The sequence below is a fragment of the Saccopteryx bilineata genome, chromosome X (genome assembly GCF_036850765.1).
Source record: "Saccopteryx bilineata isolate mSacBil1 chromosome X, mSacBil1_pri_phased_curated, whole genome shotgun sequence".
Lineage (NCBI taxonomy): Eukaryota > Metazoa > Chordata > Mammalia > Chiroptera > Emballonuridae > Saccopteryx > Saccopteryx bilineata.
Genome location: NC_089502.1, coordinates 50,013,793 through 51,167,225, shown reverse-complemented (window position 1 = coordinate 51,167,225; position 1,153,433 = coordinate 50,013,793). Strand labels below are relative to the sequence as shown.

Here is a 1,153,433-nt window from a genome sequence, read left to right as displayed (position 1 = left end):
TCTAGGATGCCCATAATTCGTATATTGTTTTACTTGATGGTTTTCCACAGTACTTTAGGCTTTGTCTACTGTTTTTCATTTTTTTATTTATATCTCAGACTCAAAATTTTCAAATGAGCTGTCTTCAAGTGTGTTAATGTTTTCTTCTGCTTGTTTAAATTGTTGCTGAGCCTGACCAGATGGTGCAGTCGATACAACGTTGGACTGGTATGAGGAGGACCCAGGTTCGAAACCCTGAGGTTGCCAGCTTGAGCGCAGGCTCATCTGGTTTGAGTAAAGCTCACCAGCTTGGACTGAAGGTCGCTGGTTTGAGCAAGGGGTTACTCAGTCTGTTGAAGGCCCACGGTCAAGGCACATATGAGAAAGCAATCAATAAACAACTAAGGTGTTGCAATGAAAAACTGATGATTGATGCTTCTCATCTCTCTCTGTTCCTGTCTGTCTGTCCTTATCTATCTTCTCTCTGACTCTCTCTCTGTCTCTGAAATAAATAAATAAATAAATAGTTGCTGAAACCTGCTAGTGAAAATTTTAATTTGTTCTTTTGTTTTTCATCTCTAGAATTTGTTTTGTTCTCTTAAATATTTTTGTTTGATATTTCCATTTTGTTTATGTCTCATTTTTCTAGTTTGCTTTAGTTTATATTCTAAGTTTTCCTTCATATTTCTAATTATATTTCAGAAACTATTTTTAAAATTTTTGTCAAGTTTAATGCCTTTCTTGTTTACAGTTGTTTTCTGGAGATTTAACTGGTTTCTTGAAATGGGCTCTGCTTTTTTGTTTCTTAGTTTGCCTTGTCATCTGTTGTTTAAACTCCATGTTTTTGAAAAAAAATAACCACTTTTCCCAGTGTTTATGAACTCTCAACAAAGAGAATTTTCACTAATAAACCTTGCATGAAAGTTCAAGATCTGCTCTGAACTTTTCTTAAAATACATATTCCTTGGGCTTGTAAATGTGACCTTTTGCTAAATTACCCAAATTACTCAGCTGTTTTTTTAAAGTTGTCATTTCTTTAACAGCTTCATCTTTGTTTCTTTTCTGGTTCAAAGATATTCTATGTATTTCTTTGCTTCTCCTTTCTTATCCTCAGGATCCTGTAAGTCTACAGGACTCTTGCAGTTCTTTTGAACCATTCTGTTCATTGCTGCTTTCTTGTTCTCCAACGTGATATCTATGCCATTGTTCCCATAAATTCTTTTTTTTTTTTTTTTTTTTTTGCAGAGATAGGGAGAATCAGAGACAGACAGACAGGAATGGAGAGATGAGAAACATCAATCATTAGCTTTTCGTTGCGCGCTGCAACACCTTAGTTGTTCATTCATTGCTTTCCCATATGTGCCTTGACCACAGGGATACAGCAAAGTGAGTGACACCTTGCTCGAGGCAGCGACTTTGGGCTCAAGCGGTGAGGTTTTGCTCAAACTAGATGAATAGAATTGCCACAAGGCTCAAGCTGGCGAACTTGGGGTCTCAAACCTGGGTCCTTCCGCATCCCAGTTTGATGCTCTATCCACTGTGCCACCACCTGGTCAGGCCACATAAATTCTTTATGTAGGCAAAAGTAAAGCTACTCTTTGGGCAAGCCCAATACAAGCAAGACAAGCCACATCATTGCAGAAAAGTTGAAGTCTTTTCCTTTAGCTCAAGGGGAGAAACTAAGAATTGGAAGACTTGCTTCCAACCATGCTGAATGATGCCAGGAATAAAGTGACACATGGGTAAGCATAAAAGTTACAAAATTTCATTTCATTTTGATTGTGACTTTTTCTGTTTAAAGATTTGTTTGGTTAGTACAGCTCTTTAACTTCTTTCTACAATAGCCACAAGGCTACTTTAGATCATATATTGTTTACTACTAAGTATTTTTCATAGGGTAATGAGAGTATGGGTCTTTTTAATACACCACGTTGCTCATATCACTTGCTTGCACTTGTCTTACGTTATTGAAAAAGTGATATAATCATTAAATTTTTCTTCTGTGTTTTTTCTATTTAAATTAAAAATTATGTCTCTAAAATTTATCAATGTTTTTGGTTATAGTTATATTTCATTAGTTGTCACTGTTGAATAATATTTTATAAGATGAATATATCAATATATATGTATATATCTATTACACTATTAGAATATTTATCTTAATTTATGTTTCTGTTATTTCATACATTTTGATATCCTCTGTACAATGTTTCTTGGTGTAATTTTTTGTTTGTTTTGTGAATGCATTGTAAAGAAATGTCTGGATAAAAAATAATGATAATATTCAACTTTAAGAGTTCATAACTGCTTATTTTCCAAATGTTCTTTGCTCACTTAAACTCTTACCAACAGATTATGGAAGTTTTCGTGAATCATAACTTTGATACCAATTTTTAATACCTACCAAATTAATGAGTCTTAAATTATACAAGTTTTTCCACTATCTGAAAGGAGAATATTCTTATGAAAACTTTTGTATGCTGAAATGGCATAAAGAGAAGAGTATCCCCTATTATTCAAAAAGTTCCTTTATACTACATCATTTTTAATACCTACATTGTTACCCGATTTCATTAACTGGAAGAAATCTGAAAAAAAATTTTCACTTTTACAAAGAAATCCGTTATTGTATAACCAAATGATGAGTTTTGTAGGCTAGGCTAAACTAAAATTCCAGTAGTACATTCTAGTTGATTTAATTTAAGGAAGACAAGAAATATTATCTTGTGAGTTTTGGAGGACTGAAGAAATAAGCAGTGTACATTTACTTGTAATGCACATTTTCTCCTAGTTATTCTATTTAACATTAATATAGGTATTGCCATGATGGGTTTTTCAGACTTGATTCAAATCCCAAACACATTGACTTCAAGTAAATCAAAAGGGAGATTATCCTAGGTGGTACTGACTTAATTAAAAATTCTTTAAAAGTAGCCATAGACATTATTTGTGAAATAAATTCCAGACACTGAGTCTACAGTTGCTCTATCTTCCTCTTGAGTGTTCCTTTCTGACTGCCACCAGTGTACAAAAAGTTATAGCTCATGTTAATGGATTTCCATCCTGAGCACAACCTTCTCTTCTTAAGTGCCTGTCCAATGGACTTTGTGTTTGCTTAAGCAGTCTCCATATTGTGTGAGATTCTCTGTATATACATCAACCAAATTTCAATCAGAGAAACAGAACATGATAATAGAGAATTTGGTTTCTGTAGTGGGGTGTTGTTGTAACAAATACTTAAAACTATGAAAACCGTTTATTAGGTTGAAAAGATTTTCAGTGTTAAAGGTACAGTATTATAATTCTTCTTGGGTATTTTTAAATTTAAGAGAAAGGAAATAAATTGAAAAAAAACTATTATCCCAAATGGAAACAAGAGTTGATGATTTTGGAAGTTTGTAGTATATAGAGATGGCAAAAGATACTAAATTAATTGATTCACTGTTAAAAAAAAATGTGATCCAGATAAAAAGCTGAAGGTGAGTCTACAACCCTTTTCTGAAACCTTAAAAAGATCACACATCAGAGTATTTAGCCACACAAAATTTTATCTGAAGAGATAAAAAATGTGCCTCACAGATCCTTTTAACTAAGTCAAAGGACCATTTAGAAGTTTAAGGGTATTGTCCCTTATCCATAATAGCAGGAGCCAGAATTAGAAAAGGAATTATTGTGAAAAGATTTGTGGGTTTGTCTTTTGTCTAGTGGAATAAATCCCTAAAAAATGTATGAAATATCCATAAAGTTCCTAAGAAATTTATTTTAGGAGTAACATTGCCAGCTTGGACTAAAAGAGATAAAGAGAATTAAAAATAAAAATGTCTCTTGGACCCCCAAAATTCTACTGTCAGGAAAGCAAGCTGAGCTGCAAACAAATGCTATTTTATAATTAATTATAAAGAATGGCTCAGAAAGTAGAAATAAAATAAAAAGGACAGAGCCAAGAGCCAAGAAGGATAATACCTACTCCTTGAACCTAAACAAAAAACTTTGGGTGGTGTTTGTCTCTTTGAATTGCATAGCTGCCATGGAGCAGTGACTGTTTTTACTTTCAATTTTTTCCTCATTTGGATGAGGATATGTATAACTGTTACCTTTCACACCACTGTATGTTAGGTATTTTAATAGATACATGTGGTATATATCTATATATGATACATATCTATATATCTATAAAGTATAGCATATACTATAGATATAGATATATACATTATATTATATAGATAACTTATAGCTATAGATATAAATAGATAATATATTATTATAATTATATCTGTACTATAAAGCCTTGATTTTCAACTGGTGTGCCACAGTATTTTTAAAACTTGCAATACCTGACTACTTAGTCAGGGACATTGACCTTTTTACCCTAAGGGGGTAAAATAAAAATACAATGACATGACCTCTTTACCCTAAGGGGGTAAAATAAAAATACAATGACAGGTCAGAGTAATGGCGGGGTAGGAAGCGATACCGATAAATCTCCCCCAAAACTCAACAAGATCTTCAACCAGAAACAGAAAAACCTATACTTGGAGCCTCCAGATGCTTCGCAATACACCCAAAGGTATGGTCGAGTGAAAAATTGGCTAAATATATAACCAAACCCCGAAGGAAATAGGGAGTAAGAAATGCTCTGCCTTCCTCACTTACCTAAACAGGGCGGCTTTCTCTGGTAACTGTGAATATAGAAACAGAGGCGGGCAAACGGAGTGAATAGATCCAGGCCGCCGCGGCACAAACGGCCGAACCAGGCTGTGGCACGAAGATCCAAGCCGAGGAAAATCTGATCCTGTGGCAACCTGGGCAATACAAGCTAACACTCACGCCAAACCCAAACAAAGAAAGACAAGCGGAGCGGCCATTTTACCCGGTCTCCTGGTCGGCGTGCGCGCAGTTAGTGGACGAGAATTTCTTCCTAAGCCCTGGAAGTGGGTGCCCGTGTTGCCCCACGGAGAGGCAGGGTCAGAGGCCTTTCTGTGGGCCGAGGGCAGAGTCTCAGGGCAGCCCCAGCGCCCTGGGAAAGCCACGCACGGGAGGGAGTGAGAACTAATTCCAACGGTGGAGATTTTCCGTGCGGGCAGAGGTTTCACTCAGAGGGAAACGTGGCTGGCCTCATATTCTGGTTTGCATGCGCAGATAGTGAATGAGAGATTCCTCCGAGTGTCTCGGCAGTGCGCGCCTGTGTTATCGCACAGAGGGGCAGAGTCAGGGGCCTTTGTGTGGGCCAAAGCGGAATCTCGGGCCGCCCCAGCGCCTTGCAAAAGCCGCGCACGGGGACGGAGCGAGACTCAATTCCAATGCTGCAACTTTTCCCTGCGGTTGGGGGTTTCACTCAGAGCGTGAGACTGCTGGCCGGATATCCTGGTCGCAGACAGTGAGTGAGAGTTTCCTCCAAGCGCCCTGGAAGTGGGCGCCCGCCTGTGTTACCAGACAGAGTGGCAGAGCCAGAGGTCTTTGAGTGGGTAGAAAGCCCGCCTGATTATGCTAGCAGCTCTGACTGACTGAGCCTTACCCAGAGCCCTGTGTTGAGTGGAAATAGAGTGGGGAGTTGCCAGCTCTTTGAGCCTCTTACTATCCAGGCAGAGGCAGCAGCAACCCCATAGCTGAGTTATCAGGCTACTAATTGAGGAAGGAAAGACTAGGAGAAAGGCTCCAGGAACACAGACTCTCTCACTGTTGGAGCCTATAAATGCTAATGAACCTCGACTGCCAACGAGACTAAAGCACAATACATGACATCGCCATAGAGACTTATCAACTGCAAACCTCTACCTGAGCGTGCCAAAGGGGCAGAACCCGGGGTACAGAGTCACCGACCAGGAAGAGGGAGAGAAAAGAAAAAGCAAGAAGATAACCTCTCAAAATCAAGAATAATATGCAGACTTTATAACCTATCCCATTTTATTATATTTGTTCGTTTGTTTCTCTTATCTTCATTCTTGATACTTTTTTTTCCTCCTCCAATTTGGCCGATTAACTCTCTGCCGGTCTTACTCTCTCCTCTCCTTGAACTACACTACCCATAAGTGTTACATCTCCCATTATCTTTTCTCTTCTCTTCCTTTCTCTCTATGAGGGTTGCACTCCAAAACTCTTAACTCTCTCTCTCTCTCTCCTTTCTTTTTTCTTCTTTTAGTGGTTCCCTCTTTTTTTCTCTCTTTCTCTTTCTTTTCTCCCTCTATATTAGTTTCTTCCTTTTTCCTTTACATCTCCTCTCATTCAAACCTCAATAACAAACAAATTATCTTATCTGGGACTCAAACTTATGTTTGTGGCATTTTGGGGGGTTTTTACTTCACCTTTTTAACTCACTAGCAGTGCTCCCATCCCTGGCTCTCCATATTATCTAGTTCTTGTTCCACTAAATACAATAGTAATTTTTTAATTTGTTCCCCCATTTTTCCATTTTCCTCTTATTCCTCTCATCATAACTCTTAGACAACCAACACCTAAAAGCAAATCATTTTATTCTTGACGCAAATGTTTTTCTTATTGGCTTTTTGTGGGTCCATACGCTCTTTTTTTTTCTTTCTTTTTTTTTTTTTGCCCCTTTATTACTTTTCCCCAATTCAGGCCCTCCATCACAGGCATTGTTTGTTATAATTCACAGTTCACCACAAGATTTTCTCAAGAAAGAGGGGAGAGGAGAAGAGAGGAAAAAAGGAGGGAGGAATAATATTCTTTCTTTAAAATTTTTATTTTATTTTATTTTTCTTTACTTCATTATTAATATTTTTAAAAAAAAACAACTCTTTTTGATTTTTGATTTTTTTATTATTATTTTTTATTTTTTTAACTTTTTATTCTTTATTAAATCTCATTAATATTATCAACAAAACCACCCTCAGATGCCATTAAGGAAGAGAAAATCAAATATCATGGATACAAAAGAAAGAGAGGTAACAGAGCTAGATGAGGAAAAATCTATGGAGAAAAAATTTAATATATTGGAAACCTTGGAGCTAAATGACAGAGAATTCAAGATAGAAATACTAAAAATCCTCCGAGATATACAAGAAAACACAGAAAGGCAATTTAGGGAGCTCAGAAAACAACTCAATGAACACAAAGAATATATGTCCAAGGAAATTGAAACTATAAAAACAAATCAAACAGAGATGAAAAACTCAATTCACGAGCTGAAAAACGAAGTAACAAGCTTAGCTAATAGAACAGGTCAGATAGAAGAGAGGATTAGTGAAATAGAAGACAAGCAACTTGAGGCACAACAGAGAGAAGAAGAAAGAGACTCAAAAATTAAAAAAAAAATGAGATAGCCCTTCAAGAATTATCTGACTCCATCAAAAAGAATAACATAAGAATAATAGGTATATCAGAGGGAGAAGAGAGAGAAAATGGAATGGAGAACATACTCAAACAAATAATAGATGAGAACTTCCCAAGCCTGTGGAAAGAACTTAAGCCTCAAGTTCAAGAAGCAAACAGAACTCTGAGTTTTGTTAACCCCAACAAACCTACTCCAAGGCATATCATAATGAAATTGACACAAACCAACAGCAAAGAAAAAATTCTCAAGGCAGCCAGGGAAAAGAAGAATACAACATATAAAGGAAGGCCCATTAGATTATCATCAGATTTCTCAGCAGAAACTCTACAAGCTAGAAGAGAGTGGACCCCAATATTTAAAGTCCTGAAAGAGAGGAACTTTCAGCCACGAATACTATACCCATCAAAGCTATCCTTCAAATATGAAGGAGAAATAAAAACATTCACAGATACAGAAAAGATGAGGGAATTTATCATCAGAAAACCCCCACTCCAGGAATTACTGAAGGGGGTTCTCCAATCAAATACAAAGAAAAAAAAAACAGAGCCACAAGTAAAAGCTCCAAGAAGACAATAAAACCAAATTTAAACTGTGACAACAACAAAAAGAAAGGGAGGGAGAAGATGGAGATTAACAGTAGCAAAGGACGATGGAGTGCAAAAGTACTCACAAAATAGTTCGCTACAATGAACAGGGTAGGGACCCTTTTCATTACTCAAAGGTAACCACCATTGAAAAAACCACCACAGAAGCACATGAGATAAAAAAGATAGCAACAGAGGAAAGATGTATGGAATACAACCAAATAAAAACAAAAGATAGAAAAACGAAACGAAAGACAAGGATCAAACAAGACACAAAACTAACAGAAAGCAAGATATAAAATGGCAATAGGGAACTCACAAGTATCAATAATTACACTAAATGTAAACGGATTAAACTCACCAATAAAAAGGCACAGAGTAGCAGAATGGATTAAAAAAGAAAATCCAACTGTATGCTGCCTACAGGAAACTCATCTAAGTAACAAGGATAAAAACAAATTCAAAGTGAAAGGCTGGAAAACAATACTCCAAGCAAATAACATCCAAAAAAAAGCAGGTGTAGCAATACTCATATCGGATAATGCTGACTACAAGACAGGAAAAGTACTCAGAGACAAAAATGGCCATTTCATAATGGCTAAGGGGATACTGAATCAAGAAGACATAACAATTCTTAATATATATGCACCAAACCAAGGAGCACCAAAATATATAAGACAGCTACTTATCGATCTTAAAACAAAAACTGACAAAAACACAATCATACTTGGAGACCTCAATACACCGCTGACAGCTCTAGATCGGTCATCCAAACAGAGAATCAATAAAGACATAGTGGCCTTAAACAAAACACTAGAGCACCTGGATATGATAGACATCTACAGGACATTTCATCCCAAAGTGACTGAGTATACATTCTTCTCCAGTGTACATGGATCATTCTCAAGAATTGACCATATGTTGGGCCACAAAAATAACATCAGCAAATTCAGAAAAATTGAAGTTGTACCAAGCATATTTTCTGATCATAAAGCCTTGAAACTAGAATTCAACTGCAAAAAAGAGGAAAAAAATTCCACAAAAATGTGGAAACTAAACAACATACTTTTAAAAAATGAATGGGTCAAAGAAGAAATAAGTGCAGAGATCAAAAGATATATACAGACTAATGAAAATGACAATACGACATATCAGAATCTATGGGATGCAGCAAAAGCAGTGATAAGAGGGAAGTTCATATCACTTCAGGCCTATATGAACAAACAAGAGAGAGCCCAAGTGAACTACTTAACTTCCTACCTTAAGAAACTAGAAAAAGAAGAACAAAGACAACCCAAAACCAGCCGAAGAAAGTAGATAATAAAAATCAGAGCAGAAATAAATGAATTAGAGAACAGAAAAGCTATAGAAAAAATTAATAGAACAAGGAGCTGGTTCTTTGAAAAGATCAACAAAATTGACAAACCCTTGGCAAGACTTACCAAGGAAAAAAGAGAAAGAACTCATATAAACAAAATCCAAAATGAAAGAGGAGAAATCACCACGGACACCGTAGATATACAAAGAATTATTGTAGAATACTATGAAAAACTTTATGCCACTAAATTCAACAACCTAGAAGAAATGGATAAATTCCTAGAACAATACAACCTTTCTAGACTGAGTCAAGAAGAAGCAGAAAGCCTAAACAGACCTATCAGTAGAGAAGAAATAGAAAAAACCATTAAAAACCTCCCCAAAAATAAAAGTCCAGGCCCTGACGGCTATACCAGCGAATTTTATCAAACATTTAAAGAAGACTTGGTTCCTATTCTACACAAAGTCTTCCAAAAAATTGAAGAAGAAGCAATACTTCCAAACACATTTTATGAGGCCAACATAACCCTCATACCAAAACCAGGCAAGGATGGCACAAAAAAGAAAACTACAGACCAATATCTCTAATGAATACAGATGCTAAAATACTAAACAAAATACTAGCAAATCAAATACAGCAACATATTAAAAAAATAATACATCATGATCAAGTGGGATTCATCCCAGAATCTCAAGGATGGTTCAACATATGTAAAACTGTTAACGTAATACACCATATCAACAAAACAAAGAACAAAAACCACATGATCTTATCAATAGACGCAGAAAAGGCTTTCGATAAAATACAACACAATTTTATGTTTAAGACTCTCAACAAAATGGGTATAGAAGGAAAATATCTCAACATGATAAAGGCCATATATGATAAACCATCAGCTAACATCATATTAAATGGCACTGAACTGAAGGCTTTCCCCCTTAAATCAGGAACAAGACAGGGTTGTCCACTCTCTCCACTCTTATTTAATGTGGTACTAGAGGTTCTAGCCAGAGCAATCAGACAAGACAAAGAAATAAAAGGCATCCATATCGGAAAAGAAGAAGTAAAGGTATCACTTTTTGCAGATGATATGATCCTATACATCAAAAACCCCAAAGAATCCACAAAAAGACTACTAGAAACAATAAGCCAATACAGTAAGGTCGCAGGATACAAAATTAACATACAGAAGTCAATAGCCTTTCTATATGCCAACAATGAAACAACTGAGAACGAACTCAAAAGAATAATCCCCTTCACAATTGCAACAAAAAAAATAAAATACTTAGGAATAAACATAACAAAGAATGTAAAGGACTTATATAATGAAAACTATAAACCATTGTTAAGGGAAATCGAAAAAGATATAATGAGATGGAAGAATATACCTTGTTCTTGGCTAGGAAGAATAAATATAATCAAGATGGCTATATTACCCAAAGCAATATACAAATTTAATGCAATTCCCATCAAACTTCCAATGACGTTTTTTAAAGAAATAGAGCAAAAAAATCATCAGATTTATATGGAACTATAAAAAAACCCGAATAGCCAAAGCAATCCTAAAGAAAAAGAATGAAGCTGGGGGCATTACAATACCTGACTTCAAACTATATTATAGGGCCACGACAATCAAAACAGCATGGTATTGGCAGAAAAATAGACACTCAGACCAATGGAACAGAATAGAAAGTCCAGAAATAAAACCACATATATATAGTCAAATAATTTTTGATAAAGGGGCCAACAACACACAATGGAGAAAAGAAAGCCTCTTCAATAAATGGTGCTGGGAAAACTGGAAAGCCACATGCAAAAGAATGAAACTGGACTGCAGTCTCTCCCCCTGTACTAAAATTAACTCAAAATGGATCAAAGATCTAAACATAAGACCTGAAACAATTAAGTACATAGAAGAAGACATAGGTACTCAACTCATGGACCTGGGTTTTAAAGAGCATTTTATGAATTTGACTCCACAGGGAAGAGTAGTGAAGGCAAAAATTAATGAATGGGACTACATCAGACTAAGAAGTTTTTGCTCAGCAAGAGAAACTGATAACAAAATAAACAGAAAGCCAACTAAATGGGAAATGATATTTTCAAACAACAGCTCAGATAAGGGCCTAATATGCAAAATATACAAAGAACTCATAAAACTCAACAACAAACAAACAAACAATCCAATAAAAAAATGGGAAGAGGATATGAATAGACACTTCTCCCAGGAAGAAATACAAATAGCCAACAGATATATGAAAAGATGCTCATCTTCTTTAGCTATTAGAGAAATGCAAATCAAAACGGCAATGAGACACCACCTCACACCTGTTAGATTAGCTGTTATTAGCAATTCAGGTAATAGCAAATGTTGGAGAGCCTGTGGAGAAAAAGGAACCCTCATACACTGATGGTGGGAATGTAAAGTAGTACAACCATTATGGAAGAAAGTATGGTGGTTCCTCAAAAAACTGAAAATAGAACTACCTTATGACCCAGCAATCCCTCTACTGGGTATATATCCCCAAAACTCAGAAACATTGATACGTAAAGACACATGCAGCCCCATGTTTATTGCAGCATTGTTCACAGTGGCCAGGACATGGAATCAACCAAAAAGCCCATCAATAGATGACTGGATAAAGAAGATGTGGCACATATACACTATGGAATACTACTCAGCCATAAGAAATGATGACATCGGAACATTTACAGCAAAATGGTGGGATCTTGATAACATGATACGAAGCGAAATAAGTAAATAAGAAAAAACCAGGAACTATATTATTCCATACGTAGGTGGGACGTAATAGTGAAACTAAGAGACATTGATAAGAGTGTGGTGGTTACGAAAGGGAGGGGAGAATGGGAGAGGGAAAAGGGGTGGGGAGGGGCACAAAGAAAACAAGATAGAAGGTGACAGAGGACAATCTGACTTTGGGTGGTTGGTATGCAACATAATTGAACGACAAGATAACCTGGACTTGTTATCTTTGAACATATATATCCTGATTTATTGATGTCACCCCATTAAAAAAATAAAATTATTAAAAAAACAAAAAAGAAAACTAGATAGAAGTTTACAGAGGACAATCTGACTTTGGGTGATGGGTATGCAACATAATTGAATGACAAGATAACCTGGACATGTTTTCTTTGAATATATGTACCCTGATTTATTGATGTCACGCCATTTAAATTAATAAAAATTTATTTATAAAAAAATACAATGACAATAGCTAACACACAATAGCCATCTGGTTTAAATAAATCAACATTATACCTATATACTTTTGTCTGATTGTAAAAAACGTATACATTTTTTGGTGTGCAGTAGAATTTTAGTAATGTTTATGTGCATCATGAGATGAAAAAGATTCAAAATTGCTGCTTTAAAGAATTGACTCATGTGATTATGAAAGTTAAGAATTCCATAATCTACAGTCAACAAACTGGAGACAATGAGAACTGATCGTATATTTCTAATCCAAGACTGAAAACCTGAGAAACAGGAAAGACATACAGTGATGTAAATTCCAATTTAAGTCTGTTGGCAGAAGATTTATTTCTGTTAGGTTAATGCTAGGCATGGCCCTTCCACACCTCCCAGCAGGTGGCTCAGGGCCCAGGCCCCTCTGCTCTTGAATGTGCATCATGTTCTGCCAAGGGCCTAACAGACTTTGAAGAAGGTTTCATTCCCTGACTCCTTGCATGTGCGCTTCCTGCCCTTAGATTTGTGCCACTACTCTCTGACTGCTCTGTAAGCCAAATCATCCGTAGCTGGCTGCAGACTCGCAGCTCAACTGGCTGTCATCCTTATGTAATTAATAAAGGCTATATCTGCTTTGTCTTGTCCTCCTTGAGTTGGTTTTCTTTGGAATATCTGAGAGACTATATATACCTAATCTTGAACTCCTGCGTTACATTTCTGAGCTTGAAAACAATCATGCTGAGAAAAATAATGCCGTCCTAATCAGTCTTTTATTTTATTCAGGCCTTCATTATAATGCATAAAGACATCCCACATTGGGCGCCAAATCTTCTTTACTCAGTCTACCAGTTTAAATATTAATCTCATGCAGAAACATCTCACAAACACAATCAGAAATGTTTAAACAAATTTGTGGAAACTTTATGGCCCATCATCTTAACAAATAAAATTGTATGCCTTCACATGCCCTCAAGATGGAAAGAAATTTTGTCTCAGGAGAAAAATGAATTACATCTGAGTGTCTTATCTGCTCCTGATCTAGTTTTTGGTGAGGAGATTTTGAACTTTGACTTAAAATTTCAGTGGTATGAGATTTCTGAAGATCTTGGAACAAAGGTGAATATATTTTACATGTGAGAGAAACAGATCAATGGGAACAAGAAGATGGACTTTGGCAAGAACATCCTAAATTAATCCACAATCAGTCATGCCTTACATTATACGCTCCAATGAGTGTGGCAAACTTCTGACTTGCTTCTAGCTAACAGAATCTGGCAAAACTGATGGGGCAGTCACTGACTTGATTGGGGTATATTACACAAAAGTCTCTCTTAGTTTAAGAGAAAGAGAAATTCTTTCTCTGGTTTCAAAGTTTGGAAGTAGTTTGATACATAGCAAGAGATTATTGATAATTACATAGACATGGATATAAAGATGTAGATATAAATACTTTTTAAAAGTCATCTGGCCTGACCGGGCAGTGGCATAGTGGATAGAGCGTCGGACTGGGATGCGGAAGACCCAGGTTCGAGACCCTGAGGTTGCCAGCTTGAGCACAGGCTCATCTGGTTTGAGCAAAAAGCTCACCAGCTTGAGACCAAGGTCGCTGGCTCCAGCAAGGGGTTACTCAGTCTGATGAAGGCCCGTGGTCAAGGCACATATGAGAAAGCAATCAATGAACAATTAAGGTGTTGCAATGTGCAACGAAAAACTAATGACTGATGCTTCTCATCTCTCCGTTCCTGTCTGTCTATCTGTCTCTGTAAAAAAAAAAAAAAAAAAAAAAAAAAAAAGTCTTCTGCATTTATCCAGATATTTCATTTTTGTTGTTGTTGTTCTTCTTCTTCATTCCTTCCTGAAAATCTGGAATTCCATCTGTTTCCATCTGGTATCTTCAGACTAAAAAACTAATTTTAGCATTTTTTTATAAGGAAGATCTGCTGGAGACAAATTGTTTTACATTTTATCTGTCTCAATATGTCTTTAACTTCTCTTAGATTTTATAAAAATAAACTTTATATATAATTTCAGATAATAAAATACTTGTATTTAGTTTATACTTTGATAATTTTGTCATAATTATACAACCATATAATGTATCACTATAAGCCACATATACTTTTTCATCATCTCAAAATTTTATCATAAAATCTACGCCATTAAAACTCTCCTCCTCATTGCAGGAAGTAGACAACAATGGTCTGCTTTCTATTACTTGATTAGAATCAACTTTCCTAGATTTTTATATAAATGTATTTTTATAGCTTATTTTCTTAAGTGTTTGATATATAGTGATCTTAAAGATCATGCATGTTGCTCTATATATCAGAACTTTGTTCATTCTTATTAATGGGTAGTGTTCCTTTGTGTGGATAGAGAGAAATTTATTTATTCTCTTGTTGATAGATATTTGGGTAGTTTCCAGTTCTTCCCTATTAGAACTAAAACTACTATTAACATTTATAAACAAGTATAATTGTGAAGGTGATGGAAGACATGTTTTCTTTGAATATATGTACCCTGATTTATTGATGTCACCCCATTAAAATTAATAAAAAATTATTTATAAAAAACAATTATAATTGTAGAATTATGTTTTATATATGTTGGGTAAATATCTAAGATTGAAATTGCTAAGTAATAGGTAAGTATATGCCTAAACTAAGAACTGAATAGATCATTTTCCAAAACAGTTGTACTATTTTCTATTCTCATGGGCATTATCATGAGAGAACCAATTTTACTATATTCATGTTAGCACATGTTATTGTCTAATATTTTTTATTTTATCTTTTCTAATGGATGTATAATGTCACATAAGTTTAGTTTTGATTTACATTTTCCTGGTGGCTGTTAATTTTGAACACTCTGGTAAGCAGAATAACATTATGCCAAAGATGTATACCTCCCAATCCCCAGAACACATGAATATGTTACCTTATATTTCAAAAGGGATTGTACAGATGTAAATAAGTTTTAACAACTTTTAGATGAGATTATCATGGATTATTCGAGTGAGTACAACGTAAGTACATGAGTCTTTAAAAGTATGGAATGTTTCCCAGATAAGGGTGGGGTCAGGGACATGTTATTACAAAAGATGGTGAGAGATTTAAGGCTGCTGACTATGAAGATGGAGGAAGGGGACCAAACAATAAGGAAGTGAAAGCTGAACAAGGGAAAATAAAAGAGTCTTTTCTAGAGCTTATAGGAAGGAATACATTTCTGCATATACATAATAACTTTAGCCCAAAAAAGAGCTATGTACAATTTCTAACTTAAAGAACTATGATATAACAAATTTGTGTTGCTTTAAACCACTAAATGGTCAATTGGTACAATAGCCATAGAAAATTAATGTCAGTATGTTTTATTGCACTTATTTGCTATCCACATATCTTCTTTTGTCAAGTTTCTATTCAAATACTAGATAGTATGAATTTTTATAACTGAATTTTAGAAATTGTTTACAATTGCTGGACACAAGTTGTTTGTCAAGCTTATTGCATTTGTTTCTTATTGCTGCACAAGTTATCACAAGTTATCAATTTAAATCAATTCAAATTTATTATCTCACAATGTTGATGGGCCAAGAATTTGTGAATGTCTTATCTGGGTCTACTTTTCTAGCTAAAATCAAAGTTTTAGATGAGGCTATGATTCTTACCTAAGGCCCAGGGTTGTTTTTTATGCCCATTAATTTTTGGAACAACCTATTTCTTTGTGGTCCCTGTTTTCTTGCCAGTTGTTCAGGAAACACTCTCTGTGCTAAGAGAACAAATATAGTTCCTTGCCATGTGGTTACTATAAACAAATTAACACATATATGTTTGCTTTTCTCCAGATAGAAAGACCACATCTGTTTCTGTTTTTTTGTTTATTTTAAAGATTCACCCATTTTGTGGGCAGAGAACCTGAATAGACACTTCTCCAAAGAAGACATACAGATGGCCAGTAGACATATGAAAACATGCTCAACATCACTAATCAGAGAGATGCAAATTAAAACCACAATGAGATAACCTCACACCTGTCAGAATGGCGCTCATCAACAAAACAACACATAATAAGTGCTGGCGAAGGTGTGGAGAAGTGGGACCCTCATGCAATGTTGGGGGGAATGCAGACTGGTACAGCCACTGTGGGAAGCAGTATGGAATTACATCAAGAATTAAAAATAGAACTGCCTTTTGACCCACTGATTCTACTTCTGGAAATATATCTTAAGAATCCTGAAACATTAATTCAAAAGATTATATGTACCACTGTGTCCACTGCAGCATTATTTACAATAGCCAAGGTCTGGAAACCTCCAAGTGCCCATAGTAAATGAGTGAAATAAAAAAGCAGCAGTATCTTTACACAATGGAATTCTATGTGGCCATGAAAAGGAAAAGGAAATTTTACCATTGGCAGCACCATTGACTGACCTGGAGAATGTGATGTTATGTGAAATAAGCCAATCAGATAAGGACAAGTACAATATTTCATTCATATGTGAAATCTAATGAACAAAGTGAACTGACAAGCAGAATACAGATGACTCATACATTTAGAGGAGGTTGATAGATGTGTGGGGAACTATGGGTGAAGGAAAAAGTGGAAGGACTGAACAAAAAAGGCCAAAAAAGGGTACCAGATTTATTCCCCCAACTCATAGAACAACAACAAAATCAGTAAAAATATATATACATATTATTAGTGCCTGTTCGCATCTGCCAGATTAAAATAATTAATATTTACAGAGAATTGGGTAGGGCCTTAATCTCAGTACAGTAGTAGCAAATAACTAGCTCAAGACTAACACTGTTCTGGTCCTGCCTATCTGCATAGTAATGGGAAATAAGTACAGAAAAAGTAGTTAATATTGCTGATCAGGGAGAGGTAAATTAAAACCACAATTGTATTTGGAGTGATTAAAAGAAAATAGTGACAATATTAAATATTGATAAATACATAAAATAACTGTAACTATTATACATTGATGGTAGGAGTTGAAATTGTTTAACAACTTTGTAAAGTTAGCTTTCAGTTGTTATTAATGTTAAACATATTCTGAAATTAAAAATCAGCAACTTTTCTAAGTATTTAACCAAGAAAAATGAAAAAAATGTACACAATAAAGACTTAAATAAGAATGTTTGTAGCAGCTTTATTCATAATACCCCAAAATAAGAAAAAAAAAACTCAAATATTAATCAACAGAAGAATAGATTACAAAATGTTTTACGTTCATACAAAGAAACACCAGTTAGTAATGAAAGGGGATAAACTACTGTTACATGCAAAACAGGAATGACCTCAGAATCATCAGGCTGATTAGGAAAATCTGGACAAAATATAATATACATTGTATGAAATTATGTATTTAAACTTTTAGAACAAAAAATTATCCCTAGTAAGAAAAACTAAAAACAGTATTACTTAAGAGTGGTACTGGAGTTGAATGGGAAGGGACAGGAACCGTTTGGAAAAAAGCCATTGTCTGCCAGCCAGTGGGATTTCACCACGTCATGTTAGCTCCACTTCCCTAGAGGGACCCTTTAAATATCTCCCACATGGTTTAATCTTTGCAACTTCCCTAGCCTCCATCTTTCTTTCCTCGGGGCCAGGGAACCTTGCTGGACGGGATGCGCTGTACTCAATAAAGCCTTTTGTTATAACACACTTTGTGGCTCTGGCCTCTTCCTTCTCAGCAGAGAAAAATACCTTACATTTTGGTGCCGAAACCCGGGAGGAGTTAGAAGTCTGCAAGGACAGCTCCTTTCCCCTCCTCTCCGAGAAAGAACCAGGATCTCCGACCTTCCACCCACTTTGGCACACGGTGCGGTAAGTCCCTTGCCTCCAGCCTTCCTCTCAGTTCTTTCTTCCGAGATTCCCTGTCCGAAACCATAGCTATGTCAGGGAAGTCTTTTCCATCCATCCGAGTGCGTGTGCTTGTCCCCAAGCACATCCATTTTACCTTTTTCATCCGTGGCCAGACCTTGAGTTTTTAGGACACTAATACTCAATACTGACCACTCCAAAGACTGAGGGCAGCTGTTGGGGCACAGGAATCTCCCTCCCTAAAGAAGAAGAAACTGTTCTTCTTCTCCGCTGTGGCCAGGCCACAGAACCCACTGAATAAGCCTCCTAATTTAACTGTTAACACCCTCACTAATTTAACTATCGCCAAAAAAGCTGAAAACTGATTGGAGATCTCTTACATATATGGCTTCTAATTATTCAATCACCTGTCCTTAATCTCTGTGCTGCCTGTTCCACCACGCAGGCCTTTTTCTGGCCAGAGAAACCTCCCCTGAAACCCCTTACTCCTAATCTTTCCTTCTCCATGGACTCCCAACTCTCTCTCCCTCCAGTCTGACCCTCGCGGGCGCCCCTCTCTTGGGACTTTTCTCTGGTCCCTCTGTGGACCTCTTTTGTGCTCAGTCTCTCTTCTCTCTGAAAGCCCCTCCCCTCCCTTCTTAAAAACCTGTTTCTTATTCGCCATCTACTACCATCTCTCTTTCTCCTCCCCTGCTGGCCAGGAGCCCCTCCTTTCACTGTGTTCTTAAGTCCCTCCTCCATCAGGCCTTTCTCAGCCTGGCATTGGCTCTTACACTGGTTATCAGGACGTCCAACCCCAATTTTCTTACAGGAAGTTCCTGCCCTGTCTAGCGTTTCCTGCAGAATCTGGGTGCCGGGCCCCACATGAGCCCTCCTCCTCTTATCCCCAAACCCCTTTCCGGAACCTGTGAACATGGCATTTAAAGTTTTTAATGGTCCCAACTAGTAAAAACAGGCCAAGGCTGTTCCGCCAGGCCCCACATGCAGCAGAAGGTAATACTCCAAACCCCCAGGTTTTGTGGCAACCCTGAGACCAGCAGAGCTACCAGCAGCTTGCTTTAAGTGTGGCAAGCAGGACCACTGGTCCCGGCAGGACCCCTAGCAGTGGCTGCCCACTGAGCCCTGCCCTGACTGCAAGCAGGCCGGTCACTGGTGGAGTGATTGCCCCTTTGGGCAACAGATTTTTCCTCAGCGCCTCTATGTGGAGGACAAGCCGCTCGAATGGGAAGGCCAATCCAGCCAGGTGGGTGCATCGCTCGAACTCCTAGGACACAGCCTGTACTTGGAGAACCCAGGGTTCTGCAACAAGTGGGACTGCATCCACGAAGTTTCTCTAGTCACAGCCACACAGATGTTCCTCCTGACACCCCTCCAAACCACCATCTTCTGATCCCCCCTCCCTATGATGCCTCTATTCAGCAGGAAGTAGCCAGACAAATAAATGGCTCCCCTTTTCTATTTAACACAGAAGGTCAGAATGTAAGGTCGGTGGATACTGGGGGATGGTCACCTGGGGAACTCAGACCCGCGAACACTGGCTAGGACCGCCCACAACCAAGTGCGCCAAAAGGAGGCTTCACAGGAACCGTTTGGAAAAAAGCCATCGTCTGCCAGCCAGTGGGATTTCACCACGTCATGTTAGCTCCACTTCCCTAGAGCAACCCTTTAGATATTTCCCACGTGGTTTAATCTTTGCAACTTCCCTAGCCTCCATCTTTCTTTCCTCGGAGCCAGGGAACCTTGCTGGGCGGGATGTGCTGTACTCAATAAAGCCTTTTGTTATAACACACTTTGTGGCTCTGGCCTCTTCCTTCCTTCTCGGTGGGGAAAAATACCTTACATTAGGATATGAGGAAAGGTCACTAGCTATTTAAGAGTGGCCACCAGTGAACTTTCAAAATATAATTTATCCTGATCTGTGCTGGCACAGTGGATAAGATGTTGACCTTGAATGTTGTTGCTGGTTCGAAACTCTGGGCTTGTCCAGATGTTGTCATATGAAAAGCAACATCTATGAGTTGATGTTTCCTATTCTTCACTACTTCCCCCACTGTTTTCTCTCTCTCTCTCCCTTTCACTATCTAAGATAAATAAATGAAATCTTTAAAATATAAAAATAAAAAGGAAAGAACAATAATTTAAATAGCAAAATAGGCTAAAGAAAATCTATTATTTATGAAACAACTCTTGGATATTTAATTTACATAGAAAGAAAAGATGGTTAACATGGATTTCAAGTATTATTGAAGGAAAAGTTCTATTTTTACTAAGATGCTTAACTGGTAAAAAAAAAATTAAACTTATGGTTTGAGTAAAAAAAGAGATTTTATTTTCCATATGAAGTTCCAAAATGAATGTAGAAAATTTATGCTCATGAATAATAATTACCATAGTACATTGTAAATGCATTTTGTACCCTAATTAAGACAGCTCTAATGTTATGGTTAGAAAATTGGACCCACTAAAGTGACCTTGTAGTGATCCTTATCACTCAAAAGTGATTATGAAACAAGAATGCATGGTAACAATTTAAAGACATTAGTAAGATATGTACTCTGTATCTTTCTTCTATAATGAACAAAGACATAAGTGTGTTGTCTGAATGTCCAGTTTATAAGTATAGAGAGAACATTATTTTTATATAACTATGTATTTGTTATGATTTTGCAATTCCAACTGTATACTGATATATAAAGAAAGGAAAAAGATAAAAAAATAAAGTACAGTAGTTCAACTACTTGGTGTTTGCAGATCAAAAAAAATATCAGGAGAGATAGTTAATTTCAGGGTTTTAAATTAACTACATATTTCAATTTTCTATGACATCATTGGAATACTATGTGTTATTAATGAATATATTTTTAATTTTATTTATTTATATATTTTTTACAGAGACATTGAGTCAGAGAGAGGGATAGACAGGGACAGACAGACAGGAACGGAGAGAGATGAGAAGCATCAATCATTGGTTTTTCATTGCGTGTTGCAATACCTTAGTTGTTCATTGATTGCTTTCTCATATGTGTCTTGACTGCGGGCGGGCCTTCAGCAGACTGAGTAACCAACCCCTTACTGGAGCCAGTGACCTTGGGCTCAAGCTGGTGGACTTTTGCTCAAACCAGATGAGCCCACACTCAAGCTGGAGACCTTGGGGTCTCGAACCTGGATCCTCTGCATCCCAGTCCGATGCTCTATCCACTGTGCCACCATCTGGTCAGGCTAAGTAAAGTGTAAATAAATCAATCTTGTGTTCTATCATGGTGAAAAAAAAAAAGAATTAGCTATTGTGAAACACAAAGAAATGCTGTTGTCATCATTGTTTTATAATCAATGTTTCCCACCCAACAAAAAATTTAATGGCTTAGGAAATCATCAATAGTTTAAAATTTGAAGTACCCAGAAAACTAGTCATAAACCATCATGCAGCCCTCATTTGTCAAAGTCTGAGTTACACTGAGAATGGTGAAAGGAATGGTAGGGTGTTAAGGATTGAGCAAATTGATTCTCGAAACTTAATTCATTTTGTGGGCATGAGTTGACAAATCATGAAAAACATAAATAAGAATATTATAACTAAGAGTTCAGCATTCTAAAATTTATCTGCATTTTCAAGTCATATAGACAATATTATTAAGATATATTAATCTCCCACAGGAATAGGGATATAAACATGGTTTCCAAATATATTTTTGGTACAAGAAAGAGTTCTTTATCTTCTAAAGGAATTTTTCTTGGTTTTAAAAATAATTAGTTTTCATTTGTTTTTTATGAACACTAGGCATAGTTAGTAAAACAGGTACTCTGTGCACAAAGTTCTTGACATACCCTTGTTGTATACTAAGATATTGTCTATTGACACATATTAACAATCCACTAAAGAAGTTTATTTTAGATGAAATGGGGTAAACCTGAAATAATTGCTTTCATTTCTTTCACAAATTGCTGGAAAATCTCAGGTTCATCTCACCATTTACTCTTGTAATGCAGCAGGAAGAAAAATTGTGTGTTCGTGGTGAGAAATATGTCATCAGTGATAAACAACCCCAAGCTCAGTCAAGCAAGTAATACATTGAAGGTCAAAAACTATACCCCTGACAATACCACACATGCAGGTAATACAGCACATGTCATATTTGAAGGAGGAAATGCTTTTTCCACTACTATATCTTCAACAAATTGTAGTACTTGCTGACATAAAGATATGAAGCATTTGCAGAAGTAGAGGAATGCACTTGCAAGTAATATGAAATATAGCACAACAAATAAGAATGCGATTACCAACCCAAACTCATTAGGAATATTAGCCAAACAATAAATTATAGTGGTATTTAGTTGCAAATGTTTGCCATAACTGAAATTAGGTCCTATAGATAAGAAGACTCCAAATTCAGTATTTATAAAATTGCACTTGATATTGGTTGAAAGTACATGAATAGGAGATTCTTCATTCTTGATTTAAGCTCATTCTATTTTTTTTCTATTTTCTCTCTATCTATTCAACTATAGATTAATCATGAATATAATAATATAATCCTCTCTCACCTCCACTAAACTAATACAGCTGCAAAAGCAGGGGGAGGGTATCACCTTCAGTGTTTAATTAAGTATTTAAATGAATAGAGTTAAAGTACTTGAATAAAAATTCTAGATATAAAACTTATTTATAGCTATCCTCTTTCCAAGAAAAAGTTAATGCACTTTAATGAATATATTAGTGGACAAGATGACTATTATTTTTTTCATGCAAAGAACAGAAAATAGCCATATGCAATAATTTCACAGGTGTGGGGCACACCAGATGTTTCTGCATAGCTTACTTTGGCAGAATCACCTTGTAAACCTTAAACTATACTGACATGTTTTTAGAAACCATACAGTTGGTATGCTTTATTATCCAAAATCTATAGAAAAAGGAAAAGATGGTTTTTGAAAAATTTATGCATTCCCCCCTCCAGGAAATTCTTAAATCCACTTGCAGAACTGATACAAGCTTAGAATTAAGTGTTAAATTATGCTTCCCGATTTGCTTTAAAAGGCAAAATGTAGAGGCAACACGAGATCATAACTTTTATAACCACTAACTCATATGCAGTTTTCTCTCTATTCTAGACACTGTTTTAAATGTGCCAAATAACAGCCTGACCAGTGGTGGTGCAGTGGATGGAGTGTGGAACTGGAATGCTGAGGTCCCAAGTTCAAAATCCTGATGTCGCAAGTTTCAATGCAGACTCACCAACTTGAACACGGGGTCACAAACTTGAGCATGGGATCATCAATGTGATACCATGGCCACTGGCTTAAGCGCAAAGGTCCGTGGTTTGAGCCCAAAGGTCACTAGCTTTAACCCAAGGTCACTGGCTTGAGCAAATAAAGGGCCACTGGCTAGGCGGTCAAAGCATGTATGAGAATCAATCAATGAACAACTAAAAAGTGCTGCAACTACAAGTTGATGCTTCTCATCATGTCCTGTCTCTGTCTCACAAAACAATAAAAAATGAAATGTGTCACATAACAAAATTAAGCCTAAAAGATGGCTATGAAATAAATACTATGAAAACCCTTAGGTTATTATAAATGAGGAATCTTAAGCACACAGATATTAAATATCTTGTTCAAGGTCAAAAGCCGAATTAATGTTGGAGGTATGATTAGAAACCAAGAAGCCTGGTTCCAGAGTGTGCATTTTTAACCACTATGCTATATTTTTAGAAGATTGAATACTGAAGAATGACAGAAAGAAGCAACAGAAAAACATCAGCAACAATTTATTCTCCACTCTAAGAGCAGTTACCCAAACACAGGCCAAAACAAAACAAAACAAAACAAAACACTCAGGGTTTTACTGTTACCTCACAGAAATAATAACAGGTAATGACAGATACTTGTTGAGCACCAGCTACGCTATATCTGAGTTTTGACAATTGTTTCACCTGTGAAAGCACTGACTACAAGAAGTTATATAACAATTCTTACCTAAGGAATCATTTTCTAATTTTAATTACCTTAAGCTATGTCTGTTGTTATACTTTATATAAATGAAATCATAAAATGTGTACCCTTGAGTCTTGCACTGTTTATTTGACATCAGATTTTTAAGAATCACCCATATTGTGGTGTGTGCCTCTATTTTTTTTTCTTTTTATTACTAGGGATAATTCTTTTGTATAAATATACCCAGTTTGTTTATCCATGTCATTTTTGTACATATATATCCTTTTTTTTCTCATGTATAATTTTATTACTCTTCAAAAGCAGAAATCGTCAGCATTACTTTGCATCCCAAAACCTAATCACTCATGTCTACTTCCTTAATAACCACTAATGTTTCTTTTTTGTAGGGTGTAAAAGTATGACTAATTAACAAGTTTCTAAATGTGTTGCTAAAATTATTTTTTTATTTAAAAAAAGTTTTTTGTAAGTTAGAGGAGGAGAGGTAGTAAGAGACTCCTGCATGCAGCTCAACCAGGATTCACCCGGTAACCCCCATCTAGGGCCAATGTTAGCATCAACCAAGCTTTTCTGAGGCTGACTCTTGGACCAATCAAACCATGGCTGCAACAGGAGAAGTGAGAGAGGGAGAGGGAAGTGAGAGAAGTAGATGGTCGCTTCTCATGTGTGCTCTAACCAGGGACCAAACCTGGGACATCAGCACACCGAACCTGTGCTCTATCCACTGAGCAACTAGCCAGGACACTAAAATTATTAAAGTAAAATCTGTGCTATAAATTTAGTTAAATCAACAAATAACATATAGTCACTGCTGGAAATATCTATAACCCCAAACATTTATTGTAACATTCTGTGTTAAAATGAATTCTGTTTTGTTTGAAAACTAGACTGAAATCTATATATGAAAAGAAGTTCATGTATTGTTTTTACTCTTTCAAAATTTATTTTAAAATTATGATATTATAAAATTGACATTTTTCCTTTGGTGCACATTTCTATGAATTTTAAGATGTATTGATTTAGGTAACTGCTACCACAGTGAGAATACAGAACACTTCAACCATCCCTAAAATTTCCCTCTTGCTATCCCACCATAGTAACACTCTGCCCCACCTCAAACTTGTGGAAATCTTTGATTTGCTCTTCATCACTCTAACTTTGTCACTTCAAGTATGTCATATGAGTGGAATCGTACAATCTGTAAACTTTGAAAACTGCCTTTGGGATTCATCCAAGTGATTCTGTGTGCCTGCCATTTGTTCCTTTGTATTGACAATTAGTATTATATTATGTGAACATAACAAAAAGTATTCATTCACTGATTGAAGGAAATTTGGTTTGTTTCCAACATTGTGCATTTATAAATAGTTTTACAAATGTGCTAAGAACTTTGGACATTTCTTTATCTTGCCTGACACTAAGTTTCCTCATCTTTAAAATAGAAATGTTGACTTGATGAGGCTGTTATGAGAAAAAAAATATAATATGTATGAAATTTATAAATTCAAGTAATACTAATATCAGAAACATTCTATAACAATGCAAAATTGCACTGAAAATTAAGTGTCCTTATTTTATACTTTTGCAGCCGATTTTTTTAAATGACAATTGTAAAAAATTACATTTGTCTCTATTTTATATATTTTATTAGTTCTATCTGTGAAGAATTCCAGTTTCCAAATTCTGCACCATTAATTATCCATTTGTAAATGAGTTCATCTAAAAATACAATACACAAAAATAATGAGCACTGTAGAAATGAACAGCTATAATTTGAGTAAAATTACAAAGGAATTAAAAGGACTTGGCAAGTTTTTGCATATAAGGAATGACAGTCAAAAAAGTAATGATGAGGTTTTGAATTTGAGTCCAACCAACAGGAAAGATAAATACATCACTATAAAGATAGGGAGGTCAGAAATGAGGGAATATTCAATTTGAGTTATAAAATTTGTAGGGGAAAAGTAAATGTGAGATATTTTGAAATATATAAATTCAGAAAAACTAACATTTTCCTCTTATTTTTATTTTTTTAATTTTTTACATTACAATTTATAGCTAATATCAGTTTGTATTAGTTTCAGGTACACACATACTGGTTAGATAATCATACACTTTGCCCAACATTCCCCCGGACATTTACAGTACCCATCTGGCATTATACGTAATTATTACCATATTATTGGTTTTATAACCTATGCTGTACTTTACATCTCTTAATTCTTTCTTAATTACCAATCTGTACTTCTCAAACCCTTCACCTTTTTACCCTCTCCTCCCTCCTGGCAATTGCCAGTTAGTTCTATCTATGAGCCAGTTACTGTTTTGTTTGTTCATTTATATTGTTGTTTAGATTCTACATATAAGTTAAATCATGTAGTAGTATTTTTCTTTCTCTGACTGACTTATCTCATTTAGCATAATACCCTCTAAGTCCATCCATGCTGTCGCAAATGGTAAGATTTCATTCTTGTTTATAGACAAGTAATATTCTGTTATACTCAATATATTATCCTTACTTGGTACAGAAGACACAGTGATCATGAAAAAAATAACATTTAAATATCTTAGAGACAAAAGAAAAACAAAAGTACGTTATTAGTACTTGAACATATTAGTACTTATTCCAGGAAAAGAGGAAAATATCTTGGAGAGTAACATCAGTATCATGGTAGCAATAAGATAATTCTCCTTTATGTCCCTGCTTTTACAACTTAAATATAGCATTCATTTATAAACAAAGTGTTTCTATGCAAGTTGTCGCATCCAGTGCCATACTCAAATAGACTCACGAGGATTTCTCAATCCCGTATATCAAGTAAGAGGCAGGCAGATCTTGCTATATATGCACTATGGAACCAGCAGGAGCCTTTAAGTCAACTTCAGCTCTTTTTGGTGACAGTTTGGGAACAACTAGAGAACACTGACTTGGGCAGACACTCAGAGATTAGGAAGCTTTTGTAGAAGTCCAGGTTTCACAGAGGAGAAGTTCAAGTACTCTGCTAAAACCAAAAAATCAAAAACACAAGTTTGGACTTACTGAAGTGGGTAAGAAGATATAACTACATAATACACTAGCAAAGGTAATACACAGATTCAAAAAACACTAATTCTGTAATATGATGTTGTGTTAGCTATTCAACTATACAGAAGGTTAAAGAAAAAGTATTGGAAATAGCTGCAGTTAATATAACTTGTTAATGGTTGCACAATATATTATATAAAAAGTAATCTGTCACATGAAGAAATAAAAAGGCTGAATAAAAGGTAAAGCTTTTATGAATAATCAAAATTTAGTTGCTGCCAGAATATAATGGACTATTTATCCATAAGCTGTTTGATGTAAACCTGATGTTAACCACAAAGTAGACACTATAGTAGATCTACAAAAGATGAAGTGAAGGGAATAAAAAGAAAACACCACAGAAAGTCACTACTTCATAAAAGTAGGCAGTTAGAAAGAAAAAGGGGATTTTGGAGGGAAAAGCCAAAAAAGAAAAATAAGTTGTCATTAGGAAGTCCTTAACATATCAATAATTTCTCTAAATGTAAATAGAGTTAATTTCTCAACAAAGAACCACAGAGTGGCCAAGTGGATTTAAAAAAAAAAAAAAAGAAAAGATCCAACTATATGTTGCTTACCAAAGACTCATTTTAGCTTTAAGTCCAAACACAAGCTCAAAATGAAAGGCTGAAAAGGTATACCATGTATTATAAATACAAAACAGAAGAAAGTGAGGGTAGCTATACTTACTTACATCAGATAAATTCAATCTTAAACTAAACATGATAACAAGACAAAAAGATCATTATATAATAATCTGTCAACTCATCAAGAAGGTAAAATCATAAATATGCATACATCAAACATCTGAGCACCTAAATATATTAAGCATATAAAAACAGATCTGAAGGGAGAGACATAGATAACAATACAATAATAGTAGGAAACTTTAATACTCAGTTTTAGCAGCAGGTAAATCATCCAGACATAAAATCAAGAAAACATTAAATTTTAATCAAAATTTAGACCAAATGTATATATGTATGTGTATAATAATCACTTATATAATCATATATATATATATAATCATACAATATATATATATATCATGTACATATATATATAAACATTCCATTGAACAGCAGCAGAATATATATTCTTCTCAACTGTACTGTTGGTGAAAATTTAACTGGTGTAGCTTTTATGGAAAACAGTATAGAGGTTCTTCAAATAATTAAAAATAGAAATACCACATGATCCAGCAAAATCCCACTTCCGGATATTTATCTAAAGGAAATAAAAACAAGATAACAGAAACTTATCTAAATTTCCATGTTTATTGTATCATTATTTACAATAACCAAGTTTTGAAAGAACTGAAGTGTATATATTTACACAATATAGCATATGTAGACAATAGAATATTTTTTAGCCAGTGAGGAGCCACTGAGCCATTTCACCCGCAGGTGTTGTAAAGTACCAAAGGCTACAAAATTAATATTAATATTTTAGGAGGCTTGGAGAACATTTTATTAATTTGGGTTAGGAGAAATTGTGAGAATAGTCTCTGTGCTGTGTGATTAGCATAACTAGGATGGCTCTTGCCATTGTATTGTAAATGAAAAGGGAAGGAAACATGAATTCCCAGACATTCCACCACACCTGTGGGAAAAGGGGTGAATGGCTAGCCAGGTGCAGGAAGAGAAAATCCAAAATAAACCTTTTCTTATAGCAATGAGCCATTTGCGGGCATTTGTCCCCACTGAAACTACCTCTCCTATGTAAATGCGTGTGTGACTCTGGACAGAGAGATAGCAGATAAACACTAGATAATATAGGAAAGCCTTTAATATGTAAAGAGACATCTTTCTACCGTTGTGTTGACTTGTAAATTTTGTTTTCTCCAAAATGATGTATGGTTTGCAAATTGAACGTGGACCTATCATGTTAAAGGACATATGACTATAACCAATAGCGGTAAGGGGCTCCTAATTGCAATTTTTGCTTCTGTACTTCCCACTTACAAAACTATAAAAACTAAGTAGAACAAAGGGCCAGCGCGTTCTCCATCAGATTTCTGTCGGAGTTCCCGCCGCTTGGCCAAGCTAGACAATAAAGCTTTAATGTGTAAACGACGGACCTTGCTTCTGTCTTCCATAATTCGAGTCCCTCCGAATTTGGATTAACAGCCAGGAGAAAAGATATTCTGCCATTTGTGAGAACATGCATGGACTTTGAGAAGGGCATTATGCTGAGATAAGTCAGACAGAGAAAGACAAATACTGTGTGATTTCACTTGTTTGTGAACTCTTAAAGAGCCAAATTCTTAGAAATAGCAGAACAGTGATTACTAGGTGCTGGGGGGTGGGGAATTGGGGTACTGTGGCTAACATGATATAAATTTAAAGTCAGAAGATGAATATGCACTATAGATCTAATGCACAGCATTGTGTTTATAGTCAACAATGTTGTATTATATACTAAGTTTGTAAGAGACTAGATCTAAAATGTTCTTACCTCAAAAAAGAAAAGATAATTATGTGATGTGATGAAGGTATTAGCTAATGTTATGATGATAATCATTGCAATATGTAAGTGTATCAAATCAACTTGTACATCTTAATCTCATACAATGTTATATATCAATTAAATCTTGATTTAAAAATAGAAAATGTCTTGAAGCTCAAGGTTGCTATATTTAGTGAATAAAAATCCATGACACCCAATTACATTAGAGATTCAAATCAATAATGAACAATTTTATTTAGTATGGGACATCGTTACACTAATATTTTATGCTTTTCTATAATAAAATGATTTATTATTCATAAAATGCAAATTAAACTGATCATCTTTTATTTAATCTGTAAACTCTTGAGTGTTAAGAAATTTTTTGAGCCCTGAGTGTCTCCAAAAAATTTAGCAATATCAGTGACAAGCCTAAGCTAATGTAAGGGCCAGAAGAGAAACAGCAGGAGAAAGGGTTTAAAATAAACAATGGATTTGAAAGAAAAAGAAGAAAAAAAGAAAAAAAAAAGTGATACAATACATTTGATGGAAAATGATAATCCCACCAATTAACCTGGGAGAGGCCCTTATGGGTTTTACTCAACAAATGCTAAGCAGCCATAGGACAGCTAGTACTTGGCTAGTTCTCAGGTGGATCTCATGAAGGTGATGTACTTGTCATAGAGAATTATTTGCAATTTAGAGACTGAAGATTCATCACTAACTGAATTAATATGTATATTGTATATGCCTCATTTTACCTCTGACGTAAATGTCCTGGATGGTCAATGTGGAAGATGAAGAAACCAAGTAGCTAAGGCACGCTCAAGCTCATATGGTTTATTAGAAAACAAACTAGAACTAGAGCCTTGTTTTCCTGGTTGCCACATTTTTTTAACCAAGACTTTGTCACCAGTAGTATACAGAAAAAAAAATAACCCAAAACAAAATTAAACAAGGAAAAGAAGAGAAATTGATATCTCCTTTATATAGACAAGATACAATGATCCTTAAAGTTTGATTTCTAGTGACAATATAAATAGCATGAGAAAAACCACTGAGCCAAGGTAATGATTAACCAGTGAGCTCTTCTAAAGTAGAAATCAGGCTTCAATTTAATATTTTATCCCCGGAACTGAGCATATAACCTTGTCATACTAGGTGCTCAATACATACCCAGTGAAAAATACAAGCAAAATTTTTTATTTATAGTTGATATTAAAGTTCCTATCAACTTAGAAATTTTACAATATTGACAACTCGATGAAGATCACATAAAAGCTCTGAAAAATAAATTTATATATATAATATGAAGATTTAAGATCCTTAGCAAATGAGGCAGAACTTTGCTAATTAAATATGACTCATGAAGCTATGTTGATAAATTTCTCATTTTGAAAATAAACATTTTGCTGTAAATGATCCGATGTCATCATTTCTTATGGCTGAGTAGTATTCCATAGTGTATATGTGCCACATCTTCTTTATCCAGTCATCTATTGACGGGCTTTTTGGTTGTTTCCATGTCCTGGCCACTGTGAACAATGCTGCAATGAACATGGGGCTGCATGTGTCTTTACATATCATTTACAGCAAAATGGTGGGATCTTGATAACATGATACGAAGTGAAATAAGTAAATCAGAAAAAAACAGGAACTGCATTATTCCATACGGAGGTGGGACATAAAAGTGAAACTAAGAGACATTGATAAGAGTGTGGTGGTTACGGGGGAAGGGGAGAAAGGGAGAGGGAAAGGGGGAGGGGGAGGGGCACAAAGAAAACTAGATAGAAGGTGACAGAGGACAATCGGACTTTGGGTGATGGGTATGCAACATAATTGAACGACAAGATAACCTGGACTTGTTATCTTTGAATATATGTATCCTGATTTATTGTTGTTGCCCCATTAAAAAAATAAAATTATTTAATAAAAAAAAAGAAACTAAACAGATGCAAACCATTTTTAAAAGGTTTTAAATCCATAATAGGGTGCACAGAATTTTGAGTATTCAGTACATAGATTCTTTCTCAACCATCATCTCTTATTTCATCCATGAGATACATACAGTTTTATCCAGAATTAGAGGGATAAAAAATACTTTGGCTGGAAAGGATGACAGGTCCATTTAAAATAGTGAACAGCTACTTGAAAGTTTAAGTATGTCCTTATTATGTCTGAAGCCAAATAAAGACCTGGAGGCATTCTGAAACCTCATTTGTCATAATCAGGAGGTAATTCTATTAATGACTTTAAGTCCAAGCTTTATGCAGTGTGCTTTAAGTGTGTTTTAAGGATCATTTGGTTAAACAATTTCCTAAGGACAACAGATTAAAAAATGGCTAAGTGCATCTAAAATTGACTTACAATTAGCAACAACTCTCATACACAGTGGATTTGGCAGTATCTTTTCCTGGTGGACATTTGTTTTGAGAGCAAGGGGTGATCATCTATCTCCGAAAAAAAAATGTGTTCTTGCTTGATTAGCACTGTATTCCAGCCTACAAGAGGATAAAAGGATAAAAGTATCAACTGTATGATTTTTTGCTTACTATCTTTGTATGTAGCATTTGGTTTATTTGAGCCTCTAACCCAAAGGGTATCATTACATAGGATATATGGGAAAACTTGAATCATTTCTTACAAATCTGTAGCCATGGCAGAAACCTAGAAGAATCTTAAACAAGAGTGAGGCAGATGTTGCTTTTACAAAGGCCATAATAATCCCATTTATATGAAAAGCATGATTATGATTCTAAAGATCAAATACTGATTATTTACTTCATAGATGTATTATGTATACAGAATGGAAGACTCAGATGCATCTAAATACTAAAATCTCTCCCACAGTGAACATAGGAGAAGAAAATACACATTTAGGAATTCTCTATGATACTGTTATTAATATGGAGCATGCTAGTCAACATATCAAGAAAGTTCACAATTAGCAAATAATTAATTAGTAGAATGGTACTTCCAATACTGGGTCATGCTACTTGTTATAAACAGCCGTTCAGTGTGTTGTGTCTCATGGAAAAATTAAGACTACACTATGGACAAAGCATCCCACCAGTTAAGGTTTCTTCACTGTCACACAATAGAAATGAGGAAAATATTTATGTAGTTATTTAATGTGTGTATCTGAAGATTGCCAGTATTAAACCCCAGCTTTAAACTTAATAGCTACATGCCTGACCTGTGGTGGCGCAGTGGATAAAGCGTCGACCTGGAAATGCTGAGGTCGCCGGTTTGAAACCCTGGGCTTGCCTGGTCAAGGCACATATGGGAGTTGATGCTTCCAGCTCCTCCCCCCGTCTCTCTCTCCTCTCTCTCTCTCTCTCTCCTCTCTAAAGTGAATAAATAAAAGTAAAAAAATAAAATAAAAAAAGAGAGATACTTTAAACTTAATAGCTACATAAGTTTGAGCCTCTCCTCTTAGTTTTTTCATTTTTAAGAAATGATTCAAGTTTCTTAAAGAATTCTAGGTTTCTGCCATGGCTACAGATTTGTAAGAAACGATTCAAGTTTTCCCATATATCCTATGTAATGATACCCTTTGGGTTAGAGGCTCAAATAAACCAAATGCTACATTACAAAGATATTAGAACAACAAACATATTAGAACCTATTTATATACCTCTATCGAGAGAACTAAGTGAGATGTTCAGCACTGTCAGTGAAATGTAAACACTGTGAGTGCTCAGCACTGTCAAGATCAATTCTTGTTAGCTATTGTTATTACTATTATTAATACATCTATGTGCCATCATACTACACATTTTACATTTCTCATTTTTTTAACACAGATAAGTACCTTGTCAGGGCAGTTTTATTCATCATTTTGTCAAATGTGTCCTGTGCTTACAAGCCAAAAAATTGAATTTGGATAGCAACTCCCCACTACAACAAAATAGATAATGCACAGCTCTCAGAAGCAAAATAATTCTACATAGAGTAGCTGAAAGACTAGATACAAAACAAGTAGAAACCAGGACGGTTCTAGTGATTCACATAGCAAGTATATTATGCTGTTTCTGCTTGGGTGAATCAAATATAACTATTTTGCCATTCTTTGATCATTCTCCTAAAGAGATATTCTAATTAGTTAGGCTTGAATTTTTAACTACAGTTTGCCTAAGGAAAGGTTGGATACCCTGTTGAACAGTCCCATAAAGAATAATTACAATGTGGAAAAGGGAATTCGATAAAAGGAAGTCAAGTGCTATTACTTAAATAAGACAAAGGATGATGGATGGCCACAAACAGAAAGTTTCTATACATTTTATTCTAGAATTCAATAGAATTATTTTGTGTTTTTACCTTTAAGGAGTGAAAAATGGTGTTGAATAAAGGAAGAGGACCCATTAGATTGTGTGAAATTTCAAGCGAGTCAGTAGTGCTGGTGATGTATGAGAAACCATACACTAATTTCTCTTGTGGATTCATTTTCTGAAATTCCCAATACATTTTTCTAACATTTCCTACAGAGGATGGAAAAGTATCATTTCTAGCAAAGATTTTATAAATTGGATTTTATATGGCATAGAGATATGTTCCTCACATTATTTTAGAGCCTGTGCAAATAGAAAATTTGATTGAACCAATTTTTTTGGAGAATATACAGGAAGTTCCTTATCCTCTAACACATTAATTCTTCTACTGATCTCAAATGCAATTTAATTGTTCATGTAACTAATCCTGAACCTCACATTAAAATCTATCAAATTGATGTCAGTTTTGTACTTTCCCAAATCACTAGTGATAGTAATAGAAATTCCTCAAATATGTAAACATCTAATAATGTTTCTAAGCCTTATTGAAGGTATTCATTAGTGAATATAAAATATTACATATATATTATATAAGAAAGTGGAAAGTAAAATTTCTTGGGGAAATTATTTCAGTTACTAATATATTTTCTAACAAGTGAAGATTATTTTATTAAATATGTGCTTTCAGGTTCAGTTAATTTACTTTAAATACTATGCACTATCTTTGACAGTAGAAAATAACGAGGCAACTGAAGTATAAATCTTTCATAAAATAACCAGAGATTAGTATGAACTGATTTTGACCATTTTTTCCTATTCCTTTTATTTTTTTCTTTTCTGGTAAGATAATTGAAGCAAGTTTTCTTCCTCATCCATATTCTTATCTGTTGAAATACTCTAAAGTATTAATTTTGATTCTTGGGTTTTCTTACTGCTTGGTATTTCATTCCAGCCTTTTAAATGTGTTGCAGCACCCATTTTAAATTTACAGCAAATCTAGTATAATATGAAGTTTAAGGATAAAATTTAGTTCCCTCAAACTCAATGACCAATATAACTGTAACTTTTGCACTTGCTTGGAAAGAAATGAAAGGAATCATTACTCAGCTCTGAGGAAGGGAGGGTTTCTTCCAAAGTAGAATTTTATCTATTTCAATAGTACTTACTTGAAATAGTCATAAAGGAAGAATGACTTACAGTTACATAATATGCTATCACTTTAAGCCAGACACAGAGGTTTCAAATTAAAGTGGTCAATTTATAGAAGCATGTAACTAAAGACAATTTTTATTATTTCTTATGATATAAATGGAATTGTACAATATGTAACCTTTTGTGACTTATTTCACTTAGTATAAATATTTTTATGGCATGTATCAGTACTTCATACTTTTATAAGGCATGTTGAGTTACATGCACTCAGTTCTGCCCGCGTAGATGGCCTACTTATCAATAAGCCTGGTTCAGAAATCCTAGGTGCTTTCTCATTATAAATGATAAACCTTTTAAGATGTATACATATCAAACCATTTATAAAAATGTAGGTTTCAAAAATGCTGACACTTAAGACCACCTGCTTCCAGTAATAAAACCTTGGCTGTGCAACAAGCCCTCTCTCAGCACTAAATTTCAGCTCTACACATAATTAGAATTTCAAAGCATTAAAATGGCAACATTCATGAAGTAGCACCATTACCAGTGTGATAAAGTTGTCCAATAGAACTTGTATTAACTGAAGAGGTTAAGGAATCTCCAGAGCCAATATTTATCAAATTAGCCCTGCCAGAAATGTCCACATCCACTTCTTTGTGTGCATCATCAATCCTCCTCCATCTGTTGGATTATATTTTTAGAGAGGCTGTAGAACATTCAGCCATTAAATGTAAACTTTCAGATGGTTACATTTAAGGAATGAGACACAGCTCATTTAGTGTTATTTTTTTAATTGTGGTGCCATTAACAGAAAATAAAATTGATCATTTTAAAGTGAATAATTTAGTATTATGTATTACATTTAAAAGTTTGTACAGCCACCACCTCAGTTCCAGACATTTTTATCACCTCAGAATAAGATCCTATGTACATTAAGCAGTTATTCCTTATTCGTCCTTTCTCTAGTCCCTGGAAATAATCAACTTGATTCGTATTTTTATGGTTTAACCTAGTCTGGATATTTCATATAAGTGGAATTGTATAATACGTAACCTTTTGTGACTGATATATTTCACTTAGCATAAATTCTTTTGGAACATGTATCCGTACCTCATACATTTTGTAAGGTTGAATATTTTCCACCTTACATATGTATTACAATTTCTTTTTCCGTTTAGCCATTTGCGAACATTTAAATTGCTTCAGCCTGACCTGTGGTGGCGCAGTGGATAAAGTATTGACCTGGAACTCTGAGGTCGCCAGTTCAAAACCCTGCGCTTGCCTGGTCAAGGCACATATGGGAGTCGAAGCTTCCTGCTCTTCCCCCCTTCTCTCTCTCTCTCTCTCTCTCTTTCTCCTCTAAAATGAATAAATAAATAAAAATAATTAAATTGCTTCAGACTTTTGTCTACTGTGAATAATGGTGAGATACTGTGATCATTTGTATACAAGTATTTTTTGAAACCACTTTTAAATTCTTCTGAATACACACCTAAAAGTTGAATTGTTAAGTCATATGGTAATTCTGTTTAACTTTTTGAAAATCTTCCAAACTGTACACACCTACTGAGCTATTTACATTCCAATCAGCAATGTATGAGGGTTGCGATTTCTCTATATCATTGAGAACATTAGTTGTTTTTGCATTTTAAAAAATTATACTAGTCATCCTAATGTGAGTGAAGTGGTATCTCATTGTGGTTTTAATTTGTGTTTACCTCATGACTAATAAGGGTGAGTATTTTTTTATGTGCTTATTGATCATTTGCGTAACTTCAGAGAAATATCTATTCAAGCCTTTGGATTGGTTATCTTTGGGTTGTTTTGTTTTGTGTTGTTGAATTAGAATTTGAATCATTTGAGTCTGTAATTCAGTTATGAGATCTTTACAATATTTTGATACTAAACCATTATCTCATACAGGGTGGACAAAAAGTTAAGTTCAGAGTTGTTCATATAAAAATAGTAGAGAATATTTTAAAATGTTCCTCCTTATTTTATTACAATTGAGTTGAAACTACTTCCATTTTGATTTATAAGTACAGAAATGAAAGGTTAGAATCCTCAATTTCACAGGTGCTTTTATTTTTTAGTCATGTCTGAATAAAAATGAGCAGAGAACAATCCAAGAATTGGTCGTTGTAATCCACTATTCAATTTCTACCTCATTATAAAAAAATGTCAGTGATGAAATAAATCATCATTTTGATCATTGGGATCTCACCTACCAGATTGATTAAACTGGTTTTTCCTTTTAACCCTATTCTTTAACGTACTTATTTGGCATAAATGACTGCCTGACCTAGAAATCCAGTTTCTTTCTGGACACCTTTCTCTAAGTCTTCACCTAAATTTAATATCAGCAAGTCCTGCAATTTCTACTTCCAAATTATATCCCCCATGTCTTTTTTCTCCCTTCCCACTTGTGGACAAGTCCTGCTGGGGGTGAGGATGACAGAGATGCAAAGACCTGACTACAGGTTCAGTGACTTTATGCAGATTCACTTTATTCAGGAAGTAAGCTAGCTTATATACACAGGTTCAGCCTATAGGGTGTTACAGCATGTTCCTCAAAGCCAATGGCTGAAAAGATCAGGGAGCTGCATGGTTGGTGCTAAGTCACTTCCTTATAGTGGGCGAGCTCCCTTCCTGGGTGGGCCCAGGAGGCTTCTGGAAGCTGGAGTATTCTCACAGCATTGCATCAACCACAGCTGCTAGGAATGTGCTCTGTACTCCACTTATATCTCCCCCTTCTCTTTTAATTAAGGCCAATAGGACTTGATGAATGTCAGCTTGCTGTTGTTGTAGCTTCTGAATGCTACGCATTATGCAATGGAACCCTAGTAGAACTAAAACAATTATAATACCTATTATATGATATGCTAATAAATTAGCTGGATTAAACAATGAGGCAAGCTTTTGTAATGTTTGACTAGTTAGGAAACAGAACAGGGGTCTTAAACAGGGGATTCCTCCTAGGGATCACGATGTCATTTCTCTCCCATTGTGTTACAGAGAACTTCTAGGTGCCATTAAACACAGTTCCATTTTGATTGTAAAAAATGGACGTAGGTCCTTGCACGCCCCTTTCCCACAAAGGTGCCAGCATCCAAACACAGAATGGATGGCTTACCGTGGGCTGCATACTGCATATGGTTGCAAGGCACATTACACAAATTACAACAATATATATAACAAATCATACAATTTCAACAATTACAGAGGTACACTTCACCAGTCTCTGAGCACTTTACCAAAAGCACAAAATGTCCTCAGTCTTCTTTCCAGCCATGGGAAAAGTTTCCTGGGGCAGGGGAGGGCTTCCAGCAAAGCTGCCTCCCACCCCCATCAGGGTATTTCACATTGTCCAAAATCCATAAGTCCATCCAACAAAGGAGCCAACACTCAATCCGGTCATAGTCCAGGAAATCAGTCCATGCACATGAGGCCTCAGCCACCCCCCTCGTTCCTGTCGTCCTGGCAGGTCTTACATTGACCCATAGAGGAGCACGTGTCAATGGCAGTCAGCATTTCCATCTCTGCTCTGGAGAGCATGATGGCAACCACCTCTATGTCCCAAAATGTCAGCAACCCACCAGCCGCTTAGCAGGCTCTCCCTGCTGTTCCAGCAGCCACTGGGCGATGCAAGCCTGGCTTCTGTTTATCCTCCCGCTGCAGCTGCCGCCGTTTATCTTCTGGAGTCTGCAAATTGCAACTCTGGCACAATTCTCCTCATCCTCCAAAGATTAACTGAAAACACCAGCTCCTGCTGCTAGGCTCAAGCCCCAGACTGCCGCCGCCTGGGTCTGGGAATTAGCGGTTACTATAGCACACATAACCAAGAACAGAGCACCAGGGCCTGGGGGCCCTTCAGGGGCAATTCTCTGGGCCTGCCCCACCAAAGCCTCCATATTCCCCCAGGTGATGGGGCATGCATGCCGGAGGTGAGGTCTTCTTCTGAAGTGCTTAAGACCTCTTCCCCTCAGGCATAGTTGGTGTGGAGAAGGCCAGGGCTGTGGCTTTGGACAGGTGAAGACTGAACCATTTAGTGGGTGCCCAAGAAACCCTGTCAAGCAGGTTGGGGGGTTACTGGAATCCAAATTGGCTGAAAAACACAAGCATAACCTCTCCCTTGCATTAGAAGAGGGTGTGATCCCCGCCACTGTGCTGTGGCTAGGTCCTTCCAGCGTCATTTCAGAGAGAGGGGTGGGGGGGGGGGGAGAGAGAGAGAGAGACATACAGAAAAATAGACAAGACAGACAGAAAGAAAAAAGACACATGGGGGCGTATAGGCTGGCCCATGGGTCTGCAGCAGGAACACGTGTTGGAGAAAATGGAATCTGAGACGCTGGGGTGAGGCATTGAATCCTAGCAGGGAATGCAGAAGTAGCTACTTCTGCTTTTTCTGGCGGCAGAGCTGATGACGCAGTTAGAAATTAGGTTGGTTTCGTTTCTGTGCTCTCGGCCAAGATTTTGTCAAACTCAGAGGCTAAACTACTTTCCTCCTCAGTGGAGGGGGGTGAATGGGAAGGTAGGGGCTCCTTAGAGAGAGGGGTAGCCTGTAATAGTTTTGGCACTGGCAGAGGGTCCCCAGCAGGAGGACCGGCCAAGCAGGCGCGTATTGCCAATAAGGCAGGAGTGAGGCCGAGAGGGAACTTTTTCTGCCCATGCACCTCGGCCGAATGAATGCATCAGAGAGCTTGGGCCCAAGTATCTGGGTCCCAGAGGGGCGCATCCTCAATCCAAGGATTGAAACCAGAGAGAATCTCCCAGAAAGTACAGAGATCCTTTTCACAAACTTCAACTTGTCTACTCTGCAATAGGGCGTGCAGGGTTCTAGTCTGTGGGGCTTGAGAGTGGGGGAGAAGGTTTCCCATTGCAGAAGGTCACTCACCCATCCCTTGGATGCCAGATAGGTCCCTGCCCGATGTTGGGCACCCGACAAGTCCTGCTGGGTGTGAGGACGATGAAGACGCAAAAACCTGACTCTGGGGACCAGGTTCAGTGACACAGATCCACTTTATTCAGGAAGTAAGCTAGCTTATATACACAGGTTCAGCCTATAGGGTGTTACAGCATGTTCTTCAAAGCCAATGGCTGAAAAGATCAGGGAGCTGCGTGGTTGGTGCTAAGTCACTTCCTTATAGTGGGCAAGCTCCCTTCCTGGGTGTGCCCAGGAGGGTTCTGAGAGCTGGAGTATTCTCACAGCATTGCGTCAGCCACAGCTGCTAGGAATGTGCTGTGCACTCCACCCACACCCACTGTCTCCAGCTTAGAAAAAACCACCCTCATCTCTTGGATGGATTTCAAAGTATCTTCATGTATAGTAAGTATTCTTGCATCTAATCTCCCATTTCACAGAAGTTTCATCACAATATTTGTTTGTTTTTCTGCTACTGGATAGTATGAGGCAAAACCCTGTTTTTATGGATCACCACTCCATAATATGCACAAAAGTATATTTAAAATGGTCACTGTATAAATAATTTTTATTTTGTTAATGAAATGGAAAGTATCATCTTAACTTCATTTCTTCCCACTTAATCTGTTATTTCCCATCCTAAATTTTATTCTTTCTCTTGAATATTTAATGTTTTTATTCAAATATTCCTTTCTCCTCTGTCATATATAAAGATTATCTTTAACAAAACAAAATTAAAATTTTACCTACTTTGTCAAAACAGACTTTTTTCCTGAGCCTCTGCTTTGACTGCTGTTCTCAGTTAGATATCTCTGATCTACAAGTTTGATCCTTAGCAAATTCTAATTGATATAGACATCATATCAATAACCTCAGCTCTCCTCTGGTGATATGTGTAATAGCTATATATAAATATATTGCTTCTCACTCAAATCTTGTTTCTAAACAACCTAGAATTTAAGTCATTGAAGGATGATCCTCAAACTTATGAATTTTTCTGAATTCACAATAATATTGTCCATGTCCAGGTTAATTCAATCAGTAGAGCTGAGTTTCTGTGTTGGTCCATGTGTTAATTCTCATAGATTACTTTGCTTTTTTTTTGTTGTTGTTTGTATTTTTCTGAAGCTGGAAATGGGGAGAGACAGTCAGACAGAATTCCTCATGCGCCCGACTGGGATCCACCCGGCATGCCCACCAGGGGCGACGCTCTGCCCACCAGGGGGCGATGCTCTGCCCCTCCAGGGCGTCACTCTGTTGCGACCAGAGCCACTCTAGTGCCTGGGGCAGAGGCCAAGGAGCCATCCCCAGCGCCTGGGCCATCTTTGCTCCAATGGAGCCTCAGCTGCGGGAGGGGAAGAGAGAGAAAGAGAGGAAGGAGATGGGGACGGGTGGAGAAGCAAATGGGCGCTTCTCCTATGTGCCCTTGCCGGGAATCGAACCTGGGACTTCTGCACACCAGGCCGACGCTCTACCACTGAGCCAACTGGCCAGGGCCCTACTTTGCTTTTTTGTCAAATTCTTTTTTTATTCTGACAGAGACAGTGAGAGGGACAGAGAGAGGAACAGATAAGGACAGATAGGCAGGAAGGGAGAGAAATTAGAAGAATTAATTCTTTGCTGTGCCTCCTTAGTCTCTTTGGTTGCTCCTTGCTTTCTCATTTGTGCCTTGACCAGGGGGTTACAGCAGAGTTAGGGACCCCTTGCTCAAGCCAGAAACCCTGGGCTTAAACCAGTGACCATTGGGCTGAAGCCAGCTACCATGGGGTCATGTCTATGATCCCATGCTCAAGCCAACGACCTCAAGCTCAAGCTGGTGAGCCCCCTGCTCAAGCCACATGAACCTGTTCTCAAGCCGGTGACCTCAGGGTTTCAAACCTGGGTCCACTGCATCCAAGTCCAATGCTCTATCAAATTATTATTCAAGTACTTCAGTCCTGCAATATTTTTTTCACTGACTAGTCTTCCTCCTGTTATGATTTACTTGGATCCTTTCTTTGCTAGAACCTGAAAGATACTCATTTGGTCAATCTAGGGCCTAGGAAATTATTCAGTTCTTTTTTTTTTTCATGGTGTCGGGCAGATAAATTATATTTTTCTCACTCTGTTAAAAATGGACATTGCTCTCACATGGTGATGCCCTCACGTGATATAACTAAATGCCCTTCTTGCTTGGGAAAAGGCTTGGTTATGCTAATGTGTGCCGTAGGAGGGCCATTTGTGCCAAAAGTTTTTAAAAGGTGGAGGTAGGAGGACATTTTGGAAAGACCACTTTGTTCCAGGAGAGAGAGAGGCCATGTGGAGGGTGGGGGCATTCAAAATGGCAGAATGGTGAAGGAAAAGCCAGGTTGCACAGAAGAAGGAGATGGGGAACAGAGGTGAATAAGACTAGTGAGGTGGAAGCCTTTGATTCTAGGAAAACTCGATGAGTCAGTGGCTTTGGCAGCCCTGAATGGAAAGGGAAGTGTTTTCCACTACGCATACTTTCTCGCCCGCTGGGTGTAAGCTAGGATTAAAGGAAAATGGACCACCAGTTCTTGGCTCTGTTGATTCCTAACCATCTGTCTGAATCAAATGCGAACCGGTATTGGTCAGGTGACTGTGATAGTGGACACTGATACAGGCCATACACATGGAAGTATGCCTTACATAAGAGCTGACAATTCTATAAATGTCCTATAGCTGAGATACTTCTGTTTCAATTATCTTCTCAGGAGCAATTGTTTGAAAAATTGTTATTGAGACTTTAGTCTGTGGTATAACTTCAGAACCAGCCTATTGATCTTCATTTTCATTAAGGATTCTTAAACCAAGTCCTGCCTATCTCCGACTTTTTGTTTTTCCAAACTTTTCAAAGTAGTATGCAATCGTTCCCTCTATTTTGGTAACATCAATCCACTCTTTAATTCGTTTTAATATAATTGCTTCCTCTAACTCAATACCAAAACTATTCTCTAGAATAATTTTTTAAATAATAAAATCAATCTCTTAGTTCTCACTAAATTGATTTTCCTGCAGCAGTTTATTAACTGACCTGATTTTATTAAAGTGTTCTTAAACTTCATTTATGAACATGCAGTACTGCTTTTTTTCTTTTCACCTATTCATTTGAGCCTTTCACCCCATAACGCCTTTCTTTCCTACTCCTTAAATATAATATGCTGTTTTGTTTTATTTTACTTTGTTTTTCAGAGAATAAAATTACCTCAATATCTCAATTATCACTTTTACATGAAGGTTATATACTTAGTTCAAACCTCTCTAGAACATTCTTCTTATACTTCTCTTTGATACCTAGTTGTTTGTGTTTTGATGTTCCATCAAGACCTCATTTTCAATATGTTAAAAAGCTGAATTTATAATCTAATGACCAAAACTTCATTTTTGTTAATGGATACCACTCTTCTTTTTTCAGTTCTCAGTCTTGAAATATCGTAAGTATTTTTACATATTCCTACATCACTCCCTAAGTCAAAATTGTCAGTATTAGGTTTTTTTCTTACATTGTTTCTTACATAAGACTATATCTAAAGTACATCCTAGAAACCCAGTGTAATCATTCATAACACAGACATGAAAAATAAACAAAACAGAAACAGATTCATAGATACAGAAAACAAATTGACAGATGCTGGCAGAAAGGGTGGTAGGGGACTGGACAGAAAAGGTGAAAAGATTAAGAAAAAAAACAAAACAAAAAACTCATAGACACAGACAATAGTATAGTGATTACCAGAGGGAAAGATGAGTGAAGGAGGGTAGAAGAGGTTAAAAGTGCAATAAATTGTGACAAAAGGAGATGTGACTTTGGGTGGTGAACACACAATACAATATACATGTGATGTATTAGAGATTGTACACCTAAAAACTATATTATTTTTAACCAATATCACCATATTCAAAAATATAAATTTTTGAAACTTGCTTAGTTGTATCTTCTATTTTTAATGATATTTTCTCTAAAGAAGTAATTTCCAAATTGAGGTACAATAACCTGAAAGTACTACAAATGGTCCATTAGAATTCACAATAGATTGAGATTTTATTTATATTTATTTGATGTCTTAAAATAAGAAAAAATTTATTTTTAAAAATATTTTTAATTTTTTACTTCTTTAATAATTTTAGATAGAAAAGAAAGGAGAGAAAGAGTGAAACATCAGAGTGTTATTCCACTTATTTATGCATTAATTGGTTGAGCCTAGTATGTACCCTGACTGGAAATCAAACCCATAACCTTAGCATATTGGGATGACACTCAAATCAACTGAGCAACATAGCCAGAGCTTATTTTAACCAATATTTAACATACATACTGACACTGACTTCTAACTCAATTCATATATCATATGTTTGGCAATGTTAGGAGTTTTATTATCTTGAAAAATGAATAATGAATAAGTACCACACACTATGGAGAGGTTGGTGCCTTCGCTCTTTATTTGTTTTCAGCTTTATTAGATACTGTGGCTTACCTATTCAAGTTCAATGGATTCAAATATTACATTATCTATTTTTAATGAAATGAATAGTCAGATGATGGCCAAGGAACCTCAAAATATTTCTGGGATAATATTGAAAATGGAAAGTGATATTAATATTACAAATACAGGTGAATAATATGAAAATACAGCATTGACATTTCTAGAAGAAGCACTTCTTCATTCTTATTACAAGGTAAAAATAACAATAATTTATCAGAGATAGAATCATCAAAATTTTGTAAATGTTTACAAAAATATTTAAAATATATATTTATAACCTCTACTGTTAACGATGAACCTTCCCTAAACATGTATATGTTTTGAGGTATTGGACAATGATAGTGTAAAGCATCAGTTACAAATATATTATGAAGTATTATTTTATTAGTTAAATATAATTCTTCCTAAATTATTATTTTTAGATATTTTAGATATTATTCATATGTAAATGACAAGAAACATATATATGTGTATATATGTATATATATACTTTATAATCAAATAAGTATCTGTACACCAAAGTACATAATCAAATAGTTTTGTTCATAAGAGTGTGATCAAAAAATATTAGAGCCCTGGCCGGTTGGCTCAGCGGTAGAGCGTCAGCCTGGCGTGCGAGGGACCAGGGTTCGATTCCTGGCCAGGGCACATAGGAGAAGCGCCCATTTGCTTCTCCACCCCTCCTCCTTCCTCTCTGTCTCTCTCTTCCCCTCCCGTAGCCAAGGCTCCATTGGAGCAAAGATGGCCTGGGCGCTGAGGATGGCTCCTTGGCCTCTGCCCCAGGCGCTAGAGTGGCTCTGGTCATGGCAGAGCAATGCCCCAGAGGGGCAGAGTATCGCCCCCTGGTGGGCAGAGCGTTGCCCCTGGTGGGTGTGCCGGGTGGATCCTGGTAGGGCGCATGCGGGAGTCTGTCTGACTGTCTCTCCCCATTTCCAGCTTCAGAAAAATACAAAATATATATATATATATTAGAGACCAAAGTTCTGGTATATCTTTTCTATCACAAGTTTATTATTTTTTATGAAACACTACTTAAGTCCTGCCATTTCCATGGTAAAAGTTTCCAAAAGTTTTCCATTGTTTATTTAAACTATAACATTTTAGCAGGGCTTCTAACCTCTAGTATTAACTAATATTTTCAACCTTTTTAAAAAACTATTTCCTATCATTACACACTTTGATGAATATCAGAAGTCACCAACTATTAAGACAAATCAACCCAAGACTTTGATAATTTGATAACAATATTAAGTTGCTCAGTATTCTTTTAAAATTTGTTATTTTATGCCAAAGTTATATGTCTTTGAAACAACCAGATTTTTGGCTTGTCCTAACTTTCAAAATATGTGCCAACACTGGTCTTTTACTATTGGATGGTGACAGGAGACTGAAGCTGAGTATTAAATGTTCTAAATATGTATGCTACAGGTCATTAAATTGGAAACCTCTCTCTCTCGTCTCCCTGGCTCTAAGGCCAAATGTCAATTTATATTTTTCACCACAAATTTGTAGTAGTTAATCAAATAAACATGAAGATTGTAATGTACTTTGATACAAATGGAAGAGAGCACATATGTATGCAGAAGAGAATTATTTCCTGAGTCTTGCAAGCATTAGTAGCTCTTAACACCTATTTCTGAAAAGTTTAGACAACTCAGCATTACAAGAAACAGTTTAGACTTCTCATTTTTGTTATTTATGTAGTTTCTTTTATCCAGATAACCTTCTTCTTTATCTTTAATAATTAAAAAATCTATGTAACACTTCTATATTTCATTATAGATACTTAGATCCTCCAAATGACACCTCAGCATATAAAAACTAAAGCTTTGCAGGATATTATTTGTGAAATATTGAGGACCACACAAAAGTTACAGAAAGGCCTCAAGTGTTTTTCACTCTTAAAAAAAAAGACAACTTCAACAGGAAAATAACAAGTCTGTGGTTCACCTAGTGCCAGAACCAAAAAAGGCAGGTTGGATAGTCACAAATGCCTAATGCTGAGTTGTTATCTGAAAACTGATCCTTAGGCTACAAGGTAAAAGGTAAACAGACTTAACCTCTGAACTGAGAACCTATAAGAAAAATTCATCGATTTCAGTTTACTAGTGTAGATAACTGCAAGAAATAGAAAAAGAAGCAAATAATTTTTGAAAGAATAATTCTTCATCTTCATTTAAGACTCCAAACAATTGACAGTTAGTAAAGCCTTTATAATCAAAGGTTATAACACATAAAAGAAAACTAATAGATTTACAGTTTGAATGACCTCAGATATTTGATTATTTAGACACAGAATATAGAATAGTTATACATATAATAGTTAAAAATAAATGAGACAGTCACAAAAGTCACTAGTCAACTCCACAATATAGAAAACTGACATACAACTTTAAAATAAAAAAGGAACTAATAAATATTAAATACAATATTATTACTAAAATTTAAAAACTCATCTGACAAGAGAAACAATAAAATAGAAAACTATAGGGAGAATTAATAAAATAGAAGATGCATGAAGAGAAATTACCCAAATAAGAACTCAGCAAAACAAAAATATAGCAAACTAAAAAGAAAGAAAGAAAGATGTTAATATATAAAGAGATTTAAAATCTTAAATATGATTTAAAATATAAAGAAAGATGTAAACTGAGAATATTGAACATATATAATAGTGAAGTGGTTATCAAGGGACGGAGATTGTGGAAGAGGGAAGTGGGGAAGCGGAGCAAAGAAGGACAAGTATGACATGATGGAGAATGATTTGACTTTGGGTGATGAGCACACAACACAACCAACAGTTCAAATGCTATAGAGAGGTTTACCTGAAACCTATGTACTCTTATTGATAGATGTCACCCTGCTAAATTTAATTTTCTGTATAAAAAAAAGAGATAGATTTAAAATCTTTTGCATATGTCTAATAAAAATCATAAAAGATGAGATAGAGATAATTGAAGGGGAAACAATAATTAAATAGATAATGACTAAAAATGTTTCCAGAACTAATAGAAACAAAAATGTATAGGTCCAGAAAATATAGCATACTTAGACATTCAGATGGGAATATAACATCTAAAAAATAACAGTTATAAATACAACAGCTTCTTAATTGAAGCTAGAATACTGTGGAATCATACCTTTAAAGTTCTGAAAAAAGATAAAAACCTAGATCACTATGCCATGCTAGATTTTCAATAATTATCCCAAATATTTCTTTTTCCTTTCTATAACCATGTTCTTGTATAGTTCTCTTCTACTTTGGTTTTGGGCCTGTGAATTGTTTTGGTCAATAAGACATTATCAAATTGGAGACTTAAAAGGTACTTAGTTATTGGGGCTTAGTCTCCTGCTTCTGGAAGCTCAACCTCTATTATATGATGAAGATTTAGAATAGTTTACTGGAAGAAAAAGACGTGTGAAGCAGAGATAAATCATTTCAAGTGAGATCTTCCTAGAGACCAATTGTGGTAGGAAAAATAATGTTCCCTCTGCCCTGGACATCTACATCTTAATGTCTGGAATGTGTGAATATATTCTCTTGCTAAGAAAAACGGACCATCCATAGAAATGTGATTAAGTTAACAACCTTAAAATGAAGACATTATGGATTATATGGATAAGTCTAATGCCATCAAAAGGATCCTTAAGAGTCAAAGAAAGAAATGTGACAATGGAGAAAGATAAAGAGAGAGAGAAAGATGAGGAGGATGAAGAATGTGAAAGAAAACAACAAACAAAATACAAAAAGAAGAAAGCAGCAGCACCAGCTGTTTGTCAATGGCTAGAGAGTGGAGTCATTGGCTTGAGTGTGTGATCATAAACATGACCCCAAAAGTGACACTACTGGCTTAAAAAGAGAAGAAAAAGCAGCAAGCCAAAGAATGCAGGCAGCCTCTAGAAGCTACAAAGTAAAGGTATAAATTGTTCCCAAAGCCTCTTAGACAAATTAACCTTCACCAACACATTGATTTTCACCAAGTAAGATTCATTTTGGACTTCTGGGCACCAGACCTTTAAAATAATAAATTTAGTTTGTTTTAAATTACCAAAATTATGTTAATTTTCTATGGCCACAGTAGGAATCTAATAAATGTTTCTTTTTTATTTTAATTTATTGTGTTTACATAGATTCTACTGTCCCCCTGAATGCATCCCCCACTCCCTTGTGTTTCCCACAACATTCCCCTTGCCTCTTTCCCACCCTTTCCCTCTAAGATTTGCTTTTCTGTGTTCTATAATGTTGTGTTATATGTGTATAATATCCCATCCTATTATCCCATTTCCCTCTCTCTGCTTTTCTTCTGGACCCTTTGATCCTGCCTTTGTCTCTATTCCATTCCTCAGTTCATATTGTTCATTGGATTCTTCAAATGAGTGAGGTCATATACTATTTTTCTTTCTCTGCCTGGTTTACTTCACTTAACATAATAGTTTCCAGGTTCATCCATATTGTCACAGAAAGTAAGATTTCCTTCTTTTTCATGGCCCCATAGTATTCCATTTTGTATAAGTACAATAGCTTTTTAATCCCCTCATCCAATAACGAACACTTGAGCTGTTTCCAGATCTTGTCTATTGTTCACAATGATGCCATAAACATGGTGCATTTCTTCTTTTGAATCATTGATGTGGTGTTCTTAGGATATATTCCTAAATGTGAGATGGCTGGGTCAAAAGGCAGTTAGTTCTATTTTTAATTTCTTGAGAAGTCACCATGCTGTTTTGTACAGTGGCTGTACCAGTCTGCATTCCTACCACCAGTGCAGGCGGGTTCCCTTTTCTCCACATTTTTGTCAGCACTTATTATGTGTTGTTTTGTTAATGAGTGCCATTATGACAGGTGTGAGGTATGAAAAAATGCTGTGAGGTGATATCTCATTTGTGGTTTTAATTTGCATTTCTCTAATGATTAGTGATGTTGAGCATTTTTTCATCTGCCTATTGGCCATCTGTATGTCCTCTTTAGAGAAGTGTCTATTTATTTATTTTGCCCACTTTTTGATTGGACTATTTATCTTCCTGGTGTTGAGTTTTACAAGTTCTTTACAAATTTTGCTTAGTAACCCCTTATCAGATATATTGTTGAATATGTTCTCCTAATGTGTGGTTTCTCTTTTTATTCTGTTCATATTGTCTTTAGCTGTAAAAAAGCTTTTTAGTTTGATATAGTCCCATTTGTTTATCCTGTCCTTTATTTCCTTTGCCCATGGAAATAAATCCACAAATATATTGCTGCGAGTGATGTCAGAGAGCTTATTGCCTATGATTTCTTCTAGGATGCTTATGGTTTCACAACTTCCATTTAAGTCTTTTATCCATTTTTAGTTTACTTTTGTGACTGGTGTATGTTGGTGGTCTAGTTTCGTTATTTTGCAGGTAGCTGTTCAATTTCCCCAACACCATTTGTTAAAGAGGCTGTCTTTATTCCATTGTATGCTCTTACCTCCTTTGTCAAATATGAATTGTCCATAAAGGTGCAAGTTTATTTCTGGGTTCTCTGTTCTGTTCCATTGATCTATATGCCTGTTCTAATGCCAGTACCAAGCTGTTTTGAGTAAAATGACCTTATAGTATAACTTGATATTTGGAAGTGTGATACCTCCCACTTTATTCTTCTTGTGCTTAGGCTATTCACATTCTTTTTTGATTCCATATACATTTTTGGAATATATGTTCTATATCTTTAAAGTATGTCATTGGTATTTTAATAAGAATTGCATTGAATTTATAAATTGCTTTGCATAATATAAACATTTTAATAATGTTTATTCTTCCTAACCATGAACATGGTATTTGCTTCCACTTGTTTGTATCTTTTTTTATTTTTTTTATCAATGTTTTATAATTTTCCAAGTATAAGAATTTAACCTCCTTGGTTAAATTTACTCTAAGTACTTTATTTTATTTGTTACAGTAGTAAAGGGGATTGTTTTCTAAATTTCTCTTTCAGACAGATCATTGTTGGTGTATAAAAATACTTGTGATTTCTGAGTATTAATTTTATATCCTGCCCACCTGCTGAATTCATTTATAACAGTGGTTCTCAACCTTTCTAATGCCGTGACCCCACAATACAGTTCTTCATGTTGCAGTGACCCCAAACCAAAAAATAATTTTGGTGGCTACTTCATAACTATAATTTTGCTACAGTTATGATTTGGAATGTAAATACCTGATATGCATTATGTATTTTCTGATGGCTTTAGGTGACCCTACCGGTGTCGCAACCCACAGGTTGAGAACTGCTGATTTAAAAGGTCTACTTGTTTTTTGACTGAGACTTTAGGGTTTTCTATGTACAGTATCATATCATCAGCAAATAATGATAATTTTACTTCTCTTCCAATTTGGATGCCTTTTATTTCTTCTTGTCTGATTGCTGTAAGGAAGACTTCCAGAACTCTGTTGAATAAGAGTGGTGAAAGGGGACACCCATGTCTTGTTCCTGATCTTAAGGGGATTGCTTTTAATTTTTGACCATTGAGTACGATGTTGGCTGTGGGTTTGTCATAGATGGACTTTATCATGTTGAGGTATGATCCCTGTATTCTCCGTTTGCTGAATCTTTTGATCAGAAATATGTGCTGAATTTTATCAAATGCTTTTTCTGCATCTATTGATATTATCATGTGGTTTATCGCCTTTCATTTGTTTATGTGATAAATTACATTGATTTGCAAATATTTTACCAGCCTTGCCTCCCCAGAATAAATCCCACTTGACCATGATGTATGATTTTTTTCATGTACTGCTGGATCCAGTTTGCTAATTTTTTTTTTTTTTTTGAGAATTTTAGCATCTAAATTCAATGGAGATATTGGCCTATAGTTTTCTTTCTTTCTGTAGTTTTTGCCTGGTTTTGGAATTAGAATTATGCTCAACTCATAAAAGGAACTTGGAAGTCTGCCCCGCTCTTGAATTTTTTGAAATAGCTTGAGAAGGATAGGAGTTAGTTCTTCTTTGATAATTGGGTAGAATTCACTTGTGAAACCATCTGGCCCAGGGATTTTGTTTGTTGGGAGTTTTTTGATAACTGTTTTGATTTTTTTGTTGTAATTGGTCTGTTTAGATTTTCTGATTCATCCAGATAGATTTTTGAAAGATTATATTTTTCAAGGAATTTGTGCATTTCATCTAGGTTGTCTAATTTTATGGCATACAGTTCTTCATCGTATTTTCTTACAGTCTTTTGTATTTCTGCTATGTCAGTTGTTACTTCTCCACTCTCATTTCTAATTTTATTTATTTGAGTCGTCTCTCTTTTTTTCTTGGTGAGTCAGGTTAAATGTTCACCAATCTTGTTTACCTTTTCAAAGAACCCATTTTCAGTTTCATTGATCCTCTGTATTGTTTTTTTTAGCCTCTCTGTCATTTATTTCCACTCTGGTATTTATTATTTCCTTCCTTCTACTTCCTCTGGGTTTTACTTGCTGTTCTTTTTCTAGGTCTTTTAGTTACAGGGTTAAGTTGTTTACTTAAGCTTTTTCTAGCTTCTTAAGGTATGCCTACCTATAATGATATAAACTTCCCTCTCAAGGCTGCTTTTGCTGTGTCCAATAAATTTTGAATTTTTGTTTCCCATTTTCATTTGTTTCAAGGAAATTTTTATTTCTTCTTTGATCTCATTGTTGACCCATTCATTATTTAATAACATACTGTTTAGTTTCTAAATGTTTGAGTGTTTTTCAGTTTTTCTGTTGTAGTTGATTTCTAGTTTCATGCCACTGTGGTCAGAGAAGATATTTGATATGATTTCAATCTTTTTTAATTTCTTGAGACTCGTTTTATGCCCTAACATGTGGTCTACCCTAGGGAATGTACTATGAACACTTAAAAAGAATATATGTTCTGCTGCTTTAGGGTGAAAGATTCTGAAGATATCTATTAAATCCAGTTGATCTAGTGTGTCCCTTAATTCTGCTGTTTCCTTGGTAATATTCTTTCTTGAGGATCAATCCAGTGATGTTAGTGGGTCATTGAAATTCCCTACTATTACAGTATTGCTGTGGATCTTGCCCTTAATGTCCATCAAAGTCTGATTTATATATTTAGGTGCTCCTATATTAGTTGCATAGATATTTATAATGGTTATCTCTTTCTGTTGGATTGCTCCCTTTACCATTATGTAGTGATCTTCTTTATCCCTTACTATAGACTTTGTTTTAAAGTCTATTTTGTCAGATATAAGTATTGCTACCCCAGCTTTTTTTCATTTCCATTTGCATGAAATATTTTTTTCCATCCTTTTACATTCAGTCTATGTGTATCTTTTTTTTTGAGGTGGGTTTCCTATAGAGAGCATATGTATGGGTCTTACATTCTTATCCATTCAGCTACCCTATATCTTTTTAGTCAAGCATTTAATCCATTTACATTTAAGGTTATTATTGATATGTAGTTGTTTATTATACTTTTTTCTTTAAATCTACATTCCTTTTTACAGCTTTGTTCTGTCTACAGCAGGCCCCTTGACATTTTTTGCAACATTGGTTTGGTTGTGATGAATTCCTTAAGGTTTTTTTTTCTTTGTTTGTTTTTTCTTTGTTTGTTTTTTATTTTTACTTTTGTCTGGGAAACTTTTTATTTCTCCTTCAATTTTAAACAATAACCTTGCTGGATAAATAATTCTTGGTTGTAGGCTCTTGTTCTGCATTACTTTGAATATTTCTTCCTATTCCCCTCTGGCCTCAAGTGTTTCTGTTGAAAAGTCAGATGTCATCCTTATGGAGGCTCCTTTGTAGGTGATTGACTGCTTTTCTCTTACAGCTTTTAGTATTCTTTCTTTATCTCTTTACTTTGGTATTTTGATTATGATGTGTCTTGATGTAGGTCGTTTCTTGGGTTCTTTTTTATTTTATTTTTTATTTTTACAGAGACAGAGAGAGGGTCTGAGAGGGATAGACAAGGACAGAAATATGGGAACAGAGAGATGAGAAGCATCAATCATTAGTTTTTTGTTGCGCATTGCAACACCTTAGTTGTTCATTGATTGCTTTCTCATATGTGCCTTGACCACGGACCTTCAGGAGACCAAGAAACACCTTGCTCTAGCCAGTGACCTTGGGTCCAAGATGGTGAGCTTTTGCTCAAAAGAGATGAGCCCATGCTCAAGCTGGTGACCTCGGGGTCTTGAACCTGGGTCCTCAGAATCCCAATCTGATGCTCTATCCACTGTATCACTGCCTGGTCAGGCTTGGGTTCTTTTTTAATGGGGCTCTGTCTGCTTCTTGAACCTGTGTGACTCTTCCTGCATCAATTTAGGGAAATTTTCAGATATAATTTCTTCAATCAGATTCTAGATTCCTTATTCTTTCTCTTCTTTTTCAGGAACCCCTATTATGCAGATATTGTTGCTCTTCATTTTGTCACTGAGCTCTCTTAGAGTTTCTTTAGAATTTTTTATCTTTTATTTTTGCTGTTCTCCTTCTGTGCTTTTGCTTATCTTGTCCTCTAAGTTGCTGATTTGATCCTCTGCTTCATCCAGCCTGCTTTTAATTCCTTTTCATGTAGTCTTCATTTCTGATATTGTGTTTGTCATTTCTGTTTGGTTCTTTTTTATGATTCCAGTATCCTTTTTATGCTTATAATTTCTTTATTTAGGTACTCATTAACTTTATCCATTGTGACTTTGAAATCCTTAAGCATCCTAACAATCATTATTATATACTCTGCATCCAGTAATTTTATTACTTCCATTTCATCCAGATCTTTTTCTGGGGATTTTTCTTGTTGATTCATATGGCTTAAGTTCCTCTGTCTTCCCATTTTTTCTGTGTGTGGCTTGCAGGCTTGTTCAAGTTGTGTTCTCTTTAACTAGTATAGCTGCTTTAAAGTCTCAATTTGCCTGCTTTCAGTTTGTTTAACTCAGCAGGGAGCTTATTTGAAACTGTATCCAGGAATGAGGTGGGTGTGACCTCTGAGAAGCCAAAGGCATGTTCTGCCACTTGCTCTCTGAGGGTGGGGCGCATTCTCTGTATCAGAAAGGGGAGGTATAAAGGCTTTTAATCACTGTAAAAAAAATAGAGGACTAGATGAAGAAGATGGGGCACATATACACCATGGTATATTATTCAGCTAGGAGAAATGGTGACATTGTATCACTTATAGCGGAATGGTGGAGTCTTGGTAGCATTGTGCGGAGTGAAATAAGCAAATCAGAAAAAAACAGGAACTGCAGGATTCCATACATTAGTGGGACATAAAAGTGAGACTGAGAGGCATGAACAAGAGTGTGGTGGCTATGGGGGGTGGGGGGAGGGAAGGAGGGAGAGGGGGAGGGGAGGGGGAGGGGTACAGAGAGAACTGGATGGAGGGTGGCAGAGGACGATCTCTCTTTGGGTGATGGGTATCCAACATAACTAAATGACAAGATAACCTGGAAATGTTTTCTTTGAATGTATGTACCCTGATTTATTGATGTCACCCCATTAAAATAAAAATTTATTTATATATATAAAAAAAAAAAAGAAAAGAAAAGGGAGGTATATCTCAAGTCTCCCTGGAAACCTGAGTTACTGTTACTCCCCCTTACTTCTTGTTTTCTGCTGTGTCTTTCATGCTGATTGGACCTGGAGAGCTTTTTGGAAGTGGGACACCCGGAACCACTTTAAACTTGTGCTGGGTGGAGGCATCAACCCCTCCCCCAGCTATGGCCACCTTCACACTAGAAAATGAGTGAGCTCCTCAGATCAGCCCAGACACTCCTCTCCCTATCACCATTTGTCTCACTCTCCTAACTTTCTTCGTGCAAAAAGAGTTAGTCCTCTCATCTCTCATTGTTCCTGGAGCCCCAGACAAGTGGCTATGAGCCATATTTTCTGCTCTGTCCCTTTGAGGAACCCCAGCTGCTTCCCACATACAGAACTTTCACTCTTCTCCCCACTCAATGCTGTCCGTCTGACTCCTCCAGTCCCTGGATTACTAGGCTTGGACTCCAGTTCCAGCACTGAGGGCCCCTATCTCTCAAGGTCTCTCTCCTTATACTGAGAATCCTTCTGGACCCTCAGCCTTAGCCTCCCCTTACTCCAGAGAACAAGCGTAACCCTACCATGCTCTTGCACTCCTTACCAGGATTTGGTGTGGATTCTTCTGTTCTCCCTGGTTTTTGAGACTTGTTCTTTTAGTCCAAAGTTGGTTTTTCATGATTGTTCTAAAATTAATTTGTAATCCAGTTCGGTGGTAGGACCTGGCAGTCTGTCCATCTGCCTACTCTGAAGCCATCTTAAAATCCTCCACTAATACATGTTTCTTAATCAGAGATAATTTTACCTCCCAAAGGTTATTTGTTAATATCTAGAGACATTTTATTTGTCAGAAATTTGAAAAGTGTACTGTTATCCAATAGACAGAAACCATGATTACAGCCAGAATCCTAAAATGTACAGGAAAACCTCACAAAACAGATTTATTTGATTCAAAATTTCAAAAAAGTTACTTTTTTTTTTTTTTTCATTTTTCTGAAGCTGGAAACAGGGAGAGACAGTCAGACAGACTCCCGCATGCGCCTGACTGGGATCCACCGGGCACGCCCACCATGGGGCGACGCTCTGCCCACCAGGGGGCGATGCTCTGCCCATCCTGGGCGTCGCCATGTTGCGACCAGAGCCACTCTAGCACCTGGGGCAGCGGCCAAGGAGCCATCCCCAGTGCCCGGGCATCTTTGCTCCAATGGAGCCTTGGCTGCGGGAGGGGAAGAGAGAGACAGAGAGGAAAGCGCGGCGGAGGGGTGGAGAAGCAAATGGGCGCTTCTCCTGTGTGCCCTGGCTGGGAATCGAACCCGGGTCCTCCGCACGCTAGGCCGAAAAAAGTTACATTTTAAAATACTTTATTGATTGATTTTTAGAGAGAGAAGAAGAGATAGAGACTGAGACTGAAATACATTGATTTGTTGTTTCATTTATTCATGCTTTCATTGGTTGATTCTTATATGTACCCTGACCTGGGATCAAACCCACAACTTCAGCATGTCACGACAATGTTCTAACCAACTGAGTTATCTGGCCAGGGAAAAACTGTTACATTTTATTTTTACCTAATTAGATCAACAATTTAATGTTGATGCTCAAGTTGAATGTAGCCAGATGAACGATCACAGACAGGATTAACAGAAGAATTATCCCAGTTGAGTATAGCCAAAGTCATGAATTATACAATTATCATCAAATAAAATTAATGGTGTTTTGTTATATGGCTGTACATAACTGACATACATACCCAGCAAATCAATAAATTAAGAATTAAGGTGAATGGGGTGGTTAGAGAGGTGGAAAGAATGGTGTAAATAGGGACAGATATTAGGTGATAGAAAATGATTTGACTTTGGGTGAGAGATATACAACATAAGCAACAATTCAACTGCTGTAGAAATGCTTACCTGAAACCTATATAGTTTTATTGATCAATGTCACACTTTTAAAGATATTTCTAAAAAAAAGAAGAAAAATAAAAGGAAAAACAGACATTTTAGATAAAGAAAAAAGAGAGTTTATTTATAAGAATCCTGTAGCAACAAGAGACCTATAGTAAACTAACTTTGTAATTTCTTCACTATTTATGATTTTTAAATACAGAGAGGGAAACATAGAGAGAGACATTAATTTGTTGTTCTACTTATTAACACATTCAATGGTTATATCTTGTATGTGCCCTGACCAGAGATTGAATGGGCAACCCTTGTGTATGACAACACTCCAACCAACAGACCTACCCGAACAGGGCTAAATTTATATCTAAAGATAAACAGGTAATGTCAGAAGAATAGTTTGAGATGCATAATAGTGAACAAGTACATAAAATAAAAAACAGGTATGTAAATCAAATGTTTTCTTTATAAATTAAAGCAAATAAATTATAGTTTATGGTGTTAGGAACCAAAATAAATAAAACAATAAACAAAAATGACATGTGAATCATGATGAAAGTATTTGAAGATAAACTGTTTTAAATTCTTTGCAATATTCAAAAAGTGTTATAAGACAAATGCACTTTTTATCTACTTTGTTCTGCAATGTAAAAAAGGAAATTTTATGGTTGTAAATGTATACAGTAAAAGAAGTAAGGGTCTCAAATCAGCAAAGTACTTTTATACTTTAAAGCAGTGATTTTTAACCTTTGTTTCTCACACATTCATAAACTAATTACTAAAGAAAAAGAGGCCCTGACCTCTTCTTCTTTAGTAACTAATTTATTAGTGCCATGAGATGAAAATGGTTGTATTTAGTCAGGGACACTGACCTTAGTAATTAGTGTGTGTTTGTGCCATGAAAAAAAAAGGTTGAAAATCACTGCTTTAAAGAAGTAGAATAAAAGAACAAACTTAAAACTCAACACCAGGAAGATAAAAAGTTTAATTAAAAAATGGGCAAAAGAGATGAACAGTCACTTCTCCAAAGAGGACATATAGATGGCCAATAAGCATATGAAAAAATGCTCAACATCACTAATCATTAGAGAAATGCAAATTAAAATGAGATATCACTTCACACCAGTCAGAATGGTGCTCATCAATAAAACAACACAGAGTAAATGCTGGCAAGGATATGGAGAAAAGGGAACCCTCCTGCACTGCTGGTGGGAATGCAGACTGGTGCAGCCACTGTGGAAAACAGTATGGAGATTCCTCAAAAAATTAAAAATCGAGGCCCTGGCCGGTTGGCTCAGTGGTAGAGCGTCGGCCTAGCGTACGGAGGACCCGGGTTCGATTCCCGGCCAGGGCACATAGGAGAAGCGCCCATTTGCTTCTCCACCCCTCTGCCGCGCTTTCCTCTCTGTCTCTCTCTTCCCCTCCCGCAGCCAAGGCTCCATTGGAGCAAAGATGGCCCGGGCGCTGGGCATGGCTCTGTGGCCTCTGCCTCAGGCGCTAGAGTGGCTCTGGTCGCAATATGGTGACGCCCAGGATGGGCAGAGCATCGCCCCCTGGGAGGCAGAGCACCGCCCCTGGTGGGCGTGCCGGGTGGATCCCGGTGGGGCGCATGCGGGAGTCTGTCTGACTGTCTCTCCCTGTTTCCAGCTTCAGAAAAAAAATAAATAAATAAAATAAAATAAAATAAAATAAAATAAATTAAAAAACGAACTGCCTTTTGACCCAGCCATCCCACTTTTAAGAATATACCCCAAGAATTCCATAGCACAGTTTGAAAAGGAGAAATGCACCCCCATGTTTATGGCAGCATTGTATACAATAGCCAAGACCTGGAAACAGCCTAAGTGTCCTTCAGTGGACGATTGGATTAAAAATGTGGTACATATACACAATGGAATACTATGGGACCATGAAAAAGAAGGAAATATTTTTTCTGACAACCTGGATGGAACTGGAAACTATTATGTTAAGTAAAATAAGCCAGGGAGAGAAAGAAAAATATCATATGACCTCATTCATGTGAGGAATCTGAAGAACAATATGAACTGAGGAGCAGAATAGAGACAGAGGCAGGATCAAAGGATCCAATAGGAAAGCAGACAGAGGGAAAAGGGATGATAGGCTGATAGGGTGGGATGAGAGCAGAAAAGCAAATCCTGGAGGGAAGGGGGGAGGGCGTTATGGGAAGGAAAACAGGAGGATATACTGGGGAACACAGGTGACATTAGAATCTATGTAAACACAATAAATTAATAAAAAAGGAACAAACAACTCATAACAAGCAGATATATATGAAAGATAAGGACAGATATACATAAAGTGGACTATAAAAAAGTGAAGAACCGAAGATATGATTCAATGAAAAGATCCATAAAATTGAAAAATATCTTCAGCAAAATTGAGTGAGAAAAAAGCAAATGCAACTCAAATAATTTAAATCGAAATAAAAGTGTGTTAATATTATAATAACTACAGAAATAAAAAGGTGTATATGAGAGTAATATGAAAACCCATATGCCAAAAAATTGAATGGCTTAGATAAAATGCACAAATTCTTTTAAAAAACTAAGAAGACTAAAACATTAATAAAGAGAAAATCTGAAGAAACCTCTAACAAATAGAAATATTGAACAAGTAAATAAAATGCCCCTACACAGAAAATTCCAAAATCAGTTGGTTTTATTGGTAAATTTTAATATACATTTAAAGAAGAATTAACATCAATCCTTCCCAAACTCTCCCAAAAAATAAAGGACTAGTTTCAAACTCATTCTATTAGGCCAGCATTACTCTGATATCAAATAAAAGACACTGAAAGAAAAGAAAACTGTAGACCATACTCTCTGATAAATATTGATGAAATTTTATCAACAAAATGGTAACAAACAGAATTCAACAGCATGTGGAAAGGATTCTCCATGCGGACCATGTGAGATTTCATCTTAGAATGCAAGTACGATTTAATATACAGAGGTTGGCAAAAGCAAGTATACAGTTGTTCATACAGAGAACAATAAAATAAGTAATAAATAATAATACAAGAATAAACTCTGTCTTGTGTACTCACAATTACAAACCTACTTTGCCCATATTGTATTTAAGTAAATCAAAACAATACATTATATTAACAGATTGAAGGGAATAAATTACATGATCCTCTCAACTGATGTAGAAAAAGCATTTGACAAAATTCAACACACTTGTGCCTGACCTGTGGTGGCGCAGTGGATAAAGCATCAACCTCGACTGCTGAGGTCGCCGGTTCGAAACCTTGGGCTTGCCTGGTCAAGGCACATACGGGAGTTGATGCTTCCTGCTCCTCCCCCCTTCTCTCTCTCTCTCTCTCTCCTCTAAAATGAATAAATAAATAAAAATAATTTAAAAAAATAAATTAAAAAAATTCAACACACTTGCATGATAATACAACAATCAACAAACAAGAAATAGAAATAAAAGTACCTAAATGTATTAAAGTCCATATATAAAAAGTCCACTGTTAAATTAACATACAAAGGCAAAGGCTGAAAGATTTCCTCTAAGATCATGAAAAAGAAAAAGATGGTTGCTTTGCCACTTTTATTAAAGATGGTACAGGTAGTCCTAGTGAAAATAATTAATGAAGAAAAAAAGCCATCCAAGTTATAAAGGAAGAGATAAAATTATGTTTGCTGATGATATATTCTTATATGTAAAAATTCTAAAGGTTCCACAGAAATACTATTACAAGTAACAAATTTAACAAAGTTGCAACATACAAAATTAAAACACAAAAATTCTTTGCGTTTTTATGAACTAACAATGAACAATAATAAAAAGAAATTCAGAAGGCAATATTGTGTATAGTAGCATTAATAAACAAGTTTTGGCATAAAATCAGATATATAGCTCAATGGAATAAAATAGAGAGCCCAGAAATAAAATCTCACAAATAAAGTCAAATTCTGTAGTGCTAAAAGGAAAATTTATGGCTATAAGTGTTCACACTAAATTTTCAAAAAGAATACCAAGACTTTTTAATGGGTGGAAGTGTTTTCTACAAATGGATATCATATGCAAAAGAATGAAGTTATACTTGTACTTTATATCATATTGACAACTTAAAATAAATGAATAAAATACTTAAATACTATAAGACTCTTAGAAAAATACTGTATTACTTTTCTAGCACAACCATAAAAAAATACCACAGATTGAATCGTTTCAACAACAGAAATTAATTTTTTCACAGGTTTTGAGGTCAAAGTTTAAAACCAAGCTATAGGCAGGTTTGATTTCTTCTGAGGTATTTCACCTTTGCTTGCAATTATATGCTTTCTTGGTGTGTCCTCCATGTGATCATTCCTCTATGTGATTTTATTTATGTGAACACATCTCTCGTGTCTCTCTTTGTGTATACTAATCTCACCTTCTTATAGGGACACCAATCATATTGGATTAGGGCCAAAACATAAGGCCTCATTTTAATTTAACTATCATTTTAAAGGCTCTTTCTTCAAATATAGCTACATTCTAAAATACTGGAGTTAAGGCTTTCAACATGAATTTTCGAGTAAACATTTAGTTCATTACAAAGAAATAGGGAACAAAGATTCATAACATTGAATTTGCTATGATTTCTTTGATATGACACCAAAAATATATGCAAAAAAAGAAAAAAAATAGATAATTTGGTTTACATCAAAATTTTAAACTTTATGTATCAAATGACACAACCAACAATGTGAACTCAACCCACTAAATGATTGATAATATTTTCAAATCATACATATGTTAAAAACAAAGCTGGAGACATCACATATTCTGATTTCAAACTATTCTACAAGACACTATGACAGCCTGACCAGGCAGTGGCGCAGTGGAGAAAGCATCGAACTGGGATGCGAAGGACCCAGGTTTGAGACCCCGTGGTCGCCAGCTTGAGCATGGGCTCATCTGGTTTGAGCAAAAGCTCACCAGCTTGGACCCAAGGTCACTGGCTCAAGCAAGGGGTTACTCAGTCTGCTGAAGGCCCATGGTCAAGGCACATATGAGAAAGCAATCAGTGAACAACTAAGGTGTCTGTCGCAACGAAAAACTGATGATTGATGTTTCTCATCTCTCTCTGTCCCTATCTATCCCTCTCTATGACTCTCTCTCTGTCTCTGTAAAAAAAAAAAAGACACTATGACATTGACATAAAAAGAGAAACTAAGATCAATCTAATATAATACACAACCCAGAAATAAACCCATTTTTGACAAAAGAGCCAATATATAATGGGAAAGAATAGTCTCTTCAATATATAGCTCTGGGGGAAACTGAATTGCCACATGCCAAAATCTGAAATTGTTCCCCTATATCTCACCACACACAAATATTAACTCAACATATAATAAAGATAAAAATGTAAGAACTGAAATAATTTTATCTTTTAACATCAATATTAACAATGATTTATTGATTTATTTCTAAGTATCTTATTATTCTTGATGCTGCTGTAAATTAAATTGTGTTCTTAATTTCTTTTTTTTATATAGACAGAGAGAGAGACAGAGAGAGGGACAGATAAGGGCAGATAGGCAGGAAGAGAGAGATGAAAAACATCAATTCTTCATTGCAGCTCCTTAGTTGTTCATTGACTGTTTTCTCAAAGTGTCTTGACTAGGGGGCTACAGCAGATTGAGTGACCCCTTGATCAAGCCAGCAGCCTTGGGCTCAAGCTAGTGACCTTGGACTTCAAGCCAGTGATCATTGAGCTCAAGTCAACGACCATGGGGTCATGTCTATGATTCCACACTCAAGCCAGCGACACTGCGTTCAAGCCTGCGAGCCCACGCTCAAGCTGGCAAACCTTGGGGTTTCGAACTTGGGTCCTCTGCATCCCATTCTGATGCTCTATCCACTGTACCACATCCTGGTCAGGCTTGTGTTCTAAATTTCTTCTCCACTAGTTCATTGTTAGTGTAAAAAAGTGCAACACACTTCTGTATATTGATTTTATATCCTGTAATATTAAATTTGTTTATTATTTTAACCTTTTTGTGGATTGTTTTTGTATATATAAGATGATATAATCTAAAAAAAACCAATTTTAATTCTGACTTTCCAATTAAGGTACTATTTTGTTTTTCTTTTCTTACTTGATTGCTCTGGTTAAAATGTCTAGTACTATATTGAATAAAAGTAGAAAAGGTTCTTGTATAGTTTCTTACCTTAGGAAAAAAGTTGTGAAATTGTCATATATGACTTTTATTGTGATTAGTTTTTTGAGAGTTTTTATTATGAAGGATGATGAATTTTGTCAAATGCCTTTACTACATCTACTGATATGATAAAATAATGTTTATTCTTCATTTTGCTAATGTGGTGTGTCTCACAGATTATTTAAAGATGTTGAACCATTCTTGCATCCCTGGAATAAATGTCACTTAACCATAGTGTGAAACTTCATGTACTGTTCAATATGGTTTGTTAATAGTTTATTGAGGAATTTTCCTTCTATGCTTATCAAAGATATTTGGCCTATAATTTTTCTTTCTTATAATGTCTTTGTCTGGCTTTGGTATCAGGGTAATGCTAAACTCTTAAAGTGAGTTTGAAATTTTTCCGTTCGGTTCTATTTTTGGAAGAGTTTGAGAAAGATTGGTATTAATTTTTAATTATTTGTTAAAATTCGCCAATGAAATAAGACAAGGACTTTCTTTTGATGTGAAGTTTTTGAACACAAATTTAATTGTCTTATTATTAATTGGTCTCTTTAGATTTTCTATTTCTTCATGATCCAGGTTTGGTATTTCTTATGTTTTTAGGAATATATCTATTTCTTCTAGATTGTACAACATGTTGACATATAATTCTTTAAAGTAGTATCTTATGATTCTCTGCATTATGTGGTGTCACTTGAAACACCTATCCTTCCATTGATAATTTTGTTTATATGAGTCCTCTTTACCTTTTCATGGAAGTCTGTCAGTTTTTTTTTTATTTTACCTTTTCAAAAACTAGCTCTTATTGTCAAGTGATTTTTTATGGTGTCTTTTTAATCTATATTTACTTTATTTTTGGTGTGCTTTTTCTGTTGACTTTCTACATTATATTTTCTGCTCTTTCTAGTTTATGTGTAAAATAGGTTATTTACTTGAGCTCTTCTTTTTTTCTAATGTAGGCATTTATAACTATGAACTTCACTCTCATAAATACTCTTGTCACATCTTACAAATTTTGGTGTATATTGTTTCATCTTCATTGATCTCAAGATAAGTTTTTATTACTATAAATTTAGCACTTTAAAACAACACACACTTATTATTTCATACTTCTTTAGACCAAAAGGCTGGGTGGGCTTTACTGGTTTTCCCACTTCTGGTCTCATGGGGCCAAATTAAGGATACAAGATCATAGTTATATACCAGTAGCAATAAAAAATAATATATATCTTAGGGTCAAGAGGGAAATTGCATTGTTACAAATATGTAAAAAATATGAGTATAGCTTTGTTTTTAGGGTTTGAAAAGAGGCTGGATGATTTTTTAGGAGTATGATAGAAAACTTTTATATTGCTTTAAGCAGATTCTTTGGCAAAACTGTTTTCCAAATTGATGTTATTATTATCTTTTCTTCCCAAAAATATATAAGGATTCTAGTTGGTCCTCTGTGATTTTTACCATGTATTTGGAATATGGCTCCATACTTTCTGAAACCTTCTGGATCTCACTAGATCTTTCATTTTCGGTCTTTGTCTTAAAGGATGATTTTTTTTCGTTAGTTTTGATAGCTCACATAGCCCTCCTGATTCATTACCTAACACCAGTTTCTGCACTTCCCTGTGATTTCTCATATAATGACTTTCCAAGCACATTGAAAAGTAAAAAGAGAAAAAAAATGCTTGTAGATGCTAATCATTTATTGATACAATAAATGAGAACTAACTTATATTAAACTTAGTGGCAATATATTATTAGGATTTCTCATATATAATGTTTTGGCATTAAAAAAGGCCAAATAAGTTTAGAGTAAACTACATCTGAAAAAAAAGTGTTGTGTTATCTATGGAAAATGAACACAGAACATTTATGCTTTTTTATTAAAAATAAAAATAATTTATTCATTACATTTAAATAAAATAGAAGTTTCATTGTTAAATCAGTGTGTGAACAAAAGTTGATACTTCTTAGGGCTTTGTCTTTTGACATTGAACAATATATTTGCTTAAACATCTTTGGAATAATTTTAATTTGATAGTAAACCTAGAACAAGATATAAAATATGTAACATTGGCACTTTAAAGTCACACACATAAAAGAAAAAAAAATTGTTCAGTAGGATTGCAGAGTATGTGCCCTCAAACTGTTAAAATATTAATAAATGTGTAATGAGATTTATAACATAGAGATAGGGCATACATCTTCCATTTGTAAAACTTTATTTAGAAGGATTTGGAGGCATACAGTATTAATGTTTGTGGTTGTAGAATTAGTTAAGGATTTTATCATAGAGATTACTTTTCATAGTCAGATATGTAAATAATGAAAATAATCAGAAAGTACCCTTTTTTATCAGGTCAGTCAAAATGAAAAGATAATTCTTTCCAAGTCATAAATAACACATCTGGTATGTCATTCCGGATACATTGTTTAAACATACAAAATATTTGCCTACCATTAATGTTATTCACCAGAAAATTATTGTTGTTATCCACTCTTAATTCATGGAAATAAAAACATTACTGGTTAGATTTATTTTATTTCCCAAAATTTTCAATATGATTCAAAATTCTATAATTTCAATATCAGAAAATCATCTAAAAATGGTTATTCTCTTCCAGGTAAGTTAATCTTTTTATTACATTAAAAATATTGTCTAAAACATTTGGAACACTGTTGTAAATTGATAGTTAACATTTACTGTAAATTTAGCACATTTATTTTTCATATTAAAACCCCTTGAGAGAAAAAAAATTTTTTTTCACTGATTTTTATTTAATTACCTCTGGTAGAACCTAAAGTTTATTAGTTAATCTACAAAAAAAAAAAATTCAGTTTGCTACATGCCCCCAAAAATTACTCTGTAGTCATAAAATATACTGTGCTATGGAATAATAATTAAATGTAAAGATGAAGTACAACTGTTGAAATTATTAAAATATTATCTCCATATTATACAGATCTGATGGTAATTTAAATCTGACTGTGGAATCTAAAAAGATAACTTATACATATACCAATCTTTTTTTAAATTTTAATGGGGTGGCATTAATCAATCAGGGTACATAGGTTCAGAGAAAACATCTCCAGGTTATTTTGACATCTGATTATGTTACATACCCATCACCCAAAGTCAAATAGTCTTCTGTCACCTTCTATTTAGTTTTCTTTGTGCCCCTCCTCTCCCCCAATCTCCTCCTTTTCCCTCCCCACCCCCAGTAACCACCACAGTCTTGTCCATGGCTCATTTTTATGCCCCACCTATGTATGGAATTGTATAGTTCTTAGTTTTTTCTGATTTACTTATTTCACTTGGTATAATGTTATCAAGGTTCATTCATGTTGTTGTAAATGATCTGATGTCATCATTTCTTATGGCTGAGTAGTATTCCATAGTATATATGTACCACATCTTCTTTATCCAATCATCTATTGAAGGGCTTTTTGGTTGTTTCCATGTCTTTGCCATATGTATACCAATCTTAATGGTTAATTAACATTACTTACTGTGAGGCAAAAATACCAAAAACTTTTCAGACAAATTTTATTAAATTTCCTTAAATATTTTTGAAGAGGATAAAATTATTACCCTATTTTACAAATCGAAAAGTTGAGACATGGCCAGTTGGCTCAATGATAGAGCATCAGCTCAGCATGTGGATATCCTGGGTTTGATTCCCAGCCAGGACACAAAAAAGAAGCACCCATCTGCTTCTTCAGCCTGCCACCACTTCTTTCTCTCTATCTATTTTTTCTCCTCCAATAGCAGTGGCTCCATTGGAGCAAAGTTGGACCAGGTGCTGAGGATGGCTCCATGGCTTCCGCCTCAGGCTTTAGAATGGCTCCAGTTGCAGTGGGGCAACACTTCCTATGGGCAGAAAATTTCCCCTAGTGAGTATGCCAGGTGTGTCTTCATCATGCACATGCAAGAGTCTGTCTCTCTGCCTCCCCGCCTCTCACTTCAGAAAAATATACACACAATAAAAAGTTGAAGCAGAGGTTATGTAACTTTTACAAATCTTTTAGCTAGTAAATGGTAGAAGTAGATATATATCTACATGATTACTCTGACTCCACAGAGTGCTTTTGTGTGTGTGTGTGTGTGTGTGTGTGTGTGTGTGTGTGTGTGTGTATGACAGAGAGAAAGACACAGAGAGGAACAGTAAGGACAGACAGACAGGAAGGGAGAGAGATGAGAGATGAGAAGCATCAATTTTTTGTTGCAGCACCTTAGTTGTTCATTGATTGCTTTCTCATATGTGCCCTGACCAAAGGTGTACAGCAGACCGAATGACCCCTTGCTCAAGTCAGCAACGTTGGGTTTAAGCTGTTGTACTGTTTCAAACCAGATGAACCCACATTCAATCCAGTGACCTCGTGGTTTTGAACCTGGGTCCTCTTCTTTCCAGTCGGACACTCTATCTACATCACCACTGCCTGGTCAGGCTCCACAGTGTGCATTTTTAATTTCTGTACTACACTGCCTTTTTAGTTATATAATACAAAAAGTAAGAACTCAGCATGATACTCTCTAGGTCCATCCATGCTGTTGCAAAGTGAAGAAAGTGCAGAGATTAAACTAACAAAACAAAACAAAAACCTTATAGACAGACAACAGTATGGTTATTATTAGAGGGAAAAGAAGATAGAAGGAGTTGGAAGAGGGTAGGTGAGATCAATGTGACAGAAAGAGACTTGACTAAGGGTGGTGAACACACAGTACAATCTACATATGATACAGAATTATACAACTGAATTCTATATAATTTTATTAACCAGTGTCATTCCAAAAATCAATAAAAATTTAAAAAAAAATTCAAGTCATACAATTGAACTCATTAGAAAGAATTGAGATTTTATAAAATAGTATTATAAACCCAATTCTTTAAGTAGCAGCCCTACTCAATATTTTGTTGCAGATCTGAAGCAAATGAAGCTTATTACATAGTTCTCTATCAAATAGTGACTATAATTTAGTATGTTGCTAAAAGAATACCTGATATAAATTTAGAATCTTACTAAAATATTCTATTTTTCAATAGAAAATGGAATGTACTTCCCTCAAAACTCTGTGATTCAAGGATCAGCTTTAACCCTGTGAATATATAACTCAATTAATATTCTTTGCTACTCTGAAGTGCTTGTGCACAACTCTGCCATATTCATTCCATTCTTACTTGAGATTCCATCTGCAGAAATTTGACATCTGTTTCCCTGAAACCACAAAGAAAATGTGACTACGTGTTCATATAAACAATTTGAAGTAGGAAATAAATTATCACAGAGAGCACAAGCTGCAGTTGAAGCAGTGGCATCTGTAGGAATATGTGATACAAAAAATTAGCTCTGATTTCTCAATAGAATTTTTAACTATTTTATTGCCATCATTTATTTTCAAAGTATTTCATATAGATTAATTTCAAACACATTTTTGACCAATTACTGCAGATGCTGACAAGTCAACTCTAAAGAACACAAGAATTGTTCTAAATTTAAGTAATTAAAATATAGTTTTCATAATAAAGTGAGGCCTAATTAAGTAGAAATAAAATGTGTTCTATAAAGAGATAAGTAGAATTAATTTTGGTTTAGTTCATGTATCAACTTTATACTTATCTTACATAGCTATGTTAATGCCATAAAGTCATTCAATAAAAAAGTAACAGTGAGATTCACAAATAACATGCATACTAATAATAGATCTTTAAATTTAAAAGAAATAGCTAAAAATAAAGTTGTGAAACTTAAGAAAGACAATCTAAATTCTCTTGAATATATCTACGTAAATTTTATGACAAGTATCACTGGGAAATAAAAGTATTCACCAGAAGGTTCGGGATTAACTAAGCATTGAAGAGAATTTGAAGAAAAAATATCTGTATTAGGAAGGGGATGAAGATGGGAGTGGCATATGAACCAGAAAAAGACACATCACATATTTGTATATTGTCTTTTGACAATGTTATATTTTTTAGTAGAGAAAGTTTATTTAGAAAATCACAGAAGTAGAAGATATTGTCTTTATGAGCTAAGTAACAGAGACAGAAGGAGAGCTTAGGAGAAAGAGCGAAATGGGAAAAGAAGGTGGTGAACTAGAAAGCTGTGGCGTGCTCCTGAGAAAGTGAGCTGTCTGGGTCCTCCAATCTAAGGGCAAAGATTTTAAGGGAAGTCCCAAGGGAGGAACCCAATAGAATACTCATTGCTATTTAGGTCAATTATGAGAAAAAATATAAGTTAACTTATGTCAAAGCAATCAGACAAGGCTTGAAAGAAATCACCTTCTGGGATAGATTTCTCAAATATCAACATCTATTTTAACAAGGGTGCTACAGTTTTCTAAGAAATTTTTCTAGACTGTCAGACATGCTATTATTATAACATTGACATAATTATAATAGTGATGTACTGGAGAGGGTTAGAGAACTTCATCAAAATTATCAAAACTGGTTGATAGTTTCTCAAACTTAAAATACAGTCTATTGTTATCGGTTTTATACAAATGCCAGACCACTTTATTGGACAGGTGGAATAATAAGGATTTGAACCTATTTGCCCCGCTAAGGTCCTAAAAATATATATTATTATAATCTATAGTGCTCTAATTATAGATGTACTGTTCATGGCCATGGAAACAACAGATTTTTCAGCCATATTAGAATGCTCAGAGTTACTAGTATGAAGATAAGAATCCCCCATGGGAACTACAAGCTGAACAGTTGTGAGGCTGAAATGGTATAGAGCAGGGGTAAAAAAAGATGAGCATGAAGAATATATGGTAGAGAAAACCATGTTAATGAAAGAAATTTTTACATATACGGGATCATTATCACAGTCCAAATGTGAATAGAAGACAAAATATATAGAGAAAATATCTGTGACAATGTGGTATAAAGGTCTTTTAAGAATTTTAGAGTAAACATCAATGCATTTTTTTAAGGATGCTGGAAAGAAGCATTTCTGAGTTCTTTTATAAGGTAGAACATCTTGGAAGTATGACCAGGGTGATGAATAAAGCCTTCTCTATGGGTAAGTAAGAGAGAACCACATTTTAAAAATGCCACTTATGGACTGCTTTTCCCATATACATCATGTCTGGTTTTAATATTGTTTTATCTAATGGGTTTTCACCAAAATCTTAAGAGTCACTTAACATACTTAAAATAGTTGAAAATACTAGACAATTTACTAAGTGGAAGTGACCATCCCTCTTCCTCCCAGGTACACATATGCTGCCACTGTTCTGAAAGTTCCAGCTATCCACAAGGCTAAAAATTGTCTTATTAGATAATTAAATCAGACTGATAGATTTAGAAATTGCCTCTGGAACTGCAGAAATCTATGTTATCTGAACAGTGTATCCAAGTAATTTATTTAACTTTGTATTAATGTGTCCTCATAATCTTAGTGACTGTATATTTTACATCACCCATTCCAGAAGGTTTTTACTCAAGTAAAACCTTATCTCTGTCCTTAAACCACCACCATGACCACCTTAAATACACACACAAACACAAACAGATCACACATACTGGATACTGTTTTATGATGGGTTTTGATGTGTTTAACTCTCAATGCTTCACCTTTCCTCAACATCTTAAGACCTTTCAGGAATGAGGGTTTGGTTTACACCAAATGATAGAAACTACAACCAGCTGAGGAGCTTGATGAAGGCAAAGGGAATATTAAATGAACAATGGAAGGAGATAGTTATAAATACCCACTACAACCACATGACCAGTTACAAAAATGAAGTCTGTGATTGTCATAAATCTCTCATTATTTTGTTGTACATATCTTTCTGTATGTATAAAAATACTTTGCTTTTCTGTCCTATTTCCTTATGTGTCATATGATATAAATAACTGATATTAAATATTGTTAATTTTAAACCACACTATTTAAGTTACAGATATCAAAAAGAAAAGTAAGTTTTACTCAAAAACTTTACTTTTTCTTCTGAGTAATGAGTTAGTGCATTTTTTGTCATAAGCAAGATAGTTGTATCATGTTATACCAAATTATGACTTTTTTTTTTCAACATTAACTTTAGTTTAAGAAGATGTATATTAGTGCCAAGTTGGCAAGAGGTGGACTTATGATAAGTAGTTTAACATGTCAAATTTATTTGACTAGAGGCTTGCCACATATTTGGTAAAATATTATGGGTGTGTCTGTGAAGGATGTTTCTAGATGAGATTAACATTTAAATTCATAAACTGAGTAAAGAACATTACCCTTTTTTATGCAGCACTGTTATTGGACAGGGGATCTGGCCCTTCAAGTCTGCCTAGAGCCAGTGAGTTCTTGACTTTGTGTTGAAAAACTTTCACAACACGAGTCCAGGTGTTTTTGAGAGTATGTTTATTAAAGCTGGGGACAATGTGAAAAGGAAGGGCCTAGAACAGAAAAAGTAACAAGAAAGCTTAGGCTAGCCTGCTTTGACTTACTGGGAAGTCAGGGAAAGAGGAGCTTTGGAGAGAAGTTCCAGAGGTTAGCCCAGGATGAACTGCCACTGGCCATTGCTCCCCTGATTACAAGTCTTGTGAGGACACTTAGAGTTCAGGAGATACATGTCTGTGGGGGAAGAAGAGGGGAAGGGGAAAGGCAAAGGCACCTGCATGCTTCTAGGAGGGAAAATGCACTCCTACTCAGTTCTAAGGTCTTTTAACTGTGAAGACCTTAGGGGAGATCCCAGGGGAAGTTCTCAATAGAATATTCATCAGCTCTGTAGGGGTGTCCTTCTAGGGTCATGGTGTCCACTGAATGGTCAGTGCCAGGGCAAGGGGTGATTAGTCAGTGTAGGCGGTCCTGAGGTCAGCTGCATCACCAACTGCCTGATTTGGCTGCTTTTCTGGGCCTGGAGCTCAAACACAACAGAAGCCTGGCTAAGGATTAATGCTTAAGTGTTATTATGTGGCTTCCTAGCTCACTCTGCTGCCAAGAGAGTTTGCGGCATGACTAGCAACATGACAGGGGAGGAAAAGTCAGAGGAAGTTCTGAACCACATGACTAGAGATACGAAGGTGAGGGTGTCTAAATCACATGACCAGCACTATGTTAGTGGAGGAAAAGTCATGCTGGGGGTGTGATCCATGTCTTTCCATTTTTGCCCTTTGCTAGGCACCTGGGGCTTTCAGCCCTGGTGACCTTCTGTGCCAGGCCTATATAGTCCTTGATCGCTTCATGTCTAATTGCCTACCACAGGAGGACCTCTTCCAATTAGTTGAAAGCCTAAATAAACCAAAAAGCCTACACTTCTTGTGAGTAAGGAGAAACTCCTTTTGCCTGACTGCCTTCAAATTGGGATATTGTTTTTCTTCTGCCTTCAGATTAGAACTGACACATTAGTTTCTCTTGGGTCTTTAAACTTCTGGCTTTTGGACTGGAATGGGTTCTCCAGTTTTCTGGCCTTTGAACTCACACTGGAACTATACACCATTGGCTTTCCTAGGTTTCCAGCTTGCCTACTAAAAATCTTGGATCTCTCTCTCTCTCTCTCTCTCTCTCTCTCTCTCTCTTTCTTTCTCCCCTCTATTACTCCAGAGAAATCTATTACAGATACCACTATTGTTTTGTAACTAGGTATTAACCATTTCTTCTTATTTTGCTAATGGAATTTTAATTTTTTTTTTTTAGTAATTACCCCTCCCCGTCTCTTATTTGTATGATTATGGTCAAAACAACTTTATCTCCCACTGAAGCATTGGGCACCAACCCATTGTCGACATAAGAAACATTCAAACCTGTAAGAATTTTTATAAATTTATTTGGGAAAAACTGATGACAATTGCCAGGAAGTAAAATCTGAATGAACTGAAAAAACGTTCCAGAAAATGGCAATTTCGCCATTAATTTTATATATTAGAATCAAAGGGAAAGACATAAATCGTATATCAGAGAGGGATATCACTGAAATTGGATAAATAACTAACAAGACTGAACACATACTTCTTTTACATGTGTGGGTATAGGATAGTTAACACCTAACAATTAATATGATAATTATAACAATAAGATCTGTGGTCTCTGCTCTAGTGTGGTGGTTGTGCCCAGAGGGGTCAGGAAAAGAAGATTACTCTTAGTTTCAAAGGTATGTTTCTCTTACATTTTAAAGATACGTGATCAGGTGTGTTATTGTAGATGAAAAAACACAAGAGACAGTAAAAATAAATACTGACCTTTGTTAGGAAAAAATACAGCTCTAGGACATGACTACCCACTATGAACTGCTTTTTAATTAAAAAGTTTTAATTTCAGACCATTGTAAGTGGTTACTTTAGATCTCTGAGTTTGTAAAGCTACCCTGTAGGCATTCTCTGATCTTCTCAGGTTTAGTAGATGGCCCCTTTTGTATCCACACCATGCTCACTTAATCAGATACTCCTGGTACTTGGTTCACTGATGTAAACATGACCCAGTTTGGAGTGATTATAGTTATGCCTGGGACTTCTTTAGGTCGTGTGAGAAAATGTAGCTCTCTTTCAACTGAGGTCCTAATTTCTAGTTGTCCTGGCAATGTTGTAATTATAAAAGATGTTCTGAGGTTGATGCAACACAGAACCACAATATGGAGATAATGAAATTCTTAATGAAATATTTTAAGTTACTCTAGGTATTCTTTAAGTCTATCTTTGAATATTTTAGTTTTAAGAACTATTTTCGGTGAGCAAGAAAGTCCTGTTCAATACAATTTGCACTGCTAAAATTACTTTTTGTTTTCCCATATAAATGCTATCTTACTTGAGCATTGGTTTCCTTCTTTACAATCATTTTCTTTCCATTCTTTAGATTTTTCTCCTATGTCATTAAAACTAGAAAATGCCTCAATTCATGTTGCTTTTCACCAATTTAGAGACAGAGATTAAATCTTTATAGATTCTTTAATCAGATGGTCAGTGTGTGCCCAGTGGCTACTGCCATAGTGGCTATGCAGGTTCACATTGGATTCAGGCAGATGGTAAAGAAACAGTGGAGCCAAAAACTCTTGGGCCATTCCTTTATTAAAGTCTAGCACTGGCCAAAGAGCAAATAGGCAGGGGAAACACTTCCCTTTCATTCAGGGCTCCCAAAGACCTGACACTTTCCACAACCAGGAGAATCTTCTCCGATTTCTCTTAGAATCAAAGTTTTCACCAGTCTCAGTGCAGCTCGCAAAGCCTCTCTGCTCTGGTTCCCCATCTGCACTTTTCCCTCTCTGCAAAACTTGGCTTCTTCTTTAGCACTCTGCATTCTGTCTGCTCTTCCTGCAAAACCAGCTGGCTCCCACAAAAACCCCTCCTCCAGCAAACATTAGCAAAACAATGGCCCCTTCCAAACAAGAATGCAATCCATAATTTGCAATCAACTGCCCTGCTCTGAGGGTAAGCACCACGTGGCTGTCCAGTGCCATTTTTTAACAATAAAGTGAATGAATTCAAAAAATACAAGTTTTACAAACTAATTTTCCCAACAGACAGCAATCTGGAAAGATGAGTTATATTCCTAAATTATTTCAACCCACTATCCGCAGCCGAACTTTTTATAAGAGGAAGAAAAGGGTAGATAATAGTTTTAGAATTTTAAAGGAGACTGAATCAGATCATAGTCAAAGTTAATTGGATATTAGTCAGTGGGTGTTTCATCATTGGGGTACAAAGGTTTTGCTTGCAGTCCCTTGAGTCACAAAGGTGGCTCACTTGCTAATCTCATTCAGTCATATAGAACTGCTCAGGTATTCCAGTTCCTGCTGTTAATCCAAATTCGGAGGGACCCGAATTATGGAAGACAGAAGCAAGGTCCGTCGTTTACACATTAAAGCTTTATTGTCTAGCTTGGCCAAGCGGCGGGAACTCCGACAGAAATCTGATGGAGAACGCGCTGGCCCTTTGTTCTACTTAGTTTTTATAGTTTTGTAAGTGGGAAGTACAGAAGCAAAAATTGCAATTAGGAGCCCCTTACCGCTATTGGTTATAGTCATATGTCCTTTAACATGATAGGTCCACGTTCAATTTGCAAACCATACATCATTTTGGAGAAAACAAAATTTACAAGTCAACACAATGGTAGAAAGATATCTCTTTACATATTAAAAGGCCTTCCTATATTTTCTAGTGTTCATCCACCATCTCTCTGTCCAGAGTCAGACGTATTAACCACATGCATTTACATAAGAGAGGTAGTTTCCGTGGGGACAAATGCCCGCAAATGGCTCATAGTTATAAGAAAAGGTTTATTTTGGCTTTTCCCTTCCTGCACCTGGCTAGCCATTCACTCCTTTCCCCACAGGTGTGGTGGAATGTCAGGGAATCTATGCTTTCCTTCCCTTTTCATTTACAATACAATGGCAAGAGCCATCCTGGTTATGCTAATCACACAGTACAGAAACTATTCTCAAAATTTCTCTGCACACCTTAACCCAAATTAATAAAATGTTCTCCAAGCCTCCTAAAATATTAATATTAATTCTGTAGCCTTTTGGTACTTTACAACATCTGCAGGTGAAATGGCTCAGTGGCTCCTCACCTGCAACAAAGTATTTACTTGCATTAACCAGTATGCCCACTGAGCATAACCAAAACCATCATTACTTAAGCTAAAAGTTTAACTCTTGCGTTCTCCCTATCATTATGTATTTTACTTATACAAGGGAGAAATTCAGTGACAGCATGATTCTCTTTCTTTCAATAGTTACTACGCTTTTTCTCTCTGAAGGAAATTAAAAGTTTCCTTTTTTCATTGTAGTTTAATTTTTCTGTTTTTTCACATGTATAAATGCAAGTTTTTTTAAATACTACTTCTTGGGATTGTGTACATTCTTCTGATATAAAAATGTAATTTTTAAATTATTTTTATTCAAAAGTCATTGAGATTCTTTTAATTATTGCTTTGAGTATGAATTTTCCTTCCTTCCTTCCTTCCTTCCTTCCTTCCTTCCTTCCTTCCTTCCTTCCTCTTTTACTCCTTCCCTCCTTCCCTCTCCCCTTCCCTCCCTCCCTCCATCCCTCTCTCCCTCCCTTTCTCCTTCCTTCCTTCCTTCCTTCCTTCCTTCCTTCCTTCCTTCCTTCCTTCCTTCCTTTCTTCTTTCCTTTCTTCCTTCTTTCTTTCTTCTTTCCTTCTCCTTCCATAAGTATACATCCTATTTTAGCCCTATAACTTTATCATTATCAGTAATGTTAACAGAGATGATAAAAATAATAGCTCTGCCTGATCAATGGTGGCACAATAAATAGAGCTGAGGTACCAGGTTTGAAACCTCAAGGCCTCCAACTTGAGTGTGGGCTTATTCAGTTTGAACGTGGGATGACCAGGTCAAGCATGGGATAATCAATATGATCCTGTGGTTGCTAGCTTGAGTCCAAATATCACTCAGTTGAAACCTAAGGTCTCTACCTTTTGCCCAAGGTTGCTGGATTTAGCAAAGGGTCACTAGTTTGGCTTGAGCTTCCCAGTCAAGGCATGTGTGAGAAGCAATCAGCGAACAACTAAAGTGACACAACCATGAGTTGATGCTTCTCATCTCTTTCCCTTTCTCTCTCTTTCTCTTAATAAAAAAAGCTATTTAGCTCAGCCTTAATTTTGTATAAGATAACCATGATTTTAATTTTATTAAAATTCTGCACTTATTGATCAAACAAAGATATGACTCTGTTACATTCAAAGGACATCCACCTTTTTAGATGAGGTTTTGAAATTGGATATTGTGAGTAATAAAAAAATTATGCTATAAAATATTTTCTTGTAATTTTGTCCCAGAGTACTGACAGTCATAAATGTCACTGTGTGTTTCTCGAGACAAGAGGGAAGCTTAACACTGTAGTATCTAAACACTCATCTAACCTTTAACAATGCAGCTCCATGATGGTGGAACATTTATCATTCTGTATTTCTGGATCATTGTGCTGAGGTACAGACATTGAGCATTTTTTGTAGTTGCAGTATAGCCCAGCCTACTCTGATAAATATTTAAAATATTAACCTTTCCATTCAGGGCTCCCAAAGCCACTGACTTATTCCAGTTTCCTAGAATCAAAGATTTCTACCTCACCAGGCTTATTCACCTCTGTTCTCTATCTCCTTCTTTCTCCCTGCACAAGCTCTACACAAACTGGCTTCTCCTTCAGCATGGGCTCCTCTGCCCCATTTTATAGTATAGAAATCAAAACTTTTAATCCAATATACAAACAAGGAAGTCTCTGATAGCAAAGCCACTTATCTGAGGCATAATGGGATTCCTCATGAGAGTGCACCACCACCCACCATGCACCAGTCAAGGTTGTGGGGAAAAACTTAGTCTTAAAACTTAAGCCTTAGGCTATAATGACCCTGCCTGCTTACAGCCGGCCCCCCCCACATCCAATGTAAACTATAAGCGAGCAAACATATATATCATATTTACAAACTTATTTGACCAACAGTTACCCTTGAGTACATTTGTAGAAAAGAAGCAGAATAAATGTTTGACTTTTTCCTATTTTATGCTAGTTTTCAGAATAATTTCTGTATCCCCAGAAATCTGCAAAGTAAACCAGTATATTGTTTTTTAAGTTTACATGATTAACTTCTGTGGTTTTAATATATATATATATATATATATATATATATATATATATATATAGTGTTTTTCTACATTACAGATATTGTTTTTGGTGCTCAATATTTTTCAACTTTGGTCAATGGGAAACTCTTCAAGTAAACTACAGTATTCTGTACATGACTTTAATAATATTTTCATAGATTCTTTGTTTTCTGGTATGACCACATGCCTCAGACATATTTTGTACATTTTAAGTCCCATACTTGCTACTACTTACTTCTCTAAAAACCTCTGGTTATGTTAATTGTGAAACCATATTTAGAGATTATAATCTCAATGTTAAGGATACTCATTACATCTAGATTTGTTTTTGTTTTCATCAAAAATCAAGAAATGCATATTTTTGAATAATAATACATCATGATAGCCTGACCAGGCAGTGGTGCAGTGGATAGAATGTCAGAGTGGGACACAGAGAATCCATGTTTGAAACCCCAAGGTCTCTGGCTTGAGCATGAGATCATAGATATGATCCCATGGTAGCTGGCTTCAAGCCCAAGGTCGCTGGCTTCAGCAATGGGTGGATCACTCTGGTGTAGCCTCTCAGTCAAGGCACATATGAGAAAACAATCAGTGAACAACTAAGGTGCCATAATCTGATCCTTCTTATCTCTCTCTCTTCCTGTCTCTCCTTGTCTGTCTCTCTCGTTCACTTTCTCACTGTCTCTGTCAAAATAATCATAATGATAATAATAATGCATCATGATTCTTAATGATACTTTCAATTTAAAATTAGAGTCCAACATTTTTGTATCTGTTCTCCAGTATGCAAAAGAATATATTTCTAATAATTTAAAAAAATAATTTACTTGCTTTATTTTTCAATGTCTAGATAAAAACTTCTGGTTAAAAGTATCAATAGTATTAGTAAAAATTTAATTATGACATAACAAAGAATATAAAAGACCTATATACTGAAAACTACAAAGCATTATTTTTTAATAAATTTTTATTAATGTTAATGGGGTGACATCAATAAATCAGGGTACATATATTCAAAGAAAACATGTCCAGATTATCTTGTCATCCACTTATGTTGCATACCCATCACCCAAAGTCAGATTGTCCTCCGTCACCTTTTATCTAGTTTTCTTTGTGCCCCTCCCCCTCCCCCTTCCCCTCTCCTCCTTCCCTCCCACGCCCCCCCTCCCCCCCAACCCCGGTTACCACCACACTCTTGTCCATTTCTCTTAGTTTCGTTTTCATGTCCCACCAATGTATGGAAACATGTAGTTCTTGGTTTTTTCTGATTTACTAATTTCATTCTGTATAATGTTATCAAGATCCCACCATTTTACTGTAAATGATCCGATGTCATCATTTCTTATGGCTGAGTAATATTCCATAGTGTATATGTGCCACATCTTCTTTATCCAGTCTTCTATTGAAGGGCTTTTTGGTTGTTTCCATGTCTTCACCACTGTGAACAATGCTGCAATGAACATGGGGCTACATGTGTCTTTACGTATCAATGTTTCTGAGTTTTGGGGGTATATACCCAGTAGAGGGATTGCTGTGTCATAAAGTAGTTCTATTTTCAGTTTTTTGAGGAACCACCATACTTTCTTCCATAATGATTGCACTACTTTACAGTCCCACCAACAGTGAATGAGGGTTCCTTTTTCTCCACAGCCTCTCCAGCATTTGCTATTACCTGTCTTGTTGATAATAGCTAATCTAACAGGTGTGAGGTGGTATCACATTGCAGTCTTGATTTGCATTTCTCTAATAACTAATGAAGATGAGCATCTTTTCATATATCTGTTGGCCATTTATATTTTTTCCTGGGAGAAGTGTCTGTTCATGTCCTCTTCCCATTTTTTTATTGGATTGTTTGTTTGTTTGTTGTTGAGTTTTATAAGTTCTTACAAAGCATTATTAAAGGAAATCAAAGAAGACACAATAAAATGGAAAAATATTCCATGTTCTTGGATAAGAAGAATAAATTTAGTTAAAATGGCCATAATACCTAAAGCAATATATGAATTAAATAAAATTTCTATAAAAATTTCAATGTGATTTTTTAAAGAAACAGAACAAATAAATCATCAGATTTGTATGGAACCATAAGAAACTCCAAATAACCATAGTAATCTTAAGAATAAAAAATATGAAGCTGGAGGTATTACTTGTTTTCAAATTATACTACAGATTCATGATAATCAAAACAGCATGATATTGGCAGAAAAATAGACACACAGACCAATGGAAAAGAATCAAGAGGCCAGAAATAAAACCACATGTATATGAGAAAATCATTTTTGATAAAGGAGCCAAAAACACACAATGGAGAAAAGAAAGCTTCTTCAATAAATGGTGCTGGGAAAATTGGAAAGCCACATGCAAAAGAATGAAACTCGACTACAGTTTGTCCCTTTGTACAAAAATTAATACAAAATGGATCAAAGACCTAAATATAAGCCCTGAAACAATAAAGTACATAAAAGAAAACATAGGTACTAAATTCATGGACCTTGGTTGTATAGGACATTTCATAAACCTGACCCCAAAGGCAAGGAAAGAAAAGGCAAAGATAAATGAATGAGACTATATCAAACTAAGAAGTTTCTGCAAAGCAAAAAAAAACAAACAAACAACCTAACAACCAAATAGATAGCCAACTAAATGGGAGATGATATTTGCAAACAACAGCTTCAATAAGGGGTTAATATCCAAAATATATAAAGAACTCACGAAACTCAGCATCATAAACACAATCAAATAAAAAAATGGGGAGAGGACATGAATAGACACTTCTATCAAGAAGAAATATAAATGGCCAACAGATATATGAAAAGATACTCATCTTCATTAGTTATTAGAGAAATGCAAATCAACACTACAATGAGATACCACCTTCCACCTGTTAGATTAGTTATTATCAGTAAGACAGATAATAATAAGTGCTGGAGAGGCTGTGGAGAAAAAGGAACCCTCATTCAATGTTGGTGGGAATGTAAAATAGTGCAATTACTATGGAAGAAAGTATGGTGGTTCCTCAAAAAAGTAAGAATAGAACTACCATATTACCCAACAATCCTATTGGGTGTATACCCCTGAAACTCAAAAACATGGATACTTAAAGACACATGCAGCCCCATGTTCATCACAACATTGTTTAAAGTAGCCAAGACATGGAAACAACCAAACTGTCCCTTGATACAGTTTTGAATAAAGAAGATGTGGTACATATATACAATATAATATTACTCAGCCATAAGAAATGATGACATAATTTCATTTATGACAACATGGATGGACCTTGAGAACATTATACTGAGTGAAATAAGTAAATCAGAAGAAACTAAAAACTGTATGATTTCACACATTGGCGGGATACAGAACTGAGTCTCATGTACATAATTAAGAGTGCAGTGGTTGCCAGGGGGAGAGGAATTTGGGGAAGGGAGAAGGGAAAGGGGTAAGGATGTAAAGAAAGACAAATAATATAAGGTGACTGAAAATGACTTGACTTTCAGTGATAGGCATACAACATAATCAACTGTTCAAACACTTTAAAGATGTTTACTTGAAATTTATGCACTCTTGTTCATCAATGTCACCCTGTTTAATTTTCTAAATAAAAAATCTAAATTTTTCATCACCTTCCTCTTTTTATTAGTCTCTAGTTTTCTGATCATTTCTAATATGCATCTCAGAAGATTGTTTTAGTTTTTATTGAATTCTACTCATCCTTTAAGGATTCTATTTATTCTCTACCAATCTCTTAGTCATGTCTAAATACTTTAGTGCTGTTTTTTTTATATAAAATAATTTATAAAATTAAGGATAATTTTCAGTTTTCTAACATTAATACCCAGCATCTGTATTGCTGAGATGAGTCTAGAAATCAGGTAAACTTCAGAAATAATTATAAAATGAGTTAAGTATGTCCATGTGGATCAATCTACTATCCAATGTAATGATCTATTTGTTATTTGTTCAAATAGCAGCTAGTGTCTCTTTTTAGGAAGTTTTATACAAAAATATGTACAACCTAAACTTGACAAGTTACTGCTGGTATGACAGTGACACATAGATTCATCAATTGATAGTTATATTTAAGAGATTTTTTTTCATGGTGTTCCCAAATGTTGTGCTTTGGGGAGGTCCCATTCTTTAAAGTGAATGTAGTACAAGAAAGCTGTCATTAAATCTTGTTGATTTGAAGACACCTGGACTTATGTACTAAGTTAAGGACTACATAGCCAAATAGTGTTTAATCTTGGGTGTAAAAACAGCCTGTTTTTTTTGTCTTTACATATATTTTTAAAGTAAAAAGAACACACTTGTTCAAACTATCCTTTAGATGTTAAGAGCACTTATTATTTCAAAATTACTTTTCTGCGAACAAGATGCAGTTTGTCCTGGACTTACGCAGACCTTCAGCAATTTTGACCTGATATTTTAATATTCTGCTTTTGAGTTGCCTAATTTCAGCTACAACCTGAAAAAAACTCACATCCGAAAAACACATTCAGACAATTGCAGTTGGGTATCACATTACAGCAAAACTCTACATGTTTCTTTACCCTATGAGAAAAAGGAAATCAAAGTTGACAACATAATTAAAAAGCTGCATATACTACTCATGCTAAGGAAATCATATATCAGAGTTTTGATTAAACACAGTAATGGAGTTCAGGAAAAAGACAAAATTAAACTCCATAGATAATCATTTTCACCATGAATTTCAATCATCTAAGCTATTAATAAATAGCCAATTTTTATTTTACTACTACCCTGACTTTCTTTTCCAGAATCATAAAAAGAGATAGACAATGTCAAGTAAAAAAGAATGTTATTAACCAACCAATATATTTTATATTTGAATGATTTGCTCTATGATGTAGGATTTATGATGCCTCTTAATTGAAAAATATGTTTCATATAGGTCAATAGAACTAGGAATTGTTGAAAAGATTTTATTTGAGAGCAAGGAAAGAACCCAAACAAAACTGGCCAGCACATTCAACAGGCAAAAAGCTGAACATTTCTATAATTTTTCTCCCATGGAAGGCTGCAAATTCTGTATGAATGCACTGTGTCCTTTATGTTTCCATAGCCTACAAACATTATCTGAAAATGTCATTGACCTCTGAAAATTGGTAAATGAATTGATCACATGAATATTTCATTTAATCACAAGTCATGAATGAACAGATTATTTTATTTTATTTAACTTACAGTTAATATTTAATGCTATGTTATATTAGTTTTAGGTGTAAAGAATATTGGTTAGACAATATAACTTAGAAAAATAATATAAAAATAAACAATATAATTTATTGAGTGATCCCTCTGATATTTTAAGTACCCATTTGACATTATACATAATTGTTACAATATTATTAACTCCATTCCTTATGCTGTATTTTACCATCCTTATGACTGTTTTGTAACTACAAATTTGTAGTACTTAATCACCTTTTTTAACAAGCCTCCAACTCCTTTCCCATCTGGCAAACATCAGTTTGGAAAGACTATTTTATAATTTTTATAATGTGGCTGTGATAAAATTTAGTAATTACTTCTTATACATTGTTTACTGATTATTTAAACTGCAAATAGGATCTTTTCTTGTTATTTACTTCATTCCAAAAATGATTAGTTAACTTTCATTGGTAACATATTTTTATCCCAATTGATTCAAGGCGTTATGTCAAAGGGTGGTTTAAAATCTTACCCTCTGTGTTAGAAAAACAAAGAGTGAAAAAGATTGTGGTGAGTTAAAGAGTACATACTTCACCCTAGCAATACAACTGTTACTCAGCTTTATTAATATTCATATTAAAAACATAAGGCCAGAGTTGCCAGATCTTCCACTATTTCCAGAGAAGCCATTAATTATCATAGTTACACAAATTAATATTTTCATTATTTTTGTGCTCTCTATACTTAAGGACCATAATGATACAGTGTATGTTTTCTGTTCCTTAAATTCTGAAGCATTTTTTTCAACAGCCACTCAGTTTTCATATCTTGCTTCATTAAACAACTGTTTTTTTAAATTATCTTTCCTCGCCTGACCTGTGGTGGTGCAGTGGATAAAGCGTCGACCTGGAAATGCTGAGGTCGCCGGTTTGAAACCCTGGGCTTGCCTGGTCAAGGCACATATGGGAGTTGATGCTTCCAGCTCCTCCCCTCTTCTCTCTCTCTGTCTCTCCTCTCTCTCTCCCTCTCCTCTCTAAAATGAATAATAATAAAAAAAATTAAAAAAAAATTATCTTTCCTCATTGTTAATGCCCCTTCTGGACCACAAAGACAAAACATGATTACTAAAAAGATGTTATACACAATAATTAACTCATGTCATATTGAATCAGAAGATTAATAAATTGTATTTCTATGAAACACTGTACAAACCCTATGATGCTAAGCAGAGGAAGTGGACAGAAAGTAAGTATGGTCTCCCAAAAGTACTTATTCTTTCATATCTTAGTGAGCACATATGCTGATGGTGACAGAATAGTACATGAAAACTAAGAATGCGTGTGTGGTAGAGAGGGAGAGAGAGAGAGAGATCTCTTTTGAAATTTTCAAAAGATAAACCAAATTGTTGATCTTTAATATGTGCATGAATGTAAAAACATACCCATTGATTTTCATTTAGTTCCTTTTTGTAACAACATGTTAAAGAAGTGGCTATCAGTGCAAGATCACAAGATTCAGGAGAAGATATTATAACATAAATTTTTGAAGTTTCTTTATAAAACTACTGGCATACTATATAGTAGATAGAGATGGTTTAGATAAACTTCTATAATTCAAACCTTGACAAGAACTAAAACTTAACTATAGAGCAAAAATTTCATGTCTAGATGATATTAGCTATCTTTCAAATCTTTTTACTCATACTTTATTGTCATGCAAAAGAATGGATTTTTTAACATATTAAAAAACATAACAATATTCAATATTGATTTAAGATGGTCATACAATAGAAATAACAACAATCCCATTCCTAAGGAATATATAACAGGTTCTGATGCTGCAGTCTAACTGAACAGAAGAACAGAAGAATGTAGAAACAGAAACATCAGAAAGCTAAACTCCCAGATGTTAATTAGGATAAAAAGAATGTTGTACGTTTTAAGAAAGAATATCACAATCAATGTATGAGCCTTCATATTAAGCAGAACAACCTGACACATGATAATATCAAACTTTCTCTAAGGATATAAGACATAGCAGATAGCCTAGAATCTGAACAGTGTGCTTGCTGTCTTAAGCTTGGCATTTATGTATTTTTCAGGAAAAAAAATTAGACTGCATCTATATATAATGTATTTTTTATACGTATACCCTCATAGACCAGATGCAATCAGTTATAAAACTATGAGACAGAAATTGCCACTCAAGAAAAACTCCTTAAACTAAATTATAAATACACAAAAGGGAAACTAACAGCATAATAATAGCCAGCAAATTCAGGAAGAAAACCAATTTACTTCTGGGAAATTAGAAAAAAATAAAACAATTTGAAAATGACTTTAAAATGAATATTTATTTTCTACCATAAAAATGTAAATGTCGATATCCAAATAAGAATAATTAAAACAAAGGAAAAAGCTAATAAGTAAAAACAGATCTGTATAATAAACTTTTTAAGTTAACTGTAATCATTGAAATATAAAATATGATAAGATCTGATAAATTTTAGAAATCAGATGAATAAAAAATCAGGGTTGGAAGAGAATACTGAAGAATTGGCACAGAATGCATTACAGAGCAAAAAAAATATTTATTTATTTTTAATTTACTCTGTTGACATGGTTATAAGTGTCCCACTCAATATAACACCCTCAACTTTTCACATCATGCCCCTCATGCTCCACGAAAGTCTCTGTCCTTTTCATTTTGCTCCCTTTGCACCCTGTCCACTTCCATCTCCCCTTTCCTTCCGGGACTTGCTACCCTGTTGTCTATATCTGTGTGTTAGGTACATATAATGTGGCTAATCCCTTCACCTTCTTTGATCTCATCCCCTCTTCCCCCTTACCTCTGACAACTGTCCATCTGTTCCATGTGACCCTGCCTCTGTTTCTATTTTTTTTTGTTTCTTAGTTTATTGTGTTCATAAGAATCCACATATATGTGAGATATTTGGCTTTCTCTGCCTGACTTATTTCACTACCACACTAGCATAATAATTTCCTGGTCTATCCATGTTGTCACAAAAGGTAAGAATTCCTTCTTTTTCATGGTCTCATAGTATTCCATTGTGTAAATATACCACAGCTTTTTATCCACTCATCCACTGATAGACACTTAGGCTATTTCCAGATATTGGCTATTATAAACAATGCTGCTTCTTTTGAATTACTGTTTGGGATTCTTAGAATAAATTCCTAGAAGTGGAATAGTTGGGTAATAAAGCAGTTCCACTTTTAATTTTTTTCAGGAAATGCCATGTTGTTTTCCACAGTGATTGCATGAGTCTGCATTCCCACCAGCAGTGCAGGAAGGTTCCCTTTTCCCCACTCCCTCACCAGCACTTGTTGTTTGTTCATTTGTTAATAAAAACTATTCTGACAGGTGTGAGGTGATATCTCATTATGGTTTTAATTTGCATTTCTCTGATGGTTAGTGACATTGAACATTTTTTCATATGCATATTAGTCTTCTGTATGTCATCCTTGGGGAACTGTCTAGTCAGGTCTTTCACTCATTTCTTAAATTGGTTTGTTTGCCTTCTTAGTGTTGACTTTTAGAAGTTCTTTATTAATTTTGGTTATTAACCTCTTATCATACCTACCAGTGAATACGTTCTCCCATTGAGTGGGTTGTTTTTTTATTTTGTTAACTCTGTCTTATGCTGTACAAAATGTTTTTAGTATGAATTAGTCCCATTTGTTTATTTTGTTTTTTATTTCACTTGCCCACAAATATTTATCAGCAAAAATGTTGCCACAAGAGATATCTGAGTATGTATTGCCTATGTTTTCTTCCAAGGTTTTTATAGTTTCACAACTTACATTTAAGTGTTTTCTCCATTTTAGTTTGTTGTTGTGAATGGTGTAAACTAGTAGTCTAGTTTCATTTTTTTGGCATATACCTGTCTAATTTTCCCAACACTATTTATTAAAAAAAACAAACTGTCTATACTCCATTGTATACTCTTGTCCCTTTTGTCAAATATTAATTGACCCGAAGGGCACAGGTTTATTTCTGGGTCCTCTGTTCTATTCCATTGTTCTGTATACCTGTTCTTATGCCAGTACCAAGCTGTTTTGATTACAATGGCCTTATAGTATATCTTGGTATCAGAAAGTGTGGTACATCCCATTTTGTTCTTCATTTTTAAGATTCCTGAGGCTATTTGGGGTTATTAGTTCTATATAAATTTGTTTTAGATCTGTGAAGTATGCCATTGATATTTTAGTAGGAATTGTATTGAACCTTTAGATTGCTTTGAGTAGTATGGACATTTTAATGATGTTTTTTCTTCCCATCCATGAACAAGGTATATGCTTCCACTTGTTTAGATCTTGCTCACTTTTTTAACATCTTATTATTTTCTAAGTACAACTCTTTTGCCTACCTGGTTAAATTTATTTCTAAGTACTTTATTTTTTGTTGTTGTTGTTGCAATAGTGGCTGGGATTGTTTTGTTAATCTCTCTGATAGCTTATTATTGGTATATAAAAATGGCAGTGATTTCTGAATATTCATTTTATATCCGGCCACTTGGCTAAATTTGTTTATCAGGTCTAGTAGTTTTTTGCCTGAGACTTTAGGATTTTCCATGTAGAGTATCATGTCATCAGCAAATAACAACAGTTTTACTTCTTCTTTTTTAATTTTTATACTTTTTATTTCTTCTTGTGATTTATTGTTGTGGCTAAGACTTCCAGTACTATAGTGAATAAGAGTAGTGAAAGGAGACACCCTTGTCTTGTTCCTGATCTTATGGGAATTGTTTTTAATTGTTTCCCATTGAGTATAACATGGTTTTTTCAGTTTTTCATATATGGCTTTTATTATGTTGAGGTATATTGCCTGCATTCCTACTTTAGCAAGAAAGATACTTAAACTATAAAAAATAAACTAAATATCATAGAGAATAGTTTGAGACTAATTTTATGACTAAAAGGAGTTCCATATACAGAAAGTGGAAGAAATGATGTAAAGGTATTACTTAAAAAGTTAATAGTAAAATATTTTTAGAATTTAAAGCATGAGTTATGAGTTTAAAAAGTCACACCAAATGCTAAACTACATACTATTTTAAAATACATACCTGGGGCCTGACCAGGTGGTGGCGCAGTGGATAGAGTGTCGAACTGGGACATGGAAGACCCAGGTTCGAGACCCCGAGGTCACCAGCTTGAGTGAGGGCTCATCTGGTTTGAGCAAAGTTCACTAGCTTGTATCCAAGGTCGCTAGCTCAAGCAAGGGGCTAATCGGTCTGCTGTAGCCCCATAGTCAAGGCACATATGAAAAAGCAATCAATGAACAACTAAGGTGTTGCAATGAAAAACTGATGATTGATGCTTCTCATCTCTTTCTGTTCCTGTCTGTCTGTCCCTATCTATCCCTCTCCCTGACTCTCTCTCTCAGTCTGTAAAAAAAAATAATAAAATAAAATAAAATACACACCTGGCTACATAATGTACTGCACATCATTATGGATGAAGAACAAATCTTAAAGTCTAACCCCAAGACATAGCACTTTCTATAATGTCACAGATCTGGAAATTATTTAAATATCTATCAATAGTTATCTGCACAAGTAATGTTTGCTTTAATCACACATTGAAACACTATCTAGAAATGACAATCAATTAACTATCAATATAATGACATGCCACATTTTAAATTCTTAAAATGGCTTGACCGGTTATGGTGCAGTGGATAGAGCACCGACCTGAGGTGCTGAGGTACCAGGTTTGAAACCCTGAGCAGGCTTGAATGTGGACTCACTAGCTTAAGTGCGAAGGTTGCCGGCTGGAGCCCAAAGGTCACAGGCTTGAGCAAAGGGTAATAGGCTGAGTTTGAGCTTCCTGATCATGGCACATGAGAGAAGCAATCATTGAATAACTAAAGTGAAGCAACTACGAGTTGATTCTTCTCATCTCCCTTCCTCTCACTCTCTTTCTCTTTCTCTCACTAAAGTAAATAAATAAGTAAGTAAGTAAATAAATTCTTAAGATGAAAAATATTTATTTCTTACTCATGTTGCATGTATATGCAGGTAAGGGAACTCTATTTCATTATGGTCACTTGGAAGTATCTCTCAATATGAGAAGTTGGTGGATAATTATCTTAGCTTTCTCAGACCTTGGATGGTATGACTAAGAAGTTTGTTCCTGTCTCACAGAGATCCTCAGTGTCATTAAACTGTAGATGACACAATGATGACTGATAATATAAACATGCTTGGTTTACTTTCCTTCTCTGTCTTCCTTTACCACTTCCCTACTGTTATTCACTGAGATCAACTTCCTAATAAACTATTAGTCCTCAAGTTTCTTTCTCAGTGTCTGATTCTATGTGAAACTAATTCAAAACAGTTCCCTTTCTGAGTAAAAAGTTTACAAAAAAGGCACCCTTACAGGAAGACAAATTAAAAAGTCATGCTTCCCTCAGGTTTATGCAGCTGGTCACCAGATGTTAGGCTTAGTGAGCAGAGTAGATTTAAGTTTACCACTTGCATTTATCTATTTTTTCTTTTATGTAGAACATATTACTAATACTAATTAAATTTTTCTCTTTTAGGTAGGGAGTCTCTACCATTCTTTTCTTAAATGCTTTATTCAGCTGGTGCCAGCATATTATGTAGGACTATCTGCTAAACCATCTCAATATTTTTTCTTTGAACAGGTTATAGGAAGTTTCTCATGAAACAATTAGATTGTTTTGAAAAATGTTGGATCTGTTGAATGGATGCTAAAATGTAAGTGGCAAATCTGTTCACATTGCATTTTCAATCCTTTTGAAAAGCCTTTTGTTTGGGGGCTTTATTGAAAGTCAATTTTATGGCCACTCGACAAAGGGGTTGAAGTAAATACAAAAGCACAATATATTGTCTACAAAATAAAAATAAATTAGAAAAAAATATGTCTATTTCTTAGTAAAAGAGGTGTAAAATGCAGCAACTCATTATTCATGACATTGAGATTTCACTGCTCTGAACCAATCATGGGGCTGAATTTTGCTCATAACAACTTTTATGGAAAACCTCAAAATGAACCTGTCCAAGTAATCATGTAGTGCCAAACTAATTTCTGTGACTTCTCAATATTCTTCATTATTTAAAACTTTACTTTTCATAATATCATGTAAAATGCAAATTGAATATACTTGGGCAATTATATTAGTCCATTAGGTCTGCTATAAAAAAACTGAGTAGCTCGAACAACAGAAAATTATTATCTCATGGTTCTGGAATCTAGAAGTCCAAGATCAAGATTTTCCTGAAGCCTTTGTCCTTGGTTTACAGATGGTTGTTTTCTCAATATGTTCACATGACATTTTCTCTGTACATGTTCATTCTTATGTCTACTATAAGGACAACAGTCCTATTCAATTAAGGCCTTTATGATCTCATTCAACTTTAATTACATCATTAAAAGTACAGACTTCAATAACAGTATCATTTAAGGTTAGTCTTTGAACATGCTTTTTGGAGGAATAGAATTCAGTCCATAACAGTAATTCATCACATCAGCTCATAATTTTAAGCACTTAACTAGGTTTCTGTAAATATATTTTTCTTATTTTATTTATTTATTATTTAATTATTGTTTTGTGTGTGTGTGTGTGTGTGTGTGTTTGACAAAGACAAAGAGAGAGAAAAATACAGATAAGGATTGATAGACAGAAAAAGAGAGAGATGAGAAGCATCAATTCTTCTTTATGGCACCTCAGTTGTCCATTGATTGCTTTCTCTTATGTGCCTTGACCGGGTTGGGGGGTACAGCAGACTGAATGACCCCTTTCTCAAGCCACTGACCCTATATTCATGCCAGTGAGCCATGCTCAAACCAGATGTGCGCTTGCTCAAGCTGAGAGTTTCAAACCTGGGTCCTCTGTGTCCCAGTCCAATTCTCTATCCACTGCACCACTGTCTGGTCAGGTTATTTATTTATTCTTTTAGTGAGAGTATGAGTGAGAGAGAAGGACAGATAGAGACAGAAAAACAGAAAGGGAGAGAGGTGAGAAGCATCAAAATATAGTTATAAATACTTATAGTATAAATACTCTTGATTAATGTGTATATTAATTTAAAAATAATTACAAATTATTTTTACATTAATTATTTAATGAACATATTATATGGTCTGTTGTGGATTCAACTGTGCCCCACTCTTCCACATTTATATGTTGAAGTCCTAAAACTCAGTACCTTAGAATGTGACTGTATTTGAAGACAAAGCTTTCAAGAATGTAACTGAAGTTAAATAGGTCATTGGTTGCATCTTACTCAAATAGAATTGGAGTCTTTATAACAAAAGTTTAAGACACACATGTAGAAGAAATGTCATGTAAAGACACAGAGAGAAGATAGCAATTTACTAGCAATGATAAGGCTCATAAATAAACAACCCTGTCAAAACTTGAAACTTGGACTTTTGTTAAAAAATATAATCATGTTATTTAAGCTACCCAGTCTATAATACTGTATTGTGGTGGTCCTAACAAACATACAGATACTTAATTTTTATGTGTTTTTATTTACATTTGACCCAGGCCACTGTTCCTCTCCTGACTTGATTTTTACTGCAAATTTATCTGGTATGAGATTGGGATTCACATCTCTGAATCAACCAGAGATTGATGTCAACTAATCTTTTTGGACGTTATGACCTTATGACAGCTTTGCAAAAACACTTACTCAAGCACACTAGATTAGGTACAAACCTTAGAGAAATTCTGTGCAATTTATTTCTTTCATAGGCTGTCAATTCACCCAAAAATGTCTTAGTAACCCAGTAATGACTGAAAAATCTCCCAGGAAATCCTCAATTGCCTTGTCACTGTTCAGATAAACCTTTTCATTTAAAGTCTTGTTTTGCACAATTGACAGTGAAAGTAAAAAGTGAAATGTATTTTGAGAACTGAGAATCTCTCTGAGTTTTGCACTCACTTATGTTTACTATCTCCTCTGACTGAGATTCTGAATTGCCTTCTCTTTATGATTAACTGACCTTCCTCTTTTTAAAATGAGTATCTAAAAAAATAACATATAGACAGTAATGTTATGAAATTACTAAGTATGTGGGTTGAAGAATTGACTATTTAAAATCAATACACATGGAAATGTTTCCAGTAACTACACCATCTTTGTGTCCTATATCTCTCACTAGTCAGACCTTGCTTTTAAAATTTAATTCAATTAAATCATAAATTTTATATTTCAATTAAATCATAAACTTTGTATTCTCTTGTTACTTTTTGTTTCAACATTATTTCTGTGAAATTCATCTATGTTGTTGCTTGTGAAAACTTTGTTCTTTTTTTAATTCTTCATAGTATAAATCTCTTGCAAATGAACTTTGCAAATGAACTTTTTCCTTCTGGTATATACATGCCCCCCCAGAACAGAGAACAGAGAGAGGGACAGATAGGGAAAGACATACAGTAAGCAAAAGAGATGAGAAGCATCAATTCTTCATTATGGCACCTTAGCTGTTCATTGATTGCTTTCTCATATGTGCCTTGACCAGGGGGCTACAGCAGACCAAGTGACCCCTTGCTCAAGCCAGTGACCTTGGGCTCTAGCTGGTATACTGTACTCAAACCAGATGAGCAAGAGCTCAAGCCAATGACCTCAGTGTTTCACCTAGGTCCACTTCGTCCCAATGTGACACTCTATCCACTGTGCCACTGCCTGGTCAGGCTACATGCCTCATTTTTATTGGTCATATAGTTATGAGTGGAATTGCTGGTTTAAAGACTATGCATATGATCAGTTTTAATAGATGTTCATTAGCCGTTTTAAAATGTAATTTTACCAGTGTGGATATTCTCTTCCCACATTGCCTCAATAATTCTTTCCCATTATTTCATTAATTTCCAAAAAATTTTCAATGTAATATGAGCATGAGCTCCTTTGTACATAATATATATGTCCAGTTAAGTATATTCCAAATGTGGTTTTTTTTTTGTTTGTTTGTTTTTTTTTTCACTTTTCTGAAGCTGGAAACAGGGAGAGACAGTCAGACAGACTCCCGCATGCGCCCGACCGGGATCCACCCGGCACGCCCACCAGGGGCGATGCTCTGCCCACCAGGGGGCGATGCTCTGCCCATCCTGGGTGTCGCCATGTTGTGACCAGAGCCACTCTAGCGCCTGAGGCAGAGGCCACAGAGCCATCCCCAGCGCCCGGGCCATCTTTGCTCCAATGGAGCGTTGGCTGCGGGAGGGGAAGAGAGAGACAGAGAGGAAAGCGCGGCGGAGGGGTGGAGAAGCAAATGGGCGCTTCTCCTGTGTGCCCTGGCCGGGAATCGAACCCGGGTCCTCCGCACGCTAGGCCGACGCTCTACTGCTGAGCCAACCGGCCAGGGCTTATTCCAAATGTTAATTCATACTTATTGGCTTGCATTTTCTTTATCTTAATGGTATATATTGATTAAAATGTTCTTAATTTTAATGTAATTACATTTACCTATCATTATCTGTATGTCTAATGCTATTTCTTATCATTTTTATTAACTTTTACCTATCATAAGGTAAGGAAGACATTTTCCTATATTACATTCCAAAAGCTTTGTTGTTTTACTCTTCATATTTAGAGTTTATAAACTCTTGTTAAAGATCACCAGGAAAAAACCTGTAGTCTGAGCAATTCAGATGTATTGATTCACTGCAAGGGAAGGGTATTTCGTAGGAAATGTGGAGTGTCATTTGACAAAATGGAGGTGATAAGAGTCTTGTGTAAGGCTTCGATTACTATTAACAGATACTAAGGACAGTCTAAAGAAAGCATGGATGAGTTCTAGAGTGGTTGTTATTTCTGAGGATGGATTAGAAAAAATGTAAATTAGAAAATGTTTAGTTACCAACAAGAATGAAGAAAGTTTAGCACTTAGATTTCCCTACGAACAAATAAACGAAAAATCTGGGTTGGAGGTACAAATAATAAGAAAGTAAGTCACTCAGAAACTTCAGGTTATAGCTATTGCATGGCCTCGTAACAGTGCTTCATTATAGCAACTACTTTTACCTGAGTTTATCCTCCCAGCCTGATTAACAACAGGGATGATTTATTTTATACCCATTTGGTGTGATACTATTAGTTAAAAAGAAATTTCTTACCTTATTTTTCTGATAGGCTAATTCTGAAGTAAATCAGATCAGATGACTTTATCTGGGTCTGTTAAAGGGATCTAGAAACCTTGTTTCACTGACCTATTCTTATAGAGAATGCAGTGATGATTTTCTGTAAAATACTTAAGATGAGCATAAAAATAAAAGTACCAACAGAAAAATTAATGAAACAAAAAATTCAAGTCTGGAAACTGGCTAGGCAAAGTAAGCATTTACTGATCACTTTGGCTATCAGTGAGTCAGTAGAATTCAACTAAACTAATTGATATGGTTATGCTAGAATTTTATCAGATATCTAGTACAAATAGATAATCTTTCTTTTTAGCTCTTTACTGATTTTCTGACATTTTATCTCGTACCATTTTCCTCTAAATTCAATCTTTCTATACTTAACTTTTTTCCTTACTCTGTTTTATAAGAAAATTTTGTCTACCTATCTTTACCTACTAACATAACTTTTCATCAGTGTTCTACTAGGAATCCTGAGTTGTGAGAAAATTTCTCTATAAGACACATGTCACAAACAGTATACAGGGCTCTGTAATGACTCAAAATATTTGCCTTATGCTAATACATATTACTTCAGATCCCAATACCAGCTAGTGTTAAATACTTGCCTCATTCATCTGCCTTCCTTATCAATAAAGAATTTTCATATTAATAAAGTAGTAGCTATTTGATATGATATAATTTATAACAAATCACAAAATTAAAATTATTCATGACCTTTTACTTTTTATATGATTTTGTACCATTCACATCTTCTCATCTTCTCATATAGCAATATTTCCCAGTATGCTCTTATAAGATGAATTGTATTTTAGAATAATTAAACCAACTAAATTTATCCCACCACCCTATCCTTAATTACTTACTGTCAATGTGCAGTTTTTCACATTTAGGTTTTCCAAGAAGAAAATTTCTTTGAAAAACATATTGATTTCCTTGATCAACCATGAGTGTCAAAATTGACATTTTAAAATTATTTACCAATAAAAGAATTGTTAAAGATCATACAAGAAGAAGGATTGTTTAAATAACTTTAATTCCCATTTTAAAAGTCAAGAGGGAGACAAATGATTTGATTGCAAAGTTATATGTAACAATAGTTCCAAAATGGAACAACCAGAAGAGCCAGCTCATTCTGTTCCCAGTAAAGTCTGGGAAAGAAAATGGGGACAGAAGGAGAATTAGGAGATCAGATAGCATGATGTTTACTAACTTTATCAGAACAAACAGCTAAAGATTGAGGCATCAGATGGATGAAAGGATTAGAACAATTGGAACATTAAGCAGAGGTTGTGAAAGAGTTTTCACATGTCCTTTGTTTCAGCACAAACTTTGAGCTGTGATCTTGAAGTGTATTAGAAAATAACTCTGATAAAACTGAGGCAAAGTCCCCAACAACCTGTGATTTGAACAATACGGGCTCAATATATTGCAGTGTATCTTATTGAGGGTGTTATTTTAGGTTAATGTAACCTTGGGGGGAAATGACAGAAACCTAAAATAACAATGAAGAGAGAATATCGTGGATTGGGACTTCAAGGTCAGGGGGCAATGTACAAAAATATGATCTCCAAAAACAGGTGCAGCACTGAACCTCTGGGAAGAAAAATGAGACCAAATTCACCTCAACTCTCACACATAAGGCATTAGGATAAACCTCTGAGGATCCAGAGAGACTGATGGAGCTCCAAAAGTTATGTTAAAAGTACAAGAAATCCCATAGGCACTTTAGAAGCATGAGAGTCACAGAAAATATCTACCTTCCTTCCAAATATACTTACAAACCACCTGAGAAATAATTAAGAACAGGAAAGGAAAACAGTAAAATTTAAAGTGGTATTTTAGTCGTGCAAGCAGAGACTGAATTACCCTACAGCTTAAAACTCTCAGAGTGGACAGTGTTGTTATTTCTCCACTCTCATTTCTACTTTTATTTATTTCAGTCCTCTGTCATTTTTTCTTGGTCAGTCTGGCTAAAGGTTCATTGATCTTGTTGACCTTTTCAAAGAACCAGCTATTGGATTCATTGATCCTCTGTATTGTTTTTTTAACCTCTATGTCATTTATTTCTGCTCTGATCTTTCTTATTTCCTTCATTCTACTTCCTCTGGGCTTTACTTGCTGTTCTTTTTCCAGTTCTTTTACATGCAAGGTAAGTTGTTTATTTGAGCTTTTTCTAGCTTCTAAGGTATACATTTAATGCTATGAACTTCCCCTCTGAGTACTGCCTTAGCTCTGTACCATAAATTTTGAGTTGTTGCAACCTCATTATCATTCGTTTCCAGGAAATTTGTTATTTCTTTTTTGATCTTATTGTTAACACATTCGTTATTTAATAACATGCCATTTAGTTTCCAAATCTTTTTAAGTTTTTCTGTTGTGTCTAATTTCTAGTTTCATGCCATTGTGATCAGAGAAGATGCTTGATATGATTTCAATCTTTTTAAATTTGTTCAGAACACTTTTGTGCCCTAACATGTGGTCTATCCTAGAGAATGTACCATGAGTACTTGAAAAGAATGTATATTCTACTGTTTTAGGGTGAAAGGTTCTGAAGATATCTATTAAATCGAGTTGATCTAGTGTGTCCTTTAAGTCTGCTGTTTCTTTGTTAATTTTCTTTCTTGAGGATCTATCTAGTGATGGTAGTGAGGTATTGAAATCCGCTACTATCATAATATTGTTGTTGATCTCACCCTCTATGTCCATTAAAGTCTGCTTTATATATTTAAGTGCTCCTATATTAGGTGCATAGATATTTATAATGGTTATATCTTCCTGTTGGATTGCTCCCTTTATTATTATGTAGTGACCTTCTTTACCTCTTACTATAGCTTTTGTTTGAGAGTCTATTTTGTCAAATATAAGTATTGCTACCCCAGCATTTTTTTCATTTCTATTTGCATTAAATATTTTTTTCCAACCTTCTACTTTCAGTTTATGTGCATTTTTTTCTTTGAAGGTAGGTCTGTTGTAGATAGCATATGTATGGGTCCTGTTTTCTTATCCATGCAGCTACCCTATGTCTTTTGATTGAATCATTTAATCTATTTATATTTAAGGTTATTATTGATATGTAGTTGTTTATTGCCATTTTATTCTTTAAAGCTACATTCCTCTTTTAACATATTATTTTCCCTCTTTGTTCTGTTTACAACAGGCCCCTTAACATTTCTTGCAGCATTGGTTAAGTTGTAGTGAATTCCTTAAGTTTTTGTTATTTCGTTTTGTTTTTTGCTTTTTGTCTGGGAAGATTTTTATTTCCCCTTCAATTTTAAATGATAAACTTGCTGGATAAAGAGTCTTGGTTTTAGACTTTTACTCAGAAAATTACAAAACATTGATAAAAGAAATAAAAAAAGATACAAACAAGTGGAAGCAAATACCATGTTCATGTTTAGAAAGAATACACATCATTAAATGTCTATATAATCCAAAGTAATTTATAAATTCAATGCAATTCCTATTAAAATACCAATGACATACTTCAAAGGTATAGAAAAGATATTCCACAAATTTGTTTGGAACCAAAAAAGAACACGAATAGCTTCAACAATCTTGAAAAAGAAAAATAAAGTGGGAGGTATTACACTTTCTGATATCAAGTTATACTACAAGGCCATTGTAATCAAAACAGCTTGCTACTGGCATAAGAACAAGCATATAGATCAATGCAACAGAACAGAGTACTCAGAAATAAACCCACACCTTTATAGCCAATTGATATTTGACAAAGGAGGTAAGAGCATACAATGGAGTAAAGACAGTCTCTTTAACAAACAGTGTTGGAAAAATTAGACAGCTATCTGCAAAAAAATGAAACTAGACCACCAACTTACACCATTCATAAAAATAAACTCAAAATGGATAAAAGACTTAAATGTAAGTTGTGAAACCATAAGCATCTTAGAAAAAAACATAGGTGGTAAGCTCTCCGACATCTCCCGCAGAAATATATTTGGTGATTTATCTCCACAGGCAAATGAAATAAAAGACAGAATAAACAAATGGGACTATATCAAACTAAAAAGCTTTTGCACAGCTAAAGAAAATATGAACAGAATAAAAAGACAAACCACACAATGGGAGAACATATTCGACAATACATCTGATAAAGGGTTAATAACCAAAATTTATAAAGAACTTGTAAAACTCAACACAAGGAAGATAAGTAATCCAATCAAAAAATGGGCAAAAGAAATGAATAGACAATTCTTTAAAGAGGACATACAGATGGCCAATAAACAGATGAAAAAAATGTTCAACATCACTAATCTTTAGAAAATGTAAATTAAAATTACAACTGAAGGCTTTCCCCCTTAAATCAGGAACAAGACAGGGTTGTCCATTCTCTCCACTCTTATTTAATGTGGTACTAGAGGTTCTAGCCAGAGCAATCAGACAAGACAAAGAAATAAAAGGCATCCATATCGGAAAAGAAGAAGTAAAGGTATCACTTTTTGCAGATGATATAATCCTATACATCGAAAACCCCAAAGAATCCACAAAAAGACTACTAGAAACAATAAGCCAATACAGTAAGGTCGCAGGATACAAAATTAACATACAGAAGTCAATAGCCTTTCTATATGCCAACAATGAAACATTTGAGAATGAACTCAAAAGAACAATCCCCTTCACGATTGCAACAAAAAATAAAATACTTAGGAATATACATAACAAAGAATGTAAAGGACTTATATAATGAAAACTATAAACCATTGTTAAGGGAAATCAAAAAAGATATAATGAGATGGAAGAATATACCTTGTTCTTGGTTAGGAAGAATAAATATAATCAAGATGGCTATATTACCCAAAGCAATATACAAATTTAATGAAATTCCCATCAAAATTCCAATGACATTTTTTAAAGAAATGGAGCAAAAAATCATCAGATTTATATGGAACTATAAAAAACCCTGAATAGCCAAAGAAATCCTAAAGAAAAAGAATGAAGCTGGGGGCATTACAATACCTGACTTCAAACTCTATTATAGGGCCACGACAATCAAAACAGCATGGTATTGGCAGAAAAATAGACACTCAGATCAATGGAACAGAATAGAAAATCCAGAAATAAAACCACATATATATAGTCAAATAATTTTTGATAAAGGGGCCAACAACACACAATGGAGAAAAGAAAGCCTCTTCAATAAATGGTGCTGGGAAAACTGGAAAGCCACATGCAAAAGAATGAAACTGGACTACAGTCTGTCCCCCTGTACTAATATTAACTCAAAATGGATCAAAGATCTAAACATAAGGCCTGAAACAATTACGTACATAGAAGAAGACATAGGTACTAAAATCATGGACCTGGGTTTTAAAGAGCATTTTATGAATTTGATTCCAATGGCAAGAGAAGTGAAGGCAAAAATTAAGGAATGGGACTACATCAGACTAAGAAGTTTTTTTCTCAGCAAGAGAAACTGATAACAAAATAAACAGAAAGCCAACTAAATGGGAAATGATATTTTCAAACAACAACTCAGATAAGGGCCTAATATCCAAAATATAAAAAGAACTCATAAAACTCAACAACAACAAAAAAAACAATCCAATAAAAAAAATGGGAAGAGGACATGAACAGACACTTCTCTCAGGAAGAAATACAAATGGCCAACAGATATATGAAAAGATGCTCATCTTTGTTAGTTATTAGAGAAATGCAAATCAAAACGGCACTGAGATTTTGATTTGCCGTTAGATTGGCTATTATTAGCCAATCTAATACCTCACACCTGTTAGATTGGCTATTATTAACAAGACAGGTAATAGCAAATGTTGGAGAGGCTGTGGAGAAAAAGGAACCCTCATACACTGTTGGTGGGAATGTAAAGTAGTACAACCATTATGGAAGAAAGTATGGTGGTTCCTCAAAAAACTGAAAATAGAATTACCTTATGACCCAGCAATCCCTCTACTGGGTATATACCACAAAAACTCAGAAACATTGATATGTAAAGACACATGCAGCCCCATGTTTATTGCAGCATTGTTCACAGTGGCCAGGACATGGAAACAACCAAAAAGCCCTTCAATAGAAGACTGGATAAAGAAGATGTGCCATATATACACTATGGAATACTACTCAGCCATAAGAAATGATGACATTGGATCATTTACAGTAAAATGGTGGGATCTTGATAACATTATACAAAGTGAAATAAGTAAATCAGAAAAAACCAGAAACTGCATTATTCCATACGTAGGTGGGACATAAAAGTGAAACTAAGAGACATTTATAAGAGTGTGGTGGTTACGGGGTGAGGGGGGGAGGGGAGAGGGAGAGGGAGAGGGGGAGGGGGAAGGGCAGAAAGAAAACTAGATAGAAGGTGACAGAGGACAACCTGACTTTGGGTGATGGGTATGCAACATAAGTGAACGACAAGATAACCTGGAGTTGTTATCTTTGAATATATGTATCCTGATTTATTGATGTCGCCCCATTAAAAATAAAATTATAATAAGGAAAAAAAAAGAATAAAGATTTCACATTACATAAAAAAAAAATTACAATGAGATACCATCCCACACCGGTCAGAATGGCACTCATTAACAAAACAACACATACTAAGTGTTGGAGAGGATTTGGAGAAAAGGAAACCCTCTTGCACTGCTGTTGGGAGGGCAGAGTGGTGCAGCCACTGTGCAAAACAGCATGAAGATTCCTCAAAAAATTAAAAATGAAACTTTCTTTTGACCTAGCCATCCCACTTTTAAGAATATATCCTACGAATACAATATCACTGATTCAAAAGAAGAAATGCACCCCTTTGATTATGGAAGCATTGTTCACAATAGTGAAGATCTGGAAACAGCCCAAGTGTCCATCAGTGGATGTGTGGATCATAAAGTTGTAGTACATATATACAATGGAATACTAAGGGGCCATGAAAAAGAAGAATATCTTACCTTTTGCAACATTATGGAAAGACCTGGAAAGTATCATGTTAAGTGAAATAAGCCAGGCAGAGAAAGAAAAATATCATATGACCTCACTCATTTGTGGAATCCAATGAACAATGTGAACTGAGGAATGGAATTGAGACAAAGGAGGGATCAAAGGGACCAGAGGAAAAGAGGACAGAGGGAAAGGGTATAATAGGATGGGATAAACCTGAAGGAAATGGGGAGGGCTCTTTGGGGATGGGGGAAAAGGAGATGTTGAGGAGAATACGGAGGAGGGGGGATGCATTCAGGGCAACACTAGAATCTATGTAAACATAATAAATTAAAATCAATAATAATAATAATAATAATAATAATAATAATTTTTAAAAAATAAAAATGGCCATTTGACCAAGACAAGCTAGTCTCTAAATTTATCTGAAGTTTATTAGATTACAAACATAAAAAATTCTGGTAAAATAGAAATGAAGTGGGCCAATCATATTTGCCTTTTTAAGAACTATTGATATATACTTGGAGTCCCAAGAAAAATGTGTAGTTAATAAGAACAGCTGAGGCTGAAAACATGTACAAAGGGATAAAAAGCAAGAAAGACCATGAAAAAAGAATGTTTAAACTGAAGCTCATGTGTTCTTCAAAATTATAAGCAAGCAGAAAATTTGAGAAAATTGGAAATTGTTTTATAGAATGTCAATGTAGCACAAATAAAATAAACTTACTCTATAATATATTTAAGAATTTTGAAATATGGTGAGTTATGCTTAATAAATATGTTAAATATCAGGGAAGAGAGAAAATATACTGACTAGAGAATAATTAGTTAATGCCTAGAAGGAGAAGAAATGAATAAGCACAAAAAAATCATCAAAACTTGCCACCCAGCTTAGTGTATCGCAAGGTTCTCTTTACCATGCCACAGTCGCACAGCTCCAGGGAAAAGCAACCTGGTCTCATCTCTCCAGGCAAAGGAGAACAGAAGCTCCATATCCACGCATGCTGCAAATGGCTTTTCCAGTCTACCTGAATCATTACCAGGTAGAAGCAGCAGTCACTGGGACTTGGACGTGAGCTGCAAAGTATAGAATGGTGACAACTCCAGAGCCATGCGGACTTTTTCTGGATGTGGACTTTTCCTGGACTCCTGCTCCCTGTGACAGCTCGTAACAGACTGAACTGTGGTTGGGTTGCATTTTTCAGGGATTTGGCATGGTGATGGGGCCAACTTGGACTTGGTGAACATGTTAAGGACACTACTCTTTTATGGATTCTTGCTGTATTGGCCAAGAGTTTGCTTAAAGGCTTTTAATCACTGTAAAAAAATAGAAGACTGGATAAAGAAGATGGGGCACATATACACCATGGTATACTATTCAGCTAGAAGAAATGATGACATCAGATCACTTACAGCAGAATGGTGGAATCTTGATAACATTATGTGGAGTGAAATAAGTGAATCAGAAAAAAACAAGATCTGCAGGATTCCATACATTGGTGGTACATAAAAATGAGACTAAGAGACATGGACAGGAGTGTGGTGGTTATGGGGGGGTGGAGGGAGGGAAGGAGGGAGAGGGGGAGTGGGAGGGGTACAAAGAAAACTAGATAGAGGGTGACAGAGGACGATCTCTCTTTGGGTGATGGGTATGCAACAGAACTAAATGACAAGATAACCTGGAAATGTTTTCTTTGAATATATGTACCCTGATTTATTGATGTCACCCTACTAAAATAAAAATTTATTTATATAAAAAAATAAAGAAAAAAATTTTAAAAATCATCAAAACTGAAAGAATAGCTGTGTCACATTAATGCTAAAAAAAACTAAAGTGAAAATTCAAGAGAAACTGCCACAGTGGTTCTTGGAATAGTCCATAATATAGTATCATAACTATGTTATATTTCCTGTCTTTGTGAAATCAGGCTACTGTAGGCATCATCTTTTAACATTTCTATGAAAGCCCTATCACAAGTGTTCTCGTATTTCTCCTAATAATACATATAACTTGAACTCTTTGGAGAGATACTTTGGTTCATTCAACTAGCAAAAGAGAAGTAAAATAAAGAATTTCTTATCTGTCTGTTCTTTTTATGATCCGTTTATTAGTCTCTCTATTGCTTGGATTTTTAACATCTCCCAGTGTTAAGTTTTCTTCCTGTATATATAAACATGGTTCATCACTCCCTAAAGCAAAAATTTATTAAATTTGTCACCATTTCAACTTAGCATCTTGTCTATTTTTCTTACTTCCACATTTATTTCAGAGAAAGTTTCACAATTGACTTAATTTTCTCACCACCTATTCACAATTTTAGTTCTTATAATCAGTCTCTTAACATCACCATTCTATTAAAACTGCTTTACTAGATATTACAAATAAACTTCTGGTTTCAAAATTTAATTGCCTATGTGAATTTTCATTCTTCTTGATATTTCAGTGGTATTTGAAGCTGTTAACAATTCCATACTTCTAAGAATCCATCTTCTATTGGATTCTGTAAAACTATACATTCTTTATTTGTACCAAACCAGATCCTCTGTGTTCTTTGTTATCTTCTCTTATTCTTCAAGTCTACTAAATATTTATAACACAAATTTTACTATCCTGTTATCCTACTTGCTGACAAATTTTGTTCCAGTTTTTTTACAATGGCTGTCCTTATAATTTTTTACCTTGGAGGAATACCTTTAATACTGTACACACAATGCATCTTCATTGTGCTATTAGGCACTATAGTCACCCCAGCGATTCAGCTAAGTACAGTAGTACTCAATTGTTTTTGTTTTGTTTTGTTTTGTTTTGTTTTGCAGAGAGAGTCAGAGAGAGGGACAGATAGAGCCAGACAGACAGGAAGGGAAAGAGATGAGAAGCATCAATTCTTCGTTGCGGTTCTTTAGTTGTTCATTGATTGATTTCTCATATGTGCCTTGACCGGGAGGCTACAGTGGACCAAGTGACCCCTTGCTGGAGCCAGCAACCTTGGGCTCAAGATGGTGAGCCTCACTCAAACCTGATGAGCCAGCATTCAAGCTGGAAACCTCGGGGTCTCAAACCTGGGTCCTCCACATCCCAGTATGACGCTTTATCCACTGTGCAGCCACCCGATCAGGCAGTAGTATTCTAATTTTAATCGCTGCTGATCTGCCTAGTACAAGAGTCTTTTCTCTGATATAATAAATTAGATGTTTGCCACTGATTTGTTCCTGCTTTTCAGGATACTGTATTCTTTCTACTTGATCTACATGGTACACAGATATCTTTTCCTGTGTCAAAGTTAAAAGGGTTTGTGAAGAAGATGTGGCACATATACACATTTCTTATGGCTGAATACTACTCAGCCAAAAGAAATGATGACATCGGATCATTTACAACAAAATGGATGGATCTTGATAATATTATATGTAGTGAAATAAGTAAATCAGAAAAAACTAAGAACTGCATGATTCCATACATAAGTGGTACATAAAAACGAGACTAAGATACATGGAAAGAGTGTAATGGTTGCTGGGGGGGGGGGCGAAGAGGGAGGGAGAGGGGAAAGGGGAGGGGAACAAAGAAAAGCAAATAGAAGGTGACGAAGGACAATCTGACTTTGGGTGATACATATGCAACATAATTGAATGACAAGATAACCTGGAGATGTTTTCTTTGAACATATGTACCCTGATTTATTGATGTCACCCCATTAAAATTAATAAATTTTTTTAAATGGGTTTGTGTGACAATATGATAGAGAGTAATTCCCTTCTCTTTGTTTTACTATTTTTAAATGACTCTCAAAGAAGTATCCTTATGCTTTCATATATTCATAAATATTTAGTGAATTATCTCTCCATAGGTCTCAGAAAATCCAACTGGAGCTGAACCAGTTGACTAAATATAGTAAATAGTTAATATGTACTGAGCACTTTCTCAATCTGAAGAACTGTTCTATGTACTTACTGTATTTTAACTTATTTGATGACTATAACATACTTATGTGGTAGTAGTATTTTCTTAATTATGCTTTTAAACTAAGGCACTGAGAGTTTAAGATCCTTGCCACACAGTCAATAAGTGGCAAGGCAGGGATTCAAACCTACATACTCTGGCTGTAGAGACTTTACTTTTAACTTTATTTTTTTATTAAATTCATTGGGGTGACATTGGTTAATAAGATTATGTAGATTACAAGTGTACATTTCTATAGTACATGATCTATATATTGCATTGTGAGTACACCACCCAAATTCAAGTTATGTAAACTCGACCATATCTCATAGTCTATGCTGTGTAAACTGTAGTGTTTTGTTTGTTTGTTTGGGGTTTTTATTTTTTGTTTGTTTGTTTTTGTTTTGTTTTTCCTTTCTTAAAATAACTAAGCTTTGATACTTGGTCAATCACAACATTTTTAAACCTTCTTGCCAAGAGACTTACATTATAGAAGCACACTAATTTGCAAGACATGTCTAGTGATATCAGAATTATTTCCCCAAATCCTTTAAATACAATTTATTATTTAGGTCCATCCCATGAACTATAAGTTATTAGCTATTTGCATTTCTTTTAAATAATTTTTATATTTAAGCTACATTCAGTTACTTTTGTATAATACTTAAGATTTGATTCAGAACTTTCTGGTAGTTTTTTTTTTTAAATCTATTCTTCATTAAATTCATTTACTTCCATAGATTTTTTTTCGCGTTATACACTATATTTTTAAAATTGCCTTTGTTTGTTTTTTGTTTTCTTTTTTTTTTTCCTTTTTTTTTTATTTTTTATTTTTTTTTATTTTTTTTTTAATAAATTTTTATTAATGGTAATGGGATGACATTAATAAATCAGGGTACATATATTCAAAGAAAACATGTCTAGGTTATTTTGTCATCAAATTATGTTGCAAACCCCTCGCCCAAAGTCAGATTGTCCTCCGTCACCCTCTATCTAGTTCTCTGTGCCCCTCCCCCTCCCCCTAACTCTCTCCCTCCCTCCCTCCCATGTCCTCCCTCCCCCCCCACCCTTGGTAACCACCACACTCTTGTCCATGTCTCTTAGTCTCATTTTTATGTTCCACCAATGTATGGAATCATGTAGTTCTTGTTTTTTTCTGATTTGCTTATTTCACTCCTTATAATGTTATCAAGATCCCACCATTTTGCTGTAAATGATCTGATGTCATCATTTCTTATGGCTGAGTAGTATTCCATAGTGTATATGTGCCACATCATCTTTATCCAGTCTTCTATTGAAGGGCTTTTTGGTTGTTTCCGTGTCTTGGCCACTGTGAACAGTGCTGCAATGAACATGGGGCTACATGTGTCTTCACGTATCAATGTTTCTGAGGTTTTGGGGTATATACCCAGTAGAGGGATTGCTGGGTCATAAGGTAGTTCTATTTGCAGTTTTTTGAGGAACCACCATACTTTCCTCCATAATGGTTGTACTACTTTACAGTCCCACCAACAGTGAATGAGGGTTCCTTTTTCTCCACAGCCTCTCCAACATTTGCTGTTACCCGTCTTGTTGATAATAGCTAATCTAACAGGAGTGAGGTGGTATCTCATTGTAGTTTTGATTTGCATTTCTCTAATAACTAATAAAGCTGAGCATCTTTTCATATATCTGTTGGCCATTTGTATCTCTTCCTGGGAGAAGTGTCTGTTCATGTCCTCTTCCCATTTTTTTATTGGATTGTTTGTTTGTTTGTTGTTGAGTTTTATGAGTTCTTTTTATATTTTGGATATTAGGCCCTTATCTGAGCTGTTGTTTGAAAATATCAGTTCCCATATAGTTGGCTGTCTGTTTATTTTGATATCAGTTTCTCCTGCTCAGCAAAAACTTTTAATTCTGATGTAGTCCCATTCATTTATCTTTGCCTTCACTTCTCTTGCCATTGGAGTCAAGTTCATAAAATGTTCTTTAAAACCCAGGTCCATGATTTTAGTACCTATGTCTTCTTCTATGTACTTTATTGTTTCAGGTCTTATATTTAGGTCTTTGATCCATTTTGAATTAATTTTAGTACACAGGGACAGGCTGTAGTCGAGTTTCATTCTTTTGCATGTGGCTTTCCAGTTTTCCCAACACCATTTGTTGAAGAGCCTTTCTTTTCTCCATTGTGTGTTGTTGGCCCCTTTATCAAAGATTATTTGACCATATATATGTGGTTTTATTTCTGGGCTTTCTATTCTGTTCCATTGGTCTGAGTGTCTATTTTTTTGCCAATACCATGCTGCTTTGATTATCGTGGCCCTATAATATAGTTTAAAGTCAGGTATTGTAATGCCCCCAGCTTCATTCTTTTTCCTTAGGATTGTTTTGGCTATTCGGGGTTTTTTATAGTTCCATATAAATCTGATGATTTTTTGTTCCATTTCTTTAAAAAATCTCATAGGGATTTTGATGGGAATTGCATTAAATTTGTATATTGCTTTGGGTAATATGGCCATTTTGATTATATTTATTCTTCCTATCCAAGAACAAGGAATATTTTTCCATCTCATTGTATCTTTTTCGATTTCCCTTAACAATGCTTTGTAATTTTCATTATATAGGTCCTTTACGTTCTTTGTTATGTTTATTCCTAGTTATTTTATTTTTTTTTTTGCAATCGTGAAGGGGATTATTTTTTTGAGTTCGTTTTCTAATATTTCATTGTTGGCATATAGAAAGGCTATGGACTTCTGTATGTTAATTTTGTATCCTGCGACCTTACTGTATTGGTTTATTGTTTCTAATAATCTTTTTGTGGAGTCATTTGGGTTTTCGATGTATAGGATCATATCATCAGCAAAAAGTGATAGCTTTACTTCTTCTTTTCCGATATGGATGCCTTTTATTTCTTTGTCTTGTCTGATTGCTCTGGCCAGAACTTCTAGCACCACGTTGAATAAGAGTGGAGAGAGTGGACAACCCTGTCTTGTTCCTGATTTAAGGCAGAAAGTCCTCAGTTTTATGCCGTTTAATAGGATGTTGGCTGATGGTTTATCATATATGGCCTTTATCATGTTGAGATATTTTCCTTCTATACCCATTTTGTTGAGAGTCTTAAACATAAAATTGTGTTGTATTTTATCAAAAGCCTTTTCTGCATCTATTGATAAGATCATGTGGTTTTTGTTCTTTGTTTTGTTGATATGGTGTATTACGTTAACCGTTTTGCGTATGTTGAACCATCCTTGAGATTCTGGGATGAATCCCACTTGATCATGATGTATTATTTTTTTTAATATGTTGTTGTATTCGGTTTGCCAGTATTTTGTTTAGTATTTTAGCATCTGTATTCATTAGAGATATTGGTCTGTAGTTTTCTTTCTTTGTGCCATCCTTGCCAGGTTTTGGTATGAGGGTTATGTTGGCCTCATAAAATGTGTTTGGAAGTATTGCTTCTTCTTCAATTTTTTGGAAGACTTTGAGTAGAATAGGAACCAAGTCTTCTTTGAATGTTTGATAGAATTCACTAGTATAACCGTCTGGGCCTGGACTTTTATTTTTGGGGAGATTTTTAATAGTTTTTTCTATTTCCTCACTGCTGATTGGTCTGTTTAGGCTTTCTGCTTCTTCATGACTCAGTCTAGGAAGGTTGTATTGTTCTAGGAATTTATCCATTTCTTCTAGATTGTTGTATTTGGTGGCATATAATTTTTCATAGTATTCTACAATAATTCTTTGTATATCTATGATGTCTGTGGTGATCTCTCCTCTTTCATTTTGGATTTTATTTATTTGAGTCCTGTGCCTTTTTTCCTTGGTGAGTCTTGCCAAGGGTTTGTCAATTTTGTTGATCTTTTCAAAGAACCAGCTCCTTGTTTTATTGATTTTTTCTATAGTTTTTCTGTTCTCTATTTCATTTATTTCTGCTCTGATTTTTATTATCTCCTTTCTTCGGCTGGTTTTGGGTTGTCTTTGTTCTTCTTTTTCTAGTTCCTTAAGGTGTGAAGTTAAGTGGTTTACTTCGGCTCTCTCTTGTTTGTTCATATAGGCCTGAAGTGATATGAACTTTCCCTTATTACTGCTTTTGCTGCATCCCAGAGATTCTGATATGTCGTATTTTCATTTTCATTTGTCTGTATATATCTTTTGATCTCTGCGCTTATTTCTTCTTTGACCCATTCATTTTTTAGAAGTATGTTGTTTAGTTTCCACATTTTTGTGGGTTTTTCCCCCTCTTTTTTGCAGTTGAATTCTAGTTTCAAGGCTTTATGATCAGAAAATATGCTTGGTACAATTTCAATTTTTCTAAATTTGCTGATATTGTCTTTGTGGCCCAACATATGGTCAATTCTTGAGAATGTTCCATGTACACTAGAGAAAAATGTATACTCTGTCGCTTTGGGATGAAGTGTCCTGTACATGTCTATCATATCCAGGTGTTCTAGTATTTCGTTTAAGGCCACTATATCTTTATTGTTTCTCTGTTTGGATGACCGATCTAGAGCCGTCAGCGGTGTATTGAGGTCTCCAAGTATGATTGTATTTTTGTTAGTTTTTGTTTTAAGGTCAATAAGTAGCTGTCTTATATATTTTGGTGCTCCTTGGTTTGGTGCATATATATTAAGGATTGTTATGTCTTCTTGATTCAACTTCCCCTTAATCATTATGAAATGACCATTTTTGTCTCTGAGTACTTTTTCTGTCTTGTAGTCAGCATTATTAGATATGAGTATTGCTACGCCTGCTTTTTTTTGGGTGTTGTTTGCTTGGAGTATTGTTTTCCAGCCTTTCACTTTGAATTTGTTTTTATCCTTGTTGCTTAGATGTGTTTCTTGTAGGCAGCATATAGTTGGATTTTCTTTTTTAATCCATTCTGCTACTCTGTGTCTTTTTATTGGTAAGTTTAATCCATTTACATTTAGTGTCATTATTGACACTTGTGGGTTCCCTACTGCCATTTTATAAATTGCTTTCTGTTAGTTTTGTATCTAGTTTGATTCTTCTCTTTTGTTTTTCTATCATTTGTTTTTGTTTGTTTGTGTTCCATACTTCTTTCCTCTGTTGCTACCTTTTTTAAGTCAAGTGTTTTTGTGGTGGTTTTTTTAAGGGTGGTTACCATTAAGTAATGAAAAGGGTACCTACCATATTCATTGTAGTACCCTATCTTATAAGTATTTCTGCACTTCATCATCCTTTGCTACTGTTAATCTCCATCCTCTCCCCCCTTTTTTTCCTTTGTTGTCACAGTTTAAGTTTGGTTTTATTGTGTTCTTGGTGGAGCTGTTACTTGTGGTGTTGTTTTCTTTTGTTCTTTGAAGCTGGTTGGAAAACCCCCCTTAGTATTTCCTGGAGTGGGGGCTTTCTGTTGATAAATTCTCTCATCTTTTCTGTATTTGTGAATGTTTTTATATCTCCTTCATACTTGAAGGATAGCTTTGATGGGTATAGTATTCTTGGCTGAAAGTTCCTCTCTTTCAGGGCTTTAAATATTGGGGTCCACTCTCTTCTAGCTTGTAGGGTTTCTGCTGAGAAATCTGATGATAATCTAATAGGCCTTCCTTTATATGTTGTACTCTTCTTTTCCCTGGCTGCCTTGAGAATTTTTTCTTTGTCATTGGTTTGTGTCATCTTTATTATGATGTGCCTTGGAGTGGGTTTGTTGGGGTTAAGAAAACTTGGTGTTCTGTTTGCTTCTTGAATTTGAGGCTTTAGTTCCTTCCACAGGCTTGGGAAGTTCTCGTCTATTATTTGTTTGAGTATATTCTCCATTCCATTTTCTTTCTCTTCTCCCTCTGATATACCTATTATTCTTATGTTATTCTTTCTGATGGAGTCAGAAAATTCCTGTAGGGCTTTCTCATTTTTATTATTTTTGAGTCTCTTTCTTCTTCTCTCTGTTGTGCCTCAAGTTGTTTGTCTTCTATTTCACTAATCCTATCTTCAATCTGGGCTGTTCTGTTAGCTAAGCTTGTTACCTCGTTTTTCAGCTCATGAATTGAGTTTTTCATTTCTGTTTGATTTGTTTTTATAGTTTCAATTTCCTTAGTAATATATTCTTTGTGTTCATTGAGTTGTTTTCTGATCTCCCTATATTGCCTTTCTGTGTTTTCTTGTATATCTCTGAGTATTTTTAAGATTTCTATTTTAAATTCTCTGTCATTTAGCTCCAAGGCTTCCAATATGTTAAGTCTTTTCTCCATAGATTTTTCCACATCTATTTGTGTTACCTCTCTTTCTTTTGTATCCATAATATTCGATTTCCTCTTTCTTATTGGCATCTGAGGGTGGTCTTATTGATAGCACTAATTAGAATTAATAAAGAGTAAAAAGAGAAAAAAAAAAAGAAAAAAAAAAAGGGTAAAACACCCCACAAAAAAAAACAGTAATAATTTATTATTTCCCCCTTTTTTTCTCTCTTCTCTTTCCCTCCTCTCCCCTCCTCAGGGAAATATCGTGCCTATAATGGAGGGCCTGATTTGGGGTGAAGAGTTCAAGGGGCAAAAAAAAGGGAGTAGGGACCTACTAAATGCAAAAAAAAAAAAAAAAAGGAAGAAAATCTTAGACAAGCATAAGATGATTTGCTTGTAAGTGATGGTCAACTAAGAGATATAATGAGAGGGATAAGAGGGAATCAGAAAAAAGGACCAAAAAAGAATAATAAAGAAGAAAAAATAAAAATAGTAAGTAAAAATCTGTTGTATTAAGTGGAGCGAAGACTAAATACAATGCAGACCTTGGTTTGGGAGGACCCAAAATGCCACAAAAATAAACAAACAAGAGAAAAATAAAATAAAAACAAAAGCAAAAAAGAGAAATAAAGCCAAAAAAAAGCCTTGAGTCCCAAATTAACTAATTTGTTCGTGATTGAGGATTATATGGGAGGAAAGTAAAATGAGAAAAGAAAAAACGAATAGAAAGGAAAAAATAAGAAAAAGAGAAAAACGAAGGAAGAAATAAAATAGGAGGAGAAAAAAACAAAATAAAGCAAGACAAAAAAAAACCCAAAAAAAAAACAAAAGAGGAGAGAGTGAGAGTTAAGTGTTTTGGAGTATAACCTTAAAGGAGGGTGAGGATGAAGAAGAAAAATAAAATGCAACACTCATGGGTAGTGTAGTTCAAGAAAGGGGAAGCATAAGATGGGCAGAGAATAGAAGGACCGAGGTGGAGGAAATAAAGGCAAAAAGATAGAAGAAACAAACAACAACAACAAAAAAAAAAAATTAGTGGATCAAGTTGTAAAGTCTGTGGGTTTTTTTTGATTTTGAGAGGTTAACTTCTTCCTTTTTCTTTTCTCTCCCTCTTCCTAGTCGGTGACTCTGTACTCCAGGCTCTGCCCCTGTGTCACTCTTAGGTAGGGATTTGCAGTTGATGGGATTCTATGGCAATGTCATATAATTGGCTTTAGTCTTGCTGGAAGTAAAGGCTTGTTGGCGTTTGCAGGGTCCAACGATGAGAGAGTTTGCTTTCCTGGATTCTCTCTCCTAGTCCTCCCTTTCTGAATTAGCAGCCTGGTGATCCAGCTATAAGGCTGCAACTGCTTCTGCCTGGGGAGTAAGAGGCTCAAAGAGCTGGGAAATCCCCACTCTATCCCCACTCAGTGCAAGGCTTTGGGAAAGGCTCTGACAGTCAGGGCCTCCAGTGTAATCAGGCGGGGATGGGAGTCAATTGTTGTCAAGGTGACTGTTCAGCGCCTATCATTTAGTTGGACCTCTCAACCCAGGCTTTCCACACTTTGTAGCCTGTTTTTGCAGGGAAGAAGAGGCACTAGTCTCTGCTTACGACTAGTGTAGTATAGACCTTATTATCTGCCAAGTCCTTCTTGTTAGCGTTTATCCCTGAATATGGAGGCTCTATCAATCAGAAGTTGCCCCCGCCCCTTTAGCAAGAGGCACTAAAAAATATCACGCCTCTTGTCTTGGATCGCTGAACTGAGAGAGATCTTATCAATTAGAACCGAGGGTGCACAGATTTTATGGGTTAAGCTAATTTCAGTGATTGGGTCGCAGCTGTGTTTCCGAAGGTATTTTAGGCTGCCTGCGCGCGCCCCTCCCCCAACGCTTGATTGTTAGCTTGAATGGCTGGGTGAGGTGCCCCGCCCACGGAGAGAATCTCCCAAGCCTCTCCCGCTCGCCCCGCCACTGGCGGCTGGACCGCACCAGGCGCAGGATAATGGAGCCCCCTGGGTGTGCGGGCCAGTAGGGCGCCCTGGGCGTGTGGAATGCCCAAGGCACGCGCGCGAATGGGGCGCTCCGGGCACCGGTGGCCGGCGACCCCCACTCGCAGTGTGCGGGCCGCTGGGAACATCAGCGGTGCTCAACCGGACCGGGCGCGCGCGCAGCGGCTCGTGGCGGCCGCTCGCGGTGGCGGTTCGCGGGGGCTCGTGGCAGCTCGCGGGGGCTTGCGGCGGCTCGAGGTTCCCAAGTATATGAGCTGACTCACCGCAGGCGCACTCCCTGGCAGCTTGAATGAGCGTCGCTGCGGTAGCTTCCTCCACACCCTCGTCTCTCAGATTCAAGTGATAACAGTCCTTTTGCTTTCAGTTTGTGTGGAACTCCGGAATGCTCGGAAGATAAATTTTTCTGTTTCTAGTTGATAAATTTGTTGTGATTTAGGGGAGAGCTGTCGGACGCGCTTCTCACGGTGCCATTTCCGTGACGTCACTCCTTGTTTTCTTTATAAATAAATTTTTATTAATGTTAATGGGGTGACATCAATAAATCACGGTATGTTCAAAGAAAATATCTCCAGGTAATCTTTTTATTCAATTATGTTGCATACCCATCACCCAAAGTCAGATTGTCCTCCGTCACCCTCTATCTAGTTTTCTTTGTGTCCCTCCCCCTCCCCCTCTCCCTCCTTCCCTCCCGCACCCCCTTTCCCCCACTCTCGGTAACCACCACACTCTTGTCCATGTCTCTTAATCTCATTTTTATATCCCACCAATGTATGGAATCATGTAGTTCTTGTTTTTTTATGATTTACTTATTTTACTTCGTATAATATTATCAAGATCCCACCATTTTGTTGTAAATGATCCGATGTCATCATTTCTTATGGCTGAGTAGTATTCCATAGTGTATATATGCCACATCTCTTTATCCAGTCTTCTATTGAAGGACTTTTTGGTTGTTTCCATGTCTTCACCACTGTGAACAATGCTGCAATGAACATAGGGCTACATGTGTCTTTATGTATCAATGTTTCTGAGTTTTGGGGGTATATACAAAGTAGAGGGATTGCTGTGTCATAAGGTAGTTCTATTTCCAGTTTTTTGAGCATCATACTTTCTTTCATAATGGTTGTACTACTTTACATTCCCACCAACAGTGAATGAGGGTTCCTTTTTCTCCACAGCCTCTCCAACACTTATTATTACCTGTCTTGTTGATAATAGCTAATCTAACAGGTGTGAGGTGGTATCTCATTGTAGTTTTGACTTGTATTTCTCTAATAAATAATGAAGATGAGCATCTTTTCATATATCTGTTGGCCATTTGTATTTCTTTCTGAGAGAAGTGTCTGTTCACGTCCTCTTCCCATTTTTTATAGGATTGCTTGTTTGTTGTTGAGTTTTATGAGTTCTTTTTATATTTTGGATATTAGGCCCTTATCTGAGCTGTTGTTTGAAAATATCATTTCTCATTTAGTTAGCTGTCTGTTTATGTTGTTGTCAATTTCTCTTGCTGAGCAAAAATTTTTTAGTCTGATGTAGTCTCATTCATTTACTTTTGCCTTCACTTCTCTTGCCTTTGGAGGCAAATTCATAAAATGCTCTTTAAAACCCAGGTCCATGAGTTTGGTACCTATGTCTTCTTCTATGTACTTTATTGTTTCAGGTCTTATATTTAAGTCTTTGATCCATTTTGAATTGATTTTAGTACAAGGGGACAAACTATAGTCGAGTTTCATTATTTTGCATGTGGCTTTCCAGTTCACCCAGCACCATTTGTTGAAGAGCCTTTCTTTTCTCCATTGTGTGTTGTTGGCCCCTTTATCAAAAATTATTTGACCATATATATGTGGTTTTATTTCTGGACTTTCCATTCTGTTCCATTGGTCTGAGTGTCTATTTTTCTGCCAATACCATGCTGTTTTGATTGTCATGGCCCTATAATATAGTTTAAAGTCAGGTATTGTAATGCCCCCAGCTTCATTCTTTTTCCTTAGGATTGCTTTGGCTATCCGAGGTTTTTTATAGTTCCATATAAATCTGTAATTTTTTGTTCCATTTCTTCAAAAAATGTCATAGAAACTTTGATGGGAATTGCATTAAATTTATAAATTGCTTTGGGAAATATGGCCATCTCGATTATATTTATTCTTCCTATCCAAGAACAAGGAATATTTTTCCATCTCCTGTATCTTTTTTGATTTCCCTTAACAGTGCTTTGTAGTTCTCATTATACAAGTCTTCTACATTCTTTGTTATGTTTATTCCTAGGTATTTTATTTCTTTTGTTGCAATTGTGAAGGGGATTGTTTATTTGAGTTTGTTTTCTAGTATTTTATTGTTGGCATATAGAAAGGCTATGGACTTTTGTATGTTAATTTTGTATCCTGCGACCTTACTATATTGGTTTATTGTTTCTAATAATCTTTTTGTGGAGTCTTTGGGGTTATCAATGTATAGGATCTTATCATCTGCAAAAAGTGATACCTTTACTTCTTCTTTTCTGATATGGATGCCTTTTATTTCTTTCTCTTGTCTGATTGCTCTGGCCAGAAAATCTAACACCACGTTAAATAAGAATGGAGAGACAGGACAGCTCTGTCTTGTTCCTGATTTAAGGTGGAAAGTCCTCAGTTTTATGACATTTAATATGATGTTGGCTGATGGTTTATCATATATGGCCTTTATCATGTTGAGATATTTTCCTTCTATACCCATTTTTTGAGTGTCTTAAACATAAAGTCGTGTTATATTTTATCTAATGCCATTTCTGCATCTATTGATAAGATCATGTGGTTTTTGTTCTTTGTTTTGTTGATATGGTGTATTATGTTAACCGTTTTACATATGTTGAACCATACTTGAGATTCTGGGATGAATCCCACTTGATCATGATGTATTATTTTTTAAATATGTTGTAGTATTCAATTTGTTAGTATTTTGTTTAGTATTTTAGCATCTGTAGAGATATTGGTCTGTAGTTTTCTTTTATTGTGCCATCCTTGCCAGATTTTAGTATGAGGGTATTGTTGGCCTCATAAAATGTGTTTAGAAGTATTGCTTCTTCAATTTTTTGGAATACTTTGTGAGTAGAATAGGGACCAATTCTTCTTCGAATGTTTGGTAGAGTTCACTAGTATAACCATCTGGGCCTGGACTTTTATTTTTGGGGGGTTTTTAATAGTTTTTTCAATTTTCTCCCTGCTAATTGGTCTGTTTAGGCTTTCTGGTTCTTAATGACTCAGTGTAGGAAGGTTGTATTGTTCTAGGAATTTATCCATTTCTTCTAGATTGTTGAATTTGGTGGCATATAGTTTTTTGTAGTATTCTACAATAATTCTTTGTATATCTATGATGTCTGTGGTAATTTCTCCTCTTTCATTTTGGATTTTGATTATACGAGTCCTTTCTCTTTTTTCCTTGGTGAATCTTGCCAAGGGTTTGTCAATTTTGTTAATCTTTTTAAAGAACTAGCTCCTTGTTCTATTAATTTTTTTCTATACTTTTTCTGTTCTCTATTTCATTTATTTCTGTTCCAATTTTTATTATTTCTTTTGTTTGGCTGGTTTGGGGTTGTCTTTGTTCTTCTTTTTCTAGCTCCTAGGTATGAAGGTATGAAGTTAAGTGGTTCACATAGGCTCTTTCTTGTTTGTCCATATAGGCTTGAAGTGATATGAACTTCCCTCTTATTACTGCATTTGCTGCATCCCAGAGATTCTGACATGTCTTATTGTAATTTTCATTTGTCTGTATATATCTTTTGATCTCTGTGCTTATTTCTTCTTTGACCCATTCATTTTTTAAAAGTGTGTTATTTAGTTTCCACATTTTTGTGGGGTTTTTTCCCTCTTTTTTGCAGTTGAATTCTAGTTTCAAGGCTTTATGATCAGAAAATATGCTTGGTACAATTTCAATTTTTCTGAATTTGCCGATGTTATTTTTGTAGCCCAACATATGGTCAATTCTTGAGAATGTTCCATGTACACTAGAGAAAAGTGTATACTCTGTCACTTTGGGATGAAGTGTCCTGTAGATGTCTATCATATCCAGGTGCTCTAGTGTTTTGTTTAAGGCCAATATATCTTTATTGATTTTCTGTTTTGATGAACGATTTAGAGCAGTGTTTCCCAACCTTTTTTGTGCCATGCCCCACCTTAACCTTTCTAAAATTTTCATGTCCCCCCCATGTAACATACATAATTTTTAACATTAAAAAATTCATTTGTTCACTTAATAAACATAAATGATAGGTTCTAGGAAGAAATCACTATGAAATTGTTAACAAAACACAGTAAGTAAAATTTCAAAACATATAATGAAAAACAGAAATTTAAATTCCAAATAATTTTAATACATATTTTTCTATATTACTTTATTATTTTAATTTAGTGTGATCGTTGCGCTTGATGCTTGCTGCACAGAGATTTTATATTAGGTTTCAAATTGGTTAGTTTTAGTCTCAAGTCTCCACGTTGTGTTATATCCAGCCAATTTCTTTTTTTTACCTGTAAATCATTTACAACAGTAAATCCACATTCAGCTAAAAATGAAGATGAAAACGGTAGCAATAGTTTTCTTGCACAATTGGTTGAATATGGGTATTTGATTTCTGTTTCCTCACAAAGCCATGCCATTGCTCCTTTGATATTAAATAAAGCTTTAACTGACTCATCATTTTGCAATTCTGCAAGTTCTTCTTGATACTGCATATTTGATATATCAGACAAATCCACTAACATTGGCTGCATCATCCATGTTGGGTAATCAATTTGTTTTAAATCAGAAAATCTTTCTTTTAAATCAGCCGATAAAATATTCAAATGATTGACAATAACAAGTAAAGCGGTATCAGTTACTTCACCTTTTTGGGGCCAATGAAACTGTTTAAAGTTTTTGTTGTTAATATGTTTCTGACATAACTCAATATTGGTAATGAAACCAAATATCTTTGCTTTTGCATCGACAAGAGTTTTATTTGTTCCTTGAAGTTGCTTATTTAATATATTTAGTTTTTCAAAGATATCGGCTAAATAACTCACAAATGCTTTACCATCTATTGTTAACAGATACTTCATTTCAGGTTTGTAGCTTAAAAAATCACTAAGAGTATCAAACAGTTCCATAAATCTTTTCAAACAGTTTCCTTTAGATAGCCATCTTACTTCAGTATGAAGTAAAAGTCTCACATGGTCTTCATTTTGTTCTTCACAAAATAGCTTGAAAAGACGCTCACATTTGGCACTAGCTTTAATAGCATTAACACACTTTATTACTGTATGTAATACTTCATTCAGAACAGGCGAGATGTTTTTAGCTACCAAGTTTTCCCTATGAATAACACAATGCACAAGAATCATTTCTGGATTCGCATCTTTCATCAATTTTAAGCAGCCATTTTTCTTGCCCATCATATTGGGAGCACCATCTGCAGCACAAGATGTTATATTTTTCATTGGTATATCATTGACATCTAAGTAGTTTTTTAGCTTAATATATATATATATATATATATATATATATATATATATATATATATAATCTTTGGAGGTATTGGTGCTTTCTAATCTTTTACAGAACAACATTTCTTCAGCAAAATGTCCTTTATCAATATATCTTACATAAGTTATCAATACTGCCTCACTGTCTCTCAAAGTTGATTCATCCATTTGCAAGGAGAATTTTCTTGTTTTCAGCTTTTCAATAAGTTGTTTTTCAATATCCTCACTCATTTTGTCTATTCTTCTGCTAATAGTATTGTCACTGAGTGGCATAGCTTTTACATCTTTGTCATCTTTTTCAAGAACCGTTTTAAGAAATGCTGATATTGACAGTTTTATTAAATTCTCTCCTATAGTGTGATTTTCTCCAGTTTTAGCAATGCATAAAGAAATTTTATAACGAGCCTCAAGAACACGATTATTAGTTGAAGTATGAGCAATAAATAGAGACTTTAATATTGTTCTTTTTTCAAAAATTTTCTTTAAAGTTTTAAAGTAACTCAAATCTGAATTAATATGAGCACTATGTTTTGCCTTCAAATGCGCCTCTAGACGACCTTGTTTCATTGATTCGTTGGTCAAGCATTGCTGGCATAAAAGACAAAAAGGAATCCGCTCATCGTGAACAGCGGGTATGAACCCAAATTTTAAATATTCCTCTGAATATTGACGAGTTTTTTTCTTGCTTGCACCACTCATTTTACTATGGGCTATAAGAAATAAAAATAAGGTCAATTAAAAACTAATATTAAAATATGTGTTAAAATATATTCAATGTGACATAGAGTAAATGTATACTAAAAATTCATATTTATTTAAATGTATAGAACACATTTACTACACTACCACCGCAAATCAAAAGGTATCTATATTTTTTCCACTTGACAAAATTTTCTGGAAAGTTATGCTTCTGAAATTAAAATTGTCATGCATGCACTATTATAGCCCCAATAATATTTATAAAATATTACTGCTTTCTAGCCCCGATGCAAGAAGTACTTAATAAAGTTTAATATTGATAAAAATAAAATCAAATACTTACCAATTATATCTATGCAATATATATATGTATATTTATTAAATCAACGAGCTTTTACAACAGTTTTGACTGACACTTATTTCAAATTAACACCAACTGAATGATGTGAAACACTACAGAAGTTGCGATGGGCCAATTAGGTGAGAATAACTGCGTTGTTTAGCGAGTTTTTAAAACATCCGGGGTTCCCCACGGCAGACGGCATGCTCCGCAGTGAACCCAGGATGAAGTTTACTTGACGACACCAAACACCAGTTGATATTTTGGTCTCGTCAAACAAAATTATACTTAATAATTATTTACCGCAATTATTTAAGAATTGCATTTTTTGTTAAATTTGGCACCGATATCTAGCATTGCATTTAAATGGCCCGGGGCGAAAGAGTTAAAGTCATGTCGAGTCCATTTTCAAATTGCCCTCTTCAACTATCAAATTGCCCCCCTGTGGGGCATGGGCCCCATGTTGGGAAACACCGATCTAGAGCCATCAGTGGTGTATTGAGGTCTCCGAGTATGATTGTATTTTTGTCAGTTTTTGTTTTTAGGTCAATAAGTAGCTGTCTTATATATTGTGGTGCTCCTTGGTTTGGTGCATTTATATTAAGGATTGTTATGTCTTCTTGATTCAGTGTCCCCTTAATCATTATGAAATCATTTCTGTCTCTGAGTACTTTTTCTGTCTTGTAGTCTGCATTATTATATATGAGTGTTGCTACACCTGTTTTTTGTTTTTTGTTTTTTTTGGATATTATTTGCTTGGAGTATTGCTTTCCAGCCTTTCACTTTGAATTTGTTTTTATCCTTGTTGCTTAGATGTGTTTCTTGTAGGCAGCATACAGTTGGATTTTCTTTATTAATCCATTCTGCTACTCTGTGTCTCTTTACTGGTGAGTTTAATTCATTTACATTTAGTGTAATTATTGACACTTGTGGGTTCCCTATTTCCATTTTATAAATTGCTTTCTGTTAGTTTTGTATCTTGTTTGTTTCTTCTCTTTTGTTTTTCTATCATTTGTTTTTGTTTGTTTGTATTCCATACTTTTTTCCTCTGTTGCTGCCTTTTTTAAGTCATGTGCTTCTGTGGTGGTTTTTTCAAGGGTGGTTACCATTAAGTAATGAAAAGGGTACCTCCAATAATAATTGTAGTACCCTATCTTATGAGTGTTTCTGCACTCCATCGTCCTTTGCTACTGTTAATCTCAGTCCTCTCCCCTTTTTTTGCTTTTGTTGTCACAGTTTAAATTTGGTTTTATTGTGTTCTTGGTGGAGCTTTTACTTGTGGTTTTCTTTTGTTTTGTTCTTTGAATCTGGTTGGAAAATCCCCTTTAGTATTTCCTGGAGTGAGGATTTTCTGATGATAAATTCCCTCATCTTTTCTGTATCTGTGAATGTTTTTATTTCTCCTTTGTATTTGAAGGATAGCTTTGATGGGTATAGTATTCTTGGCTGAAAGTTCCTCTCTTTCAGTATTTCAAATATTGGGGTCCACTCTCTTCTAGCTTGCAGAGTTTCTGCTGAGAAATCTGATGATAATCTAATAGGCTTTCCTTTATATGTTGTATTCTTCTTCTCCCTGGCTGCCTTGAGAATTTTTTCTTTGTTGTTGGTTTGTGCCATTTTCATTATTATGTGCCTTGGAGTAGGTTTGTTGTGGTTAAGAAAACTTGATATTCTGTTTGCTTCTTGAATTTGAGGCTTTAGTTCTTTCCACAGGCTTGGGAAATTTTCATCTATTATTTGTTTGAATATATTCTCCATTCCATTCTCTCTCTCTCTTCTCCCTCTGATATACCTATTATTCTTATGTTATTCTTTTTGATGGAGTCAAAAAATTCCTGTAAGGCTTTCTCATTTTTTTTAATTTTTGAGTCTCTCTTTTCTTCTGTCTGTTGTGCCTGAAGTTGCTTATTTTCTATGTCACTTATCCTACCTTCTATCTGGCTTTTTCTATTAGCTAAGCTTGTTACCTCGTTTTTCAGCTTGTGAATTGAGTTTTTCATCTCTGTTTCATTTGTTTTTATAGTTCAATTTCCTTGGTAATATATTCTCTGTGTTCGTGGAGTTGTTTTCTGAGCTCTCTAAATTGCCTTTCTGTGTTTTCTTGTATATCTCTGAGTATTTTTAGGATTTCTATTTTAAATTCTCTGTCATTTTGCTCTAAGGTTTCCAATTTATTAAATTTTTTCTGCATAGATTTTTTCCACATCTATCTGTGCTACCTCTCTATGTTGTGTATCCATGGTATTTGATTTCCTTTTTTTTAATGGCATCTGAGGGTGGTCTTGTTGATAGAAATAATGAGAATTAATAAAGAATAAAAGGTAAAAAAGAAAAAAATTGGAAAATAAATAACAATTTATTATTTTCCCTTTTCCTTCTTCTCTTCCCCTCCTTACCCCTCCTCCTTAGGAAAATATCATGATGAACTGTGAATTATATTATGCTAAATGGAACAAAAACTGCCCATAACAGAGGGTCTTAGTTGGGGGGAAGTGTTCAAGGGGCAAAAAAGGAAGTAGGGACACACAAAATGCAAAAAAGGAAAAAAATTGGGTCAAGTATAAAATGATTTGCTTGTAAGTGGTGGTCGACTAAGAGATATAATGATAGGGATAAGAGGGAATCAGGAAAAAGAAAAAAAATTAACTATTGTATTAAGTGGAGCAAAAACTAAATAAAATGGATACCCTGGGTTGGTAGGAATGCTAATGAGTTAAAAAGCAAAATAAAAAAGTCCCAAAATGCCACACACAAAAAAAAAAAACTTGAGTTCCAAATTAAATAATTTGTTCGTGATTGAGGATTGAATGAGAGGAAAACTAAAAGGAGAAAAGAAGAAACTAATAGAGAGGGAGAAATAAGAAAAAGAGGAAAAGGAAAAGAAGAAAAAAGAAAAAACAAAGAGAGAGAGAGTTAAGGGTTTTGGAGTGTAACCTTCATGGAGAGTAAGGATGAAGAAAAGAAATAAAATGTAACACTATGGGTAGTTTATTTCAAGAAGAGGACAGAATAAGATGGGCAGAGAATAAAAGGACCAAGGTGGAGGAAATAGAAATAATAATAATAAAGGCAAGAAGACGAATGAAACAAAAAAATAGTGGAACAAGTTATAAAGTCTGTGGATTTTTCTTGATTTTGAGAGGTTAACTTCTTCCTTTTTCTTTCTTCTCCCTCTTTCTGGTTGGTGACTCTGTACCCCAGGCTCTGCCCCTGTGGCATGCTTAGGTAGAGATTTGCAGTTGATGAGACTCTACAGCAATATCATATATTAGGCTTTAGTCTTGTTGGTAGTCAAGGCTTGTTAGCATTTGCAGGCTCCGACAGTGAGAGAGTCCGTTTTCCTGGACCCTCTCTCCTAGTCTCTCCTTCCTGAATTAGCAACCTGATGATCCAGCTATGAGGCTGCTGCTGCCTCTGCCTGGGGAGTAAGAGGCTCAAAGAGCTCGCAAATCCCCACTCTATCCCCACTCAACTCAGGGCTCTAGGTAAGGCTCTGGCAGTCAGAGCCACCAGCATAATCAGGCAGGGGTGGGAGCCATTTGCTCTCAAGGTGACTTTCTATGAGTCTCCAGTCCTGTTCAGCACGCCTGGCACTCTGTGGGACCACTCTCCCCAGGCTTTCCGCACTCTGTAACCTGTTTTGGCTGGGAAGAAGATGCCCTAGTCACTGCCTGCAGTACAGGAGGTCTTAACACTGCCAAGTCCCTCTTTTTAGCGTATATCCCTGAGTATGAAAGCTCTGCCAATCAGAAGTTGCCCCACCCCTTTAGCAAGAGACACTAACAAATATCTTGCCTCTTGTCTTGGATCGCTGAACTGAGAGAGATCTTGTCAATTAGAGCTGCGTAGGTCAGTTGGGAGGTGAGCAGCCTGTGGGTTAAGCTAATTTCAGCGATTGGATCCACCGATCTTCTCCAGATAAGACTGCAAGCTGCCTGCGCGCCCCTCCCCCAACACTCTATTGTTAGCTTGAATGGCTGGGTGAGGATCCCCACCCGCCCAGAGAAGCTCGGGCATAGGGAAGTTCACTTTGGTGCACTCCCCATGCACCGCTGGCAGCTGCTGCTCATGGTGCACGTGTTTGCTCGTGCGTTTGCTCGTGTGGGCTGATTCACCACAGGCACACTCTTTCCTCAGCTTGAACGAACGTCCGTGTGCAGCCTAGCTTCCTCCACACCCTTATCCCCCCCACTCTCAGTTCCAAGTGAAAGCAGGTTAGTGAGGAAGGCAGAGTGTTCCTTTGTCTGACTTATTTCCTTCAGGGTTGATTATATATTTAGTCAATTTTTTGCTCGATCCTACCTTTGCCTTCAGTGTGTGGAACTCCCGGACGCTCCAAGGATAGATTTTTCTGTCTCTGGTTGATGAACTTGTTGAAATTTTGGGGAGATTTATCGGTCGCGGTCCTCATGGCGCCATTTCTCTGACGTCACCTCTACTTCCATAGATTTAACTATTACTTCTATGTGAATGATGCTTAAATACATATCTTCAGTCCTAATATCTCTCTAGAACAGGAGACCACAAAGCTAACTGCTTCAATGATATTTCCATCTCATTGACACTACAAATTTAACATTTTCAGAATTGAGTTCCTCATTTTCTTGCTCAAGACAATTTATTTTTCTGACATTTAATATATTCTAACAGTTCAATTCAGGCTTGAATCTTTATATCATTTTTGATTCCTCCTTCTATCCCATTATCTATGGCCAATGATTTGCTGAATTGTATTAATTTTAGCTTCCATGGAAGTGCTTTTATTCATTTATTTCCATCTGTTTCCTCTGTCACTGCTTAACTTCAGGCTTGATGAACTTAATTGTGTGCTTTTATAAGGCCTACTTATCTGGTCTTTACCCTTTCAGCCTTTTCAAATCCAAATTATTCTACTGTTGCTTCAGAATTTTTTTCTTTCAGTAAAGGTTTATATATTTTATTTTATTATTAAAACATATCTATTGCTCCTCTCTAACTAACTATCACATTAACTTGAAACTACTCAGCTTTGCATTAGAAACTCTTATCATTTTGTTTCAAATTACCTTTCTTAAGCTTTTATGTGTCTAATCTGATAGACCATCAATAAATTATCATTCTATAGTCATTATGGGATGCTTACTGACTCATGCTTTTGATTCATCTATGATTATACTCCATCTTTATGAAACACTTTCTATATCCATCTTGAATTCCATATTTTAAAATTCTATAATTCTATCTCACCATCTCTTTAATGAAACTTAAAAAAATTTTATTAAGTTAGAAGTGGGGAGGCAGAGATAGACTCCCACATAAGCCCTGACTAGGACCCACCCTGCAAGCCCACTAAGAGCCCCATCTGGGGCTGCTGCTCCTTGCTCTGAAAGGAGCTATTTCAGTGCCTGAGGAGAAACCATGGAGCTATTTTTAGTGTCTGAGGCCAGACTGTTTAAACCATTCAAGCCATGGCTGTAGGAAGATAAAGAAGAGAAAGTGAGAGAGAAAGAGAGAAGTAGAGAGAGAGAGAGAGAGTAAAAAGAAGAAAAGCAGATGGTCACTTCTCCTTTGTGCCCTGACTGGGAATCAAACTCAGGACTTCTACACACTGTTTGGATGCTCTACGATTGAGCCAACTAAGCAGAGCTAAAGAAACCTTTTTTAATCTCTCTAATTAGATGTGATTCTTTATTTGTTTTTCCCACATCATTTTATGCCTATTTTAATGCACTTGTCACATCTTGATTTTTTTTGATACTTTTCACTTATCTCCCTTCTGTTCCCACATTACAGCTCCACTGCCAACTTCATAACAACTAATGTGTAAGCAATTTAAGAGCATAGATCATCTATCTTATATTTGTTACATATGAAAGTTCTCAGTAAAATCATTTAGTTGAATTAAAATTTCAAATAAGTCAGAATCCCTAATATATATTGTGAGGGTATAAAACATCTGTTAGTGCAAATGGAAGGAAGAAGAAGTCTCTTCGATTCTTTAGTGGAGCAAGTGTGACAATAACTATAGCTAAAGCATAGACTTTCACCTAAAACATTTTAGAGGACACAAAGAAAATGCATCACAGACCTTCACTGCACATAAATGACTAGCTGTGAAATAATAGACAATCAAGTATCTTGAACAGCCTGTGAAGCCCCTAAGGGTGACAAATATCTTTATTTCTCTCACCATTGTATGCTCTAATACTAGTGAACTACTTGATACATACAATATTTAAATATTTGTAGAAATAGTGAATAACAAAAACAATAAAAATTAAATATAGACAGTAAGAGAATACTATAAAGAAGGTGGGTTCTGGTGTCATAACATTTTTATATATTTTTTCTTAGCTTAATGGGAGGTTAAACTAGGGTAGAAAATCCTGATTAGAGTGAGGGTAAAGAGAAACCATAAGGAAATTTTAAACATATTAATTATTAACAATTTAAAATTTAATGGTGCATATGGTAATATTTACTCAATTCCTAAATATAAAATTGTATTAAATTTATTACAATTGCATAAAATGTGCATATTTAATTTTTTTATTCTACAAAATGTAAAAAAAAGAAAAGAGAAAACAGAACTGGTGTTATGAGCTTAGAAATCACCAATTCATCTTAATAATAGGCAAAGAGCAGAATAAACTAAAAAATCAGCAATTCATAGATTCAGAAAAGAAATCAGGTTACAAAGGAAACCACTGTCTTCAAAATTGGACAGAAAATAAAATAAATACTAGGAATTAATAGGTGGAGGAGACTGCCATGGGATAAATGGTGACAGACAAAGACTTGATCTGGGAGGGGGTGAATGAACATACAATACAGAATGCTGAGATGTGTTGTGTAATTAGGCAACTAAAACCTGTACAACTATGTTAACCAGTGTCAACCTGACAAATTTAATTAAAAATAAATAAATAAATTAATTAATTAATCAATCTTATCAGAGGAGAAACACATGAGCAGAATCCTCAATGAGAAACTGTGATGGGTTAAGGAAACTTTATTTAATGAATTGCTGGAGACTCAGCCTAGACACATTTGATTATTAATATCTCTAGGGGAACCCAGTCACAAGGAAGTATCTACAATTTTGTGGCATTTACCATTAGAAACTTGAGCAGGTACTCACAGTGAATATTTGAGAAGAAACTCTTTCTACTTCTGGCAGAACAAAGGAAAAGGTAACCAGTTTAAAATATACTAGAATAGCCTGACCAGGTAGTGGCACAGTGAATAGAGTATCAGATTGGGACGAGGAAGATCTAGGTTCAAAACCCCAAGGTCGCTAGCTTGAGCATGAGCTAATCTGGTTTGAGCAAGGCTCACCAGCTTGAGCCAAAGATTGCTGGTTTGAACAAAGGGTCACCCGGTCTGCTGTAGCCCCCTGGTTCAGGCACATAAGAGAAAGCAATCAATGAACAATTAAGGTGCTGCAACAAAGGACTGATGCATCTCATTTCTCTCCCTTCCTATTTGTCTGTCCCTATCTGTCTCTCTATCTCTGTCACAAAAAATAAAGTATTCTAGAATAATATGTTCTTTTAAAAGCTTACATTCAGGGGGAAAAAAGCTATTTAATAAGGAGCTAACTTATTGGGGTTTATCAAACCTAACCACTTTGAGAGTAGTAAAATTCTCAACACCAACCTCCTCTAACCTTTCATATGGGTGAAGGAATTTATCCAATTTCAGCCCATACTACACAGTAGCTATGCTGTCCTACCTAAAGGAGGCGCTGCTGAGATGTAATATAAAATTTATAGTTCAGATACAGAGGTTCACTAAAATACTGACACCTAATCATAGAACTATAGATGGCTTTCTCTTCTCACACACCTTACCACTACATTATTAAAAACCCATTTACAACAGTTCCTTTTACCTATTATATCATATCTGACTATCAGCAAAAACTTACAAGGCATATTGAAATACAAAAAATACAGTTTAAAGAGACAGAACAAACTTCAGAAGCAGATTCAGTTATAATAGAGATGTTGGAATTATCAGACTAGCAATTTAAAACAGCTATGATAAATGTGATAAGGCTTTAATAGATAAAGTAGATACAGTCCATGAAAGAACATGTAAATAAACAGAGAATTTTTATAACAGTTCTTTTGAGAAAAAAGAGGATATGGCTGAAATCAAGATCTCAATTAACTGAGAAAAATGTTTCCAGAATGTCAGTTTTTAAGTTTGTTTTATGCACTTAGAATTAAAAGTGAAATATAAGGAAGATTATATAAAGGTATGACAAAGCAAGGCAAAGATTAGATTACAAAACAACAAGATTATGTGCTTTCTTTAAGGTGGTCACTACTACTAAGGAGCCTACAAAAAAAGTTTTTCAAAGATGTGTTAACCTAGATGCACAGAAACAATGGACAGGGCTTGCTAAATAAAAAGGTATAGTTTTGCTAAGAAAGTTGTAGGTCTGAGGTGTGATGACTCATCATGGTTAGTTAAGAATTTAGGATCAGCTCACTTTGTGAAGTTCCTTTTGCTTAGATTTATTACAGCACCCCTTTTTCATCCACAACAGTATGAAAGAACAGATGAGCAATATAATCTAAGACAAAATAAAAAGGAAGTGCTAAAATAAAAAGTACTATAACAAAATTTAAAAATGATTCTAATTGGCTTTCTAATAGCCAGGCATACCTGTCAAAAGAATGTCTCAGCTTGAGTAGAAATTTCCAAAACTGAAAAAAAGAGGTGCAGCAAACATGTTATGAGAATACTGAAGAGAAGAAATAGAGAAGAGAGAGAAAAACAGAAAAAAATTTTGCAGCAATAATGATTAAAATTTTTCCCAGACTAATGTCAGACACTTAATCCAGTAAAATCAGAGATCACCAAAAACAATAAATTTAAAACAAAACAAACACGCAAACACTTCTCTAAGATATATCATATTCAAAGTACAAAAAATCAAAAATAAAGAAAAATTTCAGAAAAAAACATACAAAAAAGGTGAATCTATAGGGAAGCCAAGATAAGAATTATAACCTCAGAAACTATATAAGCAAAAAAGAATGGAATGAAATATTTAAAATGTTCAGAGAAAAGACTCACTAACATAATTCTACAGTGTGTCTGTAAAGTCATGGTGCACTTTTGACTGGTCACAGGAAAGCAACAAAAGACGATAGAAATGTGAAATCTGCACCAAATAAAAGAAAAATCCTCCCAGTTTCTGTAGTATGATGTGGCAGCATGAGCGCATGTGCAGATGATGACATAACACTGTGTATACAGCATAGTAGCCCACAGTCATGCCAGTAAAGATGTGGACGGTACAGAGGAAAATTCACTGTGTTCTGTGGCTCCCTAAATTTGAATCTGTGACCAAAGTGCAACGTGAATATCAGCCCATTTATAACGAAGCATCACCACATAGGAATAACATTACTCAATGGGATAAGCAGTTGAAGGAAACCAGCAGTTTGGTGGAAAAACACCGTTCTGGTAAGCCATCGGTCAGTGACGAGTCTGTAGAGGCTATACGGGATAGCTACCTAAGGAGCCCTAAAAAATCTGTGCGTGAGCCCACATCGAACTGCACTGAATAGGTATGAAACTGGGAGAGTTTTCCTTTTATTTGGTGCAGATTTCACATTTCTATCATCTTTTGTTACTTTCCTGTGACCGGTCAAAAGTACACCATGACTTTACAGACACACTGTATATTCTGCAAAATTACTCTTCAAAAGCAAAAGAAAAAAATCTCTCAAAGAAACACTGTAGAAACTTGTTGTCAGTGGACTTGACTTGCAAGAAATATTTAAAATTCTTCAGAGGTGAGGCAGAATAGTAAAAAGCTAGGAAAAATTCTTCAAAAGGATACGGAAAACGGAGACAAAATAATTGAAGAAAACCAAATAAATTGAACAATTTATAGCTAGTTAATGTATCACAAAGTTTTATTTTCCTTAACCAAGGAAAGAGTTGACACATTACAGACCTTCCAAGAACAGACCAAGCTCAGTCCTGATCAATCCTCTATAACGTAATTTAAAATGAGACTAACCAGAAAATAACCCTGACACCTCTTTACACACATTTTGATGAATCAACATATTGAATGCCACACCTAAAAAGCTATTCTGTTAAGATTCTCCTCCAAGACCTCCCCTAAGATTCCAACTATATGACATTCTGGCAACAGCAATATATGGAGATACTAAAGAGATCAGTAGTTGTCAGGAGTTAAAGGGGAAGGAAGGATGAATAGGCAGAGCACGGAGGACTTTTAGAGTATAGAGTAGTGAAACTATTCTGTGTGATCCTATAATGGTGGATACGTGATTATACATTCATCAAACCCATAGAACTTACACCAAGTGTGAACCTTAATGTAAATCAAAAACTCTGTTTAATAATGAAGTGTCCCTGTAGGTTTATAAATTGTAACAAATGTACCATTTTGAAGGGGGACATTGATAGTAAGAGAGGGTAGACATGTGTAGGCACAAGGGGTATAGTGGAAATTTCAGTGCCTTCTCAATTTTGTTGTAAATCTACAACTGATCCCATAAATATCTATTTTTTAAAATGCAATAATATTGTGCACCAAATGTATTGCCGAGCAAATCAATAGAACTTGCTAAACTAGAGACAAGACAGAAACTCTGCTTTAGACCATTTACAGTCTTCAGTGTTTTTTAAACTTCAGCCCGTTCTATTGCATTGAATGACACTATCATTTAATATATTTAGCACCTTTAAAGTTTACTTTTCAAATATTGCAGAGAAAACAAATAAATCAAATGTATTTCCTTTACAGTGGAGACAAAAACACTGTATCTAAGTTTAAATATGGCAAAACCAAGAAAGTTTACTTTTTCCAACAATTTTTCTATTCAGCTTGACTTTTTTTCCAAGGAAAAAATGAGAAAGTAAATATATTTAGTATTTTCATTCTGGGTTGCAAATTACAATTTTGATTTATGTTGAATTACTCAAGAGTCAATTTGTATGCAAAGCAAAGTGATGAATCAGGAAATTTTCTTCTGAAGACTTTTTATGATTTATCAAATATTGGATCTCAATGTTCTACAGATAAGTGAAAGAAATATAAAACAGCAAGTTTAAAAATCTTACTTTGTGGTCTTGGAAGATGGCAGCGGAGTAGGCGGATGCACAGACACCCAGCTCTCAACACCAAACTGGAACACAAATCAATTTAGAAAAAATCAGCATGAAAAACCAACACTGAACTGCAAGAACAGCTCTCAAAAACCAAGGAGCAAAGAGGAAGCCACAATAATCCTGGTAAGGAGTGCCTGAATCTCCTCTGCTTACAGGAAGGGAAGGAGGGGGGTGAGGCTGAGAGCCCAGAGAGGATTTCACAGAGGAAAAAGAGCAGAAACTACTGCTCACAGCCACTTACCTGGCGACCAGGGAGCAAGGTGGGTTGAAAAGACCAGCTTATCTCCCAAGTGGAAAAGACAGGGAGAGGGACAGACTGTGAGGGGCTAAGGTATGCAAGAAACAAAATAAAAAAGCTGACTCATTCGTGCTGGAGGCGGCCATAGCTGGGGGAGGGACTGAACCTTTCACAAAACAGAGCTGAAGTGCTTCCAGATCAGAGATCTCCGGACATCTATCCAGCTCCAATCAGCACAACAAGACACAGCTGAAAACAAGAAGTGGGGAGGAGGGGCAGGAACTCAGGTCTCCATGGAGATCTGAGATACACCTCCCCCTACTGAAGCTGAGAGAAAAAACCCTGCCCCCAGTGAGATTAGTTGGAGGAAGAGACCTTCAGCATCTCAGGTTACACCCACAGCATTCCTGGATACAGTTTCAAGGAAGCCCCCTGCTGAGATCAGTTAACAAGACTATCACCTGTTAAGAAAACAAACAAATCAAGACTTCAAAGCTGCCCAAATCCGAAAGTGGATTACAAATAATAGCTGATACCAACCCATGAAGACCTAAAAATAACACAACTGAAAACTGGAGGCAGACAACACCAAGCCTAGACTCAATCAACTCTACAAATAAAAAAAAAAGAAGAAGAAGATGAGAAAACAAAGGAGTGCAATCCAAATGAAACCACAAGAGACACTTTCGAGAGATGAACTGAGTGATATGGAAATAATCAAACTTCCAGATGCGGAGTTCAAAATAATGATTGTAAGGATGCTTAGGGATCTTAGAACAACAATGGAGGGGAAGTTTGAAAACCTAAATAAAGAAATAGCAAGTATAAAAAAGAATCAGTTGGAGACGACAAATACAATATCAGAAATAAAGACCACAATGGAAGGAATTAAAAACAGGATAGATAGAGCAGAGGATAGAATCAGCGAGTTAGAAGACAACTGGAATGAAGGCATGAAAGCAGAGAAGAAAAGAGAAAAAAGACTCAAAAAGTCAGAGGAAACTCTTAGAGAGCTCTGTGACAACATGAAGAGAAATAACATCCACATCATAGGGGTTCCTGAAGAAGAAGAAAAAGAACAAGGGATAGAGACTTTGTTCAATCATATCATAGCTGAAAACTTCCCTAAATTAATGCAAGAGAAACTCTCACAAATCCAAGAAGCACAGAGGACTCCATTAAAGAGAAACCCAAAGAAACCTACACCAAGACACATCATAATTAAAATACCAAAGCTAAGCGATAAAGAGAAAATATTAAAAGCTGCAAGAGAAAAAAAAGTTATCACCTACAAAGGAGCCCCCATAAGGATGACATCTGACTTCTCAACAGAAACACTTGAGGCCAGAAGGGAATGGCAAGAAATATTCAAAGTAATGCAGAACAAGAACCTACAACCAAGACTACTTTATCCAGCAAGGCTATCGTTTAAAATTGAAGGAGAAATAAAAAGCTTCCCAGACAAAAAACAACTCAAGGAATTCATTACAACCAAACCAATGCTGCAGGAAATATTAAGGGGCCTGGTGTAAACAGATAAAGTGGGAAAAGAATACAGAAAAAAAAAAGAAAAAGGAATACACCTTTAAAGAAGAAAATGGCAATAGACAACTACATATCAATAATAACCTTAAATGTAAATGGATTAAATGATCCAATCAAAAGACATAGGGTAGCTGCGTGGATAAGAAAACAGGACCCATACATATGTTGTCTACAAGAGAAACACCTTAGAACAAAAGACACACACAGATTGAAGGTAAAAGGATGGAAAAAAATGTTTCATGCAAACGGAAATGAAAAAAAAGCTGGGGTAGCAATACTTATATCAGACAAATTGGACTTTAAAACAAAGGATATAGTAAGAGATAAAGAAGGCCACTACATAATGATAAAGGGAGTAATCCAACAGGAAGATATAACTATTATAAATATCTATGCACCTAATATAGGAGCACCCAAATATATAAAACAGATTTTGATGGATTTAAAGGGCGAGATCAACAGCAATACTATAATAGTAGGGGATTTCAATACCCCACTAACATCACTAGATAGATCCTCAAGAAAGAAAATTAACAAAGAAACAGCAGACTTATTGGAAACACTAGATCAACTCGATTTAATAGATATCTTCAGAACCTTTCACCCTAAAGCAGCAGAATATACATTCTTTTCAAGTGCTCATGGTACATTCTCTAGGATAGACCACATGTTAGGGCACAAAAGTGCTCTCAACAAATTTAAGAAGACTGAAATCATATCAAGCACTTTCTCCGATCACAACGGCATGAAACTAAAAATGAATCACAGCAGAAAAGCTCAAAAATTCTCAAACACATGGAAACTAAATAGCAGGGTGTTAAATAATGAATGGATTAAGAATGAGATCAAAGAAGAAATAAAGAAATTCCTAGAAACGAATGACAATGAGCATACAACAACTCAAAATTTATGGGACACAGCGAAAGCAGTGCTGAGAGGGAAGTTCATAGCACTACAGGCACACTTTCAGAAGCTAGAAAAAGCTCAAATAAACAACTTAACCCTGCATCTAAAAGAATTAGAAAAAGAACAGCAAGTAAAGCCCAAATGTAGTAGAAGGAAGGAAATAATAAAGATCAGAGCAGAAATAAATGACATAGAGGCTAAAGAAACAATACAGAGGATCAATGAAACTAGGAGCTGGTTCTTTGAAAAGGTAAACAAGATTGATGCACCTTTAAGTAGACTCACCAAGAAAAAGAGAGAGAGGACTCAAATAAATAAAATTAGAAATGAGAAAGGAGAAATAACAACTGACACAACAGAAATACAAAATATTTTAAGAAAATACTATGAAGAACTGTATGCCAAAAAACTAGACAACCTAGATGAAATGGACAAATTCCTTGAAACGTACAATATTCCAAAAATCAATCTGGAAGAATCAGAAAACTTAAACAGACCAATTACACCAAAGGAGATCGAAACAGTTATCAAAAAACTCCCAACAAAGAAAAGTCCGGGGCCCGATGGCTTCACAACGGAATTCTACCAAATATTCAAAGAAGAACTAACTCCTATCCTTCTCAAACTATTTCAAAAAATTCAAGAGGAAGGAAGACTTCCAAACTCCTTTTATGAGGCAAGCATAATTCTGATTCCAAAACCAGGCAAAGACCACACAAAGAAAGAAAATTATAGGCCAATATCTCTGATGAATATAGATGCTAAAATCCTCAACAAAATATTAGCAAACCGGATCCACAATATATGGAAAAAATCATACACCATGATCAAGTGGGATTTATTCTGGGGAGGAAAGGCTGGTACAATATTCGTAAATCAATCAATGTGATTCATCACATAAACAAAAAGAAGGAGAAAAACCATATGATAATTTCAATAGATGCAGAAAAAGCATTTGATAAAATCCAGCACCCATTCATGATCAAAACTCTCAGCAAAGTGGGAATACAGGGAACATACCTCAACATGATAAAAGCCATCTATGAGAAACCCACAGCCAACATCATACTCAATGGGCAAAAATTAAAAGCAATACCCTTAAGATCAGGAACAAGGCAGGGGTGCCCCCTTTCACCATTCTTATTTAACATAGTCCTGGAAGTCCTAGCCACAGCAATCAGACAAGAAGAAGAAATAAAAGGCATTCAAGTTGGAAAAGAAGAAGTAAAACTATCATTATTTGCAGATGATGTGATATTGTATATAGAAAACCCTAAAGTCTCAGTCAAAGAACTACTGGACCTGATAAATAAATTCAGCAAAGTGGCAGGATATAAAATCAATACTCAGAAATCAGAAGCATTTTTATACCCCAACAATGAACAGTCAGAAAGAGAAATTAAGGAAACAATCCCCTTCACAATTACAACCAAAAAAATAAAGTACCTAGGAGTAAACTTAACCAAGGAGACTAAAGACTTGTACTCGGAAAATTACAAAACATTGATAAAAGAAATCAAGGAAGATACTAACAAGTGGAAGCATATACCGTGCTCATGGTTAGGAAGAATAAACATCATTAAAATGTCTATATTACCCAAAGCAATTTATAAATTCAATGCAATACCAATTAAAATACCAATGACATACTTCAAAGATATAGAACACATATTCCAAAAATTTATATGGAACCAAAAAAGGACACGAATAGCCTCAGCAATCTTAAAAAAGAAGAATAAAGTGGGAGGTATCACACTTCCTGATATCAAGTTATACTACAAGGCCATTGTACTCAAAACAGCCTGGTACTGGCATAAGAACAGGCATATAGATCAATGGAATAGAACAGAGAATCCAGAAATAAACCCACAGTTCTATGGACAACTGATATTTGACAAAGGAGGTAGGAAATACAATGGAGTAAAGACAGCCTCTTTAACAAATGGTGTTGGGAAAATTGGACAGCTACCTGCAAAAAAATGAAACTAGATCACCAGCTTACACCACTCACAAAAATAAACTCAAAATGGATAAAAGACTTGAATGTAGGCCGTGAAACCATAAGCATCTTAGAAGAAAACATAGGCAGTAAGCTCTCCGACATCTCTGGGAGCAATATATTTGCTGATTTATATCCACGGGGAAGTGAAATAAAGGACAGGATAAACAAATGGGACTATATCAAACTAAAAAGCTTTTGCACAGCTAAAGACAACAAGAACAGAATAAAAAGACAAACTACACAATGGGAGAACATATTTGACAATACGTCTGATAAGGGGTTAATAACCAAAATTTATTAAGAACTTGTAAAACTCAACACCAGGAAGACAAACAACCCAATCCAAAAATGGGCAAAAGAGATGAATAGACACTTCTCCAAAGAGGACATACAGATGGCCAATAGGCATATGAAAAAATGCTCAACATCACTAATCATTAGAGAAATGCAAATTAAAACCACAATGAGATATCACCTTACACCAGTCAGAATGGCGCTCATCAACAAAACAACACAGAATAAGTGCTGGCTAGGATGTGGAGAATAGGGGACCCTCCTGCACTGCTGGTGGGAATGCAGACTGGTGCAGCCACTGTGGAAAACAGTATGGAGATTCCTCAAAAAACTGAAAATCGAACCGCCTTTTGACCCAGCTATCCCACTTTTAGGAATATACCCCAAGGACACCATAGAACAGCTCGAAAAGGAGAAATGCACCCGCATGTTTGTGGCAGCATTGTTCACAATAGCGAAGATCTGGAAACAGCCCAAGTGTCTGTCAGAGGACGAGTGGATTAAAAAACTTTGGTACATATATACTATGGAATACTACTCAGCCATAAGAAATGATGACATCGGATCATTTACAATAACATGGATGGACCTTGATAACATTATACGGAGTGAAATAAGTAAATCAGAAAAAAAACTGAGATGAATCCATACATAGAAGGGACATAAAAATGAGACTCAGAGACATGAACAAGAATGTGATGGCAACAGGGGCGGGGGGATTGGGGGAGGGGGGAGGGGGTGAAGAAGGAGAGAGGGGTTAGGGGAGGGAAGGGGCACAAAGAAAACCAGATAGAAGGTGACAGAAGACAATTTAACTTTGCAGGAGGGGTATACAGCACAATCAAATGTCAAAATAATCTAGAGATATTTTCTCTCAACATATGTACCCTGATTTATCAATGTCACTGCATTAAATTTAATAAAAAAATATTAATATTAAAAAAAAATCTTACTTTGTTTTTTTTTACAATAATGATTGTATTAGTGTAAGTAAATAAAAATCTGAAAGAAAGGAATATATAAAATAATTGATTATTTTTGTTTATTTTCTTTTGTAATTGATCTTTTTTATGTTATGTAAACACCAATCAAAATTATAAATCTATATTCCTTTTATCTAGAATTACACTAGTCACAGCCTTTTGTTTTTGCAAAGAGTAAAATAAGCAATGAAAGAGCTTTCTGTGGTTTGTCACAGGTCAGGACACTATCCAAATTAAAAATGTACATATATCAGGGACAATTTTTTTTTTATGTTAGACTTCCCTGTGCAGCAATGAAATTTCCAGGGTCACATTTGCCATCATAAATGAAAGTAAACATCTATGAATACACAATGAGATTTTGGCCAAATAAGAAAGATGAAAATGGCTTAGCTGTAGATACTCATTACAATTGAGATGAAGAAAATACAGGAATGAAAATAGCATTTACATTGCTTTCTGCATAACTGAATCCCTTTCCTTTACAGTTTGCTACAATAAAATTCTGATATACTTTCAAAACATACCTTAGCTTTTTCATTTTTTATTCTATGTTTTGATATTGTTACATGATTTAAAATGGTGAAATGTTTTTTGGGTTGTTTTGTTTTTTGAGAAGGCTATTAGGTCATAGTGAACTATGTTTAAATCCCTAATTTAGGCCCTGGCTGGTTGGTTCAGTGGTAGAACGTCAGCCTGGCGTGCAGAAGTTCCGGGTTCGATTCCCGGCCAGGGCACACAGGAGAAGCACCCATCTGCTTCTCCACCTCTCCCCCTCTCCTTCCTCTCTGTCTCTCTCTTCCCCTCCCACAGCCGAGGCTCCATTGGAGCAAAGATGGCCCGGGCGCTGGGGATGGCTCCTTAGCCTCTGCCCCAGGCACTAGAGTGGCTCTGGTGGCAACAGAGTGATGCCCCGAGGGGCAGAGCATCGCCCCCTGGTGGGCAGAGTGTCGCGCCCTGGTGGGTGTGCTAGGTGGATCCTGGTCGGGTGCATGCGGGAGTCTGTCTGACTGTCTCTCCCCGTTTCTAGCTTCAGAAAAATACAAAAAAAAATCCCTAATTTACCTCTTTTAAGTCTCAGACTTGGAACTATAATCTAACCTGTTCAATCGTCCTTATTTACATTGTGAATAATAGAGTCTACTTTGTAGAATTCTTGTGAGAATAAAATAATATAAATTAATTTTTATTTATACACTCAGATGTTACACAGTCATAAATGTGTACCACCAGTCATATAAGATACCTTGAAATCCTTGTGACTGAAAATCATATAAAAATTATTAAAGAAAGTATATTCATTTAGGTTTTATATTTCTCACAAAAACATTACTTAGATAATTATTATATTTAATCAATTCTCAATTTTTTTTCACAAAGTGTAAAACTTTTGACAGACAATTAGTTGAAAAACTTATGATCTCCAACACACATAGTAATCAATATTTTCTACATTTACCTTTATGAAACACATGCTATTTTATAACACATTTCTTTGAAACCTAGAACAATTGATATATGCCTCCCAGTAATGCCAAATTTAAGCCACTGATTTGGCAGATTTTAATTATTTCTCAAAAAGTGTACAGTTCATAATGTCAAAAAGCATAATAGAAAAGAGAAAACAAATACTCTATTCCCCACCAAAGTAAGATAATTAGAAAATGGAAGATAACCCAAATATAAATATGACAGTCAGAATATTCACTTTCTATGTCAAAAGATTTTTGGGATAAATCAAAAAATCTATTAATATCCTAGCACCTATAAGAGAAATTTTGAGAAATGAACAACTAAGGAACTGAAACAAAGAATTGATGTTTCTCATCTCCCTTCCTGTCTCTCTGTCCCTATCTGACTCTTTCTTTAACTCTCTCTGTCTCTGCCACAAAAAAAGAGAAACTGAGAAAAAAAGCTTAGATAGACAAAATAAATGATAGGTTTATAATTTATTTTTTTAAATACAAGAAAAACAAAAGTAGAAATTATGGTGTCTGAAAAATGACTTAAATAACGAACACCTAAATATGGTGGTTAATTAAGTGACACACAGATAAAAGCCGGAATGAATAATTATTTAAAATTTAAGTATAAATTTCTGAAACAAATCAACAACAAAATGTATACAAGAAAAACTGATAAAAATTCATAGGGAAACAATAGAAACATAATTTCAGTCAGATATATGTACACCCAACTAATGAGTTAAAGAATATACTTAGATGAAGATAAAAAGGACAATACATAAATAAATAACATATTTTTGTTATGTCCTAAATAGAAAAACTACACTATACATTTAATTAAAATGATAAAATAAGCTGTCATTAGAGGCTGTCATAATATTTTTTTAAAATAAGAACTTTGCACCTAATCACTTCAGATTTAAACAATAAACAAAATATAGTCAAATTATTTATATATGCAGGCTTTTTAACATACTTTATAACAACATCAGAAATGAAATTATAATAAATCAAAAAATCAAATATGTAAATAAAAAATTAAAAACGTGTTGTTTGGTTAATCCAATGTACATTCATTTAATGATCTTTGAGATATTTCAATGGTTATTTGGTTGTTATAATTTTAAGTATGGAGTAATAATCCAGATCTTTCTCACATCACCTGACTTATCTAAATTTTTACATAATGCAACTTCTACAATTTCTTGTCTTTTATTTTTTTTTAACTGGAGCAATCATTTATACATCCTTGTAAATCAATCTGAATGTGCAAACTGTTTAGATAGTTATGACTTGTTACCCAGTCTTTTAAGATTCTCTTAACTATATTTACAATTTGATAGCATTTATTTTTAGCATCTGTCTAACATTTTCTTTCCAAAGCATTCAACTTTAGAGAAATGCTTATTTTTTGCATTCATTTTTCTCAACCTTGTATGGTATTTTTTGGTATGTATGTTCAATAAAAATATAAATACTAGACTTTAGCAATAAACTCAACTCATCCTATATAACATATGATTTAACTGCCAATCTACTCTCATCCACATCTATAGCAATTTTAGAGGGATTTAGAAAATTTTTGTCGCTTACCCTGTATTACAAGAGTGTTCAGGATTCTGTCAGGTTGCCATTAACTCCATCCACTTAGTCGCTCTCCACATTCACATCAGCAAAATACCTGTTTTAGTTAAGAATTCATCTGGCTATATGCAAAAGACAGTTGTGGCCTAAGCAAGAGGGAGTTTTCTGATGTACTAAGAAATGAATTATTTACATAGTCCAGAACCTGTGTAGGTCAGAAAGAATGTCATCAAGAGCCCAGTCTCTCTACTTCATGCTTTAGTTATTTTTTTTTGTCCCATGAGAACTTTTAAAAATCTGCTCTCTTAGTAACTTTCCAATAAACAATACAGTATTGTTAACTAGAATCACCATGCTGTACATTACATACTCAGAACCAGTTTAGCTTATAAATGGATGTTTGCATATTTTGACCACCTTCACCCATTTACAGCAGCCGCCACCTCGTGCTTCTGGTAACCATCAAACTTTTACCTGTTTCTATGCATTTGGTTTTGTTAGATTCCACAAGTTAGTCATGCCATACAGTATTTGTCTTTCTCTGATTTATTTCACCTAGCAAAATGTCCTTGAGGTCCATCCATATTGTAAAAAATTGCCAGATTTCCTTCCTTTTAAGGCTGAATTTTATACATACATATAAATATATCATACATATATCACATTTCCTAATCCATTCATATACTGATAAAACCTGACATGAGATTTCTTTGCTTGTTTGTTTTTGTGTTGTTTTGTTTAGGTGAGAGGAAGGGAGATAGACAGACTCCTACATGCTACCATACCAGGATCTACCCAGTAACCCCATTCTGGGGCAGATAGACTAAACTGAGCTATTTTTAGCACCTGAGGCTGATGTGCTCAGACCAACCGAGCTATCCTCAACACCCATGGTCAATGCTGGAACCCAAACTATCGAGCCACTGGCTGTGGGAAAAGAAGAGGAAAAAGAGGGGAGAGGGAGGGGAAGAGAAGCAGATGGTGGCTTCTCCTGTGTGCCCTGACCAGGAATCTAACCCAAGTTATCCATATGCTGAGCTAACGCTCTATCAACTGAGCCATGAGCCAGGTCTTGAACTGAGGTTTTTTAAACATGTCTTAGCTAGCTGACCATGTGGTGTCATAGTGGATAGAGTGTCAGGCTGGAATGCTGAGGACCCAGGTTCGAAACCCTGAGGTCACTGGCTTGAGCATGGGCTCACCAGCTTAACTATGGCCTGCTACTAAAAGTCTGAGACACAAGACCCCTTTTAGATCTTTAATTTGATTTCTTCATATAATTAATCTGATCCATTACCAGGATATCAAAACAAAAGTGTACAGAAATATTTCCTAATGCATTGTTGTTAATTATAAGAGCAGAACTCTTTCTAGCTACTGTTCACAATGCAGAGTAGACTCTGAAGCTTATAAATAAGAAAATAAATATATGAGGACATCATCCAAACCAAAATAAATTTTCTATTGAGGTATTAACAACTTTAAACTACACAAAGAACTGCAGCACATTTGAGATTACAGTTATTTTCAACATACCTGTTTCAAAATCTTAGATGTGACTTCCTTCTCACAGAAAATAAATTTGCTTTCTTTTTCATGTTCAGAGAATAGTTTAGGCATGGTAGATAGTTTTGCCCAATTTTACATGTAAATAAAGACATAGATGAAAAAAAAGCACGTAGATATAGAGATGAAAGCACACAGAGTAAACTCTGCAAGCTTTTGTTAACTAAAAAATCAAAACTGAATTAAAATGGCTCAAAACATTTTTTTTGCTTAGCATTTGCTATTGTCTAGTAAATAGCCTAGACAAAAATGATAGTAGTAGGTGGCGAATGCTTGCTTGCCCTTTAAGCCACAGTGAATAAACTTCAGAATAAACAAACAAAAAAATCTGTAAACATAGCTCCAGGGTCTTCCATCCTGTTAGCACTTGATTCCTTGTCCTTCCTCTATGCTTTACGAGAAATTATGCTGCTGAGAAAGGACATTGTAACTGCTTGAGATGATTTTAAAACAATAGCGTGTAATCTATTTCTAACTTATTTGATTATGAGACTACTGCCCAGTTCCTCAAGAATTGATCAGGCTGGAAAGAAGGAAATACCCTTTTCAAAATTTGATTGTAAAAAAATAATAATAATAATTCCAAATGAAAAATATTTTTAAATAATCTTAAACTTATGAAATGTAAATGTACAGGAGCTAGGGTAGTTTTATAACGATTATAAAGTTTTACTTATACAAGATGAATAAGTCTTTGAGAACTGCTATACAGCATGGTGACTATATAATAGTTAGTAATATTGTATTGTACACCTAAAAATTTGTTGAGAGTAGATCTCATATTAAGTGTTTTATATCAAATAACAACAAATAAAGTAAATCTACAAAACTGTAAATTCTATGAAATTTAAAAGTTTTTTCATAGATATATGCTTAATATATAAAAATTAATTCTAGAATATAAGATATGATAAAGTTATATGTTCTCATTTATGATTTTTGTATTTCTTCAAATAAATTATCATTTCTTTGGTACAATAGTTTGCATTTTTAATGAAAAGGATTAAACATGTTTGTCATAACCAATTTTGTTTTACACATCTCTGGAAATAATGTAACTAAGGCAACTTATACAGCATCCAGAATAAATAACTTAAAGACAGAGATCTAAAATATGAAATTCAAGAATGGCAATATCTAACAAAATGCATAGAGCTACTTATGAAATAATTTTCTTTGACAAAATTTATCTTTGTCAATAATTTTGTTTTCCACATAAGTCAGTGTTGGGCAGATAAAATGTATTATGCTCAGTTTGTTAAAGATTATGCTGCCCAGGAGGAGGCCGTCGCCCAGGTGATATTAATGTGTGTTGGGGGGCAGGCAGGATCGTTGTAGCCTGGGGCTTGGTTTTGGGATTAAGCCTTTCCCACCCTTTTTTGATGTGGGGTGGTACAATCCAATCATGCCTTAGATAAGTGACTTTGTATTAGAGACTTCCCTATTTTATATATTGGATTAAGAGTTTGGATTTCTACACTATAAAATGGGGACGGAGCGGGAGTTTGCCCTCTTGGTTCCTGAGATTATCATTAGAAGAGAGCAGAGGAGAGCAGAGAAAGGCCACGTGGAGGAGGTCAGGAGAAGCAGCCAAGATGGCAGAGTGCTGAGTGAGATGCCAGTTTGTGTAGAGTTTGTATCTGGGATAAGGAAGGAGATGGGGAACAGAGGTGAATAAGTCTGGTGAGCTAGAAACCTTTGATTCTAGGAAACTCGGATATGTCAGTAGCTTTGTGAGCACTAAATGTGACTGGGTTTTGGAGCCCAGTGTGTATTTTTACTTGCCCGCCGGGTGCAAGCTAGAATTAAAGACTATGGTCCACCAGTTTGTGGCTCCGTTGTTTCTCTACCGACTGTCCGAATCGAATGCGAACCTGCATGGGCAAGGCTGCTGTGATAGTGGCCCTGGCCCTGGCTTCTGGCTTTACAGTCAGAAACTGATTTTACTTCTCCTTTTCAATTCTAGTTCTATAAAGGGTGAGGTGAAGCAGAATGTAGAAGGAATAACCCATTTATGAGATGATTATTTGTTACTACAGATGCATCAATGACTAATAATGCAAATAAATAATAATTGACTACAATAAAGATTTTACATAATTTGTTTCAAGGTACATTGTTTCAAGTATCTACTGCTACATAAATCACTCAAGCTAATTATACCAAAAATAATTTTTCTTCATCATCATCATCAGTAAGGTTGATTTAGATTGGATAAGCAATTCTTTTTGTAGGTCTTGAACATTACAATCAGGTGATAAATGGAGTTTGAGTCATTTAGAAGACTTTCTCACATGTGTGGTAGTGGATGCTGTCTACTCTCTGGGACCTCAGTAATGACTCGCAGTTAAAGACTACAAAAATGGGTCTGACTAGGTGGTGGTGCAGTGGATAGAGTGTTGGACTGGGACACAGAGGACACAGGTTTGAAACCCCAAGGTCTCGGGCTTGAGCATGGGCTCATCTAGCTTGAGTGTAAGCTCAATATTGAGTGTGGGATCATATACATGACCCCATGGTTGCTGGCTTGAGCCCTAATGTTGCTGGCTTAAAGCCCAAGGTCACTGGCTTGAGCAAGCGTTCACTCTGCTCTGTTCTAGCCCCCTGGTCAAGGCACATATGAGAAAGCAGTCAATGAACAATGAAGGAGCTACAAAGAAGAATTGATGCTTCTCATCTCTCCCTTCCTGTCTGTCTGTCCCTCTCTCTGTGTCTCTTTCTGTCTTGTCACAAAAAAGAGAGAGAGTGAGAGAATAAAAAAATGGCTTCTTCATGTGGCCTGGGCTTCCTCACAACCTGGCAGATGCCTTTGAGGAGCCACTGTCCTAAGATAGAGCTACATAAAAACTTTATCATGTTGTCAAATATACAAAATCTTATAAGTATATGTCCTAACCTTGATCCTCATATAACATCACTTACACTATATGTAACTATACTTCCCTTGAGGCCATTGACAGTAGTTACTTCAGTCCCATATCAAAGACCCAACCAATCAAGAAGAGTGAATACAAGTTCTGCTTTTTGATACAGTAGTTGTGAGACTATAGAAGAGCATGTGGGAATATAAATATTGTTGCAATTATTGTTGGAAAATACAGTCTGCTTAGACATCTAAATAAATTAATATAATAGAGTATTAAGTATAACCCAATCTCTGACACTTGCTCCAAGTATGAGCTTAAGTTGATAAATTGTTAGCCTTTTCCAAGTCATAGTTTCCTTATCTGGGAAAATAATCTTTAATTTATAGAGCTAATGTGAAAATTAATAGGATAATGCATTTAAAATATTTGGCATATTGTAGATACTAAATAAATATTAACTACTACTATAACTTTACTATTTTATTTATTATTAATTATTTTTATTGTTATTATATAATATAGAACCTTTTTATCCAATAGTATTTTCTTCATTGGTGAAAATATTTTATATTTTCATGGTCCAATATGGTAGTCATTAACAACATATGAGTTGAATTTTTGAAAAATGACTAGTGCACATTATAAACTGAATATTTACACTTTATTAATTAAAAGTAAAATAGTCACTGTTGAGAGATTATTTTCATGGGCCTCTTGAATTTTTAATCTCTTATGAGTGAGACACTTACTGTTTCTTGTTTTGAAGTAACTTTTTAAGGATGTTTGTATAGAAAACAGCTTTGAAAGACAGAAGTAATTTCTCCTTCTAGAGAAAAGAAGAGGCATAGTTAGAGCTTATCATAAAAGATTTATAGACTGACCTGTGGTGGTGCAGTGGATAAAGCATAGACTTAGAATGCTAAGGTCGCTGGTTTGAAACCCCGGGCTTGCCTGGTCAATATGGGAATTGATGCTTCTTGCTCCTCCCCCTGTTCTCTCTCTCTCTCTCTCTCTCTCTCTCTCTCCTCTCTCTTTCTAATGAAAATGAATAAATAAATTTAAAAATCTGAAAAAAATTCTAAAAAAAATAATTGACATACACCTGTATGCATAAATTTTAGCTGACTTTCTTTGTATCACTGTGTGGGAACTGGGATTTAGGAAACCAATATAAAAGGTTTATAATATATAATATAATCTGGCTACTGTATTGCTGTAATAAACTCTTGTCTCTGATCCAAGAGTTTCAGGAAGCTGAATAACATTTCATTGCATGTATCTACCACATATTCTTTATCTATTCATCCATTGACAGATATTTAAATTATTTTCTTGTCTCAGCTATTGTGAATACCTCTTCAAAACCTGATTTTAATTATATAGTATATATAACAACAAGTGGGACTATATACGAGTTCACCCATTTTTTTTCTGCCTATTCAAGTCTGTCATTGAAATTCTCTGGTGAAGTTTTCAGTTTAATTGTTCTGTTCTTCAGCTCCAGAAATTCTTTTGTGCTTCTAGCTTCCATTTGCTGACATTCTTAATTTACTCATGCATTATTTTTCTGATTTTGTTTAGTTGTCTGTTTCTTTTTTCATAACTCATTGAGCTTTTTTAAATTTAATTTATTGTGTTTACATAGATTCTAGTGTTGCCCCGGTTGCATACACTGTCCCCCGTATTCCCCTCAATATATGCCTTGCCCCCTTCCCAAAAGCTCCCTCCCCCCTTCCCTTCAGGTTTAATTCTGATCCTCAGCTCACATTGTTCCTTGGATTCCTCAAATGAGTGAGGTCATATACTATTTTTCTTTCACTGCCAGGCTTATTTCACTTTACACAATAGTTTCCAGGTCCACCATGTTGTTGTAAAAGGTACTATTTCCTTCTTTTTCATGGCCCCATAGTAGTCCATTGTATATATGTACCAAAGCTTTTTAATCCACTAATCCACTGACGGACACTTGAGCCATTTCTAGATCTTCACTATTGTGAACAATGCTGCCATAAACATGGGGATACATTTCTTTTTTTGAATCAGTGATATGGTGTTCTTGGGATATATTCCTAAATGTGGGATGGCTGGGTCAAAAGGCAGTTCCATTTTTAATTTTTTGAGGAATCTCCATGCTGTTTTGCACAGTGGTTCCACTAGTCTGCATTCCCGCCAACACTGCAGGAGGGTTCCCTTTCTCCACATCCTCACCAGCACCTATTATGTGTTGTTTTGTTAATGAGTGCCATTCTGACTGGTGTGAGGTGATATCTCACTGTGGTTTTAATTTGCATTTCTCTAATGATTAGTAATGTTGAACATTTTTTCATCTGACTATTAGCCATTTGAATGTCTTCTTTGGAGAAGTATTATTTCTTTTGCCCATTTTTTGATTGGATTGTTTGTCTTCCTGGTGATGAATTTTACAAGTTCTTTATAAATTTTGGTTATAAACCCCTATTCAGACATATTGGCGAATATGTTCTACAACATATTCAAATTGCATGCTTTGTCTTTTTATTCTCTTCATATTGTCTTTAGCTGTACAAATGCTTTTTAGTTTGATATAGTCCCATTTATTTATGCTGTCTTTTATTTCACTTGCCCGTGGAGATAAATCAGTAAATATATTGCTGCGAGAGATGTCGGAGAGCTTACTGCCTATGTTTTCTTCTAAGATGCTTATGGTTTCATGACTTACATTTAGGTCTTTTATCCATTTTGAGTTTATTTTTGTGAATGGTATAAGCTGGTGGCCTAGTTTCATTTTTTTCTTTCAGGTAGCTGTCCAATTTTCCCAACACCATATGTTAAAGAGACTGTCTTTACTCCATTGTATGCTCTTACCTCCTTTCTCAAATACCAATTAATCATAAAAGTATAGGTTTATTTCTGGGTTCTTTGTTCTCTTCCATTGATCTATATGCCTGTTCTTATGTCAGTACCAAGCTGTTTTGAGTAAAATGGCCTTGTAGTATAACTTGATATCAGGAAGTGTGATACCTCCCACTTTATTCTTCTTTTTCAAGATTGCTGAGGCTATTTGTGTTCTATTTTGGTACCATACAAATGTTTGGTATGTGTTCTATATCTTTGAAGTATGTCATTGGTATTTTAATTGGTATTGCATTGAATTTATAAATTGCTTTGGGTAGTATAGACATTTTGATGATGTTTATTCTTTCTAACCATGAGTACGGTATATGCTTCCACTTGTTTTTATCTTCCTTGATTTCTTTTATCAATGTTCTGTAATTTTCTGAGTACAAATCTTTAACCTCCTTGGTTAAATTTACTCCTAGGTATGTTATATTTTTGGTTGCAATAGTGAAGGAGATTGTTTCCTTCATTTCTCTTCCTGACAGTTCATTGTTGGTGTATAAAAGTGCCTCTGATTTCTGTGTATTAATTTTATACCCTGCCACCTTGCTAAATTCTTTTATCAAGTCCAGTAGTTTGTTGACTGAGAATTTAGTGTTTTCTATATACAGTATCGTATTATCTGCAAATAATGATAGTTTTACTTCTTTTCCAATCTGGATGCCTTTTATTTCTTCTTCTTGTTTGATTACAGTAGCTAGAACTTCCAGGACTATGTTTAATAAAAACGGTGAAAGGAAGCATCCCTGTCTTGTTCCTGATCTTAAAGGTTTTGCTTTTAATTTTTGCCCATTAATTATGATGTTGACTGTGGGTTTCTCATAGATGGCTTTTATCATGATGAGGTATGTTCCCTGTATTCCCACTTTGCTGAGAGTTTTGATCATGAATGGGTGCTGGATTTTATCAAGTGCTTTTTCTGCATCAATTGAAATTATCATGTGGTTTTTCTCCTTCTTTTTGTTTATGTGATGAATCGTTTTGATTGATTAACAAATATTGTACCACTCTTGCCTCCCAGAATAAATCCCACTTTATCATGATATATTAATTGTTTCTTGTATTGGTGGATCCAGTTTGCTAATATTTTGTTGAGGATTTTAGCATCTACATTCATCAGGGAAATTGGATTATAATTTTCTTTCTTTGTGTTGTCTTTGCCTGGTTTTGGAATCAGAATTATGCTCGCCTCATAAATGGAGCTTGGAAGTCTTCCTTCCTGTTGAATTCTTTGAAATAGCTTAAGAAGGATAAGAGTTAGTACTTCTTTGAATATTTGGTAGAATTCACTTGTGAAGCCATCCAGCCCAGGACTTTTGTTTGACGGGAGTTTTGATAACTGTTTTGATCTCATTTGTTGTAATTGGTCTGTTTAGGTTTTCTGATTCTTCAAGATTGATTTTTGAAAGATTATATTTATCAAGGAATCTCACCTAGGTCACTTAATTTTTTGGCATACAGTTCTTCATAGTATTTTCTCACAATATTTTTTTTTTAATTTCTGTTGTGTCAGTTGTTATTTCTCTACTTTCATTTCTTTTTTTTTTTTAATTTTTTCTGAAGCTGGAAATGGGGAGAGACAGTCAGACAGACTCCCGCATGCACCCGACCGGGATCCACCCGGCACGCCCACCAGGGGCGATGCTCTGCCCATCTTGGGTGTCACTATGTTGCGACCAGAGCCACTATAGCACCTGAGGCAGAGGCCACAGAGCCATTCCCAGCGCCCGGGCCATCTTTTGCTCCAATGGAGCCTTAGCTGCGGGAGGGGAAGAGAGAGACAGAGAGGAAGGAGAGGGGGAGGGGTGGAGAAGCAGATGGGCACTTCTCCTGTGTGCCCTTGCCGGGAATCGAACCCGGGACTTCTGCACGCCAGGCCGACGCTCTACCACTGAGCCAACTGGCCAGGGCCTCTCCACTCTCATTTCTAATTTTATTTATTTGAATCCTCTCTCTCTTTTTGTTGGTGAGTCTGATTAAAGGTTCATTGATCTTGTTTACCCTTTCAAAGAACCAGCTCTTGATTTCATTGATCCTCTGTCTTGTTGCTTTAGCCTCTATGCCATTTATTTCTGCTCTGATATTTATTATTTTCTTTCTTCTACTACCTCTGGGCTTTACTTGCTCTAGTTCTTTTTCTAGTTCTTTTAGATGCAGGGTTAGGTTGTTTATTTGAGATTTTTTTTTACTTTTTAAGGTATGCCTGTAATGCTATAAACTTCCCTCTCAGTAATGCTTTTGCTGTGTCTCATAAATTTTGAGTTGTTGTATGCTCATTATCATTTGTTTCTAGGAATTTTTAAATTTCTTCTTTGATCTCACTGTTAACCCATTTGCTATTTAATATCATGCTATTTAATTTTCATGTGTTTGAGTATTTTTTAGTTTTTCTGTTGTGGTTGATTTCTAATTTCATGCTATTGTGATCAGAGAAAATGCCTGATATGACTTCAATCTTTTTAAATTTGTTCAGACCACTTTTGTGCCCCAACATGTGGTCTATCCTAGAGAATGTACCATGAGTACTTGAAAAGAATGTATATTCTGCTGCTTTAGGGTGAAAGGTTCTGAAGATATCTATTAAATCGAGTTGATCTAGTGTGTCTTTTAAGTTTGCTGGGTATTTTTGTTAAATTTCTTTCTTGAGAATCTATCTAGTGATGTTAGTGGGGTATTGAAATCCACTACTATTATAATATTGCTGTTGATCTCACCCTTTATATCCATCAAAGTCTGCTTTATATATTTAGGTGCTCCTATATTAGGTGCATAGATATTTATAATGGTAATACCTTCCTGTTGGATTGCTCCCTTTATTATTATGTAGGACCTTCTTTATCTCTTACTATAGCTTTTGTTTTAAAGTCCATTTTGTCTGATGTAAGTGTTGCTACCCCAGGTTTTTTTTTTTTTAATTCCATTTGCATTAAATATTTTTTCCATTCTTTTACTTTCAGTCTAGGTCCATCTTTTGTTTTGAGATGTGTCTCTTGTAGACAGCATATGTATGGGTCCTGTTTTCTTATCTTTGAAGCTACACTATGTCTTTTGATTAAATCATTTAATCCATTTTCATTTAAGGTTATTATTGATATCTAGTTGTTTATTGCCATTTTATTCTTTAAAGCTATCTCCCTCCTTTACTGTATTCTTTTCCTCCTTTGTTCTGTACTACAGGCTCTTTAAAATTTCTTCGAGCATTGGCTTGGTTGTAAAGAATTCTTTGATTATTTTATGTCTGGTGAGCTTTTTATTTCTCCTTTCATTTTAAATGATAGCTTTGCTGGATAATGTTGTCTTGGTTGTAGGCTCTTGTTCTGCATTACTTTGAATATTTCTTGCCATTCCCTTCTGGCCTCAAGTGTTTCTGTTGAGAAATCTGATGTCATCCTTATGGGGGCTCCTTTGTAGGTGATAACTTTTTTTTCTCTTGCAGCTTTTAATATTTTCTCTTTATTGCTTAGCTTTGGTATTTTAATTATGATGTGTCTTGGTGTAGGTTTCTTTGGGTTTCTCTTTAATGGAGTCCTCTGTGCTTCTTGGACTTGTGAGAGTTTCTCTTGCATTAATTTAAGGAAGTTTTCAGCTATGATATGATTGAACAAAGTCTCTATCCCTTGTTCTTTTTCTTCTTCTTCAGGAACCCCTATGATGTGGATGTTATTTCTCTTCATGTTGTCACAGAGCTCTCTTAGAGTTTCCTCAGACTTTTTGAGTCTCTTTTCTTTTTGCTGCTCTGCTCCTATGCCTTTGTTTATCTTGTCCTCTAACTCACTGATATGATCCTCAGCTTCATCCATCCTGCTTTTAATTTCTTCTATTGTGGTCTTCATTTCTGATATTTAATTTTCATTTCTGACTAATTCTTTTTTATTATTTCAATGTCTTTTTCTATATTTGCTGTCTCTTTATTTAGGTGCACATTATGTCCATCTATTGCTGTTCTAAGATCTTTGAGCATCTTAACAATTATTATTTTAAACTATGCATCCAGTAATTTGTTTATATCTGACTCATTCAAGTCCTTTTCTGGGGATTTCTCTTGATTCATTTTGGTTGCATTTCTCTGCCTTCCCAGTTTGTATGTGTATAAGAAGGGTGTGTTCACTGGAGCCCAATGGGTGTGGCCTCTATGTTTACTAGGTGTAGTCTGTCTGCAGGCCCACCACCCCCTCTGCTGTTGCCTGAGGTGTAGTAGTACAGGCCTTGCCTCTCCTCCATGGGCGAGGCTATGTTCACGTGCCTGGGTCAAGCATCAGCCGGCCTTGACCTTTGCCCCACCCCTGCAGTTGAAGCTGCCCTCTACCCTCGGGCCACAAAGCCTTTGCACTGCATGTGATTTCATGCACCTATGCTCAGCCGCAGGTCTTCACCTGTCCCCGGCTTTTGTCTCACCCCTGCATGCGGGGCTGAACTCACAACAGCTGCAATACCCAGCTCCAGGGGTGGGGCTGTATACCCCTGCTTAGCTGTGGCTCTCCACTGGTTCTCTGCCTTTCACCTGGCTTTTGCTTTGCCCCTGCAGGCGGGATTTCAGGTGGGACCACTCTTGTTCACCCAGCCTGCAGCCAGACTGGACCACTTTTGTGTGCCCCTTCTGCCCTTGCCAGGTGGGACTGAGCTCACACCAGGCCTCAGTCATGACCAGCCTTGCTTCCACCCTCACCAATGGGACTGTGCTTCCAGTGAGCAGTCAGCAGTGTGGGTGGGGGTGCTGCAGCTCAGATCCCTGTACTCTATGTTGTATCCCTGATGGCTCCCTTCTTCTAAGCAACTCTGCTCTGAGTGCCACAGGAGAGCTTCTTTCACTGGTGCCCTGCTTCCTTTCACTGATATTTCTGGTTCCAGGGGAAATATTCACTTTAGATTTGGGGAGTGACTCAACCCAGGGATTAGGGTGGCTGTCCCTTAAAGTGTGTCTCCCTATATCTCCTAGATTACTCTCTCTTCCTGCTACTCCGGTACTCTCCTCTCTCCCTGTCCCCCAGAGTCCTGCGTGAGTTTTTGTGAAGGAGATTTTCTGTGCGGTCCCTTTAAGAAGAATCCTGGATCTGAGAAATCTCTCTCTTTCTCACAAACAGTATCCTGGCTTGTTTTGCAGCTAAATACTGTCCATACACCTCCCGTAGTCTCTGGGGCTGCAGGCTGGGGCTTTGTTTCTGAGGTCCAAGACACTTCCCTCTCTGCTAAATGCACTTCCCAGCACAGAGTCCCTCCAGGCTGCCATTTGTGCCTGAGAGCTGAGCAGCCCTCTTCACATTCTGCTTTTCCTACCAATCTCAGTGTGGCTTCTTCATTGTTTCTTGGTTGAAGAGTCCTTTTAGTTTAGTCCAAAGTTGGTTTTTCCAGATGATGGTTCTTAAAATTAAGTTGTAATTCACTTTGGTTCTGGGAGGTGGAAGTTAACACTTATGCCTACTCCGTCGCCATGTTTCTCCCTCCTCACTGAGGTTTTTAAAGATGATTATTTTGAATTCTATCTCATACCATTCATAGATCTGTATTTCTTTAGGATTAGTTACTGAAGATATCTGTTGTTTCCTTGGATTGTGTCTTATTTCCTTGATTCTTTGTGTCTTTGAAGCTTTTCTTTGTTGTCTGCAAATATGGTGAAATAGACACTTCTTCAAGACTTTACAGGCTGGCTTTGATATGGAAAGGCCTTTAAGAATTGTTACCAGAATGAGTCAGTTTTGGGACATCCTTTCGCATTCAGCCAATCAAAAGAGATGAACAGGACTGGGTATATAAGAGTGCCTTTACTTCAGAAATACCAGTACCCTGGAAGACGGGGGTGTCCTGTCCACAAAGCTGACTTAACACTTTCCTGATGCTGGCAGTTTTATAGTGTTCTGGGGAAAAGAAATAAAAAGTAAAAATTCATGCAATTATTCATGTGACAGTGTTCAGGAGGTGGGGGTTCAGCTGCAGAAACATCTCCTGTGCCAGTTTTTCTGTTGTAGCACAAGTCTAATTAGTATGGTTCTATTTGGTATCCTTGGTAAATTTTCAAGACAGCATGGGGCAGTGTCTCCCAATAACAGGCAGGACCTAGTGCCTCTGGGACCATCTGCCTCTGAGAATTATCTGTGACAATACTCCCTGTTTTCTTAGGATATAAAGTAAAGATTTAAGATTGGTGAACTAAGTTTTAGTTCATTTACATGCCTTAACTTTTCACAGTAAATCCTGTGGCTAGGCTTTTACAAACAACTACTTTGGTTTAAACTCCCCTAATTGTCAGATAAGCTTTGCTCAACATTCTTTCAATGGTAAATGTTTTACTACATTTCAAAGTAAAGGCCTGGAAACCATTTAGAGAGACTAACAAGCCAACCAATTCTCTTGCTAACCCTTTCATATCCCCTATTCATTACAACTGAAAAGCTATGGTTACTGAACCTAATTTTTTTACTTTTGGGCTCCCTTATCAGAATTAACCTGGCTAGAGCTTCTGAGAGCCTCTCAGATATTTTCTAGACATTTTGTATGGATGAATATTTTCTGTCATTTTTGAATGTAAATTAGAGTTATTTACTGGTGTCTTCTGTTTTTAGTTTGTTTATCAAGAGCTTGTAAGAGCTTGTAATATCTTCCTCATTCTGATGTCTCACCTTTATACAGTGGACTAGGACATTAGAGATATGTTCCACTCTTCCGTTTCATTCCTTATGAAGAAGGCTTGAAATGTGCTCTTCCTCTTAATTTTTCAGAACAATACCAGTCACATCAAGCCATTCTTCACTTTATTTTCTTAGTTGCCTCCACAAAATGAGGCTGTTCATCAGGTCTTTAGGTGAGGATAAGCAGAAATCAGCTTCTGAGGGAGCACAGTGAAAAAACAGGAGGTTGGAGAAGACTGAGGTTCTACACCTTCTTGCAATTTTACAGTCCTATATGAGGCACAGTAGGTTTTCTGCCCCTTTTCCTTTATCCTTTGGCCTCAGAACTAAGGTCATTTTATTAGTATTCCATATAAATCAAGACAGAAACTATGTTCTCAATCAATGCACATGAAGGCTAAAATGCTTGAGTCATGTTGTGTTCTCTTCTGCCCTCCTCCCTCACCAGTGGAGAAGTTGCAAGCCAAAGTGATCTCTCCAAACAGATTTGTGTTGACTTGAGGGAAATGTTGGCTCACATAAAAATAAATTGCTCTCTTTTCTCATTTCAGTGGTGCTGCTTTCAGTTTTGTGCTCATCTGTATCTCTTTGTTACATTTCTGGAGTACAAAGCAGGCGAACTATATTCTAGACCTCCCATAAAGGTAATTTGCTCCATATATTATTGTTAAATTGGTGTTTTTGTGGGAAAACAGCCAGGATTTCCTATTTTTCTGTCTTACAGACATTACTCCCTCATTTTAATTCATAATTTATATTTCAGTTTTCTTCATAATTGATATTCAAAGTTAAGAAAGAGGAACTGAAAACTCTTTAGAAGCTCTCTTTAGTATTATGGGGTTAGTTTACTGGTGAGCTAGTGGGAACTTTTTTGATTGGACTCAGATTTGGCCATTATGTCAGTGGATACTCAAATGTCAGAACACAAAAGTTTTTTCTGTGATTGTTCAATTTATTTTGATAAGAAAAATTTCCTGTATCTTGGAGATAGACTTCATGTGGTAACACTTCTTTTTTAGGAGAGAGGAAGAAAATGAGAAATTTACTCTTTGATAGTCAGTCTTTCAAACAATTCCTATTTTTCAGCACAATGTTTCTTTCTAGAAATCTCTTATCTAGTAAAAAAAAGTAAAAATAGGCACTGCAGAATTCTAAAGGAGCTGGGCACTTAGAAAGAACACATGTGATAGAGTGGAAAATTGTCAACCTGAGAGAGAAATAGAAAAATAGAAGGTTCTGTCTACAGTTTCAGGTATAACAGTGAGCACGAGCACTCCAAGATATCTTCTAATTTTGCATAGCATTTTAAAATTTTTGTTAGTTTACAGGATTTGGTTATGAAAGGAAAGGAAAGGTTGTCTACTTATTTGGAAGAGAGAATGAAAGGAGAGACAGAGAGTTCTCAAAGAAATAGAATTCCTATCATGGAAGGAATGGTATAAACATGCCCTGTAAGGTACAGATAGTGGGCCTTTTCAAGGATGGCAGAATTGTTTTGTGTAAATGTAGATGAGTGAATTATAATTATAATAGCACTAGCTACCATTATTGATTTTTAAACATTATGATTTTTATACTAGAAATAATGTAATCTCCTCTATTTTACTCTAACTCAAAAGATTTTAATACTAATGATACTTTTGTCTTTACTATACTGAGATTTAACTAACTTTGAAACTAAAACATGCACTTAACCAATAATATCAACTCCACTAAATACATTAGAATGTATTAGCATACCCATTCTATAGACTGAAAACCTGTGGCAAAATAAAAAACTAAACATTATAAAAGTAGGTTACCTCTAACCATAGATTCCTATAGCCTATAGACAACAAACCATCCTCTCCTTTTCTTAAGGTAGGTATGACACAACCTTAGTACTTTATCAAAATAGTAATAGTATAAATCAAGTCATTGCTTATTGTAAAGCATTTTCAGCAGGCTACACATTATTCATTTGTTTAGTAGTCTTTTAAAACCACCGAGAATCAATAAACATTTCTTAATATAGAGAGCCATCAAATTACCATGGCAAACTTGATTGAAGTTTGCTTTAAAATAGAGAATGGGATGCTTTGGAATCTGATCCCTTGAGATTCATCCAGGCACAATAACTTTTTAATGTCAAAATAAAAACTTCTTTCTAGGAAAAAAAAAAAAAACTTCTTAGTCTACATTTGATGCAAATTTTCCAATTAAATGGCTTTTTTTTTTTCATTTTAATTTGTAAAGCATGCACTGGTAAATGATTCTGGTAAGAACCTGACTGGTACCTTGTAAAGAAGAAGTTAATGTGAAGAATGATCTCTTTGTTACATTTTGAATAGAATATTTAAAATATTCAATTTGAGTACAATTTGTATAATTTTAGCTTCTTTGAATAATTCAGATGCATTCATTTGTTCTTGATTAGTGAATCAAGACTTGCAAAAGAATATATTATATTTTATGACATGTGGCATTAATAATTTATTACTTCACTCACAAATCTTTCAGAAAGGTAGTAAGAAACATTCATATAAAGTAACTCTCAAAGTCACAGACATACTAATGCCATGTAGCCACAGCATGTTACGAAGAGCAATGTTGGTGAAATTTTACAAGAGAAGTTAGTATTCTGAGAAGTACAACCATATACATAAACTTTTTTGTGTAAATTGGGTATAAATTTCCCCGTGGAATTATATAGGTAATACTATGTGTGTAAAATGATTTCTAGATTATGATTTCTTTTCATAGTACTCTCAAATACAATATAATATTGTTATGTCTTCCTAATGTTTTTTAACATTGTTGTGTTCTTATACTTGATCATGCATATTAAATTAAAAACAGCCAATTTGTCCCTCTTGGACAAATCTGTCAAAAGAAATCCAAAATTGAGCAGTTGTGAGTTGCACTATAAGAAGGAAAAAGTATAGCAAAACATCCAGCTATTGTAAAAAAATATATATTTTATTTGAAAGTTGCTTCATAAGTGTATATGAGGATAAGGTCAAGTGAGTAAAAAACAATTACAATTCGAAGTGAACAGAAAAGTGAATAGAGTGATATGTGTTGATATTGTAGGCCCTCTGAGATGTTATGCTGTAGCAATGATTGTTTTATGACTACCATAGACTTGTTTAGTAGTTCTTTTGATACTTTTGTATCTACAAGTCTATCACCCAGAATTCTAACATTATAAATGTATTTTGTGACGCTTCCTGATTTAAACTAAACAAATATGTTTTTCTTCTTGCTCTCTTGATGTAATACTGTTATGAGATTTATGAGTCTCTAACAAAATTCTACCTATTCTTCAGTAAAGATATTAAAAATCCAATGTTAAGATAGTTGCAGAGAGCCTTCACTGCCAAAGGAGCAAAATATTGCAATACATAAGTGCTTCTCTTAAAAATATATGAATTTATGCCAAATCTATAACAAAATATTTCCTTCAAAGGCCACTATAAATGGTAATAAATGAACCAATTGAATTTGACACTTGCATAATTTATGATAAATTTCAAACATACAAAGAGTAAAGAAAATTTTATGGCAAAGCTACATGGTCTTGTTACCAAATATAAAAACTATTCAACATTGGCCTATCTTGTTTAATCTGTACGTCCACACAGTCCTCTACCTCTATCATACCTAATATTATTTTGAAGCAAATTACATTATTATATTATTTTATATATAAGTATAAACCTCTTCAAGTTTAGGATTTTAAAAATGTATACAACCACAATGGAATCATTACCCTTAGAATTTACAATAATTCCTTAATATCATTAAATGGCCACTTAGTGTTACCTACTAACTTTTCTTCACCATCTCGTAAATGTTATAAGACACTATAACTTTTCAAATTTATTTATTTATTATTCTTTTGTGGGACTTTTTTTGTTTTCATTGACTGTATTGGGATAATACTAATTAACAACATAATACAGCTTCCAGGTGCACATTTTTACATCAAATAATCTGTACCCTGTATTGTGTGTTCTTCACTCCAAGTCAAATCTGTCCATTACCATTTATCTCCCTATACCCTCCTCCACCTCCCACCATTCCCCCTTCCCTTCTTAATACCCACACTGTTGTCTATGTCCATGAGTTTATTCTGGTTTTTTTTTTCTGTTATTCTCTCAATCCCTCCACACGCCCAGGCACCCTGACAGCTTTTGGCCTGCCATTGATGATTTAGTCTCTACTTTGCTTGTTAATTCATTTTGTTCATTAGATTCCACATATGAGTGAAATTATATGATACTTGTTTTTCTTTCACTAGCTTGTATCACTTAGCATAAATAAGTGAAATGAGTGGACATCTCAAGATCCATCCATGCTGTTTCAAAGGGAAAGATTCTTTTCTTTTTTAGAGCTGACAGCTTTTTTTATCCACTCATCTATGGATGGACACTTGGGCTGCTTCCAAATCTTGGCTACTATAAATAACACTGCATTGAATATAGGGGCATATATTCTTTTGCATTAGTTTTTGGGTTTCTTTGTGTATATTCTCAGAAATAGAATGGTTGCTTGGTTATAAGACACTTTTATGGGCTTTTTAAAAAAATTCAAATGTTAGAATTCTCCTGAGCTTACTTAAGATTTGCTTTTCGTACAAAAATAGTATATATTTTTTTCTTTTGCTTTTTTACTATTTGTCCCATGCACAGATTATTTAAATGTCCTATATGAAATATGTAACCCAATAAGGGAAAAAATTAAACAAAAATAATTAATCAAAACATTTATTTGACAGTATAGTCTTAACAAAGAAATAATAGAGAGAAAAAACTAAAGCACTCTTCCTATAGTCATTCTTTTCTTTTTAATAAAGACACAATAGTATTGCAACCCAAATACTATTCAAGAGCCATTTGAGTAATACTTGCTGAAGAAAGTTGATTTTCCTTTGCTTTTTAATTTACTAACATTATCCTCCACACATTGTACACATATATCAGAATATGAATCTTAGTCTTCCTGTGCCAGTAGTCAGAAATAAAAATGCAAGTCAAATTGGTGCTAAACTAACAGCCAAGATGTTTTTAACTAATTCTTCTCTGTCCAAGCTTATTTTGATCCTCAACTTTTACTCGTTACTGATATTTAATAAATTTGCACTTTTTTTTCCTAAGCAGAGAGCTGATATTGTTGACTTCCGTAGAATTCATTTTAAGCAAATGCATCTATAATTGGGAAATTAACATTATGTTAGATTTATAAATTATGTATATCATAACAGATTTTGAAAAACATGGCAGGCTTTCAAATATCTTCACATGATGTATATTTTTCTATCACTGTCACATCCCACACCCCAACAATAATCTCATATATTTAATGAGTTTTTTGTAGTTATTTCATTTTAGAGATTCTGATGTTTCTTTGTAAAAACAATTCCTTTTAAAAGAATGAGAAAATTATTTTTTATTTCTTTATATAATTTTCTAAAATATAATTTTTATCTTCTATTTGTGAAAAAAATTATAACTTTAGATGATTTTCTTCTCTGCATCTATTGATGTGACACTCACACAAAATTCATTTCATATTAAGTTATCTTTTATAGTATTTACCTTCCCGTACAAACATGTAGATGACTGAAAAATCAACAGAACATTACCTGTATTTTATTTATTTCTCCAATGATAGGCTTTTTTAAAAAAAATCAAAACCTTGCATGACCAGGCAGTGAAACAGTGAATAGAGCATCAGACTGGTATGCAGAGGACTCAAGTTAAAAACCACGAGGTAGCCGGCTTGAGTACAGACTCACAGTACAGAGCTGACTTGAACGTGAGATCATAGACATGACTCCATGGTCACTAGCTCGAATCCAAAGGTCACTGGCTTGAAACCCAAGGTCGCTTGTTTTAACACAATAAGATATGTGCCATGTGCATACATTACTCTGAAGTCATTCAATGTTGATTTAAATTGCTTTTCCGGACTTTTTAGTAGTTGTCATTGGTTTTTTGTCTAATGACAAAAGGCTGACCACAGTGATTCAGACAGTTTTAACTTATGCATATTTTAGTTTATGTTATAAAGTTTAAATTTTTTTGTAGGTACATAAGGCAAGTCTGCTTGTTGAGTATAATGTTTACTGTGTGTTTGTCATATATGATCTTTATTATTGGGTTGGGGAATAAGTTTGTAGCGTTTTTATATTTTCTTTTATTTTACAACGATTTGTTTGCTGTTTGGCAAAGGGTAAGTATTCATTCGATAAAACTCTTTCTGCTCTACAAAACTATGTTAATTGTATTTTTGAGTTATTTAACTTTTTATTAGTTTTGAGGCTTAGAAATGGAATACCCAGGAGGCAAAAATCAACATTTTTGACACCTGCTCTTCTTTGCTTTTCATCGAGGTCAAAAAGCTGCCGAAGCAGCCCGGGACATTTGCGACGTGTATGGAGAAGGTGTCATAGGCGAGTCTACAGCACGGAAATGGTTTGCAAAGTTCAAAAATGGCGACTTTGACGTCGATGACACGTGCCGCAGCAGAAGGCCTTCTGAATTCGATGAAGAACTGGGAAATGCTCAAAAAGAATGCCACGGTCAACAAGGAGCTCTACATTGCCCAGCTACACCGCGTGAATGAGGCTATTTGACTGAAAAGACCTGATCGACATGGTCAAACCATACTCCTTCACGACAACGCCAGGCCCCATGTTGCACAAGTCATCAAAGCCGCACTCCAAGAGGTCGAATGGGAGGTCTTTCAGCATCCGCCGTATTCTCCAGACCTTGCACCAACCGATTACCATCTTTTCCGCTCCCTGTCAAACCATATGAAGGGCGTTACCTTCGATAACAAAGAGGTCCTTAAAAACTGGCTCAACAACTTCTTTTGGCATCAACAAATTGATCGAGAGGTGGGAAGAGGTTGTAAACAGCAACGGCGAATATATAATAGATTAACTTATTGATATAATTATCGGGTTTGTTTTTTTTTCTGAAGCTAGAAATGGGGAGAGACAGTCAGACAAACTCCCGCATGTGCCGACCGGGATCCACCCGGCACGCCCATCAGGGGCGATGCTCTGCCCCTCCGGGGCGTCGCTCTGCCCCAACCAGAGCCACTCTAGCGCCTGGGGCAGAGGCCAAGGAGCCATCCCCAGCGCCCAGGCCATCTTTGCTCCAATGGAGCCTTGGCTGCGGGAGGGGAAGAGAGAGACAGAGAGGAAGGAGGGGGGGTGGAGAAGCAAATGGGCACTTCTCCTATGTACCCTGGCCGGGAATCAAACCCGGGTCCCCTGCACACCAGGCCTATGCTCTACCGCTGAGCCAACTGGGCAATTATTGTTTTTTGTTTAAATAAAAGTCTTCGGTAAAAACGCTACGAACTTATTCCTCAACCCAATATGTTGAGATGTTTTTCTTCTATTCCCACTTCTTACTATAAATAGGTGCTTGATTTTATCAAATGCTTTTGTGCATCTATTGATATGGCCATGTGATTTTTATTCTTCCTTTTTTTACATGGAGTATCATATTATTGATTTGCAGATATTGTACTAACCTTGCATCCAAGGAGTAAATCTCACTTGATGATGGTGAATTGCTGGATCTGGTTTGGTAATATTTTTTATGATTTTAGTATCTATATTCATCAGGGATGTTTGCTTACATATATTTTTATAGGGTTTTTTCTGGTTTGGTAATTATAATTCTGTCCTAATCAAATGAGGTTTGTTGGTTTGGGGGTTTTTTTTGGAAAAGTATAGGATGGATAGGTATTTTTTCTTATGTAAATGTTTGATAAAATTCACTTGTGAAGCCATCTAACTAGAATATTTGCTAGTAGTTTTTTGATTTTTGCTTTAATTTTATTATTCATGTTCAGTCTATTCAGATTTTCTGATTTTTCCTGATTCAGGTTTGAAAGATTTTATCTGTTTAGGAATTTATTAACTTCATCCAGGTTGCCCAGTTTGTTAGCATATAGTTTTTCATAATTTTTTTTTATAATTCTTTGTATTTCTCTGGTGCCAGTTGTTATTTATACAATTTCACTTCTGATTTTATTTATTTTGGTTCACAGTCTATTTTTCTTAATGGGTCTGGTTAAAGCTTTGTTAATCTTGCTTATGTTTTCAAAGAAGCAGCTCCTGGTTTCATTGATTTACTGTAATATTTTCTTAGACATTATTTTTTATTTTTAGTTCTGCTCTGAGCTTTGTACTATCTATTGTTCTACCCATTTTAAGCTTTCTTTGTTGTTATTTTTTTCTAGTTGCTTTAAAGTAAAGGTATAGTTTTACAGAGATTTGTCTTGTTTCTTGAAGTAGGTCTATAATGCCATGAATTTCCCTCTTAAGATAGTACTCAAATTGCATGAGGCAATTCCTTAGTGAGTCACCAGATAGGGAAAATAGTAGGTATACAGATTCAAACTTGATTCCAATGCTGAGTCTGAGACCAGCGTCCCAGGATTTACCAAGTCTAGTTGCTTCCTGCCATGTACTCATAGATTGTGTTAAGGTGGAATCTCATGGAGTCATCAGGGAAACACTAGCAGTGTTTATCAGGTCCAAAGAGACTGAGTTTCGAATGTGTGAAGTAAAGGCTTTGCATTGGTAGGCCATGTGAGGGAAAATGAACACATTCCAGAGCCACAAAACTCAGTCCATAGCAGATTCTGCTGGGATCTCATGCTTGGCAGGTTTGAGCCACCGCAAATTAGGATGTTGGGGTTACTGTGGGTCTGGAGGGTGGGGCTGGAAAATATCCTGTGAGGTTGAAATGCCAGATAAGTTTACAAGAAAATGGGAGAAGGACAGTCCCTGCAACAAAGCCATACAACCCAGTCAGCCCCTGAGCCTGCTTGGCCCAGACAGCTGATTCTTTAACAAGGCAAAAACTCCATAAGGTGGGGTGACAAGGCATCCCATTAATTTTATAGCTGGATGATATGTGAGTACCTCTTCCAGTATCTGGTATTGTGGGCTGGGGAACCTGTCATGGGGTTGAGAACTCATGCCCCTCAAGGGGAATCTTTACAAATGAGATATCTCTCTAGAATTCAGCTGCTGCTTGTGGGAGCTGGGCTAGCCCTGTTTACATTTCTGCCCTTCGTACAAATATCAGTGTGTCCTCTTTTGTAAATTCTTGGTCATAGGACTTCTGCTTAATCTTCAGTTGGTTATTGAGGTTGATTGTTTGGTATTTTAGTTGTAATTATAGTAGTTTGTTTTTGGGAGGAGGTGAGTGTACTCTTCTATCTACTTTTCTACTGTCCTATATCCTCTCTATATATTTTATAATTATCTATTTAAATAAATTTCTTTTAGACTTTGTGTCAATACCTTTTGGTAACTCTCATTCTAATCTCCCACTCATTACAACTGCCACCACCATTGATCTTCCTTACTAAAAAAATAATATTTTCAGTTTTGTATACCTATAAAATTAAGTGTAAAAGATATAAATTATTTTCTCTTATCAATCTCCAATTCTACTTCCTAAAAAAATATTGACAGACTTGTATATTCTAATTTTTTGTCCAGTACTAGGTTTTTCCCATGCAGTGTGCAGTGTAATGTCTGTACTTCCAATCTTTATGATCAATTTTTAATTTTATATTAAGTACTTACTCAACTGAAGGCTTCAAACACTTAATAATTTATTTTTCATCTTCCCTGTTTATATTTATTCTTATCCACACTTTAATCTATACTACTCATTCCTTTACTTACCCTAGCGACACATAACCAGTGCTCACTTGGATCTTTCCATTACTTTCTCTATGTTTATATTTGTCATTAACAAACATATTTTACTTATGTATGCATTTTTAACAAAATAAGATAGATTCCAGTATATTTATTTCTCCACATATTTGTTTTATCAATCAAAAATGTTGTGGAAATGATGCAAAATTAGTTGATATAACTCCAGTTTATTATTTAAATGTGTGCATCATATTTCATTGTCTAATCAGTATTTACATAGTGCCCCATGTTTTGCCAAATAGTGCTGTAAATTTTCTCATGTAAATATATTTCTATCAGATACATCTCCTTATTTAGGACAATTGAAAATAAAATGAAGAAAGATCAAAAGGGAAAAAAGAGAAAAGAAAAAGAAGAAATAGAAATGAAGAAAGGAGGAGAAGAGGAAAGAAAAGTAGCAGAAAGGATGGAAGGAGAACAGAAGAGAGGGGAGTAAAGGGGAAATGTGGGGAAGGTAAGCAGAAGGAAAGAATGAAAGAGAAAGAGGAGAGAAAGCAAACCAAATACATAAAAGCAACAGAGAGGCAATGGTATATTTGAAGTACTCCAGCCCACTGCAAACTACCAGTGTCGCATGGAAGAAACCTACTCAAGACACAAACTTATGTCAAGTGGAAAAGAGGGGGAGGCCTCCCAAGGAAGGCAAAGAAGACCTCCTGAATTTCCTTCTCCCTTAGCTATTATTGATCAGAAGCTGAACAGAGGTAACAGGATTACAAGGGAGGGAGGTCAGGTGATTAGGGAAAGAATGACTAATGGCTGTTTTACTGATTTGGAGAAAGGGCTAATGTGGGTCAGCACATTCTTTTCTTTTGTTAATTAACAAGTACAAAAGAAGGGGCAATCTAGAACCTCTAGGATAATTTTCCAAAACTCATTCACATGCATTCCTTTGTGTCTGTATAAAGGTCACTCACTCACAGTTTCTTGGTATTCACTTCCAAGAGACATTCACTCAGGGCTTTTAACTAAAGTTCCCGAATTCAAGTCATAGAGGATTCAAGGTTAGATAGTTCATTCCCTATATATATTTACACTTACATTTTCTTAATTGAATTTGTTGGAGTGGCACTGGTTAACAAACTTATCCAGTTTTCAGGTGTACACATCTTCTAATACCATATTATGTGTTTACCACTTCCCCAAGTCTTTTATACAGATTAAAACAGATTGCAGATCCACTGACAATTAATAGAGTATCATTTTTCACAAATCACTGTAGCAATAGTTTAATGGCCTTAAATTTTTGCCATTATTAGATAAAAACAATAATTAATTTTAAACTTTAAAAATTTTAAGGAATAATATATTTATTAGTTATTTGGATTTGCTTTTATGTTAGATTTAATCTCATAATCTTTTCTAATTTTCTCATTTTTCTATTAAGATTTTTTTAATTTGTTCTAAGTTTGAAAAACTGTATTTTTTTTGCTCAGTTTTATCTGTCAGCAGCTCTGCATGTATTTCCTAATCTATCATTTATCTTTCATTTTTATTAAATTAATTTAAAAAATTTTTCTGAAGTTTCATTGTTAGTAAGTAGGGAAGCAGTCAGTTTTCTACATTGATTTTGTATTCTGTACTTTACTGTATTTGTTTTTTGTTTCTAATAGTTTTTTGAGGGGAGTATCTTTTGAGTTTTCTGTATACAGAATCAGATCATCTGCAAGAAAGGATACTTTTTTTCGATTTTTCTGATTTACTTATTTTATTCTATATAATGTTATTAAGATCCCACCATTTTGCCTTAAGTGCTCCAATGTCATCATCTCTTATGGCTGAACAGTAGTATACCATGGTGTATATGCACCACATCTTCTTTATCCAGTCCTCTATATTTTTTCTACAGTGATTAAAGCCTTAAAGCAAAATCTTGGCCAATACAGCAAGAATCCATAAAAGAGTAGTGTCCTTAACATGTTCACCAAGTCCAAGTTGGCCCCAACACCATGCCAAATCCTTGACAAAAGCAACCCAACCCCGGTTCAGTCTGTTAGAAGCTGTCACGAGGAGCAGGAGTCCAGGAAAAGTCCACATCCAGGAAAAGTCCACATGGCACTGGAATTGTTATCACAATTCTATACTTTGCAGCTCACGTCCAAGTCCCAATGACAGCTGCTTCTAGCTGTTAATGATTCAGGTAGACTGGAAAAGCCATCTGCAGCATGTGTGGATGTGGAGCTTCTGTTCTCCTCTGCCTGGAGAGATGAGACCAGGTTGCTTTTCCCTGGAGCTCTGTGACTGTGGCTTGGTAAAGAGAACCTTGGGATACACTAAGCTGGGTGGCAAAGGAAGATTCATAATAGAAGTTGGCAATAGGGGGAGAAAGAGCTCTAAATTAGGAGTAGGTCCCAGCCTGAAATATGAGTGGGGCATTGAGGTAGGAGGAATAAAGGAAACACTATATATTAAACAAAGCAGCAGAAAATAGGACTATCAACACCCACAACAGAGATCATCAAGGGAAGAATTAAAAACCTGACTATCCAGGCAAGACATAGTTAAGTGGCCCTTGTGCAAATGAGGTCAGTTTACCTGCTTCTTGTCCACAGTTTACCTAGGCTCGTCCACAATGTTGTAGATGGGGCTGATGGATCTGGGCACCTTCAGCCTTCAGTGGCAAACCCCAGCATTCTGGGCAAGGTTAGGTCATAGGTGGCTGGAGCAGTGCTGGAAGAGACTGAACCCTCCCTTATAGGAGCGAGGGGAAAGCCTACCTTCCAGTGTCCCTGTTTCCTCACAGCAGAGGCATGTAAGTCTGGCAGGCTTTAGCTCAATGACCTTCCTTTCCACTATTGAAGCAGGATGCAGATGGCATCCTATGAGACCCCTTTGGGGCATTGGAGCCTTTAAGGGTGTATGCTAAAAGCTAGCAGTTCCCCTGATCTCTATTGGGCTTTTTCTGCCTCTAGGTATCTTAAAAGCCATGCTCAGGCCCTGGCCGGTTGGCTCAGTGGTAGAGCGTCAGCCTGGCATGTGGGGGACCTGGGTTCAATTCCCGGCCAGGGCACATAGGAGAAGTGCCCATTTGCTTCTCCACCCCCTTCTTCTCTGTCTCTCTCTTCCCTTCCCGCAGCCAAGGCTCCATTGGAGCAAAGATGGCCCGGGCACTGGGGGTGGCTCCTTGGCCTCTGCCTCAGGCACTAGAGTAGCTCTGGTCGTGGCAGAGCAACGCCCCGGAAGGGCAGAGCATCGCCCCCTGGTGGGCACAGCGTCGCCCCTGGTGGGCGTGCCGGGTGGATCCAGGTCGGGCGCATGTGGGAGTCTGTCTGACTGTCTCTCCCCCTTTTCAGCTTCAGAAAAAAATACAAAAAAAAAAACAAAACAAAAAACATGCTCAGAAGTTCCAGCTAATAACACTGTTTCCAGATATATGGAAAATATTTATATAGGTGGAAGGGAATCCTCAAACCCCTCAGTGAGATCTTCTTAGCATGGCTTTTAAGAAAGGACACTTTTACTATTTTCTTCTAAATTTGGATGCCTGTTGTTTCTTTTTCTTGTCTGAATGCTTTGGCTAGGACTTCCAAGACTATGTTGAGTATGACAATGGCTGAGGGTTTAATATATATATATATATATATATATATATATATATATATATATATATATATATCTTTATAAATATATCTTTTATATATATATGTTTTATTATGTTGAGGTACTTTTTTCTTTTTATTCATTTCATTCAGTGTTTTAATTACAAATGGATACTGTATCTTATTGAATGTTTTTTTCTGCACATTTTGATGAATTGTATAATTTTTATTGCTTGGTTTTCTAATGTTGTATAGTACATTGATTGATTTGCATATGTTGAATTATCCATGTATCACTGAAGTGAACATTGCTAATCATGATGTGTTATTTTTTTAAATGCATTATTGTATTTGATTTTCTAGTATTTTCTATAGGGGTTTTGTAGCTATATACATGAGAGATATTAGTTTGTAGTTTTATTTTTTTCTGTTATCTTTGCCAGGTTTTAGTATCAAGGTTATGGTCACCTCATAAAATGTGTTAAAATTATTCTCTCTTTCAATATTTTTGGGAGAGTTTCAGATGGATAGCTATCAAATATTCTTTGAATGTTTGGTTGAATTCACTAGTGCAGCTATCTGGTCTTAGAGTTTAATTTTTGGAAAACATTTGATGGTTATTTTAATCTATTCTTTGTTAATTAGTCTATTTAAATATTTCAATTATTTATGGTTTATTCTAAGAAGGTTATATATATCTAAGAAATTATACATTAATTTTAGATTATTGAATGTGATGACATATGGTTTTTCATAGTATTCTACTAAGATTCTTTGTATATTTGTGATGCCTGCATATAACTATATAGTCATGAGCAGAGACCCATTTGGAGAGGAATAAAATAATTAAAGTCTTTGGCTCACAACCCCAGCTAAGTTTAAGGCAAACAATCAAAACCAACTTAACAATTTCAGCAAACAACTTTAAATTACATCTTCTAGAAAATTTCAATTAATATCCAACTTTAGATGTATCTTAAATTGTATAAAATAATGTTAAATTTCTTGTGGAAGAATAAATATCTGGAGAAAATCAATATCTATTTTTAAACAAGACTATATTTACACAATAAAAGATGATACACATAGGTTCCGAATTTAAGAAAATCTAAAACCTACTTTTTGTAATTATATAACAAACTTTTTGTATAGCATTGGTCAGTAACTGTGATACACATTACTACTACTTACAATATCTCTTTTACTTTGTCCTGACAGACTAGGGTATTGTATCACTCCACTCATTTGAAGTTACTCACAGTCAGGTGAACAATTTTAATCAATGATGTTTGAACTTTAATTTTTCCAGTGGAATATTGAATTACCTATACTGAACCCTCTAGTTTGTTCTTCAGTACCATGATGTTTGCATAATACTTGTATAATTGGAAGAATAAGGAAATCTGTAATGGTAAAGAAACCCATAGAAGACTGCTACCCTGGAGTCACCTGGATCCTCAGTAGACTTTGTATGTTTTAAGCTACTAATATTTTAGAATTGTTGGCTCAGTCAGCATAACCTATCTTTGTCTGAATATTCCAATAACATTAGATTTTAGAAATAAAGTTATTTTATCTAGTATAATTTAATTTATTTTTCATGGTTTTAAGCAAATAACTCTGGGAAATGCCTGCACAATAGAACAAAGATGAAAATAACCTGTCTATAAGAAATATAAATATGTTTACATTTCAAACACTTTAGGATGCCAAACCATCTTAAAACTGATTGCAATTATTCAATAACATAACCTGAAAAATGTCAATGTTTCAGACAGAAGAAATATGGAAAATAACACTGTAATGAGAAAAATGTATAAAAATTGTCATAAAAAATTATAAATATAAACAATCAAAAAGCCATCAAAATATATTTTCATTACATTTGATTACCATATAAATTCCATATTATTATTTTTTATAAGAAGAATTTATGAAACTTGGTTTTATTTAGGATTTCAGGTGCTTTTTTTATTGTTTCTTAAATGTATATTTTTTGTGAAACTGATTATGTATTTTACATTAGGTAGTTTTTCAGTAAAACAAATTAAGTTAAAAACTGTACTTGACAGGCCAGATGCCTGAATCTTAGTTGCAAGAACTGTCATTCTGTTAAAAATAAGATCTTTAACAAGGTCAAATACATTTAACATTAGTTTTACTTAGAAAATTACACAGAAATCTGTATAAAATTCAATGCCTGTGGTCTTTACTGAAGGCTACCAAAAAATGTTGAAATGAAACATGGGTTTATAATTCATAAAAGCAGCAATAAGATACTTTTAAATTTGTTTCAAATTATTCAAAACTTAACCTTTACTCTTATTTGTAAACTATCTATTACCCCTATTCCCATACTCAAGTGTATAGATTACAAAGTTCTAGATTAGAAAGAAAGTATTCCTCAGCTGGATTTCACAAGAATTATTCATCCAATCAACAATTTATCCACGCCAAACTTGTCAGTATGTTTACATTTTTTTTGTTTTGAACCCTGTTGACCTATGTTAGTAGCTATGCGTATCCTTTCACAATAGAAGATATATCCATTTTTTTAAAAAAGCCTTAAACATTTCTCAATGGTTAATTTATATAAGAAAAAATCAGATTGGTACAGGAGGCCTTCAGAGTCACAGGTTACACCCATCACATTCGTGGATACAGTTTTAAGGAAGCCCCCTGCTGAGATCAGTAAACAACACTGTCACCTGTTAAGAAAATAAACAAAATCAAGACTTCAAAAAGGCCCAAATCCAAAAGTGGATTACAAATAATAGCTGATGCCAACCAAAAAAAAGACCTAGAAATAACATAATTGAAAACTGCAGGTAGACAACACCAGGCCTAGACTCAACCAACTCTACAAACAAAACACCCAAACACAGATAATGAGAAGACAAAGAAGTGCAATCCAAATGAAACCACAAGAGAAACCATCAGGAGATGAACTGAGTGATATGGAAATAATCAAACTTCCAGATGTGGAGTTCAAAATAATGATTGTAAAGATGTTTAGGGATCTCAGAACAACAATGGATGGTCAATACGAACACCTAAATAAAGAAATAGCAAGTATGAAAAAGGATATTGAAATATTTTAAAAAATCAGTTAGAGATGACAAATACAATATCAAAAATGAAGACCACAATGGAAGGAATTAAAAACAGGATAGATAGAGCTGAGGATAAAATAAAAAAGTTGGAGGACAACTTGAATGAAGGCAAGAAAGCAGAGAAGAAAAAAGAAAAGAGACTCAAGAAGTCTGAGGAAAATCTTAGAGAGCTCTGTGACAACATGAAGAGAAATAACATCTGCATCATAGGGGTTTCTGAAGAAGAGAAAGAACAAGGGATAGAGACTTTGTTCACTTATATCATAGCTGAAAGCTTCCCTAAATTAATGCAAGAGAAACTATCACAATTTCAGGAAGCACAGAGAACTCAAAGAGAAACCCAAAGAAACCTACACCAAGACACATCATAATTAAAATACCAAAGCTAAGTGATAAAGAGAAAATTTAAAAAGCTGCAAGAGAAAAAAAAGTTATCACCTACAAAGAGCCCCCATAAGGATGACATCGGATTTCTCAACAGAAACACTTGAGGCCAGAAGGGAATGGCAAGAAATATTCAATCAAAGTAATGCAAAACAGGAACCTACAACCAAGACTACTTTATCCAGCAAGGCTATCATTTAAAATCGAAGGAGAAATAAAAAGCTTCCCAGACAAAAAAAAAAAAAAAAAAAAAAAACCTCAAGGAATTTATTACAACCAAACCAATGCTGCCAGAAATGTTAAGGGGCTTCTTGTAAACAGATCAAAGTGGGAAAAAATATAGCAAAAAAGGAATACAGCTTTAAAGAATAAAATGGCAATAAACAACTACATATCCATAATAACCTTAAATGTAAATGGATTAAATGATCCAATCAAAAGACATAGGGTAGCTGCATGGATAAGAAAACAGGACCTGTACATATGCTGTCTACAAGAGACACACATTAAAACAAAAGATGTACATAGATTGAAGGTGAAAGGATGGAAAAAAGCGTTTCATGCCAATGGAAATGAAAAAAAAAAAGCTGGGTAGCAATATTATATTAGAAAAAATGGACTTTAAAACAAAGGCTATAGTAAGAGATAAAGATGGTCACTACATAATGATAAACGGAGTAATCCAACAGGAAGATAGAACTATTATAAATATCTATGCACCTAATATAGGAGTACCCAAATATATAAAGCAGACTTTGATGGATATAAAGGGTTAGATCAACAGCAATACTATAATAGTAGGGATTTCAATACCGCACTAACATCACTAGATAGATCCTCAAGAAAGAAAATTAACAAAGAAACAGCAGACTTATTGGACACACTAGATCAACTCGATTTAATAGATATCTTCAGAACCTTTCACCCTAAAGCAGCAGAATATATATTCTTTTCAAGTGCTCATGGTACATTCTCTAGGATAGACCACATGTTGGGGCACAAAAGTGGTCTCAACAAATTTAAGAAGATTGAAATCGTATCAAGCATTTTCTCTGATCACAATGGCATGAAATTAGAAATGGACCACAATAGAAAAGCTCAAAAATTCTCAAACACATGGAAACTAAATAGCAGGTTCTTAAATAACAAATGGATTCAGAATGAGATCAAAGAAGAAATAAAAAAAAATTCCTAGAAATGAATGACAATGAGTATAAAACAACTCAAAATTTATGGGACACAGCAAAAGCAGTATTTAGAGGAAAGTTCATAGCACTACAGGCACACTTTAAGAAACTAGAAAAAGCTCAAATAAACAACTTGACCCTGCATCTGAAAGAACTAGAAAAAGAACAGCAAATAAAGTCCAGAGCTAGTAGAAGGAAGGAAATAATAAAGATCTGAGGAGAAATAAATGACATAGAGGTTAAAGAAACAATACAAAGGATCAATGAAACTAAGGAGCTGGTTCTTTGAAAAGGGAAACAAGATCAATGAACATTTAACTAGACTCACCAAGAAAAAAAGAGAGAGGACTCAAATAAATAAAATTAGAAATGAGAGTGGAGAAATAACAACTGACACTACAGAAATACAAAATATTGTAAGAAAATACTATAAAAATTGTATGCCAAAAAACTAGACAACCTAGATGAAATGGACAAATTCCTTGAAACATACAATCTTCCAAAAATCAATCTGGAAGAATCAGAAAACTTAAACAGACTGATTGCAACAAATGAGATCGAAACAGTTATCAAAAAACTCCCAAAAAAGAAAATTCCAGGGCCTGATGGCTTCACAAGTGAATTCTACCAAATATTCAAAGAAGAACTAACTCCTGTCTTTCTCAAGCTATTTCAAAAAATTCAAGAGGAAGGAAGACTTTCAAGATCGTTTTATGAGGCGAGCATAATTCTGTTTAAAAACCAGGCAAAGACAACACAAAGAAAGAAAATTATAGGCCAATATTCCTGATGAATATAGATGCTAAAATCCTCAAGAAAATATTAGCAAAGCGGATCCAAAAATATATGGAAAAAATCATACAACATGATCAAGTGGGATTTATTCTTGGGAGGCAAGGCTGGTACAATAATGCAAATCAATCAATGTGATTCATCACATAAATGAAAGAAAGAAGAAAAACCCATGATAATATCAATAAATGCAGAAAAAGCATTTGATAAAATCCAGCACCCGTTCATGATCAAAACTTTCAGCAAAGTGGGAATACAGGGGACATACCTCAACATGATAAAAGCCATCTATGACAAACCCACAGCCAACATCATACTCAATGGGCAAAAATTTAAAGCAATCCCCTTAAGATTAGGAACAATGCAGGGGTGCTCCCTTTCACCACTTCTATTCAACATAGTTCTGGAAGTCCTAGCCACAGCAATCAGACAAGAAGAAGAAATAAAAGGCATTCAAGTTGGAAAAGAAGAAGTAAAACTATCATTATTTGCAGATGATATGATATTGTATATAGAAAACCCTAAAGTCTCAGTCAAAAAACTACTGGACCTGATAAATGAATTCAGCAAAGTGGCAGGATATAAAATTAATACTTAGAAATCAGAGGCATTTTTATACGCCAACAATGAACAATCAGAAAGAGAAATTAAGAAAACAATCCCATTCACTATTTCTATCAAAAATAAAGTACCTAGGAGTAAATTTAACCAAGGAGACTAAAGACTTGTACTCGAAAAATTATAAAACATTGATAAAAGAAATCAAGGAAGATACAAATAAATGGAAGCATATACCATGTTCGTGGATGGGAAGAATTAACATCATTAAAATGTCCATACTACCCAAAGCAATCTACATATTCAATGCAATCCCAATTAAAATACCAATGACAGACTTCAAAGTTATAGATCACATATTCTAAAAATTTATATGGAACCAAAAAAGAACACGAATAGTCTCAGCAATCTTAAAAAAGAAAAATAAGGTGGGAGGTATCACACTTCCTGATATCAAGTTATACTATAAGGCCATTGTACTCAAAACAGCTTGGTGCTGGCATAAGAACAGGCATATAGATCAATGGAACAGAACAGAGAACCCAGAAATAAACCCACAGTTCTATGGACAACTGATATTTGACAAAGGAGGTAAGGAAATACAATGGAATAAAGACAGCCTCTTTAACATATGGTGTTGGGAAAATTGGACAGCTACCAGCAAAAAAATGAAACCAGACCACCAGCTTACACCATTCACAAAAATAAACTCAAAATCAATAAAAGACTTAAATGTAAGTTGTGAAACCATAAGCATCTTAGAAGAAAACATAGGCAGTAAGCTCTCTGACATCTCTCGGAGCAATATATTTGCTGATTTATCTCCACGGGGAAGTGTAATAAAAGACAGGATAAACAAATGGGACTATATCAAACTAAAAAGCTTTTGCACAGCTAAAGACAATAAGAACAGAATTAAAAGACAAACTACACACTGGGAGAACATATTGGACGATACGTCTGATAAGGGGTTAATAGCCAAAATTTATAAAGAACTTGTAAATCTCAACACCAGGAAGACAAACAATCCAATCAAAAAATTGGAAAAAGAGCCCTGGCCAGTTGGCTCAGTGGTAGAGCGACAGCCTGGCGTGCAGGGATCCCGGGTTCTATTCCCAGCCAGGGCACATAGGAGAAGCGCCCATCTGCTTCTCCACCCCTCCCCCTCTCCTTCCACTCTGTCTCTCTCTTCCCCTCCCGCAGCCAAGGCTCCATTGGAGCAAAGATGGCCCGGGAACTGGGGATGGCTCCTTGGCCTCTGCCCCAGGCACTAGAGTGGCTCTGGTCGCAGCAGAGTGACGCCCCGGAGGGGCAAAGCATCGCCCCCTGGTGGGCGTGCCGGGTGGATCCTGGTTGGGCGCATGTGGGAGTCTGTCTTACTGTCTCTCCCTGTTTCTAGCTTCAGAAAAATACAAAAAAAAAAAAAAAATGGAAAAAGAAATGAATAGACACTTGTCCAAAGAGGACATACAGATGGCCAATAGGCATATGAAAAATACTCAACATCACTAATCATCAGAGAAATGCAAATTAAAAACACAATGAGATTTCACCTGACACTGGTCACAATGGCACTCACCAACAAAACAACATAGAATAAGTGCTGCTGAGGGTGTGGAGAAAAGGGAACCCTCCTGCATTGCTCGTGGGAATGCAGACTGGTGCAGCCACCATGGACAACAGTATGGAGATTCCTCAAAAAACTAAAAATCAAACTGCCTTTAGACCCAGCTATCCCACTTTTAAGAATATACCCCAAGAACACCATATAACGGCTCCAAAAGGAGAAATGCACCCCCATGTTTGTGGCAGCATTGTTCACAATAGTGAAGATCTGGAAACTGCTCAAGTGTTCGTGAGGGGATGAGTGGATTAAAAAGCTTTGGTACATAAATACTATGGAATACTACTCAGCCATAAGAAATGATGACATCGGATCATTTACAATAACATGGATGGACCTTGATAACATTATACGGAGTGAAATAAGTTAATCAGAAAAAAAGTAAGAACTATTTGAATCCATACATTGATGGGACATAAAAATGAGACTCAGAGACATGGTCTAAAATGTGATGGTAAGGGGGAGGTGTGAAGAGGGATGGGAAGAGGAAGGAGAGAGGGGCCGTGAGAGGTGAGGGGCACAAAGAAAACCAGATAGAAGGTGACGGAAGACAATTTGACTTTGGGTGAGGGGTATACAGCATAATCAAATGTCAAAATAATCTGGAGATGTTTTCTCTCAACATATGTACCCTGATTTATCAATGTCACTGCATTTTTTTTTAAAAAAAGGAAAAAAATACATTAAATAAGGGGTATAGAAATGTAAGGTTTCTATTTGTGCATTGTGATTTTAATAGAGTTTTTACACAATTTTTCACTGTGCAAATGTCATATCAACAAAGACTTAAAAGAGGGGAAGGAATCAACCCATGTAAATATATAAAGAGATAGGGAAGAGCAAGTGCAAAAACCCTAAAAAGCTTTTGAAGAGCAGCACAGGGGACAGTGTGGCTGAAAGTGTGTGAGTGACAGGGAGAGTGGGAGGTATAGATCAGAGGTCCCCAAACTACTGCGAGACCATTTATCCAGCCCCTGCCGCACTTCTGGAAGGGGCACCTCTTTCATTGGTGGTCAGTGAGAGGAGCATAGTTCCCATTGAAATACTGGTCAATTTGTTGATTGAAATTTACTTGTTCTTTATTTTAAATATTGTATTTGTTCCCATTTTTTTAAAATAAGATATGTGCAGTGTGCATAGGGATTTGTTTATAGTTGTGTGTTTTTTTTTTATAGTCTGGCCCTCCAATGGACGAGGAACAGTGAACTGGCCCCCTGTGTAAAAAGTTTGGGGACCCCTGGTGTAGAAGGTCAAGAAGCTTGCATATTCAAGTAGGGCTTATAGGCTAATGGTAAGACAGTGGCTTTACCTAGAGATGGGGATGCACTGGATACCTTGCAAGGGAAGGTTGTTTCCTACATTATCATTTGAATAGCTGTAAAAGGCAACCAGTTACCTCTGGAATACAACCTCTTTATGCATGTTATAGTGTTGTGCTAATGCCATCCTTTTAGGCTCATTAGGAAACCTACTAGACTAGAATAAAAGCTCATATTGGTGAAAGGAAGATGAATTTATCTGACTACAATCACCATGAAGCCCAGCACTGAGCAAGCAAGGAGGCCTTATAAGAAGTAATTATGATGATACTAGAGATAATTTTATGTTAGGCTGGCACAGAGGTCGAACAGGAGTGCCACAAGGGATATGTTGCTTATAATATCATGCTCATTGAAATTAGGAGGCTCTCACACATATTAGTATAGCATGTAAGGTGGCTTAGCTTTGAGGGCATGAATGGAAAAGCAAAGCAAGCTAGAGTAGAAGGGCTGTCAGGATGCCAAAGAACCTCTGCCCCAGACAGGGAAGCCTGCACATATTCCTTATGCAAGAGAGCATTAGAAAAATCCAGAGGACCTCTCTGAGTTGTTTCCAGCATTTTTGAGGGGGGGGGGAGAGGAAGGGAGACAGAGACAGGAACATCAATCTGTTCTGGTATGTGCCCTGACCAGGGATCAAACCTGCAAGCTCTGAGTTTAGGATGATGTTCTATCCAACTAAGCAATGGGGCCAGGGCTGTTTCCAGCCGTTATAGCCTTTCTGTTAGTATCAACAAAAAGATCACCAAGTGTCTGTCAGTGGACGAGTGGATTAAAAAGCTTTGGTACATATATACTATAGAATACTACTCAGCCATAAGAAATGATAACATCAGATCATTTACAACATGGATGGACCTTGATAACATTATACTGAGAAAAATAATAAATCAGAAAAAAACTAAGAACTATATGATCCCATAGATAGGTGGGAAATAAAAATGAGACTCAGAGACATGGACAAGAGTGTGGTGGTTATTGGGGGGCAGGGGGATGAGAAGGAGAGGGTTGGGGGAGGGAGGGGCACAAAGAAAACCAGTTAGAAGGTGACGGAAGACAACTGGACTTTGGGTGATGGGAATGCAGCATAATCAAATGTTAAAATAACCTGAAGATGTTTTCTCTGAACATATGTACCCTGATTTATCAATGTCACCCCATTAAAATTAATAAAAAAAAAGATCACATCTGAAAACAAACAAGAAAAAAAACAAAAACTCAATAATCTTTCTTTCCAGATAACTACTGTTGACATAAAATGTAAAACAATATAACATATATGCTGAGACAGCCATTCTATTTTTACGAACTAACATATTTGAAAATAGGATGCAATTTGTAACTGATGGTGTCTTACAATTTCCTTTGTCCAGGAAGCCATCATGGCATAATTGTCACTGCCTGCATGTGTTCAAATATAGTAAAAAAAAACTGTTTATACTTTCATCACTAAAACTATGTTACAGACGTTATTGTATTACAGACACAGAATTTTTTTAAAAAATTTAATTTATTGAGTTAACATGGATTCAAGTGTCTCATTCAATATAATACCCTCAACCCTAACTACGTGATCCTCATTATACCTCCTTTGCCCCTTCCCCTAACTCCTTCCCCTATGTCCTTCTGGAATTTACTGTCCTGTTATCTGTATCTATGTGTTATGTATATATAATTTCACTAAACCCTTCACCTTCTCTGATCCTGTCCCCTCATCCCCCTTCCCTCTGACAGCTGTTCCTCTGATCCTGTGGCCCTGCCTCTGGTTCTATTTCATTCCTCAGTTCACTTTGTTCATTAGATTTCACATATAAGTAAGATCATAGAAAGTGAGATATAAGAAATCAAAAAAAGAAATCAAGGAAGATACAAACAAGTGGAAGCATATACCATGTATATGGATAGCAAGAATAAACATCATTAAAATATCTATACTACCCAAAGCAATCTATAAATTCAGTGCAATTCCTATTAAAATATCAATGACATACTGCAAAGCTATAGAACATATATTGCAAAAATTTATATGGAATCAAAAAAGAACACGAATGGCCTCAGCAATCTTGAAAATGAGGAATAAAGTGGGAAGTATCACACTTCATAATATCAAGTTATATTACAAGGCCATTGTAAGCAAAACAGCTTGGTACTGGCATAAGAACAGCACACAGCTCAATGCAACAGAACAAAAACCCCAGAAATAAGCCCACTCCTTTATGGTCAGTTGATAATTGACAAAGAAGGTAAGAGCATACAGTGGAGTAAAAACAGACATAGAGTTTAATTGCTATTTAAAATTGTTTTAAAGATCACATTATGATGTAGTGTTAAAATAAAAAAAATTACTGTGTATACAGAAAAGTATAGAAACAGATCAAGGGGCATGATAATGATAATAAGTAAATAATCTCATTAGTACAATGAACTCTTTGCAAGTTTAATTACCCAATGAGTAGACTTTGAAATGGATATTAGTGTAAAGGATATTAATTAGGAAGTGCTTTAGGATCAACACTTGTTGAAAGAAAACAAAGAAGTAGAAGCAGAATGGGAAGAAGGAGAATTTGGAACAAGATTTGTGTCTTTACAAATGACTCAATAGTACTCAAAAAGAGCTTTAAAGCTGACCTGGTCTTTTAGAATCATCCACAGTTTCAATAAAGGGAATGGGTTTTTAAGCATCTAATACAACTTTTAATGGAGTGTCCCTTAGATATATCAACTCACTTTAGTGAGACAGTTCTGAGAAAGCTGATAGCTGAAGTCTGTTTAGTGGCAATACTCTTAGTAGTAGGAAAATTACATCCTTCCTTCCTGAAAGAAAATCAGAGGTGTCATTATAGTGTTCACCAAAGAGTTTGATTTTATTTTTTTCCAAAGCAATAACCAGATACTTTAAAAAACCAAAGAAGGAATAACCCAAGTAAATGAAGATCTGTTAGGTTTATTACTGAAATATAGTCAAAGAGTTTGCCAGTCTCATGATAAGCAATGCAATTGAAGGAAGAGAATTTCCATATTTTTGGGAAAATATGAAATAAAATTAAATGCAATGAGAGGTTGGTAGAGTTTGTTAATATATAGTGCAAGAATATTATTAAAACATTGTGTTATTCACAATCATCATTGTATTTTTGTGTCATCATCTAATCCGCAGAATACTTTTTCTTGAAAGTATATAAAATAATATTGTATCTAAGAAACAATAGCATTTTATATTTGATGAATTAAGGTACATATGTGTATTGCCTTAGAAATCTGAACATTACAAAAAGATACAAAATGAAAAGAAAATAACTTTTCTTTCTCTGTTCATAAATTCTTCTCTTCAAAGAAACAACCATTACAAACACATCTCCTACTTTGTTGCACTTTACTATATTACACTTCACAGATGTTGTATTTTTTACAAATTGAAGGCAATACCTGCCACTAGCAAAAAGTTTATGATGCGGTTTTATTGTGATACTTCCTTTTTTGCAATAGTCAGAAACTAAAGCCACAATATCTCTGAAGTATGGCTGTGATAGTTTTTAAGAGGCTATTTCTTTTCCTCTAGAATTTTTTGAATTTGAAAATTTTCAGTTCTCCAGCAAAATTATAGTGTAAAGATCACAGCTTCAGTCAATCAATTAATTGGTCTTTCTTCTGTCTATACACACACACACACACACACACACACACATTTGACAGGGCAGATAAATATTTGAAAATGTATTTCAGACATCTTAAAACTTAATCAGTGTATACTTCAACATGTATCTCCTAAAACAAGGACAAACATAATACCATATATTATACCCAACATATTTAGAGCTTAAATAATAATCAAATCTAAAAAATATTTATATTGAAATGTCTTCAAAAATCAAAACAATCTTATTATACTTCCACCTGTTAAAAGAACATTACATTAGATTGAAATAGCAAAACATATTTTATCTGAGTTACTGCAGAACTGGAGAGATATAAATACAGAACTGAATTCAATTTCAAATACAGCAAGGACAGAGGTGAATTCATGGCCAACAGGTAAGTTGAGGGACTCAGGGAATAAAAGTTACAAAGAAAAATTTGATTGGATATTGAAGATGGGGAGTATTTTCCCTAATCTATTTTACTAGAAGTCTTCCTAAAATTTGGATTTACTGAATTTTGTGACCAAACAGGTCTCAACAGGTCAAGGACAAACCTACCTCTTAGTTGAGAAGAAAACTTATAGGAGTCTGACTAAAATTTTGTAAAGAAGGGAGCTGTTGTCAACATTCATATCCAAACCAGAATCAAATACAAAAACACATTTTGCACTTAGTTGTCATTAGACTCCCTTTATCAGGTATAGTTCCTCTTCATTTACCTCTCTTTTATTATATTGACATTTGGAAAAGTCAAAGGCAAGTTTTATTTAAGAATTTCTTCTAATATAAATATAACTGCTCCTTTTTCATGATTAAATTTAGATTTAACATTTCAATAAGATTATTATAGAGGTCATTCATGTTTTCCAGGCTACCTAGAAGTTAAGGAACAAGAGTTATCTTTAAACAGTACCAAGTAAGAAATGAAAGAGTAGCTGTTATTGATTGGGAAAATCCCAATTTCCCCCTATAATAATTCTGGAGAATTATTAATGTATATTCTGGAGCTTGTATTCCAAGTAACACAAAATTTGTGAAGACTTCTTATCTCTTCTGTTATACACTAAATTCAAAAACTTTACCACCTCCTGAGATATAGTGACCAACTGGGCACTGATAATCTTATTGAAATGTTAAATCTAAATTTAATCATGAAAAAGGAGCAGTTATATTTATATTAGAAGGAATTCTTAAATAAAACTTGCCTTTGACTTTTCCAAATGTCAATATAATAAAAGAGAGGTAAATGAAGAGGAACTGTACCTGATAAAGGGAGTCTAATGACAACTAAGTGCAAAATGTGCTTTTTATTTGATTCTGGTTTGAATATGAATGTTGACAAAAATATCCTTCAATGGACACATAATGTCAACTGAGGTGACTTAATGATATTGAGCTAATAACTTGCCTTTTTACTTTTGAACGTGATGAATAAAATCATACAAACAAATAATTAGGTGAAAAATTATACAGTTTTCAACTGCACAGTTCTATAACACATTTTCTGTACACTGTATTATGTGTTCAGCTCTCCCACTGAGTCAAGACTCCAATCTTGTTTGGAGGGTCCAAGATAACTTCACTCATATGTCTGTCATTTTGAAGGCAATGGTTAGAAGATAGCACTTATTTAGATTTTTTATGCAATCTCTCAAATTTCAATATTATCTCTACAGCAAATACCATCAAGTTTCCAAGAGCAAATAATAGTTGTCACTCTTTAAGGAGTGACCTAGAATCCAACATAGTATTCCTTCTGTTGTATACTGATAGTCAAAGCAGTCAAGGAATCCACTCTAATTCATGGTCAGTGTCATAAAACTCCCTCTCAATAGAAGTAGTATCAAATTTATGTGGACATATTTAGTCTATCACATTACACTGTATAAATTATACTATCTTTTAAAAAGAATTTAAATTATAATGAGATTAAAATTTAGAAATGTAAAAGATTTTGGCTGACAAATTTTATTACTTTATAGTTTTTTAAAATAAATTATAACCTTTGATCACTCTCTAAATTTAAGAGAAACTGGATATTTAAATGTGTCTTGGCCCTGGCCAGTTGGCTCAGCGGTAGAGCGTCGCCCTGGCGTGCGGGGGACCCGGGTTTGATTCCTGGCCAGGGCACATAGGAGAAGCGTCCATTTGCTTCTCCACCCCCCCTCGTTCCTCTCTGTCTCTCTGTTCCCCTCCCGCAGCCAAGGCTCCATTGGAGCAAAGATGGCCCAGGTGCTGGGGATGGCTCCTTGGCCTCTGCCTCAGGCGCTAGAGTGGCTTTGGTCGCGGCAGAGCGATGCCCCGGAGGGGCAGAGCATCGCCCCCTGGTGGGCAGAGCGTCGCCCCAGGTGGGCTTGTCTGTCTCTCCCCATTTCCAGCTTCAGAAAAAAAAAAAACAAAAACAAAAAACAAAAAAACAACAACAAAAAATGTGTCTTATTTCCAATGTTTAATTATGACTGGAACATAAGACAGCCCTCAGAATTTATGCAGGAGTTTATACTCTGCAAGAAATTTCTAGATATGGACTTAGTGAATGAAGGGACTATTCTGACTCTTTACTACATCTTTCTTAATTGAATTATCTTTTAATACCTTATTTTTTATATTTTAACAAAGTTATTTGTTTTTTTCTCTTCAATTATTAAGATCTCTTTATATAGTATTGTTATTAATTTTTGCTGTGTTAGACATTTTGTAAATATTTAATCACAGTCTTTTATTTATATTATGACTTTTTGTAATAGAGACAGAGACAGAGAGAGGGACAGATAGGGAAAGACAACTGGAAGGGAGAGAGATGAGAAATATCAATTCTTTGCTGCATCACTTTAGTTGTTCATGACTGCTTTCTCATACGTGCCTTGACCCAGGTGAGGGTGGCTACAGCAGAGCCAGTGATCCCTTGCTTAAGCCAGAAAACTTGGGCTCAAACTATCAACCTTTAAACACAAGTCAGTGACCTTGGGCTTCAAGCCATCAACCTTTGGACTCAAGCCAGCAACTATGGGGTCATGTCTATGATCCCACGCATGAGCTGCTGAATGTGCTCAAGCTGGTGACCTTGAGGTTTCCAACCTGAGTCTTCTGCATCCCAGTCCAGTATTCTATCCACTGAGCAACCACCTGGTCAGACTATATTTTGATTTTTATATTGTAATATTTTTAATTAGTTTTTTAGGCAATTAAAATATCCATGTTTTGCTTTATGGATTATAAATTTACTTCTTAAATAAATAAATTATTCTGCATCTTTAATTTATACACAATATTTTACTATTTTTTCTCATAATATCAATATTATATATTCTAGATTTAATTTTTAAACCATTAATTATATGATGTCATTACTTTATGCATACAAAGAAACAAAGTGGCACATTGTACGGCCAGGAGCCGCCATTATGGCCATTCACATGCAGGTTTCCATTGGATTCGGGCAGACGGTAAAGAAATGGTGGAGTCGGAGGATGGTGGGCCATCCTAGTTATTGGTGTCTCACCAAGACAGGCAAACCACAAAAGAAGACAAGGGAAAAGCAGAAAACCAGCTTTTCCCATGAAGGGCAAGGGATCAGGGAAGCCCCTGCAATCGTGATAGCAGGAACTGTGTGAGCCAGCTCCTGGTCTGTCCCACTATATAGAGTAGAAAACCAAAAACCCTTAATCCAATATACAAATAAGGAAGTCTCTGATACAAAGGCACTTATCTGAGGCATAATTGGATTCCTCATGAGAGTGCACCACCCAGATCATACAAGCAGTCAAGGGTGTGGGGAAAAGCTTAGTCTTAAAACTAAACCTTAGGCTACAATGACCTGGCCTGCTTAGAGCCTGTCCCCCACACCCAATATAAATCACAGCAAGCAAACATATATATATATCATATTTACAAACTTATTTGACCAACACACATCAATTCAACTGACACAATGTTTTCTTACCATCTATATATTTTAATTTGTTTTATTTTATTGAAAAACTATACTAATGTAGATATAAATGTATTAATTGTGCATTTATAGAAAAGGAAATGAAAGTAATATAAATTGATTAAAGTATTCTCTATATTTCTTTTATTCTGAAAGCATAACTGTTCTGAATTGCTTTTTAAATTGAAATTATAGATTTCTATATTTTGCCATATAATATTGACCTCTGTGTCATCAAGAGTATTCCACTAATGTCCACTGGATTTTTCCAGTAACCTCATGCACCCGATATATAACTTTTCATAAATTTTCCTTCAGAACTTCATCACAAGTTGTCAATAGACTCCTTTCATCAAATGGTTTGATATGGCTTATTGAATCAATATTGAAGAATAGAGCTATGCGGTCATTTTACAAGAATTGATGACTAAACTCACATATGTGCTAGAAAAGGCAAATATGACATAACTGCAATTGTCTAAAAACAATTGTAAGAAACTATTGATTGTAAGACACATCTTACTTCAGATCATTTAGAATGTGAAAAATAAATTTGCAACTTTTTTCTTTTTTATTTTGAATATACATCTTAAAGTAGAAAAATACTTTATTTTTATTAATAGGCACTTAATCTATTTTACATACACCTCTATATGTGTTAAGACATAGAGATCTTGCTATTTTTTTGTCCTGATAAACACTATTGATTTTTCAAAGGTCATTACATAAAAATTTATTCTTCCTGTCTGAAGGTAAAAAGCAATTGAGAGGCAGTTGCAAGATATAAACACCTAATGATCAAAATGTCAGCTTTATTAGTAATACAGATGATAAAAGAGAAGAAAAAATATATTTCTTTTGTCAAAAGACCTTTCTATCATCCTTCATCCCTGCTCTGTATAGCACTAATAAATAGAACATTCTGTAATGATAAAAATATCTTCTATTTGCACTTTCTAATAAGGTAGCCACTGCCACATATGGCCTCTGAGAACTTGAAAAAAAGCTAGTATAAGTATTTTAATATTTAATTTTATTTTATTTTGTCTATATTAAGAATAAATTACCACAGAGATTCCAAGGTGGTTCCAAAAAAAAAAGTGGAAGCTACACACACCTGATGTTTGGACCAAACAAGATTTAGAGTTAATATATAGAGCAATCAAACTGAATAACCACTGAAATCTACCTAAACTGAAATATTATAACCAAGGAGTTATAAAGCCACCTAGAGACTGGTAAGAAGGGTGAAAATGCAAAAATGGCCAGTTCCTTTACCCAAGTACTATGACTGAAAACCCAAAGGGATATCTCTGCTGCAAGACCTCTTTCCTAGAAGTGAAGGGGTCTCAATCCTATGCAGGAATTTCCCAACCCAGAGATAATGAGATAAGAAGAAGAGCCCAGATAGCAACTGATGGTAAAAATCAATGGAGATTCAGAAGGCCTGGGAGACTCATATGCCAGCTTCCCAGGAATGACAATACCTTTCTTACAACACCTGCCTTGGGAGTGAATTGCCATCCCTGGAGTGGTGACTGAGATACTCTCATATTCGGTTTTGTGGAGGGATCTTCTAGTTGCACAAAACAGTGTCTTTAGGGGCACTGTTTTTCTGTGGAAGTTTTTGGCAAAGACTCAGATAGTGACTATGATGTGGCTCTAGAAAAGGGCCAGAGTTCCCTACTTTAAGCACATACTCAATGCCCCTCCCCCACCTGCTGAATCACTTTACCAGCCTGTACTACTGACCCCTTCTTACAAGCTTGCAAGCAACACGTTCAACAAGAGACTGTTTGGATCAGCCTTTCTAAGTTCTGGATTCTCTGCCCCTCTGGGCTAAGTTCCATGGTGATAAAGGGAAAGTGGCTTAGAGCTCAGATATCCAAAGCATGAGTCCTTGAAGACTATTGTCTGAGACTGGGATGAAATCCTTATCTTCCTCCTGCAGGTTGGGTTAGCATCATCCACAATGAGAGACATTTTTTTTTATTAAATAATTTTATTTTTTTAATGGGGCGACATCAGTAAATCAGGATACATATATTCAAAGATAACAAGTCCAGGTTATCTTGTCATTCAATTATGTTGCACACCCATCACCCAAAGTCAGATTGTCCTCTGTCACCTTCTATCTAGTTTTCTTTGTGCCCCTCCCCCTCCCCCTTTCCCTCTCCCTTTCCCCGCTTCCCCTGTAACCACCACACTCTTATCAATGGAGAGACATTTTTTATCTGTTCACCTAAACCCAGTAACTTCCCCTGACTGAAATTGCTCTTGCAGAAGAGAAGGTTGTCTGCCTCTAAACTGAACTTGTGGATTGCTCTTCCTGGGAACTAGACTTGGAGACTTTTATAGACACTGAGTGGTTTACCTTTGGAGTATGGACCACTTTCTGCTCACTAAGTGCCTGACCACATGTTCTCCAACTAGGGGACACATTAGCTCTATACTCTTGATCCAGGTTGCCCCACTTACCAAGCTTGGAATTTGTGGAAGGGTCTGTGGGACCAAGCCAGTCTGGGCCTATTCTGCAATCTCATACAGAAGGATTTAGAGAACATCTGAAGGAAATAAAGTAGATGACAGATGTAAGCAGACCTAAAGGAACTTCAATCTTTTTTTTTTTTTTTTTTTTTTTTTTACAGAGACAGAGAGTGAGTCAGAGAGAGGGATAGACAGACAGGAACAGAGAGAGATGAGAAGCATCAATTATTAGTTTTCATTGTGCGTTGCAACACCTTAGTTGTTCATTGATTGCTTTCTCATATGTGCCTTGACCACGGGCCTTCAGCAGATCGAGTAACTCCTTGCTGGAGCCAGCGATCTTGGGTTCAAGCTGGTGGGTTTTTGCTCAAACCATATGAGCCCATGCTCAAGCTGGTGACCTCGGGGTCTCAAACCCGGGTCCTCTGCATCCCAGTTCGATTCTCTATCCACTGTGCCACCACCTGGTCAGGCAGGAACTTCAATCTTTGTATAGATCTGACTCTACCTCAAAGCTGGAGGAAGCCAACATTTACACAAAAATTACCCTTCACATGTACATGTAGGCCAAGTGGATGTAACCACAAACTGTGAACAGCATGGTAGCTCTAGATAGGTAGCTCAAGGCCAGCTACACACAATATCTGACACCAACTTGTATCTTAATCATCCAGTCCAAGTAGGTCCAGAGTCCAAAAAACCAAGGGTGAGTTTCAGATCACACCAGAGCTTGATCCAACTAACCATACAAACAGCACAACCAAAAAAAAAATCTTGGCAGGCACAAGATTCTCCTGGGAATATCTCTACCTCAGGGGCAGCCCTTGCACAGTGTTTCATGTCTCATGCATAGTAATTGAGGTTTGTTGTTTATTCAACCAGCTGGAAGGGTTAACTTCACTCATGAAAGAGCCAACAGAATTCAAGTTTCAACTACAACAGTAGGATGCACATAACCCACAAAAAATATTCCTGGAGAATTGAGCTCAGATGATCTGGGAGTCTGTGCCATTGAACCCAACGTGACATCTTCATCATAAAGAAATCATTACAGATTTGGAAATGATAATATATCTGCTTTGGGAAAACAAGTAAGTATGCCCTAAAATGCCAGATGCACAGTTTAAATCAATTGCTATAAAAATTTACAAAGACCTTAGCAGAGGAATGGATGATCTAAATGAAAACTTAAACAAAGAGATAGCAAGCATTAAAATTAACATAGATACCATAAAAATATTCAGAAATTAATAATAAAATATCTAAAATGAAGACTACACTAGAAGGAACTAACAACAGGTTTGATGAAGTAGAAGATCATATCAGTGACAGAGGACAAGATAACAGTAAACACCGAAGCAGAGCATCAGAAAGAAAAGGGAATTTTTTAAAAAATGAAGAAAGTCTAAAGAACCTCTGAGACAACATCCAGTGTAACAAATTAATATTATAGAGTATCTGAAGAAAAAGAGGGTGAGCAAGAGAAGGAGAATATGTTTGAAGAAATAATCATTGAAAACTTCCTTAACTTGGGGAAGGAAAATGTCAAATAAGTTCAAGAAGCACCAAGTATTCCAATCAAGATGAACCCAAAAGGGAACACACCAAAAACATTATAATTGAAATTCCAAAGATTAAAGATAAAAGATCAATATTAAAAGACACAAAAGTAAAGTAATTTGTCATCTACAAAGAAACCCCTATAGAACTCCCAGCTGATTTCTTAATAAAAACACTTCATACTCAAAGGGATTGACATGAAGTAATCAAAGTGATAAAAAGCAAGGATCTTCAACCAAGACTACTATATCCAGCAAGGCTATCATTTAAAATTAAATGTGAGCACTGCCCAGATAGCTAAATTGGTCAGGGTGCCCTCCTGGAGTGCAGAGGTTGCCAGTTTAATCACTGGTCAGGGCACATACAGGAACAGATCAATGTTCCTGTCTCCCTCTATCTCCCTCTTACTGAAATCAATAAATAGAAGAAAAAAATTAAGAAAAGAAAAAAAAATGTTAAAGGTGCTATAGAGGTGTTCCTTATCAGAAAACAGTATTTCAAGACAAATTAAAGTTAAGAAGGAAAAAGAAAAAATGAACAAACAAACAAAAACAAAATTGAGAGAAAGAAGAACAAATGTATAAATAATTAATTTGAGACTAAATGTTACATATCGATAACATTAATTGTAAACAGAATAAAAGTTCTAAACAAAATACATAAGAAAGCTGAATGGATATAAAAGTATGACCCATAAATATGCTGTCTACAAGAGATCCACATCAGAACAAATGATACACATAGACTAACAGTGAAGGAATAGAAAAAAATATTCCATACAAATGAAAATAGAAACAAAAAGTTGGGGTAGCAATACTTATAAAATATGAAGGTCACTACATAATATTAAAAGGACCAATCCAATGAGAAGGTATAATCCTTGTAAACATATATGCACCCAACTTAAGAAAACTTAAATATATAAAGTAAATCTTGGTGGAAATAAAGGGAGAGAGCAACAGCAATACAGTTATAGTAGGGGATTTTAACAACCTACTGACATCAGTGGGTTCATCTTCCAGACAAAAAAATCAACAAGGCAACAATGACCATAAATGACATATTGCATCATGTGGATTTAACTGATACTTACAAACATTTCAACCCAAAGCAGCAGAATATATATTCCTCTCAAGTGCACATGAAACATTCTCAAAGATAGACCACATTTTAGAAAACAAAATACATCTTAAGAAATTCAAGAAGATTGAAATCATATCAAACATCTTTTCAGATAAAAATAACACTAAACTAGAATTGAACTGCAATAAAAATTCAATAACATTCAAACACATGGACGCTAAATACCATGTTACTAAGCAATAAGTGGGTTAACAATCAGATCAAAAAAGAAATAAAAAATCACAGGGGAAAAAATAAAAATGAACACACATCACAACAACCCAAATTTATGGGACACAGGAAAAGCAGTCCTGAGAGGCAAGTCCAGAGAATTACAGGCATACCTCAAGAAGAAAAAAAAAGAAAAAAGAAAGAAATTCAACTAGAAAACTTAACCCTACAAAAAAGAGAACCGGAAAAAGAACAACAAACAAAACCCAGAGTAAGAAGAAGCAAAGAAATATTAAAGATCAGATGGAAATAAATAAAATAGAAAGTAAAAAAAAATACAAAAAATCAGTAAAATTAAAAGCTGGTTCTTTGAAAAGATGAACAAAATTGATGAACCTTTAACCAGGCTTATTAAGAAAAAAATAATAATAAAGAGAGAGGACCCAAATAAATAAATATGGAAATAAAAGAGAAGTAACAACTGTCATCACAGAATTTCAAAGGATTATGAGAAAATACTATGAACAACTATATTTCAACAAATTTGACAATCTGGATAAAATGAATAAATTTATAGAAATACATAATCTTTGAAAACTGAATCAAGAAGAATTAAAAAAACATGAATACACTGAATACAACTTAGTATAGTATATTGAAGCAGTAATGAAAAAACTCTAATCAAACAAAAGTCCTGGACCAGATGGCTTCACAGGCAAATTTTATCAAACATTCAGAGGAGTATTAACACCTATCTTCAAACTATTCCAAAAAAAAGTTGAGGGAAAACTCCGAAGCTATTTTGACATTTCCAGCATTATCCTAATTCCAAAACCAGATAAAGAAACTAAAAAGAAAGAATGTTATAAACCAATACCCTTGAGGAATATATATGATAATATGCTCAACAAAATATTAGCAAATTGGATTCAGCAATACATTAAAAAGATCATAATCCATGATTGGCCCTGGCCAGTTTGCCTAGTGGTAGAGCATTGGCTCAGCGTGTCAATGCCCGAGGTTCAATTTCTGGTCAGGGCACACAGGAGAAGCAACCACTTGCTTCTCCAACTTTCCTTCTCCCCCTATTTTTATTTCTCTCTCTTTCTCTCTCCCCATCCTGCAGCCATGGCTCACTTAATTGATGAGTTGGCCCCTGGCACTGAGGATAGCTCAAAGCCTGTCTCAGGTGCTAAAAATATTTCAGCTGCTGAGCAATAGAGCAACACCATAGATGGGCAGAGTATCACCCCATAAGGCGATTGCTGGGTGTATCCTGGTCCACATGCATGTGAGAGTATGTCTCTCTGCCTCTCCCTTCTCATTTAGGTAAAATAAATAAATAAACCATGATCAAGTGAGATTTATTCTGGAAATGCAACATTGGTACAATAACTGCAAATAAATAAAAGTGATACATCATAAAAAATGAAGAATAGAAAATCACATCATCATACTAATAGATGCAATAAAAAAGCATTTGATAAAACTCAGCAATTATTTATAATAAAAATTGTTAGCAAATTGAGAGTACAAGGATCTTACCTCAATGTAATAGAGGTCATATATGGCAAAGATGCAGCCAACATCACATTGAGTAGGCAAAAGTAAAAAGTGTTTTTTTAAGATCAAAAAGAAAATAAGGATATCTACTTTCAAGACTCTTATTCAACATATTACTAGAAGTCCTAGCAACAGGTAGTAGACCAGAAGAAGAAATAAAAAAACATCCTAATTGGAAAGGAAGAAGTAAAACTGACATTGTTCATAGATGACATGCTATTGTACACAGAATGCTCTAAATGCTCCCCCCAGAAAACTACTAGATCTAACAAATGAGTTAAGTAGCAGGGCACAAAATTAATATTTAAAATTCAATGACATTTTTATACATCATTAATGAACAATGAGAAAAAGAAATTAAGGAAAATGTTCCATTTACTATTGCAACAAGAAAATAAGGCACCTGCAAATAAACTTCTCCTAAAAATGAAAAGATCTCTACTCAGAAAATTATAGGACATTGAAGAAGGAAATTGAGGAAGACAAATAAGTGGAAGCATATACTGTGTACATGGGTAAGAAGAATTAACAACATTAATATGTCACTGATACCCAAAACAATCTATTGATTCAATGCAATTCCTATTAAAACTTTAATAGTATTTTCACATATCTAGAACAAATATTCTCAAAAATTCATATGAAACCAGAAAAGATCCTGAATAGCCTCAGTAATCTTGAAAAAGAACAAATTTTGAGGTATCACATATCTGATATCAAAGTATACTACAAGCCCAATGCAATTAAAACAGCCTGGTATTGACATAAGAATCAGACTATAGATAAATTGAGCAGAAAAGGGTACACAGAAATAAATCCACACTTGAAAAAAGAAGCAAAAGCATATGGTGAAGAGTGTCTCTTCAATAAATGGCATTGGGAAAATTGGAGAGGTATGTTGAAAAAAATGAAACTTGACAATCAATTTACACCATACACAAGACTAAACTCAAAATGTATTAAAGGCTTAAGTATTAGATTTAAAAAACTATAAAAATTTTAGAAGAAAACATACTCAATAAAGTTTCATACATCTCTTGTAGCAGTATCTTTGCCAATATATCTCCTAGGCAAGGGGAAAAAAGGAAAAATAAACAAATGGGACTACATCAAACTAAAAAGCTTTTGCCCAGAAAAGGAAACCATCAATAAAATGAAAAGAAAATCTACTGAATGGTGAAACATAATTGCCAATACATCTGACAAAAGGGTAATACCCAAAATTTATAAAGAATTTATAAAATTCAACACAAGGAAGAGACAATCAAATTTAGAAAATGGGCAAAGGACCTAATAGACTACTTCTCTACAGAGGACATACAGATGGCCAATCGACATATTAAAAAAAAATGCTCAGTGTCACTAATTATCAGAGAAATGCAAATTAAAATCACAATGAGCTATGACCTCATGCCTATCAGAATGGCAATCATCAATAAATCAACAAAGAATTGATGGCAAGGATGTGGAGAAAAGAAATCCCTTCTGTAATATTGGTGGAAATGCAGACTGGCACAGCCATTGCAGAAAACAGTATGGCATTCCCTCCAAAACTTAAAAATGAGACTGCTTTTGATCTAGCAATCTCACTTTTGGGAATATATTCAAAGAATCCTGAAACATTAATTAAAAAAAAATGCACTCATATGTTCATTGCAGAGTAATTTACAATAGCCAACATCTGAAAATAGCCCAATTGCCCACCAACCAGTAAATGAGTGGATAAGAAAACTGTGGTACATTTGCATAATTGAAACTACTTGGCTGTAAAAAAAAAAAAAAAAGAAAAAGAAAAAATCTACCTTTAGCAAAAGCATGGATAGACCAGGAGATTATTATGGTAAATTAAATAAGCCAGTGAGAAAAAAAATATGTATCATATGATCTCACTTATATGTAGAAACTAATGAACAAAATAGAAACAAAGGCATGGGTACCTGGAACAAACGGACAGCTGTCAGAAAGGAAGAAAGTGAAGAGATTAGCCAAAAAATGTAGACACATAACAAATAGACAACAGTGTGGTAATAAGCCAGAGAGAAAAGTGAGTGGGAGGTGGGCAAAGAGGGGGAACATGAGGACTGAAAGAGTCTTTGCCTGAGGCGGAGGGCACACAATACATCATGGTGTTTTATTGAATGGTATACTGGGAACCTGTATGGTTTTGTGAATTGATGCCATCCCAAAAAACTGAATAAATAAAAAATGAAGTTAAATAAAAATATGTAATTGTATACTTGAAATTTATGTAATGTAATTAATTAATGTCATCCTAATAAACTTAAATAAATGCACTGCCACATGGAGTGACAATTATATTGAACAGTTTAGATCTAAATTATGTCATCAGCTTTTCTCAGTTAATAATCATGGAAAAATATATATTATCCACCATCAGGTAACTTCCTTCTCTTAGGAGAGGAATGAATAGGAATGAACTGAAACTAAAATATTTTCTTTATCTGAAGATCTTCTACATAAAATTTCTGTATAGATACTTGAATTCATAGAGAAATAAGGATTTTCTTGTACAGATAGTCGGATATGCTGTCAAAGTGTATTACATAAATGAGTGGGTCTCAAAGCAGCATCAATATAACCCTGTTTAATAATTATTGCTGCCTACCAATATTATGACATATTTAGTGAATTTATTTTTCCATGTATTAAGTATGCTTTATTTAGTTTTTATTAAATTTATTGAGGTGTTATTAATAAAATTATTTTTAAATACACAATTCCATGATATGTCATCTGCATATTGTATTGTGTGTTTACTACCTAAAGTCAAATCTTCCATCACCATTTATTTGACCCCCTTTACCCTTACATATCTCCCTACCACCCTTCCCCTATGGTAACTACCATACCATTGTTTGTATATATGAATTTTTGTTTGTTTGTCTTGTTTGTTCATTTGTTACTTAAGTTTTATATCCTACATGAGTGAAATCATATGGTTCTTGGTTATTTTTGTCAGAATTATTTCACTTAATGCAATATTCTTAAAATCCAATCATGTTGTCACAAATTAAAGTGTCTAGTTTTTTCTTATGGCTAAGTACTATTTATTCCATTATGTATATGTACTACATCTTTGTCCATTCATCTATAGAAGGACCCTTTGGTCATTTCCATGTCTTGGTTACTGTGAATAATTCTGCAATAAATTTAGTGGTACATATATTTTGCAATTTTTTTTTCAAATTTTCAAATAGATACTTAGAAGACAGATAACTGGGTCATATGGTAGTTATATTCTTCACTTATTGAGGAACTTTCATACTATTTTCCATAACGGAAATAACAAACACTTATTATTAACTATAGTTTTATGCTGTATACTACAACCTTACAACTATTCTGTTACTTTGAATTTGTGCTTCTTAATCCCTTCACCTTTTTCACCCAGTCACCCAACCTTCCATTCTTCTTGCAACTTTGCCTAAGAGTCTGTTTCCATTATGTTTGTTTGTTTACTTTGTTCTTTATATTACTCATATAAGTGAAGTCATATGGTCTTTGCTTTTCTCTCATGCTGTTGTAAATGATAAGATTCCATTCTTTCTTTGTGGCTCGTTGTATAACATTGTGTATATGTACTACAACATTTTTATCTACTTGTCTGTTGATGGGTTTTGGGGTTGCTTCTATATCTTGGATATTGTAAATAATGCTGCAACAAAGATAAAGATGCATATAGTCTTTCAAATTAGTGTTTTGGATTTCTTTGACTGTATACCTCGAAGTGGAATCAATGGGTATTAAACCAATTCTATTTTAATTGTTTAAGGAACTTCCACATTTTTTTTCCATAGTGGCTGCACCAAACTGCATTCCCCCAATAGTGCATAAGGGTTCGCTTTTCTCCACATTCTTGCCAAGATTTGATTTGTTGATTTATTGATGATGGTTATTCTGACAGGTGTGAGATGATATCTCATTGTGGGTTTGAGTTGCATTTCTCTGATAATTAGTAATGTTCAGCAACTTTTCAAATCTTTATTTGACATTTCTATGTCCTCTTTCAAGAAGTCTCTACTCAGGCTTGATCAGGTGGGGGCACATTAGAAACAGCATCGGATTGGGACCCAGGTTCAAAACCCCCAGGTCACTGGCTTGAGCGTGAGCTCATCTGGCTTGAATGTGGGCTCATCAACTTGAGTGCAGGTCAATGGCTTCAGTGTGGGATAACAGACATGACCTCATGGTTGCTGGCTTGAACCCAAAGGTGTGACCTTGAAGCCCAAGACTGCTGGCTTGTGCAAGAGGTCACTTGCTTTGCTGTATTCCTCCCTCCTCAACAATGCACATATGAGAAAGCAATCATTCAACAACTAAGGTGCTGGAAAGAATTGATGCTTCTCATCTCTCTCCCTTCTTGCTTGTCTATCCCTCTCTCTCTCTCTCACTAAAATAAATAAATAAATAGATAAATAAACAAACAAATAAGTAAATAAAATGTCTATTTAGGTGTTCTGCTTACTTTTATTTAAATTTTTTATTTCAAAAAGTTAATGGTGTTAAATTGATCAATAAGAGTGCATAGATTTCAGGTAAACATTTATATTCCTTTTGAATTGTTGGTTATGCTATGTATTCATCACCCAAAGTCAAATCATTTTCTGTCACTGTATATTGCCCTTCTTTACTCCGCTACCCCTCACCCCTTCTGTTATATCCCCCTTCACCTGGTAACCACTTTTCTTTTATGTATATCCATAAATCTCAGTTTTATATCCCACCTATGTGTGACATCATATAGTTCTTAGCTTTTTCTGATTTACTTATTTCACTCAGTATAATGTTCTCAAGATCCACCCATGTTGTCGTAAATGGCAGTATGTCATCATTTCTTATGGTTAAGTAATATTCCATTGTGTATATGTACCACATATTTTTTAACCAATCCTTTATTGAGGGACACTTTGGTTGTTTTAATGTGTTGGCCACTGTGAATAATGCTATGATGAACATGGGTGTGCTTCTTCAGAAAGAGCAATATAAGAATATTCAGTATATCAAAAGAAGAAAAGAAGGAGAAGGCAGTGGAGATCCTATTCAAACAAATAATTTATGAGAACTTCTCAAGAATATAGGAAGAGTTAGATCCTCAAATACAAGGAGTAAACAGAATGTTGAGTTACCTCAAGCAAATCAGACCTTCTCCAAGGCACATTGTAATAAAATTGTCAAAATCAATGACAAAGAGAATTCTAAATGCAGCTAGGGAAAAGAAGAACATAACATATAAAGGAAGGCCTATTAAGTTATCATCTGCCTACTTTTTAATTGGGCTGTTTGTTTTTCTGATGTTGAGATGTCTAATTTCTTTTAAATGTGTATATTACCTCCATATCAAATGTTTCACAGGCAGATGTCTTCTATTTCAACAAGTTGTCTTTCTGTTTTGTTGATGGTTTCTGTTTTGTGCAAACACATGTAATTTGTTGTAGTTTCATTTGTTTATTCTTTTTTTTTTTTTGCTTTTCTTGTCAAGAAGATAATTCAGAAAAAAAAATATATATCTAATAAAAATATCTGAAATTATACTGCCTGTTTTCCTCTAGGAGTTTTTGATTTCAAGTCTTGTATATAAGTCTTTAATCCATTTTAAGTTTATTATTATATATGGTATAAGATGGTGGTGTGGTTTAATTTTTTTGCATGTAACCATTCAATTTTTACAATGGCATTTATTAAAATGTTTTCACCCTATGGTATGTTTTTGCCTCCTTTACCATGTATTAATTAACCATATAAGAATGATTTAATTTTTTTTCTGAGAGAGAGATAGAGAGAGAGGGACAAACAGACAGAAAGGGAGAAAGAGTAGCATCAATTTGTGATTGCAGCACCTTAGATGTTAATAGATTGCTTTATCATATGTGCTTTGACTGAGAGGGTCCAGCTGAGTCAGCAACTTGGGCTCAAACCAGCAACCTTTAGGCTCAATCCAGAGACCATAGGTCATGTCTATCATCCCATGCTCAAACTGATGACCCTGCACTCAAGTTCATGAGCCCGCATTCAAGCCAGAGACCTCATGCTTTCAAACTTGTGTCCGCAGTGTCCCAGGTTGACCTTTGCTCACTGCACCATCAACTGGTCAGGCTAAGAGTGAGTTTGTTTTTGGACTCTGTTCTGTTCCATTGATCTATGTCTCTATTTTTATGACAGTACCTTATTTTTTTCATTACTATAGCCTGGTAGTATATTTTGATATAAAGTAGTGTGATGTCTTTCACTTTGATCTTTTTCAAAATTACTGTCAGTATTTGGAGTCTTTTGTGTTTTGATACAAGTTCTGTGAAAAATTGCCATTGGTATCTTGATAGGAATTATGTTTAATCTATGAATTGCATTTGGGTATTATGGACATTTAATGGTGTTATTTTGGCCCTGGCCGGTTGGCTCAGCGGTAGAGCGTCGGCCTGGCGTGTGGGGGACCAAGGTTCGATTCCCGGCCAGGGCACATAGGAGAAGCGCCCATTTGCTTCTCCACCCCCCCTCCTTCCTCTCTGTCTCTCTCTTCCCCTCCCACAGCCAAGGCTCCATTGGAGCAAAGATGGCCCGAGCGCTGGGGATGGCTCTGTGGCCTCTGCCCCAGGCGCTGGAGTGGCTCTGGTCTGGTCTCGGCAGAGCGACACCCCGGAGGGGCAGAGCGTCGCCCCTGGTGGGTGTGCCGGGTGGATCCCGGTCGGGCGCATGCGGGAGTCTGTCTGACTGTCTCTCCCCGTTTCCAGCTTCAGAGAAATACAAAAAAAAAAAGTGTTATGTCTTCCTATCCATGAGCTCGCTATATGATTCTATTTATTATTATTGTATCTTCTTCAATTTCTCTTTTGAATGTCTTCTAATTTTCTGAGTCAAAGTCTTTACCTCCTTGGTTAAATTTATTCTTCAATTTATTTATTCCTTGGGTAAATTTATTCCTAATTTTTAAAATGCTATTGTAAATGTAATTGTTTTCTTAGCTTAACTTTCTGAGAGTTCATTATTGGTATATAAAAATGCAACATATTTCTGAATATTTATTTTCTATTCTGATATTTTAGTAAATTTTTTATCAGTTTTAGTAGTTTTTGGTGAAATATTTAGAGTTCTCTATATCATACAATATCATGTCATCTGCAAATAATGACCATTTTACTTTTTCTTTTCCAATTTGTATACATTTTATTTCTTCTTCCTGGCTGATTGCTTTGGCAAGGTTTTCCCATATTACGTTGAATAAGAGTGGAAAGAAGTGGAAATTCCTATCTTGCTCCTAATCTTAGGGAAAACACTCGTAGACTTTTTTGTATTGAGCTTGATGTTGGCTGTGGGTTTGTCATCTATGACTTATTATGTTGAGACATTCACACCTTTCTAAGTTTTCTGTGAATTTTTACCATAAACAAGTGCTGGATTTTGTCCATGCTTTTCCTGTATCTATTGATAAAATATAATTTTTACCCTTCATCATGTTTGCTATTTGTATCACATTAATTGAGCTGCAGATGTTGAACCATCTTTGCATACTGAAATAATCCCACTTGACCATGTTGTATAATCTTCTTTATATATTACTGAATTCTTTTTGCTAGTATTTTGTTGAGCTCTTTATGTTCAGCAGGGGTAATATTTTTCTTTGTCATGTCTTTATCTGGTTTTGAAATCAGGATAATGCTTGACTTGTAAAAGAAAGTTGAGTCTCTTTTCTACATTTGTATATTTTGAAGAAGTTTCAAAATAGGTGATATTTCTTCTTTGAACATTTTATAAAATTCAGTTGTATATCCATCCAGTCTAGGTCTTTTGTTTGTGGGGTTTTTAAAAGTTATTATTGGTGCTTCATTATCTTTAGATATACAATAATTGGTCTGTTCAGATTTTCCGATTCCTCCTGATTCAACATTTTTACGTATAATTGTTACTAGTCCTTTCTATTTCTGTGGTGTCAGTTGTTACTTCTCTTTCATTTCTGATTTTAGTTATTTAGGTTCCTCTCTTATTTTCTTGATGATCCTGTTTAAAGTTTTATTAATCTTTTTCTTTTCAAACAATTAACTCTTGGTTTTATTGCTATGAATATTCTTCTTTGAACTAATTTTGCTATATCTCATAGATTTTAGGTTGTCATGTTCTTATTTTCATTTTTCTCAAGACATCTTTTGACTTATGCTTTGATGTAAGTTTTAATTCATTCATTGTTTAGTTACCTGTTATTTAGCTTCCATGTGCTTTGTGGGTTTTTTTTTTTAGTTTTTTTCTTTTAATTAATTTCTCATTTCATACTATTTTGTTCAAAAGGAATTCATGAAATAATTTCAGTCTTCTTAAATATTGGTGGTGTGTTGGCCTGACCTGTGGTAGTGCAGTAGATCAAGCATTGATTTGGAACACTGAGGTTGCTGGCTCAAAACCCTGGGCTTACATGGTCAAGACACATATGGGAGTTGATGCTTCTTGCTCCTCCCCCTTTCTCTCTCTCTCTCTCTCTCTCTCTCCTCTTTGTTTTTCTTCTCTAAAATGAATAAACAAAATTAATTTTTTTAAAAAAATCTACTGGTGGTGTGTTTTATGGCATAACATGTGGTTTATCCTGGACAATATTTTTTGTGCAATTAGCAAAATGTATTTGTACAACTTTAGAGTGTAATCCCCCACAAACATTAAATAAATCTATCTCGTTTAATATGTTACTTAAGGCTGTAATTTTCTTATTAGGCATTTGTCTAGAAGATATGTCTGTTGATGTCAATTGAAAACTAAAGTCCTCTACTATGATAATATTATTGTTATCTTCACTTTTATGCATATTAATGTTTGTTTTATAATTTAGGTACTCTTATGTTGGTTGCATTTAATGTTTACAAAGACTATTTTCTCTTATTGGATTGATTCTTTTATCATTATGAAATGTCCTTCTTTATCTATTATTACAGTTTTTGTTTTAAAGCCTGTTTTGTTTAATATAAATATTTCTACTTGAATACTTATTTTTGCTCTTGTGAATCAGAAACTCTGTGGGTGAGACTCAGCAGTCTGTGATTTAACAAGTTATTTGGGTAATGCTGTTGCATGCTCAAGTTTCAGAATCACTGAAGTAACTCACCTTTCCCCCACTGAATTGAAATGTTAACTTTGTCATATATGTGTTAGAGATTGCTAGTTGTCAGATAATATCTACTTTCCCTTAATTTATACTTATACATTCTTTACTTTCTTAACTGAACCCATGGCTGCCTAATAAGTATCAAATCTTTTGGTTCTTTTTATAATAGGTGTGGCCAGGTGAAAAATTCCAGATTAGTAGAAGTGGTATGTGTGAACTGTCAGAAAGTGATACTAAAAGAAAGAATTTTTTTTATTTGTTTTTCTTTCTTCATTTTGTTTACTATAATCCAGGTTGGATTATGGGAGCCGAACAGCTTTATTGATTATAATGACTATGGATATGGAGACCAAATAATATAAAATAGCAAGATAGAAGAAGCCAGTACCACTAATAAAGTAGAATTGGATATTAACACTACATTATTTTCTCCAAAATTATGAGAAAAATAAAATTGTCTCTGAAATACTGATACTTTGGATCTCTTACAATTAAACTTAAGCCTAACTAACATTATGCATGAATTTGGATCTATTTCTAGATCTTCTTAGTCTTTCCCTTTCTAAGATCTATTGTTCTATTTATGTCTCAGAGTCATTGCATATAAAGTAAATACTAAATTTAAACATCTGATGAGGTAAGTCCATCTCTTGCTACTCATCTTTTCTAAAAATACTTTCTTGAATTTTAAAACAACTTTATGTGGATTCCCCAAAATATAGCATCATTGAGATTTTTTTCTTGATACACTAGAGAAATGCATTATTTATGAGGGAATTATATTTTAATGATAATATCCAAATTGAAAACATGGCTTGGGTCTCTATTTACAGGTTGGTTTTATGTTTTTCTATGAAATTTTAAAGTCTTATTTGAATAGATATGTCCTCATTTTTATTACATGTATTAAACTATATTGTGGTGATAACACTAGTGTGAATGAGATGTTTCTTGTTTTTATTGTTAACTGAGTAGTTTATCGAAATTCTATGGACTTTAATTTGATTTAAATTTGCTTTCAAATTGTTTTATACTTTTTATTAGTTTGTAGAAGAGTCTATGGAATTCCTAAAATGTTTTTAGAAATAATTTTAAATTTTCATGTATTTATTTAAAATAACAGTGTTTTTACTTCTTAAAATATTTATAATGAAAGTTTTATTTTATCATCTTATTGTACTATATAAAAAATCCTAAAACAATGTTAATTGTTAGTGAGTGTAACATCAGTTTTTTTCTGACAATAAAAAATTTGCTATTTCTTTATTATTTGTTTGTTGTTAGTTTTATATCAATATATATTTATCATGTTTTATAATTTCTTTAATTTCTGTTTACCTACATTTTATTTGATTTTGACATTATTGGTAGAATGAATTCTATAGGTATATTTCCTTTAGGAAAAATAATGTTACACTTATGATGTAAATTATACTGGTATTGTTGTACATTATTCTCTTAATTTAATTCTTAATTTGGTTGACTAACTTAATTTTTTTAAATTTAATTCACATTTTAAATTTGCTTAATATTCTTTGTATTAATCTTGACGTTTAACATTTAAGTAGTAAGGTTTGCTTTGTTTCACAATATGAATTATAGTAATTTTCATTTTTTTATTGATGAAAAAGTATGATGGTAAGAGTTTTATGTGTTTTAAAATATATTTAGAATTAAATTAGAAAAATATTTAAGCATAATTTTTTTAAAACAAGTTGGTCTTTTATGGCTCCTTCTGTTTTCTATGATAACAACTTTGTTTAAATATTTACCATATTTTAGTCAATTTTGGTAATTTATATTAGTAATAAAATAATTTATATTTTTAGATTTTGATATTATTATTTAATTAGTGTCCCATATTAAAATTTAATAACTTCTATATCTACTTTTATATTTTGTTTCTCATTTCTTATATGACATATTTTTACTTTCATTCTTATTAACCTAACTTTACACAGAGGCTTACCTATTTTCTTTGCATTGTTTTTGAAGTTAACTTTTGGTTTCATTTACCATTTCTTCAGTTTTTAAGATTAAATAAATGTTAGAAAAGCAGATTATGGAATGGCAATGTGAAGACCTTGCTCTAATAAAACAACCATAACTGGTAAAAAGTTATTACTAAAAAAAATAACCATTTAAAGTCTCTGAAAATTGTTTCAAAGGCATACAATAAAACTTTTGTTTTAAAGAAAACTAATGCCTGACCAGGTGGTGGTGCAGTGGATAGAGCATTGGGCTGGGATGCGGAGGACCCAGGTTCGAGACTCTTGAGCACAGGCTCATCTGGTTTAAGCAAAACTCAACAGCTTAGACCCAAGGTCGCTGGCTCGAGCAAGGGGTTACACAGTATGCTGTAGCTGCACGGTCAAGGCACATAAGAAAAAGCAATCAATGAACAACTAAGCTGTTGCAACAAAAAACTAATGATTGATGTTTCTCATCTCTCTTCGTTCCTGTCTGTCTGTCCTCATCTATCTCTCTCTCTCTCACTCTCTCTCTCTGTCTCTGTAAATTAAAAAAAAAACTACTAAATTTTGATTAAAAAAAAGAACAAAAGAATAAAATAAAGAAAGATTGTATATGTAACATCTGCATCACAACTCACTTCTTCCCAAACCCATCTGAGCATAATGAGAAAACCATTTATGGTGGGATTGGCCAAGAACACAAGTTTTTTATTTTTCTTCCAAACCCCTAATCTAATGTTACAGGGTCTTCCAGGGAAGGGGGAGATTTCAGTACTGTATTTATAGTTCTCCAAGTTCTGCCTAGAGGAATCTTTTTTCCAAGGAAGAATATGTAAATTTCTGGGATTTTCTTCTTTCACTTACCTGCTACTTAAGAAATACAAGTGTTCTGAAGATGACACCAGAAATCCTGACATTCATTCTGCCTGTGACCAATTCAGCCAAATAAGTATGTAGAGACAAAGATTTTATTTATTTATTTAGAAATCAAATTCACTAGGGTGACATTGATAAATAAGTGTACATAAATTTCAGGTAAACATTTTTTATAGCATTTGAACCCTAGATTTTACTGTGTGTCCATCATCCAAAGTCAAGTCATTTTCCATCACTGTATATTTACCCATCTTTACTCCCCTCCTCCAACCTCCTTTTCCCTGGTAACAACTTCACTTTTATCTATGTCTATGAGTCTCAGTTTTATATATCACCTATGTGAGATTGAGTCTTTATGGGTACATTATTTAGATGTCTGGGAATCTAAGGCTATGCGGGTTATATTTCTAAATTACCTTAACCCCGAACCCCACCCAATATTTTTATAGGGGGAAGAAAAGGTTAAGTAAGGGTTTTAGAATCTCAAGAAAGAGTTAATCAGATTATAGTCAAAGCTAATTAGATTATACTCAGTAGGTCTTCTGTTCTTGGGACACAAAATTGTATTACTTACAGTACCCTGAAGCACAAGGGTAAATCACACATAGATCTCGTTAAGTAATATAAGCCTGAAAAAGGTGGATCATTTGAAAACTTGTTAATACAGGTAGTCTTGTTGGGTATCCCATTTCTTGGAACAGAGCTTTTACTTGCATTAACCATCAAGTTCACTGACCATAACCAAAGCCACCATTACTCAAACTAAAATTATAACTCTTGAGTTTTCCCTGTCAAGGAGACTGGAGACTATTTGTATTTATTTCAGGTTATTCAAAATAAGGATGTTTTGCACCAAGAAAAGCAAGCTGAGAAAACCCGAAGTTACCATTGAGCAATCTTAGACATAATACAGAAATATCAGAGAGTAGTGAGACAGTCATTATCACAAGTTCTAAAGTGAAGTAAAGCAGAGTTTACTACCACCAGATATGTTTCTTTGTGATAAGTATTTTAGCTAATTATTTTTAAGAAACAAAAGACTCAGAAAGAATCTTTGACCTTATCCCTAACCTCATAAAATAATTTAGGTAAAGGACGAGCTCCACAAAGAGAGCTATTATTTTTTCATAAATAACTATACTTTGATATGAACTAGGTGTGATAAACAAGGAGGAACGTAGCAAGGCCTGTTTATTCCAAGTACTTTCTGTGTTCCATTCTTTTTTTATTTTTTAATTTTTTGACAGAGACAGAGAGTCAGAGAGAGGAACAGACAGACAGGAAGAGAGAAATAAGAAGCATCAATTCTTCCTTGTGGTATCTTAGTTGTTCATTGATTGCTCTTTCATTTGTGCATTGATGGGGGGCTACAGCAGAGCAAGTGACCCCTTGCTCAAGCCAGTGACCTTGGGCTCAAGCCAGCAACCGTGGGGTCATGTCTCTGATCCCATGCTCAAGCCAGTGACCCTGTGCTCAAGCTGGTGAGTCTGTGCTCAAGTCTACAACCTCAGGGTTTCGAACCTGGGTCCTCTGATCTGATGTCCATCCCAGTCTGATGCTCTATCCACTGTGCCACCGCCTGGTCAGGTCTGTGCCCCATTCTTATGGATGATCCTGCAGACATTTATTTACCAAACATTTGTCTTCCATTTTCATAAAAATTTTCTTCTTCTCCTTTAAAGTCCCAAACCATAACCACTGTTTCACATTAGCTTCAGATGGGATATAAACTTTAACTGATCAATTTTTTCAGTAAGTTCCATGTTCTCACGGAACCTTTATAATTAAATTTAAATATTTTTTCATGTTAATCTATACTGCTTACAAAAATTAGAGGATATTTTAAAATGAATATGAAGCTATAAAATATCCTCTAATTTTTGTGTGCAGTATATTTTATATTATTTTAATTATTCAATCAGCCAGAAGAACTAAGAAGGCAAATGATACATTTCCCCACCCCTTAAGGAACAATGGCAAATTTTTCAAAGCAATGGAGGCAAGTTGTAAGAAGAGAAAACTTTGAAGCACTCCCAAATTATCAGGCTATATTTAGAACAAATTGTGAATGTTGAAGGCTAAAAATCTATTGAAAGCAATGCAAATTTTAGTGGTATGCAAATTGAGAATACTATTAGCTCTATGAGAACAAACCAAACTATAAAGTAGCTAGAACTTTACCCAGGAGAATCAAGAAGAAACATCTAGGCCTGACCTGTGGTAGAGCAGTGTATAAAATGTTAACCTAGAATGCTGAGGTTGCCAGTTTAAAACCCTGGGCTTACCTGGTCAAGGCACATATGGGAGTTGATGCTTCCTGTTCCCCTGCCCCATCTATCTTTCTCTCTTCTCTCTCTCTCTCTCTCTCTCTCTCTCTCTCTCTCTCTCTCACTCTTTCTCCTCACTAAAATGAATAAATTTAAAAAAATTAATTTAAAATAAAAGAAAAGAGACATCTAAGGAGACACTTCTTAGGCTTATAACAAGAGTAAAGGAAGATTATATGGTCATAGATAAAAGTAGCTGGAAATAGGAATTTGTATTAAGAGCTTATTGAAATTCTCTTTGAAGTGCTTCAGTTTTCTTATTAAAATAAGTATTGATATTGTCAGTTAAGGATGAGTGAACTGATCATCTAGAAGAGTAGGAGAAAAAAATTAACTAGCATGGCATGGTAGTTAGGCAGCATTAAGATACACTTGAAGTGAGAGAACATTACCTTAAAATTCTGACATTTTAACAAACTCATTCACATTTTGTTGATATTCTTTCCCTCCTTGACTTCCACAGTACTACTCTTTTTGCTTCGTCCATTTCTATTATCTCTACCTCTCAGCTAATCATAGTGCTCTTTCTTTTTATTATTCATATTTTATCTTATCTTAAATGTCTTTTCACAGAAGTCTTATAAAGTTATTGAGAGTTTAGCTAAGCTACTTCATAATATTTCTGTTTCAGCATCCATTTTATATTGTTAAGTAATCTCCAGGAAACTTAAAGAGACAGCAGCCACACAAGGAAGTGCATGTTCTAGACAAAGCAATGTGTCCTGCTGTCAACACCACCTCCTTGTGCACTCCTTAGATAAAACACTCCACAGAATTTGTCAAAGTCTTGCTCTTTTTTATTTGAATTGGCTGATCTGGACTTAGCCCAGGAACCCCAAAATCATTTTACCTGGAGATCTTAGTAAAAGTATGTGTCTCGGTCCTGCTCTTTGCACTCTGCCTACACTTTGCTTTGACCTTTCCATATGGCACCTTGACATGTGATGTGTACCTCCATTATCTGTGAGTAATAACATTCTTTATTTCACTGTCCATTATGGTATTCATGGAATTGGTGGCTCACCATCTGACACTTCAACACCCCAAGGCTCTACTTAACCAATGTTAATTTAACAGAAATTACAACAAAGGTGGTTAAGGTGTTTGAGTAAAACAAATCTATTCCATCTAGTTTACTTTATTTATTGCAATCTTTTTCATTTTAACAGTGATTAATTTGTTAAGAGTATGTGATCTTATTTTGGGCAATAAAATATTGAGTTGGAAGGTTACTGAGATTTTTTTTATTCTTTTTTTTCCGTTTTGATAGATTTCATTCTTAAACAATAATATATCATCTTCTTTATCTATATGTTGCTGTGTCTAGATGTGACAATGAAATTTAAACAGTCTTTTTACTCCCAGCATGAGGAAGAAGTCAACAGACAATGGCAGGTAAAACCAAGGGAATTACAAGGAAGAAAATTAGAGTCTGCGTGGAACCCATCAGAATCTTCCTTGTGTTAGTACACTGTGTTAAGTCAAATAGAAAAAAAAAATATTCAGAAATTATCTGAGTAAGGTTTTTCTGTTATATGAAACTAAAAGCATTTAATTGATACACATCCTAGATAAAATAGTCTCTATCATATGACTTTGTTTGATTTCCCTCACTCAGCACTATCAGACATTTTCTTATAAATGTATGTATTCTTATTTACTGCCAGTCAACTGCATATTATTAGAATATAAGTTCTTTAATAACAGAAACCATTTTTCTTCTTACCATTATATCTTCAGTGCTTAGAACAGTCCTTGCCACATAATAATCACTCATTTAATAATCACAGAATCCTTGAATTCTCTGTCTCTCTCTTCTTCTCTCTCTCTCATTCTTTTTTCAGACCTGTTGTAATTCAGGAGGTCCAAACACAGAAAATTGATCTTGTGTTTTTGTGGGATCCCCAAAAAACTGCAAGGAAGACCAAATGGAGTGAACATAACCTTTAGTACTTATGTACAAAGGCAAGAACTGATGATGGCCAGTTGGTGAATGTTCTGTGCAAAGATGGGTGGGGTTGCAGTTTAAATAGCTAAGTCTTGAGTGGTTATGCAGGTGAAACTTTTTGTCTACATGAAAGCAAATAGGTAAGCAGGGGCTAGGGGGAAAGGTATATGCTGTTTGTTTTGTATTGCCCCTCCTTGATACATATTTCGTGACTCAGTTTCATTGTTCTTAGTTAAACCCTAGTTAAATTTTACTACATTTTCTCTTATGGTCCATGGTCAGAATCCATGATCATGGCACCATGTGACTAAAAAGGGTGAAGGGTCATGTCCCGCATTGACCCTACAAACCTATTTTTGTTATATTCTTTCCTGCCTTACTAACTCACTCTCTAAATACTTAAGTTTTTTGTTTTTTTCTTCCTCAATAAAATAATCAAGGTATAAAACTTTAGTCATAGTATGATGACAATAATAGGGTTAAATAATTGAAAATACTAATAATCACTGCCTCAAGAATCAAAGAGTGAAAAGCCCTTTTGCTCTTCAGGTGACCAACAACTTCACTTCATCAAGTGGTTCAATTTCAAGGTTCTCAGAGCTGGAAAACCTATTCAAGGATAAAGAAGGGATGACTAGTTCATTTTTTATTTCTGTTCTTCATCAACTGGTAAAAAGTAATACCTTAAAGAGATAAAATATATACAGGTATCACTCCAAAGGAAAACTTTTCTCTTTTTTCTTCATCACATTATTTCTCTTTTCTCCAATTATAGTTTATGTTATATATTGCTATTATTCTTCACAATATACTTAATATTAGCTTTTTCTTTCAAATAAGAAAAAGGAGGGTTAAAAATTGGCCCCTGGTAATCTAGTTTTCAAGTAGAAGAACTAGGATTTGGCCTTAGATATTTATTATTTTAGCTTCTGAGAATTTAACCACTAGGAATAATAGGGACAGATAAAATTATAACTCAGATCGCTTACACATCAAAAGAATATCCTTTTCTCAGAACATGTGTACAGTACTTCATCAGATCTGAGATCATATGGTAGATGATCTTGGTCATGACTTTTTTAACATTAAAATCTATATTAAAGTTCTCAAGAAAAAAAACAGTACGAGTAAGATACACACACACACACACACATACACACATACATATTTGGTACTCTTCCTTGGTTATCTGCCAACTCTGATCTCTCAAGTTGTCTTTACTTGTGGGTGGAGTGCAGAGCGCATTCCTAGCAGCTGCAGCTGATGCAATGCTGTGACAATATTCCAGCTCCCAGAACCCTTCTGGGCATACCCAGGAAGGAAACTTGCCCTCTATAAGGAAGTGACTTAGCACCAACCACGCAGCTCCCTGTTCTTTTCAGCCATTGGCTGTGGAAGGACACACTGTAATACCATGTAGGCTGAACCTGTGTATATAAGCTAGCTTACTTCCTGAATAAAGTGGATCTGCATCACTGAACCTGGTCCCCGGAGTTGGGTCTTTGTGTCTCCATCCTACTCACCCCTGGCAGGACTTGTCCACATTTACTGTAAAATCTCTTGACATTTATTTTTACCTGAGATACAGACAATAAGATATTATAAATAAACAATCCAATCCACTTCCTGTATTTTTTCCATTGCTCAGTAGCACATGCAGATGAGCACATTACGATGATTGGATGTTTCCTCCAATTGGGTGGATGACAAGGCAAGTACTTTGTATTTATTCTTTATGCTTACATATCAACTTCTTTTAATGTCAATAATGGGTAAGAAACAGAGGTTTGTGTACTAAAAAATTTTTTGGCACCACAGTGGATACAACTAAATAAACTGAAACTACTTAAGAAGTTGATGACTGATCTATTAAGTGAATATTTCCTTCTAGGTATGTAACTGAATCATAATATGTAAGAGAATTACATTCAATTTTGGGAGATGGGCAATGTATGACTTAAGATCTGAGATTCTTTGAGTTAAGTCACATGAATACTTTCAGAGAAAAATATACAGTAACTTGCATCATCATCTTTGCAACTAAAAGGTTTTCACAAGTGTCATCCAATAATCAATTTTTTCTATTCCCATGAATAAAGAATGCAGTGGAAAAATTTGCCTTGGGCTATTTCAGTGTAACTTGCTCTATAAAAAACTGTTCTTATAGAAACATTCTAAATTGAAAGACACAACTTTTTTTTTTACTTAGTTTAGGAAAAATCAATTTCCTTTGTATATTGTTTGGTAATAAATTTTGTAACTACTGTCAAAAATCCAGTTGGTTTGGTGTAAAATTTAAAAAAAAGTTAATAAGAAGGCCAAAAGTTTTCCCTCATTAGATAAATCTTCAATAACATTACTACCTTGACAATATCTAATGAATATCTCCTAGTAGATAGACGTGAACGTCAAAGCATTGATCTATCAAATAATAATAAATTTATTTACATTTCTTTACAACTTCAAAATATTTTAAACAAGGTATAATCCAGCATGTTTGGCCCTCAATGTTAGAAATAAGGGTTATGTACCTAATTTGTTGTATTTGTCCTTTGTCTTCCAGATGCTTAAGATCTTACTTTATTTCCCTTTATAAAAAGAAAAACTCAGCTTTTTACTGAGGGAACATCATTTTTTTGTATAGGGAAAAATCTAGTTCCCCACTGTTGGTCAAATGAGTTTGTAAATATGATATATGTGTTTGCTCGCTTGTGGTTTGTGTTGGGTGTGGGGGACGGGCTGTGGGCAGGCAGGGTCGTTGTAGCCTAGGGTTTAGTTTTAAGACTGGGCTTTTCCCCACACCCTTGACTGATTGTATGATCTGGGTGGTGCACTCTCATGAGGAATCCAATTATGCCTCAGATAAGTGGCTTTGTATCAGAGACTTCCTTGTTTGTATATTGGATTAAGGGTTTTTGGTTTTCTACACTATAAAGTGGGACAGACCAGGAGCTGGTTCACACAGTTCCTGCTATCACGATTGCAGGGGCTTCCCTGATCCCTTGCCCTTCATGGGAAAAGCTGGTTTTCTGCTTTTCCCTTGTCTTCTTTTGTGGTTTGCCTGTCTTGGTGAGACACCAATAAATAGGATGGCCCACCATCCTCCAACTCCGCCATTTCTTTACCGTCTGCCCGAATCCAATGGGAACCTGCATGTGAATGGCCACGATGGCGGCTCCTGGCCTTACAACTGGGGTAGTTGGCAGGATTCAGAGATTGGTATGGGGCCACCACCCTTGATGGGTGGGATAGAGTACTGGTTGCTGCTCTGGCTTCCCATGGCTGTCCTTTTAGGGGCTACGGGCTACATGTTTTTTACTCAAGAGGAAACCAGGAGTTCTGTGCGAGAAGCTGCCTGAGGTCAAAAGCTTCAGTATGAATTGCAAATAGAACGGCAGAAATGGCTGGAATTGGAGCAAGCACTGGAGAAGGAATTACGGGTTCACGAGTTGCAGTTTACCCTGGAAGCTGAACGTTTGCACCGGCAATTGTTGGAGAAACAACTACTGCGGATTCAAGAGCTCGAGTCTCAGCTTCTGGCCAAAAGCCAGCAGCCACAGGAGCCTAAATGGTCACCAAAGGAGCAGCAGCATCTATGCCGGTGGATTGGCTTTGAATCAGTGGGAGCAGGCGCTTGCAAATCCTCTTCTGAGGATGAGAAGGCTCAGGCTGAAGCTGCCATACGCATGCTGAGAGTTCGTCAGTGTTCGTCAAGAAGGTAAAAACCCAACAACAAAGAGTCTCTCAGGGGCAGCCACAGCCTCCTGCCCAGGTAATGGAACACTCTGTGGTCCGGCCCTATACCCAGGCAGAACTGATGGAGTTGGGGGCACAATTTAGTCAGAAACCTACTGAATCCCTGGTAGCCTGGTTACTATGATTATGGGATATGGGGATGGATGGCAACATGCTCTCCGGAACAGAAATGGAGAAATTGGCCGCCATTACCACACACTCTTTCTTGAGGCAGCGTCTTCAGAACTGCCATGGCAACCCAGAAGACCATACCCTATTTGAATGGGTGATGGCTGCCATTTGTATGGTCTGGCAGAATGCTGGAGAATTGCCGGGGTCAATGAGTCAAGGACAGTGCTACAGTGAGTTAGTAAAGGTCCTTCAGGAACTAGGTATGAAGAATGCTATTTTCAACCCTGGGTCTCATGGGCCAGACGAGGAAGTTTTTACACAAAAATGAGGGAATTTGTCCTTGCTAGCGCCCCATCAGCCCTTTTTGGGTCACTTGTGGCTATCTTGGGCCCCTATGTGGGGCAGCCCATCAATGCAGTTACACAGATGGTAGCAGATTTGGGAGAGCTGGAGGCTGCTCAGGATCATAAAGCAGTGAGGGCTGCTGCCTATGTTGCCCCCCCCCAACTAACAAGGGAAACAGGCCTGTAAAGGTTACCCGAACGCAGTTGTGGGTAGACTTGATTGCGGCTGGAGCAGATAAGGGGAAATTGGATGGCCAGTCTAATAAAATTCTTTTGGAGCTTTGGCGGCAGCTTAAACCAGAACAGAAGTTCCAGCTACTGAGACGAAAGGCCTCAGCAGCTACCAATAAAACGTTTGCTGTGCGCACAGCTCGGTTACAAGATTATATGATAGAGACAGCCGAGGGAGAGGGGAACTCCCAAAACCCATTGTACCAGTTTGAATAGGAAAAAGGCCAAGGGACCCGTCTAACGGGGATGGGCGAGGACCGGAGGCCACATGTGGAACTGGCTATCCACTGGTCCCCTTCCAATGTACAATGGGTGTTGGCCTTGGTGGATACAGGTGCAGAATGTTCCCTTTTCTATTGGAACCCAGAGCGGTTTGCTGGGATCCCAGTGGCCACTGACGGTTATGGGAGCCAAGCTGTTCAAGTGAAGCCAATAACTATTCCATTGGGGATAGGGAGACTGCCTCCTAAGCCATATAAGGTGTATGTATCTCCTATTCCTGAATATATTTTGGGGGTAGATGTCTTGCAAGGACTGTGGTTGGAAACTACAGCTGGGGAGTTCCGGCTGCGGATCAGGGTTGTGAAGGCAGTATTGCGGGGACACGCATCACATTCCCCTTTGCAATTGCCCATCCCTGGGTGTGTGACTAACACCAAGCAGTACCACCTGCCAGGTGGTAATGAAGAAGTCACAGGGACAATCCTCGAACTAGAAAAGGTGGGGATCATCTGGCCAGCACACAGTCCGTACAACTCCCCAGTATGGCCTGTGCACAAAGCAGATGGAATCTGGAGAATGACAGTATATTACAGGGAACTTAATAAAGTTGTTCCCCCTTTGCACGCTGCTGTTCCCTCGATAGCTAACATGATGGATCGGCTAAGCCATGAGTTGGGGACATACCACTTTGTGGCAGACTTGGCCAATGCTTTTTTCTCTATTGATATAGCAGCAGAGAGTCAAGACCAATTTGCCTTCAGTTCGGAAGGGAGACAATGGACCTTTACAGTGTTACCCCAGGGCTATTTGCATAGGCCCACCTTGTGCCATGGGCTGGTGGCTGCTGACCTGGCTAAATGGAAACAGCCAGAGGTAGTCTGCATGTATCATTATATTGATGATATTATGCTAACTAGTGATTCTCTTCCAGAATTGGAGCAAGCAGTCCCTACCCTGCTATCCCATTTGAAAGCATGTGGCTGGGCAGTCAACGAGAACAAATTACAAGGACCTGGGTTATCTGTTAAATTCTTGGGAGTTGTCTGGTCAGGTAAGACAAAAGTTATCCCTGACGCAGTTATAGATAAGATTCAAGCATACCCCGTGGCCACTACGGTAAAACAGTTACAGGAATTATTAGGTTTGTTGGGGTATTGGTGAGCATTTATACTGCATTTGGCTCAGTTACTATGCCCTTTGTACAACCTTATTTGAAAGGGGGTTCGCTGGGATTGGACTGAGCAGGCGCAAGGTTCATTTGCAGCTGCTAAGAGAGCTGTCAAGGTGGCACAGGCTTTGAATGTGTTTGATCCTGCCAGGCCCTGTGAGCTGGATGTTCATGTAACCTCGGAGGGGTTTGGATGAGGCTTGTGGCAGCAGACAGAGCGCCTACTGCAACCTATTGGATTTTGGTCCCAATTGTGGAAAGGTGCTGAAGTTCGTTACTCATTAGTAGAGAAGCAGCTGGCAGCTGTGTATGCTGCCCTCCTGGCAACTGAGAGTATTACAACCACAACACCAGTTATAGTCAAGACAACATACCCTATTGCTGGATGGGTGAGAGATTGGGCAACTAAACCACGTAGTGGTATGGCCCAAATGTCCACCCTGGCCAAGTGGGATGCCTATCTGCAACAATGCTGTGCTCTTAGCACCAGCCCATTGAGGGCAGAACTGCAGGAAGTCTTGGGTCCAGTCACCTATGCTACCTTAGAGTCAGGTGCAACTGGGGCTCAGGAGGCAGAACCTGAGGTCAGTCCCTACCAGGAGGGGCGGGTGCCCATCCCCGAAGATGCCTGGTATACTGATGGTTCCAGCAGGGGCCAACCTGCCAAATGGACGGCTATCGCCTTTCATCCGGCCACTGAGACTGTTTGGATGGATACGGGTATAGGCCAAAGCAGCCAATGGGCAGAATTAAGAGCTGTTTGGCTAGGTGCCCATGATGAACCTTCACCTCTGGTGATCTGTACTGACAGTTGGGCTGTCTATCGTGGACTGACCCTTTGGATTGCTACTTGGCACATTAACCAGTGGATGGTAATGCACTGTCCACTATGGGGTCAGGCTATGTGGCAGGACTTATGGGAAATAGGACACCAGAAGCAGGTGACAGTATATCATGTCACAGGGCATGCTCCTCTAGCCCACCCTGGGAATGATGAAGCAGATATGTTGGCAAGGGTGTGATGGCTGGAGACTGCACCTGCAGGTGATATGGCACAGTGGCTCCACCGGCGCTTGCTCCATGAAGGACAGAAAACTATGTGGGCTACGGTTAAGGCTTGGAACTTGCCTGTGTCCTATGCAGAGGTACTTGCAGCCTGTGAGCAATGTGCAGTATGTTCCAAGGAGCACCCTCGGAGACCACTGGTGTCACCTGGACAGATCCAAAGGGGTCATGTTCCACTGACACGATGGCAGATAGACATCATTGGACCCTTACCAAAGTCAGAAGGGTACCAGTATGCAGTCACTTGTGTAGATACTGCCACTGGGCTGCTTGCTGCTTACCCCACTCGTAACCCTGACCAGAGGGCAGTCATACAGACTCTGGACCACCAGAGTGCTGCATACGGGCGACTGCTGGTCCTTGAAAGTGACAATGGTACCCACTTCACTGGTTCAATGGTGAGGCAATGGGCTCAAAAGATGGGGGTGGACTGGAAGTTCCATGTTCCCTACCACCCCCAGGCTGCTGGTATCATTGAGCGGTATAATGGACTCTTAAAGCAGGAATTGCGACAGGAGGGGGGCACTGGCTCTCTTACTGGATGGACACGCAGCTTATGGACAGTACTTCGGATTTTGAATGAGCGACCTCGACGGGGAAGCCCAGCTCCAGTAGAGGCCCTCCTGCATGGGTTAGCTGCCCCCATTCAGTTGCAGATATGCACCAAGGACATTTTACTCAAGCCAGGTTTCAGAGAGCAGGGCAACATGCTCTTGCCTGCTCCAACAGCCCTTCTTAAAGGACAACAGCTTCAAATGGACTTGGCCCTGGACTGTACAGGCCCCCCATCTGAGATGGGTAGCCTTGTTGGCCCCATGGGGAAAGGGGTTAGAGGTGGACCTCCAGTTAACTCCTTGGGCAACCAGCACCTGGCCACCTAAGGTAGAAGTGTATTATCCCTTGAGTGCTCAAGGGGACAGCATTATGAAGGGCACCTTTGTAATTTCTTTATGGCCAATAATGAGTTCTCCTATTTTACTATACATAGAACCAGCAGATGCTGGTGTATTGGCCAATAAGGTTTTGTATGCCCGCTTAAGGCGGCCTCTGGTGCCAGCTACGGTGCTGTCTGCAGACAAAACTCTGGCCTGTATTATGTCAGAGGGAAAAGATTTGCCTCTCTTGGTGCCACTGACAGCTCTCTCATTTCGTCCATAGCTTTTGATCTGTTAATCCTATTGCTGTATTTGTACTATCTCTGTTTATGCAATGTATCCCACTCCTTGCACAGTGGCCATCATGGAAGATACCTGTGATTTAGATTGTAAAGCGAGCAAAAGGGGTGGAATGTTGGTCAAATGAGTTTGTAAATATGATATATGTGTTTGCTCGCTTGTGGTTTGTGTTGGGTGTGGGGGACGGGCTGTGGGCAGGCAGGGTCGTTGTAGCCTAGGGTTTAGTTTTAAGACTGGGCTTTTCCCCACACCCTTGACTGATTGTATGATCTGGGTGGTGCACTCTCATGAGGAATCCAATTATGCCTCAGATAAGTGGCTTTGTATCAGAGACTTCCTTGTTTGTATATTGGATTAAGGGTTTTTGGTTTTCTACACTATAAAGTGGGACAGACCAGGAGCTGGTTCACACAGTTCCTGCTATCACGATTACAGGGGCTTCCCTGATCCCTTGCCCTTCATGGGAAAAGCTGGTTTTCTGCTTTTCCCTTGTCTTCTTTTGTGGTTTGCCTGTCTTGGTGAGACACCAATAAATAGGATGGCCCACCATCCTCCAACTCCGCCATTTCTTTACCGTCTGCCCGAATCCAATGGGAACCTGCATGTGAATGGCCACGATGGCGGCTCCTGGCCTTACACCCACCTTCTAAATATATACTTTTCTTTATCATGTGTCTCCTTTGATACTCACAGAGAACAATTCATTTTAAACTCATCTGGCCACCAAATGTGTAAATTTTTTTCCCAAATGAAATAATTATTTGCGACCTTAGCTAAGTGCCTGACATTTCAATTCTATTAGAGATAACAGATTCCACAGGTTAAGGGTTCAGTCATACAAGACTACCACTTCCCCAGCTTTATCACTTAGGCATGATGGATTATCAACTCTATTTTCAGTCCTTTTTTCTCAAAAGAATGAGGACAGGGCTGAGAAGTCCAATCTTCTAATCATGGCCTGTTTTCTCCTGATAACTAATCTTTATCCTGGAGCTATCCAAGACCCAACACAGAGTCACTTAATTAGAACAAAAGACATTTTTATCACCCAGGGAATTATAAGCATTTTAGGAGCCTTGTGTTAAGAACTAAGTCATAGACCAAGTATTAGAACAAAAGATGTTCCTAGCGTATTTATCTTTTGAAAAATTGTAAGCATTTTAGGACCACTCTTTCAGAAACTAGGATTGGAGATATATAACATATTTACTTATTATTTTAAATAATAATATAGCCAAATTGCCCTTTTAGGGACCGACAAAATGAAATATGAAGGTATTAATATTTTTTATAAGTGGAAACTTGAGAGAGAGCATTTCCTGAATTATTCCATGGACTTCAAGTTCAGAAGAGATACACTGTGGGGATGCCCTTAGCCTGAGTACACCAAATGTTCGAAAAATTGTGATTATCTGATTTAGTGATGAAGAGTGAAACCCAAACATAATGTGATATGATGCTAAATACTAACTATATAGGTTTATTAATGTACTATCATGTGCACCTGATAAAATGTGATAAAATAAGCACTTTATGTTTGTGGTCTCCACCCCACAGTTAAAACTACAGTCTAATCAAGAGGAAAAAATCAGAAAAATTCCATTTGAGGGACATTCTACAAAATATTTCACCAAAATTCCTCAAAACTGTCAAGGTCAGAAGAGTCTGATGAGTGGATAAAAATTTGTAGTGCGTGCGTGCATGCACACACACACACACACACATACACAATAGAATATTATGCAGCCATACTAAAGAACAAAATCTTACCACTTATGACAGAATGGATGGACCTAAAAGAAATTATGCTAAGTGAGGTAAGCCAGAAAAAGACAAATACTGTACAATTTCACTTATATATGTAATTTAAAGAACAAAATAAACAAACAAAATAGAAATAGACTTATAGATACAGAGAACATATTGATGATTGCCAGAAGGGAGAGGGGTGTTGGGGAACTGAATGATAAAGGTGAAGGAATTGAGAAGTGCAGATTGGTAGTTACAAAATAGTCATTGGGATGTAAAAAAGAGTATAAAGAAGATAGTCAATAATATTGTCCCCTGACCAGGTGGTGGAACAATGGATAGAAGGTTGGACTGGGACACATAGGAACCAGGTTCAAAACTCCGAGGTCACCAGCTTGAGTGCAGGTTCATCTGGCTTGAGAGTGAGATCACTGACAGGACCCCATGGTTACTGGCTGAGCCCAAAGGTCACTGACTTGAACCCAAGGTTGCTGGCTTGAGCAAAGGGTCACTCAGTCTGTTGTAGCCCACCAGTCAATGCACATATGAGAAAGCAGCCAATGAACATCTAAGGAGCTGCAATGAAGAATTGATGCTTCTTATCTCTCTTCCTTACTGTCTGTTTGTCCCTATCTGTCCCTCTCTCTGTTTCTGTCTCTGTCACACACAAAGACACAAAAAATAATAATAATCTTGCCAATAATATATAATATGCCAATAATAATATAGTTAATAACAATGTATAGTGTCAGGTGGGTACTGAAAATATCAGGGAAAACATATTAAAGTAAATAATTATCTAACCAGTATACTTTACACCTAAAAGTAATACAGACTAGCCTGGCCAGTGGTGGTGCAGTGGATAGAAAGTAGTAAATAAGGGTTCTTGGTTCTTTTTCTCCACAGCCTCTCCAACATTTGTTATTACTTGTCTTATTGATAATAGCCAATCTAACAGGTATGAACTGATATCTCATTGTAATTTTAATTTGCATTTCGCCAATAGCTAGTGAAAATGAAAAAAAAATGTTTATAAAGAAAATGTAGTATGAGTAGATACTTGAATTACTTAAGTTGCTAACAGAATTATAATTTTCTTAATTGTTGTCTTTTGTTTCTATTTTTTTCAATTAATTCTAGGATACTTTGAGAGACAAGGTAGGCAGAAATCCTGTGCATGGGTTAAACATCATCAGTTTTTATGCAGCTATAGATTTTCAGATACTTGAAATAATGGAGTATATAACCTAAAATATAGAAGATAAATTCTGAACCTACTTCCTTGCTTCAAAGGTATTTTATATTGTTTTGTTTTGTATTGTTTTGTTTGAAGCAATATTTATTACACCATTAATAACGTATTTTATAAATCAGTTTGACTACTTTTGGCATTAAAATCAGCAATTTCAGTTATGTTTTTAATCAAGCTAAATATTAACTTACTAATTTTTGTACTTATTAAAATATTAGAGATTTTCAACATTCTTTTACAGTGCAGCAATTATTCTCTATTCACAGACTACATATTCATCTATTCATTTTTTCAGGCTTTAAATGTTCTTGCCCAGTTTATTATGATAATATCTATATACAATCCAGTGATTTCTAATCTGTGTATTATTCATTGCAGTTTGAGTTTTTTTCACACACACCTGGAATCAGGATGAGAAATAATACAAATAACTTATGAATACATTATACTTACTTTAAAACTGCAATCTTTTTTTTTTTTTTTTTGCCAGGGATTACATTTTTGCATGATTTAAATTTAGTTATTTTTTCTTCATCATCTAATCCTTGATATTAATGAATAACTAATAAATACTATAATAATTTAAAAATAAATAAGAATAGAAAGAAGACAAAATGCACCGGATTATGTGCTCTATAAATCTTAACCAAGTGTCAGGATGAATAAAAATGCTAAATGAGGTTGACTGTTAACTAATCCTGTGCAGTTTGAAAGGTTTCAATATACTGAGATTTTCTTCAGTTAGCCAGAGTAAAAGTGAAGCCAAGAGTGAAATTATTTTGTCCCACCAATATTATGAACATTCTCAGAAAATTATTTCACTTGGATCTTAAAAGATTTTATAAATAAATCCTTGAGTGTCTTTTACATCAAATGAGGCAATAAGATTATTCTTAGGGGTTGGGGCAAAAGTAGGTTTACAATCGAGATTATGGAGAACACAGAGTTTATTCTTGTATTATTATTCACTAATTATTGTATTATTTTCTATATGAACAACTGTAACCTTCATTTACCCTCCCCTGTAAATAAATACAGGTATCTGTTTAGTCTTGAAAGGTGCAATATAAGTGTTCTGAAACACTACGATATTATTAACCAACTTTGAAAAGTGAGAGAAATTATGTTCATTCGAATAATTATATTGAAGGGTTTCACAGAGTAAACAGAAGAGGAAGCTAACTCACAAAAGTCTACCACCAGCGAGGTGCATTTTACTCTATATGAATTTAAAAACTAATTTAAAATTACATAAAACCTTTGACTTTTGAATTAACAAACACACAATAAAATGCACTTTTGTTTTTTATGACTTTATTAATACCGATATTAATGAATATAAGAAAACATGCACTATAGATCCTGAAATAGAACAATTAATACACATTTGCCACTGGACTACATACTGCCATCCTGGGCCATACAATATCCAACCTTCTCACTTCCAAAGCATGACTAGAACTGCTTTGGGATACTGTTCACTTTCAGATGCTGTATGATGTCACAGAGGAGGAATCTTCTCAAAATACAAACATAAGTCTATATTTCATAATCTTCCAAGTATTTTAAGCAAAGATAGCATAAATTTTACACATTTTATTTCTAAAAATATCACATATAATCACTAAACAATTGCCTTCATTTTTTTTTATTTGTGCACACACAATTTTCTGAGTAGCCTTTCCATTACTATGTCTGCTATTGTCAGCTTCCACTGCTTTCAAAAATCACATTTACTGAAAGCACATGGATTGTTAGTGTAAAAAAAGCTACTATGAATAAATATTTAAGGCCTCTGCATAAAATTGCTCTGGTGTGGTAATTGGCACATAACGTGAAATGCTTTTGTTCAAATACAGTTCAGCTTCTCTTGCTCCCTTATTTTTCCAGGGCAATGGTGCCAATTGGTAACAGCCAAAATAGTGTTCAGTAGTTGTCATAAAAACTTTCTCTAACCATAACTATAAATTTGGTTTGAAACAAATATAAAAGAAAAAAGACAAGAAATGGTAACCATACTGGAAAATATAAATCTGAAGAGTGTAAAAAGAAAAAAAACAGCTTAAACAAGGAGATGTTTATAAATATATATTAGAAAGTATATGCACATTTAGTCTTAATGGAAACAACAAAAATGTTGAAATATGGTTGTGAGTCAAATTTACTTACTTTTTCTGTGACTGAAAAGAATTTTTTTTTGTCTGTATGTGACATGATACAGTATAAATACTGCATGTTTTGTGATTTTGTTTAGTCCATCGTAATGAAAGTGTGTGACAAATATTAGTTTGGGAAGGCAGAGGTTCTTCATAACTCTCACCAGTACACAATAGCACTAATCATTTAACAACCATTTTTTTCTAAACAAATTTACATCACCAGGAACAAAATGTTAAATAACTAACTGAGACTACACAAAATGTACTCTCTAAATTTATTACATTGTTTGTATCATATGTAAGTTTGTTTTTAATACACCCACACAGTATTACCTAAAACTTGAAGATAAAGTTCAAGGAAAAATGTGTATGCACTTATCATATAAGATACACAGTGTTTGAATACACACTCATAAATGTGATATATCAACTTTCTACCTAATAAATTATTAATCACATGTAACTGAACATGGCCACAAAAATTGAGTAACCAGTCTCACTGAACATATTGTCAAACTTGTCATTCAACTTAAAGTTTTTATTTCAAACTAAATAAAATCTTTTTTTCAAGGGAATTATTTTGGATTGATGGTAAAACAAGACTTTTCTTAAGTCTGGGACTAAATATTTTGCACAGCAGAAGAACCACCTGTGAGATTTGTCAAGCTATTGCTCTGTCCATCCATTTGAAGAAAGAATTTGCAGTGCGATGAGAAAGATCTCATCAGATCTGAAGCCTTGGAAGTTACAGGTTGCCAAGGCCAGATCAAACGGAAGCTTTAAAAGAGAATGCATAGGGGAGAATAACTGGGCTCACACCCCTTGCCTCTTTGGCTACTTCTAGCCTGCTTCCATTCAAAGCTTCTCTGGTACAAACCCAGAAGAGGATGCCCAGTCTTTTAATATTCTGAACACAATCTAAGTCTGATTATATAATCAGAGTTAGAAAGGGCAATAAAAGCATATCTGTTCATTCCTATATCTCTAGGAAAGGTATCACAACTTCACCAATTAATACGTATAAGGACTTAAGAGCCACATTTATAACTCAATAAAGTACACTATCAGGAGAAAAAAGATTCCCACATATCTAACTTTGTTTTCTATTCTAATTTTTATTAACATAGTAACCAATCATATTTTTTAAATATTTTTTGTTTCTTTTTTATCTTTTTTTGTTAATTTTTTGTGTGTAGATCATAAAATCTAAAATGTAGAAACAGTAAAAATAACTAAAACAGAAGAAAAAAATTCTCACATTATCTTCACAAGTTTTCACACAAAAAACAGCCTAAAATCTACTGGAAGCTCTGATTTTGTCATTCTGGGTTTTTTTAATCTTCCCCAGGTTTAAAAATTTTCATTATTAACAATATGAACAATAATATCAACACATATACACGGTCATATGTCAATAAACTTTTAAACATCATCAGTCCTTCAGTATTCACATGCCCCTGGAATACCAGGATGCTTCAAATCCCTTTTGATATTAACAAACACAAAAGAAAAATATTAATACTAATGAATTTGAAATCTCACTAATTAAACTCTTATAGTTAAAAATTAAAAAGGTTTTCTACACACTAAATTAAACATGATTTAAAGAGTTTCACAAAATGAACAATAATATATTCTCAAAACGCTACGTGATCTGCTGGGCACAAAAGAAACTTACTTGACATTCAGTGGAAACCTTCACCAATGAAATTATACATTTACCACAGTTTTTATTACAACATTTACACACATTTTAATCATAAATTACATATTTTCAAGTTACACATTATAAAGTCTACACCTAATTTAATTAACAAGGAATATTCACTTCTCCCACCCCCAATTAATACATCAATGGTTTCTTGGTTTAGTGTAATACTGAAACAAGACATTTTCTTGGTTTTGTTATGGAGGAAAATTATGTTGTTGCTGTTTCTGTGAATTGGTGAAATGTGCACATAGAAGATGATGGCCAGTTAGAAAGACAAAAAAGAAATAAAGACAGACAGCAAAAGGAAACTAATGTTCCTAGGAATACTACTGTATTCGTGTCTTAGAACATATTTTGTTTTCATATATGAGATTTTTTTGTCTGTGTATCTGTTATAGGGATATTTTTTATCTACCCCAAGAAGCAGTCATAAATATCATTTTTCACTCTGCACATCTCCTTAAAATTCTACGCTGTAACACCTTTGATGCAGATTTATAATTACATCTCTTGAAAAGTTCTTTCCTGATTCTCATCTTATTATAAGTGGTTTTCTTCAGTAAATTGAGCTAGAATGACAAAAATCCCTTAGTCATATAGGTTTATTATGTGGTTTTATCTACAGTTACATTAATTTCTTAATTCTTTTTATTGAACATCTTTTGGTATCAACCAATTCATCTATCATGCCAACATTAAATTTTCCTGATACTTTTTAGAAAATCAAATTTTCTAGTCATAGCTGTAAATGAATCACACATTAAATGTATCCACTTTCTTTGTGATTTTCTAGGCTGTTATATACAAATTCAAGAAGATAAAGAGCCATTTAATAATGGAATATAGGCTTAAAATGACAGATACAGCATAACTTCTGATGCACTTCACTCTAAATTACAAAGACATATTTTTATAGAAAGATGCCCTTTTTAGCAAATACTTGCTTAATTTGGGCACAGTTATTGCACTTTAGTGTCTCGAACTCTACTAAAGAGTAGAGAATAGGTTATATACATAAATCTGTACAGTTTATATAAATATTTTTACTGAAAACATATACAAATTATAACAATATATTCTTCAAATAAAGATAGAAAACTTTAAAAAGACAGACAAAAATATAATAGATATTTACAATCCCTACTGTGCATTTTTGTACAAATACTAATAACAAAAACTAGATATCACAAACTAAAATGAAAAACAAAAAGACAAAGGAAAATGCTACCTTACTTATACCTTCTAATTTTATCTAAAGAAAAATTGAAGTAAACAAAAAGTACTGTTGGAAAATCAGATAGGTGCTAGTTTTCCATTTGCTACCTACTAGGTTCACAAAAATCAGAATGGAAAAAATCAGTAATATTGCACATTTTGGTCAAAATAAGTGAGAAAATTACAGTGCATCAGAAATACTATACACTACATATTAATATCTATCATGATAAGCCTTTCTGTACAAAAGGGTGTAAATTTTTCAATTTATTTTTTTAAATATACATCCTGAATTAAACAAATTATAAATTTATGTTTATCTTTGGACTAAGGGTCTAGCTCTGGAGTTTATTCTGGTGTCTGTTTCTATTTACATAACTATTTACACATCTAAGAGTTTGGAATATTCATTGAAACTGGATCTTAAATTTTGATTATATACATCCTTTGAAAATGTGAATTAGCCATTGCACCTTTATAAGGGATGTTCTTCCATAATGGGAGAATCACCCTTAGAGGGTCTGGCCTGTTGTCCTGCAGTGAAGGTTTTCAAGGGAATGACTTTATTTGAATCATCACTAGGATGAAGTCTTTGAGATGTAGTGTAAAACTGAGATCTTGTACGACCTTGCGCTCCCTGATCAAGAGACCGTAGTCCTTCATGTCCTGCCCCTTGTCCCCAACCTTGCTGAAAACCCATTGGTGGATGTGCAGGGCTGCGGTGAACTGCAGCAGCATGTGCCAAGGGAGAGCTGATATTGAGGCCTGAAGCCTGTGCTGGTGGGGGACTATGGCGAAGAGCAGCAGCAGCCTGTGCTACAGGCGGACTGTGGTGGAGAGTAGAGACCTGTGTTGGTGGAGGGCTATGGCACAGTGCGATAACCTGGGTCACCGGAGGGCTGTGGCAGAGAGCAACGGTCTGGGTCACTGGAGGGATGCGGCGGCGAAGAATGTTCTGTGTCAGGGTTGGGCTGTGGCGTATAACAGAGGTTTGTGCGTCTGAAGAAGTTGCTTGGGTCAGAGCAGCTGGCATCCAACAAGCATCAGAATGGCCCAAGATGAGACATTCTTGAGTGCAGTTGTCAGAGGCCTCCTCCAAGGTCGGTTGAACAGTTATTTCTGCAGCTGTTAGGGTGGAAAACAAATAATAGAATTTAAATTTCAAAGATAAATTTTTATTAGCTACTTAAATCATATTTTTACAGCAAAAAATCTACATATAAATACATCAGAGAATCCAATATTTTAACAATTTGTCTTTGATTTGTCAAGAAATAATTCCTAAAGAAATAGAAATAACCAGGAATGGGTAGATGGAGTCTAATTTCCATAATTTAAATATTTTGGTCTAGTTTGTGGAATATAGATATTTTTAATTGCATTTTTGACTATAAATATAAACTATAGTCTTTGATCTATACATAAAAGTCATTTGATATACAGTGCCTAATAGAAAGTAAGGACATGAGTAAAATGAATGGAAAAAACAGACTTAAAAGCATATAATGAAAAAAAAAGCATATAATGAACTAACCAATTACACCTAACCACTCAGTTAAAAATCTAATTAATTAATCTGAGAATAAATCTAATAATAAATTAGGTTAATTTAAAAATATAATTTATTAAAATCTAAAATGATTTTTTGTTTCAAAAATAAAATATAGCTATAATAATCTCAAAGATAATTAATTTCTGTATTCTCATTTTCTGAAATCATGGCAAATCAGTTTAGCAACATAACAAAGCACAGATATAAAGTACTTAGAGTTAAACTATAATGCTTTCTAAAATTCTTTTGTAAGGTTTCTGTAAAGATTTCAAATGCCAATAGATATCAAATATCAATAATCACATCAAACTAAAACTAACAAAATAAAAATAGAATAGCTATATCAATATAAAAGGTAATTTTAGAATAAAGAATGTTATTAACTCTAATGAAGAATATTGCATCATAATAAAAAGTCAATTCTCTAAGAAAAGTTAATCCAAAAATTAAAAATATAAGTTCATGATCCTATAAATCTACAAAAAGAGTCTAAGTACTGTCATTATTTTATCACACAACTAAAAAAATAAGATGCATAAAAACGGACTCTCATTAAGACTAAATATATCCATTAGATGACCAATTATTTACGTTCATTAAAAAAATTTTCCTATGAGATTTCAACTTAAAATATTTTATAGTTTTACAAAATAACATTTGAAAAATAGGAAGGTAGAACTTTATATATTTTAGGTGGTATTAAATTATAGAGTATGTATGGGAATATGTGAATGCACATATAACTCTACTTTAAGACAAAATTTAATTTCCTGATCATCATAAAATCAATTGATCTGAAAGTTTTAAATTTTACAAAAAAATAATGTATTATATATATATATATTATATATATATATAATATATATATATATAATATATATATTTTTTTGTATTTTTTCTGAAGCTGGAAACGGGGAGAGACAGTCAGACAGACTCCCGCATGCGCCCGACCGGGATCCACCTGGCACACCCACCAGGGGGCGACACTCTGCCCACCAGGGGGCAATGCTCTGCCCCTCTGGGGTGTCGCTCTGTTGCGACCAGAGCCACTCTAGTGCCTGGGGCAGAGGTCAAGGAGCCATCCCCAGCGCCCGGGCCATCTTTGCTCCAATGGAGCCTCGCTGCAGGAGGGGACGAGAGAGACAGAAAGGAAGGAGAGGGGGAGGGGTGGAGAAGCAGATGGGCGCTTCTCCTGTGTGCCCTGGCCAGGAATCGAATCCGGGACTTCTGCACGCCAGGCCAACGCTCTACCACTGAGCCAACCGGCCAGGGCTGTATTATATTTTTAACATTGAGTTATTTACATATTTATGATATGGAATATAATATAAAGCCATTTTTTTGAAAAGTTATGGCATATGCATTTGTTTTAACAGCTTTATTGAGATATAATTTACCCATTTAAAGGGAAGAATTTAATATTTTTATTATATTCATAAAGTTGTGCAACTATCATCACAATCAATTTTGAGGTATACTTATTATCTTAAAAAGCAATTTTGTATAACTTAGTAGTCATACAGAACATTTTCCCCCAAACTCCACAGCCTTAAGGAACCATTAATTTACTTTTTTCTTTTATAAATTGGCCAATTTTAGACATGTAATATAAATAGAATCTATCAGCTGAAGTTTTAAGTGACTGGTTTATTTCATTCAACCTAATATTTTTAAGGTTCATTCACGTTGTATGTATTTTTGGTTCATTGCCCAAGACTATATTTTCTATGGATATAACATATTTTTTTATCCATTCATCATTAATGGACATTTGGCTTGTTTCTACTTTTTGGCTATCATGAATAATGCTATTATAAACATTTTTGTAAACTGTTTTGTCTAGACAAAGTTATATATGATATATATATATATATATGATATCTGCATACAGATATAGTTTTACTTTTTTTCTTTGCAATATGGATTAATTTTGTATCTTTTTCTTATCTTATAGCCCTGTATTTAACATCCAGTATAATTTTTAAGAAAAATGTTAAAAGTAAACATCCTATGACTTTTTTTTTAATTTAAGGGAAAACAAATATTTCATCAACAAAGTATTTTTAAATTTCTCTTGCAGTTTTTTTCTTCTGTTATTTATTTCTAATTTTATTTATTTGTGACCAGGTAATACATTGTGTATGAATAAAATTCTTTCAATTTATTGAGACTTGTTTCATAGCCTAGCATACAGTCTATTATATAAAATACTGCAAGTGCACTTGAAAAGAAAGTGTATTCTACTTTTGCTTGATGAAGTGTCTACAGATGTCTGATAAGTCCAGCTGGTTTAGAAAACTGCTCACGTTTTCTATTTCTTTATTAGTCTCCTGCCTAGTTGTTCTACCTATTATAGAAAGTAGGGTACTGAAATTCCCAAATGTTTTGTTGAATTGTCTATTTTCTCCTTCAATTTTGTCACTTTTTACTTCATGATTTTTGGAACACTGTTTTCAATTGCATACATGTTTATAATAACTATATATTTTTGAACTTTGGGCTTTTAATCAAAACATAATGTTTCTTTTTATCTTTGGTCACATTTTTTATTTAATTGTCTTTATTTAAATGAGGTTTATATTAGTGTAGTCACTCTAACTTTATCGTGTTTTCAGAATACATGATATAACTTTTCCATCATTTTATATTTAATTTATTTTATCTTTGAATCTAAAGTCTGAAACTTATAGGCTTACATTCAGATTTTATTTTATTTTTTCTCAGTTTGAAAATTTTCCATCTCATTTTGTATTGTTAATCCATCATGTGTGTGTGTGTGGTGTATGTGTTTCTGAAGTGAGAAGCGGGAAGGCAGAGACAGACTCTTGCATGCACCTAGGATCCAACTGGCAACCCACCAAGGGGCAATGCTCTGCCCATGTGGGGCATTGCTACATTGCAACTGGAGCCAATCTAGCGCCTGATGCGGATGCCGTGGAACCATCCTTAGTGCCCTGGAGCTATTGTTCCAATGGAGCCTTGGCTGCAGGAGGGAAAAGAGAGATAGAGAGAAAGGAGAGAGGGAAGAGTGGAGAAGCAGATGGGTGCTTCTCTTGTGTGCCCTGACTGGGAATCAAACCCCAAACTTTCACACTCTGGGCTGACACTCTACCACTGAGCCTATCAGCTAGGGAATCCATCCATTTTTAATGTAAATATTGATGCAGTGGATTTTCATTTACCATTTTACTTATTGTTTTCTGTGCATATCATGCCTTTCAGTTTGTCCTTTACAACATCTTTAACACTAAGTGAATAATTTCTAATGTAATATTATATTTTTCACCTTATAAAAATATATATACAAATATAAATACTACATATATACACATACACTTGTGTATATGTTATTTTCTCATTGGTCTTTAGGGCTGTGACCTTTATTTATTTCTTTGTGAGAGAGTGTGACAGAGAAAGAAAAAGAGAGAGAGAAAGGGACAGACAGAAACAGACAGGCAAGAAGAGAGAGATGAGAAGCATCAATTTATAGTAGCAGCACCTTAGCTGTTCATTGATTGCTTTCTCATATGCGCCTTGCCTGGGAGATCCATCTGAGCCAGTGACCCCTTGTTCAAACCAGTGACCTTGGATTCAAGCCAGCAACATGGGGTCATGTGTACGATCCCGTGCTCAAGCCAATGACCACATGATCAAACTGGTGAACCCACACTCAAGTCAGATGAATCCGCGCTCAAGCCAGCAACCTCGAGATTTCAAACCTGGGTCCTCAGCATCCCAGGCCAACACTCTATCCACTGCACCACCTGGTAAGGCAGGGCTTGTTATCTTAACTCATTAAATTTATTTTGATGTTTTTTTGAAGAACAAGAATAAGACATGTTTGCCCACTTTCACCACATTTATTCAGCATAGTACTGGAAGCCCTATTCACAGTAATCAGATAAGAATGAAAAATGATTGGCATCCAAAGAGAAAAGGAAGAAGTAAAAGTTTCATTATTTGTCGATGTTAATGTACATAGAGATGTGTGAAAAATGCCACCCCAAAAATAATAGAACTAATAACTTCAGTAAAGTAACAGGATATAAAATAAATATTCATAAATTAGTTGCATCTTTATACAACAATAATGAACTAACAGAGGGAGACTAAGAAAATAATCTCATTTACAATTTCATCTAAAAATAAATAGGAATAAATTTAACCAAGAAAGTAAAGGACCTGTACTCAGAAAATTTTAGGACATCAAAGAAGGAAAGTGAAGAAGAAGTAAATAAATGAGAGCATATACAATATTTACAGATAGGAATAATTAACATCATCTAAATGTCGATACTACCCTAAACAATCTATAGGTTTAGTGAAATCCTTGTCAAAATACCAATTACATTTTTCTCAGAACTATAACAAATAATGCAGAAATGTATATGGAACCCCAAAAAAACACTGAATAGCCCCAGCAATCTTGAGAAAACAAAGTTGGAGGCACTATGCTACCTGATATCAAACAATACTACAAGGCTATAATAATTTTAAAAAAGGAAAAGAAAAACACAATGTTGGCATGAAAACAGACTTACAAATCAATGGAACTGAATAAAGAATCTCAAAATAAACCCACATCTTTAAGGTAAATTAATATATGATGAAGGAGGTAAGAATATATAATGAGGTAAAAATAGTCTGTTCAATAAATGGTGTTAAAAATTGGAAATATATACACCAAAAAAAGAAACCAGACCACCATGTAAAATATTTTTATACCATTTAAGATAATTAACTCAAAAGGGATTAAAGACTTAATGTAAGACTCCACAGCATAAAATTTCTTGAAGAAAACATGGGCAGTAAGATCTTGGACATTTATCTTAGATATATATGTTTTCTGATTATATATCTTCAGGTAAGGTAAGGGAAAGAAAAGGAAAAGAATAAACAAATGGTACTACATCAAAATAAAATGTTTTTGCACAGCAAAGGATACCATCAACCAAACAGAAAGACAACCCACTGAAATGGGAAAAGATATTCTCCAATGATACATCCAATAAAGTGTTAAAATCTAAAACTTATAAAGAACTCACACAACTAAAATCTAAAAAAAAATAATAATAATCCAGTTAAAAATTGGACAGCCTGACAACCTGAGGGCACAGCAGACAGAGCGTCTGTCTGGTATATAGGGGACCCAGGTTTGAAACCCTAGTGTGCCGGCTTGAGCACAGGATCATCCGGCTTGAGCGCAGGCTCACCAGCTTAAGGGCAGGGTGGCTGGCCTGAGCATGAAATCATAGACATGACTGTATGGCCGCTGGCTTAAGCCCAAAAGTCACTGGCTTGAAGCTGAAGGTCTGTGGCTTGATCAAGGAGTCACTTGCTCTGCTGTAGCTCCTCAGTAAAGGCACATATGAGAAAGTAGTCAATGAACAACTAAGGTGCCACAAGAAAGAATTGAAGTTTCTCATCTCCATTCTTGTCTGTCCCTATCTGTCCCTCTCTCTGACTCTTTCTCTGTCAAAAAATAAAAATAAAATGGACAGAGGACCTGAATAGATACTTTTCTAAAGAGAACACACAGATGGCCAATAAGCACATGAAAAGTTACTCAGCATCACTAACCATCAGGCCAGTGCCAATTAAAACTACAATGAGCTATCACCTTACCTGTCAGAATAGCCAATATCAATCAATAAATAACTATGTTGTCAAGGGTGTGAAGAAAAGAGAACACTGGTGCACTGTTGAAGGGGACACGTGGATACAACCACTATGGAAAACAGTATAGACGTCCACAAAAAAGTAAAAATGGAACTGCCTTGTTACCCAGTGATTTCACATCTGGGCATATATAGCTGAAGAAATTTAAAACACTAACTTGAAGGAATATATGCACGTTTATGTTCTTTGCAGCATTATTTATAATAGCGAAGATTTAGTAACAACTCAAGTGCCCATCAATAGATGAGGGGATAAAAAAGCAGTGACACATATACACAATGAAAACTATTCAGCCATAAAAAGGTATGGTGAAACAATGCAATACTATTACTCAAATAATATTTTACAATAAAATATAGTTAATTAATGAAGTCTTTTGAGCTTCTTTCAAAAATCCATCTTGACCGTAACTCAAAATATCTTTAGCATTTTGTCACCTAACTATAATTGATTTATGATGACTAAAAGAACACATAAATACTAATTGAATACAGTCTTTGTCAATTTGGTAGCAAAGTTTTAAAAATAAATAACCAGAAGCTTATTGACATTATTTATCCTTAAAATAAATAAATAAAATAAAATAACCTTTTTTCCTTTTAACTAATAGGCATTGCTAAAGTTAGTAACATTTATGTTACTAACTAAAAAAAAAAAAAAAAAAAAAACTATTCAGGAGCTACAGCAGGATAAAATAATGTATCCAGAGCTACAAAATGTAATTCTTATACACAGTTTGATATGCACAATATTGTTCACAATATTTGTGTGTGGTGTAATTTATAAGAGTCAAAGCTTTTATCTCAGTAATTCAGAATTCCTTGGATGAAAGTCCTAGTTTTAATTTTAAAATGTTTTGTAATAAACTCTATTGTTGCATATCTAAGTACATTAAAATTCACCAGCTGCTAGTGGATCAACACTAAATAAATGCACAAAAACAGAAGTGTAATTAATATACTAAGAGTTTATATTTGAATGAGTGTTGTTAAAATATTTTAAGAATATTTTTGTTAGTGGACTGTATAATATCCCTTAATATTACTGACATTCTTTAATAGCTTAAGAAACTATTTCCCTAAAAGATAGTATAAGACAAGCACAGACTAACTCATTGGAAGTTCAAAATAACATGCATTGTGAACCAGTGGAATTAAAATTAATTATACTTAAAACAACATTCTCTGAGGGCTTCTGAAACTCATTAATATCATTTAACTTTGAAGAAATGAATACTTTTTTATACAGACAGATATTATTCTTATGCAGCAACAGAATGCCCTGTGGATATCTCAGTAGTTTTCCATAGGGAAAATGTGAGGGAGTCATATAGTTGATCATTTTATAATGTTGAAAAGGCAACTTAAACTAAAGTTGTGATTTTAATGATGACCAAAAATCAACCAATACACATCTCAATTAAGTATACTGGAAAATAAAACATACAGTAGGTTATTAAAAAGTACCTATTCACAAAGAATATATTGCAGAAAATACTGCCCTGTTATTTCTCTTTGGAAATCACTTACAAAAGAATTGTTACCATCAGCAATTGTTGAGTGTGGAAAAGTGGTAATATATTGAAATATATTTTTAGCATAATGAAATGAAGATTACAGTTAGAATATAATTCACATGTTTTGTCTCTGACACAAAAATGTACTCTGATGAGGTTAATCAAATTCATTTAGACAATCTTTTCCTTCATTATAAATGCTTACTCTTATTTGACCTTTAAAATGCTCTTGACAGTCACCTAGTAACATATTTATTTAATTTGCTGATATGTATTTCTAGAAATAGAGGTGCAAATCTGGTTTTTCAAAGTTCAGATATCAATTTCATATATGTCATTAAATGTGCTCTGTGAAGCTCCCTATCATTCTCTAACCTTTATCAATTTGATACAAATGCATATTTTATAGACATTTTCCTTAGTGCCATCCCAAAGCTGAATTGAGTGTTCATTGTACAAAAATTTCCAGTCCAACTGTACCATTTAATGTATCTGATAATCACTGATAGCAAATTTAACATGATAGAGGTCTTATACATGTGATTTGATTAATGTTCAAAGCTGAAATCTCATGAAAAAGAATAAAGTATTGTAAATTTGCTTTAATCTCTTTCTTGCTCTTTCACCAGCTTCCCAATTGTACCCCTGAAGATTTCAATGTTGTGTTTTAGGGGAATAAAAGGTTGTAACTGATACATTCATTTCAGTGAAAAATTTTACTAATCTGAGTACTTCATTATTGGGTTTTCCAAATCCAATATCTGGAAAACATACAACTTATTTATTAATAAGTTTAGAATTCAGAGTTTCATTTAGTGGAGTCCAAATGCAGAATAAAGGTATTTGATACATTCAGTCCAAATTTTATTTTTTTTATTGTAGAGTTTTGTGTGACTGGAAGTTCTACTAATATTGTTAAAGACACTCTGTTGCAAATTGGGAGTTTCAATCTATTCATGTAAGTAAAATAGCCAGAGAAGCAAAAGGATATATTAAGAACAAATATCATATTTGAGTGATTCTATTTTAATCTGACATCTCTCCAGTATCCACTGGGATTTTTTGGGACCAAACTGAGTTAAGTCATGATCATTAAGATAATAATTTGAGATCTACTGTAGTAGGCAAACCTCTGGAAAATGATAGTGTTGAAAATTTTACTATGAAGATATCATTAGACTTGGCTACCTTATCGCTACAACTATAAATACACTGTAGGTTAATAAATTCTGTTTATTCTACACCAAACCTTTAAGCAAACCATGGTTTCATAATCATAATTCAGTTTCAATTATTAGAGTTCTTAGGTTTTTATTCTTATATATTCTAAAGTCTAAATTAAATTTTATTTAGCTTAATGAAAATCAGGTTTTAAATTAAGCAAAATCTTAATATTAATGGTCTAGAATTGCATTTAGAATAAAATAATGAAAGAAGTATAATTCTCACACAACAAGCTCCTGTTATCTGTATCTATGTATGTATGTTATGTATATATAATTTTTCTAATCCCTTCACCTTCTCTGATCTCATCCCCTCACCCCCCTTCCCTCTGACTCTTGTCCCTCTGCTCCCTGTGATCCTGCCTCTGCCTCTATTCATTCCTCAGTTCATTGTGTTCATTAGATTCCACATATAAGTGAGAGCATATGGTATTTGTCTTTATCAGCCTGAATTATTTCACTTAGCATAAAAAACTCCAGGTCCATCCATACTATCACAAAAGGTAAGATTTCCTTATTTTTCATCGCCATGTAGTATTACATTGTGTATATGTACCACTGCATTTTTAATCACTCATTCACTGATGGACACTTGGGCTGTTTCCATATCTTAACTACTGTAAACAATGCTGCAATAAACATGGGTGTGCATATCTTCTTTTGAATCAGTGTTTTGGGATTCTTAGCATTTACTCCTAAAAATAGAATAGCTGGGTCAAAAGGCAGTTCCATTTTTAATTTTCTGAGGCAAAACTATACTGTTTCCCTCAAACTACATTTTTAAAAGCACATTTTACGAAGCAAAATGATTTGACTTTAGGTGATGGGCACACAACACAATCTACCATTCAAAATATATAGAGATGTTTACCTGAATATCTTATATGTTCTTTTCTTTCTTTCTTTCTTTTTTACAGAGACAGACAGAGTCAGAGAGAGGGACAGATAGGGACAGACAGACAGAAAAGGAGAGAGATGAGAAGCATCAATTCTTCATTGTGCATCTTAGTTGTTTGTTGATTGCTTTCTCATATGTGCCTTGTCCCAGAGGTCTACAGCAGAGCAAGTGATCCCTTGCTCAATCCAATGACTTTGGGCTCAAGCCAGCTACCATGGAGTCATGTCTATTATCCCATGTTCAAGCTAGCTACCCCATGTTCAAGCTGGTGAACTTGTACTCAAGCCAGATGAGCCCATGCTCAAGCCAGCAACCTCTGGGTTTCGAACCTGGGTTCTTCCCATCCCAGTCCAATGCTCTATCCACTGTACCACCACCTGGTCAAGCTTATATGTTCTTATAGAGCAGTGTCACCCCAATTACATTTGATTTCTAACTAAAGAAACAAATTAAAATATTTAAAAAACATAAAAAGTACTTTGAATTCAATTAGTCAAACTCATGTCCCTGTGTCAATATCTTAATTGCCTTTGAGCAGAAGAAAAATATTGCTTTTCCTTTTTGAAGCGGAGAATTTTTGGTACTTGTTTTTCTAATAAGATTTATATTGATTTGCATAGAGATCGGTCATTGAAATAACATTTTAGATAATTTTATATTAGTAAAGTATGTACATTTTAATTAGTCAAGAGATAGAGTTAATTTTTGCTTTTATTAATGCAAATATTATTATTGTACAGTAAATGTCAAATTGCTTTTTTTTATAAATGGCAATTTGTGTTTCAGATGTACTATGTATATTATATTTTCAATATGTTATCAAGCATAATGAAGAGATATTAGAATGTTTGTACAGATGTAAGATAGACAGGCAATGAATCAAATAAACTCTAACTTCAATGTTTGCACTGCAGACACCTTGCTTTGAATTACTCTGTACAAGATGTTTAAGGCATGTGTATGCATTATAAAAACAAGTTAAGAATTATGGAGTATGGTCTTCCTTTAAACAGTACTATGTCTTCACAGCATTCTAGTTTTAATTGTCAGTACAGATAGACAAATAAACTGTAATAATGTAAAGGATCAATCATATGTTACTTAAAAATGGCTGGAGAGAGAAAGGAAAAAAAATGGGATTTTTAAAAATGTATTTGATTCAAACATCTACATGTAATTTATGAATGACAGCCAAGGTATATGATAAACAACGTATGGGTTGTGTTACCAAAGTAAAAGCTCATGTGGTGTATGTGTGTGTGTCTGAGTTTGTGTGTGTATGAGAGAGAGAAAGAGAGAGAGAGAGAAAGAGAGAGAGAATAGTCAGAATGTGATTGTAGTGGGCACATGAGGGAGAGTGTAACATCTGTAGAGAACTGGAACCGGGCATAGAAGTCATAAGTGAAGGAAGGGAGAAAAATGGTTTATAAAAAGATTTTCAGTGAGCTAGTGTGAATATTCCTTTAGACAGACAGGTTAACTGGAACCTTAAGAGAAGATAAAGTTTCAGAGACTATATACTCTTTCTCATTTGAAGAAAATGAATCAAAATGATCATAATAAACTGATACAACAAAAGAAGAAATGTGTGAATTGTGTGAATATTAAGATAAAATATAAAATAGAATATAAGCACATTCTCTAAATTAAACAGAATACTTTTTCCCAGCTTGCATTTTTTTATTTAAAAATTAAATTTAGTTGAGGGACAATGATCAATAAAAATACATAGGTTTCAGGTAAGCATTTCTATAGCATTTGAACTGTTGATTGCATTGTGAGCCCATCACCCAAAGTCAAATCATTTTCCATGACTGTATATTTGTCCCGCTTTACTCCCATTCCCCTACTCCCCTCTTTCCAACTCCCTCCCCCTGGTAACCACTTTACTTTTATCTGTGAATTAGTATTCAAAGTTAATAAGGGAATGGATTTGAGGTCTTTCTGAAGGTAGTCATAAGTTCATACTGTTATATTCATACTCTCTTTCTTAGCTCTGCCTATGACCAAGGATCCACATTTGTAAGAAAGAAAAACTTATTTTTGAATTTTATCTCATGAAATGCAGACAGATTTTTGAGCTATTGTACAATAAAAATGTGTGTTATACACTGGTGATTCCATGTACTTATATTATTTATTTTTCCCAAAAATATTAAAAATAAAATTGCATTTCAACAAGTCAATAAATATGAAGTATGTCTATATATTTTTAGTTATTTCTAAGTGTTTCAATGTAAACCCAAAATACACTTTTTCCCAAGGTTTGGATTATCTTTCAATTTCACAAAGCAATCATTATATAATTAAAACATGCAGATTTTTGAATTAAATATTTCATGATATTGTGTGGTTTCATAAGTTGTAAAAATAAAACTTATTATTAATACTATTTAAATTTTTATCAAATCAATTTAAGACAATCAATATACTATGATAGTACTGTATTTGAAAATACATTTTATACCTTCATCATTACACATTTAAAACTGTATTAAGCTCTGTAGTGATATATGCTATTTACTTAGGTAAAAAAAATATATAATTACTTTCAAAACCTAAATTGCTCTGATAATATTACACTTCTAGGAACAATACAATGCAGGCAACTTTCAATACCCAACTACAGTGTTTATTCTCAGCTAGTCTTGCCAATTATTTCAAATATTTTAGAGTGAGTAAAATATAATTGAAATCTATTTTATGTCCCTTAACTGAGTACATTTTGTATATATATATATATAATTTAGAATTTTTATTAGATTTCATTAGTCATGTTCCAAAGAATAAAAACACAACTAATATGAAACATGTCCAATGGGTATAAAATAGTATATGCACTAATTGTCAATAACATACATTGTAATAAGACAAAATAGATAATAACAATGAGTCAGATCAAGATAATTTTAGTTTCTGTTTATAAATAAAGATTTACTTATATAAGTGATGGCAGAAGTTGCCCAAATGTTACTGTATTGGTTCTCCAAAATTCTCTTGTAGGGTCTTTAGCTAGTATATGTCAGTGCACTATTCTTGGAGTCACAGGGGTACCATACGTTAAAATTGTGAGTTAAAATTAAGAACTGAATATCAAGTGGAACTAAAAAAAATGATGTATTTTCCCTTTGAAAGCTATTTGTTTTTTGTTTTTTTTTGTCGTACAGATATTGGCTAATCACACAGAAGAGTCTTATTTCTTTAATGTGTTCTGAAAAAGATTGTAGAAATTTGTGTGGAGAAGGATTGAGTTATTAAGTGAATACAGTAACAATTAAAATTGTATTAGGTTAGAAGTACAACATCATCATTGATTTCAGTCATAATTCTACTCAAGCATAATAGTAGATATTGGTTTTCTTTAGTAATGAACTTACTATATTATTCTACAAAGTCAACTGTAGCCTAAGGAAAAAAATAAATATTGCAAACAATGTCAAATATTGCACTTCACATTATTTTTAATAAATTATAAAACTTCTTTAATATTATGAAATAGTTAAAAATTAAAAGCAAACCCTGAAAAATGTTAAAAAGTTTTGGTGGAGGCAAGGGCAGAAATATGGATTTTTTAATGATGAGAGATATAAAACATAGCCTTTTGTATAATAATAGTTAGTTTGGCATAGACAACATAATGTAAGTAAATTAGTTATGAAAAATTTAAACTATACATACATTCATTTATTTACATACATATCATAGCATAATCTTATAAAATTATTTTTACATACAAATGCTCAAATTTAAGCAACTTAATATATATATACATATATATTTACTTAATTATAAGAAAATATAGCAAGCTAAATAATTAGATGAACTTTGAAAAAATAGATAAGCCTTTCCTGTAGTTTAAACATTCTGAATTATTTAAATTTTTTAACATACCAAAAATATGTATTTTTGAACTACTATTAAAGATATTACCATAAGTTTAAAGACATTTTCCCCAATATTTTACCACTTTCAAAGTAGTATTCATGTTAGTTTGCTCAACCAAACTTTTAAAAGTGAAGAAAAATAACTATCAAACAAAATACTAAAAAATGTTACCTTCAAATACAGAAAACCTGTTTATCAGGGCATTAATACAGATGACTACTTCTAAAATGGTTAAACTTTTCCGTGCAAGAGTCCCGGGTTCGATTCCTGGCCAGGGCACACAGGAGAAGCACCCATCTGCTTCTCCACCCCTCCCCCTCTCCTTTCTCTCTGTCTCTCTCTTCCCCTTCCGCAGCCAAGGCTCCATTGGAGCAAAGATGGCCCGAGTGCTGAGGATGGCTCTGTGGCCTCTGCCTCAGGCTCTAGAATGGCTCTGGATGCAATGGAGCGACGCCCCAGAGGGGCAGAGCATCGCCCCCTGGTGGGCATGCCGGGTGGATCCCGGTTGGGCACATGCGGGAGTCTGTCTGACTGCCTGCCCGTTTCCAGCTTTGGAAAAATGAAAATAAATAAATAAATAAATAAATAAATAAATAAAATGTTTAAACTTTTCAAAATGATCCCCCCATTATTTCAAGTAAGCAATATGTTATACACATGAAACTTGTTAAAAATGTTGAACATGAATTGTAATTAAAAAGAAATTTAAGCATAAACTTTTGTAAATGTATAATGTTAGACAAATAAGTTTGTAAAATTTGTGTTATTTGATTTTGCTCACTTTTATTGTTAAAAATGTTGCTGCCCACTTGAATAATGCTGCCCAGGTTATACTGCTAGTTACCTTCCTGCTTGGGAATGGGTTTTGTTATGCTAGTATGTGCTGGAGGAGGAGTTTCCTTGCCAAAAATTTTAAGAAGAAGAAGGAGGAGGAACGAGTCCATTTTTTCAGAGAAGCAGCCAAGATGGTGAGGTGCTGAAGGAGAAGCCAGTTTGTGCAGAGATAAGGGAATGAGGATCCAGAGGGGACTGAGCTAGTGGGGACTTTGATTCTAGGAAAATACAGATGTGTCAGTAGCTTTGTGAGCTTTGAATGAGTGGGTTTTGGTGCCTTATGTGTTTGTGTTTACTCGCCAGTGAGGCTAGAATAAAAAGAATGGACCACCAGTTTTCGGCTCCGCTGTTTCTCTACCATCTGTTGGAACCTAATGGGAACCTGCATGTAAATGGCCCCTGGCCTTACATATAAGCTGTCATTGAAATCACATAAATAACTATTTAACTTAGTTCAGCAGTTCTCAACCTGTGGGTTGCGACCCCGGCCGTTAATAAATATGTAATTCCGATGGCTTTAGGCGACCCCTGTATTTTGGTCGTTGGACCCCCGCCGGGGTCGCGACCCACAGGTTGAGAACCGCTGACTAGTTGTTAGTAAATCTGATCACTTCATATCTGTGCAATTGATATGAGGGAAGAACAACTAAACCAATTAATTGTATCAGATTGTAAGCAAAGGTAGCTAGATACTAATAAAGAAAGAGAGCAAATGGAGTCAGACATTATTAAGCACAATAAATGGAACAAAAAGCCTATTTTTTTGTTTGTTTGTTTTTTTACTAGAGAGTTATAATTTCACACACTCCCCAGAGCATCCTTGGGCCTAGGGACCTAATATTGAAGTGAGCAGAGGGAATTACTACTGATCATTACTCAAGATTACTGAAAAATAGATAAAATAATAAAGGAGAAATTCATCTGCTGGGTACATGCTAGTAAAAGTTAAGATGGTAGAAGGGGAGGTAAGCACATGCACAGTAGAAAACCAAGTTGGCTCAGGGGGAAGTGATTTCACTTTGAGGGAAGTGCAGCAAGAATTAAGACGGCAATCATAAGGGAGAAGACTAGCCTGGAAAAGTATTGGAAATGGATTGATGAGGAACCAGAAGAAACCCACGGAGGATTGGGAATTCGATTGGTTTGAAGAAGTGCCTGGTCCTTCTCAAGCTTAAGTTCCAGTTCTCTCTCTCTCTCTCTCTCTATGATTCACCCACTTGCCTGTAACATGCTAATGCCCTGTAAGCTCAAGCCATCTCTCTCCATAATAGCCACACAGCCAGCAGCCTCCTGGACTCCAAATGCAGTGCCAGCCAGAGCACTGCTAGGAGCAGAAACTACTCTAGCTGGACAAGAACAAAACCTGAATTGGATTACACCTTGCCATAAAATGAACCAATGACATATAATATTCAGGCATCCCCAAACTACGGCCCGCGGGCCACAATGCGGCCCCCTGAGGCCATTTATTCAGCCCCCACTGCACTTCTGGAAGGGGCACCTCTTTCATTGGTGGTCAGTGAGAGGACCACTGTATTTGGCAGCCCTCCAATGGTCTGAGGGACAGTGAACTGGCCCCCTGTGTAAAAAGTTTGGAGACGCTTGATAGATACTAGTCTTTGTTCTGGGCCTGATGAAGAAAACCTGGCTGAATTTTACCACAGCTAGACAAACTGAGATGAGACATCAAGAACTACAGTGTATCCTGAGTGCAGCCATAAATTTTACCAACAGTAAACCTTACCCTTCCATATGTGGGTCCCTGGAATACTTTCCTTGATACTCTGTGAAAGGACCCCATTTCCAGAAGATGGTGATATTAAAAGACTTGAAGGACATTTTAATAATTGAAATTAACTAAAGGGTTTATTATATTAGTTTGAGAAAATAAATTAATGACCTCCTAACTTCTGTATATTTTATTCGTGAGTTGAATAAAATATAGGAGGATCTTAAAAGTAAAATTTGAATTTTGGCAAAAGATTTTCATCTCCTCAACTACATGAAACCCTATATATCTACCTTAATTATCTTAGGATTTGGGTGCTATAAGTTAATGCATCACGATGAAATCATTTAATATTCATTGGTCTTGATAAGTTGAATATAAAATATTATAGTGAACAACTTCTACCTTATATAAAGAAAATGTAACTATTTCTTTCCAAAATAGCTTGGAGATAAATTAATCAGACTCACTAACTTTACATACACTTTCAGTGCTGAATTTAGCAAAAAGCATCATTCCCACTTTAAACATAGCAGCTAATAGCAATGAACATTTACTTCTCAAGACAAGTGACAATAATGTTTTTAGCATTTAAAAGTGAACCTCTAGACAAAATAAAAGTCTATTTACCTTAACTCCACATTATGATGCAAATAACTTATTAGGTATTCTTATCCTACAAAGTTGATATGAAATGCACTGAATTTACAAGTATTAAAAAGAGTTTAAGCAGCCTAAATAAATAATTATATCTGGAAGATAATCATAATCTTGAATAGAACATAAAAATTATACCTAACAGCATTAAAAACTACTTAACTTTGCAAGAACATTAAATTGGTTTTTGCTTTACAATATGGAGTGCTTAATGTTAACTAAAATGATCTGTATAAAAGAAGACTAATTTGGATTCTTGTGACTCTTTCTATCATTGTCCTTTTAAGCACATATGTTTTAATCATAGAAAACATACACAATGTTCTTCATATTAGAATTCAAAAAAACTTTACCTTAATCTCTTATTACATCTATTATATTATTTCCAAGAAACAGACAAAATTTTAAAGCAAAGTTGGTATGTGTGAAATAGATATAATAGTGCCTATGTAACTAAATTTATTTAAAAGGTTTTATAAACATGAATAAAAATTTCAGTTCTTTTTCATTTGGATGTACTGTAAATTTGTATCATTATCATATGAAAAATGCTTCATGTTATTCAATATATACTGAGTGAAAGTTCTTCCAGAATTTAAGGATGAGCTTGTCAATTTTTAGTAAATACTATAGAGGGAGTCAAATTGAATAATACCTGTTTATTGTATTGTTTTATTTTATTTTATTACAGATTATTCACTAAATTCCAGGTCAATTATTTTACTCAAAATTCAATTCCCTGAAATGGATATTCTTTTTTGTATTTTTCCGAAGTTGGAAATGGGGAGGCAGTCAGACAGACTCCCGCATGCGCCCAACCGGGATCCACCTGGCATGCCCACCAGGGGGCGATGCTCTGCCCATCTGGGGCGTCACTCTGCTGCAATCAGAGCCATTCTAGTGCCTGGGGCAGAGGCCACAGAGCCATCCTCAGCACCCAGGCAAACTTTTGCTCCAATGGAGCCTTGGCTGCGGGAGGGGAAGAGAGAGACAGAGAGGAAGGAGAGGGGGAGAGGTGGAGAAGCAGATGGGTGCTTCTCCTGTGTGCCCTGGCCGAGAATCGAACCTGGGACTCCTGCATGCCAGGCCGATGCTCTACCACTGAGCTAACCGACCAGGGCCGATTTTTTAATTTTTTTGTAAAGAACTGAGGATTCCTTAGAGATCATGTGGTCATATTGCAGAATAGAAAACCAAGGCAAAAAAGTTAAGTTAGTTGCCCAAATCAACAGAGCTAGTTAGCCACAGAGACAGACCTAGAATATTATTATCCTTACATCCAATTAACTGTTTTTCTAATTACCTTTTACTCCTGTGGGGTAATGAGTACAACATGTAAATTTTTATATTCTCCATTCAGAAATGTGTGATTCATATTTTTAAAGATAGAATGATTTTTAAGATTGACATTGATACATATATGAAATTCCAGCTGCCCTTTTGTTGTTCCACTTGCCTGCCTGAATTCACCCTTACTTACTGAACAATAGCTCCTGAAGCAGAAGAATTCCATAAAGCTGAAATCATAAAACCGTAAAAGGAAACATACCAGAACTTTTGACTCAGTACCCCCTCAGGCTTTCCCAAACCGTATAAAATTTGCCCCTAGTCTGTAACCGGTGCTCTTCTCCCTGGAAAAGTGCCCGACAGGGTTCCTTTCTTCCTTTAAATAAAGCCTGTTACTCTGGTCTTTCGGACTCCCATGAATTCCAACAGACATTAGAGTACAAAGTTTCAGAATACAATGCATATCTAGAAGTGCATCATAGATTGTGTTCTGATTCCTTACAGTAATTAACGTAAATTCGTTCTCTTAAATCCTGAGCTTTTTTTTTATAAAAATTGTATTCTATTCTTTTTATATACTTTTCATTCTTTTTAAAGAGATTGTATACTTTAGAGCAATAATTTTAAATTAATAAAAAATCACTCTATGTGTTAGATGCAAATTAATAAAATTCAAACAGTCTTAAAGTTGGTGCTCTGCATTCAGTCAAGCACTTTGACATTTATCTTTCCTCTCTTTAGAATATAAGCCATAATCAGCTATTATACATTGCACTTAACAGTTCTCTGCTGCTTATGTCCATTATATAAGAGATGGTTAAGCTGAATGAAATCTATTTGCCATACTTCAGATGGTCTATTAAGCAGTTAAAAATGTTCCAGACAGTGAGAATGGTCTTCCCTGGGTTATACTTTGAATAAGTGAGACATCTGAGGTAGGCAGTTTGCACATCCTTATTAATTTTTCTTCACCAGTATTGATTTATAAATGCTATCACTTTGTCAGTGGATGAATGAGAGGGCTTCTTACAAAGCTAAGGGTGCCTGAAGTGCTTGAACTTGTGATAAACTGTTTTCCAATGTTTTGTCTCTTTAAAATTATCTTTCTCTTTTAGTTAAAAAACTGAGGATTGAATGGGAAACCATGTTCACTCTAGATTTGATTAATTTGGCAAATAAACTTGCTTGAACTTTAGCTACTTAGAAATAAGTTCACTGAGAATTTTAATTTCATCCTTAGAAAATGAAGGCCCCTATACATAACCCAAAGTCACCTAGCTTCTGCAATCACTGATCTTTTCAAGAATACACATGCTTTAGTTGTGATTCTTGTTTTCTCACTGGACTAATGCTTTCTATTTTAGACAAGCCACTATCTCTTCATTGTTTAAAGGCCTGTTAGAAAAGATTATTCCTATGTGGGAAATTTCTCTTGAAATCTATAGCGATCAAGGAAACCATTTTTCTGGTCAGCTGCTTCAACAAGTCTTTGCTGCTTTGTCATTTATACATTTTCACCATGTCTGTCACCATCCATTCTCAGATTCAGTCAAATGTATTAACTGGAATTATTAAGATTCAATTGACAAAATTATGGCCAAACACTTTGGCCAAAAATATTGGCATTGTTCCTTTTAAATATTAAGTCCACTCTCATTATAGCTCATAAACTCTCACCTTTTGAGATAATTATAGATGCCTCATGCATTTGGCTCCTGTCTCTTGGGAGACATACTTCACTATTATAAAGTCCTAGTTGCTTCTATTGAAAATAACCATGCTTTAGTAGGGAAATATTTTCACAGTGTGCTCCAAGGTGATGTAAATCCCAAATATCACACTTTATAACATGAAACTTTTGTTTACTAGGGAAGTCATCTCCAAAAAGATTCCTTCCATCCTCATGGGAAGTGTCCCTATCAGGTACTGTTGACTAACCCCTGTATGGCTAAACTATAGGTAGTAGATTCCTGGATTCACTTTTGTACTAAGGAAGGCACAAAACTCCGGTGGTGAACAGCACAGGGTTTGGTGACCTGTTATTAAAAGTGTCAGAAAACTGTATCAAACAACATATGAAGGAGACAGTTTTACCAAAATGGCTAGACCAGGCCTCCATAACATTTTTACAGTTGTTTCTTTCTTTATTTTCTTTTTCCTTTCTTGGAAGAAATTGCCTTTGTCTACATTTCCCAATTTATTGTGAAATGAGAAACCCCTCTATAGTTGCTTAATCTGTCATCAAGTGCTTCAATTTGTCAAAAACAAAAACAAAAATAATGACCCGTTGTTTTCCTATGTTTGGGTTTGAGCTCCTCATTAAGAATCATCAAGGCCCTGGCCGGTTGGCTCAGCGGTAGAGCGTCGGCCTAGCATGCGGAGGACCCGGGTTCGATTCCCGGCCAGGGCACACAGGAGAAACGCCCATTTGCTTCTCCACCCCTCCGCCGCGCTTTCCTCTCTGTCTCTCTCTTCCCCTCCCGCAGCCAAGGCTCCATTGGAGCCAAGATGGCCCGGGCGCTGGGGATGGCTCTGTGGCCTCTGCCTCAGGCGCTAGAGTGGCTCTGGTCGCAACATGGCGACGCCCAGGATGGGCAGAGCATCGCCCCCTGGTGGGCAGAGCGTCGCCCCTGGTGGGCGTGCCGGGTGGATCCTGGTCGGGCGCATGCGGGAGTCTGTCTGACTGTCTCTCCCTGTTTCCAGCTTCAGGAAAATGAAAGAAAAAAAAAAAAGAATCATCATATAGCCTGACCTGTGGTGGTGCAGTGGATCAAGTATCGACCTGGAATGCTGAGATCGTCGGTTCAAAACCTTGGGCTTGCCTGGTCAAGGACATATAGGAGTTGATGCTTCCTGCTCCTCCCCTTCTCTCTCTCTCTCTCTCTCTCTCTCTCTCTATCTCTCTCTGTCTCTCTTCTCTAAAATGAATAAAAATAATTAAAAAAGAATCATCATATAGACTAAGTCATTGTTATTTTTAATTTTGCTCTGTATTCTTTTATTATTAAGCTCTGTACTTGTTGCTTTTCAAACCTTGGACCCAAGTGGTTCCAGTCCATACATTTCCCTTCCAACATGGGACCTGACACTCAGAAAAGGTTTTTCCTGGCATGGAGAGATAAAGATATGATAAAATCTGAAGACCTATTATTAATCAGTGATGCTGTTAGAGAAAGTTCCTGGCTAAAACAAAGAAATGTCAAAATTTAAGACAGAGAGCTTAACAAAGACAGGAGTCAGAAAGGCCGGTGACAGGTGTCCCTATACCTTATGTTGGCTGTAAAATTCCTACAGAAAGAACTCTATGGTTATAACATAACTACATGGTAATAACAACCTCGCCCCTTAACTTTCTCTTTCCCTCTGAAAGGAACTTCTTTCTTTCTTCTTATTCTCAAGGACTTCCACATGGCTCACCAATGGCTACACTTGATAGATTACCATCATTTTCTTCATAAATAAATTCTTTTTGCTGATAGCACACCTGCTCAACTTGTTGTTTACAGTTAACAGGCATAAGGACTATTTTGACTTGAAGGTAATCATGATCCTATGAGCTTAAGAGAAACTTTTATCTCTCCTGTAACATTTTTAAATTAGCGGCCTTGACATAATAAGAGTTATTACCAAAAATTAGTTTTTATTACTTATCTGTAAGACAGGAAAAACATCTAAATACTGAACATCTGCTCTTTTTATCAGCAAGTGAAGTACCGTCCTCCTTTCTGCTGCCCAGGTCAATTCCTTAGATAAAGATAGAATCTATAACTGATTTTACCTTTCTTTCTTTGAACTTCTCACATATGTGGGTTTCCTGTATGTTCAAAGTTAAATTTTATTTTCTCCTGCTAGTCTGTTTCATTTCAATTTGATTATTAAATCACCTGAGAAACTGTGTAGAGAAAAATTCTTCCTGCTTAACACCATTTCTTTTTCATTTTGCTGAGCTTACTGATAAAGACATGAAACAATATAAGGTCATTGTGGTGGTGAATAGGACTTTAATCCTGCAATGAATAAAGAAAAATTTTTCCTGTAGAAATTTTTATTAAAACCTAGCTTAAAGGACATGCCCAGATCATAAACAGTGTATTGTTTTCTTGTTTTTGTTTTTTCTTAGAATAGTCATTGTTGTAACCCATCATAACAGTTCTTGTATCTAGGGCCTTTCTAAGTCAACAATATTTGTAATGCCAAATATTTAATTATGAACACAAATTTCTCTCTTTTTACATGATCTGAGTCATAGTCCAAGAGATTCTCAAAACTTATACTGCATATTATTATAATATCAAATATTAACTCCATGTTTTTATCAAATAATTTTCCTTAATACTAATTTTATATTTAATACTTATTATTTTATTTTGTTTTACTTTTTAATTTACTAAACTATTTATTTAATAGTAATTAAATATTTAATGGACAATAATAACTAGGCTTATGTAGTCTGGCCATAATACTGAAGATATCAACAACACATTTGTCTTCATAATATGTAAATGGAAATTGTAAGCATCTGATCGAACTCTTCTCTAATAGAACAACCATGGGAACAAATGAGCGCTAATGTATCATACTTATTTTGTGATTCACTCACAATATATGCCTGAGAATTGAAAGTAAAGATGACTTGTGGTTTTATAAAACCTTTAAATTAACTTTGCCATTAATTTTAAAAATGTGAGGTAATTTATGTAATTTCTGAAAATTTGCCAGATATTCTTTATTATCTTTACTATTCAATTAATTCTTGTAAATTAAAACAAAGAGGCCTTGTAAGGAGTGTTAAATAAGTGCTTGTTTATTATTTCTTTCTTTGCTTTTATTTATTTTTCAATCTGCCTTCCTAAAATACCATTTATAGTCTATAGTTAATCCATTGTAGCTCACTGCTTTTCTGAACCTCATATTAGCAGAATATATTAATCAAAAATAATCAGACTTGAAATGATAGATGTAATTCTGACCGTGAATAATTTATCATGGATAAAAACAATTTCCTATCAAATAGGTTCTATGAGTTTTGGAAAATAAAAGTGTAACGCTGAAGTACTCAGTAGCAGTGGCAATTAAAAAATAAGAGAAAATAAAGATAAAACATACATATTCCCCAATATTGAATTTGATTACATTTTTAAAACCCTCCCCTTTATCCCTGCTACCATACACTATAATGATCAGTAAGGTCACTGAAATACTTTTGCATATAGTGTATAATTGTAGTTTGGCACTGACACCTCAAAAGAGTAACTTGATTTATAGTATGTAACTTAGCTTCTTGGAAATATCATTGTTTCATAAGGAAATACATGCTGTCACCAGTAGACAAACATAGTCAAGTAATTCTTGTTAGACAATACACTTTTCTCTCGATATACTATCTATAATAGAATTTCATAAAATAGGAATTAATATAGCTCAAATGTATGACAAAAATAACAATTAACTAAATTTTTCTACCAAGGTATATACATAAGAATGTGCATGTACACTTCATTAAAGAAAATATTTTCATTAGATATGGTAAAATTTAAGCTGCATGATTTAAAAACAACAGAATATTCAATTGTAAAATTACTGATTTAATAGTTATTGAAAAACAACAATGATTACTAGTAGAGATAAGTATATTGTGATATACTTCAATAAATATATAATGTCATATGGTAATTTGCTCAAAAGCACTCAAATACAATGAAAGTCATACACTAGAATAAAGCCACTAAAAATAAAACTTCAAAGAATAGTTGATACCATTGGAAGAGCTAATGGTATAACATTAACTTAAAAAAAAATAGCCTGACCAGGCGGTGGCACAGTGAATAGAGCGTCGGACTGGGAAGCAGAGGACCCAGGTTTGAGACCCCGAGGTCGCCAGCTTGAGCGTGAGCTCATCTGGTTTGAGCAAAACTCACAAGCTTGGACCCAAGATCGCTGGCTCAAGCAAGGGGTTACTCAGTCAGCTGTAGCCCCACGGTCAAGGCACATATAAGAAAGCAAGCAATGAACAACTAAGGTGTCACAAAGTGCAACGAAAAACTGATGATTGATGCTTCTCATCTCTCCATTCCTGTCTGTCTGTCCCTGTCTATCCCTCCCTCTGACTCTCTGTCTCTGTAAAAAAACAAAACAAAACAAAACAAAAATGTAGACATCAAATAATTTATAATCTGACCGTGGCTGGTGGACTCAATAGATAGAGCATTGGCCAGGTGTACTGACATCTCGGGTTTAATTCCCCATCAGGGCACACAAGAAAAGGGACCATCTATTTCTCTCTCCCTCCCTCTCCCCTTCTCTCCCTTTTCCCTTTCCATAACCAGTGACTCAATAGGTCCCAGCATTGGCCTCAAGCACTGAGGATAGCTCGTTTGATCCAAACATCCACACCAGATGGGGGTTGCTGAGTGGATCCCAGTTAGAGTACATACAGGAGTCTGTCTTTTTAATTTCACTCCTCTCACTTAAAAATTTACGTTAAATAATTAAATTAGAAACATGGTTTATGATCCCAATGTTTTAAAACCAAAGCAAAAAATTATATATTCTGAAATTTAAAAAAATTGGAATAAATAACTATCACATCAACATTATACAGTAGTTGTGCTCGTTATTTTTATTTTTAATTTTTTAATATTTCTTATGTTAATTTTTTACAAATTTATGACCATATATCAATTCATGAATAAAGTAAATAACATTTTGTGTATGTGTGTCTGTTGTGTGGCAAAGTATTAAACATATAGTTTGATTCACAATTAAAGATTAATAACATTTATTAAGAACTGACTACATGCCACATGCACTGTTTGGTATATTTCATGTGATATTTTAATTAATTGCTACAGCAACTTTGTAAGGTAAGTAATTGTTTTTTTTTAATGTAATGGATAAGGAAACAGAAAATCAAGAAGTTAAATAAATTTATAAGTCCATACTACTAATTAAGTGACTGAAATATATATGTATATATATTTCATATAAATATATAGGGATATATATATATATCATATCACTTACAGCTCAAAACCTTGTATTCATTCTAATTTAGCACAATGTCCTCATAATGATTACTGAGTAAACAGTTTTAGGACTGTTTAACATTTCCTCCCTTTTTGCCTTCAATCTAAAGATCAATAACGAACCAGCAATAGACATTTTAATTAGGAAAGATTCCTTGTGCACATTTGAGGGAAAGGTTAAATACTCAGTTTTCATTAACTTCTAACATGAAAGTGTAAGCAACTAATTGAAAAATTGAATGCAATTCTAAAAATTTTTTTCAATCAACTCATCACACAATATTTAAATGATAAATACTTTTATAAATTTTACTTTGTTTCAGATTGGAAATTTAGAAATTGATAGTCATTCAGCAACACATTTAAAAGCCATAAATAACCTTACCTGAAATTAACTGACAGGGTTTTGTTGAACATTTCATTTTTTACCTTTTCTCATTTTTATTATAAAATATTTTTGGAACATACACCAAGTTTTATTTGGGAGAGTGTTTACAGGGGCAGGTAGGAGAAGAGGGAGTCACACGGTGGGAGAGATTGGGGGGCTTTAACCTTATTATGTAATATTTTGTACAATTATAATACTTCCAGTTGTATGCTATTCCTGGAATTCACAATAAAATGATGCTGGCCATAATGAAATCTTATTTAAAAATTATGAGTGTTTAAATATAGTTTCTAAATTGTTTCAGAGATATTTAAGGATTAATATACCACTAAAAAGGATACAATCTTATTCTTGAAATATATCTATTGTTTATGCTATTATTCTTAATGAAATTATTTTTAATATGATTAATTATATTATTTCAGATTTTGTGTAGCTGATTACTTGGCAATATTTAGATCAAAACAGCAGCAAAAAATACTTAATTTTAATTAAACAGTTTTTGTTCATATCAATCAGATATAGATTCTGTATACAAAATCACACTCATCAGAATAATTTATCCAAAAATCTTTAATATGTCTGAAATGTAGATCTCTCCTTAGTTAATATGGACTAAATATATTATTTGTGTATTTTAAATAGTATATATAATAAATAATAATACTAATTACTTGTAAAATTTAAGACCAGAGATCTACTACAATATAGTATTTTATTTTTTTAATCCTACATATATATAATTCTTTTCTCATAGATTTTCTAAAGCATTCACTACAGTAAATGAGTATAATATTCAGACATTTATTGACATTTTTTTCTGCAAAGCTTCTAAATTACTAACAACATTTCAAAATATTTCTATACACACCTCTATGTGCCTGCTCACTACTTTGAAGTAATAACAAGGAAAATAAACTACATGCCAGATGGAAAATTTAACAAAGATTATGTAATGTGGATTTTAGTTTTTACCTACAAAATTAAATTACATGTTCACATAGGCTACATATTTTTATAAATTAATTACATAATTCATGGTTTCTCAAAACTTTATGCTTGAAATAGGCTTAAAAACTTGGTAAGAATCATTATATTTTACTGTTATTTGACATGGCAATTAACTAAAAAGTTTATATGACTAATCAAGAACTATTAATCAAGTTGAGATACCACCAACATCTCCTGAAGTTATCTATAATTCTTTAATGACTAAAACCTGTATAAATAAAGCATGTCTATAGGATGATAAACATATATTGATAATAAGATAATCATTTCTAATTGGTTCTCATTTTTTCCACATATAGTTTAAAACAATATTTTCCTTATGGGTTTCAGTATGGATTCTGACAGTTTAAAAATGATTTATCTTATATTAGTTCAGTAAAACAAGCCACATAACTCATAAATTTTAGGCTATAGTGGATGGCCTTAATTTGTCAGGTTTTTTTTTTTCCATTATGTACTTCAAGTACCTAAGCCTTAATTTAATTTACCCTTAACTATTCCTTTCATTATGAACTCTATATTACTACATACTTTGAAAAATATTTGATATAGTTTTTTATATTATGGTATTAATAACTGTTTACTAGCTCTCTCTTAAGAACAAGTATATTTTAAAAGAATATTCATTTATTTCTTTATTCATCAAATTGATTTATTTTCCATAAATTATATGAGGAACAGTACACAGAGCTCATAGAAAAGTGAGTTCGAAAGAAAAGATGAGTTGTGTGACAAAAGTGTGTACAAAAAAGGGCAATGCTTTGATTGTTGTATATTAAAATATAGATATTTAGTCATCTGGGAAGCATGTCCTTGGGCAAAGGAACATTCTAGGAACCTCTAACATAATAGTTTATGAACTAAGACTTATTTTCAATCATTATTTTAACTATGACAAGTACAGAACTTTTCTAAAATGCATGGTAATACAAATATTATGCAAATAGTGAGCAGCTATTTTGTAAGGGAAATTATGGTTATGAAAACACATTAGTGTTACGTATTCTAAGTATTAAGTGTTGTAGTTTAAGGCAGGTTTCTCGAAACCTCTAGCACTGCTTAACATGAATTTTAAAAGTCTGTTGAAGTCTCTAAACCATACAATTCACTTTTTTTTTTGGTTATATCAGAATCAGAGTACTATCTTTTTTTAATTTAATTCTATTTTTTATTTATTCATTTTAGAGAGGAGAGAGAGAGATAGAGAGAGGAGAGAGAGATGGGGGGAGGAGCTGAAAGCATCAACTCCCATATGTGCCTTGACTAGGCAAGCCCAGGGTTTTGAACCAGCGACCTCAGCATTACCAGGTCGACGCTTTATCCACTGTGCCACCACAGGTCAGGCCCATAGTACTATCTTAAAGCAAGAACATATTAGACATTTTTCTGTTAAAATATAAAGTCAATTGGGAAGTAGTTTTTAAAGTTAAGAAATTATTTTCTGACCATCATAAACAATATTTTAATCTGAAAGTTTAGATATCATCATGGAAGAGCCTACTTAAGTATTTAAAACGGATACTAAAGGTCAAATATTTATTTCATCCACGTCTTAGACTTCACATTTAAAGAATCCCTTCCATCTCAAACATAGATTCAACCCTATAAACTTGGTCAGTCCCTTCTGCTGTTTGGACCACAATTTTCCTTTCATAAAAAATGTAGATGTAGCCTGACCAGGAGGTGGCGCAGTGGATAGAGCATTGGACTGGGACATGGAAGATCCAGGTTCAAAACCCGAAGATCACTTGCTTGAGCGTGGGCTCATTTGGCTTGAGAGTAGGATTGTAGACATGACCCCATGGTCATTGTCTTGAGCCCAAAGGTCACTGGTTTGAAGTCCAAGGTTGCTGGCTTGAGCCCAAGGTCATTGGCTTGTGCAAGGGGTCACTTGCTCTGCTGTAGCCTCCCCCCCCAGTCAAGACACATATAAGAAAGTAATCAGTGAATAACTAAGGAGCTGCAACGAAGAACTGATGCTTCTCATCTGTGTCCATTCCTGTCTGTCTTCCCCTATCTGTCCCTCTCTTTGTCTCTCTCTGTCTCTGTCAAAAAAAATATGTAGATGTAGAACTAGATAATTTCTAAATTTATTTTAATACTAAAACATAATGAGTATCCTTCCTTGTGTCAGTTGTGTTAAGGATTGGATAAACAAAGATAAATATCACAAGAACCCTGCCATTAAGGCTCATATTCTAATGGAAAATGTGTATGTAAACAGATAATTAGATTAGAAAGTGCTAATTCAAGAGTTGGGGTTCTTTTTGAGCACTCAGAGAACAAAGAAAGTTCTAATACAGAATAAAAGTTTTTATTAACTGGGATATTGGCAATGGAAGGGCTAGCCTGTAGGAAGATGGATAGGCAGAAAAGTAAGGTTCCTTTGCAGTTTACACTTGGAGGAGAATAAGACACAGAGATGACTCTGGTAGAATGTGGGGGACAGATTATAAGATACATAAAGATGTTTCAAGCAGTTTTTGTAGGCATTAAAGACATTAAAAAATAAAAACAGCCTGACCAGGTGGTGGCACAGTGGATAGAGCGTCGGGCTGGGATGCAGAGGACCCAGGTTCGAGACCCTGAGGTCGCCAGCTTGAGCGCGGGATCATCTGGTTTGAGCAAAAGCCCACCAGCTTGAACCCAAGGTCACTGGCTCCAGCAAGGGGTTACTTGGTCTGCTGAAGGCCCACGGTCAAGGCACATATGAGAAAGCAATCAATGAACAACTAAGGTGTTGCAACACGCAATGGAAAACTAATGATTGATGCTTCTCATCTCTCTCCGTTCCTGTCTGTCTGTCCCTATCTATCTCTCTCTCTGACTCATTCTCTGTCTCTGTAAAAAATAAATAAATAAATAAAAATTAAAAAAAAAACAAATAAGTAATGTTAAATTGAAATAATAATAAAATATATTAATTGAAACATTAAGAGCAAAGAAGCGCTTTAAGATAAAGTAATACCAGTTTATGGCCCTGGCCGGTTGGCTCAGCAGTAGAACATAAGCCAGTGTGTGGAAGTTCTGGATTTGATTCAGGTCAGGGCACATAGTTGAAGAGATCATCTGCTCTCCACCCCCTCCCACTTTCTCTCTCTCTCTCTCTCTCTTCCCCTTCCACAGCCATGATTCAAATGGTTCTAGCAATTTGGACCCGGGCACTGAGATTGGCTCCTTGGCCCTGCCTGAGGCACTGAAATAGCTCAGGTCCAAGCAACAGAACAGCAGCCGCAGATGGGCAGAGCATCACCCTGTAGGGTTTGCAGGGTAGATCCTGGTCTGCGTGCATGCAGGAGTCTGTCTCTCCCTCCTTCCCTCCTGCCCCTCACTTAAAAATAAAAAATAAAAATAAAAAAAGAAAGAAAGGAATAGTAGTTTATCTGAAATTGATGATTATTGAAGCAGTGATAGATATACATGTTTAAACTGCATAATTAATACAGTCTCTTCTGATTTTAACAATTTACAAGTTTTTAACTAGGCTAAAGCCAAATACTTAAGGGCCTTGAATGCCATACTAAACTTGAGTGTTTTGATATATAGACAATGGGAAGACTTTTGCTGATTCTAATGCAAGGACAGTGGCATAACTAAATTATTTAACATGAAAAAATGTTTTTATTTTTTTAATGTGTACAAAACATTGAGAAGTAAAAAGCAAATGTCCTTGTTTTTTAACAATTAAAACATAGTACTTAAAAGAAATATACTTTAAGTTACTCTCAAATCATTGGGATGGCCAGTTTAGTTCATTCTACTTTGCTGATAGGGGCACTTTGGTGGAAAATGTTAAGAAGAATCAAGAACAATGACCTGTAAGGTATATTCCACCTCTAAAATAGACTCTTCTATTATTGCATGTGCGGCATACTTAGTAGTATGCTTGAGTCTCTTTTCATTGATATTTCAGTGAGATGACTTTGCTTTATTTAATCTAAAGGATAGATGTTCTTTGTTCACTTTTGCCTTCATAAAAAGAATGTCAAGGAAAGATTAAATGAATCATTAAAGATAGGTGCAGAATAGATTAACCACAGGGAAAAAAATGCTCTACTCATAATGTGAGAAATACATTTTTTCTTAAGGAATATTTTATATAAGAACTTAAAGAATCTGAATCTACATATCACAGATTTGAAGATGTCCATCAATTTATATAGCTTTTCATTTCATCCATCATTTTAGAACTCATTTGCACACATTAAAAAACTGGATTGAAGGTCAATATAAGCACTGGATAGAGACACTTAATATCAGATTAAATAGTATTTCCCTGCATTGACCCCAAATACGATACTGTCTAAGCAGCAAGTAAAATAAAATGAAAACCCATTTCATGTTTAAGATGAAATAAAATAATTTATATGAAAGCCTTTATAAGATATAACTACTCTAAAATAAGGCAATGTAAGATATCAAATTAATATTTAAATTAGAAAAACAAAGTCAATATATATAATTATTCTGAATTAAACATTACAGTGAGATTTGGCAATTACAGCTTTGTATTCCTCATAAAGTACTGAGGGCAGGATTTTAGACCTCTAGATCCTCTTACTTAGTGAGATTATATGAGTCTTTAATTATTTTATAATAACTAGTTCTATTGTGGCCAGATGTACCTGGTATATATATTAAAATACTGAGTGCTACACTTTAAACCTGATTTTAATGACAATTACATTGTTTTTCTACACAACAAGATATGAGTTAGTGAACATTTCTAAAGACATTCTGATTCTTGGCCTATGTTTGGTTGTTGCTTCATTTAATATAATTTTAATAAGCATGGCAATGCTTGTTTATATTATTCTTTAATATTGAGTCAGACAGCCCACTAAAAAAAAGTTTAATTTTTTTTCTATGATGTTATGAACAAACATTTCAAATAGAACTTGTAATTTGGTGTTGGCTCTATCATCTTTTAAGGGGACTACTTCCCATAGCATTCTGAGAGCTACAAGAAAGAAGACTGAAAACAAAATTTGGCATTGCAATATTAGATTTGATCCACATTCCAGAAGACAAAAGTATTAAAAAATTAATTTTGGGTCCTGGCCAGTTGGTTCATCAGTAGAGCATCGGCCTGGTGTGTGGAAGTCCTAGGTTTGATTCCTAGCTAGTGCACACAAGAAAAGCGCTCGTCTGTTTCTCCACTCTTTCCTCTCTCCTTTCTCTCTATCTCCCTCTTCCCCTCCTGCAGCCAGGTCTCCATTGGAGCAAAGTTGGCCAGGACGCTAAGGATGACTCCATGGCCTCTGCCTCAGGCACTGGAATGGCTCATATTGCAAAGGAGTGATGCCCCAGAGAGACAGGTCATTGCCTCCTGGTGGGCATGCCAGGTGGATCCCGGTCTGGTGCATTTGAGACTCTGTCTGACTGCCTTTCCTCTTGTAACTTCAGGAAAATACAAAAAATATATATATATTTTGGATGATCATCATATTATCATTGTCAAAATCAGCAAGTGGCCTTTTGAGCACTGATGACAAGATGCCAGAAGGGTAAATAAAATAATAAAAAGAAATAAAACTACAGGAAGGACTTGAGCTCTTTGTTTATAAGTATGTTATGGTAATGCAGAATTTAAACTTGAATTGTGTAGGAAGGAGAAATCCAAATTCTCTCTTCTAAATAAACATGTTGACAGTTATAAACTAATAATCAAGAAGTAATTTTCAATGTTCTTGCTAAATCACCATGATGGTACCGTAATTCATAGAAAAAGTGAACACTTCCTAAAAGAGGTTTTATGTAGAATTTCTAGTGGTAATAGTGCTTTTTAATAGGACTACATAGAAGTTAGTTCTTTTCTGCTGGGCTTTTTAAAAGCTGCAATAATTATGTCTACCCTGAAGAAGAAAATTGTTTCACCCCACAGCAGTGAATCATGTTATGTTAGTGCTCCAAGGGAGGACAATAAGACACTGTATGTCAACTTTGACTAATTTAAGCCTTTACCTAAGATGATTAAAAAAATCTATTTTAACTGAATGTATCCAACTTTTTTTAAAAAGATTTTATTTTTTTTCAGTTTAGAGAGGAGAGAGAAAGAGAAAGAGAGAGAAAGGGGAGGATCAGGAAGCATCAACTCCCATATGAGCCTTTACCTGGCAAACCCAAGATTTTGAACTAGCGAACTCAGCGTTCCAGGTCCAATCTTTATCCTCTTTACTAAAATAAAATCATATGATAGGGTCAAATGATACAGTGTCTCCAATGGTAACAGTTCATAGAAGAACAAAGAGAGTAAGACTAAATAAAAAAAAAAAGAAAAAGAGACAATACAAAATCCCTTTCTGCTGAACTGAATTATCAGTTTACCTGCTTTAGCTCACTAAATCTAACATAGTTTCAACAGTTTTTCTAGTCCCACTATTTAAGGAAAATAAATGAAGAACAAAGTATTTTGTTGTACATTTTGTTAAACAAACAATAATGTTTTTCATAGAACTTATTTTAGAGGAGAATATAGTTATATTTTTCTCCAAACATAACTTATGCATCTAAGAAAAGAGCTAACATCTTAAAATAATACACTTTTTAAAAGCATTTTGCTATCTTACTCAACCAGTTTATGGGGAAATGTGAAATATATAGAATCATGCCCATAAAGGGAAATTCAGTAATGAAGTTGTACCTACTTAAATTTCCAGTTTTTATTCTAATTATTTATTGGGCCATAGTGAAGATGCTTTTAAACAACTGCTTTAGGCTGACCCCAAGAACCTACCATTTTATCGAAAAGGGAAATAAAATTGTCAGAATGCTGTTGCTTTTAAAATTTCCTTTCTCTGTCTCTTTTTCCTTCCTTTCTTCCTTCCATTGTCCGTGATCAATACTATAAAAAAGGTATTTTTAATATTAGAATCTCTATATTTTCTTTTATTTTTCACCTATGAGAAAAATAAGATTGGCTTTAGACGATTAAAATATAACATATAATTCTGTTCTCTGGTCTGTTATAATAATTTTTTCCAAACAATGACCCTGATCCTTATCTCATGAATTCTTGATAGTTTTTAGCCCATTTAGAAAAAACAAAACAAAACAAAAAAATACCCTACATTTTTTTAGGTGAATTAGCAAGAGATTTCACTCTACTTTTTGATAACTAGGGAATATTGGGAAGTTAAAGATTAAAAACTAAGTCTATTATTATATAACCTTTTAATAGGTCCATATTTTCCTAATAGGTAATCCAAAATTATTGATTTGAATAACAATTTAGTGCTGTGTTGATAACTTTACATCATATTAATAATCTGAAAGTCAATTTTATTCAACATTTTCCTTTAAGAAGGATTTAAAGAATGGATACATATCTACAAGAAATCATGACAATCTTTAAAAATAAAACTTCAAAGTTTTTAAGGACTTGTATAATCCAGGATTGCAGTGTCCTAATATTCATGAGATTTTATGATTTTAGATTTCTTAAAAAAACACAATTTTTTAAATACTTGTAAAAATTATATAATCTCATAAATTCTGCATATTATAAATGTAAAAAATGAATGTGAGAAATTGTATAATCAAGATTTTTTGAAAGACAAATTATTTGTTGAGGAATTTTGCTCTATTATGATGAATAAACGTGTTCAGCATCATTAATAACAAAATTGGTTAATACATTTCATTTTTCCTCTGTACAGCAAAGTATCTAGAAAGATGATACTCTAGAGCATAGGTTGGCAACCTATGGCTCACAAGCCAGATGTAGCTCTTTTGATAGCTTCATCTGGCTCACAGACAAATCTTTAATCAAAAAATAATAATAACGTTAAAATTATAAAACATTCTCATGTATTACAATCCATTCATTTCCTACCACTCATGTTCATGGATGTGGGTGGCTGGAGCCAATCACAGCTGTCCTCCAGGACAACACCAAATTTTTATTGGATAATGTTTAACATACATGGGTAGTTTTTTAAAAAAATATATGTAAATAATTTTGTTATAATTGAATTATAATGCATGGACATGATAAAAATGCTAATTGTTCTATTAGTCAAACAATGAAATATAATATAGTAATACAGAAAAAAAACTTTTAAATCAAAATAAAAGTTTGGAAATTATCTGAATTAAGATTTTTATTTGTAAACAAAGGTATAAGCAACTCACAGAGTTTATTAATTACAAATGTTTTTGCATTTTAGTAATAAGCAGCATTATAAGAACAACAGGAAAACCAGTACATATAACTTACCTCAAGCCACATATTTGCTAATTATAAGATGTTCCCTGAAAGTCTGAATATGTTAAAATAAAATTGCAGTGCTAGTTATAGTGTACCACACAATGTTGTCTAGTATTGTTGATGTATAATTTTCATATGGTTAATTATTTTCAATAGACTTATTGGGTTCATAAAATAATTTAGAGTTAAAAATATAAAAATTTATATTAGATTATTTAATAAAATTGAAGCAAAGATAGGAATATAATCCTGTGGCACAACATATTACTAGTAAGGATACATATTTGTGAACACTACTTTAATCTATATAGAATGATCTTAAATTAACAAAAATATTTTCTCAACTCTTTCCTACACCAAAACCACTTTGCATAGACTGACAAAAGATTTGACTTTCTCATAAGTATTTTACCATCTAGGTGAATAGTAAGTCTCATAGGTTTATTCTTTCAACTTACTATTCAGTCATCACAAATTGTTTTGTTTTAAAGGGTTTGGTATACTGTTTCTCTAGTGAGTTTGTATTCCCCATAATCTTTTATATGTTAACATATCAACTTCGCCAGAAAATTGTTGTCTGTATGAATCCTACTGGTGTTAAGGTAGGTGTTTCTTTTTTTTTTTTTAATGAAGAAAAATAGAATATGGCGGCTTAGTAGCTTCAACAGAGGATTTGAGTAGTTTCATCTATTTCACTTCAATAAATGTACTTAAGATTTTTCTCAAATTATCTGAACAAAAATATATTCATTCCCATATCAATATTTAATGAAGATTCTCCTAATGATTTAGTGCTAATATTAGCAAATCACACTCCTCCCAGAGTCTGTCTGCTACACATGTGGAAACCATGGTAACTATTATATGTCTTTATCTTGCCAAATTAACAAAGTGACATATAGGAAAGGTTTTTTTTTTTTGTTTTTTTTTTTAAATTTTTTTATTTATTCATTTTAGAGAGGAGAGGGAGAGAGAGAGAGAGAGAGAGAGAAGGGGGGGGAGGAGCTGGAAGCATCAACTCCCATATGTGCCTTGACCAGGCAAGCCCAGGGTTTCGAACCGGCGACCTCAGCATTTCCAGGTCGAGGCTTTATCCACTGCGCCACCACAGGTCAGGCCAACAAAGTGACATATAAGGATTATTCATTTAAAATTTCGATATTTGGTCTCATCTGTGGTGGCACAGTGGATAATGTATTGACCTGGAGCACTGAGGTTGTCGGTTTGAAACCTTGCACTTGTCTGGTCAAGGCACATATGCGAGTTGATGCTTCTTGTTCCCCCTCCCTTTCTCTCTCTCTCTCTCTCTCTCTCTCTCTCTTTCTCTCTCTCTCTCTCTCACTTTCTCTCCTCTCTATAATGAATAAATAAAGAAAATGTCTCTGATTTCTGAATATTAATAAAAAATCAATATTTGTAATCATTTTTGTATGTCTTAATATAAATATATTACCAGGAGTTTGGTTTGGTTATACAGCTCAGTAAGAAAAAGATCGGTGTTTTTATCTGTTCTATAGTCTTTTGACTAAAGATACAGAGTACCAATTAATAATGTTCTCATATGGAAATACCAATTTATATTAGGTAAGAAACAAAACAGCAGCACTTCTAAGAAGCTGGTATAATCTTTATTATTATATTATGGAGACTATTATCCTACATATCTTAAGGAGCTTCTAAGAGAGAAGTTCAGGACAGACTTGGAATATTATATTAATATCTTTATTTGAAAAATGGTTATGAAAGTTCTAGAGCCAGAAGCTAATAATTACAATTAAAAAAATCTTCTTAGAGATTTGTAAGTATAATTCTTTCTTTTGCTTGCTATATATTATAAAAAGTATTCATGCTAAAAATTAAGCTTCAGGTTACATAAAAAAATTTATATTTGTGTAATGTAGTTAGTAAATATGGTCATTTGCTTCAGGTCCCACAAAACTATAACCTTTTCAAGATACTTCCCTAGACAAGTTTATTTAAAATTATTGTCTGACCTGTCTCTAAAAATCAATTTGCAAATTCCCTCTGCACTGTTTTTCTATAGCACTTGTCACCTTGAAACAATATTATAAAATGTACTTACTTCTTTTTTTTTCTCTCTCTCTCTCTTTTTTTTGTAATTTTCTGAAGCTGGAAATGGGGAGAGACAGTCAGACAGACTCCCGCATGCGCCCGACCAGGATCCACCCGGCACGCCCACCAGGGGCGATGCTCTGCCCACCAGGGGGCGATGCTCTGCCCCTCTGGGGCGTCACTCTGTTGCGACCAGAGCCACTCTAGCGCCTGGGGCAGAGGCCAAGGAGCCATCTCCAGTGCCCAGGCCATCTTTGCTCTAATGGAGCCTTGGCTGCAGGAGAGGAAGAGAGAGACAGAGAGGAAGAAGAGGGGGAGGGGTGGAAAAGCAGATGGGCGCTTCTCCTGTGTGCCCTGGCCGGGAATCGAACCCGGGACTTCTGCACGCCAGGCCGACGCTCTACCACTGAGCCAACTGGCCAGGGCCTACTTATTTCTTAAATTGATTGTTTATTGTCTCTTGTTAACCTCTAAAATATTAAGTATATAGAGGGCAAAGCCTTTCTGTTCTGTATTCTGATAGAATGCACTTACTTAAAACATGGCCTGGTATAGAGTATTCAATAAGTATTTATTAAAGAAATTTTATTATACACATAAATTTATTTGATAAAATGACAAGTGTTATTTCTATATTTTACTATATTTACCTTTTTAACTTTTCCTTCTCTAAGAACTTTTATTATATCTTTACTATTATATCCTTCTCAAGGATTCCAGACACCCTGGTTTTTATTTTCTAATCAATTCTTAATGTTTAACATTTTTAAATGAAGAAAGCAAAAATTTTCTTGTTCAATACATTACTCTTCAACTCATTGAGTCCTTTTTAATATGTTGTATTTAGCAACAAATTTTGTCTTTAAAACAAGGAAGGAAAGTTAGAGCGACTCTTTGTACTTGAGTAGTAAAGGTATTTGTTCTCATTAAGGAGAATGAATGTTTAGTTGAAATTCAGGTTAACTCAATCATCTTTATCTAAAAATATTTTCTTTTTTTTTTTTTTTTTTTTTTTTTTTGTATTTTTTCTGAAGCAGGAAACGGGGAGAGACAGTCAGACAGACTCCCACATGCGCTCCACCGGGATCCACCCGGCACGCCCACCAGGGGCGACACTCTGCCCACCAGGGGGCAATGCTCTGCCCATCTGGGGCGTCGCTCTTTTGCGACCAGAGCCACTCTAGCGCCTGGGGCAGAGGCCAAGGAGCCATCCCCAGCGCCCGGGCCATCTTTGCTCCAATGGAGCCTCGGCTGCAGGAGGGAAAGAGAGAGACAGAGAGGAAGGGGGGGTGGGGGTGGAGAAGCAAATGGGAGCTTCTCCTATGTGCCCTGGCCAAAATCGAACCCAAGTCCCCCGCACGCCAGGCCGACGCTCTACAGCTGAGCCAACCGGCCAGGGCCTAAAAATATTTTCTTATTAAATGTTCTCACTCCCCTTTTATCGACCACTTTGGAAGAATAAACACTATATTTATCAATAGCCAATCTGTATAGACATCAACTAAGTAGTAGAAACTTGAATTATAAAAACAAACAAAAAACAACAGCAACAACAACAAAAAAAACCCAGACCAGTTACTCTCAAGATATCATAGGTTTTCCCACAATTAAAACATATTTAAAATATATTACCACTTGTATAGCTTTATTTTATGAATTCCATACATTAGGTTTTATTTTCCCAAGTGTCTACTTCATCCCTGTATAATGAAGACTGATTACTGAGGTGCCTCTGTAGTATCATAATTGATACATTACTTCAGCTTGACAGAAAATCTCATTTGTCCTTAGAATATCAATGAAAAATAAATATTATATTATCCACATTAGTGAAATTAATGAACTCAAAGATCTTTTCATTTCCAGTTCTTCAGGCACACTATTATGCTATGATCTTTCATGATTTTCTCTCTGAAAAAGATAATTGACTTTTCTTTTTTTTGACAATGTAAGGTTTTCACTAAACTCAAAAAAGCTCACAGCTAAGGATGATTAAATAAATGGGCCAGTTGTTTAATATTAATATTTTTCAAGCCAAGTTTTCAGGTATATCAAATATTGTCAAATTTAGAATTTTAAGTCTTAGTATAAATATTTACCTGCTTATTTAACACATTCATAAAAACCTTCTGATTTCAACTATTCATAAAGTGTGGTTGAGCAAATTTTCAAAGAATAATATATAATATGGTAATATCAAATAAGATAGTTTAAGTAAATAATATGTAGAAACATATTTATAAATCCAACAACTTCACTAAGATATACACACAGAGTTCAGATCTTCTGTAAATAGCACATTTTTGTGAAAGACATATTACAAGAAATTATATTCATTTATGGGGTAATGATTTTGACATCTTAATTCAAAAAAGTTGGGACACTGACATTCTGGTAATAGAAGTACCTTTGCAATTTTAATAGTACATATAGATGTCTTTCTTTTTTCTTTTTCTATTTTTTTTTTTTTTTTTTTGTATTTTTCTGAAGTTGGAAACAGGGAGGCAGTCAGACAGACTCCCGCATGCGTCTGACCGCGATTCATCTGGCATGCCCACCAGGGGGGCGATGCTCTGCCCATCTGTGGCGCCACTCCGTTGCAACCAGAGCCATTCTAGCTCCTGAGGTAGAGGCCATGGAGCCATTCGCAGTGCCCGGGGCCAACCTTGCTCCAATGGAGCTCTGGTTGCGGGAGGGGAAGAGAGAGACAGAGAGGAAGGAGAAGGGGAGAGGTGGAGAAGCAGATGGGTGCTTCTCCTGTGTGCCCCGGCCGGGAATCCAACCTGGGACTCCTGCACGCCAGGCCGACACTCTACCACTGAGTCAACCGGCCAGGGCCTAGATGTCTTTCTTACTGTTCTTGGAACACTGGAGATAAAATTTTATTTACAAAGTTGGTTTTAATTTAAGACATTACATTTTGGCCTAAATCCTTAAAAGACACTGCAGAGGAGTTGAATTAAGTAAGACTCTTTGTTTGTGCACACATACTTTTAAATTGGAGCTTTACTCCTACTCATAGAAGAAAAAAAATATATATATATATTTTTTTTTTTTTTTCTAGGCTCAAGGAAAGCTTTCTATTTCTAGTGGTTTTCTCACATGTGGCTGTGCCACAGGCATGTTTCTCTCAACATAAGAGAAATAGTCTTAGAAATCATGTATTAACTTGAAAAAAATTTTAAAAAGTACATACTGCATCTACGTTTGCTACCAATACACTTTAAGATTGACTGAAATTGGCACCATCTATATTAGTTTCTGTTCATGAAATGATAATTTAAAATGCTTGACTTGAAATTCTGTGACTAACCTGATGACTTTATTAGATCATTTTATGTCAAATACAATTGTTTCTATGGTAATCAGTTGTCAAGAAAGAGGAAAAAATTAACTTGAGCTAAAAACAGTTGATTCAGATACCTATCTGTTGAGTGATATTACATTCTATCTTTGGAATATCTGTAGCTGAGGCATTTCTTGTATGCCTTTTTAAAGTTCTGAAAATCTTATTTTTTAAACACAAACCATTGTGAAGCCTTACTGTAATTTATGTACTATGAGACCACAGGATTTTTTTAAAAAAACATGCATGACAAAGTATTTGAAAGTGCTTAACATGCTAGTAATATTGTTTGCACCTCTCTTTTGAATTTCTACTTCCTAATAGTTATAGATTGTATATACTATTGTGGAAAGGATTTATATATTTTAATCTTGGTGCAACAACAATGTAAGAATATGGGTCCTGTTTTGGTAGAGGTGGATGCTCTCCTCTACCCTTCCCAAGAAATTTTGCATCCGTATACATTACTGGTGAAATGAGTAGTCAAGCTTAGTTTGTAAAATGGTTAACATTTAAGTGATTTTAAGTCTTGTTAGAACAATTTTGACTTTCCCCATAGATGAAGGCTAGTCATGCAGTCTGTTGTGTATCTTGAATTTGGGGTTCAAAGAAAAAAAATACTATTCTTTTAAAAAATCACATTTTTTTTTCTCTTTGACTACCAACTAAATTAAAAGCTAATTTTCAGGTTCAAAAGTTTCTTTTCTTTGTTTATTTTTTATAGTGAAACATTAGGTTACAATATTTTAAATCATTTGTTTAGTTTATTAAACATTTTTTATTTATAAAACTCTAACATACAAAAAGGTCAGTGCTCTATAAAGAATGGTATCTTATAGAGGAAATCCTTTAGTTGTATATTCTCTAATAATCTTTATATAAGGTAATTTGCAATTATTATTTTACAAAATCTACTAAAGAATTACTATCAATAGCCATTAATGATGGACTTCATTACTGGCTCAAGTTATATTTATTTCTAGTCTCCCTTTTTCATTAACACACATAATTGAACATAGAACATATATACATTTAGTTTTACCATTTGAAAAAAATATATATTTTAGGATGCCATAGAACCTAAAATTTCTGATCTCCAACTTTGAGTCAGCTAATTCTATTTTCTTCAACCAATGAAACCCAGAGAATAGATGTATGATTTGTTTGTGGCTACATATATCTAATTATTCATGATTTTAAATTCATTAGTGCTCTTCACATTCATTCCCATTCTAATTTTACTATGGGAAAGACCCTAGACTGACTATTGCTCATGTACTTTTTCTTTACACAACAGTATAATGGCTATAATACATTATGAAGGTCCATGAACACAAATAAGTAACAAAGAAATTAAAAAATATGGAAAATATGGCACTGAATAATACATTTTGAATCAGTGGGCTATAACTAATATTTCTCTGAAAGGTATCACAACCATGTTCTGCTATTAGAACATTTGCAACCATGGAATAAATCTAAATTAACATTAGAAACCTTGATTAATGTATTTAGTATGAATAACTCATTCAAAAACAAGCAATGGTATATTGCTTGTTATATCAACACAAATTGTACACTAATCACTGCCTATTCTGTAAACATCAATTCAACTGTTCTTCTGATTTCTTTTTTATTTTTTAAATCATTCATCTTATAAACATATAAGAACAGCTTTCCACAGTGTGCAGTATAATGCTTCAGGAAAAAAATGGTATATGAAAAGTTCTATTCTTTAATCCAGCCTTCAATCTAAGTCTAACATAGTTGTTTTCTCATATTTGCCTTGACTGGAGGCTACAACGGACTGAATGACCCCTTGCTGAAGCCAGTGGCCTTGGGCTCAAGCTGGTGAGCCTTGCTCAAACTAGAGGAGCCTGCACTCAAGCTGGTGACCTTGGGGTTTCGAACCTGGGTCCTTTGCATTCCAGTCCAACGTTCTATCCACTGCACCACCGCTTGGTCAGGCTAACATAGTTTTGTTTTTTTTTAAGGTATGTGGTTCTGATTATTATATCATTCCATGAGTACCTCTGTGATCAACCTTGTATTGATTTTCACTAATAATGTAACAAATACTAAGACTTAAAATGGCATATTTTTCTAAGTTTTTATGTTGTTACTCTTTTATCACTGAACTTTTATATAACTTTGTAGGAAGTGGATTTAAGGATAAAGATCAGTGAATGTTCTTTCTTTGACTCTCAAAATTTTAAACAATCATTACCACTTATTTTCTCAAAGTTTTGACATAATAATTCAAATTCTTAATAAAACATAGATATAGTCTTTTCAGGGTTACATAGAAATGAGCTGAACTAGAATTTCACTAAAGCTTCTTGTCAAAGAAGCACACACATGTGCATTGTGTGTGAGTATATTTGTGTGTGAATGTATACAAATCAATTGTCTTAAATAAAATTTCTCTTTCATTTTTAGAAGCATTATATGGTTTCTTGTTCTTTGAAAAATAATAAGAAATTTCAACCAACCAATGATTTTATTTTACCATTAGTCCCAGAGTTACTACTCCTATTCTTCTTTTAATCGTATCTAAGAATAAAAAGCATTTACAGATAATTCATACAGTCACTTATCACTTTCATCTATTCACCTGAAATGAAAAATGCCTTCCACACTAAAAGAACTACCTGTCAATCTGTCAGATCATTGTCCATTTCATTTACTCACACATTCTTACATTTATTCATAATAAATCAATAAGTATTTTTTTTAAATGCAGACATGCACTACTTAACAATGGGGATAAATTCTAAGAAATATGTCATTAGGTGATTTCTTCTTTGTGCAAGTATCACACAGTGTGCTTACACAAACAAAGATGGGATAGCCTACTACACACCTAAGCTATACAGTATAGTCAGTTGCTCTTAGGCTACAAGTCTACAGAGCATGTTAGTGCACAAAACAGCATGAGATTAACTCAAGCACAAGAAATACATAAACACAATCAAGAGATGTGGTAAACATAAGATATATGAGGTTTCTGCCAGTGTTACATGGCATACTTTTAAAAAAGCTTTTTTAAATAAGTAGAAAGAGTACACTCTAAAATAACATTGAAATTACATTAATATTATAATTACTAATATTTTGTTGTGCATATATACTGCCAATGTATTAATAGATTATTATCATTATCAAATATTTTGGATTGTGCATATTAGTAGGTGCTTGTATACAGTCAGTGCAGTAGGTTTGTCTATATCAATATAACCAAAACACATAAATAATGTGTTAAATTATGGCTTTATGATGGCTACAATGTCACTATATGATAGAAATCTTTCAGCTCCATTATATCCTCATAGTACCACCATCATGTATGTGGTCCATCATTGACCAAAACATGCTTAGGTGACACACAACTATCTACTTGACATTACTGACTGAAAGGAAGGAATATAGTTTTATACATGAAGTACAATTCAGCTACTTAGTTAAATAATTTATTTAGGTCTTAAAGGAATGAATAAGTGTCCTTCCAAAGAAATAGTCAATTATATTATAACTTCTCCTGGGCAGCATTCTTGAATAAAATTTTATATATTTATCTTCTTGAAAGTGTATTCTCTTAAATTGATGCATTTTTTAAAGTAAATTAATATTATGGATAATTTCCCAGCACATATTAGATAGCACAAATGAGTTTGTCAATTGTCCAGCATTTTAAGACATTTTTTTAATTAATTCATTTTTAGAGAGGAGAAAGAGAGAGAGAGAACAGAGAAGAAACAGGAAACATCAACTCTCATATGTGCCTTGACTAGGCAAGCCTGGAGTTTTGAACTGGTGACCTCAGTGCTCCACGTTGACACTTTATCCATTGTGCCACAACAGGGTAGGCCTATCCAGCATTTTAAAACAGGTTATAAGATTTCTAAAAATATTGGAATAACACCATGTATAATTAAAAAATTTTTTAAATGTGTACAGTGAATTGAATTATCGTTCACGGGAAATTGTATATTTTTAATACTTTTAAGTAGAAACATTGATATCATTTTTATATCTTACATTAAATTTTATAATATCTTTGTTTATGCATGTGTTCCATCACAGGTGTTTCTAAGATTTACAACAAAATTAATTCAATCTTGTATTCTGTCTAATCAGACACTATATGAAATTTCTTTCTAAACTTTATACTCATCAAATATATTACTGAACTGCTTGTTTAGTTAAATATATGAAGATTTTTATAACAATATTGTGAATAGTTAGAAATTATGCATCTCAAATTAGCCACAACAGAAAACTAAAATGTTAAATATTTACTGGTATAATAAAACACATCTGGTTTTACTTCAAATCTAAACATGCATGTGTATTTTCTCTTACTCTGCTTAATATCGACTCAACTGTTACCAGATGACTTCAGGATTTTTCAATAAAATGTCTTTCTCTCTCTAATTCCATAGCATAAAAACCCCAATTTTCAGAAAATAAGGTTTTGTTTTAAAGTATGAGGCTATATTTTCCTGAAATAAAAAAAGAAAGGTAGACCAAAACAATGACTCCCTCATGTAAACATGAGTTATTAAGTAGAGCAGAGCTCGTAAAAAAAAAAAATCAGCTAATGTCTCAGCTTTATGCAAGAAATACAGATTACTTATTTTCCTCACTCAGCTTTTACCACCTACAGTACTCCAAAAGGTGTTCACAATCATAGAAGTGGGACCGTATATCAAATGTTGCAGGCGATAAAAGAAGAAAGTAAAGTAATGCTGAGGTCAGTCTACAAGGATATAAGCCTCTTGTGATGAATAAAGAATAACTTTTACTTCAAGGACAGGTATATTATTCAAAGTGTAGATTACCTGTTGTATCCTGATACCTGAAAAATATCTGGCTACAGGTAGCAGCAGGGAATCTGCTGTCCAAGTACCGAGTTCTGTTTCTTAACCTTGTATTCTAATTAACTCTTAAGTCAATTTATAACACTCTGTGCTTTGTCTTCTTATTAAAAAAATAGAACAAGAAATTTGGAAATGATGTAATGAATAAGTTTTATGTTCTAGCTAAAATTACGTTATCATTGTAATATTTCTCTTTTAAATGGTTATTAATTAAAACTTAACAGACTGACTTCAAGAAAGGTAATGGTAAGGATGTTTTAAAACAAGTTTGATAGACAATGTATTAACTTTTTAATAAGCAGTTGTGAATCTGATTGACCAAAATCTGGTAAGATAAGAATCCATGTTTTAAAAAAATTTTATTTTGGATAATTTTATGCAGGACCATTTTTGTAAATAACTTTAATTATTTTTATCTTTCTCTTGACATCGTGCCTGTTTCTATAAAAGAAAAAAGTCAGCTTCTTGTCAAGTAGAAAAAAAGACATAATTCAGGAAGAAAAGTTAGCAGTTATTGAAATGGATAAAAATTCAAAATTCAAAAAGAATAAAAGGGATATGATAATATTAATCATAATACCACAAAAAAGTAACTTTAAGGTCATTTTTGTGGGTTAAAGACGTGTAATGTTTTTTAGGATTCTATATAGTTTATATTTAAAGACTCTCTTCTGCCAATGTTTATCCCTAACTAAAAAAAAAGGTTATAATGCCATTTCTCATCATCAGATTCAATTTTTTTTTCTTTCTGAAGCTGGAAAAGAGGAGGCAGTCAGACAGACTCCTGCATAAGCCCGACGGAGATCCACCTGGCACGCCCACCAGGGGGCGATGCTCTGCCCATCCGGGGCGTCACTCTGTCATGACCAGAGCCACTCTAGCGCCTGGGGCAGAGGCCAAGGAGCCATCCCCAGCGCCCGGGCCATCTTTTGCTCCAATGGAGCCTTGGCTGTGGGAGGGAAAGAGAGAGACAGAGAGGAAGGAGAGGGGGAGGGGTGGAGAAGCAGATGGGCACCTCTCCTGTGTGCCCTGGCCAGGAATCGAACCTGGGACTCATGCACACCAGGCCGATGCTCTACCACTGAGCAAACCGGCCAGGGCCCAGATTCACTTTTGGGGGCTAGTTGGAGATCAATTATCAGAATCATGAGGTTTTTTAAAGCAGAAAACTTAAGTCCTGGTCACTCAAATGAGCACAAGCCCTGTACTGGACTTGAATCATTACCATACTTGTAACAGAAGATAATATTTTTGCTTCCTATCTTACTGTTAACTTTCGTCAGTTATTAGACCTCAAGAGAATGGCAAAAAACAAAATGGCATTAGATGAAAACAAGTGTCTCTGATATGGACAAATATGAATGTCAGAAGTTAAATTTAATCTATATTTAGTTCTAGAGAAGACAGGGTAAAATTGACCTTGAAAACTAAACAAAAATCTTTTGTAAGGATATGAAAATAAGGATGAAATAAGTGATAGGTGGAAGTGGATACCCATATAACATGTCAGAAGATAGCAATGCATACATAAGAAAATAAGTAATATAAATGTTATTGTTTTATCATACTATGCATTTACAGTAGTTTCTTTTAAAAAATGAATAGGCAAATAGTTCAGATTTTAGATAAAATGCACAGAGCAAAAGTTGGACATCAGATAGGTTTACACAGACCAGGTAGATAATCAGTGTCTTCTCTTATTAACTCAAACTGATTTATGTTCTGATGTGTTTTCTTCATATTATACACCCTGATTCATATCTCCAGACCAACTTATAGAGAGAATAAGGAAAAAGCTCTTTCCAGAGAATGAATTACTTACAATCAACAGAGATAATGGCAGAAACTGGGTACTGAGATGTCATAATATTTAAAATGTAACTCCATATATTATGTAGTAAATGAAAACAAAATTTTGCCTCAATGTCTCTTTGCACTTGAAGCTATATTCCAGAAGTTCTAAAACACCAAACCATTGTTGTCTCCTTTACTAACTGTTTACTCAGTTGCCTTCTATCTTCCCTTCAAGACCCATGGATGAAGATAACAGTATGGTGATTATCAGAGGGAAAGAGGATAAGAAGAGGTAGAAGACTGTAAAGAGGGAATAAATGGTGCTGGAAGGAGACTTGACTTGGAGTGGTGAACACACAATACAATATACAAATGACATATTGTGAAATTGTATACCTGAAACCTATATTATTTATTAAACAATGACAACCCAATAAATTCAATTTTTAAAAGTGGAACTATGTCAAACTAAAAGTGGAACTATGTCTCTTAGACAGAAAAGGAAACAAGGAACAAAGTGAAAAGGCAGCCTACAGAATGGAAGAAAATATTTGCAACCCATCTATCTTATTAGGGGTTAATAACTAAAATATATGTTGGGAACCGAATAAATAAACAGGGTATTTTTGAAATCTGGACAGAGGTGCTAGGTCCAAACCCCACCTCATTTGCCTAGTTAACAAAGAGCTACACCTGATTCTTATTTGTCTCACCCATGTTCTCAGGAGGAGGCTGGAAGCTAGTTTCTTACTAGTGTAAAGTAGAGTTGGATGGTATGGTGGGGTTGTCTTTGAGTTGCCTTGGAAACTTAATTGAATTGCTAATGGACCACATTTTTTTCTATGAATAAAAGTGGATGTGCTTTTGGGAGCGGGGTGTGGGGGGGTTACGGCTAAGGAACAGTAGAGACTGTTGGCCGTGGTGTCTTGCCGAACCCATCTATCTATATATATATCTTTAAGTCCCTGTATATCATTTATTTCAATCCCATACCTTTTCCCTTTTCCCATTTGGGACCCTGGTATATACTTGCTGTGGTTGGACCCCAACAAATATAATTAACTTGTATAACTTAATAACAAAATAAATCTGATTTTAAAATGAGCAAAGGGACTGACCAGGCAATGGCACAGTGGATAGAGTGTCAGACTGGGACCCAGAGGACCCAGGTTTAAAACCCCGAGATCTCTGCTTGAACACAGGCTCACCAGCTTGAGTGCAGGGTCACTGGCTTAAACATGAGATCATAAACATAGCCCATGGTCACTGACTTGAGCCCAAAAGTCACTGGCTTGAAGCCTAAGGTTGCTGGCTTGAATACAAGGTCACTGGCTTGAGCAAAAGGTCATGTGCTCTGCTGTAGACCCCCGCTCAAGGCACATATGAGAAAGCAATCAATGAACAACTAAGGTGCCACAATGAATCATTGAAGCTTCTCATCTCTCTCCCTTCCTGCCTATTTGTCCCTATCTGTCCCTCTCTCTCTCTCTTTCTGTTCTGTCACACACAATAAAATAAATAAATGAAGCATACTGAAAAAAATATCTGGTTTGGTGTGTGTAAGTAGGTCACCTTAATTAAAAAATAGAGTCACAGAAAAATGATAAAGAAACAGGGCTTAATTCATTTGAATAAAATGTTAAAAATAAACATTAATAACAAATGTATGATGAATTGTGAGGTCAAGGACACGTTTGACAATGAAAATAAAAGAGTGCAACTGTTAGATTCAGGATGTAAGAGAAGTAATTGTTAATATACAAAAGAAAGATCTTTTTGATGGGAGCTTTTCAGTACCAGAAAGGTTGATTGATGCTGCAGAATCTCTTTCCCTGAAAGTCTTTAAAGGAGAAAGTAGCTATGCTTTAGAGTGCATGTCCCTTCCTTTAGGGAGATCATGTGAACTTCATGGGCAGAGCGAGCAAAGAGATGAAGGAATTTGGGGAAGGTCCCTGCCACTGTGTCCCAGATTGCACTTTGGTGCTCACATAGTTAAGAATACAATAGCACAAGTTAATGTCAAATTTCAATCTTTATTCAATATGTTCTTTTTTTCCTGAAATGTGAGAAATGTCCAACATTACTCTTACTATTTATAGAAAGAAAATGTAGCTCACAGCTATCTAGCACATTATGAAGGAAAAATAATGAGGAGATGAGTGGATAAAACATTGGTGGACCAATTTAATAATATAAAATTTTAGAGATAGACCAACTATAATTTCGTGTATATCTAGAAAGTAATTCAAAAGAGCCTGTGGGCAGAGTAGTAAGCAAAAGAGGTCTCATCCAAACTAATAAATATCATCATTTTCATCAAAAAGCAGTACATCATCGAGGAACGTTGATATGGCATAGGATAGCAATGACAAAATGGATTGCCTGTCGCTGTGATGTTACTCTGAGGGAAAAGACCGAATGAGACATCTTTTAAGGAATATGCATATTTATACAATGTCTACATGAGCTGAACAATACTTGAGACCAAATCATCTCCAGCCAAATTTTATAGTTTTCTAAAATAGACTGAGAAGTTTTGTTTTGTTTTTTGCTATTTCAGCAGTTTTGTTTCCAAACACAACATTAATTTAGTGATTATTAAAATAGTGCAGAAGGCTTAGTCCGACAGTTACTTTCCTACGTTTTAGGTCACTCACTGACTATCCTATCTATAGCAGATTAGTCAGAAAGCTGTACTTTCTGAATGGTCAAAATCTTAACTGCCTAGAAAAACTACTGGATACATTTCATTCAGTGATGCCAACTTCTGAGTACAGCGTATATATTAGGGTCAGACAGACCTATACTTGATTGTTTTGGTACTTCATGATTTTTGATGCTGAGAAGGTTAATTATCTCTATCAGAGCCCTTTATCCCCATTTTCTCAAGCTCCAGAGTGAGTTTTCAATTTCTATCTTTCTGAAGGACAGTTTAGAAAATTAGACATAATGTACGTGTAAATTGCTTAATACAGGACTTGATAAATACATTAAAATAACATTTATTATAAATAAAGTATAGGTTAATGTTGATTCCTTTCTATTTCTTGCCCCACTTACAAGATATTTATATTTGTCAGTGATTTCTGTGTACGAGTCGTTTTTACAAATGATGTCCAATTATCGTATTTCTTCTCTCATTCATATAATTAAAAGTCAATCAACTGTTACTTCCACCCTACTCCCCCCCCCAGGGCAACATTTGTCTGTATAATTCTGCAACTATTATGGTAAAAATTCAAATCCATAAAGATGTAGCTATTGATATTATTATCTCTGGCCACATACTCTCAAAAACCCCCAAAATAATGTAAAGAAACAATTGTTTCTTATTAATTTGTACTAAAAAGGGGCATATCAAAGCAAAAGAGGGTGAAAAGTATAAAATATTTTACTTAATAATGCCATGATTAAGAATTCAAATATACTATTTGAATATACTGAGACTATTAAAAATTAATTAATTATAAAGATATAATTTTGTAAGTCAGTCAGAGAAAGACAAATGCCATATGATTTCATTTATATGTGGAATCCAAAGAAGAATATAAACAAACAAAGTAGAAACAGACTCAGATACAGAGAACGTTTTGATGGTTGTCAGAGGTGTGAAAGATTGGCGCATTGGGTGAAAAAGATAAAGGCACTAAAAGCACAAACTGGTAGTTAACAGAATAGTTATGGGATATAAAGTACAACATAAGAAATATAGTCAACAATATTACATAACTATGTAAGGTGCCAGTAGGGTACTGGTAATATCGAGCGGAACACTTTGAAAAGTATATGATTGTCTATTGTGTAAGAACTAAGATGTACACCCAAAACCAATATATAATAAAAATAATAAATAAATAAACAGATAACTGTGAAAATATATAATTTTGATTTATTTTTCAGTCCTAAGTCAAAACAACAACAAAAACATGATGTCATTATGGTATTTTTGCTTTGCTATGCCAATAATAAATAGAACTAATTACAACTGACAAGTTAATATGCCTTATGATATATGAGTCTGTAGTCATTAATGATATTTTTATCTCTAAAAAGGAAAGTGTAATATTTAAGTTAGGTACTTTGCAAGACAGAAAGTGATACTAGTTTAATCACTAAGTAAAATAAAGACAAAACACATATTACCTGTTATTATGGGGAAAGAGGAGGTAATACTTTTATCATGTTTTTCTAGAGATGATAAAATTATTTGCTACTATAGTATTAAGATAAATACAGCTTGGCTTCAATTATGAATGTGTAATCTCCCAGTCCAACTATTCCCTAGCCATGTGAGCTAGAGTGAGTTATCCAGCTTCTCCATCTCTATTTTATCTGCCAATGCACTTGACATGCATTGTTTTATGTATTCTCTCACATAATAAAATAGTTAACATTTTATAGATGACGAAATAGGGGTCAGAGTGTTTAAGAACTTGCCCAAGATCACACAGCAAGCAGTAGTAGCAGGACTTGAAAGACATTTTTATCAATAATTCGTACTGAATGATTTCTACAAGATTTATTTGTATCTAATAAAGACCTTTTTTTTTTTTTTTTTTTTTTTTGCTAATATGCCCACAGATCTTCAACAGGCCATATAAGAATATAACGCTGAAGTGCCTGATCATTCTAGCTTTGTGAAATTGAGGACATAGGTCTTAAAAAAGAAAGTCAGAAATGTAATACTTGGGCCAAGTGGAGAATGTAAAACCTCAGCTCCTTTTCAGTCTTAAAGGGGACATTGTGATGTCTTTACAAAAAGATAATTTGGTTAGTTGAATTGGTCCAAGTTATATTCACTAGAAATGACTGGGATGAGTCTACACAGAGTTTATATAAACCTCGTTTAAAGTAAAGTAGTGTCCTAGCTGGACAGTTCAGTTGCTTAGAGCAGGAGTCCCCAAACGTTTTACACAGGGGACCAGTTCACTGTCCCTCAAACCGTTGGAGGGCCGGACTATAAAAAAAAAAACTATGAACAAATCCCTATGCACACTGCACATATCTTATTTTAAAGTAAAAAACAAAACAGGAACAAATACAATATTTAAAATAAAGAACAGGTAAATTTAAATCAACAAACCGACCAGTATTTCAATGGCAACTATGCTCCTCTCACTGACCACCAATGAAAGAGGTGTCCCTTCCGGAAGTGCGGCGGGGGGCAGATAAATGGCCTCAGGGGGCTGCATGCGGCCCACGGGCCATAGTTTGGGGAACCCTAGCTTAGAGTATCATCCTGATACCCCAAGGTTATTAGTTCAAACCCTGGTCAGGGCACATACACGAATCAACCAATTAGTGCATAAAGAAAAAATAATTCAATGTCACTCTATATCCTTTTCTCTCTGACTCTAAAATCAATAAAATAAAAATAAATAAAATAAGATAAGATAAATCGAGTGAGGTAGGGAGGCCAAAAAGTAGAGCTCTCTCACCCTTTGCTGATAGAAAACATAATAGGAGGAACTCTTTGTGATAATGCTTCCCAGCTTCCTTTTCCCCTGTATAAAACTATGCTTCCTCATTTTAGTCGACTTACATGTGGCTTGCCATGGTTGCATATACCAGAGTGCAGTTCCTTTTGTTTCTGAATAAACCCATATTGATGGAGAACTAACTGGCTGGCCTTTTGTGTACTGTCGACATATTTGGTGGCCCTTTTGAGGATCCAGAGGAGACCCCTGATAGTTCCGGCCTGGTGAACAAACAAGTGAGGTACCACTGAGCTTGCTGTTTACTCACTGACCCTGGAGTTTAAGGGTCACTTTTCTTCTGGACCAGAGTTTCTGCTCTCTTTACATTTGATGCTCTCCAGAGTCTATTCAGGAGGTGTAATACTTTTCTGTTAAAGACCCTGTTTGTCTGCAAATAATCAGTTTGGCTCTTTAGCCTGACTCTTTCAGCACCAGGCTGTTTCTTGAAACAGTACTAGCCTTCAGCCTGATTCCCTTTGGGACCAGAATGTTTCTGCTTATACTAGCTGGCCTTCAGTCCAGTTCTAGACTGTACTGTCTTATTGAAACTCTGCTTTAGCCATTGGCCTGACTTTTTTAGGAGCAAGATGCTCTACTAGAACTGCACTATTCAAATTCAACCTGACTCCTAGGGAAGAGAAAAGAGATTGTCACATATTAAGCACTACTGAAACCTTCAGCATTCTAATGTCCTCCAAATACCTAATGACAAGGCTCAAAGAACTACAGGGGTTTTACTCAATCATCCCTCTTGATCAGCTCAGAGAAACTTTTCTCTAAATTGGGAAGAATTAACTTCTCTCTATCCTTACTGTAATGGGAGCCACACTTTTGTTGCTCAGCTCCACTGTTATAAAGTAACTCCTACTTCAGAATATTCTAACAGTTCAAACAGTGGGGATGGCTAATAAACCTCAACAAGTCCTTGTCACTGAACATACCCCTCTTTGTTCGAGCCTTTTGAGAAATACCCATTTCTCCTTAGTTCTTTCACCCTTATTCATTTATTAGGTCAAGAATTCTTAGAAAAGTAGGGGAAAATTCTTAGAAAAATAGGGAAATGATTTTAGAATTTGATAGCACCCATGAGAATAGTTAACAGGTAAATTGAATGACTCTCAATATCTTTTATTGGGTCCATTTCTGAGAGTACTCTCATAGAGTCTGACATTGATATTTTTCCTTGTTAGACAAGCTGTTCTCCTCTCCATTGGAATAATCTTCAACTGATTTTGGTAGAATCCACAGGGTACTTTCTATCATGATTAAAAATATACCCTTCCCAAAGTCAAGCAATATAATGTGATCTTCAAGGTATAAAGCCCATAATATAAGATTACAAAACTCAAGATCTAATTATCTTTCAAATTAGTCCCTGTAACACTCCCAAATTACCTGTAAAAAGCATCAACCTTACTATTGTCCTCCCTTACATTTCCCATAAAGCACTTTACAATTGTTTAAAACTGATGGAACACTTGCTGACCCCCTGTGATGATGTGCAGGAAACTCCTATAAATAAAGCAGAGTTTTCATGGTTTACTGTTGATTCATATTAAAAGGGTAAAAATGACAAATATTGCTCTAGGTATGATATTACAACTTCTTTTAAAGTTGTCAAGAAAACACCATTATCTTCAGCTACTTCAGCCCAACCATCTTGAATTATATGCTTATAGGTATATTTGGCTTGAACTTTAGCTAATAACAAAACTGCCAACTTTTATACAGATAGTAGATATGCTTTCAGAGTAGTTCATAATTTGGGGATATAAGGAAAATAATGTAACTTCCTTACTTTCAGAGTAAATAAAATTAAAAATGGCCTGGTTGGAGCATTGTCCAGATACACAAATATTGGAGGTTTGATCTCCGGTCAGGGCACATATAGGAACAGATCCAAGCAGATCAATGTTTCTCTCTCTCCCTCTCTTCTTCTCTCTCTAAAGTCAATAATAAAAAATTTAAAAAGGAACTATTGTTTGCTATACTTTTACCTGCTTCTTTAGTCAACTTTAAGACCTCCACACATTTTAAAATTGACTCTCTAGAAGCTAAGGGAAATGACATTGTTGACAATTCCACAAGAAATGCTGCCCTTAAAGAAACTAACAGCAGTCAAACCTTTGCCATGGTTCAAAGGGCTTTTTCCTTAGCTGATAACTTGTACATTTTAAATTGCCTAATGGACCCTTCAAAGTTCAGCAAATGGATTTCATACAGCTTCCCTCATCTCATGGATATAAATACGTTTCAGTCATGGCCCACAATTTTTTTCACTGAACTGACTGAAGCTGTCCCTTGTAGACAGGCTATTGCATCTTCTGTAGCTAAAATCCTTTAAGAAAAGATTATTTCTACCTGAGGACCCCCACTAAAACTCCGTAGTGATTGGAAAATCTATTTTATCTGTCAGATGTTTCAACAAGTCTGTGCCATTCATCCAGTTTTATAACATGCATTTTCATTGTGCTTATAACTCTTAATCCCCAGATACAAATGAATAACTACATTATTAAGGGTCAATTGGCAAAGTTTGTATAAACTGGCCAAATACCCTGGCCCAAAACATTGCTATTAATGCTTTTTAAATCTCAGATCCACGTCCTTTTGGGACTCATTAACTCTTACCCTTTGAAATAGTTACAGGACATTCCATGCACTTGGCTCCTGTCTCTTTTCATCCACAGTTTATAAAAAGATATGTATTTTAATATTGTGAAGGCTTAATTGTTTCTATTAAAAATAAGTATGTTTTGGTAGAACAATTGTTTTACAATATACTCTTGGGAGTGAAGACCTTAAGCCCCACATTTTGCAACCTGGAGATTCTGTCTATTGGAAAAGACACCTCCAATAGGACTCTCTTCAGCCTTGCTGTAAAAACCCTTATCAGGTGCTGGTAACGAACCCTTGTGACACCAAACTCCAGAAAATAGGCTCTTAGATTAATGAAACACATCTAAAGAAAGCAACAAACCCTTACTAGACCTGCATACAATCTGGTGACCTGAAAATTGAAGCAGATGACATCTGACGAGAGAGCGTTACCAAGATGTTTGGACTAGCCCTGTATAAATTTTCTCACTGTATTTTTTTTCTCTTTTATAGAACACATTTTCCCATATATTTCAAAATTTTGTAAAACAGGAAAATCTTTTCCTTTGATTATGACCTTTCAGAAATAGTCTTATCATTATCTTGTGAAAAATTAGTCTTTTCGCCTGCTTTTCTGAAGAATTAAGTCTTAAACTTCACAGAACTTTTGTTTACTCTAGACCAGGGGTAGTCAACCTTCTTATACCTACCACCCACTTTTGTATCTCTTTTAGTAGTAAAATTTTCTAACCACCCACTGGTTCCACAGTAGTAGTGATTTATAAAGTAGGGAAGTAACTTTAGTTTATAAAATTTTAAAAACAGAGTTACAGCTAGTTAAAGCATATAATAATAATTACTTACCAAGTACTTTATGTTGGATTTTTGCTAAGTTTGGCAGAATAAATCTTTATAAACAACTTACTATAGTTAAATCTATCTTTTTATTTATACTTTGATTGCTCCAATACTGCCCACCATGAAAGCTGGAATGCCCACTAGTGGGTGGTAAGGACCAGTTTGACTACCACTGCTCTAGACCAATGTTTTTCAACCTTTATACACTTGGGGAGTGGTGAAAATAGAATTATTTTGAAGACTGCTATGGCAGAAATTATCTTGAACATAAGGGAATTCAACTAAGTTTGTTGGGTCTATAATTTTCATACAACATCAGGGTGGCTAACTCTTTCACAGACATACACAAAATTTCTGGCGAACCTGTAAGCAGATTGGCAGTTGAAAAAACACTACTCTAGGTTATTAACTGACTCTACACTGTTACCTAAAATTCAATCTCTAAATTTTTAACCTGAAAACTACATTCTGATAAGACCTTTTTTCAAACAGTTTTTTGAGATAACAATGCTTATTTCATGTTGTATTGCTGCATTATAGTTTTCCAAAGCACTTTTGAAAATTCTCTCTGTTTTGAGTGCTTCCTAGCTAAGATGGAAACTTAAAATGAGAAATGCCTGAGAAATTGCTCCTCTTCTTTTTGTTACTCAAATGTGACCACAGTAGATTTCCAATCTGAGCATTTTCTTTCTAATGGAGACATGACACCATGAGTAGGTCCTACTCGACACTGAGAAACAAAAAGTCACTGAAACCAAGAAACCCCTGACTCTTGATCAGCAATATTTTTAAAGATCTTGATAAAAAATGAGAAATGCAAAAATTAATAAACAGAAACTCATTTAAAGTGAAGAAGAAAAGCCAGAAGAAAAAGTTCTCATACCCTACATTGATTAAGAAGTACAATAGGAGGAACTCTTTGTAATAACCCTTTCCATCTTCTATTTCTACTCTATAAAACAATGTCTTCTTTGATAAGTGTAAGGTGACATCTTCTTGAGGCTTTAATTTGCATGTGTCTGACAATTAGTGATTGTTGAGCATCTTTTCTTTTGTCTTTTGGCCATCTCTGTGTCCTCTTTGGAGAAATGTCTATTCAGGTCCTTTGTCTATTTTCTACTGGATCATTTGTTGTCTGTTTGTTTTTGGTGCTGAGTAGTATGAGTTATTTATAAATTTTGGATATTAACCCCTTATTGGATGTATCATTGACTAATATGTTCTCTCATTCAGTAAGCTTTTTGTTTTGTCAGTGGTATCCTTTGCTGTGCAAAAACTTTCTTGTTTAATGTAATCCCATTTGTTTATTTTTGTTTATTTCCCTTTCCTGAACAAATATATCAGAAAAATAATTATGCTAACACAAATATCTGAGATTTTACTGCCTATAATTTCTTCTAGGAGTTTTATGGTTCAAAATCTTACATTTATCTTTAATTCATTTTTAGTTTATTCTTTTATATGATGTAAGAAGGACTATCATCAATAAATTCATAAATTACAAGTGTTGGTGAGGGTGCAAAGAAAAGGGAACCCTCGTGAACTGGTGGTGGGAATGCAAGTTGTTACAAACACTATGGAAAATTATATGGAGTTTCCTCAAAAATTAAAAATGGAACTGCCTTATGACCTAGTGATTCTACTTCTGAGAATTTATCTGAAGAAACTCAAAACACTAATTCAAATGAATGTATGTAGCCCCGTGTTCATTGTAGCTTTATTTACAGTAACCAAGATAAGAATGCAATCCACATGCCCATCAATAGATAAGTGGATTGAAAAAAAAGCAGTGGTACATATATACAATGGAATATTAATTGGCTATTAAAAAGAATGAAATCTTATAATCTGTAACAGTATGGATGGACCTAGAGGGTATTATGCTCAGGAAAATAAGTCCGTCTGAGAAAAAAAAATTATATTATTTCACTTATATGAGGAATCTAAAGAACAAAATAAACAAACAAAGAAAGGAAACATACTGACACAGAAAGCACACTAGTGGTTGCAAGACAGGTGTGGGGCTGGAACACCATGTGAAAGAGGTAAAAAGATTAAGAATTAAAAATTGGTAGTTTTAGAAGAGTCGTGGAGATTTAAAGTATAGCACAAAGAGGAGAAAAGAGATAAACTAGACAGGGAAAGAATAGGAAGTGTTTGAATCATTCAGATAAATTTATCAGTTCTTCAGTTGGCCTTCAACAGAAATCATAGTTAGTGGGAAAATGGGTACTTTGAGACATTATTTAGTTTGTATGCATTCTGCCCAGAACTTCAGATAAACCAATCCAGGCTTAGGTTCTCTCAATATTTTACAAATAGCCATTCTCTTCTTCAGTAACAGTCATTTTTAGAAAATAAGCAATCACACCTAACCTAAGGCCCCCTTATCTTGGGCTTATGGTGAAGAATCAACCCCCCACTTTTTTTCAATCAGTCTTGAAAGTGAGAGACAGCAAATATTAGAAAGTTATGATTTTCTGAAATGAAACTTCATATCTGGATGTTTCTGTTTGTGTTCTAGAATGTTGTTTATTTTTATTTGTTTTTTTACATTATTGTGTAATTTATTTTATATTACAGGAAGAAATTAAGAGTTGGAAATCTTCGTGTTTGTAGAACAGAGACTGACTATTCCATTTAAGTAAGAGTTTCCCTAGAGGAAGAGACTTTTGACTGAGTGGAGGGCGTAATCTTTCTACGCATGGATGAGAAGGAATAATTAAAAAGTTCTGATTGGCATGGACAAGGAAAAAGAGGGGGCTAAGGAGACAGAAACTGCTATATTATGCATGATAATATTTTTATGATAAAAAAGAATAAAATTGCACAAAGACTGGAGGTAAATTTTTAGAACTATGTCTTTTAAGGACCAATCACTCGAATCTTAGTACATGCGGAAAGAAAAACAAACAAAAACCAGTGAGTTTTATTGAGAATGTTAGAAGAATAACTCACTTTAAAAGTGCTTTACTCTTTTATTATCTTCGTAATAAAAAATGTTCTACTTAGTTGTATATACATAATAAAAACTTTTACTGAAAGTAGAAAAGCAAATCCTGGAGGGAAGGGGGGAGGGCGTTATGGGCAGGGGGACAGGGGGATGTACTGGGGAACACAGGGGAGGAGAGGATGAATTCAGGGGGACACTAGAACCTATGTAAACACAATAAATTAATTAAAAAAGTTAATTACAAAAACAACTTTTACTCAATCAACATCAGTGAATACAGAAGTTGTTAAAAATACAATCTAAATACATTGGACAAGAAAACATGGATAAAACATTAAATTATAAACTATTTGTAATAAACTATTATAAACCATAGCTTAAAGATATGATTCAGTAATGTTTTTGTACCGTCAGGATTTTTTAAACCACAACATTGTGTATTAAGGAACAAAATTGTTAAACTATGCTAACTGGAAATAATTTTTCAAAATACTTTTTTCTCCCTTATTCTCCTCCTCTTCCACTTCTTTTACCAACAACAAAAAACCTCATAAGTCAAACTCAATTCAAGCTCAAAAATCCCAATTTTCTTTCTTCATCTCCCTAGGAGGTACCAGGATATTTCACTGAATCTTTTGTTTTCAATTTTTGATATCAAGGTTTTTGTTTAGTCCTGTTCTTTTTCCATTTGAACTTAACATCTTCTGTTTCTTTTCAAAAATCCACATGCTTTTTCAACTTCCTGTGACTGGAAATATTTTGAGCCCAGCAATCAACTTTTCAAAAACATGATTTTGAGAGATTAACAACCCCTCTATTCGATAGACTGAATTATCTTCACACAGCCAAAAAGATATTAATTATTCACTTCTTTTATTCTGCTCCAAGGTTGGTGAAATTCTCAAGATTTCTCTTGGCATAAGAGATATTTGTAAGGACGTATGGCCTATGAGTCTTTCCCCGCTATTTAAACAAGATATGAGCTATAAACATTTATTGAATGATGAGCATTATAACGCTAGAAAAAACACAAATTTTTCTGAATGTCTATTGTTTCCCCAGATATATTTGCTAATGAGGGGGATTTTTCAATAAAAAATATAAGACTTGGCCCTGGCCGGTTGGCTCAGTGGTAGAGCGTCGGCCTGGTGTGCAGAGGTCCCGGGTTTGATTCCCAGCCAGGGCACACAGGAGAAGCGCCCATCTGCTTCTCCACCCTTCCCCTTCTCCTTTCTCTCTCTCTCTCTCTTCCCCTCCCGCAGCGAGGCTCCATTGGAGCAAAAGATGGCCCGGGCGCTGGGGATGGCTCCTTGGCCTCTGCCCCAGGCCCTGGACTGGCTCTGGTCGCAGCGGAGTGACGCCCCAGAGGGGCAGAGCATCACCCCCTGGTGGGCAAAGCGTTGCCCCCTGGTGGGCGTGCCGGGTGGTTCCCGGTCAGGTGCATGTGGGAGTCTGTCTGACTGTCTCTCCCCGTTTCCAGCTTCAAAAAAATACAAAAAAAGATTATATGTATATATATATATATATATATATATATATATATATATATATATATATATGACATATGTATCCATGCTGTTTTTAATAACACTAACTTTCTAATATTTACTTATCAATGAGTTATTATTATACAGAAAAAAAAACTTACACCTTTCAGTTTGGTGCATAATTTCTTCAGCTAAGGAGATTTCAATTAGACTATTATTTCTTTAAATTCAGATTAAGACATTGGGACATGAAAAGTCAGTTTATTAACTCATGGTACTTGCTAAGATCTTCTTTGTGAAATAGTCAGAAATGAAAACTAAAGTAGTTAATAAATGAAAAATAGTTCATTACATATTTCCCTAAACATTTGGCATAATGCTTAGATTTTTGAATAATTGATAAATCTGGTTTTATATCATTTGAAGATTTACTTTTTAATAAGAGATAAAACTATTCCCATGGGAACAATTAAAGTCAGGTTTGAGGGACAAAGGTGATTTATATATATTAATTTTGTTTATTGCTTCAAACTGTTAAACTCGATGTTCTTAAATAATTATAACTAAAACCTATTTAATAGTACAAAACCCTATCTGATCTTACCCATCCTCTTTACTTGCAAAATACTGATGAGAATGTAAAATGGCGCAGCTGATTTAGAAAACAGTTTGACAAACTAAACTAAAGTGTTACCATACCCAGCAATTGTCTCTTAAGCATGTAATCTGGATAAATGAAAGCATATAGCCACATATAAACTTGAATGTGAGCATTTATTGCAACATTATTTATAACAGTCAAAAAGTACCAATTCGAATGTCCATTTACTAGAGAATAGCTAATCAAAAGTGGTATGTTCATAGAGTTAGATATTATCAATTCATAAAAAAGAATAATGTATTGATACATGCTACAACATAGATGAACCTTGGAAATATTATGCTAAGTGAAACAAGCTAGACTGCACAATGTATATTTCATATATACTAGAAACCACGTAGGGTAAAAATAAGACAACAGAGATAGAAATTAGATCACTGGTTGTGTGGAGTTAAGGGTAGGTAAAAGAATATTTTGAGGTGATGAAAATGTTCTAAAATTGGATTGTGGTGATGATGACTGTACAACACAAAATTGCTAAAAATCATTGAATTATACACTTAATGAGTGAATTACACTTTTAGAATCTGTAAAAATAAAGATTAACCATTAAAAATCAATATGAGGGATCTTATGATAATAATATAAAAGGAAAAAGGTACTTTTCAAATTTAAAAGTTCAAATGAAGGAAATGAAAATGTTTAAATAAGTTACTATTCAGAAGTGTTACCCCTTATTTCAAGTATGAGTGTTTAAGATTTTCAATAAATTAATAGAATAATCATATATTAGAATTTTTATGTGTTTGAATTTGGGTAATGGGTACAATGCAGTCAACAGTTCAAATGCTATAGATATTTACCTGAAACCTATGTATTCTTATTGATCAATGTCCGCCCATTAAATTTAATTTTTAAATAAAAAAAATTTTGGCCAAAAAAATATGAAATGTTACATTATGTGGTACCCAGATTTCAAATATTATCATTCTTGTGTAGCACAAAATATTAAGGATTTCCTCCATATGCTTTATTTTTCAATCAATTCCATAAACTTTATTTATATTTTTATTTCCATAGTTTTACTATTTTTATAGTAACATTTTTAGCATCTTCAAAATATAAATGTTGTTACCTTCTTAGAAGGAAACATTTATTTTTATTCTTAGTAAACAACAGCAATCCCGCTCCCTTTTTTTTTGAAATAAGGGGTGAAACTTCAAGTTTATGAAGTTGCAATGGGCATATGTAGATATGTATAATAAAAAATGAATTCACTGTTGAGTCTCCACTTTTATTTGTATTTTAACAATAGCATTCAAGGGAGTATACTATGTATATATTTTGTAACTATGAAAGAACTAATTTGTACTGATAAACACCATCAAAGTGCTTTAAATTGTTCTATCTCAATTCTCATAACTGACATGTATTGTGAAATTAATATATATCAGGAGGTTTCTTAAACATGTTGTATATATCATCTCTCATTTAACCCTCAAAGGATTCCCATGAGGTAGGTAATAATATCACCTCCATTTGATAGAGGAGGAAACTGATGCACAATTAAGTGGCTTGGCCTAGACAACACAGCCAGTAATTGTAGAACTGAGAGTAAAAATTCAGTGGTCTTGACCACTGCTCAATATTGCTTTATAATAAAATTTCAAGATCACATTTCAAAATAATTGAAAATATTTTGATTTAATAAAAATATTAAAAACCACTCCTCCTACAGCACTCTGTAAACCCACTGTGAGATGACGGCTCAGGTTTATGGCCTGTAGTTACAGAACTAACTATGGTTTTAATTAAACATTTTTCTTTCTTTCATATATCATCCTTTAAACATTCCTCCAGTAATTTCATCCTAGTTAAATAATTTAATTCTCAGGATAAATTCAGTTTGATTCCTATTTCAGAAAAAGCATTCTCTTTAAGACATTTTAGTTAGTTCTTTAAAAATGTTTTAACAGAGGTACAGCATTCTGATGAGTTCAATATAATTATATTTAATCTCCCAATAGTTTCCAACATTAATTATGTTACTACCATCCCTTGGAAATGTTATGGTCATCAAAGGCAGCTGTGCTTTCCGGTGATGTGTCTGTCTTTTCTTAAGAACAAGCACTGATTCAATTCAATGAACTACATAGATAATATTTTATTTTTTAAAGCACAGTAAATGGGCATGTATCTGCATGAATGTGTTGATACCTTAGAAAAATAGTCTATTATGTAAGTGTGTCCCTCAGCTAGCAGATCATATATGAAACTAACTTCATGGATGATGAGGCTTCTGAAATTTCTAATATGTAGTCCATGGCTTTAACATCAGTAATACAATATTCAGGGAAGAAGTTCCCTACAGCATCACTTTATAATGAAAGGCCTTTCAAGGAATACCTTTAAAGAGAAGCACAAGCAAGCAATAGACATCGGTAGGTGATGCCATAGATGAAGGCATTTAAGTTTTTCTAAGTTTGCTATGAAGAAGATGTACCTGCCACACTCTTAGGCACTCCTCACTTTCCAAGAGTGTGGAAGCTCTTTGAAAACTTTTGATTATACTATATGTACAAAAAAATGAGGAGGTTCAGGCTTTTTGTTTGCTGCTTTGTATTATTTCTTAGAAAATATAGAGAAATCATCATAAACAGGGTCTATCCTTTCCTTTCTATTTCCAAGTTGCTTCAAGGTAAAAATGGACTGAATTAAGAACAGGTTTTGGACTCACCTAGTCTAGTTAGTTTCTCTGTGCCTCTTTTTGTCTCTCCGTGGACTAATAATACCAACAGCAACCATAGCAACAACTACAATAGCTACAGTATATTTGGAAAACACTCTGTTAACAGGCTTAATGTTTGAGCTTAATGTTTGAACACATTATTTCATTAAGGTTGATATAATTATATCCACTTTAGAGCTGAAACATATTAGGTTAATAGCAAATGAATACAATAGTCAAATTCAGACTCACTTTTCAAAAGCTGCACTTTCCTTTCTACATTAACATTGCCTATGCTCTCTTATTACCAAAAAAAATGGAATTTTTAATTTTGAGTCTCTTTTTTCCCTTTTGATTTAAGTAACTTCTTACAAAATGTTCTAAAACACTCTCCAATTGTTTCTTCCTGGGGTCAATATTGTAACTTGGAATCCTATAATCACACTGCTGCCATAGAAATTTCTCTCTACCTGGATCACAGACAGTAATAAATTTCAAGTATGTTTTTCTCTCCAGAAGAAGTAATACAGGAAAACATATTAGCCATATGAAAAGACATAGCATCCAGTGAGAAACTGAAATCACTACAGGTCATCCTTTCACAGTCTTAATTTATGTCTAGGGAAACTAGTCTAACAGCAGCACCCAGCACTCGGTGTTGCTGTGTGTGATCTGAGTATTCAGCAAGTTTAAATGGTATTGCTAAATGTGCACTTCTTAGAAATAAACACTTAAGATAATTGAAAGCCTGAGAATAGATTTCCATTGTTTAAGAATACCTTCCATGCACAGTAATTGAAAAGCAGAATGAATCTGGTGTGTTTATGAAAGCTGTACTTAGAACTTGAGAGATGAGTTAAGATGGTATGAACAGAATTTCTTAACAATTTTATAACATGCATAAGCAGAAAAATTCTATTAAGAGAAGTGGAGTTTTCCAGAACTACCCAAAATACAGTTTGTTGATCAGGGAGGCATTGTTAGGAATACTTAGATTCCCCAGTACTTGAATCACTCTTGGGTAATAAATCAGGTTGTTCTGCCAGTGTAGCCACTTTTAAGGCCTCTTCAGGACAATTTAGTGCCTTGAAAATTGACAGTAATGCACTAAATGCCCTCAGGTTGTACCTTCATGGTTAAGCATAGAGATTATCACATTAGAACAATTCAGACAAAACCCTTTCCCCAAATTTATACTGAAAGATAATTTAAAAGAATCTGAGACTGGTATTTTCAGGATTGTTGCCTTTTTTACTTTATTCTTTTTAACTTGTTTTTTTTTTTTTTTTTAATAAATTTTTATTAATGGTAATGGGATGACATTAATAAATCAGGGTACATATATTCAAAGAAAACATGTCTAGGTTATTTTGTCATCAAATTATGTTGCAAACCCCTCACCCAAAGTCAGATTGTCCTCCGTCACCCTCTATCTAGTTCTCTGTGCCCCTCCCCCTCCCCCTAACTCTCTCCCTCCCTCCCTCCCATGTCCTCCCTCCCCCCCCACCCTTGGTAACCACCACACTCTTGTCCATGTCTCTTAGTCTCATTTTTATGTTCCACCAATGTATGGAATCATGTAGTTCTTGTTTTTTTCTGATTTTTAACTTGTTAACATACCTCAAGTGTTTATCTTATTACCAAGTTATTATTTAGGATTAGAGGAAAACAGTATTCACTGGCTATTACTAAAGGAATAAAATAAAATAACTGAAAATAACTCTATAGACAAAATGAAATAACCTGGTGATGGTCCTTATAAATTAAAAATTTCTATGTTGTCCTAAATAATTTATAATTTTCAGTTACATCAAGAGTTAGGTTTGTCTGGAACCAGGGAGTTATTTAATCTCACTCATCCTCAAGTTCTATACTGCATGTTTATTTTCACACAAGCATGGCAACTAAAAAAATCACAACTTAAAATATCTGAAAGAAAAACATTATTACATTTTTAAATATACTACAGTTTTTGAAGTCAGGTTTTGATTATATCTCTACTTATTTTGAATTGTGGCATATTTCAATGTGAGTCTCAAAAAAAGAAAAGAAATGTCGTTAAAGTTCTAATGAGAAGCTGACAAGAAAATTAACAGGTTATATCAAAAATCAATAATTTTATATTTCTTACCAGTGTTTTCATATGTTGCACAAAGGAGCTTTTATGAACTTGATCTTTGCCTAGCAAAACAATTCTCTACCTAGGGGTGAGGATAGAAACTAACAGGTATTATGCATCTCCCATATGCAAGGATCTAGACTAGAAACCGACTTGCCTAACTTCCAACCTCCTATATATTTTCCAAATACCACTGATGCCTTTCTCAAAATGCAGAAGAATCAAACAAGAAAAACGTTATTGAGTCAACATTAGCTCTTATAACGAATAACTAAGAAGCTGTCATCAATAAGTATGTAGACTTCTCTCAAATTATACTTATCTAAAAGAAGAGGAGCATTTTAAGTGGAAACACCATTTTGTAGAGTTAGAATAAGGATGTCTCTCAAAGAAGGAGAAGGAAATATTTCTTGTCACTATTAATACCATTTTTTATCTGACCTTTTTGTCCTTAAATAAGCAGGATACCCAGACTCCCAAGTTATAATTTATTTGAAGAAACTATACGTCAAGTGGCAGACTGTCAATCATTTTAGGACTTACATGTGGATGAATCTGATATACTCATTCTCCTCTACCTCCATCTGACCCTCATATACACGGCACAATTTCCATCCCATCATTTCAGCGAAGAAGCAAATCTGACAATTTATTACAGCCCTCCTGCACCAGATAATGGTTCAACTGATGGTATGTGACAGAGCAGCTTAACTTCAAGAGCTACTGCTGCTTCTTCTAACTGCTGTCACTTTGACTTTCCGCAGTTTCACCTTAGTAAACGATTTCTTGCTGCTGTTTTAATTTTGATGTGTTTAGTTTTCCTGGGAAATTGCTATGAAAGTGAATAAAAATAGGTATCCCTGATGTATTTTCTTAATATATACATCAATTTTTGTCTAACATAATCACAGCAGCAGAGCAGCAGCTCACATCAGACATGTATTTTTTTTTCCAGTCAGCATAAATAAACAGACACTTTTATCTGGGGACAAAACAGGTTTTTTTAAATTAAAGATTTTTATCTTAATATTAAATTTAAAAATGAGATGTTCACAGAATTGAAAAGTATGTTCTGTTTCAACTCAATTGTTTATACAAAATTATTGTCATACACTTGGTAAAATTAAAGATGAATTTCTGTCCCAATTGTTATTTTAATTTTTCTGTCAATATAATTATTTTATATTTTATATTATTTAATTATTATATTGATATATTGGAATGAGATTTATGTCAATCTTAGCTTTATATTATTGGTAAAATACCAGTAAAGTATTATACATTCTGAGAGGGTTGATCTGTGTTAAAAAGTTTTGTGGTTAAATGTTAATGTTCTTATTTCTTCTGGAATGTTTCTTTTTCTTTAGATTCTTTTGAATCCTTATGTTCTTGGGAATCATGGTGGCTCAAAGCAGCACTACCTCCAGTAAAGGCTGATGTTGCAGTCCTGCCTTTTTGCTACTATTCCAACACAAGTTAAATATCAGTTTACTTAATAGAGTTTTTCTTCCGGTACAAATCAAAGATTTAATATCACATGGAAACCTTGATGTTTCAGCACAGCACAAGATTGTGTCAGACATTTTGATTTTAAATGAATAAAGTATCTGTTTCTAAAGAAATTTGTCTCATTTAAAAATGTGTATTTGTCATTGTAAGAAAATTAAACTAGAGTCAACTCTCACAAATCTGGCCCCACAGAGGTCTGTAACAATGATAATCCATATGCATTTATATTTAGTTTTGGATTGCATTTTTGACATATTATTTTTGCACTTGGTTGTTTTCTTATTTGTACCCCTCTATTCAAACAAAGTGATTCAAAGACATTTTGAAGGTTCAATTCTGAAATCGTTGAAAAGTTGTTATGATCTGGACACCTAGAACTATGCCTGACCGTGCATTATGTTCATGTTATTTTTCTGCCTAAAACCTCTTGATATCCCTTGGGCTTTTATGTTTATCACAAGTTTTTGGCATTTTTTAAAGTTGTATAATCTTGCTTTAGCTCATCTCGGATGGAAAATATTTTTGCTACATATTTTCTACCTTTGCGAGTTAAAGTAGGAATTAGTATTGCAGAAAAGAAAAATAAAAGATATGAAGAATCATGTTTGTTTGTTTGTTTATAAATTCAGGTAACTTTAAGAAATTAAATATCATTATTAAGAAGATCTACAGAAGGATCTTGGTTCATTTGAAAGATAAATTGTTTGGATAACCATATAAAAAAGTGGAATGCAACTAATTTAAAACATTTTACATCTTGATTACATCTTAAGTCTAATTTTTATTCTTTGTCTCAAAGAATATTTTAGCTGAGTATCAATTACAAAAAAGTTTTTAAGTCTCATAAATTTTCATAAATCAATAACCCCTACAAAGAGGCAGCTGCTGCATTAGAAACATGCTACAAGGTAAATATATTGAGGGTCTGGATTCACAGTTGAATAGAAGTATACACATTGCTGTGACCACCAGGTCTAGCATTATAAAGGCCACAGGAAGTTTGGAATTACTTGTTGCTCTCCTTTAATAGAATTTCTAAAGGGACTGGTTGATAGTGAAGGCAATAAGTATCCACTGGTTTGATGAAACTCCAAAGGAAGAAGAGCACTTTCATTTATTTCTTTTCCTTAATCCAGAGCCTCTAGCTAGGCAAAAATCAGTATAAAAATAGTATGAATACAGAATCAAGTATTTCTTTTACATTTATATGTATAAACTGAAGAGAAATAAATCTGAATTGATTTAATATCACATTGATTAGAGTAATTTTTTCATCTAAGTAAATAACCATAAATATTGAGAAAATTTTACAAAACCTGTATATTCTGATTTTAAAAAGCTTTTTAAATGTATTGAAGTTATTTAGATTTAATAAAGAGACAAGATATAAAGTAAAGTAGAATGAAACTTATTAGGAGATATTCAGTAGATTTAGAAAAAAATTCAGGGCAGTAAAACAATAAAAGTTTGTGTACTTCTTTTCAGGCAGATTATAAATTGTTACCAAAAAATGTTATTTGCCAGCTCCCTAAATTATCTCTGGAGTATAGCCAAGATATTTCTAATTTGTTATCTCATCTAATATATTACTGATGTATAATAAATACTAACTACTCTAGATTACAGAGAGTTTGCTATTCAACAGGAAATTTATCTTCCACTGAGGATTTTATAATTATTGCCTCATGTTTATATCTTACATTCTATATCTTAATATTTAATTGTATGTTTCTGAGTGATATTTTTATTTTAAACATTTTTATGATTAAAGTGAAATATATGGGAGTGACGTCACGGAAATGGCGCCGTGAGAAGCGCGTCCGACAGCTCTCCCCTAAATCACAACAAATTTATCAACTAGAAACAGAAAAATTTATCCTCGGAGCATTCCGGAGTTCCACACAAACTGAAAGCAAAAGGACTGTTATCACTTGAATCTGAGAGACGAGGGTGTGGAGGAAGCTACCACAGCGACGCTCATTCAAGCCGCCAGGGAGTGCGCCTGCGGTGAGTCAGCCCATATACTTGGGAACCGCAAGCCGCCGCGAGCCGCCGACCGCGAGCTGCCGCGAACCCCCGCGAACCCCCGCGAACCGCCACCGGCACTGCGAGCGGCCGCCACGACCCGCCGCGCGCCCGGTCCGGTTGAGCACTGCTGACGTTCCCAGCGGCCCGCACACTGCGAGTGGGGCTCGCCGGCCACCGGTGCCCGGAGCGCCACATTCGCGCGCGTGCCTTGGGCATTCCACGCGCCCAGGGAGCCCTACTGGCCCGCACACCCAGGGGGCTCCATTATCCTGCGCCTGGTGCGGTCCAGCCGCCAGCGGCGGGGCGAGCGGGAGAGGCTTGGGAGATTCTCTCCGTGGGCGGGGCACCTCACCCAGCCATTCAAGCTAACAATCAAGCGTTGGGGGAGGGGCGCGCGCAGGCAGCCTAAAACACCTTCAGAAACACAGCTGCGACCCAATCACTGAAATTAGCTTAACCCATAAAATCTGCGCACCCTCGGTTCTAATTGATAAGATCTCTCTCAGTTCAGCGATCCAAGACAAGAGGCGTGATATTTTTTAGTGCCTCTCGCTAAAGGGGCGGGGGCAACTTCTGATTGATAGAGCCTCCATATTCAGGGATAAACGCTAACAAGAAGGACTTGGCAGATAATAAGGTCTATACTACACTAGTCGTAAGCAGAGACTAGTGCCTCTTCTTCCCTGCAAAAACAGGCTACAAAGTGTGGAAAGCCTGGGTTGAGAGGTCCAACTAAATGATAGGCGCTGAACAGTCACCTTGACAACAATTGACTCCCCCCCCCCCCGCCTGATTACACTGGAGGCCCTGACTGTCAGAGCCTTTCCCAAAGCCTTGCACTGAGTGGGGATAGAGTGGGGATTTCCCAGCTCTTTGAGCCTCTTACTCCCCAGGCAGAAGCAGTTGCAGCCTTATAGCTGGATCACCAGGCTGCTAATTCAGAAAGGGGGGACTAGGAGAGAGAATCCAGGAAAGCAAACTCTCTCATCGTTGGACCCTGCAAACGCCAACAAGCCTTTACTCCAGCAAGACTAAAGCCAATTATATGACATAGCCATAGAATCCCATCAACTGCAAATCCCTACCTAAGAGTGACACAGGGGCAGAGCCTGGGGTACAGAGTCACCGACTAGGAAGAGGGAGAGAAAAGAAAAAGGAAGAAGTTAACCTCTCAAAATCAAGAAAAACCCACAGACTTTACAACTTGATCCACTAATTTTTTTTGTTGTTGTTGTTGTTGTTTGTTTCTTCTATCTTTTTGCCTTTATTTCCTCCACCTCGGTCCTTCTATTCTCTTCCCATCTTATGCTTCCCCTTTCTTGAACTACACTACCCATGAGTGTTGCATTTTATTTTTCTTCTTCATCCTCACCCTCCTTTAAGGTTATACTCCAAAACACTTAACTCTCACTCTCTCTTCTTTTGTTTTTTTTTTTGTCTTGCTTTATTTTGTTTTTTTCTCCTCCTATTTTATTTCTTCCTTCGTTTTTCTCTTTTTCTTATTTTTTCCTTTCTATTCGTTTTTTCTTTTCTCATTTTACTTTCCTCCCATATAATCCTCAATCACGAACAAATTAGTTAATTTGGGACTCAAGGCTTTTTTTTGGATTTATTTCTCTTTTTTGCTTTTGTTTTTATTTTTTTTTCTCTTGTTTGTTTATTTTTGTGGCATTTTGGGTCCTCCCAACCCAAGGTCTCCATTGTATTTAGTCTTCGCTCCACTTAATACAACAGATTTTTACTTATTATTTTTATTTTTCTTCTTTATTATTCTTTTTTGGTCCTTTTTTCTGGTTCCCTCTTATCCCTCTCATTATATCTCTTAGTTGACCATCACTTACAAGCAAATCATCTTATGCTTGTCTAAGATTTTCTTCCTTTTTTTTTTTTTTTTTTTTTGCATTTAGTAGGTCCCTACTCCCTTTTTTTGCCCTTTGAACTCTTCACCCCAAATCAGGCCCTCCATTATAGGCACGACATTTCCTTGAGGAGGGGAGAGGAGGAAAAGAGAAGAGAGAAAAAAAGGGGGAAATAATAAATTATTACTTTTTTTTTGTGGGGTGTTTAACCCTTTTTTTTTTTTTTTTCTTTTTACTCTTTATTAATTCTAATTAGTGCTATCAATAAGACTACCCTCAGATGCCGATAAGAAAGAGGAAATAGAATATTATGGATACAAAAGAAAGAGAGGTAACACAAATAGATGTGGAAAAATATATGGAGAAAAGACTTAACATATTGGAAGCCTTGGAGCTAAATGACAGAGAATTTAAAATAGAAATGTTAAAAATACTCAGAGATATACAAGAAAACACAGAAAGGCAATATAGGGAGATCAGAAAACAACTCAATGAACACAAAGAATATATTACCAAGGAAATTGAAACTATAAAAACAAATCAAACAGAAATGAAAAACTCAATTCACGAGCTGAAAAACGAGGTAACAAGCTTAGCTAACAGAACAGCCCAGATTGAAGATAGGATTAGTGAAATAGAAGACAAACAACTTGAGGCACAACAGAAAGAAGAAGAAAGAGACTCAAAAATAATAAAAAATGAGAAAGCTCTACAGGAATTGTCTGACTCCATCAGAAAGAATAACATAAGAATAATAGGTATATCAGAGGGAGAAGAGAAAGAAAATGGAATGGAGAATATACTCAAACAAATAATAGACGAGAACTTCCCAAGCCTGTGGAAGGAACTAAAGCCTCAAATTCAAGAAGCAAACAGAACACCAAGTTTTCTTAACCCCAACAAACCCACTCCAAGGCACATCATAATAAAGATGACACAAACCAATGACAAAGAAAAAATTCTCAAGGCAGCCAGGGAAAAGAAGAGTACAACATATAAAGGAAGGCCTATTAGATTATCATCAGATTTCTCAGCAGAAACTCTACAAGCTAGAAGAGAGTGGACCCCAATATTTAAAGCCCTGAAAGAGAGGAACTTTCAGCCAAGAATACTATACCCATCAAAGCTATCCTTCAAGTATGAAGGAGATATAAAAACATTCACAAATACAGAAAAGATGAGAGAATTTATCAACAGAAAGCCCCCACTCCAGGAAATACTAAGGGGGGTTTTCCAACCAGATTCAAAGAACAAAAGAAAACAACACCACAAGTAACAGCTCCACCAAGAACACAATAAAACCAAACTTAAACTGTGACAACAAAGGAAAAAAAGGGGGGAGAGGATGGAGATTAACAGTAGCAAAGGATGATGAAGTGCAGAAATACTTATAAGATAGGGTACTACAATGAATATGGTAGGTACCCTTTTCATTACTTAATGGTAACCACCCTTAAAAAAACCACCACAAAAACACTTGACTTAAAAAAGGTAGCAACAGAGGAAAGAAGTATGGAACACAAACAAACAAAAACAAATGATAGAAAAACAAAAGAGAAGAATCAAACTAGATACAAAACTAACAGAAAGCAATTTATAAAATGGCAGTAGGGAACCCACAAGTATCAATAATTACACTAAATGTAAATGGATTAAACTTACCAATAAAAAGACACAGAGTAGCAGAATGGATTAAAAAAGAAAATCCAACTATATGCTGCCTACAAGAAACACATCTAAGCAACAAGGATAAAAACAAATTCAAAGTGAAAGGCTGGAAAACAATACTCCAAGCAAACAACACCCAAAAAAAAGCAGGTGTAGCAATACTCATATCTAATAATGCTGACTACAAGACAGAAAAAGTACTCAGAGACAAAAATGGTCATTTCATAATGATTAAGGGGAAGTTGAATCAAGAAAACATAACAATCCTTAATATATATGCACCAAACCAAGGAGCACCAAAATATATAAGACAGCTACTTATTGACCTTAAAACAAAAACTAACAAAAATACAATCATACTTGGAGACCTCAATACACCGCTGACGGCTCTAGATCGGTCATCCAAACAGAGAATCAATAAAGATATAGTGGCCTTAAACGAAATACTAGAACACCTGGATATGATAGACATCTACAGGACACTTCATCCCAAAGCGACAGAGTATACATTTTTCTCTAGTGTACATGGAACATTCTCAAGAATTGACCATATGTTGGGCCACAAAGACAATATCAGCAAATTTAGAAAAATTGAAATTGTACCAAGCATATTTTCTGATCATAAAGCCTTGAAACTAGAATTCAACTGCAAAAAAGAGGGGGAAAAACCCACAAAAATGTGGAAACTAAACAACATACTTCTAAAAAATGAATGGGTCAAAGAAGAAATAAGTGCAGAAATCAAAAGATATATACAGACAAATGAAAATGAAAATACGACATATCAGAATCTCTGGGACGCAGCAAAAGCAGTAATAAGAGGAAAGTTCATATCACTTCAGGCCTATATGAACAAACAAGAGAGAGCCGAAGTAAACCACTTAACTTCACACCTTAAGGAACTAGAAAAAGAAGAACAAAGACAACCCAAAACCAGCCGAAGAAAGGAGATAATAAAAATCAGAGCAGAAATAAATGAAATAGAGAACAGAAAAACTATAGAAAAAATCAATAAAACAAGGAGCTGGTTCTTTGAAAAGATCAACAAAATTGACAAACCCTTGGCAAGACTCACCAAGGAAAAAAGACACAGGACTCAAATAAATAAAATCCAAAATGAAAGAGGAGAGATCACCACAGACATCATAGAAATACAAAGAATTATTGTAGAATACTATGAAAAATTATATGCCACCAAATACAACAATCTAGAAGAAATGGATAAATTCCTAGAACAATACAACCTTCCTAGACTGAGTCATGAAGAAGCAGAAAGCCTAAACAGACCAATCAGCAGGGAGGAAATAGAAAAAACTATTAAAAACCTCCCCAAAAATAAAAGTCCAGGCCCAGACGGTTATACTAGTGAATTCTATCAAACATTCAAAGAAGACTTGGTTCCTATTCTACTCAAAGTCTTCCAAAAAATTGAAGAAGAAGCAATACTTCCAAACACATTTTATGAAGCCAACATAACCCTCATACCAAAACCTGGCAAGGATGGCACAAAGAAAGAAAACTACAGACCAATATCTCTAATGAATACAGATGCTAAAATACTAATCAAAATACTGGCAAACCGAATACAACAACATATTAAAAAAATAATACATCATGATCAAGTGGGATTCATCCCAGAATCTCAAGGATGGTTCAATATACGCAAAACGGTTAATGTAATACACCATATCAACAAAACAAAGAACAAAAACCACATGACCTTATCAATAGATGCAGAAAAGGCTTTTGATAAAATACAACACAATTTTATGTTTAAGACTCTCAACAAAATGGGTATAGAAGGAAAATATCTCAACATGATAAAGGCCATATATGATAAACCATCAGCCAACATCCTATTAAACGGCATAAAACTGAGGACTTTCTATCTTAAATCAGGAACAAGACAGGGTTGTCCACTCTCTCCACTCTTATTCAACGTGGTGCTAGAAGTTCTGGCCAGAGCAATCAGACAAGACAAAGAAATAAAAGGCATCCATATCGGAAAAGAAGAAGTAAAGCTATCACTTTTTGCTGATGATATGATCCTATACATCGAAAACCCGAAGGACTCCACAAAAAGATTATTAGAAACAATAAACCAATACAGTAAGGTCGCAGGATACAAAATTAACATACAAAAGTCCATAGCCTTTCTATATGCCAACAATGAAATATTAGAAAACGAACTCAAAAAAATAATCCCCTTCACGATTGCAACAAAAAAAATAAAATACCTAGGAATAAACATAACAAAGAACGTAAAGGACCTATATAATGAAAATTACAAAGCATTGTTAAGGGAAATCGAAAAAGATACAATGAGATGGAAAAATATTCCTTGTTCCTGGATAGGAAGAATAAATATAATCAAAATGGCCATATTACCCAAAGCAATATACAAATTTAATGCAATTCCCATCAAAATCCCTATGAGATTTTTTAAAGAAATGGAACAAAAAATCATCAGATTTATATGGAACTATAAAAAACCCCGAATAGCCAAAACAATCCTAAGGAAAAAGAATGAAGCTGGGGGCATTACAATACCTGACTTTAAACTATATTATAGGGCCACGATAATCAAAACAGCATGGTATTGGCAAAAAAATAGACACTCAGACCAATGGAACAGAATAGAAAGCCCAGAAATAAAACCACATATATATGGTCAAATAATCTTTGATAAAGGGGCCAACAACACACAATGGAGAAAAGAAAGTCTCTTCAACAAATGGTGTTGGGAAAACTGGAAAGCCACATGCAAAAGAATGAAACTCGACTACAGCCTGTCCCCGTGTACTAAAATTAATTCAAAATGGATCAAAGACCTAAATATAAGACCTGAAACAATAAAGTACATAGAAGAAGACATAGGTACTAAAATCATGGACCTGGGTTTTAAAGAACATTTTATGAACTTGACTCCAATGGCAAGAGAAGTGAAGGCAAAGATAAATGAATGGGACTACATCAGAATTAAAAGTTTTTGCTCAGCAAGAGAAACTGATATCAAAATAAACAGACAGCCAACTATATGGGAACTGATATTTTCAAACGACAGCTCAGATAAGGGCCTAATATCCAAAATTTACAAAGAACTCATAAAACTCAACAACAAACAAACAAACAATCCAATAAAAAAATGGGAAGAGGACATGAACAGACACTTCTCCCAGGAAGAGATACAAATGGCCAACAGATATATGAAAAGATGCTCAGCTTCATTAGTTATTAGAGAAATGCAAATCAAAACTACAATGAGATACCACCTCACTCCTGTTAGATTAGCTATTATCAACAAGACGGGTAATAGCAAATGTTGGAGAGGCTGTGGAGAAAAAGGAACCCTCATTCACTGTTGGTGGGACTGTAAAGTAGTACAACCATTATGGAGGAAAGTATGGTGGTTCCTCAAAAAACTGCAAATAGAACTACCTTATGACCCAGCAATCCCTCTACTGGGTATATACCCCAAAACCTCAGAAACATTGATACGTGAAGACACATGTAGCCCCATGTTCATTGCAGCACTGTTCACAGTGGCCAAGACATGGAAACAACCAAAAAGCCCTTCAATAGAAGACTGGATAAAGAAGATGTGGCACATATACACTATGGAATACTACTCAGCCATAAGAAATGATGACATCAGATCATTTACAGCAAAATGGTGGGATCTTGATAACATTATAAGGAGTGAAATAAGCAAATCAGAAAAAAACAAGAACTACATGATTCCATACATTGGTGGAACATAAAAATGAGACTAAGAGACATGGACAAGAGTGTGGTGGTTACCAAGGGTGGGGGGGGAGGGAGGACATGGGAGGGAGGGAGGGAGAGAGTTAGGGGGAGGGGGAGGGGCACAGAGAACTAGATAGAGGGTGACGGAGGACAATCTGACTTTGGGCGAGGGGTGTGCAACATAATTTGATGACAAAATAACCTAGACATGTTTTCTTTGAATATATGTACCCCGATTTATTAATGTCATCCCATTACCATTAATAAAAATTTATTAAAAAAAAAAAAAAAACTGTATGTAACCAAAAAAAAAAAAAAAAAAAAAAAAAGTGAAATATATTACATTAGTATGCAATTAGTATATAATAGAAGGTTTTGCAATGTTTTCATTATCACTGCATTGTTTGATTGGCTTAATAATACAATATAGGGCTAACTGTATAATAATGTAATAAACAGTCTTGAAGTTTTATTTTTATGTCATGATGTTGATCTTTAGTAAACTGAGCAGCAGAATGTATGAAGGGAAAAAAACTCTACTGTAGTAATGTAGCAGATTTGTTTTAAACAATCAAAAGTCTGTATATTTAGTGATAATCCACCACATACTGTTAGAGAACCACAGGTGTCTCTGAAGAGTGGGTAATTGGGCATGCCTTATGTGGTGCTATGTTGTCCCAATATGATAACATTTTTGCTATAGAAACTTCACAATTTAGCTGCATGCTTTTTTTTCTTTTACTTTTGTAGGTGGACTAATTTTACTCAATTTAAGACAATCTCTTTAAAGGAGTATACATACACAATATAACTTTAAAAAAGAGAACTGAAAAACTCTCAAGGTACGCTGAATTGTGGACATTCTGAGTTAATGGTCCAATTATGGAAGTTCCATTATACTCTATTCAAATATTTGCTACATTTTGCAGTTCAAATAAAAAATATGTGTCTTTTTTTCAGTAATAAAGATTTATATTCAAGAAGCAGAACATAACAACATTTTATTGCTTGAAGAGATCTTAGACAGCATTTGGTACAATCTTCTCAATTTACAGATTATGTAATTGAGCCTCAAGAGCTTAAATGACTTTAAATTTAGAGACCCAGCCATCCCACTTTTAGGAATATATCCTAAGAAGACCAAATCACTGATTCTAAAGAAGAAATGCACCCCCATGTTTATTTCAGCATTGTTTACAATAGCCAAGATCTGGAAACAGCCCAAGGGTCCTTCAGTGGATGAGTGGATTAAAAAGATGGGGTGCATATACATACAAAAAAAATGTGTCTTTACACATTGAACAAACAATGAATTAAAAAATAAAATGTCTAATCTATTTGATGCTTGACTTTTTCCCTACAAAATAAATTAATCATTTTTACCATGTGCATATTATTATTAAATTATCAATATCTTCATGGACTGTCTAAAAGCATGGAAATCTTTACAAGATCATATCATATTAATTTTTGATAACTTGGAATATTAATATATTTGGCAAACAACATGAGATATTTATCTAGTCTTTTCTCAGCCTGTCTCTAATATAAACAAGGTCATTTTCTATTATGGTAATGATTTGAAACAAAGCAATACCAAAAGTTTTAATGATAGATCAAATAGTAAATTATAATAAATAAGTCTCATTTTTAAAATTACTAAATATATATAAACACTTTAATGAATGCTTTTTACTTTAAAGGATTTATCATATAATTGTAGAATCTCAGTGTTTAAATCCCAATGAATATTTCAAAATAATATATACATATATATATTTAAATTTAGAAATATTTCAGAAGAAAAAGAGAGGAAAAAAAGGAATGGAAAGCCTATTCATACAAATAATTGATAAGAACTTCACAAGCCTATGGAAAACAGTTACATCCTCAAATCCAAGAAACTAACAGAATGTAGAGTTACTTCAAGCTAGAAAGACCTTCTCCAAGATACATTGCAATAAAATTGACAAAAATCAATTCCAAAAAAAGAATCATCAAAGCAGCTAGAGAAAAGAAGAACATAACATATAAGCAGGCCCATTAGGTATCATCGGACTTCTCAGCAGAAACTCTACAAGTTAGAAAGGCATGGACCCAAACATGCAAAGTACTGAAAGAGAGGTATTACCAGCCAAGATATTATATCTATCAAAGTTATCTTTCAAATATGAAGGAAAGATAAAAACTGTTCCAGACACACAGAAGCTGAAGGAATTTATAACCAGAAAACCCCAATACAGAAATACTCAAGAGGGTTATTCAACTAGATTCAAAGAACAAATCAAATGCAAACTATAAGTAAGAGCTCCAACAAGGTCACAAGAAAAACAAGGATAATCTGTGACAAAAATAACATAAAAGGGGAGAGGATAAAGGTCTGCAGTAGCAAAGGAGGATAGAGTGCAGAAACATTCAGAAGACAGAGCACTATTGTATATACGAAATTGTTTTCTTAATAACCTAACAGTAACCACCCATGAAAAAAACAAAAGGGAAATGCATAACTTATAAAAAGAATAGAATAAAAAAGTATGGAATATCACCGAACAAAAACAAGTTACAGAAATACAAAAGAAAAGAACCAGAGCAAACACAGAGCTACCAGAAAACAAAACATAAAATGACTATAAGAAATCCTCATGCATAAATAAATACCCTAAATGTAAATAGACTGAACTCACCAATAAAGAGGCACAGCGTAACAGATTAAAAAGCAAAACACAACCATAAAATTATATTTTTAAAAAATAGTAGTTTTCATTTATCTTATGCTCTGTACTTTAAAAGTTAATTTGAATTCAATAAACATTTATTAATTGCTTATTGTGTTCCAGGCAATGTTTATTTGAAGGAATACAACATAAAAGGTAAAGTGATCTCTAACTTCTTAAAGCTTTCAGGCTAGTGAGGGATATGCAGACATTGTTTAAAGAGGTATTTCAGTTCAATGTCATAAAAATTTAGTAGTAACAATGTCCTTTACCAAACTATGGTTTGGTTCCTATAAATCCTTTTCTCAACCTGGACTAATACTTACGCTTTGTCCTTAGGCTGTCATAGCTGAGTTTAACAAGAATCCCAAAAATTCTTGAACCACTAATCTAATCACCAGGTCTTCCTTCAGCAAGAATTTTGTTAGGTCAGTTTAGCAAGAATTGTCTCTACATTTGATGTCTCTATTCATAATTTTTCATCAATGACCTCTCTCCCAACCTGCTTTTTTGTTATAAATCCCCGCTTGTCCTTGCTATATTCAGAGGTGAACCTAGTTCTATAGTGAGATCTCTTTTCTTCCATATATTTGAATAAAATCTGTTTTTACCACTTTAACTACTGTCCAGCTCTGGTTTTCTTTAACAATAATTCAAAGTGTTTTGAAACAAGAAGGTACGGTTCCTAACTAGTTCAGACAAAGAAAAGTCTTCTTGTAGAAGATGAATTAAAAATTAGAGCTAAAGACTAAGAGGATTTAAGAATGAGTGAGAAATATTCTAGGCAAGGTTATGGTAAAACTGTAGAAGTTATAAAAGAGTATAGTGAGTTCTTGAAATTGTTAATTGTTTAAAATACCTGCACTGTAAAGCTTTTGGAAGTTAGCAGTAAAGGACAAATGCAAATAGGTAGGCAATATTTTTAAATGCCTGGACCTGCTCTCAAAGACAAGGAGTTACTTCAGCTATTACATTAAGATAACTTTGCTCTTACCATATACCATGAGATTCACTGACATCTTCACAGAATATTTGCTATGTGAACACACTTGATAAAAATCCCAAAGTCAGAGTATACATCTCTGAACATAAAGCTTGCTTACCTTCACCTATCTGATTTCTGTCTGCTACACATTATACAACCTATTGTTTGTTAGTGTTGCTCTGTAGCGGAAGAATTAATTTTCCTTCAGCAGTTAATTCCTAAATGGTGTGTTAAAGTTATTTAATTTTTTATTGAATTACTTTTTAAAGAGAGAAAGGGAAGGGAGAGAGAGATAGAGCCAACAATTGGTTAAGCCACTTATTTATGTATTTATTGGTTGACTCTTGTATGTGCCCTGACAGGGGAATAACCCTGTCACCTGGTTGTAATGGGACAATGCTTTAATTAAATAAGCTACCCAGCCAGGGCAAAAGTTGTGTAATCTTGATCACTACATTTTCATTCAATATACAAGATTATCATATAATTAATCAAACAAGATGTTTAAACTTTTTTTAAAAACATCAACCCTTAAACTAAGACTCGGCTATTGGATTGTTCTTCCTATGGTTGTTTATTTGCATCTTTGAGGCAATTACAGGTTTTAAATATGAGAAGAATAAATAGACTATGTGCCTCTTACATGTTTTTATGTTTAATTTATTTTTATTTATTTACTTTTTAAGGAGGGAGGGAGAGAGAGGCAAGAGGGGAGAGAGATGAGAAGCATCAACTCGTAATTGTAACACTTTAGTTGTTCATTGATTGCTTCTCATACGTACCTTGACTTGGGGCTGAAGTCTAATCAGTGACCCCTTGCTCAAGCAGCAACCTTGGGTTTCAACCAGTGACTTATGGGCACAAGCTAGCAACATGAAAATCATGCCGATGATCCCACACTCAAGCTGGCAACCTTAGAATTTCGATCCTCAGACTTCAGCATCCCAGGTAGACGTTTTATCCACTGCACTACCACCAGTCAGGCACTCTTCCTCATTTTTAGAGTCTCATATAAATTTTTGATTTGTAAGTTTAGAAACCAATATAACCTATATCTTGGACAATGAATCATGACTTTTTGTGTTCTACAAAATTATACCTCTTATAAAATTCATTTCAGTCAATGTGTATTTACTGGTTAATGTTTAAAACTTAATTAGAAACAAAGAGTATACAAATATTGATCGACTTACGACCTATGCAACTTATGACCATTTGACTTTATGATCACAATCACTACCACGACTGCTCCTCATCTGGCAAAGCAAGCGTTGCCCTGTTGGGCGTACGACAGTGCGGACCAGCTTCTGGCAGCACTACCATCTCCACGTGCACCATTTCAACTATTATCCCAGACTCAGTACAGCAATTTGTGTTTTGTGTCTTGGATATTTTTTATCAAATCCCTCCCAAGATGTCTACCAAGAGGAAATTGTCTTGCAAATATTAAAAACCAGTTATATTGGTAATGCAGTGTTTTACTTAAACCTGACAAATGTAAAAATAAGAAACAAAATGGTGTAGAGATGATACAAATGGCAAAAAAATGAACAAAGAAAATTATGATATATAACAATAATGAAATAAAATTATGATAAACTGTGACTTAAAGATTTTAAAATATCATTTCACAGTACTGTACATATAGCCTACTCAACTTATGACCAAATCATGTTATGATCAGTCTGTCAGAACCAATCGTGGTCGTAAGTTGAGCACTAGCTGTACTAAAGAACTGAAATTAAGCCTGACCAGGCGGTGGCGCAGTGGATGGAGCATCAGACTGTAATGCGGAGGACCCAGGTTTGAGACCCTGAGGTTGCCAGCTTGAGTGCGGGCTCATCTGGTTTGAGCAGAGCTCACCAGCTTGGACCCAAGGTTGCTGGCTCGAGCAAGGGGTTACTCAGTCTGCTGTAGCCCCTCGGTCAAGGCACATATCAGAAAGCAATCAATGAACAACTAAGGTGTCGCAACAAAAAACTAATGATTGATGCTTCTCATCTCTCTCCATTCCTGTCTGTCTGTCCCTATCTATCCCTCTCTCTGACTCTCTCTCTGTCTCTGTATATGTAAAACAAACAAACAAACAAAAAAAACCCTGAAATTGATATAGTGATGAAAATTGCAATATGTGTGATTAAAATTATCCTGGATGGATTTAAATAAAGATTAGACATTGGAGAAGAAAAGATTAATGAACATGAATCATAACAATAGAAACAATCCACATTGAAACATGGAAAAATAATAATTTAAAATGAAAACAGCATAAAAGACTTTCAGTTCCTGGTGCAATATACAAGGAGCTTGGAAGTTGTCACTCTATTGTAACAAGTAAAAAGCTGAACCAACTAAAAAGTCAACCATTTTTCTTAGATTTAAGAGAAATGATGTCACAGGTCAAACTCAAAATTAGAGCCATAACAGCAAATACTTATAGGAGGGGAAACCCACAAGCAAAAATCCCTATGGAAAATTTAAGGTATAATTGATAAATTTCCAAAGGTACAGATCACACAAGTATAAGAGGGACCCAGTCATTAGGAGGTCCCAATACTTTTTGAGTTTCAGTGCCTAGAGCTCTAGAAAATTCTCACAATGCAATAAAGATTAGAGAAAAATTCCATAGGGCAAGGGCAGAAAGAACCATTTTGAAATATGTTAAAGCATTCTGTGCTTTTCAATGAAGACTACGTTGAAGAGAATCTAGGTAACCAGAGTCTAATCTGCTGGTGTTTTATCAAAGCCCAACTAACAAGAGGGAAAGGAAATACTCAACTCTAGCAGGTTCTATACTTCTACATGGAGAAAGGGAAATACCTAACTCCAGCTCACTTTGGCCATCTTGTCCTTACTAAGGAGAGTGGAGAGGCTGAGGAACACATGTGAAATCCACAGTCCAAAGGCTCAGGCTCACTAAAAGCCTGAGTACTACTCATAAGACTATAGAACGTGACTCACCACCACTTGAGTAACAACCTAGTTACAACAGTTCCTTTAAACCAGTGCATCATGTGTGACTATCAAGAAAAAAATTACAAGGCATATTAAAAGGCAAAAAGCACAGTTTAAAAGCAACCGAGCCAGAATTAGAAACAGATTCAGTTATGACAGGGATTTTGAAATGATCAGATCAGGGATTTAAAACAATTATATTAATATGCTAAGGGCTCTAATGAATAAAGTAGACAGCATGCAAAAACAGGTGGGCAATGTAAGCAAAGAGATAGAAAAAACCAAAAAGGAATGTTGGAGATTAAACACTAAAAGAGAAATGGTTTTTGTTTTGGTTTTGAATCTTTTTGTCGGCCTTAAAAGGAAACTGCACACAGCTGAGGAAAAACTGAGTTTTTTTTAGCTACTGTGACAGGATATTGTGAGGTCGCAGGGGAGAGAGTGTATGGTTCTCCCTCAGAAAAGAGTCATAGAAAGCATTATAAAAGGAACAGACTCTTGAACTGTGGGTTGAAAGGTATCTAAAGTGGACATTACAGAATGGTGTATAAGCAAACACATGAAGCTGAGAGAATCATTAAGTGAACTTTAACTTACTCAGAATGTTTAAAGTATTAGAGTTGAGTAGCAAATGAGGAAATTTGGATGGAATGGGAGGCAGATCACAAAGGACTTGTTAGGCTAAGCAATTCGCAGTAGTCGATAAAAAGAGAATAGCATCCAGGAAAAAAGAAGGCTGCATCAATATATAAAGATTTTATACAAATGTTAAAGAAACCTCACTACTAACATGCTCTGTGATGCAAGAAGAAAAGGGCTAGGATATAGTATTACAAATCAGTTTAAATATCAACCCTTTTGTTTAACAATTCTACAACAACAGCCAAATTACATATTTAACATCTATAAACCCTGGATTACATGGTATCAAGTTAAATTACTTAGATATTGTGGATGTAATGCCAATAAAGTAGTACTTTTGCATTCGGCAGTCATCAGCTGTGAAATGGCACCTGGTAGTCTACAAATACAACCGTAAAATGAGGACTCAGAAAGGAAAATGATTATATTCATTTTTACTGACAATACAGGTGAACCTTCCCAAATCTGATACATTTACTGATATCTCTGGTTATAGAAAAAAGTTGCTACCGCTGTTCATCCCCTGAGCTTTATTCCAGAAAGAGGACACAGCTGTAGATCAATGCATTTCTTTGAATACATTATGTAAATTCAGTATTGTCAGCAAGAAAGGATGGATTACAGTGGTGCTGGCCTATAATATTCACTGGAGAAAACAAGGCTGAATTAAAAAAAAAAATCAAATGTCAGCCTTTCTCTCAAAGTGAAAGGTAAACTGTTTATACATATGGCATGACAGCCCAACTATCATATACTTCATTTTTCATAGGATAAACTGACAGTGACATTTAATACTCTTAACAGCGGGTAGATGTTCTGATCAGTAAAACTGCTTGACAGTTTGTACAGAGAAGACAAAAGTGCACTGGTATTTTATTGAAAGACCAAGAAAAAATTACATCTCTTGAATCACAAATAACATAAAAATAATTGTGAACAACTATATTTGCATGATCTTCAGGTTATTTTATTAGAACATGTTCTAAACAATTTACACTTCTTTACTATTTTATGTTGAATACTTTAACCCTGATTTTCTTTAAAGGAATTGTTAAATTGTGTATGAGTTCCTGGTGTGGCTTTCTCAACTCCCTTTAGATAGTAGTGAATAAAATAGCAAAATGAATTTTTTGATAAGGGTATGTGTTTGACCATTTAACATATGCTTTTTTTTTCTATTACAATATTTAGTCTTGTGAAAGGAAAGAAAATAAACTTTTTAAGAAATGTGCTCATAATAAGGATATAAAAATCAAAAGGGCAAGTATTACACAGCTTTTACTGCGTTAGTTCACTAGTTGCTGTGCTATGCAGAATCTAAGTATTGAATAAAAGCTTCTCATCTCTTGGTTGTAAAGATGGATTTTGTAATGGAAATGAAAATACTACTGCTTTATAGGCTCTAGTGAGACTGAAACAGACAGAGATGTAAACTGCCCTATTTATTATATTGTAATGTCAATGTAATCATTTATTTATGACCGTTTTGATGTTCTTACTGAAATAGACTTTAGAGGTTGATTTAAAAAATAACCTTTCAGTCAAAACTAAAATACCTCACTGAACTATATTCTCACATAATGAGATCTGTATTTATGACCTTTTACCATGTGCATTATGCATCCGTATATCCATGTCACATGCATATTTTATATAGAGACTTTAGAAATGTATGTTTATTTCAAAAGAATCTGATTTTGAATGAAGAAAACATTATAAATCAATTATTAGCTTACATTTAAATATTGGGCTCTCAAGTGTGTTTTATAAAGATGTTTGCAAATTCCAGAGGTTTTCTTCAACTCTAAATTACCACTTGGTAATGTGGCAGATGAGTTAAAAAAATTAACTAGTAAACTTTTTGTAAAATGAAATAAGATTATTATAAAAAACAGATAGAGAAAGATTAGAAAATTTTGTTTTGATTCTCAATAAGAATCAGTCCTCTAATATTTGTTTCAAAAGTTGTACTTATCACTCAGCACTTGTACTTTCAGATTTTCAAGTATATATATTGTTTTACAAATGATATACACATGGATAACTACATTTTCTGTAATTCATATATCTACATTTTGACATAATAATATGATGTATAAAATGTTATTGTTAGGTGCCTTAACTAATGATATTCTGTAAGTTCGTTTTCCCGATGAATCTTAGCGAGTTTAAGGACTTCACAGAAGGTCAGAGACAAGTTCTGATGCTTAGGATTTACATATTTAAATATTCCTGGAATACCATAAATGCTAGTAAAGTGCTTCAAGGTGGATATATGCAGATGATTTTCATAGGGCATAGCTGTATTCTAAACAACTTAAAGCAAAGTGGTCACTATTTTCATAGTAATGAACAAATTCCGTTACCCTTATGTTATGTCAATGTGTAAAAATGAACTCAAAATCCCAGAACCTGAAGAGTACAAACAGTCTGACTGTCTTCACAGGTGAGTCACTGAGAAATACACCTATGTCTATTATGTTCATAGCATTTTCAACTTTCGTAATGGTCTGCTATCTCCCATCTGAGTCTCCGAAGCCAGAAAGTGAAATAGAGTGGGCTGATCCTCCCCATCTGACATGGGAGAAGTTGAGCCATATACAATCTGTGGAATTTTTCTCATCATAAATGACAGAAAAAAATCTAGGACTAGAATGGAAATATCTAAGTTCCCAGCCTCAGGCACATTGAAGTTCCTAAATAGCTGATGTAGGGACCTCACCATTTTGTTATTAAGGCTAACAGAGAAAATCAGACTAATATACATTGTTACTGAATAAATAAAATTAAGTAAAGAAAATATATGTTATTTTTTTCTACGGAAAGGCTATAAAAAGGTGTGGCATCCCCATAAATGTGTTAACTTCTATAAAAGCACACCTCAAAGAGATTGCAGTTTTGGTTACAGACCATTGTAATAAAGCAAACACCAAAGTAAAGTGAGCTGTAATCTTTTTTGTTCGTGAAAGAACTTGCTTTCAATTTGTAAAGAATGCAACATCTGTAAAGTACAATAAACTGAAGTACAATAAAACGAGGTATGCCTACAGTTAGCATGCATGATCTAAACAAAATACTTTCCTCTCTTTTTTATAGGCACAATTTGATCTGAAACACATACTCCCAATTGTGCACCCATTTGGAGAAAATTACACTACCTAAATTTCTAATCAATAACACAGTAATAGTTTAGATTGAGCTCAACAATTGACAGAGAAAAGCAGCTTTTTCTAAAGTAAGTATATCTTACTCTGAAAATTGCAGGACAAAGCAAAATAAAATGATTATCTGAAATGAAGAAGTATGCATAGGAAGTTATGTGAATATTCAGTACCTAGCTATTCTGTGGTGAAGACAACATAACTAAAGGTTGCTATGCTTGCAAAAGTGAATTTAAATGTGTTGAATTACAGCAACTTATTCTTAAAAACTGCCACTATAAAAATATTGTCTTCTAATATAATGTAGATTACCTTAAAATTTAAGTGGCTTATTATTTTATTGTAGAAATATAAATAGTTTCTAATCCTTCAAGTTGTTCCCAAAGGCTCAGAACCAGTTAACAAAAAATTAATAAATATGTAAAAATTCTAAAAAATTCAAAATCTAATTAACTCAGTTTAATTTTTAGAAACAGCTAAAACAGAGTAGGTTTGAGGACAAACTCCAAATTTAAAAAGCACATGACTTGTAGTCACTAAAGACTGGAATTTTTCCAATTAACATGTACAACACACACTATACTAAATTAAAGACTGATTTGTTTCTGATATTTGGGTACAGATAGTGCCGTCACAAACCACGTGAATCATGTTATTCATAATTAGAGACTTAATATGACATTGGTAAACCAAATCTCTTGTGTTGAGCCATTTGGACTGTACAACCCAGTCCTGGAAATGAAGATATGGAGGAATGCATAGCGTTTTATCCATTCCATTTGTTCTTATATTGCACTGCAAGAATTGTGATATTTTTGAAGTGCAAATGATTATGCAACATACATTTTTTGTCCCTCTTTCTCCTCTTGTTTCCATTTTTTGGGTTTTTTTTTTTGTATTTTTCTGAAGCTGGAAACGGGGAGAGACAGTCAGACAGACTCCCGCATGCGCCCGACCGGGATCCACCCAGCACGCCCACCAGGGGCAATGCTCTGCCCACCAGGGGGCGATGCTCTACCCCTCTGGGGCGTTGCTCTGTTGCGACCAGAGCCACTCTAGCGCCTGGGGCAGAGGCCAAGGAGCCATCCCCAGTGCCCGGGCCATCTTTTGCTGCGGGAGGGGAAGAGAGAGACAGAGAGGAAGGAGAGGGGGAGGGGTGGAGAAGCAGATGGGCGCTTCTCCTGTGTGCCCTGGCTGAGAATCAAACCCGGGACTTCTGCACGCCAGGCCAACGCTCTACCACTGATCCAACCGGCCAGGGCTTCCTGTTTCCATTTTTAAACTGTTTTAATAAAATTTGAAATAGAATTCTGGCAACAAATTATAATTTATATTTTTAAATAAATTTAAATAAAAAGTATAATCACTCATCTATTGTTTATCAAGTGATGGCAATAGTACAAGAAAGCCAACTCTCAACAAGGAATTATCCAATCCTAAAGGTTAATAGTGCCAAAGATGAGAAACGCTGCATTAGATAAATGTAGGCTAAAATATCATAGAAAAATAAAATTCTAACATAGCTTGTCAATATTTAGTTAAAGATAATAAATAAATAGTCCAGTGAATATCATTAGTGAAAAATTGGTAATTTATGGAGGGGAGTAAAAGGAATAATAATTCCCATAGTTTCACCACTCAGAGATAATTACTGTCAATATTTTATTCTAATTAAAGATAAATTTCAGTTTTATGTTTTTAGTAGAACCAAAAATTACTTTTCTCTGGGCCCTAGCTGGTTGGCTCAGCAGTAGAGCATCGGCCTGGCGTTCGGGGGACCCGGGTTCGATTCCCGGCCAGGGCACATAGGAGAAGCACCCATTTGCTTCTCCACGCACCCCCCTCCTTCCTCTCTGTCTCTCTCTTCCCCTCCCGCAGCCAAGGCTCCATTGGAGCAAAGATGGCCCGGGCGCTGGGGATGGCTCCTTGGCCTCTGCCCCAGGCGCTAGAGTGGCTCTGGTCGTGGCAGAGCAATGCCCTGGAGGGGCAGAGCATCGCTCCCTGGTGGGCAGAGCGTCAGCCCCTGGTGGGTGTGCCGGGTGGATCCCGGTGGGGCGCATGCGGGAGTCTGTCTGACTGTCTCTCCCCGTTTCCAGCTTCAGAAAAATACAAAAAAAAATTACTTTTCTCTGTAACAGTTGCAGGTTAATTCTTTGATAATAAATACATTTACATTGCTAAGTGTGAGTAAAGGTGGGTAACAAGAAAAAAAATCAAAGAACTTACTAAGAAAAAATAATGAGGCCATACAAAATTCTTTCTTACATCCTTCCCAAAATGTTTAATAGACTAACCAAATTAGGAAGTCGCATTTTGTTAAATTTAAGTTAAACCAAAAAGTAGAAAGCATGTTCCTTGGAAGTGAAAAACTATGTATTTGCCATGTCATTGAGGCTTTACTAAGTAAAGCAGTTTATCCACAATCATTCAAAGTAAGTTCTAAGGCTTCAGAATATAATACTTCAATTTAATACTTAACACGGGATTATATGACAGTTGGAAAACTGCAATATAGAATCCCTAAAAGGATATACTAGAATCCTTTTTTACATGATGATGATTTTACCATCACTTAAAGACTCATACTAAATATTTTGTTCTCAATTTGTGCACATAATTGTATGAAAAGTAATAAGAAATCAGAAATGTTTAGTAAGCTTATTTGTTTATATTAATATATTTGCACAAGAAACATAGTTCCCCAAGAAAAAATTGAGATTGGTAGGGCAAAGAAAATAAATAAATGATTAGTATGAAGAAATTGGGTTTGGAATACACTGCCTAAAATTAGTATATTTTTTTGAAAAAAGAAATTGAATATAACAGTATACAGAACTTTGAATTAACTTGGAGTAAATGAGAGTCACTTTGCTTTTTAACAGCTTTACATAATATCCCCATGATTTTCAGCTTTTATAATTCTGTCTCCATATATTGCAAGGTGTACCTAACATATATACAGTATTGAACATTTATAATATGACAGGTGTGTTTAAAATACTACTTTTAATATAGTACTGTCTCACATTTTCTGATAAAAAATATAAGCTATTAGAGTTGCAAAATATGTGGATTGATAGGAGATAAATAAAAGACTTAAGTGTCCTGCATATTATTTAATGGATTTATACAGAATGATTTTCATGAAAACCTTTACAAGTAGAGAGATATAAACACAATTTTAATAAATTTGCAATAATTTCCATGTTAAATGTCTTTTTTTGTTATTCAGTCAGTGTGTCTTGCCCATGTCCACATCCTAAATAACAACTGAAATAGCTAATTTATATTTTCTTATCCTTTGAGTATTAGTGAATCAATGTCATTTTACTTAGTAATAACAATACTTCATTTTCCTTGTTGTGAAACTAGTGAAAATGCATATAGATAGTTAATACTTTATCTCTATATATACTATGTTCTAAATTCTGACAGTACTTTTCAATCCAGTAATCTAGGATAAGAAAAAAGCAGTCTCTAACGACAAGCTTTTACCTTGTGTTTACTACATAAAGAATTAGCCCTCAGACTTTCCATCTAACCCAGTTTTAATAAAGCTACCCAAATCCTCTTGTCTGACTCTTTGACAAGGAGGTATCAAAGTACTCAAGTTTGTACTTGCTAATTCAATAGGCAGCCTGAAAAATCTCTCAGCTCCATAGTTAATGGAATAATAAAGTTTTTACACATTTTTTATTTTTGCTATGTTGACAGAAAAAAATGACTTCCCAGAGCTACAGGACTTCTGTCATAATAAATGTTATTTTCTAAATTTAACATTACTGATCATTTTATCAATCTTTCTATTATGCAAGTTTAAATCTTAGAATACAATAATATTATTTATTGCAAGTAGTTAAAAATTTATTGATTATTAAAAATAACGAAGTGACCCATGTTTTCCAGACTTTAAAAATAGTTTCATGTTTTATTACCTTTCTAAAGAAAGGTATATTTAATTAGAGTAACTGTGTCATCTTGTTATAATATTAACCCTTTTTATTATTATTGGCACAGTCTTCATTATAAATGTGTTTCTTATGATATGTAAAACAATATGAGCATTTTTGACATAATAGGTGAAGACTTCTTGGACTTTTTATATGTCATTATTATTAATCACTAATTTAGGGGAAGTCAATGCACTGTTATATGTTATGTCAGTTATCTTTTTATATAGTCTTAATAATTTTAGACATATGATCAACAAAAAATGATCAATGATTGCCTAAAATATTTATGATTTTACTATTATAATAATTATGAATAACTACAAAAACTCATTTGAAAAATCTCAGTGCTAATTTTACAAATAAATATACATTAAACATTTTTAATTAGAAAATTTATGTTTGACTTTTGATGGAAATTGGGTAGTTTTAATTTGATCTAAAGGTACTCAACCAAAATCTTAAATTATATGCATGTTGTTTTTATATAGTGTCTCTTCTGCATTTTATATAGTTTTATCTTTTAGATTATGTATTTTTGGAAGCTTATGGAATTTCTCTCATGTATGGTATCTTTATATGTTTCAAAACAGCATATTCTAAATTTTGATCTTTATAAACCTTAGAAGTTTGATTGTCTAAAATTGAACTTTATTGGTCAATGAGAAAGGAAACTGTACAAAAATAATAAAATAATGTTATAGCTATATTACTCTGACCTTGACGTGAAAGTTAATAAGATAAAAGCCAATTAAGATTGAGATCCAGTACCTTAATTCCAGTTACTGACAGTCTGAAATACTAATTTGATATCAGGTAGACAGAGACTATATATGAATGAAGATAAAGTTCTGCAGTGTAAGTTGTCATTCAAGACACAGTATTTCTTATGGAAAAAGAAAAAAAAAACTGATCATCACCATTCAGATCATAGGAAAGATAAAAACAAAATAGATATTAATATCAAGATACCTCTTTGTACATGGGCATAGTGGAAACTTGTCTAACAAATAATCAATACTTTTATATCAGTCATTTCTAATTTCTTATGTTTTAATGATGCTTTGTGGCTTAGACATTACTTTTTACAAGTATAAGAACAGGTTCATCATTCAGTACTTGAATAGAAATTACTGTACATGGTAATGGTTTCTGAAGTCTACTTTAGTGTTCTTATTATTGCATCCTCAGCAGTTCGCATTCTCTAGCAGAAATGATACAAAATCAGAAATAACCTCACAGCAAAATAAAGACTTTGATTTCTAAGCAGCATGTCAACTGTAAAATATTGCCTGGATATTTAAACCAACTCTCTATTATAAAAAAGTCATTTGTCTTATGAAGTGTATTATGAATGAATAAAATAAAGATTGTTTTTTTCTCAAAAAGAGATTTAAATTTAAGTGATGATTATATATGCACATGATTGACAATATAGCTACAAGGAGTTTGAATTTCTAACTAATTATGAGTTTCTTAGAGTTTAGAGCTAGGTGAAGGAATTCAGACCAATTTCATTGAAATATCTAAATGTCACTTTCCCTGATAGATCTGATATATAAAGAAAATGATTTGTAAGTTGATCATGACTTATATGGTGTTAAAACTAAAAAAAAATACAACACATTATTTAGGGTTGATTATCTACATAATCAGTAAATTTTTAACAAGAGAAATTTTTCCAATAAGCAAAGACAAACTATTGTTTGTTATGCACATTCATATACTCTGGGTGACATTCAGCGACTCCATATCACTCTGAAAAAAAATCAAATGAATAACAATAAAGAGATTAAAAGGGTCACCTTCTAAACACTAAGTAAAATTAACATTGTATGAACTGAAAATCTCTTAAAAGCTAAAAGTTGCTTTTCCATCTAAGTCAAATTTTAAAATTAAAAAAATTAGATTTGAGGCCCTGGCCAGTTGGCTCAGTGGTAGAGTGTCGGCCTGGCATACAGGAGTCCCGGGTTTGATTCCCAGCCAGGGCACAAAGGAGAAGCGCCCATCTGCTTCTTCACCCCCCCCTCCTTCCTCTCTGTCTCTCTCTTCCCCTCCCTCAGCCAAGGCTCCATGGAGCAAAGTTGGCTCGGGAGCTGAGGATGGCTCTGTGGCCTCTGCCTCAGGCACTAGAATGGCTCTGGTTGCAACAGAGCTATGCCCCAGAGGGGCAGAGCGTCACCCCCTGGGGGGCGTGCCGGGTGGATCCCGGTCGGGCTCATGTGGGAGTCTGTCTGACTACCTCCCTGTTTCCAACTTCAGAAAAATACAAAAAAACAAAAAAACAAAAAAATTAGATTTTCAGAGTTATTCCTTAATGTTCATGTTGCAGATGCAAAACACAATGAATAAAAATATGTGTATAAATACATAGTGAATCATATTCTGACAAAATAGAAGTAGAATGCCTAATACCTAGTTATAAAGTCTTATACAAAATATGCTATTATAAAATGTAAGTAGCATTTAGTTTATAAACAATTTTGAATCTTAGTCTAAATCAGCTATAAGAGAGTTTCTCATGTAATCAAGAACACATTCACTTCTAAAATCATTAACTACTAATTTTAATGCTACGGATAACCTCTGATAACAAATAGAACTACTTTCAACTGTATTCGGTTCTACAGCCGTGATTCTGCACTGCCCCTTCCATCAACCCACCCAGAGATTTTTATTATAGTTCCTGGAAGATTCTTGTTTCACCTGTGCTCATTATATGTCCAAAGAACTGTGGTGCTACTTTTGACTCAGAACATTTTCCAAATTGACACTTACTTGTGATATAGCTTCATGTAATGTAGAATCATCTAACCCACCCTTCTAACTCTGACTCAAAATACCCATAGATACTTGGCATATGAGTTTAGAGGAAACCATAAAATAGAAAGAATAAAAATAACTCAGTCTGTTGTTTCTCAAGTTATAGATAAAGATAAAATGTGACTATCAAATGTATTTATAACCTTGCATATGTATAATTCTGTTTATTCAAACATAGTTATTATCCTGGGTGATATGACATCGAATCTAGAATTTCCTAATTTAAAATGATTAAAATTACATAAAATGATTTTTAAAATGTCACAATTTTTTGAACATAGCATTGCAAAATGTACACTGTTTGCATTTTCTTTCGTTTATTATATCTTTTAGAGAACACATAATAGAATGGGAAAGAAGATGTTAATAAGGTTGCTTTTAAACAGTGAGAATACCACTTAGAGCCTGAAGGCACAAAGAAATTAAGTGACTTGTTCCAGTGGCAAACAGCAAGTAGCATCATCTAACAAATGTCAGATAACCTCCATAAATCATACAGTTGTATTTTAACTATTAATATACTGTTGATACCGTGAAAGTTAATAGATGCTGTTATATAATTCTCTATTAAATGCTCGATATCTACTACCTTACACTTTAAGAAAAATATTATTCTCATGGATTACGTACATGGAATTGTGCAAATCATATAGCAATGTATCTGGCAAATAGAAGGTATTAAAATAATCTTAGCTACTCTAACACTTTATAAAAGGTTGGAATATGTTACAGAGTTTTAGTTAGAAAAGTAAAGAACAAAGATCAAGGAAAGGAATACAATTCTTGATTTTGAGGTCTGTTAGGTCATAAAGTACATTCTGTAGTATTTCTGTTAATGTCACTACAGGTTATCAAATAAATATCTCACTGAAAATCATTGTGTTCCCTCCATCATAACACCTCAGAGTATAAGGTAAAATAATTGTTCAGAACTGTTTGTTTTTAGAGCAAATCACCTCTTTTATTCATATACATATTTTTATGTCCCTAACCAAATCACTTACCATTCAAGTCCAATATTGTAAGCCTCAAAATGGTAAAACTGACCAATAACAACAGTTTTGATAAAATTCATATATTTTAGAAAGATTTAATCTATTATTATATTTTAAAGTATAATGTTATGCCAATACATTTCAATGGGGAGGAGTAATAGTCTTTTCAACAAATTCTGCTTGATATCTATATGCCAAAGGATGAAAATGGACCTCTAACTGATACCATATACAAAATTAAATCAAACTACATTATAGACATAAACATAAGATGTATATCTATGTATTTCTTTAAAAAAATGTTGAAGCAAATTGTCACTTGGGTTTGGCAATAATTTCTTAGATAGACCACCAAAAGTACAAACAATAAAGACAAAATGGGACTTTATCAAATTTAAAAACTTTTTTTTAAAAAAGCCTTATTAAAATGATTGAAAATTTTACTAAAATAATTACAATAATAGCTATACACTGGTAAAAGTGTTTGCAAATCATATATCTGAGAGCGGAACATACCGAGAATATACAGAAAACTCTCAGAACTCAAAGACAGACAACTTAATTTAAAATAGGCAAAGGAGCCTGACCAGGCAGTGGCACAGTCGATAGAGCATGGAACTGGGACACAGAGGACTCAGGTTTGAACTCCCAAGGTCGCCAGGTTGAGAGCAGGTTCATCTACATTGAGCAAGGCTCACCAGCTTGGGCCCAAGATTGCTGGCTTGAACCAAGGTCACTGGCTCTGCTGTAGCCCCCACTTAAGGCACATATGAGAAAGCAATCAATGAACAACTAAGGTGCCACAACAAAGAATTGATGCTTCTCATTTCTCTCCCTTCCTGTCTCTCTGTCCCTATCTGTCTCTCTCTCTCTCTCTCTCTCTGTCCCCAAAAAAGTAGGCAAAGGATTTGAGTAGATATTTCTGTAGGTAAAATATATAAATGACCAATAACCACATAAAAAGTTGCTCAACATTATTAATGATTGGGAAAATCAAAATTAAAATGACAAGATATTGTTTTACACCCACTATTATAGCCATAATAAAAAAAGACAAGGTATATAACAAAGAGAATTGAAAACATATATTCACAAACAAATAATGATAGCAGCATCACTCATAATAGCTAAAAAGTGTGGGGGGGAAACAAATATCAATCAAACATGATTGACTAAACAGTATGTGCTATATTGATACAATGAAATATTAAATTCATCAATAAAACACTCATGAGCTATATGCTTAAAATGATTAATATGGTATATTTTATGTCATGTGTTTTTTATCACAATTAAAAAGAGAGCAGAAATTGAAGTACTGATATATATGTTATAATGATGTAGGTATATTATCCTAGTTAAAAGAAAACAGTAAGAGAAGATTTCAATAAATCATTTTATTTTATTGTATTAAAAGTCCAGAATAGTCAAACCAATAGGGACAGAAGTAGATTGATGGTTGCCTATAACAATGGGATGTGGAGCAGAATAATTAGAGGTGACTGCAAATGGGTATAGCGTTTCTTTCTGGAGTGAGAAAAATGTTCTAAAATTATATTGTGGTGATAAATATACTAAAAACCATTGATTTTAATATGTTTTTTTCATTTTTTTCCTTCCTTTCCAAGTCATAGGAGGTGAGATGGAAAGAGAGGTTCTCATATGCATCCCAACCGTGACCCAACTGGCAACCCTGTCTGGAGCTGATGCTCACAACTGAACTATTTTTAGCACCTGAGGTGGAGGTTCCATGGGCCATCCTCAGCACCTGGGCCAATGACCTCAAACTAATCAAGCCATGGCTGAGGGAGGGGAAGAGAGAGAGAAAGAGAGACACAGAGAGAGACTGAGAGACAGAGAGAAGGGAGAAGAGGAGGGTTGGGGAAGCAGATGGTTGCTTCTCTGTGTGCCCTGACTGGGAATCAAACCCAGAACATCCACACATCAGGCAGATGCTCTACCACTGAGCCAGCCAACCAGGGCCTGAATTGAATATTTTAAATGAATAAATTTTATTGTCTATGAATTGTATCTTAGTGAAACTGCTAAAATTTGGCTATTGTAGAGACTTACTTCTAAAGAATAGAGTATGGAAAGGGAAAGAGACAAAAATCTGACAGAAATCATCTTAAGAAAGCATTCAAATATATAACACTAGTGTTGTCCTATAGATGTCATGTATCCTTGCTATAATGTGACAAAGAAGTCATTGCACCCCAGTTCCTCTTCCCTAGAACCTATAACTGCAGTCTAATCATATGACAGATGTGAGACAAACTGAAACAGAGTCAGTCTAGAAAAAACAGACCAGTACCGCTCAAAATTGTTAAGTTCATGAGAGATTGTCACAGATTGGAAAAGACAAAGGAAACATGACAACTAAATGCAATATGCCATCTTAGATTAGATCCTTGTTACAAAAACATTATTAGAAAAACTGATTTAAGTTGAATAGTGTCCATAGTTCAGTTGCTCTTCAGCAGTGTTGATTTCTTAGTTTTAATAAATGTACCATAGTTATGTCAGGTGTAAACAACAAGGTAACCTGGATGATAGCTACACAGGAACTCTATATAATCTTTACAGATTTTCTTTAAATAAAACTATTTTAAAATAATAAACAAATTTCACAAAAATAAAATATTAGAAATATACTATATGTGACGATCTCCAATTTACATATCATTTAAACAAATACAAAATAATGATTTCAATGGTAAAATTATAGATTTTAGCCTGACCTGTGGTGGCGCAGTGGATAAAGCGTCAACCTGGAAATGCTGAGGTTGCCGGTTCAAAACCCTGGGCTTGCCTGGTCAAGGCACATATGGGAGTTGATGCTTCCTGCTCCTCCCCCCTTCTCTCTCTTTCTCTCTCTCCCCTCTCTATAACGCATAAATAAAAAATTTAAAAAAATTATAGATTTTAAAATGCAGACTTTGATATTAAAATATAAGTATATATGATAAAAATGTTTTCATCTTATATACTCCCCCCCATGATGAAACATATTTATGTTAAATTAGTGGTATCATCGAAGTATAGAATCTAAGAGAAAATATCCTGTGTTAGAATTTAGGATGATAAATTTGACTAATATTTGGATATGCTTGTGTGAATAAAATTAATTGTATAACATACAACACAAAAATATATCAGTTATATATATTAAATTAAAATTTCATAGAACTGAAATAATATAGAGCTTATTTGCAGTGTATTATTGGCTCCTCAGTGTTCTGAACCTTCATAAACAAACTATAAGTCCAGATATTATGGTCTTCAAGAAACACTTTTCTATTTATGTACTCTCATCTCCCCTTTAACACAAAACTCTTCATAGGTATGATGACTGTTAAAAAGCAGTACCTGTATCACATCTGAAATGGTGAGACAAATTTTTCTGACGCTAATGTCCAGTCTATTATTGTTCAATTGGCAACACAGCCACATTCTCCCCTGCAGGAACTTTGTCTTTGCAGAGTAATTCAAACCCCAATGCATTGAGAAAATGCCATTTACCCCAATAATCCTTCACTATTTCAGACAATAGTCTGTAAAAAGTAATGAAGCATTTAGCTGCAAAGAATATCAAACAAGGCACGTGCCATGATAGTAACAATTCTCTTTGTGAAATTATGGTAGTCCATATGTCAGTGTTAATTTATAAATTCATCTTGTCATTTTCTTTTTTAGAGAACAGATTTTTGGATTATCATAATGTAATACATAAAGCCTACAAGAGCCAGAGAATTTAGTTTGAGTTTAGCTGTGTCATATAACTTCAGGGAATTTAATAAATTCTCATTGAAGGATAAAAAAAGACAATTAATTTATATGTTCCACATTTTTCCTTGGCACACCTCATACACTAAAAAAGTATCAAAGGATGCGATATCAAGGAAATGTTATGTTTATTGTTTAGTGTCAAATTCTTAATTTCGACACAATATAGCATTCCCATGGATGTTAAAATTCAAATGTTGCTGCCTGACTCTTAAAATGATATTCTTCTGTATAACTAACAAACAAGTTGAGACTATTTATAAGCAGTATATATATAAATAAAAGCTTGGAAACTAAGAATAAAAGAAAAAGTTGCCATAATTTTAATAAAACATACATGGGAATGTTAGAAACTATAACCATGAATTTATATGCATAAGTGTAATAATTTCCATCAAGACTGTACTTAGAGTTTAAAATATGCAAAACAATGCAAATTAAACCTTACTACCTGACTTATCATCTTTACAGTTAGACTCTAATTGAATTAACAGATAAGATAGCTTGGTTAAAGATAACAGCTAAACTGTATACAGTTAGGAGACTAGATGGTTAAATATATATTTAATAGTTATAAGCATCTTTGACAAACTCATTAAAAAATATTTCTCCTGAGTTTTAAGTTCAGATATGCATGCCTAAAAATACTGACAATTTTAAAAGAACAGAATTACTCATCCTGCTTTATTTTCAAAAGTCATAGAAAAATATTTCATAGATTAATGAAACAAAGGCACCTCTTTATTTGGGGGGGGAAATACAATGAAATGAATTTTGCCTAATAGTCAACAGGCATTCATTAAAAGTAGCATCTAGAAAAATAACAACAACAGGAAAATAATCATGTTATTTTTATGTTATTATACTATTGAACAGCTATAAAGTCCAAAGATGGTGCTAAATTCTTTAATGTGTTAATACATTATAGTCTCACCACACTATATGAGATATTTGTTACCAGTATTTATATTTTACAAATGAAGAAACAGACTTTATGAGGCTAAATGAGGCTTTAAGAAAGATGAGTGTTTATTTGTAATTTTAAATGCAAAGGAAAGAAAATATTTTTACAATAAGTCATATTGTAAATTGTGTAATGAGTCATCATTTAAACTTAATCAGGATTTAATATCCTAAAAGCCTAAATTTGGAATGACAGAAATTACTTCAGTTTCTAAGATAGTTCTTGGATATATCTCAAAGTTCAAAGTCATTAAAATTATTTTATTAAAATTTTGTTTAGACAACTTTAAAACATGGTTACAGCATTCAAGTTGGTTTTCAAAAAATAAAGGGTGGTAGGCAAAATAATTTTCCCTTCTCCCAAGATGTTTAAATTCTAGTCTTTGGAATCTTTATATATGTTATGTTATAAGATAAGCAGAAGTAAAATTGTGGGTGGACCTAACATTGCTAAACAGATAATCTTAAAATAAGGCTATTAACCTAGATTATCTCAGTGTACCCAATGTAGTAACAAGGGTCCATAAGTGGAGAAGAGGGAGGAAGAAGAGTGAAAGCCAGAGAGATGACATCATGAAAAGAATTCAATCAGCTTCTGTTGCTTCCGTAAATGGAAAATAGTCGTGAGCCAAGAATTCTGGAAATCTCTAAAAACTGGGAAAAAACAAGAAAATGGATTCTCCTCTAGAGCTTCCAGAATGCAATAAAGTTTAATTGATGCCTTGATTCTATCCAAATGAAATGCATTTAGGACTTCTACGCCCTCCAGAAGAGTAAAATAATGAATTTCTGCTGTTCAAAGACTCTAATATTGTGATAATTTGTTACAGCATTAATAAGAAATTGTTACAAGTGGAAAGTTGCTTTAATCTGTTTGAATTTTGTTCTAGAAATCTTAAATGGAACTTAAAATATTGGTCACAAGCCTGACCAGGCAGTGGCCTAGTGGATAGAGCGTTGGACTGGGATGCAGATGACCCAGGTTTGAAACCCTGAAGTCGCCAGCTTGAGCATGGGTTCATCTGGTTTGAGCAAGGCTCACCAGCTTGAGCCCAAGGTTGCTGGCTTGAGCAAGGGGTTACTCGGTCTGCTGTAACCCCTGGGTCAAGGCACATAATAGAAAGCAATCAATGAACAACTAAGTTGCTGCAATGAGGAATTGATGCTTCTCATCACTTTCCTTTCTAGTCTGTCCCTATCTGTCCCTTACTCTGTCTCTGTTACAGAAAAAAAATATATATTGGTCACAAATATTCAATACAACCCTGCTAAAAGATTGACTTTAAAAACAGGGAAGGTATGCAACTCTTGAAACGATTGATAAAACTTACATCGATTTATATCTTCATCTTAAATATATATACTCTACATATTATAATATATACAAATTTAAAAGCCAAATATTTATTCAAGAATTAGTTAGCAGTTACTAAGACATAATTTCAAAAACATTTCTACTGGTTTTCTACCTGCCTATTTAAAGCAAACACTGATAGGTCTGGCACACTCTTTTCTTCTAAAAGTTTAAAGGGAAATTGTTTTGTGATTTGAATCACCTGGATTATTACTGTGGTTATTAAATTTTATTTTTAAATCTTAAAGAATAAACTAAGTGTTAAATAAACTGTAACCTAATTTCTTGTTACCACCTAATTTGTTTAACATTCTTGAAGACTTTAGCCCTATCGAATTCACTTAAGAACCACTTAGATGACTACATTTTTAATACTTGGTCACATTTAATAAATTTAAAAACACTTAACTGTATCTTTCCTTATTGTATCTCAAGATTTTTATTTTCCTAAATCTAAATTTAGTTATAGTGATGGTAATACATTGTTTCATGTAGAAAATCTTTAAAGTAGCTCCAACTGCATTAAAGCCATAATATGTTTTCCTGACCAGTGATGTCATGGTGCATAGAGTGTCGACCTGGTTCAAAACCTCGAGGTTGCCAGCTTGAGGGTGAGGTCTCTGGCTTGAGCACAGGCATGATACCAAAGTCACTGGCTTTAGTCCAAAGGCTGGTGGCTTGAATCCCAAGGTCAGGAGCTTAAGGCCAAGGTCACTAACTCAGCTTTAGTCTTCACTCCCTCTCATCAATGCAGACATAAGAAGCAATCCATGAACAATAAAGTGAAGCAAGTACAAGTTGATGATTCTCCCCCTCCTTCTCTCCCTGACCTCTTCCTTCCTGTCTCTCTCTCTCTCAAAAAAAAAATAATAATAATAACAATTTTTTGAAAAAAAACACATTATGTCTAAAACCTGAAAGTTTATCAGTAGAAGCCTGATACCATAGAAAATGTATATTTACAAGTAAATTAGTCTTATAAAAATTTTTGTAAGACATACAGAATGTGATTAATTATACAGGTAAAATCAAAATTCTCTACAGCTATTGGGTATTCTATGTGTCTAAAATTTACAAATTGAAATTTTATAAGGAAAATTAGAATTTCTTCCAAGATATTAAAGTATTGTTAATCAAAGTAGAGTTTAATAATAAACACATTTCTAGTAATATAAATTTAATATAAGGTTTATTTTGTAGCAAAAAAACACAAGGTGAAACTTCTTTATCCTAGATCTGTTTATTTTGTTTTCTATTTAAATTTCAGGTAAGACACACTGTATGAGAATGACATCTAGATTTCTCTTAATCTTTACTCTCTCATTATTTATTTTATTTGTGAGGAACTTATCATAAAGAGATGTATGGATTTACAGATCTATCAACTTTGACTAGCAGAAAAAATAACTCGATAAATCAAATTTAATCTACTATATCTATTGTGTATATAGATGTTTACTTTTTAATATATCGGTAATGTTAAAATTTAATTTTCCTTTATGTAAGTGATTTTAAGTAATATTAATTAGAGAAAATAAAAGAGCAGCTGTTGTGGATTAACTTTACCATTTCAGTCAATTATCCTTAATCTTTATTTTATATTCTTTCTGAAAAAACATGTATATTTTATAACTTCAGTAGATGCATTTTACACCAACTTTCTCATGTTCCTTTTTAAAATTTTCATATTTCCATATTGTCTGTAGTTTTAATTTCATGCTGTCAAAAGGAATCCACATATTAATTGGTACAATAAAACATGAATATTTGTTGAATAGATCTCAGTTAGTTAGGAACATTTTTCTCTGTTATTTTATATTGTTATAACATATTCAATCATTACAAATGAAGAAAATAAAATAATTCAATAAATAATTAATAGTTAATCTATATAAATTATTAATATAAAATTAAATTGTGTGTTTACCATCCATAGTCAAATCACCTTCCATCACCATGTATTTGGCCCCCTCTACCCTTCATGGCCCCACTCCTTTCCCTCTGGTAACCATCATACTGTTGCCTGCGTCAATGAGTTAGTTTTATAACCTACATATGAATAAAACATGGTTTTTAGCTTTTTAAAATTTATTTTTCTCAGCATAATATTCTTGAGTTCTACTCATGTTTTTGCACATGGTAATATTTCATCTAATCTTATGGCTGAGTAGTATTCCATTGTATATCTGTACCACTTCTTCTTTATCTGATCTTCTATTGAATGATACATGGGTTTTTTTCATGTCTTGGCCACCATGAATAATGTTGTAATGAACATTGTGATGCATACATCTTTGTGAAAAAACATTTTCAAGATATTCAATAGAAACCTAGAAAAGGGATTTCTGGGTCATATAGTAACTCTATTCTTAATTTTTTGAGGAACTGCTATACTGTTTTCCATATTGGCTTTATCAGTTAACATTTCCACCAGCAGTGAACCAGGGTTACCTTTGCTCTTTAAGCTTTCCAAAGTCTGTCATTACTTATCTTGTTTATAATAGCCATTCTAACAGGGGTGAAGAGGTATGTCATTGTAAATTTGATTGGTATTTTGCTAATAGCTAGTGAAGTTAAGCATCTTTTCATATATCTGTCTTCTTAGGGAGTTGTCTGCTCAAGTTCTCTTCCTATTTTTTTAATTGCTTGTTTGGTGTTGAATTCTATGAGTTCATGATATATTTTGGTTATTAACACCTTTTTGGAATTGTTGTTTGTAAATATCATCTCCCATTTAGGTCGGTTGGCTTTTTGTTTTGTTGTCAGTTTCTTTTACTAAGCAGAAGCTTTTAGCTTAATACAGTTCCCTTGATTTATTTTTGCTTTTACTTCCTTTTTATTTGAGGTCAATTTCATAAAATGCTGGCTAAGACCAAGGTCCATATGTAATACCTATATTTTATTGTTACAAATGGATCTTTGACCCATTTTGTGTTCATTTTTGTAGATGGGAACAAATAGTAGTCTAGTTTCTTTCTTTTGCATGCATCTTTCCAATTATTCTAGCATCATTTATTAAAGAGCTCTTTTTCTCTATTGTATGATTTTGGCTCTTTTGTCAAAAATTACTTTTCCATATGCATGTGGTTTTATTTCTGAGTTCTCAGTTCTATTCCATTGGTTTATGTGCATGTTTTTCTGACAATACAATGCTGTTTGATTAGCATAACTCTGTGGTATAATTTAAAGTCAAGAAACAAATACCTCCGGCTTTGTTGTTTTTTTTCTCAAGTTTCACATTCATCAATATGGTTACTATTAAAATGACAGATATTAGCAAGTCTTGGTGAGAATTTAGAGAAATTAGAACTCTCATACATTGTTAATATGTATATTAAATGTTATATACAGTGACTTTAGAAAAGTTTGACAGGCCCTGGCCAGTTGGCTTAGTGGTAGAGCATCGGCCTGGTGTGCAGGAGTCCCAGGTTCGATTCCTGGCCAGGGCACACAGGAGAAGCACCCATCTGCTTCTCCACCCCTCCCCCTCTTCTTCCTCTCTGTCTCTCTCTTCCCCTCCAGCAGCCAAGGCTCCACTGGAGCAAAGTTGGCCCAGGCACTGAGGATGGCTCTATGGCCTCTGCCTCAGGTGCTAGAATGGCTCTGGTTGCAACAGAGCAACGCCCCAGATGGGCAGAGCATCGCCCCCTGGTGGGTGTGCTGGGTGGATCCCGGTTGGGCATATGCTGGAGTCTGTCTGACTGCCTCCCTGTTTCCAACTTCAGAAAAAATACAAAAAAAAGAGAGAAAAGTTTGACAGTTCCTTAAAATATTAAACATAATGTTACCATATGGCTCAAAAATTCTACCTTTAAGTATATGCCCAAGAAAATTGAAAACACAAAACTTATACACAAATGTTCATAGTAGAATTGTTCATAATAGCCAAAAGATGAAAACATCCAAGTGTTAATCAGCTGATGAATAGATGAACAATACATTATTAAACCATACAAAGGAATGAAGTACTGATATATGCTTATAATATAGATGAATATTAAAAACATTATCTATAAAAAAGAAGATAAACACAAAAGACCACAAAGTATATGAGTCGTTTTTTATGAAATTACCAATGTAAGCAAATTTATAGAGTTAGAGTGAATGTATTGGTTGCCAGAACAAAGACATAGCGAATTGCGGAGTGACTGCCAATGCTTACATGGAGTTTTTGTGGGTGACTAAAATGTTCTGCAATTCAGTAGTGGTGAGGGAAGCATAAATGCATGGATGTATTAAAAAGTGCTGAATTATGTCCCGACCAGGATCCACCTGGAAACCCCCATCTAAGGCTAATGCTAGCAACGAAGTTATTTTTAGTGCCCAAGAGTAATGCTCAAACTCTCCAAGTTATATTCAGCTCCCAGAGCCAGTGCTCAAACAAATCGAGCCACTGGGAGCAGGAGGAGAAATGTGAGAGAAGGGGGAAAAGAAAGAGGAAAGAAACAGATGATTGCTTTTCTTGTGTGCCCTGACTAAGAACCCCGACATCCATGTGCTGAACTGATGCTTTATCCATTGATCCACTTGTCAGGGCCTATAATCTTTTGAAGACAAAAAACTTTTGCAGTAGTTGTATTCAAGGGAAAACAGAAAAGTTGATGAAAATGCAACACACACTACAACTAAATTCTATTGTAACAGTATAAAAATCTTTAAAAATAAAATTAATCAATCAAAAAGCTTTCTTTTAATACCCAAAAAAAGGATATTTTCAAGAAAGCATTACTTAATTAATTAGATATTTGTTAAATAAATATGTTTTTTAAGTGAAAGGAGGGGAGATATTGACAGACTCCTGCATGTGCCCCTACTGGGTCCACCAGGCAACTCCCATTTGGGTCTGATGCTTGAATTAACAGAGCACCCAGGGCCAATGAGAAACTATCAACCCACTTGCTGCAGGAGGGGGAGAGAGAGAGAGAAGGGGGAAAGAGAAGGGAAGAAAAGCAGATGGTCACTCTATTGTATGCCCTGGTGGAGAATCAAACCCAGAAAATCCATACGCAAGGCCAACACTCTATCCATTGGGCCAAACTGCGAGGCCTACGTAAATTCTAAAGTAAACAAATATTTATTGTATAATAATTTTGAATATTTATTAGAATATAAATTAAAATTATAATATTGTCATAGAAAGAATTGTAATTCAGAGTTCTTGCACAGAAACCTAAGAGAACAGACAAAAGAAATAAAATCTTGATTTATTTTTTCTTCCTATCAATGCTGCTTTTGAGCATCAAGTGATTAGAGTAAAATATTTAATTTAAAGGTGTCATAACAGTAACTTCAACAAAAAATTAGAATCATTACTGATAACTAAAGAAAGTAAATGCTTTTACATTTGAGCAATTAGATTATCAGATTGAGTAGTTCTATTATTTATCAAGCAGTCTTGATGGTTTTAGGGACTTCAAAAATATGCAAAAGTATACATGATTAAAAAGAGGCTTTTTTTGTAAAGTTTTAAATAAAATTTCAATAATATTATTTTTTATCAAGGAGTTACTTATATGCCATAAAGGCTTTTAAACTGAAATGCAATCTTTTAGCAAGCATGCAAGGGTACATTCCCAAAGTGATCTATTCAGGTAGACTCTGGTTTATGACTTCTGCCTCTGAATATTTTGAGAAAATGTGAAAATCATGATATATTATTTTCCTGGAAATCCTATTCAAGATCGGTTTCTATGCTATCCAGAAACAAGGTCGTAATGTATCAAATTTTCCTACATATAATATCATTGAATGTTAATACTAAAAATCTTATTTTCACCTATTTATGATTAAATAACTCTAATACTACCTCTATCTGACTTCCACTTACTAATTTTCTCCTGTTGTTACTTGCCTATAACAGAGAGAATAGAGGATAAAAGAATAGAATTTAGAATAGTGCCTTGCTGGTACCAAGTATTCAACAAAGATTATTGGATAAAAGGAAAGAAAGAAAAAGCGAGTTGTTAAAAGGCCTGTAAGAGGAAAGGATGGAAGAAAAAGGCAAGATTGAACAAGGTTTAGGAAACATACACTCAAAATATATTTTCATTAAAGGAACAATAGAGCTACATCTATAAATGCAGAGCCAATCTGATCAAATATTGTTAGAAAAAATTATGCAACTACTTACTAAAAATAACCCCTTTCTTGAAAGTGACTTACTTCATCCCTTGCTGCTTTAGAAGTCAAACAATGAATAATATTTTACACCTGCTCATTAAAAGTTGGTGACTATTACTACCGTGATCATCAAACTCAATATTTTAAAAAAAGAGAGAAGTAGTACTTACTGCCACACATCCTGCCTTGTACAATCACCTTTTCTTTCAAGTGTTATGTCTAAATTAATGACAATAGAACCAGAACTGAAATGTTTTGTGAAACAACCAGAGATAATTGCAATTTCTATAGTATATGATAAGAACTAATTTCAGTAATCTAGCGGAGCTAAATATTTCTATTTAGAATTGTTTGGGACTAGTTTTGCCATTGATTATACAGTTATTTGAGAGTAAAAATTAAACCAAAGTATATTTCTTTGATTGGTTTTTATTCATATTTTCTTCTAAAATTGTATGTCCCCATGTGTATAGTCATATCTTTGATCTACTATGATTTTCTTGTATATGTATCTTGGAGTGATGATCTTTAATACTTTACCAACTTTACAATCACCATTTGTTTAATAATTTATATAATCTCTGGTTTTGATTATTTTTAAATCCTCTATTAACATCAGATATGTATTGTGGTCAGTTTTAGTACTATTTTATTTTACCACAATGATCTAGTAATTTCTGCATAGCTACCATTTTGTTTTCATTGTAAAAGCTTTATATATATTGACATTTTCTGACAAGAACCTTTCCCTTCTTGTTAGTTTTCAAAATATTCTTATTTTTTAGATTTTACATACATTAGAAAAAATTAAGAAACTCTGAATAAATACATTTGAAAAATGTTTAATATGTGCTCTGTAAAGTTCTCTATTTTCCCCTCTTTTCTTGTAGAATATTATTACATTTGGAGAGCAGCAAAGATTATTGACAGCAAAGAAAATACAGTTTTGTTAAAGTGGTAGAAATTTAAACTCTGTAAAGCATCAACAGTTGTTTTCTCTAAGCTGAAAGTGTGAAGATATATTTTCTAAATCTCACTTGGATTCTGAATAATAGATAAATACTGTATTCCACATCTTTACCAATAAGCAATTAGATTTGATTGTAGTTAAAATATAAAGCATTTATCAATTTATTTTCATGCTGTTTTATTAAATAAACATTAAATTTCATCCCTTTGTAAGGTGTTTTCTGCTTTTAGTTTGGTGATATCTTGGACCATCAATAAGTATTTATCAAGTGGATAAAACAACATTTTAAACTGTTTCTAACACAGAACAGTATTTGTAATCATTGTTATAGATGATCAGTCTTAGAAATTCAAACTGAGAATGAGCAACCATGAATACTACATATAGACATCTATTATAAATATTTTACATCTGTTTAAGATAGTACAAGTTCTTACTTAATATTCTTTGAAATTCAGATTCTTATATTCACAATAGCTTTGTAACTTTTATCTCTAATCTTTTAAAATTGAAATACCACATTTCATAAGAATTGTAGAGAGAAACTTTTGGCTCCAGTTCTGGCAGTGAGATGCACTGACTATTATAAAACACTACACAATACACTTTCAAAATCATGTATTCCTGTGTTACCCTCCAGACTAACTTGTGCCATTCAGTGTTCTCTACTAGGGCTCCTCTTGAAAACTCTTCAAGGCACAAACTCCAATAAATCATGGTTCCTAAGAACTTCAAACATATTACACAAAGTCTGCAATTAATGTGTTGACTTGGATCCATAAAATCCTTTGCCGCTTCACATTTGACATGTTTTCATTGCCCCTGGCAGTAAAAAGCAAGCAGGGTATTTTTCTCAAATGTTTTTCTTTTTTCTTTGAACCTTGACCAGCTAGGGGGGAAATATTCTCAGATGAACAAGCATAAATTCAAGGGCTTCAAGGGCTTGTTTGTTTGTTTGTTTTTCTTCAAGGTATAATATCAAACAAATATATACCAAAGCCCTTTTTCTGTCAGCTGCCCAAACCCAGCAATTAATCTTTGGTTTTGAAGGAGGATCTAAACCTGTGTTGATATAGTAGCCACTTTCCACACTTAGCTATTGAGCACCTAAAATGTGGCTTGTTGAACTTCAGATGTGCTATATGTGTAAAATGCATATCAGATTGCAAACTTGCTATAAAGAAATAAAGTATCTAATAATTTTATATTGATTACATGAAGAAATGATAATATTTTGGATATATTGGATTAAATAAAATATGCTGGTAAAATTAACTTAATCTGTTTCTTTTTCCTTTTTAAATGTGTACCCTGTAACACTTTAAAATAACATATGTGTCTCTTTTCATTCGACAGTGCAGATTAAAATCAATGATACTAAACCACTTGAAATTCAAGCCTCCTGGGCTAAATTTTTAGATTGACAATCTACCTAACAAGAAATTTGCCTTTTCAATAATCAGTTTTTCTATGTATCCTAGGAAAAAAGAATACTTTAAGCAAAAATTTCTGCCTCATAATGAACCTAACTTTAAGTAGGTTCCTGAAGAACCTAAATATAAGTAAAAAAAATGTAATATTTAATCTTTTTTAATGTTAGTCAAATAGAGTCAATTTTAAGACATTTTGAAGAAAAGTGATATATATTAAAATTATGCTTTATGAAATGAAGATTACTATTCTAATTACTTGTAGCAGAAGTAAGTATTTAGATTTTTATGTTTATAACTCATGTTTGAAGCCTGTTTTGCTAACAAGCAGCTGACTAATATATCACTTAGCAAAGCTGTTTATTTCACCCACATGAATTTTAAAAAACAAACATTATAAAACAAGAACATACAGTTTAAAGAATAAATTTTCTATTCACAGATTATATATTGTTTCAAAGCCAAGTTAAGAATTTCTATCAGATTGACAATTCTGTGGTACCACACCCATTTTCTAGCTTTAATAATACCGCATGACCTCAGAAAAGTACTAATTTTCCCCTATTTTTCTTTGATTAATAATATCAATTTTTTCTTTTTTTTCCCTTCAATATAAAATAACATTAAAAAACAATGCAATTTTATCATAAGGCATATTTTTTCAACCTCTGTGTGACAATGTATAATATATAATGAATATGGTAGAATGAACTGTACTATCTAAAGAAGGTAATTTTAGATATTAAAATATTCAAATGTTTTATAAAACTTCATTTCTTTAAAAAATATTGTTCTATGACATTCAGAGTCTACTATTAATAATCTAAAACAAAAGTGCATGTAGATTCATTTCTGTGGTCAGATAAGATAACTTAGGGAGATATTAAATTAGCATGAAGGGATTAATGTTATGGTTTGTGCTAACAAATTGTTATTGGGAAACTTACAAATTCATTAACTCCTCACAATGGGATAAAAAGATACTTTTTGGAAAAACATTACTTTTCTTATTAATTGGCATATAAAAATGCATATCTCTCATGCATAAGAGTGAATTATGTTATATGTTCACAAACTCTTATTAACTAAGTAGTCCAGTGAAGACAGGAAAGGAGGTTAACTTGGCTGAGAGGTCATTCATTTTGCCAGTTTCTCCTAGAAACTTCCAGCTCAAGCTGGTTTCCCTCCATGCTCTCATTCTTAGTTTCTCTTCCCTCAAAAGTCAACAATTCAAGTTTAATGTAATGAAATCTTAAATGACAGCTGATCCTTGAGTACAAATAATAAATACTGAACCCTAGCTGAAGAACAGATCTTTGAGAGTTATCTGTGGGCCAGAAAGATAAGGGTTGTCTAATAAAACACAGTAAAGATAGGAAAAAATTCAGCTTAGATAATTGGGCATTACTACGGACAAAATACAAATAATTGCAGATACACAAAGCAGTTAACATTTTCTGCTCAAACCCTAGACATCAATAAACACAGAAAATGAAATATAATTATTATAATATTAATTATTATATTTCAACACTATGACTATTTGTGAGGCTTAAACATAGATATGATTGTTACAATTTTTAAAATGAGAAGAGAAAGAAAATGAAGGTTCAGAGTTTAAATGATTTGGCCAAGTGTATCCATCTACTCAGATACAGAACTATCCTTAGAACTCAAGACATCCTGGCACACGTTCAAATGTTCTTTCCATTATACTTCTGAATAGCTATGATCAAAACATCTTCTGTATCAAAGTTATAAACACATATTCACGACTATAAGATAGCTGTAATTCCTGAGTAGTATTTATCAGGGAGTACTTAAAAACTACTGAGAATGGAAGAGACCTAATGAAAAGCACATGCACTGCATTCACATTCACCTGATTTACCCATAAAAACAGTGAATGTTCAAGACTTTCAAAGAGTACAAGAAATTTAGCTTGAAATTTCACTAGTTAGATGATAGTCAAAAATTTACAATGGACAGTAAAACTAATCATATAAGACCTCAAGAACAGTACTCAAACACAATATAGAAGAGACCAAAGCAACATTTTACAAACGTTTAAAATAAATAAATAAATAAATAAATAAATAAATAAATAAATAAAATATGCTATTATTATTGATGATATGTCCAAATAAAAGATTAAAAGTATAGTTCTTTATATAATAATTTAGATTTTTATAACTGATTTCAGGATGATTTATTTTTTAAGTAATATTTTTACATGGTCAAAATATTATTGTACTAAAACTACATTTTCAAATAAGTGTATGAAGCAAAATGAGATCTTTTTTAAGCTAGTAAATGAACAACGTGACAGATCCATTCCCAAATGTAAAGTAAATGATAAAGAAATGGGTACATATTCACAGCGAGTACAAATGTACAAAATATCTTGCAGCATTCTAAAACTTTTTTGGCACAATAAAATTATGTACATTTTAACTGCTTAAACTTCATGTTTAGAAAAATTTGTTTTCTATCAACCTTAACTTAGCATATGTTCATAGGTAATCTATACATTATAATTTGGCAAAGATATTGCACACTATTTACAAGTTCACAAAGAATGTAAACTTGGATTATTTTGTTAGACATGTATACATGTGCCATTTACAGATAAAATTTGATTAAAATGTAGAAAAGTATAATTCTATCTTCAATGTCTCCCCTGACAAAATATTGAATATGCTTACAGTGTCAGAGGAAAAAATGAATAATTAAATCCATAGGTAATTTAAAGAAACCATTGTAAATAAAAAAAAAATACTATTGGGTCATGGTAATTTTGCTTTCCAAAGATTAATTGTACATAACTTACATAAAGCATCCAGGTATACAAGATATTCAACCAGCTGAATACCTTTCCTAAATAACAGTTCAATTTAAACATACTAAAAATGTATTGGAAGCAAACAGTTGAAATTGCAATGTTTTATGAGAAATGAAAAGGCCAAAGCTTTTAAAACAAACACAAATTAGCAATACATTTTAAAATGAAACATGCACCATGGTTATGGTTTGTGGTGATTTCTTACTATACCTTTCTTTAGTCCAGGAATGAAAGCTAAAAAAAGAGTTTAATAAAGTTAGACACAATAAGTATTTTCTTTTATTCTCAAATGATTATATTAAGTAAACAAATGTAAATTATAACATTACAATGCATTTTCAGTGTCATTTTGCAATAAATGTAATAACTGAGATGGACAAAGTGGAAGACTGATAGCCCACAAAATCTGCATCTTCCATATATATATATATGTATATATAGATTTTTTTTTAATTAAGAGCAAACCTATGCTATATGCTGGCCTCTTGGGAAGTAATGATTGGCCCTTACCCTAAAGGCATTGTATCGTTGAACTCAACATTTTGTAAGGACTTGTTAGATTTTTTAACGTTCGCTTCTTATGATAATAATATATACTTCTCTACTGAAATTTCATTTTTTTCTCAAAATCTTTTACAGGAAATGTATGAAAAAGTATTTTTGACTTAACAGGATGCTTTGCCTCCAAATATAATGTGGAAAATAGTAATGAAAAAAAATCCAATAAACAAAAGACACTAACATGAAGATGGCCCAATATAGATATTCTTATCTTGGTTATGACACTTTTTCTATAATACAACTATTTTCATAACTAAAATTTCATTTATTTTTCACAACTATTATATGAGAGATTAAAAATTATTATCATTCTTTTTCACATAGATAAATGTAAACATTACATTAAGTGACTTTCTTCAAAAGCCCACAAGGTTATGCTTGACTTAGAAACAATAACAAAATTCATTTTTTTGTGTGTGTGGCAGAGACAGAGAGAAACAGAGAGAGAGATGGAGAGAGGGACATATAGGGACAGACAGACAGGGAGAGAGAGAGATAAGAAGCATCAATTCTTTGTTGAAGCACCTTAGTTGTTCATTGATTACTTTCTCTTATGTGCCTTGACCAAGCAGGTACAGCAGAGGCAGCGACCTTGGCCTTCAAGTTAGCAACTGTTGGGTTCAAGCCAATGACCATGGGGTCATGTCTATGATCCCACACTGAAGCCAGCGACCCCACGCTCAAGCTGGTGAGCCTGCGCTCAAGCCGGCGATCTTGGGGTTTCCAATCTGGGCTCTCTGCATCTCAGTCCGACACTCTATCCAGTACACCACTGTCTGATTCAGGCAACAAAATATATATATATAATTATTTTGTTTAAAAATATTTTGTTTAAAAATAATTATATATCTATAAAAACTTAAGTATGTGTTGATCTGGATAGAAGACTATCAGATTCATTCCTTGTAAAATTTCAGCAATAAAAATGATTTTCTGATTAAAAAAATGATTTCCTGATATATTCAGTAATATGCATATAAGGATAAAATTTTAAATATAAACATTTTGAACTTATTTAAAATATTTTTGAATAAAATTAAAATACTATGAAACTAAAGACATATTAAATGCTTAGAGAGAAGGAATAAGTCAGAGATTAGAAAAATGAAGATGAAATAATATTCCAATGTAATGATGAGAATTAATGAGAGAACATTGCGAAACTTTTTAAGTGTCATTGACATAGACATTACCTTTACTTTTTATCATAAAGTTTTTTTTTATCTATAAGCAATGTCATTTAATGGTAATACATATAAAAAACAGTTGCTTCACAAGATACTTCAAGTAGGATTGATCTTCTAAATAAAATTTCATAACCCTTACCCTTCAAATAATGATTCTACTTCAATAAGTACTGTGAGTGCACATGCACACACACACACACACAAAATATTCTAATTTATTATTGGAATAAATAACCAAATCTTGTAATATTTAAATGTAAAGTTTTCAAATATTCTACACACAGAATAAAAAGCTGCTTTAGGCAGAGAAGTAATAAAGTGCTTGCTTTCATTTTTTAAGACTAATTTCACTGTTGTAGACCTTAGTTACCAAACCCTTTCTAATTTTGATAACTGAAAAGGTCAGAAAAAAATAAATATAATGAGTCTAGACTACTTTCTAAGGGTAAGAAGGTACAAATGAAGCAAAACAAGTGACATGACAACAATCAAAATGAAATGGAACACATTTTAAAACCTATCCTAGGGAACTTTCAGCTCCCAAGCTAAAAATGAAAACTGGTTTATAACCTGCAAATGTCAAATAGTAATAACTTTTCCTTAAAATACAGGATAAACAGGTTCTGCATGAAATTTTCAAGACTGACTGAGAGATACTTAAATTCATCACATGAAACATGGTAAAAAAAAAAAAAAAGAGCCCTGGCCGGTTGGCTCAGCGGTAGAGCGTCGGCCTAGCGTGTGGAGGACCCGGGTTCGATTCCTGGCCAGGGCACATAGGAGAAGCGCCCATTTGCTTCTCCACCCCTCCGCCGTGCCTTCCTCTCTGTCTCTCTCTTCCCCTCCCGCAGCCAAGGCTCCATTGGAGCAAAGATGGCCCGGGCGCTGGGGATGGCTCTGTGGCCTCTGCCCCAGGCGCTAGAGTGGCTCTGGTCGCAACATGGCGACGCCCAGGAGGGTCGCAACATGGCGACACCCAGGATGGGCAGAGCATTGCCCCCTGGTGGGCAGAGCGCCGCCCCATGGTGGGCGTGCCGGGTGGATCCTGGTCGGGCGCATGCGGGAGTCTGTCTGACTGTCTCTCCCTATTCCCAGCTTCAGAAAAATGCAAAAAAAAAAACAAAAACCCTTTCTTCTCTTCTCTCTAGCCAAGGTACACAGGAGAGGCGCCCATCTGCTTCTCCACCCCTCTCCCTCTCCTCCTCTGTCTCTCTCTTCCCCTCTGCAGCCAAGGCTCCATTGGAGCAAAGTTGGCCCGGGCGCTGAGGATGGCTCTGTGGCCTCTGTCTCAGGCGCTAGAATGGCACTGGTTGGAACAGAGTGATGCCCCAGATGGGCAGAGCATCGCTCCCTGGTGGGTGTGCCGGGTGGATCTCGGTCGGGCGCATGCGGGAGTCTGTTTGCCTCCCCGTTGCCAACTTCAGAAAAATACAAAATAACTAACTAACTAACTAAATAAATAAATAAATAAATAAATAAATAAATAAAATATTATTGTATGCTAACACAGAAATTAATAAATACATTCATTATACATATAAGGATTTTATAAAGTCTTTCCCTAAATGTATCCTTAAATATAAAACTATTCTATAAACTTATGAAGGGTATTATTTGATATGTTTGAAGCATCCACACTACTCAGGATTTTTGCAAAATCAAGATAGCATAGTTTTTATACTTTTAAATAGTAGAGTTGTGGTGAATCACTATGAGAAAAACAAAATGTATTAATTAATACAACCAAATGTTATGGTATGTATGAAAACTATATACATATATTATCTATGTATAACTTAAATTGTATTTTATTAATACACAAAATAAACACACCTAACAAGTCAAATGTTTTCACTAAGAAAATTGTTTTCAGATTAGAAGTATCCTGCAATTAAATTTATTAATTAATAATTTTAAGCACAAGAGTTCAAATATTATTTTTACTTATGTAAATGCAATAATAATATAAAAATAAGTTTAGATAAATGCTTACTTTGACATGTAATTGAGTTTTTTATGTTATTTTCTGAATTTATAACCCAAACCAATATCTTAATTAGTAAATTAAGGCAACAAGAAGTACTCTGGGATTCTTGTATTACAAACTTTAAATTAAAGAAACAAATTCTATAATAAAAATACTGTTCCATTTAAGTCACATAAAATTAATAAAATTTATTATGAGAAAAATACCCCAAAATGCTGTATTATTCTATACATATTTTAATATTTTCTTCATAATCCTGATGAAAATATTTAATACTCAATGTATATTAGAGACTTCTCCCTAAATGTGAAAGAATTACTAATAAACAGATAATGTTTAAATAGCTTAAAGGTCATCAGAGCTCACCACAAAATTGATGGTGTAGCCATAATGTGTGTTGATGAAATACTATGCATCAATCTATAATTGCCATTTACTTCAATAAAGTAGTAACTGTTGCAGTTATTTCATCATGTATAATTTTAGAGTCATATAATAAAGCTACTTTAATGAAATTTTAAAAGGTCATAATTTTGGAGCATAAATAAAATTTAAAATCATTTTTAAGAATGTTGATTAAGAAATCACCAGACATCTTTGTCACTGGAGTCAACTGAAGGATATTTTATATAAATATCAATTAAATATTTATTCAATACATCATCTGTTTCTCCTTAACTACATACATTACAATATTTATTATGCTTCCTGATACATAGGAAAATCTGATAAATCAATTTTCAATTCACCTGAAACCTAACATATGTTCTAAGGTCTTATAGAATAACTTTTTAAATTTTATTTTATTTTAATTTATTGGGTTTACATAGATTCTAATGTCCCCCCAAAACCTCCCTCCATCCCCTTTGTTCACCACCACATTCCCCTTGCCATCCTCCCTGCAACGCTTCCCCCAGTTTTACATTTCTGCTCTTATCCCATCCTACCATCACCTTTCCCTCTGTCCGCTTTTCCTCTGGACTCTTTGATCTCGCCTCTGTCTCTATTCTGTTCCTCTTTTCACTCTATTCCTTGGATTCCTCAAATGAATGAGGTCATATGGTATTTTTCTTTCTCTCCCTAGCTTATTTCACTTAATATAATAATTTCCAGGTCCATCCATGTTGTCACAAAAGGTAAGATTTCCTTCTTTTTCATGGCCCCATAGTATTCCAATGCGTATATGTACCCTGGCTGTTTAATCCACTCATCCACTGATGGACACTTGGGCTGTTTCCAGATCTTAGCTATTGTAAACATTGCTGCCATAAACATGGGGGTGCATTTCTCCTTTTGAATCAGTGATATGGTGTTCTTGGGATATATTCCTAAAAGTGGAATGGCTGGGTCAAAAGGCAGTTCGATTTTTAATTTTTTGAGGAATCTCCATACTGTTTTCAACAGTGGCTGCACCAGTCTGCATTCCCACCAACAATGCAGGAGGGTTCCCTTCTCTCCACATCCTTGCCAGCACTTATTCTGTGTTATTTTGTTGATGAGCACCATTCTGACTGGTGAGAGGTGATATTTCATTGTGGTTTTAATTTGCATTTCTCTAATAATTAGTGATGTTGAACATTTTTTCATCTGCTTATTGGCCATCTATATGTCCTCTTTGAAGAAGTGTCTATTCATTTCTTTTGTCCATTTTTTGATTGGATTGTTTATCTTCCTGGTGCTTAGTTTTACAAGTTCTTTATAAATTTTGGTTATTAACCCCTTATCAGATATATTGTCTAATATGTTCTCCCATTGTGTGGTTTGCCTTTTTATTATGTTCATATTGTCTTTAGCTGTCAAAAAGCTTTTTAGTTTGATATAGTCCTATTTGCTTATCCTGTCCTTTATTTTCCTTGCTGTGGATATATATCAACAAATATATTGCTATGAGTGATGTCAGAGAGGCACATTTTCCTCTAGGATTCTTATGGTTTCATGACTTACATTTAAGTCTTTTATCCATTTTGACTTTACTTTTGTGAATATTGTAAGTTAGTTCCATTTTTTTGTAAGTAGCTGTCCAATTTTCCCAACACCATTTTTTAAAGAGACTGTCTTTACTCCATGGTGTGCTATTACCACCTTTGTCAAATATCAATTGTCCATAAAGGTGTGGGTTTATTTCTGGATTCTCTGTTCTGTTCCATTGATCTATATGTCTGTCCTTATGCCAGTACCAAATGCCTTGAAAAATATAATTTAAAAAAATCAATCTGGAAGAATCAGAAAATCTAAATAGACCAATTACAACAAATGAGATCGAAACAGTTATCAAAAAACTCCGAACAAACAATAGCCAGATAGCTTCATAGGCAAATTCTACCAAACATTCAAAGAAGAATTAACTCCTATCCTTCTCAAGCTATTCCAAAAAATTCACAAGGAGGAAAAATTTTCCAGCTCTTTTTATGAGGTGAGCATAATTGTTATTCCAAAACCAGGAAAAGAAAGAAAACTATAGGCCAATATCCTTGATGAATTTAGTTGCTAAAATTCTCAACAAAATATTAGCAAACTGGATCTAGCAATAAATGACAAAAATCATACATCAAGATTAAGTAGGATTTATTCTGGGGAGGCAAGGCTGGTACAATATTCACAAATCAGTCAATGTGATTTACCACATAAAGGAAGGAGAAAAATCACATGATAATATCAATAGATGCAGAAAAAGCATTTGATAAAAATCCAGCACCTATTTATGATCAAAACTCTCAGCAAAGTGGGAATACAGGGAACATACCTCAACATGATAATGGCCATCTATGACAAACCCACAGCCAACATCATACTCAATGGGCAAAAATTAAAAGCAATACCCTTAAGGTCAGGAACAAGGCAGGGGTTCTCCCTTTCACCACTCTTATTCAGCATAGTTCTGGAAGTCCTAGCCACAGAAATCAGACAAAAAGAAGAAATAAAAAGCATCCAAATTGGAAAAGAAGAAGTAAAACTATCATTATTTGCTGATGATATGATATTGTATATAGAAAACCCTAAAGTCTCAGTCAAAAAACTACTGGACCTGATAAATGAATTCAGCAAGGTGGCAGGATATAAAATTAATACTTAGAAACCAGAGGCATTTTTATACACCAACAATGATCTGTCTGAAAGAAAAATTAAGAAAACAATCCCCTTCACTATTGGACAAAACAATATAAAGTACCTAGGAGTAAATTTAACCAATGAGGTTAAAGTCTTATACTCAGAAAATTATAAAACATTGATAAAAGAAATCAAGGAAGATACAAACAATTGGAAGCATATAGTGTATTCATGGTTGGGAAGAATAAACATCATTAAAAAGGCTATGTTACCCAAAGCAATTTATAAATTCAGTGCAATTCCTATTAAAATACCAATGACCTACTTCAAAGATATAGAACAAATATTCCAAAAATTCATATAAAACCGAAAACAGATATGAATAGCAATAGCCTCAGCAATCTTGAAAAAGGAAAAAGTAGGAAGTATCACGTTTCCTGTTATCAAGTTATACTACAAGGTCATTGTAGTCCTATAGGCTACCTTTTGAGAACAAGTTCCGTAATTACTTTCTCATGATAACCTAACAAGAGTTTGTACTGAAGGTCATAGAACATTCCAAAATCAGTATGGAAAAAAAAACAAAACACAATGTACTTGAAGACTTGAAGATTGTAATGCCAAATTAATAAACTAATACTTAGTTTTCTTTGAATACTGCTAATTATAAAGCATCCTACAAAGTGTGGCAATAGATCCAATTCTTCTTAATGTATAATTCAAATCATCTGGTGCATCTTTTGATGATTGCAAAACTAATAAGCTGTGACATTATTATACTTATGTAGATCGCAGAGGGTTTGAACCACGGAAATAGTGACACTCAAATCGATTTTTCTGTTCAAATTGTGTCATAGGTTAAGGCTAAGCTGCAAGATGATTAATGTAATTAGTATCTTATTCAGAGTGAATACAATATTGCAAACAAAATAATTTATCATTTCTGTATATTAAAATTTTTATTTATATCATTCTGGGTCTCAAGTTTTTTACTATTAGATAAAATAAATTTTCATTTCAAAATTGACAACTAAAGTGTTGGCTTCATTATAGAGGTAACTACAAGCTTAGAATTTAGAATAAAGTATTTTCATTAAATATGTAATTACCATTTTTATGTCAATAGAATATTGGTTGGAAAACTCATGGTGTGCCATTCCAAAGGAGTCTTTTTCCTTTATAGCTAAGAATAGTATGTCTTTTAAAATGTCTGAAATTAAATCATTTTTCCTATTTATCACAAAATCATTGTAATGCATAAGCTATTGGCTACATTTTCTATGCTTTTATTTAGGGGATATCTTTGGAACCACTATAACAGATAATATTATTACATATCATCTTCTTTTCCAAATTAACAGTTTTCAAGCAATTTAAAAAGCAAAGAGGTACAACTTAAATTTTATCTAGAATTAAATAAGTTCACAGGCCATGGACCAGAGTCCTTAGAAAGTCATCGAGTTCAACATCTTTGATGACTTAAAAGGCAGAAACTTGCAACTAGAAGATAAATAAGTTCTGGAGATCTAAGGCATGGAATAGTGATTATATTGCATTGTATTATATACTTCAAAATCGCTGAGAGTCTATACCTTAAATGTTCCCGTATGAAACAAAAAAGGCAATCGTATGACACAATAGAGGTGGTAGTTAAAGCCGCAGTGGTAATCATACTGCAATATATAAATGTATCAAATCAACATATTGTAGCCCTGGCCGGTTGGCTCAGCGGTAGAGCGTCGGCCTAGCGTGCGGAGGACCCGGGTTCGATTCCCAGCCAGGGCACATAGGAGAAGCGCCCATTTGCTTCTCCACCCCTCCGCCGCGCCTTCCTCTCTGTCTCTCTCTTCCCCTCCCGCAGCCAAGGCTCCATTGGAGCAAAAGATGGCCCAGGCGCTGGGGATGGCTCTGTGGCCTCTGCCCCAGGCGCTAGAGTGGCTCTGGTCGCAATATGGCGACACCCAGGAGGGTCGCAACATGGCGACGCCCAGGATGGGCAGAGCATCGCCCCCTGGTGGGCAGAGCGTCGCCCCCTGGTGGGCGTGCCGGGTGGATCCCGGTCGGGCGCATGTGGGAGTCTGTCTGACTGTCTCTCCCTGTTTCCAGCTTCAGAAAAATGAAAAAAAAAAAAATCAACATATTGTATACCTTAAACTTGCACAATGTTGTATTTCAACTATATATCAATAAAAATAAATTTAAAAACTAAAAAAAAATTAAATTACTTGTTTAAGATCCACACAACTAGTTAGAGAAAGAAGTAGAATTAGAATTCCTGTTTTTCTATCAAATAACAAACACGGTATGAAATATTATTATTTATTAATAATTTCTAAGAGATGAAAACAATATGTATATTCAAACATACTTGCCCAAGACAAAAATTTATTGCAGCGAGTATAAAAAACTCAGTGCTTTTAGAATATAATAAAGTCCAATTTAGATAAATATTAAATATAATTTTCCTCTTATGTCCACACCAATTGACAAGAGAAGAACAAGAGAAGATGATACTTTACAAATTGAAATATTGATTTGACAAATCCAAAATATGATAATGCTTATTAAAAGTAGTAATTTGTAATGTATTTTGCTCTTAAAAAGAAATGGAATACAATTTCTTCTCTACTATAAAGATTTAAGACAAAAATTTTCATCTCAAAATCTGACCTTGCCTGACCAAGCAGTGGTACAGTCTATAGAGCGTCATCCTGCTACGAACCCATGTTTGAAGCCCCAAGGTCACCAGCTTAAGCAAAAACAGATTAAATTTAGATAATTTTAAAATAAGACTGGGATGTGTCTCTTGTCTTTGGGTCAATAAATTGATTTTTGAAACATGTTCTCTTGCCTGTTTTAATGCAGGCAAAATACATGCTTCCAAGTTATATAGTGTACATTCTGTATATGACTAAAGGATTTAAGTTTTTTAAATTTCTTCAATATGAAATTTAATGTGACTTTTTAAAATCAATCTATTCAATTTTTCAAAATGTGGTTGGTTTGTTGATAAACCTATATGAGTTGTCTACATAGAAAAATAATAGAGAGAAACCTGAGTTATATCCATATATGTGTACATAATAAAACTTTTCTTTCAAAAGAAATTACTTTTCATAGTAAAAAACATTTGAAAACTTACCCTCACATTTTTACAGATTTGAATGCTCTATAACAAAGTAATTTCAAAATCTGCTTTAGTATAAAGTAAACAGGAAGTAATTAAAATCTTTGTATAACCTAAGTTGACATGATATCAAGAAATAGCTTTTACTTAAATAATTGAAGTTATTTCATCAGTAGAAATACATTTTGTGAATTCCACAGAGCATTTAGTCCTTTCCCAAGAGTATATGGATTCCTAAAAAATATTTAGAGTATAGTTTGAAGAAAAAAATTTCATGGGAGAAAGTGTTTTATTTACAATATATGTGGACATCTATATATCATGCACATATATTTTCCTATTACATGTAATATACATAAGAGAAAATTGGAAAGACAATTGAGTATGTAATTACCACTTGAAAAGTATCTGCTTTACTTCTATTTGGGGCCGAGGTTGATACATATTGTACATTAAAGCATGATTTTTAAAAATTCATAATAAATATAAACTAATTTCAAAATTCTATTTTTCACTGTCACAAATATTATATAGTTTTCTTAAGTAATGCTCTGTTAATTTTACTTTAAAATTCTCTACAAAATTAGAAAGATAATGGACATTATTTACTGATAGTATTTTTTCTCCCAATGCATGAATTTAGAGAAATGTATCTGAATATCTGAATGGATTATTTTAAAAATTCTAAGTTGATTACTTTATGATGCATATCTTATTACTTACATATCATATATTTAAACAGATAAAATGAATGAAAGAAAAAGTAGAGTATTGGAAATGCCATCAGAATTGAAAATTTTCTTTATGTATGTTTTCATCTCATAAGCTACTGAAGTTACGATTTGTTATAATCACAGTGAATTAACATCAGTTATCAGTTGTATCATAGTACCATAGTACTTTTTATTGTCTATTTAATATTCTTTCATATATATTTTTTTGTTGTTGAGACTTTTTTGAACAGAGTACCAACAAAGATTTGGCAGAAATTTTATTCTTGTAACTAACTGGTTATTCTCTTGTAGTATGTTATAATACCAGTAAAGGAGTTAACCTGACAATAGGCTATTTCTTTTCTTTCATTGTATGTGTGTGTATGTGTGTGTGTGTGTGTGTGTGTGTGTGTGTGTGTGTGTGTGACTGATACAGAGAGAGACCCAGAGAGGGACAGATAGGAACAGACTAACAGGAAAGTACAGAGATGAGAACCATCAATTCTTCGTTAAAGAACCTTAGTTTTTCATTGGTTGCTTTTTCATAGGTGCCATGATGGGGGGGGGGGCTACAGTAGAGCGAGTAACCCTTTGCTCAAGCCAGGGACTTTGGGCTCAAGCTGGTTAGCCTTGCTGAAACCAGATTAGCCTATGACCTCAGGGTTTGGAACCGGGGTCCTGCACATCCTAGTCCGACACTCTATCTGCTGCACCACCGCCTGGTCAGGTAAACAATAAGCTATTTCTTTAAACAAATAACAAAAAACACAAGAGTTTCAAGCTAGTTTTATTGTTTTAACAATTTGGGACATTATCTTGAAGAAAAAAATTTAAATGTATTAGAAGATTTATTTTTCCTTTAGGACAATTAAAAGAATGAATTAAAGTTCAAAACCATGTTTGCCCGATATCAAGAAAAGCATAACATTTTTTATTTTTGCTTTAAATTATTTTAAAATCTAGGGTTTAATGGCAATATGCATGCATAATTGCTATTTTTAGAATGTTTTAATTTTATATTTCAAATATCAATGGATCAATGTTACATATGGAAATCTGGTTATAGACTTTAGGAATAAACAGGAAGAAACATTTTCTATGTGGTGAAACATTAGGTATCTACTATGGAGAAGCAATCATCTTACATGATATGTTGATAAATATTTTATATCAGCAAAGAAAAAACATAAAATATAGTGCCATAAACGTGAAGAGGGAATGAAAAGTAGAAGCAAGCTATTTCAAACTAAATTAAATAAAAGTTTATATGCACAGGGAGAAGAGAAATATGAAAGACTTATTTTATCACTCTGACAGATTATCTGACTACACAAGACATGTTAAAAGGTTTTGTGAATAAACCAAATGCTATTTGCCTTAGAAATCATCTGTGTTTTATGATTAGAAGACAGAGATTCAAGATAATGGCTCTTTGGGATACTCAAAATATAAATATTATATTTTTAGTATTTGTAAAAGGAGAGCATGTCATTAAGAGATGAAATATTGCATAAGATCTACTTTTTGCATAATAAGGAAGGAAAATAAATATTTTATACAGTATAAGTTTGATTCCATACTTGCTTGCACTCCTAAGTATTAATATGTCCCTTACTTGGCTAAATTTCTTCAAACATAAAATTATAAGGTTTCTGCTTGCCAAGATGAGGAATTCATACACAAATTAGGTCAAATATACTGATTAGTATTCCTAAGAATCGGAAGGAAATTTAGCCTAAGAGAATTTAAACCTTCCCTTTAACAACTAAAGCATTTATTTAAAATATATGCTAGGCCCTGGCCAGTTGGCTCAGAGGTAGAGTGTAGGGCTAGCATGCAGGAGTCCTGGGTTTGATTCCTGGCCAGGCCAGGACACACAGGAAAGGCGCCCATCTGCTTCTCCACCCCTCCCCCTCTCCTTCCTCTCTGTCTCTCTCTTCCCCTCCCGCAGCCAAGGCTCCATTGGAGCAAGGTTGGCCTGGGTGCTAAGGATGGCTCTATGGCCTCTGTCTCAGGTACTAGAATGGCTCTGGTTGCAACAGAGCAACGCCCCAGATGGGCAGAGCATCGCCCCCTGGTGGGCATGCCGGGTGGATCTCGGTCGGGCGCATGCGGGAGTCTGACTGCCTCCCCGTTTCCAACTTCAGAAAAATACAAAAAATAAAATAAAATATATGCTAATCCTAGCTAATTCTTTAATGTTTATTGAGTTAAAATGAAACATTACAATCCACGAATATATAGGGAAGGACAATTCCAATTTTCTAGGCAGAAACCTTGCCTTTATGATTCCTAAGTAACAATACTTTCTTAATCTGTAAAGTAGGTATATACTGGGTCATACAGAGAAGTTTCTAGTGTTCATTCATACAGTATCTGCCTTAGAAATTCACACAGTTGTGTCATGACAACTCACTGAAAAAATTTTTAAAGAGATTATGCTTTATTTTTTTCACATAGAATTAATTTCAAGTTCTACATTCACTTGCATTAGTAAAATCTGAAGGAAAATTTATATAATGAAATACCCAAACTGCAATGTGTGTTTCCAAAGATACTGTTCTCTCCTGACCAGTGATGGTGCAGTGAATAGAGCCTCAACCTGGAACACTGAGGTTCCAGATTCAAAACCCAGAGGTTGCTGACATCTGCACAGATTCACCCAGTGTGAGTGCAGGGTTGCTGGCTTGAGCATGGGACCATCGACATGATCCTGTGTTGCTTGGGTTAAATGTAAAAAGTAGCTGGCTTGAAGCCCAAGGTTACTTACTGGCTTGAAGCCCAAGGTTACTGGGTTGAGCAAGAGGTCACTGATTCGGCTGAAATCCCTGTCCCACCATCAGAGCACTTATGAGAAGCAATGAATAACTAAAGTCACACAACCATGAGAAAATGTTTCTCATCTCTTTCCCTTTCTGCCTCTGTCTCTGTCTCTCTTTGTGTATCTCTTTCTCATTAAAAAAATAAAGGACAATACAGCAATCACATTTTTGTATATGTTCCTTTAATTTGAAATACCATTCCATGATTTTAGGTGTCAAAAGTGAGAGAAACTTACCTATATTTTAAATAATAAGTAAAATTTGATTTAAATATCATCTAAAAATAGTGTGATTTCTTTCCTACCAGAAGAGTTTTTTGTTTGTTTCCATTTTTTTAGAGTATAAATTATCTCTGTAGGACAATTAAGTTAAAAGAAAATTTTAACATGTAATTTTAAACTAAATATGCATGTATACATAATTATTTTATTTTCTTTAAACTTGTATTTCTTATATATACTTAATTGAATAATATCAAACAAGTCAAAACTAGTGCATCCTTACATTTTTTTCAACATAAAACCATATTATGTAAATATCAATGAACTTTGAAGGTAACTAAAAAAAAAAGTGTTTTCATTTTGAAAAACGGTCACCTTTGGGAATAGATACACATTCCCTAATATCCCTTTGCCTTTCATTCCAATAATTTAAATAAGATATGTTAAAAAGGAGATATAATTTATAATTATATAATCTAAGCCAAAGATTTAAGAGTCATAAGAAAATGTAATACTGATACTAATAAATAAACATGGTGCCACAAAACATAAAATTATTAAGTATGTATGAATTATTGACAGGAAAAACATCTGTAAGAACAAGTCCTTTTTATAGGTGAAATGATTTCAGGCCATTTATAATCAAAACCCAAACATTTTCAGAAGGGGGGGGAGAAAATAAATACAAAACAAGCAGGAGTATATAATAATTTATTAATAAATTCTGTCACAATATTTTGTTAAAGACCTTTTGTAATTAAAGCTAATGTAGTATGGTATATTTCAGAAAAATTACACAAAAAGTAACACAGAACAGTGTCTGGCACAAATCAACACTCAGTAAGTATTTGTTGAATGATTGAAAACAAGGTGAATATTTGAGTGTTGATATGTATGATGTCTAAATGGTTTAACTTCAGTGAGTCACATTATTTTCTTTTTCTTTTTCAACTGGAGTTTACATTCAATACCAGTTTCAGATGTACAGCAAAGTGGAAGGAGTCACTTTAAAATGAGCAGACACAGGTCACAAAGCATCAGCTCTTGAAACTATCTTTAATACTTCAATTTTAGAAGATAATCTTAACAACTAGTTTCTCTCTCCCTGTCCTTTATCCTCTCTATATATATTGGAAGTAGTAAAGGTTATCATTGAAAATTTTGTTAATATTACAAGGTTCAAAAAATTAAAGTACATATAAATTTGACCTGATTTATAGGTCCCTGAAATCACTTTAAAAGCTTTACCTTTATTTATTTATTTGTTTGTTTGTTTGTTTGTTTGTTTATTTTACAGAGACAGAGAGAATCAGAGGGATAGATAGGGACAGACAGACAGGAATGGAGAGAGATGAGAGGCATCCATCAATTATTAGTTTTTCGTTGTGACATCTTAGTTCATTGATTGCTTTCTCATATGTAGGAGAAGCAATCAATGTGTACACAACTGAAATGGAAGAACTAAGTGAAAATAGGTTGTTTCTTGCTCTCTCTTCCTACCTCTCTTTCTACCTCTCTTCCTCTTCCACCCTCCCATCACTCTCTGTCTCTAATCAAAGGGAAAAAATTTTAAGGTAAACACTTAAATACAATTTCAAATGGAAGAAATGTCTTCTCTGGTTTTCAAAGGACATCCAAATCAAAGATTGTCTGAGTAGTAAGAATTATTTTAAAATAATTTACTAGACAACAAAGAAATATTTAAAAGATACATATATAATAGTGTATCATAAAATAGAAAAAGTTTTTTTTTCTGTTGCCTAGAGTATATTCCATTTATATGGCTTTTGAATTTGATAGCATTTTTAAATTCTCTAAATTGACTTCGAAGTAGAAAGATAATTGAACCAGTTTTCAAATATCTACCATTACTTTGCTTACTTGGTATGTAACCTCTACTGTCTTAAGGTTATGTTACAAAATCAATGTATAATTATACTTCTTTAAGAAAAGAGTTCACCTTCTTTTATTGTCATAAAGTAATATTGATTAGGATCAAATTCAGAATTGTTACTCCTGACTATAATGTTTGCTATCACTTCTCTACACTGCAGTTTTGGAGATGAGAGTACAAATGCAAAGTTTACCACAAAGCAAGAAAACTATGTTATTCCACAAATTTATATTAGCAATCAAGGAATTCATTTGCTCTATAGCATTAATGTATAATCCTAAATTAATATTTAATACTACAAAAGATATATCATTACCAGTCAAATTTATAAGACAGATTTAGGAGAGGAAATTGTGTACCTCAGATACTATTATAAATATTCGCATATCCATAAATATGCACAGTAATTACAATTCTATATAGATCATTCTTTAAGTATGTAAGAAATCTTATAAAAAAAGAAAAGGAGGGAACAGAAAAGAATAACAAAAACAAGAACATGGAAATAAAAAAAGAAGGCTTATAGATAGATACTCCAAATATTATATTGTGTCATAATTTATTAAATATTATCATATTACATACATTACATATATGTATGTGTGTATGTATGTTTGTTTTGGTTTTAGATTATGTGTTTTGCTCTATAGTACTAAAATACCATTTGGGTTTTTTTGTTTTGTTTTTTTACAGAGACTGAGAGAGAGTCAGAGAGAGGGATAGATAGGGACAGACAGACAGGAACAGAGAGAGATGAAAAGCATCAATCATCAGTTTTACGTTGCAACACCTTAGTTGCTTTCTCATATGTGCCTTGACCATGGGGCTACAGCAGGCCGAGTAACCCCTTGCTAGAGCCAGCCACCTTGGGTCCAAGCTGGTGAGTTTGCTCAAACCAGATGAGCCCGCACTCAAGCTGGCGACCTTGGAGTTTTAAACATAGGTCCTCCGCATCCCAGATCAACGCTCTATCCACTGCGCCACCGCCTGGTCAGGCTAAAATACCATTTTCGTACTCACTCTATCAGGATAAATTCATCTTTGTTCCTACAGGAAGTTTTTGTTGTAGATGTAATAGAACTCAGAAAATGAGCTATTAAACTTGCCCAAGCTAACAAAGGTATTAATATTTGGACTCAAATCATCTGGTTCTGATGTTTATATATATTCTTATGATAAATATTTTTTAATAAATGAGTCTATATGTTAATCATTATTCTCAGATGGCATTTGTTCTGGATGTAATATATGAATATTTATTTATCACTCTGTCTAATCTAGCTATCTATACACAGCTACACACAGATAATATTAATATACAATACAAATCATACATTCACATCAAGTACAATATCATTTCTAACAGTTCCTCAGTTTTAATATCAGTTCTCTGAATCCTTTCAGATTAAAAAGTATTATGATATAATTAATAGATAAAACTTTAATACTTATTTAAATAATAACTGATTGCTTTCCTTTTTTTATTTTGACTATTTAAAAATCATTAAATTTAGTGTAAGAATTTGATATAATTAAAAGAAAATTTTTACTTTCCATCTGTCTAGTATTTTGTTATCTTCAAAATAAAAACTGTTAAATATAGTCTACCATAAACAAGTAAGAATGCCAGACATGTATGACTCTTCACTAAATTAATTGCTATTAATCAGCTTTCTTTGCTTTTCTTATCATGAAGCCTTTTCTATATTACATGCAGTATAACCAAGTTTTGAGAATGTACCTATGGAGTAAACACTTTTTCTTTCCTCTGACAAAAGGAATAGATGGAATCAAAGATACAATTTTACTTTAATTCTCATCCCCAAAATTGTTAATGACTGAAAAACACATTAAACCGTTCCACTTAAAATAAGTGTTTCTTTAATTTGCATACACATAAAATCAACTGGATAACTTTTTTTTTCTAACCCTAACCCTAACCCTAACCCTAACCCTGGATAACTTTTTAAAACTATCATTACATGCTTCATCCCCAGAGTAAATGATAATATTGGCCTCGAGTAGAGCACAGTATCAATATAATTTTTACCTTTTTACTGTGGTAAAATATATATAAAATAAAAATTTACTGAAAAAGAATATTCACTAATATGATCTCACCAGTGATGTATCCGCACATGAAAATTTGAGATGCACTGACTTTAATTGTTAAAAATATTTCTATGTATTTTTTAATTAAAAAAATTGAATCTGTGATTAAAGGCTCGTGCTTCTGTCCTGCAGCAGTCAAGTAACTGTGAAATATATATGCAGACAGCAAAATAAATTCTTAAGATATTAGAATGTTGAAAAATATTTTCCTGTCTTTTCACCAAAGTTTCAATTTAGATTTGTAAATATAATGCTAAATTACAGTGGGATCTACCATTATTGGATTTCTTGCTTTTATCTGGCAAATATATCCATATTAATAAATTAAAATTTTTTTCTGACAGACCTCTAGTTAGTCAATTCATTGGTAAAAGTTTGTTATTCTCTCCACAGTAAAAAAGTATTGGCTTGCTGACTTCAGTAAGCTGTACACTCCCAGTTAAGATGCTACATTTACGGCCCTGGCTGGTTGGCTCTGGTGTGCAGGAGTCCCAGGTTCAATTCCTGGCCAGGACACACAGGAGAAGCACCCACCCATCTGCTTCTCCACCCCTCTCCCTCTCCTTCCTCTCTGTCTCTCTCTTCCCCTCCTGCAGCCAAGGCTCCATTGGAGCGAAGTTGGCCCGGGCGCTGAGGATGGCTCTGTGGCCTCTGCCTCAGGCGCTAGAGTGGCTCTGTTTGCAACAGAGCTACGCCCCAGGTGGGCAGAGCATCGCCCCCTGGTGGGCGTGCTGGGTGGATCCCGGTCAGGTGCATATGGGAGTCTGTCTGACTGCCTCCCCGTTTCCAACTTCAGAAAAATACAAAAAAAATTAAGATGCTATATTTTATTACAGTATATCAATTCACTTTTGCTGGCAAAATGAGTTTTATGTTTAGGAAAACTTAGCTATGCATATATATATATATATATATATATATCTACATCAGCTGCTTTTGCTATTAAAATTATTTAGGTTAATTAAAATCTATGTTCACTAATGAACTATGAATGCAAAAATAGTTGCTTCAAAGATTAAACTTTTCAGAAAAACTTCCTAAGGTCTGTTTGAACAAAAACTAGTCATAGAATTATGTCTGAACAAGATAACTTCAGAAGATTCAGGGAAAGTACCATAAAACTCTAGAAGTATTTCATACTCAGAAAGCTTTCTCAGAAATGTTTAAATATATACAGATTATGTATTAGGGGTGTGGTTTGTACAATAAAGATGATGTGTGGATATAATCAGTGAAAACATATCCAAAGAAAAAGCAAAAACCTGGCCTCAAATTATAGAAGATAAAGGTGCAATTATTTCTTTCAATTAATTGTGTAGCACACATATTTGAGGCATGTATGCATTTCTTAAACTTATTTATTGATTTTCGAGAGACACAGAGAGAGGGAGAGACAGAGTGTTCTTCTGTTTCTTCATGTGCCCTGAATGGGGATCGAACCAACAACCTTTGCATACAGGAATGTGAATTCTTATTTAGTTATCTAACTTTTCCTGAATAGTCAGTATATTAAGTTTACCCTTAATGATACGCATTTTGAGTAACTGTATTTAAGATCTGAATATAACACCTTTCATTTTCACATCCTCTACAAGTTCATTAATTAATTTCTCAATAAAAATGTCATTTCTTTAGGATGTATGCTATCTAACTTTATAAAGTGGCTTCCAAACAAGTCTTCCATCGATGTACTTTGAACTTAAATCTAGGAGTCATGCTTAGTGTGAACTGTTGAAATTCATGTTGGCATTCATTTGTATTTTGTATCATTTTCAAACAATTTTTGATATTTAAATATATTGAATCTCAAAAATTATAAGAGATTAATGGAAGAATTGTTTATAAAAGATAACATTTAGCATTTTTAATGTTAAAATCAAGACTTGTACATGAGACTTCAAAGGGGAAAGCATGTGAGCACTCATAATAAAAAATAATTAAATTGAATAAAAACTATGACAGCATTGTGTAAAGATAACAAGCCATATTTGTATATTGTGTTCTAAAATTTATAATACTTTTTGGCTTATTAATTTAAAAAAATCTTTAGTCTTCCAAAGTTTGTGTGTATAATGTTCTAATGACAATCATTCTACTTAAAATAGGTCTAATAATAAGTACAAGCAAATAAAAAAGGGGGGAGGAAGGAAGAAGAAAGGAAAGAAAGAAGGGAAGAGAAAATGAAAGAGAGCAAGAGAGACCTGCAATTTCAATGTTGATATCTTTTTACACACTTAAACCTGAACTATCAAGATGTTCACAAAATGTCTGTTTAAAATGCTTCAAGGCATGCTTCAAGACATACATAAGAGAAAGGCATATTTGAGTCTTTAAAAATTTATTCTTGTAAGGAAATTTAGAGGTCATGTATCCCATCTTTATACTCAGTCAAGCAACATAATCTACATTCTTATATGCATATGTCTTTAATGTATATAAAATATTTTATGTTTCTAAACTATAATAATTTTAGTACTAGGTTCTAGTTTATTTTATCAATAACCATTCAGTAACGCTGTATTTTTACTTATTTATTTTTTTATCATCATAAGAAGAAAAACACTGTGACTCTGATTTAGTACATATTCTGTCCATACTTTTTCAGATTAGATCATATTTTTTGTGCTTTTAAACTCTACTCTCTCACTTCAATATAAAATAAATAGTTACAATCAAAGGTAATCATGAAGGCAATAAATGAACTAAATTATATTTATAAATGAAGCCCACTTGGTGTTATTATCTTTATAAGTGTAATCTTAGAAACAGTTCTTTTTTTTTCCTCATTTTTATGTTGGTTCATAACCTCAGTTTAATTATGTAAATGCCATTAATTCAAGATTGCACCTAAGAAACTAAAATAAAGTCTGGATTATACGTTTAGGCACAGTATGCTATTCTCTGAAATTCCAGATTTCTCCGTGTATTTTGTTATCACAAAAATAAAAGGTAAAATATGTAAAAAAAAAAAAAAGGCTTCATGGAATGACTATAATGAATGAATGAATGAATGAATGAATAGCATATGTCTATTAAACACGTTTTCTTTCAGCAGTGTCCTGATAAATATATGCTCAGTATATCAGGTTTGCCTCAATGAATGCTTGATGCTTAAACCACTTTTTCAAATTAAATGAACAAAATCATTAATTCTCTTAAATGATAACTGTACTGTGTAAAAGCAACAGCACTTAGCTACCTTTGTTATTACAACACGAGTCATATGCTCTATAAAGTATGTGTTTGTACAATTTTTTTTGTGTGTATGTTTTTCTGAAGTGAGAAGCGGGAGACAGAGTGACAGATTCCTGCATGTGCTTGACTGGGATCCACCTGGCATGCCCACTAGGGGGCGATGCTCTGCCCATCTGGCGTATTGCTCCATTGCAACCCAGCCATTCTAGTGCCTGAGGCAGAGGACATAGAGCCATCCTCAGCACTTGGGACAACTCTGTTCCAATGGAGCCTTGGCTGCAGGAGAAGAAGAGAGAGATAGAGAGAAAGGAGAGGGGGAAGGGTGGAGAAGCAGATGGGCGCTTCTCCTGTGTGCTCTGACCGGGAATCAAACCCCCGGGACTTCCACATGCCGGGCTGATGCTCTACTGCTGAGCCAATCGGCCAAGGCCTGCACTCATGCAATTTTTAAGACAATGAAAAGAATCTTTCAGGTTGTTACCTGACTGGTTTGTCATTATAAGATAACTAAAACGATGATATGTAGATTATGTCGCTAGACTAAGTATGATAAGACCTCTAAATTTCCTTACAAGACTAAATTTTAAAGACTAAAATATTGTCTTACTCTTATATTTGTCTATTACCTATAAGATTAAGTTGAAACCACACAGTCTGTCATTTAGGAGTCACCCAGCTTTCTATTCAATATTACTTTCAATTACTAAGCATTGGTCCCCTTATTGTTTCCAATACACCTACTTTAAATCACACTTCAATCCAACCTGTTTTCTGAACTTGTAATGTTATTATCTTTCTGCAAGCTATATTTTAATTAAGGCTTTATAGCAGGGTCTTTTTATCTTCCAGTTCTTTCAAACTAATTCTCAGTTACAATTTCTCTCTTACAGGAATATCTTATGTACACAACAATTATGCTTATTAAGCATCACCTAAGAAAAATTTTGCACCTATTTCAGGATTTCTGTTTCCATTTAAAACTGTGGATCATTCCATGTGAGAAATCTGTTTTGCTTCTTTAAAAACCTCAAAGGCAATAAAAGCACATTGAAAGAGCATCTGATACAATTCACAAAGCCAATGAAATTCATTAATAAGCGGATGCTAAGTTTAAAAAGAGAAGGGAGGGCACACATAGACAATGAAAAAATTAATCATACTCATATTTATACCTATATTAAAAAGGTCAATAATATTTATTTTAAGTAAAGTAATTTATCTTTTCTATCAGTATCTGACTGTACAAACTTAACTTTATTTTTTTTAAAAAGTGGATTGTCTTAACACTCCACCAAAGTTTAGATTACAAAATAGTTCTTACACTTGTAAAAAAAGATATGGAATTTTACTGAAACAGTTATGTGATAATTTTTTAAAATTCATTTTAGAGAAGAGAGAGAGTGTGTGTGTGTGTAAGAGAGAAACAGAAAAAAAAGGGAGAGGAGCAGGAAGCATCAACTCCCATATGTGCCTTGACCAGGCAAGCCCAGGGTTTTGTTTTTGGTGTGTTTTTTTTTCTGAAGTTGGAAACGGAGAGGCAGTCAGACAGACTCCCGCATGCACCCGACCGGGATCCACCCAGCATGCCCACCAGGGGGCGATGCTCTGCCCATCCGGGGCATTTCTCTGTTGCAATCAGAAGCATTCTAGCACCTGAGGCAGAGGCCACAGAGCCATCCTCAGTGTCTGGGCCAACTTTGCTCCAATGGAGCCTTGGCTGCGGGAGTGGAAGAGAGAGACAGAGAGGAAGGAGAGGGGGAGGGGTGGAGAAGCAGATGGGCGCTTCTCCTGTGTGCTCTGGCCCGGAATTGAACCTGGGGCTCCCAAGTACAGGGTTTTGAACTGCCGACCTCAATGTTCCCAGGTCGATGCTTTATCCACGGTGCCACCGCAGGTCAGGCCAGTGATGTGAAAATTTTTAACTTGAATTTTAAACATAACTTTGACTTAGTATTTTGCTAACCACCTATGTTGATCTTAAACCATAATATAAAGCATACATAAACCACTACATTTGTCCTTTATTTTTCTAAATGTGATGTCTGTATTTTAGATTAATCAGTGACTCATGAATAACAACACTGTATATTTTTCAAAAGGCTATCTTTGAAAACTTTCATCTAAAACTCCCATTTTTTTGTGTGTGACAAAAACAGAGAGAGACAGAAAGAGGGACAGAGAGACAGGAAGGGAGAGAGATGAGAAGCGTCAATTCTTCATTGTGGCACCTTAGTTGTTTATTGATTGCTTTTTCATATGTGCCTTGACCAGGGGCTACAGTAGACCGAGTGACCACTTGCTCAAGTCAGCGACCTTGGTCTCAAACTGGTGAGCTCTGCTCAAACCCGATGAGCCCGTGCTCAAGCTGGCGACCTTGGAATTTGGAATCTGGGTCCTCCACGTCCCAGTCCGATGCTCTACTCACTGCGCCACTGCCTGGTCAGGTTGAATTTCCCATCTTTTTAGCCCATTATGTTACAGCCATTTTGTTATCCATGATATATATTGTAACAAGATAAAATCTTTATTTTTACCAATTATTTTGGAAAATTAAGTCTAGCTTTGTGCACATATGCTAACAACCTGAATAGACCCCTTCTACAACACACACTAAAATTTGATAATTTCTCTCTCTTTGATGAGAAAAATCTCAGGTAACAAGGTTAGACCCAAATTATTTTAAGATGAAAAAGAGAAAATATTTTTTAAAAGAGATGGTATAAATTCTCAAGTTCAGTCCTTTTAACTAGATTAAATGACTTAATATGTATTTATTATTACAAGTAGAAAGTTGAGTTTTACATCAAACAGGAAGTTTTCAGAGTTTCTGTTTTCTTTATTAAAAACACCTACACAAAACTAGCACATACTCACAGGATACAAGTGTGGCAGAGCACAGTTTTGAAAAAGAATCACTGTGTATATACCCATGCTATATCTTCCTGGAGCTGTACCGTGATAAGATGTAGCTATTAAGCACTACAGTGGGCACACTACCACTGTTGGCTTCTAAGTTAATCAACAGTGATGCATTGTAAATGTTTTGTAATTACAGAAAAAAAAGAAGTATCAGCCTTAATGCTTACTTGAATTCACTGAATATTATACACACATATTTTGTAGGGTACTTTTTTCTACTATATTTATTAACTTTATGACAATTTATATCAGCTGTATCTTAACTACAGTTTCTATTACTATTTTCTCCATCTATTTAGATCTTAGATATTCTCCATTCAGTTTTCTCTTTATAAATTTTATTCAATTAAAATGTGAAGTTTTAGTTTGCACTAAAACTTAATATTTAATATTTAAAATTATCTAAAATTTCAAACAGTTTTACTTCTTTAGACAAAAGTTGCTATTACATGTTTTCAAATTGTTGAAGATTCTTTCATTTTGTTTGTCTCCAAGTTATTTTCATTATGAATTAATGAGGAGGTTTACATTTTCAGTGTGGTCATGCACCATTACTTAAGATATCCATTAACTGAATATTTGTTCTATGTTTTGTCACTGGCATTTTATTCACTACAAATAAAGATACTGAATATACTCTGTTAAAGACTGACAGATTTGTCTTTTTTCCATAAGAAATGCCAACAAAAATATAATCAAATTATCAAATCTTGTTATACTTTTTGAAAAATATATGTGTAGCACTTACAAAAGATGATTCATTCATGTTTTTTAAACTCTACTTTGTTTTGCTGAATCAAATGTTAAGCAGTATAGTGGAAAATGGCAAAATTCATTTTGCATATCATGGCATGAATGTATAAATAGAAAAAATAGATAATAGATAAATAATGAATAGATAGATGATAGATAGATTGATAGATAAAATTTAAAATTCATTTATAAGAATCCTGTGTTTATTTTATTTGATTTTAGAAGAGGAAAAAATGACAGCAGGTTCTCCTTGTATCCACAATATGAAGTTAACTCTTGGCAAAGTTAGTTTGCTTTTTGTATTCTCCTCCTTCATGAGTCTACTCTGATTTCTGAGCTTCTTCTCATTGTTGTATTGTAACTCACATAAATAACGTTATTTATTTATGAAAGAAAGTGTATATGACAACTTAATACCTGTATTCTTAAATTTCTATATATCAATGAAAATGATGACAAAACAAAAATAATTCCTAAATTTTCAGTTAATAAATGTCATGTCCTATAATAGAAATTTTATATACATCTGTTATTTGATCTGCCCATCTACCCACTGATATAAGCAATGTTATATCCACTTTACAGGAAAATCGGGTATTTTTAGAACTGATTCCAAAACTCATGTTTACTTCACTAAACTTTACTGAGGAACATTTCTGAAATCAATTACAAATTTCCATTCATTGACATTGGCAACACTGCACAGACTCCTTTCACAAAGATTCTCAGAACATAAAATCTAAATAGTAAGGCTAATGGGATATATGTTTATAGAAAAAAAAACTGGTGATAAAAACTTCAGAAAAATAATATCACATTATTTGTAATTAATTATTATTAATAAATCAAGAATTGACAATAAAATTTTAATGACCCTGAAATGAATGTTAAGAAAGATGAAAAATATGGAAACAACAATCCTGGTATAAATATTCAATAGGATCATTAACTGTGATAAAAAGGTTAATTAGTTATTATTATTTGAGAGGTATGTTTTCATTTATATTTGTTGGGTGGTACATTTTTCAGCCAATAAAATTTCAACAAATGTATTTTCAAACCATTTCTTAATTAATATTAAAATTATAATTAAGTAATAAGTTAATGCAAATTTAATTGAAGAGTTAGAGATAGTATTATATTCTTTAGAGTGTTACTTTAAAGAAAAAATTTTAAAATTTAACTTTAATTTTAAAGGAGTATACAAGAGAAAGACACTTAGATAGAAGCTAATTAATTTCTGTATAGGCAATACACAGTGAGATAATTTAGTTCTTGAGTAATCTACAGTTTCCCAAATGATTGGCTTGACTCCATACTGTAAACTGGTTTTCAGGCACAAAAGGATATGGGTAGACTGAGATTTAATTCTTACACCATTTGAAGATAATGTGAGAGGCTGAGTGTAGAATTAACAGGCATATCAGACATGATCAATTGTAATAGCTTGATAATAATGTCCCTTATCTATCCATTAACCACCAAAATATATACCATTAAGATTTTGGTGTTTATAAATGTTTTGATTACTTGTAACTATATTTTCCCCTTTCATCCTTATAGATGCCAGTAAACTTATCAAAAAAAAATAAAAGATTGATATTTTTTGTAAGACTTAAACTTGAATAAAATTCTGTAATTCTAAGTAGTTCCTCTGTATTATAGTGTTAATTTAATGACAATGCCCAATTTAAAAAGTATGATTATCTAAAAGTCAGAATTTTTAAATAAAAACTGTCTTTTTTATTGTATTTATTTTTAATGGGGTGACATCAGTAAATCAAGATACATATATTCAAAGATAACATGTCCAGGTTATCTTAAAGTTCAATTATGTTGCATACCCATCACCCAAAGTCAGATTGTCCTGTCACCCTCTATCTAGTTCTCTTTGTGCCCCTCCCCCTCCCCCTTCCCTCTCCCTCTCCCCCCTCCCCCCGTAACCACCACACTCTTATCAATGTCTCTTGGTCTCACTTTTATGTCCCATCTACGTATGGAAAAATGCAGTTCCAGGTTTTTTCTGATTTACTTATTTCACTCCGTATAATGTTGTCAAGATCCCACCATTTTGCTATAAATGATCCGATGTCATCATTTCTTATGGCTGAGTAGTATTCCATAGTGTATATGTGCCACATCTTCTTTATCCAGTCGTCTATTGATGGGCTTTTTGGTTGTTTCCATGTCCTGGCCACTGTGAACAATGCTGCAATGAACATGGGGCTGCATGTGTCTTTACGTATCAATGTTTCTGAGTTTTGGGGGTATATACCCAGTAGAGGGATTGCTGGGTCATAAGGTAGTTCTATTTTCAGTTTTTTGAGGAACCACCATACTTTCTTCCATAATGGTTGTACTACTTTACATTCCCACCAACAGTGGATGAGGGTTCCTTTTTCTCCACAACCTCTCCAACATTTGCTATTACCTGTCTTATAATAATAGCTAGTCTAACAGGTGTGAGGTGGTATCTCATTGCAGAAAAACTATCTGTCTAAGCACTGTTTAAGCCTGGTTTTCTCTAAAGCTGAGATGGAGCCTGATGTCCAGGACCTCATCTCTGAAGAATGAAGGATTGCTATTAATCATGTGGCATCTTATGAGCTGCACATCAGTGATGCTTATTTGTCTACAGCCTGTTACTATGGCGAAGACACAGAAGCACCTCTTTTTGCCTCATTCTTCAAAGACCAAGCTGAGGTGAAGAGGGAACATGCAAAGCAGTTCCTAAGGTACCTGAAAAGATGTGAGGGTAAGATCTGCCTTCCAGTGATTCTGAGACCTAATATAGATAATTGGGGAACTGGTGTACAAGCTCTAGAGACTGCTCTGGAGTTGGAGAACAAGTTAACCAAGCTGCTGGAAGACCTGAAGTCGGTGGCTTCTGCCAACAGTGCAAATGATCTCTTACGCTTCATGAGAAAGTACCTGGATAAGCAGAAGAGGAACACAAACTGTCTGGAACGCCAGATTATATATCATAAAACCCAGGAAGAAAAGCAGGCCCAGGAAGAAGACGTATTTAAAAAGCCTGCTGAAGTGTCAGGTAAAAAGTCTTAACATCTGAAGATCAGAAAACAAGTCTTCTCGGGTAATAGCAAATGTTGGAGAGGCTGTGGAGAAAAAGGAACCCTCATTCACTGTTGGTGGGACTGTAAAGTAGTACAACCATTATGGAGGAAAGTATGGTGGTTCCTCAAAAAACTGCAAATAGAACTACCTTATGACCCAGCAATCCCTCTACTGGGTATATACCCCAAAACCTCAGAAACATTGATACGTGAAGACACATGTAGCCCCATGTTCATTGCAGCACTGTTCACAGTGGCCAGGACATGGAAACAACCAAAAAGCCCTTCAATAGAAGACTGGATAAAGAAGATGTGGCACATATACACTATGGAATACTACTCAGCCATAAGAAATGATGACATCAGATCATTTACAGCAAAATGGTGGGATCTTGATAACATTATAAGGAGTGAAATAAGCAAATCAGAAAAAAACAAGAACTACATGATTCCATACATTGGTGGAACATAAAAATGAGACTAAGAGACATGGACAAGAGTGTGGTGGTTACCAAGGGGGGGGGGAGGACATGGGAGGGAGGGAGGGAGAGAGTTAGGGGGAGGGGGAGGGGCACAGAGAACTAGATAGAGGGTGACGGAGGACAATCTGACTTTGGGCGAGGGGTTTGCAACATAATTTGATGACAAAATAACCTAGACATGTTTTCTTTGAATATATGTACCCTGATTTATTAATGTCATCCCATTACCATTAATAAAAATTTATTAAAAAAAAAAAAAAAAAGAAAACAAGTCTTCCTGTTGTAGTGGGTCCCAAGATCAGCTGCTTAAGAATCTTAATCTCCATTTGACAGAACACTGCTTTCTTTCATTGCTGTGTGTACAAATAAATCTGTCTTTGCATTAAAAAAAAACCTATCTGGGCCCTGGCCGGTTGGCTCAGCGGTAGAGCGTTGGCCTGGCGTGCAGGGGACCTGGGTTCCATTCCCGGCCAGGGCACATAGGAGAAGCACCCATTTGCTTCTCCACCACCCCCCTTTCCCTCTGTCTCTCTGTTCCCCTCCCGCAGCCAAGGCTCCATTGGAGCAAAGATGGTCCGGGCGCTGGGGATGGCTCCTTGGCCTCTGCCCCAGGTGCTAGAGTGGCTCTGGTCGCGGCAGAGCTACGCCCCGGAGGGGCAGAGCATCGCCCCCTGGTGGGCAGAGCATCGCCCCTGGTGGGCATGCCGGGTGGATCCCAGTTGGGCGCATGCGGGAGTCTGTCTGTCTCTCCCCGTTTCCAGCTTCAGAAAAATACAAAAAACAAACAAACAAAAAAAACCTATCTGTCCATAAGCTTTATAAATTATTGTTTCTACCTCACAAATCATCAATAAAATCATCAATAAAACATTTTCTTCACAAGTATGGAGACTTAGATGTTAAAATATGAGGAAAATTCACTGTTTACCGTTACATTCTGTGGGAAAGTGTTGGGTTTTTGTTGTTGTTTTTACATTTTCATTTTAAAAAAAATCTGCAGATAAATCTATATTTTTAAAACTCAGTAGATTAGAAGATTAAGTATAATGACATTCATGTTACCTTTTAACTCTCAGGCATTAGTTTCTTATCAGCAAAGTAATTTTAAGTCAATGTTTAAAAAATAAAGAGATATATTACCTTAATCATCAGAACTATAACACATAAGCTATCATGCATTACAGATGGATTCAAACAGTTCAAAACCTTATTTTGTTTTATGTAATATATATATATATGTATATATATATATATATATATATATATAGTGCTGCCTCTAACTAATGGCAATGAACCACTTATGACAAATTACTATTACAGTACATTGTATTTCAGAATATTTCTCACAAATATTTTAAATTAGTCTTTTACAACAGAGATTACACAGTTTTTACCTCTGTGACTTTTAGATATATATTTTAAGATGTCATTAATGACATAAATTTAAGATAGATCCTAGTGGAGGTTTCAAATTATTTTTAGAGGAGAAATGTTAAAAGTTCAGCTACATAGCCAAGACATTTATAGTCACTGAGAAAGCAAAACTACTTAGAAATTAAATTGATCTATCAGCATATTATCTCCTGCTCAGACATAATCAGTGCAAAAACATTAAAATCATTACCTCAAAAAATGAACATTCTATTGTAAAATGAATAAATTGCCCAATTGGCACTGGAAATTAAAATTCTAGTCAAACAATTGTGCCAAACTACTGAATGAACATGGGCTCAATTGTCATGGGAAATTGTGTAGTATTAATTCTTAATTGTTATTTTCACATTTAATAATTTTCTCCTGAATGTTAGTTTTATCTTTATTCTTAGATGAAAAAAGAGCACAAAAGTTCAATAATAGAATTAGAACAGAAATATTATGCATTTTAAGATGAACTGTCACAAAATTCCACAAGAAGGACTAAAATTGGCAGAATGCCATTTAGAAGATATTTGCATAATGGGCAGAATCCTAAGGATGCTCACAATACAATAAGCTCAAGGTTATTAACTTTAACCCTGGAAATAAGCCATTGATAACTGTTCTCCTAAGACATTAAAGCAGATAGTAACTCTCAGATTCTCATATGAAGCATACTTTATGTTTTTTATATTGACAAACTGCTAAAATTGAAAGAGCATCTCTCGGTTAACAATACACTGGAAGTTTTACACCTTATTGTGGAGGAAGAAAAGTTATCAGTTACTTCTCAGCTTTTCATCCGTATTCACAAACCTGAGTGTGGTATTATCTATCAGTGAGGTTCACCAGGCAGTAATTCTCACAGGGTTATGCACCATTAGGGAGTTCAGAGAATCTGGGTAGTGAGGAGGTGTAATTTGAAAGAGCCCATCCATTATCATGATCTGAGTCCCCTACAGGCACATTACCACCCACTTATCTTCCTTAACAATCACTGATTTCTCTTCTCCCTATCAACCATAAAATACTATGAACAAGGGCTTGTGTATAAAAACTTTTAAACTTCTTCTACTTTTGCTCTTCAGTAGCCACGTGTGGATTATTCTTTTAAAATTTCATTCACTGCCTGACATTGGATTTTAATGGCCTATTTCATTCTTAAAGTCTGTGGATAGTGCATACAACTAACAGACAATAAAGTTATCTGTGGCATTAATCATCAGGCTGACAGCTGCCATAGATACACTATTTGGGCAGGATGATTCTGTAGGAGGGTCTCTGCCATTATAGGGGTTACAGATTTGTCAAGTGACTTCTTTTTCATACATCAATTGTTACTGAGGAGCCACTGAATCACCTCACCCACAGGTGTTGTAAAGTACCAAAAGCTACAGAATTAATATTAATATTTTGGGAGGCTTGAAGAACATTTTATTAATTTGTATTAAGGTGTACAGAGAAATTGTGAGAAATAGTCTCTGTACTGTGTGATTGGCATGACCAGGATGGTCCTTGGCATTGTATTGTAAAGGGAAAGGGGTGAATGGCTAGCCAGGTACAGGGAGAGAAAAGCCAAAATAAACCTTTTCTGATAGCAATAAGCCATTTGCGGGCATTTGTCCCCACAGAAACTACCACTCCTATGTAAATGCGTGTGGTTAACACGTGTGACTCTGGACAGAGAGATGGCAGATAAACACTAGATAATATAGGAATGCCTTTTAATATGTAAAAAGACATCTTTCTGCCATTGTGTTGACTTTAAATTTTGTTTTCTCCAAAATAATATGTGGCTTGCAAATTGAACGTGGTCCTATCATGTTAAAGGACATATGACTATAACCAATAGCGGTAAGGGGCTCCTAATTACAATTTTTGCTTCTGTACTTCCCACTTACAAAACTATAAAAACTAAGTAGAACAAAGGGCCGGCATGCGCTCTCTCAGACCACTGTTGGAGTTGCCACTGCTTGGCCAAGCTAGACAATAAAGCTTTGATGTGTAATCGACGGACTTTGTTCGTGTCTTCAATGTTTCGGGTCCCTCCGGATTAGGATTAACAGTTACTTTCAGGTATTAGTTTGCATCCTGTCCTTCCAAGAGTTTCTTTTAAGATACTGTTGGATTTTTCGTTAGTCAAGATAAGCTTCATCATACAAGTGAAAAAAGAACGTCACTTAGCATAGTGAGTTATCTTCTGAATAAATACAAAAGGTTACTTATCTATTTCAAACTATTAACTACTGACAAGAAATTAAGTATTTCCTTATAAGCTAGCATATTTACTTTTTGAAAAAATGCAGGAATAAAAAAGCCAGTATTGAAGAGCTAAAATATATTAGGTTGGACCAGACATAGTCTGGTGCTGTCTTTTCCCCTCATCTTATTAAAAGCCCGAATACATAAGTATATCTGCTCTAGATTCACTCTAACTTATGTGTTATCAAACCGCTCCTGCCTCAAAAGATAGGGTGAGGCTCTAAATACCAGGTGCCTTGACAGCTGTGGCACAAGCTGAATTTATTTATTTCATGTTAATTACACCATTGAAGAAGCTAAAAGGCTAAATTTTCAGATGGCACAACAGTACCAGCATGATCACTGACACAAAATAAATAAATAAATAAATGTATGACAGTTGTCAATACTAAAAGAAAAGAGAGGCATTTTTATAAATATAAATGAATCAAGGCCATGGTGTGCTAAGCATTCACCCACCTGTCCTATCGGTAGGTGGGAGGAACAATATCATGATGTGCTCTAAAGAATTTTTGTCTAGAACTTCAAAGACACAGAAGAAAATAATGAGGAGCACCTGAAAAAGACTATGACAACTGATACACTAGCATGAGCATATTCTTGCTTTCCTCCATTATCCCCGGATAGTAAATTTGGGAAGGGAAAACTTCACTCTGACCAGGTTGGGCTGGATGAGAGAATAACACACAGCAGCAAAACAGAGGGATAAGCACAGAAATGTGTACAAAGCAATCCACTGCTGCATCGTTCAGCCAATCGCGGACAGAGAGACACAATTCAGTTCATGCTAATAAGGACTATCAGTTCCCAGAGAAAATTCATGTCATTTCCTTTGCAATGCACACACATGTTCTGCAAGAGTTTTATTACTACTCTGAAGGTAGTGCCTCCAATAGATACTGCTATACAGTCTGCTTACTTTCCGTATACAATGAGAAAATAAAACAACATCAGTAAATGCTCATTTCAAGTTTATAAAGAAAATTCCTCATATCACTTTTAATGTCAAATCCATCTCAATAGTACAGTTAAACACTCTAATAACAAGTTAAATTTGATTACAATTATTAAAATAATTGTATTTTATAAAATGGAATATGGACACTTGCCAAAAGTCCTTAAGCAAAGATAATACTACTTAAGATTATTTACTTTTTTTGTCTCCATTTATTTATAATGTCATTAACTGAATTTTAAGCTTCATAACAGTTCACCAGTCATACTTATCACTATTGTTTAAATTACTGACTATTAGTATGTTAATAAGTTTCCAGGCTGGTATTTCCCATTTGAAGAATTTTGTTAATGATAATAAAATTGATAATAATAGTAAAATAATTAACGTTTATGAGTATTTATACTGTACCAGGTGTATTGTTTAAAGTTTCCAAAGCTTTATAAAATAAACATTATCTTCCTATCTTCTACATAAGCCAACTGAAGGTCTTAGGTGTCAAATCATTTGCAAATTTTAAAGAATGATCACTGAGAAAAGTGGAATTCAAAACAGTGGCTGTCTGCACTCTAAAATCAGTAACTTAGTTATATTGGTCAGTAGCTCAGAGAGAAGGGAAACCTCAGAAAATGACTGATTTGAAGTTCATGAAATAAATTTGTAAAGATACTGTTATTTCTTTCTGTACCAGGATATACAGGCTATTTTAGTCTTTAAAATAGTAGAGGTTATATTTTCAAACTACAAAAAATTGAGAACATCGGAGCTCTTTGCATTATGTCTTCAAAATGGTTATAGAGGTATGTGTGTGCATGCATGTGTATAGGTAAAAAAGTTAAAAACAAAGTTCTAGAATAAATTTCCTCTTTAAACTTTTCTCCACTTCATTAACACTTGAGTGCTTCCTTTCTTAAAAAAGAATAATAAGAAAAAAAGGTAAAGGGAGTAGGAAGAAAAGAAGGAAGAGAAGAAAAGGAGAAAGACAGGTAATAAAGTAGAGGAGATAAGAAAGACATTTTTCTAATATGTATAATTATTTTCTCTTATGTGATTCTGAATAGTAAAGTGACAAGAGTACTGAAAATCATCTAAAACCAAACTTTGTCAAAATTAGCTGTATTACCTTGGACAAATCATTATATATGTTGCATTTCAATTTTTACATTTATAAATACAGAAACTTGGACTAGATCATCTTCAGGGTATTTCCAAATAAAATTATGTTATTTTCTCTAATAGTTTATCCTTAGGATATAAGATAAAATATTATTTTAATAAGATATATTAAAGATAAACAATATATATTTCACAATTTCAACATATTTTTAACTACATGAATAGTAACAAATAATATTTAAAATTTTTTATAAAACAGTACTATTTTATGTACCAATAGGTGAGGAGCCCTGAGGAACCACTGCACCACCTTACCCGCAGGTGTTGTAAAGTACCAAAAGCTACAGAATCAATATTAATACTTTAAGAGGATTAAAGAACATTTCACTAACTTGGGTTAAGGTGTGCAGAGAAATTTTGTGAATAATCTCTGTACTGTGTGATTGGCATAAAACCAGGATGGCCCTTGGCATTGTATTGTAAATGCAAAGGGAAGGAAAACATGGATTCCCTGACATTCCACCACACCTATGGGAAAAGGGGGGAATGGCTAGCCAGGTGCAGGAAGAGAAAAGCCAAAATAAACCTTTTCTTATAGTAATGAGGCATTTGAGGGCATTTGTCCCCATGGAAACTACCTCTCCCATATGAATGCATATAGTTAATGTGTGTGTGACTCTGGACAAAGAGATGGTGGATAAATATTAGAAAATATAGGAATGTCTCTTAATATGTAAAGAGACATCTTTCTATCATTGTGTTGACTTGCAAATTTTGTTTTCTTCAAAATGATGTATGGCTTACAACTTGAACATGGTCCTATCACGTTAAAGGGCATATGTCTATAACCAATAGTGGTAAAGGGCACCTAATTGCAATTTTTGCTTCTATACTTTCGCTTGCAAAACTATAAAAACTAAGTAGAACAAAGGGCTGGCGCGCTCTCCCTCAGATTTCTGTTGGAGTTGCCGCCGCTTGGCCAAGCTAGACAATAAAGCTTTGGTATGGAATCGATGGATTTTGTTCGTGTCTTCAATGTTTCGAGTCCCTCCGGATTAGGCTTAACAGTAGGTAAGCATTAATATTAGATATGCTATTGTTGAAATTGAGCTTTTATATTGTTCCATATACTTGTTTTTAGCATCTCAAAAAAAAAGTTTGATACAAATTTGTTCTTTCTTCTAAAATACATATATACATATATATCTTAAATGTTATTATAAAATTTTTATAATATTGAGCAAAATACATTTATTAGCCACTTCAGTTTGCTTTCTTTCTTTTTTATTTATTTTTATTTATTCATTTTAGAGAGGAGAAAGAATGAAAGAGAGGGAAAGAGAGAGAAAGAGGGGAAGGAACAGGCAGCATCAACTCCCATATGTGCCTTGAGCAGACAAGTGCAGGGTTTTGAACCAGCGACCTCAGCATTCCAGGTAGACACTTTATCCACTGCGCCACCACAGGTCAGGCCTTTGTTCTCTTTCTTTACCTTACATTATGCTTTTAACATATGACAATAGTGTTTCAAATTGCTCACAGCAATGCTTGAAGTATAGAACTATTGAAATGTTCTGCAACTCTATAAATATAATATTATGTATGCTCTATTTATTAGGAGGAAAGCATTTTGGTCAATTCCATTATACTTTGTGGTTGATAGATATCTATTGATTTCACTATCGATCCTTTTATAACTTACTCATAAAAATAGAAAAATAAATGCAACAGCTGAAACAAACAACGTGTTAAAAAATCAAAATCTTTTGCCAAAATACAAATATTCTAGATTTCTGTTCTTTGAAAAAATTATCTGATGAACTCACAAAATTTCTCTGCTTATCTTTTAACAAACCCTTCAAGTAATTCTCTATACCAAATGTATCCAATCTTTCCCCTTTCATTCTCTCTCAAACCCATTTGATCTAGACTTTAACTTCCAATATTATTCTGAAAATTCTCTTATTAAGGTACAAATAACTTCCACGGTGCTAAAATAAAATAGTTAATTCTCAAGTTGCATTCTCATTATGTACTTTTGATAATGTGGTTAGTATTTCTCCTTACTTGAAATATTTCTTCCAGTAGCTTCCATCTCCCACTGCTTCTCAGATTTATTCTTACATCATACTACTCATTCTCAGTCTAGTTTCCAACTGTTTCTTACCTCTTCCATTCTTAAGGTTTAGACTGTTCTAGGAATTAGTCTTTAGTCCTTTTAGCTTTTCCTTCCATACTCATTCCCTCTGTGATTGCATCCATTTTCATGGCTTTAAATTCCATCTTTATAATCATAATGTTAAGCCAAGACAATTTGCCGAAAATACAACTTTGAATATGCAAGTACTTACTTAGCATTTTTCTTTGCATGTGAGGGAAACATCACAAAGCCAATGTGACCTCCAAAATTTCTTTTACCGCCAAACTTGCTTCTCCACAACATTATTATTTCAATTAAAAAAAAAACACAAATTTTTATTTCTTTAACCAAGTAATATTTCACCCTTGATTTCTTTAAATTATTTTTAAATTACATATCTAATATATTAAGAAATTCTGTTGGTTTTATCTTCAAATAAGCCTGCAATCTGACAACTATTTTCTACATGCACTGCTACTATTCTGGTGTAAGTCATAATTATTGCAAAACTTTCTAATTAGTCTCCTTGATTTTGTCCTAGTCTCATATAGTCTGTTCTCCAAAGAGAAAACAGAGTAATTTTGTTTATTTTATTTTATTTTATATTATTTTTAGTGAAAGGAGGGTAGCCAGAGAGATAGATTTCCACATGTGCCTCAACTAGGATCCACCCAGCCAGCCAAATAGAGGACGATGCTCTGCCCATCTGGGGTCCTTGTTCTGTTTTCAGCAATTGAACCATTTTGTTTGCCTGAGGCAGAGGCCACAGAGCCATCCTCGTGCCCAAGGCCAACCCTCTGGAACCAATTGAGCCATGGCTATGGGAGGAGAAGAAAAAGAGAGACAGTGAGAGAGAAGAGGTGAGGGTGGAGAAACATATGGTCATTTCTTTTTAATTATAATTAAGGAACAATAATTTGTATAGCAACAGATTTTTAATTAAAAACAATAAAGGGCAACTTGACCAGGCAGTGAGGCAGTGGATAGAATGTCAGACTGGGACGCAGAGGACCCAGGTTTAAAACTCCGAGGTCGCCAGCTTAAGCACAGGCTCATCTGGTTTGAGCAAGGCTCACCAGTTTGAGCACAAGTTCGCTGGTTTGAGCAAGGGGTCACTCGGTCTGCTGTAGCCCCCTGGGTCAAGGCACATATGAGAAAGCAATTAATGAGCAACTAAAGTGCTGCAACAAAGAATTGATGCTTCTCATCTCTCTCCTTTCCTGTCTGTCTGTCCCTACCTGTCCCTCTCGTTGTCTCTCTTTGTTTCTGTCACCAAAAATAGTTAATAAATAAATAATAAAAAATAACAATAAAAGCCAGAACACAGTGCGATAGCATCTTAACGTGATGAAAAAAAAAATAAATGTGATGACTTTAAAATTTTATGTCCATTGAAAATCTCTTTCAGGATGAAATATAAACAAAGAGAAAGGAGAGAAACTAAGAGAAATAATTGCTGCTACACATGTTCAAAAACTGCTAAAAGAAGCTTTTCAGCTAAAAGGAAATGGTACAAACTTACATTTACTAAATTTCTTTATCATAATATAAATGTTTATTTATTATATATTATTTTTAATTAATTTTATTTTTCTGAAGTGATAAGTGGGGAGGGAGAGAGACAGACTCCCACATGCGCTCGACCAGGATCCACCCAGCATTCCTACCAGACGGTGATGCTCTGCCCATCTCAGGCATTGCTCTGTTGCAACCAGAGCTATTCTAGCACCTGAGGCAGAGGCCATGTAGCCATCCTCAGTGCCCAGGACAACTTTGCTCCAGTGGAGCCTTGGCTGCAGGAGAGGAAGAAAGAGATAGAGAGAAAAGAGAGGGGGAAGGTGGAGAAGCAGATGGGCACTGCTGTGTACCCTGGCCAAGAATCGAACTCAGGACTTCCACATGCCAGGCCAATGCTCTACCACTGAGCTAGTTAACCAGGGCCATTATATTTTATTTTATAAATAATCAGAGGATTATCTAAGGCAAGTAGAAAGTATTTTTAGAGTGAAGGAAAGGTAAGAAAAATTAATGAATATAAGGGTAAATAAAAATTTTATTTTTTCTTTTTAAATTCTTCAAAATATGTATGTTCACCTAAATCAATTTATGTAGATTTAACCTATATGACAACAATAACAAAAAGGTTGATTAAGAAACATAAAAGAAATATAAGTTTGTGAAGTTTCTACAGTTTTACTGAAGTGGTAAATATGCCACTAATTAGAATGTGAAAGGTCAGGTGTTAATGTTGTAATACCTAGAGTAAATACTAAGAAGTAATACAAGTGACATAACTAATAATCACTAGCTCAATTAAAATGGAATATGAAAAATATATTCAAAGAACTCAATAATGTAAAAAAGGGGGGAAGAAGAACACAAAAGAGAAGGAACAAACAAAAAATAAATAATAAAATGTTAGAATTAAATAGAATTATATTAATAAATACATGAAAATATATAGTTGTAACATAATTAAGACATTGTCAGTTTGAATTAAAAAAAAACAAGGTTCGGCTATACTCTGTCAGTAAGAAAACCTACTGTTAATTAAATGTATAAAAAGTTAAAAAATGAATGTTAAAAAATGTTATGCCATACAACAATAATAAAAAGGAAGTTGGAATGACTACAACAATATCAAAACAAGTATATTTTGGAACAAAAAATATAAACAGGGCTAAAGAAGAAAACTGTATGCTGATAAAAGGATTAATTCACCAAGAAGACTTAATACTACTGCATATATGTGTGTGTGTGTGTGTGTGTGTGTGTGTGTGTGTGTGTTTCATGGTACAGAACTTTGAACTACAGGAAGCAGAAATGAATAGAACTGAAAAGACAAAATAAACAAACACTTTTAAATAATACATAGACCAAAAGGCAAGTTGCGAGGGAAACAAAATATTTTGAGTTGAATGAAAGTAAAATCTCAATACACCACCATTTTTATTGTGTAACTATAACAGTGGTTAAAGGTCAGTTTACAACATTAAATACTACAAATTATGAAAAAAGAGAGTTCTCAATTCCTTGTTCTAAATTTCTACCTTAAGAAATGATAAAGAAGAGCAAATTACACCAAAAACAAGCAAAAAGAAGGAAATAATAAAGAATACAAATCAATGAAATTGAAAGCAACAATAGCAGAAAGTACAATGAAACCAGAAGGTTGTTATTTCAAAAGTCCAAGATGGGACAAATTAAAAAAAACACACACAAGATTTAATGACTATTACATTTCTTGTAATGATACTTTTCTGTGGACAGTTTGATTTTAGTTTATTCTATTTCTGTACAATTGATGAAAATCACTGTAATTATATAAGCCAAGTGATGAATGAGGCATTATTATGGACACTGTCTTTATCGGTTTAACACAACAGGATGATCTAGTACTGTGTAGTAAGAAATTATAAACAAAATTTGGATACTACAAAATCTTGTACCCCAGTGTTTTCCAAATATCTCAAAACATATTTAATACGAAAATAAGTATTAGTGGTGCATTCCTAATATAGTGCTAGAGTTTTCATAAGCCCAATTTGAGCCCTTTGAGAAATTCAGGTTGTGTTATGTGTAAATCTACACTCTCTACAAATCTGCATGTATTCTAACAAGATATCATTTTTGTCTTAATTATTTTAAAGAATAAGATATTTCAAACACAATAATCACAAATGAATAACTGATAGGAAACTTTCAGAAATACCAGGAAAGCTGCTGTAAATAAATATAATTTCAAATTTAATAAAGAGATGATAGGTTGAAAGCCTTGAACTCACATGCTTTGGTGACTTAATTAGTGATTGGATTGTTCTCTATAAACATAATGGAATATTTTTATAAAAAGTCTCAAAAGTTAGTGGGGGAAAGAATAATGCCATATATATTTCATCACAGAAATATTAAAAAGTAAATGGTTAAAGTATTTTTTTAGTCTATTTTATTCCTCTTCACCATTGCTTTGGGTGCTTTCTCAATATAAAATTTCCTCTTAAAGTAGAATTTACTCTGGATATATCACACTGCAATAACTAAATGCAAAGCCCTTATTAAATTTGGAAGGTTTTATAAAATCTTAGATGTTTATACTTATTAGACTCTGACTTGTTGCTCCAGGAAACGATGTCCGTGGCATTTGTCATTTTTTCCTTAGTAAACAAGTTATTAAATGAATTATGACAGTAAGTGAATGTAGGGAAATGACAGTGAAAAAGAAAGTGGAAAGCTATAAACCCCATTAAATAGATTATAAAATTTTGTCATCTGGTACCATATTCTCACTATTCTAAATATGTCGAATTGAACTAAGAAATAAAATTTGCATAGATATCATTTCTGTTGAAGTCTCTGATGCAGACAACGCAAAATATTTTTATGCATTTCTAGGTGGGTAATCTGAATAATTTATGAAAAATCTCAGGAGAACTAATCTTGTGTTACTCAAGGTTACAAATTTATCTTTCCCTTCTTTCAAGTTTTTTGGCCTGATTGTCTATCGAACCCCTTGATCTTAGTGACTACTAAAAAATAGAAACACCCATCTTTATTTAACAAACATATTAAAAATCAGATTTGGTAAATATTCTATCACTTGAATGCAAGCTTTATACCAGAAGAATTATTATTTCCTTTTCTTAATAACACACTGGTTTCTATGTTCTAAAAGGGCAGGCAGGAGAGTAAGACCAAATGATTTTATAGTGCCCTAACTGTGCAAAAAGTGCTTGGCAAAATCCTAAAAGTTTGTTTTAATGCACTAATACTTTTCTTCTAAATGAATAATTCATGATTATCAAAGGATAGGAGACATCTAAAGTTTGATATTTTTGTCTGAGTAGGCAACAAAACTTAATAGTAACTATTTCACACACTTAAACCCTTGAAAACTACTATTAATGTCAAGGGTACTAAAACAGAAAAACAAAAAAGATATTTAATTACTAGTAGACAGGGAAAAGACCTGGCTTTGGGCTATAGAAACATGTTAATAATGGCAGGGATTAGTTTGGGTATGTTCAACTGTATCTCAGTGGAAGGTTAGTTGAATTTTATTTAATATAATATTGAAAACATAAAAATCTTTATACATCTAGGTTAAAAGCTTATTATTTTTAAAATGAGCAGATTGAACACATCAGATGAAGTAAGCCTATCTGTCAAGTGTGGGTTATTCAAGGCTTAGTCTTCTAGTCTTAAAATAAGAGCAGGATTTTGCATAAGTAAGGAGAGGCACAGAAAAAAAGGAGCAGAAAAAAAATGAAAGTAAAAGTGTATGACCATGGATATAAGCCAAAGTGATTTGGCCGTTGTTCAATACTAATTAGACACTTTAAGCAATCAACTAAACCTCGGCAATATTCATAGCCTATAACAGTTTCATAGTCTCCTTAAACCAGTCATTACTGCCTTTCAGTTTAAAGTAAGTAAGGAGCAGAAACAAAATTTAACAAAAATTACACGTATAAATTAGAATTCCCTAAACTTTGACATATATGTTTCAAATCATGGTGAGGATTCCTTAAGTGTCTTTCTTGAAAGGAAATTGGAATAGCATTCTATTTTGATATTGTAACTAATTAAAAGCTTTGTTGAAAAGCTAGTAAAGGAACTGTGTAATTCAAATACAACATATTTGGGAGCCATGCCAACTGAGACCAATGCAGAGCACATGTCTTTTGTTCTAATATTGACCAAACCTGTAAAAACCTAAAAGAATAATATAAATTTGGCAGATTTGGCAGCAGTGTGTTTGGTAAAACATTAGTCCTGTATTAGAAAAAAAAAACACACATAAAAATATTTAATACTTTGGAAATATCAATTTATATAAAATGAAATAACTAACGTGTATTTGCTTTTTAAAGTTCAACTAACCCTATTTGTTAAATCCTACTAGGATTTTTATTTACTGCTACTTTTATTTTAGCAAACCATTAATTGGTTATAGATGACATTTATTCCGTGCATAATACACACTGCACCATTACTCAAAAAGGACTACAATAGCTAAAAAAAAAAAAAATTACCTTTGACTATCAGCCACCCACCTCTGTCATTGCTAAAATCAATGGGATGCACATGTGTAAAATGGAATAATTGTCAAGTATACTGCACTTATTATTATGAGATCATGTTCAACAAACAAAAAATGTCCCAGATGTGGCTTGAATTCTGAAAACAATAAATTATGTACAACTTTTATTCATTTTAACAAATATTTAGTTACTAGAATAAAGGCAGCAGGTTTTAATGTTTTCAAAGGGAAATATGCACAAAAATGTCCCAGAAGAATAAACTTCCTAGCTTCCATTAAATTTAAGCCCAGATCTTCTATTTAAACATATTGCCTTCCTTTTCTACTCATTTTAATTGAATGTACAAGAGTCTGTACACTAAATATTCATAAGTTGACTTAAGAGAAAACACACACACACACACACACACACACACACACACACACACCACAGCATACCTGTGGCTTTTAATTGGTTAGAAAACATTAGAAATATTTTGAACTCAAGTCACTTGGGAAGCTTCATTATACATACATTCAGTATAGCACAGTGAAAAATAAAAACAAAAAGTGTTTACTCTCTTATAAATACACATTAAAGCAATTATTCCCAATCATATAAAGTGAAAAACTGCTATGTATATTTAGTCTTCCATAATTATATAAAGCTTGGGAGATAAAATATTATTTTATATTCAGTCAGTTGTACAATGTGAATATTTTAATTGTGAATTTTGCAATTTGTGCCATTTCACCTATTAGTGAGATTAAATATAATTGCCTTCTGGAAATCAGTTTTTCAATTTGGAGGCCATTGGATTTGGCTGTTAATAAATATTCCACTGTGATTTTTAATGTAATATCTTGGATAAGAATTTTATTTTAGGACTCTAGATTTGAGTTATTTAATGTATCATTGTACAGCCATATGGCTCATGTTGATTAAGAGTGGCTGTCTTCGAAAGCTGTACCCTTTTAGAATTAAAATATATATATATATATATATATATATATATATATATATATATTCTCTGAGTTTATGATATTTTAACTCTATTTCTTCTTGCTGAACTAATAATCAATGTGGATGTGCGGATGCAATAAATATATAAGAAAATAAATTTATGTCAGGTTTACCTGCTAATAACAAAGGTATTAGAACCAGAAGAACTACTAGTTCCATTATGTTCTAATGGTGTAACTTGAATAACCTTTTTAACTTCTGTAAGCCTCAGTTTAATCTTTAAATTTGGCCCTGGCCGGTTGGCTCAGCGGTAGAGCGTCGGCCTGGCGTGCGGGGGAGACGGGTTCGATTCCCGGCCAGGGCACATAGGAAAAGCGCCCATTTGCTTCTCCACCCCCCCTACTTCCTCTCTGTCTCTCTCTTCCCCTCCCGCAGCCAAGGCTCCATTGGAGCAAAGATGGCCTGGGCGCTGGGGATGGCTCCTTGGCCTCTGCCCAAGGCGCTAGAGTGGCTCTGGCTGCGGCAGAGCGGCGCCCCGGAGGGGCAGAGCATCGCCCACTGGTGGGCAGAGCTTCACCCCTGGTGGGCGTGCCGGTTGGATCCCGGTCGGGCTGTCTCTCCCCGTTTCCAGCTTCAGAAAAATACAAAATAAATAAATAAATAAATAATCTTTAAATTTGGCATATTAAAATGTATCCCATGTTTGTTTTTGATAATAAAATGCTAATGCCTTGAACACAGTAAGCACATGATAAAATACATTGATGTCATTATTCATTAGTAGTAGTAGCATTATCTAAACATTTAACTTGCGGTAGTTTTCAAATTTCCCACAATAATTACTGCCTGATTCGTTCTATCATGATATATTAACAGAATATATGTTGAGATGCATAAACGACTAAGCTCACCAGACCTAGTTTTTAGTAAGCTCTTTCTTTGATAAATACATGCATCAAATGATACTGTTTATCACAAAGATAGGTAACAAAAGAACTTTTTGAGTTCATAAAAAAATGAAAAATACATATAGATGCAAAGGATGCCAAGTTCTTAATAAATTCTTAGTTTTTATGCTGTAGAAAATAATCAAAAACTATTTAATATGTCCTTTGTAAATTTGTGAAACAATAATAAATTAATATGAAAACTAAATCAGAAAAGTAAAACTAGGTTCCAACAACAAAGAAAATGTTAAAAGTATTATAAAATTGTACATAAGTTTATCCATAACTGACAATTCATATTGAACACATCTGAACTTGGGTATCTATTTAAAAAAAAAAGAACTAATGAAAATGTTGGCTGGTTAAACTTTTTGTAGACCCAAAGACTAATTTTTAAAACTGTGGAAGTTAAGTAAAGTTTTCTGATTGATATATCTAAATATGTTTTAAAGTTTGTCATAATATGTTTGCTCCAACCAAGAAACAATAATACATCAAATAACATTAAATAAGTTGTTCCAAGTATTACATTATTTTCAAGAATTCAAAAAAGTTATCCAAGACGAAGATGGAAATAAGTAAGTCAGTAAAAAGTGATCATATTAAATTGTAATTGAAAGCAAAATTTGATAAGAATGCATTTTTTTATTTTTTTATTTTTGTATTTTTCTGAAGTTGGAAATGGGGAGGCAGTCAGACTCCCTCATGCGCCCAACCAGGATCCACCCGGCATGCCCACCAGGGGGGATGCTCTGCCCATCGGGGGCGTTGCTCTGTTACAACCAGAGCCATTCTAGCGCCTGAGGCAGAGGCCATAGAGCCATCCCCAGCATCCTGGCCATCTTTGCTCCAGTGGAGCCTTGGCTGCGAGAGGGGAAGAGAGAGACAGAGAGGAAGGAGAGGGGAAGGGGTGGAGAAGCAGATGGGCACTTTTCCTGTGTGCCCTGGCTGGGAATCGAACCCGGGCCTCCTGCACGTCAGGCCGACGCTCTACCACTGAGCCAACTGGCCAGGGTGATAAGAATGCATTTTTAATGAACTAATATAAAGTTATGAGACAACCTTCAGTTTTCACTTTGATTTGAAAAGGGCTTGAAAGTCATCACTTGCAAACTTACAACAAGAAGAACCTGAACAAGTTGAGAACCAATTATTGCTCTTGGACCTATCAGAAAACTGGCATGGAAGGGCAAACTTCCAGTCTCAAATCTGGAAAGATAGACCAAACCAATGGCGACATATCTGGCATAACAGGGGAGGAAGCCACTAGAGTTATAAACTGTTTAAAACACTAGACTGATAATGCTGATGAATTTCTGGAGGCTAAATGTGAATTCTCCTTAGAATGAAATCTTAGAACCTGCATTTCTGGAGAGGATCCCACAATTTCATGGACTTTACCTCAGTGAAGTCCACCTGGTTCTCATGGTGAAGATCCCCTCATGACTCTGGCAGGGGAGGGGAAAAGATCTATTTGAGAAATACTTTGAGATTCTTTCTCTAAACAAAAGTCAGGGGAAAATACAAATGCTCAAATTTCAGGACATACTAAAAAATATCTGAGCAGTAATCCTCAAAATCTTACAAAAAACAAACTCTAGACACTATAACAGCCAAGAGTAGCCTAAAGAGACATGACAACTAAATGCAATGTATTTTCTCTGATTGGATATTAGACCAGAAAAGGACAGGAAGTTAAAAACTGAGGAAATCTGAATAATATATGAATATAGAAATATTGACCCATTAATTATAAAAATTATGCCATACTAATGTCAAATATTCCTAATAGGAAAAACTGAGGAATTTTTTGGTCTATCTTCACAATAAGTAGTTTTAAAATATTTCTAAAATAAAAAGTTTGTTTAGAAATGATATCAGACTGCCAATTACTATATTTGAATTAATATGCTTAAACACAAACATCTCTTATTCTAGGTTCCTTGGTTACAGTGCCTATAATAAGCTATATTGAAACAAGAATTATTTGTTAATTTATAAGCATGATTTTGCCTAACTTTGCAATTCAGACCATTTTCATTTTAAAAACATAGCTTCTAAGTGTGTGTTCCTGCTAGATGATGCAAGATATTTACAATTTATAATTAATTATAAAATTAAAATATACTATATTTTATTAAAAGATAGTCCTCTGTGTAATAAAAAACAGTAAATTACAAGTAGTCATAAATCACATGAAATAAAAATATGATTGTTTGAAATAGAAATGTAAATATGACATTATATGTAAATATAGAGAAAAATATAGCACAATTTCCAATTACTGAACTGAAACAGAGGTAAACAGTAAAGTTCTATTCTACTAAATTAGAGATAGACAATGAAAGATTTTGTTTTATTTAGTTCAGTTTCTAAGACAATGCCAGTAATGTATTAGTTGAACAATGAATATATGATAAATGTACAAATAAGCACTATGGCTAAAATAATGGGTCACCAGTACGGTTTTGAAAATAATTAGACTCATATATAGGGTTATTATATTTGTTGTTATATAAATTCAGAACCTGAAATAATAATAATATACACGGTACACAATCTTTTCTATTGTTGTCCTGTCTCTCCTAGTTTGACCACCAGCAATAATACAGAATCCAGTTCTCTATATTGTTTAGTAATATATGCCGTTTCTCAGATAAGGCTCTGTCTGGAGTGTTAGGGGTGTTTTTAAATGGCAGGACTTGCCTTGCTTTTCTTGTTATATTAGGAAAAAAACCCTTATTATCAACAACATAATTATGCTTAGTCGATAGAGAGATAAGCCACAGTGTGAACAACCCTCTGCTTCATGACATTTGAGAAATGGCTGTAATTACAACATGTTTATATTATTACTATTTACAGATTCAACTAGTTATATATAAATTACTCTTAGTGATCAAAAGACTCAAAGAGCCGTATTTTCTGGGTGTCAATGTAATCATATACCCGGAATTGATTCGCATGTTTCTCACCTAGCAATGCCCCAAATTTTTCTCTCCACGATTGAACAAACCCAAATAGATGAGAAAGAAACGTAGTATACAACAAAATGAAATAAATGAAAAGGGAGTAAGGAAAAATATAAAGGTATATTGAAATTAATCTAGGAGTAATAGCAAAGTAATAATTAAATACTATCTCATTGCTTTATGTAAGCCACAATTTGGGCTCTGTGTTTCATAGAAAACAACTCAAAGAAAGAATCAATTATCAATAGTATCTTTTGCTTATATTCAGTTAATCTAATAATTCTTTCTCTAATAGTATGTTTAATCTGAATTTCCTGTTAACTCTTAACTGCCTCCCCAAAAAGTGTAACCACATAATTTTTCCAATTTATCCAACATGAAGGGAAATATATGCCTAATGAGTCTTCATAGCCCTGACTAACTCAGACTTTCTTTGACAATAGTCTCTTGAAATATATTTGCATTTTAAAATTGTTCTGCTTCATGCCTAGCCTATGGTGGCACAGTGGATAAAGCATCAACCTAGAATGCTGAATTCGCCTGCTTAAAACCTTGGGTTTGCCCAGTTAAGGCACATACAAGAAACAATCAATGAAAAACTACTGTGAAGCAACTAGGAATTAATACTTCTCACTCCCTCTACTCTTTTCTCTGTAAAATCAATAATTAGAAAAACCTTTAAAAAATTGTCTGTTTCATATTTTTATTTGTTTTAAAAATGTAGAGATTCTAAATAATCAGGAATAAAGAAAATATTTAAAATATTTAAACTATAACCTGTGACTTTATCTGTTTCCACAGCTAGTAACAGAATCTGACTGGCTTTTCTTAAATTAAGGCTTCTTTTTACTGACTAATACTACTTCGATTTATATTGCTTCTTAGAGTGTATGAAGACACTACTTCTTTTGTACCCCCAAGGCACAGACATGTTTTTTTTAAGTAGAAAATCAGTATCCTTTGATGTCTTCAAACACAAGTTGACCTTTCTAAGATCCCTCAAGAAAGTAGTCCTTACTACTTATGAAGGTTCTCTTATTTTTCCAGTGTACCTTATACAATTTTGACATGTTGATTCAAAATGTGACTTCTAAAATCCTAATATTTCCTTCTGTATCTTATAATAATGAATATTATGTTTGGGATTATGGATATATAGGCTATGAAGTCCTTTAAGCCAATTTAGCAAGTTAATGAAAATCACAATTTATATTTTTCTTTATATTTAGAACAAATCTACTATCTCTTTTTAAAATTATTTTCTTTTCACTGACATTCGTAGTCTCCTTTTCATGCAGGTGTAATATTAAAAAACTCTTACTTGATATTGCAGGGGTAATTCTGCGTGAAGGGTACTACCCATGTACCAATTTCACCTTGAAAATATCATAAAAATATATCTTTAGTTGCTGTGCAACTAATTCTCAACATTGACATTATACCATCAGGAGAGTCACTTTCTATATGTGCTTAGAAAGTGACTCACTCTATCTCTAGCTAAACACCTGGAGGGATGCCTAGCAGCAAGCAATAGGGATAGAAGAGATAATCACTGCTTGGTAATTCCTAAGTGTGATTTTCCTCCCTTAATTATGTTTCTTCCTACCAATTTTCTTAATAACAATGATGGGAGAAGGAACCCTAAAATGCATAAAAGATGGTTTCTTTAAAAATAAATTATATGATGCTACTGGAGGGAAGGAAGTCTTTATATTCTCACATAGGCACATCCTTTTAAATTCTTTTAAAAAGTAATTTAAACTATTACTACAGTCATATTTCTACTTTAAATTCTGCTATCACCAGTCCTATGTATAAATATGGGTTTAATTTTAAAAGTTAAAAATGCTGGGAAAAGATAAATATTTCACACTTCATAGCAAAAGTCTTCAATAAGCAATTTCTTGGCATTGACTTTCAGTAAATACAAATGTTAAGAGTCCACTAATTGAAATAGAATGAGCACAACAAAATGAAGTAGAGTAAAGCAAATAAGACTAATGTGAATTAAATACACTTATGGACCAAATCTGCACTTAAGTTTAGCCATTGTTATTTTTAACCCAATTATTAACAAAGCATGATTTCAATACAATTCATCTCTTGTAATTTTATGAACCACAGAGTTTTAAATTTTTGGTTTTCCAGTACTGGGGAGATATATACAGTATAATTCTGGCATTTCAAGCAAATAACATTCTCCTTATTATCATTTACTTGCCACATGTATGCTACACTGCCATTAATGTACAAAATTTGGATAGTTTATTCACCAACATAGAATTTAATCACAAAATAAAATAGTTATAGTGACAAAAAAAAACTATGCCTGATTTTTATTTCTTGAAATCAAAGCAATTAAGGGCAGAAAAAATTTACCATTTGATGTAGTCTTGAAGAGAATGTTAAGCCAAATTTCAGTTTAAATATTGTCTATGCTTGTCTATATGAGATAGCTGCTATTTAAGATTGTCCTCTGTTGAACTATGACAACATCAAATATATTATTAGATGACACACATTAAGTTAATTCTAAAAACCCATTTGGTATTGTAAATAGCATCTCTCAAATACGTCCTGCATGATTAAAATAAGTATAGCCACAATCATAGGAAGTCATGTTAGCAAAATAAGTTCTACCAAACTACTTTAAAACTTATTTCGCCTTAGCAAATGCTGCTTTTTCCTCTAGTCTTCAGGAAGTAGATAATATACCACATATGAGTGGGATGTAGACATTTCTTAGTGTAAATTGCATTACTGTACACATAATTAGTCAAGAATCTTTAAAAGGTATGTTAGTGTTAAACATTTTTATATAGATAAAATTTATACAGATCTATATAAAAACATAATTCTCTAAAGAATAGTGTAAGACCAGGAGCCGTCATCGTGACCATTCACATTCAGACATTCAGGTTCCCATTGGATTCGGGCAGGCGATAAAGAAATGGCGGAGTCAGAGGATGGGGGGCCATCCTATTTATTGGTGTCTCACCAAGACAGGCAAACCACAAAAGAAGACAAGGGAAAAGCAGAAAACCAGCTCTTCCCATGAAGGGCAAGGGATCAGGGGAGCCCCTGCAATTGTGATAGCAGGAACTGTGTGTCTGAGCTCCTGGTCTGTCCCACTTCACAGTGTAGAAAACCAAAATCCCTTAATCCAATATACAAACAAGGAAGTCTCCAATACAAAGTCACTTATCCAAGGCATAATTGGATTTCTCATGAGAGTGCACCACCCAGATCATACAATCAGTCAAGGGTGTGGGGAAAAGCTTAGTCCCAAAACCAAACCTCAGGCTACAACAGCCTGGCCCGCTTATAGCCTGGCCCCCACACCCACTATAAGTCACAAGCAAGCAAACATATATATCATGTTTACAAACTTATTTGACCAACAAATAGTAATAAACAAGTTGTTTTCTCATAAATGCAAATATTCTAGTAAACTATAGGAAACACTAACATTTTTAAAATTTATTTTATTTTTATTTATTCATTTTTAGAGAGGAGAGAGAGACAGAGAGAGAGAAGGGGGTAGGAGCTGGAAGCATCAACTCTCACATGTGCCTTGACCAGGCAAGCCCAGGGTTTCGAACCGGCGACCTCAGCATTTCCAGGTCGACACTTTATCCACTGCGCCACCACAGGTCAGGCCTAACATTTTGTTTGTTAGTTTATTTTGTTCATTAGATTCCACATACTAGTAAAATCATATGGTGTTTGTCTTTCTCTGACTGGCTTATTTCCCTTAGCATAATTATCTCCAGGCCCATCCATGCTATTCCACTGTATAAGTGTACAACAGCCTTTTTTTTTTTTAAGTGAGAGAGGGGAGGCAGAAAGACAGACTCCTGCATGTGATTGTTGGTCAAATAAGTTTGTAAATATGATATATATGTTTGCGTTTATAGTTTGCATTGGGTGTGGGAGACAGGCAATAAGCAGGCAGGGTCATTATAGCCTAAGGCTTAGTTTTCAGACTAAGCCTTTCCAGCCCTTTTAATACTATGATCTTTTCAAAACTAAGTTTTTCCCCACATCCTTGACTGTTGCATGATGTGGGATGTTACACTCTTATGAGGAATCCCATTTATGCCTCAGATAAGTGACTTTGTATCAGAGACTTCCTTATTTGTATATTGGCTTAAAGGTTTTGATTTCTACACTATAACATGGGGCAGATTGGGGGCTCGCTCTCACTCTTGGTTTCTGAAATTAGTATTACAGAGGAGCAGCAGCCCAGATGGCAGAGTGCTGAAGGAGAAGCCAGTTTGTGCAGAGAGAAGGAGATGGGGAACAGTGGTGAATAAGGCTGGTGAGGTAGAAACCTTTGATTCTAGGAAACCTGGATGAGTCAGTGGCTTTGGGAGCCCTGAATGGAAAGGGAAGTGTTTTCTCACTGTGTGTATTTCTCTCCTACCAGGTGCAAGCTAGGATTAAAGGTAATGGCCCACCAGTTCTTGCCTTCATTGTTTCATTACCATCTATCTGAATCAACTGCAAGCCTGCATGAGCCAGGTGGCTGTAATAGTGGCCATGGCCTTACAACGATCCACCCATCAAGCCCTCTATGGGGCAATGCTTTGCCCATCTGGGGCTTTTGCTCCATTGCTTGGCAATTGAACTATTTTTAGCTCTTGAGGCAAGGCCACAGAGCCATCCCCAGTGCCCGAGGACAACTCACTTGAACAAATTCAGCCATGGCTGTGGGAGGGGAAGACAGAGAAAAAGAGAGGGGGGGGGGAAGAGGGAGAAAGGGGTGGTAAAGAAGCAGATGGTCACTTTCTCTGTGTGCTCTGAGTGGAAATTGAACCCAGGATATCCACACAGCAGGCCAATGCTCTACCACTGAGCCAAATGGCCAGTCATACCCCAACTTTTGTATCCACGCACTACTGATATGCACTTGGGCTACTTCCATGTCTTAGATTATCTATTGTAAATAATGATTCAAAGAAGATAGGAATACATATATTCTTTCCAATTTCCATATAATTTCTCTCATATGTGGAATTAAATGAACAAACCAAACGAAATAGAAACAAACTCATAGAACAGACTGACAGTTGTCAGTTGTGGGGGGGGGAGGTTAAGCAGTTCAAATTGTTAGTTACAAAATAGTCACAGAGATATAGATTATAGCATAATGAATATAGTCAATAATATTGAGATAAATATGTATGTGCCAGGTGGGCACTTGAAGCAGCAGGGGACCACTCTGCAAAATACATAATTTTCTAACCACTTTACTTTTGAAACTAATACAGAATAATATTGAATGCAAACTGTAATTGACATTTAAAAAAATTAATATAAAAAATCAACCTATTTACCTACTCACACAGAGTTCTACTTAATCTCTGCTAAGAGAACAAGTTCCAAAATGTCTGTAAGCAGGATGTCAGTAAATTGTAATCTAGTTTGAATTTAGCTATTGGTTTTTTCCCTTTAAAATAAAAACATTCTTTTTTAAAAAGAATATGATTCCTACCCTCACACATATAAAATTAAAACACATAATAAATGGTGCATATTTTTACTATAGATTAAAACTTGAAGGTATAGTAATGCTAAATCTCTTATACAGATTTGTGTTAATTAATGAAGAGAACAAATATAGTAGAAATTTTTATTCCACATTTTTGTGTGATCCAGCTTAACACGACTTGTAATATATAAGTAATTTGAGCATAAATGAAGGTAAAGAGAAAATTTATTCATTTATTTATCTCAGAAGACAGTGTAACATGTATTTTTAAATCTGTTTTTATCTTATTTCATAACTTCTGATTCTTGTAAGGGTAGAAATATTGTTTTCTTTTCATTTTTTTTAAATTTAAGTAATATCAAATGGCACTTGTAAATTTCATTTTATCAAAAAGAATTATGCTTTTAAATTTTAAACAGTAAAATTTTAGTGAAATCCTCTTATGTTAAATTTTGCCAGTATCTATATTGTGCAGTTGATTTCAATCATTACCTTAAAGATAAGCTAGTGACTCAAATAAAATAAACTATTCATTCCTACTTACAATTTTCTTAAAATTATTGCTCAAACTAAGAAAATTAAGTCCTAAAAAAGAAAGGTGAAAATGTGAGTCACTTTGATTTTTTTTTTTTGTTAGATTTTTATCTAAGAGACAAAGCTTTGCTTATCAGCCGGCCTTCTATTTTCCTGATTGCAATCTCATTTCACTTGCCCTTGATAAGACATGTTTGCCGTGACCTCCAGCTTGTTAAATATTCAGCAGAAAGTTTATGGACTTTCCCATAACCTTGATTAAAAGCCTTTTGGGAAACTAAATGCTGAAACAAGAACTTTATTTGAAAAGCATCTTGAGTGCTCCATGCTGATTTCTGTTTCACTAATAGTACTTATAATCAGCAGTCACTGGCATAAGATGAAGCCAGAGGTAAAATATGGAAAAGCAACCTTTCTTTTATTATGAATTACTGTAGTAGTAGACTAAATGAGGTATTTACAACTTGATTTAATGACCAGAGAGAATTTTTTTTAAACTCATGGGAGGCATGCATAAAATGACTTACAAATTTATATTCTACAAAATAAATAGCAGCTATATAGCCAACAAATATCTTTATACACATATTCACAGATACGGAGGTACTCAAATACACACAATTCATGATATTTATGATATTTTAAACCAAAATAAATTGTATATTTCTCAAGCTTAAAATTGGGCCCTGGCCAGTTGGCTCAGTGGTAGAACATCGGCCTGGCGTGCAGGAGTTCCGGGTTCAATTCCCGGCCAGGGCACACAGGAGAGGTACCAATCTGCTTCTCCACTGTAAAGCCAGTAGCCACTGCCACCATCCCAGCAGCCCAGCCCATGTAGGTTCGCATTGGATTTGGACAGTTGGCAAAGAAATGGCGGAGTTGGAGGATGGTGGGCCATCTTATTTAATTCTAACTTGCACCCGGCGGGCAAGTAAAACACACACTGGGCTCCAAAACCCACTCACATTCAGTGCTCACAAAGCTACTGACTTAACCGAGTTTCCTAGAATCAAAGGTTTCTAGCTCACCAAACTTATTCACCTGTGTTCCCCATCTCCTTCCTTCACTCTGCACAAACTCTGCACAAACTGGCTTCTCACTCAACACTCCGCCATCTTGGTTGCTTCTCCTAGCCTCTTCCACTGGGCCTGTCTCTCCTCTTCTCTCTGCTGTCTCCTCTAATGATAATCTCAGGAAATGAGAGAGCAAGCTCCTGTTCTGCCCCCATTTTATAGTGTAGATTCATAACCTTTAATCCAATATATGAAATATGGAAGTTTCTAATACAAAGTCACTTATCTGGGGCATGATGGGATTGTACAACCCCACATCAAAATGGGTGGGAAAGGCTTAATCCCAAAACCAAGCCCCAGGCTACAAGGATCCTGCCTGTCCACAGGCCACAGAGACACACATTAATATCACCTGGGCAATGGCCTCCACATGGGCAGTGCCATCTTTAACAAAGTGAGCATAATATATTTTATCTGCCCAACATCCACCCCTCCCCCTCTCCTTCCTCTCTGTCTCTCTCTTCTCCTCCCACAGCCAAGGCTCCATTGGAGCAAAGTCGGCCCGGGTGCTGAGGATGGTTCTATGGCCTCTGCCTCAGGCTCTAGAGTGGCTCTGGTTGAAGCAGAGTGATGCCCCAGATGGGCAGAGCTTCGCCCCCTGGGGGGCATGCCAGGTGGATCCCGGTCAGGCACATGTGGGAGTATGACTGCCTCCCCGTTTCCAACTTCAGAAAAATACAAAAAAAAAATTGAATATTTATCTAGGTGGCAATTAACAATTCACATTGATTTGAGTTCATAGTGCGGTAAGGTACCAGAGGACTGTAAAACTTAGTATTGGCCACACCATTTTAAAGAGGAAAAGTCAGGCTTTCTTTGGAATATAGAAGGAGAAGGATATGAAAGTCTCCTGATTTACAAGGACAATTGGGTCATTTAGTTTTAGTTCTCTGAAGGGATTAAGGTTATCTGAAGAACTTCCTTTCCCTTTCAATAAGAGATAGAATTTACATACCATCCTACACTGATTTTAGGTCTCCCTTCCTTCCTGGAATCCCGAGATTAACATGTATCTCTAGGCAAAGGAGGAGAGATAGATACTAAAAGATTTCTGAAGGTCTTTGATTGTATTATCTTGAAAGTTTTAACGTTTTTTAAATCCCCTAGACCAGTGATCCCCAACCTTTTTTGGGCCTCAGACTGGTTTCATGTCAGAAAATATTTTCACAGACCAGCCTATATTGTGGTGTAAAGCCAGAAGCCAGGGCCAGGGCCACTATCAAAGCAGCCTGACCCATGCAGGTTCGCATTGGATTCAGACAGTCGGTAAAGAAACAACGGAGCCACAAACTGATGGGCCATAGTCTTTAATTCTAGCTTGCACCCGACGGGCAAGTAAAAACATACACTGGGCTCCAAAACCCACTCACATTCAGTGCTCACAAAGCCACTGACTTATCCGAGTTTCCTAGAATCAAAGGTTTCTAGCTCACCAGCCTTATTCTCCTCAGTTCCCCATCTCCTTCCTTATCCCAGATACAAACTCTACACAAACTGGCATCTCACTCAGCACTCTGCCACCTTGGCTGTTTCTCCTGGCCACATGGCCTCTTTCTGCTCTCCTTTCTGCTCTCTCCTCTAATGATAATCTCAGGAGCCAAGAGCGCAAACCCTCTTGTAGTCTACCCCCATTTTATATTGTAGCTTCACAACCTCTAATCCAATATACAAAATAGGGAAGTCTCTAATACAAAGTCACTTCTCTGAGGCATGATTGGATTGTACCACCCCACATCAAAAAGGGTGGGAAAGGCTTAATCCCAAAACCAAGCCCCAGGCTACAAGGATTCTCAATATCACATGGGTGATGGCCTCACGTGGGCAGCGCTATATTTAACAAAGTGAGCATAATATACTCTATCTGCCCAACAGGTGGGATGGATAAATTTATTACGTGACTGAGACAAGTGTCAAGAGTGAGTCTTAAACGGATGTAACAGAGGGAATCTGGTCATTTTTTAAAAATAAAACATTGTTCAGACTTAAATATAAATAAAACAGAAATAATGTAAGTTACTTATTCTTTCTCTGCAGACCGGTACCAAATGGCCCACGGACCGGTACCGGTCCATGGCCCAGGGGTTGGGGACCACTGCCCTAGACAAATGTTATAATCTTGTTAATGATTGTGTTATGCTGTCATGCTCCCCCCAACCTGTATGTGGTCAAAGGGTATATAACCAGCCTCTGAGATACATTTGGGGCTACATGATTTGGGTCTGCAATGCCCTGTGTTACTCACATGCAGTCGGCATATTTAATAAATCTCCTCCTTTAATAAAACTCCTCCAAAATTCATCTGGACTTGGTGTCTCTACATAAAAGCGCAGACGTGAGTATGGTACTTTAAAACTTTTGGGGTACAGGTACTGTTGGTTAAATAAATTTGTAAATATGATATATATGTTTGCTTGCTTATAGTTTGCATTGGGTGTGAGGTACAGGCTGTAAGCAGGCTGGGTCATTATAGCCTAAGGCTTAGTTTTAAGACTAAGCCTTTCCCACCCTCAGTGACTTTGTATCAGAGACTTATTTGTTTCTATATTGGATTAAAGGTTTTGATTTCTACACTATAAAATGGGGGCAGACTGGCAGTTTGCTCTCTCTCAATTTCTGAGATTAGCATTAGAGAGGAGAGTAGAGAAAATCCACATGGAGTAGGCCAGGAGAAACAGCCAAGATGGCAGAGTGCTGAGGGAGAAGACAGTTTGTGGAGAGTTTGTGTAGAGAGGAGATAGGAAACAGAGGTGAATAAGGCTGGTGAGGTTAGAAACCTTTGATTCTAGGAAACTCAGATGAGTCAGTGGCTTTGTGAGCACTGAATGGAAAGGGAAGTGTCTTCCCACTGTTTATTGCTTTCGCGATGGGTGCAAACTAGGATTAAAGGTAATGGCCCATCAGTTCTTGGCTCCATTGTTTCATTACTGTCTGTCCAAATCTAATGCTAACCTGCACGGGCCAGGCGGTTGTGATGGTGGCCGTTGTTACTGGCTTTACAGGTACGGTACTTTACAACATTGGAGGCCGTCTGGGATCTGGTGTTCTGCATCACTGGGTAGAGACACCGCAAATCAGCTGGTCTCTCCAGGGGGCTGCCTGAACTCGCTGGGATCTCGAGGAGAGGCACCACCTGAGACATTTTTAGGGCTCCCTATTTTCCTGTGGGTTTGGACAGTTCTTCGGCAAATACCTCTCAGTTCCCAAATTTGATGATTTGGACAATTCAGCAGAGAAATCAAGGAGGTAAGTAAAGCAACTCTTTTGCTTTATTTAATTCTAGCTTTCCTCTGAATTCTTGCTTTTCTGTTATGTTTAGGACTAGTCAATTTAAACAACTGTATGAGGATTGAATGCAATCTTAGTCATGCAGTAGGCTCTCCAACACTGAGACGTCAGTGAGGAGTATTTTTTGGTCCTGCCTTGGGCTCCTCTGGGAGACGTTTGGTTGTACTCTGGAAGGATGATTAGTAGGGATTAAATCCTGCCTTGGACTCTCAGGGATATCTGCTCATACTCTAGGAGGGCATTAGTGGGAACTGAGCTAACCAGGTTAGTCCGTTCTGCCTCAAACCTCCAGAGATGTCTGTTTCTCTACAATTAGGGGGGATGTCAGCCTGCCCAGAACTTCCAGAGACATCTAGTAGTGCTCTCAGAGGAAGACATTAGTGGGGACATTTGTTCATGCTCTATGAAGGCATAGTGGGGATTAAATCAGCCAGGATTAATTGGTCTCACATTACACTGCATCAGTGGAGACTAAGTTAACCAGGGGTGATTGTTCTTGCCTTGGACTTTCGGAGACATCTCTGTGTTTGTCAGACCTCATTCTTTGCTTTTAATGTTTCTAAAACCCTGTCCTTTGTCTATTGAGCTGTGTGAAGTAATCTGTTTTGTCTCTTCATTTGTCAGGAAAATATAATTTATTTGGAATAAGTAAACTGTGTTCATTTAAATTTCTTGATTTATAATTTGTGCATGTGAAGTCTTTGTTTAATGTTGAAATGTGTCTGTTTTTAAGGCCTGAATTAAGTTTTTACATGCACCTCTGGTTTCAGGGCACCCTGTCAGACTTCTCCCCTGAAGAAATCATTCTCTTCTGTTGGCTCCTTCCCCTTGTCTTGTGTAATAATTAATACCTCTACAGTCAAACATTTTTTATTCTGAGTGCTAGTTAATTATTGTCTGTCTTATCTTTCTTGCTTTTACTGGTGTGCAAATTCCTGCATTTTCTCAGACAGTTTCAATTCTGTAAATCGGCGATCCTAGCTATTAAATATGGTAGGAGGGCCTGTACACAAAAGACCCCCTTAGGTTGTCTCCTGAAGCACTTTCAATAATCTTATGGAGACAACCATGGTTATGGAATTAAATGGTCAAGAAAAGGCTTCACACTCTCTGTGAATCAGAATGGCCCACCTTTGGGGTTGGATGACCATTGGCCGGGACTTTTAATCTCCGGCTAGAAAGGGTAGTTTGGAACATTGTAACTGAGGATCCAGGCCACCCAGATCAGTTTCCATACATTGATCAATGGCTAAATTTTACAATGAATCTGTCACAGTGGCTAAAAGAATGCTCAATACAGAGAGGATGCCACGTCTTCCTAGTCAGGCCAGATTTGAGTCTGAAAAATGATGAAAGAATAACTAAAGTAACAGTAACAGCACTTCAAGAAATGAACTCTTTTAAGGACAAAAGGCCTCTAGGGAAGCAAAATAAAGAAAGAGTGAAAGAAAGAGATTTGAGAAAAAGAATTAAGATTCCACTAGAAAAAAATCAATGTGCATATTGCAAAAAAGGGAGACATTGGAAAAATAAATGTCCCATATTAGAAGCAGCTAAGGGAACTGTTTCTCCAGCCTCTGGGGTGAAGGGTTGGCAAGTAAGCAGTTAGGGTGAGAGAAGAGCGGAAAGCAGGGCCCGGACATGCTGTGTGTGAAATGGCAGGGAAAGGGCGTTAGAGTACAGTAGCAGGGACAACTAAGGATAGGGTGACTAGAGGAAGTAAAAAGTAAAAACTAGTTTCAGATATTCAGATATCCACCTACTGACCAGATGAGGTTTTGCCCATTTGGAAAATACAAGATAGGAATAACATTAAAATTAAAACTTTGCTTTAAAAAAATCTTAGAAAAAGGAAAAAAAAAACTAGGCCAGGTAGAAATGTTTAGAAATTAACAAACCATGGGTGTGGAACTTGCTGGTTATAGTTCCTTGAAATGAATTGCAATTCCAGAATGAGTGATGGGATCATGAGTAGTAAGATGATAGGAGATGGGATTATCAGGGACAGGCCCTCTGGCTGCCTCTCCCCTTCCCCTCCCTAGGACACGGGGGTCGTGTGGGCCCTTCATGCGTTAGGGGTGGTGGCTTGTTGCCCTCCACTGGTGTGTAAGCAGTCAATCAACAATTCATTGGGGTAGTAGTTTACAATCCTCTTATTGTAAACTATACTGAAATTGTGCTAATAAGGCATACAGAATTGTATAGCCTGCCAAATCCAAAGACTTCCTTTTTGTACGAAGGATCCCTTGTTGTATAAAAAGTATTTTCCATGATAGAAATGTATATGTTATTTCAAAAGCCTTTTGTTAATTCTGCTTTTTATATGCTGTTTCATAGCCCTGTGATGTTTAAATCTTGGTTTGGATATTTGGGAAATATATAATGATTGTTAATAATGTCTTTTTATGTGATGTTTAGTTTATTATCATTTTGAAGCAGTATTGTTCAATGTTAGGTCACCAAACCTACAGTGAAAAATATTACTATTGATTGGTTATGAAATATTGGTCATTTCAGTTAATAATTATAACTAAGTCTTTAAGATTTGAGACATAAGTATAATAGGAAATAGTTTAAATCATTTTCCCCAAGTGATTTATAGAATTAGAAAGCTCAGAATTCCCTTTATCAGGGAAGCCTGAAGCCCTAAGAGGATTGTTAGACAATCAAGACCACCTCAAGAAAATGTTTCTAGTTATCTAGCTTAAGTAAGATTCTAGCTCCCAAGCAAGTGAGGAAAATTTAGACATTTTCCCTCAGTTTCTGTTAGCCAAGATCAGAAGAGATACTGAGGCAGTCAACTTAGCCTTTACATAGCAATCAGCTCTATAAATTAGAAAATATATTATAAGTTTTTAAAAGAGTAACATCGTAAGTTGCTAACAATAAATAAATGAATAAAACTAAGCATTTTGGAAGGGATTTTGCTCCTCCCTCAATCACATAACTCTGTCTGGCTCCCAAGATGACTGGTTAGTCAATGATGGGTAAGATCCCTAAAAAAAGGGACAACCTAAGGCAGGCAAGTCAATGGGGGGCATAAAGGGAAGGCTTATAAACTAACAAAGGGGAGGATCAGACCCTCACCCCAACAATACATGTCATCCACTGACCAGGACACCAAAAGAAGGAAGACTCCCTAAGAACTCAGAAAAAACCAAGTGGCTGAAGATGCTACCTAAAACCAGTGCAGTTTCTAAAAATATTTAGTAACTTTACTAAAACCCTTCTTGCTAAAGGTTTATTCACGACCAATTAGAAAAAGATTTTGCCAGCAGGAAAGAAATAATTAAAAAGGCCAGACTTAGAATCTATTGCAGAAGGCATAATATCTAAGTGTTTGGTTTATGTCCAAGTAAATACTAATCAAAGTAAGGAAACTGTGAAAAGAAATAGGGAAAGAGAAACTTTCACAGGTATACATTTAGAAACAGACCTTCATGAAATAATTAACAGATAAATAGAAGCTTTTCCTACTGGAGTGGGGCCACAGTGACAGTTGTTAGAAAGTTGCTGTGTGGGATTCTTTTCAGATTTAGTTTGCCCATTCTAATGTTAGGCCTGCATTTGTGTCCAAAATCTCACAGCTAGTAGGAAGGGAACCCAGTATTAATTAGAAACTAATTTCAAATTACATTGTGCCCACAGGCCCCCAAAGGTTCAGGGCAAATAGAACACATAAATCAAATTATAAAAGAACGTAACCACTACTTCCTTAAGTACTTGCACGGTCTCAAAATTACTCAGCAGGCTGTTCAAAAGACTGTCCAAGAGGCACTTCCCGCACTGCCAGGAGGTCCGGTACATCCTTTTCAGCATGGGGACTCAGTCCAAGTAAAGAAGTACATCATCCAATGGCTGACTCCCACATGGATGGGTTCACACACCGTCATCCTCACCACTCCCACTGCTGCCAAGGTAGAAGGCATGCCCGCCTAGGTCCACCATATCCAATAGAAACCTGCAGTCCCAACAGAGACACTCTCATGCACAGCAGAAACTGATCTCATCAACCCTTATAAATTAACCCTAAAAAGGACAGCGTGCCTGTTCCAGCCAGAAACCGGAAGCTGGTTGGTCTACGGATGGTTAATGCATGAAGAATCTCACTGAGGAGTTCTTTTAATTAGACTTTGGGGAAGAAGGGAAACTGGAGTAAAAGAAAAGCCAGCTTGGTTGTCACTAAAGTTAAGTTTTTTTAAGAGTTCTGACTAAAAGGAATTGTATAGTAATAAAAGGTATAGGGTACAGCAATACTTTTTGATAGAGAAAGGAAAACAGTAAAATGTTATAAAAGCCAGTTATTTCTGAATAATTAAGGAAATTTATAGAAGTTAAGGATTACCTCATGCACCTTGTTCTCATTAAAATCAGTCAAGGATTTGACTCAGGATATAAAATCAGTGGGGAATGTGGTAAGGTGCCAGAGAACTGTAAAACTTAGTATTGGCAACGCCATTTTAAAGTGGAAAAGTCAGGCTTTCTGTCCTCTCCTTTCTTTGGAAAATGGAGGGAGAAGGATATGAAAGTCTCCTAACTTACAAGGAAAACTGGGTCATTTAGTTTTAGTTCTCTGAAAAGATTAAGGTTATCTGAAGAACTTCCTTTCCCTTTCAATAAGAGACAGAATTTACATATCCTACACTGATTTTAGTTCTCCCTCCCTTCCTGTAATCCTGAGATTAATGTGTACCTCTAGGCAAAAGAGGATAGACACTAAAAGGTTTATGAATGTATTTTGATATGTAAAATGACATCACCATTGTATTACCTTGAAATTTTTAATGTTTTTTTAAATCCCCTAGACAAATGTTATAATCTTGTTAATGATTGTGTCATGCTGTCATGCTCTGCCCAACCTGTATGTGGTCAAAGGGTATATAAACAGCCTCAAGGTACATTTGGGGCTGCACCATTTGGGTCTGCAATGCCCTGTGTTAGTCATTTGTGGCTAGCATCTTTATTATATGCGGCTTAAGTGTCTGTCGCCGATAGCTTATTGGTTGCTTGTGTAACTGTACTAGCCAATGGGCTGAAGTTGCCACGGCATTCAAATAGTCCTGCCTTCTGGCATGCTACCTCACAAATTGAGGTTAAAGATTGGAGCAATTACTATGCTGTTAAGAAATCTTAACACCAGAAGGGGTCTTTGCAATGGTACAAGACTAGAGGTTCTCCAATTGAAAAATAATGTCATAATAGCTAAGTCTTTGACTGGCTCCTCTAAAGGTGAAATACATGTCATTCCAAGAATTGATTTGGCTCCATCTCAAACAGGGTTGCCGTTTCAATTGAAACGTAGACAATTTCCTGTAAAACTTGCCTTTGCTATGACCATCAATAAGTCTCAGGGCCAACGCTTAAGCGTGTTGGCATTTTTTTTACCTGAGCCTGCATTTGGACATGGTCAACTTTATGTTGCCTGTTCAAGAGTTTGTGAAAGAATGGACGTAAAATTAAAATTAATTGATGGTACTCTGCAAGGCGAGCTTAAAAATGATGGAAAGATCTACACAAGAAATGTTGTGTACAAAGAGATCTTTGACATGTGAATTAACATTTTATTATTTAAATCACCTTTATTTATTGAGCTAGCGGTGGCTCTTAAGAAATGTACCACCAGTGGTTTCCTTCATTGCAGTCTACTTTAAGCAATTAAGCAAGTAGAAGGGGGAAACCCCGTGGGGCAGTAAGCAAAGGGGCGTCCTTGCCGCCTGCCCTGAGTAATTCAGTTTGAATTAGCAGGCACCTTTGCACAAATTATTTTAATTATAATTTATAATATCTAGAACAGCGGTCATTTTGTATGACCGCTGGGCTTTCTAGTATATAATAAATCTCCTCCTTTAATAAAACTCCTTCAAAATTCATCTGGACTTGGTGTCTCTATGTAAACCCTTGGAAGTGAGGTATGGTACTTTATAACATTTGGGGTATGGCACTTTACAACATTAGAAAACCCAGGAAAATTCTTAAATTATGAGAAAGCTTCATTATTTCAGGGATAGATGGCAATCCTCTGCCAAAATGTTTGGGTAAGTTGTTTTTATCTTAAAATGGATAAAAATGATAAATGGATAAACATGTACTTTATTAGTGACTTGGGTTTATCATTTTTTCAATGTACAATTTTGTTCTGGAAGTTCTCCACTTCCAGAGTAACTCCAGAGGCATTGTAGTAAAATTCCTGAACTTAAACTATTTACCTTTAATTAGAATCTATGAAAACCTAGTACACTTAGTTTTCAATCAGCTATCTTTCAAGTCTGCTTTGTTTTGTTACATGTATAAAACTTTTATTAAAATTATTCAATATTACTAGATTGCTGCCATCAATGCTTAGACTGAGAAAGTAATCTAGAAGATCAGAAATAAATTTAGTTCTGTAACACTTAAAAAATAGATTTTGATACCATAGTATGATGTGCTTAATGTATATTTTAACTAAAATTTTTTTCTTTCTTTCATATACTCTTCCTTGTAAAAATAACTTTTTTATCCAAAGAATTTATTTCTTACATTATTTGTTAATGATCATTTTCAGTCATATTTTAATGTAAAACCTGCCACTAATTTTTGATTGAGTCATAAAATAAGCAGACAAAAATGAAATTTTGCAAATACTGGGTTTTAAGAAATTATTTGTATTTTTTAAAAGTCCTGTGAAATATTCAGCTTTTAAAAACTGTATGTTTTTAGGAAAATCTATTTCTTCTAGATTGTCCAATTTGTTGGCATATAGTTGTTCATATTTTTTTTTATAATTCTTTGTATCAGTGTGTCAGCTGAATCAATAATAATCAGGAAATCTGAAAATATAGATTATAACTAATAAAATCAAAAGCAGAAAAACAAAACAAAACAAAAAACCTCCCAGCAAACAAAAGTTGTGCACTGGATAGCTTCTGGCTTCTTATGTGAATTTTATCAAACATTCAAAAAAGACATAACACCTATTCTTTTCAAAAATTTTTAAAAAATTTAAAAGAAAGGAAGACACTCAAGTTAATTTTACAAGACCAGCATTATCTTAATGCCAAAACCAGAAAATTACACTGCAAAGAAAAACCAAATTATAGGTCAATGTCCCTAATAAACATAGGTGCAAAAATCCTCAAAAAATGTTAACAAACTGAAGCTAGAAATACATGAAAAAGATCAGACAACATGATTATGTGGGATTTATTCTAAGGATGTAGAGTTACTACAATATCAAGAAATTAATTTATGTGGTTGTAAAGCCAGTAGCCACGGCCTCCATCACAGCCGCCTGGCCCTTGCAGGTTCACCTTTGATTCAGACAGATGGTAATGAACGGAGCCAAGAACTGGTTGGCCATTAGCTTCAATTTTAGCTTGCACCCGGCGGGCAAGAAATACACACAGTGGGAAAACACTTCCCTTTCCATTCAGGGCTTTCAAAACCACTGACTTATTTGAGTTTCCTAGAATCAAAGGTTTCTAGCTCACCAGCCTTATTCACCTCTGTTCCCCATCTCCTTCTCTCTGCACAAACTCTGCACAAACTGGCTTCTCCTTCAGCACTCTGCCATCTTGGCTGCTTCTCTCCTCCACGTGGCCTTTCTCTGCAGTCTCTCCCATCATGGACTCCTCTGCCCCATTTTATAGTGTAGAAATAAAAACCTTTCATTTAATATACAATAAAGGAAGTCTCTGCTACAAATTCACTTAGGGTGGAAAAGGCTTAGTTTTAAAACTAAGCCTTAGGCTATAATGACCCTGCCTGCTTACAGCCTGTCCTCCACACCCAATGCAAACTATAAGCGAGCAAACATATATATCATATTTACAAACTTATTTGACCAACAGTGGTATACCACATAAACAAAATGAAGGTTAATAATCACATGCTCATTTCAAGAGATGCCAAAAAAGCTCTTGACAAAAATCTAGCACTTATTTACAGTGTGTCCATAAAGACATGGTGCACTTTTGACCAGTCACAGGAAAGCAACAACAGGAAATCTGCACCAAATAAAAGGAAAACTCTCCCAGTTTCATATCTATTCAGGGCAGTTCGATGTGGGCTCACACACAGATTTTTTAGGACTCCTTAGGTAGCTATCCCATATAGCCTCTGTAGACTCATCACTGACAGATGGCCTACCAGAACGGGGTTTCTCCACCAAACTGCCGGTTTCTTCAACTGCTTATCCCACTGAGTAATGTTATCCCTATGTGGTGGTGCTTCATTATAAACATGCCAATATTCACGTTGCACTTTGGTCACGGATTCAAATTTAGCAAGCCACAGAACACACTGAACTTTCCTCTGTACCATCCACATCTCAACTAGCATGGTCATGGGCTGCTCCGCTTTATACATGGTATTATGTCATCATCTGCACATGTGCACATGCTGCCACATCATCCCACAGAAACTGGGAAGATTTTCCTTTTATTTGGTGCAGATTTCACATTTCTGTTGTCTTTTGTTGCTTTCCTGTGACCAGTCAAAAGTGTACCATGACTTTACAGACACATTGTAAAATAAAAACTCCCAACAAAGTGGAAATAGAGGGAGTATACTTCCAAATAATAAATACCATGTAGGCAAACCCACAGCCAACATCATATGCCCAGGAAAAAATAAAATGTATTTCCTTTAAGATTAGTAACAAAGCAGAAATGCCAACTTTCTCCGCTCACATTTTAGCTACAGCAATCAGACAAGAAAAAGTAATAGAAGGTGTCCAAATTTAATAAAAGAAGTAAAACTGTTATGATTTTCAGATGACATAATACTTTATACAGAGAACACTAATGACTCCACCAAAACCTAATAGAACAGATAAATTCATTCAATACACTAGCAAGACTTAGAACTCAGTTGCATTTTTATACACCAATAATAAAATATCAGAAAGGGAAACTGAGAAAACAATCCCATTTATAATCGCATTTGTAGTACTCCAGCCCACTGGGAACTACCAGTGTGGTGTAGAAAAATCCTACTCAAGGCACAAACTGATGTCAGGAGGAAGAGTGAGAGACCTGCCAAATGAAACAAGATCTCCTGAACTTTCTTCTCCCTTAATTTTTATTAATCAGAAGCAGAACAGAGGTAACAGGATTACAAGGGAAGGAGGCCAGGTGATAAGGGGAAAGAATGATTAATAGCCATTTTGCTGACATGGAGAAAAGGCTAGTTTTGTCTGTGCATTCTTTTTCTTTTGCTAATTAACAAGCATAAAGGAAGGGGCAATCTAGAACCTCTAGGCTAATTTTCTAAAACCTGTTCACATGCATTTTTTTGTGTCTGCACAAAGGTCACTCACTCACACAGTTTCTTGGTGTTTGCATCCAAGAGACATTCACTCAGAGTTTTTAACTAAAGTTCCCCAATCCAAGTCACAGAGGATTCAAGGTTACATGGGTGATTCCTTACATGCATCAAAAAAAACAAAACAAAAAAACAAAAAAAAACCCAAAACAAAAACAACAACAAAAAACCCAACAACACTCAGGCATAAATTTAACCAAGGAATAAAAGAGCTGTACTTAGAAAATTATAAAATCCTGAAGAAAGAAATCAAAGGAAATGTAAATAAATGGAAGTATATATTGTGTCCATAGATAGAAATAATTAACATCATTAAAATGTCCATACTACCCAAAGCAATCAGTAAACTCAATGCAATTTTTATCAAAACACCAATGGCATAGTTCACAGAACTAGAACAAATAATCTAAAAAATTATATAGAACCCTCCCTCAAAAACCCAAAAAGAAAACTTATGAAATATCATTCAGTGGTCATTCTTTTAATTTATCTTGACATGAGAAGTATGCCATAGAATTAAAGACAAAGTATCTTAGTTGTTTAATATTGAGTTATCAGCAAATAAAAAGTCTAGGTATCATGAGACAGTGTAAATGAAAAAAAAGATACTATATCAAGCTAAATTTTCTTCACAAATTTCAAAAATCTGTCATATGAAGTCCACCATCATTTCCACAGAAAATTTGGAAGTGCCTTGGGCTTTCAACATGATAAATAGACTAATTTAAATGAAAGTTTCAATACCTTTAAGCACATAAATTATAAATAATCCCTTAGATCAAAATAATGACAAGGTGAATGTCCTCTGTATTAGTTTTTGTATGGTAGGCATTAAGGGTTTCAAAAATTGTGTTTGAAACTCTACGAAGACATCACCAGATATTCAGCATATTAATGGCCTTAAAACAAAATATAAGTTCTTGGAGTATTCTGAATGTGTCATATTTCTTAGAAATTATATCTTAATGGATTTAAGACATATTAAAGTGATTTGTTTTGGGGATGTCAGATATGTAATATGTTTTTCATATAATATTTCCATGAGCTCTGTTAGTCAAATAAGTTTGTAAATATGATATATATGTTTGCTCACTTATAGTTTGCATTGGATGTGGGGGACAGGCTATAGGCTGGCAAGGTCCTTGTAGCCAATGGCTTGGTTTTAAGACTAAGCTTTTCCCACCCTTTTAATACTAAAATCTTCTCAAAACTGAGGTTTTCCCCACACCCTTGACTGCTGCATGATGTGAGGTGGTGCACTCTTATGAGGAATCCCGTTTATGCCTCAGATGAGTGGCTTTGTATCACAGACATCCTTATTTGTATATTGGCTTAAAGGCTTTAATTTCTACACTATAAAATGAGGCAGACTGGGGGCACTCTTGCTCAGATCCTTCCATCAGAGCTAAGATAGTGGAATGCTGAAAGAGAAGCTAGTTTGTGCAGAGGTTGTACAGAGAAGAGATGGGAGGCCTTTGATTCTAGTAAACTCGAATGAGTCAGTGGTTTTGGGAGCCCTGAATGGAAAGGGAAGTGTTTTTCCACTGTGTGTATTTCTCACCCACTGGGTGCAAGCTAGGATTAAAGCTAATGGCCCACTAGTTCTTGGCTCCATTATTTCATTACTGTCTTATCTGAATCAAATGCGAAACTACATGGGCCAGGCAGCTGTGATGGTGACCATGCTACTGGCCTTACAATCTTAAGAACTTTGTGGATCACTCCAGAAATAACACAAAATACACAACATTACTGACAAAATATATATGTCTGTGTATTTGAGTTGTAGCAATAGAGTGCCTAATTGCTCCCAAAGGGAGACTATGTTTACATAGGAATACTCATTACCTTCTCTTACCTGTACAAAAATGAAATCATTGAACATTATCACTAAGCCTGTGCTCAGTGAAGCAAGTCTTTTCATACTATATTGAGAAAAAGGTGTAATTAACTTTGCCATTATCTACATACATCCTTACTTCCCACTATCAATGAAATCTAATGAAATAATCATTTCTATCCACCAACCCACAGGTGGGAGGTGTGCTTATCATTAACCCAGAAAAAGCATAAGCCCTCAGCAGATCCACAAGGAGAAAAATGTTTCATTTTAACACTTGGCTAGACCACATTTTCATTTTCTTCAACTAATTAACAGAAAAAAATTCTAAATGATAATATATATGTGCCTTTATATACTTTGGCCAATGTATGAAATTGTAAACATACATAAAAGAAAAAATGCAATAGAATCAGTTGAAAATATATTATTAATTATTTTATCTTGCTTTTGCATAAGAAGCAATTGTGAGATTTGGTGTTATTAAAGAAAGATATAAAAATATTCACAGAAAAAGCCCATAAATTAGGCATTTCTAGGATAGAGGGCAGTTGTGGAACGACTTTTTTCATAAGCCAATTCTATAGAGTAGATAATATATGTAGATGAACACTTTACCAATTTCTCCTTCCATTTTTAAAGCAGCACCACAGTGTCCCTTATATTTGTAAATAGCTCTTGTGATATATAGAAAAAAGTTTTTTAAATCATTTGTCACCCTTTAAAATGCTCAAATAAAAAATAAACATTTCTTAAATTATAATGATTCTCCTTAAATAATATTTACTTCGATCACCTTATGTTTTATCAGAATTCTCTAGGAAGTTTTCTTTTATCTTTATAAATGTCTATGTGATCAACTCAGTACTTATGAATTGCTGGCACTGAATCAACGTGTATATTAGAATATTGTGACTGGATAAAAAAGATGTGGCACATATACACTATGGAATACTACTCAGCCATAAGAAATGATGACATTGGATCATTTACAGCAAAATGGTGGGATCTTGATAACATTATACGAAGTGAAATAAGTAAATCAGAAAACACCAGGAATGGCATTATTCCATACATATTTGGGACATAAAAGTGAGACTAAGAGACATTGATAAGAGTGTGGTGGTTATGGGGGGAGGGGGGAGAGGGAGAGGGAGAGGGAGAGGAGGAGGGGGAGGGGCACAAAGAAAACTAGATAGAAGGTGACAGAGGACAATCTGACTTTGGGTGATGGGTATGCAACAGAATTGAATGACAAGATAACCTGGACATGTTATCTTTGAATATATGTATCCTGATTTATTGATGTCACCCTATTAAAAAAATTAAAAAAAAGAATATTGTAATAATCTTTTTTAAAATCTGTTTTACTCGTGCTTGTGATCATTTAATTTTTTTTAATTTTTCTTAATATTTCTTAAACCTATGACATACTTATTTGTCTACCAGAATTTCCTTTGAGGTTTACAATGAGTAAGATATCCTCCTAAGTATTTAACTAGTGAATTTTTGAAGTATTCTAAGGTTGTCACCATCATTTTAAACTTATTATATTTTTAAACTGTACATCATTTTGTTAGCTCAAAAAGAAAATTCAAATTCAATCCCTTGAGATGAATAACAAGTATTAGTGATTGCTATTATTGAATGTTAACAAATTAAATTAATATAACAGAAACAAAAAATCAATTGCTGTTTAAGTAGAGTTTAATGTTATTTATGGGAAAACTGAACCACAAAATTATACAGCTATTCCAAGCCTATTATTTTACAAGTATGTGACATAGACCTAAAAAGAAAAATTGACTTCAAGGCAAAAAATATTTATTTACAGAATCTAGACTACATTTTAGTTCCCCTTATCACTAACATTGTTCTTTCCACTGAATATACCATATCAAATAGATATGTACCTATTAATTTGATAAGAAAATTATTCCTTCTTTCAAAAACAGAAAGAATAACTTAAGGAAGACACCAAGGATTAATTAGGCATCTTAAGGCCATTTACTTTTCCATACAAATGAGTATTTTTTTAAAGTCATTTATATATTTGCTAATAAAATGTAGATTCAAGAGAGAAAAGAATACAAATGGCACATTACCATTTGATCTACAATAATTTGTGAAATTGCAAATCATTGTTTCAAGATCTCAGGTATGCCTAACATTATCTCCATTAGATAATTATTTATAAGTCAGCACAGGCTGAAATTTGATAAGGCATTCAGCATTCCAGATGTATAGCAATTTCTTTATTAATCTTAATATAAAATACTTTAAAATAAGTATCATTGATTAAAAACATGTCTGTGTTCTCCTATGAATTTTTAGTAAAAAAGGACATTTTCCCATGGAGATCCTTGTAATCAATCACATTATAATATTCTGATAAATACTTGGTCTCATATAGTACAGCTATTGTTCAGAGCATTAAAAATATATTTTATAATACAACAGTCATGTGGTAGAGTAAAAAATGGGGCTGCCATGTCTATGCAATAAAAACATAATATTAAAGGTGGTTTACATCTCTGAGATTTGTTTGAAGTTATAAAAATGGCATGTATTCTTTTTATTACTTTGTGTCAAGGGTAAATTTAGTTTCGTTTACCTTCAGTATGTTCAGTACTCACCTACCGGGCAGATATTTATTTTCATGTATGCTTGTGGAATGCGACGGTAAGTTTGATTTACAAATTAGCAATAACATATTCTCGATCTACCCTTTCTAACAAACCAATCCAACTTTTTACAAAGAAAAGTATATCATCTGAAAATTTAAGCATGAACATTTTATTTGACTATAAGGTTATTGCTGCTGCTGCTGTTGTTATCAATATCCTACATTATTCATGCCTGGAAAAAGTTCTGATGGTTAATTTGAGAGTTTTAAACTAATCTGAAATAAAAAGGTAATTAATATATTTTAAACTGTATGAAGTTTTAATTCGGATAAGCCACAATATTGACTAGAACTTAGTCACCTTTAATTCTGACTATGGAATATAAAAAGCCATATACTGTGAGAGATGAAAACACATCTGCCTAAAATTTCCCTAAGCATCTATATTCAGCAAACATCATGCATACTAAAAACGCAGACTTCCTTTCATTTTATGGCCCTTAGACTTGAGGGCACAAAGCCTCCTAAAACATACTGGGAGGGTGAGAGTAAGGAAAAAGACTGCAAAGAAATGAATAATGATAATAAATCAAGATGCAAGAGCAAATAATCAGTCGATAATTCTTTACTCTTTCAGATTAAACTAAGATGTATTAGTAAGCAATGAGATATAGAAAGAAATAGAAGTCACACATAATCAACATTTATCCAATTAAAGTTCCTATCATAGAATACATCTACACTGAATTGCTAAGTGAATACGCTTTCCCAAAACTATTAGGACTTTAACAACAGAGTATTTCTTTTTATGATTCTATAGGCACACACAAAAAAACAGTCTTCAGGATACTTGCAAAAAAATAGTAAAAACAAACAAAACAAAAACAACTCAAAAACATTCAATAAAGAACATCTATCTCTGTGTTTACTTTTTGTGAGTATCTCCACTTTCTTTATTCACCTTTCTTTATTCCCTATTCTGATAACAGTTCACAGAAATCAAAACATCAACACTAGCAATCTAGCTCCAGAAGGATTCTTAATCAGCTTATGTACAATAGGAAGCATAATGACTTCATGTGCATATAAGATATTTGTTGACTTGATTACTTGACTCTACAGCTAGTACTCTACCTTGCTAATGCCTTACTTGTCCCGTTGTTCTCCTGATTCATTTCCTAAAAATAAAAAATCTGTATATAGCAGCATGCTTAGAATAAAGATGGCACTTTTTCTCACTTAGCTGACATGGTGACATATAAGTGGTATGCGCTGTTTTTTAAACAACATTTGTCAAAAATAAGACGTGTGCATTTCTATGTGTGTTTAATATGTGTGTATCAAGGGACAGTAAGGAAAAATCTTTTAGTTGAAGAATCAAATGAGTACACACAAACATTTCAGAACTATCTGGAATGCTTTTCTACACTTCAGTACAAGCTGTATCTTACAGTGTTTATAATATAAACTCCAGTACAGAAAATTTTGATATATCTTAAAGTATAACATAATGTCTTTTGAATCATGAGTTATTTTAATGCCGTAAATCATCATGGCCAATTATTGCACTGCTCTCCCTCATCTCTATTTCCATCAGTACTCAACACATTTGTAAGGATTTTGCTAAGCATAGTGTGGTTCCCAGACTAGCAGCATTGACGTCACCCGAATGCTTGTTAGAAATGCAGAATCTCAGGTGCTCACACTAGAGTAATAAGTTCACATCTTTTAAAACAAGATCTCTAGATGATGTGTGTCATGTGAAACTTTGAGAAGTACTATGTGATAATGTGCATTTTTCCAAGAAAAAAAAATAGTATAAAATGCTATATTTCCCTATATATAAGATGCACCTTAATTTTGGGCCCTGAAATTTGAAAAAATATTATATAAAATTATTGAACTCAAGTTTTATTCATCATAAAATTCCTCATCACTGTCAAAACTGCCATCCATTAGCTGGTCCTCATCTGTGTCTGAGACAAATCACTGTCTTCATATATTGCCTCGTCCTCAGTTCCATCTATGGCATTTGAAGGCAACATTTCTACAAACATTGTATAAGAAGCACCCCATTTTGAAACCCCAAATTTTTTGAAAAAAGTGTGCATCTTATGCATGTGGAAATATGGGTATATGTATATATTTGGACACATGTGCACTCACTCTTTTAATGCAAAAATACAACGAGGCAGCTGTTATCATTACCCTTTTATGGATAGGAGAACTGAGGCACAAGAAACTTAAATATCTTGTCAAATATGGTATCACCAGTAAGTAGTGGAACTGAGAGTCTAACATGGCAGTCTGACCCCATCTCATTAGAATGTTTCGCTTCATAATGAATTATTTAACCATACATATTACAATGGCAACTAGATTCATTATTGTAGATGTGAGAATAAAAACAGAAATGAAAGAGGACAAAACATATCGACACCTCCTACACCTTAATGCATTTTTTTTTCGTCTTAAGAGGGTTAAAATTCTTCCATTTCAGAGAAAACTCTATAGGGAAGTGGGAATACAGAAAAAAACAATGTGTTTAAAAAAAGGACTCTTAAGGTCTTAGCTAGAATTTGCTAAGACAAATATAGTTTTTGTTTTCATGTTGCAAAACCAGTATTGCTAAAACAGCTCAGAAACCTCAGTTTAAAATATGTGATTAATTTTACTTATCCAGTGGTTGTCACTCAGCCCTAAAAAAAGTCTGCTTTGATTCTATACTGAGTGTGATGTATAGACAGATTCACTTCAGGCTATTGGGTGTTATGGGATCTTTTTAGATGAAAGATTTTTTCACTTAGCCACAGTTCATATCCTTTCAAACCCTAAGGGGGTATTTCAGAGTTACATGGGTATTGAATTGGATTTAATCTGTTTAAGATATTTCCTTATGATACTGAAATTTCAGATATTTTAGAAGATTTGATGTTCTGCAAAAAGGTAATGTTAGTTCTTTCAGAATGGAAGACTTAATAGTTCCATACAATGGCCCTTTTAATTGAAATTTTAATATTTGGACTTCATTCTGGTTGAATCCTGAAACTCCAATTTTCTACTTGAATAAAAACAGAAATTTGTGGGATGTTTTTCAATATATCTTATTCTTCTTTCCAATTCAATTCAGCGTCAACCCTGGGAGAGTGGACTTTAACATTAAGAAACTATTGCAATGTTTGCAACAGGTCTAAACTAGTAATACTGACTTTTGTAGAAAATTATCTCTGAAAAAGAACAAACAACTGAATAATATATATGATAATCCAACAAATGCCAAGGCCTTTAGTACATTCATATTTCAAAAATGTCTCTAATGAGTACCATATCCTTGTGACTAGAGTCTGAATTAAGCAAAATATCCCTAAATTCCTATTAATTTTTAATTGTGTTAATGAAATTAATTTGGTATAGTCTTTAAAAAGGCTTAACATGTATGAGCCTCTATAAATTGGCTCCTCCTTCAAATCAAAGCCAAGAGTTATTTATGCATTATGAGGACCCATATTTTTCAAAGAGATAGTGTGCAGTTAAATAGATCTCTCGAGTAGAAAAGAATTATGTAGCTGATTTTTGGGATAATTTACATACATAGATCTAAAGATGCTGTTCCCCCAACTCTGGAAAACTATAAATGGTCCCTTGTCTATCACGGGGGTTAGGTTCCAAAGCCCCTTTGCCCTGTGATAGGCAAAAATTCTCAAAGTAGCAACCTTATATTTATTTTATTATTTATATATATTTTAGACTTTTTAAACTCTCACCACACTCTTATAAAGCTTTCCTACATTATTAACTTTTCCCACACTCATTTTGTTTACTTTACCACAAAATAATTAAAATAATATATATAATTAAAATACATATATACCACAAAATTCCACAATATAATAAATATCGACAATACAAAATTAGATATATGCATTTTAAAAATCCACAATACAGTAAGATTGCAAAAAGTGAACCGTGATATGGCAAAGGATAACTGTATGCCTTGTGAATAGATTAAGGAAAAAAAAAAAAAAACAACTCAGACACAGACAATAGTAAAGTTATTACAGAAGGAAAAGAATAAGAGGGAAAGTGGGTGTGGGGGGTAAAAGAGGGTAAAGGAAGGGAGAATAAATGATAATGGGAGGAGATTTAAGTTGAGGTGGTGAATACGCAACACAATATACAGCTGATGTAGTATAGAATTGTACACCTGAAACCTATATAATTTTATTAACCAATGTTACCCTTACAAATTAGTTGAAAAATAAAAAAATAAATCATAAGTACATAAATAAACAGACAAATAAATAAATAAATACAAAAACTATAGTGTGTCAGTGAGCCTTGTACTATACCACTGATAAGCTTACGTTAGGAGTAAAATCTTCTAAAAGTTAATTAGAAATCATCCATTTTTACATGCTTTATTTTGTGCCGTAAAAAAAATGCTACATTTTATTAAATATATAAATTAACAAATGGTCTATAGATATTTATAGTTTAATGAATTTCTTTTATATTCACTAGTTTTTGAGTGTTCTGTGGACAATATTGAGAGTTACAAGTTACTGTACAATCTAAGTGTCATAGAGACAAACTATATTGCTATATTGTTTTCATTCCTTAAAATATATACATTGATTTAAAACAAAAAATTGGAGTGTGACTAATGTGACTAAATATCCTAAGTCACCCAAGTTCGTTGTGCAAACTATTACAAAAAAAAAACAAAAAACAAATGACACAGTCTAAAGAAAAAATAAAAATTAAGTGTGAGAGTAAGTTAAAAGAAAGAGAAGAAAGTTCATAAAAAAACTGCTTCACGGCTCTTAAATAATAGAAAATAAATGTCAAAGAAACTGTATTATGTGATGTAGGTATTCTAGTAAAAATTTGGAAGCGAAGGAAGTGTTACTATGAAGAGAAGTCCACCTATTCTCTGTCACTGATGGCAGTTATTCAAGTTTACTGACATTCCAGACCTATGGCTTTGGCTTTCAATTGCCAGCTTGTGCCAAGCTCCTAGTGCTTGTCATTTTCAAACAGAAAAGACAAGATAAAAAATTGCTTTGCTTAAAGTGGCCTGCTTTTGAGTGATAAACCTCTATCTAATCCATATTAGATTTAAGATACTAAAGATACTGTCATCTTAGAGGCTGTCACCCAAATGAAATCCTGTAAATGTTGTCAAGTTCCCAACTTTAGAGATATGCTTCTCATTTTGATCCATGACTTTGTGACATTTTTTTTTAGATTATCTCTACTATAAATACTTCGTTGCCTTCACAAAGCATACTGCAAATTATGTCATTTTTCAATTGGTTTGTTATGTGATTGCATTTTCTGTATAGGAAAGTTGGATATGATAGGATAGTATAATAAGATTTGTTTCACTCATTTTCTTATTACGATGTATTTTTTAAACTTTCATAAGCTTGAATAGAGCAAAACTGACTTTGCAAAAGTGTGTCAGTTTAAGTGATAGTATTAATATATATTACAGAGAATCCATCACTATATCTGCCTCAGCTCATTTAGTATTCAAACTACTATCAAGTGTGCCTTATTTTTTTGTCAAGAAATGGCAGCTGAACTCTTGGGTAGAACTATTCTTTGTAATCTATTTATATGTCCTTTTATTTATATAACCTATCAAGGACTAAAATAAGCTGGTAGTCATAGACAGTATTCATGACTGCAATGATTTTTCTTTGAGAATAAAAAGGGTGATTTTGATATTATTGTTAGGTTAAAAATATTACTCTATGTGAAAAATACTTTTTGACAGAGACAGAGAGAGTCAGAGAGGAGAGGGACAGACAGACAAGAAGGGAGAGAGATGAGAAGCATCAGTTCTTCATTGTAGCACTTTAGTTGTTCAAAAGTATTCTTTTTATCTCAATAGAAGGTAAAGATATATGCTATTGTCTCTTGGTAAGTCATTGAAAGTTAGCAGATATTTGTCATACACCTCCAGAATCAAGGAACATTGAGTCCAGTCACTTTTGTTAAGTGAAACATAACAGAATCAATAATTTATACTGTCACTTCTGAGAAGTACTAATGTATTTATCTTTCAAAAGTGGCTTCAGGTTTGCGGGAACTGATTCAAATTATTTATTTAATTATTTTACTCCCTTCACCCCCATGGACTGATACTACTTACTTGCTAAGAATGAACATTATTTTAGGGAACTATCTTTCAAATACATACCCAGCAGAGACAAAATATGCCTAGGATGATAATTAACTATGGAAAGAGCATAACTTCTCTTTCTTAGGTTCAATGCATTTCCCATTTGTTTCACATAATAATATTAACAAAATTACAGCCTTAACTTCTCTTTTGTTGTTACAATACAGGAATTGATGTGTAAATCCCCCCAAAAGTACATTTTAAAGAAATATAGAGGGTCTACAAAGTCAAATATCCTCAGTATTTGGCAACAAACAAAAATACTTAATTAACAGTTATATGGGTAACATTGCTAAACTGTAGATTTAGATAATTATCTGTGTCATCCTCTGGAAGAATAAGAGCTACCAACTCCATAAAATATATAAACCATTATATATATATTAAAATGAATAGTAACTTTCTTTTTGGATATTTAAATGAATAATTTACACAGTACATATTTATCAAAATTTGACTGGAAAATATTTGGGCAGTTTTATTTTGCCTTCAGATACCTGATCCTTAATGTTCTTAATTATGAAAGATAGAGTTTTAGTGATTCAATATTAGGTGATACTTTTAAAGTTTCATAGTTTTATTTTTTTAATTTTTATGAATTTTAATTTATTGTATTTACATGGATTCAAGTGTCCCACCGAATATAACTCCCTCACCCCCCACCTCTGTGTCTCACCGAATATAACTCCCTCACCCCCCCACCTCTGTGTCCCACCTTATACCTCTTTTGTCTCCTTCCCCTCAACACCCTCCCCCTTCCCTCTAAGATTTACTCTCCTGCTATCTATATCTCTGTGATGTGTATATATAATTTTACAAATTCCTTTACTTTTCATAGTTTTACTTTTTAATTTTACCAATTATCTACATTTAGAATTAGATATTTAATGAATCAAACATTCAACTAATAATTGCTCTAATATTATTCATGCCAACAATCTCAGCAGATCAAGGCAAAATTTAGCATTTCTCTGAGCAGTACTCTAGTCAATCAAATTGGTCTTCTTTCTATAATATGTATTTAGATTACTGGTAAAGAATCAATCAAAGTGTGTTGTTAAGAAAAGATTAATTACCTCCTTTTTTGAATTAATTAGTACTATATTAGAGTGCTAAACAAACCTGATCTAATAAAAGAAAAATGAATGTCAAAAAGATGTTAACTTGAGATATAGTCTAGTAGAGAGGTTTGTCATTTTTAAATGAATGAAAAACTATATTCCTCCTTGTTTATATGCAGAACTTTTTTAGTTCTAAACACTCTTAAAACTTTACTTTTTCCTTTATATCACAGAAATCTGTAATGTGAAAGAATAGCATTAACATTTTTTAAAAGTTGATGAAATTTTACACATAGTATTGTTACTTTAAGCTCAAAATTTAGACACCAGACCAACTGTAATGTTTTCAGATAGAGTTGAGTTCATGTGTGAAATGACCACATCAAGTAAAAGGTTTTAAAAAATGTAGATGACATAACTGTGGCAGTTGAAAAACATTAAAACACAGATTATAACTAAGTCCTTTCCCTTTTTGCTTAGAATTCTCTCTACAAATGAACTGATGTATAGCTGGTAACTTAAAGATTGATTTGATTCTCTTTAGAACATTCTATTTCAAAATTTCTTTTCCAAAGAAACATGTATGTTATTTATGATTACTAAAATTATAATATGTCATTAGATTTTTAGAAATGTATAAAGTACCCTTTTCTCTCCAGCTCACCCATAGTGACAGAGTAGTAATGCATTCCCTGTTTAAGAGAAAACAGACACACATCTGACTTGATTTATATGTACTAGTCAAAAATCTCTGAAGTTTAACATGGTCGACCTTTGCTAATATTTCCATTTGTCTCAGAACTTAGCCAAAATATCAGAGCAATATTTTGCAAAAGAAAGTTGTAAAACATTTTTACCTCTTATTTTCATGAGTTATATTTCACTTAGTGCCAATCTTAAACAAGTAGATATGCATATAGAGCCATATATAATTTAGTGTGCAGAGTATTCCCGAGAATCCCACTGTCTCCAAATCTTTCCATTAATACTGTATCTTAATATATAAAAGTCCTAGCAGTATACAGTCATACTTTGTTCTCTACCTGAGCCACACCCTTGTGCATCTCCACAAGAGCCTTTGAGAACGCAAGGACATTACCTGTTAGAGAACCCACAGTAACCCAGTAGAAACCAATAATGTTATTTATGGGTTGAACTTCTGTTTGTTTTTACCAAACTACCTAGGTTGGAAGAGCAGGGCCCTTGGAAGTGGCACACATTATTTGGTGGGATTAAAGTGGGAGGCAAGCTCGGGAAAGAGGCTCTTAGCCAAGAAAGAAAAAAACTCTTAGAATTACATTAAGTAACTCTCATACCAAAGGCTAAAGTCAGAAGATTGCAATTGTGAAATTTAAAAATTCAGAAAGTTTTCAAATGGAATGAGACAGGGCGTTGTGTTAAACTTTTCTCCTAAAAGAGGAATAACTGAATTGCATTTTCTTGTTTCTTTAACTTAAAAAAGAAAGTTAATATTCTTGGCAAAATACTCCAGCAAATGGATATCATACTTTCTTCATCTAATCAGCAGATATTTATGAACTTGAGAACTATATGTTAAAGCAATATTAATAGTCCCTTTAGCAAATTTTGTGGAAAAATTTATAAAAGTTGTATGTGTATCTTTATTTTGTGAAGTTATAAGAAATTTTCAGAATTATGTACTATTTTAAGCAATTCATTAGTAGAAAAAAAAAGTAGATTTAGGACTTAATGAATTTCAAAATATGACATTGAACCTACATAAATTAATTTCCTTGTTTAAGAACAGCTTTTACAGTTTACATTGTTATTTGTTGTGTTATTGACTAATACTGCACATTTTATTGGCTTCCGGTCCATATCACAAAACCCATTATCATGAACTCTTTCAGAGCTGTAGAGTTTCTTTTTGAAGAATCAATGTTCTTTATCATCTGTATTAGCCTAAAGCGATTATTTTGCTGTGGCAAATTTTGCGTTAGCTATTTTTTTTCTTTTTCATCAAAACAAAACACACACACAAACTATGTTTTGTTTTGTTTTGTTTTTTCTGTATTTTTCTGAAGCTGGAAACGGGGAGAGACAGTCAGACAGACTCCCGCATGCTCCCGACCGGGATTCATCCGGCACGCCCACCAGGGGGCGACGCTCTGCCCACCAGGGGGCGATGCTCTGCCCCTCCGGGGCATCGCTCTGTTATGACCAGAGCCACTCTAGCGCCTGGGGCAGAGGCCGAGGAGCCATCCCCAGCGCCCGGGCCATCTTTGCTCCAGTGGAGCCTTGGCTGTGGGAGGGGAAGAGAGAGACAGAGAGGAAGGAGAGGTGGAGGGGTGGAGAAGCAGATGGGCACTTCTCCTGTGTGCCTTGGCGGGGAATCCAACCCGGACTTCTGCACACCAGGCCGACGCTCTACCACTGAGCCAACCGGCCAGGGCCTACACACAAACTATGTTAAAGTTCTCACTAGTATGCTATTTTAAGATACTAAAACTTCTACAAAGTGAAATATTGTGCTTCTTGCACTTGAAATAACAAGGTCCTTCATTGTCCAAAATGGAACACCTAACCAAAAAATTATTTGGGAAAATGGTTTAGAGGGAAGTTCTAGGTCCAGTGAGAAAGTAGGTAGTTAATATTACTCATAGTAAAAATAAACTTTAAACATTGACCCATTAATATTGTTAAACATTCATTTTAAAGTATCTTTACATTTTAGATATGTTTCTTAAAATAACAAGCAGCAAAAATATATTCTTTGCACCTGATCTGTGGTGGCACAATGGATAAAGCATCGACCTGGAACACTGAGGTCACCAGTTCAAAACTTTAGGCTTGCTTGGTCAAGGAACATATGGGAGTTGATGCTTACTGTTCTTCTTCTCTCTCTATTTCTCTCTCTCTCTCTCTCTCTGTATCCTATCCTCTCTAAAATAAGTAAATATCTAAAAAAATAATTAAATATATATTATGTGCATTACTATTTTTATAGTCTACAGCTATCCTAATTTTAAAATAAAGCCTAATTAATAAAAAAGAAACTTTGCTAACTTACATTTTGCCATTGCTGTCTAACTAGGCAGAGGCTCAGTGGATGGAGCATCTGACTGGGAATCAGATAATCAAAACCCCAAGGTCACCAGATTGAGCACAAGCTCATCTGGTTTGAGCAAGGCACACCAGATTGAGCCCAAGGTCTCTTGCTTGAGCAAGAGGTCACTAGGTCTGCTGTAGACCCCCGGTCAAGGCACATATGACAAAGCAATCAATGAACAACTAAGGTGCCTCAATGAAGAACTGATGCTTCTCATCCCTTTCCCTTCCTGTCTGTCTGTCCCTGTCTATCCCTCTCTCTGACTCTCTCTCTGTCTCTGTAAAATAAAAATATGTCATTGCTTCATCTTGCAATTATAAGCTAAGTATTGAATGATCAAAACAATAATGTCTGTATTATCAAAGGAAAGAAATACCTAGTCCCTAGTACAAACAAGCTTTTAAAATACAGCTCTTAAGTATGCTAGTGTATATGTTGCTAACACTTGCATTCTTAACTATAAATAAAATTAAGTCCTTAAAGAACTCTTCATTTGAATATTATTAAAACAGCTACTTATTATGTATAATTTATTATATATAATCAGAACAAAAAAACTATTGAATTTTAAATGTTTATACTGCTAACACATACCAATTCTGCCTCTTTTATTGTCAATAATATCCCATCTTAATCTTATTTAGTGTGAAAGTTTATTTTAGGGTTAGATCCACACAGTGGATTCTTACTCTGAATTTATTCTTTATCTGTTGTCATGTGCAAAAGAATTAATTTTCTCTGGTTTATATAAATGATGCTATTTCATCTCTATATTATTATCTGTTAACCTGGAAGTGATACGCCTATAATGAAAATAATAATTTATAGAGTAAAAAGAACCAGGACACCTTCCTTAATATATTCTTGTTACTTATGACCATATTCTTATTAGATATTGATTCTGTGTTTATTGTAATGAGAGATAGAGTCACAACTTTGTATTTCTACCAGAAATCATTATGTCCTCTTGTACATAATAAATAATAAGTAGATTATTGTTGCATGTTATAGAATTTTCATTCTCAGAATGATATTTATAAATTATTTTAAGTGAAAATTAAATATAGGGATAACAGATGTTAAGGCTTTTCTGAATTTGATGACTAAAAGTCTCTAAAACATTTATATTGAAACACTTTTAATATCCAATGTATTACTCTTTTTAAAAATATTTATTTATCAATTTCAGGGAGAGAGAAAAAGAGACAGAAACATCGAATTGTTCCTGTATGTGCTCTGACTGGGGATCCAAGAAGCAACCTCTGCACTTCTGGACAATGCTTTAAGACAGAGGTCCCCAACCCCCGGGCTGTGGACTGGTACCGGTCCGTGGGCCATTTGGTACCGGTCTGCAGTGAAAGAATAAATAACTTACATTATTTCTGTTTTATTTATATTTAAGTTTGAAAGATGTTTTATTTTTTAAAAATGACCAGATTCCCTCTGTTACATCCATCTAAGACTCACTTTTGATGCTTGTCTCAATCTCGTGATACATTCATCCGTCCCATCCTAAAGGCCGGTCCGTGAAAATGTTTTCTGACATTAAACCGGTCCGTGGCACAAAAAAGTTTGGGGACCACTGCTTTAAGCAACTGAGCTATCTGGCCAGGGCTGCAATGTCTACTCATAGAGAGAAAAATGTTGATGTTATGCTGTCATTGGTTTTGTATGTCTATTCTTATTAGTTTACAAATTGATGTTCCACAAGTAGATTTCCCTTATTTTTTGGAGTTTCAAAAATAGTGGATTAAAACACAATGATAAAGAAACCATTTCATTCTCAAAACTATTCAATAGATGCTTTATTTAAATCATGCATTCATACAAACCTTAATGGTCAAAATAGCTTTTCAAAATTTTTATATGTTTATTCTAGTTACTTGATCCCTTTTTCATATTTACTTATACCTATGTCTCTTCTTTATCATATATATGAAATGCTTTTTTATATCTACACTCTTATGTGTAGAAAACATATCTGAAGCAAATTATAATTTTTGGAATTCAAGAATCTTTTGAGAGTATAACTTGATCAAAATTTGTATTTTCTAAAATTATGAGGAAGCAAGGATATTTAGTACATGTTCAAGATGATAAATTTAATGAAATTTTCTATTTAATATCAGCTTCAGGATCTTTTTTACAAATTTAACCTCTTTGGATTTTGTAAAATGAAGCATTTTATGCCTTCAGTCTGGAAACCAAAAATGATTATCTTTCTAAACAGTAACATGGCATAAAACATGTGTTTTCAGTACATTATTGAAAACCTCAAACTAATTCTTCTGCATTAGAGTCAGGATCTCTTATTTTCTTTAAAAAATTAATTTTCAATGGTTCTTATTTATTAGAAAAGTATATTTAAAACATAATTTTATGAATTATAAAAATAATATATATGTACACAAATAAATGAATAAAATAAAATGACAGATTATGTACATATAAATACACACATGTGCAGATATAAATAGGAAATCCTAGCTATGCCTAAACAAAATGACTATATTAAATTACATAATAAATTTTGTTCAAAGTAAATATGATCACAGATTTCAAGTACTGTAAGTGGATGGATATGAACCTTTCAGCTAATTTTTTATTTTTACCTTTTAAAAATGGGTAACTCATATTAACATAATTAAATGGTCAATGTTATTATGGCTACAGTGTTTGACTTGCAAACAATAAGCCCCTTTACACTGCAGGACAGGAGACGTATCACTTACTGGATTCAGGATCAGAGTTGCCATCCCCTTCAGTGCGGTTGCTGTGTGCAGCATGATCAAAGTATTCCTCCTGTCGATAAGCAAGGGACAGAGCACGGGAAGTGCTGGGAAGGCTGCCAGTATCATGGTCTCCAAGTCCACCATCACCGATGCTTTCCTGCGAGCCGTCGGGTAGGTGAAATGTTACACGCCGCTGGGACTGAAAGGAAGAAACAAAATTACAGGGTTTTAGTTAGGTTCAGAATAATTGCTTAATGCCACCAATTTAGAAAATACATCATTTCAACCATCTAGTGGAGTTACATTAGAATTATTTTGATTTGGGAACAATTTCAGGCTTTTGTGAACCTACTTCACCTGGCAGCACAGATGCTTTCTTTATATTTCAAAACAAGGCACATTCAGATGCAGAATAAAGTCAATTTGTTCTAAAGCAAGAGATTGTCAATCCTTACACACATGCAAGCACATTAAAAATTCTTATTATCATTTCAGCATGGACTTATTGAGATACTACTTGACAAGAATTCATTTTTTTAAAGAATAATATGTATGAATAAATATAACAAAATTTTATTGCTATATCTGTAAGATTCTGATGGGCTGAAACAGTAAATAATAACAAATTAATTCAAGTATATATATATGTGTGTGTGTGTATATATATGTATACTATATGTGTGTATACACACACACCATACATATATATGGTATATATATGGTATATACATATATATGATGTACCATACATATGATACATGGTATATAAATTATGTGTCTAATATATGTATGCACATTAATGTATTTTATTTAATATTAAAAAGAATCTATGAATAAGAAAACAATTGTTGCTAACAAAATAAGTTAGTCTACAATTTAAAATGTCCTGGTTGAGAATGGAGTCATAAACTCTAACTGAATTTAAATTGCTAGTGAATAGAAGGTAACAATATGTTAAATGGTAGAATCAAGGCTTATATATGTTACTTTATGATGTAATGGGAATGAAGTTTTGTGTTTGCTTGCTTATTTATGCCCCAAAATACCAAGGTAATTTAAGTTTAAGAAATTTCATCCTGTCCTAGGATACCAATGCTACAATAGTAACTTAAGTAAAAGCTCTTGCAAAGAATGCCCTAGAATGAATCTGTTATTGGCCTTGTTTTGTTCTCATCTTCAACCCTCTTGACCCACATAAGTTGAATCCCCTTAGGGGTAAATAAGACAGAATGAAAGGATTTGTTAGGATTCTTTTTAGTGAACAAAACACTATTAGAACCAGTACTATGTTCCTGAAATGCAGTTCCTATATTTGACATTATCTCATATACATCTCTGAGACTTCAAAAGCAGAACAGTTATAATAATAAACAATCTTGTTTATATTAGCTTTAACAACTGTCAGAATGCCTCAAGTGGAGATCAAGATATGTTTGATCATTAATGGCTCTGTATCATTTTAAAATCGTGCAAAGATAAATGACATTAAGAATTTGATTCCTCTCTCATTCAATCTCAAAGGTTACAGTCCAAAACAATGCCTACCTATTACTGTAATCCATAAAAGGCATTCAAATATCATTATTAAAATATAGATATTCTACTTCTTTTTTTTTTTTTTTTTTTGCATTTTTCTGAAGCTGGAAACAGGGAGAGACAGTCAGACAGACTCCCGCATGCGCCCAACCGGGATCCACCCGGCACGCCCACCAGGGGCGATGCTCTGCCCACCAGGGGGCGATGCTCTGCCCATCCTGGGCGTCGCCATGTTGCGACCCTCCTGGGTGTCGCCATGTTGCGACCAGAGCCACTCTAGCGCCTGGGGCAGAGGCCACAGAGCCATCCCCAGCGCCCGGGCCATCTTTTGCTCCAATGGAGCCTTGGCTGCGGGAGGGGAAGAGAGAGACAGAGAGGAAGGCGCGGCGGAGGGGTGGAGAAGCAAATGGGCGCTTCTCCTATGTGCCCTGGCCGGGGGTCGAACCCAGGTCCTCCGCACGCTAGGCCAACGCTCTACCGCTGAGCCAACCGGCCAGGGCCCACCTTACAAATCTTGATGAAGTATTTACTTTAAGTGAAATCATTAAACTTTAATCTTTAAAAAAATTTTAAAGGCTTCTGAAAAATTAACTTTTAACAAGAAAAGAATATATATATAATTTAACAAGAAAAGAATAATATATATATATATTATTGTATTTGTCTGAAGTGAGAAGTGGGGAGACAAGAGAAAGAGACTCCCACCAGCTCTCAACAGGAATCCACCTGGAGAGATCACTAAGGGGAGATGCTCTGCCCATCTGGGGCATTGCTTCATTGCATCCAGAGCCATTCTAATGCCTGAGGCAGAGGCCATGGAGCCATTCTCAGCACCCGGGCTAACTTTGCTCCAATGGAGCCTTGGCTGCAGGAGGGGAAGACAGAGACAGAGAGGAAGGAGAGGGAAGGGTGGAGAAACAGATGGGTGTTTCTTCTGTGTGCCCTGGCTGGGAATCAAATCCAGGACACTCACACGCTGGGCAGATGTTGTACCACTGAGCCAACTGGCCAGGGCCTAAATATTTTTCTTATTGTTACTTCAATAATTCTTACTTAAGCTTGTATTTTGCAATTTGTAACACTTCTAGATAGAACTGAACATAAAATAATGATATGAACTTAATAATTTATTAATACTATGTAGCAAACTTGGGAAACCTCATTAGCTCTTTACTTATTAATGGATAAATCTTTTCTCTTTGACAGTACCTTTTCTTCTCAGATTCATCATATAAAGACATTCAAACTATGGAGGTATTTTTTATCCAATATATTTAGAAATATTAACCTTTTCACTAAAATTATTCCATAAGATTCTCAAAGAAAATGATAAAGAATTCCCTTTTTCAAGTGTTGAAGATGATTACTTTGCAATATAAAAGAGCTATTATGGTAATAACCATATCATAATTTGTCTGTCTGCAGCCCTTCAAGGAAGCTGTGGCATACAAATAAAACAATTTATTGACTGTAATGATAATTTAATGGGATGGAAATAAATCATGAATCTTTCATGAATAAATGTTCTCCTGAATGGCTATTTTTTCCTGCCAGTAGGAGAAACATTCACAAGGTTTCTCTCTTTTTAATCCAAATGCCTTGTTCTTAGCTCAACTCAATCAAAATTCCAGAAAATATGTATGTGTATAAGTAATACTGATGTCTCTTAGATGATTCATTTACAAGCAAACTATCAACTTCTCAATATTCTTGTGTTCATTATACCTCAATAAGGTATAATTCCATGCTAAACATCAGGTGAATATTGTTACATTTTTATAGCATGATGTAAGTGGCATAGAAGAAAGTTTGAACTGGCAATAAAGGTTGCATGCAGATAGGTCAAACGTTGGATCTTATGGAATGCTTGAGTATCTTGGTACAGAGGGCCCTTTAGAATTACTTGTCAAAGTTTTCTAGCTAATCATACAACTCTGAACTTCCCTGACTCCAGTTCTAATACATCCTGATCCATTCTACCTTAGAGTCTCCATCATTGCCTGTAACTCTGACTAGAAGTGGTAATCACAGGTAGGGTTACTGCATCTTAAGAATTACTATGTATGTACAGGATTGTTTTTGATTCATATATAAAACATTATTGATATCATATACTCAGCATATTTTAAGCTTCTGAATTCCCATATAGTATAACGTTGTTCTGGATTTCAGAGGTTGTCTGCAGTTTCCCATGAGCACTGTCTTTTATCCAAATAATTTATAATTATTCAAAATGTCTTAAAGTAAAATGTGGAAAAATTTATAAACTTAACTTGAGATTTTTATATGGATTATATGGCCAGCACACATATCTACTTGTAGCTAATAATTTCCCATGTAAAACTTCCCAGATGACATATTATATATTATTATTTGACTCATGTATTGTTAAAATTTCTTTTTACCTTTTAAGGCTTTTTAAAAATATTATAATATATTATTAGCAGGTGTAGAAAGTTTTTCATGATACTAAATTATCCCAGAATCACATCTTAAATCTTTTATGACACTTGGTAATTTTTTAAAAACTTATTGTATTTAATTCATTTTTAGCAAATGAATCCTGCATTTTTTGATAATAGAAGATAGTTGGCATTGCATGAAGACATATTTCCTTGAGTCATGATTCATTTCAGATCAATAAAAAAGTAATCTATTTGTAGATATGTAGAATAAAGCTTCTTTTTAGAGTATTGGTGATTTCAAATTATGATATTAGCAACTTACAGAGTTTGCTGAAGTTTTAAAAGAAATAGTATTACAAGTGTTTGAGAAAGTAGTTGCATAACTAACAATTAAAATAGGACAAAACTAAACTGAACATGCTTTGAAACTGACATGTCTTTAAAAATTATATTAAGTAGCATTAAAATCAGATATTAAACTAAAAGCAGACCATTGTTATGGACTCAAAGATAAAGCTGAAGTACTTATTTTTAAAAAGATTCAAAAGAAAAAAAGATTCAAAAGAAACTTCTACATTATTTTTGGTGTTGCTCATATCTATACTTAGGGACTTACATTAAAATCTAGGAATTACCATAGGAACTTCATTACCCAGAAGCAGTTATCTGACAGCCTCAAACTATTAAAAAAAACAGTCATACCAGAAAGTTAGGGAGAAATAAAAGGCATGAGAATCATTAAAATATTATCACTAACTTCATGCTTAGAATCATAACTACATTACTCTGTTTTAACAATGTGTGTGTGTGTGTGTGTGTGTGTGCGCGCGCGCGCGTTTGTATGGCAGAGACAGAGACAGAAAGAGGGACAGATTCGGACAGACAGAGCAGAAGGGAAAGAGATAAGCATCAATTCTTCATTGTGGCACCTTAGTTGATCATTGATTGCTTTCTCTGCTGTGCCTTGACTGGTTGGCTACAGCAGACTGAGTAACCCCTTGCTCAAGCCAGCGACCTTGGGCTCAAGCTGGTGAGCCTTATTCAAACCAGATGAGCCCAGGCTCAAGCTAGCAACCTCTGGGTTTTGAACCTGGGTCCTCTTAATCCCATTCTGATGCTCTATCAACTGCGCCATTGCCTGGTCAGACTGGAAGATTTTTTTAATGAAAATGAAAAATATACATATTATCTAGCATGCTAATGATTTCTTCCATGTGTTGTACCAAACATTGGTAATCTGTTTACTTTAGACCCTATAACATATGAGGTACATATAACATGTTTAACTTCATCTTCTTCACCTGGTGCTCATCAGCTCATCAAAAACAACTGCTATTCATGTAAAATGTGTCACTTTCTGGAAATTAATATGAGAATAAAAGATGAATGTTTTCTTTAAACTCTGCTTATGTTTTTTTATGAATTGGGGTTCTATAATTTCCATTAATAATCAAAGAAAAATTAAAGTAGCTCTATCTTTAAGTAAAAACAATTGCTAGTGATGGAATGTAGCAGCAAGCAATGTAGTAGTAAATATACTGAAAGTGAAAAGGAAACAAATTGCAAATAATTAATATCTGTAGCATGACTGCACACTTTTATTGTGGAGCTCAGTATACAGATGTATTTTTTAAAAACAGTCCTCTATTTATTTCACATATAAACAAGAACACCCTTACATCCCACTTGCCATATCCACTTATCTTACTCACAAACACATGCACACAAAAATGGTATTAAATAATCTCAAAGTAATCTAAAAGTTAAAAGTTTGGTCCCAGGAAGAAATTGATTTGGTACTATTCCTTTCGTTGCTTTTAAAAGTTATACACATGTATTTCTTAAATATATCTAAACTGAGAATGAAATAAAAAAAACTAATAGGAAGATTTATTCTCCAAACATAAAACTTTTAAATCAATCTTATATGTTTATCTTAAATATATTGTCTGAATCTACAGTAATATTAAATTTGTTACTTTTCACTACATTTGAGAATTAGGCAGAGAAATTAACGTGATTTTTTAATTAATTTTAATGGGTGGAAATTGATAAATCAGGATACATATGTTCAGAGAAAACATCTCTAGGTTATTTTGACATTTGATTATGCTGCATTCCCATCACCCAAAGTCCAATTGTCTTCCGTCACCTTCTAACCGGTTTTTTTTTGTGCTCCTCCCCTCCCCCAACCCTCTCCCTTTCCTCCCCCTCACCCCGTAACCCCCATACTCTTGTCCATGTCTCTGAGTCTCATTTTTATGTCCGACGTATGTATGGAATCATATAGTTCTAGCTTTTTCTGATTTACTTATTTCACTCAGTATAATGTTATCAAGGTCCATCCATGTTGTTGTAAATGATCCGATGTCATCATTTCTTATGGCTGAGTAGTATTCTATAGTATATATGTACCAAAGCTTTCTAATCCACTCGTCCACTGACGGACACTTGGACTGTTTCCAGATTTTCGCTATTGTGAACAATGCTGCCATAAACATGGGGGTGCATTTCTTCTTTTCAAACAGTGCTATGGTGTTCTTGGGGTATATTCCTAAAAGTGGGATAGCTGGGTAAACAGGTTTTAATTTCTTGAGGAATCTCCATACTGTTTTCCACAGTGGTTGCACCAGTCTGCATTCCCACCAGCAGTGCAGGACAATTCCCTTTTCTCCACATCCTCGCCAGCACTTATTCTGTGTTGTTTTGTTGATGAGCGCCATTCTGACTGGTGTGAGGAGATATCTCATTGTGGTTTTAATTTGCATTTCTCTAATGATTAGTGATGTTGAACATTTTTTCATATGCCTATTGGCCAGCTGTATTTCCTCTTTGAAGAAGTGTCTATGCATTTCTTTCGCCCATTTTTTGATTGAATTGTCTGTCTTCCTGGTATTGAGTTTTACAAGTACTTTATAAATTTTGGTTACTAACCCCTTATCAGACGTATTGTCAAATATATTTTCTCATTGTGTAGTTTGTCTTTTTATTCTGTTCTTATTGTCTTTAGCTGTGCAGAAACTTTTTAGTTTGATATAGTCACATTTGTTGATCCTGTCTTTCATTTCACTTGACTGTGGAGATAAATCAGCAAATATATTGCTGCAAGAGATGTCGGAGAGCTTACTGCCAATGTTTTCTTCTAAGATGCTTATGGTTTCACGGCTTACATTTAAGTCTCATCCATTTTGAGTTTATGTTTGTGAATGGTGTAAGCTGGTTTCATTTTTTTGCAGGTAGCTGTCCAATTTTCCCAACACCATTTATTAAAGAGACTGACTTTACTTCATTGTATGCTCTTACCTCCTTTGTCAAATATCAGTTGTCCATAGAGCTGTGGGTTTATTTCTGGGTTCTCTGTTCTGTTCCATTGATCTATATGCCTGTTCTTATGCCAGTATCAGGCTGTTTTGAGTACAATGGCCTTGTAGTATAACTTGATATCCGGAAGTGTGATATCTCCCACTTTATTCTTCCTTTTCAAGATTGCTGAGGCTATTTGTGTGCTCTTTTGGTTCCACATAAAGTTTTGGAATATGTGTTCTATATCTTTGAAGTAAGTCATTGGTATTTTAATTGGTATTGCATTGGATTTATAAATTGCTTTGGGTAATATAGACATTTTAATGATGTTTATTCTTCCTAACCATGAGCATGGTATATGCTTCCACTTGTTTGTATCTTCCCTGATTTCTTTTATACATGTTTTATAATTTTCCGAATACAAGTCTTTAATCTCCCTGGTTAAATTTACTCCTAGGTTCTTTATTTTTTTGGTTGCAATGGTAAAGGGGACTGCTTCCTTAATTTCTCTTTCTGATAGTTCCTTGTTAGTGTATAAAAAGGCCTCTGGGCCCTGGCCAGTTGGCTCAGCGGTAGAGCGTCGGCCTGGCATGCGGGGTACCCGGGTTCGATTCCCGGCCAGGGCACATAGGAGAAGCGCCCATTTTCTTCTCCACCCCACCCCTCTCCTTCCTCTCTGTCTCTATCTTCCCCTCCCGCAGCCAAGGCTCCATTGGAGCAAAGATGGCCCGGGTGCTGGGGATGGCTCCTTGGCCTCTGCCCCAGGTGCTAGAGTGGCTCTGGTTGCGGCAGAGCAATGCCCCAGAGGGGCAGAGCATCACCCCCTGGTGGGCAGAGCATCGCCCCTGGTGGGCGTGCCGGGTGGATCCCGGTCGGGCGCATGCAGGAGTCTGTCTGATTGTCTCTCCCCATTTCCAGCTTCAGAAAAATACAAAAAAATAATAATAATAAAAAATAAAAAGGCCTCTGATTTCTGAGTATTAATTTTATATCCTGCCACGTTGCTAAATTCATTTATCAGGTCCAGTAGTTTTTTTACTGAGACTAGAGTTTTCTATATACAATATCATGTTATCTGTAAATAGTGATAGTTTTACTTCTTCTTTTCGAATTTGGATGCCTTTTATTTCTTCTTCTTTTATGATTGCTGTGGCTAGGACTTCCAGAACTATGCTGAATAAGAGTGGTGAAAGGGTGCACCCTGCCTTGTTCCTGATCTTAAGAGAATTGCTTCTAATTTTTGCCCATTGAATATGATGTTGGCTGTGGGTTTGTCATAGATGACCTCTATCATGTTGAAGTATGTTCCCTGTATTTCCACTTTGCTGAGAGTTTTGATCATGAACAGGTACTGGATTTTATCAAATGCTTTTTCTGCATCTATTGAAATCATCATGTGGTTTTTCTCCTTCCTTTTTTTTATGTGATGAATCACATTGATTGTTTTGCAAATATTGTACCAGCCTTCCCTCCCCAGAATGAATCCCAATTGATCGTGGTGTATGATTTTTTTCATATATTGCTGGATCTGGTTTGCTAATATTTTGTTGAGGATTTTGGCATCTAAATTCATCAGGGATATTGGCCTATAATTTTCTTTCTTTGTGTTGTCTTTGCTGGTGAATGTGATTTTGATAAAATTAATAACTATGGTAGTGAATGCAATCCTCTATCTAGTGTTTTTGAAAACACTATATATGCATACAAATAATGAGTTAATATGCTAATATTATAGATTCCTACATTTCAGCTCTTAAATATTCTGGTTAAGTTTAAGGTGCATCTCAAATATTGAGGTATATAATCTCAAACCACAATTTCTGGAGAAAAAAAGGGAAAACAGGATGTACTTATTAAATTTTCTAAATATTTTTAAATAAGCAATTTATTTGTTAGTTTCAGGGTACTGAAATTCTAATAGCAGATTCTACTTTAATTAGGAAATTTTATAAATTTATTAATTTTATTATTTTTACACAATAGACTTTTTTTGCATCAATATTTTATTTAATCCCATCAGCTACCTTGACATTCATGGAGGGACAAACAAAGACAACTCATAGTGAATCTATTGAAGGGAAGCTGAATATACCACCTGTATAAAATAAATAAACAGAAACATCATTTAGAGTGAAAGAGAGGGTCAGAAGGGGAGGCTCTCAAGCAGTACAGTTAATTGCAGTGCATAAAAGGGAAACTCCTTGTTTGTGGAAGTCTTTTCCAACTTCCTTTTCCTCTCTAGAAAAGAGTTTATATTTCTTGGTTTTAGCATACTTGCACTTGGCTCATCATGGGTGCATGTACCAGATTGCAATTCTATGTTGTTCTTGAATAAATCCATTTTGGAGAAGAATTATCTGTTTGATATTTTGTTTATGTGCAACATATTTGGTGGCCTGTGGGTCCAGAGAAGAGCTTTGATATCTCTGAGGCTGTTGAGCAGCCATGTAAGCCACCCACACAACTCATAGAGCTTGCTGTTTACATACCCCTGGAGTTGGAGGGTAAGTTTCCTCCTAGATCCCAACTGCCACTCTCTTTGCATTTTAAAGCTCTTCAGGTTGTATTCAAGATATTTTTGGAGACTTCTTACTGTTCTGTCAAAGACCCTACTTGTCTGCAAATAATCATTTTGGCTCTTCAGCCTTACTGCTTTGGGAACAGGATAATTCTTGAAACGGTTAACTTTTAACTTAATTCCCTTTAGAAACAGACTATTTCTACTGAAACTGGCTGGCCTCTGATCTGATTCTAAATCAGATTGTGTCATTAAAACTTCCAAAAGTTCTGCCTAACCAAGCGGTGGCGCAGTGGATAGAGCATCAAACTGGGATGTGGAGGACCCAGGTTTGAAACCCAGAGGTCGCCTGCTTGAGCACAGACTCATCTGTTTGAGCAAGGCTCACCAGCTTGAGCCCAAGGTTGCTGCCTTGAACAAGAGGTCACTCGGTCTGCTGTAGCCTGCCCCCACCCCGTGAAGGCACATATGAGAAAGCAATCAATGAACAACTAAAGTGCCACAATGAAGAATTGATGCTTCTAATCTCTCTCCATTCCTCTCTGTCTGTCCCTGTCTCTGTCTCTCTCAGTCTCTGTCACAAAAAATAAACATTACATTAAAAAGAAACCAAATAAAGCTCCCAAAAGTTCTTATTTTTGGTGTTCATTCTACACTTTGGATTAAAGTATAAAAATTGAAAATGTTAGAGTCTAAAAATGCTGTTGGTCATAATTTACAATTTTAAATGAGGAGTGTTATCTTGAGAGCTCAGATATTCTTATTATATTTCAAAATAATGCCTTTTAATAATTTCTACTTATACCTTGAAATTCTTTAGTAAGTGGACACTGTAAAAAATAATTAAAATTGCATGTAGGAATTATATAGAATATTTTCTCGGATGTCTGAAATTGTTCTTAGCATTATTGATTTTCATCATTCTTGTACTAAGATCTGTTTTGAAAAGAACTATTTTGGACATTTATTTCAAATATTTAACTAAAATGTAAGTAACTAACAAGTATCATGAATAAGAACAGGTTAAATTTTAAGAAATATCATTGGGTAATGTTCAAATTTATAAATAATATTAAACTTAAAGATATTGGAACATTAAGTTATTGCTATAAACAAATGAATTTTTTTCAAAAATTAATACTGAACCCAACCACGCAGTTGCATAGTGGCTAGAGCATCAGCTTGGGATGCTTAGGACCCAGGTTCAAAACCCAGAGGTCACGAGCTTGAGCCTGGGCACATTCATCCTGAGTGCAGGCTCACCAGCTTGAATGCAGGGTCACCAACTTGAGCATGGGATCGTAGACATAACACCATGGTTGCTGGCTTGAGTTCAAAGGTTGCTAGTTTGAAGTCCAAATTCTCTGGCTTGTATCCAAGGTCACAGGCTTGAACAAAGGCTCACTGACCTGGTTGGAGTACCCCAGTCAAGGTACATATGAGAAAGTAATCAATAAACAATTAAAATGCTAAATCTATGAGTTGATTTTTCTCACCTCTCTCCCTTCCTGTCTGTCTATCCCCCTCTGTCTCTGTCTTCCTGTCTCTCTGTGTATATCTCACTCTCTCTCACACACAAAAAAAAATAAAAATTAATACCAAGAAGAGTTAGTAGGAATGAACTTCCTGCTATTTCTTTTACTGCCAGAAGAAGAATGTACCCAATTCCTAACAATTGCTTTTATTTTTACATCAGCCCCTGGAAAATATTTTACTGATCAAAACCACGTTCCTGGCCCTGGCCGGTTGGCTCAGCGGTAGAGTGTCGATCTGGCGTGCGGGGGACCCGGGTTCGATTCCCGGCCAGGGCACATAGGAGAAGTGCCCATTTGCTTCTCCACCCCCACCCCCTCCTTCCTCTCTGTCTCTCTCTTCCCCTCCCGCAGCCAAGGCTCCATTGGAGCAAGGATGGCCCGGGCGCTGGGGATGGCTCCTTGGCCTCTGCCCCAGGCGCTAGAGTGGCTCTGGTCACAAAAGAGCGACGCCCCAGAGGGGCAGAGCATCGCCCCCTGGTGGGCAGAGCGTCGCCCCTGGTGGGTGTGCCGGGTGGATCCCGTTTGGGCACATGCGGGAGTCTGACTGTCTCTCCTGGTTTCCAGCTTCAGAAAAAAAAAAACAAAAAAAAAACCCCACGTTCCTTTAGCAACCATGGGCAATCCATATAACTTAAAATCCTTTACAGCTTTGTAGTATAAATATAGAACAAAAGAATTAAAATTTAGTTCTATTGGTGAAAGATGAATTTCCTATATATTGGTGGTACTGTATATTTTTGTTCAAATTTGTAAAGTGTGTTTAAAATGTTAATTTTCATGTTCCTTTAAAAGAGCTTATCTAAAAACCTATCCAAATTTTGCTGTCATAATAATATGAAATTATTACACAACTTTGAAAAAATAAGTAACCTGATGGTAAAATGGTTAACTTTATAGTTAAAAGTTGATTATAAGAATTGGAATAGCCCTGGATGCGTAGTGTATTTGGTCAGAACATTATCCCAATACACCACTGGATTTCACTCATTTTTATTTGGGGACCAATGAAAATAAAATAATTTTTTAGGGGATGGCTAAGACAGAAACCACCTTGAACACAAGCAAATTCCACTAAGATCATTGGGTCTGTAATCTTCATTAAACATCAGGGTGGTTAACTGTTTTGTGAATCAACATAATATTTCTGGCAGACCTGGCTGTGGACCAGCAGTTGAAAAACACTTGTTTAAAGGGTGCAAAGTCTGAAATCAGATGACTGAAAAGGTGATCACAGGATTCTAGGGAAGAGACAGCAAATACCAACTCTACAGTAAGAATTTTCCCAGCATAATCAACATACACTTGGAATTGAACATATATGAATGGTGAGGAAGAAGAAGATAGCAAGTTTTGCTATTAACCAAAACAGAATATAGGAGAAAGTTGGAAAAAGATGTAATAAGTTTTATTTTTTATTTTATTATTTTTTTTTCATTTTTCTGAAGCTGGAAACAGGGAGAGACAGTCAGACAGACTCCCGCATGCGCCCGACCGGGATCCACCTGGCACGCCCACCAGGGGCGATGCTCTGCCCACCAGGGGGCGATGCTCTGCCCATCCTGGGCATCACCATGTGGCGACCAGAGCCACTCTAGCACCTGAGGCAGAGGCCACAGAGCCATGCCCAGCGCCCGGGCCATCTTTGCTCCAATGGAGCCTCGGCTGCAGGAGGGGAAGAGAGAGACAGAGAGGAAAGCGCGGCGGAGGGGTGGAGAAGCAAATGGGCACTTCTCCTGTGTGCCCTGGCCGAGAATCGAACCCGGGTCCTCCGCACGCTAGGCCGACGCTGTACCGCTGAGCCAACCGGCCAGGGCCAAGTTTTATTTTTAATATGCTCAATTTGAGATAAGCAAGTGAAATCTAGTTAGAGATATCCAACAAACAATAAACTCAGGTCTACAACTGAAGAATAAAATGACAACTCAAAAAAGAATATATATGAACTGCCCAGGAAAAATTTTGTAGGACCAAGGGTAGAACCTCAGTAATGCTCAAATTTAAGATTGAAGGATGGGGATACAAAGAAATAGACTGAGAGAAATTTCTACCAAAAACAAAACCCAAGAAATCCTGGCCCCATTATGACATAGAACTGTTCTAATGATGAGGCTCTGGGTATATCACACTATAGGTAGAGTGGGGGGGAAATCTGTAATATGAAGCATCTACTGTGTTCCTATTATAATACAGGCACTGCATGTCTTTTGTCTCCAGGGATGTATGGGCTAGGTCAGGACTACAGGTTAAGAATGACTTGGATGCTTTTACACACTAAGGCTGGGCTCAACCCCTGCAGAGTGCATTCCTAACAGCTGTGGCTGATGCAATGCTGTGAGAACACTCCAGCACCTGAAACCCTTCTAGGCACACCCAAGAGGGAGCTTGCCCACTATAAAGTAGTGACTCAGCACCAATCATGCAGGTCCCTGATCTTTTCAGCCATTGGCTATGAAGGACACGCTGTAACATCCTATTGGCTGAACCCATGTATATAAGCTAGTTTACTTCCAGAATATAGTGGATCTGTGTCACTGAACCTGGTCCCTGGAGTTGGGTCTCTGTGTCTCCATCATCCTCATCCCTGGTGTGCCTTGTCCACATACTGGCACCTCGAACAGGGACCCAACCAGCATCCAAGGGACGGGTGAGTGACCCTCTGCAATGGGAAACCTTCTCCCCCACTCCTGAGCCCTGCAAGCTCAAGCCCTGCATGCCCTATTGCAGAGTAGGCAAGTTAAAGTTAGTGAAAAGGATCTTTGTACCTACTGGGAAATCCTCTCAGGTTTTAACCCTTGGCTCCAGGACGTGCCTTTTTGGGACCCTGATACTTGGGCTCGAGTTTTCTGGTGCATATGTTCAGCTGAAGTACATGAAGGACAAACCTTCCCTCTTGGCCTCATTTCTGCTGTGTTAGCGATACATGCCTGCCTGACCAGTGCTCCTGCTGGGGACCCTCCACCAGTGCCAAAAATATTACAGGCTATACCTCTCTCTGGGGAGCTCCTACATCCTATTCGCCCCCCTCCACTGAGGAGGAAAGTAGTTTAGCCACCGAGTTTGATGGACTTGCAGCCGATCGTGCGGAAACAAAACTAGATACATTAGAAACCTTGCCATCAGCGCCGTCACCTGAAGAGGCAGAAGTCACTACTTCCACATTCCCTGCCGGGGCTCAGTGCCCCATCCCAGCATCTCAGACGCCATTTTCTACCCAAGCTTTAAGTCCAACATGTTTTCCTGCTGCAGACCCATGAGCCAGTATATATGTCCCCATGTGTCTTTTTTCTTCCCCCCCCCCTTGTCTGTCTGTCTGTCTGTCATCTATTTTTCTATATCTCTTGCTCTCTCTTTCCCCTTCCCCTCTCTCTGAAATGATGCTGGAAGGACCCAGGCACAGCACAGTGGCGGGTAACACACCCTCTTCTAACACAAGGGAGAGGTTATACTTGTGTTTTTCAGCCAATTTGGGACCCAGGAACCCCCCAACCTCCTTGACAGGGTTTCTTGGGGTCCCACTAAGTGGTTTAGTCCTCACTTGTCCAAAGCCACAGTCCTGGCCTTCTCCACACCTACTACACCTGAGGGGAGGAGGTCCTCAGCGCTCCTGAAGAAGATCTCGTGGCCAGTGTGCATGCCCCATCACCTGGGGGGATGTGGAGGCTTTGGCAGGGTGGGCCCAGAGAATGGCCCCTGGCGGGCCCCCAGACCCTGGTGCTCTGTTCTTGCTTGTGTGTGCTATGGTGATCTCTGACTCCCAGATGTGAGTGGACCCCCACGTCTGGGCTGCTTTTCCCCACCCTGGCATTATTCTGCCTGTAGAGATAACCACAGCAAGCTGTCATTCATCAAGTCCAATTGGCCCTAATTAAAAGAGAAGGGGAAATGTAAATGGAGTGCAGAGCGCATTCCTAACAGCTGTGGCTGATGCAATGCTGTGAGAATACTCCAGCACCTGAAACCCTCCTAGGCACACCCAGGAGGGAGTTTGCCCACTATAAGGAAGTGAATCAGTGCCAACCATGCAGTTCCCTGATCTTTTCAGCCATTGGCTATGAAGGACATCCTGTAACATCCTATTTACTTCCTGAATAAAGTGGATCTGTGTCATTGAACCTGGTCCCGGAGTAGGGTCTTGGCGTCTCTGTCATCCTTACCCCCGACGGGACTTGTTCACATGCAGCTGTCCTACATAGCATGGAAGATGAGTGCATTATGTCCACCTTAAGGATAATAAATAAAAGAATGTCAAGTGGAAAGGAAGAAGGAAATCAACAACCAAGATGATATCACCTGTTTTCCAATGAAACTGCAAGATCCTCTCCTCTCAAAGGCTACAACCTCTTAAGAAAAAAAATGCATTTGAAAGTAAAAAAGCAGGAAACTGTGTCTTCTATGATCTTCTAAACAAAATGTGTCTTTGCCACCCTTGTCTGCATGCTCTATGTTAAAGGTCCACAAGCTCTTCTTGTGAAGGGCCAGACAGCAAATCATTTTAGCCTGTATGTCATATGTACTCTGTCTCAGGGACTCAGCACTGCTATTTCAGTGTGGAAGCAGCCACAGACAATACATAAACAGTGGGCAGCTCTGTGTGCCAATACAGCTTCTTTACAAAGGCAGACGGCAGACTGGGTCTGGCCCTGGACCAGGATGGCTGATCCCTGACCTTTACCATGGGGAGGCTGTGACCAGAGAATGCCCATCTGAAAAGTAAAATCATAAAACTGGATTGTGAGACTATAATAGACAGGTCAAGTTGTGGAATGACCTTGATGGGAAAATAAAAGCTCCTAGACCATGAAAACTGGGCAGCAACGCACATGCTGCTCTTCCGGAGGCACAAGACAGGCTGCCTCAGCAGAGAGGAGGCCTTTCTGACAACCTGAACCCTATTCTCCCCTGCTTTCCAAACAGAGAGAAGCTGAGATCCTATAACATTCACTGCCCCACACGTGACCAGGACCCAACGGTGAGCCACCTTTGTGACATCACATGATAGTGATGTAAGCCGCTGGTTGCCCTCCTACTGATATTCTAGAATTTTGAGGACAGTATATGTAGGGCACTTGTGGTGACTGAAGGCATTTCTGAGCCTAGCCACTGCTACTCAGTGTACCCGTGAGATGGACGAAGACAAGCAGCACCTATCAGGGCGTGAAGAGCCATCAGGAGGACTCCCATCTGTGGAACACCTTGATGCATCTATGTACCCAAGGATGCTGTTTGGGGGACATGGGGACCCAAATGGCCGTGGCAGTGCAGGTGTGTGCCCCAGAGACAACCCGCAACCGAAGATGCCAACCCGAGGCTCCGGCGAAATGGGAAGAAAGAAATATCTTCGCCGCCACTCTTTCCCAAGAAAGCTTTGGAAGATAGTGGAGGACGACACCTTTACCTCCGTACGCTGGAGTGACAATGGAGACTCGGTGATCATAGATCAAGATCTCTTCCAGGTGGAGGTGCTTCGCAGGAAGGGTGCTCAGACAGGGTCATCCTGGCTGACCAGTTTCACCCAAAGGCTGAGCCTCTATGGATTCAAGAAAATACACCCAATTGACGCTTCAGGTTACTTGTCAAAGAACAACAGGATCCTGGTAAAGTAGAAAGCATCCCTTTTCCCACCTTCTCTGACACTCGACCATCTTTTTAGTGGAACAAGAGAATGATATACTGAAAGGGTGTCATTTCAGGGGGAACTCTATATCACACGGGGCAGTATTTATGGAAAGATGGGGAGTATAGATTTCATATGAAACTAGAACCCCTTAGAACACCTGTAGAGATGCCTACAGACTCTGAGAGGTCAGGTAATGTCAAATAGATGTATTTTCTCTCGGAATGACTAATATGATTAATTTTTTTCTAGACGTATCGGAACTCTAACTTCCGAAAAGACAAGCCGTGGCTCATGGAGAACATGACGAGACAAGACAACCAGATGACTCCTGTCAGCGCAGGAACTCCAGAGAGAGGGGAGCCCGCAGCCCCAAGAATTCTCCACGTGGATGCCACCGAAGCTGCCAATCAAAAGGCCCAGGAGAGTGTTCCTGATGCTCAGGGACCCAGTGCCATGGGATCATTCCAGCTCACGGGTCTGGGGTTCCCCAGCCTTGCTACAGGAGTCCATGTCCCAATTGAGTTGGGTGGCCCAAGGGGCGAAGTCACAAACGGGAATGACGTGCTTGTTCCCATGCGCACTGCTGAGACCAACAGCACAGGGGAGGGGCCCAGCAGCGCCCCTGATTCCCAGATGTTTTACGACTACATCTATCAACCCATTTGCATTGCTGCCATTCCTGTAGGGTCCCTCCGGAGGGCCCTGTCGAGCACCCTGTCGAGCACCCTGACAAGGAGTAGGAGGGCTTCTCAGAGTTCAACTCTGCTTTCTGAGCAGTACAGGGACAATGTGGGTCCTTAAGATCACTTATAACAGAAAAATATCACCACTCTGTAACCACTAATATATTTTGGCTTTAAGAAAGAATAGCAATACTGTAATAATAAATAAAGAATCCAATGAGGAAAAAAAGAGAGAGAATGGCTATTTTTTCCCAAAAATATTTCCAGTCTACAGGCTAGTCATGCTGTAGTTCTTGGCAGTAACATTGCTCTGCTGGAGTAAGGCATCATCCTGAATTTAAAGGGCGTGCACCTAGCACTGCATGAGCAACTCATTAGTACTGATTCATTTATCAGATCAACTAGATCCATGGTTTTCAACATTTTTATGCTTGGGGACAGGTGAAAATAAGAGAATTATTTTGGGGGACTGCTAAGGCAGAAATCACCCTGAGCACAAACCAATTTGACTAAGGTCATTGGGTGTATAATCTTCATACATCAATTGAATGGTTAATTATTTTTTCAACCAGCACAAAATTTCTGGCGAACTGGTCTGTGGATCAGTGGCTGAAAAGCACTGGGTTAGTGGGTACAAAACCTGAATTCAGATGACTGAAAAGATATTGCAGCAGTGCAAGTGAGAAACAGCAAATACCAACACTATGACAGCCACAGGGATGATGTTCCAGGCAGAGTCAGCATACATTTGGAATGGAACAGATATGGGGGGATGAGGAAGAAGATACCAAGTCATGTCAGTAACCAAAACAGAATATGAGAGGAAGTTGGGAAAAGATGTGATGATTCCATTTTAAATGTGCTGAGATTGAGACAGTTGAAGGAAATCTAGTTTGAGGCATCCCACAAACAATAAACTTGAGTCAAGGCCTGAAGAATAAAATCACAACTCAGGAAAGAGTAGACATGCAGGACCAAGGGTACAGGCTTGGTGATGGTCACTTTGAAGATAGAAGAATCGGGGTCCAAAGAAACTGACTGAGGAGAGATTTTTACTGAAAATAAAAATCAAGAAATCATGGCTTTATTACAACAAAGGACTGTTCTACCAATGGGTCTCTGTGTATCACACTATAGGTAGAGTGGGGGAAATTTGGAATATAAAGCATCTACTATGCTCCTAATATAATATAGGCACTGCATGTCTTTTCTCTCCAGGGATGTATAGGTGAGTTCAGGACTCCAGGCTGAGTACGACATGACTTTCTCGCACTGAGGCTGGGCTCTGCACCTGCAACCATCCCGCCAAGCATGCAGGAGGAGTACACTATGTATTATTCTTCAGGGACAATGTATACAGAGGAATGTACCACCTGGAAAGAAAGGGGAAATTAACACTCAAGTTGATACCACATTTCTGCCAATGAAACTCCAAAGTCCCATCTTTTCAAAAGCTATAACCTCTTAAGAAAGGACTGCTTTTGATAGTTAAATAGCAAGGGACTGTATCTGTCTTCCATGACCTCACATTCATAATTTCTGTTCTCCATCCTTGTCTGCATGCTCTATGTTAGAGGTCTGCAAGCTCTTCTTGTGAAGGGCCAGAGAGAAAAAAAATAGCCTTGTGGGTCATATGGACTCTCCCTAAACTACTCACATTGCTATACTAGTGTGAAAACAACTACAGGCAATGCATAAATAAGTGAGCAGAGTTATGTCCCAATACAGCTTCTTTACAAAGGCAGACAGCAGGCTGGGTCTGGCCCTGGGTCAAGATGGCTGATCCCTGACCTTTACCATGGGGGAGGCCATTACCAGAGGATGCCCATCTGAACAGTAAAATCATAAAGCTGGATCATAAGACCACAACAGATAGTTTAAGTTGTGGAATATCCTTGATGGGAAAAAAAGAACAGAACTTAAACCCAGGAAGATTAGGCAGCCGTACACATGATATTCTTCCAGAGGTACAAGAAAGGCTACCTTAACAAATGGGAACCCCCTCTGACAACCTGAAGCCTACTTTCCTGTACCTTTTGAAAAGAAAGAACCTGGGGTTTTACATTTGTCCACTTCCCCACACTTGATCAGGGCCCAATCTCCAGACCAGCAGTGAGATACCTTTGTGATATAACATGACCAATAGAGATGATAGTGATTTATGCCACTGGTTGCCTCCAAACTGAGACTCAAGAATTTTGAGGACAGAATATAATGAGCATTGCTGCTGTGGCCAAAGTATTTCTGACTATAATCATAGCTAATCAGAGTACCAATATGATGGACGAAGACAAATTGACCTATTCAGTGAATGGAGAGCCAACAATAAAGTTACAACTCCTGTTCCAAATGTAAATCCAAGGGATACTTTGGGGAGACATGGGGACCAAGCTGGCAGCCAAGATCCAAACCCTCCAAGAAACCTGTAACCACAGGATCCAAACAAAGGCTATACCAAAGTTAAAGGAAACAGCCATCTTCATGGGATGTCCTTCCTTAGAAAGCTTTTGAGGTAAGTGGAGAATGATGCTTTATATCTGTGCACTAGCGTGACAATGAAGAAACTGATCATCAACTGTGGTTAAATAAACCCAATGATTAGAGACTCCATAATCTTTATACATGATAGTGGTTAACTCTCATGAATTAACACAAAATTTATGACAGACTTGCATTTGAAAACCAGTGCAATCCACCAATGTTGCGGATTTGAACTCCAGTGAGGGCAAATTCAAACATCCAGTAATGAATACAATAAGTTACTGCAACAACATATCAATATCTATCTATCTATCTATCTATCTATCTATCTATCATCTATCGTCTATATATCTATCTTTATTTCTCCTTTCCTCTCTTTCTTTGAAAAAACAAGAAAAAAGAAGAAAATAGGATAAATTTAAATCAAAGACAATTGTTCACTTTACTATTTAAAAAAAAACAAGCACACAATGTGTATTTATGGTTCATTCTATAGAAGAGAGTTTACTCTGGTCTAAATAATAAAAAAAAATTGTATTTAAATTAAAAATATGACCTTAGACCTGATAGGCTTGGGGAAGGCAAAACAAATATAATCTTGAAGTTATAAAGGAGATGCACACATACATGACATTTTTTTCAAAATCTAAGTACAGCAATATTTCTTATTTTTCTTCTTAGTTTTTTAAGATTAATTTTAAAATTAACAAACAAATTTCAGTTAAACAAATACTGATAACCATAAAGTTTAAATTGAGAATATTCTTTAGCTAGATACTATGTTTTAAAATTGTTTAAAGTAATAATAATACAATAAATAAAAATGTAAGCTAATTCTTAAAAATGTGAACAAATGGAATGATTTTTAAAAAGTGACATATATGCTAAGACAACAGTATAGTGATTACAAGAAGGAAAGAAGGAGAGTTGGAATAGAAGAAACTAAAGGGGAAATATATGGTGATGGAAGAAAACTTGACTTTGGGTGGTAAACACATAGTATAACAGACGGTGTATTATAGAATTGTCCACATGAAATTTATGTAATTTTATTAACCAATGTCACCCTAAATGTAATAAAAATAAAAAAGTGAAGCAAATTCTAAAAAATGTGCATGTTTAATTTGATGTTTAACAAACTCACCAGACCATGTGGTGGCACAGTGGATAGAGCATTGGACTGTGATGCAGAGGACTGAGGTTCAAAACCCTGAGGTCACAGGATTGAACACGAGCCCACCAGCTTGAGTTCAACATCACTAGCTTGAGTGTGGGATTATAGACATGACCCTGTGGTCACTAGCTTGAGGCCAAATGTTGCTGGTTTGAGCAAGGGGTCACTCACTCTGCTGTAGCCCCACCCACCTGGTCAAGGCACATATGAGAAAGCAGTCAATGAACAACTAAAGAGGCACAGCAAAGAGCTGATGCTTCTCATCTCTCTCCCTTCTTGTCTGCGTATCCCTATCTGTCCCTCTCTCAGTCTTTCTCTGTCTCTGTCACACACAAAAACAAATCTCAAAAACTTAAGAACATTTATTTATTAATCCGGTTTTTAAAATATTTTATGATGTCACCTTTTAATGAATAAATCACATCTAAGTTTGCTCACCTGTGTATTAATATTATCATTGACAAAAAATACTAGAATACATCATATCAATAATTTCAAGAAAAGTACTGATGATTCAATTTGATAAACCTTTTAGAAAATATTTTATTCTTATACACACTTTAAATATGGATAAACAATATCCAAATTACCTGGCACACATGATAATATGAATTATCGTTTTAAACATCCCATTCAATGAAATTTCAAAGTCAGTTATTAAATGTCTACAAAGGACAGAAACAGAAGTAAAGAGTAGTTCTTGACAATCAAAGCACTGTAGAAGTTCATACTTCATGGTAAGGTTGCTCAGAAAAACTTATTACACTTAAAAAACACTCAGATCCAGAGGTTAAACCATTGCACTTTCTCTAGTTATCAAGTGAAACAACAGAAGGCTTACTTTCCAAGAAGAAGTTTAATTCATTATCAAAATAGAAAAATAATGTAATATGGAATTTACATATCTAATAGTCATTTGTTAAGTTGAGAAAAATGTCTTTCCATTGATATCCTAAAGTATTAAGAAAGGTTTTATTGATTGCTATAAATTTAGGATTATCTATCTGGAGACTAAGCATGAGCATTCTCTAGGGAACAATGAATAAACAGTCATTGGATAAAAAAAGGATTAATATAATCTACTTGTACTATGAAAATCTGAGGCAGTCATTTGGGTTGGAAGGAATAGATTGTGATTTAAAATCAATCAACTGATAATAATCTTCAAAAGTTTATAATTTGGTGCATGTATTTTAAAACAGTTGAATTTATTTTATTTTTAAAATTTATATAATAAAAAAGAGAAAGTGTACAGCTTTGCTACCCATTTTGTAAAAAAAATTTTCAAATATAAAACTGAAGCTTTGTAGGTCCTGACCAGTTAGCTCAGTTCGTTAGAGCATCTTCCCAAAAGGATGAGATTGTGGGTTCAATCCCTGGTCAGGGCACAAATGGGAAACAACCAATGAATGCAAAACTAAGTGGAAAAACAAATGAATGCTTCTATCTCCTTCTTTCTCACTCTCTTTCTTGCCAAAGCAATCAGTGATAAACAATAAAGCTTTGAAAACCCAAAAAAGAAACAACAGAAAATTCTCATTTGAAGCCAAATTCATCATATGCTAATTAAAATAAACAAGAGTTAAGTGCCTATGGCATCTCATCAATGTTATGATAAAACAGCACTGAACAAAATTAAGTTATTTGAGGACCTACTATATATGACAGTTTCTCATAACAGATATAGTTTTGGCCCTGGTCTGTTGGCTCAGTGATATAGTATCAGCTCAGCATGTGGAAATCTTGGGTTCGATTCCTGGTCAGAACCAGCAAGAAAAGCAATCATCTGCTTCTTCATCCCTCCCTCCCCTCTTCCCTTCCCGCAGCCTTGGCTCAAATGAATAAGTTGGCTCTGGTTGCTGAGCATGGTTTCATGGGCTTTCCTCAGGCACTAAAATAGTTTGGCTGCTGAGCAATGGAACAGCAGCCCCAGATGGGCAGAACATCAGCACCGGATGGGGATTGCCTGGTGGATCCCTGTTGGGGCGCATGCAGGAGTCTGTCTCTTCCCCTCCCTTACTCTCACTTGATTTAATAAAAGTAATAGCTTCACCTTATTGACAAAAATAATACATAAAAAGTTCAAAATTTTACTTAATCTTATTGCAGGAACTCATACTTTTGATATCTAAAATGTCTTGATTTTATAATTCTCCATTTATATTAAAGCAAATCATAGTTACTGTTTAATTTCCAAAGGAGTTAGTGGTACAATATAGGTTCCTAGAATGAAATGAGCACTATGATGACTTAGAAAAATACAATGTAATTTCATTTAGGTAAATGAAAGCACATCAACGTAATTTACTTGTCATGTTTGCATACTGTTTTTCCTTTAAAAATTCAGGGAAAAAATCAGTGGTGAGAGAAATGGTGCCATAAGGAGCGATACTGATAAATCTTTCCAAAATTCAACAAGATTTTCAACCAGAGACAGAAAAATCTATCCTTGGAGCCTCCAGAAGTTCCACACTAAACGCGAAGGTATGATCGAGTGAAAAATTGACTAAATATATAATCAACCCCGAAGGAAATAAGGAGGAAGAAACACTCCACCTTCTTCACTAACCTAAATAAGGGATGTTTTCACTGGGAACTGAGAGTATAGGAACTAAGGCGGGCATAGGGTGTGAATAGAACCAGACTGCGGCACAAACGTCCGAACCAGGCTGTGTCACGGACATGCAAGCCTGCAAGAGCCAGGTGGCTGTGATGGTGACCGCAGCCATCTGAATAAAGCAGCCATAAAGAATCAAACCCTGTCTTTACTTATTTGTTGAAATGATGACAAGCTATATGAACTCAAATATTTCCAGTTTCAAAACTACCATTCTCTGGAGTATTTTCTCTATCCATTGAGATTTTGCTTTAGGCAATTATTGTCAGTTTGGCTCAAATAAACTTATAAAACTTCTCTACAAGTTTAACATATCTTACATTGACAGTGAAAAATTATAATTGCAAGTACTTCAATTAGCCACCAGAATGTGCATTATGCCTCTCAAAAGTAGTGAAGGAAAACAGAATCTGTCAACCCAAATTATGTATCTTTGGCATAAAGATTATTTTAGACTGATTATTTTTACCAAAGAGTAGACACAGGAAAAGCTCTGAAAACTGAATAGAAGTTATTCTTTTATAAGAGACATTTACACATTTATAAGAGAAATTTTTATCTGTAAAGGTGTGGCCCTCTCTGTCTCAAGAAAAGAATGGCTAAACCTCTAGAAAATCTTATCAATGGAGAAGGCAACAGACTTAAATATCTATAACACTCATACTCTTGTCTAGTGTACTTAAACTGAAGTCCTGGAACCCCTACCCATCATCTATCATATTTAGCTGTAAACAGTATTTAAGGGCATGATTTAGGACATTTTGGAAATTTATTCTTTTCTTGGATGTTTACCACATGTATAAGAGATATATTTGCTATAAAATTAACCCTCTATTATCAGGTCATAATTTGCTTTGATTTAAAATATACATGCTTTAAAATTTTTCTACATAGCCTGACCAGTGCAATGGATAGAGCATCAGCCTGGCATGCTGTAGACCCAGGCTTGAAACCCTGAGGTTGCTGGCTTGAATGTGGGCTCTCTGGCATGGGTGCGGACTCACCAGTTTGAGCATGGGGTCACCTGCTTTAGTGTGGAATCATAGACATGATCCCATGGTTTGGGGCTTGAGACCAAGGGTCGCTGGCTTGAAGTCCAAATTCACTGGCTTGAGTCCAAGGTTGCTAGCTTGAGCAACAGATCTCTAGTTCTGTTGGAGCCTCCCCACAACCAACCCAAGTTAAGGCACATATGAGAAAACAATCAATGAACAACTAAGGTCCTGCAAAGAACTGATGTTTCTCATCTCTCTCTTTTCCTGTCTGTCTGTCCCTGTTTATCTTAGTTTCTTGTAAAAAAAAAAAAAGGAATAGTAATTAATAAGAGTAATTCCTACATATATAATGACATAAATTATGAAATGGTTATATAATTGACCCAGTTCTCATTTACTCTTTAACCACAGTACATAAGTTTAAAAGAATCTCATATGTTATTTTTAATAATATTATCTGTTTGGTCTAAATTACCAAAGCCCTCCCAGTATCATATGATACGTATTGCCTAAAAATTGGAAATTAATCTTATTTTAGAGAATTTTCAAAATTTGTAATGTCTAGAGAGGAATTCAAATAATAATGAATAAACTCAAAATGGATAAGAGACTTAAATGTAAGCCATGAAACCATAAGCATCTTAGAAGAAAACATTGGCAGTAAGCTCTCCGACATCTCTCGCAGAAATATATTTGCGATATATGTCCACGGACAAGTGCAATAAAAGACAGGATAAACAAATGGGACTATATCAAACTAAAAAGCTTTTGCACAGCTAAAGACAATAAGAACAGAATAAAAAGACACACTACACAATGGGAAAACATATTTGACAGTACGTCTGATAAGGGGTTAGTAACCAAAATTTATAAAGAACTTGTAAATCTCAACACCAGGAAGACAAACAATCCAATCAAAAAATGGGCAAAAGAAATGAATAGACACTTCTTCAAAGAGGACATACAGCTGGCCAATAGGTATATGAAAAAATGCTCAACATCACCAATCATAAGAGAAATGCAAATTAAAACCACAATGAGATATCACCTCACACCAGTCAGAATGGCGCTCATCAACTAAATAACATAGAATAAGTGCTGGCGAGGGTGTGGAGAAAAGGGAATTGTCCTGCACTGCTGGTGGGAATGCAGCCTGGTGCAACCACTGTGGAAAACAGTATGGAGATTCCTCAAAAAATTAAAAATCGAACTGCCTTTTGACCCAGCTATCCCACTTTTAGGAATATACCCTAAGAACACCATAGCACTGCTCCAAATGGAGAAATGCACCCCCATGTTTGTGGCAGCATTGTTCACAATAGCGAAGATCTGGAAACAGCCCAAATGTCCGTCAGAGGACGAGTGGATTAAAAAGCTTTGGTACATATATACTATGGAATACTACTCAGCCATAAGAAATGATGACATTGGATCATTTACAACAACATGGATGGACCTTGATAACATTATACGGAGTGAAATAAGTAAATCAGAAAAAACTAAGAACTATATGAATCCATACATAGATGGGACATAAATATGAGACTCAGAGACATGGGCAAGAATGTTATGGTAATGAGGGGGAGGGTCGGGGGTGGGAAGGGTCACAAAGAAAAACAGATAGAAAGTGACAGAAGACAATTTGACTTTGGGTGAGGGGTATGCAACATAATCAAATGTCAAAATAATCTGGAGATGTTTTCTCTGAACATATGTACCCTGATTTATCAATGTCACCACATTAAAATTAATAATGAACAAATAAATAAAATTAAAATAAATAAATAAAATATATTCTTCAAAACAGTTTAAAATTAAGGGCTGGATTATTGTCCACTTACACAGGAATGCAACAAGAATTACTTATTATAATAACAACAAAATGACAGTGCTGCTTGTAAGAATCTTTTTTTTTTAATCTTATACACATTATCATATTTTTGTGATAACCCTCTTAAAGGAGATTCTGGTATTGGTAGTCATTATTTCACTCTCTTACATGAGTCCTGGCTTAAAGGTATTTATTCATTAACATTCATCAACTACATATGAGTTTTTAAGACAGAGATTGACTGAGTTACATATCATCTTCTAGTAGTCATACTATATCAATGTAATTTGTAAATGAAGTAGATATGTAATATCGTTTTTTGCATTATAAAAATAATTCAAATCTCATCAGTGTCCCAAAATATAATTATAATCACTTCATATATTGGGTCTTTCTTTTTACTATTACCCATATCCAGCTGATTGCCTTCCTTACATACCCAAAGAAAACTTTTATACTCAAGAGCCAGCAAGGAGGTAAAAATTTCCTATTATGTTTACAAGGTATACAAGTTAAAAATTTTATTTTAGTAAAAAATTGGTAAGAAATTTTTATTGTATCGATTACAATATAATATAATTTATATATTAGTAACAGGACAAATATATTTATTTTATATGCAAGAATTTACATGCTATGAAAAAGAAAATTTTGGCCTTACCCGGTTGTGGCACAATGGATAGAGTGTCGGAATGGGATGTAGAGGACCCAGGTTGGAAACCTCAAGGTCGCTGGCTTGAGCACAAGTTCATCCAGTTTGAGCACAGGGTTGTTGGCTTGAGCATGGGATCACAGACATGACCCCATGGTCCCTGGTTTGAGCTTAAAGTTCGCTGGCTTGAAGCCCAAGAATGCTGGCTTGAGCAAGGGCTCACTTGCTTTGCTGTAGCCCCTTTGTCAAGGCATGGATGAGAAAGCAATCAATGAACAGGTAAGGTGCAGCAAGGAAGAATAGATGCTTCTCATCTCTCTCCTTTCTTGTCTGTCTGTCCCTATCTGTCCCTCGTTCTGTATCTCTCTCTGTCTCTGTCACACACACACACACACACACACACAAAGAATTTTGTTTGCAGGATGAAGTGTTCTGAAGATGGATGGTGGAAGTGGCTGCCCCAAAATGTGCCTGTGCTTAATACCACTGAACTGTATATTTAATAATTATTAAGGAGGTATATTATATGTTATATGTATTTTACCACAATTTTATAAAATGTCAACAGTGGACTAACACTAATATTAAGAGAAAAGAGAGCCATATAAAATGGGGCCATTAAAAAAAGAAAAACTAATACACCAGGGATTTTCATGAAGTTAGGTAATGCAAAAAACCTATTGGGATTGATAAACATTGGTTTCCTTTAAGAACATAAAATAATACAACTGTGAAAAATAATCTCAGGTTTATAAAAGTTAAAAACTTGATGTCTTTTAGTAGCAGTTATAGAATAATCCTTTAAATAATTTGAAGGCAAAAAAAATTAAAAAGTGAATGATTTGGGTATATGTCTAAAGGAAAAACAGATATATAGACATTAGAATTTTTTGCTTATTATAAAAAATAATGAATTGATTATGCAAACCAAAGGGAAAAATGACTAAAAGTTACAAAATATGGGAATTAAAAAAGATTCTATCTATAGATATAGATGTATAGATATATATTTTGCTAAAGATAAGAACAAGAAAAGATAGTGAAAAGGAAGCTTTAATAATATTTTTTAAGTGTAGAGGAAGGAAGGTAGAAAACACAGGGTAAATCATCTTACTCTCCTTTAAAATATAGTAGTTGAGGGTGAATTTTTCCTTTTGAAACAGTGCTATGGTGTTTTTGGGGAATATTCCTAAAAGTGGGATAGCTGGGTCAATAAGCAGTTCGATTTCTCATTTTTTGAGGAATCTCCATACTGTTTTCCACAGTGGCTGCACCAGTCTGCATTCCCACCAGCAGTGTAGGTTATTATTATTTTTTATTCATTTTAGAGAGGAGAGAGAGAGAGTCAGAGAGAGAGAGGAGAGAGAGACAGGGGGGAGGAGATGGAAGCATCAACTCCCATATGTGCCTTGACCAGGTAAGCCCAGGGTTTCGAACCGGCGACCTCAGCATTTCCAGGTCGACGCTTTATCCACTGCGCTACCACAGGTCAGCCCACCAGCAGTGTAGGAAGGTTCCCTTTTCTCCACATCCTCGCCAGCAATTATTCTGTGTTGTTTTGTTGATGAGTGCCTTTCTGACCAGAGGAAATGAGGACAGAGGGAAAGGGGATGATAGGATAGGATAAACCTGAAGGGAAGGGGGGGAGGGCGCTGTGGGGAGGGGAGCAAGGGAGATGTTGAGAGGAATAGGGGGGAGGAGGGATGCATTCAGGGCAACACTAGAATCTATGTAAACACAATAAATTAAAATCAACTAAAAAAATAAAAAATAAAAAAAATATAGTAGTTGAGATACTATCTAGCAAAAGTTGTAGTTAAGAGAATATCTGGCAAATTTTTAAGTGATATTGGGTAGGTCTAAGAGTTTGAAGAGACTGAAAAAATTATGAGTCAGCTTCTGAAGATAATGTGATAAAAAATAATAAACAGATAATTAAAATAATGCCCAAAGGCACCAAGAGTTCTGAAAATTAGAAAGCATAACTTTGTACTGGCCCCAGTTACATCACATTTAAAGATTTGTTTTCCAGCATTTCTTGAACATCTGAGAATAAAAAAGCAAAATGCTCACTTTTATATGATGCAACTCATAAGTTTTAATAGGAATGACATTTTGGTGACCTAATAGAGACCCTCACCAACCAAAATGGTGTTTAGAACATATATACAGAAAACAGATTTTTTTATTGATTTGTGATGCAACTTTTTAAAATTATGTATGATATAATAGAAGGCAGTTTTTAAAATGCTGGACAAAACAATTTTGATAATATTTAAAAAAAGAAAACTTGCCTGACCAGGCAGTGGCGCAGGGGATAGAGTGTTGGACTGGTATGCAGAAGACCCAGGTTCGAGACCCTGAAGTCGCCAGTTTGAGCGCAGGCTCATCTGGTTTGAGCAAAGCTCACCATCTTGGACCCAAGGTCGTTGGCTTGAGTGAGGGGTTACTTGGTCTGCTGAAGGCCCGCGGTCAAGGCACATATGAGAAAGCAATCAATGAACAACTAAGGTGTCGCAACGTCTGTCCCTATCTATCCCTCTCTCTGACTCTCTCTCTGTCTCTAAGAGAAGAAAACAAACAAAAGAAAACTTACAACATAAAGGGGAGACCTGTAAGCTTTAGTTTAGATTGCAAATACTAAAAGAGTATTTTTAGTTAAATAATGTCAAATATTCTTCTCAGGTTTATTTTTAAATAATATTCCTCATCCGAGAATTGCTTACCTAATGTATGGACATCAATTTAGGTAAGCTTAATTCCTATTAAAGAATAATATTCTATTTATTCATCTATTATGCAATATAGTCCACAAATTCAAATTATTATGAATATTAAAATATTCCAGTTTTTAAAATATTGTACAAATAGAAATGATGTTATTATTCCAAAATAAGTTTTCAGTGTGAGGGAAAAGTAACATCAAAAGAGCAAGAAATAAAGCTATATTTTACTTCTACAAAATAATAAAAATACTAAACAAGCACTTAAAAAAAGAAACAATTAGAATCAATACAGTTTTAAAAACAGGTATAATTTTAAACTTTATAAAACTTGAACTTCAGATCATTCAAATTCAAATTTGTCATAAATATTACCCACGTTTGAAAAAATAAAGATGTTTGCAATCAAACTTTTCTGAGGGATGCTTTTTTATCCTCACACATGAAGTTTTGTTTGCTCTTACAGACAACTCATTTAAAAGGACCTATTAAGTATGTGCTGGGTGCAAGGCACTGACAAGGACCAGAATTACTTTTTTTAATGAAACAATATTGTATTTTAAGAAAAAAATTAAATTAACAGAAGCTTAAAGTATTCTCTCCATGAGAAAATAGCCTAGTTATCCATAGTAGAATAATTCTGTTTATTTAATGCTATTAGATGTTTTGCTATTAGATGTTTGTCTGCTTGTTCTAGTAAGATCTAGTTACCATGCACATAGCCCAAAGTAAAATAAGGAAAAGGGAGTTTTCTTATCATGCAGCCATCAAATTGTACAATTTTAGCTCATTTGCCAGCTCTGTATACCTTAAATGTACAGAACCAATCAAATCTATTGTGTTGTGAAATGAATCAGATGTTGTCAACTATTTGTAGAACATGTTGTCTAAGCCACTAAACTTTATCATAAAGAAATGAGCTTTGCTTTAAACTAAAGTTTAAATTCAATGAGTTTGCTTTTATTTTACTGTGTAAGAAATTGAATACAACAATCCAAGCTGTTCATTGTGTATATGTACCAAGGGATACATTTATACTTAATTAGTGTGAGAAATCTGTTTAGATGTTTTAAGCTAATGTAGTACCCTATAAACTTTTAATTACAATTTGTTCTCACAGTGCTCTTTCTTTTTCAGTAATCAATAAGTTTAAATAATAAGATACCAAATTTGACTTTATTAGTGGTGATTACAAATAACCAATCCCTTCTAAACAAGTCAAAAGGTGGAGATAAATCACACATAAAGGAATGTATGCTCATCTTTCTTCGTTCCAAAACTAATCAAGTGAACACACTTTTTTCTACCAAAAAGACAGTAACAAAGAACACAAATGAGATGGGATGAAAAATACTTATTCCTACTCCAGGCATGCAGCACAACCACTGAAGAAGGTGTGACAATAAATTTCCAGGTAAAATGTACACTTTAGCTACTGCTTTCGAATGACAGCTTTTCACAGGAATCAGATTATAAGGTTGAAGGACTGAATGTTAGCGAGAATTGATGAAACCATAAATATTTCTTTATTATGACTCTACAATCTGAAATATAAACTTCTGTATGACTAATAGCAGGTCTCTTATGAGCAGAATTTGTAATAAATGAATATAAGAACCAATAGATCTCAGATTCTAGATGCTAAGAAAAAATAAGAATAACTAATGGAAGTGGGATACAATGTTATTTTGTTTGCACAAGATCACCCTTTTATCTCTATTTGTGAGTATAATACATGGAAGATTTTCTTATGTCTGTGGGTTGCTGGTAACTTTAGAGCTAAGAAGAATGGCAAGTTTCTTTAAGTCCCCTGGGTGATTATGGAGAGACAAAGAAATACCTCCAAAATCAAATTTTTGTGTTGAAATAAAGTTCAGTAAAGCAAAGAACATGAAGTATATAACAGAAATATATGCATTCCTTACCAAAAGTATTAGAACAATTTTTTTTCAGAAAAGCTTGAAATATGTAAATCTAGGACCTAAAAGGATCGGTAATGACCAAAAATATAGATTTTTACTTTAAATGAATATACACTTTAAATATCTTTACATTTTCAATAATATGAATGTTATTTTTCTTATGCTATTTTTTGTGTACAGTTTAAAATTATTTGTTGGATACATGAGTAAATATGTATATTAAGAGTATCTAGAATCTTTACTCCACAATTTCAATTATCACCTCTAACCAATGATTTCCAAATATTTCCCTTCAGCCTAGTCAGATTTCTCTTCTGACTTGTCGTAAACATTTCAAAATCAACATAAAAAACAAAAATAGAATTTATATTGTCTTTGCCCCAGATTTCTCCTTTTACACTCTGTTTTACATCCTCTGTGGTCTTTTGACCTTTGCCACATATATAAAAATATCACCAATTCTTGTTTCATATTTTCTCTACCTGCACCAAATAACTCCCTTCCTTCTCCCTTCAGATTTCTTGCTTTATTCTTGCATTCACTACCTGTGATCAAAACTATCCGCAGGTTAAAAAAATAAAAAATAAAATACATCCTTGGAAATGATCTTTTAACATACTCATTTCTCTTAAGTATTAAAAACAGGAAAAAAGAATGAAAATCTACAAACCAGAACAAACACATATAATTTTTATGGTCTCAAGACGTACATTTAAGTCTTTCATTCATTTTTAGTTTATTTTTGTGAATCATTTAAATCGGTGTTCAAGTTTCATTTTTTTGCATGTACCTGTCCAATTTTCTCAACGTCATTTTATTAAATAAACTGTCTTTACTCTATTGTATACTTTTGACTTCTTTGTTAAATATTACATGCCCATAACAGCATAGGTTTATTTTTGGGTTCTCTGTTCAGTTCCATTGATCTGTATGCCTGTTCTTATGCCAGTACCAGGCTGTTTTTAGTACAATGGCCTTGTAGTATAACTTGATATCAGGAAATGTGATACTTCTCATTTTGTTCTTTATTTTCAACATTGCTGAAATATTTGGAGGGATTTTTTTTTTTGGTTCCATACAAATTTTTGGAGTATTTGTTCTAGATCTATGAAGTACACTGTTGGTGTTTTAAAGAGAATTTCATTGAATATATATATATATATATATATATATATATATATATATATATTGCTTTGGGTAGTATGTACATTTTAATGATGTTAATTCTTCCTATCTATGAACACTGTATATGCTTCCACTTATTTGTATCTTCCTTGATTTTTTAAAATTTTATTTTCATCTTTTTTAAAATTTCTATTTTTTTGAATATTTTAATTATTTTTATTTATTTTTAGATTTTATTTATTCATTTTAGAGAGAGGAGAGAGAGACAGAGACCGAGAAAGAAGGGAGAGAGGAGCAGAAAGCATCAACTCCCATGTGTGTCTTGACCAGGGAAGCCCTGGGTTTCGAACCAGCAACCTCAGTGTTCCAGGTTGATGCTTTTACCTACTGTGCCACTGCAGGTCAGGCCATCTTTTTTTTGACAGAGACAGAAGTGAGACAGGGAGAGGTACAGATAGGGACAGATAGACAGGAAGGGAGAGAGATGAGAAGCATCAATTCTTCGTGGCAGCTCCTTAACTGTTCATTGATTGCTTTCTTATATGTGCCTTGACTGGGGGGCTACAGCACAGTGAGTGACCCCTTGCTCAAACCAGCATCATTGGGCTCAAACCAGAGACCTTGAGCTTCAAGTTAGGGTTCTTTGGGCTCAACCCAGCAAACATGGTGTGATGTCTATGATCCCACACTCAAGCTTGCAGTGCCGTGCTCAAACTGGTGAGCCCATGCTCAAACCGGATGAGCCAGTGTTCAGGCTGGCGACCTTGGGGTTTCAAATGTGGATCCTCTGCATCCCAGTCTAATGCTCTATCCACTGTGCCACTACCTGGTTAAGTGATTTCTTTTTTCAATGTATTGTAATTTTCCAAGCACAAGTCTTTTACCACCTTTCTAAAATTTATTCCTAGGTAATTTTTTTTTCCTTTTTTGTTGCAATATTAAATGGCATTGTTTCGTCAATTTCTCTTTCTGACATTTCATGATTGGTATATAAAAATTCCATTGGTTTCTGAATATTAATTTTATATACTACCACTTAGCCAAATTCATTTATTTGTTCTATTAATTTTTTTATTAATATAGGTAATACAGGTTAACAAAGACACTTTGTTGTTATTTTTCCAAATTAGGTAACTAAGTTAAAGAATTACATCTTAAATTATAAGAGATAATGGCAAAGACAATATTAGAACATCAATATGTCTTTTAATTTATTTATTATTTTAATATTGTAACTGATCTTTAACTTTGGTAATCACATTCAACTACATTTTTAGAATGAAGCAAAGGAAACACCAGGAATTTTAATTAAAAGCATACATTTTATAATTTTAGAGAAATCTAACAGATGATACTTTTGGTGATATATTCATCAAAAAACTAACTATTCTCTACTGTGAATCAAAGTAAAATTTTTGTATTTTGTTCCAACCATGAGTCATAAATGTTTGGCACTAGGTATTTCGTGTATATTCCGTAAGAGCCACATTCCTTGTAAAGGGAAGCATTTTCTTCTGCCTTTTACAATGGCAATCTCTACTATGACCACTGAATCATCCAGAGTGGGCAGGTTTGTAGATCTTCTTTGGATAAAGCAATTGTTATATAAATGACACTAATTCTAAGTAGATAACTAGGGGAATGACATGACCCAAGATCTTACTCTAATGATCAAAGAAATTCCCTAGTAAGATACCCTATGTCATATATATATTTTTTTATTCAGTGAGAAGAGGGAGAGGAAGCAGAGACAGACTCCCACACGCACCCTGACAAGGATCTATGCGGCAAGCCCATTAGGAGGCGATGCTTTGCCCATATGGGGCATTCATTACTCTGTTGCTTAGCAATGGAACAGTTTTTAGGGCCTAAGGCATAGCCGTAGAGACATCATCAGCTCCTGAGGCCAACTTGCTCCAAGCAAGCCAAGGCTTGCAAAAGGGGAAGAGAGAGAGAGAGGGAAGTGAGGAGGGGGGTCGTTTGAGAAGCAGATAGGCACTTGTCCTGTGTGCTCTGACTGGGAAATAAACCTGAGACATTCACACACTGGGCCAACATTCCATCACTGACCAATCGGCCAGGTACCGTGTATCATATTCTTTTGGTTGTTTTTTTTTTCTGTGTCATATTCTTAATACTTTTAGTTATATTTACTCTATCAAGGTTGAAAGTCACATAGTAAGCTATTTTATCTTCTTACTCTGTGATTGTAGAAATAGTACCAAAATGGTAATACAGTAGACAAATGTCATTACCTCATTTATAAAAGGCACCCTTTCAAATCTTGTTTTCTACTTTCACTTATGCTATTATATATTCTTGTTGCATTTATCTGTTTACTATACTGAAAGCAAGTACATGGATATTAAATTTTCTTATTATAAAGTGATTTTAATCTAAATTTTGTTGTAACTACAGGGGAAATATTTTGAAGAATGAATGACTTAATAACTGTAAGCTTATAAACAGTTAATTTAATGTAATTTATATGACATATAATCAAATATATTAGAAATAAATTTCATAGCTTTTTCTTCCTTAAATAATTGAATATTAAGTGATTACACACTATATTTTTAGAGACATGAAAGTTTTTAATGTTGTTAATGGATTGTTTTCATAAAGCACTATAAGTTGTAGCTTCTTTTCTGGCAAAGAAATGCCAGTGTGTGAATAATGTAAATGAATTCTTAGTGCATCAGAGAAGAAGAGAAAAATTTTACAACTTTTGACTTGCTCTCCAAATTATCTCCTAGGTTTCCCTCTAGGGAACAAAAGTTGAAGCATTTATCGAGAGCACAATCCTGGTAGTTTAATGAAAAGAGACATCAGGAGCTACTCTTTCCTTCTGTATATGAATTGCTTGGCCAGCTGAAATATGGAGCTCTAGAAATAGCAACACTTGAGTGTATTTAAGGTAACATTTAAAGTGTTTTTTTTTTCTGAATTCACACTAATAAAATAGAGTTTTGTGAAACAGTGTGTATTTTCACAGTCTTAAGTTCAAGTAGCTCATTTCTTTGATGGCTGTAATCAATTAAAAATGTCAAAAAACATTGCAATATGAATCTATATTCTCCCCCATATCTTAAGTAAATCTGTAGGCTGATAATGCTTAATCATGACCAAAACAGAGCCAGATATAAAACATAAGATACCTATATAAATAAGATCATATACTATTTACAAAAATGCAAGGATTCTCAGAAATTTAAAATGATAATTTAAATTACAATTAACAAATTAGGAAACCATTTACAATGTCATGGTTTAATAAAACATTATGGTAATAAAACTTGACAGTGTATCTTTTTATTTGTAACCTCCAGATACAGTAAGAGGATTTTTGTTTGTTTTGTTTTTGCATTACTTTTAATAGAAGAGATTATCCATCAATAACCTTTTTCTTTCTGATATGTAATTATTTTATTTTATCATATGTCAAAGGAGACAAAGATTTCAAGAATAACAGTTCATTTTAAAAAGTGAAGTTAATAAAATTACTAATTAATTAGAACTCTAATTACAGACTAGCATAAATAAGGACAATTTATTTCAATGTCTTTGATGTTTTTCACAACATCTTGTTTCTCTTTCAGATTGCACTTCAGTGATATCCTGTACCCACATAAACCAATTGTCATGATTTTTCTGGTTGATGTCCTTTTTATCGAGGCTTTCAAAACTACCAAGCCGAATTCTTTTTTTTATCCCCACTGAGTACCTTACTAATGTTTGATGATTTTTTAGTGCTTTTATCATAAACTCAGCTCATTTCTAACATTATTTTTCCTTGACTATATATGCCAGAAACAGCTCTTGCTTTAATTATGAAAAAAATCTTACACTGAATCCTTTATTCTAATAAGCTTTGCAGGACATAGTTTATAATGAAGAAGTTTAATGGACCAAAAAGTGCCTTAGATTGTGAATTGAGAGAGGAACATTCCAGTTCCAGTTCTAGTTCATTTGCATTGGGATAATCAAAACTCACTTGGCATCAGTTTTCTCATCTGTGAAGTGAAAGGGTTGGGTCACTGTATAATTACTTTTTAATATCCTTTTCTGCTCTGAAATTCCATGACATTTATTGGAATGGGTTAAGTCTAGGCACAAGCCCTAATTAATTTAGGGTGTAAGGTCAATAGATGGATATGAAAATAACATACTAAACCTTCAAATTCTGTATTTCTAATTGCAAAATGTAGAAAATCTTCATGATAATAAAATTACTTTGTCCATTGTCAGGCAACTGGAATTAACTTTCTCTCCAATTGAAGGTGTGGTCAGGTAGTTGGATTGAGTTACTCCCCCCAATTTCCAGGCTATTTGAAAACAAAACAAGTTTTCATATGAACACTCTACAGCTCTTCCTTTTAATCTATGTGATGTTTTATAGGCAATGTCTAGGCATGGATAGATGATCTTAAAGAGCTGTATCATCTTTTCAGTAAGTCAGTAGTTGATGTGTCAGTAAATTAGGGTGAATGAACTTCTGTACCCAAAACCATGGTAGCTCCACTTCACTCAGATTTACTTGGATGAAATGGGGAACCACAGTGCAGAATTATTATGGCAGTTGAAGAAAAATGCATTTCACCTCGTAAAACTGTAACTTATGATACTTACAGTAAATGAGCATTCAGTGTTTGATCACTGTGTTAAAATATCTGGCCCAAGACCAGTGTACATTATTTAAATGTAAAAATTATACAATTAATATTACACTATAAATAACATTGATAGCACTTAAGATGAAATTGTGCATAGCATTGTTATAAATCTTAGAAAATTACTCAGTTTGAATTTTAAACTGATAAGAACAGATACTTCACATGATCTTAACCAAAAGGCCAAGACACAATTAGTTTGAATTTTAAAGATAGCTAAAGAAATGAAGGAAAACATACTATTAAGAGCACTTCAAAGATTTAGGTGAATAAAATATTTTATTAAAAGTGAATAGCATTAATTTACATGATGTTTAATTAGGTCATCCTTTATTTGAACTTAGTCTGAGTTGTTCCTTGGAAATTTATTGTGAAGACAAAGAAATTTGAAATTACATATTTGTTTGTGAACCAACACAGAAGAGTTTTGCAGGGGTAGAATTCAATTCAAAGGATTGTTGAAAGCAAGTGAATCTTGTGAAGTAAAGGTAATTTTAGTTCTTGAAATAGATATACCTGATTGGGGATTATTGTCACTTAACACTAAAGAACAATGGGCCTATGATCACAATAAATAAACATTGTGCTGAATAGAGGTTACTCAGAAGTTTGAAATCAACTCACAAGTTCTTTCTTACCCTTTGAATTGCAAAGTAGTCTATATAAGTTCTAAACCTGCCAGCAGTGAAATAGAAAACCTACATACAAAAACATGCCAATATTCACTGTCTATCAGTGCACAAATATTTCATAACAAAGAAGAGAATAATGGATTGTATGGGTGGGATAGATATTTTGATGTACAATAGCACAAAAATAAACATAACCACAGAATACATGGTCACAAGTCCACACTTTTTACACACATACTAAGATGCAATTCTGCTTCATTTATGCTCAAGTAAGAAATGTAAATCTACAAATATTTATATACAGTATAATTTTTTTTGTGAAGTAAGGAAAGAGATAGCAAATGTTTGTAGACATTAAGACAGTCATTATGTAAGCACATACATTATATATGTTGGCAAGATAGGGTGTGGTTTAAATTATTATACAATCTACTTTTTTTTTACAATCTACTTTTTTATTATTATTATTCAGTGAGAACCAGGGAGGCAGAGAGATAGACTACTGCATGCGCCCTGACCAGGATCCACCCAGCAAGGCCCCCTGCAGGGTATTGCCCTGCGCATCTGGGTAGGTCTGTTGCTCTATTACTCAGCAACCAAGCTATTTTAGCACCTGAGACAAGGCCAGGGTACCATTCTCAGCACCCAGGGCTAACTTGCTGAATGAGCCATCGCTGTAGGCGAAAGAGAGAGAGAAATTTAGACAGAGAGAGAAAAGAGAGGGTTGGAGAAGCAAATGGTCACTTCTCCTGTGTACCCTGACCAGGAATTGAACCTGGGACATTAATAGGCCAAGCTGATGCTCTACCCATAAGCCAACTGACCAGGGATATACAATCTATTCTTGAAACAACTATTAAATTTTTTATATAGTTAACTCAATCATTAACTAAAATCCATAAAAATTTTATTTATATATATTCAATAATTATTTATTCAACATTTCCTGTATGCCATAAACTATTTTATGCAATGAAGATACATCATTTTAAAAACAGACAAAATTTTTGGTCTGATATAGTTAATAATCTAGTAGAAGGAGACAAATAATGAAGATGAATACATATTATTATGTCTACATCAGTATCAATATAGATATAAGTATACAAGGAACAGTGACAAACACTATGGAAAATAAAGAAGAAAAATCATGTAAGGATCATTTGGCAATGAAAGTTTAAAACAGAATTCACAAGACAGACTTTGCTAAAAATGCAACATTTTTGAGTATAGACTCGAAAGAGCTTAGAGTCGTCTATTAGTTCACATGGCTGTTGTAAAAAGAATGACCATAATCATGGTGGTTTAAAACAACACACATGTGTTACATTACAGTTCTTTTAGTTATAACTCTGACATAGGTTTCACTGCACTTTGTTTTTTCCTGAAAACTCTGTGAGAGAATCATCTACTGACTGCACCAGTAAAACATTTTTTGCTTTTAATAAATCTAGATTTACCCAGCTAGTCATGATAATCTCCCCATCTGAAGGCCCATTTCCTTAATCACATCTGCAAAGTCCATTTGCCATGAAAAATAACTTATTTATTGGTTCCAGTGATTAGAACTCAAACATATTGGAAGGTTCATTATTCTAACTATCATGGGTATAGCCATGCACTGATCTGAGGGCAAAGTTCTCTGGAATAGTAAATACAGGGAACAACAGACCTAAAATTATAATGTGTGTGTTCAAAAAACAGCAAGCTAGTCAGTGAAGCGAGACCTGAGTAAGATCAGGAAAGAGTCATAAAAAGGATGTCATAGAAGTAAAGGAAATAAGAGGGTGCAAATTGTAGAAGGTTTTGTAGGTCCTGATAAAATGTTTCAGGTTTCTTTGAGTGGAATGGAAAGCAATTGGTGGTTTGTGAAAAGAAGAGTTATGTGATCTGATCTGACTTTGGTTTTTAAAAGATGGTTTTGGTGGCTTTATTGAGAAATGAGTAGTAAAGAGTCAAGGTAGGAATCATTGAGATAACTCTTATGTAAATGTGAGCCAAAATATATGTACTTTTAGGTTAACAGGTAGATATACTTCAAACAGGAAAGTATATTTTATTTTGCCCACTTGGAATATTTTTTTAATTTAAAATTTCCTTAGATTGGTCATTAATTTCACAAAAAGTTAAGCATGAATTGTTAGAAATATTTAAGTAAAAAATAATTAGTTCTTTCCTCATAATTTATGAAATTAAAATATATCAATAATAAATTGTCATTATTAAAGCTATGTACTTCATCGAAGGGTTATTATACAAGTATGGATTGGGTTTAATCATCCAAAAAGATACAATAAGGTCCATTTCTTAAAGGTCTAGGTAAAAAGTTGTGATTCTGATGTCTTATGAGCTCTACCAGCTATAGCCACATGCACTAAATTGTATTTTTGCCCTAATCCCCATATATGTCAGATGCTTAGAGATCTTTTATTTATAGAATAAATCCTTTATTATACATGAACAATTCTGCATAAAATTTTGATGACTATCAAAAAACCAATGGTGCTGACTGTGATCAGTGTCCTATACTTTGTCATTATCATTTAGTGATTTTGATTTTCGAGTTAAAAAAAATTCATAAATAAGTGGTGAAGTCAAATAGACCAAATTTAGAATCTTTCATCTGCTATTTACTAACTTAGCAGAGCCTTTGGCTTCAAATATTTAATATGTATTTTTATATTTTGTTTTAGTTTCTTTTTGATTTTGTGAAAATGCCAGGAACTGAGTCATTGGTCCCTGGTTAACCACTGCTTCTCCATCAGAGGTTATCAGAGTAAAATGACAACACTGTTTCAATTCCATAAACAATCTCTTTGCTTGAACTTGAGGAATCTAGATAAGATTGGTGTTGAAATAAAGAGATAAAAGTCAGAGTTCGGTAGGGGACAGTGGAAATTATAAATTTCCCTAAGAAGAATGGCCCTGGCCTGTTGGCTCAATGGTAGAGCATCAGCCACGTGTGTGGAAGTCCTAGGTTCGATTCCCAGTCAAGGCACACAGGAGAAGTGCCCATATGCTTCTCCACCCTTTCCCCTATCTTTTCTCTTTATCTCTATCTTCCCTTCCCACAGCCAAGGCTCCACTGGAGCAAAGTTGGCCTGGGCACTGATGATGGCTCCATGGCCTCCACCTCAGGCACTAGAATGGCTCCTGCAGCAACGGAGCATTGCCCTAGATGGGCAGAGCAGTTGGGTGCCTGCGGGAGTCTGTCTGATGGCTTCCTTGCTTCTAACTTTGGAAATATATATATATATATATATATATATATATATATATATATATATATATATATATATATATATATAAAGGAATATGTATTTGCAGTCTAATAAAAAAAACTGAGTTGGGTCTGACCAGGCAGTGGCGCAGTGGATAGAGTGTCAGACTGGTATGCGGAATACCCAGGTTTGAGACCCCAAGGTCGCCAGCTTGAGTGCGGGCTCATCTAGTTTGAGCAAAAGCTCACCAGCTTGGACCCAAGGTTGCTGGCTTAAGCAAGGGGTTACTGGGTCTGCTGAAGGCCCATGGTCAAGGCACGTATGAGAAAGCAATCAATGAACAACTAAGGTGTTGTAACACACAATGTAAAACTAATGATTGATGCTTCTCATCTCTCTGTTCCTATGTATCTGTCCCTGTCTATCCCTGTCTCTGACTCTCTCTCTGTCTCTGAAAAAAAAAACTGAATTGGAATCTCAAATACTTAACAAGCTATGTGACTGTAGGAAAGTATTTTGTACTCTTTAAGCCTATTTTCCTACTTTTTTAGGACACACACACACACACACACACACACATATATATATATATATATATTTTTTTAATTTATATATTCATATTCTGAAGGGATTTTTGGTTTGTATGCTCTTAATTATAACTACATTCCTTAGAATGGTTCTTGAAACATACTAACATTATAAATGGCAGCTATACATATACATATTCAGATTACTCTATAATTATCTACAATTGTATACATTTACTCCCTGTTTAAGAGTCTTATGGAACCCTTAAAATGATCTTTCTGGAATCAAGACTGGTTATATCAATTAATCTCTAGGAATCTAAATACTCAGATTTAATTGATTCTTTCACTGTTAACTGGTAGGTTCACATATCAGTGAATATCTATTACACAATTTTTTTACATTCTGTTACATCTTTACATTTTCATGTCTTTTTCTCTTAAGTGATTATGAACTTTACTCCAGCTGGAAGCTCTTCTTATTTAGCTCTGTATCTCCATGGCCGAGTACAGTTTATGCACTTAGGACATTCAATAAAAGGTTATTGAACAGTAAACGACCTATGGACATTAGCAGATTTTTTGCAGTGATATCACTGTCAGCAATGTAATACATATTTTCTCTGAAAAACTAATGACTGAAAACATAAGAATTCTAATAACATTCCAAAAGGAAAGCAAACAAATTTACTTATTCTCTACCACGAGCAAGGCACAAGGCTAGGTTCTTCATAGAGAACTTGAGGAGTTCATTAATATGCCAGAAGTAGTGCAAGGCATTGAAATCTTAAGGAGCATGGTGAAAGCTTACCAGTTCACAAATGCAAATTCCCTACCTTAAGAGACAAAATATAGAAATTGCATCGTTCTGTGCACAGAAGCACCAAACTAGTGTTACAGGAAATATTCAAGAAACTTCTCCAAGAAGAAAAGAAGATAAAATACAAATAATTAAATGGTAATAACAACACATCTAGCAGCAGTTACTTTAAATATAAATGAATTAAATGCTCCAATCAATAAATATAAGGTAGCTGAATGAATAAGAAAAAAACGAACCTTACATATGTTGTCTACAAGATTCACTTCAGTTAGAAGGACACACACAGTCTGACCAGGCAGTGGCACAGTGGATAGAGCATTGGACTAGGACGTGAAGGACCTAGTTTCAAAACCTGAGGTTACCAGCCTGAGCGTGGGCTCATCTGGTTTGAGCAAGGCTCACCAGTTTGAGCCCAAGGTTGATGGCTTTAGCAAGGGGTCACTCTGTCTGCTGTAGCCCCCTGGTCAAGGCACATATGAGAAAACAATCAATGAACAACTAAGGTACCACAGCAAAAGAATTGATGTTTCTCAATTCTCTCACTTCCTGTCTGTCTGTCCCTATCTGTCTCTCTCTCTCTCTCTGTCCCTGTTTCAAAAAACAAAAAAACAATAAACAAACAAAAAATAAGACACAAACAGCCATAGTAAAGACAGGGAAAATGATATTTTATAAAAATAGAAATAAAAAGAAAAAAATTGGGGTAATAATGCTTATACTAGACAAAGTAGACTTTAAAAACAAAAGCTATAACAAGGAAGAAAGAAGGATTCAGTAATTTCACTTCTGGCTATTTATCAAAAGAAACCCAAAATACTAATTCAAAAAAACATATACATCAAATTTATTACAGCATTATTTACAATATCCATGACCTGAACACAACTTAAATGTCCATCAGTAGATGAAGGAAGAAAGAAGTGGTGCGTATATTCTGTGAAATATGACTTAGCCATAAAAAAAAAAGAATTAAATCTTGCCATCTGTGACAATACAGACTTAGAAGATATTATGCTGAGTAAAATAAGCCAAACAGAAAAAAAGAAGCCATATTATTTCATTCATATGTGGACTCCAAATAAATAAAATAAAGAAAACAGCAACAAACTCCTAGTTACAAAGAACATTTTGATGGTTCCCAAATGAATGAGAGTGTGGATGGGGAGATGGGTGAAAAAAGAAAAGGGATTAGGAAGTACAAATTGGTAGTTACAAAATAATCATGGGGCTGTAAAGTATAATATAGAGAATATAGTAAAAAAAATTTAATAACCATGCTATAGTGTGAAATGAGTACTAGTGTTATCAGGGGATCACTTAGTAATTTATATAAGTGTCTAATCACTATGTTGTAGACCTGAAACAAATGTAACATTGTATTTCAAATGTAACTGAAAAATTAAAAATTATTTTGAAAACAGATACATTGTTGAATCAAATGAAAAAGTTTTATATGTTATATATTTTGCTAATTGAAAGTTCAAAATGATGTAAAAATCAAAATACATTATTTAAAAAATGGAATATTTCCTTACATAGAAAGTAAGCCTTTTTAATATTTATTTTCAGAATCATGGAGTACTTTTTACTTGCTTTAATTAATGTTAACTACTTAAGCATTGCAACTAAATCTTGCAAATATCTTAAGATTCAATCTGATCATGACCTTAAGGGCAGCTTTGTTTTCAAATAATTTTGTGTGTACATGTTCTTGACAGATTGAACTGGAAAATAAATTTTCCCTGAATGTAAGAAATAATATAAGAAAAGATTAAATGATTTTTTCCAATAATTATCATTATATATTTGTGACATATTTACATTACAATTTTCTTATAACTGTAATATAATGACCACAAAGTCACTAAGATAGTTTCCTCAGTCATTCTATGATTAGATACTACCCGATCAATGATTTAAGCATACCACTACACTCATTATCTAACTATCTCTGTACATAGATAGATAAACCTTCATAAGATACTAGCTGGAAATGATCTCCATTGAATTAATGTTTCAGGCTAACCAGCAAAAATATATTTAAAGGAATTGTCTGCACAGTGTTCCCAGTAGATGCTTTCTGTTACTCATCTTAAGTGTGATTTTCACACAGTTTGGAAAACTCAAGAGTGTTGGCCTGCTCCATTAACAGATGGAGTGTTATTGATCTGATACTTGCAGATTAGAAAGGAGTTCATTTTCACTCTGGGGATTTGATACCATTGCATTGCTTCTAGACCAACAATGCATTGGAAAACATGCCTATGCATGCAAAGCCATTCAAAATGAATACATTTCGATTTCCTCCAAACTCCTTGATTTTTGCTTATTTTAAGACAACTTTTAGTTTGATTACTTTCAGTAATCAAAGCCTGAGCACATTAGCTTTAGATTCCTGATTAAAGATGCAAGTATAATTTAAACGTAAGGCACTGCTTACAAGTGAACCAAATAGAAAAGCAATCTCTCATGTTGGATCAAGACTCACCAGAGGTCTGAAATTATGGATTTTGGTACTCATCTGAAATTGGAAGTATTTATTTTTATGCCTTGGTCTCTGAAAAGAATATTTTACATAGAATAAAGGTGGTTACACACACCTAATGTTGAGAAAATAATTTATTATCTTTAAGCTGAAAAAAAGGAGGAGTTCATAGCATGTCAAGAACAGACAGTGAATTTAGTCTTTTCCTTAACTGAAACTGATTGACACTAAGACACTAACCCTGAGAAACAAAACAAAATAGTCTGAAAGCAAATGGTATTTGCAGAGCCTGAAATGCAGATACAAGCTTTCTAATGCAGTTGATTCTCAAAAGCACAAAGTTAAAATAGATTCCAAGTCCAATTTTCAATAGTGATCATTTGCAGGTTATTTATGAAGGTAAATGACTGTAGGGTTTCTGTTACTAAATATGTTAATACATATTACCTTGCTTAATTAAACAATATAGAAAAATCAAGCAGAATTTATAAATGTTAAATTAATATCAAAAGAGTGAATGAAACAGAAATTATTTAAACCATATTAGACAAATTGTCATGTGAAACTCCACAAGTGATCTGTGCTATATAGCTACAACTTCTATTCAGAATGTGAAACCTGTTTCTTTGTCCACTGTCCTTCAGGAAAGACCTCAAAGTGAATTCTTTCAATATCTTTACTCATGTAGCTGCATGTGGCCTTATACAGAAATATTCACTTCAAGTGAATTTATAAATAGTGAAAAATTATTTCCAAAACAATCTTCAAAAATTAACGTTTTTTAAAACATAATTCTTCAGTGCAAAATGCTTTCTCAAATAAGTACAGATAATTTAATCAATCCATAACTCATATACAGATTGCCAGCTGTATAAAATAAGCCATAAAAAAGCAAAAACAAAGGCTTTTTATGCAAAATTTTAGGATTTAAGTTTCTTGTAATTCAAATTCTGCAAATGTATTATCCATTTAATCTTCACATAGTACTGTTCATCAGGTGCTAGTATCATCATCCTCATTTTGCATACATGATATTCAATTACAGAACTTTTAAATAACTTAAAATTTTATGACTAATTCCTGTAAAGTTGGGCATTAAACTTTAGCAGTTTCAAACAAGAGAAAGGGCACAGAACTAATACTCTGTTGCCTCCCATGTAGAGGCTACATAGATGTTCTACTTTCCATATTTCTTCCTTATCCTAGGATTTAACATGAGGATATTTCTCATTAGCTAAATCCCTCTGCATGCCTAGACATAAACCAAAGTTGTTAAGTCTCAGTTGGTTTAACACAATCATTCTCAACTTTATGATGCTTTAGAATAGCCTGTCCGCCTATTAAAACATTCATTATTGGAGCCCACTCCTGAAGTTTTTAATTCAGTTGGTCTAAGGTGGAGCCTGAGAATGTGTATTTAGAACCAGTTCTTTTCATGAAATATTTTATTTTATTTTATTTTATTTTTTATTATTTTTTTTAATGCTGCTACTGTTGCTGCTGCTGCTGGTCCAGGAACTATAGTTTGAGAACCATTGTTGTGCTAACCCAATCCGTTGTCGTTAGTAGACATAATATTTTGTGAAAGCACGTGATAAAGGTAAATTATAATTTAAAACTCCAGAACTGCTCAGGACATAATTTGTAAATAAAAGCCGATAATTTCCCTTACTGATTTACTTCTCTTCACTGACAGACGATGTGAATCAGGAGTGAATGTGAAAGCGGTACCTCAAAAAACAAAAAGACCTCATTAAAATATTAGAGATCTTACATCTTATGATCTTCTTATAACATTTGTAACCTTTACTTTCAAGATATAATTGTACATACACACTCACACGCACACCCCCCAAGGGTTTAAGAAAATAAGACAATAGTACAACCTGCAGGTTTTTGTTAAGAGTGAAGCTGCCTTGTCATACCAATAAATAAATGCTTTAGTCAAAGTAATGAAATACTTATTAGAAAAGTATTTACTTGATTTTTAAATTTTTTCCTGTTTATATGTCTCATTACCTGAACATTAATGACATTTTCTTCACTGTAACTATATTAACAGGACTTTTTTTTAAAAAAAAAAAAAAGCAAGAGACAGAGAGAGGCACAGAAGAACAGGAAGGGAGAGAGGTGAGAAGCATCAACATGTAGTTGTGGCACCTTAGTTGTTCATTGATGCTTTCTCATACGTGTGTTGACTGAGGGTGAGGTGGGTCACTCCAGTTGAACCAGTAACTCCTTGCTCAAGCCAGTGACGTTGGGCTTTAAGCCAAAAACCTTTGATTTCAAGCCAGTGACCATGGAGTCATATCTATGATCCCACGTTCAAGCAGGTGACCTCAGGGTTTCGAACCTGGGTCCTCAACATCCTAGGTTGATGCTCTATCCACTGCACCAACTCCTGGTCAGGCAACAGGCATTTTTGAAAAAAAAAACATTTATAATTGTAAACTTCCAATTCTGTATAAGTAAAATCTTAGATAAGGCATGCATTGCAATTATGATGTGTCAGATAATACCAGTTGTCTATATACCTATTCATGGAATACTGAACTAAAGAAGGAGACACACAAAAGAAATGAAAAATAAGGTCTGTATTCATAATTGATTTAAGTTATAAATGTAATGTTGTAACCAAGAAGATTAATTTAGAAAAACTGAGCTCAACATGTTTGAGAAGTTGTATATCAATGTCTGGGGATGAGCGACAGAAAATTAATAAGAAAAGGCTTTATAGAGGAGTCGGTTTTAAAACCAGGTTTTTAAGAATGACATAGATTGCTTAAGAAGGAAAAGAACAACTTGAATGATATATCACGCTAACACAGGCATCTAGGCAGCTAGCACACGATTGAGCATACTCTAGAAAATTTTAAAAGAGGACAAAGGAAAGAACAGGCCATGAGTGACATAAAGATTGAAGAGGCATTTGATGACTATTGCTTGACAGATATTTAAGTCCTCCTAAGATACCAAATTATGAAGTTGATGATAATAATCTTTTAAAATTCAGCAGACTAGAATCATTTTTAAAAACACGTATTAAAATGCTTAATTGGATATAATTGACATACAACAAACCTCACACATTTAAAGTTCAACAGCATAAGTTCTGTCATATGTGGACACTCAGGAAACCTACACTACAGTCAAGATGGTGAACATATATCCACAGCCTCAACAGTTTTCATTTGTCTCCTAACTCACCTCCCTCAGGAAAATACTAGTTGGCTTTCTGTCAAAATAGGTTAGTTTTTATTCTCAAGAGTTTCCCATGAATCATATGCACACTTTTGGATGGTTTATTTCACTCAGGATAATTATTTGCAGTTCATGAACTTTACTGTACATATCAATGACACCTTACTAATTTACTGAGGACTAGAAGTCTATTGTACTCATTTGTCATAATTTGTTTATCCATTTTTTTATTGATGGACACTGGAATGTTTCTAAGCTTTGGCTATTATAAATAACGCTATATGAACAGGACTACACAAGTCTTTTTATGAAACTACAGCTTAATTTCTCTTGAACAAATGACTAAAGTAGAATAACTGGGTCATATAATAGTTTATATAATACATAAATTATATATTATATAAAAAAGTGTTTACTTCTTTAAAAAACTGTCAAAATATTTTCAACATGTTTCTTTCATTTTATGTCCCCAACAGAACATATAAATGTTCCAGTAGTTTCACATCCTCATAAATGCTTCATATGAGAGTTTTTAATTTCAAGTATTTTGAATGCTATTTTGCATTTTCCTAGTGCCTAGAGGTGTGTATATTTTAATGAGCATGTCTGCCACCATATATCTTTTTTTTAACTGTCTGTTCACATTGTTTTGGACAGGTTAAATTAGGTTGTTTCTTTTATGACTGAGTTTTGAAACTTTTTAATATTTTGTATATACAAGTCCTTTATTACATATTTGCAAATAAATTATATTTCTATGGCTTGTCTTTAATTCTTTTGTGTAAGACCTTTTAAAAAGTTGAAACTCTCGCCTGACCTGTGGTGGCGCAGTGGATAAAGCGTCGATCTGGAAATGCTGAGGTCGCCGGTTCGAAACCCTGGGCTTGCCTGGTCAAGGCACATATGGGAGTTGATGCTTCCAGCTCCTCCCCCCTTCTCTCTCTCTGTCTTTCTCTCCTCTCTCTCCCTCTCTGTCTCTCTCTCCTCTCTAAAAATGAATAAATAAAATTAAAAAAATAAATAAAATAAAATAAAAAGTTGAAACTCTTAAATTTTTTAAAAAACTGAAATCCTTCATTTTAATGAGGCATAAATTGTGTGTGTGTGTGTGCGTGTGTGTGTGTGTGATGCATATAAGAAATTATATAACCCAAGGTCAGAAAGTTCTTCTCACATGTTTTCTTCTGGAAGTTGCATAGTTTTAGGCTTTGCATTTAGGTTGATGACCCATTTTGAGTTAAATTTTGTATATTGATATATTGTGTGACATAAATTTGAAGTGCATTTTTTCATATATGGATATCCAAATATTCCAGAACCACGTATTGGCAAGACAATACTTTTTCCACTGAATTGTTTTTGTAACATTGGTAAAAATCAGTTGTTTATGTATGTGTGAGTCTATTACTGAACTTTCTATTCTATTCCATAGATCAGCTTGTCTATTTTTTACCCTAAATACACACTATCTTGATTACTTTAGCATTATTAAGTCTTGAAGTTAGTCTTATAAATTTTCAGTATTGTTCCTTTTTAAAGTTGCTTATGCTGTTCTTGTTCTTTAGAATATTAAAGTCCTCTTATTAATGTCTCCAAAAATAGAGCTGACAGAAGTTTTATTGGGATTTGAGAGAAATTGTAAATCATTTGGGAAAAGCTATCATTCTAACAATGTTGAAATTTCAACACATGATTAGTATTTTAGTTAATCTTTGCTTGTATATAGAAATTTAATTGGGGCCTGACCTGTGGTGGCACAGTGGATAAAGCGTCGATCTGGAATGCTGAGGTTGCCAGTTCAAAACCCTGGGCTTGTCTGGTCAAGGCACATATAGGAGTTGATGCTTCCTGCTCCTCCCCCTGTTCTCTCTCTCTCTCTCTCTCTCCCCCCTCTCTCTCTAATAAAAATGAATAAATAAATAAAAGAAATTTAATTGGCATTTAAATATTTATTTTGTATTCCAAAATTTTGAGAAAGATATGTGTTAGTTCTAGCAGGTGTTATATTTTCTTTTTGTAGGACTTTCTATAGGATTTTTTTATATAGACAATCATGTGGTCTGTGAAAAAAGAGTTTTACTTCATTGCAATGTTATTTACTTTTTTTACTTTAGTATTTGTTAATACTCTGAGCACATGTTGAATAAAATGGTGAGAAGTGGTGAGAATTCTTGCTTTGTTCCTAATCCCAGGGAGAAACCAATCTTGTGTTTCAGGGATAAGCCTCACTTGTTCATGGAAAATTATCTTTTTACTATATTGTTGGATTTGATTCACTAAATTGTTGGTGAGAATTTTTGTATCTATGTTCATGAAGGATAATTGTGTGTATATTTCCTTCTTTTTTAATATCTGTTTCTGCTGTTGTTATCAGAGTAATCATGGCCTCAAAGAATGAGTTGGGTTTTATATTTGTTTGTTTTTCTCTTCATTTTTCTCAGAACTTGTATAGAATTAGTCACGTTCAGTTTTTAAATATAAGGTAGAATTCCCTCGTGAAGGCATCCACGCTTGGAGTAATCTTTTTAGAGAGATTCTTTTAAGCCATAAATTCAAGGTATTTAATTGATAGAGAGGTATTCAAGTTTTTGTTTCATTCTGACTTAGCTTTGGTATAGTTTTCTTTTCTAAGTAATTTATGTATTTCATCAAAGCTGAAAAGTATGTAGGTATCGATATTAATACACCCTTTTTGCAACTTTAAAGTTTATAGAATTATAGTGATGTTATTTCTTTTAATCCTAATATTAGGAAGTTTTTTCATCTCTTTTCTATTATTGGTTTGGCTAAAGTTTTATTGCTTTTATTAATCTTCTCAAAGAACCAGCTTTTTGTTTCATTGATATTTTCCATTGTTTTCTGTTTTTTATTTTGTTGATTTGTTTTCTAATTTTTATAATTTTCTTTCTTTTACTTCTTTTTTGTTTCTTTTTCTCTTCTCTAATTTTTTAGTGTGAAAGTTTAGTTAAAAACCTTTTGTTCTAAGAATTTTAAGCTATAAATTTTCCTTTAACATTGCTCTAGGACTCTAGTATTCTTGTAACTTTATGAATAATGTCTTGAAAACTGTTGTGTCATACAATTTTGATTTTTTTGTTGTTGTTGTCTCAGGTAGCGGATAAACTCTCTCCTTGTTACTCAGTTGTGGCAGAGGTAGAAGTCTCAAGTGATTTCATTAGTTGCTTTTATTTAAATATAATTATTCCCTTAAGTATCTCAGTTTCTGCAAAAATTTAAAATAAATCATTCTTAATAATGTATTTCATGACTCAGAATCATCTAAGGTATGTCTTAGAGATTTTTTATTTCTGAGAAAGAACTGTTTACAGGCTTGATTTTATTTACATATTAATTATCAATATATTAGTTGTTCAAAAGAGCACTGTGTATTGAAGAAATTTACCTTAAAGAAGATTAAAATATATTTAGAATAGTAGTCTCACCATGTGTACTACTAATGTTAGGTGCATAGTACATGAAGAGTTTGAGATTCAACAATTAAATTCTTTGAAAGACACAATTAGAAACTGCCAAGAGGGAGATGACGTCAGAGTAATGGCGGGGTAGGAAGTGATACCGATAAATCTCCCCCAAAACTCAACAAGATCTTCAACCAGAAACAGAAAAGCCTATACTTGGAGCTTCCAGATGCTTCGCAATACACCCAAAGGTATGATTGAGTGAAAAATTGGCTAAATATATAACCAAACCCCGAAGGAAATAGGGAGTAAGAAATGCTCCGCCTTCCTCACTAACCTAAACAGGGCAGCTTTCTCTGGTAACTGTGAATATAGAAACTGAGGCGGGCAAAGGGGGTGAATAGATCCAGGCTGCCGCGGCACAAACGGCCGAACCAGGCTGTGGCACGGAGATCCAAGCCGAGGAAAATCTGATCCTGTGGCAACCCGGGCAATACAAGCTAACACTCGCGCCAAACCCAAACAAAGAAAGACAAGCGGAGCGGCCATTTTACCCGGTCTCCTGGTCGGTGCGCAGTTAGTGGGCGAGAATTTCTTCCTAGGCCCCGAGAGTGGGTGCCCGTGTTGCCCCACGGAGAGGCAGGGTCAGAGGCCTTTCTGTGGGCCGAGGGCAGAGTCTCTGGGCAGCCCCAGCGCCCTGGGAAAGCCACGCACGGGAGGGAGTGAGAACTAATTCCAACGGTGGAGATTATCCGTGCTGGTGAGGGTTTCACTCAGGGAAACGCGGCGGGCCTCATATCCTGGTGTGCGCGCGCAGATAAAGAGTGAGCAATTCCTCCGAGTGCCTCGGCAGTGCGCGCCCGTGTTATCGCACAGAGGGGCAGAGTCAGGGGCCTTTGTGTGGGCCAAAGCGGAATCTCAAGCCACCCCAGCACCTTGCAAAAGCCGCGCACGGGGACGGAGCGAGACTCAATTCCAATGCTGCAACTTTTCCCTGCGGTTGGGGGTTTCACTCAGAGCGTGAGACTGCTGGCCGAATATCCTGGTTGCAGACAGTGAGTGAAAGTTTCCTCCAAGCGCCCCGGAAGTGGGTGCCCGCTTGTGTTACCGGACAGAGTGGCAGAGCCAGAGGTCTTTGAGTGGGCAGAAAGCCCACCTGATTATGCTAGCAGCTCTGACTGACTGAGCCTTACCCAGAGCCCTGTGCTGAGTGGAAATAGAGTGGGGAGTTGCCAGCTCTTTGAGCCTCTTACTATCCAGGCAGAGGCAGCAGCAACCCCATAGCTGGATTATCAGGCTACTAATTGAGGAAGGAAAGACTAGGAGAAAGGCTCTAGGAACACGGACTCTCTCACTGTCGGAGCCTATAAATGCTAATGAGCTTCGACTGCTAACGAGACTAAAGCACAATACATGACATTGCCATAGAGACTTATCAACTGCAAACCTCTACCTGAGCGTGCCAAAGGGGCAGAACCCGGGGTACAGAGTCACCGACCAGGAAGAGGGAGAGAAAAGAAAAAGCAAGACGATAACCTCTCAAAATCAAGAATAATCTGCAGACTTTATAACCTATCCCATTTTATTATATTTGTTCGTTTGTTTCTCTTATCTTCATTCTTGATACTTTTTTTCCTCCTCCAATTTGGCCGATTAACTCTCTACCGGTCTTACTCTCTCCTCTCCTTGAACTACACTACCCATAAGTGTTACATCTCCCATTATCTTTTCTCTTCTCTTCCTTTCTCTCTATGAGGGTAGCACTCCAAAACTCTTAACCTTCTCTCTCTCTCTCTCCCTTCTTTTTTCTTCTTTTAGTGGTTCCCTCTTTTTTTCTCTCTCTCTCTTTCTTTTCTCCCTATATATTAGTTTCTTCCTTTCTCCTTTACATCTCCTCTCATTCAAACTTCAATAACAAACAAATTATCTTATCTGGGACTCAAACCTATGTTTGTGGCATTTTGGGGGGTTTTTACTTCACCTTTTTAACTCACTAGCAGTGCTCCCATCCCTGGCTTTCCATATTATCTAGTTCTTGTTCCACTAAATACAATAGTAATTTTTTAATGTCCCCCCATTTTTCCGTTTTCCTCTTATTCCTCTCATCATAACTCTTAGACAACCAACACCTAAAAGCAAATCATTTTATTCTTGACCCAAATTTTTTCCTTATTTGCTTTTTGTGGGTCCATACGCTCCTTTTTTTTTCTTTTTTCTTTTTTTTTTTCCTTTTTTTTTTTTTTGCCCCTTTATTACTTTTCCCCAATTCAGGCCCTCCATCACAGGCATTGTTTGTTATAATTCACAGTCCACCACAAGATTTTCTCAAGAAAGAGGGGAGAGGAGAGGAGAGGAAAAAAAGGAGGGGGGGGAATAATTTCCTTTTTTTTTTAATTTTTATTTTATTTTATTTTTCTTTATTTCATTACTAATTTTTTTTTAAAAAAACAACTCTTTTCGATTTTTTATTTTTTTCATTTTTTTAACTTTTTATTCTTTATTAAATCTCATTAATACTATCAACAAAACCACCCTCAGATGCCATTAAGGAAGAGAAAATCGAATATCATGGATACAAAAGAAAGAGAGGTAACACAGCTAGATGAGGAAAAATCTATGGAGAAAAAATTTAATATATTGGAAACCTTGGAGCTAAATGACAGAGAATTCAAGATAGAAATCCTAAAAATACTCCGAGATATACAAGAAAACACAGAAAGGCAATTTAGGGAGCTCAGAAAACAACTCAATGAACACAAAGAATATATGTCCAAGGAAATTGAAACTATAAAAACAAATCAAACAGAAATGAAAAACTCAATTCACGAGCTGAAAAACGAAGTAACAAGCTTAGTTAATAGAACAGGTCAGATAGAAGAGAGGATTAGTGAAATAGAAGACAAGCAACTTGAGGCACAAGAGAGAGAAGAAGAAAGAGACTCAAAAATTAAAAAAAAATGAGATAGCCCTACAAGAATTATCTGACTCCATCAAAAAGAATAACATAAGAATAATAAGTATATCAGAGGGAGAAGAGAGAGAAAATGGAATGGAGAACATACTCAAACAAATAATAGTTGAGAACTTCCCAAGCCTGTGGAAAGAACTAAAGCCTCAAGTTCAAGAAGCAAACAGAACTCCAAGTTTTCTTAACCCCAACAAACCTACTCCAAGGCATATCATAATGAAACTGACACAAACCAACAGCAAAGAAAAAATTCTCAAGGCAGCCAGGGAAAAGAAGAATACAACATATAAAGGAAGGCCCATTAGATTATCATCAGATTTCTCAGCAGAAACTCTCCAAGCTAGAAGAGAGTGGACCCCAATATTTAAAGTCCTGAAAGAGAGGAACTTTCAGCCACGAATACTATACCCATCAAAGCTATCCTTCAAATACGAAGGAGAAATAAAAACATTCACAGATACAGAAAAGATGAGGGAATTTATCATCAGAAAACCCCCACTCCAGGAATTACTAAAGGGGGTTCTCCAATCAGATACAAAGAAGAAAAAAAAACAGAGCCACAAGTAAAAGCTCCAAGAAGAACACAATAAAACCAAATTTAAACTGTGAAAACAACAAAAAGAAAGAGGGGGAGAAGATGGAGATTAACAGTAGCAAAGGACGATGGAGTGCAAAAGTACTTACAAAATAGTTCGCTACAATGAACAGGGTAGGGACCCTTTTCATTACTCAAAGGTAACCACCATTGAAAAAACCACCACAGAAGCACATGAGATAAAAAAGATAGCAACAGAGGAAAGATGTATGGAATACAACCAAATAAAAACAAAAGATAGAAAAATGAAAGAGAAGGATCAAACAAGACACAAAACTAACAGAAAGCAAGATATAAAATGGCAATAGGGAACTCACAAGTATCAATAATTACACTAAATGTAAACAGATTAAACTCACCAATAAAAAGGCACAGAGTAGCAGAATGGATTAAAAAAGAAAATCCAACTGTATGCTGCCTACAAGAAACTCATCTAAGTAACAAGGATAAAAACAAATTCAAAGTGAAAGGCTGGAAAACAATACTCCAAGCAAATAACATCCAAAAGAAAGCAGGTGTAGCAATACTCATATCGGATAATGCTGACTACAAGACAGGAAAAGTACTCAGAGACAAAAATGGCCATTTCATAATGGCTAAGGGGACACTGAATCAAGAAGACATAACAATTCTTAATATATATGCACCAAACCAAGGAGCACCAAAATATGTAAGACAGCTACTTATTGATCTTAAAACAAAAACTGACAAAAATACAATCATACTTGGAGACCTCAATACACCGCTGACGGCTCTAGATCGGTCATCCAAACAGAGAATCAACAAAGACATAGTGGCCTTAAACAAAACACTAGAGCACCTGGATATGATAGACATCTACAGGACATTTCATCCCAAAGTGACTGAGTATACATTTTTCTCCAGTGTACATGGATCATTCTCAAGAATTGATCTTATGTTGGGCCACAAAAACAACATCAGCAAAGTCAGAAAAATCGAAGTTGTACCAAGCATATTTTCTGATCATAAAGCCTTGAAACTGGAATTCAACTGCAAAAAAGAAGAAAAAAATCCCACAAAAATGTGGAAACTAAACAACATACTTTTAAAAAATGAATGGGTCAAAGAAGAAATAAGTGCAGAGATCAAAAGATATACAGACTAATGAAAATGACAATACGACATATCAGAATCTATGGGATGCAGCAAAAGTAGTGATAAGAGGGAAGTTCATATCGCTTCAGGCATATATGAACACACAAGAGAGAGCCCAAGTGAACCACTTAACTTCCCACCTTAAGAAACTAGAAAAAGAAGAACAAAGACAACCCAAAAGCAGCCGAAGAAAGGAGATAATAAAAATCAGAGCAGAAATAAATGAATTAGAGAACAGAAAAACTATAGAAAAAATTAATAGAACAAGGAGCTGGTTCTTTGAAAAGATCAACAAAATTGACAAACCCTTGGCAAGACTTACCAAGGAAAAAAGAGAAAGAACTCATATAAACAAAATCCAAAATGAAAGAGGAGAAATCACCACAGACACTGTAGATATACAAAGAATTATTGTAGAATACTATGAAAAACTTTATGCCACTAAATTCAACAACCTAGAAGAAATGGATAAATTCCTAGAAAAATACAACCTTCCTAGACTGAGTCAAGAAGAAGCAGAAAGCCTAAACAGACCTATCAGTAGAGAAGAAATAGAAAAAACCATTAAAAACCTCCCCAAAAATAAAAGTCCAGGCCCTGACGGCTATACCAGCGAATTTTATCAAACATTCAAAGAAGACTTAGTTCCTATTCTACTCAAAGTCTTCCAAAAAATTGAAGAAGAAGCAATACTTCCAAACACATTTTATGAGGCCAACATAACCCTCATACCAAAACCAGGCAAGGATGGCACAAAAAAAGAAAACTACAGACCAATATCTCTAATGAATACAGATGCTAAAATACTAAACAAAATACTAGCAAATCGAATACAACAACATATTAAAAAAATAATACATTATGATCAAGTGGGATTCATCCCAGAATCTCAAGGATGGTTCAACATACGTAAAACGGTTAACGTAATACACCATATCAACAAAACAAAGAACAAAAACCACATGATCTTATCAATAGACGCAGAAAAGGCTTTCGATAAAATACAACACAATTTTATGTTTAAGACTCTCAACAAAATGGGTATAGAAGGAAAATATCTCAACATGATAAAGGCCATATATGATAAACCATCAGCTAACATCATATTAAATGGCACTAAACTGAAGGCTTTCCCCCTTAAATCAGGAACAAGACAGGGTTGTCCACTCTCTCCACTCTTATTTAATGTGGTACTAGAGGTTCTAGCCAGAGCAATCCGACAAGACAAAGAAATAAAAGGCATCCATATCGGAAAAGAAGAAGTAAAGGTATCACTTTTTGCAGATGATATGATCCTATACATCGAAAACCCCAAAGAATCCACAAAAAGACTACTAGAAACAATAAGCCAATACAGTAAGGTCGCAGGATACAAAATTAACATACAGAAGTCAATAGCCTTTCTATATGCCAACAATGAAACAACTGAGAAGGAACTCAAAAGAATAATCCCCTTCACAATTGCAACAAAAAATTAAAATACTTAGGAATAAACATAACAAAGAATGTAAAGGACTTATATAATGAAAACTATAAACCATTGTTAAGGGAAATTGAAAAAGATATAATGAGATGGAAGAATATACCTTGTTCTTGGCTAGGAAGAATAAATATAATCAAGATGGCTATATTACCCAAAGCAATATACAAATTTAATGCAATTCCCATCATACTTCCAATGACATTTTTTAAAGAAATAGAGCAAAAAATCATCAGATTTATATGGAACTATAAAAAACCCCGAATAGCCAAAGCAATCCTAAAGAAAAAGAATGAAGCTGGGGGCACAACAATACCTGACTTCAAACTCTATTATAGGGCCACGACAATCAAAACAGCATGGTATTTGCAGAAAAATAGACACTCAGACCAATGGAACAGAATAGAAAGTCCAGAAATAAAACCACATATATATAGTCAAATAATTTTTGATAAAGGGGCCAACAACACACAATGGAGAAAAGAAAGCCTCTTCAATAAATGGTGCTGGGAAAACTGGAAAGCCACATGCAAAAGAATGAAACTGGACTACAGTCTCTCCCCCTGTACAAAAATTAACTCAAAATGGATCAAAGATCTAAACATAAGACCTGAAACAATTAAGTACATAGAAGAAGACATAGGTACTCAACTCATGGACCTGGGTTTTAAAGAGCATTTTATGAATTTGACTCCACAGGCAAGAGAAGTGAAGGCAAAAATTAATGAATGGGACTACATCAGACTAAGAAGTTTTTGCTCAGCAAGAGAAACTGATAACAAAATAAACAAACAGCCAACTAAATGGGAAATGATATTTTCAAACAACAGCTCAGATAAGGGCCTAATATCCAAAATATACAAAGAACTCATAAAACTCAACAACAAACAAACAAACAAACAATCCAATAAAAAAATGGGAAGAGGATATGAATAGACACTTCTCCCAGGAAGAAATACAAATGGCCAACAGATATATGAAAAGATGCTCATCTTCTTTAGCTATTAGAGAAATGCAAGTCAAAACGGCAATGAGATACCACCTCACACCTGTTCGATTAGCTGTTATTAGCAAGTCAGGTAATAGCAAATGTTGGAGAGGCTGTGGAGAAAAAGGAACCCTCATCCACTGTTGGTGGGAATGTAAAGTAGTACAACCATTATGGAAGAAAGTATGGTGGTTCCTCAAAAAACTGAAAATAGAACTACCTTATGACCCAGCAATCCCTCTACTGGGTATATATCCCAAAAACTCAGAAACATTGATACGTAAAGACACATGCAGCCCCATGTTTATTGCAGCATTGTTCACAGTGGCCAGGACATGGAAACAACCAAAAAGCCCATCAATAGATGACTGGATAAAGAAGATGTGGCACATATACACTATGGAATACTACTCAGCCATAAGAAATGATGACATCGGAACATTTACAGCAAAATGGTGGGATCTTGATAACATGATACGAAGCGAAATAAGTAAATCAGAAAAAAACGGGAACTGTATTATTCCATACGTAGGTGGGACATAATAGTGAAACTAAGAGACATTGATAAGAGTGTGGTGGTTACGGGGGGCAGGGGGGAATGGGAGAGGGATAGGGGGTGGGGAGGGGCACAAAGAAAACATGATAGAAGGTGACAGAGGACAATCTGACTTTGGGTGGTGGGTATGCAACATAATTGAACGACAAGATAACCTGGACTTGTTATCTTTGAATATATGTATCCTGATTTATTGATGTCACCCCATTAAAAAAATAAAATTAAAAAAAAAAGAATAAGTAAATCAGAAAAAACTAAGAACTATATGATTCCATACATAGGTGGGACATAAAAATGAGACTCAGAGACACGGACAAGAGTGTGGGGGTTATGGGGTGGGGGGAGGAGAGAAAGGGGGTTGGGAGAGGGGAGGGGCACAATAAAAACCAGTTAGAAGGTGGCAGAAGACAATTGGACTTTGGGTGATGGGAATGCAGCATAATCAAATGTCAAAATAACCTAGAGATGTTTTCTCTGAACATATGTACCCTGATATATCAATGTCACCCCATTAAAATTAATAAAAAATATTAAATACAAAAAAAAAAAAGAAACTGCCAAGACCCTAAGTGAAATAATACAATCAAGGGTTTCTTTTCAGAATGAAAATGATTAATTCTCACATAATAAATATTATTTTCTCACGTAAAAAAGAGCACATAGCAGCTTTGCAGGTAGTCCAAAATAAGCTTTTTATGAGTTCTTTCTAATAAACCCACTTAAAGCTTCATCATATAGCTCAACATGCAGTCACTTAGACTGCCCAAGTACAGATGAAAAATGAAAAAATTTCAATTGAGCACTACAAAACTGCATACTATAATCCACATAAGATTTCTTACTATAGTTGCTTTTGAAACAATATAATTCAAACACTCAAAATGTTCAAGGGCTTCCAAGTTCATTGTTTGACCTTCTAATGCAAGATTTTCGGGTTTAATACTAATATATCTTATACTACACTATAATAATAACTTCCTGCTGATATGGCTTTTGAATGAATATAATTATGAGTTGAAGATGTATGGAATATGCATGCTAGTTTTTCAGAACATTAAAACAAATACTTAAGAAGTTTTATGAGGGAATTCGTACAAAAATGTTTTCAGTTTTTCACTACATTACATTTTCAAATCATGTGTTAAATTTTTTGCATTCTAATAATTTTAACAAATCTTTCTTATATTCTTCAAGGAGTTTCTGACTTTTAATATATTGTTATAAGTAATAATATCTTCATTAAAATGAAAAATATAAATAAGAGTTTTTGTGTTTTGGGGTAACCTTCTTGGAGGAAAAATGAGAAACATTTCTAAATGGCAATCAATTCGCTAATCATTTTATTTTTCATTATAGAATAATAAACATTTATCAAAAATATTTAAATATTACATGTTATAAAATAAATATAATGAAGGCCACAAAATGTCCATATTTCTCATTTTAGCATATTTTTATTTTCTAATATTGGTGATAAAAATATTTGCTATAACCTTGATTTTTTTCTAGAATCTTACCATTCCACTATCAAACATGAAGTTTGTGTTCTTTCTTTTAAAAAATTTTTTTGAATTTATTGAGGTGACATTGGTTAATAAAATTATACAGGTTTCAGGTGTAAAATTCTATAATTCATTATCTATATATATTTTTTCCCACTTTTTTAAATTGAATTTTATTGAGGTGACATTGGTTAACATAATTATACAGGTTTCAAGTACCCAATTCTACAACACATCTCTGTACACAGTATTGTGTGTTTAACACTCCCTCCCCACATCAAATCTTCATCCATCATCATGTATTCCATTTGAACCCTCTTCCACATCCCCTCAACCTTCCTTCCCTTGCACAATCTCAACACTGTTATTTGTTTCTGTAAGTTTTTTTTCTTAATCCTTTTACCTTTTTCACATAGCCCCCCCCCCCAGCTTTTATTCTCTATGACAACTGTGAGTCTGTTTCCCATAACTACGATTATGAGTGGGATTTTGTGACTTCCTCCACTAACAGAATGAAGCAGAAATGATACTATATGAATGCCAGTGTTAAGTCATAAAAACGTTTTCACTGGTTTCACTCTTGGATCCTTTAGCTTCTTGGAAGCAATCTGATTTCACAGGGGCTGTCATACCATAAGGAAACTCAATCTACTCCACATGGAAAAACCTAAAATCTAGAGAAAGAAATAGCTGCCCTGCCAGCATAGAACTTTTTCAGCCACCTGCTTTTGCAGCTCTAGCCACACTCTAATTGCAATCACATGAGATTTCCTGAACCAGAACTTTCCAATCCAGCCACGTCTGAATTCCTGATCCATAGATACTGTGAGACATAAAAAAATAAAAAAATATATAAAAATAATATAAAAACAATTGATGTTCTTTAAAGCCACTTAGTTTTGAAATGATTTGTTACTTAGAAATAGATAATCAGAATATTTCTTCTTTAGATTTATTTTAAAACATTGATATTTGAAAGGAATTGCATGTTTTGCTATCATCAGTTATTAACACTGTCATATTGACTTTGCTGAAGAACAGATGCATATAGAGGGGAGTAACGGGGGCAGGTCAGTTTTGATAAGGAATGGAGCTCAGAAAAAATTTGGAACAATGAATAAAACTAATATAATATGGACAACAATGGTACAACATGAGGATAGGAGCTAGATTAATTGATGCATTGGAGACTGTGATAAGCTATGTCTGCTGAATCAAGTTGTTATTAAAGTGTAAGTCAGGCCTGTGCTGCTGACTCGGGCACTTGTCATAGATGGAAAGCTATCCTGGGCACAGTTATGATCTGCATCTTCTACAGCACAGGGAAGAAATTGGAACAATATAAGTACAATTGTGAAGTTTTTCTCTCATTTAAAATATAACATCATTTAAAATCAATTTTACTACTTAAATAGAAAAGATAAATTTCCTAACATTTGTGAAAATACTGTTTGCCTTGATGTTAGAATTATTTCACAAAGACTATCTTAATACAATTTTGATTCCCCTGAAGGTTACTCCTTTTTGAAATTTGAAATTTATATAAATTTTGTGAGAAAAGTAAGAGTTGTTGGTCCATTATCTTCTTTTTTCTTTTGTTAAGGTAAGAGAATGTGTGGTGTGAAAAAGAATGAGAATCGTATACTTCCCAAATTCTTAGCCATACACAGTTGTTAAGTGTAAGAATGTACAACAGCATCCCTAATGATTGGTTGCTCAGCTTCTATCCTTCCTAACTGGAAATCTTTTATTTTTTAATTATAATATGTTAATAATGGTGATAGTGATGAATAATATTATGTAGTACATCATACCTTTTCTTTTTTTCATTGATTTTAATTTATTGTGTTTACATAGATTCTAGTGTTGCCCTGAATGACATCATTACCTTTTCTATATTAGGAACTTAATTTAGCAATAAATTTTATATAAACATTACTCAGGACAGTCTATCTTCTTGTTACCTAAAGGCACTGAAAGAAAAATAAAAGAATGTCACTGAGTTATTTCAATAACTCTACAGAGTACTGTTAAGTTCTAAAGGTATAAATGAAGGAAAATTTATCTGACTTATGAAGTTAGATTTTTTACTCTATTGACACTGCAAAAAAAGCATTTCTAAGTTGATTTATAACTACTGTGGGCACCACCAAATTAATTTACTGCATTCCAACAACAGGCTGTCAGGTTTACACAAAAGACCATGTGCACTGAGATGGCCTCATGTGTGACATGAGTACTGGAGCTAACAGGGAAAAGCAGACATTGCTAACTTTAGCACAGCTTGTCAGAATCCTTAGCTGTATTAGAAGTCATATTCCTGCTCATCAAAAGATGTGTATGAGCATTTTTTTATGCTTCCACCTTCCCTAAACCAGAATATTCTCTCTCTATAACTTGACCCTAAACCACCAACTTAAAAGAGAGACACATTTATCATTGTTCTCAAAAATATATACATATATATGTATGGCATGAAATATATAATCATGACCCAAAATACCTCTCTGGAATGTTGACAGAATTTCATTTTTAGCATAATTTATATTAGATTGGCCATAAATATATTATTACAGCCTGGAAATTGAAAAAATTATAAAATTGTTTTATTTCTGTTATGGAAATGAAGAGAAACTCATATATTTAAAGGAACTAAATTGGACACTTTTAGAACAGGGTGAATCTAATGAAGTGTGTTAGAGTGTTATAGAGAACCTCCCTTCCACAGAGACATGTGTTTGTGTTCTGGGTAAAACAGAAGTCTCTGAACATTGAGAAAAATGGTATAGACTCCAAGATAAGCACAAAACCTTCTCCTATGAGCCCACCACACCACCAGTGAAAACTAGAGTTAGAGTGAATTTGTGGATTTATTGCTTCCTTATTAATTTTATGATGTGAGATAAATAACAAATCCTATAATTACCCTTCTTTCTGGTCCTGGAACAGTTTGACAACCACCCTAAATAAATAGAATAACAACAAGGAAAAAAATCACAGCCTGATGGTTTTTCTGATTAGTGTTTATAGTGTATCATACTTTTAATTGAATCTATATAAGAAATCCTTATTTCTCCTTTAAAACAAAAGCTTTAATATTTCCTGTTCACATAGCATAGTGCTGGTATTAAATAGGATGAAATAAGCCTTTTTTTCCCTTTTGAAACCTTTATGAAGTATTTGTTTATTACAATGCACTTGCTTGTTAATTGGTTAGTTTCTTGCTTAAGGAAGCAAATAACCTAGAAAGGATACTGTCATTACTCAGCAACTAAATGAAGTAGATGTAAACGTATCATCAGTTTCAAGTTAATAGTCTTTCCCAGTGGTGCCAATGAGAGCACAATATAAAACTGAAGAAACACAAGTTATTTGACGGATCTAAAGGACAGAGCACCACTAAAGGAGAAGTGAAACTTCTGTTAAATAGTATTAATAAACGCACTCTTTATTTCAGTTTTACTTTATGTCTCTGATTTCAAGCTGTTTTTAGAGCTTTGTCACTCTATTGTCCTTAAAATGGCAATATTCCCCTTACAATAGTTTTTTTTATTGGCATTATAAATAGTATTGTTATTAATAGTATTGTGGTAACAACTGAGTTAGGATTGTTACCTTAGAAATAACTATTGAAACTAATTTTTCTTGCCAAGGACTAATATTAGAGTTACTTGCTTATATAATGTGTTATATATTCTTGTACTAGGATGAGTAGAAACTTGATCAAATTAAGTAAATAAGATATAAGAATTTTCTAAAACCCAGAAACCATACTCATGTCTCCATGATAAACTCACTTTTTTATATATTTTTTGCATTGCACTTAACCCCTGTGAGCCTCAGTTTTGTCATCTATAAAATACTGTTAAAAGTAACTGCCTTCTCTGGATCTTTTGCAATATATGAAATAATAAAGAGAAAGTACACTGTAAATATTTAGTAAATATTTTCATTTTTGTTGTTACTATTGTTAGTGTTTTGCCTTATACATATTTGATTCAGCCATCTGGCCATTTAGATAACATTGTATATAATTTTGAAAAAATGTAGTAGTAATTGCTTAGGTCAAATTTATTATATTTAAAGTAATAATGAGTATTAGTACTCTTTATGATAAATATGTATATTAAGCACATGTAGTTAGTATTTAAGTTCATATTATAGTATATAACTCACTAAGTTAGCCATCAGATAATATCAATAGAAAATTACACAGAAATTAAGTATAATGTAAAAAGCTATATATCTACAAAGTATATATATTTTTGCTACAAACACTTAAAAATAGAAAATATATTGTATACTATGCATGCAATTATGTAAAACCTATGTGATATATAGTAAAAAAAAAAAACTGGAACATTACCAAACACAATGTTTGAGCAATAGGTATAACAATATTGTAAGTATATTACTTCTTTCATCCTAATATATTTATATATTGTATTATATTGTATAATAAATCATAATGAGTCTAAAACTGTATAATACCATTTACTTGTTAATGATAAGAGCAAGCTCAATGACTCATGGGGTCATATATTCTTCATATGTATTATTTGGTTGAAAAAAAGTGTGTGTGTGTGTGTGTAAAAGAGAAAGAGAGATTTCTCTTTGTTATATCTTCCCACTTCCTCTACTAGTACTATAACAGGAAAGGAGGCATGAAAGTAAATTTCAGAGGGTTTCTATAAACATGTGCAAAACTAAGAGAATTGTAAACCAGAAATTCCTTCTACTATAATGATTGTTCATAATATTTTGTTTCTCACTTGTCAATTGCCATAGACACCTACTACATTTGTATACTGTCCATAAAACTGAACAGTATGAGATGAAGTAAAATAAGATGTAAAATAAGATATCATCATGAAACTGATGATACGTTTACATCTACTTCATTTAGTTGCTGAGTAATGACAGTACAGTACAGAATGTCATATCACATAATTTTTTGTAAGCAACCAAAACCTATTAACAATGGTAACAATTGTGGTGATGTATGTTACTTTTAATTAAATTACTGAACCTACAAGAACATAAATTAGAACTGTACCATGATGTTTACTTAGCAAACTAAGAAAAATAGTATAATATTTTAAGAAAGCACAGTGAAGGTTACAATTAAATGGTTACATTTCAAATGTATTCTGTCGCCATTAGTACACAAATCAAAAAAAGTCTTGGTCATCTAACCAGTATTATTTTGCATTTACAAATTTCATTTTCTGATTGATAATAATAACAGCTCACATTTACCCAGCTTTCATGATCTACCAGTCCTTGTATTAAAAACTTTACATTTGAATTATAACTTTATTCTTTTGATAACCTGATCTGAGGTAGACACGGTTATGTGTGTTTAACATAGAAAATAATTGAAATATATAAATCTTAGTAAGTAGAAGGACTGTGTCTTAAAACTCAATCAAAATTATTTAATTCTATACTTTATTCTTCAACTGAAAAATTTAAACTCCATCTTCAAAGTCCTCTGCATTAATCTTTGTTTTTCCTAAATGATCAAAATTTAAGTTGAGCTTGGCCTGTGGTGGTACAGTGGATAAAATATGTACCCAGAATGTTGAGGTTGCCGGTTGGAAACCCTGAGTTTTGCCAGGTTAAGGTACATACGACAAACAATCAATGAACAACTAAAGTAAAGCAACTATGAGTTAATACGTGTTGCTCCTTCCACCTCTCTGTAAAATAAATAAATAATTAAAAAATTAAGTTGGTATTTTTGCAGAATAGTTTTAATATATATATTATAGACATGCAAATACAGAAAATGACCAACTGACAGAAGAGGGTGGACTCACTGCCCACTTTTATGATCAACAGGAGCACCACTTAGAGTTTTACAACACCAAAAATGGAGATAATAAAGAAAAATGCAGTTATCTAAGTTATCTAAACAATTCCATAATACATTTTTCTGGTTCACAGAATATTTTGGTTTACCTTATAGCTCTGACCACATAACACTGAGGCTACTTTGCAATTTGTGTGCAAAATTAGGCTACTTTAGATATAATTTACATTTTTTTAATAGTGTAAACAATGCCTATTTTATTATGTGAGAAAAAGTTACTATATAAATATAGTGACAGCTAGATTCATTGAATAAGACTTTTCATGGTATAGTGCTTGTGATATCTTTAAATGACTATGGGTTTTTTGATTTTTAAGAATGTTAATATTTTCATTAACCCCTTTCTGAGCAGTAAAATTGATAGAAAAGTGACAATTAAAAAATTTTTTGCCCTCATTTTAGATGGTATTCTTTTATTTTATTCTAGGAGAGTCAACATTTTTTAATTGAAGAGATTATGGAAGACTTACTAAGATTTTTGGTAGTCAGATTAATTCATTTCAGTGCCAAGGTGCTTTGAAAGAATAAAGCTGTTAACCTATACTCAGGAAGAAGATGTCAAATACTAACCTCACATCAGTGCAAGAGTAAAACATATCTTAAAAAGAGAGAGAGAGAGAGAGAGAGAGAGCAAAAGGATTTATGCAAATAAACCTCAACTACCCAATCTTTGCATCTCAAAAGATAAACTTTGAGTCTCACTATGCAATCACAGAAAAAAGGAATTTCTGCCCTGGCTGGATAACTTCATTGGTTAGAACATTGTCGCAATGAACAAAGACTGCCAGTTCAATCCCTGGTCAGGGCACACACAGAAGTAGATCAATGTTTCTGTCTCTCTCTTTCTTTTCCTCCCACCCTCCTTGTCTCTTTAAAATCAATAAACATTTTTTTACAAGAAAGAGATTTCTGAACAAAACTGCTTCTTACTAGTTTTATTTTTGTCTTTGTATTTGCATGTGATTTTTTATTACTAGATTGCACAAGCTAGGCTTTTCTGGTTGACAACTGTCAAAAAGCATGGTGAAATCAAGTTTGGTACAAAATATAAAATTCTCATGAATGTGGCAAATTCTAAATCAAAGAATAAAAAGGTATAAATTTTGAAAAGCAGACACTCAATAAAAGCATGAGGAAGACATTTTTTAACCACATGATGTATTTTGATATAACACTTTTGTACAAGGAAGGTTTTATTAATGGGAACTGTCATGCAAAATTGATTGTCTTAAATTTTTCTCAGGATCAAATAAATATGGCATTTGAACTGTAATGGTATAGTATGAATTTAAGCATTAAATATGCTAGGAAAGCTAAAAATTAGTCAACTATAATCTTATATTTTGAGAAAACTTATTTGTGTCATTTCTACAACTATCACCACTTTTACTTATCACTATTATTAATAATTAATAACAAAAATTATTGTGTTGAGATCTTTTATGTCTATCAATACTTTTTTAGTTAAAGAAGATTGCTTTTATTTTGCAATGTTATTCCGCACAAAACAATAGAAAATCTATATGCATTATCATTTACTGCTATTTTACATTATATGTTAACTGTGTAAAAAATGTTCTTTCTAAATCTCTTTGCTGCCTGAAATCTTCGAGTACGATTGGTAGAAGGCCTACATAGTGCTATTTACAAGTACCCAATTAAGACTGTATAACTGCCTGATCAGGTGGTGGTGCAGTAGATACAGGATTGGACTGGGACGCAGAGGACCCAGGTTCTAAACCCTGAGGTCGCTGGCTTGAGTGCGGGTTCATAAGGCTTGAGCACGGGTTTACCAGCTTGAGCTTGGGTGAGATTGCTGGCTTGGGCATGGGATTATAGAAATGATCCATGGTCGCTGGCTTGAGCCCAAAGGTCACTGGCTTGAAGCCCAAGATCGCTGGTTTTAGCAAGGTATCACTTGCTCTGCTGTAGCCTCAGTCAAGGCACATATGAGAAAGTAATCAATGAACAACTAAGGAGCCACAATGAAGAATTGATGTTTCTTATCTCTCTCCCTTCCTGTCTGTTTGTCCCTATCTGACTCTCTCTCTGTCTCTGTCATACACACACACACACACACACACACACACACACACACACACACACAAAGACTGTATAACTTACATAAAATCTATTACTCTAATATCTTTGACTATTCAGTGTTCTGTATGTGGGAAAAATACACCTGGTATATTTACAGAAGGCCAAAAATTAAGCTTCCATAAAGATATCAAAGGATTTAATTGTGAGAATATTCAGAAACCAGTACAGAAAGCTGATGCTAGACTAATCCCATAAACCTAAATCGATCATCTGACAAGTGACAACTTAATGTCTAAAATACTGGTAGAAAACTAGTTCTAGTGTGCTTATCCGGTAAACTTGGGTATGGTAGGGACTAAGCAATTACGTTTGTTGCAAGATTGCTTCAAGTTCAATTTTCATTGGATTTAGTGTCATTTACAACTTAAAACATGCAAAATATCCTCACTACACATAAAATTGTGACCAATGCAATATACAGATGATGTATAAGAGAATTGTGCTCTTGAAACCTGTGTAATTTTATTAAGCAATGTCACCCCAATAAATTCATTTTTAAAAAGATAAGGCAGGAATAACAACTCTCCACAAGATACTAAACTATTAGCAGGAACCTCTCCATAACAAATGCACCAGCATGCTTGGCTGACCCTCCATCTGGCCAGGTAGAGGCAACTTTGCTTTCCTCTGTCTTCAAGTGACACCAGTTAGCTCACGGCTGAAAAGACTTTCTGGAAATCAGTTAAACAAGATCCAACTCAAACTTGCCCTCCACTAGCAGTCCATGTGTCTAACTTTCGTGGGTGTGCCAGAGTACATATCAAAGTTATCTGAGAGCTCATCTGAATCTCGGAGCTGATTTCTGTCCATTCGGTCTCCACTTCCCTGAAGTCCACAGAATGTATTTCTTGAAAATCTCTTCCTTCTTCAGCTGGAGCATCCCCAAAATGCATGGCCATCTTTCAGAGTTTGATCTGTTGGTCCCATGAGCACTGATTAGACTTCTTGAATTTGTTAGGGTTTTTGGGATAAATGACAGGTTGTGGAAGGTGCCTCAGGACTTCTCTAATGTATCAGTCATAAGCCATGGTGCTTTCCCACAGTTGATCTGTTTCAGTCTTCTCACCAGGATGCTTTTGCCAGTCTCTGAGTTGGCTGGCAGTGCAGATGGAGAATCCTTTGAATTAGAACTTCTCAAGGATGACTTCTTCTCTCTTCCAAAATCATTTATGATTTTTTGAAAAAAATATCTAGCAAACCTTTTTGTTAATTCTGGTCTTGAATTAATTTTCTTCTATGGTATGAACATCTAGAACAGGGTTTTGGGTCTTCAGGAGTGGTGAAGCTGTCAAATCTGTAGTATCCTGCAGTATTCACGGAGTTTCCAGAATCATCGGCCATCCTGTACAGGCTCTTGGCTGTCAGCTTATAATCAAGGTTCTGTCTTGTGGGAAGGTAGGGGGCGGGCGGAGTGGCAGGCTGGCGACTAGATCGTGGCTGTTCAAGTACCTCAGGAGGATTCTCTAGAGGTGTTGGGGCTGTGAGAGCTGCGGCCTTCAAATCCTTTCCGGTGGCACTGACCAATATGTTTAATGCTAACTATTCAGAAGACTTCCTTGCCATTACCAGTTGGGAAAATTAAGTTTTAGGGAAGCTATGTCACTTGCTAAATTTCAAATAGCTTGAAAATGGGGTATCCAAAATCCAACTTCAGGTATTCCTAATGTTAAATGTGTGGGCTTTTCTCCTATACTAAACTAACTGCCCTCTACACCAAAGTATAGAAGAAAAGTTCTGATAGAACTGATAAGATTCACTATGGATTTTAAACCTTTGTTCAAAATACTACATAAAGGTAGATAAAAGTAGATTTACAGCTGTAATGCAAATAAATAATACAGTAATTAATAAATAATAACACTTTTGCATATTCACAACTGTAAACTTACTGTTGCCCACTCCTGTATAGATGTTTATTCGCTTCTTTTGCAATCAGCCAATCATTTCCACTGAGAAGTAGTTAAGATATTTTACAGACCACTGGAATATATTCTCAATAATAATTGTCATTTTTACTATGTTCCATATAATGTAAACTAAAGAACAGTATTAGAAAGAGAGAGAGAAAGAAATTAAAAAAAAAACTACTATTCTTTTAACAAAGATAAATGTCCATATTTATATAGCTTAGAGTTTGAGGCTTTTCAAAGAACTTAGTAGAATGCTGAAGAAATCTGAGTCAGGAATGTGGAAATATTTTTTATAGATTAAAGAAGAATGAATAAGGAACCTTTAAAAAATCAAACCATTTTTGTCTATCAGTATGTCTTCAAACAAATTTTACTCCTGTGGGAGGAAGAACGATTTCAAAACAAATATATTTTAATTAACATTTCCTTAGTCTTATTTCTATTATATTTTTACTCTCTAACTCCAATATTTGAAATCTAAGTTTTACAGATGACTTTCTCCTTTTCTGTCCTTGACTGTAATTGTTTTTGACAGTTAGTGTTTGCTCATCCTTGAGACACGAACATTTTAATTCAATTTTTGGCACTGAAGACTCAAATCGAGCTTTTCAATGTAGAAGGACATAGTGAGTAAATGCTTATCAGGGACTCATTCTTTAGTGTCTATAGGGATTAAAAATTCAAATTTTCTTGGTTTACAAGAACCAGGAATAGAACAGTTGTCAAAACTTACCAATTCTAAATCCCTTATAACTTGAAATACAATGTAAGTTCATTTTTCTCAAACATCTTTCTGATACCAGTCTCAGAGACATTTTGGCCTTAATAAGTTATTTGCAAAGTCTTCCAAATTAAAGAAATTTAAAATATTAGTCAATAACAAAAGTAGCAAAAACTACATCATTACTATTTTCATAATTTTGTTAAGTGTGACTTCCATAATCAAACTAAAACTCCTTAACAATGTTTAAATTTTATATTGAATGAATTATTGGATGTAAAACATAGATAATGTCTTTTTATGAAAAAAGTTTTACATTATTTTAAGAAGTATAAACATTACATCATATTTTAAATTGCCCTATATATAGAAAAAAAGCGAATTGGGAACCCCTTTTGAAAAATAAATTTTGTCTAACTGATTAACTTATCAAATCCAGCATTTACTGTTCTATTTTGAGAAATTTCTCTGCATATTAAGCAATTTTCTGATGGGATTATAAAAACAAGTTGTAATTCAATGTGTCAGCAGAGATAAAGCATGATTTAGAATAAACATACCAAAAAATAGAATAAACATACCATTTCTTTGTTTTGTATAATGATATTCCTTTAAAATTAAAAGACACTTCTGGAAGTGAGTAACAGTTTTTAATAATGCTCTAATTGGGCAAAGTTCAAATTACAATTCTTCAAAGATATCTTTGGGAAGTAGTAGAATTATTTAAAAGTAATTCAAAAGACCATTCTTTAAGAGTATTTCTAAGCCTGAGAAACCACTTCCCCAAGCACAATCTGTGTGTGTGTGTGTGTGTGTGTGTCTGTGTGTGTAGAGACAGAAAGACAGACACAGAGATAGAGACAGAGATTTTCTGTCTCTATCAAGTATACTATCCACATATATACCCACCAAATTAGGAAGTCAAGTCCAAGACTTTAATTTAATAATTACTTGGCAACTATAAAGCATTTAACTCTGTTGAAGAGCATTTAACAGAACCTCTACCCTTGCCAACATCTTCATCAGTTGATAACATAAATTGAAAGTCATTACACATTAATACAATTGTTTTTTCTCTATCTTTCAAATATTCTCACTTTTACCTACCCTGATTTCATCCCAGTGACTCTACAAATATTACTTTGTTCCTTACCTCCTTCATATCTTCACATGTATATTGTTATATAACCTCAGTTACTACAACAAAGTTGAAGTCAGTTCCAAAAATTGCCTGCATTGTTATACCTCTGCCATTACTTTTGCTTATAACACCCTTCCCTCTACTTCTCTTCCTTGAAAAATGCCTAAATGCCTAATCATTCTTCAAAGTCTACTCAAGTGTATATCCTTCCATGATTTTTCTCAACTATTCTCACAGTATTATTTGCTTAGCATTGCATAAATTTTATATAAAACATTCAATATATTGTTTTTCCATCTAAGTAATAATCAGACCCCACCCTGCTTAGTTTCTGAGATCAGATGAGATTAGGCACATTCCGGGTGGTACGACTATAGCTGTTACAATATATTGTTAATAACTTAATGTTTTTTGGGTTTTTTCCTCACTACTATGAGTTTGTCTAAAGCAACTAGTATGACTGGCTTGTTTATCATCTGCAACATCTGGTACAGTTTCAGGCACAAAAGGTTCCCTGATTAAGTCATACAGGATTCGATACAACTCTCAACATTATTTTGAAACTTATAATTTGTTCTATTAATGAAGTAATATTTGTTTTAGTTGAGTTTACTTGCCAAATCCATCTGAGCAAAAATTAAATAAATACTGAGCATTCTTGTTTCAGTTGTACTTTCATTAATTATTTAAGTTGTTTTGTCAACTCTTTACTTAGTTTTAGTTAAGAAAGTGTAGCAGGAGTAAGTGAAAAACAATATCCCCAAAGGAAAAGTTTCTATTATTTTCAACATGGATATCATGGCTCAGGGTGGTTAACCCTTCACAGGCCGGCATGAAATTTCTGGTGGACCAGGAGTTGAAATTCACTGCTGTGTATGTCTTTTTTGTCATTGCTGTTTTTACAATGCTGTAATGAACATGAGGGTGCATATCTTTTTTTGAATTAGTGTTTTGTGATTTTTAATATATATTCCTGCAAGGGGGATAGCTAGGTCATAAGGCAGATCCATTTTTAATTTCTGAGGAAACGTCATACTGTTTTCCATACGGGCTGCATGAGTCTACATTCCTATCAGCAGTGCAGGAGGGTTCCCTTTTCTCCACACCCTTTGTCAGCACATGTTATGTGTTGATTTGTTAATGAAAGTCATTCTATCAGGTGTGAGGAAATTTTTTTAAATTTATTGTCTTGATATGGTTTCAAGTGTCCCTCCCAATATAATATCTATTGCTGTGCATTTATTTAGTCTAATTTTTCTATGGTATTGTTAAAGTTATCTACTTCCTATTGACCTTATGGTCATTCCAGGTTTCAGTTTTTAAATGTCTTGCTCTTACTGTTTAATTAGGTAAGACCTATTGTATATATCTTAACAAATGTGTTCACACATTGAAAATGATAAATTTTTCTATTCTACCTTATCCATTTTTTTTTGTTATCCTGAACTGTTAACTTTATCCATTTATACAGGGTTTTCTCTTTATTAACACTGAAATACCTAACCAGTACACTGAAACAGTGCCACATTTGGTTTGTATATTTTCTCTTTCCCTTTCTCTCTTTAAAAAATTTCCTTCCAAACAGCCATAAAACTTTGCTTCTGAATCATTAAAACAGTTCCATGCCTACTTCCCAAGGAAGAAGAATGCAAACATAATAATAATGAATAATTAATGTTTATTGCTTCACATTTAAATAAAACTGACCTGCAAAGACATCATTTTACAGAGGGTTTTATTATAAGGGTGGAAAATCATGTTTCTACCCACCTTAAAAAACTTTTCTTTCCACTGTATTCTAAATGATCACTATATACAAAACTTATGAATTATTGAAAATAAAGCAAAACTTGTTTTATAACAATCTTACAAATAATTGAAAAGCAAACTTTCACCATTGTCACCTATTTTATTTTTGTTTTAAAATTTTCAGAAATAGGATTTTTACTGCTTTATGTTGATTAGGTGTTCTGAATCAGTGTACTCAAGAAGTAACAAATCTAAGTGTGGTGACAATTTGCAAGTATGGTGTCACTCAATCACATGTCACTGTAATTGTAAAATTAAGGTATGTGTCACCTCTGTCTCTAGGTAAATTCTACTTTAAAGATTTCTACATAACAAAGGTATGGTAATAAAATAACATTAAATTGCCATGTATAAAAGGTGTTATAGACTGGATTGTATCTCCTCAAAGTTCATATGGTGACATTGTAACCCCTAATTATGACTGAATTTAGAGATAGTGTCTTTAGGGAGGTAATTAAGCTTAAATCAAGTCTTAATGTCAGGGTCTTAATTTAATAAGATTTGTGCCCTTATAAGAAGAGGAAAAGATACCAGAAATTCTTTCTCTCCATATGAGCACAGAAAGAAAATTTCTAGATACCAACAAGAGTTCTCACCAAGAACCAACACTGACACCACATTGATTTTGGACTTCTATCTTCCAGAATTTTGAGATAATAAATTCCTATTGTTTAAGCCACCTAGTCCATAATATTTTGTTCTAACAATGCTACCAGTAGGCTTTTGGAGGTGTCTATATGTGGCGCCATTATCAAGAATTTGGGATTTATTGAAGATGTTTACAGAGTATATGATCTAATTTGCTATTAAGTGCAATTTTATTAAACTACATCAAATCAACAACAACAAAAAAAATTCAGTTGACTGAAAGAGGGTCAATATGAGTATAACGGATTGTATTTAACTATTTTTATTTTCTTTATTATATGCTAGAACACACAAAAATTGTATCATATTTATTGCAATTATGACTAACTTAAGAGAGCTGAAAAACTGTCATTTTTCTAAGTGTATCTCAATTCAGCATATCTTATTTTCAATTCAAATTCACCAGAAGTATTGACCAGTATAACAGGTTTATTTTAATCCTCTTTCATCAAAGGTTATTACAATTTTTAACATCAAGGTTAGTCTAGTAAAGTGGAAGAATATAAGATAGATAGAAGTCAGAATGTAAGGACAGTAGTCCTTTACTTGACAGCAGGACATTTTCTGAACCAGGAACTAGCATTTAATATTCTTGAATTTCATTTTCGTCCTCTGAAAAATGAAGGTTTGTGAATAAGCTAGATAGTCTTGGAAGATTTCTCCTGCCTTGGAAATATGTTACCCTGAATTTAATGTTTTTTTTCTATAAGGTATTTTCTTTATATTGCCTGAGTTCAAATATATTTGTCATAAATGAACACATTTAACATTGATATGGACTTCACAAGTAACATATTTCTATCATTAGATGTTCTTTTCAAATTTCATAAATATATGTTAATTAAAAAGAATACTAATACTGATTCATCATTTTGTCAACCTAATATATTCTAGTGAATTTCAATCAGTTTCTGCTTCTGCTCAATATTGCAGATTAAAGGCATTCAATGATAACAAGACTCTCATTTTTATGTATCATGTTAAAGGTATATATCTGTATTCTTTAAATGAATATAATTTAAAAACTTTAGTAAAATCACGTTTTATTCAATTATTTTGGTCAACATTAAGTTGAAAGTTAAATTAGGAAACATAAAGGAAGAATTTTGCAGGTACCTGATTAATATTATCAATTTAACTAACCAACCAAGAGGATCTTGAATAGATACAACCTAAATATAACACAGGAATAAAAATATTCTTGTAATTTCACTCTAAATATTTTTGTTTGTTTTCTCTAAACATAATTGTTGGCAGAAATTCTTATTCCTCTGGGAATTAAGAGTTCTCATGCTTCTAACATAGAATATCACTCTATGGGACATGACTGTAAACCACCAATATCAATGGCATTAGAAGGGCTTGTCTTGAATCGTAGTGGAAAACATTAGTGTTAGTGATATTTATGACAGGATTAAACAGCTTCTCAGCATGAAAATTACTACATAAAAATTCCCTTTAAATATGAGTATGAAATGTTACTCAGTTAAAGATTTGACAGATATCACTTCTTAAAGCATCTGGGAGCCTGAGAATTATTTAAACATATGTTTACAGATGCGAAACAAATGCAAATATATCATAGTTTGAAACACAAAATGGAACTTGTACACAAGACATACAGTCACTAAACACAGCATTTATCAGGCAGTGTTTTTTTGTTTTTTTTTAAATGAAATGGACATATATACCATGAACATTGTTCCATTTGTTTAAATTTATCTTATGGGGAGGCTTAAAAGCATTATGTAAATATGATCTTAGAAGTAAAAATATAAAAATCCAATGAAATTTATAATTGTACACTTGAAACCTATATAATTTTATTAACCAATACCACCTTAATAACTTTAATTAAAACAAGCAAACAAAAAAGAATTCTACATAGAATTGCTGACCACACCTTCCTGAAACCATTAACTTTGAAACAATGTTATCTTCTTCTGTTTGTGATATTATTTTCCTCCCTACAGCACAATTTTTGGCTCTTCTTCTAATCATGTCATTGAAAGTGTATTGTGCTAAGGTTTTATCATCATAACTGTTATTTTTTTCTATTTATTTTTCTATTTTTTTTCTGTATTTTTCTGAAGCCAGAAACGGGGAGATACAGTCAGACAGACTCCCGCATGCGCGCCCAGGATCCACCCGGCACGCCCACCAGGGGGCGACGCTCTGCCCACCAGGGGGCGATGCTCTGCCCCTCTGGGGCGTCACTCTGTTGCGACCAGAGCCACTCTAGCACCTGGGGCAGAGGCCGAGGAGCCATCCCCAGAGCCCGGGCCATCTTTGCTCCAGTGGAGCCTCACTGAGGGAGGGGAAGAGAGAGACAGAGAGGAAGGAGAGGGGGAGGGGTGGAGAAGCAGATGGGCGCTTCTCCTGTGTGCCCTGGCCAGGAATCGAACCCAGGACTTCTGCACGCCAGGCCGACGCTCTACCACTGAGCCAACCGGCCAGGGCTCTATTTATTTTTCTTGTGTAATGTCATCAGTTCTAATGACTTCAAATACTATAAATCTTGTCATGACTTCCACATCTTTATCTCCAATTTCAAATTCTTTCAGAACTCAAGAGTTACATTTTTAGCTGTGTCCCAAAAATCTTCATCATGGTGTCCTACAGTTACATAAAATCAATATCTCCAGTTGCATTAATTTCCACCTCAAGTTTGTTGCTACTGCTACTTATGTTGAAGCCAGAACTTAGCTAAAAGCTATTATTCCATTATCACATTTTTACTTGTCACATATTCAATTTCCATATTCAATCAATAATTTGTCAATTTCCTTTTTCTTATATTTCTCTTGAATTATTTTCTTTTTACTCTTGGAATCATAGTTTAGGTTCTTAAGAAATTTGATGTGTAGATTCGTACTTGGCTTACTCAAATACTTGTTCTATCCTGCTCTTAGAATTATTTTTAAATGCAAATCTGGTCATGTTACTCAGGATCTTAAGAAATAGGTGCTCTGTTGCCTAAATAATAATTTTCAATTTTCTTAGTATGATTCGCACAGTCATTTATAATCTATGATAGCTGTATCCCTTAAGCTCTAGCATACTGAAAACAAAACAAAACAGTGTTCTAATAAGCTCTGGTGTTATATTTCTTTATCTGAAAATCATAGGGTAAAAAGTTACTTCTAGCATGACACCTAAGGAGTTCCACAGATTCACTTTCAATGGATACTGGTAAAAATTATAAGGGAATAACATTTAAAGTTTCTGGAAATGGTCTTATAGTATCCAATAGATAAATAAATATTTAAGAAAATCTAGTAATGTTTGGTAAAAATAGCTAGTGTCTTCAGTTTTTAAATAAAGAAGCATGTCTTTCCTTCCCTTCCCAAGTCATCAAAATTAAAACTCTATTGCATACTGGAACAACCAAGATCACAAGGCTAGCTATTCTTGGCTACTAATTGTAATATTTTTCTGGAAGAGTTAAACTGTTAGAATTTATCATCTAGCTCCTGCATAGTTGCCTATTGTTGATGCTAATTTCCAAGTGAACATAGCAGACAGATTTGGGTTTCCTTTTTCCACCAACTCTCGTTCATGGGATGGAGGCTTCACCGTGGACTAGACACTTCTGAGCATATTAAGACCCCCAATCTTCCTGGCCTTGGGTAATAAGAGAGTGGGTCCATGCCCAGAGAGGAAGGCTAAGATATGAAGGGACTTTGACTTCCCACTCTGTCTTTCACTAAGCCTGCAACTTCTAAAGCAAAAGAATCATCCAGAGAGAACTGCACCAATACAAGACCCGGATAGCTTCACTGTCAAATTCTAACAATTATTCAAAAGAGAATTAATACCAAATCTTCAGAAAAACATCCAAAAAATAGAAGAGCCACAGGAAAGTTCCTAACTTGTATGAGGACAGCATTAACCTGATACCAAAATGAGACAAGGCTATCACAAAAAAAAAAAACAAAAAACCACACAAACAAACAAACAAACAAACACTACAGGCCAATATCTCTTACGACTATTCAATATAAACACAACATTTTTGAAAAAATATTATCAAACCTATACAGCAACATATACAATTATATATCATGACCAAGTGAGATTCATTCCAGAAATGTAAGAATAGTTTAACATACAAAAGTCAATCATGCAACACATCAGTAAAACACAAATCCACATCACCATCAATAGATGCAAAAAAATGTTTTTAACAAAATTTAACACCTATTTGTGGCAAACGTAGTAAAAAAATTAGGAATAGAAGGGATCTTCCTCAACCTAAGAAAGGATATTTATAAATAAAATAAAATAAAATAAAATAAAATAAAATAAAATAAAATAAAATAAAATAAAATAAAATAAAATAAAATAAAATAAATAAAAAACACAACTAAGTCTTGGCTGGGTAGCTCAGTTGGTTAGAGCATCGTCCCTATTCACCAAGGTTGTGGGTTTAATCCTTAGTCAAGGCACATACAAGAATCAACTAAGGAATGCATAAATAAGTGAACAAAAAAATCAACATTTACTTCTCTCTTTATCTCCCTTCTTCTCCTTCTCTAAAGAAAAAAAAATCAATAAAAAAGATTACAAAAAACACAGTTAACATTTTAAGTGATGGTGAAAGATTAGGTAAATTTTTACTAAAGATTAGGTGAATTTTCACTAGGACTAGGAACACAAAAATGGTGTTCAATCTTGCCATTTCTATTTAACATTGCACTAGATATTTTTGCTAGGATGATTATGCCAAAAATAAAATGAGCACATCCAGATTGGAAAAAAAATAAAAGATTAAAACCCTGTCTATTTGCAGATGACATTATCTTATATGTAAAAAAATCTTAAATCCTCCATTCAACAATATTTACTCTTTTTTTTTTTTACAGGGACAGAGAGAGAGTCAGATAGAGGGATAGATAGGGACAGACAGACAGGAATGGAGAGAGATGAGAGGCATCAATCATCAGTTTTTCATTGCGACACCTTAGTTGTTCATTGATTGCTTTCTCATATGTGCCTTGACTGCGGGCCTTCAGCAGACTGAGTAACCCCTTGCTCGAGCCAGTGACCTTGGGTCCAAGCTGGTGAGCTTTTTGCTCAAGCCAGATGAGCCCGCGCTCAAGCTGGCAACCTTGGTGTCTCGAACCTGGGTCCTTCCTCATCCCAGTCTGATGCTCTATCCACTGCGCCACCGCCTGGTCAGGCCATTAAACAATACTTAAATCTAATAAAAATGTTAAGCAGGTTGCAGGATACAAGGTCAATATATAAAAATCAGCTGTATTCATCAATTAATTTATTTTTGTGATTGCTTGTAGATATGACAAATATAAACACCATATTCATTTTTAGACTGATTACCATTTTTTAATGGTTAAGCTATGATTGCTTAAATTTAGTGTTTATTTAACGCTACACTTATGAATTATATACATATATATATGCACATATCTTTTGCAAAATTTAAGTTACCTATTCATGTTTATTTTTCCTATATTCTTGGCATCAGTAAAAGTTTTCTTATTCATTCATAAAATAACATTAATCTATTTATTTCAATTAATTATCAAACACAGTAGCTGACTTCCTTTTAAGCAGTTACTGTTTTGCCTTCCAGCAATTATTTTAAAATAGCTAAATGAGAAATAGAAACTTCAGAATTTCTGTGGCTCCTTTAGATTTTACCATATGGGATGTTTCATTGTACAAAACTCAAGATAATTATAGCATCATGCTCGCAGAAGATGGAAGACATGTGTTTCTCTAGGGCCTGGAATCTAATAATTACAATCTATTTTTATGTATCTCCCAAAAGTAGTTCTCAGAGGATGCCCTTATTTTACAAGGGAAAGCAGTAAGGTATTCTTGATGAGACCAGCATGTAGCAATTGCAGAACACTTCTTTGTAAAAGTTTCTCTTTGCAGCCACTGTGGGTCCACTTGTTTTTCCTTAAGATCACAGGTCATAAACTGTATAAATAAAATTGGAATATCCATTACCGTGGAGTGTTGGAATGTTTGGAGTAGCTGTGTTGTTAAGTAATGTGCATATTTCCTAAAAAGGTTGGGCATTATTAAAGCAGACTGGAGGAATAAAATGTACATAATACTAGCATTACTACGAGGGCAAATTCTCTGAGATATATGCATGTGTGTGTGTGTGTGTGTGTGTGTGTGTGTGTGTGTGTGTGTGTGTTTTCTTCTTTTCTCAATTGAGAGGAAGGAAGATAGAGAGACTGATTTTCACATGTGCCTCAAATGGGATCTACCTGGTAAACTGGTCTGGGGCTGTGCTTGCAACTGAGCTATTTTTAGCACCTGAGGCAGAGATTTCACATAGCCATCCTCAGAGCCAGGTTCAGAAAAGCCACTGGTTGTGGGAGGGAAAGAGAGAGAGAAGGGGGAAGAGGAGGGGTGGAGAAGCAGACTGTTGTTTCTCCTGTGTGCTCTGATGAGGAATCCAACTGTGACATACACATGTGGGGTGGATGCTTTACAACTGAGCCAACTAGCCAATGTCTCTAATATTTTTCAATAAAATTTTATTTTAGAATCATTTTAGATTTCCAGAGAAATTGGAATGCCATTACAGATAAGTCCCCTATATGACACACACATTTTGTTTCTTACATAATCACGATACATTTTGTCACAACTTATGAACCAATTTAATATACACTGTTATTAACTTATGTTTTTATTTAGTTATTTAAGTTTTTATCTATTTGTCTATTAGAGTGAGAGGGAGAGAGAGAGAGAGAGAGAGAAACATCGATTCACTGTTCCACTTATTCATGAAGTCATTGATTCATTCTTGTATGTGGCCTGACCGGGGATGGAACTGCAACCTCAGTATGTCAGGACAATGCTCACCAACTGAGCTGCTCCAACAGGGCCTATAAACTTATGTTTTATTGTAATTTTATAATGCTTTTTTTCTGTCCCAAGATCTCAATCAGGATTCCTTATTACAATTGCTCACCACGTATCCTATAGGTTCTTCTTGGCTGTGACAGTTTGTTAGATTTTTCTTGTGTTTTTTTTTTTTTGATGACCTTGATAATTTTGAAGATAATAGGTCAAGTATTTTGTAGAATGTCCTCCAATTTGGAAAAGCCTAATGCTTTTTAATTCATATTTTAGAGCAGAAGACACAAAGGTATTATTTCTATACACTAATATCGCTTTTGAGATTGTGTTTATAGCTTTAGCTCTAAGTTCAAAATAGACCAGATAAGTGGCATAAATCTTCAACTTTATAGTAAGTATATAAAAACCTGGTCTTTTTTATGATTTAATTGTGCTGATTTTTATTAGAATACCATGTCAATTATCTTCTCATTTGAAGTTACACTTATTTCCTCTTTATCTGTTTTTCATTTGTCCTTTTTACAACATGATTGGAAACTTTTTTATTTTTTCGTAGTTATCTAATGGTTAGAAATAGAATTAGAACTATATGAAAAAGATTAAAGTGCTGACCAAATTCTCAGATCCTCAGAATTTGTTTTTAGACTTGACATTATAAGAGAAATACATATATCACAATAAAAATAAAGTGAAAGCAAAAATTTATTCCCCAAACAAGTTCAAGTTATGTTCTTAATCATAGATTTATTTCATTATTCTGTGATTTCTACACCTAATTTGCCATGGTGTACTATCTTTGGTTTGGCCATATTAAATCTAAGCTCAATCTTTTTTTACTACAGTTATAGTTAAATGATGTATTTGTTAATGTATAAATGACTATCTTAATGTATCAACAAATGCAATATGTGTTTTTATATTTATTTTATATAAAAATTTTTATCACTAAACTTAATGTTTTTAGTGTTTATTATGTAGTGTTATTCTCTATAAAGAGTTAACAATGTTATCAGGGTAAAAAAATGTTAAAGGTTTAAAGTGACCTTCCTCACTACTTTTCATTCTATAAAACATTTTCAAAATACGTATTTTACAGCAAGTGTGACCAAGTAACTTATCAACTTATTGATGAGGTGGAATTCTAAAGATCAAGAAAAATGACTGAAACATTGTATCTTGAGTTTTCCATTTCCAAAATAACCATCACATCTTCCCTAGTGAATGTAATGAGAAAAGCAAGAACAGGCCAGCTAAAGGGCTAAAATTTCTTAGAACAAAATATATACATACACACATAAAACAAAATATTTCTTTTTGCTATCACTAAAATATAAAGTTTAGAAAAGCGATTGTATCTATTCAAATTCAAGAACAACCATCAAATTTTATTCAATGTTGCATTGTTATACTTTTAGTCACATTAAGAATTTTACTTAAATGAAAAAATGTGTTGTATGCCAATAAGCCACACAATTCTTTTTTAACTTGGCATCAAAAATGACATTTTTTTGTCATTGAGAATTGCCTGTACTTAATTTTTCTCCTCACTTTATTTTCAATAGAAGAATCTTTCAGGCAATGAAATTTTAGTTGGTGTAAACTGCTGATGGTCAGTTACAACTTTGGTCATTGTTATCCCACTCAAGAACTTTAAGAAATCCAGTAGTAGATATTTCCAAAAATTCATAGGATGTAACATATAGTATATATTTTAATTTTTTCTGTCAACTCAACTATTTCTGGGCAAGTAGACATATAGTGTTGTTCATTCTTCAGAGTTTTTAGCCATGAGATATGAGAACCATGATGTATGACCATACAGTTCACAAGTCCTTACAGGAAAAGAACATTTTAATTCTATCAACTCACTAACATTGTTTGGTAATGGGTGTTGCAGACACAGCACAGAAATATACCAGTTTAAATTACAGTATTGGACAGTTTAACAAATTACAAATTATATGCCTCAACATTTACCAAGCATTTTGTTTCTTTTCTTTCATGGGACAAATTTAAAATCTCTGCACAAATGCACACATATACAGCCTGACAACTGCCCTGGCAAAAGGCTCTTTGTTTTCCTGAATGGCTCCATTATGATCTTCAGTCAGTGGCTGTTATTGATTCCTGAAACAAATGTGATTCTTTCTTGGGTTTATTAGGCAAGCTCTCTCTTCTTAATTACTCTTAGGTTATATCACTTTGTATTTCACTAAGGTGAACAAATTGAGAAATTAAATAAATAAAGAATGCTGCAACTCACTGCAACTATCTTTCTCTTACTTTTCAATTATTTGAATATTAATAAAAATAAAGTGGTTTTTTTATTTGCCAGTTGTTCTAAAAAATGACTGTGTGAGTGTGTGTAAAGAATGGTGGTTCAATGGTGCAGTGCACCAACAGTAAAGATGTCATAGCAAGAGTTAGAAAGACATTATATTCCTTAAATATTTTTTTTATTTACTTTGGTTTCCTATTTTAGAAAGTTGTTGCTTCTGTAGGTGACATTTTCATCTTATTATCTAGGGAGATATTTAATTTCTTTAATCATCCTCCACATGCCAAACTCTAAGTAGTCTCTTGAATACTTTAAAATAAAATATAATAAGAAGTAATGTGAGCTACCAAATAGTACATAGAATGGTTTTCATCAAAAGAGTGCATAAGTAGAAATACAATGAAAGTAAGAACATTTAAAGGACAGAGTACAAGTAATAAGCTTCAGCAACATGTATACACACTAAAGATATTTCTATTTTACAAATTCTCCATTGTTTTAAGTAGAAAAGTTATCTGTTGACTGTTATGACACTTATAATAATGTTTCTAAAGTGAAAATAAGTATTTCCTGCTAGGAATTTTAAGTCTTCATTCATTGATCAAGCAAGCTCAACCATTTTATTAGCTTTAAAATGTAAATGACTCTATATATCCATAATCCACAAGAAAAGATTAAACTATATGCTTTATATATCTAATATAACTATTATATGTAAAAATATATTATATATAATACAATTATAATAATGCCAATCTTTTCTTGGAATGCATATGGGCATCTACTGATACTTAACCATAGAGATATAATTGATTTTATATTCTTTCTATTCAAAACTTATTTTCAGAATAGCCTCTAGGGTAGTTAAAAAATATTCTTGCTTTTATTGGCATTTATGCTTTCTAAAATAATGAAAAATACAAAGCCTGCATCATTATTGTTTGTCAAAGGAGAAGCAATGCTTTCCTTTCCTCTGAAGTATTTCTTTTAAACTTGTAAGTCAAAAAAACTTGATTACATGAATACCTGGTTAAAAAAAACTGGACTGGTAAGTTTAAAGCTAATTAACCTTTTCATTCTGCATATGATCAACAATAAAATGTAATAGTCTCTTTTATGAATCTAAATCAGTAACTTCATTTTCAAATGAACACTCTCAATGATGGGTATTTTATACAAAATTGCAAAACAAACTTAAGTAAAGATGTTCAAATCTATCTTATAGTATGGAACGCTATACTTATCAACTCACCCCCAATTAAATACATATATGACAATCAGAAATACTCAAGAGGAAAACTAATAGAACTGTCTATTTCTTAAATGAATGAAATACTGTATTTTAAAATGTTTATATCGCCCTGGCCGGTTGGCTCAGTGGTAGAGCGTTGGCCTGGTGTGCAGAGGTCCCAGGTTCGATTCTCGGCCAGAGCACACAGGAGAAGCGCCCATCTGCTTCTCCACCCCTCCCCCCTCTCCTTCTTCTCTGTCTCTCTTTTCCCCTCCCGCAGCCAAGGCTCCATTGGAGCAAAGATGGCCCGGGCGCTGGGGATGGCTCCTTGGCCTCTGCCCCAGGCGCTAGAGTGGCTCTGGTCCAACAGAGCAACGCCCCGGAGGGGCAGAGCATCACCCCCTGGTGGGCAGAGTGTCGCCCCCTGGTGGGCGTGCTGGGTGGATCCCGGTCGGGCGCATGCGGGAGTCTGTCTGACTGTCTATCCCCGTTTCCAGCTTCAGAAAAATACAAAACAAACAAACAAACAAACAAAAACCTGTTCTATTTCAAACTTAGTATCATTTTCCTGAGAGGAATGTCACTGAGCTTCCAGTCAATAGATTTTGTTTCTAGTCTTGTCTCTGATATGAATAAGTTGTTACTCCTCTTTCTAGGCCTTATGTTCCTCATCAGTAAAATGATGTAGATGAAAGAGATGATCTCTAAATGATCCACTAGCTTTAAGGTTTCAGAAGAGACACCTCAAAAAAAAAAAAAAAAAACTCTTTATTACACAATTGTGCTAAATTTGCTTCAAAGGAGATGACACTCCTTAAAGTGAATAGGCTTTGTCAGTTTAAAATCTGCTTTTGTAACTACGGCTGTGCATCTGCTGATGTTCAAAACAATAAGGAGATGAATCACATCAGATGGGCAATAATCCACAATAACATATCATCCTTTCTATAACAGGTGTTCCACAAAATACTGAAACAAAAGTAATTTTTCTTTTGTGAAGAAGAATTAATATAAAACAATTCTTAATACCCTATTCTAATATTACTTGTGCTTTTCCCCATTGAGCTTTCAAACTTAATTATGCTGGTAAACAAGGTTGAGTAAAGGGACGTAGAACAAACATGTTGACTTTGAAGAAAAGAGCTAAACTTGTGAATATGTAGCAAATCCTATAATTGGGATAGAGATAGTCACATCTTTTTTAATATCAAAACTAATAAATTTAATATTAGGTACCACTTTCAAAAAGTGTTTAAAAACTTTTGGCTTCTACTTGAGGATAAGTACAAAATATCATTCAAATCAATTGAAAATTTTCTTTTTTGCTTTTCTTAATAAGAAATATACATAGAGAGTCAATCATAAAAAAGTTTCAGAATATTTATGACATGACTATAAAATTTATTAAAATGTAAACTGATCTCCTAGAGCTTTGACTGAAACCAGCAGGCCTCTCTTGATTATTTCTGAGTACCATAAAGTCCATTAGAATTACAGTTATCACTTTTTCATGTATAACTTATTGAAAATTGTTCATCTATCTCCAGAAGCAGTCAGGAAAATGTACTTCATGTTTACCAACATTTAATCAAAATTTTAATTTAGCAGTAAGGGTAACAATGAAGATAAAGATGGAATATAATTCAATTTGTAGATATACAGTATATCAATCAAACTATTGACAAATTGGAAAAATATCAAATAGCGGTAACGTATGTAATAAATAAATGTATTTTCTGAGATTTTTGAGGAACTTCTATTTGCAAGGAAACAATTTGCTGTAACATCATAATCCCATTTAAGGATATTCACTCAGAAAATAAAGTGGTATTGCAAAACTTGTCTGTGCTAGACTATAATCTCTCTTACTTGGCTATAATATCCAAAGTATCAGTCATATATTGAACAAGGATATAACCAAGCAGAATCATACAGATTGCCAATAGGAAAAAATGGTACACTAAACACTAAGGTAAAAGGAATCCATTTTTCTTATTTTATCAGCTATCAGTTTTTCAGCATAGAAGGCAAAGATCAAAGATGAAGCCAGACAGGGCAATGGCAGATAAGAACTTGGCAGCAGCACAAAGAACCATGTCATGGGTCATGCTTGGCATAAGAAAGGGTTATTCTACCTAAATTGTCTGGGTACTCAGAGCAGTTGCATGGACACAACAGACAAGTTGAAGGGAGGATTCACTAGAGTCAAAAAGCTTACACTGACAAATTTTTTCCAGGTTGGGCCATAACCGTATTGAAAGTATAAAATTGTTATTACAAACTTATTTTATATACACTTGCAACTTTTCTTGTGTACAGTGTGACAGTTTTATAGTTTATAAGGTAGCATGTATAGTATTTCAAATAGACATTTGGCAATTTGTTCTAAAGTTTTAATATTGTTCTAAACTTTTATTGCACTTGCAAGATTACTACTGATTCTTGGATAGGAAATGGTTTGTATGATTTTTCCTGCCAAAATATGCTTTCTTTTCAGTTATTTTCCTTCTTATTTTGTGTTTCCCTCCATATAAAGAATCTTTACTTTTTTCATAATGAATCCAGTATCTAGAGGAGAAAATTAGAACAAAATCACTTAGTAATTTGAAAATATTTTTTTTTCTTGAGAAGAAAAGGGAAGGGGAACAAGTAAAAGGGACTGTAAAGAATGATATTGAAAATTTTTAACAGAAGCCAGAATGGGAAGGCAAATCAGGGAAAGAAGTTTAGGTTTTTAGTATTGTTATAAGTCCATATCTACCCTTGCCATTTATCCTACAAAAAAAAAAAAAAGGCAAGGAAAGAAAACTTAAGTTTATTCCAGCCAATCAGCTCAATATCTCCTATTTCATCTACAGTCCAAATCCAAAAATTATTGTAACTCTACTGAAGGAATTGTTAGAGATTTGAAGTACAAGGAATTATAAGTGGCATTTACTATAAACTTTGCTGAAAAGTGTTGGCAAACATTTCTTCCTTAGTTTAATTTTTCAGGTTATTTTTTGTTTTGTTTTGTTTGTTTTTTACAGAGACAGAGAGAGTCAGAAAGACAGATAGACAGGAAGATAGGAACGGAGAGAGATGAGAAGCATCAATCATCAGTTTTTCGTTGAGACACCTTAGTTGTTCATTGATTGCTTTCTTATATGTGCCTTCACTGTCGGCCTTCAGCAGACTGAGTAATCCCTTGCTCAAGCCAGTGACCTCGGGCTCACGCTGGTGAGCTTTGCTCAAACCAGATGAGTCCATGCTCAAACTGGCGACCTCGGGGTCTCGAACCTGGGTCCTTCTGCATCCCAGTCCGACACTCTATCCACTGCGCCACTGTCTGGTCAGGCTAATTTTTCAGTTTTTTGTCGTGGAAAATGATCATGGTAACTTGACTCATATAATGACCATAGTTAAAAACTATTCTTTTTTTTTTTTTTTTTGCAATTCCGATATGAGATACTAGGAAGGATTTTTGTTTGGGTTTTTTGCTGCTGTTTTTTGAGAGAGGTAAGGAGAAAGAAAGACAGGAACATCGAGCTGCTCCTGTATGTGCCCTGACTGGGGAATCTAACTGGCAATCTCCAGCTCCAGGAGGACACTCCAACTGACAGAGCATTACTGCCAGGATTCAATTTCTTTCTTTTTCTTTTCCTTTTTTTTTTCCCCAGAGAGACAGAGAGAAGATGGGAGAGAGAAGGAAGGAGGAAGGGAAGCATTCATTTGTTGTTCCACTCAGTCATGCACTCACTGGCTGCTTCCCATGTGTGCCCTTGACTGGGGATCGAAATTACAACCTCGTCCTTTTGCAACGATGCTCTTAACTAATGGGCTAAAGGCCTGGAAGGGATTGGTGTTTCACACAATGGAAATCATTTCTTTAAAAAAGGAAAATCTCTTGCCTGACCTGTAGTAGCACAATGGATAAAGTGTCAACCTGGAATGCTGAGGTCCTTAGTTTGGAACCCTGGGCTTGCCTGGTCAAGACATATATAAGAAGCAGCTACTATGAGTTGATGATTCCTGCTCCTCTCCTCCCTTTTCTCTCAATCTCTCCTCTCTCTAACATCAATAAATAAAATCTGAAAAAAGGAAAATCTCTTCTTAAAACTATTATTTCTATCCATTCGAAACGTCGTTCCTGCCACTCCCATTTTTAAATCTCTTACCTGAATTCCATGCTGGGAATGTGAGGCAGGTGGGTAGTTACTTTCTACCTTTGGTCTTCCTTTGACTGTAAAATATGTATCATGATCTATATCAATACTTCTGCCTGCTGATAATTCTGTTTACTGCAAATCTCTATTAAGCATAGTTTATCAGTTTTGCTAGTAGAGGAATGATTGGTTTTCACAGTCCCCCTCAGTCACTGAATTATTAGGAAAAGAATTAAATTATATTGTTATGGTTTTAGTTTCAACTGCTCTATGTGGTAATGCAATGCTTTAAAAATGATCATCAAATGATGCAATATGTAGCTAATAAATTTAACCAGCCATAAATCCTTTCTCCCTCATTTTGATTAAAAAAAAAAAGACATCAACTTTACTATACAAAATCCTCACTGTCTGATGTAGAGGCAGTCTAAAATAGCGGGGCCAAGAAGCAGCCAACCACAGCTGTATCTTTCAACTACCAAGAAATAGCTCTGTTGAATGTGTGACTTCAAATCTTTCTATTTTTCAGACTCTGTCCTATTTACAGAAATAAATGGTGCAGTGTAACTGTACTTTCAAAGAGTTGAACATGGACCCAAAAAAGGAGGCTCAATTCATCTGAATTCCACACTGCTTTTTACTTAGAAAGCTATTTTTTGTTATCTCAAAAAAAGTGTCGTTAATATTCTGTAAAGTCTCATATTTACTATTTTCAGCAATTTGAATTTTCATTAAGCCACACAGTAGACTAAGTCATGATTTTAAAATATTCGTAAAAGTCATAAATCATGGTTCAGATGCTTTTGTCCAAGAAAGGATTTTCTACTTCTGTGTGTTCAGGTACATACACATTATTTGATGCATTTCCACAGATGAAAAATAAAAGTGAAGCATATAATTTTATTAATAGTTTATGGAATTTGTTCAAAAGAGACACCCAACAGAACTAAAAATTAATTATCCTTAAAATATCTTTAAGCAACACAGAGTAGAGAGTTCATTTTGCTACCTTAGGATCCCATAGCCATTTTTATCCTATACTGGCTGCCTGTATAGGCATTAAAAGGTTGGAACTGGGTTAGAGCAGATGTGTATAATGTTTCACCAAGCCTTAAATGTTACAAATGTGTTGTATCCATCTGTGAATTCTCTCTATATGGTAAGAAGGCAAATTTCAACAACAAAAAGCATGCTATTTTTTTCTGAAACTATTGTTAATTATTTATTTATTTATTTTGTATTTTTCTGAAGCTGTAAATGGGGAGAGACAGTCAGACTCCCGCATGCGCCCGACCGGGATCCACCCGGCACGCCCACCAGGGGGCAACGCTCTGCCCACCAGGGGGCGATGCTCTGCCCCTCTGGGGCGTAGCTCTGTCACGACTAGAGCCACTCTAGCACCTGGGGCAAAGGCCAAGGAGCCATCCCCAGCACCCGGGCCATCTTTGCTCCAATAGTGCCTCGGTTGCGGGAGGGGAAGAGAGAGACAGAGAGGAAGGAGAGGGGGAGGGGTGGAGAAGCAGATGGGCGCTTCTCCTGTGTGCCCTGGCCGGGAATCGAACCAGGACTTCTGCACACCAGGCCGACGCTCTACCACTGAGCCAACAGGCCAGGGCATATTATTAATTATTTAAAGTTACCAAACATGTATATAGGTCACAGGATATATGTTCCTGCACCATAAACACACAAAAAGACTTATTTATCATTCTATAAACAAAAGGTTTTGGAAAGACAATTATATAACAATATAAATCAACAAGTGACAATTTTTTTCTCAGTTCATCTCTCATTTCCTAATTACCATCTTTATGTAAATACTTTAACACTCTAAAAGTATAAATCATATAATTGATAAATACTATGGTATGTACATTTTTCTTATTAATACACAGATGTAACAGCTATACTATTAATAAGTTTGCCTGTTGAAATTCTGTGACTGAGAAAATAAATTTAATAAATTAAATCAGATTTATATATTTTGAAAATATTTATATACTTAGTTATGTCACTGGTTAGTGATTTCCAAATATTAAACTTTTTTTTAGACAAACATGATAACATAAGAACAATTTCTTCAAACGCTTTGATTTTCCACTTTTACAAATAACAAACTCAATTTCTAGACAAGTCAACACACTGATACGCCTTCAATAATCTCTGAAGGTATCTTTAATATGAATACCTTTGATGTTTCCAAAATGATAAAATGTGTTATATAGACAATCAAATTTAAATTAAGATTAAAGCATGTATTTGTGGATCCAAAAGTTAAAAATAAATTTTGTTTTTTGGTCATTTAATGGAATAACCTTGGTAATACTTTTTAAATACTGAGTGAACCTGTGGAATTGCTATAATAATTCTAACCTCTCTCCAATCATGGTGGAGGAAATAACTTTAGGTATGCCATAGGTTGTAAAATTAGCATAATTTGTGTCTGATAATCTCTAATATATGTATATGTAAACAGAAGTTAAATAAGAAAAAAAGAAATAATTGACTCTCACTAATTTGATTCATTAATGATTTTATGAGATATAATACAGATGAGAAACATTTCATTGATCATAATCAAATTATAACAAAAATAATGAAAATTAAACATTATTTAATGACAATTTTAAATGTCATCTCTGTCATTACAACTATGACAATATAAAATAAGCATTTTAGACTAATGTGTTTCAGATTGCTATGAGTCAATTCTTTTAAAAATATATTAAAACAAAATATGATTAAGAAAGCTTAAATGACAAGATTTCTTAGAAATCTTTATTAGGTAAATTAGTATACAATTCTATGAAACTGTTCATATAAAGAATTATGATATTATTAAAAGAAAAATAAAAAATAAATTAACTTCTGTGTATTAAATTAGGCTAATTTTCTAGATCGTACCTATAATTTGCAAGTCTACACACTATAAAAGTTATTTTTTTAGCTGAATATAAATGTCTAACATTTTTTGCTATTTATTAATATGTGAGTATACTCATACTCACAGCTATTTTCCTTTTATTCTAACTCAATAATACTCTTTGCTAAATTCACTGAAATTTATTAAAATAACATTCATATTTTACATTTTAAGTACATTTGTTCATATTCGCCAGTACGTATTTGTTTATAATAATTGAAAACTAAAATAAGTTGGACTATAGTTTAAATCATGAAAGTGCATTTATTTTTTGACTTGATAATTTTTCAGAAGTTATTTTTTAACCCTTGCTATAACAAGTTGGAAAAAAGAGGTCCATTTCAACAAAAAAAACTTTAGTAAACATTTAATGTTAGTGCCACATATCGCATTCATTGAGAAGGTAGTGGATATATGATTCCATATGACATTTTAAGTAATAGCTTTAAATTCAGAAAAAATATATTTCACTGCAGTCATTAATAGTATAGCTATGGCTGACCAGGCAGTAGCACAGTGAATAGAGCATCAGACTAGGACACTGAGGACCTAGGTTCAAAACACCAAGGTTGGCAGCTTGAGTGTGGGCTCATCTGGCTTGAGTATGGGCTCACCGGCTTGAGCTCAGGGTTACTGGCTTGAGTCTGGGATCATAGACATGACCCCATGGTCACTGGCTTGAGCCCAAGATCACTGGCTGAGTAAGGGGTCACATGCTTTGCTGTAGATCCCCTGGTGTCAAGGCTCAGATGAGAAAGCAATCAGTGAAAAACTAAGGAGACTAAGGAGCCTCAACGAAGAGTTGATGCTTCTCATCTCTCCCCCTTCCTGCCCGTCTGTCCCTATCTGTCTCTCTCTCTGTCTCTGTCACTAAAAAAATAATAATAATAAACAAATAAATACAGTTAGCTATAATAGTGATAATTTGTATTTAATATAAATATAATTATAAATTATAAATATAATTTATAAATATATATTATATTATAATATATATTTATATATATAAATAGAATACCATTAATGCAAATTGAAGTAATTTCAGTGTATAGAACTGAGATATGCAATAGATAAAAAGTAGTTATAAAAATTGAACCATGGTGTTACAATATTTGCAAGTCAACAAACATGATACAACACATAAACAAAATGAAGTATAAAATTGCATGATCATATCAATAGATGCAGAAAAAGTATTTGATAAAATCCAACATGCATTTCTAATCAAAATTCTCAGCAAAGTGAGAATATAGGGAACACACCTCAACATAATAAAGGTCATCTATGACAAACCTAAAGCCAACATCATACTCAGTGAGCAAAAAGTAAAAGTATTTCCCTTAAGATCAGAAACAAAATAAGGATGTCTGCTTTCGCCACTCTTATTCAGCATAGTCTTGGAATTATTAGTCACAGCAATCACACAAGAAAAATTTAAATTTATCTAAATTAGAAAGAAAGAAGTAAAATTGTCATTATTTGCAGATGACATGATATTATATATAGAGAACACTAAAAACTCCACTGAAAAATGACTAGCTATAAAAAATGAATTTGGCAAAGTACAAGGATAAACACTTAATATTCAGAAATTAATGGTATTTTTATATACTAATAATTAACTACCAGAAAAAAATTAAGAAAATAATCTCATTTATTATTTCAACAAAAAGTGAAATAAGATACCTAACAAGATACTGTGATTAAGGATAGAAAAAAGTATCATTAAAATGTTCATACTACTAAAAGCAATATATAGATTCAATTTATTTCTTATTGAAATACCAATGGCATATCTCACAGATCTAAAACTAATATTCCAAAAACTTCTATGGAAGTATAAACTCCTCCAAGAAGCATCAACAATCCTGAGGGAAAAAAAATCAAAGTTAGAGGTGTCACACAATACCTGATAAAAATCCAAGGCCATAATAATCAAAACAGCACACTATTGACATAAGGAACAGCATGTAGATCAATGGAAAAAAATAGAGAGCCTAGAAATGAACCCATGCCTTTATGGTCAATTAATAATTGACAAAAGAGTCAAGAATATACAATGGGGTAAAGACAGTCAACTCAAAAATGGTGTTAAGAGAATTGGACAGATATATATAAAAAATGAAACTAGGCCACCAACTTACACCATACACTAGAATAAACCCTAAATAAATTAAAGACTTAAATGTAAGTTGCAAAACCATAAAAATTCTAGAAGAAAACATAGGCAGTAAATTTTCAGACATTTCTTTTTTCTTTAATTTTTTTATTATTATTATTCATTTTTAGAGAGGAGAGAGAGAGACAGAGAGGAGAGACAGAGAGAGAGAAAGGGGGAGGAGCTGGAAGCATCAACTCCCATATGTGCCTTGAACAGGCAAGCCCAGGGTTTCGAACCAGCGACCTCAGCATTTCCAGGTCGACGCTTTATCCACTGCACCACCACAGGTCAGGCCAGACATTTCTTAAAGCTATGTCTTTACATACACATTACCTTGGGCAAGCGGTAGAAAAGAAAACTAAAGACAAACGGGACTACATCAGACTATTAATAAAAAGCTTTTGCACAGCAAAAGAAACCTATAAAATGAAAAGGAAACCTATTGAATAAGAGAACATATTTTCTATTGATGCATCTAATAAGGGTTTAATTTCCAAAATATATAATAAACTGATATAACTCAACACTAAGAAAACAAACAATCCAGTCATAAAATAGGCAAAGGACCTGAATAGACACTTCTCCGAAGAAGATATATAGATAACCAATATAAATGAAGAAATCCTCAACATCATTAATCATCAGAGAGACATAAATTAAAAGCACAGTGAGATATGACCTCACACGTGCCGGAATGGCTGTCAACAATAAATAAACAAAAAACAAACAAAGTGGTGGTGAGGATGTGGAGAAAAGGGAACCCTCCTGCACTGCTTGTGGGAATGCAGACTGATACAGCCATTGTGGAAAACAGTATGGAGATTCCTCAAACAATTAAAAATTGAACTGCTTTTTAACCCAGAAAAACCACTTTCAGAATATAGCTGAAGAAACCTGAAGCAGCAAATCAAACGAAGAATTCTATCAGCCCTGGCTGGTTAGCTTAGTTGTTTAAGAGCGTTGTCCCAAAATGACAAGGTTGTGGATGGGATCCCTGGTCAGGGCACACTGGGAAGGTAACCAAAGAATGCATGACTGAGTGGAACAACAAATGAATGCTTCCTTTCCTTCTCCCCTCTGCCTTCCTTCTTCTGTCTTAAAAAATAAATTAATTAATTAAAACTTGGTTGGATAGCTCAGTTGATGGGAACGTCCTCCTGGAATATGGAGATTCCAGTTCAATTCCCTGGTCAAGTTACATACAGAAGCAGCTTGATGTTCCTGTATCTCTCTCTGCCTATCTCAAAATTAATAGATAGATAGATAGATAGATAGATAGATAGATAGATAGATAGATAAAAATTCAAACATATTTATTGCACTATTATTTACAACCGCTAAGATGTACAAACAGCCCAAGTGCTCATCAATAGATCAGCAAATAAGTGGATAAAAGAGAAGTTGTACAGTTATGCAATGGAATAGCACTCAGCCATATAAATAAATAAATAAATAAATAAATAAATAAATAAAACATGAAATCATCCCTTTTGTGACAACATGGATGAACCTGGTAATTATTATGTTAAGTGAAATAAACCAGTCAGAGAAGGATTAACACTAAGTGATTTTACTTCCATGTGTAATCTAATAAACTTACAGACAAAATAGAATCAGTAATGAGAAGATAACCTAATCCCGTTAACATTAATAAAAATTTATTTAAAAAAAATAAAAAATAAAAATAAATAAAAATAAAAATATAAAAAAAATAGAATCAGAAGTATGAATGCGTGGAACAAATTGACAGTTGTCAGAAGGGAGGGCGGTAGGGAGGCCAGGTGATAGAAGGTGGAACAATTAAGCAAACACACGCACACATATACATATATGATGCATAAACACAGACCACTGTGTTGTGGTAGCCAGAGGGGTATGGGTGGGAATAGGTGGAGGGGGCAGTAGAGGGAAAAATGGAAACAAAGAGGGAATTTGTTTGGGCAATTGGCACTCGATGCAGTGTGCAGATGATGTTTTGTTGAGCTGTAAACTTGAAACCTGTATGATTTTGTGAACCAATGTTATGCCAGTAAGTTCAATTTAAAAAATTGAACCAGGGATAACACTTACAGTCAAGACTGTGGAGTAGCCTGACCAGGCGGTGGCACAGTGGATAGAGCATCAGACTGGGATGCGGAGGACACAGGCTTGAGACCCCTATGTTGCCTGCTTGAGTGCGGGTTCATCTGGTCTGAGCAAGGTTTATCAGTTTGAGCCCAAGGTCGCTGGCTCGAGCAAGAGGTCACTTGCTCTGCTATAGACCCCCAGTCAAGACATATATGAGAAAACAATCAATGAACAACTAAGGAGCCGCAACTAAGAATTGATGCCTCTCATCTCTCTTCCTTCCTGTCTGTCCCTATCTGTCCTTCTCTCTGATTCTCTCTGTCTCTGTCACATACACACACAAAAAGATTGTAGAGTAGATAATTGCTGTGTTCACCTCTTTCCACAATCACCTCAAAATTACAAGTAAATTATAAAACAATATCATTGAGAATCACTTGAAGACCAGCTAAACAAAAGATCTATAAGGATATAAAGAAGCCACTTTGAGACTGCAAGAGGGATGGAGGCACAGACTGGTTAGTTCCCACACCCACTGCATGGTGATTAAGAATCCAGAGGAATATCTAAGCTGTGGAGATCACCCTTGAGGAAAAGGAGGTCCCAACCTCACACCTGGCTCCCTCACATAGGTCAGGAGGGCCAGGAAGAGGATTCCTTATAACATCTGCCTGTAGAAACCAGCAGGGAATGTAATAACAGTGAGACAAGGATGCTGAAGTGTTCTTTCCTAGGGGTTTTAAGTCTTCCTGTAACTGAAGAAGATCCTTTGATGATTAAATAAAACACTCCTTCTTTTAGGTAGTATAAGTGCCCACTCACTTCTGAAAGGGCAAACCATGCCAGACCTCCAGTTAAAGGTCTAAATATTTCCATAATTAGATGTTATATTTTTATTTTGTGACCTTCCTATCAAAAAAGAAAGTGTATTTCTGAGAGTAGTAATAAGTTAAATCCAATAACATGGATATATTTTATAGAATTACCTAGCTATCAGTTTATTAAGTAGAAAACAAAGTCTGAAGAAATAAAGGTTGGGCAAGAGCCTACTGATATACAAAAATTTAAATTAAAAGACAAGAGAAAGCAATTCTAGATTCCAGGATATTGCCCAAATAGTGTTGGATCACATGGAACATATAACACTTTTGGTGCTGTTGGTTGATTGAATGAGCACATTAAGTGTTAATAAAGTGGAGAGAGGGACAATATAGATCATGGATGCTGACAGGGAGATGTGTTGGGATAGGTAGAGTGGAAGCACTATGTTTCACATTTTATTTTTTTACTGAGAGTCAATTCCAACTATTAGTTGGGTATCCATTCTTTTAAAGTCATGTAAATGTAGTGCATTGAATCTTACTATCACTACTACTACTAATAATAATGGCTAAACTTACATAGAACTTCCATATGCCATGCATTGTTAAAATTAATTGTAGATACATAAACTTATTTAAAATATACTTATTTAATCTTTACAGCAAGTCAATGAAGTATGATTATAACCTACATTTTAATACTATGTAAAATAACTTATTTGATCATTTTAAATACTTTTGTATTCGTAAATATAAAATCTCAAATTGTTTTAAGAAAACCAATATCTGTAAATTATAATCCTTTTCTTGTTATGTTTTCAGATTTTCAGTCATCACTACTTTTTTTCTTTAAGAGATAAACAAACAAAATAGAAACGGACTGATAGATACAGAGAACAGATTGACAGACTGAAGAGGAGGGATTTGAGGGATGGATGAAAAAGGTGACAGTATTAAGAAGTACAAATTGGCAATTACAAAGTAATCATGGGACGTAAAGTATAGCATGAGGAAGATAGTCAATAATATCATAACTATGTATGTGGCCAAGTCACTGCTTAAAGCATCAGGGTTACCTCTCTGTAAAGTAAATAATTGTCTAACCACTTTGCATAAAATGAAAATTTTTAAAACCATTTTAATAGCACTAAAAGGCAAACTAAATTCTCTAATAGAGAATCTGCAGAATTGGAAACTAGTAAGATCATTTAGAACACACCTTTGTTTAAGCATCCATTTGAAGGTACAGAAGCCTATTTTATTTAGAATGAGATAAAGAGTCTATCTATATTATATCCATTTGTTTTCCCTTTTATTCATTTTATTTAATTTTTTATTTTTTGAATTGAATTTAAAGCACTAAAGAACAATGTCTAACATCTTACTCTATTTTTTTTAATGTCAAGTTGATTTTCAACTAACCATCAATCCACCTCAATTACTGGCTAATTCTGAATCTTCTGTGAGTTCTGGAATACATCTGTGCACCAACAGTACCTAATTGTTTCTAGACTCATTGCCGAGAGTAAAGCAAATATTAAAACACACCTATGTGTGATAATGCAGTGTGAAAACATTTTTTCTAGTAAATATTATATATATATGTATATAATTTATGTCAATATATTCTCGTTTTCTATTTTAAGTCTCTGATAAAACTCTATTTTAAAGCATAAAGATACATTATTACAAACATAGAATGATATACTACTTTTCTTAACATATGCTGCAGTCTTTCAGAAAATCCATACTCAACAATAACATGGTATCATACCATAGATTTTGTTACTTCATCTGTATCGCATCACATGCAAATAAAATAATAATAATAAACTGGGTACTGAAAAATGTTATCTTTCATCACAGTCAAATGCATCTATTCTTGTGTTTCCATTACAGTATCGGTATAGATTGCATCTATGCAATCTGCAGTTATGCAGAGTGGAAAAGCAGAGGGGGAAAAAGAGCAAAGAAAAGTTCTTTCAATGTCTCTGGGCCTCCAGATACCACAGTTCAGTAACTACCCAAGCTGTTTTCAGTCATTTTGGCATATCTCATCAAGTCTTTCAGATTAAATTTGAAATTCATTCCCAGATATGAAAAGATAGTACTTCATACACTAGACCTCAGAGTTCCAGCTCATTTTTACAGAAATTTCTGCAAAAGCCATTGAGAGTTGACAACAGATTATCCTCAAAATAAAATCTCTATATCACATTGGAAAAGATCCTGTTCAAACACACAAAAAAATAAACCATGGGCATTTGAAATATTATTCTTGTACCCAAAAATTTTAGATTCTTTGAAAGCTTCTGAAAAAAGTGGCTTTGCCTCTCAACAAAAATTGTTCTCATCCTGTGATTGCTATCATTCACAGAAGATACCTATCTAGAAGAGGTTCAGTAATATATATTTTCTGCAATTCTCAGAATTATCCTGAATTGTGGACATTCATGATGGGTTAAAATATTGTTGTATGATGTCTTTTATTCTGTGGAAGTTTTTCAGAATAAACATTATAACAGATATCAGCATAATTTATTTTTGAGTGTTAAATAATTGCTTGAAAATCATATAATAATTTACACTGTCTAATAGCTTGACCCAGTCTTGCACGCATTCTGTTCTACACATGAAGCTTCAATTATTTTTGTTTTGTTTTTCTAAAAAACACAATTTGTAAGCAAAAGCTGGCAAGAATAAATATTAGTCATTTCTCCCAAGTATAGTAAAGAAAAAGAATATTTTATATTGGTCATTTAAGTTATATAAATATGTTAATGTTAATAGTATTTGAGAAAATTAACTATCACTGTAACTTTAAGTAGAATTTAGTTATATCATAATTTCAATTTTATTTATAAAATGTTAACTCCAACAATCAATTTAATATGGCCAGTTCAGTCAGTTTATGGTTACATAGAGAGCCTGAAAATTTGAACTCACTAAAAGAAATTGTGGGCAGTTAAGTCAACTAATAAAAAAAGGTAATTTGTCTAAAATGAGAAGTTATATCAGTTGATGAACACTGTGTGATATTCATCAAGAAAAAAGAGATCATCTGATATTTGTCTTTCTTTGACATGTCAGTTAGAATAACACCCTCTAAGGAAAGATCCTAAAATTTAAGATTTCTTTTCTTTTCCATACTCAACTTCATGTGAAAGGAAACATTTAATCCAAAGAGTCCAAGAATATATGGCTTCCAAGCTCTGTGGCTTCATATAACTACTTTTATTTGAGATATATTCATATAAAAGTGAGTGAATAGAATAAATATGCTTAGAAACACTAGGTGCATTACATGATGATATAACATTTTGTATGGCCATATGTGCAAAATTGTTCATCAGATGATGAAAAATGTCAGCCTCTTTGTATTAGAAAATAATGTGATTGATGGACTGGAAATCATGTAGGAAAAAGGCCTTAGAAATCAGAACATAGTAGTAAAAACAAAAATGAAATGAAATCACACAAAATCACTGACTCATCAATGTTGGTCATGAAATAAAATTTAGATCAAAAGAAAACTTTGAATTCTATTATTTCACATTTTTGTAAAACTTTATTGCTTATTTTCTCTTTTTTATTTAAAAAAAAATTTTAATTACAGTTGACATTCAATATTATGTTATATTAATTTACCAGACAAAGACAAATAACATGATTCCACTTATATAACGGAATCTAAAGAACATAATAAACAAAATACAAAACAGAAACAGACTCAAGATACAGAAAATGAACTGAGAGTTGCCAGATGGGAGGGGGTTGGAGGAATAGATAAAAATTTGAAAGGGTTAAGAAGTACAAATTGGTACTTTAAAATAGCCATGGTGATTTAAAGTACAGCATAGGGGGTATATTCAAAAATATTGAAAACCTTCAGTTCTGATATGAAAAAAATATCAATCTGAAATGCAGTGCATTCTGCTTTAATCATACTGCAACACTTATGATTAAGGAATTACACTAGCAATAAATAAAAGCAGATCATTTTAATAAAAACTGCAAAGAAATCCTTATTGATATAGTTATTGTCATTAGGAAGAAGAGGGGCAGTGATTAATAATTGTTTTCCATACCTCCAAATGCAGCATAACTTGGTTAATTTATTCAGTTTAAAATGTCTGCTTTATATGTATTTATATGTATTGCCATAGATGTTGCTGAAATGGTTAAATCCTCATTTGAATTATCATATAGTGAAATGAGGATATTGATTATCTTATCCTGTCAATAAAATTGTTTTAATGTTTATTTTATAGTTTTTCTTTTTATTGAATTAATTGAGGTGGCACTGTTTAACAAAATTATACAGGTTTCAGGTGCACAATTCTACAACGCATCCCTGTATACTCTATTGTGTGTTTACCTCCCCAACTCAAATCTCCGTCTATCACCCTTTATCAGCCTATACCCTCTCTCAGCTTCCCCTTGCCCCTCAATCACCTCTCTGTTTTTCATTTCCATGAGGTTTCTCTCTCTCTTTTTTGTTTTGCTCAATCCCTCCACTTCACCAACCAATATCTCAACCCCCACCTCCAGAAAGCTGTCAACCTGCTCTCTATCTATAAGTTTCTCTCTATTTTGCTTGTTAGTTCATCATATACATTCGAGTCCACATATGAGTGGAATATGTACATTTATACAAAGGAATGCTACTCAACTGTAAAAAAGAAGGAAACCTTTTTTTACCCTTTGCAAAAGAATGGATGGGCCTGGAGGATTATATTTATAGTAAGTGAAATAAGCCAGTTAGAGAAAGACATGTCAATTTAATTTTTAGCTCAATAAATCTGGCTCTAATGTCATAGTGAGTCTTCATGTCTCAGTTTCAAATACTTCTTGACATTTGCTCAATAAATTTGAGCAATGATAGATCTTTAGAGAGTTCAATTATTTTATTAGTTTTGATCTGCTTTTTCTGATATGAGACTGTCACTGATATTATTGTTTTATTTTTTACTGTTGTAAAATAAATACACAGCTCCAATATTCAATATTACAGAAAATAATACTCTGTACACAGAATTTTCCAGTAATAAAAAATCTCTTAATGGTCTGTCCATGCGTTCTTATCAGAAAGAGTAGGACTAATGAAAGATTCCATTCTTGTTATTCGGTGTGCTCGAAGTATATTAGTAGTAAAGTTAAGTGCTCAGATATGATCACAAAGTTGACATCTTATTTTATAAATAATCTATCTCATAAATATCAAAATTTGACAAAAATAAGTGCTAAAATTATTTTAAACATAATCCATTGCAAAAACTTTAACATATCTCTTTTTTATATTTAATAACATCTGTACTATTCCATATTTTCATTTTAACTTTGAAACATTTCTTATGTCACGCTGTTCTTAACCTTATCATGCACTGATATTTTTCCCTTAGTGTTTAATATAATTGAGTGATATAGACTTACAAAATAATACTGAATATGTCCTCTTTCAGTCTATTTATACAGTCTATTTGTACTAAAATTTGTAAATGTAATTCTTATATCCTTTTCAAAAAATGAACTAAGACATTATTTTTGGAGATTGTTAAAATGTGAAGTTATTTTTCAATTGAATTTATTGGGTAATACTGCTTAACAAAATTATACAGGTTTCAGGTGCACAATTTTACAACATGTAGTCTTCTGTATACTGCATTGTGTGTTCACTCCACCCACCAAGTCAAAGCTAGAAACTATCAAAGGAAGGGGAAGGGTAAAGGGGCTGTTGAAGGATTGAGTATAAAATTATTATAAATGGAGAGAAATATATGAAGTTTAAAATCCTCTAAGTTTTATAATTTTTTATCCATTTTTAAGAAAAACTTGAATATGAACAGTATTAAATTTAAATTTTAAGAGCTAAAATAAATTTTAAACTTAATAATCCATTTGACATTTTCCAAACAACCATTTGTTGTACAGCTTCCATGGAATGAAAAGACAAACTCCAAAATCATTATTTTAGAACTTCTCTTCCTCTTTAACTTGCTTTTGCCTTTCCTCTTTTCATTGCTTTCTCTCTTCTTCTCTTCTTCCCTCCCCTGTTGCTCCTTTTCTTTCTCCCTAGTGTTCTGTAATTCTCTTTTATTTTCTCAAAGAAATTCAGGTCAAAAAAGTTTACATGACTTGATTAGCATTTATATGTGAATGTATATGTCACTACCTAACAATTAGCCTTCCGTAGATGTGTGTTGAATGAATGAATTGTAATCTCCATAGCATGCATCATACTGTGTATTGTAGATACTGAAGGCTACTTTTTATTCTGCTATCAGATTAGTCTAAGATGGCTATAAAGCTATCTATCATACAGGATTCAGATGAGTTGAAAACATGGGGTAATTATTGTGTCAATAATATATAATTCACTTATTTTTAATTTGGGCTCTTGTTATTTGAAGGAAAAGCCAATGAAAAGGGAATCATAAAATACAAACACCAGATATTACAATCTATGCCTCATAATTTAGGACTTTTAAGAGTAATTGATGTTAATTTCTCTCAAAAAATGTATATCACTAAATTAAACTGATTGTTTCAATTCACATTGACTATTTCCTTATGTTCACTTTGTAAGATACAATTTTGCATCCTTAAATGTTCGCTGCCTGCATGTGCTTTTATTTTCTTTTTTAAACATTTTCCCAGCAATATGTACATGCAAACATAACAAATTAATGTTGGACAGATCAAAATACAGATGACACTATCTAAATGCTTGTCTTGATAAAAATAAGCTTTGATTCAGAAATGGTAAGGAGGTTAAGTTGCTGTGTAAATAAAGAGCAACATGACCATGGAAAAATCCAGTAAGCAGTTGAGAAATATGATTTCTTGGTATATCATCTTGTAGTAAATTTAGTCTAATGAACTCAGTGCACAAATGACCTTCATTATTGTCACTATCCAACTGCCACTGCCACCACTGATACATAAAAGTTAGTTAGATTTTAAAAAAGACAGATGTTTGTGCTTACAATATTATAAGGGAAAGGCATACTGGACTTTAACAAATATTTTGTCGGTCCTTTGGTTCATATGTTGAAAATAGGTTTTATTCTTCCTATTTCATAGATTTATTTTTAGCTGTAATTTTAGAGTAGATTTTAAGTTTCTCTCCATACTTAATACTAGAGCTAATAAACAAAGAGCTAGTTTTTACTAAAATGTTTAACAGCTATTAGATAAACAGACTTTTTAGGAAGAAAACCACATTTGCATTATTAAGGTAAAGCATAATTTAAGGTAGTTGATATTGTTCATAATTCCTTAGATGAAGCATTCCGAGTGGGTTAAAAATTCCCAACGAATACACCATTCTGACACACATGAATTTCCTTCTTCTCAACTCAAGGAAACATGAATTAATTTATGGTCAAAAAGTGAATTTAGTTGAGATTCTTTTTCTTTTCCTTTTTTCTTTTCTAAATGAAAGAACGGGAGATAGAAGGACAAACTCCCGCATGCGTCCTTACTGACTGGGATCCACCTGGGAACCCTCAGGAAAACCCTGTCTGGGGCCAATGCTAGAACTTATTGAGCCAGTGGCTGTGAGACGGCAAGAGAGAGATTAGGGGGAAAGGGAGGGGGAGAGAAACAGATGGTCGCTTCTCCTCTGTGTCCTGACTGGGGATTAAACCCAGGATGTCTGCACACGTGGCTAGTGCTCTATCACCTGAGCAAACCGGCCAGGGTTAGACTGTTTTTCAATGGCCAATGTCAGAATTATATTTTTGATATCAGAAAAGTTTAAAAGGCTAGCCTTGGGTACTTTCCAACATAGTTATGACCTCCACTTGAAGAGCGGTACATAAGATATCTAAGGAAATGGTAATGTTTGTGTTTGTTTGTTTTTTTGGTTTTTTTTGATGATGCTGATGAGAATGACCTGCATTAAATATTGGTTTAAATAAACATGGTTAGTACTTCGTACAGTGTCCCAGTGAGGTTGACTTTTTAGTATTTTTTATTAAAATATCAATAAGGATCCTGAAACAACAGTAATATTATCTGCTAGAAAAAGTATTAATAATGAAATATTGTAATTCAATGTATAATGAATACATCTTTTAAAAATATTCTTATGTGTCATGTAAAGAGGTTTTATATATTAAATAGTTATGATTTAGGCAGACAATGAAGCTTATTTTAAAAGGTTTATACCTAAGAACTTAGTCTTCTTTTACAATGTAAAAAAATACTTCAAGGATTTGTGGAGTGCACAATCTCATATTTAAATAGATTACTTGATAACAGCAACTTAAATAATGAATGCAGAGTAAAAGACCAAAGATTCACAGTTCGCACTCTTTAGGGAAGAGTAACATAATCTTAGCTTTTGGTACATTTTATAAATGAGTGGTAGAGGACTCACATATATCATCAGACTATAGAGTTTTATTAATCTCTTGAATGCCCAATATTATCTTGCTATTCAGTTTCTAAATACTTCTTTTGTTACCATTGGGTTTAATTTACCCCATCTTCTATTTGAGTTCCACTTTTAGTTGACTATCTCCTACTCTGATAATTTTCCTGAAATCTTTCTTGTCTGGCAAAACCTTTATTTATCTAACAGTACTACAATACAGCCATAGGAAGAATGGAAATGTTGTTCAGCTATTATGTGTTTATAGATTTTAAATGAGTATATTTATAACACTATTAGCTTGAATAAGGAAAGTATCCTGAAACAATGCAATTTAAATATTTTGTTCAATAACAACAAAATATGAAAATTATACATTCCATGGTTATTTGGATCAACCTAAATAAGCACATTACTATTTTTACTCAGTATTTAGATTTAAAATATAATCTGCTAAGATTATCATAGAATCTTTCAAATATTTCTAAATTGTAAGGTTAGGAAAACAATCTAACTGAAGTTTATTAACCAGGGATTGAATAAACATGTTAATGATACATGCAGCTTTTTGAATGGTTTTATATCTTTCACAGTTAAATGTGTATATTTTCAATAATGTTGATTCAACTTATTGTCAAATACATTACTGGTCATTGGTTGCCTTTTTCACCATTACTGGTCTTATATTGGCATGCAAACTACATTTTACATCACAATAAAATAATGGCAGTAATTTACAAAAATTCATAAAAAGGCCAACCAATACAATTTTTTCTCAATGAAACTTTGGATTTAATATAGAAGCTTTTCTGCAGTAAGAATTGAATAAAGTAGTTCTCAAGTTTGACTATGTACTTGAAACATCTATGAAGCTTTAAAAAATACCCATGCCAGAGTTGTGTACCAGAGCTGTTGATGTAATTGGTCTGGGACACACAGAGGGCATTGCAAGTTTTCAAAGGCCCCTAGATAATTTGAACATGTACCCAGAGTTGAGAAACACTACAAACACTCTCTCCCCACTTGAGAATCACTGTGCAGTGAACCACATTAATTGATGAGCACTGGGACATAGGAGAAGCAACTGGATGAATGAGCATTTGTTATCTACTTGTTTCACAAAGTCTAACAAAAGACCAAAAACTGTCCACTAAAAACTTTTGTTCAGTGGTTTCTGCCATAAATTCTGATTTTTTTCCCCGAGGGCAGGTGGGTTATTTGCTCCATCTTTTAAAGAGATTTCCTGTTTTGTAATAGCCACTGCAATTTTTATGGCTGATCCAAAGCATAATATTTTAAATCAATTTAACACCCAGGCAACTTTACAGAGGCATTACAGAAATAGTATGATATCATCAATACAAATGATACGCAATCTGTTTCAGAGTTACACAACAAACAATTTTCAGCAATAACCTTTATTACAGAATATAAAACAGACCTCAGAGAAAGTTTCTTTAATGTTAGAAATTTACAGCATTTCATTCACAACTGCTTACTATGGAAAATACTGAGGGTCAATATTTAAGTTGTGCTCCTCTACACATTTTTTTTTTTACCAAAATAAAGAGAATAATCTGTCATGTTAGTAAAGAGAAGCACTGATTGAACCATTATGCACTTCAGGGAGAAAACCCAACTACTAAATCAATATTTAAAATATATTTAGATAACAATAATTCTCTTTCATAAATATTTATAATAAAATAAGCTGATAAAAGGTATCTGATAAATACTTCAGGCCAAGAGGGATCAAATATAATGGAAAGGGGGATGCCATTTGAACAAAATAAAAATGCAATGGTTTATACACCTGACATAAGACAGAAAGAGAAAAAAATATATGTGTGGTCCAAAATACTAAGATAAACAAGAAGTCATTATATTTTAAAGAAAGTTTAGATAATGGACAGAAGTTCTTACTTCTAAATGAGTAACCCTAATAGGAAAAATGAATACATGTGTTTAGATTTATATAAAAAAACTTATAATAAGTAATTATATTAAGTTAAGCTAGTTATATAAGATTGAATTTGGGGGTTACATATCTTTTCCCCTTATTGTCCAGTTGGGTCTTTAAGGTCAAATAACTTATCTCAGTACTTTTCAACTTTTTTCCACTTGAGGAACACTGAAAATAGAATTATTTTTGGCACCACTAAGGAAGAAATCGCCTTGAGCATAAGTGAATTTGACTAAGATCACTGGGTCTATAGTCTTCATACAACATCAGGGCGATTAACTCTTTCATGGATTGTCATGAAATTTCTGGCGGACTAGAACACAGACCTGCAGTTGAAAAACACTGGTCTGTCTCATTCCTTTAGATCTTTTCATCACCAAGCATAGACTCTTCTACATAGAAACCATTTCACATATGTTTGTTAAATAAATGAGAACAAAGTTTCATTAAATATTTACTAGGTTTCAAGTAGTGTGTTATGCATCAGCTATAAAAACTTATAAAACACCTTGAATTATTAATTCTCTATATTTAAACATTACAATGTAAGATTTTCTACTTTAATGTTTCTAATTCAAAACATTACAGTTAATGTTAACAACTTCTTCTAAATAATGAAGACATAATTCAAGTAAATGAGGAAGAGTAGTGTCAGAGTGATTTTCAAAAAATAGGCTAGAAAATTTACCAGTAAATTTAAATCTTTTGGTAAAATAACACCTGATAATAATATTTAAAAGGCTTATTTGTGAGTTGTTGGTTAGTTAAGTAAGATATTTTCCCATCTCAAAAATAAAATGTGTGATGAGAAGCATAGAGAAGTAAATGAATATGAGGAAGTATACCAGACGTAATGCATTTAACTTAATGGTCACCAGATATGAGACTTTAAAATCTCAGTTCTCATTTATAAATATCTCAGTATCTGATTCAGCAACCCTCCTTAACTCTATTAATCTTCCAATATATTTGTGGCTTGATAAAAGGAGATGACTCTAAGTCACTATTACCAAAGATTATACTTACATTCAAGTATTTGTCATAAAAATAGACACAATATTTGAATCACTACTGTCTTACATTGGTAAATTTCATCTACCTTCATGGGTCTAATCTACTTATACCATTTCTCTATAAATTAATTAATGTTTATTTTAGTCCTCAAACCATAAGGCTTAAAGAACAGACCATGTACAATAAACTGTCTTTAAGATAATTAAAAAGTTTTGTTTGTTTGTTTGTTTGTTTTGTATTTTTCTGAAGCTGGAAACGGGGAGAGACAGTCAGACAGACTCCAGCATGCGCCCTACTGGGATCCAACCGGCATGCCCACCAGGGGGCGAGGCTCTGCCCACCAGGGGGCGATGCTCTGCCCCTCAGGGGCGTCGCTCTGTCACGACTAGAGCCACTCTAGCGCCTGGGGCAGAGGCCAAGGAGCCATCCCCAGCGCCCGGGCCATCTTTGCTCCAATGGAGCCTCGCTGGGGGAGGGGAAGGGAGAGACAGGGAGAAAGGAGAGGGGGTGGGGTGGAGAAGCAGATGGGCGCTTCTCCTGTGTGCCCTGGCCGGGAATCCAACCCGGGACTTCTGCACGCCAGGCCGACGCTCTACCACTGAGCCAACCGGCCAGGGCCATTAAAAAGTTTTTGATGTTTGAAAAAAATCAGTGAAATCTCTATGTATATTAGTATTATAAAGCTTAAAAATGATGACTATAGAATACTATGAAAAACTGGAATCACTGCAAAAAAAATCAAACAAACATGATTGATATAACAATAACATGTGAATATGACTTGTATACAATATTCAGTAGATAATGAAAACACTCTGCTATTTACTGGTGGCAAGAGAACAATAAATCATGGAGTGATTAAACCTTAGCTCAACCAAGAAGAAAAATATGATTTGATGGAATAAATTTTGCTTATTAATCTAGTAGTTCAAAAGAGAGAGGTCAGCAAATACCTCTATATCAATAATACTGGCAAACATTATTCAATAAATTCCCTAGGAATTTTTCCCTGTTATGTTCAGAAATAAAAAGAAAGGAATTAAGAAAGTGAAAGCAAAATGATTTCTACTCTTAAAATAAGAAATTTTCCAGTTCAAAGGTTTAATTAATACATAAGTGAAGACATCTATTTATATGAAAAAGTAAGTTTAAAATGAACATGTAATTGTTTCAATGATTTGATTGAGAGAAGAAATGTAAATTATAATCAAAGCTTTACAGGTTTGAGGTATGAATTCCAATGTATCAGTTGTTGAGCTAATCATATAACCAAAGGAGGCTTCTAAATTATGTACTGACTTAGATGATATTGAATGAAAAAGAAATGACTTTCAATAATTCTTATTAAAAAAAGGGTAACTGCCTATTCTGTGAAAGAGTACATATGCAAAAGGCTGAATTTGTAACTACACCTAAAACTATTGTAAAGCTAAAGATCTGAGAATAGTGTATTTAATACACATAAAAGTGTTATTAAGAGGCCCTGGCCGGTTGGCTCAGTGGTAGAGCGTCAGCCTGGCGTGCAGGAGTCCCGGGTTTGATTCCTGGCCAGGGCACACAGGAGAAGCGCCCATCTGCTTCTCCACCCCTCCCCCTCTCCTTCTTCTCTGTTTCTCTCTTCCCCTCCTGCAGCCAAGGCTCCATCGGAGCAAAGTTTGCCCGGGTGCTGAGGATGGCTCTGTGACCTCTGCCTCAGGTGCTAGAATGGCTCTGGTTGCAACAGAGCGATGCCCCAGATGGGCAGAGCATCGCCCCCTGGTGGGCGTGCCGGAAGGATCCCAGTCGGGCACATGCGGGAGTTTGTCTGCCTCCCCGTTTCCAACTTCAGAAAAATACAAAAAAAAAGTGTTATTCAGATAAACCTTGAAAACATTTCTTCTTTTCCACTGCTTTAAACAAAATGTATTTCAAAACCTTTTAAAACCTTGACTTATTCCACTTAAGATGTCATTGTCTATTCTTTCCCATACATTTAGAATAGGGCATAGAGTAAAAGTGAATATGTAGGATTTTATTTCAGAAAGTCCTCAATAGTATGCCACACAAAGAGTGGAACCATCTTTTTGTCAGATATAATGGCTAAATTTTGATGCTGCAAGGAGAGACAATGGTTGATATGAGGGCTTAGAACATTTTCATAGAAGGTTTAGAGTTTAAGAAAGGGATAAGAAAAGGGATGCAGTATGCTTATGTACTCCCCTTATTGAATAAAAGTACACAAAAATAACACTTAAAAAAATAAAGAGTCCAAATTGGAAAGGTCAGCCAAATAGGACCTTGTAGAAAAATACTTTGAAAATATTAGGAACATCAGAATTTTAAAAAGAACATATTTCTCAACATTGATTTTCCCAGAATATTTCTACATGAACCAAAAGCTGCCTGAATTAAGTCTTAACAGTAGTTTACCATTCATGACACATATTTCTTTCTGTTTCACATGAATTCAGAGGACTCTAAAGAAGATTTTTAAATCCCCAAATAATCATCTTGTCTGATTATATTATTAGAATACTCTATATTTTATTCTGAAAAATCAGAAATAGGTTTTCTTTGGATTAAGTAATTCTTTATTTTTCAAAATATGAAAATAAAAATAAAACTAACACTAAGTATTTATAAAATATGATCTTGTACTAGGAATTGGAGAGATACAGAAGAAATATTCACTCGATTAACACGAACTCTCAATTCAAATATGAACATCATTTACTCATGTGTAAAAATGGTTAAACAGATCACAAAAAAACAGATCAAAAAAAGATTCCCAGAAATACTGAGAGAGAAGAAGTGGTTAAAATGTCAAATGTAAAAGAAAGTTCTAGATGTACTAAAGCAGAAAATCTTGGGCAAATGATAAAAGGTTTCTATTTTAGTTGGCAGGTAAAGATAATATATTATAACAGGGAATGCATAATGAGAAGATACAGTTAATAGGGGGAGATGACTCCTTCAATTTAGTACTGAATTACAGCAATATCGAAAGACAGTACCCTACTTAATGAGGGTAGACGTTTTATTTCATATTTATTTCCCTTGAAAAATGACATTTAAGTATTTTTAAATAAAAAGAGAAGTGACATGCAGAAAGAGACTAAAGTACTATATTTCAATAACTGAAAGAAAATAATGAAGGACTATAAAGGACATAAAATAAATTGTGTTTACAAAGGTAGTTTCTATCTTAGGATGGTAGGACTTAGAGTAATTTGTTGATAATGCAGTGTTGGAAATTGAGAAAGAAATTTGAAGATGGTTAATAAGGTTTGGGACACTATTCTTAAGAGCTGAGACAGAAAGTTAATAAGAGGATAATAAAAAGACTTCTGGATAGAAACATATTGACATTTATGATAACATGGATGGACCTTAAGAACATTATACTAAATGAAATAAGTAAGTCAAAAGAAGCTAAGAACTACATGATTTCCACATAGGTGCAATATAAAACTGAGAGACATGAACATAGATAAAAGTGAAGTGGTTACTAGGGGGAGGAGGAGAGGGATTATAGAGGGACAAATACATAGTGATGGAAAATGATTTGACTTTGGGTGATGGGCACACAATGCACACAACTCTTCAAATTATATAGAGATGTTCTCCTGAAACCATTTGCTCTTATTGATCACTGTCATCAGATTACATTTAATTTCTAAATTAAAAAAGGAAAAAAATAATTTTCAAACAATACCTACAGCTTACTGCTATAAATACATATAAAGCTAAACCTTCAGTACAGTTTTTTCCCCCAGTGTTCAGTGGCCTGTGGAGAAAGAATACAATCTGTGAGGGGAATACATTTAGAAGCTGGCAGTATAAAAAGTGTAAGAAGCCAAGGATGGTAATAATGAGATGCCTTTTACAAAGAAGAAATATCATAAAGTGGGTAAAATAGAGAGAGATTGAACAACTAGAGGTCCTAGTGAAGAGAAGCTTCAAGTTAACCATAGAAGATAATACAAAGTTATAACCATAAAAAGGAGGACAATGTTTAAAAGGATAAAATCCTTGTAATCACATGAAAATAAGATCCAGGAAATGTACATATGTACATATAAGGGCACATAAACAACAAAACCAGCAAGAAAATCAACAACACAAACATGCAAAATAAAACAGATATTTATCTGTGGAGATGACCACATTAACAGTTGTATAATCCAGAGATAAAAGCAGAAGTGTCCTTCAAATTATTTACCACTTTTTGCCACTGAGCAAATTTTTATTCATTATCCATTGAATTAAATAAAGAATCTATTGCCAAGCAAAATAAGAAGCTGTGAATAAGACACTACAAAAGGCTTCACCATATTTCTGCAGGACAATGTCACAGGAAGAGCTTTCCTTTTTTTTTCTTTTCTTTTTTTTTCTTTTTTTTTCTTTTTCTGAAGTGAGAAGTGGGGAGGCAGAGAGACAGACTGCCGCATACACCTGAACGGGATATACCTGGCAAGCCCAACAGTAGGTGATGCTCTGCACATCTGGGTCGTTGCTCCATTGCAACCAGAGCCATTCTAGCACCTGAGGCAGAGGCCATGGAGCCATCCTCAGCACTCAGGCCAACTTTGCTCCAATGGAGCCTTGGCTGCAGGAGAAGAAGAGAGAGACAGAAAGAAAGGAGAGGGGGGAAGGTGGAGAAGTAGATGGGCACTTCTCCTGTGTGCGCTAGCCAGGAATTGAACCCAGGACTTCCACATGTCGGGCTGATGCTCTACCACTGAGAAAACCGGCCAGGGCCAGGAAGAGCTTTTCTATGGAACACATGGAAGAAAAATACAAATGGGTTCCCTTGAAGGTGATAATGCTAAATTAAAGTTTTTAGTGTGATTTAATTTTCTCATAGCATTATGAACATGAAATTAATTATTCAATAAAAAAAACTGGTTAGGGCCCTGGCCGGTTGGCTCAGTGGTAGAGCATCGGCCTGGTGTGCAGAAGTCCCGGGTTTGATTCCCGGCCAGGGCACATAGGAGAAGTGCCCATTTGCTTCTCCACCCCTCCCCCTCTCCTTCCTCTCTGTCTCTCTCTTCCCCTCCTGCAGCCGGGGCTCCATTGGAGCAAAGATGGCCCAGGTGCTAGGGATGGCTCCTTGGTCACTGCCCCAGGCGCTAGAGTGGCTCTGGTCATGGCAGAGCGACCCCCCAGAGGGGCAGAGCATCGCGCCCTGGTGAGAAAAGCGTCGACCCCTGGTGGGCGTGCTGGGTGGATCCCGGTCGGGCGCATGCGGGAGTCTGTCTGACTGTCTCTCCCCGTTTCCAGTTTCAGAGAAATACAAAAAATAATAATAATAATAAAAAAATAAAAAATAAAAACTGGTTAAAATTCAAGAAATGGCATTTGCAGTTGCAGTGGATTTGGCCCAATGCATTTGCTCCAAAAAGAAATACATGAAGATAAGCCTTTAGTTTATAAAGCCAAGCTGTGGAAGCATCTCTACAGAAACAAACCTTTAGTATTAGTTTCATTTGAAAATGATTTTTAAATATATCTCAACGTGTCATTCCATATTCAAACTCCAAAATTATACACTTAGAAGAATTTCTGAGGAAAGAACTTCAAAACATTTCTGGATTGAGAAGTACCTTAGAGACACCAGGAAAGTGGATACTTTACTATATGGTTGCTCAAACATTCTCATTCCCACCCTCTCCTTCATGTGTAGCCTTGGAGCAAATTATTGCACAAATGACAAGAGTCTGGAAGAAGATAAGGCAATGACAGAAAATGACTTGCTTGCTTGGCTAATATAGCTATTCTTTCTGTTACCCACTAGTTTAGTCTGAAAGAAGCCACTTTGTAAATTCACCTCAGGGAAACATACAGAAATAAGAAATATACTCCTTTGAGAATCTGTCAGTTCTGTTTCTGCCATCTTCAGTTTAGCACTTTGATGAGCACACTCTTTAACAAGATTAGCCATTTGTGCAAATCCTGAGGGCAATTTAGACTCAAGCTTAGCCAAAGGGGTAGGGATCTTAAAGGGAAATGTCTACATGGAAATGTGCAGGTTAGTCATAACTAAGGGAACCAGTTTGTGTTTAAACAAGAAATGATTTTTTATATTAAAAGTTAAAAAATGTTAAAGAAGTTTAAAAATGTATACTTTTAGTTGAAAATAAATATTGTGTACACTAATTTATTCTTTTTGTTTTCATTAATTTATTCAATCAAAGGTGCGTATGTTTTGAAATGTCTTTCACCCCCAATTATTTATTAACCAACTGGATAAAGAATGAATAAATTATGGAGAGTATTATTTGCTTTTATTCTGCCCCTTGAATGCCACAATCATCTCTGTGAAATATATAAAAAAAAATCTTATAGGAAGAAAGTAGGAAAAAAGCTTAGACTTCTGATTTGGAATATAAAAATAGGTCTTGTTGGTTGAGGCCTGTGAAGTCATTTCAATTTAAATAAATGGGGAAATCATTGTAAAATTGTAAGTCTTTTGATGTTTTAGAATCTAAAAGACAATAAAGCTTTCATTTAGATACTTTATTCTTAGCTAAGATAATGTGTTGACCCCCTTATTAGAAAAGCAGAATCCTTATATTTTTCACTTGCTCTAAATTATACTGAACATAAAAACTGCATTTTATAATTTATATTAACAAAACCTAAATAGGTGAAGTTCAGGAGTTCAAGAGATTAATTCAAATTTTTATGGAAATGTTTGCAATAAATCCAAAGTTAATGAACATTCTGACACAATATACTTAAGGTTTATAGCTTCTTGAATTTAATATCCAAAATACCCTTCAAACGTATACATAAATGCAATGAACCAAAAATAAAGGACATCAGAGGACAGACTTAATCTCCTTGGTATATGTTAACCATATAATATCAGGTTAGATATAGTGTGTGTACAGACTAGTAAAAACGGCTTTATGATGTGCCTGTAACATCACCATAGCTGACAGAAATAAACATTTCTAAAAAACGTATCTATGCATATAACATTAAATATATTCAATATAACCACTAAAATACAATAAAACAATTATTTTGAGAAAGAAGTATTTGTTTTATAATTTCAAGTTTTTTATCTTTTCTTCCTTAAAAGAGTTATTCCAGACAAATTGCCAGGGTTCAAGCCATGGCTCTTCTACTAGTGAACTCTGAAATCTTAAGCAAGTCACTGTGTATCATGGTATCTTTATTTGTAAAAAAACTCTTAGAGTTGCTGTTAAGACTAAATGTGTCTATAAATAAATACAACTATATGCATATATACGTGTATACACATACGCATCGCATATATGTATACACACAGTGCTTGGAGCAGAGTAAGCACAATATTACGAAGTTAGTTGTATTGTTCTTACTTTGGTACACAAAGGTAGTAGGTGACAATTGGTGAGAGTTGTACCTTTTTTTATCATCTGTTTGTCTTGTCCAAACTTAAATCAGTTATCTCTCCATGCTACAGGCAACTGAGCTCTGTTTACCCTTCAGCAATGAGCAAGCACTAAAAAAGCGGAACATATTCCTTATATCAAGGTCTCCTGGGAAACAGCTGACTGCAAGGAGAGACTTTTCCTGGTGGATCCCATTGATTATTTATCTTGTTTGTCCAGCTTTTTCTTAAACGATTTTGCTTATCTCTGTTTGCCTCTTCTTACTCTTAAAAAAATGCCTTTTTTTTTTGTTAGATTTTAAAACCCTTGCAGATTTCTGAAATCAGAGCCTTATTCTGAATAATGTCTCTACCGAAGTCCAAGTTTGCTTTTATTTGGAGAAAAAAAATTATCATTCACTGAAAACTGTATTTTCCATTGCTCTTTATATTGTGATATTACTGGTTTAATATCTACCATTGATATGTTTTATATTAAAATTTCATAACTGAGGTGTTTTCTGAACAGAAAAATGAGCTCACCTCAGAGTGCTGTATACACAACTCTTTATTTTTTAAATAAAGACATTCTCTTATTTATAAAATAACTATGTGAGATAAAGTTAACAATACTTCTGTTCTTCAAAATTCTAACTTTTAAATAATTGAGCAATGGCATCCATTTCTAAATTTGCCAGAAATTTTGAGAATTTAATAACTTTTAAAAATTTAAGCCCCGGCTGGTTTGCTAAATGCAGTGGTTCTCAAAGTGTGCACCAGGGTGCACTGGTGCACCCTAGAAGATTTTCAGGTGTGCCCTATGGTATTCCAGAGAAATATGTGCCTCTTGGGGACCAAAAAACCAACAGGGTTTTTGGAGTTTAGATTTTTGGAGGACAGAGGTGTGGGGAATTGGCTGTAAACTGACAGTCTGCCCAATCCCCCAACACTCTTGCCTGATTAGGTCACAAAAGGCTGTTAAACTGTGCTGCTGGATTGTTTACACTACCCCCCATGTTCCCTGGAAAGACTGGAGGCAAGTTTCTTCTATCCTTTGTTTGGTATAAAGTTAAAATGATATGTATGGTGGAGGTTTTCTGCACTCAACAAAATTAAGAGTAAAAAGACAAGAATTCTTCAATGTATTGATGAGGAAATGAGGGTTTCCTTTCAAATATGTGCCCAAACATTGAAGAAATTACTAGGAGACATCAGGCTCATGTTTCTCATAAACACAAGAATGTAAAAACTTAACACATTCATGCAGGGACCTACCAAATTTACTAAATCTTACTAAGAATGTATCTATATATATAAAAATATAACTTTTTTGTCATTTATTTTATTATTTATCCCTTCTTTTTTATGAATTCTAAAAAGCATAACTCATAAAATGTAACATAAAAATGTTTTTTGTTTTGTTTTGTTATTTTTGTATTTTTTTTTCCGAAGTTGGAAACAGAGAGGCAGTCAGACAGACTCCCGCATGCGCTTGACCGGGATCCACCCGGCACGCCCACCAGGGGGCAATGCTCTGCCCATCTGGGGCATTGCTCTGTTGCAACCAGAGCCACCCTAGTGCCTGAGGCAGAGGCCACAGAGCCATCCTCAGCACCCGGGCCATCTTTGCTCCAATGGAGCCTCGGCTGCTGAAGGGGAAGAGAGAAACAGAGAGGAAGGAGGGGGGAAGGGGGGGAGAAGCAGATGGGCGCCTCTCCTGTGTGCCCTGGCGGGGAATTGAACCTGGGACTCCTGCATGCCAGGCCGACGCTCTACTGCTGAGCCAACCGGCCAGGGCCAAAAATGTTTTTTAATGTCAGAATAAATTTAATTTTATTGTATTTTTTCATTTAATTACCATAAAAGCATACTTGGACTTTATATTTTTTCTTTAATATTTGACTTAATTATTATAACATATTTCTCAGAAATTTGTATATAGTGCGCTTTCAATTATTTGTAGGATTTTAAATGCTCCCTGACTTCAAAAAGTTTGAGAACCACTGGTTTAATGGTAGAGTGTTGGCCCAGCATGTAGATGTCCTAGGTTCGATTCCTGATCAAGGTACACAAGAGAAGCACCCATCCATTTCTCCACCCCCCCTCACTTCTCTCTCTTCCTCTCTCTCTCTCTCCCCTCCACTCCTGCAGCCAAAGCTCGACTAGAGTGAGTTGGCCCTGGGCACTGAGGATGGCTCCATGGCCTCTGCCTCAAACACCAAATAATATCTGCAGTTGCAAGGAACAAAGTCCCCAGATGTGCAGAGTATCATCCGCTAGTGGGCTTGCCGGGTGGATCCCAGTCAGGGTGTATGCAGGAGTCTATCTTTGCCTCCCCTCCTCTCACTGAATTAAAAGAAAAATCTAGACAGTTTTTCTCTCTCTAACACTAACTCTCTCTAGCTCTTTCATTTTCTACAGTTTACTGACATTTTACTACCCTTGCCTCCCTCCTTTTCATTAGAGAACTTTTCTATAATTTTTCATTTTAGGGGAGGAGTTGATTCTCAAAAAAGTTATCACTCCAAGTCCACAGCGATAAGATAGTGCAGACAGGCATTTGAAAACTCTCAAAAAGATATATTGATTGAAAACCCCCTATGCCATTACTTTAGTTTATTTTTCAAACTTTAATGAAAATTTATTATGACATTCTAGTCATGCTTCACTTTCAGGTATTTCTCACATTTGTTGAAGACATGCAGGGCTAAAAACTTACTTCTGTCACAGCCTAGATCATTCTTTGTCAAGGTTATTTCCAAACAAAATTTAAACCCTCAAACTACAATAGAATAATTCATCTTAAATATTATACTTTTATTTAACCAAGGATACAGTTATACTAAATTTTTTATCTAATATAGTCAGTATTTAAGACTAGATGAATTTGATTTGAAAAATATCTTACATCAGGATTTCAAAGGAAACTCATTTCTTTCAACCTTAAAACATGTCGAAGAAACTAAAGTATGAATTCTAAAGGAGAAGTATCAGTGAGAAGCTGAAACGTTATTTATTTTAGTAATGGTATAATTGACCTAATGAAGTAATTAAAATTTAACAATAGGTGTAAGATAGTATATTTTTGAGAGTAAGAAACCAAAGTTTTCTAAAAAAACAAAGTGTTCATATATATGCATGCAGAACTTAAGAATTGAAGATATTCTAAGGCCCAGTTTCTCAGAGAAAATCAATTTTTGGATTAATCATATTCAGTTTAATTACAGTATTTTTTCCTGTGACCTTATCAGACATCATGCTACATGTTCACTAACTTTTGCTGTCACTGCTAAATTGTGAATTGATACCAAAATAGTTTCTTTTATTGCTAAAATTTATCATGAAATAACTGTATTACCAGAACATTCACAATGTGATGCCGTCAGCAGTATAATATTTTGGCACTGTGGAAAAAGAAAGTGTCGGTGAAAAATAAAATAAAATAAAACTTGAAAATTGCTCCCAGGACTTGCAAGTAATACAAAATGTTGAGAAAGCTTAACTTGAAGCTCTTTTAAGGGAGAAACTCAACATATGTCATCTAAAATATTTAGGTTTTACTCCATGTAGTAATCACTGTAGCTTCAGGAACTTAAGAAAAAAATACCACCACATATTTTGAAATCAATTTTTTTTTGTAAAATTTACAATCTTACCTTTCCTGCCTTTTTCCCCTCGGATTTCCGCTGATTTGGGATAAAATAGAGGCAAAGGAAGCAAAGAAACAAAACAAAACAAAATCAGCTTCAATTTGATACTGCAAACACATTTTTTAAAATACAAAACATGTCACTATTTTCAGTGCTACAGTATATAATTTTGTTCTGCTAAAACTGTTTTCACCTGCTGCATTCTTCAGTGGTTTTAGTAAAAAGACATAACAATATTATAAATCTTGTGCAACAATATGATGAACCATTTAAAAAACTTTGATCACTATAAAAAATTAGTTATATGCTAGTCTACACAGGCATTGCCAAGAAAAGGCATTCTTCCAATTAGATGTTTTATATCATGTCTTTTCCATCCATTTTTGAGTGAATGGGCCTTTATCTCAATCATGAACACATTTCTTAATAAGACTAGGCTGGTTTGAAATTCAAGAATTAGAAATAAACAAAAAATATCTATTGCACATTGGATATTACTCTTACATATTAATTTTGATCATACCTAGGAACACTTTAATTCAATTTTGTCCAACTATATTCTTTTTGAAGTCATCCTGATAAAATAATTTTATTCCTTCTTTTTATTTTACAAATTTTTTATTTTTCCCCAATCCAACATCAAGAGACAAGTTTAAAATAATTTCCAAGGCTTCAGAAACATTTAAGCTCTTTGTTATTTAGATTCATTCTTCTTTGTAGAAGTTGAATACATCATATGATAAACTGATTAAATGTCTACATTTCTGGCTAATGATGCTCCCAAATCTTTTCTTCTAAATTTTATCTCAGTTCCCTATTGTTTCTACAGTTATGTAAAAGTTCCTTTGAGTGACTTTCTGGATACAAACAATCCTAGAAAACTGGGATGAATGTAGGGTTGATTTTGAAATAGAGTAACAACAATGAGAGGTACAAATAATATAGTGAGAGGATGTTTTCTATTTTATCGCCTTTTCCCAGACCAAGAGGGTATATTTTTTCCTGTCATTTTAATATAACTTGATTTTCCAAAATTGACATTGAAGCAAGTATCCAGACATGGACAAGATTTTATTATTTAAGACTATCAAACCATGATTATTTCCTTCCATTTGGGTATTTATTTTTAGCTTATGATATTCACATTTTCCTGATGTGATCAAATTCAACCATCAATAGCTCAGTATTAAAATTCTATTTGTCTGTGAAAGTATAGCCTGAGGATAATGCCTTGAGTAATACTTTCAAGAAAGTGTCCTTAAATTGTAATGCCTATTAAAAAATAAAGATATATAGCTTTCTTATTATTAATGATAATTCTTAAATAGAAGGATTAAATGTAAATTTCAAACAAAAATAATCTCATGGAGAAAAGAAATCCAGTAAACTTTTTTCCATATCTAAGAATATAGCATTGAAAAAAATATCACTCTTTACACAATGAACTTTTTATGTTTGCTTCTTTAAAATTCACTTTTAAGAATACAACTAGAAGTTGATCTTTTGTCATTGAGCAGTCCAAAAGCATTAAAATGTTATTGAGCCAAGTAAAGAAACAAAAAAGTTCATTATATACATCTTGGCTATTAGTGAATTGTTGAAAAGTTAATGACATAATATTTAAGGCATGTTAACATTTTATGAGAGTACGTCCTTATCACTGTAATAAAAAAGTCAAGAATATGTGTTTATTTGCCTGAATTATATATTTTAATTAAGAACATGATTTGTGTTATGCCACTTTTCTTGTGATTTGAGAATTTTTATTGAGAAAATCTTAAACTCTATCAGGTGAGAAATATTAAAATAATAGCTTTGCATTTATCCACGACACATAGAAAACACAATGTGTCACTGTGAGTGGATCCTATCAAATGACAATTAAATAAGCATTAAAATAAATAAAACCTACTGGAATATATTGGCAAGTATGTGACTAAGTCAGCAAATTGATACCCCAGATGATGATAAAAACATGTCTTTCAAAAATCAATGCTGGAAGAGAAAAAAAAACCACTGAAAAGCAATTTCTTTTTAATGTTTGTAATAGGCACATGAATTTTTATCCCTTAAAAACTGGCCCCCCAAATGACCAACATTAAATCAATGAAATCACTGTCCAATTAAATTAGATATAGTGACAGAGGGAGAAAATTTAACCAGTATGTGCACATTTCTTCTATTATATGTAAGATTTTTAGATTGACAAAGCTAGTTGAATATGATTGGTGAAAAAGAAGGCAAGCATAATGTACAAGAGAAATAATGAAGTTTGTTAATGTCAAGAGTACAATCCAACTAGGGAAACACCCTAAATTTTTAGTTCTCTTCTACATCACACAATATTCATCAGCACAGTAGAAAATGATGGCAGGTAAGTCACCACAGTGAAGGGTTATTCATGTGTACATTGATGCTGTAGTTGTATTGGTACAGATGGAAGAAATAAGATCAAATAATTTTGATATTCCTTAATATCTATGTGCTCAGTATCTATGACTGATGGAAACCAAATATTTTTAGCTTCGTTTTTTATGGCCTGTGCATTCAAAAAGAGCATACCAGGTATATAGGTGAAGTCAATATAAGAAGATTTCTATAACCCCAAAGTGTACTGTTTGTGTCTAGTCTTTCTGGGAATTCCTAACTCATTTTGGCCACATCTCCAGGTTTACTACTTCTCTTTTCTTTTTCATACCTGTGTAAAATATAGCTTTTATTTTCATACTGGCTTCATGTAAGGAATTCCTGTGAATTGCTGTAGCTTAAAAATTACTGTCCTTGGCCTGACCTGTAGTGGCGCAGTGGATAAAGCATCAACCTGGAAATGCTGAGGTCGCTGGTTCAAAACCCTGGGCTTGCCTGGTCAAGGCACATATGGGAGTTGATGTTTCCAGCTCCCTCCTTCTCTCTCTCTGTCTCTCCTCTCTCTCTTTCTCTCTCTTTCTCTCTCTCTCTCTGTCTCTCCCTCTCCTCTCTAAAATGAATAAATAAAAAATAAAAATTTATAAAGTGTATGTCTTTAAAAAAATAAAATAACTGTCCTTATGCACAGAACTATTAGGAATTTTTGATCACAAGTTTAATGATAAAAGGAGCAAAACTAGGGTCAGAAGTCAAGTAAGCCATCTTACTACATATAGATAAGAATGTAGAGGCAACCCACTAGAAGACAAAATGCTGGAATTATACTCTGGTTGGCATGGTCAAAATAATAATATTTACCCCATGAATACGTAGAAGATCCTGAATAAATATTCGTCTAATAGATAAATGAAACTGGGGGAAAATTTTTTATCTGTGTGAGGTGTGCTTAAACATGTGTGTGCATGTGTGTACATAAGTGGGTTGAACCCTGTGGAGTCCTTTCTAATACTGTGCCAATGTACAATACCTTCCTCTCCTGAGTCTGCACTTAAAATATAACCGCTCACAAAAATTAGGGGATATTTCAAAATGAATATGGTGCAATAAAATATCCCCTAATTTTTGTGAGCAGTATATATCAAAATTTTAAGTGTCATTCACTTATATTTGATTTAAATCTTTGTATAACTACCAAGGCTCAGTTTAGTTTTTAGTATAGAGTAAAAAATTGAGACCAAGATTGAAATGGGGAGAGTATGTAAGGGAATCTCTCGTACAGTCTTCAATAGAGAATCCTTACAGGAAGAACTCCTTTCTTTCTTCTTCTTTCTTTCTTCTTTCTTCTTCTTTCTTTCTTCTTTCTTCTTCTTTCTTTCTTCTTGCTCCTCCCTCCTCCCTTCCTCTTCTTCTTCTTCTTTCTTCTCCTTCTTCTTCTCCTTCTTCTTCTTCTTCTTCTTCTTCTTCTTCTTCTTCTTCTTCTTCTTCTTCTTCTTCTTCTTTCTTCTTCCTCCTCCTCCTCCTTCTCCTCTTCTTATTCTCCTCCTCCTCTTCCTCCTCCTCCTCTTCCTCCTTCTTCTTCTTCTCTTCTTCTTCTTCTTCTTCTTCTTCTTCTTCTTCTTCTTCTTCTTCTTCTTCTTCTTCTTCTTCTTCTCCAATAAAGCCCTCCTAACTTCCTCTTCCCTTCTATAAACATTTTCTTCTTCTTTATTCTAGTTAACCTGCATATGACCTGCCATGACAGCCTGCTCCTGATTATAATTCTCTCATTTTCCTGAATAAACTTTTTATTGGAGGAATATTTAGCTGACGTTTATTTAAGGTCAGCAACACATATCATGTTATATTTCAGAACTTTATTCAGTTATCAACTTAGAGTGTTGTTGTCTTTAAAAGAAAGACACCATGGTTGAATCTAATAATATAGTATGGTTAAATGTTTTTCCCAAAATGTCTGTTTACTATCCATTTTCTTTCTAAAATGTGAGTCACTATTTCAGAAGAACACATTTATGAGTATGTATCTAGGTATTGTTTTTTGCCTTATTGAGTTTTTTCTAAATTCAAAACTGGCATAAAATTATTTAAGGTTCATAGAGCAGTAAAGAGAACATGAAATTTGAAATCTCAGAGAATTGGGTTTCAATCTTGGGTCCATAAGTAGCTGCACAATCTTATTCAAGCAAACTTTAGAAAGCTCTGTCTCCATTTTACACTAAATTCAGATCATTAGCTATATCCAATTAAGATAATGAGGATGATAAGGATGATAATGATTGTGACCATAACAAGAACACTGTTACTACAACTATCACTGCCATTGATGCCATCACCTTTTATTTAGTGAGTATAAAGCATTTTTGCAACTGCTTTAAAAGTGTATCTTATTTAATTTTTTTTTTAATATTTTTCTGAAGTTGGAAATGGGGAGGCAGTCAGACAGACTCCCGCATTTGCCCAACCGGGATCCCCCTGGCATGCCCACCAAGGGGCGATGTTCTGCCCATCTGAGGCGTAGCTCTGTTGCAACCAGAGCCATTCTAGTGCCTGAGGCAGAGGCCACAGAGCCATCCTCAGCACCCGAGCCATCTTTGCTCCAGTGGAGCCTTGGCTGTGGGAAGGGAAGAGAGAGACAGAGAGGAAGGAGAGGGGGAGGGGTGGAGAAGCAGATGGGCGCTTCTCCTGTGTGCCCTGGCCGGGAATCGAACCCAGGACTCCCACGTGCCAGGCCGATGCTCTACCACTGAGCCAACCGGCCAGGGCCTATCTCAATTAATTTTTATAGTGACACTTAAATGCTTAGCAATTATCATTTCCATTTTACAAAAAGAAGAATGTGGATCAAAGAGATGAAGAAACTTATTTAGTGGCCCTACTTGTAAAGTATAGAGCTGATGTTTAAATATAAGTTTTCTGGATTCTAAAGTTCATGTTCTAAAATGTAAGTTCCATGGCAGTCGACATTTTGGATTTGGGAATACTGCAACATCTTCAATGCTTACAAAAGTGCCTGGTACAAAGTAGAGTTGCAACAAATATTTATAGGCTGAATCAAATAACATCAAATAACGAGATGCTCCTCTATTCTTTAGTTATGTGATTATAGATAATTAGAGATAGAGTAATTAACTATGACTGTTAGTCAAAAGCACAAATTCTGGAGCCATATTGCATGGATTCAACTGTTATCTCTAAAAGTTATAATTTATGTGAGCCCAGAAATGTTTCTTCTTGTTTCATCATCTGTAGAATAGAGAAATAAGAGCTTCTACTACAGAGTATTTAAAACAAGGGTAAATGAATATAAATTAAGTGTTCCAAATAGTAGCTGCCCTTTTAATGATCATTTATTTTAATACCTTATTGATATATAATTTATATGCTATACAATTCATCCATTTACAATATAAATTAAGGTTTTTTAATATATTTACAGGCTTGTAAACCACTGCCATAGTTTATTTTAGAACATTTTCATTACCTCGAAAAGAAGAAACCCCACACATTTTAGCTGCCACTGTCTTCTCTCAATTTGCCCAAGTTTTAAACACTCACTAGTATATTTTCTGTCTTTTCAAATTTCTTTGTTCTGGACATATGATTTAAATAATATAATATATGTTCTTTTGTGGCTGGATTCTTTCACTTATAATGATTTCGAGTTTAATTTGTGTTGCATAATGTTTCCGTAAGCCATTCTTTTTTTGTAGCCCAATAATATTCTATTTTATGAATAGACCACTTCTGTTTGCACATTCATCATTTGGCCATTTGCATTATTTACACCTTTGGCTATTATGAATAATGCGACTCTAAACATTCATATACAAGTTTTTGTGGAGACATGTTTTCACTTATCATGGATATATACCTAGGAATGGAATTGTTCTATATTTTATTACTTGAGGAACCTCCACACTGTTTTCCAGAGCAGCTGTATCATTTTATATTCTCACCAGCAGTGTATAGGGGTTCTAAGTTCTTCACATTTTTGCTAAGAAGGTGATTTATTTTTAACTCTTTAACTTTATAATTAAAAACTAACTATTCTTTTTATTTTCTTTAGCGAGAGAGACAGAGACAGAGAGAGGTACAGATATGGACAGACAGACAAGAAGGAAGGAGCATCAGTTCTTCCTTGCAGCACCTTAGTTGTTCATTGATTGCTTTCTCATATGTGCCTTGACCAGGGGGCAGCAGCTGAGCCAGTGTTACTTGGCTCAAATCAGTGACTTTGGACTTCAAGCCAGTGACCATGGAGTCATGTCTATGATCCCACTCTGAAGCCATGGACCCTGTGTTCAAGCTAGTGAGCCTGTGCTCAAGCCCGATGAGCCCACACTCAAGCCGGTGACCTCGAAGTTTTGAACCTGGGTCCTTTGTGTGCCAGGCCTATGCTCTATCCACTGCGCCACCACTTGGTCAGGCAAGACTAACTATTCTTCTCTAAATATGTTTTTAATAATTATATACTGGTGTCCAAAATTAGTTTAATTAGAATAATTTATTTATCATGATCTATTCTACTATACAAGCTTAATGCATAATTCCATGGTATTAAAATGCCAGTTAACAAATTCTCATCCTTTCAGAGGGTTGAACAATTACCTATTTCCTGATCTGAATTTACACAATTTTGAGTACTATTTTAAATAAATCATTCAGCTACAGTGAATAAAACCTAAAAAACATTATCTAACTATTATTTGCTAAAAACCAAACCACCTTATATTATTGTTAAAGTCTAATATAAAGAATAGGTGGAATAAGACAACAGTTATTATAAGACACAGACATTGAATTTGCTGTACAAGGCGTAAATGTATTCAAAGAACTGGATTAAATTCTGTTGAAATAAATTTTCAAGAATTCTGAATCTTAGAATTGGAAAATGCAGATATTATATGAAATGTCAGATTAAGAGTCAAATTAAAGGGGAAAGCAATATTATATTCAAGATTCATTCTAGAATGAATCTAACAAAGCTAAACAAGAACATAATACTCTTAAAATAACCATGAAGCTGGATGTTATATATATGATACCAAATTCCCAGGTTTTTTCAGAGTCAGGGCTCTAGTTAGAGTACACTTGCATTTGCTTTTTGTTTGTTTGTATGTTTTTTGTGACAGAGACAGAGAGAGTCAGAGAGAGGGACAGACAGACAGAAAGGGAGAGAGATGAGAAACATCAATTCTTCATTGCAGCTCCTTAGTTGTTAATTGATTGATTTCTCATATGTGCCTTGACTGGGGGGCTATAGCAGACCGAATAACCCCTTACTCGAGCCAGCGACCTTGGGCTCACGCTGGTGAGCCTTGCTCAAACCAGATGAGCCTGCGCTTATGCTGGCAACCTCGAGGTCTCGAACCTGGGTCCTCCACATCCCAGTCTGATGCTCTATCCACTGCACCACCACCTGGTCAGGCCAATTGCATTTGTTTTCACATAACCTTTGTGGCTTATTCAAAACCCTCTGCTTGCCCTGAAACATTCTTTTATTTATTTATTTATTTTGTATTTTTTTGACATGAGAAGATGTGGGGGCAGGGGGAGGGGAAACAGACAGACAGACTCCATACTCCCACATGAGCCCAACTGGGATCCACCTGGCATGCCCAGTAGGGGGCAAAGCTCTGCCCATCTGGGACATTGCTCCACTGTAATTGGAGCCATTCTAGCAACTGAGGTAGAGGCCATGGAGCCATCCTCAGCACCTGGGCCAACTTTGCTCCAATGGAGCCTTAGCTGCAGGAGGGGAAGAGAGAGATGGAGAGGAAGAGGACAGGGAAGGGTAGAGAAGCATATAGGCACTTCTCCTGTGTGCCCTGGCCAGGAATGCCCTGAAACATTCTTAAACTATGACAGCAACAAAAACAATGTGACAGGAACATCTGGTTTCTCAAAATATTCCATCAGTCAAAATAATGTTTTATTTTTAAGGGTTTGAATTTTCCATAAAAATACCTTTGTTGCTAAAGACATACGTAATTGTCTCCAATATTACTTTAGATTGTAGATCATCTAACATACTTTTGTGAAATGTGCAAATTTGACTGAGAATTTTGTATTGCATTTATTAAAGCTTGTAGATGTTTGCAAAATGAACATCAAAGTAATAAAGTAATTATGAGAATAAACATTAAAATACAAATGATGTTCTTTGGTAGGGAAAAACACTTTTTAGAAAATGTAATAGGTATCAGAATACTTAATTCTTTGAACAAATAGTTTTCATTTACATTAAATAAAAACATTACAAACTAGATGCATGATAAGAAATAAAAATGTAAAAGTGACCTTTGTGCTTGCCTTTATATCAAAGTCAGAAATAAAAGATTATTTTAAAATGGTATTTACAGGCTTATAATCATGGATGTCAAGTGGAACTTAAATACTGATATAGTCTTTCTACATAAATACTACTTAAGTATATAATCTTTTAATAGAGACTTGAACCTAAGATAAAGTCATATTTTTAAAATTAATTTCTAACTTTAGTTTTAATTTAATATTATCTATCTTGTAACAAATTACCATATTTCCCTATGTATAAGACACACCATCATTTGAAAAAGCTGGGATCTAAAAACTGGATTCATTTTATGCAGTGGTTGTAGATTTTTTTATTTGTATTTCCTGCTTTTTTGCACTTGGTTTTGGGCTCATTGTTGAAGACAGTGATTCTTCATCAGACACAGATGAGACAAGCTAATGGATTAGAGTTTTGACAGTGATAAGGAGTTGAATGAATTTTATAATGAATAAAATTTGAGTTCAATAACTTTATGTAATATATTTTTTTTTATTTCAGACCTCAAAATTAAGGTGCATCTTATACATGGTAGCAACTTATACATGGGGAATATGGGGTAAGTTATTTTAATTTTATGATACTCATTGCCATCTCTTATGTATTTCCTAGGTGGGAGAAATATTGTCTTCTGGGATTATTAAACAGTTTCCCTAAGATCTTACTTGGTTATTGATATATCTCCTAAATTTCAAACTCTTGTAGTAATTCCATGCTAAACTTCCACTTTCAATGCATTTTCTGTGGAATTCTGAACTTTATTGCACATTATCTAAGAAAACTGAAACTTAAAAGCCCTTAATGTTTTCCCCAGTTGAATTCATTATTTTTAGGTTTGTAAAATTTCATTATAACTGTCTTGGCATTATCAACTTAGATGAAATATAATTTCTATAATGGGGAAGATAGTATCTTCCAAAAATTTATGTCCATTCAAAACTCAAAATTTGATCTCATTTGGGAATAGAGTCTTTACAGAAATAATTAATTAAGGATCGGAGATTAACTCATTCTAAATTTAAGTGTACTCTAAATTCAATGACTGGTATCCTTAAAAGAAGAGGGCACACAAAGACAGCAACAAAGTTACATGTTAATGGAGACAGAGACTGGAGCAATGCAACTATAACTAAGGAGTCACAAAGATTGCCGGGTGCCACCAGAAGTTGAAAAAAGCAAGGATTATTCCCTAAACTTTCAGAAGGAGCATGGCATTGAAGACACCTAGTTAAAATACAGTTAACCAAAGGTTAATACCTCCATTTTAGGAAATAAATGTGTTGATATGAAATAGGTTGATTATAAAAAAAAAAAACAAGATACAATGGAAAGAATATCCAGTTTTGAATAATCAGATATACATTCTAGTTCCAGATCACTCCTTCATTTGTAAAAATCTGTAAATATAACATTTTCTGTATTGTAATGGGCATATAAATAAAATGCTCTAATCACAAGTAGGCAAAGAGTTGTGTGCCACTGAGAAAGTCCCTTGAACTCTCTGAGTTTCTGTTTATTAATCTGAGAAATAGAGAGAACAATGCCAATTCATATCTCTTCTATCTTTAGATATTATTTTGAAAGTCAAATAATTTTTTTTCCTCCTTATCCTTATCTTCTTCTTTCTTTTCCTCTTCCAACTATCAATATTTTTGATATCTACTATTTTGTGTACTATGAATTAAACACTCTTTTATTTAATCATGATAAGTACAATTGTTCTAATATTTTATATGTGAAAATTGATGCACAGAGATATATACTGTGGCCTAAAATTCTGCAGGCTGTAAATCAGGAAGTAAATATTATTTTCACCAAGCCCTGTGGTATATTTTAGATATAAACACATCAAAAATAAGTATTATAAATGCTAGGAAGTAATGTCCTATGTGCCCTAATATCTAGCAATAAATAAATTGGGTCATGAATAGTGTTTCAAATATGCATGAATAATTCTGAATAGATAAATATTATATATTCTCAAAAGCTTCACTTCCTTGCTAATAACTATCTGTTAGAATAAGAACATTCAGATTTTTTTTTAAAATATAGCCATTTGCATTGATTTTAATGTTAGGCAATATTAAGTGTTTTTACATACATAAGTAACATGGCCAGCCCCATACCGGACGGAGCCTTTGCTATCTGTTTGTTTTCTAAAATGTAGGCAAATTAGTAAATTGAAAAAAAATGATCAGTTTTTCAATTCAAACATTTGAGTTCTTTGCCAGTTTTGATTTGGTTAATTTAAATGTATCATATGTAAACAACACATCATATGTGTGTGTGGGGGAAAGACCAAGGATCCACAATTAGCTTCCCTTCAGGGCAATAAGGACTGCCCAGTGTGACAACACTAAGGAAATACCGCCTAGAACAGCCCACAGGTTGAGAACCGCTGGCCTAAAATAAATTTAGCTTTCTACACCATTTCTAACTTAGTCATTCATTCATTCATTCACTCATTTACAAAACTACTTAGCAAGGATGCAGTGATTACCAAGATAAAAATAGTCATCTTTGCCCTTAAAGGCATTATAATCTTTGTAAGGTGTAAAGCCAGTAGCCACGGCCACCATCACAGCCGCTTGGCCCGTGCAGGTTCGCATTGGATTCGGACAGATGGTAATGAAACAATGGAGTCAAAAACTGGTAGGCCGCCTGACCAGGCGGTGGCACAGCGGATAGAGCGTCAGACTGGGAAGCGGAACACCCAGGTTCAAGACCCCGAGGTTGCCAGCTTGAGTGTGGGCTCATCTGGTTTGAGCAAAGCTCACCAGCTTGGACCCAAGGTCGCTGGCTTGAGCAAGGGGTTACTGGGTCTGCTGAAGGCCTGCAGTCAAGGCACATATGAGAAAGCAATCAATGAACAACTAAGGTGTCGCAACAAAAAAACTAATGATTGATGCTTCTCATCTCTCTCCATTCCTGTCTGTCTGTCCCTATCTAGCTGACTCTCCCTCTCTGTCTCTATAAAAAACAACAACAACAACAACAACAAAAACTGGTAGGCCATCATCTTTAATCCTAGCTTGTACCAGGCAGGCAAGTAAAAACACACTCTGGGCTCCAAAACCCACTCATTCAGTGCTCACAAAGCTACTGACTTATCCGAGTTTCCTAGAATCAAAGGTTTCTGCCTCACTAGCCTTATTCACCTCTGTTCCTCATCTCCTTCTCTCTGCACAAACTGGCTTCTCCCTCAGCACTCCACCATCTTGACTGCCTCTCCTGGCCTCCTCCATGTGGCCTTTCTCTGCTCTCCTCTAGCATGGGCTCCTTCTAGAACTTAATCACTCTTCTCCCTGAACACTGTGATCTCTCTTCCTTTTAAAACCTTTTGGCGTGAAAGCCTTCCCCCAACACATATTAACATAATCACACCCATCCCAAGCAAGAAGGGCAACTTATATTATCACCTGGGTGATGGACTTCCACGTGGGCAGTGCCATCTTTAACAAAGTGAGCATAATATATTTTATCTGCTCAACATAAGAGAATAGAGACAAGAACTACAGTACTGTGCTATTAAAATAGTTTGGCATTTTTTTCTGCATTAATAGAGATTTCCTTATATAACAGAGATACAAAAATGAACATTCATTAAAGGCACAACTTAATATTTACCACAGCTCAAATCTGAAATCTATGATGTTGCCAGATCTTCGTAATACAGAAATAAAAGCACTCCTGTTGAGTGATCCATGAAGTCCTGAATTATCAAAGACTTACATTAAAACTGCATAAGTTAGGGTCTGCACTTTATTTAAAATGGTATTTCATTCCCCTAGAGGCTCATCTGCCTCAGGCGTCTTCCCAGTATTTAGGTCTTAAAGTATCTAAAATATTTTAGGCTTGTACATTTTTTACTGCTTTGTGAACCTATCACATAGATTTTTATTTTTTCCCCAAATTACCACATTAACATTGTTATTTTCAGCTTCTACTTCAAAATAAAACAGCAGATAGTTTCATTTATCTCTCTGGCGCAGCTTATTCACAGCAGACACATTTTTATTTTTATTATTAGTTATTTATTGTTAGTACTTTTAGAAGAATGAGAAAGTTATAATTCTTTAAAGCTTTAACTATGGAATTTTATCAGTCAACAAATATTTATTGAGCATCTACTATGTGACAAGTATAGTACTTAAGATTAAGGGCTCTGGAAGCAGACTGAATGTCTGAATAAAAATTTAGTTTCACCACTTATTAACTGTGAGGCCTTGAGCAAATTGTTTAACTACTCTATTTAGTGTTTGAATCTGTATATCTGTAAAACATCAATGTTAAAAATAGCAGCTACATTTTAGGGTGTCTGTGAGGGCTAATTGAGTTACTACAGTAAATCACTTAACACGCAATCATAAACGTAGTAAGCTCTTAACAAATACACTCTAGTATTTTTCTTATTATCATCATTATTGTATTAACTATGCTCTGTGTGAATCCTTGAGAACACTATAATAAACAAGATAGAATTTTATAATCTACTGATCGGTCACTAAAGAATGCTTAGAGATCATCAATTAATAAATTGCTGTTATATATGGAAGTGACTTGAGTGGTAGTAAAAGACCGTGAAAGAGAAAACTTTTGCTTTGGTGTCCCAAGTGAATCACTACCTCATGAAAATGAATTATAGAATACTGTATAATACTGATCTAGTTTGCCTGACACATTAAAATAAAGTCCCAGTTAAAAAAAAAATCAAACATTTTATTCAATTAGTGACTATGTTCCAAAAGTAAAAAGCTAAGTTCATTAAGGCCTTTAAACATTTATAAATCTCCAGAGGCATATGACTTAATGTATGACCCTTAATGTTAAATCAGTAGTGAAACAGAGGTTTCTATCTTGGGCTCATGGGATCAGAATCTTTGCCCAGATGATAAACTCTTTATCATATTCATTCTAATTATGGCTCATCTTGAAATGATTAGATATTGTTAGAAAGAGACCTAGTCAGCACTAAAGATGCAATGATTAATAGAAATGTTGGTATAATTCTTTAGATATATGTCTAAATTCACAATTGAGTCATGGATCCGCATTATTAAGTGATTAAAGAAATTGTGGTTTCTACCCTTTATTCACATTCATCATATAGCAAGAATTAATCATTGTATGCAAATAACAGTAAAATGCAGAATATTTTACAACTAGTACTATACAGATAGATAGTAAAACTTAAAAATGGGCTACAGGAACAATATTTGATACAATAACCCATATCAAAAGTAAATCATTAAAAATGTTCTAACAAAGTTTGGCTTAATTTCAGATGAGGGTTCAAGGCTAGACAAAGTGTTTTTATACTAAATACTAAAAATACATCCCCTAAAAGATAAAATTGTTTAGATTTCATCAAAATCATGTTTGCTTTTCAAGACCCTGTGCAGAGGATTGAAACACAAGATACAATCTGTGAAAATACATTTTTAATTCTTATATCTGGTAAAAATATTATGTAAAGAACTCTCAAAGTGCAACAGTAATAATAACCCAAACAAAACTTGAACAAAAGATATAAACAGCCATTTTGCTGAAAAGGATATATAGATGGCAAATGACAAGACGTTCAATATTTTTAGCGCCTTAGTTCATTTGGGCTACTAGGCTTATACACAACAGACATATATTTCTCACAGTTCTCAAGGCTTGGAAGTCTCGGATCAAAGCCCTGGCTGATTCAATATCTGGTGAGGTGCTGATTCCCGGTCCATAAGATGTACCTTCTTAGTGTGTTTTCACATGGTGAAAGAAGCAAGGGAGCTTTCTCAGACATCTTCTGTAAGGACACTAATTCTATTAACGGGGGCTCTGATTTCATGACCAGACCACCTCCCATAAGCCTCACCTCCTAATACTATCATTCTGATGATTAGGATTTCGTGATATAGGGGACACAAATATTCAGGCTATAGTAATTAGCCATAAAAAATGTAAATTTCAACCACAATGAGGTATTACTTATACATCTATTATAATGACTGAAAAAACAAACAGACAAACAAACAAAACTAGTAACAACACCAAATACTAGGGAAACTGCAGTGAAAATTAACCATTCATTATTGGGTTTTATTATTTGTTTTTGTTACAGAGACTGAAAGAGGGACACATAGGGACAGACAGAGAGGAAGGAAGAGAGATGAGAAGCATCAATTCCTTGTTGCATCACCTTAGTTGTTCACTGATTGCTTTCTCATATGTGCCTTGACCAGGGGGATAAAGCAGAGTGAGTGACCCCTTGCTCAAGCCAGAGACTTTGGGCTCAAGCTGGTGAGACTTGCTCAAACCAGGTAAGCCCGTGCTCAGGGTGGTGACCTCGGGGTTTCGAACCTGGGCTCTCTGACTCCCAGTCCAACACTGTGCCACCTCCTGGTCAGGCTAATCCTTCATTGTTAATGAAAATAAAAAATTATATAGATGCTGTGGAAAACAGTTGGGCACTTTCTTATAAAACTAAATGTATAACCTGATGATTGCACCTTTGAGCATTTATCTCAAAGAAATTAAAACTTATGTCCACACCAAACTTGAACACAAATTTCACAGCAGCTTTATTAATACAATCCAATGACTTTAAACATCTCAAATGACCTTCAACAGGTGAATGATTAGACAAATTGGTACATCCATATCATAAAATAATACTCAGCAATAAAAAGGAATAAACAAATGATACACGCAGCAACTTGGGTAAACCTTCAGAAAATTATGATGAGTGAAAAAAAGTCAATCCTAAAAGGTTAAAAACTGTATTATTTCATTTATATTCATTCTGAAAATTACAAAATTATAAAAATTGAAAACTAATTAGTGGTTACTACAGATTAAGCATACGGAAAAGCAATATAAGTGAGATGGATATGTTTATAAAATAGCAATGGTAAAGATGGACTTGGTAATGAAATTCTTCAGTAGCTTGACTGTAGTAGTGGATACATGAACATATATATATATATGATAAGGTTTTACAGAACTAAATACATAGACACAAAAATAAGTATATGTAAGTCTAGTATAATGTAAATGAGTTTGGTGGATTACATCTATGTTGATATCCCAGTTTTTAGATTATATTATAATGTTGCAAGATATTACCATTGGGAGAAAACAGGCAAAGAATACCGGAGATCTGTCTATATTGTTCTTTACAACCTCATGTAAATCTAGAATTATCTCAATAAGATTTTCCATTTAAAAAACAAAGTTTTCTTTTTTTTTTAGCAAGAGAGAGAGAGAATGGAGAAGAGAGAGAGAGAGACAAGCAGGGAGAGAGAGGAGAAGCATCAACTCATAGTTGCTTTAGTTTGGTTGTTCATTGGGTGCTTTTCATATGAGCCTTGACCCAGGGGAAGCGGTGGCTCAAGTCGAGCAAGTGACCCCTTGTTCAAACCAGTGACCTTTGAGCTCAAGCTACCTACCATGGGATCATGTTTATAATCTCACACTCAAGCTTGCAAGACCCCACTAAAGCAGGTAAACCTATGCTCAAGCACTTGGAGTTTGGAACCTGAGACCTCAGCGTTTTAAGTTGACACTCCATTTGCCGCACCACCACTCATCAGTGATCCCCGCCCTTGTATAAACCCCTTGTACTTTAAATGTGAGTAGAATCTATGAATATGAATCCATGTCACATTCATGATTATGTTACATTATATGAAATAAATGGAGGTTATTCTGGTTGGGTCTCCTAATCATTTTTGGCATTTAAAAGCACAGATTTTTTGGTGTTGGTCAAAGAAAAGGATATCAGAGAAATAAAGAACAGGAGTACTAAGAGAGAACAAGCATTCATGAACTGCCTATGTTGAAGCCTCCTCAACGATCAAGAAATCTTGAGGGCTTCTAGAGTTGCACCCAGTCAATAGTTAACAAGTAAGTGGGAACAGGAGCCCCGGTCCTACAATTGCAAACAAATGAATTTTGAAAACCACTTGAGTGTTTTTAAGAGTTCTTTTGAGCTCAAGATGAGAATTGCAGCCCTGGTTGATGCTGTGTCGACAGCCCAGTGAGATTCTGTTCAGAGAAATCAGTCATACTGTGCCTGGACTTTATACCTATAGAAACTACCAGATAATGTGTGTGTGTGTGTGTGTGTGTGTGTGTGTGGTATGTGTGTGTGTGTGTGTTTAGGCCACTGCATAAAGTGTTAGGTAGCAACAGAAAACTAATAAATGGTAAAAAAAAAAAAAAAAAAAAAGAAAACTAATAAATGGTTATAGAAGTATTCAGTTTAACATTATATCAACTTTGTTGTATATTTGCTTATTTTTTTAATTAAATATTGAGATAAAAAATCTAAAAGAGTGAGCAATATTGGAGAAATGGTTTGTTAATTTTGACAACAATAATCTTTGGTTTCAGTAGAATAACAAAAGATGCTACTAACTAATCTGAGGCTTAATTCATCTGAGCATGTGCCAGAGGGTGCAAATACGGGTAATGGAGGATAATAAATAACTACAGTGTATGGTGCATGATGGAGTAGAAATAAAGTGCTCTGAGTTATATTACAATGTTCAATCATACAGTTGGGTCAGTTAATGTATGAGGTAAAAGTTGGTATATCAATCTCCTTAGGTGTCTGGAAAGAGATGAATGTGTATAGTCAGTAATATTAAGCTGCATGATTCAGTGCAGATCTTCTAAAAAGTCTCACACACACACATATCAATTGCAGTTTCTCTACACCAGTACTTTTAGTTAATTTCCATGATCAAGTATATTAAAATTGAAAGTAAAGTTTACCATGGATATTGCAAAGCACATATGATTCCCATTTGAAACCAGTATATTTCTCTACTGAATGGGTTTTAAATTTAGCACCTCCATAACCCTAGCCATCTATATTACCTTTTAAATATATGCCTGGTAGAATCCAAAACCACAATCTATATGTGAATTAACTAAAGAAGAAAAAGAAATGGCCAAATGTCAGTGATGCACAGATCTTTTTTTCCCTAACACATTGCATATTAATTGTAAAATGTAGGTTTAATCATCTTACTTCTTGACTCAATAAATAAGAAGTAATCCTCTCATTTCATAAACTTTTACACCAAAATTCAATATATGAGACACATGTGGAAAATAAATGAATGAGGAATGAGTAAAGTATGAGAAGAAAGGCAGATGATATTTAGTGAGATGAAGTGAAATGACTACAAAATCGATAAAGTATGTATGTGTCAAAGATATACAGAAATGTAACAATTATATAATGTAACATATATATATTTTTTCTATCCATTTATATATTGTATATATTTGGGTAGAAAGAAAATCTGAAAACAAACCAACTTTTAATCAATTTTTCTAAAATAATTACTGGTCTGTTTGTTGTAAGTATATATGTGTCACCAATCACAGATTAACATGTTAGACTCTCCATTAATAGTTGTTGAAACTGTTATGTGTGTAAGGAATGTGCAGTATTTATAACTTTTGAAATACAGATTATAAGACACTTCTTTTTTTTTTTTTAATAAATTTTTATTAATGGTAATGGGATGACATTAATAAATCAGGGTACATATATTCAAAGAAAACATGTCTAGGTTATTTTGTCATCAAATTATGTTGCAAACCCCTCGCCCAAAGTCAGATTGTCCTCCGTCACCCTCTATCTAGTTCTCTGTGCCCCTCCCCCTCCCCCTAACTCTCTCCCTCCCTCCCTCCCATGTCCTCCCTCCCCCCCCACCCTTGGTAACCACCACACTCTTGTCCATGTCTCTTAGTCTCATTTTTATGTTCCACCAATGTATGGAATCATGTAGTTCTTGTTTTTTTCTGATTTACTTATTTCACTCCTTATAATGTTATCAAGATCCCACCATTTTGCTGTAAATGATCTGATGTCATCATTTCTTATGGCTGAGTAGTATTCCATAGTGTATATGTGCCACATCTTCTTTATCCAGTCTTCTATTGAAGGGCTTTTTGGTTGTTTCCATGTCTTGGCCACTGTGAACAGTGCTGCAATGAACATGGGGCTACATGTGTCTTCACGTATCAATGTTTCTGAGGTTTTGGAGTATATACCCAGTAGAGGGATTGCTGGGTCATAAGGTAGTTCTATTTGCAGTTTTTTGAGGAACCACCATACTTTCCTCCATAATGGTTGTACTACTTTACATTCCCACCAACAGTGAATGAGGGTTCCTTTTTCTCCACAGCCTCTCCAACATTTGCTATTACCCGTCTTGTTGATAATAGCTAATCTAACAGGAGTGAGGTGGTATCTCATTGTAGTTTTGATTTGCATTTCTCTAATAACTAATGAAGCTGAGCATCTTTTCATATATCTGTTGGCCATTTGTATCTCTTCCTGGGAGAAGTGTCTGTTCATGTCCTCTTCCCATTTTTTTATTGGATTGTTTGTTTGTTTGTTGTTGAGTTTTATGAGTTCTTTGTAAATTTTGGATATTAGGCCCTTATCTGAGCTGTTGTTTGAAAATATCAGTTCCCATATAGTTGGCTGTCTGTTTATTTTGATATCAGTTTCTCTTGCTGAGCAAAAACTTTTAATTCTGATGTAGTCCCATTCATTTATCTTTGCCTTCACTTCTCTTGCCATTGGAGTCAAGTTCATAAAATGTTCTTTAAAACCCAGGTCCATGATTTTAGTACCTATGTCTTCTTCTATGTACTTTATTGTTTCAGGATAAGACACTTCTTATTCATTAAGATTTGTACTTTAAATATTTTAATATGTATTATTTAAGCATCTAATAATAAGTTAGATGCAACCATTTTCCTGAACTGGAGAACTGTGTGTTATTTAATTGTATGGATGGACAATAGAAACCACAGTGATTAGACACAATAGCAACAACTAGAATTCATGAAATCTTATTTATGAGATTTTACCAAGAATCAGACATTATTGCTAATATGTGCACTGCATTATCTCATTTATTTTTTGCAAAAACAGAGATATTTTTAACTTCCTCTATATATATGAAGAAAGAATAGCTCACTGACATTATGTAACTCACCCGCAGGCACTGGCTGGTGGCTCAGTGAATAGAGCGTCAGCCCAGTGTATGGACATATTGGGTTCAATTCTTGATCAGGGCAAACAGGAGAAGTAATAATCTGCTTCTTCCCCTTCTCTCTCCCCCTTCTGTCCCTCTTCCCTTCCTAGAGTCAGTGTCTCAATTGTTTTGAGCATGACTCTGGGCACTGAGGTTAGCTCCCTTGGACCACATCAGCCTCAGGCACTAAAAATAGCTCAGTACTTGAGAATGGACTCTTGATGTCCTTGCCAGTGGATTCCGGTTGGTATGCATATGGGAGTCTGCCTCACTATCTCCCCTCCTTTCACAGAATAAATAAATAAATAAGTAAATAAGTAAGTAAATGAAATTATCCCCAATTAGTCACTTAGTCACCTTTTAAATGGCAGAAATAGGACTTTAATATCTGCCTGAATTGTCCTCATATATAATGACAACCTCCTTATTGAATATGATGTCTACAAATAACAGTATTATATAATATGACCATAAGAAACTAGCTCTTTATGTACAATATTTACAATACACACATACACGTGAAAATTATTTGCCTTTAATCTTATAATGCCACAAAAAGATAAAAAGGCAATGTTATCAAGATAAGATATTTTTACAATATTTTTAGTTTTCAAAAATCTCTGAAAATTATTATATCTCATCACTCTCAGAAGCATAAAATTTTGGTTGAGCTTTCTTTTCTTCAAAATATGTGGTTATCTATAGAAAACGTGCTTGTGAAAGCTAATGAGATTTTGAAGGTTAAAATACTGGAATGAGTTTGCTTTTTTCATGACAGACAAGAACATAAAAACATGCAGGCAAAGCACTCTATCACAGATTAATGTCATCAATAGGTAATCTCATTACTGCTCTGAAGTGGCAGTTAGCCATTGTTTCATTCTGCACTGACAAGTTGCTGACTTGTTTTAACCATGCCTTAGTATAAATGATTTGATAGATGATAGACTTCTTTTATCATTTTGAATTAAATATGGGCCCAGAAACCAAAAGAAATAACAAATTTGGACCTGAACATTGAGAAGTCACTACATTTGAACTCTTTGAGAATAAGGCTAAATAAAGGAGGGACTCATTATAGGTACTTACTGAGTATTGATAATCTCCTAAAAGCAGTTAACAACCTCTCTCAAACTTGTGTCCTTGTACTGGAAATTAGATTACAATAATAGGAAAAAATATATATTATAAATACAGACAAAAAACTCCCCAAATTCTCTAGCTATTAGAGAAATGCAAATAAAAACTACAAATGCAAATCAAAATTACAAAACTCATGCCTGTTAGAATGACTGTTATTAACAAGACTGGTAATAACAAGATTCGAAGAGACTATGGAGAGAAAGGAACCCTCATTCACTGCTGGTGGGTATGTAAACTGGTATAACAACTATGCTTTTTTTCTTTTTGTTGTTGTTGTATTTTTCTGAAGTGAGAAGTGGAGAGGCAGAGACAGACTTCTGCATGAGCCTGACTGGGATCCACCTGGCAAGCCCACTACAGGGCAATGCTCTGCCCATCTTGGGCATTGTTCCATTATAACCAGAGCCATTCTAGTGCCTGAGGTGGAGGGCATGGAGCCGTCCTCAGCACCCAGACCAAGTTTGGTCTAATGGAGTCTTGGCTGTAGGAGGGGAAAAGAGAGATAGAGAGAGAAGGGGGATGGGGGAGAAGAAGCAGATGGTCGCTTCTCCTGTGTGCCCTGGCCGGGAATCGAACCTGAGACTTCCACACGTTGGGCCAATGCTCTACTATTGAGCCAATTGGCCAGGGCCTGGTATAGCCACTATGGAAAATAGTATGGAGGTTCCTCAAAAAATTAAGAATAAAGTTATCATATGACCCAGTAATCCCTCTTCTGACTTGCTATTTGAAAAACTTGAAAACACTTATTTACAAAATATGTATATCCTTGTATTCATAGCAACATTATTCATGGTGGCCAAGAGATGGAAACTATCTACCTCACTAGATGATTGAATAAAGAAGATGGGGCCTGACCAGGTGGTGGTACAGTGGATAGAGCTTAGGACTGGGACGTGGAGGAGCCAGGTTCAAAACCCCGAGGTCACTGGCTTGAGCGCAGGCTCATCTGGTTTGAGCAAGGCTCATCAGCTTGAGCCCAAAGTTGCTGGCTTGAGTCCAAAGGTTGTTGCCTTGAACCCAAGGTCACTGGCTTGAGCAAGGGGTCACTCAATCTGCTGTAGTCTCCAGTCAAGGCACATATGAAATAGCAATCAATGAACAACTCAAGTGCCACAACGAAGATGCTTCTCATCTCTTTCCCTTCCTGTTTGTCTGTCCCTATCTGTGTCTCTTTGTCACACAAAAAAAAGAAGTTGTGATACATATATACTATGGAATACTATTCAGCCACAAGAAAGGATAAAATGCTGCTATTTTGGTGATATGGTTGGATTTTGAGGATATTAAGTCAAGCAAAATAAGTCAGTCAGAAAAAGCTAAGAACAATATAATTTCACTCATGTGGCATATAAAACTGAAACTAATAGACGCAAACAACAGTACAGTGGTCACCAGAGGAAATGGGAGTGGGGAGTAGTAAAGGGTAAAAGGTGTTAAATACATGGTGATAGAAGATAATTTAACTTTGGGTGGTGGGCATGTAATGCAATATACTGACTACATATCATAGCAATGTACACTTGAAACCTAAGATATTTCCATAATAAATTAATTTTTTCTAGACCTTCTTGTATGGTAACATAGTAAGTATGGACAGTATCACCACCATCAGCCTGCCATTACCTGTCAGGTTTTTCTTTGCTAGCTCAGTTCTTTGTAGCTCCCTGGGAAATGAATTTTAGTCTTTAAATAAATATGTCTCTTCTTTATCGTGTATCACCAACCCATTCTTTAACCACTCTATTGGGGTATCATTGCAGTCATATGAAATTTTAGGAACTGGAAAAAATGTCAACAAATCATGAGAGGAATAGGTTAGGAAGGTAACACGAGGGATACTTTTATAACTTTTAAAATAAATTTTAATCAATTATTATTTTTTTTAAGATTTCTTTTTTTAAAAATTTTTTGAATTCATTTTAGAGAGGAGAGAGAAAGGGAGAGAGAGGAGAGAGAGACAGAGAGAGAAGGTGGGGAGGAGCTAGAAGCATCAACTCCCATATGTGCCTTGACCAGGCAAGCCCAGGGTTTCGAACCGGCGACCTCAGTATTTCCAGGTCAACGCTTTATCCACTGCGCCACCACAGGTCAGGCATTTTAAAATAAATTTTAAAAGAATACTAAAATTATAACTTTTTAAAATAAATATTTTTCAAAGCATACAAAATAATTAAGATTGTTTTGTTTTATTTATTCTCTCAGAATGTAAATAAATGTATATCTTTTCAAAAGTTATTTTTTCACAGAAAAAAAATAAAAACACTTCCCCATTTTTGAGTTAAAAATTGCATCCATTAATACTATTTAGTTAAAACTTAAGGTAAGGGGTCTAAAACTGTTTCTCAGATCTCAGCTGACCATGCTTTAAATCGATTAATCCCCATGGTATATGAATTATTTGATCTTCAGATATTTAGAGTAAGTTACAGCATTAAAACTGTGATAAGGTACCAAAGAATTGAAAAAAATAATATTAATATTTTAGGAGGAAAAGTCAGGCTTCTTGCCCCATCCTTTCTTTAGGGAATGGAGGGAGAAGGAAGTGGGAGTTTCCTGGCTTACAAGTACATACTCTGTACTAAGATAAGAAATCCCCCTTTACTAAGAAGCTTAAAGGGCATTTTATGATTTAGGCCAAGCGTTTAGAGAGGTTTTGTAAATATGATTTTATACTTGTGTTCCTGCTTAGGAAGGGCTATTTTATTGTAAATAGAGAGGTTTTCATACTAGGTTTTTACTAAAAAGAGGAAGGAGGTTTGGACCCCCTCACTTCCCCACACCTGTGAGGAAGAAGGTAAACAGCTAGCCAGGTGTGGGGAAACGAAGATTTAAGTAGCCCTTTCCTCTCCCCCTTTCTTTCTCCTTAATGATTTACAAACCTTTATCCTTTGACATCAGGTAAGCCCCCTCCCATCCTGAAGTCATGTGATTGATGTATATACCTTTAGACAAAGGAATAGGAGGTAGACACTAAAAGATTTGGGGATGTCTTTTGATATGTAAAACATTTTTCGCTATTGTGTTACCTTGTAAGTTTTAATATGTAGGAATGTTTTTTTATAGATCCTATAGTCGAATGTTATAAGCTTGTTAATGATTATGTCATGCTCCCCTCCTCCTCCTTTTCTACCCACCCTGTATGTAGTCAAGTGTATATAACTAGCTTCAGAGCGATATTCCACACTGCACGACTTGGGTCAGCTATACCTTGTGTTTGTCATATGCAGCCTGCTTAATTAATAAAACTCCTCAAAAATTCATTGGGACTTGGTGTCTCTACGTAAACCCATGGAAGTAAAGTATGGTACTTAACAACAAAACCACTTAATATGCACTTGGCAAAGCAAAAGTCTCAGATTAAAAAATTGTGAGAAATACAGTACCTTTAATACAAATTGTTAACTTATTTTTATCTCAAAATAGAGAAATTTTTATCACAATTATCTCAGCATATGGATGTATCAATATATGGTAATCTGTGGAAGTTGGTTAGATCATCTAAGCCAATATTATCTGTATGTCTTAAGAAAATGTCAATAAAATCCTGAATTGACAAGTGTTTTAGAAGAAAACCAAAATCCTGCACATGGATGTACATGGGGGATGATGGCCTGCAAGCTTTTGTTTTTCAACAATCATTTGATTTAGAGATACAGTTCAAGCAAGTGCAAAGCTGGATTCCTCAAAACATGATCCCACGGCACAGGTTACCAAAGTGGTTCTATAAATAAATTGACCCCTTACTCTTCCTTCTTCCCCTTGTGGAAAAAAGAATATAAAAACAGCTTTGAATGCTGAAGGACTGCTCTGTTGACTTTATCAAAGCTCTAGAGTTGCAGACCAATGTTGACATTTTTTACAATAATATTGTTAAAACAACCAAGTCTATCTGTAGAAAACTTTGAAAGGTCATAACAGCTACCAAAGCAAAATTAGAACTTCTATATTAAAATGCAGAAAATACTTTGTATTTTATTTTTTATATATTGTTTCATATTACCATTTACACCATACCATTTTATCAGAAGTGATTTGTACTAAGATTAAGAAGCCTTATTTGTCAAAACTCTTACACAATTGGCTAAGAATTAACATTGTCACTGAATTCATATCCTGGACCTGACAGCTAGAATTCAATGCAATCCAACCATGCACAGACTAAGAGAGTTTCAGGATTACTATTGAAAATTCAGAAATACAACCAGAATCATCTGTATAAGTTAGCTACTGAATTTGTGAGCTGTAATATAGTTATATAAAAAGACAGGAAAATAGTTTGTAGTTGCATTTCTTTTTATTTCTCATTGTATTCATGTGAACTTTGAATTTAAAAAAAAAAAAAACATGCTTCTAAAGTTTCTTCCTTAATGTATTAAAATACATTTTGAAGATATATAATTTATAAAAAGTTTTTCTCATTTACAGTTAAAACAACACATGGGAGAAAGACTACTTTTATTATCTTCTAATGTAACAATTTTTAATAAAGATACAGTTTAACTGATGATAATTCTTTCTTCTGAGAATTTGAGCAAAACTTGTGGGATCCTCCATGGCACACTTAAAAAAAGTAACAGTTTTATCCAGATTTAAATGTTCACATTAGAAAAAAAAGGAAAGTGCTTTGAAGCTAGAATATGAGTACTATAATTCTTTACATTAGTCATTCTTTCATTTAAAGCAGACAATATGATAGTCTTTGTATTCTGTTAGGTTTGTCATTAACTATATATATATAATGTATAACATACATAACATATATGTATATAGTATGTATATACACACATAAAGACCTTTGAAGAAGAAAGCTTAGAAACTAAAAACCACAATGAATTTGTTGAATGCCAATGCGAAAATGCATGATAAAACTGCCTTCTGTGTTAGATTTGATATTATCTGGTTTTAAAAACTTAGTAAGGCAGAACTCTGCCTAGGGATATTTTCCCTGCATCTCCTCTGGTATGGTTGTGAGAGCCCCTTTATTTCCCACCTTGTCAAAGCTATCTCTGTAATTAACCACTTTATCTGTATGTTCTTAGTAGCTAGTGTTCTCCTCATAGGTAACTTTTAGTTCAATATAACTATTGGTATGCCATCGATAGGCAAAAATAAAGAATGTGCTATTCAATACTGTAGAGTTTATGCTACTGGAAAAACAAAAGATGTATTTATAAAGAACATCTGCTTTCCTAGAAAAAAGTAAGCAGTTCTCCCATTTTAGACATTAATTATAATGATATTATTGAATTATCTGGACAGTCTTGGCTCCTTGATGTTGTCATCACATATTATTCTAGGAAATAGAGGCTGTTACTACCATGTCATTACTGCCACAGAAAATTCAAACCACTAAGTCGTCATATAGGCATAAACTTGGAATTTCTTTTCATTTAGGAGAACTGCTTTTTTTTTTTAATCAGTGAATATGACAAAATGAATTAATTATGTTTTAAAAATATATAACAAGTGACTAATTAAAACACCATCACTGTTGCATCAAAGATACAGAGTGGCTTTTATTAAGATTCAAACACACTTGAAATTCTTGTAGATAGTATAACTATTTTATAGATTCAAAAATATTCATAGCGTTAATGTTTATTCTTCATTATATTGGTTTCAAATAAATAAATAAATAATGAAAAAATTTATGTGAGCTAAAACACACATATAATACATATTGATTAGTTGCAACAATGATCTGAATTATAGAATGATTTGAATGATTTGTACCACAAAAAATAGAGTAAAATAAAATGAAAACACAAAAAATAAAAATACGGGGAGCCGAGAAATACATGCTATTGTAATTCACAGATGTTTAATTTTGTAGTTGAACAATTAATTTTGTTCTGACCCTGCATGATAAATACGTAAAGCATAAGCAAAAGTCTAAGTTATTACCAAAGCTTATGGTATTTTTCCAGCAGTTTCTGAGGAGCTGTATATTAAATGAATATTGCATAGAGTGTTGCATAATACTTGCGATATTATTAAACAAATGAGAATAGACCATGTACAACTAGATACTAAATACACCTATAACAATAAGAGAAAGAAATCAAAATAGTCAATGAGGTCATAGTCTCTTACCATACTATAGTATTACTAAATATAAGGACGCAATCCAAAATACAAGTATTGCCTAAGAAAGTACAAGTGTGTAAGGCTCTAGGAGGTATTAGTGAAGTTCAGGGTGCATGGAATAAAAAGAAACAATAGGTAGGTGAAGACTGGGGTGGAGTCAACTTTTAATACTGAATTATATTTAGAGCATGTATGAATGTTAGGATTAGCAACTTTTCTCCTAGTTCTGAGTCTCTGAATTACATTGTCAACCTTGGACATCATCGGTTTTATCTATAAAGACCTGGAAAGGAACATCAATGCTTGTTTGAACCTGCATATACACATATATAATTAATTCTCCCAGGGGCAAGAAAATCATATTAATTGGCAAGCAGAATTGTATGCACTAACTTTTAGAGAACTGACAGTAAGAGAGAGATATTGCATATTTCTAACAATTTCAGAAGGAACATTTAAATATTTTATATGTTCAGGGCTTTCGGGGTAGCTTTCAAAATTTGGGAGAACATGCAATCAACAAAATTGCAGAGTGCACCATCTAGTGGTTTAGTGTGGTATATGACAATAATACTTTTGTGGAGTGCTATGACAACAGTGTTCTTGTTTTGCAAATTTGCTTACAGTTGTATAATCCTTCATTTTGTCTCTCTTGCCACTTATCATTTTATTTTATCCTTTTTAAGAGAGGATGAACACAATGAGCACAGCTTTTTAATATTGACTGTTATAAATCTGTTCTGTGTAATTGTTCACTTTAAACTACAGAAACTTGGCATCAATGACAATTCATGCAACAATAATGGCTGTGATATCAATCATGGTCAAAGAATGGGTAAATCCCAAATGTACTCATCCATGTTTCCTCATAAATCTGGCACTGCATTTGGAGATCTATGTGGACTTTTGCCTTCCTTATAGTTGCTCAAATCTCCAAGAGTGGCCCAAGTTATAAATTGCTCTATATAGTCACATTGGAATAAAATTAATCTTCTTTGTTCTTTTTAGCCCAAAGATATATTCAACAGATTGTCCATGATACCCCTATGACTTTTTGCACAATAAAACTGCATTATAGATTGAGACCTCCCATGATCAAGTGGCATCCTTGGAGATAGGTGTACCTTGTCCATGAGAACTTAAAATTGACACTTGCCTACTAACTAACATACCAGCACACACCAGATGGTTCTATTTGTACTTGCAAGAATCTCATTCAACTAATTGTTAACGACTGAAGAACAGATATCACATATTTCACTGTCCCAGTATATCATTATATCTCTACACAGCTGCAAAGGGCAAATACAAACATATTAAAGGCCCTGTAGGCCTCATACAAACGATCTTCTTAACATTTGGTTTCCCTGTAGTAGAATGGAATTTCCCTGGTTTGCTCATTTAGCCTCCTACTGACATTTTTATTGCTGTTATTAAAATTGCTTGAAATTATGAAGAAAAAAAAAAAGAACAAAAATTTTCAGGATGCTCTTTCTTCCAGATAATCTGACTTTTTTTTTCTGAGATCTTCAGCTATAAAATAAAAAATGGTATACACAAAAATTAAAATTTTTAATCACTGAAGTTTTCTTTCCCACTAGCTGACTTTTTCAGTAAATAAACAATTAAAAAGAAGCTTATTTCTAATTATCTGCTAGTACTTCAAAATGAGCACATTTTGGAAAACACACTAAAAAAATAAAATGCTTTTCTCTACTAAGATAGATATAATGAAGAGAATTAGATACCTCTTCCTATTTCTACTCTAGACAAAGTTATCTATGATTCATAGACAAATTCTCTACCAGAAGTGAAATATTTATTGAAAACTGCCTAAAGATGCTATCTTTGCTCTCCATACTCACAGATGTTAGTGAAGAATTGCTGTGATTTCACTGATAATTGCCTGTTGCCACCTTCTGTATTTTCAGACTATATTCTATCACTGTGGCAGATTGAATATAAGCCCCTGAACCAGTGACTAATGCACTTCATGGCCTTTTGCAAAATTTTATTTTTTTGTGGTAAGACTAACAGCAAAGACTCAAATTGGAACATTCCTGCAGTGTGTAACTTCTCTGGTATATTTGCTGACAGTGGCAGAACATTTTTCAACAGCTCTGGCAAGTTGTACAGTAACATCTTCTTATTGTCTGTCACCAAAATGTAAAGAAACAAGTTCCCTGGACACCAACTCAATTGATGACTCACACAACATCCATATTCACCCAAACAAGAGGACTTCTGGGCAGAAAAATGCACTTGCATGCCAACAAGAAAGGAACCTATCTATATTCATATGCAGAGATAGAAATTTTTTAGGACAAAACTGAGATATGCACAACAAAAATAAGTGAATGAGAGAACAACTTGAGATCCAGGGAATACTGTAAGTATTCATGTACAATTCTCTTAAGAATAGGTTTTTATTTTATCTGGCGTACAAATTACAAGAAAAATTAGCTTGTATTTTCTGCTCATGGATTTTATTCTTCTAAACCAATTTTCCTTATACTTAAAAATGGTTTTCAAATAGTTTTAGCATAAATATATTTCAAAATATAAACATATTTTTGTCATACAAAGATAGAATGTTATTTTACAGTAAGATTATCCAAATTTCTGGTGATTGCCCTCCACTGACTTTAATTACCAGTGAAATTCATAGTACATTAGCTCAACACAATAAAGTCATTAACATTTCTGAGTTTTTAAACTTGTAGATTGTTTTAATGCATTTTTATTAAGTATTGTAAACTGTACCTAACTAAGCATTTTTTTAAAAAAATAAGTCATTTCTAAGAGTAGCCAGAAAATTATTTGTCAATAAAATGAGATAATAAACCAAAACCACATAATTTCACTTACTGACTATATCAGGGCATAGGCTATATAGCAGGGGTTGGGAAACATTTTGGCTGAGAGAGGCATGAACGCCACATATTTTAAAATGTAATTCCGTGAGAGCCATACAACGACCTGTGTACATTACACATTATCCAATAAAAATTTGGTGTTGTCCCAGAGGACAGCTGTGACTGGTTCCTGGTTCCAGCCACCCACAACCATGAAAAAACATGAGCAGTAGGAAATGAACGGATTGTAATACATGAGAATGTTTTATATATATATATTTATTCATTTTAGAAAGGAGAGAGAAAGAGAAGGGGGGAGGAGCAGGAAGCATCAACTCCCATATGTGCCTTGACCAGGCAAGCCCAGGGTTTTGAACCGGTGACCTCAGCATTTCCAGGTCGACGCTTTATCCACTGCGCCACCACAGGTCAGGCCTGTTTTATATTTTTAACGTTACTATTTTTTTATTAAATATTTGTTTGCGAGCCAGATGCAGCCATTAGAAGAGCCACATCTGGCTCGCGAGCCATAGATTCCCGACCCCTGCTATATAGTAACTGAGGCCATGCTTTAAGAAATAAACAAGCTTATTTACAACTTTCTTTTTTTATATCAATTTATTCAGAATAAATATTAAAATCTTATTTTAGACTTGTCAATGGCCTGAATGGCTAATGAAAATATAAAATGTTATGATATGATTATACCCAGAAAAAGCTCATGTCAACTCTGCCACTCCTTTGATATTAGCTAACTATTTATTTCAGGTGCTGTCATGAAAGTTTCAAGTCTCGAGTTTTTCTCCTCTCTAGGCTGTTAATGCATTCTGACATTATTAATGGCTCCCTTATGGAATCACACAGTAAGCTGAAAGCGCAACTCTCTAGGCATTAGCATTTATATTTCAGAATCACTTAGCAGAGAGGAAAACAAATTTAAACTCTTCTGTGCCAAGCAATCCTGCCACTCAGTCATCTTTGGGAATTGTTTGAGAAGAAACGAGACCTTGGCAAAATAATGGGAAATCTGATGGCTGCTACAGGCTGTCCCTATAATCCAACTGCCATTCCCACCCCCACGGATACCATTTGGTTTTTCCTACTAAGAATTTGCTAACCCTGTGGACAATTTTTCCACTTTAGAAACCCAATAGAATAGTCCCCTTTATTTAGCAAATAAGTTGGTAAAATGTGTATTTTTGTAGATTTGCTCACTTATATTTTGTATTGGGCTAGGCAGCCCTAAATTTCTGTAGTCTGTGAAAGGCTGCAGTGCTTGCCTTCAGGGCCGAGGATTGCAAATTGCAGGTTGCCTTCTTCCTTTGTAGGGGCCATTGTATTGCTAATGTTTGCTGGAGAAGGGGTCTTTGTTGCCACAACCTGTTTTGCTAAGAGGGCAAAAGGAGTGCAGTTGTGGAACCTGAGCTAAACTTTGAGAGCTCCACTGAGGCTGGCGGGGGGCGGGCTTTGATTCCCGGAGGAACAGGAGAAGATTCTCTGGGTCATGGAACCGGAGAATGCATCTCATTGGGAGCCCTAAATGAGAGGGAAGTGATTTTCCTTGTCTGTTTGCTCGTCCACCAGTGTGAGACTTTAATAAACGGAATGGCCCACCATTTTTTGGCTCCACTGTTTCTTTACCATCTGCCCAAATCCTATGAGAACCTGCATGGCTAGGATGATGGCAGCCACTGGCAAAACACCTTTATTTTTTTTTTCTATCCAAATCATAAAAATCTCTGAAGGCCCAGCTCAAATCTCTTTTCTAACAAGCCTTTATTGGGTACTATAGTACACATCAGTCTCACCAATTTTTAACTTCTATAGCTCCTAAGGTCTGCAATGCACAATTTAACATTCAGTTAAAACAGAATTGAGATTTTTGTAAGGGTGATTCTTCTCATCCAAGGCATGGATTTGTTTGAAGAAAGAAGTGGTCTTAAAAAAGATCTGTATACATCCTGCCCGACCAGGCAGTGGTGCAGTGGATAGAGCATCGGACTGGGACACGGTGGACTCAGGTTTGAAACCCCAAGGTCGCTGGCTTGAGCGTGGGATCATCTAGTTTGAGCAAGGCTCACCAGCTTGAGCCCAAGGTCGCTGGCTTGAGCAAGGGGTCACTTGGTCTGCTGTAGCCCCCTGGTCAAGGCACATATGAGAAAGCAATCAATGAGAAACTAAGGTGCCACAATGACGAATTGATGCTTCTCTTCTCTCTCCATTTCTGTCTGTCTGTCCCTATCTGTCCCTTTCTCTGGCTTTGTCACACACACAAAAAAATCTGTATACATCCCTGTTGGGCAGATAAAATATATTATGCTCACTTTGTTAAAGATGGTGCTGCTCATGTGGAGGCCAGTCATCCAGGTGATGATATTGGTTGCCCTTCTTGCTTGGGATGGCCGTGATTGTATTAATGTGTGTTGGGGAAGAGTGATTACTTTCTAGGAGGAGCCCATGCTGTGAGAGAGCAGAGAAAGGCCACGTGGAGGAGGCCAGGAGAAGCAGTCAGGATGGCAGAGTGCTGAGAGAGAAGCCAGTTAGTGCAGAGTTTGTGCAGGGAGAAGGAGATGGGGAACAAAGGAGAATGAGGCTAGTGAGCTAGAAACCTTTGATTCCAGGAAACTCGGATAAGTCAGTAGCTTTGTGAGCACTGAATGAGTGGATTTTAGAGCCCAGTGTGTGTTTTTACTTGCCCACTGGGTGCAAGCTAGGATTAAAAGTAATGGCCCACCAGTTCTTGGCTCTGTTGTTTCATTACCATCTGTCCAAATCTAATGAGAACCTGCATGGGCCAGGCGGCTATGATGGTGGCTGTGGCTACTGGCTTTACAATCCCATAGCCCATACAATACATATCTGAAAATCTGATTACTCACTTTTGGTGAAATGTCTATAAGGATTGATAAGATCTCATAGTGAAAACCTTAATCACCCTTTTTTAGTAGAAAAAAATTGCAATATTCAACATTTACAGCATTATCATCTCTGTTTTACTGATGAGAAAGCTGAGATATAGAAAAATTAACTATTTTCTCCACTGTGAGGGCAAGCATTGTTCTTGTCACACAAAAAATATACTTTTTGGAATATGGATTCTTAAAAGCTGCATATTTTTAAGAAACAAAAGACTCTGAAAAAAAACCTTTGAACTTCCCCTTGTACCTGCCCAAAGGAATTGCTATAGAAAAATCTGCTTAAGAAAGGAAGCTATCACCTCAACATCATAATATGAATTAACTGTGGTAGACAAGTGTTGAGGATAAAAAGGGTCATATGGAAAATAACCTCATAGGGGTACCTGATCATAAATTTCTAGCTGGGCAAGTCATGACGGGTAGTCACACCTTAGATGTGTTACATTTTAAGTGAAAGTTTTTAAAGAAGCCCTAGGCATTGTTCTTGTACATCTAGGTCAACACACCTTTGAAATACCAGAAGTAAAGTTTTTGGAAGAGGGTATTAACCCTCAAGGGAGCACATTATCTTGTTAACTACCCTGGAGTATAATCTGCACCTTGCTTTCTCCAAACTTTCTTAACTTGAGATGCACAAAATAAAAACAAATATTGCAAAACTGTTATTCAGAGAATTTTGAGCTCATGCTCCCCAGAATATTCTGTTGGTCTGGCTCAAATTAACTAAGAATTTCTCTACCAGTTTGGACTTCCCTTGCATCAAGACAAGGAAGAATCTAGCAAAATCCATTAGACTCCCCTTTATGTGCCATTGTTTTTGGGTGGCCTGGCAAAAATTTGTTTACCAAATATTTGCTCTCTGTTTACCTGTGACTTGCCTACTTTCCCACTGAAGTCCCATCCCATGCCCCCTCTCCTCAGTCTAGAAAAACATATAAGCCTCAACTGCTGATTTGTCCAGAGGTTCCATATTCTTATGGAACTCCTGCAGGGACTGATTGGGCACAGTTTGCCAGGCCAAAATAATGTGTCTTTGAGATATTGATTACTTTAGACTGACCTGGGTAAAAGAAGCTGGAAAAATAAGTAGAAGTTACACTTTGTAGAAGGTGCTTATATTTATAAGGGAAATCTCTATATGTCAGGGTGCTTCCCTCATTGTGTGAGCCTGCCTATCAGTGGAGAATACTTGGACCTAAATCTATATAACAACTTTACCTTTGTTTGCTGTGCTTTTCCTGGTAACCATAACCTCCCATAACTGACTTCCTACCTTCCCACAGACACATCTTTTGTAGCCTTTAGCTGAAGATGGTATTTAAGGTCATAGCTTCTAACATTTTAGCCAGTTGCTTGGTGTTCTTGAGTGTATCCCTTGTATCCACGAGGTATACAAGTTATTAAACTTTAATTTGTTTTTCTCTACTAATATGGCTCATGTAAATTTGATTATTAGTCCACCCAGAAAAACCTTGAAGGGTAGAGTATAATTTTTCCTCCCTGACAGTTTATACGTAATATATTTGATTATTTTTCCTGTTAATCTGTCTCATGTTAAATTGATTATTAGACCTGCCAAAAGAATTTAGACAAGTAGACATATTCTTTTTTCCTCCCACAGTGTGAATTAAGATTCAAATGTGGGTGTTGCCAGTTGACAAAGTTTATATATTTTAAGCACTGTGCTTTAGTGTCTCCCCAACATGAAACCAAATTCTTTGGAGAAAGAACAAATGCAGAAATATTGCTTCCAAATTTGAATATAGATGGAATCACATGATATAATTTAGGTATATGCTGTGCTATCCTTGCCTCAGTCTCTTTTTCTTTGGGTATTTCAAAAGCAGTCTCTGAATTTCTCATTTGAGAATAACTGAATTATTAGCTTCTAATTTTGAAACACTTAAAAGAAGAAGAAAGGATAACAAGGAAGTCTTCTATGTTAAATCCTTGTCTCATAATTACTTGATTTCACGTTTCATAGGCACAGGTTTAGGTGACTGTACCAAGGCATCTAAAGCCCCAAAGAAAAATGGTTCTCAAATTTCTTAGACATTGCTTAAGATGTCAAATGACTGAATGGTAGTGTCAATTACAGTTGCTTCTATGGTAGGCAGTTAGACAGACATGAGCAGAGAGCAAGAAGAATGGGCCAAGTACAGAAGGATCACCAGGGTAAAAATGTTCAACACCTAGCAACAAGCAGAACTGGTACAGCAAGTATTGGAGATAAGTATCATTAATTAAGACCTTACCCCTAAGGCACTCTTTCCTCCCCTAGATCATCTCCTGTCATGAGGCTCAGATTCTCCCCTTGACCTTTTCTCCCCTGGTATATTGCTAGTCATGTGGATTAGACCTCCTTAGAGGGGAGAAGACAAACAATACGACTAGAGAATAACTCTTAAGCATTAAGCCCCCAAGGCAATCAGGAATTGATATCTAGGCCTCAGTTCTGCTTCAGCTCCAGGAACAGAAAAGCGGCAAAGCCAGAAAAGCAACACCCCAGCCAACCTTAGGACCAGGTGCAATGACTAATGACCCCCTATCTTAAAGCAAACCAATCCATGAAGACTGTTGGGCAGATAAAATGTATTATGCTCACTTTGTTAAAGATTACGCTGCCCACGTGAGGCCGTTGCCCAGGTGATATTAATGTGTGTTGAGGATCTTTGTAGCCTGGGGCTTGGTTTTGGGATTAAGCCTTGCCCACCCTTTTTGATGTGGGGCGGTGCAATCCAATCATGCCTCAGAAAAGTGACTTTGTATTAGAGACTTCCCTATTTTGTATATTGGATTAAAGGTTTGGAAGCTACACTATAAAATAGGGGCAGAACGGGGGCTTGCCCCTCTTGGTTCCTGGGATGATTAGAGGAGAGAGTAGAGCCAGCAGCAGAAGGAGGCCACGTGAAGGAGGCCAGGAGAAGCAGCTAAGATGGCGGAGTGCTGAGTGAGATGCCAGTTTGTGTAGTTTGTATCTGGGATAAGGAAGGAGATGGGGAACAGAGGAGAATAAGTCTGGTGAGCTAGAAACCTTTGATTCTAGGAAACTCGGATAAGTCAGTGGCTTTGTGAGCACTGAGTGTGACTGGGTTTTGGAGCCCAGTGTGTATTTTTACTTGCCCGCCAGGTGCAAGCTAGGATTAAAGGCTATGGCCCACCAGTTTTTGGCTCCATGGTTTCTTTACCGACTGTCCAAATCCAATGCAAACCTGCATGGGCCAGGCTGCTGTGATAGTGGCCCTGGTCTTGGCTCCTGGCTTTACAAAGACCATGACCCTAAAAAAGACAGTCCTGGAAAGTTGAATAATATTCTGTCGAGATCCTCACTTGGGACCTCCCTTAAGATCCCCACCATTAAAACCCTTAGGAAGGAAGACCCAGCATGTTTTCCATCCCAGTTTTACTTTTACTTTTCCTCTCTTCTTATCCCCAGACACATTTTTTCTTTCTCCTAAGCTCCAAGGACCCTTCTTTTACCTATGTAACTTGATTCTTGAGCCCATTTTTTTCTACTAATCACTTATTATATCTCTGTGACTTTCTAAATCAACATTCTCTAATAGTTTGTCTTGGCTCTGAATTTTTCCTAGGCAGAACTCAAATACCAAGGTTGCTGAACAAAGGTCTGGTCTGACTGCACCCATCTAACACTTGGTACCATTCTCATTCTTAACATTTCAAAACATGATCTAAACATAAAAGGTTTGAGTTCATGTTATAATTCTTATATTGTGTGTTTACTTCTATTATTTTATATTGTCTCAAAGATCTGTGCCTCTAGCAGTAAAGAACAAGTTTATTCTTTTTATTTGTTAAATAGATAAACTTCAATAAAAATAAAGGTAAGCGAGATTCACAAAGAAAAAAATCTATTCTTAATTCTTCTCATTGGGACAACATAATTTCTTTCTTTAGTTACTATTGTCTTCTAAATTATCACTATTTAGTCTATCACTATGCTCTATTGGTATATATCTTGCCATCTGTCTTTCAAAAAAGTTTGTTGGGCAAATGAATTTGTAAAATTTGTATTTTCTGTGTTTGCTCACTTTTACTGTTAAAAATGGCACTGGGCAGCACTAGGTATGTGATCTGTGAAGTTGCTAATTCCTTTCCTGCTTGGAAAAGGCCATTGTTGTGCTAATGCTTGCTGGAGGAGAGGTTTTTGTGTTAGAAAAGTTTTAAAAGGAGAGAAGGAGAAGGAAGTCATTTTTTGCAGAGTGAAAACAGTTAGAGAATGCAAAGTGCTAAGAGAGAAGCAAAGATGACAGGGAAAGAGAAAATAGCCAGTTTGTGCAGAGAGAAGGAGATGGGGAGCAGAGGTGAGGGCTTTTGTGTGCCCCACTAAGACTGGTTCAGGCCTTTGATTCTAGGAAAAGCCATAGAAGGTTTTCCCTGGTTGTGGAACCAGAGAATGTATCAGTGGCTTTGTGAGCTCTGAATGAATGGGAAGGGAAGTGTTTTCCCTGTGTTTGCTCGTCTGTCATTATGAGACTTGAATAAAGGAATGGACCACCATTTTTTGACTCCACTGTTTCTTTACTGTCTGTCCGAATCTAATGGCAACCTACATATGAATGGCCATGACAACTGTGATTGCTGGCCTTACACAGTTCAACCTCATGGTTGTTGATTAAGTGCAGACTTTTAAAATTTTGTTGTACAAATCAAGTTGTAGTATATTTAGAGTAAGTTTTCTTAAATCTAAAAATAGTTGCTTAAGTTTTTTTTTTATCCCTTCTATGGCTTGATTCTCTAGAAATTCAACAATATATAAAACAGTGTGATGATGTTAATGGCAAACTGCCACCAGATGCTAGACCTTAGTCCTTGAGTTTTGGCTAAGAAGGAATTCATAGCCAAGATTCAAATACAAGCAAAAGTTTATTTAGAAAGTCACAGAAGTAGGAAAAGTAAGTCATAGAAAAAGGGAGCCAGCTAGGCTGTGTGGACTCAGGAAACAACTTCTAGAGGCAAAAAAGAAAGACTCATGGAGCTTAGGAAAAACAAAAACAAAGAAAACGTACCTGCCCTGGCCAGATAGCTTCATTGGTTAGAACACCATCTTGAAGTGCAGAGATTGTCAGTTTGATCCCTGGTCAGGGCACATACAGGAACAGATCCATGTTCTTGTTTCTCTCTCTCTCTTCCTTTCCTTCACGCTAAAATCAATAGAAATTTATTAAAGGAAAAAGAAAGAAAACATGCCTGAGGGAAGGAAAGGGGGAAAGGTGCAGGTGAGATCAAGAGAGAGAGAGAGAGAGAGAGCAGGAGCTGAGTCCTTTGCCATTTGCCTTGAGGGAATTTATCTGAAGATCAAGGGGAAAGATTGCAACAGAATATTCATCAGCCTTCCAGGTGTGTCCTTTTAGGGTCAGAGTCTCTACTGATTGGTCAGTGTCAGGGCAGGGGGTCATTATGTTACCAATGAAAATAAAGTTCTTTTATAGATTCACAGGGAAAGCATTTTACAGGACCCACATTTGAGGAAGATTAGGCTTTCACAGTGTATGGCCAGTAGCCATGACCACCACCACAGCTGCCTGGCCCATGCAGGTTTGCATTTGATTCGGACAGACTGTAATGAAACAATGGAGCCAAGATCTGGTGGGCCATTACCTTTAATCCTAGCTTGCGCTTGGCAGACAAGAAATACATACAGTAGGAAAACACTTCCCTTTCTATTCAGGGCTCCCAAAGCCACTGACTTATCCGCGTAACCTAGAATCAAAGGTTTCTACCTCACCAGCCTTATTCACCTCTGTTCCCCATTTCCTTCTCTCTGCTCAAACTCTGCACAGACTGGCTTCTCCTCCAGCACTCTGCCATCTTGGCTGCTTCTCCTACACATGGCCTTTCTCTGCTCTCCTCTAGCATGGGCTCCTCTGCCCCATTTTATAGTGTAGAAATCAAAACCTTTAATCCAATATACAAACAAGGAAGTCTCTGATACAAAGTCACTTATCTGAGGCATAATGGGATTCTTCATGAGAGTGCACCACCTCACATCATGCTACAGTCAAGGGTGAGTGGAAAAGCTTAGTTTTGAAAAGATCTTAGTATTATAATGCTTTTATTTTATTATTATTATTATTATTATTATTTGTATTTTTCTGAAGCTGGAAACGGGGAGAGACAGTCAGACAGACTCCTGCATGCGCCCGACCGGGATCCACCCAGCACGCCCACCAGGGGCGATGCTCTGCCCACCAGGGGGCGATGCTCTGCCCCTCCGGGGCGTCGCTCTGCCGCAACCAGAGCCACTCTAGCACCTGGGGCAGAGGCCAAGGAGCCATCCCCAGCGCCCGGGCCATCTTTGCTCCAATGGAGCCTTGGCTGCAGGAGGGGAAGAGAGAGACAGAGAGGAAGGAGGGGGGGGGTGGAGAAGCAAATGGGCGCTTCTCCTATGTGCCCTGGCCCGGAATCGAACCTGGGTCCCCCGCACGCCAGGCCGACGCTCTACCGCTGAGCCAACCGGCCAGGGCCGAAAAGATCTTAGTATTAAAAGGGTGGGAAAGGTTTAGTCTTAAAACTAAGCCTTAGGACTATCTTTCCTTAAGCCAACTGATAATTTTCTTCAAAATTTCATAGGCTTGTGTTGGTTCCTCCCACTAACAATCAGATCCTTCTTCTAGGCTAGACTGACAGGCCTCCATGTCAGGCCACCATCTTGCCATCCATTGTACCGGCATTAAAGTGAAGCACCTGCCTCCGTAGTCTGGGTAAGGACTGGGGAGCTGGAAAAACTGGTTCTTTTTAACAGGCTTAGGGATTAAGTTCCCAGAGCATAGTGACTTAATGAGCCTGTAAATGCTATAGCTTCTTAAAAAACGGAATGCTGCCTGACCTGTGGTGGTGCAGTGGATAAAGCGTCAACCTGAAATGCTGAGGTCGCCGGTTCAAAACCCAGGGATTACCTGGTCAAAGCACACATGGGAATTGATGCTTCCTGCTCCTCCCCTCTTCTCTCTCTCTCTCTCTCTCTCTCTCTCTCTGTAAAGCCAGTAGCCAGGGCCACCATCACAGCAGCCTGGCCCATGCAGGTTCGCATTGGATTCGGACAGTCAGTAAAGAAACAACGGAGCCAAAAACTGGTGGTCCATCATCTTTAATCCTAGCTTGTACCCGGCAGGCAAGTAAAAACACACACTGGGCTCCAAAACCCACTCACATTCAGTGCTCACAAAGCCACTGACTTATCCGAGTTTCCTAGAATCAAAGGTTTCTAGCTCACCAGACTTATTCACCTCTGTTCCCCATCTCCTTCCTTCTCCCAGATACGAACTCTGCACAAACTGGCCTCTCACTCAACACTCCGCCATCTTGGCTGCTTCTTCTGGCCTCCTCCACGTGGCCTTTTCTCTGCTCTGCTCTCTGCCCTCTCCTCTCTAATGTTAATCTCAGGAACTAAGAGAGCAAGCTCCCATTCTGCCCCCATTTTATAGTGTAGAAATCAAAACCTTTAATCCAATATACAAAATAGGGAAGTCTCTAATACAAAGTCACTTATCTGAGGCATAATTGGATTGTACCATTCCACATCAAAAAGGGTGGGAAAGGCTTAATCCTAAAACCAAGCCCCAGACTACAAGGATCCTGCCTGCCCAGAGCCCTCAGAGACATACATTAATATCACCTGGGTGACAGCCTCCAAAAAAAAAAAAAACCGGAATGCTGTAACTTATTACTGAGTGGGCTTTCCAGCTTTATTAAATTTAAAGTCTGATTCTCTTTTCTCCCTTTTCCCATCAATATCTAGCTACATATGAATGTTAACAACCGCACCTGGTTGTGAAGTCAGCCATGGTGTTGCTTATCTGGGCCTGGAGCTGAAACAAAACTGAGGCCTAGATGTTATCTCTATGGCTTAATACTTAAGGGAGTGTTCATGCAAGGGCTTGTGTGGGAATCCTAAGGCTATTTTCCTGCCCTGTTGTTTCTCCCCTAAGGGGGCCTACCATATGACTAGTAACAGGCCAAAGGAGGAAAGGTCAGGGGAGGGTCACAATCTCATGACTAGTGAAAAGAAAAGTCAAGGGGATCTAAACCCTATTACCAGCAGTATGCTAGAAGAAAGGTTACCTTGGGGTTGAGGTCCCACCTTACAATTGTCCATTGCTAGGCACCCAGCATTTCTGCAATGGTAACCTTCTATACCTGGCATATCATTTCTGCTCTGCTCATATCTGTCTTACTGCCCAATATATTAAAAAGATGTATTTGTTGCCTATCATTTACATATACAATATATTATTATAAGATTAGTACCATCACATAATAAGAGTGCATCATATAACTAGTGAGTATTTAATAACTGTTAATCTCAAAATATAAGCACCTATATTCTTTCTCTTTTCAGGGTTTATTTTTTTTAAAGATTTTATTTATTGATTTGAGAAAGAGAGAAGTAGAGAGAGAAAGAGAAAGGCAAGGTAGCACAAAGCATCAACTCATAGTACTTGCCTCCTGTATGTGCCTTGACTGGGCCAACACAGGGTTTCAAACCAGCGACCTCAGCATTCCATGTTGACACTCTATCAACTGAACCATCACAGGTCTGGTTCTTTGTTCAGGTTTTAAATTATTCCCCAAGTGTAAAGCCAGCAGGCAGAGCCAGGGCCACTATCACAGCAGCCGCCTGGCCTATGCAGGTTCGCATTGGATTCGGACAGTCGGTAAAGAAACCATGGAGCCAAAACCTGGTGGGCCATAGCCTTTAATCCTAGCTTGCACCCGGCAGGCAAGTAAAAACACACACTGGGCTCCAAAACCCAGCCACATTCAGTGCTCACGAAGCCACTGACTTATCCGAGTTTCCTAGAATCAAAGGTTTCTAGCTCACCAGCCTTATTCTCCTCAGTTCCCCATCTCCTTCCTTATCCTAGATACAAACTCTGTACAAACTGGCATCTCACTCAGCTCTCCGCCATCTTGGCTGCTTTTCCTGGCCTTCTCCACGTGGCCTCCTTCCGCTGCTGGCTCTACTCTCTCTGCTCTCTCATGCTAACCTCAGGAACCAAGAGGACAAGCTCCCACTCCGACCCCATTTTATAGTGTAGAAATCCAAACCCTTAATCCAATATACATAATAGGGAAGTCTCTAATACAAAGTCACTTCTCTGAGGCATGATTGGATTGTACCACCCCACATCAAAAAGGGTGGGAAAGGCTTAATCCCAAAACCAAGCCTCAGGCTACAACAATTCTCAACACATTAATATCACCTGGGCAATGGCCTCTTTAACAAAGTGAGCATAATACATTTTATCTGCCCAACACCAAGTAAATAATAGAGAACATAGGAAGTATCATTAACTTCTCTGTGGTCACTAGATTATTAAATAGATCAACATATATATATATATATATTTATTGCTTGAGTATTACAAGGTGATAGATATGTGTATTCCAAACTGCCCTCTTGATGTTCCGCTTATCTGTCAGACATCACCCTTACTAGACTATTGCCCCTGAGACAGAGGAAATTCCAAAAAGCTGACAAGCCAGCCCAAGGAGGGGCTCCAAACATACCAGGACTTTTGATTCAACACCCACATGCTCGAAGTCCCCCAGGGAGGAGCATTCCGGACATACCAGGACTTTTGCCTCAGTATCCCCTCAGGCTCTCCGAAACACTGTATAACTCGCCCCTAGTCTGTAACCGGCACACTTCTCCTGGAGGAGTGCCCCAGCAGGTCTTTATCCTCTAATAACCTGCACATCTGGTGATGGAGTGCCATCTCATTCTTACACAAGGTAAAAGAAAATAATATGTTAGACTTTAAATTACAAGCTTCAATGTCCAACTAACTAGTAGACACCAGAAAAAAAATATATGTAAAGCCAGTAGCCAGGGCCACCCTCACAGCAGCCCAGCCCATGCAGGTTCGCATTAGATTTGGACAGACTGTAATGAAACAATGGAGCCAAGAACTGGTGGGCCATTAGCTTTAATCCTAGCTTGCACCAGGCTGGCAAGTAAAATCACACACTGGGCTCCAAAACCCACTCATTCAGTGTTCACAAAGCTACTGACTTATCTGAGTTTCCTAGAATCAAAGGTTTCTAGCTCACCAGCCTTATCCACCTCTCTTCCCCATCTCCTTCCCTCTGTACAAACTGGCTTCTCCTTCAGCACTCCACCATCTTGGCTGCCTCTCCTGGCCTCCTCCACAGGACCTTTCTCTGCTCTCTGCTCTTTGCTCTCTCCTTTAATGCTAATCTCAGGAACCGAAAGAGCAAGCTCCCGGTCTGCCCCCATTTTATAGTGTAGAAATCAAAACCTTTAATCCAATATACAAATAAGGAAGTCTCTAACACAAAGTCACTTATCTGAGGCATAATGGGATTCCTCTGAGATTGCACCACTCTACATCAAAAAGAGTGGGAAAGGCTTAGTCCTAAAACCAAGCCCCAGACTACAAGGATCCTGCCTGTCCACAGCCCACCTCCAACACACATTAATATAATCATTCCCATTCCAAGCAAGAAGGGCAACTAGTATCACCTGGGCAACGGGCTAAAGTGAGCATAATATATTTTATCTGCCCAACAATATATAAATCACTATATTTGGTTATAGGTTGGTAAGATTACATTCTCTTAAATACTGAGAACCAAGATAGAAACATAAATAAATTGATAATTTTTCAGTAGAGGGTGTAACATAGTTTCCATATCTCTTTTCAGTCAAGTTCTATTCCATTTTATTATGTTATGATTTTTGCACTCCTGCTATAACTGCCTATTTACATGTTTCACTTTCAAGGACACAGTCTTTTTGATAAAGTACACACATTTATTTTTCATTTTCTGATAGAGCAATATTCTTCATTGTAAAGCCAGTAGCTGTGGCCACCATCACAGCTTCCTGGCCCATGCAGGTTATCATTAGATTCAGACAGACAGTAATAAAACAACGGAGCCAAGAATTGGTGGGCCATTACCTTTAATCCTAGCTTACACCTGGTGGGCAAGTAAAAACACAAACTAGGCTCCAAAACCCACTCAATCAATGCTCACAAAACTACTGACTTATCCGAGTTTCCTAGAATCAAAGGTTTCTATCTCACTGGCCTAATTCACCTCTGTTCCCCATCTCCTTCTCTCTGCACACACTCTGCACAAACTGGCTTCTCCCTCAGCACTCTGCCATTTTGGCTGATTCTCCTGGCCTCCTCCCACGGCCTTACTCTGCTCTCTTCTCTAATGCTAATCTCAGGACCGAGAGAGAGTAAGCTCCCGGTCTGCCCCACTTTATAGTGTAGAAATCAAAACCTTTAATCCAATATACAAATAAGGAAGTCTCTGATACAAAGTCACTTATCTAAGGCATAATGGGACTCCTCATGAGAGTGCACCACCCCACATCAAAAGGGGTGGGAAAGACTTAGTCCTAAAACCAAGCCCCAGGTTACAAGGGTCCTGCTTGCCCACAGCCTGCCCCCAAAACACATTAATATAATCACTCCCATCCCAAGCAAGAGGGGCAAGTAACATTATCACCTGGGCAACAGGCTTTCACGTGGGCAGTGCCATCTTTAACAAAGTGAGCATAATATATTTTATCTGCCCAACATTCATGTTCAATGTTAAATAATATGCTTGTTCCATTTTCTAAATTGTAATTTTTAGCAGAATTTTCTATAAACTTGTACTTTATCTTAATAGTGTCTACACTATAGCATCTATGAAAGTATAAAACTGAATGTGAAGCTGCCATCATTTGATTCATTAAAGTCCTCACACACATTATTTTCTCTCCTCAAGGAATACAGAAATTTAGAATGCAACAACTTGAATTATAGATTTTTGAAAACACTACAGTAATACCATAATATTTAAATTTAAGTGCTATTTTTTCTTAAAAAATATGGAGCACGACCTTTAAGTTTTGTTCATGAGGATATAAAACAGATTAAACAATCACTAGGATATTTTATTTCAATGAACAAAAGATACAGGCTTGTTTATTCAAAATTTTTTAAAAATTACACATGCCAGGAAACTCAATAGCAGTACGATTATTAAGCATAACAAGAAGCATTGTCACATTGTCTTAGAGAATATATTTTTGAACAGAAAATAAAATTGAATGAATACAAATCATGGTAATTTATAAAAATCTGCATCAGGTTTATAGATCTTGACACACTAAGTGATGCCAGGAAAAACAAAACAAAACAGAAAGAGGAGTTAAAACTAGCATGTTTCACAGGATCAATGCAGGGATCAGGTGTTACACTTGGCAATGAAATAAAAGAAGCAGAGGAAAGCTGGGATAATGCCAAGAAGTAAAATTCAAATACAGGAGTTTTAAGTGCATTCTGTGGAGGAAAGTTGATATTATATGTAGGTCACTGTGTATAACAGAGAAACAATAATATATACAGCCACTTGCAAACTTGCTGATGCTTAGAATGTGCACTTTATGTATTCATTATTAAAATTAATGTGCCTCTAAATTATACTTGGAATGTACATTAACTGTTTGTATTTATCTGCCTGCTTCAAAGACTTTTTCTAAGTATTAAGTTTCAAAAATAAACAACAGTCTACTTGCAAGCTTACCTGTTTTGGTCTCTTTATCTCTATAACGTTTTATGTGCTTCCATGTTAAAATCAAAATATTGTTAATGACACATTGCGGGAGTGTGTGTATGTTTAATATTCCATAAAGTATACCCTCATTTCTTTCCCCTGAATTTCAGGTTGGGGTAACCATTTAGTACCTGGGAATCATGAATTGTTTTTGGAAAGAATGAAATCTTATCATCGGTGACAGTATGGAATGGACCTAAAGGGTATATATTAAGAGAAAGAAATCAGTCAGACAAATACCATATGAATTCATGTGAAACCTAATGAACAGTATAAATGAAGAAATAAAACAGAAACAGACTCATACATACAAAGAACAGGCTTGTGGTTGCCAGAAGGGAGAAGGATTAGGGACTGGGAGAAAAATGTGAAGGGATTAAGAAGTACCATTGGTAGTTACAGAATAGTCATGGGGATGTAAAGGAAAGCATAAGAAACACAGTCAATAGTATTATAATAACTATGTACGGGCCATGTTGGTACTGCAAATATCACAGGGACCACTTTGTAAAGTATATGTTTGTCTGCCTTAAAATTACTAAAAATAATATTGAATGTAAACTATAATAGAAAAAAATAATAAAATATGTTTTTAAAATTATTTTTGATCTTTAACTTGTTTCTCTCGTGTACTTTTCCCCAAAAAGGAAGTTCTCAAGGTAATCCAGTTGAATCTAAAATTGATCCAGTTTAACCTTATTTTTTTCTGTTGATACTGAGACAACTCTATTAATTAGAGCATGCTAACTTTAGGGAGAAATACATTGTGAAAGGAATTATTACGTGAAACAGGAGATCTATTGAATAGTTTCCAATTCTACCAGATCTGTTACCAATAGAAAGAGTTTATCCACCTGGCACTATAGGAACTAAACTAAACATTGAGAATTTCAGTAAAGAAGGGTTTCATATTTTATTTTGAATGGAGCCACCCAGGAAGTTAATGCTAAAAATTCCCAAAGCACTGGTTTCTAGCTGGGAGGGTTTTTAAACAGCTAAGGGGAATAGGTATGTGGAAGTGTTGGTGGGGCAAGTTTTAACTGGAGGGCCTCAGAGTACAATCCTTTATAGTAAAGGACATTAACACCAGATCTTCCAGGAAAATGAACCCTTCGCTTCTGAAAGTGTTCCAGTGTTCAAGTTTTTCTGGTTATATCCTGGTCCTTTGGTTCTGTGTGAGAGGTGAAGGCAGAGCAAGACTTTGGTTCTGGGTGCAAGTAGAGGTCAGAGTGCTCTCCCTGTACATGCTTTGGCTACATGATTTGCTATTTTGGTCTTTTGCTTCTGAAAGACAACTAGCAACTCAGTCTCTTGTTTAACTGAAGACAAACATTTTGAGTTAGCTCTATGTTTAAACTACCTGTCTGACTTTGGGAAATAGTAACTATTTATGCTTTTTGAGGTCTGCTGAATACAAAGCACTATTTTCTTTCTTTTTTTCTTAGTGAAATAAAGAGAGAGACAGAGAAACAAAGGGAGAGAGATAAGAAACATCAACTCATAGTTGCTTCACTTAAGTTGTTCATTGATTGCTTCTCATATGTCATTGACCTGGGAGTTCCAGCCAAGCCAGTGACCCCTTGATCAAGCCAGCAAACTTGAGATCAGGTCAGTGATCTTTGGGCTAAAGCCAGTGACCTACAATCCCACATTCAAACCTGTGACCCACGCTCAAGCTGTTGAATCCACACTTAAACTGGATGAGCCCATACTCTAGCTGGCAACCTCAGGGTTTCGAACCTGGAACCTCAGCATCCCAGGTCGACACTCTATCCATTGTACCACCAAATGGTCAGGGTTTTTAAAAATTGTTTTTATTTTAACAAATGTGTCACTGATCTTAACCATTCTTATCTTTGAATTTCAGCTTTGAAGACACTTTGAACCAGATATCTTTCTTCATTGCCACTGTCAATAAAATGCAATCACTTCTTTTGAATTATCATGACGTTGCTTATTCAAACATGTAATGCTTATTTATTTCTATCTTATTTTATAATATGTGGCTCGTATTTTTTTTTCTTACTAAACTGTGTTCTCACACAGGTAATAAGTAGCAGAATTGAAATCAGAGTCTGTATCTTTTTTCTTTCATAGTTATATTTTCAGGATTTGCCTCAGGACTTAGCACAAAATAAACACTCTTTCTTTTTTTAAAATTATTGTGTTAAGTGACAATAAAGAAATAGTATCAATTTATTCTCTGGAAAATATTAGAACAAGCAGAAAGAGTGAGACATATGGCACAAATAATTTATTTTTGTTCACTTAGAGCAAAGTGCATTTTGTACAGGTGTAAATTATATCGCCTCAGAAGAGCTAATTCTCAAAAACACTTATTAGAATATTAAAAGAAAAAATTTGCATTTAGCATGTTAAAAAACTCCCTTTCAAACTAACAACAGAACTTTTATATGTTGTTGTAATAGAAATATATCAACAGGAGCTCAATATGTCCTTATGCTGCATGGTAGTGACAATACCAAACAGAGGTGATGCAAGGGAGAAGAGGAAGGAGGATAATTATGTTGGTAGAGGACACCCACAGAATTCTCAAAGCACACCCAATTTGCTAAGACATAACCATTGTAGACAAAGCAAAGGTAAATGATGCCTAAAGTACATGACATGTTCCATGATTAAGTATGACTTTTATGAAATTGTTGCAGTTGTTATTTTCTTGTAGAAGTACATGTACTAGACACCTTCAAGGATCAAAAATGTTTGCATTTTTAAAATTATTCTTCTATACATATTCTCTACTACAATATCCTTAAAGTTTCATGGGAAAGATATACCATGCTGGTTAAATAACTCCAGAGTGGTCTTTGAATAACAAAAACTTAAAGAAGTTATCACTTCTTCGAAGAAGAATCAGGACAGACATGTGACTAAATATTCATCTTGACTTAACTCTTAACATGCTTGGATTAGATCCTTCGTGAAGCCTCATGGTCTATGGGAACGGAGATTTAGGGTGGAAGGGACAGGTGCTTATTCTTGCATCAGAACACTTGAGACTTACAGTTAGTAACTTTTTCTAAACACAAAAAAGTCTTAAACTTATACAAAGTTCTCTTCAATTATATCTCAATAAAGTTGAGAAAAAAGGAAAGTGACCAAAGAGGTCCCCTCAGTTAGTTCTCATGATACACACAACATGTGCATTAAAGAGGCAAGGGAGGTCATTAAATCTCCTGTGTCCCTTCAGTACTTATGCATAGTAAGCAGATTCCCATTTATTGTAAGCCCACAAAACATAAAAGTAAGTCATTAACAGATACATTACAAAGAACCCATCCCCAAAATTCTGTTATAAAGTATTTAAGAGATCACTTGAGTAAGTTAGTTATAGCTGAGTTTTTTTTAATGCAGCTTAACTAGGATGTCAATTATTGTGGCCTCCAAGCAGCAGTTTATTTGATCATGTTTCATATTTAACCTCGTGTACCAAGAACACTGATGAAATTCTGAAGTGCATCAGTGATGACAGATGAAAAATAAAACAGTCAGTTTTACTTCCTGGGTATCTTGTTCTATTAAGTCTTACTATTTGATCTCTTGCCAAAAAAAAAAGGCTAAGTTTAATAAATTAGTTATTTTAAAGGTTAAGTAACCTTCCCCTTTAGAGATTTTGAAATAAAAGCATATAGGAGATGACATAGGTTTAAAGACAGGGCCTCATAAACATTTTTGTGAATGAACAGATAAAGAAAGCAAAAACAAACTGCATTAAATTATAAAACATTGATTTGTAGACTAGAGCTCAATAGGTGAAACAGCATATATATATGTATATATATATATAATTAAATATACCTGAGATAAAATTTATTAAATACTGTATGTCAGATATTAAACAAAGTACTTTATATATGTCATGTATATCATCAACATCTGTTCTTGATGAAAGAGGTGTATTACTATTGTCATGACAAAGGATAAAAATAAAACTGAAAGCTATTAAATAGTTTAGTAAAGATTACATAGTCAGTGGCAATGCTGGATTTTAAACCAGAATTATCTGACTTAAAAATGTAAACTCTTATTCAGAAAGAAATCTTGACTTTTAAGGAAAAAAGTAGGCAAATATCAGTGTTTAGGTAAGACAAAAAAGTCGTGCCTGACACTGAAGAACATATAGTGAATGCACAATACTGTACTAGGTGTGGAATCATAAGTTGAAAACCATCCCTGCTCTCAAAGAACAAACATTGTAGTGAGAGAATAAGATATGGGCACAGATATTTGAAATGTAAGCATGTGTATGATAAAAACATTGCGAGGTACAGACAGAGTGGTATGGGAGCTCAGAAAATGCAAAGATAATAGGCAGTTGAGTGGATTGAAAAGTATTGCACATGTAATTTTAAAAGACAATTGGTATGCCAACAGTTAAACACAGGTAGAGATAAGGAGGGAACATTGTTTGGAAAAGGAGAAATACATATAAATAACTGGGCATGAAAGAATAAAGAAATTGAAGTAAGAACAAGAAGTCTAGTTCGATTGGAAAGTAAGTATGCATTTACCAATTATGCAGAATGATCAAAAAGAAAACGTGGACCAGGTGGAGGAGGATGTGGGCTTAGGGAAAGGGTAAAAGGAGGGACAAGTATAAAATAATGGAAAATGATTTGACAGTAGGAGATAAGTGTACAACATAATTGACTGTTGAAATGTCGTAGAGATGCTTGCCTGAAATCTTTGTACTCTTGTTGATTAATATCACCATGTTAAATTTAATTTTTTAAATAAATAAAAAAACATAAAAAGAAAGAAAAGAAATGTGTGGCAAAACATGGTGAGGTGTAAAAGTACCTATTTTTTTTCAACAAGTAATGGGAGATATCTGAAGATTTTTGATGGTACGACGCCATCCATAACCAGTGTGGAAATTTAAAAATGAAAAATATGCTAGCTGTCTGAGAAGGGACTGATAGGAGAAATCTCCATTCTCAGCAGAGACAAGATGAAGTTTTATAGCCATAGTCCAGGTGATATGTTTTTCCAGCCTTACTGTAAAAAATATGCAGATAAAATGTATTAGGAAATTCATGCTTGTGAATTCTTTCTAAGGTAATTCAAATTTGATCAAAGATCTTTGCGGAAACCTGGTAAAATTTTCAATATGTGTAGTAAGGGGGAAATTATATATATATATATATATATAGATATATATATATATAAAACGGTTAATATATATATATATATATATATATATATATATATATATATATTTTAGTGAGATAGAGACAGAGAGAGGGACAGATAGGGACAGACAGGTAAGAAAGGAGAGAGATGATAAGAAACAATTCTTTGCAGCACCTTAGTTGTTCATTTATTGCTTTCTCATATGTGCCTTGATGGGGGGGGGTCTACTGTAGAGAGTGTAGACCCCCCTTGCTCAAGCCAGAGACTTCGACCTCAAGCCAGCGACCATAGAGTCATGTGTATGATTCCACAGTCAAATCAGCAACCCTGTGCTCAAGCTGGATGAACCCACACTCAAGCCAGGGACCTCAGTGTTTTGAACCTGGATCCTCTGCATTCCAGTCCAATCCTCTATCCATGGCGCCACCTACTGGTCAGGCTAGAGATAACTATATTTTCACATAAAGTGTGACAAACAAGGAAGAACATGAAAAGCATGATTGTTAGATGCCCCTCTATCTCCATTGTTTCTGTTTTCTTCTTCTTACCTACCTCTGAATTGCCTACTTTTCCTTGAAAGTCCAAATCACTACCTTACTTTTTCCTTAGCTCAAGATGGTATATGTTTCAACTGTCTAATTTGTCCTGGGGTTTCATGTTCTTATGGTATCCCTGTATGTATATACCTGATAAATTTGATTAATTTCTCCTGTTAATCTGTCTCATGTCAATTTAATTATTAGAGCAACCAGAAGAGTTTAAAAAGATAAAATAAAAATTATTTTTCTGCCTGGCCTGTGGTGGTGTAGTGGATAGAACATTGACCTAGAACGCTGAGGTAGCTGGTTAAAGGGCCTGGGCTTGCCTACTCAAGGCAACTATTATGAGTTGATGGTTCCTGCTCCCTCCTCTTGTCTCTAAAAATCAGTAAATAAAATCTTTAAAAATAAAAAATATATATATTTTCCTTCCCTACACTACAAAGTAGTTATCCTACTTTTTTTTCCCAATGACTTTAGTTAAAGAAAAAAGAGCTGTATATCATAGAGAAGGGCTGAAAACTGCAGAGGAATCCAGATGCCCTACAGTGTATGGTAATAAGCATTTTTAGGAGAAAATAGCACCAGGGGAAGACTACCTACTATAAAGTCAAATAAAACAGAGCCAAAAAACAAAAATCATTAAAAGTCTCAGAGGCATGCAACCTACGAGATTTTTCTAGCATTGCTTTTCTGACATTTGGCTACTTTAGTGTTATTTGATACTGTTGCATGTGGACAAAATGTGTTCTAAACAAACAAATACAAGAATGGCAAATTCACTATTCAGATTTTTTTTTAATATTAATATTTTTTTATTAAATTTAATGCAGTGACATTGATAAATCAGGGTACATATGTTGAGAGAAAATATCTCTAGATTATTTTGACATTTGATTGTGCTGTATACCCCTCCCGCAAAGTTAAATTGTCTTCTGTCACCTTCTATCTGGTTTTCTTTGTGCCCCTCCCCTCCCCTAACCCCTCTCTCCTTCTTCACCTCCTCCCCCCTCCCCCAACCCCCTCGCCCCTGTTGCCATCACATTCTTGTTCATGTCTCTGAGTCTCATTTTTATGTCCCTTCTATGTATGGATTCATCTCAGTTTTTTTTCTGATTTACTTATTTCACTCCGTATAATGTTATCAAGGTCCATCCATGTTATTGTAAATGATCCGATGTCATCATTTCTTATGGCTGAGTAGTATTCCATAGTATATATGTACCAAAGTTTTTTAATCCACTCGTCCTCTGACGGACTCTTGGGCTGTTTCCAGATCTTCGCTATTGTGAACAATGCTGCCACAAACATGCCGGTGCATATCTCCTTTTCGAGCCGTTCTATGGTGTCCTTGGGGTATATTCCTAAAAGTGGGATAGCTGGGTCAAAAGGCGGTTCGATTTTCAGTTTTTTGAGGAATCTCCATACTGTTTTCCACAGTGGCTGCACCAGTCTGCATTCCCACCAGCAGTGCAGGAGGGTCCCCTTTTCTCCACATCCTCGCCAGCACTTATTCTGTGTTGTTTTGTTGATAAGCGCCATTCTGACTGGTGTAAGGTGATATCTCATTGTGGTTTAATTTGCATTTCTCTAATGATTAGTGATGTTGAGCATTTTTTCATATGCCTATTGGCCATCTGTATGTCCTCTTTGGAGAAGTGTCTATTCATCTCTTTTGCCCATTTTTGGATTGGGTTGTTTGTCTTCCTGGTGTTGAGTTTTACAAGTTCTTTATAAATTTTGGTTATTAACCCCTTATCAGACGTATTGTCAAATATGTTCTCCCATTGTGTAGTTTGTCTTTTTATTCTGTTCTTGTTGTCTTTAGCTGTGCAAAAGCTTTTTAGTTTGATATAGTCCCATTTGTTTATCCTGTCTTTTATTTCACTTCCCCGTGGAGATAAATCAGCAAATATATTGCTCCGAGAGATGTCGGAGAGCTTACTGCCTATGTTTTCTTCTAAGATGCTTATGGTTTCACGGCCTACATTCAAGTCTTTTATCCATTTTGAGTTTATTTTTGTGAGTGGTGTAAGCTGGTGATCTAGTTTCATTTTTTTGCAGGTAGCTGTCCAATTTTCCCAACACCATTTGTTAAAGAGGCTGTCTTTACTCCATTGTATTTCCTTACCTCCTTTGTCAAATATCAGTTGTCCATAGAACTGTGGGTTTATTTCTGGGTTCTCTGTTCTATTCCATTGATCTATATGCCTGTTCTTATGCCAGTACCAGGCTGTTTTGAGTACAATGGCCTTGTAGTATAACTTGATATCAGGAAGTGTGATACCTCCCACTTTATTCTTCTTTTTTAAGATTGCTGAGGCTATTCGTGTCCTTTTTTGGTTCCATATAAATTTTTGGAATATGTGTTCTATATCTTTGAAGTATGTCATTGGTATTTTAATTGGTATTGCATTGAATTTATGAATTGCTTTGGGTAATATAGACATTTTAATGATGTTTATTCTTCCTAACCATGAGCACGGTATATGCTTCCACTTGTTAGTATCTTCCTTGATTTCTTTTATCAATGTTTTGTAATTTTCCGAGTACAAGTCTTTAGTCTCCTTGGTTAAGTTTACTCCTAGGTACTTTATTTTTTTGGTTGTAATTGTGAAGGGGATTGTTTCCTTAATTTCTCTTTCTGACTGTTCATTGTTGGTGTATAAAAATGCTTCTGATTTCTGAGTATTGATTTTATATCCTGCCACTTTGCTGAATTTATTTATCAGGTCCAGTAGTTTTTTGACTGAGACTTTAGGGTTTTCTATATACAATATCATATCATCTGCAAATAATGATAGTTTTACTTCTTCTTTTCCAACTTGAATGCCTTTTATTTCTTCTTCTTATCTGATTGCTGTGGCTAGGACTTCCAGGACTATGTTAAATAAGAGTGGTGAAAGGGGGCACCCCTGCCTTGTTCCTGATCTTAAGGGTATTGCTTTTAATTTTTGCCCATTGAGTATGATGTTGGCTGTGGGTTTCTCATAGATGGCTTTTATCATGTTGAGGTATGTTCCCTGTATTCCCACTTTGCTGAGAGTTTTGATCATGAATGGGTGCTGGATTTTATCAAATGCTTTTTCTGCATCTATTGAAATTATCATATGGTTTTTCTCCTTCTTTTTGTTTATGTGATGAAACACATTGATTGATTTACGAATATTGTACCAGCCTTGCCTCCCCAGAATAAATCCCACTTGATCATGGTGTATGATTTTTTCCATATATTGTTGGATCCGGTTTGCTAATATTTTGTTGAGGATTTTAGCATCTATATTCATCAGAGATATTGGCCTATAATTTTCTTTCTTTGTGTGGTCTTTGCCTGGTTTTGGAATCAGAATTATGCTCGCCTCATAAAAGGAGTTTGGAAGTCTTCCTTCCTCTTGAATTTTTTGAAATAGTTTGAGAAGGATAGGAGTTAGTTCTTCTTTGAATATTTGGTAGAATTCCGTTGTGAAGCCATCGGGCCCCGGACTTTTCTTTGTTGGGAGTTTTTTGATAACTGTTTCGATCTCCTTTGGTGTAATTGGTCTGTTTAAGTTTTCTGATTCTTCCAGATTGATTTTTGGAAGATTGTACATTTCAAGGAATTTGTCCATTTCATCTAGGTTGTCTAGTTTTTTGGCATACAGTTCTTCATAGTATTTTCTTACAATATTTTGTATTTCTGTTGTGTCAGTTGTTATTTCTCCTCTCTCATTTCTAATTTTATTTATTTGAGTCCTCTCTCTCTTTTTCTTGGTGAGTCTACTTAAAGGTCCATCAATCTTGTTTACCTTTTCAAAGAACCAGCTCCTAGTTTCATTGATCCTCTGTATTGTTTCTTTAGCCTCTATGTCATTTATTTCTGCTCTGATCTTTATTATTTCCTTCCTTCTACTACATTTGGGCTTTACTTGCTGTTCTTTTTCTAATTCTTTTAGATGCAGGGTTAAGTTGTTTATTTGAGCTTTTTCTAGCTTCTGAAAGTGTGCCTGTAGTGCTATGAACTTCCCTCTCAGCACTGCTTTCGCTGTGTCCCATAAATTTTGAGTTGTTGTATGCTCATTGTCATTCATTTCTAGGAATTTCTTTATTTCTTCTTTGATCTCATTCTTAATCCATTCATTATTTAACACCCTGCTATTTAGTTTCCATGTGTTTGAGAATTTTTGAGCTTTTCTGCTGTGATTCATTTCTAGTTTCATGCCGTTGTGATCGGAGAAAGTGCTTGATATGATTTCAGTCTTCTTAAATTTGTTGAGAGCACTTTTGTGCCCTAACATGTGGTCTATCCTAGAGAATGTACCATGAGCACTTGAAAAGAATGTATATTCTGCTGCTTTAGGGTGAAACGTTCTGAAGATATCTATTAAATCGAGTTGATCTAGTGTTTCCAATAAGTCTGCTGTTTCTTTGTTAATTTTCTTTCTTGAGGATCTATCTAGTGATGTTAGTGGGGTATTGAAATCCCCTACTATTATAGTATTGCTGTTGATCTCGCCCTTTAAATCCATCAAAGTCTGTTTTATATATTTGGGTGCTCCTATATTAGGTGCATAGATATTTATAATAGTTATATCTTCCTGTTGGATTACTCCCTTTATCATTATGTAGTGGCCTTCTTTATCTCTTACTATATCCTTTGTTTTAAAGTCCAATTTGTCTGATATAAGTATTGCTACCCCAGCTTTTTTTTCATTTCCATTTGCATGAAACATTTTTTTCCATCCTTTTACCTTCAATCTGTGTGTGTCTTTTGTTCTAAGGTGTGTCTCTTGTAGACAACATATGTATGGGTCCTGTTTTCTTATCCACGCAGCTACCCTATGTCTTTTGATTGGATCATTTAATCCATTTACATTTAAGGTTATTATTGATATGTAGTTGTTTATTGCCATTTTCTTCTTTAAAGGTGTATTCCTTTTTCTTTTTTCTGTATTCTTTTCCCACTTTATCTGTTTACACCAGGCCCCTTAATATTTCCTGCAGCATTGGTTTGGTTGTAATGAATTCCTTGAGTTGTTCTTTGTCTGGGAAGCTTTTTATTTCTCCTTCAATTTTAAACGATAGCCTTGCTGGATAAAGTAGTCTTGGTTGTAGGTTCTTGTTCTGCATTACTTTGAATATTTCTTGCCATTCCCTTCTGGCCTCAAGTGTTTCTGTTGAGAAGTCAGATGTCATCCTTATGGGGGCTCCTTTGTAGGTGATAACTTTTTTTTTCTCTTGCAGCTTTTAATATTTTCTCTTTATCGCTTAGCTTTGGTATTTTAATTATGATGTGTCTTGGTGTAGGTTTCTTTGGGTTTCTCTTTAATGGAGTCCTCTGTGCTTCTTGGATTTGTGAGAGTTTCTCTTGCATTAATTTAGGGAAGTTTTCAGCTATGATATGATTGAACAAAGTCTCTATCCCTTGTTCTTTTTCTTCTTCTTCAGGAACCCCTATGATGCGGATGTTATTTCTCTTCATGTTGTCACAGAGCTCTCTAAGAGTTTCCTCTGACTTTTTGAGTCTTTTTTCTCTTTTCTTCTCTGCTTTCATGCCTTCATTCCAGTTGTCTTCTAACTCGCTGATTCGATCCTCTGCTCTATCTATCCTGTTTTTAATTCCTTCCATTGTGGTCTTTATTTCTGATATTGTATTTGTCGTCTCCAACTGATTCTTTTTTACACTTGCAATTTCTTTATTTAGGTTTTCAAACTCCCCCTCCATTGTTGTTCTAAGATCCCTAAGCATCCTTACAATCATTATTTTGAACTCCGCATCTGGAAGTTTGATTATTTCCATATCACTCAGTTCATCTCTCGAAAGTGTCTCTTGTGGTTTCATTTGGATTGCACTCCTTTGTTTTCTCATCTTCTTCTTCTTTTTTTTTTTTTATTTGTAGAGTTGATTGAGTCTAGGCTTGGTGTTGTCTGCCTCCAGTTTTCAGTTGTGTTATTTTTAGGTCTTCGTGGGTTGGTATCAGCTATTATTTGTAATCCACTTTCGGATTTGGGCAGCTTTGAAGTCTTGATTTGTTTGTTTTCTTAACAGGTGATAGTCTTGTTAACTGATCTCAGCAGGGGGCTTCCTTGAAACTGTATCCAGAAATGCTGTGGGTGTAACCTGAGACGCTGAAGGTCTCTTCCTCCAACTAATCTCACTGGGGGCAGGGTTTTTTCTCTCAGCTTCAGTAGGGGGAGGTGTATCTCAGATCTCCATGGAGACCTGAGTTCCTGCCCCTCCTCCCCACTTCTTGTTTTCAGCTGTGTCTTGTTGTGCTGATTGGAGCTGGATAGATGTCCGGAGATCTCTGATCCGGAAGCACTTCAGCTCTGTTTTGTGAAAGGTTCAGTCCCTCCCCCAGCTATGGCCGCCTCCAGCACGAATGAGTCAGCTTTTTTATTTTGTTTCTTGCATACCTTAGCCCCTCACAGTCTGTCCCTCTCCCTGTCTTTTCCACTTGGGAGATAAGCTGGTCTTTTCAACCCACCTTGCTCCCTGGTCGCCAGGTAAGTGGCTGTGAGCAGTAGTTTCTGCTCTTTTTCCTCTGTGAAATCCTCTCTGGGCTCTCAGCCTCACCCCCCTCCTTCCCTTCCTGTAAGCAGAGGAGATTCAGGCACTCCTTACCAGGATTATTGTGGCTTCCTCTTTGCTCCTTGGTTTTTGAGAGCTGTTCTTGCAGTTCAGTGTTGGTTTTTCATGCTGATTTTTTCTAAATTGATTTGTATTCCAGTTTGGTGTTGAGAGCTGGGTGTCTGTGCATCCGCCTACTCCGCTGCCATCTTCTCTCTCCCCATCTCTGCTACTCTCCTATTCAGATTTTTTAAAATTTATTGTGTTAACATGGTTTCAGGTTTCCCACTCAATAAAACACTCTCAATTCCCCGCATCATAACCCCCATACCCCACGCAAAAATTTTTTTCATTCCTATTCCCCCCCCTTTTTCCCCCTCCTGCTACATCCATCCCTCCTTTCCCTCTGAGTCTTGCTGCCTGCCTTATTTTCTGTATCTATGTGTTATGTATATATAATTTGGCTAATCCCTTCATCTTCGTTGATCCTGTCCTCTCATCCTCCTTCCCTCTGACATCTGTTCTTCTGTTCCTTGTGACCCTGCCACTGTTTCTATTTTGTTCCTCTGTTTATTGTGTTTATTAAATTCCAAAATAAGTGAGATCATATTATATTTGTCTTTCTCTACCTGGCTTATATCACTTAGCATAATAATCTCCAGGTCTATCCATGCAATTGCAAAAGGTAAGATTTCTTTCTTTTTCATGGCTGTGTAGTATTCCATTCTGTATATGTACCACAACCTTTTTATCTACTAGTTTATTGTCAGACTATTCAGATTATTATCCGAAAAAATAATGAGGTGAAATACTTCCACGTCATACTAAGAAGCTCCTTGCCAATATATGTTCCTCAAATATATTCATATTTAACAATAACAGTTTGTGAAAGCTAACTCTACCTTAGGCTGAACTGACCTGCACCACATGTGGTAATATTTTAAGTTGTCCAGTCATCACAATATCTAACTGTAGACTTCATATGCTAGGGTAGAACATACACACCTGAATGTCGACATTTGTTAATACCCAGGTCATGTGTCTAGAATTTTTCCTTGCTTCTTGTTTTACCTTTCAATTTTTAGATGAGATTGGAAGGGAATAAAAGAAATTGGCTATCTGTTTATTGAATATCAATGTGCTTGCTTTAGAATCTATTGTATTAGCTTTCATAGCAATTTTTGTTTGTTTGTTTTTTACAGAGACGGAGAGAGAGTCAGAGAGAGGAATAGACAGTGACAGACAGACAGGAATGGAAAGATGAGAAGCATCAATCATTAGTTTTTTGTTGCTCATTGCAACCTTAGTTGTTCATTGATTGCTTTTTCATATGTGCCTTGACCGTGGGCCTTCAGCAGACCAAGTAACCCCTTGCTCGAGCCAGCGACCTTGGGTCCAAGCTGGTGAGCTTCTTGCTCAAACCAGATGAACCCGTGCTCAAGCTGGTGACCTCGAGGTCTCGAACCTGGGTCCTCCACATCCCAGTCTGATGCTCTATCCACTGCACCACCGCCTGGTCAGGCAAAAGTGCACATACCATATGGACTCTTTTTTTTAAAATTTATTCATTTTAGAGAGGAGAGAGAGAGAGAGAGAGAGGAGAGAGAGACAGGGGGGAGGAGCTGGAAGCATCAACTCCAATATATGCCTTGACCAGGCAAGCCCAGGGTTTCAAACCGGCAACCTCAGCATTTCCAGGTCAATGCTTTATCCACTGCGCCACCACAGGTCAAGCTGTTTCATAGCAATTCTATGAGAGTTACATAAATATCATCAGGTTACAGATGTAGAAACCAATTCACTGGCTTCACAGATATTTAATGGGAGAGCTATTGGCTAGAGTCTTACAACAGAGAGAACCTGATAGTAATATTGTTTGCTTGACTATGAATATCAGCACTGCTTAAATATCTTTTCTATAGAATCTCTCACATCAGTTCAGGAACTTTGATTTCTGAACTTAAAGTTTATTTCATTCCCCCTTGGGCATTCTAAATTGCTCCGATGACGCTCTCCTTTGAGGGTCATACCTTCATCCTGAATGATATTCCCAACACTAACCCTACCTATCCCTGATGTATATTCTTCCCTCATTTGGCCTACATTTAATTCCCAAAGTGCTTTACTTGTGAATCCACATGATAAACCAACTGATGAGCTTTTAGCACTTTGATTTCCGTATCATTAAAAAGGTTTAAGCTGTGATTACAAACACAGTTTGTTTTGCTTGGGTGCTAAAATTTTCTAGAGGACTCATGCAGCCTGAGGAATCACAATTCAAACTCTATGTAAAGAATTGATTCTATGACAAAAGTATTTTCGCCCTTGATGTCTTCTACATATTTAGAAAACCAAGAATTGATAGTTTATTCACTTGAATTATTGTTGTTCCAAATGCTATTTAAAGTATATACTTATTTCTACTTTAAACCTGTAAGGGATTAGCTAAATAAACATAGATACATAACACATAGATATAGACAACAGGGTGGCAATAACCAGAGGAAAATCAGGGTAGCAGTAGGGGGAGGGGGGCAAAAGGCGGAGAAGATACATGGAAAGAGACTTTGGTTGAGGGAGTGGTGCATGAAGCAGGGCGTAGATTGTGTTACATTGAATTGTACACTTGAAACTTGTACTGTTTGGACACCATGTCAACCCAATACAATAAAAAAAATTAATTAAAAAAATAAAAAATAAATGAAAAGCCAGCTAAAAAAAAACTGTGGGGGAAAAAAAACCCTGTAGTAAATAACCGCTAGATATTAACATCATCATTAGGAAATTCTTTTCAAAATTATTGCTAATACTTTGTTGTTTAAGAACTCCAGAAACATGGTCCCCATCTGCTGTGGGGGCTCATAGGCCTGTTATCTGTAGACATGGCACAGGTCTACAATACTGCCTGAGATTCGCTACCATGCCACAGGAATCAGTGGGTTAGCAGATGACACTTGGGATGCATAGTCACTGAAGAGACATTCTATATTGTAGGGACTAAAAGAAACAACTAATTTTCCTTTTGCCGTCTAAATTTTTCTAGCTAGGCTAATAATCAAATTCAAAGAGACAGATTAACAAGACCAAATATACAGTTTATTAAGGAAATAAGCAATTTACAGGTAGCTGAGGAAGAGGAAGACACACATGGCAGGGAAATTCCTGGTAATCAACCTAGAAACAATGGGACTCAGGGGTGATCTAGTTAACAAGCCCCTGCTTGGAGATTTTCTATCTCCCATAAGAAGATAAATATGTTAAGATTCCTTTCTTGAAGCAGGCCTTTCTGTGTGAATGATGTAGGAAGGAAAGGGAGAGGGTCAAAGGTTCTTTCTGAATCTTATTTCTTAATAACCAACTTAAAAATCAGTATCCCAAAAGTCACAGTTTTGTAGTGACAAAACTGTGGCCCCTTTCATTAAAAATATTAGTAAGAGTGGGAAACAATGTATATTTGGGGAAAGTTGATGGACTTTAGAATCAGAACATTTATCTTTGAATCCAACATCTAACACTTGTAAACTGTACAACATTAGGCACATTATTTAACCTCTCTGAAGTTCAATTTCCTCAACTTAACAAGAATAGCTACACCTCAGCAAAACTATTAGGAATGAACAAAAACAAATAATGACCTTAGATAACCTAGCATGATGTCTTTAATAATAACTTAAAAATAAAATTTATTAATGATTAAAAGTAAAGTACACATACCACTAAAAGTTAAGGATAAGAGCTAAATCTTAAGTCTCTGATCAGAAACCAATAATGAGTATTTTTCATATGTCTAAAATTAAATTTTACACTTCTATATAATGTCACGTCAAGGCATGTTAATTTTTTTCTTTAAATTAGGCTTCCTATTGTGTACAGAGTTATACCTAAACTTGGCTTGACATTTTATGGCTTTCCACAACATAACCCTTGAAGACAAAAATAACCCTCAAAAGTTCCCATATTAAGGTTTGGAAAAATTTTGATCTCATATTCTTTTATGATAATAGCTAGCTTACACTCTTATAGAACACACATAACAGAGAATAAGAGCTTTAGGCTTTCTTTTCTTAAATGTTTTTTTTTTTAACTTACTGATTTCAGAGGGAGAGGAAGTAAGAGAGAAAGAGAGAGACACAGGAACATGTGTCCGTTCCTGCATGTGCCCCAAACAGGGATCAAACTAGCAACTTCTGCATTTCGGGACAATACTCTAACCAACTGAGCTATCTGGCCAGGGCATGGGCTTTGATGAAAACATAAATTATAAAGTATATCAAAAATTTTTAATAACTGTATATCTTAAAAAGTGTCATCTGGCCTGACCAGGTGGTGGCACAGTGGATAAAGTGGCATGCTGAGGATGGAGGTTTGAAATCCATAGGTCATCAAATTGAGTGCAGGTTCACCTGGCTTAAGTTTGGGCTCACCAGTTTGAGTGTGGGGTTGCCACTTTCAGCATAGGGTCATCAACATAATTCCATGGTCATTGCCTTGTGCCCAAGTGTTACTGGCTTGAGCAAGGGGCCATTGGCTTGGGTGGAGTCCTGCCACCCAGTCAAGGCACATATGAGAAGCATTCAATGAAAAACTCAATTGCTAGCAGATGCTTCTCATCTCTTTCCCTTTCGGTCTGTCTGTCTCTCACTAAAAAAAAAAAAAAAAAAAAAAAAAAGGATCATCCATCATCCAGCCCAGGCCAGGTAGCTTAATTGGTTAGAACATCATCCCAGTAGTCAAGAGTGAGGGTTTGAGCCTGCATCAGGGCACATAAAACAAATAAACCAATGAATGCATAAATAAGTGGAACAACAAATCAATGTTTCTTTCTGTGTGTGTGTCTCTCTCTATCTCTCTTTCTCATCATCTCTGTCTCTCGCTCTCTTCCTCTCTCTCCCTTTCTCTCTCTCTCTCTAAAATCAACAATAAAAATATTATAATTTCAGCGGTAGAGCATCAGCCTGGCGTGTGGGGGACGCTGGTTCGATTCCCGGCCAGGGCACATAGGAGAAGCGCCCATTTGCTTCTCCACCCCCCCTCCTTCCTCTCTGTCTCTCTCTTCCCCTCCCACAGCCAAGGCTCCATTGGAGCAAAGATGGCCCGGGTGCTGGGGATGGCTCCTTAGCCTCTGCCCCAGGCACTAGAGTGGCTCTGGTCGCTGCAGAGCGATGCCCCGGAGGGGCAGAGCATCGCCCCTTGGTTGGCAGAGCATCGCCCCTGGTGGGTGTGCCGGGTGGATCCCGGTCAGGCGCATGCGGGAGTCTGTCTGACTGTCTCTCCCCGTTTCCAGCTTCAGAAAAATACAAAAAAAACAAAAAAAATTATAATTTGATGCGAAACTTGAGGCTGGCAACTATAGAAACTTAATGGTATGTGCACCTTGCAAACTGTTGTGTAGTTTCATAGCCGCAATGGATTTTTTTCAAGACACTTTTATTGCTAAAGAAGAGACACAGCAAGAGGCTCACCAAGTAGACACATATTGAATACAAAATGTTGCCTAAATGTGGTCTAAAATTTGATGACATAATTATGCATAGTTTAATATGGCAGTTTTCTTAAATTATCTTTGTTTCTTTTCCTGGCAAGAAAAGCAAAGACACTGGCATTGACCCTTCACCTGAGAATCTAAGCTTTCTGTGTAGTTGTTTTATTTAAAAACAATCAAACAAAAAAAAATCAAACTTGTGTGACTTATGTTGTCAGGATTGTAGGTCATTTAGAATATGAAAGAATTATAAGAGCCGATTTTACTTTATGAAAACTGATTAGCCAAACCCCTGTGGATTTCTTAACCACGCTGTGGTAAAATATAAGATTAGTGTAGCAATTCCTTCATCAAATGAATTTACTCTTAACATTGAATTAGTGATCCTGTTAGCCACTATTCCAAGATTACAATATAATTCTTTAAAACTGTAGGAATTCTCAAATTCTATCACTGTTAATTAGCCTTTCTCATCCTGCAGAAATATTTTCATTAAGGATTATCACAGTAGATTTAATACTTCTAAAAACAGAATTTTCTTGCTTGTTTCAATACCTCATATTCTTTATGGTTCCCAGGTCTTATTATTATTTAATTTTATGCCAGCGTCATAAAGGGGTCATATTAAATTTTCTTATGCAAATACGTGCAAATGTTGTAGCTGAATAGAAAATTATGTCAGTTTAACACCAGATAGAGACTCCTTTTAAAATATGTCTTCTCCCAAGGACCACCTTCCATTTTTGCTGATCACCCTTGGTGAAAAATTATCATACATTTGTTAAGAAAAGGAGGTTTAAAGCCAGACCCAAGGAGTTTGCATCTTGGCTTTGGTACTTGCTAGTATCTCTTTGTGTACCAATTTCCTCATCTCTAAATCAGAGTTAGTAATATATATATATATATATATATATATATATATATATATATAATAGTTATAGGTTTGTGATGAGAATTAAATGGGCTAATATATATATATATATATTGTATTTTTCTGAAGTTGGAAACGGAGAGGCAGTCAGACAGACTCCTGCATGCTCCCGACCGGGATCCACACAGCATGCGCACCAGAGGGCGATGTTCTGCCCATCTAGGGTATTGCTCTGTTATGACCAGACCCATCCTAGTGCCTGAGTCAGAGGCCTTGGAGCCATCCTCAGTGCCCGGGCCAACTTTGCTCAAATGGAGCCTCAACTGCGGGAGGCGAAGAAAGAGACAGAGAGGAAGGAGAGGGGGAGGGGTGGAGACGCAGATGGGCGCTTCTCCTGGGTGCCCTGGCCGGGAATTGAACCCGAGACTCCTGCATGCCAGGCCAATGCTCTACCACTGAGCCAACCAGCCACGGCCATAAATGAGCTAATATTTTAATTGTTTAAGAGATTACCTGGTACATAGTAAGTTTATATAAGTTTTATTAAATAAAGTAAATTTCATTACCAGATAAAACTTCCATCATTTTTTTTCAAAGTAAATATTAGTTTTACTTTCATTTGTTCTACTTTTCTTGTACTCTCTTATGTCCCTTCACAGTGTTTTCACCATTTTAACTTCTTTCTGTTCTAAAATTCAATTATGTTCAATGTGGGAAACATATGATTCACTAGCTGTGGGTGTTAGATTTGGGGAGTTAATGTTAATCAATAGGTCCTTTTCCTACCTTCACTCATTCACCAACATTTGCCTAATACTATTGTGCTGAGCTACTTATTTCTTAATGGATATATGTCATGATTACAATATAGTTGTACCTAATGAATTACAGTGGTAGCCGAGTCAATGTCTATATTTATAATGAAAATGTTATCTCAATATAAGACTATTTTTCAGAAGCAAATCAGTTGTTACTAAAAAAACTATGAAAATACTCCAAACAATACACTAGCTTTATTTTGTTTCAATTTTTTTGACATAATATTATTCAGTTTTTGACTTGCCATCTCACTGAGCATTGTGATTACCAAGATTGGAGGCAAAAAACATGTGGGAAAAATTTTATTATGCAAGAGGAAAAGGCTGAATCATTATACACTGATGCATTACAGAAAATAAGAATCCCATGCCAACTGATGTATACATACAGTACATGCAGAGATGGTTGAGGGGGAGAATATTTTGCCACCCTCCATGACATGCCTTTTTGAGAATATTTATTATGTTGAACTATTTTTAAGAAACAGTAGATTCAAGAAAAGCTTTTACCTCCGCCTTACCTACCTAAAAGAATTCAAATAAAATGCCTGCTTCAGGAAGGGAGCTATCACCTTAGTAGAATATGAGCTAAATATGGCACACCTAAAGAAACTTAGCAAGGTTTGTTTATTAGATTCCCTTCTGTGCCCACTGTTTCTGGATGACCTGGAATGAATTTATTTTTCAAATGTTTGCTCCTTCTCATTTTCCTCTGAATTGCCTATCTTCCTTTTGAAGGCTAAACCACTATCCCTGCATCCCTTAGTCCAGGATAGCATATATACCTTAACTGCAGGACTTATCTTATGGTCCCATATTCTTACATGATGCCTGTAGGTGCATATATAATTAAGTATGACTTTCTCTTATTGATTTGTTTCATATCAGTTTGACTATTAGACAGCCAGAAGAACTAAAGTAGAAAAGAGGGAATTATTTCCCCGGCCTCATGTGGTCGACCACCATTTTTATGTAGTTCTCTATTTCTTTCAAGTACTACAGATAGAAGAGGATGTTAGTTACGGTGGATGTATATGATCAAAATGGTCCCTGAACATTAAAATGGTGTTTTAGGTGATTTGATTTATTTTCCATTGTTATTTTAAAATCATGTTAATTTTTTAAAATATCACTTGGAACACTAAGGTATATACCCTAGTTGTGTACAAAAATATTTTCTAAAAATCTTAACAAAATTGCTACAGGAAATGGACTTATAAGGATATTTCTTATAAGGAAATGGAAAATTTAATTTTTAATCTTTTGCTGAAAGAATAAATTGACCTATAATTTTATGGTTAAAAAGTTAGTTTAATTTATTGAATAATTGGCTTTTACAACAAGAACCATTCTGCTTAATGGGAAACCATTGTTGCATTTTCCCATTAAAAAACAAACCCTCAATGTCACCATCTGCACCATGAATTTAAATTCTGAATGGTTGAGGGAGACATTACCAAGGAGGTCTGTGATTTTAATGGAAAAATAGAAATAATTTAATTTTCAGCTTGCAGTCTAGCTTCAGTCATTTCCACATTTCTATTTTCAGACTGTTTCTTTTTAAATCTTGTGAGTATTGAATATCTTGCTAAATATGAGATATATTAATGAAGAATAAATATGCTATACTACTGATTAGTTTGATCATCTATAGAATAGAATTAAAATAAGAATATATTAATAAAATAAGTTTATAAAAGATTTAATGTAAAGCTACTCATGTTAATCTTAGTAAATATTAAACCCAGCTTATTACTCTAACTTTATGATTTAATATTATCAATCTACTAATCAAAATTATGTATTCTGTAACAAATGAAAAGTATATATCAGCCCTATGCTTTGACATATGCCAAATTCTCATTAAAATTGAACAACTTGTTCCCCTCTGGCTGATGCACATTGAGAAGTAACATGAGAATGAAAAAGACGAATATAATCCGAAGCTATATCACTCCTACTGTGCTCCCTTTCTTCTCTATCACCATGATAAGACTTGCAATTTCAATGCTTGAATAAGACCAAGAGGACAACCTGTATGCTGGCAAGTGGAGACACCAGTTTCAGAAAAATAATAACTCTAGTTTATGAGTTACTTGCTAACTCCAGTTCCAGTTACAATGCCGAGAGTACGATCCAGCCAGCCAGGAAGATAAGAACTTCCTTCCCTCAAGAGAAAGTACATATGTGCCCTCTCCCTAGAAGTTCCCCTTCTGCATTCCCTCAATCCCCTATATAATCTGGTCAAAGGGTCTGAGCTGTTAAGATAGGATTTTGAGAACAGGGTTTCTCGCATTTTCTAAGGCTTCAGGCTCTTGAATAATCTTCTTTCCTTTTCACCAACACCTGTCACATAAATTCTGTCTTTCGCGTAATGGCAGGTAGCTGAACCTACTTTTGGTACCAATATTTCAGAAAAAACTGTAAAAGGTTATTTATAAAACAAATATTTCCTTTAAACTTTTCATAGCAAGTACAATGTCTATCCAAAAAAGGTTAAGAAGTCTCCATCTGTATTATATGCATAATAGTACTATACAGTATAATTCCTAACTCGATGATGAATGTAAATTTCAATTGATGTCTCAGGCAGTAAGGACAATCAATGCTGTCAGATACTTAACAGACTTACCTAATAAAAGAACCTCAAGCAAAAAGTACCAACTGTAGAAGAAACTATTCTATCTCTAACAACACTTTAAGTTCATAAACTAATAAAAGGATCAGTAATTGGCAAGAAATTAGTAGTTATTTGTACTGTACTCCATTTAGTAGAATGCAATCTACTCCATTTAGTAGAATACAGAACTAACTGGCTAGTTAAAAAATATTGTTACTAGATCATCTTCTTATTCACAGAAGAAATGATGTTATATAACTGAGGAGCCACTGAGCCACTTCACCCACAGGTGTTGTAAAGTACCAAAAACTACAGAATTAATATTAATATTTTAAGAGGCTTCAAGAACATTTTGTTAATTTGGGTTAAGGTGTGCAGAGAAATTGTGAGAACAGTCTCTGTACTGTGTGATTGGCATAGTCAGGATGGCCCTTGGCATTGTATTGTAAATGCAAAGGGGAGGAAAACATGGATCCCCAGAAATTCCACCACACCTGTGGGGAAAGGGGTGAATGGCTAGCTGGGTGCAGGGAGAGAAAAGCCAGAATAAACCTTTTCTTATAACTATGAGCCATTTGCGGGCATTTGTCCCCACGGAAACTACCTCTCCCATATGAATGCATATAGTTAATGTGTGTGACTCTGGACAGAGAGATAGCAGATGAACACTAGATAATGTGGGAGTGCCTTCTAATATGTAAAAAGATATCTTTCTGCCATTGCGTTGACTTGTAAATTTTGTTTTCTACAAAATAATGTATGGCTTGCAAATTGAACATGGTCCTATCATGTTAAAAGACTTATGACTATAACCAATAGTGGTAAGGGACTTTTAATTACAATTTTTGCTTCTGTACTTCCCACTTACAAAACTATAAAAACTAGGTAAAACAAAGGGCCAGTGCGCTCTCCTTCAGATTTCTGTCAGAGTTGCTACCGCTTGGCCAAGCTAGACAATAAAGTTTCGGTGTGTAATTGACGGACTTTGTTCGTGTCTTCAATGTTCCGGGTCCCTCCAGATTAGGATTAACAATAACAATGTTTAACTCAATATGACTTTTAACTATTTTAGTCATACCTTCTGTCACACTGGTAGTTAAAATTTTCGGACATTAAAGAATAGATTTTAAAATTCTGTGCTTTTCCTTAAAACTACATTCTGAAGACTGCCATTACTTCATATGAATATCTATCTATATCTATATCTATATCTATGTATATGTTTTTATTTTCTAAGAGGACAGGAGATAGAGTGACAGTCCCACATGTGCCCCAATTGGGATCCACCTGGCAACTCCATCTGGGGCTGATGCTCTGCTCCTCTTGGGCCAATGCTCGAAACAGAACTATTTTTAGCACCTGAGGCAGAGGTTCTGCAGAGCCATCCTCAGCCCATCCTATGGGCTATGGCTGTGGGAGAGGAAGAGAGAGAGAAGGGAGAGGGGGTTGAGTGGAGAAGCAAATGGTCACTTCTCCTGTATGCTTTGATGGGAAATTGAACCTGGGACATCCACAGGCAAGGCTAATACTTTACCACTGAGCCAACCCTCCAAGGACTACAATTACTTCTTAATCAAAGGTAGACATGTAGATTGCATCATTTTGCATACCACATTCTCTTCACTTTTCTTGAGACTAAATCTGAAGTGCCAGACTTGAAAGTTAGTTTGAAATTGTGCAAAACTAGTAATTCAGACTTGGGGAATTTAAAACTTGTATCCATTTTGACAATTCCTGAGTTGCAATGTCTTTTTAAATTAATTATTTATTCTCACTATGCATATATTAATTTTAAATATCTTCCCCAAGAGCATAAATTAACACTGTAAAATATTGTAGAGTGTTATCATTATTGAACATATGATTTTCATGAATTTCATGAGCACACATGAAAAGATAAATCATAAACAGATGTGCTTTTCTTTTCATTCATTTGTGTTATCTTTCTAATACTGTAGATACATATTTATGTATCTATAATTTCTAAAATTATACTCTTTGGGACAAATAAAGTACATCTGAAAACAACAAGGGAGAACACAATTTATGAATCTTAATTTGGTACTCAAAGGGTCAAATTTAAGACCTTTATTAACAACATTAAATCAATTAGCCATGGAATAACAAATAGCATATGAATATGTAGACATTGTCTCCTCATTCTATTTTTAAAGCTCGCTTAAGGCTTTTACTAAGAAAACAAATTTGATTACATGTTTTAGTCACATTTTGAGCTGTCTTGACTGAAATAAGTGCAAGTGAATTCTTCAAAATGCCTTATTTTAACTGAAAATAGAACTACCTTATGACCCAGCAATCCCTCTACTGGGTATATACCCCCAAAACTCAGAAACATTGATACGTAAAGACACATGCAGCCCCATGTTCATTGCAGCATTGTTCACAGTAGCCAGGACATGGAAACAACCAAAAACCCGTCAATAGATGACTGGATAAAGAAGATATGGCACATATACACTATGGAATATACATATACACTCAGCCATAAGAAATAATGACATCGGATCATTTATAGCAAAATGGTGAGATCTTGATAACATTATACAAAGTGAAATAAGTAAATCAGAAAAAACCAGGAACTGCATTATTCCATTCGTAGGTGGGACATAAAAGTGAGACCAAGAGACATTGATAAGAGTGTGGTGGTTACGGGGGGAGGGGAGAGAGGGAGAGGGAAGAGGGGAGGGGGAGGGGCACAAAGAGAACTAGATAGAAGGTGACAGAGGACAATCTGACTTTGGGTGATGGGTATGCAACATAATTGAACAGCAAGATAACCTAGACATGTTATCTTTGAATATATGTATCTTGATTTACTGATGTCACCCCATTAAAAATAAATAAATAAATAAAATTATAAAAAAAAAGAATTAGACAAACATTTTAAAAAAATGCCTTATTTTAATTTCAAGCTGGTTTTTCCCTGAGTTGATTTGCTTTAATAAGACTTTACTAAAAGTCACTTAATTAGCATAAAATAAATTGTTTTATATTATGCTGTTAGAAAACAAAATTGACTGGTATAAATTTAAAGATCTAATTGTCTTTATTAAGTAATTCATGAATCGGTTAGCATCTATGTACTAAGTAGAAGTGAAATTGAGGGTCCTGATTTAATATATAATTTTGATTTTATATGTACCCCCAGCATTCTATTCAATTTCTCCATAGCATGCCCTGTAAACTTTGACCTGTTACTCTACTAGTCATTAATCCTTGAGGCAGCCAGAAACAATAGCCGTGCCTAAGGGTCATTTGGTATGGGTTTCTGTTAAGAGAAAGATAACTTTTTAGCCTAAATTGTATTTCAACTCCTGAGCCCTAAAGAATAACACTCCTGGCATGTCCCCATGAAATGAGACAAAGTGATGCCAAGTTGAACTCAAAACCTGAAATCACAATTTAATGCCCTTATCTCTCTGTTAAACAATCAACAATATCCACAACTCTAAACTCCTTACTCATAATGACTCATGATTTTGCTCTATAAAAGACCATGTGTGTAAAACATTTTGGAGTTTGGGCTTTTAAACATTAACTTTCCATTCTCCTGGGTGGTTCCATTCATAATAAATGAGCCAATCCTCCTCCACTATGATTCTTGGTGTTCAGTGCTTGGCTCTTCTAGTGCTGGATGGACTGATCTCTTTCTATTTAGTAACAAAGAGGTCTCTGAGGAGTTATACCAAATGGAAGGTTTTTATAGGAAGAAGGGTGAAACAAAGACACTATTAACGAAAGAAAAGAATCATTTTTTTTTTTTTGATCTGGGATATCATTTCTTTGGAGAAAACGAAGGAGAAGCATTTTTATCATGCAGATGGCTTCTATTTTCTATGAAGAATGGAGAGGGCCTATCATAACAGATTGTTTTACTGATGCTTGGCCAGAAAAATCTATACTGGTTGATTAAGATTATTCCTGTAAGTGGTTGAAAGTATCATTAGATCAGGTTTTAAATCTAAGTTTAGTATCATGGGCTTTAAGCATGAGTGACATCATTTTGGGTTGGTATTTTTCTCTTTAACAATGCTAAACCTTACATTTAAGTGGTATTATAACACAGAAGTTCTCAATTTTTTTTCCACACATGATCTAAGAAGTAAATGCAAACATTAAAAGAATAAACAATCATTTAGATATTTTTTCAAGAAAGCTTATACCTGATCTAAAAAATTAACTCCATAATCATCAAACCACACTAAGAAGAAATATGTATTTACTGTTATAAAGTCATTTTAGAGTCCAGCAGAAAATAACCTAATGAAACTTCATGTAACACATTAAAAAACACAATTTAAGAATATTTCTTATAAATTCATAAAAATCAATTAAGGGGAATAAAAAAGAGCTATCAAGTATTTCTATTCATACCTGTGGTTCGGGATGCACCCAGACCTTCACAGTTGTCTCTTTCATCGGAGTGTCAGATCGTACAGCCTCCCTCGTTGGCTTTAGAAAGGAAAAAAAATAGAATTGTTTTAAGTGTTTCTTAGAAAGTGAAAAACATAGTGTATTGCACACATGAATTAAGTACAGGTAAGTAAAATATTGTCTGGGTAAATACCTTTTCCTAGGCATCAAATTTATTGATAGTTTTTAATATGATAGATAGGCAGAGCTCTAGGTACAGGGAATAAAAAAGAAAAAAATTCCTTTTCTTGTTGAGTCTGCATTCCATTGTTAAATTATAAAGTTCCATTAAACATATAAATGGAATTGTAAAGAACAATTTAAAATATTTAAATGTAGATAATGGTCAAATAGCTGAGGTGGTTAGAGTGTCATCCTTATAAGCCAAGGTTGTGGGTTCAGTCCCCAATCATGGCATATACAATAATTAACCAATGAACACATAATTAAGTAAAATAACAAATTGATCTTTCTTCCCTCCTCTCTTTCATTCTTTTCCTTTCTCTAAAATCAATGAAATTGAAAAAATAAAATATTTAAATGGTTGAAATGTAAGCTGGAGGGTCTTTTAAACCAATGTTTTTATAATTTAATTGCTTTAATAGCATGTATTTAGAAATTTACCACTATCTGAAAATAAAATCTATTCTGTTTGTGCCCTACATCACAAGTTACTATAACACAAAAATATTAAATAGATGTTATAAATGTCAGTAAAGTTATGAAATAATACACACATCCAAAACAGCAACATAAAATAATTATCAAGGTCTTGAGAAGATTGTGTTTGTATTCATTTAATTTTCCTCAGGACATAAACTATGTTCTCTGTGTTTAAAATATTGAATGCATATTATAACACTTTCTACATGTGAGGTTTTCACCTATGGGATAAAGCATTTGGTAAATATTACATTTGATTTATAAAAAATTTTTTTTTCAAGGAGCTAAGAAAACCCAATTCATTTAATATTGGAAGCTATATTGTTATAAAAACATAGTTGAGTAGTAGTGACACAGATCTTCTGTCCCTCAGGATTATCATACTGTTGTTTGGTGTACTACAATTTGCAGTTATGCAGGGTTTGAAGAGGATTAATATTTACTACTGCCAAATGTGCTTCTTTGGGATAAGGATTACTTGAGGCTGATTTAAAACAGCAGAAAAAAACAAATAAAAACTCTGAAGCCAAGTAAATTGCTCTTTTGTAAAAGATATTTACATTGTAAAACTAACACATCTTTTTATAAATGTGTCCCCCTCCTTGTACCAAGAAGAGAAGGATGGTTAAATCTTTAGGAACTCTTATCAATGGAGAAGTCAATAGACCTAAATCTGCGTAACAACCATAACCTTGTTTAATGTGTTTTTTCATATAGCTTTTCATAAATGGTTCTCCCTAACCCCCAAATCTTCTTTTATCTTTAACTAGAGATGATATTTAAGATAATGGCTTGAGTCATTCAGAGAACTACTAAATTTTTCTAAGTTTTCCATTGAATAGAGGAAGAATACTTGTTATTCAACATCTGTTTTCCTCCTCTTAATCTGTCTTTTATTACAGAGGTCTGAGACAAGAGACCTAGAAGAGTAGAAGAAAAATCATTTTCCTCCCCTAAAGTGTCAAGTACTCCACTAGCCTTGCTATCAGTTTATTTTACTTATTTTGATTACAAGTGCATGCTAATTATGTCAAATCAAGAAAAAAAGAAATGACCAAATTTTGAACATCACACTTTAAAGACCCCGATGAGCAAAATTTATTTTGTTATCAAATTAAACATTAAGTTGTGTTTATTATGCAATGACATTATATCTGTGATAAGAATAATATAATACACATTGATATGAATAGACTGTTGGTCAAATAAGTTTGTAAAATATGATTTTGATGTTTGCTGGTTTATAGTTTGCATTGGAGGTTGGGCAGCCTGAGGTATATGTGGTTTGTGAAATTGCAAATTACCTTTCTGCTTGGGAAGGGCCATTGTTTTGCTAACGTTTGCTGGAAGAGAGGTTTTCCAGCCAGAAAGTTTTGAAAAAATAGCAGAGAAGGAGAAGATAGAGAGAAGGAAGCCATGTTTGCAGAGAAAGCAGAGAGAATGCAGAATTGAAAAAAAAAAAAGCCATGTTGGCAGAGAAGGGAGAAGGTGTGCATATGGGGAACCAGAGAGGAGGGATTTTGGGGAGCTCCACTGAGACTGGTGGGGCCTTTCATTCTAGGAGAAACTGGAGAAGATTCTCCTGGTTGTAGAGCCAGATAATGTGTCAGGGCTTTGTGAGCTCTGAATGAAAGGGTAGTGTTTTCTCTGTATGTTTGCTCGTCAGCCAGTGCGAGACTTTAGTAAAGGAATGGCCCACCACTTTTTGGCCCACTTTATCTTTAGCATCTGTCTGAATTCGTTAGGGACCTGCCTGTGAATGGTTATGACAGCAGCGACTACAGGCCATACATACCAAGTACTCATCAAAACATTCCGACTCACAAGAAAGCAACACTCAGAAGAATTAGAAAATTAAAATGGAACATCTCATTGCAGCAGAATTTCTTTACAAAAACAAGAAAAGAAAAGAAGGCTGTGAGGAAAGGAAGTTGCTGAAAGGCTCATTTGTTAGTGATTCAAAGAAAACCACTTACTAATGATGAGATAATTAAATTATATTTGTCTAGAACAACCAAATATGTCTAGAGAAAAATAAACTTAAAACTATTCGTCTTTTAGAAAGAATAGACAAAAGGTTAAAGACATTGACAGCTGCATCAAAAGTGAATTGAAAACGAAACAAAAGCATCCCTGATCCCGGCCAGGTTGAGTATCATCCCGATACACCAAGCTTGTGTATGTATACCCAGTAAGGGCACATACAAGAATCAACCTAAATACACAAATAAGTGTAACAGCAGATTGATATTTCTTTTTCTATATCTTTTTCTCTTTCTAAAATCAATACATTAAAATCAATACATTAAAATTTTTTAAATAAAACCAAAACAAAGGCAAATGTTTTTAGTAATTTTCCCTGTCTTCTTCAAGAAATAACAGATGTTAAAACAATGTTTAATTGTTACTTACTTGAGAAAGCAATGCCAAGTTTAAAGTGATTAAAATAAAGAGCTTCTGTAGACAGAATACAAGAGAATTACATAGGATACAATACGATCAGAAAGGATAGGGTAGGATAGGATAGGATAGGATAGGATAGGATAGGATAGGATAAGATAAGGTGGGATATGATAGTCTGTGTGGAGCAGAAAAAAGAATATTCTTTAAAAAGTTGTGAAAACAGTAATACAATAAAATATAGAGTGGGATCTGCTAGGAAATGTTATATCTAATGGTAGGTAAAACATATTTGGCACAGGAGAAAGTTCAGTTTGACAAATTTACAAAGTTTGAAAAAAATTTGCTCTGGTTTGACAGCTCAGCTGGTTAGAGCATGGGCCCAAAGTGCAGAGGTTACCACTTTGATCCTCATCAAAACACATACAGGAATGGATCAATGTTCCTGTCTTTCTCTCTCTCCCTGCCCTCTGGCTAAAATCAATAAATAAAAATTTGAAAAAAACCTGTGGTTATTTATTGTATTATTCATTAGTCATTACTTTGTGAAAAATATTAGAGTCTATCATGTGTTACTGAATTTTATTCACTCTTGTTAATAGAACCATTGTCATTCTTTAAACTTTTGTTAGAAACACAGCTGAATATCCTGACGTGCCCTAACACACAGCAGTTGGACGGCTTAGCTGTGAAAAAGTGTTATGGAAACTTTTTGCACTCAGAGCCAAGTCTAAAATTTTACTGAATGAGAAGAATCCTTGAATGGAACACTGAATAGTTTTTCAAAATTGTTTTTGCTGCCAATTTCATAATAAATCAACCCAATATTATAAGGTAAAATGTTTGCATCAAAGTGATGTCAAATTACCTTATTTATATATCCAAATTCATATGGCGCTTCTCATGCATATGTTAAGAATATGATTTAAACATTATATCAAACATTAGCAGTTTTACATCTATCTGGGCTCCCTTATGTAATGTCCATTGAATTCATTGGGGATAGCATTTTAGGTGGTTAAATGTTTAATGCTATGTGAATGTACTTGTCCATTTAAATTTGGCAACTAAACACCTTTACTGTATAATAGGTTTCAATATTTAAGGATTGAGAATGAGTCACCCCAAGATGTGTCTCCTTGATATGGAGAATATTTGGATCTAAAGGCAACCAATACCTTGCAGGCTGAAGATCAACTTAACTACTGAGAAAAATTTAAATTAGAATTTTTCCCATAATAAAAGGTTATCAGAGATAATCCTTTTGATTTATCTTTATGGCAGGGAAAACTGCTAATTACTAACACTCTTCCTATGATGCTGCAAAGATCTTCAGAAGCCCCAAGATACTATACCTCATCGTTAACTCAAAAAGCCATATGCATCTTATTTTTTCTTTTTATTCCTAAACCTCTCATGTGTGTAGGACCCCTGACTCTCTAATGTATGTGAGGTACACATACGTACGTATGTAATTGAATTTGGCTATTTTTCTTATTAACCTGCCCCATGTAGATTTAATTATTACACAAACCAAAAAAACCTAGGTATGTAGAAAAAAGTTTTTTCCTCCAAAATTTTCAAATACTATAATTTTATTGAATTTTGTACAAAATAACAACTTACAAGTAAAATAACACTTCTCTGACACTGTTCTTCCCATTACACCTACCCCTTTCACCAAACTTTTCAGTTAAAAGACAAATAGCTAGGGAATTGTCTAATAAAATAGCATTGATGTGCAGAACTGCTGAAGATTAATCATCATGCAAGTGATAGAAATTACAATTCTAGGAAATATTAGTGTCCAAAAACATTTTATAACTATTTTAAAGAAGATAAAATATGGTTCGTCAGTGACACCTGAGAAATATCATGCATATTTGTATTTCTTTTCCCTTATATGCACCGGGTACAGAACCAAACTGTATTTTCCCTTATATGGAATTAGATGTCAAGTTGTCAAAAAAAGAAGTAAAGTGCTGTATAATAATCACAGACTTTACTGATTTAAGCCTCATTTTAATCCAGTTCTTACTAAGACAGTGCTCAAAACAGAAAAGTGAGAAGTGCTTCTTACTATTGATCTTAACATGCTTTGAAAAATGTCACTGGCATTATTGCTAAGAATAAAAAAAATAATAATACTTCCAAGAGAAAGATAGATATTAGATCTTTTTATTTTTCTTGATTCAGGTATTATTAGTCATAATTTAAACATTGAAGGAGAATTTGACAATGTTTAAAAATCTACTAAATCCTTTAAGTACAAATATATTATTTTACCAGTGATGCCCTGTTAGTCTAATGAAATAGACATACTTGACAGAAAAGATGTTCATTTATATAATTTTAAAATCCAAAACCCAGAAATTTCATGCCTTAATAAAATTTTCTATAGTCTGCTTGAATGATTTTATTTATAAATGTAAGAAGCGGCTAGCTCATAAGGAGCATGATTCAGAGTAAATGCCCCCAAATCAATTAAATCTCTACCATTTTTTGTCCTCTGAAACAAGATGTAAAGAAATTTTCAGGCCCTGGCCGGTTGGCTCAGCAGTAGAGCGTCGGCCTGGCGTGCGGGGGATGCTGGTTCGATTCCCGGCCAGGGCACATAGGAGAAGCGCCCATTTGCTTCTCCACCCCCCCTCCTTCCTCTCTGTCTCTCTCTTCCCCTCCCACAGCCAAGGCTCCATTGGAGCAAAGATGGCCCGGGCGCTGGGGATGGCTCCTTGGCCTCTGCCCCAGGTGCTAGAGTGGCTCTGGTCGCGGCAGAGCGATGCCCCGGAGGGGCAGAGCATCGTCCCCTGGTGGGCAGAGCGTTGCCCCTGGTGGTTGGGCACATGCGAGAGTCTGACTGTCTCTCCCCATTTCCAGCTTCAGAAAAAAAAATTTTTTTCAGCTAAATTTTCATGCACAGAAATGTGAATTATACATCAAAATATATACAGTGATACAGCTTTTGTGATGATTGGGAAAATATTTTCAGCTTCCAAAGAATTTAATCTTTTAGGAAAATAATAAGAAACTTATAGGTGACCTAAAAGAGTAATATGCACTTTCTAAAATAACCTCCTTGCAAGAAAAGTCTTGCGAAGCAACAAAATTTGATTGAACTTCTATATTTGGCAGGACCTTCTAACTGTTCTTCTCAAATGTTTTCTAAAATATTCCATAAAATCTGAGCTTTAGCTACCTGACATATTAACTGCATTTTTTAACCTAATTCCAAAACTACTGTGTAAGGTAAACCCAGTCTGAGTCTGTGATGATTTTAAAGTGAAATGTGAAATACATCTTTTATTCTTCAACTTAAAAATTTAATTGTCACTCAAATTTAATGGGAAGAAAATCATAGTTAGGAGAAGATCATGATATCTCTGACTATAGTTTCAACATTAAATTACTGTTTCAAAAGCTAGCAAAATAAAAATTTAGAAGAATTTCACTGTATTCAGCTATTCACATTTCTTTCTCAAATATAGCAGATTTTCCACTAGAAATGTAAGCATGCTCCTATGTTCTTGGTAATCATAAACACTCCAGGAATCTAGGGTTTTGCAGAAATGTGACATTATAAATAGTTACAGTCATCACTTTATTTTAGCTTTCACAGACTACAGGTGAGTTTAACTGATAGATTATGGTTAATTTATTGCTATGTAGTTGATGTATTGACTGGTTGAGGAAAAAATCTTCTCAAACCAGTATATAAGACATTTTTGGAGTCGAATGTGATATTTAATATAATGACATATACCTGAAAACATATTAGTATGTAGGTGCTATTTCTAGTGATTACATTTATTAATTTTTTCCTTCATTATAAAAAATCAAGATCTTTTATTACTATGGAAATCATATTCATCAAAACTAAGAAAGTTTACAAAATATGAAGTGTAATATGGACTTTTTGCACACAATGCATTTAGTTAAAATATTTCCTGCTAAAAGCCTTGGAAAAATATCATTTTTTAATGTTTATAAGAAATTACAGTGCACAATTTTCTTTCTTTTTCTTTTTTAAAAAATTGTTATTTGTTGATTTCAGCAACAGAAGAAGGGAGAGAAACAGAGAGAGAGAGAGACAGAAACATAGATCTGTTCCTGTTTATGTCCTGACCAGGGATCGAGTGGACAACCTCTGCTCTCCAACTTGGGACAATGCTCTAACCAATGGAGCTATCTGGCTGTGGCCAAGGCACAATTTTCAATTGTAGTAAACACATCATATATTTTCTCAAATAAGAAAAGTTCTTAGTTAATTAGTACTCTACCTAATGTTTCATATAATGTTCTCCTGCCATGGATTTCTGTCTTACAAATAGCAGATGTGGTAGTCAATATCTAAGGAGGAAAAGATAAGTGTTTAAAAAGAGACTAAAATCAGACTTCCAGTTAAGATGGCAGCATAGGTAAACATGGTATTTGCATTCTTCCATTACAACATCAATAATACAATTAAAGTACAGAGCAACCATCATTCAAAACATCCTGAAATCTGGCTGAATGGAAGTCCTGCAAATAATTATATAAAGAAGAAGCCACATAGAGATTAGTAGAAAAAGTGGAAATACAAAATAGCCTGGTCCCAGATGGCAGATAAGAATCAGGAGGAACATCTTAGCTACAAAGGTCTCCCCTGAACAGTGAGGAGTCTCAACTTCACACCAAGCCACCCACCCCAGGGTTCCAGTGTGAGGATGAGAAGTCCCCATAACGACTGGGTATAAAAACCAATGGGGATTGAGATTGAGTGCAATGGAGGGCTCCTAGAGTCCCAGACATTCTTCTTCTTTTTCTTATTTTTTTATTTTTCTGAAGTGAGAAGCAAGGAGTCAGAGAGATAGACTCCCACATGTGCCCGACTGGGATCCACCCAGCAAGGCCACTAGAGGGTGATGTTCTGCCCATCTAGGGCATTGCTCCTTTGCAACCAGAGCCATTCTAGCACCTGAGGCAAAGGGCATGGAACCATCCTCAGTGCCCAGGCCAACTTTGCTCTTATGTAGCCTGGATGCAGGAGAGGAAGAGAGAGTTAGAGAGAAAGGAAAGGTTGAGGGGTGGGAAGTAGATGGACACTTCTTCAGTGTGCCTTGGCTGGGAATCGAACCCAGGACTTCTACATGCCGGGCTGATGTTATACCACTGAACCAACTAGACAGGGTCCAGACATTCTTCTAAAAGGCCCATGCATAAACTTACTAGAACTCAATACTTCTGAATACCAGTATTGGAGCAATAGTTAGAAAGGCAATGAAGACATATGGGGAGAAAATAGAGTGTGTGGTATCAGAAGGAGAGGTGGTGGGAGGCAGCGTTCTGCCACACAGAAAGGCTGGCAGAAACATTGTTCTTTTTCTGACACTGTCTTTCATAGAGTTGGCAGGTGAGCACTTTATTTGAGTCTCTATCAACCTGGCTCACACTGTCCACCCAACCCTGGTGATACCTAGAAACCATATCTCACCAATTTGAGCCCCACCTAAGCTGTTTCCAGAGTTTTTTCCATACAGTTTCTCTTGGCTCATGCTTCAGAGTTTCCTAAAATCCCTCAAACAAACAACATCTGGCTTTACTGTGCCCTGCAACTCTCGCTAAGTGGCCCCAATCCTGGCACTAGTGGCAACCAACCTTAGTTGGCAGATTGGCCTCTCTTAGGTACATTCAAGCACATTACAAGTGGCAGCCATATTAATATCACTTTATAGCTCACGTTGGGTGACCCTAGGCAGAAAAAAGGTAATGGCTGACTTTTGTCCTGCACCTCCCAGGAAGCCCAAGAGCCAGTGCACCCAGTGGAAAGCTTTAGACCGCACTGAAGCACCAACCAACCACCTCCACAAGTGACATACTGAAGGGGTAGACTCAGCAGACACTGAAGCCCTGTAAAAATAAGTACTGCTTCATGGGGTGGACCCTTGCACAGGTGATCCTTCAAGGTGGTTGTTGACAGTCCTTGCAGCCAATGGGCTTTGGGGTAAATTCCTCCTATTGATGTGCCAACAGCAATCAAGGTTCTGACTACAACAGGTGGATGTATACAATTTACACAGGAGAGGTGGTGTACTTGGAGTGTCCAGTTTAGGTTAACAAAAAGGCTTTGCCACCGGACCCTATAGGATACCTACTACATTAAGCCACTCTACCAAACCTTGGCAACATAGCAGCTCTACCTAACAGATAGAAACAGACTCAGGGAGGCTACCAAAATGAGGAGACAAAGAACTATGTTTCCAATGACAGAGCATAACAGAACACACAAATAACTAAACAAAATGAAAACAAGAAATCTACTAGATGCAAAGTTCAAAACACTGGTTATAAGGATGCTCAGTGAACACAGGAGAAAAGTAGATGAACTTAGAAGTTCAACAGCATAAAAAAGACAATGAAAGCATAAAAAAAAAACCTGTGAGAAATAAAGGATACACTAACTGAAATGAAGAATAAATTACAGAGGATAAATAGTAGAGTAAGTAAAGCTGGGACAACTTCAAGCATCATGGGGATGCCAGAAGGAGAAAAGAGAGAGCAACAAATTGAAAACTTATTTAAAAAATAATGACAGAAGACTTCCTTAACTTAGTGAAGGAAATAGACATATAAGTCCATAAAGCATAGAGAGTTTCAAACAAAATGAACCCAAAAAGGCCCACATGAAGACACATCATAATTAAAGTGCAAAAGTTTAAAGACAAAGAGAGAATCTTAAAAGTAACAAAAGAAAAGGTTAGTACTTACAAAGGAGTTTCTATAAAACTGTCAGTTGATTTTTCTACAGAAACATTTCAGACCAGAATAGAGTGGCAAGAAATATTAAAAGTGATGAAAATGAAGGACCTACAATCAAGAATACTTTACTTAGCAGCTATTATTTAGAATTGAAGAACATACAAAGAGTTTCCCAGAGTAGAAAAAGCTAAAGGATTTAATCACCATCAAACCAATATTACATGTAATATTAAAGTATCTTCTGTAAAAAAAAAAAAGAAAAGAAAAGGAAGAACAAGAAAAGATAAAACATATGAACAACAAAATAGCAATATATATATATATATATATATATATATATATATATATATATATATATATCTCAACAACTGAATCTAAAATAATGAACAAGAAAGCAGAACAAAAACAGACTTAAGGATACAGAGAGTGTTTTGATGGTTGTTGTATGGGAGAAGGATTAGGGTAATGGGTGCAGAAGGTGAAGGGATTAAGAAATACAGACTGGCAGTTACAGAACAGTCATGACGACATAAAATACAGCATAAGGAATATAGTCAATAATATTCTAATATCTATGTATAGTGTCAGATGAGGTTGCGATTTCTCTGGATGATCATTTAGTAAGTTACATAATGTCTAATCACTAGAGTGTACTTCTGAAACTAATATAATCTGTAACTGAAAAAATAAAGAAAAATAAGTAAAATAAATAAAAGACTGAAATCTACTTAACATTGGAAAAAGGAAGATGTATCAAATCTGCAGCAGGCTTTATATGTTAGTTTTATGAATTCTGTCAAGTTACAGATGACTCTTAGTTTCATCATATGAGCAAAGAGTATAATATAAATCTCTTAAGATCATTGTATTTATTTATAATAGTTACCATAGTAAAGTGTCATGCACTTCATAATTATCCCCTTCACTTAAACTACAATAGATATAGCGTTCCTATTAACATGAAGTGGAAGCTATTTAGAGCTATCTACCACATGGTTCTCTAAGTTTCTCTTTTCACCTCAACATTTTGAAACTAGAAATTCTAATTACTTACAAAAGGCTTTTGTATATCTCAAAAAAAAATAACAACTGCTACAATAAATAACCTAGCAATATGTCCATTGTACTACAAAGAACAAGGAAGTCAGGCATTAATTATTCTTTACTTTTAAAAATTATTATATGCCCTCTAATTGGAGAAACCTCTTTTGATTATAGAGGTTTTTATTCATAAAGGTAAACAAAAGTAGATATAAAGCCTAGTTGACTACTGAAATACTTAAAATAAATTGAATTATTAAAATGTCAAAAAATTTATTTAAACTTGTTTAAAATCAATGAAAAGATTTTTGGATGTAGGCAAGAAGAACAAGGATTGGGTTGAGTAAATTTAAACATAGCATTTGATATTTGATATTCATTTAAATTTTTCGGTGCCCTTAAGATGTTCTGTTTTCTAAAAATATTTATAGATTACATGGCTGAAAAAATACAACGAATATAAGCTTTCTTAATAAGTTATACAAAGTAAAGTATTATTGTATAAACTCACAAACTGAATTTATACCATGTTGTTTGGAGCTCAGTCCAGGGAAGAAAATATACAATTTATTAATGTTTCCTGTCCACAGGGTAATTAAGAGACATTTGTCAGGGTTAAATGGTCATGAAAACTTATGTTTATGAGTATTCTCGCACAGATAGGACATTGTAAATCTGGAACCCCTATGTCTTATGATTAATGCTCCTTTATTGTTTACCTATTTTTTTGTTTCATTTATTTTGTTTTATCAAATTGGTATGAAGTGAAATAAATTTCTGAAAGCAAACCACAAATCAATAGTGGTGGATGGAATGGTACAAAAACACTTTAAAACCAGTATAATAAAACTAAAACTTTTTTAAAAACTATGTACTTTTTCTAAGATAACTGCCGTCATCAAAGCTAAAGTGATGAAATATTCAGGAAAACAGTTTTGGCTTATGCCATAAGCTTCTCCAATATTTTACAGACTGATCTGAGCTCTTTTGAAATAGTTTGACATTACATGTATATGCTGATCCTCCTCCAGTCATAGTTAGAATTAAGGAAAATGTGGTTAAAAGAGGGAGATTATTTTGGAAGAATATGTGCATTTATCCATAAGGATTCTAAGCATTTTGCCAAAACTAAACAACTACTTTGAAATGGTCTTCAAGGGTAACAAATCACCAGGAGGAAAAATCAACAAGCTTGAGGTACTTAATTAGATCTTTTATCTTAATCATCAACAAGTCAAGTGTATCCTTGCGTGTTTAGAGAAAGGGGGACTTTATAGAAGGGGGATGAATGAACAGTTAGAAAGCTCAAAGGTTTGACAAAACCTGACATGAGATTTGCCAGATGGTTTGATACTGGATTGTAAAACTTAAAATTAATCTTCATTTAAGAGTTTTAATGGTTGTATCTTTCTTATAAAGCCCTTTGCTTTTTTGCTGGTGTGATTTTGCAAAATTATAGATCAGGCTTTAAAGAACAGCTTTTATGAACAGTCTCCTTAAATCTTAGCTAAACTGAGAAAGAAGATTACATGTTATTATGATGTAGTACAGCAGGATTTTCCCCAGCAAACATAATGATGTGAAAAAGGATAAAGCTATCACTCTGTGCAAAGAGGTCATTCATAGAAGAGCAGTGCTTTTCACGCAGATTATCCATACATGCTGAAATGTTCATATTGCAAAAGCTTTTTCTTAATGTTTCTCTGAAGAACTGTGAACCTGTCAAGTATCCACATCTAGAGAGCAAGACCTAGTGATTATATAAACCTATAAAGTGGCCTATCCCAGAGCACTTGGAAGAGATTATATCTAATACAGAAATTGCTTGAAAAAATAAGGTATTAAGTATATTTAGTCTTAGCATCAAACTTAAGGAAAGAATATATTTTCTCATTTTTACATAATTTAAATTTACTAATTAAAACAACATATCCTTATTAATACATGAAAGGCCGAAAAAGTAACTACACACTATAATTCTGTGTGTATTTTCATATTTCATTATTTCTACTGAAAACCAATTAAAGTATTGTCATAATACTGAACCCGAAATATTTAGTATAAAAGTTATACAGTCATCATATTATTTAAAACCAGGTCATTTGAACTCACACATTGTAAATATCAAGTCTTATCGGAACTATAACTAAGTTATGTTTAATAACTTAACAGAACAATTTATGTTTGCTTATTTATTAGATTATTTCTTGCTTTCACCTCTCTGAGGGCTGCTGAAAATTATAACTTTGAGTAGATGCAGATATTTCAAACTAGTGGCTTATAAATAATTTCTCAAGGACTGGTCCCAACTAAAGCCACATGTATACATATACATGCACACGCATATGCACACACCACTGTAAACTTCATTTGATCCTCGTTTATAAAATAATTATTGTCATTGCCTCTACTATGCATTATTAAGAATACACTATGTAAATAGCATGTCGGCTATTTTTTTAAAATGCTTTCTAATTCTTTAAAGGTGGGTATAAATGTATTAAAACTATTCTAAACATAATTCAGAAATAACATCTTTACATTTTTTAAAGATTTTATAAAATGTAAGAACAGAAGTAAGATGTAGGTAAAACTTTGCTTTATAATGTTTTTCCCCCAATAAGAATTGAAAAAGTTCAAAACAATGAGATCAGTTGATTAATTAGCAGCTTAATGTAGGTTGATCTTTTACATAAACATTTACTTTAAAAATTTTCTAAGATGTATGAGAGTAGAAATAATTCATGCTTTACTACACATTTTCAGAAGTGTGTTTTTTACACAGAGGAATTAAAAAAAAGAATTCAAAAAAAAAGAATTCATGTTCATGAGTTGAAAGAACTAACATTTTTAAAATGTCCATAATACCTAAAGCAATCTACACATTAACTGAAATACGCATTAACTTAAAATACAAATGACAATTTTCACAGGAATAGATCAAAGAATCTTTGTATAAAGCCAAAGAAGACCCTGCATAACCAAAGCAATCTTGAAAAAAAAAAAGAAGAAAGTTTGGAGTACTACACTACCCAATTTCAAACTATACTACAAGGCTACAGTGATCAAAACAATATTGCATAGGCAGTAAATCAGACACATAATTAAATGAAACAGAATTGAGAACCTGGAGATAAACTCACACATATATGAGAATCTAATTTACAACAGAGAAGTTAAGAATATATATGTATTTTTCTCTCCATAAGATGCACCTGAATATAAGATACAACTAGGGTTTTAAGGAGGAAAATAAGAAAAAAAAATATTCTGAACCAAATGGTGTGTTAAAATATTTAATAAAATACCGTATTTTTTACTTCATAAGACAAACGGGCATTTTCCCTACCACTTTGGTGGGGGAAGTGCATCATATGGAGAAAAAAATATAGTAAATGAAAAAGAAAGATTCTTCAATAAATCATGCTACAAAACCTGGACAACCATATGCAAAAGAATGAGACAAGATCACTATTTATACCATACACAAGAATTAATTCAAAATAAATTAGATACGTGAATGTAACATGTAAAACAATAAAATACAGGTTTAAAATACAGAAAATACCTTGGCTGGTTAGCTCAGTGATAGAGCATTGGCCCAGCATGTGAATGTCCCAAGTTCAATTTGCAGCCAGGGCAAACAGGAGAAGCGCTCATCTGCTTCTCTACCCCTCTTTTTCTTACTTCTCTTTCTATATCTATCTCTTTCTTTTCTACCCCTCTTGCAGCCATAGCTTGATTGGAGCTAGTTAGCCCTAGCTCTGAGGATGGCTCCATGGTCTCTGCCTCAGGTGCTAAAAAATAAAATAAAATGTTTCCAGTTGCAACGGAGCAAGGGCCCTAGATGGGCAGAGCAATGCTTTCTAGCGGGCTTGCTGGGTGGATTTTGTTTGGGGCCAAGCAGGAGACTGTCTTTGCTTCTCCTCTTCTTACTAAAGAACAAAAACAAAACAAAAAAACCCCAAAAAACCCACTAGTAATAAGTTTCTTGACATGGATCTCAATGGTACTTTTGTACATTTGACTTCAAAGGCAAGTTAACAAAAGCTAAAATAACATTATGTTAAACTAAAAAGATTGTGAACAGGAAAGAAAACCATGAACAAAACAAAAAGATAACCAATCAAATGATAGAAGATATTTTTAAACGTTACTTCTGATGAGTAGTTAATATGCAAAAATATATAAAGAACTCATATAACTCAACAACAATAAAAAAACATTTCCTATAAAAATGGGTAGTGAATCTAAATAGGTATATTTCTGAGGAAGACATAGAGATGGCTAAAGGAAATATGAAACAATGTTCAACACCACTAATGATTAAAGAAATGCAAATAAAAACCATAATGAGATATCAACTCATGTCTGTTAAAATAAATGTTACCAAAGGACAAGATAAAACAAATGTTGGAGAAGATGTGGAGAAATGGAAACCCTTGTACACTATTGGTACCACTATAGAAAACAGTGTCAAGTTTCCTTAAATTAAGAATAGAGCTACCATATGATCTAGCAATTACTCTTTGGGATATTTGTCCAAAGAATATAAAAACATTAATTTGAAAAGATAAACATACTCCTATGTTCATTACATTGTTTATAGTAGCCAAGATATGGAAATAATCTGAATGCCATCAACAAATATATGGATAAAAAAGTTGTAGTGTACATATAAAAACACACAAACAATGGAATACTACTCAGTCATTAAAAACATAAAATAATATCATTTGCAACAACAAGCAAGGATATTCAGAGTATTAAGTGAAATAAGTAAGATGAATAAAAACCCATATAATTTCACTCATATGTGGAATATGAAAAAACAAAAACAAATGAACTAACAAACAAAAACAAAGTAAGAGATACAGATATTAGAGCAGAAGAAAGGAGAAAAGAACTAAATGAGTGGAAAAGAAAAATTTATAAAGGAGGTCAAATATATGGTAATGTAAAAAAAACTAGACTTTCGGTGGGGCCATGCAAAAGAGTATACAGATATTGAATTATAATTTTGTATACACAAAATTTATATAATGTCAGTAATCAATGTTTTTTTAATAAATTTAAAATTAAAAAATAAAATAAACCTTTTATTTAGAAATATTTCCATACATAAATGTTTTTAATGGAGAAATATGATTCTTTATTACATGTTATAATGTTTAATTTAAAATATAATAGTATTATATAGAAATTGAGAAGTAAAATACAACATATTTTTGCTAAGTACATGCTCAGAATACTAAATGAGATTGCAATTAATGCTAAGTGAATTAAGCCAGGCAGAGAAAGACAAATACCATATGATTTCACTTATATGCGGAATGTAATGAACAAAACCAACAAGCGAACAAAATAGAAACAGGCTCATAGATACAGAGAACAAACTGACAGCTGTCAGAGGGGAGGGATTTGGGAAGGTAGGTAAAAAAACCTGAAGGAATTAAGCCAAAAAAAATATCCTTCATAAAATATTATATTGTCCTTATTATCAATGAAATAAATACTGTATAGATGAAGATAAACTAAACATTTAACTTCTCTCTGTAGTGAAAAACATGATACAGTGAGGACAGTTTAAGTTATTGGCATCATTCTTGTTTGCTATAAAAAAAATTCTGTGAGTTCACTGTATGTAAATTAGGTGCCATCATGAAGAAGATCTGCTGTATATCAATACCACTCACACCTACAATTAATAGTGAAGATGAATTAACCTTTCTCCAGAACACATACACAATAATGTTTTTATCACTACCATCAGTCTGCAATTTTGCTTGCAGGAAGCCTTTCTAATGATGTGTCAAATGAAAAATCTTTCTTTCAGTTACAGTTTAAAATCTGGATAGGTAATTCCTAAATGTTAAACAGGTCTAATTTTAACTATAAATAAATTATAATTATATCACCTGAAACTACTCTAATTTGCCATCATTCAGACATCAAAATGATGACACCAATTATTTAAATAGAGAATGGAATTAGGGATTTACAGTTTTATCTTCTGTAGCTCACTTTCCAAAGTGAATACAAAATTTGTACAAAAAGGTTTGTCAGGGAACTGGTAGCCATAACAATTCTGAATTAGTTTTCTTTTTAAAAAGATCAATTATAAATCATAGATTAAAAATTATACACCTATTGTTTTTTAATATCAGGACATTAAGTTCAAATGTGAGCAGGGTGTGGGAACAATCCTATTTTATTATTGAAATTATCAATTGCTGAAGATCCATATCATAAGGCACAAAAAAATACTTACTCCTAGCTTGAGTATTTGGTGAAGAAATGTAAAAATTTAGAAAACCGATGTTTTCAATTCCAATCAAAATTCACATACTAAGTAAAAACAAAGTCTCACTATATTTCATGTAAAAAAGAAAACCATCCTGTGAGGTTGTCTTAAAAATCTTAAGTTTTTTTGAAGTTGCTTCTTATATTTAATTATTAGCTACATAAAAATGTGCAAGTAGGGGCCCTCTCTGCTACGATGAGAACTTGGTTTGTAAGTGTAAATTCAATAGTAAAGAAATAAAAACATTCATGAAGTTACACTATTTAGGCTATTAAAATTAATTTTCAGCACAAAATCTTACTAATTAACTATTTTCAAACAGTCATTAATATTGCTTGCTGAACATACATATCTACATTTCCTAAATTGATATCAATAAGCCAGTAATAAATTGAGTCACAATAATTTTTATAATTTAAAAATTACGCTGGATTTAAGTACTGGTAAATCTAATTTCTTTTTGTAAGATGCATCACAATATGCATTATGATTATATTAAAGTCCTTTATATAATAACGACATTTATAATTTCTCAAGAGATTCTCCTAGGAATCTCAAGTGATATGCTAAAGAAATATTTTGACCTTGATTAGTCTACAATCTACATCCTTCAGCTAAGAACCTGAAGCAAAGAGTAAATGGAGAAATAGAGAGTAATCCGAATAAGTAAGAATGGAAAAAATAATAAATATAATTAGCAAGACAAGAAAGACATTAGCTGTCTGAAATATGACTGAGAAAAATGTAGGCAAAAAAAAAGATGTGACTTATATGACTGCACTAATATTCTAACCAATTGTAATTATCAGCTTAGTTAGAGCAAATTTACCTTGATCAAAACAAAAACTATAACAAGCAAATATGGAAATAGAATTTTCTATTTGTTAATTTTCAGTCTTCCTCCACTGCAATGTCAAATCTATGTGAACAAAGATCACATATGTTTTGTTTACATTTGTGCCTTAACCAATTTCAGGTACAAAAGAGGATATTAATAAATAAGCACTTAATAAATTAAGAAAATGTTTATGGGACATAGTACATTTCAATATAAGTGGGCCCTGGCTGGTTGGCTCAACAGTAGAGCATTGGCCTGGCGTGCAGGGGACTTGGGTTCAATTCCCGGCCAGGGCACATAGGAGAAGCGCCCATTTGCTTCTCTACCCCCTCCCCTCTTTCCTCTCTGTCTCTCTTTTCCCCTCCCACAGCCAAGGCTCCATTGGAGCAAAGATGGCCCGGGCACTGGGGATGGCTCCTTGGCCTCTGCCCCAGGCGCTAGAGCGGCTCTGGTCGCGATAGAGCAACGCCCCGGAGGGGCAGAGCATCTCCCCCTGGTGGGCAGAGCGTAGCCCCTGGTGGGCGTGCTGGGTGGATCCCGGTTGGGCGCATGCGGGAGTCTGTCTGACTGTCTCTCCCCATTTCCAACTTCAGAAAAATACAAAAAATAATAATAAATAAATAAATGTGTAAGTTTGGGGAGATGATTACACTAGAAAAGTGACAGTTATCATAAAAATATCACATAAAAATTTAAATAAAATTATCAAGTGATATACTAAGAAAAAAACAAAAACGATATGTTTAGTGATCTATACTTTAAAATCTGTTTGATATAAAAATAAAGTGATATTTGATACATATTTTTTCAACCAAGAAATTCATCAACAGAAAAATTTGCTGCAGCACCAATATACATAATTTCAAAGATAATTTCTATAACATGAATGTATATAATATAATAAGCTGGCAAAAATTTAACCATTTTTATATCAGTATCTGTAAAATATTTTCAAAAATAATTAATGCAATTTACTGTTGTATTTAAATTACAAATGTTTGTATTCACCAATACTATTTCTATAGACCTTAAGATAAATTGTACATTTATGTCAAATGCTAAGATCATTTAATATATGTACATTACTTTTAAACTTCCCCTTAGGTTTTAGAGTCTTAGTCATGTAACCAGATTAAACTTCTTTATATTTATGGCTTTATACTAACCACATTTGACTATGCTAAATGATACTTCAAAAAAAAAAAAAAAATATATATATATATATATATATATATATATATATATATATATATAAAATCATGGTACATTGAAGACTCATATTACTGCAAGTAAAGATTTTCCATTCTCCCGACAATATCTTGGTTTTACTCTCAAAAGAACTACCGGTATTTTGGACTTTTAACTTCCAGAATTGTAAAGTAATAAATTTTCATTGTTTTAAGCCACTAGTTTTGTGGTAATGTTACAATAGCAGTAAAAAACTAATATACTTACTGAACATTTAGTTAAATTAAAACCGTAGATTTTTTTTTTATAAATTTTTATTAATGTTAATGGGGTGACATCAATAAATCAGGGTACATGTATTCAAAGAAAACATGTCCAGGTTATCTTGTCATTCAATTATATTGCATACCCATCACCCAAAGTCAGATTGTCCTCCGTCACCTTCTATCTAGTTTTCTTTGTGCCCCTCCCCCTCTCCCTTCCCTTCTCTGTCCTTCCCTCCTCCCCCCCATAACCACCATACTCTTGTTCATGCCTCTTAGTCTCGTTTTTATGTCTTACTAATGTATGGAATCATGTATAAAACCGTAGATATCTTGAAACATGTAAATAAGTAAGTTAAACATAAAATATTTTAAATGGTAATCACAGCCTTAAAAATACCAGCTAGTGCTGACATGTCAGGATTTAAAAAAACTCATGGTGTTTGCATTACCTGCATCTCCCCAAAGCTCAAAATATATAAAGTGTTATGAGAATAGATTACCAAGGAACTGTGTGTGACAATACAAGTATATTGCAGATGAACATTTATTCAATAAGTATTTAATGAGAACCTATCATGTGCTATACACTGCTCCACACACTGAGAATATAGCTGTGAAATAAAACCATAAAAATCATTGTCCTTGTAGAGATTATACACTATAGAAAGTATGAAAAATAATAAACAAAATGAAAATATACATAATCTAAAATATAGTGATCAATGCCATGGGACAAAATTTAATACAAACCAAATGGATAAAAATTTCTGGACAGTACAGTTTCTATTTTACATAAAGTTGTCAAGGAAGGTTCAGTTGAGGAGCTGACTTTGAGCCCTGACCACAAGGAGTTAGAAAGGCAAGCCATTTAACTATCTGGAGAAAGAAAACTCAGAAAATAAAATAACAAGAACAAAATTCCTGATACAGAAGTGTGTTTTGTGTGCTTGATGTATAATAAATAGCAAGGAAGCAAGTGTAGCTAGACTACAATGAGCAAGGAGCTTAATCCCTTCAACTTTTTTTTCTCTAAGTCCTCCAAAAAGCCCTCCCTTCTGACAGCTGTCACTGGGTTCTATGCATCTGCTTCTATTTTGTTTGTTAAATTGTTTTGTAGATTAAATCCAACATATAAGTGAGATAACATGGTATTTGTCTTTCTCTTTCTGGCTTATTTCATGTACCATAATAATCTCTAGGTCCATCCATGCTGTAACAAAAGGTAAGATTTCCTTCTTTTTTATGACTGAGTAGTATTCCAATGTGTAAATGTACCACAGCTATTTTATCCACTCATCTACTGATGGGCACTTTGGCGGCTTCCAGATCTTGTGTCTTTTTTAATACATATGTTTCTATAGTCAGTGGTAATATACTTGTTATATTCATTTTCTGAAATTCAGATGGGTTAAAGTTTCAAATGTTAGTGTTATTATTAGAGATGGATATATAAAATAAAATGAAGGGAAAGCAGAAGTGCTTCTGTAAACAGGGTTACTTGCAATATGTTACCTTTTGAAAAATTAAACCTTATTCCTTTATGTCTATAACTTCCATAAAAAGCCTACTGTATTTTTAATATTCATTTGATTTAAATAGTCTTTGTCTTTATGAACAAAGTGAAATAAAAAAATAAAAGTAATAGTTCAAATACTTCAAAATAAAAATATCCATATTTAAGTTGTGAGTTATAAGTTTCTGACAATGTGATTTATTTGACTTGGGTTAGTTAAATTGTTTCACTCTTCTACTGTCTTTGTACATATAGTGTAACATGGGAGTTGTTTTTGATTAGTGGTCTCAAATACTTAACTAATTAATTAATGGATTAGCATACTTGCAGGAAAAACACTGATAAAAAAAGTAGGGTTATTATTTGAAAATATTTCATCAAAATCTATGTGTCTAGGTAGTGCACTATTAATGGCAGTGAAAAATGCCCTTGCAGACTTCTCATAAGATGTTTCATTCAAAGAGTTTTTGACTTAGATTTGAAATTTTTTAAAAAAAAAATCTTTCCCTGGCCCTGGCTGGTTTGCTCAGTGGTAGAGCAATGGCTTGGTGTGTGGAAGTCCTGGGTTCAATTCTCAGTCAAGGAACACAGAAGTGACCATCTGCTTCTCCCCCTCCCCGTTCTCTCTTTCCCTCTCTTCTTCCTCTCCTGTAGCCATGACTCAATTGATTCAAGCACGTTGGTCCCGGGTGCTGCAAATGGCTCCATGGAGCTTTCGCCTCAAGCACTAAAAATAGCTCAGTTGCAAGCATGGACTCTAGATGGGTAGAGCATTGGCCCCAGATGGGGTTTGCAGGGTGGATCCCAGTCGGGGTGCATACGGGAGTCTCTCTTTATCTCTCCTCATCTTACTTAAATTAAAAAATTGCATAAATTATTAAAAAATCTTCTTCCGTATGACCAGGAGTTGGTGCAGTGCATAGAGTGTCGGACTGGAATGCAGATGACCCAGGTTTGAAACCCCGAGGTCACGGGCTTGAGTGTGGGCTCAACAGGCTTGAATGCAGGGTCATAGACATGACCCCATGGTCGCTGGCCTGAGCCCAAAGTTGTTGGCTTGAAGCCCAAGGTCGCTGGCTTGAGTAATGGGTCACTTGCTCTGTTGTAACCCCCTCCACCATCAAGGCACATATGAGAAAGTAATTAATGAATAACTAAGGTGCCTCATCGAAGAATTGATATTTCTCATCTGTCTTCCTTCCTGTCTGACTGCCCTATCTGTCCCTCTCTCTGACTCACTTTCTGTATCTGTCAAAAAAAAATCTTCCTTATAATTTTTATTGTTAATAACAGTGAATTTTGTGTGAGGTAAGTGATAAAATTTATTCTTTAATTTATTAAATGAAAACTTTCTGAGCATATAAGTATCTGTCAGTACAAAGGAATATTCCCCTTATCTTTGGAAAATCAAAATTAAGTTTAATATAGGTGTTTTGTTGATAAGCTTTAGAATATAGAAACCTTGGAATACAGAACAGGAGAAGTGAAAGGTTGCACAAATATTTGATAAATTTTAATAAAAGTAGTTTAAATTAGAGGTGATGTATTTTCACATATACATTTCTCAAATTGCATGAATTCACCATAATATTTTGTCACTCTCAAAACTTTTAAAGTATGGAGATATGTCATTAAGTCCTTGCTTTAACTAATACAGAATATCACAAAAATATGAATAGCAAATAAATTCATTTTTAATTCTTGTGGTATGTCCGCAGCTAGATGAAATTTATGGTTATAGGATATCTAAAGCAGAAAAAAATAAATGCTAATAACAAGCATAAATTGAGCATCTGCAGCCATCCTACTTTAATGGAATGATATTCACTGTTTTGTGTTTATGATAGCTGCAAAATTCAGACATTATTCTTCAATTTTCATTACTTTGAGAGTCACTGGGGAGCTTCAGGTTTTATAGCAAGAATTTAAGTACTTTCATTCTACCTGAGGTTCTTACTGTTCACAAAAGAGATTTCAAATTATTTTTTGTAAAAATGCCTTTGGTTCTGTACTTGTGAATTTTTTATCTTTCAAATTATGGAAAAATAAATCAAACTGAATTTCTCTCACAACTCATTAATCCATGTTTTATAATCTTTCCTGAATCAAATGAAGACTCCATGAAAATATATTCATGAGTAATTAGTGAGTAGTGTTGGTGGCTGGTGAGAGGTGTTACTGGAAATTAAAGCAAATCAAATATGCAGTACTACCAAATATAGAACATTTTGCAAATTCTGTCTGTGTGTATATAATTATCCATAATTAAAATTTTTCAAGTGATTGTGATAACATGTAATTTTCACACACCACCTAAAAACATGTATAAAAATTTGTTTCTAGTAACACATTCTTGGTTTTTGAATGTTGCAGTGAAATTCAGGAATTCAACTCACAAAATGCCTATTACTCCAGTATGTTAAACACATCGTATGTTTCCAAAATTTGTGCAAACAATTCCTAAAGGGTAAAACTTTATTTGGCTACATAATGACAGACTTAAAAAATGTCTCCATAATTCAACTGACTTGTTGTAAGTTTTATGGTCTTTTAGGAAATGGGTCGCCTCCAGTGTGATAGGATTATAGATCATCTTAAAACTGGCTCCTGGCTCCAAGGGGACTTTTGAAATAAAGTCAGAATATGCTACTCTCATTTGTTGAGTTTTAATCTCTGCTCTTTGATATCCAGGCTCATCGCTTGTACAAGAACTTCCACAAAGAAATATAAGCACAGAGCAACATGTCCCAAACTACAATATATATGAAATAAGAATCACTGACTGTCTTGGCCAGATAGCTCAGTTGGTTAGAGCATCATCCCAAATCGCAGAGGTCGCCTGATCGAGCCCTGGTCAGGGCACATACAGGAATAGATCCATGTTTCTGTCTCTCTCTCACTCTTTCCCTTCCTCTCTCTAAAATCAATAATAATAATAATAATCATCATCATCATCATCATCATCATCACTGGTTTGTGGTTTACAGCTTAAAACTACCACTAGGCATAGTGAAAGTTATGCTTCCACACCCTCCACAGAAATAAAAAAAAAGCATGGAAACCTATTCTAAAGATCTGTAATATATGCCTTAGAGAACAGTAAAGAATTGGACAGAAATTATTGAAAAAGGTAGGGATATTATAATATTACCTTGTATATAATTTTTCTTTTCTTCCATTCCCATGTAAACGTAGTGGAAAGTTTAAATTACAAAACTGCATATGATTTTATAAACAAGAATATAAAGGTTAATTTTCAAAATTGACAAATGTTTTGCATGTTGAATCTGGATCTCAGTCTTGAAACAATATTCCCTACTATATTGCTCACTGAATGAATGTATGCATTGGCAAGTGCAGTAGGAATTAAGGGAAGTTAAACTTGGAAGATTAAGGAAGCTTTACTTTTCAAGCAACTCAGCACATTGCCTGAAAATATCTACAAGCCTGTGATTTGACTAATCCATTAAATTCCTGTGGCATTTTCAGCGAAGAATTTAAAGCTCTAGTCAAATCCATTATGATGAATAATAAGAATCAATTCAAAAGAACTTCCAAATCTACTCATTTTGTACTGACATAAACTGAGAAGTGAGTTCCTAGGAATATCCTACATTTTTAAAAACAAAGGTGACAGTCTAATGATGATCCATATGTCAGCTGTCCTTGTTCACTTTGTTTCATTCCAGGACACTAGTAATGTGGCCAATTTTTATAGTGGAAAGGAGTACATAAAAAATCAGGCCTTTTAGTTCTGGGTTTATTTTTTTTTAGTAACTTCTGCAATTTTAACACAGTAACTTTGACTGTTAAATGGAAAAACAACAATATTTTACTAAATGAGAAGACCAGTGTGAATGATTTTCTTTCATGGAATTGTTTTGAGGATTTTAGGTTATCATAGTGGTGTGTAAACACTTAAGGTATACAAGTATATTTTATGCATTTTTATATCCTCTTTGGGAAGAATATCTTCTTTAGTTCATAGTAATTTGATATATCAGTCATATTGGCTTAAAAAAGTTAGAAATTGTTCACTAAAAGTGCTAATATTTGGATCTTATATACCCAATAAGGCCACTTAATTAATCATCCAAGATTATGACATACTTTACCCTTCCTTGAAAAATAAGACTTTTTCCCCTCATAAATTGTATTTTATGCTAGGCTGTGGCAGTTTTGCATGGAAGTTACATATGTACAATATCTACTTTTCTTCATGCTGAACGATTAAATGACATTTTAAAAGTTTTGTATATTTTAGAGGCTTTTATGCTGGAAATAAGTTCTGTAGGATTGTTGTGTTGTGGTTGACCACATTATATAGCTTATGGGAAACTATCATATTTTTATTACTGAAGTACAAGAAACTGTAAAGTTATACTATTACATACTTTGTAAAACAAATATGATAAACACTCTGGATCTTACCATCAACCAAAAACACTTATTTTGGTTAGTGTAAGGACTTAAAAAGAAATGAATTGACTAATTAAAAAATAAATAAGTAAATAAAAGGGCTTAATTAATTGTACCCAAAAGGTCTCAGAAATATATGTGCAAAAGGAATGGTATTTAGACTTGTACATTTTATGATATATTTGTGGGATATATCAAAAAATGTCTTCTTAGATAATTAGATCTTTTTTCTTTTAAAATCACTCTTTTGGTTTCAGCATGCAATTATATCAAATTTACATTTCCAATTATGACTTAGCTCTTTATCCAGCATTTGATTCTCTCCATTTTATGATTCATACATGCATGTGTCATTGATGTCTGTAGCTAACAAAAATGGAAATCATCAAGGTCTATCAATACTCAAACACTCCTTGTTTTTTTCCAAAATTATCATGATCGGTATCATTTACAAGCAATGGAAATGTCACTTTGATAATCTCCATTCCAAAGTGTGAACACAAATTCAAGAAAGACTAGTAAAGCCTGAACGGACTGTGGCACAGTGGATAGAGCTGCAGACTGGGATGCTGAGGACCCAGGTTAAAAGCTCTGAGGTCAGCGGCTTAAGCACTAGCTCACCAGCTTGAGCACGGAGTCTCTGGTGCTTGAACCTAGGATCATAGACATGACCCCATGGCCACTGGCTTGAACTCAAAGGTCACTGGCTTGAAGCCCAAGGTCGCTGGCTTGAGTCTGAGGCCACTGGCTTAAGCAAGGGGTTATTTGCTTTGCTGTAGCCCCCGGTTAAGGCACATATGAGAAAGCAATCAATGAACAACTAAGGTGCTGCAATGAAGAATTAATGTTTCTCATCTCTCTCCCTTCTAGCCTGTCTGTCCCTTCTCCCCTCCTCTCTCCCTTGTTAAAAAAAAAACAAAAACAAAAAACACCAAAAACCAAAAAAAACTAGTAAATTCATTACATTTTTTTCCAAGCCAACTAACATCATTTTCACCTTTTGTTCTTTTAGCCTTCTTTGCCTAATTAAAGGTATGTTTTATGAGTTTCTTTTTATCTCTTTCATTATTCTTTTTAATCATTCCTGTCTGTAGTCTCTTTTTAAGATCACTTTTGATACTAAAAATAAAAGTAGTTTCTCCTTGGTCCTGACTTCCTTCCAAAAGTCTATGAATTATTATACTTGTCCTACTCCATAATAGGTTTGCTCTGATCTTTTTTCTCATATAACAAAAGCCTTTGTTTAGGGGAACAACTGGCTTCCTAATTTTTGTTTCTCATTACATTTTCAAAGATAGAATTACAACTGTATTTAGAAGTCACAGACTTTAAAACTAGATTTATCCAGGAAACCTCTTTTATGCCAAGTGAGTAGGAAAGTAGGATCTTTAAATATGCCTTTTACTATGTGTCTATTTCCCTGGTGTATATTGAAGTCATCAATATTGTGTGATATGATCAATACTGGCTACTTATTTTCATGAAGAAGCTAAATGATATTATTTGTTTTGGCAAATTATGTCATTATTTGCTTCTACCAAATTCAGAACTTACAAGAAGAAATTTAAATCAATGATTGCTAAAAACAAATAAACAAAAGGAATGGCTCTTTTCATATATTATGTTTAAAAAAATCATATAGTGGGGTTATTTCATGATTGAACAGACTTTAACACAAAGTGAGAGTAGAACTACTTGACATAAGTCCTAGACTCTCAGTATATGTTACCTAAAAACAATCTGATCTCAAAGTCAGTAACTTGCATTGCTTAATGTTTTCAGACCCACATATAGAAAAGTTAATGATTGCTTTCTTGGAATTATTTCAGTATAATTGTTCTTCAATTACAGCCTAAATGCTGGAAATGTTGAAATATCATATCTGGTCATGGAAGATTAAGACAATGGAACCGTTTGACCAGGTGGTGGTGCAGTGGATAACGCGTCGGACTGGGATGCGGAAGGACCCAGGTTGGAGACCCGGAGGTCACCAGCTTGAGCATGGGCTCATCTGGTTTGAGCAAAGCTCACCAGCTTGGACCCAAGGTCATTGGCTTGAGCAAGGGGTTACTTGGTCTGCTGTAGCCCCACGGTCAAGGTACATATGAGAAAGCAGTCAATGAACAACTAAGGTGTGGCAACAAAAAACTGATGATTGATGCTTTTTATCTCTTTCTGTTCCTGTCTGTCTGTCCCTTTCTATCTCTCTCTATAACCCTATCTTTGTCGCTGTAAAAAACAACAACAATAGAACCATTTCTTGTAGAGAAAAATTAAGAAAATGTATGAAAATTTAAAATTTTGAGTATGGTAACTGCGACCTGATGGTTGTGCCGTGGAATGAGCATCATCCTGGGATGTTGAGAGTCTTCATTGGAAATGGCTAGGTTGCTGGCTAGATTGTGGGCTCCTAGGCTTGAGTGGGTTTGAAAATTTGCGTGCAGGGTTGCCCGCTTGAGCTTGGGATCATCAGCATGATCCCAAGGCCGCTGGCTTGAGCCCAAGGGCATTGACTTAAGCAAAGGGTCACTAGCTTGGCTTCAGCCACCTTCTACACTCTAATCAAGGCACAAATCAGAAGCAATTAATAAACAACTGAAGTGAATCAACTACAAGTTGATGCTTCTCAGCCCTCTTCCCCCTCTGTCTAAATAATAATAACAACAATAATAATAATTACTAGGGTAATTTTTGTATATTTCAGCAATAAAATAATGAATTATTTGGACAGTTTATGGCAAGCAATCTTAGAAAGGTTGTTGGTAACAATAATTATATGAACAGTTTCCTTAAATACTTTTAGAATAAACATACAATGGCTAGTGACTGCAATTTTTTCAAACCTGTAAAGATAAGATAAATTCAGTTTAAACATTAAAAATAATCTATATTCCTTTAAGAACCTCTCAGACTTTTTCTAAGAACTAATTTACTTTGGAGATCATTTACTGCCCAAATCAATGTTCTACACTTAACCAGTAATAACTATGTCCTGAGATGTACATGGATTAAATATTTTGCTCACAATGTTTTTTGTTTTGTTTTGCTTTGCTTTAATTTTTTCATGTGAATTTTGAGCAATGGGACATGTAGGTTCACTAATACTTGAAAATAAATTAAAATATTTAACTAAAATTTCAATGATGTCAACATACCTTGGTGATAAAAACTATAAACAAGAACAATAAGAAAACTTTCTCAACATGATAAAATGCAACTGTGAAATAACCACAGATAACATCATACTTAATTATGAAAGAGTAAATACTTCCTTGCTAAAAAGAAGGATGTCTGTTTTCACACTTGGATTTAACATTTGAACTAGAGATTTTAGCTAGAAAACATAGGCAGGAACAAGAAACAAACTATCTATATCAAAATGATTACCTCTATTTGAAAATGACAGGATCTTTTTTTTATATAATTTTATTTTTTTAATGGGGCGAAATCAATAAATCAGGATACATATATTCAAAGATAACATGTCCAGGTTATCTTGTCATTCAATTATGTTGCATACCCATCACCCAAAGTCAGATTGTCCTCTGTCACCTTTTATCTAGTTTTCTTTGTGCCACATCCCCTCCCCCTTTCCCTCTTTCTCTCCCCCCTCCCCCCGTAACCACCACACTCTTATCAATGTCTCTTAGTCTCACTTTTATGTCCCACCTACGTATGGAACTTTGATATAGAAAATCCTATCTGAACTTTTATATAATAGCAATGACAATTCAAAGATAAAATTAAGAAAATAATTGCATTTACAATAGCTGCTAAAGGATAAAATATATAAGACTTAATTTTAAGAACTGCAAAACTTGCATGATGGAAATTTAAAATATTGTTCAAATAAAACGAAGAAATGCTAAATAGATGGAAAGCTAGTTCATGTTCATTGATCAGAACATTTAATACTGTTAAAATAGCAAACTATCTAAATTTATCTACAGTTTCAACATTATTTGTATCATAACTCTAAATGCATTCTTTTGAATAACTTGAAAATCAGATACTAAAATTCTTTTGGAACTACATGGAACCCAGAATAGCCAAAGTAACCTTGCATAAAACCCCCACAAAAAAGCAACAAAAAACAAAACATTGAAGGCCTCATACTTCTCAATTTCAAAAGTTACTGAGTCGCCCTGGCTCATTGACTCAGCGGTAGAGCACTGGCCCAGCATGTGGATGTCCTGGGTTCAATTCCTCATTAGGGCATAAAGAAGAAGTACCCATCTGCTTCTCCACACCTCCTCCTCTCACTCCTCTCTCTCTCTCTCACTCTTCCTCTCCTGCAGCCATGGCTCAATTGGAGCGAATTGGCCCTGAACACTGAGTGTATGGCTTCTGCCTCAGGCCCTGAGCAAAGCTTGGGTGCTTGAGATAACCATATGATAAAGGGAACTAATTAGGGGTATATAATAATGAACCCTCAAATTTACAATTTATTTTGGATAAAGGTACCAAGACAATTCAAAAGGGAAAAACATTCTCTTCAGCAAATGTTGCTAGAAAAGCTTGATATCCACATACTTAATAAAGTACATTGGACTCCTTTCTCACACATACAGAAAAATTAATACAAAATAGATCACAGACTTAAATTTAATAACTAAAACTGCAAATTATTATAAGATAATTTAGAAGGAAATTTTCATGATCATGGGTTGAGCAAAGTCTTTTTGATATGACACTAAAAGTATAAGCAAGAAAGAAAAATAAGAAAATTAGAATTCAGTATAATTAAAAAAAATTTTAAAAACTTTTTACTTCATATTATTTCACCAATAAAGTGAAAAAACAACCCAAAGAATCTTGAAAATTTTATAAATTATTTATCTTAATGTGGAGTATTGTCTAAAATACATAAAGAACTCTTATAAATTAGTAAAAAAAAATAAATAAGAATAGCAGTTTTTTTTCCAAAGATATTATACAAATGAAAAAAAAATGCATGAAAACATACTGAATGCCCTTAGTCATCAGAGTAATGCAAATGAAAACTACAGTGAAATACCACTTGTACTCGGATGGCTACAATAAAAAAGATACATAATAATACATGTTTTCCAAGATATGGAAGAATTTAAACCCTCAAACATTGCTGGTAGGAATGTAAAATGGTGCAGTTGCTTTGGAAAATAGTTTTGTTCTAAAGTTTAAATATAAAGTTACCTTATGTCTCAATTTTACTTCTAGAGAATTGAAAACATAGGTCCATATAAAATCTTGTACACAAATATTCTCAAAGCATTATTCATAATAGTCATAAAGTAGAGATAATCAAAATATACATGAATTGATGAATGGATAAAAAAATGGTATATCCATACAGTGAGGTATTATTCAGCCATAGAAAGAATGAAGTATTGAATACATGCTAAAATATGGATGAACCTTGAAAACATTATTCTAAATGAAAGAACTCAGACACAAAAGACCAGTCATTATTTGGTTACATTTATATAGAATGTTTAGAATAAACACATCTATATAGATAGAAAGTAGTTCAGTAGTTGCAGGCATTAAAGGTTCAGGGAAATGATGACTGAATACTAGTTGGTACTTGGTTTCTTTTGCGGATAATAACAATGTTATGAAATTGATTGTAATGATGGTTGGAAATATACTCAAATCATTGTACATTCTATGAGTTAATTTTATAGTATGTGATGTATATCTCAGTAAAGCTGGTATAAAGAAATACAATTAAAAACATTTATCATTCATTGAATGACCATTGTTTTTGAACTCCTACCTTGGTGTTCTTAACCTTGAGTGCACATTAGAATCCAAAAACCTAGTTTCCCAGACTAAATCTACCAAAATATCCAGAGGTAAAACCAAGTTAACAGTATTTTCAAAGCTTTTGGGTAAAAACCATGTCAGGAAAATCACTGTACCCTTCTGGGCACTGAAGTAACTCTAAATCTTAGTGTAATAATATCTGTATTTAATATTAAAAATCAGTATTTGTATGGAAAGAAGCTTTTGACCGTAAAAATTAACCTTCAATTAATCAAGGTTTCAGGTGAAATGTTAGTAGTATAATCTATTGTTAGTTATATTTATGGTCACTGTTACATTATTAAAATTACTACTAAATTCTTTCCTGTATGTTTAAGAATTTTTATTTCCCCGCACCTGAAATGAAGTTTGGCAACCAATTCTATTACAGGGGCTAATATGATTTTTTAAATTTCCACTTTCATTTGAACTCTCCAGGGGTATTCCTAGACTTTCTATTCTTTAGCAACAGAACTAAACTTCTCTAGATGTATAATTTACACAAATGTATTTTAAATGTATAATACTGTTTGGCTAGAAAGGCATAAATAGCCATAAAACATCTTCCTTTAAGTCTATTTTTAATATTAGGTAAGAGAAGGTAGTGTAATAGTTAATTTATGTTAGCCTGAATATTTTTAGATAATTATAAGTACACCTTTCAGATAAAAGAAGAGAAAAATAAAAATAAAAAAGACAAAATAAATTAAGGAGATATGAAATATATCCTTATATATGCATATCAAAAATAATATAAAGCTATAAATAAAATATTGTATAAGAATAAAGTTGATACAAGAATTGCAATAATGGAACAAAAGTAAAGTGTGTGCATTTTTATAACAATCGTGTGTTAATATATACCATTGATAACTTTTTTCTTTTAAAATATTAAAACTGTAATTCATTATTGTGTGATGAAGTAAAACAATAGAATGGTTAGTTTCAGAACTTTAATAAGAGAAATAAGTGGTATACAAAGTAATTGGAAACTATACTCAAGCGATGGTGCAGAGCATCGGACTGGGACACGGAAGACCCAGGTTCGAAACCCCGAGGTCACCACCTTGAGCATGGGCTCATCTGGTTTGAGCAAGGCTCACCAGCTTGAGCCCAAGGTTTCTGGCTTGAGCAAGCAGTCACTCGGTCTGCTGTAGTCCCCAGGTCAAGGCACATATAAGAAAGCAATCAATGAACAACTAAGGTGCCGCAACAAAGAATTGATGCTTCTCATCTCTCTCCCTTCCTGTTTGTTTGTCCCTCTATCTGACTCTCTCTGTCTTTGTCAGACACACACACCAAAAAAAAAGAAAAAAGAAAAAAAAAACGTTTATACTCAAATTAACATTACTGTATATTATATTTAGTTACAAATTATTTAGAACAGATTTTCATAGAATTACAGAAGGTAAGTAACGTCATTCACAAGTTCTATCACTACACTAACTAAAATAATAAGATAAATGCCCTTCTGCCAGTGTTTAGCATTTAAGTATCATTGTAATGCAGATTATATACCTCTATTAGTTTCCCTTTTTTGACTAAATTTCTTTGAATATCTTGTGTATCTAGTAATTGTCTCATAATCCATTCAGGAATTCCCTGAAAATTATTTTCTGCTATGGCAGATGAATTTATAATAGGAATTGCTAGAAATGCAAAAGTGCAAACAATGGTTTTTCATTAGCTGGAAAGCCATCCTTAAGCATTTAAATATAACACAGACACATTACCAAAGCAATTACAGTGCACATAGCTATTCAAATTTGAATGTGGACCAATGCTAAATTGCTTTAAAATCAATAGCATATATCACTAGCCATAATTACAGAACGTCAGAAGCAATGTTGGGTTGTATATAATTATGGTACATCCCTAGCACTTTATAACAAAACCAATAGCCTCTTGAACTAAATCTTTTTCACTTGTGCTGCCTAATTCTGTTTAAGTGGGGTGTTACATATGTAATAGTGGGAAAAAAAGATAGATTTTATAATGACAAATGTCCTAGACAGAAATCAAAATTCTATAGTAAGATTACTTGAGAATACATTAGGTATTGCAGAGATCGGTTTATTTGAGGGAGTCTATATTCATTGTCAACAATATCAACCAAATAGAAAACGATATTGTTATCTTAACTCATTTTCACTTTTCAAATTATAAAGAGATTGCCACTTATCAGATCTTTAAAATACCAAGATATTACACTGAATTTTCTATAAGAGTCTTTCTGTTTATATGTATCAGAAACTCTTTATTTATACATATTTAATTTTTTAAAAAGTTTTTATCAAGTAAATGGCTCTTAATCCTAACATTCCATCATGAAGATAATTTAATATATATAATACAATAAATGGAGTTCTTCCATCAAAGTTAGAAAAAAGCTCCTTTTTTATTTGTCAGGAATTCTTTGTGATGAAATGTAATATATTCATTTTAAATGATAACCTGTGTTTTAAATCTTGATCACATTTCCATTGCTTTTATATATATATATATATATATATATATATATATATATATATATATATATATGTTCACCCTTTCTTTCAAAGCTTGCACTCAAGAATATTTATAAATGTATGATTTGTTCCTGGAATAATCAGACCATTTCTAATGAAACACTAAACAGCAAAATATGATTAACTTATATTAAGTAAGAAAAGTGAAGAAAAAAATCTTAGAGCTTAAATAATGTCAAGTTTTTGGATTTTAGTGTATTATTTCCTAAACAGTTTTTCACTTTAAGCTCTTTATATGAGCTAAACTGTACTTTTCTAACATTCTGACTCCAAAACAAAGTTCTGTTTAATAAGCCAAAATAAAATAAAATAAAATAAACATCATCAAAAATAGTTAAAAAAACTATAGTTAGGTTCTTTATTAGTATGTATATCTCAGTACCTAGAAAGTAGTGCATAGCTGATATTTCTAACTTTCTTCAAGAAGGAGATATCATTGCAAGACACTTGAAAACAAAATAATTACTCTAATTAAAAAGTATTTTCTCCATAAAATTGCCAAATTAAATTGAGAAAACACTACTTATTAGTAGGTTAAATTTCAGAGGATTATATAGATGGAAATACAATTATTAATGTTTTTTATTTGGGTCATGATGATTCATTTTATTTAGAAAGTATAGTGTGTGTAAATAATTTAATATCTTAAAACTGTAAATAACTAAAGCTTTTGATTATTTTGACATATAATATTAAAACCAATCTCCTAAATGGTCATCCTTTTGTTCCCAAGTTTGAATTCTTCACCAAATCCTTCTGTATTTGCTCTAAATAATTCCTCTTTATACTCTAAAATGTACAGACACATTTTTTTTTATTCTTCTCAACAACAAATCCTCTTAAGGAGTTTTATAACACTAAAATATGCAGACTGTTACCTAAAAATATTTAAAAATTTAAAAACTGATATGGCAAGTTTATCTTATGCAAACCAAGAACTCATACATCTGATTCTCCCTCAGTATGAATAGCACTTTTTTCCATTAAACACCTGTTGAATCTTTTACACTGGTTTAAGTGAGAAAAAACTCAGCAAGCCCACGCTCTTACATCCAAATCTGAAAATACAGCAAACTCAGAAATTCTACCTATGTACTAATCCAACAAGTAAAGTTTCTAAACTTCATGCATTCATCATTATTACATCTTATATTGCCATATGTTATTTAACCTAATATTTTCTAAAATTTCTATACTGTTAAATATTTATATTGGAAGAGCAAAAATTTGGCTTACTATGTTAATTTGATAAAGACTATGAAGTTATTTAAATATTAAGATCTTTTTAAAATGTGTTCTTGTTTTCATCCCCGAAATCTTACAGGCATACAGTGCAGAACAATGAAGGTAAATAAAAAAATTGTAGCTTGCTAACTATAAAAATTATGTATTCTGGAGAAAAGACCAAAAGTAAAGTTCATTAATAGTTGCGCAGTCTTAAAATCCATGTTATGGTCACAATAATAAATAAGGTGAACAGGGCTAATGGTCTATGAAATACATTTTCTGTGAAGTACAACTATGTTAGAATTTAAAAAGTATAAACTATTGAAATAATTTTTAAAAGTTCCTAACCTTGAACAGAAAACCATTGGTAATCTGATTTTCAACATATAAACCTTTCTTTTCCATATTAAAAAAGAACAAGTACAATTATTGATATTATTCAAATATTTATTTATATTATAAAAATGATCATAAGAAAACTCTAAAACAAATTGGTGTGATGAAAATACAATCCTTATAAGAGTGATATATGTATAAATTCTATTTTAGCTTCTGAACAGATGATGATTAGACCAATAACAAAAAGTTAATATTTGCGTCTACCAACAATTATTTATTCCTTATTAATGTAAACAATATTTTAGCAGAAATAAACATATTGCCACAAACTACTTCATTTTAAATAATACCTTCATTTTAAATAGACGTGTTTTAAAATAATTTTATTGCCACAATTAACCATGTATATGAACAATTTCTTTTATACTCTGTCATTTTTATTAGGTTAATAGACCAATACTTCTCTTTTGCTATTAAATGATTCTACATCTTCTACATTTGCTCTTGTCTAGTAATTAATGGGAAATGACATTAATCCTTAATAGAGGAAAAATCATAGACTGTAGGCTGTAGATTGTGCAATTAAACACTTATTTGCCATGATATGCTGAGAATATAAGAGAAACCATTAGGAGAGGAAGGATTGGGACTTTATTACAGTAATAGAAAACTGTTTTAATCCATTCATAAAAGCCACAATCCTACATCAGAAATGCACTTCATTGTATGGTTTCCAAAGTCAAGGGATGTTCAGATGATGACCCTTGCTCGGTTTTGGGTTTGAAAAATATGGCCCTGGCCAGTTGGCTCAGTGGTAGAGCGTTGGCCTGGTGTGCAGAGGTCCCAGGTTCGATTCCCGGCCAGGGCACACAGGAGAAGCGCCCATCTGCTTCTCCACCCCTCCCCCTCTCCTTCCTCTCTGTCTCTCTCTTCCCCTCCCGCAGCCAAGGCTCCATTGGAGCAAAGATGGCCCGGGCGCTGGGGATGGCTCCTTGGCCTCTGCCCCAGGTGCTAGAGTGGTTCTGGTCGCGACAGAGCGATGCCCCGGAGGGGCAGAGCATCGCCCCCTGGTGGGCAGAGCGCCGCCCCTTGGTGTGCGTGCCGGGTGTATCCCGGTCAGGCGCATGCAGGAGTCTGTCTGACTGTCTCTCCCCGTTTCCAGCTTCAGAAAAATACAAAAAAAAAATGTACTTTATTGGTCTTCTAAATAATTAAATTTACCAATTGATACATAACATAATTCAACCATTTGATTTTGTATTCCTAGACAGATTTTCAGAAGTGGTAATACATTAGATAAATAAAGCTCCTGCCTTATTTAATTTAAAGTGTATTTAAATACCTGTATGGAGTTATTTTAAACCTATCCAAGGAGAAGTGAAATTTAAGCACCGTTACTATCCTTTCACTTATCAAAAGACTATATTAGGCTATTTATTTCTTGAGTGTGAACTTATTCTTTGTGTATCATTTCAAAACAGTCAAGTCCACACATATACAGTGATATAATGAATGTATAAATGGTCAATAAGTTAAATTATGTGAATTAATCATTACAGAGATAGAATAAATAACTTAAAACACTAAGAATATGGGAACCAATGTTAATTTACATTCGTTCATTCAAGAAATATTTATTGAGCACCTTTTATAAACTGTTCATTGTATTAGGTGCTGGCAATACAACAATGTCTGTTTTAATGGTGATTTTATTCAGGGAGAGAATGAAATATACAAATTAAAACCTAGTACATTACATAGTATGTTAGATGGTGATAGTTTTATGAACAAAATCAGGAAATAAAATCAGGAATGTAGTAGATGTGAAGGGGTTGCAATTTCAAACAGCATGATCAAGGAAATCTTCATTGAAAGGGTGGCATTGAAGCAAAATATTGAAGGGGCAAAGGGCTGCACTATAGAAATACCTTGTGAATAGAGTTCTGTTTCTATGCACAGATCATATTAAGGCCCTATGTCAGAATTACACCTGACTGCTTCAAGAAACAGAGATAGGGTAGGTAGTTGGAGCTGTGTGAGCAAAGAAGAGAGGACTTGAAGATGAAGTCAGAGAGGTAACTGGAGAGGATGCAGATTCTGTAGGCCCTATACCACGATGAAGGTTATTTTAAGGACTTGACTTTACTCTGTGTGAGTTAGAAGCCATAAGAGTGTTTGCAACATATGAATGACATGATCTCAATTAATTATATTTTAGCACAGTCACTCTGGTTGTTAATAATTGACATGGAGAGTTAAGAGCGAAAGCTGAGAAACCAGTTAGTAAGCTACTGAAGTAATGCAGGTGACAACCAATGGAAGCTTGGACCAGAGAGATAGTGATAGAGGTGATAAAACGCAGAAGTTTCTAGGTTTACTTTGAAAAAAAAAAGCCAATGGAATTTTTGATAGGGTGAATGTGAATATGAAAGAAAGATGGTGACTTCAAGGTTTTTGATTTGAGCAACTGGAAGGATGATGTTGACATTTACTAATGTAAAGAAAATAACTGAGTCTGATTAGGCAGCGGTGCAGTGGATAGAGCACTGGATTGGGGAGTGGAAGACCCAGGTTCAAAACCCCAAGGTCGCCAGCTTGAGCATGGGTTTATCTGGTTTGAGCAAATCTCAGCAACTTGAGCCCAAGGACACTGACTTGAGCAAGGGGTCACTTGGTCTGCTGTAGCCTCCCAGTCAAGGCACATATGAGAAAGCAATCAATGAACAATGAAGGTGCCATAACGAAGAATTTATACTTCTCATCTCTATCTTCCTGTCTGTCTGTCCTTATCTCTCCCTCTCTCTGTCTCTGTCACAAAAATAAAATAAGATAAAAATATAAAAGTAAATAACTGAAAAAAACCAGGTTTGATTGTAAAATGCTAACTTGGAGCAGTTGTAGAATTATTTTACCTAGAGTTAATTTAAGGCTTTTTGACATGCTGGACATTTGGTCTTCCCCAGCAACATTTTCTAACAAGAACATAACAGATAAAAAGGTAGGCAAATGGATTTATATTTACAAATACAGAGCTAGTCACAGTAAAGTTCCTTTATCAAAGTTGAATAACGAATTTTTGGTACAACTCCTCCATAGTTTTCTCAACCTAAATATTGTGAAGCTTTGCTTAAACTTAGGCTGTGTTTTGTGTCTCACTTTTAAAAAATGTCCACAGTCATTAATTTTAGGTGATTTTTTTTCTAAATGTATAACTACCTTTTTGTTGTTTGTTGGTAAGATGTTTTTAGCTTTCTTTGCTATTATTTGTTTTTACCAAAATATAAAGAAATTTGTAATAATACAGGACTTTACAGATAAGAATTCTGTGTTCTAATTTCTGCTATGTCTGTTGATTCTCATAAAATTAGTGTTATTGTTAAAAATATATTTAAAAATTTACCATCCAGTCACATTAAAAATGAGCAAACTAACAGTGGTGGATGTCTTCCTTTAACTGAAAAAGAGAATCAAGAAAAAAATTACAGCTAAGATTGTGCTTAATGTAGGAAGATGGAATGCTTTCTCTTTAAGGTTGGGAGCAAGACAAGGATGCCTGCTATTGTCATTTTTACTCAACATGTCCTGGAAGTTATATAATTAGAATAAAGCCAAAAAGTAAAACCCAAAGAAATCAAATGGAACATTAAAAATGAGAGAGAGAAGTAGAACTGTCCTTATCTGCAAATGATTCAATTGCTTACATAAAACTTCTCAAGGAACCTACAAAACAACTATGAAAATTAATAAATTTCTGAGGTTGCAAGGTACAAGATTAATGTACATAAATCAATTGTATTCTTATGTACTAACAAAAAAATGTGCTTTATCCATACCATAGAATATGGTTAAACAATAAAATGTCGTGAAGTTCATGTTCAAGATAGATAAACATTGAAAATATCACAGTAACTATGCATAAAATATATTTGTAAGACTGAATTCATATAAATTTCTTGAAAATGCTCACTAAAATATAGTAACAGAAAGTAGATCAGTGGCTCTTCAGGTTAAGGTGCAGGGAAGGAGGAAGTTGTTATAAGGTGGAATGTGGGAACTTTTGGATATGGCAAACATTTAATTTTCTTGACTGGCAATGTTTTCACATATGTCAAAAGTGGTAAAATTATGTATTTAAAGTTTTAAATATGTACAGTTCATTGTTCTTCAATTTTATTTTAATTAAATACATTTTATTAAAAACAATCCTGAGACATTGTTTGTGATTATGCTTAAGAAAACTATCTGTATGATCTTTTATTACAACTTATATTCTTGGCACAAAGTGGATTAATTATCTGAACTTTGTGAAACTATAGAGATAGTTTTCAATGTGTTAATATTTCTCTGATATGAACAGTTAAATCAATCTAATTTTGTGCATTTATGTACATAGTACATTTAGTACATAAATGTACATAGATTTGTATGTTTAGTACCGATCTATATCTTAGTAGAAATAGACATTAATTAGCACTGTAAAGCTCTTTTAGTTGCTATATCAGGTCCAACTTTTATTACTATAACAAACCACCACAAATATATTAATCTCAGTTTCCCTTATCTATAATTAGAAATAACAGTTACCTATTTGTGTTGCCAGGAAACTTTCAGATTCACAGTTTTTGGGTTTATGGTTTAAATTATAGATTAACTCTTTTTATTGTTTTACTTTGTTTTGTTTTATTTTATTTTATTTTATTTTTTAGTGTGCACGAGTGAGAGACAGGCAGGCAGGAAGGGAGAGAGATGACAAGCATCAACTTATAGTTGCTGCACTTTAGCTATTCATTTTTTAAAATTATATTTATTTTATTCTCATTTAAAATTTTTTTATTCATTTTAATTTATTGTGTTAACACAGATTCAATTGTCCCACTCAATATAACTCCCTCATCCCCACCCCTTGTACCACATTAATTTTCCTTTGCCCCCTCCCCCTAACTCTCTCCCTCCTTCCTTCTGGGATTTGCTGTCCTGTTATCTGTACCTGTGTGTTATGTTTATATAGTCTCACTAATCCCTTCACCTTCTCTGATCCCATTCCTTCATCTCCCTTCCCTCTGACAACCGTTCTTCTGGTCCTTGTGACCCCATTTCTGCCTCTATTCCATTCCTCAGTTCACTTTGTTCCTAGATTCCACATATAAGTGAGATCATATAATATTTGTCTTTCTCTGCATGGCTTATTTTACTTAGTATAGTAATCTTCAGGTCCATCCACACTGTCGCAAAAGGTAAGATTTCTTTCTCTTTTACAACCACGTAATATTCCATTGTGTATATGTATTACAGCTTTTTAATCCACTCGTCCACTGACTGACACTTTCCAGATCTTGGCTATTGTAAACAATGCTGCAATAAACATGAGAGCGCATATCTTCTTTTGAATCAGTGATTTGGTATTCTTAAAGTTATTCATTGATTGCTTTCTCACATGTGCCTTGGCCAGAAGGTAGGGGGGTGAGCTCCAGCCCAAACCATGATCCTTGTTCAAACCTGCGACCTTGGGCTTCAAGCAGAGACCTTTGGGCTCAAGTCAGTGACCATGGAATCATGCCTATAAACCCAGACTCAAGCCGGTGACCCCATGCTCAAGACTGTGAGCACATGCTCAAGCTGGATGAACCTCTGCTCAAGTCAGCAATCTTGGGGTTTCCAACTTGGAGTATCCCAAGTTGATGCACTATCCACTGCACCACTACTTGGTCAAGCTACATTCACTCTTGTTCCTGGAATATGAAGGTTACAAAGGTGAAATAATTTTGTTAATTGAAATGCCATCACCAATCATAATGCAAAGCAATATCAAAAACTGTAAGTCACACAAAACATGATGTGAAGAAAAAGTGATGACATGTCTGTGATATACTTCTGACATCCAGGTCAATCTATTGCACTTGCAAGGCATTCTTCAAATTATTGAAAGAAAATTCTCTAAATAAAGGAAGTACGTAATGTACTCAAAGTCAGATGTAGCAGTAGTTTTCCAGGTTACAGGCTTTTTACTACAAAACAAAATTATATATATATATATAATTTGATTGTTTCTATATATACACTGTAGTTATTAGAAATTAGCTACACATATATGTCAATTTATCCAAAGAAAGTTCCTGAAATTATGCTTGCAGATTTTATAAGGAAAAAAAAGACCTTTAAGTAGCTGAAAAACATGTTTGAAATGAAATAATAATTTTCTAATGTACCAGTATATGTTATATAAATCTAGACGTGACTTTATTATATGTGCTAAGTATGTATCTCTGCTGTATTCTATCAAATACATTCCTGTACATTTAAAAAAAGTAGTAATGGGGAGTGGAACTATATAGTAGGGGAAAAACAAAATCTTAAGAGTGTTTATGCTGGGAAAATATATACCATTTTTAAAGCCAATTATTAGATATTATTTAATATTTTAACATAAACAATGGCATTCCACAGTCTCTTCTGTGGTGGTGGGAAACTATTTGGCCTATTATATTTTATTTTTTTAATTTATTTATTGATTTCACAAAGAGACGGAGAGAGAAAGAGAGAGAAATATTTACTCGTTGTCCTACCTATCTATGTATTTATTGGTTGAATCTCATATGGGCCCTGACCGGGGATCAAACCCACAACTTCAGTACATTGGGAAGGTGCTCTAACCAGCTAAGCTATATGGCCAGGGCTGGCTTATTTTCAAAAGAATTAAATAAGAAAAATTCTCAAACAAGTTGCTCTGTTCTGAAATCAAAGAGAAACTAGGAACATAAAACCTTGCTTATTTAGTATAAAATAGTATAGAAATAGGGTAAATGTACAGTATAAAGGGTCAAAATCAAATTTATGATATAGTAAAGTTTTATTATAATTGGACACATAAATGGTCTTGCTGTAACAGCTGTTTAGTTTCAAGATTGAATAACTAAATCAGTTGAGTTTCTTAGATTCAGGTTCATGGAAGTTTCTTAACTTAGAAACCTTTTTGGGATAAACGTTTGGTTCTGTCAATAATGATTGCCACAATCTGCCAGGCTGTCAGCTGCTACTTGCCTCTATTTCAGTTCACCCATTTTTGTTAATCATGTCTCCTTGAATCTTGCCTATCTCTAATTTACAAAATACAAAACAAAACAAAACAGTATTTCTCCATATCCAAAATTGTTCTGCCAGTTATTTCTTCATTAGGAGTTAGTTCTATGACCCTAGACAAGTCAGTTTGCATCCACTTTTAGACTTGCACTGTCTAGTAGGAATTATAATGTAAATCTCAAATACAAGCCATATATGTCACTTAAAATTTTCTAATATCTACATTTTAAAAGTAAAATAACTTTTGAATTTAATTTCAATAATACATTTTACCCAATCTATGCAAAGTATTATTTCAACATTAAATCAATATGAAAATTATTGATATTTTACATTTATTCTAATTAATTTTAATATCATATGTATTTTACACTCATAAGGCATTTCAAGTCAGACTATTATAATTCCATTTGCTCAATAGTTACATGTGGCCAGTGTCTTCAGTCCTACCTAGATTTCAAAGGTTCTAAGAATGCTTTCTGTACTCAAGACTCTGAAATATAATAGAGTACTTCTATGTACAAGTCATAATGTTAAGCACTAAAATAAAAACAGACTAGAGCCTAAAATTGAATAAAAAGGACTTCACAAGTACATTATTTTATTATTACCTTATAAAAATATGTATTTGTTTATGTTTATCTAAAATCTATGATTATTTATATACTGCAAAATTTAAAATTTTCATTTATTTTACCACAAAATTAGAGTGGAAAAATGAGAGTCATTTTCTTTCATCTCAGGTCTGACACTTCTCGAGTGTTCTGCTACAAAGATGCCCACATGCCTTTGGTGATCTTTTAATTTCCCTTTTTAATACATTGGTGTTTAGCACATTAATCACTGATTTATTAGTGGAAGAAGTTAAACTGCAATCAAGTTCTCTGCTGGAGATTAGGAAGACCTGAGAACCTCTTGCTAATTAATTAGACAATAGTAGGATTTAAAAGAAGTCCTTCCTTTTTCTTTTCCCCACCCCTCCAATTATATGTCCTCGTGCTGTCAAGCTTTGCTGGCCAAAAGCCTAATTAACTAAAAGCAATGTTTTCTTTCAAATATAGAGAAGAGTAAAACCTGAAAAGAAGGCCCCTGGCAATAAAAAATAGAGTTTCCAAAAAAACCAAAGCCTTCATATAAAGTCACTCAGAAAATGTTGTAATTAGAGGATGTGATCAAATAACACTATTAAATTTGTCAGGTTATATTTCCATTTAAAAAAAATAAAAATTACTTTAGATCTATAGTAGTTCAACAGTAGAATTCTCAAAAAAATTTTTGATGATACAAAAAATTATCATTCCAAAATAAAATATATTTATATTAACAAAGCATGTAAAGATAACTATATATTTTCTTAAGAAAAATTAAAATGTACCCTCATAACATATAATGTTATATCTATTAATAATACTTTCTGATTAAATATTACTAAAGTTATATTTTTAATTTGAAATTATCCACACTTCAAATTCTATGTGACACTTATAGGTATAGAAATAGGTTTCTACAATTTTAAGAGTGTACTTAGGCATTGAATTATTACTGAGATTTCTACAATGTAAAAATGCTCATGGATATCCTAAAACTCTTAATGTTGTTTTTTCGAAAAAAAAAATAAAAAAGAACATGCATTTTGAGAAAATACAGACCTCAGTGGGGAAAAAACAAAAACAAAACATTATTCTGTATTGTTTCTTTCTGTGAGGTATTTTTACCTTTAGCTATAGCTCTATCTCCACATACATATATAAGGGCTGGACATGATCCCTCTCATCTACTAAAAGCAAGCAGTTGCACGCAGGAGCAGTTTTCCAATTTAATGAACTCCCAAGGTGAAAGGAAAGATTGTTGTAGCTGACTGGAATGTCTTCAGGGATTCTCAGTTGCCAAAATTAAATTTGAAAACAATAGTTTAGTTTTTATTGGCCTATTCTTTGTCATAGGCAGGTAGAAAAGAGGAATATACTAAAATATCCTGTAAATATGATATTTATGAAAAATATTACTCATGGCAGTTCTATAGAATGTTTCCTAGGTCTTATGATTTTGACAACAAAAAATATTCAGGAGCTGTCTGTTATGTGCAAAGCACATTCTCGAGGCACTAGACCAGAGGCAGAGCAACAATTTAGTATTTCTGCATCTCCAAATGGATATAGTATACATTTATAAAAAAAATTTTTTTTGAAACAGCTTAACATTTTTCTAAGAAAAATAGTTTCTAAGTATGTGGAACTGAACCATTTTTCAAAAGATTATGAAACTGGTAAAATAACCTTATTAAATCATCACGAGGTATACTCAAAAGTCCAGTGGGGTGGGGGAATTCTGGAATATAAAAAATTAACACTGATGACTAATGAAGATGAGCATCTTTTCATATATCTGTTGGCCATTTGTATTTTTTCCTGGGAGAAGTGTCTGTTCATGTCCTCTTCCCATTTTTTTATTGGATTGTTTGTTTGTTTGTTTGTTGTTGAGTTTTATGATTTCTTTGTATTAGAGAAATGCAAATCAAAACCACAATGAGATACCACCTCACACTTGTTAGATTAGCTATTATCAACAAGACAGGTAATAGCAAATGTTGGAGAGGCTGTGGAGAAAAAGTAACCCTCATTCACTGTTGGTGGAAATGTAAAGTAATACACCGTTAAGGAAAAAAAGTATGGTGGTACCTCAAAAAACTAGAAATAGAACTACCATATGACCCAGCAATCCTTCTACTGGGTATATACCCTCAAAACTCAAAAACACTGATACGTAAAGACACATGCAGCCCCATGTTCATTGCAGCATTGTTCACAGTGACCAAGACATGGAAACAACCAAAAAACCCTTCAATAGATGACTGGATAAAGAAGATGTGGTACATATACACTATGGAATACTACTCAGCCATAAGCAATGATGACATCGGATCATTTACAACAACATGGATGGATCTTGATAACATTATACAGAGTGAAATAAGTAAATCGGAAAAAACTAAGAACTATATAATTCCATACATAGGTGGGACATAAAAACAAGACTAAGAGACATGGACAAGAGGACAAGACTGTGGTTGGGGGGGGGAGGAGGGAGGAGAAGGAGGGAGAAGGGGGAGGGGAGGGGCACAAAGAAAACCAAATAGGAGGGGATGGAAGACAATTTGACTTCGGGTGATGGGTATGCAACATAATTAAATGTCAAAATAACCTGGAGATGTTTTCTCTGAACATATGTACCCTGATTTATTAATGTAACCCCATTAAAATTAATTTAAAAAATTAAAAAAAATAACACTGACTTTTAAGTGTCCATTTGCAAAAGAAAATTAATAAATGTTTGAAATAATAGTTTAAAGAACAATTCCAGTTCATTCACCTATTTATTTATAAATGTTGAAAACCTGCTTCTGTCACTGACTGACACTGAGGGTTTTGGAACTCTTACCCAATGGGGACTGCAGGAGGGAATAGAGCATGGGAGAGAAGAAGAGAGGGGGCATAAGACTGTGACGGAGAGGCACTTGACTTGGGTGGTGAACACAAACTGCAGCGTATAGATAATGCGTTATGGGTTGTACACCTGAAACCTGTATATTTTTATTAGCCAATGTCACCCCAATAAAGTCAATGAAAATTAAAAAAAAACAGCTGACAATATGGAAAAGAAGTTTCAGACTGCCAACTCTCATTAAAACTGGTGGTGAGATTCAAGTAATTTAACAATCATTTCTCTTCCCTAATGACTGTTTTAAGTATTAAAAAGATATGCTGAAGGGTAGTTTATTATCTCATGTATTTAATACTTAAATAAGAATAATAAAAGAAGTATACAAAACTAGGTTGTTATAAGAAATAATTTCAAAGTATTAATGGAAAAATATTAAACAATACCTAACCAAAACCAATAAAACTGTTTTTAAGATATTTTTATATTTTTTCTTGATTGGCGTCCTCACTTGCAAGTTCCCCCCATGGACAGAATGAACATGACCGAGGGTGCTTAGAATATGGTGTTGCGCAGATGTACGTTAAAAAAGAGTGAGGAATGTCAATGTGTAATTCCCACAATGGTTGGCTGCCCAGGTGTTCTCCTTACAGAGAACCCTGATGACAAGTGCCATTTTAACAACCGGCTCACTGAACTCAACAAAAAATTAAGAATCAGTTCTGCCAAACTGGTGCTAACTGGCTGAATCTCACCACTGAAAACGCATATTTTAACAAAATCTAGTGACAATTATATCTATTTAAAATAAAATAATTTGGTTATTCTCTACATACACAGTTTATAAAGCAAAGATATCTTTTTGCCACAAGAGCCTTTGTCAATACTTTTTAATGTTTCTATAAAATGTTGCTTTTATTTGTCCTGTCAGATGATATCCATGAAACCTAAGTTCTGTTCTATAGTTTTCTGCTCCCCATAAAAAGCAAAGTAAATAATAATAATAATTAGAAGAAAACAATTAACAGTTGCATCTATTTGGGTTGATAAATATTCATCAAGTGACTAACAACAACACTTCTCCAAAACTTTCCATTCTTTTTAATCTATTAGAGGACTGTTCTCATATTTTTTTCAGATTCGCTTTGTTTATATTTAATGAATATAAAATTGGAGACCTTGTAAATGTATTTGAGTTAAATAGAAGCAGCTATTTACTTTGCTTATCTCACTCTGTCTACATGTTATGTTCTTTTCAAAACCAACCTTCTTACTCAAACTGACATTGTGGTGATTATGCAATGGTTTTAATAGATAAAGCAATCGAAATGGATGGATCAATAGTGCTTAGCAGAATAAATGTTAGATAGAATGGTTGCACTGTTTGGCAGTTCCCCAAAGATATATATGTATCTCCATGACACCATACCATTTTGATTTTGTATATGCTATATGCAACAAGCAATTTTCTAGATGGAAGTTCAAAGTTTAGAAATTTATATCAATTGGCCAAAATCTAAATGGCTGATGTATTATACAATTGTACACTTGTATATAATGTTATGTACCATAAATTTCTTTTAAAAGGTCGGCCAAAATCATACATAGATAATTATCAATGCCTAAAATTCTAACACATGTGAATGTTATTCTTTCACCTTCCTCCAGTGATTTCCTGAAGAATAAAAAATAATGCAGAACTAAGGAATGCAATCTTATGAAAGCCAGTGGATGGCTAGCTATACAGTATTGTAGAAAAAGAGAACATATCTGAAGTGTTCAAGGGATACTTTGAAATGTCAAAGTGAAAAACTTCAAAATAACCAAAAGAGAGTAGCAGCCAAAGATAACTGAATATTTAATGTATTTGTAAATGCACATATTTATTTATGTACAGAACTAATAGAACAACAGTGAATTTTAAAATGAGCTTTGTAAACTGCCTAGTCTACCATTTTCTTTTCTTTCCTTCCCTTTGATTGATTGGATTTACCTGAGTATTTCTACTTACTGTACAGCGCTCTACCTATGACTATCTGAAGTAGCCACAATTTTTGTTATTTCAAAGTCCTAGATTATAAAAAACAGAACACTAAAATATGACTTCTGTATCATCACATCAAAATGATGCTCAGATTTATTTTCTGAAGATAAAGTGTTTCTAAAATAGATTGAATCTCTGTTAACTTCTGGGAGAGAATGAAAAGTCTAGGAAATTGGTTTTACTGTCTTCCTGCAGAGAAGAAAAACTTTTGGCAATTGAAATAAACGGTCTCTCTGGAGTCTGCTCTTTGAATTCATTGGTATCACTATTAAAACACTGGAGCCAGAACATAAACTTACAAGTTTAATAGGAATATCTGTGTTACTAAATTATTTTAATTGTCAGTATATAATTTTTATCTTGAGATCAAGGTGACCACATGTAATAATCCCATTTATGCATTTAAGATTTTTCTATAATTACAATAACTAAATTTTCTTCTATAATTAGAATAATAATTTTTATAACCTCATACTATTGGAAGGTATTCTTTCAGATGAGTGTTTTAAAATTTTATAAATACTGCTCATGTGAAAAAAGCAGAGACAAACATATCTATATAATTTCTATATATTGTACAAAAAAATCAATAATGAAATTAAACTAAACTATAAAATTAATATATAATGTATGACATTGAAAAAACATATAATATTAATATGTTATATTTTACAAAACTTTGGACATGGGCAATCAGAAAGAGTAAAACAAAGAAATGAGGAAAAGCATGGTGGACAATATAAATTGCAGAGAATATGAAATGCACATATGTGTGCTGTGTGTGATGTGTGTGTGTGTGTGTGTGTGTGTGTGTATTGGAACTGCCCTATATAAGGTTGTCAGAGTTTTTTTAAAAAAATCAAAGGATATAAATAAGAAAGGCAGATGATCAAGTACTTCACTACAAAAAAATACAAAAGTTATCTGTGTATTGTGCATGCATGCATGTATGTGTGTAGGGGGCTGTAAATATTGAGCAGGTTATGCCAACGTGTTTTAATTAAGTGCTAAAGCTATGAAATATTTAAATTGCCCAATTGTGCTTTGCTTATTTCAGTCATTGAACAAGACTCATTTGATCCCTATCATTACATTTGACCTACAAAAAATGGAGCCACTTCATTACTAAAAGCACCTTGTGTTCCCAACTATAGTAGAACAGGAGTGTTTTATGATTAATTGGTGACTTTGAGACACTCTAAAATTTTTTCAGCTTAACATATATAGCTTTAATTTAACATGCATTTTATAATTTACATATACTTGCCTTGTCTATTAAGACAAACCAAAACAAGGCCATACACTGAAAAATATTTAGCAATGGTGCAGAACATTATGAATTGAAGAGTTGTCTCTTAAAATTTACAGCTTTAGGACAGATGGACCATGCAGATTACAAGGAAATAGAACCATATTTTCAAATATAGAGCTATTATTTAAAGTTAACTTTGTTGAGTTACCTTCAAATACTTATCTGTTTTGTAACCTGGCATTCCACACTATTATATACATAATAACTGTACTGTGGAAATATGGTAATCACAATTATTAAAAATAAAATAGCTAATTTGCTTAACTAAAGTGCATGGATTTATTATAAATATAAAAATCATAGTACAATTGTGGTGAGAAAAATGATATTTGAAAACCAGGATTGTATTTATTTTTTTTAAGTGGGGGGGGAGATAGAGAGATAGTTTCCCACATGTATCCTGACTGGAATCCACCCCACAATCCCCCTGTGAAGCTGATGCTTGAATTAATGGAGCTATTTTTAGCGCCTGAAGCTTATGCTTGGAACAACTGAGCTATCCTCAGCGTATTGTGCCTGATGCTTGAACTAATTAAGACACTGGCTATGTGAGGGGAAATGTAAAGAAGGAGAGGAGGGGAAGAGAAGCAGGTGGTCACTTCTCCTGTGTGCCCTGAAGAGGAATTGAACAGGGACTTCCATATGCCCTGCCAATGCTCTATCCACTGAGAAAACCAACCAGGGCAACAATACTGTATTTCAATGGTGTTTTTGTTGCATCAAGCATCTGACAAACAATATGAAATTTTTTTATTGATTTAAATTTATTGTGTTTACATAGATCCAAGTGTCCTATCGAATACATACCCTCACCCTTGAATTCCCCTCAACACCCTCTTCCCTCACTACCCCCAGTGCCTTTCCCCCTCCTTTCAGGATTTGCTTTTCTGCCCTCTATAATGCTGTATTATGTATATATAATTTCACCAATCTCTTTCCTTTCTCTGATCCCATCCTATCATCCCCTTTCCCTTTGTCCGTTTTCCCTCTGGTCCTTTTGATCCCGCCTCCGTCTCTATTCCATTCCTCAGTTCACATTGTTCATTGGATCCCTCAAAAGAGTGAGGTCATATGATATCTGACCTTTTGCTACCACAAGGATGGACCTGAAAACTATTATGTTAAGTGAAATAAGCCAGGCAGAGAAAGAAAAACAATATGGAATTTTAAATGAGAAAGAGAAAGCTTCACATTTATGGTATCCTATTGCTTCACTTTTTAATATTGAAGCACATCTCTTGCCCACCTTAAATTAAGATGTAATAATTTCTTAATTATATTTCCTTGTTTTGCCTTTATGTTTTTTTAAATAAAGTAAGCAATTCATCATCTTCTACTTTATACTTGCTGATCCAGACACCAGTCACATTGTGGTCCCATACTAATATAGAATATTAATTTGCAATGCTGACATTTTGTTAAATGGCATGAACAATGAAAGATTGGATGTAGGATTTAAAAATGTTTGTAACATTCAATGTTGCTGATTACCAAAAAATCCTGCATACCGTTCATATCAAATCTTTATTTAATTCACTTGTATGAGAAGAATGTTATAAAACCCAGACTAAGTTAAATGAAGTCAGCATAGTTTTCCCCTCTTATGAGGGGACATTATGTATAGAAACAAATGAAATGGAATAATCATGCCCAAATTCCCAAGTAAAATTAATGATAAAGTAATAATGAATAATGATGGATATTACCTATGTAAAACTTCTCTATCACTTTATTTATGTGCTCATCAACATTTTCTCTATAACTGTAAATGCAAAATACATATTTATTGGTACAACTTCATTTCATGTAACTCTTCTCAGGGGCCTCTTAGACTGAAAGCTAAGAGAGGAGATGAATCGTAAGCTACATATACCCTAACACAAAATAAATTAATTTGGGAGCTACAAGAATTTACATCACAGAGCTGATTGTTTTTATAAACCTTGTTCATAGTGGGATTGACAGAAGTATAAATTCACAGGGAAAGCAATTTGGAAAACTACATGTAAGTTTTTTTAAATTATTTCTTGAGATTTTTTTTATTTACATGATTTTTTTAAGTATAAAAAAAACTTTATGAAAAAATTGTTAAAATCCATCATAAATTTTTAAAGATTTTTTTATTGATTTTACAAAAAGAATAAGGGGGAGAAATGAGAAATGTCAATTCATTGTTGCTTCACTTTAGTCGTTCATTGATTGCTTGTTACATGTGCCTTGACCAGGCAACCAGAGTTTTCAATTGGTGACCTAAGTGTGCCAGGTTGACACTCTATCCACTGTGGCACCGCTGGCCAGGCTATGTCATAATTTTTACTTTTACATATTGTTTTATTTTATTTACTGTTTTGGGTAAAATACACAAGGGATTTCTAAAACATATTTCTTTTAATATGCCCCTCTTCATAAAACCTACAGCTAGTAAAGTCTCTTACAAATAACTTTACTTAAAGGTAACCATATTTTAATTATATAATAAGCATAGTTAAAAAATGTTGAGAGAGTCTAACCAGGTGGTAATTAATTGGATAGACTATCAACCTGGGTTGCTGAGGACCCAGGTTCAAAACCTGAGGTTAACAGCTAGAGCACAGGCTCATTCAGCTTGAGCACAGGAGGGTGACAGTCACCAGAAAGTGCGGGGTCACTGGCTTAAGCATGGGATCTTAGACATGACTTCATGGTCACTGGTTTGAACCCAAAGGTTGCTGACTTGAAGACCAAGATCACTGGCTTGAGTCTAAGGTCATTGGCTTGAGCATGGCGTCACTGGCTCAGCTGGAGCTCTCCACTCAAGGCACATATGAGAAAGCAATCAATGAACAACTAAGGTGCTGCAACAAAGAATTGATGCTTCTTATATCTCTCCTTTCCTGTAATTCTCTCACATATGCTAAAAATAGATAAAATATTAAAAAGGTAGAAAGAAAATATATAAATGTGTTTGAATAGAGATTAAATAAAAAATATACTTGGATATTGAATCAGATATTAATACTAATAAAACATCTTTTGGAACAATCATTATATTGATGTCTCCTGTTCACTATATGCATACATATGACACATATACATGCATACACATCTATATAGCTTTTCCATATATACATATATATTTATACTTTGCTATTCAAAATTTTATTTATTTATTTATTTATTATGTATTTATGTATTTATTTATTTATTTATTTATTTACAGAGACAGAGAGAGAGAGTCAGAGGAGAAATAGATAGGGACAGACAGACAGGAACAGAGAAAGACGAGAAGTACTAATCACCAGTTCTTCTTTGCGACACCTCAGCTGCCCATCGATTGCTCCCTCACATGTGCCCCGACTGTAGGGCCACAGCAGACCTAGTAACCCACTGCTCAAGCCAGCGACCCCAGGTCCAAGCTGGTGAGCCCTGCCCAAACCAGATGAGCCCACACTCAAGCTGGCTACCTCGGGGTTTCGAACCTGGGTTCCTTGCATCCCAGTCTAATGCTCCATCCACTGTGCCACCACCAGGCCAGGCTAAAATTTAATTATTAAAGATATATTTAATAATGTTGAAATGTTATTATATTTGTAATTTAAATTAATTTTTTTAATACGTATAATTCTAATTATTCCTTTTTTCACATTTTATCTCTGAGTCAAAGAAAATATGAACAAAGTGCAAGGGGTTAAATCACAATAATTGCTTGTCACAGCTTACTCACAGGATTTCTTGTAAGGAGTTAAGGCAGTACAGATTACAAGATTAGTTTACAAATCTTTTTTTTTTCTTTTCCCAAGTGAGAGGAGGGGAGATAGAGAGAGACTACTGCACATGCCCTGAGTGGGATCAACTCGGCAACCCCCGTCTGAGACCAATGCTCTCCCCATCTGGTGCAGTGCTTGCAACCAACCTATTGCCAGTGCTTGAGGAGGAGGCTCCATGGAGGTATCCTCAGCACCTGGGGCTGATGCGCTTGAACCAATCAAGCCATGGCTGCAGGAGATGAAGAGAGAGAGAGAAAGCACAATGGGAAGAGGAAGGGTGAAGAAGTAGATGGTTGCTTCTCCTGTGTGCTCTACCTGGAAATCGAACATGGGACATCCACACATCAGGCCGATGTTCTACTACTGAGTCAAATGGCCAGAGCTTGGTTCACAAATCTTAATTTTTACTTTGCTTCCTAAGGATCACAGGGAGTTCCTCTTCCAGAAGCAGGGAATCTCTCTTGTGAATGGTTTCTAGAGGCACTGCCAGACCCTGGCCATTTTAGAGCAACATCAAGAATGCCAGATAGTCCTGTGTCAGTATCAGAAGGATATTCTGGGGATGAATGATTGCAAACTGAATTCCCGCCTCCTGCACACCACTACATGACTAACTGCATGCTCTATAATGAATCATTAACCCAAGTATATAAACTGGCCATTCATCCGGGAGTGTTAAGGCAGTTCTTTTGGATATGAGTCCCCTGCCTTCTCAGATTACTGGCAATCTGAATTAAAAACAAACTTTTATACCTATTCAGTCCCTGTCTCTCGTGAGTTGGCTAGGAGAGTTACAGGCAACATGAACTCTAGTTTGTTTCAGTAACAGAAGTAGAAGAGCATGGATAATAGGTAATTTTAAATGCAATATGTTAAAGCAAAAATAATTGGGAATATTATAGATATATTGTCTCCTTTTTATTAATAGATCATAGACAGTATAATAACATTTTAATAATGAAATTATATATCACATTTTTTGTTGAATTTTGACACATAAACATTAGTTTTTACATGCAGGTAATTATTAATGATGAACAAACTATCAATAAGTTTTTGAAACAACTCTCACAGCCACAGTGCACAGATGAACTACCTTTCTGATGAAGGGTTTTCTTCTTGTATCATGAACAAATAGTTCATATAGAAAAATGACAGGTTTTATTTTAGTAAGGTACATGTGTATGCAGCTATTGTTATTCTGATTAAACTTTTTTAAAGTAAAATTGATTTTCTTTTCCAAAAGTACTAAATATTACCAGTAGATAATATAATATCTTGTATTTGCAAAAAAAGTTGAATTTTATTTAAAAAAATCACAATATTTATTTGCTATTTCTACATTACCAATCAAAGAAGAGAGGTGAAAATAATCTCTATGTTAATTTATTTTCGAGGACATTTGCCTTGCTACTGCCATTAACAATTAGTCAAATCATTTGTATCCAGAATGAATATTCTCTTCTGTCCAATAAAACTCAAATGTGTTGTGCATGTGTAAGGAGCCTAAGACAGTTGTTGGTGAAGAAAATAATATTGATAATAACCTCACCTTAAGATTTTATTTTGCACACTGTTATAAATGTGTTAGAAAATTTGAATCTCAGCATAATTATTGTTGTATATAAATGCTGTTCAATACACTATGCATACGATTTATAGAAACTAATTAGATAAGTTTATATTTAGCTAAATATTTGGATCAGAGTATAATACTGCAAACAATTGTCCGTTGCATATTTTAATTGTATTGTGTTCCTTTAATATCAGGATTCTGACACATTTGTATGCTTCTTTAAAGCAAGACTTATATAAGAACTAACTATTACTATGTTTTTTGATACTCCAGACTATTTCAATATGCACAGAATATATTATAATTCACATTTGATACTTTATTTCCAATGCACTTATTAAAGGACATTTCTTTCCAAGTGCCTATGCTACAACACTTTATGGAAATGAAAATAAATTTTCATGTTAGAATAATTTCCAGGGCATGCCAATTTTCATAACTTGACATGCCACTAAAAAACCGTCACAGAACATTATGCTAAGTAAAAGAAACCATTAACATGACCATATATTGCATAATTTAATTTATATAAAATGTTTGGAATATATTAATCTATAGAGATAAAATATAGATTAGTAGTGGTTTGCAACTGGGTGAGGAAAGGAGGCGATTGTAATGGGTATTGTTTCTTTTTTGGATAAAGAGCACATTATAAAATTAAGTGTGATGGTTGCACAACTCTCTGAATATAAAAAAAAACATCAGAACATACATGTATGTAATTTATATCTCAATAAATCTGATAACAAAAAAAAAGAACTTCAAATACTCAATGAATGGAATCATGAGATTCCTGCATGCTTAATTGCCTGCTAAAACTAAAGACAATATAATTTGCAACCATTAAAGTCACATGCAGTTGATCTTTGACTGTAGACATTTGTTAACTTGAATTGCAAGCTTTTCAAACAGACTTAACAAGCAAAAAAGAAAACGTTTCCATCATTTTAGAGTTTGACAAAAATCAAGTTGTTATTCTATAATTATATTTTTTACACACACATATCAGTATTGGTATGTGTGTGTCTGTATACATAAGTGTTTAAGTATATAGTTGCTTATGGTATAAGAAAATGGACCAGTAGAGGTAAAAGGAAGACAGACCCATTAGAAGATTTGTTTTTCTATTCTGAAGATGTATATTTTTAGGAAAAACAAAAATCAAAAGCCATTCCGCACACTATCCCAAGTTATTAGCATAACAGTTACCAAACAAGGGATCCTATTTTGAAAAGGAGTCACAACATACATCTTAATACCCAGTAAAACCTGAAATATCTCTTGTCTGCCCCTTTATAGAAACTGTTTGCCAACTCACTCTTGTTGGAAAGCCTTGCGAGCCATTCTTAAGAGTTTACTTTCAATTTGAGTGAAATGACAAACCCTTGCCTACGGCCATACTACGTGAACACACCCGATCTCCTCTGATCTTGGAAGCTAAGCAGGGTCAGGCCTAGTTAATACCTGGATGAGAGACAAACCCCTTGGTGGTTTTTGAGCAGAACAGTATGTTTGTGGCAACTTTTTGAGAATTTATAAGGATATAAATCATATATAATCAATATGAATAACTTTCTTTGATGCATATAGCATTGTAATTTTACCAACTTTATTGATTTGACTACAGTGAAATGGTAAAATATTGTTTATATTAAAGATAACATATTATATATGTTATTGTGTCATTATACTTTATATATAACTTGAACAATTCACAATGGGTCATAAAATTAAATGTTTCCTACTTCTACTGCATTGTTCTTTTCAACTGATTCAATACTAAATTTCATTTGTATTCACTCAATTAGAAAACATGATTAGAAAGTATATGCAGGCCCTGGATGGATGACTGAGTGGATATAGCATCATCTAGTACACCAAGGTTACAGGTTTGATCCCTGATCAGGGTACATACAAGAAGCAATCAATGAGTACACAACCAAATGAAACAACTAAGTAGAACAAAAAGTTGATGCTTATTTGTTTCTCTCTCCTTTCCTCTCTTTGAATTAAATCAATAGAGCTTTTTAAAAGTTGTGTTCATAAAATGTAAATATATACATCCATTCATGTAATAATATTTACTGAGTTTATAATTATGTGTCAGATACTTGTTAGGCACTGGAGATACAATTGTGAACAAGATGTACATATTCCCTGACCAACACAAAGCATACTATTTATCAGGTAAAACAGAAAACAAAGAGTAAAAAAAATAAGTTAATGAATCAGAGGTCACAAAATGGAGATCAAAGGCCAGACATGGTCAGTAGACATGTTTTGTTTGGTCTAAATAGTCTTTCAAAAATATGTTTTTACACCAATAAAAAATATGGAACCTTTACATAGATACTTAGGTTGCTTGTTTTTTGAAGACCTTAGAATACTTTAAACATTATAGACCTACTTCCAAATGGCTTGGAGCAAATAGCCATTGCCAATTTTAGACCCAAAATATCATCTCCAGTTAACCAAAGCCCTTGCCATATCACACACAGTTTGTATTAGATCCATTTTACTCATTTATTTTATTTGCCTGGTCCCTATAGTACTTGACTTTGTAACCTTGAATTACATACAATAGAGAGAAAAAAGAATAAGGTATTAAGAGGAGGAGATCTATTTAATAGATAGTAATGCTATGGGCAGCATATCTGAGGATAACGCAACTTGAAATTGGAGAAGGATGGCTGTTGCAGCAGTATCCTAGACTCGGAAGATAGCAAGGACAAAGACACTGGGGCAGGACAGAGCTTGCCTTATTTCATAAAACTTAAAATGGAAGACCAGTGTGTCTGAAACATATATTGAGTAATGAGGAAAGTGGAATGAAACAAGGTTAATGACATGGACAAGAGTCAAATTATATCAGATATTATAGGTCATGGTAGAAATTTGACATTTATTCTAAATACCTTGGTAAATCATCATAATCTGATTTATAATTTTCAACATCACTGTAACTATGCAGACTGAAAATACTATAATTGAAGAGATGAGAATGGTATCTGGAGAATGAATGTTGTTTAGGAGACAAGTAGAATAACAGGTGATAGATGGATAACAGCCTGTGTAATGTGAAAGTGCAGATGGTAAGAACTTGATGAGTAACACAGAAGTTTGAGGCAGAATCAATAGGGTTTTGTGATGGATTAAATGGAGGTTGGCTATAGCAAATAAGGAGATAAACCCAGCTGATTTTAGTATCATTTATTGAGGTAGAGAGGATGAAGAAGAAACTAATTTTGGTGCAACAGAAAGGCACTAAAATGTAAGATACCTGTTATATACGACAGTGTTGGTATAAAGTAAGCAGTTAGACATATATATTTAGAAATGAAAGAGAGTCGTCAGCATATTAACAGTATTTAAATCCTTAGTAATTATAACACCAAGAGAAAATTCATAGAAGAAAAGCAGATGGTAGTCTACCACTGGTATCTGAGGAACGACGTTTATAGGTTGAGCAGATGCTGTGTCAATGATACATTCTATAGTTCCTGCTCACAAAGTGCTTACAGTCTAATTTCATATGCATCATTGGATTATGATAAACTGAGTAACAGCAGCAACATGTGTTAGATAAGAGAAGGGAAGGAATATTCAAGGAGGTGGGGAAAATCAAAGAAGAATACTTAGTAGAGGAAGTTGATTTTGTATTCGAGGAAAAGTTACACAGGTCAATATGCAGAGGTGATGATTGGAGAGGAAGAGAAGAATTTCAGATGAGAATATACTTTCTCCAAAATGAGGAAGCAGGACAAAGTTGTTCACGTTGCAAGAACCACAGGTTGATCAACTGGTTAAAGCATAGAGTGAATGAAGGGCGATACTTTGAGATTATAATTTTCTTAAATGTAAACATTAAGTACTCAAGAGTATCGCTTGGCCTTCATTCTCACTATACCACCATTGTATGTGACATTCCTTGATTCCTTTAATTTCTTTTCTTTATAGAGGACTTTCTAGCCAGGTTCAGATATACAATAAACATTTTAAGTACAAAAGAAGCAGAGATAATTTTGAATGAGACTTCTTATGAAACCATTTTTTAAAATTGTATTTTTAAATTACAGATTGCATTCAAAGTTATATTGTACTAGTTTCAGGGGTACAGCATAGCAGTTAGACAATCATATACTTTTAAACAAGTTACAAGTAAAACAAAACGAGAAAACACAAAGCAGTTCACAGTTCAATAATTTTAAAAAGTGTTTCAAAAACAGTCTTTTTTTCAGGCACAGGAATAATATGGTTAAAATTATAATTTGATTTGGTATTTCAAGAGATGAATGATTCTTTTATCAACTTGGCATTGTTATTTTAAAATTTTTAAAAAGTGCTTTCTTTTAGGTAAAACACGTGGTAGATTATAAAGGAATATGTTACTCCATTTCCCCCTTTGTTATTTAAAATTGTAAGTATCTGGGTACAAAGTAAATTGAGAACCAACTATTTTCCTCCTAATCATACATTCCTGCACCCAAAAGGTCATGTTCAGTTTTTCCTAATTTTTAAACATTTGAAGACAAATGAGAAAAAATTAAAGTTACTTAAGGAAAAAAATGTTAACTTATTTATTTTATATTTGTATAAATTAAATATATTTTGTATAAATTGAACATATTTTACCCTCATTATTCAGTTATTCCTGAAGAGCTCCAAGAGATAAAAGAATCATTGTGTAACAAACAACACACAGATTAGGAAAATGTACATTGATAACACAGGCACAAAACTGACTTGACATAGTATGACCGAAGTTACTTCATGAAGTGTCAAGATTAACTTTAAAAGTTAGAATGTACACTTGAAAATAAATATCATGTTATTAAAATTTAAGAATGAGTAACTCATAAATTTAACATAAAAATAATATATAAACTGGATTATTGATCAATGCTACATGTTCATACTATCAAAGCAGTTAGGTATGCAGTGGTCTCTCGTCTATAGCGAAGTTTAGGTTCCAGAACCCCCGCAATAGGTGAAAATCGTGAAGTAACAACCTTATATTTATTTGTTATTTATAAATATATTTATATATAAAGGCTTTATTTTGATTTAATATTTTAATATGTTTTAATTAATGTTTTTATATTTTTATATTGTTTTAAAATTTTTAGGTTAGAAAATGCTTATTTTACTGCAAAAATAATTAAAATAATAAATATATAAAAATACTTATATTCCACAAAGTCCCACAAGATAGCAAAAAATCTCTGATAAAAAATTAGATATATACAATTTTAAACTCCACGATATAGTGAGACCGCGAAAAGTGAACTGTGATATGACAAGAGACTATTGTAGTCAGAAAATTTTATAATTCACTAGAAACAAAAAATACACAAATATGTACTAAACCTCTAAATACTTTTTTTAATATACTTTTTAAAAACAAATACTGCAGGATGAAAAAGACTCAAAACCTAGTGTGCACACATTACAGATAACCATAGTTATTATCTTTGTTCAGCTAAAACATTTATGCCTGAGAGACAAAATAATATTTGAATAAATTTTATTTTCACTTATAGTCATGTCATTTGTTGAAAGACAAGTTATTTTCTGCAACAAGATATTAGTTTCCAACACATATGGCTTCCTTCATTCATCTGTCTTAACGACATCACTTTCACCATAATGTTACTATAAAAATATCAAAAAGTATAAAATATGAACTTGGTAATTAGAATCTAAAATCACCTCATCAAAAATGAAATTCTTCCTATTCTTAATCTCCATTTTAACTATATATATTTTCTTTAACTCAAACATCATAGAAAAATTAGATGTTGCCATTCTTTAAGACATTATCTGTACTTCATAGTATATACATCCATGGTACAGTGATAACTTTGTATTATTTGAAGACTATCCTAGTATATCTTTCTTGTTCCTTTTCATTGTACTCAATCTTGGCAGTGTATTTTGAAGCCATTATAGTATATCATGTTAATGCATCTCACAATCAAGAACACAGGTATTTCTTCTTTCAACATATTCAAGACAAAAATACTATTGTGTAAAAGGCTCTAGTTAGATTTCTCAAAAAAATTAAAAATGTGTCTTTACAGATAAACAAAAAATTGTATAAAATATAAACAGAAAATATATAAATATATCTTAAGTATTAGACACAAATTTAAGAGTAAGTATGATTTGCTAAGCAATGTGCTAGCTGTTCAACTGAACTTGAATGTATATATTCTGTAAAAAAGTTTACTTGGAAATTATATAAATAAAATAATAGAAATAATAATGGAAAACAATGAGCTCTGCTTAATGACATAACTTTGTTTAATGAAGTTATAAAATTGCTTTGAGCCTTTTACAATTTCAACTCCATTTTTTCTAATTTTCTATCTATTCTAAAAAAGTAATTTTGGTTCATGTGGAATAATGTAAGTACACTCAATACTGAACTCCAAAATGTTATGTTATATAGGTAATTTGCTGGTGTTAAGGTCTGGTTCTAGTATATCCCTTTGGTTTATTTATTGATTGATTTTACAGATACAGAGAGAGGAAGGAAGAGAGAAAGAAAGAGAGAGAGAGAAAAAAACACATTCATTTGTTGTTCCACTTAGTTGTACACTCATCCGTTGCTTCCCAAATGCGACCTGATTGAGTCTCAAACCTGCAACCTTGGGGTCTCGGAAGGACATAATACTCTAACGAACTGAGCTAACCAACCAGGACCTGATTTTTGAAAATATTTTATCAGATTTTTTTATATTGCAGTACAATCACAAAATATGCAAGCTTAGTTTGCATACAGAACTACAATAGATATTAAAATGTGACAAATTTGAAAGGAAGTGCTATGGGACTATTAATTTTTAGAGATATATGTTTATTCATCATCTAACACACACGTGGAGGACAGCTCTGAAGGTGAGCTGGTCAGGCAAGACCTTTTAGAAATGGAAAGGATAGCAGCTAAGATGTTAATGTTTGTTGTTTTCTTATTTTAAAATACACAGAAATGAATTAATGAATGTGTAAATCCCACTCTCTCCCCTTCCTGTTGGCTCAGATTTTCTATATCGAAGAGATCTCCTGCTGCTAGTAAAGCAGAAAACCATTATTTTAATTCTAGCACTTAGAGTCTTGTTTAGTTACATGTTAGCTACATTTTTTTTCTTGACATCTTGGTTTGCCCCCTTTAAATGAAAGATTTTTATGAAACATTACAATAATGTACATAATTATGGCAGAAAAACTAAAATTGCATTGTTTCTGAAGGGTATATGGCTTCATAAAACTGTTGGTGGTAGATCTGTGTTGTAGGTTGGAAATCTATAGCAAAAGTAATCCGTGGCTCAAGAAATAAGATGTGTGCCAAGTACCTGCATATAAATAGGGCATTTGTGACTGTTAAGAGAATACTGTTTTAAAACAGCGGTGTGCATGACCATAAATCCCTTTGACATTTATATAGCCTAGCTCTAATCTCAATGTTCCCTGCATGTGGAACAGCAAGAGCCATAAATGTTATTACACATTGCTCATTAATATGCAAAGGTGAACCTGTATACTCAGTGCATATTGCCTCAGCTTGTTAATGAGCATTTCATGGACTGGGTAACTGCTGAACTACATTTTGATAGAAACATTGAGTTGTTTCTTCAGGCCTTATGTTTCAGCATGCTTGTTCTCACTTTGATGTATAAATTAGAGCACTACATTGAAGAGACCCAGGGGTTACTAGAGATGTTGAATCTTTCCTGTGAAATTGAATATAGCTCTCTTAAAATGCACTTCTGAGTCATTTTTTTCTTCCTCTGTTTAATGCGTGCAAAAATTTCTACCACCACAGAAATCAACCTCTGGATTTAAAATCACTTTTATTTTCTTTATTTAACGAAAAAAATGGACTAACAAAATGTTAATCAATCATCTTTCCCATGCATTACATGAAGAAGTAAGATATTAAATTTTGAAGAAAACTTTCACTAGAATATACAGATCCTTTTGCATTTCTTGTTCTGGGGAATATTTGCGTAAATCTGATATTATTTTTGGAGGATTTTCCTTACATTGTGGAAGTCTAAAGATATAAAAGGATCAAACTACAGGTAACACCTTAGATATTTACACGTTTCAAACTATCTTTCTACAGAGGTAACAATTTCAATTGCATAAATGGGAAGATACTTTCTCAATGGCACAAAGCTAATTCCTACTCAGGATTCCTAACAATATTCAGGATAGTACTGCATGTATGATACAACAATGCTTTGCTAAAATTTGGTATTTTAATTATAAAATGTATTTGCTGAAAGAAGAAAACAGGCAGAATAATGTTCTAAGAATTTACTTTTCCTGTAACTTTCTACATCTGTTTACAACTGCATTAGTGTTAATGTATTAATGCAGGTTTTTGCCACCATTATTGTTAATGTTGGAATAGGGTACCAGAGTAACCAAAAAGATGATAGAAAAGTATGTTTTTTGAGTATATTTTCAGTTCAATAATTTAATCTAGATGACATCATTTGTCAATTTTTAAATTAAAAACTATTTTTCTAATTTGTTTTATGTGCAAAGTTTTAAGTGTAAGTGTAAAACTAAAGCCTTTTTAAACATATGATTTATTTATATTTCAGGACTAATCAATCTATAAAAATAACTATTTCATTTATGAAGAAGCTTTTAGAAAAAATTAACTTTTGAAATAATTGCAGCTCCACCGACCAATAGCTAAATTATAGTGTCTTCTTAATAAATGAACCATCAAAAAAATAACGTCAGAGCACTATAAAAATGTTAATGATAATAAAATATTCATGTAGCATTATCCAATGTTTAGAAAAACACATTTTAAATTAATCTTAGATAATTCAGACCATAATTACCTTTGCATTTTAATTATATATCCTTACAACTTATTGAAAAACTAAAGGAAAAACATTTTATAGCAAGGTTAACATTCACTAGTTTAAATGATAGAGGTTATGTTTACAAAAGCATTATTAGAATTCTGTTTTAAAAGAATTTCCTTCCACAACCTGATATTTTAAAAAAGACAGTTTTGTGGTGAAGGTTACAATAGGAAACAGACACTGTGCATTATATCCATACCATAATGGTGAAACATTAATATATATTGATAGACTGAGGGTAAGTTTTTATCATATTGATGTATGGAAGGAAAAACTCATTGCAACAGAAAACTCACTTCAGCATGATACTGTTTCATATTTTTCTAAGTCTCTGGCAAATACGTATTTGTATCAGTTCTCTTTTAAATATTCAAAATTTATGCATGGTGATTTAAAGGACAGTGTCAGTGTCAAGATTGCTATGGCTATTCAGGGTCTTTTATTGTTTCATATAAGCCTCTGGTTTTTTGTTGTTTTTTAAAATAGATAATATTGAGATTTTGATGAGGATTGCATTGAATTCATATATGGCCAAGACATGGAGCAAACCAAAGTGTCCTTTGATAAAGGATTGGATAGAGAAGACATGGCACATATTTACTAAAGAATTATACTCGTCCATAAGAAAAAATGAAATTCTGCCATTTGTGACAACATGGAAAGATGCTGAGTATATTATGCTAAGTAAAATAAAAGTCAGGAAAAGTTATGTGTTGTATGAATTCACTCATATGTGGGATAAAAACTGAAACTCTTAGACTCCATGTGGTGGTTATCACAGTGAACAGAAGTGGGAAGTTAATAAACGGAGTCAAGTATATGATGACAGAACGTGATTTGACATTGGGTGATAGACACACAATGCAATATATAGATCATGTATCATATAAATGTACATTAAAACCTGTATGATCCTATTAACCAATGTCACTTCAATAAATTTATTTTAAAAAGAAACTAAAATAGTAAAAAAAAGAAAAAAGAAGAATACAATGTCTTCCCAAGGCAGTCAGATTTGAAAATACTAAAATTTTTCCTTTCTTTCTCTCTTTCTCTCTGTCTTTCCTTCCTCCCTCCCTCCCTCCCTACCTACCTACCTCCCTCCCTCCCTTCTCTCTTTCTCTCTCCCTTTCTTTCTCTCTCACTTTCTTGCTTGTATTTTTCTGAAATAAGAAGCAGGAGGCAGAGAGACAGACTCCCACATGCACCCTGCCAGGATCCACCAGCAGGCTCACTAGGGGGCAATGCTTGGCCCATATGGGGCATTGCTCTGTTGCAATTGGAGCCATTCCAGCACCTGAAATGGAGGCCATGGAGCCATCCTCAGTAACCAGGCCTACTTTGCTCCAATGGAGCCTTGTCTGCAGGAGGGGAAGAGAGAGATAGAGAGAAAGGAGAGGGGGAAGGGTGGAGAAGCTGACGGGCACTTCTCCTGTGTGCCCTGGCTGGGAATTGAACCCAGGACTTCCACACGCCTGGCTGATGCTTTACCATTGAGCCTACCAACCAGGGTCCATTCATTTATTTTTAAACAAATTTTATTGGGGTGACATTGGTTAAGATTGTATAGGTTTTAAGTGTATAATTGTATGATATATGATCTGTAAATTACGTTGTGTGCTGACCACCCAACATTATATAATCTTTCTTCACCATATGTTTGACCCTATTTACATTTTAATACACCCCACACCCTTGTTTACAGGAATCACCATACTGTTCTCTGTATCTATGAGATTTTGTTTGTTTTTCCTGTTTGTTCATTGATTGCTTTCAGGTTTATAACTCACATGAGTTAAATCATAAAATTTTTAAAACTATTTCTGTCAGATGTATTTTGCTTAACATAATATTCTCCATCTACTTGTGTTGTCACAAATGACAGTATTTCATATTATTTTATGGCTGAGTAGCATTCCATTGTATACTGCAAGAAAAACACATGCAAAACATGAAACTAGACTACAGTTTGTCTTAATATACAAAAATTAACTCAAAATGAATCAAAGACCTAAATATAAAATCTGAAACAATAAATTACATAGAAAAAAACAGAGGTTCTAAACTTATGTTATAGAAAACCTTATGAATTTGCCCCCAAGTGGAAAGGAAGAAAAGGCAATAATAAATGAATGGGGCTATATCAAACTAAAAAGCTTCTGCAAAGGAAGAGAACTCACCAACAAAAAAAGCAACCAACTAAATGGGAGAACATATTTTCAAACATCAACTCTGACAATAGATTAATATCCAAAACAATACAACTTGAAAAATGAGGATGACGTCAGAATAATGGCGGGGTAGGAAGCGATACCGATAAATCTCCCCCAAAACTCAACAAGATCTTCAACCAGAAACAGAAAAACCTATACTTGGAGCCTCCAGATGCTTCGCAATACACCCGAAGGTATGGTCGAGTGAAAAATTGGCTAAATATATAACCAAACCCCGAAGGAAATAGGGAGTAAGAAATGCTCCGCCTTCCTCACTAACCTAAACAGGGCGGCTTTCTCTGGTAACTGTGAATATAGAAACTGAGGCGGGCAAAGGGGGTGAATAGATCCAGGCCGTGGCACAAACGGCCAAACCAGGCTGTGGCACGGAGATCCAAGCCGAGGAAAATCTGATCCTGTGGCAACCCGGGCAATACAAGCTAACACTTGCGCCAAACCCAAACAAAGAAAGGCAAGCAGGGCAGCCATTTTACCCAATCTCCTGGTCGGTGCACAGTTAGTGGGCGAGAGATTTCTTCCTAAGGCCCGGAAGTGGGTGCCCGTGTTACCCCACAGAGAGGCAGAGTCAGAGGCCTTTCTGTGGGCCGAAAGCAGAATCTCTGGGCAGCCCCAGTGCCCTGGAAAAGCCGTGCATGGGAGGGAGTGAGAACTAACTCCAACGGTGGAAATTTTCTGTGCTGGTGGGGGTTTCACTTAGAGGGAAACGCGGCCGGCCTCATATCCTGGTCTGCGCGCGCAGATAGGGAGTGAGAGATTCCTCCGAGTGCCTCGGCAGTGCGCGCCCGTGTTATCGCACAAAGGGGCAGAGTCAGGGGCCTTTGTGTGGGCCAAAGCGGAATCTCGGGCTGCCCCAGTGCCTTGCAAAAGCCGCGCACGGGGACGGAGTGAGAGCCAATTCCAACGCTGCAACTTTTCCATGCAGTTGGGGGTTTCACTCAGAGCGTGAGACTGCTGGCCGGATATCCTGGTCTGCGCGTGCAGACAGTGAGTGAGAGTTTCCTCCAAGCGCCCCGGAAGTGGGCGCCCACCTGTGTTACCGGATAGAGTGGCAGAGCCAGAGATCTTTGACTGGGCGTAAAGCCCGCCTGATTATGCTAGCAGCTCTGACTGACTGAGCCTTACCCAGAGCCCTGTGCTGAGTGGAAATAGAGTGGGGAGTTGCCAGCTCTTTGAGCCTCTTACTATCCAGGCAGAGGCAGCAGCAACCCCATAGCTGGATTATCAGGCTACTAATTGAGGAAGGAAGGACTAGGAGAAAGGCTCCAGGAACATGGACTCTCTCACTGTCGGAGCCTATAAATGCTAATGAGGCTCGACTGTCAACGAGACTGAAGCACAATACACGACATTGCCATAGAGACTTATCAACTGCAAACCTCTACCTGAGCGTGCCAAAGGGGCAGAACCCGGGGTACAGAGTCACCGACCAGGAAGAGGGAGAGAAAAAAAAAAGCAAGAAGATAACCTCTCAAAATCAAGAATAATCTGCAGACTTTATAACCTATCCCATTTTATTATATTTGTTCGTTTGTTTCTCTTATCTTCATTTTTGATACTTTTTTTCCTCCTTCAATTTGGCCAATTAACTCTCTGCTGGTCTTACTCTCCAATCTCCTTGAACTACACTACCCATAAGTGTTACATCTCCCATTATCTTTTCTCTCCTCTTCCTTTCTCTCTATGAGGGTTGCACTCCAAAACCCTTATCTCTCTCTCTCTCTCTCTCCTTTCTTTTTTCTTCTTTTAGTGGTCCCCTCTTTTTTTCTCTCTCTTTCTTTCTTTTCTCCCTCTACATTAGTTTCTTCCTTTCTCCTTTACATCTCCTCTCATTCAAACTTCAATAACAAACAAATTATCTTATCTGGGACTCAAACTTATGTTTGTGGCATTTTGGGGGGGGGGGTTTACTTCACCTTTTTAACTCACTAGCAGTGCTCCCATCCCTGGCTCTCCATTTTATCTAGTTCTTCTTCCACTAAATACAATAGTAATTTTTTAATTTGTCCCCCCATTTTTCTGTTTTCCTCCTATTCCTTCATCATAACTCTTAGACAACCAACACCTAAAAGCAAATCATTTTATTCTTGACACAAATTTTTTCCTTATTTGCTTTTTGTGGGTCCATACACCCATTTCTTTATTTTTTTTAATTTTTTTTTTGCCCCTTTATTACTTTTCCCCAATTCAGGCCCTCCATCACAGGCATTGTTTGTTATAATTCACAGTTCACCACAAGATTTTCTCAAGAAAGAGGGGAGAGGAGAAGAGAGGAAAAAAGGAGGGGGGGAATAATTTCCTTTTTTAAAATTTTTTATTTTATTTTATTTTTCTTTATTTCATTATTAATTTTTTTTAAAAAAACAACTCTTTTCAATTTTTTATTTTTTTATTTTTTTTAACTTTTTATTATTTATTAAATCTTATTAATACTATGAACAAAACCACCCGCAGATGCCATTAAGGAAGAGAAAATCAAATATCATGGATACAAAAGAAAGAGAGGTAACACAGCTAGATGAGGAAAAATCTATGAAGAAAAAATTTAATATATTGGAAACGTTGGAGCTAAATGGCAGAGAATTCAAGATAGAAATCCTAAAAATCCTCTGAGATATACAAGAAAACACAGAAAGGCAATTTAGGAAGCTCAGAAAACAACTCAATGAACACAAAGAATATATGTCTAAGGAAATTGAAACTATAAAAACAAATCAAACAGAAATGAAAAACTCAATTCATGAGCTGAAAAATGAAGTAACAAGCTTAGCTAATAGAACAGGTCAGATAGAAGAGAGGATTAGTGAAATAGAAGACAAGCAACTTGAGGCACAACAGAGAGAAGAAGAAAGAGACTCAAAAATTAAAAAAAAATGAGATAGCCCTACAAGAATTATCTGACTCCATCAGAAAGAATAACATAAGAGTAATAGGTATATCAGAGGGAGAAGAGAGAGAAAATGGAATGGAGAACATACTCAAACAAATAATAGTTGAGAACTTCCCAAGCCTGTGGAAAGAACTAAAGCCTCAAGTTCAAGAAGCAAACAGAACTCCGAGTTTTGTTAACCCCAACAAACCTACTCCAAGGCATATCATAATGAAATTGACACAAACCAACAGCAAAGAAAAAATTCTCAAGGCAGCCAGGGAAAAGAAGAATACAACATATAAAGGAAGGCCCATTAGATTATCATCAGATTTCTCAGCAGAAACTCTCCAAGCTAGAAGAGAGTGGACCTCAATATTTAAAGTCCTGAAAGAGAGGAACTTTCAGCCACAAATACTATACCCATCAAAGCTATCCTTCAAATATGAAGGAGAAATAAAAGCATTCACAGATAAAGAAAAGATGAGGGAATTTATCATCAGAAAACCCCCACTCCAGGAATTACTAAAGGGGGTTCTCCAATCAGATACAAAGAACAAAAAAAAAACAAAGCCAGAAGTAAAAGCTCCAAGAAGAACACAATAAAACCAAATTGAAACTGTGACAACAACAAAAAGAAAGGGAGGGAGAAGATGGAGATTAACAGTAGCAAAGGACAATGGAGTGCAAAAGTACTCACAAAATAGTTCACTACAATGAACATGGTAGGGACCCTTTTCATTACTCAAAGGTAACCACCATTGAAAAAACCACCACAGAAGCACACGAGATAAAAGAGATAGCAACAGAGGAAAGATGTATGGAATAAAACCAAATAAAAACAAAAGTAGAAAAACGAAAGAGAAGGATCAAACAAGACACAAAACTAACAGAAAGCAAGATATAAAATGGCAATAGAGAACTCACAAGTGTCAATAATTACACTAAATGTAAATGGATTAAACTCACCAATAAAAAGGCACAGAGTAGCAGAATCGATTAAAAAAGAAAATCCAACTGTATGCTGCCTACAGGAAACTCATCTAAATAACAAGGATAAAAACAAATTCAAAGTGAAAGGCTGGAAAACAATACTCCAAGCAAATTACATCCAGAAAAAAGCAGGTGTAGCAATACTCATATCGGATAATGCTGACTACAAGACAGGAAAAGTACTCAGAGACAAAAATGGCCATTTCATAATGGCTAAGGGGACACTGAATCAAGAAGACATAACAATTCTTAATATATATGCACCAAACCAAGGAGCACCAAAATATATAAGACAGCTACTTATTGATCTTAAAACAAAAACTGACAAAAATACAATCATACTTGTAGATCTCAATACACCACTGACGGCTTTAGATTGGTCATCCAAACAGAGAATCAACAAAGACATAGTGGCCTTAAACAAAACACTAGAGCACCTGGATATGATAGACATCTACAGGACATTTCATCCCAAAGTGACTGAGTATACATTTTTCTCCAGTGTACATGGATCATTCTCAAGAATTGACCATATGTTGGGCCACAAAAACAACATCAGCAAATTCAGAAAAATTGAAGTTGTACCAAGCATATTTTCTGATCATAAAGCCTTGAAACTAGAATTCAACTGCAAAAAAGAGGAAAAAAATCCCACAAAAATGTGGAAACTAAACAACATACTTTTAAAAAATGAATGGGTCAAAGAAGAAATAAGTGCAGAGATCAAAAGATATATACAGACTAATGAAAATGACAATACGACAGCCTGACCTGTGGTGGCGCAGTGGATAAAGTGTCGACCTGGAAATGCTGAGGTCGCCGGTTTGAAACCCTGGGCTTGCCTGGTCAAGGCACATATGGGAGTTGATGCTTCCAGCTCCTCCCCACCTTCTCTCTCTGTCTTTCCCTCTCTGTCTATCTCTCTCTCCTCTATAAAATGAATAAATAAAATTAAAAAAAAAAAGAAAATGACAATACGACATATCAGAATCTATGGGATGCAGCAAAAGCAGTGATAAGAGGGAAGTTCATATCACTTCAGGCATATATGAACAAACAAGAGAGAGCCCAAGTGAACCACTTAACTTCCCACCTTAAGGAACTAGAAAAAGAAGAACAAAGAAAACCCAAAAGCAGCCGAAGAAAGGAGATAATAAAAATCAGAGCAGAAATAAATGAATTAGAGAACAGAAAAACTGTAGAAAAAATTAATAGAACAAGGAGCTGGTTCTTTGGAAAGATCAACAAAATTGACAAACCCTTGGCAAGACTTACCAAGGAAAAAAGAGAAAGAACTCATATAAACAAAATCCAAAATGAAAGAGGAGAAATCACCACGGACACCATAGATATACAAAGAATTATTGTAGAATACTATGAAAAACTTTATGCCACTAAATTCAACAACCTAGAAGAAATGGATAAATTCCTAGAACAATACAACCTTCCTAGACTGAGTCATGAAGAAGCAGAAAACCTAAACAGACCTTTCAGTAGAGAAGAAATAGAAAAAAACATTAAAAACCTCCCCCAAAATAAAAGTCCAGGCCCTGACAGCTATACCAGCGAATTTTATCAAACATTCAAAGAACACTTGGTTCCTATTCTACTCAAAGTCTTCCAAAAAATTGAAGAAGAAGCAATACTTCCAAACACATTTTATGAGGCCAACATAACCCTCATACCAAAACCTGGCAAAGATGGCACAAAGAAAGAAAACTACAGACCAATATCACTAATGAATACAGATGCTAAAATACTAAACAAAATACTGGCAAACCGAATACAACAACATATTAAAAAAATAATACATCATGATCAAGTGGGATTCATCCCAGAATCTCAAGGATGGTTCAACATACGCAAAACGGTTAACGTAATACACCATATCAACAAAACAAAGAACAAAAACCACATGATCTTATCAATAGATGCAGAAAAGGCTTTCGATAAAATACAACACAATTTTATGTTTAAGACTCTCAACAAAATGGGTATAGAAGGAAAATATCTCAACATGATAAAGGCCATATATGATAAACCATCAGCTAACATCATATTAAATGGCACTAAACTGAAGGCTTTCCCCCTTAAATCAAGAACAAGACAGGGTTATCCACTCTCTCCACTGTTATTTAATGTGGTACTAGAGGTTCTAGCCAGAGCAATCAGACAAGACAAAGAAATAAAAGGCATCCATATCGGAAAAGAAGAAGTAAAGGTATCACTTTTTGCAGATGATATGATCCTATACATCGAAAACCCCAAAGAATCCACAAAAAGACTACTAGAAACAATAAGCCAATACAGTAAGGTCGCAGGATACAAAATTAACATACAGAAGTCAATAGCCTTTCTATATGCCAACAATGAAAAAATTGAGAACAAACTCAAAAGAATAATCCCCTTCACGATTGCAACAAAAAAAATAAAATACTTAGGAATAAACATAACAAAGAATGTAAAGGACTTATTATAATGAAAACTATAAACCATTGTTAAGGGAAAACGAAAAAGATATAATGAGATGGAAGAATATACCTTGTTCTTGGCTAGGAAGAATAAATATAATCAAGATGGCTATATTACCCAAAGCAATATACAAATTTAATGCAATTCCCATCAAACTTCCAATGACGTTTTTTAAAGAAATAGAGCAAAAAATCATCAGATTTATATGGAACTATAAAAAACCCCGAATAGCCAAAGCAATCCTAAAGAAAAAGAATGAAGCTGGGGGCATTACAATATCTGACTTCAAACTATATTATAGGGCCACGACAATCAAAACAGCATGGTATTGGCAGAAAAATAGACACTCAGACCAATGGAACAGAATAGAAAGTCCAGAAATAAAACCACATATATATAGTCAAATAACTTTTGATAAAGGGGCCAACAACACACAATGGAGAAAAGAAAGCCTCTTCAATAAATGGTGCTGGGAAAACTGGAAAGCCACATGCAAAAGAATAAAACTGGACTACAGTTTGTCCCCCTGTACTAAAATTAACTCAAAATGGATCAAAGATCTAAACATAAGACCTGAAACAATTAAGTACATAGAAGAAGACATAGGTACTCAACTCATGGACCTGGGTTTTAAAGAGCATTTTATGAATTTGACTCCACAGGCAAGAGAAGTGAAGGCAAAAATTAATGAATGGGACTACATCAGACTAAGAAGTTTTTGCTCAGCAAGAGAAACTGATAGCAAAATAAACAGAAATCCAACTAAATGGGAAATGATATTTTCAAACAACAGCTCAGATAAGGGCCTAATATCCAAAATATACAAAGAACTCATAAAACTCAACAACTAACAATCCAATAAAAAAATGAGAAGAGGATATGAACAGAGACTTCTCCCAGGAAGAAATACAAATGGCCAACAGATATATGAAAAGATGCTCATCTTCTTTAGCTATTAGAGAAATGCAAATCAAAACGGCAATGAGATACCACCTCACACCTGTTCGATTAGCTATTATTAGCAAGACAGGTAATAGCAAATGTTGGAGAGGCTGTGGAGAAAAAGGAACCCTCATACACTGTTGGTGGGAATGTAAAGTAGTACAACCACTATGGAAGAAAGTATGGTGGTTCCTCAAAAAACTGAAAATAGAACTACCTTATGACCCAGCAATCCCTCTACTAGGTATATACCCCAAAAACTCAGAAACATTGATATGTAAAGACACATGCAGCCCCATGTTTATTGCAGCATTGTTCACAGTGTCCAGGACATGGAAACAACCAAAAAGTCCGTCAATAGATGACTGGATAAAGAAGATGTGGCACATATACACAATGGAATACTACTCAGCCATAAGAAATGATGACATCGGAATATTTACAGCAAAATGGTGGGATCTTGATAACATGATACAAAGCGAAATAAGTAAATCAGAAAAAACCAGGAACTGCATTATTCCATAGGTTGGTGGGACATAAAAGTGAAACTAAGAGACATTGATAAGAGTGTGGTGGTTACGGGGGGAAGGGGGGAATGGGAGAGGGAAAGGGGGAGGGTTAGTGGCACAAAGAAAACAAGATAGAAGGTGACAGAGGACAATCTGATTTTGGGTGATGGGTATGCAACATAATTGAACGACAAGATAACCTGGACTTGTTATCTTTGAATATATGTATCCTGATTTATTGATGTCACCCCCATTAAAAAAATAAAAATTAAAAAAAAACAACAAAACAATACAACTCAACACCAAATAAGCAAACAATCTAATTAATAAATGATCTGAGTACCTGAACAGACATCTCTCCCAGAGGATATACAAACGGCCAACAGATATATGGAAAGATGCTCAACTTTACTACCTATTAGGGAAGTGCAAATCAAAACTACAGTAAGTTACCACCTCACAAGTGTTAGAATGGCTATTATCAACAATACAAATAATACCAAGTGTTGGAAAGGCTGTGGAGAAAAAGAAACCCTCATTCACAGCTGGTGGGAATGTAAACTGATACATCCACAATGGAAAACAGTATTGTGGTTCTTACCAAAAACTTTAGAATAGAGTTACCATATAACCCAGAAAACCCTCTCATGGATATTTACCTCCCAAATTTGAAAATAAACAAAACATTTATTTTCAAAGATATTTGCTCCCCTATATTTATTGTAGCATTATTCACAGTGGCCAAGACATGAAAACTGAAGTGTCCTTGAGTAGAGGATTGGATAAATAAAGAAGATGTGGTATGTATATATAATGGAACATTACTAAATTCCTTTTATTTATTTCCTTACAGCAATGTTAAATTCTCCTGAGTAAATCACAAGTCCAAAGTGACTGATAACTCTTGCATATTTCCTTTGCAGCACAGTAAGGAAAAAAGAGGATAAACCAGTGACCTTAATTATGTTATTCATTTCCTTTGGTACTGATGTAGTCATTGTGAAAAGTATCTATGTTTTAAACCTGGTGTATTTACAGACACAGCAGATCTTGGAGTACATGATGCTTACTTAGTAAATGACGTTCAGGACACCTTCATTATTAAGTATTTTTCACTCACTTAGTTTGCTAAGAAATTCTGTATCATAATGTAAGACTTATAGTTTTATCAATTTATGTTGTTTACACACAAATACATTTTGCAAGCTATTAAATAACAAATAAATTAATTTGACAAGTATTTTTCTATGCATATTATCATGGTTACTTGCTCAAGAAAGTTACACTTTTTAAATCTGATAATATAAAATGTTATCCATGTTTCTAAACATTATATTTCCTTTATTTCATCCTTTAATTGACCTTAGCCTTTATATCACTTAATTTGGCTGCCATCCTATCCCTTCTCCTAAAAACGCCATATTATTAAAATTACTCTTTCATTTTTGTGGAAAAATGTTTGCCATGAACAAATAAAATAACGTTAAAATTGGGCTTATAATATGAAATTATAATGTCTTTTAAAATGCTTTCAGTTTTTTAGTATCCACTGAGTAACTAGAGAGGGTTTGAGTTATTCTACTGCAAGAACTGGGAAAGATAAAAGAGTGTGACAAACCAAGCAAAGCAGATACAAGAATATCCGACTAGCTTGTGGGATAGTTATCTAAGAAAAAGTGCTGTTAAACTGTGAGGTTCTTACACTAAATTTTTGCATCTGGTTTTTCCTTCTGACTTGAGCTATGCTTGAATATAATAAAAGTTCAGTTAGCTATCTTTACTTTTAATATAGTGACTTGCTTGGCCTCAGGATTTTACTGTCCACCTGCTAAAATGAAGGTTAAAATTATTTACTTCCCTTATAAAGATGTTAGATTTCATGAGTTAACAGTGCTTTAAAGATGAAAAATTTTTAATATTCCTAATATATATGTATATATCTATATATAAAATAAATTGAATTAAAAAAACTATATAAACATTTTAGCGGCTGTGACATTACTGCCTCACAGTCCTGTTAAAGTTCCAAGCTGCTTATGGAGATTTAAGCAATGGATCCCATTAACATCAAAAGTTGTCCCACAGCTAAATCTCAGTGATCAGATTAGAAAATGTAATTAATATCTTGTTAACTATAGAGTTAACTCAGTATTTGAACTTTTTAAAGAGATAAATCACTAAATGATAAAAATGTTCTTTTTATTTTTCCCCAACTTAAATAATTTTATATTATATATTAATCAGTAGGTTTTTGAGGAATGCCTAGTTCAGTATTGTGGCATCATCAACTTAGTAAGAGAATAATTGTTCATTAAATATTAATGAAAATAAAGTATTTAAATCAGCACATATTTTATAAAAATAAATTGTGTGCTACATCTAATTTTGCACAATATTCTCATATTTCTTAAATTTGAAGAAATTATTTTGCTTAGACTGCAAGGACACCTACAGTAACAAGATTAAAAAGATAAAATAGTTAAGAACATATCTGGAATTGTGAAATGTTCACAAAAAAATTTTAGTCCTGGCCGGTTGGCTCAGCGGTAGAGCATCGGCCTGGCGTGCAGGGGACCCAGGTTCGATTCCCGGCCAGGGCACATAGGAGAAGCACCCATTTGCTTCTTTACCCCCCCTCCTTCCTCTCTGTCTCTCTCTTCCCCTCCGGCAGCCAAGGCTCCATTGGAGCAAAGATGGCCCGGGCGCTGGGGATGGCTACTTGGCCTCTGCCCCAGGCGCTGGAGTGGCTCTGGCCACGGCAGAACTGCGCCCTGGAGGGGCAGAGCATCGCCCCTTGGAGGGCAGAGCTTCGCCCCTGGTGGGCGTGCCGGGTGGATCCCGGTCGGGCGCATGCGGGAGTCTGTCTGACTGTCTCTCCCCGTTTCCAGCTTCAGAAAAATACAAAAAAAAAAATTTAAAATAGTTGAAGACACAAACATAAACTGGAACAAAGGAAAAGAAATGCTATAATCTTGGATAAGAAGGCTCAACATCATAAAGTGGATGCTTTTCCCAAAGGTAATATTAAAGTTGGTACAATCCCAAAAACAATAACATTTTTCTCAAACTAGATATACTAATTCTAAAGTACATTTGACCCAAATAATTACACTTCTAAGAGTATGTGAATAACATCTGTGCAATGTTGTTTATTACAGTGCTGTCTACTACTTTAAAATTATATATAAAACCCAGTATCCATCAATAAGGGTGTATCTATAACAACTGGGGTATATCCTATGGATATTTGCTTATATTTATTTAAAAAAACTCTAGAAGCATATGTAAAAATCCCCGAACCTATTAAAAATGTTTTCTTATAGACGTTAGGATAAGGGGGTTAAACAAGGAGGGGCGTGAAAGTGAGGCTTCCAGCTATGTACCTTGTTACCTGGTTTTGGTCTTCGAGCCTTTCTAAGATATTAGCTATTCAAACCCATGAAAATGAAATTAAAACAAATTAGACACTTGAGTAAAAGGAAAAATATCCAGAATAGACATACATTCTACCATTTAGTAGATTTAAGTCCTGTCAATATAGTGGAAATATTTTTAAAATATGTTTGCTTTTTTCAGAATTTGAATTAATCTACTGAGTTCTGCCATCATTTATCCGTGGCTATTTACAACTTGGAGTTGATTTTTTAATGAAATTATAAAGAAGGCCCCTTCATTTTACTTAAAACATTATACACAAAACACACTGCAATTGGTTTTGATGACTTTCAAAATAATACCAATTTCTGGACAATTTTTATTATGTAAATATAAATAGATGTTCACTGAGTGACAACAGGATACAGGGAAATAGACTAAGTGCTTGAATTTTGTATAAAAGTGTGGCTCTGACCCTTGCTCTCAAGCTGCTAACAGTATAAATTTACTTAAAATACATACTGCACTCTTTGCAGCCAAACTATTCCCTTTTCTTTCTCTATGTTATTCCAGGCAGAAGATGTAAAAATTTAAGAGTGGGAGAATAAAGAACTTCTTAGCAATTGCAGTTTCACTGAGGATAAGGTTACTCTATTTGGGCAAATTTTATTCAAAAGATTAAAATAATTAATGTAGCTTAGCATATGACCTGCAATTGAAGACACCTGGCTCACAGCTTGCTATAAGTTTGATACATGAGGTTCTTCGGCATTTACTGCCACGAAGTTTGAAAGGAGCAAGCTGAAAAGAAGACACAGCAATATTCTTTTGGCAATAATTTCTCTCTCACAGTTTCTGCCAAGCTGGAAAGAAATGTCATTTATATTTCTTAATTGGTTTCATTTCCAAACAAACACAGACTTTCAGTAAAAGTTTCTAAACAGCTGTACACATGGAATTAATAACAGCACAAAGCACTTATTGAGCCAAGTTGTGAATGAACAATTCTAACAGAGAAATGACAAAGGAAGCCAAGAACAAAACAATGACTAAAGTAGAAGAGTAGTTTTTAGAAATTACTTTAAAATATTTATAAATTACAAGGTAGTAATTTACTTGATGTGGCCAATATGCCATGACATTAAGCACTTAGGAACTCACAGATTTATACAGTTTTTGAAATTATTAAATAATAAAGGGCATTTGGATCTTCACTGCGCAAGCACAGCCAGCTCAGTTGATTTCTGGCAACCCTAGAACATTTCCAGAATTGTGCCTCTGCTGTAACCACAAATGAGATTCTAGTTAGTGGTCCAAAAGAAGAAAAATAAGATGAGCCAATTTAAACATGATGTTTCAGTTTAGCCTTTTAGTTTAAATGGCTAATTATATGTTTATTTAAATAAGAGTTTACATTATTTAGTGGAAACAAAGTAGAAATGAAGGTGGATGATAGCTCAATCACTTCTCTTATTAGTTATGTGTTCTACCTTAGAAATACATTTAATGAGTACTTGCTTATCATTGGCATTGAATCTAAATCCTCCTAACTTTTTTCCTGTACTCAAGTTCTGAGCACATGACCTCACAGCATAAAACATAGTATTCCTCTACTGTCATTAGTGTAGGTAAGAGAATACTAGTGTATGAAGAAAATGAATAAATCCTTAGGATCAATGAGACATATTTTGCTACCTTATTTTTTCTTAAACGCCTGTACTTTAGGGTTGATTTAATTGAATACATATTACAGATGTATAAATTAATGTATAGAATTGTATATGAATTTATTAACTATTATATAAATATAATATGTAAATATATTAAATAAAATATAATAGTTAATATATATGGATAAGAATCTATTCATGTATACAATAGAGATCCAATAAATAAATAAAATGAAAATTCATGTCTTGAAATTCTGTGTACTTTGCTTCACCCATTTTTAGCTATCTAATTATAATCTATAAGTTTGTATATTAGCTGATTTTCAATTCTGCTAAATAATTTTTTTGCATGAAAATACACCATCATTACAACCATAAAAACTTAGAGAGGAAGTTAAAAAAAAGAGAAAGATGATCAGTGAATAATGCAGTGAAATGTATTTCTATGCTTCTTCCCTAAGCTTTTATAATTTTTTTCTTTCTAATCCGAATGGAGAAAATAAATACAATTAAAGATGGAACCAACATTAGCTATATTTTATACCTTGTTATTAATTATTTTTATTTTATTTATTCATTTTAGAAAGGAGAGAGAGAAAGAGTGAAGAGAGAGAGAGAGAGACAGAGGGGGAGGGAGGAGCAGGAAGCATAAACTCCTATATGTGCCTTGACCAGGCAAGTCCAGGGTTTCGAACCGGCGACCTCAGCATTTCCAGGTTGACGCTTTATCCACTGTGCCACCACAGGTCAGACTCTTTGTTATTAATTAAAAAGTTATGACAAGATGGGCATTTCTGTTTAATAGTGATTGATTTCTGTATGGCAAATCTATTAAGCTCATTTCCCATGTTAATTCCAACCTCTCCCAGATAACCGTTCAAACAAGACACACTCTGATCTTTCTAAACTATGTGTAAGCATAGCTGCTCATTCAGCCTTCTCCCATAGTGTCTATGAGAGCAAGTGGATAGAATGACCCATGTGTTCCAAATGCTTTTTATACTAGCTCATAATGGTGAAAGGTACCTTCATATAGATCATTCTGAATGAACCTCCACTTCTTTGGTCTATAAATGAAGTGATGTTTCCTTGATTATTTAAAATTTAAATGAAGATTGATCTACTAGCAGGTGACTTTTATTGTATAGTTTATTAAGTATTATTTTAATTCTACTTTATTGTTGTTTTAAAATACATGTAAGGAAAATACCTTGTCTTTGAGTCTCTCTGTGATAATATATATTGGTAACTAATCCTCTTATTTGTGATTTTATCTTTATATTATTGTAACATAAATTTCAAGAATTTGTGAAAAATGTGAATGTCTTAATTTTTTCTGAAAAATATATTCATAATGGTGTCAGCCTAAAAGCACTTATTTATCTTCTTTGTATAGGAAATTAAACAACAAATAATAATTCTGAGTCAAATTTTTCCAGGAAAAGGAAGATCTCCCAATATGAAGATTTCTGTCTTGTCAATATCCATAAGTAATTTCAAAATGTGTACAAATTTAATTGTTGAAAAGTACAAAGTCACTACCAATGATGTGTTTGGCACAAGGTTTAAATGGACCAACTTTTTATATTATGTGTCACTTAATTTTCAAATTTAGGTTTGAGGAACTGCAAAGTAATCACTTGATTAATACTTCTCATTATTTTAAACTGGATTAGAATTAGTTCAGGATTACAGAGATCACTACATGAAAAAAAGGTTACTTCTACAGGAGAAATTCCTCAAAAATGACAGTGTAAGGTTGAAATGAAAATTTTATTTCTTGGGATGTGCCAGAATAAAATATTATTTTATTAAATATACATTAAAAACATAACTTATTTAATGGCAATATATTTCTAAACAATATCTTATAACATTCTGAAATAAATTATTAAAAAATAAAAATTTATATTGTATTAAGTATAGAATTATGAAGACACATAGTACAACCTATGTACAGAAACAACTAGGGAAAAAAAGCAAACAGGCAAAAAAATGACATGAAATGCAGAAAAAGTTTGAAAAACATTGGGCAATGGGAGAACAAATACATTAACTTTTATCAAAACACTAATGATAACCTAGGTATTTTTGCAGTGAAAATGCCATGTTGGAGTGCGAGGGGTGCAAGACTGAAAAGACCAACAGAAGAATATTTAGGTCCAGACTTAGGATTTGACCTTGTATTTTCATTAGACTGAAATCACCACAGAATTCAATTGTGACTCTGTGCTCATTAGGTAATACTAAAAATGATACCATCTGCACTGCAATGAAATGGCTTCACCCTCGTATATTGAATTTTTAATGTACTTAAGAATACTGTGTGTTGTGTGTGTGAGTAGCATTGTAAACAATTAAGAAAGCATTTTAATAATTTCCACCACTAGATTTTAGAAATTACTGATATTTATTTCAAAATGCTCTCCAAGCATATTTTAAAAAACATTCAAACTTTTCTTTCTATATCTAAGAAGTATTCATGATGGATGGCACTGCATATTGTCCTGGTTAATTTTCTTGGCAAAATCAAACTGTTTTATTCTAGAGGCTAAGAGAATTGGAAACTGTGACCATCCAATTGGCAGACATCCTAGCAATGTAGATGATAGAACAGTTGGAAATTAGTATAGGAGTCTCAAATTGTCCTTGGGTATAAAAGGAGGGAAGAAAAAAAGACATATTTCCATACTTTGTTTTTTTGTATATTCTTAAGAAGAAAGAAAAAAGTGGGATATTACTCAATGTAGCTACTAGATATCTTCAAAGTTAGATGTAACAATTAAATTTAAATAACAAGCATATCATAGGGCATCAAATAATTTTTTAACAAGAGATGATGGTTAAAAATTAAATTTTTACTTCAAAAATCTATTAGAAATGGACTATATAATAATGATTATACTTGTGTCTATTCCTTCTGTGTACATATTTCAAATATTTTTCAAAAGTAAGGTTTGAAAAAATGCTACTGTCTATTTTTCAGTTATTTGAGCCAATGTATGTGGAATGTTAACCAATGATGCTGAGTATTTTTGAACAGCAAAATGTAAAAAAGTGGAAAGGAATAAAGTTTTATGAATTAAAAACATATATAATTTACATTTAATCAAAACATATAGATTTTAGACAATAATGGTGTCATAATTTTAACAAATGTATATTAAATTATTTATATCAAGGAAGAATGTGGACATTGCAGGCGTCCCCAAACTACGGCCCACGGGCCGCAATGCGGCCCCCTGAGGCCATTTATCCAGCCCCCACTGCACTTCTGGAAGGGGCACTTCTTTCATTGGTGGTCAGTGAGAGGACCACTGTATTTGGCAGCCCTCCAATGGTCTGAGGGACAGTGAACTGGCCCCCTTTTTAAAAAGTTTGGAGACCCTAGACTAAAATGAGTTTTTAAAAATTTTGGAAGGTTAATATCTTACATATCACTATATATTTGTCCAACAAATGCTGATACACTGAAAAATTGAATCACTTTCTCTGATGAAACTGAGGCTATTTGATGCTTTCTTTTTTGCTTCACTAGACACTTTTCATTCTTACCAGCAAATCTGCAACTAATTATCCAAGGTTATGCTTATTACAGATACAGTGTTGAAGAAGTTACAGTACAAAGGTTGAATACACATAAAAGAGTCTCTAGAAGGAACAGTGATTAGGTATGAAATCATATGAGACATTTGTGCCTATTCAGTTATCACCAGGAAAACTCTATCTCAAGAATAATGGTAGTTTCACTGGTTGGTGTGGGGGGGTGATTCTTACTACCAATGTGAAACCCTTTTGTCTATATATTAAATAATCTGTTCACATTAACATAGGAATGATTTAGGTTTTATTTAAGTGAGAGGAGGGGAGATAGACTCCTGCAAGCACCCTGACCAGGATTCACCCAGTGACCCCTGTCTAGGGCCGATGATCTGCCCATCTGGGGCCTATGCTGCCACAGAGCTATTTTTAGCACCTGAGGCAAGGCTCCATAGAGCCATCTTCACTGCGCTCAGTGAATGCACTCAAATCAATTAAGCCATGGTTGTGGGAGGGGAAGAGAGCAAGAGAGAGTGAAAGTGGGGGTCAAGGGGAGAAGAAGCATATGGTGGTTTTTCCCTGTGTGCTCTGACTGGGAATCAAACCTTGGACTTCTACATGTCATGTTGATACTCTACCACTAAACCTACCGGCCAGGATTGGAAGGATATTTTATAAATTAAACTGTTTATGAAATTATATCATAAATAATAGTGATTTCCTCTTGATTAAGCAGTTACCTTAAAATGTGCAAATTATGTTGAGAGAGAAATACAGTGAAGTTATACCTAGTCATCAAAGCACATTATCAAGTGGATTCTTCTCATTTTTTAACACATGAAGAAGAAAGCCTTTCCCTTTGCCATAAAGTAATCACATTTTTCCACATCCATGGAGATCACTGTTATCTCCATTTGTACTCCCTAGAGAATGACTGGTGCCTTCAATGCATTACTTTGTCAGGTCCTGGAGGATATAAATTATATTTCCTTGTCTGCTGACTTATTGGGCAATTATGACCCCATCAACCATCAACCTACCTAGGTTTGAGAATAATTGTGTATGGAGTTGGAAAATACAAAGACAGACATATCTGACAACAGAGAGGACAAGAAGTCTGAGAAAAAATCTATACTGGCAGCCTAATCTGGGAGTTTAAACGAAAATGCAAACAGTTGTAAAGATGTACTTCACAGCCTTTTGCTATTGATGTAGTTGGATTCATAACTGTTCAGTCTTCTAAATTGACTTTCTGTTTTAAGAACTAAAAATGCCTGAACCACTTGATACACTGCAGAACAGAAAGAAAAAGCAAAAACCTCACTAAAACGTTACTACTTATGTTAATATGATAGCAATTCAATTTATTCAAGTGCTGATCAATGCTAACAATCAGAGAGATTCATGAATTATGCATTTTGAAAGAACTTGGTGCTTTTTAGTGGAATGTCACAAGGTTAACTAACTGGTAGACATGGGTCCCCTTGGGCACAATTTCAGCTGCAGTGCTTACTACTCAAGTCGATGGAGAAACAATAGCAAAATGGAGCTTTGTTTGAAATACATAATGAACTGCTCTCATAAACCTCAACCTTCAAAAATCATTACACATGAGATTTTGATATTGCTGACAATTACTGGACCTCCATTTGTCGGTAATATCATCACTTGTTGTTTTCTATATTCCTTAATAATGTCTCAGCATTATTGATAGCACAATTGCCATAGATTGCCCTGTTAATACAAATGCATTAGCAATTAAAAGAACTTGTTATGTGTTTCTTATTTCAGGGTTTTCTAGTCTGTCTTTCTCCATTTCTCAGTAATACTTTTTGTAAAACATGAAGACCTAGATGACATTTATCTATGTCTTTTTTGTTTATGCAACTACTTTCACAATTTTTATTTTTATTAAATTTTTATTCATGTCAATATTCATTTCCTTTACTGTTTTAAAATCTAGGACAGTTACCTTTAAAGTAAAATTTGCAATATTGATATCAAAACTAGCATTTTTTTTCTAGATACAGTATTTGTAAAAGGTATCTATACTAATGATGTGGTTAAGAACTTAATCCATTAATTCTAACACTTTTGGAACCCATTTTTGCAATGCTTCCCTTGTTATTGAAAATATAACCATTATTCAGGACTCTGAAAAATTGCATTATCATTAGCATATTTTGCCCTCAATAAAAAGTGGCAATGTAACTAAATCTTGTCTGGAAATACTCAATTTTCTGTATTGCTCTTTATACATACAATGGTAAATGTTGACATTTCTATCATATGTGACTCTTAACAATGCCATACAATCATATCTCTTTATGAACAGAGACCACTCTTTCAAAAACATTATTCAAAATAGAGACTGTACAAAAACAATTGGAGTAACTATGTGACTTCAACAACATTATAATGGAGATGCTGATCTTGAAGAAAAATGGGAGCAAATTACAAAAGAATTAATGTAACAACATTACAATGCCGAATCATCCCCTGAGTAGCCTGTCAGTACATTTAACCAAAACTCAAATTACCTGCTGCCACATGTTCTTGCTACATCTCTTTCTAAACAAGCGAGGAAAGGCTTTAATGAAACTTATTAAGGTAGGTATGGTCCTGTTACTCCAAAGGAATATAAAGTGTGGGCCTTTGTTTTATATATGATCAAGCTAAATAAACAGACCATGAATCATTAAAAAAATATAACATATACCATATAATTGTATATGACCATATGATACAAAAATGTTTTAACATCTATCGAGATTAGGTTGTTTGTAAATAAAATTAATAAATAATACCTAAATTTTTAATTATGTAAATAGAGTATGTATTTTCCAGTTTAATGAATGGATACTGTAAATCTCACTGTATTAAAACATTAGTTTTATATTACATGTACAGATATATCACTGATTATAATTGCCTTGCCAATGTTTTATATTCAAGTTGTAAAATTAGAAAACCAGTGTGATTATGCTTTTTATGAGCATTACTTATGACATATCTGTAAATACATGAAAAAAATTGTTGCACATGGCCTAGTAACAAGAAATTTTCTTCAGATATTCAAAAGAGATGGTTCCTCATCCCAAGGGTTATTGTATTCTACATTCTTTTTTCCCTCACATAAAACAATCTGTATTGGGTTTTCTTTAATTTTGGTTAAGTAGTTATTTTCCTTCTGGAATCTGAGCATAACAATGTGAAAATATTATTCACAGCTAATATATGTCTGTATTACTTTTAAGATGCAGCATTTTGTGGGATACTATTGAATATAATGATCAACTTTGATGAATGTGCCAAAAAATAGTCCTAAAGAGGTAGAGGAAAAGAAATCTCAGTTATGATATAATTGTAGAAATAAAATAATGTAAAATTTATTGGATGATTTTCAATTCAATTCAAAAACAGAAACACACTTTGCACTAAGGAAATCTAGTCAGTTACTAGCTCTGTATTTTGACATTCTGACTTGAATTTATACAGTACTTCCCAGATGTCTGTTGGTTCTTCCAGTCACATACTAGTTGATAAATTTAAAGTGTCTTTAAGCTTTGGAGCTTAATTTTGGGTAACTATAATAAGCTAAAATAATTTATCTTCTTTTTTAAATTAAATGAGAGGCACAGAGGCAGAGAGACAGACTCCCCACATGCACCTTGACCAAGATCCACCTGGCAAGTCCTCTACCAGGCAATGCCTTGCCCATCTGAAACAGCTGTTCCGTCGCTGAGGAACTGAGCTTTTTTAGCACCTAAGGCAAGGGCATGGAGTCATCCTCAGCACCCGGGGCCACCTTGCTTGAACCATTTGAGCCATGGTTGCAGGAGAGGAAAAGAGAGAGAAGGAAGAGAGGGAGGGGTGGAGAAGCAGATGGTCACTTCTCATGTATGCCCTGACCGGGAATAAACCTGAACTCCCACATACTGGGCCAATGCTCTACCACTGAACAAACCAGCCAAAGATAATTTATCTTCTTTTAGCATATTTCCTACTTATTTTTCTTTCTTTCTTTTTTTTTTTTTTTTGTATTTTTCTGAAGCTGGAAACGGGGAGAGACAGACAGACTCCTGCATGCGCCCAACCGGGATCCACCCGGCACGCCCACCAGGGGCGACGCTCTGCCCACCAGGGGGCAATGCTCTGCCCTTCCGGGGCGTCGCTCTGCCGCGACCAGAGCCACTCTAGTGCCTAGGGCAGAGGCCAAGGAGCCATCCCCAGTGCCCAGGCCGTCTTTGCTCCAATGGAGCCTTGGCTGCGGGAGGGGAAGAGAGAGACAGAGAGGAAGGAGGGGGTGGGGGTGGAGAAGCAAATGGGCGCTTCTCCTATGTGCCCTGGCTAGGAATCGAACCCGGGTCCCCCGCACGCCAGGCCGACGCTCTACCGCTGAGCCAACCGGCCAGGGCCCATTTCCTACTTATTTAAAATAAGAATTTTTAGAAAATTCAGAACCGACTAAATGAGCAGAAGTGAATACAATTTCCAAATAATTTCCCAAGATATGGTATCAAAGTATTGAAAGAGTGAAAATTCCTTAAGAGAGGGATATCTAATACTTAATCTAAAATAGTGATATAATTGTTACTACTTCTTTTTAAATTTATTAACCAAAAAGCGAATAAGTTACTGTAACTATTGTTACAATTGTAAAAACTATTCAAAGTATGTGTTGCTCAGAATTCTAGAGCCTAATGAGTCTGTAACCATTCAAATTTATTAAATCTGTTTAGTGTGTTATTATTTTTTCTTTTGTGACATAGACAGAGAGAGAGAGGGACAGATAAGGATAGAAAGACAGGAAGGGTGAGAGATGAGAAGCATCAAGTCTTCGTTGTAGCACCTTAGTTGTTCATTGATTGCTTTCTCATATATGCCTTGACTTGGAGACTACAGCAGACCGAATGACCCCTTGCTCAAGCCAGTGATCTTGGCTCAAGCTGGTGAGTCTTGCTCAAATCAAATGAACCAGTGCTCAAGCTGGAAACATTGGGGTTTTAAATCTGGGTCCTCAGCATCCTAGTCCGATGCTCTATCCACTGTGCCACCACCTGGTCAGATTAGTCTATTATTTTAAAAGTTTTTTTATAGCTGTATATATTTCTTTATCTTATTTTACTCACTATAGCTGGGATAACTGTGAATTTCAAAGTAATAAGGTCAAACTGTAAACCTCATACGCGGTATTATTAGAGCTTTAAGAAAATTCAAACATTGAAAACCTTATTTACAGAGTTAAATCACTTATTAAACCAGTAAGAAATATTTAAACCAATTAAAATCAACATTTTTAAACTCTTGTTAATCATCCAGCATAATTATTTGTCATTGTAAGTGCAGGGCAAAACAATAGTAAATTTTTTTAATTTTAATTTTAGTTTTTTAAGTGAGAGGCTGGGAGCCAGAGACAGATTCCCGCATGTGTCTCGAGATTCACCCAGCAAGCCACCTAGGGGGCGGTGCTCTGCCCATCTCTGCCACAGCTCCATTGTTCAGCAATAGAGCCATTTTAGTTACTGAGGTGAGGCCATAGAGCCATCCTCAGTGTCCGAGGCCAACTTTCCTGGAAACATTTGAGCTATGGCTGTAGGAGGGGAAAAGAGAGAGAGAGATAAAGAGAAAGAGAAAGGGGATAGGTAGAAAAGCAGATGGTTGCTTTTTCTGTGTGCCCTGACCAGAAATTGACCAGGACATCTGCAGGACAGGCTGATGTTCAGCAAACATTTGAAAAAAATTATTTGATTAGATATGAATCATGCAAATTTGTCTGTCACGAATACATTTAATATATTAAAATGAAGAAATGTATGCAGAGGTCTGTCATATAATTCAGAAAACTTAAAAAAAGTGTGTACTTTTGAGTGTAACAATACATAAAAAACAAGGGGTAGAATGAGTATTTCCTCCATTGCAAAAAAATCTTTGTGAATTATAAAGCTACTCCCCCATTTAACATTATTTATATAACTTATGTTTTCCAGGTTATTTATTATTTTGAGATTTAGCTAGTTTCTTATCATCCATAGAAAAAACTTTTCAGAAACATTATTTTCTATTTGGCAGTTATCACTATTTCTGTTGCCTAAAGTATAATCCCCTTTCAAAGATATTCTAAAGAGAGGTGGAATTCCTACATAACTTTCAAGTTTCTGGATAATAAAAAGTATAAGTAATGTTACTATACATGTGATTAATAATAGTAACTTTATATTAATTTTTTTTCATATGTGCCTTTAATTATTATTATTATTATTATTATTTTTTTTTTTTTACAGAGTCAGAGAGAGGGATAGACAGGGACAGACAGACAGGAACGGAGAGAGATGAGAAGCATCAATCATCAGTTTCTCGTTGCGTGTTGCGACTTCTTAGTTGTTCATTGATTGCTTTCTCACATGTGCCTTGACCGTGGGCCTTCAGCAGACTGAGTAACCCCCTGCTGGAGCCAGCGACCTTGGGTCCAAGCTGGTGAGCTCTTTGCTCAAGCCAGATGAGCCCGCGCTCAAGCTGGCGACCTCGGGGTCTCGAACCTGGGTCCTTCCGCATCCCAGTCCGACGCTCTATCCACTGCGCCACCACCTGGTCAGGCTTTATATTAATTTTTAATATTAAAATCCATCAATAGTTTATGCCTTTGATATTATATTTTAACCAGCCATAACATAAGAAAAAAGAAAGTTGAATGTGTTGGTATCAAGCAACCTTCAGACAAAATCTCCCTTACTACTTTGCATATAAAAGAGCTGTTCAACAAGAAAGTAAGATAAGTGACATATGTAATTTCTAATACCACAGTAAAGAAAGCAATAGGAAACAGGCGATTAATTTAATATACTTAACTCAATAAATCCAAAATATTCCAATTTCAACGTGAAATCAATGGAAACATTGTCAGTGAGTGATGTTTTAATTCTTTTATCCATAGTAAGTGACCCAGATGTGGTATATATTTTACTTATAGCACATTTTAATTCCATGTAGCTATATTTCAAGTGTTCCGTAACTACACATGGCTACTATCTATCATACTATCTGTCCCCTGCAATGAGTGGCATTTTACATTTGATAGATTGAAGTGAATTACATCTGTATAGTCCCAGTTCTGTGATATTTTTATTTTATTTTTTTCCTGCATAGGTGTTATTTGGAAAGAAAAAATATTCTGACCATAACTTACCATCTTTAGTTTTCAAACTCTCACTATGGCAGATGGTTGATTTTCTTTGAACTACTTTTTTTTTCCTTTTGATTCTACAATATGAGGGTGGGGGTTGTAAAAGATTTAATGTAACTGAGCACGTACTGTTAAGTAATGGCAGAATTACAGGGTAAAAGAATACAGGAAGCCATAGCATTTGGTGGGTTTTTTTGTTTCTTTTGTTTTCTGTTTTTGTTTATTTGTTTGTTTTTTGCAACCAAGTTGAAGAGACTTTTAGTGAGTGAATTTCTAGTACAAGAGGAGTCAGATCTGGGAGAGAAGGGGAGTTTTTAAATGATTTTTCAGGACCCAGGAAAAGGTTCATTTAACTCCAAACAATTAGTGCTATATGTAACAATATTTATGGCCAAATGAGTAAAGGAAAAGAAAGTAGGCTAAGGTAATTTATAATCAGACTATGACTTCCAGCAATTATATTACTATATTGACTGATGTGCCATTTGGTTGGTGATAACCTCTCTCTTTTGTGTGTGTGTGTGGTGTAACAGAGACAGTGAGGGACAAACAGACCAGAAAGGAGAGAGGAGAGAAGCATCAATTCTTCGTTGCAGCACCTTAGTTGTTCATTGATTGCTCTCTCATATATGCCTTGACTAGGGGCTACAGCAGACCAAGTAGCCCCTTGCTCAAGCCAGCAACCTTGGGCTCAAGCTGGTGAACCTTGCTCAAATCAGATGAATCCACACTCAAGCTGGCGACCTTGGGATTTTGGACCTGGGTCCTCCATGTTCCAATCTGATGCTCTATTCACTGTGCCACCACCTGGTCAGGCTGACAAACACTCTTTAAAATCCTCTTCAGTTATAAGGTAGTCCAACTCTGGTAGTCCAATCAAGTGTCTGTGATCCTCTAGAAGTGTAATTATGGCATGATAGCTACAATCCCATAGAGCTTTTTATTAATATAATCAAATCTCTTTTAATTTTATATGTGAATGAATTATTTAAGTTAAAATCTTTTATTTCTTGTTACTATTAGACCATTTCAATGAAGAAAGATATTCAGAAGTTGGTTCAATCACTATTAAATGAACTCTCCCAAGTTCTCCCTCCAACTACTAGACTATTTTAATTAAGAAGGGCAACAAGCCCTGGCCAGTTGGCTCAGCGGTAGAGCATCGGCCTGGTGTGCAGGAGTCTCGGGTTCGATTCCCAGCCAGGGCACATAGGAGAGGTGCCCATCTGCTTCTCCACCCCTCCCCCTCTCATTCCTCTCTGTCACTCTCTTCCCCTCCCGCAGCCAAGGCTCCATTGGAGCCAAGATGGCCCAGGTGCTGAGGATGGCTCTATGGCCTCTGCCTCAGGCGCTAGAATGGCTCTGGATGCAACAGAGCGACTCTCCAGAGGGCAGAACGTTGCCCCCTAGTGGGCATGCCGGGTTGATCCTGGTCGGGCATATGCGAGAGTCTGTCTGACTGCCTCCCCCGTTTCCAGCTTCGGGAAAATAAAATAAAATAAAATAAAATAAAATAAAATAAAATAAAATAAAATAAAATAAAATAAAATAAAATAAAATAAAATAAAATAAAATAAATAAAAAAGAAGGGCAACCAAAAAAAATTTTCTATAAACTGTGTAAGTTAAACTATGCAAATACTAGCTTTTTTTTTTTTTACCAAATGCTCCTTTCCTCTTCAAGATGCCTATCATAAAGTAGTGATTATCAGAATTTCAGATTTTGAAATTGCTCATCAAAAAAAAGAAATTAATTTAGAATTTAAATGGAAGCCTTATTGGTTTCAAAAGAATACAGTATTTAGTAAAACCCAAAATAATCAAAAGGCAACCTTTTAGAGTTCTTCTTATCTTTGTTAATGCAGATGTGGGAAACACTGTTTTGTGAGGAATTGCATACATAAGATTTGCACATTTTCTAGTTTATAGTTTACATGACTATGTATTCAAAAGTTCTTCTTATACTTTAAATATTCAAAGTGTTATGCATTTTTTTCTGAAGTCCAAACAAGATACAGAAAGTGTTAGACTAATTCTCAAAGCCGAAGATTCCTTGAAGTTGCAATTTCCTAAATTTGTTTGCATTTATTTCTCGGGTTTATTCTGTATTGTTCTTAGATGGGCATACGGTTTATGTCAGACACAGGATTCAAGGTTCGAATACATTTCTCTTAACCAATAGGATAATCCAAGATACTATTACAATAAAGTTTTCATGAGATACAGTACCAGCAAGTGATAAAATTTAAAAGTAAGTAATATACAGTAAGCTAAATAATTGTGTACTTTACATAAATTTCTGGTACCGTCAGCCAATTCTGACAGTTTCATCCAACCATATAATTCCTAGAAAAAAATGTATTATCTCTGATAAACTATCATCTTCTAATATTATAGTATTACAATGTTAACTGTGATCCTTCACAATGTTAATATCAACTTGGTCCACAACCATAACTACAAACCTGTATCTAGGCACTGCTATAGTCCTGACACATTTTAAATTTGTATTCCTATAAAATTACTTAGTAATAATAATATTTTCATCTAAGATAGCATTTTATCATCTAGCCTAATATTTTGAATAACTAATGAGATCTACTGTTTGCCTTCATTTCTACTTGTAAGTCTTCATTCATAATTTCTAGTAACATTAAATATCTCAGAGAGTATGATCTTTTAATAACACAGAAGAAAGAGATGAGTCTATTTTACTTTTCAAATATAGCCAACTTCATTTAATCATTTTCTTGAAAACATGCAATACTTTGGTACTAGCCAATGGCAAACCAAAGGACCTTAGAATTTAAGAGCAAAAAATACATTGGATAAAAATCTAATCGACCACCTAACTCTAAAAATGAAAAAAATGAGGTTACTAGAATTAAGAAGTCCATTTTTCAAAGTCACACTATTTAGAAGCTGTGACTTTACTAGGCAACAAGTGTTTTAATAATAAAATTAAGACATAAAACTGATTGTTAATTATGACATTAACAAATCTTGATGGTTTATATGCATTGCCTTACTTAAATCTAGTAATTGTATTTGTTTGATTTTAGTAGTAAATATATTGACTTAAAATAAATTATTTAACTATCGGAACTTTTTCCTATTGCAGGAAAATACATAGAGAACATTGACAGCAACTTTCTTTTTTTAATTTATATATAACATTGGTGTTCCCAAAGATTTATGCAAACTTTAATAATTTAGTATACTTCAGTTCATTTATTTTTTAATCTTTCACATGTCAAATTTTATTTAATCAGTAATGCATTTCAAATTCCTCATCTTCTTTAAATCTTGCAATAATTTTGTTATTAAAATTTGCATATTAGTAAAGTTAGTAGTCGTTAAAGATGAGGGATGAAAAAAGTCGAAAGGAAAGAAAAGCTGCTGGTTGTCACAAGATATTTTTCTACCAGTTATTTTCAACCTGAGGTTAATAGCATGTGCCATTACTTGTTAATGTCTCTAATTTTTAAGAAACAATTTTGTACACTGTTCTAAGGCATTTAATATTTAATCTTTAATAATAATTAAAATATTTATTGGGTCTAAGTCATGTACTAGTTTTTACATGCAGTGAAATTTCTCCAGTTTATCTGCCCACTTGCTTTAAGTATCACAACTGACATTTTTTTCTTCTTATAAAAGTAATACCCTAAGCACCCTCATTATCATTTTAGTATCAGTTATAAAGTACTTAATGTAATATAACTATCCTATCATATCATATATTTTGAAGTACTTCATATTATTCTTTTGACAACAAGAACAGGTGTGTCAAACCATTACCTTCTTTTCCATGACAGACAAATTATTTTAGATGTCAACATGTTCATCAGCAATTTAAATAGTTATGCCAATGAAATATAAAAGCATTCATGAGATTGCTAGTTTTATCTGTTGAATAAATTAATAATTTTCTCAACTATTAGGTATGTATACAGACAAAGATTTTCCTCACATGGAAGTACTACTATCTATCAGCTGAATCATGTCTACCTTAAGTATTTGAAAACAACCCAATCTTATTTTCTCTTTAGAGTCCACTCCTCAAGAGTATGAGAATAGCATGGTATCAGACAAGCCTGGGTTTCAGTCTTGGCTTTGTGACATAATAGATCTGTGACCCTGAGAAAATTATTAAACCAATCTAAATTTTTCCCTAATTGAAGCAATGATAATAAATGTTTATCTCAGAGGAATATTGCAAAGATAAAATAAAATACATGATGTAGGACACTTAGTCTGTCAGATATTTTTATTTTCTCTAATCAAGCCATTCTTTGTAGTATTCATAAGACAACTTGTTTTACATTTATTGTACCATTATTTGAGCCACTGCTGAAAATTAAGTAGATATTATGTAATAGTCTTCTCTTAAGACTAAGTTCAGATTTTAGCTCTTATATGAAGCTAATATCCAATTCTGTTTGTTATGTGTGTGTGCCTTAGTGTTTCAGCTAAAGCTATACCTTATCATATTATAGTGCCTAATTCGCAGTGCCTTATATATTACTGCTTAATTATGTATTACATCATACTAATAATGATGTGTCTTTGTGTTTTATTCTCCCAATTAAACTGTAAGTTATTAGTGAAATTATAATAAGTAATAGATCTTTCTTGTAGCCTAAAATGATTAGCCGCATAGTCTGTGCTTAATAGATCAACACTAATCAATTATGTATTTGGTATCAGTTCCTTATCTTTATCACATTATTCATATATTATTGTCATATGCATCCTTCACAATTAAAAATGTATTTTGAACGGACAACATGCACAGGTGTACACGAAACACGGGTGTTTCATTTTACTGATTTTTTTTCTTGGTCTGAGTTAACTTCTCTATCAAATATTCTGATAATGCATTCAAGCATAGGTGCACCCAAGTTTACTGGGCCATGAAAATTATATAATCTTAGAGATACTTTCTGGTATCTTAGTAATATTATTTTAATAATATATTTTTTGAAATTTAAAAAAAGTACATGATTCATGTGACACGTTGATGGAAGACTGTCCCCCCGACACCTTTGAGTCTTAAAATGAATGGTTTGTATTTAATTGGTATCAAGGTAAATATTCTCCGGTATTCAATAATAGCTCCTGGTAAAGTTTCCAGTTTGTACTGTGATTTTCAGCCTTTTCTACCCCATGGTGACAAATTATATTTAAGGGGAAATTTTTTTCATATTAAGAATTATTCTCATTTGACTTTATTTTAATACCAGTTCATTTTTTTCATTTTAACAAAAACAACATCAACAATAGCAAAATGTATCAACTTATGATTTGAAGACATCTGTACTTGTTTTCTACCTGTACTGTAAAAATAACTAGAAACTTAGTTGCTTTAAAATGCACAAATGTATTACTTTACAATTAGGAAGGTGAGAATTCTGAAAGGGATCTCAGGGCATAAAATCAAAGTGTCATTAATGCTGCATTCGTTCCTGAAAACTTTAGGGGAGGATCTATATCCTTGCTTATTTCCAGCTTCTAGGCGCCATCTATAATTCTGGAACCATGGTCTCCTAGCAATTTCAGACAACAATGTTGAGTTTACTCGTTGTCACACTGCTATCTCCAGATCTCCTTCTGCTGCCCTTTTCTACATAAGCACCCTTGTGATTACATTGGGTGCAATACGATAATCGATAATAATCTTATTTTAAGGTCAGCTGAAGAGCTAGTTTCATTACAACCATAATCCTCCTTTGCTATGTAACCTAATATATTCACAGGTTGCAAGGATTAGAATGTGGACATCTTTGGAGCACTATTACTCTGCCAACCATAACATTTTTTGGAAAATCATTAAGAAATAATTAGAAACTATTCAAATAAAATGGTCATAAAGTACATAATATAAATAACAGTTTCTGAGTCAGTGATTCATTCAAAAAAAACACTGTCAATTGTCATTGTTTGCAAAGTTCTGTTCTATAATGCTGTTGTGAATACTGACTAGTCAATAATGAAACATTCTTTCTAGGGAGAATATATATTTATATATAAATCTAAGAACCTAAAAACGAAATTATTCCCGGTGGACTTGATTAACTTTACGAAAAAGAAAATGACATTCGTATATGCAAAATGATTTGCTTGAGGACAGTCCTTAGTAATTGGTACTATATATAGTTAAGATTTAACCTTACTCAACTGGCCTCAGAGTCAGAGTTTCTTACACTACAGTGCACTGTGCCCTACTGTCCCAATATTCTGGTCATTTCTTTCTTAGAGCTTAAACAGGGTAGAGTGCCACCCAGTGGATCTCATCTGGGACCATGTACAACAGACAGCTCAAAAATTTTCACTGCACTCCACATGTCTATAAATGATTGTAAAAATGCTACAAGTATTTATTTTTTCTTTCACAGATCAATAAACTTATCAAGGCCAAAGTGTATTGCTTCACAATTTTCAAACAGTTTTCACTCTACTCCACTCTCTTTCACCCCTTTATCCAGTGCTGAAACAATAGGAAAGGAAAAATGGAATGACCCATTTATTTCATTTTAGGTGAATAAATGATTTCAACATAGACTTAATCTTCCCACTATGAAAAGTTATCAGAGTCTGGGAAGAAAACTGTAGTTATAAAGACAGTATTGAGAGAATTGGTGAAATTTTATTATTAACTGTGAATTCGACAAAAGCATTCTTTTAGAAGTTAATGAGTAAATTTTATTGGGTAAGCATGTTTGGAAATGCAGAATCTGGATACAATGAAGATCAACCATCCTTGTTCTAAGGCAGGGGTCCCCAAACTTTATACACAGGGGTCCCCAAACTTTATGTCCCTCAGACCATTGGAGGGCCGGACTATAAAAAAAACTATGAACAAATCCCTATGCACACTGCACATATCTTATTTTAAAGTAAAAAAACAGAACGGGAACAAATACAATATTTAAAATAAAGAACAAGTAAATTTAAATCAACAAACTGACCAGTATTTCAATGGGAACTATGCTCCTCTTGCTGACCACCAATGAAAGAGGTACCCCTTCCAGAAGTGCGGTGGGGGCCAGATAAACGGCCTTAGGGGGCCGCATGTGGCCCGCGGGCCGTAGTTTGGGGACCCCTGCTCTAAGGTCTGAAGACAGAGACAGATTCTCCTTGGTCTTTTAATACAGTAAGTAAGTTGAGCACTAAGAAAAAGTATGTAGATATCTATGGTTAGATGGATGATGATAGATAGATAGATAGATAGATAGATAGATAGATAATAGACAGATTTATTCATGATAGTTCTATACAAATATGTGTGTGTTGTGTATGCATGTATATGGGTGTGTCTACAAGATCATGAAAGAGTCATGGTCAAACAATATCTGCAGAAATATAAACATGTAGGAATACAGCAGTGAATGACAATGTCAATGAAATAGTCATGTAATCTCATTTTTCCTGACCTTGAAATTTTCATTTTCTCTTGCTATTCCTGGCAAGTAGGCTTAGGGAAAGAAAATGAGTGAAGTTTAACACAACTCTGAAGAATTAGCATAGTCAGCTGCTCAGCTGAGCAAAAGTTTTAATGTAAAGTACTGTTAATCGGGAGAGAGGTACAATGCTATAAAGACAATGTTGCTGTTCCTTTTTATAACTGTCCTCATTCTGCCAAAAATCCTGAGAATCACTCAATTAGCATCCATAAAACAACTTAAAACTGGTACCCCCTGCAAATCTTAAAAGCAAGTTTCAAGAAAACTTATCTAAATCAAAACATTTGTAAATACATATCTAATGCTTAACTTCAAAATGTCAAACAAATGGTGTCTAAAATGAATATATTATCTGTACAAGTAAAAGAGTGGAAAAATGAAGAATTTAAACTTTCTGTATTATTGAGATTTAATTACATTACACTAACCATTTTAAAAATATTTTTCCATGTGAGCATATCCTTGCAATGCATAAATTGGAATATTGTCCATATTCTAAATATTCCAGCACTTTTATTTTAAAAGAAAATAAAAACAACATTGAAGTTCAACTTTCAGTGAATAAGAAGACATTTATTCATAACAAACTAATTATTAAAAATATCAACATAAAAGTTAAAGTTTAACAGATATATATTTCTTCTCAAGTGTCCAATGAGAGTATTAATTTTTTAAGTTTTCAGGAAAAACCCAAATAACTTTAATAATCTATTGAGTCCACAGAGAAACACTACTCTACTTGATTTCTAGGGAAACAGCAGTGTTACAGTGAACAGTGATATTCATCAAGTAATTATTTTCCCCACTGAGGCACTCAAGGAATGACAGATTAAATATAACCATAGCTAAAAATAAAAACTTTTTTATGATTATAACATGCATTTTTAAAAATGATTAGTTTGGTTTTTGGAGATCCAAAGGTCTAACAGAAAGAAAGCTTTTCCTGAATTTGCCAAGCTGGAAGTTTTTAGCTTTAAATTTTAATTTAAATTCCCTCACTAAGCTAGCACAGAAATACCCAAAAATGTTTTATTTTTTACTTTTTAAGAGTTAATAAACTGTAAAATAAGGTGGGATTTATGTGATTAGTTCATTTTTACTTGTCATCTTCTTTTCTTCCCTCTCTCTCTCCTCTCTTCTGTCCTTTTCCCCCTTACTTCCTGTCTTCTCTCTTCTTTCTCCTCTATCCCTTTCTCTCTCTCTCTCTCTCTCTCTCTCTCTCTCTCTCTCTCTCTTTGTCTCTCTCTTTTTGTTTTTGAATGATTGAATGTGATCAGTCAATAGAAATAAGGTTCTTATGGAGTTAATGGGAAATATCTTCCTTCAAACATTTTAAAAAATGATACTTTCAGTTTTACATTGTTCTATATTGGTAGAGATGGAAATAACTTTCATAAAGTCAACTACCTTGATTTTATAGTTAAGAACATGAAAGTCTTTAAAGTGGAAACAATTATTCAAACATCTCATGGTGCTTGACCAGGTGGTAGCACAGTGGATAGAGCGACAGACTGGGATGCCAAGGACCCAGGTTCAAGAACCCGAGATCGCCAGCTTGAGCACGGGCTCATCTGGTTTGAGCAAAAGCTTACCAGCTTGGACCCAAGGTCGCTGGTTTGAGCAAGGGTTACTCGGTCTGCTGAAGGCCTGTGGTCAAGGCACATATGAGAAAGCAATCATTGAACAACTAAGGTGTCGCAATGCGCAATGAAAAAACTAATAATGATTGATGCTTCTCATCTGTCTGTATCTCCCTGTCTATCCTTCTCTCTGACTCTCTCTTTGTCTCTGAAAAAAATAAAAAATAAAAAAATCTCATGGTAGTACAATAGTATTAAAGTTAGGATGACTATTTTCTCATTTTTCTCAGCTGTTCCTTCAATTTCTTTATATTGTCTTGTATTCATGCAACAGTATGTGCACTGACTACCTAACCATAGTCCAAAAATCACGTGAAAGCTATGGAAAAAAATGCATGGGTTTTTTACCCATGACTGTAAGTCTGGTTTACCTCTTTGTTCTCAAAGGTCCCAGATTATGATTTAGAATGATACTAACTAGAATTTAATTTCAGACTTGTAAAACAATTTTGATGATTTAAGTTATGTGTGAACTTACCAAAGAAAGTTCATGCAATCATTCTGGCCATAATACTAGTTATATGTAACCAACTGTATTGGTTAAAAAAAAAATCTGCTGTAATACTTATGTCAATTAAAAATATGAGAGTAGTTAATGGCTGTGGAAATTTCTGGAAAACTCTCTGGGACAGTACATAAACCATATGAAGACTAAAACCATTTTTGTCTTGCACCTAGCAGAATGCTTTTCCCATGGTAGGTGTTAAAGAGTTTTGTTGTATGAATTTTGTGGAAAAAAGTTATTCTAGTCAGAAAAATGATAGATGGTGAGCTTATTTCATTGAACATCAGTTTTTCAGAACCCAGACAGATTTTATACAATTATTTCTAATATTTCAACTAAGAGGAGTTTCCTTTATCCATTAAGTTTATTCCTCCCCAATGACTTCCAGCACATACTTCTAATTCTTATATCTAACTTGGTATGTAGGAGGTCACTGAATGTACATAAAAGAATTTTGTGTATTTTTGGTGCCAGAAAGTAAAAACTAAGGGCCTAGAAATTTTGAGTAAACCCAGCTGGGCAGATGTCAACTTTATTGTATTTATGTATTCAGCTCAGAATATTGTGTTAGCTGGCATGAAACAAAAAAATCCAAATGCCAATAAAAATAAATGACTTAAATTGGGTTTTACTGAAATAATGTAATTGGAAGATTTTACATATTTGATGAGGGAACCCTCAGTCCCACAAAGGCTATAGGGCTTCAGTTATTTTTCCCCTTTTGGTATAATTCTGCCTTTATGACACTGATTCTTTTCCAACTCTTTTAATGTGTCTGTTCCACATTGTGAGCATCAAAGTCTGATTTCAGTAAAATCCAACAGAGAAACCACTTAATTGATCACAGACCTTACTGGAAACATTCCCATACAAACTATAGCTGAGTCTTTTGCTTCCTTTTCTGGGTGATAAACATTGCTTCTCACTATATTGCACTAGGAATGATTTCTAAGTTTGGCTCATCTTCATTTGTTCATGAAATTTACAAACAATTGCTGTGGTCTCTCACTGGTTTCCTCTCAGAGAAAGGGAAAATGTTAGAAAAATATTCAAGTAAAATGATGCATGACCTTTTTAGATACCATAAAATTGCTGTCATTGGAACAATATTTGGGCTGGAGGCTAACATATTTCCTTACACAGACTCTCTTTCTCTTCATCTTTCACTAGCAAGTCTCTTGAATATCTTCTGTGCTTATTCAGATAAATAGTTGCAGTCACAAGAATGGTGCCAGCATGTCTTTCAATTGAATTAATTTCACTGGCTTTTCTTACTCCCTCATTTCCATAATAAAGAATGGCATACAAACAAAAAGTAACTCACGCCTTCCACAGCCTCTGATGATAAATATAGGACCTAATGTATTTGTTCACTAATGCCTAATACAGTAGAAAGAGAGTCATGATCTAAATTGGATATATTTGAAGTATAGATATACAGTATTTTTAATAAATGCACATCCTGAGGAAATTGATCATATTGAAATTGCATTTACCTATTTGTAAAATAAAGAAGTGATAGCTAAAGTCATAGAATTTGGGGGGATGATTAAATCAGGTAAAAATGAAGTTGAAACTTTGAACCCAAGAAAATAGTTAACTTTGAAAAAAGTAAAGTTTGCTCAAAAAGTTAATAAAATTGCTAAAGTAATATTAAGTCTAAGTCAGTCACAATAGCCAGAGGGAAATGAGGGTGAGGGGTTGGAGATAGGTGGAGGGGGGCAAAGGAGGATAATAGGGGGAATGGAAAGAGACTTTGCATAAAGTATGGGGGGCACAATGCAGTGTGGAGAGGGTGTTATATTGACCAGGACACTTGAAATGTGATCAACACAACAAATTAAAAATAAAAATGCGCATCCTGTTGATTACTTTTATACAGTTTATTTGCACTGTGCTACTGATATACCACAGGGGAGATTATGAATTGTTTGTTCAAATAGAAATGCCTTACAACATGTCCTAGCCAAATGATTTAGTAGTTTGGAGTGTCATCCTGATACCCAAAGTTGTGAGTTCACTCCCCTTTCAAGGCACACAAAAGAATTAACAAATGAATGCATAAATAAGTGGAACAACAAATTGATGTTTCTCTCTCTCTCTCTCTCTTCTTCTGTCCCTATATATAAAAAAAGAAATGCCTTATAAGGCCTTTGCTTAAGATTGACATAACCTGAATCAGTGCCTTTTAGTCCAAGAGTCATTTGCATTCAAAGCTACCAAGGAGCCTGTTTACAAAGTTGTTTTCTGGACATTACCCTCTGATCTATCAATTTATTATATCTGGGTAGTAGTATTTTAGAAAATATTTTACATTTTCTATCACATGAAGATTATTTCTTATTTCTGATATTAAAAAAAGTTGTCAAATCTCAAGTAGATTCAAGTTTTCTGGTTTTGTATATTATATCACTATTTTAAATTAAAATTTATTTACTGATTTTGGAGAGAAGAAAACAGAGAAGAATAATGAATGCTTATTTGTGCATTCATTGATTATTTTTTGTTTGTGCCCTGACCAGAAATGGAACGCCCAACCTTGGAATATTGGGTCAACACTCTAACTGAGTTACCTGGCCAGGGTTTCTATTACTCTTTCTATACTATTAAAGCAATAGAGATGTAAATATTGGGAGTCTCAATTATTTTCTTTGAGTTTTGTTCTAAAGCCCCCAGAGCGGCAAAAGAGAGACCACTGGGGCATGTTCTTGCATCTAGATCAGTGATTCTCATCTTTGGCTATATATCAGAATGACCAAGGGAATTTCATTAACTTTTGATGCACCAAAGAAATTCCAAAGCACAACTAATATCGAAGATTACCATTGTAAGCAGCAAAACAGTGGTATGAAGGCAAGTTCCAAGTATAACTCATTTGCTTCTTTCAATTTTATAAAAATAAATAAGGTATTAAATTATTTTTTCTATCAGTAGATAGGAATCACAAAACGTTCAGGAACCTAAAGATCATCCTGTGTATTGGTTATAAACTTTGTCTATATATTTGAATCACTGAGGGGATTTTTCAAATATATTAATACCTACATCCAACATGGTGCCATAATCAAAATATATGGCTATGAGACCTAGTACCCTTATTTACTAAAAGCTACTCATGCAATTCTAATATGCAGCCAAAATTAAGAACTATAAAAGAATTCTTAATTAAGTTTCAATGAAGAACTAAAAGCTATTTGCTCTAGGAAGGCAAAGTTGAATTATCTTAATTGAATAGTTGTCTTTTACTTAAAATAATAATATGTTTCTCACTACAGAAGATGATTTAAGTCTTTCATAATATTTTAATATTAACCATTGCCTATACATTCCAATACTTTCATTGGATTCAAGAAAAAATAGTTGCTTTAGAAGAGAAAATGGCTTTATATTATGAGAACTAATATACATAGATTATTCATTATCAGTCATGGTACGTTTAATGCATTTACTGAAAGCAAAATAGAATTCTTTCCACAAACCTCAAAAATGTTTAAAGTCTAGTCTTCCTTCTTCAGGTCAAACTTAAGTCTTTTGAGAAATCTCAGACTCAGTAATTCTCTCCAAAATCTTCCATGATAACATCTGCCTTTAATAATAACTATGCTTATATAAAACTTTAAATTAATGTATGGTGTAGTTCTTGATAATTCATAATATATCAACATATTTTTACCAAAAATTTTCAATTTTAGGACTTAAGTAAATAAACATAAGAGATACAAATTAACTTTTATCCTTTAGTACTTCTAAGTGCTACTGAGATATTTACAGCAGATGTTTTAATTCTGCAAAGCCTTCAATAGAGAGATGGGCAGTAAAAAGTAGCTAAGTTTAGAAGTTTAGATGGACTTGTATTTTACATGACATTCTCAGTCTTTCAAATAGAGTAGTAGTACTAACATTCCATACACCACTTAACACATGAAATTTAAAATGTCAAACATTCTCACCTATAGGATTTTACATTATTACTAAACCTCAAGAGTAATTTTCTTTTATAAATATCACTGAACAGTTTAATTTAGATGTAATAATTTCCTTAATTATCATGCAATCACAAATCTATAATTGCTATATGATTCCATTTATATGAAATTCTAGCATAGACAATACTAAATTACAGTGACAGAAAGTAGATCAGTAGTTGCATAGTACAGAATAAAAGAAGAGTGACTAAAAAGAGATATGAAAAAACTATTTGATTTAATGAAAAATATTCTATAACTTGATTGTGGTGATGCTTACATAAATGTGCAGATATCACATTTGTCAGAACACATTGAACTCTACATAAAACTTAACGTATTTAATGATGTGCAGATTTTATTGAAATGAAGTTAGATTTTTAAAAGGACAAAGAAAAAATAGAGTGTATGGTGATAAGTCATTCAAAAGGTTTGTAACTAGAATGATCACTAAATTATATGGCCATTTTGAATGTAGAGAAACTATTCCACTTCATATAAAATTCTTATTATCTTATGACATGTGGAATAGCATGGAGTCATAATCTTTACTTAAATCATTTTTCAGTATATTTAAATTGAGTTAATGAAGGCATGGAAAAAATTGTCCAAAAGTGCCAAGGACTTAGCTAAACCAAGTTTTTAGAGTCAATTTTTTTCTCAGTGATGCAATTTTGGTGCTTGCAATAATCAGTATCTTGAAATTAAACAGAAAAGTTTAATTGGATCAATGAAAATTCTTAGATATTCAATTACTCATATGTATCACATTGCATATGCAAGCTGAGCAGATGCATTTAGATGTAGCTATACTCTATATAATGTTTTCCAAATGAGGAGTAAATCAAGATTAAATACCTGTGAAATAGGTAAGCAGAAGTGTTGAGTAGTAGTAGCTATCTCCAGGCTTGCAGAGTTATCATAAAATTATTAAATTGAAGAGGTCTAATTTACAGAATTGTAATTCTAGGATCAAAAGTCTGATTTTATTCCCCGTCATGGAAATCAATGTTATGTTTTCTTCCATGCGGGTATGATACAAATGTTTATATATTTTCCCAAAATGTAATAGCTACATAATTTTTACATATTGAAAATAGACAAGGAATAGACATGGAACATTTTGTTGCTGGAATTCTTATGGTTTAGAATTCATTTGATACGTACTAGTCTTATTCTCATTATTGAGCTTTTATATGTACACACATATTCTAAGGATACATACATAGTCCTGAAACCATTCTAATTTTACAATTATTTCTTACTTCTAATCAAGGGAAAATGAGATTCTGAATACTCAGAAGCAATGTGGAGTTCTAAAATTATCACTGGACTTTAATTAGCACCCTAGGAAAGTAAAAGACCTTCTTAAACTACACTGTTTTTTTCATTTTTAATGTAGTTTAATAATCCCTGTCTTAGCTTATTCACAAGGATTTGAAGCTCAAATAATATAATATATGAGAAAGATTGATATAAACATGAGGTAATATTATTATTATGCTTAATATTTCTGATACACAATGTTTATTGTCAGAAGTATATATAAGAATTCTGCTGTTTGACCAGTTATTGGAAGTTAACCCTAGATTAGTCACACATGGAATGGATTTGCAATACTTCTTTATTTTTAAAAAAATTCCATTATAAAGATTTACAACTTTTGTACTCGTCTGTATTCGATATGAAGTGTTTGACGTTTAGTGGCCATGTGAAGCCCACATTCTTTTAGGCAGAGGTTGCCAGCGCGCACCCAAGGTCAAACAATTCATTATTTTTGTGGTCAAGTGTGCTGAATCAAGTGGCATTGTAGCATAGACAATAGCTGCAGTTGACAACTGAAAACGTGTCCAGGCTGTTTGTAAAACAAAATAATTGTTTTATTTTTGATATAACCCCTTCAAGCTCATTCTGTTAATTAAATATTGTTTCAATTGATTGCAATACAGTTTAGATATTTATATGGTAAGTAATTATATTTTTATTAAAATAAAAAAGAATTCTACTGTAAATATATTGCAAAAATAATAAACACAAACCTTCTTTAAATTAAAAAGGAAAGAAGAGAAAACTCACACACTTTTCACTCAATGCACACTATAGAACCACAAGAGGAAAATATGTACCAGTATGTCCAACAGGAAGTGATACTTCATACGTAACTCAGCAGGAGGAAGAAAAGATTTCTCCTGCCCAGTGCCACTTAAGCCAATATAAGACTGCTATGACTCAGCCAATGAAAAATCAATAAACTTAGAACTTTTTGTTTCTTCCAATGAACACTGTTTACAACAGTGTTCTTCCCAAGTCCATAAAAGATATAAAATTTTCCTTTATTTCTCTGGACTCGCATTTGATTTGCCTATAGACCTCATGTCTTTAATTCAGTTTTATTGTAGTTCCTGAACAAGCTCATATGTCTGGAAAAATATCTGGCTGTCTATTTGGTTATAGTCAACAAAATTACTTGGAACTTTAACAGTCATTTTTCTGTTAAGTATAAAATTAATGCACTCATTATTTTTAAACTAAACTACCTTTTGACCCAGCTATCCCACTTTTAGGAATATACCCTAAAAACACTATATCACTGTTTCAAAAGGAGAAATGCACTCCCATGTTATAGCAGCATTGTTCACAATAATGAAGATCTGGAAACAGCCCAAGTGTCCATCAGTGGACGAGTGGATTAAAAAGATTTGGTACATATATACTATAGAACACTACTCAGCCATAAGAAATGATGACATTGGATCATTTACAATAACATGGATGGACCTTGATAACATTATACAGAGTGAAATAAGTAAATCAGAAAAAACTAAGAACTATATGAATCCATACATAGATGGGACAAAAAAATGAGACTCAGAGACATGGACAAGAATGTGATGATAATGGGGGGGGCAGAGGGAAGAGGAAGAAGAGGGAGGGAGAGGGGGGAGGGGAAGGGCACAAAGAAAACCAGATAGAAAGTGATGAAAGAAAATTTGACTTTGGGTGATGGGTATGCAACATAATCAAATGTCAAAATAATCTGGAGATGTTTTCTTTGAACATATGTACACTGATTTATGAATGTCACCCCATTAAAATTAATTAAAAATAAATAAAATATTAAAAAATTAATGCACTCATGTCATATAGTCAAATTTTTATAGACACATGGAATCAACATTTTAATGACTTTTAATAATTCTACAGAATTATATTTAAAGCTTCAGTTTAACTTTTATCCAAAAACTACCTCAACCATTAGGATTTTATTTATTAGAAAAACTTAAAGATATCTATTTCCTTTAGTACTCTAAGAGCATGTCAATATTAATGATGATGGAAATAATTCAAACAAAATATATATATGAACCTTGAACTGTGATATAAAATTCAATTATTCATCATAATTTCTAGATATTATGAATCATGGGAACAATATAGCATTAAAATAAGATCAATATTTTTAGTATGAATATAAATATTTATTAAGCTGTGCTTTTGATATAAGCCTGTATTACGGTCAGAATTCACGAGTATAAACAAACATGTATTAATATACTTAAATTATTAAATATAATATCAATATCAGTGACTAAATATTATATCTCTTACTTGGTCCAAAATGTTTTATAAAGGTATGCATTAAAAGTACATGATAATTTCTCTATGGTCATGGTATAAACACTGAAACCTACAAATGTTTATAAGCTAATTAAGTACAAAATTAAAATATACATGTGTTATGTATATGTAAATGACTTTAAAAATAACATTTGTAACCTCTAATGGTCCATTTATGTAAGTTTACAAAATATAGCCCAGAAATAGTTTATACACAATTGTCATTTCTCACCACCAACACTTTAGCTTTTAGACATTAGTATTCACTGATAAAAACAGAAAGATATATATCTTACTTAATTTGAAAACACCCAGCCATGTGACTACCTCTATTAGCCATGAGAAAGATACCTTGATATACCTGAAAGATATTAAAATGACACAATTTTCACTTTTCTAAGTAAAACTTTTACTTTTATGAAATTTATTGGGGGCGACACTGTTTAATAAAATGATATAGGTCTTGAGTGTACAATTCTGGAATACATCATCTGTGTATTGTGTGTTCACCACCCAAGTCAAGTCTCCTTCAATCACCATTTATCCCCCTTTTACATTCTTCTGCCTCTCTCCACCAAACCTTCTTTTTTATTATTTATTTAGTTGGGTTTTTTTTTAGAGAAGAGAGAGAGAGAGAGACAGAGACAGAGAGATGGGGTAGGAGCAGGAAGCATCAACTCCCATATGTGCCTTGACCAGGCAAGCCCAGGGTTTTGAACTGGCGACCTCAGCGTCCCAGGTCGATGCTTGATCCACTGCACCACCACAGGTCAGGCTCCACCAAATCCTCTTTTCTCTCTAGTAATCATCTTACTGTCGTCTGTGACTATGAAGTTATTTTTCATTATTTAATTTGTTCATTCTTTTCACCCAGCCTCTAACTCCCTTTTCATCTGACAGCTGTCAGTCTCTTCTCTGTATGTAGGAGTCTGTTTTTGTTGGTTTATTTTGATCATTAGATTCCACGTATGTGAGATAATATGGTATTTGTCTTTCTCTGACTGGTTTATTTCACTTACAATGATGCTCTCCACGTCCATCCTTGCTCTTACATAATGTAAGATTTCCTTCTTTTTTACGGCTTAGTATTTCTTTGTGTAAATATACCAAAACTACTTTCTTCATGCATTGTATGGGCATTTGGGCTGCACCCAAGCCTTGGCTATTGTAAATAATGATGCAATGAGCATAGGGGTGCTTATATTCTTCAAATTAGTGTTTCAGTTTATTTTAGCTTCAATATCAATTAGCCAACACTAAAGGCTGTCAGACTAAATATAGTATTTTTCATATATTACACGGTTTTTTAAAATTAAATTATATAGAAAACACTTATGACAAGATTCTGTGGCCATATAGACTGACTATCAACTATAGCTCCCACTTGGTTGGGACAAAATAAAGACTCATTTTAAAGAATATGGATTAATCTTCATATCTGATTAAAACAAGCAGATTCATTGAACATCTCTATAATTATGGAGTTCACCCTTAAAAATTCTCTATTTATATGTTCAGATTTTTCTTTAACATTAGCTAATTTTTTAAATAAAATCATTTTAACACTATAGACTCTCATGCTTCTTTTTTTCTTTAGTTCAGTATCTATAGCGTTTGTTGAAAAACCTACCTTATTGTATTCAAGTATAACTTATACCTAAAGATATAACTAGATATCTTTGCCTAAAATGAAGTATAAGGTCATAGATGTAGTATAATAAAAAAATGTATGTGAAAATAAAAATAAATTGTTATCATTCTAAACATAAAAATACCAACCAGTTATACATACATTAAGAGTATTCAATTCTTCTGTATTTTCTATTTCTTATAGGTAAAAATCAAAGAATTTCAAGCAGTTTAATTTTTAGAATAGGATACAAATTTTAAGAATTCAATCTAAAGTCATTATGATAAATTTAAATAATTGGTAAAATAATTCTTATATAAATCTCAAAACACCAATGATATAAATATATTCCCCCAAAATAGCATAATGATATTTGCTAACATTCTTAATAACCCACATAAACTACAACAAAACATTCACACTCTCTCCCGTTCTAGTATTGTCTTATGGGCAGCTGTCCACGTTGTCTGATTTTGTTTCAGTACTGATTTTCTGTTAGAAATAAATTTTAACTTGAGTGTTAATTAATGGTTCTTCACTTGGTCTTTTTATAACTGAAACATAGCAATGAACTGGTTCTGAAAAGTGTAAACAAATATGTACCAAGTGACAGTATAAATAAAAATGATGTAGAGGAACCTAGTTCAAATTTTACTCAGGCCCATTTTTTTCAGGACATCTCATGGCAACATATCCCTGTAGGTCTATTTGCTCTTCATGACCACTGCCTTCTAGGAAAAGTTAAAATGACGATTATTTTAAAAAATTCCACTCTACTCTTTGTGGAACAGGACATGCAAGTGTTCTGAGATGACAGGTAAGTACTCTTAATAGCTGTACAATAGATATTTTGTATTAACTGAAAGGCAAACTTCATTCCTCTAAGTATACTTTATACATTTTGGTAATTTTTCTTGAGCAACTGGTTTACTTTAAAGAATTCCCTTTATATAGAGTTTCAAAGGCTAAGACACTGAACTTGCTTTTTTTTAAAAAAAATATTTTTTATTTATTCATTTTAGAGAGGAGAGAGAGAGAAAAAAAAGTGAGAGAGAGAGGAAGGGGGAGGAGCAGGAATCATCAACTCCCATATGTGCCTTGACCAGGCAAACCCAGGGATTCGAACTGGTGACCTCAGTGTTTCCAGGTCGATGCTTTATCCTCTGAGCCACCACAGGTCAGGTTGAACTTGCTTTTTTATTGAATTTATTGGAATAACACTGGTTAACAGAATTATACAGGTTTCAGGTGCACAGGTCCACAACACATCATCTGTACACTGTATTGTGTATTGACCACTCCAAGCCAAGTCTCCATCTATTACCATTTATCCCTCCATAACATCCTCCACTCTCCCATCTTCCCCTGGGAAATCACCATATTGTTATCCATGTCCATGAGTTTTTTCTCTTTTTTTTCTTTTTTGCTCAATCCCTCCATGCACCTTGCTCTGCCCCAACCCACAAACAGCTGTCAGCTTTCTCTCTATCTATGACTCTTTTTTTTTTTTTTTGCTTGTTAGTTTAGTTCGTTCATTAGATTCTATATATAAGTGAAATCATATGGTACTTGTCTTTCTCTGACTGACTTGTTTTACTTAGGATAATGCTCTCCAGGTCTATCCATGATGTCACAAAACGTAAGATTTCCTTCTATTTATGGTAGGGTAGTTTTCCATTGTGCAAATGAACCACAGCTTTTCTATGTACCCATTTACTTTCAGATAGTTAGGATGATTCCAAATATTGGCTATTGTTAATAAAGCCACAATAAACACAGGAGTGCATATATTCTTTTAAATTAGTGGACTTATTGGGTCATAATGAAGTTCCCTTTTTAGTTTTTTCTTTTCTTTTCTTTTTTTCTTTAGTTAACTTCATAATGCTTTCCACAGTGGCTGCATTAATCTACATTTCCACCATCAGTTCAAGAAGGTCCCCTTTTCTTCACATCTTGCCAGCACTTGTTGTTTGTTGATTTATTAGTGATAGTCATTCTAACAGGTGTGAGATGATATCTCATTGTGGTTTTAATTTCTATTTCTCTGTTGATTAGTGACATTGAGCATCTTTTCATATGTAAATTGGCCATCTTTATTTCCACTTTGGAGAAGTGTCTGTTCAGGTCCTTTGTCCATTTTTCTAATTGAATTGTTTGTAATTTTAGTGTTGCCTTTTATAAGTTATTTATATGTTTTGGATATTAACCCTGTATCAGATGTATCAGCAAATATGTTCTGTTATTCATTGGCTTGTCTTTTATATTGTTGATGGTTTCCTTTGCTGTGCAAAAGCTTTTTAGTGTGATGTAGTCCCATTTGTTTATTTTCTCTTTTGCTCCCTTTGTCCAAAGTGATATATCAGAAAAAAATATTGCTACAAGAAATTTCAGAGATTTTAATGCATATATTTCCACTAGGAATTTTATTTTCCAAGTCTAACATTTAAATCTTTAATTTATGTTGAGTTTATACTTGTACATGGTATAAGAAAGTGGACTAGTTTTATTTTATTTTTTGCTTGTATCTGTTTAATTTTCCCAGCACCACTTATTGAATAGACTCTATGCCAGTACCACTCTATGGTTACTAGTTCAGGGAAAATAAGGATGTCACCTACACATCTAGATGTGTCTCAAAAATTGATGACATTTTATTTGTGATCATAAACAATAAATACATAATTAACATATGGGTGCATTTCTGTTATCTTGAAATGTAAGACATACTGTGTTTAAAATCATGTCTGGATAATTCATCATAACACGATCACAGAGATACATTTTCATTTTGAAGCACCAGTTCCTTTAACATTAAATATTTAACAACAATTTTAATTTTCAAATTTTTAGCAGTGAAAACAGGCAATGAAAATTGTAAACCAGCATTGAGGATGTAGAAAAGGGAGAAATATTAGGACAGAAAGATTTATCATATTCCAATATTCAGATAAAGAAAAGAGGAAGAAATGAAAAAAATTATCTTACGGGTTTAAAGTTTCAAATTGAATAGGCAATAATATTTTCAAACTATATTATATATTATTCATCTGGTTTTATATCTTTCTACTCATCAATATATCCCTTCATTTGTTAACCTATGATTTGGTCCTATTGAAATATGCAAATAGTAAAATTAAGGAAATGATTAAGATGTACAAGTTTCCAGTTATAAAACCAGTCATGAGCATGTAAAGTGCACATAAGGAATATAGTCAATAATATTGCAGTAACTACAAGATTTTTATTTTTACACCAAATCTTTTAAATTTGGAAATTTAAATGACAACAACAAGAACTGGTTACTCATCAATAATATGATGAGTAAAATATTTTCCAATTGGTCTAAAATTAGTAATTTTGTAAAATAAAATATGGAAAATAATATAATAAATATGGGAAGAAGCAATCATTTTCATAAATATAAAAATACTTATAATATGTTTATTTATATTTTATTTATTTTTATTTTTTAAAATTATTTTTATTTTTAAATTACAGTTGACATACAATATTATATTAGTTTCAGGTGTACAACCCAGTGTTTGGAGATTATATTACCTGTTAAGTGATCATCTGGTAAGTCTCATACCCTTGTGACACCATAAATAGTTATTAGAATATTATTGGCCTTGGCTGGTTGGCTTAGGGGTAGAGCACTGACCAGCCATGGAAAAGTTTTGGGTTAAATTTCTGGTCAAGGCACACAGAAGAAGGAACTTTTTGTTTCTCTACCCCTCCCCCTCTTTCTTCTCTCTCTCTCTCTCTTTCCCTCCTACAGCCTTGGCTTGAATGGTTTGAGGAAGTTGGCCCAGGGCACTGAGGATGGCACTAAAATAGGTCGGTTGCTGAGTAATGGAACAGTGGTCCCAGATAAGCAGATCATCACCTGGTAGGGGGTTTGCCAGGTGGATACTGGTCAGGGCGCATGCTCAAGTCTTTCTCTCTGCCTCCCCATCTTTAACTTAAAAAAAGAATATTATTGACTATATTGTCTATGCTGTACTTTTCATCTCCATGACTATTTTATAAAAACCAATTTGCACTTTTTAATATCTTCAGCTTTTTCACACATCTTTCCAACCCCCTCCCTGTTGCAACTGTAAAAGTGTTCTTAGTCTGTTTTTGTTTTGCTTGTTTGTTTACTTTGTATTGTAGATTCAATTGTTGATAAGTATGTATTTATTGCCATTTTATTGTTTTTGTTTTTAATCCGTTTTATTTTTCTTCTTCAAGAAGACCCTTTAACATTTTATGTAATATTACTTTGTTAGTGACCAACACTTCTAGCTTTTTCTTGTCTGAGAAGCTCTTTATATGCCCTTCAGTTCTCAATATAGCATTTCTGGATAAGTAATCCTGTTTGTACATCCTTGTTTTTCATCACTTTGAATATTTCTGTCACTCCCTTCTGGCCTGCAGATTTCTTTTGAGAAATCAACTGGCAGTCTTGTGAGAACTCCCTTATAGGTAACTAACTGCTTTTCTCTTGCTGCATTTAAGATTCTCTCTTTGTGTTTAACCTTTTGCATTTTAATTATGCTGTGTCTTAGTGTGGGCCTCTTTGGGTTCAACTTGTTTGAGACATTGTACTTCCTCAACTTGTATGTCTATTTCCTTCAACAGGTTAGGGAAGTTTTATGTTGTTTTCTCAAATAAGCTTTCAATTTATTTCTCGTTCTCTTCTCCTTCCAACACCCCCACTATGGGGCTGTGGTGATCACCGACTCCACCCTTTCAGTGTGTCTCTCATGCAGGTGGTAGGGTTTTATTGTGGCATGCTCTTCAACTTTCCACCAATTATATAAACTTTGAGGTCTTCTAGATGATGCAAGGCCCGTCACTGTCTGTGGCCTACTTGGGGTCACCTGGAACAAGCTATGGAGCAATATGCAAATGGCTGTTAATAGTGCTAGGCTTGAAGGTACCCAAGAGAGACCAAGCTATGAACCAAGTCCATTTGCCACTAGTGCCAGGCATGGAGCCACTTAACAAAATGTATACGGTACAAAGAAACCAGATGCTGCTTGCTTGAAAAATTTTAGGAAAGTCAAAATCATAAGGCAAAAGAGGGCATTTGTATGAAAAATCCATAGGAAGTGGCTTGGGTGGGCCCACAAGATGGGTGGGACATCTGGGCAGGAGAACAGTATAAGCTAGGTTGATAGAAACTCATATATGGTGCCTGCTTGCTGGCTCTGTTGAGTGGGCATCTCAAAAAAGGAATAATGGCCTTTGCCAGCACTTTTGTCTAGCAGAAAATTGCCCCTCTCAGTCTTGCTTTGATGCCAGAAAACATGTCCTTTCAGGTTTGTCTCTGGTTCCTTTAAAGCTGCTGCCCCAGGGCTGTAACTCAGAGGGATTGAGTCCGCAGTAAGTTAAGGCACAGGTCCTTTAAGAGGAGCTGCTTGGGACTTCTGTGACTCACTGTCTCTGCCAAAATCCGCGCTGGTTTTTATAACCAGAAGTTATGGGGACTTCTCTTCTTGGCCCTGAAACCTTAGGCTGGGAGGCCTGATCTGAAGCTGGGAGCTCTCATTCCACCAGGTGAACTTCTGCAGCCGATACCCCACCCCCTATTTTAAAACCACCACAAGTGGTTGTGGTACTAGCCTGTCCCTTTTCTCCACTTCTACCATTCTCGATGTGACTTCTTTAAACCCCTAGTAGAAGAACCTCTTTTCAGCTAGATTTCAAGCAGCTCTGAATGATGATTATTCTGTAATTTAGTTGTAATATTAATGTAATTGGGGAGGATTTGATTACTGTGTCACATATCCTGTCATCTGCCTTGGAAATCTGGAGTCGATATATATATTTTTAATAAAGAATGTTTATTTCTCTACAAATCTTGTTTTTTTTTTTCATGTATGAGTGAAATTTCAACCCCTCTAAAGCTCAATTCAATATTACTATGATAAAAATTCAAATTATGTGAATAGTTTTAAATTTCATAGAAATACTTTAAAATGGCATTCAATGTGAAATTATTTTGGCCAGTGCCATAAGATGAATTAATTTTTCAATAAATACTTTACACATAGAATTTTTAACTAAAAAAGTGTTATTTTAAATGAAAAATTCAGACTTCTGTCACATTCAGCTTCTTTAAGTAAGTAATTGCATAAAGAAGATATATTCTTTTTTACCAGTTAATACAACTACAGTTTGAATTGTTTGCTAATTATTAGCTGGCTTGAAAATGTAAAGTGATTTGAATATAATAATTGAAAGTAGATTGTTTATCTTCCAAAAATTAGACTTTGTATTGTTTATTTTGATTTGTAACCTATAAAACAGAAGTACTCTAGTCTCAAAGTTTTAAGAAATAAGTATTTGAGAAAAAGGACACTTTGAACATGGCTAAAATGAGAAAGTAGATGTTGGGAAAGAGAGAAAAATAAATGCTCCTGTCACTCCACAGGCAATGATTATTTGTATTTTAAAATGATGTGTTCTCAGATGTTTATATGACTCTTCCAAACATATCAGTCATTTCTTCTAAACCATGAAAGTACTACCTCAGAAAACATTCACAAGCATAGTATATAACTAAGTATGTATTTATGTGTGGTGTTGATGTAACTGATTCTACTTTAGCGTGATCTGAAAAAAGTACCCAGCAAATATTTTTGGCCCTCTAATAAATTTGAAGGCATCTCCCACTTAAGTTTCATCCATAAAAGGAGTATGCAGCTTAAAGTGGCTCCTGTGAACATATCAAGTTTGATTTTGACAACTCACTGAGCTGAATAATGCTTGCTTTTTTCAGATCTGTTAAAAACTTTTCTAGCTACTTGAAAATACATTGTGTGAATGTTCCTAAATTAGACTTCCAAAAATCTGTCTTTGTATTCTTCTTACCACAATAGATTTTAAATTTCTTTCTAAAAGATGAGAAGATAGGGGAAAACTATTTACTATGACTTTTTAGAAAAACTACCAAAAAGAAAATGTTTATTTTTCAATACATTAGCTGGAAGTTTAAACCATAAATTCATTCTATTTAGGTTTCACTGTGCCATACATCAGATGTTAATATACAGCATAATAATATTGTATCCCAGACAAAGTGAAAATATGGCTAAGCAAAGAGTCAAAACAAAAGTATATAAAGAACTGAATCATCTTAAATGCACTGATATCCAAAAGACCTGGGAACTCTATGTGTTCAGAGACCCAGTAGTGACTTTGTCTATGTGTACAGAACAGGATCAGTCAAGAAAAAAAAGAGAAGCTGATGTAGAATCTTAGTTTTTCCAGGTTACACACATGAATAATAGAGACAAAATAATGTTTGTTTCAAGGAATATTGGAACACACACAAAAAAACTAAAATACAAAGGAAATTATTACCAAATATAAATTGTGCAATATTATTAGTAGCTATAATCATTTTACCTCATTTTCTACATCTTTACACTTCATATTATAGTAGAGGATATATTATGCAAAGGAGATAATGTGTTTTACATAAAAATGTAAGATATTGCAAAAATATTTTACTACTTTCAAAATACACCTTAAAAAAATCATTGCAGGTGACGTCAGAGAAATGGTGCTGGAAGGAGCGATACCAATAAATCTCCCCCAAAATTCAATAAGATCTTCAACCAGAGACAGAAAAATCTATCATTGGAGCCTCCAGAAGTTCCAAAATAAACGCGAAGTACTATCAAAAAAACCACTCACAGATGCCATTAATGAAAAAGAAATTGAATACCATGGATACAAAAGACAGAGAAGTAGCACAGATAGATGAGGCAAAATCTATGGAGAAAAAATTTAATATATTGGAAATCTTGGAGCTACATGACAGAGAATTTAAAATAGATCCTAAAAATACTCAGAGATATACAAGAAAACACAGAAAGGCAACTTAAGGAGCTCAGAAAAGAACTCAACAAACACAAAAAATATATTACCAAGAAAATTGAAACTATAAAAACAAATCAAACAGAGATGAAAATCTCAATTCACAAGGTGAAAAACGAGGTAACAAGCTTAGCTACTAGAACATGCCAGATAGAAGGTAGGATTAGTGAAATAGAAGACAAGCAACTTGAGGTACAACAGAGAGAAGAAGAAAGAGACTCAAAAATTAAAAAAAAAATGAGATAGCCCTAAAAAGATTATCTGACTCCATCAAAAAGAATAACATAAGAATAATAGGTATATCAGAGGGAGAAGAAAGAGAAAATGGAATGGAGAACATACTCAAACAAATAATAGATGAGAACTTCCCAAGCCTGTGGAAAGAACTAAAGCCTCAAATTCAAGAAGCAAACAGAACTCTGAGTTTTCTTAACCCCAACAAACCTACTCCAAGTCACATCATAATGGAATTGGCACAAACCAACGGCAAAGAAAAAATTCTCAAGGCATCCAGGGAAAAGAGGAATACAACATATAAAGGAAGACCCATTAGTTTATCATCAGATTTCTCAGCAGAAACTCTCCAAGCTAGAAGAGAGTGGACCCCAATATTTAAAATCCTGAAAGAGAGGAACTTTCAGCCACGAATACTATACCCATCAAAGCTATCCTTCAAATATGAAGGAGAAATAAAAACATTCACAGATACAGAAAAGATGAGGGAATTTATCAACAGAAAACCCCCACTCCAGGAATTACTAAAGGGGGTTCTCCAATCAGATACAAAGAACAAAAAAAACCAAAGCCACAAGTAAAAGCTCCAAGAAGAACACAATAAAACCAAATTTAAACTGTGACAACAACAAAAAGAAAGGGAGGGAGAAGATGGACATTAACAGTAGCAAAGGATGATGGAGTGCAAAAGTACTCACAAAATAGTTCGCTACAATGAACAGGGTAGGGACCCTTTTCATTACTCAAAGGTAACCACCATTGAAAAACCACCACAGAAGCACATGACATAAAAGAGATAGCAACAGAGGAAAGATGTATGGAATACAACCAAATAAAAACAAAAGATAGAAAAACAAGAGAAGGATCAAACAAGACACAAAACTAACAGAAAGCAATATATAAAATGGCAATAGGGAACTCACAAGTGTCAATAATTACACTAAATGTAAACAGATTAAACTCACCAATAAAAAGGCACAGAGTAGCAGAACGGATTAAAAAAGAAAATCCAACTGTGTGCTGCCTACAGGAAACTCATCTAAGTAAGAAGGATAAAAACAAATTCAAAGTGAAAGGCTGGAAAACAATACTCCAAGCAAATAACATCCAAAAAAAAGCAGGTGTAGCAATATTCATATCTCATAATGCTGACTACAAGAAAACAAAAGTACTCAGAGATAAAAATGGCCACTTCATAATGGTTAAGGGGACACTGAATCAAGAAGACATAACAATTCTTAATATATATGCACCAAACCAAGGAGCACCAAAATATATAAGACAGCTACTTATTGACCTTAAAACAAAAACTGACAAAAATACAATCATACTTGGAAACCTCAATACACCGATGATGGCTCTAGATAGGTCATCCAAACAGAGAATCAACAAAGATATAGTGGCCTTAAACAAAACACTAGAGCACCTGGATATGATAGACATCTACAGGACATTTCATACCAAAGTGACTGAGTATACTTTTTTCTCCAGTGTACATGGATCATTCTCAAGAATTGACCATATATTGGGCCACAAAAACAACATCAGCAAATTCAGAAAAATCAAAGTTATACCAAGCATATTTTCTGATCATAAGCCTTGAAACTAGAATTCAACTGCAAAAAAGAGGAAAAAAATCCCACAAAAATGTGGAAACTAAACAACATACTTTTAAAAAATGAATGGGTCAAAGAAGAAATAAGTGCAGAGATCAAAAGATATATACAGACTAATGAAAATGACAATACTACATATCAGAATCTATGGGATGCAGCAAAAGCAGTGATAAGAGGGAAGTTCATATCACTTCAGGCATATATGAACAAACAAGAGAGAGCCCAAGTGAACCACTTAACTTCACACATTTAAGGAACTAGAAAAAGAAGAACAAAGACAACCCAAAAGCAGCCAAAGAAAGGAGATAATAAAAATCAGAGCAGAAATAAATGAAATAGAGAACAAAAAACTATAGAAAAAATTAATAGAACAAGGAGCTGGTTCTTTGGAAAGATCAACAAAATTGACAAACCCTTGGCAAGACTTACCAAGGAAAAAAGAGAAAGAACTCATATAAACAAAATCCAAAATGAAAGAGGAGAAATCACCATGGACACCGTAGATATACAAAGAATTATTGTAGAATACTATGAAAAACTTTATGCCACTAAATTCAACAACCTAGAAGAAATGGATAAATTCCTAGAACAATACAACCTTCCTAGACTGAGTCATGAAGAAGCAGAAAGCCTAAACAGACCTATTAGTAGAGAAGAAATAGAAAAACCTATAAAAACCTCCCCAAAAATAAAAGTCCAGGCCCTGACGGCTATACCAGCAAATTTTATCAAACATTCAAAGAAGACTTGGTTCCTATTCTACTGAAAGTTTTCCAAAATATTGAAGAAGAAGCAATACTTCCAAACACATTTTATGGGGCCAACATAACCCTCATACCAAAACCAGGCAAGAATGGCACAAAAAAAGAAAACTACAGACCAATATCTCTAATGAATACAGATGCTAAAATACTAAACAAAATACTAGCAAATAGAATACAACAGCATATTAAAAAAATAATACATCATGATCAAGTCGGATTCATCCCAGAATCTCAAGGATGATTCAACATACGTAAAACGGTTAACATAATACACCATATCAATAAAACAAAGAACAAAAACCACATGATCTTATCAATAGACGCAGAAAAGGCTTTCGATAAAATACAACACAATTTTATGTTTAAGACTCTCAACAAAATGGGTATAGAAGAAAAATATCTCAACATGATAAAGGCCATATATGATAAACCATCAGCTAACATCATATTAAATGGCACTAAACTGAAGGCTTTCCCCCTTAAGTCAGGAACAAGACAGGGTTGTCCACTCTCTCCACTCTTATTTAATGTGGTACTAGAGGTTCTAGTCAGAGCAATCAGACAAGACAAAGAAATAAAAGGCATCCATGTCGGAAAAGAAGAAGTAAAGGTATCACTTTTTGCAGATGATATGATCCTATACATCGACAACCCCAAAGAATCTACAAAAAGACTACTAGAAACAATAAGCCAATACAGTAAGGTCGCAGGATACAGAATTAACATACAAAAGTCCACAGCTTTTCTATATGCCAACAATGAAACAATTGAGAACGAACTCAAAAGAATAACCCCGTTCACGATTGCAACAAAAAAAATAAAATACTTAGGAATAAACATAACAAAGGATGTAAAGGACTTATGTAATGAAAACTATAAACCATTGTTAAGGGAAATCGAAAAAGATATAATGAGATGGAAGAATATACCTTGTTCTTGGCTAGGAAGAATAAATATAATCAAGATGGCCATATTACCCAAAGCAATATACAAATTTAATGCAATTCCCATCAAAATTCCAATGACATTTTTTAAGGAAACAGAGCAAAAAAATCATCACATTTATATGGAACTATAAAAAAACCCAAATAACCAACACAATCCTAAAGAAAAATAATAAAGCTGGGGGCATTACAATACCTGACTTCACACTCTATTATAGGGCCAAGACAATCAAAACAGCATGGTATTGGCAGAAAAATAGACACTCAGACCAATGGAACAGAATAAAAAGTCCAGAAATAAAACCATATATTTATAGTCAAATAATTTTTGATAAAGGGGCCAACAACACACAATGGAGAAAAGAAAGCCTCTTCAATAAATGGTGCTGGGAAAACTGGAAAGCCACATGCAAAAGAATAAAACTGGACTACAGTCTGTCCCCCTGTACTAAAATTAACTCAAAATGGATCAAAGATCTAAACATAAGACCTGAAACAATTAATTACATAGAAGAAGACATAGGTACTAAACTCATGGACCTGGGTTTTAAAGAGCATTTTATGAATTTGACTTCAAAGGCAAGAGAAGTGAAGGCAAAATTAATGAATGGAACTACATCAGACTAAGAAGTTTTTGCTCAGCAAAAGAAACTGATAACAAAATGAACAGAAAGCTAACTAAATGGGAAATGCTATTTTCAAACAACAGTTCAGATAAGGGCCTAATATCCAAAATATACAAAGAACTCATAAAAGTCAACAACAAACAAACAAACAATCCAATAAAAAAATGGGAAGAGGACATGAACAGACACTTCTCCCAGGAAGAAATACAAATGGCCAACAGATATATGAAAAGATGCTCATCTTCTTTAGTTATTAGAGAAATGCAAATCAAAACTGCAATGAGATACCACCTCACACCTCTTAGATTTAGCTATTATTAACAAGACAGGTAATAGCAAATGTTGGAGAGGCTGTGGAGAAAAAGGAACCCTCATTCACTGTTGGTGGGAATGTAAAGTAGTACAACCATTATGGAAGAAAGTATGGTGGTTCCTCAAAAAACTGAAAATAGAACTACCTTATGACCCAGCAATCCCTCTACTGGGTATATACCCCCAAAACTCAGTAACATTGATACATAAAGACACATGCAGCCCCGTGTTCATTGTAGCATTGTTCACAGTGGCCAGGACATGGAAACAACAAAAAAGCCCATCAATAGATGACTGGAAAAAGAAGATGTGGCACATATATACTATGGAATACTACTCAGCCATAAGAAATGATGACATCGGATCATTTACAGCAAAATGGTGGGATCTTGATAACATTATATGAAGTGAAATAAGTAAATCAGAAAAAAAAACAGGAACTGCATTATTACATAGGTAGGTGGGACATAAAAGTGAAACTAAGAGACATTGATAAGAGTGTGGTGGTTATAGGGGGAGGGGGAAAGGAAGAGGGAAAGGGGGAGGAGGAGGGGCACAAAGAAAACTAGATAGAAGGTGACAGAGGACAATCTGACTTTGGGTGATGGGTATGCAACATAATTGAACGACAAGATAACCTGGACTTGTTATCTTTGAATATATGTATCCTGATTTATTGATGACGCCCCATTAAAAAAATAAAATTATTAAAAGAAATGGCACAAAACTGAAGGCTTTCCCCCTAAATTAGTAACAAGACAGCATTGTCCACTCTCTTCACTCTTATTTAATGTGGTGCTAGAGGTTGTAGCCAGAGCAATCAGACAAGGCAAAGAAATAAAAGGCATCCATATCGGAAAAAAAAAGTAAAGGTATCACTTTTTGCAGATGATATGATCCTATACATCGAAAACCCCAAAGAATCTACAAAAAGACTACTAGAAACAATAAGCCAATACAGTAAGGTCGCAGGATACAAAATTAACATACAAAAGTCCACAGCCTTTCTATATGCCAACAATGAAACATTTGAGAAGGAACTTCAAAAAATCATCCCCTTCACGATTGCAACAAATAAAATAAAATACCTAGGAACAAACATAACAAAGAATATAAAGGCCATATATAATGAAAACTACAAAGCATTGTTAAGGGAAATCGAAAAAGATACAATGAGATGGAAGAACATTCCTTGCTCTTGGATAGGAAGAATAAATATAATCAAGATGGCCATATTACCCAAAGCAATAAACAAATTTAATGCAATTCCCATAAAAATTCAAATGACATTTTTTAAAGAAATGGAATAAAAAATCACCAGATTTATATGGAACTATAAAAAACCCCGAATAGCCAAAGCAACCCTAAAGAAAAACAATGAAGCTCGGGGCACTACAATACCTGACTTCAAAGTATATTACAGAGCCACGACAATCAAAACAGCATGGTATTGGCAGAAAAATAGACACTCAGACCAATGGAACAAAATAGAAAATCCAGAAATAAATATGGTCAAATAATTTTTGATAAAGGGGCCAACAACACACAATGGAGAATAGAAAACCTCTTCAACAAATGGTGTTGGGAAAACTGGAAAGCTACATGCAAAAGAATGAAACTGGACTACAGTTTGTCCCCTTGTACTAAAATTAATTCAAAATAGGTCAAAGACCTAAATATAAGACTTGAAACAATAAAGTGCATAGAAGAAGACATGGGTTCTAAACTCATGGACCTTGGTTTTAAAGAGCATTTTATGAATTTGACTCCAAAGGCAAGGGAAGTGAAGGCAAAAATAAATGAATGGGACACATCAGACTAAGAAGTTTTTGCTCAGCAAGAAAAACTGACAACAAAATAAACAGACAGCCAACTAAATGGGAAATGATATTTTCAAACAACAGGTCAGATAAGGGCCTAATATCCAAAATATACAAAGAATTCATAAAAGTCAACAACAAACAAACAAACAATCCAATAAAAAAATGGGAAGAACATGAACAGACACTTCTCCCAGGAAGAAATACAAATGACCAACAGATATTTGAAAAGATGCTCATCTTCATTAGTTATTAGAGAAATGCAAATCAAAACAAGACAGGTAATAGGAAATATTGGAGAGGCTGTGGAGAAAAAGGAACCCTCATTCACTGTTATTGGGAATGTAAAGTAGTACAACCATTATGGAAGAAAGTATGGTGGTTCCTCAAAAAACTGTAAATAGAACTACCTTATGACCCAGCAATCCCTCTACTGGGTATATACCCCAAAACTCAGAAACATTGATACGTAAAGACACATGCAGCCCCATGTTCATTGCAGCATGGTTCACAGTGGCCAAGACATGGAAAAAACCAAAAAGCCCTTCAATAGAAGTCTGGATAAAGAAGATGTGGCACATATACACTATGGAATATTACTCAGCCTTAAGAAATGATGACATCGGATCATTTACAACAAAATGATGGGATCTTGATAACATTATATGGAGTGAAATAAGTAAATCAGAAAAAAGGAAGAACTGCATTATTCCATACGTAGGTGGGACATAAAAACGAGACTAAGAGACATTGATAAGAGTGTGGTGGTTATGGGGGAGGGAAGGAGATAGAGGGGAAGGGGGAGGGGGAGGGACACAAAGAAAACTAGATAGAAGGTGACAGAGGACAATCTTACTTTGGGGGATGGGTATGCAACATAGTTGATAGACAAGATAACCTGGACATGTTTTCTTTGAACATATGTTCCCTGATTTATTGATGTCACCCTAGTAAAATTAATAAAAAAAAATTGAAGAAAAAAATAATTGCTCTTTCTTTTTATTCTGCTTTGAATTTTATTTATTGCATTTATCCATGTTTATGAATACATGAATACTTATAATGTCCACTTTGTTATTGTTTTCTCTGTATTTAATTTTGTGAATGAAAAAGCAAAGTTGTAAAAGTTTTAAATGTGAGAGAAATGTTATTTCATCCCATACGTTGGAGGCAACCGTATTTAAGAAGAACTCAGAATCAAAATATATCTATATATCTATATATCTATATATATATCTATATCTATCTATCTATATATCTATATATATATAATACAAATTATATATATATATATATATATATAATTTGTATTCCTAATACTAATGGGTGGTTTGTTAACATTGACTGTAAAATCTATCTTCTGTGATTATGATGTTATTTAAAGTAAAATAGTTTAACAAAATATTTGCATTATTTTTCTTTTTTATTTTTATTTTTGTCCAGTGCTTTGGCTATTTATGTTGCTCACTTGGGATCCCCTCAGAATAAAAAATAATCTTATTTTCATTTTTACCATTATCATGCTTCTTTTGTTTGGAACAACCAACATGGAATGTCTAGAGCAAAATTAAAAAGATTCTACTACAATACCGATACAGATAACAACATAAAGCAAATAAACAGCATATTATCTTTGGTTAGCACCTAAAGGATTGATGGTGCTTTCCAAAACTTAAATTTTTTAAAGGTTTTAATTCTTTAGAAGGAGAAAATTTATGCTTCTGTGTTTGGCATTACTATTTTCTCTCAAAAATCTGTTATCAATCTGAAAGGTCTAATAAAAATAAAGTCTACATACCTAAATTCACCTGCAGAAATTAGCATAGTATCCATTCAGTGGTATAGATGTGAAAATTTAACCACCAGTTCTCAGAGGAAGAAAACATCTCAGAGTAACCTTTGACAAGTTGTGTGGTATAAATACTATCACTATTTCAAGCAAAGGATGTGGTATCATTAGATGGAGTTAGAAAGATATGTACACACTTGGCTCTTATAAGTGGGTTTTAGTTGGCTTCACAACTGTCAGAATGTCATTAGTAGTATTGGTTTCAAACATAGTGAAGAATTTTAGGGGAAGATTTTTAAATTCATACTCCTGTTAAAACTTCCTGAAGCATAGTTCTGACTCATCAACTCCAAAATTATTAATATAAATATCAACAGAGATTTTTTACCTGGTATCTAAGACCCAAGTACGACTTTCCAAATATTCTTCCAAAAACCTTATTTCATACACTTAACCAAAAAACAAAAATAAAACACATTGAACTATTAGATGTGTATCAGTCTATCAGAACATACAAAAAATTTCCTGTTTGTGTCTTTAATATTGATAGTTTTGTTATTATACCTTAAACATATTAAACCGTTTTTTTATGAACCACGTGACCAAACTTGATCTTTTAACAATTTGCTCAAGTGCCACTTCCACTAAAAATCTTTCTCTTACTTGAATATATCTCTCCTCCCCTACCTCTGGTTTCTCATTGCTTTCACTCTATTTCCTTTCTGCAATCAATCAGGCTATCCCTCAAATTATAATCATCTAACCATATTTCTTACATTCCCAAGGCCAGGAACCCAGTATAATTTATCTATATATTCCCCAAAGATTTAAGACACTGTGCATTCATTAAAATAAGTATCTGTATCTAATTCATTTATTAGAGCACACGAATCAAGAAAAGAGTCAATGTTTTTACTAAAACAAACAAACATTATCAATTTTATCAAAATATAGTTTAAAGCTTCTCTCTCATGGTAATTTCCCCATAACATACTCCCTAGAAATCCCTTCTATAATTCAGTGAAAAAAAAGGGGAGGCATTGCCTGACCAGGTAGTGGCACAGTGGATAGAGTGTCAGACTGGGACTCAGAGGACCCAGGTTCGAAACCCTGAGGTCACCAGCTTGGGTGTGGGCTCAACCACCTTGACCATGGGCTCACCAGCTCGCGCACAGGGTAGTGGCTTGAGTGTGGGATCATAGACATGAGTCCATGGTGGCTGGCTTTATCCCAAAGGTCACTGGTTTAAAGCCTAAAGTCATTGGCTTGAACCCAAGGTCACTGGCTTGAGCAAGGGGTCACTCACTCTGCTGTAGCTCCCCAGTCAAGGCACAAATGAGAAAGCAATCACCAAACAGCTAAGGTACTAGAACAAGTATTGATGCTTCTCATCTCTCTCCCTTCCTGCCTCTGTCCCTATCTGTCCCTGTCTCTGTCTCTCTGTCTGTGTCTGTCACACACACAAAAATAATAAGGGGTATGAGAGGGCTGAGATCACATATCAGTACAGAAGTGGTTATATGTCATGCACATTATTTGGTGGAAATAAAAAGATCCCCCAGTAACTCATTTTCCTACTTAATGATTTTTTAGCTTCATTGTAATTACATTAATCACAAAACATTGTACTATTATGTCAACTAAGTCAAAATACATTTCTCTTAATAACAAGAATCCAAGAGTTTGTTATTGACAATAGATTGCTAAGGAACACATGTAAGGTTTAAGATTTGAAACCTCAGAAGGATAGTTGCAAAAATAACTATTAGCAGGTACATAACCTACATGCAGAGAACAATAACAAATTCAACAAAAACCCTGTCTAATGAAAATGTGTAGGGTAGTATTTCTTTTTCTCTGTTTGGCTTATTTCATTTAGCATAATGATCTCCAGGTCCATCCATGCCACTGCAAAAGGTAAGATTTCCTTTTTTTCACAGACATGTAGTATTCCATTGTGTATATGTACCAAAGCTTTTTAATCCACTTGTCCACTGATGGACACTTGGGCTGTTTCCAGATCTTGGTTATTGTAAACAATGCTGCAATAAACACGGGGTATATATCTTCTTTTGAATCAGTGATTTGGTATTCTTAGAATATATTCCTAAAAGTGGGATAACTGGATCAAAAGTCAGTTTCATTTTTAATTTTTTGAGGATATGATCTCACTTATATGTGGAATCTAATGAACAAAGTGAACTGAGGAACAGAATAGAGGCAGAGGTGAGGTCACAGGAACCAGAGGGACAGCTGTCAGAGAGAAGGGGTTGAAGGGATGGGATCAGAGAAAGTGAAGGGATTAGTGAAACTATATATACAAAACACATAGATACAGACAACAGGAAAGGAAATCCCCGAGGGAAGGGAGGGAGGGACTTAGGGGAAGATGAGCAAAGGGAGTGTAATGGAGGACATGGGGGAGGGAGGTAAGGGTGTTATATTGTGTGGGACACTTGAATCCATGTTAACACAATAAATTAAAGTTAATAAAAATAAAAAAAATAAAAAATGTATAGAGTGGTCAAAAGCAGACACAAAGTCAGATGATTAAAATTTACTTATTTAAAACTGCTGTATATTTATGTTTTAAAAGTCTGCGCTTACCAATATAATAAAGGCATAAAAAAGTTTTGCTTTCCATTACCTATATCATTAGTTATGTATTAAGAAACTGGAGATTCCTTTGCTAATCCTTTTGTTACTATATATGTCCATTAAACATGCAGATATATGACCTTATTCCTTATCTGGAAAAAAGTGATGGCAAGATTATAAAGTATTTAAAACTGAATTTCTTTCTGGAAAACAAATCCTCTAAACAACCACAAATATATTAATTTCAAATCAGTCTTCAGCTCCAGTTAGTGTAAACTTTAATACACAACATAGTCATCAGAATTACTGTGTGACAATTCAACAAAGATTTTCTAATTCTTCTCAAGTCAATTTCATTAGTAGGAGAGAATAAATATTTTAAAAAGTCAAATCCTGATTTAATAAGTGGGGGATTTGAATAAATTACATCCTTCCCATATTCAATGAACTTTAAATGAATTTTACTACAATTCTCTGTCAGGCAACTAGCACTAGCTTTAGGAATTTCAGCAACATACTTATCTACATTAAATTGATAAGTTGAGCAAATAGTTTACTGAGTATTTCAGCCTTGCAAGATTTTTAAATAGGTGGGATTTTTCTCACTGACTTCATCAATCATTTATAAATGCAAGATTATACCTAATACATTAATGTTGCTATTTTAAATCTCATGAAATTTATTCCTATGATACTATGTTTGCCAATGAAACCCAAATCATTTAAAGAGAAATTAAAATTTTATATTAGTATTTGTATATGATTGAACTTCTTTGGAGATTATATGTTATTTTAACTGATAAATTGACAACTTGCTATTTCTTTAAAAAATTTTTTTACTATAAAAGGAACATTTTTTTTTTTTTTTGTATTTTTCTGAAGCTGGAAACGGGGAGAGACAGTCAGACAGACTCCCGCATGCGCCCGACCGGGATCCACCCGGCACGCCCACCAGGGGGCGACGCTCTGCCCACCAGGGGGCGATGCTCTGCCCCTCCGGGGGGTTGCTTTGCCCGACCAGAGCCACTCTAGCGCCTGGGGCAGAGGCCAAGGAGCCATCTCCAGCGCCCGGGCCATCTTTGCTCCAATGGAGCCTTGGCTGCGGGAGGGGAAGAGAGAGACAGAGAGGAAGGAGGGGGTGGGGGTGGAGAAGCAAATGGGCGCTTCTCCTATGTGCCCTGGCCAGGAATCGAACCCGGGTCCCCCGCACGCCAGACCGACGCTCTACCGCTGAGCCAACCGGCCAGGGCCAAGGAACATTTTCTAATAAATTATAGCAGCTAAGGAATTTTCTTTCTGCACATATTAATTTTCTCTTTAACCTCCAGGTTTTAGCTTCATCAATATTGACCAATGGCCTATGAAAGCTTGAAAAGGAAAGATGATTTAATACTCTGAAGAAGGACTAAGAGAATATCAGTATAACTATTTTGGAAAATGTTCATCTGTAAACACTAACTTTAAAATATTTTACAAATTATGGGCCTTATGGGATAACAACCCTGACAATCTTTTAGAAATTTTTTAGGCCCTCAGCTGTGCATAGATTCAATGACTTATGCCACAGTCTTCTATATTTTACCCAACCGTCCTTACTTGCACTGAGAGGGAGAAAAATACAGCCACAACCACTAATTACAGTTATTGCAATAAACTTCCCTGAAACAAAACCAATAGAAATAAAATATGTTAAAGAAATTATTTTTATATTTAAACACTGTTATTACACTCTAATGTACCAGAAGAAATATTTAATTTCTAAAAAAAATAGTGTGCTCCTTTATTTTTAACTACACAAACACACAAACACACAAGTATTATCTTTTTCAAGAAAAAGGTAAGGGTACCTTTTTTTAGTAACAATATAAAAATATCTAATAGGTGAAAAATAAATAATTTTATCTCAGTAACCTACGATGTTATAATAAACTTAGAATGACTGAAATGTACTCATAAAAATGAGCAACAACTTTATACCTTCCTGAACCATAGACTTTCTTCAAAGAGTTACTTGCATTTAGAAACAGCCATTTAGAAGCAAAATGTGGTTCACTGATAGAAAATTGATGTTTGTATGTCACTATAAAACTCACAGTAAATGTTCATTAGAAAAAATGATAAATTATATTATTTGTTAAAAGCTTTTATACTCAGAAATGGTAGATGATGTAAAATATGTTTTTATCTGAGTCACTTTTTATATACAGAATTCATCAGGAAGATACATACATTAAATACATAATAATTCCCAATAAAATGTATGCATGGATTTAACAAAAGTAAATGCATTTAGTTGATCATTTATTCAAGATAAAATTTCTGACTGTTGAGTAAAGAAAGTGACAGCACCCTCCATAGTATATTTTAATTCAATAATTTAATATTTTATGGTATTATTGGGTATTTATAAACTGTTTTTATATTTTAACTGAAATTTTAATGGATTACATATTCATACTTATAGTCTTATTAATATTTTAATTAAAATAATTATAATATTTGCTTTAAACTTTTGTCACATTTATTAAATTTGATATACTAATAATCACTGTGGGGTCCAAATGAGTGAAGAGAGTTTTTGTGGTAATCACTCATCTTTTTACAACTGCAATATATAAAAATGGTGCATTAAAATCAACAGAGGTTTAAAGAATGGAACTTAAGAATTATTTACTCTTTTTATGATCTACTACCAAAGCATGCCATTTTACATTGTTTTCTGTGAAAATTTAAGGAGAAGATATCCTAGATTGTGATTTTAGAAACCTACATGGTGATATAACAAAATTATGTTGTTATGATTTACACTGCATTATCATGAGGCAAAATAGAAAAACATACTCTTATTATAGAATAGTACAAAAAAAGTTATTGTATATGAAAATTACTTATGGTTTATAATTTATAATATACTATATGAACAGGTCTACTTCTCAGTCACTTTTTAAAAATACCAATAACAAAAGCAGTAACTCCCAAAACATTCAAAATACTGAACCATAATTTTGCCTTAATGACAAGATTCTGAAACTATTGAAAAAGGAAATGTCTCTCCATTTTCAAAATGCATTAGTATTTGGTAAAATCTTTGCCCCACTTGAAAACATTGTAAAATATAAAAAAAATCTTATTTATCATTTAGTAATACTTAAGTGGTTAAAATCGACTTATTGTACCTGTTAATGTTTTATTGGTTTTACAATATCAATCTGGAGCTCAGTATTAAATGGGTAGATAAACAGGTAAGATTTCTTTTTATGGAATAGGTAATGAAATATGGCTTTACTATGAGAAATTAAAATGAATTAAATGTTCGTTAAGGAACATTTTTGAAAACACAGTTTTCTCTAGATTCCAGAAAAACTTAGTGCTACCTAATGGCAGTAACAGTTTTGAAATTTACTACTTCTTACCTATTTCTTGCCAAAGAAGATGATTAAAATAGCATATGCTACAATAAGTCTAAAGAATAGTTCACCTACAGTCAGGGTGAACTGGCAATCTAAAAAAAATGGACGTGGCAATTCCCCAAATATGAAGGATTTGAACAAATTATCACACAAGAATCCAAATGACATTGCAAGCCTCACAATCTCATAACCGTTATAAATGCCTGATCTTCAATTTCTGACAATGTCACATATATTAGATTTTAACTACATAGAGGGAGAAATTTCAGCCTCCTTCACTTGACTGCTTAAAGTGAAGTGGAAATAAATAGTAATTCAGTGAACTGGGATGAAAAGGCAGCTAACAGTAATGGTGGGAGGATTTGAGTATACAAAATAATGCTGATTGTGTTCATTTAATTATCTGTGTGAGGGAGTGATAAAAGGCACATTGGACTTTGAATATAATCCTTAAGCACTATGTAACCAGTAAATTTCCTCTGACATGGCTCTCCTAAGGAGCAAAGTCACTGAAGTCTCCTTTAACCAGAAGTTTTCCCTATCCTGTCCTGTAGCAGATGTGCATTTTACCAATAAATTAAACCAGAGTCTCCTAATGCATACTTTTATCCTGGAGAGTGGAATAAGCATTTCTGGAAGCTACATTAACTCTTTCAAGCACTGAAGCAGTAATTTGCAATGATACCCTCTGGCCCATCAAAAAGACAAGAAAATGTCAAAACCAACAGAGTGTGGAGGTTGCTTAAAATGGCTCATTGAGTCTAAATTCCAACCTGGCATCATTTGTAGTTGAAGCAAAAAATCTCAGGAGATCAGGGCAGCTTGTTGTGGTTGCTATGTTTTGGACAACCTTTGTATCAATGGTTATACCTGTTGAGTCCTAGGGAAACTATTCTGATGACAACAAAGTTGAAAGTAACTCATGAGTATTTTAGCTTCCCGGGATTTGATAAAGGAAATGTGAATACTGTCCAGGTCTATTCAAGCAGTCAGATAAAAGTAAGTACCATATGATTTCTTCTATATGTGGAATTTAATGAACAAAATGAACTAACAAACAAAATAGAAACAGACACATAGACACAGAGAACAGACTGACAGCTGTCAGAGGGGGAGGGACTTGGGGGCTGGTTGAAAGAGATGAAGGGGTTAAGTAAAGAAAAAAGTCCTCATAGATACAACAGTGTGGTGATTATAGGAGGGAAGGAGTAGGAGGTAAAACAGAGTAAAGTACAGATGATGTATGATGGAATGGTACACTCAAAACCTATATAATTTTCTTAACTAATGTCACCCCAATAAATCAGTTAAAAATTAAAGTAAATGAAAAATTAAAAATAAACGTCATAGACACAGACAACAGTATGGTGATAACCATAGGGAGAGAGGGGGTGGTAGAAACAGAGGAAAAGACTGATAAATGGTAATAGAAGAAGACTTGACGTGGAGGGTTGGCTGAACACACAATACAAAATACAGATGATGTGTTATAGGGTTGTACACTTGAAAACTATTGAAATTAATTAACCAACAAAAATTTAAAACATGATATATTGAAAGACAATGTGAAATGAACCCATACATGATAATTCATAGAGAAAAGAGGCCAGTTTGAGTAATGAAAACTGATAAGAAGTGAAATTACATAAAAGTGACTCACATTGGTAACTTGAAGGAAGATTTATAGGTCTTATAGACTGTTTTAAGGACTTTGGATTTGACTCTAAATGAGAAGGGGAGCTAATGAAGGATTTGAACAGAAAAATTAGCTGGCTTGTTTTTGTTTTTTGTTTAGTTTTATTTAGAACATTAACTTTAACAGGGTAGCATTGATCAGTAAGATCACATAGGTTTCAGGTAAACATTTCTATAGCATTTGAACTGTTGATTATGTTGACTACCCATCACCCAAAGTCAAATCATTTCCCAACACCTTATATTTGTCCCTCTTTACACCCTTCCCTCTCACCCTCTCAAGGGTTCGCTCAAGTCCCTCTTTCACTCTCCCATGCTCCTTTCCTCCTGGTAGCCACTTCACTTATCTATGCCCATAAGTCTCAGTTTTATATCCCAACTATATGTGAAATCATACAGTTCTTAGCTTTTTCTGATTTACTTGTTTCACTCAGTATGACGTTCTCAAGGTCCATCCATGTTGTCATAAATGTCACTATGTCATCATTTCTTATGGCTGAGTAGTATTCCATTGTACATATGTACTACTCCTTCTTTCTCCAATCCTCTATTGAGGGACACTTTGGTTGTTTCTATGTCTTGGCCACTGTTAATTATGCTGCGATGAAAATGGGGATGCATATGTCTTTACATACCAGTGTGTTTTGGGGGTAGATATCCAGTAGAGGGATTGCTGGGTCATATGGTAGTTCTATTCTAAATTTTTTGAGCAACTACCATACTTTCTTCCATGATGGTTGTCTACTTTGCATTCCCAGCTGGCTTGTTTTTCAACAATCACTTTCTGGATGCTGAGTTGAGAAAAGAGCATGGAAAAAGCAAGTGGGAAAGTGAGAAGATAATTATAGATATTATTAAAATAATTCAGGTGAAAGATAATAATAGTGGCTTGTACCAGTGTCGAAATTGTGAAGGTGGTGAGAAATGGTTTTTTAATAAACTCTAAATGTGATTTAAAGTCACAAGTAGGAAGTTTAAAAATAAGAACCACATTTTAATTTGCTTGCTGTTACTATGTTACAGAATATGAAGTAGGTAATGGAACTCACAGATAGGCTTGGAGAAGTTTTAGCCAATTTTCAGACTTCCCCATCGTGCAATCTTTAAACAAATTTTAACATGTACTTTTGTTTCTCTTAATTAGTTAATAAGCTTTTGATAGCACTGACTGTACAGGGAGCATTACACTAGACACTGTGGATAATTAAATAATAATATTTAGAAAACTCTGTACTTAGGATAGAGAGGGAAAACTAGGCAGATGCTGGAAGGCAGGTAGAAGAACAATTAAGATATTTAATGACAAAGGGACAACACAGCCAGGAATCATCTATGGCAAATAGTAAGAAAAAATAAAGTTAAATAATATAGGCCTTATATATTTTTTTAGCAATAAACGTTAAATATGCATGATTTGGATGATAAGAAAATTATATATATTAAGGGAAACATCCTTGCAATTCACTGATATTGAAATGGTCATATATATTCAATACATTATAACAATAACTTAGGTCTAGTATCCTGGCTGAAACATTGAATATTAATACAGGTCCCTCTGGAATATTACAGTTTGGTTTATATAAGTGTGTGTCAGATACTTAACTATATATCTGCAGCTATATTATAGGATTATATAGATTTTATAATTCCTCTTTCATGCATGGACTAAGCACTAAGCATAATTGATAAATTTAATATTCATGGATGAATGAAAAAAGGGATGATATGCTATCACTTTCATGCTTCTCTTGCTATACCATATACAAGATCTAATAAACCTAATTTATGGCGCACATTTCTGTCTTTCTTGGCCATAAAACACACAGTCCTTGGGCCTATTTAACTTGTTCTGTATATTTCTTATCTTCCAACTAAGAAGCAATCAGTGGTAATTGCTTTGGCCTTTTATGCTCTATATTGTTTGGCTTCTACACAGCTAGTAGATGGAAATTTAGCTTGTATTAGGGCATTTTAAATGCTAATTAAGGATTTTCTTATACAAATCAACAAGCCACTTGGCAATTGTATTCTAATGAAAAAAGAAATCTAAATTTAATTAGATCATACTGATTACTATCATGTTGCTATGGCAATGACACTATCATTAGAACACATGTATACATACAAGTAATATGCAAATATGTACACACACACACGAATGTGCGTACTATGTATATCTAGATACATATGTTTGATTTGTTTATATGTGGATAGACAAACATACTTATTTAAGCCCAAGAAGGAAATGAAAGGCATATTGTTCCACAAAAGATTACACATAGTTTCGCAAAATGGTGAAATATGACCTTGATGATTATGAAGAATAAATACTCATCACAGTCACATTTCCATGAAATAAAGGACAAAAGCTGTTCAAACAGGCTAAATTCCAAGTGGAAATAATTCTCCCTTTTGAGTCTAGAAGTTTTCCTTTTTGACTTCAGAGTAGCCATTTGCTTCCCTGCACCTGCACTGTAGTAAAAAATTAGGTCCACCAGGTGATAACCATGCTCATCTTGAATCAAAAACAAATTCTACTATTCCAAGAAGGAAGAATATGCAATCTGGCCATACGGTAGAATCACAAGCTGTCTTTGTTTCTTTCTCCCCATGCTTTACTCTATGTAATGTTTGATATAAAAACCACAGTACTAAGAAACATATGTTCACAGTGGTTTAATTCATAAAGTCATATAACTATTCTACCTTCAAGTCCTAAACAATATCTATGAAGACAATATTTCCTTTCATCTTCATAACTTGATAAACCCACATTATTTTTATCTCAAGACTGGATAACAAATGTTCCTTGAGTCCAGTGGGAAATACACTCCCTTTTTTAGACACATTTTCCCCCTTAAGTGAATGATTACAGCAAAGGCCAGCAATTTTTTTTCTTTAAAAAGGCAAGATAGTAAATAATTTAGATTTTGTAGACTACATGGTTTCTATTGTAACTAGTCAGCCATTGTCTTATAAAAGAAAGCATAGACAATATACAGATTAATGTGGCTGTGTTCCAATATAGAGATTCCTGGGGTGCAGGGTGGGCAGGGTGGAGAAAGGTATAAGGGTGATAAATGCAGAAGGATGAAGACTTGGCTTGAGGAGGGAGATGAAACCACAATATGGTGTACAGAGACATGTTCTAGAACTGGGCATCTGAAACCTGTATAATTATGTTAACCAGTGACATTCCCAAAAATTAAATTTAAAAATATAAATAAATAAATAACAAATACAATGCTAAATCTGAAAAATAAACTGTAGTTATTGACACTGAAATTTGAATTTCATATAATTTTTAAAAAATTTTCTTTTTTCCTTTTAACAGTTTTTTCAACTTTTTAAAAGTATACAAACCATTATGAGCTGACAGGTAAACTGGATGTAGCTCGAGAATCATAGTTTGTTGACTCGGCAAGTAAAGTGCAGGTCCTTTCTTCCAAGTGTAAGATTATAAATAAAGGTGAAGTGGAGCAGGAAAACAGGTAATGAGGTTTAACTTTTCATTTTTAACCAGGCAGAAAATAAAATGTCCTGTGTGTGAATGTGAATGTGTGTGTGTGCCCATGCACACACGTGCACACATGAGCAAGCTTCTGCACATAAACACAGTTAGTTACTATATAAGGCATGGCTACACATTAACTGAAGTGGTTTTCACAAACATAGCTGAACATATATGTTAGAAAAAATGTCAAGCAGTTGTTATGAGAGGTTATATTCATTTTTCATAAGGACATTTCTATTGTTTTCACCATTTTTGGAATATTTAATTTGAAATTACATTTTAAGGTAACCATCATGAAGGCAGTGGCATTCTGGTAAATTTATTTAAGCACTGGTAACATTACCTTTATAACAATGTCCTATTTAGTGATGCACAATTTAATTTTAATTCTATTTAAGACTTTAAGGTGGTGACATTGATTTATTTATTCTTTTATCTATGTTTTTAAATTTTATTGTTATTTTAAAAACTAAAATATATCTACACAATTTTATTGACATATATTTGTTTAATGAATACTTGAACTAGCGTAAATATAATTTGAGGTTGAAACTCAACTAATGCATAATGGTTTCAGCTAATTTTTCTCCATTTATTTCTGATAAAACCCACTAATTCCTCACTGGCTCTGGCAACAAATAGTAAAAATGACACAAACAGAGAACAAGTAGCTAGTAAAATGTCTAGTTACCTCAATCTAATCATTTGGTTGGTGTTGTGGTTATTGGTATCCATATATTTCATAATCCAATAAACTGTACGTATCTATTATTTTGCATGAAGTATAAATATCTACCCTTTATAATTAAAAGCATGCATTATAACAGTTTTTTTTTAATTCAAAGGATTTTTTCACCAACCAGACTATGGACCTGTATCAAGCTTATCTTTTTTTTTAATTTTTTATTTTATTTTTTTGTGACAGAGACAGAGAGAGAGAAACAGAGAGAGGCTCAGATAGGGACAGACAGGAAGGGAGTGAGATCAATTCTTTGTTGCAGCATCTTGGTTGTTCATTGATTGCTTTCTCATGTGTGCTTTGACTGGGGGGCTACATCAAACTGAGTTACCTCTTGTTCAAGCCAGCAACTTTGGGTTTAAGCTGGTGAGCTTTGCTCAAACCAAATGAGCCCGTGCTCAAGCCAGCGACCTCGGGGTTTCCATCTGGGTACTCTGCTTCCCAGGCCGATGTTCCATCCACTGCTCAGGAACAAGTCTATCTTTTTAAGCCTACAAGTAATTTTACACAAAGATTTTATAAAATAAGGCATACACTAATTAAAATACTCAACACTGTATATAGTTCAAGTACTAGTATAAATTTACAATCTCAAGAAAATCACACTTAGCAAATTTGTTTTTAAAATCTTCATTCCAATTATTTTAAATCATTTTGTATAAATTCAGGTTTCTACATGTTATTTTGAACTGAATAACATCTTCTTATACAAGCCAGTTACAAAAGAAATATGGTTCCTAAAGCAGTACAGATGTGTAGAACAATTTTACATATGGGATAACTTCTCTTTGTCCATTTAAGGAAGTATCATATATTCACAGCTGGAACTTCTTTAGTAAGAGGTCTTCTAAGGTAAAACTAGCTGCCATTTTACTGTCTCCCAAAGACAAGCCACTCAGCAGCACATCGAAACATTACTACATAAAACAAAAATAACACATGGTCTTTATAAACACACAGATGTTCAATGTATTCACCACCACTTCATTATTTTCATATAAAGGAAAGAATCAAGTTATGCTTGAAGTTCTTAGAGTAAGAAAGATATGTGCTAGATTTACATATTAGGTGGTTGTAATGAACACATGTTGGTTACTTTTTTTAAAGGTCTTACACAGAAAACAATAATTGCCTCTTAGATATCAGAAATTTAATTAAGGTATCAGAACTATCGCATGGGGAAAATATTTAACCAAGAAGGAGTAGGCCTAGATTCTAAGTTTGACTTTACCAAGATTTTAAACCCTAAGCAAGTCACTGTTGTTCTCTGGGTTTCAGTGGCTTCAAATCTAAGACAGGTTTTCACTAAACATTTTTTAGAATCTCTTCCAGTGCTGATTCTAAAAACTACCTAGCATTGTTCTTCTTGTGTTATCAATATTTTTCCATCTATATCTGTCCCTCTCTCTATCATTCATCTCTGTTTCTAATTTACTTTATATAGTAAAAATTATGTTGGAGCTATAGAAATGGGGACTTATAGCATCTAAATATTTTCTTGGAAAATAATTTTTGGTGTGTAGAGTTTATAACATCTTCAGATTTTAAAATCCTTTTTTTTTTACATGCTATTGTATACTATATATATTGGATTCATCTCTTAGTAAGAAAGTCAAGCAAGTCAAGCAAGTCAAACAAGCCTATTTATATTTAGAAATATTTGCCTTCTCCAGATTGAAACACATTTTTATTAAGTTTTTAAGTGATAAGCTTGAAATAAAAATAGTAACTGCTACATTTTTACTAAGCTGTGATTTTTACTAATATTCACCTAAAGCAAGATAATGCTAGCGTATATCAACCTTGTAGTATTATTTTATTAACTATTTTGAAAACATAAAACTCAATGATTCAGAACACATGGAAAAAATGTGTTGATTTTGACATAATGAGATAATGAAAGAACTCTGAGAAAGTCCAGCCACTGCCTGTATATCCAGCATGATGGATTTATACTATAATTGTGTGGGAAAATGTCATGTAATGGGCTATGTCTGCAAGCACAGAATGATTAAGAAGAGAACGAGGGGATTTAATCACTTAGGATATTTTAATGATCAGCCAAATGACATGGATATTGACAATTCTCTGTAACTCATTTTTAGTGTTGAAAATATGAAGGCCATTTTACATTTTAGGGGATAATGCAACTTATAACTTTTATTTTAATAAAATGTGAAAAATTGCTAGAGTATTTTTTTGTTCTGCATAGTTACTTATAAACAGGTATTTGTTCATTTTGATGAAACAAAACATTTTCTTTTTTTTCTTTTTCCTTTTTTTTTACAGAGACAGAGAGAGAGTCAGAGAGAGAGATAGACAGGGACAGACAGACAGGAACAGAAAGAGAGGAGAAGCATCAATTATCAGTTTTTTGTTGCGACACCTTAGTTGTTCATTGATTGCTTTCTCATATGTGCCCTGACCGTGGGCCTTCAGCAGACCGAGTAACCCCGTGCTCAAGCCAGTGACCCTGGGTTCAAGCTGCTGAGCTCTGCTCAAACCAGATGAGCCCACACTAAAGCTGGCTACCCCAGAGTCTCGAACCTGGGTCCTCCACATCCCAGTCGGACGCTCTATCCACTGCGCCACTGCCTGATCAGGCAAACTATTATTTTCATCACTTTAAAAATACATAGTCTTATCACAACATTACTATTACTATTATTTTTTGGTATTTTTCTGAAATACCAAAAAGAAGCGGGGTAGGGGGAGGCAGGCAGACAGACTCCCCATGTGCCTGACCAGGATCCGGGATCCACCAGGCATGCCCACCAGGGGGCGATGCTCAGCCATCTGGGACATTGCTCTGTTGCAATAGGAGCCATTCTAGCACCTGAAATGGGAGTCATGGAGCCATCCTCAGTGCCCAGGACAACTTTGCTACAATGGAGCCTTGGCTGCAGGAGGGGAAGAGAGAGTTAGAGATGAAGGAGAGGGGAAAGAGTAGAGAAGGTGATGGGCACTTCTCCTGTGTGCCCTAGCCAGGAATCAAAGACAGGACTTCCAAAGCCAGGCCAACGATCTACTGGTGAGCCAATCAGCCAGGGCACAACATTCTTTTGTTACAAATTACAAGATATTGTATTTAAAATATTGAAATACTTGGAAACTTCTTGTAATTGTTTCATAATTTTCATTCTATTTTAAATACATCATAAAGAATTAGTGGGTAATGTTTCTGATAGTTTTGTAACATAATCTCTCATAAAATATAGTTTATTCCATTTTTTAAAAGAATAATCACCTAATACTATTAAATATTATTCAAATTCTTATAAAATTATAACTTTTAAAATTAATTTTCTACAAAAATATTTCATAATATTATTTGTGAAAGAAAAATATTTTCAATTAGGAGTTTCTTAATTTAAAATATACAATTGATTACATGCTGAATATAATCATCTAACATTTGTGTGGGAAACTTCACGTTTGTAGTCAATGATGAAAAATAACTACTTTAGAATTATTGATGTGAGTATAGAAACAAAATATATAGGATGTTGATGCAAAAAACAATTAATAAAACCTTTCATATTTTTCTTACCATAATGATGGCATTGCCTCTGTATGTCATATATAAAAAGACACATACTTTTTATTATTTCAAAATTTCCTTAACAGTGGTCTTATTCTATCTCATTTTGTTGCTGATTAGTGTATTTAAGTTTTAGGATACAGTACCTTGTTAAAAAATTAAAGTTCAAAGACATAAAATTATGTTCTTATTCATTTTAGAACTGAAACACAAAATACTTTTTATAATTTTTGCCAATAAATATTGCATTTTAATATTTGCATTATTCTTACTTTGAAGCTAGGAGCATCAAGTTAGAATACTTCTTTTGAAGGAGAATCTAATCATAACCATGTCCAATTTTAATAACGGGAATACACTTATACTTTTAAATATATAGTTAACAAAAAGAAACACATAAAAAATTTACTTGTTATCCATAAAGCACCGTTATATTTACTGTATTCCCATTTGGCTAAAATTTAATTGTATAAAATAAAATTTTGTTGGACTAACCTGCTTAGTGTTTTCTGGGGGAGTGAATTGTTCTGTTTTACTTATCAGTGCCTAAACATGAACGTTGTATCCATAGAGTAGTCTAGACAGAGTTTTTTTTACTCACGTTCAACTGTTATCTAAAAGAAAACCAATTGGTGTTTATTTATTTGTAAATATATATTAGTTTTGATCAATACAACAATCTGTGTCACTCATGTAATATATACTTAGTACACTAAAATATATATAATCAAGAACATTAAAGTATTGATTAGGAAATAAGACTAATTAAATATAACTTTAAATATAATTAAAACTGAATATATATTAATTTTTTCCTTGTATACAATAACCTCAGTTAACTAGAACATTTTTCTGACCTACCAATTTGTAAGATGTCAGTAAAGAGATGAGATTTTAGTTAACTTGAGGTATTTACATTAATTTAGGAGTATAATTTCAGAATAGCGTATGTATGATCTAACATTGGTTATATTAATCAACACTTCCTTACTTGGGAGAGTAGAACATATTTGCCTGCCAACTGTCTCATGATGTTAAACATTATATAGGTACACAAAACTATTTCTTCAGTCATTAGCTCAAGACTAGTTCACTACCAATGAGAACCTGAGCCAAAGTTATATATATTTTTTGTAATTTAGATTTCTATTTTAATACTTTCTCTTTAATCCTGCTTACTCTGATGTACTGGGAGCAAGGCCACTGCACCTATAGACTTATTACAACAACATGCAGCTTTGGCAGGAATAAAAAAGAAACAAATAATAAGAGAAAGATATGCCATGCTACATTATTTGGATCGACACTGGCAATGAAATAACAGTTATTTTAAATGGTGCATCTCATTCCATGCACCCTTCTAATTAATAAGTTTGAAGTTGTAATTGTTTTATGAACCTTATTCTCTTTATTATAAATCATATGAATTTAGAGAAAATATTTTCATTTTATTCTAAGTTTATGTTTTTTATGCAACATTTTTAGTAACAATGTTGAACACTTTGATGTGGCCTGTTTCCAAGCATATTTCTCTGATTGAAGCTTCATGAGAAACATGGTTGACTTTCAAAAGTAAACAAAAAAAATTAAGAGTACAAGTAAGAGTCAATACACAAATCTGAGTGTTTTCATAGTTGATACCAATATTCTGTTCAGAGGATTTCCAACCTTAAGTAATTACATTGCATAAAATGATGAAAACCATTAAATGAATAATTCATTAACAAAAATACCATAGTCACCAACATGCCAGTTAACTGACATGTTACTGTGTTGTTCTTCTATAGAAAGACACATTAATCAGGCAACAGATTTACTGATCCCTATTAAATGCTTAACACTAAATTGACTAATCGCATACTCCTCAGTGAGTCATATGGCTCTAGTAATTGTAGCAATCCTCATCCAATCCCCATGAAACCACATAGGAGCGACTATCCTAATAACCACACACCGCCTAACTTCTTCAATACTATTCTGTCTAGCTAACTCCAACTACGAAAGAATCCACATTGTATTAGGTGTGGTGACAACATAGAAAAATCAAACTGCATGAATCTTTTCCTTTAAGGAGCTTAAAATTTGGTTGGAGAGAAAAGAATTAAATAAAAAGACAATACAAATACGTGCACACACACAAATAATATTTTGATAAAATACCCTACAAAAATGATTTGTCTGGATGGGTTAAAATTACATTTAAGATATTAAAAAATGTGTGAAACATTTGTGATATTAACAAATACAAATGTAGCAATACAGAAACAATACAGAAAAATCATTTAAACCATATGTTATCCATGAATAGAAAAAAGTCTGAAATACAATATGTCAATAGTCTGTGCTCCTTAATAGCTCCCAGTCTAAAGCCTAACAGTATACACAATAGGCATACAATATGCAAATATTTTTATTTTGGTAAAATACATAAAACATAAAATTACCATTTTAAGGAGTGATATTAAGTGACATTTAATATATTTTCAATGTTGTGCATTCATCACCACTACCTACTTTCAGAACATTTTCCTCACCCCAAATTGAACTGCCATGTCTATTAAGCCAGTGGTCCCCAACCCCTGGGCCATGAGCCAGTACCGGTCCGTGGGCCATTTGGTACCGGTCCGCAGAGAAAGAATAAATAACTTATATTACTTCCATTTTATTTATATTTAAGTCTGAGTGATGTTTTATTTTTTAAAAATGACCAGATTCCCTCTGTTACATCCATCTAAGACTCACTCTTGATGCTTGTCTCAGTCACATGATACAGTTATCCATCCCACCCTAAAGGCCGGTCCATGAAAATATTTTCTGATATTAAACCAGTTTGTGGCCCAAAAAAGGTTGGGGACCACTGTATTAAACAATCACTCTATCCTTTCCTTCTCCAAGCTACTGGCAAGCACTAATCTGTTTTCTTCTCTATGGCCTGGACTATACTCACTATTTCATATAAATAAAATTATACAGAACGTGGCTCTTGTGATTGTCTTCTTTCATTGGCATGTTTTCAAGGTTCATCCATATTGTAGCATGTATAAGCACCTCATTTCTTTTTATGTCTGATTAATATTCCATTTTGTAAATAAGCTATATTTTGTTTATCCACTGATCAGTTGATGGACATTAGGTTTGTGTACAGATTTTGACAGCTTAATAGCTCATATGATCTATTAATCAATGCATTTATTATATATGATAAACGCACAATAATTCCATACACACAAGCATTCCACTGGTTTTTTAAAAATCTTTTGTTAGTCTTTGGTTTAGGTTATTTTGATAAAGAAATAATGAGTAAAGCTAGTTGTTTTGCATGAAACATTCTGGAAACACGAGGATATAGGTTTAAATGGTCAATCTTAAAGCATATTGATGTATTCCTGCCCATAATCTAAGCATATTAAACTCAGACAAGTAAGGCCTGGCCAACTAACTGGCTGAGTGGTAGAGAGTTGGCCAGGTGTGTGGAAGTTACAGGTTCGATTCCCAGTCAGGGAACACAGGAGAAGCACTCATCTGCTTCTCTACCCCTCTCCCTCTCCTTCCTCTCTATCTTTCTCTTCCTCTCCTGTAGCCAAGGCTCCATTGTAGCAAAGTTGGTGCAGGCATTGAGGATGGCTCCATGGCCTCCAACTCAGGCACTAGAATGGCTCCAGTTGCAACAGAGCAATGCCCCAGATAGGCAGAGGATCGCCCCCTAGTTGGATTTTGATCATGCACATGCGGGAGTCTGTGACTCTGCCTCCCTGCTTCACACTTCAGAGAAATACCAAAAAAAAAATTAGACAAGTAGAGAAGACACCATCTCCTGCATCAAGATATAACTAAGGTATAACTATAAATCTGATCGTCATTCATACAAAAACTTTCTCTCTCACACATTTTATCCCTAGAAGACATTTGTTAAACTTATAGCATTTAAAAGGTCCATTTGTTTGTAATTTTACTTAACTATATATAAACTAACACATATTTCCTTGGTCTTTCAAAAACTTTTGTTTGCATTTTTTTCTTTGTTTAATAAGGGTTACTTTATTTTATACAAGTCTCTAGTAGTAAAAGAATAGTTAAACTTATACTCTAAATCAAAAATCCTCAAATTAAGAGAAAACAAAGCAGTTAGAAACATAGAATATTATATATACCTTCTGCCACTTTCACTAATAAAAAATAAAATACTGGACAATAATTGGCAAAAATATTGTAGAATATCATTTTACACTGAATAAGCATAGTAATAAAAAATTTTATTTTTGAAATTAATAATAAATATAATTGTAAATGAAGTCAAACTAATTACCAGAACAAAGCATTATGCTTTAGTCAAGAGAAAAGAAATAAGACCTATGCAGGCTCATCCCTTTATTTCCTTGAAAGTAACCTTGTTAAAAAGTACTGTCAGTCTTCCTGCAGATTTTCGCGTCCTGGAGAAAATTACATTTTTTCTAATTTCATGAGCTCTACATTTATCACTTTATAGGAGCACAACTTAATGCCCTACAATTCCCCCTCCTGTTTTTCTCAAAGAATATGAGAAAAAAAGCCAAGATTTTAATCTAAATTTTAGCAGAATTTATAGCAGAAAGTATTTAAAATAGGCATACTATATATTTAACCTACAGCTTTCCATCTGTTAAATGATAATTCAAAACAGTGATAGTCATAGCAACTTTTATCCAATATTTGAAATACATCACAGCCCTTATAGGTAAAAGTTAATAAAAGATACACTGTTGCAATTTCTGTTTGAGTGCTAAAACATTATGTTCAAAATTACTTTTCATAAAATACAAGCCAGTCTACTGTTAACATATCACATTGTAAATCTAATTAACAAGAACACAGACTTGGCAAACTTGTTAATCTGAAAACACTTTAAATTTAAACAAAGTTCACCTTGGTATATTCAGTATGTTCATCTTTGCAAACAGATCTATGCTTGCTTATAACTGAAATAACTTTCAGTTATTCCTGAAAGTGAACAATGGTGCAATTTTATGTGGCCAGTTTCATCTGATTTAATAGTTTTTGTGATAACAAGATGTTACCACTTTTATTTACCTTTGTATTTCCAAGGCCAAGCCCAACACTTAGCATATGATAGGTGTTTATTAAGTGTTTGATGTATGCATAAATTAATTAAAGAATTACATAGATTTGTACCCAAATTCCATCGCAAATTAAATCTATATTTACACCAGTAGAAAAGCAGCCTGTATAAAGTTAAAAGTACAGAGTTAATGTCTAGTAGACCTGAATCTTTGGTAGGTGTTGTTTAAATCCCTTAGTTTCAAAAGACAAGTGATTAAAGAAAAAACACCAACAGCTGTAAGAGTAACGTATTGTCAAAGTCTATTTGGGAAGGAGCAGACAGAAACAATAAGATGGCTAATGGACCTGAGAACCAGAGAACTCCTAACATAGCAAAGAAATGCACACTGGGAAGCATCGTCATCAAAGTAGAGAGAGAAGCTGAAGTTGAGAAAGGCTTAGCCCACTCCAAAGGTGTGTGGGTGCAAGATGTCAGAATTTTTGATTGAAGGGATTACCTTAGCAGAGCCTGATAAATTTTAGAAAATGTCCAGTAATGACTCCCTTCAATTACAAAGCCCTACAACAAGACAAAACCTCTTGGTGTAAAATCAAAACTATGCAGGAAAGGAAAATAGTTATAATGGAAAATATTGTTCCCTATAAAGTGGGAGAGGGGGGATATATTTATGATATATCAAAAGGCAAGTCACCATCTTTTAAACACAACAGTAAAGAGATCTCTATAAAGTTTAGAGCTTCTTTTGTAGGTAACTCCCATGAGTGATCCTATATACCACCTCCGTCTAAACGTTCAAGATATCTAACAATTATGCATAAGAATGAATAATCAAATATAGAGGTAAACCTCACAAAAATTATTAAAACATAATATCAACCTTAAAGCCCATAAAATAGATTAAAATATAAACTACTAGTTAAAAATGAGCCAAAAGTCATTAAGAAAATTGTACATGAAATAAAAATATGGAGCGATTTTTAAAAAATGAAATGATAGAATTTAAAAATGCTGAAGAAAAAGAAACATCCATCAGCAGTGTTTTCTTAGAGAAAAAACAAACAAACAAATAAGTAGACAATTAAAAGTGAATTGGGCCTGACCAGACGGTGGCACAGTGGCTAGAGCATCAGACTAGGACTTGGAGGACCCAGTTTCAAAACCCCAAGGTTGCCGGCTTGAGTGTGGGCTCATCTGGTTTGAGCAAGGCTCACCAGCTTGAGCTGAAGGTCGCTGGCTTGAGTGCGATATCATAAACATTACCCATGCTTGCTACCTTGAGAACAAAGGTTGCTTTCTTGAAGCCCAAGTTCGCTGGCTTGAGCAAGGGGTCACTTGCTCTGCTGTAGCTCCCCAGTTAAGACAAATATGAGGAAGCTATCAGTGAACAACTAAGGTGCCACAATGAAGAATTGATACTTCTCATTACTCTCCCTTTCTGTCTGTCTGTCCCTATATGTCCCTCTCTCTGACTCTCTCTCTTTCTCTGTTAAATTTTTTTAAATGGTGAACAATGAAGAAACATAGCCAAATATATTTTGAATTTTTTTCAATGATTATATTAGTCATCTCAGTATATATATTATTATTCTAAAACAATTGAAGGTATAATATGGAATAAAGCAAATGATAATCATAGACTACTATGATGCTTTCATATCTTATGTCCTTGAGTACTAGGATTATAGATATGAGAGAAAGAAGGCACATTTGTAATACAGAAGACAATATATAAAAATATTCTCCTAGTCCTGTATTTGAAGTATCAGTGTGAATCTATGAAGTCTTTTATATTTAAATATTTATGTGTCATCGTACACACATATTTCATACCTCTGTCCACTGAAAAAGCCTATGGAAATGGCCATCCAGTAGCACTGAGGATCCCTAACACCTAGATTATGGTTTCAAAATATTACCCATTAAAAAAAGAGAAACCCTCTTGGAACAATTTCAGATTCGAGATGTAAGGCATGAAATATACAAGGTTATCCACCACAAGCAAATAGCTATCAAGTTTATTAAGATCTTTTTAAAAGGACTGATCCAACTCAGTCTTTGAAGAGGCTCTCACCAACTAAAAAGGTGGCCAATTTGAGCATTGGCCAATAAAAGCATTTAACTTTTATTAATAAAAGTAAAAACTGTAGTGAACTGACACATGTTAAATATGTTTAAATCTATAAATTCATAATGATATGAAAATCTGCCCAGTTTTTTTTTTGAGAATGACAGAATCAATTCATTATCTTAGATACTAGTAAGCAGAGTAAGAGAACTGTGCATTTTTCTTGCTTTTATGATATAAATTATACAACTGGGCAACCAAGTAATAAATGAAAGGAAACATCTCTTTATAAATGTTGCCCTAAGTGGCAACCACCTGTGTGTTAATGGATCTAAACACAGCATCAAAATTTCTTATAAAACGCACAAAAAAATACAACCAAAAATGGAGTAGATATACTTTTCTTTATTGCTTTTACTAATTACAGCTAAAACCTCCTGGAATTATATATAAGACAATATAAAATGAATCTGAAAGGTAAAGAGCGTGCAGGCCAGTGGCTAAGATGCTCAGTACCCAAGGAAAGACGTGATAGTGAGGTCCCTGGGTGACTTTTGCCCTCATGTATGCAAACTGGGTACCTGATAAGTCACTAACCTGGAAATACCAACAGACACATAAAAAAGATGTCTCATCAAAAGCTGCTCTCAATAAATGAATGTCCTGAAAAGAAACACAGTAGCATGAAACAAAAATGTTAGATAATAACCTTCTGACTTCAGACATACACCACAGGGGGAAAAAATGTGGCTCTATCATATCAAAAAACAGCCTAATGGCGGCCCTACACATTTACTTTTGCCTAATGTGACATGGTGTTTTAACTGCTCCCCTCATACCTCCAACCACTTCTTCCTCCTGCCATCCTCCCAGAGTGATGTCAGAGAAGGCTTTATAGGAAGCTATAATGAAGCATTCCAGTCCCTCGGAGCCAGGGATGCATCAGAAGACTAGTGAAGAGCTGGGACTCCCACCTCAATTAATCAGTTACAAAGACTCACTCCCAGCCTTGGCCAGTTTTGCTCAGTGGTAGAACACCAGCCCAGCATGTGGCTGTCTTGGGTTTGATTCCCAGTCAGGGCACACAGGAAAAGTGACCATCTGCTTCTCGACACCTCCCCTTTCCTTTCTCTTTCTCTTTTCTCTCTTTGCCTCCCCCATGGCTCGAAACATTCAAGTAAGTTGGCTCCAGGCACTAAGGATAGTTCTATGGCAAGGAAGAAATGAAGCAATGGCGTAGATTGGCAGAGCATTGGCCTCTAGTGGGCTTGCCGAGTGAATCCTAGTGAAGGCACATGCAGGAGTCTGTCTCTGCCTCCTCTCCTCTCAGAGAAAACATAGTGAAGTGCCAGGTTTCCCAATATTATACAACTGTAATAAGGCAAGCTTGAGTGCGAGCTCATCTGGTTTGAGCAAAAGCCTACCAGCTTGAACCCAAGGTCGCTGGCTCCAGCAAGGGGTTGCTGGTCTGCTGAAGGCCCACGGTCAGGGCACATATGAGAAAGCAATCAATGAACAACTAAGGTGTTGCAACGCGCAATGAAAAACTGATGATTGATGCTTCTCGTCTCTCTCCATTCCTGTCTGTCTGTCCCTGTCTATCCCTCTCTCTGACTCACTCTCTGTTTCTGTAAAAAATATGAATAAATAAATAAAATTTAAAAATAATTTCTAAGCAGCCATCATAAAAATCTTTCAACAAGCAATAATAAACATGCTTGAAATATTAAGACAAACAAACAAAAACAGAAAAAACCTCTGCAGAGGTATAAAAAGTCTCAACAACAACAGCGAAACATGTTAAACAAGAGCCAGATGGATAGTCTATAACTCCGAAATACTGTAACTAAAATGAAGTGCTCAATGGATGGGTTCAATACCAGAATGGAGGTGGAAAAAATCAGACAACTTGAGGACAGACAAACCAAGTTTACCCAGTGTGAACCACAGAGAGAAAGAAAATAGACTGAAGAAAAAAAAAGCAAAATCTCAGGAATTTGTAGGAATATAAAGGATATCTAATATTCATATCATCAGAGTTCTGCATGGAAAAAAAAGGGCAGGCTTGAAAAGGTATCTGAAAAAAATAATATTATATAATATCCAAATTTAGAAAAAAAGTATACTGTACTTCCCATGTATAAGATGCTCTCATGTATAAGATATACCTTAATTTTGGGGCCTGAAATTTGAAAAAAAAAAAGTATTACATAAAGTTATTGGATTCAAGTTTTATTCATCATAAAATTCATACAACTCCTCATCACTGTCAAAACTCCCATCCATTCATTAGCTTGTCCTCATCTGTGTCTGATAATAAATCACTGCCTTCAACAATGAGCCTAAAAACAAGCATAAAAAAGTGGAAAATGCAAATAAAAAATGTGCAACCACTGTATAAGACACACCCCATTTTTAGACCTCAAATTTTTCAGAAAAAAGGTGCATCTTGTACATGGAGAAATACGGTATTTTTACAGATTCATGAAGCAGAGTTAACACATTTAGATCTATTTTCTTTATAACTCCTCAGTACCTTAACTATGCTAATAAGTATTATAAAATTTGAATTTTAAAAATTGATTAGATATGCAACCATATTTTTTCCTAATTGTATTTATGGGTCATTCCATCACCTCCCACCTGAGACTTATTTATAGGCTTCATTGTTTCATTTTCTTTTTCTTTAATAAAAATGTTGGGAAATAGCCTGACCTGTGGTGGCGCAGTGGATAAAGAGTCGACCTGGAAATGCTGAGGTCACCGGTTCGAAACCCTGGGCTTGCCTGGTCAAGGCACATATGGGAGTTGATGCTTCCAGCTCCTCTCCCTTCTCTCTCTCTCTCTCTCTCTCTCTCTCTCTCTCTCTGTCTCTCCCTCTCCTCTCTAAAATGAATAAATAAAAAAAATTTTAAATGTTGGGAAATTAATTAGAGTACCTTTTGTAATTTGACCAGAGTAAGCCACATTAGAATCAAGATGTATGAACTTTCTTACATCAAGAAGGGAAGATCCTTCTCAAAATTGTGTGAGAAACATTTTTGTCCAATAAAACATGGTCTAATCAAGTTCTCTGTGTTTAAAAAAGCTATCTAACCTTTAGTAGTAGATTTCCGGATAGTGAAGATGATGGTGAATCTGGGTTCATGATATAATAGATGCAAAAACAAAACCTGATTGGGAGTTCTTTAAGCCAACTCGTTCTCTGGGGAATATATAGATATTGAAAAATATATATACAATACATATATATATCTGAATAAAGAAGTGAATCCTTGGAAGCCAAGAAAGGGTAGCCTTAGATGGCTGATTTTATTAGCACTGGGCAATATGATTCTTTTTGAAAGAACCCCAAGAGCTCCTGTTGACATCTGGATGTACATTACCACCTTCACAGCACTGATTTGTATCCTCTACCAGACTGCATAAAACTACTGTGCAATAACTATTAGAGAGCAACCCGAAGCAATGGCCACAGTGAACTGATCAAATTTCACTTTTTGGATTTAAAATTTAAACAGATTCCAATTTGGACTGTATCATACATGCCCATACTATAGGTTACCAAAGTATTATAGGTCAATTTGTGGTGGTGACAGGCAGAGAATCTCAACTAGGAAAATGGAAACATAAGTGACCTTATTTCTACATAGTATATGTGGGGACAGTTCACATTGCATATACTCAGGAATATTTATTACTCTTTCAAGTCATTCTGATGTTCAAATATAGCTTCAGTCATTCAATAAATACTGAGCCTACTATGTATATTTCAGGCACAGTGCAATATGTGAGAAATGTTGATACAACTCATATATTTCATAAATACTTATTGGTTGACAAGCAGAAATTACAGAAATTAATGTCATAATCACTGCCTCCAAGGGGTTCAGTATATACTAAGACAGATATAAATAAAAACATAAATTCCTGTATAGTGTGATAAGTACTATAAAAGAGGTAGGAATAAATTGCTGTGAAAACATAAAAATGCAGTGTTTTACTCTATCTATGGAACTAATTATAAAAAATGTTTGTATAGAGATTGCTGAAAGGATCCCTGACAGATCCACATAAAAATGTATGACATATTTTGCATTTAAAAATAATTACAACACTAAAAATCAGATAATGTCCTTTCTCAATAAGTATATTTAACAAAAATTACCTCATAAGTGATAAAATGATACTTTCTTACCACAAAAGATATTATTTTGGGACTTCACTAAATATAAATTCCAAAGGTGACTAAGAATTCTGAAAGTGAAATAAAGCTCAGTGTGTATAAAACTACCTAGGGGGCCTATTTTTCATCTTCAGTATTCTGTTTGTCAAGGACTCTAATAATTCTAGTAAAACCAAGCTTTGAGAAACAACCACAGTTTATTACTGTCAATCCAAATTAATCCATCAGGTTTTCCTGCTCTCTTATTCATTAATGGATATGTTACTGTATATTATAAAATGAAAATCTGTTGAAAATATTTCTGTTTCTTTCTATTATGTGGTATTTTAATACTTCATTATATTGCTTCAAAAGAGAACATATCAATGTTTTTATAACTGAAGACATTCACAAATTAAGTTTCCTAGTAAAATTATCTTATACCTTTAGTAGTAATTCTCCAATTTAAAGTGGTTTAAAGGACAATGGCAAATGACTTAAATTGATAAAGAAATTAGTGAAAAAGTAAGTTATACTGACCATTTTACTGATATGAATGTTACCTAAATCATTAGATACATTTTCCAAATTAACCAAAAAAAATACAAGGAAGTACATGAGAGTTCTATACCTGTGAATTCTTTCCAAAAATGACAACAGAGCTGGAAAGATAAAATGAATATACTTTTTAAATTTAGACTTGTAATAAGTACCTTCTATTTTGCAGATCAAATGTAATTGCAGAATCTCTAAGCAGTTCATTTAATCAAATGCTGCCTAATCTCTGATCACTTAAACATATAATCAGCTTCACACTTTTTCCCACTTGAGAATTATTCATTCTTCCTATTAAAACAAATATGCGTCTGGGTGATACATATTATAATTATCACAGCCAATATAATTACCGTATGTAAATTAATTACTATAATTAGGATATTATTATTTGTATGAGAGAAAGAAGAGTATAAATTGCAGTGTTTTTTGAAAAAAGAAAGATTAGGAGAGCATATTCCTCACCGATCAAATGAAAGGAAAACATATTAATATTATATGTCATTATTACATGTTTTAAGTTATATCAAGCAGATATTTTTAAGTATCAGGTTTGAATGACTTTAGAATGAGAAAGTGGATGGGCTAGAAGTCCAAAAAAGAGAGGAAGAGAAAATAGAAGAAGTAAAAAGAAGGGAAAGAAAAAGAAGGAAAAGAGGGGGGAAAGGGGAGAAAAAGAAAATGATGCCACCATGATTTAAGCTAATTGAGATCTAAATTGGACTTCTAATCTCCAGAATTGTAAGATAATTTGTTGTTTTTTTATTTTTTTAATTTTATTTATTCATTTTAGAGAGGAGAGAGAGAGGGAGAGAGAGAGAGACAGGGGGGAGGAGCTGGAAGCATCAACTCCCATATGTGCCTTGACCAGGCAAGCCCAGGGTTTCGAACTGGCAACCTCAGCATTTCCAGGTCGATGCTTTATCCACTGCGCCACCACAGGTCAGGCAATTTGTTCTGTTTTAATCCAATAAATATATGATGATTTGTAACAGCAACAAAAATAAAACTAGCATACATACACACCCAAGCATGATTCAATTGCTGCTTACTGACATTAACATAGAATCAATGACATACATAGAAAATGTGTTGTAAAATGGTTGACTCATACATAATTTAACATAAAGTTGGCACATTTATGATTCAATTAATTTAAATTATATTAACTTTATTTCCCTAAGGTAATTTGAGTTGTTAGATTGGGGGGGGGGTACTGAGCATAATTTAAAATGACATGTAAGGAAAAACTGGCAGTTGGAGCTGTCAGTATTTTTAGATGAGTTGGTCTACTTCTTCCTTACCTCATCCCATAAAATCTACTTTCGAGAAGAGGCTGAGGTTAACTGTGCTGAAATAAACTTATTTGAGCTAATCACTGAAATAAATAGATTCCTAAGGAATGGAGCCAGATAAGAATGTAGGAGAAGAGGCATCTGCTGTCCTTACTGTGGTGGAGTATATTCCTGTGAGAGGCTGAAAAACATCTGTGCTTCATGAAATCATTTCATGAAAGAATTATGCTTCTTCACCAGATATTTCAAGCTCTTAAAAATGTTGCATTTAAAAAAGATAATTTTCCATACTAGCATTTAACTTAGCATTTAGCTTATTTTTATTCTGAATTAATTTAAGTTTTTCTATAAAATAGATTTCAAGTTAGTTGTGGCTTTTTTACAGTTTTATAAAGAGAACCTTTTCCTTCTGAAATGGTAACTATGTGACTTAGAACATAAGAAAAGGGACAAAGGAATGTATTTAAAAGTTAAGTCTAGATATAAAGAAAACAAATGAAAATCTAAGAGTAGTTAGTCTTCAGGTTCTGGTTGTAATATGGCAATATTTTTTAGAGAAAGCTAAAACTACAATGGAAAAAGAGATTGGGAGTATGTTTTTCTCTACATATCACAGATGAAACTTCTGAGTGTGTAAATCAACTAGACTTCCATTTTGGTTAATAAAAAAATATCATTACAAAACTTAAGAGAGTTGTAGGAAAAATATAATAACACCCTTTAAGTGTAATATTCAGAGCACAAGAAAATAAAATAATTCTCAAAAGGGGAAAGAAATGATTTTCGAGAGCTCCCCTGGTGAAGTTATTGGGGGAGAAAAGATTTACAGGTCCTCAAACTAAAGAGTTTGTGATTCAACTGCAAAAAAAAAAAAAAAAAAAAAAGCATGAGGCTTAGTGTAGCTTTACAAGAGATGAGATGTTGTAAAAGAGATCTCTGAATAAAGCCAAGCCTTTTAAAAAACTATACATATATTGAATATAAAAAATTACCCAGCAGAACAGTGAGATTCCAAGGATTTGTGTTTGTCCAAAACGGGCCCCTGGATGGGGGGAAATAAAGTTTGTTCTGAGAATTTATGAGCACAGACTTGAATTTTAACAGATTGTGATCTAAATTTATGTTATTCCTGTGGTCCAGCGACCCCAAAGTAAGAAGTTCAAGGAAGCACTGCTCTTTAACTGGTTTCCTGACAGGTGTAAAAAAAAAAAAAATATATATATATATATATATATATATATATATATATGTAATAAAATAAACTTGCTTAGAATGATACATGTTCAGTCCACACAAAATAGAAGTTCTACTGATAAATAACTTTTGAAAGTTATTTTCAAGGTCAAAATTTACCATAGAAAAGAGTAACCACAGAAACAGCCTTGTGGTTACTCTTAAGAACTTTTGAGCCTGACCTGTGGTGGCGCAGTGGATAAAGCATTGACCTGGAATGCTGAGGTTGCTGGTTCAAAACCCTGGGCTTGCCTGGTCAAGGCACATATGGGAGTTGAAGCTTCCTGCTCCTCCCCCCCTTCTCTCTCTCTCTCTCTCTCTCTCTCTCTCTCTCTCTCTCTCCCCCCTCTAAAAAAATGAATAAATAAATAAAAATAATTTAAAAAAAAAAAAAAAAAAGAACTTTTGAGAATCATTAGATAGACAAAAATAAGTATATTTATATCAATAAAAAATAAAAAAATAATTTTGAAGATATAAACAAAGAGTAAGACATTATCACAAAACATCACATATATTTTAAAAAGATAAACCAGTAAAAATGAATAAATATCATATATAGCTACTGAAATTAAAACCTAGCAGAACATTTATTCAAAGAGTTAAAATCTCTAGAGTTATATTATTTTAATGAGTAAAAAACTATTAAAACCTTTTTAATTAGGTAATATAGTAAAAATTAGGGCAGTCATGCCACATGGATTTCACCTTATTTTAGATTTAAAAATAATACTATAACAGTCCCAAGGTTAAAGAACATCACTGATATATGGAAGTCTAGATGTATATTTGTAGTTAAAAACAATTTTCATATGAGGTGTACAGTAAGAAAGTGAGATGGTTTTCAGTATTCAACTGAAAGATTTCAAATGTAACTTTAAATATTAATAGAGCAATAAAAATACAATATACATATTTATATTGTTTTTATAAATATGTTATGAACAAATTTTATGATAGTTTTTGACTATAGGTCCTACCTTATAGTGTGAATCTTTCATATGTACATGTATTTGTCATTTATTAAATTGGCCTTGTCAATGATATAAACGGTTAAGTGGTAGATCAAGAAATAGAACCTATAAATTTTTTCTAAATAGTTCGTTATTTTATGCAACAACAGTCAATGGAAGACTCATCAATTAGTCACTGACACTTTTTATTGGGTTTTGTGTCATTGTAGACTTCCAAAACACTTATGACATCATAACTATAACTCTCCATTTAATATTTGATTTTTACAAGGACAAATCAATTTTTCATTGAATTAAAAAGTATTATATTATACTGTGAGCTTGTAGAAAACCTGGAACAAATATTGCCCACTATACATACCCTGAGAATAGCACACAATTTCCAAAATTATAGGCACTCAATGATATTCACTGAGTTAGCAAATTAACCACTTCAAACAGTTTTTTATTTATTTCCTTTTTAATATAAAATAAGTAATAATGAGCTTTATAATTTTTTCATATATTCTTCATTCAAATCACTCTATAAAATCCCTAGTTCTTTCTAGTTGTCAATTTTTAAAATTATTTTTCTAAGTAATCATCATATATAAATAAGGAGCTGGAAGAAACCTTGAACACTGTGAGAAAACATTTAAATGGAATGTGATTGGTCTGTCAGGGAAACATTATTGCTTTGGGTCAGCTTCACTCTTCACTTTGAAAGAAATGTTGCACGTCATTGAAAAAGTCCATGAAGGGCACTTCATAAACAGACAATAGCTTAACCCAGGATCTCAAAACTATTTTTAGATGATATATACCTTTAATTGAGGTTGGAGCTACTGGTTTTTAAAATGGTACAATTTCTACTTCACTTCTCTCATTCAATTCATATTGTCCTAAGTTAAGGGCAAACAGCCACTCTTTACTTTTAGAAATCAGAGACCAATCATATTCTTGCTAATTTTAAGGCAATTCAGGATAAAAAAATATGCCATTTGGTAATCTCTTTAGTGTCTCCTCAATTTCTGATGTACTCTGTAAATTATTGAGTGTTGAGAATTTCAGTTATTGTTTGAGTCAGAATTTAAAAGTTATATTAATTCATTTTTTAAAATAAATGTTTGCCTTTAGCTAGAACATTCAACGATAAGATTGGTTGCTATATGACTGTTCTGGTATTCAGTAATTACCATTTGTTTATACTGCCATTGGCTGTAAAGATAATGCATTTTCAATATTTTATTTCAATTATTTGTAGGAACTATGATGACTGTTGTCTCACACATTCACAATCACTTTATAGAGAAATAAAACATATTTTCTCTGCAGGAAACAAAACTGCATACATTCTGGAAAAAAAAACTGTCAAACGAATGGAAAAAGCATAGACTAGGGTAGAGATCCCCAGTGTGGGAGTAAAGAAACATGAAATTTGGTCACAGCCTTGCTATAATCTAGGTGTATGTCTTTGAAAAAGTCATTCAGATTTCCTGTTTCTGTTTCTTTATCTATAAATTTGCTTGCTCTATTTTCACAGTAAAGAGAGTAGAATGTAGATGTTGATATGAAGGAGAAATGAGAAACACACTAAAGACAATGCAAAAACTTCCTGTGATTATTCTTTCTTATCTTGCAGTGACAAATAACAAAAGTTTTAAGTTATCTTAATATTATTAAGCAATGCAAATGATTCCATATTAATTTAAATCCTAGAAAACTAACTTTGTCAGATTTATATGCCATATCTCAACAGAAAGAATAGCTGCTTTATGTAATCTCACTCTCAAGAATAAACCTACTGATTTTTACTGTGGTCACTTACAACTAATATTTTCCTCATGTTTGTGATATGCATATAAACAAAATATCACCAATACACTGCATTTTCAAACTAAATTTTATCTCACTGTTGTTCAAATACTTTCACAATAATGCATTCACATATACATAAAATTCAATGTCTTTGATTTGTTGTTAAATTTTAAACGAACAAAACTGCCCTTTATGGGAGTCTTACTTTATATAATAAATGCAAACATGAAGTGCTGAATTACACATACCATAAGCCTCAAATCATCAGAGATATCTCTAGAATTATGCTATGCCCTAAGACATTGGAAGAAATCCTGGAAATTGAGAAAAATGATGGCAGCAGCTGTCACTGGTGCTGGAGCCTAACCAAACTGCTATGTCTACACATAATCAATCACAGACAGAGCCCTGGACCATGCCTTTATTACAATCTTCAAAATCAGAGGTCATGGATGTAAAATGAATAAGCACAATGTCATGAGGATGTTTGAATGGTATTGAGCAGAAGAGATTAAGGTTCAGGCAGATGAGCAGCGGTATAGCAGCTGCCTCCAGAATATAAGTAGGGATAAATCAGGAGACCAGTGCGTAACCTATTCAAGAAACATTCTTGGCCCTGGCCGGTTTGGTCAGTGGTAGAGCATAGGCCTGGCGTGCGGAAGTCCGGGGTTCGATCCCCGGCCAGGGCACACAGGAGGAGCGCTCATCTGCTTCTCCACCCCTCCCCCTCTCCTTCCTCTCTGTCTCTCTCTTCCCCTCCTGCAGCCGAGGCTCCATTGGAGCAAAGATGGCCCGGGTGCTGGGGATGGCTCCTTGGCCTCTGCCTCAGGCGCTGGAGTGGCTCTGGTCGCAAGAGAGCGATGCCCCTGAGGGGCAGAGCGTTGTCCCCTGGTAGACAGAGCGTCGCCCCCTGGTGGGCGTGCTGGGTGGATCCCGGTCGGACGCATGCGGGAGTCTGTCTGACTGTCTCTCCCCGTTTCCAGCTTCAGAAAAATACAAAAGAAAAAAAAAAAAGAAACATTCTTTGTGCACCTATTATGTGCCAAATACTGCTGGGCACTGGTGACGAAAAATTAAATTAGACCCAAACCTTACTTATGGCAGAGCTCCTTGTATAGTCCGTGAAGCAGAGACACATCACTGTTAAATCACAATGTTATAGATGTCACAATAAAGCTATGTGTAAAGTCTGATTATTAGCCTGGAAAAAGAATAGACTGCCAGAACATGGCAGCAAACTCTTCAGAAGGGAGCTAAGGGGGTTAGTAGAAGAATAGAAATTTGTTCTGGTTTGAGGAGTAAGTAAGTCAAAGAGAGTATAGGCAGAAATAAGCACAGGGAAAAGAAAGGGACACGAAACACTAAGGTTCTTCTAGGGACTAGGTTTAGTGTGCTGTGCTGGAGCTCTTGGTACACTTTGTGGGGACAGGAGGTTAAGAAAAAGTAAAGGTGACTAACAAAAGTGGATTGGAACCAGCTAATGAAATATTTCATCTGCTATCTTAAAGAGTCTGGATCTTATCCTCCATTTAACAGGGGAGTCAACAGGATTTATAAAGAAGAGTAGTATGATCAGAAGTGTTTTGTAAAACGTTAAACTAGGGAAAGTGTTTAAGGGTAATTTAACAGGTGGACCTGGAGGAATAAAGGGGGAGATATTAATTAGGAGACTGAGTTATAACAGTGTAAATAAGGATTACAAACCCCAATCCGTTTAAAGGCCTGGCAAAGAATGCGAATGTGAAGTTGTCCCCCTACAGGGCCCGACTAACAATCCGCTATTAAATTCAAGAAATAGAAAAAGAAAATTATCCTGGCCAAACATCACTTAGGAAATAATTTATTTAGTATTGGTAGTTTTTAAAATCATATGCATTTCCGTTCCTGTCTGTCTGTCCTTATCTATCCCTCTCTCTGACTCTCTCTCTTTGGAAAATAAATCCAAATAATAAAAAAATAAATCCTATGCAGAAGAAAGGATAATAACATTTTGAATTACAGGATGGAGAAACAAAAAAGAGAAGATGAATTGTAGATCTATTTGAGTTGTGATTAAAAATGTTCCAGTTATTCCTGAATCATTAGGATATTATTATTATTATTATTATTATTATTATTATATTAGAATACATACTACAAAGGTCATGTGTGCTCACTGACTCTATCCAATAATGGGTAAGGAGAAAGTAAGAAGAAAACTCTACCCTGTATTCACTGCTAGTGAAAAATTATGCATAGACACAAGTATAAATCCATATCATTTTTAAAATCCATTGATACTGTAACATGGTCCTAGAAATACAGAAAAATTGCCTAGCCTTAGTCAGAGACTATTTAATTTTTTACATTATCTGTTTTTGTAATTTGGACAATGCCTAGTTTAGGCATCCAGGCAAAAAACAAAACAAAACAAACAAAATGTTTAGTTCCAAATTAACAGTGATTTTCTATTGCAATTCAGCTATAACTTTATACATTTAATCCTTTGCTCCTGCAATTTATATTGAAGTAGACATATTTAGACATATTATCTATAAGCATGGTGTGGCAGGAAAGATTGCAGACATGTAGTCTACTTAGACTTGGAGGGAGTGAAACATAATAAGGAAATACAGAGACTTGATTCTAAGGGTTAAATACTTTATGGACAAAAAATAAGTTGTAATGGACAGTAAGAATAATGGATTTTTTACAGGAGGTATTCTCAAAACCAAAGTGGAACATTAAAATGATTTTCCCCGCTTAAGCTAATCCAATCATAAATTATGACTGAAAACATAAGAGTGAATATTATCTTAAAAACTACTATATGTGATTTTTAAAAAAGCACCACATGTAATTCTTATTCATGTAAGCATACAATATTAGTGCATTTCCTGGTTTCAATAATGCTGGCAATTTACATGTATCACTTGTATAAACATGATATGTCTCATATATGCATGATGATCAATAAGTAGTTTAACTGAATAAGTGGTTAGATAATATAGAAAGAATGGGAAAACCTCATGTCAAAAGACTAGTATGATATACTTAAAAAAATTCAAGATCTCAATGAGAATTTAAGGTCTTGATCATGTCACAACTGGTCATTTGATGTACAATATTTAGCAAGTCACTTAACCACTGCATTCAGATTCCTTTGTGTGTGTGTGAGAGAGAGAGAGAAAGGAGGGGAGATAGTGAGGTACACTTTCACATGTACCCCGACTGGGATCCACCCATCAGCCCCATCTGAGGCTGATGCTAGAGTACCAGACTATTTTTAGCTCCTGAGGCTGATGCACTCTGACCATCTGTGCTATCCTCAGCATCCACAACCATACTTCATCTCTTTGAACCACTGGATATTAGAGGGGAAAAGGGAGAGAAGGGAAAGAGAGAAGGGGTGAAAAGTAGATGGTCGCTTCTCCTGTTTGCCCTGACCAGGATTCAAACTCAGGATGCCCATACACCAGTCCAACACTCTATCAAGTGAGCCACTGGCCAGGAACCAGATTCCTATTTTGTGATGAGGTATGAAGGAAGAACAAATGTCAACACAAAAGTTCTTTCTAACAAGAAGCTTATCTTTCAGTGTTCTTATTAAAAGAGAATAAGTATGGCAAGGCTTTAAAAAGAAATATAAATTTGGGTGAAAACTTCAATTATCCCAAGCTAGATATTAGAGACATATATGAATAAAAATAACTGTGCCTTCACAATTGCACTTGATAATTTTCTCTGTGTGAAAGCAAAAGTACACTTAAAACCTAGGTGTCTCAAATTCAAATTTCTCCAAGAGCCAAACAAAATACATAAATATATGAAAATTCTCATATATAAGAAAAAATGAAACACAATGTGTATGATCAGTATGAAAATACATATTCTCAATTGCTTTCACATCACTTTGTATTTTCTAAGCATTGCTTGTCTACAACCATCTTAGGCTAGATTTGGGCAGTAGGCCATAATATTGTGATCTCTCAACCTTAATAGATGACCTCCTATTATTAATGGCATTATTATGTCTTTTTTACACTTGGTTAGTAATGTTTCTCACAAGTCATTAAACTATCTTATCAATGCCCAATTTCTTCTTCATTTTGTTTGATAATATCAACAGTGTTTAACCCAGTGGAAATCTTTCTTCTCTTTGATAGCTTTATTTACTGGGCTCCAGGGATATCACGTACTCAAGCTTTTCTGTTACATTTGAAACCATTTCTTAGTTTCTTTTACTAGTTCTTCTTCACCTCCTAGATCTCGAAAAGTTGGAGTACTACAAAGTCTCTTCTTTTATGTATCTACGTGTTCATTCCTTTGCTGATATCCAGTCTCACATCTTTAAATAACAACAGTACGTTGTCAAACACTAAATTTATTTTTCAGCCCAGATTTCTCTCTCAAACTCCAGATCCCTCCCAGTATCCAACTGCCTGCTTCACATCTTACAGAAGTGTCTAACAGACATCTCAAACTTAAGTTGTTTCACACTGACTTCTTCCGCAAACATGCCCCACATTTATTCTTTCCAATCTCTGTTAATAGTAACTATCATTTCAGTTATTGAAGCCAAAATTCTTGATGCTATCTTAACATCTTTATCTTTCTCACATCTTATATCTTTTTCTATAAGGACAGCATCTAAGTTTTACTTTCAAATATAAAATCTGATTATTTTTCACCACCTTCACTGTTTCCTTTCTGTTCCAAGCCACTATTCTTTCTCTTGGGGATCATTACAATAGGTATCTACTTGCCCCATCATCCTACTTTTCCTATTCTCAACACAGAAGCCACAGTGATCTCTTTAAATCCAAGTACCATTATTTCACTCTTGAGTAAAAGCCTGTCATGAGATTCCCAGTTTACTCTGAATTAAGGCATTGTCCCCACAAGGTTCTTCAAGATTTCTCCCCTGCCACCATCAGCATCCCATTCCCCTCTGTCCTCTCCTAACATTCTTCCTTAGTTTAGTGACTTTAACCACACAGGTCTCTTTATAACTCCTTAAAAATACTTGTTAAATTTTAATTTAAGAACCTAATTATTCTCACTGTGCAGAAAATTCTTCCTTTAGATATTCCTTGAGAATCACCCTCAACACATTTAGCATTTGCTCAAATATCAACTTCTCAATGAGTTAAACCCTGACCACCTGCAAAACTACTACCACCCCAAACTCTGGCCTTCCTAATCTTATTCACATTGCTACAAAAATCATTTTAATAGTTTATACAATTTAGTAATTTGATTAACATTTCATAAATTATCTCCACTTGCTGGATTGAAAGTCCTATGAAGGCAGGCATCTTTTATTGTTTTCTTGTCCTTAACATATTATCTCAAGCACCTAGTAAAATTTCTGACACATAAACACTCAATTTGTTGTAGTTTGTGAAATTATCAGAAAATAATTTTCTGGGTATATTAATTCAAATTTAGAGTCTTGATACTATTTTTTAACAAATATCAATATGAAAAGAAGTAAAAGTAAAGGATGTATGTTAACTAGTTCCTCTAGAAGTACTTCTCCTATTATAAAATGAGAATATGGATCTTTAAAAATTGAGTTATACCCTTAACACAGAAGCTTCAAAAATAAGTTATATTTGTTTTTAAAAAAGTTTACACACAGATAACAGTTTATCTCTGGTTGATATAGTATATAAAAATATACAGAGTAGAAATATTAAAACCAGTTTTCTTTCATTTTCACTAAACTATCAATGCTTAAAATTGAATAGATCAGCTACTTGAAGAAATATCAAGGGCTTGTCTGATAGCTTTTATTCACTGTTAAAATTCTGCTAACTAGTTTTTAGAACAGGCAAAAAATGTGTCACTTAAGAGGCTAATGCATTAAGTCTAAATGACAAATTGTTCACTAAAGGTGAGGTAATCATTTCCAAGAAGAAACATTTAAATTTTCATTAGAGGTAAAGCTCTCATGATCATAAGGTTGCTTATAGTAGAAATTCAGCCACCTTTGTTTCAGTGGACAATTTGTCTTCCAGACTGGATGTATTCTCTGCGTAACTGAAAAAATTCCCTGGTTAGTGCTTATTTATGTGCTGAAAACTAAGTAACATGTTTGTACAAACGTTTATAAAGCTCCTATCAACAACAGAAGTCAGTATCCTTTTCAATCTTGCTGAAACACTGAATAAGCTTAATTGAATTGTTTCATTTTATCAAAGTATGCAAAATTGTTCAATTTCCTTTCTTTTGTATTAATCGTAACCTTAGGCTCTCACAAATGAATTTGCTGATCCCTTTGAAGAAAAAGATCAAGGAAATTCCCCAAGTACAAAATCAAAAAGGAAAGAAAGCTTTCTTTGTTTACTTGAACTATATATCTTGTGTTACTATTACTTTAATGTTTTCTTAAATAATGAAAGGAAGTACAGAAAAGGTAGTTAAGCTTTTTTTCTCCCTAATCCATTCTTCTAAGAAGATGTACGAAATTTCAATTTTTAAAATTATGATAATTCTAAATAACATTCTCATGTCACTATGATTTACAATGCCTTACACCTTCACTTACATTTGGATTTAACAATCTGTTCAAAATTTGAAAGTGACAGTCATTGGAAGCTTATGGTGTCAAATACTGTCAGTTGCATTCACCATATCACATCATTTTATTCTCAGTGAAGTAGGTTTCTTTATATCTTAGTGCTTAGTTGAAGAAAACCTTGCCTAAGTGTTGGTGGCACAGTCCATGGAGCATAGGTTTGAGCTCAGGATCATTGTCTTGATCCCAAAGGTTACTGGCTTGAGCCCAAATGTTGTTAGCTTGAAGCCCAAAGTCACTGGATTGAGCCTCAGGTCACTGGCTTGATCAAGGGGTAACTAGCTCATCTTGAACCCCCTGGTCAAAGCACATATAAGAAGCAGTGAATAAACAACTAAAGTGCACAACTACGTGTTGATGCTTCTCATCTCTTGCCCATCTTATCTTTCCCTGTCTGTTTCTTTCTCTCTCTCTTGAAAAAAAGAAAGAAGAAAAGAAAGAAAAGAAAAGAAAAGAAAAGAAAAGGAAGGAAGGAAGGAAGGAAAGAAGGAAGGAAGGAAGGAAGGAAAGAAGAAAGGAAGGAAGGAAGGAAGAAGCCTAGCCAAGAGGTGGTACAGTGAATAGAGCATTGGCCTGGCACACAGGGGACCCAAGGTTCAAACTCCAAGGTTGCTGATTGAGTGTGGGCTCATCTGGCTTGAGCATGGCATTACTGGCTGGCTTAAGTGTAGAATCACAGACATGACTCCATGATTGCTAGCTTGAGCCCAGAGATCACTGTCTTGAAGCCTAAGGGCACTGGCTTGAGTCCAAGGTTGTTAACTTGAGCAAGGGGTCATTGGCTCGGCTGGAGCCCCCTGGTCAAGATGTATAAGAGAAAACAGTCAATGAATAGTTAAGGTGCTGCAACAATAAGTTGATGCTTCTCATCTCTCTTCCTCACTATCTGTATGTCTGTCTTTCTATCTTGCAAAAGAGAAAGAAAGAAAGGAAGAAAGAAAGAAGGGAGGGAGGGAGGGAGGAGAGAGAGAGGAAAAGAAAGAGAAAGGAAGGAAGGAAGGAAGGAAGGAAGGAAGGAAGGAAGGAAGGAAGGAAGGAAGGAAGGAAGGAAGGAAGGAAGGAAGGAAGGAAGGAAGGAAAGAAAGAGTCATGGGACATCAAGTAAATCACATAAGATCACACAAGTAATAGAATGAAGTAGGATTCAAACCCTCATAAATCTATGCTACGTCTGAAAGATTTTCTCAATAGAATTTAAAGTTAGGCACTTTCTCTTATTTTGTTTATCTCTCATTTGAAAGTATTTTATTTTGTTTAATGTTTTATGGCACTTGATGCTTTTAAAAAGAAGAATAATCTGGCCTTGGTTGGTTGGATCAGTGGATAGAGCATCAGCCTGGCACATGGATGTCCCAGGTTCGATTTCCAGTCAGAGCACACAAGAGAAGAGACAACCTGCTTCTTTCTTCTCCCTCTCCCCATTCTCTCCTCCTTCTTCTCCCACAACCAGTGGTTTGATTGGTTCAAGTGTCACTCCCGGATGCAGAGGATAGCTCAACTGGTGCAACCATCAGCCTCAGGTGCTAAAAATAACTTGGTTGATTCAAGCATTAGCCCCAGAAGGGGATTGCTGAGTGCATACAGGAGTCTGTCTCACTATCTCCCCTTCTCTCACATAAAATCAATCAATGAATAAATAAATAAAAGCAAATAATCAGAACTGTCTTTATTGTATGAATTCAAGCTGTTGCACTATGAACTTTACTTGTTGCTAATTTTCCCTGAAACAATGCAAGGTAAGTATGAAGTATGGTTATACTTATTTTATGGATGAGGAAACTGAGCCTCAGTGAGGTAAAAAAAAAATTATATCAGGTCACATAGCAAGAACTGACCAAATCATGATTCTAGACCAGTCTCTATTAGACCAAACTGCGAAACAAAATGATTCTCCTTTGCTCATTCTTATTATCTGGATACTTAGTGAATTCAAAACAATGTGTCTTGAATTTTCAAACATGACACTACATTTTAAAACAATTGTGACTACATTATTTCTAAGAAGACACTATTTTTCAAGAAATACACAAAAAATGAGTAAAGTCTTGGTTGGATACTGATTTTATAGTGCAAATTGGTTCAGCAGAAGCTGCTTTGACATGTGGATATATTTGCAAATATTGCCCTTGGGCTTGCAAAGTATTCTCTAGAGTCAACAAAATGTAAATTTAATTAAGCTACCTTGTCTGATGTGACCAACTTTTAAACAATTATTTTTTATACCAACTACATTCCTTTAGATAATAATGAGAGATCTGATATTATGCAATTATGTTGCATAGTATTTTAATTAAAAGATATATCACTGAATAGTTACACATTCCATGTATGCCAGAACCTACAATCGTTATGCAAATAGAAGAGAGTAAAAAAAGAAAATACAGAATTTTTCTGTTTATATTACAATTAGATTGTGAAAGTCTGTTGCCGAAACTTAAGATTTTATTATATCTAACAGATATAAAAAAATTCAATCACGCCCCTATTTAGTTTTAAGCTACACTGAATTTCACCAACAATTTAATTATTATTGTAATTTTATAATGACAGAGACAGAAAGAGACAGCAAAAAAGACATATAGGGACAGACACAGGAAGGGAGAGAGATAAGAAGCATCGATTCTTCGTTGTAGCACCTTAGTTGTTCATTGATTGCTTTCTCATATGTGCCTTGACCAGGGAGCTACAGCAGACTGAGTGACCCCTTGCTCAAGCCAGAGACCTTTGGCTCAAGCTGGTGAGAACTGCTTAAACCAGATGAGCCCACGCTCAAGCTGGCGACCTTGGGGTTTTGAACCTGGGTCTTCCGCATCCCAGTCTGATGCTCCATCTACTCCACCACCACCTGGTCAAGCAACAATTTAAATATTAAAGTTTAATAATTTTATGTTATACATATGTTGTATTTTTAAAAGATTTTATTTATTCATTTTAGAGAGATGTTAAAGACAGACAGAGAGAGAGAAGAAGAAGGGGGAGAAGCAGGAAGCATCAACTCCCATATGTGCCCTAATCAGGTAAGTCCAGGGTTTCGAACCGGCAGCCTCAGCATTTCAAGTCGATGCTTTATCCACTGCACCACCACAGGTCAGGCTATGTGTTGCATTTGAACTGATGAAGTACAACCGAACTAGGTCATCCACTTTTATATTTATAAGATTATGGTGTCATAAATCACAATATTTTATTTTAATATTTCAATGTGCCATGATGAACTAGATCTTTCCAATTTGATAAGTTCTTCTGGAATTGAGAATAACACTTCTTAAAACACAGACACACACACGCACACACACACACATTTCTCAGGTAATCAAGACATTTGATAATAACTCATAATGATAATTGTTTATTCATCCCTGACACATATTATATCAAAGTCTTATTAACCTGAGAAAATTTAAGACTACAAATGGAGAGAGTTACAAGAGCAATAAAAAAAAGCCATTTTTTTAATCCAAAGATCTCTGGCCTAGAAATATGAGAGTAGTGCTGTACACAAACTACTGTGAGACTTTGACCAACACTTTACATTTTTTACTTAATAGTGACTCAGTTTCTGTAACTGTAAAATGGGATTTTAAAAAATAACAATTGTGGTAGTATTTACTATACATAAATACTATATACTATACTCTCCACTATTAGCAAATATAATATATTTCTATTATTTTATTTTTATAATGCAGATAGATTGAACATAAATATTTAACTGTGTGAACCTATGGAAAAATATTAACATGGTACAGGAAAGAATATAAAAAGAGAGAAATCCCTGTCCAAATCAACTCTCCAGAAATTGCCATAGCTAACAATTTTTTCTCTTATCAGATTTTAAAAAGTAAATGCTAATGTTTTCTATTAGAATGAAGAGGAAAATTTTAAGATTAACTCGTATTTTTTAATTTGTAAGCTTGCTTTTCTAAGCTACTGCACAATTATAAATTTTGATTTACTTTTTAGTTCAAATGTGAAAAAAAAATAAAGCAAATAGATTGTAGTAAGAAGACTTTATTCAAGTCCTGATATTGTACATTCTTAGCTGGGTTTCTGGGTAAAAAGTGAGAACTCTTTTAGTATACATTTGTCATCATTAAAATCATGGGAATAATATTTTTTCTCAACTGACCTGTGGTGGCGTTTACCAGGAATGCTGATGTTGCTGGTTGGAAACTTCATGCTTCCCACTCCTCTCCCCCCCTTTCTCTCTCTCTGTCTCTGTCTCTCTCTCTGCTCTCTAAAAATCAAATAATATCTTTAAAATAATAATAATTTTTTTCTCAGAATTGTTTATGAAATAAGAACATCAACATGCTCATTAAACTATAAAATGAAATACGAAGTTGTTACTATTAGTATAGTTTTTAGAAAGGTTAAATATTGATCTGTTCAGGTAGGGACAATGAACTAAGTCTTCCTGAATTTAAGATGCTTACTCATGGCCTGACCTGTGGTGGCGCAGTGGGATAAAGCGTCGACCTGGAACACTGAGGTCGCCGGTTCGAAACCTTGGGCTTGCCTGGTCAAGGCACATATGGGAGTTGATGCTTCCTGCTCCTCCCCCTTCTCTCTCTCTCTCTGTCTCTCTCTCTCACTCCTCTCTCTCTAAAAAAAAATCAATAAATAAAATATTAAAAAAAAAAAGATGCTTACTCATGTTATATTACTACGGGTTTGTGTTTCTACTCTACTTTGTCAACTCTCTGAGACTGTTGAAAGCTGCCTATTAAATAAAGAAATTTTTTTTTGCTTATTTCCTTTCCTTATAGCATTCTCACTCATACAGCCTATTCACACTCTTCCAACAAGCATGCACAGGTAACTGAGAAAACAAAGGAGAGAGGAAAAAACTGACAGAAAAACAGTTCCTCTAACATCTCTCAGTTAAATTTAATTTCTCTTCACCCAATGAACTGTCAAAAGCAATAGGGAAAAAAATAGGCTAAAATCTTCAGGTGAAAAACATATTTTCTCTATGTTCTAGGAAATAATATTCTGAATCACTAAATTTATCAAATATTCATGCATTCAACTCACAGAATATAGTCTCTTAAAACAGAATCAAAATACCATTCTATAGATTTCCTTTCTCTTATCAGTCTATGCATCTAACTTCTGAAAGTGTAATTAACAGTGGCTTAAAGAACTTCTTAATTGAAGCAAGACTCTTAAAAAGATAGTGTTGGACAAATAAGTTTGTAAAATTTGAGTTATTTGATTTTGCTCACTTTTATTGTCAAAAATGGCACTGCCCACATGAATGATGCTGCTCAGGTGATACTGCTAATTACATTGCTGCTTGGGAGGTGCCTTTGTTATGCTAATGTATGCTAGAGGAGGAGTTTCCTGTCAAAAAGTTTTAAAAAGAAAGGAGGAAAAGGAGGAGGAGGCCAGGTTTTTCAGAGAAGCAGCCAAGATGGCGGGTGCTGAAGGAGAAGCCCCTTTTGTGCAGATTTTGTGCAGAAAGAAGGAGGTGGGAACCAAAGGAGACTGAGCTAGCGGGGACCTTTGATTCTAGGAAAACCCAGATGTGTCAGTGGCGTTGTAAGTGCTGAATGAGTGAGTTTTGGAGCCCTCCATGTGTTTGTGTTTACTCGCTGGCTGGGTGCGAGACTACAATAAAAGGTATGGCCCATCAATTTTCGGTTCTACTGTTTCTCTACCATCTGCCTAAATCTAATGTGAACCTGCATGTGCCCGGCTGTGGTGAAGGCTTTGACTACTGGCCATACAGCTAGACAGAAGGAAATAAAAAGGGAAGTATCAATTCACCCTAAACTTAGATAAAGAAATTAGGTGCTATGAATTGTGGAATTGACTTTGTGTTCTCCGTCAAATCCTTTTATTTTTTGGTCCCTTTGATTTTACAACTATGAATTAAGTTTAACTCACAAGGTGTCTCATGGTACTTTACTAAGTTCCTGCCATCAGTAATGCCAAAGCCAGGAGTTGAATATCTGATATACATGACCTCTACCTCTGATTTTGGCCATGGATGCAGAGGGAAAGGAAAATGTCAAAAACTGAGTTTGCAAAGACCCATCACCATGTTACCGTGTAAGAATGATAAATTGGGTCTGTGTGAATGAACTCCATTTCTATTCTTGTGTATCCTCAAATTTAATGTACTCTTCCAAATAGAATAAAATGAAGAACAATCTTTCTAGCCACTTTAATTTTTAGTATCATTATATATTCTCCTTTCCCACTCACGGTTGTTTATTTTATTTTATCTTCCACTCTCATAACTCATTAAAATAGAAGATTATCATAACTTTGCATGCTTGTTCCTTCCTTCTGTTTGCAATAACTTCAAGTCTATCCTCTTTCTAACAGAGCTGAATGTAATTTCAAATACTGAAAACAAAAGTGAATAATATATTTCCCTTTTCATGCATCTTTTAAACTTTAAGACTACTTCAAATTCAGTATCTGTCATCTTTATGTAAAACACATCTGTAAGAAAGAAACTCAGCAACCTGCAAATGATAGTTATGGTTTGGCACAATTTAAAATAAATGTAAGCAGTTTTCTTCAGCTCTGTCCTTATCTGTTTCTCTTGTTTTTAAGAACTGCCTACAATTGCTGATGATCCTAAGGGTCTCAGCTTGTCCCTATTTTATTACAGGTCATCTCACATTTTGTGTAACTAGGCTACAGAGGCACAGATATGAGATGACATATGATCTTGTTCAGTATATCAGTTCTCTGAAAACAGTACATGTAAGTCCTGCTAATGGAAGATAGTCTTGAAGAGACCACACTTCAACAGGAGAATTTTCAAATAGAAAAGCTAATGTAAAACGATTATTTAAAATCAATAAGTATAAAGTTCTCTAGTATAACCATCAAGATTCTACTTTAGGTGGCTTACATTTAGCCACAGTAACTAAGTTTTTAAATAAAAATAATACTGTTCGTAAGTACAACACAGCATAATCACATTAACACTTGACATATTTTCTTTCTAGCTAAACAACTGGATAAAATCTTGAAGTATAAGTAAAGTGGTTTGGACTAGATTGTTATTTATAGTCAACTTATTAAAGTAAAGTGACGTGAAAATTTTACATGTTTAAAAAAAATTTAGTTGAATTTGTTTAAATAATTTCAGGGAGGAAAATGTCAAGCCTTATGAATTTGTTATGATTGTCAATGATGTTATCAATAAAATATTAATGAAAGTACGTTATCTATTTAGTTTGAACAGTATTAATTTGTACTTGATGTCAGTCTTATTAACATTTCTATGTAATATATTTCATTATTAATATCAATACATATGTCAAGATTGAGAGCTACACTAATGTTCACAACACTGGTTTTCTATTATGTTGTCACTCATATATATAATGAACAATCATGTATTCTTAAAGATGTTAACATGTCTCATATTGTCAAAACTATATATTAAAACTTCATAAAAAACTACCTGGTTTTCAAACACTACAACAAATAGCAGTGATATAACAAAATGATCTTTACTGCTTTCCAGTCTAATTTATGAACTATTAAGCAATATACTAAAATCTGGGTACATTTATCTTAGGACTTGTAAAAAAGCAAAGCCTATTGTTATATACTGAAATGCATAGATCAGGGGTCCCCAAACTACAGCCCATGGGCCATATGCAGCCCCCTGAGGCCATTTATCCATTCCCCGCGGCACTTCTGGAAGGGGCACCTCTTCCATTGCTGGTCAGTGCGAGGAGCGCAGGATGCATCCGCATCCTGTGCTCCTGGAGTACTATATGTGGCTGTGCTGCAAGGTGCGGCATCAATCACATACAGTACTACTTCCGGTGACACGGGACACACGCATCACGGCTCCAGAAGCGTGTCATATCACTTGTTACGGCTAGCAGTGACAAATATTGAACCGGATATTGACCATCTCATTAACCAAAAGCAGGCCCATAGTTCCCATTGAAATACTGGTCAGTTTGTTGATTTAAATTTACTTGTTCTTTATTTTAAATATTGTATTTGTTTCTGTTTTGTTTTTTTACTTTAAAATAAGATATGTGCAGTGTGCATAGGGATTTGTTCATAGTTTTGGTTTGTTTGTTTTTATAGTCCAGTCCTCCAACGGTCTGAGGGACAGTGAACTGGCCCCCTGTGTAAAAAGTTTGGGGACCCCTGGGATAGAGAAACAAGATAGAAATTTCAAAAATAGAAGGCAATTTGTATTTGTGGTTAGACCTCTAACAAAAAATTGGCCATAATTAGAAATTAATGGTGATTATTGAATTTAGGATTTTTTTTCTTCTGTGCCAGCTTGTTCTGGAATCAGAGGGGCAGAAGTGTAAACATATACCCTGCTAATAAGTTACAAGGTCTGAGAATTCATTTCACTTTCGTTAAAATATCCCATCTGATACCTCTTCAAGATACCTCTGCATGTCCTCAGTATAGATTGTGATTAGATTCTCTACTGGTTCTTTGTCCCAAACAATGTTTCTTTTTTTATTCCAAAACAGTTATAGAAACAATACCTGAAAAGTGCGATTGTATCCAGTTTTTCAAAACTGTTAAGCAGTAACCATTCTAGCAAAAAATATAAAATCATTTAACTGACCCCCCAAAATGGAATAAGTATAAAAATATTACTTGTTGCCAAACTTCCATAGTTATGAAAAAATTATAAAATATATTTGTTCAACTTATGTTAAACATTATGTCCCAAAGTAAAACTTACGTTACTACTTTTACATTAAAAAGACTACTTATTAATAACTCATTCATCATCAAATAAACTCTAATCTGAAACAGATTTATCAACTATAGGTATTCTTAAAAGCCAAAGTAAAGGTCATTTCAAAGCATTTCCAGTGCATGTATTCTTTGGTGTTGGATAGGTACTCTGAAAAGTTTGCTATAACATGGATTTCCATGAAACTTATTTTCATATAGAAAGCAGTGACAGGAGCATAGCAAGTGTTGTTGGGGTACTTAGGAATGTCTTGTTTTTGGCACCCAGCCTTGATGACTGATAGCTTTTGCAAGAAGTATGGAAATTAAAGTATCAAGAGTTACAAAGTCCGGCTCTGCTCTGGTAGCTCAATTGGTAGGAGCATCGTCCCAAAGCGCCAGTGTTGCTGGTTTATCACTTGTAAGGGCAGATACCGGAAACAACCAATGAATGCATAAATAAGTATCTTATTGTAGTTTGAATTTGCTCTTTTTCTAAGAGCAAGTGAAATTGAGCACCTTTTCATCTACTGGCCATTTGTATGATTTTGGGGGGAGAAGTGTTTGGACAAGTCCTCTGCTCAACAGATATTCTTATACAAGCTGTAGCTTGTGTAGCACTTACAGTTGTGCTTCCAAATGTCTTTCACTCTAGTGGGAGAAGTTATTTCATAGTCCAGGAACAGTTACATTTAATAACTTGCCCCAAGAATAAAATAATAAACCACAGATGGCTAGTCACACTTTCTACCTGAAAAATAAAGATCCATTGTTTACTGATATTTAGAATGGACTCATAAATACCTTAAGCTAAAAGCTACAAAAATGTTTAGATCTCCTTTTGAAAAAAAATAATAATTTGCTCAGAGCAATTATATATTCCCTACATCTCTTTATAAGTGGATATGATTTCACAGGGCTCCTTTAATGTACAATATTCCATTTTTCAACTTGTGAAAACCAATTGTGTTTTTTAGAAGCTAACTTTATGCTGGGTAAAATGGATTGAAATTCCAGGCACTGTTTTAAATGCTAAAACTACCAAAGGAGCAAAGCAAGCAACAATCATATGAAGTTTATACCTTAGTCTACCTCATGGCTGTGTATGTTAAAATATTTTGTTTCAAATACACTTGAAAGGTTGAAATATATTTGGGTCTTGAAATATATTCTATGAGAATATAGCATGCTAGCATAAATTAACAAATCATGTCGTTCTGTCTGATGTATCATGTTTGGCCCTCTACTCCTGTCAGGCAGCTCTCTTCAGTGGCTGAGTTAAAAACCACATCCTTTTCTCCTAAATATACCCTTGTACTTCCCATCGCTTCAGTTATTCTTCTAACTGATACCCAATTTTTTGATGTCTTCCTATCAGCCTGTAAAAGGCTGGCCAGCTTTTCAAGCAACTGTGATAATATAGTTAAATTCTGCTTTCCTCATAAAACCTTCCCAGTTGCTCCAGATTTTGGTTATTTATTCCTCTTTGAACTTTTATAGCACTTAGTTAGTTATTGTCATTTCTGATTAAATTCTCAAATATAAAACCACTTAAAGATATCTAAAATGGAATTTAATAATCATCTAATCAAACCTTATTTTATAGCAGAGAAAACTGAGTCCTAAGATTTGAGGGATTTACTCACAGTCACCCAAGAAACAAATTCAAACCTGGGTCTGAATCTCAGTGCTTGAGTCCCAGTAAATGACTTGCCCACTATACCAAATTGTTTATACAAGTTTATTTTTTATTTTTTCTTGCTAAATAATCTGCATCTTATAATTATAAGACTCTATTAAACTCCAAATGCTTTAGGGCAGGGTTCCCCAAACTTTTTACACAGGGGGCCAGTTCACTGTCCCTCAGACCGTTGGAGGGCCGGACTATAAAAAAAACTATGAACAAATCCCTATGCACACTGCACATATCTTATTTTAAAGTAAAAAAACAAAATGGGAACAAATACAATATTTAAAATAAAGAACAAGTAAATTTAAATCAACAAACTGACCAGTATTTCAATGGGAACTATGCTCCTCTCACTGACCACCAATGAAAGAGGTGCCCCTTCTGGAAGTGCGGTGAGGCCGGATAAATGGCCTCAGGGGGCCGCATGTGACCCGCGGGCCGTAGTTTGGGGACCCCTGCTTTAGGGTATGATAATATTATCTCTCAAGATTAGCTCATCTGTTCGGAAAGCATAGTGCTTTTTATTATAGATTTAACCCCCCCACACACATCTGCCTACCTAAAAATACAAAACAAAACAAAAAAAACACACCTTGGACATTTTTATCTGATTAACTATACATTGGGTTTTTAAGTCACCCTCTGTACTTGTTGAACTGCTATTGTTTCAAGTCATCTTATTCAAAATAATCTTCCTTGAGATAACCAATTTCCAATGATCATAATACCTTCTTACAACCCCCTCTATGCACTTTAATATTTAAGTGACAAACTGATATCCTAGTAATTTGTTCTCATTGTTCTCAATAATATATAAAATGCCAAGCTACAAAGTGCTGATTAGTAATATGTTGTCACATATTCAACTGATATAAAGATACCAATTGATATGTTATATCTTAGTCTAGGATAAGGCATGGTAAGTATATTTATAACATCTACTTTATCGAATTCCAAACCCCACGTACATTTTCCAAGCAACCATGACACTTTATATTTCTTCTGAGCTCAGTTACCCCACAATTCACAACCCCTAGCACTCCAAAATAAGTAGAAAGAATAACTTCAGTTTCTTTTTTAGGGCTGAAACATAACATGGAGTTGGCAATAATGTTGTGGGCAGAATTTCCAATTATGATTTCAACAAAGTTTTTTTGTCTTTAGCTTTGCTCGTTGAATTTTATTGTGTCTATTTCTTATTAATATTTATTTTTTAAAAAAATAGATGTTTGTTAAACCTTCCTTTGGTAGAAAAATTAATATTTCATTAAAAATAATTTTATTCTAAAAACAGTTAAAAACTCATACTTGAACCACAGTACTGAAGGTTAAGAATACAAGAATAGAAAAAAAAATAGAACACAGAGAAAGAACCTTAGATTTTCTCCTCGAAATTCTAAAACTTATCTTGTCATACAGAAAAATTTAAAGCATATCAAGGGCCTCAAAAGCCCGCATTAGGAAGGTTATATATGATAGGTGGACGGGAATGACTCAATAGAAATGCCTAGAAGGTATTTCTATCCTAGTGGCTGGCTCTGATGTTAGAAATAGAAACAGGATTGACTTCTGATTCCCAGAAATGAGCGTAATCGAGAAGATACCAGCACATTGCCCAAGTTACTAGATGTATGTACCTAGACATAATGTTGTTTAAGGGAGCCAAATCCCACATGCCAATCAATTGGAAATAACTAACTGCACTAAGTTCGGTGCACTTTCCATGCCAAGGCCTGAGTCAGAATCACTCTGTATGCCCCCAGGAGAGTAGAAGAGAAAATAATTACTACTCTGAGCCAAGCCCGGTTGTCCTTTTGAGAAAAAAACCTTGGTAAGCATTTCCTCCTCCCTAAGATTTCTTTTTTTTTTTAAACCACTCACTTCAACAGTACATTTAAATCTCTAATAAAATTATATCGTAATTTAACTACAAAATTATATCAATCTCTGACTGCAAATCTAAAATAACCAAATAGAGTGTAAGAGTCTGAAACATAAATCTCCCTCCAACTACAAAGTGTTTGAAAAAATAATGGAACTTTTTGTAGAGGACATTTATGCAAAACATATGCAAGTGTACCTATGTTCTCTAAGTGTAATTAGAGAGAAATGGATGACTTCTGTCCTTCCTATTCTTTGATTGTTTCTTACCTGCTGTTTTTTGTATCTCATTTACACCAAGTTCACTACGGTGAAGGTGAAACAACTACTTTAGGCACCTAAGCATCAAGGTATTTTTTCACTGCTATAACCCTCTCCACACTTTCACTATTCCTTAATTTGTAAAAACTAGGGCACACACACACAAAATGTACAGTGTCAAGAGTTCTGATATGCGCTCCAGTGTGAGCAAAACGTCTTCTTGCAGAGTTCTTTGATAATACAGTTATTATGGTAACTGCGCCCTCTGGTTAACGACTACCACAAATAAGCTGTGTGCATACACAGAACTGGGATTTGTCATTCTCTATGGATATGGTTGCATTAAATGTTTCAGAGTTAATTACACACTCTCCACCCCAATAAATGAAATATGAATTCAGGTAGAGAGCATACACATGCACTAAGTACAATGAAGACTGTATTGAGATCCATCTTCAAGAATTTTAATCTGACCTGCTATATTAAATAGCTACAAGTACAACTTATTAAATGCTCCTTATAAATATGGAAGAAATTTGAATAGCTGTAGTAGTAAATGCAAAGGAAGAAAAGAATGTTAATTGGTCATAGAGAGAGAGAGGGTAAGTAAATGAAAATCAGAATTAATGAAATGCAAATTACTGATAGATTTAAAAAATGCACATTGCATTAAAGTGTGCTTCACTTAAAGATATGACAAGCCTTTCCTAATTGAATTTTTAAATAGCAAAAAAATAGAACAAAGAAACAGGTTTGAGTCCAAGTCCAAACCCCAGACATCAAGTACTGGTGACAGAAACATAGTTTCCTTATTATTTTTATGATAATTCACAATACTTGCAGTCAAATACAGTACAATTTTTTCTTAATCTTGCTGGGATTTTTATATTTTTTAATTAAAAAAGGATATGTAATGAACAAAATCAAGTTAATGAGAAAGCATCTTCAGCATCTATATATTAGTTGTATTCAATATAATATTTAAAGTATAAATTATAATATCCCCCATAGTAAAAATGTAAAACAAAGTATAGTATCTGGTTGAAGAAAAATAATGTGTATGTGCATTTCCAAAATGATTATTGGATTCTGGGATAGTCATTTAATCTATTCGTACCTTCTTTTCTTTTAAATGTGGGTGACAATAATACCTATTGCAAAAGGGGTACTGTGGGGCTTGTGAAGATTATAATCACAATAAAATCTCCAAACACTCTAGATAAAATAGCTTAGAATATTTCATTTCAACATGAAAATGAGTGTGTTTATAATATTCCTTATTTATTGTTTGTCGTGTGGTCCATTTGAAAAAACATTATGTTAGATACATCATCAACATACTAAAATCTGTTTAGTTAGAGCTTGCATAATTGGTTATTACTAAAATAGTTCATACTAAATGTCTAACCTGAAATCTGATGACATAACTAGGAACATAGCTGGGAGGTAGGGTATAGAAAATCCAAGTTAGGTTTGGAAAGATGCAGCACTTTTCAAAGCTAGATTCAAATTCGTCCTATAATTACATGAACTTAGGAAATAAATTTTCATTTTTGTGAAAGTTTAATATAATTCTTTCTCTATAACAAAATTGTCAATATTTATTATTTTGAAATTATATCATATAATTTTGCAAATAGGCTAAAGTTTTTGAACATTAGATATACATTTTTGCCCTTAAAATATCAGAGATTTATTATAATGTCTTTTCATTTAAAAATATATTTAAAATAATGAAGATAATTTCATTCTTTCAAGGTTAATGCAAATATATTGTTCATATAGTTCATCATGCATAGCAGTGCTGGTGTCTTATGTTACAGATTAAAGAGGCCCAAGAAAATGGAGAATTTCATTTAGGGCTATTTTGACTGTAATAGTAAAGGCCAGAGTTACTTGACAGATTAAATTGCATTGTTAGCTTCTTTTTTTTTTTTTTCATTTTTTCCAAAACTGGAAATGGAGAGGCAGTCAGACAGACTCCCGCATGCGCCTGACCAGGATCCACCCGGCATGCCCACCAGGGGGCGATGCTTTGCCCCTCCGGGGCGTCACTCTGTTGCATCCAGAGCCATTCTAGCGCCTGAGGCAGAAGCCGCAGAGCCATCCCCAGCGTCCAGGCAATCTTTGCTGCAATGAAGCCTCGGCTGTGGGAGGGGAAGAGAGAGACAGAGAGGAAGGAGAGGGGGAGGGGTGGAGAAGCAGGTGGGCGCTTCTCCTGTGTGCCCTGGCCGGGAATCGAACCCGGGACTGCTGCACGCCAGGCCGACGCTCCACCGCTGAGCCAACCAGCCAGGGCCACATTGTTAGCTTCTTAATATAGTAGTTGCAAAAATACATTTAAGCAACTATTTATGTATGCATCAAATATAATTTTAGCAAAAATGTTACATATGAAACCTTTATTTTAACAAGTTTTAAATTTTGAGAAAAATAACAAAGAAATGTTGTAATATAGAAAAATATACCACTCACAAAAATTAGGGGATATTTCATTGCTTCATATTCATTTTGAAATAACCCCTAATATTTGTGAACATAATAAAAATATCTAATGAGCAGTGCTTTTTAAAAGTCAAAAATTTTTGTTGTCTAACTGAAATATGATTTAATGTTGTAGTTTTGATGAAATTAATTAAATCTTAACTTGTAAATATTTCTAAAAGCTTTTTTCTGAAGGATAATTGTTACCTAAAAAAATTGCACATATTTAAAGTGCACAATTTAATAAGACTTGAAATATGTATACATCTTTAAAATCAACAGAACATTTAAACTAGTGGACATATTTGTCACCCCAAAAGATCTCTGCTATTTCTCATATTCTACTTTGTAGGTAACCATTGTTCTCTGGTTTTTGTCACTCTAAGTTAGTTAAAATATTTTACAATTTATGTAAATGGACCAAACAATATGTATGCTTTTTAAAATCTAAATTCTTTCAATCGGTATAATTAATATATATCTATAGTATACATTTTTTTCATTAACACATTTTTCCTATTGCCAAGTAGTATTTTATTGTACGGTTATACCAATGTATGTTTATCATTTACTACTTAATGGACGTTTTGCATTATTTACCATTTTTGATTACTACAAATAAAACCAATATGAACATCCTTATACAAATCTTTGAATACACATAAGCTTTCATTTATTTTAGGTAAATATTCACTAACGGCTAGATCATATGACAGGTGTGTATTTATCATTTTAAGAAATCTCCAAACTGTTTACTAAAATAGTTGTACCATTTACATTTCAACTAGCAGTGCTCCAGTTCTTCTATATCCTCACCAACACTTTGGTCAATGGCTGGTCTGTATGGTTAGGTTTTAAAAACTTTACCTAACTTGTGTGTAACTACAGTTTTAATTTGTGTTTCCTTAATGAGTGAAGATACTGATCATCTCATGTGCTTCTTTGCCAGCTGCATACTTTGGTGCAGGCTGTTACTATTTTGCCTATTTTTAATCAAATTGATGTCATTCTTATTTTTGAGTTCTAAGTTTTCAATAAATTTTTAATCCATGTATTTCCTCAGATATATATTTTTTTCTTAATTAATAGCATGTTTCTTTTAAAATTTTCTTCCAAAAGGATTTCTAATTTTGTTGAAATTTAATCTATCAACTTGATCTTTTACAGATCATGCTTTTAAAGTCATATTTAATAACAGTGCTTAATTGTTAGGCAAAATGTTTTCTAATGCTTAATTTGACCAAGCAACGCAATCTTAAGAAATGAGTTGCGAAAATACAAGAGTGACGTCAGAGAAATGGCACCATAAAGAGCGATACCAATAAATCTCCCCCAAAATTCAACAAGATCTTCAACCAGAGACAGAAAAATCTCTGTCTTCAGAAGTTCCACACTAAACGTGAAAGTATGATTGAACGAAAAATTGACTAAATATATAATCAACCCCGAAGGAAATAAGACCGAGGAAGAAACACTCCGCCTTCCTCACTAACATAAATAAGGGCTGCTTTCACTGGGAACTGAGAGTATAGGAACTAAGGCGGGCATAGGGTGTGAATAGAACCAGGCTGTGGCACAAACATCTGAACCAGGCTGTGGCACGGACATCCAAGCCAAGCAAAAACTGTCCTTGTGGTAACCCAATCAACACAAGCTAATGCTTGCGCCAAATCCAGACAAAGGAAGGCAAGTGGGGCGGCCATCGGCCCCGAACTCCTGGTCAGCGAGCGCGTGGATAGTGTGCGAGAGATTCCTCCTAGAGCCCCGGGGGTGGGCGCCCGTGTTACCAGACAGAGGGGCAGAATCAGAGACCTTTGTGTGGGGCGAAACCGGAGTCTTGGGATCACCCCTGCTCACTGAAAAGCGGCACACGGGGAGTGAGCCGAGCGAAATTCCCTATGCTCAAACTTCTCCTGGTGGGCAGGGCGCCGCCTCACCCACGGAGAGACGCAGCCGGCCCGATATCCTGGTCGGCAAGCGTGGATAGTGTGCAAGAGATTCTTCCAGGGAGAGGGCGTCCGTGTTCCCGGTCAGAGGGGCAGAGTCAGAGGCCTTTGCATGGGCTGTGACTGGAGTCTCAGTGTCACCCCTGCGCCCTGAAGAGCAGTGCTCAAAAGTGAAATCTCCTACGCTCGAACTTCTCTGGGCGGGTGAGGTGCTTCACCCAGCCATACTAGCTAACAGATCCGTGAAAGATTAGCTTAATCCACAGTCTGCTTGCCTCCCAACTGACCTACGTGACCCTAACTGACAAAATCTCTCTCAGATCAGCGATCTAAGAAAAGAGGGGAGATATTTTTTAGTACCTCTTGTTATACTATGCACGTAGGGGTGGGGGCAACCTCTGATTTGCAGAGCTTGCATACTCAGGGATATATGTTAAAAAAAGGGATTTGGTAGCCTGTAAGTCTTCCTGCTTTGCAAACAGTGACTAGGGCATCTTCTAACCAACCAAAACAGGTTACAAGTGCCATAAGCCTAGGGAAAGTGGTCCCACAGAGTGCTGAGGCATTGGGGACATGCCTAGAGGTGCATAGAAAGGCACCTTGAAAAAAATGGGCTCCAGGCTCCCCCTGATTATGCTAGCGGCTCTGAATGATTGAACCTTACCCAGAGCCCTGTGCTGAGTGGGCATACAGTAGGAATTTGCCAGCTCTTTGAGCCTTTTACTCTCCAGGCAGAGGTAACAGCAACCCCATAGCTGGATCATCAGGCTGCTAATTCAGGAAGGAAAGACCTATGAGAGAGGCTCTGGGCAAACAGACTCTCTCATTGTCGGAGCCTGCAAATGCTAATGAGCCTCGACTGCCAACGAGACTGAAGCCCAATATATGACATCGCCAAAGAGACTTATCAACTGCAAACCTCTACCTAAGCATGCCACAGGGGCAGAACCCGGGTACAAAGTCACCAACCAGGAATAGGGAGAGAAAAGAAAAAGCAAGAAGATAACCTCTCAAAATCAAGAATAATCCACCGACTTTCTAACCTATCCCATTTTATTATATTTGTTAGTTTGTTTCTCTTATCTTCTTGTCTTATTTTCTTCCTCTTCCAATTTGGTCATATAATTCTCTGCCAATTTTACTCTCTCCTCTCCTTGAACTACACTACCCATAAGTGTTACATCTCCCATTATCTTCTTTCTTCTTCCTTTCTCTCTATGAGGGTTGCACTCCAAAACCCTTAACTCTCTCTCTCCATCTCTCCTTTTATTCTTTTTCTTCTTTTTGTGTTTTCCTCTTTTTTTTTCTCCCTCTATATTGGTTTCTTCTTTTCTCCTTTACTTTTCCTCTCATTAAATCCTCAATCAAGGAAAAATTATTTTATTTGGGACTCAAATTTTTCTTTGTGGCGCTATGGGTTTTTTTTTACTTCACTTTTGTAACTCACTAGCAGTGCTCCCAACCCTATTTCTCCATTTTATCTAGTTTTTACTCCAATAAATACAATACTAATTTTTAAATTTTTTTCCCTTTTTCCTGTTTCCCTCTTATTCCCCTCATTATATCTCTTAGTCAACCATCACCTAAAAGCAAATCATCTTATTCTTGACCCAAATTTTTTCCTTTTTTGAATTTTGTGGGTCCCTACACCCTTTTTATGCCCCCTGATCACTTCTCCCCAACTCAGGCCCTCCATTATAGGAAGTTTTCATTCTGTTTATCACAATATAATTCACAGCTCACCACAAGATTTTTCTCAAGAATGAGGGGAGAGAAGAGGAGAAGGAAAAAAAAGAAAAATAATCATTTATTTTATTTTTATTTTTATTTTTTAATTTTTTTAACTTTTTATTCTTTTTTAATTCTCATTAGTACTATTAACAAAACCACCCCCAGATGCCATTAAGGAAAAGGAAATCGAATATCATGGACACAAAGACAGAGAGGCAGCACAGATAGATGAGAAAAAAATCTATGGAGAAAAAATTTAATATATTGGAAAACTTAGAGCTAAATGAAAGAGAATTTAAAAAAGAAATCCTAAAAATACTCTGAAATATACCAGAAAACACAGAAAGACAATTTAGGGAGCTGAGAAAACAACTACACAAACACAAAGAATATATTACCAAGGAAATTGAAACTATAAAAACAAATCAAACAGAGATGAAAAACTCAATTCACAAGCTGAAAAACAAGGTAACAAGCTTAGCTAATAGAACAGGCCAGATAGAAGGTAGGATTAGTGAAATAGAAGACAAGCAACTTGAGGCACAACAAAGAAAAGAAAAAAGAAACTCAAAAATTTAAAAAAATGGGAAATCCCTAGAGTAATTGTCTGACTCCATCAAAAAGAATAACATAAGAATAATAGGTATATCAGAGGGAGAAGAGAGAGAAAATGGAATGGAGAACATACTCAAACAAATAATAGATAAGAACTTCCCAAGCCTGTGGAAAGAACTAAAGCCTCAAATTCAAGAAACAAACAGAACTCCGAGTTTTCTTAACCACAACAAACCTACTTCAAGGCACATCATAATGAAATTGGCACAAAAGAACGACAAAGAAGAAATTCTCAAGGCAGCCAGGGAAAAGAAGAATACAACATATAAAGGAAGGCCCATTAGATTATCATCAGATTTCTCAACAGAAACTCTACAGGCTAGACAAGAGAGGACCTTAATATTTAAAGTCCTGAAAGAGAGGAACTTTCATCCAAGAATACTATACTTATCAAAGCTATCCTTCAAATATGAAGAAGAAATAAAAACATTCACAGATAGAGAAAAGATGAGAAAATTTATCATCAGAAAACCCCCACTCCAGGAAATACTAAAGGCGGTTTTCCAACCAGATTCAAAGAACAAAACAAAACAAAACCGCAGGTAAAAGCTCCACCAAGAACACAAAAAACCAAATTTGAACTGACAACAAAAATAAAAAAAAAAGGTGAGAGGGCAGAGATTAACAGTAGCAAAGGATGATGGAGTGCAGAAGCACTCACAAGATAGTGCACTACAATGAACAGGATTGGAACCCTTTTCATTACTTAATGGTTACCACCCTTGAAAAACCACAGAAGCACATGATTTAAAAAAGATAGCAACACAGGAAAGAAGTATGGAATACAACCAAACAAAAACAAAGGATAGAAAAACAAAAGAGGAGAATCAAACAAAACACAAAACTAACAGAAAACAATGTATAAAATGGCAATAGGGAACCCACAAATGTCAATAGTTACACTAAATGTAAACGGGTTAAACTCACCAATAAACAGGCACAGAGTAGCAGAATGGAGTAAAAAAGAAAATTCAACTATATGCTGCCTACAAGAAACACATCTAAGCGACAAGGACAAAAACAAATTTAAAGTGAAAGGCTGGAAAACAATACTCCAAGCAAATAACATCCAAAAAAAAGCAGGCATAGCAATATTCATATCTCATAATGCTGAATACAAGACAGCAAAAGTACTCAAAGACAAAAATGGTCATTTCATAATGATTAAGAAGACGTTGAATCAAGAAGACATAACAATTTTTAATATATATCCACCAAATGAAGGAGCACCAAAATATATAAGACAGCTACTTATTGACCTAAAAACAAAAACTAACAAAACTACAATCATACTTGGAGACATAAATACAGACAATCAATAAAGATATATTGGCCTTAAACAAAACCCTAGAGCACCTGGATATGATAGACATCTATAGGACATTTCATCCCAAGGTGACAGCGTATACATTTTTCTCCAGTGTGAATGGATCATTCTCAAGAATTGACCATATGTTGGGCCACAAAAATAACATCAGCAAATTCAGGAAAATCGAAGTTGTACCAAGCATATTTTCTGATCATAAAGCCTTGAAACTAGAATTCAACTGCAAAAAAGAGGAAAAAAATCCCATAAAAATGTGGAAACTAAACAACATACTTTTAAAAAATGAATGGGTCAAAGAAGAAATAAGCGCAGAGATCAAAAGATATATACAGACAAATGAAAATGACAATACGACATATCAGAATCTATGAGATGCAGCAAAAGCAGTGATAAGAGGGAAGTTCATATCACTTCAGGCATATATGAACAAATAAGAGAGAGCCCAAGTGAACCACTTAACTTCACACCTTAAGGAACTGGAAGAAGAAGAACAAAGACAACCCAAAACCAGCCAAAGAAAGGAGATAATAAAAATCAAAGCAGAAATAAATGATATAGAGAACGAAAAAACTATAGAAAAAATTAATAGAACAAGGAGCTGGTTATTTGAAAAGATCCACAAAATTGACAAACCCTTGGCAAGACTTACCAAGGAAAAAAGAGAAAGAACTCATATTAACAAAATCCAAAATGAAAGAAGATAAATCACCATGGATATCATAGATATACAAAGAATTATTGTAGAATACTATGAAAAACTGTATGTCACTAAATTCTACGATCTAGAAGAAATGGATGAATTCCTAGAACAATACAACCTTCCTAGTTGAGTCAAGAAGAAGCAGAAAGCCTAAACAGACCAATTAGTAGGGAAGAAATAGAAAAAACTATTAAAAACCTCCCCAAAAATAAATGTCCAGGCCCAGATGGTTATACTGGTGAAATCTATCAAACATTCAAAGAAGACTTGGTTCCTATTCTACTGAAAGTCTTCCAAAAAATTGAAGAAGAAACAATACTTCCAAAGATATTTTATGAGGCCAACATAACCCTTATACCAAAACTGGGCAAGGATAGCACACAAAAAAAGAAAACTACAGACCAATATCTCTAATGAATACAGATGCTAAAATACTAAACAAAATACTAGCAAATTGAATACAACAACATATTAAAAAAATAATACATCATGATCAAGTGGGATTCATCCCAGAATTTCAAGGATGGTTCAACATATGTAAAACGGTTAACGTGATACAGCATATCAACAAAACAAAGAACAAAAACCACATGATCTTATCAATAAATGCAGAAAAGGCTTTCAATAAAATTCAACACAATTTTATGTTTAAGACTCTCAACAAAATGGGTATAGAAGGAAAATATCTCAACATGATTAAGGCTATATATGATAAACCATCAGCTAACATCATATTAAATGGCATAAAACTAAAGGCTTTCCCCCTTAAATCAGGAACAAGACAGGGTTGTCCACTCTCTCCACTCTTATTTAATGTGGTGCTAGAGGTTCTAGCCAGAGCAATCAGAGAAGACAAAGAAATAAAAGGCATCCATATCAGAAAAGAAAAAAGTAAAGGTATCACTTTTTGCAGATGATATGATCCTATACATCGAAAACCCCAAAGTATCAACAAGAAGACTACTAGAAACAATAAGCCAATACAGTAAGGTCGCAGGATACAAAATTAACATACAAAAGTACACAGCCTTTCTATATGCCGACAATGAAACATTTGAGAAAGAACTCAAAAAAATAATCCCCTTCACAATTACAACAACAACAAAAAAAACCTAGGAATACTCATAACAAAGAATATAACGGACATATATAATGAAAACTACAAAGCATTGTTAAGGGAAATTGAAAAAGATACAATGAGATGGAAGAATATTCCTTGTTCTTGGCTAGGAAGAATAAATATAATCAAGATGACCATATTACCCAAAGCAATATACAAATTTAATGCAATTCCCATCAAAATTCCAATGACATTTTTTAAAGAAATGGAACAAAAAATCATCAAATTTATATGGAACTATAAAAACCCCAAATAGCCAAAGCAATCCTAAAGAAAAAGAATGAAGCTGGGGGCATTACAATACCTGATTTCAAACTATATTATAGAGCTACGACAATCAAAACAGCATGGTATTGGCAGAAACATAGACAATCAGACCAATGGAACAGAAGAAAAAGTCCAGAAATAAAACCACATATATATGGTCAAATAATTTTTGATAAAGGGGCCAACAACACACAATGGAGAAAAGAAAGCCTCTTCAATAAATGGTGCTGGGAAAACTGGAAAGCTACATGCAAAAGAATGAATCTTGACTGCAGTTTGTCCCTTTGTACTAAAATTAATCCAAAATGGATCAAAGACCTAAATATAAGACCTGAAATAATAAAGTACATTGAAGAAGACATAAGTTCTAAACTCATGGACCTTGGTTTTAAAGAGCATTTTATGAATTTGACTCCAAAGGCAAGGAAAGTGAAGGCAAAAATAAATGGATGGGACTACATCAGACTAAAAAGTTTTTGCTCAGCAAGAGAAACTGACAACAAAATAAACAGACAGCCAACTAAATGGGAAATGATATTTTCATACAACAGCTTAGATAAGGGCCTAATATCCAAAATATACAAAGAACTCGTAAAACTCAACAACAAACAAACAAACAATCCAATAAAAAAATGGGAAGAGGACATGAACAGACAGTTCTCCCAGGAAGAATTAGAAATGGCCAACAGATATATGAAAAGATGCTCATCTTCATTAATTATTAGAGAAATGCAAATCAAAACTACAATGAGATACCACCTCACACCTGTTAGATTAGCTATTATTAACAAGACAGGGAATAGCAAATGTTGGAGAGGCTGTGGAGAAAAAGGAACCCTCATTCACTGTTGGTGGGAATATAAAGTAGTACAACCATTATGGAAGAAAGTATGGTGGTTCCTCAAAAAACTGAAAATAGAACTACCTTATGACTCAGCAATCCCTCTGCTGGATATATTCTCCAAAAACTCAGAAACAATGATACGTAAAGACATATGCAGCCCCATGTTCATCGCAGCATTGTTCACAGTGGCCAGGACATGGAAACAACCAAAAAACCCTTCAATAGAAGACTGGATAAAGTTGTGGCACATATACACTATGGAATACTACTCAGCCATAAGAAATGATGACATCGGATCATTTACAACAAAATGGTGGGATCTTGATAACACTATATGGAGTGAAATAAATAAATCAGAAAGAAGCAAGAACTGCATTATTCAATATGTAGGTGGGACATAAAAATGAGACTTAAGAGACATTGACATAAATGTGGTGGTTGGGGGGGAGGGAGAGGAGGAGGGCCACAAAGAAAACTAGATAGAAGGTGACAGAGGACAATCTGACTTTGGGGGATGGGTATGCAACATAATTGATCGACAAGATAACCTGGACATGTTTTCTTTGAACATATGTACCCTGATTTATTGATGTCAGCCTAGTAAAATTAATAAAAATTAAAAAAGAATCGAACTACTCTTATGCTACCAGTTTACAGGAATGGGAGTGGGCTCTAATCATCTGAAAGAAGGGTCCCTAAATTAATGTGTTAACTGCCTTGAAATAATACCTTGCCTATTTCAGTGTACCCATCTTTCAAAACTTCAGTTAAGTTTACCCTTATTTAAGACTTTTATGCTATAGTAAATTGGTATTGTTTTATTTTTAATTTTAATTTCTGATTACCTTTGCAAGTATAAGGGAATGTAATTGATTTTTATATTGATCTTGTATTCTGTATACTTACTAAATTAACTTGTTTCAAAAAGCTTTGATGTAGATTCCACTGAATTTTCTACATAGAGAATCATGTTTTCTGTAGTCTTCCTACTTCATTTCTAATCTGAATGCCTTTTATTCCTTTCCCTTGCCTAAATGCCCTGACTAAAGCCTCCAAAACCATGTTTAAAGAAGTGCTGTAAATGAATATCATTGTCTTCTTTTTATATTTGGGGGAAAGCATTCAGATTTTCACTGTAATTATTATTTTTTTAAATATGGCATGCATTTTTAAATTGAATTTATTGGGGTACAAGTTTAAGTGTGCAACTCAATAAAACACAATCTATACACTGCGTTGTGTTACCATGGCCCTAAGCAAAGTCTCTTTCATCACCATTTTCTTTCCCTTTGCTACCTCCACTTACTATCCTTTCTCTCTTGCTAGTATCACACTGTTGTTTGTATCTACGTGTTATATACATGTATGTATATCCTTTTTGCTTAATCCTTTTACCTTTATAATTATGATGTTATCTGTACGTTTGTCATAGAAGCGCAATATCAGGTTGTAAAGGTTTTTTTTTTATCATCCTTAGCCTGCTAATAATTATTATATTAGATGACAGATTTTATCAAATGTCTTTTCGACAATTGTTACAACGATCAGGTTTTCTTTTTTTAAGTACTTTTAATATCGTACAATATATTGATTAATTTTTAAGAGTTAAACCATTATTCCATTCTAGGAAAAACCCCCGTTGCTCAAAATGTATAATATGTTGGGTTTGATTTGATATATTTTGTTTCAAATGTTGCATCTGTATTTACTAAGGAAAGTGGTCTTAATTTGTTGTTGTATTTGCTCATGTTTGGTTTTATCTTAATCAGGAGGAGGTTGGCCTGACAGAATTAAGTGAGAAGTTTTCTCTCCACTTCAACATTCTGGAATGTTTTTTTGAGTGTGTGTGGAACTAGTAGTTTATTTTCTTATAAATTTTGTATAATTAATAATGAAGCCGTCTGGTTTTGCTTACTGTGTGCAAAGGCTTTTAAACATAAATACTTTTCTTTAGTAAGTTTAAGGGTATTCATCTTATCTCTTCCTTTTTTAGTGGGATTTGCTTGTTTCTACTTTCCAAGTAATTTAAATATTTCATCAAAATTGTTGAAAGTGTAAGCATAAAGTTAGTCATCACATCTCCTTTTTATCTTTATAACACCTTGAAAATCTTTAGTGATGTGTCTTCTCTCATTCCTCATATTGTTAAGTTGTATTTTTCTCTCCTCTTTTTTTATAACAAGTCTGGCTAAGGATTTATTCATTTTAATTTTATTGATTTTTAAAAACAAATCAAATTTTGGTTTGGTAGATTTTCTGTTTTCTTTTTTTTCAATGTCATTGATCTTGTTTTTTATCTTTATTATTTCTTTATTTTTTCTATATTTATTTTTTGGTTACTTTATGTTTAATTTATTCTCCTTTTATTAGTATCTTTAAATGGAGGTTAAGGTCATTAATTATACACCTTGCTTCTTTTCTAATAAATGTCTGTAAATAGTTTCCTATCTCATGGTATAGTAGCATCTCACAAATTCTGATAAACTGGTGTTTTCACTTTTATTCAGTTCAAAACATTTTCTTCTTGTAGTCATAATTTATTTAAAGCTTTATTATCAAGTATTTAATTGTCTGGATATTTCTCTAGATATATTACTTTGAATGTTGTATGACTTCATTCCATTATGGTCATAGAACATACTTCAGAAGACTTGAAGTATTTTACATTTATTTTAAAAGGTTTTATATTCCAGTCTATATTTCTAACTCCCCTGTGAGCACTTGAAAATAATGTGTTCTGCCTTTTGTTGGGTGGAGTGTTCAATAAAACTCAATTAGAATTCATGTAAGAAATGCAAATTAAAACCACAATAAGATATCACTTCACCCTTTCCAGAATAGCTATCATCAATAAATAAACAAATTGCAAAAATTGGAGAAAGTGTGGAAAAAAGGGAACTCTAGTGTACTGCTGGTAGGAAACAGATTGGCATAGTCACTGCGGAAAGCAGTATGGCATTAACTCAAAAAATTAAAAATGGAACTGCTTCTTGACCAAGCAATTTCACTTTTAAGAATATATCTAAAAACATCCAAAATACTACTTTGAAAGACCATATGCACCCTATGTACATTGCAGCATTATTGACAATAGCTTAGATTTGGAAGCATCCCAAGTGCCCATCAGTTGATGAGTGGGTAGAAAAAGCTATAGTACATTTTTACAATGGAATACTACTCAGTCATAAAAAAGAAAGAATTATGACCTTTTGCAACAGCATGAATGGACCTGGAAATTATGATGCTAAGTTAAATAAGGTCATCAAAGAAAGACAAGTACAACAATTTGACTAATATGTGGAATCTAATGAGCTAAATAAACTAATAAACAATATAGAAACAAACTCATAGATACAGAGAACAAACTGACAGCTGATGAAAATTTCAAATTACTTGGAAAATACAAACTACCAAATTTCACTAAAGGAAAAATAGATAAGATGAATACCTCCTTCACCCTGACAGTATAGAGAATCATATACTTAAAATAAAAAGCTTGTAGACACAAGCAACAGTATGTTGATCACCAAGGGAAACAGTGGTGGGGTTGGGAGGAGGCAGAAGAGCGTCAAGGGGGGATTAATAGTGATGGAAGGTTACTTGAAGTGGTGAACACACAATATAATATACAGATACAGCATGATAGAACTGTACACCTGAAACATAATTTTATTAACTTCTGTCACAACAATAAACTCAATAAAAAATTCAAGTCTGCTATATCCTATGTGATTTTCACTCTACTTATTGTATCAATAAATGAGGGAGGTCTATTGAAATCTCTAGTTAAAATTGTTGATTTGTCTTATCACCTTGCCGTTTTATCACTTTTTGCTTCAAGTATTTTGAAGATTACTGAGCCACAAACATGTAAGATTATTATTATGTCCTGTGAATGTTTTAAAGCCTTTATCACTATGCAGTATTTTTATTTTTCTTATTATTATCATTTGATATGTATTTTTCCAATATTAAAATACTCATTTCAACTTCTTTTGACTATTGGCTATATGGTATATCATTTTCTATTATTTTTCTTTTGACCTATTTACAGCTTTATATTTAAAATACATTTTTGTAGTAGCATATAGAAGTCTTTTTTATAAATCAAATATGAAAATCTCTTCATTTTAACTGAGGTATTTAAATCCGTTAGAGTTAATGCAATTATTGCTATGTTTAGAACTAAATTAATAATTAGGCTATTTATTTTCTGTTTGTCTTATGCTGTTCCTGTTTAATAATTCTGCCTTATTTATTTATTTATTTATATTTGTGTGTGACACGGACAGAGTCAAAGAGAGGGACAGATAGGGACAGACATAAAGGGAGAGAGATGAGAAACATCAATTCTTCCTTGAGGCACCTGAGTTGTTCATTATTGCTTTCTCATATGTGACTTGACCGGGGGTGGGGGGCTATAGCAGACCGAGTGACCCCTTGCTCAAGCCAGCAACCTTAGGCTCAAGCTGATGAGCCTTGCTCAAACCAGATGAGCCCACGCTTAAGCTGGCAACCTTGGAGTCTCAAACCTGGCTCTTCCATGTCCCAGTCCAATGCTCTATTCACTGCGTTTCCACCTTGTGAGGCAACAATTCTGCCTTTTCAGATTGTGCATCTTTTATTAATTAATTTGATCTCTTTTGTTGTCTCTTTAGATTTTTTTACACTTTAAATATATTACAACTTTATTTGTCAATTATGCTTCAATAAAGCTAAAATATATATATGCAATTCCCTATAAAATTAATTAGAAACAAATGATCTAGCCAACAGTGTACTATAATTCCAAGAATTTCCAAGTTTAGCAAAAAATAAATGTTGACCCATAAGGATCAATGGGGAAAAAAGCACTATTCTCAGAAAGAAGAACCTATCTTTTTAACAAGTTAAGACTATAGGCAGTTGACAGACACCTTTAATTGCGGTTACTAGTCTAATCAAGCCTGTAGAACTAAAATTTCCCCTGGTGCTGGTAAAACCTGAATGCCACTAATCAATGATTCTTAACACTTGGGCTGTGCAATTCTACAGTATCATTCCAATGGTTAGTACAATTAACAGAAGGAACAGCAAACAGAAAAACTAAGACAATGTCCATTTACAACAAAATAAGGATTTAAATCAGGAATCCCCAAACTATGGCCTGCGGTCGCATGCGGTCCCCTGAGGCCATTTATCCAGCCCACGCCACAATTCTGGAAGGGGCACCTTCTTTTTTGGTGGTCAGTGAGAGGAGCATATTGACCCTCTCATTAACCAAAATCAGGCCCATAGTTCCCATTGAAATACTGGTCAGTTTGTTGATTTAAATTTACTTGTTCTTTATTTTAAATATTGTATTTGTTCCCGTTTTGTTTTTTTACTTTAAAATAATATGTGTGCACAGGGATTTGTTCATAGTTTTGTGTTTTTTTTTTATAGTCCGGCTTTCCAACAGTCTGAGGGACAGTGAACTGGCCCCCTATGTAAAAAGTTTGGGGACCCCTGATTTAGATAGTCAAAATGAAATGTTTACCTATTTTTTTCCCTTTTTTGTATTTTTTCTGAAGCTGAAAACGGGGAGAGACAGTCAGACAGACTCCTGCATGCGCCCGACCGGGATCCACCCGGCACGCCCACCAGGGGTAAGGCTCTGCCCACCACGGGGGATGCTCTGCCCCTCCGGGGCGTCACTCTGTTCCGACCAGAGCCACTCTAGTGCCTGGGGCAGAGGCCAAGGAGCCATCCCCAGCGCCCAGGCCATCTTTGCTCCAATGGAGCCTCGCTGTGGGAGGGGAAGAGAGAGACAGAGAGGAAGAAGAGGGGGAGCGGTGGAGAAGCAGATGGGCGCTTCTCCTGTGTGCCCTGGCTGGGAATCGAACCCAGGACTTCTGCATGCCAGGCCGACGCTCTACCACTGAGCCAACTGGCCAGGGCCATATTTACCTATTTTTCAAGTGAAGAATAATATATCTGGGTGTCTGAGATGTTAGTTCTATTGTTGTACTAACAGACTTAGAGGTTTTTTATTTTCTTTTGGGTAAAGACATATATCCATATCCACAACTTTGCTATCTCCTTTTCTCTGAAGCACACATAACAAAAAGGCCATTAAGAATGTTACTACTCAGTAACCTGATTTTTGTGTGATTTTTGTTTATTATTCACATGCTATAGTTGTTATTATTTTCTCACTAGAAAGTTTTTGAAGGGGAACTTTAACACTGATTTCAAGCAAAAGATTTGCTTATGCATGTATGACACCTAAAATATTTACTTGTTCACATCAACTTTTCCATTCAGCAATTCTTGTTCACTGACAAATTGAGAAATAATTGCTCACTACCTAAGCAGTTCATAAATATGCATTGATTTTATCGGCAAACTAGAAAACTAGAGTATATTTTAATTAAAATGCATCTAAATATATCAAGGTCACTAGCTCATATTAATGTTCTATTTCTTATATAAGCTGGGTTCTTTTTTTTAACTAATAGAAATTTGCTTTAAAATACATCAAGTGTAGAAATACCTTCAAATATTTGCATAAAGAACTGTGATAAATTGTGTTTTTAGTTTGAAATAATGCATTGTAGGTACTTAAATTGTATATGTTGAAATAAAAAACCACTAACATGAAGTAATATTGTACATAAAAACATTCTCGTATTTTACTAAGTGTACTTCACTATTTCTCTAAAAAAACCTGGCTAGTGAGTATCCCGTTCTCTCTCTCACAGCTAACAGTAACAGAGGACAAGATAATTTTTTTTTCTGGTTCTGTCTGAACTTTCTGAATACCACTTGGTCTGTTAATTACTTTTGTCTTTCACATGGCACTTAAGTAGCAACTACTTTGAAAGATGACAGATCTGCTTTTACCAGTTAGAGGTGGTTTTCAAAATAGTTACATCAAGGCCCCACTTTATTATTTTAAAATAATCATATGATCAATCAATGATATTTAGCAAGCCAGGAAGTGAATTAATGTTTTTCATGATAAAAATTTTTATAACATCTGCAGAAAATGCATCGTTTCAATATCTGGTCATTACAAAAGGTTTTTCCATTCAAAGCTGAAGGCATGGGGGTTAACAACAAGTGTGACATTCCAGGAGCTCTACACCCCTATAAAACTTGTGGCCAGAAAGAGGGAGGAGAATGATTGCAAGCCCTCTGTACCTCCTATTTGAAATGCTACTTGTAATTAAATCACTTATTTAACATAAAATGATTGTAAGATGTTAATGAAAGGTTTTAGATTATTTAATAATGGGAGTGTTTCAGCACAGAGTAATTTTAGAAATTTCTTCTCTTTCTTTGTTTCTCTCTGACTCTCCTCCACACTCTTCTTCGTAACTGTGTTCTTTCTTCTCCATCCTTATAGTTTCCCTTCTTTTTTCCTCCTTTCACTCTTTCAGAGATTCTCTCTGCCTCTTTCCATTACTCACTGGTGTTTTCTACACCTCTCACACCCTCTCTTTTAACTTTACTTCTCTACTTCCCCTCCCTTACTTCCATGTTTCTACGCTTCATTTTTCATGTACTCTTTCTTTGTTTTTTATTCCTTTTCTCTGTCCAAACTCTCCCCTTCTGTTTCCTTCCTACCCCTTTTCCCTCTCTCCCCTCTCTTTTTCTCGATTTCTCTGTCCAAAAATCACAAAACTATGTCATTTATTGTATTTTCTTTTTCATTTACACATAATCACGTACAGTATCCCATATCCACAATTTTTGTTCAGCTGAACGTCGGTCAGGAACAGATCGTGAAACAATAAAATGGTATATTTTTCTATTGAGTGGAGAATTTTCTGCGGGATCTAACTGCATTGATCAACCAAGAAAAAGTATACTTTTAAATATCTTTTGCTAAACACAACCCCTGATGAAAATTAAGATAATACAAATCTAAAATATTTTATTTTTCTGTTGTAACTAGAAGTGTTTAAATAAATCATAAAAAATTAAAACACAGGTATAAATAAGTAGCCATTGAATTCATATAGTACAACCTGCTGGGAAGAGCTTCAACAGAATCATTTGTGAGAGGTCATCTATATATTTTGCTGTTTAAATTCCAGTGCTGGGAATCTCACTATCTCATTAGATAGCTCATTCCATGTTATTAGAAAAAGTCTGCCTTTTAATGAAATCAAATTTATCTGTGTAAACTCTACTCATAAGTTACTACTAATTACTCCTAGTACATTAGCAGACAGTTTCAACATAATTAATTCTGCTTTTTATAATTTTTTTCTAGCAGCTCAACATGCTCATTTTTATTACATCTTATTACATAAAAGTTAATTGGAGCTATCTGAAAAAAGTTCCAGAAAGGTTTTCTTTAAGTCCAATTTATGTTGATAGTTAATTCAAGATTATCAATCTCTCTCACACATACACCACTCATAATTTTGTGGGAAAAATTTTGAAAATGTTACCTATTGAAACCCAAATATTAAATTTCAACTAAGCTTCCTTTCCTGAACACTTGTCTTTTAGATATTCTTTTTAGAATTACTGAGCTTGTAAATGTTATATATTAGAAATATCAATCTATTTTAGATTAGCTATAGGATGGCCACACAGAATATATATTGCTTAGAATTTGTGTCTGAATACCATAACCACAATTAAATTTACACTATAATAAACAACTGTGGGAAGATACTAGGCCATCTTCAAAGCTTACCCAACACACCCCCTGGTGCTTGCATCAATTTAGATGGCTAAATTAAGCCATCTAACCTACACCCAAGTCAAAATGAACAATTGCAGTTGTATTGAGAATTTTACAAAAACCTAAGCCAGAAATGGGCTGAAGGTCATGGCAGGAACACCAGCTCCGCTGTGTCTGTTAGATAAGGGTTACTGACTGCACTTCTTACCTTTAGTAACTACAAGTTGGACCCCAAAATTTCCATTTCTTCTGAACCAGAAATAAAAAGTGTTTTTTGAAGAGAATCTCTGTATTTTTTCTCTACTCTTTTCCTCTTACATTGTGTGATTTGTTATTTTACAAAATTATATATGCTTGTATATCTCCCTACAGTGCTTTAAGGGAAATTATTTTCTTTTATTCTTTTCCAAATCTTTCCCTCTCACTCTTGCTCTCACAAACACAAGAATACACCAAAATTTACCATTGCTATCAAATATGCCTTTGAATTGGATCTTTTTTAATATTTAAAATAGATTTCTACATTTCTCTACCAACTATTTTCTATTACTTAACTTACTGAATATTCTACATTTCAGAGCTATCTATAAAAATTTTGGCTGGATCTAACAGCTTTAAAAGAGTGTTTTGGCTTGAAGAAACATCTCTTATTTGGGCCTATTTTCATTCTTTAATTTTTTTTATTTTATATATATATATATATATGTATTTTAGAGGGGCGAACAAAGACTCCCACATGCACCTCAATGGGGATCCACCCAGCAAGCCCACTATGGGGAGATGATTTGCCCATCTGAGGCCCTTGCTCCCTTACAACTGGAGCTATTTTTTTAATGTCTGAGCCAGAGGCCATGGAGCTATGCTCAGCACCTGTGTCCAAGTCACTCTAATCGAGCAATGGCTGCATGAGGAAAGAAGAGAGAGAAGTGGGGGGGGGGGAGAGGGAGGGAGAGAGAGAGAGAGGGAGAGAGAGAGAGTGATATGCGGGAGTAGGGAAGGGTGGAGAAGCAGATGGGCACTTCTCCTGTGCATCCTGATCAGAAATCAAACCCAGGACATCCACATGTCAGGCCAATGCTCTCCCACTGAGACACCCACCAGGGCCTGGGCCTATCTTCTTTTACTGTCTAAATTTTATTGTCTATTTCTTTTATTATCTAAATCCTGAAAATATTCTAAGATCATATATTTGTATTAATATATTATTAATCAATTTTCCTACTTCCTTTTGAATTTCAACTTATTTTCTGTCATTTCTAACATCCTCTTTTTAAATAAATCACTATGTTTTCCTCACTAAAGACTATGGGTATTGAAGAACACATTATCACCAACATATTGATTTGCATTGCACTGATAGTTGTAAAGTAGTGCTAAAAGTTAATCAACTTTCTGGGAATCAAACTCTACAATTGGTTAAATCTTTACCGCATAACTTTCTCTATATATTCTTGGAATCTGTTTGAACAAGTGAAGTCATTAAACATGATTCTTATTCTATTTCTTTTTTTCCTTCTATATTATGAAGTTATTTTCATTAATTCTTCTACATTTCTATTTTTAATAGAAAGTCTGATTCTATTATAAGTGTACTGGTTAAAATTCTATTTGCCTTGCTTACCCATCTGGCCATAGTAATCAATAAAGATAGCTAAAACCAGATTTTTTTCTAGCCAGACTGCCTAAACTTGAATCTTAACTTCATTAGTTCTATGTTGGTGATCTTGGGCAATTTTTTACTGTTTTCAGGTTTTAGTTTCCTTATATAGAAAACAGGATAAGAGAAGAAATGTATTTCATAGGGCTCTTTTGTTATATATGCTTAAATCCTTAGATTAGTACCTGTCATGTAATAAGAACTCAGTAAACATTATTGATCCTGTTTTTAGACTCTGTATATACATGATCATCAGATGGACTATAAATTTAATATGTTAGTTATAACAGAATATAAACAAATATTTCATACAAATTATTAAAGAAATTGAAATAAGTTTAGAAAATAAATAAATAACTGGTTATTTTTCAGAAAATAAATAGCAAAATAGAATTGATTTTGTAAGAATTTGAATTTATTACTTCTCTTTATAATTCGTTTATATACCAAACTGTATAGCAAGTGGTCATTTCATTACCATTTAGGCTAGGCAGCATTTAATTACGTTTACTTTATGGTATTTTAAGATCTTTAATTCTTAAAAACATGTTTAAATGCCTCAAGCCATCTATAAATGGAGCATCACCTAAACAAAAATTAGTTTATGTACATTCATTTTATTCATTTGCTTCTATTTATTTTTTGTATACATGTGTATGCAAATAATTTATTTCCCTAATTTATCCACAGCATTCATTTAATTCTATGACATCTCAGAACAGTGAAGTTCATAAATTGAAATATACTATTTAATATCAATTTTAAGGATATTATATCAGATCACAATACTGGAAAGATATCATCTCTGTATCATTTTCAGACCATGTATCATTCAGTATAAACACTTACTTATGACATTTAAATTCTCAGCAAGGCTAAAACATCCATTCATTTCCTGCTATAGAGACTTACTCAAACACCAAACCACTAATTGTTGAAGTATAATTTGAGGGTTTCTGAAAGTGTACCATGTGAGCAAACTCCTGTTCAACTTAAACATCAGTAAATGTAACACATTCTTTACTTCCGTTTTCCTAAAATAATATTTGCATTCAATTTAAGCTCCAAATTTGTTTCTTTTCTTGATTTACAGTAATTTTTTGTACCTCATTATGTCTGATAAAGGTAATCTTAGCCCTCTGAGCGCCTGTTCTATTCAAAGCAAATACTCCTTATATATTATAAAGAAATAAGTAATGCTCCTCAGCATGATAATAAGGCTATGTTTTTGCTATGGGTACCTGCAACAACTACGAACTATAAGAGCCAAACTTGATTAAGTTGTTCATTTTTTAAAGCCCCAAGATGAATAGTTTTGTCTTTTTTATATGCATAGTGAGAAAAGTGTTACGTAGTGGAACAGTCAAGAACACATTCATAACTTGTCAATAATTAGTACAGATAAGGATAATCACTAAAATAAACCTGAAACTTAATTTACAGTCTAAATATATGTTTGTCCTAACTTTTTTTAACTGAAAAACAGGTGTAGAGAAATATATGTACTTTTATCTGTCCATTTATTTAGACTATAAATTAGACTAAATATGTTCTAACACTGGACAGATTATTAATGTTCCCTGAATAATGTGGTGCCTATAGTACTATTATTCCTCCTTCACACCCTTGTGAATCATGAAGTCTACTTATGCTTAAGCCAATAACTAATTAAGTAACAGATCAGAACCTGAAAACAAATTCTATAAGGGTTACTTTGACTCTTAGTATTCTCAGTATGTTTTTCTTCCTGTCTGTCCAATCCACTCTCAGCCATCTGTAATGGGGAAATTTCTTAGAATGGTTATGGCAGATATCAACGTTATGTTGCATGAGCTTAGACAAGTCATTTTACTTCTCTGATTTCCTGGGTTTTTTATTAATAAAGTTAAAGAATTGGACAATAAAAAGTCCTTTTATTTATGTGAGTCTAAAATCTCTGCTATTTATATTATTTAAAATATTATTCACATCACAGGATATTTGTTTAAGTCTCTTGAATGAAAATATGCATAATGGTTAAGAGCATGGCTTCTAAAAAAATTAAAAAAGGCATGGATTTCATACTTACTACTTACTCATTCTGATACCTTTAACAACTCATCTAAATTCTCTATTCCTCAGGACTGTATGTGATAAAGTTATTGTGAGACTAAAATGAATTAACATATATAAATCACTTAGAAAATCTTTAACACTTAGTTGCACAGTGAACTTGTTTTTTGCCAATGACAATGATCTTGAATTATATTGACTACATTATCTTATTTCTCTGAGCATATCTAAAATATTTTGTTTAGTACTGGCGACCATTCACATATTCAGTACGTGTGTGTGTGTGTGTGTGTGTGTGTGTGTTATTTTTGTATTACAGCTAAAAAAAATACCATGAACAAGTGCTTTAACACAATAATAACTATATTATAGTTCTGGAGGTCAAGAGTTCGCAATGGGTCTTGCTGAGCTAAAATCAAGGTTTCAGCAAGGTTTTATTCTTTTATGGAAGCTCTATGGAAGAATTCTTTTACAGCTTCAGAAGGGCATTCACATTCCCTTCAACTACAGTCTTCTCTTTCCTTCTTCAAAGTCACCAAGAAGTCAGTGCATTTAATTTCCCATCAGTATGACTGCTTGGTTTTCTCCTCTCTTCCACTATTTAAGGGGTTTTGTGATTACACTGAACCCTTCTGGGTAATTCAAACTAATATATCTATTTTAAGATCAACTGTTTAACAACCTTAATTCCATCTGTAAACTTAATTACCCTTTGCTGAGTATATCATGTTCACAAGTTCCAGGGATTACAGTATGGACATCTTTCAAAGGATATTATTCTTCATTCACAGCATTCATTTTTGACATTGAAGACTACAAAATATGATTTGTTTTTATTTTCATGAATTAAAGAGCCTGTTTCGTTTCATTTACAATTTTCAAAAGTGTTATTTTCTAGAGTTTCTGTGAAATTATATATCCTCTGACTCTGGTTTAAGAGTTAGTAAAACATACTTGACATTGCTTGCTTTTGTTAAAGGTTACATGTTGCAATAATGTTTTTAAACTGTGAAAGATATTTACAATAGAAACCTAGAATTCTGTCATCCAAAGTATTTTAATAATTGCTACAAGTCTCAAAAATAAAAGCATGAACTCTAGAGCTGAATTGACTCAGTTTAAATCGAAGCTATACTATTTGCTAATTCGGTCATTTTCAACATGTCATTTAACCATGTTATGCTTCAATTCCTTAAATTATAAAACAGAATTCAAAATATTACCTCAATGTAATATTATAAGAGGAACTGATAACTAAGTGCTATATAGTTGTTAGCTATTATTTCAGTTATAATCAATTTTGAAACTATTTAAAAGTAGAATATAATGATATGCATTGTTAACATTAATAATAATAGATTTTGATTAATTTTACAACTAATTGTTGTAGAACAAAGACTCATTTAAAAATGAAAATTTTAGCCCTGGCTGCTTGGCTCAGTGGTAGAGTGTTGGCCTGGCGTGCAGGGGTCCTGGGTTCGATTCCCGGCCAGGGCACACAGGGGAAGCACCCATCTGCTTCTCCACCCTTCCCCCTTCCTTCCTCTCTGTCTCTCTCTTCCCCTCCCACAGCCAAGGCTCCATTGGAGCAAAGTTGGCCTGGGCACTATGGATGGCTCTATGGCCTCTGCCTCAGGCACTAGAATGGCTCTGGTTGCAACAACGTCCCGATGGGCAAAGCATCGCCCCCTGGTGGGCATGCCGGCTGGATCCCAGTCAGGCGCATGCAAGAGTCTGTCTGACTGCCTCCCCATTTCCAACTTCAGAAAAATACAAAAAAACCCCCAAAAAACCTAAAAATGAAAATTTTACATATGCATGTGTAATGTGAAATACGTACTAAAATAAAGACCACCTATATGTGGTATAAAACTCTGAATCGTAAATTGTATGAGGTATTACATACTCTCATCATCAACATGAAAAGAGATTGAATATTTCTTCTGAGAGATATGATCTGAAAGCAAGTTTTAAGTGGGAAATTTATCCACAGACTAACCATAATTGGAGGCTCTCTGGTAAATTGTTAAAATAACTTTTTGGGTGATATTTTGACTCTGTTTTAAAAATATATGTAGTAAAAGCATTTGTAGGTGTAGACTTAGCCAAGCATGTGTATTTTGCAAGCACTTAGATCATGAAATTAGAGATTAGTTTGTATAACTGGTTAAATGGTTTTCAATTGAGGATTACCTAAAATTATAGGTCTGCTAATGAGAGGTAAAAAGAATCAACATGATTACAAGATTTCCTAAGACTCAAATTATGAACATAAAAACAGTAGAACAATAGTGAGAGACAAAAATTATAAATAAAAAAAGCTAAATTCAGAGACATTTTTCTACAAATATGCATGTTTTCTAGCACTGTATATTCATATAAAATAGTAATTAAAGATGCAGCATAAAATGTCTCAATTGTCAAGAAAGCATCACAAAGAAATTATAATAGCAACAGTAAACATCAAAATTCATAATTTTTTGTGAAGTGCCAGATTCCTCTGAGTTTATCATTACTCTTTGCAATTCAGTAGGCAATTTGGGATCATTTTACATATTCAATTTCTTTTTAAATTGAAAGAAATACATGGGCTGAGTAAAACTCTTTTTGAAACTTCATCGCCTTTTGTTTTCAATTGTTTACTAAATGTAAAAGATAAGCTTGAATCCTTTAGGGGCTTATTGAGGACTTTATAGAAAATGCCTCTGGTACAATGTAGTGCATCCCTAGTTTATCCACCATTGCACAGAACATCTATAAATGGTCTCAGTGCTCACATAGTGCGATAGGGCTCTTTCCCATTATCCCTGAGCTGTGGTTACTTCAAATGTTCTGTTAATCGTTCTGTGCTCTAACATGCTCTGGAGGAAAATCTAAATGTTCCCACAAAGTCAAAGAGGAGTCCCACTAATGAAATTAAGCTAAGGGAATAAAATGTGTTTTTGTCAATTTAGGCCCCTGAAGCTAAACTCTGGAAGGTGATGCACATGGATTATTCAGTAGAAAAGCTTTTAATTAGTGTTACTTTACACTTACTCCTGTAAAGGGCAAAAACAATCAAAACAGTCCATCAGGCTTGTGGAATGTATAACTAAGCAAGTTTTCAACAAGCTGAGTTCTCATGATTTATCTACTTGAAAAGTACATGGAAGTTAATGTAAGACAAATCACTAAGAGTGGCTAATTGAATTCTTTCAGAGGAAACATACCTTGTTTCTTTAATACTTATAAGAGTGATCATTAACAAACAGAAAAATTACTTTTTTCTTTTTAATGTTTTTCTCTTCTTTTTAGTCTTCTTTATTACTTTAAAACCTAATTTTTTAAATCCAGGTGTGGCATGCAAAAGTTCATTGAAAACAACAATTTTCAAAAATTTTCATAAAGATATAATTGCAGAGAAAAATATACAGACATTTTATACCTCAGCCTCATTGTTGATTTCTTTTTTCTTTTTTATTGAATTTATTGGGATGACATTGATTAATAAAATTTTATAAGATTCAGGTGTACAATTATATAATATATCATCTTTATACTGTACTCTGTGTGTGCACCACTTCAAGTCAATATTTATCGTTCCTATACCTGCCTGCACACCAAACCCATCTCCCTGCCAATCACTATTGATTTCTAACCAGCGCAATGTGTTAATGCAATTGCTTAAATGGACTACTGTCTACAACTTGTAAACTTGAATCAACACACATCACTCTTTTACTGCAGTGTCCAAAACATTATTGATTCAAATATTATCTCTAAAAAAGAAGATAATCCTTTTTGGAAACTTCAGATTTAATTTAAATACCATGTGTAAGTGACACTAGGTCAGTGCTGCTATCAGCTGAGCGCCAAGTGACCTTGACAGCACTGACATTTTAAACAGGGAGTTGGTAGTGATTGACTCACCAAAGAACAGCTCATTATTTATAGTGTTATCTCTAACTGAATTGACTTGATTCTGATCTGAGTAGTTTTCATCTGCACCTGGGTAGCGTAGAATTACAGACTCCTACTTAACTGAAAAGTAATCTGTTCCTTTGTATTCCTTGATTTTGTGGCTTTCATGTTTTTCAATCTCTCTGAAGAGTTTATATCCCCTCCTGTGACTGATATCATAGCTACACTGTCATGGTGGGTAGTACTGCTGGTACATGCACTTTTTTAAAGCCTATATTGTCCTCAATTCTAGTCTTTAGATTACAATTCTTTTTAATATTTGAAAAGAGAGATAACCAGAGAACACCGGTCGTAGTTTAAATAAGTCATTTATCATGTGACCATGGTAAATTATAAAGAAAATTTCATACATGAATCTGTAAAAATTGGGTTGATTTTCCAAGAGATTTAATAAATATAAAAATCCTTGAAATAATTGAGAGTTTTCCTTGATTAAATGTGGAAAATCCGCCATTAGTACAAAATGTGAAAAAAAATTACAGTTAATATTCCCAGAGCAATATTCCTTGGACACAATTCAGATCCAGTATAATACCTCTTTGTAAATAATTCTGTGATCTATATCAAGCTCATAATTATATATCATTATTAGATTTCTTCTTCCTCTTATCCTCCAATGTTTAGGTGTCAAGTAAACTTACATTCTTCTTTGAATATTAGCATACATGCTTAGTGTTGGACAAATTATGCTTAAAATAAATATTTTAAAAGGAATTTCAATTAAAAATATGTAGCGTTCTGCTTCTTCTATCATCCAGTAAATGTAAATACACTTTTATACATTATTTCTCTTCAAGATCAAAACAATAAAGTGAGTGGTTAAGACAAATATTAAAAAACACATTTCATTCCAAGAAAAGAAACTCATTCTGAGAGATCAAAAGACTGCCAATATTCATAGTACTAGTATTTGTAGAGTCAGAACTAAATTCAATCTTAATAGGCTCTAAATTCAATAACCCTTTTCTTATATAACCCTCCAACTTAAGGGCAAGTATGGTGTAATGCACACTGAAACTTTAAACAATAATCATTATGACAATAATAACTTTGACACTTCATTTAACTCTCCATCACAACTCTTCGTGCACAAATGCATATGCTTGCATGCGCACACACACAAATCATCAGAGACCATGACTATAGGGAAATGATTCTGATACCAATTGATTGGATAGGCTGAAAGAAGAGAGTTTGGAACCTGGGAAGTCAATTAGAAAATAATTTTAGTAGTTAAGATGAAAGGTAATAAAAATGTATATTTTACTTCAATACAAGAAATTTACAAAAAATAAGAAAATAGGTGACTGACTTGAAATGACAACACTGGAAATGGAAAGCTATGGGCCCTTTTGGAGTTGGAATGAAGAGATGTGGACTAAGGTAAATATGAAGGTGGTGGAGAAGAATGAAATCTGAAATCCACTAAGTTTATAATTATATTTCCATAAGTGAAATAAATTAATATTTTAACCAAAGTTAAACATACAGGCAGGCCTCCCAAATTAATTTTCTATTTTCATACAAATGAATACATCCTAGCTGTGTGACTACGGTGCTTTTGTTCGATTATATGTAAGTAATTATTTTTAATGCTTGACTTGAGATCATTTGGATTAAAGTTTAAAGTATGATCATTCATTATAAGTAATTCAAGAATGGTTTTTAATTGAGTGCTAATATTATAAATTTATATTATTACTTATTTTACTCAAGAAAATGTCAATAATTGAAATATAAAACAACTTACAGAAAACCAAGGTTAAAGGAAATCTCACAGACCCAAATGTATATATTTAATGTTTTTACAGGAATCCATCATGCCAACTCTCAAGGGTAAAGAAACACTCTTAGAGTGCATAGATGATAGATGGCTACAGTTTAAGTATTTGCATAATGTTACTTGCTCACACCCATGACTGTAGAGAAATATTTGAATATGTTTGATACTTTGCCAGCTGAAAATAAATCTACTTAAAAATACATATTGAAATGCTTAAGCTCTGTCTGTCCTCAAGTATGTTTATTTATGATTAATATTTTATTACATGATAATTTCTTGCTATTTGATCATAATTTTAGTATATCTCAATTGAATGTATAACATTTATACAGAATTTGTTCTATTAATGTCTTTTAGATTCAATTGAAGAAATTGTAACCTATCACAGTTTGGATCTATGTTCATAACTGTTGTAGCCTCCAAATAAAACTGCCCTTTCCTTTTGTTATCAAAATTAGCGAGATAAGTTTTAAAAAAATAATTAACTTCCTCAAAGCAGAATATTAAAAGCTACTAAAACATTTTAAAAGTTGCTATATAAAGGAGGAAAAAGCCACTAATCTTTAAAGATCTTGTACCTAATGATTATTTATTGGACTGTCAAGCCACATTAACTACAATGGATATATTTCTGTATTTTTAACACTAAACATAGTACTGGTGTAAAACATATCTGCAAAAGATACCTTAGATATTTTTGAATAACTCATAATAATTTAAGTAATTATCAGTCCAACAGAATGAATATCATGAAACAACAAATTTGCTCCATTTTATTCCCTGTGGGGTTGATTTATTTCTTGAAAGTTACCAATTAATAAAGATATAAAAAATATAAAGTCTCAAATATCTTGTGATTGTTTTGAGAATGTTGATTTTAATCACTGACAATTTTTAAATAATTCAATTGGAAGGTTTAAAAGTCTGATTACATTGTTAAATGAAATAATTCAAAAATGTATTAAATTTTCCATATCATTTTGCATGTTAACTAACTAGTCATGATGAAAGATTGTTCACAGAACTGGAACAAATATAACTACCTAAAAATTCATGATTCACAAATCACTTCGTATTAGGTATAATAACTTCTTGGAAATTACTACTTTAGAACACTAAATTTCATTATTTTAATAGTGGTTTCTCTTTCTATTCTTGGTAAGTTAACAAAAGCTATATAGTGGTTAAATTTATAAAAATGTAAAGTTTCCAATAATAATATTACAGTTTCTTTTTACTTGTTACATCATACCTAAATATAACACACTAAAGAAAAATGACACAAAGATTTAACAAGAGCATTTAAAAATATTTCAGTAGAAAAGAGATTAGTTAATAATAGTATATTTTAACAGAAAATTATTTAGATTAGAATTTCATAAATTGAAATAAATATTATGAAATCCCTAATAAAAATCTGTTCATATATATTTATTTTTATCAAAGTGTTACCACATCAAAACATGTTTACATTTAATGAAGTATCTGAAATGTACCAAAACATATCCAAATCACATGATTTTATGTTATGAATTGGTACTTTAATTGAAAGTATCCAAATTATCTTTTATGTTCCCATAATGTAAAAAAAAATCTAGATGCTTGGAGTAATCAAGAATTTTAGCATTCTACTATCAAAGTGTTATTCACCCAACCTATTAGAAGTTATATACTGAGGACATATAAACATGTAAGACAAAATCAGGAGACTCCACAGATGAGTGTTACTAAGGCCATGCTTAAGGTAAATGAAATATTTTTTGTTTTCCTCTCTTTCTTTTCTTTAATATTTATTTTACAGACTATAGTTTATTTGTGTAGGTAGCCTTACCTTTTGGATAGGGCTGAAAATACTTTTCAATAGTAATGGAAAAAAAATACATACTGATTCTACCTCTTACAATGGTAACTTTTGGATTAAATCTTTCATTAACATAGCCGGAGAACACAATGGTATGTCTTGCATATTCTTCCTTCACTTGGGATAGAAATAATATTAAAAACCCCTAAAAATTAATAGTACATATAATGAATTATCAGAAGTACAGAGGCTAGTTTGGTTAAAATCAGCATATTTAAAACGGAAAAGATCATTTTCATTCAACAGCTTTGTGATAGGCAGAATTATAAAATACTCTTTTTTAAAGATATATATCCTAACTTCTGGAACTTTGCTTATGATAGGATGCTTGTGATCATATTAAATTAGATGACAAGAGGAATTTTACAGATGAAATTAAGGTTACTAGTATGTTGACTTACAGTTCCTCAAGAGGGTTATTATCTGAGTGGGCCTTATCTAATTATATAAGCTCCTTAAAAGCAGAAAATTGTCTCTAGCTGATACCAGAAGAGGATGTCAAGGATGTCAGAGAGATCTGAAGTGTGAGAGGAGTTGCACATGGAAGAGAGATCTCCATTGAAGAGAGAGAAGAGAGGGAGGGAACCTTGGACTAAGGACCTAAGAGTGTCTTCTAAAAACTAGGAGTGGTCTGTGGTGGCAAGCACAGTCAAAGGGTACTCTTTGGCATGACTTTTGTGTTTTGTCTTGACTACTAAGAAGTGACAGATTATCTTTATTTCTGAATAAGATTTTCATAAATTTAAAAGATGAGGTCAAAGTTGACAACAGAAAATAATAGAAGCAATCTTTTAGAGCTGAGCTTTGAAAATAAAAGTCTAAAATGACAGAATACCATTCTAGTGTCTATTGGAAGACCCAATTGATAGTCTGGTTCCTACGATGAGGAAGCATGGCACTGTCAGCACCAACAATCTTCCCAGTGAACCATGAAAAGATGCTGGGCCAGACAGCGCAGGATTGTGCTGGAATATTGTTGGCCTCTCCTACTCAGATTTTCTCTGTTCCATTCTCCCTGCGTTTTTGTTTCAAGGTAAAAAATAAAATCATATTCATTGATTTTTTTTTTAAAAAAGGGCGGTCCCTGGATGACAATACAAACACACACACACACACACACACACACACACACACATACACACAAAGAGACCTCAGTCAAGAAACTAATTTTTCCAATAATCTAAACAATCTTAAGAGCAAATTCTTTACCAGAGACCTCAGATAAAAGCAAGTCTAGCCAACTCCCTGAATATGGTCTTGTGACACACTAGGCAAAGAAGCCAGTCATGCCTGCCCAAACTGTTGGCCCACACAATTGTGAGATAATAAATGAATGGTTTTAAGCAGATAAGTTAGTGATGATTTATTACAAAACCACAGAAAAAATGTAGTTTTTTTATAGATAAGGAAATGGAAATTCAGAGAGTTCTACAGATGTAAAATGATATGCTTCTCTCTTCATTCTTCATATCCTATCCAATACTTTTGCATTTTGTTTCTTTGTTGGTAACTGTCTGTAAGTCACACACACACAAAAATTATCTATTTTCAAAATAGCCAAATACGCATAAAACTCCAAAATTTGGCAAAGAAACAATACATGAATCACTGAGTTATCAAATATACTAATGTGGGAATCATTGTTATATATTTCCATGTCTTAATTAATTTATTGTTACTGCTTTTCTTTTTGCTTTGTCAGTAGTAAACTGACTCGACTCCCCATTTTAATCAGTCCAGAATATTTGGGTGTCCATTATAGCCTTTATGCATATATAATTACTTAAAAATTAAACTTAATAAGTTTAATTAAATCAAAATTACTTAGAATTAAAGTTAATTACCTGACTTAGTTTGTTCCAGTATTTCATATTGAAAAAACAAGCAAAGTCCTTATGTGTTTGCAAATTTAAGAAATAAGTAAAAAATCAGCTATTTTTGTATATATCTAAATGATCTTTAAAACTACATTATATTAAATTAATGGAGTTACAGTAATCTTATTAAGGAAGAGATAAACTACTGATGTGACTCTAGAACCTGTCATTTGCTTGAGTTAGCAAATGTTTTTGTAGTTTGTCAGGCATAAGAAAAATATCAAACTACAGCTACATTTGAATCTTACAGCTAAATAATATGAAAAAAAAAACCTTTCAGGATGTGTCCAAATAGTAGCAGATTATTAGACATTGTGTGTGTGTGTTTATACATATACTACTTGGCATTATCACTGATGAGATAAAGGTAAGCAGAGTGATATGCATCAAGAAGTTATGTTAGTGTCTTAGAAAAAAATTAATTGAACTGTGTAACAGTTAAGAGATTTGACTAGTCTCTCATAAACCCTGTTTCTCAGTCTGTTTTCTCTCACATGATCTATAATGCCCTTTTCACCTTATGGATACATTTTACAGGTGGACTTAAAAAGCTGCCTTTGCATATATACATCTTTATCTATCTATCTATATCCATATGTACATCTATAGCTATAGAGATGTATAGATATATTTCTTTTCAATAGTAAGTCTGATTCATCCTTTGTAATTATAAATTTATAATAATTATAGTATTATAATGATCAAGATTATAAGAAGGATGCACCTGTAATGCTTCACCAGTGGAATTTGAGTCTGAATTATCTTCCTTTTAATTCTTTATGCCTTTGAAACAAATTATTTGTTCAAGTTCTCAAATATCTCTTTAATATCTTAAATTTCCATTTTCATGGACCACAGTGACATAAAGCAGTTCAACTTTTTTTTTTTGCAATAATTAATTATTTTTAAGAAAATGCTTTCTACTGTGAAGTGCATCTTTATTTTGGTGCTTGATACACATGAACATACAGGCATACTTTGTGTCAAGCATATTGATTATATTAACTGAGGATACTTATTTATAATATTTTTCCAAGATAGTATGAGCATTTTCTCTGATACGATTAAATTATTTTTAAAGTAAAGCTATGAAATAATTAATTTTCTATGTCAAATTCAATGTACCAGGGCTGGAGCCACAATGAAACAAGGAGGTTTCTCTATCACGGTACTTGGATGACCTAGAGAATGAGAACCTTTAAAATTGGTGCCCTAGGTGTCTCACTCATCTGAACCTATTCTTGGCCCTGTGATACACATTCACTGATTTTTATATTATTAAGTTTTGCTTCATTGTTTCTGTTCAGATATTATGTTATTTCAGACATTATGTTTTATGACAATTGCAGACGTATAAAATTGACCTGTATGCATGCATTTTCAATATTTGAGAAAAAAGGAAAAATGAAGTATCTTATACAAAGTATTTTGACAGTACCAGTTATTAAGCTCACCAAACACTATTTTTCAAGTGAGGACACATTTAATTTTTTATATAAATAATAGGGTAATAAATTTATCCCTGGGCCTAAAAAGTAGATTAAACCTAATTGTGGAGCTGGCCATGCATGTGTAATAGCAATAAAGAAAGGATCAAACACTTATCTGTTTGGATTAGCTTTATAAGACCTTTGGTATGTTATGATTTTACTTCTGAATCAATATCTTCAAAGATTATAAACTTATAATAAACTGTTTGAAATTCATATAATAAACTTTTATTTATTTAGAGTTTCTGAAACAAAAAGAATTATATCTTCAGAATGTTCCAAAATATGCTAGCTTTAATTATTTTTTAGATTTCCTAAAATAAGTTATAAATTATTGATAGTTGTATGAGTTTATTATTGAATTATTTTGATAGAGTTTTATGAATTTTTACTCATAATTATATAAGATAAAAAAAACAAAGTTAGCCAAACTGCTTTATATATCAACTAAACCAAGCAATCATATTTGGAGAATAAGGTGAGAGTGATATTTTAAATAAAATTCAGATCCTTTCACAGAAAACAAAATGTTCATTTGACACTGCTGAATGTTGCAAACCAGACAATGAATGACTCTTATAAAAGTGATCTGATAGAAAACTTTTTTCAATCTTTTCTTTTTGAATGTTTTCTAATTCTTGCAAATCATCATGTCAGATCCTCTGTGAGGTTTGCAAATCACAATACTGGGATGTAACCTATTTTGGAAAAGTCAAAAAGTGTATATCCAAAGTTTGTGAAAATGGTCTTTTATTGTTTTTGTGGATATGTGTATGAAAATTAAGAATATTTGATTTTAAAAATATATAAATTAGCCTAGCCTGTTGTGGCACAGTGGATAAAGTTTCAACCGGGTCAAGGCACATATAGGAGTTGATGCTTCCTGCTCCACCCCCTTCTCTCTCTCTCCCTCCTATCTTTTATTTATATATATATATATATATATATATATATATATATATATATATATATAATGAAAAGTCATCAGTATGAGCTAAGACCATGGCAGCTTGAAAACCTGTATTTGTTTATTACAGTAAATTTAAGAGATGTGTGTTTTGAGGGTGGTATGGACTTGTATATGCATGTCTATACCAATAGTTGCTCTTTGCAGTAGTAGAAATATAGAAATTTAGGAGCCAATCAGCAGATAAAAAATACTAAATACCAGGTTCAACTTACCTCTATCTAGTGAGTGCTACTTTAAAACCCACTAAAATCAGTGTAATATTTACTCATATTTTGAAATTATACCAGTGAAAATAGTTTGGTAGTGCACATGATTTTTATTCTTGCACTTGCTATACTATTTTATTTTATTTTAAAGGCAGAATTACACACTATACAGTGTCTGCTTGTCACTGAGTTAGCAGAACTACCAAAAATTTATTTCTTAGGAAACTGTATCAACTAGCACATACGGTAAATAGTGAAAAACTTTTCTAGCAAAATTATTCTTGATTTTCATTAAAGAAATTTATCCTTTTAAGAAAAAGAAAACAATAAAATAACGGTGTTAATATTTGTTACAAAGTAGTTTTATGTTTGATTTTTAAAAATATTTCATAAACATTTTGTCACTTTCTATGAATCTAAACCATCTGATTTTTCATTAACATAATGAGTTTTTATAACTATCTTAAACAAACAAGCAAGCATTTCCTGAGTGCCTATGTGCTGAAAACTGAGCTAGTTACTGGGGATACAAAGCTAATACAGACATTGTGTCTGTCTTTGAAAAGCTTAGGTGAATAAACTTACTAATGAGCAATATTTCTAATACGTGAATGAGGATTCATCTAATAGATGTATGTTTGTGCTCAGTTACTATCATCCTTATTTGTATATTAAAAGCACTTGTTAAGCTGATAAAAATATAAAGATAGCTAGGCTTCAAATCATACCTACTTTATTAAAATCTCATGGGGAAGACTCTGATCTCCACATGCAATTTTAATGCAATTACTTTTGTGAATCATTGGTCTAGACAGTGATCAGATAAAAGGTCGCATTTATCAAAATGGTTAACATACTGGCTCAACAACGATTCAGCTTTTTGTCTTATTTTACTTCATTTTATTTTATTTATTTTTATTTCATTTTTTTACAGAGACAGAGAGAGAGTCAGAGAGAGGGATAGATAGGGACAGACAGACAGGAATAGGGAGAAATGAGAAGCATCAATTATCAGTTTTTTGTTGCGACACCTTAGTTGTTCATTGATTGCTTTCTCATATGTGCCTTGACCATGGGCCTTAGCAGACCGAGTAGTCCCTTGCTCGAGCCAGCGACCTTGAGTCCAAGCTGGTGAGCTTTGCTCAAACCAGATGAGCCTGTACTCAAGCTGGTGACCTCGAGGTCTCGAACTTGAGTCTTCCGCATCCCAGTCAGAAGCTCAATACACTGCGCCACCACCTGGTCAGGCATGTTTATCTTATTTTAATAGCAGGAAAAGGTACAGTTCCTTCTGAGTAAAAACAAATTGGGAAAATGCTAGAGTTTTAACATATAATTGTTTATTAGATAGTTGTTATCCATGCTTAACATACACACACACACACACACACACAAACCAAAAATATTTTAAAACACTGAATTTTATTTAAATAAAATTTAAAGTTATTTCTACATATTTGTGGTAAGTTAGTGTAAAATTCTAGTGTTATTTTAATCTAGAATAGCCTTCTTTATTCCTAATAAATATGTGGGTCAATTGCATTATACCATTTTCTAGTCTTGAATAGGCTAGACTTTATTTTAAATATGGCCCAACAATTTAGAGATATTTCATGAACAATGAAAATCACATTTTGAATTATACTTACACTTGAATGTTTGAAACATCAGTTTTGAGGTATAAAAATAACAAGTGATTAGCACATGTATAATGATTAAGAACTAGTAAGGTGCAAACATGTTTAATTTATACAAATATTACACAGAAAATAAACTATAAAGTAAGGCAACTTTATTTTTTCTTTTCTTAAATTTTACCATGAAACAGTTAAACACATAGAAAAAGGCAAAAATTAGTATATATAATTTTAGGAACAGAGGTTTCAAATCCTGAGAAAATTAACTGATGTTATTTTCTTACCATTAAGTAAAAATGTTTAAAGTTGATACAAAAGGATAAAATTCCCCCAAAAGAAAACAGAAATATTATCCTATCTAAAAAAACAACTTTAATGTACATGGTTTTTTAATCAGATATATGTCATTAAAAAGAAAAAAATCTCTAAATTTAATTTTGTAAACTGTTTCTCTCTAAAATATACTTTATGTACAAATAGAACCTACAATATAACAAAAATATCCAAAAATACTGTTATTTATTAAAACTATTGATAAATTATGAGATAATATATAAAGCTGTTTTAAAATTCAATTACTTTACTTTTTTTCTTACTTACGCAAACTATAAATTTCTGGAAGTGTAATTATAGACTTCTGTTACACACTGCAAAAATTTACTTCAATAAGCTGTTGCTTTAGGTATTACCAAAAGTTTCTCTTGGAGTTTCATGGTAGATTACTGTTAATAACAAATATCAGTAACACCATATTTTCATTTTCAATCTTTATTATTTCCCCCATATTATTGTTGTGAATAAAGCGTTCAAAGAAATTTTAAACATATAGTAATCCAAGATAATTACTATACTAATTTTAAGAGAATTTCTTTCATGTTTCTTTGTGAATTATAATGTTGGCTTTTGGAACAGTTCACAGAATAATTTGTGTTCAGTAAAGTTCATTATAACATTTTTTGTAATAGCATAAAATGTAAATATTCAACAATATTAGACAACAAAATATATTATGAAATATCTATAAATGTAATATTATACAGGCACCAATTTTGTTTTAGATCAATATTTAATAAGAGAAAAACAATAATTCTTATTATGTAAAAAAAAAAGAATTACCAGAGTACATACATGGAAAATATTGAAAAACTATGCACTAAAATAACAAAATTTATAATTACTGAGTTAGTGGGATTATAGGTATTTTTTTCTTATTTTATTTATATTTAACTTTCAAATTTTGTACAATTAATGCATGCTATTTTACAGTTAGAAAAGAGTCAATAACCAACAAGTACAAATTATTTGGGGGAAACATAGTACCTAAATTCTATAACAGAGGAAGTACTCTTTGCTCACTAATTGGACATAGTTGTTTTTTTTTTCCACTACACTATATAGAGAAGTATATTCTCATTATATGTAAAACTGTGCTAAATATATCTACTTGTGATATAACACTTTCATATATGCCATATTTGTTTCAAAATATTTAATCCATGCATGCATATTTACCCTATTTTCCCAACAGATAAAAAGAAATAGAGTGTCTGCAACTTTACAAGGAAAACAAACAATTTGTTCTCCATCTCGTCAAATTCCAATTCTTTACAGAACTTGCACTTTTAATTCTTTAGTTTAAACTCCAATTAGTAATCTTCTAGTTCCCTCAAAATTTAGAATCAAGTAAGAAATAGTATTTACTTTGAATTCACCATCTATTCATCAAGCCCTGTTGAGAATTTCCACCTCTACTATCTTAGACTTGGCTCATATTTCTAATTTTGATTTTAACACAACATTCTTTTGGCTGATTTCCCTACTTTAAACTTGACTTCCATTTTTTTATTATGAGCCATCTTTAATTCCTCAATTAGCTGTCTCAAATATTTTTTCATAATGTTTTTCTACTTAAATATATATATGTATATATATATTATAAGGTAGTAAGCAGATGTGAGTAGAGATAAAAATTACAGTATTTTGAGGAATGAATGGGAATTAAACAATTGTAGGTAGGTAGTAAATAAAATTTAACATTTGAAAAGGTTGCATAAGAAATAATGTTCTTAAAAATAAATAACAAAACTCCTTTAATCTGGTATTTATTGCTTCCACGAGTTGTTCCTAATATAACCTTGATATAACTTCATAAAATGATCTCAAAGCTAGCTGAGAATCTTACTCCAAAAATGTATGCGTTTTATCTTATTTTATTTCTACCAATTTGAACTTTTCCTTTCTCTTCATTTTCTCCAAATATTACTATAAGAACCAAATCATATTTAATCTTCTGCATGAGTCCTCTTTCATTCTATTCTAGACTACAGGGTTTCTCTCTTCAAATTCAAAATGACAACTATTTCTATACTGCCTTGTATTTTTGGTATTTATTTTTATGGGTGTACATTTTATGGGCATAAATAATGTGTTTTCAGTTTTTAAATGAGTAAATTATTTAATTTTTAAATTAAGAATTATAAGACTTATTTAAAAAGTCATATTCTTTCATTTTAATAATTTACAAGTTTTTAAAAACATGTTTATATTTTAAAAATTAGTACTCTATAAAAATGTTAAAAGAGGTTGATTTTTGAGTGAGAGGAATGTAAAGTGATCTTATTTTTATCGTTTTTTTATTTTCTAAATTTCCTTTCATAAATTTTATAATCAGAAAAAGTGAATAAAGTACACATAAAATCATGCTCCTGGACTGAAAAAAAAATCTATGCACTATTTATTTACAATATATGAGTGTGAATTTTGATTTGCTTGGAAGTTGGATGAAGAAGTTGAAAAGATTAAGAGAAAGAAAAATTAAAGAAAAAATGGACACACACAGTAGGATGGTGATTGCCAAAGGGAAAGAGGAATGCAAGATACAGAAGAGGGTAAAGGGGAGATAAATAGTGATGAAAGTAAACTTGAATTGGGGTGGTGAATACACGATGCAGTATACAGATGTTGTTTTATAGAGTTGTACACTTGAAACCTGTTTAATTTTATTACCCAATATCACATCAATAAATTCAATAAATGATGGAAATAAATAAGTGATGAAAATATGACTTTAATTGAAAATTTATTAACAGTGTCTAGACAATATATGATATAATTTACCTTTAAATTATTTTTTAGGCTATCTGGTTTCTATAGCATATGAATTCTATTTATATTGAACCTAAACTCTACTAAAAATTTTGTCTTCATGTTTTATCTCTGGATGCCTATTTTAATTAATTATCTTTTGTAAAATAACCATTTATGCACATGGAGATAATAGAGCAATATGGTTAATATTAAAACCACACATTAAATCAGATTCTTATCATTATATTATAAATTTCCCCCTTAAAGTAATTTATTCATATTTTAGAAAATAAAGTATTACTCATATCATATCTCCATATGCCTAAAGAAAAAAATGTAAAAAAGGTATTTATTTAATGCCACATATAATAAGTTGAATTTTTTGAGTGTGTAAACTACCACTGAACAGAAACATTTTGGTCTTGTGCCAGAGGCAGAATGGTGTATAAGAAAGGACTTGGAACTGTGAGTCAGGCTAGTCTTGGCAAAATTCCCGACAGTTGTCTCCACTTGAAGCTCTGAGACTCAGTCTCCCCGTTTAGTTTGTGACATGAAGATGACGTTAATGATATCTTGTTTGCTATGTAGTTGGGTAGATTAAATTTGAGACAACCAATAAAGGTCACTAGCAGTTACTAAGTGACTGTTATGTGCCAGTCACAGTTCGTAGGTTATCTCATTTAATTCTTACAACTCTATGAACTTGACATTATTTGTTTTTGCCATTTTTATACATGATTATTCTGAGACCCAGAAACATTATAAAGTTTTACATAAATCCAATAGCTAAAGACCACAAATTCAGTGTCAGAACCCACGTTTATTTTTATTATTGATAGTTCTATCCTTTGAAAAATTGACCTTACTTGCCACTGAAAGCTATTTCAGCTTCTTTAAGTAAGTGTCATATAAAAGATATGTTTTTTTTTTAGAAATTTGATTCCATATTCTTATTAGCTATTCTAAGAAATACTTGACATAATTTGGTTCATGAATTAGAAATTGCATTTCAGAAGCACAGCAGTCTTTGAGTCTCCCTCATATAATCATAAGATGGCCATTTTGGGCACCTACATGAAATATTAATCAGGAATTTGTAATCAAGAACCCATCTATTTCAGTATCTTGTGAAGGAAGAAACTTGATTGTATAGCAGTTTAAAGGCTTGTTTAGTTACATAGTATTGATAACATTTTTGTTTATGTGGAGCTTTCATTTTTCAAGCACTTTTTGAAAAATCATCTCATTTATGTTTCTAAAAAACCCTATTCTATCCATTTTACACATGAATAAATTGAATTCCAGAAAAGATAAGTGATCTTACAAGGTCAGACTAGATTTATTAGCTAGGAAAGGTAAACGTCAACCAGAATCTGGTCCCTACAAGAGTTATATTTTTATTAGCTTCACTCCCCATTCTCCTAATTTTAATAGTCATCAATAGATTCTTTTACAATCTAACTGTATGACTTAGAAAAAATCAATGTCACATTCTTTTTTATGACAGAGACAGAGAGAGTGTCAGATAAGGAGAGACAGACAGGAAGGGAGAGAGATGAGAGCATCAATTCTTTCTTGTGGCTCCTTAGTTGAACAACATTGATTGCTTTCTCATATGTGTCTTGACGGGGGAGGGGGATGACTCCAGCAGAGCAAGTAACCTCTTGCTCAAACCAGCAACCATGGGATCATGTCTACGATCCTGCACTCAAGCTGGTGAGCCTGTGCTCAAGCTGTATGAGCCCAAGCTCAAGCCAGCAACCTTGGGTCTTCTGCTTCCCAGTATGACGCTTTATTCACTGTGCCACTGCCTGGTCACACTCACATTCTTAGTCTTATTTCCTTATTTGATAGTTCCTGATTATAAGATTAAGTCAGCCTTGTCAATTGTGTTTTTATAATAATTAGAACCAACACTTTCAACCACCTATATTTAAAAACTTATCTATCTGCAACTGAAAGGGTTTTAAGGTTAACATTATTGCAATGAACCATACTCAATACTTTTCTTCAGGCACCTATAAAGTATACAAAATAATAATATTCAAAAGGTAAGGCTACTTTGTAAGTCTTCTTTAATTAAGCAGTTAATAAAAACAGGGTTGGCTAGATTCTTTATCTGAAATAACTTCGTTGTAAGGAAAAGAACATTTAAATTAGTTCAATTGAGCTTGGACAAATTTTGGAAGCTCTCTGAGATCCTTTTTTTTAAAAAAATCTATAAAATGGCAATGATACCTATAATATCTAGCTTGTTGTATTATTCAGAAAATTAGATGAGTTAAAAATGTGGAGCAAGATAAAATGTCTACTTTATGCCAGACACTGTGTTATATACATATTATACATTATCTCATTGAATGCTTCCAATCTTGTTAATTTGACATCTTGATATCACTGAAAATATGAAGATACTGAGGGTCAAAGAGGTTAAAAGCCATACAGCTAAAATCTTAAAATCCAGATTTAGAAACGAAAGTGTTCTGACTAATGCTCAATCACATTCTCATACATCATGCTTCCCAGTGGCCTAGCACTACTCCCAGCACCTAGCAGGTACTCTCAAAATTTCCCTTGAGCTCTCCTTCTCTCCTTCCTTCTTTTCTCAAATTCTAATTTTCAGGACTTAATGCAGTACATACATCATATATATGTTCCCTAAGTGGTCCTAAGGAGTTAATGTCGTTTCTTAAATAAGGGCTAAATCTTTCCCCTTTAAAACCTAATGTATTATATAATATTAGACATTATTAAAAATTAATGTTCTTATAGTTCTATATGAATGATTGAATTAGGGGCATAACCCAGAAACAAAATATTCTTTCAATTTCTTATATGTAAGTAAGTATACTTCCTCCAATGTAAGTACAAATGACTAAATAAAAATTCATGTTGTTCTTGAATTAGTTATTATTACCATTATTTTTATTCAGTGAGAGGAGCGGAAGCAGAGGCAGACTCCCGCATGCACCCAACAGTGATCTACCTGGCAAGTGCACTAGGAGGTTATGCTCTGCTCCTCTGGGATGTTTCTCTGTTGCTCAATAGAGCTCTTCTTAACACCTAAGGCGTAAGCCATGGAGCCATCCTCAGCACCTGGGCCAACCTATTCTAAGCCAGCCATGGCTGCAGGAGGGGAAGAGATAGATGAGATAGAGATAGAGATAGAGATAGAGATAGAGATAGAGATAGAGAGAGAGAGAGAGAGAGAAGCAAGAGGGGTAGGGTTGGCAAAGCAGATGGGTGCTTCTCCTGTGTACCCTGATTGGGAATTGAACCCAGAATATCCACATGCCAGGTGGACACTCTACCACTGAGACAACCGGCAGGGCCGAATTAGGTTTTTTTTTTAATGTTTTTAAATAGATATCTGGTAGTCAATATTTGATATATATTTCTGGTTGCTACCAATATGTATAATCACTTAATTAGAAATTAATATCTGTAATGAATATATTAAAATTTTTATTGTAAATTTATGTAAAATTTACATTTTTATTCGGTGATACACATATATACCCTTTTGTTTCATTCACACCATGTGGCTTACCCAACTGCAGGACATTAGTATTGTATAATGATTAAATATTGCAAAGGTAGAATGGGAAGAGAAGGAGAAATCTCAATATAAACATACTGTCAGCAGGAAGTTCCATTTAACTAAATACTTTTTGAATAGCTATGATTTTCAAAGTTTGTTCTGGGGTTCATTTATTTAGAGTACAATTACATGGACTAAGAGAGGCTTCATTGTTTATGACATTTGTATTTTTCCAACTGATTTGTTCACAAGAAATTATGTTCCATTGCACGTATCTGCTAATACTAATAGCTTCCAGAATGAATAAAATTCTCTCCAACCCTATGAAAACTAGTAACAAGAATCATCTAAGAGATAGCTGCTTGAGCGTAAAAGCGTGAGATTCTAAGAAGAAGGAGAGTTGAAAAAATCTACTTAAGCTGGGAGTTGATTAGGAAAACAGAGGAGAAATTTAATAAGAAAATGGTAAAGGGGACTCTGAACTTCAAATCAGGAGATGCAGAAGTCATAGTTTTACCAGACATGTGATGAAATGTAGAAGTAGGAGAACTAGCTATAGATCCTCCCTCTGCCACTTACTGTATAACCTTTCTGAGATAAGCTTCACCTTCTTCATTTCCTTTTTAAATTGGGATTTAAATTGAAGTTCTATTAACTCTATTTTAGTAATATATATGTGTCTGTGTGTGTATATATATATATATATATATATATATATATATATAGAGAGAGAGAGAGAGAGAGAGAGAGATCTATCTCTGTATGGAAATTAAACGTAGAGATCTTTCTGAAAAGTTAGATTCTTTTAAGCACTGGGAAACTTCAGAAGAAATATGTATTACTGATGTTTTTTGCCGACAGAGAAAGAAAAGGTAAAAGTTTGAGGGATGAATATCATTAAAAATGATCTCTTGTACAAAAGCCAACAGCAGTCTTCATAAGAGGCAGGCAAATTAAAAAAGATATAAGTTGATGAAACTGTGCCAATATTAGAGACAATCCTGAGGTGAGTTTAACTCTTTGGTTAAACTACCACCTCTTTCTGTTTTCTTGTTAGGCTTTTTCTCTTTTTCTAGGACTAGTACTTGCTCCTTCTGTCTCAGTTTCTTTTTCATAAGACTCAGTCACTTTGTTGCCTTAGCTATGCAAATGATACTTCCTTCAATATGAAAATGTAATTTCAGAACAGCAGGTTATGCGAGTAAATAAGCTTTACTCTTCACAGTGCATATTTACATTGTAATGAGGGCAGTGATCACTGCTCAGGGAATATGAACGTTTGAGTGATATGGCTCAAGCACGCCAGACAATGATATTACTAAAAAAGATTTGTAAAAATCTGTTATACGAACAGGATGTTTTGAGAACTATTTTGCCACATTGTAAAAGTGGCCACATTGTTCAGAAAGTGTCTAGCTATTTGACATTTTTTTCTTATCAGATTGACATAGATAAGAGACAAGACACATGTTCCTATGGGAACCTGAGGTCACAACAGTTGCTCAGAGAATGTAGAGAACTGACCTATAATACGTTTCCTTTACGTTCTAAAAGGACGGGTTCTCTCAGTGGATCCAATATTTCCCATGTCCATACATGCTAGTCAACCTATGACTCTTACACATTTCACATGCCAGACAAACTTAACAAAGAAAGGAAATGTTGACATGTCTATTTTCAGAGTTTCTCTTAGGTTTTCATGAGACTGTATATGGAATTTTTTCTTCATTGGAAAAAAATGCACCATAAAATTTAAAATTTCATATACAAGCACAAAGACAGTCATGGCAAAAATAGACTTAAGGCAGATTTGGCATTTAGCCATGGTACTTTATAGTGAGATTTAATACACATAGGATTGTTTCTCAGAAACAAATCAGAGTAAAAAATACATTTTTGCTTGATCACATTAAAAAAGAGCAAGAGAGTTGTTTTTTATGAATAGTAATCCTCTGACCTCATAGAAGCATTTCAGTAATATGAATAATACAAATATGAAGGGAAAGTTTGTTCACTATAAATGTGGCAATGTACTACTCCTGCAAGGGTTTTATGTTATTGAGTTCTTAGCCTTGTCTTTATATCCAATTTCCAATTTATTACTCTTTATAATGTCTTGTATTCCCAAGGGATATTCACTAAAGAGAAACAAAGAATGTTAGTAGTTTTCTTTCATTTGATCTGGGATGGTTAAAAAAAATTCTTATGATCTGGGTTGGTTAAAAAATTCTCAATGATAACTGAGTTTCATAAAGATTATTTACCTCCTTTTTATTGTATTCATTCTCTTTACAAAAAGAGGTGAATTAAGTAACTATTTTTTGAAAACTATCGTCATGTTATGTTGAAACGTTCTATACTACTGTTGGTGTTTCAGGATTGTGATCCAAAACTGTTTAGTACTGGATCTTAGCAAAAGGGCTGAGGAGCTTTATATTTTCCCTTACACTTCAGAAACCAAATCCAAACTGCTTAGTAAAAAATAAACAAACATTCACAAAGGCAGATCCTTCATTCCTCCCTTCTAATGGCTGTATCCCTGTGGTTATTTTGTTTCCTTCTCTATGAAAGAATCAAGAAAGCTGCTAGCAGCAAGCACACTGAGAAAGGAGGCATTTCTCAGCTGGAATGGTATGGAAGCCCTGGACACTCTGGAAAGCACAGAACTTTAATGACTGCTGTTGCTGGTCATCCACCCAATCTCAGGGACAGATCAGGTGACACAGCCACTCATTTCTTTTCAAAAAGGTGCCAACATGTATAACACAGTTGCTGAAAAATGACACCAGAAATTAAAATCAGAATATAAATTATGTAAATAGTTGTTTGTTTTAGATGGATATAACTTTATATAGACATCTTTATATGTTTATGAATTTCTAGTATATTTTTTAGGTTACCAAAAAGGGGAGTTATTTACAACATATCTGATAACACACATAACCATGAAAGTTAACATATAAATACAACTTTAGTTTCTTAGTTAACACATTTCCTAGAGTTCCATCTATGTAGGCCTGCATGTAAGTGAATATTTTCTGCTTATCAAAGAACTTTATTGATATTTATTAATACACTTTTTTAGTGGAGGTAGTGCAATGAACAGGTTTAAACATTTTAGTTTTTTATTTTATTTAGAAAATTATCTTAACAGGGTGACATTGATCAATAAGAAGACATAGGTTTCAGGTAAACATCTCTATATCATTTGAACTGTTGATTATGTTGTATACCCATCACCCAAAGTCAAAGCACTTTCCATCACCTTATATTTGTTTCTATTTACACCCTTCCCCCACCACTTCTTCCTGTCCCCCTCCACTTCACTATTATCAATGTCCATGAGTCTCAGTTTTATATCCCACCTATGTGTGAAATCATGCAGTTTTTAGCTTTTTCTGATTTACTATTTCACTCAATATAATATTCTCAAGATCCATTCATTTTGTCATAAATGTCACTATGTCATCACTTCTTATGATCGAGTAGTATTCCATTGTATATATGTACCACTTCTTCTTTATCCAGTCCTCTATCGAGGGATACTTTCATTGTTTACATGTCTTGGCCATCGAAAATAATCTGCAATGAACATAGGGGTGCATGTGTCTTTATGTACCACTGTTTTCGAGTTTTGTGGATAGATACCCAGGAGAGGGATTGCTGGGTCATATGATAATTCTATTCTTAACAATTTGAGGAACCTCTATACCTTTTTCCATAGTGGCTGTATTAATTTGCATTCCCAATGGCAATGAAGAAGGGTTCCTTTTCCTCCATAGCCTCTCCAACACTTGTTATTACCTGTCTTGATTATAGCCAGTCCAACACATGTGAGGTAGTATCTCATTGTAGTTTTGATTTTCATTTCTCAAACAGCTAGTGAAGATGAGCATTTCTTCTTATATCTGTTGGCCATTCGTAAGTCCTTTTAGGAAAAATGTCTTTCCCCATTTTTTAATTGGATTGTTTGCTTGTTTGTTGATGAGTTTTGTGAATTCTTTGTATATTTTGGATATTAACCCCTTTCAGAACTGTTGTTTGCAAATATCATCTTCCATTATTTGGCTATTTGTTTTGCTGTTAGTTTCTTTTGCTGTGCAGAGGGTTTTTAGTTTGATATAGTACCATTCATTTAGTTTTACTTTTACTTCCCTTGCCTTTGGGGTCAAATTCATAAATTGTTCTTTACGAACAAGATCTATGAGTTTAGAATCTATGTTTACTTCTATGTAAACATTTATAGAAAGACTGTTTAGCAAAGATATGACAGAGAAACTAACCAAAACATAACTTCAATCTCTAAGGACATTTCCTGCATTAAACTTAGAATTCTTGTGTCATAATAAGGACAAAGAAATGGGGCTGATTTAAGAACTGTGTGGTTTATTTTATCTCATCTATTTCTAGGAAGTAGGTGATATATTTTCTTTCACTGTGTGTGCAAACAAGTATATTCCTTAAAGATATGTGCTTTACACACACATAAACGCACACACACAGTTTTGAGTAAGGATATGTAGTTTCTAAATTTTCAGGGTAATGCTATTATAATTTGGGAATTGTATATATTTGATATCCCTTAGTTTTTTTTATTTATTCTTGTTTTCACAAAATTGATCATTTTTATTTTCTGCATGGAGATAAAGGGATAAAATTGCTTCTAATCTTTAGGATGACCATATTATCTCAATATGTCAGTGACAGTATTTATGTACATACAAGCACATTTTAACCTGAGTGATCCATATTTGTTTGTTATAATTCACTATCAAATATGTCGTATTGAAGGCCAGAAAATGTTTTTCTTGTTATTCTTCCTTGAAGAAATGTCACACTGAGATGCTTCTTTTAATAAAATGCCTGTAAAAAGTATGTTATTGGTCTGTTTGTATATGGATTATATTAAGATGAACATATAAATTAAGTATTTTTGATACATTTAATATCAAGTGCAAGTAATGGGCAAGAAATGTACCAATAATAAAAATATCTAAGGTAAATATTTAAAAATATTTCTAGGATTAATTAAGAAAAAATAACATAACAACAATTTTCTTGAAATAATATCCAGAAACTAATATTTAAAAGGTTATATGAACTACTTATTTACCTGAGGTTTTTAATTTCACAAGAATTATGTAAGGTTAATGTGAAGAAATAGGGAAGATTTTTTTTAAAGTATACCATGAAGGCTTCTTGTATTTTTAATTGAATCTCAGGTAGCATTATATTATTAAAATTGTCTGTTTTCTTGCCTTCTCTTCACAATCACACTTCTACTTCACTGATGATGCTGAATGATTTTTGTTGTCCTTACATCAGTGTTTTAACAAAAGGAAGTACTCAATATGATTCTGGTAAATTTTCAGGTTTATGGAATTATTAAATTTCATGGCATGATCAAGTTTCAAAGAGTAATAGTTATGGCAAAAATGTGATGTGTATGGTGTAATAGGAGATAAGGATGAACAAGTAGACCTGATAAAAATTATAAAAACCCTTTGAAAAATATAATAATATGTATCATTTTATATGCAATGATTTACATGCTTTTTTGTCACAGGCTTCACTTGATCAGCTCTATAATCTAGAAAGAATATTCCAGAACAGGTTACAAAATGGTTTGGACAAATGAAGGTAAGAAGCAGGATTACCTATCAATTGTGGAACAGGTAGGTCATAATGAAGAGCTGAATGAAAAAGTGGCAAAGGGACAAATGTTAACAGGATTCAGTTGCTATGTGACAATAAAGTGTTATTGACTTTAAGATGCTTCCTAAAATGAGTTAATAGATTCCTTTTTATTTTCTAGTGAAGAAAGAGACACACAGTGAGAGAGAGGGGGACACATAGGGACAGAAGACAGGCACAAAGGCAGAGAGATGAGAAGCATCATTCTTTTTTGTGGCACATTAGTTGTTCATTGATTGCTTTCTCAGATGTGCCTGGACGGGGGTGGGCGGGGGGGGGGGGAGCTACAGCAGAGCAGGTCAGCCTGCCATAAAGCCATTGACCTCAGGGATTCAAACCAGGATCTTCTGCATCCCAAGCCGATGCTCTATCCACTTGTGTTACCTCTTGGCCAGGCAGTACATTCTTTTTAAGTTCAGATTTCAAGAAATTTGGAATGACTACTTAATACTTATTTATGTGGTAAATTACTGGTAATTTACACACACACACATACACACACACACACTTAATCATTATGATAAAAAATGAGGTTTTTGCATTTCCCTACTTTTATGTGCTCTTATGTTTTCCTTTTAATGTATTTTAAACCTGGTATACTGACTGACCAGGCAGTGGCACAGTGAATGGAACATCAGACTGAAACATGGAGGACCCAGGTTCGAAACCCCGAGGTCGGGAGCTTGAGCGCTGGCTTATCTGGTTTAAGCAAGGCTCACCAGCTTGAGCCCAAGGTCGGGTCACTGGCTTGAGAAACAGGTCATTTGGTCTGCTGTAGCTCGCAGGTCAAGGCACATATCAGAAAGCAATCAGTGAATAATTAAGGTGCTGCAGCAAAGAGATGATACTTCTCATCTCTCTCCCTTCCTGTCTGTGTGTCCCTATCAATCTTTTTCTCTGCCTCTGTTACAGGAAAATAAATAAATAAATAAATAAACAAACAAACAGACCTGGTATACTAAGAGAATTTCTTCATTGGAAAAAAATATTTTTGAAAATATTTTTTGAAGTCTTTAACTCCTCAGGTGAGGGTCATTTCGCACTAAATGCAAGCAGAAGAGAACCTTGATTGTTCCCCGTGCTCCCTAGCTATAACTCCTCCCCTATATAACTACAATCATTCTCTACATTGTTTTGTTCATAGTAGGAGTGTGAGAAATATTTAACCAATCTCATTTGAACTCATGAAAAACTTCATTGTCTGGTATGTTATATGAAATAGAGTGGTTATAAATTGTAGCATATTACCAATGTTCAGGTAATGTGAGTACAATAAAATATAAAAAATCGTAAAATTTAAGTAAAATGAGTCACTTCTATGTATGAATTGCCTTGGGTTAATTGAAAAACACCAGTCCAGTTACTTTCCAATGAGTCTACAGAAATACAAATATATAAAGTTCTGGTTAATACAACACAATGAGTTATAACCTACAATTTTAAGGTATTAATGTGCTAAAATTATTTTAGGTTTCATAATCATGTTAACGAAATTGGCAGTATCTGCTGACAAAAAGCACTTCAAAAATATCAGACGGTATGTTATTGCAATGCAGAAATGACGTTGTGGGTATTCACTTAATACAGGTTACACACACATTATGCATTGAAAATACGACAAGTTCAACCAGTTTTAAAATCTACATGTATTTCATTTGCAAAATGCTCTACACTATTCATTCTATTTACACAAAAACCAGTTCATTTTTTTAATTACAACTACAAAAAACAAAGAAAAAATAAAATAAAATGAACGTTTGAATGACTTTGTATTATAAACCTTCACATTTTTAATGTTACACTACTTTGCTTCAATTGTTCTTATTATTTTAAAGTAGTATTATTAATTTAAAGTATTATTTAACATGTTTTCTGAGCATCTAATGAAAATATTATTTTGTTTTCTAATATTTTGCCAAGTATTAAGACAAAAGTAACAAAAATTATTTTAACTGCATTTCACCTAGAATAATATTTTATGAGGTAAATCATTGATTAAATAATAACTATGAAGTTCCAGGAAAAAGGAGAAATGTGCAGATATTTCTAGAATATCCATTAAAATAGTGCATTTTGATTATTATAACACTTGACTACCTGAAACTTAACAAAATGTTTTTATTTCACTTGACAAAAAATATTTTATACCTAACAGTTCTTATATATGTGTGGATAATTAAATATAAATAATCACTTAAAAAGAGACAGTGAAAGTGGTTTTAACTGAAAATATCTAGAACATGAAAAAGGTAAGATTGATTATGAGAATTCTTGGAAGAAAATAACTTGTTTCTTTGTTCTAAGAGTATATTTGGCAGAAACTTAGAAGGCTTTCTTTTTAACTAAAAAAATTTTTTCATAAACAGTTGACATTTTAACCGAAAGGAGGTTACTCTCTTGGGGGAGATATTTAGTATGCTTCTGTATTACATTATCAGTTTATCAATCTTTTACACAAATGTGTCCAATTACACATCTATAAAATTAAGCACTATGTTTAACAAATAAGTCAACTACCACTGTGTTAAATTCTTGCATGTTTAATTTATGATATATAAAAAACAGAACATTTTTATAATTTCAAGTATCCCACTTCCAAAAGTTATAGAACTTTTAAGCAGAATTATTAAATAAGTTATGAAGAAAAATTTACTGATATAACTTGTAAAATAAAATAATCTTAAATTTTCATTTAAAGTATATATTTAGTTTCCTAAACTTTTCTACAGCTAATGTGTGTTGCACATTCAAAAATAAAGAGTATGTGATGTCTCTAGAATTTAAAGTCTACTTTGAGTTCTAAATACCATATAAAACCATGGATATATACCCATAATGCATAAAAACCAAATTGCACAATAGATCTTATTATATCTAATAATTATACACAACACATACAGCTTCATAGTATCACATTACTTTTGAATATGCTAGAAACCGAACTCTTAAATATTTACAAAGGAAAAAAACTAAGCTTCAAAAATCTAAGAAAACATGTTTGTTTCACAAGAACACCTATAGCAGGGGTTGGGAACCTATGGCTCACGAACCAGATGTGGCTCTTTTGATGGCTGCATCGGGCTCGCAGATAAATCTTTAATAATAATAATAATAATAATGTTAAAAATATAAAACATTCTCATGTATTACAACCCATTCATTTCCTACTGTTCATGTTCATGGTTGCGGATGGCTGGAGCCAATCACAGCTGTCCTCTGGGACAACACCAAATTTTTATTGGATAATGCATAACGTACATGGGTGGTTGTATGGCTCTCATAGAATTACATTTTAAAATATGCGGAGTTCATGGCTCTCTCAGCCAAAAAGTTTACCAACCTCTGACCTATAGGAAGCATTTATAGAGTGTGATGTAAGTTCAGGTAATATTTCTTAATATCTGCTTGTCCTGTAGTATTTCTGTTGAGATTAGGCTTTATATCACACATAACTTGACATTCAAATAAATAATCAGAAATAACAGTAATGAGTGTGAGCAACAAAATAAAATGAGTCAGTATTATAGTGTTAAAATGAAAAGATTAGTGAAAATATTGTATAAAATCATGGTTTATTAGATCTAAATTCAGTTTTTAAAATTATTCTAAAGTATGTGCATTCTATTGATAATGTGAATAAGGTAATCAAAAGAAAATACAGATATATACATAAAATATGAATTAATGGATAGAATTAAAATGGTTTATAAATTTTAAAACTTAAGTAATTGAAAATACTAATTTAAGATATGTACTAGCTTGAATATCTAACTTCTAAAATTCTAACTTCTAAAAAATTTTTTTTTCTTTCTGAAGCTGGAAACGGGGAGAGACAGTCAGACAGACTCCCGCCTGCGCCCGACCAGGATCCACCCAGCACGCCCACCAGAGGCGACGCTCTGCACACCAGGGGGTGATGCTCTGCCTCTCCGGGGCGTTGCTCTGCCGCTACCAGAGCCACTCTAGCGCCTGGGGCAGAAGCCAAGGAGCCATCCCCAGCGCCCAGGCCATCCTTGCTCCAATGGAGCCTTGGCTGCGGGAGGGGAAGAGAGAGACAGAGAGGAAGGAGAGGGGGTGGAGAAGCAAATGGGCACCTCTCCTATGTGCCCTGGCCGGGAATCAAACCCGGGTCCCCCGCACGCTAGACCGACGCTCTACCGCTGAGCCAACCGGCCAGGGCTCAACTTTATATTTAAAGTAAAATGAGTGAATACATTTCATATTTTTTAAAGTTTATGCTTGCATAATTTAATGAAAAAAAATTATATTTTTGGAGTATGTGCAGGGGTGAACGTATACAGTACATTGCGGTTCATTGGAGAGTACTTATTATTCAATAGGTTAAGTTCACTGTTAGTTTTAAGATTTGCTTTCCTCCTCTTTTCTCTATTAATTGACTAGAAAAGGAGCCAGAGAAACCATCAAGTACATTTTGTTGGGAATATTCCAGTACAATTAATGCCAACACAAAAGATGTGAAGGTATCTGAGACTGGGCAAATCAAACATGTAATAACAAATTTAAAATGCACCTGAAGTAACTGATACGATGTAACCAAGTAAGAAATTACATATTTTTGTTTTCTATGGCTTTTGTGGAAAACTAGTTTTGATGCCGTCCATAGAGTTCTCAAGTAGTATTATTATTTCCTCAAGCATAAGAAAAAAACAGATCAAGGGTAATTAATAATCAAAAGTATACCAGATGTTCATCTATGACTTCATTTTAAATAACGTTAAATCAAAATCATTATTGCTTCATATAGGTAAATACTTTAATCTCAAGAAGTAGAGAAGAAATCAATTTAGAAGTTGCTGGTCAAGGTTATCCCATTAAATTTAATTTTTAAAATAAAAAAGTTACTGTCTAACAAAAGTTGTATTCTAAGAAATACTTACAGCTTTAAAAATATTTTTTATTTTTATTTTGCAAATATGACACCCATGAAAATTATTGAGGATATTTTTGAAGATTCTGGATAATAATTTCAATACCTTTCACTTTCATATATACAGAGGACTGGTAAAGAGTTTTTATTAAAGTCATATTTGAAAGGGTCACTGAAGCAGAAGAAAAATAAAGTATTCTCCTTTAGCTCACAGAGCGTGCAGAAAAGGAGAAATCAAAGTGGTCATGATCAAAGGATTTAAAATACATTTATATAATAATTACATGTAATTGTCATGAAGCCACAGTAGTTTATTATGGGACATTTCCTCCTACTCTTAGTATATCTTGGTACCTGCAGGGCACTGACTCTAGGCAACACAAAGTTGGCTCAGTTTTGACATTCTATAGAATAATTAAAATTAAACTTCAAATATGTATTTTATCATGAAGTGGAAAAAGAATTATAAAGTTATTCTATATAAATAACTTTCAAAAAGGTGAGTTTTAAGTATTTTTCTGCAACATTTGTTTATAAGTATGTAAGAAATATCATAACTTACATGCCATTTCTCATTACCAGTAAAATACTTACACTAACAGTCATTATAACTAAGTAATGCTTAAAAAGCCAGATGATAAGTATGCTAAAAAAACCCTGACATGACTGGAAGTACAAGGAATTCTGTATTGAGCAAATAAGGAATCTAAATTTTAATTGTAAGTGGTTTAGAATAATGCATGTATTAAAATGCAATAACTACATTGACTTGAAATGGTAAATAGAGCATAAACTTCTTCTAAATACCTTTATGTCAAAGAACACTTCAAATAATACACTAATTTAATGTACATACATAATTGACCAAATCCTATTCACATTTTCCTAGGGTAAAATATTACACAATGAATCATTTGATGAAAATCCAGGAAAAAAAAGTTATGTCTTGATTATAAAGTTCCCTTATACACCCTTTATGTCCCAAGAATTATGTTGTAGTTTTCTTTTTATTTTTTTATTCTGTTAGTATTGTTAGTCATGTGCAGGCTAAAGAATACAGGGGAAGGCCCTGGCCAGTTGGTTCAGTGGTAGAGCGTTGCCCCGCTGTGTGGAAGTCCCAGGTTTGATTCCCTCCCAGGGCACACAGGAGAAGCACACATCTTCTTCTCCACTCTTCCCCTCCCCTTTCTCTCTATCTCTCTTCCCCTCCTGCAGCCAAAGTTCCACTGGAGTTACGTTGGCCCGACACTGAGGATGGCTCTATGTCCTCTACCTCAAGCACTAGAATGGCTCCAGTTGCAACAGAGCAATGCCCCAGATGGGCAGAGCACTGCCCCCTAGTGGGCATACCTGGTGGGTCTTAGGCACATGAGAGAATCTGTCTCTTTGCTTCCCCGCTTCTCACTTCAGGAAGAAAAAAAAAAAAGAATACAGGGAAAAATTGGAAATGTCATTTTTTTCCCTCAGTAAAATATAACTTACATCCAATTCGAAGCATTTAGTCATACCATTTGTGTATGACTAAACTATTAATTAATTAATTACTTGACATACTGAGAAAAAAATGATTTAATTTTAAAGGACAAATTATTCAAAGCAATAAAATATATACAGTAATTTAATGCCAGAGAAATAAAATAGATCTATTTATCAATAGATATTACTCTAGTGCCTTATATTTTCCTAGGTACTTCAAAATCAATAAAACATTTTAAATTATAATACATAAACCCTTGTTTCTACTTTAATATGACTAGAGTTATGTTTTAATACATAAGAAATATCAATACTTTAAAAAATATATCAGGGAGTATAAAGAACTTTACATTCTTTTTTGATATAAACGAAAAAGGAACTTTTCAGTATTTCTAGAAAAAGGAAACATGATTACAATACAAATTATTTTTAATGATTAAAGTAACAATACAGCATGATTACAATCAATATAAAAACCGAATAAGATATTATCCAACTTTAAAGCAGAGTGATGGCTAGCAATAATTATCTCAGCAACAATATATTAATGAATATTTAGAAAAAATAAACTAAAGTGTTTTTCTGTTGTTTGCTTTGGTCTAAAGAAAACTCTTGCTAAGTGTGGTGGTCACCGCGAGAAGGGGAAGAGAAGAGAGGGTGGGATGGGAGAAAGGGAGGGGCACAAAGAAAACCAGATAGAAGATGATGGAAGACAATTTGACTTTGGGTGAGGGGTATGCAACATAATCAAATGTCAAAATAACCTGGAGATGTTTTCTCTGAATCTATGTACCGTGATTGATCAATGTCACCCCATTAAAATTAATTTTAAAAAATTAAATTTATTAACAGGGGGAAAAAAAAAAGAAAACTCTTTCCTTGGATACTTTCCAGAGGGTAGTTTGGATAGTGTAGTTTCACTTTCAAGCTTCCCAAGATGATGCTTAAACTCTGAACAGTCAAACGGGAGAAGTAATTTATGTTTCACAATGGATATAGTAGCCATCAGTTTGTACACCAAGAAAACATTATATTTCATCACAGTAGTTGACATTCAGAGCAAGCAAAGGAGAAATGGGATGAGAAAACTATTACATTGCATTATTTCTTCCAACAATTTTAAATTTTGATGGCTAAAGTAAGCATAAAGTTCAACAGGGCATCAACAGGTACATTTTGTTTTTCTTGTCTTTTTTAATTGAAAATCCAAATTATAGAATTAATGATCTTAAACAAATTTTGAAATCATAAATTGCTGGAATTTTTTGAAAGGTGAATAAAACTATGATATTATTAGAAAATTATATTTCATTGAAGATTTCACTAGTTGATGTCCTGGAATCAGTCTAAGATAAGAAAATAACACATTATCAAAATCTGATGGCTGTATTCTTACAGTCTTAGTTATCAAGCAGGCTACATGATTAAAATTCACATTACTAAGATATAGATGCATAAAATGAAAGTTACTGAATGTAATAATATGAATATTGATCTTATTCTAAAGTAAATCCGACTTCTGTTACCACTGGATTCATGTGTAATACCTACAGGCAAAGTTACATACATGAATTATTTGATAACTGTCCAAACCTTCCACTATTCTTTTTACCTTATTTTTGAAGGGTGAGAGGTGAGAAGCATCAATTCTTTCTTGTGGCACCTTAGTTGCCCATTGACTGCTTTCTCACATGTGCCTTAATCAAGGGGTTACAGTAAACCGAGTGACCCCTTGCTCAAGCCAGCAACCTTGGGCTCAAGCTGGTGAGCCTTGCTCAAACCAAATGAGTTCGTGCTCAAGCTGGAGACCACAGGGTTTTGAATCTGGGTCCTCCACATCCTAGTCTGATGCTCTATCCACTGCGTCACTGCTTGGTCAGACTTTCTTTCTTTCTTTCTTTCTTTCTTTCTTTCTTTCTTTCTTTCTTTCTTTCTTTCTTTTCTTTCTTTCTCTCTCTCTCTCTCTCTCTCTCTCTCTCACTTTCTTTCTTTCTCTCTCCTTCCTTCCTTCCTTCCTTCCTTCCTTCCTTCCTTCCTTCCTTCCTTCCTTCCTTCCTTCCATCCTCTTTCTCTTTTTCTTTCTTTCTTTGAAATAGAGTACATCAAATATGTATCTAAGATAGTGACTGGTACAAAGAAAACCCTCAAAATTATATTTTTATTTTTATTTTCCTCTATTTTTCAAGTGTATAGTCTTCACAATATTTTAATAAGAGATCTGTGTTAAGCAACATTTGGATTTAGCAGTATATCTCTTTCATAAAGGAATTATCAAAATTGATTCTAAAATGTTGTTACTTATTATTTTCTTCATACCAACAAAGTTATCTGCTTTCTCAGAAGATAGCAATTGAAGGTAAATTGTATAATTATCTATAAATTTCATGTTTTTCATTTCCACAACAACATATTTAGTGCCTTCCAAAATACTTCTAAAAATATGAACCAAAGAAGAGATTCATATTTCCAGGTATAAATGGATTTATGCAATATAGACATTTATATCAGATAAATGTTTCATATTTTTCTGAACACCAGTGTCATAAAAATTATAGACAACATTTTATTCCTTTTTAAAAACATAAAGTATCTGATGAAATCCCTTATATCTTTTTTTTTTTTTTTCATTTTTCTGAAGCTGGAAACGGGGAGAGACAGTCAGACTCCCGCATGCGCCCGACCGGGATCCAGCCGGCACGCCCACCAGGGGCGACGCTCTGCCCACCAGGGGGCGATGCTCTGCCCATCCTGGGCGTCGCCATATTGCGACCAGAGCCACTCTAGCGCCTGAGGCAGAGGCCACAGAGCCATCCCCAGCGCCCGGGCCATCTCTGCTCCAATGGAGCCTTAGCTGCGGGAGGGGAAGAGAGAGACAAAGAGGAAAGCGCGGCGGAGGGGTGGAGAAGCAAATGGGTGCTTCTCCTGTGTGCCCTGGCCGGGAATCGAACCCGGGTCCTCCGCACGCTAGGCCGACGCTCTACCGCTGAGCCAACCGGCCAGGGCCTGAAATCCCTTATATCTTACAGCCTAATAAAACCATTTCATTTCTTCACTTTCACTTTCAGATGAATAATGAATGAACTGAATGTAAATAAAATCTTAAACTCCGATTTTGCAATGCATCTCTTACTTTGTTTAAAATGAACTAGAATACATCTACTTTCTGCTAACAGTAATATTTTATTCCACTGTCAAAATTTCCTTAAGAAACAATGATTTTTTATTTTATTGGTTGACACTTTCTCCCATTTTGGATAATGCTTCTTTAAACAAGAGACACTGTATATGAATTTTTAAATATATTAGTTATTTTTCAGTGTTTGCTTTATTTTCTTAACATTCTGCAACATCAGTGAATATAAAAACATTTTCTGACATAAAGAGTATATAGATAGGGTAAAGAACACTGCAAATGTAACACAACATATAAGAAATCACAGTATTTTTAGTATGATATTAATCTGCTTAAGTTTTTCAATTCATGTCCAGAAAATATTTAGTAATTAATCTGAAACAACTGTGAACCAGACATAACATATACAAGTCACATCTCTTTTAAGAAGTGAAAAAGTAGAATAAGTTATCTGAGAACTTACTAATTCTAAGGTAGTCATTTTAGTTAATAAAAATCTAATGGTGTTATTTTGAGTGGGACACTTGAAAACATGTCAACACAACATTTTTTAAATAGAAAAGAAAAACCTAACAATAACCAAAAACTTATTATCATAAATATTACCAATTTTGTCTGTCCCATGAAGTTATTTGTCTTGAGTTTAGGAAAATATTTTTTAGCTAAATAAAATAAAATATCATCATGAAAAAATTATTAATTTTGTCACCTTCTTAAAGATTACATCATACTAAAAATAAAAACAAAAAGAGGATATATTAAAAATACTTTAATATTTTCTTTCATCCATGCCTTGTTTATCATATTTACTCAAGTAAAATAAATCTATCTTATAAAACATCTGCAAGTCTTCCAAAATATTTGAAACCAAAATTTACTTTTTAACAAACTTCATGAGTGAAGCTATTAAAAAGTATGATATGCAAATGTAATTCAAACATACTGCTTTTCATATACATGTTAAAGGAGTCACAAATTTAATCCAGAGGAAAGTGTTATTAGGATACAAAACACAAATGAAGTGTTATTCATAGAGGATGTTTTTCTGTTGAGAAATGTTTCCAATAAACAGAATAATAGACAAAAATCAGAAAATAAGAGCAGCATTTTCAATGGTTAAATACCAACAGAAACACAACATAAAAAGATTTTAGGCATCTATTGTGTTTGTCACCCTTCTAAGATCTAATAAAGGAGAAAAGCATGAGGCTTATTCATATTGGACAAATGACCACCACCCTGAAAATTCTTTCAAAGTATAACAAACTCCCTATAAAGAGAGTAGGGGTTCTATTTGCAATATCATTTGCAATAACATAACTAGGGACCTATGGTAAAAATCATGTGCCCACATGTTAACTACTGTCTTAAATTCTCTCTGTGCTTAAGAGATAAAAATGAATGGTATTGTATAATTAAACTGTCCATCTCCTTAAATGACCATGATTCTTTAAACAATTTCTTAGAATATGGTAGATTATCTTTATTGTTATTTTGAATCCTGATAAACTTTTGAAATATTTCTACCTGTATTGAGAGAATACCTATACTGACTTTTACATCACTACCATTTTATTAACCGTGAATAGCTTTCAAATGTTTTCATTCACCAAAGTTTTGATGAAGACATTTAAAAAGTAACAAAGTAATAAAGTCAACATGTGATATTACTTTTAGAAAAAAGTAGATAGATTCCATCACTTGATTCTATTCAGGAAATAAATATATTCAAATAATTAAATTTACTTATGAAATTCTAGACAGATTTTTATTCATTGTTCTTCTTCATGGCATGCAGATAAGAAACAATGAACAGATTGTTTTCATAAATTATTTTACACAGATGTCTGCGGTCTTAATATACCCTTATTTTTCTTCAGACCCATTAAAGAAAGCAAACATACTTCATTTTCCAAAAAGTCATTATCTTTCAAGAATGTATCCTGAAGGGCTCCCAATATCTTGCATAAATATACAAATACTTAAATGAACATCTAAAATAGAGATATTATATATATTTCATTCTCTGGCATGAAGATGAGAGTGAGTAGCAAGATTTCATTTTTCTTATCCCATTTTTTAAAAATTAAATATATATGCATATTGATTTTTGAAGGGAGAGAAGGGAAACAGAGAAACATTGATTTATTGTTCTACTTATTTATGCATTCATTGTTTGATTCTTTCATGGGCCCTGACTAGAGATAGAACCCGCAACCATGGTGTATTGGAATGATGCTCTAACCAACTGAGCTACCCGGTGATGGCTGTAATCCCATTCTTGTTACATTGTGTAAATATAGATTTTACGAACCAGAATAATGGTGAATACCTTATCTGCAAATGGTATTCTGTTTTTATTGTGCAGGCTTGTAGTTATGGCAGTTTGAAAGGATGTCTTGATATTATTTGTGTATCTTGGACAGAAAAAGATTTTTGCAAGTGAAGCTGGGATTATCAACACCATCAACACCTGCTTATCAGATTCTAAAAAGCTTTCCAGTGATGGCTTTAGGCGACCCCTGTGTTTTGGGCGTTCGATCCCCGCCGGGGTCGCGACCCACAGGTTGAGAACCGCTGTTTTAGAGGTTTTCCAGCATATTCTATAACCATCTACAGACACCATTAACCCTATTATAATTACAGTTCAGACCAAGTTTTCTTATAATCAAGAGTTCTTTGTTCTCATTTTCTACCAGACTTAAAATGAATCCATATATTTATTTAGATATTGCTGCAAAATATGAATATTTTCATCCTTTGCTGACTTAAAAAATTCTGTAAAGTTCTACTTCAACTTAAAATATTAAAAAAATAAAATATAGTTAGAATGGTTAGTTAGAAACTGGAAGATCCTACCTGTCTGGTATGCACAGACACGGGGTCCTTGAAAGTTCTCATTGAATAGCTGCACTCAGAAACGCTGTAAGGATCAGAACTGCTGGAGGAACACTTGGAGATGGAATCGCAGGCCACGAAGGTATTATCCTGAGGCAGTCCCTGAATGATGTGGTGCTTTGAATTCAAGGGAGTTTCTGGCTGGATCTGGAAAGCAGGCTGTGGAGAGGAAGATTTGTAGTGTCGGGCCAAATCAGGGCTGTCAGGCTTGAAAGTAGTAGGTGTAGTACTCCAGTTGTACTTGCCCATGGTTTGCTCTTCCAGGTCACTGGGAATGTCTAGTGTGACGCTGTGTCTGTCATTGTCAGCATCATTTGCCTTACTGTCTTCACGGGCAACCAAGTTAAGCAGCAAGTTCTTAGGGGAATGCTTCTTCTTCTTTTTCTTCATCATTATCATCTGCCGGTTTTCTGGATTTGGAGTAACCCATTCAGAATTCTGCTTGTTTTTCTGACCAGCCTTACGGTGTAGTGATTGGCGGCATCTTATTATAGCAGTGATGAAAATAACAAGAATGACAGTTATGGTGCCAGCAACAATGGCAACAATGATCTTGACATTGTCAGGGCTTGGAGAGGATGTATCAACTGTCTCAATATTTGGGGTTACTGGTGCTTCAATGTTCTTGCGCAACAGTTCATAAATCAGTGTAGCATTGGTCACTGACTCATTCACGAATAGATTAACCATTATAACATTAAATAGAGAATCAGGTTGTCCTAAATCGTTAGCTTTGACTACCAGTTTATGTAAGCCAAGATCTGCAATAACAAATTTTTCCTTTATTGTAATGTTCCCTGATGTTTGGTTAATTATAAACAGACCTCTAGTGTTTCCTCCTACAATACTGTATTGAAGCTCTGCATTCATGCCAGTGTCATTGTCAATAGCAACTACCGTGAAGACCACTGTGCCTGGATTAGTGGATGGTAGAACTAATTCAAAGGAGTAGTTGGAAGAAGGAACAAGAAAAATTGGTTTATTGTCGTTGACATCAACCACGTTTATGGTCACTTTGGCAGTTGAAGAACGTGATACCCTACCGCCATCCTCAGCCTTTACATAGAAAGTATAAGATTCTTGTCTTTCTCTATCAAATGAAATATTTGGTCGAATGACACCAGTCTGTGGATCAATGTTGAATTCATCACTCACATTTACAATGGAGAGAGTGACTGCCGAATTCTCTCCATAATCAGGATCAGTTACAGTGATTAGTCCTACTGTTCCATGTTTTGGAAGGTTTTCTGGGACATAGAAATTGTACTCGTTGTGAGTAAAAATTGGACTGTTGTCATTTTGATCAAGAACTGTCACTAAAACGGTGACATTGGTTGTTAAAGGTGGAATCCCGTTATCTTTTGCCACAACTGTGAAGTAATATTTTTCTTGGATTTCCCTGTCCAGTTTCTTCATTGCAGTCAAAATACCTGTACGGTGATCCAGGTTGAATTCAGGTGGAGCATCAATGCCTAACAGGTAACTGATCTCAGCATTACGTCCAGTGTCTGCATCTGTTGCACTTATTTTTGTCAACTGGGAGCCAGGAGGGTTGTTCTCAGGAACAGAAACACTTATGAAAGGCTGTGTAAAAACTGGAGCATTGTCATTTTCATCTTTTATTTTGACAATGAGCATGGATGACTGATTTAAAGGAGGTTTGCCAGCATCTGCAGCCAGCAATTTAATGGCATATTCTTTTGTGGACTCAAAGTCAAGATATGCAGCAGTCTCCAGGAGGAACTGATTACTGAATACTGGCCTTAATCTGAAAGGGACATCATGATCGGTGAAGCATGTCACCCTACCATTATGGTCAGCATCTTTATCTGTCACAGTGATCAGAGCAATTTTGGTGTTCAGTGGAGCATTTTCTGAAAGAACCACAGTGCCATTGATTGGATTGATGATATATCTTATATCAATTGATGGGATATTATCATTGACATCTGTAAGATTTACTTGCACCATTGCCCTTGCTGGCATCAACCCACCATCACTTGCTAAAACCAGTAACTTGTGGCTTGGATATTCCTCCCTATCTAGTGGTTCTTTGATTGTGATAAGTCCAGTGGAACTGTTTAGGTGAAATAGTCTCTTAGCAATGTTGGAAACTAGACTGCTGAAATAGAAGTGAATTTTGGCATTTTCCCCTATGTCAGCATCGGTGGCATGGAGTTGAGTCACTGAAGAGCCTACAGGAGCATTTTCTGGTATAATGACTTCAATTTCATTCTCTTTAAAGACTGGGTGGTTATCATTCATATCAGCAATACTTACTTGCAAAATAGCAGTACTTGATCTTTGAGGAAAGCCACCATCTTCGACCTTTACTTTCATTACATATGTATCCTTTTCTTCCCTATCTAATTCCTTTTGAACAATCAGTTGAGGCATTTTGACTCCTTCTGGTGTTTCAGTGACATCGAGCCCAAAAATATTTTGGCCCTGAAAAAACACAATAAAACATTTAATTATTATGTAATGAGACCAATTTGCAATTTCTCAAAGCCACATGATATAAGATGAGCTCAGAAATAGATAACAGAAGACTTAAGTTCTAAGTCCCAACTCTAAGCCTATAACTAATAGTATGACTACAAGTCAACCACTTAACATCTCTAAGCATTTTTAAAATTAGAGCTATATTAGAAAATGTTCTAAGGGTTACTAAGGTTGTAGCATTCTATAATAAAATGTAACTCCTTTATATAAACTAGTAAAGTCTTCAAAAGGAAGATGTAGAATTTCTAAAAAGAACTGTCACTGCTTGACCAGTGACACACTGCTTGGCACAGTGGATAGAGTGTCAGACTGGGATGCTGAAGACCCATGTTAGAAACCCCAAGGTATCCAGCATGAATGTGGGATCACCAGCTTGAGCTAGGTGTCGCTGGCTTTAGCGTGGGATCATAGACATGACCTCATGGTCGCTGGCTTGAGTCCAAAAGTTGCTGGCTTGAAGCCCAAGCACTGGCAAGAGATCATTGGTTCTGCTGTAGCCCTCATCAAGTTACATATGAGAAAGCAATCAATGAAAAACTAGGGTGCCGCAACGAAAAACTGATGATTCTTATCTCTCTTGTTTCCTGTCTGTCTGTCCTTATCTGTCCCTCTCTCTGTCTTTGTCAAAGAAAATTGTCACTAAGTTTCACATGGTAAATGAAGATATAAGTGAATTAACTATGGTTATTTCACATAAATTAATTATTTTACAATAAATTTTAGTTGTACAGGATACCTTTTCACCACCAAAAGTAACAATCAAGTATAAAATATTCTTCAAAGAAAGTAACAAATATATATATATATATATATATATATATATATATATATATAATCTAATAAATATAACTAAAATCTTGGTGAAGTGAGGAAAAGAAACTTTTATAAAAATATAACCTTGTGTAAAATACACACAATTTCTTTTTTTTAGTAAGAACCACTATTATAAATAAATTTTCTCTTTGTTCATTAAATTCTACATATGAGTGAAATCATATGGTACTTGTCTTTCTCTGACTGGTATATTTCATAAGTAAAATAGAGACAGATACATAGATAGAGAATAGTTGGACAACTGTGAAGGGGTGGGGATGGAGGGATTGATCTAAAAAGTTTAAGAAAGAGAAGAAAATTTATGAACGTGAACAACAGTGTACTGATTGCCAGAAAGACATGGCTGGAGAGAGGAGGAAAATGGAAGAGGGTATAAAGGGTTAAATGGTGATAGGGGACTTAACTTGAAGTGGTGAAAACATAACGGAATGTACAGATAATGTGTTGTGGGAATTGTGCTCTTGATACCTGTATAATTTTGTCAACAAGTGTCACACCAATAAATTCAATAGAAGTAAAATAAAAATATATTTGAGATTAAAAACATTATTTAATTAACTTTTTTAAATGAATAAGCATATATAAGTGAAATAAGCCAGCAGAGAAAGACAAATATCAAATGATCTCACTTACATGTGGAATCTAATGAACAAAGTGAACTGAGGAATGGAATAAAGGCAGAGGCAGGGTCACAGGGACCAGAGGGGCAGCTGTCGGAGGGAAAGGGGGTGAGGGGATGGGATCAGAGAAGGTGAAGGGATTAGTGAAATTATATAATATATACATAACACAGAGATACAGATAACTGGACAGCAAATCCCAAAGGGAATGAGGGAGAGAGAGCTATGGGGGACAAGGAGGTGGGGGTGAGAGAGTAGAAAAAAATGAATAAGCATAATGACTGAAGTTGCACACACAAAAATGTCAAATTGAGAAAAATACCTATATTATCTTCATACTCATGAAGTCAGATTATGAGAATATTTAAGGAACAGTCTCTGGTGGTTGAACCATTGAGGAGTTTCAATCATTATAAAGTTGTAAAATCCTTAATCAGTATGCATGGGCTCTCTTATCAGCATACAAAGTACGCATAGGCTAATTTTTATCAGTACACAGAGTCTCTTTCTTACCAAGTCTTTTTAATAGCCAAATATCTTAATGTTGATAAATTTATCAACATTTAACAAAACAAAATTAAAAAATAAAAAGTCTCCTCTCTAAACTACAATAAAATAAGCTTTGCACAGATAAATAGTGAACTCGCTACCTGATTCAAGAGTACTGTTGACTAGCTCTGAAGGGTAGTCACTGATACATACACTTTAGTCAGTTTGCAAGATCGAATGAAAGTAATCAATTGATCAATATTTTGTCATCTTGTTTTTATTTTACACAGCTATAGTAAACATGTTATTAATATCTTATTTGTATAAGTCAATAAACAATTTATTTTTTCTTTGAATAAAGTACATAATAAGAGATACATTTGCTATGTCCTATCTTCTTACAAGTGTGAAAATTAACAAATTGACACCTATCCTTTAACCTTGTATTTTTTAAGATTTAAAAAATGATATTAATATAGATAAATATAGTATTTACTATTATAATTTGATCTAAATAAATTAGTGATTAATGATCATTTTATTTTATAATAATATTTGAAAAATATTTTAGAAAAGTTTAAATCTAAAATGTCTCATTTATGGGTAGAAAAAATATTTTCTAGATTGCACTTCATAAAAATCCATGTTACTTCCTGGCATAGAAATATTGAGTGGCTAATATGGTCACAGCATTCTTCTCAGCACTGGGGATATGATGGTTTTTAAACAAATTTTACTAATGTAATAGAAATTAGAATCTAGCACAATGAAAATAAATCAATAACAATATAAGTACTTAATGATGTATTAATATTAACAGATTTTTATTTGTTAAGAGAATAATTACGTTTTTAATAAGAGATTTAAAGAGGGATTACAAAGTATTTTCAGAAGTTATATAAGAAGAAACCAGTATATACATATATTACAAATAATAAAAATTCTTTTTAAGTTATTGATTTTCAAACCCAGTTGTCTAATTCATAACTATACTATACCTGGACAAAAGAATATGCTAGTTTTAATTTTATGTATTTTTGTTTGTATACTTAGATTTCATTCTTGAACACTTGTCTGAATTTTAAATTGACCTTTGTTTTCACAGGCAAATGAAGGCAAGTTTATAGCAGTTGAAAAATTCAAGAATAGCATGTTTACTGCTTTTAAATTATTTTATATGAAATGACAATAGTAAAAAAAATACATTTTTCAAATTCTCAAGGTAATAATGAGATACACATGTCAGATAATGGATAATGTCCCTATTGTTCTTCTTTCTTCTATGACTGCTCTAATACAATAGCTATTAACCACCAGTATTTATTTATTTATTTTATTTTGTGAGAGAGACAGAGAAAGTCAGAGAGAGGGACAGATAGGGACAGACAGAATAGAAGGGAGAGAGATGAGAAGTATCAATTCTTTGTTGAGTCGCTTTAGTTGTTCATTGATTGCTTTCTCATATGTGCCTTGACTGGGGGGCTACAGCAGAACGAGTGACCCCTTGCTTGAGCCAGTGACCTTGAGCTCAAGCTGGTGAGCCTTGATCAAACCAGATGAGCTCATGCTCAAACTGGTGACCTCGGTATTTCAAACATGGGTTCTCAGCATCCCAGTCTCATGTTCTATCCACTGTGCTACCACCTGGTCAGGCATAGCCACCAGTATTTAAATACAAATTGCAGTTAATCAAAAGTAGATAAAAATCTAAAAACAGTTCTTAAATCTCACTAGCCACATTTATTTCTCATAGCTACATGTGGGTAGTAGCTCCTAAGCTGGATAATGTATATATAAAACATCTTTATTATTATAAAATATTCTACTGAACTCTATTGTTGTAAGATATTATATTTTTCTTTAATAAAATCTATTTTCAGCCTTTCTGCTGGTGATTTTCTCCACAAAAAAACATGCTTCGGGCTAAAGAATCTCCTTCAACCCTCTCCAGAAGAGGGGAAAGTGGAAACATAAGAAGTGCCTGGTACAGAGCCCCATTTCCTGCTTCATGGATGTGAAATGTCCAGGATATTGTAAAGTCTCCAACATCTTTAGCTCTGCACAAACCATAGTTTACGTGTTGGTTGCTCCACTGACTTGTCAGTCTACAGGAGGTAAAGCAAGGTTTATAGAAGGATGTTCCTTCAGATGGAAGCCTTACTAAAAGCACCCTGAATCACGATGAATAAGGAACCAACAATCCCAATAAACACATTTGAATTAAAAAAAAAATGTATTGTCAGGTGATTGTGTTCATATCTTTCCCAGATATTTAGAGCTTTGCAAATGACTGGTTGGTTTACATATTTAAATTTTATATTATCCAAGGAATTTGAAGAGGAGTTGCCCACATGTAGCACATAAATTATTTTCAAAAAGTTTGGTAAGATATTTAAGTTTGAAGCTAAATGTAGTGACAATACGAGTTTACTACCATTACTCTTGGGAGAGCATTCCAAGGCTTTCTGTCTTGTCACCCTCAAGAATAAAGGATGAGTAACATATGAACTTAACATTATTCTATCCATGGCAGTTAGTTTACCTGACATTCACACCCACATGAACAGTAAAAAAGTGAAGCTCTTTTTCATATACAGTATTAGACTATGACATGAGAACACTGAGGAAGCTGAAAAGGGGAAATAAAGATGTATGCCTCCTTAATTCATTATCTTGCTAACTTTAGCATGAGCATGTCCTGTATAATGGTAATTGACCAATACTATCCTCAATTTCAAACCCATTTAAAACTACTCCCCCTTGTTTAGGGGGAGAAACTCTGCTTGAGAGAACTCTTGGATATTCCTCCCAAATGCTTATCTTTTGGCAAGAGCTCTAGGTTTTGCTCTTTTCTTTGTATCATTTGGCAATTTACTTAAGTCTTAATCCACTAATAGATGTGAGTATAGTGCAATGTAGTATCAAGCTTTGTTTATATTTATAGTCTCTAAGGACATAACATCTCATATACAAACACATTCAATAAGCATTAGCTAGATGAAAAATACATGAATTAAAAAGGATAATTACTATTTTGAAAGAGAAAAGGACAAAAGGTAGTTTGGTTATTCTTGTTTTAATTTTTAGTCATTGTAGAATAGAAATAAGCTCTAATTATTGACTTAGACATTTTGCTTTTTTTTAAGAACACTGTCTATAAAACAGTTTAAGAATTATTTCTAAAACAACTACTTTTTTCTGTTGGGATTATAATAAGCTAAAGTGTCCATCTCTGGTAAAAAGTTTCGACCTAGTTTTAAACCTTCATTTTCAGAAGAAATGACAACAAGTATTAAGTGTAATAGGTGACCAGCACATTACTTATAAAATACAAAACCCCACATCTGTTAAACACACATATACACAAACAATAAAAAGATAAAACAAAAACTCACAGAAGAAAACAACAGAAATTGCACATTATATGTTGACTTGGGATTCCAACATCTTAAAAAACACTGATGTTAAATACATAAAATTGCCAAGTTCTGTCCTGGTTAAGAAAAAATTATGGACTTTTTAATAACCTCATATGCAAAAAGCTTAATTTCATTTGTGAATGATATTTCTTCTTAACTTAAAAAATAACCTCTGAGTTTTTTTGCAAACCAAAGACAAGAACTGGTGAAATAAGCAAGATGTTAAGCTCGATGAGACTTTTAGTTTGTATAGGGATTTGTAAATTCAAAGAAAGGAAAGTTGTTGGACATGAAACTTCCAAGACAGGTATTTTGCTTATGAAAAAAGGAATAAAATATATTCATTGCCAAATTAAAAAGTATAATTTACTTATTGTTCTGGGAAAGAATTAACTAATTCATTGTACTAGACATTAACGGTTTTGACATATGCATGTGTAAGACATCACTTCATTGTTTACTGGAAGGTAATAAATAACACAGCACTTCCAGAGCTATAAATCTGGTGCAGTTGCTCAGAAAACGCATACAGTGCCAGTAAGGACTAAAAATAGTTCCAAAGAGATTGCATTTTAAAACTAATGAAATAAAAGATGTTTATTCTGTAGATCAAAGAATGCTCAGAAAATGACTAAAAATATATTTCTGAGCTTTATAATTGCTTGATTTATCAGGAACCAATCTGATTTTTAAATTATTTTTAACTTTGTTCTTATAGTTACTGATGCATTTTTGAACTAGGGAAATTCAAGAGCATAATTTCAAATGGAAAAAACTACTTAGACATGGACATTTTAAAAAACAGTAGTAAAATGAATGTAATATTTTCAATACCAATATGATGGATACTTTAATAAATTACTTTCATTCCATTAAAAATTTCTTTGTTTACCACAGGCTGCTTAGAACGATTAGAAAGAATAGCAACTGTTTCTTCAATATTCAATGTTGTGGTATCATTTAGATTAAATAAACTATTTCTAGAAAATTTATTTCAGCATCCATTTGTAACACTGTCAAAGAGAAATACAATAAAAAAAATGGACTATACAAAATGACCTGATATGCTAGTCACATATTTGAAAATAAACTTGAAGTCACTGAGTTCCTACTTACTTTAACATTTTGTAAGATAAACAAGAGCCTAACAAAATACTAACTCTTCCTGTAATAAATGAATTTACATTAAAATATCAATATCAGTGATGCTAATTTTGGGAAACTCATGTCCAGGGTTTAAGATATCACACATGTAGTTTATTTTATCTATTGTGATTTAACAAAGCCTATTTAGTAGAACTGTGATATTTGTAGTATACAGTCATTCCTCACCATATCATGGTTCACTTTTCATGGTTTCACTGTATTGTGGATTTTTAAATTGTATATATCTAATTTTGTATCGCATATTTTTTACTATATCACAAAATTTTCCGGTATACAGGTATTTTTATATGTTGTTAAAATTATGTAGGTTTAAGAGTGTAAAACGTGTTTAAGAACATAAGAAGTATTTATAAGAGTGTGGGAAAGGTTAACAACAGTGTGAGAAAGGTTTATAAGAGTGTGCAGAGGGTTTATAAAGCCTTAAATATATATATAAATAATAAAAATTCAGTAAAGTAGCAAGAGACAAAATTAATATACAGAAATCTGTCATTTTATGTACAGCAATAATGAACAATCCGAAGGAGAAATGAAGAAAAAGATCCATTCGCAATTGCATCCAAAAGAATAAAATAAGAATAAACTTAAACCAAGGAAGTGAAAGACCTTTACTTTGAAAACCATAAGACAGAGAAGAAAGAAATTAATGAGGAAACAAATAGGTGGAAGGATATATCAGGCTTCTGAAAAAAAAATTAATATTGACAAAATGATCACGTTATCCAAACTGATTTACAGATTCAATGCAATTTTATCAAAATAATAATACTCTTCTCAGAACTAAAACAAATAATCCTAAAATTTATACGAAACTACAAAATACCTGAATAGCTAAAGCAATCTTGACAAAGAAGATTAGAATTGAAGGAATCAAGCTCCCTGATTTAAAAATATACTATAAAGTTATAATAATCAAAATAATATGGTATTTGCACAAAAACAGATACATAAATCAATGGAACAGAAGAGATAGCCCAGAAATACATTTTCACTTAATATGGTCAACTAATCTATGATAAAGTAGGTAAAAATGTACACTAGAATAAAGACAATCTCTTCAACATGTGGTGTTGGGAAAACAGGATAGATTCATGACCCCCTCCCCAAAAAAAGAAAGAAAAAAGAAGAAAGAAAAAGAAAGACAGAAAATAAGTAAATACTATAGCACTCCCTTATACCATGTACAAATAAAAATATCTTAAGTTAGGTTGAAGATTTAAATGTAAGGCCTGAAACAATAAAACTCCTAGAAGAAAACATAGGAAGTATACTCTGAATTAGTCTTATTAATAACAATTTGATCACACTTCCTCAAGCAAGGGAAACAAAAAAATAAACAAATAGGATTACATTAAACTCAAAATTTTCTGCACAACCAAAGAAAGCTTGTAAAACAAAAATGCAACTTAATCTATTACTTTTTTGAAGGCATGTGTCATGAACACTATTCTATATTCTCTATCTGGGAAAATAATCAAAACACATGATTTTATTATTTGCAATAAGTACTCAGATTTAAATGTCTTAAAGTTTAACCTAAATTCGTAGTGTTATGAGATGGAACAAAAAAGGATTTAACTGAAGATATCAGAGTGGTCATATTCATGGGAACAGATAGATACTGAAACACATCCATTCATTAGGCTTCCATTTTTTCAGTCTGTTCTTCTCTTTGTTTTGAAAAGCCAGATTTCTACATTCAGATAAAAAGTAGAAAAACTTGAACAAATGACTGAATAGGACATATATAAATGAAATGAGATAATCTGATAAATTCTAACTTCCTAAGAAGAAACCAATTATTTTTATTAGTGTGTATAATACTTGGGTATTCTCTTTCTCACTTGTTTCATTTGCTGTTGCTGCTTACTTGCTCTCTCCTCTCGGTGTGTCTCTCTCTGCAGTCTATTAAGACTTGCAAAGACTAAACATGCCTTATAGCATAGACATACTCTTTAATACTAGACTAATGTTTAAAATACAAATTGGACTTGATCCCAGAGATTTTAGTGTTTTACATTTTAACTGAAAATATTTTCATTTGATGAATATATTTTCAAGCATGCAATTTAATGACTAACTGCTTTTAATTGAAAAGGCATGCAAAACAAATGAAATGTCACTCTTAATTGTTGTTAATCAGATCTTTTTAGCAGCTGCTCCCTTGTGCTCAAATTAGATGAGCTGAATTCATAAGAAAACAATAATGCAGTATACTGAATTACTGAATATTAGTATTGGAAGGGGACTTGCCTTCATTCTCCTTTCATGAAAAGAACACTGAGACTCAGTGAGGTTAGGTGACTTACTCATGATCACACAGCTAGTTTATTTGCAGCACGTTTGAAAGCCAAGTCTCTTGACCTTTAGTTCAATAGTTTTAACTATGGTTACTTCTCAAAAGAGAAGCCTTATTGATGCTAGCAAGAACTCTTGAACCATGGAAAGCCTCTTGGGCATGAGATAATTATCAGGAAATCATTATCTCAAAAAAGCAAAAACAGAACACAAATCCATGTTTCTTGATAAACATTGAGTCACTGACAAAATGGTTGCTTTTCTGTTTCCTTCAAATCTACTCTACTATCCTAAGGAGTAATATTTAGTGAATAAAGAAAAAAAATAATTTAAAATATAAAGAGTGCCATTATTTTTATGTAGAAATTAGGGTGAGCCAAATTCTCGAAAGGGAATATACCATCACTCTTTTGCAATAGTAAAAAATATTTTATATTTTATGGAAGATTTTTTTATAATTTTTATTTATTCATTGGGGGGGGGGAGAGAGAGAGAGAGAGAGAAAGAAGGGGAGGAGCAGGAAGCATCAATTCCCATATGTGCCTTGACCAGGCAAGCCAGGGTTTTGAACCAGCAACCTCAGTGTTTCCAGGTTGACGCTTTATCCACTGCACCACCACAGGTCAGGCCCTGGAAGATTTTTCTTAACATTTTCTTTAAACATATATTCTTGAAAATCTTTCTAGGAAACATTCAAAAGCACTTTTTGCAACTGCACACTTTATCTGAACTAGTGTTTAAAAATGTAAGGTAATAGTTAATTTTAAAATTTTATTAAATTAGTTGTAATGACAGTTAATAAAATTACATAGGTTTCAAGTACACAACTAAGTAAACACCATTTATACATTTAATTAAAATTCACGATTAAGTCAAACTATATTGGAAAATTAATCATCAAAAATGGAAAATATGATCTTTCATTAATAGACACTCTTACAAAACTAACTGATTGCTTGTTAATCACGAGGATAAAAATTTAAGGTGTCTTTCATCTAGTATGTCAAAAAGTAAGATAATTGAGAAGGGATGATATTACAAAATCTACGGTCTTATGAAAGTATTTTGTCTTTTAAGACTCAGATTTCCTGAGTGGTTTTCACTGATTGGTTCTACCCTCACGATTGTTAAAAGTTCTCAATTTCTGTTGGACTTAATCCTCAAAGCCCAGAAATTTTGTTTTTTTCTGAAAAAGTATTTCAGTTTCTATATCATATGGGAAGGCCATATTTTCTGTATGTCAGGACCTCTGAATATTGGTTACATTGATGTCACGGTAAAATGATGGCAACTTGTCCCTGGCCGGTTGGCTCAGCGGTAGAGCATCGGCCCGGCGTGCAGGGGACCTGGGTTCGATTCCCGGCCAGGGAACATAGGAGAAGCGCCCATTTGCTTCTCCACCCCACCCCCTCCTTCCTCTCTGTCTCTCTCTTCCCCTCCCGCAGCCAAGGCTCCATTGGAGCAAAGATGGCCCGGGTGCTGGGGATGGCTCCTTGGCCTCTGCCCCAGGCACTAGAGTGGCTCTGGTCGCAAAAGAGCGACGCCCCGGAGGGGCAGAGCATCGCCCCCTGGTGGGCAGAGCATCGCCCCTGGTGGGCGTGCCCGGTGGATCCCGGTCGGGCACATGCGGGAGTCTGTCTGACTGTCTCTCCCTGTTTCCAGCTTCAGAAAAATACAAAAAAAAAATGATGGCAACTTATCTTGAGAAAAGTTAAGTCAATAAGAAATTTGTTTATGAACCACATTCTCTAGAAAATTGGTAATCATGACAATAACTCAAATCTTTTGCTCTTTGGGGCAGATGGTGTTTTATGCAGGCAATAGATAATCAGAGATGGCTCATTTTAATTGATGGATTGCTGAAAAATTGGAAGTCATTTCTGCTATTATGGGTGAATAGTCAAACCCTGTGGATGATATATACATATTTTTTATTGTTTGTCACTGTACTACTGTTTAGATTTATCAGTGATTTGGTTTTTATGAAGTAGCTGGTAGCCCAACAGATCTCCATCGAATGGAGAGGGGTTATTGGCTGACAACATGGAACAACAGCAAACCTGGGGACTTTATTTCCCCCTGCACATTTCTAATGAGCCAAAATATAATTTCTTTCCCCAATAGAAATGAAGGATTAGGAATATTAGACACAGCTTTATACAATCTAGACTTGAACTCAAATGCATGTTCTTCTTTGTCAGAAGTAAGAAATGAGGGTCATAGAATAGTTGAAACATGTATCTGGAATAAGGGATAATTAAAGAGAAAAAAATTCAGAACAGACAATATTAGGTCAGGCCAGAGGGGAGTATCTTACCCACTGAATCAGAGGAACTCCAGAGGAGGCCATTTATAATCAGAGTTATTATCATAATCCAAAGACTACTCAGTTGGAATTGACCCCATGACTTCAAGGTGGTAAAAGGATTCTGCCCCACTCTTTTCTGTTTTAATTTAAGGGTAAGAAGAACTCATCACTAGTTGCCCAAATGTTTTCTGATTGTTTTTTAGAAGAAAGCATCATGACTTCTGAAATTATTTCTGATTCTTCATTATTGCCTATGTTTTCAGCAATTTGGAAAGGTGAGGACCAAACCTCATTGATGTTAAGCAATTCATGAGGATAATTTTCAAAACTCATGAAATACAGGATTATTATTTTAAAAGTCATTATCTTCATCAACAACAGTATCATCATCATCATTGATACTATCCTCATCATACTCATTATCATCACGATTGTTGCAGTAATTTTTTTTCTCTTCTAAAAGCACTACCTCTTCTGGATAGACATAACACTCTGTACCAGTTCCCCAGGCCAAGTCAAGTATCCTTTACATAAACACAAGAAACCAACAAAGTCAAAATGAATTTAAATATTCACTTTTGAATATTAAACTACACAAGCCGTTGATGTCTAAATGAATTATTGTTATGTAAATAAAATATTATTACTACCTTCTGAATAAAATATTGTATTTCTTTTTTTATTTATTCATTTTAGAGAGGAGAGAGAATGAGTGTGAGAGAGAGAGAAGGAGAGATAGGGAATGGAGGAAGAGTAGGAAGCATCAACTCCTATATGTGCCTTGACCAGACAAGCCCAAGGTTTTGAACTGAAAACCTCAGCGTTCCAGTTTAACGCTTTATCCACTGAGCCACCACAGGTCAGTCAATGTATTCTTCTTAAAGCTGTACCTTGATAAGAAAAAAAAAATAAAGGCATAGTGTTCTATGAGTGTAACAACGTTTATGTATGTGAGGAATCTTAACTTATTTAAATATATTGGATATATATATATATATATATATATATATATAAACATTTTGTGTGTGACAGAGACAGATAGAAGGACAGGTAGGGACAGAGACACAGAATGGGAGAGAGATGGGAAACTTCAATTCTTCATTACAGCTTCTTAGTTTTTTAGTGATTGCATTCTCATATGTGCCTTGATGGGGGGGGGCTACAGCAGAGTGAGGGACTCCTTGCTCAAGCCAGCAACCTTGGGCTCAAGCCAAAGACATTTGGCTTCAAGCCAGTGACCTTTGTGCTCATTCTAGCAACCATGGGTTCATGTCTATGATCCCACACTCAAGCCAGGGACCATGTGCTCAAACTAATGATCTTGCACTTAAACTGATGAGCCCATGCTCAAGCCAATGAGCCCACCATGGTCATGCTGGATGAGCCCAAGCTCAAGTTGTTGATCTTGGGGTTTCAAGCCTGGCTCTTCTACATCCCAGAACAATGCTCTCTTCACTGTGCCACCGCCTGGTGAGGCATGAAAATATTTAATATCAACATACATTATGCTCCATCACACTGATTCTAGAACTGATTTAAATTATGTTTGGAATGAGTTCGAATTAAGGGAGACAATGATATTTTTACACTACTAGTATTTTTTTTTCTTTTCAGGTACACTGAATTACACTTTTTAATCTGTATATCAATACAATATAATATCTGACTACCATCCAGGCAGGGTTCCCCAAACTTTTTACACAGGGGGCCAGTTCACTGTCACTCAGACCGTTGGAGGGCCGCCACATACAGTGCTCCTCTCATTGACCACCAATGAAAGAGGTGCTCCTTCCAGAAGTGCGGAGGGGGGCCGGATAAATGGCCTCAGGGGGCCGCATGCGGCCTGCGGGCCGTAGTTTGGGGACGCCTGATCCAGAGAATAGTAATGTTCATTAAAGTTCTCCAAAATTAAGTAAGATGTTGCCTTAAATGGCCAAAACATGCCTGACCAGTAGTGGCAAGTGGATAAAATGTCAACCTGCAATATTTGGGTCCAAGTTCAAAACCCTGGGCTTTCCCAGTCAAGGCATATATGGGTTTGATGCTTCCAGCTCCTCCATCATTTTGTTCTCTCTCTCTCTTTCTCTCCTCTCTACAATAAATGAATACATTTTTAAATGTTTTTAAAGGTAAAACTAATATTTAAAGTTTCAACATCAAATAACTATATAAATCAATCAAATACCTAAAACTTCCAGTCTTATTTAATTAATCAGTTCTTCACAGACCCAGCCAGTGACAAGCTTGACCAAACTCATCTCAGTTTTGCTGGACAAAGCACTGTCATTTCCAGTAAACAATAAAATTTTAGATAAAAATGATTATATCTATAAGGTCAAAAATATATATCTTACCCCACTATACTTAAGAAAAAAAATTATAAAACTTAAGAACCAAGAATAAATAAATAAACAATAAAAAAATATTAGTTTATAAATGCTCTTTTTAACAAGATAGTCTTATTAGCAGTACAGTACATCTAACTGATCCTTAATTTGTATAATTCTAGGTGTTAATTTTTATTATTTTTATTCTTATTAAAAATAGTAAATATTTTTTAAAATTTGTTATACCAACATTATGAATAATTCTTATATAACTATGAAATCAAAATAGAAAGTTTATTTTGCTAATGAAAAAATAAGCCTGCCCTTTCCAGTTGGTTCAGTGCTAGAGCATTGGCCCAGCGTGTAGATGTCCCAGGTTTGATTCCTGGCCAGGGAACACAGGAGAAGCGCCCATCTACTTCTTCACCTTTCCCCACCTCCTTTATCTCTCTCTTCCCCTCCCACAGCCAAGGCTCCAATGCCTCTGTCTCAGGCATTAGAATGACTCCGGTTGCAATGGAGCAATGCCCCAGATGGGCAGAGCTTCACCCCCTAGTGGGCTTGCTGGGTTGATCCTGGTCGGGCGCATGCAGGAGTCTGTCTCTCTGCTTCCACGCTTCTCATTTCAGGAAAAAAAGTAAAAGCCTTTCTTTACTAGCCAGTTCCTAATATTTACAATACTTTTATAAAGAAATATCCTCATTCATATCAATTTTTTCTTCTAATTTTTTATTCTAACACTGGAAATTAATTTGACAAAGGCTACAAAGATTTGATTAATATAAATACTCAATTCATGAAGTAGATTAATTTCAGTAAGTTAAGATTTTTTTTTTACAGGGACAGAGAGAGAGTCAGAGAGAGGGATAGATAGGGACAGACAGACAGGAATGGAGAGAGATGAGAAACATCACTCATCAGTTTTTCGTTGCGACACCTTAGTTGTTTATTGATTGTTTTCTCATATGTGCCTTGACCATGGGCCTTCAGCAGACCGAGTAACCCCTTGCTCCAGCCAGTGATCTTGGATCCAAGCTCGTGAACTTTTTTGCTCATGCCAGATGAGCTTGCGCTCAAGCTGGTGACCCTGGGGTCTCGAACCTGGGTCCTCCACATCCCAATCCAACACTCTATCCACTGTGCCACTGCCTCGTCAGGCAGTAAGCTAAGATTTTGAGAGATGATGTCAAAATAATGGTACCATGAGAGACACCCTTGATCTCTGCCCTGATACTTCAACAAACTGAACAGCTATACTACAGAAATAGAACTTTACCTGGGCTTATAGGCTTATTTGAAAAGATCCATGCATGTAATCAACTAAAGGTGAGAATGTTTGAGAAGGGAGGGTGGAAGATAAGACACACTCACTGTTGGGCTTTGGAGAGTAGAGAAATGTGCACTATGTTTTTGTCCACTGGGCCTCTGGAAAGTGGAGAAACCTGTAATCACTGGGTCTTTTTCCCAGGAGCACTGAGATTAAAGGGCAGTGGAGAGATTCTAAACCAAAGTAGCAATAGAATGAGGGGTCATAACCAGTGTTCCCAGGGTTTGCCCACAGCCTGCAGTCCACACAAATGCAGAAAAACAAAGTAAGATCTTTAGCCTCCAGATCCCACCTCCCCCACCTCATCAGGTATGGGGAGTGGCAGAGCCTTACTCCATAGCTAGCTCTGCAGAGCTTCTCCATCTCCTGAAGAACAAAGGGGCTCTGTGTCTGGTCCTCCAATCTGTTACAGAACTAAAACTTTTTTAAAAAATTTATTTATTAAATTTAATGCAGTGACATTGATAAATCAGGGTACATATGTTGAGAGAAAACATCTCTAGATTATTTTGACATTTGATTGTGCTGTATACCACTCCCCTAAAGTTAAATTGTCTTCTGTCACCTTCTGATTTTCTTTGTGCCCCTCCCCTCCCCCAACCCCTCACTCCTTCTTCGCCCCCTCCCCCCACCCTCCACCCCTGTTACCATCACATTCTTGTTCATGTCTCTGAGTCTCATTTTTATGTCCCTTCTATGTATGGATTCATATAATTCTTAGGTTTTTTTGCTGATTTACTTATTTCACTTCGTATAATGTTATCAAGGTTCATCCATGTTATTGTAAATTATCCGATGTCATCATTTCTTATGGCTGAGTAGTATTCCATAGTATATATGTACCAAAGCTTTTTAATCCACTCGTCCTCTGTCGGACACTTGGGCTGTTTCCAGATCTTCGCTATTGTGAACAATGCTGCCACAAACATGGGAGTGCACTTCTCCTTTTGGAGCTGTTCTATGGTGTCCTTGGAGTATATTCCTAAAAGTGGGATAGCTGGGTCAAAAGGCAGTTCGATTTTCAGTTTTTTGAGGAATCTCCATACTGTTTTCCACAGTGGCTGCACCAGTCTGCATTCCCACCAGCAGTGCAGGAGGGTTCCCTTTTCTCCACATCCTCGCCAGCACTTATTCTGTGTTGTTTTGTTGATGAGCGCCATTCTGACTGGTGTGAGGTGACATCTCATTGTGGTTTTAATTTGCATTTCTCTAATGATTAGTGATGTTGAGCATTTTTTCATATGCCTATTGGCCATCTGTATGTCCTCTTTGGAGAAGTGTCTATTCATCTCTTTTGCCCATTTTTGGATTGGATTGTTTGTCTTCCTGGTGTTGAGATTTACAAGTTCTTTATAAATTTTGGTTATTAACCCCTTATCAGACGTATTGTCAAATATGTTCTCCCATTGTGTAGTTTGTCTTTTTATTCTGTTCTTATTGTCCTTAGCTGTGCAAAAGCTTTTTAGTTTGATATAGTCCCATTTGTTTATCCTGTCTTTTATTTCACTTCCCCGTGGAGATAAATCAGCAAATATATTGCTCCGAGAGATGTCTGAGAGCTTACTGCCAATGTTTTCTTCTAAGATGCTTATGGTTTCACAGCCTACATTTAAGTCTTTTATCCATTTGAGTTTATTTTTGTGAGTGGTGTAAGCTGGTGATCTAGTTTCATTTTTTTACAAGTAGCTGTCCAATTTTCCCAACACCATTTGTTAAAGAGGCTGTCTTTACACCATTGTATTTCCTTACCTCCTTTGTCAAATATCAGATGTCCATAGAACTGTGGGTTTGAAGTCTTGATTTGTTTGTTTTCTTAACAGGTGATAGTCTTGTTTACTGATCTCAGCAGGGGGCTTCCTTGAAACTGTATCCAGGAATGCAGTGGGTGTAACCTGAGACTCTGAAGGTCTCTTTAGCCAGCTAGACTCACTGGGTGCAGGGTGTTTTCTCAGCTTCAGTAGGGGGAGGTGTATCTCAGATCTCCACGGAGACCTGAGTTACTGCCCCTCCCCCCCATTTCTTGTTTTCAGCTGTGTCTTGTTGCGCTGATTGGAGCTAGATAGATGGCCGGAGATCTCTGATCCAGAAGCACTTCAGCTCTGTTTTGTGAAAGGTTCAGTCCCTCTCCCAGCTATGACCGCCTCCAGCACGGATGAGTCAGCTTTTTTAGTTCGGTTCCTGCATTCCTTAGCCCCTCACAGTCTGTCCCTCTCCCTGTCCTTTCCACTTGGGAGATAAGCTGGTCTTTTCAACACACCTCGCTCCCTGGTCACCAGGCAAGTGGCTGTGAGCAGTAGTTTCTGCTCTTTTCCCTCTGTGAGATCTTCTCTGGGCTCTCAGCCTCACCCCCCCCCCCGTTCCTGTAAGCAGAAGAGGTTCAGGCGCTCTCTACCAGGATTGTTGTGGCTTTTTCTTTGCTCCTTGGTTTTTGAGAGCTGTTCTTACAGTTCAGAGTTGGTTTTTCATGCTGATTTTTCCTAAATTGATTTGTATTCCAGTTTGGTGGTGAGAGCTGGGCATTTGTGCATCCGCCTACTCCGCTGCCATCTTTTTTTTCTAGAACTAAAACTTTTGATAAAGCACCAACCACTTGAAGAAAAGAGAAATAAACTCTCAAAACTAAAATCTCGGCCCTGGCCGGTTGGCTCAGCGGTAGAGCGTCGGCCTAGCGTGCGGAGGACCCGGGTTCGATTCCTGGCCAGGGCACATAGGAGAAGCGCCCATTTGCTTCTCCACCCCTCCGCCGCGCTTTCCTCTCTGTCTCTCTCTTCCCCTCCCGCAGCCAAGGCTCCATTGGAGCAAAGATGGCCCGGGCGCTGGGGATGGCTCTGTGGCCTCTGCCCCAGACGCTGGAGTGGCTCTGGTCGCAACATGGCGACGCCCCGGAGGGGCAGAGCATCGCCCCCTGGTGGGCAGAGCATCGCCCCTGGTGGGCGTGCCGGGTGGATCCCGGTCGGACGCATGCGGGAGTCTGTCTGACTGTCTCTCCCCGTTTCCAGCTTCAGAAAAATGATAAAGAAAAAAAAAAAAAAACAACAAAAAACTAAAATCTCTTTTTTTCTTTTAAATATATATATTAATTTTTATATTTTATTCTTATTTTGAGGAGTATTTTGTTTGTTCATCTTTTAGTATTTGCTTTGATTTTTTGTGGTTTTTATTATATTTCAATTATTTTTTTATTTTTCATTTTGTTTTTTGTTTTTATTTTTATTTGTCTTTTATAAGATTTCTTAACAATGCCACTCTCAAGTGCCATCAAAAAAGAAGAAAATAAATACCATATCTAAACAAGAGATGTATTTCAGAAAGACAACAAAAAATCTCGAGAAAGCAATTTCAACCCATGGAAATCTTGGAGTTAAATGATAGAGATTTCAAACTCAAAAAGATGCAGGAAAACACTGATAGGAAATTTAATGTGCTCAACAAACAAATCAGTCAATACAATGAGTACTTTACCAAGGAGATTGTAACTTAAAAAAATAAACAGAAATAAAGAGCTCAATACATGAATTAAAAATGAAGGAGAAAGTTTAGCTAATAAAAGAGGCCAAATAGAGGTAAGAATCAGTGACACTGAAGACAGGCAACTGGAGATGCTACAGAGAGAAAAGAAGGCTCACAAATTTTAAAAAGTGATAGAGCTTTACAAGAATTTTCTCCATTGGAAAAAGCAAAGTAAGTATAATGGATATATCAGAAGAAGAAGAGATGGAGAAGGAAAATGGGAGTCTATTAAAACAAATAATTGATGAGAACTTCCCATGCTTATGGATACAGTTAGATACTTGAATCCAGGAAGCAAACAAAATATCAAGTTGTCTCAAACTAAACAGACCTTCTGCAAGCCACTCATAATAAAATTGTCAAAAATCAATGACAAAGAAAGAATCCTCAAGGCAGCTAGAAGAAAAAAAAACACATAACATATAAAGGAAGGCCCACTATGTTATCATTAGACTTCTCAGTAAAAGCTCTACAGCTAGAAGAGCATGGACTCAAACATTCAATGTCCTGAAAGAGAAAAATTACCAGCCAAGAATAATACATTCATCAAAGTTATCCTTCAAATATTAATGAGAAATAAAAACTTCACTATACATACAAAATCTGAGAAAATTTATCACAAGAAAACCACCACTCCAGGAAATACTCAAGAGGGTTATTCTACTGGATACAAACAACAAAACTACATGTAAAAGTTCCCAAAACATCACAATAAAAACAAGAATAATCTGTGACAACAATAACATAAAAGGGGAGAGGATAAAGATCTGCAGTAGCAAAAGAAAATAAAGTGCAGAAGCACTCATGATATAAAGGATACTTATACATATGAAAATTTTTCTCTTAATAACTTAATGGTAACTACCTATGAAAAAGCCAATACTGAAACACATAACTTAATAATAAAAATTAAAAAAAACAAAGGAAAGAGTATGAATTACCACCTATCAAAAAAAATTGACAGAAACACAAAAGAGAAGAACCAAAGAAGACACAGAGCTACAAGAAAACAGAACAATTACCCTAAAAGTAAATGAACTAAACTCAGCAATAAATAGGCAGATTAGCAGATTGGATAAAAAAGCAAAACCCAACTATATGCTGCTTTCAAGAGATACATCTAAGCTGCAAGGACAAAAGCAGATTCAGAGTGAAAGGTTGGAAAATGATTCTCCAAGCAAATAATACCCAAAGAAAAGCAGTTGTAGCTATACAAATATCTGACAATGCTGACTTCAAGACAACAGAATTAACAAGAGACAAAGATGGACATTTCATAATGATAAGACACTATAAGAAGATAAAATACTTTTTAATATAGATGCACAGAACCAGAGACCACTAAAATATATAAGACATCTACTAACTGATTTGAAAATAGAAACAGATAAGAATACAATCATACTCAAAGTTCTGAACACACTATTGATGGTTTTAGATAGATCATCCAAACAGAAAATTAATAAACATTGGTCTTAAATGACACATTAGACCAAATGGATATGATAGACATTTACTCATCATTTTGTCTCAGAATATCAGATTATATATATATATATTCCAGTGTGTATGAAACAATCTCAAGGATAGACTATACGTTGGGCCACAAAACTAAACTAAACATATTCAAGAAGATTTAAATTATACCAAGCATATTCTATGAACATAACTATTTGAAATTAGAATTCAACTGCAATAAAGAAGAAACTTCCAAAAATGTGGAAATTAAACAACTTCTAAGAAAAGACTGGGACAAAGAAGAAATATAAGCAGTGGTAAAAAATATAAACAGATAAACGAGAGTGAAAACATGACGTATCAAAATTTCTGGGATACAGTGAAAGCAGAAATAAGAGGAAACTTTTTATCATTACAGGCTTATCTCAAGAAGCAACAAAGATCCCAAGTACTCAAACTGATAGCTCATCTTCAAGAACTAGAAAAAGATCAAAGGCAACCCTAAGTCAGCAGAAGAAAGAAAATAGTAAAAATTAGAGCAGAATCAAATGAAATAGAGAAAGTAATACAACAAAGAGCTGATTCTTTGTAAATATCAACAAAATTAGCAAGCTGCTGGCTAGACTCACTAAGCGAAAAAGAGGTAATATATAATCAAACTTATTTTTAGGTTGTATGCATTTACTAGTCTTAATTTAAAGATGGGGATGGAAAGAAGTACAGGATTAAAAATAATAGGAAAATATGTTACATTTCAAGTCATGTGTCTTCATAAGTTTTGTTAAATAAAATGTTCTCAGTCATGAGTTCCAAACTATAATGGCCACAAAAAAATTGTATAATATTAGTAAGTTACTGTAATTAAAGGATGATAATTGAGTAATGTGGGAAAAACAAGAGAGTTATCAGGCACAAAATAGCATGTACAAAGAGGGTTGTATATTAAAGTGGTGCTTAGATAACAGACTTTGCAATTATTTTTTATTACCAAATTCTAATTTAATGAAATCACAATTTTTAATATTCACAATACTGAGATTTTTAAAATATAGTAAAGCCTTTCTAATGATAGTTTACTGATAAACATTTAGAAAATGTATTTATCTTCTGAAAAATACATTTTCTCTGGTCAAAAATCAATGGTGATTTATCAAACTTCCAAGAGTTGGAAGAAAACCACCTAATATAAAGTTAAGGAACTTAATAATAAGAAATTTGCATTTTATGACATCATTACTCTAATGTATACTATAAAACATTGGATTATTAAGCTAAGTTAATTCTATACCACATTTTGTATTTAAATTGAATTTTATTATCACCAGAATTATTTAGGTTTGTAGCAATTGTTATTAACTCTATTAACTAGATAGTTGAGTGTAATTCAATTATTTTTATTAGATACTGTGCTAAAATGTTCAAGCTATCTCTAATAATTAAAGGCTAGTTCCAAAATAAATATATCTTAAATGTATTTACTAATTAACTTAATCCATTCATTTTTCATGAATGTCATATAAATAAATGACCAATTACTTTTATATACACAGTTGACTTTTAAAATACAATACTGCATCATGTCTGTTCAATGAGTCAATCCATGTAGAATAGTTTTAGAAAAAAGTTTTTATTTTTTTAAAAAATTATTAGCTCTTCTAGAATAAGATATAAGCATGATATGAGCATCATGTATCTTGAGAGTGAAAATTTTTTTGTCAAATCCATGAACAAAACTAAAACATATGATGCAAAAAACCAAGGAAATGATTATTGGTGACATGTTTTCTAATGTTGGTGGATGGAGAAACATCAACATAGTACAAATCTGATACTGTGTGGATGAGATCAATTATGCTCAAACCAGTGTAATGAAGGACAAATTTAAACTAACTAAAAGTATTTATAAAGAGTACATTCATGCATATAAAATCACTTTTCTTCTACAGAAACTACTCAAGGCTCTTGATCTGCAACGAAATTCTTACAAGCACAAAAGGTTCTCTAGCTTATCCTATTATAGTTTATAACTAAATGGCCTTCAGATGAACAGCTATTTAGGAAAACTGTAAAAATGAAGAAACTGGGTAGCATATTTGGCTTCTTAACCTTAATTGTTCACAACATTGGTTAAATGTCTAATCCTTTCCACTTGTTTTCAGTAAATACATGGAAGCAAAGGATTGATATCCTCATACATTTCAATAATGACTAAAGAATTCCTATTTCCACAAGAAAAGGAAATTATACTTGTTTTTCATACCCTCTCTTGCTTATTCAGCTTTAGTGAATACTACGTTCAATGAATAATGCCAGCTAAGAAAAAGCTTCACCCTATGTAAGTTTGATTACAGCATGTCTGCAGTCAGGTAATTTTTACAAGCTAATGCTTTACCAGTTGAGCTAAGTCAGCTTGAGAGTTTTGCAGCTAAAATAAACAGAGAATGCAGTTTGAGTTTGTGCAAGGAATAGTTGATTTCACTGATTTATGTAGGAAGTGTCAGTTCTCTGGCTTAGGTAAATCAAGGATTTCAGGAAGAAGAACATAAAATGTCAAAGAAACTAGTCTAGATATTTTTAGGTTTTAGTTATTATGAATATATATTCTGGTTGTCCCTGTTTAATTATTAAGAGGGGCACTTTCACATTCAAAATTATCTTTATGTGGATAATAACTTTTATGGTCACCCTCATACAATGCAAATATATGACTGAAAACCAGATGTGAATAAAATAGAAGTAAAAAATATACAGAAAGATATATATATATATCAGACACAAAGATAAATCTTCTTTATTCTACAAATTGAATCTAAACTCTACAGGTAAAACCATTTACTACCTTTGGAAATAATTTGAGAAAGGAATACTTAAAATATCTACAAATGTTGCCCATGAAGTCAGCAAAATAAGCAGTTATCTTTTAATGCAACTACTGATAACTGCAACTAGAAGAACGAATCCAGTTATTTGTGAACAACTCATTAACCATGTGTGAAAGTAGAATTATATAGTCAGTTACTTGAAAGGAGAAGGCAACAATGAAAATAATCTTTCAATATCATACTAACACAAAACACAAAAGCTTTTGTCAGAAAAAGAAGTATCAATAACTCATTGTGGCAATGCACTGCAAATATAGTCAATCTACTATCACTAACACATTAAAGTAGTTGTGAGTTTTAGAAACCTTAACAATTGTCAAGCTTTGTAGCAAAGCATGGAGATATTTCAGAATAACTCTTGAGGTTATATAAAACAATAGTATATATTGACTTATAGTTGTAGCTAGTGTAATTCATCCATTTGCCTTTACGTGAAAAGAAAATAATAATACAAAACTAATTGTTTAACCAAATTCCACAGTTGTGTGGAAGTATCAGTTATCTGTTAAAACGTTATTTTTACACTCATTAATACCTAAATAAGTCTGGACACTATTTTGTGGGGTACGTAGAACATAGTATCTAAGGTAGGAATCAATGTAACAGTCTACATTAGAGAGGAACAGGCATAGATAAAATAAAATTAGAATTTATAAACTAAGTGGAGAAAAAATTAAATTTATTTAAATTACTTAAATTTACTATGGTATGATTATATTTTTATAGCCAAATATAGCTCAGTAAGTTATGTCTACTAGATAAATAACAAAAATTAAGATTCAGATCTATACAATTTAAAGAAATTAAAACTTCAGTTTTACATATATAGTACATAAACTAGTTTTCTATATGAGACCTCTAGCTTAGTAAAGTAATTTTATTATACCGGTCAGGTTTTGGATCCTAAAGGATCATTTGAAAGCATAGGCAAAATATCCAGACATCTAAATATGCCTGAAAATTCACGGAAGGATTTCTGGAAAAAAAAATAAAATTTCAGGGAAATGTCTATAATTCTAAAAGCTGTAGATGGATACACTAGTTCAGCCTATATAGAAACCATCCAACAATATTCCAACTAAGTATCATATTCACTATCCCCAATGAGGAAAGTTTTTTTTAATAAATAAATTTTTATTAAAGTTAATAGGGTGACATCAGTAAATCAGGGTACATATATTCAAAGAAAACATGTCCAGGTTATCTTGTCATTCAAGAGGAAAGTTTTAATTTTCCTATCCTATTAGTACTTCTATTTAACGTGCATTCCCACATATTACAGTGGTTTAGAAAGGCTTTAAAATGACAGGATGTTCATTGCTATTTCTTCTGCTTATAAAGTTCTATACTGCATTTGGAATCTAGAATGATGTATTTGAAGAGGTATGGTATGGTTATCTGTAGCTGATCATTTAGGGATCAATTTCTTCACAGTAAAATTAAAAGATGTACATGCCCCCTACAACATAATAAACTTGTTAAATACAGTAGTTCCCCTTTATCTTCAGTGGATATGTTCCAAGATCCACTGTGGGTACCTGAAACTATGAAAAGTACTGAACCCTATCTATATGTATTTTCTTACATCTTCATATCTTTTATAAAGTTTAATTTATAGCCTTGGTTGACTGACTCAGTGGATAGAGCATGGGCCCAATATATGGCCATCCCAGGTTCAATTCCTGATTGTCTGCTTCTTGTCTCCTCCCTCTCCCCCTTCTCTCCCTCTTCTCCTCCCACAGCCAGTGGCTCCATTGGTTCAAGCATTAGCCCCAGGCACTGAGCATAGCTCTGTTACTCTGTGCATCATTCTTATGTGCTAAAAATAGCTCAGTTGTGAGCATTGGCCCCAGACGGGGTTGCTGGATACAACCCGGTTGAGGTCCTTGCAGAAGTCTATCTCACTATCTCCCCTCCTGTCATGTAAATTTTTTAAATAAATTAGACACAATAAGAAATTAACAATAATTATTAATAATAAATTAGAACAAGTATGACAATATACTGTAATAAAAGATATATAAATGTGGTCTCTCTCAACAAACTATTGTAAATTGTTTTTTTCTTCTTCACAATTGTGTGGGTAAAAGATTAATTTTTAGTGTGGATCTTAGCAAACTTAGTATATACTTTTTATCTTTAAGTTCAGAATTTTCACCTATACACTTAAAGGAAGCACTTTACAGCTTCTCTTTGGCATATCTGAATTACCTGCATCACTACTCTTATGCTTTGGGGCCATTACTAAGTGCAATAAAAGTTACTTGAACAGAAGTACTGTGAATGACATGCAATTTAAAATTTATGAATTGTTTATTTAAGGAATTTTTATTTAATATTGTCAGACTGAGGTTGACCATGGGTAACTGAAATCACAGAAAGTGAAACTGTGGGAAAAGTGGTATTACTGTGTTTAAGTCTTCAGAGAAAAAGCAGTGTGTTACCACTAAATAAAATACAGAATATAATAATCAACATTGGAATCTAATAATCAGTTTGCATAATTCAAACATCATTTTTTATTTAATTATCAAAAGCAGTTAAACATCAGGGAGCTAATTGAATAGTTCTCAGTTTGTAAGTAACATAATTGTATTTTTCCAGCTTTTTGATAGCTGTATGCATTCTTGTGTTCATCCGTTTGCTCATTCTGTGACTTAAAGTTGCATGTTCAATTAAAAGTAAGCTATAAAGTTCTATCCTTTTATTTATAATCCATTATTATTATTTTTTAAATTTATACATCCCTGGATTATTCAGAGTATCACTCTGTTCTTTGGTTAACCATTTACCTCATTTTAATTTTATTACTAACAGCAAAGCTCTCTCTGTCCCTGACCAAGTCATTAATATTATTTTTTACTTTATTTTTATTTTTAGCAAGAGACAGACAGACAGAGACAACAGACAGGAAGGGAGAGAGATGACAAGCATCAACTCATAGTTGCGGCACCTGAGTTGTTCACTGATTGCTTCTCATATGTGCCTTGATTGAGAGGAGGGAGCTCCAGCCAAGCCAGTGACCCCTTGCTCAAGCCAGCAATCTTAGGCTCAAGCCAAAGACTTTAGGCTTCAAGCTAGTGCCTTTTGGGTTCAAGCCAACGACCACAGGGTCGTGTTTATGATCCAATGCTCAAGCTAGCAACCTTCTGCTCAAGCTGTTGAGCCCCCAGTTAAGCAGCATGAGCCCATGTTCAAACCAGTGACCTTGGGGTTTTGTACCTGGGTGCTCAGCATCCCAGGCCTATGCTCTGTCTACTGCACCACTGTCTGGTCAGGCATAATGGATGCTTGCAAATAAACTCTTGCCTTCAAAGGAAAACTTGGTCCTCTCATAAACCAAGAAAATATACTAGCATCCATGAATGGCTTGTCTTAGCACATCTCCTGCTTAAAAAATTATATTTAAAACTCATTAATTAGAATGATTAAAAATTTTAAATATATAAATTTATTAGTGTGTACCAATCTTATGAAAAGACAATCATGATTCACATACAAGAAAAAAATATGGAAATAGTAAAATGGGATTTCAGCATAAAAAGAAAAGACAAGAGGGAAAATTTTATTTTTAATGCAATAGGCTTGAGATGTAAACAAAACAATTCCAGACAGTAGAAGTTGCATATGAAATAGTATTCACATTAGCAGTGTGCCAGGAGAAGACAAAGACAAATGAAAAGAAAGAGACCTTTGATTCAAGAGATAGCTAAAGAAAATGAATGGAAGTTTATTTGTTTGTTATGAAATTGGCCTTGGTCCAAGAATAAATGTGGAGCCAGTAGCATTGATTGAGAAATTTCGCTGTCAGAATTTCTTCGTATACATATATAAAATATGCATAAAAAGAGATTTAAATTGCTTTTGAAAGGTTTGAAGCATAATTTTCTTTTTATTTTTTGGCTTATTTTTTTATTTAATTAATTGTGTTTACATAGATTCTAGGATCTCCCCAAATGCCTCCCCCTACCCCCTATTCCCCTCAACATCTCACTTGCCCCACTCCCTACAGCGCCCTCCCCACTTCCCTTCAGGTTTATCCCATCCTATCATCCCCTTTTGCTCTGTCCTCTTTTCCTCTGGTCCCTTTGATCCCTCCTATGTCTCAATTCCATTCATCAGTACTTGTTATTCCTTGGATTCCTCAAAGGAGTGAGGCCATATGATATTTTTCTTTCTCTGCCTGGCTTATTTCACTCAACATAATAGTTTCCAGTTCCCTCCATATTGTTGCAAAAGGTAATATTTCCTTCTTTTTCATAGCCGCATAGTATTCAGTTGTATATATGTACCAAAGCTTTTTAATCTACTCATCCACTGACGGACACTTGGGCTGTTTCCAGATCTTCGCTATTGTGAACAATGCTGCCATAAACATGGGGGTGCATTTCTTTTTTTCAATTGGTGATATGGTGTCCTTGGGATATATTCCTACAAGTGGAATGGTTGGGTCAAAAGGCAGTTCCATTTCTAATTTTCTGAGAAATCTCCATACTGTTTTTGACAGTGGCTGCACCAGTCTACATTCCCACCAGCAGTGCAGGAGGGTTCCCTTTTCTCCACATCCTTACCAGCACCTATCTTGTGTTGTTTTGTAAATGAGCGCCATTCTGACTGGTGTGAGGTGGTATCTCATTGTGGTTTTAATTTGCATTTCTCTAATGATTAGTGATGTTGAGCATTTTTTCTTTTGTCTATTGGCCATCTGTATGTCCTCTTTGGAGAAGTGTCTAGTCATTTCTTGTGCCCATTTTTTGATTGGATTGTTTGTCTTCCTGGTATTGAGTTTTACAAGTTCTTTATAAATTTTGATTATGAATCTCTTAGCAGATGTACTGTCGAATATGTTCTCCCATTATGTGGTTTGTCTTTTTATTCTGTTCTTATTGTCTTTAGCTGTGCAAAAGCTTTTTAGTTTGATATAGTCCCATTTGTTTATCTTGTCTTTTATTTTATTTCCCTATGGAGATAATTCAGCAAAGATATTCCTGCGATACATGTCCGTGAGCTTACTAAGTTTTCTTCTAGGATACTTATGGTTTCACGATTTACATTTCAGTCCTTTATCCATTTTGAGTTTATTTTTGTGCATGGTGTAAGTTGGTTGTCTAGTTTCATTTTTTTGCAGGTAGCTGTCCAGTCTTCCCAACACCATTTGTTAAAAAGACTGTCTACTCCACTGTATGCTCTTACCTCCTTTGTCAAATATCAGTTGTCATAAAGATGTGGGTTTATTTCTGGGTTCTCTGTTCTGTTCCATTGATCTATATGTCTGTTCTAATGCCAGTACCAAATTGTTTTGAGTACAATGCCCTTGTAGTATAACTTGATATCAGGAAGTGTGATATCTCCCACTTTATTCTTCTTTTTCAAGATTGCTGAGGCTATTCGTGTTCTTTTTTGGTTCTATATAAATTTTTGGAATATGTGTTCTATATCTTTGAAGTATGTCATTGGTATTTTAATTGGTATTGCATTGAATTTATCAACTGCTTTGGGTAATATAGGCATTTTAATTATGTTTATTCTTCCTAACTATGACCACGGTATATGCCTCCACTTTTTTGTGTCTTCCTTGATTTCTTTTATCAATGTTTTATAATTTTCTGAGTACAAGTCTTTAACCTACTTGGTTAAATTTACTCATAGGTACTTTTTTTTTGTTGTTGCAATAGTGAAGGGAATTGTTTCCTTAATTTCTCTTTCTGACAGTTCATTTTTCATGTATAAAATTGTCTCTGACTTCTGTGTATTAATTTTATATCCTGCCACCTTGCTGAATTCATTTATTTGGTCCAGTAGTTTTTTTACTGAAACTTTAGGTTTTTCTATTAATATATAGAGTATCATATCATCTTCAAATAATGATAATTTTACTTCTTCTTTTCCAATTTGGATGCCTTTTATTTCTTCTTCATGTCTGATTGCTGTAGCTAGGACTTCCAGTACTATGTTGAATAAGAGTGGTGAAAGGGGGCACCTCTGCCTTGTTCCTGATTTTAGGGGAATTGCTTTTAAATTTTGTCCATTAATTATAATGTTGGCTGTGGGTTTGTCATAGATGGCCTTTATCACGTTGAGGTATGTTCCATGTATTCCCACTTTACTAAGGGTTTAGGCGTCTACAGCCATACCACCCTGAATGTGCCCAATCTCGTCTGATGAAGCATAATTTTAGAGAAATTGGGGATCACTATAATTAACCCCAAACTATAGAGTTAAACCAGTAACTAGTATTTATAGAATACTTTTCTTTAAGGCATTCAGCAAATCTTATGTTTTTTTTTATTTTATGTATTTTATAATATACTTGCTGACAGAAAAGTATAATATTAATTTTTTCCATTATACTGGAAAAGAATTGGAATAATTGAAATTAAGATAATAGAAAGACTCATGTAATTACCACCACTAGCACAGGAATTACCATTTTTATTGAAAAATTTTATTTCTGGTCTCAAAAAAGTTTTAAAGATCAGTGTTGGCAAAAAATTATTGTCATAACTTCAGACCAAGTAAAAATAATATGTAAATTAATAAAAAATAATGAAATAGCTTGATAAAAATAAACTAAACTTGGAAATCTTAATTTTCTGAAACTAAAGAGACTTAAAATAATTCCATATTTTTAAATTCAGAATGACCAAGGCAAGAAAAAAAATTTTAATATAATAAACATTTTTTCTCTTTACTATAATCCATATAAAAATGTACCTTGAATAATGCCTAATATTAAGCACCTTGGAGACAGTAACTATTTTTCAGACATATTTTTATCACTCACGACTTTGTGTATTGGGCATTCATTATGTATATATGAAGTTTAGATGACTGTATTTAGACTAACATATTAATAATCAGTTATTATTACAACTAAGACACTATTTGGTAAAGCAGCATTCCATTCTTTAGAATTTTACTTTCTTCTATTGGAAAAGCTTAAATAATGAATTTCTATATTCAAAATAAGAAAGAGGAAGGGAATATTTCAAGAAAATTTCCTCCACAGTATAAAATTCCTGGATAAATGAAATCTCAATGATAAATGTAATTTAGATTAAATAATCCAAAGCTTCATTTTATAATATTCAACTTTTAAAACTTCTTGTTTTTTTTTTACTAAAAAAAATTCAAAATTACTTTTTCAAAAGTTTTTTATTTATATTTGTGCTTCCTTTTACATAACTTTGTACTACTTTCTTTTTAATTTAGCTTCAGAGAGATGTCTACATGTAGCAACTAAAATATAATACCACTAAACATTATTTCAGCCTATAAAAAATGCAATAGGTTTCTTATGACTGATATCTAGAGTTACCTCTTTTATTTTACAGCCAATGAAAAACATATGGACAGCTATAGTTTTATTGTTTTCGTTTCTAAAATACACAAATATGCTTCTGCATGCACATGGATATTCTCTTTAGATGCCCTGAGCTCTCTAGTAATAAAAAATTAATGGTTTATGAATGAAACATATTATCACATTTATAAAAAATTAATATTTTTGTAAACAAAAAAAACCAATGCATAAAGAAAATTTCAGAAACAGTTAAGAAAATTTACTTTTGTTTTATAATTAAATTGAACATAATATTCTTCCTCTGATAACTTCTACCCACATTCAGAAACTAAAAAATAACTTCAACAAATATGTACTAAAATTTAATTTGTGGTTAAAACAATTTATTTAATCTCTTATGTTATTATATTATTTCATTATTACCACTTTTAATTTATTTATGAAGACTATAAATTAATAACTGCAAAGAGAGAATATTAATTTCTTCGGTATTTTATTTTGAAGAGAGAACTTATCAAATGTATTTTATATTTTTTCCTAAGTAATTTCTTTAAAAACTGGTCCAAAATCACATAAAAGCATAATGTATCATGCTTAAAAGCATAAAGCTATATGAACTATATCATAAATCAAATTAAAACAAAATAAATAATTTCCCCCCCAAATGACACTATTGCTTCTCTCATCATTTCTGAACAAGAAGTCATCACTTCTGATATAAAATCATTTTCATCCATCAATTTATTTTGGCCTAAGATGAAATGAACACTCATACTTTTATTCATTATGACAGTGCCACCAGAGCACAAAGTATTGCTATAATATAGTCAACATAAAGTACTGTTGACAAAAAATAATAATAAATTATACAAAACAAACTATCCATGTTGCACAATTGCACTGATCAGAACTATGGAAGCCAAGTAGATTTGTATACCAAAACCTCTTGCCTTCACTAAGGAGATCTATATCCAATTATTTTGTTTTGTATAAATATATTTTTATTGGGTTTTAAGTAATACTACTTGCGGATACAAAATTAAGCATCATATTGGTTTTTATTTGGACACAGGAAACAATGGAAGAACAGATAAATGGGTCTGTATCTAATGATAATCAGCATAAGATTTAGTAACATTTATATAGTTAGTTGGTATTATCAGGCTAAAGGGCAGGATGTGAATAAATAGTGAGTCTTGGAAACACATTTGTTCTTCAGAGTTTCAGTTTATCAATTCTGAAATTAAGCTATCTAAAATGTCCTACACATATGTGTTCCATAGGGGACTATTAACAACAGGTGTATTTTATGAAAGGCATAAGTGAACTATGAATATCAACCAGAACTCTGAAAATAGCAATGGAGTCAAAAGTTACTTAATCCTGTTAGTGTCACACTCTAATTTTAATAAGACTTTCAGAATGCTAATAAAGCTCCATTTGTGAAGAGAAAGAGCTTTATGTTGTCATCCCCTGCCCCACTGGAGATGCACTTTGATAATATTCCCCAGTTTTCAAGGACGTGATAGTCATTATCATTTGATCATCATCTCCTTTTGCCTTTTAGCACAGATAAAAATGTCAATGAGTATATCATAGAATTCAGAGAACATAAAATCAAGTTATCCTAAACCTGAAAGGTTGAACTCCTAAGTAAAATTTTATTTTATACTTGAAAAGTGAGGAAATCACTAAGTTTAATCTCTTGTTAGGCTTTTATAGGCAACTATGCTATCCAAAATGATTGAATACCTTGTTATAGCATAATCTGCCTGCAAGGGCATTAATGAATCTTTACTCTCTCCTCTAGATACTACACACACTTTGAGCCATGGCTACATAAAATAAAGAAATATTAACTCCTTGAGATAAAGTAATATTTTCCTTATATTCCACAACATATTATTCAGTGCCTCATTCTTGGCAATTCAATTCAAGATAAACAAATGTAATGGTAGACAATACATGGTGGAGCAAAAGTAGGCTTACACTTGTTCATATGGAATATAATACAATAATTAATAAATAATAATACAAGAATGAACTGTGTTTCATATCATGTACTCACAACTGTAAACCTCTTTTTGCTATATACTGTATTTTTAAAATCTGTATTTTATAATCCAGTATTTCAAAACTAATCTAGCTCTAATGTTAGTTTTGTAAGTCCAAATTCTTGATCAACAAGAAAGATGTTTTGCAGCCATTTAGTTTTAAAAATGAAGAAAGAATATTTTTTTAAAATTAAAAAAATAGAAACAAGAACCCCAAAGCTTGATTATGTGAAAAAACAAACCTCTATTCAAGATAAAAAGTTATTTTGAACCTGATGAAAAAGATGGGGCTGCTTTATGGGACGAGCAAAAATAGATGAGGATTTTGAGTAGGATCACCAATCTGAGCAACACTTGATCTTCATGCTCTGTCTGCATAAGCTGTCAGGCTTTAAAACATCATCATTCCCGTTAAAAGGGAACCAACCAACACACTATCACTGAACATGTATAGAAATACTGCTGTGAATATATATGAAGAAAGATGAAAATATGAAGTAGATAATGAAGACATATGTAACAAACTAGTTTCCCCTGTGTTCCAGCCATGGGAAGAAGTAGGTCCTTGTGGTTTATATCTATAATGCTCACAAAATTAGGGATATTTTATAGCTTCATATTCATTTTAAAGTATCCCCTAATTTTTGTGAGCAGTATATATCCTGAGTCAGTTTGAGGTGACTGAAATATATTTTGACTTGTGAACATATTGGCTTTCTTGTCTACAAGACTTAAAATATGCAAAAATTTTTTAAAACTAACAGGTTATTAGAATAATAAAATAACCGTGATAAAGATTTTAAAATTTTCATCTCCTGGTTAACTGCTATGTCAAATATTGCTCAATTATAAATATGTACATAATTATTAGATGCAGATAATACTATATATATACATATTTATGTTTAGGTATAAATATGTATATATATTGATACATATTTATGTTTAGATATAAATATATATACACACAGGTATATGTGCATATATATAAATATATAAAATTATACATCTTACCATAGGTAGTCTAAATTAATGGAAATTGTATAAAACTATTATGGGTAGTTCTTATTATAACATTACTTAGTTAAAAAATAGAGAAGAGATTTCACTTCTGGATATTTTAAGTGACAAACAACATCACAAATCATAAATTTTTGATAAATGGATCTTAAAAAGTAGAAAAATAACCTTACCAAGATCACATAGACAGGTTTCATTTTACGATAATATTCTTTGTGCTAAGCAAAATCATTTGGTAATGACTATTCTTTCAATACTCACTTTTTCCATTTTATTCTTAATTTTTATTTTTAATTTATCTTGTTGACTTAGTTTCAAGTGCCTCACTCATTTTTAACACCCACACCACATCGTGCACCCAATGCTCCACGCAAAGACTTTCCATTCCCATTTTCCCCCCCAGTGCCCTCTTCCCTTTCTCCACCCCCTTTCCTTTTGTTATTGCTACCCTTGGTTAATCCCTTCACTTTCTGTGATCCCAGCCCCTCTCCCTTTCATCATCTTATGCCATGAATCTGCTATGATCCCTCCTGCCCCTAAAATTATCTATCAATCAAATCTAAGTGTCAGGAGACCTTATTCTGATTCCTAACTATATACTAGTCAAAAGAAAAATAAATTATTACTCTGAAATGCACTTTGCAAATATTTATACAGTGGAATGATAATGCTTTTCAAAACATTATGTCAAAGCATAAATAATACAACAAAATGCATAAATTAATTTAAAATACTTAGATATTAAATTTTAATATAATTTGTTTTAAGTCTTATGCTGCTTTATTTATACACATTTCAAATACATTTAATAAATCTTTTCTACTACTGCTTTTATTTATTTTTTAATTATTTTTATTTTTAAAAATGAAATGTTTTGGGGTGACATTTGTTAACAGGGCAATTAGGTTTTAAGTGTACATTTCAATGATACATGATCTGCATATTACATTGGGTCCCCACCACCCAAATCAGATCATCTTTCACCACCTTATATTTAGTCCTTTTTACCCTTTACTACCTACCTCCATATTCCCTTCTCTCTGGTAACCACCATAATGTTTTCTGTGTTCATGAGTTTCAGTTTTATACCCCACATATAAATGAAAGTTCTTAGCTTTTTCTAATTTTGCTTAGCATAATATTTTCAAGGTCCATTAGTATTGTTGCAAATAGCAGTATTCCACTTTTTCTAATGGCTGAGTAGTATTCCAGTATATATATATATCACATCTTCTTTATCCAGTCCTCTATCAAAGGACACTTTAGTTGTCTCCATGTTTTGGCCACCATGAATAATGTTGCAATGAACATAGAAGTAAATATATCATTATCAACAAATGTGTTCTAGTTTTTCGGGTAGATACCCAAAAGGGAGTCTGATGGATCTTATGGCAACTTTATTCTTAATTTTTTGAAGAACAGCCATACTGTTTTCCATTGTGGCTATGCCAGTTTACATTCCCACCAGTAGAGAATAAAGGTTCATTTTTCCCCACATCTTCTCCAATACTTTTTAATACCATACGTGTCATGTTGATAATATTCATCCTCAAACGTGTGAGGTGATCACCCAATGTAGTTTTGATTTGTATCGCAATAATAACTAGTGAAGTTGAACATTTTTTATAGATTTGTTGGCTATTTTTATGTCTTCTTGGGAGAAGAGTCTGCTGAGGTCTTCTGTCTATTTTTTAGTTAGATTGCTTGTTCGTTTAGTGTTGAGTTGTATGATTTCTTTATATATTTAAGATTTTAACTTCCCTTTGGTTGGATCTGTTATTTGCAAACATCATCTCCAATTTGGTTGGTTGCCGTTTTGTTTTGTTTTGTTTTGTTTTGTTTTGTTTTGTTTTGACAGAGACAGAGAGAGTCAGAGAGAGGGACAGGGACAGACAGACAGGAAAGGAGAGAGATGAGAAGCATCAATTCTTCATTGTGGCGCCTTAGTTGTTCATTGATTGCTTTCTCATATGTGCCTTGAACAGGGGGCTAGAGTAGAATGAGTGACCCCTTGCTCAAGCCAGTGAACTTGGGCTGAAGCTGATGAACCTTGCTCATACCAGATGAGCCTACACTCAAGGCAGTGACCTCAGGTTTTCAAACTTGGGTCCTCCACATATCAGTCTGAGGATCCATCCACTGCGCAACCACCTAGTCAGGCTAGAACTCTTTTGAATAAGAATAGAGAGAGTGATCAATCTTGTGTTGTTAATGATTTTAGAGGAAAAGCTTTCAACTTTTCACCATTGAGTGTAATATGGGCAGAAAGTTTGTAATATATTGCCTTTATTATCTTGTTATATTTTCTATACCTATTTTATTGAATGTTTTAATCATGAATGGATATTTATGGTTCTATTTACATTTCCAATTCTTCATGATTCAGTCTAGGAAGGTAATTTATTTCTAAGAACTTATGCATTTTTCTATGTTTTTTTTAATTTGGTGGCTTATAGCCTCTCATAGTGTTCTAGTGCAATCCTTTATATACCTGATGCTTGTGGTAATTCTCCTCTTTTATTTCTAATTCTGTTTATATGACATTTTCCTTTTTACCTTAGTAAATGTAGCCAGGATTTTGTCAATTTTATTATTTTTTTCAAAGAATACGATATTTGTATTGTAAGTTTTGGGGTATAATTTTTGTTTTTTTTTACTTTATTAAATTCTGCTACACTTTTTAATATTTCTTTTCTTCTGCTGACATTGGTTTGCACTTGTTTTGCCTTTTCTAGTTCTTTAATATGTAATGTCAGGTTGGTTACCTGGAATGTCTGTTTCTTGAGATAAACCTATAGTGTTGTAAATTTCTCTCTTATTACTATTTTTATTGCATCCTGGAAGTTTTGATATGCTGTATCATCATTCTCATTTGTCTTTTTATATTTTATTTAATTACATTTTTATTTCTTCTTTGACCTAGTCATTTTTTTAAGTTGTATGTTTTAGTATGAGAATTTATTGTAACCATTTTATCTTTAACTTTTGGTAGTTTTGTGCCTTCATTTTTTTCTTTGTTTTTCTGCCTGTTGTTTTGTTGGCGTTTTATACTTATTTCCTGTTTCCTCTTTTAACAAGCTATGTGTCTCAGTTTTGAGCTTTTTGAATGTGTTTACTATTCTAGGTTTGAAAAAGAAAGTTTCAAATATATAGTATTCCTTTCTCTTTTAAATGCATCTGCTCTTCATCCTCCTTTTCAAATTTAGACCTTTAACTTCACTCCTTATATGTTTTTATTGTCACAAATTATCTTTGTTAATGTTGTAAGTTTCTTGGTAATCTTACTCATAGTTTTGTGAACTTGTTCTTTCTTTCAGGTAGAATCATCCCCTTGAGAATTTCCTGCAATGGAGCTCTTCTGGTGATAAATTATCTCAGCTTCTCTATGTCTGAAAAAGTCTTTATTACTCCTTTATATAAAAAAATAATTTTGCAGATATAGTAGTCTGGTAATTTCTCTCTTTCAGTAGTAAAAATATTTGGTTCCACTCTCTTCTAGCTGTTGATATACTACTGAGGGGGTCTTGTTATTATTTAATGGGTTTTCTTTAGTGGGTTACTGTCTTCTTTTCCTAGGCTGCATTGAGAATTCTTCTCTGTCATTAATTTTTAACAGTTTTGATACAATGTGCCTTGTAAAAGCCTTTTTGGATTCAGGTAATTAGATATTTTGTCTTGAAATTGAGGATCTAGCTCTTTCCACAGATTTGTGAAATTTTCATTAACTATCCATTTGAATAAGCATTCCATTCCCTTCTCTATCTCATCTTCAGCTAGTATACTTATTATTCATTTATTGCTTTTTTTCATGGTGTCAGAGTGTTCTCTTAGAGTTATTTCATTTTTTTTTATGTTCAAATGTCTCCTTCCTTCTGAGTCATTTCTACATTTCTATCTTCAGTATTTCTAATCTTTTTCTCCATCTGGTCTGGTCTATTTCTTATGTTCACTAGTTTATTCTTCATCTCTTTTATTGAGTTATTCATCTTTAGAATTTCTGCTAAGTTCTTTTTAATAGTTTAATATCTTTGGTAAAGTACTAGTTCTGTTTGTTGATTTCTTTTGAACTCATTAAGTTTCCTGTCTTTATTTACTTGTATCATGTTGAGTTTTCTTGAACTGCAATCATGAATTCTCTGTCATTTTTACCAGTGTTTTTCAACCACTGCTCCATAGACTGCTTGCTGCCAAAAACTTCATGTTGATCAGTGAAAGAGTTCATCATCTTGATGTTGTATGAAGATAATCTGCATAAATTTTCTGGAAGACCAGTACCAGTGTGCAAAGCTGTGGTTGAAAAACACTCATTCACATCACATATTTACATATCTTTAGTTTGTTTTCTGGAGATTTTTCATTTCCTTTCCGAGCTGCCTCACTGCCTTGGACATCCATGATGTTTTAATAAATTCTTTCTCTGTCTAGTCATGTAAGTATGAGTGACACTTGTCTAGCAGATTAATACAAAAAGGTCTTTCTATTGTTTTTTCAGTAGGTGGTACTATATCACAAGATTTTTAGCTCTGTAAAATACTAGTGCTCTTCTCCACAATCAAATGCTGCTATCAATGTAGTCATGATGTGTGGGGTTCAAGTGGTCTGGGTAAATCCAACCTCCATTTGTCTTATTTTGCCATCTTGGTAACAGTGAACTTAGACCTTCAAGGGTCACCTTTGTGCCCCAATTCTAGCACCAGTCACAGCATGTACAGTTTGCTCAAGGAAAGAAGTGATTTTGTAGTACCAGGTCTCAGGTTTGTAGATAAAGTGCTCCACAACTGTACACCATGGGTAGGCAAGCTCTGGGAGCCTATGTGGAAGCCAGGTTCCACTATTTTGTTTCTCTGTCTGAAATGCTGACTGCCCAACAACCAATGCTGCATCTTCATGTGATGTCCTTGCTTAGGTATCTGGACTTAGCCACAGCTAGTACTGCTCATCTTGTAAGAATGCTTACTAAATCTCTTTGCTCCTCCTGACTGAAGAGAGACCTAACCCCATCCGGAGTTTTCCTTTCTCCGGGCTGAGTCCAGCCATAAGTTCCTGGTTGAAGAAATGCTTCTATGGATCCTCTCAGATTTTTGTTCTTCCTGCTTGTTAGCTGATCTTTTCATACATATTTTGTATTTTCCTAGTTAAGAAAAACTATTATTATTTTAGTCTTGTCTATTCAAATAAAATGAACAAATTAGTGTTAATTAAATTATTTTTATTCTCAATGGGAAAGGGTCTTTTAAATTGATTATTATGGTTGGCCTATTTACTTTCAAAACATAATATCTTTTAAAGCCTATAGATGAGTCAAAACAAGTTTCTTTCCTTCTTTTTATTTCACCTCTCTTAACCCCCAATATAGAAACTATTTCCATGACAGGAACTTTTTGGAAGTCAAAGTGTACTCAGTTAATATCACCAATGCCATGGCCCTATGTATTTCCAGGGCAATGCTTTGTATTCTATACTCATTAATTTTAACAAACATTCAGGATAGTATTTGTACATGGAACCATAGAAATATCCCAGTACTTTAAGCTCATCATATAGTTCACATATTCTATAGCAGAATAAACATTTAGAGCATGTCTATTTCTTTTTTTTTTTTTCATTTTTCTGAAGCTGGAAATGGGGAGGCAGTCAGACAGACTCCTGCATGCGCTCAACCGGGATCCATCCAACATACCCACCAGGGGGTGATGCTCCACCCATCCAGGGCATCACTCTGTGGCAACCAGAGCCACTCTAGCGCCTGGGGCAGAGGTCACGGAGCCATCCCCAGCGTCCCGGCTATCTTTTGCTCCAATGGAGCCTCGGCTGCGGGAGGGGAAGAGAGAGACAGAGAGGAAGGAGAGGGGGAGGGGTGGAGAAGCAGATGGGCGCCTCTCCTGTGTGCCCTGGCTGGGAATAGAACCCGGGACTTCCGCACGCCAGGCCGACACTCTACCACTGAGCCAATCAGCCAGGGCCTAGAGATTGTCTATTTCTAAGAAACATCTAAGAACTTTTAGTTTGTCTGTCTTTTTATTATTTCTTAACAATCCTTCAAAGAAATTTAAACAGAAACAGATTTTAACAAAGTTAAAATCATACTAGTATGTTTGTTTTATTTGAATTTGATAAACAGCTTTCAAGACAAATCAGTATTTTTGCTGCTCATTAAGCTGCCTTGAGTAAGACATGACAAAATTGTTACATGAGTCAAGTACTGCCTTTCAAAATCACACATTTTTCAGGATGACTAGGTGAAAAGACCTTATTATTAATACTTAATTTTCATTTGGCAAGACTTTGATATCTGCTAATTTTTACTTTGCATTTAAACTGATTTTGATTAGGCTCTGCTGTCTCATATGGTAACCACCAGTACATATGCCTATTAAAATTAAGATTTTATAACATTTAAAATTCAGTTCCATGAGAACATAAACATGTATTCAATAGCCATATGTGGCCAGTAACTACTGTATCAGATATCACAGATTATAGAAATGTAGTCATTGCAGAAAATTTCATTGAAGAGTGTTGCTTTAAAGATAGTGCACACTAAGTCTCACATTTTTATATACATCCCAATGTTTTAAAGAATTATCAAAAATCATCTGTGCAGGTATATCTACTCTCGAGTTAGTACTTATTATTTCCAATTCTGTGCCTGTGACATTTATACCATCATCTTCATATTATGATAGAAAAAACTAAACGTCAAAAACATTTACCTGGTGGTGATACATATAGTTTCTAAACGCAAAATTTTGATCTACAGCTTTAAGACTCCTACGTATTTTTCCATTTCATCAGAGAGGGAGATACTATTGCATTGGTGTTACGTAAAAATATGTTCATTTATAAATAATCTATTACTTCTCTTTCTGTTTTTTTTCTTTTTATACTCACATACAAATCTGTATTTCACTCAAATTCATGTAAAAGATATTTAGCCTTTTTAATACTTAAATGTATTTATAAATAAATATATCTCCTCAGTATATAGGCATTAGCTGAGCAGTTTTCCAATCTTTCACATGCTTTTTTACAAAACATGCAATTAATATACATTAAAATATCTTATTTATGCATTTTTTTCTATTTTGAACATTGATTATTATGTTAATCATAATCTGGCAATAAATTCTTGGAAAATATTTATGAAAGTTGACCATACAAATATTAAATCTACACATTTGTTCTTTTACTCATTGTCTAAGATCATTCAAATATATTGTACTATTTCACAACCCCAAATCTTATTCAACTATTTTATATACCATATAGGTAATTAAAATATTTTGAAGAATACCAAATAGTCCATTTGATCTTCCCCTTTGCAAGACCCATCTCATGCCAAAATAAGTTATTTAGATTAACTGAGGCTTTTTACTAAAAGGCTTACTTACTCTCTAGAGCAAATGGATGCTCTGTGTTTTCAAAGAGTTGGAACAAAATGAAAATATTTAACATTGACAGCATATTGGCTGCAATTCACTCTCATTTTGGTGACTCAAGATGCTTAAAGATCTTACTGTGAGTTGAAAATCATTATTAAAAATATCATTATTCTATATAGATGTTGAAATGCTAGTAATAAAATATTGTACTCACCTCTCAAAAAATTTATCTGACATATTTTCAAATGGTAAGATAAATTTTCTATATAAAATAATTACTGAGAAAAAAAATCATAGTTTTCTGAATTCTTTTTAGCAAGAAAGAGAAACAGAGAAGGACAGACAGACAAGAAAGGTTAGAGATGAGAAGCATCAAATTATAGTTGTATCACATTAGTTGTTCATTCATTGCTTTCTCATATGTGCTTTTATGGGGGTGGGTGTTGAGCTCCAGCCAAGATATTGGCCTTTTCTTTGCTCAAGTCAGCAAATATGGGATCATGTCTATGAGACTATGTTCAAGACTGCAATCTTGCACTCAACTGGGTGGGCCCACGCTCAAGCCAGTTACCTTGGGGTTTCCAACCTGGGTCCTCAGGGTTCTAGTTTCACACTCTATCCACTGAGCAACCAACTGGTCAGAATGGTGTATTCATTCTTAACATTTTGACTTACTTCTTTAAGTCAAGTTTGTGGCAGACATGACCAGACAGATTACAGGTAAACTATTGGGTTGTTTTTTGATTTGTAAATAACAATGTTGAGTCCTTGTATGATACTCTAGTGGACTTAGGGAAAGATAAAAACCTACTTGAACATGAATATACATAAAATGAAGATTCAAATTTATAAACCACATGCAATCGCAAAAATTTCATTGATAACCCTTCTCTTCTATACTTTGCTTAAACTTAAATTGCGGTGATGACTTACACAAATTTTGAAGTACACTAAAATATTTTTTTTGTCTTTAGAAAAGAGCTATCTCTAGAAAAGTGTTTTTAAAGCATACCTTAATTAGGTGGTAGTTTTGAACTCCGTTTATTCCTACGTCTGGATCATTGGCCGCTGGGAGAGCAAATCGAGTATTTATAGCTGTGTTCTCTGGAATGGATATGTTGATAACCGTTGCTGGGAATAATGGTGCATTATCATTTATATCTTCTATCTGGAAACGTATCTTAATCAGTCTAAATATTTCATCTGGCAAGACGGCAACTTCCACTTCGTAAAAGCAAACAGCATCCATAATGGTACCTGAACATAATTTCTCACGATCAATGCGGGCTCCAGTAGTGAAGATCTCACCAGTACCTTCTTCAATTCGGATCAGTGGCACATCCCCAGTCTTGTACACTAGCTTGAACTTCATGGGAGTTGTTAAGGACTTGTCTCGAATTAGGGACAAGTTGAGGTCTTTCAACAAGTCTCCTATTAGGACGTTTTCTGGAATTTCTTCTCGAAGAGTATAGTTCTTCTCCTGGGCGCCAGACTGGAACACGACGCATGCTAACAGGACCGCAAATATATACGTCCCGGAGAACAAGTCCATACCAGGCACACCGACAGTGGTTCGTTGTGTCAGCCCACGCAGTACTGTCCAAAAGAAAAGAGAGAAAAAAAGAAGGGAAAAAGGAGAAAGAGGAAAAAGAAATTAGTAAAGCTAACAATTAAATATGTTAAGTAAGTGCTCAGTTTTACATTAATATTATTCAAAAATATTAGCACAATCAACAGTTAAATAAACTAAAAGATTTGTTTTGAATCAAATTATGCATTTTTACATTAAGAGAAAAGTAAATGAAACAAAATACCTACAGTAATTAAGAGGCCCAAGAATTTATAAAAGTGATCCCCACAAGTAAAATATATAAAAGATAATATATTCTATACTACTATAATTGAAAGTAATAAATATAATTAAAATACTTATTTAAATGGTTAAGGAAAAGTAAAAAAATGCATAACCAATCACAAAAATATAGTCATTACTCTTTCTTATAAGATGGATTTAAAATGTTAGTCTTTTATTGATAATGAAGGTTTTATATACTAGTTTGAGTGTTCTGTTCTGGGCATCAAAATGTAAAATCGATATAAATAAAAAGGCATAAAGAATCATGACACATAAAAGACTTGGGAAGTCTGGATAAAAGAAAAGTCCTTTAAGAGTGGATGTTATGACACCTGACCAGGCGGTGGCTCAGTGGATAGAGCATTGGACTGGGATGTGGAGGACCCAGGTTCGAGACCCCGATGTTGCCAGCTTGAACGTGGGCTCATCTGGTTTGAGCAAAGCTCACCAGTTTAGCCCAAGGTTTCTGGCTCAAGCCAAGGGTCACTCGGTCTGCTGTAGTCCCCCAGTTGAGGCACATATGAGAAAGCAATAAATGAACAACTAAGGAGCCGCAAGGAAGAATTGATGTTTCTCATCTCTCTTCCTTCTTGTCTTTCTGTCCCTCTCTCTGAGTCTTTCTGTCTCTGCCACAAAAAGAAAGAGTGGATGATATGACAAATACCTAAACATAAAAAGAAATACCATGTGACAAGGGTAATATTTCTTTTTCTTTAAATGAGAGAAATAAGAACAGGGATAAACTACAGAGAAACAACTTTAGGATCAACACAAACGACTACCTATTAAAACATTTTGGAAAAAATAATTTTTGGAGAGAATAAATTCCATATCTTTGGTGGTACTGATAGAAAAAGATGGATCATCAAATTAACCCTACATGTTTATCATTTGACAGATGATATCCAAATATTCAGTGCAAGAACTAGACTAGAAGACATCTCAACTCTGAGTGTTTATACAGGGATTTAGTAGCTTATGTGAAATGGATTTTTACATTTACAAACTAAAATAAAAATTACCAAATGACAAAGAATAGCTTGACTTAAGCTTTAAAAAACAATTATTTGAAAACAGTTGCTGAGTTAAAACAGTGTGTTAAAAAACAAACCATCTTTCTGGCTGCTTTATACACCCCTGCTTACTATTTTCAGTCACTAAAAATTTTTAATATAGTTCTATATTTTATTTTTAGTTACTATGTTATAGAATCACAAAATTTGTATCACATTTCATTAAACACTATCAGATATGATATTTTATGATTAAAAAGAGATTAATGCAACTATCAATGCATTCAAAAAGTTTTGAAAGATCAGCTGATAAGCTTTGGCTGGTTGGCTCAGTGGTGGAGTATCAGCCAGGCTTGTGGAATTCCTGGGTTAGATTCCTGGTCAGGAAACACAGGAGAATCGACCATCTGCTTTTCTACTCCCCTCACTTTCCTTCTTGCAGCCATGGCTCGAATGAGCAAGTTGGCCCTGGGCACTGAGGATGGCTTTATGACCTTACCTCAAGTGCTAAAAAATAGCTTGGTTGCCAAGCAATGGATCAGTGGCCACAGATAGGCTGAACATCAGCCTCAGACAGGGGCTGCTGGGTTGATGCCAGTCAGAGTGCATGCAAGAGTCTGTCTCTCTGTCTCTCTGCTTCTCACTTGAATAAAAATTATATATATATGTATGTATGTATATATATATATATATATATATATATATATATGCAGATGGTGATTTCAAAATCCATTACAGCAGTCAATGCACATAAGTATCTAATGAGTGCTCAATATTTACTGGTAATTAATAATATTAACAAATTTTTAGTAATTGTTCTAAAATCAAGTGGTCTTATGAAACAGACCTTGCTATAGATATTATGCTGTAATTACATCAGAAAATGTATTTTGTTAAATGATTTCTCATTCTTTGGTTGTGCACCTGCATAAAAAATATTCAAAATACAAAAGTGGGGGATAAGAATGAGGACGATGTCAGCATAACGGTGGCATGAGAGATACTTTTGATCTCTGCCTTTGAAATTTCAACAAATTGAACAGCTATAATGAAATGAAGGAACCCCAGCTGGGCTTGCAGGTGCACCTGAAATATCCACACATGAAATGAACTAAATGAGGGAAGGGTTGAAAAGGGGAGCATAGAGTGATCAGGCAAGATAAATAAAAAGCATCCATATGAGGAAAGAAGTAAAAGTATCACTTTTTGCAGATAACATGATCCTGTAAATATAAAACACCAAAGATTTCACCAAAAAACTATTAGAAACAAGAAACAGATACAGTAAAGTTTCAGGATACAAAATCAATATACAAAAGTAGATTGCTTCCCTTTATCAATGAAAAAACTTCAGAAAATGAACTAAAAAATTCTTTTTACAACTGCAATAACAACAAAATACCTAGGAATAAACTTAACAAAGGATGTGAAGGACCTATGTACTGAAAACTACAGAACATTATTGAAATAAATTGAAAGAGACAAAAATGAAATGAAAAAATATTCCATGTTCATATATTGAAAAAATCAACACAGTTTAAATGGCCATATTACCCCCAAAATATACAAATTTAATGAAATCCTTATCAAAATCCCAATGTCCTTTTTTAAAGAACTAGAACAAAAAATCACCAGGTTTGTATGGAACCATAAAAAACCTCAAATACCCAAAGCAATCATGAGGAAAAAGAATAAAGCTGGAGGTATCACACTACCTGACTTCAAATTATACTACAGAGCCAAGATAAATCAAAATAGTATGACATTGGCAGAAAAATAGACATACAAACCAATGGAAGAGAATCAAGAGCCCAGAAAAAAACCCACATACATATGAACAAATAATCTTTGACAAAGGACCTAAAAACACACAATGGAGAAAAGAAAGCCTCTTCAATTAATTGTAAAACCATATGCAAAAGAATCAAACTTGACTACAGTTTGTTCCCCTGAACAAAAAATATTTAAAAATTGACCAAAATCCTAAATATAAGATCTGGAACAGTAAATTATATATAAAGAAACATAGGTATTAATCTCTTGGACCCTGCCCATAGAGAATAATTTATGAGTTTGATCCCAAAGGCAAGGGAAATATAGGCAAAAATAAATGAATGGGACTACATCAAACTAAAAAGCTTTGCACAGCAAAAGGAAATGACAACAAAACAAATAGGCCACCAGTTAAAAGGGAGATGATATTTGCAAACAACAGCTCTGATAAGGGATTAATATCCAAAATATAAAGAACTCACAAAGCTCAACAACAAATAAGCAAGCAATCCAAGTAAAAAATGAGGAGGGGAATCTAAAAAGACACTTCTCCAAGAAGACATACAAATGGCCTACCAATATATGAAAAGATGCTCATCTTTACTAGCTGTTCGAAAAATGCATATCAAAAATACAGTAAGATATCACCTCATACCTGTTAGATTGGCTATTATCAACAAGACATGTAATAACAAATGTTGGAGAGGCTTTGGAGAAAAAAGAACCCTCATTCACTACTGGTGGGAATGCAAATTAGTACAGCCATTATGGAAGAAAGTATGGTGGTACCTCAACAAACTAAGAACAGCAATCCCTCCACTGGGCATCTACCCCTAAAATATTGAAAACTTTGTATGTAAAAACACATGCACCCCATGTTCATTGCAGCATTGTTCATAGTGGCCAAGACATGGAAACAACAAAAATGTTCCTTGATAAGGGGTTAGATAAAGAATATGTGTTACATACACAGAATGGAATAGTACACAGCAATAAGAAATGATGACATAGTGACATTTTCTACAAAGTAGATGGAACTTTAGAACATTACACTGAGTAAAATAAGTAAATCAGAAAAAGCTAAGGATTGTATTATTTCACACATAGGTGGGATATAAAGGTGAGATTCATGGACATAGATAAAAGTGAAGTGGTTGCCAGGGGGAAGGGACTGTGGGGGGGATGTGGAGGAAGGAGTTGGGGAAATGATGTCAAGAGGAACAAATATAAAGTGACAGAAAATGATTTGACTTTGGGTGATGGGTATACAACAATAAACAGGTCAAATAATATAGAAATGTTTGCTTGAAACATATGTACTCTTATTTATCAATGTCACCCTGTTAAAAAATTTTTTTGTGTGTGACAGAGACAGAGAGAGAGACAGGTACGGACACATAGGAAGGGGGAGACATGAGAAGCATCAATTCTTCATTGAGGCACCTTAGTTGTTCATTGATTGCTTTTGCATATGTGCCTTGTCCAGGGGGCTACAGCAGAGTAAATGATCCCTTCCTCAAGACAGCAACCTTGGGCTTCAAGCCAGGGACCTTTGAGCTCAAGCCAGCAACCCCACGCTCAAGCTGGGGAGTCTGTGCTCAAGCCAGATGAGCTCGTGCTCAAGCCTACAATCTCGAGGTTTCTAACCTGGGTACTCTGCATCCCAGTCCAACACTCTATTCAGAGTGTCACTGCCTGGTCAGGTGACATGCTGTTAAATTTAAGTTTCTAAATGAAATTTTAAAAGAGACAAAAGTGGAGAAAAAAAAAACCTTTCAATTTGCGGTCAGTAAAAAATGAATTCACTTGTTGAAACAATTAATGTTGTTCAGGTCACGAGGAGCACCAAGAAATTAACTACATAAACTTGAAACGTATTACTGTATTATTTCTTATGACTGAATTAAAAAAAAATGTATTATGAGTCAACCACTTTCCTGTGTTGAGTGACTGATGCCATGTTATAAAACATGTCAAGTATAATAGTCAGCAATGTTAATGCTACAGACATTATCTTAGTAAACAGCACACAAATGCATTTGTCTGTGACATTTTTAACACCATTTGCTAGATGATAAGCATCGGGATTACATAGTATAGAAACCACAAGATTCGTTCTCTTGTGAATTATTGGCCTTATACTCCCTTACAAATGGGAGAATAAAACACTCCATTTATACTTACTATGTGTTAATATGCATACATACATGTGCATTATACATTGTGAATCTAGGACATTTAAAAATTGAGTGTCTATGTATGTGAATTTATAAATACTATGCAAACATAAGCAAAAATAAAAACGGTACACTGGCAACTAGCATTAAAACTATCACTCTATTCTTATCTTACCCTTAGGTATTACACATTATTACAACTCACAGAAGAATACTATAGATCATTTTTAAAAGTACTGCATACATGTTTCAATATCTCTACACAAAAGGAGGAATTAAAAAACTGACCTAATTGCAAGCAGTCCCACTTTCCCAATCCATTCTAATTCTGTTCTACTCTCCCTTTATTAACATCAACAAATAAAACATTTTAAATTGTGTTTTATAATTGGAAATTGATTTCAGGTTTTAAAAATCAGGAAAAAAAGACAATGCCATTTCTTAAATAAAGAGATTATATATATTGCAAACCCAAAAGGAACATTTACTCTCTAGTTAGTAAATCATATCATGACAGTTCAGTCATTTATCCAACGAAAAATAAGTAATTGTTATATTCTAGCCACTGTTCTAGGCACTGAGAATGTATCAATGAACAAAACAGGCAAAAATGCATGTCCTCACAGAGGTTATATATAATAAAATAAATATTCAAAAATGTCTTTAATTCAGCATTGAACCAATATATCATATAACAAAGTCAACTCTATTGGGATCTAAATATTTATGGTAAAATAATCTGAATCTCCACAACTCGATTCCAATCCTTTCATTTATAAATTAGAAATATACTATTATCTTTAAAATGTTTTTCTTTAAAATGTTAAGCTTAACTCTTTGTTCAATAATAGAAACATATCTACTAAATATGACTACAAAGAATCATTGCAGCCCTGGCTGGTTAGCTCAGTAGTAGAGTGTCAGCCTGGCATGTGGATGTCCCAGGTTCAGTTTTGGTCAGGTCACACAGGAGAAGCAACCACATGTTTCTACAACCCTTCCCCTTCTCTCTCTCTTTCTGTCTTTCTTCTGCTCCTGCAGCCATGGCTCCATCAGTTAATACACATTGGCCCTGAATGCTGAGGATGGCTCCCTTCAGTCTCCACCTCAGGTGCTAAAAATAGCTTGATTGTGAGCATGGCCCCAAATGGGCAGCATCAGCCTCAGATGGGGGTTGCCAGGATGATCCTGGTTGGGGAACATACAGCAGTCTGTCTCTCAATCTCCCCTCCTCTCAAAGAGAATAAAAAAGAAAAAGAAAAAAACAGAGTCATTTTATAGAAGCATGATAAATTTACTCCAGATATTCTAGGAAAATAATCTGACACACATTTGCAACATGAACAAAAGATAACTTTATTTCTTTATTTTTCTTTTACCATTCTTCCATATTCCACTTCTACTATAGCTTCTGGTTAGTTTGTAAATTGATGGGGAAACACAATGAAAGTAGATACAGAGAATTAAAGTTTTCTTCAGGTTTCAATAGTACCAGTGTCATTTATGTGATGTTTTTATAGACAATAAATACTGGTTGGGTAGGAAAGAGGCATAGTTAGAGGAACAGAATCATGATAACTAGAGAAAGAAAAAAACAAAACAAAAAGAAGCAAAACAGAACAAAAAATATTTTATTTATTTTTTTTTTAATTTTTTTTTAATATTTTTTTATTTATTCATTTTAGAGAGGAGGGGGGAGAGAGAGAGAGAGAGAGAGAGAGAGAGAGAGGAGAGAGAGGAGAGAGAGACAGGGGGAGGAGCTGGAAGCATAAACTCCCATATGTGCCTTGACCAGGCAAGCCCAGGGTTTCGAACCGGCGACCTCAGCATTTCCAGGTCAACGCTTTATCCACTGCGCCACCACAGGTCAGGCAACAAAAAATATTTTAATATATGAAAAGCGGCCCTGGCCGGTTGGCTCAGCGGTAGAGCATCGGCCTGGTGTGCGGGGGACCCGGGTTCGATTCCTGGCCAGGGCACATAGGAGAAGCGCCCATTTGCTTCTCCACCCCCCATCCTTCCTCTCTGTCTCTCTCTTCCCCTCCCGCAGCCAAGGCTCCATTGGAGCAAAGATGGCCCTGGTGCTAGGGATGGCTTCTTGGCCTCTGCCCCAGATGCTAGAATGGCTCTGGTCGCAGCAGAGCGACGCCCCAGAGGGACAGAACATCACCCCCTGGTGGCCAGAGCATCGCCCCTGGTGGGCTTGCCTGGTGGATCCGGTTGGGCACATGTGGGAGTCTGCTGACTGTCTCTCCCAATTTCCAGCTTCAGAAAAATACAAAAAACAATATATATATATATATATATATATATATATATATATATATACACACACACATATATATATGAAAAGCAAAATTGAAATTCATTTTACAGTTACTGAACAATTTATTTCTAAAAAAGTTAAGTAGGCAGGTGAACTGTCTTTACTATGTAATTCTAGAGAGTTTAGACCACAAAATTGATGTTGAAATGTTTTGTCAGAATTCCAAAGCATAATTTATTTGACATACTTGCTACATTTTCCGTAATTAGAGTGTTGTGTTTAATTTGTATTACACCTAAATTAATTATATATGAATGGCTTACATGCTACAATAACAAATGCTTAAAATAGAACAAATTTAAGTATTATATGAAAATTTAACAAATTTTATTTTTCCCATAATCTTAATTCTGCTTGGTTCTCATCATTCTAACTACTTTAATGCCTCTTTAAGTTTAAAATACATCATTAAACCACCAAATATATTTTCATTTATATATTGAAAATATACGGATGACGTCAGAGTAATGGCGGAGTAGGAAGCGATACCGATAAATCTCCCCCAAAACTCAACAAGATCTTCAACCAGAAACAGAAAAACCTATACTTGGAGCTTCCAGATTCTTCGCAATACACCCAAAGGTATGATTGAGTGAAAAATTGGCTAAATATATAACCAAACCCCGAAGGAAATAGGGAGTAAGAAATGCTCCGCCTTCCTCATTAACCTAAACAGGGCGGCTTTCTCTGGTAACTGTGAATATAGAAACTGAGGCGGGCAAAGGGGGTGAATAGATCCAGGCCGCCGCAGCAAAAACGGTCGAACCAGGCTGTGGCTCAGAGATCCAAGCCGAGGAAAATCTGATCCTGTGGCAACCCGGGCAATACAAGCTAACACTCGCGCCAAACCCAAACAAAGAAAGACAAGCGGAGCGGCCATTTTACCCGGTCTCCTGGTCGGTGCGCAGTTAGTGGAAGAGAGATTTCTTCCTAAGCCGCGGAAGTGGGTGCCCGTGTTGCCCCACGGAGAGGCAGGGTCAGAGGCCTTTCTGTGGGCTGAGGGCAGAGTCTCTGGGCAGCCCCAGCGCCCTGGGAAAGCCACGCACGGGAGGGAGTGAGAACTAATCCCAACGGTGGAGATTTTCCGTGCTGGAGGCTGTTTCACTCAGAGGGAACCACGGCCGGCCTCATATCCTGGTTTGCGCGCGCAGATAAGGAGTGAGTGATTCCTCCGAGTGCCTCGGCAGTGCGCGCCCGTGTTATCGCACAGAGGGGCAGAGTCAGGGGCCTTTGTGTGGGCCAAAGCGGAATCTCGGGCCGCCCCAGCGCCTTGCAAAAGCCGCACACGGGGACGGAGCGAGACTCAATTCCAACGCTGCAACTTTTCCCTGCGGTTGGGGGTTTCACTCAGAGCGTGAGACTGCTGGCCGGATATCCTGGTTGCAGACAGTGAGTGAGAGTTTCCTCCAAGCGCCCCGGAAGTGGGCGCCCGCTTGTGTTACCGGATAGAGTGGCAGAGCCAGAGGTCTTCGAGTGGGCGGAAAGCCCGCCTGATTATGCTAGCAGCTCTGACTGACTGAGCCTTACCCAGAGCCCTGTGCTGAGTGGAAATAGAGTGGGGAGTTGCCAGCAATTTGAGCCTCTTACTATCCAGGCAGAGGCAGCAGCAACCCCATACCTGGACTATCAGGCTACTAATTGAGGAAGGAAAGACTAGGAGAAAGGCTCCAGGAACACGGACTCTCTCACTGTCGGAGCCTATAAATGCTAATGAGCCTCGACTCCCAACGAGAATAAAGCACAATACATGACATTGCCATAGAGACTTATCAACTGCAAACCTCTACCTGAGCGTGCCAAAGGGGCAGAACCCGGGGTACAGAGTCACTGACCAGGAAGAGGGAGAGAAAAGAAAAAGCAAAAAGATAACCTCTCAAAATCAAGAATAATCTGCAGACTTTATAACCTATCCCATTTCATTATATTTGTTCGTTTGTTTCTCTTATCTTCATTCTTGAGACTTTTTTTTCCTCCTCCAATTTGGCCGATTAACTCTCTACCGGTCTTACTCTCTCCTCTCCTTGAACTACACTACCCATAAGTGTTACATCTCCCATTATCATTTCTCTTCTCTTCCTTTCTCTCTATGAGGGTTGCACTCCAAAACCCTTAACTCTCTCTCTCTCTCTCCTTTCTTTTTTCTTTTTTTAGTGGTTCCCTCTTTTTTTCTCTCTCTCTCTTTCTTTTCTCCTTCTATATTAGTTTCTTCCTTTCTCCTTTACATCTCCTCTCATTCAAACCTCAATAACAAACAAATTATCTTATCTGGGACTCAAACCTATGTTTGTGACATTTTGGGGGGTTTTTACTTCACCTTTTTAACTCACTAGCAGTGCTCCCATCCCTCGCTCTCCATATTATCTAGTTCTTGTTCCACTAAATACAATAGTAAGTTTTTAATTTGTCCCCCCATTTTTCCATTTTCCTCTTATTCCTCTCATCATAACTCTTAGAAAACCAACACCTAAAAGCAAATCATTTTATTCTTGACCCAAATTTTTTCCTTATTTGCTTTTTGTGGGTCGATACGCTCTTTTTTTTTTTCTTTTTTTTTTTTTCTTTTTTCCTTTTTTTTTTCTTTTTTTATTTATTTATTTTTTTATCTTTTTTTCTTTCTCTCTTTTTTGCCCCTTTATTACTTTTCCCCAATTCAGGCCCACCATCACAGGCATTGTTTGTTATAACTCACAGTCCACCACAAGATTTTCTCAAGAAAGAGGGGAGAGGAGAGGAGAGGAAAAAAAAGAGGGGGGGAATAATTTCCTTTTTTAAAAAATTTTTATTTTATTTTATTTTTCTTTATTTCATTATTAATTTTTTTTTTAAAAAACAACTCTTTTCGATTTGTTATTTTTTTATTTTTTTTAACTTTTTATTCTTTATTAAATCTCATTAATACTTTCAACAAAACCACCCTCAGATGCCATTAAGGAAGAGAAAATCGAATATCAAGGATACAAAAGAAAGAGAGGTAACACAGCTAGATGAGGAAAAATCTATGGAGAAAAAATTTAATATATTGGACACCTTGGAGCTAAATGACAGAGAATTCAAGATAGAAATCCTAAAAATCCTCCGAGATATACAAGAAAACACAGAAAGGCAATATAGGGAGCTCAGAAAACAACTCCATGAACACAAAGAATATATGTCCAAGGAAATTGAAACTATAAAAACAAATCAAACAGAGATGAAAAACTCAATTCACGAGCTGAAAAACGAAGTAACAAGCTTAGCTAATAGAACAGGTCAGATAGAAGAGAGGATTAGTGAAATAGAAGACAAGCAACTTGAGGCACAACAGAGAGAAGAAGAAAGAGACTCAAAAATTAAAAAAAATGAGATAGCCCTACAAGAATTATCTGACTCCATCAAAAAGAATAACATAAGAATAATAGGTATATCAGAGGGAGAAGAGAGAGAAAATGGAATGGAGAACATACTTAAACAAATAATTGATGAGAACTTCCCAAGCCTGTGGAAAGAACTAAAGCCTCAAGTTCAAGAAGCAAACAGAACTCCAAGTTTTCTTAACCCCAACAAACCTACTCCAAGGCATATCATAATGAAATTGACACAAACCAACAGCAAAGAAAAAATTCTCAAGGCAGCCAGGGAAAAGAAGAATACAACATATAAAGGAAGGCCCATTAGATTATCATCAGATTTCTCAGCAGAAACTCTACAAGCTAGAAGAGAGTGGACCCCAATATTTAAAGTCCTGAAAGAGAGGAACTTTCAGCCACGAATACTATACCCATCAAAGCTATCCTTCAAATATGAAGGAGAAATAAAAACATTCACAGATACAGAAAAGATGAGGGAATTTATCATCAGAAAACCCCCACTCCAGGAATTACTAAAGGGGGTTCTCCAATCAGATACAAAGAACAAAAAAAAACAGAGCCACAAGTAAAAGCTCCAAGAAGAACACAATAAAACCAAATTTAAACTGTGACAACAACAAAAAGAAAGAGGGGGAGAAGATGGAGATTAACAGTAGCAAAGGACGATGGAGTGCAAAAGTACTCACAAAATAGTTCGCTACAATGAACAGGGTAGGGACCCTTTTCATTACTCAAAGGTAACCACCATTGAAAAAACCACCACAGAAGCACATGAGATAAAAAAGATAGCAACAGAGGAAAGATGTATGGAATACAACCAAATAAAAACAAAAGATAGAAAAACGAAAGAGAAGGATCAAACAAGACACAAAACTAACAGAAAGCAAGATATAAAATGGCAATAGGGAACTCACAAGTATCAATAATTACACTAAATGTAAACGGATTAAACTCACCAATAAAAAGGCACAGAGTAGCAGAATGGATTAAAAAAGAAAATCCAACTGTATGCTGCCTACAGGAAACTCATCTAAGTAACAAGGATAAAAACAAATTCAAAGTGAAAGGCTGGAAAACAATACTCCAAGCAAATAACATCCAAAAAAAAGCAGGTGTAGCAATACTCATATCGGATAATGCTGACTACAAGACAGGAAAAGTACTTAGAGACAAAAATGGCCATTTCATAATGGCTAAGGGGACACTGAATCAAGAAGACATAACAATTCTTAATATATATGCACCAAACCAAGGAGCACCAAAATATATAAGACAGCTACTTATTGATCTTAAAACAAAAACTGACAAAAAGACAATCATACTTGGAGACCTCAATACACCGCTGACGGCTCTAGATCGGTCATCCAAACAGAGAATCAACAAAGACATAGTGGCCTTAAACAAAACACTAGAGCACCTGGATATGATAGACATCTACAGGACATTTCATCCCAAAGTGACTGAGTATACATTTTTCTCCAGTGTACATGGATCATTCTCAAGAATTGACCATACGTTGGGCCACAAAAACAATATCAGCAAATTCAGAAAAATTGAAGTTGTACCAAGCATATTTTCTGATCATAAAGCCTTGAAACTAGAATTCAACTGCAAAAAAGAGGAAAAAAATCCCACAAAAATGTGGAAACTAAACAACATACTTTTAAAAAATGAATGGGTCAAAGAAGAAATAAGTGCAGAGATCAAAAGATATATACAGACTAATGAAAATGACAATACGACATATCAGAATCTATGGGATGCAGCAAAAGCAGTGATAAGAGGGAAGTTCATATTGCTTCAGGCATATATGAACAAACAAGAGAGAGCCCAAGTGAACCACTTAACTTCCCACCTTAAGGAACTAGAAAAAGAAGAACACAGACAACCCAAAACCAGCCGAAGAAAGGAGATAATAAAAATCAGAGCAGAAATAAATGAATTAGAGAACAGAAAAAATATAGAAAAAATTAATTGAACAAGGAGCTGGTTCTTTGAAAAGATCAACAAAATTGACAAACCCTTGGCAAGACTTACCAAGGAAAAAAGAGAAAGAACTCATATAAACAAAATCCAAAATGAAAGAGGAGAAATCACCACGGACACCGTAGATATACAAAGAATTATTGTAGAATACTATGAAAAACTTTATGCCACTAAATTCAACAACCTAGAAGAAATGGATAAATTCCTAGAACAATACAACCTTCCTAGACTGAGTCAAGAAGAAGCAGAAAGCCTAAACAGACCTATCAGTAGAGAAGAAATAGAAAAAACCATTAAAAACCTCCCCAAAAATAAAAGTCCAGGCCCTGACGGCTATACCAGCGAATTTTATCAAACATTCAAAGAAGACTTGGTTCCTATTCTACTCAAAGTCTTCCAAAAAATTGAAGAAGAAGCAATACTTCCAAACACATTTTATGAGGCCAACATAACCCTCATACCAAAACCAGGCAAGGATGGCACAAAAAGAGAAAACTACAGACCAATATCTCTAATGAATACAGATGCTAAAATACTAAACAAAATACTAGCAAATCGAATACAACAACATATTAAAAAAATAATACATCATGATCAAGTGGGATTCATCCCAGAATCTCAAGGATGGTTCAACATACGTAAAACGGTTAATGTAATACACCATATCAACAAAACAAAGAACAAAAACCACATGATCTTATCAATAGACGCAGAAAAGGCTTTCGATAAAATACAACACAATTTTATGTTTAAGACTCTCAACAAAATGGGTATAGAAGGAAAATATCTCAACATGATAAAGGCCATATATGATAAACCATCAGCTAACATCATATTAAATGGCACTAAACTGAAGGCTTTCCCCCTTAAATCAGGAACAAGACAGGGTTGTCCACTCTCTCCACTCTTATTTAATGTGGTACTAGAGGTTCTAGCCAGAGCAATCAGACAAGACAAAGAAATAAAAGGCATCCATATCGGAAAAGAAGAAGTAAAGGTATCACTTTTTGCAGATGATATGATCCTATACATCGAAAACCCCAAAGAATCCACAAAAAGACTACTAGAAACAATAAGCCAATACAGTAAGGTCGCAGGATACAAAATTAACATACAGAAGTCAATAGCCTTTCTATATGCCAACAATGAAACAACTGAGAAGGAACTCAAAAGAATAATCCCCTTCACGATTGCAACAAAAAAAAATAAAATACTTAGGAATAAACATAACAAAGAATGTAAAGGACTTATATAATGAAAACTATAAACCATTGTTAAGGGAAATCGAAAAAGATATAATGAGATGGAAGAATATACCTTGTTCTTGGCTAGGAAGAATAAATATAATCAAGATGGCTATATTACCCAAAGCAATATACAAATTTAATGCAATTCCCATCAAAATTCCAATGACATTTTTTAAAGAAATAGAGCAAAAAATCATCAGATTTATATGGAACTATAAAAAACCCCGAATAGCCAAAGCAATCCTAAAGAAAAAGAATGAAGCTGGGGGCATAACAATACCTGACTTCAAACTCTATTATAGGGCCACGACAATCAAAACAGCATGGTATTGGCAGAAAAATAGACACTCAGACCAATGGAACAGAATAGAAAGTCCAGAAATAAAACCACATATATATAGTCAAATAATTTTTGATAAAGGGGCCAACAACACACAATGGAGAAAAGAAAGCCTCTTCAATAAATGGTGCTGGGAAAACTGGAAAGCCACATGCAAAAGAATGAAACTGGACTACAGTCTCTCCCCCTGTACAAAAATTAACTCAAAATGGATCAAAGATCTAAACATAACACCTGAAACAATTAAGTACATAGAAGAAGACATAGGTACTCAACTCATGGACCTGGGTTTTAAAGAGCATTTTATGAATCTGACTCCAATGGCAAGAGAAGTGAAGGCAAAAATTAATGAATGGGACTACATCAGACTAAGAAGTTTTTGCTCAGCAAGGGAAACTGATAACAAAATAAACAGAAAGCCAACTAAATGGGAAATGATATTTTCAAACAACAGCTCAGATAAGGGCCTAATATCCAAAATATACAAAGAACTCATAAAACTCAACGACAAACAAACAAACAATCCAATAAAAAAATGGGAAGAGGATATGAATAGACACTTCTCCCAGGAAGAAATACAAATGGCCAACAGATATATGAAAAGATGCTCATCTTCTTTAGCTATTAGAGAAATGCAAATCAAAACAGCAATGAGATACCACCTCACACCTGTTCGATTAGCTGTTATTAGCAAGTCAGGTAATAGCAAATGTTGGAGAGGCTGTGGAGAAAAAGGAACCCTCATACACTGTTGGTGGGAATGTAAAGTAGTACAACCATTATGGAAGAAAGTATGGTGGTTCCTCAAAAAACTGCAAATAAAACTACCTTATGACCCAGCAATCCCTCTACTGGGTATATATCCCCAAAACTCAGAAACATTGATACATAAAGACACATGCAGCCCCATGTTTATTGCAGCATTGTTCACAGTGGCCAGGACATGGAAACAACCAAAAAGCCCATCAATAGATGACTGGATAAAGAAGATGTGGCACATATACACTATGGAATACTACTCAGCCATCAGAAATGATGACATCGGAACATTTACAGCAAAATGGTGGGATCTTGATAACATGATACGAAGCGAAATAAGTAAATCAGAAAAAAACAGGAACTGTATTATTCCATACGTAGGTGGGACATAATAGTGAAACTAAGAGACATTGATAAGAGTGTGGTGGTTACGGGGGGGAGGGGGGAATGGGAGAGGGATAGGGGGTGGGAGGGGCACAAAGAAAACAAGATAGAAGGTGACAGAGGACAATCTGACTTTGGGTGGTGGGTATGCAACATAATTGAACGACAAGATAACCTGGACTTGTTATCTTTGAATATATGTATCCTGATTTATTGATGTCACCCCATTAAAAAAATAAAATTATAAAATAAAAAAAAATAAAAAAAATAAAAAAAAAAGAAAATATACTATTATCTTTTAGATAAAAGTGAAAAACCACCACTTTTATTTTCTTGTTCTCATGCACAGTCAAAGCTTCTTTCACTTGCTAGGGAAATGATAAAGTAGTTCTTAAGGTTGACAGGAAGAAATCTAGGACTTTGCAGGAAAAGTTACCACATCTGAAAAAAAAAACACAACAACACACACACAAAAAAAAAAACAAAGAGAAACTGATACACTCAATACTTTAAAGAGACTGACCACAATTAAAGTGAGGGGAAAAAATAAAACATCGGGATGACGTCAGAGTAGTGGCGGGGTAGGAAGCGATACTGATAAATCTCCCCCAAAACTCAACAAGATCTTCAACCAAAAACAGAAAAACCTATACTTGGAGCCTCCAGATGCTTCGCAATACACCCAAAGGTATGGTTGAGTGAAAAATTGGCTAAATATATAACCAAACCCCGAAGGAAATAGGGAGTAAGAAATGCTCCACCTTCCTCACTAACCTAAACAGGGCGGCTTTCTCTGGTAACTGTGAATATAGAAACTGAGGCGGGCAAAGGGGGTGAATAGATCCAGGCCGCGGCACAAACGGCCAAACAAGGCTGTGGCACGGAGATCCAAGCCGAGGAAAAACTGATCCTGTGGCAACCCGGGCAATACAAGCTAACACTCGCGCCAAACCCAAACAAAGAAAGACAAGCAGAGCAGCCATTTTACCCGGTCTCCTGGTCGGCGTGCGCGCAGTTAGTGGGCGAGAGATTTCTTCCTAGGCCCCGGGAGTGGGTGCCCGTGTTGCCCCATGGAGAGGCAGGGACAGAGGCCTTTTTGTGGGCCGAGGGCAGAGTCTCTGGTCAGCCCCAGCGCCCTGGGAAAGCCATGCATGGGAGGGAGTGAGAACTAATTCCAACGGTGGAGATTTTCCGTGCTGGAGGGGGTTTCACTCAGAGGGAAACGCGGCCGGCCTCATATCCTGGTTTGCGCGCACAGATAGTGAATGAGAGATTCCTCCGAGTGCCTTGGCAGTGCGCACCCATGTTATCGCACAGAGGGGCAGAGTCAGGGGCCTTTGTGTGGGCAAAAGCGGAATCTCAGGCCGGCCCAGCGCCTTGCAAAAGCCACGCACGGGGACGGAGCGGGACTCAATTCCAACGCTGCAACTTTTCCCTGCGGTTGGGGGTTTCACTCAGAGCATGAGACTGCTGGCCAGATATCCTGGTCGCAGACAGTGAGTGAGAGTTTCCTCCAAGTGCCCCGGAAGTGGGCGCCCGCCTGTGTTACTGGACAGAGTGGCAGAGCCAGAGGTCTTTGAGTGGGCGGAAAGCCCGCCTGATTATGCTAGCAGCTCTGACTGACTGAGCCTTACCCAGAGCCCTGTGCTGAGTGGAAATAGAGTGGGGAGTTGCCAGCTCTTTGAGCCTCTTACTATCCAGGCAGAGGCAGCAGCAACCCCATAGCTGGATTATCAGGCTACTAATTGAGGAAGGAAAGACTAGGAGAAAGGCTCCAGGAACACGGACTCTCTCACTGTCGGAGCCTATAAATGCTAATGAGCCTCGACTCCCAACGAGACTAAAGCACAATACATGACATTGCCATAGAGAGTTATCAACTGCAAACCTCTACCTGAGCATGCCAAAGGGGCAGAACCCGGGGTACAGAGTCACCGACCAGGAAGAGGGAAAGAAAAGAAAAAGCAAGAAGATAACCTCTCAAAAACAAGAATAATCTGCAGACTTTATAACCTATCCCATTTTATTATATTTGTTCGTTTGTTTTTCTTATCTTCATTCTTGATACTTTTTTTCCTCCTCCAATTTGGCCAATTAACTCTCTGCCGGTCTTACTCTCTCCTCTCCTTAAACTACACTACCCATAAGTGTTACATCTCCCATTATCTTTTCTCTTCTCTTCCTTTCTCTCTATGAAGGTTGCACTCCAAAACCCTTAACTCTCTCTCTCTCTCTCTCTCTCTCTCTCTCCTTTCTTTTTTCTTCTTTTAGTGGTTCCCTCTTTTTTTTTTTCTCTCTCTCTCTCTTTTCTCCCTCTATATTAGTTTCTTCCTTTCTCCTTTACATCTCCTCTCATTCAAACCTCAATAACAAACAAATTATCTTATCTGGGACTCTAACTTATGATTGTGGCATTTTGGGGGGTTTTTACTTCACCTTTTTAACTCACTAGCAGTGCTCCCATCCCTGGCTCTCCATATTATCTAGTTCTTGTTCCACTAAATACAATAGTAATTTTTTAATTTGTCCCCCCATTTTTCCGTTTTCCTCTTATTCCTTTCCTCATAACTCTTAGACAACCAACACCTAAAAGCAAATCATTTTATTCTTGACCCAAATTTTTTCCTTATTTGCTTTTTGTGGGTCCATATGCTCTTTTTTTTTCTTTCTTTTTTATTTTTTCTTTTTTTTTTTTTTTTTTTGCCCCTTTATTACTTTTACCCAATTCAGGCCCTCCATCACAGGCATTGTTTGTTATAATTCACAGTTCACCACAAGATTTTCTCAAGAAAGAGGGGAGAGGAGAGGAGAGAAAAAAAGGAGGGGGGGAATAATTTCCTTTATTTAAAATTTTTATTTTATTTTATTTTTCTTTATTTCATTATTAATTTTTTTTATAAAAACAACTCTTTTCGATTTTTTATTATTATTTTTTTATTTTTTTAACTTTTTATTTTTTATTAAATCTCATTAATACTATCAACAAATCCACCCTCAGATGCCATTAAGGAAGAGAAAATCAAATATCATGGATACAAAAGAAAGAGAGGTAACACAGCTAGATGAGGAAAAATCTATGGAGAAAAAATTTAATATATTGGAAACCTTGGAGCTAAATGACAGAGAATTCAAGATAGAAATCCTAAAAATCCTCCGAGATATACAAGAAAACACAGAAAGGCAATTTAGGGAGCTCAGAAAACAACTCAATGAACACAAAGAATATATGTCCAAGGAAATTGAAACTATAAAAACAAATCAAACAGAGATGAAAAACTCAATTCCCGAGCTGAAAAACGAAGTAACAAGCTTAGCTAATAGAACAGGTCAGATAGAAGAGAGGATTAGTGAAATAGAAGACAAGCAACTTGAGGCACAACAGAGAGAAGAAGAAAGAGACTCAAAAATTAAAAAAAATGAGATAGCCCTACAAGAATTATCTGACTTCATCAAAAAGAATAACATAAGAATAATAGGTATATCAGAGGGAGAAGAAAGAGAAAATGGAATGGAGAACTTACTCAAACAAATAATAGATGAGAACTTCCCAAGCCTGTGGAAAGAACTAAAGCCTCAAGTTCAAGAAGCAAACAGAACTCCGAGTTTTCTTAACCCCAAAAAACCTACTCCAAGGCATATCATAATAAAATTGACACAAACCAACAGCAAAGAAAAAATTCTCAAGGCAGCCAGGGAAAAGAAGAATACAACATATAAAGGAAGGCCCATTAGATTATCATCAGATTTCTCAGCAGAAACTCTACAAGCTAGAAGAGAGTGGACCCCAATATTTAAAATCCTAAAAGAGAGGAACATTCAGCCACAAATACTATACCCATCAAAGCTATCCTTCAAATACGAAGGAGAAATAAAAACATTCACAGATACAGAAAAGATGAGGGAATTTATCATCAGAAAACCCCCACTCCAGAAATTACTAAAGGGGGTTCTCCAATCAGATACAAAGAACAACAAAAAAAAACAGAGCCACAAGTAAAAGCTCCAAGAAGAACACAATAAAACCAATTTAAACTGTGACAACAACAAAAAGAAAGAGGGGGAGAAGATGGAGATTAACAGTAGCAAAGGACGATGGAGTGCAAAAGTACTCACAAAATAGTTCGCTACAATGAACAGGGTAGGGACCCTTTTCATTACTCAAAGGTAACCACCATTGAAAAAACCACCACAGAAGCACATGAGATAAAAAAAAGATAGCAACAGAGGAAAGATGTATGGAATACAACCAAATAAAAACAAAAGACAGAAAAATGAAAGAGAAGGATCAAACAAGACACAAAACTAACAGAAAGCAAGATATAAAATGGCAATAGGGAACTCACAAGTATCAATAATTACACTAAATGTAAACGGATTAAACTCACCAATAAAAAGGCACAGAGTAGCAGAATGGATTAAAAAAGAAAATCCAACTGTATGCTGCCTACAGGAAACTCATCTAAGTAACAAGGATAAAAACAAATCAAAGTGAAAGGCTGGAAAACAATACTCCAAGCAAATAACATCCAAAAAAAAAGCAGGTGTAGCAATACTCATATCGGATAATGCTGACTACAAGACAGGAAAAGTCCTCAGAGACAAAAATGGCCATTTCATAATGGCTAAGGGGACACTGAATCAAGAAGACATAACAATTCTTAATATATATGCACCAAACCAAGGAGCATCAAAATATATAAGACAGCTACTTATTGATCTTAAAACAAAAACTGACAAAAACACAATCATACTTGGAGACCTCAATACACCGCTGACGGCTCTAGATCGGTCATCCAAACAGAGAATCAACAAAGACATAGTGGCCTTAAACAAAACACTAGAGCACCTGGATATGATAGACATCTACAGGACATTTCATCCCAAAGTGACTGAGTATACATTTTTCTCCAGTGTACATGGATCATTCTCAAGAATTGACCATATGTTGGGCCACAAAAACAACATCAGCAAATTCAGAAAAATTGAAGTTGTACCAAGCATATTTTCTGATCATAAAGCCTTGAAACTAGAATTCAACTGCAAAGAAGAGGAAAAAATCCCACAAAAATGTGGAAACTAAACAACATACTTTTAAAAAATGAATGGGTCAAAGAAGAAATAAGTGCAGAGATCAAAAGATATATACAGACTAATAAAAATGACAATATGACATATCAGAATCTATGGGATGCAGCAAAAGCAGTGATAAGAGGGAAGTTCATATCACTGCAGGCATATATGAACAAACAACAGAGTGCCCAAGTGAACCACTTAACTTCCCACTTTAAGGAACTAGAAAAAAAAGAACAAAGACAACCCAAAACCAGCCGAAGAAAGGAGATAATAAAAATCAGAGCAGAAATAAATGAATTAGAGAACAGAAAATATATAGAAAAAATTAATTGAACAAGGAGCTGGTTCTTTGAAAAGATCAACAAAATTGACAAACCCTTGGCAAGACTTACCAAGGAAAAAAGAGAAAGAACTCATATAAACAAAATCCAAAATGAAAGAGGAGAAATCACCACGGACACCGTAGATATACAAAGTATTATTGTAGAATACTACGAAAAACTTTATGCCACTAAATTCAACAACCTAGAAGAAATGGATAAAGTCCTAGAACAATACAACCTTCCTAGACTGAGTCAAGAAGAAGCAGAAAGCCTAAACAGACCTATCAGTAGAGAAGAAATAGAAAAAACCATTAAAAACTTCCCCAAAAATAAAAGTCCAGGCCCTAATGGCTATACCAGCGAATTTTATCAAACATTCAAAGAAGACTTGGTTCTTATTCTACTCAAAGTCTTCCAAAAAATTGAAGAAGAAGCAATACTTCCTAACATATTTTATGAGGCCAACATAACCCTCATACCAAAACCAGGCAAGGATGGCACAAAAAAAGAAAACTACAGACCAATATCTCTAATGAATACAGATGCTAAAATACTAAACAAAATACTAGCAAATAGAATACAACAACATATTAAAAAAATAATACATCATGATCAAGTGGGATTCATCCCAGAATCTCAAGAATGGTTCAACATACGTAAAACGGTTAACGTAATACACCATATCAACAAAACAAAGAACAAAAACCACAAGATCTTATCAATAGATGCAGAAAAGGCTTTTGATAAAATACAACACAATTTTATGTTTAAGACTCTCAACAAAATGGGTATAGAAGGAAAATATCTCAACATGATAAAGGCCATATATGATAAACCATCAGCTAACATCATATTAAATGGCACTAAACTGAAGGCTTTCCCCCTTAATCACAAATAAGACAGGGGTGTCCACTCTCTCCACTCTTATTTAATGTGGTACTAGAGGTTCTAGCCAGAGCAATCAGACAAGACCAAGAAATAAAAGGCATCCATATCGGAAAAGAAGAAGTAAAGGTATCACTTTTTGCAGATGATATGATCCTATACATCAAAAACCCCAAAGAATCCACAAAAAGACTACTAGAAACAATAAGCCAATACAGTAAGGTCGCAGGATACAAAATTAACATACAGAAGTCAATAGCCTTTCTATATGCCAACAATGAAACAACTGAGAAGGAACTCAAAAGAATAATCCCCTTCACGATTGCAACAAAAAAAATAAAATACTTAGGAATAAACATAACAAAGAATGTAAAGGACTTATATAATGAAAACTATAAACCATTGTTAAGGGAAATCGAAAAAGATATAATGAGATGGAAGAATATACCTTGTTCTTGGCTAGGAAGAATAAGTATAATCAAGATGGCTATATTACCCAAAGCAATATACAAATTTAATGCAATTCCCATTAAACTTCCAATGATGTTTTTTAAAGAAATAGAGCAAAAAATCATCAGATTTATATGGAACTATAAAAAAACCCAAATAGCCAAAGCAATCCTAAAGAAAAAGAATGAAGCTGAGGGCATTACAATACCGGACTTCAAACTATATTATAGGGCCACGACAATCAAAACAGCATGGTATTGGCAGAAAAATAGACACTCAGACCAGTGGAACAGAATAAAAAGCCCAGAAATAAAACCACATATATATAGTCAAATAACTTTTGATAAAGGGGCCAACAACACACAATGGAGAAACGAAAGCCTCTTCAATAAATGGTGCTGGGAAAACTGGAAAGCCACATGCAAAAGAATGAAACTGGACTACAGTCTCTCCCCCTGTACAAAAATTAACTCAAAATGGATCAAAGATCTAAACATAAGACCTGAAACAATTAAGTACATAGAAGAAGACATAGGTACTCAACTCATGGACCTGGGTTTTAAAGAGCATTTTATGAATTTGACTCCACAGGCAAGAGAAGTGCAGGCAAAAATTAATGAATGGGACTACATCAGACTAAGAAGTTTTTGCTCAGCAAGAGAAACTGATAACAAAATAAACAGAAAGCCAACTAAATGGGAAATGATATTTTCAAACAACAGCTCAGATAAGGGCCTAATATCCAAAATATACAAAGAACTCATAAAACTCAACAACAAACAAACAAACAATCCAATAAAAAAATGGGAAGAGGATATGAATAGACACTTCTCCCAGGAAGAAATACAAATGGCCAACAGATATATGAAAAGATGCTCATCTTCTTTAGCTATTAGAGAAATGCAAATCAAAACGGCAATGAGATACCACCTCACACCTGTTCGATTACCTGTTATTAGCAAGACAGGTAATAGCAAATGTTGAAGAGGCTGTGGAGAAAAAGGAACCCTCATACACTGTTGGTGGGAATGTAAAGTAGTACAACCATTATGGAAGAAAGTATGGTGGTTCCTCAAAAAACTGAAAATAGAACTACCTTATGACCCAGCAATCCCTCTACTGGGTATATATCCCCAAAATTCAGAAACATTGATACGTAAAGACACATGCAGCCCCATGTTTATTGCAGCATTGTTCACAGTGGCCAGGACATAGAAACAACCAAAAAGCCCATCAATAGATGACTGGATAAAGAAGATGTGGCACATATACACTATGGAATACTACTCAGCCGTAAGAAATGATGACATCGGAACATTTACAGCAAAATGGTGGGATCTTGATAACATGATACGAAGCGAAATAAGTAAATCAGAAAAAACCAGGAACTGTATTATTCCATACGTAGGTGGGACATAATAGTGAAACTAAGAGACATTGATAAGAGTGTGGTGGTTACGGGGGGAGGGGGGAATGGGAGAGGGATAGGGGGTGGGAGGGGCACAAAGAAAACAAGATAGAAGGTGACAGAGGACAATCTGACTTTGGGTGGTGGGTATGCAACATAATTGAACGACAAGATAACCTGGACTTGTTATCTTTGAATATATGTATCCTAATTTATTGATGTCACCCCATTAAAAAAATAAAATTATTAAAAAAAATAATTAAAAAAAATAAAAATAAATAAAAAAAATAAATAAAGGGAGGGAAATGCATTGGTGTTCTGTTTAACTTAACTATTTTTAGCTATTCCTAAAATTGAAATGTCAAAATGAAAAATTTAATAAGGCACATTAATTCCACTAAACTGGTATTTTTATTGACTTTTATTGACAATAGAGTCAGTGATTGCATTTAATTTTTTATGGGGCCAATTTTCAAATTTGGATCTAATCTTTTTCCAGAAGTAGATTCCATCAGTGTTGCTTCTTTCTATAAAATGTTCATATGTTGTTGATTCATTCTAATACTAGTGCAATGTTTTCTGTGTTTCAAATCTGTTAATAACCAATGTTAAAACTGCAGCTATAAGATACTTTCTGTAGGCTATTCTTTTATACTAATTATTCTGGAATTTTGACATATGCTTTATAGAGCATTTTTGTATTATGGTATTAAAGAGTAATCAATCAACAATCATATTCTAAATGTCAAATGCTCATCCATCATATATTTTTATTACATTGGGGTGAGCTTAATCATGATTATTTCAGTATCTATTAACTATTTTAATTATTTGGTAATTAAATACGATTTATCAAAATAAATGTCTTACATTCACCAAAGGTAAAAGGATAATTACTATTCTGTATAGTATTTTAATTGATTTAAATAATTTTAAATAAACTATTTCAATCTTTTTTTTTAAAGCACACACATTTTTTTAAGATTTTATTTTTTCATTATAGAGAAGAGAGAGATAGAGAGAGGGAGAGAGAAGGGGGGGAGGAGTAAGAAGCATCAACTCCCATATGTGCCTTGACCAGGTAAGCTCAGGGTTTTGAACCGGCAACCTCAGCGTTTCCAGGTTGACGCTCTATCCACTGCACCATCACAGGTCAGGCCTATTTCAATCTTTATAACAACTATATGATATATATGAATATCTGGGCAATTATTTATATATTAAATTTTTATATCAGAACAACTTTAATTTCACACCCTGTCAATACTTTATGTGATCATATTTTCAAAAAGTAGAAAATGGTATAAGTTTGTGACTTCTCTGGGAATGTGTTGAATAATGTATTCTGATTTTTAGGTATATTAGAATAAGTGATTGCTTTAATTCTTGTTATCATGAATTAATCAAACAGTATAGGTCTAAAAAGAAAAATTAGATGTTATTTTAGTTAATTTTCATATGTATCAGCTATTAATTCGTGGAAATCAAGATGTAATAAAAACAACAGTTAAAATAAAATAAAATATACCTCTATAGTATTGGAAAAGGTGGTTGGATACAAAATCTCTAGTGATAGTCTAAAAAATGAATCAATAGAAGATATTAGATATCAGAAAATGAATATATCTATCAACTTACTGTTCCAAGGAACAGCAAGATAACTTTCATCCTTAAAACCTACATTGGGATGAGATAATGCCACTATCAGAAGGAAAACATCATAGAATATTTAGGAAAAATGACAGTGCCTTTTTCAACACCAATCTTGCTACTTGGTCTATCATTTGCTTAATAACAGGTTGTTCAGTCTAAAACTTCAGCAAAATGTCCCTTCTTGTTTAATTCTTATATTTTGCATATATATTTAAATTATTTCTGTTATTTTTATTTTGTGTCACTTTAAAGCCAAACAAACTGGATGGAAAATTAAAATCACATCAATGAGAGTTTCAAGGTAGCAATGGAGTAAGTGGACATTCCAACTGCCACCTCCAGGGACCAAATTGGATCATAAATTAATTTAAGTACAATCACCTTGAAACACCAACTTTGAACTAAACGAAGAGGACTCTATAACCAAAGATCACAGATGAAGCCACATCAAGACTGGTAGGAAGGGCAGAGATGTGGAACGAACTTCCCCTCTCGCAGGGAAGGAGCTGTGGCAGAGGGTCCAGAGGAAATCTCACTGCTGGGAGGGTTGCCCTGAGAGGTGTGGGTGATCATCCCCAGGCCAGAGCCCCAGATCTAGCAGAGGCACCCACACAGCATTTGGCAGTAAAAAGACCTGGGTTTCTGTCTGTGAGGAAGAGACAAATCTCTTGGAGAAGCAGGATCTGTCTCAAAGGGCCAGCCCAGAAAAATCTCATTCACAACCACTTACCCGGGGCTTCAGCAGGGGAGAGCTGAGAGGACTAGAGTTGCGGGAGGAGAGTGTGAAATTGGAGGCCCAAGGAGAGACACTATGAGAAACGGCCACTGGAACCCCTGTGCTGAATCATTCTCCATTACTGCAGTCACAATTTTTCTTGGGTGGAACAGTCCCTTCTGAGTGGCACCAGCTTGATGAAAAGCAACTGCTCTGCCCTCGGAGTCTCTTCTGACCCGGTCATAGAGACTGGGTTGTTATGAGAGGCTAAGAATTAAGTCAGTTACTCAGTTTTTTGACATTTAACATGCACTCTCTATGCATAGCAGTAGTGGCCTAGTGGATAAGGTTCTGACTTGCTAACCTTGAAACATGCACTCTCTCAAGTCTATCACTGATGCTTCTGCCTCACGGGAAACTCAATAGAAACTGTCCCAGACTGCAGGCAAACTAGACCTCTGGCTCTCAAAGGCCACCATATCAGACTCCTGGGGCCATACCCTACTAATATCTGTAAAAACAAAAGTCTGGACTGACTGATACTTGGGGCCAAAGGACAGAGCTAGAATCACCACCCTTTCTAAACCCTGAATTGCTGCAGGAGCTAGACTCTAACAGAGGTTGTCTCAGTGGCCCTGCTCAACAAGCAAACAGAGAATACAGGAGGTGGAAATCAGGGAACATTGGCTTTTTAAGTGGACCTTCCCCCAGGCCCAGTATGGGTAAAAGGCAGCCTAGGTGTGCAGCTTGGTATTTCCATTTACATCTGGGCCCAGCAGAGGCAGCCAAAAACTCTGGATTTATTATAGCTACAAGAAGGTTGCTGAGGGCAAGTCACGGGCAGTGTCTCCCAATGGTCTGCACAGGGTTTCCTTCAGGGAGGTTCAGGGCAGGCACATCTAGTGGCCAGCTGCAGAGAGCATTGGTTCAGGACCTAACAACCCTTGCTAGTTGTGTGTCCTAAGGAAGGGTTCCTCACATTTGTCCCAGCTGAGGCAAGTTCTGCTCTCTATAGTCAGCACCAGCACTGTGGCTCATGTGCATTGGATAGGGTGAAAGATCACAGCCAGCTAACCTGGGTGCTGGATCTCCTGCCCCTCTAGGTTAGAATCTACATGGGGAAGGTGGAGAGGCTTGAAGCACAGACATTTAAAATGTGGATCCCTGTAAGCCCATTGTTGGATCTGGGTGAGGGGCTTAACTATTTTCTAGGGGAGTAAGTCAGCCCCAGGAGAGGACTCTCTCAATCTTCCTCCCTGAGACAAGGCTCTCACCAGCTGAAAGAACTTATGCAGAGTGAACTTTTGGCCCTACTTGATCTAAAGCTTCTACTAACCTTGCTGGGGTGAAATATAATTTGACTATCCAGCAGTGGCTGAGGGATTATGCTCTAGAGAAGATACCACATTCCCTGTACTGAGCTTCTGATCAAGAGACTCCCAAATTAGGGGTGCCCACTAACATTGTATTCCCAAAACCTGCTGCCCTAAACCACCAAGCTTACAACCTATAGAGGGGTTGGTTGGGTGAGGTCAGTCTAAGCCAGCGGTTCTCAACCTGTGGGTCACGACCCCGGCGGGGGTCAAACGACCAAAACACAGGGGTCACCTAAAGCCATCGATGGCTTTAGGTGACACCTGGATTTAGGTGACCCCTGGATTTAGGTGACCCCTGTGTTTTGGTCGTTTGACCCCCACCGGGGTCGTGACCCACAGGTTGAGAACCACTGGTCTAAGCCAACACTACAGTCTTTCGACAGAAGACTCTGTGGGAAGATCAAGCAGCAACAAGAACAGGTGGAGTAACTGAAAAGTGGAGGCAAATCGTATGAAGTGTGGGGCTTTTACAAAGCTGCTGTCATCTCTAAGCATGAGGAAGCTAATCCTTATACAATAGTTTGCCCCTCTTGCACTACCCAGGTACAGAAAATGCAGATACAAAGAGTGACCAAAGCAATAGCTACAGACAGGGTGCCCAAGGCAGGTTACAAATGACTGCAACCAACCCAAGAAGACCTAGAACCAACCACACCAACAAAAGGAATAACCACATTCAATACTCACATGCAACAAGAGGGAAAATACTACCCCTCAAGAAGCATTCCTAGAACAAGGGAAACAACTGGCATGGAAGTCAGTACCACCAAGTCCAACTTCCTCATAAAGACATCACAAAAAATTTCAAAGTCAGACAGCTCTATATAATACACAGACAAAATGAGCACACAAAGAAATATGACTCAAATGAATCAGTAACAGAAATTCCCAGAAAAAGAACTAAATGCAATGGAAGTAACCAAACTACCAGATGCAAAATTTAAAATAAAAATTTTTAGGATGCTCAAGAATCTTAGAACAATATATGGACAAAATGAGCACCTAAATAAAGAGATAGCAAGCATCAAAAAGCACATTGAAATAATAAAAAGAAAAGTCAGAAATGACAAATACAGTATCAGAAATAAAGAATGCACTAGAAGAAAACAATAGCAGCCTGGTGAAGCAGAGTAGAGTCAAGAATTTAGGGGACAAGATAAAGGAAAGCACAGAAGCAGAGGAAGAAAATAAAGAGGCTCAAAAAGACTGAGGAGCCAGACCTGTAGTGGAGCAGTGTAAAAGTGTCAACCTGCAATGCCGAAGTCAGCGGGTCAAAACCTTAGGCTTGCCTGGTCAAGGCACATATGGGAGTTGATGTTTCCTGCTCCTCCCCCTTCTCTCTCTCTGTGTCTCTTTACCTTTCTCCTTTCTCTAAAATAAATAAATAAACAAACAAATAATAGTTAAAAAATACTTTGTTAAAAAAAGACAGGAAAATCTGAGAGACTTCTGTGACAACATGAAGAGAAACAATATCTGAAATATAGGGGTTCCTGAAGGAGAAAAAGACAAACAAGTGACAAAGAACTTGTTGGAAGAAATCATAGCTGAAAACTTCCCTAAATTGATGAAGGAAAAAATCTCACAAGTTCTAGAAGCACAGAGAGTCCCATTAAAGATGAACTAAAGGTGGCCTACACCAAGACACATCACATAACTAAACTGTGAAAGTTAAGAGAGAAAGAAAGAATGTTAAAAGCTGCAAGATAAAACTAGTGAATAACCTACAGAGGAGCCCCCATAAAAATGACACCCAACTTCTCAACAGAAATACTTGAGGCCAGAAGGGATTGGCAAGAAGTATTCAAAGTGAGGCAAAACAAGAACCTACAACCAAAACATCTTTATCTAGCAAGGCTATCATTTAAAATTTAAGGAGAAAGGGCAGCAAGATGGTGATGGATTAAGCAGACGAAACAACTTCCACCTCCCAGAACCAAAGTGGATTACAACTTAATTTTAAGAACCATCATCTGGAAAAACAATTTTGGAATTAAACTAAGAGGAATCTTTAACCAAGGAACAATGAAGAAGTCACACTGAGACTGGTAGGAAAAGCAGAAATACAGAGAGGGCTGCCCAGCTCCCGAGAGCAAACGACAACCCAGAGGGACTCACGTGGTGGGAAGTGAGTTAAGTGGAGAGGAGAGGGTCCAAGGCTCCAGGAACAAAGCCCCAGCTTGCAGCCTCAGAGCCTAGAAGAGGTGTATGGACAGTATTTAGCTGCAAAACATGCCAGGATACTGTTTGTGAGAAAGAGACAGATTTCTCAGAGCCAGGAATCTTCTTAAAGGGACCGTGCAGAAAACCTCTTTCACAACCACTCACCCAGGACTCTGGGACATTGAGAGAGTTGAGAGGACCAGAGTAGCAGGAAGAGAGTGTAATCTAGGAGGCAAGGGAGAAACACTTTGAAAGACAGCCACCTTAACCTCTGGGCTGAGTCACCCCCAAAATCTAGAGTGAATATTTCCACTAGAACGAGCCATAACAGCAAAGGGAAACAGGACACCAGCCAAACAAGCACTCCCACGGCACTCAGAGCAGAGTTGCATAGAAGGAGGGAGCCTTCAGGAATACAGTATTGAGTGCTAAAGTCTGAGCATCATTGCCCCCACCCTCACTGCTGAAGGCTCGCCAGAGGGTGAAGGGACGAGAAAGCGCAGTCATGATGGCGGGGGCAGAAGCCGGGCTGGCCACGACTTGGGCCCGGCATGAGCTCAGTCCTGACTGGTGGGAGGCAGAAGTGGCTCATGAAAGTGGTCCAACCCATCTGTGGGCTGGGTGAGCAAGAGTGGTCTCACCTGCAATCCTATCCGCAGGAAAAAGGGGAAAGCTGGGGAGCCACAAAGACCTGCAGCAGAACGGGGCTGCACAGCTTCACGCCCAGAGTCAGGGATTGAGACCCGGAGCATGAGTGCAGCCCTGCCCATGTGGGTGGGGCCAAAGCTGAGGCTGACCAGGGCTTGTAGCCCCAGCATGTGAACACAGCCCCGCCTGTGGAGGTGAGGCTGAAACCACACTGACTACCACAGCTCTCTGGCACCAGCAATGCCTATACCCAAACACCCAAGACCTGCAGGCAGACCACACCTAGGAAACACAGAGGCCACACCTGTTAGACTCCAGTGGCCATACTCTTCTTACATGCAGACAAAATGGGAAGGCAGAGAAATGCAACCCAAATGAATCAAGAGAAATCCCCAGAAAAGAACTTGAATGACTCAGATATAACCAAAATACCAAATGCAGAGTTTAAAATAATGATTGTTAGGATGCTCAAAGCACTTAGAACAACAATAGGTGGACATAAATAAAGAGATAGCTGGGAATGCAGAATGGTACAGCCACTGTGGAAAAGAGTATGGAGATTCCTCAAAAATTTAAAAATCTAACTGCCTTTTGACCCAGCTATCCCATTTTTAGGAATATAATCCAAGAACTCCATAGCACTGTTTCAAAAGGAGAAATGCACCCCCATGTTTATGGCATCATTGTTCACAATAGCAAAGATCTGGAAACAGCCCAAGTGTCCCAAGTGGATGAGTGGATTAAAAAGCTTTGGTACATATATATTATGAAATACTACTCAGCCATAAGAAATGATGACATCGGATCATTTACAACAACATGGATTGACCTTGATAACATTATACTGAGTGAAATAAGTAAATTGGAAAAAACTAAGAACTATATGATACCATCCATAGGTGGGACATAAAAATGAGACTCAGAGACATGGACGAGAGTGTGGTGGTTACAGTATGGGGGAGGGGAGGGGCACAAAGAAAACCAGTTAGAAGGTGACTGAAGACAATTGGACTTTGGGTGATGGGAATGAAGCATAATCAAATGTCAAAATAACCAAGAGATGTTTTCTCTGAACACATGTACCCTGATTTATCAATGTCACCCCATTAAAACTAATTTAAAAATCTGGAAAAGCTTATTATATAAATGATATAGAAAAGTCCAAATGTAAGTCCCCAAGGGGGTGGCAACATAAAACATCAGAGCATGAGAAACAGTATGTTCTACCAAAGACTGTATTTAACTATGTGATACCAATATACACCTATTGGAATCCTAATATCTGCAAATCTGATAATACCAATTGCTCATGCAGATTCTGAACAATGAACAAATTCTCATTCATTGCTGGTGAAAATGCAAAAAATGGTATGGCCTCTTAGGAAGACCATTTGGTAGTTTCTTACAAAGCTGAATGTGATCTTACCATACAATACAGCATTTTTTTCCTAGATGTTTACCCAATTTTTTGAAAGTTATGTTGAAACAAAAACATGCACATTAAAGTCTTTAGCACCTTTATTTCAAATCACTAAATACAAGAACAACAAACAGGTTCTTTGATAGGTGAATAGATATTTAGTGATAAAAAGAAATTTGCTATCAAACCATGCAAAAAATATGGACGAATCTTAAATGCCTATTGCTAAGTGAAAGTAGCCAGTCTGAAAAGGCTATATACTGTATGATTGATTCTATTTATGTGGATTATATAGGAACCCACTGTACTATCTTCACAACTTTTCTGTAAACTTAAACTATGCTAAAATAAAAAGTTTACTTAAGTTGTAAAAAAAAGAGATAGCAAGTATGAAAAAGGTCATTAAAATAATAAAAAGGAATCAGTCAGAAATGACAAATACAGTGGTACATTGAGATATGAGCAAACTATATGAATCTTTAAGATATGAGCTGCAACTCTTATTTTTCAAAATTTTGTCTGTATTTTTTTTCGAGATCCAAGCGAAATTCTGAGATATGAGTCGTGATTCAGGAAGCTGCTGCTAGTTGATGCATTGGCGCATGGGTGTAGTTTCAACAGCAGAACACCAGCATCATGTTCTTTCTCACGTATTACCCACAGAATCAAGTCAAATCTCACGCACTGTACTCATTCTTGCAACATTTTTACATTTTTATTAACTTTTTTTGTGTGCTATCATGGGGCTAAAGAAAGTGAGTGTAAAGGACAGTGATGAGAAGAAGAAAAAAATGATGTCGACAGAAGTAAAGCAAGAAATAATAGAAAAACATGAGCGTGGTGTACGAGTGATTGAACTGGCAAGGCTGTACTACCGCAATACATCTACAATTTGTACCATCCTTAAACAAAAGGATGCCATCAAAAGTGTAAATCCAGCAAAAGGAACTACATACAATTCTGTCCCAATTAAGGACAAATATCCATGAAGAAATGGAGAAACTTCTGCTGGTGTGGGTGAAAGAGAAAGAGCTAGCAGGAGATAGAGTGACAGAGATCATAATATGTGAAACGGCATGTATTATTTTTTTACCGACTTGAAGAAGAAAGAACCATCAACCTCAGAAGAAGCAGCAGAAGATACGTTTAAGGCAAATCATGGCTGGTTTGAAAATATCAAAAAATCTGGCATCCACTCGGTGGTGATGCATGGAGAAGTTGCAAGTGCTGACGATAAGGCAGCTAAGGAGTACATTGCATGTTTCATTGCGCTTATCGCAAAGGAAGGCTACATGCCCTAACAAGTGTTCAACTGTGGCAAAACAAGATTGTTTTGGAAAAAAATGCCCCAGAGGACTTTCATCACCACAGAGGAGAAAAAGCTGCCATGCCATAAACCCATGAAGAACCATCTGACCCTTGCATTGTGTGCAAATGTTTGGGGTGACTGTAAAGTAAAGCCACTGCCAGTGTATCATTCCAAAAATCCTCGAGCCTTTAAGACTCACAAGATTATTAAAGAAAAACTGCAGGTTATGTGGCACACCAATGCTAGGGCATAGGGTATGCAGTAGTTTTTATTGAATGGGTAAATCTCGTCTTTGGTCCTGCAGTGAAGAAATATCTTTAAGAAAATAAACTCCCAATGAAAGCATTACTAATCTGTGAAAATGCTCCATCCCACCCACCTGGTCTTGAAGATGACATTCTCAATGAGTTCAAATTCATAAAATTCCTCTACCTTCCACCCAACACGACTTCAATCTTGCAACCTGTTTATCAGCCCAGTGTTTTTCAACCAGTGTGCCATGGCACACTAGTGTGCCATGAGACATGGTCAGGTGTGCCGTGGGGAAATTAAACACGGGTCCCCAAACTACAGCCCACATGCCGGATACAGCCTGCTGCCAGCTGCCTCCATCCGAACATAAACATTCCCCTCACAATCCCTCCAGCTATCGATGACAGGAAGAGTGGAGGCACAGGGATCGCTCACTGACCAATCACCTTCTAGGATTCATCCCAACCACTAGCAATGAACCAATAATAGGCCACCTCTCATCCACACCCAGGAAGGTCCCTGCTCGGGCTGCCGTGCACTTGTCATTGTGTGGCTATGGCGAGTAGTTGAAGCTGCTACTCCTCCCCATGGTCCCAATTTCTAATACTGGTCAGGACTGGAGGTAAATGTTGCCACCACTAGATGAAGCCTCAGCCTCAGCTGGTTATGTCTATCCTGATGGTGTATATAGATATTTGACCTTTTTCTTTTTAAAGAAGCCCCCGCAGAGGGTGATATACAATGCATCACAATGCACCACAATGTTATCTATATTGTATATGGCCTCCTGAAGGGTCATCTTCTTAAAGAGCTCAAATCTCTATATACACCATCAAAACAGACAGAACCAAGGCCCCTGCACCCAGCTGACCATGGGATTTGAACCCACAACCTCAGGAGAACTCTAATATTTATCAGAATCCTTACCTAGAAAGCAAACTTCTCAATCTGACAGTAGAGATGCTCTGAGGACTTATGATGTTACACAAGTATCCAACATTTTCTAAAATTGATTTTGTCTAGTCTATATATAGAGAGAGTATTTGTAAATTGATTTGAACCCACAGCCTTGATGAAAGCTCCAGTATCTATTAGCGGGACTATATATGAAGGGATACATGGGACTGTATATATGAGGGGTTACATAGGACTGTATATATGAGGTTACATGGGACTGTATATATGAGGTTACATGGGACTGTATATGAGGGGAGGTTACGTGGGACTGTATATGAGGGGATGTTACATGGGACTGTATATAAGGGAATATTACGTGGGACTGTATTTATAAGGGGATATTATGTGGGACTGTATATATGAGGGATGTTACATGGGACTGTATATATGAGGGGGTTATCCTTTTTTATTTAAATTTTTTTAATAAATGTAATTTTTTTAAACTTTAAATAAATTCTAACAGTTAGAGTGTCATTTTGTGTCATTTTGGGAGGTGGTGTGCCCCAGGATTTTGTAAATGTAAAAAATGTGCCGCAGCTCAAAAAAGGTTGAAAAATCACTGTATCAGCTGGTCATTTCCAATTTTATAAAGCTTCATTCACATACTTGTTCTGCTGCTGCTTTGAGGTGACCGAGAATACAAATCTAAACCTTCAAGACTTTTGGAAAGATCACTACAACATCATGATATGTTTACGCATTATTGACTTGGCATGGCAAGAGTTTACAAGAAGGACCTTGAACTCGGCATGGAAAAAGTTATGGCCTGATGTTGTTGCAGACAGGGACTTCAAAGGATTCAAACCAGAGACAAAGACCGAGGAAGAAGCACTGGAGAATACTGTGTTCCTCAGAAAGTCAGTGGGTCTGGAGGTAGATGAGGGTGATGTAAACAAACTTGTCAAGGAACACAAGGAGGAACTCTCAACTGAGGAGTTGAAGAAGCTACAGATGATGCAACATACAGAGCTTCTGCAAGAGATTAGTAGTGAGGAGGAGGTAGTGTCAGAGGAAGTGATTTCTAAAAGTAAAATTAAAGACATGCTGGCATTGTGGGAGAAGTTTTCAAGTTTCATTGAAAAAAAAACACCCAGAAAAGTTTCAACTGGTAGTGCTTCAGCACTTTTTAATGACACTTGTTTGTCACAGTTCCATAACATTTAAAAAGCAAAGAAAAGCAAACCTCTTTGAATAGATTTTTATTCAAAAGTCCTGCAAGTGAATGTGCCAAAAGTGCTGCCAAAAGAAAAAACAGGTGATGATTAAATGAAAAATACATAATGTTAAGCTTAGGTTAAGTTTAAAGTTAAGAAAGTGCATTTTTTTACAACTAAGTTTTTGTGGTTTCATTTTAAGTAAAGTACACTTTTAGTTTTGTTTAAAGTAAAGAAAATGCAGTTTTAGTTTACAGTTAGTGTTAAGAAAGTTCAGTTTTAGTTTACATGTCTACAATGCCTGCATTCTTTCCTCCCTCCCTCATCCTCTGCCATTCACCTCCGTTAGCTGCACTCGTCTGTCTCCAAGATAAAAATACAGTACTAAATTACACTTTTTTCTTTTATTTCATATATTATTTATGCATTGGTAAAGTATGCATGTGTGTTTTTTAATTAAAAACATGTCTTTTTTGATAATTTAGAATGGTTTGGGAATGTTTACAGGGCTGGAATGGAATAAATCTCTCAGTTATTTTAAATGGGAGAAATTTGTTTGATATACAAGTTGACTGACTTATGAGCTTGGTTACAGAACAAATTAAACTCGTATCTTAAGGCACTACTGTACAATATCAGAAATGAGGACCACAATGGAAGAAATTAAAAACAGGTTGGATGAAGTGAAAATTGAATAAGCAACTTAGAGGATAAGATAAAGGAGTAGAGCATGGAAGTAGAGCAGCAAATAGAAAAAGGTTCAAAAAGTCTGAGGAAAATCTAAGAGAGCTCTGTGACAACATGAAGTAAAATAACATCTGCATGATATGGGTTCCTGAAGAATAAGAGAAAGAACAAGGGATAGAGACCTTGCTTAATCAAATCATAGCTGAAATCTTCCCTAAATTGATGCAGGAAAGAGTCAAACAAGTTCAAGAAGCACAGAGAATTCCATTAAAGAGAAACCCAAAGAAATCTACACCCAGACACATCATAATTAAAATACCAAAGCTAAGAGATAAAAATATTAAAAGCTCTTAGAGAATAAAAGGCTATCACCTTCAAAGGAGCCCCCCCATAAAAATGACATCTGACTTCTCAACAGACTCACTTGAGGCCAGAAAAGAATTCCAAGAAATATTCAAAGTAATGCAGAACAAGAGCCTACAACCAAGAATTTTTTTCCACCAAAACTATTGTTTAAAATTGAAAGAGAAATAAAAGGCTCCCCAGACAAAAAACAAACAAACAAAAACACCTCAAGGAATTCATTACAACTTAACCAATGCTGCAAGAAATGTTAAGGGGTCTGTTGTAAACAGATCAAAGGGGGAAAAGAACATAGTAAAAGAGGAACATAGATTTAAAGAATAAAATGGCAATAAATAATTACATATCAATAATAACCTTAAATGTAAATAGATTAAATGACCCAATCAAAAGACATAGGGTAACTGTGTGGATAAGAAAACAGAACCCATGCATATGCTGTTCACAAGAGGCACACCTCAAAACAAAAGATGCACATAGACTGAAGGTAAAAGGATGGAAAAAATATTTTATGCAAATGAAAATGATAAAAAAAAGCTGAGGTAGCAATACTTATATCCGACAAAATGGACTTTAAATCAAGGGCTATAATAAGAGATAAAGAAGGTCATTACATAATGATAAAGGGTGAAATCCAACAGGAAGAGATAACCATTATAAATATCTACACACCTATTTTAAGAGCACCGAAATATATAAATATAGACTTTGATAAATATAAAGGGTGAGATCAACAGCAATATTATAATAGTAGAAGATTTCAATACCCCACTAATATCACTAGATAGATTCTCAAGAAAAAAAATTAACAAAGAAACGGCAGACTTAAAGGACACACTAGATCAGGGGTCCCCAAACTTTTTACACAGGGGACCAGTTCACTGTTCCTCAGACCATTGGAAGGCCGGACTATAAAAAAAGCTATGAACAAATCCCTATGCACACTGCACATATCTTAATTTAAAATAAAAAAAACGGGAACAAATACAATATTTAAAATAAAGTACAAGTAAATTTAAATCAACAAACTGACCAGTATTTCAATGGGAACTATGGGCCTGCTTTTGGCTAATGAGATGGTCAATGTGCTCCTCTCACTGACCACCAATGAAAGAGGTGCCCCTTCCAGAAGTGCAGCAGGGGCCAGATAAATGGCCTCAGGGGTCCGCATGTGACTTGTGGGCCATAGTTTGTGGACCCCTGCACTAGATCAACTGGATTTAATAGACATCTTCCAAACCTTTCACTCTAAAGCAGTAGAATATACAGTGGTACCTTGAGATACAAATTTAATTTGTTCTGTAACTGAGCTCGTAAGTCAATCAACTCATGTATCAAAACTGCTGATCCTGGACTCACGGGCTAATGCACCAACTAGCGGCACCTTCCTGAATCACAACTTGTATCTTGTAATTTCACTCAGATCTCGAACAAAAATACAAACCGAGTAGCAGCTCGTATCTTAAAAATTCATGTGTTGGTCTGTTCATATCTCAAGGTATGACTGTACATTCTTTTCAGTTGCTCATGGTACATTCTCTAAAATAGACCACATGTTAGGACACAAAAGCGGTCTCAACAAATTTAAGAAGATTGAAATCTTATCAGGCATTTTCTCTGATCACAGTGGCATGAAACTAGAAATCAACCACAACAGAAAAACTGAAAAATACTCAAACACTTGAAAACTAAATAGCATGTTATTAAATAATGAATGGGTTAACAATGAGATAAAGGAAGAAATAAAAATTTTTCCTCCTTTTTTTCAAAAATAGCAATGGAGTAAGCAGATGCTCGAACTGCCACTTCCCAGGGCTAAAATGGATTAGAAATTAATTTAAGAACAATTACCTTGAAAAACCAACTTTGGATTAAACAAAGAGAAATCTATCACTAAAGAATCCACACCAAGACTTGTAGGAAGGGCAGAGAAGAGGAAAGGGCTGTCCCACTCCCAGGAGCAAGGGGCTTCAGAGGGTTTGGAGGAACTCTCACTGTGGGAAGGTTCACCATGAGAGATGTGTCCTGAGCCCCACACCTGTTTCCCCAGCCTAGAGCCCCAGAGCCTAGAAGAGGCGCCCATGCAAAATTAGCTGTAAAAAGAGCCGGGTTTCTGTCTGCATGAAACAAAAAGAGTTCTTGAACATAAATTCTGTCTTAAAGAACCCTCACAGAAAACTTCGTTCACAGCCACTTCCATGGGGTTTTGGTGGGGAAGAGCTGAGAGGACTGAAATTGCAGGAGGATAGTGCAAAGTTGGAGGCCCAGGGAGAGATTCTGTGAGAGATGGCCACTGGGACCCCTGTGCTAAATCATTCTCCAATACTACAGTCACCATCTTTCTTGGACCGAGCATACCTTTTGTGCAGCATCAGCCTGGGAAAAAGCAGCTGTTCTGCCCATGAGAGTCTGTCTTACTCCAGTCATGGTGACTAGTCGTTCTGAGAAGCCAGGAAGCAGAAGGTGCAGGAGTGACTCAGTTTTCTGGTGTTGAGATTGAAGCTTCCCCTCCTCACACACTCTCGTGAGTCTATGACTGGTGCCCCCACCTAACGAGATACTCAATTGAAACTTTCCAGAACAGACAGATCACAGCACTGGGTCTCAGAGTACACACCTGCCAGACTCCTGGAGCCACGCCCTACTAAGGGCCGTGAAAGAAGTTGAGACAGACTGACATCTGAGGCTGAGGGGCAAAGCCACATCCACCACCCTTCCTAATCCTTGAATTGCCACAGGCTCTAGACCAGGGGTCGGGAACCTATGGCTCACAAGCCACATCTGGCTTTTTTAATGGCTGCATCTGGCTTGCAGACAAAATTTTAATAAAAAAATAATGTTAAAAATATAAAACATTCTCATGTATTACAATCTATTCATTTCCGACTGCTCATGTTCATGGTTGTGTGTGGCTGGAGCCATCACAGCTGTCTTCTGGGACAACACCAGATTTTTATTGGATAATGCATAACGTACATGGGTCGTTGTATGGCTCTCATGGAATTACATTTTAAAATATGTGGCGTTCATGGCTCTCTCAGCCAAAAAGGTTCCTGACCCCTGCTCTAGACTCTAGCAGAGGTTTTTGCAACAGCAGAGTCCACTGAGCAGCTAGAAGACAGAGGTTGCAGGAGGTGGGACTCAGGCAAACTTTGCTGCTTGAGTGGACTTTCTCCCAGGACCAGAGTGGGTAAAATCCAGCCTAGGAATGCAGCTTGGTATTTCCATGTACACCTGGGCCTAGAAGAGGCAGCTACAAACTTTGAATTACTTGTAGCACCAAGAAGGATGCTTAAGGCCAGTCATGGACAGTGTCTCCCACTGGTCTGCACTGGGATTCTGCTAAATAGGCTCAGAGCTGGCACATCCCAGGGCCAGCTTCAAAAACCTAAGTTCACAACCCAATAGCATTTGCTAGGGTGGTATCCTAAGTCAAAGCTCCTCACACCTGGTCCAGGGGAGGAGAGTTATACTCTCTGTGATCAGCACCAGCAAAGCAGCTCATGTGTATTGAATAGAGTGGAGCTTCACAGTCAGCCGGCCTCAGTACTGGATATTCTGTCCTGCTGGGCTAGATTCTACAGGAGAACAGAGAGAGGCTTGGAGCATGGACATTTAAAGTGTGTGTCCCTGTGAGTCTATTGTTGGATCTGGTTGAGGGGCTTAGCCACCTTCAGAAGTGGCACAGTCAGCCCTAGGAAAGGGCTCTCTCAGTTTTCCTCCCTGAGACTGAGGTTTCACCAGCTGAAAAAACTTTTACATAGGGGATGGCTGGTCACACTCAGTCTGAACCTGCTGCTCACATTGTTGAGGAGAAATGAAATTTGAGTATCCAGCAGTGGCTGTGGGATCAAACTCTGGAATAGAGGCCACATTCCCTGTACTGAGCTCCTGATCAAGAGATCTCTGAAGTAATGGGTCTCACAAACATTGAATTCACAAGCATTTAAAACCTCTGCTGCCCACCAAGTGAGCAACCTGTAGAAGGGTTGTTTGAGTGAGGTCAATCTGAGCCCACACTACAGTTTTACTACAGGAGACTCTGGGGGAAGACTAGGAAGCTGCAAGAGAAGGATGAGCAGCTGAAAAGTGGAGACAAATATTACAGACTTGAGGCTTTTAGGGAGCTACTGTCATCTCTAAGTAGGAGGAGGAAGCTGATACTTACACAACAGTTATATTCTCCCACAGTACCCAGGCACACAAAATGCAGATACAAACAGCAAAAAATGCAGGGGCTGCATACTGGTAGCCCATAGTGTCTTACAAAAAGTAACTGACACTAACCCAAGAAGAATTACAGCAAACACTACTGGTAGTTGGTGGCAGAGAGCAACAACCCTAGACTCAACTACCTACACAAGCAGTACACCCAAAGGTGGAGTCTAGCAGGCACAAAACACTGTGGAGAATAAATATGCCCAACAGGACAGAATTGTACAGTTTGTAATACACATGATCAAGGTTGACCTGTAAAGCCCGCCAGCCTGAAGGGACCAAGTGCATCTAATACACACAACAAGAAGGAAATAGTACCATCAAGAAGCATTCCAAAAACAAGGAAAACAAGTGACCTAGAGGAAAGTACCACTGAGCCCATCTTCTTCATAAAGACTCCACAAAAATTTCAAAATCAGCCATCACTACCTAATACAAAGACAAAATGGGTAGAGAGAGAAATGAGACCCAAATAAATCAACAAGAGTTCCCCAGAAAAAAAAAAAAAATGATGGAGATGGAAGTAACCAAACTGCCAGATGCAGAGTTTAAAACAGTAATTTTTGGGGGTGCCACAAAATTTCAGAGCAACAATGGATGAACATAAAGAGCCCCTAAATAAGGAGATAAAAACACCATAAAGGACATTGAGATCAAAGAACAAGTCAGAAATGACAGCCACATTATCAAACTGAAGACTGCACTAGAAGAAATTAACAGCAGGCTGGGTAAAACAGAGTATCAAATCAGCAATTTAGAAGACAAGATAAATGAAAGCACTGAAGCAGAACAACAAAAAAAAAAAAGATGCTCAAAAATTCTGAGGAAACTCTAAAAGAGCTCTGTGACAACATGAAGAGAAACATCTGCATAATAGGGTTTCCTGAAGGAAAAGAGAAAGAACAAGGTATAGAGAACCTGTCTGAAGAAATGATAGCTGAAAATTTCCCTAAATTGATGAAGAAAAAGTCACAGAAGATCAAGAAGCACAAAGTATCACATTAAAAAAGAAAAGCAAGGAGGCTTACACAAAGACACATCATAATTCAAATGCCAAAGTTAAGAGACAAAGAAAGAATGCTAAAAGCTGCAAGAGAAAACTAGTTAATTACCTATGGAGGAGTCCCCATAAGGATGACATCCAACTTCAAAACAGAAACACTTGAGGCCAGAAGGGATTGGTAAAAATATTCATAATGATACAAAGAAAGAACTTAAAACAAGACTTATTTATCCAGCAAGATTATCATTTAAAAATGGAGAAGTAAAAAGCTTCACAGGAAAAACAAAACCAACCAAACAAAAAACTCAAGTAATTCATTACATCCAAACCAGTACTGCAAGAAATGTTAAGGGGCCTACTGTAAAAAGAGCAAAGTAAAAAAAAAAATTGAGAAAAAGGGAATTATAGATTTAAAGAATAAAATGACAATAAACAACTACATATTAATAATAACTTTAAATGTAAATGGATTAAATCCTCCAATCAAAAGACATAGGGTAGCTTCATGAATTAGAAAACAGGACCCATACATAAGTTGTCTACAAAAGACCCAACTCAGAACAAAAGATACACATAGACTGAAAGTGAAAGGATAGAGAAAGTATTTCATGAAAACGAAATTTTTAAAAAGCTGGCATAGCAATACTTATATCTGACAAAATAGACTTTAAAACAAAGGCTAAAGGCTATATAGTAAGGAATGAAGAAGGTCACTACATAACGATAAAGAGAGCAATCCAACAGAAAGACATAACCATTAACAATATTTATGCACTTAATATAGGAACATATAAATATATAAAGCAGATTTTGATGGACATAAACGGTGAGATCAACAGCAATGCTATAATAGTAGGGGATTTCAATACCCCACTAACATCACTAGATAGATCCTTAAGAAAGAAAATTAACAAAGAAACAACAGACTTAAAGGGCACACTAGATCAACTGGATTTAATAGGTATCTTCTGTACCATTCACCCTAAAGCAGCAGAACATACATTCTTTTCAAGTGCTCATGATACATTCTCAAGGACAGGCCAGATGTGAGGACACAAAATGAGTATCAGTAAATTTAAGAAAATTGAAATCATATAAAGCATTTTCTCTGATCACAATGGCATGAAACTAAAAATCAACTACAATAGAAATACTAAAAAACATTCAAACACTTGGAAGATCACTACCATGTTATTAAGTAATGAAGGGTTAATAATGATATCACGAAAGAAGTAAAAAATTTCCTTAAAACAAATGAAAATGAACATACAACAACTCAGAATTTATGGCACACAACAAAAGCAGTCCTGAGAGGGAAGTTCATAACATTACAGGTATACCTTAAAAAGCAAGGAAAAGCTCAAATAAAAAAACCTAACTCTACATGTAAAAGAACTAGTAAAAGAATGACAAATAAAGCCCAGCAGAAGTAAAAGGAAGGAAATAATAAAGATCAGGGTAGAAGTAAATGACATAGAGACTAAAAAAATATACAGAAGGTCAATGAAATCAAGAGCTGGTTCTTTGAAAAGGTAAACAAGATTGATGAACCTTTAACCAGACTAATCAAGAAAAAAAGAGAAAGGACTCAAATAAATGAAATTCGAAATGAAAGTGGAGAAGTAACAACTGACACAGCAGAAATATAGAAGATTGTAAGAAAATACTATGAAGACTTGTATGCCAAAAAATTGGACAATCTAGGTGAAATGGATATATTCCTAGAAACATATAATCTTCCCAAACTCAATCTGGAAATGTCAAAAAACCTAAACAGACTATTTATAACAAATGAAATGAAAACAGTTATCAGAGAACTCCCAAGAAACAAAAATTCTGGACCAGATGACTTCACAGGTTAACTTTACCAAATATTGAAAGAAGAAATAACACCTATCCTTCTCAAGCTGTTTCAAGAAATTCAATAGTAAGGAAGACTTCGAAGTTCCTTTGATGGGTCAAGTATTGTCCTCATACCAAAACCAGGTAAACACAATCAAAGAAATAAAAAACACTGTAGGCCTATATCCCTGATGAACATAGATGTTTAAATTCTTAACAAAATTTTAGCACACCAGATACAGCAATACATCAAAAAGATCATGCATCATGATCAAGTAGCATTTATTTCGGGGAGGCAAGGCTGGTACAGTATTCGCAAAACAAAAAATATGATTCATCATATAATGAAAAGGAAGGTTCAAAATCACATAAATACATCAATAGATGTAGAAAAAGCATTGGACAAAATCCAGCATTCATTTATTAAGGAAACTATCAGCAAAGTGGGAATACAGGAAACATACCTCAACAGAATAAAGGTCCTCTATGACAAAAGATAGCCAACATCATGCTCAATGGGCAAAATATAAGAGGAATCTCATTAAGATCAGGATAAAAGGCATGAGTGCCCCCTTTCACCACTCTTATTCAACACAGTTCTGGATGTCCTGGCCATAGCAAGCAGAAAAGAAGAAGAAATAAAAGGTATCCAAATTGGGAAAGAACAAGTAAAACTATCATTATTTGCTGATGACATGATACTGTACATAGAAAACTTTAAAGTCTCAGTCAAGAAATTACTAGATCTGATAAATGAATTAGGCAAGGCGGCAGGATATAAAATGAATGTTCAGGCCCTGGCCGGTTGGCTCAGTGGTAGAGCGTCGGCCTGGCGTGCAGGAGTCTTGGGTTCAATTCCCAGCCAGGGCACACAGGAGAAGCACCCATCTGCTTCTCCATCCCTCCCCCTCTTCTTCCTCCCTGTCTCTCTCTTCCCCTCCTGCAGCCTAGGCTCCATTGGAGTAAAAAGTTGGCCCAGGCATTGAGGATGGCTCCATGGCCTCTGCCTCAAGTGCTAGAATGGCTCTGGTTGAAACAGAGCAATGCCCCAGATGGGCAGACCATCGCCCCCTGGTGGGCATACCGGGTGGATGCCAGTTGGGTGCATGCAGGAGTCTGTCTGACTGCCTCCCCGTTTCCAACTTCAGAAAAATACAAAAAACAATTAATGTTTAGAAATCAGTGCCATTTTTATGTACTAACAAAAAACTGTCAGAATGAGAAATTAAGGAAACAGTCTCCTTCACTATTTCAACAAAATAAAATAAAGTACCTAGGAATTATTTAACTAAGGAGGTAAAAAACTTGTACTTGGGAAATTATAAGATAGTGAAAAAAAATCAAGGAAGATAAAAACAAGTGAAAGCGTGTACTGTGCTCATGGATAGGAGGAATAAACATCATTAAAATGTCTATACTACCCAAAGCAATCTAAAAATTCATTGTAATTTTTATTATAATACCCATGGCATATTACAAAGATATAGAAGAAATATTCCAAAAATTAATGTGGAATAATAAAAAAACACAAATAACCTCAGCAGTCTTGAAAATGAAGAATCAAGTGGGAGGTATCACATTTCTTAATATCAATTTATACTACAAGGCCATTGTAATCAAAACAGTTTGTTACTGGCATAAGAACAGGCATACAGATCAATAGAACAAAAGAGAGAACCCAAAAATAAACCCACACCCTTATAGTCAATTGATATTTGACAAAGGCCATAAGAGCATACAGTAAAGTAAAGACAGTCTCTTTAATAAAATTTTTTTGGAGAAAAGGACTAGTACACACAAAAATATGAAACTAGACCACCAGCTTACACTATTTACAAAAATATACTCAAAATGGATAAAAGACTGAAATATAAGTCACAAAATCATAAAAACCTTGGAAGAAAACATTGGCAGTAAACTCTCTGATATCACTCGTAGTTATATTTTTGCTGATATATTTCCCCAGACAAGTGAAGTAAAGAACAAAATAAACAAATGGGACAATATCAAACTAAAAAGTTTTACACAGCAAAAACCACAATTAAGAAAATTAAAGAACAACCCACCCAATGGGAGAACATATTCACCAACATTTCTGATAAAGGGTTAGTGAATAACCAAAACTTATGAAGAACTTCTGAAAGTCACCACCAGGAAGGTAAACAGTTCAATTAAAAAATGTGCAAAGGACCTGAATAAACACTTCTCCCAAGAGGACATACAGATGGCCAATAGTTATATGAAAAGATGATCAACATCACTAATCATCAGAGATATGTAAATTAAAACCACAATGAGACACCACCTCACACCTGTCAGAATGGTGCTCATTAACAAATCAACACACAATAAGTGCTGGTGAGGGTGTGGAGAAAAGTGAATCCTCTTGCATTGATGGTGAGAATGCAGACTGTTACAGCCACTGTGGAAAACAGTGTGGGGTTTCCTCAAAAAATTAAAAATGGAACTGACTTTTGATCCAGCTATCTCACTTTCAGGAATATATCCTAAGAATAACAGATTATTGATTCAAAAGAAGAAATGCATCCCCATGTGTATTGCATCATTGTCTACAATAGCCAAAATCAAGAAACAGCCCAAGGGTCCATCAGTGGACAAATGGATTAAAGAGCTGTGGTACATATACACAATGGAATACTACGCAGCCATGAAAAAGAAGGAAATCTTACCTTTTGCAATGGCATGGATGGACCTGGAGTTTATTACGCTAAATGAAATAAGTCAAGAAGAGAAAGAAAAATATCATATGATCTCACTTAGATTTGGAGTCTAATGAACACAGTGAACTGAGGAACAGAATAGAGACAGAGACGATGTTATCATGAGCAGAGGGACAGCTGTTAGAGGGAAGGAGCATGAGGAGATGGGATCAGAGAAGATGAAGGGTTTAGTAAAATTATATATACATAACACATAGATATAGATAACAGGACAGGAAATTCCAGTGGGAGGGGGAAGGAAGTTAGGGAGAGGGAGAGAAAAAGGGTGGGGGGTAAGGATGTTATATTCAGTGGGAAACTTGAATCTATTTTAACACAATAAATTAAAATAAATAAAAATTTAAAAACAGATTAGTAAAATTAGCTATGAAATTAATTGCCTGGTTTGAATCAATGATTCACAATTTATTAGCTGTGTAAAATTATACATTTTAAAAATTCTCTGTTTCTCAATATAAAATGGAGATAATAATATAACCTACCTCAGGGTGTTCTTGTAAAAACTAAATGAATTAACATATGTAAAGTACTTAGAAGGACTCCTGGAACTTCAGTAAGCATTGTCTTTATTTATAATTGTTGCTGTTGTTATTATTAAACTAGTGAAAATAAATAAAAGTTTTTTTTATCCTGCGCACATTCACAAAGGCAAATAAATAAGTCTAATCTTGTGGGAAAAAAAATTAGACTTGAATTTTAGTATTATCTCTGCCTTTAAGTAGCTATGAATTTGGAGATGTCATTAATGACTTGTGTCTTGTTTTCCTCATTAAAATGAGTAGAGTTGAGGTTCACCTTTAGGATCCTTTCTTGTTCTAGCATTGACATAAGCTTTATTCATAAATTTGTAATCATTTGTACAGTGAATCTCAACTATGATCAATACTACAGCTTTAAATGATTTTATACCACAACCCTGTATGTAAAGTCAAAATATCTTACTGTCATCAACAGCATATTTTACATAATTTTAACTGATTTAAATTTATATTTGTTAGAATTAGACTATCTTTTGTTTTCAGTAGGTAGTGATTTTATAATGGTTTCTTTAAAATTTTTTATTTATTTATTTTAGAGAGAAGAGAGAAAGAGTGGGGGGAAAAGCAGGAAGCATCAAATCCCATATGTACCTTGATCAGGTAAGCCCAGAATTTCAAACCAGTGATCTCAACGTTCCAGGTCAACACTTTATCAACTGCACCACACAGGTCATGCTTATGATTGTTCCTAGTTTGGTCACAAGTACTTTTAAAATATAATTGAAAATGAAAACCTTGTTTTAAAAAAGTATTTTAATCATAATTTCCCTTTTTCAATTGTTTTTATAATAGAATTTCCTCTCAAAATTTTATAACTCTTAATAGTATTTTCAAGAAATATTCCAATAACCCTTATCTTTAAATGTTATGACTAGTTTTTAAATGCTTAAATTAACCAATTTATTCCTTTAAGGGAATAAGAAACATATTAACTCACTGGATGATTTTAGCTAATACTTGAATTCTTTAAAGAACATGTGTAAGTTTTCCTTGTCCAGTTGGGTCAATGTTAGAGCATCCAGCCGGTGTATGGAAGTCCCAGGTTCAATTCCCTGTCAGGGCACACAGGAGAAGTGACCATCTACTTCTCCACCTCTATCCTTCTCCCTTCTCTCTTTCTCTTCCCCTCCTGCAGCCATGGCTCAAATGGTTCAAGCAAGCTGAGCTCAAGGCACTGAGGATGGCTCCATCACCTCACCTCAGGCATTGAAATAACTCAGTTGCTGAGCAATGGAGCAGCGGCCTCAGGTGGGCAGAGCTGGCCATAGGAGGCTTGTTGGGTGGATACCAGTTGAGGTGCATGCAGGAGTCTGTCTCTGCCTCTTTGCCTCTCATTTAATAAAAACAAACAAACAATAACAGCAACAACAAATCTAGTGTAAGTTAGGAAAAGTAGAAAGTTATTTTTGTTGATTAGTTATAATAATCTTGAAGTCCTGTAATCCATCACTGTACTGAAAATACTGAAATCAACACATATTACAAAACCAAGTGATTTTTGAAAAACAATTTCCGTGTAAAATGTGTCATTACTATTGTGCATTGAAAAATGATAAAAATTCTATTTCTGTAAAGTTGATCACTTTAAAATAAAAAATGCAAATAAAACCTGTTAGAGTTGAAAATTATAACATTTCACTTTCACATTTACCACTAATTACAAGTGCTAATTTTCAAAAGGAACTGTTAAAGTGAGTCAAATATGACATAAGAATGACTACTTCACCTCTTATTATTATTATTCAAAAGAAATGAGGTGTTTTTGAAGTTTTTAAATTCCAAAGTATATTATATAACCCAAAGTATATTATATAACCCAAGCATTACTTTTTAATGGAATATTTTATCTCTTTTTGATGTTAGAAAAGAAATAATATTTTGTAAAACATAACCAAACCAAACCAAAACAACTGAAAACAAACAAAAAATCAAAAGAATAAATGTTACCCATTAAAATCTATAGACTTTAAACTCTGAAATTTAGCATTTAAGGTTCTTAGTTATGTAGTTGCTTTCAACACATGGCTTTCCCATTAAATTATAATCCATGCCCTCCATTCTTTAGCCAAGTTAATACCCACTCTTTATCAATATCATTTTCACTTCTCCTCTGGTCATTCAAGGTCATCATCTATTTCAGGGCATTTAATGACTAAGTTCCTCTAAGAAACTCTTACAGGTTAACATCACAGGGAAATATCTGAATTAGGAATGAGTAATGTAAGTGCTTAAGAGACATGTAGTAAAAATATGACAACTATGAAGAAAGCAGTCAGCAAAGTTTTGGAGTAATGCATTTTTTCTACCTTTATATTTGATTCTCTTTACCCTTTACTACCCATACCCGTTTCCTCTGGTAACTATCATACTGCAATCTGTGTCTATTAGTGTTGCTTTGTTTTTCTTGTTTTCTCATTTGTTGCTTTCAGTTTTATATCTCACATGTGAGTGAAATTATTTGGTTCTTTACATTTTTGTCTGATTTATTTCACTTAGTATGATATTCTCAAGATTTATCTATGTTGTTACAAATGGCAGTGTCTTATCGTTTTTTATGGTTGAGTAGCATTCCCTTGCATATATATACCACATCTTTTTCCAATCATCTATTGAAGTACTCCATTGAAAACAAGCTTGGTACAAATAACAGGTCACTAAAATGTCATGTACATTATAAAGGTCAATAAATGTAAGATTAAACCAATCTGCCAATGATTAAACTACAAACTGTCATCTTCACAGCAGTCTGCACACTGAAGCAGTTTATAGATGAGGAAGAGAGGTTAAGAAAGTGGCTCTGGAGAAAACTTGAAAACAATGCGGTACTAAAAAAATAAACAAATAGGACTGTATCAAGCTATAAAGTTTTTGCACAGCAAAAAAAAAAAACTGTCAAAAATATTAAAAGACAACCTAATGGGAGAAAAATTTTGCCACTGATTATCCAATAAAAGATTACTATCCAAAATGTATAAAGAATTCAAATACGTTAATATCAAAAAAAGCCCAACCAATTATCAAAATGAGCAGAGGAACTGAATAGTTTTTTAACGTGGACATATGTATGGCCAATAGATATGATAAGATGTTTTATATCATTAATCAGCAAAGAAATGCAAATTAGAACAGAACGAGTTATCACCTCATACCTGTCAGAATTACTATTATCAGAAAATCAACAAATGGGTGAATGTTGGCAAGGAAATGAAGAAAAGGGAAACCTGTCCAATGGTAGTAGAAATGCAGATTGGTGCAGCCACAATAAAATACAATATAGAGGGTCTTCAAAAATTAGAAATGGAACTGCCATATGCTCCAGTGTTTCCACCTCTAAGTGTACATCCAAAGAAACCCAAAACACTAATTTGAAAAATTATATGGACCTTTATGTTCATTTAAGCATTACTTACAATAGCCAATATATGCAAGTAATACATGGCATCAAGTGTATATAAGAATGGAAAATTCCTTGGCCATAAAAAATAATGAAATCTTACCATATGCTACAATATGAATGGACCTGGAAGAAATTATGCTAAGTGAAATAAGTCAGTCAGAGAAAGAAAATTACCATATGATTTTACTCATATGCAGAATCTAAAGAACAAAATAAAGTAACAAAAAAAATAGAAACAGACGCACAGATACAAAGACCAGACTGATGTTTGTCAGAGCTAAGGAAAATTGGGCGAGTGGGAGAAAAGGGTGAAAAGATTAAATAGTACAAATTGGTGGTTACAAAGTAGTCATGGGGATATTGAGCACAGCATAGAAAAGATAATCAGTAATATTTTAATAACTAGATATGGTACCAGGCAGGTACTAAAAATATCATGGGGATAGAGTTTGTTAAGTATATGATTATCTAACCACTACGATGTACACCTAAGCTAATATAAAAGAATATTGAATATAAATTGTAATTGAAAAATAAAACTTAAATTTAAAAAATGGGGCTACTAGGCCCTGGCCAGTTGGCTCAGCGGTAGAGCGTCGGCCTAGCGTGTGGAGGACCCGGGTTCGATTCCCGGCCAGGGCACACAGGAGAAGCGCCCATTTGCTTCTCCACCCCTCCGCCGCGCTTTCCTCTCTGTCTCTCTCTTCCCCTCCCGCAGCCAAGGCTCCATTGGAGAAAAGATGGCCCGGGCGCTGGGGATGGCTCTGTGGCCTCTGCCTCAGGCGCTAGAGTGGCTCTGGTCGCAACATGGCGACGCCCCGGAGGGGCAGAGCATCGCCCCCTGGTAGGCAGAGCGTCGCCCCTGGTGGGCGTGCCGGGTGGATCCCGGTCGGGCGCATGCGGGAGTCTGTCTGACTGTCTTTCCCTGTTTCCAGCTTCAGAAAAATGAAAAAAAAAATGGGGCTACTAAGGTGAGGCAAAGAATAATTTTGAGGGTTAGTATGAAAAAGAAATATTCATAGAGTCTAGGTAGGACAAGGATAGATAAAAACTAATTGAGAGAAATTGGAGTGAGGGATAAACTAAACCAAAGGAGAAGGTAGAGACTTGGAATAATTATGAGAGTACAAAAGGACAGCGAAGGATTTGGTAAAACAGTAGCAGAACCAAAATTAACTTAAGCACTGAGAACTACAGGGAAGGTATGGAGTGATTTGGTGGATATGGGTGTACTTGAGTACTACTGAGAGTGGATTTGAGTACCTCAAAGTAATGTTGGTAAGAGATAGAGAAGTAATGGACATAATCGAAGTGAATAATGAAAATAATGACCAAAAAAGTAAAAGAAGGGATTAGAAGTCCAAAATGATAAAGAAACCGCTTGATATAAAGTTGATCCTATAGAAGGTGGGGTGAAAAAAGTGAAGGGAAACAAGAGATACCAACTTCCAGTTACAAAATAAATAAACCATAGAGATATAGTGTACAAGACAGAGAATAAAGTCAATAATATTGTACTAACTTTGCATGGTGATAGATGTTAAATACAATTATTATGGTGATCGTATCATAACATATATGTGTCAAATCACTGTGTTGTACACCTGAAACTAATACAATATTGTATGCAACTATACTTTAATATTTTCATAAAATTATAAGAAGTTTGTTTAAATATTTTCTTCCATAATTAAAGATTAATTGCCTGAGAAATTTTATACTGACTAAAACTTATAAGGTATTTCTACTTTCAGCAATGCAGGGTTGGAAAAGATAGAACACATTTCCCTCTTTTCTTCTTCTGCCACAAGGAAGAGAGAAACTGAGAATGAGAATTTATGACAAAAAACTTAAACACATTGTTTATAAATATAAAATATATTATATTAGTATATCACAAATATTGTGAGAAGATAAAGGGAAATTGGAGGATACATTAATAAATAAATTATAAACTTAAGTTATTTTTAAAACAAAGTAAAATTTCCCATTATATTTTGAACAGCAGTTCAAATTTTGTTTTAAATAGAATCTTAAACAAACTTTGTTCATTTAATTAGAGACGGAGGGAATGTACTTCTAGTTTATTTAATCAAAGATAATCTTATCATTTCCAGTAATGCCATATATTTGTTCATTAGAACAATATCTTGTTTACTAGTTTGGTATATATTTGGTGAGTTGTTTCTATGTACCAAGCATTGGCAATGTGAAAATAAAAAAACTATCCCTCACGCAGGATGCTCATAATCCACAGAAAAGTTATTTATTCTGAAAATAGGTACTGTACTTCTATAACCTGTCAGTACATGAATAAAATAATGGACCTAATAACATCTCAGCATAATCCAGAAGGACCTTCAAGTCTTCATAGTTTATCATCTGTAAGGCTGGAGTGTTGTATATTTTCTCATAATTTATTCTTTACAAATTGGCAATACATTGATGGCACATGTAGTCACCAAAGCCAATATAAATATTTATTGTAATCTGTGATTTTTGTTGTTGTATTATGTATCTTTCTACATGATATCAATCAGTATACTGAAATATTGCCTTCCCTTTCCCTCATTCATTCTCACTATTAACATTTTAAACTTGACACAACTTGTTTAAAGAAAAGGAAAAGTTCAACCTGACCAGACGGTGGTGCAATGGATAGAGCATCGGACTGGGACACAGAGGACCCAGGTTCGAAACACCGAGGTCGCCAGCTTAAGTGTGGGCTCAGCTGGTTTGAGCAAGGCTCACCAGCTTGAGCCCAACGTCGCTGGCTTGAGCAAGGGGTCAAACTGCTATAGGCCCTCCCGCCCTGTCAAGGCAAATATGATAAAGCAATCAATGAACAACTAAGGTGCTGCAACTATTGAGTTGATGCTTCTCATCTCTCTCCCTGTCTGTCCCTCTCTCTATCTCTGTCTCTGTCACAAAAAAAAATTAAAATAAAGAAAAGGAAAAGTTCAAACACTGTAAGTGGTAGTTCAGGCAAAATTTGTACTCCTGAAATGATCCAGAGGAAGTGTGACTTATACAGTGTTTAACATATATAAAACTCACCTTGAAATATCTGTACAAAAAACCACTTTCATACAGTCCTCATAGTGCTCTGCAATCAGCTGTTGGGTGGAGGATGAAAAGAGGCGAGGGAATAAAAAGATCTTTGCCTCTAGAATAGTGTAATCAGTTAAAGCTTAAGTAAAATAAGTGCACTAAAAAAAACGAGGGCTATATTAACCTAATGTTACACTAGGTGGAAGTTTCTGCAGCAGGACCTCCCAGGTTCTGTTCTTTAGTTTCAGTGGTGTACAGGTTCTGTATTTTCTGATGTATAAAGTACTTTTACCAGCAAATCATTCGTAACTCTGAAATGCTGGCACTAAATATTCCAGAAATTCAAATTGAGCAAAGTCTTTGTTACCTTATTTGTCTCCTAGGGAAAAGTTAAATAAAAAACGTCATATACACTAATTGAACTTTCTCCCTTGGACTGTTATAATAGATCTATAAATCTAACACATATAATATGGAATATGTAGTAGATTCCTGAAACAGTAGATGCATATATTTAAGGAGCTATATATATGGAGTAGGTGTGAGCCTAGCCCCATTGCCTAGCAGTACTGATTTTCTGAATCTGAGGAAAATGGTTATGACTTGAATATTAATCATATATTATGTCACTAAGAATTCATAGCCTGACCTGTGGTGGCGCAGTGGATAAAGCGTCGATCTGGAAATGCTGAGGTCGCCGGTTCAAAACCCTGGGCTTGCCTGGTCAAGGCACATATGGGAGTTGATGCTCCCAGCTCCTCCCCCCCCTTCTCTCTCTCTGTCTCTCCCTCTCATCTCTAAAATGAATAAATTAAAAAAAATAAAATAAAATAAAGAATTCATAATTACCTACATATTACTATCCACTTTCTTCAGTTATGAAATTGATCTTAACTATAATGCCTCTTATGCCAATCGATATTATCTTAAAAGGGAATTTACAATTCTGTAAGGAGGATAACAAAATGTTGTCTCACCCAAGTTTGTCAGCTTCTTCACAAGACTACAAAGTTGACAGCAGCTGAGGCAAGACCTCTAGGGCATCTGATCTGTGGAATCCTTCTTAGTCACAAAGGGTTTTCCCGTAGTATAGTCAGACACTTTGAGTTGGATTTCAAGAGACCGCAAATCTAAATTCACCAAGTAGATAATACATGACAGAGGTCCATTATTAGATGGCAGGATCCTCCAATTTGCTGTAATGACTACGAATCAAGAAATGTTAATGTGTGTGTGTGTGTGTGTGTGTATTTTGCACAGTTTTAGATTGTGACAAAGGAAAAGAAAAGCATATAAAGTTTATGTTTCCAATATAATTTTATAGATATCTCTTGGATTAAAAAACAAAAAGTCCACATCATTTTGGAGATAAGAATAACGTAAAGGTATTTCAAGACCTTGGAATAAAGGAAGCTTTTAATATTTTGAAAAGCCAGTTTATACAATTAAATTCTTCATTTTAATTAAATCAGATGTACTAAATTATTTAATGCATATTTATGTAGGAAATATGGCACTGCTATACATTTACTCTATATATTAAGGTTTATATTGGTGTTGATAAAATTATAATTTAAATTGAAATTGATTAGAATGACATTGAAATAAATATTCCTCTTTAGGGAATAAAGTTGTTTACATTGTAAATGGTTGTAACTTATATTTTTTATCATGGGAAATTGCCTTATGATCATGAACTTCCTAGAATTTCAGAGACATGTGTTTCTCACATTCATTTTTTTCCAGATCAATGCTCTCAAATAGAACTGTCTCTAATGATAAAAAATACTCTACATCTACATGGTCCACTATGGTAAACAATGTGGCTATTAACCACTTTAATTGTAGCTAGTAGACCTGGGAAAATAAATTATAAATTTTATTTAATTTTAATGGTCATATGTAGTTGATAATTACCATATTGGACAGCACAGTTCAGAGGTATTTCATATTCTGTATTTAATTATAGATATGCATAGGTTTACTTAAGGAAAATGTGTTTAATTCTCTTCCATTATTCATCCATCCATCCATCCATCCACCCAGTTAATTTTTAAGCATCTGTTGTGTGTAAAAAACTATGATAAGTATATATAATAAAGCAGCTTTACACTATGTTAAGTGTATAGAGTTGGGGAGAGAAGATAAAACTTGTACAAAGTAAATGATACATTAAATAAGCTAAAAAAAAGAGCAAAGTTGAATGGAAATATCAAAGAATAAAAGCATTTTTAGATAACGGTATTAGAAAGAGCTTCAGGGAGGAAACAGTGCATTCAATGATTATGTTACGTGGTGCAAGGTATAAGTAAGAAGACAGCTTGTAAGGTAAAGAGATTGCAAGACAGAAAACTCTGAACTTTAGTCTAGGACGTAGGGATAAAATAGAAGAAATACTACAAGGCTTTTTAACCATCAGTGATTGGAAAAGCTGGTGCCAAGAACATTTAAGTTTAAGTCATGAAATGAACATGCTTTGTAACAAAATAATGAGGCAAAATAAGAGAACCTATTTTAATTTACCATCTTTATAAAATTATTTGACTATAAAAAGTTAAAGTGTGGACTCATAATAGGCTAAAGTTATTGTCATAGCTGAATTTTCATCTCTGGATTCAAAAATTGAACAGATATAGGTGCTATTTCTTTGAGGCAATTAAGATTTTCAAGAATTGAATTAAATGAGTGCTCATTTTTTTTCATTAAATAAGAAATTTGAAAGACAGGAAATTGTGACCTTTTACATTTAACATTTTATAAACCAATCAGGTATACTTTATGTCTTAGGGGCTATGTCTGTGTAGGTAATTTTCTTCCTACTGGAATGATATATGAGGATCAAGAGGTTATGAATATACTTTTTTCTGACACATGGATTCTTAGCTTCTGGAATTCCTGTCCCTAATCCAAAAATATCTCCATTAGCTTGGCCACTAAAATGTGATTTTGGTGTGTGAATTAAAATACTAGCTTTCTGATCTCTCTCTCTCTCTCTCCTCTTGCACATAAACACACAATTTTTATCATTAAGTAATGGCATAAATCACAAATTTCTGAGAATTAAATCATATTTAACTTCTAAATTACTTTTGGTTCTTGGAAATGAAACATGGCAATGTGCCTAATTCATTCCAAACAAACACTGACAATATAATTGTTAATGAGAATGATTTCAATTAGTAATTGACTGAGCATATTTAGGATATGTGTATTTTAAAGGTAGTTGCTCTGACATTTGAGAGGAGGTGCTCCATATGATGAAAGCCAAAACAGAGCTCACTACAGTTGATCTCTCCTCAGAGAATAACTTCTTACTTGATAAATTCTGTTACATTAAAGCCGGGATGTCCAATATTTAATGCTTTGAGGTCTTTTATTTTAATCCTGTTAGTTGGATGACTTACTAGTAAATTTGCATAGTTGCAAAGTGAAGCAAAATTTACTTTAAAGACTAAGCACATTTGTTGTAGAAAAAATGGATTTTGAGTGAAATGCCAACTTTCAGGTGCAGCATTACTGTGATGAACTACTCACCAAGTGTTGAGGCTAGCATTATCAACCTTAGTGTGCATTGTACAGAATAGCAAACGTTTATTGGTATTTTCGGGTGTAGGAACAAAAATAGAGACTGCAGAAATATTATAAGACATTTGAAATGTTAATACTTTCATAAGTTACTTTCTTCATGTTGACCAACATATTTTCACTAGTTCAGATAATAAAATTCCATGATATTTGTTTATGAGGCTCCAAAGAACTTACTAAAGAATACTTGAAATAAAACATATGTCATATCTTTAAGAGAACTGTCAGTCATAGTAATTCTAGGGGCAAAGAGAAGTCATTTTAATAATTTTAAGGTTAAGAGAGTCAAGCAAACAACGACATGACTAAAGAGGCTGGAAGTTTTGACATAACATTTTGCTAATACAGAAAGAAGAAAATCAGAGAAAGATGATTGAGGACAGAAGAAACTAATGTATCGGTAAAAGGAAACATACTGCACTCTCTTTTAAACAGTCACCAGTAGAAAACCATCTTCATTAGTTGATTAAAGCATCTGAATTAATTTATCAAGTCCAGTTTCTATCTGCCTTAGGTATTGATTCTTTCTGTTTGTATCAATAAGGGTTACAGAGAAGTTTCTGTTAAAAGTTAAACTATTTGAACTGTGTTTGATTAGAAGTATGTGTCTCATTGCCTGTCCCTGATCCTTAGATGCATAGGTCTATGACTTTATCTTTGTTATTTTTGAAAATAGAAAACCTTTATCTCGGCCCTGGCCGGTTGGCTCAGTGGTGGAGTGTCAGCCTGGCGTGCAGAAGTCCCGGGTTCGATTCCCGGCCGGGGCACACAGGAGAAGCGTCCATCTGCTTCTCCACCCCTCCCCCTCTCCTTCCTCTCTGTCTCTCTCTTCCCCTCCCGCAGCCAAGGCTCCATTGGAGCAAAGATGGGCCCTGGCGCTGGGGATGGCTCCTTGGCCTCTGCCCCAGGCGCTGGAGTGGCTCTGGTCGCAATAGAGCGACGCCCCAGAGGGGCAGAGCATCACCCCCTGGTGGGCAGAGCGTCGCCCCCTGGTGGGTGTGCCGGGTGGATTCCGGTCGGGTGCATGCGGGAGTCTGTCAGACTGTCTCTCCCCGTTTCTAGCTTCAGAAAAAAAAAAAAAAAAAAAAAAAAAAAGTAAACCTTTATCTCTATTTAGATTTCAAAGAAGTTATGAGTAAAATGATAATTCTTTGCTCTTCCATACACGCTCAGATTTGACTACATGAATCCAGTTAGTAAGGAAGAACAGCAAGAAATACAAACACGAGGTCCTTTCAACATCAGGAAAATTTCTGAATTGTTTGTTGTATTTTTGCTGCAGTCAATAAGTGTGGTTAAGTGCCAAATTCCACATCGCCTATTTTTCTTCTACCAGTTTAAGAATAAGCCTAAACTCAGATTTTAACTTGCTTATACAACTTGAAGACCACAGAAAAATTTGGTTCTTCAATAAGATTAAAATTCCCTGCCTGACCAGGTGGTGGTGCAGTGGATAGAGAGTCAGTCTGGGATGCAGTGGACCCAGGTTTGAGACCCTGAGGTCACCAGCTTGAGCGTGGGTTCATCTGGCTTGAGCAAAAAGCTCACCAGCTTGGACCCAAGGTTGCTGGCTTGAGCAAGGGGTTACTTGGTCTGCTGAAAGCCCACAGTCAAGGCACATATGAGAAAGCAATCAATGAACTAAGGTGTCGCAACGAAAAACTGATGATTGATGCTTCTCATCTCTCTCCGTTCCTGTCTGTCTGTCCCTATCTAGTCTCTCTCTCTGACTCTCTCTCTCTGTACTTGTTAAGGAAAAATTCCCATCACCTGGGTGTCTTATTTTATGAACAGTAATAAGAAAAGAAATTCCCATAGGTGAGATAACTGAAATTTACACTCCTTGTGGCTTATCTTGAAAAAAGTTTCTTTTGAGGTTTCAGATTCCTCTGAGCTACAATATTTTAAACAAGTGTACTGTGGAGATTATGACAAACCTCCACTTAAAGAATTTAAGATATCTAAGAGAATTGTCACAACCATGAAAGATGAGAAACATCAAATGCTCATTCTCTCCTTTTAAAACAAAACAACTTTTTTTCTTGTGGAAATCAAACCTTTTAAGTGGGTAACACAAGACATTCCTTCACTTTTATTCTCATTCTTCCTGCACATTTTATTTATGGGATACCACAAGACAAGGAGAAAAACATGAAAATTTCTTCCCAATATTCAAAAACACTTAAGTCCTTAAAATATTCATTATGAGTAGACCAAAACATTCAAACATATCTCATTACAAAGCATTTTTTTTTTGTGTGTGTGTGACAGAAACTCTGGGACAGATAGGGACAGACAGGAAAGGAGAGAGATAAGAAGCATCAATTCTTTGTTGCGGCACCTTAGTTGTTTATTTTTATTTTTTTAAATTATTTTTATTTATTCATTTTAGAGAGGAGAGAGAGTAGAGAGTATGAGAGAGGGAAAGAGAGAGAGAGAGAAGGGGGGAGGGGCAGGAAGCATCAACTCCCACACGTGCCCCTACCAGACAAGTGCAATGTTCTGAACCAGCGACCTCAGCGGTCGATGCTGCATCCACTGTGCCACCACAGGCCAGGCACCTTAGTTGTTTATTGATTGCTTTCTCATATGTGCCTTGACCACGGGACTACAGCAGACCGAGTGACCCCTTGCTCTAGCCAGCGACTTTGGGCTCAAGCTGGTGAGCCTTGCTCAAACCAGATGAACCTGCGCTCAAGCTGGCAATTTTGAGTTTCAATCCTGGGTCCTCTGCATCCCAGTCCAATGCTCTAACCGCTGTACAACCACCTGGTCAGGCACAAAGGAAATAAATCTGAATCAAGTTTGAATAGCAACTTTTCTTCTCTTTGCTCACTTATCCAGTTGTACTGATCTCCCCACTTGATAGTTCCTTATATTATTTGCATAAAATGTACTAAATTATTTAAGAAAAAAGTCCTAGGCACTTCACTTATCCAATGTACAGTAACTTTCTTATTACCACATTATGTTTTTATTTTATTTGGGCATATATGCATTCTGCTTTGTATCTATTAATCTTGATCACTTATATCAGTGTAAAACTTCTCTAAATATTATTGTGAAAATGTTTCTTTCTTAATATTAAAGCCTTATAATATTTGAAATATATATTTTTTTATTTTAATGTTTATTTTATTGATTTTAGAGAAAGAGGAAGAGAGAGAGAAAAACAGAAACATCAATTTGTTCCTGTGTATGCCCTGACTGGCGATTGAACTAGCAACTTCTATGTTTTGGGACAATGCTCTAACCTACCTGGCTATCCGACCAGGGCTGAAATTTCTTTTGGAGATAAGTTACTATAAATGTTAGTTTTAAAAATACACACATATTACTTACATGTTTATATATGTATGTATGTATGTTTGTATGAAATATACAATAGATAAAAGTTGTCAAGTATCTAATATTTTAAAGAATGCTGGCCCTGGCCAGTTGGCTTAGCAGTAGAACGTCAGCCTGGCATGTGGAAGTCCCGGGTTCCAATCCTGGCCAGGGCACAGAGGAGAATCATCCATCTGCTTCTCCACCTTTCCCTTTCTCTTTTCTCTCTATCACTGTTTTCCCCTTCTGCAGCCAAGGCTCTACTGGAGAAACATTGGCCCCAGGCGCTGAGGATGGCTCCATGGCCTCTGCCTTAGGCGCTAGAATGGCTCCAATTGCAGTAAAAGCAACACTCCAGATGGGCCGACTATCACTCCCTAGTGGGCATGCGGGGTGCATCCCGGTCGGGCATATGCGGTAGTCTGTCTGACTGCCTCTCTGCTTCTAACTTTGGGGAAAGAATGCTAAAAGACTGTATGATGAACTAAATTTTGGAGATAAGCAGAATTCTGGGCATCAAAAATTCATGCTCTCTATATATTTATTTAAAAAGAAGGAGGAATTAAAATTCTGTAAAATAACTACTACATTTAAATATAAGCATTTAAAAATAAATCAGAAAGAAATGTCAATCTGATTGTTATATTTTATAGTCACAAAAAATCTTCCTTAAATAAAGTTTGTTCAATTTGTCATTTTTAGTATATCACAAAGGAAAACTGAAACTTCTAAGAGTAATGATAGTGATGATTTTATCAATATTTTTCTCACTTCAGTTCTCATAAATAAAAATGGAGTATTTTTTTACCATTTTTCTGTGTTATGTCTACTAGTTTACAAGGTTCTCTGACTTTGTAGTGTTAAAATATGAAAGAAAAATGTTATTCTAAAATCCATTTCTAGGACTGAATAATGTTTCTCAGCAAAATTAGTTTTTCCAAGTAAGATAATGTCATATATCTTCAAACAAATGTCTTTTATCATAACATTTTATACTCTTTCTATTAATATTATTATGTGAATCTTTTAAAAACTTGCATAATTAGCTAGATAGTTTCCATATCTGGTGTATCAAAACTAAAATATTTGAAAATATTCAAATTTACAATAAATAATTATACTCCTCTTTGACCAACGTAATTAATTTAGAAATAAAATATTATTACAAGCATAAAAGAAAGGTAACCTACAACCACATACATATAGACTAAAAAGGTATTAGGGAATGAAGTATCATTTATTTTTAAATAAAATTTTCTCAGATAAATCAATAAATACATTACTAAAGACTTATAAACAATAAATTAAAGTAAGTTTAAAATTTAACCTAATACATTAATGATATTTTAAAGTCATTTTTTTACTTCCTCACTTGTTAATTATAAATGAGAACAACTTTAAATATGACCACTATTTAATGTTTTGTGGCATTCTTGTTAATAAACAATATTCTAAATCACCATAAAATTCCAAATAAAAAAGACAATTTTAATAGTATAATTTCTTTTAAGACAATTTTATTAAAATTTAAAAAAGAATCAGAGTATTTTACTAAGAATATGAAAATACTTATATTTGGTAATAAGGGAGTCATATTACCGTTGCTTAAGTTGTTAAGAAAGAATATTCTTTATTTATACTAACTTCTGTTGCCAGCACTGCAACTAATCTAAGAAGTGTAAAATTTCCTCCATTTAGCAAACAGTAAGCTTTATCAGTAATCACACTCATTGCGTGATTGAAAATAATCTAGGAAATTGGATAGCTCTGCACTCACGTTATTTGATTCCTTTTTCCAAGATTGTGTACACACTGGTAAATTTCTGCAAGTCATAATCTTATTAGAATAAAACATATAAAATAAAGATCTATGTTCTTACAAATTATTATAGTGATAAATATCTTGATACAGTCAGCAGTAAGCTTCATCTTAATACAAGTTCTAAAGTTTATAATCAGATATTAAAATAATAGTAGTTACCATTTTACTGAGTTCTTATTGAATGCCAAGTACTTTTCTCAGTACATTTAATACAACTATTGTATGATGTATGTATTTCTGTTGCCAGTTCTATTTACATATGAGGACATGAGGCTTTAAGAGTTTAAGTAACTTGCCCGGTGTCAGAGATATTAAGGTATTCAGCTAGATTTTGAAAGCAGATTTATATGACTCCAAAGTTTAAGCTCTTAACTATTACACAAACTTTATACCAGACAAAATATGTTTGTGTTCACATATTAAGGCAAACAAACCCAACCTAGCAATGTTTTGTAATTAGAATCTAGATCAACATTATCAAGTGGATCACTCAGTAAAGAGTTAATCTGTATAAAAATGTAGCTTTAGGAAAAGTTGGAAGGCATTTGATGGCAAATGATTTTGATAAGTTAACTTTTTCCTAGGAATAAAGTGTTCTCACCTTTCTGATAAGCATACAATTATATGAAAATCTCATTCCATGTGTTTCTATAATTCATATTAAAGTACAAAGAGTATAAATTTTCTGTAGAAAGAACTAAATACAATTTTTTTATCCAAATGCCTATCTTTTTATAAGAAAAATGTCTACTCATTTTCCAATTCAATAAGTAATTGATTTGCTTGATTCTACATCTCACTAAAATTGATAGTGCATATTTGAGCAATTAGTACTAAGGACATTTAATGGAACTGTTTCAATTCGGGGAAATCATGTGAAAATTAGGGCAGAGGTCCCCACTCCATAAATCTCCCCTTCCCCAGAAATATGCATTATTCATAAAGATTTCTCCAACACTAATTTTACTTAAGTCTTTTGTAATGATCTTGACAATTCTGCATATATGAAGATTGTATTCAAGAAATATCTCTACTGGTAACATTTTAACTTGGCAGTTATTAACAACAAAGCTATGATTTCTGCCTTTCAATACATCTCCTGGATAGAGCCTTTGACTATTAAGTTGAATTATATAAAACTGCAAACATTCAACCAATTTTAACCCCCAAAATAGCAATTTCATATGGTCCTACCTTAAATATTCAACTTAAGTATTTTAGTCAGATTTTCCACTAATATTCAAATTTTATATATAATCAAATTAATTCTAAACATCTGGGCAATCTGAAAACTGGGTGGCCAGAAAAACCTATTTAGAAAATTATCAAAATAGGTGAAGCTCATAGTGTAACTTTGATGAGAAGTGAGCAACAGTTTGCTTAAATAAGTAAAGAGAAATTACTTATTTGAGACTTGATAAAGGCAAGACAGACAATATAAAAGGTGTGGCAGTGAGAAGCATAAAGTAAAGATCAAAAAAGAAAAAGATGAGTTTTAGTTAACAAATTTAATTGAATCTAAACAATGTGCAGTTTACCAATCTACTAACATACTAACATAGGTAACTGTAAAAAAAAGACAGCACAAGTAATACAAAAAACAAGTTGGAAGAAAATAAATTCCTCCTATTTAATTTGTAGATTTCTTTTGCAGTGGAATACAAACTGTGAATAACAACTTGGATAACCAGGTTATTCAATCTGTCTGAATGTATGTATGCAGGAATACTATTTGTATGTGAATGATTGTCCTTTAATCATATACAAAACTAGAAAGGACAGGAAAATTATCTGCCCCACTTGAAAAAAAGAGTTTCCTTAGTTAAGTTTTTTCTCTAGTAACCACTTCTTCAAGGAAACAAGCTGTTAATGCATCAGTATGTTTTTTTTTTGTTTTTTGTTTTTTTTTTCCTGAAGCTGGAAACGGGGAGAGACAGTCAGACAGACTCCCGCATGCGCCGGACGGGGATTCACCCGGCACGCCCACCAGGGGCGACGCTTTGCCCACCAGGGGGCGATGCTCTGCCCATCCTGGGCGTCGCCATATTGCGACCAGAGCCACTCTAGCGCCTGAGGCAGAGGCCACAGAGCCATCCCCAGCACCCGGGCCATCTTTGCTCCAATGGAGCCTTGGCTGCGGGAGGGGAAGAGAGAGACAGAGAGGAAAGCGCGGCGGAGGGATGGAGAAGCAAATGGGCGCTTCTCCTGTGTGCCCTGGCCGGGAATCGAACCCGGGTCCTCCGCACGCTAGGCCGACGCTCTACCACTGAGCCAACCGGCCAGGGCGCATCAGTATGTTTTAAAAGCAGTCAGGACTTTACTGTTTAATTTATACAAATTATTTAACATATTTTGGCATCCCAGATTCTTGCATGTACTAAGCACCTTTCACGTATATTGCCAACTAAGCCTCACAGTTATGTATCTAACACCTGGAGGACTGATAACAAATGTAATTTTTAATATAATCTGGGAGCCTGATATTTAAAGAGTCTATGATGAATCTTTTTATTCAATGAAAATACTTTTGCACCTGACCTGTGGTGGCACAGTGGATAAAGTGTTGACCTGGAATGCTGAGGTTGCCAGTTCCAAACCCAGGGCTTGCCTGATCAAGGCACATATAAGAGTTGATGCTTCCTGCTCCTTCCCCCTTCTCTCTGTCTCTCTCTCTTGTTCTCTCTCCTCTCTTTCTAAAAATGGAAAAAAATAAAAATCTTTAAAAATTAAAAAAAGAAAAAGAAAATACTATTGCAAAGCCAATTTTTAATGTTTAATGTTATATTATGTTAATATCACATATAATTTTAGCTTTATGTAATGTCAATATATTTCTAATTTTAAAATAAATAATTTTATATAAATTTACTTTTTATTCTTATTTTATTTTTTAAGTGAGAGGCAGGGAGGCAGAGACCGACTCCTGCATGCTCTCTAACTGAGATCCACCTGGCAAATCCCCATCTGTGGCTAATGCTCCATTGCTCAGCAATTGAGCTATTTTTAGTATCAAGGTGAGACCATGAAGCCATCCTCAGTGTCTGGAGCCAACTTGCTCGAACCATTCAATCCATGATTACAGGAGGAGGATGGAAAAAGAAAGAGAGAGAGAGAGGGAGAGAGAGAAGAGAGGGAGGGATGGAGAAGCAGATGGCCACTATTCCTGTGTGCCCTGATTGGAAATCAAGCCCAGGACTTCCATACACTAAATTAATGCTCTATTGCTGAGCCAACTGACTAGGAGTGAATTTACTTTTTAAATAAAGTTATAATGTATTTATGTCACTCCAAATGAAACTAAAATTTAGTTTTCACATTTTACTTAAAAATTTTTTTTTTCGCCCTGGCTGGTTGGCTCAGTGGTAGAGCGTCGGCCTGGTGTGCGGGGGACCCGGGTTCGATTCCCGGCCAGGGCACATAGGAGAAACGCCCATTTGCTTCTCCACCCCACCCTCTCCTTCCTCTCTGTCTCTCTCTTCCCCTCCTGCAGCCAAGGCTCCATTGGAGCAAAGATGGCCCGGGCTCTGGGGATGGCTCCTTGGCCTCTGCCCCAGGCGCTAGAGAGGCTCCGGTCGCGGCAGAGCAACGCCCCGGAGGGGCAGAGCATCGCCCCCTGGTGGGCAGAGCGTCGTCCCTGGTGGGCGTGCCGGGTGGATCCCTGTCGGGCGCATGTGGGAGTCTGTCTGACTGTCTCTCCCTGTTTCCAGCTTCAGAAAAAAAAAAAAATACAAAAAAAATTTTTTTTTTCTAAATGAATGTTTTCTTTCATTCTAGAAAATAGTGCTTGACTATTTCTGTCCTTTTGAAAATAATCAAGTATAAAACTACCATTTCTAAAAAATGTTTTCAAGCCCTGGCCGGTTGGCTCAGTGGTAGAGCGTCGGCCTGGCGTGCAGAAGTCCTGGGTTCGATTTCCGACCAGGGCACACAGGAGAAGCACCCATCTGCTTCTTCACCCCTCCCCCTCTCCTTCCTCTCTGTCTCTCTCGTCCCCTCCCGCATCCAAGGCTCCATTGGAGCAAAGATGGCCCGGGCGCTGGGGATGGCTCCTTGGCCTCTGCCCCAGGCTCTAGAGTGGCTCTGGTCGCAGCAGAGCGAGGCCCCGGAGGGGCAGAGCATCACCCCCTGGTGGGCAGAGCGTTGCCCCCTGGTGGGCGTGCCGGGTGGATCCCGGTCGGGCGCATGCGGGAGTCTGTCTGACTGTCTCTCCCCATTTCTAGCTTCAGAAAAATACAAAAAAAAAGTTTTCAATAAATTTATGTTGAAAATAATTATATTATTTAGGTATAATACTCAATCTATATCTTACATTTTGTTGATAAGTTACAAATGAAGAAACCCATATTTCAAGTCCAGAGCCTCCTTTATATTAACTAACATAAGTATAAAACAGTATTTTTCTTTAAAAGCCTTTTAAATTTTGTTTATTTTAAATTAGGAGTTAAATATTTAACATCTTACTTATTAAAATCACTTTATTTAAAGCCCAGATGGGATAATGAACTTTTAAAAGAAGTAAATTTATGTTTTTTAAATGAATAACTTATTTTAAACTAAACACTCCTAAAAGTTAAATATAAGCTATCATTTGCCTTAAATTAAATGATTAACTGAATAATTTTATGATAGTATTAGTCTGTTTTTAGTTTTGCCTTTTTTCAAAAGTCAGTGAAAGCTGCAGAAGAGGAGTTTTACTCTTTTTTGTTTTCCTTTTTATTGAATTGATTGTAGTGACACCGGTTAACAAGATTATACAGCTTTCATGTGCATAATTCTACTACACATCATCTGTATCCTGTATTGTGTTTTAGTTTTCAAAAGAAAGTTATTGTTGAGTCACTGAAAAACAAATGATTACTTAAACATAGAATAACACAAACAGAATTATTGTAATTATAGCAAAATTATCTATTTTACGTCTATTTGTTCAAAATCGTAGTCGAGAAATAAGTTTATGTGTTCTTTTATTTATCAAACGACATTTGGATAAGTAAATTAAAGCCTTATTCTCCTGGGCATGTGCTTTTTTATTGTGTGTCTCCAAGACAACTGAGAGCAAGCAAGCAGCCACATTTTTATAGGACAAATATTTGCTTTAAAAAACTCAGGAACATAAAAATATTTGTAATTTTTCTTTAGTTTAAGAAAAAAATGATAATTTTAAAAAAGTATAATTAAAACTTTTTTCAAATATTATTGTTTTTGACAGAGAGATGCACCTGTGTAGATTAACAGAAATAGAAAACAGTGACTTAAAAGTAAAACATACACTCTTTCAACAGTCACTTTATGAAGAAAAAGAGGTGAAAATTCAGTGAATCAAAGAAAAATTTAGTCAAAGGCAAGGATAATAAGGTGATGGCAAGTGAGAGGTTATAAAAAGTATTGGGCAAAATCTATAATATAAACTTGGCAACTTCTCAGACCTAAAATGCCATTAGTAATGGGTCAATGAAAAAATTTGGATTTTTTTATGCAGATAAAAACTCAAGTCTTCCATGATTAGTATATATAATCATTTCAAATTTTTATTTAAGAGCATATGTCTAATCATTATATTTCCATTTGTCTAAGCAATGGATGAGTACATGTATCCATATATGTCTCTACATAAATACGAATGTCTAGTATATAATTATATGCATATATCATAATTTTATAATGTACTTCTAATAATGCTTAGAAAAATATACAATTTAGTTATGAACAAATACATCAGTTTTTACGTTATGTATAACATTTAATTTAAAAAACTTTTATATGAATATTTCAGTGTGTAGTGTTTGTGATCATTTACAAACATAAATGTATTTAAATTTTTATTAATTTTAATTTATTGTGTTAACATGGATTCAAGTGTTCCACTCAATATAACACCCTCACCCTTCACCCCCGTGCCCCCCATTACACCCCCTTTGTTTCCTTCCCCCTAGCTCCTTCTCCCATTCCCCTTGGGATTTGCTGTCTTGTTATCTGTACTTATGTGTTATGTATATATAATTTCACTAATACTTTCACCTTCTATGATCCCATCCCTTCACCTCCTTTCCCTCTGACTACCGTCCCTCTGCTCCCTGTGACCCTGCCTCTGCCTCTATTCTGTTCCTCAGTTCACTTTGTTCATTAGATTCCACATGTAAGTGAGATCATATGATATTTGTCTTCCTCTGCCTGGTTTATTCAACTTAGCATAATAAACTCCAGGTCCATCAATGCTATCACAAAATGTAAGACTTCCTTCTTTTTCATAGCCATGCAGTATTCCATTGTGTATGTTTACCACAGATTTTTAAACCACTCATCCACTGATGGACATTTGGGCTGTTTCCAGATCTTGGTTAATGTAAACAATGATGGAATAAACATGGGAGTGCATATCTTCTTTTGAGTCAGTGATCTGGTATTCTTAAGATATATTCCTAAAAGTGCTATAGCTGGGTCAAAGGTTAGTTTCATTTTTAATTTTTTGAGGAAACGCCATACTGTTTTCCACAGTGGCTGCACAAGTCTGCATTCCCACCTGCAGTGCTGGAAGGAAGACGAACAGCTCAAAAAAATAAATAAATAAAAAGTAAAAGAAAAGAAAAAATGTATTTAAATATATATGTATATAAATATAAAATATTTAAAGCCATGTATATTTCAGTTCTATTCTTCTGAGTAATACAATTTTCTAATGTCTTATGACTACCTTTCAGTGTCCCAGGAAAAAAAAATGTTGAGTGGCCATTATTTTTATTTCACAACCAAGAAAATGTTTGAGGAGTTATGCAGGAATTCACATCTATTCAAGTGAATGGCCAGAAATCTATCTTCTCTTTTAAATCTTTAAATAGCATTATTAGGTCCAATTATATCATTTACCACATTATATCAAATAAGGTTAAGTGTTTGACTCCTTATTTTTTTTACAGATTTTTTAAAATTTTTTTATTTTTATTTATTCATTTTAGAGAGGAGAGGGAGAGACAGAGAGAGAGAGAGAGAGTGAAAGAGACAGAGAGAGAGAAGGGGAGGAGGAGCTGGAAGCATCAACTCCCATATGTGCCTTGACCAGGCAAGCCCAGGGTTTTGAACCGGCGACCTCAGCATTTCCAGGTCGACGCTTTATCCACTGCGCCACCACAGGTCAGGCTTGACTCCTTATAATAAAAAGTCTCTTAGTGAGTATTTCACATTCACTCTTGTAAGCCGAGCTCAATGCTTCAAGACAAATGGAGTCACTTACGCAACAGAATGGCATATGCTTACGTTTTATTATTAGACTGAAAAATAATAGAAATTTAGTTGTAGATATGTCTTTTTTAAATCACTCTGAAAATATAATAATTTGTGCTTTGAAGAACATAGATTTAGTTCAAATTTCTATTCAACTCTGTGGTATATTCTTCTAAAGTTTCTATTTTTAATTTCCATGGTTGCAAGATTTAAAAAATATGGTTCAAGAAAATATTATGAAACATAGAGTAAGTCAGAAACAAGCTAATCAAAGACTCTGAAGAAGGTTAAAATTTGATTAAGTATTAATTAGTGATATATGATAAGGAAAATGTAATAGTTTTGAACAAAATATTTTTTAAATATTTTAAATTATTTTTTAAAATGGTTTGAATGTATACATAATTGTAATTGAAACACAATTTTAAATATTTAATCTCTTAAAGAAAAAATGAATCCATGTCTAAGTAAAATACTTATCAATAATGACTGAATTCTTACACCACCACTGTTATCTGGTGGTAACATATCCTAACATCAGGAAGACAACATTAATTCTACAAAAATTTTTTTTGCTGTAAATACTAGAATTCTCAAGTAACAAAGTAACAATAAATGTTAGCAAGAGAAATACAATTTTTAAAAATTATTAAAGATAAATTTATATTTCTCTATATCTAAAAAAAGCTGTTAGATATTATAACATTTAAAAGGTATGTGAGTATTTATATTCTTTTTTTTTTTTAGTGAGAGAGACAGACAGACAGACAGGGACAGACAGACCGAAAGAGAGAGACACGAGGCATCAATTTTTTGTTGCAGCACCTTAGTTGTTCATTGATTGCCTTCTCATATGTGCCTTGACCACAGGGCTCCAGCTGAGCCAGGTACCCCTTGTTCAAGCCAGAGATCTTGGGTTTAAGCTAGCGACCTTGGGCTTCAAGCTAGTTACTTTTGGGCTCAAACCGGTGACCATGGTGTCATGTTTATGATCCTGCACTCAAGCTAGTGACTTCACGCTCAAACTGCTCAGGCCACACTCAAGAGGGATAAGCCTGTGCTCAAGCTGGAGTCCTCTGTGTCCCAGTCTGATGCTCTATCTACTGTGCCACTGCATAGTCAGGAAAGTACCTGTGGTTTTTTTTAAGTGCTTTCTACTATTTCAAGATATTAAAATGTCACTGTAATTAAAAAATGCACAATGTTTCCCTACTAGAATGAGAGTCTACCTAGGCAAAATTCCACCATGCTAACCTTTCCTTTTTTCTACTTAACAAGCAGTGATATCCATGTACATTTGATTGATTTTTGCACCACATTTGCATCATTATTGCAGTATAACCATGTCATTTATTTAAAAAATAAATTCATAAAAAGATATATATTAATGTTTGACTCATCTTTGATCAATATTCTTGACTCACAGTCTTCCATCCTAGTTGACAAGCCTTAGGATATGATTAAGGTATTAGAAATTGCTGGTTGTATTGTTGTTTGTTTGTTTGTTTGGTCTGAAGGAGAATACAGATTGAGTTATTTAGATAATAGGATTAATGTCCTGGACCTGGCTGATTGGCTCAGCAGTCGAGTATCAGCCTGACGTGTGGAAGTCCTGGGTTCGATTCAAGGTCAGGGCACACAGAAGAAGCACCCATCTGCTTCTCCACCCTTTCTGTTCTCCTTTCTCTCTACCTCTCTCTTCCCCTTCCTCAGACAAAGCTTCACTGGACCAAAGTTGGCCCAGGCACTGAGGACGGCTCCATGGCCTCTGCCTCAGGTGCTAGAATGGCTCCAGTTGCAACAGAGCAATGCCCCAGATGGGCAGAGCATCTCCCCCTGGTAGGCTTGCTGGTTGGATACCAATCAGGTGCAATGCGGTAGTCTGTCTGACTGCCTCCTTGCTTCTAACTTCTGGAAATACAAAAAAAAAAAGATTAATGTGTCCAAGTTCTTGGACTATTTGGGTTTGAGTTCTTTCCTTGGTCAGCTGCTGGTTGTTTTAAGTTGGTCTGTGATTTCCAGAGTCATGTATACAGCAATGAAATGATTAATATTGACCAAAAAAGCCTAATTTTCACAGGAAGTAAAACTAGCAGTTAACTTGAAAAAATGAAAAAACTCAGTTAAAATTATTGAATGATTCAGTGAGGTGTGATGCTTTGCAGATGGGGACTGTAAGTAAATCAACTCTCCCTTTGTGCTCTAAAAGAATTAGTGATTTAGATGTTTAACGCTGTGAGACATTTTCTACTTCCAGTATTTATCTCAGCATTATGTATCAGGATTCTGAAAAGAGAGTAGAACTGAAAGCCATTATTTTAACTTGGGATTGTTCAAGCAAATCCAATAAAAATCAAAATTGCTATATGCCTCTAGTCAAACCTATCAAATTTGTATTCAAATAAAAAATGTAACAGTCTTTGATGAGAAAGATAATAAACAAGCTTTAATTTTAATTTTTTACACTGACTATATAATCTACCACAAAACTACAGTTATCAAAGGAGAAAACTTAAGTTTTAAATTAGGTGGGTAAAGTATATGTGTACACATTTTTCAGGCTTTAACTGAATTGTTAATGACAGTTATTTCATAGATTGAATGTTTCTTCTATTATTAAGGTACCCAAAAGGAAAAAATATACCTTAATGTTTAGTCTAACTGATGCACATTTTTGTTTTCTCAAAGCATGGTGTTCTGCTGCTCTAATAAAGTTAATAAAGCTGAAAATAGATATAAAACAATTTTCTAAAAAATAATAATTAAATGTCCATGTGTATAGTCATTATTAATATAGTTATTAATATAGTTAAATTATATTGCAAAAATTGAGAGAACAATAAACTATTTATCACTGTGGCTAAAAGCATAGGCTCTGAAGTAAAATATATGTATATATTTTGTTGTTATTGTTCCTGACATTACTACCTAATATCTGTGTAACTTTGGGCAAGTCTCAATTTCTATATTTATGATATGGAGATTATTAGGCATATATTTACCTCACAGAGGTATAGACATAAATATTTAGGGTTAAGATAATAAACAATAAAGGAGGCTTTTGATTAATTTGCACCAACTAAACAATATATATGTGTGTGTGGTGATTATCAAGTGTGCAAAAAATAATTATTGTGAGTAAATGTGCATTTACATTTTAAGCATAATCTTAGGTTAAATAATTGCCTCTGGATTTTTTATGTATTGTGGATGTGCTAAATTTTGAGAATGAGCTTATCAAATAAACCTTTTCTAGAAGAAGAGCTAAGAGAAAGTTAACAATTTTTGTACCCTTTTAAAATTTTAAGTTTGCAAATTAACTTGTTTATCTTCAATAACTTCTAAAAGGAGAAGTTGTATTTGTGCTTACTTCTTTTTTTAACTTTCATTTTATTGGTTTTAGAGAGAGGAAAAGAGAGAGACAGGAACATCGATCCATTCTTGTATATGCCCTGATCGGGGATCAAGCTAGCAACCTCTGTGCTTTGGGATGATGCTCTCATCAACAGAGTTATCCAGCGAGGGCTATGATTACTTTCTTACAACGTAGATAACATTACAAAATTTAGCTGTATACTAGTTTTGAAACAGTCACGCTATTAAATAAACACCAATCTTTACAAAATTTCTCTGGAAATCGAATTAAGTTAAAGCCATTTGGATTATTTTTCTAAAAAAAAATTAAGCTATATAAAAATAAATAGTTTTCATAACAAAATAACGAATAAAAACATATATATATATAGAACAATAACTAGGGAAGATTTAATATGCTGTCTGTTCATAAAGATAACTCTTTAGATGTTGAAATAAAAATATAATCTTAACTATGTAAAATAAAATTTTATTTAAACAAATAGAACTAGAGCAAAATAAAACTGAGGTTGCTGGCTTTTAGACAATTCCCTTGTATTTAACCAAGCTTGTTAATTTATATTTTGAAGAACAGCATGACCTTTGAAGGTGTGTTTGCTAAGCAAAAGTTTGCAACTCTCTTCCATTAACCTATTGTGTTAGACAAAAACCTAATGTGTTAGACATTTTTAGCAGGAGAGAAACACCTTTAAAATAAATGGGGAATAGAGTAATTTTCTGTAAAAATGGAAAACATATCATAAGTTTCTTAAATTGCATAATTCATAGTGTTTATGGAACTTTAAAACTTAATATATTTTTGAATCCTAAATAACAGAGATATGCTATTAAAGTGAAGGTGACTATAAAACTCTTTTTCTAATATTTCTTCTTGGTTTCAAGGTAAATTTATATTGCAATACAGCACAGTATTACAGTATTATAGTAAAATTTCAGTAAATTTTAAATTGCAGCATATAAACCTGATATAGAAGAAGTACCTAACATTCAAGAAGATAAAGTATTTAAACAAGTAAATGTTTTTGTTACTTAATACAATTTGTTTGGTATTTACTATTCAAATCTATAACCCACATTAGTTGTAGCACTTTGGAATATTTCAGGCTACATGATCATTACATATCGAATTTTGTAGTATTTACTTGACCCCCTTTACTACTATAAAAGTGTGATGGTATGATATGTAAAAAATAGAGAGACCTAAATTCTATTCCAGGCTGTCACTAACTAGCTTTTGTGACCTTGGATAAGTCACTTCAAAAGGAAAAGGAATGAATACTTCTGGAAATCAACAAATCTTAAGTTAGTGTAATTGACCACAGCTTATATTAAACAGTATTTCTGTTTTTATTAAGATACTTCAAAAAAAGTGCATGTTAAAAAAAGAAAGAAAAAGTGCATATTTTGCAGAAAGATAAAATTTCCCAAATGATAAGGGGAAAAAACCGAAATAAACTAAGTAATCTTGAGATTCGAGGATATTAAACAAAGTCTACAAACATGCTTTTCATCCAAATATCGTTACTCTATTTGGAGACAATAATTCAAATCACTGCATAAATCTCAGGATAAGTTATTTAAAACCAGGGTCCTCATCTATATATCATAGTGAAGAACTCAGAATTTGAAGCTACTCCTAACTAACTGTAAGCAAGCCATTTATCTAATTTTCTATTCTGAACTACTTGAATTTTTCATTTGAAATACAAAATGAAAAAAAAAGAACAAAGAAAGAGGGTAAAAACAACTGTCTAAACTAATTCACAGGGTTGTTTGAAGTGTTAGATAATTATATATGAAATATTTTGTCAAATACAATTTCACAAATATGATGTTTATATAAAAGAACTGCAATTTTAAAGAAACATCACCATAAGGATAATATTGGCTTTTTATATTAAGCTGCACTTTGGCAGAATATGTGTCATTTTTATTTTTAAGTCTACTAATTCTCTCATGAGATTCATTAAAGCAACTAAACAGGGTTTGTTTCTCTGACAACAAAAGATATTTTTGTGATACCTTTTAATAATCTAGTTCTTCTAAAGGAAAACAAAGTGTAATCTCCCAGTGGATAAAACTCGTCAGTCCATGCAGTTAACTACTATTACAAAAATCTATCTTACAGAAATGCTTGAATGTAATTCAAATAAAATGAGAAACCTGAGACCTGTGAAAGTTCTGATTGCAAGTATTGCCAGGACTTAGCCAGAGCAAAACACATTAGTTTATTAGTTGATATTCTGTATCTAAGCCAACCCAAGGCCATAATAAATTTTCATGTGTTCTCCCAAATACCATCTCTCCAGACATATTCTCTCAAATACTTTTTTAAATCTTTACAGAGAATTAAAACTCTTAAGAACTTGGCTCTGATTTTTTAGTCTATTTTAAATTAGAACTTAATCCTCCTTTTATTCTCTTTAAAAAAACTTATTGATTTATCCACTAGTGCCCCTCTGTTGTTTAATTGATCACATCCTTATTTTTTCGTACACTATGACTATTGTATCATTGTATAGTTATGTTATCAAATGTATTACATTTCTATGTCCAGGGGTATTACCTTTAATGTACCTAATAAGAGTCAATAAATGCTCACTAAAACTTTCTATTACAAATTTAAAACTCTTAAATGATTAAATATAATAAATACATTGTTAAAATTTTCCATAACAACATTTGGAACTAAAATTTTAGTACACATATTTTTAAGTGTCAAGTAGCACCAGATCTTGTCTTTTTATGATACTCCCCCCAAAATATTAATTTCATTAGCTAATATAAGATCCTAAGAAAGAAACAGTAGTCTGGCTCTTTCTCCTTATGGCGAAATGGTGTAGTACCTGGTTCACAGCACTGTTCGATTCAGATGAGATAAAATCTGTAATACCCTAAAATGCAATGAAAACAATTTTAAAATGTTAATACAATTATTTACAAAGTTAAAACTTGGTAGGAGTGCTTTTTATAGTTACTGAAAGGTTTTATTTCAGGTAATCTGTTTAGAATTAGTGCAATTCACATTAGATAAAGGGTGAATTTCCAAAATATTTGAAAAACTTATACAATTTACCACCAGGAAGACAAAAACGCAATTTAAAAATGGGCAAAGGATCTGAACAGATATTCTCCAAAAAGGACATACAGATAGCCAATAAGCATGTGAGAAAATACTCAAGGTTAGTAATCATCAGAGAAATGAAAATTAAAACCACTACAAGATATCACAGCAGACTTGCCAGAATGGCTAAGCCGACATCAATAAATCAAAAAACAAGTGCTGGCAAGGATGTTAAGAAAAGGGAACCCTCATGCATTGTTTGTGAGACTGCAGACTAGTGCAGCCACTGTGGAAAATAGTATGGAATTTCTTCAAAAAATTAAAAAAGAGAACTGCTTTTTAACCCAGTGATCTCACTTCTGGGAATATGTTTTTAATAGCAAAACAATAATTAGAAAGAATATATACACCCTCACGTTCATCGTAGGCTTGTTTACAATAGCCAAAATTTGGAAGCAATCCAAATGTCCATCAACAGATAAGTGGATAAAAAAGCTCTAGTACATTTATGTAATAGAATAGTGCTTGGCCACAAAAAAAGAAAAGAAAGAAAAAGAAAGAAAACAAATCTTACCTTTTAAGGACAGCATGGATAGACATGGAGATTATTATGCTAAGTGAAGTAAACCAGGCAGAGAAAGACAAATATGATATGATCTCACTTATATGTGAAATCTAATGAACACAATAAACTGATGAACAAAATAGAAAAAAAGGCATGGAACTGACCAGACGACCAGCTGTCAGAGAGGGTGCTGAGGAACTTGATGAAAAAAGGTAGAGAGATTAAGAAAAAAATATATTCATATGTAACACAGAGACATAAACGTCAGTGTGGTGATAGGCAGAGGAGAAGTGGGGTGGAGATAGGTGAAGGTGGACATGGGCTGGAAATAGGAAACGAAAGAGACTCTGCTTGAGGCAATGGGCACACGATGCAGTGTACAGATGATGTTCTATTGAGTTGTACCCTGGAAACCTGTATGGTTTTTCTGAACGAATGTCACCCCAAAGAAGAAAGAAAAGAAAGAGAGAGAGAGAGAGGGAGGGAGGGAGGGAGGGAGGAAGGAGAGAGAGAGAAAAAGAAAGAAAGGGAAAATCTTGGTTTTGTTTTCAGAAACTCAATTTTTCAGACTACCACAAAACTGTTTTTGAGTGATTTAATTGCTATCATAAGTGTATGGTAGAAAGAAGATATAAAGTATAATAACATTTTTAAAGGAAGTATCAAACATTATGTTCTTGGAGCGTCTTTCTATTCTTTGAATGATAGTGTTTATTTAAATTGTCAATCTTCATATTTGAACTTAATCTTAACTTAGACTTTTAATTTTTTCTAATGAATGTAATCAATCTGGTTCCTTATTAATGCTATTACTAATTTTTGCCATCTATTGTATTATTAGTAATTATAAGCACTTCAAAATTTAATGTACAGTATATGACATCATCTACAGTTTAATTGTGTTCAATCTTCATTCACATCTCTTTAAAAATCTTTACTAAAATTATATGACTTATGACTAAATTTTGTTGAGTTTAATATTTTGCTCTATTTTTTGTTTCCAATAGTAAAGAAATCTCATTCAGTTAAGATGTATTTATATTGCATGTAAAACAGGAAAGAGGAGAACTGGCTTAAAGTTATCTAGTTGTATTTGATTACTCTAATTGACAGTTTGTTTAGTATTTTTAGCATTTCTAATATTTGTTAAATTTGTCAAAGAAATTATATCTTTCTTCTCATTGTCACAACACTGAAATTGTCTGACTTTTTACATTGTATTCAATTTTATATGATTTTTGAGTTTTAATGCAATTGTAAATTTACTCAATTTTTCTTATTTTGTTTTAAAGTATGAACAGCATATTTTCATAGAACTGATATTTCTACTTTCTATAAAGTGAGTTTCCATAACTAGTCTTTGAAAATAAAATTTGAAGACAATTATTCACATGAATTTTGTTTTGTTTTTCGTATTTATTTCTTTTTTTGGGTATAGTTTGAAATTTTCCTTTCATATATATATTATATATTCATATAATATTTTGTTTGCTATACATGCATCCTCAGGCACACTGAAACAGTCTATGCCTAACATTATTAAATAATGTTAAAAATAATGCGATCCAAGGCAATTTTGGCAGACACCCAAGTTCATTTAGCACTTACAAAAACATTTTAATCCAATTGTCCCTTTTGTTCACTGGGATCCTCAAGTTGCCACCAAACAAGCTTAGCTGTTGCCATTAAGGTATCAGAGCTTAGAAAAAACGAATTCAATTTCATTGGGTAAGCGGTGGCTTTTGAATCCGGTACCACATTTAAGACATGAATCTCAGCTCAGAAGTGACAACCTTTTTCAGTTATTGCCTTTGCCGTGCTAGAATCCCATCGTGTCTCCTAACTAACACAATTTAAACATTTAAACTTGACTTATTTTAATAGCCGCTTTCAAAGTCGTTTGTTTTAAGTTGACACTGGTTCTATACCAAGATGAACTGCATAAATAAATGGAGTTATGACGATTTCGTAGACTGATTATGAATGAAAAGTTCACTAAAATTAAATGACTGTTCTGTTGTAATCTAAAAAGTTAGGTTTAACAAAAAATAGTTAGCATCATGTCTAATTTAACATTTGTTCCTGCTTTGAGGAGACTTTTAGAGGATAACAAATGTAAAATAAATTCTACCAAGTCTGTTTTATTGGTAGTGATGTTTCCCTGAAAAATATCAGATACAAAAAATAAAATAAAACCAATGACTTCAAATTAGGTAAATAGAAATTTAGTTGATCATTTTATTGTGAAATCTGAGTGATTAACATGTTTATTTTCAGTGTTTCACAAATTAATATTTTCAAAGATCTCTATTAGATTATACTGCTTGGAATTTTTGAACAAACTGAAAAGTATTTTTAAAATATTGGTAAGCTATTGACCCTGTGTGGCTAATAGTGTTATTTTTTTGAAAGGATACAAATATAGATATATGATGCTGGTAAAGTCAATTTGAATATATAATAAACAAGCAACTTATTTTTATTCTGAACTACAGTTTCAACTGATCTATTTACATTAAAGATAAAAATTGATTTTAATATCCAAATGCAATAATTGTATATCACTTTAATTTTAAAAAATTTTGTCATTTGCAAAATAGCATCGAGTCACTTTTCTTTTTTTACTCTGCTGCTATTAGTTTATTTCACCTTTTCAAGCTTGTTTCTCAGACGAAGAATTTACCTTTGCAGCTTACTGTGGTTTGAGAGGTAGCAGCATTTCTCTCTCCAGGGAACTTATCAGAAATGCTAAATTTCAGACCCCAACTAGGATTTTCTAAATCAGAATCCACATTTTAACAAGATTTTTCAGATGATTGGTATGTACATTAAAGTTTGAGACCCACAGGGATAGAATATAACTTCCTAGAAAATGAATTTTAAAATAAGTCATTAGCAGTGAGAGTGATTGATTAGAAATTGTGTATTGGCTCTATTTCTTTTTGAAGTGCTTTAAGTTATAGCTATCCAGCTGTGTATTTTAAGTAATGGTCTTATACTCCCCTATTTGTTTACTCTTGCATACCTATCAGGCATTCATTCAGAATCTATGTGCTATTTAATGGATGCAAAACCCCTCCTCAAATAATCCTGCTTTGCTCTCATTACTTTATATAATAACTAGCATATATTGAAACTGCTTTATCTCCTGGGTATTGCAATTTAGTTCATGGGCTAAGAAAAGATGAAAGACAAACAATGCTATAAGAACTATAGAACCTAACTTAAGTCTAAAATATCAGTGTTACACTGAGAAAATATTTTCCCGTTGTAGAGTGAGACAATGAAAATCTTGCCAGTTGACACTAGACCAAACTCCCACGATAAAGTTTTATCTTGTTACTTGGTGTGTATTGTGTGTGTATGTCAATCGCTCATTTATAAGACTCTCTTTTGAAAATTTAATGTATTTACAAGTTTTTTTAATTTTTTGATCCTAGTAAAACTAGTAAACAACTACGAAATAATAGTATTTTAAATGTACATTAGAAATGAGAGAAAGAAACCAGCTTACACAGTTTTAAAACAGTTGCATACTTCACACTAAACTGAAAATCAGGCCCTATTACTGAACACTCTGGTCGTTTTCCTCTCTACTTGATTTCCCCCTTTTCTGCCTTCCTTTGCCACACAGTAAAATAAGTAAGTCTAAGGTTATTTATGGAATAAAGGAAAACTTGGTTTCAACATATTCTGTCTATTTACTTTTGCCTGACTTACACTTCCTAACACACACACACACACACACACGCACACTCACACACACACACGCACACACACACACACACCCCTCAACGTAGGCTATAGAATCATGCAACAAACAGACCAAAGTTTATGAAAATAATTTTAAATATTTTCCATATTATATTAAGCCTTCAGGAAAATGTAAATTTTAAGCTTCAGTTAAATATTCATTTATAAAAATAAAACTATCTTTCAAAGAATATATATTTCTTGTCATCTTAAGTAAATGGAGTTTTCAAATAATTTTTAAAGAGTTAAACTATTTATATAAATTATTGCCTTCATACTTTGCTTTATTCCCTTGGCCTTCATGTCAATACTACATTCTGCATGTTTTATAACATAATGGGCATATTGCAGGTTGTTTTAATAATCTAAATTTAAAACAAAGTGTGGAAAACAGTATTTTTTATATTAGAGTCAAATTGGAAAACTGTCCAGGTTAATAAGTCCAAAGAAACAAATAACTCTTGGATATATTTAACTTTCTGATAATTTACAAACTATTGTATTTGAACAAAGTAGGGAACAGGTAAGGTTGTGGAGTAAATTAATTAATGCTGTCACCTAATACCTTACATGAGGTCATATAGAGCTTATTTCACACATCTAAGCCTTATTTCTCTTATCTGTAAAATGAAGGGGTTGAACTAGATCTTTCTGGTTCCTTCCACTTCCAAAGTTTATGAAACCTGGACCATACTCAGTGTATTGTAGTATGCCAGCTGGCATTACATTTGTTGAATTTAATTTAATATGACTATATATCACTTTGTTGCTATTGTTGCTCATTGATTTTGCCTAATGAAAATGTTAGCTTCTCATAGCAAATATTTTCTTATTTTTTAAATACTACCCTTCACTACCCAGTCAAACTCCCATATCTAGAGTATCGCAATGCTATACAAGCAATATATTTTGTTATTGATGGTTAATTGATTAATTCAGTGAAACGTAATACATGCAAAGCCAAAGGAAAAGGATAAAAATGCATTATATCTCTTCCACATTTTGTAAAACATCACATTTTTTATTTGAAAGACCTTTCAAATAATTTATAATTTCTTCATTTTATTTTCGGTAAAACTGTACTCCAGAAAGATGACATTTGTCCCAGATCACAATTTAAGTAGACCTTCTGTTCTCACTTCTCCATTCCAAAAACCACTGGCTAAAGAGTTTATAAACGTAGCAAAAATAAACAAAGATTTGCATATTGGGAGCTTAATTTCATTTTGATTGATACAAACCTCCGTACAATGTATTCTTAATAACAAGTTGCTTCAACAACAGCAAGTGAGAAGAAAATCTAACAAATATTTTTAAATCATTAGCAAATACTGCTTAAATTCAATCATATATAAAATATAGATCTCCTAAACTAAGAATGAATTAGGCTATAACATTAAATATTTGTTACATTAGGTAAACTTAAATTTTATGGAGTGTCATTATGATGGATCATAAATGGAATTCTTTCTATATAAAAACAGAGGATGTGTATGACTATCTATGATTGTATAGTGTTAAATTTTAATAGTCTTGCTATTTTCTTATATAAATTTTAAAGGGTCAGCACATAAAAAACTAAATAAAGGACGAATATAACACAAGTAACCAGTTAATTGATAAATTTAAATATACTTGAATATGCTCATATTTGAGATTTTTATTTTTTAATCCAAGAAGCATTTGTCTTTATTTTCTATTTACATTCAGAACTTTGAAAAAATATTTCCAAAGAAATAAGAGAGAGGCAAGGCAGTGTTGGAAAAAGCCCTGGTGTAGAGACTGAAAACCAATGATCATGTATATGCTTCCCCTCTTACTAACTAAAAAGCTTTAGAGATCTGATTTTACCTGTCTGACCTTCAGTTTCCCCACTAAAGAATAGGTATAACGATGCTTTACTCAAAATCTTTTATGAGACTAAAATAAAATATGCACTTTTAAAATTATATTAGATAAAAGATACTGTAAAAATTAAATATATTTAAGAGAATGAATTAAAATAAAAGTGTGGCAGAAACCTTAAATTTTGTTTTAATTTCATATGATGACAGCAAATAAATTGTAAACTCAATACAAATCTTGATTTGCATTCTAATCACTTAAGATTTTAAAAAAGAATTGAATTTGCATATAGTTTAATTAAAATCCATCAATAAATTAGTTTCATTATTGTCATGTTAAAATATATCTCATATTAATAAAATAATTTGTACTGAGGAGAGAAAAATCCTCTCCCACAATTTATTCTTCATTTTCTTTTTTTGCTCCTCTTTTTGTTTCCCCAAATCTATACATCTACAATGAGGAGATTAGATGGGAAAAAATCACTCTTTCAGATCTGGGCTGGAAATTACAAATATAGCCATTGTCATGCTCAATTTCAAATTTTATTATAATAATTTGATGCTTAGCGTATTAAAGACAATTAAAACGGCAGCTTAAGTCCTTGATCACTTGAGCATTTTTAGAGAGCAAAATATAATAGCAGCATTTATGATTTCTGCCTACTCACTCTTCTAATTCAAAAACCATAATTGAAAAAGGTTTTATTCATTTTTTTTTTACTGTTTGATAATGAGAATGCAGTCTTCCCAAAGGTGTAACCAAATCTTAAAAGACACTTTTCACCTTAAAAAGGCTTTGTCCATGTGATAAACCTGTGCTTTACAATCAGTGTTGCACAGGGCATGAATATTGAGGGAGTGTAGCATATGTAATTTGATGTTTTTTTCCTAACAAAAGAAGAGCACATTTTAGGGACAGTCCTTTCCAGATGAACTTCTATTGAAATGCAACACCGTTTCAAAAAAGACTGGAATTAACTTAATTATTGCAAGTCAGTGTGAAATATCAAGGCATCTTACCTAGTTTTCTTCATTTTGGATACTGAATGGTCAATAAAATCTTCAGATAATAGAATTCTGCTCAGATAATGACATGTAATTTGGAGTGCTATAATATAAAGTCAATGCAATTAAATGTACTTATATATTTTATTTTTCCCAAAGGTAAAATTTACATGTCATTGACGAAAGAATGAATTGCCAATTTTTTATGGCATGCTCTCTTCCCTTTCAATTCCCGGTGATGTTCAGCCAACCCCCCTACATGTGAAGATATGTATGATCTGAGAATTGTTTCCTTTCTACACACAAAGGTATAACTTTTTAAGAATGCAGTAAAAAACAAGGGTGCCTTCACCTCTGAACATTGACATAGTGACTAACTGTGCATGTTACTGTAAACATGCTTCGACGAGGCCTTAAAATTTTGTGTGTTCGAGGGTATGTCTCAGGGGATACCCTAAAAATATCAAATTTGAGCCACTATGACAATCCTACAAAGCAAAAAGGAGAGGGGAATAAAAATAAGAAACTTGTACCGAAAACATAAAAGGAATGACCCATGGGAAGAAGACACATCAGAAAGAGTGAAATGCAGAGAAGTAGTTTTGGGATTGTGTGGTAAGAAATTCAAAAAAGTTGTAAATACTTCCCAATGTCATATTCAAATCCTTAATTGCATCTGAAGAAAAACAGACATTTACAAGCATAATAAAAAATAAAACAAATCTGAGAAATTCCACTATAAATCTTGTTTGAAATAAAACAGCAAGATACACACACAGGGTAGGAAATTTACTTGTTCAGGAAAATTCTACAAATCTCTGAGTTTGAAGTAAAGGTTCTTTGTTCTTCTTCTTCTTCTTCTCTGAGGTCACTTAAGGGAAGACAGTCCAAGGTGGCTAGTAAGGTGGATAAAATAAAATGAAAATCAGTGGAGAGAAATATCTAGGTAGGTAAAACAGGGAAGAAGCAGGAAGGGAAGAACGACAGGAAGGGGGGGAGAGATAGGGGTGTTTTGCTATTATTGCCTAAGGGGAGGAAAAAGTGAAGATTAAAACCTTGTAATTACTGGTAGATAAAGCTGAAGTAGGTAAGGGTGGGAGAGATGATTAGTACATAGAGGTGATTCAGAGAGATGCCTGGAAAATGGGGTGTGGTAGAGATAAGTGTACTTAAAAGTGACTGAAGGTGTTTACTCTGATGGTAGAAGATTGGGAATTTAGAAGGCGGGATGAGGAAGGTGAAATGAGTGCAATATAAAGATATTAGTGAATTGATGATGATTATGACTAAAAAAGTTTTTCTTCTTCCCTGGAATCATACTCATTTCTTTGTTCACCCTACAGATTTACTTTAGGCTCTCTTTATTCATTTTTACTCTTTTCTGGATGTTACAGTATCATCTTAATTTATTTTGCCTCCATCACTATGCCAATGCATTAGTTTATTTAAATATTCACATAAGGACAAGTGACATTTTTTTTTCCTATTGTGTGCCATCAACTTCCTAATTTCATCACCTTGTTTTACTGTTGTTTTTTAGAAAAATCTTCAAAAGCAGCCTATGTCTACCAAGTAAACGCATACCTCTAAATTCCATAGTGGGGCATCAGACCTCCCTAACACCTTTCCTTACTTAGTTGTGTCAGGCTTTTACAGATCTACTTTCTGGCTAGCCACTACCTAAGGATGCCTATTTTTCAAAGCCAGGAACACAGCCCTTCTTTATGAATCTTTTCTCAACTTATTAGCACAAATTAATTCCTCTCTCCATTATGCTCAGTTAGAGCCTTTATCACATCGTATCATAAATTTGTAAGGGTCTCCTGGCTCACAGAGTCCCAAGTCATGTTTTCATATTCTTTTTTGTATTCCTGAAGCCTAGCACACAGTCTGGCACAGTAGGTGGTTAATTAACGTTTGCAGATTTTTTGGTGAATAAATAAAGGGATGACACCTGAATATGTGAAGAAAGATTATTGGAGAAAATAACATTTCAAAATTTCAGCCCCCGAGTAATATCCCTTCCCACTAACAGAAAACTCTTGCAGCCATACTATTTCATGAATGTAGCGTAATGCCAGTGGTTTATACAAAGTCTCCTCGTCAGTGTGCCTTCCTTCCCACAAAACCTTATATATCCTGGCTAAAGGGTGTTGTGGACGGCTTGCATAGAGAGAAGGAGAATTTTCTGCTTTCTAAATCCCTTACCAGATTTCTTCCTGCCACTAGCAGTCTGTAAGGTATCAGGAATTTCTATGTAAAAAAAAAAAAAGTTTTTAATGTCAAGAGAAGAAATAATGTGAAACCTGCAATCTGTTCTGCCAGGGCTCCCGGGTGCCAAAACCCATCATTACTTGGGGGTCCATCAGAATCTCATTCTGGTGATTAAAATAAAAGGGGACTTTTTTCAACCCTTACCAAATGATTAAACTCTAGAAAGTGAATGTGTGGTTATGCTTGGCCTGAGTTTCCTTCCCATTCCTGTATTTCAAACGCATAGCAACTTTAAGTTTGCTGCCTTTGCTGATATATTACCTAAGGGAAGCCTTTTATCAAAGAGGAGAAAACAAAATCCTAGATTTACAAATGTGAAGAATTCATTGCTCCCCTGCCCTTTCCCTCAAATCCCCCACCTGCTTCAAATCAAAACAGAATAGGAAGGCAGTTCGTTGAGATCCCCTCTGAATGTTATTTTCTTGGGAAGGCCAGTCAGTTCCTAGTCCCAGCTGCCTCCACACGTCCTGCCTCCGTTCCCTCCCTCCCTCCCTCCCGCTCTCTGCAACCGTCTCTAAAAGCGCGCTGTGCTCCTTCTCCCAGAGCTTTAAAAAAAAAAAAAAAAAAAATCCGCAATCAAGGGCAACGGATTAGCCGCACCGCAAATTCGGAAAAGCAGGGGTTGTTCCTTAAAACACGAAGAAGACATTTAGAAGGGAACCTGCAGCGGGCTTTCGTCTTGTAAAAATCCTATTTCTGAATCTCCCCAATTTGGCGCGCCAGGCTTTAGAAGTGACTAGGCAGCCTTACAATGAAGGGCACGGTGGCTCCCGTCCTGCGGCAACAGCTCCTGTAACCTTTCCGCCCGCACCTCCCCGTTTCCTTCCCTCTCTTGGGTGAAGGGGGTTACCCACATTGCGCTATTGCCTGGGACGGCTCCCATCCCCCTCCGCACCATTTCGTCAGGAAGACGACTCTCTCAGGCTTTTAGGGAGCTTTGTCTGTTTCAGGCAAAGAGGCAGCCGCGGGATTTTAAAAACGCCGGTCTTCACCTCCCCCTTCCTTATCACTGGAGGGGGGGGGAGAGAAAACACGGAAATTTAACACTGGTAACTGTTATTATTTCCCCTAAGTTGCCTTCTCAAATGCCACTAAATAAGTAAATTCACAGTGAACAGTGAAGGAGCAGGATGAAAGGGGGAGAGAACGGGGACGGGAAAGAGAAGGGAAAGGGTTCGGGAAGACCCGAAATTTGTGTTGGATCTTCGGGTTCAACACTGGCCACCGCCCGGCCCGCAGTGTCCTCGCCGCCTCGGGCGGGCGCGTCCGCGCGCCTCCGGGAAGCAGAGGAACTGGGAGGCGGGGCGGAGGGTGCGAGCGCGGGAAGGAGGACGAAAGGCAAGCAGGGCGGCTGCGCAGAGGGAGCGCGCGGGGCAGGGCTGCTCCCGCTCCCGGCCCGGGCTGGCCACCCGATCTCCTCTCGGCCCGTCGAGCCTCGCACACTGGCTGACATCATGGCCAGCAGGAGGGGCTGCCCGTTCCAAGGCGCGTGGAGAACAGATTCTCCCGCCTCGCTGGTGGAGGCGCTCCCTCGCTGCTTGGCCCGCGCAGCGCGGCGGCGGCTGGACTCAGACCGCGTCAGCGGCGCGGGACAATTCTTAATTTAGCGGAGGGAGAAGGGAATCTTTAGACCTTAGCGCGTCCGTCTCGATTCATTCGTCAAAACCGCCCGCACATCGTCCGTACTTCCTCTGAGGAACCAGACAAAGGCAAGAAAGGGGGAAACATGTACAAATACTATTACTTTGACTTGCTTTCAAATGTCCCCCAAACACACACACGACAGGGCAATCCTGAAGCTGATATTCCGCCCGTGATTATGAGAGTTTCATTCAAACAAGACTGCGAGTGGAATTCATTTATTCTGTACCAAGTTCATAAGGTAACCGCAAGTACCTATTTTGAGTCGCACCTGTTTTAACCTTTTTTTTGGGGGGGGGGTCAGTCGCTGTCGTCATAAAGCGCCGCTACCTTCTACGGTGTTGTGCTCCGTGTTCAGAATTCTTTTCTGCATGCTCCTCAGGTTGATTCCCTGTAGCAGCGCTAAGAGCATGCAGGGAGCTCTTTAACACCAGCACCCCTACCCATACTAACTGTCCCCTCCCCCGCCTAACCCGATTTTAAACAGTTTCTCCCCCACACTTAGTACAGAAACCTACGCTACGTTGAAATCCCATTTTGCGATGTTCCCACAGGAGGACTTGCGTTGGTTTTGTTCTTTTGTTTAATTTTCTGTATTCTTTTGTCTTAGCCCCCTTTCCCTTCGATCCTTGCTTTGTGGGTGTGTGTCGCGGTGGCGCAAGTTTTGATTCCAGCTCCGAAACCAACATTTTAGAAGGGCACCCTACTCGGAGATGTCAGGGCCCGCCCGCAGACGCGCCCTCACTCACTCCACACACACGTCCCGCCGCCCCGCACCCCACACCGCAAAAGTGGTCAAAGCAGCGAAGCGCAGAATTCTTCTGGAAACCAAAGGGCCGTTTTGAGTTGAGCTCCAAAAAGTCTTTCCTGGGGAAAGAAAAGTGGTTCGTACTATGCACTCCTGGGAAGTGCCCCCCTCCCCAGGGGAGGAAGACCAGTCGAGGCTGAGCGCTCCTCCGCTAGCCTAGTGTCCTGCCAAGGGCAGACTGCCGCTCTGCTCTTGGAAAGTCCCTAAAGGAAAAGACCCCTTCTTGGCTACGCGCTTTTAAAAAGTCACCTTTTCCGAGGGCGCTCTTATTCAGAGGCCGTTCTTTTCGCGAAGAGGGGCCGTTTTATTGCTACACGCTTAGAAATGAATAATAATAGTAATCATAATCATAAAAATCAAAAATAATTCCTAGCTCCTTTTTGGAGAAATTACCTGTTTTTCCGGTTCTATCTCAGTAAACACCATTCACCTATGAGATAGGTGGAATTTTATGGCTAAGGGACTAAAAGTAATTTCTTTAGAGAAACAGGAACCCTCTAAAGTTCCGCTACACTCTTAGACAATATTTTTTCCCGTTGTCATTTAGAAAAGGATGCCTTTTGTTATTGTTGTTGTTTTGTTTTTCAGCTACGCAGGGTAAGGAGTCCCTTTAAAAAACAACAACAACAACTAAACATATTCTCCACACCTACAGTCTCCACACCCAGCAGGTGCTGGCTGAGCAGAGCCCGGTAAGTAGGGCGGGAAGGAAGGGCGGGGAGGCGTGCGCCAGGAGCCACTGCTCCGGGGACACCGCGCTCTTCAGCGCGCTGCGCTCTGCGTCGCTCTGCGCCAAGGATCGGGTCCTCAAGGCTTACAACCAGCCGGGCAAGGACCCACGCCCCATTCCCCAAGCCCCCAAAGATAAAAGCACAGCGGGGCCCAGCCGCGAGAAGTCCGAGGCGGGCGCTGGGCTCGCAGCATTGTCCCTCAGCTGGGACCGCTCCGCCAGGCTAGCTAGAGAGGGATGTCCTATTTTCTCAGCGCTTGCCCCAATCTTAGAGTTCTAGCCTAACTGAGGCTGACTGTGTTTGTGAAACTCAAAGATCTTTCTGCACGGCAAACGGGGAAATTCATGCGCGGACACTTTTCTGACAGAAGTGAGAGTTTTCGCAAAGTATCCAAGCCAAGCCGAGCGGTGGCAATGCCAAAGACAGCTATCTGCAATTAAGTGCAAGGTTAGCTCTTTTTCTTACCTTCAGCAAAGAGAGTGGGCAGGAGGAAGGGAGGACCCCTGAAGTGTCTTTGAAACCCCTCTTTGGCCACAGTCAAGACCCCAGGCGCAAGCAGCAAGAAGCCTCCGCGCACCAAGTGACGGCCGCATGCCTCACGCGCCCCACTCAGTTCCGGCACCCGACCCGATACTTACTCTGTATTCGTTGCCTCTATAGTAGAATGAAGTGGGGGGTGAAAAAGAGAAAAAGCGATGCTCGCTCCACGGAGACTGCGATTGCTGTAGCGGGCTCTACCGCCACAGCTCGCAGTCCGCGGAGCAGCCGGTGTTGTGGAGTCGCTTGTGAGGTTGTTCAGGCCGCCCGGTCGCCTGGGCTGCCTGAGTCTCTGGTGTCGTCGCTGAGGGTGACACCGCCGCTACCGCTGCCGCTGCCGCTACCACTGCCACAGAGCACACTGGGTTCAGCTAGCTCTCTGCTCTACCGCGCGGGCCGTTCTCTGCAGCTCTCAGACTTACTGCTCCTCCCGCCCAGACAGTTCGCCGACTGCAAGGAGCCAGTGCCGAGCCAGCCCTTTTCAATGGCGAGTGGGAGGGACTAGATGGAGGGGGCGAAGGGGGAAGGAAGGGGGGTGAGCGAGTGGAGCGCGAGGTGGGGGGGCGGAGAAGCGACTCAGTGCCTGGGCCGCCTGCTGGGTGGGGATGGCACGGCACCAATGCTGGGTACCCCCCTCTGGTCCCCACTCCCTGCACCCCCACATCCCCGACCGCTCCTGGGGCTGCCCCTCCCGGCTGAAGGGAACCGGGGAGAAGGGTGGGGGCGAGGTGGAAGTAAGCTTAGGAAGTTACTGTTCGCCGCCCGAGAAGGCGGCAGAAAGCGTGCTGGCGGCACGCGCGCGTGCGGGACCCGCTCCCGGGGAAAACGCGTGCTTTTCGGGATGTCCGCTTTGCAGAGCAAAAAACGAGGGCGTGCATGCCTCAGCTCGGTCTTACGCCGGCTGCTTTCTTAGGCTTGCCTTTAAGTTTAACTCATTCACGTTATCTTACAGAAGTTTTATTTGTCTTCTTATGTGTGCTTTCCTCGCGATCCCGCTGACCGCCCTGACTCTGGCTAGAGAACAAGCGTTCAGCAGCTCCATTTTCTCATACAAAGGATACTTAAGGCAGACTAGTGGAAGTAGGGGCAGGAGCCCGGCAAAGCCGCAGTTGGAACAGAGGGACTGTGTCTGCTGCATATATCATACTCAGCTGTGAGCCAGGTCTGGTACCTCGCTTGCCTTTCAGAATGATCGTCTGAGGACGGCGGGGAGGTTCATAAGGGGGAGATCTAACATTTGGCTACCCGAGAGAGCACGAGTGAACGTTAAGCAGGTCGGTGGCTTCGGACTGCTTTAGCAGGGTCCAGCCGCTTCGCTCTTGGGGATCGGGCAGCATCGCGGGCGTGGACAGCGCGTTTCCGAGGTAGGAAAGGATGCACCGGAGGGAGGAACCAGCCCTGAACCGCAAGACTGGTGGTTGCCAGTGCGCTCCAACCGTCTAATCGGCGACGCCTGGGTGGGCATCGGGGTGCCAGGTCTCTAAAGGCCACTAAAGCGAACAGGGGCAATGTGGCTGGTTTATGGCTCGGATGTATCATATGTATCTAGAAGCAGGGGTAATTTCCCTCTCCTTGTCCTAGGTTTAGAAACAGCAACAACTATATATATAACGTTCCCAGTTGGCCCACTCTAATTCTTGCTCCAAGGTGCGACTCGTTACATTTACCCAGAGGCCAGGGAATGACCTAGGTGAATTTTTTAGAATTCCTCTCCAGAAAGGTACAGGGTTTTAGGGGGAAATATATTTCCCTTGCTTTACCAACAGGGGGAAAAAAAACCCAACAACTATCTCTCTAGTGCTCTGGTTTGTTTTGGAAGGAGACTTGATTTCTTAAAATAAAAGGAGGGAAAGTAGGTAATGATTTCGGGTGCTAAGAACACAGTATTCATTTTTATTTTTGTCTGCTAAATGAAAGGGAGACTATGTCTGTAAAGGGAAAGAACATCAAGAAGGATTTTTTCTTTTGCCAATCATAAGCAGATTTGTTAATTTTCTCTAATCGATCCTTCATTGGAAGGTTTTTTAAAAAAATATTATTGAAGGATAAATCTTTATGACTTTTTTCCATCTTCATATCTTCCCTCTTTCAATTGCTGATACTTTTAAAGGTTAAAATCTTGCTTGAAATAATCCTAACATCATTTGCTTTTTCTTTCTTCTTCTTTTTTTTTTTCTTCACCTAAAGCCATTACTGAGAGGAACAGCGGCATTAACACTGCAGTTCAGTGCGGTCTGCATGACAGAGGACAGAAGGAAGTATTTACTATTACATTTTACTCCTCCTGTAACTGCTTCCATTATTTTCCTATCCAGCACATGCATTGTCCTCTTCCTGGGAGCTAAGAGATGTCTTGTAGATGAAATCGGAAACTGTCAAATTATTGCTGCTCTGACTCTTGGGGTTTGCAGTGTTGGATGAGACTCTGTCATAGAGGATGGCAAGAACTCAAAGAAAATAAAACCACTGATTGATCCAGGACAGTGTAGCACAGCAATGCCATGGAGGCAATCTCAGAGCACTAATAACCATTCATAACATCCTCATCAGACACCAATTATTTGATTTCTTAAGATTTCCATCTATAAAGCCAAGGCAGAAGGAGAGAACTATTCAATGACAGTAATGAAGTATTTAAAGTTATCATGACAGACTCATGAGGTTAATATCGCTATCCAGCTTTCACAGTTTCTGAAACTGAAGCTCATACACGAAAGGTAATTTGCAATAGACCATACAGTAGACTCTGTAATTCCATCAGAGTGTATAACTCCCAAATTCAGCTACATGGCTGTTTTATAGTTAACCTGAATTCTTCGAAAATGGATAGCACATTTTGTTTTAAGTTTATATAGTACAATAGAAAAAATATCTGTAGAATAGAAACATTACTTACAGGCCAAGGGAACTACTAGTTGAACTAAGTAACCCAGAAAATCATCTGAGAAATTCAGTTTGTTGATAAGACTGACAGAAATCTACATCTGAAAATAATGAGAAAAAAGTTTCCCCATTTTCTCTTTTCTTGAGTTCTGTCTGATGGTGGCACCAATGAGCAATGGAATAACCAAAAGGCGAGACACCTGGAAAAAGCTTTCCTCTCAGTGTGGTGACTTTAAAAGGAATGATGAGAACTTTACCCTGCTTTTTTACAGATAGAAAAAATTCTTGATTAAGTGCCTTTTATGCACCATCTGCAGTATATACATTGTCATATTAATTCTCAAAATCATTCTGTGAGATAGATATTATTAGCTTCAAAAAAATTTTTTTAACAAACGAGGAAACAGAGATTCACAGAGACTAGGTAAAATATCCAAGGTTACATAGCTCTGAAATATAGGCTTTGGAAATTCAAACCTATGTCATTTTTAGTCCACTATGCTGATCCTCAGGATGTGGTCTGCAGATTGTGTACCTATACATTTTTAGAATTTATGTTACATCAAATATTTTATAATTAACAAAAGCCCTCAAAACTTAAAAGGAAATTGTAGGGTTTGTGGGTTTTTTTGTTGTTTTTTTGTTGTTGTTGTTGTTTTGGAGGAGACGGCATGAAGGAATTGTGATATTTATTGCAATTTGTTCAGTATTTCAATTTAGAACTCGAGCCAGGATTCTAACACCAGAAAAGGGAAATTATGGTAACATTTACCTTATAAACATGGGACTGTGTCTAATATCTGAGGATTAAACAACAAAAACATTATATAATTATAGAATGGATCAGATAAGAGCTCTAAAATACTTTGAGTAAAGATGTTTCTTGGGTCAGTGAGAATTGAGTAAAACTGAGAAATCGTGTGTTTATTTGAAAAAAGGTTGATCAATCACAGAGACCTGTTAAAAGAAAACTCAAAATCTGAGCATTGTAGCTCCTGTTCATGTAAATTTTCATCTCACTGGCAAAACCACCTTTGGTAATAGATTAATGAAGCCAATCAAATATTCTGGCATTTCCATTGTCCTTGCATTGAAACACCTGTTATTTAAGCAGTCTGCCAATAAATTGCGATTTGCTTTCCCATGTACTCTTTCTTCCCAGAGAATGCACGGCTCATGCAGATGCATGAAAATTAGTATTTTGAGTCATATGCCAGTTATTTTGCATCAAATTCCTTTTATTGTGTGTTTTCTGCAACAACTTTCACCGTACATTGCATATAAATGTTACAATCAATAAATCATCATTGCTATTGAGAAAGTTGGTGGGTTTGTGAGCACAAAATTGTAAGACTGGATAAATTGCACTCCCTATGATGTTTTTCATATTTAATATTCACCACCGACAACAATTACAATTAGTAGGAGGCAGTGATGGCCAGTGGTTCAGAAAAGGTTTTAGACCAAATTTGGAATTCTAGCTCTGGTATTTCTAGCTGCATTGTTTTTGGCAAATTAATTTCTAGATCTGATTGTATAATAAGATAGTCACTGGACACATGTGGCTATTTAGCACTTGAAATGTGACTAACCCAAATTGAAATGTGTTGTGAGTGTAAAGCCCATACTTTATTTTGAAGGTTTAGCATGTACATACATACAGTACAAAAATATGTAAATATATCATTAATATGTTTTCTGAATTGCATGAGGAAATAATATTTTGACTGAATAAACAAATTATTAAAAGTAACATTACCTGTTTATTTTTAATTTTTCTAATGTCATTAGAAAATTTAAAATGACATGTGGCTTGAATTATATTTATATATATTATCCAGAGCTATCCTATAAAGCTTCAGTTTCTTCATGTATGAATGAGGATAATAACCTTATTCAGTTCAATTTATCGTAGTGATATTTAACTAAGAGAATGTGTCTAAAATGCTTAGTACAACACTTGACAAACAAAAAGTTGTTCACCCTCTGGGAGTTAGGATATAAAGGTGATAAGTAAAAAAAAAGACAAACAAACAAACAAACAAAAAGAAACAAATCAAACAAAAATCCTTAAACCCTAATGGGTTATGAACTACTTAAAGAGAATGCTTTAGTTAAAAATGAATTTTCTTGGCTCTGGTTGTGTATCTCCACTGGTTAGAACATTGTCCTGATATGCCGAACTTGTGGGTTTGATCCCTTATCAAGGCACATGAAAGAATCACACAATGATGGCACGAATAAATGGAACAACAAATCAGTGTTTCTCTCTCTCTAAAATGCAATAAAAATTTTAAAAATATTTAATTTTCTTTATCCTGAGTGAAATCACTTTACTTCTATCTCTAAAACCAACAAATATACATATGTCATTGGGAAAAGAGTGAAATTATTCTGACAGACAAAAATGATAATGTGTGTGTGCCAGTGCTTTGAAGAATTAAAAGTACTTTCTCAATTCCAACCATTTTACTATCATAATTTGGACATAAATGTTTATATTTAACTGGTAGACTTTTCTAATGTTGAGGCATTCAGGTCACAAATGACAATAAGGCTGCACATAGAGGACAAATAAGTTTTTCTAGAAACTAAAGATACAGAAAAAGGAGAAAGCCTGATACCAGTTACAGAGCTTTGTGTCTCTCAGTAGTTTAACTGCAGAAACACTGTACTTAGCTAATAAGAAAAATGCATAATTCAACTGAAGACACTAGAGGGTGCTACTAGTGAGAGTTTAAAAGGATGAATAAAGTCTTCAAACACCTTTCCCCACTCCACCACTACAGATTATAAGATTTTGAAAAAGGCATACTTCTGAAATGAAACTAACACTTGTTCATTATCTTCAGGATGTAACTCACAAGGATTTTTTGTTTGTTTGTTTGAGTCCTAGGAGTGACCTTAAAACATTGTCAAAATAATAAAATATTGCAAGTTTGCTCTAGTGCTTGAGCAAATAATTGGGAAACATTTGAAATGGTTTCCTGTTCTGAGGAAAGCTTTATCAAAGCCTAAGGAGCTGAAGATAAGAAATAAAACAAACCAAGAAAGGGTTTTCAATGAAGAACATATTTCAACAGAAATTTGTGACAACTCCAATGATCTGTCTGTCTTTAAGTAGGAATGAAACAATTGTTTGGTAAATATATACCATAAAAGTTTTTCTTTTCTCTCTCTATATATAGGTTTGAACAGATACATACGTGCAGTGGACAGAATTTTCAGCTGAATTTCTTTCCTGGAGGCCTGGGAATTGTAGCTTTGTGTGGTGAACTTTGCTGAAGTACTGAGCGCTGTTTGATGCAATTAAATGAGTAAAGGTATGTGGTGTCCTCGAGATTGCTTTTTCCTGTTAAGGAATTAATTTCCGCAACTGTACTTTCATTTTTTTCTCCTGATAAATAGTTGCAAAGTGTACCAGATGAGGCTTTCCATCTGTGATATTTGCCTGTAGTGTGATGGCAGTACGGGAGCTGGGAAAGTTATTATGCCTTTTAAAGTGTAGAAGGATCTGAATGCTATTAACAGTCCTTAGACTTTTTGTTCTCTTAGGACAGGCTTTCGCTTGAGTTCTATAGATGTTGTCTGGTGAAGTGAAAGATGTAAAGAGATTTGGGTTGCTGAGGGAAACAGCATTCTTTTTACTTGTTTCTTTTAAAATTGAATATTTTTTTTATTCTACCAAAACTTCTATGTGGTCATCTCTTCAGGAAGTAGGTATCGACTACTGCTATAAATTTAGAAAGTAGACACCCATATGAAAACAATTACATAATGTTTAAAAAGCAATATATTAGGCTTGATAAAAATATACATTTTTAATGAATCCTGGACTAATCCCACATCACTCAGATACTTTTACTTTTTAAGACTCTTTACTTCTATTATAAGATACGACTATGAGCTAAGTAGACTTAACTTTTGTATGGTTTGTGAAATAAGTTATATTTTCTGATTTATGATAATGAGTATACTGTGTAATTTATTGAAACTTGAGAAAATGGATTTATTTTTTGTTAAACAACCATGCTGTGACTTAGTCAACATAGTGTTTAATGGATAGCTTTGGGGCATTTTTCATTGACTACTGAAGACATCTCTTTTCAAATGATTAGTATACATTAAGATAATCACATAGGGTTTCTGATTTGTTTTGTTTTTTAACATTAAATAGGTTTTTATTTCATCATTATTGAAACTCAGCTGAGTGTCAGTTTCTGTCTTTGGGTAAAATAAAAAAGTGATTTTTTTCTCAGTTGCCGAAATGCAGATGGTCTCGACTATTCCTTTTAGATTTCCTTTCACATAAGGTGAAGAATGGTGATACTCTGTACTTTTGAGAAAAAAGAAAGCCTTGAATTATCCAATTAATTTTTTCTTCTTCACTAACTTCTAGATCAATTGAAACCATAGATGCAGTTTAGGACACTATTTATCCTATTGAGGTGATTGTTTTTGACAAGCTAGATAGCAAAAGAAAAGATTTGGAGCATAGTAGGGTTCTCCTTTAAAAGGGAAAAATGTAACATAAAATTGGCAATGAAAATAAAATATTTTTTCGGCATTTTTTTTTCTGTGAATGTTGTTATTATTAAGTCCCATCATCTCTAGATCTGATGCTGTAGCTCAAAGCACTAAAGAAGTTTCTGTAGACTGAATCCAGTTCTGAAATATCAAAGAATCTTTAAAAAATCTGCACCTTGTCAACTGATTGTTTTTCAAATTCAGTGTCCTTTCATGCCCAAGATTCAGTGTTCTTATGGTGAATTTGACAAATTCAAGTTTTACTCCAAGTACAATTTTAGTAACTAGCCATATCTCTCAGCTAACTGGGTGGCATTCTAGTATCCACTGCTTGTACCAGTCTTTAGGTTTCGATGCTCACATGGAACATTGGCATCTTGCCTAGTTTCCACAAGTCTATTTCCCTGGTGTCTTAAGTCCATTGTCAGTGAAATATTTTCTATATGGTTGAGGGTCATGATCCCAGCAAGACAATGTTTTTAGAACTGTCCTATAACACTAAAATATCTTATGACTCTGATCACACATTTTATGTATTATATTTGTAGACATTTATTATATGAAAGATACTGAAGTAGGTAAGCTATTTCGATAAAACTTTTGTAATTTATCACAGTAAGTAATGCTGTCTTACTCAAAGACATTTATAATTCTTGAACAGTGCAACTGGATTACTTACCATCCACACTTCCATTCTCATCAATTATAAATTATTCTCCAAAAAATAACCATAGGGATGTAACAGTTATAGAAAATTATAAATAAAATATCAGAAAGTATAAATTAACTTTGTCAGAGACTTGTTAAATGACACAGATTTCCAAAAGTCTTAACATTATTAAAATTACACTTTTTTAAGCAAAATTTATTTCAGTTGGGGACCATGAATTAACTCTGAAAAAGCAATAATGTTTTAAAAACGCATTTACAAGAAAAAATGTGTGACAACTTTGAAGTGTGTATCAGTGTCACTGACAAAGAAATGTATATTTTTAAAATTAGTTAAAGAAATCAAGAATTATATACTTATACTGAAAATATTAAACTGTATTTGTTAGCTATTGTTAAAAACTACAATTTTATAAAAAAATAAATAACACTATTGTTTGTATTAAATTGACTTATTTTTAACTCAGTGTCATTCAAGTCGCTTTTTCAAAATCTTTCAGAGCATAGAACAATGCATAGATGTAATATAAATAAAAATTTTCTCTGAAATATAGTGCCTGTTTCTTATATTTTACAAAACAGTTATAACATGATATACAGTCTAATGGCAAAATTATCAGATAAACAATATCTTCATTGTTACACAAAATTTGCTTTACCAAGAAGCTATAAACTATAGTTTAATAAACAAAATGAACTTGGCTTAGAATTCTATTCAAATAATAACAAATAATTTTTTTAAAAATCTAGAAGATAGTTTTTTTGTGTGTTTGTTTTTTGGGGGGTTTTTGTTTTTGTTTTGTTTTGTTTTGTTTTTGTCTCCAAGGCCTGTAGGGGAACTAGAGAACTGGGTTGGCTCTCAAAGAGAAAGATGAAGAGAAGAAGGAAGGATATGAAGAATAGGTAACCTTTGTGGTACTAAGAGAGGAAAGGTAATACAGGTCATTTTCTTTTGAAACTTGTTTTATTTCTCCCTCAACTTTACTATCATCACTTTTAAAACTTATTCTATGTTACTTCTCTTCCAATTTTTCAACAAGTAGAGTAAAATGATCTTATGGAGGTGGGTGTGGAGAGAAAGGGAGGCACACCTAAAAAGGAACTGAATTTACCATTCTCTTTAAAATGACTTTCTTATTGCTCTGGAAAAAGAGGGAGGGAGATATCAGTTAGCAGTGGAAAAGAGATACTAATCGATGTTCAGAGCCTGTTCCTAAACCCATAACCTCTTTACTTTGAGCTCCCCAGGTGCAAATCCCTGCAGTGTATTCTGCAATAGAAGACAACTTAGAAGGAAGGGACAGTAATGGCATGTGTACTGTGAGCCATCACAGGAACCTTTTGGATTTGGGGAAGCTAGGGAGTGCTGCCCAGGGTGGAAACACCTTTAATTAGTGTGGGATCCACTGAGTCTTTTTTTTTTTTTTTTTGCATTTTTCTGAAGCTGGAAATGGGGAGAGACAGTCAGACAGACTCCCGCATGCGCCCGACCGGGATCCACCTGGCATGCCCACCAGGGGGCGATGCTCTGCCCCTCCGGGGCGTCTCTCTGTCAAGACCAGAGCCACTCCAGCGCCTGGGGCAGAGGCCAAGGAGCCATCCCCAGCGCCCGGGCCATCTCTGCTCCAATGGAGCCTTGGCTGCAGGAGGGGAAGAGAGGAAGGAGGGGGGTGGAGAAGCAAATGGGCGCTTCTCCTATGTGCCCTGGCCGGGAATTGAACCCCGGTCCCCCGCACGCCAGGCCGTCGCTCTACCGCTGAGCCAACCGGCCAGGGCCGGGATCCACTGAGTCTTTAACATGCAAATATGTGTGATGACTCTCCAGCAGGGGCATAGGAAGAATTTTTTCAGCCAGAGAACCAACCTTTTGGAAATAGTATAAAATATGCTGTTGATCACCTTTAAAAACACCTTTCTGGGCTCGTTATACCAGTCTGTCCCATCATAATGAAGTTAATCCTTCTGCATATAACTGTAATGCTATTCACATTCGTGTTACCCTTGATGTGCTGCTGCCCAAAGCCAACCAGACATTATTTCAAAACTAGGGATAAGAAGAGCAATTTATGTATATATAAATGAAAGGCAATAAATGAAAGATATCTGTACAGTGCTGTACAAAAATGAGAGATCCCATTGTAATTGTCTTTGTCATAATATATTGATTTTTTTCTAATACTGTTTTAGTAAATTATTTATTATATTGATTTTTTTTGTACAGCTTGTCTAAAACACAATTTTAATTTAATAAGCTATTTTTGGCTGTATTTTTATAGTATTGCATGAAGGAAACAGAAATAGCTATAGTGTATTTTACCTAGGACTTTAGAAAGCCTGAATTCAATTTGTAATTCTATGGCATTCTAGCTGTAGAATATTTAATAAGTTACTTAAACTTTCTATATGCCAAACTGAATAACTTTGTATTGAGAAATGTAATTACCTCATGAATTGTTATGAGGAATAAATGAGATAATGAGTATAAACACTGCTAATGAAATACTTGATTGACTGATATATTTTAATGTAGTTCAAGCTGCAATACACCAATATAGTTAGGTGGGATTTGATACAGTAATTATTGAAGTAAAAGAAAATGAGAGGTCAAGATAACTGTGCTATTCACCCACTCATTTTTTAGTTTATATATTCATTCATTAACTAAAACTTAATGAAAAAATATTGAATATATGTTTTTAGGTAAATTAATTCCATAAATCACCTTTCCTTGTCATATATATTTTGTAGATTTAGATGATGAGCTGTATAATGCTGAGTACAACCTTATTTTTTTAGGGAAAAGGTATTGGTCACTTTAATTTATTTGTACAAAATTAATATTCCTTTTCACTTCACTTCCTTTCATATAAATTATGTCTTTCTTTTTTTTTTTTTTTTTTTTCATTTTTCTGAAGCTGGAAACAGGGAGAGACAGTCAGACAGACTCCCGCATGCGCCCGACCGGGATCCACCCGGCACGCCCACCATGGGGCGACGCTCTGCCCACCAGGGGGCGATGCTCTGCCCATCCTGGGCGTCGCCATGTTGCGACCAGAGCCACTTTAGCGCCTGAGGCAGAGTCCACAAAGCCATCCACAGCGCCCGGGCCATCTTTGCTCCAATGGAGCCTTGGCTGCGGGAGGGGAAGAGAGAGACAGAGAGGAAGGAGGGGATGGGGGGTGGAGAAGCAAATGGGCGCTTCTCCTGTGTGCCCTGGCCAGGAATCGAACCCGGGTCCTTTGCACGCTAGGCCGACGCTCTACCGCTAAGCCAACCGGCCAGGGCTAACTTATGTCTTTCTTGAGGAGACATTTGCCCTTAAGCAGCTTCAAAAATTAAAATGAATGTTTTTATTGTTTGTATGTGCATATATAAGTATAGGTAGATAAATATATATATCTTCCAAAGCAGCAAGTTGTCATTAGTTTAGATCATTTGAAAAACCACATACTGATCAAATCATTGATATAAACAGAGGCAGAAGATTTACTATGAAGCTAGTGAAGTTTTCCCTGTCCCTTCATATTCACAGGCTTCTTCTGAGGCCTGACATTAGAATAGAAAAATAATTGCCATATGGAGAGACAATTAAATTATATGCAGCCAAAAATGTAGATAAAAGTATTATAGAATTACGGCAAGCAGTTTATTAAAACACATATGCCATTTTCTTGAATTTTATGATGTTTTGTGATACTAGCTTTAAAAATTGTTATTTCTTATGATTATTTTTTTTCTATGTAAATTAAGTTATTTTGCACCAAAATTTGTTTGAGTAATTTTGTATTATTTTGTTAAAGAGAGTCCCTATGTATAAGGCTCAGATTCCACAAAACCTCAATTCACCTCCTATTATTCATGTCAAAAAGACCTCCCTTTACTTCTTCTAGAATTTTTTTTTTTAAAAAATCATTAAAAATAGGATTTAACATATAGGCTTAGGTCTTTTCTGAGTGAGTCAACTTAAATCTTTCAAATGATTTCAGTTTTAATTTTGAAAAGTTTTCAATTTTTTTGATAACCTTCTGGAATGTGATTCTTAGTCAGATCAGCATCAAATAAGAAAATAAAACCAAAACCTCCATCCATTTGTGGAAGAGATTTTAGCTCTTTAAATAAAGGAAAAAAAGCATGTAATATGTATAGTATGAAACTCTATTACCTAGAAATGGTCCTTACCATCTTAGAAATTATAGTTTGTTTAAGTTTTGGACTTTGGATGTAAGACATTTTTCTTCTCATAATCATCAGTTGTGTTTAAAGAATATATGAAATTCCTGAGAAATCCAATGAAATGGAATTTTGTATCAAACATAAAATAGAAAACTATCAAATCAATCTTTCAAGTTCTGTGATCACAATCCTTTCAGCTTAGATCTTTTCCACTTTGAATTGTGGAGTATATTATATTTCACACAAAAGGAGCATTAGTCAAACTCTGAAACTTATCTTCAGACCAGTCGTCATTTGCATTATTTTTAAATGTCAGGGAATATAAAACAATGCAATGATTTTATCTACTCCAATTGAAATGCTGTGGTATTATTTACAATATGCTCTAATAAGAAAAAAATGGAATCATAATTGACAGACTAAATTGAAGTGAATGGAATTCTTTTATGAAAACAAAGACTAATTAGATTTTAGCAGATAATAATAGCCCATGAGTCTCTTAATTGTTTCTGCTTATTGTAATACTGCATATAGTATTTTTCAATTAAGCAAAACATTGGCACCTTGTAAAGAGAAAGAGAAACCTGAAATTTATTAGTTAAAATGTAACATCGTTTTTTATTTGTTTATTTTTCAATTACAGTTTATATTTCAATTTCTTTGTATTAGTTTCAGGAGTCCAGCATAGAGGTTAAACATTTACATGTGTTACAAAGTGGACCCCCCCAATATTTCAAATACCCACCTGGCTCCATACATAGTTATTCCAGTATTATTTACTATATTCCTTATACTCTTTACTTTCCCAATACTATTTTGTAACTAACCAATTTGTACTTCTTAATCCATTCACCATTTTATCCAGTCCCTCAACCCCTTGCCCTTCTGGCTAACATTAGTCTGCTCTCTGTATCTGTGAGATTATTTCCATTTTTGGGGGAACATTTTATTTAAAATGTGATTGAATCTTACATTTTCTCCCCTTGAAAAAGATTATTTAAGTTAATATGTCTTGAGAAATATAGCTGGAGATCTGTTAATGATGAACAAACGTTCTGCCCACATATCCATAGGATCCTACTTGCTCTTTAAAAGAAATAGCAGTGGGGAGGTTTCTTGTACGATAAAAGGTAGACATTTGTTAGATGGTTAGTTAATGGCAAAGGGCCTAGTGTGGGTGGAAACAATTTTTTTTTTCTGTACAAAATTAACTGGCCTATATGTGACTCAATTCCATAGCCTTGGATTCATTAGCACAATTCTCTACTAATTAAACTAATGAATCTCAAAATAATATCAAATTCTAAGTTTGAAAGAACAAGTTTCTTCTTCAACTTGCTTGTTAAAACAATGCAGGATATTAAGCAAGATTCCAAAAATGTGCTAACACTTCTTGAAATGACAATGACAGTAGGGAAAAAGAATTTCTTTAACTCTTCTCCTTGTGGTACTTGTTCATACATGCACAAAATGCCATAAATTATCATTCAGTAATCTGCTAGTCATGGGCTGATAATATTAAAAGTGTCAAAACTGAGTGGGGAACTCAAAAAATAAAGACTGGTCAGAAATTTTGGCTATGGGTAATATATCATACTTTGTATGCACATTCACAGATAAAAAAAAATGGCTGCCAAAGAAATCTGAGTTCTGTCTTCTGAAATATTTGGTGCCGAATCAGAGGCCATTCATCACTAAAACTAGTAAAAGGGGATCACAAATTCTAAATTGAACAATTAATTTAGGTCATTATTCAGTTTGGTGACCCTAATACCCAATGCAACAAGACTGAAGCAGATCAATTAGTTTGCATATTAAGCTACCTGTGGATCAATTCAGACAACAATATATAACCCTTGACAAATATTTATTAGCTAAGTGTACTTAGCATGGTGTTTTCTAAAGCACGTTCCTTGGATTTGTAATTAAGATTAACTTTAAAGACTAAGTTGTATTGTAGCAAAGAAATAGGTTCAACATTTTCTAACATAGAATTTCCCAAAATTAATTGCCTTTGGAGCCTGTCTCTTTTCATTCTTTTTATCAATGACATCTATTGTTATTTTGTTGAACCAACTTTGTGAAACAGTGACTTACAAGGTACTTATATTTCTATTGAGAAAGCATATGAAAAAAGAGATCAAGTTACTTAAATACTGAAGAAATTTCACAAGACAGAAACTGGGGTTCAATTATGTTTCAAAGTGAGTTTCTAAATTTTACATTTTATATTTTCATGATAAAATTACACAATAGAGTACATAAAATTATGTCAATCAAATTAATAGATTTAAATAGTAGTTTTTTTTAAAAAAAATTCTAAGCTCTAGAGTAGAATGTCTTTCCTATATATCAAAACATTCTTGTGAAGCAATATCAATTCCTTGGTCAAAATACAGTTTCTGCTAAATTATATTTTGCCTAATGAAAAACCCCTTAGAACATCTATTACATACAATTTTTTTTACTTCCTGCCTCAAACATCTATGTATATTGTCTTATGTTAATTTTTTGATAAGTAGCACCCCTGAAATGACTGATACTTTACTTTGAAAAGTGACTTCAGATCATAGTCACAAAATAACTGAAAATCATTTTACTTGATCATATTTTTGTTAATTTTTTTATTTCATTAAAAAATTAACTTTTTTACCCATGAAGGTGTACTTAGACATATTCCAGTATATGCAATTCAACAAATTAACTCAATGATCTCTCACAGAGCAATTTCACTTTATAGATTATTGATATGTTAAGCAATTATGGTATGACATCAATTTTGGGTCTCCACAGTCAACCATGGACACTGAAGCCACATATGTAAATTACTGTTTCTTAAGTTAAGATTAAAAATAATACTCAACATAGGAAATATTATAAGTAAAACACTTATTTTTAGTATTTTTATTAAACTCCCTACAGGAAATAATATACTTTATAGACCAATGACAATTACAATTTCATTTCATTCTGTTTGCCAAATTGTTCTTAAAAAATAATGAAAGAATATATAGTACAAATTTGTAATTTCTATTTGTGTTCTATTTTAAACCACTAGATATATGCTTTTCTAAAATTAACTTGATTCAGATATACATACAGACTTTCAGTTAGTTTTAAAATTATGTTTCTAATTGTATAGCAGAATAATCCCTCAGCTGTAAATGGTTGCTTTGTGGTAAACTTTATAATAAGTTTAAGAGAAATGCATGTCTTCTTTTAGTTTAATTCCTAATTCAGTAAGTATAAGTACAAGGTGCACTGTGCTTATTCATTAATTGCATACCTTGTTCGAATAGTGGCACCACCTGTTTTTAGCTCACTTATAACAAACTAATTTTGATATCCTCTTTAGAAATGCATGGTAACACTATAATAAGTTCAAGGTCACAAACTTATTTTTTTATCATTTGAAAAGACAGAAAATATGGTGTCCTGAAATGTGTCATTCTAATGGGGTGTAGGTCGTTCTATGGATTTAATAACATCAGTAGGCTACTGAATTTTCTTTGAGTGCATTATTTAATTAATCAGAACTGTTACACAAATTTCACAGTTATTTTTGGAGCTGGTAATAATTATTTTCTGTGATAAAAACACTAGAAGATGTTGTTTTATAATGATGTTTAAATGGAAGATTAATCTACTTTAATCTCTAACCAATGAAATAGAAATAGTAAATATATTTATGACAACAAACTTTGTTTCATAATTTAGAAGACATTGTGATGTTCTAAAATATGAAAATCAAAGGACAAACAATATAAGTGAAAATATATTGAATAGTTGCTATAAAATAGTTTAATTCACTTCTTATTCTTTTCTTATATAATAAAAACGATTTCTTCAAAACCAGTGAATAGATCTTCTCTGTTGTCATAATTTAAAACACATATTTGAAATTGATATTGAAACACTTATTGAAAATCGTCTACTACCTGACCAGGTGGTGGCACAGTGGATAGAGCGTCAGACTGGGATGAGGAGGACCCAGGTTCAAGACCCTGAGGTCGCCAGCTTGAGCGTGGGTTCATCTGGTTTGAGCAAAGCTCACCAGCTTGGACCCAAAGTCACTGGCTTGAGAAAAAGGTTACTCGGTCTGCTGAAGGCCCATGGTAAAGGCACATATGAGAAAGCAATCAATGAAAACTAAGGTTTCGCAACAAAAAATGATGATTGATGCTTTCCATCTCTCTCCGTTCCTGTCTGTCTGTTCCTATCTATCTCTCTCTCTGACTCTCTGTTTCTGAAAAAAAGAATTGTCTACTAACTGTATTTTACAGAATCCTAGAATTTCATGGAAGTGCATTACAAACTAAAGTATTGGGGTACAATGAGAAGGAATCTGGATGGGCAGAGCCCTGAACCATCCACAGTTAGAACTACTCTTTCTCTTGATGTATATGTGGGACTCCACTTAATAATTTGTATGAAGTCAGTTATTATGCTAGAAAATGAGAACTACTTGAAAAACAATATCACTGATCTAGGCCATCATCCACCTTTTACTTTGAGAGAACTGAGGTCCAGTGTATTCAAACAATGTATTCACAAGCATACCCATGTAATGATTAGCAGAATAAATTATTCATCATGGTAAATTGCCAGAATATATTTATTATTTCATATTTCTATATGATTTTTAAACTTTTTAAGCACTTCATGTGTGTTATTTGAAATAGCCTCAAAATAACACTATTAAATGGTTATAGAAAGCCTCAGTTTTGGAGATGAGGAGACGAGGTAGAAAGGTATAAAGCCAACAGTGTTACACCACATATTGGTAGAATCAGGATGAAAACTAAGTTCTCTTGACCTTCAAGGGCTTCTCCTGGATCATAGTTTGTTCTAATAACAGCTTGCCTATAAAGTCACAGTTTGCACAGTGTGACATATGCATTTGTCAAAATGTTTATCAGAAGTCCAATATGCTCTCACTGTAGACTCAAAACGCACAGAGGTCTTAAAAAAATCTGGGTCTATATTCCCATTTTATGAAAGAAGAAACTGAAACTCAGGCTAATAAAGAGGAATTATAGTTAGAGGCAGAGTGAAACTTAAAATCCGCATATCCTAAATTCAAGTCAATGTGTTTCCTAATAAACTGCATTGCATCTTAATTTGTAAACATATGCTAACTAGTGAAAACAGATATTCTTTCCAGAGCGCCAACATCCTTGTTTTTAATCATCTAGCCTTTCTGTCTTAGAATGCCAAAGACCTTGCTATAGAAGACTTACAAACTCTTGAAGATGAGGGTGATAATCCCTTTTATGATTTTTAGTGACCATAAGAAATAATAAACTGTTCATGTTTGAGGAAGAATCATGGTTATCCAGCATTTGCATAGAAATAATAAACTTCTCGGTCCATTACTGTGACAGCTTGCAAGTGAAGAAGTTCATATCCACTTTTATATTCAGTAGAGAGATTCAATCTGTGTTTTATGAATGAAAATTTAATCTACCAAAAGTTTTAATACTCTCAAAAGGTAAAGTTCTTTTTAGTTCCCACATAATTCAGACTCAATAATTGTGATTATTAAACAATTGTTTTTTGCCCTGGTTGGGTTCAATTTCCGGTCAGTGCACACAGGAGAAGCGCCCATCTGCTTCTCTACCCCTCCTCCTCTCCCTTCCCTCTCTCTCTTCCCCTCTTGCAGCCATGTCTCAATTGGAGCAAGTTGGCCCTGGGTGCTGAGGATGACTCCATGGCTTCCACCTCAGGTGCTAAGAAGAGCTCAGTTGCTGAACAATGGAGCAATGGCCCCAGATGAGCAGAGCATCACCTTCTAGTGGGCTTGTGGGTGGACCCTTGTCAGGGCACATGCAGGAGTCTGTCCTGCCTCCCTGCCTCTCACTGAATAATTTTTTTAATTAAAAAAAAATTGTTTTATTGTAAATCTTTACTAGATCTATTAAAATTTTTTTCACAGTTACTTTTATGCATGCATTCCATTTTTATTACTCTGTCACATTAAATGCCTTTTTAATTGTAGAGCTTCTTTTACAAATATACTTCCAAAATAAAATGTGCTTTAGTATATCTTAGGTAATAATGTTAACAACACAATTATATATTCCTCAACTGACCATTGTCTGTATTGGAAGTTAACAACTACATTTTTTTCTCATTTAAAAAAATGAAGAAGAGACATATAAGAAACTCTCATAGGCTTATTTTTTTTATAATTTTATTTTTTTAATGGGGTGACATCAATAAATCAGGATACATATATTCAAAGATAACAAGTCCAGGTTATCTTGTCGTTCAATTATGTTGCATACCCACCACCCAAAGTCAGATTGTCCTCCGTCACCCTCTATCTTGTTCTCTCTGTGCCCCTCCCCCTCCCCCTTTCCCTCCCCCATTCCCCCCTCCCCCCCGTAACCACCACACTCTTATCAATGTCTCTTAGTTTCACTATTATGTCCCACCTACGTATGGAATAATACAGTTCCTGTTTTTTTCTGATTTACTTATTTCGCTTCGTATCATGTTATCAAGATCCCACCATTTTGCTGTAAATGTTCCGATGTCATCATTTCTTATGGCTGAGTAGTATTCCATAGTGTATATGTGCCACATCTTCTTTATCCAGTCATCTATTGATGGGCTTTTTGGTTGTTTCCATGTCCTGGCCACTGTGAACAATGCTGCAATAAACATGGGGCTGCATGTGTCTTTATGTATCAATGTTTCTGAGTTTTGGGGATATATACCCAGTAGAGGAATTGCTGGGTCATAAGGTAGTTCTATTTTCAGTTTTTTGAGGAACCACCATACTTTCTTCCATAATGGTTGTACTACTTTACATTCCCACCAACAGTGGATGAGGGTTCCTTTTCCTCCACAGCCTCTCCAACATTTGCTATTACCTGACTTGCTAATAACAGCTAATCAAACAGGTGTGAGGTGGTATCTCATTGCCGTTTTGATTTGCATTTCTCTAATAGCTAAAGAAGATGAGCATCTTTTCATATATCTGTTGGCCATTTGTATTTCTTCCTGGGAGAAGTGTCTATTCATATCCTCTTCCCATTTTTTTATTGGATTGTTTGTTTGTTTGTTGTTGAGTTTTATGAGTTCTTTGTATATTTTGGATATTAAGCCCTTATCTGAGCTGTTGTTTGAAAATATCATTTCCCATTTAGTTGGCTTTCTGTTTATTTTGTTATCAGTTTCTCTTGCTGAGCAAAAACTTCTTAGTCTGATGTAGTCCCATTCATTAATTTTTGCCTTCACTTCTCTTGCCATTGGAGTCAAATTCATAAAATGCTCTTTAAAACCCAGGTCCATGAGTTGAGTACCTATGTCTTCTTCTATGTACTTAATTGTTTCAGGTCTTATGTTTAGATCTTTGATCCATTTTGAGTTAATTTTTGTACAGGGGGAGAGACTGTAGTCCAGTTTCATTCTTCTGCATGTGGCTTTCCAGTTTTCCCAGCACCATTTATTGAAGAGGCTTTCTTTTCTCCATTGTGTGTTGTTGGCCCCTTTATCAAAAATTATTTGACTATATATATGTGGTTTTATTTCTGGACTTTCTATTCTGTTCCATTGGTCTGAGTGTCTATTTTTCTGCCAATACCATGCTGTTTTGATTGTCGTGGCCCTATAATAGAGTTTGAAGTCAGGTATTGTTATGCCCCCAGCTTCATTCTTTTTCTTTAGGATTGCTTTGGCTATTCGGGGTTTTTTATAGTTCCATATAAATCTGATGATTTTTTGCTCTATTTCTTTAAAAAATGTCATTGGAAGTTTGATGGGAATGGCATTAAATTTGTATATTGCTTTGGGTAATATAGCCATCTTGATTATATTTATTCTTCCTAGCCAAGAACAAGGTATATTCTTCCATCTCATTATATCTTTTTCAATTTCCCTTAACAATGGTTTATAGTTTTCATTATATAAGTCCTTTACATTCTTTGTTATGTTTATTCCTCAGTATTTTATTTTTTTTGTTGCAATCGTGAAGGGGATTATTCTTTTGAGCTCCTTCTCAGTTGTTTCATTGTTGGCATATAGAAAGGCTATTGACTTCTGTATGTTAATTTTATATCCTGTGACCTTACTGTATTGGCTTATTGTTTCTAGTAGTCTTTTTGTGGATTCTTTGGGGTTTTCGATGTATAGGATCATATCATCTGCAAAAAGTGATACCTTTACTTCTTCTTTTCCGATATGGATGCCTTTTATTTCTTTGTCTTGTCGGATTGCTCTGGCTAGAACCTCTAGTACCACATTAAATAAGAGTGGAGAGAGTGGACAACCCTGTCTTGTTCCTGATTTAAGGGGGAAAGCCTTCAGTTTAGTGCCATTTAATATGATGTTAGCTGATGGTTTATCATATATGGCCTTTATCATGTTGAGATATTTTCCTTCTATACCCATTTTGTTGAGAGTCTAAAACATAAAATTGTGTTGTATTTTATTGAAAGCCTTTTCTGCATCTATTGATAAGATCATGTGGTTTTTGTTCTTTTTTTTGTTGATATGGTGTATTACATTAACCATTTTACGTATGTTGAACCATCCTTGAGATTCTGGGATGAATCCCACTTGATCATGATGTATTATTTTTTTAATATGTTGTTGTATTCGATTTGCTAGTATTTTGTTTAGTATTTTAGCATCTGTATTCATTAGAGATATTGGTCTGTAGTTTTCTTTTTTTGTGCCATCCTTGCCTGGTTTTGGTATGAGGGTTATGTTGGCCTCACAAAATGTGTTTGGAAGTATTGCTTCTTCTTCAATTTTTTGGAAGACTTTGAGTAGAATAGGAACCAAGTCTTCTTTGAATGTTTGATAAAATTCGCTGGTATAACCGTCAGGGCCTGGACTTTTATTTTGGGGGAGGTTTTTAATGATTTTTTCTATTTCTTCTCTACTGATAGGTCTGTTTAGGCTTTCTGCTTCTTCTTGACTCAGTCTAGGAAGGTTGTATTTTTCTAGGAATTTATCCATTTCTTCTAGGTTGTTGAATTTAGTGGCATAAAGTTTTTCATAATATTCTACAATAATTCTTTGTATATCTACGGTGTCCGTGGTGATTTCTCCTCTTTCATTTTGGATTTTGTTTATATGAATTCTTTCTCTTTTTTCCTTGGTAAGTCTTGCCAAGGGTTTGTCAATTTTGTTGATCTTTTCAAAGAACCAGCTCCTTGTTCTATTAATTTTTTCTATAGTTTTTCTGTTCTCTAATTCATTTATTTCTGCTCTGATTTTTATTATCTCCTTTCTTCGGCTGGTTTTGGGTTGTCTTTGTTCTTCTTTTTCTAGTTCCTTAAGGTGAGAAGTTAAGTGGTTCACTTGGGCTCTCTCTTGTTTGTTCATATATGCCTGAAGCGATATGAACTTCCCTCTTATCACTGCTTTTGCTGCATCCCATAGATTCTGATATGTCGTATTGTCATTTTCATTAGTCTGTATATATCTTTTGATCTCTGCACTTATTTCTTCTTTGACCTATTCATTTTTTAAAAGTATGTTGTTTAGTTTCCACATTTTTGTGGGATTTTTTTCCTCTTTTTTGCAGTTGAATTCTAGTTTCAAGGCTTTATGATCAGAAAATATGCTTGGTACAACTTCAATTTTTCTGAATTTGCTGATGTTGTTTTTGTGGCCCAACATATGGTCAATTCTTGAGAATGATCCATGTACACTGGAGAAAAATGTATACTCAGTCACTTTGGGATGAAATGTCCTGTAGATGTCTATCATATCCAGGTGCTCTAGTGTTTTGTTTAAGGCCACTATGTCTTTGTTGATTCTCTGTTTGGATGACCGATCTAGAGCCGTCAGCGGTGTATTGAGGTCTCCAAGTATGATTGTGTTTTTGTCAGTTTTTGTTTTAAGGTCAATAAGTAGCTGTCTTATATATTTTGGTGCTCCTTGGTTTGGTGCATATATATTAAGAATTGTTATGTCTTCTTGATTCAGTGTCCCCTTAGCCATTATGAAATGGCCATTTTTGTCTCTGAGTACTTTTCCTGTCTTGTAGTCAGCATTATCCGATATGAGTATTGCTACACCTGCTTTTTTTTTGGATGTTATTTGCTTGGAGTATTGTTTTCCAGCCTTTCACTTTGAATTTGTTTTTATCCTTGTTACTTAGATGAGTTTCCTGTAGGCAGCATACAGTTGGATTTTCTTTTTCATTCTGCTACTCTGTGCCTTTTTATTGGTGAGTTTAATCCGTTTACATTTAGTGTAATTATTGATACTTGTGAGTTCCCTATTGCCATTTTATATCTTGCTTTCTGTTAGTTTTGTGTCTTGTTTGATCCTTCTCTTTCGTTTTTCTATCTTTTGTTTTTATTTGGTTGTATTCCATATATCTTTCCTCTGTTGCTATCTTTTTTATCTCATGTGCTTCTGTGGTGGTTTTTTCAATGGTGGTTACCTTTGAGTAATGAAAAGGGTCCCTACCCTGTTCATTGTAGCGAACTATTTTGTGAGTACTTTTGCACTCCATCGTCCTTTGCTACTGTTAATCTCCATCTTCTCCCCCTCTTTCTTTTTGTTGTTGTCACAGTTTAAATTTGGTTTTATTGTGTTCTTCTTGGAGCTTTTACTTGTGGCTCTGTTTTTTTTTGTTCTTTGTATCTGATTGGAGAACCCCCTTTAGTAATTCCTGGAGTGGGGGTTTTCTGATGATAAATTCCCTCATCTTTTCTGTATCTGTGAATGTTTTTATTTCTCCTTCGTATTTGAAGGATAGCTTTGATGGGTATAGTATTCGTGGCTGAAAGTTCCTCTCTTTCAGGACTTTAAATATTGGGGTCCACTCTCTTCTAGCTTGTAGAGTTTCTGCTGAGAAATCTGATGATAATCTAATGGGCCTTCCTTTATATGTTGTATTCTTCTTTTCCCTGGCTGCCTTGAGAATTTTTTCTTTGCTGTTGGTTTGTGCCAATTTCATTATGATATGCCTTGGAGTAGGTTTGTTGGGGTTAAGAAAACTCGGAGTTCTGTTTGCTTCTTGAATTTGAGGCTTTATTTCTTTCCACAGGCTTGGGAAGTTCTCATCTATTATTTGTTTGAATATGTTCTCCATTCCAGTTTCTCTCTCTTCTCCCTCTGATATACCTATTATTCTTATGTTATTCTTTTTGATGGAGTCAGATAATTCTTGTAGGGCTATCTCATTTTTTTTAATTTTTGAGTCTCTTTCTTCTTCTCTCTGTTGTGCCTCAAGTTGCTTGTCTTCTATTTCACTAATCCTCTCTTCTATCTGACCTGTTCTATTAGCTAAGCTTGTTATTTCGTTTTTCAGCTCGTGAATTGAGTTTTTCATCTCTGTTTGATTTGTTTTTATAGTTTCAATTTCCTTGGACATATATTCTTTGTGTTCATTGAGTTGTTTTCTGAGCTCCCTAAATTGCCTTTCTGTGTTTTCTTGTATATCTCGGAGGATTTTTAGGATTTCTATCTTGAATTCTCTGTCATTTCGTTCCAAGGTTTCCAATATATTAAATTTTTTCTCCATAGATTTTTCCTCATCTAGCTGTGTTACCTCTCTTTCTTTTGTATCCATGATATTCGATTTTCTCTTCCTTAATGGCATCTGAGGGTGGTTTTGTTGATAGTATTAATGAGATTTCATAAAGAATAAAAAGTTAAAAAAAATAACAATAAAAAAAATAAAAAATCGAAAAGAGTTGTTTTTTTTAAAAAAAGAATTAATAATGAAATAAAGAAAAATAAAATAAAAATTAAAGAAAAGGAAATTATGCCCCCCCTCCTTTTTTCCTCTCCTCTCCTCTCCCCTCTTTTTTGAGAAAATCTTGTGGTGGACTGTGAATTATAACAAACAATGCCTGTGATGGAGGGCCTGAATTGGGGAAAAGTAATAAAGGGGCAAAAAAAAAAAAAAAAAAAAAGAAAAAAAAAGAAAAAAAAGGAAAGAAAAAAGAAAAAAAAAGAGCGTATGGACCCACAAAAAGCAAATAAGGAAAAAAATTTGGGTCAAGAATGAAATGATTTGCTTTTAGGTGTTGGTTGTCTAAGAGTTATGATGAGAGGAATAAGAGGAAAACGGAAAAATGGGGGGACAAATTAAAAAATTACTATTGTATTTAGTGGAACAAGAACTAGATAATATGGAGAGCCAAGGATGAGAGCACTGCTAGTGAGTTAAAAAGGTGAAGTAAAAACCCCCCAAAATGCCACAAACATAGGTTTGAGTCCCAGATAAGATAATTTGTTTGTTATTGAGGTTTGAATGAGAGGAGATGTAAAGGAGAAAGGAAGAAACTAATATAGAGGGAGAATAGAAAGAGAGAGAAAAAAAGAGGGAACCACTAAAAGAAGAAAAAAGAAAGGAGAGAGAGAGAGAGAGAGTTAAGGGTTTTGGAGTGCAACCCTCATAGAGAGAAAGGAAGAGAAGAGAAAAGATAATGGGAGATGTAACACTTATGGGTAGTGTAGTTCAAGGAGAGGAGAGAGTAAGACCGGCAGAGAGTTAATCGGCCAAATTGGAGGAGGAAAAAAAAGTATCAAGAATGAAGATAAGAGAAACAAACGAACAAATATAATAAAATGGGATAGGTTATAAAGTCTGCAGATTATTCTTGATTTTGAGAGGTTATCTTCTTGCTTTTTCTTTTCTCTCCCTCTTCCTGGTCGGTGACTCTGTACCCTGGGTTCTGCCCCTTTGGCATGCTCAGGTAGAGGTTTGCAGTTGATAAGTCTCTATGGCAATGTCATGTATTGTGCTTTAGTCTCGTTGGCAGTCGAAGCTCAATAGCATTTATAGGCTCCGACAGTGAGAGAGTCCGTGTTCCTGGAGCCTTTCTCCTAGTCTTTCCTTCCTTAATTAGTAGCCTGATAATCCAGCTATGGGGTTGCTGCTGCCTCTGCCTGGATAGTAAGAGGCTCAAAGAGCTGGCAACTCCCCACTCTATTTCCACTCAGCACAGGGCTCTGGGTAAGGCTCAGTCAGTCAGAGCTGCTAGCATAATCAGGCGGGCTTTCTGCCCACTCAAAGACCTCTGGCTCTGCCACTCTGTCCGGTAGCACAAGTGGGCGTCCACTTCCGGGGCGCTTGGAGGAAACTCTCACTCACTGTCTGCGACCAGGATATCCGGCCAGCAGTCTCACGCTCTGAGTGAAACCCCCAACCGCAGGGAAATGTTGTAGTGTTGGAATTGAGTCTCACTCCGTCCCCGTGCGCGGCTTTTGCAAGGCGCTGGGGCGGCTCGAGATTCCGCTTTGGCCCACACAAAGGCCCCTGACTCTGCCCCTCTGTGCGATAACACGGGCGCGCACTGCCGAGGCACTCGGAGGAATTGCTCACTCCTTATCTGCCTGCGCAAACCAGGATATGAGGCCGGCCGCGGTTCCCTCTGAGTGAAACACCCTCCAGCACGGAAAATCTCCACCGTTGGAATTAGTTCTCACTACCTCCCGTGCGTGGCTTTCCCAGGAAGAAATTCTCGCCCACTAACTGCACACAGACCAGGAGACCGGGTAAAATGGCCGCTCTGCTTTTCTTTCTTTGTTTGGGTTTGGCGCAAGTGTTAGCTTGTATTGCCCGGGTTGCCACAGGATCAGATTTTCCTCGGCTTGGATCTCTATGCCACAGCCTGGTTCGGCCGTTTGTGCTGCGGCGGCCTGGATCTATTCACCCCCTTTGCCCGCCTCAGTTTCTATATTCACAGTTACCAGAGAAAGCCGCCCTGTTTAAGTTAGTGAGGAAGGAGAAGCATTTCTTACTCCCTATTTCCTTCGGGGTTTGGTTATATATTTAGCCAATTTTTCACTCAATCATACCTTTGGGTGTATTGCGAAGCATCTGGAAGCTCCAAGTATAGGTTTTTCTGTTTCTGGTTGAAGATCTTGATGAGTTTTGGGGGAGATTTATCGGTATCGCTTCCTACCCCGCCATTACTCTGACGTCATCTCAATCATAGGCTTATTGTTTTTTCATTTATGTTTGAATTAAAGTAAGAAATTATTGTAGAAGACCATTTGAATGACATAGTCTCATTGGAGCAAAGGGAAAAATAAATAAAACATAGAGTTGTATTCCAGATCAACAATTATGCACAAATTATTATTAAATACACATTAAAATTTTCTAACGTGGTTCTTGGGCAAACAAATATGTTTAGGCTTGCTTGCTTGTATTTTGACTAATTGGTACATTGGCATGGGGCAGCGCCACATGTGTTGTCTGTGTAAGGCTGTGGGTGCTTACCCTCTGGCAGCAATTGCAAATTGCGGATTGCCTGACTGGGAGTGACCATTGTTTGCTATTGATTGTTTGCCAGGGAAGGGGTCCTCCCCTCCTCCCCACCCTCAGCCTGTTTTTGGTTTATGAGTCTGGAGAGAGAGAGGGAAGCAGTTTTTCCCTGGCTGCTTGCTTGTTCTCCATTGAGAGACTTTAATAAATGGAATGACTCACCATTTTCTGGCTCCACAGTTCCTTTACCGTCTTCCTGTATACAATGTGAACCTTCATGTCCCTGGCTACTGGCCATACAAAGGGATAAAAATTACTAGAGTTTAGGAATAGATGAGAAGGAGATATGTTGTCAAAATAAGATCTCTTCAATAAATAGGGATGGGCAAGGCAGGACAGGTTCTAAGGAGAGAAAAAAGCTAAAGGGTTAGTTTAAAGACTCTTGACTCCTAGAACATATAGCTCAAGAGTGGTATATATGTTTGTGCACTTGTTTGTAGCACAAGGAATTTTCAAGAAGTGGATTAAATGGAAGTTGTGTATCCTGGATTTTTTTTTTCCACTTAGAGGAAAAGGAGCATTTGAAAGATTCCTCTACCCTTGAATCTGCTCAAGTTTTCCATACCTAAGTTTTTTTTTTCCTTTTTTCCTTCTTTACCAAGTGAGAGGAGGGTAGATAGAGAGACAGATTCCCAGAATCACCCTGACCAGGATTCACTCGGCAACCCAATCTGGGCTGATGCTTTGCCCTTCTGGGGCCATGCTCAGAACCGAGCTATTTTGAGCACCTGAGGCAGAGATTCCAGGGAGCCATCTTTAGTGCCTAGCGGACATACTTAAACCAATCAAGTCATGGTTATGGGAAGAGAAGAGAGAGAGAGAGAAAGGGTAGGAAGATGGATGGAGAAGCAGATGGTTGTTTCTCCTGTGTGACCTGTTAAGAAATCGAACCTGGGGTATTCACACACTGGGCCAGCACTCTATCACTGACCCAACCTAGCCAAGGCTAGTTTTATAATCAAACATTTATTTAGGTATCATCATGAAGGGATTTTGCAGATGTACTTAATGCCCCAGGTCACTTGACCATAAAGTACAGATGTTATCTAGGTATGTTTTACCTACTCACATGACCCTTTTAAAAGTAGAGAGTTTTGTTCTGCTGGTCACAGAAGAGAGACAGTGAGAGATCCAAAGAAAACGAGGGAGAAGAAATTTCATTCTTACAACCACAGGGAATTAGATTCTGCTGACAGCCTGAATGAGCTTTGAAGTAGATTCTTTCTCCAAATGTACACTAAAGAAGCATAAATCTACCGATACTTTGATTTCAACCCTGTGACTCCCTGAGCAGAGAACTCAGTCTAATTCACCTGGCCTTTTAACCTGTAGAACTATGAGATAAAAATTCATGTTATTTTAAACCTTTACTTGTGAAATTTGTTATGAGCAATAGAAAACCAATACAGGTGATTTACAAAAAATATATGAAGATGGGCTATGATGTAGTGGCAGCTCCCTTTATAGATTTAGGTCTAGTTCTTTAGAAAAGTAGAGTGAAATTTTAAGGGTGAACAATCTTATGCCTTTTTTTTTTACTCTTATTCGAAGTACCTTTGCTTTCAAGAGCAATCATGCCAATTGTCGTACAACTACTGACCTGAAAAACTGAATCAAAGGTAGAGGATTATTTGTTCTCATGCTTGTTTCCTTTTCAAATTCACTTCCTTTTTCACATTTGATCTCTTCCAGAGAACATCATTAAGAGTGACTTTGTGGCAAACCTGGTAATGAGGCTAATTCTTCCATAAAGAGATTTTTAGGCAAGACTTTTAATTATGAATGCCATTAAATGCTTCTTAGAACTAGCATCCTGTTTATAGGAAAGAAGTAATAATTTATTAGGGCTTTGGTTGGGCAGTTCATGTCTGTAGAGTGACCAGAGGGAGTAAGATTTGAGTTTTAACCTTATAAACTAAAAATCTAAGCCTGTAGCTAAATAACCCCTCTGAAATAAAGGAGAAAATAACTCTTGTGACTCATCACACAGATGCTTCCAAAAAACAAACAAAAGATAAACAGAAATATGGCTGAGAGGACATTGCTGAAATATTATCAGTTATAAAAAATGTAATTTTGTCATTTTATTCTGGACTTACACAAATCTATAAAATAATTTATATTTTGTATATTAGCCTCTCTTTGTGTATTCATACACTAAGTTTCCCAGTTTTCCCAGCCAAAGTGACACCACATTTCATCTTGTATGAAGAGGTCCAGTTAATTCTGTTAACTAGAATGTTAACTAACAGCTCTAGTTAACTCTTTGCATCATTTTGAATGCAAAAATAGAAATCAAATTGAACCAAATAAAAAAGCATAGTGTTACAATGTAATCTTATAAACAAAATTTATTTGCTTTTTAGTGTATTTGATTGTATTTATATTTTGTTGGATTTAGATATTTCAAATTTCTTGAGAAAATGCCACTTCTATATGAACTTCTGAAATATACACTCCTGTGACTAAAAGCTTATGAACAATTTGTTTGTTTATTGTTTTAGAATAGAGTACAAGTCTACAGGAATCTTCTGACTTTTATAACTAACAGTAAGTTAAAGAAAAATAATTTTTCACTTGAGTTTATAATCTCAAATGAAATGTATGAAAATTAAAGCTCCATCTATATTATTACTAGAGGAAGATATTTTTTTAATTTAACAAAATATTACTATGACAAAGGCAACAGTATTCTTGTCATATGGTGATCATCAGTCACTATATAAATTATAATACATCCTAAAATTGGGGTGACAATGCATAAACTATTGCACTTAAGCTGTATGTTCTCAAGCAGGGTTCAAAATAAAATTTATTCACTTGGGTATGAAAAGTGCTTGCTCTGAAACTTTTGCCACTTCTTTTCTTCGAGTTTAAAAATCATTTCTTATTCCTGGAATTCAATGACTGGCTTGTTCTTTGAATCAGTCTCATTTATCTGCTTCACGTGCCTCCATTCCATTTCATATAAACTGCTGTTTATAAATTGAAAATGTAACAATATTTAAGGGAAGATGCTTTATCTATTTAATAAGAACTCTAAAGAAGTGTGAGTTTTTGGATTATGTTTGGTTTGGCCTGTAAGTATTGATTATTAATATGGCACGATGAAGAAAAAGATAATAATTTCTCTTTATATGAAAAGAAAATGAAAAATTCTGAAATCTTATTATTTTATGTTTAGATGCACCACTGAGGGGCAGTCACAACAGCTGAAATAGTAAGCTGTTCTCAACAAGTTATTTGTGAGTTTCAAACAAAGCTCTATGTGTTTGATTCACAGAAAATTTACCCATAATTATTTTCTTGGATATGTTTAAAATTTTATAGCTCTTTTTTGTTAAAAATATTTGTTTTTTTATTTTGATTTTGCTTCTCATTTTTTTTAAAAAAACTACTTTTCAGTTACAACTGAATTGAAATACCAAAACAGTTATTTGTTGTTTTTCTTACCAACTGAAATACTGACTCTGAAAATGTCAGAGAGTGAATTTCTCTAATTTCACCAATCTACATTTTCTAAGTGCTGCATTTACTTTCTGTAGCATCATTTAATAAAGAAGCTAAGATATTAATAAGCTGCTACAATTTTTCTCTTCAAATTTACTATGAAATTTGAGCTAAAGTGAATTTGTAACACTTTGTGTTACAAATGTGACAGAGAATTATTTTCAAGAGTAGAGCTGACAGGATTTTTATGATGAGCTTACTTTAATGTGCTTTTCAGTGTAATGACAATATCAATCCCAGAGATAGACAGGTAACCCTACAAATAGATGGAGAATAAAATGGGAAAGTCCAAAGCAGGCAAAGATAAGGGAAGTCTGATAACCAATATGAAAAGCAATCATGGGATTTTAGGGAGTATGAGTTTCTTTTTTATGATTTTATTTATTCAGTTTAGAAAGAAGAGAGAAAGAGAGAGAGAGAAAAAAGGGGCAAAGAGCAGGAAGTATCAACTCTCATATGTACCTTGACCAGGCAAGCCCAGGTTTTGAACCAGTGACCTCAGCATTCCAGGTCAACGCTTTATCTATTGTGCCACCACAGGTTGGTCAAGCATGACTTTTTTAGGGAGACAACTAGTAAGAGTAATGTAAGTTGTAGCCTTTGAGTTACTGAAGCATTCAAGAGTATAGAAAAAAATGTCGAACCATTCATCAAAATTATGTTAGAAGAATCTCAATTTTCAAAATAATACAGAAACTAACTTATAAAGGCAAGTCAGCATTTAATCCTTCTTAGCAAAAGATGAGATTGCTTTAAGAACTATGGTACAACTAAGCCAACAGCTGACAGGTAAACAGTAAAAAGAGCTGAATCTGAGGACGGAAAAATGATCCATAAATGTTTAGGAATAAGGAAGGGACTAACTCTGAGGGTCAATGAGTCTAGACAAGGGTTTCTCAACATTAATACTATTGACATTTTTGATAAGATAATTAATTGTTTTGGAGGATGTCCTGGGCAGAGTAGAATATATAGCCATGTCCTTGACCTCTACTCCACTTGATACCCTAGTACTCCTTTCCTCTCCAGTTGTGACAATCAAAAATATCTCCAGATATTTCAAAATGTCCCCTGAGGGAAAAAATTGCCTTAGTTGAGAATCACTTGTTTAAAGTACAGAAAGGGCTCAGTCCACTGTAGAGACAAGTCTAACTATATCACCGAAGAGTTTAAAGTGGCGAGCAAGAAACAATTTCTGACCACTAGTAAAAGCGAGTGGATGGAAAATGGACTTTAAAATGGTCTAGTATCTGCTCTTGAATGAATATTAACATAAATGTTAGTGATCACAATAATTAATTATATCTTATCACAACACATTGTTATATAAGTTATTATTCCTTATGCTATCAAGGGTAGGGGCACAGTTACTAATTTTGATGATTTGGGATACTAAATCAACTTTATTCTGTAAACACAAAGTGATAATACAAAATAGAGTAAGCTAATGTTTCCTGCGCATAATATGTTACTGTAGAAGAAAAAATTTATCATCTCTTGTAATTGTCCACAAGAATCTCATAAATTTATAGAAACAATTAAAATATGATTTCATAAATTTTAAATACTAGTATGAGATTTATAAAATAAAACAATTGATTAATTACAAGATTGAAAGCAATATGAGTTATAAATTTAGAGGAGTTAAGATTGTAAAGGTCAGAGAACAGATTTTGGAGAGTTTTGGACCCCAGATTGCAGAGATTTATTGAAGAATATTGACTATAAAAATGATTTTATGAGACTATTCATCAGGAGATAATTTTAATAATGATTATTATAATAAGTTATAAGTAGGATGAGGAAGAGTACAGAAAGAAAGTCTTACTAGAGGGGTATTATAGTATTGTAATTTAGTAGTGAATAGAAAATAATCTGAACTAACATAGTAACAATGGGCATTAAAAAGAAGTAATTTATGATGCAATTAGGAAGAATTGATAAGACTTGAGTCAGGGAAAACATAAAGTATAGAAGTTGAATGAGATTTGATTCAGATATCTAGTTAATGATGATGCCATTAATAAAATTAGAAAAATTGAAAACAGAGAGCTGGATTTGGGGGAAAGAATGACATCTGTATTCATTTAGTTGAGTATGAGAGAAAGCAGGGCATTTTGTGGGATTGTGTCCAATAAAAAACGTATGTTCATTTGAAGATTGGAATAATCTCCAAAAGATCTGGAGATGTAGATTTGGAAATCATTCATATTCTTTGTATGGACCAGGCACTGTTCAAAGGGCTTCATATGTATTAGCTAATTAGAAGATTTTAACAACTCTATAGGAAAAAAAAATGTTATTGCCTTTATTTTACATATAAGGAAGCTCAGACACAAAAATGTTATTTGTTCAAATTTACATTGCAAGATGATATCTGTGAGGGGAACATTAAGAGAAAAAAGAACAGAATAGAAAATACTTATACCATAGAATGGATGTTTGTGTTCTCACAAATTCATATACTGAAATCCTAACCTCCAATATGATGGTATTAAGAAGTAGCACCTCTGAGAAGAAATTAGGTCAAAAGCAAAGCCTGCTTGAATAAATTTACAGTAATACTCTTTTAAAAGAGATCCCGGAAATCTTCCTTGCCTCTTTACCATGTCAGGATGCAATGTGAAGACAGCTATCTATGAACCAGGAAGACATTGAATCTGAGCAGCTAGATTTTGGACTTGTCAGCCTCTAAAATTGTGAGAAATAAATTTCTGTGTGTATAAGCCACCCAATTTATGTTATTGTTTTCTATAATAGCCCAAATAGATGAAAACATATTTATATATATTTAGGAGTTGAAAGAAAAAGAAGAGCCTGAAGAAGAGTTAATAAAGACTGGTCCAAATTGTAGAACATACACTAAGATAGCGTAGTATCATGTGTGGATGTCAAGAAAGAGTTGGAAGGTCATGAAGATCAAGGATTTATTTTTAAAAGACATTTTAGATATCACAAGGTGGTCAAATTTAAGTATTTTCTCTAGTTTGAATGTTTCTCTTTTAGATTGGTCAACAACTGCATATAGTTTGAATTAGTGAAGTTTTAATAGTAATAGTAATGACTCAATAATAATGATTAACTTAGTCATTCTATTATGTATAATAGTTTGTGAGTAAGCCAGAGAGATGTACAAAACCTACATAGATGCAACTATAAATTAAAGTATAAAATTCTTAGCCAGCATATCAAAATATTAATACTATTTTGAATAACACAAAAGGGTAGGAAAGAAAAACAGGTTTGGGACAGTTAGGATATTTTTAAATACTCAAATAAAACAGCTATTTAGATGCCAAATTTGTAGTAGTTTCAAGTGATCAATAATTATATTTGCATTTGCTTAGCTATCATTTTTCTTTAGAGCATTTTCATATGAATTATAGAAAATTAACAGGAGCCAAATGCTGACCCCAGGATGTTTCTTTTATGGTTACATAGCTACATTACAAACTGAAGGCATTATTTACATGTAGAAGAACTGGGTTCTTTGTGTCCTTCCAATAATTGATTGAATAAATATATACTGTGCTTACTTACACCTAGATACAGGTTGGATGCATAAATAGAAGTAGCTAGGAAACTAAAAATGTCTTCTTGGATATGTATAGAAATAAAGGCTTCTGGAATTTATTATGGAATCAAGTACATTCTCCCAACGCCAGAATTTTTTTTCTGGCAATTCTACTTTCCACTAAAGCAATAATTCACTAATTTGAATACAAAAAGGTTTGAAGGAATAGTATAGAATTCAAAGATGATGAATTTACTTTTTGAGAATCATTTATTTACTGTGAAAGAGGGAAGTATGCTTGAATCACTGTTCCAAAAAGAGAGAAAGATAGAAAGGAAAGGGAAAGAAGAAAAAGATAAGGGGAGAGGGGAAGGGGAAGGGGAAGGGAAGGCCAGGCAAGGCAGGGAAAACGTCCTGACATTTGTTTAAGATTACTTCCAATGGGTAGCATGGAAAGTGATTAGTGGTATCTTGGAGAAGTATTTTTAATATGTGTTTCTCAAACTTTAATATGCATAACAAATCATCTGAGTTGCAGATCTTGTTAAAACACAACTTGTAATTTCAAGGGTCTGTGGCAAAGCCTAAAATGATACATTTATAACTATGTGCTTATGCTGTTGGTCCATTGGCCACACTTGAATAGTAAGGATTTAAATTCACTGGTCTTCAATTTCTTTATTCACAAAATGAAAAATACAGGTTACATAAATCTATGGTATCTTTAAATCATAAATTTTTGTTACTATGCCTGATCTTGAATTAATACCTTTTATATCATTTATCTTTCTTAATGGCTTTGGGTAAGAAAGCATTTTTCAAAACCTAATTGATATTTTCTTTTCGTTTCTTGTTTAAGTACCATGATGACTTAAACAAACGATTGTTTTCTCCCCTCTAGCCAGAGAGAAACCTAGAAGAAAGTGATTTTTGGTTAAAGCATTTAGCTCTTTGCTCTAAGAAAGTTGGCAAATAAAGCAAATGTGGATAGCTGGGTTTTCAGGGCTCCTTGGTGTCAATATGATTTGGACAGCATGAAAGTTGAATTTGGAAGCTGGTGGTTTCCAAACTTGATTATCAAGAGTAATTTGATTCATCACAGGGGATTCACAATTCTATGTCAGAATATTCACTTCTATTCAAATCTAGCTCTCAATGCCCAGTATTGTGGATTTTCTTCTTTTTTTTTTATAATAATGAGACACTTTTATTCACATATTTACTGTTTTCAATGATCTTCACTTCTTTGTGTAGAGCTAGTACCTTTTTCCTAATAGGTTATAGAACTTCTTTTTCTATTTCTTATAGTATAGACAATAATTATTTTTTAATAATTAGTGTTATTGTTTATTTTAGTCTTTAGCTATTGCAATACAGGCAATAATTATATATTAGTACTTATTTTAGTATTTGCTTATCTTAAATAAAGTACTTATTTAGTATTTGTTTATCTAAAATTATCTCTCATTTGCATTTTTAAAGGTTCTGTTAGTTGCATATAGAATTCTAAGATAACATTTTCTTTCTGTGTTACTGTGTCTTCTGGTTTACATTATTTCTAATGTAAAGTCAGTGGACATTCTTATGTTTCTTCCCTTGAAACTAATGTGTCTTTATTTTTCTGGATGCTTTTAATTTATTTACTTTAACACTAAGTTTGCAGCAATTTGATTAAGATACGTCTTGATGTGGTTCTTTGTGTTTATTCTCTTTGAATCAGCTTATTGAATCACTTGGTGAATATATATTTTAATAATCAAATTTGGAATGTCAGCCATTATTTCTTCAAATATCTTTTCTATACTTCCTCCTTTTGGGGCTCAAATTAAATATGTTAGATTGCTTGATATAGTCCCATGGTCCCTGGGGATCTTTTTATTTACTTATTTTTAAATGTATTTTAATTTATTGTGTTTATATAGATTCTAGTGTTGCCCCAAATGCATCCCCTTCTTCCCCATATTCCCCTCAACATCTCCCTTGCCGCCCTCCCCACAGTGCCCTCTCACCTTCACTTCAGGTTTATCCCATCTTATCATCCCCTTTCCCTCTTTCCTCTTTTCCTCTGGTCTTTTTGATCCCTCCTCTGTCTCCATTTCGTTCCTCAGTTCACATTGTTCATTGGATTCCTCAAATAAGTGAGGCCATATGATATTTTTCTTTTTCTACCTGGCTCATTTCACTTAACATAATTGTTTCCAGGTCTATACATGTTGTCGCAAAAGATAAGATTTCCTTCTTTTTCATGGCCCCATAGTATTCCATTGAATATATGTACCACTGCTTTTTAATCCACTCGTCAACAGACACTTGGGCTGTTTTCAGATCTTCGCTAATGTGAACAATGCTGACATATACATGGAGGTGCATTTTTTCTTTTGAATCAGTGATATGGTATTTTTGGGACATATTCCTAAAAGTGGGATTGTTGGGTCAAAAGGCAGTTCCATTTTTAATTTTTTGAGGAATCTCCATACTGTTTCCACAGTGGCTTCACCAGTCTGCATTCCCACCAGCAGTGCAGGAGGGATCCTTTAGTCCACATCCTCACCAGCACCTATTGGGTGTTGTTTTGTTAATGAGCGCCATTCTGACTGGTGTGAGGTGGTATCTCATTGTGGTTTTAATTTGCATTTCCTAATGATTAGTGATGAGCATTTTTTCATTTGTCTATTGGCCATCTGTATATCCTCTTCAGAGAACTGTCTATTCATTTCTTTTGCCCATTTTTTAAAAATTCTTTGTCTTTATTTATTTATTTTTTAAATTTTATTTATTCATTTTTATTAGAGAGAAAGGGGAGGGAGAGAGAGAGAGAGGAAGAGATAGAGAGAGAACAGCGGGAGGAGCAGGAAGCATCAACTCCCATATGTGCCTTGACCAGGCAAGTCCAGGGTTTTGAACCGGCGACCTCAGCATTCCAGGTTGACGCTTTATCCACTGCACCACCACAGGTCAGGCCTCTTTTGCCCATTTTTGATTGGATTGTTTATCTTTCTGGTATTGAGTTTTACAAGTTTTTTTATTAATTTTGATTATTAATCCCTTATTAGATGTATTGTCGAATATGTTCTCCCATTGTGTGGCTTGTCTTTTTATTCTGTTCATATTGTCTTTAGCTGTGCAAAAGGTTTTTAGTTTGATATAGTCCTGTTTGTTTATCTTGTCTTTTAATTCACTTGCCCGTGGAGTTAAATCAGCAAATATATTGCTGCAATAGATGTCGAAGAGCTTACTGCCCATGTTTTCTTCTAAGAAACTCATGGTTTCTTGACTAATATTTAAGTCTTTGATCTATTTTGAGTTTATTTTTGTGAATGGTGTAATTTGGTGGTCTGGTCTAGTTTCATTTTTTTACAGGTAGCTGTCCAATTTTCCCAACACCATTTATTAAAGAGGCTGTCTTTACTCCATTGTATGCTCTTACCTCCTTTGTCAAATATCAATTGTCCATAAAGGTGTGGGTTTTGTTTCTGGGTTTTCTGTTCTGTTTCACTGATCCATATGCCTGTTCTTATGCCAGTATCAAGCTGATTTGAGTACAAAGGACTTGCAGTATAACTTGACATCAGGAAGTGTGATACCTCACTTTATTCTTCATTTTCAAGATTTCTGAGGCTTTTCATGTTTTTGTTTTTTGTTTTTTTGGTTCCATATAAATTTTTGGAATATTTGTTCTATATCTTTGAAGTATGTTATTGGTATTTTAATAAGAACTGCATTGAATTTATAGATTGCTTTGGGTAATACAGACATTATAATGACATTTAGTCTTTCTATCCATGAACACGGTATATGTTTCCACTTGTTTGTATCTTCCTTAATTTCTTTTGTCAATGTTTTATAATTTTCCAAAAGCAAGTCTTTAATCTCCTTTTTTAAATGTACTCTTATATACTTTATTTTTTGTTGTTGCAATAATAAAGAGGATTGTTTCCTTAATTTCTCTTTCTGACAGTTCATTGTTGGTGTATAAAAATGCCTCTGATTTATGAGTATTAATTTTATATCCTGACACCTTGCTGAATTTATTTATTAGGTCCAGTAGTTTCTTGACTGAGACTTTAAGATTTTCTATATACAGTATTATATTGTCTGCAAATAATGATAGTTTTACTTCTTCTTTTCCAATTTGAATGTCTTTTATTTCTTCTTCTTGTTTAATTGCTATGGCTTGGACTTCCAGAACTATGTTGAATAAGAGTGGTGAAAGGGGGCACCCCTGCCTTGTTCCTCATCTTAAGGGGATTGCTTTTAATTTTTGCCCATTCAGTATGATGTTGGCTGTGTGTCTGTCATAGATGGCCTTTATCATATTGAGTTATATTCCCTGTATTCCTACTTTGCTGAGAGTTTTGATCTGAATGGGTGCTAGATTTTATCAAGTGCTTTTTCTGCATCTATTGAAATTATCATGTGGTTTTTCTCCTTCCTTTTTGATTTGTGAATATTGTACAATCCTTACCTCCCCAGAGTAAATCTCACTTGATCATGATGTATAATTTTTTTCATGTATTGCTGGATCTGGTTTGTTAACATTTTGTTGAGGATTTTTGCATCTAAATTCATCAAGGATATCAGCCTATAATTTTCTTTCTTTGTGTTGTCTTTGCCTGGTTTTGGAATCAGAATTATGCTCTCCTAATTAAAGGTGCTTGGAAGTTTTCCTTCCTCTTGAATTTTTTGAAATAGCTTAAGAAAGATAGAAGTTAGTTCTTCTTTAAATATTTGGTAAAATTCACCTGTGAAGGCCCTGGCCGGTTGGCTCAGTGGTAGAGCGTCGGCCTGGCGTGCGGGGGACCCGGGTTCAGTTCCCAGCCAGGGCACATAGGAGAAGCGCCCATTTGCTTCTCCACACCCCCTTCCTCTCTGTCTCTCTCTTCCCCTCCCGCAGCCAAGGCTCCATTGGAGCAAGGATGGCCCGGGCGCTGGGGATGGCTCCTTGGCCTCTGCCCCAGGTGCTAGCGTGGCTCTGGTCGTGGCAGAGCGACGCCCCGGAGGGGCAGAGCATCGCCCCCTGGTGGGCAGAGCGTCGCCTCTGGTGGGCGTGCCGGGTGGATCCCAGTCGGGCACATGCAGGAGTCTGTCTGTCTCTCCCCATTTCCAGCTTCAGAAAAATACAAAAAAAATTCACTTGTGAAGCCATCTAGCCCAGGACTTTTGTATTTTGGGAGTTTTTTTATAACTGTTTTGATCTCATTTGTTATAATTGTTCTGTTTGGGTTTTCTGATTTTTTTAAATAATATTTTTATTTATTATTTTTTTTACAGGGACAGAGAGAGAGTCAGAGAGAGGGATTGATAGGGACAGACAGACAGGAATAGAGAGAGATGAGAAGCATCAATCATTAGTTTTTCATTGGGACTCCTTAGTTGTTCATTGATTGCTTTCTCGTATGTGCCTTGACCGCGGGCCTTCAGCAGACTGAGTAACCCCTTGCTCGAGCCAGCGACCTTGGGTCCAAGCTGGTGAGCTTTTTTTGGCTCAAGCCAGATGAGCCCGCGCTCAAGCTGGCAACCTTGGGGTCTTGAACCTGGGTCCTTCCGCATCCCAGTCTGATGCTCTACTCACTGCACCACTACCTGGTCAGGAGGGTTTTCTGATTTTTTCAGATTGATTTTTGAAAGATTATATGTTTTAAGGAAATTGTCCATTTCACCTAGGTTGTCTAATTTTTTGGCATACAGTTCTTCATAGTATTTCTTACAATCTTTTGAATTTCTGTTGTTTTAGTTCTTATTTCTCCACTATCATTTCCAATTTTATTTATTTGAGTCATCTCTCTTTTTTACTTGGTGAGTCTGGTTAAAGGTTCATTGATTTTGTTTACCTTATCAAAGAACCAGCTCTTGGTTTCATTGATTCTCTGTATTATTTTTTTAGCCTCTATGTCATTTATTTATGATCTGATCTTTATTATTTCCTTCCTTCTACTACCTCTGTGATTTACTTGCTGTTCTTTTTCTAGTTCTTTTAGATTCAAGATTTAAGTGGTTTATTTGAGCTTTTTCTAGCTTCTTAAGGTATGCCTGTAATGCTATGAACTTCCCTTTTAGTACTGATTTTGCTGTGTCCCATAAATTTTGAGTTGTATGCTCATTATCATTCATTTCTAGGAATTTTTAAAATTTCTTCTTTGATCTCATTGTTAACCCATTTGTTATTTAATAACATGCTATTTAGAATCCAAGAGTTTGAGTATTTTTTTAGTTTTTCTGTTGTGGTTGATTTTTAGTTTTATGCCACTGTAATCAAAGAAGATGTTTGATATGATTTTAATCTTCTTAAATTTGTTGAGACTTCTTTTGTGCCTAAACATGTGGTCTGTCCTAGAGAATGTACCATGAGTACTTGAAAAGAATGTATATTCTACTGATTTAGGGTGAAAGGTTCTGAAGATATCTATTAAATCCAATTTATCAAGTGTCCTTTAAGTCTGCTGTTTCTTTGTTAATATTCTTTCTTGATGATCTATCTAGTGATGTTATTGGGGTATTGAAATCTCCTACTATTATAGTATTGCTGTTGATTTCACCCTTTGTATCCACTAAAGTCTGCTTTATATATTTAGGTGTTCCTAAATTAAGTATGTAGATATTTATAATGGTTATCTCTTCCTGATGGATTGCTCCCTTTATCATTATGTAATGACCTTCTTTATCTCTTACTATAGCCTTTGTTTTAAAGTGTATTTTGTCTTATATAAGTATTGCTACCCCATCTTTTTTTCATTTTTATTTGCACAAAATATTTTTTGAAACCTTTTACTTTCAGTCTATGTATATCTTTTGTTTTGAGATATGTCTCTTGTAGACAGCATATGTATAAGTCCTGTTTTCTTATCTGCACAGCTACCCTATGTCTTTTGATTGAATCATTTAATCCATTTGCATTTAAGGTTATTATTGATTAGTAGTTGTTTATTGCCATTTTATTCTTTAAAGCTACATTCCTCTCTTACTATATTCTTTCCCCCTTTGTTTTGTTTACAACAGGCTCCTTAACATTTCTTGCAGCATTGGTTTTGTTGTAATGAATTCTTTGAGGGTTTTTTTTTTTTTTTTGTCTTGGAAGCCTTTTATTTCTCTTTCACTTTTAAATGATAGCCTTGCTGGATAAGAAAGTCTTGGTTGTAGGCTTTTGTTCTGCATTACTTTGAATATTTCTTGCCATTCCATTCTGGCCTCAAGTGTTTCTGTTAAGAAGTTGGATGTCATCTTTATGGGGGCTCCTTTGTAGGTGATTGACTGTTTTTCTCTAGTAGCTTTAATATTTTCTCTTTATCTCTTAGCTTTTGTATTTTAATTATGATATGTCTTGGTGTAGATTTCTTTGGGTTTCTCTAATGGAATTCTCTGTACTTCTTGAAATTGTGTGACTTTTTCTGCATCAATTTAAGGGAGTTTTCAGCTATTATTTCTTTGAACAAGGTCTCTATCCCTTGTTCTTTCTCTTCTTCTTCAGGACCCCCTATTATTCAGATGTTGTTTCTCTTTAGGTTGTCACAGAGCTCTCTTAGAGTTTTCTCAGATTTTTGACCCTCTTTTCTTTTTGCTGCTCCACTTATGTGTTTTCATTATCTTGTCTTCTAAATTGCTGATTCAATCCTCTGCTTCATCCAGCCTGCTTTTATTTGCTTCTAGTGTAGTCTTCAGTTCTGATATTGTATTTGTCATTTCTGACTGGTTCTTCTTTATTATTTCAATGTACTTTTTGATGCTTGTTTTCTTTTTATTTATGTGCTCATTGTGTCCAACCACTGTTGCTCTAAGATCTTTGAGCATTCTAATAATCATTATTTTAAACTCTGCATACAGTAGTTTGGTTATTTCCATCTCACTCAGTTCATTTTCTGGGGGTTTCTCTTGTTGATTCATTTGGATTGCACTTCTCTATCTTCCCATTTTTTCTATGTATACACTTCTCATTTGGGTGTGTTGTGAAGCTAGCTAAGTCTAAGGTTGGTATTGTCTGCCTCTAATTTTCAGTTGTGTTATTTCTAAGTCTTCTTGGGTTGGTATCAGCTGTTGTTTGTAATCTACTGTGGGCTACTTATCTGCTATCACTGTACTTTTTGCTGTTTGTGTCAGAGTTTTCTATGCCTTAGTTGGTTCAGGTGTGAGGAGCCCTTCATTAAGCTTCCAGTCTAACAAGCGTTGTTAGGTCCTGAACCGGTGCTTTCCATATCTGGCCGCTGAATGTGCCTGCCCTGGACCTCGCTGGCTGGAGCCTGGAATAGATCAGTGGGGGTCACTGAGTATGACTGGCTTTTATCAACCTTTTGGGAGCTACAGGCAATCCAGATCTTGTGGCTGCCTCTGCTAGGTGTAGGTGCTGTTGTAAATATCAACTGCATTCCTAGGCTTTCTTTTATCAACTCATGGCCTGGGGGAAAGTTCCTAAAAAGTTCACATTCCCCTAAGATCCACTTTCTGTTGCCTCTTATTGCTGGCTACTTGTTGGGCTCAGTACTGTAATTCAGTGATAAGGTACGGTATTGAGTGTGGCCTATTCCTTAACGTCACGTGTCATTCTATCCAGACTTTTAATTTATATATTTTATTTTTCTTCTTTTTAAGCACTCAGTAGGATGTAGTCCCAGGAGTCCAATGGGTGTGGTCCCTGTGCTTCCTTTGTGTGGTCTGTTTACTGGGCTACTGCTGCTGTTGCTGCCTGGGGCATTTGAGCTCATGTGCTGCTGGTGTTAGCCCCCCTGCGGCCCCGCTGCCCCAGGCAGGCTCACGCGTGTCCATTCAGTCCCGTTTGGACTGCTTCCAGTGCCACCCAGACTCTGCTGCCACTGAGGGCCGTTCTGCACCATGGACACTTTTGCTCACGGGCTTGGTCATCTGCCCTGGCTTTCACCCCCACTAGTCGGGTGGGGCACACCCACTTGGACCACTTCTAGTGCTGCCTCAGCTTCAGCTGCTGTGGAGGGCTGGTCCATCGCCAGGGTTCTGCGTGTAGGCTCAGACCTCAGCAGCTGCTGTGGGGGACCCCCCCCCGCAGGGGCCTGCACCGACCACCTACGAGGTTGCACAGCTTCCACTTCCCCTGAGGTCATGCCCGCACCATGGACAGGTTTGTGTGTAGTACCCCCTCCACTGTGGCTGGGGCCTCCTCTCCTGCCAAGGGCGGGCCCACTCAGCGAGCAGGACTGTGTGTGAGCCCAGACCTCTGCAGCGGCAGCGGCAGTTCCTGCCTCTGCCAGCCAGCCTGCAGGTGCTTGCTCCAAACGCCCTAGCTTCTGCAGCCACGCCTTGCCGCAGTATGGGGGTTGGAGTAGCGTAGACTTCTGCACTCCTTATTTGTGTCTCTAACATGCTACCTGGCTCTAAGTGCCTTTGTTCTAACTGGGGCAGGTGAGCCTCAGGTGGACGGGGTAATTTCTTTGCTTTGCTGGTGTTGCTGTTCCCAGGAAAAATCTTCACTTTAGATTTGGGGAGTGACTCAGCCCAGGGGTTATAGTGTCCATTCCTCAAGGAGTCTCCCCTTGTGCCTCCGAGACCACTCTCCCCCATGGCGACTCCAGTCCTGCCATTGCTCTCAGCTCCCAGAGCTTGGGGGAAAGTGCCTGTGAGTGAGGCTCTTTGTGTGGTCCTTTTAATACAGAGCCTGGGTCTGAGAGTCCTGTCTCCTTCTCTTAAACCGTATCTAGGCTTTTTTCTCAGCCAAATATAATCCGTAAGCCCCTTCCAGGTTCCAGGACTCCAGGCTGGGATTCCATTTCTGAGGTTGAGGACCCACAACTTGCTGGGCAACCCTTCTCATCGCAAGAGTTCCTACTGGCTACCACTCGCTCCTGGGAGTGAAGCAGCCCTTTCCGTGTCTCTGCCTTTCCCACCATTCTCAGTGTGAGTTCCTCAGTGGTCCTTAGCTGATGAATCCTCTTAGTTTAGTCAAAAGTTGGTCTTTCACAATGAGTGTTATCAGATTTAAGTTGTTATCTACCTTGGTTCTGGCAAGTGGGTGTTGGAGAGTCTGCCTACTCTGTGGCCATCTTGGAACTCTGATTTTCTATGTAATTGCCCCCACTCACCGATATGAATAACAGGAAATTGATTGTATACACGCAGCACACACTCATTTTTTTCTTTGTGAGGCCTTTTACCTCTCAGTTTTAATTTGCCCTTTTTTACAAATTTTTTTTTATTTTTTATGTATTCATTTTAGAGAGGAGAGAGAGAGGGAGAGAGAGACAGGGGGGAGGAGCTGGAAGCATCAACTCCCATATGTGCCCTGACCAGGCAAGCCCAGGGTTTCGAACCGGCGACCTCAGCATTTCCAGGTCGACGCTTTATCCACTGCGCCACCACAGGTCAGGCTGATTTGCCCTTTTGAAGCATGGTGTCATCTTTCTGTTGGAGCTGATTCTTATATCCTAAATGAAAGTTTTCTTTTTGATTTTTAAGAACACTGAAGAAGTGCAATTTTTTATTTAACATAGGAAACTAGATGCACTCAAATGTATTTTGATACTCAGTAAGATTTTTAGTGGGAAAGCAGGTAATCCATATACAAGTATGACCTATGTTATTTAGTAATCCTAAACAAAAGCCTTTATCCCTCAGTATAGCTTTAGTTACTATAAACTAAAACCTTTTTTTTTTGTTGTTAAGTTGTGTTTCCACATCTCTTGTCAACATCAGTGGGTGTCATATACATGTAGATAAAGGAAGGTTCTGGCTAACTTTTCTTTCTATTCTCTATAACTGAATTCTATTGGGTGGCTGCAGATCACAGAAGGTATATTCTGTATGTGAAATTTACAAAATATGTTTGTAATTCATGTAATTAGTAATTCTTTTTGTTATCTCCTCTAAAGGGCAAACTTTAATTTTGTTTTAGGACATGTTCGTTTACTAATTTATCTTCTGTTTTTCAAATACATATGTCAGTTGTAACCCTATAGTATAGCTAAAAAAAAAATGTTTTTAAGACATTCATTCCTAAAAATAGTTTTGTGTGTGTGTTGCTTGTTAAAAAGAGGGAAATAGATAGATAGATAGATGATAGACAGATAGATGATAGGTAGATAAATAGATACATAAAGAGAAAGTAATGGGAATAAGAATACAGTCACATGTATTTGGGTATGACAGTAAAGAATTAAGAAATTATATATTTTATACAGTTTTATTTTTCTGCAATCACTTTTCCTTTAATGGTTGGGGCAAGAAGGAATCTTAAAATAAATAAGATGGGATTAGAACAGGGAAGAGAGCATCACAAAGAAGAATGAAGGAAAGACATTTTCAAAGGCCCAAGAGTACGTTGTAAGTCATACTCAGTTTGTGAGAATCCTTGCTTCATGTTTCTCCCCATGGATAGCATACATTGACAAGAGAGAGATTTCGTGAAATAAATCTCTTCCTTTATGTTAACTGGCTTATTCATTATAAAAATGTGCTTTGTATTGCCATTCAGTAGTTCAAAACTACTGCTATCACATCCTTCCAAATAATAGCTATAGAAATCTTGAAATAACAAACATAGTTTGTCTGATTCTGGAAAAAAAAAGATGAGTGTCATCTTCCTACTTTGGTTAAATGACAGCTGGCCATTTCTTTGGCAACTTTATCACATCTACATTTTTATACCACAAACTCTGAATTACCTAACAGCACCCCCCTTTTCCCCAGCAATATTTTAGTTATTGTTGATTTTGTTTATATGTGCTCTCCCCGGTTGTACTGGTTTACCTAACTGGATAGCTGGAATACGTTAGAGCAACGGTTCTCAACCTGTGGGTCGCGACCCCGGCGGGGGTCAAACAACCAAAACACAGGGGTCGCCTAAAGCCATCGGAAAATACATATTTATTATACAATACATTTTTAAATAAAATATGTATTTCTGATGGCTTTAGGCGACCCCTGTGTTTTGGTCGTTCGACCCCCGCCGGGGTCGCAACACACAGGTTGAGAACCGCTGTGTTAGAGAGTAGACTACTCAGAGAAACAAATTTTTTTCCTTTGGAAAAATTTCCAGGGGTGACTGGAAGATCTTTAAGATACTTATCAGTTCAAAGAGACTAAGATTCCACATCTAGTATGCTTTTTTTTAAAATTTAAATTCATATTATTTCACCAGGAAGAGTATTTTTTGGGAGCAGCTTAATAAATTGGTATGTTTTTTTTTCTTTCTGTGAATGCCTTTTGTTAACTGCTGAGATCATTAAAAATAAAAATAGTATAACCAAAAAATTAGAATTAATTGAAATGTTTTTTAGAATGTATTTTTGGAGCTGCTTATGGCTGTTAAACCTAAACTCTTATTCGTGGTTCCTGCCCTCAACCCATGGTAGATTGTAAGTTTTCTAATAGTACTATAAGAATTCTATTTTAAGTAAATTCATAGCCTTGCTCTTTAAGAGACTTTTCACTAAGAAGAGGGAGATGTTCTATATTTCAGGGAAATACTATAAGTCAATGTTAATGGAATTTTCCTTGTTAAAAATAAAGCATGTAACTATATCTCTTTTAGTTTCACATTTTACCATGGTAATATTTTAGTGTGTTCACTTCGGTCTTGCTAGAGCTAAAAATAAATGCTTAGTAAATTTGATGCTTCCTGAGTTTATGACATGACTAACTTCTTTGTACTTATGAACATTCATTAAAACCATATTTCCCTGTAAGAAGCTCTAAAACTCGATTCTTTTGTTCCTTTATTTTTTTCCTATCGTCTCCTCCACTCAGGAGGTAAAGGTAAGCTCTTCTTTACATGTTTAGTAATCCTGTAGAAATGTTATATTTACTATTATTTACATAATGCTCAGAGAGGAAAGAACAAATCTTAGGATGACCTCCTGGGGAGGTTTTATCCTGACCTCATCAACTCTGCACCAGAAGTCTGTGAAAACAGCTTTCCAGATGTGCGGCTTATACCTGCTTGGATAGCGCTTTGTGCTGGCAGATGCTTTATGATTCTTAGCACACACCTTGTATAGACCATGATTTTTGATGCCAGGTAGCCATCATGCATCTCAATCACTAATGCCAAATATTCTTTGTTCCAGTGTTGTGTAGTGTAATATCTCATTATTGACTGGCAGGTGAATCATAGTATATCAGCTTTTGAAAATTTTTTCTTAATAGCTGCAATATATTATTCAATTACCACCTCTTCATAATTAATACTCTGTGAATACTCTACTTACTGTTTTTGCATTGATAATTTTGTGCTCACTCATGACAATGTCAACATTTTCAAAGGAGTTTCTATTAAACGTTATGATATTTAGAAACAAGCATTTCCTTATTACTCAAACATGAGATAAAGGGTAAATAATGCTCATGTTTTAATCTTGCTTGTCTAGTCAACAGCAGAAGAGCCCCCAGTTATTACTTTTATTAAATAGGCTGTAAAAGGTGCATTAAAACATAATTACACTGAATTTTGTGACTAATTAGTGGATTCACAAAATCAGGTGTTCAAAATTATAAAGAGATCACATATAGTATCCTTGTCCAATATGATGATTTTACAGAAGCAAACACAAAGTCCAGGGTAATTATATCCTCTTGTTACTGCCATGGTGACAATGGAAACTCTATTTTTGACTCTTAATCAAGAAATTTTCAATAGGAAATTAAGTTATCCTTATCACATCTTATAGAGCTATACTGGGTCATCACACATGGTGTACCAGCAATATAAAATCACACTGAAACATTCATTCTGGTAATTAAAGGTTTGCTATAAAAGTTGTTTACCTTGTGTCCTGTGGTGGTCTTAAATTGGGCACAATTTTATACATCATCAGATTTACAATGTAAAATAAAATTAGTAAAACTGTTAATGTTATTATTTTAAATTATTGGGCTTCAGAGCAAAAAGCGGTCACCTTAAGGCATAAAACTGCTTTGAATATAATTGCTTCACATATGTGAGTTGAAATAGCATTGCTTTTTATTAAACAATAAACATTTCCCTGGGGGAAGCAATCTTGTCCTTTCATGCCCTCATCTAAATCATAATAACACAGAGACTACTATTGTTAGTTATGCTTATATTAGTCAGTTGTTGGATGACTATTTTGAGATTAAATGAATTGATACATGTTTATGAGTTAGAACAGTACTGATGTGTGATAAATTTCTATGTCAGTGTTAGCTAATATGTTCTTTAAGTAATGGCTGAGAACCTGGATTCTGTGGGTGCCATTATATGTAAAAAAAAAAAATGTGGTTCTACCATTTACTTTCTGTGTTACTTTGCCCTCAATTATTCTGTTGGTCTCAGTTTTTTGGTCTATGAAATGGGAACATCAATGGCAGATGCCATGTTATTTGTAAAGATATACAGAAAACCCTTAAGACAAAACTTGTCTCATAAAAAGCACTTGATATGTGTTAGATGTTAATATATTAATGTATTTATTTATTCATCCTAAAATATCATTTGTACTCCTACTGTGTTCTATGTATAATGAGAATACAGTCTACTGTGGGAAGTTGGCAAGTAAACAAGCATTCTATAGTGTCAGTATGTTCAGGAAGCACATTTAAAAGCGATGAACCCTGTGTGTCTATATTGGTGGAAAGGGGATTGAAAGGAATGATTCATAAGCATTGTGGATGAAAGACAATGAATGGTTCAAGGAAGACTTCATGAATGAAATCTTATTTAAGTTGAAAGAAGAAATATGAATAAGATGTAAGATGGAGTGAGGGGGATGGAAGGAAGAGGGAATTCATAAGTGAGGAGAATGTAGAGAAAATAGTGAAATAAAAAGAATGAAAAATTTTCAAAATGACTGAGACAAAATATAAGGTAGAAATTGGAGATGAATGAGGAGAGCTAGATTGAGATGAGATCAGATATAACATGCCCAGAAAGCCATGCTAGTATGGTGAGGGGAAAGATTGGAGAGTCAGTTAACTGTTTTAAGAAGTGAGATGATAGGATTTAACTGCCATGTGGAAAATAGAATTAACTTGGAAAAGGCTAAAGATGAGGATACCACTTTGAATGTAGTTATAGTAGTGAAGATAAAAGATGATGATAACCTGTATGAAGGAAAAAGAAATACGATTGAGCAGAAGCAGATTTCAGACAGTATTTAAGAGAACAAATCAAAGGAAGTAGATAATAGAATGGATATGGAGATTTTGGAGAGTTAAAGATGACTCGAGTTATTTTCTTGGGCAATTAGGCAGGTGGTGTTCTATCTACTGACATAAGATAGGCAAAAAAAGAACAGGTTTTTGATAAAATGGACATCATTATTATTAAGTGTATACATCTTTTTGGATATCTAAGTGGAGGTGTGAGTGAAAAGTTGAGCATGTTGGTCTGAACTTTAGAAGAGATTGGGTAGTCATTTTTCAAAGTTGGAAAATAAAGCCATGAGTAAAAATTGAGAGATAGTACAAAAGTGTAAGAGAAAATGGCTTATGATTTAGCAAATTTTTCTTTTTCTTTTATTTATTTTTACATGATCTGATATCTTTTATATTAGCATCTCTCTTTTTTAAAAAAATAATTAATTTTAATTTATTGTGTTAACATGGATTCAAGTGTTCCATTCAATATAACACTCTCATCTCCCACCCCTTTTCCCTCATTACAACGCCTTTCTCCCCACCTCCTAACTCCCTTCCTCTTCCCTCTGGGATTTGCTGTCTTGTTACCTGTATCTCTGTGTTATGTATATACAATTGCACTGATCCCTTCACCTTCTCTGATCCCATCCCCTCATCCTGCCTCCCTCTGAAAGCTGTCCCTCTGCTCCCTTGACCCTGCCTCTGCCTGTATTCATTCCTCAGTTCAGTTTGTTAATTAGATTCTACATATAAGTGAGATCATATGGTATTTGTCTTTCCCTGCCTGGCTTACTTCACTTAGCATAATAATCTTCAGATCCATCCATGCTGTCGCAAAAGGCAAGATTTCTTCTTTTTCATGGCTCTGTAGTATTTCTTTGTGTATGAGATAGCACCTCACACCTGTCAGAATAGCGCTCATTAACAAAACAACACAGAATAAGTGTTGGCGAGGATGTGGAGAAAAAGGAACCCTCTTGTACTGCTGGTGGAAATGCAGACTGGTGCTGCTACTATGGAAAACAGTATGGTTCTTCCTCAAAAAATTAAAAATAGAACTGCCTTTTGACCCAGCTATCCCACTGTTAGGAATATATCCTAAGAATACCAAGTCACTGATTCAAAAGAATATTTGCACTCCCATGTTTACTGCAGCATTGTTTACAATAGCCAATACCTGGAAACAGCCCAAGTGTCCGTCAGTCAATGAGTGGATTAGCAAAGGTTTCTTAAATTTTTTTGTCCCATAAACCCCTTTATCAGTCTGTTGAAGCTTTAGACTTCCTTTTCAGAATTATTTTCTAAGTATGTAGTTGTGGGTGTATGTTAGTGTATATGATATACATACATATACATATATTATATAATTACACTTATTATGTATAATATAACTTAATATATAATAATAAAATTATAGAAAACAATTATAATCAAATAGTTATTAAAATATTTAAAAACTTCCTATAAACAAATATGTGCTTTTTTAATTAACATATGAAATAGTAAGTTTTAGTAGACCTAATAGCCATCTTAATTACAAATAAGGAGAAACCTAAATGCCATTTTGAAATATCTTTAATAGCTGCAATGGAATATGACATTATCTGATTACTGTTGATGATCAAGTTACAGGTATTAATCACACTGTTTTTATTTTTTAAAGCTTAATACTTTCATTTAAACTCTAAGAGGTTAATGCAAATAAAGATATATTTCTTTCCCAGTCAAATCTCAGCCCCTTAATATCACCCATGGGCTTCTGAGAGTCTGTGGACTTCAAATTTACAGTAGATTGCAGCCCCAATATACAATGACAGTTACAGGATGTACAGAGTGAGAGAGCTTAGAAAAGAGGGCAAACAATAGCTATGAGAGGAGTTATAAAAAAATCAGGAGACTGTAATTATCTAATATAAAACAAGGAAAGGGTTTTTTCAAAAGAGGTAGTGATTGCCAGTGTTAATGCAACAGCGAGGTCAAGTGAGGTGAGAACTGGAAAGAATCCTTAGATTTAACAGGAAGGAGGTCAATGTTAGATTTAACAAGAGCAGTTTCAGTGATGGTAAAAGGTGTGCTTTTGGTGATAATAAGGGTAGTTAGCTAAATTTCAGTAGGTTAAAGCATGACTTGTAGGTGATCAAAGGCAGATGGCAAACTAAAATGTCTGGAAAGGTAGCAATATAAAAGGGAAATATTTGGATGAAAACAAGGCTCAAAAGACTTTTGTGTATGTTTTTTTTCCTTTATTTAAATGGGAGACAGTCATACATAAATGCTTATAAAAACGTTTCTATAGTGTTAAAAGGAGTACAAATACATTGAATGATATCCTTGAGAAGGGACAGAAGAGGAACTAGGAGAATTTCTTTAAAAAAATTGTTTTAAACTTTCCCAAAGAAAATACTGTCCAGAACAAAGAATGGTAACATATATTTAAGACTGACATGTCTGTGTTAGTACAACCATTCCTAGGGCAGTGGTGTGCTGCATCTAGCCTTTTTCCTGTGTTTTTCTGCTCTACCTTTTCCTTTGTCTCATTTTCTTTTGCTCAAGATATATTCCTTGAGGGTGAACTTAAACCTTCAGGAATATTTTTTCTTGTATATCTTTGTATGACCTTTTAAAGTTTTAGTCTTTGATTATGCCACTACAGTCTAAAAATGCAATGTCCTATCCCAGAATTCACCTTTTCATAACCTCTTCATGTACAGTTTTCTTCAACTTACAATTTTTTCTCTATATTATTGAAGTTTTTTTTTCCTGTGTTGAAGTCCAGGTGAAAACAATAAAGAAGTGTATTAGACTTGACTCCCTTAATTGTTTTGCAAATGTCACTCTTACATATAATAAATATATATAGTAATGCAGGAGGTTGAGATCCAGGATGTTTACACTGGATTCAGTTAGACCAAAGAATTAATGTGAAGCCAGAGGGTGGTCCTTTCCCCTGCCTGTTTGCTTGCCCTGCTGTCACGAGATTCAATAAATGGGAATGATACACCCATTTGGAGAGGTTATTTACCTTCTACATGGCTCAATTTCCACATCTATAAAGGGGATAATAATGGAACTTATTTTATAAAGTTTTGGGGAAGATAAAATGAATCAGTAGGTATAAGCTTTAAATGGTATCTGACATAATAAATGCTAAATAAATTTTTGCTATTCCAATAGGTCAAAAACTGCTTCATCGTTTTATTGCATGTGAATCTGCTGGATGTTACCCACTGTTCTAACTGGTGGTTGTGGGCTGAATGGTGGCACCCAAAAAGATAGAACCATTTCCTGTTCCCTAAAACACATGAATATTATATTAGAATGACTATGGCCCTGGCTGGTTGGCTCATTGGTAGAACTAGACCTGGTGTGTAGAAGTCCTGGGTTTGATTCCTTCTCAGGGCACACGGGAGAAGCTGCCATCTGCTTCTCCACACCTCCCCCACCCTCTCCTCTCTCTCTCTCTCTCTCTCTCTCTCTCTCTTTCTTTCTCTTTCTCTCTTTCCTTCCTGTAGCCATGGCTCAATTGGTTTGAGCACATAGGCCTCAGGCACTGAGTCTGGCTCCATAGAGCCCATTGCTTTATAGGGGCTAAAAATAGCTCGGTTGTGACCATGGCCTCAGATGCGCATAGAGCATCAGCCCCAAAGAAGGGTTGCTGAGTGGATCCCGGTTGAGGTACTTGCGGGAGTCTGTCTCTCTATCTCTCCTCCTCTTACTTGGAAAAAAAAAAGAAGAAGAAGAAAAAAGAATGAGTATTAACTTACATGGCAAAAGATGTGATAAGTTAAGAATTTTGAAAGGAAAAGTTATCCTGTTTTATCCCAGTGACCCCTAAATCCAAAGACAGGTATTCTTATTAGACTGAGGTAGAAGGAAATTAAACAGATAGAAAAGGGAGAAAGAATGAGACTATAGAGGTAGAGATAAAGAGTAATGCGGCATCCAAAAAGATAGAACCATTTCCTGATCCCTAAAACACATGAATATTATATTGTTAGAATGACTATGTTCAAATAAAGGAAAGCTTGAACCACCAAAAGTGAAAATGGTGAGGGATAGTTTGTCCCTTAAGACCTTCTGAGGAAAGACCTGATGACATCCTGATTTCAGACTTTGAGCCCCCAGAACTGAAGAAATTCTGTTGTTTCAATTCATGAAGTTTGTGATAATTTGTTACAGTACACATAGAAAGTTAACACACTGGAGAAGGTTGTTTAGTATACTTGTGTTTGTTTGGCTGACTTTTCTTTTTTAACCTGCTACTAAGCGTTTTTATTTATTTTTTATCATCTCATTTGACTGACTATAGAATTTATGGATTGGGTAGAAAGAACCAGCTTCAGTGTTAATTTATTAGCACACAAAGAAAAAAAAAAGATCTCACTCTCATTATTATTGCCATCATCATCATCATCATCATAATTTTTAGTGAAAAAAGAGCTACCATTTGTTTGAAAAATGCACATTTTGCTATTCCTTGACATAATTGATTTTTTATTTTATTTTCTTTCCCTCTCTTACCTTTATGTTATATATTGGTTTAGTTACTCATTATTTCATCCAATTTTCCTTTGCATTACTCAATTACTACTGAATCCTTTCCTAAGAACATCAACTATCATATTGTTTTAATCTTTTTTAATGTTCTACAGTTCATAATATTGTCATATAAGTGTTAATAAGATCCATATCTTAACTTTTAGGTAGTCATGTTTAAATTTCATCACTATTTTTAGATGAGGGAACTGAGGTTTAGAAAAACGAAAGAAGATCTAGGCTTTGAACCAGGTTTAGTGTTTTATCACACCAAACTGTGCTCTTGCAGATTTTGCAGCCGTATAAATCATCAAGAGACCTTATAAAAATATAAATTATCATTCAGTACAGTTAAGATGGGACTTGAGATTCTGCATTTCTATTAACAGATGATACAGATGCTGCTGGTCTGTAAAACACACTTTGAGTAGCAAGAATACATTTTTATTAGAAAATAGAAACTAACACTGTTGGTTAGAACATTGTTCCAATAAGCCAAGGTTGCAGGTTTGATCCTGGGTCAGAGCACATAAAAGAATCAACTAATGAATGTATAAATAACTGTAACAACAAATCAATGTTTCTCTATCTTTCCCTGCTTTCTTTTCTCTCCAAAATAAATTAATCCATCAATCAATAAAATAAAAAAAATAGAAACCCAAACAGAAAAATTATAAATAATTAAAGCTTTAAACTTTGTCTGGCCCATGGCCACATGTTTACAGAGCCAAAGAAAATGACAGATATTTGAATGTCAAAAATTCAAGTAGTTATAAGTCTTTGAAATTTCCCCTTGTTTTCTTTCAATTATTTGTGAATGATGCCCCATAAAAATGAGAAATTTATCATGTGTTTGTTTATGCAGAGCATATTATTTATATGCAAAACTCTGATTATATATATTAAGGAATAAAAACAGATGTGGCATTTAAACTGTAACCGAACAAATCAATGGTACTGTATTTTTTTAACTAGCAAGGTTAGCCATTCATCTAGCTCATTTGCTGTTAATGAAACATTGTGTTAGTATTGCATTAGACTGTATATTATTTTAATATGACTTGGAGCAGTAAGGTGTATAATTGTGTGAATGTTTCTTTCCACTGACTGCACAGCATTACTTCTTCCTGCATCTGAGAAAGCATTTTCTTTTACTTGACACTTAACAAGCAAATTTCCAGTCAATTTAGAACACATCTTATTCATATAAGTAAGATTTAAAATGAAGCAGGTTACAAATAGTATTAGGACAGCAAACATACAGGGAAAAAGATCTTGTTATTCTCAATTCTATTATGCATTCATCTTCTCTCTCTTCTTTCCCCTCCCTGTCTCTCTATGTCTCTATGTTTTCTTCTCTCTCTACCTCTGTCACATTAGGATTATAGTAGGAAGTTAAACCAAAGAATCTCTTTTTCCTATTATGAAGACTTTAATGCTAGCAGAATTAAGAAAAGGATGAAAAGCAAACCACCCTTTCATTATTTTCAGTTGTAATTTAAATTATTAGTACCTAATGTGAAAGGATCTTGAAAGTTGAACTTAGGTAAGAATGGTACAGTACTCGCAGAAAGAAGTCAACTACTTTTGAGCAACAAAACTGCATGTACTTGAGGAATGATGGCTATTACCTTATTTATTTATTTATTTATTATTTATTTATTTTATTATTATTTTTTACAGAGACAGAGAGAGAGTCAGAGAGAGGGATAGATAGGGACAGACAGACAGGAACGGAGAGAGATGAAAAGCATCAATCATTAGTTTTTCGTTACGACACCTTAGTTGTTTATTGGTTGCTTTCTCATATGTGCCTTAACCGTGGGCCTTCAGCAGACCGAGTAATTCCTTGCTCAAGCCAGCAACCTTGAGTCCAAGCTGGTGAGCTTTGCTCAAACCAGATGAGCCCACGCTCAAGCTGGCGACCTCAGGGTCTCAAACTTGAGTCGTCCGCATCCCAGTCTGACGCTCTATCCACTGTGCCACTGCCTGGTCAGGCGGTATTACCTTTTACATTTAGATAAAGATGTTCCTTCAAAACCTAGATGAGTAAAACATCACTTAATTATGATAAAGGGTTATATCTCTGAGGTTAAAAGTTCTTTGTGTGTCAAAACACATACCATATATTTAGCCTGATGTTCTAATAACTACCCTCAAATTTAAGTTTTACAATTGAGAAGAAAAACTTATATAGTGAGATGTTTTATTTGTAAATATTTAGCTACTGGTGTAGTGACATGAACAAGGCATATAAAAATATATGGGATAAATAATTCCACATATTTTATATATAGTGAAAAGTGAACTCTTTTTTGTATTTAAGAATTCATAACAAAAATTCAGTGTCTTGAACTAATTTGTTTCTGCCTAACTACCCCAGAGTGTTTTGAAAGATAGAAAGATTCCTTACTGTTCTAGATATAGCTTTGTCTTCCCTCCTGGAAAGAGCTCAGTAAGATGGAAAGGGGAGAAAGGCTTTTGAAATGTCCCAGATTCAAATATGAACAGTAGGATCCATCTGGTAGCAGAAAGAAAGATGATAGATGTTACTGTACCAACTCTGATATGCTAATACTTATTTCTTTCTAAATATACATGATTTAGATTCAAGTTTTAACAATTGCTCATATTTTTTACTTATTTCAAATGCATATATTTATAAATTATTAATTTTTTCCCTATTCTCAGACACTAAGACATCATATTTACATCACTAATAAACTTTTTATAATATTTTAATAGATAAACATTTGACAGAGTAAACTTATAGGAATGCAAGATTTTAAAAAGGATATTTCTGTGAGCACTAAGCAAAAATCAATTTCTTGCTGTAATGAATTGCAAATAATAGTCAAAATTGTGCACGCACAGGACAGAATAATAAGATTATTTTGATCTTAGTTAATTAGGGAGCAGAGATGATGGTGATTAATTTCGATCTCTGCCACTTACTTCCTTTGTGACCATGGCCACGCATTTCCTGTATTCTTTTTATAGTTGGGGTGATAATAAGCCTAATCTTTCTTAAAACGATTTGATATAAAAGCACAGACTGTTTCCTCCTGTTAACACTCTCTAAATCTTCCTGGAGAGAATAAAGAACTCCACGTCTTTAAATCTGCAGCTAACAAAGTAGAGGCGCCTTCCAATCTTGGGTACATCAGTTCAAGGCTCCAATTGACCAAGAAAGATTTATCTTCAATATAAAAACACACTGATAGAAAGGTAAGATAGAAACTGAAGGGATTGTTTTGAAAGAAAATGGTTCTAAGGGATTTAAAAAAGACAATTAGACTTTATATCTTTAGAAACAGGAACAATGTCTTATTTAACTTTATATTCACAAGGTCTAGCAAAAGAACATGTCACATAGTAATATTTTCATCCATTTTTGTTACACTGAATTGAGAGCAAAAATTAAGCTTTTTGAATTGGTTAGAGAGGTCTTTTGCATTTAAGAGAAATGTTGCAGGAGACCATTTTCATACTGAATTAGTTGGAGATTGGTGCAGCAGATGTTAGCCATTGCACTTGGAAATGAGGCCTTTTTGTAAAATGAAGCAATACATTACTAAAATTGTCTAATCCAATTTCCTTTCTTTATTGAATACATGGCATTGATTGCTGTAAACTCCTTTATCTTTTGAGTCCTTTGAGTAATATTAAACAAACTGTACTAATCTACCAACTGTGAATATGTGTCAAAAGGTAAGCATGTACTAAAACATTAAAAATAAATAATATGTTTAAAATTGTCAAAAGTTTGGGAAAAAAGCTTGAAACCCCTATTAGTTAACATACAATTTTGAGGTCTGACACCATTTTACCAATTACAAGTAGGCCCTCAAATGAAGAATAGTTTAAAAACCTGCCAATATGGGAGCTTTAACTAGATTTGAGGAGAGCAATGAAAGGAATAGGGACTAATTGAGATGTCTTTTCAGCCTCTGATTCCAAGCAATGTGTAGTAGCTTGTGAAAGACACAACTATTCCTATGAAAGGGAAAATGATGAAAATCATAAGAGTTAGGATGTCATTCCAGCTATTATGTTTGTGTATGTGGCATTTTCTTGAAGTCCTAGCTGACACTATATTCCAGAGGGGAAGAAATTGTCTCTCTTTGATGCTACAAAGTTTACATTATTGTGGACATTGAGTTCTGTGATTAAACAACCTATATAGAAGTGAAGTTGAAATCAGGTGGAAAATCTTCTAAGGCAGAACACTCTGATTGTGAAGAAAGAATTTTCTTGAAAATGTTAATCATTGCTTCATTTAGGACACATTTTCAAGCTTTCCTGCAAATAAATGCTGACTTTTGCTATGGTAAAAAAGCAAACCTTAATCTCAGTAGCTTAAGATAAACCAAATTTTTGCCCCTCAGCTTTTTCTTTCCATTTAAGATTTATTTTTATTGTTTTTTAAATTTTATTTTAATTGAATTTATTGGGGTATGGGTTCAGGTGTGCAGCTCAATAAAATATTATCTGCACACTGCATCATGTGCCCATCACTCCAAGCAAATTCTCCTTCCTGCCCATTCTTCCCCCAGCTTTGCCTACTTTCCCCAACTCCCCAGCCCCTTGCCCTCTATCACCACACTATTTTTTGTGTCTACGTGTTATACATATTTTTCCTTTGGCTTAGTTCCTTCACCTCTGTTAAACTGTCCTCCAATCATTTCCCCCTCTGATAGCTGTTAGTTTGTTCTATATATCTTCTCAAACCTTTTCTGTGTTTTCAGGCAACTCTATCAAGTAGTTATCCTCCAGTTGCTGTCTTGGCATTCCAGATTCCTTATGGAAACTCCATGTCAAGACATGTTTCTAATTGCTGCAACAGGGAAAGAACAGGGTAGGAAGTAAAGCATCAGCATATTTTATTTGCCAGAGCATGTTATGTAACCAAATTTGTGTTGGTTCATGAAAGACTTTTTCTAGATCGTTAACCTTCTTTGCCATGTAACAACAATAGAAGTAAAGTACACTAACACAGCCTGACATGGCAAATCACCTAAAAATTCTAGGTTTTATACAATGTTAGTTCTCGATTACATATCCCATGAGGATCAATGTGGCCACATGCTCTGTCTTGGGAGTTCTTATTGCAAGTATTTTCTAAATTTTTGTGCATTTTATTCTTGGTTCAAAAACTCAAAAATCAAACTCCTCCCACAACTCTTTCATTCAGTTCTCATTACATTTCTTTAAAGATAAAATCTTGTATTTACTTTTGTAGTATTTTATTTATTATTTTAACATATTTTTTGTATAATCCATGCTACACTTTTTTTAAAACTTTTAGAAAATATTTTGTTTGTCTTCTACAATTTGCATTGGTTTTGAGTGGTCTGCTCAAACATATTCTCCCCCACAGCACCTTTTATTTTTAGTAAGTGATTCTGCAGACTCAATTCACTTAATAATACACATACTGCTTATGGCAGACGCCCTTTATTTGTAGTCACTGTTGTAACAGTACTAGGAAAATAGGTCTAGTCATCGTGACAGTGCAGAAGGGACTTTTCTCTAGCAACCATTCTCTCTCATGTCTGAGGGAACACATGCTCGATCACTGTATAAAGCAAAGTTCTCCAGGACTTTGAGTGACACTAATGTAGTCCAGATCATTGTTTAAAAATTAATCATTTCAAAAATGTTTTATATTTACTTGAGAGAGAGAGAGCAAGAGCGAGAGCGAGAGCGAGAGAGAGAGAGAGAGAGAGAGAGAGAAGTATCTATTCATTGTCCCACTTAGTTCCATTTTGTTGTGCACTCATTGATTGCTTCTCGTGTGTACTCTGAACAGGGTGGAACCAGCAACCTCTGGTACTTTGGGTGGATGCTTTATCTACTGAGAAAATTGGCCAGTGTCTCAAAATCTTCTTGATGTCCATTCCATTGTTTCACTCTGTTTATCAAAGAGGCAACAATTTGCCTGTTGCAAACTATAAGGAAATTATTATTTTATTAATATTTTTTCACACTAAGGTCAAAATACCTATAAATTAAGAATTTTGCACCTTTTATTACATTGTCTGGTAGAGAGATATTTCTATTTTGTAACGATTTTATTTATTGATTTTTTTTTTGAGAGAGGAGACAGAGAGACCGAAAGGAAAGGCAGCAGGAAGCATCAACTCATAGTTGCTTCTTGTATGTGCCTTGACCAGACAAGCATGGGATTTTGAACCGATGACCTCAGCATTCTAGGTTGATGCTTTATCCATTGTGCCACCACAAGTCAGGCATCCCTCTATTTCTCCATAGAAAGTTATTACAATGAGAGATGAGCACTTAAAATTAATGTGAACTTTATTTGTTATCCATATCTGATTCAATCATTATACATATAACTCCACTGGTGAGAGATGCTACTTTTCAGTAAAAACGTTTTATTTTTAAATTTAAATGTGAGAAGGTTTTACCAATCAGATGTTCATAATATAATAGATTTAAGTAACTTTTATAGAAGCTCACAAAAATCTTTAAAATTTTAAATCCTTTTTTAAAGGAAGAAAAGATCAACTTGAACATAAAAGAATAAAGGTAAGGTAAGTGATTGACAATGAATGATCATTTGTTTGTAACTTTTGTAAGAAATGTTATTAATAACAGTAACATTTATTTTTTCTCCTCTTAGAAAAAGTATGGGAATGAATTTGCACAGTCACTAGAAGTTCTGTGAGGGTTATTACTTTATAAATAAGGTTTTGTAAACATCATCACATCTAAGTTTTGGACGATGTTCCGAGTGGTCATGACACATTTATTTTCTGGTAATAAAAATTAGAATAGGGTGACATAAGGTATATCTTCTCATTTAAAGGCACTTTTTGTTGTATACAAAAGCTTAAAAATAAAGCCATGGGATACACTTAATATATTCCATCACTATCTGTCTCTTTCTAATTGCATTTAGGTAAGAGAAATAATAAATGTTCTAAACTAAGGTACATTTAAAACTATTGGACTGAGAAGAATTATTATAACCTGCATGTTTGTATGTCAGATATACTGCAGATGTACAATATGAAATCTTAGAAATATTAATTCTACTTTTCTTCTTTTAGTATTCTATGGCCAAGTCAAAGGAAGGGATATCAAAAAGGGCTTGAAAATGATTTATTGTGAAACAAAGTCCTAGATTACTAAACTAGGTAATAGCACTAGAAAAGCTGGCACACTTTTATGAGATGGACATAAAATAAGAGGTGGACAAACTTTGGAGTTCTCAAAGATCCCTTTATCAGTTATTTATCACTTTCATCCTGGTAAACAGGTGTCTTAAAGTTTTTTATGCAACACTTATAAAAGACATTTTGTCATTAAAATATTAGAGCCTCAGTGGAAAATTCTTTGCAAACTACTTTGATTCTAAAGTAAGGTTTGAGAAAATAGTGTACATGAAAATCTGCTTATTTTTGGTTCTTACCTTAAAGGATAATTCAGTTCTTGTTAGACATTACCAGTTAGTCAGTGTTTTGAGTGAAAAATGTTATCCAAACTAACAACATTTGGATATTAAATAAATTATATAGAAATATGCATATAATATCTAATACACAACATTCAACTGTTCTTTCTTGGTATCCATCATATAGTAAATCAAAGTGCTATAGGAAAAAAAAAAACTTCAGGCATAAGAGGCAGGAATTCTCAGCCTTAGTTGTAAAATGAGAATAGTACTTATTTTTCTCACAGGTTGGCTGGGAAACCAAATAAGATAATATGTAAGAATGTACTTTGTGAATTGAAAAATACTCTGCAGATATTGATCCTAATTCCAGTGTCATGTACAATGTGTATTATTATTTTAAAAAATTCTAGATAGCATTCTTTTTTAAATTAATATTTCTGATAGAAACATCAATTTGTTGTTCTACTTATTTATGCATTCATTGGTTGATTCTTATATGTCCTCTGACTGGGAATCAAATTCTCAACCTTGTGTCAACTGAGCTACCTGACCAACACATTTTATTTTAGTACTAGAGAGTAATACTTCATGTTTTCACCAGCCACCTGAATTTTCTGGTGAAATCAATTTGTATGTGTGCCATTTGATCACTGATAGAGAAAAAAAATTAAAAAATATTCAAAGCCAATAGAATTTTCTGAAGAAGGGAATAAAATTGGAGCTAGTCCCAATTTTAAGCATCTTTCAACAGATAACCCCTTTTTTATCCATAATACAAATTTTATTTATGTTGTTATATATTTCTGAACAAATATAAGGGATCAGGAAAAAATTTTGTTCTTTGTCTTTATTTTACTATTTTTATTTGGCCTCCTGGATCAATCTTCCATGTGGGAAATTTCAAAGAAATTTGTCATCATTGTGGTCATATTCATCTTCTGTGATAATGTGTAAGAGTCTCAAAGTATGAACAACAACAGCAAAAAAACAACAGGATTAAACACTTTTTAAATTAATATATATTTCAAGTACATAACTATCTCAATTAACTATAACTTGGACTTATCAGTAGAATTATTTCAGTGAATAAAAGATACAATAATTAAAATTCCTAAAGCATATAAGTATTTGAACATTTGAATTGTCTTATAAATTTAACAATTTATGTTATATTTCTTTTACATTAATTGTGTTATTCTGACTCAATTATTGCTTAGAAGAAGCTAGTTTTTCTTATTCATTTTAGAGAGAAGAGAGAAAGAGAGAGAAAAGGGGGGAGGAGAAGGAAGTATCAATTTCCATATGTGCCTTGATCAGGCAAGCCCAAGGGTTTTGAACTGGCAACCTCAGCTTGATAGGTCGATACTTGATCTACTGCGCCATCACAGCTCAGGCTAGTTTTTCTAATAACATGTGTGTGTGCATGTGTGTATCATCAAGTACTAACAATTTGTGGCATGTTCTCAATTAAATATTGGGACATGTATTAGAAAATAGAAATGAATTTAAACTATTTACAGATTTGAAAAAAAATTTTTTTTGGTCTATTTGAGAATTCAGTTCTTTTCCTATTTTTTTTTATTCTACTTCTTCCTATGATTCTACCAGAATTAGAGCTTCTGAAATGTGGCACCCAAATTTCTGATTTTATTAATCTATCAGTAAAACATATATAGTTTAAATACAGAAGTAAATGTTTTCGTTATTAAAAAATGAAAATGTTGAAGTTGTTTTCTTGGCTTGGGGTAAGAGATCAAAGTCTATATACTTTCTTTTTGTGTGTGTGATAGAAACAGAGAGAGGGAGAGATAGGTACAGGCGGATAAGAAGGGAGAGAGATGAGAAGCATCAATTCTTTGTTGCGGCACCTTAGTTGTTCATTGATTGATTTCTCATATGTACCTTGACCGGGGTTCTATGGTGGACTGAGTGACCCCTTACCAGAGACCTTGGTATCAAGCTGGTAAGCTTTGCTCAAGCCAGATGAGCCTGCACTCAAGGTGGCAACCTTGGGGTTTTGAACTTGGCTCCTCCGCATCCCACTCTGACACTCTATCCACTGCACCACATCCTGGTCAGGCTCTATATACTTTCTTTATTTCACCATTGGCTAAAGCTTTAATGTTAACCAAAAACTTTCACAAAGATCGATTCCCTCTTCCTTGGAATCACAGACAAGTGCTATGATTAAAAGGACCATTAAGTATGGTTTTATTATCCTATTCAATCTCATTTCTGCGCCTGGGACAACTGAAGTTTTTTGAGGGGGAGAGTGAAAGGAGGTGGTACTTTCACATTATCTTGCACATTGTACATTATCAATATGTTTGTTGAACAAATGTAAAATAGTTGGAAATTCCTCTAATAAATGTCATATATTCCATGTTTTAAATCATAACACAAGCATTCATGCCAATGTATATGTATAAAAATATGGATTTAAAATACAAAAATATTTTATCTTTACCTGAACTATGTGACTTCAAAGCAGTAGTATAAAATCACAAATAGAAACTTTTAAGGAGTGATGGTTCTGTGATAAGTTTTGCAGTAGAGTGATATGTTTGAGTACTGTAAAAAAGAGATAATTTGAGCATTCTATATTAGTGTGAAAAGTACTGTTATGGGAGCCATGTAAAAGGCTGTGTAGGAACTGGAAGAGCAGGGAAATCAAATAGAAAAAGAAAAAAACAACTGACAAGAGTCAGGTCTGCATTTGTCAGCTATACTGAAATAAAAATTAGAGATATATTTTATATAAGACCTTTAAAACAATTGGATTTTGTTAGTATTATCTCACTGATCCTTGTCCATGTATTTATTTTTAATATGAAATACAAATTACACGTTTATATGCAGTTATTGGTCAGATCTTATAAAGGCTTTTAAAAATATACAATTTAAAAGAAAACATGGTATCTTTTACTATGTTTTATATTGACCATAACAATAGAGTAGGCTCATCTTTATGTAGCTGTCTCCAATTATACTATGTATTTCTATTTTTCTCATCTGTAAATTATATCTTGAAAAATCTTCTTCATGTGGTAAAGTTGAAATAGGGTAAAACATGGAAAGTGTTTAACCAGGTACTTGGTTAAACAGCTAATTTATAGCTGTTGTCTCATCATCATCATCTCCTTCAAAGGTTATATAACACATTTTTATCCTATTTTATTCTTGGTATTTTCTGCAGTCTGATTTTATATAGGAAAAATAGCACCCTCCAGATTCCTTGTATAACATTCTTTTCCCTTTTGTGTCTATTTTTCAGTAGAAATTGACAAATATAGGGTAGTTTGATGAAACTGAACCCTAATGCATAGTATATGGATAGAAGGTCAGGTTTTTGTTAATTTTTTTTCTTTGATTTTCTTATTTTCTAGAGTAAATCACAGTCAATAATGAACTAAGTCTTTTTCTTAGGTCTTAAGTAACAAAATAGGTGAAACCGTTTGTTATTTTTAAAATAATAGCTTTTTAAATTTTTTTCCTAAAGTTAGTTGCCTCACATTTACTTATCTTAATTTTTAAATTGAATTTCTTAGGGTGACACTGGTTAACACAATTATAAATTTTCAGGTAAAATTTTTTCAAACGGATCATCTATACACTGTATTATGTGTTTATCCCTCCTCCAAGTCAAGTCTGCATCTATCACCATTACCCCCTAATACACTTCTGCACTCCAAGTGACCATTAGTAGATGAGTGGATAAAAAAGCTGTGGTACATTTACACAATGAAATACGACTCAGTCGTAAAAAGGAAACTTTACCTTCTGTGACAGTATTTATGGACCTGGAGAACTAGTCCTGCCAGGAGTGAGGACGATGGAGACACAAAGACCCGACTCCAGGGACCAGATTCAGTGACGCATTTCTGCTTTATTCAGGAAGTAAGCTACCTTATATACCGGGGTCCCCAAACTATGGCCCACGGGCCACATGCGGCCCCCTGAGGCCATTTATCTGGCCCCCGCCGCACTTTCGGAAGGGGCACCTCTTTCATTGATGGTCATTGAGAGGAGCATAGTTCCCATTGAAATACTGGTCAGTTTATTGATTTAAATTTACTTGTTCTTTATTTTAAATATTGTATTTGTTCCTGTTTTGGTTTTTTGGTTTTTTTACTTTAAAATAAGATATATGCAGTGTGCATAGGGATTTGTTCATAGTTGTTTTTTTTTAATGTCCGGCCCTCCAACAGTCTGAGGGACAGTGAACTGGCCCCCTGTGTAAAAAGTTTGGGGACCCCTGTTATATACTATATACATGGGTTCAGCCTATAGGATGTTAAAGCATGTTCTTCATAGCCAATGGCTGAAAATATCAGGGAGCTGCATGGTTGGTGCTAAGTCTGCTGAAGCTTCCTTCCTGGGTGTGCCCAGGAGGGTTCTGGGAGCTGGAGTATTCTCATAGCATTGCATCAGCCACAGCTGCTAGAAATGCACTCTGCTCTCCAACCACATCTCCCTCTTCTCTTTTAATAAAGGCCAGTTGGACTTGATGAATGACAGCTTGCTGTTGTTGTAGCTTCTGAATGCTACGCATTATGCAATGGAACCCTAGTAGAACTAAAACAACTATAATACCTATTATACTATTTGCTAATAGATTAGATAGATTAAACAATGAGGCAAGCTTCTGTAATGTTTGACTAGTTAGAAAATAATGGGGGTCTTAAACAGGGGATTCCTCCTAGGGGTTGGGATGTCATTTCCCTTCCATTGTGTTACAGAGAACTTCTAGGTGCTGTTAAACACAGTTCCATTTTGATTGTAAAAAATGGACATAGGTCCATGCATGCACCCTTCCAACAAGGATCCCAGCATCCAAACACATAACGGGTGGCTTGCCGTGGGCTGCGTACTGCATATGGTTGCAAGGCACATTACACAAATTACAACAACATGACAAATCATACAATTTCAACAATTACAAAGGTACATTTCGCCACTCTCTGAGCACTTTGCCAAAAGCACAAAATGTTCTTGGCCTTCTTTCTAGCCATAGGAAAAGCTTCCTGGTGTAGGGGAAGGGCCTCTAGCAAAGCTGCCCCCTACCACCATCAGGGTATTTCACATTGTCCAAAATCCTAAGACCATCCAACAAAGGAGCAAATGCTCACTCCTGTCATAGCCCTGGAAATCAGTCCACACACATGGGGCGTCAGCCACCCCCCTCATCCCTGCTGTCGTAGCATGTCTTATACTGTCCCAAAGAGGAGAACGTGGCAATGGCAGTCAGCATTTCTATCTCTGCTCTGGAGAGCATGATGGCATTTACCCCTATGTCCCAAAATGTCAGCGAACCCACCAGCAGCTTAGCAGGCACTCCCTGCCATTCCAGCGGCCTCTCGGGGATGCAAGCCTGGCTTCCATTCATCCTCCCGCTGCAGCTGCTGCCATTTACATTCTCGAGTCTGCAAATCGCAACTCAGGCCCAATTCTCCTCATCCTCCAGAGATGAACTGAAAATACCAGCTTGAGCTGCCAGGCTCAAGCCCCGGGCTGCCGCCACCTGCATCTGGGAGTCAGTGGTTACTATAGCACACAGAAGCAAGAACAGAGCACCAGGGCCTGCGGGCCCATCAGGAGCCATTCTCTGGGCCCACCCCGCCAAAGCCTCCACATTCCCCCAGGTGATGGGGCTTGCACGCCATCCTTGAGATCTTCTTCTGGAGCGCTGAGAACCTCCTACCCTCAGGCATAGTTGGTGTGGAGAAGGCCAGGGCTGTGGCTTTGGATAAGTGAAGACTGAACCACTTAGTGGGTGCCGAAGAAACCCTGTCAAGCAGATTGGAGGGTTCCTGGGATCCAAATTGGCTGAAAAACACAAGCATAACCTCTCCTTTGCATTAGAAGAGGGTGTGATCCCCACCACTGTGCCATGGCTGGGTCCTTCCAGCATCATTTCAGAGAGAGGAGTGAGGGAGAGAGAGAGTGAGAGATACAGAAAAATAGACAAGACGGGCAGAGAGAAAGAAAAAAGACACATGGGGGCATAAAGGCTTGCCCATGGGTCTGCAGCAGGAAAACGTGTTGGAGAAAATGGGATCTGAGAGACTGTGGTGGGGCACTGAGCCCTCCCCCCCCCCGCAGGGAATGTGGAAGTAGCGACTTCCACTTTTTCTGGTGGCAGAGCTGATGGCGCAGTTAGCAATTTGGTTGGTTTCGTATCTGCACGCTCAGCCGCGATTTTGTCAAACTCGGAGGCTAACCTATTTTCCTCCTCAGTGGAGGGGGGTGAATAGGAAGGTAAGGGCTCCTCAGAGAGAGAGGCAGCCTGCAATATCTTTGGCACTGGTGGAGAGTTCCCAGGAGGAGCACTGGTCAGGCAGGCATGTATCGCTAGCAGTGCATACATACAGGCCAAGAGGGAAGGTTTGTCCCCCATGTACTTTGGCCGAGCAGATGCACCGGAAATCTCAGGCGCAAGTATTGGGGTCCCAAAGAGGTGCATCCCGGAGCCAAGGATTGAAACCAGAGAGGATCTCCCAGTAAGTACAGAGATCCTTTTCACTAACTTTAACTCACCTACTCTGCGATAGGGCGTGCAGGGCTCAAGCCTGTGGGGCTCGAGAGTGGGGGAGAAGTTTTCCCATTGCAGAGGGTCACTCACCCTTCCCTTGGATGCCAGTTAGGTCCCTGCTCGACATTGGTCGCCAGTTGTGGACAAGTCCTGCCAGGGGTGAGGACTATGGAGACACAAAGACCCAACTCCGGGGACCAGGTTCAGTGACGCAGATCCACTTTATTCAGGAAGTAAGCTAGCTTATATACACAGATTCAGCCTATAGGGTGTTACAGCATGTTCCTCAAAGCCAATGGCTGAAAAGATCAGGGAGCTGCATGGTTGGCGCTAAGTCACTTCCTTATAGCGGGCGAGCTCCCTCCCTGGGTGTGCCCAGGAGGGTTCTGGGAGCTGGAGTATTCTCACAGCATTGCATCAGCCACAGCTGCTAGGAATGCGCTTTGTGCTCCACCCATAGAGAACATTATGTTACGTGAAATAAACCAGTAAGGGAAATTCAAGTGCCATACAGTTTTACTGATATGTGGAATCTAATGGACAAAATGAACTAACAAGCAAAATAAAGACAAATTCATAGATAGAGAACAGGCTAACAACTGTTGGGGGCCACTTTGAGAGGGATGTTGAGGTAATGAGCAAGAAAAGAAGTAAGAAATAACTCATGGACATGGAGAACAGTGTGGTGATTGTGGGGTGGAAGGAGGCTTTTTTTTTTTTTTTTTTTTTTTTTTTTTTTTTACAGAGACAGAGAGAGTGTCAGAGAGAGGAATAGACAGGGACAGACAGGAACAGACAGAGATGAGAAGCATCAATCATCAGTTTTTCGTTGTGACACCTTAGTTGTTCATTGATTGCTTTCTCATATGTGCCTTGACCATGGGCCTTCAGCAGACCGAGTAACCCCTTGCTCGAGCCAGAGACCTTGGGTCCAAGCTGGTGAGCTTTGCTCAAACCAGATGAGCCCGCGTTCAAGCTGGCAACCTCTTGGTCTCAAATCTGGGTCCTTTTTATCACAGTCCGACACTCTATCCACTGTGCCACCGCCTGGTCAGGCAGCATTTTTTTTTATCTTTATACTTCTAAACATTTATCTGATTCTTTTCTGTCAACTCAAATAGTCATGATATAGATTCTCATGGTTCAACACATCCATGTTAATTGATATATTTTTTTCTTTTTTCAGCTGATTTTTTGTCATTTAAATTGGCTGAGTGCTAAGTAACAAAGCCATATAACACACTATGGTATAGAGGTTTCCTGAAAATGTGTCTTAAAATGACTTTAGAAAGAGGTATCTTCAAGTAGGAAGAATGTAAGACCACACTTGTGTTATTATTTTAAGGGTGTTAAAACTCTTACCCATCCTCACCCACTTTCTGGCACACTAAAAAATGGCTCCATCATTAAATTTCTATATGGTGAATGTGTTAAGCAACTTTTAGAATGCTTAAATAGTAATGGGTTTCTTTGGTTCAGGAGAACCTTACTAATCATCAAAGACTTAGCTTAATTTTCTTTTTATTTTTGCAACATCTTCTTGATTCCTCCAGGAAATTAGACTTCAACCCATTTCTTTTTCACTTCTTGTCCAAAATTTAGCTGTAGCAACAGATTATAGTACTTGTCTTCACAGTTGTTAACATAGTGTCTAGAACAAAAATGCTCAATACTTATGTGTGAACAAAATTTTAAAAATGAATAAGCTGCATGCTTATGAGAAAGATTTTACCTTAAACTAACCTCAGCTTGGAATATATCATAAATTTTGTGTGTGTTAAGAATGAGGGATTATAAGCAGTGAATGGAATGGAGAAAATTGTGGAATGGATAGATGGATAAATTTTACAATTTTGCTTGGTATCTGTGTGAACTAAACTACACCTCTGTATACCTAAACATGTCTTTTTCTCCTACTTTTTTAATTGAATTTTTAGGGTGATATTGTTTAACAAAACTATATACATTTCAAGTGTACAATTCTATAGTACATCATCTATAAGTTGTATTGTGTGTTCACCACACCAAGTCAAGTCTCCTTCTATCACCATTTATCCACCCTTTCCCAGTTTCTGCTTTCTCCATCCCCTTTCCCCTGTAATCACCATATGTTTGTATGCGTCTATGAATTTTATTTTCTTTGCTTAGTCCCTTCACCTTTTCCACCCAGCCCTCAAACCTCTAATCCTCTGAGAGCTGTCAGCCTGTTCTCTGTATGTATGAGTGTGTTTCTATTTTGTTTGTTAATTTAATTATGTTAATTTTAATCAACATATAAGTGAAATCATATGGTACTTGTCTTTATCTGACTGGTTTACTTAGCATATTAACGTCCAGATCCATCCATGCTGTTGCAAAAGGTAAGATTTCTTTCTCTTTTCTTTTTTTATAGCTGAGTAAGATTTCATTGTATAAATGTGCCACAGATATTTGAACCACTCTTCTGCTGATGGACACTTGCACTGTTTCTATATCTTGGTTATTGAAAATAATGTTGCAGTGAACATAAGGGGTATATGTATTCTTTCGAATCAGTGTTTCAAGATTCTTGAGATACATTTCAGAACTTATTTCACTGGGTTAAATGGCAGTTACATTTTTATTTTGAGGGAAACTCCATACTAGTTTTCACAGTGGCTGGACCAATCTGAATTTCCAACAACAATCATGAGGTTTCCTTTTTCTCCACATCCTTAGGAACACTTGTCATTTTTGGATTTATTGATGATAGCTGTACTGACATGTGTGAGGTGGTATCTCATTGTGGTTTTAACTTGCATTTCTCTGATGATTAGTGACATTGAACATTTTTTCATTTGTCTATTGGCCATATGTATATCCTCATTGGAAAAGTGTCTATTTAGGTCCTTTCCCTATTTCATAATTTGATTGTTTTGCTTTTTGGTGTTCAGTTTTATAAGTTCTTTATAAATATTGGGTATTAAACCTTTATCAAATGTATCAGCAAAAATCTCATTCTCTGAGTTGTCTTTGCATTTTGTTGTTTTCTTTGCTGTGTAAACCTTCTCAGTTTGATGTCACAATTGTTTATTTTTTCTTTTGTTTCTGTTGCTTGAGGTGATATAATCAGAAAAAAATATTGCTATGAGAAATGCCTGAGATTTTATTGATTAAGTTTTCTTCTAGAATTTTTATGGTTTTGAGTTTAACATTTAAGTCTTTAAACTATTTTGAGTTTATACTTGTGTGTGGTGCAAAAAAGTGGTCTAGTTTTATTTTTTTGCAGTATCTGTCCACTTTATCAGCACCAATTATTGAATAGACTATGTTTACCCCATTCCATGTTTTTGCATTTTTTTGTCTGATATTGAGTATAAAGTGAGGATTTATTTCTGGAATATCTGTTCTGTTTCATTGATCTATATTTCTGTTTCTATGTCAGTACCATGCTGTTTCAATTACTTTGGCCTTGTAGTACTGTTTAATATCAGGTAACATGGTTCTTTCAATTTTGTACTTCCTTCTAAAGATTGCTGCAATTATTTGGGTCTTTTATGGTTTCATACAAAATTTTTTGGAATACTTTTTCTAGTTCTTTGAAATATGCCATTGGTATTGTGAGAGGAGTTACATTGAATCTATAGATTATTTTGGGTAGTACGGACATTTTAATGATGTTAATTGTTCTTATCCATGAACACATTATATACTTCCACTTATTTGTATCTTCTGCAATTTTTTTCTTTCATGTCTTATAATGTTGCACATACAGGTCTTGTACATCCTTGGTTAAATTTATTCTTAGATGTTTTATTAATTCAATTTTAAATATTAAAAATTTATTATGAGTGTATATGTTTTTCTCCTAGTAAAGTTTGCTTAATATTTTTAAAGAATAGAACATGAAAAAATAAAATAAAGTTTATTTTAAGGACCCTAGTAACCCAATGGGTACATGGTAGTTAAAATAAATAAAAGCCACCAGATTTTGTTACTGGGGCTGGTTTTCATTTATTAGCCTTAGGAATCTAAGGCAAGATCGCTCTACTTTCTCATACATAACAGAATATGGCAAATACCTTCATTAGAACTGTTAGCTTTTTTGGTTATTTACTATAGTATAATTGTGAAAAATATCATAAAGCTGTGGTGAATATATATGTCAGTAGACTTTGCAAATTATAATGTACTATTAAGATGTAAGGCATTGGCATTGTTTTTCTTAACATTTTAGAAGTAACATCCAGGAAGCCATCTGTGCCATCCAAGACATTTTTTTCTCTAATAGAAAATATTTGATTCGATAGCACATTACCATGATTCTGTTTGAACATTCATATGCTCTTTCTTTATAGAATGTCACTGCATATAAGGGGCTTTTTTACTTGGCTTAACTTTACAAATCTTTATTACATAGTATTTAAATCACTGGGCAAAAACCAATGTTTGAAAATCAAGAGGCTTGTTAGAATAAACAAATTATAAAAATATGCACTAGGGTTACACAAGAAAAGTTAAAAAAATACTTGAAAAAAATATCTTGATAATCCATACCATATTAATACCATTGTTTGAAATACCCATGGAAATGGGTTAAAATATTTACTTATTTGTGTATTTTCCCTCAAGTTTCTATTTTATTGGTATCTTATAGATATAGTCACAAAATATTTATTTTGTACTTATTTAGATTAGGTAATTTTTTAAATTTCACAAATACTTTTGTGTGTTTCATACTACATGATGCAAAGTGTGTAAGGCTGCCAGTTATATAAGGTTAGAAAAATATCAATCAGCCTGCTTTAATAAGATGAAAAGAGTTCGTGTGGTAGCATGTTTACCTTATATGTCAGACTACGATAGAATGACATATTATAATGCTGAATCTGGTTGCACTAACTCATCCTCTGTTTTATGAAACTTAGCTGGAAACAGTAGAAAATGGTAGTTTTCAGACCTGTCTTGCTGTTTCTGAATTTGGAATAAGTTACAATATATGATGATGCCAATATTGTATATCCATATGACAAGCATAAAATTTAAACTTTCTCTCCAATACTTCCTGGAAATACTTTTGGTTCACTCTGTAGAGTTTTAAGTGATGCTTGTAAATTCATACACCTTTTCTGCCTGAGGAGAGAGATAAATTGATTGATTTACATATTTATTAAATATATCCTACCAGACTGCACACACCTGTGATATTTCATCTCATTTACAGGATTGCTTTTGTTGCAGGTAGTCATTAAATAGAAAATATGAAACCAAATATCCTCTAAATTGGCTACATAAAACAAAAATAAACTAAAATATAAGAATTATTTAGTATAATTTTATTCTATGGGCATAAAAATATAACCAGTACAAACACAAAACAAGCAAAACATAAGCCTTGTAAGAAATTTTAAGGGTTTATATTTTTTACTTAACAGTGTTAACAATAATTCAAAACTCTTTAAGTTTTGTTAAATATTAGAATTAAACATTATTTGTGAAATATAATTCAGGTTTTCATTCTCTGGAAAAAAAAAGAAGGAATATATTTTAAATATATTAACAATTTCAGACAACACAGAGGCAATAGCCAGAGGGAAAGGGTGGTGGTGGTTGAGGGCTGGTGGTAAAGGGGGGATGAGGCAGAAAGGAACTTTGCATGGGGCATGGGGGGACACGTTGTGGTTTGTAAGCGTTGTTATATTGAACAAGGCACTTGAGACCATGTCAATGCAATAAATTAAAAATAAAAATTAATAAAATGGTTAGTTCTCTTAATAGTATGATTTTAAGATTGCTTTTCAATGTCTCAAAGTACCCTGTTTTTGTACTTCCTTAGCTGTAGCATTCACCTTCTGGGTAGTAGAGAGACATTAATATTAAATGTATTATCATATACAATTCAATGAAGTAATAAGAGAATTAATATCTGAAAGTCATTTCTTCTATAGGTAAGAGTAAGTTCTTTAGAATGTGAACTCTGAAGTATTCTGGGAATTTATTGTTATGGAAAACATTGAAATAGAACTAGAACTCATGTTATGCTATATAATTTCTCTAAAGGCTCTAAAGACTATTTTTCTTTAATTTGAATAGGTTAAAAATAATAAATATTTCCCAAATTATGTTTACTGAAACAACACAATATATAAAAAGGAATTTTACAATTCCTTAATTTGACAGGTGCTTCAATATCAAACAGATCTAAGCTTGAAAAACTCCTCTAGTTTGCATTGTTAAGCTTATAAAGTCAAATCAAGGGAAGATTGACTCACTTACAGATGTTAACAGTTTGGATTAAGACAAACCATGCTTAGCACTGCACTGCCCCATATAAATCACCATTTTATTTTATGTGATCTTTGACTCCATGATCCTGGACTATTATATTTTTTGTATTTTTTGAAAATGCAATGAATCTAAGCCATTGTTTTCTATACTAGTTTCTTTTTTTTTTTTTTTTTTTTTTTTTTTTACTTTTTTTTTTAAAGACTTTATTTATTCATTTTAGACAGGAGAGAGAGAGAATGAGAGAGAGAGAGAGAGAGAAGGGAGGAACAGGAAGCATCAACTCCCATATGTGCCTTGACCAGGCAAGCCCAGGGTTTTGAACTGGTGACCTCAGCATTTCCAGGACGACGCTTTATCCACTGCGCCACCACAGGTCAGGCTCTATACTAGTTTCAAAGCTTTATTTAGAACTCAAGTTCATTTAAAAGGTAAAAATACTAGAATATACTACAATATATAATACCTCATTTGGGGACTGGTTTGCTTAGAACTTATTTCTTTTTCCCAGGACATAAATTTCAAGTTGTCTTTTATCAAGGGTATCAAATATAGTTGAAAAATTATAGACTTTTGTGGTATGCTGATGAAAATTTAATTGCTAGCTTTGCTACATATTGTGCAATCATAAGCAGGTTTATTATTTTCTGAGCCAAAAATGATGATTGATAATACTTACCTTATAATATTTATTATTATGAAGATCACTTAAAACAATATATTTATATATTCACATTATTATATTATATTATAAATTATATTATATTATAATATATATAATTAACTACCACAATGTCTAGCCTATATTAAGAATTTTCTCAAGTATTATTGTTTTTCTTCCAGTTTCTTGCTTGTCTTTCTAAATATCCCAAATTTTTGAAGAACTAAGATTTCTGATTACCTTCTTAGTATCATGATATATAAAGGCTGACCAATGGAGAAAGCAAATGACTAGCTATCAAAATATAAAGATTATTATATATCTGGTTATATTAATGGTAGAGTACTGACTTTTGATGTATTCTGTTACTTCCAGAGAAAACTAAAATTCCTTAACAAAAGTTTCTAAATGATGTTTCTATATCATCTATCTATCTAATTCATCATTTTTATCATGTACCTATCATCTATATTGAGCAAGGTTATACTGCAAATAAGATTAAAGACAACTTTGACAGAGACTCCAATTTTAAAAGTTTTTACCCTGTCATATAATTTTACCAAAAAATAAATGGCCAAAATGTCTGACCTCAAAATATTTCAGTTGGAATTTAACGTTAACTATTTCAGAGTTTGATTTTTAAAGATGTTTCTTTATATATATATATATATATATATATATATATATATATATATACACTTATATTTATATATACATGTTATATGGAAAGGCAATGAGTACATAATGAATTATATGTTAATTTTTGGTTTAGGTTAGTACATACATGTTTGAAATTTGATCCTGAATTTTTAAATTGAGAGGAAAAATTATAATGTACATAAACAACCAGAAATTTTATTCTAGACAGCAACACTAATAATTGAAAAATTAAAAGCATCATAAATCATTATATATCATCTCAACTGATATTTTTACTTTGATTTCCTCAAATAACAAAACTTTGTAAATTCTTATTGAACTCAGTTAAGGAAATAAATAATCCAATAACACCAAATTGTGTTTTATTAAATGCAAAATGGCAATTGATCATAATATTGCATATGTTGCTTCCCAATCCTTCAAAATAATATAAGCATGGAACTGTGTAGATTTTAAAGGGTGATAGAAGTAACAAATGGTACAGCTCCTAAATATTAATGTTTCTACAAGGTTTGGATTCTATACATAATAACAACTGTCGAATTACTATTTATATTTTCATGTTATCTTTACAGATTATTTGCATAATGGATATATTAGTTTACTGCTGCTTTCATAGAAAGTATCACAAACTAGTAACTGAAACAACAGAAATGTATTTTCCCATAGTTCTGGATCGTAGAAGTCTAAAATCAAAGTACTGGAAGGATCATGCTCTCAATGAAGCCTTTAAGAAAATATCTCTTGCATTTTTCAGCTCCTTGAAATCCCATGTGTTTCTTCACTTGTGGAAGCATAAATATGATTTGTTTCCATCTTCACATGGCTGTTTTCTTTATCTTTCTCTCTCCTCCTCCTTCTTTTCTTCTTCTTCTCCTTCTTCTTCTTTCCCTCCTCCTCCTTCTTCTTTTCTTTCTTTCTTTCTTTCTTTCTTTCTTTCTTTCTTTCTTTCTTTCTTTCTTTCTTTCTTTCTTTCTTTTCTTCTTCTTCTTCTTCTTCTTCTTCTTCTTCTTCTTCTTCTTCTTCTTCTTCTTCTTTCTTCTTCTTCTTTGCAGTGAATGCACAAGTGAGAGGTACAGACTGCTTATAATATACAACACAGACCTAATTAAATTTTCCAAAGTAGTTATGTAACATATTCATATGTATATGTGATATATGCTTATGTAATTTTAGCTTTTATTAAATTTATTTTATTTTTACTTTTTTCAGAGCTTTTATATTTATTCAATGGCATCAGAAATTTTATACTTATTTATGGTGACACTACTCATATTGGATTAAGGGCCTACCTTACTTGAGAATGACCTAATTTTAACTTAACTGATTTAAAATTTAATGGTTGTATATTTAAATAAGATTATCTTCAGAATTACTAGGGATTATATCTTTATTATATCTTTTTGGGTAGGACACAATTAAACCTCAACAATCCACCTTAAAAATATATATATCTCTTGTATAAAAAATACATTTCTCCCAAAATACCTCATAATTTTTACCCATCTCAACATCATTCTAAGTTTCAAATCTCATCTAAATAAAACTAACTCAAAAGGTTCCAGATTTTATCTTATAAATCATCTAAATCAGGTATGGTTGAAACCATAAGTATATCCATTCTGGAACAATATTTTTGTCTGTGGACCTATAAAAGTAGTCATATGTTTCCAAAACATAATGCTCAGAGAGGCATAGGATACACATTGTCATTCCCAAAGGGAAAAATTGGAACAATTACAAAGATACAAACACCTGTCATAGAACTCAAAAACTGTAAAACCCAACAAGACAGATTCTAGTAGATTCAATCATTTAGAAATACCATCAGTGATTTGATGCTCAATTCTCTGGGACTGATATGGAGGAAGTCCCATTCTTTGGGCCCAATGAGGTCCCTTTAGTCTCAGCCTCAGCATGTGTGACTCTGCCCTTGGGACCATTCTCTCTTCATTTCATCCTGACTCTCTGTCCAATGCAGTTCAGGCTAGCAGTTTTCCTGCTAGTTTCACATTCTCAAAAACTTGTTTGTCTTCTATGGATATAAAAGAGATTTTCCCCATTATACACAAAATTCTCCACAGGGATCCATCTCTAAACCCAGCTATTGCTAAGATGGGTGATTAGATCCATAAGTCACGTAAATTCCATGCATTAACACTTTGCAAATGTTTTTTCAGTCATAATCTTGGTCCTGTTTCCAGGGCACACAGTCTGAATGGGCAGATAATTTTCCAAATCCTCAAGTATCGTTTCATTTTTGTTATGCAGTTTCTTTCCCAGTGAATTTCTTTCTTTTGTATTTTTCTATAAGCAGCAAGTAGAAACCAAATTCCACCTTCCACAGTTTTCTTGGAAATCTCTCTAGCTAAATATCAAAGTTAATTGTTCCCCAGTTCTACTTTCCACACAAGTTGTCTGTCAATTTATAACAATGATCACCTTTTCCCCAGTGTTCAATAATAGGTTCCTCATTTTCATCTGAGACCTAAACAGTACCTTTAACATTCATATTTCCAACAACATGATGTGATATTGCTTGTAATGTCCATATTTCTATCAACTATCTCATTAGAGCAATTAAGACATTTTTTTCTATCAAGTTCTTCAAAATTCTTAGCTTTTAGCCATTACCCAACTGCATATTTTTAGGCATTTGTTAAAGCAGCATCCCACTAACGAATACCAAAATTTGTATTAGTTTCCTAGGTTTGTTGTAACAATGTACTACATACTGGGTAGCTTAAAACAGTGCATATAACAATACATTATGGAGGCTAGAAGTCTGAAAATAATGTGTTAGCTGGGCCATGCTCCTTCCAAAGGGCTGATCCTTCTTTGCCTGTCTATAGCTTCAGTTAGCCCCAGAGTTCCTTGGCTTGTGGTCACCAAAATCTGATTTCTCCCTCCAGCTTCCTATGGTCATCATCTTTCTGAATCTATCTTTTCTCAGAAGGACACTGGTCCTATGGAATCAAGGGTCTGTCTTATGGCAATATGACTTCCTTTTAACTTAACTAGTTATAGTGCAATAATTTATTTCCAAATAAATTCACATTCTGAAGTAATGTATCTTCAACATGTCTTTTAGGAAGACACACTTCAATGCATAATTAAAGATGAACTGTGATATGAGTCCTAAAATAGAACCATATTTCAATGCATTGAGTTATCCTCATGCTATATGTATAACTTTGTTAACAATATTTATAAGTGAATTTATAAATGCATTTATAGGTGAATTATAGGAATTTAGCATACATTTAAAATTCAGATTTGAAAAAAATATGAAAGAGTTCAAAAGAGGTTTTAGTAGTGGAGATTACAGTAAATATTTTAGACATCATATGATATAATGCATCAGCTCAGAAAACAAAATTTTAAGAGCAAGACATGAATCAAGTACAAAATGTTTTTTTCATCAGAAGTTAGTTTTACCAAACATTAGAAAAATTGAGCCCATATTTTCTGATTCATTTTTCTCTTCCACACGATAATGTATTAGTTTTCTTTTGTTGTATAACAAATTACGACAAACTTAGTGGCTTAAAACAACATTCTTTTTTTATCTCCAAATTTTATGTGTCAGAAATCTTTCATAGCAATCCTGGGTTTACTAGCAGGCTAAAACCATGATGTTGGCCAGGCTGAGTCTTCGCCTGGAGGCTCTGGGAAAACATCTGCTTTTAAGCTCATTCAGGTCCTTGGCAGAATGCAGTTTCTTGTGATTGTAGATTGAGGTTCTTTTTTTTCCCTGGCTGTGTCTATTGTGGGCAATTCTGAACTAAATAGACCACCCATAGTCATTCCCTTCAGCAAGAGCATGTAGAATATTTCTTATTTTTGAAATTTCTGACCTCTTTTTCTGTGACTAGCCAGGAAAAACTCTTTCCTTGTAAAGCACTCATGCGATTAAATCAGGCTCATTTTGATAACATCATTATGTTAAACATAATTGTGCCATATAATGTATTCATGGGAGTAAAAGTCATTATATTTATAGTCTGAGAATATGTGCCGCGTGTGCACATCATGGGGCAATAAATTCTAGGGCTACTTTTAAATCTGCTGCTCTATTTTAACACCTGGTATTTCATATTATTTGTTTAAAAATGAAGGATTGTGGTGATTACCAGGGAGGGGGCTGTGGTATGTTGGAAGAGGACATAGAATAAATGATGACGAATGGAGACTTGACTTGAGCTGATGAACACACAATACAATATGCTGATGTTGTGTTGTGGGATTTTGCACTGAAAACCTGTATAATTTTGTTAACTAGTGCAACCAAAAAAAATTCAATAAAAATGAGGGTACAAAGGGAATGAATCATTGTGCCACTTTCTTTTCTATAAGGATATTTTATTCTATTTTGAAAAAGATATTAATTACATATATACTTATGTACTCTATACATATAAAATTATAATTAAATAAATATCCATGAACACATCTTTCAACTTAAGAAGTAGAAGTTTACCAATACCTTGCATGAATTTCTGTGGCATGCAATTTTTTGAGGGTTTCTATTTTAACTTAGAAAAATTGTAACCATAATTTGCTCTTCAGAATGCTATGATGTGTTTGCATTGTTCCATGGCACCCCTTAAAGTGGAGTTTGAAAACACTGGTATAAATTCTAAGTTCTGAGCAGTTCAATAAGAAAAAAAACATTTGCTGGAAATATTAGGGAAATGTTTGTAGCAGGCCAGAGATTTGATCTATTACTGAAAGAGTGATGTATAGTGCTTCATAATCAATAAGACGATGAAGAAAAGTTATATGGAAGAAAACACGTTGAGAAATGCTGAATTGAGAATGAATACTTCATATTTGGAAGATAATATGGAGATTTCCCTGACTATATTACAGAGTCTGGATTGGATAGTATTCAAAGGGATATAAGTAAGAATAATTTGTTGTCATATTTTGTCTATTTATTTTACAGAGACAGAGAGAGAGTAAGAGAGAGGGACAGATAGGGACAGAAAGACAAGAAGGGAGAGAGATGAGAAGAATCAATTCTTCATTGCAGCTCTTTAGTTGTTTCATGATTGCTTTCTCATATGTGCCTTGATGAGAGGACTACAGCAGAGCAAGCGACCCCTTGATCTAGCCAGTGAGCTTAGGTTAAAGCCAGCAACCTTGAGTTTCAAGCCAGTGACCTTTGGCTCAAGGCAGTGACCGTGGCTTCATGTCTATGATTGCAAGCTCTAGGCAACAAGAATCAAAGTCTCATCTGAATTCCTCACTGTATTTACACTACCTGGCACAAAGTCAGTGCTCAATGAATATTTGTTGAATGCTCAAATTATAAAATAGAAGAGATTAAATACAGGGAGATAATTTTTCAAGTCATTCCATGGAAGACATGACTCAATAGCCCCAGGAATTAAAATGAAAATTGGGATAAATACATTGAGTACAACAGAAGATTTAAGTTATACAAGTGACTAAAGAATTTACTTCAGGTATAGAATTATTGTTATGTGTTGACATACACATAATGTGAATTGAAATGATGTTTTAATATCATTTTAACAAATGATGTTTAACCACACATAAAAGATGAAGTGAATGTTTTTGAATAATGTGTGATCTGAGTAAGGCTATAGAACAGGTTCAGTAAGTCTGAGGGCTTGGATTATTTTTTATTTCAATTATTTCTTATTTAAAAAATTAAATTTAATGGGTGACATTGATCAGTAAGAGTACATAAGTTTCAGGTAAACATCTCCATAGCATCTGAACTGTTGACTGGTGTACCCATCACCCAAAGTCAAATCACTCTACATCACCACATACTTATCCCTGTTTATACTCTCCCCCAAGCTTTTCCCACAACTCTATGTAATCACTTCACTTATATGAGCCTCAGTTTTATGTTCTACCTATGTGTGAAATCATATAGTTCTTAGATTTTTCTGATTTACTTATTTTATTCCATATAATGTTCTCAAGTTCCATCCATGTTGTCATAAATGTCACTATGTCATCATTTCTTATGGCTGAGTAGTATTCCATTGTATATATATACTAGAAAGCCAGGCGGTCATATGAAATGACCGCTGTTCTAGATAATATAAATTGTAATTAAAATGATTTGTGCAAAGGTGTCTGCTAATTCAAACTGAATTACCCAGGGCAGGCGGCGAGGACACCCCTTTGCTTAGTGCCCCATGGGGTTTCCCCCTTCTACTTGCTTAATTGCTTAAAGTAGAGTGCAATGAAGGAAACCACTGGCGGTACATTTCTTAAGAGCCACCGCTAGCTCAATAAATAAAGGTGATTTAAATAATAAAATGTTTATTCACATGTCAAAGATCTCTTTGTACACAACATTTCTTGTGTAGATCTTTCCATCATTTTTAAGCTCGCCTTGCAGAGGACCATCAATTATTATTAATTTTACGTCCGTTCTTTCACGAACTCTTGAACAGGCAACATAAAGTTGACCGTGTCCAAATGCAGGCTCAGGTAAAAAAATGCCAACACTTGCAACATTGAGAAAATCCTTTCTTGCCACAGTCAAATTGATTAGTTTCTAACTTGAAGTTTAAGGACTGACAGTGTACACATTTAATATTCATGTCACCAGAGGAATGCTCAAAAATTAAAGTTTCTCCGATTGAAGCTGTTTTAATCCTTTTTGCGTTTCGGTCAGCATTACTCTGTCGTTCTTTTGCATTTCTCTCCTGCCTTTGTTCAAGGGACTCATTTTGTCAAGACAGGCTTTTTTGTCTTGCATCTGAGGCAAGCCTTGTTTCTCTATGCTCATCAGTCTCATTTTGCCGAGAAAGATGCATTTGCTCTGCAACTGAAGCAAGCCTTGTCTTTCTCTGCTCAGTGGTTTCTTTTTGTCGAGAAAGCCGTTTTTGTGCAGCTTTAGCTCCTTTTCTCTCCTCTTCAGTGCTGTATTTTCTAGGAGGCATTCTTAAAAGAAATTATGTTAAGATATAGTTTTTATATAAAACAGATGATTGCCAATGCAAACAAATGTTCACCTTCCCCCTGACCCGCTCAATTTGCATTCAGCCATGGCAACTTCACCCCATTGGCTAGTACAGTTAGGCAAGCAACCAATAAGCTATCAGCGGCAAACAGACACTTAAGCCGCATATAATAAAGATATATACCACATCTTCTTTGTCCAATCTTCTATTGAGGGACACTTTGGTTATATTTGGAAAAGTGAGGACCAGAAGAAGTGTAATAATTCTTAGCAGACTAAGCAACATGTACCAGATTTCCCAAACAGTTGACATTCTTTCAGTGCACTATGCATTATGACAATAAACGGACTATTTTTTGGATAGCTCTCCTCTCTAAAGTAAAGATGATAATGGTAGTTACTCGACAGGAAGTTATGAAGGCTAAATGAGTTAAACATAAAGCACTTAATAGGGTACTTGCCACAGAAAAAGAGCTTAATGAATATTTTCTTGTATAAGTAGTATTATTAATTTAACATTAACTTCTGTTTGAATATTTATCTGGTCAATTGTCACTAAAGCTCAACCGATATTACAGATTTTGAAACACTTTAAATATAGAGCAGAATATACACTTCACACCTTTCTTTTTTCTTTATGGCCTTGGATTAAATCTAATATTAAGACAATTGTTTGGTGTCCTTAAATACTGCATTTTGACTTACACTGCCAATAGGAAAAAGTAAAGAATAAGTGTCTTTTGAAATAGTGTCAGTTTATTTGTGTGTTTCTAGGGCATATTTATTATTTGAAGTAAATTAGGCATCAAGTCATGGGGCTTTGTATATCTGCCAACATTGAAATCTGCTTGATTTCTTGAAAAATAAATAGCTTCAAATATCTTGAATGATGTATAAACCACATTGTTTCATTTAATTTAAAGGCCTTTTTGGTTAAAAAAAACTTTATTTTTTGGTTACTTTCAGAAACTGAGGCAAGTTTAAAAAGTAGCTTGATATAGAAGTTTAGATAATAATTATTCTCTAATAACTTATGATTTACCTGAATATATTGTCATTCTTTAAGCTATGCTTAGAGTATAGTTAAAATAACAGGGTGATTTCTGTAGATATTTATAGTAAACATGAAAGAAAATATTTCAACTATTAATTTTTTTCCAAATATTATTTTTACTTAGAAAGACATAAGTATAAATTTTAAGAAAATGGTATAAAGAACAGTCTACCGGTCAAATCTTGCCCCACATTTTTTGCATGTTTATTTAATTTTTCTCATTTGAGAAATAAGCATAATAATGGCACCAATCTCATTGTTTTCTTGTGAGGATTAAATGAATTAGTGCATATAAAATGCTTAAAACATGACTGGTATATATTAACAATTTAAAATTTATGATTTATTATTATTACTTTTTGATTTTAGAAAATTTTCACATTTGAGTATCATTTTTTAAAGAAGTCTTTCACACTTTAGGTTTTGTGTGTGTGTATGTGTGTACCAGCAGTAGAAGATGTCAACTTTTGTGTTGCAACTCGGTTTTGAAAGATTCTTTAAAACATAGGATATACGAAATAAAATGTTTGATGTTGAAGATTGAATTTCCATATTCCTTAGGGATTTGATGGTTTCCTTAATTCTAACAAATGGAAATACTAGATTGTTTGTATACTTTTCTTATTTTAGAAAACTCTTAAATGATATAAGACAACATTGAGATATTATTCATAGATGCTTATATGGGTGTTGAGACAAGAGGTTACTTTTTCAAGAAAACAGTCATCCTCTTTAATTCAATGAAAGTTATTCATTTTAAATAATCTGTATATTTTATGAGTGTATAAGAAGACAATTCAGTGTTTAAACTATATTTTAGATGAGAGGTTATCTAACATATCTTTATAATAAGGAGCAGGTATTTAGCCCCCATATAGTTTGATGCAAATATTGTAATAGACCATGAACTTGAATTTTGTATGTATAATTAGTTTTACCATTATGTTTTAAATAGTTATGCTTGATTTTTTAACTGGTAGCATTTGTTATTTATTTTATAGAGGCAGATTTTGACTCTTAAGACCTCATCTTTTTGTGAATAAGCATTCCCTAGTATGGTTTCTTTTTAGTTTTATTTTGTTGTTGTTATATTATAGCCTTTTTCCCTCTTCAATATATTTAGAATTTATTTCATCCATGAAGAATATATTCATAATCCTAAAATATTTTCTTAAAAATACTATTTAGAATGTATTATTATCATAAAGGCAAAGACTTCATTTGCAACTGATAAAAGTAAATGTACTTTAGTATTTTCCAGTAGAATGCAAACATTGAGAGCCAATAATATATTTACTCCTCTGTTATCCATTCAGTCTTTGAAGTATGTAGTAATTTGTATTTTTATTTTAAATATTTTTATTATATAAAGTACATATAACAACAACATGTCATTTATACCTATAAACATATTTAATTGTGATTTTTATTACAAGTATATGTATATATAATCAGAATGTGTATATTGAATACATATAAAATGCAATTTATTATTTTATGTAATTTTATTTTTTATTTTTTTATTTTTTTTATTTATTTTTTTTTTTTAAGATTTTATTTATTCATTTTTTAGAGAGGGGGGAAAGAGAGAGAGAGAGAGAAGGGGGGAGGAGCAGGAAGCATCAACTCCCATATGTGCCTTGACCAGGCAAGCCCAGGGTTTTGAACCGGCAACCTCAGCATTTCCAGGTTGACGCTTTATCCACTGCGCCACCACAAGTCAGGCTGTAATTTTATTTTTAAAGTTTATTTTTAATTATAATTTATATTCAACATTATTTTATGTTAATTTCAGGTGTGATTAGACAGTCTTATCTTTTACCGAGTGTTCTTCTGATATTTTATAAGCACCCACCTAACACCACACAGAGTTGTTACACTATTACTATTTTTCCTATGATGTGCACTCTGTGACTATTTTTTAACTATTAATCTGTACTTTTTAATCCTTTCACTTTTTTCACCCAGCCCCCTGACTCCCTTCCCTCTGGCAACCATCAATTCATTTTCAGTACCTATTTGACGTTTTCTAATTTATTTGTTGGTTTATTTTGTTCATTAGGTTTTAAATAAAAGTGAAATCACATGGCATTTATATTTCTCTGACTAATTTATTTCAGTTAGCATAGTACTCTCTAGATCCATCCATACTGTCACAAATGACAATATTTTATTCTTTATTAATTACGTGTAATATTGTATTGCCTATATATATGTGTGTGTGTGTGTGTGCATATATATAGTTACATATGTGTGTGTGTGTGTGTGTATTCTTTATCCATTTATCTATCCATGGACACCTTGGTTGATTCCATATCTTGGCTATTGTAAATAAAGCTGCAGTGAACAAAGAGATGCATCTGTCTTTCAAATTAATGTTCTTATTTTCTTTGAATAAATACCCAGAAATGGAATTCTTGGTTCATTTGGTACGTTTATTTTTAGCGGTTTTGAAGAATTTCTCTATTGTTTTTCATAAGGACTGCAACAGTTTGCAGTCCCATCAACAGTGCACAATGTTTCCCTTTGCTCCACACCCTCACCTACACATGTTAAATGTTGACTTTCTGATAATTGAACTTCTGACTGGTGTGAGATTGTATCTCATTGTGATTTTGATTTGCATTTTCCTGGTGACTGGTGATATTGAAGAATTTTTTATATGTCTGTTGGCTATCTGTATGTCTTCTTTGAGGAAATGTGTTTTCATGTCTCCTGTCCATTTTCCATCAAATTGTTTTTTTGCTGTTGTCATTGTTATGGAGTTGTGTTAGTTTCATATATATTTTAGATAGAAACCCCTCATCTGATATATCATTTGTGAATATATTTTACCAGTCAGTAAGTAGCCTTTGTGTTTTTTTAAGGTTTTATAGGCTGTGCAGAAGTCTTTTAGTTTGAGTTTGATGTAGTTCTTTTGTTTATTTTGCTTGAAGGAATGTGCTCAAAAATATATTATTCAGACAGATGTCAGATTGTTTACTTTCTATGTTTTCTTCTAAGAGTTTGATGGTTTCAGGCTTTACATTTAAATCTTAACACATTTCGATTTTATTTTTGCATATGGTGCAAGGGAGTGGTTCAGTTTCACTTTTTTTTTTGCTTGTGTCTCTCCATTTTTCCCAACAACATTTTTAAAGAGACTGTCATTGTTCCATGTATTTGTAAAGAGACTGTATTACTCTTTCATCATGGATTAATTGATCATATACATGAGCGTTTATTTCTGGGCTCTCTATTCTGTTTCAACTTATTTGTTTGTTTGTTGTTGTACCAGTATCATACTGTTTTGTTTATTAGAGCTTTGTATTATAATTTGAAGTGAGGAATCATGATACCTTCAACCTTGTTCTTTTTTCTCAAGATGGTTTTGGCTATTCAGATTCTTTGTGGTTCCACATAAATTTTAGAATTCTTTGTTCTAGTTCTAGAAATGACCTTGCTATTTTGATAGAAATTGCATTGAATTTGTAAATTGCTTTGTGTAATATGTATGTTAATTTTAACAATATTTATTAATCCTTTCTTTTCATGAGCATAGTATATCCATCTATTTTTCTGTATATTTTTCAATATATTTCTTTAATGTTTTATATATTTTTAGAGTTAAAGTCCAACCTTTGTTACGTTTATTTCCAGATATTTTATAATTTTTATGCACTTGGGAATGGGATTTTTTTCTTCATTTCTTCTTCTGATCATTTATTATCAGTGTGATTAATCTAATTAAAATAGACAAAAAAACTGAATAGGCTTTTTTCAAAGAGAACATACAGATAGTTAATAAGCATATGAAAAAATGTTCATCATCACTAATAATTAGAGAAATGCAAGTTAAATCCACAATAAGATACAACTTCACACCTGTTAGAATGGTGTTCATTAGCAAATCAACACACAATAAGTGCTAGCAAAGATGTGGAGAAAAGGGAACTCTCCTGCACTGCTGTTGGGAATGCAGACCTGTGCAGCCACTGTGAAGAACAGTATGGTGTTTACTCAAAAAATTTAAAAAATGGAACTGGCTTTTGACCAAGCTATCTACTTTTAGGAATATATCTTAAAAATACGGAATCACTGATTCAAGAGAAGATATGCACTTGCATGTTTATTGTAGCATTGTTTATAATAACCAAGATCTGGAAACAGCCTAAGTGTCCATCAGTAGACAAGTGGATTAAACAGCTTTGGTACATATATTCAGTGGAATACTACATGGCCATGACATAGAAAGAAATCTTACCTTTTGTGACAGCATGGATGCATCTGGAGATTACTATGCTAAGTGAAGTAATCCAGGCAGGGAAAGTAAAATATCATATGATCTCACTTATATGTGTAATCTAATGAACAAATTGAACTGAGGAATGGAATAGAGGCAGAGGCAAGGTCACAGGAACCAGAGGGACAAGTTTCAGAGGGAATGGAGATAAGGGGATGGGATCAGAGAAGGTGAAGGGATTAGTGAAGTTATATATACGTAACACATAGATACAGATAATAAGACAGGAAATACTAGAAGGAATGGGGGGGAAGTTAGGGAGAGTGGGGCAAATGGAGTATAATGGGGGACATGGGGGTGGGGGTGAGGGAGTTATATTGAGTGAAACACTTGAATCCATGTTAACACAATAAATTAAAAGTAATAGAGCTTGACCAGGCGATGGTGCAGTGGATAGAGCGTCGGACTGCAATGTGGAGGACCCAGGTTTGAGACTCCGAGGTCACCAGCTTCACTGAGGGCTCATCTGGTTTGAGCAAAGCTCACTATCTTGGACTCAAGGTTGCTGATTTGAGCAAGGGGTTACTCGGTCTGCTGTAGCATCCCCAGTCAAGGCACATATGAGAAAGCAATCAATGAACAACTAAGGTGCCGCAACGAAAAACTGATAATTGATGCTTCTCATCTCTCTGCGTTCCTGTCTGTCTGTCCCTATCTATCACTCTGTCTGACTCTCTCTCTGTCTCTGTAAAAAAACAAAAACAAAAAGAAACCATATTTCTATTTAGATATGCAGATTCTCAGTTCCAATTATCATTTTGAAAAATAGTTCACTAATTTGAACAGTAAAGTAACCCCTGTAAATTCCTGTTGCCACAAAGAATAGAAAAATATCATTCTGTCTCATTTAAGTTTGAAAATTAAAAAAAATATATTAGTTTAAAGTTTTAAATGTTATCAACCAATAGCCTATGTAGATTCTCATTTTGAGGTACTTTTATAATATCACTGTGTCCCTTTTTAGTAAATAACCATGGAATTAATTTCAAATAAAAATACTATTTAGAGCTTTGGGAATTTGAAAGTATTAGGTGTCAACAAAAGTTCACTGACACCAATGTAATGCCAGCAGGAGTTCCCAATCTAGGGTGGAATAAAAAGAAAAAAAATATTCATGTGATTGGATTATAAACTAGAGAAATGCAGTTTCCAAAGGAAACTGCAAATACTTTCCTGAGAAAAAAGGGAGACTCTTTTAGATGAAGAAATTGTCTACCTTGATATCTAATTGCTTCATTTTCATTCAAATAAAGAATTCACGATGAAAACAGTTTGATTGATTCAAATACTACTGCCCTGTTTAATCAGAATCATGCATCCTAATTGGTCAATATGGAACCATCATAATTAATTGGCAAATATGCAAATGAGGATATAGCTGTGTTACTGTCATTGAATGCAAAAGGTCTCAGCCTATTAATTGAAATATGATTCCAGGGCCTTGGCTGTGTTGCGCAGTGGTAGAGCACTGACCCAGCATGTGGATATCCTGGGTTCGATTCCTGGTCAGGGCACACAGGAAAAGAACACATCTGCTTTTCCACCACTCCCCCTTTTGCTTCTCTCTCTCATTCTCTTTCTGTTCTTGCAGCTATGTCTCCATTGGAGCAAGTTGGCTCTAGGCACTGAGGATGTCTCCATATCATCTCCCTCAGGTGCTGAGAAAAACTCAGTTGCTGAGAAATGGAGCAGCACCCCAGATGGGCAGAGCACCACCCCTCTAGTGGGCTTTCTGGGTGGATCTTGGTCAGGGTATATGCGGGAGTCTGAGTCTGTCTCTCTGTCTCCCCTACTTTCACTGAAAAAAATTAATATATATATGTATATATATTATATGTATATATATATAAATTTTTATATATATGTGTATATATTATATGTATATATATAAATTTATATATATATTATATATTATATATATATATAATATATATATAAAATACGATTCCAGGAACTCTTTTATAAAGTGTGGCTCAGAAGATGGGAATGCAGTCTAGGAGATTTGGCAGCTCAGTCTGTGCTTTTTCCCCTGATAATGCAGTGTGCATGAGAGGTCTCTATAAACAATGGCTATAAAGTGTCATTGTGAATTTGGGCTTAATAAACCACAAGGTGTCCTTTTCAACAGGTATATTCTTAGTTAACTTCAACACAGTTTTCACTGAATCAAAAGTATTGTCTAAAAATGTCTACCCTGTAAGTGACATTAAACAACCTAATAAGTAAATTCCTTAGTCATTTCAGAAGCAGCAACTATTGAATTTACAAATAGTGTAAAATTCTGATTTATTTTTTCTTTTCAAAGTTGGGATGTACGATGCAATGTTATTGAAATTTTCTTACCTTATGGATACGTTGAAGTTTAAATACTGGTTTCTTTTAGTGTGCAAATTAGTTTCAGATACAATACACAGTAAGTAGATTGCCTTATGTTTAGTTTCTTTGCCTTACTTTGAGGGCAATTTCTTCCGCTTTCTCCATGTCCTTTTTCTTTTCATTTTATTTTCTTTATGTTTTACTAAATGACAAATAATATTAAATTACAAAGAAGTAGACAAGATAATAAATGTACGTGTTTTGTTACTTTGAAAAATCTATTCTGATTTTCCTACTCCTTTCCACTTCTAAATTTTTTCTATATGCAAAACAATAAGTGGATATAGAATTGTATTGTTGATTTAAAATTTCTCATTCAGATAAATATTATTAAAATATTTTCCAACCATACTCTTTAGAATTACTTAATAAATTTGGTCTCAGATTTGTGTGATGGATGCTAACTTCTTTAGACTTTAGTCTCATCATTTGAAATTAAGTATAAAAATTATTCTCAAGTACTAAGTGGAAATTTTATGAGTAATAGTGAGATAAGTGAATAATGTTCCAAATTAATATAAAACAAATTGCTTTACAATCCAAGCATATCACATTAAACTGTGAAACATATTTGCTGCTTCTTTGTTATCACCAAAATCAAGAACAGATTTTCTTCCTAGGGCATGAGTTATAAGGTTATGCACTCTGCTTTCATAGTCTATATATATGACTATGCCTTTAATAATATAATGCATATCATGAAGATAAACAACAATATATTTATTAGAAGTCAGAAAATAACTTTTAGAATCTCTGTGAATAAAATAAAATTTATTAAATGTACCTGGAATCACTCCAATACATAAATAAATAATTATTTATTTATTTTTAAGTTGGAGGACAAAATAATTGCTTTGGTAATTTGTTGCATTTCTTATAGAAATTCAGTAAAAAAAATAGAAAATCACTAAGTACTATGACATCTTCTGATATAAACAATTACATATGGATAATTATTACTTACATGTCTGTATAGAGATGTGACTGATATAATGGACTATAAAATATAGTGATAAGACTGCCTGAAGACAAGGATCAAGCTGGGTAAGCCAGGAGATCAATTGCTGTGATGAACCATACTCTTATACACAATATGCAGTCTTGATTCTAGTTATATCATTTCCCCTTTATTCCATGAATATCTCTGCTCATCCTTGTCTCAGTAATTTTCCTCATGTTACTCCCATCTCCTGTAACTCTTTCTAACCCTGATTTTTTATGCGTGCCTTCAACTGTAAAGTTAAACATTTTCAAGGAGCCTTCCTTAAATATTTCAATCTTTAAATCTCAACCTTTTCTGAACTATTGAGAGTATTTTAAGTTTACACCACATAGTTTAGCACACAATTTTACATTATAATAATTTCTTATTATTTTTTTGATTAATCTAGCTCCATTAACTACATTTTAAACTGATTAGGGATCAGTTTAAATATGTTTAGAATACATTTTAAATATTTGTATTCTTGGTGTCTGCCACAGTTCTAGAAACAGAATAACAAGTAAAGAGTTATTGATGTTTCCTAAATGAAATATTTTGATCTGTATAAACCACTATGAAAACTGCTCAATGATTTTTAAATTTAGATCCTTGAGATTTTACTCTATTGAGCACAAACTCTGTTGCAGATCTGGTATTAGATTTTAGAATTGAAAGAAGAAGAATACATAGTATCTGTCATAATATATTTTATGAGTTAGTGAGAAATAGCCATCCATGGCCTGCTGAAAGTAGATCCATGAAGCCCTAGGGTGTCCATGAACTTCAGATTGGCAAACCATGATACACCAAATCCAAAACATGAATTTCTAGATTAGAAAGAGAATACTGAAAGGATACTGCCTGAGGTGTTAAATTAAGAAATAATTAAATAAGACAGTGATGAGGTGTTACATTCTATAAGGAGGTAAGTGAAATGAGAAATGAAAATGAAATTTTTCACTATATTTAAAAATTAGAATATTACTAATGATCTTAAAACAGTTTAAATGGAATTGACAAGAAAATAAACAAGATGCTAGTGGCCTCAGAAATAAATGTTAAGTGAGCATTTTTTCTTTCTGGGCAGGGGGGTTAATAGAAAAAGACACATTAAACCATAGTAACATATGGTTTGCAATGCAATATGTGCACTAAAAAGTAACCTAAATTTTATGTTCACTTCTGCCAAATAAAATTCCGGAAGCATAATAAAATAAAAAATACCTTTCAGCAAGAAAGGCAGAGCAAACATTCAATTCAATATGGTATAAAAACAACAGAAAGAGAACAAACTAACAAGCAAAAACAATATATTAAAATGCCTTGTAGGTCCATTTAGGGAAATTATTTAAAAAGTACCAGATTATAACCTCCATAAGAATAAGGGCAGTGAATATTTTTTTTAATGTGTCCTGGAGACACTATATCAGGGATTGAAAATGTTAATTCATAGTAAATACTAACTAAACTGATTTGAGACAATGGAGCAGAATGCTTAAGGACATAGAAAGGCCAGGCTTTATGCTCTTGATTCCAGCACTTAACAGGCAAATAACTTAAACACTCTGGGCCCCTTCTCTGCAAATGGAGATTATAGTACTGTGTGTCTGGGTTATTGAGCATTAACTGATATGATGTGTACAAAATATCTATTCCAATCACTTAGTAAGCACTCAAAAAATAGCAGATAATTGTAATAATGATATTACTATTAAATACAATATTAAGCTATTTTATCAATGTATTTCAGGAAAAGTAAATCTTAATTTATACTCTGTGAAAGCTTAAATTATCTAAATATATTTACATTTAATATATCTTTGCAAAACTTTTATTCTGTATCACTAAGATTCAAACAAGATGCTAATGAGTTATAAAGAAAAAAGTGTTTTGAATCTAAATCAAATTAATTGGATTTCATCTTTATTGGTAAAATTGGATTTCTATGTTAAATCACAGTAAGATTAAAGTTAATTATTTGGTCTCTTTTGTTCACACCTTACAGAATAAAAGTAGGCACTGAAAAAATTAAGTTTTAGAATCTTATCCTCAACATAATTATATTTACTAGAACTATCAAGAACATGTTTTTGGTATTTTCATATTTAAAATATAAGCTCAACCTCCTTAAACATTATTTTCAGATGTATTATATTTATGAATTATAATTATTTTCTCAAATAACCATTCAAGGCAACTGATAACTCTGAAAACATAGAATTTTAAATGGATCACCCAAACCCATCAGCAATAGTGCAGGATGTAATACAGAAAAATAGTTAAGGACAACTTGGACAGAAGGTAGACCTGAGTTAGAAAACTATCTTGGCCTGACCTGTGGTGGCACAGTGGGATAAAGCGTCGACCTGGAACACTGAGGTCGCCGGTTCGAAACCTTGGGCTTGCCTGGTCAAGGCACATATGGGAGTTGATGCTTCCTGCTCCTCCCCCTTCTCTCTCTCTCTCTGTCTCTCTCTCTCTCTAAAAAAAAAAACAATCAATAAAGAAAACTATCTTTCGTTCTAGCTCTTTTTCAATTTCCTTATTAGTAATGTGTGAAAGATGATTGTTTCTTTATTAAATGAAATAATGCATTACATTTCTTACTGATTCCTGACAATGAGCAAAAAATCAATAAATGTTTGTCGTTATCATTACTTAAAAAATCTTAGATTCCATGATATGCTTGTGATGTATCACATTTCACATTGGGTTTGATATTGATGAACTCTAAAACATTGTATTAACAGCCTAATTAAAATTACTCACTTTTTCATTAATCTTAGCTTTGGTGACTTAAATATTTTGTTATGCTTTCCTATCTGATTTTGAACTGTAAATATTGTGCAATACATAATTTAATTCAAGTGCATCAAAGATGTATTACACTTTTAGTAAAAATTTAAGAATGATACCAAGTTCAATTATATTAACTAAATCATGTTGATAACTATATCTTATCTTTCTTTTACAAATATAATAAATTTAATTTTTGAAGTTATCAAAATATTGAATGTTATATTATTCAATACTTCTGAGAACAGTTTTACATAAAGGTGAGAAAAAAAAAGTAATCAATTGGGTCAATACTGAATTGTTAAAGTCTAACTATGATTAAGTGTCCAGCATGTATGATGAGTCAATCAATGTATGTATCAGCAAAGAAGGAAAACATGCTGTCGTCGTTGTTTTCTTTGTATTTTTAGCATTATTTTTATAAAATGTGTAATTGATACTTAATTTAAAATACCAAAGTATCCACTGTGGAATAAATCTAGAAATATATTAGGCTTCTTTTTTAATTTTAACATTAGTATTGTTTTTATTTTTACTTCATATAGAACAGGACATCTGTCCCTGTGTGTGTCTCTCTTTCTATAATATATATATATATCTTGCTTAAGTTTTCTAAAAGCACTAATGAATTCAGATTCAAACTTTTAACTTGGGTGTTGTTGTGTTGTGGGACAAGGATACATTCATTGAAGCTTGTGGATGGTCATCTAAATATTAAACACATCCAGAAATTGAGATGTTGATTTATTTCTTATAATATGTGTCTTATATGTAATTAAATATGAAAGAAATTAGTTGGTGTGCTGCTTGAAAACCATTAAATAGCTAGTCAATGTTTTTATTTATTACTATTATCATCATCATCATTATTGACTATGTAGTTTTGTTGTTGTTGTTGTTTTTTTACTCATACTGATTATTGCTACTGTTGCTACTGAGATTTTATTTCCTCCACATTAACAATGTAAATCAGAGATCTACTAGTAATAAACATTTTGAGGTAAATACCTGTGCTTGAGTTTTAGTTTCCTATTGCTGCTATAACAAATCACCACAAACTTACTGGTTTAAACAACACAAATTCATTATCTCACAGTTCTAGAGATTATTCTAAAATCAGTTTCATTAAGGTAAAATCAGTATGTTAGTAGGACTGTATTCCTTCTGGATGCTCTGGGAAAATCTACATCCCCCAATTTTTGTAAACAGTATATTTCCTTGCCTTTTCTAGCTTTTGGAAGCCCTCCATATTTTCAGAATGCATTTCTATATCATTTTGGTATTTGCTTACATAATAGAGCTCTGTCTCTATCTCCGACCCTCATACCTCCTTGGGGACCTTTGTGATGACACTGGCCTTACTCAGATAATCCTAGACAATATCCTCATCTCAAGAAGACATCTGCAATATTTTTCTTGTCATGTAAAGAAGTATTAATGTAGACATGTCTGAGGGGGGCATTATTCTGTCTACTTCAGTTTGTGTATTTTTCAAGGCATAATACTTTAATATTTAATATATAAATATTTCAAGTAAATCAGAAAAAAAGAGGAACTGCATTATTCCATACGTAGGTGGGACATAAAAATGAAACTAAGAGACATTGATAAGAGTGTGGTGGTTATGGGGGGAGGGGGGAAAGGGAGAGGGAAAGGGGGAGGGGGAGGGGCACAAAGAAATCTAGATAGAAGGTGACAGAGGACAATCTGACTTTGGATGATGGGTTTGCAACATAATTGAACGACAAGATAACCTGGACTTGTTATCTTTGAATATATGTATCCTGATTTATTGATGTCGCCCCATTAAAAAATAAAATTATTTAAAAAATATATTTATAAATATTTCTATTTAAATATTTATATTTTGATAAACGTGCAAGGTGATTATTTTGGTCTCCAGTTATAAATGATAGGAAATTTCTTTTAAGACACTGATGCTTTAAAATTTCAGTTGATTTTGACAATCATAATACCAAATTAAAATGAGGTATTGTTCCATAATTTTGTGTTGTTCATCTGTAACCTAGATACAGTGAAATATATCTAATTATTTATTAACATTAAGCCATTTTTTGCTATACATATTTTAAGTAATTCATTGCATTACTCTTATCCAAGATGTATTTCAGGAGTTTAGGTTTCTGTTTTATTTAGTTACTAGCTCAGTAGAACAAGATAATTTTGTCTTAGAAGAGTAAAAAGATAATGTATGGAAGTATTATTTTCTGCTTCAGGAGGATGAGAGGCTTGTCTTTCTATTTATTTTAAATTGCTAAAGCTGGCTTTTTTATGTTGTTTACCAACTCTGAAGGTCATGGCTAAGACCAAGACTAAGCTTCTTGGATAATGTTTATTATGGTGTTCTCAAATGATTTAAAAATGGACTAAATTATTTTGAATCGATAGTGGTAAAGGTCACAGAGAAAATTAGGCTAGTCATTCTTCTCTCTTTCCTAAGTACACAAAGCAAAATATGATATAAAGTACTCTGAACAACTTTGAACATTAACATTAACATAAGCTAGTAGCATAAGAATTAGAATGTCTATCTTGTATGTTTTAATTGCTGGACAGGAACTTTGAAAAAAAAGGTTATTATTAAAGGTTTCAGTTAAATCACTCTTAGGTTTTCACTTTTACATGATAACTCTTAGTCACACTAGAGCAGTGGTCCCCAACAGTTTTTGGGCCACAGACCAGTTTAATGTCAGAAAAAATTTTCACAGACCAGCCTTTAGGGTGGGATGGATAAATGTACCACGTGACTGAGACAAGTGTCAAGAGTGAGTCTTAGACAGATGTAACAGAGGGAATCTGGTCATTTTTAAAAAATAAAACATCGTTCAGACTTAAATATAAGTAAAATGGAAATAATGTAAGTTATTTATTCTTTCTCTGCGGACCGGTACCAAATGTCCCATGGGCTGGTACCGGTCCGCAGCCCAGGGGTTGAGGACCACTGCACTAGAGTACATTATTTATATGAAAAATATTTTAATTTATCCTCTTTTCTTTTGTGTGGGGGAAGGAAAGAAAATACTCATGATTTACCCTAACCTTAATGGTTGTTATACATGATTTGGAAAACATATATTCTGGTTAGGGATTTTCTTCTCCTTCTTAGGAATCATTTAGGGACAAAGTGAATAAATTTGTTTTTGTGGCATAGTCTTAGTCAACTTGGCACAGTTTAAGCAATCATAAACCAATAAAATGTCAATTCAGAAATTTCTCACAGGGATGCTTAATAATTGTCTCCTCTAGCAGATCTCTGCTGCTGCATCTGCAGAATCTATGAAAACAAGATTTTTAATAGACTTGTAACTTGTTCATTAATTAGAGTGATACTTATTCAGACTGTCAGCAATTACACAGATTTTCAGGTTTAAGCCAGTGATTAGTGAAAGTTGAAATATACAAGTGAGAAGGCATATTGTGAGCATAGGTCAGAAAATTTTAATGCTGTTTCTGATTTTGAGGATGGGCAAAAACTAATGATTTTCTTTTTGCAAAGACACCATCATAATATAAGTTCAACTTTTAAGGAAAATAATAGAAATGATGTGAATTATTGTATTTAGTCCCTCTGTAGTTTAGTGGTTCATCTAAGCCCAAGAGCATGAGACTTGCCTTTAAAACAGTAATGTGATGATCATGTATACTCATGCATATGATAGTACCTTACTGTATATAAGGCTAGTTAGTAGTCTTAGAAAAAAATCTTTTTTTAAACTTTTTATTTATTTTAATTTATTGTGTTAACATGAATTCAAGTGTTCCACTCAATATAACTCCCTCATGCCCACCCCTGTGTCCCTCATTATCTCCCTTTACCCTCTCCTCATAGCTCCCTCTCCCCTTCCCTCTGGATTTGATATCCTGTTATCTGTGTCTCTGTGTTTTGTATATATAGTTTCACTAATCCCTTCACTTTCTCTGATCCCATCCCGATTCCCCTTCTCTCTGACAGCTGTCCCTCTGCTCCCTGTAACCCCGCTTATGCCTATATTCCATTTCTCAGTTCACTTTGTTCATGAGATTCTATATATAAGTGGAATCATATGCTATTTGTCTTTCTCTTCGTGGTTTATTTCACTTAGCATAATAATCTCCAGGTCCATCCATGCCATCACAAAAGGTAAGATTTTCTTCTTTTTCATGGCTGCATAGTATTCCATTGCACATATTTCCACTGCTTTTTAATCCACTAATCCACAGATGGACACTTGGGCTGTGTCCAGATCTTCACTATGGTAAACAATGCTGCCATAAACATGGGAGTGCATATCTTCTTTTGAATCAGTGATTTGGGATTCTTAGAATATATTCTTAAAAGTGGGATAGCTGGCTCCAAAGGTAGTTTCATTTTTAATTTTTTGAGTAAATGCCATACCCTTTTCCACAATGGTTGCACAAGTCTACATTCCCACCAGCAGTGCAAGAGGGTTCTTTTCTTCACACCCTTGTCAGCACTTATTGTGTGTTGATTTGTTAGTGGATGCCATTCTGACAGATGGGAGGTGATATCTCATTGTGGTTTTAATTTGCATTTCTTTGATAATTAGTGATGTTAAACATTTTTTCATATGCCTATTGGCCATCTGTATGTCCTCTTTGGAGAACTGTGTATTCAGTTCTTCTGCCTATTTTTTAATTGGGTTGTTTATCTTCCTGTGTTGAATTTTAGGAATTTTTAATAATTTTTTTAATTAACGCTTTATCAGACATACTGGCAAATATGTTCTCCCATTGTGTGGGTTGTCTTTTTATTTTGTTCATGACATCTTTTGCTGTGTAAAACTTTTTAGTTTAATATAGTCCCAATTGTTTATTTTCTTTATTTCACTTGCCAGTGGAGATAAATCAACAAAAATGTTGCTATGAGAGTTATCAGAGAGTTACTGCTTATGTTTTCTTCCAACATGTTTATGGTGTCACAACTTGCATTGAAGTCTTTTAGCCATTTTGAGGTGTTTTTTTTTTTTTTGTGAATGGTGTAAGTTCGTGGTCTAGTTTCATTCTTTTCATGTACCTGTCCAATTTTTCCAACACCATTTATTAAAAGGACTGTCTTTGCTCCACTGTATACTGTTACTTCCTTTGTCAAATATCAATTGACCAAGAAAGCATGGTTTTATTTCTGGGTTCTCTGTTCTGTTCCATTGATCTGTATGTTCTTATGCCAGTATGAAACTGGTTTGATTACAATGGCCTTTTAGTATAACTTTATATTAAGAACTGTGATATCTCCCATTTTATTCTTATTTTTCAAGATTGCTGAGGCTATTTGTGTTCCTTTTTTGTTTCATATAAATATTTGGAATATTTGTTCTATATTTTTGAAGTATGCTATTGGCCCTTGAATAGGAACTGCATTGAATCTATAGATTTCTTTTGGTAATATAGATATTTATGTGATGTTTATTCTTTCTATCCACGAATATGGTATATGCTTTCACTTCTTTTTATCTTTCTTGATTTCTTTTCTTAATGTCTTATAATTTTCCAAGTACAAATCTTTTTCTCCTTGGTTAAATTTACTCAGATACTATATATATTTTGTTGTTGTTACAATAGGCAAGGACATTGTTTCCTTAATTTCTCTTTCAGACAGTTTATTATTGGTGTATAAAAATACCACTGATTTCTAAATATTAATCTTATATCCTGCCACCTTGCCAAATTCATTTAACAGGTCTATTAGTTTTTTGACTGAGACTTTAGAATTTTCTATATAAAGTATCATGTCATCAGCAAATAATGATAATTTTACTTCATCTTTTCCAATTTTGATGACTTTTATTTCTACTTCTTGCATCGACCTGGAAATGCTGAGGTCGCTGGTTCGAAACCCTGGGCTTGCCTGGTCAAGGCACATATGAGAGTTGATGCTTCCAGCTCCTCCCCCCTTCTCTCTCTCTGTCTCTCTCTCTTCTCTCTCCCTCTCTGTCTCTCTCTCCTCTCTAAAATAAATAAAAAAAAATATTTCTACTTCTTGTCTGATTGCTGTGGCTGGGACTTTCAGAACTATGTTGAATAAGAGTGGTGGAATGGGGCAACTCTGCCTTCTTCCTGATCTTAAAGGGATTGCTTTTAATTTTTGTCCATTGCATGGGATGTTGGCTGTGGATTTGTCATAAATGGCCTGTATTATGTTGAGGTATGCTCCCTGTTTTCCTATTTTGCTGAGAGTTTTGATAAAAAATGAGTGCTGGATTTTATCAAATGCTTTTTCTGCATCTATTAATATAATTACGTGATTTTGATCATTCCTTTTGTTTCTTTTTTTCCTCTTCTTTCTTTCTGTTTATGTGATGGATCACACTGATTGATTTGTGAATATTGTACCAGCCTTGTCTCCCTGGAATAAATCCCAATTGATCATGATGTATGACTTTTTTAATGTATTACTGGATCTGGTTTGCTAATATTCTGTGGAAAATTTTAGCATCTAAATTTATCAGGGATATTGGTCTATACTTTTCTTACTTTGTAGTGTCTTTACCTGGTTTTGGAATGAGGAAAATACTTGCCTCATAAAACGAGCTTTGATTTCTTCCCTCCTCTTGAATTTTTTGAAATAGCTTGAGAAAGATAGGTGTTAGTTCTTATTTGAATATTTGGTAAAATTATCCTGTGAAATCATTCTGTCCTGGACTTTTGTTTATTGTGAGATTTTTTTGATAACTGTTTCAATTTCATTTGTTGTAATTGGTCTGTTTAGGTTTTCTGATACTTCCATATTGAGTCTTGGAATATTGTATGTTTCTAGAAATTTTTCTTTTTAAACTAGGTTGTCCAATTCTTTGGCATATAGATCTTCATAGTATTTTCTTACAATCCTTTGTATTTTTGTGGTATCAGTTTTTTTCTTTATTTTCATTTCTAATTTTATTTATTTGAGTCCTCTCTCTTTTTTTCTTGATGAGTCTGGTTAAAGTTTTGTCAATCTTGTTTACCTTTACAAAGAACCAGTTGTTGGTTTTATTGATAGTTTGTATTTTTTTTGCTTCTATGTTATTTATTTCTGTTCTGTTCTTTATTATTTCCTTCGTTGTACTTCCTCTGGGTTTTATTTGTTGTCCTTTCTGTAGTCCTTTTAGATGCAGGGTGCAGTTGTTTATTTGAGCTTTTTCTTGCTTATTAAGTTATACTTGTAATGCTATGAACCACCTTCTCAAGACTGCTTTTGCTATGTCCCATAAAGTTTTAAGAAAATTTTTGAGTTTTTTCTTAATCTCATTTTTAACACCTTTGTTATTCAATAACATGCTATTTAGCTCCAAGTGTTTGAATGTTTTTCAGTTTTTCTATTGTAGTTGATTTATAGTTTCATGCCATTTGTAATCAGAGATGTTTGATATGATTTCAAACTTCTTAAATGTATTGAGACTTGTTTTGTGTCCAAACATGTGGCCTATCCTAGAGAATGTACCATGAGCCCTTGAAAAAAATATTTTGCTGCTTTGGGGTGAAAAGTTTTGAAGATAGATATTAAGTTCAGTTATTCTAGTATGTCATTTAAGGCCACTATTTCTTTAATAATTTTCAATCTGAAGGATATATCCATTGATGTTGGAGTATTAAAATCCCCTACTATTATAGTATTGATATTGATCTCACCCTTTATACCCATCAAAATCTGCTTTATACATTTAGGTGCTCCTATATTAGGCACATAAATATTTACAATGGTTATATCCTCCTGTTGGATTGCTCCCTTTATCATTATGTAGTGACCTTCTTTATCCCTTACTATAGCCTTTGTTTTAAATTCTATTAGTCAGATATAAGTATTGCTACAACAGCTTTTTTTTTTCATTTTTACTTGCATGAAATACTTTATTTCCATCCCTTCACTTTCAGTCTATTGCATCTTTTGTTCTGAGGTGGGTCTCTTGTAGACAGCATATGTTTGAGTCCTGTTTTCTTATCTATGCAGATACCTTACGTCTTTTGATTGGAATATTTAAGCCATTTACATTTAAGGTTATTATTGATTTGTAGTTATTTATTGACATTTTATTTAAATCTATGATCCTATTTTTCAAAGTGTTTTTTTTTTCCCTTTGTTCTTTGTTCTTTTTACAGCAGGCTTCTTAACATTTTTTGCAGTACTGGTTTTGTTGGAATGAATTCCTTGAGTTTTTTTGTTTCTTTGTTTTGTTCTGTTTTGTCTAGGAAGCTTTTTATTTCTCCTTCAATTTTAAATAATAACTTTACTGAATAAAGTAGTCTTTGTTAGGTTCTTATTTTGCATCACTTTGAATATTTATTGCCAAACCTAAAGTGTTTCTGTTGAGAAGTAGGATGTCATCCTTATGGGGGCTCCTCTGTAGGTAATTAACTGTTTTTGTCTAGAAGCTTTTAGTATTCTTTCTTAGTCTCTTAATTTTGGCACTTTAATTATGATGTGTTTTGATTTAGGCCTCCTTAGGTTCCTCTTTAATGGGACTCTTCACTTCTTGAACTTGTGTGATAATTTCCTTCATCAATTTTGGGAAGTTTTCTGCTATGATTTCTTCAAACAGGTATATTATCCCTTTTTCGTTCTCTTCTCCTTTGGGAACCCCTATGATGTGGATGTTCTTTCTCTTCATGTTGTCACAGAGCTCTCTTAGAGTGTCATCAGTTTTTTTTGAACCGATTTTCTTTTTGCTGCTCTGCATACATGTTTTCATTTATCTCGTACTCGAAATTGTTGATTTGATCCTCTTCTTCGTTCAGTTTGCTATTGATTCTTTCTAGTATAGTTTTTATTTCTGATACTGTATTTGTCATTTCTGACTGGTTCTTTTTTATGATTTCAAAATGTCCTTTTTGATGTTTGCTATCACTTTATTTAAGTGTTCGTTTTATCCATCCATTATTGCTCTAAGATGATTGAGCACCCTAAAAATCATTATTTTAAACTCTGCATCTTGTAGTTTGGTTACTTCCTTTACACTTACTTTGTTTTCTGGTGATTTCCCTTGTTGATTCTTTTGGGTTGCATTTCTCTGTCTGTCCATTTTGTCTGTATATTAAGTAGTGATGACTAACTTTGAAGTTTTTGTGGTGTCTTTATGAAAAAGATGGGCTCGGTGGTACTGACCTCCAGTTTACCTGTTTTTCTTGTTCTAGGAATGCTTCTTGAGGGTACTATTTTCCCCCTTGTGTATGTAAGTTTTGAATATAGTTGGTCTTTTCATGGGTACAGTTATCCCTTCAGGCTGACTGGCTCTAAGGGTCAAGCTTGTTTCTGTGTATTATGCACTGTGCAATGTCTGACCTGTTGAGCATATTTATTCTTCACAGTGTCCGATGTGTGCTAGACACATCCTTTGAATGTGCAACTTGTATAGTTAGCTGAGTTTAGGGTTGTTGCTCTCTGCCACCCACTGCCAGTTGTGTTGGCTTTAGATCTTGGGACGAAATCAACTGTTGTTTGTAGTCTGCTGTGGGCTACCTGTCTGTAGCTACTGCACTTTTTGCTTTTTGTGTCTGTGTTTTCTGTGTCTGGGTAGTGTGGGCAGAGCCAACCTTTTAATAAGGATTAGCTTTCTCCTGCTTAGAGATGACAGAAGCTCCATAAAAGCCCCACTCTCTGGAAGATTTGTATCCACCTTTCAGCTACTTCTCCTCCTCTTGTAGCTACCTGGTCTTCCCACAAAATATTCTGTAGAAAGACTGTAGTGTGGGCCCAGACTGGCATCACTTAACCAACAGGTTTCACTCTTGGTGGGTAGGGTAACTGAGATTGGTAATACAATGTTAATGTGACCATTTATTTCAGGGGTCTCTTGGACAGGAGTTCAGTACAGGGATTGTGGTCCTTACTCCAGAACCTAATCCCTCAGCCACTGCTGGATACTCATATTTTACTTCTCCCCATCAAGTTTAGCAGCAAGTTCAGACCCAGTTTGGCTGAGAGTCCCCTCTGCAAAAGTCCTTTCAGCTGGTGAGACTATGGTCTCAGGGAGAAGAACTGAGAGAGTCCTTTCTTGGGGCTGACTGCACCTTCACAAAGGTGTCTAAGCCCCTCAACCATATTTAACAATAGGCTCAGAGGGACCTACACCTTGAAGGTCCATGCTCCAAGCCTCTTTCCCTTCCCCTTTTGGAATCTAGCCCAGCCAGGCAGGATATTAAGCATGCAAGCTGGTTGACTGTGAAACTCCAACTCATTCAGTGCACATGAGCTGCTGTGTCAGTGCTGATCACAGAGAGTGGAATTCACCTCAGTTGGGTTAGATGTGAAGAGTCCTTCTTTAAGATACCACTCTAGCAAGGGTGGTTAGGTCCTGAACAGATACTTTCTGTGGCTGGGTCCTGGATGTGCCAGCCCTGGGTCTCCCTGGCAGAAATCTGGTGCAGGTCAATGGGAAACATTACCCATGACTGGTCCTCAGCAACCTTCTTTAGCTACAAACAATACAGTTTGTGGCTGCCTCTATTGAGCCCAGGTGCACATGAAAATACCAAGCTGCATACCTATGTTGGCTTTTACCCACTATAGGCCTGGCGGAAGATCCGCTTATAGGCCAAGTTTCCTTGAGTCCTGCCTTCTTTTTGCAACATCTGTCTGCTGGGTGCTTTTTGGGTTCAGCCACTGAAAACACCTCTGTTAGAGTCTTGATCCTACAGTAATTCAGGGATTAGGAAGGGTGGTGGTTGTGGCTCAGACACTCAGGCACAGATGTAAGTAAGTCTGTCCAGACTTTTTTCACAGATGTCAGTAAGGTGTGGCCTCTGAGATCCAGAGATGTAGTTTGTCTGCTCTCTGAACATTTTCTCCTTAGTCTTCCATGAGGTAGAAGCACCAGTCTTAGAGTTGGGAACATGTGAGTGAAAGCCTTGGCTTCAACACCAGAAAATTGAGTCACTGACACACCCCCTGCTTCCTGGTTTCTCAGAACTACCTGTAGCCATGACTGAAGTAAAAGAGACTCCTGAGGGCAGAGCAGTTGCTCCTCCTCAGGCTGATGCTGCTCAGAGGAAACTGCTCCTTCCAAGAAAGATGGCAACTTCAGTAGTGGAAAATGACACAGCACATGGGTTCATGTGGCCATCCCCCACAGTGTTCCTTCCTGGGCCTCCATTTTTACACTCTCATGCAATTCTAATCCTCTCATGTCTCCCTCTACCAGAGCCCTAGTTATGTGGCTATGAATGAGATTTTCTTTGTAGGCCCTTTAAGACAAAGCCTACATCTCTGAGAATTATGTCTCTTTCTCAAAGAAAGAAATATGGCTCTTCTATCCTTCAAATGCTGTGTGGGCATCTCTTCTATGCTTTGGGGTTCTGGGTTGGGGCTCAGGCCTGGGACAGAGAACTAACATTTCTCAGGGTAATTTCATAGTGAGAATTTCTCTGGACCCTCAGCTGCCACTTGCTCCTGGAAGCAGGGCAGCCATTTCCATTTCTCCACCCTTCCTACCAGTCTCGATGTGGCTTCTTCTGTGATCCTTGGTAATAGACTCCTCTTCGTTTAGTCCAAATTTGTTTTTCAAGATGATTGTTCTTAAATTAAGTTGTAATTCATTTTGGTCCTGGGAGGTAGCAGTTGGAATGTCTGCCTACTGCATTGCCATCTTGGAATCTTCACTCACATTTTAAAAAATAATTATTTTATTATCAACTGGATTTTTTAGAAAAACCCTCTTATTTCACTCTTGAGATTTGAATCATCCACTATGAGTCACACATACTAAAAAGTGATCACAAAAATGGTTGTGAGATAAGAGGGTTTATTGTCTACACAGTATAAAATGAGTAGATTTAAACTGCTATTTTAAAAAACAAATGGAGGGATGAGAGAGAAATAGCAGTGTTAGAAATACTCCTAATCTTTCCCCTTGAAATTTCAACAAGCTCTACAATAATATACAGAGAAAAAAAACCCAGAAAAACCTAAAATATACACACACCAGATAGACAAATGTATTATTGCACAAGAAGGTTGGCCAAAGATAAAATCTGCTCACAGAAGGGAAAAAAAAGCCAGAGAACTGAATCTTTCTCTTTCCTCATGGACCTATGTGAGGGAGGCAGTCTTGGTGCTGGCCTTGTTTCAGAGCCAGAAACGGGAAAAGAGGAGAGTCTGGGAGAAAGGAGCTGAGATAGGAGTGATGACCAAGAACAGAGAGCAGGGCCAGTTCCTGGTATCTGCCACATTTGTGATTACAGGTGCTGGCACACACAAAGTCCGTGGTGCATTCCCAAGAACTGTGTGCAAATATCTTGTGGATATTGACCCATGGGACACTAAGTCTTGCTTGATCTTCCCACACAAGAGGTGGAGTTTAGCCTTGTGATGCTGGAAGCACTTTATCTAAAATCTCTGCCACACTGCTCCTGAAGCTCAGACACTAGCTCGTGACATGCAGCCCCTACCCTGCCCAGGACTCTGCTTTGATTGCTTAGAGTGATATCAAAGGAGGAACTGGAATATGTCATCCCTGCCTTCTAGTCCCAGATTTGTCCCCTTGCAGTGTGAACAGTGGTGCTGGTGGATCCCCCTCAACTGAGTCTCCAGGCTGTCTCTCCTGTGAACAGCAGGTTTGTCCAGGCAATTGATCCAGTGCTCTGTTGGGATGTGGAGGAGGGCCACAGAAGACCCCTGGTCAGCCATTGCTAGAGTGATAAAACTGCAAAGCCTTAAGAATAAGCCCCTTTTACCAATGCAACAGGATTGCTTGCATCATTATGAATGTGACACCTCAGCAGAACTTCACCAAATAATCTCTCAAAGGGAAATCTTGTAGTGCCTCCTACCAGAAAAAGGAATTATTATCTCTTGTTAGGGTTATTAACAATAACTCAAAAATACCATCAAAGAAATAGAAATCAAATATAGATATACAAGACAAAAACATAGCTCAGATAGATGATGAAAAATCTCCAGAAAAAAAAACTCAATTACATGGAAACTTTGGAGCTTAATGACAGATAATTCAAAATTGAAGTTCTAAAAATACTCAGTAAGGTTCTGGCCATTTAGTTCAGTATTAGAGCATTGGCTCAGCATGTTGAAGTCCCAGGTTTGATTCCTGGCATAGGCACATAGAAGAAGCACCCATCTTCTTCTCCACCCTTTCTCCCTCTCCTTTCTCTTTATATTTTACTTCCCCTCTGACAAACAAGGCTCCATTGGTGCAGAAGTCAGCCAGGGCAATGAGAATGGCTAGATGGCCTTTGCTTCAGGTGCTACAATGGCTCCGGTTGCAATGGAGCAATAGCCCAGATTGGTGGACCATTGCTCCCTTGTGGGCATGCTGGGTGGATTCCAGTTGGGTGCCTGTGGGAGTCTTTTTGCCTCCCCACTTCTCACTTTAGAAAAATAATAAAAAATAAATTAAAAAATAAAAATACTCAATAAGATACAAGAAAACACTCAAAGGCAATTTAGTGAGCTCAAAAAACAACTTAATGAACAAAAAGGTTACTTCACCTAGGAAATTAAAACTACAAAAGAGAACCAGAGGTGAAAATCTCAATACAGAAACTGAAAAATGAGATAACAAGCTTAGTTAATAGAATAGGCCAGATAGAGGAGTATCAGTGACATTGAAGACAGATAACTGAGATACTAAAAAGATAAGAAGAAAGAGACTTATAAATTAAAAAAAAATTAGAATGTCCTATAAGAATTGCCTGACTCTATCAGAAAGAGCAATATAAGAAAAATGAGTATATCAGAAGAAGATAGGGAAAAAGAATGGAGAACATATTGAAACAAATTATCGATAAGAACTTTTCAAGTCTGTGAAGAATTAGAGCCTCAAATCCAAGAAGCAAACACAATGTCAAGTTACCTGAACCCAAACAGACCTACTCCATGGTATATCATAATAAAATTATCACAAAGCAATGACAAAGAAAGAATCCTCAAGGCAGCTAGGGAGAAGAAGAATATAACATAAAAAATTTTTTAAAAAGCCCATTAGGCTATCATCAGATTTCTCAGCAGAAACTCTACAAGCCAAAAGAGAGTGGAACCGAACATTTAAAATACTGAAAAAGAGGAACTACCAGCCAAGAATACATTATCCATCAAAGCTATCCTTCAAATATGAAGGGAAATAAAAACAATTACAGACATACAGAAGCTGAGAGATTTTATCACTATAAAATACCTGCTACAGGAAATACTAAACAGGATAATTTAATCAGAGACAAAGAACAAAACAAAACAAAATTAAAAGAAAAAATTTTAACAAAACCACAATAAAAACAAGGAAAATCTGTGAAAACAATATCATAAAAGGAGAAAGGATAAAGATCAGTAGTAGCAAAGGAGGATGGAGCACAGAAGCACTCATAAAATAATGAACTTTAATAAATAAAATAAATTTTTATTTAATAATCTAATAGCAACCATCCCTGAAAATGCAACAACTGAAACACATAGCTTAAGAAAAGAAGAAACAGAAGCTAGAAGTATGGAATACCACCAAACAAAAACAAATGACAGAAAAATAAAAGAGAAGAACCAAACAAGACACAGATTTATCTGAATGCAATATATAAAATGGCAATAAGAAATCCTCAAGTATCAATAATTACACTAAACATAAATGTGTTGAACTCACCAAAAAAGAGGCACAGTGTAGCATACTGGATCAAGAAGCAAAACCCAACAGTATGCTGCCTTCAAGAGACACACCTAAGCTATAAGGACAAATATAGATTCAAATTAAAAGGTTAGAAAACAATTCTTCAAGTAAATAATATCCAAAGAAAAGCAGCTGTAGCCATACTCATGTTTGACAATGTTGACTACAAGACAATAAATGTAAGCAGAGACAAAGATGGACATTTCATAATGGTAAATGGGACATTCTATGAAGAAGACATAACACTTCTTAATGTATATGCATCAAACCAGGGAGCATTAAAATATGTAAGACATCTACTAATTGATCTAAAAGTACAAATGAAATAATATAATCATATTTGGAGACCTCAATACACCACCAATGGCTTTAGATCATTTATCCAAACAGAAAATCAATCAATAAATATCAGCCTTAAATGAAACACTAAAACAATTGGACATAATAGACATCTACAGGACATTTCATCCCAAAATATCAGATTATTCATTTTTCTCCCATGCACTTGGAACATTCTTCAGAACAGACCATATGCTGGGCCACAAAACTAACATCACCAAATTCAGAAAGATTGAAATTATGCTGAACATATTCTCTTACTTTAAGGCTTTGAAACTAAAATTCAACTGCAAAAAAGAAGTAAACAAACTCACAAAAATGTAAAAATTAAACAAGATACTTCTAAAAAATGATTGGATCAAAGAAGAAATAAAAGAAGACATCAAAAGATATATACAGACAAACGAAAATGACAACATGACCTATCAGAATCTCTGGGATGCAACAAAAGCAGTAATAAGAGGGAAGTTTATATCATTACAGGCTTATATGACAAAACAAGAGAGAGCCCAAGTAAACAACCTAACATCACATCTTCGGGAACTAGAAAAAGAAGAACAAAGGCTGCCCAAAACCAGCAGAAGAAAGAAAACAATACTAATTAGAGCAGAAATAAATGAAATAGAGAAAAGAAAAACTATAGAAAAAATAATTCAAAAAAGAGCTTGTTCCTTGAGAAGATCAACAAAATTCACAAACTCTTTGCAAGACTCACTAAGGAAAAAAGAGAAAGGACTCATATAAACAAAATCCAAAGTGAAAGTGGAGAAGTTATTACACATATCATAAATATACAAAGGATTAAAAGCTATATGTCACCAAATTTAACAATGGATATGGATAAACTCCTAGAAAAAATAGGATCTTCTTAGACTGAATTACAAAGAAGTAGAAAGCCTAAATAGACCTATAAGCAGGAAGGAAATAAAAACAACTATCAAAAAACTCCCCCCAAATAAAAGTCCAGAGACAGATGGCTATACTAGTGAATTCTACCAAGCATTCAAAGATTCAGTTCCTATCCTTCTCAAAGTCTTCCAAAAAACTGAAGAAGAAGCAATACTTCTGAGCACATTTTATGAGGTCAATATAACCCTCATACCAAAACCTGGCAGGGACAACACAAAAAAAGAAAACTACAGATCAATATTGTTAATGAATACAGATGCAAAAATCCTAAAAAAAATACTAGCAAATTGAATACAACAAAACATTAAGAAAATAATTCATCATGATCAAGTGGGATTTATCTCAGAAACACAAGGCTTGTTCAACATATGGAAAACGATTAATGTAATACACCATATCAACAAAACGAAGAACAAAAACCATATAATACTATCTGTAGATGCAGAAAAGGCATTTGATATAATACAACAGCCTTTTATGTTTAAAACACTCATCAAAATGGGTATAGAAGGAAAATACCCCAACATAATAAAGGCCATTTATGACAACCCATCAGCTAACATTACTCTAAATGGTAAAAAACTGAAAACTTTTCCTGTAAAATAAGGAACAAGACAAGGCTGCCCACTCTCTCCACTCATATTCAACATAGTGCTGGAAGTTCTAGCCAGAGAAAACAGACAAGAGAAAGAAATAAAAGGCATTCATATTGGGAAAGAAGTAAAGCTTTCATATTTTGCAGATGACATGATCCTATATACAGAAAACCTTAAAGACTCCACAGAAAGGTTTTGAGAAACAATAAACCAATATGGTAAGGTCGCAGAATACAAAATTAATTTACAGAAGTCTATTGCTTTCTTATATGCTAATAATAAGATTTCAGAAAATGAACTAAAAAAATAATCCCTTTTACAGTTGCAACAAAAAAATATAAAATACCTAGGAATAAACATAACAAAGAATGTAAAAAAAACCTATATAATGAAAACTATAAAGCATTATTAAAGGAAATTGAAAAAGACACTATGAAATGGAAAAAAAATATTCCTTGTCTGTGGATAGGAAGAATAAATACAGTTAAAATGGCCCTATTACCCAAAGCAATACACAAATTTAATGCAATTCCCATTAAAATTCCAATGTAATTTTTTAAAGAAATGGAAGAATTAATCATCAGGTTTATATGGAAACATAAAAAAAACACACCCAAATAACCAAAGTAATCCTAAGGGAATAAAACAAAGCTGGTGGCATTAAAATACCTGACTTCAAATTATACTATAGAGCCATAATAATCAAAAACAGCATAGTACTGACAGAAAAATAGACACACAGACCATTGGAAAAAAATTGAGAGCCCAGAAATAAAACCACATATACATGGTCAAATAATCTTTGATAAAGGAGGCAAAAACCACAATGGAGAAAAGGAAACCTCTTCAAGATATGGTGCTGAGAAAATTGGAAAGCAATATGCAAAAGAATGAAACTTGACTACAGTTTGTCTCCTTGCACAAAAATCAATTCAAAGTGGATCAAATACCTAAATATAATATCTGAAAAAGTAAATTACATAGAAAAAACATAGGTGCTAAACTCATGGAACTTGACAGTAGAGAACATTTTATGAATTTAACCCCAAAGGCTAGGGAAGTAAAGGAAAAGATAAATGAATGGGACTACATCAAACTAAGTAGCTTCTGCACAGCAAAAGAAACAGTCAAATTAACAGACAGCTAACTAAATGTCAGGTTATATTTTCAAACAACAGCTCAGATAAGGAGCTAATATATAAATATATAAAGAACACACAAAACTCAGCAACAAACAAGCAAATAATCCAATAAAAAATAAGAAAAGGACATGAACAGATACTTCTCCCAAGAAGAAATGCAAATGGCCAACAGATATATGAAAAAATGCTCATCTTCACTAGCTATTAGAGAAATGCAAATCAAAACTACAATGAAATACCACCTTCCACCTGCTAGGTTAGCTATTATCAACGTGACAGGTAATAACATGTGTTGGAAGGGCTGTGGAGAAAAAGGAACCATCATTCACTGTTGGTGGGAATGTAAATTAGTACTACCATTATGGAAGAAAGTATGGTGGTTCCTCAAAAAATTAAGAATAAAACTACCATAAGACTCAGCAATCCCTCTACTGGGTATATACCTCCAAAACTCTAAATCATTGGTAAATAAAGACACATGCAGCCCCATGTTCACTGAAGCATTGTTCACAGTGGCCAGGACATGGAAACAGCCCAAATGCCTTTCAATAGAGGATTGGATAAAGAAGATATGGTACATGTATACTATGGAATACTATTCAACCATAAGAAATTATGACATCGGATCATTTACAACAACATGGATGGACCTTGATAACATTATACTGTGTGAAATAAGTAAATCAGAAAAAGCTTAACCTGACCAGGTGGTGGTGCAGTGGATAGAGCATTGGACTGGGATGCGAAGGACCCAGGTTCAAGACCCTGAGGTTGCCAGCTTGAGCGCGAGCTCATCTGGCTTGAGCAAAAAGCACATCAGCTTGGACCCAAGATTGCTGGCTCAAGCAAGGGGTTACTCGGTCTGCTGAAGGCCCACTGTCAAGGCACATATGAGAAAGCAATGAATGAACAACTAAGGTGTCGCAATGAAAAACTGATGATTGATGCTTCTCATCTCTCCATTCCTCTCTGTCTGTCCCTATCTATCCCTATCTCTGACTCTCTCTCTGTCCCTGTAAAAAAAAAAAAGAAAAGAAAAAGATTAGAACTGTATGAATTCATACATAGGTGAGACACAAAATTGAGATTCATGGACATAGATAAAAGTGCAGTGGTTACCGTGGGGAGAGGAAGGAAATAAAAGGAGGAGGGTGGGAGGATGGTGAAGGGCTTAAACATAAACAAAATATAGGATGACAGAGAATGATTTGACTTTGGATGATGGGCATACAGCATAATTGACTGTCCAAATGATGCAGAGATGTTTTCTCTAAATCTATGTACTCTGGTTGACCAATGTCACCCTGTTAAATTTAATTGTCTAAATTAAAAAAAAATTAAAAAGAAATAAATTATCTATTTTGGGTTAAAATTTTTTTTTATGATAAAGCTTTATTATACAAGACATCATTAAAACATGCCCCATTTTTGCCTGACCAGGCAGTGAAGCAGTGGATAGAATGTCGGAATGGGATTCAGGGGACCCAGGTTTGAATCTCTGAGGTCATCAGCTTGAATATGGATCATCTGGCTTGAGGTTGGGCTCACCAGGCTTGAGCATGGGGTCACAGACATGACCCCATGGTTGCTGGCTTGAGTTGAAAGGTCGCTGGCTTGAGCAAAGCGTCATTCTCTCTGCTGCAGCCCCCCTCCATCAAGACACATATAAGAAAGCAAACAGTGAACAACTAAGGTGCCAGAATGAAGAATTGATGCTTCTCATCTCTCTTCTTTTCTGCCTATTTGTCCCTCTCTCTGTCTCTCTCTCCTGTGTCCTTGTCTTGCAAAAAAAAAAAAAAAAAGTCACATTTTCTGCAAGCAGGTAGTATTCTAGCTAATAAATGATATCACATGGACTGGTCCTCAGTCCTGCGCATCGCACTTGCTCCACATTCCCAAGATGGAAAAAAAGTCTGCACATATGATTTTTTGAAAAGAAATAACAATGTGATATTTTTTGAAAAAGTAATCTTTCAAGTACAAGCCACCTTTTAAATTAATCATTCATTGCCTGACCTGTTGTAGTGCAGTGGATAAAGTGTTGACCTGGAACACTGAGGTCGCCAGTTCAAAAACCCTGGGCTTGCCTGGTCAAGGCATATATGGGAGTTGATGCTTCCTGTTCCTCCCCCATTCTCTCTCTCTCTCTCTCTCTCTCTTCTCTAAAATGAATAAATAAATTAAAAAAATTTAAAAAAAATAAAAAAAAATAAATTAATCATTCATTGTTTTTGTTATGGACATTAATAGATTTACCAATAGTATGTATAATAATAAATTAATTTCCTTAAATAAAGTGTAAAAAAATAATTTAAACTTTTATAAAAAATGACCTTTATACTGTAATCTCTTTTTATAATACACAGTTCTTTTTTGAGCTTCTAAATCAGTAATTTAAACATCTCAGATTAAATTCTCAGAAGGTTACCTTCTTCTCCAGGTTATACTGGATATATTCTGTATTTTGACAGAGACAAACTATATATTCTTGGTACCTGGGATGGGTACAATGGCAGGAAAGGGATTTTGAGAAAAGTGTTTAATGATTACACTGTAAATACACAATTGCACATGCACTGGCCTAGAAAAATAATTTACTCATTTATTTGTTCAACAAACATTTATCAATAAATACTGGAATCCAAAATACAGGCACTCCAGGAGCTCACTATTTGGTTCAGGAACAGCATGTAACACAAATAATGTATACATAATATATAAGTGCAATTATAGAGATACATTTTAGGTTTAGTGGTGCTGCAAAAGAAGGACTTGTAAAGTTGCTTGTTTGTGTCGGTGGAATTTTTATAGTGCAGGAACCATTTCATCTGGATGGTGAAGGAGTGTCATAGAACTATTGGTATGAAAGTTACAATAGATTTATAGTTTCCAAGTTTAGAGGGATATGCAATACTTTCTAATAATTCTTAGTTACCAAAATGATAGATAAGCTCTAACATTCTTTTGCACTGCTCCTCAGTGTCTCACTCTGACTTAGTTTTTTTTCTCTCAAAACTAAACTATTTTCTCTTTCATTCTAAGAAAAGACAATGTCCATTGGCACTAAGGAAATTGAGAGCATAAGGCAGGAATTCATACAATTTTATTCCTTCCTTCCTACTATTGTTCTTTATACTCATGTATTTAAATTATTTTTAAAGTTTATTTATTTTTACCAAGAGATGAATGGAGAGAAGGAGACAGGAATATCAATCTATTCCTGTGTATGCACTGCCCAGCAATTGAAACAGCAATCCAGGAATCTCCGTGCTTCTGGACAATCTTCTAACCAACGGAGCTATCAGGCCAGGGCTACACTCATTTATTATTTTTATTTCACACCTTATAACTCAAATGGAAGGTCTCTTTCCTTCTCCACATCCCTACTTTCTCCCCTCTTGCTCCTTCTGTTTCTCAAAGGAACTTGAATATCAAATACTTTCCTTATATCCTTTGTCAATAGCATAAATTTTTCTTGCCATCAAACTTTTTTCTTTATAGTTATGAGTCTACATTTACTACCTCTAATTACGTACTACCCATTGTTCCCAACATTCAATCATCTGAATTTCCAATAAACCCTATCATTTCTTTGAACACAGGTCTTCTTAGATTTATCAATAGGTTCAGTGTTTGCAAGGGCATCGTCACTTTGCTTTCTTTATCTTACTTCATATCTTTTTTATATTCGTGACTGTTAGACAACTGTCTTCTCTTGAGACTGTGCACTCAACTTTCACAATGCCCTTTTCTCCTGGTTTTCTCCTAACATTCTGGATATTTTCTCTTACTCTTTTTTCAGGTGTCATGAAGTTGAGGGACCCATGCTCCCCTCTTGCTCTTGTGACTCCATAGGCTTTTCCTAAAAAAACTGTAGACATGCTCAATCTACACATTTATGCTTATAACTCTAAAGACTCTATCTGTATTACCGAACTCACCACACCTTATATATTCAACTTCTGACTGTACACCTCTATTAGAATATTCGAGCGGCACCAGAAAAAAACAACTTCCTTCCTCCAGGTTTTTATTTTTCTGTTTCCCATTTTTCACTTTTCCCAAGCACTGGGGTGTCCACTAAAGTTTAGGCTTAAAGAAACCTCCATGAAATTCTTATTACATGCATACAAACCTCAAAAGTAAGAAACTATGCAAAATAGTATATGAAATACAGGAAATAAAAGTATTGAATAACTTCTTATAAAAACATTCTAAAATATTCTGATATTATTTTTATAATTGTGATTTGGGGATGAATATCACACTAATATATAATTAGATCTAATAGCCTTTCAAGTATCACAATTTAATAAAGTCTTTAAGTGCCAACACATTGGGTAAACTTATGTTCACTTTAGATAATGATAAGAAAACACCTTGGATTTATAATGGCAATTTAACATTTAATTTGTGATCATCTGAGAGCATGTTACAGTTTATGTTTAAAATATATTAGTAATAATACCATTAATTATTATGATTTAAAAAATAATAATAATTTATAATTACCTGCATACTTCAGAGATATTGTAGGTTCAGTTTTAGACTACTGCAAAAAGTAATATCTACATTAGTTTTTGGTTTCCCAGTACATATTATAGTCTTATCACATATGAAATAGCATAATGTTTAAAATACAAATGTACATATCTTAATTAAAAATACTTTATTGTTAGAAAATACTAACTGTTGTCTAAACTTTTAGCAAATCATAATCTTTTTCCTGGTAGAGGTTTCTTACCTTTGATTTGTTAAAAAAAACAAACAGTATCTGTGAAGTACAATAAATCACAGTATGTCTGTATTTGCTAAGACCTCCTCCCATGTGCTTTCTCAAACCAAAGGAAGTGGTTTGAGAGTAGTAGCATTTTAAGCCAAATGAATGTTTTGGCTTAGGTCAATAACAGTAGAATTTATACCTAAAAGATTATTATCTTTTTTATTATTTTATTTATTTATTTTAGAGAGAAGAGAGAGAGAGAGAGAGAGAGAAATGAGAGAGGAGCACGAAGCATCAACTCATAGTGTTTGCTTTTCATATGTGCCTGAACTCAGAATCCCCAGGGTTTTGAACTGACAACTTCATCATTCCAAGAAAACACACTATCCATTGTGCCGCCACAGGTAGGACAAGTATTATCTTCTTAATTTGTTTGATTGTAAAGAGCTGATTAGGTTAATACAAATATTTTAGTTTTCTATGTTCTGATATCATTTTCTAAAACTACTGTCAACTTCTTAAATCTTATTTTCTACTAATAACATATTTTTTCTGAGGCTCCTATAATCAGCATAAAATTGGGGGAATAAAAACAAAAAAGTCAATAATATATATTCAGTGTAAAAGAGCTGGCTTACTTGATTTAATTTAGTTTAATTAAACTGAACTAATTTACATAAAAATGTTTAAATAATTTCTTTATTCGGGTTTCCAATTTAGAAAAGGCAAAAAATATAAAATAATTATCTGATTGAAAAGCTCTCAATTTCTATTAACAAGTGAAAACAAAAGATAAGGTAGTAAATTCAGATAGTCAATAGGCATTTGAAGAGATGCTTAACATAACTACTCAAGAAAATGCAAATTAAAAACACAATCAGGTATTACTTTTCATATGTCAGAATGGCTACATTCCATAAATTAACAAACAACATATCTTAGTGAAGATGTGGAGAAAAGGGAACCTTCATGCACTGTTCGTAGGATTGCAAATTGGTGCAAGCACTATGATAGAAAACTGTATAGAGGTTCCTCAAAAATTAAAAATAGAACTAACATATGATTTAACAATTGCACTTTTGGATATTTATCCAAATAATCCCAACACATTAATGTGAAAAGGTATATGCACCTCTGTGTTCATTGGAACAAAGATATGGTACCAACCTAAGTGTCCATTGATACATGAATACATAAAAAAGATATTAAATATAATATATATCAGAATATTACTGAACCATGAAAAAGAACAAAATTGTGCCATTTGTGACAATGTAAATGGACCTAGAGGTTACTATGCTAGATGAAATAAGTCAAACAAACAAATAAAACCCCACCATATGTTTTCAGCTATATGTGGAATTCAAAAAGTAATCTAAATGAACAGACAGAACAGAAATAAGGTTGTATATGTAGAGAATAATATGTTCTTGCCAGATGGTAAAGGGGTTGAGGGATGGGTGAGAAAGGAAAGTGCATTAAAAACTACAATTTGCCTGACCTGTGGTGGTGCAGTGGATAAAGTTTCCACCTGGAACACTGAGGTCGCCCACTGAAAACCCCAGGCTTGCCCTGTCAATGCACATACAGGAGTTAATGCTTCCTGTTCCTTCCCCTTTTCTCTCTCTCTTTCCGAGCTCTAAAATGAATATATAAAATCTTTTTAAGAAAAGGATGCACAATGTGCCATTTATAAAAACACTCATAAAGTTGTAGATCTGACATTTTTATGTTGTTTGAAGGGTTAAAAATTCCAAAAGCACAAAGCAGTTTATGTTCATAAGTAGATATAAGTGACTTTTGAAACTTTCACCATAATAAGTGACTTTTGAAATTTTCACCATGGATATGATTTTCTTCATATGTCAGCATGGTTTTCCTAATCTGTTATCTAATGTAAACACTTTAAAATAGTATCTATATATGTGTATACAACAAATAGGCTGCCATGAATTTCTCCCTACTTAAAAAAAAGTGAGAGGAAAATCACTGTTGCAAACTTAGTAATGGTATTGCTCTCTATATATACTCTCTCCTCTGGAATTGCAGCTTAATGCATCAAAACTTTAGATAGCAGCAAAAGTATATACATTAAGTAATTTTAAGCAACAATAATAAAACAGACAATGCATTATAGTGGTAAGCCAACAAAATAATATTATTAGCTTACAAAAAATAATAAAGTAATAGCAATTTTGAAACTGAATTATTTTCAGACATATGATCTAAGTTTTGTTTAGACTAGCAAAATAATGTGTTTCTGGTGAGATAATTACCCAGTCCACCCACTTAACAATCAGCTGGAAATAAAAAGCATTCCTCAAACTATAATTTCCCATTATTTTTCTCAAGTTAAGAATCCAAATGTTTACCTTGGAAGCCATAAACTAAAAAATGATTTAAAAATAAGTTTATGTATTGGAGAATATTGACTATGGCAGCTATTTTAGCCTTTTTCATCTCTTGGCACACATAAACTAATTACTAAAATTTTGTGGCACAACAAAAAATATATTATACTTTTTGCTGATCTGACAAAAAACAAACAAACAAACAAAAAAAACAGAGCACAGTGCACAGTAAAAAAAACTATCATACTTTACAGTCCTCTCTCATATCAACCCTTAGAAGAAATAGCAACTGTGTCCTCAGAGGCTTCTAGAAACTGTTTTTCCAAGAACTCAATAGGAAATTTGGAAAGTGAGTTAGGAATCAATTATAACTGTGCATCTAAGGTTTCAAGTCTCATTTACTTACCATTTCAGGGGTTTATCACATGTTTTTAACTCTATCATTTTAGTCAAAAGTTATAAACAACTATATTTATTAATATCAATTATGACATGTTTAAGCTATCAATAAACATTTTTATTTGCATATTCTTTAACATTGTTTTATTGCAAAGTTGGAATAGAAATAGAAGATCAAAGAATGTAATATGTAATTAACAAGTAAGACTATGAATATAATTATAAAAGCTATATTCATCTCTTATATGGACATGTGTATATACATGTATGCACATGTGTTGTATAAAAATGAAACATGTACTTGATAATTTAAAGATATCTACCTAACTTTTAATATTAAACAGATGGCTCGCACTGTCTAGACAGTATTTATTGGATAATCATGCATAATCACAGAAATGGTTCAATAACAATGAAATGCAAATGTTAAGGTATTTTCACAAATAATTTACAAAAATTGATTTTATGAAACTAATTTTTTAAATAATTGTGTTGTGTTACGCATTTCTTTTCAGCACAATTTTTACTTCAGTATATTTCCCCTTTTTAATGTAATCTACCAGATATTCTTTATAGTGAAGTTATTGTACTTATGGTTTACTTTATCTTGGCCCCTCTACGTCAGGATTTCTTCTTCACTGGGTTTGCACGTTTGTGAGCTATCTCTTTTATCCTTTGCCCATTTAACTTGTACTAACTCTTTCTCAACTCAAGTGAAATTTTTTTTGAGAAAACATTCCTTGGGGTTCCTGATTAGGTTAAATTCTTACAATATGCTTCCATAGGTCTATGTTCCTTTCTTTCATATTAATCTTCATAGCTCTAATTTTGTATTAATCATTATGATAATTTTATTGATGTTATTTTTCCTAACAAGATTGTCAGTGACATTAAGCAGGCTCCTACTTTGGCTTCGCAGTGTTTATTCTTCCTTCTCCTGTCTCAATGCTTGATATCAAGGAAGTACTAGATAATCACTCAAAGAGAGAAGGAAGTACAGAAAATATGGATGGATGAAGGGAGTAAAATGAAAAAATTGAGCTTGTTCAGCTGAAATACAACTGATTAGACTTCAATTTTCCACTTTGAAATAGAGACGAATAGTTGTGATGTTGCTTTTTTACACATTGGTTAATCAGTGAAAAATGATAGAGCAAGTCCATTATCCAGAAAAACCTCCTGAACTAAGGCCAGAAAAATTAAGTTTTACCTCTTGATCTCAGATTTTAATAACTAAACACGAAGTCAAGTGTTTTAATAAAGAGTAATGTCAGTAACAGTAGAAATCATGTTTATTTTTCTGGTGAGGCTGATCTTTTCTTATATAACAAATATGTATTTTGGGGGCAAAGATCATGATAAATACAGGTATTGATCGACTTATGACCTATGCAACTTACAATCATTCGACTTTACGACCACAATCGCTAGCCACGACTGCTCTGCATCTGCCAGTGCAAGTGTTGCCCAGGGGGTGTACGACAGTGATGGCCAATAAAATGTTTCATACGTGTTTATATATTTTGATATGTTTTGAAATTGGGAAAATGTTTTCTATGGTATTTTTTACACCTGTATTTGGTAATTTTGTATGTTTTGCAAATATTAAACCAGTTGTGCTGGTAATGCAGTGTTTTACTTAAACCTGACAAATGTAAAAATAAGAAACAAAATGGTGTAGAGATGATAAAAATGGCATAAAATAAACAAAGAAAATTATGATATATAACAATAATGAAAGAAAATTATGATAAAATATGACTTAAAGATTTTTATAACATCATTTTACAGTACTGTACATATAGCCTACTCAACTTATGACCAAATTGTGTTACGACTGATCTGTTGAAACCATTCATGGTCATAAGTCGAGCACTAGCTGTATATTCTCTTACTCTTTTTAATGTAAATATTGTGGAACAATATCAGCTATAAGTACATAGATGAGAGAGTCAATCCCTTCCCAAATTCTCACCAATGCTTCTTATCTATTTGGGGATTAGTTGGTTGCTCCACTAAAAATCAAAATTAAGATGAAGATTGGAATTTTTTTAGATGTTATCTATTCATATTTAGAGAGAGAGAGGGAGAGAGAGAGGAGAGAGAAAGATAGAAGGGAGAGAAGAGCAGGAAGCATCAACTCCCATATGTGCTTTGACCAGGCAAGTCCAGGGTTTGAACTGCTGTCCTCAGCATTCCAAGTCCATCCTTTATCCACTGCACTACCACAAGTCAGGTCAATGAAGATTGAAATTTTTGTTTCAATGTTTCTTAATGCTCTAACCAACTGAGTTATCTGATTGGGATCTCACCTTGACACTATTAAATTATTTTTATTTTTATCTCACTTAAAATCTTACTTTAAGAATCATTTAGGGCCCTGGCCGGTTGGTTCAGTGGTAGAGCATCAGCCTGGCATGCAGGAGTCCCGGGTTTGATTCCCGGCCAGGGCACACAGGAGAAGCACCCATCTGCTTCTCCACCCCTCCCCCTCTCCTTCCTCTCTGTCTCTCTCTTCCCCTCCCGCAGCCAAGGCTCCATTGGAGTAAAGTTGGCCCGGGCGCTGAGGATGGATCCGTGGCTTCTGCCTCAGGCACTAGAGTGGCTCTGGTTGCGACAGAGCAATGCCCCAGACAGGCGGAGCAATTGCCCCCTGGTGGGTATGCCAGGTGGATCCCAGTGGGGTGCATGTGGGAGTCTGTCTGACTGCCTCCCCGTTTCTAACTTCAGAAAAATACAAAAAAAAGAATCATTTAAATTTTTGAATTTACATGCCATTTTTAAAAATATTTTCTTTTATTAATTTTTCGAGAGGAGAGAGAGAGAGAGAGAGAGAGAGAGAGAGAGAGAAGGGGGAGGGGGGAACAGGAAGCATCAACTCCCATATGTGCCTTGACCAGGCAAGCCCAGGGTTTTGAACCGGCGACCTCAGTGTTCCAGGTTGACGATTTATCCACTACGCCACCACAGGTCAGGTGCTACATGCCATTTTTAATGTACATAGAAACCTTTCTAAGTTCATCAATCATAATAGCTTTGTTACTGTTAAAAATTACATTAAAATATTAACTAGATATAAATGTGGAGGTGGTGATTGAGTAGTGATAAAGAGTAGAGATGAGCCTGACCTGTGGTAGCGCAGTGGATAAAGCGTCAACTTGGAAATGCTGAGGTCGCCGGTTCGAAACCGTGGGCTTGCCTGGTCAAACTACATATGGGAGTTGATGCTTCCAGCTCCTCCCCCCTTCTCTCTCTCTGTGTCTCTCTATTTCCCTCTCTCTCTCTTCTCTAAAATAAATAAATAAAAAAAATAAAAATAAAAATTGAAGAATAGAGATGAATAGTACATATTTTATTGATGTTCAGATTGAATAGAACTAGAGAGAGGTGTCAATATGCATAGCCATAGCTCATGTTACCAAGCATTCTCTTCATGTTCTCTTCTATTTTAGATGTAATTTAACACAGAGATAGTTTCAAATTGCAGGGAAACAGAGGCTCCCTAAGCAAAAACCAAACAATATTGACTAAGTGTTCTGTCACTGGAAGCAGACATTCAGGCTTCTTGATGTTTTAATTTTTAATTTAATATTTTGATAATGTACACAGTTATATCTCTGTGTCTCAGACAGGAAAGGGAAAAAAATTATAATCTAAACCTCTGGGGGATTTGTATCTACTTACCAGTGTTTTCTTTCTTTCTTTCTTTTTTTTTCAAAGCTTTCTCTTTTTTAGTGTCCCAAATCCAGAGGCCTCATAGGATAGTAAAATAGATGTGATTGGGTTATTATCTGTCAAAGGTAAAGTACAATGACTCATACAAAATTAAATCAAAGAGAATTGTAAAGTATAAAATGATATCACTTTCCCCACATTCTCATAATCAAGTTCTCTTTTCTCTTGGGTATATAAACATGCAGTTAGATGCTCTCTCTTTTCCTGTTTCCTGCACTCTGATTGATGTCTCTGTGACCTTTTGCTATGTAGAACACATTTAATTCATGACCATTTATTTGGGTCTTAAATTGAAACAAATAGAAAAATATTTTTGTTATTCTAAATGCATTCAATTAAACATATAAAAGTCAATCTTACTGAAAGGATTCCAAATGTTTGATTTCCAAAATTAAAGCCCTGATTAAACCCCTCTACCTCTTTGATAGCTTGTCTGTGTCCATTTAAATCACTTGATTTTATAACTCATAATTTTAGGTTATAAAATTTTATGTTTTACTATTTTTTGTTCAACCAATATTAAGGGCTTTTAATCGTAGCTTTCATGATTAGTCAAATGTTCCATTTGTTATACGTTTAGAACTAAAAAGTAGTGAGAAAGATAAGCTCTAGAAAAGGGAATAACTGCCACTTTTGAAATTGTCACATACACAAAAAGTGAAAACTCAAGTTTGTTATCACAATTTTCTAACTACTTCATAAGGAAAAACATAAAAAGAATAACAACTCTTTAGTGCCTATTATGTATCATAAACTGTGAACTCAGAAACAATTATAGGTAATTACTATTGTTTTGTACTTCACATACAGATCAAGAATCTAAGTAATGAGACCCTAAGACCCTCATATAGTAATTGAATATGATTAAACCCAATTCAGTTAAACATCAAGGCCTACTCTCACTGTTTCTGCAGTGCACTGGCCAGCAAACATGTAACATATTCTTCACATACTGTGAATTTCAACTTCCTCATTTAGAACAAATGAGATAAATATGTGCTTCCTGGCAAAATACTATGTTTTTATCAATCTACTAAAATGGCCAAATGAAACTATATATTTCTATACTTTGGGGAAAGAATTCAAAGGATGACTTATTTCATTAAGAAATATAGTTTTCTAACATGTAAGGCATTTTTTAAACACCATAACAGAGGATATATATTCATTTATAGAAGAGTGTTTAAAACCAATCGTGTGTGTGTGTGTGTGTGTGTCATAGAATAAATTTTGTGACACTCAGTGTTAGATGAAAAGAAAGAAAATATAACAAGAAAATATAACACATTAGCTATATCTTTTACAATAATGGTACAGGGAAGCATCAGCAAGCAACACATTAAAAACATTTGATTTTGATCTGTCTTGACACTGGATTTGGATAACTTTTCTCTTTTTTGACAGAGACAGAGAGAGATAGAGAGAAGGAAAGAAAGTGTGACATATAGGGACAGACAGACAGAAATGGAGAAAGATGAGAAGCATCAATTCTTCATTGCAGCATCTTCGTTATTTATTGATTGCTTTCTCATATGTGGCTTGACCACGGGGCTACAGCAGAGTGACTGACCCCTTGCTCAAGCCACTGACCTTGGACTCAAGCTAGCGATCTTGGGCTTCAAGTCAGAGACCTTTGGACTCAAGCCAGCAAACCTTGGGTTTCAAACCAGCAACCTTTGGCCTCAAGCCAGCAAACATGGGGTCATGTCTGTGATCCCACATTCAAGCCAGTGACCCTGTGCTCAAGCTGGTGTCCTCAGGGTCTCAAACCTGGGTCCTCTGCACCATAGTGTGATGCTCTATCCACTGTGCTACTGCCTGGTCAGGTGATAACTTTCTTTATTAGCAAGTTTTGTTTTAGTAAATAACTCTTTACAAGCTGTTAGTGACATCTGAGTAGCTCAAGTCCCAGGATGCCAAGACATCTATTCTGAAAAATTTGTGTAGGTGTTGACTGATTCTGCAAGTAGTGAAAAATTGGAAGATAGAGTTACCCACAGACTTAGATAACTTCTTTAGTCCATTCTGATCATTTGATTTCATGAGTCTATGGTAATGATGATGAGGGTGATTTCTGTTCTTTTGTGCATGCTGCTAAAACACATTGGAGAACACATTCTGAAAATTTCTGTATGATGGAATTTCATGTTTGATTAAATTGAGAGTTAGAAAATAGTGGCTAAAGGGCATACAGCACAGTTCAAGAAAGAATAAATTTCAAGTGAGAGTTTATTGTCTTCTTCAAAAGAGGGCCTGTGGTTATGGTTCTTTTTTGTGTGGCAGAGACAGAATCAGAGATAGGGACAGATAGGGACAGACAGACAGGAAGGAAGAGAGATGAGAAACATCAATTCTTCGTTGCATCAGCTTAGTTGCTCATTGATTGCTTTCTCATATGCGCCTTGACTGGGGGGGGGGGCTACAGCAGACAGAGTGACCCTTTGCTCAAGCCAGCTACCCTGGGCTCAAGCTAGCTGGCCCTGCTTAAACCAGATGAGCCTGCACTCTATCCACTGCACCACTGCCTGGTCAGACATGGTTCTGTTCTTATCCCATGAATGTATGTAGTGCCAGGTCTTTACTTTCCTGATGTCTGGATATTACCATACAGTGAAATGTGGAGATAAATGAACAAAACGTTTAAAGCCAGGAAATCATTTATTTTGGCTATAACTTTGTTATTGAACTAAAATAAGGAAAATAAATGATCTGGGCTAGAGATAGGCAATTCATGAGAGAAGAAAGAATATGGGAAATGACTCAATTTAAAATTTGGCCTTGAATTGGCAAAAGTTACCTTAACAAGTAAGAAAAACTTAATTTAGAAAACATACAAATGACTACTGTGAGGGAAAGATGGAAATATAAGTAAGTATAGATCTTTAACCTTGAGGAGATCAGAGAGATAATTAGCAAAAACATGTAATTTTTTCACAGATTTTATTGAATATTCAGAATATATTATTTCATTATACCCTATGGGAGTAATCTTGGAAGATACAATGAAACAATTTATAAATTCATTTTCAGCTTATTGATTAAAAACTGTAGCCTGAAAATGATTCAGTACCCCTTTTATTAAGGCCCAGGTAATATCTTACTTCTGACAGGGTTTTTTCCTGACTACCTGATCTTTGCTAAACTACTAATTTAATAGCTTATAACTTTTAGGGTTATCTTTTAATTTTGAGAGAATTGAAGATTCACAAACAACTGTAATTAACAAAATAGATTCTACATAGCCATTATAGTATTATTTTTTAAATTACAAGCACAGTGTTAGACATAAAATATTCAGAACTTTTTCATCTTGCATGAGAGAAACATGACACACATTGAACAGCAATTTTCTAATTTTCTTTGTTCCCAGCCTTTGGCAACCATATTTCCACAATCTGTTTCTATGAGTTTTATTATTTTTGATTCTTCATGTAAGTAGTGTAATGTAGTGTTTGTCTTTCTGTGTCTTTCTAAGTCATCCATATTATCCAGGGTCATACATGTTCTCACAAATGACAGGATTTTAGTTTTCCTTAAGCTGCACAATATCTATCTTTGTATCTATCTATCTATCTATCTATCTATCTATCTATCTATCTATTATCTGTCTATCTATCTATCTATCATTATCATCTATCTGCATATGTGAATGGTATTCAATTATATGTGTAACATTTTCTATATTTATTCATTCATTGATGTACATATATGTTGTTTTCATGTCTTAGTGATTGTGACCATATCTGCAATAAACTTGAGAGTGCAAATACATCTGCAAGACCTGATTTTACTTATTAATTTGAAATAGTGAGACTTGTTCTACTTATTTATTCTCTCTTTTTTTATAAATTTTTATAAATTTTAATGGGATGACATTAATAAATCAGGATATATATGTTCAAAGAAAACATCTCCAGATTATCTTGCCATTCAATTAAGTTGCATACCCATCACCCAAAGTCAAATTGTCCTCTGTCACTTTATATCTGGTTTTCTTTGTGCCTCTCCCCTCCCCCCTCTCCCTCCCTCTCCTACCTCTCCTGCCCTCATAACCACCACACTCTTGTCCATGTCTCTTAGTCTCATTTTTATGTTCCACTTATGTATGGAATCATGCAGTTCTTAGTTTTTTTTCTGATTTACTTATTTCACTCCATATAATATTATCAAGATCCATCCATGTTGTTGTAAATGATCCGATGTCATCCTTTCTAATGGCTGAGTAGTATTTCATAGTATATATGTACCACATCTTCTTTATCTAGTCATCTATTGAAGGGCTTTTTGGTTGTTCCCATGTCTTGGCCACTGTGAACAATGCTGCAATGAACATGGGGCTGCATGTGTCTTTATGTAACAATGTTTCTGAGTTTTGGGGGTATATACCCAGTAGAGAAATTGCTGGGTCATATGCTAGTTCTATTTTTAGTGTTTTGAGGAACAGCCATACTTTCTTCCATAATGGTTGTATTATTTTACATTCTCACCAACAGTGGAGGAGGGTTCCTTTTTCTCCACATCCTGTCCAACACTTGCTATTACCTGTCTTGTTGGTAATAGCTAATCTAACAGGTGTGAGGTGGTATTTCATTGTAGTTTTGATTTGCATTTCTCTAATATCTAGTGAAGATGAGCATCTTTTCATATATCTGTTGGCCATTTGTATTTCTTCTTGGGAGAACTGTCTGTTCATGTCCTATTCCCATTTTTTATTGGATTGTTTGTTTGTTTGTTTTTGAATTTTATGAGTTCTTTATATATTTTGGACATTAGGCCCTTATCTGAGCTGTTGTTCGGAAATATAATCTCCCATTAGGTGGCTGTCTGTTTACTTTGTTGTCAGTTTCTCTTGCTGTGCAATGACAATACAACATATCAGAATCTGGGATGCAGCCAAAGCAGTAATAAGAGAGAAGTTCATATTACTTCAGGCCTATATGAAGAAACAAGAGAGAGCCCAAGTAAATCACTTAAATTCACACCTTAAGGAACTAGAAAAAGAAGAACAAAGACAACCCAAAACCAGCCAAAGATAGGAAATAATAAAAACTATAGAAAAAATTAATAAAGCAAGGAGCTGGTTCTTTGAAAAGATCAACAAAATTGACAAATCCTTGGCAAGACTCACCAAGGAAAAAAGAGAAAAGACTCTTATAAACAAAATCCAAAATCAAAGAGGAGAAATCACCACAGATATCAAAGATATACAAAGAATTATTGTTGAATACTATGAAAAACTATATGCCACCAAATTCAACTATCTAGAAGAAATAGATAAATTCCTAGAACAATACAACCTTTCTAGACTGAGTCATAAAGAAGTAGAAAGCCTAAATAGACCAATAAGCAGGGAGGAAATAGAAAAAAACTATTAAAAACCTCCCCCAAAATAAACGTCCAGGCCCAGACGGCTATACTAGTGAATTCTATCAAACATTCAAAGAAGACTTGGTTCATATTCTATTCAAAGTCCTCAAAAAAATTGAAGAAGAAGCAATACTTCCAAACACATTTTATGAGGCCAACATAACCCTCATATCGAAACCTGGCAAGGACAGCACAAAAAAAGAAAACTACATACCAATATCTCTAATGAACAGAGATGCTAAAATACTAAACAAAATACTAGCAAATCAAATACAACACATATTAAAATAATAACACATCATGATCAAGTGGGATTCATCCCAGAATCTCAAGGATGGTTCAACATACATAAAACAGTTAACGTAAAACATCGTATCAACAAAACAAAGAACAAAAACCACATGATCCTATCAAAGCTACAGAAAAGGCATTCGATAAAATACAACAAAATTTATGTTTAAAACACTCAACCAAATTGATATAGAAGGAAAACATCTCAACAAGATAAAGGCCATTTATGATAAACCATCAGCTAACATCATATTAAATGGCATAAAACTGAGGACTTTCCCCCTTAAATCAGGAACAAGACAGGGTTGTCCACTATCTCCACTCTTATTTATTTATGCTTTCATTGGTTGATTCTTATATGTGCCCTGAGGATCAAACCTCCAACCTTGGTGTAGCAGAACAACACTGTAACCATCTAAGCTACTTAGTTGAAGCGACTTGATTTAAATACTTTTGGATATATACCCAGAAGTGAGATTACTCAACATATAGTAGTTTTATTTTTAATGTTCTACAGGTGTCTTTATATTGTTTTTCATAGTGGCTGCACTAATTTACATTCCCACCAACATGGTATAAGTGTTTTCTTTTGGCAACATCCTCACCAACACGTAATACATGTTGTTTCGGGGTAAAAACCAAACCAAAAGCTGTAAAAGTGCATTTCATTGTGGTTTTGAATTGCATTTCCCTGATGATTGGTGATGTTAAGCACCTTTATACATACCTATTGGCCATTTGGATTTCTTATTTAAAGAAATGTCTATTTATGTGCTTTGAGTTTTAATGTGATTATTTGATATTTTGGCATTGAGTTGTAAGAGTCTCTTACATATTTTTGATATTAACTGTTTATTAGGCATTTGGTTTTCAATTATTTCTTCCATTTTATTCATTGATTTTTCATTTTCTTGAGTATTTCTTTTGTTCTGTATAACATTTTTAAAAGTGTAATACCATTTGTTCAGCCTTTCTTTGCCTGTGCTTTTGGCATCATACATAAGAAATCATTGCAAAGGCCAATGTAAAGTTTTTTCTCTGTGATTGTTTTTCTGAGAGTTTTCTGATTTCATTTTTTAAATTTTAGTCTTTAATTCATTTTTAAAATAATTTTCTGAAGTAAGAAGTGGCAAGGCAGAAAGACAGACTACCACATGCGCCTGAAAGGCATCCACCTTGCATGCCCACTAGAGAGCAATACTCTGCCCATCTGGGTCATTGCTCTGTTGCAACCAGAGCCATTCTAGCACCTGAGGTAGAGGCCATAGAGCCATCCTCAGTGCCTGGGCCAACTTTGCTCCAGTGGAGCCTTGGCTGCAGGAGGGGAAGAGAGAGATAAGTGTAAGGAAAGGGGAAGGGGTGGAGAAGCAGATAGGCACTTCTCCTGTGTGCCCTAGTCGGGAATGGAACCCAGTACTTCCACATGCTGGGCCAATGCTCTACCACTGAGCCAACCGGCCAGGGCCTTTAATCCATTTTGACTTCATTTTTTTGTATGGTGTAACATAAGCATCTAATTTTATCCCCTCTGTATGTGGACATCCATTTTCTCCAATGCCACTTGTTGAAGAATTTATTCTTTCTTAATTATATGTTTTTGGCATCCCTGTCAAAAATCAGTTGAATGTGTATGTATGAGTTTATTTCTGTTTTTTTTTTTATTCTCTTCCATTGGCCTATGTATCTATTTTCATTATAGCATCATACTACTTTAATTTCTCTAGCTTCGTAATATAGCTTGAAATCAGGACACTTGATGCCTTCCACTTTGTTATTCTTACTGAAAATGGATTTGGCTATTTTGGTCTTTTATAATTCTATGTACATTTTAAGATTTCTTATATTTCTGCAAAATATGACATTGAGATTTTTGTTGATGATTGTATTAAATCTACAGGTGACTTTAGGTAGTATGGACATTTTAACAGTATTAAGTCTTCTGATTTATGAATAAGGCATGCTTTTTCTATTTATTTGTGTCTTAATTCATTTCTTTCATCAGTGTTTTATAGTTTTTAGTATACTAGTCTTTTAGGTTGGTTCAGTTTACTCTTATGTATTTCATTTTTTTGATGCTATTGCAAATTGGATTATTTTTTAAATTTCTTTTTAGAATCTTAGATATTGGTGTGTGGAAGCACCTGTGTTTTTTATATTTATTTTTTTTTATTTGACACCTTCATTGAATTTGTTTGCTAGGTCTAATATACTTTTTTCCATAGAGTCATTAAAACTTGCTAAATATAAATCATATTTGCTGTGAGCAGAAATGATTTTACTTCCTCCTTTCACATTTGGATACCTTTATTTTTTTTTTGCCTACTTAGACTTCCATAACTATGTTAAAAAGAAGTGAAAAGAGTAGGCATCCTTGTTCTTTTCCTTATCGTAGATAATAAACTTTCAGGTTTTCACTGTTGAAAATTATTTTAGTTAATTATGATGTTAACAGTTTACTACTCATGTATGTTTTTTGTTAAATTGAGGCAATTTCTTATTGTTCCCAGATTATTGTGTCTTTTTTTTTAATCGTGAAAGCATATTGAATTTTGTCGAATGATTTTTGCTATTGATTGAAATAAACATATTATTTTTAAACTTTGTTCTGTTAATGCGGTGTATCACACCAATTTATTTTCATATGTTAAAACAGGGGTCCCCAAACTACGGCCCGCGGGCCACATGCGGCCCCCTGAGGCCATTTATCTGGCCCCTGCCGCACTTCCAGAAGGGGCACCTCTTTCATTGGTGGTCAGTGAGAGGAGCATAGTTCCCATTGAAATACTGGTCAGTTTGTTGATTTAAATTTACTTGTTCTTTATTTTAAATATTGTATTTGTTCCTGTTTTGTTTTTTTACTTTAAAATAAGATATGTGCAGTGTGCATAGGGATTTGTTCAGAGTTTTTTTTTTTTTATAGTCTGGCTCTCCAACGGTCTGAGGGACAGTGAACTGGCCCTCTGTGTAAAAAGTTTGGGGACCCCTGTGTTAAAACATCCCTGTATTCCAAGAATTCATTCCACTTAGTCATGGTAATTTATCCTTTTAATATGTTGTTGAGGTTCAGTTTCCTAGCACTTTATTTAGAATGTTTCCATCTATATTCAATAGGGATATTGGCCTGCAGTTTTCCTCTCTTATGTTTTTGGTTGATATTGGTATTAAAGTAATGCTGGCCTCACAGAATGAGAAGTATTCCTTCTTCTTCATTTTTTAAGCATTTTGAAATTTATTGTTCAAATATTTGATATGAATTAATGAATAAAGTACTCTTGTCCTGGTCTTTCATTGTTAAGATGGTTTTGATTACTCATTAAATCTTCTTACTAGTTCTAAGTCTGTTCAGATGGTCTCTTTTTTTCATTATTCAGTCTTGGTAGCTTATATGTTTCAAATAATATTTCGATTTTTTCTAAATTAACCAATTTGCTGGTGCTTCATTGTTTTAGATTGTTTTTATTGCTATAACATTATTTATAATGTCTTTCCTTTGTTTCTGATTTTTTGTCTTCTCTTTTTTTGTAAGTTAGTGTATGTAACAGTATGTCAATTTAATTGACCTTTTTGTGACAGTGACACAGAGAGAGAGACAGAGAGAGGGACAGATAGGGACAACCAGACAAGAAGGAAGAAAGATGAGAAACATCAATTCTTCATTGTGGCTCCTTTGTCTCCTTAGTTGTTCATTAATGTTTTCCTCATATGTGCCTTAACAGGGGGCTGTACTACAGCAGAGCGAGTGACCCCTTGCTCAAGTCAGCGACTTTGAACTCAAGCCAGCGACCTTGGGTTTCAAGCCAACGGCCTTTGGGCTCAAGCTAGTGACCATAGGGTCATGTCTATAATCTCACGCTCAAGACAGCAAATTTGCATGCAAGCTGGTGAGCCTGCCCTCAAGCTGAATGAGCCCGTGCTCAAAACAGTGACCTTGGGGTTTCAAACCTGGGTCCTTCATGTCCCAGTCCCATGCTCTATCCACTGAGCAACTATCTGATCAGGCTTAATAGATCTTTTTAAAAATTCTACTCAGTTTTGTTGATTTTTTTCTACTGTTATTTATTTTCTATTTTATGTATTTCTACTCTAGTCTTTCAACTTTTCTGGTCTCTTGAATAATAAAGTTACATTATTTATCTGAGATTATTTATTTATTATTTATTTTTTAGTGGGAGGAGAGGAAGCAGAGACAGATTCTTGCAGGTGCACTGACCAGGATCCACCCAACAAGCCCACTAGTGGGTGGTGCTCTGCCTATCTGGGGCCCTTGCCCTGTTGCAACCAAAGTCATTCTAACACTTGAGTCAGAGGTCATGCAGCCATCCTCAGTGCCTTGGACCAACTCGCTCTAATCAAGCCATTGCTTCAGGAGGGGAGGAGAAGAGAGAGAATGAGAGGTGAGAGATGGAGGGGTAGAGAAGCAGATGGGTACTTCTCCTGTGTTCCCTGACCAGGAGTCAAACCCATGACATTTACTCTCCTCGTCAATTCTCCACCAACCAGCCAGGGCATGAGATCTTTCTTTTAATACAGCCATTTATCATTACAAAATTTTCTCTTAATACTTCCTAGAAAAGCATCTTATAACTTTTCATATATTTTTATTTTTGTTTGCCTCATGTTATATTTAAATTTTTCTTTTCTCCTTTGATCCACTGGTTGTTTGAGAATGTGTTAAGTTCTACACATGTAAAATTTTTTATTTTTTATTTTGCTATTAACTTAATTTTACTCCATTATGGTTTGAAAAAAAAATTGGTATGATTTAAGTATTCTTAAAATGTTTAAGACCAGCTTTATTACATAATTTGCGATTTATCTCAGAAAACATTTTCTGTGTGCTTAAAAAGAAGTGTATTTTGTTGTAGCCTGCTCAGGCAGTGGTGCAATGGATAGAGCATCGGACTGCGATGCAGAGGACCCAGGTTTGAGACTCCGAGGTTGCCAGCTTAAGCGCGGGCTCACCAGATTGGACCGAAGGTTGCTGGCTTGAGCAAGGGGCTACTCAGTCTGCTGTAGCCCCACGGTCAAGGCACATATGAGGAAGCAATCAATGAACAACTAAGATGTCGCAACAAAAAACTAATGATTGATGCTTCTCATCTCTCTCTCTTCCTGTCTGTCTGTCCCTATCTATCCCTCTCTCTGATGGTCTCTCTGTCTCTGTAAAAGAAAAAAAAGATTGTGTATTTTTTTAATGTTGGGTGAAATGTTATTTGTATGTCTGTTGGATCTATTTGGGTTGTAATGTTATTCAAGTCTCTTATTTCTTTGTTGAGCTTTAGTTTGGATATTCTAACCATTATTGAAAGAAATGTATCAAAATATCTAAGTTTTATTTTTTCTAATTCTTCCTTTAGTCTCTCAATGCTTGCTTTATATAAATTGGTGCTGAAGTTAGTTGCATATATATTTATAATTGTTACATGTTCTTAGTAATTTGAATTTGTTATCATTATATAATATTGTACTTGGTCTCCTGTGCCAGTTTTTGATTTAGGGATTATTTTGTCTGGTATAAGTAAGGTCAATTGTTGGGTGGCATTATCATAAGACACACTTTGCCAGAGTCCTGGAGTCCCTAACCAGTTTTCCTTACTCTTTCTATCTTTTGTAGTTCTCATTTATTTTTCTTTGCATTATTTCTAAGGTTTATCATTTTCCTTAATAAGAAGGAGCATGAAAAATTGAAATTGTGAACTGCATTTCTGGTTAAAGGTCTTTGTATTTTTGACCCCAGAATAGTTAATTGTTTTCTCTGCCACCTTTTTGCCACTATCCACCTGTCTTAATGCCCCCAGACCACAGAAAATTACTGAATAAAATAATGTAGTAGAACTAAAAACATATTTGTTGTTACTAGATGATTTTATTGGTTAGAATTTAGACAAGTTTTACAGGTTATATTCTAAATTTACTTCCTTTTCTTGATACCCTGAAATTTTCCTTCTACACTTGGCAGATATTATTTATGTTAGATGGTATCAAGATTAAGGATCTCTGGCTTGCTCTTGTATATCTTTAGTTCATCATATCTATGTCTTTTTATTATAACGTTTATTCTTGATTTAAGGGAAGAAACATAATTTTTATTTCTAAAGGTAATATTATTTTATTCAATTATGACAATATTTTCTATAACTTTCTCCAATTTTTTTAATGAAACTTCTTTCTTTTCTCAAATGTTTTCTCATCTCAAAAAACATTTTTATGGACAAATGGAATTAACTAGAGCTAGAGTAAAAAATCCAGTTTTGTTACATATTAGCTCCTTAAGTGTCATAACCGTTTTTTCTAAAATTATAATAGAAATAATATCTGCTAAAAAAATTGAGACAGTTAAAATACTTATGTGAATAAAGCACTAATCACAGTATCTAGTGCAATGTTAGCTTCCAATAAGTTGTCTATATCTTTATTAATATTATTTTATCATAATATTCATAACCTCTGTATACAAATTTTTCCTTACACTATTTGGCTTCTTTATTGTTGTGTCTCTTATGTTACCCCAAATGTGGACATTATCCCAGAATTCAGTAGTTAAGTTTTCTATTCTTCTACAAATATTATCATCACTGTGATCTCTTTGTGAGCACCAGTTACCAAGTCTTTGCACATACTTTCTTTATGAAGTATATTACTGCACATAACTAGAATTATTTCCATTTTTGACATTCCACACCATTGCATGGGGCTTCTAATCGTCCTCTCTGCCACAAATCTTTCTCTATTTAACAATTTTTACTGTATATTGCTTGAATCATGGCTCTCATCTACTAAAAAACTTTAATGTTTTCTGTGTGAGATAAATACGCTGCTTGGCTGACATTTAGAGACCTCCAGAATTTATTTCTATCTTCTGTTGCAACCTTTATCTTACAAATCCAATACCTGAGACTGCCATTCTTATTAAACTGGCTTACTACTCATCATCCCTTGAATATACATAGTGCTTTGAAGTGCTGATATTTTCCGTCAGCTTGAAATCTTCTTCCTCTTTCTATTAAACTTTACAGATCCTTCAATTCAATCACCTTAGTGAAGTTTTAGCTAGTAATTGTTCCCCTTCTGTTCTCCATCTCATCTGAACTTCAGCTGCACTTAATATATGTCCATTGCATTGCATGTGCATTTAATTTGTTTGTGCATGTATTTATTAACTGGACATTTCTGGAATGTCTATTATACAAAAGACACTGTACGAGACCCTGGGAAGAGAGAGTGTTGGTTCTTTAAAGATTTCCATTCATCACCTTACATTAATTGCATGTTCAGTGGTGAAGAGACTTGTATATAATCCTTAGCTGGTCCAAAACTAAAAGCAATGTTCATATTTGCAGATATTGTAACAATGGTAAATGAGACCTTAACTGCGGCTCACAAGCTACATGCGGCTCTTTGACCCCTTGAGTGTGGCTCTTCCACAAAATAGCATGTGTGGGCGCTACCTTGGTGAGGAATGTACCTACCTCTATAGCTTAAGTTTAAAAAATTTGGCTCTCAAAGGAAATTTCAATCATTGTACTGTTGATATTTGGCTCTGTTGACTAATGAGTTTGCCAACCACTGTATCTAGACCATTCCATTAGGCTGTTTCTTCAAAACCAGTCATTGACGAGCCAGTGGCAGAAGTCTGCTTTCCACAACCACAAGCATGTGACAAATAAAGAAGACATCACTGTGGGTCCACTGATCTTCCTGAAAAATGCTAAGGATTATAGTATGGAGGGGTTCACTTTGTCTGCTGACAACTCCACAAAGTTATTTTAGTCAGTACAGAAAAATATTAAAAAAGTCAACTGAACATGATTATAAATGTATGAATAAGTTTAAGAAAATAAGAAATATTATAAATTTGCAGCATAGGCTAATTTAACACAAGATTAAAGGACACATTTTACATTGATACTTGACAGACAATAACTACTAGTATGACTGTCTTTCTTACACTCTATTGGATTGTACCTATAGCTGTCTCAGTTGTTCTTGCTATTTCAACGCCAGTCTATTGGACTATTGAATGCACTGTACAATGGCAACAGCTGGACAGCTGCTAAACTGTTGTGTTTAATTATGGTAGCAGATGGCTCTGCCATGACAATTAGTCTTGAGAAGTGCAACATGCTAAGTATATGAATTTCATCCTTTTTATGCTCATAGTTTTAAATTTAAGAATCATAAGGGACAATGCATACCAATAAGTAATAAGGTAAAACAACCATTGTAGCTATTTTTAAAATCACTTTAAAAAATTCTGATAATAAAATAATCTCTTTAAATCCTGTCCTAGATAAAAACACCAATGAAATTATGATAGTTCTAGCATACTTTCAAATTTCAGGCACAGAGACTCTCGACAAGAATACTACAAATAAGTCATTTACCTATGTAAGAACTATTTTCTTCTTAATAAAAAACAGATAAAATTCTTTATTTTATGCTTATAATTTGACAAAAGTCATATATTCTTTAATGAGAAAGTATTTACAAAAATATTTTTCAAGATATAAATAAAGTCACAAAATTCTTCTCTTGATGTAATGGTCTTTGCCAATGAGAGGCTTATTTGTATAACCAATGTTACCTGAATCATGAAGAAACTTTCTCATGGTAATAAACATCAGTAAGTCAAATAAATCCCATGAGATACTATGGATGTTTATTTCTAAATTAGTTAAAATTTCTTCTTTTCCACTATTATTTCTTAGCCTTTATCACTGGTTTCATGTTCACAAATAGAAAGAGACAGTTCATTTTCATGCCCAAAATAACCCATTATGAAAAGCAACATGTTTTAATGGAAAAAAATTAGATTGAGTCAGACAAAAATGATTTTTATTCAAAAACGATTTTAACCCTTTGAGTAGTGAGTTCTTATCATGCTCGCTGACCTACAGGAGTGAGTTTTTGTTTTCAAAAAATGAAATTAGTTTCAGTTACAGTTTTAACAACTTAAGATCATGTTTGTTTGATAACCAATTTATGGAAACAAGAAGAACATACATTTGCCTTTTTTTAATGTTGCCTTACACATTTTTAAAATAAAAATTTTTGTATGATTGTACTCTGGATTTTCAGGAGGCACAAGGACATACATGAATGTTTGTACTACTTAAAGGGTTAATAATATATTTTGTTGATATATTATATAACTTTTCTGTGACAGAGACAGAGAGAGGGACAGATAGGGACAGACAGACAAGAAGGGAGAGAGATGAGAAGCATAAATTCTTTGTTGTGGCACCCTAGTTTTTCATTGATTGCTTTCTCATATGTGCCTTGACAGGGGAACTACAGCACACTGAGTAATTCCTTGCTCAAGCAAGCGACTTAGGCTCAAGCTGGTTAGCTGAGCCTTACTCTAACCAGGTGAGCCTGTGCTCAAGCTGGCGACCTCAGGGTTTTGAACCTTGGTCCTCCACGTTCCAGTCCAAGACTCTATCCATTGTGCCACCACCTCGTCAGGTGATATATTATACAATTTTAGTAAGAAATAACACCACCAAATTTCAGTTTTCGAATCAACGAAATAACATTATTTCTGTTCTCCTCAGGTTTCTGAATGTGCCCTTAGGGCCTGGAAATTCTTTTACTTACTACTCCTTCTTTAAAAAAAGTATCAAAACAGCTGAATCTTTAATGAAGTTGTGACATGGCCTCCATACTCATTGGCAATTTAAGCAATAATAAATATCATCCTAAAAGCTTTTACAGGTATTTTGGATTTACAGATCTTACAGTCTTTGAAATTTATAGATCTGAAAATCATAGATTCTGACAAGAAGGGGCCTTCAAGGTTATGTAGTCCTTTTTATAACATCTCTGATTTCCTGTTTTCCAGCCAACTCTCAAATACCTAAAGTAACATGAGTTTTATTTCTTAAATAGAATTAGAAAATAAAATTTTCTTTATATTAATCCCAAAACATTTCCATATATCTTCAGCTCACTGGGGTTCTGGCTTTCTTGAAGACCACACAAGATAATTCTAATCACTTTTCTCCATGACAGCTTTTCAGATATTCAAATGTAATATTTAAGGCCACCTAATTTTATTTACCTCAGGTTCAACTTGATATTCCTTCAAATTCTTTCCATAAGACAAAGTTTTATGGAATATCTTCATATAGAAGTTATGCAGTGATTGAGAGGTGAAGCAGTGAGAATCTAACCCTGTCCTGGAAATGAAAAAGAAGGATCAATGCAAAATATATTATGAAACTAAAACAAACAGGACTTGAAAACAGTTGGTTTTGTGTCACCAGTAAGAAATCAAAGATGCACTCAACTGTCAAACAAAAAGCAATGGGAAGATACAAAATAAAAAGATATTGTCACTACCGGCCTAAATAAAGACAATTAGAAAAAAAGAACTTAAGAGGGAAGAAGTTAAATTGATGTTTAGAAATATAGTTTTAGCCTGACCAGGTGGTGGCAAAGTGGATAGAACGTCAGACTGGTATGAGGAGGACCCAGGTTCGAGACCCTGAGGTTGCCAGTTTGAGCACAGTCTCATCTGGTTTGAGCAAAAGCTCACCAGCGTGGACCCAAGGTTGCTGACTTGAGCAAGGGGTTACTTGGTCTGCTGTAACCCCATGGTCAAGGCACATATGAGAAAGCAATCAATAAACAACTAAAGTGCCACAAGGAAAAACTGATGATTGATGCTTCTCATCTCTCTCTGTTCCTGTCTATCTGTCCCTATCTATCCCTCTTTCTGTCTCTGTTAATAAAAAAAGAAAAGGAATATAGTTTTAAATGCTCTAAGGATATAAAAATGGACATGTGTGACAGTTAAAAATTTGGCCTTAGAATTTAAGAGATTATATAAGAATAAAACTGAAAAAGACAAAATATTTGAGACTGGCTAGTAAAAATAAGTATGTAAAATATATCAGTTATAACACAATATTGAACTAGAAAACACATGCTCAATTTCAATGCTGACAAAACAAATCATATCTGTAAATTTTACTTGGTATAGAGGCTGCCGTTTTATATCTTTGCTACGTATGGACAAGAGAGTTAAGAAAATAAATTTCAGGGAACATCATGCTTTCACATAAAGAGGAAATAGAACTAGAAAACCAGACTTCATAGACACATGAGACTGAGAAAAAATGGTCAGAGTAGCAGGAAGAAGACAGCCAGGAGAATGTACAGAAATGTAACAAACAGGAAGAAGTCAAGTATGTGATATAAATCCAATGTCAAAAACAACTAAGATGAAGAATAGGAAATGGCTATTGAATTTTTTTTATTGAACAAAATAGTACACTTTAGTTAGAGTGGCATGGGAAGGATTTACAGAATAATTTGAGTAATGAGGTTTTAAAAGTACGGGTAAATTTTTCTTTTAAGAATTTTGAAGTGAAAAGAATTGAAAAAGCCATTGAAGCTTAAAGCGGGTATCAGGGTTTTCAAAACTTTTTGTTTTTGTTGAATGAGAACATTCTGAATTTGTTTTTATAATAAAGGGAAAAGATTTGGTGTCAAATGGTAGATTGAAAATAAAGAAAAAGCTGAGTTGAAGGAAGGAAAGATAAAGGAATCTAGGATTCTTGAGAGAAGACTAAAGGTTTTTTTTTTTAAAGATGTAAGTAAAAAGGGGAATATGTTTAAATATAGATAAAATTTGAATTTGTGAAGAGAGACATTAAAGAATCTCATATTGTGGCACTGCTTCCAAACCAGGTTAGATCTTGGTAATGTTTGATAATAATTAGTTCAAGAAGAACTAAAAATACAATTAAACATTAAGGGAATATAAATTGAACATGTTCTATGTACACTTTAAGTTTCTTATATTAACCATGAGATTTTTTATTAAAATGTAACATTAATTTAACTTTTAATTTTATTTATTTTTATTTTTTAGATATAGGAGGGGAGACAGAGACAGACTCTGGCATGTTCCCCCACAGGAATCTACCCAGCAAATCCACTAGAAGCAGAAGTTTTTCTCATCTGGGGCCTTTGCTCTGTTGCAACCGGAACCATATTTTAGCTCCTAGGTGGAGACCATGGAGCCATCCTCAGTGCCCAGGTCCAGTTGAATCATGGCTGCAGGAGGGCAGGAGAAAAGAGAGAGAGAGAGAGAGAGAGAGAGAGAGAGAGAGAGAGATGGGGCGGGAGAAGGGTGAAGAAGCAGATGGTTGCTTCTCCTGTGTGGCCTGGCATCATATCCTGGACTTACACATGCCGGGCTGATGCTGTACCACTAAGCTAACCAGCCAGGACTTACCTTTGTTTTGTTTTCCCTTAAGTGAGAAGCAGGAAGGCAGAGAGACAGACTTCTGCATGCACCTGACTGGGATCCACCCAGCATGCCCACTAGCGGCGATGCTCTGCCCATCTAGGGCATTGCTCTATTGCAACCAAAGTCATTCTAGCACCTGAGGGAGAGACCATGAAGCCATCCTCAGTATCCTGGCCAACTTTACTCCAGTGGAGCCTTGGCTGCGGGAGGGGAAGAGAGATAGAGAGAAAGCATAGGGGGAAGGGTGGAGAAGCAGATGGGCACTTCTCCTTTGTGCCCTGGCTAGGAATCGAACCCGGGACTTTCACTTGCTGGCCCATGCTCTACCGCTTAGCCAGCCGGCCTGGACCCACAACATATATTTACCTAAAAAAATTATTGATTCATTTTTAGGGAGACAGATATGAAGAGGGGAAGAAATAAACATCACTTTGTTGTTACACTTATTCATGCCATCATTGGTTGCTTCTTGTGTGTGCCCCTCCCATCCCAACCTCAACATGTTGGTAGGACTCACTACTCAATGAGCTATGGGGTCTACCACAAATGGGATTATGGGATGGTTTGGGCTAGCAGCTACAGGCATGCACAATGGAACAACCTAGTGTGCATGAGGGAAGATGGTGGACACGGCGTCCTGAGAGTCGTGAGTCTTCCTGCTTCCCTCCAGCCAGCATTATAATACCAGACTGAGGGCAGTGGTGGATTTGTCCCTTCTTCCATAACTGGACCTATTCAGATGCATTGCTGAGAAGGCTCAGAACCTGTTCATGTTTGGCTCGGAACCGGCATGTTAGAGGAAGTGTCTGACTTGACCAACAAAAGGTGGGAGAGCTTGCGTGGTGCAACAGCGAACGGCAGTGGATTGGGCAGCATGAGTCAGGAGAGGCTAAGGCAGAAAGTGCCTGTTCTACTTGAAGAGGACCCGGCAAAGGGGCCAGTGTGCCACCAGCGTCAAGACCACAACAATGTGGAGGGCCTGCTGATATCAGAACTAAGTAGTAATTTAGAAGATAATGTAGAAACTGTGTCTGTGATAGAACTTCGAAAATATATGAGATCTCGTTTTGATCAATCACTGTTTCCTATAACCTGTAAATTTATGAATCTTGTCAGAAATGCTCTGGGGTATATTCTTAACTGAAACAAGATTGCAAGAAAACTGGGAGTAGAAAAACAAAGATTATATGACCTCGCCAATATCTTAAGTGTGATTAACCCTGGTTGAAAAAATATGTAAGAACCATATTCAGTGGATAGGACCGTTTTATCATCAATTTTGAAACATCGTCTCAACAAAGCTGCAGAAGGAACTTGATGACTTCTCAGCAGCGGAAGATGCACTGGATGAAGTTATTAAGGATTGCGCTAAGCAGTTGTCTCAGTTATCAGATGACAAAGAACATGAAGGAATAGCATATGTAACATACCAGGATACTAAGGGCATTCAAGCATTGGATGAGCAGCTTGGTATTGTAGTTAAAGCTCCAACAGAAACTAAACTGGATGTTTCACTTCCCACAGAAGACTCTATCAAGGTACATTTATCAAACACTGAAAGACCCATTGATCTTTATTTTTTTAAGTAAAACAAGATCATTCAGATAATAAGGTGTCTGAAGGTGTAAGGGTCACCTTATCTAAAAGCAAACATTCTGAGTACCCTGAAAAAGTGAGTAACTGATAGGATTTGAGAATTCACATATATATATAATGTTTGATTCATTTCTGAAGTATGTCTAAGTGAAACTTTTCACCATGGCACAGTCAAAATAATGTATATATGGAAAGTAACAGACAAATTATCTAATTTCTGTGGTACCTATAAGTTAACTAGAATTCTCTGAATGAGGGTTAAAGTAGAGTTTTGTCCACACTTCTACATGTATAAATATCATAAATATGCTATACATTTAAAGTTAGTGGTTTTAATTGAAGAATTTCAGTATGATTCCAAGTGAGACACTTGGATTTCAAGTTGCCTAGAGTTACTGAGTCTGAGCAGACCAATGGTATGGCCCAACCTTTTAGGGACAAGTGTAGAAATGGCATCAGGAGTGGCTTAATTGATTGTAAGAAATGATTTTAATCAAGGTTACAATTGGAAACTATTCTGAACTTTTTTTGCCAGCAGATTTTATGATACGTTTCTGTATTTGGCCTTGCTCTTCAATCAGTGGAGTTATTTATGATGCGTTAATTCTACTTTGGCCTCTCTCCAGCTTTAACCTTCCATTTCCAAGTACTTAGCTAATTCTACTTCACTGGTTAAGTAAGTCATTTATTACTCTGTGCCTCAATTTATCAGGTTTACCATTAGACTGTGTGATCCTTGAGGGACTTTGTCTTAGTTATTGTTGTACCCAGAGCTTTGCATTACACCTGCAACATAAAAAAGGCTCAATAAGGTTTGAAAAAAATCAAAAACGTTTTTAAAAATAAAAGCTTTGATGTCTTTCCATAAAAAGGGGTGCCATAGATTCTAGAGCTAAGAAATACCTCCCCATATGAAAATAGTGCAATGTTTCAGCCCTTTTGCACAAGTGAGCATGGCATTTGCTTACTTGCCACCTACGAGTTTTCCAAAGTTGGCATGTCTGCCCTCTTTCTGCAAGTTTTCCCAAATTCCAAAGGGGAGTCTTTGTCCTGGGCCTGCCAGGTTAGGCGCTGGGAGCTTTCTGACCTCACAATTGGCCCCTGTGATGTCATGGCCACCCAAAAGCAAGCCTCCTGCCCCGGTAACGTCACAGAGGTCTTGTGGGTCGCACCGCGTGGCTCTGGGCTGGCTGGCTGCTCCCAGATGCACAGTTGGGCCTGCAGAGGCCAGGCGGCGACGTGCAGGGGGAGCTCACCGGCTGGCGTGCTGTCCACCCTCTGTGCTTTTTCACAAAGCCAGCTCAAGGAAGGGAACAGACAACTGGACTTTGTAAAAAGGCCACTTCAGTTTTCTTTGGAGTAAATATTCAGAATATTTTCCAAGGCCTTCAAAGCTTGGTGTGCCCCTGAAAAGGAGGGTGGGGTCTCCGGGGTGGCAAAAACAGGCGATACTCTGAGCCAACAGTCAGGCCTCCGCATGGCCCCGTTGAAGAGGAAGTGCATCTGCGACCTGTGCTCCTGTGGACGGCATCATTGTCCACATCTCCCTACCAAGATTTACGATAGAACAGAGAAACCATGACTTCTCTCCGAATACACCAAGAACTACCCTCTCTATTACTCATACCTGCCCAAAGAGTCCTTCAAGCCCAAGATGGAGTAGCAGAAAAGGCCTATACCAATGGAAGGTCTGACTACATTCAGGAGAGATTTGGGGCCTCACAAAATGTTACCAGTGAAAATCCACCAGCCTGACCAGTTCATCCCAAGTGAAGAGAATATGGATCTGCTCACAACATATAAACAAGATTACAACCCTTATTCTGTCTGTCGAGTGGACCCCATTAAACCTTGGGAGAGTAAATATCTATGTGGGAACAAGATGGAGTATCTGCCTACTTATAAAGCTGATTATTTACCCTGGAACCAAACAAGACAAGAGCTACTTCGTCCAGAACCCAACTACCGGCCAGAATCAACTAGGTTTGACAATAGAACCAGGATGACTATACTATGAAGGGCCTAGTGAACACCATGAGCTGTAAGCCCCCAGTCATGACCAAGGTCTGTAACATCCCCCTGGAGGATCTGACTAACTACAAAATGAGCTATGTGGCCCACCCTCTGGAGAAGCACTTTGTGTATGAAGTGGAGAAGTTCAGACCCTGTGAAATACCCTTTGAAAGCCTTACCACCCACAAACAGTCCTACCGGGGCCTGGTGGGGGAGCCAGCCAAGAGCTTGAAACCTCCAGGCAGGTTCTGCGGGCTAGATACACCTTTCTCTAACATCACTGAGTTTCAAGATAAGTACCAAGCTTGGCCAACGCCCCAGGTGTTCTCCAAACCTCCTGTCCCCTACATGCCTCCTGAAGCAAAGATGGACCTTCTGACAACAGTACAATCTCGTTACACATACCCTAAGGGTGCTCCAGCTCAGTCCTGCCAACCAGTGCTTTGTGTCAAGAAGGGTGGCCGTTTCGAAAGCTCCACCACCACCAAGGATGATTACAAGCAGTGGACCAGCATGCACATGGAGCCAGTCAAGCCCATTCCCCAGCTGACCCATCCCACTGAGCCCTTGGACTGCCTGACCACCACCATGGCCCACTATGTACCCCACCCACACATTAATACCAAAAGCTGTAAGCCCCCCTGGTCTGGTCCCCAAGGAAATATCCCTGTGGAGGCCCAGACCACATACACCGCCAGTTTTACTCCCAAGGAAATGGGTAGGTGCCTGGCTTTATACCCTGAGCTCCCTGGCTACATCTTTGAAGAAACAGATCCTTTGGGGCACAGGATATACAGACTAGTTTCTCAGACAGGCTTTCAGAGGAATAGCCCTCTTTCTGTAGGTGATTCAGAAAAACCCAACCAGCAAGAATTGGCAGTGTCAGCCTGATTTTTTTTAAAAAAAATATTTAGAAATTGCACAATACTTTTTTTTTTAATATAATTTTATTTTTTTAATGGGGTGACATCAGTAAATCAGGATACATATATTCAAAGATAACAAGTCCAGGTTATCTTGTCGTTCAATTATGTTGCATACCCACCACCCAAAGTCAGATTGTCCTCTGTCACCTTCTATCTTGTTTTCTTTGTGCCCCTCCCCACCCCCTTTCCCTCTCCCATTCCCCCCTCTCCCCCGTAACCACCACACTCTTATCAATGTTTCTTAGTTTCACTTTTATGTCCCACCTACGTATGGAATAATGCAGTTCCTAGTTTTTTCTGATTTACTTATTTCGCTTTGTATCATGTTATCAAGATCCCACCATTTTGCTGTAAATGATCTGATGTCATCATTTCTTATGGCTGAGTAGTATTCCATAGTGTATATGTGCCACATCTTCTTTATCCAGTCATCTATTGATGGGCTTTTTGGTTGTTTCCATGTCCTGGCCACTGTGAACAATGCTGCAATAAACATGGGGCTGCATGTGTCTTTAGGTATCAATACTTTTAAAAGCAAACAAAAATTATTTATTGGAGAGAAAAGAATTTCCCAAAATGAAAAAAAAAAATCTTTATCACTTCCAGGACACTTGAATAAAATGAGAATCACTTGACTCAAGGAAAATAATGTTTAGTAACTGGCTAATTACTCTTCTGACCCCGCCTCTGCTGTCTTCCCCTCTTGGGTCCCTTACCTTGTGCTCGTGGAGATCAAAGCTGGTCTCTATGAGGTTTTCTCTGAACCAGATGTATTTTATTAATTTAATCATTATATGAATCAACATTGTGATTAACCTTAAAAAATAAACGCTTTATTAAGGTATAATTGACACATGAACTGCATGTATATTTAAGATGTAAACTTGACGTTTCGATACATATGTATTGTGAAATAACCACAATGAAACTAATTAATATATCCACTACCTCAGCATGATTACCGTTTTCTTCCAAGTGTGTGTTGAATAGGCAATATAAGATCTACTTTCATAGTAAATTTCAAGTATACAAGATAGTATTGTTGACTGTGATCACCACACTACTCATTTTGCTAACTGAAACTTTGGTGAGGTTGTTCAAAGAATACAAAGTTTTACAAGATTTTTGATTAAAAATACTTTTTTGTGATATAGTTTATAGTTTATTAGTATATGAGGACCAATATCCAGCATATCCCTAAGAAACCTTGAACTATTTGCTGAAAGTATAAATTGAATAGGACTCTGGGATGTCTTTCTCGGGGAGCTGTACTATTTTTTTTAATCAAAAGTTTATATATTTTTTCATTCAATATTATTTTGTATTAGTTTCAGGTGTATAGCATAGTGTTTAGACAACCATAGATTTGACAAAGTGCTCCCCCTGATATTTCCAGTGCCCACCTGGCACCATACATAGTTATTACTATATTTTGATCACTCTGACACCTGGAGCTGTTTTTGTAGCAATGGGTTGATACTGTTTTATGTTAATAGAAGATAAAAACTGCATCTTATAAATGTGAGCATATTTTTCAACTTAATAAAGTGATTTTCTGCTTCTGTTTTTTTCCCTATGTTCATTCATTAATATATGTCTTAAGATGGGTGACTGTGCCATTGAATATATACTGTGATAAAAATTTCTATGGATCTTAAAAGGATATGTTTGTAGTACTTGCTGTGCACCTTGGTGTGATGTTGTCCTTATGGAACTTAAATTTTGTTTTGCTTTAGATTATTTGAACATGGAAAGCTTGTATAAGGTGGGTTTATTATTTATTTCAAGGCCTTTGTTAGATATTCGGATTTTTCTTTATAGACAGAACCAAATACAACGTGCAAATGAAAACTGTAGATGTGAATTAATTTTTTACAGCTCTTAGAAAACAGATTTTCTCAAGAAGTCATTTAGTAATTGTCACCTAGTATTTAGGCAATATTCTTATAGTGAAAATGGATCTAGTTACAGATATAAAACAGTGACATAACTATGTGTGAAATATTGTGAGGGAACAGCTAGAGCAGAACTGATCCCCTCAAACACAATGACTGAATACTATGTATAAAGGAAGTTTTATTGAAGATCTCTAGCCTTACTCATTATAATAAAGTGTCAGAGTCATGCTGACATTATGGAGTACGGCTGCTAAATACCGGAACACTTGTACGCAACACCTGACTCATTAGAAGTCTTTAAACTATTGTTCAAACAGAATGAGAGCAATTTATTATTCGTAACCAGGTTTTTTACTGTAGTGCAAAATAACCTTTCTGTGAAAGGGTAATCTCACAAAAGCACTTTGTTGGAAAGACCTTTTATTGCAGAGGGGTAATAGAGTACTTTGTGATAAAATCAAAACTGCTCTGTATATTTAAAATTACAGAGAGGAAAAAAGATGTGCTTCTGGCTTCATACCGCCCAAAGAGGACTTTTTTTAAACAGACCTCATGTACTTCAAAAGTTATTAGTTCCTGTTAACACTTACTTTGACAGCTATATCAGGTTACCAGCTTCATAAATATTTATCTGAATTATAAGTAATCACTTTTACTTATCTGTAATTTTAATTTATCTGTAATCAATTTTTATTTATTATTGAATTTATTGGGTGACATTGGTTAATAAAATTACATAGATTTCAGGGGGTATAATTCTATAATTTATCACCTGTATATGGTATTGTGTGTTCGTTCACTACCCAAAGTCAAGTCTCCTTCTATCACCATTTATTGCCCTTTGCCCTCTTCTACCTCTCCTCACCCCTTTTATTCTAACAATCACCACACTGTTGTCAGTGTCTATGAGTTGTTGTTTTTTAACTTGCTCAATACCAAGCTGCGAACCTCTGTCCCCTCTGACAGCTGTCACTCTGTTCTCTATCTATGAGTCTGTTTTTATTTTGTTTGTTAGTTTATTTTGTTCATTAGATTCTATATATAAGTGAAATCATATGGCTTATTTCACTTAGCATAATACTGTCCCGATGCATCAATGCTGTTAGAGTTTTGTTTTAATAGCTGAATAGTATTCCATTGTCTAAAGACACCACATCACTTTTTATCTGCTCATCTACTGACAGGCACTTGGGCTGCTAACAAATCTTGGCTACTGTAAATAATGATGTAACTAACAAACACATGGGTGCATATATTCTTTCCAATTAGTGTTTTGGTTTGCTTTGGAAAATAGTCAGAAGTGGAATTGCTGGATCATTAGGTTAATTTTTTGAGTTAACTCTGTACTGCTTTCCACAGTGGCTGCAACAATCTGTTTTCCCACCAATAGTGTAGGAGGGTTCCCTTTTCTCCACATCCATACCAACACTTGTTTGTTGATTTATTCATGAATGTCATTCTGACAGGTGTGAGGTGATTTCTCACTGTGGGGTTTAATTTTAATTTCTTTGATGATTAATGACATTGAGCATTTTTTCATATGCCTATTGGCCATCTATAAGTCCTCTGGAGAAGGGTCTATTCAGGTCTTTTTCCCATTTTTTAATTATGTTGTTTGTCTTCCTGGTGTTGAGTTGTATAAGTTCTTTATAAAGTTTGGATCTTAACCCCTTATCAGATGTATCATTAGTGAATATGTTCTCCCATTCAGTGGGTTGTGATTTCATTGTGATGATGGTTTCCTTTGATGAGCAAAAACTGTTTAGTTTGATGTAGTCTCATACATTTATTTTTTTGTTTGATTTTATGGCTCAAGGAGATATATCAGAAAAAAAAATATTGCCAAAATATGTCTGAGATTTTAATGCTTGTGTTTTTTTCTAGAATTTTTATGGTTTTCAGTCTTACATTTGTCTTTAATCCATTTTGAGGTCACTCTTGTGCTTGGTGTAAATTGGTGGTCTAGTTTTATTTTATTATTATTTTGCCTATATGTCCAATTTTTTCAACATTATTTAATTGAGTTTACTCCATTGTGTGTTTTTGCCATATTTGTCAAATATTGATTGATTTTAAATATGTAGGTTTATTTCTAAACTCTCTTCTGTTTTGTTGATATATATATATATATTCATTTTGTTGATATGTATAAATAATATATATAAATACAAATATTTATATATCTGTATTTATGCCAGTGTCATGCTGGATTCATCACTTGGCTTTGTAATTTAGTTTGATATCAGGTAGTGTGATTCCTCCAACTTTATTTATTCTCAGGATTTGCTGTGGATATTAGAAGTTTTTTTGTAGTTTCATATAAATTTTGGAATATTTGTTCTACTTCTGTGAAATACACCATTGGTATCTTGATATGGATTGCATTGAGTTTATAGATTTCTTTAGGTAATGTTAAGTTTTACTGTCCATGAATACAGTAATGTTTCCAGTTATTTGTAATTTCTTCTTTATTTCTTTAGTATATTATAATTTTCTGAGTATAAGTCATTTACATATTTGGTTAAATTTATTGTTATTTTTTATAAAATTGTAATGGGATTGTTTTCTTAATTTCCCTTTCTTATAGTTAGTTTCATTAATCTTTTCTATTGTTTTTAACTTTTTTATTTTTTTAGTTTTCATTATTTAAAAAATTAAGTTTATTCATTGATACTAGAAAGAGAAGAAGAGAGAGAAACAATGATTTGTTGTTCCACTTATTTATGCATTCACTGGTTGATTCTTGTATGTGACTTGACTGGGGAACAAACTTGCAATCTTTGTATACTGGAACAACACTCTAACCAACTGAGCTACTGGGCCAGGACCTTGTATTTTTCTTTTAGACTCTGTTTTGTTTTTTCTTCTCTGATACTTTTTTTCCTTTTACTCATGTTGTGCTTTATTGTTCTCTTTCTAGTTCCTTTATGTGTATAATGCTAGGTTGTTTGAGATTTTTATTGTTTTTTTGAGGTAAGTATGTAATGGTATGAATTTCCCAGGAAGACTTAAATTTTTTTTTTCAGGGACAGAGAGAGAGTCAGAGAGAAGGATAGATAGGGACAGACAGACAGGAACGGAGAGAGATGAGAAGCATCAATCATCAGTTTTTCATTGTGACACCTTAGTTGTTTATTGATTGCTTTTTCATATGTGCCTTGACCGCAGGCCTTTAGCAAACCGAGTAACCCCTTGCTCAAGCCAGCGACCTTGGGTCCAAGCTGGTGAGCTTTTTGCTCAAGCCAGATGAGACCACACTCAAACTGGCAACCTCAGGTTCTCGAACCTGGGTCCTCCGCATCCCAGTCCGATGCTCTATCCAGTGCGCCACGACCTGGTCAGGCCCAGGAAGACTTTTTAGAAATATTAAACTATGTTTGTTTCTTATTTAGATGATAAATCAAGAATTGCCTGTCTTGGAATGAAAGAGGATGATTGTAGGAGTAAAATTTTTCAGCAAGAGTTAGTGAGATTTAGTAAACAAATAGAGTCACTCACTTTTGATAAGGACAAGGCAGAACATATGGCTCCAGGGGAAATAGGATAGTTAATACAATAGGGAAAAATGAAAATTTCTTCCGTAGGTATTATCTCAGTGAAATAAGAAGCAAGGACAGTAAACAAGAATAAAAAGAGAGGAGAGGTGTTTGATATTTGAGGAGAAGTAAAGAGGTGACAGATTATCATCTTAGAGATTTAATAAATTTAATAGGGAAATGAAGTATATTACCTGACTATGATAACAGCTGCTTGATTTTTGTGTTCATAAATTTAAAGTAAAAACAATCATGATGCTTTGATTTTTTCTTTACTTATATTCAGTTTCCTAAGTTTTGGTATAGACTAGGAAGACAGTTTGATCTAGCCTGTTAGTATGTTGGAGGCATGTGAGGACAATATAGTTCAGTAAAAATGTAAGAGAGTAATTGTAATAATGGTCCATGGAATCTAACATGGAAGGTAAACTACTATTTTATTTGACTTTTAAGTATGTTCAGTGACCCTTGGGCTCAAGACAGTGACCATGCGATCATGTTGATGATCCCACGCTCAAGCCACCTACCCAGTATTCAAGCTGATGAGCCTGCTCTCAAACCAGTGGTCTTCAGATTTTGAACCTAGGTCCACTGCATGCCACCATTGATCAAACAATCATTGATAATTTAATGGAAACGTCCTTAAAACATATTAAATATAACTATTTAGCTTTTTGTTTCAAAGACTGATATGAGAACCTCAAAACAGGCCTATATCTAACATGAATTTTGTGAGATATAGACTTTTCTTTGATCTTTTTCTTACTTTTTAATTTTAATTTAAACGAGAGGAAGGGAGATGGTGATACAGACTCTTGCATGTGCCTAACTGGGTCCACTTGGCAATTTCTGTCTGGAGCCAATGCTTCAACCAGCTGAGCTATTTTTAGTGCCTGAGGCTGGTGCTTAGAACAACCAAGCTGTCCTCAGCGTCAAGGAGGCCAACATTCAGAACAATTGAGCCATTGGTTATGAGAGGAGAAGGGGGAAAGAAGGGAGAGAGGGAGGGGAGAGAAGCAGATGGTTGCTTCTCTTGTGTGCTTTGACCAGGAATCAAAACTGGGACATCCATACTCCAGGCTGATGCTTTATCCACTAAACCAGCCAGCTGAGTCCAGGAGTTTGCTTTTCTTGAAATTACTCTGTAGTTTGTAACATTTGAGAGTTGAATTTAATTGTAACATTTTTGTTTCTTTTAATTTTTAGAGCTCCAGGATGAATATGCTCAAGGAATTTCTTTGGTATATTGACAAGATTGGTTTCAAGGGTAAAGCATAGAAATTTGAGAAAATATAATGAAGTATATTAACTCTACGGTGATAAAAAATATCTACCAGAGAAGGCATAAACTTAAATAACACACACTTGCTCTTAATGCTTAACATACCTTGAGATTCTTTAAAAATGTAAAGCTTTTTAAAACACTTTGAAACTTGGTGACCAAATTTCTCATTAGATTCCTGTTGTTCAGATTATTTCCAATCCAGTAAGTAACCCCTCCACCACCAAGTGCTAATGCATTTGCTATTAAAAAATGTAAATTTTTATTTGGAACACTAACATTTTTTTCCTGCCACTCCTTTATGTGGACAAGTCCTGCCGAAGGGTGAGGATGACAGAGACGCTAAAACTCAACTCTGGGGACCAGGTTCAGTGATGCAGATCCACTTTATTCAGGAAGTAAGCTAGCTTATATACACAAGGTCAGTCAATAGGATGCTACAGTGTGTCCTTCATAGTCAATGGCTGAAAAGATCAGGGAGCTGCATGGTTGGCGCTAAGTCACTTTCTTATAGTGGGCAAACTCCTTTCCTGGGTATGCCCAGGAGGCTTCTGGGAGCTGGAGTATTCTCATAGCATTGCATCAGCCACAACTGCTAGGAATGCACTCTGTGATCCACCCACAACTCCCCCTTCTCACGGCTAGCATTGGTGGTTCAGTGGTAGAATTCTCGCCTGCCACAACTCCCCCTTCTCTTTTAATTAAGGCCAATTGGACTTGATGAATGACAGCTTGCTCTTGTTGTAGCTTCTGAATGCTACGCATTATGCAATGAAACCCTAGTAGAAGTAGCCTGACCTGTGGTGGCACAGTGGATAAAACATCCACTTGGAAATGGATGTTGCCGGTTCGAAACCCTGGGCTTGCCTGGTCAAGGCACATATGGGAGTTGATGCTTCCAGCTCCTCCCCTCATCTCTCTCTGTCTCTCCTCTCTCTATCTCTCTGTCTCTCCCTCTCCTCTTTAAAATGAATAAATAAAAAATTTTAAAAAACCTAGTAGAAGTAAAGAAACTATAATATCTATTGTACTATATGCTAATAGATTAGCTGGATTAAACACTGAGGCAAGCTTCAGTAATGTTTGACTAGTTAGGAAATAGATGGGGGGTCTTAAATAGGGGATTCCTCCTAGGGGTCGGGGTGTCATTTCCTTCCCATTGTGTTACAGAGACTTTCTAGGTGCCATTAAACACAGTTCCATTTTGATTGTAAAAAAATGAACGTAGGCCCATGCACGCCCCCTTCCCACAAAGACGCCAGCGTACAAACATGGAACAGATGGCTTGCTGTTGCCTGTGTATTGCATATGGTTGCAAGGCATATTACACAACTTACAACAACATGACAAATCATACAATTTCAACAATTATAAAGGTACATTTCACCAGTCTCTGAGCATTTTGCCAAAAGCACAAAATGTTCTTGGCCTTCTTTCTAGCCATGGGAAAAGCTTCTGGGGCAGGGGAAGGGCCTCCAGCAAAGCCACCCCTCACCCCCTTCATGGTATTTCACATTGTCCAAAATCTTAAGTCCATCCAACAAAGGAGCCAGTGCTCACTCCCATCATAGTCCAGGAAATCAGTCCATGCACACGAGGCCTCAGCCACCCCTCTCATTCCTGCCATCCTGGCAAGTCTTACACTGTCCCAAAGAGGAGCACGTGGCAATGGCAGTCAGCATTTTCATCTCTGCTCTGGAGAGCATGATGGCATTCACCCCTATGTCTCAAAATGTCAGTAAACTCACCAGCGGCTTAGCCGGCACTCCCTGCCATTCCATCGGCCACTCTGCGATGCAATTCTGGCTTTTGTTCATCCTCCTGCCGCAGCTGCCGCCGTTTACCATCTGGAGTCTGTGAATCGGAACTCTGGCCAATTCTCCTTATTCTCCAATGATGAACTGAAAACACCAGCTCATGCTGCTGGGCTAGAGCCCCAGGGTGCTGCCACATGTGTCTGGAAGTCAGCAGTTATTATAGCACACATAAGCAAGAACAGAGCACCAGGGCTTGGGGGCCCATCAGGAGCCATTCTCTGGGCCTGCCCCGCCAAAACCTCCACATTCCCCAGGTGATGGGACATGCATGCTACCCTTGAGGTCTTCTTCTGGAGCGCTGAGGACCTCCTCCCCTCAGGCGTACTCAGTGTGGAGAAGGCCAGGGTTGTGGCTTTGGACAGGTGAAGACTGAACCACTTAGTGGGTGCCCAAGGAACCCTGTGAAGCAGGTTGGGGGATTCCTGGGATCCAAATTGGCTGAAAAACACAAGCATAACCCCTCCTTTGCATTAAAAGAGGGTGTGATCCCTGCCACTGTGCCATGGCTGGGTCCTTCCAGCATCATTTCAGAGAGAGTGGCAGGAGATAGAGAGAGCGAGAGATACAAGACAGACAGACAGAAAGAAAAAAGACAAATGGGGGTGTATAGGCTGGCCCATGGGTCTACAGCAGGAACACGTGTTGGAGTTAAAGTTGGGGTAGAAAATGGCATCTGAGAGGCTGGGGTGGGACATTGAGCCCCAGCAGGGAATGCAGAAGTAGTTACTTCTGCTTTTTCTGGTGGCAGAGCTGATGGTGAAGTTAGCAATTTGGTTGGTTTTGTTTCTGCACGCTCAGCCATGATTTTGTCAAACTCGGAGGCTAAACTACTTTCCTCCTCAGTGGAGGGGGGTGAATAGGAAGGTAGGGGCTCCTCTGAGGTCGAGAAGGAAGGTTTGCCTCCCATGCACCTCGGCCAAATGAACACGTCGGAGAGCTCGGGCCCAAATATCCAGGTCCCAGAGCAGCACATCCTCAATCCAGGGATTGAAACCAGAGAGAATCTCCCAGTAAATACAGAGATCGTTTTCACAAACTTCAAGTCATCTACTCTGCAATAGGGCGTGCAGTGCTCGAGCCTGCGGGATTCAAGAGTGGGGGAGAAGGTTTCCCTTTGCAGAGGGTCACTCACCCGTCCCTTGGATGCAGGTTAGGTCCCTGCCCGAAGTTGGGCGCCAGTTGTGGACAAGTCCTGCCGGGGGTGAGGATGATGGAGACGCAAAGACCCGCCTCTGGGGACCAGGTTCAGTGACGCAGATTCACTTTATTCAGAAAGTAAGCTAGCTTCTATACATGGGTTCAGCCAATAGGATGTTACAGCATGTCCTTCATAGCCATTGGCTGAAAAGATCAGGGAGCTGTGTGGTTGGCGCTAAGTCACTTCCTTATAGTGGGTGAGCTCTCTTCCTGGGTGTACCCAGGAGGCTTCTGGGAGCTGGAGTATTCTCACAGGATTGCATCAGCCACAACTGCTAGGACTGCACTCTGCAGTCCACCCACACCTTTATATTTCTGGTTATTAAATATACTCTAATGCTGCATATGAAAAGTTTCTTTAAGCTATAATAAAAAAATGGAGGATTCAAAGTAGACCAGAGTTGGAGTCCAGTGACATATGTTAATTCATCCCATGTCAGAACATGTATAGAAAGAAATTGTCTTTGAAAAAATAAAATTAGACTTAAAATAGAGCACAGAATTTGACCAGTTAACAGAAAATTGTGAGAAGTGCAGTTATAAATATATTTATGTAATTGGAAAAACTGAGAGCTTCTTCAAAATAGATAAATAAAATTATTTCTTGTGGATTTTTACCATGAAAAATACTTCAAACTCTATGTAAATATAGAAATGATCCATTTTTCTAACATAATTTTAACATACTAAGAGAAAGGATCCTTATTTTTTAAGTTGAATTGAGATCAAATATTTTATTCCTAAAACATATTTATAAAGAACATGCAGTGTGTGTTTTTTTTCTGTGTGTTTTTGTGTGTATGTTTGCATGTGTGTTTGTATATCTTTATTTTCACTGGAAAAACAAACTCATTGTTATATTAGCCAAGGCATATTTACAATTTTTTTTTTAATAAATTTTTATTAATGGTAATGGGATGACATTAATAAATCAGGGTACATATATTCAAAGAAAACATGTCTAGGTTATTTTGTCATCAAATTATGTTGCAAACCCCTCGCCCAAAGTCAGATTGTCCTCCGTCACCCTCTATCTAGTTCTCTGTGCCCCTCCCCCTCCCCCTAACTCTCTCCCTCCCTCCCTCCCATGTCCTCCCTCCCCCTTAAAATAAAACTTTCCACTTGAGACTGACCAGGCGGTGGCACAATATTTAGAGCATCAGGCTGCAATACAGAAGACTCAGGTTCAAAACAGCGAGGTTGCCAGCTTGAGCATGTGTGCATCTGGTTTAATGTGGGCTCACCAGCTTCAGTGTGGAATCATGGACATGACCCCATGGTCACTGGTTTGAGCCAAAAGGTCACTGGCTATAAGCCCAAGGTTGCTAGCTTGAACCTAAGGTCATTGACTCTAACAAAGGGTCACTCGCTCTGCTGTAGCCCCCTGGTCAAGGCGCTTATGAGAAAGCAATAAATGAACAACTACGGAGCAGCAATGAAAAATTGATGCTTCTTCTCTCTCTCCCTTCATGTCTGTCTGTCCCTGTCTGTCTCTCTCTGTCACACACACACACACACACACACACACACACACACACACACACATCGAAAAAATAGAATTTTCCACTTAAAACACTGTTGGGAACACTATTTGAAAAAATTAACTTTCTTTACCTCTAAACGTGGCTTGACTCTTCCATTTCTTTAAACATTTCAGAATAGAAAACAATTTACTGACCTTTTAAAATTGAAGTTACATTTTATGAAAATTTTTTTTTAAATTACCATCTTTGTGGAAGAAGACTCTGGCTTTCTCACTATTATCACTAAAAGCCATTCTATATAATATAAATGTATTTAACTCATGGCCTATATGCCAGAAATATTTACTCCAAAATGTTTACATACATTAATTTGCAGAACTTCCTAACAACATTCCACTGTTTCTAACCAAATAGAATTATATGAAATATGATTTTATTTATTCATTTTTTTAAATACTAAATATTTCCAGGTTTGATTATTATTCTCCTCTTTCAGTGTGTTCTGAGAATTCTTTCTCAAGAGTCACAATATATTGCTTAGGTGGTGAAATATGCATGAGACATGTAAAATGAATCATGACATGAATTTAGATTTAATGTAGTGGTGATTTATCTAGTCTACAGATTGATATAATTATGTTAATTTTAATTCTACTTCTGGTCATTTCATTAGAACATCTGTGAGATAAGAGATAAAATTCAGTGTTTTCAAATATATTTCAATTTTATATGACCTTTTTTCTTATGTAAGTAATAGAGGAGCTCTATAGATGTCACAGAAGGTTTAGGTCATGTTTAATTTTCACCTGCCTCCTTTGGGCTAGCAGAGGCAATTAAGATTATACTTGAAAATAATTCACATCATTTAATTAACAATAAAATTTTTGGTCATGTCAGATCATGGGTTAAAGCAATAACAGGAGCACTGAAAATTTTTTGAATCATAAAGATATTGATTTGAAGACACAGATATGAAACATTAAGAAATACTAAATAATATATATATGTATATTATTTAAAACAAGACTTTACATCCTAGGTAAGGAATGGCTCAATAGGTGAAATTTCCATTTTAAATAAGTTGATTTTTTTCAAAGGATTCAATAAAATATGTTAATATGATATTTTTTTTTAAAATAGTAATGTTGCTTTAATTTAGCTTTTGAGTTTAAAATGGCTCGTTTTTTCTTTTTTCATTAAATATTAAGCTATTTCATATCTTAGCCATTGATAGGTTGAAATGACAACCTGTAGAGTTAGGCTAATACAGAACCAAAGGCTAAAAAACAAACAAAAAAACAAAGCAGCAGATGAGAATAAAATAAATAAAACTTCATAAATGTAGTTAAGAATCTGTGTACTCCGTATATTTGTTACCTTTATCATCCTTGAGGTTAGAAGTCATATTTGTATATAATGGGTCAAAGCAATGAACACAGAATAAAAATAAAACTGACATGCATTATTTATGTTGGTAATAATTCGAATTTCAGTGAAGATATGTTAGATCTAGAAACAAATGACCATATTTGTAGGTACCAATCAAAAAGTTGATTAAAAATAACTGAAAAGAGAGAGAGAGCTCAGTCTTTGCTTTAAAAGAAAACACCCAAAATATTGAAAAAATACAAGATTTCTAAATTAAAATGTATAAATTTAAGAAGTAGTAGAGAAAAGTAGTTTGCGACATAGCTGACATTTTACCTTTCTTTAGGGCAACTTTGTGTGCAAATTGCTTCATTTAAAATGAATTTTAGCCTGACTGGTGGTGGCACAGTGGATACAGTGTCTATAGACATGGACGCTGAGGTCCCAGGATTAAACCCTGAAGTCACCAGCTTGGGCACAGGCTCATCCGACCTGCTTGTGTGAGGAATCGCTGGCTAGGGGGTGGGATCATCAACATGACTCCATGGTTGTTGGCTTGAGCCCAGTGGCCGCTGACTTAAAGTGGAAGGTCACTTGCTTGAGCTCAAGGTAGCTGGCTTGAGCAAGGGGTCAATGGGTCTGTTTGAGCCACCACCTCTCCTACGTCCCTCAAGTCACGTATGAGAAGCAATCAATGAATAACTGAAGTAACACAAGTATGAATTGATGCTACTTCTCATCTCTTTTCTTTCTTGGTTATCCCTCTCTCTTTCTCTTGCAAAAATAAAATATAAAAATAAATAAAATGCATTTGAAAAATATATATATATTTATTAATTTATTTATTTGGGTGCAGGTTTCAAGTGTACAACTCAATAAAACATCATCTACACACTACTCCAAAGAAAATCTACTTCTGTCCCCATCTCCTCCATTCCGCTTAGCACACCTCCACCTGCCTCCTACCTTCTCTTTCTCTCTGGCTATCACCACACTGTTGTCTGTGTCTAGGGGTTGTGTATATATGTTCTTTTGGATTATACCTTCACCTTCTTTTATCCAGTTTCCCAATTCCCCTCCCTTTTGACAGCTGTCAGTATGGTCTATGTACTTATGCATCTGTTTCTATTTTGTTTGTCAAACTGTATTGTCGATTAGAATTCACACATAAATGAGATCATGTGTCATTTGTTTTTCTCTGACTGGCTTATTTCATTTAACATAATAATCTTCAATTCCATCCATGCTATTGCAAAAGGTAAGATTTCTCTTTTTTTTCTTTTCTGTAAGATTTTTCTTTCTTCTTTCTCTCTCCCTCCTTTTCTCCCCTCCCTCTTTCCCTCCCTCCCTTCCTTCCTTCCTTGTTTTTCTTTACAACCAAATAGTATTCCATTAGGTGATGTACCACAGCTTAAGAAAAGGGAAAGGAAGGGAAGGGAATTGAATGGAACAGAAGGGAAGAGAAGGGTAAAGAAGGGAAGGGAAGGGAGAAAGGGAAAAGAAACATTTGTAATAGGTAGCACACAGTTTAATTTAAAAACTTGTTTCTTGCCTAGCTGGATAGCTCGGTTGGTTAGAGTACTGTTCTGAAGCACACAGGTTGCTCGTTTGATTCCCCTACAAGTCACATACAGGAATAGACCAATGTTCCTGTCTCTCCTGTTCTCTCTCTAAAATTAATAAATTTTAAAAAATGTGTTTCTCCCTGACCAGGGGGTGGTACAGTGAATAGAGCGTAGACCAGGGATGCTAAGGACCCAAGTTCGAAACCCTGAGGTCACTGGCTTAAGTCTGGGCTCACTAGCTTGAGCGTGAGGTTACTGACTTGAGCATGGGATTGTAAACATGACCCCATAGTTTCTGGTTTGAGCCCAAGGTCACTGGCTCAGCTGGAGCTCCCTCCCCTCATTAAGGTATATACCATAAACAATCAATGCGCAACTAAAGTGCCGTAACTAGAGTTGATGCTTTTCATTTCTCTCCCTTCCTGTCTGTTTTTCTCGCTCTCTGACTCTCTCTCTGTGAAAACAAACAAATAAACAAAAACCCTGTGTTTCTTCTTTCTCATCTTTTCATTTGAAATAACTGTTGCCACTGTTAAATTGCAGCTCACCTTTTACTATTGTCTCAATGACTTATAAAACCAGACATAGAAGTCAAATCCCTAGTACTATTGTGAAAAGAGATAAAATACAAGCTTTACACTGTTTTTAAGAAAAAATACATGAGTTGCTAAAAATTGTTACACTTCCTTTTGGGTATTAAGTTTGGGATTCTCTTTGCTTAAGTTGTCTTTGTGTTGGTCTATGTTTTTCTTCTCCCAGAGGTAAAATGTGATTTTTGACCGATTTGTGAATCACTGAGTAGATTTCCTGACTTCAGATTTATACAGAAGAAATATGTTATATTTTAGTGATAATTAGATTTATATATTTATTTTTATTTTTTATTTATTCATTTTTAGAGAAAGAGGAGAGAGAGAAGGGAGAAGGAGCAGGAAGCATCAACTCACATATGTGCCTTGACCAGGCAAGCCCAGGGTTTTGAACCGGCGACCTCAGCATTCCAGGTCGACGCTTTATCCACTGCGCCACCACAGGTCAGGCTGATTTTTATATATTTTTAAGTTACTGGATAGTTGTGTCAAGTTTTTATTTTTTAATTGTTTAAAGATGATTATTTTATTTAAACATGATCAAGTGTCGCCATTATATTTAAAATTATAGTAAATGAGTGCCAGTTTACACTGAGGCCTCTGAGGAAACCAAGAGAGACACAGCAAGCCCTCTCCCCATACACACATACACACACATTTTGGGGAGGTTATTTAGGGACTATACATATTTAAGCCTATATATAAGTTTGTCTTATGACATGTATATTGTGTGTGATTTTTTGGGTTCTATTTCAAAGTAAGAGGAGGGGAGATAGAAAGACAGATTCCTATATGCACCCCAAGCAGAATCCACTTGGCAACCCCTGACTTTAGCTGATGGTTTGCCCATCTGGGACCATGCTTGCAACCGAGCTATTTTTAATGTCTGAGGCAGAGGCTCCACATAGCCATTTTTAGTGCCTGGGCCAATGCACTCAAACCAATTGAGCCATGGCTGTAGGAAGGGAAGAGAGAAGGAGAGAGAGAAGGGGGAGGGAGAAGGGTGGGAAAGCAGATGTTTTCTTCTTCTATGTGCCCTGACCAGAAATTGAACACAGGACATCCATACAACAGGCCGACAGTCTACCACTGACTCAACTGGCCAGGGCTATTGTTTGTAAATTTTAAAATGTTTGTTTTTGTAAGTGAATATTTCACACAACATAACATTAAGACTAAGTGCGTAATCTATTAGGTATCAAGGATAGAAGACACACTGATTCCAGTGCAATTCAATCAAATGAAGTTATTTTGTGCCTTATAAATTATAATAACATAATTAATTCTACCTTCCCTAAACTGGCAATTTTTATTTTTGTACACTCTTAGTTTGTCAGAAGCTTATGGAATTTTTGCAATATTTTAATTTAGAACACATGTTTTTTTGGGTGCTGCAATACATGCAATCAGTTAATTATCCTATCAAGATTAAAGGAGGCATACAATACAAAATTCAATTGGATTACATATGAATGCTGCATATGTTGAGAACTGTTCTACAAGCAATGTAAATTATAATTATGTGTAGCTAACTAGTATTTTTTTTCTCTTTTATATCGTTATTTTCCATTGACTCACAGAGCATTTGCTCCATTTTAATGTGATCTCCCAGGTGCCTTAAAAAGCTATTGCTGAAGTCATCTTCTTAGTTATTTTACTACAATACTTGCCCTGGTAGTTTTATTAAATCAAAGTCAAATGATTAATCATAAGATATTTTTTAAACAGTTTAAATACCAAGTCATGTTTATGCCTTTGTTTAATTGAGCACCCACACACTTTAGTTACAATCTGTTTAGTTTGCCAATGAAGTAGCTAGTTTCTCTTTATATTCTTCTTATGTAAAAGAATATGAAAAATACTAAATTTTAACTTCTTACTGACTTTCATGGTTTGGATTTCTTAGATGTAATAAAAGGATTCAAATTATTCATAATATTAAATTTTTGGGGTAGAATGTAAGCAGTTGTATAAAACCAGGAGTCTTTTCATAATAAAACTTTGTGTTTTTAAATAAATTTAAAAGTCAACCAGATGAAATACACACTCCAAACTACAAAAGATGACAGATACCTGTTGGGTATAGAATTAGGAGGCTATAATATAGCTTAGAGGATTTCATTCTTTTACACCTTGCTGCATTTTTGAAAAAACAAACAAAAAACATACATCTATGTATTTGTTTTTCTAGAGATGTGAACCATTGTTTTCATCAGATTTTCAGAATGCCCTCCCCAAAGTTAAAATCCCACAAGAAGTTCCAGAACAGTAGAAATTAAACCTTATTATTTAATTTAAAAATAAACTTCTATTTATACTGCAAACTTCTACTGTGCTGCATTATTAAAAAAAACTGTACAATTTCACAAAGTCTTCCCAAGTACATTTTTAATTATTTTGGGACCCATGATGGTAGATTTCGAAACAAGACACAGTTACAGTCTAAATCAATCTGAAATGTTTGCTAATGCCTGCTGCTTCCTTCATGTAGCTCACTCACTGCAGAGTGGATAGGATCAAGAATTTACTTACATAATGTTTGTGAATGATTCTCCAGCATTGATCAGCTAGTTAGTTAAAAATTATTTATGAGCTACTGATTTTAAAACATTGTGTATGCTTTATATATGGGTATATTTATATATATTTTATATACTCTCATTTAATGTCTAATTAAAAAATATTGATTGATTTTAGTGAGAGAGGGAGAGAAAGAGAAAGAGACAGGAACATTGATAACGTTCCTGTATATGCCCTGACCAGGGATCTTACAGACAACCTTGGTGCTACAGGATGATGTTCTAACCGACTGGGCTATCCAACCAGGGCTATAATGCTGACTTTTATCTCACTGTTATAAATATCAGCTTTCTTTTGTAATATTACAAATGATATTATTTTTTCATGTGTTTCTTCAATAGTGCTAAAGAATTCAGAAATTTGCCACATTTTTTATTATAATTATCCTACTACCTATCTTTATCTTCTCATGGTTACAACTAAAAACTAAAAATTAATGCTTATGCCTGAGCAGGTGAAGGCACAGTGAATAGAGCATTGGACGGGTATGCAGAGGACCCAGGTTCAAGACCCCGAGGTCGCCAGCTTGAGCACGGGGTCATCTGGTTTGAGTAAAGCTCACCAGCTTGAACCCAAGGTTGCTTGCCTGAATAAGGGGTCACTCAGTCTGCTGTAGCCCCCTGGTCAAGGCATATATGAGAAAGCAATCGATGAACAAGCAATCGACAAACAACTAAGATGCACAGTGAAGAGAGGTGATGCTTCTCATCTCTCTCCCTTCCTGTCTCTGTCCCTTTTTCTGTCTCTGTCGCAAAAAAAAGAAAATTAATACTTATTTATTTTATTTACCTGAAAAATGCATTTTCACTTAAACTGCATTCTCCAGTTAATTTATGCAATCTGTTAAATCATCACTAAATATAATAAGTCAATGTGTTCATGAATCAAATTCCTTAATGGAGCACAAAATAATCATCATCCAAGACTTCAAAAGTCATTTCTCTTACCATATACACCACTGTCTTCACAATTCATTGTCATTCAAAAATGGGTTACTGTGTCTAATGGAAGTAAAGAAACCGATCCTTTCCTAACAAGAATTCCTAGCACAAGAGACATTTCTTTCAATATTTTACAAAACTGTGTCTCAATATGTGTGATTAGTTCCCAGCATGCTCACCTAGTATCCTGGTATTCTCTTGTTTAGAACAAGATAATACTAATGTTACAGCCAAATGATTTTGAGGTATGTTCCAGGACTCATTCTGAATTGGTCTTTTAGCCATATTCTGCTTTTACTATTTAATTTAGTGTGACCCAAGGTGATGGTAACAATCTTACTACTGCCAAGCACACAAACACGGCTTGAGTTTGATTTAACAATATTCAACAGAACATGAGCTTTACACTTCTTATGGAACCAAGAAGTTCCTCAACTTTTATTTATCTAGTTACTTGGAAATATGTATTTTAACTTTGAACATAGGTAAAAAAAAAATTTTCTAATACTTCAAACGGGAATGAAAAAATTTTCTGTGCAGTTTATTTTCATTTAATTTACAGATTTGTTTCCTTCAGCATGTAGACTAATGAATAAAATGCGTGATTATCTTTCCAAACACTCCTTTTGACTTTTTTTTTTTTAAGGGACAGAGAGAGAGTCAGAGAAAGGGGTAGATAGGGACAGACAGACAGGAATGGAGAGAGATGAGAAGCATCAATCATCAGTTTTTCATTTCGACACCTTAGCTGTTCATTGATTGCTTTCTCATATGTGCCTTGACCATGGGCCTTCAGCAGATCCAGTAACCCCTTGCTCAAGCCAACGACCTTGGGTCCAAGCTGGTAAGCTTTTTGCTCAAGCCAAATGAGACCACACTCAAGTTGGTGACCTTGGGGTCTCAAACCTGGGTCCTTCCTCATCCTAGTCAGACACTCTATCCACTGCGCCACCACCTGGTCAGGCTCCTTTTGACTTTTAATTTACACAACACCTAATTTCCAAGGGTTCTAAGCTCGACGGAGAAAGAAATAAAGATCATCATTAAAAAAGGCTCATTTCTCTCACAAAGCAACCAAATGTATTACATTCCACGATACAAAAAGGTGACTGTACCAAATATTTAAATGACCTAAAGACTAAACAAAATTATAAACTGGAAAGATAAGTCAATATATACATTATATATCCCTTTTTTTAGCATTAACATATATTTTTTATTTTTATTATTTTATTGTGTTTACATAGATTCTAGTGTCCCCCCAAATTCATCCTCCCCTCCCCTGTGTTCTCCAGTACATCCCCCCTGTTCCCTTCCCTGTAACACCCTTCCCCCTTGCCTCTAGGATTTCCTTTTCAGCTCTCATTCCATCTTATCAGTCTATCATCCCCTTTCCCTCTGTCCAATTTCCTTCTGGATCCTTTGATCCTGCCTCTGTCTCTATTCTGCTTCTCAGTTCATATTCTTTGTCAGATTCCTCAGATGAGTGAGGTCATATGATATTTGTCTTTCTCTGCCTGGCTTATTTCACTTAATATAATAGTTTCCAGGCCCATCTATGTTGTCGCAAAAATTAATATTTTCTTCTTTTTCATGACCCAATAGTATTCCATTGTATATATGTACCACCACTTTTTAATCGACTCATCCACTGACGGGCACTTGGACTGTTTCCAGATCTTGGTTATTGTGAACAATGCTGCAGTAAACATGAGGGTGCATTTCTCCTTTTGCATCAGTGATATGGTGTTCTTAGGGTATATTCCCAAAAGTGGGATGGCTGGGTCAAGAGGCAGTTTGATTTTTAACTTTTTTTAGGAATCTCCATACTGTTTTCCACAGTGGCCGCACCAGTCTGCATTTCCATCAGCAGTACAGGAAGGTTCTCTTATCTCCACATCCTCACCAGCACTTATTCTGTATTGTTTTGTTGATGGGCGCCATTCTGACTGGTGTAAGGTGACATCTCATTGTGGTTTTAATTTGCATTTCTCTAATGATTAGTGATGTTGAACCTTTTTTCATCTATCTACTGGCCATCTGTGTGTCCTCTTTGGAGAAGTTTCTATTCATTTATTTTGCAAATCTTTTGATTGGATTGTTTATCCTCCTGGTGTTGAGTTTTACAAGTTATTTATAAATTTTGGTTATTAACCCCTTATCAGATGTATTGTCGAATATGTTCTCCCATTGTGTGGTTAGCCTTTTTATTTTGTTCATATTATCTTTAGCTGTGCAAAACCTTTTTATTTTGATGTAGTCCCATTTGTTTATTCTGTCCTTTATTTCCCTTGCATGTGGAAATACATCAGCAAATATATTGCTGCGAGTGATATAAGAGAGCTTATTGCCTATGTTTTGCTCTAGGATGCTTATGGTTTCATGACTTTCATTTAAGTCTTTTAACCATTTTGAGTTTATTTTTGTGAATGGTGTAAGTTGGTGGTCTCATTTCATTTTTTTAGGAGGTAGCTGCCCAATTTTCCCAACACCATTTGTTAAAGAGACTGTCTTTACTCCATTGTATGCTATTACCACCCTTGTCAAATATCAATTGTTCATAAAGGTGCAGGTTTATTTCTGGGTTCTCTCTTCTATTCCATTGATCTATATGCCTGCTTTTATGCCAATACCAAGCTGTTTTTAGTACAATGGCCTTGTAGTATAACTTGAAGTCTGAAAGTGTGATACCACCAACTTTATTCTTCTTTTTCAAGATTGCTGAGGCTATTCGTGTTTCTTTTAGGTTCCATATGAATTTTTGGAATATTTGTTCTGTATCTTTGAAGTATGTCTTCAGTATTTTAATAGGAATTGCATTGAATTTATTTTTATTTTTTAAAATATGGCCATTTACTTTATTTATTTATTTATTTATTTATTTTACAGAGACAGAGAGAGAGTCAGAGAGAGGGATAAACAGGGACAGTTAGACAGGAACGAAGAGAGGAGAAGCATCAATCAGTTTTTCGTTGCATATTGCGACACCTTAATTGTTCATTGATTGCTTTCTCATATGTGCCTTGACCACGGGCCTTCAGCAGACCGAGTAATCCCTTGCTGGAGTCAGTGACCTTGGGTCCAAGCTGGTGAGCTTTTACTCAAACCAGATGAGCCCATGCTCAACTGGCGACCTCGGGGTCTTGAACCTGGGTCCTCGGCATCCAGTCTGACGCTCTATCCACTGCGCCACCACCTAGTCAGGCGGAATTACATTGAGTTTATAAATTGCTTTGGGTAATAAGGACATTTTATTTATTTATTTATTTATTTATTTATTTTACAGAGACAGAGAGAGAGTCAGAGAGAGGGATAAACAGGGACAGTTAGACAGGAACGAAGAGAGGAGAAGCATCAATCAGTTTTTCGTTGCATATTGCGACACCTTAATTGTTCATTGATTGCTTTCTCATATGTGCCTTGACCACGGGCCTTCAGCAGACCGAGTAATCCCTTGCTGGAGTCAGTGACCTTGGGTCCAAGCTGGTGAGCTTTTGCTCAAACCAGATGAGCCCATGCTCAAGCTGGCGACCTCGGGGTCTTGAACCTGGGTCCTTGGCATCCAGTCTGACGCTCTATCCACTGCGCCACCACCTGGTCAGGCGGAATTACATTGAGTTTATAAATTGCTTTGGGTAATAAGGACATTTTATTTATTTATTTATTTATTTATTTATTTATTGTTATTTTTCTGAAGTTTGAAACGGGGAGGCAGTCAGACAGACTTCTGCAAGCGCCCGACTGGGATCCACCCTGCATGCCCACCAGGGGGCGATGCTCTGCCCATCTGGGGCGCTGCTCTGTTGTGACCAGAGCCATTCTAACACCCAAGGCAGAGACCATGGAGCCATCCTCAGTGCCCTGGGCAACTTTGTTCCAATGGAGCCTTGGCTGCAGAAGGGGAAGAGAGAGACAGACAGGAAGGAGAGGGGGAGGGGTGGAGAAGCAGATGGGCACTTCTCCTGTGTGCCCTGGCCAGGAATCAAACCCCGGATTCCTGCATGCCAGGCCGACGCTCTACCACTGAGCCAACCGGCCAGGGCTGTAATATGAACATTTTAATGATGTTTATTCTTCCTAGTCATGAACACGATATATGCTTCCACTTTTTTGTATCTTTCTTGATTTCTTTTATCAATGTTTTATAATTTTCTAAGTACAAGTCTTTAACTCCCTTGGTTAATTTATACCTGGGTATTTTATTATTTTTTTGTTGCAATAGTGAACGGGATTATTTTCTTAATTTCTCTTTCAGACAGATCATTGTTGGTGTATAAAAATGGCTCTGATTTCTGAGTATTAATTTTATATCCTGCTACTTTGCTGAATTCATTTATCAGGTCCAGTAGTTTTTTGACTGTGACATTAAGGTTTTCTATGTACAGTATCTTCTCATCAGCAAATAATGATAGTTTTACTTGTTCTGTTCCAATTTATGTGCCTTTTAGTTTTCTTTTTGTCTAATTGTTGTGGTTAGGACTTCCAGAACTATGTTGAATTAGAATGGTGAAAGGGGGCACCCCTGCCTTGTTCCTGATTTTAAGGGGATTGCTTTTAACTTTTGCCCATTGAGTATGATGTTGGCTGTGGGCCTGTCATATATGGCCTTTATCATGTTGAAGCATGTTCCCTCTATTTGCACTTTGCTGAGAGTTTTGATCATAAATGGGTGCTGGATTTTATCAAATGCTTTTTCTGCATCTATTCATATTATCATGTGGTTTTTATCCTTCCTTTTGTTTATGTGATGAATCACATTGATTCATTTGCAAATATTGTACCAGACTTACCTCCTCAAATTAAATCACACTTGATCATGATGTATGATTTTTTTTTCATGTATTGCTCGATCCGGTTTGCTAATATTTTGTTGAGAATTTTAGCATCTAAATTCATCAGAGATATTGGCTTATAGTTTTCTTTCTTTGTGTTGTGTTTGCCTGGATTTCGAATCAGAATTATGCTTTCTTCATAAAAGGAGCTTGAAAGTTTTCCCTCCTCTTGAATTTTTTGAAATAGCTTGAGAAGGATAGGAGTTAGTTCTTCTTTGAACATTTGGTAGAAATCTCCCGTGGAACCATCTGGTCTTGGGCTTTTGTTTGTTGGGATTTTTTTGTTAACTGTTTCAATCTCATTTGTTGTAATTGGTCTATTAATGTTCTGATTCTTTCAGATTGATTTTTGAAAGATTATATTTTTCAAGGAATTTATCCATTCACCTAGGTTGTCTAATTTTTTGGCATACAGTTCTTCATAGTGTTTTCTTACAATATTTTGTATTTCTGCTGTGTCCATTGTTACTTCTCCACCTTCATTTCTAATTTTATTTATTTGAGTCCTTTCTCTTTTTTCTTTGTGAGTCTGGCTAAGGGTTCATTACTTGATCTTGTTTACTTTTTCAAAGAACAAGCTCTTGGTTCCATTGATCCTCTGTATTGTTTTTTTAGTCTCTATGTCAATTTATTTCCACTCTGACTTTATTATTTCCTTCCTTCTACTTCCTCTATGCTTTACTTGCTGTTCTTTTTCTAGTTTTTTTTTTTTTTTTCGTTGCAGGATTAAGTTGTTTGTTTGAGCTTTTTATAGCTTCTTAAGGTATGCCTGTAATGCTATGAACTTTCCTCTAAGGAGTGCTTTTGCTGTGTCCCACAGATTTTGAGTTGTTGTATGTTCATTTTCATTTGTTTCAAGGAAATTTTTTATTTCTTCCTTGATCTCATTGTTGACTCATTTTTGTTTAGTAACATCTGTTTAGTTTCCAAGAATTTGAGTTTTTTCAGTTTTCTTGTTGTAGTTGATTTCTAGTTTTATGCTATTGTGATCAGAGAAGATGCTTGATATGGTTTCAATCTTCTTAAATTTGTTCAGACTCATTTTATGCCCTAATATGTGGTCTATCCTAGACAATATACCATGCACACTTGAGAAAAATGTATATTCTGCTGCTTTAGCGTGAAAGGTTCTGAAGATATCTATTAAAGCCATTTGGTCTAGTGTGTCCCTTAATTCTACTGTTTCTCTGTTAATTTTCTTTCTTGAGGATCTATCCATTGATGTTAGTGGATAGATTGATCCCCTACTATTATAGTATTGCTGTTGATCTTTCCCTTTATGTCCATCAAATTCTGCCATATATATATATATATATATATATATATATATGCTACTATATTAGGTGCATAGATATTTATAATGGTTAACTCTTCCTGTTAGATTGCTTTCTTTATCATTATGTAGTGACCTTCTTTATCCCTTACTATAGTCTTTGTTTTAAAGTCTATTTTGTCAGATATAAGTATAGCTACCCCAGATTATGTTTTCATTTCAACTTTCATGAAATATTTTTTTCATTCTTTTACTCTCAGCCTATGTGTATCTTTTGTTTTGAGGTGGGTTTCCTGTAGACAGTGTGTGTATGGGTCCTGTTTTCTTATTTATTCAGCTACCCTATGTCTTTTGATTGGGGCATTTAATCCATTTACATTTAAGGTTATTATTGATATATATTTTTATTGCTATTTTTTTCCTTTAAATCTATATTCCTCTTTTGCCTATATTTTCCCCCTCCCACTTTGTTCTGTCTACAGCAGGCCCCTTAACATTTCTTGCAGCATTACTTTGGTTGTGATGAATTGCTTGAGGTTTTTCTTTTTTTCGTCTGGGAAGTTTTTTTATGTCTCCTTCAATTTTAAATGATAGTCTTGCTGGATAAAAAAGTCTTGGTTGTAGGTTCTTGTTCTGTATCACTTTGAATATTTCTTGCCAATCCCTTCTGGCCTCAAGTGTTTCTGTTGAGAAGTCGAATGTCATCCTTATGGGTGTTTCTTTGTAGGTGATTGAATGTTTTTCTCTCATGGCTTTTAATGTTCTTTCTTTATCTCTTAGCTTTGGTATTTTGATTATGATATGTCTTTCTGTGGGTCTTTTTGGGTTCTTATTCAATGGGTTATCTCTGCTTCTTGAACTTCTGTGACTCTTTCCTGCATCAATTTAGGGAAATTTTCATCTACAATTTCTTCAAAGAATTTCTCAATCCTTGTTCTTTCTCTTCTCCATCAGGAACCCCATTATGTAGATATTGTATCTCTTCATGTTTTCACAGAGCTCTCTTAGGGTTTCCTTGGACTTTTTGATCCTCTTTTCTTTTTGCTTTTCTGCTTTTGTGTTTACACTTATCTTGTCCTCAAGTCGCTGATTCAATCCTCTGCTTCATCCAGCCTGCTTTTAATTCCTTCTAGTGTAGTCTTCATTTCTGATGTTCTGTTTGTCATTTGTCTGGTTCTTCTTTATGATTTCCTTGTCCTTTTTGATGCTTAGAATTTCTTTATTGAGGTGTTCATTAAGTCCATCCATTGTAGCTTTGATATCCTTACACATCCTAACAATCATTATTTTATACTCTGTATCTGATAATTTGATTACTTCCGATTTGTCCAGGACTTTTTCTGAGCACTTATCTTGTTGAAGCATATGACTTATGGTTCTCTGCCTACCCATTATCCTCTGTATGAATTATAGGCTTCTTCCAGTTGTGATCTCCTTACCTAGTCAAGCCGCTTTGAAGTCTTGATTTGTTTGTTTTCTTCTCAATTTTCTTAACTAGGTGGTAATCTTATTTACTGATCTCAGCAGGGGGCTTATTTGAAACTATATCCAGGAATGCAGTGGGTGTAACCTGAGGCTATGAAGGCTTGATCTGCCAGCTTCTCTCAGGGGGCAGGGTGGTTTCTCCACTTCAGTAAGGGAATATGTATTTCAGATCTCCATGGAGATCTGAGTTACTGCCCCTCCTCCCAACTTCCTGTTTCCAGCTGTGTCTTGTTGCACTGATTGGAGCTGG

At 34.7% G+C, this 1,153,433-nt stretch overlaps 2 protein-coding genes and 3 pseudogenes across 3 annotated transcripts; 2 read left to right on the top strand and 3 right to left on the bottom strand.

The window, feature by feature from the left end:
- Window positions 1-218,886: 218,886 nt before the first annotated feature.
- Window positions 218,887-983,438, bottom strand: PCDH11X (protocadherin 11 X-linked). 2 transcript variants are annotated; one of them, XM_066249732.1, is made up of 8 exons: window positions 983,116-983,438; window positions 893,641-894,224; window positions 849,687-852,173; window positions 612,137-612,214; window positions 540,380-540,409; window positions 420,046-420,244; window positions 336,162-336,185; window positions 218,887-223,768 (listed from the first exon to the last, which is right to left on the bottom strand). In XM_066249732.1, the coding sequence occupies exons 2-8, from the start codon at window positions 894,178-894,180 to the stop codon at window positions 223,119-223,121; spliced, it is 4,008 nt and encodes a 1,335-aa protein (XP_066105829.1). In that variant the 5' UTR covers window positions 894,181-894,224; window positions 983,116-983,438; the 3' UTR covers window positions 218,887-223,118. The 2 variants fall into 2 exon arrangements, with proteins under 2 accessions (XP_066105829.1, XP_066105830.1); XM_066249733.1 differs by lacking the exon at window positions 336,162-336,185.
- On the top strand, window positions 363,026-363,553 carry LOC136317505 (ferritin, heavy subunit-like; annotated as a pseudogene).
- LOC136317911 (U2 spliceosomal RNA) lies at window positions 457,920-458,027 on the bottom strand (annotated as a pseudogene).
- LOC136317270 (histone RNA hairpin-binding protein pseudogene) lies at window positions 489,971-510,078 on the bottom strand (annotated as a pseudogene).
- Window positions 983,439-1,125,873: 142,435 nt separating the features above from the next.
- Window positions 1,125,874-1,127,300, top strand: LOC136316676 (stabilizer of axonemal microtubules 1-like). The gene is given in 2 exon segments (XM_066248658.1): window positions 1,125,874-1,126,390; window positions 1,126,393-1,127,300. Coding segments are annotated over 2 exon segments (1,425 nt in total).
- Window positions 1,127,301-1,153,433: the final 26,133 nt, after the last annotated feature.

Excerpts from the sequence above, each read along its gene's own strand:
- PCDH11X (XM_066249732.1), bottom strand. The coding sequence starts at position 894,180 with ATGGACTTGTTCTCCGGGACGTATATATTTGCGGTCCTGTTAGCATGC. Across the intron at positions 612,215-849,686 it reads TGTCTGTGCATACCAGACAG|CCAACGAGGGAGGCTGTACG; the intron begins GTAGGATCTTCC and ends TCCTTTCTAAAG. Across the intron at positions 540,410-612,136 it reads GGGTGCATCCCGAACCACAG|CGGAAATCCGAGGGGAAAAA; the intron begins GTATGAATAGAA and ends ATCCCAAATCAG.